Source organism: Heterocephalus glaber, unplaced genomic scaffold, assembly GCF_053883595.1.
Source record: "Heterocephalus glaber isolate CG9 unplaced genomic scaffold, H.glaber_assembly_v1.0 deba00001572, whole genome shotgun sequence".
NCBI classification, from domain to species: Eukaryota; Metazoa; Chordata; class Mammalia; order Rodentia; family Bathyergidae; genus Heterocephalus; species Heterocephalus glaber.
In genome coordinates this window covers 675,116-1,779,505 of record NW_028258357.1, presented here as the reverse complement: position 1 = coordinate 1,779,505, position 1,104,390 = coordinate 675,116, and the positions used below count along the sequence as shown (strand labels likewise).

The 1,104,390-nt window shown below is 34.3% G+C and overlaps 2 protein-coding genes and 4 pseudogenes across 38 annotated transcripts; 2 read left to right on the top strand and 4 right to left on the bottom strand.

Moving 5' to 3' along the window:
- Positions 1-119,950: 119,950 nt before the first annotated feature.
- Positions 119,951-121,303, bottom strand: LOC101720063 (tubulin alpha-1B chain-like; annotated as a pseudogene).
- A 265,610-nt stretch (positions 121,304-386,913) lies between these two features.
- Positions 386,914-869,597, top strand: Ppfia2 (PPFI scaffold protein A2). Of its 35 annotated transcripts, none has more exons than XM_087192543.1 (33): positions 386,914-387,194; positions 392,006-392,256; positions 472,406-472,459; positions 672,204-672,305; positions 689,505-689,669; positions 700,632-700,706; positions 743,260-743,376; positions 766,609-766,830; positions 775,207-775,353; positions 776,405-776,539; positions 779,951-780,037; positions 780,463-780,546; positions 780,806-780,937; positions 782,533-782,595; positions 786,949-787,040; positions 791,525-791,660; positions 793,824-794,044; positions 795,960-796,197; positions 799,647-799,676; positions 802,385-802,515; positions 803,790-803,944; positions 811,375-811,468; positions 836,079-836,160; positions 838,542-838,742; positions 846,651-846,713; positions 847,850-847,879; positions 849,497-849,690; positions 852,339-852,436; positions 859,394-859,569; positions 861,452-861,520; positions 864,786-864,945; positions 866,132-866,223; positions 868,220-869,597. In XM_087192543.1, exons 2-32 carry the CDS (start codon positions 392,008-392,010, stop codon positions 866,188-866,190), a joined length of 3,861 nt encoding a protein of 1,286 aa, XP_087048669.1. In that variant the 5' UTR covers positions 386,914-387,194; positions 392,006-392,007; the 3' UTR covers positions 866,191-866,223; positions 868,220-869,597. The 35 variants fall into 35 exon arrangements, 34 of the variants coding, with proteins under 34 accessions (XP_087048669.1, XP_087048653.1, XP_021102206.1 ...); XM_087192527.1 differs by having other exon boundaries at positions 387,075-387,198; XR_015443500.1 differs by lacking the exon at positions 386,914-387,194 and adding an exon at positions 387,779-388,029 and having other exon boundaries at positions 866,132-866,334; positions 868,220-868,390.
- LOC106007932 (ORM1-like protein 1 pseudogene) lies at positions 644,197-644,670 on the bottom strand (annotated as a pseudogene).
- A 1,861-nt stretch (positions 869,598-871,458) lies between the features above and the next one.
- On the bottom strand, positions 871,459-1,069,352 carry Acss3 (acyl-CoA synthetase short chain family member 3). 3 transcript variants are annotated; one of them, XM_087192557.1, is made up of 16 exons: positions 1,069,109-1,069,352; positions 1,034,294-1,034,438; positions 1,007,614-1,007,802; positions 1,004,332-1,004,466; positions 1,001,097-1,001,237; positions 992,068-992,148; positions 991,786-991,881; positions 946,358-946,509; positions 923,976-924,079; positions 907,543-907,638; positions 904,875-904,938; positions 893,473-893,554; positions 891,133-891,255; positions 874,221-874,320; positions 873,961-874,136; positions 871,459-873,019 (listed from the first exon to the last, which is right to left on the bottom strand). In XM_087192557.1, exons 2-16 carry the CDS (start codon positions 1,034,423-1,034,425, stop codon positions 872,951-872,953), a joined length of 1,740 nt encoding a protein of 579 aa, XP_087048683.1. In that variant the 5' UTR covers positions 1,034,426-1,034,438; positions 1,069,109-1,069,352; the 3' UTR covers positions 871,459-872,950. The 3 variants fall into 3 exon arrangements, with proteins under 3 accessions (XP_087048683.1, XP_004867579.1, XP_087048682.1); XM_004867522.4 differs by lacking the exon at positions 1,069,109-1,069,352 and adding an exon at positions 1,068,403-1,068,913; XM_087192556.1 differs by lacking the exon at positions 1,069,109-1,069,352 and adding an exon at positions 1,060,331-1,060,428.
- LOC106007930 (heterogeneous nuclear ribonucleoprotein A3 pseudogene) lies at positions 900,508-901,767 on the top strand (annotated as a pseudogene).
- A 10,013-nt stretch (positions 1,069,353-1,079,365) lies between the features above and the next one.
- LOC101697725 (NADH dehydrogenase [ubiquinone] iron-sulfur protein 4, mitochondrial pseudogene) lies at positions 1,079,366-1,080,016 on the bottom strand (annotated as a pseudogene).
- Positions 1,080,017-1,104,390: the final 24,374 nt, after the last annotated feature.

Here is a 1,104,390-nt window from a genome sequence, read left to right as displayed (position 1 = left end):
GGAGTAGATGTATTTCTATCATGCAAAGTTTAACCTGAAATGTATGCTACTATGAAAAAAAAGAATGGAATCTTTGTGAAATTTAACCACTGATACTAGTATTTGTGTTAGCCACATTGTAGTGACTTTGTGAGGTAGAGGCAAACTTAAAGCATTACTTCTCTAGGAAAATAAATCTCCAAATAAGCATGCTATAAGCAAACTTTTAGAAAATACTGATGCCATAATTAGTGGGCTGCATATATTTATCAGGAAAATACTATGCTTTGGTAGCCTGGCATGTGGACTTCTGGTAAGAACCTTAGCAGATTTTTGATAGGATAACCTGTAAATGTGGGGAATATGAAAGGAGAAAAGGACACAGACACCATGAAGAGTTTGCTAAAGTGCCACCTCATGTTTCCCTGCCCCAAACTCCAGAGTGTATTTTTATTTTTATTTTTCCTCTCTTTTACTTGGCCCAAACTCACTCTGTAGAGCCAGTTCATCCCTTGCTTTTCATTTCTAATTATCCCTACCTCTAATAAATGTGAAACTGCCACCATTAAAAAAAGAAAATATTATGCTTTGGTAAATTCACTTTTATTGTATTTTTCTCAGAATAATAATAGAATGTGAACATTAGGAAAATGTCTAAATTTAAGCCATGGACATCTTTCAGCTCTGCAAAAGACTTGTATTCAGTAGGTAAGGAAGGCAATAACATTTATTTATTTTGATAGTTGTAACAGCCTCGGGATTGATGTAGCACTGTTTGTTTCCTCTCCTCTTTGTATGACTCAATATATTTCTCTTTCTTAAGGCTCACACAGAACTGTAAATGATGAATAATACATGTAGGAATGTTTATGAATTCTTCCTTTAGGACAATTACTTTCATCAATTATTAAAAGCTGATAATAAATGTTGATTATCTGAAAACAGAGGAGGAAAATTAGGACCTTGGGAGATACATACGAAATTTATGTATTGAGGGAGATTAGTATAAATTAAAGAGGAAGTTAAAGGATTTAAAAAGACCCTTGAGGCTTATCTGTAATTTCAGTAAGCCTTTGATGTTTGAGATGGGGATGATATCAGGACAGACTGTGGAATGTATGAAGAGTAGTGTGATTTGACCATTGATGAAAGGCAAGTTGATTTTTGAGCTAGTACAAAGTTTTTAGCAAGACCAAGAAGGATGTAATGACCAAAAACATCATGAACCAAATGGGGATGTGACCAAGCATGGGTTTCTAGATGATCAAGAGGATAAAATTAGTGTTTTGGGACAAGCAGCCCCAAGAGAAAGGATTTAGCCTTGAGGATATTCACAGAAACAAATCTAGAATAGGGACCCTATATTCAACATATGGTAGTGTAACACACGAGTGTAGTGTAGAGTTAGGAAAACAAAACAGTAACAATGCAATAACAATACAGTGGCAGCAACAGTGGAAACAATGAAAAGAGCTAGAATGGTAGAAGACGTAGAATTATTAGTAGAGAATAATAATGAAAGAATTAACTAATAATGAAAGATATAAGAGCAAGTTAAGGTAGGAAGCACATTGTAAAATATATACTAAGCACTCCATAAGTAATATTTGAAGGCGAATCTAAAATTCTGAATGATTCTAGTCATCTTTGGCAAGCAACTTGCAGGGATTACTGTCATATTAATTAAAGGACAAAGGGAAAATATGTGATACAATTAAATGATGAGGAAAGAGACTTTATTTCCAATTACAGCTTCCTATAAAAGTAGAATATTCTGAGAATGACTTGACATTAAACTGCATTTGGGGTATCTTTTTAATAAATTGATTTATTTGTCATAAATTTGTATGCACTGTTGGACCTATGTAGTATTCTCTGTCTGTTGCTTTTATTGTTCCCAAATTTCTTTTACAGTTTCCAAAGTACGTCGACTTTAAATAACTCCATATGTGTTAAAAAATCAAACCTTCTTAAAACAAATATACTGAACCAGTGATTCAGTGACTGATTCATTGATTTATTCAGCAATTATTGAGTGTCTGACATTATGAGACCTGTTTCTCCCCTGGACTTGTTGACAGTGGGGAAAACTGAAACTTAGAAGCAGCAAACTACAGTACATGCTGACAGCTATGCAAAACACGGAAGACGCATCTCACTACCCTTGGAAGAGGCAATTCATATATGAGGAGACATTTGCAAGGTAAAGATTGTTGGAAGGAACCTTTCACAGCACAGGAAGATTAGTTTAACAAGAGATATGGGGACAACAAACAATCTGTCATGTCTGAGAAAGAGATGAGAAAAAATGGTGTGGTAAGAGCACAGCATTCATGACAAATGAGATTATTTGGCATTAGATAGTGAAGTCCCTGAGCTATTGTGCTAAGAATTTTAGTTCTAATTCTAACAGCCCATCTGTCAAACCAACAGCTATTTTGAAAGACAGAACTGACTTGATCTGTATTATGTTCTCAATGTTAATTATAGCAGGACTTGAAAGATGGATTGGTGGGAGGAAAGACTAAGTCTAGGCAGGAGAAAGTGGAGACAGTTATTGCAATTTTCCAAGAAGGAATGAGTGCTTGAATGTAGGCAAGAAAACAATTCAGATTCATATTTCTTGAGTAAAATAGATGAGTGTTTTTTGGGGGTGTGTGAATATAGGGTGTAAAAGAGAAGAAGTAATTGACAATGACTTGGAAATATCTTCTTTGAATAACTATTTTGATGGTGATATAAATGAAGAATTAAGAATAGAAGAGACTGATAAATATAGAAGGCAGGGAACATTAAAGTTTGCCAGTGTTAAGGTCACTAACTAGATAGAAAAACATTTTTACTCAATTCACATTCAAACAGGAACAAAGAGTAACTGGATATTGCTTAGTAGCTGAGACCTAATTAGAAAACAGATCGCACATAAAAATGTGTAGAACCTTATGCTTTGGCACCAGTGGCAAGCAATTTTCTTTTGCAGTGGTATGAGCAATGGCAACATTTCTTGTTTCTATATTTTTTCTTTAATGTTTTCCCATGCATGGCAATTTTTCCATATGCTAGGCTGGGTAGATTCTTATTGCCATATGGCAGCACATAATATGAGAAAAAAGTCATGAAGAAGAGGCTTGTAGTTGTCTAAAGGCATTGCTCCTGGAAAATCACAATTCCATGTTTGGTTTCAGAAATATTTATGTTAGGCAGAATGTCTGGGTTAAGAAGTTGGAGAATGCAGGATCTATTAAGATATGGATGCCAAAATCCTGGTAAGTTTTAATTTTTCTTAAACCGTAACCCAACAAATATAATACATATTCCCCCCAAAATTGGTAAACTTGCTGCTCTTTGAGGGAAGATTTTTACTCTTACCAAAGAGGAAAGACAGTAAAAGAGATAAAATGGCTGCTTTTGCTAGCTTATCTCTTAGGAAGTTTAATCTCTGTCCAGTTTCAATTCAAAAAAAGCGAGCATTTTTATGAATATATAGGTATCTGAAAGATTTACAATAATGGTTTTAGGACAGTATGAGTGGCAGTGTTGCCATATCAGACAGTTCTGTTTGACTAAAGCCCTACCTTAGTGGCTGTGTGCTGCCTACTTTGCAGACCTATCAAAAACATTTGAAATGATATATACAAATGCCTTGTGATGTTGTCTATAAACGGAAGACTCCATTATTTTGGATTTCACTTCTATACCAACAACAAGCCTGACTATGAACTTCAATGATAAACAATTTCCACATTTTAATTGTATCCTTTTGCTTTGTATGTATTGAACAGATACACTTTATGCAAATTGTGAAAGTTCCAAGGCACTACTTTCATTTGAGATCTATATGACATTTGTTTACTCTTTGGTGTAGCTTATCAAATCAATCAGTTTAAAAATGGACTCTGTGATCATTCAAAATATATTTTTTGTCTTTCAAACTGATATGGTTTAGAATGATTATATAGTCAGGAGTGAACCTAATTTTATTAAAGACAGAACAAATGAAGGGATACAACAAATTATTGATCAGCTTTTAAAAATAAGTGTGCATTTCCCCCCCAAATATTAACTTACCAAAATTAAAAGCAAGTGCTCATTTTATTTTAGTCCTCAGCATGTAGAAAGCTAGTTTTTCCAGCACCACTTATTAAAGAGGCTATCTTTCCCCCAGTGAACCTGTTTAGCCCTTTGTCAAAAAGCAGGTGGCTGAGTGTGCTTAGGGTTGTTTCTGCCTTTTTTAGTCTGTTCCATTGACCCTCAGGTCTGTTTTTTTTTTCCCCCAGTACCAAGCTATTTTTATCACTGTAGCTCTGTGCTATAATTTCAAGTCAGGGACTGTGATGCCCCCTGCTTTGCCTTTGTTGCCAAGAATTGTTTTTGCTATTCTAGGTTTCTTCTGGTTTCAAATGAATTTTAGGCATCTTTTCTGTAGTTCTTTGAGGTATGCTAGTGTTATTTTGATTGGAATTCCATTAAATCTGTATAACAATTTTGGGAGAATGGCCATTTTCATTATGTTGGTTGTTCCTACCCATGAGCAAGGGATATCTTTCCATTTCCTTATAGCCACTTCAATCTCCTTTTGCAGAGTACTATAATTTTCAATGTATTTGTCCTTTACTTCCTTTGTTAGATTGATTCTTTGGTATTTCAATTTTTTCAATGCTACTTGAAAGCTGTTGCTTCCATAATTTCTTTCTCAGTGAGTTTGTTGTTTTTATATAGGAATGCTATTGATTTTTGAGTGCTGAGTTTGTATCCAGCTATGCTACTGAATTTCATTATTAAATCTAGACATTTTTGGGTGGAATTTTAGGGGCTATGTAGAGAATCACATCATCTGCAAATGACAATTTATTTTTCTTTTCCTATCTTTCTTCCTTTAATTTCTTTTTCTTGTCTAATTGCTCTGACTAATGTTTCCAGAACTATGTTGAATAGGAGTGGTGATAGTGGACATCCTTGTCTTGTTCCTGATTTTCAGAGTGAAAGCTTTCAATTTTTGACCATTTAGTATTATGTTGGCTGGTGTTTTGTCATAGATGGCTTTTATCAGATTGAGGTAAAGCCCATCTATTCCAATTTTCTGTAGATTTAATTTTATTTTATCATGAATGGGTGTTGGACTTTGTCAAATGCTTTTTTGGCAACATGAGATTATCATGTGATTTTTGTTTTTGGGTTGATAGAGAAAATTTAAACTATAGGTTAGTTATTAAGGTAGCTGAAATAGAATAAGTAATCCGTTCCTTCAAGATTTACCTTTCCTGTAACTCTTATTGTTTAAGGTGATGGCTAACTGAACCTTTGACCTGTAACATAACTGTAGATAACATTTAACCTGGAGAAAAGTAAAGTAGAAATGTTTGGGTAGTTTACAATGTATGTGTTTTAGGTGCCATCTGTTATATGTCTGTGACTATAACCATTAACGGGAACTAGTTGTAAAAGAGAAAGAGAAATTTTACTGACTAAGACCACCAGAAATGAGGTAATGGCTAAAAGAAGGTATAAAAGGAAATGTTAAAGCAAAGGAGGGGGCGGACGTTGATCAGACGAGTTTCTGGCGGTCTCCTCACTAGCGAGTAAAGGCTTTGTTCTGTGTCTCCGTACATTTCTTTCCGTGATTCCAGAACAGGTTCTGTTGATATGGTGTATTACATTTATTCATCTGCATGTATTGAACCATCCCTGCATCCCTGGGATGAATCCTACATGCCAAGAACTATGACTAGACCCACATCTCCCACACCATGCAGTAAACTAAAATAAAAATGGATCAAATATCTAAATATTAAAACAGAAACACTAAATCTGCTGGAAGAGAGAAAAGGTAGAACACTTGAGGACATAGAGATAGGCAAAGATTTCATCAACAAAACCCAGATCACATGGGAAATAATATAATGAATCAACAACTAGAATCTCATCTTTTAAAAAAGTTTTTGCACCACAAAACAAATCACCAACAAAGTGAAGAGACAGCTGACAGAGTGGGAAAATTTTTAACCAGTAGTCCCTCAGATAAAGGACTAAAATCTAGAACATACAAAGAATTGAAAAAAATCAGCCTCTTCAAATTTAAAGACCCAATCCAAAATTGGGCATCTGAAATGAATAGACACTTCTCAGATGAAGAAGTACAAATGGAAATAAATATATAAAAAGTGTTCAACGTCACTGGACATCTGAGACATGCAAATTGAAACAACGCTAAGATTTCATCTCATTCCGAAAAGAATGGCTATTATCAAGAAACCAAGAACAATGCAACTAGGGATGTGGGGAAAAAGGAACCCTTCTCCACTGTTGGTGGGATGTAGAATGGTACAACCACTGTGGAAATCAGTGTGGAGATTCTTCAAAAAATTAGGATTAGAGGTTCCATTTGATCCAGCTATTCTGCTGAGTATCTTCCTGAAGGGGTTAAAAGTATCATACCGTAATGATACATGCACACCCATGTTTATAGTGACACCGTTTGAAATAGCTAAATCTTGGAAACAGCCCAAATACCCACCAACCAATGAATAGATAAAAAGATGTATTTTTAAAATATAACAGAGTACTACTCAGCCATAAAGAAAGATAAACTTGAGACATTCATAGAAAAATGGATGCACCTTGAGAGTATACTTTTTTTTTTTTTTTTTTGGTTTGGGGATCGAACTCGGGACCTTGCGCTTTTGAGGAAGGCTGTGGAACCACTGAGCTAAATCCCTGGCCATGAGAGTATATTTTTAAGTGAAATAAATTGGACATGTGTGTGTAAATATCACATTGTCTCTCTGGTATGAGAATCTGAAAGGGTAAATAGGGACCAAAATGTATAGTAAAGAATGTGAAACAGGAAGAAATTGTTCAAAAGGAAAGGGAAACTGGGAAGGGGGAGGGGAAAAGAAGGAAGGGAAAAGAAAAAAAATGAGAAAAGAAGAATAAAATGGAAACAAAGCTTCTGTAAATAAGGAGGGAGGGAGGGTTGACATTGAGGAGGGGATTGGGAGAAAAAGAGGAATCAAGATATACCATAGGTACAAATTCCCTTTGATGAATGTGATAGTTATGTATATTTAAATTATACCAATAAAATTAATTGTTTGAAAACACTAGACATTAAAAAAAACCAAGTGCCTAACTATTTAACTTTGCTGGTAGCATTGATATCTTTTCTTCTTCTGAGATAATGCTGGTAACAAACAAGCATAAGAGTGGAAGAAGGGACCTTGGGGAACAATAGTTCCCAGGCTTCTGGAATGCATAAAGATTAAAACAGATCTGTAGGACAAGAGTCAGCAGGATCAACAACAGGTTATTCTCAATAGATGTTTGCTCTAGTCATTGTATTCCTCCTGTCCTCTGATAAGCTTCCTGCCCAGTAAGTTTGCTTAAACTAGGTTAACATACATCATGTAGTTGGCCATCCTTTTTTTGGCCCAGTTCCCCTGACCAAAACTCTTATACAGTATGTTGCAATTGCTTCTTTTTCCACGTCTTTGTTCTCATGTCCTTGAGTTACAAATAAATAACCATGGAGGTATCAGATGGTTGTTCTTTCCTTAAGGCTCTCTTATGCTCAAGAAGCAGCCCCTTGGTGTTCTTGGTGTTGGAATTAATCTTGTCACCAAGTAATCATCTTCATCCTCTGCACAGCCATGGTTGCACACTGTGACAGTCTTATGGTTGTTTCGTAAATCCCTCTGTGCTAGAGCAGGTCTACACTGCACTCTTGGATTTGGTTTGGATTCAGGTCTGTACCATATGCTACATTTATGCCTTCAGGCCGAAGAGGAAATAACTATAGGTCACATATTTTTCTGTGGCAGGGGATTAAAATTCCAGCTAAGTCAAATTACACAACTCCCTTTACAGACTTTTGGAGCATGTGAAAATGTATATGTACCTATATTTTCACTTACATCCCATCTGCCAAGGCTAGTCAAATGGCTAAGGCAAACTTTAATTGAGAGTATGGATTATGGAAACCTTACTAAAATGAGGTACTGCAAAAATCACATGCCAAGGATATGGATGAATTCTATAACAGGGTGGTAATGAGGAATTGGAAACTGATCCAATATAACACAATGTTATACTTACTGAATAGAAATAATGTCAGCTAAATCAAGTAAGCTTTACATTATTCTGTTTAGAAAAAGACTATAAAAATAAACTTTATTTCTGCCCTTTTGTGCAATTATTAAGTTGTCTGTATTTCATTGAGTTTATATTTACTGAATCCTACTTCTAAGACTGCTTCATAAGTTAGTGCAACTTTGTTCTCCACTGCTGTGTGCAGGGGATCCCTGGTTTTATGATACAGTTACTCAGCCAAATGGCATTAGATGGTGTCTGTGATTGTTGATTGTGATATGTCAACTTGACTTAAGTAAGAAATCCTTAGCAGATTAGTAAATTGCAGGTGTGTCTGTGGATACTTGGCATGTAGACCGGCAAACTGAGGGGGGAAGACCCCACCTTGGATACGGGTGGCACCAACCAACATCCTTGTAACTCAGGGAGAATAAAAAGAGAAGGAAAAAGGAAATGTTTCCTTTCATTGGAAGAGTTCCAGTCTTTACCATTGCATTTGGACACTGATCTCAAGTTTCTTTAGCCTTCCAATGCAGACCCATCAGCCTTCCAATGCAAATTTTCCCTAGTTTCTGTACAGTGAGCTTCCCAGTCTTCTGTCTTTCACTGCTACTGGATCCTCTGACTCACCACACAGGCAGCCATTTTGGATTCTTCTACCTCTGATCTCTCAAATGGCCACTGTGGGTCTTTTGCCTTTGATCCTATATGCTTACCTAATAAATTCCTTTGTATAATTTAACATACATTTTATATCAGTTTTGTTCCTCTAGAGACCACTAACTGATACAGTATGTAAAGCACTGAAAAAAATTACAACCTACTGTTTTACAAATGCTACACCTAGTCAGTTTGAGTTAACATTAAAATCTAGGGGACACAGATCAAATGTCTGGATGGGACTATCTAAAAGCAACATAAAAGGGAAAGCATATTGATTAATGTGCAGTAGGTATAGTAAGCTGTTTGTGTCATAACAAAGGATAATATTTACATCTCTCCAGTATATGACTTTTAAAATGTTGAATTTAACCTAGTTGTTTTACCAAGGATCAGTTTGCCAGATTATCTCGGAAGATTGACAGATATTAAATAAAATTATTGTGCAAATTAATATATAATTATGAGATGCATTACCAAGAAAACCATTGTGAAAAGTGAAAAACTGATTCACATTTAGCATTGAAAAACTTCTTCAGGTGGAAGCAAGCATAAGCTAATCCTGTGGGATAGAAAGTAATGAAGAGCTGACAGGAGTAAAGAACAATGGCAAGGAGCATTTCTGTTTTCATGTGTTCAGTCCTGATTCCAATTTTAAAAGCAGTGAGTATAGTTACTGGCTAATTGACCTTATATATTTTAATATATCATGGATTATAATGTATTCAATAATGGATTGCCTATAGGGAAATTAACTAGGTGGCAAGGGCAGAAGGAAAGTTATTATTTTTAATGAATACATGTCATCCTTGTAGAATTTTTAGGTTTACAGAAAAATTGACTGGAAAACATATAGAGTTCCCATATAGTTTCCATCCTCCCTCCCTCCACCACCATCAGCAGTTTTCCCTATTATCAATATCTTGCATTAATGTGGTATTTTTTTTTTTTTTGGTACAGGGGATCAAACTTGGGTCCTTGCACTTGCGAGGCAGGCGGTGGAACCACTGAGCTAAATCCCTGGCCCTAGTGTGGTATTTTTTTTTACAGTGATAAGCCAAGATTAACAATCATTAGCTAAGGTCCATACTTTACATTAGGGTCCACTCTGTGTTGTACGATTAATAGGTTTGGACAAATATATAATGACACATATGCACCATTACAGTATCCTACAGAGTATTTTCCCTAAATATCTCCCTTGTGCTCTACATATTCACCTCTTTCTCCCTGGTCCCCATTTAAAAGTTACTTTTTATCATATTATACTCTGTTCTATTTTAAACTTTGGTCCACATTAACCTAATTAAAATAATAATAAAAATTTTTATGCCTAAAGCTTTTAAAAATAGTCACCTGGCATCTTCACAAATGGCTACCAGAGAATTATACCAAAGTGAGGAGTAAGACACATAACTTCAAGACAGAGAATGTGTAGGCACTTCTCAGAATTAGAGGTGGTGGTTGAGAAGGCGGAATATAAAGGCACAGTCAGCATCTTAGTTTTAAATGGTGGATGCTGGAGAGTTAAAATGTGGGTGGGCTAGGAGGGCAACAGATTTGAGTCATTTAGGACAATGATAAAGGCTGTTGAATCCATGTGTATCAGAACAGCTACATTTCATCTGATAAAAATCCATGATTAAGGCACTGAAGGAAAACTAAGTATGAAAGTCTATGTTAAGGTTGTGCTTGTGGCATGGGAGGACCACAGAGGATGTATTGTCAGCTGGATTACACCTCAGTGACAGAGCATGAGGAGACATTATGCTCCAACGAAAGTTACAAATACCAGTGAACAGGGAAACATTTAACTCTGCAGCATTATAAATAAAGACAGTAGAAAAGCTTTCAACTATTAGAACATTTTACTTTCACTTGATACTCAGAGTAAACAGTTATTATTCTTATGTTAATAAGAATTGATTTTATTATTTGTGGACATTTCACAGCTCAACCAAATTGATATTTCAATATTATTTTTATATAGCTCCTTTTTTCTTTTATAAGTTTCTAGCAAAATCAATTCTTTGGTTTTTACTAAGGCATGAAAAGGATTAGGTTGGTGTTGAAGAGATGACTTAGTACCACACATTACTAAGGAACAATGAAATGAAATCTCAAGAAACTTCATTCATTCATTTTGAGTTAAGAGAATAGTGGTGATACTAGCCTGCTTGTCAACTTTGTGTACGTTTTATTACTCGGTTTACTCATTATATTTGGCTTAGTAGAACATATGTAAGTCAAAGCAGCCATAGAATTCATGCATATTGGAATTATTCCATCTGTAATCTACTTTCGTTGAACAGGAACAAGTTATGGTATGAGTACAATACTCCACACTTACACAGCTAACCTCTTGCCAAAATCTATTTATTTTACTTTTTAAAAAGGAGTTCTAAAACCCAGTTTTTTCTCTGCATTTCTGCATGTCATATACTCTGTCTAGCCATAGTAATTTCTTTCATAAAGTCTCCCATTGTTGAGTGACCTTTAAAATGCAAATGTTATCATGTCTCTTGTGTGCTTAAAATCGTTTAATGGCTTCTCTTTGCTCTTAGAATAAGGTAAAGAATCCTTTTCAGAACTTCAGACCTGCCTCTGCTCTGCCCCTGTTCACCTCACTGGCCCCATCTGTCACCCTGTCCCTCAGCTACGCAGGCTGCTGCACACACACCCTTCCTTCCACTTCTTCACTCTTCCAGCTCTTTGCCTGGTTATAAATGACAAAATTCACCTTTGACTAATTTGAAGAGGAAAGAATATATTAAAAGATCTTTGAAGGTTCATAAAATGTCTAGAAGTTATCTAGAAAACAAAGATGGTGGCCATGCAGCCAGGAAACACAACCCAAACAATGCGAGTTGGTGTAGCACAAACAATATTGTTTACTCTGCTAAGTCTTTTACCCAAGGAACTTGTTATTGCTGCATCAGCTGATGCCTACAGCATCCCTTCCCTGCCCATTCATTTAGTATCACTTGCTCCTAATATAGTTTCTTTTATGGTTAAGTCTCCATGGCAGAGCCTGTATATGTTTGCACATACTCCAGCTATGAAAGGTGTTGAGAAAGTGAGTACCTGGCATTTTTAGCTTCTGTTGACTTTCATGAACTCAGACTCTATCAAAGCTCATTTCATGATAAATTTGCTAAATAATAAAAAAGAGCTTGATGCTGACTGGTCAAAGCACAATATTATTTGATTCCTTCTCATTCTTCAGCGTTCAGCTGGACTATAACACTCTCAAGGATGTCTCTGTGGGTCATTCCTTTCTGCCAGTGTAGGTTGGGTCTTTTTGTAATATAATTTCTCAACACTTTCTATCTTCCATAGAATTAACACTATTGTTATTAAATGACTAAATTGTTTAATTCTTTGCTTCCTATTGGCTTTTTCCTGTTAGAATATATGACTTATACAAACAATTATGGCATCTATGTCAAATATTTGTATCTATACATTGGCCAGTTAACCTTGATTGTTAGTTTAACTGGCTTCAGAGATGCCTAGGGCATTAGTAAATCCCACTCTGGGTGTGTCTGGTGGGTCATGTGCCGTGATGTTTCTGCCTTGGCTCCAGCTGACCGTGGACTGAAACCTCTGAAACTGTAGGTGCCAAAACAAACTCCTCTTTTTTAAGTTGTAAGTATCAGGATCTCACCCCGCAGCAATGAGAAAGCTGACCAATGCATTGCACTAAGAACAGAGTAGATGTATGATAAACATGTTTTCAATGAATAAATGATGCATTGAATATCTATACCTCTCTATGCTTTCCAAACAACATTTTCTGAAATTTAAGGGATCTTCTATTTGATGACAACTTACACAGTACCCATTTCTTTTGGTGAAAGGAGTAGAGATAAGAAGAAAAGCCTATGTGTTTTAAATTTCCACTGACAATTTAGGTCAAGAAGATTTTAATTGAGCATGTATATAAAGGATTGAGCTACTACTTGTATCTTTATTGTTGCATTGGTTTCAAGCCAGAACTCATTTATGCTGCTGTCTCAACCCCTCTTTTCAAGGTATGCTACCCACGTCTCCCATTTCCCTTAATTTCCAGAATGATTTTCTCTTTCCATCTTTTCTTGATCATCCCTTTGTTTAGTCTTCTGAAAGTAACAATTGGTAATCTGCATCCTTACCTTCAGGTAAGTCCTTGCTGTTTTTCACATGGAACACTTTGAGAATTCTATTTTAATAAAGATTATGGGTATGTAGATCACATCATAATTGTGAATTTCATTACTAACAATGTTAAACAACATAAATAATGACTCACTGATATATGGCAACCATAAACTTTTGTAATCATGTGAGTAGGAAGTTTCTTTTTCTTTTTCTTTTGGTACCAGAGATCGAACTCAGGACTTTGTGCTTGTGAGGCAGGCGGCAGCAGCACTGAACTAAATCCCTGGTCTGTGATTAGGAAGTTTGTGCTCCAAATCCTATCAATGAGATTAATTAAATAAGGGTTCTAGATTATAGTAAAAGAAGGGTAAAGGGGCTTACAGTTGAAATTTGCTAGGTTTTAAACCAATATGCAACTGACTTCCTCGGCACAGTAGGGAGAACATCAGTCTCATCAAACCAATATGTCAGCCACTGAATTGAGAGGCTTATGAGTAAGAATGAGTAAATGAACTATTTTCCTTGTTTGTCATGTTTTTTCTTTTTTTTGGTACCAGGGATAGAACTTGGGTCTTTGTGCTTGCACAGCAGGCGACAAAACCACTGAGCTAAATCCCAGGCCCTGTTTGTCATGTTTTAATTGTTCTCACCTCTCTTCTGTACTTCTGTTCCTTTCTCAGCTTGGTAATTATCCTTGGAAAGGGCTCAAATTTTCAAGTGTTTATTGATACAGTCTGTGCGAGGTGCTAGAATACAATGGAATAAAATATTATTTACTATATTATGGGGGTCAGAGTCTAAGAACAGTCAGAAGTTGTATTCCACTACAGGAAAATATTTATTAAAAATCACACTGCTATATACTATCTCTAATTGCAGATACATAATGACTGCCAGCTGTGAAAGACAAATAAGGGAATGATGAAATTATTAGAGGCAACTATCATTTAGTCTGGGAGGCTCAACAAAGGCTCTTTTGAACAATTTTGAAGAAGGCAGAAGTAACACAGGTAGAGAGGTGAAGGGCACTAAATGTGAAGGGAGGGAAGCTTTGTCACTAGATGATATTGATAGGTGTCTATGAAAGCAACTTGTGTGTATATTAATATTCTTCTTTTCATACTGTTTCCTTATTTGTCTACCTTATTCATAGTTCATCATCAGTAATTTAGAACTACGAGGTAAAAATTGCCAAATATGTGAGTTAAGTTAGCACAATGTAGAGAGTAATCATGGTATGAATAAGATGAATGAGAAGAAAAAAATGAACATAAAGTAGCTACTCCAGAGCTGTATGACAAAGATTTATGTTACCTCCCATTTGCTTAGTCATTTAGGTTTTGTTGAACAAGTTAGGTGCAACTTCTGTATAAACTGAACTTTTGATCCATGAATCTCCCATCTGCCTCAGGTGTGTCTCTCACCATGCTTTCTGCCTTGAATGCCCTTTTGGCCTGATTATCAAGCTTTGAATTTCATATCAAATACCACTTAAAATCTTTCAATTCAGATCTTTTTATTTCTTTTTTTAAAAAATTAAATTCTTTTATTGGAGCATTTTAGGTACACAATACAATTACGTTTCTCATTGGGAAATTGTACCTTTACATAATGTATCTTGGTTCTTATTTTTTCCCCATTCCTAGCCCTCCCTTCACCCCCTCCACCCTTCCCTAATTACAAAGACTTTATTTCCATTTGTTCCATTTCTCAGCATTTTTCCTTTCCCTTCTTTCCTTTCCCCTGCCCCTCCCACTACCCCTACCCCTTTGGACCTTTTCTTCCAATTTTGCATTATCGATTATTCATTCTAATCATTGGTACATTTTAGGTATACAATATAATGACATTCATCATTGGAAATTTGCACCTGTACATAATCTCTCTTGGTTCTTATTTTTCACCCTTGCCCAGCCCTCCCTTCAACCCCTCCATCCCTCCCTATTTACAAAGATTTTGTTCCTATTTTTCCATTTTCTCATACTAATCCCATTCCCTTCTATCCTTTTCCCTAGCCCTCCCACTTCCTTCCCCTTTGCCCCTTTTCTTCCTATTTCACATTACCTATTATACATTTTAGTCCTTATTTACACTTTCAGTTTCTCACACCAGAGAAACTATTCAGTATTTATACATGTGTGTACTATTTATTTCACTTAAGAGTATTGCCTCAATGTGCATCCACTTAGATATAAATGTCTCTAATTTCTCATTTTTTCTAGCTGAGTAGTACTCCATTTTATAAAAAAACCCCACATTTTCTTTATCCAGTCTCCAGTTGATGGACATTTGGGCTGTTTCCAGATTTTAGCTATCACAAACTGTGCTGCTATGAACATGGGTACACATATATTACTGGGGTATGATTCTTTTAATTCTTTGGGGAAGATCCCCAGCACGGGAATAGTGGGGTCAAATGGGACTTCCAGTCCTAGTTCTTTGAGATATCTCCATACTGATTTCCACAGTGCTTGCACTAGTCTACACTCCCACCAGCAGTGGAGTAGGGTTCTTCTTTCCCCACAGCCCTGCCAGCATTTGTTATTGGTTGATTTCATGATAGCAGCCATTCTTTCTGGAGTGAAGTGGAATCTCAGCATTGTTTTCATTTGCATCTCTCAAATGGCTAGGGATGTTGAGCATTTTTTCATGTATTTATTTGCTATTTCTACTTCTTTGTATGAGAAATGTCTGTTCATTTCAGATGCCCATTTTTTGGATTGGGTCTTTAAATTTGGGAGGTCTGATCTTTTTAAGTTCTTTATGATTCAAGATAGTAGACCTTTGTCTGAGGAAGAGCAGGTGAAGATGTTTTCTCACATTATGGGTTGTCTCTTCACACTGCTGGTGGTTTCTCTTGCTGTGCAGAAGCCTTTTAATAAGAAGAGATCCCACTTGTTGATTGTTTGTGCTAGTTCATGGGCAACTGAGATTTTGTTCATAAAATCTTTTCCTACACCGATGTCTTCAAGGATTCTACCTAACCTCTGTTCCAACTGGTTCAGAGTTTCTATTTTAATATTTAGATCTTTAATCCATTTTGATTTTAGTTTAGTGCATGGTGAGAGATATAGGTCTAGTTTTAATCTTTGGCAAGTTGAAACCCAATTTTTCCAGCACCATTTATTAAACAGGCTATCTTTCCTCCAGTGAGGGTGTTTGGCTCCTTTATCGAAGATGAGATGGCTGAGTGTGTCTGGTGTTTTTTTCTGCATCATCTAATCTGTTCCACTGGTCCTCAGGTGTGTTTCTTTGCCAGTGCCATACTGTTTTAATCACAGTAGCTTTGTAGTATAGTTGCAGGTTGGGGATTGTGATACCCCCTGCCATGTCTCTGTTACCTAGAATTGCTTTTGCTAATCTGGGTTTCTTCTTGTTCCAAATGAATTTGTGGATTGCTTTCTCAAGGTCCATGAAGTATGCTGCTGGGATCTCAATTGGAATTGCAGTAAATCTATATAGCAGTTTTGGAAGTATGGCCATTTTCACTATATTAATCCTTCCTACCCGGCAGCAGGGGATGTCTGTCCATTTTCTGATATCATCTTTCATCTCTCTTTTCAGAGTGCCTTAGTTTTCAGAGAAGAGGTCTTTGATTTCTTTCGTTAAGTTGATTCCTAGATATTTCAGTTTTTTGGATGCTGTTCCGAAAGGAATTATTTACCCTATTTCTCTCTCAGTGAGTCTGTCATTTGTGTAGAGGAAAGCTATTGATTTTTGTGTGCTGACCTTGTAACCAGCTACTTGACTGAATTTGGTTATTAAGTCTAGAAGACTTTTGGTGGAGTTCTTGGGGTCTTCTATATAGAGTATCACATCATCTGCAAATAATGACAGTTTGACTTCTTCATTTCCTATCTTTATTCCTTTTATTTCACTCACTTGTCTAATTGCCATGGCTAATGTTTCCAGAACTATATTGAACAAGAGTGGTGATAGTGGCCATCCTTGTCTTGTTCCTGTTTTTAGTGTGAAGGATTTCTGTTTTTGGCCATTTAGTATGATATTGGCTGTTGGTTTTTCATAGATGGCTTTTATCAATTTGAGGTAGAGACTATCTTTTCCAATGTTTTGTAGGGTTTTTATCATAAATGCATGTTGGATTTTGTCAAATGCTTTTTCTGCATCTATGGAGATAATCATATGGTTTTTGTCTTTGGCTCCATTGATATAGTTTATTACATTGATTGATTTGCATATGTTGTACCATCCCTGCATCCCTGGGATGAATCCCACTTGATCAGGGTGTATGATCTTCTTGATGATCTTCTGCATTCTGTTTGCCAGTATCTTATTAAGGATTTTTGCATCTATGTTCATTAGTGAGATTGGCCTATAGTTCTCCTTTTCGGTTGGGTCTTTCTCTGCTTTGGGGATCAAGGTGATGCTTGCTTCCAGGAATGAATTTGGGAGTATTGCTTCCCTTTCAATTTCACTGAAGAGTTGAAACAGTAGTGGCAGCAGTTCCTCTCTAAATGTCTTGTAGAATTCAGCAGTGAAGCCATCAGGGTCCAGGCTCTACTTAGTTGATAAGTTTTTAATTACATTTTCAATTTCATTCGTTGATATTGGGTTGTTCAAAATTTTTAGGTCTTCTGCATTCAACTTTGGTAATTCCTATGTATCTAGGAATCTGTCCATTTCTTCTGTGTTTTCCATCTTATTGGTGTATAGGTTCTGGAAGTAGGTATTGATGATCCTCTGAATTTCTGCTGGGTCTGTTGTAATTTCATCCTTTTCATTCCTAATTGCGTGGATTTGGGACTTTTCTTTCCTTTTTCTGATAAGGTTGGCTAAGGGTTTGTCAATTTTGTTGATTCTTTCAAAGAAACAACTCTTGGCTTCATTGATTTTTTGTATTGTTCTCTTAGTCTCCATTGCATTGTTTTCTGCTCTGATCTTTATAATTTCCTCCCTTGTATGAGCTTTGGGTTTGTCCTGCTCTTCTTTTTCTAGAAGCTTGAGGTTCAGCATCAGGTTGTTTAATTGGGCTTGTTCTGTTTTCCTAATATGCATATTCACTGCTATGAATTTCCCTCGGAAGACTGCTTTCATTGTGTCCCACAGATTCCGATATGTTGTATTGTCATTGTCATTTAATTGAAGGAACTGTCTGATTTCTTCTTTAATTTCCTCTGTGTCCCATTGGTTATTCAGAAGTGTGTTGTTCAATTTCCACGTGTTTATGAAAGTTTTCGTTTCTTTTGCTATGGATCTCCAATTTCATCGCACTATGGTCTGATAATATACAGGGGATAACTTCAATTCCTTTGCACTTACTTAAACATGTTGTATGTGTGAGTATGTGGTCTATTTTGGAGAATGACCCATGTGCAGCTGAGAAGAATATGTATTCTGATTTTGTGGGGTGGAAGACTTTGTAAACATCTGTTAAGTTCATTTGTTCAAGAGTTCGATTGAGTTCTAGTATTTCATTGTCTCAGAAGCCCCTACCTCTGGGCTGGGAGCAGGGGGACTCAGTACAGTGGTCTGGTGGTCCGATGTCCTCTGTGTCTTTGTAGTGTGGAACCAGGTGGCTGTACAGAGGAGTGTGTGTGTGGGTGTCTAGTGGATTGCTGCCAGGGCGCGGGCTGATTCAGTGTGTTCCATGTGACTCGTGACCTCCGTAGGGATTGCGCAGACCTGCCTGTCTGCAATGGGCTGATTTGGCATGTTCTGTGTGACTTGTGACCTCTGTAAAGTGTGCACAGACCTGCCTGTCTGCAGCGGGCTCATTCAGCATGTTCTCAGATCTTTTTATTTCAAAGCTTATAATCTTTTAATTACAACAGGAAGTTGAGTATGCTGATTATGGTCCTTTGTAGGTTATATTCTAAACTGCTTGTATTATTTTATATAAATTATAACCACTTATAAGTTCCTATTTAAATTATTTTGGATCTTCAATCCCTTTGTCATTCATGTTGTTAACTCTTAGAGATAAAATACTGTAATAATCTAATTTGCTTGTTGTGGGTTTTCTTGCTGCCAAATGTATCCAGGAGCGTTAGCAATTTGCAGCAGTTCCAGACTGCCATCATTTACAAGACAAAAACCAAAATGCACTACCAATACATAAAAATCAGAGCCCTCAATAGAGATGTAGTGCATTCCTTCATAATACATATGTGTGACTTAATATGTTATAAAATAGCATGTTTGTGCATAATTTTGTCTTTCTATTAGTCTTAATTTTTTGTCATATACATGAGCTACGGCAAGCACTACTGAAAAAAGAACTGAGTATTGAATCTAATCCTGGTTCTATATAAGCCACACTTTCTGACTTTGAGCAAGACACTCAGCTCCTATGAATATCAAATATTGGCTCTTCCAGTTGTAAAATTGGGAAAATCATACCAACTTTTGTGGGTTATAAAGTATTTGTGAAAATTCTTGGAAATGTAAAATGTAAGATATGTTAATGGTTATTGAACCCAATAAAAAACCACAGTCTGGCATAGCAGAATATGTTTAAAATGGTATTGATGTTTTATACATTTCCTACGATCGGATGGAATCATCTTTATATGAGGAAAAATACTGAAGCTGGCTGTGTAGTTTTCTCCTTGGCAGATGTTGCTATGATATGCATTGTTCCACTGGGAAAGTCTCAGAAAATTACATATTCATTATTGCTTTTACTGTGTGAAATACTAAGAGAAAGATTAGCCTTCTGCAAGAAATACGTTGAACAATACATCAAACTTGTGAGTGTTCTGAATCTATCAGCTCTCATTTCTGGAATTTTGCAGTTGGTAAAATGTACATGATAGTGTAGTAAAAATTAAAATCAAGTATTTAAGTAAATATGGTGTTTGTGAAATCTATATTGATTTAATTTAGTTGTATTCAAGATTTTTCTTCAGAATTTGTGTTTACCATTAAAAAAGGAAAAGAAAAAAATTCACAACCATTTGAAGAACAACTGTTTATCAATGATAGAAGCCTGATTATTGGCAGAATTTCAAAAGGAATTTCATAAAATGTATTTAACTTATATGAATAAATTAATCATCTCACTATTTTAGTGATGAACTTGAGCAGTAAAATATATAATCCAAATTTTTTGCAGAAGGTTACTAAAGTACAAATGTTAGTACATGCTTAGGCCATTCTGAAAATCAATACTGCACAGGAGGGAAAAAAAAATCTTTGGCATTCTAGATCCTGAGAATGAAATAAGATCACTACTAATGTTAAACTTATTTTTTTCTACTTATGACTCCTGGTGGTCTACCATAGATTTATCATAGGAAGTATTATCTACATTCTCCTATAGTTGAACTGCTTATTTTCTTCCCAGATCATATTTAATATGACAAAGCAAATCCTATGTACCTATGTCATCATGCACAGGGGCTGCTTAGTACATATTCAATTGCGTTAGTAATGGTAAAACAGAAGTGACAGCTACTTCAATAAAATCAAAATGAGGAAATTATTGATATTTCTATTTTTCTTTACTTATTAGGTCATCTGAATGCTGAAGTTCTAAGAGCTCACGATGAGTGTTTTATTTTATTTTGCTTAACGCCCTTCTCATACAGGCTGCTATTTCATGTGCTGGGTGATGACTCTGGGTGTTGCTGTCTGTTTCAGTGCAGCAAGTGAAACTTGTGTGGCATCTGGTAAACCTTTGCCTAGTGTGCCTGGTCTCAGAGTTGTCTGTATTCCAAAAGGAAGTTAGGGAATTGATCACACAGCTGCTCTACATGGGTAACAAGAATGTCCACTACATCCTATGTCATCTTTCTCAGTTTTTTCAGGATCATTACATATTTTATATGTGGTATGCTTCTACCAGAAATGTGCTTCAGTGAATTGTGAAAATGCTTTTGTTAAGTACTTTTGTTAAATGGTTTATAATTGAAATAGTTTATAATACTGGTTTCCTCCCATACCCTGGATATATATATATACACACATATATGTATATATAATATATAATTTTAAAAGATATAATTTTAAATATATGTATAATTTTTATCATTCAAATATTTAATTTTTAAAATTGAACAATAAAACATGGCATTAGGTAAATGTTCCCTACTGTTTTAATTATTTGAAAACATATTAAATTGAATGGTTTATTTTCTTAACGGGATTCAATAGCAGCCAGTCTAACTAGATTCGTATTATTACAAGCAAGAAAAAAAGCAATAAAAATAAGTGAAAGCTGAAAGTGAAAGCTTACTTGCAGGTCAAATGAGGTGAAGAGAAAAATTTTTATTATGTCTCAGTCCATTAAGTAAACAATCTCTCTATTAGTGCATGGTGAACTGAATCTGGGCCATCAAAACTAGCTTTAGAAACAGATTGACTCATAAAGGAAGGCTATAAGGGAATTATCGTAACCACGTGACCCACTCACTTACATCTCAAGAGAGGTAATTTCATGTATGAAAAGGGCTGTGGAAACAGTAAGGAGGACCAAGGAAAAAGAAAGAAAAATATTAAAATGACTAAATAGGAAAGAAACAAAAGATTAGAGTGAGTGGATTTAGATATTAAAGAGAAAAAGGCATATTGATAGGAAATGCTTTTCAGATCTGTTATGAGGGGATATTGTCAATGGCTCTTTGTGACTCTTGAATCCAAACAATACATAATAGAACATGCTGAGTATTCCTGATCCTAAAATTTGAAATCTAAAATGCTCCAAAATTGAAATTTTTTGAGTCTTCATACTGGTTTATAAAATGATGCAGATTTAGAGGCATTTTCACATTTTGGAAATTCAGATAAGGGTTACTCAATCTGTACTAAACTCTTGTATATGATTTTGATCCATGAAACAGCTAATTTCAACATTAATCCCCTTAGCATGGCTTAAGTATATTTATTAAGAAGAAGCTAATCCTTTGGTTAAGTATTGGCTATTTTAGATACTTACTTAATGGTGCTATGATAATAGGCCAAAGTGTTACATTTTGTCTTCAAAAGGACTGGGCACCTATGTAACATGTAATTGTTTAAACATTTTGCAAAATTTTGCTTATTATACAAGTTACATTTTCTGTAGAGAAATCAGAATAAACAGAGAAATACAGAAAAATTTGTCTGCCTTTCATTGATATAATCAATGTTTGTATTTTATATTATAAACTCTCATCTTTCATGTATTTACACATTCACACTCTGGCCTGTATTATACATTATGATTCAATAAGTTTTTCAGTTACTTTAAATGTTTTTAAGTCTTTGAACATATTTCTGTTTTAAATACTCATCTTGAGTAATTTAACCTTTTCTTAACTTGATTTTGTCAATTTCTTCAAGTGTACAACATTTACTAATATCTACTATAGTCCAGTAATAAATGACATAAACTAAGTGTGTGTTATAAAGCTTATTCTATAGACATACAATAAACAAGAAAAACATTATCTCCAAAAAAAGATAATGTTAATTAAGAGTGTTATAATTTCTAAGGAAATAAAAGGAAGTAATGTGATAGAAAGTTCTACAGTTGGAATTTGTAAAAGTATTTCTGTGTAAAATAATTAGTATGATACTTGCGATATGGTAAGGATTCAAGAAATATAAAAAAATTGATAACAATAATGATAGTAAGTGAGACACTTTACATTAGTTCTTGCATTGGATGTAATGCAGTTGCTGTGGTTTTTCTCCAGTCTTCTACTGTTCCGGGCCCCATTAGCCTTCTTTCAACTGATGTTCTCCCTTTTACGATAAATTCAGATTTCTAAGTATTACCAGTTTTTGTATCTTTTACTTACTAGTTTAAATTTTTTGGATGATCAAAAATAATCTCAGAGGAAAAACAATTAGAACAATAACTATACCGCTCATGTTCTAAGTGCCTTTAAAAATTTTTGTGCTTAGGTGAATAGAGGCAATTAAATTTATCCATAATAAACTGTAAAATTTGTCTTCATAGCAGTTTAGAAGTTTTTTTTTTCAAGTAAAGTAGGCATACACTTGAATTAAACAATTCCCTGGGGTTTCTAGGCACCAACTGCTATTTTTCTCTAGCTTGTTGCCAGAGAGAGCTGTTTAAAACTCTTTCCTATATTTTAACTTACCTTGTTATTTACTTATTTAGTTCCTCCAAATATTATTATACTACTTTTAATTGATTTTAAATATTTATTACTTTATTTGGCTATATATTTGAGGACCAGCTCTCTCCTGTGTCACCCTTCTTGAAACCCTTATTTCCTTTCCCCCTTCTTAACATGGTTATATGACAGTTTTGATTGCATCATTCACTATTATGCATATTTAAGGACCAAGGAGCTATTTTTACTGAAGGTCAATTTATCAGTGTATTGGCCAGAGTTCTCTTGAGGAATAGAATCCATAGTACAGGTATAATTATGCAAGGAAGGTTTATAAGGTAGACTCACAGGATTAGAGGCGGGAAGGTCTACAACGGCTGTATTCATGGTGAAGAGCCAGAGGAACAAACAGCTGCTCAGACCAAGAAGATGGAAGCTGAAGAACAAGAGGGATCATGGATGCAGCCCCAGCCCAAGGTCGCATGCCTCGAACCTCACTGGAGAGTTGCTGGCTATGAGTCTGTGTTGCAAGGCTGAAGAAACTGGAGACCATTGCCCAAAGGTGACAAGGTGACAGCAGCAAAAGACACAGCTGCTAAGCAGACTGGAGCTCCTGGAAAACACAGAACTCCCTCTTCTCCCCGCCCCACCCCCCTTTGTATTTTTATCCCTTCCAGGCTATAAGCCTTTGATTGATGCCACCCACAACTGGGTGGATCTTTCTCCATCAGTTACCTGGCCAGTTACATTCCACTCATCTCCACAGGCACACCCAGAACTGTGCTTTACTCATCTGCAAGGCATTTCTTAATGGTAACTACTATTCCTCCTCTTCCTTTGTCTTCTTGAGTTCTCTATTTTTAAAATTATTTTTCACATATTTTCATTTAGTTTTTTTGCTTTCAGACTACTGCTTTTGAGGTTCATGTAAGAGCTCAGTTTGTATAAGAGAAGTACACATTTTGAGTAATCTGGCATCAAGTTTTGTTGTATGTTTAGACATTTAACTCCTTGGGAGGTTATTGTCTCTAGAAGCAAGAAGTTGGTCATATGCCTGCTCACCAACACTTCACTTTCTACCCTGTACCTAGAGAACAGATCTCATTACTATAAATGCAGCATTCTGTCAGAGGATTGCTGGACTTAAAGAAGCCCTAAGATCAGACATAGTATCTGTCTGCCAGGAAATAAAAGAGTTGAAGAAAAGATTACAGAAATTTGCCTCCTTTCTCAGGAACATGACAGGATACCGTCTTCATGAGCCAAAGATAAATTGAGGACACACCTGATGTTTTACCATTCAGCAGAGAGGAGCCTACATTTTGGTTATACTTTTGGAAAGTAAGACACAGCTAGAAAAGCCATTCCAAAGATTAATCGAATGACCAGTAAGAACATAATTTTATACATGTGCCCCCATAGAGTCAAGTAGGACCTGTTCTAGGGTCCCCTCCCCTATATAGCCATCATCTTGCAGAAGAAAAGGACAGATGAGTTTATCCTAAAGAATGAGAGACCATTCAGTATAGTCCAGCCTGAGGCTAACTGAAAATAAAGACATTGGTCAATAACTACATTAACTTGAGCAAGGGATGTCCACTCCAAAGACCTCAGGTTCAGATAGGACTAATAATATCTAGCTTATAAGATTGTTATGAGGGTTAAGGAAGAGAATTTAAATTATTTAAAGTCTCTTACAGCCTGGTCCTTAGTAAAAGGGAAAATGTTACTGAGTATTAATTTATGTATTGAAGCGAGGAATGGAAGGGAGGAGTGATTTTAAGTACAGAATTTGTCACTTAGCTTGTATTTCAGCTCAGTCCGTGAGGACTCAGGCTATTGTAAAGCTGGTTCTAGGCCAAAGCATTGATGCTTGGGGATTATGAAGCTACAGAAGATTGCTATAGTGTTTTCCTCAGTGACAAGCAATGGTTTGTGTGTGGCAGGATTTCGAGTTATGAGATTTTTAGATACAAGGCATTGTTAGCCACTGTAGCAGCATCAGCAGGCAGCTGCATTAGAAATTTCTGTGGTTTGGGCAGTGACAAGAAACATCAGCACAGTGTGTTTGTGCAGAAAAGGAGAAAAACATAAAATGCCTCAGGCTTGCTGAGAAGTCTTGTCCGTGGAATATAAAGGAGCTATCCTGTGAGAATCTCAAGATCTATTTGGGAGGCATGTTTCTGCTGGTGGCAGTGGTAGTGAGGGTGGTGATGGTGAGGAGGTTTTCTCCCTCAAGAAGAGTAGGTTTAGGTATAGGCAGAGAAACACGGTGCTTCTTTGTGACAGTTATTGCAGTTCTTGTTTTTTTCCCCACTATCAGGATGAGGTGAATTGCTTTATAAAGAATATAACTAAAATTGATTATTGCACCTATCCAAAGGAGGTTTCAAGGAAGTGAGTTGTATTTCTTTTTTACTGTCCAGAACTTCACAATCTCTAAAGTCCTTTACCCCTTGGGTATGAACTGCCTTATTTTCAAGAACTGCAGCTTTCCACAATTTTATGTATTATTTTTATAAATATTTGTAGTTTGTCAGGAGGTTACTGAGATATGAATGTTGAATATTACATATATTTAAGGTGGAATTTTTAAAATTTTGACCATTCAGCAATGTAATGCATTATATTGGCCTTTGTAGGCCGAAACACTAAGAGAAATCTTGTAATTGGTATTTCATTTGCACAATTTAGTGCATTTTTTAGTGTCTCTCGAGGTCGGAATCCTTCACCTCATATGTTTGATCATGATTTGGCAGTCTCTCCACATGATGCCCTGCAGGAAAGTATAATTTGTGTTTTTCAGTGGTCGAAGAATTCTAAGACCTTGAGTTGTGGCTCGGTGTTTTGTTGTTATGAGCATGAATTGGTGACATCGTACCTTCCTATAACATTGCTTGACTTACACATTCTTGTGGTCTGAGAAATGGATGCCTGGTCCACAACCATTTTGTCTTTGTTTATTGAAAGTAAATATAACTATTTAATGAGAAGATTTTGATAAAGTAATGCTGTCAGAAAAAATTGAGGGAGACATCTAATGAAGAATAGATTACAATGATAGCATTGAGAGAGATAAAAAGGAGGTCAGAGATGTTGAAAACCTGGATCAAGTAGACAGAACCTGGAAACATGATGGAATGGAATAGCTTTTCAGCTATAGAAACATCATTACTGAGAACTGAAGGTATGTTATCTTCTGCTATAAATCAATGATTGAAAAATTGAATGAATAAATGTCTTCTTAGGACTACTGTTCTTTACTTCAAATCATATAAGTATTTCTTTTCTCAATAGTGAAACCATATAAACAATGCCTGGAATCTTTATGCGTGCTTTAGTATCAGTTGCAACTTTCATTTGGGAAAAAAAAATAGAATGTAAAGGAAGTTGTTTATTTCACCTATGAAATCTAGTGGTTTCAATTTATAGATATATTGTGAAATGATCACCACAATCAGTCTAATTAATATATCACCCCTACAAAATTACCATCTTGTGTCTGTGTGTTGAGTTTAGAATTAAGATATAACTTCTTAGCAAATTTCATATATATGATATTAGCTATTGTAACTATGCTGTATATTTGATAATGAAGAATTTATTCATCTTTAATGACTGAGGTTTCTATTTTACCAATATCACCTCATTTCTCCTTTCTTCCACCATATTACCTTTTGCAATATGTTGAATATATATATCACATAATATATATAACAATAATATATTATATATAGTATGTCAAAGGTATCTCAATAAAGCTTTATAAAAAGTCTAATGGCTTCCAGTTCCTTATTGCAGAAATTTGCTGGAAGTATCACTATAGTGGAAAATCTAAAATTCATCATAAAATTGATTCTTGTGGTTTCTTGTTTTTTTGTTGTTTGGTACCAGGGATCAAACTCAGGACTTTGCATTTGCAAGGTGTTAATTAGCACAGTTTGAAGAAGTCTTTAAAAGTGCAAGCTTTGTGCCTTAGTCACTTTGTCATCACTGAGACACAATACCTGTCACCCACAACTTGAAGGAGGAGGCATTTCTTTTGATTCCAGGTTACAGTCCCTGGGCAGCTAGGTCCCAGGCCAAACCACATGGTCAAGAGGCCTGGGTGGAGGAAATCAGGTCCTGTCATGCCAGTCAGGAAGCAGAGAGAGAGGGGAAGAGCCAGGGATAAAGACATAACCTTCCAGGCCACACCTACAATAACCCATCTCTAAGCAGGCCCTACCCACTAACAGTACACTCGGCTGTGAAATCTTATTGGATGAACCCTCTGATGAGTAGAGCACACCCAGGATCCTTTACCTCCCCAAAGCCCAGCCTCTGAGCATGTGGCTTTTGAGGAACATTCTAAAGCTGAACCATAATATCTTGTAAAAGTAATGCATACTTATCTTCAAAATTTTAGAAAAAAGTAAAACAGAATTTAAAATTCAGAAACAGTCATAACTAACATTGTGAGTTTTTCCTTCTAATATCTTTTCCATGTATATGTGTTAACATATGTGGAACCCAGAGTATGTAAATCTCAATTCTTTTCATCTATTATTTTACTGAGAGAATTTTCAGTGTCTTCAAATATTTAAAACATTTACTTAGTATATCCAATGGTACTGATTAAGTAACTGTTACATACCAGATTACAAATGCTTGATGTTTAAGACCCATTGGTATACACTACATAAGATTACTCCTCTGAAAGATATCTTCATTTAGGGGAGAAAATGGGAATTTAACTGGCAATGCACAGTGAAATCTTTATTCACACAGCCCACTAAATACCTATTTTTGAGGGCTGGCTGTAGATGTTTATAAAAATAGAGCTCCCCACATTAATTACCTAGTCTTTTGGCTTCTTTTCTTTTTATTCACATTAAGCCTTTCATGTATCATAGCCTGTATCATAGCCTGCTTGAATTTTACAGACTAACATCTGGGAATCATTTAATGATTTTCTCCTGTAGTTCATTCTGGGGAGGTTTCCTTTGAGCTGCTGAGAGGGACATATCTCAGAAATTACCCTGTTCTTCAAATAGCATCTTTTACTAAGGTGATCTGTAGGGTGGTGGGGGAAGATCTTGTTGTTTTATTATCTGCTTAGTTTAAAAAGCACATTATTATGCCAGGCTTGCAGTTGATCTCCAATTGATGTGACTGCTTCAAGTAAAAGAAAGAGGAGGCAGAAAGTTGGTCAATGCATGCAAAGTTACAGTTAGGAGCAAATTGTGAGCTATTCTACAGTAGGTTGATTATAGACATTAACCATATACCATACATTTCAAAAAGCTAGAATAACATATACTGAAAGTTTTCCCCATAAGAAAATGATAGATATTTGAAGAGATGTATCTAACCTAATTTAAAATTGCATACTATATTCATTTATGAAAACATCAATTATCCCATTAATCTGCATAATTATTTTGTACCAGTTAAAATAAATGTAATAAAAATGATCAGTTTGTTAAAAGTGCTACTTCACCACTGTAGTGTGCACTAGTGGTAAACATGATTGTGTTACCCAGTGAAGGTAATGGGAGGTTTCTTTCTAGGTCCTTGGTGTTCTGATCAGAGTTGGTAGTGAGGGTGTAGATTTATTGAAGGTAGGAAAGTTACACTTTGCAGAGCAGGAGTGGGGCAGTGAAGAAGACTCAGCAGCACAAGGATAAAGGGAAAGGAGGTTTTAGTATCCAAATACAGTACCCAAATTGGTCCCCACCTCATGTAAATCTGGCATTGGGATAATTGTCCTATTAAAAACTCACCTGATATCATGCCTGTTGTAAATTGACCTGTCAAAAACAACTTGCTTTGCCTCATGACGGATGTACATGAAAGACCAGGAACAGCGTCTGTTGATTAGTTGTGTTCAGATGTAAATGAAGAGTCATTAAGAATAGCCTCTTTTGATTGGTCCTGTGAACAGCACTGAATTCAGAATAAAGATTAGCAATATTCCTTTCTGATTGGAACTGTGCCCAGTTTCCCTAAGCCTGGAATTATTTTGAGTCCCTTGTTCTGCCCATTTATTTTCTTTTCAGAAATTGTCTCCCTCAACTGTTTAGCCATGGGTATTTATGACTAACATATTCCCTGTTGGTTGTTTCTTTTGCTCCAGTCCCACTCTCTTATATCAGTTGTAATTCACTTTCTCTGAAGCATACATGTATCATTTTTAACTCCCTGTTGGTGTGTATGCCCATAGATCAGGATGATGCTCACTGCTGATTCTTTTGTTTTTTAATTTTTTGAGGACTTCTCTGATTTAGAGTTGTGCCATATTTACCTGTACTTGTCTACCCAGAGTTAGTGACTTTCTGAAATTTAGTGTTTGCCTAAGACCCAAAGACTGCAGGCTAAAAAGGTACACAAAGCCAAACTTCAAGTAGAAAATTAAAGATTTTACATATTTAATGGAAAGAAAAACACAGCTCCTATTATTTCACCTTGGAAATCACTTTCTGCCATTTGTGCTCTAACTTCCTGACATGTTTTGCCTTTATGTATCAAAAACAGGATCTACAAGAGAGGTTATATGATTTTTTAAGTCTTCTGGATCTGGCTCTCTTGCTTGTTTTTGAATATGTAGCAGTCCAGCAAAGATTTTCATGACACTTTGAAGGCTATGGGAAGTAGAATTTTAAAACTGATCTTTATTGTATTACTTTCTTGGGACACTATATCAGTTAGGGTTTGCTAAAGGAACAGATTTAAAATTAAACTTTTATATGCTAGATAAACATTTATGAGATAAGCTTACAATGGCCACTTGCAGTGTCAGGTGTGGAGGACGCAAAACGGCCTCTGTGCCCTGGAGAACTGAAGGATCCAGAGAAAAGTTGAAGGCCTGCAGCTCACTGCACAATCCTGAGTGAGTCTGTATCAGGAAGTCAAAAGGTCTGAGCTGGAAGGTTAAAGACTGTGGTGGAAGCCTGCAGACAGACCTCTAAAGGTGAGGGCAAAGACTGGAGCTCTTCCTCCCAGTTAGAAGCAAGACTTCCTTCTTTTTTCCTGTTTTATTCCATCCAGGGTACAAGCCTATTGATTGGTGCATTTTACACTCAGAGTGGGTCTCTGTCTCCATTAAGTCCATCATCTGGAAACACTCAAAACTCTGCTAAACCAATCTGCTAGGTATTTCTTATTCAATCAGAGCAATTAACTACTACAAGCACTTTCTTTTTCGTCCCAGGCTAAAAGCTTCACTCTGGGCACCTTCAGAATTATCTGAGGCTTCTCTGTTTTAGCATTTTTCATTTGATGCACTAGTTTCTTATTGCAGTTAAAATAAATTGTCACAAATTTAGTGACTTGATCAACACATATTAGTTTATGCTTCTGTAGGATAGAGGTCTAACATTCATCTCAATGGGCTGAAGTCAATGTTTCAACAAGGCCGTGTTCCATTCTGCAGCCTAGAGAAAATCTATTCCTTCAGAATCTATTTCTGGCTTCTAGAGTAAACCCATACTTCTTAGATTGAGGCGCCTTTTCCTCCATTTTTGTATCTCTCTATGCCTTAGTCTTCCTTAATCATATCTTCCTCTGACTGACTCTCATCTAGGCTGTCTTCCCACACTTATTTTTTTTTTCCTTCTTTCACCTTCATTGGCTTTTTTTTTCTTTTTTCTTAAATTCTTTTATTAGTATATTTTAGGTATACAACACATTTACATTTCTCATTAGGAACTTGTACCTTTACATGATGCATCTTGGTTCTTATTTTTTCCCATTCCTAGCCCTCCCATCCCCTCCACCCTTCCCTGTTTACAAAGACTTTATTTCCGTTTCTCATCATTTTTCCTTTCCCTTCCTTCCTTTCCACTGCCCCTCCACTACCCCTACCACTTTGGACCTTTTCTTCCTATTTTGCATTATCGATTATTCATTCTAATCATTGGTACATTTTAGGTATAAAATATAATGACATTCATCATTGGAAATTTGCATCTTTACATAGTCTCTCTTGGTTCTTCTTTTTCACCCTTGCCCAGCCCTCCCTTCAACCCCTCCATCCTTCCCTATTTACAAAGATTTTGTTCCTATTTTCCATTTTCTCATATTAATTCCATTCCCTTCTATCCTTTCCCCTAGCCCTCCCACTTCCTTCCCCTTTGCCCCTTTTCTTCCTATTTCACATAACCTATTATACATTTTAGTCCTTATTTACACTTTCAGTTTCTCACACCAGAGAAACTATTCAGTATTTATACATGTGTGTCCTATTTATTTCACTTAAGAGTATCACTTCAATGTGCATCCACTTAGCTATAAATGTCTCTAATTTCTCTTTTTTATGACTGAGTAGTGCTCCATTTTATAAAAAAAACCACATTTTCTTTATCCAGTCTCCAGTTGATGGGCATTTGGGCTGTTTCCAAGTTTTAGCTATTACAAACTGTGCTGCTATGAACATGGGTGCACATATATCACTGTGGTCCGATTCTTTTAATTCTTTGGGGAAGATCCCCAGCAGGGGAATAGTGGGGTCAAATGGGACTTCCAGTCCTAGTTCTTTGAGGTATCTCCATACTGATTTCCACATTGCTTGCATCAGTCTACACTCCCACCAGCAGTGGAGCAGGGTTCCTCTTTCCCCACAGCCCTGCCAGCATTTGTTATTGGTTGATTTCATGATAGCAACCATTCTTTCTGCAGTGAAGTGGAATCTCAGCATTGTTTTCATTTGCATCTCTCCAATGACCAGTGATGTTGAACATTTTTCATATGTTTGTTTGCTATTTCTACTTCTTTGTCTGAGAGATATCTGTTCATTTCAGATGCTCATTTTCGGATTGGGTCTTTAAATTTGGGAGGTCTGATCTTTTTAAGTTCTTTATGATTCAAGATAGTAGACCTTTGTCTGAGGAAGAGCAGGTGAAGATTTTTTCCCACATTGTAGGTTGTCTCTTCACACTGCTGGTGGTTTCTCTTGCTGTGCAGAAGCTTTTTAATAAGAAGAGATCCCACTTGTTGATTGTTTGTGCTAGTTCATGGGCAACTGAGGTTTTGTTCATAAAATCTTTTCCTACACCGATGTCTTCAAGGGTTCTACCTAACCTCTGTTCCAGCCGGTTCAGAGTTTCTATTTTAATATTCAGATCTTTTATCCATTTCAATTTTAGTTTAGTGCATGGTGAGAGATATAGGTCTAGTTTTAATCTTTGACAAGTTGAAACCCAATTTTTCTAGCACCATTTATTAAAGAGGCTATCATTCCTCCAGTGAGGGTGTTTGGCTCTTTTATCAAAGATGAGATGGCTGAGTGTGTCTGGTGTTGTTTCTACATATTCTAATCTGTTTCACTGGTCCCCAGGTCTGTTTCTTTTCCAATATCATGCTGTTTTAATCACAGTAGCTTTGTAGTATAGTTGCAGGTTGGGGATTGTGATACCTCCTGCCATGTTTATGTTACCTAGAATTGCTTTTGCTATTCTGGGTCTCTTCTTGTTCCAAATGAATTTTTGGATTGTTTTCTCAAGGTCTATGAAATATGCTGCTGGGATCTCAATTGGAATTGCAGTAAATCTATATAGCAATTTTGGAAGTATGGCCATTTTCACTATATTAATCCTTCCTACCCAGGAGCAGTGGATGTCTGTTCATTTTCTGATATCACCTTGAATGTCTCTTTTCAGAGTGCTATAGTTTTCAGAGAACAGGTCTTTGATTTCTTTCGTTCAGTTGATTCCTAGGTATTTCAGTTTTTTGGATGCTATTGTGAAAGGAATTATTTGCCCTATTTCTCTCTCAGTGAGTCTGTCATTGGTGTAGAGGAAAGCTATTGATTTTTGTGTGTTGACCTTGTAACCAGCTACTTGACTGAATTTGGTTATTAAGTCTAGAAGACTTTTGGGGGAGTTCTTGGGGTCTTCTATATAGAGTATCATGTCATCTGCAAATAATGACAATTTGACTTCTTCATTTCCTATCTTTATTCCTTTTATTTCTTTCTCTTGTATAATTGTTGTGGCTAATGTTTTCAAGACTATATTGAACCGGAGTCATGATAGCGAACATCCTTGTCTGGTTTCTGATTTTAGTGTGAAGGATTTCTGTTTTTGACCATTCAGTATGATTCTGGCTATTGGTTTTTCATAGATGGCTTTTATCAGTTTGAGGTAGAGATCATCTATTCCAATTTTTTGTAAGGTTTTTATCATAAATGCATGTTGGATTTTGTCAAATGCTTTTTCTGCGTCTATGGAGATGATCATATGGTTTTTGACCTTAGCTCTATTGATGTAGTGTATTACATTGATTGATTTGCGTATGTTGAATCATCCCTGCATCCCTGGGATGAATCCCACTTGATCAGGGTGTATGATCTTCTTGATGATCTTCTACATTCTGTTTGCCAGTATCTTATTAAGGATTTTTGCATCTGTGTTCATTAGTGAGATTGGCCTATAGTTCTCCTTTTCGGTTGGGTCTTTCTCTGCTTTGGGGATCAAGGTGATGCTTGCTTCCAGGAATGAATTTGGGAGTATTGCTTCTCTTTCAATTTCATTGAAGAGTTTAAACAGTAGTGGCAGCAGTTCCTCTCTAAATGTCTTGTAGAATTCAGCAGTGAAGCCATCAGGGTCCAGGCTCTACTTAGTTGATAAGTTTTTAATTACGTTTTCAATTTCATTGGTTGATATTGGGTTGTTCAAAATTTTTAGGTCTTCTTCGTTCAACTTTGGTAATTCATATGTATCTAGGAATCTGTCCATTTCTTCTGTGTTTTTCATCTTTCTGGTGTATAGGTTCTGGAAGTAGGTATTGATGATCCTCTGGATTTCTGGTGAGTCTGTTGTAATTTCACCCTTTTCATTCCTAATTGCATGGATTTGGGCCTTTTCTTTCCTTTTTCTGATAAATTTGGCTAAAGGTTTGTCAATTTTGTTGATTCTTTTGAAGAACCAACTCTTGCCTTCATTGATTTTTTGTATCATTCTGTTCGTCTCCATTGCATTGTTTTCTGCTCTGATCTTTATAATTTCCTCCATTGTATGAGCTTTGGGTTTGTCCTGCTCTTCTTTTTCTAGAAACTTGTAGTTCAGCATCAGGTTGTTTAATTGGGCTCGATCTGTTTTCCTAATATGCATATTCACTGCTATGATTTTCCCTGGTAAGACTGCTTTCATTGTGTTCCATAGATTATGATATGTTGTATTGTCATTGTCATTTAATTGAAGGAACTGTCTGATTTCTTCTTTTAATTTCCTCTGTGACCCATTGGTTATTCAGAATTGTGTTGTGCAGTTCCACATGTTTATGAAATTTTTCCTGTTCCTTTTACTATGGATCTCCAATTTCATCACACTATGGTCTGAGAATATATATGGGATAACTTCAATTCCTTTGCACTTACTTAAACATGTCCTATGAGCTAGTATGTGGTCTATTTTGGAGAGTGACCCATGTGCAGCTGAGAAGAATATGTATTCTGATTTTGTGGGGTGGAAGACTCTGTAAACATCTGTTAAGTTCATATGTTCAAGAGTTTGATTGAGTTCTAATATTTCTTTGCTTGTTTTTTGTCTAGTTGACCTATCTATTTGCCACAATAGGGTATTGAGGTCCCCCACTACTATTGTATTAGTGCTTATATGGTTTTTCATGTCCGTTAGTATTTGTTTTATATAGTTGGGTGCACTAGTGTTTGGTGCATAGATATTTATGATTGTCATCTCTTTCTGTTGGATTGTTCCCTTTACAAGCATGGGGTGTCATTCTTTTTCTCTGTTAATTGGTGTTGGTTTGATATCTACTTGATCTGCAAAGAGGATAGCTACTCCTGCTTTTTTTGGGTTCCCGTCACATGGAGTATTGTTTTCCACCCTTTAACTTTGAGTCTATGAGTTTCATATTGAATTAAGTGTGTTTCTTGTATGCAGCATATTGTTGGATTTTGCTTCTTGACCCATTCTGCCAGTCTATTTCTTTTGATTGGTGAATTGAGACCATTAACATTGATCGTTATAGCTGCAATGTATTGACTTAGCATTGCCGTGACTTTTTCTTTTTGTTGGGTTCTCCCCGTTCACATTTAATTTCTTGGCATGCCAGATGGGTTCGTTCTGCTTTGCTTCCTGGGGTTGTGATCCTCAATGTCAGTTCCTAGGATATTGTGTAAAATTTTTTGGAGTGCTGCTTTGGTATTCATGAAGATCCTAAGGTGCTTTTTGTCGTGAAAGTGTGTTATTTCTCCATTCATTTTGAAAGATAGTTTTGCAGGGTATATCAATTTGAGTTGGAGGCTGTTTTCTTTTAAGGCTTGGAATATGTCACTCCAAGCTCTTCTTGCCTTGATTGTTTGTGTTGAGAAGTCTGCTGTGATTCTGATGGGCTTTCCTTTGTATGTGATTTGTTTCTTTTCTGTAACTGCTTGTAGAACTTTCTTCTTCTGTTGTGTTTCTGGAATCTTAACAATTATATGCCTATGTGTAGATTTTTTTGATCAAGGCTATTTGGAGTCCTATATGCCTCACTTATCTGTATGTCAAGTTCTTTCCCCCTGCTTGGGATGTTTTCTGCCATTACTTCTGTGAAGTTTTTTTATGTCATCTGCACGCTCTCCTGTTTCTTCTTTGACTCATCAGTCTTATGTTATTCTTCTGTGCATCATCTAGCAGCTGCTGGATTGATTTCTTGTGTTCTCTTACAATTTTGAAGCAATTTTTCTTTTTCTGGTCATTAATTGCAATCTTATCTTCTATATCTGAAATTCTGTCCTCACATTGGCTCCTTCTGCTGTGTAGACTTTCAAAGGAGTTTTTCATCTCTTGGAAATCTATTTGTATCTGTTTTATGGATTCCATTTGTTTCCTATATTCGGATTCCGTCATGTTCCTGAGCTCCTCTCTACATTTATTAATCATGTCTTGCACTAGGGGCACAATTTCTCCTGTTATCTGAGAAATTATTTCTGATTTCATTTTTTCCAGATCCCCTTTTGTTGCCAGTTCAGTGGGTCCAAGTGGTTGAATATCAGAGTATTCCTTCTCATTTCCCTTTGGGGTTGCTGTAGGTGATCTGGAAGTCTGGTTTTGAGACTTATTTATGTGTCTTCTCATTTCAACCGGGGGTGGGCAGGGCAGTGCTGTTGGCACCCCTGTGGCTGACCTCCTCTGAACTGGGAGAGGTGGGACAGGGGCCAGGAGTGGCAGGATGGTGGCTGGGAAACCCCTTCCTCTGGGCCAGAAGCAGTGGGACAGTGGCTCAGAAGCCCCTTCCTCTGGGCTGGGAGCAGCAGGAATTATGGCAGCCCAAAAGCCCCTTCTTCTGGGCCAGGAATGGTGGGGTAGATGTTGGCCCAGAAGCGCCTTCCTCTGGGCCTGGAGCAGTGGGAAGGTGGCTCAGAAGCCCCTACCTCTGGGCCAGGAGTGGTGGGACAGTGGCTCAGAAGCCCCTTCCTCTGGGCCAGAGGCCTGGGAGTGGTGGGACAGAGGGCGGCCCAAAAGCCCTTTCCTCTGGGCCAGGAGCAGCAGGCTGGATAGTGGCCCAGAAGCCCTTTCCTCTGGGCCAGGAGCAGCAGGCTGGATGGTGGCTCAGAAGCCCCTTCCTCTCAGCTGGGAGTGGCAGGACTGATGGTGGCCCAAAAGCCCCTTCTGGGCTGGGAGCGGAGGGCTGGATGGTGGCCCAGAAGCCCCTTCCTCTGGGCCGGGAGCAGTGGGACGGTGGCTCAGAAGCCCCTTCCTCTGGGCTGGGAGCACCAGGACAGATGGCGGCCCAAAAGCCCTTCCCACACTTTTAAGAGTCTTTGTGATTACAAGAGGCCCACCTGTGTTAATGTAAACTAGTCTCACTATCTTAAGGTCAGTTTATTAGTCAGTATAATCTCACACTGAGACCTTAAATCCATTTTGCCTTGAAGCCATTATTTTTCTCACCAAGCTGGGTGTTGTAATCATATCATCACTCTTCTGTATTGTCTGTGAGAAGATGAAGTTTTTAGAAGCAGGACTCAGATTCTCCTCAACCTCTCATCTCAGCTTCAAGTATATCACTTGGTACCTAGTTTTTATCAGTGAATGGCTGTTGAGTAAAATGAAGTGTTATCTTACAGGGAAAAATAAAAGATGGAAATATATAAAGGTCAGTACAAGACTTGCCAATGGAGGTGTTAGATATATGTAATCTTGTAAGGAGTGTGTGACATTATTCTAGATATTTTTAAAAATGTGGATTTATAAAATATATGAGTGTAAATTAAATGTTACAAACTCTGGGAAGTATGCCATAATGTATCATTTTAGAAGGAAAATCAATGTATTCTTAGCTTATTATAACTACTAAATAGGTAATCCAACAAAAGCAGTTTCCTAACCTTTAAAGAGGAAGAAAAAGTGATTAAGGGAAGAGATTTTATATTTTAAAATTACTTGCCATGGCCTGAAAGTTTCTTCATCACTCTTCGAGGTTCCAAAGTCTTAACCCCTGTGGACTTTCAGGACTTAGGAAATATTTCTGCATGTTTATATGAAGATTTCAAAATGCATAAGCCAAGGGAAATTAAAATGGTGACTCCAGCTCTCAGAATAATTAAATCTTGAGTTTGTCAAATGTATGGCTATTCCCTCAATTATTTAAAGAAGAAAAAATGAAAAAGTAACAAACTCTGCAAATATTTCAATAATGAAAACCTGGCTAACCTCAAAATTGAAAAAGCAGGAGAGATTGACAATTCAATATTTGTTTCCTCCACAACAGTGAAAAGCCACAAATTGTAACATTTTTCCTCATTATAAATGGAGGAATTATCCATATTTGGATATTCAAGACAAGTGTCTGGGTTACATTCTGAATGCTGGGACAAAATGCCTGATACCTGCAAGTTAAAGGAGGAAAGGTTGGTTTGAGGTCAGTCTGTAGGGTTTCATTCCATTGTTGGTGTGCTTCAGCAGGACGGCATGAAGAAACAGTGGGAGGAGGAGTCCATGTCCACAGTGACCCACCTCCTCACCTCTTCCCACCAGGCTTCACCTCCCAGCATCACACTTAGGTATAAGCCATCAGTGAACTAATCTAGTGATGAGTATCACACACCTGTGATCCAGTCACCTCCCCAAATCCCCACCTATGAGCACACAAGGCTTTGGGGGGACACCCAAGTACAAATCATAACAGAAGTTTTCATTAAATAGTACCTACTGGGTTAGAGTCTGCTCAGGTGGAGGAGCAGAAAGATTGAGAAGGTAGCTCTGGAAAGAGATACCTGTGATCTACTTTTAATTCCACCATTTTCTATTTGTGTGATCTTAAGCAACCTATTTTCATTTTTTATCTCAATTTTTGTATCGCTAAAAGATGGATAATAGTGTCTTCCTGATAGAGTTATTTGGAGCATTAAATGTGCTAACTCATGTAGAGAATAGTAGAGTGCCTCACTTAAAACATGCTCTCTGTTATTTGAAAGACTAGCTAGGAGCGTCAAAGTATAGCTATGAATGTATCAGCTCTTTATGTTGAGTGCAGAGAAAATATTTCTATATTTATATGCTGTAGTTTAGGCTATAGCCTAAAAGTTCATAATGTAGTAATTTGCATAGTAGGATTACTCAGTCAATTATCTTCTTTATCGCTAAGACATTAATTTTTTGATATGATAAATCAATGTCAAATAAATTTGAGCACAGAGAGACTAAGTTGCTAATGCTAAATTGAACCTGAATTAAATCTACTATGTTTGGATTTAAGAGTTGCCAAAGGACTTGCTATTTATATGATAGTCAAAATGGCTCTAGCTAGACGCAACTTCTTATCATTTAATAAACATCTATAAAGCTAGAAAAAACAATGAAAATCTACAATAATACCAAAACATAACCATAGCCAAATGACAATCTTTTTTTTTTTGGTACTGGGGATTGAACTTGGGTCCTTGCGCTTGTGCAGCAGGCGGCAAAACCACTGAGCTAAATCCCTGGCCATGACAATCTTTATATATCCAGAGATAGATGAAATTAGTTTGTTAAAAACTTTTATTTTTATTTCTTGTCACACCTAAGAAAAAGGAATCAAAATGATAATATGTACTTTAAATAGCTGTGCACAAATATAATGTACATATTGTATTTATATCACAATACAAATGTACACATATCGTAACAGATACATACAGGAAGTGCTTTTTGGAAAAACTACTACAACAGTTTTTGTTCATTTCCAGATGTTTGAAAAATTCAGTAATGCATTTGCCATTCATGGTTTTGCATGTGGAAATTTTTGTCACAAATTCTAAATAATTGCTACCAATGATTAGGTGGTGTGCTTAAATGTTTAACAAGCACTCAAATAAATAAATAAATAAATGAATGAATGAATGAATGAATGAATAAATAAATAAATAAACCTGATTTGTATTATTCAATAATTCCCACACTTCCACTATGGCAAATTTCAAGCTATCAAGGTGACAGCACTAAACATTAGCCACCTCTTCATTTGAGTGGTAGAGGCTGAAGCTATTTTAGCTTTCAATCTTTGAGCTGCTCCAGCTGATGTTACATGGAAACAGACTTTAACAAAGTCTGTTGAAATTTCAGATTCACAAATCAAGCAATTATCACTGTCTTGATTTTTTGAGGTGAGGTTTTTTTTACATAGTATAGTTCTCCGCAATGAGAACACGCCCCTAGTTTAAGAGGTCATTAACTATGCATGCTGTAACCCTAGAACTCAGTATAGAGCTTGCCATAGGGTAGGCATTTAATTAATATTTTCTGATACAATGGCTAGGATAGAATATTCTAATTTTTTAAAGAGGTAAATAAAATAATTTTGTAATTGTATTTAAGTATTCATCAAGATGCTTCAACTGACAATATAACACATGTTATTGAATGAATAGTAGAAAATATATAGACTAAAGGGACAAAGGAAGAAATAAATATTGAAAAATATTTAACAGCTAGCTTTCTTAATCATGACATTCTTGTGACTTATGAGTCATATACTTACCTTTAATAATGTCCATGTGATGTGAGATATAAAATATATCAGTATTTCCTTTTTGTCTTGATAATGGAGAAAGAAATTGATAGAGTATTCCTTTGAACCTCAGGATTTTTCTTTTTAGGTGGTTGATGTTTGAAAGTAATTTGCATCCTCAATGAATGCATTTAAAGAAAAATGAGTAAATTAGGTGAAACATATGGGTCCACTTTTAATTTTCATTGATAGTGCCAGGTTTTTCTCACCAGAATTTTATACATATATACTCCTATCAGCAATGCATCAATAAATTTTAATAGTTGCCAATCTGTTGAATGGAAAATTTTATCTCTGAGAAGACTGAATTATACCCATCTTATCTAGAATAAGATTGAATACATTTTTATATGTTTAAGAGTGAATTGTATGCCTTTTTTCTGACCTGCATGTTCGCATCCCTCACTGTTTTTTCTATAACTTTAAAATGTAGTTTTTCATTGGCACTTTAGTCCTCAACCAGGCTGTCATTGTCTTTTTGCTCTGGTTATGGTTATTTTACCATACAGAAGTATTTCACTTTTAATATAGTCAAGTGGAACAATTTTTAAATAACATCTAGATTTAGAATCATAGAAATACTTTAAATAAACCACAGCTAAAAAGGAATTGCCCTATATTTTCATTTATTGATCCATTTGAAATTTATTCTGCTGCAGATTGTGAGATGTTAATAAATGCAACTTTCCAGTTGTCCTTCCATATCTACCCTTGTTCATTCTGCACCTCGTTCAAGACTGGTGGGGTGACTTGTGTGATGTCATCACTTGATTCATAGGTGACAGTTAGGTATGGCCAATTGTGATCTGTGGCAGGAAATTAGGAGGTAGGAGAATTCTCTTGCAGTAGGGTCACTATGCCCTGGCTGTGTTTCTTAACCTAAGATCACGGTTCTGTCTGATGTCTCTTTCCACTGAACAGTCTCTATCAGTTAATACTGATTACTCTCTCAAGTAATGCCTCATTATAACAAGAGGGTCTTGCTGTTGCTAGTTCAGTGAGATTTCCCAACATCACACTCAAACTTTTGTAAATAATCACATTATTAATATTGAATTTGAGAGTGCTAGCAGTTCCTCTAGGATGATGTCTGATAGAGGACTATCTTAGTTAATTTTCTTGTTGCTGAGACAAAATACTAAACACTCAAAGTTAAAGGATGAAAGGTTTATTGTAGCTCACAGTTTGTAGAGGTTTCAGTTCATAGTTGGCTGGCTTCAAGGCAGTGTGGAATGGCAGAGGGGCATCACAGAGGAGAAACAGTTCATGGTGGGCAAAAGGCAGGAAGGCAGCAAAGCAGTGAAGTAGCAAGCAGCAAGCAGTGGCCACAGTAGCCCTTTCTGTCCCTTATATTTACATGCCCTTAGGGTAGGTAACACTCACACAGGAGGAGGGCACTCCCTTAATCCTATCCAGAAGTGTGCCAAACCAGTCAGTGGACTAATTTAGTAATAACATACCCTTGATCCAAGGACCACATACTCTAGATCCAGCCACCTCTGAAAAGCCCCACCTATGACTACATGAGGCTTTGGGGGAACATCTTGACACAAGCCATAACAAAGACTTAATATTATTTTATTTTCAGATGGCTGATTAGTTTTTCCATTAGACTTAATTGACTAGTCCATATTTTCCCACTGATTTGAAATAATAAACTTTGTCATGTACTAAATTCTTATATAAATTTGCTGCCGCTTCTAGAATTTCTATTTTGTCCAAATGACATTTCTATCTCTCTGTGTGCCAATACAAGACTACTTTTACTAGTTTCATATTGTAGTATGCTTTGTCCTCTTCCACTCACTGGTACAAAAATGTAGGAAGGAAAGAATGATGAGTGATGAATGAAACCTGTTATTTGTTTTTAATGGCATCATGTTGCATTCTTATTGTTTAAATTTCTATTTAAAAGTATACATTTTTATTCATTAATCTGACCTCTAAGAATTTATTGTACAGCTTAATTAAATATATGTGAAATTAATATTATGGAAGACTTGAAATTATACAAAATGAGAATGATAAAATATATGGAATATTATTCATTATAAATTTGAGGTAATTTTCCATGTACTAATATGTAAATGTTTCTAATATCCACCCTTAAGTAAAAAGCAAAGTGTGCACTAGTTTGAATATGATGCTACCAAGAATGCATATTTGCATTTACTTGTAGATGAATAAAGAATACTGAATGGGGGTTGGCGATGTAGCTCAATGGTGTAGCTATAGGTACAAGGCCCTGGGTTCAATTCCTAGCATCCCTGATCCACAAATATCTGTGGAAATATATACAATATTAATAATGATGGTATATGCAGTGGTGGAAAACTGAATTAAATGAGGACTGGGTTGTGAAAGGCATTTTTTTTTCCTTAAAATATCTACTTTTGTTTTTGCATTTTAATTATATTAATTAGTTAACACGTATAATTTGTATTTACTTGGTTCTTATTTTAAAAAGATGAAACTCTCTCCTCTCAATTTTTTCATAAGTTTTAAAAGAAGTATTTTTGAAAGAATGGAGAGGTAAACAATATCTATTATATAGTCAAATATCATTAGGAAATTTTTGATGAATAAATTGTGTTCCCTCTATGTTTATGGAAAGATATTATAGATATTATATTTCATTAAACTATATAAAGTTTATTTTCTTATTTAAACCTCAAATTTCAAATGATTTATATGTGAAAAATAGTTTTATATTATGTTAAATTTGATAACAGAAAAAAAGGAGCTGAGACAACCTTAGAGAAATAAGAGTTTATGTCTTTAGATTTCTTCTATTGACCTCATTACTATTGTTAAACATACAACTTGGCTTAGTTTCCTGGCAACTAAGCAAAAAAAACCCCACACTGAGCAAAGTAATATTCATATTTAATATAAAGGACATTAGCATTCCTCTGTATGAGAAGTTTATTTCTTGGAGATAAATTTAGTGAGACATATGCCATGGGGCTCTATTTAAAAAGGACATCCTATAGATAGAGTTATAATGTCTTTAGTTTTGTTTGTACCAGGGGTGGGACACTTCAAATGAAGAGTTTTTGTTTTACTTCTCATAAATTTTGAGAGCAGAACAGTAAATCACAGGGCATGCATAAAGTTAATCAAGGCATTTTGGGGGAACCTTTATGATATGGTTTTTCATGTGAAGAATTTTGTGTGACCCAAGTTTCCTTCACCACAGATAGAATTTACCAAATCTAGATTAATTGGTACTTAGCATCTCACGAAATTTTTCTTCTCATATATTCACATCTTAAGGTAGCCTTTAAAAAGTGCTCTGGACAAATCTAGCCATCAGATGTGTCAGGCAAAACTATCATTCTTTTGTAATTCTAAAACCTGAAATCATGTTCTGACTTGAAGGTAGAGCTGACTCACTTTGTCCTAGATATGGATAGCAGATGAGTCTACAGAGCCAATTTTCCTCTGCAAAAGAACTGTACATTGTCTTACTGACACTCAAGAGCTCTGAGAAAAGAAAGAAAGCAGAAAGAGGTAGAATTGGGAAAATATTGAGAGTCTATATTGTTGACTGACTTCATAGTCTCAGAACTCAAGTGGGGCCCCCTGTAGCACAACCTGATTTCAATTTGTCTGATTATCTTTAAGGCCAGAAATTACCTATACTCTTTCATTGCTTCTGAAATATACATTGTTTCCATAACTTAATATTTTAAAAAATTGAATGATTTATTACAATTATAATTGATAACCTTTTTTATTTCTTGGTAGAATATGAAGTTGATGGTTTTGTAGAAATCAGTGGTATCTTAAATTCAAAAAATGCTGTAGCAATTTGCCTTATGCAATTATTCTCTCACTGATAGTGAATAATCTGCCACTCTCCATGCCTGGCTTGCTGTTCTTTACTTTCTAATCACTATTTTCTTCACTTCATTTAATTCACTTTCATGATATTTTCAGAAACATTTCAATACTAGTTTAATGTCCCTGTTGTAGACATTGGTATTGCTATGAAGAATTAATTATGATTAATTTACAGATATTATTCATATTGATTCCATTATATAAATAATTGTAACTTTTTGTGAGCATAGTAAAATCTGCTCACTTTCTAGATGAGACTGAAAGTTAGAGAAATTAAATTTACCTAAATCATGTAGCCAGTAAGTAACAAAACTAGATCTTACTGTTCACTTGATTAAATATGCTCAAATACTTTTTGAATGTACAATGCTACTTTCTGCATCAAGATGTTGAAACTTATATGTATTGGATAGCAGTAGGCAAAAAATTTAACCTCCACTTAGACTCACACTTTGCATAAAACAACTAAAATGGCTCATAAATCTCTAAATGTAAACCTATAAAACTTTTAGAAAAGTACATATCTAATAAATTATCATACTCTTCTCTGTTAAATAGGTAATTCTGTTACTATATATTTTAAAGTTTTTTAATGGTTGCCACGGGGATTATAATTAGTATTTTTGTTTTAAAAAGTTTTACTGTGACATACTTGGTGTGAATACTTTTGAATTTATCCTGAGAGGTTTTTTTAGCTATTTTTGATGTTGTCATCAAATTTGGGGAGTTTTTGTTCAGGTCATTGTTTTCCAAATATTCTTTCTGCTACCCCCACCCCTTCTCCTTTGGAGACTCTTCCTGTGTGTTTTACCACAGTTGGTTGTGTCCTAAAAATCTCGGAAGTTATTTTTCATTTTTAAAAGAATTTTACTCCTAAAATGAGATTATCTCAATTGACCTATATTCGAATTTACTAATTTTTTTCTGCTTGTTCCAACTTATTATTTATTATTCTTTCAAACTTTCATTTTAGTTATTTAATTCCTCAATGCCAGGTTAACTATATTTTTGTGATTTCAGTGTCTTTGTTTTCATTCTCTAGGATTATCACTTGGCTTAAATTGTTTAGACATAATCAAGTCTCTTGTTTAGAACAGCTGATTTTAAGTTTTTCTCAAGTTCAACATTTGTATTGCCTCAAAGACAGTCCATATTGATTTTTTCCAGTGTATGTTTGATATATTTCTGCCTCTTTGCCTGTCTAATAATTTTTTGTTGAAATTAGACATTTTGCGCAATGTAATGTGGCAATGATGAAATCAGACCCTTCTCACAGGGCCTGTTGGTGTTTGTTCAGTGACTTTACTGCCTAAATTCTCTGAAGTGTATACTTTGCTGTGTGCAATCCTAAATACTGTACTTGATTAGTTTAGTGGTTAGCTAATGGTAGAACAGAGATTTCTGTAATTGCCTTGAATCAATACATCTCCCATACTTTGGAGAGTGGCTCCTTGTACATATCGGTGCTTTCAATACTCTGGCAGTTCCTAACTTTTCATTAACTTACATTTCCTGCTTGTGTAGGACCTCAAGGTCAGAAAGAACTGAGAGATGAATGCCTTCTCAGATCTTTTTCTGGGCGTGAGCACAGCCTGGTACATGCATGTTGTCTTTTAGCTTCTCAGAAATATGTTGGGATTTTTCAAAGCACACAGTAGACAACTCTTTCCCCAGATTTTTTTTTGTCAGTCTTTTGCCCCAACTGGCATTGCTGCTTCCTGTAGCTGTCATTAACTAATTAATTATTGTTTATTATATTTTTTCACTGAACAATTTTACTGAGGTCAAATAAAGAAAAACCTTGTGGATGACACCGTCTTTTTTTTTTTTTTTTTTTTGGCGGTACCGGGGATCAAACTTTGGACCTTGCACTTGTGAGGCAGGCACAATGCCACTGAGCTAAATCCCCGAACCAGTCTTATTTTTTTAATAAGACTTCACTGGGACAAAATACCTAGTACTCGCAATTTAAAGGAGGAGAGGTTTGTTTTGGCCCATGTTTCAGTCTATGGTTTGCAGCTTCCAAGGCAGAAATGGGATGGCAAAACAGTACAGCAGATGAAAAGGTGCTCAACCTATAGCAGCCAGGGAGCAGAGAGTATGCCCATTCAAGTCATGCCTCTAGAAACCCACCTCCAACCAAGTCCCACCTTCAGACAGCATATTTAGCTCCTGCACTCAGTTCATGAATCCATCAATGAGGATAGTGGTCCCATGATCTAACCATTTTCCAAGAACATGAGACTTTTAGGTGACATGTTAGATCTAAACTATAACACTTTTCCCAGAAGCTGTCAGACATTTCAAATAATAATTTTCTGGGAATTAAACTTTTGGAGGAACTCCAAACTCCTCCCATAATATTTGCCTAGTCTTTTGATTTTCTAAATTATTATGCTGTTAAGACCCCTGGTTTTCAAGTCTATTATGGAAGTGAGGAAGGGGTCATGGTAATTAAATACACTGTTTTGTAAAGGAACACATTTTAATGAAATTAGCACCACTGTGACCTCCTGAGATTATACAATATTTATAGCCAAATATGGAAGATGTTTCCATTATAAAAAACTGATTAAGGGATCTAATTAGTAGTTTATCACCAAACCTGCTTAATATGCCTGCTCTAAATTGAACTTCAACAAAAAAAATGAAAGCAGATAAAAAAATCTACTGTTTTTGAACTTTCAAAAGGGATAAGCATTCAATTGGACATCTGATATAATGCTTTATGTTTTAAAAACTAAGAACACAATAAATACAATGTACTTTAAAATATATAAATATAAAGATGAAAAATGAATGTAAATACAATAATTTTTTTCTCATGTGATTCTTCTATGCACATTATTCTGCATCTTTTCTCATGTTACAGTCCTTTTTTTTCTCTGTAAATATCCGAGCCAGCTGAAAATGATCAGATAAGCTAATATGTTATTTTGAGACTGGATAATATCCTATGACATGAATTGATGAAAATGGTGCACATTTGGCCATGTGTAGAAATATTTCTAATATTCATTAGTAGAGAGAGAAGGGAAGTGTCTCTACTGGTAGTAAGTAGGGGCCAAGGATGCTGCTGGAAATTCTCTAACACACAAGATAGGCCCTTATAACAAATATCTCTCCCATTCACAATGCCAATAGTGCTGATCTTTTTTTTTTTTTTTTTTTTGGTACCGGGATCGAACTTGGGACCTTGTGCTTGAGAGGCAGGCAGCAGAACCACTGAGCTAAATCCCTGGCCAATAGTGCTGATCTTTATCAAATCTTTTCTCACCTCTTACCTTTTAGTTGTTTAGTGTCAAGTTGCAAAAATTCCATTTCCTCTCTTGGTTATAAAAGTTTTGTTATACAACTTTAAATTTCCTTTTTAATATTTTATATTAAAATAATTTATCTGGGCTTTAAAATTTTTCAACATTGAAGGAGAAAATAGCCACTGTGCCAGCACATTGATTAAATAATCTATTTTCTTTCTTAGTAATTTAAGACACTAAATGTGTGGGGTAGTGCTTTGGAAACTTTATTTTGTTGCATTGATTTATTTATATCTTGTTTTTGTCAGCATTCTTGATCCTGGACACAATACCAGACATTCATAACTTAAAGAAGGGAAGTTTTAACTTGGCTCATGGTATCAAGGAATTAAAAAGATGATTGGCCTGTAGGCCAACACTCTGAGGCAGGAAGATACATTCAAGCTGTGGATGACATTGTCCAATAGTTTTGTAGCCTGGATAGAATAAAAGGGAAAGAAGGGGGAAGTTGGCATATGTTTGAAGAGCTCTATTCTGCTTCAACAGGTGTGTCTTTTGCTGCTGTTATTTATGGGCATCATATATATATATATATATATATATATATATACATACACACACATATATGTATATATATCAAAAATATATATATATGCATATATATATATATTTTTTTTTTCCTCTAGAGAATCCTAAACAACACAAGACCCTTCTTGAGTATGGTTCATAGAGATCCTCTTCTTAAAAGAAAAATAGACACTTCACACCCTTGAAATTCAAGGGGTGTTGCTGTTTTCTGAGATACCCCCAAGACGTCTTTCTTCTTGTCCCCGTGCAAAGTACTTGGTTTCATTTTAATGGTGTTCCTTTCCAGCAACCATAACTCCTTTGGCCCCAAGTTTAAACATGCTTCTGTTTGGGCAAAATTTATGTTTTTAAATTTTTTCTGCTCTTCTTTTTTTCCAAATTCTTACTATAATTCAAGGTAAAAGCAGCCAGTAGCACCTATGCCACAGCCTGAATATTGGGCTGCTTTGAAATCTGCTCATGCAGATCAATTACTCCCTTAATTGGAGGATATGGACAAGGGGTAGACAACTTTTTAACAGTGTAATACATCTAGTCTCTAGTCCAGTTGCAAGTGAAATTCTTGTTGCAACTGAACCCTCCTGAGTCAGGCCTTTACTGTTCACATTCCTACCAGCATTTTCTGGTCTTCTGAGCTCTGACCAGAATCATTCATCAGGCTCTGATTATAGCATTCTAGGCCAGAATCTATAAACTTTTCCAAATTCCTTCTAAAATCCAGCTCCAAAAGCTTGTAAAATACATGATCACATAGAGTCACAACAATAGCTGTAGTTCAGGAGCAATTTTCTCTATTAGTCAATTTTCTAGTCCCTGGACATAATACCTGACATCCACAAGTTAAAGGAACAGAGGTTTAATTTGATTCACAGCTTCATGAGATTCAGTCAATGGCTATTTGACTCCAAGGAAGAAACATCAGAATGGAAGATATGGCAGAGCAAAGATGCTTAGCTCATGGTGGCTGGAAAGCAGAGCAGGTGAACAGTGCCAGAGATTAAGAGGTAAAGGACCAAATATAGACCTCAAAGGTCAGCCTTCCATGACCCACCTGAACATACATGTGATGTCTATTCTAATACCCTGGGCAACACCCAATCCAACCAAATTGGCAATCTACCCTGTCACAGATACTTTCATAAATAGCATATATCTTTGATTGTATTTAACATCCGGTAAGGCACTGTAGTCATTTTAACAATTTGTCAGGATACTAACTTTTTGTTCTTACTATTTAATAATTACTTGCAGAGTTTTGAAATTCATTATTCTAGGTGATTTTAAAGGTGATTTTATCCAGTTTTGAAGAATAAACCAACTATTATAGTTTACTAATTTGAGCCCTCATTCCCATTAATTAGCTCTGCTTACTTTCCCTATTTTGGCTTCAGTTTCTCAAAAATATATCGAGCAGCTTAAATTTAGACTTTCTTCTTAATAACAAGTGTAGTTAAGTGTATAAATTTTTTCTTAAATAAAGTTTTGGCTATGCCCATAAATTTATAACAAGTGCTCAATATTTCTTATTCTTTCCCTCTTTTACTATGTATACATTTGTATGTATGTATATATACAAACATAAAACATCCACATATGTGTAAATTTCTTTTAAGAGTATATTTAGTAGTGGTATATTAGCACAGTAGGGTATACCTATGTTCAACTTTAGTACATGCTGTCAAATAGTATCTGTACCTGGTTGTACCAAAAGCTACTTCTCTCAGGAGTGTGTGAGAGTTTCTATTTTTTGTAACTTTATTAATATGTGGTTGTTTGTAGTCTACCAATTGTAAAGCATACCAGCATTTGTGCAGCAGTATCACATATAGTGTTTCATTTATGTTGCTCTGATGGCTTATTTAATGCATTTATTTTATTTTATATTTCAAGTATCTTTCTAATTTTCTTATCTGGATTATCTTTATTAATTTTTAAACTTCTTTATATATGTAAGACAGAAGCCCTTTGTTGTTTATGTGACACACTTCTTTTCCTTCATTAATAATGATTTCCCAGCTATTTTAAAAGCTTTGTTTTACACATGTTTTAAAAGACATGTTCTTACATTTTCTTCTATACAAGGAACTTCATGATCTTTCACAAGTGCACAGGAATTAATCTTTACATGTTGGATAGATAGGGAAGAATGAAGTATTATCTTTTATAGGCTATTCAATGGATTATATCTGAATAGAATTGTATGAATTAGATTATTTTAAATAGAAATTATTTTAGGCCTTTTAGGCAATAGCAAAGTTGAGTAGATTGTATGGAGTATTCTCAAAAGTTCTTTGACCCCACATACATACATGATTACCCCACTATCAACATCCCTTATCAGAATTGCACATATGTTACAATCAATACACAATATTTTCATTCAAAGTAGTTCATATTAGGGCTAAATGATGGTACTGAATATTTGATTTTTATGATGATGTGTTATTATTTCAAGAAGTTTACTGTGCAAAATTTGATGATGTTGTATAGAACCATAATTACTTTTAAAATTATCTCATATCTGGTATCTTGATAAATTTACTTAAGGATTTAAAACATTTTCAATAGATTTATATAGAATTTCCAAAAATATAATTGTATTATCCTGCAAATAAAATTACATTCTTTTTTTTAGTTCTGTTATCATTTTCATTTTTTTCCTATTTTATAAAGCTTGCATTTAATATTTTTTATAGCCAGAACATTGTTGAATACAAACTGTCATATTTTGTTTTCCCAAAAATGTTTTGTGAGCTAAACTTGAATTTCCAAAAAATTTTTTTTTGGAGAGAGAGAAGAGGTCACTTAATATTTTGTTTTTATGTTTGTTTGTTTTGCAACAGTTTGATTTACCTAATAATCAGTTTGTTTTGTCTTAATTCAGGATCATTTTCCAGCTTCTAGGGCTTTTAGATAGAGTGCCTTAAGCTTTACATGTTATAGTAGGGCAGAAAAAAAATCTATTCTCAATTGATGTCTTTTTCAGAAAGTAAAGTGGTGTAGTTCTTTGAAAGAGGATATTACAAACAACTTATTAGAATGCTGAACAATGGACATTAATGGTTATTTATAATAAAGCCAGGTCTAGAAACTTCCTTGAATTCTTTTGGAAGACACTGTTGGTAGAATTATTAGATATATAGTTCTATGAGACTTTAAAGGTAGCTATTTTTAGCTGGAAAGAAATGAACCTTATAATACCAATTTTCTCATTTAATGAGATTTCTTCCCTAATATAAGACCAGTTATCTAATTTGGAATGGGCAGAAAGTTTGTTTTAGCCTATATTCTGAAAAGTGCACTTACATTATACAGGTATATGAGAAGAAAAAGTACATTAAAATATAATTTAAATCTTTCTTTAGAAGTTAATCTATTGCTAATTTTCTCCAATTTCTCATTTTTGATGTTGCTTCAGAAAGATCAAGGCTTTTAAAATTATTCATAATGCATTTTCTAAGATATGATGCTTGGTGGGAAAGAATACATATTTTTAAGAATGAATAAAAATACAAAAGAATGTTTTCCATTGCTTTAATAAGCAGTTTGTCATCTGCCTACTCTTAGCTAGGCACTAGTCTAGTCACTAGAAACATTGGTGAGTAAGACAAATGAAGTACCTGACCAGTCAGTTTAAATATTTGTATTAGGAAGAAAATGAACAGAAAAACGAATACATGCATGTCATATCAGGTAAATAATCAAAAGATAAGGCTAGGAAAGAGTTCAGTGCCATATATTATATATAGATTATATCTATATATTATATTATATAATTATATATAATATAGATTATATATATATATAGCATCTCACAAGAAATTATCCCATTTGAATTTAAAATTTGTTGCCATACATTTGCATTTAGTATTGAGCTATAATCTTATGTCTTCTTTATTTGTGATTATGTGATTTTTTTTTTTATTCCTCTACTTGTCTATTTTTTGCTCTTTCTTATTTTTCAACAGTTAAATGATTTGTCTATTTTGGTGGTCATCTTAAAATAAAAGCCAACAGAAAGAATTCTTGATTTTAACTTAAGCTTTCTATATTTATGCTTTCTATTTCTTTAATTTCAGCCTTTATCCTTATTATCTCTGTATATTTTTAAATTTCCTATTATTTTTCAAAATGAATGCTGTTCTAGGTTTGTCTTTTCTAGACTTATTCTTCATAATTAATATTGGCTACACATCTTTGAATAGTATGATGTCTTGTCCAAATGGGAGCTTGTATTATGGTTATCTTGTTCTAATTCCACCATAGTGTATTATCTGGTGACAAAGATAAGACTATATTGCATTTTGAAACCACCTCCAGTTGTGGTGGGAAGAAATAGGGTGAAGCAGAAAGCCTGGACTTCATGATAGACTCATTAAATATATTGGATTTGAAGAATTCCCTTTTGTTCAGAAAGAGACAAGTATATTTTATGTGTGGAAAGTGGGGGTGCACATGTATGTTTAGATTACCCAAGTAGTGGACTATAAAAAGATAATACTTAATTGGCTCCCTATATTCTCTCCTCACCTATACAGTAGTAGAATTTTCATTTGGGAAATAATTCATAAATTCAGATGAAGATTTTTTTGTTGGTGTCTTTGTTGTTAAGCATACCATGTGACAAAGGGCTTGTCAATGGATATGAAAGAAATAATTTAACTATTGTCGTGTGTTAAAATGGAAGTGTCCTTTGCCTGGCCTCTTCTTCTCGGTCTGCTTGTGAAAGGAGATGCCATGGTGTGAATTGGGGCATCACTTTGGATACTTGAACTATTTGAGCATGGCAGAGCAGCACAATAGAAGGAAATGGATCCCTTTTGATAGAGGAGATATATACATCCCCGACATATTTCCCGAACATTTACATGAGAAAGGACATAAATTCCTATTTTGTCTAAAGCTCTGATAATTTTGGGACTATAAAAAAATAATGAAGCATTTAACAATGATGCAGCTTAATTCATAGCTATGCTGACCTTTACCCTTAGAAGCTATTTAAGTTTAAGGATGATGAAATGTTGTTCAAAGTTAGCAGTTGAATAGGACATACTTCAAATATTCAAGAATCACATGTGGCTAATGGCTACTTTAGTTGGGCAACACAGGTATAGAGCACTTTTATTGTTGAGAAAACTATAATGGGCAAGGATTATGGCAGAGGAGATGTTTGGAGAACTATGAATGACTTTCTTAAGGAAGTAGCATGGATGCTAAGACCTAAGAACAGTTGCAAATGGAAAGTGTCGAGATTTGGTATGAGATTCCCCGATCCAAAAATATAGCCTGTTACTGTGATTGTTTTTAATTGTCAGAACACAGTTTTAATGAAAAGTAGACCCATTTTAAGATAGTTTTAAAAACCATTTTAAAATTGTATGGACAGTAGAAACCTAAATACTGCACCTGGGGTCAATTTTTTCCCATCGTATCTGTCCTCTAAATTTTTGCACTTCCAGTACAAAACTAGTAAGAAGTAGTAAAATTAAAAATGTGACAGTGATGATGGGGTGGAGAGACTTTGTTCAAAGAAGAGGGAACATGATGCGGAAAGTCCTGCGGGAGGAAATAGGCTTTCGAAGACATGAAACAGATCTAATATGGTCATAATTTAAAGAATAAAGTTGGAGAGTGGGACATGGATTATATTTGAATTGACCCTTGGCAGTTTAAAAAAGTTTAGATAATGTAAAGTTTGTCACTCACTTTAGGAATTATCATTTTTAAATTAAGCACAATGGGAAACCATTGAAAGCTTTTTAAAAGGAAGCACTCTGCTTCTGCCCTTTTGGATAATTGATTGGCAAGCAGGGGAGATTAGGAGAAAGAGGCTAATAAGGTGGATCAGCTGTCAGGTTATTAAAATAACCTGGGTGAATAATGATGGTAGCTTGGAATGGGGAGGGAAGATGCAGACAGGTAGATATATTTGAGGTGTATTTTGTAGTAAATGGGACGTTATAGAGGGAAGTGAGGCATAAACATAGAATTGAAGACGATGCCTTCATTTCTTGCTTATACAGTTCTGAGAGCCATTTACTGAGATGGAGGTTGGAGAGGTAATAAATTTGTTTTTGCCCAACTAATTCTGAGAAGCCTCTACAACACCTCCATTTGGGGTAACTGCCATTGTGTGTACAGTTTCTTCTCTGTAAAAGACATTTCTCTCACCAGGATGCATTCTGGTGAGCTCCAAGGAAATTCATTGCTCACCCATTTGTGATTTTATAACAGTTTATACATAACCTTAAGATACAAGTAATCATCACAAAGGACAGTTGTGTGTCTGTGTCTTCAGTAGATCATAACCTTGCTGGGAAGAGTGATATTGGACTTATTATTATAAGTCCAGCAAAACATGGTGACAACATGGTGTAGAAGAAAGTTACCCAGAACATCAGTAAGCAGGCTTTATTCAGAATTTGGGAACAGAGAAATACTTCAAAGAAGGCCTTAATTTGGGGAAGGAAGGCATGATTTTAATATAATATTAGCAGATGATACCAGCCAAATCCCCCACTAATATACAGGATAGATGATCAAGAATATTCTTTGGGGTTATAGGGTGTCTAGTTCAATGGTAGAGCACTTGATGGGCACATATGAGGCCTGGAGTTTGACTCCAAACTTTGCAAAAAAATAAAATAATTTTTACAAAGTTTCTTGGAAAAGGGAGAAAAAAATTTCATGGTTTAACAGGCATTGATGGCCCAACTTAAATTTCTCAATTGCAGTGGAGAACAGGGAGTGTCAGAGTTATGAAAAGACCATACAATTATTTCAGTTTTTTATGATCTCTCAAATTATATATGTTCTTTATCTCAATCTGATAAAAGCCATATATGACAAACTAACAGCCAACATCATACTAAATTTTCAAAACTTTAAAGCTTTCGCTCTAAAATCAAGAACAAGACAAGGATGTGCACTATCACCACTCCTATTCAACATAGTTCTGGAAATATTAGCTGGAGAAATGAGACAAGAGAAAGAAAGAAAAGGATTAATGATAAGAATGAAAGAAATGAAACTATCATTATTTGGAGATGACATGATACACTACATAGAAGACCTCCCCAAAATACTTCTAGATTTAATAACCAAATTCATTAGCATAGCTGGATACAAAGTCAACACTCAAAAATCCATTGCAGTCCTATAACAAATAACAAACCTACTGTGAGAGAAATTAGGGAATCAACACCTTTCAAGTAGCATTAAAAAATGAAACCCTTAGGAATCAATCTAACAAAGGAAGTAAAAGATCTTTACATTGAAAACTGCAGTATTCTGGAAAAGGAGATCAAAGCAGATATCAGAAAATGGAAAGCTATCCCTTTCTCTTGGTTAGGAAGAACCAATATAGTAAAAATTACCATATTCCCAAAATTGTTATACAAATTTAATGCAATCCTAATCAAAATACCAATAGCATACCTCACAGAACTAGAAAAAACATTCCTAAAGTTCATTTGGAACCAGAAGAGACCTAGAATAGCAAAAATAATTCTGGGCAACAAGGGCAAGACAAAGGGCATCACAATACCTGACTTGAAATTATAATACAGTGCTACAGTGATGGCATGGCACTGGCAAAAAGAAAACAAAACAGAAAACAGACCTAAGGATCAGTGGAACAGATTAGAAGATGTAGAAACAACTCCAAACACACTCAGCCATCTTATCTTCTTCTTCTTTTTTTTTTGTTTAAATTCTTTTATGGGTACATTTTAGGTATACAATATGTTTACATTTATCATTGCATGCTTGTACCTGTACATGATGTATCTTGGTTCTTATTTTTTCCCCATTACCTGTGGGAGGGGAAGGGGAAAGGAAAGAAGGGAAAGGAAAAATTATGAGAAAAGAAAAATATGGAAGAGCCATGTTATCTTTAACAAAGGAGTCAAACCCCTTCCCTGGAAGAAGGGTAGCCTCTTTAATAAATAGTGCTGGAAAAACTGGCTGTCCACATGCTGAAAATAAAACTACACCCATGTCTCTCACAAAGCACTAACCTAACATAAAAATGGATCAAATATATATTTATTAAAACAGAGACACCAAATCTGCTGGAAGAGAGAATAGGTACAAATCTTGATGACACAGGTGTAGGCAAAGACTTTATGAATGAAACCCCGATTGCACAGGAAATATTACAAAGAATCAATAACTAAGATCTCATTTTATTAAAAAGCTTTTGCACTGCAAAAGATGTCACCAACAGAGTGAAAAGACCACCAACAGGATGGGAAAAGAATTTAGAATATATAAAGAATTGAAAAAATTAACCCCCCAAGTTTATAGATCCAGTCCAAAAATGGGCATCTAAAATGAATACACACTTCTCAGATGAAGAAGTACAAATGGTAAATAAATATATTTAAAAAGTTCAACATCATTGGTCATTTGAGAGATGCAAATTAAAAGAACACTGAGATTCCATCTCACTGCAGAAAGAATGGCTACTATCAAGAAATCAACCAGTAAGAAATGCTGGAGGGGCTGTGAGGAGAAAGGAACCCTGCTCCACTGTTTTTGGGTGTGTAGACTGGTGCAATCACTGTGGAAATCAGTATGGAGATTTCTGAAAAAACTAGGACTAGAGGTTCCATTTGACCCAGATATCCCCCATCTTGGTATCTTCCTGAAAGAATTAAAAGCATCCTACCACAGTAATATATGAACACCCATTTCTATAGCAGCACAGTTTGTAATAGCTAAATATTGGAAACAGCCCAAATGCCCATCAACTGATGAATGGATAAAAAAGATGTGGTTTCTTTATGCAATGGAGTACTACTCAGTCATAAAGAAGGATAAACTCGAGACATTTATAGGTAAATGGATGCACCTTGAGATCATACTCTGAATTGAAATAAACTGGAGACTCAGGTGTATATATTACATTGTTTCTCTGTGTGATAAATTGAAAATATAAAGACCAGAATGTATAATAGACATTGTGAAATAGAAAGAAAATATTCAAATGGGAAGGGGCACTAGGGAGAAGAGAGGGGAAATGTAGGAAAGGGAAAAGAAAAAAATGAGAAAAGAAAGATAAAATGGAAACAGTTTTTGTAAATGAGAAGAAGAGGGGTTGAAGAGAGGGGAGAGAAATGGGAAAAAAATAAGAATCAAGATATATCATATATAGGTATAAATTCCATATGATAAAATGATCATTATGTATATCTAAATTTTACCAATAAACTTCATTAATACAAAGTTTAATGTATGTCCATATTGTCCCAGTTCAGACTAAAATTACGGTGATTTTGTGTATTTCTAAAAATTGAAGATTATATCGAAGTTCTTTATTATCTTATACATCAGTACAATATTAAACTGTGCTTAATTTTTCCAAAGGATCTTGCAAGTTTGTTTTATTTTTAAATTTACAATTGATTCATTGGAATTATGAATAAAATTGCATTGAGGATATAAGTTGCTGGGAATCATCAGGTCACAATATTCAAGATTGTATATTCTTCATGTAGTTGAATCATCCTCTAGAATTTTATTAAAATATAAAAATTTTCTCCTTTAAAAATTATATTTGTTAAGCTATTTTTGAATGAATAACTAAGATTCTTATATTTCTCTTTCTCTAGAATTCAAAGTATCACCCAGCTTGGTTGTTGTTAAGAAATGTAACACTTACCTGCCATACCAAATATTTTCTCTGAAACTTGATGTTTCTGTTTCTCTATGTCTGCAGTTGTATCTTTAGGCTGTCCTTGGATTGGGAAAGACTGGGGATCAAACTCAGGACCTTGAGCATGCAAGGCAGGCGGCAGAACCACTGAGCTAACCCCCCGGCCCAGACAGGTGTTCTTATACGTAGAAAATGTTAGCTTTCTAAGCCAGGGAGAGGAACACCTCTCTGCCTGCATCCCAGTCACCAGAACTTAGTCATCGGGTCACACCCAAAGTCAGAGTCTGGTGTATGTAGCATAAGAAAAGAAGAAAACAGGCAAATGTAGCAATTTTTGCTAGTTTTCAGTGAGTTTTTGTTTTTACATAAATGACTAAATGAAGAAATGTTATACTTTTACATTTAGTAGGAAAAGAGAATTTAAGGCTATCACCACTTATTTTTGTGAGGGTTTGTATTTTCATGGTGTTGTATTTGATGGAATTTTTTGAGTTTTTACTTAATTATGATATTTAAATCAGACAGTGGAGAATGGTAAAGCACAACTATTTATTGACAGTAGATAGGAGGATGTACTTATATTTTATCTCTTTCCTCCTGCCTGTAATACAATCAATGCAAAAATTAAAAGTGATAGAGCTTTTTTCTCTCTATACACAAATTTGGGTTTGAATTCAATTTCTTTCCATTGTATAGAATTCTTTGTAATCAAAAGAAAAGCATTAAATTGCATCAGAGAGAAGGTACAGTTTGAGTATTTAATGGAAAAAAGTGGGTACATGTAAGCTGAAGCAGTGGTATATAGCTATCTATATGAATACAATTCTATTACTTAAATGCTGAAAATCATTAAAGTTAATCTCCATTAGAGTTACATGATGTTTTATTCATCTGGGAGTTAGGGGAGAGGAGAGGGCTATGAAGGCAAGGGGACGTAAAAATGATTGAGATGTAGTATGTACATATGCCAGTTCCTCAAGATGAATGTTTTTATTTATCCCAGGAAAATACCAACAAAAACAAAGAAAAGAGAAAGAAAAAATAGGAAGACAATGAATACACTTCAGTTAAAATCCACCATTCCTCTTTCCTTAAAAAACAAAAGCCAATGGAAATTAATCTGTGGAAAGAATTACCACAAAATTGTGGTAAAATTCATTTTATTTTATACAGTTCCAATAAATGTCATCGCTCACATAAAAATTACATTTAAAGTCACTTCAAAACAGAAAGTTTCTACCTGAAGTAACCAAATAACCAGAAAAACATTCCATTCTTTTCAGGAAAGATTGTATATTACTTCCTTCATGACACCATACAATTTCCAAAAATAAAATCTTTCTGATTTCCTAATATATGCAAGTGTCATTTTGTCCTTGAGTTGCAAAATAAGTTTCTACACCAGGTAATGAAACACCCACATGTAATCTTAAAAGTTTGTTCCCTAGTTGTTATTCATACTTGGTTGAATTTCAAGTGTTACAATACAAATTCTCCAGGGTCAAAACATACAATTTGAAAATAGAAACTATCATACTATCTTAATATAAATTGAAGAATTTGAAAAATAGAAGGAGTATAAGAAATCCTCTAGCAAACATTCTTATGTTACAGATTATAAAACTTAAACCTATAAGGTAAAATGCCTGAAATGAGTGTCTCAAACTCTCCAGTGGTGAAGTGAAGATTGTCCATATGCAGGCTCGAGTCCATTGTGATTCCCATTAGCTCATCAGATTTAAACTCCCTATGTGTAATAGCCTCCTATCAAGTATGATTTAGAAGTTTATTATTTTCCTGCTCAAAATCTCATTAAATGCTCATTTCATATTGATTTAGTGGACTTTTATTTCTGGAAAGAAGTCATTTAAAGTTTAACTCATCACTGTAAGCTAGAAAATAGTTTAGCATTCACATCTCTGATACTGAGCAAATAAAGTAGTGTCTTAGAGACTGTTATTAAATGTAAGGAACCGATAAATAAGAAATTCTTCATAAAGGACCGTGGTGTAAGTTGTTCCAGTTGCTCATGGCACCCAATTAGAGATGGTGGTGGTGCTACTCAGGCTGCGATTTCCTGAAGCGAGAAGAGCCATTTCCTATTTGATGCAGAGATAGCTAATAACTTCGGAGTAACGCAACACTGAATGTGCTCATGTTGAATGAAAGTGGTATAGAATTGTGCATATATCTAGAATTATAACTCTTTGAATTCTTCCAGAAATCTTTGCTTTGCTTATAAAGAGTGTTCAACAGGGCCGGCGATTTAGCTCAGTGGTTCTGTCGCCTGCCTCACAAGCGCAAGGACCGAGTTTGATCCCCGGTACCAAAAAAAAAAAAGTGTTCAACAGTTACTTAACAAATGAGTTAAAATGTCAGATGGGCTAGGATTTGTAGTGAAGTTGAAATGCTCAAGATTTAGAAGTATTTGAATTTTCCACTTGTACAGTAAAACAGACAAGAAAGTTACTAGAAATCCACTGTTTCTTAAAATTAATTTTAAGTTGATACATAAAAACATGATACTTGTACATGTTAACTGGGTACCACATGATGTTTCAATACATGTGTACTTTGGGTAATGTTTAAATCAGATCAAACATTTGTGTCACTATATTTATTAAAGGTGCTTTAGGTAAACTAAACTTCCTGAAATTTAACAATTTCTGAAAACCCTTAGGAAACTTTAAATTTCCTGTCTTTATTGCATTTGTATATTTCCTTCTTATTATTTTAGTAGTCAAAAGATTAAATTATTTTGAATATGTACTTTATAAATACCAAGTTCTAGTGAAATATAATGTGAATTTCATCTACAAGTTTTTTTGTAAAACTGAAGCAATATTCTAGATTTTTCTTTCAGATACTGTATTTGGAGCAAGCCTGCTAAGCCTCTATGTTGAAATCACTAAGATACCACAAATGCCTATGAACAGTTCAATTCTTTATGTCAGTATCATTATAAAAACATTGGATACTTTGCTACAAATAAAAAAAAAACTAGCCATGCAAATAAAGTGCTTAGAATTATTTTATTTATTATATTTTCTTGACATTCTGGTTTGCTTTAAAAATTGCTAAGTAACATTTCAGCTGTTTACTACAAAAGAATCTACTAGCATGAATATTTTTTTCTTTTTTTCATTAAATTCTTTTATTGATACATTTTAGGTATACAGTACATTTACATTTATCTTTGGGTGCTTGTACCTGTACATGATGTATCTTGGTTCTTATTTCTTCCCCACTACCTATGTGCCCTTCACCCCCCACCCTTCCCTATTTACATACTTCGTTTCCATTTCTTTTTCTTTTCTCATAATTTTTCCTTTCCATTCTTTCCTTTCCCCATCCCCTCCCACCACCCCTACCCCTTTGGACCTTGTCCTATTTCAAAGTATCAATTATTAGTTATTAATCCTTTTAGTCCTTATTTACACTCTGTTTCTCATACTAGAGAAACTATTTGGTATTTACACATGTGTGTCTTATTTATTTCACTTAAGAGTATGGCCTCAATATGCATCCATTTAGCTATAAATCACTCTAGTTTCTCATTCTTTATGGCTGAGTAGTACTCCATTTTATAAAAAAACCACATCTTCTTTATCCAGTCTCCAGTTGATGGGCATTTGGGCTGTTTCCAAGCTTTAGCTATTACAAACTGTGCCACAATAAACATGGGTACACATATATCTCTGTGGCATGATTCTTTTAATTCTTTTGGGAAAATACCCAGCAGGGAAATACCTGGGTCAAATGGGACCTCAAGCCTTAGTTCTTTCAGGTAACTCCACACTGATTTCCATAGTGGTTGCAGCAGCCTGCACTCCCACCAACAGTGAAGAAGGGCTCCTTTCTCTCCATAGCCCCGCCAGCATTTGTTATTGGTGATTTCTTGATAGCAGCAACTCTTTCTGGGGTGAGGTGGAATCTCAGTGTTGTTTTCATCTCCATATCTCTAATGACCAGTGATGTTGAACATTTTTGCATATGTTTATTTGCTGCTTTTACTTCTTTGTCGGAGAAATGTCTGTTCATTTCAGATGCCCATTTTTGAATTGGGTCTTTGAATTTGGGGGGGGGTCTGATTTTTTTCGGTTCTTTACATATTCTAGATAGTAGCCCTTTGTCTGAGGTACAGCTGCTAAAATTTTTTTCCCACATTGTAGGTTGTCTGTTAGCTCTGTTGATGGTTTCTCTTGCAGTGGAGAAGCTTTTTAATAAGATGAGATCCCAGTTGTTGATTCTTTCTGCTAGTTCCTGTGCTACTGAGGTTTTGTTCATAAAGTCTTTTCCTATGCCAATGTCTTCAAGAGTTCTACCTAACTTATCTTCCAGCAAGTTTAGTGTTTCTGTTTTAATATTTAGATATTTAATCCACTTAGATCTTAGCTTAGTGCGTGGTGATAGATATGGGTCTAGTTTTAATCTCTGACAGGTTGAAATCCTACTTTTCCAACACCATTTATTAAATAGGCTATCTTTCCTCCATTGAGGGTGGTTGGCTCCTTTGTCAAGGATGAGGTGGCTGAGTATGTCTGAAGTTGTTTCTAGCATGAATGTTTCAAAGACATAACCTTACTTACATTTCCTTTTTTTCTTTTTATTAGTACATGTTTGAAGTACATAATGTTTACATTCTTTGAGTAGAATTGGTACATGTACACAATACATTTTAATTCTTTGTTCATCACTTTACCCTCTTCTTCCTCCCACTCCCTTTATCTTTTGATCATTTTTCCACTTGAAAAATATTTTTCTTCCTTTGTCCTATCTATTTTTTATTTTGCTCATTACATGCATTTTGTGTTTCTCATGTGAGATATTTTCTACTGGAAAGATCATTTTTTAACAATGAGAATAAATATTCCTTAATATACTTACATTTCTTTGAGAATAAAAAAGAAAAGCAGTTGTTACCAATGACCTCAAAGTGCTTGAAAAAGCAACATGGTCTTATCTAATTCTATCACTATTGCAATCACATTTAATCATTCTGAATTGATTATACATACCATATTTTTGTGTATTCATTTTCTTCTAGCTAGAATTACACCTGTATTTACCATTTGGAAATGTATTTGATTAAATTAGCATTCAGAAAATATTCATTTAACTCATGAGGGGACAGTCTCTTTCCCTACTCCATTAAAACTTGGCATGGTCATGTGACTTGCTTTGGTCATTTGAATGTTACAAAGTAACATCACAATGAAAAACTATTTTTAACTACACAATAATGAAGATAGAACACAAAAAGCTTGTGGGATACTGTTAAGCATTTCTTAGAATTTCATGGCTATATATCTACCTATAGATATATCTTTATCTATCTATCATCTATCTACTCTCCGTCTGTTTCTCTATCATCTATCTATCTGAGAAAAGAGGCTGATAATCAAAGAATTCCAAAAAGACAGAAGAAATCACTGAAATTTTCTCTCATTATGCTCTTATTATTATTAATTTTTTTGGTACCGGAGATCGGACTCAGGACCTTGCACTTGCGAGGCAGGCGCTGGAACCACTGAGTTAAATCCCCGGCCCTATACCCTTACTATTAATAAGAACATCAACTTCATCAATATCCACTCAGAATTATTCTGAGTATCCTGTTGGGAGAGCTCTCAAGTGTTTCACAAATAAGTCTTCCTTACTCTGCTATTTAGAATGACCTTTCTCTCTAAATTTCATGTAAGCAACCAAAGGTGGCTTACCATTGCAGCTGTTGTATTCTTTAATGGGTGTTTGACAAAATGAGCTCCTTGGATTTTTTCTCTTTGTTTATTAACATTTTTATTAAGATATAATTTAAATATCATAACATTTATCTATTGCAAGTACACAATTGGTATATTTCGGTATATTTACGGAGTTGTACAACCATCACTACAATCTAATTTTAGAACACAGCAATCAATTTTATAGCCACTCTCAGTTCTAAACTTCAGTCCAAAGAGATTATTGATTTTTTTTTCTGGTAATCTTATATATGTGGAATCACACAACATGTTGCATTTTGTACCTGATTTCCTTTCCTGAGCATAACATTTTTTTTATTTCTCTACTTTTATTTTTTCCTTAAGTTTATTGGTACATTTTAGCTATAAAATACAGTCACATTTATTGTTGGGATCCTGTACCTTTACATGATGCATCTTAGTTCTTATTTTTTCCCCATTTCCCTGCCCTCCCTTCACTCCCTCCACCCTTCCCTATTTACAGAGACTTTGTTTCCATTTTTTCCTTTTCTCATATTTTTTCTTTTCCCTTCTTTCCTTTCTCCTACCCTTCCTGCTTCCCCAACTCCTTTAGACCGTTTCTTCCTATTTCCCATTATGAATTATATCATTTAAACCTTATTTACAGTTTTAGTTTTTCACACCAGAGAAATTATGAGGTATTTACACGTGTGTCCTATTTATTTAACTTAAGAGTATGGTCTCAATGTGCATCTATTTAGCTATAAATATCTCTAGTTTCTCATTCTTTATGGCTTAGTACTCCATTTTTAGAAAAACCACATCGTTTTATTCAGTCTCCAGTTGATGGGCATTTGGGCTGTTTCCAAGCTTTAGCTATTACAAACTGTGCTGCTATAAAAACAGGTGCACATATATAGCTGTGGTATGATTCTTTTAATTCTTTTGGGAAGATACCCAGCAGGGGAATAGCTGGGTCAAATGGGACCTCTAGCCCTAGTTCTTTGAAGTATCTCCATACTGATTTCTACAGTGGTTGCACCAATCTGGACTCTCACCAACAATGAAGAAGGGTTCCTTTCTCCCATGCCCCTGCCAACAGTTGTTATTGGTTGATTTCTTGATAGCAGCCATTCTTTCTGGAGTGAGGTGTGTCTCAGTGTCCTGTTGCTGAATATTTTTTCATATGATTATTTGCTGCTTTTACTTGATTGTTTGAGAAATGTCTGTTCATTTCAGATGCCCATTTTTGAATCAGGTTTTTATATTGGGAGATCTGATTTTTTTGAGTTCTTTATATATTCTGGATAGTAGACCTTCGTCTGAGGAACAGCTGGTAAAATTTTTTCCCACATTGTAGGTTTTCTCTTAGCTCTGTTGGTGGTTTCTCTTGCAGTGCAGAAGCTTTTTTTTTTTCTTAAGTTCTTTTATTGGTACATTTTAGGTATAAAAATGATTAAAATGAATAATAGATAATTTGAAGTAGGAAAAAATGTCCAAAGACGAAGGGGTGCAGAAGCTTTTTAATAAGATGAGATCCCAGTTGTTGATTCTTTGTGCAAGTTCCCATGCTACTGAGGTTTTGTTCATAAAATCTTTTCCTATGCCAATGTCTTTAAGAGTTCTACCTAACTTATCTTCCAGTAAGTTTAGTGTTTGTGTTTTAATACTTAGATCTTTAATCCACTTTGATTTTAGTTTAATGCATGGTGAAAGATAGGGGTCTAGTTTTAATCTTTGGCAGGTTGAAATCCAGTTTTTCCGGCACCATTTGGTAAAGAGGCTGTCTTTCCTCCAGTGAGGGTGGTTGGCTCCTTTGTCGAAGATGAGGTGGCTGAGTATGTCTGGAGTTGTTTCTGCATCTTCTAATTATTCCACTGATCCTCAGGTCTGTTTGTTTGCCAGTACCATTCCTGAGCATGTCATTTTTAAGATTTGTCCATGGACTTGTAATAAAATGTATTAGTACTTTATCCCTTACTATTGTCAGTATATAAGTTCTGAGATTCTAGGGAAGGGAAAGTTAGGTAAAGAGGCTAATGAAGCTGGTTTGCTGAGGTAATTCAGGGAACTCTGGGCACTAATAGTGCTACATTGTAGCTCATATGAAAAGTACATCAATGAGTTAAGGAGAGTGTCAATTCTCCCCATCTTACCCTAGAGAAAACCACCAACTAATCCTTCAAGAATTGACAAAATTCAAACCACTAGTGTTATCATTAGCGTGGATATTGATACTTCAAGGTTGAATCTTGGGCCACATAGGTAGCATGATGTTTAAGAGTAATTGTCAGTTTGCTTGGCTTGGGAGCCCCTTAGAGGATTAATAAATTTCAGTTCTGGGTGTGTCTGTCTGAGTCTTGGAGGTGCAATGTGAGGTATTATACAAGGTCTCTGACCCCTTTCTCTCTAGCACTGTTCCCTGTTCTGCTCTCTAACCACTATGAACAAAGAATCTTCAGTCTTCTGTGAGAGCCTTCTGTGATGATATATCTGCCTTGAAGCCAGATGACCATGGATTGAATCTCCCAAACCATTAAACCAACTTAAATCTCTTCTTAAGTTTTGAGTTGGGCATTGTGTCTCAGTGACTGGAAAACCGAATAATGCAGAAAGTTGGTACCAGAGAAGTTGGGCCATTACCAGACCACTTCACCGTGGGTTAGAATCTTTTGAAACTGAAATTAGAAGGAGTTTGTAATGGTTTGTAGATGCTAGCTAGGGAAACCTTACAATGTTGTAAGAAAAACCTGATGTGTGGTTCTTCTAGGAACTGCAGACTTAAATATTTAAATGAATGCAGACAGTAAAGGCCAGAATCAAGAGGTTTTGGTTGGGAACATGGGCTTGATGGGAAGATTGACTAGATGCTAGATTTATTACACTCCAGCAAAGACTTTATTTACAAGTTTGCCCATGTACTGAGATTTTGCAGGAGAATATTGAAGTCTGTGGAATTGACAGTATGGAGAAGATTTAAAGGCAGCCAAATATTCAGACTGTGGCATGGGTACTGCTATATTCTTTTAGCCAAATGTATAGTGAAAATTGGGGGGAAAAAGAAAATCAGGAAAAAATTGAAAAACATAAATCTTGCCCTAAAATGAATCATGTGTAAAGTTGGAACCAAAGGAGATATGGTTGCTGAAGAGATTAGTGCCATTAAAAAGAAACAAAGTACTTTATACAGGGACCCTTGAGGGTATCTCAAAAACCAATAAGATTCCATCCATTTCAGACTCAAAGGTGCAAAAACATTTCATATTTCAAGAGAGTCTTTGGGACTCCTGTTTGAGAAGGATCTCCAAGGTAATTGGTTTCCTAGGATTTGTTTCCCCATGCTCAGCTATCTACACACTCAGAAGCTGCTTTGAGCCAAAGGGTCCTGAGTACTGTTCTTGGTGGTAGCAGACCTTAGCATCATCCATGTGATGCTAGTTTTACTGGCAGAATGCAAGAATTGTGGTGTCTGGTATGCTTCCATTCAGATTTCAAAGGAAGGCCTGAAATCCCAGGCAAGAAGGCCCTGAGAAGACAGAACATGAAGATGTGGAAATGAAGTCAGAGGTGCAGTGGAGACCCCGTGAGGAATATGAAATATCCGACAGGAAACCTGAAGGATGTGAGCAGAGCTAGCCTAGGAAAGAGGCTTTGTGAGTTACAGTGTATAAGGTCATAGGAGTAGGGTGGCTAAATGTCTTTGGAATGCACATCTCACTAGCGTGTCCTCTGGATGCGGGACATGGAGCTACAGAATTTAGTGATTGCCATGCTAGATTTCAGCTGTGTTTTGGCCTGATTCTTTTCTATGCCTCTATTCCTCCCTTTTGGAAAAGAAATGCTTGCTTTGTGTGATTATACCTTGGGACTGTGTAACTTTTAAAAATTTTTACGGAAAGTCACAACTAAGAGTTTGCCTTATGTCTCAGGAAAGATTTTGACTTGGATTTTTAAAAATGCTGAAACTGTTGAGACTTGAGAAAGATCATATTTGTGTGCAAGACAGCAGTATCATGTTAGGTAGAATTGTGAATTTATTGTTGTATTTGAAGAACATGGTTTAAAGAGATGTGTTAATGTACAGGTGGTGGGATGTGATGGTTAAGATTAAATGTTAACTTGATTGGCTTGCAAATTACCTATGGGATTAGTAAAATATACTTTTGATGTATCTAGTTGGGGCATTGACATGTGACTAAGTACTATTTATGGTCCCTATTATATTCAGAGTTTACAAGGGAATACATTTAATCCAGGACACATAATTTATAGGATTATATTATAATATTCACCAAAAAGTCAAATGAAGAGGAGTGCTGGAGATCTGTCCACATACCAGAGACCCAAAGAATCCAGCTGAGGGCCTAGATGCCACAGAATGTCCTGCACAAGCCTAGCTAAAGGCCTACAGCCCAAAGCAATGTTCTCTATGAGTCCAGGTAGAGGTCTAAAGCCCATAGCAATGTCTTAAGTAAGTCTGGATTGAGGATCTGCATGAGGAAGACCCAAAGGCCAATGGTGGAAGCTAGAAAGCTTGTGCTGGTGGGGGAAGGATTTGTGCCACCAGACTGAGGTATTTACACTGGAGCCAGGAACCAATGCTCAAGGCAGAAATCAGAGCTCCCCTGGGGAGAACAGTAGACATTCCCAGTGAAATAGAAGACCTAAGCTCCTCGGATGATGAGAAAAGCCAAGCTTGCACCAGGAAAACCAGCCCCAGAAAGCTTCTCCAAGAAAATCAACAGCCAACAATCTCCCCCTCCAATTCTCTTTTTATGCCATGGGCAACAATTCTCTTCCATGGCCAGAACCATGCTCACTCAGTTCAGCTGGGCATTCCAACTTGACCATTAGTTAATCCATCACAGTATCTGATCCATTCCTCTCTGGCACTGTTTCCCTGTTCTGCTTCCTGGCCACAATGAAAAAAAAATATTTGCCCTGCTAAACCCCTTTGTCATGATGTTTCTGTCTTGAAGCCAGATGACCATGGAGTGAATATCCTTAAGCAATGAGCCAAATTAAATTTTTTCTTTAAAATTTGGGCATCAAATATTTTCTCCAAAGAGAGGCTGACTAATAGAGGTAATATATTCAAGTTAGTGAACCTTGGACATGACAGAAGTTGAGGCACCACTAATAAAATCTGGCTCCAGAGCCTTAACACTATGACAAAACTGACACATGGGACCAGGTACAGTCACTCTCTTGGTGAAAGGAACATCTTTGATTGCCACCACTGGTCCTTTTGATCACAGGCAATTATGCTGCCTTTCTTCTATTTTAGGATTCTCCAAAATAACAAGAATGGTTTTGTGTGTTGCAGTTTAAAATGACTAACACCCACACAACGTCTTGCACTTTAATAGAACAAATTGACATGATAGATTGAAATTATAAGCATTATCTTTCATATTTTTACAGTGGAAAATCTAAAGAAAAATAGTTTTCAAGCAAAGGAAAAATAGTACACTGTAGCTTAAAATTTTTTAATGTACAACTTTAATTGATCCTCATTAAAATTAATGATTAAAGTACAAAACTTGCTGGGGATTTAGCTCAGTGGTACTGTCACCTGCCTCACAAACACAAGGTCCTGAGTTCAATCCCCAGTACCAAGAACAAAAGCAAAAAATCTACAAAGCTAGTATTGTATACTTTCATGTGTTAGGCATTATTCTGAACTTTTAAATTTCTTTTTGGTGTACTATGGATTGAACCCAGGACTTCTTACATGCTGGCATGCTACTTAAACATTCTAATATTATGGTATATCCCCAGCCCCTATTTTAAGCATTTTAAATGCATTTTTTCATTTAATGAGCATGGAAATTCAGTGAGGAAGTAGTATTCTTTTAATCTTTTTTAGCAATGAGGGAATAAGACTCAGAGAAGGAAATGGCTCCCTTGACCTCATTACTAAATGGAGACATGCCTGAGATTGGAACCCCATATCTTTTCTTCTAGTCTTTCAATTTTATTTTACTTCTGTCAAGATCAGTGATCCAAATATAATAAAATGTATAAAGATACCCACAAAAATCATAAAATATTAGAAAGGTTGGTTCTATCACCAACTTCAATTATTAGATCGATTTTCCATAAGTTATAAGATATTTGTGTTAGGCATAGACAATTCAGTATTTGCAGTCTTGATGGAATTTACTTGGAGGTCAATTATGTCTAGTTGGCAAATATTTACTGAGTAGCTTTGATGAAGCTACTAGATTACTGTGCTATTGCTATTAAGGTATTTTGGAAGGGGAGAGAGAGAGAGAGAGAGAGTAACAGACACAGAGAGAAGACAGAGAAATAGAGAAATGTAGCTTGGCTTTAAATTCTAAATTCTAAATTGTGTTTATTCAATCCTTTCAAACAAAAGTGAACCTGTTCACACCATATTATATATGTGGAGATAAACCAAATTTCTTATCTTGCAGAAAACATGAAAATTGGTTTGGACCTAGTATTCTCTACTAACATAGAAATACAGTATTACTGAATGTTAGCACTTTGAGAAAAGCCTAAAGTTCATTCAATCCAGTGACTTTTTGGGTTGATTTTATAGCAGAATCAACCAAAACTTCCTAAACCACAGCTTTTGTGATTTTTATTCAGGGTGTCTGAAGTAGGTCTTTGAGTCCGATTTTTTAATCAAAATTTTCAGTTCATTGTTTTTGAAGCAACTCAGTAAGAGGCTTGTAAATAGACCTTTGGGAACCATTAATCTAAATATCTGCATTTAGGAGTCAAGATTGAGACTCTGAGGGACTAATTGACTCAATTAATTAGGTTCAGGTATATTTTAGGTAGTCAGTGTACAAGTAGCTTTACATTTTGTCAAATATTCTGTCACGAGACTTTCTCAAGTAACTCCAGGTAACTGTCAACCACACAGAATTTAAATGAAAGAGCTGACAATTTACTTGATGTTCTAATCATTCTAATGAGAAGAACCTGAAAACATTTCAAAGCATTATCCTGAAAGTCTGATACAGCTGAGCTATGAAAAAGGTTAGTTAATATTTACATTTTATCAGACAGCACTGATCCATTTCAGAAATGTGCAAAGTTCATAGACAAAAGAATGTTATTTTATAAGAACCTGCATTTATCTTGAAATAATGACTTTCAAAAAGTTTATGACTTTATTATTCTGAATAATTTCTTTTAAAATCATTTAATGTAGTAAAGTATTCACATTATAATTTTCATATTTTATCACTATAAATACAATAATATATAACGTTAATATTATTCTCTTTGAAGTACATTAAATCTTCCCTCAAATGTTTTATATTCTGAGATAAAAAATATGATGTTACATTAAATTTTTGACATATTTTATTGGTAAGGAATATAGAAAGTAGTTAAAATCAATATTGTAATATTTATTATATTAGTCACTTTTCTGTTGCTGGGATAAAGTATCTGACACCCACAATTTAAAGGAGGAGAGGTTTAGTTTGACTTATAGTTTAAAAGGGCTCAGTCAATGTATGATTGGCTGGCTCAAAGGAAGAAATGGCATGGTGGAAAGGAATGAGAGAAGAAAGGTGCTCAACCTAAGGCAGCCAGGTGGCAGAGAAAGGAAGAAAGGAGAAGCTGAAACAAGTATATCCCTGTTAAGTTATGCCCAATGACCTGCCTCCAAACAGTTTCCACCTCCTGATAAGACATTCATCTATGAATTAATATATTATTAATCTACTGATGAGTATAGGGCCCTTATGATTCAGTCACCTTCCAAAATGCCTCCCAAAGATCAAAGGCTTGGTTCCCAGCCTGTGACACCGGAAGGAGATTAAACTTTTAGGAGGTAGGGCATAGTGGAAAGAATTTAGCCAATAAGGCCAAGTGATCTGGACTGAAACCTTCCTCCTCAGAAGTTGGCTATCTCAGATATTTTGTCTCAGTGCTGGAAGGCAGACTAACACTGTAACAGTATATTAGAGTAGGAAGAAAGTGTAAAAATTCTTTGTATCACATGTTATCCCTATAAGAGACCATATACCATGAACGAGACACAAAGTAAACTGTAGGTAGAATAAAGGAGACAAAATGACTTGGACAGTTGGTATGAGCTAACCTCCATTATTAGTTAACTGCAGTATATTCCATAAGTACATGAATAAAAAATTCACTTTGATAATATTGGAAGCCTTTTTAATGCTCAGCAACATGAGATACCAACTACCCAGGCTAATTTAGAGAATGCAGCTGCTGAATGTCTAGATTTCCAGCATTAGAGACCAACCTTGAGTCTTCAGCATGGTACTATTCTATATTTCTTCTCTTCCTTCTGGATGAGCCAATGATTTGTTTGCTGGGAAGAACTGATATCTCTTCTGAGCATGGCTAGGCTTTTTATCTTCTGATAGTTTGCAGAGCCTTAACTGATACCACTATTTGAGTGTTTATGGAGTATTTGCTTTCTGATACAGAATCCCATATAGCATTGTAACAGTCCAAGCGCACCACTTTATTGCAAAAGAAGATCATAGCTTCCAGAAGTTTCAGTCTTTGTATGGTCAGTGGCATGCTGGAAGGTTTTGAGTAGAGGAAAGCTACTCAAGTTATGATGGCTAGAAAATAGAGAGAGAGAGGGGAGGGGGGGGGAGAGAAAGAGCACACCAGGGAGGGAGACACACACTTTCCAGGTCATTCCTCCAGTGACCCACCTTTTCTGACCAGGTCACATGTTCTAACATCACATTTAGCTATTATGTCCCCATAGTTTTCACTCACCTTCCAAAAGGCCTACCTATAAATCCATGTGGCTGTTGGAGTGACATCTAGATATAAACTATGACATTCCACTACTGGCTACTAAAACTCATGCACATATCTTTATGCAAAATGCATTTAGTCCATGTCTAAGAATCACCAAAGTCTTAACAGTTTCAGCACTACTGAATAAAGTTCAAAGTCTCCTCTGAGACTTAAGACAAACTCTTATTGGAGAGCAGTTGTAAAAGAAAGTTAAATACTGATGACATAAAATGGCAGAGGGTAAACCCTCCTGTTCCAAAAGGAACAGTGGAAGTGAAAGAAACTGGACCAAAATAACACCAAAACCTAGCATGGCAAACATTAAATATCATAGTTCCATGTGTAGCACCTGGAGAAAGTTGGACAATGAGATGTGAATTCCCAAAGGTTTGGGTTGGCCTGCCCTGCTAACATTGCCTGTTGCAACCCTTATGGCCTCTCTTTGGGTGGCTGTGCTCACTTTCTGTGAATTTCCTTAGCTCTTCCATGTTTCTGGCTTCTTCAACTTCCTGAGGTCTCCACTGGCTTCACTGTTATAGCTTTACAAACTTCCCTTTTTTGGGAACACTGCCTGGCCTCCCAGGCCTTCTGAAAATTTTAGTGGAACACTCCTTGATGCTTACATTCTATATGTCCATAAAACCAGAATCATGTAGATGATGCCAAGGTCTGCTGTTAGCTCGAGCAGTAGCCAGGACCCCTTTTATAATGACTACAGTAGTCTCTGTGTGCCTGAATGGCTGAGTATTTTGAACTGAGTTCCCAGGAACCAATTTCTTATGTGGCCTTTGTACAGCATATTGTTCTAAGGCTCTCATAAAAAAGCAAACTTTCACTTTTTCACCTCTTAGCCTGGGAAGAGTGGGTTTTTGCTGATTCCCAGGATCCCTCAAGGAATCCCAACCATTGTCCTGATGCAAAATACTTGGCTTTTTAATCTTTTCAACAACCTTACTTTCTAAGAGTCTACCTTTGGGAGTCCATCCTTTCTGGACAAGCTGAAAATGTTTCAAATGGGCATTTTCCTTTTGACTTTCACTGTAAACCTGGCTAAAAGCCCCAGCCGTACCTATGAATGTTAAGCTGTCTTGAAATTTCCTCTACCAGATTAATTAGTCTACTAACCTTCATCTCAGTCTTCCACAAAGTTTCAGGACATGAGCAGAATGTAGGCAAATTTTCTAATGCAGAATAACACATGTGGTCTTGAGTCCAACTGCTTGTTCAAAACTGAAAAGTCCTGTGCCATCTGACTTTTTGTTAGCATTCTGGTTTTCAGAGATCTGACCAGAATATCCTATGAAGCTTGGCTTACAGCATTCTAGGGCTGCTTCTTGAGCTGGCAACTTGAGAACTTTCAAAATTCTTCTGGCAAACCTCTTCCAAAAGCTATTGAATCACATGGTCAGGTAGTCACATCAGTGAACTCACTTTTCCAGTACTCAAATCTGTCTTAGTTTCCTCATTGCTGGGACAAAATGTTCCTCACACATAACTTGAAGGAAGAGAGAGTTATTTTGGTTCATCTTTCAGAAGTTTCAGTTCTTGCATGGTCAGTAACATGGTGGAGGAGGCTTAGGTGGAGGAAAGCTTCTCAATTAATGGCAGCCAGGAAGCAGAGAGAGGAGGGATCTGGGGAGAGACATAACCTTTTTAACTCATGCCCTCAGTGACTCTTCTCCTCCAGCCAGGTCCCACCTCCTATCATCACCTTGAGCTACACTGTCCCCATAAATCACCTTCCAAAAGCACTACCTATGAGCATATAAAGCCTGTTGGGTACATTCTCAATCCCAACCATAAAGATATATAAAATTCTGATCACTTGAACCCAGCAGAGGACAAATCTGGTAGGACATTCAGCTTGTTATCAGATGATGTATTTCATAATATCAAAACTCCCGGCTTTTTAAGACTCATACAATTTGCCCAGCAACTTAATTCAACAACACATTCCATTATTACTATAAATATTTGAGAGGTATTCATATAGTCAATACTTTGCAAATGTTCATGCATGACATATTCTATTATAATATTGATTTTTGACATGATTTAAATGTCAGATTATCAACATTATAAATCATCTCAAATAGTAACATTATAAATTATCTCAGAATTATCTCATAAATACACACATGTTGTACATGTGTACCTGTATCTGAATTGGAGAAATCCACTGAAAAGTAATATTTTACATAATGAATATAATTTTTATACATTGAGGAAAAAGAATTCAGTCTAAAACTATGTTTTAGAAAGAAGAAAATGATAAGTCATGTTCAGTTCAACATTATGCAGAAGATATCTGTTTACATGCTAAAAATAGAAGCCATGATATTTACAAAGATAATATTTTATTTTGATTTAATATTTAACATTTGCATTTGCGGTGAGATGGGAGTTCTTACTTATAGCAGCCCCAAGATACTTCTAAGTAGGGCACTGAAGTAGGTTGGTATAATATACTAATAGATTTTAAAAGAAAATATTAAAAATTATATCCTAACCATCAATATTAAAAATTATATTTAACATCAATATTAAAGTTTTCAATTAATTTGCAAGGTGACATCTATGACTGATTTTTTTTTTTTTTTTTTTTTTGGTACTGGGGATCAAACTTGGGTCCTTGTACTTGTGCAGCAGGCGGCGAAACCACTGAGCTAAATCCCCGGCCCTATGACTGATTTTTTAAAAATACTTTTTTCTATGCTTTAACTAATGCAATACATTTCTTTTAGAGTTTTAAAAATATATTTTAGCAAAAAATATATATTTTTGTAGTGGGTAATTTATACCAATCTCTCCTCTTTTTTCTTTCCATTGTTAGTTAATATTGAGCTTATCTTGTGTTATTTCAACTTGTGGTTCCACTACATATTAGTTAAGTGAATATGGACACTTACTTAATAAATGATATTGATATAATACTAATATATATCATAAACTTTTTATGAAAATTAAATTTAATCATGTGTATAACTAATGTAAAATAGAACATAGACTATTCAGTAAGCCTTAAATAACATGGTTACCAATGTTACTATTAGTAGCTATATATACATATATATAAAAATTTACCAGTTATATTTATTTTATGGTAAGGATTCATATTATTTACTAAATATAAACATATATGCATGTAACAAATATTCTTTGTAGAAATAAATATATACATATATTTATGTATAATGCTTTGTTATATATTGAATACTATAATATATAAAATATTTCTTATAGAAATACATATTTCAGCACTAAAAGTTAGATTTGTGTGTTTGTTCATTTACAATGACTATGTGATTTTAGTTAAAAGCATCAAAGATTTTTTCATCAACATGCCACATTAGTATAAGTGAAACATATTGGTGAAAAGATTGCTATTCTATCTACTGTTAATTTTCTCATAAAGAAACACATTCCTATATGTTGCCAACTTCAAATGTACTCTCAAGGATAGATGCTCATTCTCTGCTTGTAAGAGTTAGGAAGAAGGACCTGAAGAGGGAATTGTGAAGGATCATGGACAGCAAGTAATTACCAGAGGTGTGAATTTGGGGTCAAATAGGCAATTTCTTTCAAAATGATTCTCAGAACACCTGCTTCACTTCTGATGGGAACCCAAGGAAGTGAGTATTGTCTAGCTGAACTTCTCCATATAGTTAAAACATCTTGGAATATATATGCTGCTAATCTAATCATAAATTTATTATAAAATCACTTTCCCATTTTGTATTTTTTCTCTATATTATTTTTATGTGTTTTTTTCTCTATATAGTTTTTATGGTTAAATCAAGAGAATTATAGAAAGCATTTCTTTCCATGGACTCTTTGGAGAAGTATGGAATTAATATATAAAATACCATAGAAAGAAATATAGATGACAAGAGTAGGAGGTCTAAAATCTGGACTTTTGTATTTTGCAGGGGTTTTACTATTTTTAAAGTAATTGTAGGAGGCAAGATAAAATATATTTTACATCTATTCACTATGTTTGTTATATGATCATATTATAAGGTCAGATTACTTGAATCGTATCTTGCCTGTGAACATTACTTTTCTGACCACTGATATATATATATATATTTTTTACCTATAATAGCAAAATATAATAGTACTGTGTCAGGATTACTGCATTATTTAATTCTTAAGATTTTATAACAGGAAATGTTCCTGAAACTATACTAAGTAAATAATAACGTCACACATTAATTGTTACTTATTACCCATATTTTCTACAATTTTACCTTTGTTAAATCTAGTAATAGAGATGGATAGGGCTGATGCTGGCCTGCCAGAATATCTTACTCCTCATGTTGCAAAAGCAAGTTTGTTTGGACATCTGATGGACCAATCAGAGTCTCCTGTTGACTTACTTTATTTCTAAAGTTAAATTGCAAAGCAAGCTTTAAAGATCAAGTAGGCATTGCACCACCGAGGTTAATCTTACAGAAAGATCCAGGATGGAGATCTGTGGATCCATAGATAAGCTGGTAGTTAAATAGAGAGATAGAAATATTGGCAGTTTGAGCCCCAGACTGAGTGAAAATGATTGCCCTCAATGTGAGTAGGCATCATCTGCTCTGCTGAGGAGCCAACACAACAACAACAACAACAACAACAAAAACAAAGCAGAAAAAGGATAACTTTGTTCTCTGTTATAAGCTGGGACATCCATCTTCTGCTCTCAGACACTGGTGGTCTTGGTTCTTGTGCCTTCAGATTTAGACTTGGGACTTGCTACAGTATCATTTTCCCCTTCCCAGTACTCAGTCTTATGCTTTCCCACATAGACCCAATAACACCGCTACACGCTTTCTTATTTCTCCAGCCTGTAAATGACAGATACGGTGGGATTTCTGGGCATCCACAATTGCATGCTCCAATTCCTATTTTCTGTGTGCATGTGTGTGCATCTGTATGTGAAAGGGAGCAAGTTGATTGGTTATATCTTTGTAGAACTCTAATACATCATTTACTCCAGAAGGGTGCTAGATCTGCTCTTTTTGTTTGTTTGTTTGTTTTGTTTTCCCCTTCTCTTATTTCCTTTTCCCTTTCTTTTTGCTCTCTTTCATTTATCAAATTTGAATTGGTTTTCTGTCATTTGTCATTTGATTAATATATAGGCATTCTCTAGTTAAGAAGTTAGAACAATCATATATATATATATATATATATATATATATATATATTTAAAGCATTTGAATGTGGACTAATGAAAGCCCAATACTAGGATCTGAAGTAATTATTTTTTAAAATGTAATATTGAATCAGTTATGTAAAGCAATATCACATATTGTATATATTTAGCCTTAATACAAATTATTATAGGACAAACATCACCCTAAATATCATCCTTATATAAAATAAAACTTATTTTGCTTCTTGAATTTTCTTTATTATAAAGGAAATCATTAAGTAATAAAAATAGTCAAGGAATTCACTCTTTTGTATAATATGCATATTGAAGTTTGATGTTATTAATAGAATTTCAGTAATTTATAGCTTCTAGTTTAGAAAGAAGATGGATCACTGCAGAAAAAAATTTTTTTCTCCATAAATATCAGATTAATGTTTATAAGAATAAATGAATACCAAGTTTGGAATATTATAGGTTGGACTGTAACTAAAAATACTAGGCCATTTATATATAGCAGCCAAATGAAAAAAGGAGATTACAGTTTTCAGAGTAGAACCTTGGCATTTACCAAGTTTTATGGAAAATCTACTAGGATGATTATTACCATAGCAGTGAATGTAGAGTATGACAAAGTAGCTACTGTTGCTTAAAAACTTCCAAGCAAAGGTATTTGGAGGCAGAAGCCTCACAAAAGATGAGACTGAGTATTTTAGATGGATACATTGAATTTCTTTCAAGGCCTCTTTACTTTCTCAGTTTTCAGTGAAATATATCTGTATTTGCAGGTATCTGACACTTGTTCAACACAATCTTACTAGGAAAATGTTTTTTAAATCATAGATAATTTATATAAAGTATAAAATAATGATTTAAAAAAATTGTAAAAGGTAAGCCAGGAAACTTACCTTTGAGGACCTACATTTCAAAATTCTAATAACCTCTATATTAATTCATTGATATTTACACATCTCTCTTGTCATTCAATTTTTTAAGAAAATATAGGTTCAGAAAAATTATTTGCTGATCATACTTAAGGGAACAGAGATATTAACATATTTATAATTTTATTTTAAAACTCTAAGTATCATTCACCTTTTAAACCCTAGGTTAAGTACAGGTGTTATCAAATACTTATCTTGTAGGAAACAGCCTATAAACTGAGCTAGAACCCGACCAATGGGTGATGAAGATGAAAAATAAAGAGACACAGAAACAAGTTAAAATCTCGGGGGGAGGGCAGGGGTCTCATATCTCCCTTTGATATAGAGCCTCAAATGACTGTTGCTCCTTGGCTTTATTCACTCAGATGGGCATGAGCAATTAAAGTTCCACAGGATTCCTCTGTCTCCCACCCTCCATGGTACTTCTCCAGGTAAACAACTTAACCTTAGGTGTTTTTACTTCTCCCTGCAGTGTGTTGGCACACTTGTATGCCCTCTTCTCAGTGCTCAAGAGGAGGCCTATTTGGCCTCATTCTTCCCATCTGATCTCCACATTACCCGACTCAGGTTAATCTTCTTTGTGCTGTGATTCCCCGTATTATAGCTATCAAGTATTTGGCTCTCTATTCTTCTTTCTGTACTAATTGTTGCCATCAGTGGGGATGGTAATAAAAATCTGAATTCTGAAGTAGTAAAAAACACAACAAACAAGACAAGAAACAAAATAACATTATCCTTACTGATAAACTTATATAGATAAATGTAGATTATATCTTATGGGCAAATGGATTTATTAATAGTGTTTACTAAAATATCATAAATGTGTGGGGCAGAGGTATCAACTGCTCACCAAACCTCCATGTATTATTCAATATTCTCTATCTCCCCATTGTAGGTAACTATGTTCTCTCCAATGGACTATGAAATACATTATATGTCACCTCTAGGCCAAAGCATTTAAAAGCAGCTGTGTGATCTTAAGTTTCTCCTTTACATTAGCAATGTCACCAGAAGCCACATGTTTAAATAAATGCATGAATCAAATGTGACTAGAGAGTTCTTGATTCCAAGTACACTGATATGTGAAACTACTGAGATTAATTTTCCCAGCCTTGCCTAGTTCAACATATCTAAAATACATTCCAGTATAGCCCTTCATTAGAAGCAGAGTTTCCTTCAACATATAATTTGTAAAACAGGATGGCAGAAGTGAAATTCATTCTCTAACATGCAAGGAGAAGTTGGATGGTACACAGGCTTGTACAGTTATGTAAACAATTCCAGGCATAATAATTTTATTCATTACATGAAATATTGCATTATAAAAGGTATTTTGTACCATAAGTAATTTCTCTGATTTAAAAAAATAAGAGTATTTGGCTGTTTAAGTAGTTCATTACCTGAGGTGCTGCAAGTAGCTACTTTGAATTTGATTTGCATATTTGGCTGTGGGACTTTTAAATACTCTTGAGTTAAGATTTTAAAAATTCTAGACCTAAGAATGAATACTTTTCTTCATTGTTGTCAAAAACAGTCCATAAATAAACCTGGGCATATCATGAGATTTAGTATTAACCATCAACTTTTCATTTTGGAGGGGTCTATCATAATTCTAAAAAATTTCTTCAACCAATTTAAAGAACTGTTTTCCCAAATCTTTTCAGAACTTTGAGAAACAAAATCTGCAGCATCCACTAATGGTTCAAAAAAGGCACTAAGACAAGCATAGGTCAGTAAGGAATAAGGAGGTCTCATGAGAGAAGACACCAAACTGTCATGATCATCTCGTAATCCCATCCCCTAAGAGAACAAGTAAACACCTATTTCCTCATAGGCTTAATCTTTAAACTTAGAGAATCAACAGCTAAAGAAGAATACTAGGGGGATGATTTTTTCCTGTTCTTGATAATTCCTTTGTCTAGATGGAGTTTTAATAGTACAACCCTCTTAATCTCTGTTACTGTCTTACCTACCCTCACTCACTTCTCCCCACAAATGTGTAGTGGTTTATTTTATTGGGAAGCTTGACAGAGGACATGTACATGAATTGTTTAACTTTGTGCTCATACTCTCTCTTTCAGAGGTGATTTTTAAATTTCAGTTTGAGTCCAAGTCTCCTAAAGATGCTTTCTTTTAAAAATTTTAATTCACATAATATATCTGTATGTATTTAAGGGGTTCAATATGATAATTTGGTAAGTGTATATAATGATTAGTGATCACTTCATACCAAGGGCCGAGCCTGAAGATGGTTCTTCCCCTCTTCCCTACTCCCTTTCTCCTCCATAGACTGTAGACCCTGGATTGCACAGCCCCAGGAGACAGTTACATTATGTATCTTTCTTCCTTGTTCCCTTTCTGTGCATGCCCCAATCACGAGACAATCACATTGTGCTCAGACTTGACCACGTAGCACGAGTTACCCCATCTTCTCTTCCTGTTTGTCTTACATTATAAATAAAGAGTGTGCTGTACTCCAGGCAGCCATTAGCTCCTGACATGCTATAGCTCCACCTGGTTCCAGCTTTCAAGCATAATCTTGGTGTTTTTTATTTTTCTTCATCTCCCACCACTCTCCCTGGCTTTGGACCCTAGGCTGTGTGGGTCACAGCAACTTCAGGTTAATTAGCATTCAATTTCTTTAAACATGTATCATTTATATGTGTTGGGAATTCCTTGTAGTTGCTTTGATGTACACAATGAATTGTTGTAGATTATAGTTATTGTATTGCACCACTGAGCACTAAAACTGTTCTCTCCAAGCTAACTAGTGTAGTCTTAAAACACAAATTGCTGGGTTACTTTCCTAGAGATTTCATTCAGTAAGTTTGGGGTAAGCCCATGAATTGGATTTTTAACAGATTCTCAGGTTATTTTTTGACTGCTTGTCCAGGAATCACACTTTGTGAACCATTACTGTAGTAACACTGTGCTCAAAGACAGTAAAATGATGCTCTTCTTCTCTATGCTAATAGTTTTGTAGTGGTTTCTACCCTTGTGTTGGGTAGTATGAGACCTGCCTCTAACAAGATTAGTAAATGTAGTACTATAAAAGGAAGGATCTGTAAAAGGAAGCCTTCTTGCCTCCAATAAAAGAGTTTACTTGATTTTGATTTTGTCTGCCTTATATTTTGTGTTTGTTTTAACTTGATCAGAATTTGAGTGGGGAAATGAGTTGCTATTTTTAACATCTTCATAAGACCTTAGAATTAATATGTATGCTCACATCTTTTCAATCAACATATATATTGGTTACCTGCCTGAATTGAAGAGCATTTAGAAAAGATAATATGTTTTCTATCACGTAAATCCAGTATGTATGCAGCCTAGTGTTGTCTTTTCTGTACTTTAACCTGATGGTGACTAAAGAAAAATATTTTATGTATTAGTCAGCTTTCCCATCACTGGGACACAATACATGACATCCACAACTTGAAGGAGGAGAGGTTTAATTTTGCTCTTGGTTTCTAGGGAATTCAGTCCTTGGTTGGCTGGCTCCAAGGCAGAATAGCATGGCAGAACAAAGATGCTTAGGTCATGGCAGCTGGCAAGCAGATCAAGGAGACAGCACTGGAAAGGAAAGAGTAAAGGATCGTTTAGTGATACTTAACCAAGGCCACACCTCCGTGACCTACCTGGACACACTCAGAAGTGTGCCTCACCAATCCCTAGGCAGCTTCCAAGCCAGTCAAGTTGACACAATGAAATTTAATCCCCACAATTTATTAGAAGTTATTTCAAGAAAAAGAAATTTCTGCTCTGTTAGTTGGACTGTCAGCAGTCTGTCATAAAAGGATGCTCTTGGTGAAATCATTAGTATGGGATTTTCAGGAATGATGTCCATTGTACAGTGAGTAAGCCAGCTTGATGCTTGCTATCTCAGGATGTTAATTCCTCAAGTTTGATTAATCAGAAATGTTATTACTTCAAGGTTTTCTATCTCATGCTGGGTGGATTACAATCCAGTGACTACTCCTAGCAGCTAGCCAGCTGGTGATAATTGCTGTTAATTTCCTGGTATTTGGCAACAAATTGTTCATTGACAACCAGAGGGAGCTAATATGAGAAAATATCCAAAGGGTACATGTATCGTTTTTTGCTTGACTATAAAAAGTGACATGTTTATAATGAAAGTTTTAAGCGTAAAGAAAATATAAATTAAAAAGTAAGAATTTGAATATAATACTTCCATAAAGAGAAATTATTTGCATACTTTTAGCAAATTTCAGACCTGTCATCAGTCTATACTTGTCCTAGTCCATTTGTGCTTTTATAGCAAAATACTTGATATTGAATAATTTATAAAGAACACAAATTTATAATTGCACAGTTCTGGGGGCTAGAAGTCCAAAATAAATGTGTCCGCATTCAGTATATCTAGTGAGGGCTGGCCACTCTACTTCCAAGATGTATCCCTGTTGCTTCATGCTCACAAGTAGAAAGGACAAAAGCGATCTCCCTCGTTCTTCCCATTCTTTTTATACAATCACTAGCCCCTAAAAAAGAACTTATCCATGAGCTAGTTCTCAGTCAATTATAAGACTTCATCTCTTAGATGCACTCTGTCTCCATAGTCCAACGTACCTTCAAGATTTTGTCTACCTGTAAATGCTGATAAAGGGACAATGATCATTGACCAGCCTATAAGGGCTCCTCAGGTGCTTAAAAAATTACTCTTATAAGAGAACTCCTTGATGATATTGGAGTTCATAAGGTGTCAATATTTAGGTGCATACAGTAATCATTTCTTCAGTAATTCACTAGCCTCCCTAGTCTAGGGCCCTAAGTACACAGGAATGGAGGTCACTGTCTAGCTCTTGATTTTATTTTAGCTTGTGGAAATAATATTAATTTAATAGTCATGCTCCTTGAGAACATAATGGTTCTAATTTCTATTAATTAAAATAGAAAAAATACTGTCTTCCAATATTTTGTACTTTGATGAGCAAAAATGTTCTAAAATGAGGCAGTACCATGGTCTTGGATACCTACTAAGACTGCACAGAGAAGAAAATTATATAGATTTAAATATATTTGAATATATAAGTGATGGATTGATTAATGAATGGTTACTTAGTTACAAATATCCAGTATTTTAATAGTTTAATAATTTAAAAATTATCTTCTTTCACCTCAGTCTCTGAGGTATACAAATCATTATTTCCTTTCCAAAGAGAAATAACTCTTGTCATAGTTACATTTCTCATTTCTAAGACAAAATACCCAATACCCTAAGTTAAAGGAGGAGAGGTTTATGTAGGCTTGCGGTTTGTAGAGGTTTCAGTCCATAGTCACCCAGTTCCAAGGAAGGGTGGCATGGCAGAGGGGTGTCACAGATGAGAAGGAGTGCATGGTAAAGGAGGGCAGGCAGAAGGCAGCAAAGAAATGAAGTAACCTCAGCAGCAACAGTATCCTGCTTTTCCCTTTTATCCCTTCTAGGGTACCTGCCCTTTGGGTGGGTGGTGCCACCCAGATCGCAGGGTGGGCCTTCCCATTACCCATACCCAGAGCTACACCAAACCAATTAGTGGACTAATTTACTAATCACACACCCTTAAGGCTAGCATCACACACCCTGTTCTGCCACCTCTATAAAGCCCCACCTATGAGCACATGAGGTTTCAGGGGGGACATCTAGACACAAGCCACAACACTTGATTAAGGCCAAACTTTTAGAAAATACTGTGTCCATGTAGTTTTGTTTGAGGGTAAGTGTTCTTTCTGCCAAATATGACTTCTCTAATATAATGGAGTAACTACTAGTGACAAAAGAGAAAGCACAAGAGCCTAAAGGAATTTAATATATAAAAATCAGTATCAAACATTGACAGCGTGGAGATGGATGACTGTGGAATAAAGACGAGAGAAACTAGCTGTCCTATGTGTCCGAGCCCTTGATGCATTAGAGCTGATATGAAAAGAGGACATGTTCAGTGAAATCAGGATAAGAGCTCTTTGGAAATCAAAACAATGTCACATAGATGAAAAGCTGAGAAAATTTATGAGTAGGGTACTCTCCTGGAGCTTTAGAATCAATAAGTGTGTCCTACTATAGGAAATCTAGATTTCTGAGGGAAAAAAATGACACACCACTGTGCAATAAATATCCTGAGTTCAATGCTTCCAAGAACTGAAAGTGTAAATAAGGATTAAATGATTAAAACAAAAGAAGGGAAAGGAAAAATTCTGAGAAAAGAAAAAAATGGAAACAAAGTCTATGTAAATAGGGAAGGGTGCATAGGTAATGGGAAAACAATAAGAACCAAGGTACATCATGTACAGGCACAAGCACCCAATGATAAATGTAAATATATTGTATACCTAAAATGTACCAATAAAAGAATTTAAGAAAAAAAAGAATGTAGTGTTGATCCTGAAAAGAACTAATACTTTGTTGACTTCTTATAAAAATTGTAGACCTAATATGCAGTGGGAAATATATTTCTTTAATATGGTCTGTAACAGATGACATCCCCCTGTTTAATCTCGTTTTCTATATGTTACTTGTTACTAATTTACAAAGAACCAAATGATATTTCTAGAAGAGGATTGTAAAAATGTTAAACAACTATGCCATATGGTTTTGAACAAAAATCTGAAGTGCTGCTGGGGACTAGTGATGCTTTCAAGTTAGTTCAGGTATCTGTGTGGTACTGAAAAAAGAATATTTTAAAATTTGTCATTCTATTAGCAGTCAAGTTTTTTACTAATAAATTAGCCCATCTCATAGGAACCAAGAAGAATGTGTTTTCTGTTAGACTCAAGATTCTGTGACTTTTCCGAGTATACTAAACTAAATGTAAAAGGAAGACTCAAATTCTAAAATAAAAGAACAAGATTCCATGAATAGAAATATTGACTATTAACAAACATAAACCATTTATTTAGGATAAGCTAAGAAATACAACTTATGATTTCAAATGTTTAACAGACACCAGTTTTAAGCATATGGGTAACAAATAAACTGAGTGTACGATTACTGTATAAAGTGCTAAAGTTTATCTCATTGGTGTCCTGGAGACTTGTTGGAATGAATTCTTAGATTCACAATGGAAATAAACAACAGGAAGTAGAGAGAAAACAGTAAGCAGTACCTAATATCAGGAAGACAAATGCTTATCCATGCTGGATTCCTGAATGGACTGGGGCTATAGCTGATACATTATGTGGGAACACCCTCCTTCTAATTTATATATTTCCCTTAGTCTTCACAGAGTTGGGAGCTCCTTAAGGAAACCAGCATCAACAAAACAAATCAAAACAAAATGAGTCTTAACAATTTCACTACTTAAATCTCTAGATTTGACTGTATGGGTTTTATGGATGAAATTATAGAGTGGGAAGCAACGGAAGCTAAATTGCAATGCAGTGAAGGTAGATGTGATGTTTAGTAGCAGAAGAATATTATCCTTATAAAATAGAAAACATTTTAGCATGAAAGGAAATCAGTTGCTTTGAAAGCAATTGATTTGACTATAATCAGGACCTGGAAGGAAAGCAAGTTTGTAACTCAATTTCCCCTGTCTCCCTCAGGGCAGGCGATTTTGGATGAACCACACTTTCTGGCAAATATATTAGTGGAATTTAACAGATGGCAACTAAATGATGGTATTTTCAGAGCCCCTATATGACACATATTCTTGTATTAGAGAATTTCTAGTTTAAAAGGACTTGTAAATAAACCTACAATTTTATAGATCTATGATACAGCAGTCCTAGAGAATAAAAGTTAGTCACGTTTTCTTTTTAGCTACATGAATGGTAAGGTAAGAAACTCTGAGAGACTCCAAACTAGTTAGCTTCCCTGTAAAATTTGTAATAGATATAATAGTACTGGTCTTTCTCACTGAAAACATACTTGGCTGGGAGTGATTTTAGGAGAGTGAATCTGATCGGGTCATATCATGTCAGATTTTAAGTTAGCATCGATGGTGATTTTATCATTATGTCCTTCATGAGTTAATAGTAAGTTCAATGTTTCACATACTGAAATCATGTTGTTAACCAGGATAAGTTCTTATCTTTATGTTCTGGGAAAAACAGGCTTTCAAGTTTATTCTTGTTTAACTTTTTTGTTTTAAACTGTTTGAAACTGAACGACCGAGGACCCCATTTCCTTGGTAGTTTTGGGCCAGGAATCACTCTCAGCTCCTAGAGGCTACCCATCTGCTTTGACACATAGTTCTCTCCAGCAGCAGAAATGCCCAAATTTTAATTACTTCTTTCTTGGAATTTCTTTGACTTTCCTTCCTCCAGTGAGCAGAAAGACATTTTCTGCCTTTAAAAGTTTCATACAATTAGGTCAGGCCCACCCAGACCTAATCTGCTTCTTTTAAGTTTTGAGTTCTGAATTGTTTCCACAAAATACTTTCACAGAAGTAACCTAAATTAGTCCCTGTAGTGGAATGTCTTCTGTGGGTTAATGTCAATATCTTAAAGTCGATTTTACTAGCTTACTCATTTTACTCAACCAAATGAAGCATTTAAAAATAGAACTAAAATACTCATTTTGCAAAAGTGTGGATACACAGAAAAACTAGAGACAGCAACATTAACTCAGCTTCCCATTTCCCACACTTGCTTTCTAATGGAAGCCTATCACAAATGCAAACATAGTTCTTTTCTTGGAATACATGTAGATCCAAGAACACAATGTAAGTGGTTCCTCCTAAGTTATAGTTTAACTGATGGATTCTTCATTGGTACTCATTTTTTCCATTGCAGGGAGAGTCAGAGCAATTTAATTTTGTTTGAAAAATCATTTGGATAGGAGAGATATGATAATTTTTTGTGGTATTGGAGATTGAGTTGTATCCCCAATCATTTTAATTTTTTTTCTAAGTTCTTTTATTGGTACATTTTAGGTATACAATTCATTTACGTTTATCATTGGGTGCTTGTACCTGTACATGATGTATCTTTGTTCTTATTTTTTCCCCATTACCTGTGCACCCTTCACCCCCTCCACCTTTCCCTATTTACAGAGACATCATTTCCATTTTTTTTCTTTTCTTACAGTTTTTCCTTTCTTTCCTTTCCCCTTCCCCTCCCTTCACCCCTTCATCTTCGGACTGTTTTTCCTATTTCAAATTATCAATTATTCATTCTAATCATTTTAACCCTTGTTTACACTATCAGTTTCTCACACTAGTGAAACTATTCGGTATTTACAAATGTGTGTGCTATTTATTTCACTGAAGAGTATGGCCTCTATATGCATCCATTTAGCTATAAATGACTCTAGTTTTTTGTTCTTTATGGCTGAGTAGTACTCCATTTTATATAAAAAAACCCCCCACATCTTCTTTATCCAATTTCCAATTGATGGGGACTTGGGCTGCTTCCAAGTTTTAGCTATTACAAACTGTGCCGCTATGAACATGGGTGCACATATATCGCTGTGGTATGATTCTTTTAATTCTTTTGGGAAGATATCCAGCAGGGAAATAGCTGGGTCAAATGGGACCTCTAGTCCTAGTTCTTTGAGGTTTCTCCATACTGATTTCCACAGTGGTTGCATCAGTCTACACTCCCACCAGCAATGGAGAAGGGTTCCTTTCTCCCCACACCCCCACCAGCATTTGTTATTGGTTGATTTCTTGATAGCAGCCATTCTTTCTGGGGTGAGGTGGAATCTCAGTGTTGTTTGCATCTGCATCTCTCAAATGACCAGTGATGCTGAACATTTTTTCATATATTTGTTTGCTGCTTTTACTTCTTTGTCTGAATAGCAAAAGCAATTCTACGCAACAGAGCCGTGGCTGGGGGTATCACAATCCCCAACTTGAAACTATACTACAAAACTACTGTGATGAAAACAGCATGGTACTGGCATAAGAACAGACCTGAGGATCAGTGGAATAGATTAGAAGATGCAGAAGCAACTCCAGACATACTCAGCCACCTCATCTTTGACAAAGGAGCCAGCCACCATCATTGGAGGAAAGATAGCCTATTTAATAAATGGTGTTGGAAAAACTGGATTTCAACCTCCCAAAGATTAAAACTAGACCTATACCTATCACCATGCACTAAACTAAGATCAAAGTGGATTAAAGATCTAAATATTAAAACAGAAACACTAAACTTGCTGGAAGATAAGTTAGGTAGAACTCTTGAAGGCATTGATATAGGAAAAGACTTCATGAACAAAACCTCAGTAGCACGGGAACTAGCACAAAGAATCAACAACTGGGATCTCATCTTATTAAAAAGTTTCTGCACTGCAAAAGAAACCACCAACAGAGCTAACAGACAACCTACAATATGGGAAAAAAATTTTAGCGGCTGTACCTCAGACAAAGGACTACTATCTAGAATATATAAAGAATTGAAAAAATCAGACGCCCCCCCCCCAAAAAAATTCAAAGACCCAACCCAATCATTTTAATATTGAGATAGGGTATTGGTAAGTTGCAAAGTTTCCTAAGCTGATTTCTAACTTGAGATTCTCCTGCCTCAGCCTCCCAGAATGTGGGGTTAGTCCTTTTTTGCATGTCCTTCTACTCTTCATTGGCAAATGAATCCCATTTTTGACAACTTTTACCTGTCAAATTCCCTACAGCAGGAGATAAATGAGAAAGGAGAGCATTGTGATGGGCAGTGAAATTTTTTTCCCCTCATACTCAGAGAAAGGAAAGGTTTAACTATTGCTCTTCAGTAGTTATATTTTACTTGGTAAAAAGAGTTTAATGGAACAGGATGTTCTTGGCCAGGTCCTAGTAGGGTTGCCATGTGGTTGATCATATATTTTGAGCTGATATTTACTCGTAATGTGAGCACTGGTCATTAGCATGTCTTACTTTTTATGTTTTCAGCAAGGATAAGGTACTCTCTATAGGAAAACTCTCCCACCAAGAAAGTAGAATATAAAGAAAGAAGATATTTTCCTATAGACCACCACTGTCCAATGCCACTTTCTGCAATGAAATGGAAGTGATCCTCTGTGTCATTCAATATGGTAGCCATATATGGGTGGATAACTGAACTATATAATTACAACTGAGGGAAAGTACTTTTGATTTTAATTTACTTAAATTTTAGCTTAATAACTACATGTATCCAGTTGCTGGTATATTCGATTATAGACAACTGTATAGTACACCCTAACGTACAAGTTATCATCTTTGCAGAAGAGGTAGCCAACCTGGAGCAACCTTGCTCTAGGGAAAGTAACCAGCAAATGAGCACAGTGACAGAAGGAGAATCTGGCAGTCTGAACAGAATGACAATAATGGTACTTGTAGGTAAAGTCATAGCATTGTGATCAGCAGTAATTAGGGTAGATTGTTGCATGTGTTGAAGATACCCTTGAGGTCTTCCAGAAATATCATTGCAAGCAAAATTAATCCTGAAAGAAGGACTGGAGCCCTACAGAAAGGAATTTGGGGTTAATGACCTAGCAAATTTTAAGTCTCTATGACAAAATCAAAATGACTTCAAATCCTCAGTAAAATACTACCAAATTGAATTCAACAGTACATTAAAAGAATCATTCACCACAATCAAGTGGGATTTGTCTTGAGGTTGGTTCAGCATACACAAATTAATAAATGTGATGCACCACAAAAAAAGACTGGACAAAAACCATATGACCATCTCCATACATTCAGAGAGAACATTTGCTAAACTTCAACATCCTTTCATAATAACAACAAATAGGCATGCAAAAATGTATTTCAGTACAATAAAGACCCTGTATGACAAACCCACAGGTAACATTATACTCAATAGGGAAAAATTGAAGGTTTGTCCTCTAAGATCAAGGATGAGAGAGTGAAACCTACTCTTGCTATCTCTGTTCAGCACAGTACTGAAAATCCAAGCCAGAACAATTAGACAAATAAGAAATAAAATATATACAAATTGGAAAGTAAAAAGTTAAATTACCCCTGTTTACTTATGACATGTTCTTATATATGGAACACTCTAACGAATTAATAAAATATTAAAACAAATAAAAAATTTCATTTACAATAGCTTCTCCTTCCTCCACATATTTAGGAATAAATCTAACCAAAGAGGTAAAAGATATGTATGCTGAAAACCATAGCACTTTGATAAAATAAAATAAGATGAATCAAATAAATGGAGAGTTATTCCATGTTCATAGATTAGAAGAATTAATATTGTTAAAATATTCAAAAAAACCCAAACATTCTGTATATTCAATGCAATCACTAGCAAGATTCCAATGACCTTTTTAAAAAACAGAAATAGAAAAAATTCCTAAAATTCATCTGCAACCACAAATCACCTCAAGTAGGTAAAGAAATTAAATTATGAGTAAAAGAACAAAGTTGGAGTCATCATGCTACTTGATTTCAAAATCTACTGTAAGCTTAATTTGTATGTTTTCTTTTATATGTGAAACCTAAAATATAAATAAAGAGCAAAATAAAAGATATAAAATAGGAAACAAGGAGATAGATCTTTTGCAAATGTGAAGAAGACCAAGAGATGTTCGGGTGGTGGTGGTGAGAAAGGAAAGGGGACATGAAAAGCATTACAATGTATTATGTTTAGGTACCAAACCCCCACAATGAATGAATTTATTATGTACTATAAGTACATACTAATAAAAGTTAAAAATTAAAAAATCTGCAAAAGTAAGTAATTAAAGCAGTATGGTATTAGTATAAGAACAGACACATTGGCCAATGGGACAGGATAAAGAACTCTGAAATATATCTACACATGTGCTGTCAACTTTATTGTAGAGGTCAAGAACACACAGAGGAAAAGGGTGGATTTTTGCAATAAATCGTGTTGAGAAAACTGTGTATCTATTTGCAGAGCAATAAAATCAAATCTTCATCTCATATAACATAGAAAAAAATCAACTCAAAATGAATTAAAGACATATCTTAATACATGAAAATGTAAAATTACTGTAAGAAAACATAGAGTGAAAGTTCTGTGATATAGGCCTGAGCAATAACTTTTTTTTGGTGGGGGGTATAGACCCCAAAACACAGCTACAAAAAGTAAAAGTAGACGTATGAGATTATATCAAACTAAAAATCTGCACAGCAAACACTTAAGAAAGTAAAGAGAGAGCCTACAGAGTGGGAGAAAATATTTGCAAATCTATCATCTGATAAAAGCCTTGCTATATTTTGAATGTTCCCAACATTTCATGTCTTGAATAGTTAATCCTCAAATTCATATGTTGGTGGTATTTGGAAGTGGAGTTGTGAGGAGGTAATTATTGTTCCATGAGCTTTTGAGGATGGTACTCGCAAGATGGGATCGGTGGCTTTAGGGAAAAAGGGGAGAGACCTGAGCACCCAATGCTTCTTCATTCTCATGTGTGATGCCCCGCACCACGTTCTGCTGCAGAAGGAAGGGCTTTGCCAGCCCCTGCGATTAAACTTCCCACCCACCAAACCTGTCAGAGTAAAGCTATATTCTTTATAAGTTACCCCAATTTAAGTATTCTGTCACAGCAGCAGAAAATGGACCGGCAGAGTTAGTATTCAAAATCTATAAGGAACTCCAACAACTCATTAGCAAGAAAATGAAATCTGATTGAAAATGAGAAAAAGATCCGGATAGACATTTCTTAAGACAGTGATGTAGAAATGGATATATGAAAATAACCTCACTATCACCAGTCAACAAGAGGAGGCAAAAATAAAGTACAATGAGATATCAACCACTTATGTTAGAATGACTATTACTATTTTAAAAGTCGCACAATAATAGTGCTGGTATGAATATGGAAAAAAGGGAATTCTTGTACACTGTTGGTGAGATTGTAAATTAGTATAGCCACTATGGGAAATACTAGCCCTTAAAAATTAAAAGTGGGAATACTATATAATCTGGCAATCCTACTTTTGTATATATAGTGAAAGAAAATGAATCAAATTTTGAAGAGATATCTGCAGTTCCATGTACAATGCATCATTACAATAGTCAGTTATGGAATCAACTTAAGGGTTTATCAATAAACGAATGAAGAAAATGAGGTGCTTTCCACAATTTGTGACAGCATGAGAAAGACTAGAGGACATTATGCTAGTGAAAAAAGCTAGACAAACCAAAAAATATACCGTATGATAATATTTTTTGTGGAATCTGAAAAAGGTGAACTCATAGAAGCAGAGTAGGATAGTAATTAATGGAGCTCAGAGTAGTTGCAGGGAAAGCAGTTGGAGAAATGTCACAGGACACCACATTTCAGGAGGAATAAAATCTCATATATCACAGTGATCATAGTTCATAATGTCTTCAGTACTTGAAAATTTGTAGGAGAGTAGGTTTTAAATATTCTTACCACAAAATATGATAAGCATGTGAGAGAATACATATGTTAATCACATGATGTAGCCATATATATATGTATGTATATATATACACACACACATCATGTTGCACACCATAAATACACATATTTTAAAGATGACTTCAAATTAGGGAGCATTTGTGAGTGTTAAAAAAGAAGCATCAGAGTAACATTATAATCTCAGAACCAAATATATAAATGTTGCTTCTTTATGGTCCTCACATTTGAAGGTGACAGACTAACAGATGGAGGCAGTGGATGATGTGTTCCTGACACTGATTACAGAACTGGCACAGAGGCAAAGTGAGGGACTCTCTGGACATCTGCTGGAAGTCTCGGTTGGCTAAAATCAGAGTATCTGACAAGTTCTGGATTTGCCTTGCTGATGACTTCATCTCCCAAAAGGCAGAGCACAAGAACAGAAACCACCTTTCTGATTTTGATCCTCTTCTCGAAGACTGGTGCAGTAGAAAAGATGGAAAACTTTGAGGAAGGAAATAGTCATTTTGGATGTCACAGTAGGCATGAAGGGAAAGCTGTGCTGTGCTGACACTTAATATAGATCTTGTCAAATCCAGATTCATAACATAAGGGGAAAGACAGGCTCATGGACACTAGTGGGGTTCTAGGAAAGAAGAGACATGTAGGTATATTAATTTTTGATTGCTGCTATAACAAATTATTACTTAACAAGTGACTTTAAAAATATCCATTTATTATCTCACAGTTTTGTGGATCAAAAGACTGGACATAGTGTGGTTGAGCTGGATTCTATGTTCGAGGTCCCAGAAAGGCAAAATTCATGGTTTTTCTGGATTGACATTGTTCACCAAATTCAAGTCTTGGTGAATGTGAGACTTAAATTCTCCATTTTCTCACTGACTCTCAGTAGACCCTCCCAAAGGGCACTGTACTCATCTTCATACTTTCCATGGGGCTCCCTCCAGCAGCAGCAGCAGCACATTGAGTCCCACTCATAAGTTGGAATCTCTTTCTGTTCTGTTTCTATCTGGGGAATATTTTCTGCTTCTAAGCATTCCTGTGATTAGGTTAAGTACACATGCATTATTTAGGGTCATTGCCCTCCCTTAAGGCCTGTAACTTTAATAATATATGCACATTCTTTTTTGCATGTAAAAGGGTAGAGACAATTGTGTGAACATCTTTGAGGGTCATTATACATACCACAGTTAGAACTTTCTTGATAAGATATAAACTATAGAGACATCCAAGTAATTCATGAAAGGACAGGTAAAATTAACCTTGAGCACAAAATTTTAAAGAAGGTGTTTAAGTTTTAAAACACTTAAATTTTTTTTTAGTTCTTTTATTGGTACATTTTGGGTATACAATTCATTTACATTTATCATTGGGTGTTTGTACCTGTACATGATATATCTTGGTTCTTATTTTTTTCCCCATTACCTGTGCACCCTTCACCCCCTCCAACCTTCCCTATTTACATAGATTTCATTTCCATTTTTTTTCTTTTCTCATAGTTTATTTTAAGAACAATGTCAGGAAGAGTAACACTTCACATGAGCTGCTACTTCCAGAAATGTTAAGAAAAACCAAAAGCACCATTGCATTTGTAATGGTAGTAAGAAGTTAAAGAGAGGTTTAGGTCTGGGGCTTGCTGACAGAAGAGTATTAATGAATATCTCAGAGATAAGGGAATTTTCCCTTAAGATAACTGATCTTCAAACTGCAAAAATATCCACCCAGGAAATGTAAGAACTGATTGTTTTAGTTGTTCAAATTAGTTGCATTTTGTCCTTCTCCAGCTGAATTAGATGTCAGGGTAGTAAGAGGGCACAAAATTTGAAGAAGGCACCAAATAGGATGTTTGAGTAAATATGGGGAATGGGGTAGATTCATAAATTACAAAGCATCAAATCTGTAGCAATTTAGTTAGTGACTGACAAAGACATAGAAAGGATTTCTTAGAAACACCCTGATCTTCAATCAGTAAAAAAGTCCATACATATTGAAACCTCTCATATTTCTGATTTGAATGATTACTAATACCTACCATGAATACTTATTCAGGTGCTATTATTTAATGTTGACACAAATAGTGGGCAGACATACTTAAAAAGAGAGGGAAGAATCACAGTGCCTTAAGATTATTCTTTGTGTGAGAGAAAAAGTATTAAAAGAAGATGGATAACAAAATCTGATATCAATCTCTAATTTCTCCATGTTCAAAAACTGTAAACTCTTGGTGAGTATGGAATAAATAAATATTTCTGGTCTTATTTATAGTCTTTGTACTTTGGATCCAATAATTGTTTTTAAATTTTGATATACTGCTCTTGTCCTGAACAATTTGCATAATGATAATTATTTCTAATTTAAAATTTTAAATATAGAAAAAAAAATATATATTCACTTTTCTAACAATTTTTGAGTTTCCACTATGGGATAAAGCTGAGTTCAGAAAGAGATTTTGTCTTGCACTTTTTTTTGCCTGTTGTAGGATCATATTTTTTCCTATAATGCATTCCTGAAAATAATTGTGTTTTTGGAGGGAAACATTCTTATTCCTTGTGTTTCTGAAAATATCTCTATTTCATTCTTACCATAAGATAACAACTTCAAACCTAGCTGTATACTCAATTCTATGGTCAGGATGAGCATCAAACTCCAAATATGCCCTACTAGGAGCACTACGAGCAGTCGCCCAAACAATCTCCTACGAAGTCTCCCTAGCCATTATCCTCCTATCAGTTATACTCCTAAACGGTTCATTTACATTAAGCACCCTTATAGAAACCCAAATAAACACATGATTAATCTTATCGACATGACCCCTAGCCATAATATAGTTTAGTTAGGTATAAAATCCTACGTTAATTGTTTTTGTTTCAGTCATGAAAGGCATAATTTCTTTATGATCTAAGTACTTTTTTTCTTTCTGATGAGTTTTGTCATAAAACTTATCTTTCTTTATTTCCTTGCTTTTTTTTGGGATAATCTCTCTTATCTTTTGGTTGCTTCTCCTTGTGTTTATCATCTTTAGTTTTCATTATAATGTAACACAGAATAGATTTGGTTTTGTTTCATGGTGTTTTATTCCTTGATCTCTAATATATAATGTTCCTTGTCAAGCTGATACATTTTCAGCTGTTGTTTCTTTAAAGTTTGCCCTTCTCTCGCATGTTCTACTCTTTATACTTTATATCTTTAACACGTGTTTTAGAGTTTTAACATCTTTTTACAAAACATCTCTTTCATTTTCCTGTCAGATTTCAGATAATTTATTAATTTCTAATTTCCATTTTCCTAATTATCTTTTCAGCAATGTCTAGTGTAAAATTTAACCAACTTTCCAAAGGTACATATGAGTCTACTGTAAAAAGTAAGATTTCCACCTTCCTCCAGCCTGGGGACCAAGTGTGTAACACACGGGCCTTGGGGGTACATTTAAGACCCAAAGCATAGCACCAGAGAGTGGATTCCATAGCTAAGATTCCTTTTCTTGGGTCTTGTTTATGATGTTAATACAGGTTGGGGGTCCTTTACACTGTAGTATAAAGTAGTGATCTACATGCTTGGCAAAGACACAGAAACAAAAAGGACTTGAGGGAGGGCCAGGGGTTTAGCTCAGTGGTTTCGCCACCTGCTGTGCAAGTGCAAGGACTTGAGTTTGATCCATGGTACAAAAAAAAAAAAAATTAACCAACTCATTGAGATTTGTTTTTATTTGAGTGACTGCATTTTAAATTTCTATATATTCCTTGCATTCTTTTCTCAGTTTTCTGGACTTGTCATCTATAGATTCTTTTTTATAGTTTTAATATTATCTGTATAGTTACTTTTAAAAACCAGTGAATAACTCTTAACAAATAATTCCAGTATTTGAAATACTTGAGAATACAATTTTCATGTCTGCTGCTTCCATTGCCTCTTACTCAAAGTATTTTTTTTTCCTCCTGTATGGTTTAAATTTGTGTATTTGGCTCACTTTCATCACAGATTTATCTGTGGGAATCTGATATGGCTTCAGTTACATCTATGCGTAATCAGGTTTGTATTAGTTTTTCTAGATTATCCAAAACATAGAAATTTACATTCTAAACTTGTGTGATGGGACTTCTTTGGGAATTTTGAGGGGCATACTTTTTTGTTGTTTCTGTCAAAATTCTAGCCTGGACACCTTTTACATTGCTATGAATCTAGGAATCTTTTGATTGAGATGGTAAGAAGCCAAGCTGCACAGGAGAAAAGAGTGTAAAGACAGCACAGAGCACTGCTTCATTAAAAGCAATAAAGATGGTTGACAGAGAAGCCCCGGAATCATATAGTGGTGGACAGACACCACCCATCCACCTCTCTGGAGTCCCCCTTTAAAATTATTGAAAAGAGTCATATTGGATCAATTTATATGATCTGAGGTCTATTTCACATCCTACAAAATGTTTTCTCAAAGTCTCACCTTTTAGATAGCAAAAACACAGATATTTATTAGAAATAATTTTAGGTGCCTTCTCTGTTCCCAGTCACTGGTGTTATTTAGCAAGTCCTAATTGGTGGTTGATGTTAACAACAACCAAACAGACCTACCAACTGAAATGGAAGTTATAAAGCAGAAACGTATTTTAAACTATGAAGTATAAAATCTAAGAAGAAATGGAGAAACTATAATCATAAAGTCTATTGTAAAGGCCATGAATGGCAAATACATGATGCCATTTAAACCACTGTGAGGAAGTGATATTAAATTTTTTGGATTTAAAAAATTATCTTAAGGTTCAGATTAGCCAAGTGTCATACTGCTAATAAAACATAAGGATGGTATTTAAAACCAGGTCTGACTAGAATGTTGCTTTAAGAGAAAAATTTTTATTATATGAGGTTATGTGATGAGAGGAGCACACAGTTATAGGACTCAAATAGGCTTGATATGTTCTTTTGGTTTTCAATCAATTAAAAAAAGATTCCTAACTGGCTTCATAATGAAATAAAAATTGAAGCATTTTTATTGAATAAAATCAGTGTAATTAACTAGTTTTTTAAATTAAATAAAAGCTTTTGAACTTGGTTTCAAATATCCACCTAGTGGGGTACATTTTTCTATCTCATGTGCCCTCTTCTGAATCTACCATGTTCGAGACAACTTTCATTTCTTATGCCCTTCATTACCCTGCCCCAACTAAACTCACCCACATTCCTGGGTTGGTAACACCATTAAGAACCCAGGCTCTGGAGTCAAACTATTTATCATCAGTCCTAGCTCCATCACTTAATAACTGTGTGACTCAGGTGAGTTTTAAACCTCTCTGTATCTTAATTTCCTCTGTTAAAAAGAATCATTATAGTAAATACTTCTACATCACTGTGTCAATAATTCCCCAACATCATGCCTCAATAATAACAGTGAGAACTTTAAGACTGTTAACAGCAGTATTCTTGATCTGGAGAGGCACAATATATACCTGAAGGGTGGTAAACAACATATTTATGGATTTGACTTGTATGAGGGCCAGTGAAGACAGATATTGGCCCTGAAATTACAAATGTTGGAAACATTTTTTTTCTTGAGATATAGTGTAGAGATCAAAGATGTCTTAGGATGGAGAGTAATTAGCTGGGGGCAATCAGAGAAGTCATTGCTGGTGATTTTACTAGTTAATGTGGGAGTATTCAAATACATTAGCAAATGGTATAACTGTATTAGTGTATAAGAGTTTAATATCACTAACCACAGCATTTACAAAGAAAATAAAAAGGTGGTGATAAGAAAACTCATAGAGTCTAATTACAAAACTACCCAGGCTCAAATTCCACATTGGAACATTAGCCTTCTCATGTAGAAGAGGCCTTTATATACAATTTCAGTGGAGCAGTTGCTAAGGAAAATAGTAGTCAACATTGATTAAGGACTCTTTAAGTGTCAGACAGTGTGGTTGGTGTTTTATATGCAAAAATTGATTTAATCTTGACAGCAGTGTTTTGTGATAGGCTTTATAAAATCTGAAATTTAAAGATAAGAAAGTGAGAAGTGTCAACATCCATTCAGAAAAAAAAGAGGAAACAAGTAGGTATTTCAAATAGAATATATTTAATGTGAAAGATGGAAGAGTCAAAGGAGAAATAATAGCAGGTAGTAGCTCTCATCCCAAAGACAGAAGAAATGTGAGAAGAGATAATATTATTGGCTCATAAGAGATTGGATTAGTCACCCTATCAAGGGATGCGGTTTGGAGTTAGATTTTTTTCTATCAGAGCAAGGGTAGATCACACATTTTGAAATTGAGAGGAAGGCAGGCCTGCCCTCCTAGGACCAAGCACTCTGGGCCCTTGATGGGAATGGCAGCTGTGATGATCTCTGAATTGGCTTGGGTCTTTCTTTTTTTTGTCTTGAGGAACAGATGTGTTCACAGGTAAATATTTATATGCTCCAGTCCTTTCAAAAAACTACAGTAATCATTCCTAAAATTGAAATTCCTAAATTTGAAATCAGAAGAGACCTAGAATAGCAAAAACAATTCTGAGAAATAAAGGCAAGGCAGGAGGCATCACAATCCCTGACTTGAAATTATATTACAGAGCTATTGTGATAAAAATAGCATGGTACTGGCAAAAACAAACAAACAAACACCAAAACCTGAGGATCAGTCAAATAGATTAAAAGATACAGAAAGAGTCCAGAACACACTCAGCCACTTTATCTTTGACAAAGGTGCCAAACACGTTCACTGGAAGAAAGATAGCTTCTTTAATAAATGATGCTGGAAAAATTGACTTTCTACATGCTGAAGACCAAAACTAGAATCATGTCTCTCCCCATACAGTAAACTAAAATTGAAATGGATCAAAGATCTAAATATTAAAACAGAAATACTAAATCTTCTGGAAGAGCGAATAGGTAAAATGCTTGAGGACATAGGAGTATGAAAAGAATTCATGAACAAAACCCAGGTTGCATGAGAAATACTATCTTCTTAAAAAGCTTCTTAAAAAGCTTTTTTATCTTATCTTATTAAAATGCTTTTACACAGAAAAAGAGATCACCAACAGAATGAAAAGATGACCCACAGAATGGAAAAAAATTATAGCCAGTGGCTCCTCAGGAAAAAGAGCTAATATCTAGAACATATAAAGAATTGAAAAAAACCAGCCCACCCAAATTTAAATATTGAGATGAATACGTACTGCTCAGATAAAGAAGTATAAACGACAAGTAAATACAGGAAAATATGTTCAGCATCACTGGTCATTTGAGAGATATAAATTAAAAAAACACTGAGATTCCATTTCACTCCAGAAAGAATGGCTAATATTGTAAAATCAACCAATAACAAATGCTGGTGGGGCTGTAGGGAAAAAGGAACCCGTCTCCAATGTTGCTGAAAGTGTAGACTGGCACAACCGTTGTGGAAATCAATGTGGAGATTTCTCTTCTGCGTTTCTTCTCAAAAGAATTAAAAGCATTGACCCAGCTATTCCCCTGCTGGGTGTCTTCCCAAAAGAATGAAAAGAATCATAGCACAGAAATATATGTGCGCGCATGTTTATAGCGGTACAGTTTGTAATAGCTAAAGCTTTGAAAACAGCCCAAGTGCCCATCAACTGGAAACTGGATAAAGATGATGTGAGTTTTTTTTAAATAAAATGGAGTACTACTCAGCCATAAAGAACAAGAAACTAGAGACATTTATAGCTAAATGGATGCATATTGAAGCCATACTCATAAGTGAAATAAATAGGACACAGGTGTAAATACCGAATAGTTTCTCTAGACTGAGAAACTGAAAGTGTAAATAAGGATTAAAATGATTAAAATGAATACTTGATAATTTGAAATAGGAAAAGATTCAAAGGTGTAGGGGTGGTGGGAGGGGAAGGGGAAAAGGAAGAAGGGAAAGGAAAAATTATGAGAAAAAAAAATGGAAACGAAGTCTATGTAAATAGGGAAGGGTGGAGGGGGTGAGGGGCGCACAGATAATGAGGGAAAAAATAAAAACCATGATACATCATATACAGGTACAAGCACCCAAAGATAAATGTAAATGTATTGTTTACCTAAAATGTACCAATAAAAGAATTTAAGGAAAAAAAAAAGAATTAAAAACATCATACCACAGAAATATATGCACACCTATGTTTACAGCGCCACAGTTTTTAATACCTAAATCTTGGAAATAATTCAAATGCCCATCAACTGATGAATGGATAAAAAGTATTTTTTTTAATATAATGGAGTACTATTCAGTCATAAATAAGGATAAACTTGAGACATTTCTAGGTAAATGGATGCACCTTGAAAACATACTCTTAAGTGAAATAATTTGAACACACGTGTAAATATTGCATTGTCTCTCCGGTGTGAGAAACTGGAAGTCTGGACCAAAAAGTATAATAGATACTGTGAAATAGGAAGAAATTTTTCAAAATTATACCGAGTGTGAGACACTGTTAATAATTAAAATGTTTTATACAAAAAAGGTATAGTGTTAGGAAATGAGACAGATTATCAAATGAAAATATATTCTTTTAAGATCATGATACACAGTGTATTTACCATTTTTTGTTTGTTTGTTTGTTTGGTACTGGGGATTGAACTCAGAACCTTGAGCTTGCAAGGCAGGTGCAGTATTTACCATTGTTATTTCTACTTATTTTGTTATGAAATTTTATTTTTTCATAGAAATGTTTTTGTATTTTATTTATTAATGTCTACTGGTACTGCATAAAATTAAATATAAAGTGTCTAAGAATTCTTTCCCCTGCCCTGCCCTTTCTTTTCCTTCCTTTCCCTTCCCTTCTCTGCCTTCCCTTACTTTTACCCTATTTTCTCTAGCACCAGCTGCCAATATTCTATTGTAGTATTTCATCTTTATCCTTGATATTTGTTGAGATGTTGATTAAATCCATGCTTCACACACATACTCATCTCTTTATCAAATAGTTCGTCCATATCCTTAGTTGTTTTTCAAACATCTCTCTTTTTCTCTGTGTATCTCCCTCCCTCCTTCTTTCTCTCTCTTTTATCATTTCTTTCTCTCTTTGTAATAGGGAGATCCTAAGAATTTTTAAGTCTTTAAATTCCGGTTCGTTTTAGCTTCACAATATTTTATCAAATTATTTTTCTTTTCTTGCATTTAAATTTTTGCTTAGAAAAGTTAAGAATCCAGTTTCATTGCTCCAAGAACTACCTCTCACAAAACACTAGAATGCCAACACAATTCAGACAAAGGCTGCTTTTTATCTATTCTCCACTGACCTATTTCTCATATTTGTCTGAAATTATGTCAGAATGGCCTTTACCATCCATATTCCTACCAATATTCTGTTCATGGCTATTTAAGTATTCTGTAAGAAATTGGGAGATTTCTTTACAGCCTTCTTTTCTCTCTCAGTCTTCACCAGAATCACCATTAAAATTTTATTTATTGCAATGTAAGCATTTTCTAGCATGTACATCTATGCATTACACAGTTCCCACATCTTTAGGTATTGTTATAGCATTCCACCTACTTCTCAATACTACCTTGGTCAGTTTCAGCTGCTATCATAAATTACCAGACTGGGTGACTTATAAACAAAGGAAAATTATTTCTTACAGTTCTGGGTTCCTGAAAGTCTGAGATGAGGGTGTCAGCATGGTTAGGGTCTTGTGAGGGGCCTCTTTAATAGAGAGGATTAGCAACTCCTTGCATCTTCACATGGTGGAAAGGGGGCTCTAACTTCGTGATGTAACTGACTTCCAAAGGCTGTACCTCTTAAGAGCATCACATGGGGGTTTAAAATATCTGCATAATAATGACTAAAGGGTATGTTATATAGTGGATGGGACATTAGGTAATAAACAAATCTGAAAATAAAATAGAATTGGGTTAATAATACTATATGAATATTGGTTCATTAATTGTAACAGTTATATTTTCCTAGATATCAGGTATATGGGAACTCTGTATTATTTTTTCAATTATTTTTTAAAGCTAAAACTTTTCTAAGAAAAAGCATCATCTCTCTTGAAAATATAGATTGTGAGATTCATTTTGTACATGTATATGCATATACTATATATTATATCAGTCACATTATATATTATTATTCAAAGCTGGATAATGGAAAGTTTGTTGATAGTGGGAACCGCCCTATCACTACCCTATTACTCAGGATTCAACTTCTTAGGAAAACCATCTGTAATCTGTCTTACTATGATACTACAGTGGATCTCAGAAACTTGGAAAAAATGATGGTGCATATAAAATGGGATGTTACATTTTTCTTATTAGTAGATTAAGGAAAACTAAGAGAACTGGGTACTATAAGATTTCAGTACCAATGAGATGATGTTTCTCAAATGTTTTTCAGGATGGTTCCTTAACAAATAATTAAGGAATGTACTAGAGAGGGGGACACCAGAAACAATAAGAAGCTCAGTGGTGGAAGTTCTGTGTTGGGGAGGGTTGGCAGTAGGAAATAATATTGAAAAGCAGGCCTCTCAAATCAGTGAAATAGTAGCATTCCAGAAGAACAGGAACCAGTGTCAGCATTTAAACATTAGAGACAGGTGGAAGACACTAAAAATAATGGGTGGTAGATGAAGTTATACTCAGACACTGACAAGGAGGAATCTATGGTAATTGGTAGGTAACCTGGGTATTTTTAGGGCCTAGATAGATTAAAAGTGAATGACTAAGAGCCTAATGTCACCTAATGCAATGGAGAATTATAACCATATTGAAGAGGAACTCTATACCACAAAGGTGTTTGATAGTAATTCCCTACACTCCAAATTCTACTGTAACTTGCCAAAGTAACTGCACACCAGAACAAGGAACAAAAATCATTTTATGCCCTGGGAATTTGTATTCTTCAAGTCATTTTGAAGTATATCACAAAATTTTTAAACCAACTGTTACCCTACTGTGTTACAGAAAACTACATATTTCCTCTTTCTGTGAGCCTTATTTAACTTCTCTTCCCAATGCTCCTGCCCTTCCTGGGCTCTACTGAACATCATTCCAGTCTATTCAATGAATTTGACTTTTTATTTTCCATAAATAAGTGAAAACTTATGGTTTTTCTGTGTTTATCTTATTTTACGTTAGATACAGGTCTTACTAAAATTCAAGAACATGTCACATTGATGAAATTTGTAGTGTCTCAGTGATGTTGAGCATGGAGGGACATAGCCTTTAAAGATAGGTCACTTCACATCATCTATAATAAAACAGAAGCTTTGAAAGATTCTTTGCATTGCGGGCAAAATGCCAACTCGGTGTTCTAACCCAGTTATTAAGTGACTCAAAACATTTATTGCTTTTAGGGTGGCCCAGAATTAGAAAGCTATCTGAAGCCAATGTGGCCCTGCCACTTAGTTTACAAAACTCTGGAAAGAGAGAAACGATGCAATCTTTAAATAAAGTCATTGTGAGTGTCTAGCAAGCCATACGGAAGAGTCAAAGCACATGTTCAAAAGAAAAAGACCCAGAGTAGAGAATTACATACCTTTCAGATAACAGTTTGTTGTCTGAATTTAGGAACTGGTATTTACTTCTGCCTCTAGTACAGTACAATTACCAGCAATTTGGAGATATCCACTGCTCACTTTCTTAGACTTTAATTTCAACATTTCTAGACTGATTCCTGCAACTTTATTTGTTCCCTCCATTTTTGTTTCTATAACACTTTAAATATACTTTCAAAAAATCATTTAAAATAGTTTATGATAATGATTGACTAATATTTCTATATTCTCATTGATTTTAAATTGTTAAGGGTGAAAACTTTCTTCCACACCTAGACATGTACTTTAGTGAAAGATGATTTATTTTCAAGTTAGACACGGCGTGGCTTAGGGTCATAGACAGCCATATATAAATGGCTTTTTGATATCTTCACTTAGATAGCTTAAAGTTCCTCAAATTTAAGCTGTCATCCCAATCCAAAATGGGCATCTGAAATGAACAGACATTTCTCAGACAAAGAAGTAGAAATAGCAAATAAACATATGAAAAATTGTTCAACATCACTGGTTATTCGAGAGATGCAAATGAAACATCACTGAGATTCCACCTCACCCCAGAAAGAATGGCTGCTATCATGAAATCAACCAATAACAAATGCTGGCAGGGCTGTGGGGAAAGAGGGACACTGCTCCACTGCTGATGGGAGTGTTGACTGGTGCAACCACTGTGGAAATCAGTATGGAGATACATCAAAGAACTAGGACTGGAAGTCTCATTTGACCCAGATATTTCCCTGCTGGGTATCTTCCCAAAAGAATTAAAAGAATCATACCACAGAGATATTTATGCGCCCATGTTCATAGGAGCACAATTCATGATAGCGAAAACTTGGAAGCAGCCCAAATGCCCATCAACTGGAGACTGGATAAAGAACATGTGGTTTTTTAAATAAATGGAGTATTACTCAGCCATAAACAATGAGAAACTAGAGACATTTATAGCTAAATGGATGCACATTGAGGCAATACTCTTAAGTGAAATAAATAGGACACATGTGTAAATACTGAATATTGTCTCTAGTGTGAGAAACTGAAAGTGTAAATAAGGACTAAAATGTATAATAGGTAATGTGAAATAGGAAGAAAAGGGGCAGAGGGGAAGGGGAAGTTGGAGGGGTAGGGGAAAGGAAAGAAGGGAATGGAATTCATATGAGAAAAAGAAAGAATGGAAAGAAAGTCTTTGTAGATAAGGACGGTTGGAGGGGTTGAAGAGAGGGCAGAGGAAGGGGGAAAAATAAGAACCAAGATGGATTATGTAAAGGTGCAAATTCCCAATGATGAGTGTCTTTATATTGTGTACCTTAAATGTACCAATAAAATTAATTAAAAACAATTTAAACGCATATCAAATTCATGTTCTTCACTTGAAAATATCCTCATCCTCTGGTGTTTATATTTCTATGAAAAATATCACAAACTAGCCAAATATGTAATCTATACATCTAGGGTTTGCCTGGGATGGTCCTGTCATCAACAGTGTAGTCCATTAGCAAATTTTGCCCAAATGTATCTCAGTTTTATCCTATTCTCTGTGTATTATGACTACTGTACTGTGAGCATCAGTCATCTATTATATTAGTTACTGCCCATAACCTTTTAATCAACCTCCCTGAATAGACTCCCATATTCAGTGTTTTTCAATTTTAAAAGAGCACTGTTCTAAAAAGACAAATCTGATCATACATAATATCATCTTCTTGTTAAAGCATTTTCCATAGACTCCTCTTGCTCTCAGGACAAGATCTCAAGCGTTTAGTATGGTTCAGTAATCCTCTACCCTGCACACTGCTTAGGTGCCAGATTCCTCGCCTTCTCATTCTTTCTTTTTTAAATTAATTATATTGGTACATTTAAGGTATATAATATAATGACATTCATCATTGGGAATTTGCACCTTTATATAATCCATCTTGGTTCTTATTTTTTCCCCATTCTCCTGCCCTCCCTTCAACCCCTCCAACCCTCCTTATCTACAAAGACTTTCTTTCCATTCTTTCTTTTTCTCATATGAATTCCATTCCCTTCTTTCTTTTCCACTACCCTTGCCATTTTACCTTCCCCTTTGCCCCTTTTCTTCCTATTCCACATTATCTATTATATCTTTTAGTCCTTATTTACACTTTCAGTTTCTTACACTTGAGAAACTATTTGGTATTTACACATGTGTCCTATTTATTTCACTTAAGAGTATTGCCTCAATGTGCATCCATTTAGCTATAAATGTCTCTAATTTCTCATTGTTTATGGCTGAGTAATACTCCATTTTATAAAAAAAAACCCCACATTTTCTTTATCCAGTCTCCAGTTGATGGACAATTGAATTGTTTCCCAGTTTTCGCTGTCAGGAATTGTGCTCCTATGAACATGGGTGCACATATATCTCTGTGGTATGATTCTTTTAATTCTTTGGGGAAGATACCCAGCAGGGAAGTAGCTGAGTCAAATGGGACTTCCAGTCCTAGTTCTTTGAGGTATCTCCATACTGATTTCCACAGTGGTTGCACCAGTCTACACCCCCACTAATAGTGGAGAAGGGTTCTTTTTGATCTACAACCCCACCAGCATTTGTTATTGGTTGATTTCATGATAGCAGCCATTCTTTCTGGGGTGAGGTGGAATCTCAGTGTTGTTTTCATTTGCATCTCTTGAATAACCAGTGATGTTGAACAATTTTTCATGTGTTTATTTGCTATTTCTAATTCTTTGTCTGAGAAATATCTGTTCACTTCAGATGCCCATTTTTGGATTGGGTCTTTCTATTTGGGAGGTCTGATTTTTTAAGTTCTTTATAGATTCTAGATAATAAACCTTTGTCTGAGAGCCAGCTGGTGAAAATTTTTTCCCACATTGTGGGTTGTCTGTTCACACTGTTCGTGGTTTCTCTTGCTGTGCAGAAGCTTTTTAGTAAGAAGAGTTCCGACTTCTTGATTTTTTTGTGCTAGTTCATGGGCAACTGAGATTTTGTTCGTAAAATCTTTTCCTACACCAACGTTTTCAAGAGTTCTTCCTAACCTCTCTTCCAGGTGCTTCAGTGTTTCTGTTTTAATATTTAGATCTTTAATCCATTTTGATTTGAGTTTAGTGCATGGTGAGAGATATAGTTCTAGTTTTAATCTTTGGCAAGTTGAAACCAAATTTTTCCAGCACCATTTATTAAAGAAGCTATCATTCATCCAGTGAGGGTGTTTGCCTCCTTTGTTGAAGATGAGGTGCCTGAGTGTGTCTGGAGTTGTTTCTTCATCTTCTAATCTTCTCCAACGGTCCTCAGGTCTGTATCTTTGCCAGTACAATGCTGTTTTTAATCACGGTATCTTTGTAGTATAGTTTCAAGTTGAGGGTTGTGATACCCCCAACCTTGCCTTTATTGCCTAGTTTTGCTTTTGGTATTCAAGGTCTCTTCTTGTTCCAAATGAATGTTTGGATTGTTTTCTCCATGTCTGTGCAGTATGCTGCTGGTATTTCAATTGGGATTGCATTGAATCTATATAGCAGTTTTACAAGTATGGCCATTTTCCCTATGCATGAGCAAGGAATGTCTTTCCATTTTCTGATATCCTCTTCAATCACTTTTTTCAGAGTGCATTAGTTTTCAAAGAAGAGGTCTTTGATTTCTTTCATTAGGTAGTTCCCAGGTATTTCAATTTTTTGGATGCTATTGTGAAAGGAATTGATTGCCCTATTTCTCTCTGTGAGTTTGTTTTTTGTGTACAGAAAAGCTATTGATTTTTGTGTGGTGACCTTGTATCCAGCTACTTTACTGAATTTGGTTATTAAGTCTAGAAGACATTTGGTGGAGTTCTTAGTGTCTTCTATATAGAGTATCATGTCATCTGAAAATAATGGCAATTTGACATCTTTGTTTCCTATCTTTATTCTTTTATTTATTTCTCTTGTCTAATTGCTTTAGCTGATGTATCCAAAACTATATTTAACAGGAGTGGTGATAGTGGACATCCTTGTCTTGTTCCTGATTTTAGTGTGAAGGATTTCAGTTTTTGACCATTTAATATGATATTGGCTGTTTGTTTTTCATAGATGGCTTTTATCAGATTGAAGTACAATCCATCTATTCCAATTTTTGTAGGGTTTTTTAAAATCAAAAATGCATGTTGGATTTTGTTAAATGCTTTTCCTATATCTATTGAGATGGTCATATGTTTTTTGTCCCTGGCTCTATTGATATAGTGTATTACATTGATTGATTTGCATGTGATGAATGATCCCTGCATCCCTGGGATAAATCCCACTTGGTCAGGGTGTATGATCTTCTTGATGATCTTCTGCATTTTATTTGCCAATATCTTATTAAGGATTTTTGGATCTATGTTCATTAGTGAGATTGGCCTATTGTTCTTGTTTTTTTGTCAGATCTTTCTCTGCTTTGGGGATGAAGGTGATACTTGCTTCTAGGAATGAATTTGGGAGTATTGCTTCCCTTTCAATTTCATTGAAGAGTTTAAACAGTAGTGGCAGTAGTTCCTCTCTAAATGTCTTGTAGAATTCAGCAGTGAAGCCATCAGGGCCCGAGCTTTTCTTAGTTTGTAAGTTTTTAATTACATTTTCAATTTCATTGATTGATATTGGGTAGTTTAGAATTTTTAGTTCTCCTTTTTTCAACTTTGATAATTCACAGGTATCTAGGAATCTGCCCATTTCTTCTGTGTTTTCCATCTTATTGGCATATAGATTCTGGAAGTAGGTATTTATGATCCTCTGGATTTCTGCTGGATCTGTTGTAATTTCATCCTTTTCATTCCTAATTGCATGGATTTGGGCCTTTTCCTTCCTTTTTCTGATAAGCTTGGCTAAGGGTTTGTCAATTTTGTTGATTCTTTCGAAGAACCAACTCTTGGCTTCATTGATTTTTTTGTATCATTCTCTTAGTCTCCATTGCATTGATTTCTCCTCTGATCTTTATAATTTCTTCCCTTTTATGAGCTTTGGGTTTGTCCTGCTCTTCTTTTTCTAGAAGCTTGAGGTTCAGCATCAGGTTGTTTAATTAAGCTTACTCTGTTTTCCTAATGTGAATATTCACTGGTATGAATTTCCCTCATAAGACTGCTTTTATTGTGTCTCATAGATTCTGATATGTTGTATTGGCATTGCCATTTATTTGCAGGAACTGTCTGATTTCTTCTTTAATTTCCTCTGTGACCCATTGGTTATTCAGAATTGTTTTGGGCAGTTTCCACATGTTTATGAAATTTTTCCAATTTCTTTTGCTATTGATCTCCAATTTCATCACACTATAGTCTGACAATATACAGGGGATTCCACCTCCATCCCAGGCTCCTAGGGCAGTGAAGCTCAGCCGGTCCCAGCACCCAGAAGGAAGCTCCCCCGCCGCCATCCCAAGCTCCTAGGACAGAGAAGCTGAGCCAGTCCCAGAACATGGAAGGAAGCTCCCCCGCTGCCATCCCAAGCTCTTAAGGCAGAGAAGGTGAGCTGTGTGGGCACCAGAAGCACCCCCCCCCGTAGAAATGAGAGGACATATAAACAAGCCTCAAAAACAGACTTCCAGATCACCTACAGTAACCCCAAAGGGAAACGAGATGGAACACTCTGATACTCAACTACCTGGACTCTCTGAACTGGCAACAAAAGAGGATCTGGGAAAAATGAAATCAGAAATAATTACTCAGATAACAGCAAAGATTGTGCTCCTAGTGCAAGACATGATTAATAAATCTAAAGAAGACACAGATAAAAAAGTAGAGGATCTGAGGAACATGATGGAATCCTAAAATAGGAAACAAATGGAATCCATAAAACAGATACAAACAGATTTCCAAGAGATTAAAATCTCCATCAAAAGTCTGTGCTGCAGAGTGAACCAATGTGAGGATGGAATTTCACATATAGAACATAAGATTGCAATTAGTGACCAGGAAAAGAAAAATTGCTTTAAAATTGTAAGGGACCATGAGAAATCAATCCAGCAGCTGCTAGATGATGCAAAGAAGAATAACATAAGACTGATTGGAGTCAATGAAGAAAGAGGAGAGAGTGCAGATGACATAAAAAACTCTTCACAGAAGTGATGGCAGAAAATTTCCCAAGGAGGGGAAAAGAGCTTGACATACAGATAAGTGAGGCATATAGGACTCCAGCTAGCCTTGATCAAGAAAAATCTGCACATAGGCATATAATAGTTAGGATTCCAGAAATCCAACAGAAGAATAAAATTCTACAAGCAGTGAGAGAAAAGAAACCAATCACATACAAAGGAAAGCCCATCAGAATCACAGCAGACTTCTCAATGCAAACCCTCATGGCAAGAAGAGCTTGGAGTGATATATTTCAAGCCCTAAAGGAAAACAGCCTCCAACCCAGATTGGTGTACCCTGAAAAACTCTCTTTCAAAATTGATAGAGAAATAAGATACTTTCATGACAAAGAGCACATTAGGAACTTCATGAATACCAAACCAGCACTCCAAAAAATTTTAGACAATACCCTAGGAAAAGACAATGAGGATCACAACCCCAGAAAACCGAGCAGAATGAATCAATTGGGCGTGACAAATTAAATGCAAAGGGGGAGAATCCAACAAAAAGAAAAAGTCATGACAAGGCTTTTAAAACTTTTAACTTCATCTCCCTAATGAATGTATAATTCAATCTTATTATTGTACTGATTAGTATTTTTCTGATTCTAGAATTGCACATCGTTCCTTGTGCTATACTGGCTATTTATCATCTTCTTATGTCTACATTTTAATTGGGTTGTCTATTATTGAGCTGTAAGAGTTCTTTATATATTCTGGTCATAGGTTATATGGATTGTAAATATGGTCTGTTTAAGGACTACTTTTCATTTTAATGATGTCATTTAAAGTTCTAAATTTTGATGGAATCTCATTTATTAATTTTTTTTCTTTTTTACATCATGTTTTTTGTATCCCAGGTAGTTCTTGCCCACCCTGAATTCACAAATATTTTCCCTTATAATTTCTTCTTAAAGTTTTATACTTTTAGGCTTTCATATTTAGGTTCATAGATCCCTTCAAGTTATTTTTATGTATGGAAATAAAGGGTTGAGGTTAATTTTTTATATACAAATACCAGGTGTTCTAGTGCCATTTGCTGAAGACACTATCTCTTCCTTGACTCTTGAATCGAGTTTATATTCTATAAAATGCTAATGTTAAATAATCTTTCAAAACTCATTGGATCATATATGTGTGGTTCTATTTCTAGATTCTCTGTTTTATTCAAATGATCTATATGTCTTTCCTTACACTAACACTGTCTTGATTACTGTAGCTTTACAGGAAGTCTTAAAGTTGGGTGCTAAATGTCTTCCAACACTGTTTTTGGCTTTTCTAGGTCCTTTGTACTCTTACATAACTTTTAAATTACAATATCCAGTTCTTCATTTATAGCAAGTATACACAGATCTGAATTTTTATATATACCTTGTGTTTTCTAATCCTGCTAAATTCAAGTACAAGTTCTCGGGGCTCCTTGAGATTTCTTAGTATTTTCTCTGTAGATGATCATTTCATCTACATATAAAGATTTTGCTTCTGCTGTGCCAATCCTATCCTAATTGTGTCATTTTATTGCCAGACTATTTTGGTTTAGACCTATGTTTCAAAGTCTAATGGACAGATGAAGAGTAGGCATATATGCCCTTGTTCCCCACTTCAGGGAGAAAGCATTGTATGATCTCCATTCATAGAAGGAGTTTTTGTTGGAAGTATGGTGTATATGTCTTTGATCTGTTGAGAAGGTTCTGTTCTACTTCTACTCTCCTGATAGCTTTTACCGTGAACAGCTGTTGAATTTAGTCCTATACTCTTTCTCCAACTAGTGACAGGATCATATGGCTTTCTCCTTTCCTCTATTAAAATTATTACTTTTGGGGGTGGATCTTCCAATGCTGAGCCAACACTGCCATGCCTATAACAAAACCACTTTCTACATACTGCCTGCCAGATCTGACTTCTAAGAATTGTTTTGTTAAACAAATTTCTATCTATGTTCATACATTTTTCTTCTATTATCTCTATCCAGTTTTAGGATTAGCACAATGTTGAGTTACTAAAATGAGGGGAGAAGTGGTCCTTCTTTTTCTGCTTTAAATGTTTGATATAATTTATCAGTTAAAATGTTTATGAGCCTGCTGTTGTCATATAGGTAGGTTTTCAAGCTAGGAATATACTTTCTTTAATATGTGCTATTCAAATTTTATATTTCTTCCAGAGTTAGTTTCATTAATTTGTCTTCCAAGGTACTTCTTAAAGTTGTCAAATTTATTTCAAAAAAGATTTTTGTAATATGCTTTCTATATCCTTTTAAATTCTATAAAATCTGTGGTAATGTCTCCTAGATCTTAATATTGTAATTTAAAAAATGTATAACTGATATTGTGTAACAGGAAGGAAAGGTCTAAAAGAGCAGGGAAATTGGGAGGGGTAGGGGAAGGGAAAAAAAGGGAAAGGAAAAAATATGAGAAGAGGAAAAAAAAGGGAAAGAAGGTCTTTGCAAATAGGGAAGGGTGGAGGGGGTGAAGGGAGGGCAAGGGAAGGGGAAAAAATAAGAACCAAGAGACTCATGCAATGGTACAAGATCCCAATGATGAATGTAACTGTATTTTATACCTAAAATGTACCAATAAAGTTAATGGGGAAAAAATATACAGGGGATAACTTCAATTCCTTCACACTTACTTAAACATGTTCTATGACCGAGTATATGGTCTATTTTAGAGAATTACCCAGGTGCAGCTGAAAATAATGTGTATTCTGATTTTGTGGTGTGGAACACTCTGTAAACACCCGTTAAGTTCTTTTATTGAAGAGTATGATTGAGTTCTAGTATTTTGTTGCTTATTTTTTGTGTAGGTGATCTATCTATTTGTGACAGTGGGGTATTGAGGTCCCCCATTACTATTTTATTAGTGCTCATCTGATTTTTCATGTCTGATAGTATTTGTTTTATATAGTTGGGCACACTATTGTTTGATGCATATATGTTCATGATTGTCATCTCTTCCTCTTGGATTGTTCCCTTTACAAGGGTATAGTGTCCTTCTTTGTTTCTCTTAATCAGTGTTGGTTTGAAATCCACTTGATCTGCAAAGAGGATAGCTACTCCTGCTTTGTTTCAGGTTCCTGTCACATGGAGCATTGTTTTCTACCCTTTAACTTTCAGTCTATGAGTTTCTTTTTTAATTAAATGTGTTTCTTGTATGCAGTATATTGTTGGGTCTTGCTTCTTGACCCATTCTGCCAGTCTATTTCTTTTGATTGGTGAATTGAGACCATTGACATTGATGATTATAACTGATACCTATTGATTTATCCTTGTCATGACTTTTTTTGTTGTTGTTGGATTCTCCTCCTTTGTGTTTATTTCTTGTCATGCCTGATGGATTCATTCTGCAGGCCTTCCTGGGTTGTGATCCTCATTGTCTTTTCCTAGGATATTGTTTAAAATCTTTTGGAGGGCTGGTTTGGTATTAATGAAGTTCCTAAGGTGCTCTTTGTCATGAAAGTATGTCATTTCTCCATCAATTCTGAAAGCTAGTTTTGCAGGGTACATCAATCTGGGTTGGAGGCTATTTTCCTTTAGGGCTTGAAATACATCCCTTCACTCTCTTCTTGCCTTGAGGATTTTTTTGAGAAGTTTGATGTAATTCTGATGGGCATTCTGTTGAATGTGATTTGTTTTTTTTCTCTAACTGCTTGTAGAATTTTGTTCTTCTGTTGGGTTTCTACTCATATATGCCTATGTGTAGATTTGTTTTGATCAAGGCTAGTTGGTGTCCTATATGCCTCACTTATATCTATGTCAAATTCTTTCCCCTATTTGGCAAGTTTTCTGCCATTAGCTACGTGAACAGTTTTTTTTTTTTTTATGTAATCTGTATCCTCTCCTGTTCCTTCCTTGACTCTAATCACTCTGATGTTTTTCTTCTTTGCATTGTCTAGCAGCTGCTGGATTGTTTTCTTGTGATCCCTTTCTATTTTAAAGAAATTTTTCTTTTCATGGTCACTAATTACAAGCCTATCTTCTGTATCTGAAATTCTATCCTCGAATTGGCTCATTCTGGTTGTAAAGTTTCCATGGAATTTTTAATCTCCTGGAAATCTGTTTGTATCTGTTTTATGGATTCTGTTTGTTTCCTATGTTGGGATTCCATCATATTCCTCAGCTCCTCTATTTTTTATCTGTGTCCACTCTAGACTTATTAATCATGTCTTGTACTATGAGCACAATATCTGCTATTATGTGATAAATATTTCTGATTTCATTTTTTCCAGGTCCCCTTTGTTGCCAGTTCAGGGCGTCCAGGTGGTTGAGTATCAGATTTTTCCATCTTGTTGCCCTTTAGGGTTCTGTTAGATGATCTGGAAGTCTGGTTTTGGGACTTATTTATGTGTCTTCTCATTTCAACAGGTGCAGCCTGCTGTGTCTTTGTCGAGGGGACTTTTTTGATCATCCAGGGGTCTCGAATTTTCAGCAAGCCACTGAGCAGCCTTTACTTTGCTGCTCACCAGTATACCAATTCCTGGGTTCAGAGTTGTGGCCTTCTAGACCCCTGAGCTGACCTATTTTCTGGGCGGGCTTCTGGCTAGGGCCTGTGCACACTTGGGATGGTATCTAGGTGTGTCTCTCACTGGGGCCCCTATGTAGCTATTGTCTGGGAGGGCCTTTAGTTGGGGGCTGTGCACCCCAGTTTTTTGTCTGCACAGGCTATGGGTAGGGTTTCCTCGCACTTATCAGTGGTATCAGGGTGAGCCTCTGGATATTGCTTGTGTGCCTGTACAGCTCTTCTCCAGTTGGGTCCCTGGCTGTGGCTGATGGTATGGTGAGCCTCTGGCTGAAGTCCATGTGCCTGTGCAGCTTCTTTCTAGGTGGGCCTTTGGCTCGGGACTGGGTGTGCCCAAGCCTCTGGTGTTGTGGCAGACCTCTGGCTGTGATCCACCTGCAGCCACTCTTGTCTGGGCCACACAGCTTCTCCCCAGGAACTGCAAGCACTCACAGATTGGCTTCTCATTTTTTGCCCTCCCAGCACACTCGTTCTCCATACTCCTGTGTCTGGGACATTGTATGTATGGTTATTCTTTTGTCCTCTTTCCTTAGTCAATTCCTACTCACCTGTAACCTCTTTGCTCAAATAACATTTAGGGACCCACAACTCAGAAGATATAAGAAAATGTTAATGTTTCTGTTATTTTACATCTCATCACATATCATAGTTCATAATTTTATTTTTAGGGAAATATTAGCTTCCACCCAGATCATATCTGGGTGCACAGAACTCTGAAAAATGATTTTGCCTATAATTATTGTACCTACATAAACAATTAGGTTAGAATGCATTTCAGAACTTTTGAACCAATTTGAGGCACAGGCATGTATCTGGGAAGACTTGGAATCCTGAGTAGAAAAGAAATATGGTCAAAGCTCATGCATATGGGGATTCTTTGTTCTCTGTAGGCTCCATATCTTTTTCTACTCTTAATTTTTGCCGTAAGAATAAAGTTGCACCACTGTTATTACAGTGAAGTGGCTCCTCGGAATCTGAGATGATCTACATCTGTTTGTCTCTGAATTTCCTGACTTTTAATGCTGGTTGCATCATTCCTCAAGACACTGTATGTATCATACATTGTAGTTATATTGTGCTGCCATAAATACGGGCTTCCAGCAATCCTTTCAGGTGTCCTTGCTGTGGTTTGTTAATAATATTCACAAGTTCAAGTCTTACCCACAGAGGAAAATGTAGATGATCTGTTTTCTGATGGAGGTAAATTAGGAATTTTAGAGCATCAGAGTAAAGCAACACACCTAAGTATGTCTATGTCATCTGTTAAATTCTTTGGGTTGTAATTACCACTTTCCTGGGATTGTGTTGAGCACATGCTTGCCTTCCAAATACTGCATATAATAGGAAGACTATGAGAGGGGCCATGTGTGACATGAGGAGAGTGATTCCATTCAAGCAAAGATTAGCTGTCCCCTGTCCAGTGTGGCTGTTTAAACTAGGATAACATGACATCATCCAACACTATATCTATGGGAAGAAAAAGAGAGGATTGATCATATTAGCCTTGTGGTTTTGAGAAGCTATCATTTCAAAAGCCTTTGGATGAAGTAGGTGCAATTATCATAGAGCATCCTTCATATATGGCATCAAGTCTGTGGAAGTAGTGATTCCCAGGGCGTCAGCATTAACGAGCTTACAAAGGGAAGTTGGTCTACTATTTACTCTCAGGTGTTGCAGACCAGCAGCAGCATCACCATCAGAATGTGGTTGTGTGATATCTGTGATGTGCATTTGACATGACATCTAGCATGTGAACACCAGCCACAGATCCAGAGCTCTGAACTCACCCATTCCCAGTATGTGTGTGGATGGCATCCAGTAAGCTTAACAAGGGTATTCTTGGAACCAATGTATTATTCCATGAAAGTAATGGTATGTTGGCTTGAAGGGAACAATTCTTTCTCCAGGTCAACCTTCAGGAAACAAGCCCTGAGATGAAATCACAGGCCTGAGTGTTGAAGCTCCACAGAGCATCTGGTTGGTCCTATGAACAGAACTGAAATTTGGAAAGTTCCTGAAAGGGAGACACAGGGAGCAGGCACTCCATGGGTGGTCCAGTTTGAGCCTGAGTCTCTCTGTTTGGCTATCACTGCTGGACTCAGCTGGCCCATGCAAATGAGAATTATGAATAGTATTTCTAGGGTTCCAGGCACCAGTGTCTACACACAGTAGGTACTTCATACACATATGTAAAATTTAGTTGATTTTACCAAAAGTGAAAATAATAGATTTTATTAGTGATGTTCTGGCCTTGGAATTTGTCAAGGTCTAAGTAGAGTTACTGGAGTTTTAGATCTGATGTGACTGTGTAGAGTTCTTGAATTTAACAAAATATTCTAAATTCTCAATAGAAGACCTAAGCAATTAATTTATAGGGGCCTATTTTTTTTGTAGTGATTTTCACTTTATCTGCTTAAAGAAAGCACTGTCTAAGACTCAAAGATTAGAGAAAACATAACTTACATATGTTGAAACATGTAGAAAAAGATATTTTCCTTATAATTTGAAAATGTGTACACTGTATAGCAAGCAGAAAAATGTTCGATATTTAATTTATCTGTAAGACTCTCTAAATCATATTAATAAAATATTTTGAGATTCTTATTCATATTTTAGCTTCCCATGGAAAATCTCTGAGTGCTGCGACTCTTCTTTTATACATACATAAAATCCTCATTCTCTGGCATTTAAAAAAACCCACTTTTTGAGGAAAATGTGTAATTCCATGGTAGCTAAAAGCTAGCAATATCTTTGCAGAAGTCTGACACATCTTGGAGAAGAATAAAAGAAAATCTGTATAATCCTATTTAAATGTTAGCTTAAAATGATCAAAATTTAGACTCTTAAGTTCTTCTCTTGTTTTGCATTATAATATCATTTTTATGTAAAGATACATAACTGAATTCTTGAAACTATTGCCATGTTTTTCACTATGGATGTTGCCTCATTGGGGTAGCAAATGTCCATATGAATTTCTGACTTAAATCCACAATTTCAGTCATCTCTTCTATTATCCCAAGTGCTCATGAATATGGCATTGCTATGGCTTGACTAATGCCCCACAATATTCAGGTGTTAGAAGTTAATTCTTAGTGCAACAGTGCTGAGAGGTTTAAGAGGTGATTAGGTCATGTGGCTTCTGCCCTCGTGAATGGATTAATGCTGTTATTATAGAATGGGGTTAGTTATCTCAAGAGTGGGTTCCAGATAAAAATGAGTTTGTCTCTGTTTGTCCATGTGCTCTTTTGCTTTCACACCTTCCTCCACAGGATGTGGCCTGAAGGCCTTGTTAGATATTGGAGGGATGCTCTTGAACTTTATAGCTTCCAATGGCATGAGACAAAAAAAGTACACAATCTACAAATTACTCAGATATTGTGTCATAGTAGCAGAAAACAGACTATTATAGGTGTTAACTTTAATAGTAAGGGGAAAATTTTCTCCCTCCAGCTGAATATCCTCTTCAGAGAATGTCACAATTGTCTTTAATGTATCAGCATAATTCATTCTGAAAATTATTGGCATGCTTGTTGGCATAGTATGGTAAATATTAGAGCCTCTACTTTTTTTTTCTCTCTAAGGGAAAAGGAAAATACATGTATTTCACCATGAAGAGTGTCCTATTGGACAATTACAGTTTCCTTGATTGCTGATGGTAAATAGACAATTTCTGATGTACTAATTTAAAATCATAACTTAAATAGTAAAGGTAAAGAAAGAAATTCCCTAAAGCTTTCCTTTCTTGGGTATCTATACTTTTGATTGTTATAATATTCATCAGATTTGGTTTCATTACTCCTGAATGGAGACTACTTCTTGGCAAATGAGGATTGTTTCCACTGAGTCTCACCATTGCAACTGTGAAACATGTCAGTGTATCATGAAGCGAATCACCTATAAAGGAAGAATATGCCTAAAGGGTGAGGAAAGGTATACATTAACTCTTTTGCCTACTTTTGTTGCAATTAAATTCTGATCATTAAAAGCCTCCCTGTCCGAAACACTTTCTTTTTCTATTAGTACATGTTTCAGATACATAATGAATACATTCATTGAGGGGAGTTGGTACATATACATTTCACGTTAATCCTTTTTACTTTACATTATCCTCCCCTTTTTCCCTCTGTCTCCATCCCTAGATCCCCTCCCCATTGGCACAAGGACCATTTCCCTGTTTCCTGTCATCTTTCATTTTGCTCTTTAAATTATTTAATTTGGATCTCTCATATTAGAGAAACCGTACGACATTTTCAATTGTTAATTGCTTCGCATTTTATACCATCTGTTATATCTTGAAATTGCAAACGGTTATACTATCATTAATTGATTTTTAACTTACATGTGCTCATTTGAACTATATTGATGATGTGTGCAAGCAATAGATGCATTCGTCAGAAATAATGTGGGCTCATTTCCAGACTACTGGAATAAAAACATATCAAAATAAGGGGCTGGGGATTTAGCTCAGTGGTTTTGATGACTGCTGCACAACCACAAGGACTCGAGTTTGATCTCCAGTACCCCCCAAAAATATATATATCAAAATAGAATGAGGACCTTTGTTGGTTTCATAGCTTATATAACAGTTATGCTCCACTCTATGAAGTGTACAATAGCATTACATCTATAAAACTGTGCATCTCTTAAAATACTTCATAGCTGAAAAATGCTAACAATTATCAGAATCATAATCTTGCTGTTGGGGAGTCTTTGCTTAGTATTGATTGCTGCCAATGAAGAAAACGGGGTTTGCTGAAGGTTGTGATAGTGTCTTAGTTACTTTTCTCATTGCTGTGACAAAATACTGGACACCCAAAGTTAAAGGGGGAAAGGTTTATTCAGCTCACAGTTTGTAGAGGTTTTAGTCCATAATCGGCTGTCTCTAAGGTGGGGTGGCACATGGCAGAGGGGCAATAATTTGTGGCGGCAGAAGACAGCAAAAGCGAGCAAGGGAGAAGACAACCCCTTTTCTGTCCTTTATATTGTATCCAGATGACCTGGATTAGAGTGGTGCCAAAGCAATCAGTGCAGTGAATTAGTAATAACACACCCTTAATCCCAGCATCACACATTATGGATTCAGCCACCTCTGCCCACATGAGGCACTGGGGGGACATCTAGCCCTAAACCATAATAGGTAGTGTGGTGCTTTCTTATAGTATAACAGAAATGGAGTTGTATCAATTGGCTCTTCCTTTTGCCAAAGATGTCTTGTATCATGCAATGTTGTTTGATAGGATTTTAACCACAGTAGAATTTCTTTCAAAATTGGAGTCAGTCTTCCCAGACTCTGATACTACTGTATCAATTACATATACCTATCCTAATAGTATCTTGTAAATTCTTTGTTGTCATTTCAACAGTCTTCACAGCAGTTTCAATGAACTAGATCCTGTCTCAAGAAACTATTTTCTTTGCTCATTCACAAGTAACCTTCATCCGTTAAAGTTTTATCATGAGATCACAACACTTCAGTCAGATCTTTAGATTTCACCTCTAAGTCCAGTTGATTGCAATTGCCACCACATCTACAGTTACTTCCTTCATGGAAGTCTTGAATCCCTGAAAGTCATCTATGAGGTTTGGAATCAACTTCTTTTAAATTTCTAATAAAGTTCATATTTTGATCTCTTTTCACGAATCACAAATGTTCTTTTTTTTTTTCCTTAAAGCATTTTACTTTCAGACACGATGGAAAAATCAGAAGTACACATGGAAAAGAGACATGATCACAGAAGATCTGGGACATGATCAAGTGAAGATGATCTAACCACAAAACTTTAGTGCTTCTCAGCTATGCTGAAGCTGAGGTTCTGGGAGCATGACATGCTGCAGGGCTCAAAGGAATGGGTAACTAGTATTTCTCTCCTTCTTCCTCACCTTCTCCCTCAACCGAATCCACACCAACCTCCTCATAATCCTTCTCTAGGGCAGCTGTGTCCTCCTGGGCCTCAGAAAACTCCCCTTCCTCCATCCCCTCACACACGTACCAGTGAACAAAGGCATGCTTGGCATATATCAGATCAAACTTGTGGTCCAGGCGAGCCTAGGCCTCAGCAATGGGTGTGGTGTTGCTCAGCATTCACATGGCCCACTGCACCTTGGCCAGGTCTCCACCAGGAACCACAGTGGGAGGCTGTTAATTAATGCCAACCTTGAAGCCAGTGGGACACCAGTCCACAAACTGGATGGTACGCTTGTTCTTGATGGTGGCAATGGCAGCATTGACATCTTTGGGAACCACATCACTTCGGTACAACAGGCAGCAAGCCATGTATTTACCATGGTGAGGGTCACATTTCACCATCAAGTTGGCTGGCTCAAAGCAGGCTACAGCCTTTTCATGGTAGGCTTTCTCAGCAGAGATGACAGGGGCATATGTGGCCAGAGGGAAGTGGATGTGGGGATAGGGCACCACGTTAGTCTGGAATTCTGTCAGATCTACATTTAGGGCTCCATCAAATCTGAGGGAAGCAGTGATGGAAAACACAATCTGGCTAATAAGGTGGTTCAGGTTAGTGTAGGTTGGGCACTCAATATAGAGGTTTCTACTACAGATGTCATAGATAGCCTCCTTGTCTACCATAAAGGCACAATCAGAGTGCTCCAGGGTGGTGTGGGTGGTGAGGATGGAGTTGTAAGGCTCAACTACAGCTGTGGAAACCCAGGGGTCTGCGTAAATGGAGAACTCTAGCTTGGACTTCTTACTGTAGTCAACAGAGAGACGTCCCATCAGCAGGGAGGTGAACCCAGGGCTAGTTCCCCCACCAAAGCTGTGGAAAACCAAGAAGCCCTGTAGAGCTGTGCACTGGTCAGCCAGTTTCCGAATTCGGTCCAAGACGAGGTCAATGATCTCCTTGCCAATGGTGTAGTGTCCACGGGCATAGTTATTGGCAGCATCTGCCTTGCCTGTGATGAGCTGCTCAGGGTGGAAGAGCTGGCGGTAGGTACCAGTGCGCAATTCATCGATGACTGTGGGTTCCAGGTCTACAAACACTGCCCTGGGCACATGTTTGCCAGCACCAGTCTCGCTGAAGAAGGTGTTGAAGGAGTCATCTCCTCCCTCAATGGTCTTGTCTCTTGGCATCTGGCCATCAGGATGGATGCAATGCTCCAGGCAGTAAAGCTCCCAGCAGGCATTGCCAATCTGGACACCAGCCTGGCCAATGTGGATGGAGATGCACTCATGCATGATAGCTATGGGTCAAGGGGGGTGAAGGCAACAGGAGCAGACACCGGGTCCCTGTTACCGTCCTCAACAAGCTAAGAGTCGAGGTAAGTTACACACTCTGCAAATGTTCTTAATGACATCTAGAATGGTGACTATCTTCCAGAAGGTTTTCAATACATTTTGCCCAGATCCATCAAAAAAATTGCTATTGATGGCATTAGCCATACAAAATGTATATCTTAAATGGTGAAATTTGAAAGAATGGGGTTCCAGAATGTCTGTTGTCCCAGCAGGCATTAACCTCATTTTACATCTCCGTCAAAGCTTTTGCGAGACCAGGTGCATTGGCAATGAACAGTAACATTTTTAAGGGAATTTTTTTGAGCCATGGTCTCAACAGTGTGTTTAAAATATTCATTTAACCACGTTGTAAACAGATGTGCTGTCATCCAGGCTTTGTTATTCCGTTTGTAGAGTACAGGCAGAGTAGACTTAGTTTAATTCTTAGGATTTTCACAATGGTAAATAAACATTGATTTCAACTTAGAGTCACCATTAACCCCTAAAAAGAGAGTCATCTTGTCCTTTAAGGCTTTGAAGGCAGGCATCGACTCCCCTAGTCCTTGATGACATCTTACAGAAGAAAATTGTAACATCTACCTTGATAATCTGTTTAATATTCAGTTATCTTAGCTAGATCTTCTAGGTAATTTGCAGCAGCTTCTCCATCAGCCTTTGCCACATTGCCTTGTCCTTTTATGATATGGAAATTGCTTTTTTCATTAAATCTCAGAAATCAACCCCTGTTAACTTAAACTTTTCTTCTGCCACTTCCTCACTTATCTTAATCTTCATTTAACCTTCATATATTTGAAGCCTTGCTCTGGATTGAGTTTTGGCCTGAAGAAATTTTGTGGTTTATTTTATTTTATTTTATTTTATTTTATTTTCTTATTTTTATTTTTTTCTAAGTTCTTTTATTGGTACATTTTAGGTATACAATTCATTGACATTTATCATTGGGTGTTTGTACCTGTACATGATGTATCTTGGTTCTTATTTTTTCCCCATTACCTGTGTGCCCCTCAGCCCCTCCACTCTTCCCTACTTACACAGACATCATTTCCATTTTTAAAAATTTCCCCATAGTTTTTCCTTTCCCTCCTTTCCTTTCCCCTTCCCTTTCCTTCTCCCCTTCGTCTTTGGACCTTTTTTCCATTTCAAATTATCAATTATTCATTTTAATCATTTTAACTCTTGTTTACACTGTCAGTTTCTCACACTAATGAAACTATTTGGTATTTACAAATGTGTGTCCTAAATTTTATTTTACTTAAGAGTATGGCCTCTATATACATCCATTTAGCTATAAATGACTCTAGTTTTTCATTCTTTATGGCTGAGTAGTACTCCATTTTATAAAAAAACCCACATCTTCTTTATCCAGTTTCCAACTGATGGGGACTTGGGCTGCTTCCAAGTTTTAGCTATTACAAACTGTGCTGCTATGAACATGGGTGCACATATATCACTGTGGTATGATTCTTTTAATTTTTTTGAGAAGATACCCAGCAGGGAAATAGCTGGGTCCAATAGGACCTCTAGTCCTAGTTCTTTGAGGTATCTCCACACTGATTTCCGCAGTGGTTGCACCAGTCTACACTCCCACCAGCAATGGAGAAGGGTTCCTTTCTCCCCACACCCCCGCTAGCATTTGTTATTGGTTGATTTCTTGACAGCAGCCATTCTTTCTGGGGTGAGGTGGAATCTCAGTGTTGTTTTCATCTGCATCTCTCAAATGACCAGTGATGTTGAACATTTTTTCATATATTTGTTTGCTGCTTTTACTTCTTTGTCTGAGAAATGTCTGTTCATTTCTGATGCCTATTTTTGAATTGGGTCTTTGAATTTGGGGGGTCTGATGTTTTTGAGTTCTTTATATATTCTAGATATTAGTTCTTTGTCTGAAGTACAGCTGCTAAAAGCTTTTTCCCATATTGTAGGTTGTCTGTTAGCTCTGTTGGTGGTTTCTTTTTCAGTGCAAAAGCTTTTTAATAAGATGAGATCCCAGTTGTTGATTCTTTGTGCTAGTTTCCATGCTACTGAGGTTTTGTTCATAAAGTCTTTTCCTATGCCAATGTCTTCAAGAGTTCTACCTATCTTCCAGCAAGTTTAGTGTTTCTGTCGATGGTGGTTGGCTCCTTTGTCAAAGAAGAGGTGGCTGAGGATGTCTGGAGTTGCCTCTGTATCTTCTAATCTGTTCCCCCGATCCTCAGGTCTGTTCTTTTGCTAGTACCATGCTGTTTTTATCACAGTAGCTTTGTAGTATAGTTTCAAGTTGGGGATTGTGATACCCCCAGCCATGTCTCTGTTGCCCAGAATTGCTTTTGCTATTCTAGGTCTCTTCTGGTTCCAAATGAATTTTTGGATTGTTTTTTCTAGTTCTGTGAAGTGTATTGTTGGAATTTCAATTGGCATTGCATTTAATCTATATAGTAGTTTTGGAAATATGGTCATTTTCACTATATTGGTTCTTCCTACTCAGGCACAAGGGATGTCTTTCCATTGTCTTATAGCCTCCTCAATCTCCTTTTTCAGGGTGCTGTAGTTTTCAGTGTAAAGGTCTTTTGCTTCCTTTGTTAGATTGATTCCTAGATATTTCATTTTTTTGGGTGGTATTGTAAAAGGAATTATTTCCCTAATTTCTCTCTCAGTGAGTCTGTTATTAGTGTACAAGAAGGCTATTGTATTTTGAGTGTTGCTCTTGTATCCAGCTACTCTACTGAATCTGTCAATTAAGTCTAGAAGTCTTTTGGCAGAGTTTTTTGGGTCTTCTATGTAAAGTATCATATCATCAGCAAATAATGACAGTTTCACTTCTTCCTTTCCTATCTTTATTCCTTTTATTTCTTTCTCTTTTCTAATTGCTGTGGCTATTGTTTCCAGAACTATATTGAGCATGAGTGGTGATAGTGGGCATCCTTGTCTTGTTCCTGATTTTTAACATGAAAGTTTTCAGTTTTCGACCATTTAATATGATGTTGGCTGTTGGTTTTTTACAGATAGCCTTAATCAGGTTGAGATAAAGATCTTCTATTCCAATTTTCTGTAGGGTTTTTATCACGAATGGGTGTTGGATTTTGTTGAATGCCTTTTCTGCATCTATTGAGATGATCGTGTGGTTTTTGTCCTTGACTCTGTTAATATAATGTATTACATTTATTGATTTATGAATGTTGAACCATCTTTGCATCCCTGGGATAAATCCGACTTGTTTAGGGTGTGTGATCCTCTTGATGACACTCTGTATTCTGTTTGCCAGTATCTTGTTGAGGATTTTTGCATCTATGTTCATCAGGGATATTGGCCTGTAGTTCTCTTTTTGAGTTGGGTCTTTCCCTGGTTTTGAAATCAAGGTAACACTTGCTTCCAGGAATGAATCTGGAAGTATTGCTTCCCTTTCAATTTCCTTGATGAGTTTAAAGAGTAGTGGCAATAGTCTTATTTAAATGTCTTGTGTAATTCAGCAATGAAGCCATCAGGACCTGGGCTTTTCTTTGTTGGTAAATTTTTTATTACATTTTCAATTTCACTCATTGTAATTGGGGTGTTTAGAATTTCTATATCTTCATTTAACTTTGGCAATTCGTATGTATCTAGGAATCTGTCCATTTCTGCTGTTTTCCATTTTATTGGAGTACAGGTTCTTGAAGTAGATATTGATGATCCTCTGGTTTTGCATTGGATCTGTTTTGATTTCACCTTCTACATTCTTAATTGCATGTATTTGAACCTTTTCTTTCCTTTTTTGATAAGGTTGGCTAAAGGTTTATCGATTTTATTGATTCTTTCAAAAAAACCAACTCTTTGATTCATTGATTTTTTTTTGTATTGTTCTCTTAGTCTCCATTGCATTGATTTCTGCTCTGATCTTTATAATTTCCTCTCTTGTATGAGCTTTGCATTTGTTATACTATTCTTTTTCTAGCAGCCTGAGGTTCTGCATTGGGTTATTTATCTGAGTTTTCTCTGTTTTGTGGCTGATTTTATCCTCTATCTGGACCACTATCACTTTTTCCAAGTCAGCTACAATGCTTTATTGGTTTCTTATTTGCATATTCAATGAGTAGCACATTTGATTACCCTCACTTTTATTTAAATTTACAACTTGGTTAACTATTATTTACCAGAGGGCTACCTTTTGACCTACTCAGCTTCTCACATGCTTCCCTCACTGAGCCTAATCATTTCTTGCTTTTGTTTTAATGCGAGAGATGTACTACTCATTATTTCCCTTTAATTCACCAATGCCTTTGCAGTGCAGTTAATTGGCATAGTTTCAATATTATTGTGCCTGTGGAATAAAGAGGCCTGAGGAGAAGAAAAAGTTTGAGAAATATTTGGTCAGTGGAGCTGTAAAAACACAGACATTTGTGTATTAAATTTGACATCTTACACAGATTCAGTTTGTGGTACTTCAAAAAATTGCAGAAATAATATAGGAGATCACGGATTACAGATCACTATAATAGATCTAATAATGAGAAGGTATTCAACATTGTAAGAACTGCCAAAATGTTACACCGGTCTGAGAGATCAATGTTGTTGGGAAAATGATGCAGATAAATTTACTTGGTGCAGGATTCCCACAATCCTTCAATTTTCTATAACACAATATCTACAAAGCATAGTAAAATGAACTGTAATAAAATGAAGTGTACATATTACTAATAAAGAATGGAAAGCAATAATTTCACTAACAGATTTTGCTATTTGCATTTCTTTGTTAGTTATATGTATGGTGATCAAAACATCGAAGAAAGCTATTGGTGATGTCATTTGTCTGGAATAACTCCATGAATTCAAACCAAGGCATGTTATCCATCTCAAGACAGAGTTATTGCTAAAAGTACATAAATGATTACAAAAATACCTTGGTGAATAAGAGAAAAATTATTGTTCACTAAAAAATTGGTAGATGACAGTGAAATTCTAAGTAAATACCCTATGTGACTTACTGATTTCTGGATCATATTATTTTTAGGGAATTTTCACCATTATTTTTGATACATGTAGCTCTGAAAAAAGCAAGATCATAGACAAATTGCAGCTACAATGGACTTGTTTAGGCCTAACATATATTGAAGTTTAACTTAGAAGGATCTAAGTTTAACTTAGAAGGATCTAGAAGGATGCTTTTATGCATCTGGTAGTGGCATGTGCCATAGAATTAGGTGGCTCCCTACATTCTTACCCACACAGTTGTAAATATACACATTTAACATGTCCAGGATGGCATCTGTGTGTCTTCTCAAAGCTTTCCTCCTCTCCTCACAGAATATTTAAGATGTTTGAGCAAGTTTAGCATGTAACTAATTTTGGTATTGCTCATGATTTTCTCTTTGCATCTGATCCATCAATTGAGCTGTTCCCTGGAGCTTATCTCCATCCTTTGTAGTTCCTTCCTCTATTCACTTCTTTAAAGACTCTGTCTCCAGATGTAGTCACATCCTGAGGTGCTGCAGTTAAGACTTCATATGAATTTTAAGAAGACAAAATTTAATCTGTATCACTTATTTCCTCTTCTACCTACTCCAATAGCAACAATTATTACTTTCATAAGTAACATTTATTGGACAGGTTTTTTTTCCTTTTTTGGTACCAGGGATTGAACTTATCATACACTAATCACTGTATGAGCTGCTTTATATCTCCTGTACCATGGACCAGAGTTCTGATCCTACACATCAAATCCTGAACCTAGTGACAGGAGCCCTGCTACCTATTGCCTGATTCTCTACTAACTGTTGATTGTGTAGATAGAGGATCTATGTTAGTCCATTCTTCAACTAACAAACTTGAGACTAGAACAAAAATCTGGAGACTCAGTAATTTATAAAGAGTAGAAATTTATTTCTTACAGTTTTAGAGGCTGGACAATCAAGGTCAAGGCACTGGCAGATTCAGAATCTCTGCTTCGAATGGACCATCTGTGTTTTCAAGATGGCACTTTGTTGCTTCATTCTTATGTGACAAGTGTGAAAGGCGGAAGATAGAAAAGCAGAAGAAGGACCCAACTGGTTCCCTCCAGCACTTTTAGAAGGTCTCTAATATCACTCACAGGCTAGAAATCCAATGATCTCATTGCTTCCCATAGGCCCCACCTCTTAATACTGCTATACCCGGAATTAAGTTTCCACATGAGTTTCGCAGGGAATACAAGCATTCCAACCATAGTCCCTTTGCCTAGTGGTGATGAGGCTGGGCTTCCAACAGGGAGAGCATGGATTTTTATTCTAGTTCTGTCCTTTACTGGTTGTTTGATCTTAGATAAATAAAACCTCATTATACTTCATTTTTCTCCTTTTTGTACATGGGATAATAATACTATCTATAGAGTAGTTGATGGAGATTGAATTAGTTACTACAAGGAAATAGTTTTATTGGACTTGTAGTCAGCACAGTGAAACACTGAGATAGTAAATCCTGAAATAATGCAAATTTGGGTAGAATATGATTGACAATTGATTTATGTCCCTTGCAACAGACTAACCTCAGTCGTTTCATTCACTTCACACTCTTGAGGTCCTGTTTTTGATCTCACATATAGCCTTAGGTGAAGTTTCACTGTACTCTGAATTTTAACTCTTGTTCCTGTTTCATTTTACTTGCCACAAAGCTTCTTGCTTTTTTGTACTTGCCTTTGAGGACCTCTGTTCTTACCTCTTGTGTAGGCATCACCTACCTGAATTATCACCTAATGGTTACTATTTCAATACTCTGCCAACCTGACTGTGCTTCTGACTGCTACCTGTAATAGGTTTACCTGCTCCCCTGAATATGCCTAATTCATTTCCTGGTTTTCTTATCCAAGTGCTACATCCCAAACCTGGAATAAGGCATGGGTCCTTAAGATTCACCATTTGGTACAAAGAGTTTAGGTTACATTTGTTGATTGGAATGAAAATTGATTACTCCAGTTACTCAGTAATCTAAGTCTTCAAAGTTTGTGCTGTCTTTCAGTGTCTGATCCAATAGTTAGTTGTCAATAAAACTTTTTGTTGCTAGATGAAATAACTTATGATTGTGGTAAGAATAAATGGGGAAGGTGTTATAGCGCATGAGTTAAATTTACTGCCTCTGAAGTCACATCGATGGGTCAGAATACTGAGAGTCATAAACTGACTGGCTTTATGATTTTGGCCTTAATTTTCTTATCTGTAAAATATGGATATTTAGACCAATGGGGAGGATTAAGTGAAAGAATTCACTGAATAATTATGGGTAAAACATGCTCTATAAACATTATTTTATTTGATGCTTGCAACAGTTCTTTGTGTTAGATATTATTATTCCTATTTTACAGAAATTTTATAATTCAACTAGAGTAGTCTCTGCCATTCTTTCTATATTTTCTTGCCATTTTCCTGTAAGGTATAATTTTTTTTGGATGTTCAGAATTAATTTATGAGCTTTCTAGACAAGAACAGTATATTGTGCTTTGGATCATACCTAAAATCTGCTAAAGTCAGTAAATATATATGTGTTTAATAATATATAGGTATATATGTATATATTTTAGCATATAAATACATATGTTTATATGTGTAAACTTACATATGTAAATCAATAAATTTCCTGAAAATAATTTATCATGAAGCTATATTACATGGAAACCTGTCATAGCAATTCATAATTATATTTTCATACTTTTCTAACAGAACACTCAAATTTTGGAAGGTGTAAAAATCTAACATGAGGAGAATGATAGCAAAAGATGTTGATTGCCAAACATTATTGTTTTTAATAGGCCATTTTGTGCTTTATCTTGTTTTGAAATAGTCTAGATATTTTTTTAAAAAGTAGACAGTTGGCACATCATATAGCCAACTTATCTTATTTTAATAAAACGCTTAGTAGAAGTCCTTCAAAAAACCCTCACAACCATAGAATGCTTGCCTGATAGGCACAGAGCCCTAGATTCAATCCCAGCCCTGCATCAGCAACAACCACAATAACTACAACTTCAACAACAACACAAGTGTAGTAGAAATTGCACACATTAGGAAAAGGCAGTAATACATTGGCACTGGAGACAGACTACTTAGGTTGTGAGTTTGAGCAATCATCCAATCAGAACCCTTTGATTTATAGAACCGAGAACTGAGTTCTGATTGTGTCACATGTCTTGCTCAAAATCACACATACAGCATCGAAGCTAGGACTAGAACTTTAGTTGTATGTCCATAAAAATAGTATATGTTATTGGTGGATGTTAAAAACAATGGCTCTTAAAGCTGTATTTTCTATAGAAGTATTCTATTCCAATCATGATGAAAGTCTTACATCATTTAGGTTCACCCACCATTAGTGTATTGAACTTTACTACTGTCTGTGTATTTGTGTCAGTTATTTGTAGATCAGTTTTACACTGCAGCTTCTTCATTGAAATACTCCTTTATGCCATGGGCACCTTTTTGGTTTGCCATTGATGGTATTTATTGGACACATGAATGAACACTACCTTAAGAAAATTTCACTCTGAATTTATTTAGTGTAAAACCTAATCCCGAAGTAATCTACAATGACACACACAACTTGGAACTTTTGTGTCTCCTCTTGAGAAGATAATGCTACTCTATCCAAGAACTGTTACAAAAGTAATTTGTAGGGAGTATCATACTTCTTGTTATTGCTCCATTTTTTTTTTTTGAGGCAGTGTCTAGCTATGTAGTCTGGGCTGGGTTTGAACTCAGGATCCTCCTGCTTCAGCCTCTGGAGTGCTGGGATTATAAGGATGTGCACCATACCCAACAGTGTTTTAATTTTTAAAATAAATGTCCAGTAATGGAAAGGGCTTTGATTAATCATCATCTATCAATATTGCTTTTAAACATTCTCACATTTTACTATTTTTAATGTAATAAGATAAAAAGTAATAATTCTAAAAATCTGTTAATCATTCTCTCAAAATTTTATTCATTGCATTTGAATAGTTCAGATTATTATTAAATTATAGGTTATTATAACTAAAAATAATAAAGTGTAGAAAAATCTATGAATATTTAAATTTCTCAATCATAGTCTTGGACAAATTGTCAGCTTAAAATTGCCTTTAAAATGATTTCTGAAAGTCACTTTTTTATTTTCTTGCAGAATCATGAATTACAAATTAGAGTATAAAAGTACCTATGAAACAAGACTAAAAAGAGGTCATTCTTGACATGTTTGAAATGGCTATAAATTACCCTAATTTCAGGTTTTGAGTTGTGGTATAATTTTCATTGTGAGTGATGCATCTATCATAATAAAAGAGAAAGGTTTTGTTGTTGTTATGAACCCTGACCTTTAAATATGACACAAAAATTTTTATTTCTTTTTCAAATTATAGTTATTTGGAAATCCAAGTTTCTAGCCTGACAGAAACAGTTTGCTTCTTTGTGTATTACAATTATGTACATATTTATGGATTTTGAATTTTCTCTAAGCTTCTCTGACATTTGCAATATTAACACAAATATTTAACATATAATAGTATTTTCTTTTGCCTTTTTTGTAATAAAAGGTAAAAACTTGTATTTAGTCAATATTTATAATTCTTATTGAATGCCAATTACTGTGTGCATTACTCTCAAGTATTTCAGTCAGAATAAATAAATAAATATATATATTCCTGTTTTAAAATATAAAGTAGTATTCTATCAAATTACCACACCAAAATGAAAATTCCACGTTATTTTGAAAATCACCTGTTACCTCTGAGATGAATTCTGTAGCTCAAAGACCTTAAAGAAAGGAAGCACAGGATGCTTCTTTTAGTTTCTCAAGTTAGCCATATTTAAACTATAAAAATATGACTAACTTGAAAAACTCTTAAAGTATTTAGATTTAAACAGACTTGAGATGTGTGAGAAATGTGATTAAATATTTCTGATCATTAGGTGTCATCTTGGAGACTGGATACCAAAGATGTACCACTATTATATAAACATGACAAGATGGCTAAACAAGAAGAAATTTCAGAGGTATCCATTTTGTACTCTCCAAAGTTTATAATGCAAAAAAAATAAGATATTCATTCTTGCTTCAGTGTTGGAAATTTTAAAGAGAATACCACAAAATGTCAGTTCAGCACCATACTTCTCGCATGTTGCCAATTGAGTAAATATTAAAGCAAATTTCTTAAACTGTGTATGTTCATTTAAGTGTAGATACTCTTGAGTGTTCTCCAGATTAGTCATATTCAAACCTTTGTATGTTACCTCTCACACTGTAGGAATGTCTGTTTGGCTGATAACTAATGGTAGAATTGATGGTATGACACTTCTACGAGTCAGTTGTAGTATAGCTTTCATCATGGTCTTTCTATCTTGAAGCTCTTCCTCTAGAAAAGTTATCATGTTGTTTGAGTGGCTCTTGGAGGGGCCCATGTGGGGAAAAATTGAAACCTCTATCACATGTTCCTTCAATAAATTTGGAAGTAGGATTTTCAGAACTTTCAGATTATTGTAACCATCATTAACTTGGTGGTGGCCTCTAGAAAGGAAGTGAGCCAGAATCTCTTAACTATGTCCTGCCTAAATTCCTGACGCCCAGAAATTGTGTGATAATACATGTTTGTTAACTTAAGTTTCTAAGTTTTAGAGTATTTTTTTAGTTTTATTAATACAGTATATTTTTACAGGATATAATGATTACATTTACAGTAGGGGATGTTACTTGTACTTAACACTTTGTAATTTCCTTCTTTCCTCCCTTCTCCATGGAGCCCTTTTTAATTTTTCCAGCATTAGATTCATTTATTTATCTAATAAGGCCTTATAAAGTTAATTTTCATATATACAAATTGAAAAACTGGATTAATATACCAAAGAACATATAAAATATGTAAGACAACTGTACTAAGTCAAGGTACACTTTTAGATACGTTGTCTACACTGGATTACAATACAATTTTTTTCTTTATCTTTTTCCTGTTATTTGTCTATTATTTCATAATATATATATTTTTCATATAAGAGAAACCATGCAATATTTAAGCTTGTGTGTATGAATTACTTCACTAATATTATGGTTTCAAGGTTCATCCATTTTGCTGCAGATGACTCAAGTTTATCCTTTTGATAGCAAAGTAGTACTTCATTATCTATAAATACCACATTTTAAAAATTCATTCTTCTGTTGACTGACATATAGGCTGTTTCCAAGGTTTAGCTATTATGAATTGCACTATTATAAACATAGGAATTCACATACCACTGTGATATGATGTCTTCAGTGCTTTTGGGAAGATACCTAAAAAGGGAATAGCTGGGTCAAATGGAATTTCTACTTTTAGTTTTTTGAGGAAACTCCATACTGATTTTCATAGTGGTTGTATCAGTTTACAGTCTCACCAACAATGGTGAAATATTCCTTTCTTCCCACATGATGATCAGCACTTGTTATTGGTTGATTTCTTGATAATGGTCATTCTTTCTGGAGTGAGATGGAATCTTGGTGTTATTTTAATTTGCATTTCTTGTGGCAAGCAAAGTTGAACATTTTTCCATGTATTTTTTTGGACACTTGTATGCCTTTATTTGAGAAGAAGTGTCTATTCATTTCAGATGCTTAGTTTTAATTGGGTCTTTAAATTTGGAGGATTTAAGATTTTGAATTTTTTATATTCTAGATACTGGTCTTTCGTCTGAGGAGTATCAGGCAAAAAAATGTTTCCCATTCTGTGGGTTGTCGCTTCACTCTGTTAGTGGTTTCCTTTGCTGTGCAGAAAGTTTACAATTTGATGTGATCCCATTTGTTGATTCTTAGTATTATTTATTGTACAACTGGGGTTTTGCTCAGAAAATCTTTGCCTACATTTATGTCTTGAAGAGTTTTTTCTATTTTAACAGCAGATTAAATGTTTCTATTCTTATTCTTATATCTTTGATTCATTGTGATTTCATTTTAGCACATGATGAGAGATATGGGTCTAGGTTGAACCTTCCGCATGTGGACAGTCAGTTTTCCCAGCACCATTTGTAAAGAGGCTATCTTTTCTCCAGCAAAGATATTTGAGCCCTTTGCCTAAGATAACATAGCTGAGCGTGCATACAGTTGTTTCTGTATGTTCTATTCTGTTCCATTGATCCATATATATATTTTTCCAATACAATGTTGTTTTGATTACTGTGGCTTTGTAGTAAAATCGAAGACTGGTAATGTAATGCTTTCTGCCTTGCCCTTGTTGCCCAGAATTGGTTTTGCTATTCCAGATCTCTTCTGACTCCATATGAATTTTAAGGTTACTTTTTCCAGTTCTGCAAGGAATGTTATTAGTATTTTGATTGGAACTGCATTAAATCTATGTAACAGTTTTGGAAATATTGCCATTTTGACTATATTGGCTCTGCCCATTCAGGAATAGTGGATATCTTTCCATTTTCTAATATCCTTTTCAATCTTTTTATTTTTTCAGAACACCACAGTTTTCATTATAGAGGTCCTTCATTTCCTTGGCTAGGTTAATTCCTAAGCATTTCATTTTTCTTGGTGCTGTTGTAAAGAGTATTGTTTCCCCAATTTCCTACTCAGTGAGTTTGTTATTGATGTATAGTAATGCTAAGGACTTTTGAATGTTGGCTTTTTATATTGCTATGCTGCCAAATTTGGATATTAGTTCTAGGAGTCTTTTGTGGAGTTTTCGGGGTCTTCTACGCAGAGGATCATGTCATCAACAAATAATGACAATTTATCTTCCCTATCCATATCCCCTTTAATTCTTTCTCTTGTCCTATTTCTCTAGCTAACGTTTCAAGAACTATATTGAAAAAGAGTTGTGAGAGTGAACATCCTTATTTTGTTCCTAATTTTAGAGTGAAAGATTTCAGTTTTTGACCATTTAGTATAATGTTGGTTGTTGGTTTGTCATTGATGGCTTTTATCAGGTTGAGATAAAGGTCTCTTGTTTCTATTTTCTTTAGTGTTTTCACTATAAATGAATAGATTTTGTCATATGATTTTTCTGTGTCTATTGAGATGATCCTGTGATTTTTGACCTTGCTTTTGCTTATGTGATATTTTGCATTTATTGATTTGCATACCTGCATCCCTAGAATAAATCCTACTTGGTCATAGTGTACATATGATCTTTTTGATGATTTGCTGCATTCTGTTTGCCAGTATCTTACTGAGTGAGGATTTTTGCGTCTGGGTTCTTTAAAGAGATTAGCCTATAGTTTTCTTTTATTGGTTGAGTCTTTCTTTGGTTTTGCAATCAGGGTAATGCTTTCTTCCAGGAATGTCTTGGGAGAACTGTGACTCTTGATTTCATGAAAGAGTTTTAGTACTGGCATTAGCTCTTCCCTGAAGTTCTTGTAGAATTTGGCAGTGAACCTGTTGGGACCTGAGCTTTTCTTAGTTGGAGTTCTTTTATTACTACCTGAATTTCAGTGACTGCTACTGACTTATTTAGTTTTTTATATCTTCTTGATTCAGTTTTGGTATTCATATGTATCTAGGAATTTATGTATTCCCTGTGAATTTTCCATTTTATTAGAGTACAGGTTCTCAAAATAGTTACTAATAATCTGGATTTCACCAGAATCCATTACGAGTTCCTTTATTATTTCTAGTTGCATGGATTTGTGTCTTTCATTCTTCATTTTGGTAAGATTAGCTAAGAGTTTATATATGTTGTTTAATCTTTCAAAGAACCAACTCTTTGATTCATTGATTCTTTATATCATTTTCTTATTCTCAATTTAACTAATTTATGCCCTTATCTTTATAATTTCCTTCCTTTTATTAGCTTTAGGTTTGAATTATTATTTTTCTAGGACCCTGAGGTTTATCATTAGTTTATTTATTTGAGCTCATTCTGTTTTTCTGATGTGAGAATTCACTGCTATGAACTTCCCTCTTAGGGCTGTTTTCATTGCATTTTCTGGTATGTCATACTAGCATTATTATTTGATGGTAGAAATTGTCCAATTTCTTCTTTAATTTCATCTGTGACACACTGGTTACTCAAGAGAGTATTGTTTAACTTACATGTGTTTGCATGGTTTATGCACTTTCTTTCACCATTGATTAGTTCCATTGCATTATGATCTGATATGCATAAGATAATTGTGATTCTTTTGCATTTAATTAAGCATGCTTTATTGACTAGTATGTGGTCTATTTGGGGGGAAGTCCAGTGTGCTGCTGAGAGGAATGAGTATTCTGTTGTTGTTGGATGGAATATTCTGTACATATATATTAGGTTTATTTGTTTGAAGTTTGGCTCAATTCTGATATTTCTTTATTGATTATTTTTTGTCTCATTGATCTGTTCGTTTCTGACAGTGGGGTATTATAGTCCCCCATTACTACTGTATTGGTGTCTATATGATTTTTCATGTTCATTAGTTTTTGTTTTATGAAATTTGGTGCATATATGCTTATAATTGTTAACACCTCTTGTTGAATTGCTCCTTTAACTAATATGCAGTGACATTCTTTGTATCTTTTGATCAGTCTTAGCTTGAATTTCAGTTTGTATGAAATTAGGATAGCAAATCATGCTTTTTTCTGGGTTCCTGTTGCATGGTATTCCATCCTTTGATTTTTAACCTGTGAGAATCTTTTTGAATTAAATATGTTTTCTATAGGCTGCATATTGTTGAGTTTTCTTTCTTGATCCATTCTGCAAATCTATGTCTTTGATTGAGGATTGAGATTAATAGTTATTACTGAGAGGTACTGACTTGTTCCTGTTATTGAATTATTTTCTTGTTTCTGATTGCCTCATTTTTCCCCCTTTTGTTTAAGTGCTCATCCTACCAGGTGTATTCATTCTTTTTAGTCATTGACACTCTTGGATTCCTTGTCTTGTTCTAGGTTTCCTCAAGAATTTTTTGTAATGCTGATTTTGTAGTCATGAATTTTTCTTAGATACTTCTTGTCATAGAAATACTTTATTTTCCATCAATTTTAAAGGAAATCTTGGCAGGATACATATGTCAGGATTAGAAGTTGTTATCTTTTAGGGCTTGAAACCTTTCACTCCAAGGCCTCGTGGCCTTTAAGTTTTGTGTAGAGAGGTGTGCTGTGCTTCTAATGGGCTTACCTTTGTATATGATTCCTCTCTAAAAGCCTTTAAGATTTCGACCCTGTGATGGACTTCTGGAATTCTGAGAGTTATGTGACATGGAGGGTTCATAGTTTTGGTGCATTTTGTTATATAGCAGTAGAAAGCTAAAACACCTGTGAATTATTCAATTTTTTTTCTTTGGTTTTATAAACTAGACCAGGGCTTCAACATATGAATTTTCAGTAGCTGAAGTCTATTCTTTGGATGAACTCAGGAAAAATTACACAGACTTGTCACTTTTCCAGTAAGTAGAAAACACATGTCATATTTTCAGGCTTCCTTTCTTTTAGACTCATAGATATGTCTTTAAGAGAGGAAGAGAAAAGCAGATGAAAGAGAGTTTGTGGGGACCATACTGGGTTTTTGCTATATTCAAGGCCTTGTGCTAAAGTGTTGGTGCTTTAAATATGACAATCCACTTAATCTTCTAAACAATGTCAACAAATCTTGGAAATACTCTTTTCCATTTAGAGAATTTAGGTGACACTATACAAGCAAAACACTTCACAGTTGGAATTCAAATATAGATCTGATTGATTCCAATGACTGACTGTCATTTTATATCAAAAAGCTACTAAATAAAAACTTCAAAAACTAAAGTACATAACATAGGAATACTAATTTTTCTAGTATAATTAAAGAGTTAAAATATTTAGAGAATTCATTCTAAATGGATAAAAATATCTGTATTGGCAGATTTGACATGAAGTTAAAATGAGGAAGCAAATGCAAACAAAGATTTTACAAATATAAAACATCTTGTAAACGTAAGATTTATTGTGGCTTTTATAGATCTCATGCAGGATATTCAACACATATTTGTTTAAGGGTAAAGCTGTTGAATAGGAGTGGGGCTTATTGTTTTCTGTGCAAAATGAGTTTTAATGCACATTTGGTTACTAACCTGTATGTTTTCATAACACAGCTTTGATTTTAATTTTTTCTACATATACATATGATTGCTTTGGACTATATGTGTACCCTGCAAATTCATATGTTGAAACTCTAACCAGTGTTAGAAGGTAGGACCTTTGGTAGATAATGAGGTCATGACTATGGGACTCTGTGATGAGATTAATTTCCACATGAGAAGAAGAAGGAAGCTAGCTTTGTATCTTCTATCCTCCATGAAGTATACAAGGAAAAGACAGCCATCTGCAAACCAAGAATTGGACCTTCATCATATTCTTTATCTGCCTGTACCTTGATCTTGGACTTCTTGGATTCAAAAACCATGATAAATAAATGTTGTTTAGAACACCCATTCTATGGCAGATTTGTGATGGAAGCCCAAACTGACCACAACATTAGTATACACATATTTCTTGCATTGAGAATCTACTTTTGAAATATTTCTATATAAACTTTGAGACAGAAAAGTAATCTTCAAGTCATAGTGTGTTGCCCAATCTGCACCTTCTGAAGAGCAAGAAGGTGGTGAAACTATTATTTTAAATTCCTGTAAACATAAGTTCATGTTAATTTTGGTTACTCTATTTTATCTTATGTGCCAAATTGTCTTAGATGTGTATATCATTTTGTGGCTGCTTAATGTTAGCTGAGACATAACCAATGTGCATTTCTGTGAATGATTTGCTTCAATTAATATCACAATTGTTTTGCTTCAAATAATATTAAAACACATTTGTTTCTTCTAATTGTTCCTTCTAATTAAATGAGTTGTTGGAGGCATATTTACATTTTTGCCTTACTGCTTTACTAACATCCACTCTAAAACCAGCCATATTTACTAACAAAGTTTGGTAGCATATCTTAATAATAAATTGAGAAAATAACCAAATCCTTCTATATGCAACCTATTAGTTTTTCATAGGGGAATGATCACTTGCATATATAGCCTAAGAATAGAGATTTGGAAAATGGCCCTTGATACTCCTGTTCTTTTAATGAGTCATAGGCTGAATCTATTTTGCATAGTAGAAATATTGACAAAACAAAAATGATTCCTTTTGAATTTGAGTTACATGATCTGGAAGACCAGAAATTATTTTGTATTATTTTTACCATAACAAATTAGTCTAGTGCCTGATTAACTAGTTAAGACTTTCAAGAAGGGATCAAGGGAAAGTTAATAATTTTTGGGGGGTGAAAAATAGGTGACTACATAGAAGTAGAATTGTGCTGGCTCCATATTTACGAGATCATTCTAAAATGTATAGTTAATATATAATCTTTAAATTAAATGAATAAATTAATTAGACTAGAGTCACAATAAAATGTGACCGTTATCCAGGTTATAAGATTTTTGAAGTTTATCCTAATGGAATTGGTGAGACACTGAAAGTTCTAAAAGAGGACATGAATTCAATTTTGTATTATAGAGAGAACATCTGAAGGAAAATGGATTAAATTGGAGACAATAAAAGTGATCAATGGCCAATTTAGCCAGGATATGCTGTTCTGTTAACAATAATGATTAAAGTGTGATATAATTCTAAAGAATTGGCCTAATAATTAGGAAGGCATTTGGCTGCATGTTGTAGAAAATTCAGCTTGCAACAGTAAATGACTGGAGTTTATTTTATTTCATTCTTTTACATAATAAGAGTCTTGGAAGTTGATGTTGGCTGTAATTGTTTGAGGGGATCTGCTAAATAGTAAGGATCAATATCTTTGTAGTTCTTTAAGAAATCTTATCCTAATTCTGTCTCAACATAAGAAAAATGATGGAGAATAATGACTAAGGGGAAAAGCATTATGCAAGGTATGTTATTGTGAAAGAAAGAGCTTCCTCAGAAACCTTTTCTGCATACTTTTCCTTAAGTCTTTTTGACAAGAGCATGCTCCTTAGCTACCTAATCTTCAGGGGAAATTGTAAAAACAAAAAAAGGTACCCTCATGACTATTAGTATCCATTATAAAGATGGTATATTGCTCCTTTAAATCATTAATCTTTTAACAAAGAACTAGGGGAGAATGGATACTGGGAGGAAACTAGTGATATCTTTCACAGTTGGCCATTTTAGCCCAAGTGGTACAGTGTAATAGGTTGCTCTCACACCCTGTAAACCTGTATTTCACTGGCTGCCTCTTCTTCATGATTGCTTATGATAATCTTAATTACTGAATATGTTGCCTAAAAAGATGTAAAACTTAAATTAAAAATCAAAGTGGATCAAATAATTTAATCTTCCTAATCTTCCATTTTAATTTAATAATATTAGTGAAGACAATCTGCACCAACCAGAGCATCTCTCCCTTTAGCTCAGTTCCTATACAACTTTGTGTTGTATGACAATAAAATACACAAGGATGAATTAAAATATGGCTTCCCAACTGGGATGTCAAGTGACACTACACCAATGACCTGCTTTTAGAATTTGTCATTATTCACATATTTTCATATTTTATTATTGCAAACATTTTTTGAAAAAATATCAAGTCAGTTGATTTTTCTTGTAGCAGTAATTCCTCAGTATGAGAAAAATCGTATGATTATTCGGCTTTGCACAATCTGCTTCAGTTCTTAGGCAACAACTGCTGAAAGGACAGTAACTTCAGGGAGCCCTTGTCAGGCTCAAAGAGCTGTAGCATCTGGCATGTTAATCAGGGAGTTTTGTAAAATCGGTGAAATCAAAATATATTCTGCGTATTTTTAATTTGTTTAAGAAAACTGAATACCAAGGATCTTTAAATGTTATCAATTTAGCAATTTAATAGCAGTAATTAAGCCTTGTGTACAGAAGTGAATGTATTATTTAATTCTCTAAGATATACAGAAAGAACCTTGATTCTTGCTGCTACACAATACTGGCTACCTAATTCACTTTTAAGGTAAAATTGAGTATCTTGAGTGGTTTTATTATAGAGTAATTTTTTGGATCAAAACTACACAGTCTGCACTTAAAATGTATAATTAATAAAAAGGAAAGTTATCTTAGTTGATGAGATTCAATTTATGGCATATTTTCTAGTAGTAATAGTTTCTATTTTCATGGCTTATATTTACATATTATATACTTTAGTGTTGTATGTCATAAATAAAAAGAAAAGATACAAGTTAATATGCTTCATTTTATATTAAAGTATAGACTAAAAAAAGCCCCACCTTCTGAAGAAAGAAAAAATAAAATCAATGTTCATTCAGAGGTAGTTTAGATTAAAGAACTGGTCTGAGAGATCAACTTTCAAAATCTACTCATTTTTCAGATGAAGAAATGTTCCAGTCCACTGGGTTATTTGATCAAACTTCATAGCTTACTAGGGCTAGTCAGTACTAGAGTCATAGTCTTCTAGTATTCCATGTTGTCTGTTCATCCCATATTCATTTTGTCAAATATCTAGGTATAGTCATTACTCAAAACAGGAAGTTCTACAACAAAGTAACAGATAGAAAAACTTGGTCTATGAACTCTAAAAAAACACCTTACTTAAGTAGTTACTCTCTGAAACTCAATTTATAGCTAGATGAGATCTATGAAAGGGTGGGGAAAAGTTGAGTAGCTACCTTATAGGTGTTATTCATTCATATAATAGAAGTTTATGGAGCATTTGCCATGTATCATGCACTGAGGAACCATGGCTCTGAGAATGTGGACGATAGATAATATTCTTATTCTTGAGGCATTTGCACTTAGAGAAGACATGGCAAATAAGCAACCTACAGAATAAAAATAAATATATTCACTTAAACTGTTCATTTTCAACATCTTTCTGCAGTGCCGTTTCTACAGTTGAGAGACATTACACATTCTTTAAAGTAGATTCAAGTTCTGTTTTACTTTGATGGGTTTTAAATGTTTGTAGAAACTTTCTTCAGTAGTTATTAACCTTCTTAAAACACCACCCACTAGAAAATTATGGTCTTGGGAATAAAATGCACACAAGTTCCAATCTGCATTGTAATGTACATCATCTCTGTTCTTTCTTTCCATGAGCCTGTTTCATCTGTGAAATAGACTAACACTCTACCTAGCACATATTATGGACTCAGTAATTGCTAATTTCCCTTTAGTTTCACCATTATTAGGGTTAGATTACATTGAGGAATATAGGTTTGGTCTCTGAGATGGGCTTGAATAAATCTTTTATCAAAAGAGTATCTATCCTAAGTATAATTGTATTAAGATAAAAGTGAGAAGCCACTAAGACTTAGAGTAGTAATCTCTTGGACATGATTGAGTCTTTACTAGATCTTTCCACCATTTTATAGGTGAAAAAATTCCAATAAATCTCAAGGATATTAGTTCTTTGTTGATTTCTTTTGCCATTTGCTTGATATAAGTAAGCACTGTTACATAGATACAAGCTTGGTACATATGACATTTAGTAAGTTCACAGATGGTGGTTCTGACAGAAGTAGAATCAATAACGAAAGATAATTCAAGGGCATAATGACTGTCTATTTCCATGATGATAGTTTGTTCCCTTCTTTAAATGGAAGGTGTCTGATGCAGTCAACTTGCTGTGATGTAGCATGACAGCATGCAGCATTTTAAAGCATGCTGAAGGGCCACAGTTGTTCACCACCTCTTAAATGCTAAATGACAGAGGTGACAGAGAGATCAGTCTTAATGAAAGAAATTTCATAACATTATGGTGCACATATTCCATGTCCAGGACACTGTGACTACCCAGCTTGCTTTGGAGCCCACTGAATAGGTATTAGGTTACTGATAAAAAAGCTAATCTATATCCAGAGTGGGTAAACGTATCCATCAGTTTATTGATGATTTATTCTGTGTGGAAGTGTTTTGTTAAATATTTCTTCCTTAATGTTCTTAGTCACAAGCCTTTAATCTTATTTCTTCCATGTTCCTGATCATTAGCTATAGCCCAATAATTAGTATAGCTTCTTAACTGAGGTAATCTATCTTTTTGGTCAAAGTGCTAAATGAAACATATAGCTAATATTCTGCCTGATGAAATGACTTTCCGTGGTTGCTGACCTTCAAAGTTTTTGAGAATGGGGCCAAAATTGTCCATGTTCAGAATTGTGTCTGACTTTTAGACTATTCCATTTATTTATTTATCTATAGCACATTGTTTCCTTTATATTTACCTTATATAAATTTTACTATCTAATTATATATACTTTCTCTCAGTATTTTTCTTTTGTAAATACACCCAATAAAATTTTTGTATGAAAAAGAATGATTTGAAAGATCACATTAAGGAAGAAATATGCAAGGATTGACAGTAATTTTTAAACCCATATTTACTCCTCAAATTTTCCAGTGGAAGTTGTGTGTCTTAGTTACTTTGTGGTTGCTGGAACAAAAATATTGACACCACAATTTAAAGGAGTAAAGATATATTTTACCTCATAGTTTGTAGAGGTTTCATTACACAGTCTGCTGGCTCCAAGGCAGGGCAGCATGGCAGAGGGGGAGGGCAAAGGAAAAACAGTCAATGGAATGGCAAGCAGAAGGCAGGAAGCAACAGCATTAAGCCTCCCTTATCCTTTTATTCCTTCCGGGTGATAAGCCTATTGGTTGGAGCCACCCACATCCAGTGTGGGGCTTCCCATTAGTCACACCTAGACCTATGCTAAACCAATTAGTGGACTAATGTAACTTTCACACAGCCTTAATTTATATTCACACACTCCAGATCCAGCCATCTCTCGTGTCCACCTATTAGTACATGAGCCTTTGGAAGGATAGCTAGATTTAAGCCATAACAATGTATTACAATCATTTCCATTTTCCTGGTGAGGGAAGAGGCTCAAAGGACTTCCTTCTTCCAAGGTTATATAGACAATATATTTTTCTGTTTCAAGTTTAAGATTTTCCCTACATATTTCTCCTTCATTCAAAATAACTCTAATTTATATACCATATATTTTAGTTTTCCACTGAATCATGTATATTGTTTTATTTTCTCATTGTCCAATTGCCATTAAAATTATGTCAACTTGTTAGCTGCTGTAACTAACATCATAGACATTGCTTTAGATATTTAACAAATTTTATGACTTATTTCTCCCATAAAAGAAAACATTTTTAGCTTGAGAATTTATTTTCTTTTTTAAAAATTAATTTTATTGGTACACTCTAGGTATACAATATAATGACATTTATTATTGGAAATTTGCACCTTTACATAATCTCTCTTGGTTCTTATTTTTTCCCCATTCCCCTGCCCTCCCTTCAAACCCTCCATCTCTCCCTTGAGAATTTCTTTGTATAATTTAACATTAGGTGGTCCTACAGAATAGTGAGTTTAGAAAGTTATCTGCCAATTTTCTAGTTTAAAGAAAATCACATTATGGCCGGAAATAAACATTATTTAATCTTACCTAAAATTATTTATTCATGGTGCATTTTTTCCATGTCTGTTTAACTGCTTATTTTACTGTGTCTCTTTTCTAGACTTGTATTCTGTCTTGCAGTCAATGGACAACTGCTAGGAAAATTTAACATGCTCATTCATTTGTTTTTGTTATTCCCCTTGTTATCAGTTCAGGGAGACCAGGTCTTTGACCTTTGAGTTATTCCACTTCATTGCCCCCTAGATTTGCCTTTGGTGAGTGGTAAGTCTGGGTTTGGGTCTTGGTTAGGTGTCATCTCATTTTTATTTTTTTGCTGTTGATGATTTTTATTTAATTCTTGGGTTGACCTTTGGGTTTTGATTCTGTAGTGATCCTTAGGTAATCTTAGGTATACACAGAAGGATCACTAACTAGAAGAATCATATCACTTTAGCCAAAGTAATATAATCAGCATCAACAATAGCATCAAACACAGCTTAGAAAATGACAAATTGTGGTAATTATTTAACTTTAGCCCCATGAACTAGACATGTGGTTATATATCAAAATCTAGAACCAACCAGAAACATGTTTGTAGTAAATAAGCTCTTCAAAATAGTGAATTTGCCTTTTGGGGAGAAGACTTAGAAGGAGTTAGAGGGTGGATAGAGAAATAAAAGGAGAGGGAGCATTTGAAGTGAACAGACATTTCTCAGGCAAAAGAGTAGAAACAGCAAATAAACATATGAAAAAATGTTCAACATCACTGGTCATTTGAGAGATGAAAATGAAAACAATGCTGAGATTCCACCTCACTCCAGAAAGAATGGCTGCTATCAAGAAATCAATCAATGACAAATGCTGACGGGGTTGTAGGGAAAAAGGAACCCTTCTCCACTGTTGGTGGGAGTGTACACTGGTGCAGCTACTATGGAAATCAGTATGGAGCTTCCTCAAAAAATTAGGATTAGAGATTCCATTTGACCTAGCTATTCCCCTACTCAGTATCTTTGCAAAAGAATTAAAAGCATAATACTAGAGTGATACATGTGCACCCATGTTTAGAGCAGCACAGTTTGCAATAGCTAAAACTTGGAAACAGGCCAGTTGCTCATCAACTGGTGACTGGATAAAGAAGATGTGGTTTTCTTATAAAATGAAGTACTACTCAGCCATAAAGAATGATAAGCTAGAGACATTTATAGCTAAATGGATGCACATGAGGCCATACTCCTAAGTGAAATACATAGGACACATATGTGTAAATACTGAATAGTTTCTCTGGTCTGAGAAACTGAAAATGTAAATGAGGATCAAAATGTATAATAGATAATGTAAAATAAGAAGAAAAGGTCCAAAGGGGAAGTAGAAGTACGGACAGGGATAGGGGAAAAAATATGAGAAAAGAAGGAAAAAATATGAGAAAAGAAGGAAAAAGTGGAAACAAAGTTTTTGTAAATAGGGAGTGGTGGACAGGAGGAAGCTAAATGTGGAATAAAGAAGGGCCAAGATTTGGTACAAATTCCCAGTGATGAATGTGATCACAATGTAAACCTAAAATGTACCAATAAACTTAATTTAAAATATTTAAGATGGAGTGAGATGCTCAGATACAGGTAGTTGAAAGTTAATTTGTTATAGCTGTACTTAAGATGCATGAGATTGAGAGTAGTGATAAAATTAAAAGCAGAGAACCCAGTTTTGTGCACAGGTAGAAAAATATTGGAGATGGAACTGAGATGACCTTGTGCTTAAATGAATGCAAAAGTTCAGCAGTGTAGAAGATAAAAACAGGGGACCAGCCACATGTAATCTGAAGCTATAATTTTTTGAAGAAAATATTGAAGCATAATAAGTGCAAAGATGATTATAATTACAGGTGTTATTTTCTCATAATTTATAGAGTTGAAATGAAATCATTCATAAACAGCATTTAAAGATAATTTCTAGATAATACATCAAACACTAAGGTAGGTTTCAGATATGATCTACATGTAAAGGCTGTCTGAGATTTTTGAAATGTTACAATTTGCTTCATGCCTGATTTTATTTATAAACAATGCTTACTTTGATAGAATCTCAGGAAAACATCTGGCCTTCATTTCAGACAGCAGGCTTATTGTGTTCAAACGTATGCAAGTGCTTATATTAACATTTACCTGAAAGAAAGAATGAGATACCATATTTTAAAAAATGTGTATTTCATTGCTATTGTGTATTCTTTCTGCTATTTGACAATATTATTACCCATAATTCTATTACCTTATTTATTATTGATTTCCTCATTGCTATCAAACCTCAAATCTTTTTCAAATTATTGCATTAACAATTTCCTTTTTGTCTCAGATTCTTCTGTCATTCTGATAGGTGAAATGCACAAATTCAACATTAAATTAAAACTAAACAGTGTAATCAAAGCATGATATCATCATAGTTTGGTACATAGCTCACTAATGAATGGAAAACTTTTATCTTGTTATGCACTAATGTCCTAGAAATGAAAGTAAATTACACAGAAGAATTGCCAATAAGACAATGGGGAAATGAATGAACAAATTGCAATGAGAAGATGAATGATTAATCTAGGAATATTTCTGTTATTTCATTGTACTGCACTTTTGTGGTGCCAATATCATTCCATTATTTTATCCAAGTTACTGTTATTTGAAGGAATGGTTATTCTAAGGAAAAATAGAAAGTAAATATCAGTCATACAGTAACAGTAGCTAGAATATTTCATTCATTTTTAGGGTTAGTGTTTTATTTATATTTTATGTATCAAGAGTATTTGGATGTTATATTTTAGAAAGCCCTGTTGTACACTTTATATTTTTTATTCTCCTAATAATTTTTAAAGGTATTTTAATTCGTAAGAGAAAATGAGACAGGCTAAGTAGTTTTTCTGAAAATATCACACTGATAAATATCAGAGCTTTCCTTCAGTTTTGGATACGCTGAGCCTAATCTGATCCTTTTTGTTATATCTTAGTTAATCTTGTTTTAAAAAATGTGATGAGGTAAGTTTTAGTGGATAATTTTCAATTTTGCTAATATCTACCAAGTGCTAGTTATGTGCATCACAATGTTAGGGGCTGAGGTTGACAGAAGGAGCTCATTGTCTCAGTTACAGGTAACTTGAATACAGTATGAAGACAATTGTCATTAATTCCTCTTCAATGTGTCATAGGATTCATCATGAAACTGACTGGTATTGGACTTTTCTTTGTTGTAATGTTTTTGATTATTGATTCAATCCTTTGATTCATTATTAGTGTGTACATATTTCGTATTTCTTCATGATTCAGTCTTGGGGACTAGTATATTTTTAGGAATTTATCCAATTTTCTTAGATCGTCCAATTTGTTGATGTAGAAATGTTCATAGAATTTTCTTATGATTCCCCTATTTATGTGGTGTCAGTTGTGATGTCTCTGTTTTCCTTTTTAATTTTATTTGAGTCTTCTTTTTGCCTAAAAAATTGTCAACTTTATATATCTTTCCTAAAAAGACAACTCAGTTTTATTGATATTTTATATTATTTTTCTAGTTTCTCTTTCATGTATTTCCTTCCTAATACTTAACTATTTCTATCCTTCTACTAACTTTGAGCTTAGTTCTTTTTCTCCTTGAGGGATAAAGTTGAATTGTTAATTCAGATCTTTTTTTCTTATTTCACTTTGGCACACTTACTGCTATAAAGTTCCCTCTTCATACTACTTTTCCTGTACCCTATAAGGTCTTGGTATTTAAGTTACCATTTTAACTAGGCTCAAGATATTTTTAATTCTCTTTTGATTTTTCTTGATTAATTGCATGTTCAGAAGTATGTTGCTTAATTTATACATATTCAGGAATTTTTTAATTTTTAAATTTTCTTTGTGTTTCATTCCCTACATTTGTGTCCAGATCCAAAAGAACTGATATCAGTATTTTGAAGAGTTATTTGCATCTGCATATTTATTGAAACATTATACACAACAGGTGAGACAGGTAATAACACAAAAGTCCATCTACAAGTGAATGTATAAAGAAAATTTAATATATTCACACAATAGAATACCGTTCAACTTTTAAAAAGAAAGATATTCTGTCATTGATAACAATATGGTTGAACCTGAAGGTCATGTTGCTAAGTGATATAAATCAGTCAAAGAAAGTCAGTCTCTGCATGATTCCACTTATAGGAGAGAACTAAAATAGTCAAACTCATAGAACCAGAGAATAGAATGGTGATTGCCAGGGGCTGGGAAGAGGTATACAGAATTGTTTTCTCAATGGGTATAAAGTTTTTGTTATGCAAAAGAAGAAGCTTTTGGGGGTCTCCTGTACATCATAGTACCTATAGTTAACCATACCTTATTGTATATTTTAAAATATTTTAAAAGGGCACATTTTGTGTGTCATATTTTTACAAACAACAAAACAAAACCTCAAAACAAAGATCACAGAAGAACACAAGGAAATAGTTGATTGCAGTGTAACCATTTAGTATCTTTATTACTATCATGGTAGCACCAGAATGCAAATGTCAACTCATCAAGATGTATACATTAATCTGTGCAATATCGGCATATCAGCTATGTCTCAATAGCTAACAGTAATAAAATATTTTCCCTTCATACACGTGTTCAGTAAGTTTGGATAATGTTTCCAATTACAGTAAATGATTTATTAGGGGTTTAATCAAGTGAGCAATACCCTCAACTTGCTGCAAGTTGATTATTAATAAAATATAAGTGGAAATCCTCAGAAGTACATAGTCAAACTCACGTTATAGTGTTCTGGATAAAATTATCTTGGGGAAACATGAATATTTTAATATGTTTGTAATTCTTATTCATAGCACTTCTTATCAGGGTATATCTGTTCATAGTCAAGGGGAAGAAACAAATGAGTTTGTTGATCTTTGGATCTCAGCTACTGCTATCCACTGGTGAGATTCTGCTAGGACAATCTAAGTAACAATTGGGGGACAGTAGAGATTACTGAAGACCTCTTTCCATAAGAGGAGAAGTTTCTGATGGATAAGTAAGCTTCGACATTACCATATACATTCCAAATTTTGAACTAAGGCAGGGAGCTCCAATATTTTTTTCTATCCTGCGTAAATTCTCTGTAATTTACAGGAAAATTTTAAAGACTCTCATTCAGGTAAGTGCCTGTGTGTTTACTTTTATATACCTGCAAATGTCTGATCATATGCAAATGAAAGACTCAGAGGCCTTAACAAGTGGAGAAAAAGAGAATCTTTTCCTGTGGTAGTTGGACGACACTGCCTGAGTGTGGGTACTAAGGGGACTATGTTTGAGAAAACAGGTATAGATGAATCTTAGTCATATTTTTCTTTGTAATGCAAGTTCACAAAATAAAGTGACCATTGATCCAAGGTTATCAGAGCAACTTATTATGACTATTGTACATTTGTGTAGTCTGTAAAAGTTATAGAATTTATAGATCTCAGAAAGCCCTTACTATAATAAAATAATTCATACAAATGGTTAAATGATTTTTTCTTTTTTGTTAGTAATCCACTTCCTGAGTGTAAGGAAAACTAACCATGGAATTAGTTTTGAAACAATATTTTCAGTGGAAATATGCTTTAAGCTTATGTGAAAAATATGTTTAAGAAAAATTTTATGTTCTCTTCCTTGACTCTGATAAACCAAATCCTTCTATCTTTGCATTTTCATATGAATAATGAGAAGTTATGCTTATCATTGGATTTGAAAATAAATTACCAATATGTATTATTTTTATTTCTCTGATGAATAAAAGTATATCATTTTTATTGGTTGTTCTTTTACTCTATCATAATGTACCAAAACCATTCCAATGTATGTTTTGTCATAGATTAGTTGAAGCTTTCAAAATATAGCTATGACAATAAAAATATGCTTTCTAAATAGCAAAATTTATGATTATCAAAATCTCTAGCATATATAAAGTCGGTTAATGGTGAGAATTCAAATGATTTAGGATTAAAATGTCCTGTTTTTGAACTACACATCTTCTGCTTGTGAACTCTGTTACTTTTTATAGGTGAACAATCTCTTTCACCTTATCTCCTTACAAGTAACATTGGATGATAACATTAATTCACAAGCAAGGCATGCTGGAGGACAAGAGAGGCCTGACTAACGCACGTTTTCTGAAGATTTTAAGATCTTATACAATAAAACAAAAACTCAAAAATTACAAAATTATAGAGTTTAAAATATTACTTTTTAAACAAAGGATATTGGACACTTTTTTGTATAAACATGGGTTTCCTAAAGCAGAAACAAGGTGCAAAAACTGACATATGAAGGTGAAAAAACTGAAATGATTCTATTTATAATTTCATAGAGATATTATTAAAATTTAAATTTTGAAACCCTTCATCAGTATACATTCCCAGTTAAGGAGATCTTCTTTTTGCTGATTATTAAACTGCTTTAAATGCCTAAGAGATAGTACAGTATATGTTAGGACTAAATATGATATTTTGAAGTATCCAAGAAATGTTTATTACATTCTTCTTTTCCTTTTCCTTGCTTCTGAGGAAAAGCATATAATAAAATATATTATTAAATCATGTAATACAATTTGGATTAGGTCTTCTCAATTTTTAAAAACTTTATTTTTCACAAGTTAGTACTGTTCTGAGATGCTTGAATATAGAAAACAGTAGCAACTTCCAAACTTTTATGATTATTGCCAATAAAGCAAAGTATATAAACACAGACACTCACACACCTCAGACTACTGGACTCTAGTCCTTACTTGAAAATATGTTTAATATAGAACTTTTAATATAGCAGGATTCTTAATGTTAATCACATTAAAATTATGATTTATCAGCCCCTACAAAAATCTCCTAAATGTTTTCCAATCATTATTAAAACAAGTAACAGAAATAAATATATGAGATTTAAAAATTTCTAAGCAATATAAAGTATATAAAATACTAAATTATTATATAACATTTAATGATATCATTTATAGACACACATTGAGGAAAACCTTAATGAAACTCTATAGTAATAAATACAAATTACATTATCCTCTTTCACTTCAAGAATACATAAGTTAATGTGATATAAATGGAGAATTACTAAAGTAATATTTTAAAGGACCATCAAGCAAATAGATTTAAGAAAATAAACGTTAAAGAATGAGTTAAAATTACAGTTACTTATAAATTGAGATAGTTTTGATTGGTAAGAGAGTGGAGACAGATATCACAGTAACTGTTGCTGTTGAGCACTGAGCAAAAATGGGATTGTGAAGGATTCAGAGATCCTATGTTTACCTCCTGGATCAAAAGATTCTTTTTAGATAATTTCTCTGAATCATCCATTTTCTTAGGCCTTTCCATATGATGGAAAAAATTGAAAATAAATTTCTTTTTTGAGACTCTTTTGCTCATATGACACAGATACTGATAAACAGGACATATTTGTACTGTAATTGCATTTTTGAAAATAAGTTTTCAACTCTATATCATGGTCATTCTCATAATTTGAAAGATTTTGTCTTTAGAACATTTTTTTTCTTTAAGATTTGATGTCAATTGTTCCTTATCCTCCTTTATATCAACTGTGAAATTTAGGTTGATTAAGTGCCTTAGTAGCACACATTAAAATTTGCTTTACACTGTGAGCACTTCATCTAAAGTTTTCTGTAATGCACCAGAAAAACTGTTCTGCCTCATTATTCATAAAATACTTTTCAATGATGATATCCAAATTATACAAGTTTGCATATTTCTATGTCAGTTGATCCACCCACTATTTCCTTGGGAACCGAAGCCCTTCACCAGCTCAATTACCTCCTTTATTCCCTTCTTCCTCAGATTTTTGAATATGCTCAACATATTTTGCTCCATGAAAATAGTGTTGGATGGCATTCTCGGCTGACTAGAGCCATTAATTCATTGCACAAGGTTTGTTCTAGTTATTTAAAAAAATATTATATTGTTCTTTGGTAACGTGGTTAAGCTCTCAGAAGCAAATGCACTTTTATCATTTTATAAATCTTATGGACATGTATATCTGAATTTGCAACTATTATTTACCTTCCTTTATATGTATATAACCTAATATTTCTCTGGAATATGAGCTTTTCTAGGCCTTTTACCCTTATTTGAAGAGACAATCATAGTACACAGAACACAAATAGTTGAGGCACAAATATTATTCTAGTGAAAGAAAAGCTGATATATGACAAGGGAATTTTATACTTTCTTGCCAGACTCACAGACAATTAAATGTTTTTGTTTGCACATATATAGATTCATTATTCATGTTTTTGATTTGGATACAGACTTTTGAGTACACATGATTGCCCTCAATTGAAGCATCTCTTTGGATAAAAGACTTCAGCTGGGAGATTTTGGCAGACTACATTGTTCCAACTCTGCACTCCTTCAGCAGTAATAGGATTGATTATACAACCTTATTCTGCTATATGTCTTTGCAGTACATTCCCACCACTGGGTGGCCTATACTTCTCCAACCCTCAGGTTCTGGATTTGAAGACAATTTTTTTGGCTAGATATTAACAAGTATAATATAAACAATGCCTAGAAAAGCATTTGTGTGATTGCACTTCCTTTCCTCTGCCTCTACATCACTATGAAATGAATAGTCTCGCCTAGCACTCTGGTCTGTCCCCAGGGGGAAAAGGATAACAGAGATGTGGAACAGAGCCAGTCCGAACAGGTTGACTCCATATCAGCCATCCTTCTTCCCAGTGAATAAGCACAGCTGAGATAATCAGAGACAGAGTCCTGTTGTGATTCAGCGAAGTGTAGACTAGAATAGACAAACCCTAGCCTGCCCGCTTATACATGGGCTAATTAAAATCTTACTGTTATGCGCTACTGATAACTTGTATTTTCAGTTTTTATTTCCTTTTTAAAAATTTACCCTTCTTCTTGTGGCCCTACATAGTTAATTGATACAGAGGGTTATTTGTACAAACCGCTGAAATATAACTTTCATAAAGTAATATTTCTTCCATTATTAGAGCCTCATTAAATGCTATGCACTCTGATTCTCCCTATAATTATACTATGTTTTCTAGTTTTTCCTCTTTTTTGGTTTCTATTTCATTTTTAAAGGAGATGGTTATAATCATATTACATGATCCCTAATAGATTTCCATCCAAACTATCTTAATGTCTTGTTTCAATTCTCCTGCACAGATATAGAAATACAGGTATAGATATCTCTATGATATCTCATGTTCTCTTGAGTGTAGTTTACTCAATTTGGAGACCTTATTACTGTAAAACAAACATACAAGGTAAGCAAGTCCAAAATCAAGCCCTGGCTTATTTGGTAAAGGTAGAGGGAGCCATTTTAGATTTAGACAGCTCATTACTTATATAGTCAGTGAAAAGATTAAACCAAATGTGCCAATTTCTTATCTTATAAATTGAAAAGGATGATATTAAAATATAGGAGTTAGATGACTTCAACGAGATCTGTGGGATTCATCATTGCTGCGAAGCAAAATATAGATTATAATTAAATAATTCTATATTCTGATGCTCTATTCTGAGAACAGTGAGGCAGAAAAGCTTGACTTTCAGGAAGATGGTGGAATGGTGAACACCAGAGAAACAGCTTCTGAGATTTGATGTCCAGACACTGGAATATAGCAAGATGAGGAAGAGAAGGAGGGAAATGGGTCCATGGACCCAGCAAGAATCAGAAGCCAGGAACTGAAGCACACAGAAAGAGGAAGGAGAAAGACTTCAATGAAGAAGAAGAAGGTGCCAAGTGGCACTTTCTCTCTGAACCCTGATTCACTGCATGGGAAAGGCAGCTCAAACCTGCAGACTCAGGGCTGGGGATTTAGCTCAGTGGTTCCACCACCTGCCTCGCAAGCTGAGGACCTGGGTTCGATCCCTGGTACCAAAAAAAAAAGAAAGAAAGAAAGAAAGAAAGAAAGAAAGAAAGAAAGAAAAAACCCCTGCAGACCCATGGTAACTACTGGTGACCCCAGAGGCCTCAATGGAGAAACACACCAGTGGAATGGAGCTGCAGATGCAGAAGGCTGCAGTGATTGGGGAGTTATTTGGGTTTAAATGTCCCCCCAGGAGACAATGATTGGCCAGTAGCCATCTTGGAGAAGGGCCACTGAGCTCACAACTGAGAACAGCTGCAGGCCAGCTCCATCAGAGTGAGGTGGAACTGAGTTCAAGTCAGCAGGAAGTCAAGGAGCCAAGTTCAAGCCAGCAGGTGTCACATGGAGTGTTGCAGGCTGAACAAATCAGGTTCTAGCTTCACAGCTAGAAACCAGCTTTAGCTTCAGAACTAAAGGTACAGGGTTACTAGGATTATCCACTACCCTGCCATAAATCCACAACCGACATGTTGGGATTAGTCAACACAGATCTGGGCTCTGTGTGTCCAATTTGTCTACCAGTGGCAGCAGAGATATCATTTGTTTCCTTAATTGTTTTCCTCCTCCTCCTCCTCCTCCTCCTCCTCCTCCTCCTCCTCCTCCTCCTCCTCCTCCTCCTCTTCTTCTTCTTCTTCTTCTTCTTCTTCTTCTTCTTCTTCTTCTTCTTCTTTTTTCTTCTTTTTCACTTTTGTTTGCAGCTTTGGTTTTGGTGTTTTTTCTTGATGGTTTGTTCTCGTTTTTATGTAACGGTGAACACTGTTTGTAGTTTTTTATTGTTGTTTTGTTCTGTTGTTTTTATTGATTCCTTCTCTCTTATCCACCTGTCTTATTCACCAGTTTCTCAAAGTTTGCATAATCTTCCTTTGTCTTCAAGCCTTGCTTCTAATCTTTTCCCCTTCTATTTCTCTATTTTGCCCCTAATCTCTTTTAAATTTTCTCCCCTGAGGGTAAAATTGCCATACTGAGGGCATATTTACAGTATACAATTTTCTGGTTTGTATTAGATTTTGTTATATAGCCACAAGTCTAGTTTATACAGTTAAAGGTGGAAAATTAACATCTACCAGTTTGTCATTTTCTGGGCTGTGTTTAATGCTACTGTTATTGCTGATTGTACTACTTTAGCCCAGTTGCCATAATTCTTCTGATCAGTTTATTCTTCTTTTTATGCCAAGATTGTGACTGCCTAAGGCTCATAAACAATACTACAGGCCAGTGACAAAGAACCAGGGGCTAGGCCAAATAGGCAACAACTTCTCATCCCCAATAAATTGAATAAATTGAAAAAGTAAGATCTTGTAACAGATTTAAACCCAGAAGCTGGCTACACCTGGAAGACATCTCTGAGAAGTAGTCATTTCCTAAGTGTTCTAAATACTAGCAATAAAGCTACTTGCCACAGGTAATTTATAACCATCAACCCAGGAATTAAACCAAAAACTAAAAAATTAAAAATGAGAAGATATTTAAGCAAGAAAACCTCAAACTTCCAGCTCACCAAAGGAAAGCCCAGGCGGCAAGGTGGTGGAAAAATTTGAAACCAAAATACCTGAACTCTTTGAAGTGGTAACAGTAGATGTAACAAAGCAGATGAATGAAGCTCTAGGGAAAAATAAAATTAGAAATAGTTTCTCAGATAATTACAGAGATGGTGAATGAAAATCATGGTTAGTAACTAGATCAGACACAGATAAAAAAACAAGAGAAGCTTATGAAAATGATGGAAACCATGAATGCCCAGCATAAGAAAGAAATAGAATCTACGAAACAGATTCAAATAGATATCCAGGAGATTAAAAATTCCACTGAAAGTATACTAAGCTGAATGAGCCAATGTCAGTACAGAATATCAGATACCAAAGACAGGATTTCAGATAGCAATCATAAAAAGAAATATTTCTTAAAAATAGCAAGCAACCATGAAAAATCAATCTAACAGTGCTAGATGTTGCACAGAAGAATAACATAAGATTAATTGAGCTCAATGAAAAAGCAGGAGATAGTGCAAATGACATTAAAAAAAAACCTGTTGACAGAGTAATGGCAGAAAACTTCCCAAGCAGGGAAAAAGATTTTGACATAAAAAGAAGTAAGGCATATAGAGCTTCAGTTAGCCATGTTTAAAAAAAATCTACATCAAGGCATATGATACAATCAGAAATTCAACACAAAAACAGAATATTAAAACCTATTAGAGAAAAGAAACAAATAACCTATAAAGGAAAGTCCAAAACCAAGTCAAGCAAAACTTGGAATGAAGTATTTGAAGCCCTAAAAGGGAACAAATTCCAATCAACATTGATGAACCTCGCAAAACCATCTTTCAAAATGATGGAGAAATAAGATGGTTCCATGACAAAGAGCACACGAAGAAATCACCAAGCCAGCAGTCCAAAATGTTCTGAAGGACATTCTAGAAAGTTATAACAAGGACTACAACTCCTTGAACTCCAACAGATAGAATCCACGAGGCAGGGGAAGCAATTAAACAGAGGAGAAAGAAAGGAAATCAAAAACAGGAAAATAATAGGACAAGGAGAAGTCAATAGATTTCAGTTTTAAGCATCAATGTATATGGTCTCAATTCACCAATCAAAAGGAACAGACTGGCAGAATGGACCAAGAAGCAAGATCCAACAATATGCTGGATATGAGAAAAATATTTAATTCACAAGGAAACTCATAGACTGAAATTCAAAGGATGGAAAACAATATTCCATGCAAAAGGAATGTGGAAAAAAGCAGGGGTAGGTATTCTATTTGCAGATGAAGTGAATTTTTTTTGCTTAAATTCTTTTATTGGTACATTTTAGGTATACAATACATTTACATTCATCATTGGGTGCTTGTACCTACCTGTACATGATGTATTTTGGTTCTTATTTTTCCCCATTCTCTGTGGTCCCTTCCCCCTCTCCATCCTTCCCTACTTACAAAGACTTTGTTTCCATTTTTTCCTTTTCTCATAATTTTTCCTTTCCCTTCAAAGTGAGAGAGACAGAGATCACTACATCCTTGTAAAGGGAAAAGTCCAAGATGAAGATATAACAGTCACAAATATATATGCACCAAATACTAGTACACCTAACTATATAAAAGAAATATTGATGGACATGAAAAATCAAATAAGCACTAATACAATTGTAATAGGGGACCTCAATACCATTGTCACAAATAGACAGATCAACTAGACAAAAAAAATCAACAATGAAATGTCAGAACTGAACCAAACTTTTGAACAAATGGACTCAGTACATGTCTACAGATTATTCCACCCCACAGAATACACATTCTTCTCAGTGGCAAATGGAACATCCTCCAAATTAGATCACATACTAAGTCATAGAACATGGTCAAGTAAATACAAAGGAATTGAAATTATCCTGTTCATATTATCAGACCATAGTGCAGTGAAATTTGAAATTAATTGTAAACAAAATCACAAGAACTTTATAAATACATGGAAATCAAATAACACCCTCCTGAACAGCCAATGAGTCATATGAAATTAAAGGAGAAATTAGACAGTTTCTACAATTAAATGATAATGCCAATACAACATACCAGAACTTATGGGACACAATGAAAGCAGTCTTATAAGGGAAATTTGTAGCAGTGAATTCTCATGTCAGAAAGACAGAGTGAGCTCAAATAAACAAAATAATATTGAAGCTCAGCCTTCTAGAAAGAGAACAAGTCAAGCATAAAACTTGTATGGGGAAGGAAATTATGAAATCACAGCAGAAATTAATGCAATGGAAACTAAGAAAACAAGACAAAAAAATCAATGATTCAAAGAGTTGGTTTTCTGAAAGATTAAAAAAATTTGAGTAACCCTTAGCCAACCTTATCAAAAAAAAAAGAATGAAAAAACTCAAATTCAAGCAATTAGGAAGGAAAAGGGTGAAATCACAACAAATCGTACAGAAATCCAGAAGATCATCAATACCTACTTTGAGAACCTATATTCTAATAAGATGGAAAATATAAAAGAAATGAAGAAATTCTTGGATACATATGAATTACCAAATCTGATTCAAGAAGGTATACAAATTCTAAATAAACCAATATCAGTCAATGAAATTGAAGATATAATTAAAAATCTACCAAACAAAGAAAAGCCCAGGGCCTGACAGATTCACTGCTGACTTACACAAGAAATTTAGAGAGGATCTAATGGTGCTACTTCTCAAACTTTTTAATGAAGTTGAAAAGGAAGCAATACTCCCAAATTCTTTTCTGGAAGTAAGCAGAATCCAACCAAAAAAGGGAACTAAAGGCCAATCTCTCTATTTAACATAGATGAAAACAATCTTCAATAAGATACTGGCAAATAGAATGTAGTAAATTGTCAAGATGATTATACACCATTACCAAGTAAGATTCATTTCACAGATGTAGGGATTGTTCAACATATGCAAATCAATAAATGTAATACACTATATTAACAGAGCCAAGGAGAAAAACCATATGATCATCTCAATAGATGCAGAAAGAGCATTTGACAAAGTTTAACACCCATTCTTGATTTTAAAACCCTACAAAAATTGAATAGATGATATCTACGTTAATCTGATAAAAGACATCTATGTCAAACTGATAGTGAACATCATACTAAATAGACAAAAGCTGAAAACTTTCACTCTAAAGTAAGGGACAAGACAAGGATCTCCACTGTCACCATTCTTATTCAATGTAGTTCTGGAAACATTAGCCAGAGAAATTAGACAAGAGAAAGAAATAAAAGAAATAAGGACAGGAAAGAAAGAAGTTAAATTATCATTTTTTACAGATGACATGATACTCTACATAGAAGACTCTGAAAACTTCACCAAAAGACTTTTAGATTTTAATAACCAAATTCAGTCCATTAGCTAGATACAATGTCAACACTCAAATTCAGTCCATTAGCTAGATACAATGTCAACACTCATTCCTGTACACAAACAACAAACTCATTGAGGGAGAAATTGGGGAAATTGCACCTTTCACAATAGCATCCAAAAAACTGAGAGGACTATGAATCCATGTAATGAAGGGAATAAAAGACTTTTACATGGAAAACTACAGTACCCTGTAAAAAGAGATCTAAGAGGATATCAGAAAATGGAAAGATATCCCTTGCTCATGGGTAGGAAGAACCAATATAGTGAAAATGACCATACTTCCAAAATTGTTATACAGATTTAATGCAGTACTGATCAAATTCTCAATAGGATATTTCACAGAATTAAAGAAAACAATCCTGAAATTCATTTGGAACTAGAAGAGACCTAGTACAGCAAAAGCAATTCTGGGCAACAAAAGCAAGGCAGAAACATAATAGCTGACTTGAAATTATACTACAAAGCTACTGTAAAAAAAACAGCATGGTACTGGAAAAAAACAGACTTGAAGATCAATGGAACTGATTAGAAGTTGCAGAAACAACTCCAAACACACTCAGCCACCTTATTTTTGACAATGGGGCCAAACACTTTCACTGGAAGAAATATAGCCTCTTGTATAAATGGTGCTGGAAAAACTGGCTTTCCACCTGCCAAAGATCAAAACTAGACCCATATCTTTCACCATGCACTACACTAAAATCACAATGCATCAAAGATTTAAACATTAAAACAGAAACACTAAATCTTCTGGAAGATGGACTAGGTATAACTCTTGAAGACACTGGTGTAGCCAAACACTTTAAGAAAAAAACCCCAATTGGACAAGAAATGTCAAAAATCAACAACTGGGTTCTCATCTTATTAAACATCTTTTGGAAAGGAAAAGAATCCATGAACAGAGTAAAGGGACAACCCACAGTGTGAGAAAATATTTTTGCCAGTTGTTCCTCAAAGGACTAATATCTAGACTATACAAAAACTCAAATATCAGACCCCCCCCCAAATTTAAAGACCCAACCAAAATTGGGTATCTGGAGATTTCTCAGGTAATAAATGAGAAATGGAAAGTAAATCTATGAAAAAATGTTCAACATCACTGGTCATTGGAGAGATGCAAATTAAAACAATGCTGAGATTCTATCTCACTTCAGACAGAATGGCTGTTATCAAGAAATCAACGAATAACAAATGTTGATGGGGGTGTAGGGAAAAAGTAATCCTGTTCCACTGTTGGTGGGAGTACAGACTGGTGCAAAGACTGTGGAAATCAGTGTGGAGATTCCTCAAAAAACTAGGACTAGAGGTTCCATTTGACCCAGCTATTCCCCTGCTGGGTATGTTCCTGAAGGAATTAAAAGCATCATTCCACAGTGATATATGCTCACCCATGTTTATAGTGGCACAGTTTTAACAGCTAAATCTTGGAAACATCCCATATGTCCATCAGTTGATGAATGGATAAAGATATAGTTTTGTTTTTTGCACAATGGATTACTATTCTGCTATGAAGAAGGATAAACTTGAGGCAGTTCTAGGTAAATGGACACATCTTAAGAGTATACTCAAGTAATCAGAGGCATGTGTTTAAATATCTCATTGTTTCTCTGGTGTGAGGAACTGAAAGTGGAAACAAGGACCAAAATATATAATACATATTGAGAAATGGGAAGAAAATGTTCAAATGAGAAGGGGAAAAGGAAAGAAGGGACAAGCAAGAAAAGAGAATAGAAGGGAAAAATGGAAACACAACTTTTGTAAATAAGGAGAGGAAGATAGGTTGAGGGGAGGGGAGGAGAATGGGAATAAAAGGAAGGAGCAAGATGTATCATTTATAGGTACAAATTCCCTATGATGAATGTTATCATTATGTATATCGAAAATGTACCAATATATGTTTTGGTTAAAGTCCCCCCCCCACCAACCCAGAGATGAAAAACTATTTCATGACAGCCTCTTGAGGGGGAAAAAGGAGGTGAGTGGGAGATGGTCTTTGGATAGCCCCCTACAGGCTTCCCATTCTCTTCCATAGCAAGATTATCCTAAAATATTCTGTCAAGACTAAATAAACTGTGATTCAAGCCTTTACCTGTATGGATATGTTAAAGGTACTGAGGACACCATGGTGGAGCTGTTATCCACAGTTAGCACCTCCTCTGCTTTCACTGCAGCAAATGTTTAAAGATCACAGATTTCACAAAAGTGTGACATGACTTCAATACTCTATGCAAAAATAGTAATTGCTTTACCTGTTATCTCCAATGGCTGTGTAATATATCAGCATCTTTCTTATATGACCTCTTAACATTTTTCCCTTTGAAAAAATTATTTTCTTCCCAGTGATCAACATTATGTAGACACTGGTTATTAGAGTCATTTAAACCTATTTTAGAGAAAATAGAAAAAAAATTAGAACCTAGAAAATTTAAACCTGTTTTACAGAAAATTTCTGCTTGCATCCAGAGCTAAATGAGAACTTATATTGCACAGTGCCATGAGATAATCTTCATAACTTTCATCTAAAAGTAATTGCTGAGAAACTTTAATATTTAGTCACTTCATGCCTTAAATCTTGTAGTGTACAAAGCAGTGTACAATCTCAAAATGATACTAAATCTCAACATATGATGATTCTGAAGATATTTAATTCCAATACTTAGAAATCATATATGGTTGTAAGTAATGGAAATCCTGTAATTTGTATAAAGAAAATTTTTCTTTTTCTTTTTTGCCCTTAAATTCTTTTATTGGTACATGTTAGGTATACAATACATTTACATTTGTCATTGGGTGCCTGTACCTGTACATGATGTATCTTGGTTCTTATTTTTCCCCATTACCTGTGCACCCTTCACCACCTCCACATTTCCCTATTTACATAGATTTTGTTTCCATTTTTTTCTTTTCTCATAATTTTTCCTTGCCCTTCTTTCCTTTCCCCTTCCCCTCCCACCTCCCCAAAGACCATAGTGCTTTTTCTTTTAATATTTAAAAATTTGTAGTGATTTAGTTATTGCCTTATGGTTATGCATTAGGGTTTTTAAGCAATAATCAATATTTCACTGCTTTTAAACACTATAGAAATGTTAATCAATGCTCAAGAAGTTATACTGAGCAACATAATAATTATATTAGATTTTGGTGATTTTTAATGGAATTAAATTCACAGCAACTTTTTTTTTTTAGAGAGATCAGAAAGGCTGGAAAATAACAAACAAGTAAATCTACTTTACTGTTGAGGAAACAGAAACATAAATACATCAATCTGAAGGCACTGGAGAGGTAGTGAGACATTTGCCAATTCGAAAGCTGAGGCTGAAAGGTTGAATTCTAATCAGTAGCTAAGAGAATAACAAAGAATCCAGACTTTTTTTAGTTTCCTAGAGGGTTTCAGTCTAAAAGAAAGCATGAAGTGGAAATTGACCAGCCTTCCCAAATTAAAGTCTAATTGCAAAGCAACTCAATTCATGACTGGTTTAAAGTGATCTACCTTGTCTTAGTTTGTTTCACAATGCAGAGAGTGACACAAAATAGATGCAAAGTAATATATTTGAGACATGATTCTGGAAGCAGAAAAAGAGTGGAGAGGAGGGAATTCAGGGAAGAGGGGAAAATATCAATAAAAAACATTTTGTTGATCTGATTACCACTGAGAGCGCCTAAGTATCAGACCAACAGGGAAGCCCCTGAGAAACCTTGCAGATGTTACTATAGAATTACTGTGAAGTAAGTAAAAGCTGGAATTCATTGGCACTGATCAGTGTTGGCTGAGTGTTGCCCTGAAAACATTACTTTCCTCTGTCTCTGCATAGTTTTGACATAGACATCCATGGCATGGAGAAAACTTTCAGGCAGAGAGGCACCAAATGCTGATAGACACTTGATGTATGCTGCTGGCATCAGACAGGTGCTTATGCACAGCAGCTGTGCTGAAGTCTGGGGTGCAAGGGAGCATGCCAAATACCTGTTATGCTAAATGCCTTCTAACACCAAAGATAAAACCTTGTTGAAAGAAGGTAAAGTTATCAGGTGTTTCAAACTACTTCTACAATTTCTCGGCTACAGGGTCAGCATTTATTCAACTATAACTTATGCAAAAGAGCATGAGTTGAATAAAAATCAAGGCATAAATATATAAAAAAGGATCTAGACAGAAGATCTAGATATTGAAGTCATCATCAAACATGTGGTTTAAAATTAGTTTGTAAATGAAAATATGAAAGTTTCATTAAATGAAGAAAAATAAATATATGAAAAATGTAGAAATAAAGTGTAGTTGAAATTTAAAAATCACTAAGTTTTACAGTTTAGACACAGTTGAAAGATGAATTAACAAATTGAAATGTACAAGAACATATTCAGAGTAAAGCACAGAGACAAAAAGATCTTAGGCATAGAAGAGATATTAGGATACATATAGGTTATATCTAAAATGTGAATTTAGGTCATCAGATGAGAGAAGAGACAGAATGGGAGCAGATCTATCATTTGAGGAGATAATCACTAAAAGTGTTTCCAAACTGATGAAAGATACCAGGTCAGAGATTCAAAGAACAGTATTACTACCCAACCATAAGCCAAGTAAATAAAAGTAAACCACAGCTAGGCATGTTATGATAAATTTCCTGAAATATATAAAGAGTGAATTTTAAAAGCAGTCATTAAATGAGAAACAGTTACAAATTCAGCTCATTTCTTAACATAATATTAGAGGCCAAATGCCAATAGGATCACAACCCTAAAATGCTTGAAGCAAATAGCTTTCAATATAGACTATTACAACAAGCAAGAATAGCCTTAAAAATAAATGCGGTAGCTAGGCTTGGTGGCACAGGCTGTAATCTTAGGACTGAGGGAGGCTGAAGCAAGAGTATTCTATATTTGAGCCCAGCCTGGGCAACTTAGTGGCTTAGTGAGACCCTATGTCAAAAATAACAAAATAAAAAAGAAAGATAGGGCGGGGAAATAGCTCATGATGAAGGCCCTGGGTTTAATACCCAGCACTGCAAAAATGATGATGATGGTGATGATGATGATGATGATGATGATGATACTGCTTCGAATAAATAGAAGTTAGTAAATTTCAAATAATACCTTGTGAGAGTGAAACTCATTAAGAAATAAAATATATGACACAAAATGAAGGATAGGTAAATAGAGTGAAAGTACTCTAAGGTTTTGATATTTCTTACATTTGTATCCAATTGATTACAATTTAGACTACATGGTATTCTGAATGATTGCAGGCTCAGTTACTGATGAAAAATGAAAGGTCAGATTGCTATTGCAATTGTATGTATTTGAATTTTGATACCACACACTTACTTGGATTTTAAATCCTCTATTAACAAAAAAGAATACAATAGCAAGTCTTACTTTGGATTCATGAAAAGAGACCTTATTGAAAAGCTAGCTGAATATAAATGGATGAGAACTTGTCTTGCTTTATATTATTATTAAATGCTTTATTATTACTATACTAAAGAAAGGTACTTTTTAAAAATTTTGTTTCAAGTAGCATTGTTATATTGCAAGTTATTCATGACCAAACTTTTTAGAGGATGTAATATATTACAGCTGAACCAATATGTTCTTTTAGAAATAGTTTTTTTCCAAGTAAATTTAACTCTCTTACCAATATAGAAAAATATGGATGAGAGTAACTATTGTTTGGTAAAATCAGAAAAAATATCTTTTTACAGCATTAGTGTAATTACAAATTACTGAATAATTTTCGGTTATGGCTTAATTATGGCTTGAATGTTCTAAGAAGCCAATGTTCTTGAATGTTCTAAGAGTTTCAATAAAATATCTAGGTTAATACATTTATCAAAAGTTTTATTTATGTTTTTAGGGTACCTTTTAAAGGACACAAGTAAAACAAAAGCCCTCAATGGTAGTGCTAACTCTAAAGATTTAAATAGCCCTTCTCAAAAATCTTGGCATGACGAGGTTAAAATTAGATAATAGTTGATGCAAAGATGTTAGAAATAAAAAAGATGGAGGAGTGTGTTCCTTGTAATATACATAGTCAATGGTGCCAACACTTTATAAAAAGAAGACTATTTCACAATGTTCCTAGAAATTGCACTAGGGAAAAATCTCTGCTTTTTTCTTTCTTCTCTGAATAAAACTATCCTTTCTATTTTGGGATCCCTGGCTACCTTAAACCACAAACTTCCACTATATGCTTGTGATGTCACCTGTTTGTATCAAATATACTTTGACTTAGTGATAGTAGAGATAATAATGGTACTGAGATCCCAATATACTTGTAGCTGTCTTTTGGGAGAATGCTATTCAGATAAAAATAACCTGAACGAGAGAATGCTCATTTTGGCAAGGAGAAGTGTTAATCTTGTTCTGGTAGGTCATCAATGAATAGGGTGTTTCCTTGCTCTAAGCCAGTACAAAGTGCCACAAGCACCACAATTTTTTGAAAAAAGCTCTCTTAATGTTCATACATAATTTAACACATATATTCTGAATTCTGAATATTGTGCCTGCTGAGACAAAAAAAAATATTGAACCACAAATATGCAGTATGAATCAAAAGAAAAAGCTCTGTATGGGTGAAGAAGATATTTTATTGAAATCTTATCTGAAGCTCTAGTAAAAAATCCTAACACAAAGCTTAATATACATTAGAAATTAAGTTTCTTTCAATTACGTATACACAAAACCTTCTTCCTCAGAAAAAACCATCATGAACAGATTTTTGTGCTTTCCTGAAATGTTCTATATATTTGAAAGCGTGTGTTTGTATGCTTCCAAAGGAATATATATTTAAAACAAAATTACATTTATATCTTGAAAAATATTTTAACGTAATATAATGTTTATAGTTATTCAAGTACTGGTCCACATGCTTATGATGGATAGATATATTAAAATTTTTATCATTATTAAGTAGTTTCTCTCTATAGTCAATTTGCTGAGTATAACTTAAAATTATCTGAGTTTCATTTAACACTTTACCAGATTCCTACAGGGGATATTTTATTCAGATCAGATACATTTAATGTGAATAAAAACATAATAAAGTTAATTAAATGCTTTCTATGTACCCTATTCTGTTCTAAGTTTATATATATACCCTGATTTATATATATTTACTAATTAGCTTATAAGCTTAATAATGGATAAAATATATAATAATGAATAATTATATAATAATTATAATAATGGATAAATTATAAAATGGGATAAATTTTATAGGTAAAGAAACTGAGCCATAGATGTTACATGTGAAGGATGAGGGTTTTTTTTTTCTATAGAACTCAGGACCTTGTGATTGTGGGGCAGGCATGGGACCACTGAGCTACATCTCTGGCCATGATTTTGATTCCTTGTGGTCTGATTCTAGAGCTCATGTTCTTATGTATTCTGCTGTACTGATTATCAGTATTTAATAACTGCATTTGTGCTATTATTCTGAACATACTATCTTCAAATATATGGCTTTTAAAGAAAGTTCATTTTATGACATATTCCCTTTATTTTTCTTTCTGTCTCAAGCTCAAATGGTAGAGAAATCTTTTTCTCTATTTTATTGTATGAATCATTTTCCACAATCTATATTGATGTTATTTCTAACTATTTCCAGTAGAACCCTCAGAAAAGGTTTTTATAAGGCTGTCTGACAGCTACACAGAGCTGAGCTTGACTTATATATCTGAGGTTATGGCAATAAGCTTCCTGCTCTGTGTAGATTCATCTGGAAATTGACTTCCTGTCTCTCCTGGCATTGTATGCCTCAGCAGTGTGACACTTGTTTGGTATTGGGCTATTCTTCCTGGCCTCTCTCCTACTCTCCTTGTCATTCTCATCAAAACAAAAATCTGTAAGTGATATGATAACTCATCTGGTACCACACCTGCTTTTAAGAGACTAATGAGAATGTTACAACAAAAGTCTTCAAAATGTCATGGAAGAGTTGATCCCCATTATCTTCCTCAATAATAACCTTGTCTGACTGCAGTGGTGCTTGACCAACATGCTTCCATATACAGTTTCCATTCGTCCTTACATAGCAGAAACTAAACAGTGTCACTAAAAGATTTATCCTCAGCTTCTTTCTAAAATCCTGCCCAGCTGTGATCATTATTACTACATTTTTAAAGTTCTGTATTTCAAATTATGAAAGTGTTTGATTATGTCTAATAAGAAATTGTAAGAGTTGTCTGACAGTACAAGAAGAACGAGGGGTACAGGACAAGGGAGAGTGTTTCTACAATTTTTCTAAGAAAATATAAGCCTAGATGTCTAGATTAGTCCATACCTGATTAAAAGATTCTACCTTCAGTTTTACACAAGGACAATATTCAATCCTTGTGAACGATGAACTAAGAAGAAGGGATACTTGATGCCAATTTATGGACTTTTCAGAGAGTGCAAATCAATAATACATTGTTGCTAAATTTAATTCTTTATATGAATTGTGCCTTTCTTGTTTTAAAGTTACATATGATTATTTATTTATTTATTGTTATTTAGTTTATTTTATCATTTTGTTTTGGTCATTAGAGCTATTTGCAAATATTTTGTTACTTCTCCTTTATTATCATGGCTGACAAATTGTGAACAGCTGTGAGGTAGATAAATTCCAGCTGTGATTGTGCCTGTGGAGGATGGAGCCTCTGTCAGGCCGGATTTTTGCAGGACTGGTGAGCACCCACTTTGCTGAAATAGATTAGACATCTAGGATGAGAGAGATAACCCTGAATTGTGTTTCCCCAGAGGATTTGGAAATTATTAGTTACACAGTATGACCAAGCCAGTCTTGTCTACCCTAACACACATTGTACTTGGGCCTTCGTTTGTGGGTTTCACATTCACAAATTGAAAAACTGGCATATCTAAAATATTTTTAAAATTACATCTGCATTAAACATGGATAGGCTATTTTCTTGTCATTATTTTCTAAACAATACAGTATCACAGCTATTTACATAACACATTGTTTTAAGTACTATAAGTAATCTAAAAAAAGTTTAAAGTATACAGAAAGATCAATGCAGGTGATATGTAAATACCTCACAATTTTACATAAAGGATTTGAGCATCTGCAGTTTGGTTATTCACAGGGATACTGGAACCAATCCCCGATGGAAAATGAGGAATAACTGTATCTCTGTTATGGCTTGAATCTGGATTGTCCCCCAAAACTCTCATGTACTCAGAGGGGAGCCTTTTGGGGTAGTTGGAGCAGGAGGGCTCTGTACCCACTGGTGCCTTCATCCACTAGAGAGGTGAGCAGCTGCCTGTGCTGTTATGGGTTGGGGCCTGATCAGGAGAGGTGATTCACTTGGGGCATGACCTGGAAGGATAGCTCTCTCCCTGGCTACTCCCTTTTCTCACTGCTTCCTGGTCACCATGATGTGAGCAGCTTTCCTCCACTCAGGCCCTTCTACTCTGAGGTTTCTGCTTTGCAGCCAGCTGACCATGGACTGAAAATATGAGCTAAAATAAACCTCTCTTTCTTTATGTTGTTGGCGTTGGATACTCTAGCATCAGGCAGGTGGTCTTTGAGGGACTAGAGAACCTCAAAGCACCTCTTGGGTGTCTCCAGGCCTCTCGCCTCCACTCCTGTGAAGAATGGAGGAGTGTGGCAAGTCTGACTGAGAACCAAAGTCTCCCAACACAGAATGAGGAAGTCAGAAAGGAAAGTAGTAGGAACCAGAGGTTTACTTGGAATATTGCAAAGTTGGGGGACAAAACTGCAGGAGTGAGGGGCAAGTGATTATACAGGGAGAGCTTCAGTATGCTTCCCAACCTGGAGGCTGCTCTGGCCATACTTATAGGGGTAAGCTGATCCCTAAAATTAACTGTTTCCCTGATTGGTGAAGCCTAGGCTGATCAGGATCTTAGCTTTGGTTGCTGGGGTGAGCTAAGGGTCATGGGGTCTAGGGGAATATAGTAAATGCATACAAACTGGCCCCTAAAAATAACTGTTCCACACCTGTGAAGGTTTTACAAACTTCACACACCTCTCCCACACCTGTGAAGGTTTCACTGACAATTTCCAGTAAGCAGGTGGTCATTTCTATAACTCTCTGGTACATCAGCCACTTTATGCCCTACATTTCTGCCTATCTCCCCTTCTTACTATTCTTACAACACTATGTCCCAGTGATGAGAAAGTGACTAAGATAATCTCTTCAGAATGTGTCCCTAGATCCTTGTCTTAGTCTTTCAGGCTGCTATAAAAACCAAAAACCAAAAACACAGTCTTAGTGGTTTATACAAAATAGTAATATATTTGTCACACTACTGTAGGCTGGGAACCCCAGATCAGGCCACAACGAGATTCACTGTCTGGTTAGGACCCAAGTCCTAAAGAGTCATCCTTTCATTGAAGTTTCACATAGTGGAAACTGCAAAGGATCTGTCTCAGGCCTCCTCTGTAATTGCATTAATCTCATTCATTAAGGCAGAGCTAAATCACCTAGCAAAGACTCCAGTCCCAATATCATCACCTTTGAGGTTAAAATATCAAGTTTCTTAAAATTAATAAGCTTCTGGCCTGTGTTGTAGAATCTGATACCTAATTATATAACTGCTTTGGTATGGGGATATGGCATTGTTCTGAGAAGCTGTTCTGATCTTACCTACTGAGTGTCAGAGTATTTCCCAACCTCTATGATACAGAGGAAGACTTTCTGTTTCATTTCAGTTGTCAATATTAACTATAAACTTAATATATTTTTCGGAGCATTAATCTACAGAAGCATAAAGAATTTTATTGAACACCACTTAAACATAAGATCCTAAACTAAGGTAACTATTAATTCAACCTTTCCTTCAACAACAAAGCTTTAAATTAAATGAAATTAGAGAACACAAATTTTACATCAATCAGTTTTTTCATTATAACGTGTAATGTTCCAGATTACATGTATTTCTCTTAATTCCTCTTTTAAAGTCATTTTCTTATGAGTTAATGTTTGACATTTTTTACCAAATGTGTAGGAAATACTTCAGATACCTTAGAGTACCTGGTTATGCCCACTCTCTTCCTTTGATTCTGTACTTTATCTTAACTCAGCCATTCATCTCCATAGGAATACAATACAGATTCTGTCTTTACCATAATTATAACCACTTGAAACTACAATGAATCTGTATAACCACTCTCTAACTATATTTTCCTTTTCCTTTTGCATTTCATCTCTACCACCCAGGGCTTGAGTCTCCTTCAGTCTAACCAGTACCTTTACCATGGCTACTGTTTCACTGTCTTTTCCCATAGTATCTGATTTTAATTCCTTGTATAACTCTTTACTTCTTTTTAAATTAATTTAGCTTTATTTCACTCCCTTAGTGTGACAGGTAAACTTGACTGTATTAACTTGATTGGCTTGGGAGATAACTGGGGAATTAGTGGCGCATACTTCTGGGTATGCCTGGGTGGGTCACGAGGGTATAACCTTGGGTACTACATCCAGTCTCTTGCCCCTTTCTTTCTGGTACTGCCCTCTCACTCTGCTTTTGGCCACAAAAAATTAAACAGCTTTGATTTCCTATGTCCTGCCTTGGAGACAGTTGACCACAGAATGAATCAACTGAAACCATGAGCTAAAGTAAACCTCTTCTTTGGGTGGTATTGGGTATTGTGTCTAAGAACGAGAAAAGATGCCTAATACAGCAAATTGGTACTGCAGAAGTGGGTCATTGTTGTGACTATATCTGACCAAGTGGTTTAGAAGAACATTGGAACTGGTTTGGAGGAAGAATTTGGAAAGTTTAATGACGTGGAGTGAAAAGTCCTAGAAGAAACTGATGGGTGATTCTGGTCAGAACTATGAGAAGGATGTTGATGGAAACGAAGAGAATAATAGATGGGCTCTGAAGGGTTCAGTTGGAAATAAGGACTCCATTGGCACTTGGACTAGAGGCCATGTCTATCATACTTTGACAGAAAATTTGTCTACATTTTATCCATGTCCTGACATTTTTCAGGGGACAGAGTTAAGGGTGATAGATTAATTAACCTAGTGGAGGAAATTTCAAGGTGGGCATGAGTAATACTGGCTGCTTTTAGCCATATTCATTGTGAGAATCCAGGGGCAAAAAACACAGCAACATTTTTTGAAAAATTTAAATGTTGGGCCAGAAGAAACTATATGTAAAGTTGGGGGCAAAAGAGGTATGGTTGCTGAAAAGATTAGCTCCATTAAAAAGAAACGAGGTTCTTTGGACAAGGATTTTAAAAAGATGCCTAAGGACATCTCAGTAGTCTACAAGATCCCATTCACTAAAGACTCAAGGGTGCAAAAATGTAAACTTTTCATTTGAGAAGAGTCCTCAAGACTCCTACTTAAGAGTTATCTCCAAGTGAGTTAGTTTCTCCAGATTCTTTTTCACTGTGCTCAGCCATCCAGACACTCAGAAACTACTATAGCCATGATCCAAGGGGGGCCGGTACTGTCCATTATTAAAGGAGACCTTCATGTCATTCATGTGATGCTGAATTTACTGAATGATTTTACAGAATGAAAGAGTTGTGGTGTAAAGGAGATGTTCATCCAGATTTTCAAAAGAAATACTCATAATCCAGGAAAGGAACCCCTGAGAGGGCAGTGAATGAAACTGTGGGAAGGGAGTCAAAGGTGTAATGGGGGCAAAGGAAGTGAACCTTCTGGCCCACCGTACCACCGTCCCCAGTGCTGAGGAGGTGAACCTCATGGGCACCAGCAGCACACATCCTCCTGCCACACTGCCCCCACAATTGAAATGAGAAGACTCATAAACAAGTCTCAAAACCAGACTTCCAGATCACCTACAGCAACCCCAAAGAGAAACAAGATGGAACAATCTGATACTCAACCACCTGGACTCCCAGAACTGGCAAAAAAAGAGGATCTGGAAAAAATGAAATCAGAAATAATTTCTCAGATACCAGCAGAGATTGTGCCCATAGTGCAAGACATGACTAATAAATCTAGAGAGGACACAGATAAAAAAAATAGAGGAGCAGAGGAACATAATGGAATCCCAACATAGGAAACAAATGGAATCCATAAAACAGATGCAAACAGATTTCCAGGAGATTAAAAACTACATTGAAAGTTACACAGCAAAATGAGGAAATGTGAGCAAAGAATTTCAGATATAGAAGACAGGATTGCAATTAGTGACCAGGAAAATAAAAATTTCTTTAAAATAGTAAGGGACCATGAAAATCAATCCAGCAGCTGCTAGATGATGCAAAGAAGAATAACATAAGACTGATTGGAGTCAATGAAGAAACAGGAGAGAGTGCAGATGACATAAAAAACTCTTCACAGAAGTGATGGCACAAAACTTTCCAAGGAGGGGAAAAGAACTTGACATAGAGATAAGTGAGGCAAATAGGACTCCAACTAGCCTTGAGAAAAAAAAAATCTACACATAGGCATATAATTGTTAAGATTCCAGAAAGCCAACAGAAGAACAAAATTCTACAAGCGGTTGGAGAAAAGAAACAAATCACATACAATGGAAAGCCCATTAGAATCACAGCAGATTTTTCAATGCAAAACCTCAGGGCAGAAAAGCTTGAAGTGACATATTTCAAGCCCTAAAGGAAAACAGCCTCCTACCCAGATTGATGTATCCTGCAAAAGTATTTTTCAAAATTGATGGAGAAATTTGATACTTTTATGCCAAAGAGCACTTTAGGAACTTCATGAATACCAAGCTAGCGGTCCAAAAAATTTTAGACAATATCTGAGGAAAAGACAATGAGGATCACAACCCCAGGAAGCAAAGCAGAATGAATCCATCAGGCACAACAAGAAATTAAACATAAAGGAGGAGAATGCAATGAAAAGAAAAGTCATGACAATGATAAGTCAATACATATCAGTTATAACCATCAATGTTAATGGTCTGAATTCACCAATCAAAAGAAATAAACTGGCAAAATGGGTCAAGAAGCAAGATCCAACAATGTGTTGCATACAAGAAACACACTTAAATCAAAGAGAAACTCATAGACTGAAAGGTAAAGGGTGGAAAACAATACTCCATGTGACAGGAACCTGAAAAAAAAGCAGGAGTAGCTATCCTCTTTGCAGATCAAGTGGCTTTCAAACCAATACTGATTAAGAGAGATGAAGAAGGACACTACATCACTGTAAAGGGAACGATCCAAAAGGAAGAGATGACAATCCTAAATACATATGCAACAAACACTAGTGCACCCAACTATATAAAACAAATACTAATGGAAATGAAAAAATAAGCACTAATACAATAGTAGTGGAAGACTTCGATACCACACTGTCACAGATAGATAGATCAACTAGACAAAAAATAAGCAATGAAATACTAGAACTCAATCAAACTCTTGAAAAAATGAACTTAACAGATGTTTAGAGTATTCCACTCCACAAAATCATAATACACATTCTTTTAAGCTGCACACAAGTTCTCCAAAATAAACCACATACTCACTCAAAGAACATGTTTAAGCAAGTGCAAAGGAATTAAAGTTATCTCCTGTATATTATCAGACCATAGTGCAATGAAATTGGAGATCAATAGCAAAAGAAACCGCGAGAATTTCAGAAACACATGGAAATTGAAAAACACACTTCTGAATAACTAATGGGTCACAGAGGAAATTAAGAAATCAGACAGTTCCTACAATTAAATGACAGTGCCAATAGAACATATAAGAATCTATGGGACACAAGGAAAGCAGTCTCATGAGGGAAATTCACAGCAGTGAATACTCATATTAGGAAAAGAGTGAGCCCAATTAAACAACCTGATGCTGAACCTCAAGCTTCTAGAAAAAGAAGAGCAGGACAAACCCAAAACTCATACAAGGGAGGAAATTATAAAGATCAGAGCAGAAATCAATGCAATGGAGACAAAGAGAACTATATAAAAAATCAATGAAGCCAAGAGTTTGTTCTTCAAAAGAATAAACAAAATTGACAAACGCTTAGCCAAACTTATCAGAAAAAGGAAAGAAGAGGCCCAAATCCATGCAATTAGGAGTGAAAAGGATGAAATTCCAATGGACCCAGCAGAAATCCAGATGATCATCAATACCTACTTTGAGAACCTATACACCAATAAGATGGACAACACAGAAGAAATTGACAGATTCCTAGATAAGTATGAACTACCAAAGTTGAAAAAAGAAGAAAAAACTTCTAAACTACCCAATATCAATCAATGAAATTGAAAATGTAATTAAAAACTTACCAACCAAGAAAAGCTTGGGTCCTAATGGCTTCACTGCTGAATTCTACAAGACACTTAGAGAGGAAGTATTGCCACTAACTGTTTAAACTCTTCAATGAAATTGCAAGGGAAGCAATACTCCCAAATTCATTCCTGGAAACAAGCATCAGCTTGATCCCCAAAGCAGAGAAAGACCCAACTGAAAAAGAGAACTATAGGCCAATCTCACTAATGCATATAGATGCCTACGCCCTTAATATGATACTGCTAAATAGAATGAAAAGATTATTAAGAAGATCATACACCTTGATCAAGTGGGATTCATCCCAGGGATGCAGGGATGGTTCAACATACACAAATCAATCAATGTAATACACTTTATCAATAGAGCCAAGTACAAATACAATATGATCATCTCAATAGATGCAGAAAAAGCACTTGACAAAATGCAACACACATTTATGATAAAAACCCTATGAAATTTGGAATAGACAGTCTCAACCTCAATTTGATAAAAGCTAGCTATGAAAAACCAACAACCAGTATCATACTAAATGGTCAAAAGCTGAAACCCTTTACACTAAAATCAGGAACAAGACAAGGATGTTCACTATCACCACTCCTGTTCAATATAGTCTTGGAAACATTAGCCACAGCAATTAGATAAGAGAAAGAAATAAAGGAATAAAGATAGGAAATGCAGAAGTCAAATTGTCATTATTTGCAGATGACATAATACTCTATATAGAAGACCCTAAGAACTCCATGTAAAGTCTTCCAGACTTAATAACCAAATTCAGTAAAGTAGCTGAACACAAGGTCAAAACACAAAAATCAATAATTTTCCTCTACAGGAACAGCAGACTCACTTAGAGAGAAATATGTCAAACAGTTCCTTTCACAATAACATCCAAGAAACTGAAAAAACTAGGAATCAACCTAACAAAATAAATCAAAGAACTCTTCTCTGAAAACTATAGCACTCTGAAAAGAGAGATTGAAGATGACATCAGAAAATGGAAAGACATCCCTTGCTACTAGGTAGGAAGGATCAAATAGTGAAAATGGCCATACTTCCAAAACTGCTGTATAGATTTAATGCAATCCCAATTGAAATTGCAGCAGCATCCTTCATGGACCTTGAGAAAACAATCCAAAAATTCATTTGGAACAAGAAGAGACCCAGAATATCAAAAGCAATTCTAGGCAACAGAGACATGGCAGGGGGTATCACAATCCCAAAGTTGAAACTATACTACAAAGCTACTGTGATAAAAACAGAATGGTACTGGCAAAGAAACAGACCTGAGGACCAGTGGAACAGATTAGAAGATGCAGAAACAATGCCAGACACACTCAGCCACCTCATCTTTGACAAAGGAGCCAAACACCCTCACTGGAGGAAAGATAGCCTCTTTAATAAATGGTGCTAGAAAAATTTGGTTTCAACTTGCCAAAGGTTAAAACTAGACCTGTATCTCTCACCACGCGCTAAACTAAAATCAAAATGGATCAAAGATCTAAATATTAAAACAGCAACAATAAACATGCTAGAAGAAATGTTAAGTAGAACTCTTGAAGATATTGGTGTAGGAAAAGATTTTATAAACAAAACCTCAGTTGCCCATGAGCTAGTACAAACAATCAAAAAGTCAGATCTCTTCTTATTAAAAGCTTCTGCATGGCAAAAGAAACCACCAACAGTGTGAAGAGACAACTGATAATATGGGAAAAAATTTTCACCTGTTGTTCCTCTGACAAAGGTCTACTATCTAGAATCTTTAAAGAACTTAAAAAAAATCATACTTCCCAGATGTAAAGACCCAATCCAAAAATGGGCATCTGAAATGACGAGACATTACTCAGACAAAGAAGTAGAAATAGCAAGTAAACATATGAAATAATGTTCAACATCACTGTTAATGCACAAGATGCAAATGAAAACAATGCTGAGATTTCATCTCACCCCAGAAAGAATGGCTGCTATCATGAAATCAACTAATAACAAATGCTGTTGGGGCTGTGGGGAAAGAGGAACACTGATCCACTGCTGATGGGAGTGTAGACTGGTGCAATCACTATGGAAGTCAGTATTGAGAAAAGAACTAGGACTGGAAGTCCCATTTGACCCAGCTATTCCCTTACTGGGCATCTTTTCCAAAGAATTGATCATACCACAGTGATATATGTGCACCCATGTTCATAGCAGCACAGTTTGTAATAGCTAACACTTGGAAGCAGCCCAGTTGCCCATCCACTGGAGACTGGATAAAGAAAATGTGTTTTTTTATAAAATGGTGTACTACTCAGCCATAAAAAATGAGAAATTAGAGACATTTATAGCTAAATGGATGCACATTGAGGTGATACTCTTAAGTGAAATAAATAGGACACACATGTATAAATACTGAATAGTTTCTCTAGTGTGAGAAATTGAAAATGTAAATAAGGACTAAAAATTATAATAGATAATGTGAAATAGAAAGAAAAGGCAAAAAGGGGAAGGGGAAGTGGGAGGGGTATGAGAAAGGAAAGAAGGGAATGGAATTAATATGAGAATATGAAAAAATGGAAACAAAGAAATTTGTAAATAGGGAGGGATGGAGGGGTTGCAAGGAGGGCAGGGGAATGGGGAAAAATTAGAATGAAGATATATTATGTAAGGTGCAAATTTCCAATAATAAATGTTATTATATTGTATACCTAAAATGTACCAATAAAATTAAGTTTTAAAAAACTTGCAATGGAGACACCAGGAAGTTGGAGATGCCGGGAATATGGAGTTTCTAGCAAGAAAAGTTGCAGGCAGTAAGTGGAGCCAGCCCTAGAGTGAGGCCATTTGTTCTGGAACTTGACAGGCCATAGGACTATGGATGCTCAAGCCCTTTGCAACTCACATCTTACCATTATGTATCTTGGACATTGGATTTGGAGGTACAGGTTAATGTTTATCCTACTAGATTTCAGTTTTAGTTTGGCCTAATTCTTTTCTATCCCAGTATTCCTCCCTTTTGGATTGGGAATATTTACCCTGTGACATTTTACCTTAAGATTCTATAACTTGTTTTCTGTTTGTACAGATGTTCACAGATAATAGTTTACATTGATTCTCAGAAGTGACTTGGACTTTAACTTTTAAAAATTCTGGAAATGTTGAGACTAAGGAAAGGATTATAATGCTTTTAGTTGCATGCAAGTTAGTCCTATTATGTCAGGGAAATAGGGATATTTCATTTATTTGGAGTTAAGTATGTTTTAAAGTGATGTGTTTGAGTAGCAAGTTGACAAGGGTTAGAATGAGACCATTAAACTTGATTGTACCCACTTGATTGCTTTGGACACTGTCCAGGGTATAGGTGAGCACACTTCTGGTTGAACTGGCAGGATCATGGAGTAGTGATCTTGAGTACTAGATTTGGTACTTACTTCTTCCTCTCTGGCATAATTTCCCTACTCTATTTCCAGCCATTATAAACTAAGCATCTTTGGTTTGCTATTCCCTTCCATCATGTTTTTTTTACGTTGGATCCAGCCAACCATGGCCTGAATCCCTTAAAATTATGAGCCAAATTAAGCCTGTCCTTTAAATTGTGGATGTCATGTATTGTATCCAACAATGGGTAAAATGACTAATACACTTAGGAAACAGTAAATTAAACTAATCTTCAACACCAAGCTTGTTTCCATGAAACATAAAGCTAGGGAAAAAGTGCAAGTATACTAACTTGTCTCACTTTCGGCTCATGCTCTTCAACAGTTCATTGAGAAAATTATACCAATCATTAGCAAACATTCACAGAAAATAAGTACTACATCTAATCATCCATTAATATTAGCACAGTCATACACCAACCATCTTACTTTTTACCATACATGAATTCTCAGTGCTTTTCTTTAAAGACAACCATTGTGATGGCTTGGATAAGATGTGGCCCATAGAAGGAACATTATGTAGAAGGCTTCATTACTGATGGGGTATTGGGAAATGATTAGATCATGAGGAATCTAAATTCAGTGGTGAATTAACCTACTGATGAGGTCATGATTTGATGCATTAGTGGAAGGTGATAGAATAGGAGGTGAATCCTAGTTGAAGAGTGGGCTCAGGGAACATAGAGTTGGCAAGTATATCTGGTCATCATCTCTTTCTTCTCTGGATCTTTCCTTCTCTTTCTGCTTCCTTCCATGAGGTGAGAAGTTTTGCTTCACCACACCCTTGAAGATACTCCCCCACAGCCTGTGATGTTATCCTTACCTTAAGTCCACAACAATGAAATCATATGGCCTTGAACTACCTCTGAAACTATAAGTAAAATAAACCTCTCTTCCTTCAAGTTGTGTAAAGCATTTTGTCACAACAACATATAGCTGATTAACACAAGCAACTGGTGCCGAGAATGAGGTAATTTATATGACTTATCTAATGATGTGGTTCAAAAGCCTTTGGAATTGGTTTGCAGAATCTTCAGATTTTAGATGACACAGAATGTTAGAAGCATAGTTTAATAGGTGATTCTGGTGTGAGCTCAAAAAGACCAGAATACAGACAGAAATGGAATCAGTAAAGACTGTTTATTAGGTTTCAAATGGAAATAAGGACTCTCTACTAGGAATTGGACCATTGATCATTCACGAAAAACCTGGTAAAGAATTTGGCTACATTATGTCCATGTCCTGAGATTTTTGTGAGAGGCTGAATTTAAAGGTGATGGACTCATCAGTAATTTGGTGGAGGAAATTTCAACACAGCACATCATTAAGACTATGGCATGGGTTTTTGGTGACTGGTTTTACCCATATTTAAAGTGAGAATCAGAAGGAAAAAGAAAAGCAGAAAAATGTTTAAAAATCTTGCAGTTTGGCCAGAAAATAAGTGTGTGGAAAGGCTAAGGTCAAAGAAGGTGTGGTTACTGAAGAGATTAGCTCCCTTAAAAAAGAAGTGAAGTACTCTGCATGGAGATGATAGGAAAGATTCCTTGAGAGAATCTTAAGAGTTAGACAGCCCCAGGGCACCCTATTTGCTTAGGGTCACCAGGAAAGTGTTTTCCTGCTTTAAGCCATCCAAAACTTTTCTGCATCCAAAGTCCAGTGTGGCCCAACTAATGCTCATGCTGACATTGTCCACTGGATGCTGGTTTTGCAGGTAAGCAGATTCCAAGAGTTATTAGGTCATTACCATTTCCATGACAGGTCAGAGGACCAGATAATGTGTAGCAAGATCATTGTTCCCGTGGGTGGCCCCTGAGAAGGTAATGCCTGAAGCTATGAGAATGATGCTGAAGCTGCAATGAAGATACCAGAAATTAGAGGTGCCAGGACTGTGGAATATCTGCTAAAGAAAACTGCAGCCAGTGAGCAGAGCCAGCCCAAGAGAGAGGCCATATGGGTTGCACCAGAAAGGCCACAAAAGTTGGGCTGTACAAATCCTTTAAATCTCACATTGTGCCACTATGTGCACCAGATGCTGGACTCAGAAGTACAGGATTTAATGTTTTCCTAGTGGGCTTTGGTCTTGTTTTGACCCAGTGCTTCCATTTCCCCCAATCTCCCATTGTTTCATTTTGAAAGGGGAATGTTTACTCTGTGCAATTGTATTCTGGGAGTAAGTGAAATTTTTAGGATCTCACAACAAAAAGGTGCCTTAAGTGTCAGAGAAGACTTTAGATGTGGACTTTTCTTTTGGGAGTGTTTGCTTTCTTAAAAACTAATATATTAGCAAATTCTCACAAAATTAGTGGTTTCAAACAACAGTCTTTTATGATCTCATAGTTATTGTAGGTCTGAAGTCCTGATGTGGTACAGTTGCCCTTCTGCTCAGGACTTCACAGGGATATAATCAGTGTTTCTCCTGGGTCAAATTCTCTACCGCTCAAGGTCCTCTCCCAAGCTCGTTCAAATTGTTGGCAGAATTTGACTTGGGCTTTTGAGCAGCAGTGGAATTGTTGAGATTTTGGCACTTTGTGGAATTGGAATAAATGCATTTTGCATAGTGAGATGGCCATGAGACTTTGGGTTCCAGGAACAGAATGTTACGGTTGGATCCAAAATATGCCCCCAAGGGCGCATGTTGAAGTCTTGGTTGCTGATGAGATTTTGGAAGGTGATTGGATCCTGAAGGCTGCAGCTTCATCAGTGCCTTAATGGTAAATCTATTTGGGAAGTAACAGAAACAGGATGGGCCAGTGAGGAGTAGATAATAGGGTCATGACCTTGGGGACTATATCTGGTTCCTGGCCCCTTGCTTTCTGACTCTTTCACTTGCTTTTACTGCTTCCCGAGTGCCACAAAATGAGCATCTTTCCTTTTCTATGCTATTTAGCTCTGATGTTTCTGCCTAACCATAGCCCTAGAGCAATTGAACTAGGCACCTATGCACTCAGCCTTCTGAAACCATGAACCAAAATAAATATTTTCTTCTTCAAATTGATTTATACCAGGCATTTTGTAATAGTAATGCAAAGCTAACACAGCTCTTTTACTGGTGAATGTAGCCCTATCTTCCATCATCTATTCCATGCCACTGTTCCATAAATCCTCCTTTCTCCAACATAATTCCTTTTTTGCTTTTTACTTGCTACTAATTAGTATATAAATATTTTGTTATTTCTTCAATCCCATATCGTTTATTTCATCATTAACTTCCATGACAATTATATTCTTTTCGATTGCAGAAAACTAATCAAAACATTTGTCTTTACTATTTCCAGATACCTTTATGTTTCCTGTTAAAACCACTCTAGTCATCAGACTACTCCATGAAACTACTCTTCTATAGTTTCCTAATGATTGCCTCAATAAATCCAATGGTCTGTTCTTATTCCTCATTTTGTTTCACTTAGCAGCAGCATTTAATACAATTTGTCTCTTTATTCTCCATATTATAGTTTCTTCTATTAGCTTTTGAACAACAAACCTCATTGGTTTTTCCCTTAACCAACTAGTCTCCATCTCATCACTGTTGCCATTTTCCACTTTAACTCTTAACACTGCAGAGTTCAGACCTACACTTCTATCTCTTTCGTGTTTACACACATCCTACTGGTGGTCACAGCCAGTCCTGTGGCTTAAAATGTCATTTATCACTGAGCATTTCTTCTTCATTTTCCTTCTATCTTATGAGAAGTATTCATTCCATTTTATATATTACAAATTAACTAGAATTTTTAGCATGTAAACTTAACCTCAAGAAGTAATGTAATTCTCACCATTATCACCATCATTATGTCAAGATTTCATTCTGAACATGTTAATACAGACTTCTCTCAATTTTATATGTTTATCTGGAAATATATTTTATATATTCTTTTTTCATGTATGACCTAAGCATTAGGAGTGATATTTGTATTTATTTAAGTCCCACAAGTTGTCATATACCCTATAGGATACAAGTGAGGAAACGTCTGATCCTTGCTCTCATTGGGTTCAAAATGATATTATATTCATTATTTCAAAGAAGTGTTTGATAATAAAATATGATTTGTCCTAGGTTTAGTTATTCACATATTTTTACTAATTTTCTTAAATTGTATGCAGTCTTCTCATGAAAAAAATTTTATATTATGATTTCACATTCAAAAAATTAATTACTATCTGATTAAAATTAGTAAACCTGATGCTGTATATTTACCTAGCAGAAAGTTAACTCTAAAAGAATATATTTGCCAAAACATCATCAACGTATTTTGTTCCAATCACTTTTCTGTCCTCACACGTTCTTTTTCATTATGCTATAATGTTTTCTAGACACATCTGCAAATTTGTTCAAAAATTTTGCTTAAGGATGAAAAGGAAGTTGATCTTGACAAGTACTATATATGGTAAATATTATTCTATAGAGAGGAAGTATCACATTTAAGTCATGTGCCTGCCTGTTCCATATATAATTTGAAGATATCTTTGGTCAACTCGAAATAGATTCTTGCTAACTCACAAACTAAAAGTGGATTTGGTAAGAAAATACAGAATGGGCAATTCCTGCACAATGTTAATGATGAGTTGTTGCAAAGTTTATGTATATATATATGTATGATTCATTTTGATGAATTCTATTCTGCATATATTACATGTGCTTTTTACAGCATTTAGTTTATAAAAATGATACCATGTTTATAAATATCCTTGCTTCTACTTAATAGAAGCATATTTATTTATCTGTAAAACAAAGCATCTTAAATAATTTTACAGGGAAATCAACTGAATCTTAGATTTGATTAGTCAATAATTTTTGAAGCACAAACTATTTCGTATATATTGGTATAGATTATATAATATTTAAATATTTTAAATATCATTTTAAAATTGTTTTTAGACTCATGTTAAGAGATATAAAAGAAGTAGCCTGACAAAGCTGAACTATAATTCATTCACTTTCATTTTAAAAACATATATAATATACATAAATAGCTTTGAGTAAATATACATATATATATATTACTTTTCTCATTGCTGAGAAAATTCTAATTTGTGCTGTACATTATTCTAAGGGAATAATTGGACAATACTTCTTAGGGATCACTCTCCTGCATGTAAAAATTACTTGACATAATCTAAATGTAGCACAAATCACAACTCACCTATCACTTATATCATTAATTCTTCTCAAACAGTCTGAAAGACATAAATTAGGTACAAGTATTATGTATTGATTTGCATTGTCTAGAAAGAAACTAAAATATTCAAGTAAATCCAGTTCACTAGTATTAAAGATATTTTTCTGAGAACTGGACAATATTCATGTCAGTTTACCTAAGGTATCACATCAATTGCTGATCTCTTTCTATTGTATTACAATCAGTACCGTAACATCCCTCATTTTATTTTTCTCATATTTTAATTTTGTCCCTTTCAAAGTGGTGCTACAAGATGTATTTTTTCCTCTATATTTTACTTCCATCATAAATTTAATGCATCTGGTAAGCAGTAAAAGGAAAATATCTAAATGATCAGTAAAATAAATGTGTGCTACACAATAAGTGAAAAACTCCCATAAAATTTAGAAGGTTATTTTGTTCCTTGGAGCCCAGAATTCTGGGGTGTATCAGAGTAGTCTCCTAGAAATAAAAGTCAAATTTCTGTACCTTATATACCTCATTCATGAATGAAGAGGTACAATACCCATAAAGCATCCGGATTTGGGCAGTAATATAGTCCCCTTTTCACAGTGCTGCTCCAACCCATTTCCTGAGTAACGGGTAAGCGTTGAATGGAGTCCTGCTGGAGAGTACTCTGTGGAATGTGTGTACTACTGATTGTCCTCTCCCTTGGGACTTATGACCCAGAAGATTCAGTCATGTCTGTGACAGATATTGCCTCATTGATAAATTTTTTGTATCTTGAATTGGTACGACCATTTGAGTTAAACATATGAAGGGAAAATAGGCAACAAAATATTAGTATAATGCAAAATAGAAAGAGCAAGACAATGAAGTTGAAATATTTGTATGCTGTTGGTGGGAATGTGTAAAATGGTATAGCCATTATGGAAAACACTGAAGATACATATCTGAAAGAAATGATATCAGGATCTCAAACAGATAATGACATTTTTGTGTTCATTACGGTATTACCTGCAACAGTCAAGATATGAGAAAATCTAAATTTCTATCTATAGAGGAAGAGATAAAGTGAATACGCAATTTATCCATATATAGATATATACATATACAGATGTATAACTATATACAGATAAATAAGTCTCAAGCATGCACAATGGAGTATCATTTACTAATAACTTTGTAAAAAAGAAGGAAGTTTTACCATTTGCCACACAATGAATAAACCTAGAGGACATTATACTAAGGTACATATGTCAGAGAAGAACAAATTTTGCATGATTCCATTTACAGGATGTAGGTATATAGTCAAATATAGTCAAATCCATAGAAACAGAGAATATGATGTCAGTTTCCAGGGAGTGGCAGTTGAGTAAAATGAGGAGCTTTTTCTCAGTGGGTCTAAAATTTCCATTTGCAATATGAATAAGTTCTGGAGTTCTGCTGCATAATACAGTGTCTATAGTTAGCAATATGATATTGTGCCCATAAAAGTTTTAAACTTGTAGATATCATGCTAGTTGTTTTTAACACACACATACTCAAAAGTTCCACAAAAATAAGAAAATTACAAATTCAAAAAGGAATATAAGAATATTCTTGGAGGTGAAGAATGTATTTAATACATTGTACCTATAATATTGTGGCTATATGACTATATTTAAATTCATCAGATTATATACTTTAGAAGTACAGCTTTAAAATATTAACTATGCCACAAAGTTAAAATGTTTTGAAATAAAATGAAAAAATGAACTTCCTTTATAAAAAATGGACCTGTTATAAAATATGAGAGATAGATCCATAAAGAATAAATCTCTTAACATTCAATTAGTTAATTAGCTTATTGGACCATTAAACAAAGGGTTGAATATTAATCAATTTTAGGTAAAAACTTTGTTACTCATTCACAAGTCATTTCAGCAGTACGTTGACAAAGCCATGAAAATTTTTTGTGGCAGAGATTTCAGATATCAACATTTTTAATACTTATTCATGCTACGGAGTTCTTTTTATAATTTGTTTGACATTTCTAGAGATTAAACTGAATTCTTGTTTTGAATTATGAGGTAATATGGTATAATTAAGATTTTAGGCTTTTTAAACTATGAATATTCGAGTGTTAGCTTAATGTTAGATATTGGCTAATGCATATTTTATGGCCTTTCTTAGTTTTCTTAAGTTCTCTAAGCCTCAGTTTCCCCGTTGGCTAGTAATGGTACTGGGTCAGAGGCTTAAATGAGACAGAACATGTTAAGTCCCAGCAGTATATAATGCTTTCATTGAACATTAAGTATTAATATTCAAGAGATAAGATATTAGTTTTTTCATTGAAAAATCACAACTTTTTCCAGTATGAAAATAGTAATTGTTATTTTAGGTCATATCTATAAAATGATAACTGGAGATTTAGTTATTTGTTTAAAAAGAAAAAAATTAAAGTTTCTTGAATAAATTGTTAAGAATTGATTGTATATTACTGACTCAATAAATAAATACTAGTTTTTGAACTATAAAAAGTCTACCTGGGGCCGGGGATTTAGCTAGGTGGTGCTGCCACCTGCCTTGCAAGTTCGAGTTCCTCCCAAGTTCGATCCCCAGTACCAAAAACAAAAAACAACAAAAGTCTACTTGGCTATACCCTCTTTAAAAATCACTAAATTATGTGCCAGTTCTACTTATATCTGTGCTAAGATGTGTTATTAGATCCCAACTATTGCATCATTTTTTTCGACGTTATATTTTTCATGTTTCTCTAGCATTAAGGATTTTTCAAATTAAACAAATAATATATATGTATATATATGCCAATTTAATTTAGATTGCAATGATATCTTCATTTGTGTTTGATGGAAAGACACAATTTCTTTTCTAAAAATCTTAATACTCATCAATACTAAGGAAATATTTGTTAAAAGTAATAACATTCATAGAACGATGGATCCACTTTCTTCAAACAGAAGAGCAAAAAATAAAAGCCCCAAACTTTTTTTTTCACCATTGACAGAGGGTTCTTACAGCAGAAAATAACTGAATAATTGTTTTGTCAGCTTCAAGATCACACACAGAATTACAGCATTTGTTTCATTTTTCTCTATGTCTTGGATTGATAGAATCAGCTATTTCGCGAAGATGTTGGTTTCAAAATACACTGCAAAATTTTTCCATCAAAATCAATATCTCTAAAAAATGGCATGCATGATGAATGAAATTTTGTGCATTTAATGATAGCCTTCACAGTTCTCAGCTCTTTCTCACTGTGAAGGACAAAGTAGTTATCTTAAAAAACGCTTGTATCAGGCTCTCCACTGCTTTCTTCAAATTGTGGACTAATTTCTGCCTTTTGGATTTCACTGCCTGAAGTGAAATTGGCTCATTGATTGTGATACATCTTTCTGTGATGCTTCTAATAATTGTTTGTCAGAGGATGTGATTACAAGTTAAATGTTAAAGAGTTTGTGTAGAATCAAGAGACATCAATAAACTGAAGAATCAAATGCACAGTATGTAATGAAATATTGATAATCTTCAAGGAATAACACTGAGAGTAACAACATCTATTAAAATCCTCATAATTAAAAACAGTCACACTCAATGTGCTGGCATATGCTGTAATCCCAGCCCTTTGGAAGGCTGAGGCTAGAAGATTAAACATTTCAGCCCAGGCTGGGCAACTTAGTGACTTAATGAGACTTGGGGAGGTATGGGCATGTAGCTCAGTGCAAAGGCCCTGGGTTCAATCCCCAATATGGAGAAAAAAAACGTCAAAGTCATTCATAATTTGAATATCACATATAAACTGTTATCCAAACTATGGAAAACACTAATGTGTTAATTAATGATGAACGAAAGAATTACAAATATGATGTCATTGAAAAATAAGCCTTACATGAGACAAAAAGGAAAGACTTATGATATTGACATGCTGTCTTTTGTGTCATTCTAAGTTTGGGCCAGAGATAGAAAACTTGTATCCCCATGAGAATAGTACTGTTAGCATAACATGAGTCAAATGGGAAAGATGGCAGGAAATAAATATAAATATCATGCATGGCATCTGCTAATGTCAGTGCTGCTTATAACAGCCTAGCACAGGGTACATCTTGGTTTAAAGTAGTTTGCACTTGGTTTCGTTTGGCATAATCTGTAGCATGTAGTGACTTTTCTTTCTACCCCCAATAACTTTAGGTATATCTTGCATAGCACTTTTGTGGTCATTTACATAACCAATCTGATATTATTTTTTCTGTTCAAATTGTCCTCTGTCTTCTTTTTGTTACTTGATGCAATTGATTCACTTCCTAATGCATCTTTGACCTCTTTCTTCACTTCAGGATCTGATGTTCTGGCTGTGCTGCTGACAGTCTCAATGTAATCTTTCCATACTCTAAGATATTTCAAGAGTAAGATCTATCCTCTAATATACCATCACTCCTAAAATTTATAGTCTGTAAAATTTATAGTCTTTAAAATAAGCTATTTTTCATTCAAAATCCTGGTTCTGCTTATACTCATGCTACTTCTCATAATGTACTGTAATTTGCCGTCTACATTTCTGCTTCTACCGTCTGACTTTTAGGGCATTTACCTTTGAGTCAAAAATCTAACAACATCTAGTTGTTGAGAGGTTTTCTTTCCTTCTGGGAGGAGTGGTCTGAAAAATCCAACTCAGGGTTCATACTTTCAGGCAAATGTTCTAGCTTTGAGCTATATTTCCAACCCAGGAGTCTTCAGTTTGTGTGTGCGTGTGTGTGTGTAGAAGTGTAGGAGTGTATGATTAAAATTGTGTGTGTTTGTGTGTGTGAGTGTTTGTAGAAATTCATGAGTTAATCAGCTAGTAGTTTGGTACAATTAAAATTCTGTTACATGCTTCTCAAACAATGATAAATGTCTCCTACAATTTTTCAAATAGTGAAAATTTCTTTCAACATATGTGAATGTATCATTGAAAACAGCAAATGCTTTGGAAAGTTTCAAAGGAAATGCTTTTTCTATTTTCACATTGACTCAGATTATTCTGTGTACAATCCATATATTTACTATTATTTCTTATCCTTGACATAAGTGCCTTCCATGTCTGTAGTTCTTTTATGATTTGCTGCTTTTCTGGAGACTTTTCATCTGCTTTTCCTTCAAGCAACAGAGTGACTATCCATGAAATTCAAATATTTTTAAAGTAACTGGAAGTGACGCTGTTTGTTTCTGTAAGAGCAAACTTTTCCATGGCATCTTGTATCTGTGTTTCAATTAGTCTTGATAAGACAAAATGAAAAAAAAACATAGTATGTTTCCATTTGATATATTCATATGTGTATGTGTATATTTAAATAGTTTGGCCTAGAGTCAATAATTTTCAATCCAAGATGTGGTATTGTAGGACATATATTATTACTTACTTAAGTTTCTATAATGTCTCTACTTTTCTTTGCTGGCCTTAGAATATTGCTAATGCCTGTTTTATGGTGATTTTGCTCTATTGTAATCTTTTCTTAACTAGGCTCCCACTAAAATTGATTTCCATAATTGATGGAAAAGCATATACTCATTGTCTACTTAAATAAAGACAGTAAGTATACATAGGGGCATAGATAAAAACTATTTTTATAGGTTTTAATATTTTACTTTGATCTCTTTTAAAATATGTACATTTTTGTTAAGCTATACTATTTTAAATAAGAAATATTTGCAGATCTTGTTGAATTACTTTAATATTTCTCTTCTCTATTCCATTTTCTGGTATACTACAAAGTTCTATAATTGTTCTCTAATTTCTATGTTCAACAGAGAGCACAGGTTATGAATTCAGGTTTTGATGTCAAATCTAGTTTGCATAACACTTTTGCCAATTATCATTGCTCTTTTTCTTAAGATATTTAATCTAAGTCACAAAAATGAGATTAATATCAATATGCATATCATTAAGTTGGCAAGATTAAATAAAATACTTCATATAAAATACTTCATACAGTAAGCATTTAGTACTTACTGAATGTTAGCTATTGTGATTTTTCCTCAGTGTCCATTTACATGATGATCCTTGCAGTCTAGATTTTTCCTATGTTGATTCACATTAATTGTTGCTGCTGAAGAGACCCATCATTAACTCAGTCAATAAGATCTTCTGAAGTGTATCAGACATGATTCTGGTGGCTGGAGATACAGAAAGATAAATATCTCAGTTCTTGTGAAGCTTACATTTGATTTGGGGGTAGAGATGGTACACAAATAAATTAGTTATGTTACATTTTGGGCAATTAATGCCAGGGAGAAACACAAAGCAAGATTAAAGTACAGGGACGCAAGGTATTTTTAATAGGGAGGACCAGGAAGCTCTTAGTAAGGAAGTGATATTTAGATAAAAACAAAAAGAAGTGAGAAAACTTGTGCCAATATCTTAGGAAATAACATTGCAGATACAGATTTGAGACTTTTGAAAAGCATATCCTTTTCGATTTAGGATTGCTACTGTTGTCTGTTCCCAGTAACAGTGGACCAAAGGTGTATTAGGAGGCACCCAAGTAGAACACCTGATTTCCACACTCATTATTCTCTGTATTCATAGTGTAAAAGCACCTGTATCTACTTCTGAGTAGTGTCATCACCTCCATCTTCCCAGCTGATTCCTTGACACAATGTTTAAAGCCCTTGGCAGCAGCCATGATTTAAAGTTCATTGAGCCAATTGTGGTATCTCCTGACAAGACTGCTCCCTGTTGGGTACTGAGATGTCAAGCAATGAAAAGCCCAGAGCATCAGGGTCAGGAAGCACAAAATCTTCAAAATCTTCAAAATCTACAAAATCTTCAGTCTCTGGAAGGGACAATAAGCAGGATCATTCCTGCTCCCTTAATGAAGGATCTATGAATCTTCCTGTTGTGGATACAGCATGATACTATGGTTTCTGACTTCATAAATATACTGTCTGGAAGATAATGTGCCATCTTTTCAGAAAGGTCCTTTCAGTCCCACCTTTAAGAGACTGTTCTAGCTTTGTATGGAGCTATCTGCTTTTAGTTGGTGTGGTCAAAGATCTTACCAATGGGTCCTCTGGACATGGGCTTACTTTCTCACCTTGTTCATAGAACCCCAACCGGGTGCTATGCTGTGTGGGATTACATTTCTATGCATTAAACAGTCCATAAGCCTCTTACTGGTAAGGTTGGCTGAGGTTCTACAAGGAAAAAAGAAAATTCACCCCCAAGATAAGCTTTTTTTTGGCCTATGAAGGGTGGAGGGAGGCTGATGTAGGCAATTTTCCACTGTCTTAGTGCTTATCTTTCTTAGGAAGCAGTGCTGTATCTGGAGCTCAGTGCTGATTCTGATTGCTGTAAAGTTGAGTAAACAGATATACAGGTGGGCAGATTTGCCTTGGAAGGTAGAGTTCATAATTTTATGTCCACATTTACTCTGCATACACCACTGTGGCCATCTAATCCAGCCTGAGCTTGATTGCAGATTTATTGTTGCACTGAAAAGTTTTGTCATTTCCATTTTACTAGGATACCGAAGTAAATGATCATCTATAAATCCCTTTAGAATTACCATTTTCTATACTTGCCTTGGTGTTGCCAAGTCATTCTTCCCAAGAAACTTACACAGTGTACACCCAGATCTAAAAATGGGCTCAGGTCTGGGAATTAAGCGCAAAACGGAAATTTTACTGTAACAACTGCTCTCAACTTCTGGCTTCCCTATTGCTCTTTTAAAATATTTTTACCTCTATTGACTTACATTTATTATATTTTGGAGACATCATGGTTTGCTCAGCATCTTTATAACCTTTTACAGGTCAAATTTTCTTACCTGCTCCTCTGACCTTACAACTGAAGGAAAATTAAAAGGAAACATCCTAGTTTTCACTGTAATTGTAGAAGTTTCAACAAACTTTCCAGAGTGTCCTGGAGCCAAAGCTACCTGTCAAGAGTCAAATGTGTTTCAAGAATGAACCTGTATCTAGATGTTGAAGTTCAGTTATTTGTTAGAGTCAGCTAGGACAAAGTGTGGTCTTGGTGGAAGTACTGTGGTGGATTTAGAGTGAAACCGTGATGTCATCAGCCAGTTAAGGTTTTCAGAGCTGTAAATCTGTACGTTGCATTCTCTTGGCTGCCATATTTGACAAATAAAAATAATTCAGTCCAGAAGATGGGGAGGGATGGGCTGGAAATGCAAATAACTATAGGAGAGAAGGAGAAATGATATAAGTGAACAAAATGGGTAGCTAGGCTATTAGAGAGCAACCCTGCTCAAACTTAAAGATAATTAGCTATCTTGGCCTCTGTGTTAGGAAAAATACATGCTTTGGTACTGTGACAAAATGCTTATTTCATGGAAAAAATCAGATTTTTTTTAAAAGGCAGAAATACGTAACTTTAATTTTACATTATGAAAATTAATTTTTAAAAAATCCTTTGAGGTAATGTAATAGAATACATCCAAAAGTTGATTTTGGCCTAAAAATTGTACTTTTCTATTTGTCTATCTCAATAGAAGATCCATTAGTTTTTCTTTCCTCTATGCTTACACATTACACAGAAAATATTAGAGCCCTGATAATTCCCAAGTTCAAGACCTGATAACTCCATTTCCTATCCTTTCTTCTCTGTGCCTCCTCTCTGCTGCTGGAATTCTTGACATTGCTGCACAAAGCAAAGGCTTATAATATCATTTTTTTCCTTGGTGTAGAGAAAATAATATGAATTGAGTTCATATCATTTGCTCAGCGCTTCTCATTAAATCCTGAAACAAGGTTCTGTGGCAGGATTGACATTAGTTTCATTTGCAAATGAGAGGAATGAGGCATAGAGCTCAGATACAGTGAGGAATGAGGATTTGAATCTAGGTTGTCTGATAATCAAGCTTTGTGGCTTTCTTAAAGGAGAAGGAAGTATTTCTGTTAAATCTCAGCAGAAGAGCTACGGGATGCTGTTCTACGAGCTGTTTGCCTGGATCACAGTCAGAGCAGCTGTGGCCTTTGTTCTGGGGACATCCTCTAGAATCTTCCTTCTTTCAACCTAATATCCTGCCCATTTGTCTTTGGACTTCCATTCAATAATTCTGTAGTCATTTCTAATTTTTTGATATTTTAATTACAAAAGCATTTTCACACTAGGCTATTTTCTGGAGTAAAATATATTTATAAAATTAAACAAGTGTCCAATTATGTCTACACGATAAATTATTGCTCTCCCCCTCCAGTCTTCCTTTTATAATTATAGACTTTGTATCAATCTCTCCTTACGTGTTTTCTAGGGTCTTCCTAGAAGCAGATACCAGGATAGGACTAGATGTGCAATAGATTTATTGAGAAATACCTGTGGTGAGACAAAAAGGCAAGACCTGGAAAAGATGTGGAGAGCATGATACCCATTTGATCCCACTGAAGTACAGCAAGATGAAAACAGGGTTGGTGGAGGAGAGACTCAGCACCTGGGACTATCACTTATGCCATGTGGCTTACTACCAAGGTCACCACGGTCTGCCCATCATGTAATACACATCTGTTTCTCCATACATGTTCCAGGAGCTGCTCCTGCATAGGCTTATGGACCTCTTATTCTGAGGAGAAGCACAGAAGGGAAAAGTTAGTAGTATGAAATACAGCCCTGTTCTCTGCTGTTGAGGTAGAGGCAGCAACTGTCTTCTCTCATCTCCATCATTCATTCTAAATCTCCCTCACTCTCAGATATCAAGTCATCAAGTCTTCAAACTTATTATCCCAGTCCAACTATTCATATACAGAGTTGCCAAGATTGCATATTTTTCATTAATTTTTATAATATAACAGGAAATATAAAAATGACAATTTTATCAAATTTATTCAATATAAGAATCAATGGGTTGAAATGACACCTGCCCGAGTAATGTTCAGGATAGTATACAAACAAATACTCTGTCCAAGTGACAAGAAATAACTGTTAAGTAGTTAATTGTGTGGTTCAAAATTTCATTTCTTCCTTTTCCTCTTTTCCTTCCTTAATGAACTAATTCCTTTTTGTGTGTGTGTGTGGTGCTGGGGATTGAACCTAGGGCATGGCCTAGGTTTCTATTTCTATGAAGACAAACTACTTCCCTTTCTGCCAAGCAGACTATTGATCTCTTAAGAAATAGTGCCACATTGGGATGACTGGTGCTTTTATTAAATGGAACATGTACCCTTGAAATTTATGCATCAATATAGCCATTCATGCAATTGTATTTGGAGTTAGGTACTTTACAGAGGTAATTATGATTGCATGTGGTCATAAAAGTAGGGCCCTAGTATGATAAGGACCGGTTTCCTTACGAGAAGGGAGGGAGACACCAAAATTCATACTCTCAGTACATGCACCCAGAGAAATGAACATGTCAGGATACTTGGCTTGCTTCTTGGCAGCCAATAAGAGAAGCCTCAAAAAAAGTGATCTTGAACTTGTAGTCTCCAGAACTGTGCAATAATGATTGTCTGTGATTTAAGATGAATATGGTTGCTAACAGGATGGAAATTCAGAGATGTAGTACCTGGAAGTGTGCATCAATTATGAGCTCCACAATAGAGGGAGGAATAGCTTTCCAAGGGGACTGAACCTTATTACCTTATTAGTTGTCAGGCAGAGTATTGTAAAAGAGTTAGAATTTATTTAAATATAAGAATAAACTCTAAAATTGTAATAAAATCCGTTTTTTCAGTCAAATTTTTATGAAGTACTTACATAGTAAAGACGGCTAGAGATGATCAATATATCCTATACCTGAGAGTTTCCAGTACACTGTAAAAATCTCAGTAGTGTATTTCTGCAGAAGATATCTTTCACCTTCAGTTTCAAAACTATTTTGTTGAGCTTTCAAAAAAATAATAAATAGAATTGTTTTGAATAAGCTTTTATGGTCTATTCATTAAATCATCAGTACAAATAAGTATGAGTCTGATGTTTTATAAATGGCAAAGTAAATGTGTAAGAAAATTATTTTCTACTTTTTCAGAGTTGACATTTCTCAATTACATTTTTACTGTGCAACTACTGTGTGATTGCTTTAGGAGCTGATGGCGATAAAACAATGAAAAGCAGAGATGCTCTTGACAATCAAAGAAATGACATAGCGATGAGTTCCTTGTTGGAGTTTCACACCTAAGGGGTCAAGAGGAAATATTTGCTGAATATTTTGATGTAGCTACTGAGGCCTATGTATCTGCTTTAACTCAGTTAACTCCTGATAGAAAGTATAGGATAATGAGAGGACTCAGTGGGCAGTGCCTGTCCCTTTAGTCAGCTGACCATACTGTAATAGGCTAAGTAGGAAAGAGCACTGGCTCACAGAGTATAGCAAGCTAGAAATAAAACATTAGGGCAAACAGGAAACCCAGCCAACATGATGAACCAAGTCTATATCTAAGTTATGGCCTACAGAAATGGATATATCTCTCTAATTGTTTTATACTGTTGTTCCTATTCTCTTAAGACATATGTTATGGACTTTCTCCATAATGGGTTGTAATGTGGAAAAGAATTTAAACAATAACAGATAATTCTGAGATGAAATTATTATCTTCAATATTTACCCCAAATATTTTACCCTTTTAAGGTATTACTTTTTTTTTTTTTAGTGACAGGGCTCAAACTCAGTACCTTGCACTTGCGAGGCAGGTGGTGGAACCACTGAGCTAAATCCCTGGTCCCGCTATTATTATTATTTTTTATTAAGTTCATTAGTGCATTTTAGGTATACAATACAGTTACATTCATCATTGGGATCTTGTACCTTTACATGATATATCTTGGTTCTTATTTTTACCCCATTTCCCTGCCCTCCCTTCAACCCCTCTACCCTTCCCTATTTACAAAGACTTTGTTTCCATTTTTTTCTTTTCTCATATTTTTTCTTTTCTCTTCTTTCCTTTCCCCTACCCCTCCCACTTCCCCTACTCCTTTAGACCTTTTCTTCCTATTTCACAATATAAATTATACATTTTGATCTTTATTTACACTTTTAGTAAGTGGGTGCACATTAAGGCCATACTCTTCAGTGAAATACGTAGGACACACATGAAAATACCGAATAGTTTTTCTGCCGCTATTATTTTTGTACTGACCAAAATCTTTTGGTTTGAAAGTACTGTTGTAGTGTATACCTGTCTAATTGTGTGTTCATGTGTGTATGTGGCTGTGTATTCACAGATGAGCTACCTCTGACTTTTCCTTCTATAGGATCTAGTTGTTTTAAATGCTATACACATTCTATGCTTCATACTGACCTACTGTTCTATATTATACTGTTAATCCTCATGAGGAAATACCTTCTCTTATCCCCAAATAGATTTAATACATTCACATTAAAGTTTATTCTTGGGACCTTTAGCTATATCCAATAAATATATCCAAGTAAGAAAATGTATTAATTTTCACACTATCAACCTCAAGGACAGTATCACTGGGGCAATTGTATAGCACTCTGCAATATCAAATACATGTAACTCTTTTCTTGGGGTTGCCCAGGAACACATTGTATTTGAAAATGTTTTTAAGAGTAGAATTGAGCCAAGGAGAAGATTTCACTTTGTGAATACAGGATATATGTAAACTCCTTTCAAAAAATATACCCTGAGGTATGGTGGTAGAGTTGATTCAGAGATAAATAGAAAAATGTCTATCTCAGAATTGGTCATATTTGCTAAAATACTAAAAGTTGTCACATTTTCCTCACATAATTTTATTGCTAGAGTAGATAGTTATGAAGGTTTAACAACTCCTTTAATAACTTGATGAGTGATTTGAATCTCATTATTATTCCTTCTTGTAACTTCTACTTTGAATGTGATTCCAGTTGCAAAGGCTTATGAATAAAAATAATCTCTGCTATGTCATGTTGCTTTCTAAGTGAGGAAATATTTGTGTCTGAAAACCAGCTAGAGAATGGAATTCCCAGTGTTCAGTAAGGCACAAATAGGTCAAGTTCTGCTATTGAAAATTTTGTTAGTTTTGTCTTTTTAAAATAATATCAACAAATGTTCTTTGGTGCTTAATGATTATTTGCTATAGGTCTAATATTATTATTTCATTATTAGTCACTGAATGACAGTTCAGTTGGCTTATAATTTGTAGAAAGTACTCTATTAACTAGTACTCACATTATTGGTGTAAGAAGTAATATATATGTGACCTTAATATAGAGAATTAAAGTCTTGTTTTATTTGAACTAACAGTGATAAACAGCAGAAACATGCAGAAGTACAAACTATTCATGCAGCATACATTATTGCTGAATTTTTTATTTATGACAGCATTGTTCTACATATTATCTAAAATGTCAGGCAGTCCACAAACTTCTACAGACAAAATATCCCAAAACATCAAACTCCGGGTATTATGTCAATAAACCATGTGTTTTCTGAATGTGGTGCCCTGCAATTCTGGAATTACTTGCAATACACCCAGACTTCCTCTTTCATGACTTGTGAGAACTCTCACCTTTTCTCCAAATATGTGAACTTACTGGGGCTTTTGTGATTGTAACTCCTCTATTTTTTGACGTATGCTTTTGTATGTGCTCTACTCTATACAACTTGGAAGTGAAACTTCTATTTTTAAGATGTAGGGGAAACATTCCTGAAGAAAATGCTTGCAACTGAGGTAGTTCCACAGAAGGCTGTTATGGAAGGAAGTTATAATCAAGTGCTGGAGCTGGAAAGGTGTGGATGTTCATGAAAGCAATAGAAATCACTAGAAAGAAGCCCCTTTTGACTAGCTGCCTCTGACATTCCATCTCTGGTCTTTCTGACTCTGGCCATGTTTTATTGGTCATTTGGCTACACATTCCTTCCTCCCAGGAGCTGAACAAATTCCTGTCCCTATCTGTTTGAGAAAAGTTCATCCAAATTCCTTGTATCTCAGTTTTTCCTTGTCTTGGCAAACACAGGAGTCAACCTCTATAGAAAGTAGCTTGGCAGGTTGATTACTCAATTAAACTTTCTTTTTTAAGCTAAGATCTTATTTTGTCTTATTTGTATAACTTCTGTGAGGGAGGTGTTCTTATATGAATGAAGGAAAAATGGTTCCCAGCAATAGTTTGAGTTTGATATTCGCAAGTTAGGATCACATAGAGTGCATTGACCTAGCTCCTCACAGAAGGATGGGGATATTATTTGATAGTATTGGCAATGCAGAAATAGAGCAGCATTTTCACAGGCACATAATTCAAAAGGCCTTTCCTCTGGTTGCAAAAGACTAAACTTACAATTAATGACTTTTATATGAAAAGTGGGTCTTTTCCCTTAGTTTAAGATAATGGGTACATTTCTGGCCCTTGCAGTACTGTATTTATTGCATAAAAATACTAGACTTTTCATACTGGATCTTTATTATTAAATGTATATTAATTATATAATTTTTAAACACATGTTAGCAAGCCAGTTGATATTTTCTTCTAATACTTTTTCCAGAAATATTTTTAAAATTATTTATTTATTTTTTATTTATTTTTTTTTTTCTTAAATTATTTATTGGTACATTTTAAGTATACAATACATTTACATTTGTCATTGGGTACTTGTTCCTGTACATGATGTATCTTGGTTCTTATTTTTCCCCATTCTCTGTCCTCTCTTCACCCCCTCTACCCTTCCCTATTTACAAAGACTTTGTTTCCATTTATTCCTTTTCTCATAATTTTTCCTTTCCCTTTCTTTTCCCCTTCCCTTCCCATTTCCCTTACCCCTTTGGGCCATTTCTTCCTATTTTAAATTGTCAATTATTCATTTTAATCATTTTAATCCTTATTTACACTTTTGTTTTTGACACCAGAGAAACTATTCGGTTTTTACATATGTGTGTCCTATTTCACTTAAGAGTATGGCCTCAATATGAATCAATTTAGCTATAAATGTTTCTAGTTTCTCATTCTTTATGGCTGAGTAGTACTCCATTTTATAAAAAAAAATCTTTATTCAGTTTCCAATTGATGGGCACTTGGGGTGTTTCCAAGTTTTAGCTATTACAAACTGTGCTGCTATGAACATGGTTGCACATATATCGCTGTGGTATGATTCTTTTAATTCTTTTGGGAAGATGCCCAGCAGGGGAATAGCTGGGTCAAATGGGACCTCTAGTCCTAGTTCTTTGAAGTATCTCCATACTGATTTCCACTGTGGTTGCACCAGTCTGCAATCCCACCAAAAATGGAGAAGGGTTCCTTTCTCCCCACAGCCCCGCCAACATTTGTTATTTGTTGATTTCTTGATAGGAGCCATTCTTTCTGGGAAGAGGAGGAATCTCAGTGTTGTTTTCATCTGCATCTCTCGAATGACCAGTAATGTTAAACATGTTTTCATGTTTATTTGTTGTTTTTACTTCTTTGTCTGAGAAATGTCTGTTCTCATTTCAGTTGCCCATTTTTGAATTAAGTCTTTGAATTTGGGGGGTCTGATTTTTTTCAGTTCTTTATATATTCTAGATAGTAGTCCTTTGTCTGAGGTACAGCTAGTAAAATTTTTTTCCCACATTGTAAGTTGTCTCTTAGCTCTGTTGGTGGCTTCTCTTGCAGTGCAGAAGCTTTTTAATAAGATGAGATCCCAATTGTTGATTCTTCGTGCTAGTTCCCATGCTACTGAGGTTTTGTTCATAAAGTCTTTTCCTATGCCAGTGTTTTCAAGAGTTCTACCTAACTTATCTTCCAGCAAGTTTAGTGTTTCTGTTTTAACATTTAGATCTTTAATCCACTTTGATCACATTTTAGTGCATGGTGACACATATGGTTCTAGTTTTAATCTTTGACAGGTGGAAATCCAGTTTTTCCAACACCATTTATTAAATAGGCTATCTTGCCTCCAGTGTGTGTAGTTGGCTTCTTTGTCAAAGATGAGGTGGCTGAGTATGGCTGGAGCTGTTTCTGCATCCTCCAATCTATTCCACTGATCCTCAGTTCTGTTTCTTTGGCAATATCATGCTGTTTTTATCACGGTGGCTTTGTAGTATAGTTTCAAGTTGGGGATTGTGATACCCCTTGCCATGTTTCTGTTGCCTAGAATTGCTTTTGCTCTTCTAGGTCTTTTCTGGTCTCAAATGAATTTTTGGATTGTTTTCTCTAGTTCTGTGAAATATATTGTTGAAATTTCAATTGGCATTACATGAAATCTATATAGTAGTTTTGGAAGTATGGCCATTTTCACTATATTGGTTCTTCCTACCCAGGAGCAAGGGATGTCTTTCCATTTTCTTATAGCCTATTCAATCTCTTTTTTCAGAGTTCGGTAGTTTTCAGTGTAGAGGTGTTTTGCTTCCTTTGTTAGATTGATTCCTAGATATTTCATTTTTTTGGATGCTATTGTAAAAGGCATTGTTTCCCTAATTTCTCTCTCAGTGAGTCTATTATTTGTGTACAAGATGGCTATTGTGTTTTGAGTGTTGACCTTGTATCCAGCTACTCTACTGAATCTGTCAATTAAGTCTAGAAATCTTTTGGTGGAGTTTTTTGAGTCTTCTATGTAAAGTATCATATCGTCAGCAAATAATGACAGTTTAAATTCTTCCTTTCCTATCTTTATTTCTTTTATTTCTTTCTCTTGTCTAATTGCTATGGCTAATGTTTCCAGAACTATTTTGAATGGGAGTGGTGATAGTGGGCATCCTTGTCTTGTTCTTGATTTTAGCATGAAAGTTTTCATTTTTTGACCATTTAGTCTGATGTTGGCTATTGGTTTTTCATAGATTCATAGATAACCTTAATCAGGTTGAGACAAAGACCTTCTATTCCAATTTTCTGTAGGGTTTTCATCATGAATGAGTGTTGGACTTTGTCAAATGCTTTTTCTGCATCTATTGAGATGATAATATTGTTTTTGTCCTTGACTCTGTTAATATAGTGTATTACATTTATTGATTTATGGATGTTGAACCCTTCTTCCATCCCTGGGATAAATCTGACTTGGTCAGGGTTTATGATCTTCTTGATGAGCCTCTGTATTTTGTTTGCCAGTATCTTGTTGAGGATTTTTGCATCATGTTCATTAGGGAGATTGTCCTGTATTTCTCTTTTTTGGTTGGGACTTTCCCTGGTTTTGGAATCAAAGTAACACTGGCTCCCAGGAATGAATTTGGAAGTATTGCTTCCCTATCAATTTTATTGATGAGTTTAAAGAGTAATGGCAATAGTTCTTCTTTAAATGTCTTGTAGAATTCAGCAGTGAAGCCATAAGGACATGGGCTTTTCTTTGTTGGTAAATTTTAAATTAAGTTTTCAATTTCACTCATTGTAAATGGGGTGTTTAGAATTTTTACATTTTCTTCATTTAACTTTGGCAATTCATATATATCTAGGAATCTGTCCTTTTCTTCTGTGTTTTCCATTTTATTACTCTACAGGTTCTCAAAGTAGGTATTGATTATCCTCTGGATTTCTGCTGGATCTGTTGTTGTGACTTCACCTTTTTCATTCTTAATTGCATGGCTTTGGGCTTTTTCTTTCCTTTTTTTGATAAGGTTGGCTAAGGGTTTGGCAATTTTGTTTATTCTTTCAATGAACCAACTCTTGGCTTCACTGATTTTTTTGTATCCTTCTCTAGTCTCCATTGCATTGATTTCTGTTCTGATCTTTATTTTTTCCTCTCTCGTATGAGCTTTTGGTTTGTCATATCCTTCTTTTTCTAGGAGCTTGAGATTCTGCATTAGGTTGTTTATTTGAGTTCTCTATGTTTTCCTACTATGGACATTCACTGCTATGAATTATTCTCCTAGAACTGCTTTCATTGTGTCCCATAGTTTCCTGTATGTTGTACTGGCATTATCATTTACTTGTGAAAACTGTCTAGTTTCTTCTTTACTTTCCTCTGTGACCCATTGGTTGTTCAGGAGAGTGTTATTCAATTTCCATGTGTGTGTTCAGGTTTTGTGGTTTCTTATGCTAATGATATCCAATTTTACTGCACTATGGTGTGATAATATACAGGGGGTAACTTCGTTTCTTTTACATTTACTTAAACATGTTCTATGAGCTAGCATGTGGTCTGTTTTGGAGAATGACCCATGTGCAGCCAAAGAGAATGTATATTCTGATTTTGTGGGGTGGAACACTCTGTATACATCCATTAATTCCATTTGTTTAATAGCTTGGTTCAGTTCTAGAATCTTGTTGTTGGTTTTTTGTCTAGATGATCTGTCTATTTGTGATAGTGGGGTATTGAGGTTCCCCTCTACAATTGTATTATTCCTTATTTGGTTTTTCATGTCCATTAAAATCTGTTTTGTATAGTTGGTGGCATTCATTTTTGGTGTATATATATTTATGATTGTCATCTCTTCCTCTTGGATTGTTCCCTTTACAAGGATGTAGTGACCATCTTTGCCTCACTTAATTAGTTTTGGTTTGAAATCTACTTTGTTTGAAAATAAGATTGCTACTCCTGCTTTTTTCTGGGTTCCTGTTGCATGGAGAACTATTTTCCATCCTTTTACTTTCAGTCTATGAATTTCTTTTTGAGTTAGGTGGTGTTTCTTGTATACAGCATATTGTTGCATTTAGCTTCTTAATCCATTCTGCCAGTCAATTTCATTTGATTGGTGAATTGAGACCATTAACATTGATGGTTATAATTGATAGATATTGACTCATCCTTGTCATGATGTTTTACTGTTGTTGGCTCTTTTATTTCTTTTTTTCCCCCTTTCCCTTTAGTTTCTTGACTTGCCTGGTGGTTTCATTCTGTTAGGCCTCCTGGACTTGTGACCTTCATTGTCTTTTTCTAGGGTGTTGTTTAGAATTGTTTGGAGTGCTGGTTTGGTGTTCATGAAATTTCTCAGGTGTTCTTTGTCATGTAAGTATCTAATTTCCCCATCAATTTTGAAAGATAATTTTGCAGGTTACAACAGTCTAGGTTGGAAGTTATTTTCTTTCAGCACTGAAATACTTCACTCCAGGCTCCCCTTGACTTGAGGGTTTTTGTTGAGAAGTCTGCTGTGATTCTGATGGGGTTTCCTTTGTAGGTGATTTGTTTCTTTTCTCTAACTGCTTGTAGGATTTTGTTCTTCTGTTGGGCTTCTGGGATCTTGACTGTTACATGACTAGGTATAGATATATATATTTTTTGATCATGGCTAGTTGGAGTTCTGTATGGCTCACTTATCTGTATGTCCAATTCTCTATCTCTGTCTGGGAAGTTTTTTACTATTACTTCTGTGAACAGTTTTTTTATGTCAATTGTACTTTCTCCTGTTTTTTCCTGGACTCCTATCAGTCTTATGTTATTCTTCTTTGCATCATCTAGCAGCTGCTGGATTGATTTCTCGCAGTCCCTTACTATTTTTAAGAAATCTCTTTTTTCATGGTCACTACCCACAATCTTGTCTTCTATATCTGATATTCTATCTTCACATTGCCTTAATCTGCTCTGCATGCTTTCAATGGAGCATTTAATCACCTGGATATCTGTTGAAATCTGTTTCATGGATTCTATTTCTTTCTTATGTTGGATGATCATGTTTCCATTTCTTTCTTATTCTGGGCAATCATGACTTCCAGCATGTTTCTGAGCTCATCTATTTTAAAAAATCTGTTTCTGTTCTTGAGCCTCTAAACATGTCTTTCACTCTGCTCACCATACGTGTAGTTATCTGGGAAATTATTTCTATTTTTGAATTTTTCTAAAGCCTCATTCATCTGTTTTGTTACTTCCTGTGCTATCAGTTCAGGGTGTCCAGGTGGTTGATTATCAGACCTTTCCACCTCATTTCCCCCAGAATTTGTCTTTTGGGGGTGGAAGTCTGTGTTTGTGCCTTGCTTAAATGTCTTTTCATTTTTGTGTTTGGCACTGTCCTTGTTTTAGTTTCTGGGTTGATACTTTGAAGTTGTTTATTGTAAGTATTTTTGTTGATGTATTTAGAACACTCATGGAATGGTCGCTTCTCAGAGGTGTCTTCCAAATATAGCTGGTCTTTAGGTTTTAAGTCTCTAGTGACTCTCAGGCTATCTCATTTTCATTGTACCAGGAAGGACAACTGATTAGATCAATCACAACACCTTAGCCCAAGTGATACAATCAGCAACCCCATAGCATCAAGCACAGCTTTGAAAATGACAATTTGTGGTAGTTATTAATCTATCACCTTTAACTGTGTGAATTAAATCAAAATCGAGGACCAGCCCAACATATGTTTATAGTGAATAAATGCTTCAATATAGCAACTTTACCCTTTGGGATGGAGAGTTAGAAGGAGTTCACGAGGGAGGGATAGATAGGTAGAAGGATAGGGCAAGATTAGCAGTGAGGCCAGAGGATACAGGAAGATCATGCAAGCTCTAAGAAACTGTTGACAACAAGAGGAAAAGAACAGAATGAAAGAACAAAGATGAGAACAGAACCCTAACAACAATAGGGAGGCTAGAAACTATATTTACTTTCCTTTAAAACTAATGACAATCGAGAGAAGGAAAAAGAGAAGAAAAGAAAAATAAAGAAGAAATCCAAATTAGGGCCAGAACAGGAACAAAAAAGGAGAGGAAGAACAATGTGGGACAGTGAGAGAATGAGAGAGAGAGAGAGAGAGAGAGAGAGAGAGAGAGAGAGAGAGAGAGAGAGAGAGAGAGAGAGAGAGAGAGAGAGAGAGAGAGAGAGAGAGAGAGAGAGAGAGAGAGAGAGAGAGAGAGAGAGAGAGAGAGAGAGAGAGAGAGAGAGAGAGAGAAAAGAAAAGAAGAGAAAGAAAAAAGAAAAAAAGAAAAATTTGAAAAGAGTAGAAAAAAATTAAAAATTAAAAATAAGTGCAAAAAATAATTTTGAAAATAACAAATTAAAAAATCAAAATGATGGGCCTCTTTCAGGGTATGTCTCTGCTGTCACAATAGACAATGTGGGCAGCAGTGTGCATATATCTCAATGAGTGTCAGCAAGCCAGTAGCAGACCCATGAGATTCAGGCAGATTTCTGGCTGCAAGTCCCAAGTTGAGCTCCCTGTCCTCCTGCAGGGTTGGACTCTGCAAGGTTCTACTGCAGGTACCAGCTGCCCTTCCCCTGAAGATAGACCAGGTTCTGATGGGAGGTGATGATCCCTCCAACTTACCGAGTAAGATGTTGTGGTGTGCCTTTATTGCAGAGATTCACTTCACTTTTTCAGTGGGCTACAGTTTTCATCAAGTAGCCTGAGAGAGGCCCTCTTTCTGTTCACTTTTGCTCTATCTTCTGAAGCTCAGGACAATGGCCTTTATGACCCCTTGTGGCTCTGCAGTGCAGAACCAGGTAGTAGCACAGGCAGGAGGCCAGAGATGGGAGGTGGGTGCAGGGCTCCTCATGGCCAAGGTCCTCACCATCAGCCAGCTGGTCCTTTTCAAGAAATATTATCTGTAAAATGCCCTACTCCCAGAGCAGGGTCATTGACCCAGAATATTGGAATGGGTCTGTTTAAAAGTGGTTCAGGACTTACAATGAAGAAATCAAAAGTAGTGAGAAGAATTCTATGTCTTGGCAGGCCAATACTGCTAAATAGAACTAAGAAAATAATATTTAATATTAATTAAATTGTGATTGAGATTTTTCTTACTATTTCATATTCAGTCTACCTACATCTCTGTATACATACACTCACACACATATATAATCTATTTTTTAATTTAAAAATTTTTATTAAATAACTTTATTATCAAACATACACACATATAAAAAATTAAAAGCACTAAAAGAAGAACAATGTAAGGGGAAAGAAACTACAATAATATTCAAATACAGTAGAACTCAACTAAAACAAAACTGAAAAGCACTTAAACATTTTTCCATATAACATTAAAAAGTATCTCAAGCACCAACAAGACAGCAGAGGATGTGATTTGTTTCAGAAAGTTCCCTCAAACCAACATTGAACAAATAATGATCTGGAAAAAAACTCCAGTTAGTTAGCACACTCCACATAAGCCAAACTTCTCCCTAATTTAAATTTTGATCCAGTCATATGACACACGATGGAAGCACAATCCGAGAAATACGTTATTAGGCCATTTTATCTGTGTGTATCCTTAATTACACTTTCAGTTTCTCACACTAGAGAAACTATTCAGTATTTACACATGCGTACCCTATTTATTTCACTTAAGAGGATGGCCTCAATATGCATCCATTTAGCTATAAATGTCTGTAGTTTCTCGTTCTTTATGGCTGAGTAGTACTCTATTTTATAAAAAAAACACATCTTCTTTATCCAGTCTCCAGTTGATGGGCACTTGGGCTGTTTCCAAGCTTTTGCTATTATGAACTGTGCAGCTATGAACATGGGTGCACATATATCAGTGAGTTAAGATTCTTTTAATTCTTTTGTGAAGATACCCAGCAGAGGGATAGCTGGGTCGAATGGGACCTCTAAGCCTAGTTCTTTGAGGTATCTCCATACGGATTTCCACAGTGGTTGCACCAATCTGCACTCCCACCAACAATGGAGATGGGTTCCTTTCTCCCCATATAATCTATTTTTTAGAGAGAATACAGATAATATTTCTTTCTCAAAAATAAACTGAGTATGAAGTGTCAGACATAGACCTTGCGTGCTTATACTCTATGTATGTCTCCATATTTAAAAATTATTTTACACTGTTGCTTAGCAACAATCTGGTCATTTAAGTCAGAAGCTATTTCTAAACTACAAAGCCCTTTGTGAAAAAGAAATCAAATAATCTAATTTTTTTATTATTGTGTGTAGGAAAAAATACCAAAAAAATGCTTGTTTTGAATAAATGGACTGTAGTATTAAAATCTAGGACATTAACAGTCAAACTAAAGTATTTGTTGTGATCTTTATTTTATTATTTAAAACGTTAATAACAATAAAGTCAATTGTTCTTCACTCTGTTTATCCAGTTGCCAGATAATTTAATATCCAGCTTATATTGAAAAGGTTAAGTGCATATGTGAGATAATGTTTTAAGAAAAGCCAGATGAAAATATAATCTTTTGTTTTTATATTGCCTGAGGTAGAGAAGATTAAATAGGGATTCAACATTTGAATCATATAAATGTATTATAAGCATAATGCTTATGAATTTATTATAAACACCTGCTACATTATGCTTGGTATTAGAGTTTTGTACATATTTGATCAACAACATTATTGTCTGTGTTTCTTTAAAACCGATATCCTTTTTATTCATCTTTGAGTTCTCTATAATTAAGCAGTGTCTAGAATATGACAGGTACTTCATAAATATGTGTCAATTGTATATATATAGTAATAATATAGTATAGTAATAATATAGTAATAATAATAACACTTTTGAGTAGTTATCTATGTGTCATTTATTTTACCAGTATTCTATTTTAATAAGAACAATTGTGATTATTTTTTACTATTTCTACCAAGGACAGAGTAGATAAAATTCTTAAATTACAGCAACTAGAAGGGGAAATATTGAAATAAGTGATGAAGAATTTGTATTCTTTCACATTGTGATGAATAAGGTGAACTGAAACACTTTCTTAGAGGTATTGATGTGTTTAAGTTTAACAATTGTTCTTCATCAAATTGAATCTAAAGGTACATCAGGAATAATTGGTTATATATTACCAAAGTAAATGTCCATAAATTTGCCTTGTAGAGTGTCTGTTTTTTGTTCTAGTAGCAGTGCTCTATTAATTTCCTCTTGGGGACTCTCCTCTCTCCTCTTTGCCATTCTCAGTTCATGTGGTTACAGTGGAGTAACGCTGTACCCCCTTTTCAGGAATTGGAGCATAGTCCATGCCTTGTTTATGACAGTGGCTGTTCCTTTTGCTCTGATAATCAATTCAGTGATAAATGACTGCTGCAGAGGAAACAATTGGTAGCACTAGGTTAGTGTTGCAATCAGAGAAAGAGATATGCTGTTTTATGAGGATTACTGAGCTTGTTAGATATAAGTCTAGAGGTATGTGTGGTCATTGTTTCTTCAGTAGTGTATTTTTGTGAACACAACTCATTTAGCAAAATCAGTGCCAAGATAAACATCATAAAATAATTCTTATAGGCAACATCCACCGCCAGATTCTGAGATAACTGGATGATACTTTGAGGAGAAAAATGGCATTGCCATAGCATCACAGTGTCTCCCACAAGCAATTTGTTAATCAAAAAGGAAAACATGTTAGTATTACAATGGGTTGCCTGGTAGATAAATCTTAACCAAAGATCAAGATTAAAATCACGAGATAGAAGATATATCAGTATTGTTTTTCCTCATTATTATGTATGTATAGGAACAATCATTGCTTTAGTGATATCCTTGCCAAAAGTGCATAACCTCAATTTAATTATGATAATACATTAGACAAATTCAACTCATCTACAAAAAGATCATTACTCAGCAAAAATGCCCAGGTAATGATAGACATGAGGGTGGAATTATCACAAATATAAATCTAAGACACATAAAAATTAAGTACAAAGTGGTTTCAGTTGGACCATTTGAAAGAAAACAAGTCTTTAGACAAAAATATAATGAATTCAAGTAAAATCTGTAATTTAGTGGTGCTGTCTTGCTGTTAATTTCCTAGTTTTGAACATTGTACTATGACTATCTAAATTGTTAACATTAGGGAAAACTGAATAAAGAATATACTTGAATCTTCTGTAATGCATATATTTTTTAAAGTTTAAAATTATTTCAAAAATAAAAAAATAAAAACAAAACACAAACAGACAAAAATAAATTCAAGGTATTTCTGTGTACCTCTAGCTATATTTGAAAAACTACCCCGGGGCTTTACAGATACATGAATTGAAAAATTCTTTAATCATTTTAGGTTGGCTTCTCTTACTTCCAAGCACAAGATACGCAAATATATATATATATATATCTTTTTTTCCCCATTAAGTTCATATTGGCCTGTTTAGAACATGCTTCAAGAGCAATGAAGTGTTTCACATAAGAAAATTTCCCAGATAACTTTTATATTCAAAGCAATGATTTTCTTCATTTTAATAATTTTGCATGGATGACTTTCTGTAATGTACTTTCACTTTTCTGTCCTTGTTGTGGAATATAGAGAAGATTATTTTTTCCTTCAATGACATTAAGTCACTACTCTGAACATAAATCATTTTGTATAATAGCATATGATGGCATCATGATTGATGTAGGTTTAGAAATATATGATTTTACATTAATTGACTTCTGATTGTTAATATTTTGTCTACTTTTACAGTTTTTATTACTATCTTTTAGTGTTTATAATTCCACACACACTTCCCTGCTCTTAAACTATTCTAACTCCACCTCTTTAGAATTTGCTGCTATACATTTGCTATTGGCAAGCAAAATTTTATTGAAATCACATCAAAACAAGATTTATCTTCTGAATGAAGATTTCTCACATGATCAAAGCTCACAAGCTTTATGCTATATATTTTGCCCAAGGATTTTTTTTTTGTTTTCTTAATATTCATAAGTATGGACTATGATCCATAGGGATGAATTCATGAAATGTATGCTCTTTGGAAATGGTAGCGTGATTGTATAATAAATTAAAGTTCATTGCTTATATTTTAATTAGTATTTTCCAGCATTTCTTTCTTTTTATTGTTTTTCATTTTCCATTTTTATTAGTATGTGTATGTTTGTGATACATAATAAATACTTTGATCATGGGGAATTGGTACACGCACATATAGGATCTTAATCCTTTTTACCTCCCCTTCCCCTCCCCTTTGTCCTATAGTTTTCTTAATAAATCACCAGGACTTCTGTTCACTACAATACATTTCAAAAAATAGTCTATGAAAAAGGAACATTGCATGATGAGAAGAAGAACTTAGAGTTACTCCCTTGGGCTGACTAAATGCTTCTCCACATGCCAGGGCCTGTGATTATTTCTTCCTGCTTACAGAACTTTTCATGACATTTCTTATGACAGACCCTTTGTTCTTGCTGATGTGAATATACAGAATTTCTTTTTTGCTTAAATATATCCATTCCCTGCAGCCACCTTAAGTGTCTATCCCCTTTATCATGGTTTCGTTCAAAAATTGTCCCTTGAACATGTATTGGATTTGTAATTAATCTGAGCTGATTGCAGTTTTCTTCACTGCCCTATGCATCTATTATTTCCATTCTTTTTGTCCCTCCTTCAAGTCAGTGGCAGCTATACTGTGCTGTCATTTCCTTGGCTTGGAGTCAATTCTCTTTCCTGCTAAGTGCCATAGAGCCAACAAAGTGCTTCTGTTGCAGTAGTAATTGTGTTACCTAATATAAATGAACAGCATAGTTTCAGAGCCTTTACTAAAAATAGCAAGGAATTTTGCAGAGGTCTCCCACTGATTTTTTCACTCGACTGATTTAATCTCTACTAATAGTCTTAATTCATAAATTAACATCTTGGTCCTCTCTATATTTTTCTAATGCTTCTATTAATTAATTTTTCTCATTGTGTATAGATCAGTGGCTCTTCATTGCTGTTTATTTTCTCTCGGAACTCTTTATCTATAAATATGTCTAATCCCAAAGAAAAAGGAATTAACAAGAAGATTCAGGATTTTCTGTTATTTCTTATTCTTGTCATCTATTTTCTATCAGCCCTCTGACCAGGATACCATTAGAGGCTGTCTGGTATATTTTGTCAGTTGTGATCATCAATTGATAAGCAACTATTTTGATCATTGACAGTGCTCAAAGTGCATTGTTCAGTGAAGAAGGAATGATGTGATGGAGAAATCTTTGGGTAGAGAGCCAAGAGGGGTGGATTTTAGATCAATTATGTGAACTGATTTCTGTGTATCAGTGCATAAGTTTATTTAATGCTTCTGAAAACAGACATGACTACACACATTTAAATTTTTATCTCTAATACTTTATGAGTCTAGAATATGGTATTTCTTTAGGAATTCACAATTCAGTTGAGATAGAGATTGAGAAGAGAGCCATTGCCTGAGATGGTCATAAGAGTTTCGTAGCACAGCGATCATGTCTCCTTTTCTCTAACTTCCACCTCTAAGCACAGATTCCAATCCCCCCCATAAAAAAACACCAATGAAAGATAATATTCACATTTCTAACACAAATTCGTATGTTTATATGGTACAATAAGCTCTTCTGTTAACTTGTACCTCCTACTTGTCATAAAAAAACCCCAATAAGCCCAGAGCAGTTCCACACACCTGGAATCCCAGTGGTCAGGAAGCTGCGTTGGGAGAATCACAAGTTCAAGACCAGATTGGGCAATTTAGCAAGACCATTATATATCGATATATATAATGTTTAACATATAAAATGTTTTAATAAGACTGGGGATGTAGCTCAGTACAAAGGCCCTCAATTCAATGCTCAGTACCACCAAAAACAAATGAAAACTCCAATGAGTCTATTGAATCCAACTTTATTTGTTCAAATATCTTCTTTCAGGATGCACAATAAATTGAACATATTTAAAGTTCACAATTTAATTTGTTGACATATGTATATTCCTGTGAAATTATTCTCACAAACAAGATGCTAAGCATATCTATGAAATCTAATGGTTTCTTCTTTGATTTTCATTAGGATCCTTCCTATTTGCTCCTTCATGATCTTTCTCAATCCACAGGAAACTTAATGATCACATTAACTATCACATTAAGTTTCTAGCAATAGAGGTTATTTTGAATTTTCTAGAATTTCAGACAAATTTAATCAGGGAATAAGAATATATTATGGTAGGAATCTGACTTTTTGCACTGCACAATTATTTTGATATTTTTTTCCATCTTCTTGGGGGTGTACACAGTTCCTTGCTTTAAAAAAATCCAACATATTTTTCTAGTCATTTTAAGTTCATAGTAGAACTGAGTAGAATGTGCAGAGATTTTGGCTTCACATGTCCATAGCTTCACTCATTATTGGCACTGCCACCAGAGTGACAAACTCATTAAAATTGAGAAACCTTGTTGACACATCATTATCACCCAGAGTCCATAGTTTATTCTAGGATTACCTCTTAATGTTGTACGTTCTACACATTGGAGCAAACTTACAATGACATGTGCCCACCATTGTAGTGTCATACAAAATAATTTCATTTCCGTAAAAATCCTCTGTGCTTTTTTTATTCTGGGTATGTAATCTATGCAACAAATGAATTTTGTTTTTTACAATCTCTTTAGTTTTGCTTTTATAAAATGGCAACAAATTTAAATCCTAAAGTACTTATTGCTTTATCTTGGTTTTATTCACTTATTACTATGATCATTGAAATACTAACCACATCTTTTATGGCTTAGTAGCTCATTCTTTTCCAGAACTGACTAATATTCTATTGTCTGGATCCACTATGGTTTATATTTTCATTTACCCATTGAAGTTTCTTGATTCCAGGTTTCACAACTATGGACAAAGCTGTTATAAATATTCATATATGAGTATATTTTGTCTGTGAACATAAGATTTCAACTCTTTTGGGTATGTAATAAGGAGTACAATTGCTGAATCGTATATTAGAGATACAGTTAGTTTTCTAGAGAAACCAACAAATCATCTTCCAAAGTGGCTGTACCATTGTGCATTACTACCAGCAATGAATGAATGTTCTTCTTGTTCCAAATCTCATTAACATTGAGTCTTTTCAGTGTCCTGGATTTTCACCAAATAGGTATGTTGTGGTATTTCATTATTGTTTTAATTTACATAGCTCTGATAGCAATAACTTGAAGAATCTTTTCATACATGTATTTGCCTCCTTAATAGTGAGGTGACTATTAATGTTTTTGGCTCACCTTTAAATTTAGTCATTTTGGTTTCTTTTTTCATTCTCTTGAAGTGTCTCTTAGAGCAGAAGTTTTTAAGTTTTATAAAGTCCACTTTATCTATATTCTTTTTCATAGTTTCAGTCATTGGTGTTGTATCAAAAAAGTCATACCCAAACCCAAAGTCATGAAATTTTTCACCTGTGTTATCTTCTAGGAATTTTATAGCATTTTATTTTACATTATGGGCTGTGACCCATTTGAGTTAACTTTGTGAAGGGTGTAAGCTCTATGTATAGATTAACTTCTTTCATGTGGATGTCCAGTTTTCCAGAAGAATTTTTTGAAAATACTATCTTTTCTCAGTTATATTGCATTTGCACTTTTGTCAAAAATCTGTTGACTATACTTATGTGGATGCATTTCTGAATACTCTATTCTGGCCCATTGTTCTACTGGTCTGTTTGCTCACCAATATCACACTGTTTTGATGACTGTAGGTTTATAGTAAGTCTCAAAGTCATACAATGACAGTCTTCCACTTAGCTATTATCTGGGCTATTCTGAGTATTTGCCTCTTTATATAACCCTTAGAATCAGTTTGTTGACATATACAAAATGATTTCCTGGGTTTGGATTGAGATTGCATTGATTATAGGTTAATTTTGGAGGAACAAACATTTTAACAGTATCGAGTGTTCTTATCCACAAACCTCATCTATAACTTCATTTATTCAGTTCTTTGATTATTTCATCAGAGTTTTGTCATTTTCCTCATATAGATGGTAAATGTATCTTGTTAGATTTATACTGAAGTATTTTATTCTGAAGGGTCCTAATGTAAATAATATTATTTCTAATTTCAAATTCCACCCTTTCATTTTTAGTGTTTAGGACAGTGATGGATTTTGCATAGCAACCTTGTATCCTGCAACCTTGATATAATCAATTATTAATTAGGAGAGATTTGGTTGATTCTTTTGGATTTTCTACACAGATTATCTTAATTTATTCTCTATTGCTATATAAAATATTTGAGACTGTATAATTTATTTATTTATTTATTTATTTGCTTTTTTTATTTTGGTACTGGGGATTGAACTCAGGTCCTTGCACTTGCGAGGCAGGCGGTGGATGACTGGATAATTTATAAAGGAAAAACATTTGTTTTGTCCCATGGTTCTGGAGGCTGGGAATTCTAAGATTATAAGGCTACATCTGATGAGAGCCATTTGTTGCTTCAATTTATAATGAAAAGTGGAAGCATAAGAAGGCATGTGTGGAAGAGAGAAAACATGAAGGGAAACATTGTTTTATACAAACCTACCCATGTGTTAATTAATCCTGTCTCACAAAAGCAAGAACTCATCTGCTCCTGCCAGTCAGCATTAATCTGCATCTCTTGAATGAACAGTGATGTTGAACATTTTTTCATGTATTTATTTGCTGTCTCTACTTCTTCATCTGAGAAGTGTGTACTCATCTCAGATGTCCATTTTTGAATTGGGTCTTGAAATTTGGGTGGACTGATTTTTTTCAGTTCTTTATATATTCTAGATATTAATCCTTTGTCTAAGTAACTGCTGGTTAATTTTTTTCTTTATTATATCTACTTGTATTATATTAAAATAAAAAAATTTAAAACGACAGTATTAATCTGTTCAGGCGGGTTCTGTCCTTAGGACCCAGATACTTCCTATTAATTCTGACTCCTTGAAGAATTAAGGTTCTAACACATGGACTACTGGGGGACAGACTCTAACCAAAGCAATGATCATGGTATCTGTGAACAAAGAGGATTGTAATTCTTCATTCTTAGTCTGAGTACCTATCCTTTTCTTTTCTTTTCTTGTTATATTAGCTAGAATTTACACTGCGATGCTGATAGCACAGGTGAGAGAGAACAGCTTTGTCTTCTTCCTTATTTTAGAGGGAAAGCTTTACATTTCTCATTAGTAAACATGATGGTAACTGTAATTCATATGTAGATATTCATCAGGATGGGGAAATACCTCTTATTCCAATTTACAGAGCACTCTTCATGAATTGGTTTTGTATTTGGCTAAATGCTCTTTCTACATTTATTGGTATGATCATATGATTTCCTTAGACTGTTGATATGATGATTACATACATTGATTTTTGGATGCTGAAATATTCTTCCCTACTTGGGAACAGTTTCGTTTGTTCATGATGTATAATTCTTTGGATATATTGTTGGAAATTCATTATTTTTAATTGCTAATTAACATTTCATTTTATTATCCTACCACAATTTGTTAATCTATTGCCTTGTTGGTGGACATTGGCTTATTTCAAGTATTTGGCTCCTGCAAAATAAAGCCCCCATGATAACTTATGTATCATCCTTGTCTGGACATATGCTTTCATTTATTTTGTGTAATTGCCTTGCTGTAGAATGGTTGGATCATATGCTAGGAACATGTGTAATTTTTTAAGAAATTGCTGAACTGGGGTGGGGATTTAGCTCAGTGGTGCCACCGCCTGCCTTGCAAGCGCAAGGTCCCGAATTCCATTCCCAGTACCAAACAACAACAACAACAACAACAACAACAACAACAGAAATTGCTAAACTGTTCTCTTACAAATCAGTTGTAAGATCTTATATTCCCACTAACAGAGTACCATGTCTTTCGCATCATTAAGATTATGCTCATTAATTTTAGTTTTAGATATTTTGATAAATATGTTGGTATATCACTATGGTTAATTGTTGTTTCTTTAGTGACTAGTTACAATGAGCATTTTTTGTCTCTATGTATTAGATGACTGTGCAGTTCTATATAGTAATTGTATAAATATTTAGCCAGTTTTTCAATTCATTTTTGTTTACTTATTGTTAAATTTTGAATTTTCTTTGTATATTATAAAACTATCATATGTCATATTTATCTTTACCATAAAAATGATGTAATTTTAAACTTAATCTGGAATTTGCATTTTTATTTTTTATACTTTCCTTTTAAGAGCAGAAGTTTTAAGCTTTGTACTCTATTCTTAAAATAATAAATGTCTTCCCAATTCTGGCAGTGGAGTCATGGTTAGACTGTCTTAATAGTATTTAAATTTTTCCTTGTTTCATAAAAATTACTCTCATTCATTCTCCTCATTTATATGCAAGTTAAAAGTACCTTAGGATAAACGTTGGAGTAGATAGAGAGTATAAGTTGGATAAATCTAATTTCCATATAAGACAAGGGAAGAGGTATATAAATCATTTTCTATCTTTATAATTCTGTGGATTCATTACTGTTAATTTGGTATTAACATGCTAAATTTCCATTATTGGAGCAGAACTATGTTACTGAAAAAAACATCAATTACATTTATGATTTATAAAATTTATATATATGTATGTCCTACAATGTGATATTTTGACATATATATTCATTACAAAATTATTAAATTAAGCTAATTAACCTACCCACCACCTTACATACTGTTTTTGCAGTGAGAATATTTGATTGATTATCTCAGTTGGATTTACACTTAGCATTATTATCATCACTATTATTAATGATAGTTACCTTGATTTCCAATAGATGTTAGTAATTTACTCATCCTATGAAACTGAACCCTTTGACCAGCATCTCCCTGTTCCTCTTCAGCTCCTGGCACTTGACATCCATCAGTCTACTCCTTGGTTTTATGAATTCAAGGTTTTTAGATTCTACATATAAGTGACATCATGTAGTATTTTTCTTTCTGTGCTTGGCATATTCCACTTAACATAATGCCATCTAATTTCATTCATACATATATGCTACACTTTCTTTATCCATTTATTCATTAATGGACTCTTAGTTTGATTCCATTTCTTATCTATTATGAAAAATTCTGTAATGAGCAAGGGATTATAGATACCTCTTTGATACACTACTTTCATTTCCTTTGGATATATACCCAGAATTGGGATTGCTGAGATACATGGGAGTGGTTTAATTTTTTTTTTAATTTTGAGGATCCCATGTATTGTTTTCCATGATGGCTATACTAATTTATATTTCCACCAACAGTATACAAAAATTGTGTTTTCTCTACATACTCACCAAAAGTTGTTATCTTTTGTCTTTTTAATAATAGCTATTCTAAAAGAAGCGGGATTTGAATTTAATTGAAATTAGTAATGTTAAACTTTTTTTTTAATGTGCTTCTTGGCCATTTGTATGTCTTTGGAGAGATGTTTGTTTTCTTCCCATTTTAAAATCAGGTTTTATTTGCTTCCAGCCATTGAAGTGTTTGAACTCTTTATATATATTGGATATCAACTCCTGTCAGATATGTAATTTACCAATTTTTTCTCCCATTCTGTAGGCTGTCTTTTTACTCTGCAAATTGTTTTCTGCATGGACACTTTCTAATTTCAAGCAATCCCACTCATCTATTTTGAGCACCCTAAGGAGATAGTGTTGCACTTAGACTTTTATAAGTCTGACCATATGGGCTTATGAACTATCCAGGTTACCACATTTTATGAAGGCCTAGAACAATTTTTTATTTAAGTGAGTGATTTTTACACAAGCAAATGGCTATTTTTATATGTGTAGACTACAGCAGCAATTGAAAAATGCACACAGACAGTACTGCTCTTAGCAATTTGGCATAGTGGAAGCAAGAATTCAATTACACAGAAAAAGAGAATGTATTATTTTTCTACTGCCATGTCACACATTTCCAAAACCTTAGCAGGTAAAAACAATACAAATTTAATATCTCTCAGGTTCCATGGGTCAGTGGTCGGAGCACAGATTGGCACTATTTTCTGCTCAGGTCTTATATGACTGTAATCAAAAGTGCTAGCCGAGACTTCATGCTTAGGTTTGAAGGACTCTTTCAAATTCACTCAGTCAGTTGGCAAAATTCATAGCCTTGTAGGTTTAGAACTCAGAAGCTTCCATTTTCTTCTAGGTCAGCAGAAAGAATCTTTCTTATACCTCTTCTTACTTGATTTTTTTGTTTATCTGTGTATTTATATATTAAATTTATTGTGGTAAAAACATTTAACATGAGATCTATAAATATAACAAAGTTTTAATTACATGATGTAGTACTGTTATTTATATCCATGATGATCTCTAGAACTCCTGTTTTGCCTCTCTCTCTCTCTCTCTCTCTCTCTCTCTCTCTCTCTCTCTATATATATATATATATAATAGCAACTACCCATTGACTCCTCTCTCCAGCCCCTGAAAACATATTTCTGTTCTCTATTTCTGAGTTTGACTATTTTAGACACCTCTCCTAAGTGGAATCATGCAGTACTTGACATTCTATAGCTAGTTTAGAGATAGCTTCATCTGTGTTGTTTCATAGTGTTGGAAAACCTGGATATCTACATACCAAATAATGAAATTGAATCTTTATCTTACACAATGCTCAAATATCAACTAAAAGTAGTGTCTTAATTACTTTTCTTGTTTCTGGGACAAAATACTTAACACCCAAGAGTTAAAGAAGAAAGGTTTATTTTAGCTCACAGATTGTAGGTTTTTCAGTCCATAGTCCAAGTCAGGGTGGCATGGCAGAGGAGAAGCAGCCCATGGCAGGGCAGGCTGGAAGCAGCAAGCAGTGAGATACTTTCTCTTCTGTCCCCTTGTATTCCATTCAGGCTACAAGTCTATTGGTTCTTGCCACCCACATCCAGGGTAGGCCTTCCATTATTCATACCCAGAATCATGATAAATCATTTTAGTTATCACACACACCCTTAAACCCAGTTTTATACACACTAGATCCAGCTACCTTCAAACAGCCTCATCTATGAGTGTATGAGGCTTTGGGAAGACATTTAGATGCAAGCCATAAAAAGTAGATTAAAAACTTAAATGTAAGACTTGGAACTATATAGATCCTAGAAGAAAATATAGGGAAAAATTTATGACATTGTTATTGGCATTGATTTTTTGAATATGATACAAAATGCACAAACAATAAAAGTAAAAATAATCAAGTAAAGTAAATTAAACTAAAAAACATGAAGTAAATGTAAAAGAATTCAAGTTATCCCTTGTATATTATCAGACCATAGTGCAATAAAATTGGAGATCAATAACATAAGCAACTGCAAAACACCCACAAACACATGGAAATTGAATAACACTCTCCTGAGCAACCAATGGGTCACAGAGGAAATTAAAGAAGAAATTAGACAGTTTCTGCAAGTAAATGATAATGCCAGTACAACATACAGGAATCAATGGGACACAATGAAAGCAGTTCTACATGGGAAATTCATAGCAGTGAATGCCCATATTAGGACAACAGAGAGAACTCAGTTAAATAACCTAATGCAGAACCTCAAGCTCCTAGAAAAAGAAGAGCGTAACAAACACAAAGCTCATAAAAGAAAGGAAATTATAAAGATCTGAGCAGAAATCAATGCAATGGAGACCAAGAGAATGATACAAAAAAATCAATGAATCAAAGAGCTGGTTTTTTGAAAGAATAAGTAAAATCAATAAACCTTTAGCTAACCTTATCAAAAAAGGAAAGAAAAGGCTCAAATCCATGCAATTAAGAGTGAAAAAGGTGAAGCCACAACAGATCCAGCAGAAATTAGGAGGATCATCAATACCTACTATGAGAACCTGTACTCTAATAAAATGGAAAACACAGAAGAAATGGACAGATTCCTAGATACATACAGATTGCCAAAGTTAAATGAAGAAGATATAGAAATTCTAAACACCCCAATAACAATGAGTGAAATTGAAAATGTAATAAAAATTTTACCAACAAAGAAAAGCCCAGGTCCTGATGGCTTCACTGCTGAATTCCATAAGACATTTAAAGAAGAACTATCACCATTACTCTTTAAACTCATCAAGGAAATTGAAAGGGAAGCAAGGCTTCCAAATACTTTCCTGGAAGCAAGTGCTTCTTTGATTCCAAAACCAGGGAAAGACCCAACCCAAAAAGAGAACTACAGACCAATCTCCCTAATGAACATAGATGCAAAAATCCTCAACAAGATACTGGCAAACAGAATACAGAGTGTCATCAAGAAGATCAAACACCCTGACCAAGTCGGATTTATCCCAGGCATGCAAGGATGGTTCAACATCTGTAAATCAATAAATGTAATACACTATATTAACAGAGTCAAGGATGAAAACCATATGATCATCTCAATAGATACAGAAAAAGCATTTGACAAAATCCAGCACCCATTCATGATAAAAGCCCTACAGAAAATTGGAATAGAAGGTCTTTATCTCAACCTGATTAAGGTTATCTATGAAAAACCAACAGCCAACATCATACTAAATGGTCAAAAACTGAAAACTTTCATGCTAAAATCAGGAACAAGACAAGAATGCCCACTATCACCACTGCTGTTCAAAATAGTTCTGGAAACATTAGCCATAGCAATTAGACAAGAGAAAGAAATAAAAGAAATAAAGATAGGAAAGGAAGAAGTGAAACTGTCAGTATTTGCTGATGGTATGATACTTTACATAGAAGATCCAAAAAACTTGGTCAAAAGTCTTCTAGATCTAATTGACAGATTCAGTAGAGTAGCTGGATATAAAGTCAACACTCAAAAAAATAGCCTTCTTATATGCAAATAGCAGACCCATTGAGAGAGAAATTCGGGAAATAATTCCTTTTACAACAGCATCTAAAAAAATGAAGTATCTAGGAATTAATCTAAGAAAGGAAGCAAAAGACCTCTCTCTACATTGAAAACTACAACAGTCTGAAGAAGGATATTGAAGAGGATATAAGAAAATGGAAAGATTTCCCTTGTTCCTGGGTAGGAAGAATCAATATAGTGAAAATGGCCATACTTCCAAAACTACTATATAGATTTAACGCAATGCCAATTGAAATTCCAACAATATACTTCACAGAATTAGAGAAAACAATCCAAAAATTCATTTGGAAGCAGAAGAAACCTAGAATAGCAAAAACAATTCTAGGCAACAGAAACATGGCTGGGGTTATCACAATACCCAACTTGAAACTATACTACAAAGCTATTGTGATAAAAAAAAAAAAACAGCATTGTACTGGCAAAGAAATAGACCTGAAGATCAGTGGAATAGATTAGAAGATGCAGAAACAACTCGAGACATACTCAGCCACCTCATCTTTGACAAAGGAGCCAACCACCCTCATTGGAGAAAAGATAGCCTGTTCAATAAACGGTGTTGGAAAAACTGGATTTCAGCCTGACAAAGATTAAAACTAGACCCATACATATCACTGTGCACTAAGCTAAGATCGAAGTGGTTTAAAGAGCTAAATATCAAGACAGAAACACTAAACTTGCTGGGAGATAAGTTAGGTAGAACTATCAGTGACATTGGCATAGAAAAAGACTGTATGAACAAAACTTCAGTAGCACAGGAGCTAACACAAAAATCAACAACTGGGATCTCATCTTATTAAAAAGCTTCTGCACTGCAAGAGAAACTACCAACAGAGCTAAGATACAACCCACAATATGGGAAGAAATTTTTAGCAGCTGTACCTCAGACAAAGGTCTACTATGTAGAATATATAAAGAACTGAAAAAAATTAGACCCCCCAAATTCAAAGACCCAATTCAAAAATGGGCATCAAATGAACAGACATTTCTCAGAAGTAAAAAAAGAAGTAAAACCAGCTAATAAATATGTGAAAAAATGTTCAACATCACTGGTCATTCAAGAGGTGCAGATGAAAATAACACTGAGATTCCACCTCACCTCACAAAGAATGGCTGCTATCAAGAAATCAATCAATAACAAATGCTGGTGGGGGTGTTGAGAGAAAGGAACCTTTCTCCATTATTGGTGGGAGTGCAGATTGGTGCAACCACTGTGGAAATCCGTATGGAGATACCTCAAAGAACTAGGACTAGAGGTCCCATTTGACCCAGCTATTCCCCTACTGAGTATCTTCCCCAAAGAATTAAAAGAATCAAACCACAGCGATATATGTGCATCTATGTTTATAGTGGCACAGTTTGTAATAGCTAAGGTTTGGAAACAGCCCAAGGGCCCAACTGGAAACTGGATAAAGACGTGTTTTTTTTTTAATAAAATGGAGTACTACTTAGCCATAAAGAATGAGAAACTAGAGTCATTTATAGCTGAATGGATGCATATTGAGGCCATGCGCTTAAGTTAAATAAATAGGACACACATGTGTAAATAGTGAATAGTGTCTCTAGTGTGAGAAACTGAAAGTGTAAATAAGGATGAAAATGATTAAAATGAATAATTGATAATTTGAAATAGGACAAGGTCCAAAGGGCTAGGGGTGGTGGGAGGGGAAGGGGAAAGAGAAGAAAGGAAAGGAAAAATTATGAGAAAGAAAAAAGAAAAAGAGGAAGCAAAGTCTTTGTAAATAGGGAAGGGTGGTGGGGGTGAAGGATGCATAGGTAATGAGGGAAAAAATAAGAACTAAGATACATCATGTTCAGGTACAAACACCCAATGATAAATGTAAATGTATGGTATACCTAAAATGTACCAATTAATATATAAATAAAAAAATAAATAAAAAACATGGCAAAGGAAACAATCAACAGTGAAAAAAACTTATGGAAGTCTTGCAAAATATCTATTAATAAGGGGCTAATATGCAATATATAAAATGAACCCCTGTAATTAAATATCAAAAAGACCACAAAATATACAAAATAAACAAAACAACAAATAATCCAATGTAAAAGGGAACAAAGAATTTGAATAGATATTCCCTTAAAGAAGACATACAGATGGCCATTAATTGTATGAAAAGATGCTCACAAATTATCAGGGAAATGCAAATCAAAACCACAGTAAGGCATCCGCAGACCTGCCTGTCTGCAGCCCAAGTGCCTATCAACTGGAAACTGGATAAAGAAAATGTGTTTTTTAATAAAATGGAGTTCTACTCAGCCATAAAAAATGAAAAATCAGAGTCATTTATAGCTAAGTGGATGCATATCGAGGCCATACTATTAAGTGAAATAAATAGGGCACACGTGTAAATACCAAATAGTTTCACTAGTGTGAGAAACTGATAGTGTAAACAAGGGTTAATGAATTATAATGAATAATTGATAATTTGAAATAGGAAAAAATGTCCAAAGACGAAGGAGCGAAGGGAGGGGAAGGGGAAAGGAAAAGAGGGAAAGGAAAAACTATGAGAAAAGAAAAAAAAATGGAAACGAAATCTATTTAAATAGGGAAGGCAGAGGGGGTGAAGGGTGCACAGGTAATGGGGGAAAAAAATAAGAACCAAGATACATCATGTACAGGTACAAACAATGATAAATGTAAACAAATTGTATACCTAAAATGTACCAATAAAAGAACTAAAAAATAAATTTAAAAAAATAATAAATCAAAAAAAAACCCCACAGTAAAATATCATCACATTAGCAGGCTATTAATTAGTAAAAAACAAAAGATAACAAGGGCTGGTGCATATGTAGCAACATTGGAACACTTGTGCAATGTAGGGAATTAAAAAAAAATGTGTAGTCACTGTGGAAAAGAGTATAAATTTTCCTCAAAAAATTAAATGTAGAATCATCATATGATCCAGTAATCCCACTTCTGGGAACATGTCCAAAAGTTTTAAAGTCAGGACCCCAAGGAAATATTTGCACTCTTATATTCTGTGAAGCATTATTCACAATGGCCGAGATACGGAAACAAACTAAATCCACATTGGTGAATAAAGTCAATGTACAGATAACATGGGACTATTATTCAGTCTTAAAGAAAAAGGAAATTCTGCTGCTTCTTTTTTATTTTAAAGAAGCCACCTAAATAGGTCAAACCCACTTTGGAGTGTCTTCTTAATTTAGGCCAATTGATTAAGAATTTTAATTATGTCTGAAAAATTTCTTCACAGCAGTGTAATCATTAGTGTATAAATAACTTGGAGAAAGTGTATACACCAGAGGTTGGAAGTCTGGGGGAGGTAAGGCAACTTAACATTTACCTATCTCAATGAATCTAAGTAGGCTTTTACATACAAAGATCAGAAAATGTTTTTCAGTTGTTTAAATTGTTTTTCTCAGTCAAATTTACAGGGTGAGGCCTAGGCTTTGTCAGCAAAAACAGTTGAAGTCCAGATGGTGCCAAAAACCAAAGTGATTAATACCAGTTCATGCAAAGAAGAAAAAACAGTGCTAGGTAGGATGCCTTTAAGTTACCAATCACCTTCAGCTGACCCTCTCAAGTTATTTACAGAATTCTAATTACCACATTCTGGATGTAATTTTAGATATCTGTACTTCAACATGCCATTTTATTAAAAAAGATAGATTATTGGAAGCAAATGAAAGATTCTCTTACTATAAAAAGAATAATTCATCTTTGGTGGTTGTTATAGAAAAAGTCAAAATGATATTCTTGCAAGAAGTAGATGTTGGTAGTTCTGATACAAACCAAATCACAGCATAGCCCAAATTTTAATAGAATACTGGAAAGAGACAGCCAAATAAGGCCTTTAATGATCAGAAACAACTTTGAGATTGTAAAGGGTATGCCCATGAATTAGACTGAGCACTCTGAGAAGCAGTCAGTGAAAGAGGTGGGTAGATCTGAAAGCACATCCCAAGCCTCACACAGGTAAGCATATGTTTGAAGTTCACTAACAAATAGGCTTAAACACAACCTCTAACTAACTGAGCAGTGATGGAACAATAAGTTGCTGTGAAAGAAATCAAGTTTTTAAATAATATCACAGTCATCCCTGGTAGTCCCAAAGATCATGAGCCCGCCTAAGGTTGGGCTCTCTTTGGAGTATTTAGAGAGAGCCCGTAAGCTACTGCACCTCCCTGAACAGAGGGGAAAATACAAAACCTTTGAATAATGACAGCAGTCTCCAAACTACATATATATAAACATATTCAGTGATAAAGGAGACATATAGTCTGTCTGAGACCGAACTGACTAAGGAGATATCTCTATATATCTATAATTATATCTATCTGTATCATCTACATCCATCCATCTATCCTTTGGTTGACCACAAGCAGTTAAATTTGAAGAAAAACAACGTAAATGAGATTGAACAGTGACATCAGAGGCTTCCCGCTAAAAGAAAATATCCTTTGTAGTCAAGCAATTAAATAAATTAATAAATCAAAAGAAAGTGAAAACAACACCCTTCCCTCCAGGAATCAGCAGTATACAGAATTGGTGCACTATATCTAAAATGTCCACTTTTTAACTAAAATAATAGAGCATAGCAAGTAAAAGGAATATGTGACTCATGCAGAAGAAAATAAAGTTGGCAATAGAATCTGCCTTTGAAGAGGCCCAGATGGTGAACTTAGCAAACAAAGAATACAAAACAGCTATTCAAAATATTTTCAAATAGTTAAATGAAACTATACTTGAATAAGTAAAAGAAGAAAATTATGATAATATATAATCAAATATACAATACTGATAAAGATATATAAATTAGTAAAAGAACTAAATTAAAATTCTATAGTTGAGAAGTGAAACAGCTGAAATGAAAACTCATTATAATGACTCCATGGTAGATTTAACCTTGCAGAAGAAAAAATTCAGTGAAAGCAAAGATAGAACAAATGAGGTTATATTATCTGAAGCTGCATAAAAAACAAACAAAAATTAAAGAATATATTTAAGCACACCAACATACATTTAATGGAATTACCAAAGAAAAGTAACAAGGGCCAGAAATAATGATTGAAAAAATAGGAAATAATGATTGAAAATTTCCCAACTTTGATGAAAAAAATATATTTTTTTGTTGGCTTTCTGTCCTTGTGACAAAATCTCTATGTTTAACAATTTTTTAAGGAAGAAAGTTATATTTTGGCTTACAGTTCCAGAGGATTCAATCCATGGTTAGTTAGCTCTGTTGATTTTGGGCCTGTAACAATACAGAACATTGTAATAGAGCAAAACTGCTCACTTCATCACAGCCAAGAAGCAAAGAGAGAGACACAAGGAGGCCCAATATGCCCTTCAAGAGTAATCCCACAATAACTTCCTTCCATTAGGCTCTATGTTTTAGAGCAGTGGCACATGAGCCATAGCCAGTTGTTTGTATCACTGAAAGCTCTAAAAGGTTTACTATCAGTGTCTTAGAGAGTCTGTTACCTCCCAAACACCATAATCTGCCAAACAACCTTTAACAGACAAGGTTTTGGAGGCCAGTTAAGATCAATCCATAACTACATTCACAACCATAAATAAAAATCTCAAACACCAAAAGAAACTCACAAACAGCAATGTCAGAGAAAAATGCTGAAGATTAAGACAAAGAGAAAAGCTCAAAAAGAGCAAGAGGAAAAAAAAAAATCATTTCATCAAACTGACTGCTGATCAGCAATAATCAAGGCCAGAGGCAGTGGAATGACATATTCAAAATTCTAAGAGCAAAAACTGTCAAAAACTTTTATATCTACCAAAACTATGTTCCAAAAATAAGAGTGAAGTGAGATATTCCCACATAAACAAAAACTGAAAAAAGAAGTTTTGTTTAATACACCAGCCTTAAAATAAACATTAAAAGGTCTCCATACTGAAAATAATAAACACAAGGCAATAATTCAAATGCACAAGAAATAAAGAATATTTGTAATGATAATTATATAATCTAAAAATTATCATAATTGTAGTAGTTGTCTTTCTTTGGCTGATTTACAAAGTAATTGCATACTAAAACAATTTGATATATAATACAGAAATGTGATATATTTCAAAACAGCACAAAGGAAGTAGGTGGGGATATAGTTATGTTGAAGTAAGAAATGACATCAGATATCTCAAATTCAGTAGCAAAAATAAATAGAATCAGAATAATTAACAATTTTTATGTAAAAATTTATACATGTATTTTTTATTTCTTTAGTCTTTAACAATTTAAGATTATATCAAGTATTATAACAATGTATTGCTTACTTTGTAAATGATATTGATATAATATGTATAATAGAAAATAACATAAGAATATTGGGAGGACATGTAGCTATATTACAATAAAGTTTCCATATTTTATAGAATTTATCAGTGTGAATTTGAAATAATAGAATAACAGATTGTAATGTAGGTAGATGCACATTGTACACCCTAAAGAAACCACTAATAAATAACTCAAAATATAATTTAAAAATTATAAAAGCATTAAAGTATTTCATTAAATATAATTTGCTCACTACAAGTCAATAAAGGAACATTAAAGATAAGAGACACACAAAAATGAAAAGGCAAAGTTTAAGATGTAATTCTAACAATATTGATAACAATACTAAACATAAATGGCTCATATAGTACAAACATAAGTAAAATTTGTCAGATTGACATTAAGAAACATGATCCAACTGTGTTTTGTCTACAAGAGGAACACTTTGCATTCAAAGACAAAAGTAGTTTGCAAAGATCAGAATTGAAGAAGACATACCATAGAATAGCCACAAAGGGAAGCTGGAGTGACTGTTGTGTTTTTTGAAAATAACAGTAATACTAACAAACTTTTAGTTAGACTAATTGCAAAAATAGGTGAAAATTGGTTGCTGAAATTAGGAATAAAAAAGGGGATGTCAAAAACCAACAAATAAATATATGAAAAAATGTTCAACATCACTGGTCATTCTAGATATGCAAATTAAAATAACGCTGAGATTCCACTTCACTCCAGAAACAATGGCTATTATCAAGAAATCAACCAATAACAAATGCTGGCAGGGCTGTGGAGGAAAAGGAGCCCTTCTCCACTGTTGGTGGGAGTGCAGACTGCAGAAATCAGTGTAGAGATTCCTTAATAAAACTAGGACTAGAGGTTCCATCTGACCCAGCTATTTCCCTTCTTGGTATCTTCCTGAAAGAATTAAAAGCATCATACCACATATGCATACCTATGTTCATAGCAGCATAGTTTGTAACAGCTAAATCTTGGAAACAACCCAAATGTCCATCAACCATTGAATAAATAAAGAATATGTGTTTTTTAATGTAATGAAGTACTACACATCCATAAAGAAGGATAAACTTGAGATATTTCTAGCTAAATGGATGCACTTGAGACCATATTCTTAAGTGAAATATATTGGACACACGTGCAAATATTGCATTGTTTCCCTGGTGTGAGAAACTATAAATGTAAATAAAGACCAAAATGTATAATATACATTGTGAAATAGGAAGAAAATGTTCAAATGAGAAGAGGCCCTGAGGAGGGGGGAGGGAGAAAGAAAGGGTAAAGAAAAAAAATGAGAAAAGAAATATAAAATGGAAATGAAGCTTTTGTAAATAAGGAGGGGAAGAGGAGTTGAAGGAAGGCAAGGGAATGGTGAAAGATAAGAATCAAAATATATCATGTGCAGGTACAAATTCCATATGATTAAAGTGATCATTATGTGTATCTAAATTGCACCAAGAAAACTAATTAATAAAAATTGGATAAGAAAAAAGGGGACATCATTGTTGACTTTACAAAAATAAAAAGGTTGAAAAGAGAATATTATGGACAGCTGTACAGCAACATGTTAGATAAGTTAGATAAAATGAATTAATTCTTAGAAAGACACAAACTGCTGAATCCAGCTACTGTGATAAAAACAGCATGGTATTGGCAAAGAAACGGACCTGAGGACCAGTGGAACAGATTAGAAGATGCAGAAACAACACCAGACACACTCAGCCATCTCATCTTTGACAAAGGAGCCACACACCCTCACTGGAGGAAAGATAGCCTCTTTAATAAATGGTGTTGGAAAAACTGAGTTTCAACTTGGCAAAGACTAAAACCAGACCTATATATCTCACAAGGCACTAAACTAAATTCGAAATGGATTAAAGATCTAAATATAAAAACAGAAATGCTGAACCGGCTGGAACAGAGGTTAGGTAGAACTCTTGAAGACATTGGGGTAGGAAAAACTTTATGAGCAAAACCTCAGTTGCCCGTGAACTAGCAGGAACAATCAACAAGTGGGATCTCTTCTTATTAAAAAGCTTCTGCACAGCAAGAGAAACCACCAGCAGTGTGAAGAGACAACCTACAATGTGGGAAAAAATTTTCACTTGCTGTTCCTCAGACAAAGGTCTACTATCTCGAATCTATAAAGAACTTAAAAAAAATAAGACCTCCCAAATTTAAAGACCCAATCCAAAAATGGGCATCTGAAATGAACAGACGTTTCTCAGACAAAGTAGTAAAAGAAGCAAATAAACATACGAAAAAATGTTCAACATCACTGGTCATTGGAGAGATGCAAATTAAAACAATGCTGAAATTCCACCTCACCCCAGAAAGAATGGCTACTATCAAGAAATCAACCAATAACAAATGCTGGTGGAGGTGTGGGGAAAGAGGAGCCCTTTTCCATTGTTGGTGGGAGTGCAGACTGGTGCAACCACAGTGGAAATCAGTATGGAGATACCTCAAAGAACTAGGACTGGAAGTCCCATTTGACCCAGCTATTCCCTGCTGGGTATCTTCCCAAAAGTATTAAAAGTATCATACCACAGTGATGTATGTAGACCCATGTTCATAGTGGCATAGCTTGTAATAGCTAAAACTTGGAAACAGCCCAATTGCCCATCAACTGGAGACTGGATAAAGAAAATTTGTTTTTTTAAAAAATAAAGTGGGGTACTACTCAGCCTTAAAGAATGATAAACTGGAGACATTTATAATTAAATGGATGCACAATTAAATGAAATAAATAGGACACACATGTGTAAATACTGAATAGGTTCTCTGGTGTGAAAAACTGAAAGTGTAAATAAGAACTAAAATGTATAATAGATAATGTGAAATGGGAAGAAAAGGGGCTAAGTGGGAGGGGTAGGGGAAAGGAAAGAAGGGAATGGAATTTATATGAGAAATGGAAACAAAGTCTTTGTAAATAGGGAGGGGTGGAGTGGTTGAAGGCAGGGCAGGGGAATGGGAAAAAATAAGAACCAAGAGACATTATGTAAAGGTGCAAATTCCCAATGATGAATGTCATTATATTGTATACCTAAAATGTACCAGTAAAATTAATAATACAAAAAAGAATGACTAGGAATTCTGAGTGGGCATATAATGAGTGAATAATTGAATTAATTATATTAAAACTTCCCAAAAGAAAACTATAAATCCTGACTACTTGGTTTTAACATTGTACAGTAGGTTCCAGCCTGCCAAATTAGGCAAGATAAAGGAATAAAAGTTAGCTAAATTAGAAAGGAATAAATTAATATTAAAATAAATTTTAAAACTATGTTTTCAGATTACATAATGCTACATAGAAAATTCCATGTTCAAAATCTGTTAGAACTAATATGTTCTTCAAGTCTGAGTCATACGAGATCAATTACCAAGGTCAGTTATTTCCATGGACAAGCAATAAAAATTATGTAAATTAAGCTGACAAATTTTTACTTCTATAGTATAATAGCATTAAAATGACTAAAATATTTAAGTAAAAATTTAACAAAAAGAATGTAAGACTTGGCCTCTGAAAAAAATTTTTTTTTAAATTCCTAAAAGATATTTCAAGAGAGTTAAATTTTAAAGATATCTTATGCTTGTGGATTGTAAGACTTAATACTGTTGACATGACAATAATTTCTAGATTATTCTAAAGATTCTGTGTAGCCCCCATCAAAATCTCTGATGTCTTTTTGAAAGAAACTGAAAAGTTGAAGTTAAAATTCATGAGAAACTGTAAGCAACTCAGAATAGCCAAACAATCTTGATTTCAGCCCTTACTGCAGCTACAGTAATCAAGACAGTGTGGAACAGGCATAATTACAAACATATGTTCAATTTATTTTTGAAAGAGTGTACCAAGAAGATTAAATGGTGAAAAATAGTCATTTCAATAAATACTGCTGAGGATACTGAACAAGGATATACAAATGAACGAAGTTGGAACCTTACCTCAAATCATGCAAAACAAAAATCAAACAAATAAAAATAAGCAAACAAAGAGCAAAAAAAACCCCCAAAAACTCTAAGTCTCAAAATGTATCATAAGCCTAAATATAAAGACTGAATCTATAAAATTCTTGGAATAAAACATAACAGTAAAACTTAATGACTGAGAGATAGGCAATAGATTCTTAGGTAGTATACCTAAGCAACAAAAGAAAAAAACCTCAGACTTTACCATTTACAAACTTTATGGTGCAAATGGTACCATATGAAAAAAGAAAAAACAGAATGGGAAACATATTTGTAAATCACATATCTGGTAAAGGACTTGTTTTCAAGTATTTAAAGTATTCTTACCCTACCATAATAAAGAGATGATAACTCAATTAAAAAGGAGCAAAGAGAATATTTTTCTAAGGATTTACAAGGGATGATCAAAATATATGGTGTGTGTTTAAGTTAAAAATATATTACACCAAAAGATACAATGGCATTAATTCCTGTCAAAATACTTCCCCTCTTTTGAACACACTTAGCCCATTGTTCTTGCCCCTTTCTGAAGCAATTCTAGAATTCCCCTTTTATGAGTGCCTTTACAAGATGTGATAAAAAAGAAAGCACTGCTTCTGAGTGTCATCCAATGAAAAGGGAGGTTCATAAAAATATTAAAATGCATATTCACCTTAATCAATGGATCTGGCACAGTGTGCCTTATGGGACTTTCACTAAGTCAAAATAATCATGAAAAATAAGTATTGTAAATCAATGTATTACATTGAGGTAGTAATGGAAAACACAAGTCGAAACAAAAGAGGAATTATTTTAGAACTTGTTAAGTGGCAAGAAGAATGCAGTAAATGAGAGGGAATATTTTGGTGGGGATTACCAGGAATGTGTCTTTTACTGTAATAAATATTGTTTAATTTGAGCATTCACTATACTGTTTGATCATACACCTGAAAGGATACTCAACATCATTAGTTAAAAGCAAGTCAAAACCATATTGAAATTCCATTTTACACTTTACAAGGCTATACTGAAAAATACAAAAGATAAGTTGTCAAGAATGTGGAGAAATTGGAACATTCACACACTGGTGATGAGAATGTAAAGTGAAGTCACTTTGAGATGGATTTAGCAGTTACTCACAATTTAAATACAGTATTATCATAGAACCCACAGTTCCACTCCAATGTATATATTAAAATTAATACAAATGTGTTCACACAAAAACTTCTATAGCAATATTCATAACAGCCCATGAGTAGAAATCCAAATGTCCATTTAATCATGAGTGTATAGATAAAATTTGTTGGATTCATGCACTTGAGCATTATTTGACAATAAAAATACATGAAGTACTAATTCATACTTTCAAGGGTGACCCTTGAAAACATGCTATGTTAGAGATCAGGCACCCAAGAACACATATTAGATGATACCTTTGGTAGTAAATGGCCAGGATAAGAAATGAATAAAGACAGAAAGTATATTAGCAGTTTTCTTACGGTAAAGTAGAATGAGTGAGAATGGGGATTAACTGTTAATATGCATGGATTTTTTAGGGGGCATCAAAATTTGTTGTAGTGATAGTTATACAACCCAGTGATTATATGGAAAATTTTGAATTGTGTACTTTAAATAGAAAAATATATGAATTCTCACTGAAACTGTTTTAAAAAAGTAAAAATAGAAGAAATGACACAAAAAACATTGGACTTTCAAAAACTAAGTAAGATAGTATATGAGGAGCATATGTAAAAAGCTGGTCTATTATAGGCCTCTGGGATCACAAACAGAAAAATGACCAGAGTTTGACCTTAGAAATATGCTGAAGGTGTGTGTATTATTCAGTTTTCCAGTTATTGGAACCCACTGTTTAAAGGAAGAGAGGTTTAAGTTGGCTTATGTTATATGGGGAGGGGGGTTCAGTCCATGGTTAGTTGGTGCCAGGGCAGAAATATCATGGTGGAAGGGCCTGGTGGAGCCAATCTGCTTAGTTCATGATGGCTGGGACACAGAGCAGGAGAACTTTGCCGGAGAGTAAGGGGCCAGGGCCAGATGCCCCAAGGTGGCATCTCCGTGAGCAGACATACCCAGAAGTGTGTGCCATCAACTCTCTGGGCAGCTTCTGAGGCCAATCAAGTGGACCACCCACCCTAGCTGCCACAGGCCAATTCTCCAGTTAAATGGCAGGAGTAGAGAAATCTTTTCTATGACAGAGATTTCAAAATTTTCTGAGCTTACCCTTATTAAATGAGTTTCAACTAAAGCATAGGACTGAAATGCTTGCTCACAAAGAAAGTGTGAAAACACAGAGCTCCAAAGATATGTGGAATTAGGAGAGATTAAGTCAAATTTAGAGGCTAGATAAAGAGAGAGTGAGACCATGGTGGCTAGAGCTGTTAGCAGCTTAAATTCCTAGACTTTGCACAAATCCACCAATAGCTCAAATGTTGCCATGAGACGAGAATGAGTAGGTGGTTTTCTTTAAAAAATGCTTATTTTTAAACATTAACTCGTCAATTGGAATTTTCTCCCAATTGTGTTTCCCATTTTATATTTAAATACAGAGAGACTCTGGGTGCCTTCTACCCTGTGAAGGCTCCCATAGATGTTTTCCCCATTTCTTCTTTGTCCTTCAAATATCATTGTCTTTCTGTTAAAGTCTGGATGCATATGGCAGATTATTTTTAACTCTGGACATAAAAATATTCTAGTCCAAGAAACTGGGGAGATCTTTAAATTCATTTGAATGTTTTCACTTGAATTTTTTTCATTTATAGTGTGACATTATCTTTGGATTTATTTGTTTGTTTGTTTTTGAGACAGGGTCTTGCTATGTAGTTTAAATTGGGCTTAACTTCACTATGTGAAGTAGGCTGGCTTCAAATTCATGGGGTTACTCCTGCCTCCACCTTCTGAGTGCTGGGATGACAGTCCTATGCCACCACACTCAGTTTATGTGGACATTTTAAAATATCTTCCTATAAAATTCATAATGCAAGGGGATTTATATTCAAATATGGAGTATATCTAAGCTGCTAGTTTAACATTAGTATAAAAGTTTTTTAACTTATTGTAGAAATTTTGATGAGGTTTAATGAACATGGGTTGACATGATTTTGGCTAGGACATAAGAAAGGTGTCACTGGGATTCAGCAAACATTGGAATCAAGTTTTTTTCTGGGAGGGTGTGAATTGTGGATCTTTCTGTGGGATATACTTAACTGACTAAAGGATCACAGAGAGTCCCAGAAGACGTTATTGGTAGTTTGGCTGGGGTATTTTAAGTGAAGAAGCAGGGTTGTCCTGAAAAAATAATGCTTATATGCTTACATGAGAGGGATTATTAGAATATGTATGACCATAAATTAGATAATCCAGTCCAATAGGTAAGAGAGCCAAAGGTTTGGAAAGTTGACAGTGACCACTCCTTTTTTGTAGCAGAACTTTCTTATAAAGGAGTATCTCATGATGTTGGGTAGCTTTCAAAAGTCCCCATGCCTGAGTGATACCAAGACTAATTAAACTATGTCAGAAATGAGGCCTCCCATCACAGAAAAGGAGGTGTGACTTATTTGGTGATTTGGAGAAATACGTTGAATGTGTGTAGATCACTCATTCATTTCTGCTCACTTCAAAATTTGCCTGGCTACAAACAGGTGCATTCTGTTTTTATTTTTCAGAATGAATTTTTTTTACATTCAAATAATTCTTTTTTGTCTTTTTATTATTATAATTTTAATTTTTTGATATTATGTTTGCCTCTGTGCTGTGACTTTTTACTGGGACAGGCCCTCATGGATGAGACCTTCAGTATTCCTTCTGGGTTTGCTACTGTATAGGTAAATGTGACAAATTCAAAGTTAGTTCCTAGCAGCTTTCCCTACTCCAACTTAGATTTTATGATTGGCTAAAGCTCACTATATGGAGATTGTTGTGCTTCAAAAAAATGTCTCTCAGTCAGTTCAAAAATAAGGACCTTATTTATTAACCCTGTATAATTCTTTAAGAGACATTATTAGAGCAATCTAAAGAAACCCAGTTATTGGAAATACAGCTGATTTCATAAAAGAAATGCAGGTATTAGAAGGTTCACAAGTAGCCTTTGTCCTCTTTCTTGTTCTCACTCACCCTACTTCATTCTCTGGGGCTGTGGACTGTGTCATCAGCTTCATGCTCCTTTCCTTCAGACGAGGCTTGTCTTTGAGTTTCTGGATGACTCATGGTGAGTCCAGCTTTCAATTACACTGATTCTAACACAGATTGAATAATATCTTATCACTCCAAGAACCAACAATGCCAACAAGCTCAGTTTCTGAATCTGAAAACATAGATTTACAAGACCCAGGATAAGATTCTTGTTATATAAGATATGCCCACTTCTGTTCCCATCAGTGGAGGGGAAAGTTGTAACTTGTATAGAGTTGTTCTGACCTTCATTGGGCTGATTGTAAGGATGCTTCTGAGAAAGGAGGTAGGTAGAAATGTCTCTAACAATATTTCCACTGAATCACCAGCCTTTTTTGTTTTTGTGTTTATTCTAGGTCTCCTATGTAACCTTCAAAAAGCCCTTGAAATGTTTTTATTCCTTAATTGTAAAATTACCTAAGTGCTCATTGTGATGATAAGTGAGATAGATAATTGTATGCACATTCTGAAGATTATAGAAACAGTCAAATTCATGGTATTTTTAGGTAGTTCAAATGCACTAAAATTCCTGGTGAAATGAGAGTAGTTATATAAATTTCAGTCATTACTTTTTTTATAAAACAGAAATACTGTAATTACTGGAAGTCATACTACTTTGGGCAAAAGAATGATCACAGTCATTTTATTTCCCTCATGTTTCTTTTTAGAGCAAATTATGGTTCTACAGCATTTATTTTTTAAAAAATCCTTCAAAGTGTTTTCACTGCTCTCATGAATATTTAACATTGTTTAAATACAGTCTCAACTGGATTTTATTCCTAGTGAACTATCTAATAGTTGATTTTTGCTTTTCAAGAAGTGTTAAAAATGTAGCTTGTTAAGAAATATTCTGTTTCATTTTTATTTGTTATTTCTTGTGCTTTGCCATTTACATTTTTCATTTGGTTTTACTTTAATATTGTAGTCTTTGAACATTTCTTGAGAAATTTAAGTGCTCATTTTGGTTTCCCTTTCAATTAACCAATTATTCATTGGAAGAAGCATTATTTTTAAGTTTCAATAACTATGGTCAGAATTTTAGAAAATCTGTATTTGATTCCATATCTTTAATGAATTTTATGATCTAGAGCTGACAATAATATTTCTGGTCTTCAGTTTTTCATGTCAGAAAAGGTAAATATATTTTAAAAATTCTCTTTCTAGTTCTCATGTATTATTCTATGAGTGGCCTTGTATCATGATTTTGATTCATGGTTATTATTATACGGCTCTCGAATTATATTTAAAATTTCAAAACAACACCATTAGAAGTTCACTAGGAGTTACAGTATTGTACCACAAGAGCTTAGCGGAAATCCTACAATGTTTTAGTAAATCTTGATTTATTCTTGCACATGAGCATTTCCTTCTGATTCAAATGGTCATCCCATTTCAAGAATTAAGATGCCATTATTAAAGAAGGTAATGACACATGTTCCCAGAAAAAAAGAATATGAGATTTGAAACCAGTATGAAGATCAGAGCCATTTCTGAGGAATTAGAAAACAAGAGCCACAAAATCAAGGAAAGCTTCATGTTTGCAATCCATTCCTAGTTTTGATTTTCGGTCTTGGTACCTCATATTTGCTTAGAGTAATTGAGATAAGGCACACAAGACAGAGGCTAAAGCTCTGAACTTATCTCATGTCACTCCACTTGTGTTCAATTTGACAAAGCAAGGTGTAAGATGAAGGCTTTTGAGGAAATAACCTCTGTTTGTTGGAAGGAGCTAAAAAACATAGAAGTCAACTTTTTAATTTTATCACATTCTCAAGTACTGATAAAAGTGACAAAGCATATAAACTTTAGGAAGTTTTAATGAACATTGAGTAAAATACGGTCTTTGTTTCCATAACTGGTATATAGTAGCCAATAAATAAATAATATCTCTTTGTCAGCTAAATAGTTATTTTTAGGAAATCACATCTGGGTTTATTATTTTCTTCTCTACCGTAGCTGCCATTGACTTAATTTGATCCTCATCACTTTTAACCATTACTATTGAAATAGCTTCACAATTGTTTTCCTTGTAATAAGAAATGACTACTTCTTAAGGAACTATAAACCCCACCAGGACAAGGGCCCTGAGTTTATTATTTACAACTGTGTTTTCATTTCCTGTTCCTAGCAGATGCTCCATAAATACTTGTTAATATATAATATTAAACTATATGTACAAATAAAATTTTAGAAAATGAAAATCTTATTATTCTGCTTTCTTATATTATTCCAATGACTTCTCACAGTGTTCATGATGAAATTTAAGCTTATCTTAACCCTGCAAGATCTGACTTTTACTACTGTAACTTCATCTCTCATGCTTCCTGAACATGTAACCTATCTACTGGCAGTTTCCTGTCATGTCTTACTGAAGATATCCTCTTCTAAGAATGACTGGATCTCCCTGTTTACATAGCCTAATGCCTCCATTTCTTTAAGACTTTGCTCCTCTGAGACTTGGTCTTTCATATTGTGGAATTGGTCAAATGTTACTATTAGTGTCTCTTGGTACTTTGTAAGTTTTTCACAATAATTTTCAACCTACAGAGCAGGTTCTACATCGTTCATCTCTACATGACCAGCATGCAGCTAGCACGTAGTAAATGCTTTCTAATTATCATGTGAATGGATGGAGATAGGATAGTAGGCATAAAGGAAGGATAGGTTTAAAATTTATTGCCACAACTGTAATAGAAACCCCTACTTATGCCTGAGGACATTTGTTTCTTCCATTATTAAAGTCTCATTAGAGTGTTCTTCCACTAAATAGGCTAAATTACTTTCTTTTGTTCTCAAAATAATTCTCAGTGTTAAGCTTAGCATTACTCTATCCACAGATGACTATTGTCCTGACCTTTCTTTGCATTGAAGCTTAACTTCATTTCTCTTTGATTGCTTTTGTTGATTGAGCAGGCGGCTTATGTTTTATTCCTAAACAATCTCAAAAGACTCAGGCTAGAACAAGTAAATCTGTGTTTGTAGCTAAACTATTCGTTCAGGGGTTAAATTATTTTGGAAATCTTGAGCACAGAGCCAGTCCCAACTTCTATCATAATAATGACAGTACTGTGCTAGTATAATGGCTTTCACGAATGAAGAGAGATCCAGCATCCGTTTGACAAGACTCATATTGAAATGGCTACCACTGCATTTGATTTTACGAAGAAAGAGAAAAATGATAGATATACCAAAGAACATGTGCATCTTAGGTATGCCATTGGCGCATAAGTTAAAGTAGCCTCAAGTAACAGCATTTTTTCAGTTACTCTTCTTTGATTTACTATCTTTCTTAAAATGGAACACAAATGCATCTGAACAATTTTAGGTCACTAGTGTTTTTCGTTGTTTTCCAATTAATTCCCTGAATTCTTCACTTTTTGGAGGAATAGTGATAAACTCGATACAAAATTTTGTAAAGAAAATGACATGCCACTCTGTTAATAACCACACTTTCCCATTTTTAAAAGTAAACTGCAAGAATTCTTTCATAACCATATTTGATAATTCCAGGGGAAGGGGAAAATTCTTTTTAGAAATAATTGATCCTCTTTTTGTAATATTGCCTAAGGTTGAGCATATACTTTCATTATATATCAATTAATTTCTTTTCCTTTTGCCCTAAATAAAAACTGACACCCTTAAAAGGCAATTTAGGGTGAACAGAAGTCTGATTGATGAAAGCCAACAAACTTTTTATGCAGATGGAAGTGAGAGTCAGACAAAGCAGGTGACCAGGCTAATATTATACACCTCTTTAACATAGATCTAAGCCAAGGACAAAGACTTCAATCTCTTTCTTTTATATTTTATGCTCTGTTTCTATATTATTAATTGCATTCATTATTTTGGTTTTATCCTTCTGAGTACTTATTTGTAACAAGTATTTTAAAGTCATACATTTTAAAAAGAACAAGATTTTCACCTTAATGAAACTGGTGTTGAAAATGTTTGTTTACAGATGCATGACAACTATCATCCTACACCAAATACATAAATATATTTTTTCTTACAGCATTTTACATATTCCAAAAAGAAATTTAAATTAATGAAGGTTGAAAATCTTAGCTTTTTTGGAATATATGCTATAGGAAAAATATATGGTAGATATAATGCATATTATCTATATTATCTATATTTAATTTGTATTCAATATAATTTTTACTTGATGCTCTAGGTTCTAGGAAATGTTCCTAAGACCTAAAACATTGTTCTGGACCTGCCTACAACATCTCATTGTGTTGTACTTGGTCTGTAAGTCTACATACAGAAACAGGTATATTTATGAGGAATCCAACACTAGAGTTTCAGGTAAATCAAAATTTATATACTCAAAGTACAAATATGTCTGGGTTGTATTGAAAAATATCTAGGTTACTTTTTCCTTTAAATTAAATTCTTTGCAAACAAGTCAAGGTTACATATTGTATATGAATTCTGTGTAGTTTACAGTTACATACATTTTTATGAAAAGAATTTGCAAAGGTTTATTTATAAACCTCTGATGAGGAGAAAAAAAGAATAGAAGCATTCTTATATGTACCAAAGTTAAAATGGAATATATATATACTCATGTGTATTTATTAAAAATCTCATTTGTTTACTATCACCTGTTTCCGTCACTTTATAATATGTATCTATCTCTTTTAAGATGTAATTGTTCAAGAACAGTATCACATTTTTCAAAGCATTTCATGGCTCTTTTAAGATTTTTGTAATAACAGTATATGGGGCAGAAAGTACAATTTTTTGAGGAAGAAATACAAAAGTAAATTTTTAAAATGTCTTCCCCACATAATTTTATTGTCAAAATAGACAGGAGTTGATCTTAGGTTTCGTGAATAGTTTCATTACAGGTCATATCAAATTTTACCTTTCTCCCTTTACTGAAATCAGAGGATTGTATTAGAATTAGTTCTCATAGTTGCAGTCTAAAGTGAACTTTTCAGTCATTGTGAAATGTTAATTAATGGTTTAATCTGTTTGGGGTGTGTGTGTGTGTGTGTGTGTGTGTGCGCGTGTGTGTGTTGATTTGAGAATTAGAGGGCTGATAATGGGAATCGTGAGAATGTTTCTGTCAGAAGATGAGAATTTTCTGTGGGGTTTATATTAGGGTGGGAGAAAAAGAGATGACTAAGATAGGAATTATGAAATACTGTCAAGAGAGAACATGAAGAAAGAGTCCACTTTAAAACAAAAAAGAAATCTCACAATCCATCATTTTAGGGGCTGCAAGAATCACAAACCCAGCTTACTCTAGCTGAAGCATGAAGAATTCTTACAAACCATGCTACAGCAGATCTGTTTTAGGCCCACTTAACCAAAGGCTTTGCCACTCTGATATAATCAGTATTTTTCTCTCCACTTCTTGGCTCTCTGTGATATTTTATAAGCCTGCAACTTAAGAGTCAGGAATGCAGAAGGGGTATAAAATTAGGAACCCATCTCAGATATTTGCTGATTGTACCCTAGGGAAAAGATGAAATTACTCAGGGATGGGTCTAAGAGTAAGAAAAGGACCTTGAGGAAAATCTAGACCAATGCCATCAAATAAGGTGGAAGAAGAGGAACCCAGTAGGCACTGAAAAGTAACCACCTGAGAATAAAGAAAACCAGGTGCAGAGGCCATGAGAAAGTTTGATACTATAGATACACATTTGTCACTCTATCTGATTTATAACAATTTCCTCCTTTCCAGAAATTGTCTCTGTATTGAAGAATGGCCATCTGGCTCCTATGACTCTAGTTTCTGGCCCACAGCTGAATGCTTCAGGTGGTTCCAATTGAGCCAAGCTTGTCCCTCTGGATTCCTATTTTTAAGACACTGAAATATAGAATTCAGAGACATAGAAACCATATCTGGCAGGCTTAGTCAATGCAAACAAGTAAAACAATTAAAAATAAAGCCATAGGCAAGTCATAAAATGGAAGAAGCTGGGGAGAGGTAAGGACAGGGAATTGGAGATCATTCTGCTTTGTTTTGCTTTCAAGGTGTTAAAGATTTGAGTATGTCTGAATATATTTGCCTCTCCATTCTTACCAGATAAACTTGTTTCCTAATTCACAGAGAAGATAGAAATCCTTAGGCAGAAGTCCTCAATTCCTTGCCACCAAAGCTGCAAGTTATCACCATCTGTATTCATCCCTTTTCCCTCTTTGCATGTGTCACAGTGGAAAAGGGTGCTTTGCTGGTACATTATCCCACCATAACATTGTAAATAAAATCCTAAAATTAAATAACCTAGTATGTGAGGTTATTTATTGTAAGATTAGTGAAATGGGATCTGAACTTGTATGATGACCCATCCTGAATTCAGGGATTATCTGAAAAGTCCAAATCTAGCTCCTTCAGTTTGCACCATCTGATAGCTGCTCACCGTTGAGGTTTACATATGTGTACACATGAGACTAAGGCTTACTTTTTGTTTTATACCTTTGGTTCCCATTACCTATTTTAATGGTGGATAACTAAGATGCATAGTAATTACATTCATTTGGGGGGAATTGGTACCTATACATATGGTATCTAATTTTTATTTTGTTTAAGGTGAAATCAGAATCTAGAGTACAAGAAGGATATACTTTGGTGAAAAGAATCTTTCTATTGAAATCTCTCTATTTGGGAGGGAATGGTGCAAAATAGATTGCCATGGTATGTGGTAGTCATCACATCCTACAAAAGAAAAGAGAAAATCAGATAAGTATTTAATATAATTTTGTGACAATAGATTTTACATTTTGAGAGCCATTTTTGGTTCAAAGAACCATTCAACAGAGAGTACAGAGGTTCCCTATACACCTCTGCCCCCACATATGCTTCATCTTTTCCATTATTAGCATCCCCCACTAGAATGGTATATCTGCTGCTGTCAATGAACCTGCATCATTGACGCTCTTTTAAATCCTCAGGATGATGCCCATGACTAAAGTGTTATAGTAATTTGGAATATTTTTAAATTTTACTTCCAATTCTCATTTCCGTGTGAAGTAATTGAGGTAATTTGATACATTTGCTTATTTTGAAATAACCAGAATTATTAAGGTAAGTTATCATGGATTAAACAGCTGCAAGTATCAAACTAAGCATGACTATTACAGCAATGTATCTTGAGCTTGCAAATAAAGTGTTTAATTTTTATTTTTATCAAAATGTGACTTTTTGATTAAAACTTTTGGGGGTTTTGTTTTTTTAAGAAAAATTATATATACATGAGCTTTTAAAATTTTAGTTTTTGACATTTTGTACCTTTCCTTCTTAAAACAGTGAGAGTCAATCCTATTCTCTACTTCTTTTAAAACCAGAAGCAACTCTGCAGAATGTAATTTATTTTATATATGTCTAGTTTTTTTCTATTATCTGGTTTTATCCCCTGTTGTTTAAAAATGTATCCTAAAACTCATTTACTGTTTGATAGGTCCTTTATGATGAATGAAAAAAAATGCAAATCTCTTTGAAATTTCTCTCCAGTTTGCAAAGGTTGGAAATTCTTTAGTAGATAGGAAAATTAATAAAAGTATTAAATTTTTTGCTTTAATTGCACTTGATCTTCATTACAACCCAAGCCAAAATTATCCTTGGTAACATAGTTTTCATAGGACACATTCTGGGATAGTTACCTTTATCTTTATTAAAGGAGAAATACAGAGATAAGGAAAGAAACTTGCAATTAAAAATAATAGCTTTAATATTATTTTTGTGGGACTTTCCTTATTGTGCTAAAATTAAGCTTAGCTACTGTGATTACATTCATTACTATTTACCAATAAATTTTGTTTCTGTTTTTTTCTGAGCACAGAGTAGAATTGCACCTCTAAGCCATTTTGAAAATAGGCATGCCCATGTAACTTGTTTGGACAAATAAAGTATGAGCAACAGTGTAATGTGTTGCCTAGGACTGGAGGCCTTTGTGAACTGACATATTACTCATGTTCCTTCCTTCCTGTTGTAGGAAATCGCATTTGAGGAGGTGGAATCTTTAGCAGTCAACAAACACAAGAGAGGAAAAAGTAGAGCAAAATTCTCTGCTTAACCAAGAGGGACATGCAGCATAAGTGAAAAATAAGCCTTTGTTTTAAGTCACTCTAATTTGTGGCTTCATAAAAAAAAAACACCCTAGCATTCTTTTTTTTAAATTTTATTTAAGATCTGAAATACAATTCCTAAAATATCAACCTTGCCAGAAAACTGTGTCTACACAATAATGCATTGCCTCTATCATGTTAGAACGTGCATTAGACTCCAATACAAAAACCATGAAACAAATCACCATCCTTCACAATTTGAGCCATAGAATGCCTAAGGAACAACATAGGTGGATTTGCAGAGGATGGGCTGTTTTACTTCATTCAAGCACCATAAAAAAAAAAAGAGCACAAATGTATGGGTTTTCAGGTATATACATTAAGTTGAACCTTTGGCACTAGGAATCAGGGCGTTTTGTCACATAGCATTTAACACACATTAGAAAATTGTGTAGTGTCAAAGGGATAGAACCACCAGTATTTAAGCAATGTTGTCAACTAGGCAATAAAATGGTCTACTGAATGTTTTTTTTTTTTTTGTCTAATTACTGCATACACTGGTAGCAACTTCAAAATGAGGAAAGGAGTTTATACTCCTTTTATTTTCTGTTTAAAACAGAACAGAAAACAAACTGAAACATAAGCCCTGTTGTACATTGACAATTTTAAAGAGCATCAATTATACAAGTAAAATACCAAGAACAGAAAGTGTTTACAGATATCAGACATTAACAGTGAGTGGTCAGTAGACCCTCACAGGGCTTTGCGATGGTAGTCAGCAGAAGCCACTTTGTAATCACTGGCAGTAAACAGTGATGCAGAATTCTCAGATGCAGAGACTCAGTTTTCTCAGGGCACAATGCAGGTTCTGGGCCAACTTTAATGTAGCTTCTTAAATACAAATGAGTAATCTGTTCTCTATATTTAGTCTTTCTTAGTAAATTATTTTCCATCCCATACAAAAGTAAATGCATTAAAGTCATACTTCTTTAAGTACTTTCTGGTGTAAGTAAAAGAAAATACGAAATCAGAACACAGGAGAAGAATAGGTTATCGATATGAGTATTTGTTGAATATCTGTTATATTTCAAGCATTATTTACAAAAATTAAAATATATATATGGGTATCTTCTAAAGGTGAGTATATATAGATTGAAAAGAGAGTTGCGATCTTGTACATTGTAAGGTATTTTATCATTTTATATGCATTGGTTGCTTTCTGGATGGTTATTTAATGGTATTAACATTGCTATCAAGAAATAGTTTGTATCGCCTCTTCTTTCTCCTGAAAGATTTTTTTAAACAGGCATATTAATTTGCTAAGAGACACTATATAAATATTCATAGTCTTTCATATAAGGCTAACATAATTTGCTTAAATAATCACTGAAGTTTTCCTTAATCCTGTTAGCATATTCTATTTTCTGTAATGTTATTATTTGGTTTTGGTAAGTTTGTAGTAAAATTGTATCTTTTTGAAACAATAGAATAGGTAATTTGTGAAACCATCTGACTCTCTCCCCTACTTCCTATGTATCTATCTTCCATTTTGCTCTTCATTTGCATACATGCACTTTGGGTGCCTCATATAAGAGAAATCATCCTTGTATGTCTGGCTTATTTCACTTAATGTTATGTTCTCAAGTTTGCATTTGTTTACCTACAAAATCCACAAATGTCTTACTTTATGGTAGAGTAATATTCAATTATGTATAAATACCACATTTTCCTTATCCATTCATCTGTTGATGAACATATACACTCTTTCTAATTTCCATTATTTCATAATATATATGCTAACTTGTTTCATTTGTACTACTAGTTTCTCTTAGTTAAGTGAAAAGAAAGTTTTGTGTTAATAATCTGTTTCTTTTTTGCAAGAAGGAATCTTTTGTGTGGTTGTCTGGCACTCTGAACAACTACTTTGGAGAAGATACACAGCTTATAAACTATTGTCATTCTCTTATTATTTTGTTATGAAATTTTAGGGTTTTTTTCATAAAATACAAAAAGAAAAAAATGTATCTTTTTATTATTAGATTTTCCTGGTAGCTGAAGGACTGTCCTATATTTTATGCATTAAAATTTTGAAGTAGTCATAATATTTACTCTGTTGATGTTTTATGTAAAAATTATTAAACATATACATTTATAATAGATAGGCACATACAAAGCAGAAAATAAATTACCCACAATGATATGACTCAGGAATACCTACCATTAACCATTAAATACATTTTGAGAGAAGAAATATGTATGTAGCTGTTAAATTTACACCAAGAACTTTAATTTTCTTAGTGAGGTTGTATTGAGCTGCACTAACTGGATTAAGCATTACAAGCATATCTTCACAGCAGAATATACCAACTGAACAGGATTATCCGCAAAATGTGCAGTCAAGCAAATTGTGGTCACAAAGCCATAACAATTGATCAGAATTTAATCTAATCTTTTGTCACCTAATGAAGACAGATTTATGAATGTGTCAGTTGCAATAGTTACATAAATTCTTTGAACCCTGTAATATTTAAATTTTCAGGTAATTGAGCTAGTGTTCTGGGTTTTTAATGTTATTCATATTTTCCTAAATCAAGTAAAATATATGATGTTTGAATTTCCGAAGTAGGTAGGAATGAATGGCCTAGCCACTAAAATTGATGTGATTTTTCACTCATTTCTTTTAAACAAATGCTCCCACCAATGTGGAGTTGCATACCTGCTGCCATATGGCTGTGTGAGATGGGCAGAGAGCAAGGTTTCCAAGAAGGACAGCGATGGGTCCTGTATTGGTCAGTTTCTCAAGGGGACAAAATCCTCAACATGCATGAATTAAAGGAGAAGCGGTTTACTTTGTCTCATGGTTTCAGCCCATGGTCAGCTGACTCCCAGTTGGGAATAGGACAGCAGAGGGGTATGGCAGAGATAAAAGTACTCAACCTATGGGAGCCAGACAGGGATAGAACACATCCTTTCAGGTCACAGCCCAAGTTACCCACTCCAACCAGACCCAACCTCCTAACATCCCATTCAACTATGGACCTCATCAATGGATGGATCCTCTGGGGAGGATAGCACCCCATGATCCAGTCACCTTCTGCACACCTAAGAATTTTGGGGGGCATTTTAGAAGCTCCACCCCTCCCAAGAATAACAGATCTACTTTTTCTGCCTTCCTGTGAATTACTAGACTACATTGCTTTAAAGAAGGTTTTTTTATTGGCAGCAGGAAATATTTGAAACCTTTGCATATTTATTTTGGGCAGCTCTTACCAGTTCGTAGGTGGTCAGGATTTATTTTCATTGCTTCCTCTCTCTTTTTTAATAGAAAATTTATGATAAATGTCAATTTAATCTTTTCTCAGTAACTATACTCATGAACTCAAATTTATTTTAGTATAATATATATGTGAGATAATCATCCATAGAAAATGAAAATAATTATATGTTCTGAAAAGAATATTGTTCAAGAAAAACTCAGAAAACTGTAATTTAATGATAAAGTATTCATATGATAGTTTAATACAAATACTCATGTTTGTTAATTTTTTTCTTATTTGAGAGCATTTCAATCTATTTAAAATTGTTTTTTCAATGATAATTATGTTCTATTTATATAATTTAGTTGTAAACACTCCAGTTTTAATTACTCATGAACTTTAGGAAGCCATTATTCCCATTTTCACAATTAGAAAAATGTTAAAAAACTGAAACCATTATGCCTCTTAGAACCATAATAGCACTAAGGTCACAGGGCAAACTACTACCCCAAAAACTAGAGAGACATACAAGTACAGAAAATTATAGCTTGCTGGAGACAGAATCCACATCTGGAGGCAAAGCATATAGCCGGGTTTCCTTGCTGACATATTATAATCTGATTCTCCCAATATAAAGGAGGAAAGGTTTGATTTGGCTCGCAGTTTCAGGGGATTTAGTCCATAGTCAGCTGGCTGCAAGACCAGTAAATCATAGCGGAAGAATTTGATGGAGCAAAACTGCTTAGTTCAATGTGTCTGTAAAGCAGAATTGGGAAAATTACCAGAGTTGAACAGGCCAGGGGCCATACATAATAATTAAAGCCCCACTTTTGTATGGGATGACCTATTTGGCCACACTCAGAAGTATGCTTCACTAATCTCCTGGGCATTTTAATCCAGTCAAGTTGATGTATCAGGAGTAATAGTCACAGAGGGTAATCAAATATATGATGGTTGTGGAACATGCACTAACCTGAAAGACAGAATCTCCTGTGGAGAACAATACTGTCATAAATTGGATAACCAGATAATAATTATATTCTTATCATCAACCCTGCAAGCAAGAAAAAAGTGAGGAACCACTACCTAGATTTCTATATCTGCAAAATCATCCATCAGAAATGAAGAAGATGTACTATCTCAAATATTAAAAAGCTGAAGAATTTTGTCTTCTATAATTCAAGATGCATTAAAAGACATTCAGAGAGGGGGCCAAGGATTTAGCTTAGTGCTTCTGGTGCCTGCCTCACAAGCACAAGATCCCGAGTTCAATCCCTGGTACCAAAAATAAAAAAGAAGGAGACTTTCAGAGAGAAGAAAAATGGTATAGGGTATAAATATACATGTTTCTATCTATCCATCTATCTGTCTATATATTTATGTATAATTCCAGAAGGAATAAATAAAATATTTAATTATATTATTTTTAGTTGATCCAATATATGAAAATTTGTTCACAATAATAATCACTCCAACATCTCCAGTGATTATAATTATTGATGAATGAAATGAATAAGAGTAACATCATAGAAATGGGAGAGAAAATTGTGAATATTTTATGATCTGAGCCACCTGTAATGCAGTATGATGCTATTTGTGTCCCATGTAAATGCTCATCCAGGGTGACCAGGCTACAACCACCTCTAATTGTCCAGTCTTCCAGCAGCAAAGACCAGCACTGAATTAGAATGGTAGCATTTTGCAACTTGATCACATAGTCTTGGTAGTAAGTTGATTCCATAGGAACACTTCTATCTTGAAAAGGATGATGCCATCTTATTATTGGAATATGCTCTCACTTTGGATATAGAATGGCTATGTCTAAACAGACCGTTTTTGTCTTAATTACCCTCCATGGATTTGCAAAATGCTTTATCAGCTATCATCGGATTCTATCATGCATTTCTTCTGATCAAGAAATTCACAAAGGAAAGGAACCACTAAGGATGTGCCACAAATGGTAAAAACAAAACAAAACAAAACAAAACACTAATTTGCATTCATAAAACCTTTCTACTGGGTAAATCAGGTGAGCAGAAGAACAAAAACCTGTATTAAGAAAAGCAAAGCTCACATCCTGAAGTCTCTCCTATCAACAGATGGAGGGAAGGGATAGGGAAGAGGAGAAGGGAAAATAAAAATAATTAAAATATGCTATATACATGTACCATCTCCCCATGATGAATGTAATTCTTATGTAATACAAACAAACATGTATTAGTAAAAAAATCTTTAAAACTTTCTACAGAAAATTTATTGTGGTAACAGGTCCATACAATATAATTCACTGGTATTTTCATGTTCCCTATTATTGTGAAGGAAATGGCTCCATAGAACTTGTAGAATAGCATTTGGAAGACTCAGTTACAGAGTTCACTAGGTGTAAGAATAGGACAATGCTTTCCAGAAGGCTGTGTATGCTCTGAATCAGTATTCAATATACTGCCTCTTCCATAGCCATAATTTGAGTTCAAGAATCAAAGAAACGCAAATGGGAGTAACACAACTCACAATTATCCTAAGTTTAAAAATTTAAGGCTCTTTTTGCCTCTGAATCTATAAGCAGAGAAGGAAGTCACTCGGGTAAGTAGAGTAGTTGACTCTAATTACCAAGGGGAGTAAGAAGTGTATGTCTGGAATACAGGAGCTCTTTTAAACACTTCTCTTATCAAATTTTCCCTGTGATTAAAGTTAATGGAAAAGAGCAATCCCATTCTGGCATTACTAATGGCCCAGATCCTTTGCAAATGAAAGTTTGGGTAATTCACCAGGCAAATAATCATGAGTTAAAACTGAAGTTTCCTGGAGAAGAAGAAATTCTGCCTTAAGGATGCAATGTTAACTCCCACCTGCTCAAAAGATTTCAGACTCAAGACAGCAATATCAGTAAAAGGCATCCAAATTAGAAAAACAGTAAAACTGTGTTTGCTTTAAGAAAACATTAGGTATAGAAAAACCTAAAATTTATACTAAAAAATGGTTTGAACTAAAATATCCATTTACTGATTACAGAGTTCAAAATTCCATGCCAAGATTTAATAACACTATACAGTAATGATGGACTATGTGAAAAAACAAAACTTAAAAATCCCATTTACATTAGTGACAAAAATGATTCAGTACTTAGAAATAAATTTAATAATGAAGGACAAAGATCTTATAAAATACCAGTGAAATAAATGGAAGAAGACATAAATGGCAAATAACCTATGTTCATGGGCCAGAAGATTCAATATTGTTAAAATTCCCTTACTGCCAATAGTGATTTAAAATCAATGTAATTCCTATCAAAATTTTCATATGAACAGCAAAATAATCCTACAATATGTGTGGAACCACAAAACACCCTTAATAAATATTCTTGAGCAAAAGAACAAAGGTGCAGATATTGTACTTCCTTACTTCCAATTATATTTCAAAGCTATGGTAATTCAAACAGAATGATACTAGCGTAAAAGCATGCAGAGAGATCAATGTAACAGAAGAAAATCTGGAAATAGCCAGGCATCTACAGTCAACTCATGTTTGATACAGAAATCAAAAGCATACAATGTAGGAGAAGAGACTCTTAGAGAAATATATTGAGAAACCTGGATATCCACATGAAAAAATTAAGTTGGATCCCTAATTTACACTATATCTCAAAATCAGTAGGAAATGGATTAAAGTTCTCAATATAAGACTGGAAACCATAAAACTTCTAGAAGAATATGTGGGAGGAAAGCTCTATTATGTTGACTGTGGCAATTTTTTTTGATATTACACCAAAAGGATAGGCAACAAAAACAAAAGTAAGCAAGTAAACATCATCAAAATAAAAAGATTTTGCAAAAAAAAAGAAAATGATCTAGAAAAAAAGCCAACCTAAAGAAGATGAGAAAATATTTTCAAACCATGCATCCAGTAAGTAGTTGATCTCCAAAATGTGCAAGAAACTCAAAGAGCTCACTATCATATGAACAAAACCAAACAATCTGATATATAAATGGACCCGAATTGACATTTTTCCAAAGAAGAGAGACAAACATCTGACAGATATATAAAAATAGCTCAACATCATTAACTAAAGTAATGCAAATAAAAACCACAAGGAGATATCACCTGAAACAAGGCCATTATACAAAAGATGAAAGATAACAAGTATTGGTAAAGATGTGGAGGACAGGAAAAACTTGAGCATTGTTAAATCAGACTTTAAGATAAAATAGCCATTGAGAAAAACAGTACAGAGGTACCTCAAAAATTGAAAATAGAACTACCATATAATCTGGACATCTTGCTTCTGGACGTATATTCCAAAAAAGTGAAATCAGTATTCCACTTTTGTCTGAATTCTCATGTTCATTGTGGGATGGTTCAAAATAGCTAAGATATGGAATTAAATTTACTATTCACTGACAGAGAAGGTGAGACCTAATGTATAATATATTTATAAAAAGTATTAAGTATTGTTTAATGGAAGTTCATCAATAGAATAGATTTTAATATATTCACCATATACAAATCAAGAAGTAACTTATGACATGGTAGACATATTCATTAACATGTTATATACCACCTTAAATGTATACATTTTTTTCCCCCAGTACTGGGTATTGCACTCAGGACCTTGCACTTTCAAGGCAGGCACAGTCCCACTGAGATAAATTTGCAGCCCAAATGTATACAATTCTTACTTTTCAATTGCATCTCAATTCAGCTGAGAAAACAAAATAAAAATCCTGCAGTAATATCCACTCCTGTTTGAGTTTGCAGCTACCACATTTGCATGAGACAAGTCCTAAATTAAATCTTTCGGTTTATGTATATCTACTTGTTCTATTTGTTTTGTATCTCTAAAGAACTGACTTATGCAACAAGGTTTTAAAATCATTTATCTCTAGCATGAAAATAACAAAATATTTAATCAGAATGATTGAATATAAATGAGACAATGAAGTCAAATTACTTAGAAAAATAGCAGACAAGTCATAAGTACTTGGTAAGCATTACTCTCCACTTTTTGTACTACCCAGTGTTCCAAACTAACTTATTCCAGGTATATAAATTTGATCTTTATCTCTGTCTCCATTTACTTCAATGTGTAATAATTTCACTACTGTGTAATAATTTCACCTCCAGCATAGGCCATGAAATAGTTATTTGGATTTTCCAGATATTAGAAAACCCAGTTCTTCTTTCACAGATTAGTTCACACTTCCTAGGTAGACCAAACACACACTGTAAGTCTCTGAAACTGTTGTGTAAATATGATTATTTTTCAATAATTTCTGCAGAAAATCTGTAATCAAGTAGTAAAATGGCAAGGGGCACCACATCTTTTTCCAAGAAAATTTTGTTAATTTAACAAAAATTTTGGTGGCTAGTCAAACATATTTCATGAGTATGTTCTACCAGCCAGCAACTGTTCTAGGAGCTGATTAAATAGAAGCAAGCAAGCAAGCCTTCCTCATGGAAGTCACATTCTATATTGGCCATTGAAATTCCATTTGAGGGTTTTGCAACACAAGACAAATGTGTATGGAAGCAAAATGGACCCTGTGCCCTGAATTCATGAAGAATAATGTGTACACCATAGATTATAACAAATAAACTGTAGACTCCAGGATAAAAAAAGGAGCACAAATTAGGCCATCCTCTGCTTCTCATCTAAATAAATAGTGTGTTACAAACTCCATAAGTTACAAACTCCTTAGGAAAAACTTAAACTCCTGAGCAAAAAATCCTGATTTGCATTGATAATATCAGGACATATGAGATGAGTTTTTAAAAATAATTCTCACATGCTTAGATAGTTTTACTACCTTGAACAGACTAATATAAACTTGTTGAATTAATCATCCTGCATTTTCATTTAATTATTTTTTAAATTTTAATTAAAATTGGATAAGAAAGAGAAAAATTGATGGTATAGTGTCCTCGTGCATGTGAGGGATACTGGAGTTTGTGGTGATAACATATATACAACCAGGAAAGCTCTGATTTGCAGCATTTGTTGAGTTTTGTGATAAAAAACTCCCTCCTTCATTTTTTTATTCTTTTGTCCAATTTTACAGTGATCATGGCCAGAAAAGCCAAATGCATCCACCTAAAATTGTCATTTACTCAGAATTTAATCTTTTCCAAACTATTTTCAGGAACACATGAGTATATCTTCTCATCAACACTACTATAACAATACTTATATAGCACTGATTTTAGCATATGTACGCTTGCATCTTTTTTGTTGTTGTCAAGTTCCAGAAATTCTCTTCTTCTTCCATTCAAGTTGGAATAATAGAAATCCAATAAAAAAGCTATTATATTCACACAGAGGATGCTACAAAAATGGACTGAAATGGTGTCATTAAACTCAGAGTCATTTCCACTCCAGCAGACCAGAATTTAAATTGATTGAAAATAAACATCTTAGTTAATCTGAGGATTCTTGATATATAATATTGGTCTTTTCTGATGTAGTCATAAATTTATTCAATAATTTCTTCTCTGTTTGAAGTAAATATACTACATATTTTAGTACAACAATAAAATTGTAATAATTTCAGATATTGAGCAAAATAATCTCTAATTTCTTCTTTCATGAGTAGAAATTTTTAACTATGTGCTAACCAACTATGATACTTTACATTTTTATAATTTATATTCAATTATTGGATACATTGTATCCTACGTGCTGCACATATCCTTGGAGAAAATAGTAAACTGAATGCATTTCATCTCCACATTAGAATACACTGTGAGACTATAGTCTTACTGTTTCTTCAGTTTTAAAAGAAGACACATAAAATATTGTTCATGGTCTAGGGATTTAGCTCAGTGGTTCTGCTGCCTGTCTTGCAAGTGTAAGGTCCTGAGTTCGATTCCTGGTAACAACAACAATATATATATATATATATATATATTGTTCACACCTGTGGTTAGGAAGATGTGTAAATGTTGGGGCATTTAACAGGATCAGCTACCTAAGAGGGAGAGTCTGAGGAGGGATTTGTATATGATGTTTATTTGAAAGTATTCTGTACCTATGGAAGAAAGGCAAGAAAGCAAGGTTAAGATTAGCAGTCTTTTTCTTTTTCTTTTTGGCGGGGGGCGGGGGGGCATTGTGCTTAAGAGGCAGGCACAGTGCCACTGAGCTAAATCCCCAGTCCAACTAGCAGTCTTTTATGAAGAGTTTCAGCAAACTCCAGAAGAAATTATAAAATTCCTATGACCCTTCAGAATTTTCTACCAAGGAAAGTTGGAATAAGAGTATCAGGCTTTACAAGGCCTGTGTTGATGAGTCATTAAATTCATAGTGCTCTGGGAAAGAACTAGGACTCTAAGTGAGGAGGGTCATTCTGCAGTTGTAACTCTCAAAGAAGCTTATGTGATGGTCAGTTTTCTGTATCACTTTGGATAGGTTATAATCAGTTAATACAAATACCAATATAGATGTTTCTGTGTAGATAATTTAATTTGTAATCTTTAAGTAAGACAGATTATCCTGGATAATGGAGTTAAACTGATCCAATACACTGAAAGTTCTTAAGAACATAATAAAAGCTCCTTTGAGGAATAAGAAATTCCATCTGTGCATGGCAGCGTCAGCTTGTGCCTAAAAGGGTGGGCCTTCCTGCGCTAACAGCCTTCTCTGAAGATTTCAGACTTGCCTTACTGGATGCTTCAATTACATAAACAAATGCTGTTCAATAAATCTCTCTATATCTTCTACTGGTCTGTTTCTCTGGTTGAATTTTGACTAATTCAGGCTGACTTGTGGGCATGTCTAATGATAGGTCAGTAATAGGTGGTCAACAGGAGTATTTGAGTTGAACATCTCAGTGTTCACATTTTGGCTTATTACCTAGATGCCCCCTCCCCAGTCTCATGCATTCATAGATGGGGCTTTGGAGAGTGACTGAATCATGGGTGTGTGATACCAGATTATGAGTGTGTGATAGTGGCCTAATTAGATTAGCATAGTTCTACATGTGATTTACTGGAGACAGAAGGCCCAATTTGGGTCTGAGTGGTATCAACCAATAGGCTTGTAGACTAGGTGGAATAAAAAGGGATAGAAAGAAGGAAGGATGCTTGCTGCCTTCTGCCTGCCCTACCATTTACTCTTTCTCCTCTGTGATGCCCCTTTGCCATGCCACCCTGTCTTGGAACCAGCTGAATATGGACTGAAACCTCTATACATTATGAGCTAAAATAAACTTTTTCTCCTTTAACTTGGGGGTGTTGGGTATTTTGACTCAGCAAAGAGAAAGAAACTAAGACAATTCACTACAGTGAAGTTAAATTATTTCTTGTTCTCTAATTTTTGTATTTAAATTCATACATCGTACCACTTGTCAGGGTAAGGGTAAGACTAAGGCTGTCTATAATGCTATTATATTAGATATGCTTCTCATATTCAGGTGTAGAAACTCAAGAAGACTTCAATTCTTGTTTTTTGGTGGAGGCGGGGTACCGGGGATTTGACTCACAACCTTGTGCTTGCGAGGCAGGCATGGTGCCACTGAGCTAAATCCCCGGCCCAACTTCAACTCTTTTACATTGAAAATCTGGGAACAATCCTTGCACTGCTGAAACTAGGGTCTCAAATAACATGAGGACTTTTTTGGATGCCAGTCCTGTGTCTTTCACCTCTGCTTTCCTCTAGGTTAACCACATTCTTCCTATTTGTTGCTCCTGGACTGCAAGAAAATCTCACATTAGCAAGCTCAGTGCAAACAGGTCAAGGTAAAAATCTGTTTATTAAGTATTTTAAGTTTACAGATAGATTTAAATTTTATTTCTCAAGCCTCGATGATAAGACTGTCCTTGATCCAATCGCTCTGGGAAAGCGAGAGAAAATGTGCTGATTGGCTAAAAAATCTAGGTCATTTGCCTTTCACTAGAGATAGAGGTTTTAAATTTCTTGGAAGGAAAATTGCTAGTGATGGAGAGGTAATAGAAAGATACCTGTCTACAGTTGGGCATAATCATTATTAAAATAAAGCAGAACAATATCCAATCCAGGGTCAGAAAATAACAAGGAAGTTTGTCTCAGCCTGGACTCCGGTAAGAAAAATTATCTGTCCTGAGTATTTTATTCACAATAAATATGATTAAATTTAGCCTACCCAAAGAAACATGAGTGAAGAACAGAAAGTAGTGTTCAGAGCTGTCACAAGCATCCAACCAAAACACAAATAAAATTTGTCATGGAGCAATTTTAGAGTTCTTAGGATTTCAAATATGAAACTCAAGTGAAGCAGAACCCACTATTCAAAATTCTAAAACCCAGTAAATGAATGAGACTCAGATAACACAATAAAAAACAGAATTATACAAAGGAAATTTAGATAATGGCATTGTCAGATGTGCATTATTATATAAATATTTTAAAAATAAAGACATACAATGAAAAGTCAAAAATAAGATGTAGCAATATTGTATAACAGTGAGTAGTATTTAACAGGATAAAATAAAACTTGTATAATTAAATATTTTTCTATTGAAATTAAAAGTCATCTAGAAAGATTAAACAACTGTTTAGTCACAAGACAGAGTTACTGAAATAAGAAATAGATTGAAATAAATTATCTAAAATATAGCACCAAAAATTAAAGAGAAAATCTGAGATTTCAATCATATTTTGAGAGGAATTACATAAATAGGGACTAAAAAGAAGGAGAAGCAATAATATCATTCAGAATCTCAATATTTTTGAATACTTACAAAAGGCATAAATCATTATATTTGAAAAGCACAGTGGATTCCTGAAGAGAATAAAGAATAAATCCCCACTTAGGCACACTGTAGTGGAAACAGAGAGCACAGGCACACACAAAAGGATCTGAAAATCAAATAGAGGGAAAGCAGGTCAGTTAGAGATAATTTGGGGGTGGTAATTTTTTTTCTTAAAAAGTCATAAGCAAATAAAACAGCTTTAGTATGCAGAGAGATTAAATCTATTCAGTGATCTGCGGGAACCAATTCATACTGACTTGCAAGAGCAAAGTTTGTAAGTTGTCAAGTCAACTTCAAATCTGCACTTGCAAATAGCAAAACAAATTCCTAGCCAAAAATAAAAACAAAAGCAAATGCCCTGTGTCATGATAGTCATGAATTTTCCTGAATTGATAAAGAATTGTGAGATTCCAGAAACTCAGCATAACATCAGAAAAACAAAAAGAATACACATTTGCTGACACAGCTAGTGGAAATTCAGAACATTCTAGGCAAAGACAAAATCATAAATGCAATTGGATAACTGTCTGCAGAAGAATGAAATAGACCATTATCTCTCAGCAGTTAATAGAAATCAACTCCAATTGGATCAAAGACGTAAGTGTAGAATCTGACAATGAAACTACTAAAATAAAACAGAGGAAATACTTTAGGACGTTAGCATGGACAAAGCTTTCTTGGATTAGACTCCAGAATCACAATAAACAAAAGCAAAAAAGAACATACAGAAATTTTAAAACTGAAAAGTTTCTGCATGAAAAAGAAAAACAAAACCAGAATGGAGAGAAAATCTACATAAGGGGAGAAAATATTTGCTAAGTATACATCTGATAAGATATTAATATCCAGAATATATAAGGAACTCAAATAACTGAACAGAAACTAGTCTGATTAAAAATTGAGAAATGATCTGAATGGACATTTCTAAAGCCTGACAAGCATATGAAGAAATATTCAACCTAACTAACCATCAGGGAAATACAAATCTAAGCTATAATGAAATATTGTATAACTCCAATTAGAATGGTTATTATAAAAAAGACAAAAGGTAAAAAATACTCACAAGAATGGACAAAGAAGAAATTGTATACACTGTTGGTGAGAATATAAATATATTTTCTTCAAAATTAGGACTAAATTATACATGGTCATTTTTATACGTTACATACTAAGCCTAGGATTAGTCTTGCATTTAAGAAAATGATATATTTCCTTGCACAATGTTGGCTTATTTATTGGTTTATCTTTTAACTTTATTATATATGAAGATATAAATTTATATAATGCATATAGGCATACATTATATGTGTTTAAGCCTTTTAAAATAATCACTGAATAAGATACCCATAATTATGCTCTGAAAGTTAATACAATCTCATTTTCTGTAAGCATTTTACATTTTTCTATGCAAAAGAAATAGGATAATAAAAACTCAGCTCATTTTCTCAGTTAAATCCTTACATCACTTAGGAATAAAAAACTGATTTGAAGCTGATCAATAGAAAAGATATTTATTATGTCAAAGGAATTTGGCCTATTTCAATTCCTGACACCTTGAAGTCTTTCCATACCTATAAACTTTGGCTGATTGTTCAACCAGATAATTTTGCTAAATCATTTAAGACTAAATTCTAATGGGCTGTATAAACAATTTTGAACTGTCTTCTCATTTCTTTTATATTTCTAATTTCCTACTTCATGATAAACTATAACTATTAAAAATTAATCATGTGAATTTTATGATTTATTTTGACTAATACTTTACTGAAAATTTTACAGAAAAAGAATGATATGAATATATAATTATTATAGTGGATTCATATTTTACTCCCTTATCCTCAAAATCTAGAACATAAATTCTTCAGTCTTTCTCTGTCTTTAATTACTTAAAAATCTCAAAACCAATTTTGTTAGTAAAGTCAATTTTAACTATCATATATAATTAACATATATATGTTTTGTTCTAGTTTAGGGTAATATAGCATAGAAAAGGTAATAGCATATAAATATTTTATACATCTATTTAAAAACAAAATGTTTAATTTTAAACTATTTCTCAAATAGGTTCATTTAAAATAAAAATTTTCTTAGAAACATTAAAAAATATAACTGGATATAAAAAGTGATGGTTGAATTCAAAAGATTTGGAAGTTACATTTGAAGTGAGAAATGTTTGAAAAGAAGTAAAGGTATTTAGTCTAAATGATAAACATAATGGCTGTCCTGAAAGATTTAAGAATTTTCATAGAAATGAGCAATTAGCACGGATGAAATTACTTTATGTAAGAATATTTTAAATAACCAATCATCCAATATTGAAATAGGCTATCTCAAAGTGAAGAGCTTAAATGATGGCTGGATATAAGTAGGTATGACATAAAAAGAATTCTCAAATTAGATGACGTCTGAATTGAAAGTGTAGCAAGTATATATAACAAGTATTGTGAATTTTTTAGAGATTTTTGCTATATCAGAAAGAAGCGATGAAGAAAGATAATGTAGGGGTACAGAAGTTTGTTTTATTTTCTTGTCATGGTAAAAGAAAACAGCAAAATAATATTTTTAAGAAAGATATTCTTGGAAGATAGGGAAATAGAAGGATTGTAGTTGCCAAAATATGGACTATAAAACTACAGGTAGGACACAGGGCACAAGTAACAAATAAATATTTGATAGCAGTGCAGATAGTCCATTTCTTGTAACAGAATATAAGACAGAATATGGATTAGCACAGTAATAGGAGGTATGTCATGGTGACACATGAAAGGGTTCTAATGTCTTCTGAAAGTAACTATTCCCTGAAATTCTGAAAATATCTGATTTAAAAACTGTTCTTATTTGGTGATAGAGAAACAGAAGGATGACAATGTTTGTACAGTATTCCCACATTACTTACCATGTTTTATCCTCATAAAGCCTGGAAATAAAGGCACTATTGTATTTTTATATAAATAGTATAGGAATAAGAAACATTATGCTATTTACCTAAAATAACACACTGCTAGAAGAGACAGTCAGGTCTTAGAACGCAGGTCTGCCTGACTTAAATTTCATCTTCTCAGTAAGTCATCACTGCTTGAATAATTGAAAAACACAAAAATCCCACTCAAATACATTTCAATAAAAAATTAATATAAATATGTTTTTAAAAAATCTTTCCTAGGATGTGAGGTTTATGCTAATGGCTTGAAGCAATAATTATAAGTTCTCTTTATCTTTTTAGTTGATAAGAATGTAAGACCATGGTGGTACTGTGGTGGTACTTAACGGACAATTCCTAAGAGATGAAATTTAGAAGCTAATGCACAGTTTTACAGTTCAAAATTTTTCTTAATTTGCTAAATCCATCATTTTATTGTATAATTCTAATGCCTAATAGTTATTTATAACTTTTGAAATTGAAAACATGCCATATGTTTAATGTTAAATACACAGAATTAATTTAATAGTTTTTAATTTCAGGTAAAACATCTTTTAAAACCTGTGCTATGTGGAAAAGTAGTCACCTACCTAGTGTGGAATATCAGTATTTTTTAATCTGGTTACAGTAGAAAAATCATTATTAATTCTTTCATTTTATTAGATGCCTGATTATTTGTCCAGAACAAAAATCATGGACTGTGAGTGATAATTTTTTTTTCTTTTTCCCTCTTAAGTACCTTACATATTAGGCTTCTCTTCTCTTTCTTCTGTAACATTAGCATATACATATTTGATTTTCTTTATATATGGAAGATTAAGAAATACATGAGAAATCTATACATTGGTGAAAAGAAACTTCTCTGCTTTATTATTAACATCAATAAATCTTAGCAAAAATCAAATATATACATCATGAAAAAGACTGTTGATATATGTTAACAGAAAGGCAAAATAAGTTTCACTTGAAACTGATATAAAAAATAAAAGAGATACTAAAATTATACAAAACAGTGTTATTATAGAGTATGTGAGATGAAGGGAGGCTGTTTTTTTAAACACAAGTTATGGCAAAATTAGAATTACTTTCATTTTTTTATACTGAAAATTATAAGGATTCTAGATTATGTTTTTTTTTTTTTAAAGAGAGTACTGAGTTTTATTCTCACAAGCAGTTAGGTAGATTCTTTTTTAAAAAATGTGACCATGCTTTTATTCTAGTTTTATTTTTAGTTATAGAGTGTAGTCTTACTCTCTTCATCCCAACTCTTAATATTTGGGCCATCAGGTATCTCTTCTGAGAGATGGCAGTGCTATGCAGTTCCCTTCATGCCACTCAAGCTGGAATGCAATGGTGTGACCACTGGTATTGTCATTCAGCCTTGTGGCTCTAGCTACCCTTTGTATTTGCAGCCTAGCCAAACACTGACCAAAGCCCATGGAGAACCCTGGTATAGAATTCCAGATCTCAACTACATCAGCATTGTAATCTTTAGTCACTTTGTAGCTCTAATGCCAATGTGTCGGCTTTTATTTAGGGAGATTGTGATTTGTACATTTTGTCTAATTTTATAATTATTTGTGATGAAAATCTAGGCCTAGTACCAATTTGTTCATCACTATTGGAAGTAAAATTTCTGTAGATAAAATATTAAGCAAAGGAGAATCAGAGACTTTTTTCTAGGAATTGTTTCCTTAAGCATGCATATTGATATAATTCTTTATATTATAGACTTTGTATTTGTACTATAGAATGAAAATACTGTATAAATGTTGAGTTTTGTAACTTATTTGTTGATAACCAGAATTTCCACCAAAAGTACAAAGATACAGATATTAAAATAAGAAGTAAAAATCCCTAACATTGTACAATTGATTGGATAAAGCAGTATGATCACTTTGATATATTTCTTTAAGAAATTTACATATTCCCTAACTGTGTCAACTGAAAATTACTAGAAGCAATAGCAAAATTATACTGTTGGTTCTTCTTAGCTCTCAAGTTTTGATTTCTAAAAAAATTATTTCCCACTAAAAGGAAGGTGTTCTTGAAAATTTGACTGATTCAAGGTCCAGTTAAAGATATGTATGAGAAGAGTTTTGGGGATTATATTATGCTGGAAATGAAGCTATAAAAATCTAGATGGGAGCTAGGGATTTAACTCAGTGGTCCCCTCACCTGCCTCGCAAGTACAAGGTCCTGAGTTCGATCCCTGGTACAAAAAATTTAAAAAATCTAGTTGGGGTGATATAACTTCACAGGATCTGTCAAAGATGAATAATGGTGTATTGTGAGTCACAAAAATAATAAATCACTAAATTTGATTAAAAGACAAGTATTAAAAGCCATGAGTTCATAAAATCCTTTAACAAAGGAAAGAAACAAAATTGTACCACTGGAAATAGCACACACCATTCTAATAGGTGATCATTTAAAAAGGAAAACACCAACAATTATTCTGTCTTTCCAAGCATATATTGTAATTCATTATAACAAAAGACACTAATGGTTGGAGAAAGGTTCTTTTAGAGAGAATTCTAGGAAAAAGTCCTCTTTGATCAGGGTCTGGTGCTGTCATTGCTGCCTCAATGTGCTAAATTGATTCAAAATGTCTACCAGAATAGGAAGGTGCTTGGGGCCAGAGCTAGTGAATAAGATGTCCAAGGACACTGTAATGTTCTATGAGCCTATCTTTTGGTCAGATGACATTCATCATAGGCATTTATATTTTTAATATTTTTAATTAATGTATAACTTTATTACTGTTCACTAGACACACATATACAAAAATTAAAATTATTCAAAGAAAAGCAGTGCAAGGGAAAACAACTATAATAATATTCAAATATAATAGAACTCAACCAAAGCAAAACTGAAAAGTACTTAAACATTTTTCCATATTATTTTTTAAAAAACATCTCAAGCATTAACAAGACATAAGAAGATGTGATTTGTTTTACAAAGATTTTCAAAACTAATATTGAACAAATAGTGGTCTGGAGAAAAAAATTCTAATTAGCTAGTAGATGCCACATAAACCAAACTTTTAAATTTAAATTTCAATACAGTCATGTGACATGTGATGAAAATGTAATCTGAGAAATATGTTGTTAGGCAATTTCATCCATGTGTATCACAAAGTACCACACAGAGTGCCAACTTCTAAGGCATTTACATTTTTTATCATATCTCCTAAAGACATAAATGACTTCTAGAACTGCTTCAGAAAGTGACAATGATGAGATAAATGTGTTGGAAGTGAGAGGGAGTGTTTTGACAGTGACTAATAATAATGTATCTTTTACTGTAATAGTTTTTAAATGTTCACTATAATGTTTGATCACACCTCACCTCTTAGCTGCACCCCCACATTAATCAACTTTTGAAATCAATCTAACTTTTCATCCAATTTTCCTTCAAAATATAAATCTTCATGAAAAGATTTCCTGGATAATAAAATGTGGTATATACAGTGGAATAGTATTGAGCCATAAAAAGAGGGAAATTATGTCATTTGTGATAAGACAGATGAACCTGAAGGACATTAGGTTAAGTGAAATAAGCCAGGCTCAGAAAGACAAATATGACTTTTCTGCCTAACATATGAAATCTGAAGCAGTTAAACAAGGAATAGGAGGATGGTTACCAGAGGATTAGAGCTTGTGGAACTGGGAGATGTTAGTCAAAGGGTACAATGTTTCAGCTATCTCAGAGGAAAATACCTGTGTTAATTAGCTAGATTTAACCATTACATTTTGTATGCATATATTAAAACATTGTTTCATACTCCATAATATATAATTATAATTTGTCAGTATCCTATAAAAACAATATTTGCACCCCATTCACCCCATTACCACAATAAATAAATAAATTAAATAAATAAATAAATAAATGGAGAATACATGGGAACTAGGATAGCAAAATATTCATGCTTTTTGATGTTCTGTGATAGGGGTCATGGGGTTTATTTTCCCTTATACTGTATAAATTTGGAATTTTATTTTATTAAAACAAAAATTATAGGAAGACAATGAATATACCTATGAAACTATATTTCACATTCTTTAAGAAGCAAGGATTGCAATAGAGTTTATTTTTTTATTTTTAATTTTTATTTTAATGTAATACAAGTTGATATTCATAAAGTATAAAATAGTTCTATGAAAAAATAATTTTTCATAACAAAATTAGAGAATAATGGTAAATACAGTTTCATGATCTTAATATATTTTCAATTACTAATCTATCTCTAAACTTATTTCCTAATAATACTATACCTTTTTTGTATAAAACATTTTAATTATTAGCAGAGTATCTCACACAGTATAATTTTGAGCAATTTCTTTGTATTTCACAATGTTTAGTATATATTTTCGTCCTTATTTATACTTTCAGTTTCTTGGTTTACGTTAAAATGCAATTATCAGTTCCTCCAATTGCCCAAGATAGGAACTTGAACCCAGTGCATATGTAGCATTGAAATAACAAATAATGTGAAGAAGAGAAGTAAATGGCATCCTCAGAAAGGTTAATGGAAGCAACTTTAGTGGTTGAATGACAAATAGCGGGGAATTCAGAGTCAGAGTAACCCAGAGATGGTGAAGTCTAAGGGGCTTCTGGAGGCCATTATCCTAAGCCTGAAGGAACAAAGGCAAGAAAGGGAGCCATGCTGTAGAAACCATGAGATCCGGGACCTGGGAATGGCTGGGAGGGAAGATACGGAGCTGAGGAGACATTGGCAAGGCAGACCGATGTCATCTTCTAATTGCTGACTGGTGTCTTCCATAACATAGCCCAAGGGGAATTTAGAGTCAAGAGAGTCTGCAGCCCAGAGAGTTCAGGCTGCAGGAGTACAAAGCAAGGCAGAGGCAGGTAGGAAATGAATAGTGATCTGGGGTGAAGGAAAACGCAATGGGGAAATTATTAACCTAAATATATTTTGGCTAAAAATCTGATTCAGATTTGTAGTAAATTTAGGTAAACTAAAATTTAATAAGATTCCCAGAGGTTCCTTTAGTAGGGCTGTTTTTCAAGTTTCTGTTTTATGAAATAGAAATCACCCAATGCCTCACATAGAATTACTTATTTATGTTACACTTTAACAATTTTTGATCACTACCTTTGTATTTTAAAGCTTATCTTTATTCTCAACATGCTATACTTTCTCTCTTATTTGTAAAAAATTTAGTAGGATGTTTGCCTGTTTCTAATAGCTGTAGTCACTTGAAAAACAAACTATCTGAAGTTAAAATAATTATTTTAAAAACAAGTTTATAATTTATAAAGTTCTACAATCGAGATATCCATAAAATTGCAAATGATAATTTAAAAAAAAAATGTCATGGTGTTGGAATAATTTACAAACAAGATTTCAAAGACAAAAGAGGGTTGGTAACTATATTTGGCAAAAATTTCTTTTAATTTCAAAACTATAGTGAGATAATGAGAAAACAATGAATTTCAGCAAGAACTTGCTCATTCAATTTCCTATCTACCCTGCTTAAATAAATACAAGCTACTTTACAATCAGATTGAATCTCTATCTGATCCAAATATTCACACACTTTTCACAATATTAAAGAGGATTGGACCAGACCATTTAAACAGGCAAAACCCCCCTCCAAAACCCAGAACACAACAACAAAAAACCTTATTCAACACTATTACAATAGGAGAGAGAGACTTTTGTAATAGGATAGAAAGATTGGATAAAACTCCACTGAAAGAAAAAATGGAAGAGTGGAAAATTTCTGAAGAATTCAGAATAGGGATATTGGTCAGTGTGAGTTTCAAGCCTTTTGTGTTTGTTAATGCTGATAATATTTAGGCTCCAGGACCAGGAGTTTAGCTCAGTGATGCTGTCACCTGCCTCGCAAGTTCAAGGTCCTGAGTTCCATCCCTGGTACCGAAAAAAAAAAAAAAAAAATTTAGGCTCCTACCCTTCCATCCTCTCTCTACTGGGCTGTGGAAGATTTATAGAGAAATAGTGTATCAACATCTACTTTCTAAAACAAATGTTCTAAGAAGAAAGGTCCTATGGTCAGGAAGAAACCAGTGTAAAGTTTAGTCAGAGTAAGGGAAATGTTAAGGAATGCCATCTTGTTAAACTATATCAGTATTCTAAATAATTATAGGATCAGAAATAAAAATTTCATAAATGATGTACTTTGTACATTATACTCTTAAGATATTTAGGAACAAGTAACAGACAATTATTGCAAAGTTAATGTTTTGTTGTAACTCTAGGGACATTGGTACATTTTACATTTTTTTTTTTACTTCAGAGAAGTATGCCCTAGGTCACTGGGAAAATGTTTTAAGCACTCTGGCTGAGATTGACTAAGCATTCAATCTGTTTTCATGGATAATGAGGGCAATGAGTTGCACAACTGTTGAAAAAAGTAATAAAATGATCTGCTAAGTAGACAAGAGCCCTATATTCCAGTAGTCCCTTGTGGGAGGGTTGGCATGACTATAAATTTTTGTAAACTAAGGCATAAATAATCACTGAATGACAAAACATTCTTTCAGGCAGCTCAGAGAAAAGAAAACCTACCAGAAAATTCTTCTCTTCTTTCTTTTCTGATTGAAATGCACTTTACATTCAAAAGGGCTCTAGCCTTTCATGGCTTAAAACTTTATATACACACTGCTTCTGAACTCATTAGTTTTTCTAAGCTGAGTAAAAAAAATATGGGGAAATTTCTTGGTAGAATATTTAAGAGATTAGATCTCTGACATTCACTGGAAAAGATAAGCAAAGAAAAATGAATGATATTTTTTAACAAAGAAAGGACAAACTCTAAGACTGTCTTTTCTTAGATACAACCAAAATGCTAGAATTGAAGACATGCAGAATGCATTTGCTTTTACAAACAAAAGAAGGACTATTTAGGAAGAGAAATAATGTTTGCAAGCATCAGAGGAAATATAAGAGAAAACCAACTAAGGATTATGATTAAAAATTGTGGAAATGGAAAAAATAAAAAGATATTTTCTGCAAATAATAGGGTTCAGTCCACATCCTACTGAAGAGAAAAGACACAGTAGTATTATTAGAACCAGTCTGTAGGTATTGCCTTCTGTTTTGTTATCTATTCATGATGAAGTTAACAATTAAAACATTAATCTGGGAGGCTGAAACATGAGAATTGCAAGTTTGAGTGTAGCCTGGGCAATTTAGAGACTTAGTGAGACCCTGTCTCAAAATAAAAAGGGCTGGGGAGTTTGCTCCCTAGTACAAAACATAAATTATAGTTGTTATAGGAGGTCATAAATGTTAAAGTTGCTTATATTGTGCATGCGTGTGTGTGTGTGTGTGCATTCATGCACATGACTTTTCCATCTCATTCTCTATCTGCTATTAAATTTTAAACTATTCAAAATAAAGATCTTCAAAGTCTTATCCCATAACTCTCTTCCTGTCTTACTCTCTCCCAATATAAATGTGTTTTTGACTTTGGTTTATCACATGAAAGAAGGTGGGTGATGATCCACAGATGTGCACATCTAACCCAGGCCTGTTCTCTAAGCTCCTAAGCAAATACCAGTGGTTGATTGACATCTTCTCCTGGATGTCTAAAAAGCACCTCCACACACCTGAAGCTCTGCTAAAGTAAAACACAACCTGTTGTTTGTGCTGAACTGTGACAGGCAGCACGCTGCTCACTTCCCTTTTGCTCCCTGCTACCTATGTCCACTGATTTACTATGACATAGTACTTTTATATCATAAATATCTTTCAAACCCTTTCATTTCTATGCATTTGGACTGGGACTGCCCCTCTGCCATCAACCTTCAGTTGACTGGACTACATCTCCTTCCCGCTTTGCCTTTCCTGCCCTTCCCTTCACTGGGCTAGTCTTACAGATGGAGTGACCATCTACAGTGTGATCTAATGAGCAAATCCCTCTATTTCAACTTTTCAATGAATTCCTTTGCTGTTAGAATCAAATAATTCCTTTACATGACCTACAAAGTTCTGCATTAGCCACTGCCAGTTTTCTTGCCAATGGTTTCCCATTTGAAAGTCCCCTTACTCCTTCTCAGAAGCCACACTGTCTTCTTTTCCCCTTCACTTCTTCATCAACAGACTCTTGATCAGACTTCCACCTAGGGATTTATGCTCGCTGCTCCTTCTTTTAGAAATTTTTCTCCCTAGATGCATGTATAGGCTCTCCCTTCAGTTCTTTGTCCAAACGTCTCTTCCTTGGTGAGCTTTACTCTGGCTATTCTGTTTTAAAATATAGCCATCTACTCTTAATCTCTACACTTTCAATTCTCCCCTCTATTCTTGTGGTTTTAAAATTTTTCTCCATAGTCTTTATCTTGTTGCATACTGGATATGTATTTTTCTTCTTTTTTTCACTGCCCCATTAGAGTGTATTCCTCCCTGCAGGAATTTTGCTCTTTGCGCTAATTGTTTAGGACTTAATAGTGAACCAGGATGTAGTTCTAGATGGTCTCCACTTACTATAACAGGTCTGGTCCAAGCTCTTTTCCTGCTTGTTCTGTACTATGTCCCAGAAGCTGGCCTCTACAGATTGCTTATCTGGACTCTCTTCTCTGGACTCTCTCTATCTGGACAAAAATTTGCCAGTAAAAACCACTTTCAGAGGATCAGTGTTGAAGTGAATTTCTTGGATTTACTCCCCTTGCAGCACCCCAGGGATGGCTGTACTTGTCTACTTAAAGCCACAGCTATACTGTAATACCTCACTTACAAAGGTTATGGAGTCTCCAGGTTCTAGCACCTGTTTGTTTTGATTCCCAAACTGTCATCCTCTTCCTTTGATTCCTCCAACCCTTCTGACACCTTGTACAGTTGGTTTTCTGCATGCATGAAGTGTTTGGTTCCCTGCATGCATGAAGTGTTTGGTTCCATGGATTCAAACAATCACAGATGGAAGATATCTGAAGTAATTGCAGCCATACTGAGCATGTATGGATGTTTTCTTTTCTGGTTATTATACCCTAAACAACACAGTATAACAATTATTTGAATAGGATTTACATTGTATTAAATATCACAAGTTTGGCAAAGATGGTTAGAGTATATAGGGAGAGAGGATATGTATAGAGTATGTGCCAGTACTACTTATTTTGTAGAAGGGACTTGAGCATTCATAATTTTGGCATCCTTGTGTAGAGGGAGTGTATCCTGGAACCAATTCCCCATGGACAGCAGAGGGACAACTGTAGTTTTAATTTTTATCCCTTCCATGACTTTTGGCTTAGTAACAGTTTCACACCTCCAAGGATCCTCACTACAAAGTTGCAGGATCTGTTTAGTCTTCCCCTGGAGTTGTGGAGTGTAGGAAGTAAAGTTTCCCTGTAGATAAGCAAGAAAAATAACTTTAACACACTATAAAAAAGGTTTATTAAGAACACTTCTAAAGATATAAAATTAATATATGTTACTACAACTACAATGACCAAATGAATACCTATAATATCACACCACAAAAGAATACTTCTTGGAATGAAAGCATGTCATAGTTCCCCAGCCCCACGATAAAAATGACCAATAGTACATTTTGTTCACAGATCACTGAGATAAGGAAATGTGTCACTATGCTTGCTTCATAGTATCCAATTCTAAACAGCATTTCCAACTCTAGAGTAAAATAAAGGCTGTGATACTGTTACAGGGAATAATACTGGAGATGAAATATGAAATATATCTCCTAACCTGTTAACTGTATGATACGCCAAATTCTTGTTCTCTAGAAATTGAAGAATGAGTTCTGGAACAATGGAGGTGAAGAGTAGGAAGATCTTTATTGATAGGAAAGATCCTGAAGGGCAGGAGAGGACCTGAGTGGGTAGGCCAGGGACCCCACTTTACAGAGGAGTTTACGGTGAAACCCAAGTGGGTATAACGTGGGCCACAGCCATGAACATCCAATAAGGTTACAAGTATAGTCACTTAGGTAATGGTGGTTCAATTAGGAAACAAGTCACATAACAAGTGTGGATGGAAAGAACAAAGATTCTCCTAGGAAGTGGTGGGTTCAGAGGTCTCTCATTACCCACCAGGTTGGTTGATGTCTATCTAGACTTCATTAAGCCCAGGGTTTGTTTTTTGAGGAAGTATGGAGGTCTGGTGATCTTCTCTTTATCTTGAGGCCTGGTTTTCAGCCAATGTGTCTCCAGTGCAGCTGTGGTGTGTTTCACCTTCGTCCTGACCCTCTTGAGGACCTAGCCCTATCTGACTGCCTATAATATTTCTACCTAACTCATCTGTCTATAATAATACTGAGTGTTGTAGACTTTCCTCTTAATTTATCTTATCTAGCTACATTTTAAAAATCCTAAACATTATGTATTTAAAGTTTAACAAAAGTCTTTGGAAGATTTTAAATTGCAGTTGATGTAAACTTATTGATATTTAAAATAGTGAGCTGGAAAATGTAGTCAAGAAGTCTAACATTTTTTCTTAACTCAGGAACATTAATGAGATCATTTAATGTTTTTCATAATTTATGACTTTTTGTTTTTACTGTTCCCACCTGCCTATTATAGATGAATCAGTAAGGTCGTGAGTGGGCACCTCCCTCCTGTGTGGTCACATCTTTGTGTTGTAAAGGGCGTGGTAGGTTGGATGGAAAGAGCATGCAAAAATGAATATATGATCTGCATGTTACCTTCCAGTTTAAAGGGTTTGGGACCCGAGATTACTAACTGAATTGCTCATCTATTTCTAGCAATTATAATAGAAATAAAATTTGTGAAGATTGCAGCATGAAGCATATTAAAACATTTCATTACAGAGATTTTTACTGGATATAGACTGTTGCATTTTTCTGTCCAGTGACTAGCTAATGTCCTCCTATTTTTCATCTTGTATAAAAATATTTACCAAGATAATATGGATGCCCAGTTCAAAGATTACATTGTTTTGAAAATCCTATACTTTCCTGCTAATTTGCAATGGCAATTATTTGGCAAACTCCTTCAGTTTTCTGTTTTGATTTTACCTGCATATGCTTATATGACATGTTCATGCCATTATTTAATTTGCAACTTTGTGCAATACATATTGTTACAATATAGATCTAGATGTCCCCTAAGAACCTTATCTGTTCATAAGAGGGGCTTCTGAGAGGTGATTGGATTATGGGGGCTTTTAGCTGACTTGCTGTTAGGAGCTGGTGTGGTCAGAGGAGGTGGGTTACTGGGTGCATGGCCTGGAAGAATTTGCTATATTTCCTTCCATGTCTCCTCCTTTGATCACTCTCTCTCTGCCTCTCTACCATGATGATACCATTCACAGCTCTCTCCGCCATGCCCCTGTGCCATGTCATCCTGCCTTGAGCCAAAATAAACTTTTCCTCCTTTAAATTGTGGGTTTTGGATAGTGTGTCTCAGTGAAAGAGAAAGTGACTAAGACATATATTGACTGTCTTTTATGGAAAATAAGGCCATTCTGTTTTCCCCACTTGATAAGGAAATCATAATTTTTAGTTAAATCAGTCATCAGTGTTTAGCTTATCATGTCTATGTTAAAATAATTCCTTGCTGAATATAGTGCAATTTTTATTTTTTTGAAAATATTTTTTTAGGAATTTAAATATTTGCTTTCTTTTTGCATATAAAATCTTTTGTTCACTTCTCTGGTGAAAACCTATGGTCACAAAGATGACAGAATAAAGAGAGAAACACTGAAGAAGATAAAGCAATGAATCATTTAAAATGTTGAAAGTCCACAGTTTTATAAAGCACTGTATTACATTTAATCATGAATCCCCACTTAATCAGAGAGCCTCCCAATGTGAATATTTTAGAAACGTTTTGATGATGTCTTCTACTTACATTATTTATTTGAAGTTATAATTGCCTTGTGACAAAGGTTACTATAAGTTAAATATGACTATTTTTAAATTCAGGTATTACAAGAGGCCACATAAAAAGAGGACGTGACTGGAATAGTAGTAGAAAGAAAGGAATCAGCCGTAATTTTTTTATAGTTATGCTGTCATATTTCACTCACCATCTTTTCCCATAATTTTTCTGTCTCATACTTCCGTGTATCTATGCTGTACAATGTGTGAATCATTAGGCAATTATGGTTCTTTAAATTTAAATTAGTTAAAACACTAGAAATTCACTTCTGTGGTTACACTAGTTCTACTTCACATGCTTAAGAGCTACATGCGGTTCTACCACACCATGCAAATACAGAACATTTGTATCATCTCAGAATATCCAGCGCTGCCCTAAATAAATTATATAGAATTATTAGTAATGAACAAATATATCACTCCTGCCTTTGAGAGAATTAAATCATGAACTGGGTTTACAAAGCCTGCCTACTTCTTTTTTCTTTTTATCAAAGGTGTTTGAGTTCCAAAACTAAAACTTAGAAGAAATCTTACCTTCAAAAACTTCATTAAAACTTCCCTGTTCTTGTGTGAGACCCAACTTAGCAATTTAGCGATACCAACACCATGTTGAGAACATTCTCCTCCATTTTGCAAATGTGTGACTTCCAACTGTACTCTGTCTCCCAGCAGAAAACCCCACCCCTAACCAATGCATGTAACCACAAGGTAAAATAAAAGCTGTGTTTCAAGTGATCTGCAACAAACCGTTACCCAGGGAAATGGGAAGAACTAATTGTGCTTATCCTAGCTTCTGTAACCAGCTTCCGCAACAATCTGTAACCCAGGGGAATGGGAGGAGGGACTTTTTCTGTGGTTTTTTCCTTTAAATATGCAGTCCTCATTTCAGTTGGGGCTTTTGTCCTCCGACTTGGAGTGTACATGGGTCCCGGCCGGAAAATAAAGTTCTCCAGTAAGATCCCAGGACTGTGTCGTGCTTTGAGAATTTGTTGCTAATCTAATTCGGGGACAAGGTCCAACACTTGGGCCGGGGATTTAGCTCAGTGGTTTCGCCGCCTGCTGCGCAAGCCCAAGGACCTGAGTTCGATCTCTGGTATCAAAAAAAAAAAAAAAAAAAAAGCAAAAACAAAAAAACTTCCTGGTTCTTATAACTTAATTTCAGCATCATCTAATAAAGCCCAAGGGAGGAGAGAAACACGCCATATTAGAGGAAGACATAGATGCATTTGCTATTGGGATTATGGCACATGAAAGGAACATGTTAACTTATCACGGACAGGTGGAAAGCTAGGGTATAAAGGTATATGTAAACATGTTTAGAAGTTCAGTTTTAATGCCAAAGATTGTTGAAAGATATTTTTAAAAATTTAAATAGAGAGATAAAGCAGCTCTCACTTTTATAAGGAAGGAAAGCTAGAGAATCAGATTTACAGTGACTCTTGCCTGGATTCATATTACTTTTCCACTTGTCACAATCTGAATAGTCTTATACAAGTGGCTTACATTCTGTGTATCTAAGTTTTCCTTTGCAAAATGGATCTAGTAATATTTTATAGATTAATTAGTTAACACAAACTAGTGAAATAAGAGAAAATGCTCAGTTCGAAGTTTGGTATTTAGTGGGAATTTTGTAATTTGTTAGTCCATCCTCCTTTCTTTTTATATGTTTATATTGAAATTATCATGAGAAAAATAGTGTGTAAATTTATATTGTAATTGATCTCATAGTTCAAGATGACTTATATATGATTTAACCCCGGGAAGTACAGGAAGTGTCAGATCTGGAAAAAGCTTTTCAGTCACCCAGTGACAGCCCTCATTACAGTGTGGGAATAGGATTAAATACATAGTGATTAAGTGAACCAGATGTAGTGGAAGCATGCTGACCGCCTAATTTACTCACTGTGACCCATCGACATAACATTTGGTGTGGCCATAATGAATACAAAGAGGAAAGTTAATATTCATCATACCAAAAATGTTCTTCAGTTGGTATTACAGTTCACTGAAATACTACCAATAATCAGAGACATGCTGCTCCTCTTTAAGAGATGTATATAATTTATACTTTCTACAGCTAAGTATGGAAATTATAAAGACATTTTACTGAGCACTCACATGGTTAGAAAGATTTTCTCCCAGAGATTAATGCAACCTATTTTTTTCACTTTATTTGTATGTGTTTTCAAGTGTTACCTCTACCAAGAACACCTTGACGCGGCCATCTAAAATAAGTTTTCCAGAATTCTAGCTTTTTCTTTTAGGATCACATTTAATCTTTGGCAACAAATGCTGTCAGTTGTTTTCTTGAAGTGATAAACTCATTCCACTCATTTTAAATAAATGTCTGCCAAGTACCTAAGTCTGGATAGTTTCTGTGCCAGTTGTTCCTACAAATGAAAATGTTGTTTCATAAAAATGGCAGCTAATTCTGCTCTGAACTCAATTACACAAGTTTGTTTTTCCCTTAAGATAAATATACTTTACCAATGCAGCAAAAGTATTTTATACATACTTCTCATTTCATCATATAGAGTATTAGAGAGATGCATACACAATGATCAAATTTTAATAAATTTTATGATTTTTAGTACTTCATTAAAGATGTTCTTCTACAGTGTAGCATTGATATAGCATATATTTGGTAACCCAGCTTTGATTCATGCTAAGGGACCAAAAGTTTTTTCTACCATTGCTTTTTTAGTATTGAAATTGCCCACGATATTATTCATAAAATAAAATTTGGGCTTTTAGTATATTAAATATTGAATGAAAAATATTCAATGATGAAATATGTATATTAAAGAGAGAGAACAATAATCACAGCAATTAAAATCGGAATGAAATATAATCACATCATTTTTAAGTTGCAAGAGATTACCATATCCAATAGTATTTTCATGATTTATAAATATTTTATGTAACATGTTAATGTCGAAAAATATAAGTTATCAAAATGTGTCTATTAGAAAATATGGAAAACTCAAGAAAACTATTAACTATGTAATCTAACATGGTTCTCCTTAATTTCCTCTTGAGAAATAAAGGGATAAGGACAAGCAAAAAAGTGTGAGTTGAAAACAGTTATAGTGATTCACCTCGTTGGTCAAATACTAACAGGCAAATATGTTCCATTCTACTGATGGAATAGAACAGAAGGTGCAGAAATAGACACATTCTTTCATCATCATCACAATTAACATTTACTGAGCACTAATTGAATGCAGTGCTTTTAAAATCTTTTACAGTACCTTATCTCAAGATCCTGACATTAGTGCTATGTGAGATTCTTGGGCCATAGTCACATTAATCTGTCTATTGTTCATCACTGCATAAACATATTTTCTGTGATAATGTATCTTAAAGAATAGGAAATGGATAAATTTATTAATAATATTATTGTAAAAATGGGTCATGTGCTTTAAAGTCATTTAAATTTATTTGGTAACATAAATTTAACATTAAATATCCTTACTAGAAAAAAGTGAGTACAATTGTGATGACTAATAATTTCCAAAAATATAAAGATATGGCTTACTTTACAATTTTCAAGGAAGTGTGAGACAGTAAAGTTTTAACTATAAATATAATGAAATATAAATGTAATGAAAACTATTAAAGTGAACACATACCCATGTTTTTGTACTTGAGGGATGGAAAAATCCTTTCTAATTATCTTATAAAGATCGTATATAAATAAGAATATTTATAAATTTAACTACATGCAAATGTGTATGACATGTTTGGAAAAAATAAAAAAATAATAGACACATTATAACCACGGGAAAATATTTGCAACATTTATGATACACACTGGGTTAATAATAAGAGATATATGAAGGACTAGTAAGAAACAATATAAAAAGACTCAAGTCTAAGAAAAGATTTATTTACGAAAGGACAAAGACAATGGCTAACACACACTACAAAAGTGTTAGTGTTACAAAAACAACATTAAGATCATGTTTTTGCATATTAAATAAGTAATGATTGAAAGAGTAATGTCAATGTTACTACTTTATCAACTAAATCTCTCACAGGCAACATAGATGCTTAGAAAAGTATTGTTGGGAAATTTAAATAGCAATTTTCAGAAGAGAATTCATGTATCAAACAGTTTTCAAAACACCCATATAAATCCCCACAAATTCAGTTTACCATATTATGTACTAAAACAACGATAAAGCAGGTTGTGGACCCTTGACTTACAAACTCGATGAGTTCCCAAGGGGTGATTGTAACTCAAGTTGGTTGTAAGTCAATACAGCTGAGCTCTGGATGTTTACTTGGCTACACACTATAGATAACAAGAGGCAGAATTGGGTCCATTGACCAAATGAACCCAACTTCTTTGTAGATCAGGCTTGTTGTAACTTGAGGGCCCACTGTATAGGTTCATGCATGTTGAAGTACCATTAAATAGCAAAAAATCATACTTGTATTTGAGTTCAAAATTTGTCTAAAAACAATGATACATCTTGATATTTTGCTTTTTAGAAAAACAACATATCCATTTTTATCCTTCTAAAACAATGTCTATATATATATACATATATACATATATGTATGCATATCTTTATAGGTTAGCCTAGAAGTTTTATAGATGCAGTTTTCAACATCACCTTTAAATATTTTTATATTAGTCTTCATATTTTCTGTAATGAGATTTCACTTATTTTATATAGAAAAGTTAAGCAGCATTTGAAAATGGAGGAGAAATGTTAGTTTGGAAGATTGTATTTATCATTGGTAAGTGATGATTAAACTGATGTGAACCCATAAGAATTTACATAGCACATTAAGCATTTTTCATTTTTAATTATAGAAAATATTTGGGAAGGGCCAGGGATTTAGCTCAGTGGTTCTGGCGCCTGCCTTGCAAGCACAAGGTCCTGAGTTCAATCCCTGGTACCAAAAAAAAAAAAAAAGAAAATATTTGGGAAAAGTGAACACAACCTATATTAAAGTAGGGTCTGGGAAAATAGATAATTCAAATTATTGCCAAACGAACCTCACCTGTATTTAAATTTTGTTTTCACTTATTCTAACAACACTTCTATAGTGAAAACCTCTAGTTCTTGTATTTTTCATGTAAAAATTGATTGGGATATTTTCATTTTTCTTTTGATTCTCATAGCAAACTCAAATAGCTACAAAAAATCAGAAATGAAGCTGGATTAGATTCCTAATTAGACTACTTCACTTGGAAATTTTCTGAACCCTGAAACATTAGGTTTGGGGTGAAGTCTGTCCCCGCAGAAGCGATATATGTTTGACACAACTGATGCCATGGAAGTTGCAAGCTGAATTCTACTTATCACATCTTTCTAGGAAGCAGGTTTCCACAGAAGCACACAAGGTTTCAAAAATATTGAACTCTTTAATGATTTTATACAAAACTACATTTGGTATTCTAGATTTTCTTGCCATCATGCATAATGAAGGGGGCCACACAGGGGGCCTTTGCATTCAAGTTTGTATCACAGACCTACACTCCTAGATTGCTTATGAATATCACTAGTCCTGCTCCTTTGTAGAATTTGAATTTATAATAACTTCTTTTAGGTCATGTCCAATGTCTTAACTAACAGAAATAATTTCTGAACAGTCCCGTTAGACTATCAAATACCTGTAAAGAAAGATTTTTCTGGGCTGGGGGATTTAGCTCAGTGGTTTCACCAGCTGCCCCCCAAGTGCAAGGACCTGAGTTCGATCCCTGGTATTAAAAAAAAAAAAAAAGATTTTTCTGGTTCATAAAACTCTACAATATCTCTAGCCAGAGAACAGATGTATATGATAGGAGAAATTTATAATTTCATCATCATGTTAACAAAGTTTGGGCAAAGAATAAAATTAGAGTGGATGTGATATATAGGATATTTGTGTTTATGCAACATGTAATCAGAAGCAACATGTACCAAATACTTAACAAAAGTCTGAATAATCAAATTATGGAAGGGAAAGTAAAAATGAATATTCCATGGAAAGCAACAGAATTAATTTACTTTTGGATTTAATCTGTAAAAAATTCCTTCCCAAGACAAACACATAATAGCAGTTAATAAAAATTGGCTTTTGGACAATTTTAAGTCTGTTGCAGGCTTTTCAATATATAATTAAACATCCATCTTTTTAAAAGAGACAACATGCAGTATGTTAATATTATATGGTAATTAGATTTCAGATGTACAATTTAAATTCTCATGCTTTGTTGTTTTTTAAGAAAAATAATGTTGAAATCTGTTATCTCTCCAAGACACATATAATTAATCTATTTTTGACAGTGTTCCAAAATTAAGTATGACTAAAATTGTAATGAAAGCATTTGTACTGCCCTTAATAAAATGTGAATTAAATCTATATTTAAAAAATCCACACAGTTTTTTGGAAATCTATTCAGCTTTTTAAATTTGGTCTCAAAAATTTTGGAGTGAAGGTTTGCTAAGGTTGACAGTTGACTTCTGTCTTGAGGAATGATGAAACCTGGGTCAGAATTTAGGTCTAATTTGGGAAATAGAGTTGATACTTCCTTGAATCATTCAAAGCAATTTTTTTGGCAGGGGGGTACTGGGGATCAAACTTGCGTCCTCGAGCTTGAGCAGCAGGCGGCAAAACCACTGAGCTAAATCCCCATCCCATTCAAAGCAGTTTTTAAAGATTCAATGATAAGTAAATTATAATAGTCCTTGCTGCTCCTATAACATGTAGATGACATGGTTAGTGCTTCTTAGTACAGTTTTTTTTTTTTTTCTGCCTGCACAAGGGATCTGAGACAACTGCAAAGGGAATGAAGAGGAAGGGTACATTAATAATGCTATGAGGATCTGAAAGGTTAAAAAAGGGAAATAATGGTGGTTGCATTTCAGAAAAGGATTGCAATTTTATAATATCGCAAAGTGACATATGAAAGCACTTGGCAGGGTTAAAAGGCCACAAGTGAACTCACAACAGTGGAAAAGATCTTTGATGATCCATAAATGTACTAAAGGTATTGAGACAAAATGGTAAAGCATTTTTCAGTAAGGAACCACTCAAAGAAAATTGAGGGCAATAGGAAAATATATGGGTCTTGGAAGTTATATAGATTTTAAACAATTTCATGTATATGACCTTTTGCTAAGATTTCAATGTGGAATAGACAACAGCTGCAGTGGCAAGGATGCTCCTCTCGATGTTTTCTAGAGGATAAAACACTGAAAACATCTGAAGGGACTGAAATGGGGGTAGATGTCGACTTCTAAAGTACCTACATTTTGATCTATCAGGATAAGATTTCACAGTTACACTGATTTAGACACAGTCCAAGTATGATCATCTTTTATTTTCCCAAGACTCACACTGTTTCTCATACGCCCATCCACAATCTCCCCACTGAATTGAATGATTGGAGAAGAAACTGACACATTCCAAAAAGGCCAGAGGAAAATGCCTGGTTGGTAAAAAGAGTTTTCCAGTCAAGACAGTGAGGGTTCTGGATTTGAATCTCTTTCTTTACCCTCATCTCTAAGTACCTACTCTTCACATGCTTTGTTTACACTTTTTAAAGGTGAATATAGCATTTTCTTTCTAAAGTGGAAACAATCTCATATGTACAGTACATGTTAAGAAAAATCTGTCAAATGCAATTATTTTATTCACCCTAACCTCTACATGAATGATGACTTCCAAAAGAATAGAAGATTTTCTTAAAGTGTACTGGACACAATGAGATTATTTCCACTTTAGAAAAAAAAGTCTTAACTTCCAGCATAACTTCTGCCTTCATTTTGGTGCAATAAAACTTCAACTTACCATTAGTTTCTATGTTCTCTTCACCTAGACATGATTTTTTTACATGGCCACAAAATTTGGATTTGTGTGTGTGTTCACATTCTTATAAATATTAGTCTTTTAAAATTGTTTCTATATTGTTTTTCCTGTGTATTTTAGATACTGCTGCTAAACATATTATCCTGAAAGGGCATTTGGAACATGTTGTCTTCTTAGAAAATATACAATGTATTGAGAAACTGGTTTATACTCTTTAAATTGGCATTCAAAATATTTCATAACTAAACTACCATTTAATTTCCCAAACCTATATTACACTCTCATGAATTTGATTTCTTTTAGCAATTGTCTTTAGGGAGAGAGAACAAAGAGTGAAGGAATGTGGGAGTGAAGAAAAGGAGGGGCGGGGGGAGAGGGAGAGAGAGAGAGAGAGAGAGGAGCAGGAGGAAAAAAAGATTTGTTTCTGCATTTCAAAGCTCAAGCTTCCAGAAATGAACATTTTAGAAGTTATTTAGTAACATGAAGAGAAAAACTATGAAATACAACCAACCCCTGTATTTTGTCTAATGAAAACTTGTGGTCAAACAAATGCAATAGTTAAATTTTCATCTATATGGTCCTCTACATTTCCTATTACTTTTTTATTTTTAACAACTATATTATACATAAAATTTTGTAAAATAATATTATGAAAGCACATGTACCCATCAGTCTAAATAAAATATAAAGCATTAAAAAGAAGCCTCGGAAGTTCATTATATGACCTGACAAATGTAATCCCCTTTTATTTTACTATTTTCTAATCATGGTGTACATATCTTTTAAAACTCATTTTTATTCATTATTTGCCTTAGAAAGTCATCATATTGATTTATGTAAATCAATTCATTTATTTCCTCTTTCCTATGTATTTTTGCATCTGTTCTAGCAAAGTGTATCTTTTATCTTGTTGGTAGACATTTAGTTGGTATCCAGTTTCATTTTTCTTTTTTTTTATTATGTGCTGAGTCTAGTTTCATTTTTCATTAGTTTACCTAATAAATACTTACCAGTCATGAGGGAAACAAGAGTAAAATTCCTTGTCCTTGTGAGCTTACCTTCTAGTACAGACTCATCTTGTTGTATTAATGTACACGTTTCTCTAGAGTATACTAACAGTGGTGATATTGATGGAGGATTGGTTATTCACTTTGTTAACATCTGTAAGTATTGTCAAATATTTGTCCACAGAGATTGTACCAGAATATTGCAGTGTTGGTTCATCTATCCCCTTGAGAAGACTTAGCTATATCAAACTTATAAATTTGACCCGCTTGAGATATGGAATAATATCTCCTTGTGATTTTAACATGCGATCACCTAATTATTGGTGATATACAAATTTTATTTTATTGGCCATTTATGTGTCCTGTGCTTTTGCCCATTTCTTTACAAGAATATTTGATGTTTTAAAAATTGATCGATAATTTTCTTATGCTAATTATAGTACCTTTAAAAAGATTTATAGTTTTTCTCTACAAAATTCTTAACATTTTGATACATTTTTTATTTCTCTAAATATTAATTTTCATAAGCAGCATTTATAACTTCTATTTTCTCATTTTCATGGTATTCTGTGAGTTTCATTTGATGATCTAAGGAAGGAGTTAGCAAACTTTTCTATAAAGAGCCACATAGTAAGTATATCATGTTGTGTAACAAGAAACTTAATCATTTAAAGGCTTTTCACATTTAAAAATCATTGTCAGCTCAAGGGTCTTAGAAATATAGGTAGCAAAATGAATTTTCTCAGCAGGACATAGACTGCTGATCCCTGTTCTAAGTTATATCCACTTTACAAACTCTATTCTAAAGTGTAATAGTTTATAGATTTGTGTGAGTTTAATAAGAGGTTGTTATGTCATCTGTAATATGGGACAGATATAAAATTCTTTATCATGGTTATAAACATTAAATTATCATTAAAATGGTTACATTGTACCATTCTAATCTTTTGTTATGTAAAACTAGTCATTTTAACATTTCAACATTGGGTATGATGTTTGCTATCAGTTTATTTATATTAAAACCTTTATCAGATAAACAAGTTGTTTTTTATTCCTAGTTTTCTGGAGCATGTTTATTTGTTTTTTACTATGAATGCATAGTAATCAAATTTAATGTTTCCCTTCATTTTGTTATTGAGATTTTTATACTTTTTCCTCTTATGACTAAAGTAAATCATATGAAGAGATTATATGATATTAAGTTATTTTTCATTACTTATACATAAATAAATTGTGGAATAAATTTTGGTTCTACTTTATTCATAGTTTTATGTAGGATTAGATATGAGATAGATGTGTAAGGTTTCTTTCTCATGCTATTCTTTTCAGGTTTTGGTATCAGTGCTATACCAGCTTCATAAAATGAGTTGGTGTGTACACTCATTTACCACTCTTGGATACAATTTGCATGTAACTGAAATTGCCTGTGTGTTCAATATAGTATAGGACTCACCTGTGAAGATACCCACAGTGTAGCAGTAGAATTATATGTGTGTGTTTATATATTACTTGTGTTTGTGACATATTCAGGTTTTTAACTATTGATTCAATTTCTCTAATGATTATATATTAAAATTTTTCTCTTAGAAATTAGGTCTGATAAAATGCTTTCTAGGAAATCATGTTTTAAACCTAAGGTTTTTGTGATCATTTGAACAGATAGTATCACTTGGAATTGTGAAAAATTTCCAATCATACATGAAACAGATAATTAAATAATCTTTCATGTACCCATAGGACAACTTTAATTATATAAGCATTGTAGTATGTACATATCACACAATTTCAATTATATAAACATTTTGCCCTTTCATTTCATCTTTCTTTCTGGCATATATATTTGGGGGCAAAAAATTTTAAAGTAAATCCAAAGAATCATATAATGTTATTAGTAGATAATTCACTATGTATTAATTGATACTAATCCGTAAATATCTTCTAGTATACTGTTTTTAATTTTTCTGTATATTTTAGTAATACATACTTTTGTAAACAAAATTAAGTTTCTAAGTTTAGTCTAATTTTTTCTATAATTTTTAATGTAAAATTAATGAAATAGAATGTTCATAGCAACTTGGTAGGCCATGCTCGTGGCTAAAACAATCTGTAGTTATAATATAAAATTGAGAAAATACTCAACTTAGAATTAGAGATCTTGAATTTTAGTTCCTGTTTACTATTTATGAGATATGGGAAGTTACTTAGGCATTTTGCATCTTCATTTCCTTAACTGGATAAACATAGAAAAGAAAATTTCACTCTTATTCTGATGCAAGAATTTAAACATATATTATCATACTTTTAAATTTTTAAGTGCTGTTGAGGGTATCACATGCAAAACTGGTAAGAAATGCTGTGGCTGATCAATGCAAATTTCTCTCCATTTCTGAGTGAAGAACTCAATGTGTGTGATTTACTGATGGCTCGTAAGAGTCCTATTTCTACATGTTAAGGATCAAGCTTTAAGCTTGGCCTATGATATTCAAAATGAGCAGGATTTTGCAAAGAATATAAGGTAATAAAAACCTCATCGCTACTGTCTTACAGGGGGTAGATGAGGTGATGATATTTTCAAATATTCTTTTAAAGGTTTATATTCAATTCAATGCTGAAATGATTCTTTACTGCCCCTGTACTTTGAAAATTATAACAGAGGTGCTGGTGGTGTAGAGAGGTGTATATTTTCTCATTATAATATATTTTTCTTTTAAGTATTTTTATATATTCTAAAACATTTATGATAAAATTTTATGTTGGCTTTGAAACTTAAGCAACAGCCAATTTTTAGTTGGTAGAATATAAATGAATAAAAAGCAGAAGGAAGAAATTTATATGTTTTTTTTCTATATATTTGTTTTATCATAGAACTGGACACTTTTATGTGATGTTGGAGTTAATTTGTCTTACTTAGCAATGAAGAAAAATATGGAATGAAGGATGTCTGGACTTCCCAACTGAATGCATACTAAATACTACAATATGAGAAATTTTTCCTATTCCCTGTCTCCCTTCCAATCAATTTGTATAAAGTGGTATAAAAAGATATGCTATCCCAAGAAGTGTTTCTAATTCCTAGTGTATAAACAAACACATGTTTATGTACATATGGCACAGACAGATGCACACACATCTTGGTATTTGTATTTTACCTGTGTAGCAAGAGATAGTGTGGCTTTATTTTGTTCCTCTTAGACAGAGTCTCAGTAAGTAGTCTATTACTGTACTTGAATTCATGATCCTTTTGCATCAGCCTCCCAAGTGCTGAGGTTACAAGTGTGTGCTACCATGCCCTGTTGAGGTATGGTTTTTAATTAAAAGAGATATTAAGATCTTTTCCTAGCAACATATAAACATCATTCCTCTAATCTTACTCTCTTTTGGGTGATCTTTGAATTTTAAATATCTACTTTTTTACAACTGTTTGTAATATCGAGCAATGTGACAATGGCAATACTCAGATGTTTCAGTCTAGATAATTATTGAAAAAAAATATACGTAATGTATATATAACTTTAGCATCCTTGATGATTTCTAGGCATTGAAAAAGCTCTTTTATCACATATTGGACTGATAGTGAATAAGAATCTGGTGGCTATTTTGAATGTTAGACTTCTGTGTTTACAGACAATATAAAACTATAAATTTTGCCAAATTTATAAAGGGTTCCACTTCTACAGATAGTGTAATAGTGTAACATTTTTTATTAAGATGATAAATCATTTTATCATCAATGTATCACAAAAATTTTTGAGTGAGCCCCTGAGATTTAGTTCAGTTTTGCCACACCTGCCTTGCAAGGTCCTGAGTTCGATCGTTGGTACCAAAAAAAAAAAAAAATTCTGAGTTCTCCTTTTTGACATCACACAGGAGGCTAGATATTGAACTATCAGCACTGACAAGGAGAGAAAACTAAGAAGTATATGACTTTGACAACCCGCTAAAGTCAACTAAAGGGAAATTTTTAGAGTATCGCTTTGTGTGATTCCAAGGGTGTACACCAATATGGCATACCACCTGCAGGATCCTGATTATTCTGGGATTTATTCTGAGTTGTCAGTTCTCATAGACTACCAGTTACTAAAACATTACCATTGTTTATAATAAATATTCTTATTTCTAAGTGATATGCAGCTAGGAAACAGGTAACATTATTGTGGAAAAGAAGGAGGAGATTTTGCAAGATGTGTCTGACGGCAGTGATAGAATAGATGGGGAGAAGTTGCACAAGATATTTTTATGCTCCAACTTGTTTCTTCTTACGGTTTGGAAATTTCTAGAAATAATAGCATAATTAAAAGTGAAGGTAAATGTTTTCAAAAGGATTCGGGAATACAGACAGTAGATAACTTTGCTTTAGGGATTGGCAGCCACAGTGTGATCTTGAATAGTTAGTGGTCTTGTTTCTGAAAGGAATACGCAGCAGTGCTAGCATCTTGTGGACTGAAGTGTAATTAGTGTTTTTACATCTACAAGGAAGTGAGTAAAACTTTAAAGGTTACCTTTGAGATCACATGGAATATGCACTAGTAAATTTAAGAAATATCTGGAGATTTGGGGGAAGGTAGAGACTACACTCATATATTGGAGGTCATTTCCCTAAGGTACAAGTTAGCAAAATTTGGGTGACCATAGTAACAATCTCTTCTATAAATATTAGTTACATGAGTGTTAGGGGATGTTGTTTCATGATCTAAACTGCAGCTGGTTTAGAGGGGAAGAATATTTCATATGTTTAAATCAGGTTAAGGGATTATCTAATATTCATAATTTATTGAACATTAAAATCACCCTCCCAAAACTATACTTGTGAGAATTTCTCTGTTATAAGGGAATTTAACCAAGTTACATTCATTATAATAAGATTATTTTCTCCTAGTTCAAATTATTTATTTTATATTTAACATATCTCTTCAGATGTTTTTGATTTGTATTTGTTAGATGTTATTTGAATTTTTAAAAATGTTTAATAATTCCTTTTAAAAAAATTCCACTCTGTGACTCTAATCTGATATCACTAGAGCTTTCATTCTACCATTCAATACTTTCCAATGTTTTGAAATATATCTATCTATCTGGATGATGCAATTGAGTCACTTTTTGGGCCATATATTCTGATTTATTTTCCTTTTGGCTCTTTGTAATCTATTATTTATTTTGTCAAATATTATAATTAAAATTATATATGTTGTAGAAAAATTATAAAAATATTTTCTATCTAGCAGTCCTACTATCTGCATCTTCATAATCTAGTGTCTAAATCTTTTTGCCCCTGTTGTTTCTTTTGATTCTGACTTATCAGAGGGTTGATCTCTTTTGATGATTTTCAATCTATTTTACTTCTTCATCTTATGCATTGAAAATCTAGAATAACACAGTCAGCCTTCTGTCACTATAATGAAGTAGCTGAGCTAATTAACTTATAAAGATAAACAGGTTACTTTGAGTCATGGTATTGGCAGTTCAGTCCAATAATTAATTGATACCATTGGTTTGGGCTGTGGTGAGGCAGTTCATGTAGAAAAACTGCTCACCTCATTAGCCAAGAAGCAAAAGGGAGGCAGAGGAAGCACCAGGGTTCCACAATCCCCTCCAAAGTTACATCCTGAGTGCATTCAGGACCTACTACTAGTTTGCGCCTTCTGAAGCTTCCTAACACTTCTAACAACACTACCAGGGGAACAAGTCCTTCACATGTGGACTGTAGGGGCCATGCGTCCAAACTGCAGCAGACGCTAATTGTGACATCTTTCTTCAGGAGAACTGGCTCTTGCATTTACTGATATCCCAACTGAAATTATGGTGGTCAATGACATAACAGACTCTACTGACCCACTTCAGCCCACCCTAACTGAGTGTCTACAGCACAGGACTCTCACTGGCAAACCACCTCACAGCACTCTTTACTGTTCCGCACCAATTCATACTTTTGCTTTTCATTGTGAGAAGATAGACTTTACTACTTCTTCTGAAACATACCATACTCCATAAAACATTTCTATTTAGGGTATAATTGAATTGTAGTGGGAATGTTCTATCAACACAGTCATTATAAATAAATTATAAATATAATGTGAGAACACATTAACGACATATAGCTACTTATTATTTTTCATTGGCATCTATACTTTTAGAGTCTACAAAATCATCTAGAATATTTGTGTGCTATGCTTCCTTCTAACATTCCTCTTTGCCCTTTAACAAATCTTGAAGTTACCAGTCACGGGCTTACTAAAGATAGTTTAAAAATTGCAATCCCAGGGTTTTTTGTTGTGGCTGTTAATTTTAAAGTTTGTATTTTTGTCCTTGTGGAAATTTTCATGCCTGAATATTTGTCATATATATATATATATATATATTATATATATATATATATAATGATTTATAATTCTCTAAGTTACCAAGGAAAACACTGTCATTTTTAGCTATTCAATTTCAGTACTTATATGTGAATTTATTAACATATTTTCATTTAATATGTATTTTTGTTAATATATTTTCATTTAAGGAGAACATCTTTTAAAAATTTTATAACTGGTCTAGAACTTTTAAAAATGGAAATAAGAAAGAAAACATAAAAAGTTTAACATGCAGATGAGGACCATTATGAATACTTTGATGAGCCCTTTTAAAGATCTTGAATTATTTGCACACATACATAAAGTCGATTATGTTGTAGAATGTCATACATTTTGTGCTATAGCCACAATTGTGTAGTTTAACATTACTCAGAAGTATGTGTTCAACTACACAAAGGATAAGTTGTTTAATAGTATTTTAAGAAAAACTACAATAAAGATACAGCTCAAGAGAATAATGAGATGCATATACAGTGGAAACTTGGATGAAAATTAATGTTATCTTTTTATGAGATCTTTCAAATGTGTGCCTCTGTAAATTCTTATCATCCATTATTTGCTTTAGTCCCATTCATTCACACATGTGTATATTTTTCGTTAATTCTATTGTTGAAACTATATTATTTTGATGGCTCAAACTGTGTGCTTGGAAATAAATGCAGCCCAGCCCTTGAGACATATCAAACTAGTGAATAGGAAACAGAATTAAACATATCAGTGACCTATATAGAACCACCATGTGAACAAACAGGAGTGGACAATACTCACTGGGAGGAAAATGGTCAAAATATCTTAGAGCAGACTATCTGAGTTGGTTCTTGATGTTTGTTCATATAGTGAACTTGTAAGACTTGGGATAAGGAAAAAAATGTGAAATAGTTTTTTGGTATTTAAATAACAAGTTTAGTAGATTTAGTAATACAAGGGAATAAGAGTATTAAATTATGCATAATGGTGTGAGAACTAAGTTAACCTAATTAGGGAAATGGTTAAGCTTTTAAGACACTTTTCCAATTTTAATTGATTTTTATGTATGTACTCCTTATAATATTAGACACAGCTACATCATATGCCCTCCTACTATGATGGTGAGATTAGAAATTCATTTCAGTAAACAAGAGTATGTTTTAATCAAAATGCCTCTGAGAAAATGTAATGTCACATTTTTAAATAGAACTTCAGGTTGCTATAGTGACTAGCAAAACTGCCACTATTTGTTCTAAATAACATAAAAAGCATCTTTAAAGATGGTGAATCATCTTCTAAATAGCTTGACCATTAGTTACTTATATTAAATTGAAGTACACTGATAATGAGATGAGTTTTTCACATGGAAGAAACAGAAGAGAATGTAGAGTAAGATAGAAAATAGAAATTTCTTTTTAAAGCTTGATGGGTTAAGTGGAGACAAATGTTTGGTGCACCCTCTACAAAAGAGGACACAGTTTCTCTTCACTCATAAGATCATCTGTTAAATTTAAATCATCAAGTAAAAATATCTTTTTTCAGTCCCCATGAAAGTGTACAAGCTACTGAAGCATAAGGGCAGCTGAATCAAGGAAAAAGTGCATAACAGAAGGAGTAATGCATTCTGCAACCATGGTTCTCTTGGAGTCAGTGTTTGGCAGGAACACTTGTCTTAGTTGCAGACTTTGTGACACTGGAAACAAAACTGCACAGGGAATGGGGAAAAATAAGAACCATGATACATCATGTACAGGTTCAAGCACCCAATGATAAATGTAAATGTATTGTATACCTAAAATGTACCAATAAAAGAATTTAGAAAAAAAATAGTGTAAATAGTTTTAAATCTGGTGAAAATATTTTTCAAATATTCAAAATATTTTTCAAAAACATTAAAAATTAAAATAAATGTATAATACAATATCAAAGGCTCCCTGATATCTTTTGAAACCTCATATAATAAAATTGAACAATACATAATCATGTTCCTACTTGACAGTGGCAGAGACCCTTAGAGCTTTTAAAGAAACAAAGTCAGGAACTTATGGTCAACAATGCAAGTTTAAATGTTAAGAATACCCACTAAAGACTTTCATGCCATGTTTAAAACCTGAAAGCAAATTCTAAAATTTATAAGCAGTGTATACCTATTACTAATAGCCACTCTGATGTTCTCTGTTATTTTGTAGAAAGTAGTGTAATCGCTGTATATTCTGGGTTCTTTTCTGGCCTCAATCTTCTCATCTTCTGAATGGGGAAAATAATGTCTATTGAAAATAAGGAAATAATTTAAAAAATTCTAGCCCAGTGCCTAATAAAGTTTACTTCTCTCCCTTTGTCAATAATTTCCAAACTTAATAAAATTTAGTAAATTCTACCCTGCTATAGACATTTACAGTAGAGTGCTTTCATTTAAGGTTAAATTTTTTGAAATACTAGAAGAATTAAAAAAGTCCTTCATTTTGCCTCAGAAGAAGGCTATGCATGACAAACAAAGTAATTTTTATCAATAAGGCAGTGCAGAAAAGATCATGTGTCAACCTTGTCTTCTTAGCGCTGGTGTGATTAATTATACACATTAAAGGATTCTGCTAAGGTTTGGAACTGTCTCCCAAAGGCCCATGTGTTAAAAGCTCAGTTGCCAGCCTGAGGTGTTTTGGAAGCTGGTGCATCTTTAAGAGGTGGAAAGAAGTTAAGTGACTGGTAGCTGGTGATAAAACCATGAAGGGTATATTAGAACCCCAGCCCCTTCTTCTCACACTTATTTTCCAGCTAGCATGATGTGAACAGTTTCTTCCAACACAAGCTCCTGTCCTGCTGTACTGTGCTGCCACAGGGCCAAAGCAACATAGCCAAGCAACCATAGACTGAAGCCTCTGAAAAATCATCAATGTTTCCTCCTTTTAAGTTGATTTATATTAGATAATTTTTACAGCAATGGAAAGCTGACTAACACAAATTTCCATCTGTATTGTTTTGCAAATAGATAACAGCACAAAACTTTCTTTTCAATGAACTAAGTGGCCCTAGCAGTATAAATATATAAATTAGCATATACATTGAAATATTTTTTTAAAATGGAATATATGATTTGGGGAATTATTAGAACTTCTCCCTACTTCCTATTTCTCTATCTTCTTTTTTTTCATGTTTTCTTTAACATTTAATAGAAACTAAGTGCAATAAATTTGTACTGCTTTTTACATAAAACAGCCAACACATAAATGTACACAGATTAGCAGGAAGATCAATTGTTAAGGATGGCCCAGTCCTGTGGGATATTTTCTCAGAGCATGAAAGTCAGAGTTCAGTTGGGGAAAAGGGTCCAGACTGCCAGATTAAGTGGGTGTTAAAAAAAAAAAAGCTAAAATGCAGGCCTTTGGGTAGATAACTAGATGCTGGGACCACCAATATTTCAAAGGTACCGTTCTAAAGCACAGCCATCACTTATAAAGGAAAGCCCATCATAATCATAGCAGACTGAAAACAAAAACCAAGTCTAGGGAAACTTGAAGTATTTCAAGCCCTAAAGGAAAGCAAACTCCAACCCAGATTGATGTACCCTGCAAAACTATCTTTCAACATTGATGGAGAAATAAGGTACCTGCATGACAAAAAACACCTGAAGAAATTCATAACCACCAAATCAGCACTAAAAAGTGTTTTGAAGGATATTCTCAAAAGAGACAACAAGGATTACAATTCCATGAACCCCAACAGAATAAATTCACCAGGGAAAGCAATACATATCACTTAAAACCATCAATGTTAATGGTCTCAGTTTACCAATAAAAAGAAACAGACTGGTAGAATAGATCAAGAAGCAAGATCCAACAATATGCTGCATACAAGAAACATATTTAATTCAAAAAGCCAGAAAAAAGCAGGCATAGCAATTCTATTTGCAGATGAAATGGATGACAAACCAAGACTGATTAAGACAGACAAAGAAGATCACTACACCCTTGTAAAGGGAACAGTCCAAGAGGAAGAGATAACAATCATAAATATATATGCACCAAATAGCAGTGCACCCAACTATATAAAACAAATATTAATGGACATGAAAAATCATATGAGCACTAATACAATTATAATGGGGGACCTCAATGTCTCACTGTCACAAATAGATCAACTAGACCAAAAAATCAACAATGATATATTAGAAATGAAACAAAATTTTGCACAAATGGGCATAGTAGATGTTTACAGAGTGTTCCACCCCACAACATCAGAATACACATTCTTCTCAGCTGCACATGGGACATTCTCAAAAATAGGCCACATATTAGCTCATAGACATCCATAAGTAAATGCAAAGGAATTGAAATTATACTGTTCATATTATCAGACAATAGTGTAATGAAATTGGAAATCAATGGCAAAAGAAACCAGAAGAACTTCATAAACACATGGAAATTAATAACACCCTCCTGAACAACCAATGAGTCACAGATGAAATTAAAGAAGAAATCAGACAGTTTCTACAATTAAACAATAATGACAATACAATATACAAGAACTTATGGGACACAATGACAGCAATCCTGTGAGGGAAATTTATAGTGGTGAACACCAATATCAGAGCAGGCTCACATAAACAACCTAAAGCTTCTAGAAAAAGAAGAGTACATCAAATCCAAAGCTCATACGAGGGAGGAAATTTTAAAAATTAGAACAGAAATCAATGCAACAGAAACTAAAAAAAAATACAAAGAGTCAATGAATTAAAGAGTTGGTTCTTTGAAAGATTAAATAAAGTTGACAAACCCTTAGCCAATCTTATCAAAAAAGGGAAAGAAAAGACTCATATCTATGCAATTAGGTATGAAAATGGTGAAATCACAATAGACCCTGCAGAAGATCATCAGAATCATCAAATCCAGAAGATCATCAATACCTACTTCAAGAACCTGTATTCTAATAAGATGAAAAATACACTGAAGGAAATACCACTACCTATCAAGCTCTTTAATAAAATTGAAAGAGAAGCAATACTTCCAAATTCAATCTTGGAAGGAAGCATTACTGTAATTCCAAAACCAGAGAAGGATCCAACTGAAAAAGGGAACTACAGGCCTATCTTCCTGATGAACATAGATGCAAAAAACCTCAATAAGTACCTGCAAACAGAATGCAGCAAGTCATCAAGAAGGTTATGCACCATGACCAAGTAGGATTCATCCCAGGGATGCAGGAATGTTTCAAAATACTCAAATCAATAAATGTAATACACTATATTAAAAAAGCCAAAGACAAAAACCACAGTCCTCTCAATAGATAAAGAAAAAACATTTGACAAGTTTTGACACCAATTTATGATAAAAAACCTACAGAAAAGTGGTATAAATGGTCTTTATCACAATCTGATAAAAGTCGTCTATGACAAACCTTCAGCCAACCTCATAGTAAATGGACAAAATAAGCTTTCACTCTAAAACCAGGAGCAAGACAAGGATATCCATGGTCACCACTCAGGTTTAACACAGTTCTGGAAACACTAGCCAGAGCAATTAGACATGAGAAAGAAATAAAAGGAAAAAATATAGGAAAGGAAGAAGTTAAATTATCATTATTTGCAGATGACATGATAGACTACACAGAAGACCCCAAAAACTCCATCCAAAAACTTTTAGATTTGATAACCCAATTAAGTGGTGTAGCTGGTTACAAAGTCAGCATTCAAAAATCAATAGTCTTGTACACAAACAAAAAGCTCACTGAGAGAGAAATTAGAGAAACAACCCCTTTTACAGTAGCATCCAAAATAAATGAAATATCTAGGAATCAGTCTAATGAAGGAAGTAAAAGACCTCTACATTGAAAACTATGGTGTAAAAGGAGATCCAAGAAGATAACAGAAAATGGAAAGATATCTCTTGTTCTTGGAAAGGAAGAACCAATACAGTGAAAATGGCCATACTTCCAAATACAGATTTAATGCAATCCCTGTCAAAATTCCAACCTCATATCACAGAGAATTATAAAAACAATCCTAAAATTCAGTTGGAACCAGAAGAGACCTGGAATAGCAAAAGTAATTCTGGGCAACAAGGGCAAGACAGGGAGTATCATATTCTTGACCTGAAATTAAAACTACTTCAAAACTACTGTGACAAAAACAGCATGGTACTGGCAAAAGAACAGACAAAAGGATCAATAGAACAAACTAGAGGATGCAGAAGCAACTCCAGACACACTCAGCCACTTAATCTTTGACAATGGAACCAAACACCTTCACTGGAAGAAAGATAGCCTCTTTAATAAATGGTGCTGGAAAAACTGTCTTTCCATATGCTGAAAATTGAAACTAGAACCCATATCTTTCACCATGCACTAACTTAAAATCAAAATGGATCAAAGATCTAAATATTAAAATAGAAACACTAAATCTGCTGGAAGAGAGGATAGGTAGAATGCTTGAGGACATAGGAGTGGGCAAAGACTTCATGAATAAAACCCAGACCACAAGGAAATGTTACAGAAAACAGCTGGGACTTCATCTCATTAAAAAGCTTTTGCACAGCAAGATAAACCACCAACAGAGTGAAGAAACAACCTACAGTGTGGGAAACTTTTTTTAACCAATTATTCACCAGATAAAGGACTATTATCTAGAACATATAAAGAACTCAAAAAATCAGACCCCCCAAATTTAAAGACCCAATCCAAAAATAGGCATCTGAAATGAAGACGCTTCTCAGATGACGTAGAAACAGCGAATAAATATATGAAAAAATGTTCAACATCACTGGTTAGTCATGAAATGCAAATTAAAACAACACTGAGATTTCATCTCACTCTAGAAAGAATGGCTGCTATCAAGAAATCAACCAAAAAAAAAGAAAAAAGAAATCAACCAATTGATTTTTTCCTTATTTGTTTGGGGAAATATTTACTTGATAGTTTGTTTTTCTTATAGAAGTTAGAAAGTGTGTTCAGATAAATTCTGTCATAAATTAGAAATAATTGCTATAAGTAGGCAAAGAAATGATATAAAACTAGGATGAGATATTTTATTTATATAATGATAGTAAAATTAAATAAAATGATGCCTGTTTATTGGCCAAAAGTGATTAAAAAAACAAATGACAGAAATTTTGTGTATATCAACAATTAAGGTATGTTACTTCCAGCATAGCAAAGGAATGGAAATCTCCATTCTTAAATTTTTTTTCAAATTTAAAGGTAATTGATACTGTGAAGTAATAAAATAGAGAATAATAATCAGATGCTAATATTAGGAAAATTTGAATTTTAATCACCTGTCCACTGCAAATGTATATTTGGTATCAGGTACATTAGTTAATCCCTATAAATCCCAGTTTATTCAACTGTAAAAGAAGATAAACAGTTGTAGAGAATTAATGAGGTAATGTACATGACACCTTCAGTGAACACTGTGCAACACTAATGGTAAGCAATCAGTAAATGTTACATTATACTCATATTTCTTTTATTTGCATACAGTGTTATACTCGATATAATTAAGTATAGAATTTACTTAATAGTTCTATCTCCTCTGTTCAGTTTACTCATCACTGACCTTAGAGCCAGATGTGAGGTTTTAGGAAAAATGCATGAATTCACAAGATATGACTGGAAACTACTGAGACTATTCAAATTTTTGAGAATGTATTACAGTAAAAGATATTACCATTAATTTCCCTCAAAATTCACTCCCTCATTTTGAACATAGTCATGCTATTGTTCTTGCCACTTTCTGATGTAGTTCTGGAAAATAAAGGTTTTCAATCAATTCAGGTTATTGAGGCAGCCGTGACAGCTCAATTAAAGACACCAAAGAGGACTTCCAGAACTGCTGCACAAAGTGGAAGAACGATGGAAAAAGTGTGTTGGAAGTAAGCCAGAGGCTTTGAGGGGTATTAATGCCAGAGTGACTTTTACTGCAATGATTTTAACAATTTTTGTAAGAAAATGGATATACCTTGAGACTATAATGTTAAGTGAAGTAAATTATGCACACAAGCTTAAATATTGCATGGGTTCTTATGTATAAAAAACCAATATATAAAGTGTGAAATCAAAGATAGATATTAGGAAAAAAGAGAGAAAAAGTTATTGTTATCCAGCACAGACAATGCATCTAAAAGTGTACCTTGATTTAATATAATTTCCTTATGTGTTTTAGATGTTTTTGGTCTATTAGTCTGGTTTTATACAGATATGATATATATATATATATATGATAACTAACTATAAGTATTGATAAATAAATGAATCTTATGCTGTCAAAATAAAAAGCAGTTGGAGGGAAGAGGAAAAAAGAGTTAAGATTTGTTATATGCATGTACCGATTCCCTATGTAATGTAATCACTATGTACTGCAAACATGTACTAATAAAATCAAAAAATTAACAAATAAACATTCATGATATATTACAATCACTCCTTATATTTAAGGCAAAGTACTGCATATTTATGTCATAATGCCCCGATGAATATAGCACTGATACTCAAAACTTGAAAGTATCAGAGATAATCTTACCGTATCATAGAGATATTTCTAATTTGTAATTAAACACTGACACCAAGTAACTGAATAATTATGTGCTTCTCTAGATTTATATAATAACAATTTTCTTCTACATATTTATATATTTTAGCACATTGGAAGCAGTGTTAGCAAGTTTCTGAGTGTTTTAATCCCTGTTTTATAAATTATTTAGGGAAAAGCTTGGTAAAGTTTCAGAAAGGGTTTATCATATGTTGTTAACCACATGCAACCTCTGTCAGCACACATTTGTCACTGTAGTGTACCTCTGTTTCTATATCTAGTGCTGTGTATTTAAAACCCATTTATAGGCCTCAGAGTGATTTTATGACTTACATTATTTAATTTGTAAGATAAGTATGGAAAATATGAAATGTTGGCATTTTCATTATGGAACTTAAATGGCCTCCATGAGGATATAACAAAGTCATTGCTCCTTTAGTGAAATGAAAAATTTTCACAGTAAGCTTCTCTTCCCTTTTATCTGTTAGCTCTAATATGCCATGATGATCCAGACCCATCAGGACACTCTACACTCTCTGAGTAAGTGTAGAAGTCATTTGTAGCACCCAACACAGATGTCATAGTAAAAGTAACCCAGAAGAATAATTACCAGAAAAGCATTCTCCTTGTGGAGAATGAGCTCTGTTGTGGGAGGAAGACACTGAAATGTAGTTCAGCAAGGACCATAGTAATCAAGAATTTCCTTTGAATGAACACCTGTGGCGCTGTTCTGAAATGAATGACCAGGTTTAATCTTTCCATGCTGATCAGTCATTGGATGTTCAGGATCTTGGACTCTGTGTAATTTAGGCATCCTGAACAGGCTGATCACTGAAGGTTCTTTGCAAACCACACTCTTGGCAGTTGCGATAACTTACATCTTTCCGTCAGGTGACACTGGGATTTTACAGTGTCCGTCACAAAGGTGAGAAATGAAGCTACTGAAATTGGACATTGTCCTTTGAATAACATAAAAACTGAAGCCAGCTTTTGTCAATTGCTAAGATAAATGCAGAGAAAAAAAGTGAAGACAACCATTGAGAAGATTTATTTGAAATAGTAAAAGTCATGGACATCAAGAGCAGAAATAGAGAAATAAGACTTGGAGAAAAGGAAGAAAGATAAAATGATTTGAGGATTGTACATCCAGAATTATATTAATGCTAAGATACATAGATAAATGAAAATGATGATCAGTAGTTAAGTGAGGATCTATAAAGTTTTTAGAGAAGGGGCTGAGGCCTAAAATTGTGGTTGTCTGTCTCCTGCCCACTCACCAAAAGCATTATTTCTACCATAATTTTCCTGTTCGTTAGATCTTTCATCTCTCGTTTCTTACATGATGCTTTAAAATTTTAATGATATATATTACAATTCCAACAATCTTTTTGCTCATTTACAAATTTTCTAATCCTTCTCTCTCTACAAAATTTACATGATTCTGAACAATCATCTTGCTCATCTAGTTCCACATTACAATGTTAGGGAATAGGACAGCAGGAAATCTATGGACAATGCTGCTTCAATTACAAAAAATAAAAAGTCAGGTAAGTGAGGGTGGTAGATGATCACTTGCTCTCAGGGTTTTGTTTTGCTTTACTCATGCCTGCAACCCTCCTCTTTCCCACAATATGTGTCTACACTGCTCTATTTCCATCTCCTAGGAAATAAGAAAGAAAGCAAACATTTATCTAGCATCTGTTTTGTGCTTGGTGGAGTAGTTGATGTTCTGCATCAGCTCTGTCTTGATTCTTCTTTTTTCATAACTTGTAGCAGCCATAAGAATTATGCATTGCAGGTATTTCTCGTTTAACAACCAACCTGTTTACAACTGTTCAGACTGACGACTTGCTCTTCAGACTTATGATCTGCTACTCAGGCTTACAATCAGTCTCTTGTTTTGGTACAGCTTTATACATCTCGTTTATACAGCCTCAGTATCTTTTTTGTACAGTACACTATAGCTATACAGTACTGTAATTTTTGCTAACTGTACAGTACTGTAGTTTTATGTTTTGTTATACATTACAGTACTGCATGCAATAGTTATGCAAATAAAAGCAAAGTCTTTAAGTTGGAGTTTCCTTTGACCATTTTTTTGTTTGGAATATTGTAATTTATATACTATATACAATTCCTTATTTAGCAACCACTTCATTTAAAGATCTCATCATAAGAAACTTGGTTATTAACAAGGAATGTCTGCACTCCCTATTATATATGAAAACATAAAGTACAAAATACTAAGTAACTTCACTCATACTATAAAGTTCCTCTAGCTCTCATAATTCAGATTAAAATGATATATGACATAACTATTTCAATTATATGCACTGGATCTCATATACTATTTGTGAAATTATAAGCTATAATTTCTTTCCTCTTATACCTTCTTATATCATTATAATTAGGCCTTCTCTTTTACTATTCCAACGATAGTGCTCTTGTCAATGTCATCAATGACACACTGTTTTTAAACCCTAATCATAAATTTTCAGTTTTCATTTGATGTGAATTGTCAGAAGGATTTGACAAAAATTAATTATTATGAACTCTTTAATATAGTTTTTTAAGTAGGTTTCTTGGAACAGCACTTGCAATTTTTTCCTATATCCCTAAGCACTCATTCCTTTTTCTTCTTACTAGTATCGCCTCTACACTTTGAGATTTTAATATTTGAATGACCCAGTTCGTTGATTCTATTATTGTTTTAATCTACATTTAGATTTTATGGTATTAATGAGGGTACAACAAACTTCTCCCATATATATTATTTCAGCCAAAATTTGTATCTCAAACTCCAGATATAAATATGAAACTGTATACTTGACATGTATACTTGAATGTCAAAGAGCTACTTTAAACCTGATAAACAAGCCAGGGATTTAGCTCAGTAGTTCTGGCGCCTGCCTCAAAAGCGCAAGGTCCGGAGTTTGATCCCTGGTACCAAAAAAAGAAAAAAAAAACAAAAACCCTACATAAACACATACAAAACTATGCTTTTGATCTTCCTTCAACAAACTGCTTGTGCTCCAGCCTTGACATTTCAGTTGATGGCAACTGAAACTTTCAGTTTCTCAGATCAAAAATGTTGAAGTTTTCTTTTTATCTCTTTTTTATGCAAAATTTTTGTATATCCTTTTATTGGTACATTTTAGGTGTACAATATAATGACATTCATCATTGGAGATATGCACCTTTACATATTCTCTTGGTCCTTATTTTTTCCCCCTTCCCCTGCCCTCCCTTCAACCCCTCCATCCCTCCCTATTTACAAAGACTTTATTTCCATTTTTTCATTTTCTCATATTAATTCCACTCCCTTCTTTCCTTTCCCCTACCACTTCCACTTCCCCCTTCCCTTTGCCCCTTTTCTTCCTATTTCACATTATCTATTATACCTTTTAGTCCTTATTTACACTTTCAGTTTCTCACATCAGAGAAACTATTCAGTATTTACACATGTGTGTCCTATTTATTTCACTTAAAGAGTACCGCCTCAATGTGCATCCATTTAGCAATAAATGTCTCTAATTTCTCATTTTTCATGGCTGAGTAGTACTCCATTTTATAAAAAAACAAATTTTCTTGATCCAGTGTCCAGTTGATGGACATTGGGTTGTTTCCAAGTTTTAGCTATTACAAACTGTGCTATTATGAACATGGGTGCAAATATATCCCTGTGGTATGATTCTTTTAATTCTTTGGGAAAATACCCAGCAGGGGAATAGCTGGGTCAAATGGGACTTCCAGTCCTAGTTCTTTGAGGTATCTCCATACTGATTTCCACAGTAGTTGCACCAGTCTACACTCCCACCAGCAGTGGAGCAGTGTTCCTCTTTCCCCATAGCCCCGCCAGCATTTGTTATTGGTTGATTTCATGATAGCAGCCATTCTTTCAGGAGTGAGATGGAATCTAAGTGTTGTTTTCATTTGTATCTCTCAAATGACCCGTGATGTTGAACATTTTTTCATGTATTTATTTGCTATTTCTACTTCTTTGTCTGAGAAATGTCTGTTCATTTCAGATGGCCATTTTTGGATTGGGTCTTTCAATTTGGGAGGTCTGATCTTTTTAAGTTCTTTATAGATTTGAGATAGTAGACCTTTGTCTGAGGGACCAATGGTGAAAGTTTTTTCCCACATTGTAGGTTATCTATTCACACTGTTGGTGGTTTCTCTTGCTGTGCAGAAGATTTTTAGTAAAAAGAGATCCCACTTGTTGATTGTTTGTGATAGTTCATGGACAAATGAGGTTTTGTTCATAAAGTCTTTCCCTACCCCAATATCTTCAAGAGTTCTACTTAACCTCTGTTCCAGCCAGTTCAGCATTTCTGTTTTTATATTTAGATCTTTAATCCATTTTGATTTTAGTTTAGTGCATGGTGAGAGATATAGGTCTAGTTTTAGTCTTTGGCAAGTTGAAACCAAATTATTCCAGCACCATTTATTAAAGAGACTATCTTTCCTCCAACAAGGGTGTTTGGCTCCCTTGTCAAAGATGAGGTGGCTGAGTGTGTATGGAGTTGTTTCTGTGTCTTCTAATCTATTCCACTGGTCTTCAGATCTGTTTCTTTGCCAGTACCATGCTGTTTTTTATCACAGCAGCTTTGTAGTATAGTTGCAAGTTGGGGGGTGTAATACCCCCTGCCATATCTCTGTTACCTAGAATAGCTTTTGCTATTCTGGGTCTCTTCTTGTTCCAAATGAATTTTTGGATTATTTTCTCAAGGTCTGTGAAGTATGCTGCTGGGATTTCAATTGGGATTGCATTGAATCCATATAGCAATTTTGGAAGTATAGCCATTTTCACTACGTTGATCCTGCCTACCCAGGAGCAAAGGATGTCTTTCCATTTTCTGATATCCCCTTTGATATCTTTTTTCAAAGTGCTATAGTTTTCAGAGAAGAGTTCTTTCATTTCTTTTGTTAGTTAGATTCCTAGGTATTTCAGTTTTTTGGATGCTATTGTGAAAGGAATTGTTTACCCTATTTCTCTCTCAGTGAGTCTGTTGTTCGTGTAAAGGAAAGCTATTGATTTTTGTGTGTTGACCTTGTATCCAGCTACTTTACTGATTTTGGTTATTAGGTTTAGAAGACTTTTGGTGGAGTTCTTGGGGTCTTCTATGTAGAGTATCATGTCATCTGCAAATAATGACAATTTGACTTCTTCATTTCCTATCTTTATTCCTTTTGTTTTTTTCTCTTGGCTAATTGCTGTAGCTAATGTTTCCAAAACTATATTAAACAGGAGTGGTGATAGTGGACATCCTTGTCTTGTTCCTGATTTTAGTGTGAAGGATTTCTGTTTTTGACCATGTAGTATAATATTGGCTGTTGGTTTTTCATAGATGGCTTTTATGTGATTGAGGTAGAGACTGTCTATTCTGATTTTTTGTAGGGTTTTTATTATAAATGCATGTTGGATTTTGTCAAATGCTTTTTCTGCATCGGTTGAGATGATAATATGGTTTGTGTCCTGGCTCTATTGATATAGTGTGTTAATTGATTGATTAGCATATGCTGAAACATCCCTGCATCCCTGGGATAAATCCCACTTGGTCAGGGTGTATGATCTTCTTGATGATCTTCTGCATTCTGTTTGCCAGTATCTTATTAAGGATTTTTGCATCTATGTTCATTAGTGAGACTGGTCTATAGTTCTCTTTTTCGGTTGAGTCTTTCTCTGCTTTGGGGATCAAGGTGATGTTTGCTTTCAGGAATGATTTCAGGAGTTATGCTTCCCTTTCAATTTCATTGAAGAATTTGAACAGTAGTGGCAGTACTTCCACTCTAAATGTCTTGTAGAATTCAGCGGTCAAGCCATCAGGACCCAGACTTTTCTTGGTTGGTAAGTTTTTAATTACATTTCAATTTCATTGATTGATATTGGGTTGTTTAGAACAATATTGAGTTGTTTTCTTCATTCAACTTTGGTAATTCTTACATGTCTAGGAATCTGTCCATTTCCTCTGTGTTTCCATCTTATTGGTGTATAGGTTCTGGACGTAGGTATTGATGATTCTCTGGGTTTGTGCTGGGTCTGTTGTAATTTCACCCTTTTCATTCCTAATTACATGCATTTGGGCCTTTTCTTTCCTTTGTCTGATAAGGTTGGCTAAGGGTTTGTCAATTTTGTTTATTCTTTTGAAGAACCAACTCTTGGCTTCATTGATTTTTTGTATCATTTCCTTAGTCTCCATTGCATTGATTTCTGTCCTGATCTTTATAATTTCCTCCCTTGTGTGAGCTTTGGGTGTGTCCTGCTCTTTTTCTAGAAGCTTGAGGTTCAGCATCAGGTTGTTTAATTGGGCTCGCTCTATTTTCCTAATATGATTATTCACTGCTATGAATTTCCCTCGTAAGACTGCTTTCATTGTGTCCCACAGATTCTGATATGTTGTATTGTCATTGTCATTTATTTGAAGGAACTGTCTGATTTCTTTAATTTCCTCTGTGACCTACTGGTTATTCAGAAGTGTGTTGTTCAATTTTCATGTGTTTATGATGTTTTTGCAGTTTCTTTTGCTATGGATCTCCAATTTCATTGCACTATGGTCTGATAATATACAGGGTATAACTTCAGTTCCTTTGCACTTACCTAAATATGTTCTATGAGTGAGTAGGTGGACTATTTTGGAGAATTCCCCATGTGCAGCTGAAAAGAATGTTTATTCTGATTTTGTGGGGTGAAACACTCTGTAAACATCTGTTAAGTTCATATGTTCAAGAGTTTGATTGAGTTCTATTATTTCATTGCTTGTTTTTTGTCTAGTTGATCTATGTATTTGTCACAATAGGGTATTGAGGTCCCCCACTACTATTGTATTAGTGTTTATATGGTTTTTCATGTCCGTTAGTATTTGTTTTATACAGTTGGGTGCACTAGTGTTTGGTGCATAGATATTTATGATTGTCATCTCTTCCTCTTGGATTGTTCCCTTTACAAGGATGTAGTATGCTTCTTCATCTCTCTTAATCAGTGTTGGTTTGAAATCTACTTGATCTGCAAAGAGGATAGCTACTCCTGCTGTTTTTTGGGTTCCTGTTGTATGGAGTATTGTTTTCCACCCTTTAACTTTCAGTCTATGAGTTTCCTTTTGAATTAAGTGTGTTTCTTGTATGAAGCATATTGTTGGATTTTGCTTCTTGACCCATTCTGCCAGTGTATTTCTTTTGATTGGTGAATTGAGACCATTAACATTGATGGTTATAACTGATACGTATTAAGTTATCATTGTCATGACATTTTCTTTTCGTTGGATCCTCCCCCTTTGCTTTTAATTTCTTGTCATGCCTGGTGGATTCATTCTGCTGGGTTTCCTCAGGTTGTGATCCTCATTGTCTTTTCCTAGGACTTTGTCTATAATTTTTTGGAGTGCTGGTTTGGTATTCATGAAGTTCTTAAGGTGCTCTTTGTCATGAAAGTATCTTATTTCACCATCAAGTTTGAAAGACAGTTTTGCAGGGTACATCAATCTAGGTTGTAGGTTGTTTTCCTTTAGGGCTTGAAACACATCACTCCAAGCTCTTCTTGCCTTGAGGGTTTGCACTGAGAATTCTGCTTTGATTCTGATGGGCTTTCCTTTGTATGTGATTTTTTTTTTCTCTTACTACTTGTAGAACTTTGTTTTTTTGTTGGATTTCTGGAATCTTAACACTTATATGCCTATGTGTAGATTTTTCTTTTGATCAAGGCTATTTGGAGTCCTATATGCCTAGCTTATCTCTATGTCAAATTCTTTTCCCTTGCTTGGGAAGTTTTCTTCCATCACTTCTGTAAACAGTTTTTTATATCATCTGCATTCTCTCTTGTTTCTTCATTGACTCCAATCAGTGTTGTGTTATTTTTCTTTGCATCATCTAGCAGCTGCTGGATTGATTTCTCATGGTCCCTTAAAATTTTAAAGAATTTTTTCTTTTCCTGGTCATTAATTGCAATCTTATCTTCTATATCTGAAATTCTATCTTTGTATTGGCTCATTCTGATGCATAGACTTTCAATGGAGTTTTTAATCTTCTGAAAATCTGTTTGCATCTGTTTTGTGGATTCAATTTGTTTCCTATGTTGGTATTCCATCATGTTCCTCCGCTCCTCTATTTTTTTATCTGTATCCTCTCTAGATTTATTAATCATGTCTTGCACTATGGGCACAATCTTTGCTATTATGTGAGAAACTATTTCTGATTTCATTTTTTCCAGATCCTCTTTCATTGCTAGTTCAGGGAGTCCAGGTGGTTGAGTATCAGAGTGTTCCATCTCGTTTCCCTTTGAGGTTGCTGTAGGTGATCTGGAAGTCTGGTTCTGAGGCTTGTTTACCCGTCTTCTCATTTTGACACGGGGTGGGGGTGTGTTCCTGACATCCAGGCGGCTCACCTCCTCTGGGCTCTGAGCCGTGGCATGCCTACCCAGAAGCCCCCTCTACACTGGGAGTCGTGGCACACCTACCCAGAAGATTCCTCCTGCCTGGGAGCCATGGTATGCTGACCTGGATGTCTCCTCTGGGCTGGGAACCATAGCACGCTGACCTGGAAGTCTCCTCTGGGCTGGGAGCCGTGGCACACTGACCTGGAGGCCTCCTCTGTGCCTGCTTTCTTTTTATCTCAACACATCACATACATACTCTTAGAAAATATTTTTTGCATGTGTCTTTCAGATGTTCAAAAACCCAGCCACTTCCTACGAAATCAATTGTTACAATCTTGACTCAAACCACTGTTAACTCTCACCTGAATTGATCCAAGTGCCATTTTATGATCTCCCTACCTCTGTGCTTGATGTCCTATGGTGTTTTCTTTAATACATTACTTAGAAAAGTTTCTCTCATCTGCTCAAAATTCTATTTCATTCACAGTAAGACTCAAAGTCTTTATAATGATACAAACATACCTATATGATCTGTGCCCTTATAGTGTGCATCATTTGCTTGATTTAATCTCCTACTTCTCAGTCCTTCAGTTACAAGTGCATTCTTTGTGCAACATACTTTCCACTGTTTACTTTACTGTTATTCCATAAATATCTGCCTGGCCAACTCCTTTACCTCCTTCCAGTCTTACTGAAATGAATTTTCAGTGAAATTTTAAATTGCAGCCTGCCTCTGTTCAGCAGTCCTTCTAAACTAATTATATTTTTTTCCTTTCTTCTTACAGTACTTATCTCTTGCCCCTATGTAATTTACTTATTATATGTGTTAGCTAGCTTCTCCACTTAAAGTGCTAATTCCATAAAGTTACTACTCTTGGTTTTCCTCATTGATATATTTCAAGAATCTAAATGAATGGTGCAATATTTTTTTTCAGTAAATATGTGGTTAATGGATGAATCATTTCACAAAAAATCAGTGCAGCATTGTATTGTGACATTGAACACTTACCAGCAATTCTACTTCAAAGCACATATACCCAAAATAAACTTTAGCACACTTGTACCAGGAAATGTACAAAATTTCAAACATCTAAGGTACTCATAGAACTCCAAATAACCCATTAAAATGGGTGAAGGCTTGGACATTTTTTGAAGTAAACATACATATGGCCAAATGCTGAATATTATTAAATGTTACCTGACATCAGTAGTCATAGGGGAAATGCAAATCAAAACCACAATAAGATACCACCTCATGCCTCTTGGATGACTATTATCTAAATACAAAAGCTAGGAATATTAAGAAATTTGAATCTTTGTGTACATTTTGTAGGGTTATAAAATGGTGCAGCTGCTGTGGCAAACAGTCTGGAAGTTCCTCAAACACATAACAATAGACTCTGGGAGGTTGAGGCAGGAGCACTGTAAATTCAAGCCCAGCCTAAGTAACTTATTAACTTAGCAAGATTGTCTCAAAATAAAAAATAGAAAGAGCTAGGAATGTAGCACCATGAAAACCTTCTGGTTTTAATCACCAGTGTCACAGAATTGAAAAAGAGAGGAAAGGAAATGGAAAGGAAAAGGAAAGAACAGGGGAAGGGAGGGGAGGGAGGGGAGGAGAGGAGGAAAGAAAGAACTCACAATACATTTTTATCACTTTCACATGAACTCATTTTATTCTCAAATTATATTGTGAAAATAGCACAAGATTGTCTGGTTTGAAATAGTTGAGAAAAATACAAACATGAGTAGCCAAGTACATACATGAACTAAAACGGAAACTGAGTAATTCTTATAACCAATGTCTTTGAAATGTAGTCAGATCTCATTTCAGATATTTTGGCCTATAAAACTCTCATTTGGGCTGGGGATTTAGCTCAGTGGGTCCACCGCCTGCCCTGCAAGCAAAAGGACCCGAGTTCAATCCCCAGTACCAAAAAAAAAAAAAAAACCCTCTCATTTGACTGTCCAAATGGAAAGCTCAGCTTCCCACGTTTAAAATATTTATGTGCATTTTTTTACCATTTTACTTTTTTCTCCATTTTTATTAGGATATGTTTGAGATATATAATATATTCATATTAAATTGCATGGGCAATTTAACAGTATTTTGGTTTGTAAATTTTACCTTAAAGACATAATAAAATAAATGTGATAATGATAATCTGTTCTTTGAAGTATAACACATAAAAGAAAGATTAAGATAAGATAAAAAGACAGATTTTTAGAAAGGATATCATTATATATATGAGGACTTACCTATGAAAGATGAAATCTGCATCAAATAATTGGAATAGACTATGAAAGAGCTTTAGTCTTTACCACTAGTCATATTTTTTTCATATGAAAAGAAACATGGATTTCAGATTTAATTAACATTCATTCAGGAAAATATTATGAATTTTGCATTAAGAATATGCTTAGAAACAGATGAATATTATAATGCTACAAACTATATAAGTATTATATTATTCTATAATCAAAAGATAAATGGAAGAACTCATTTTTTTTCCAGAGCAATTTTTCTTTCTATAATAGGATAGAAAGTCTACCTATTACTTTCAGGATTCTTTACTCCAGAAAATTAAAAACATGAAATAATCGCTCGTCCTGATAACACTATAAATTCTGCTATTACTGACTTAGTAAAATTTGTAATAAGGATGTGGTACGATTTTTGTTAAGTATGTTAATTTCGTGTGAGAATGTTTATATTGATTTAAGACCACTAATTAAAAGAAAATGGTTTCATATTAAAACTTAAAAAAATTATCAGTCTTCTATTTCACACAGTAGTCAATGCCAAAAATAAAATACACATTTCTTTGGGATTCTTTCCTAGACATGTTGGCTACACTTGGCCTTTGTTTTTATTATGATGCAATTAATTCAGATTCAGAGATAAGCAAATTGCCATTCAAATAATGTAGGATTTTAAAAAATATTGGATTTAAGTTAAATATATATGACTGATGTTTCTTATAATACATACTATAAGTTCTTATTCCAGCAAAATCCTGTATTTCTTTCTATAGTGCACAATCCACTTGTTATTGAAAGAAAGTCTGCTGCTGATTACTCCTTATCCTGAACAAAATTCCATTTTGGATTAGTAAGAAGGCTGTAGCCCACTTGAAAAAAGAGAAGCAAACCTAATAGTAGTGGGTTAACTGATTTGCATGTTCTGAGATGTTACCGGCTGCTGTTCTTAATACTAAATGAAGTCATCACATTCAACAATCTGGAAAATAAACTGAAATAATTATGTTTTCAGTTTTGATTCAACTGAAAAACAGTTAATGGGAAGGGAACAAATATTCTCCCAACTGAAACAACTTGTAGTTCACTGGCAACCAGGTCAAGTGTGTGCTTTTCACAGTGACCTAATTTTTTGGTATGTAGATCCACTCAAGTGAAGAAGACCTGAGGGAATTAATGGAGAGGTCCTAAGAAAATTCAAAATGCTCCGTATTCATATTAATCAGTTGTCAATTGAAGGCACAAGATAACTACTGATATCTGACCTTATTTCATATTGATGACACACATTTATTGAACACTTGATCTTTAGCTTGCTTTCTAATTACATTAAATATCACATTTAGTCCTTACAATACAACTGAGAGAAGGTTGATGCTACAATTATTGCACTATTAAACATAAGGAAACATGTTTTTACTTGCCTGAGGTCACACAGTAAATGATGGATCTTGGATTTGTACAGTTTTTCTGAGCCAGAACCCTAGTTTTTAATCACTGTGATACTGAGCTCATCTGGGCATATTATTAAATTTCCTATTTGCATAGAGGTTTTAAGACTTACATTGCTTATGTGATTTAAGAAATACTGTTAAGAGAAATAAAGCAATACTTTATACCTGCATATAGAATAGCAAGCACAATCCAGGGCTACACATACTATCCTACAATACATCATTAAAAGTACCTCATAGATAAACGTAATACTTATCTTTGTGATATTGTAAATTAGTATTGAGTGTCAAATTATAGTGATTCAGAGACATAATGCACAATGGTGGCATTTTCATGTCCAACTCTGAAGATATTGTTATTGCAGATTATGTAACTGACTTTATACACAATTAAGTGATAACTGCTTACCTTCTCTACACATACTTCCAGGGATTTGTACTTTTGGTTGTAAAGAGATGCAAATGTAACATACTCATTCTGATAAAAAAGTAAATGTTTAAATTAAAATTTTATTACAATTAAAGTTATTACATTGCTCTTAATCCTCCCTCAAAATACCCCCCCCTCTTCAAATGCACATCTCCCATCATTCTTACCACTTTCTGAACCAATTCTGGCTTTACATTACTCCATCAATGTCCTGAAACCATTGAAAAGGCCTTTTTTTTTTTTTTTTAGAGTAGGAAGATATTTATTGACAGGATAGCTCCTGAGAGGCAGGAAGGGACCTGAGTGGATAGCCTCCATTCAAAATGTTTATAGCAATTTCTTAAATAAAAACACAGTAATGTGTTTCCATCCAACTTATTTATCAGATTTGGTACCCTATGACCTCTGGGTTTTACCCAAAGTAAAAATGACCATGAAAGGTAAATCATTTCAAGGGATAATTCAAGATGGTCCAACTAAAGATATGAAAACAAACTTCTAGAGCTGCTTCAGAATGGGGCAAGAATTATGGCATAAGTCTATCGGAAGAGGGGAGAATTTTGAGAGAGCTTAATGACAATGTGTTTTTACTGTAAAATTAAAAATATTTAAACGTTCATCATATGTTTTGATCACAATGTGTATATTTCTAAATAGCTCATACTGCCAAATGACAAAGAATTAACATTTTTTTATTTTAATTAAGGATCAGAAATAGGAATTAGGCACAGTTTAATTCTACATAGTCAAACCTTTAAATCTTTATGTACAAAGATAGACCCAAAACAAAATATATCTATTGTGTAAGATTTTTGTAAGACTAATGTAAGATTTTTCTGGGGAAGTGGTAAGAATTTTAGTCAGTCTGTTTGATTTTGAAGACTAGCTTTTCCTACTAAAAATTAGCTGTTTCATACTTCTGTTTCTTATCTACAAATGACGGTAATGATAGCACCTCTCTTGTAATATATTTTGAGAATTTATTAAGTGTATAAACCTCTTGGCCAAGTGTTTGTGACATAGAATAGTCATAATTAATGTTTGGTAAATGATAACTAGTTTTAAAACATAACTGGATGACAGAAATAACTGATTTTTTCTAAATATTTTATAGAACTTAGTAAGGCAAACACACAATAAGATATGATTAAAGTGAAAATAGTCAAAGAAAAGAAGATATATGATGAATATCTAAAAATTTATTCTAAAACATTCAACCTTAGTCATAATCAAGTTTATATAAAGCAAGGCTTTTTCTCTGCATCCATTAAGCAAGATATAATGAATAATACTGATATTGATGAGTATGCTGCAATGAGACTTTATCCTTCACAGATGACTTTGTAATTTTATAATTGTATTGCAAATATATTAGACAGTCAGTTCCCATTTTTTGTTGGTTACTTGTGATCTAGTAATACCAGTAGCAATGGATCTTATTTAATGAAATTATTCCAGTGTAGAAACAAATTCAAAGAATCACTAATAAAAGAGTTCTTACATAAATAATAGTTTGTTTACATAAAATATTGCATTTATTAAAACCAAAAATTATGAAGAATTTACAGCAAAAGGAAACTAAAGTTTTAAGTAAATAAAAAAGAATATAAATTGTAAGTTTGTAAAAAAGCTAAAGATATCCTAGGAAGAGGTGCAATGTCACCTCACAGTAATTGTATTAAATTCCTAGCACTTTAAGCGACTTTATTTCCTGTTCCTTTCTCTATCCAATAAAGTGATTGCAATACTTTTAAAAGTTTTAAAAATAGATGCTATATAAGAGTGGGGCACGGTGGCACGTGCCTGTAATCCCAGCATGTGCGAGGTTGAGGCAGGAGAGTCATTGAGAGTTAGAGGACAGTTTGGGCTAGAGAGTTCAAAGCCAGCCTGAACTACACAGCAAAATCTTGTCTCAGTAAGCCCAAAATAAATAAATAAACAAATAAATTAAAAATAAAATTTATGCTATGCAATAAACATTATATTAGATAGGTATATATTTACATTTTTTATATTAGAAAATCATATTCAGAAATCACAGTGACAGACTAAAGGGGAGATGTAATCAGAATTATATGAAAACTCATTTTTAAAGCCACAACTAATCACAAATTAAAAGCAGTTTTTTGGTCCTACATTTAGAGTGTAAAAGAGTTATGAATTGTACTTATTAAGGAGAAAAACAAGGCTTTCATATAAAGTGAAAGTTAAAAGACTAGGCGAGAATTAGAAGCCATGTATGTAAGCATTTCATATATGAACAGCAAATAATATAAAATAAGATTTCATTGTTTGGGAAAAATAATATACACCTTCACTTAGAGTGTATCACAAATTGAGCATTACGCTCCACTAAAAGGGCACAAATTTGAAAAGTTTAAAACACAATGTTCTTTCAATAAATGTTTGGGATATAAAAGAATAAATTTATCTTAGTTTAGGAATTCAGAAGATATTTTGTGGAATAGTTGATGTCTTAGCCACATCTTAAAATATGAGGAAAGTCTTCAAACCAAAAAATGCAAGAAAGGACAGAATATGGTGGAAGCAAAGATATTGAAGAAAGAAATATCATAGTATATTTAGATTTTTTAAAAGTTCAATTTTACTAAAATGTAAATTACTACATAGAGATAATGGGAGACCAAGGCAGAGAGATAGATCATGGAAAAGCATACATAGAATACCTAGGAAAACAATCTAAACCATTTCTGATTGGTTTTGGGTCCAAGACCTCTTTTTAGTAGATAAAAGTAATTAGAATTTGCCTTTCTTCAAAAATTACATATGTTTTTGCACTCACCTATTTGTATACAATCTTAGAGATTTTGCTGAGAATTGGACATCTCTAAATTGACTCTATAAATCCTATGACAATTTAAAAAACAAAATGAAACAGAAATTGATGTTGTTAATAAAGTAAAATTATGTAAGATAAAAGGGAGCTATGAATTTTTAAAACCAGAAATTCTATCAGTTAATCTTCCTTTTCAAATTTTGAAATATATTAGATTGCCCCTTCCTCCCATTTCCATCACCCAATCTAAATAAAAGTAACTGTTTTGCTCCATAGAACACTCCTTGATATGGTCTCACTTTTTCCATTCAGCTCTTCTGCTATGGTTTGGATATGGTTTGGGCCTCATGTGTTAAAATTTATTCCCTATTGTGAAGTACCAAGAGGTTTGAAACTTTTTGCCCTTAGATTAAACCCACACTAAGCACTGAGGAGAAGAAGAATCTGGTGTTCTGGTCAGGGACAGCTCACATAAGACCACACTTTCTTGCAGTGCCTATGAAGTGGCTCAGGGCTTCTCCTCCCATCTACTTACTTGAGTTTGTGCCAACCTCAGGTCTTTGCCTTGCTTCCTTTGCATCTAATACTTCTCTTAACCTTCTCATGATTGATTCCTTCTATCATTAGATCGATCCCCAACTCAAACATTGATTCATGGCACAAGGGTTCTTTGACAATCCAATCAAAACCCTACAGTCACTGATTCAATAATTATTTTATAGCAATTATACTTCTTTAATATGCTTGATTATTTATGATTATTTACATTGCTGCCCTTTTTTTCTGCTTTGCTACACATCCCCTAAGTAGAATTTGACTGTTACTAGCATTCCTATGTTTGACACATTGCAGGTAATCAATAAATGTCACTTAAGTCAGTTTCTGTGAATAATCAATACACAGTATTTATACACAAGTTTAAAATATTAGATTACATGTATGTTCTAAATCAGTGTGTAAAGTGAATTTATTTTACATATCTCTTTATAATTTTTGTATTTTGACATTTCTGAGAAATACTTAAATTTATTTTAAAGTTTATCATCTCTATAGACATATGGAAGACCTAAAATTCTTTGTATTTTTCCTATCTAGCTTCTCTAACAAGTGTTTTGTTTTGTTTTTACTACTTCTTTGGAAGGAAAAACAAGTATTGGTGAAAATTGTATTGACATGCTAACCTTATGCACCTAAACTTAGGTACCATAAAATCAGCCCTAAGGATAGTAGTAACTCAGTTCATGAATGCTTCTGTTTGGAAGGAATTCAGTTCACAAACAAAAGCATTAGGAAAAATTTTGCTTCCATTCCTAAACTTCACATCAAGTGACAAACATGACCATGACCATCCTCTCCACACAAACACAAAGACAGCCATCTTCTCCAAAATTATGAAACAAATCAAGCTTGTAAACTGAGGTACCAGTACACATTAGAAACTAGCAAAATAAAAAATTCAAAATTTAACTAATTTTAAGTGTAAGGAGAACAATTATAAATATATAACATAATTTCTATTTCTTTAAAACTACTATGCAACAGGAGTAGGATGGTCATATGTTTTGTTTCCCCTGGGACAGTCTTATTTTATGTTTATTGTTCCATCATAGTCATGTATCGTAGCCATGCTTAATTTCAAAATGTTTTAAAGAGACAAGTCATATATTCACTATAAATATGGACAATATTAACTTTAATAATATTATTTGTTCGATGATATAAAGAAGGATAATAATAGTATCAAGTCCTATAAGTTGCTGCAAGGATCAAATAATTCAAAATGTATAATGTGCTTGGGAAGGTAGCTGCCATATGTTGAATATAGAGTAAATGTTACCTGTCACTGTCTAATCAAGATGGAAAGGATACACAAAAATCTTCCTAATTACTGTATGTAGAAGAGCAAGAATTTAATAGATTTGAATGTTACCCCATGATTGGTATCTTTTCCTATTTCACTGTATTTTATTTTAACTTAATATTTTCACATTCTCTGGCCTTCTTTAAATGGAATCCAAACAATCAGGTAGGGCAACTTTACTCCTTTAAAATTACTATTTTCTTTGTACATGTATTTTTCTTGCATTTGATTACACTTGAAAAGGTTACATGAAATAAAAATACACAGCAAAATACACTGACATTGTTACATTAGGAATATAATTTTCTTTTTATATTGAAAACCAGTATTTGCACTGGGTATGAGGACTAAGGGAACTGTTTGATTATGGGTATTCACAACCACTTTCGTGGCTTAGATTTATATCATTTCCTATAGAACAAAATAGGAAGTAATCAGCATTTCTCATTTAGTTGATTGTGAAATATTTTAGGCCCAGTGAAATGATATGTGGTTTGTGTATAACAAAATTCCTATACTATTGTAAGGGGCTGAAGTATGGTAGATTGTGCTGTGAGAGTGTTGCTGTATAAAACATGGCTGAATTAGCAATAAATAAATTAATAAATAAATGAGAAAATGATAGCCATGGCAAATAAAATCCTAAGATGTCATATCTAATATAGTCTGAGAAATAGTAAGTTCTCCATGAGATTGGATTTATACACTCAATTAAGTGAATAGTTTATTAAGTACTGAACAGATTAATGAAAATTTGATTGAACCCCACCAAAAAAGGCAACTAGAAAAAAATGTGGTCTTTTCACTTTATCAATTCTGTCATTGGTTATCTTCAATACTGACTCTCTTCAACATTATCAGAGCTGGAAAACAATTATTGAACTTCTATTAAGTCATTTTTAGGGCACTTTCTTAGCCCATATTTAGAGTGGGTATAGTTTTTAAGTGTTATTACTATCTGGCAACATTTAATTATTCATATAGTAAATAAATACTGTAATAAACATCTTATGAAATAAGTAGTCACTTATTATTGAATTTTCTTTAGAAAATTTGAAATTTTTCATGAATCGTATAGCATGCAAATAATATTGGCTTACAATTGGGTTTATTATTTACATTCTCTCAAGGTGGAGTTAGACTGACATTTCAGCTGTCTCATAGAAAGAACTATTGAAACAATTAGCAAAAAGACAGAAATAGTTCACAGTACTATCAAGGAATAGTTTATAGTAAAAGGATCACCAGTAAATTGTTCACACTTCTAAGCTTTTAATATAATGCTAAATCATTCCTTACTACAGCCCTAGATTGTTTATATTAGTTAATGTAAGGTACAGTAATGTAGAAAATATCTAAAATACAATAGCTAAGATTAATAGTGAAAGAGAGAAATTCCTGATATATAGCAGCTTTCTTCCAAACAGTGATTTACCTGCCTCCAGCTGGTAGATAGTCTATTATTTGTTTATTTGTATTGAAAATGTAAATAAAATACTCTGAATGAAGATAATAATATATCTACATTTGAATACATGTAGATTTAAATATTTATCCCCTTCTGTATAAAAATCAAAGTGAGAGTATCTTTCATTTATGAGAATATTTTCTAAACTTCTTTTTCTTTAGCACCTGGGAAAAGATTATTTTTTCAGATAGGTTTATTATGATATCTAGAAGAAGTTCAAGTAAGTATGAGAAGCTTTTCAAATTTATTAGGGGTCATAATTTTTAAGATAATTATAGACAATTTATGAAATATTAAAATGAGACCAGTTATCCTCTAGAAAAATAGTAGACACTTGACATTGCAATTATGTCTACAGAATACATTAAAGTTTATGAATATTTACTAAGAACAATTATTTTATGAAATTTATCAACAATTTAAAAAACTAGTAGTTGAAGAATATAAGCAAAAGTGCACAAAAATATGGACAAGATTGATAGACTTTTGCTTGTTGAACCCCTGGATGTACTAGAAACCAAATCAAGAAATAGAAAATTAAAAGAACAATATAAGTTTCACTTATGGCTTTTTTACTCACTATTCCCCTATTGATTCATTTTGTCAGTTTTGTTTGTATTTCTTATCTCATCATTAAGTTTTAGAATCACTTATACGTATCATTCCCGTTAATTCAGTCTCAAATCTCTGTAGAATTCTGCTGTATGTGTATGCCAAAATTTATCTATCCATTCCAATTTGGATATCTATGTAATTTCCAGTTTGGGCTGTTAGCAATAGTGCTGTCATCAATATTTTAGTGTTTTACTTTGAGAATATGTGGACACATTATGTTAGGGATACAAATAGAATTGAAATTGCTAAGTCATGAGTATTTTTGTTATAATTCTTTTATAAACCCAACATGTGTTTTGTAAGATAAAGTTCAAATATTTTTGATTACATACGTTAATTTATTTTAGGGCCTTCTTTCTCTCACCAAATTGTTTCAATTTGAATGAAAAATAAATGGTCATACTAACATTAACAAATTTTGTTTTCTTTTAACAATTTGGAAACAAAGGCACTATTCCATTGAGTATGTATTTTGTTTCCCTAACAAAAAAAAGGACATGATTATTTAGTGTTAAAAAAGTTCTATGCAATTTGATTTTCATGTAATTCAAATGGAATACACGTCAAGATGGGGCATGGAACAGAAAATACAGTGGTCCTTGATTTTACTAAATTTTTTTCAGATGGTGATAAAATTTAATTTCAAATGAGTGGCTAACATGACAGAAGTAATTTTTAAAATATTAAAAACTAAATGATTATTCCTTAAAATTCATCTAGTTTAATGAGAAAATGACAATATTGAAAAATAATAATTCAACATTTTGAAAATTGAAGATTCTCCTACTTGAAAACTACAAGGTAAACTACTATTGTGGCAGGATCATTTCATAGATGATTAGTGTTTTTGCTTAGCACTCAAGTTGCTTTTCATAAAAGCACCATTGAATCAAAAATTGCTACTTGATTTCTGCTAACTATGCTTACAATCTTGTATTATTATTTTATTTTTTAAAAGCTTTTTTCTCTTTTTTAGACAACTGTTAGTTAATTATTATTACTAGCTTGAAAATATCCAATCTTTTTCCTTAAGAAAAAGGATCTTGAAATTGTACATGTTAAAATTTTGCTGTCAAGGTAGTTCCTAAAGTGGCAAATACAACAAGCTCCAGCAACTTCAAATTTTCAGTAATGGTTGACTTTGTGGATGGACCCTTGAAATATTGCATTTAAAAAAAAACTGCATGTCTATCCCACTTGATGATCATTGCGTTCTCACAGAATAATATGCATGGAATGATATTCATTAGGGACTTTTCCACAAAGGCACATATATTTTGATGTAGTCAGCACTCATCTGCTTGATTTTCTTTTTTTACTAACGTATTGATAAGACTCTAAATGAATAGTGCCCTTTGCTATTTAGACTGCTTTTATGTATCTAACTTTAAAATGTCTCTTTTCTTTTATTTAAAAAAAGAAAATGTCTCTTTTCTTTTATTTAAAATTTCACAAGCCATGATGTCTTACTGAATATATTCATTTAACAACTATTAAATGAACAGCTACTGGATTAGGCTGTAGGCATTGGCAATACATTGAATATATAGTAATGAAATAGACAATTCTGATGGGAAAAATAGATGGAAAGACACATATAAGATGATGTCAATAAAATGTTGTGAGAGAGGAGAGATTATTACATACGTTGTATGATAAGAATTAGGCTTAGCAATTAAGTAGTGTTTAAGATTAGATTTTCAAAACTCCAGCTATTGAATCTATACTTCAAATTTCTTTAGTTATTTCAAAGAAAAGAAACAATCTCACATGATCATTCTGTACAACTAATAAATCACTAGGAGGAGAACTGCATTTATATTGGCTATAAAAATTAGAATATGATAGGGAAATTATCTATCAATGTCCCTTTGCTAGCCCTTTAAAATTTTATGATATAGTTTTCTTATTCTTTAGTAGTTATTTGATTAAAAAATTGGGGGAATCATATCATAGTATGTCTTAATTTTAGAGAGTCTTAATGAACATTAGTCTACTAAAACTTCTGAAGTATTATTAAATTTTCATTTTTCTTGGTATGTTTGCAATACATAATGATGATGTTCCTCATGGGGAATTGCTACATGTCCATAAGTATCTTTTTCTTTTTATGTTTGCAGTGCACAGTGCTGATGTTCCTCATGGGGAATTGCTACGTGTCCATAACTGTCTTTTTCTTGGTATGTTTGCAGTGCACGGCGGTGATGTTCCTCAAGGGGAATTGCTATGTGTCCATAACTCTCTTTTTCTTGGTATGTTTGCAGTGCACGGTGGTGATGTTCCTCATGGGGAATTGCTACGTGTCCATAACTATCTTTTTCTTGGTATATTTGCAGTGCACAGGGGTGATGTTCCTCATGGGGAATTGCTACGTGTCCATAACTATCTTTTTCTTGGTATATTTGCAGTGCACGGGGTGATGTTCCTCATGGGGAATTGCTACATGTCCAGAACTATCTTTTCCACCACTTCTCCTCCGCAGACCTATCCCTCCATCTCCTTGTGCCCTTTCCTTTTGCGAAAGATCTCTATTTCTATTTCTTATTCTTTATATTTTATTTTAATCTTCATTTAAAATTTCTGTTCCTCATACAAGAAAAATCATGCAATATTTAAGCTTGAAAGTTTTAAATTGTATATCACTCCCAATTTTGCAAATGTATTTGATATCTGAAATTTTGTTTTGTCTTTTATGAAACAGCTGTAGAAAACTCATGTTTAGAAATACATCAAAATTACCACATACTGGAAGGAATTCAAAAAATTTTAGTCCCAGTTGTGTAGATAAAGGTAATTTTAAGAATATACCTTGAAGAAAAAAACCTAGCATAACCTTGAGTAAATTTTAAAGGAAACAGGCTCAAATCACTGATATTTACTAATCACTGACATAAATATCACTGAGATGTCAATTAGTTCTATGTTTAACTTGTAAAATATATATTAAATATTTTTATATCCAATAGCAAAGTGGTCCAAAAAATTCCTTAACTTTTATATTTACTCAAATAATTAGTAGAAAAGATATTATCTTATGACAGGATATTATGGATTTATTACATTTTTTATATTTTGCTTTTATTAATTTAGCATGGATTAATTTTGTATGTTTGCTTAAGCATAAAATCCTTACTGTGCTAAGAATACTCAAATGCTGGAAGGCCGGTGTTCCTGTGTAGGCCTAAACTTGTATGATACGATGGAGTGAGTAGACTAGGCCAACATCTCATCGTAAAGCACTTTATTTGATATAATTCAGAATACTAATCTCTCTGGTATTGTATTGCACTTGATTTGCTTCACTCAAGTAACTAGCTGTTCAATCTGTGTTTCTGAAACTCTATATAGATTATGGAGCATGGGCTTTTCTAGATATGAGCCAAATGATTGAAGCAAATATTTAAGATTTTGAACTTAATACTAGGAACAAAATGGCCTCTGAAAACTTTTAAATAAAGTTGCACAATTATACTCACATTTAAAAATGACTTCTGGGTAAATAGATGTGTTTGAGTGGAAAACAGACAGTTGGAGGACAGTTTAAAGGTTTAGTCTACTTTCCCCTCGATTTAGTTAAAGACCTCTATTCCTACTTTTTTTCTCATCTTAGAGAATTTGAAATCACTTTACTTCTTACCAAAGCTAAGAAGCTTATGGTTGTCAGTACTAAGATAGAGTGGACAATTGAGTTAAGACCAGCCTGACATATGGACAACTTCAGTTACAACCATAATTTTAGTTTTAAATTAAGACCAAAGTCTTGAGTTACAACCCACATGTGCTTGCGCTTCCAGGTGGTCTCAGATATAGATTTGACCCTTAAAGAGTTCTGGAAGGAACATTACAACATCTTTTCCTTGTGGGGTTAATTGAGAAATCCTGGACCAGTATCTCTTTAAGAACACTGAGATCTGCCTGTGTAAGGAGAGAGACTTTGAAGGCTGTGTAGAGGAGCCTGAGACTTCAATTGACCAACTTCAGTTACAACCAGTCCTCTTGAATGGAGTTCATAAGTCAAGGGTCCACTGTACAGTAGAGCAAAGGAGAAACACAAACCTGACTCTGGATAGGGGAACAGGAATTTCTTACAGGCAGAGGCATAGCCAGAGAGGTCCATCAACCGAAATGCCAGTGACATGGTGTGTGTTTCAGTCTAGATTCTAAAAAACATCACTACTCACAGGAATTTCACTTATTTTTTATATCTTGGCAAGATGTCTAACTTAGTAATAGACACGTGTGATAAATGTCAGGAACTAGTGCTGTATTAACATTATATTTTAAATTTTGACTGGAAGAGGAAACTTGATTTGAAAATGAAAACAGACAAATAGGACAAATATTGAGAAATATTATTTTTAAATGATAATACTTTTGAAAGTTGTTTGGCTGCACAGATTATTGTGTTGGTCACAGAAATGAAGATAAATTATATGCCAATTGATTAATTATTTTCAGTAAACTCAGATTATTTTTCGTATTCAAATAGAATGTATCACTTTTGAAGTAACTTTCATATTATAAATTTATCACATACTTTTCTTTTCACTTTATGAACATTAAGACCAAGTAGAACAAAGTTTTTTACAAGAAAAAATAATTAACATTCTTTAAACTAAATTTATAGTTTTAATTATTTTTTCAGAGTATTTTTATATTCAAAATCATTTTCTTTGATTATCTCAAAGAAAAAAATGTACTCTTACAAAAATGGATATGGGGAATTAGCCAAGTTTTGAGGATGATGGATATATATGTTTCTAGATTAAGGGTATACTTGTATCCAAACTCACACAATTGTGTACATTAAATATTTCCAATATTTTGTCACTTATACTTCAGGAAAAATGTTCAAAAAAAGATTATTCATTGAGCCTTATAGCTATATTGGAAGAGATATATCCTACATATATTTTAAAAATTCAACCACTTTCTCTTGATAATTGACAGTTATGATGCTAAATGTTTCTTTTATACAAAAGCACTTAGAAAAATAAAAGTTTAATCAGATTAATAAATTACCTTTTAATTTCCCTTTTTGTAGAATCATAGATTTCTTCCTCTCTATCATTAAACATTGTATCTATTGTTTAAACTCATTCATTTATAATTTAATTATGAACTTTTAGAAATACAATATTAAATACAAAACAAAATAAACTAGTAAAAGCATTTTCAATTGATGTCAATTATGTGGGAGTATTTATGAGAATGGCAAGCATCCTAAATAGCGCAGGTAATTAAAGAGACAATTTTTGCACTCATTTTTTACTTGAAAATCTCATCAAGGTTAACAACTCTGTACCCCATTTGATGACAGGAAAAGGAAGTAACAATTTAAAATTATTAGTGTTAAGACATTAAATTATTTATTATTATAAGGAAAGAAACATTTTAAAACTCCTTCAGGCTTCAAAAGTAATTAATTATGTCTGGCTACTAATTTAAAAAGATTCACGATCTTGTCATCTAGCCTCACAAAGCATGAAGAAACTAGAGGAAAGTCATTACACATTGGCAGAAAAAATATTCCCAGATTTAATGTTTATCAGACTTGCTTATGCTGTCTTATACAAATGTCTAAAACAAATGATAAAAAGGCGATAGTTATGGACATCCCTTTGATTGGACTCACCTAAATTCCACAAGGAAAGTAATGGCTTTCTCCTTCATATTGTCAAAACATTTTGATCATACCTATTGTGTGTGTGTGAATGTGTATTTATTGTTAAATTGAGTGATATATATATATAATTACATGAGTTTAATGCATGTTAATATTCTACTTGTATTTTGTTTTAATAATCATAATAACATTTTAATATGGTTGGAAGAATTTTAGCATATGAATATTTATATATTAACACACCTGTGCGACCACTGCCCAAATCAAAATATCAAACTCTCAAAGTTTCCCTCATGTTAAGCTCTGTCACCATCGGTACCTTTGTCCAGAGATAACCAATATTCTCATATCTATCACTGTTAATTTCATCTGTCCTTGAGACTATATAAATTGAATAATATAGCATGTGTAACTTCTCTACATTCTTCCTGTAAGATCCATCTATGCTAATTCACTCTTTTTTTATTATTGTGCAGCATTTTTCTATGTATGCATCAGATACGTAAGAAAAGTTTAACAAATCAATTCAATTTCTTACACCAAGTTAGAGTTAGACTTATCTATCTATCTATCTATCTATCTATCTATCTATCTATCTGCCTACTTTAAAACTCTTAGGGAAAATTTTCTCTTTTCCTATGGTTTATATTCCCTATACTGTCAAATTTAGAACTATTAATATTTTATGATTTCAAAAGTTTCAGTGTAATCTTTTTTCCTTTCTTGCCCAAGTTCAAGAAACTATTATGCTGCATATCTAGAGTTGTTACTTCAGTTCTCTTGATTCTATTCTTTCTTTTGTTTGTTTGTTCTTTTATTGGTACATTTTAGGTATACAATTCATTTACATTTATCATTGGGTGTTTGTACCTGTACATGATATATCTTGGTTCTTATTTTTTTCCCCATTACCTGTGCACCCTTCACCCCCTCTTCCCTTCCCTATTTACATAGATTTCATTTCCTTTTTTTTTTCTTTTCTCATAGTTTTTCCTTTCCTTCTTTTCCTTTCCCCTTCCCCTCCCTTTGCTCCTTCATCTTTGGACCTTTTTTCCTATTTCAAATTATCAATTATTCATTTTAATCATTTTAACCCATGTTTACATTATCAGTTTCTCACACTAGTGAAACTATTTGGTATTTACACATGTGTGTCCTATTTATTTCACTTAAGAGTATGGCCTCTATATGCATCCATTTAGCTATAAATGACTTTAGTTTTTCATTCTTTATGGCTGAGTAGTACTCCATTTAAAAAAAAACCCACATCTTCTTGATCCAGTTTCCAGTTGATGGGCCCTTGGGCTGCTTCCAAGATTTAGCTATTACAAACTGTGATGCTATGAACATGGGTGCACATATATCACTGTGGTATGATTCATTTAATTCTATTGGGAAGATACCCAGCAGGGGAATAGCTGGGTTATATGGGACCTCTAGTCCTAGTTCTTTGAGGTATCTCCATACTGACTTCCACAGTGGTTGCACCAGTGTGCACTCCCACCAGCAATGGAGAAGGGTTCCTTTCTCCCCACAACCCCGCTAGCATTTGTTATTGGTTGATTTCTTGATAGCCGCCATTCTTTGTGGGGTGAGGTGGAATCTCAGTGTTGTTTTCATCTGTATCTCTTGAATAACCAGTGATGTTGAACATTTTTTCATATATTTGTTTCCTGTTTTTACTTCCTTGTCTGAGAAATGTCTGTTCATTTCAGATGCCCATTTTTGAACTGGTTCTTTGAATTTGGGGGGTCTGATTTTTTTTCAGTTCTTTATAGATTCTAGATAGTAGTCCTTTGTCTGAGTTATAGCTGCTAAAATTTTTTCCCCACATCGTAGGTTATCTGTTAGTTCTGTTGGTGGTTTCTTTTGCAGTGCAAAAGCTTTTTAATAAGATGAGATTGAATTTGTTGATTCTTTGTGCTAGTTCCCATGCTACTGAGGTTTTGTTCATAAAGTCTTTTCCTATGCCAATGTCTTCAAGAGTTCTACCTAACTTATCTTCCAGCAAGTTTAGTGTTTCTGTTTTAATATTTAGATCTTTAATTCACTTCAATCTTAGTTTAGTGCATGGTGATAGGTATGGGTGTAGTTTTAATCTTTGGCAGGTTGAAATCCAGTATTTTCAACACCATTTGTTAAATAGGCTATCTTTCCTCCAATAATGGTGGTTGGGTCCTTTGTCAAAGATGAGGTGGCTGAGCATGTCTGGAGTTGTTTCTGCATCTTGTAATCTATTCTGCCAATCCTCAGGTCTATTCCTTTGCCAGTGCCATGCTGATTTTATCACAGTAGCTTTGTAGTATAGTTTCAAGTTGGGGATTGTGATACCCCCTGCCATGTCTCTGTTGCTTAGAATTACTTTAGCTCTTCTAGGTCTCTTATGATTCCAAATGTATTTTGGATTGTTTTCTCTAGTTCTGTGAAGTATATTTTTGGAATTTCAATTGGCATTGCATTGAATCTATATAGTAGTTTTGGAAGTATGGCCATTTTCACTATATTGGTTCTTCCTTCCCAGGAGCAAGGGATGTCTTTCCATTTTCTTGTATCCTCTTTGATCTCTTTTTTCAGAGTGCTGTAGTTTTCAGCATAGAGGTCTTTTGCTTCCTTTATTAGACTGATTCCTAGATATTTCATTTTTTTGGTGCTATTGTAAAAGGAATTGTTTCCCTAATTTCTCTCTCAGTGAGTCTATTATTTGTGTACAAGAAGACTATTGTTTTTTGAGTGTTGACCTTGTATCCGGCTGCTCTACTGAATCTGTCAATTAACTCAAGAAGTCTTTTGGCAGAGTTTTTTGGGTCTTCTATGTAAAATATCATATCATCAGCAAATAATGACAGTTTAATTTCTTCTTTTCCTATCTTTATTCCTTTTATTTCTTTCTCTTTTCTAATTGCTGTGGCTAATGTTTCCAGAACTATATTGAAAAGGAGTGGTGATAGTGGGCATGCTTGTCTTGTTCCTGATTTTAGCATGAAAGTTTTCAGTTTTTTGACCATTTAATATGATGTTGACTGTTGGTTTTTCATAGATAGCCTTAATCAGGTTAAGATAAAGACTTCTATTCCAATTTTCTGTAGGGTTTTTATCATGAATGGGTGCTGGATTTTGTCAAATGCCTTTCCTGGATCTATTGAGATGATCATATGGTTTTTGTCCTTGACTCTGTTAATATGGTGTATTACATTTATTGATTTATGAATGTTGAACCATCCTTGCATCCCTGGGATAAATCAGACTTGGTCAGGGTGTTTGATCTTCTTGATGACCCTCTATATTCTGTTTGCCAGTATCTTTTTGAGGATTTTTGCATCTATGTTCATTAGGGAGATTGGCCTGTAGTTCTCTTTTTGAGTTGGGTCTTTCCCTGGTTTTGGAATCAAAGTAACACTTACTTCCAGGAATGAATTTGGAAGTATTGCTTCCCTTTCAGTTTCCTTGATGAGTTTAAAAAGTAATGGCATTAGTTCTTCTTTAAATGTCTTGTAAAATTCAGCAGTGAAGCCATCTGGACCTGGGCTTTTCTTTGTTGGTAAATATTTTATTACATTTTCAATTTCACTCATTATAATTGGGGTGTTTAGCATTTCTATATCTTCTTCATTTAACTTTGGCAATCTGTATGTATCTAGGAATTTGTCCATTTCTTCTGTGTTTTCCATTTTATTGGAGTAGAGGTTCTCAAAGTAGGTATTGATGATCTTCTGGATTTCTATTGGATCTGTTGTGACTTCACCTTTTTCATTCTTAATTGCATGTATTTGTGCCTTTTCTTTCCTTTTTTTGATAAGGTTGGCTAAAAGTTTATCAATTTTATTTATTCTTTCAAGAAACCAACTCTTTGATTCATTGATTTTTTGGTAATGTTCTCTTAGTCTCCATTGCATTGATTTCTGCCCTAATCTTTATAAATTCCTCTCTTGTACAAGCTTTGGATTCATTATGCTCTTCTTTTTCTAGGAGCTTGAGGTCCTGCATTAGGTTATTTATCTGAGTTTTCTCTGTTTTCCTAATATGGGCATTCACTGCTATGAATTTCCCATGTAGAACTGCTTTCATTGTGTCCCATAGATTCCTGTATGTTGTACTGGCATTTTAATTTACTTGTAGAAACTGTCTAATTTCTTCTTTCATTACTTCTGTGACCCATTGGTCATTCAGGAGGGTGTTATTCAGTTTCCATGTGTTTGTTGGGGTTTTGCGGTTTCTTATGTTATTGATCTCCAATTGTATTGCACTATGGTCTGATAATATGCAGAGGATAACTTCTATTCTTTTACATTTACTTAGATAGGTCCTATGAGCTAGCATGTGGTCTATTCTGGAGAATGACCCATGTGCAGCTGAAAAGAATGTGTATTCTGATTTTGTGGGGTGGAACACTCTATAAACATCTATTAAGTCCATTTGTTCAATAGCTTGGTTCAGTTCTAGAATTTCCTTGTTAACTTTTTGTCTGGATGATCTGTCTATTTGTGATAGTGGGGTATTGAGGTCCCCCACTACAATTGTGTTATTGTTTATTTGGTTTTTCATGTCCATTAATATTTGTTTTGTATAGTTTGGGGCATTTGTATTTGGTGCATATATATTTAGGATTGTCATCTCTTCCTCTTGGATTGTTCCCTTCACAAGGATGTAGTGACCATCTTTGTCTGTCTTAATTAGTTTTTGTTTGAAATATACTTTGTCTGCAAATAAGATTGCTACCCCTGCTTTCTTCTGGGTTCCTGTGGTGTGGAGAACTTTTTTCCATCCTTTTACTTTCAGTCTATGAATTTCTTTTTGAGTTAGGTGTGTTTCTTGTATACAGCATATTGTTGCATTTTCCTTTCTAATCTATTCTGCCAGTCTTTTTCTTTTGATTGGTGAATTGAGGCCATTAACATTGATGGTTATAATTGATAGATATTGATTTATCCTTGTCAGGTTGTTTTACTTTTGTTGGCTCTTTTATTTCTTATTTTTCCTCCTTTCCCTTTACTGTCTTACCTTGCCTGGTTGCTTCCCTCTGTTGGGCCTCATGGAGTTGTGACCTTCATTGCTTTTTTCTAGGATATTGTTTAGAATTGCTTGTAGTGCTGGTTTGGTGTTCATGGAATATTTCAAGTGTTCTTTGTTGTGGAAGTATCTAATTTCCCCATCGATTGTGAAAGGATACAACAGTCTAGGTTGGAAGTTATTTTCTTTTAGGGTTTGAAATACTTCACTCCAGGCTCTCCTTGATTTGAGGGTATGAGTTGAGAAGTCTGCTGTGATTCTGATGGGCTTTCCTTTGTAGGTAATTTGTTTCTTTCCTCTAACTACTTGTAGGATTTTTTTTCTCTTGGGTTTCTGGGATCTTGACTATTATATGTCTAGATGTAGATTTTTTTGATTATGGCTAGTTGGAGTTCTATATGCCTCACTTATCTGTATGTCCAATTCTCTACCTCTGTCTGGGAAGTTTTCCACTATTACTTCTGTGAACAGTTTTTTTTTTATGTCAATTGTGCTTTCTCCTGTTTTTTCATGGACTCTTATCAGTCTTATGTTATTCTTCTTTGCATCGTCTAGCAGTTGTTGGTTTCATTTCTTGAGGCCCCTTACTATTTTTAGGAAATCTCTATTTTCATCCTAACTATGATCCTATCTTCTATATCTGATATTCTATCTTCAGATTCCCTTAATCTGCTATGGATACTTTCAATGGAGTTCTGTTTTTTTTTTTTTTTTTTTTTGGACCAGGGATTGAACTTGGGACCTTGTGCTTTCGAGGCAGGCAGTGGCACCACTGAGCTAAATCCCCAGCTCAATGGAATTTTTGATCTCTTGAATATCTGTTTGAATCTGTTTCATGGATTCCATTTCTTTCTTGTATTGGGAGACCATGGTTTCCATTTCTTTCTTATGCTGGGTATTCGTGGTTTCCAGCATGTTTCTGAGCTCATTGATTTTTTTTAACTGTTTCTGTTCTAGATCCTCTAATCATGTCTTTCACTCTGCTCACCATCTCTGCGGATATCTGGGAGATTATTTCTGCTTTGAATTTTTCTAGAGCCTCATTCATCTGTTTTGTTACTTCCTGTGCTTTCAGTTCAGGGTGTACAGGTGGCTGATTATCAGACTTTTGCACCTCATTTCCCCCAGAAATTGCCTTTTGTGGGGTGGAAGTCTGGGTTTGTGACTTGCTTAAATGTCTTCTCATTTTTGTTTTTGGTACTGTCCCTGGTTTAGTTCTTGGGTTGATATTATGAAGTTGTTTATTGTAAGTATCTTTGTTGATCTATTTAAAACCCTTATGGAATGATTGCTTCTCAGAGGTGTCTACCAGATACAGCTGTTCTTTAGGTTTTGAGTCTATAATGACTCTGAGGCTATCTCAGTTTCATTATACCAGGAAGGAAAACTGTTTAGATCAATCACGACACCTTAGCCCAAGTCATACAGTCAGCAACACCATAGCATCAAATACCTCTCAAAGAATGACAATTTGTGGTAGTTATTAATCTATTACTTTTAGCTCTGTGACTTAAATCAAGATTGAGGACCAACCCAATGTATAGTGAATAAACTCTTCAATATAACAACTTTACCCTTTGAGATGGAGAGTTAGAAGGGGTTGGGGAGGGAGGGATAGATGGGAAGAAGGATAGGGGAAGGGTAGCATTGTGGTCAGAGGACACAGGTGAGAAGGAAAAAGAGAATAATAGGAAAATAAAGAAGAACTCCAAATGAGGACCAAAACAGGGACAAAAAGGGATGATGAACAATGTGGAAGAGTAAGAGACTGAGTGTAAGAGAGAGAGAAAGGAAAGAGAAAAGAAAGAAGAAAAGAAAAGAAAAAGAGGAGAAAAAAACAAATATTTGCAAAGAGTAGGGAAAAAAATTAAAGATAAGAGGAGCAAAAGAAACGAAAAGAGAAAAAACTCAAAATAATAAAACTAATTTTGGGAATAAAAAATAACCATGAAGATGAAGGGCCTCTTTCAGCGTATGTCTCTGCTATCACAATAGACAACGTGGGTTGCAGTGTGCAGGTATAATAAGTCAATGAGTCTCAGCAAGCTAGTCGCAGACCCATGAGATTCAGGCAGATTTCTGGCTGCAAGTCCCAAGTTGAGCTCCCTGTCCTCCAGTAGGGTTGAACTCTGCAGAGTTGTATTGCAGGTTCCAGCTACCCTTCCCCTGAAGATAGTCCCGGTCCTGATGGGAGGTGAAGATGACTCCAACTTACCCACTACAGTGGTCTGGTGGTCCGGTGTCCTCTGCACCTTTGTAGTGTGGAACCAGGTGGCTGTACAGAGGAGCAGGGGTGGGTAGGGTGGGGTGGTGTCCGGTGGATTGCTGCCGGGGTGCAGGCTGATTCGGCACGTTCTGCGCGACTGGCGACGTTGCTATGCATCCGATTCTATTCTTTGTGTTATTTTTATTACAATACAGGGGAAATAGGAAGGTATTTTGTAAGACTGATTCAATTTTACTAGAAAAGTTTCACTTGTATTTATTATGTCATTTGAACATTCTATATTCAAATCCTGGATTTTTTTTACATTTCATAACTACTGTGTAAAATCTTAACATTAGTAAAACATTTAAATCAAATGGAAAAATGTTTTAAAAGAACCTTAGAATGCTTTCTTTATGGGGGGGGAGAATATTTATAATATACATAAAATTTTTTCTAAATGTATTAGAATAATTTTACAAATGTAGATTAATGTATTTTATTTTTATACTAAGAAATAAATAAGAATGAAGATTAAACATGTAATACTATGTAAACAAGAAATTGAATATCTGCTTTTAACTCTGTATATTTTTATGAATCATTTCAAGTTGCAAAATGTGGTTAATGGTTTAATATTTTGTATAAACACTGAGATCCAAAAATAAGTATCATGATCAAGTAAAAAAGATAAAAGATTTTCCTATAATCTAAATAATTTGTTTTTGTTTTTGCATATAATAGTACAGACAGATGGAACAACTGAAATAACCTTTGGAAAATTACTCAAAACCCTCAAATTTTAAGACAAAAATCCTTTTAAATTTATATCCTTGTAAAATAGTTGAATAAATATTTTACAAAGAAATTAAAAACATAAAAAGTTACTTAATGTTAGGAGTCATTAAGAAATGCAGATATCAGTTAAAAACCTATGTGAATGTTAGTGATGAAAAATACAGATAATAACAAGTGTTGGAAGGAATGTGGAAAAATCCAAGCTCTCATACATTGTTAGTGGAAATATAAAATGGAACAGTTACTCTGGGAAATAGTTTGGCAGTTCCTCAAAATTTTGAATATTGTATTACCTTATGATCCAGCAATTGGACTTATAGTTATGTATTCCAGGCCAATAAAAATATATCCACACAAAACTTGTACATGAATGCTTAGAACATCATTTTTCAGAAGAGTCAAAAAATAAGAACAACAGAAATTTCTGTCATTTGCTGAATGCACAAACACATCATATCTATGAAATAAAATATTTGTTAATAAAAAGAAATGAAATATTAATGCATTCTACAATGTACAAAAAACTGGAAAGCATGGTACCAAAACATAGAAGTCAGGCATGAATATCACATATTATAAATTCCATCTATAAGAAATGTCCTGAAAGGTAAATATAGATAAGAAATGAATTAAGTACTTACCTATGTCAAAGAAAAAATTACTGGAAAATTTAATCAAGAGAAGAAGACTTTATTCAAGATTATTGTACCAGATTAGAGAGATTGAAACTCATTCTGTTTAAATAAAACATAGAAGAAATGAACTAGAAAAAAGTACTAGAGGACAATACGGGAGATATTAATCTATGCAATTAGCCTGTCTGTGTTTGCTAATTGCCACTTATCAATGTTAGGCTCTGTCTTGGTTACTTTTCTTGTTGCTGGACAAAATACCAGACACCCAAAGTTAAAGGAGGAAAGGTTTATTTTGGCTCACAGTGTGTAGAGGTTTCAGTCCATAATCAGCTGGCTTCAAGGCAAAGTGGCATGGCACAGGAGCATCAGAGAGAAGGAAAAAAATCATGATGTGGAAGGCAGGAACCAACAAAAATGGCAAGCAGCAAGTGACAAGTGACTCCGGCAACCCTCTTTCTGTCCATTATATTCTGTCCAGTCTACCCACCATTAAGGCAGGTAGCACTCACATCCAGGGAGGGCCTTCCCATTGTCTACTCAGAGACCTATGCTAGACCAATCAGTGGACTAATTTACTAATCATATACCTTTGATTCCAGCATCACACATTCTAGATCCAGCCACCTTTGAAAAGCCCCATCTATGAGTGCATAAGACTTTGGTGGGACATCTGTGTACAAGCTATAACAGGCTCCTACCTTGAAAAGAGCCATGGACTTATTTTCTCAAAGAGATTAGAGGATAACAGATGTGTCTCCTTAATGTTTGCATTTCAAAAGTCTAGCACCCAGGACCTTGAGGAAGACATTCCTGAGTTGTACAATTGGCAAGAGGCTGGGAGAAGACTTACCTACCTTTGAAAGAGGTAAAGATAGATAGATAGATAGATAGATAGATAGATAGATAGATAGATAGATAGATATTTTATTTATTATTTTATAAGGTGCTAAGTGCTATGAAACAAAATAAAACAAGGCAGAGAAAAAATGCTTGAGGTGAAGTTGCAGTTTTTCAAATGACAGTATGGAATAACACTTCAAGCATGCAGTTTGAGGAGGAAACAAATTTACTTTCAAGAAAATAAATTATGCAGATAAATACCAGAATGAAGTGCATTCTAGTCAGAGGAAATAACTAGTTCAAAATTTCTGATGTAAGCAATGCCTAAGAAATTGAGAAACAAAAGGGGCCAATGTATCCAAATTACGTGAGAAGAATAATAAGAGGTAAAAGAAGAAAAGAAATAAGCTTGTGTTGGGCTTTGTAGGCAATTTTAAAATCCTGGCTTTTAATCTTCATGATAATAGGTAGATATTTTTGGAGTATTTTGAGCAGAGATGTGACATGATCTCATGTTTTTAAATGCTTGCTAATGCTATCATATTGATAGTCAGTTTTAAGAAGATAAGCACGAAAGCAGGAAGACATAAGAGAAAGTCATTGTAATAACTGGGCAAGAGATGGTGGTGGTTGGTAAGAAGTATTGAGAAATGGTACAAATCTCGACATACCAGAGTAGATGAGTATGGATCAAATGTGATGCGCAAGAAAGGAAAGAGGCATCAAGAATAATCCCAATTATTTTACTGCATTAGTAACTAGAAGGACTAATTGTCTTAGGTCACATAGGAATATTTCAAGATGAGGGTTCCTGTAGATAAAATGAAAATATAGTTAGAAACATGCTAATTTTGAAATGGCTATGAGATGTCCAAATGGAGAGGCTGAAAATGCAGTTGGTCTATGAGATGGGAGTTCAAATAAGAAGGGTATTCCTTTACCACTCTTTTCTAAATCCCTCTATTTCCACTTATACAAATATTTTAAAAAATAATGCACATAGGATTTGAGTTAATATTGATACTCAGAGACCCAAAGCATTATCATGTCCTCCTCCTTTCATTCAAATGGGAGCCTAAGGGGAAGGTAATGAGTGGAGATTTTGGTAAAAGAATCACTGACTAAAAGTCCACTGTGTGTGCACATCCATCCAGTGGTCATTTCCTCAATTCTTGAGTATGTAACTGGAATTGGTATACTTTACAATTGGAGAGGCCTTGCACTGAGACCCTGGTCTATAAGGTAGAAATATAGGGGGGAAAGACAAATGAAATCTTCTGAAACTACTCCTCCCTTCAACTCTATCCAAGAAAACTATGTATTTTGTCTTGGGTAAATGGCAAAAGTTCAGGCTACCACTAAAGGCCTAAGAAATTCAGAGCTGGTGGGAATCTACCACATGTCCATTTAATTTGCTTTTGTGGCCCCTGCAGACAATAGAGAAGTATTATAGTTTATTATGGATTCTGCCAAGTAGCAGTCCCAGTGGCAGCTTCTGACTTGGGCACAGTGTCGCTGCAGGTGCAAATCATTACCTCAAGAACATGTGTATGGTCCTTTATTCCACAAATGCATTTTTAAAATAACTTTTCCCAGTTATAATTGAAGTGAAAAAGAGTTTGTACTCACAAGGGATGGACAATATTCATTTAGAGCTTTGCCTCAGAGCTATGTTGGCTCTCACATTCTGTATTGTGCTAAAGTCCAAAGAGATTCAAACCATGGAGAAATTCTACAGAACAGCACACTGAATGATTGCATTGATGGACTTTACACCAATGTGGCACATTGAAGAAGAAATGGTCTGAGTTAATGTCTCAGTCCATTTGTACCACTATAATGAAACACCACAGGTTGAATAACTTATAAAGAAGAGAAATTCATTTTTTATCAGTTCCAGAGTCTGGGAAGTTGAGCACTAAGGAACTGGCTGTTTGGTTTTTAGTGAGAGCCTGTTTGCTGCTTCCAAAATGACACCTTCATGTGACAAAAAGCAAAAGCAAAAAGGGACTAACCTTGCCCTCAGAGGCAGAAGCCCTTTTATAGAGGTCCTGATTCCATTCATGAGGGCTCCATACAAATCACTTAATCACCTGTTAAAGGCCCCACCTTAATACATTCACATTTGTGGTAAGTTTTAAAATACAGGAGCTGGGGATATATTTCACTGGCGGAGTGCTTGCCTAGCATGTTCAAGACTCTGGGTGCAATCCCTTGTACCACAAAACACAAAAAAACCCAAAATGAACTAACAACAACAAATATATATATATATATATATATATATATATATATATATATCTTACATATAACTCATATATAGTACTTATATACAGTTCATAAATATATATTTCTTATATAAAACTCATATATATATATATATATTTGAACTTCACATTCAGACCATAGCAATTGAGAATATATTTAGATTCCTCATTAGTGAGAACTGTTTTCAATATCTACTCAGAAACATGGATAGAAAAGGAGTAAAAACTCTAAGAATAAAGTCTGGCATGGAGGACCATGAATAGACATAAGAGAGGGTACAAATAGGAAATTTTTATACTTTATACTAGAAAACATCCAATATAGAAGAAGTATTGAATAAGAAAGACAAGTGACTCAGCCTGTTTTCTTTAGCAGCCATTCTAGAAGTACGCTAATGAGCACTGTGGAAAAAGCCTAAAATAATAGAAATAGAAACAATTTATGAGCCTAATTGTATAGACTCTTACCATGATTGATTTATCTCCTGTTTCCTCTGACTGTCTAACTTGCAGGAATATAAATCAACACTGAAACCCCAATGCTAGGTTATTTCCTTGAGCCATTTGGGCACTGGATGGCAAATGAATTGCATCCAATGTCTCCTATCCTTGTGGTTATAGGTTTGACTTTTCTTCCAGCAAAGCTTCTCCCAGTCTCATTATTTGAATGTTCATGATCATCTGCTTGACAGATATGGATCCCCCAAAGTAGTGCATGAAACCATAATACACACTTTACAAACAAGGAATGGGGATGAGTGGGAAACACATGGCCTTGGTATCCATTGGTAATATATGGCACCATCCAAAGGCAGCCAGGTTAATAGGACATTAAAAGTAACACAGTGGAGATGGAATTGAAGAACTAAAGTGGAACCTAAATTATAAACAACCAACTTTCAAGACACTATATACTTAGCAGACAACTTGGGGTGGGTATTTCTTTGCTTTTTCCAGCTTTTTCAGGGCATCTGATTTCCTGGCTCATAGATTTGTTCTTCCAACTTCAAACCCAGCAATTTCTGGTTCAGTCTTTCACACTGCCATCCCTTGGGTTATCCCTCTTCAGAATCCTTTCTCACTTTTAAGAAAACATGTGATGACTTTGGACCCTACATGATAAACCAGAATAATATCCTTATTTCAATTTTAGCTGATTAGAAATCCTAATCTTATTTCACATTTCATCTACTTTTGTCCCATGTAAGTAGCATAATCATCAATTCCAAAGATTAAGATATACATTCTTTGGGGGACATTTTTATGCCTACCATACCTTGAAAATACCGCCAGAGCACTTTGTATGTCTCTGCTTGGGGATCAACTGCCCAAAATGTAGTCACCCCACTAGCAGAGCAGAGGGATTCATGACAGTTTTATATAATGAGGGTGGAAACACACATGTTAAAATCTAACCATCCATTTCTGGGTAACTCCTGTTACCCCTTGACCCTAGTAAAACTGTGGGTGAGCATAAGGAATAAATAGAGAAGGATTATGACAATAAGTGTTCATACCACACAAAGGGGTATTTTGAAATAAATTTTTTATTTAATATTTATTAATCAATTCAATGTTTTTATGTTATTTCTAGGCTAAAAATGAACTAACTTTGCTTATTTTTAGAAAAAATACCCTTCTCTCTAAAGAAAATAAAATTGGAATGAACATTACCTAATAATAAATTTATAACACTTTTGTTAGAAATGATGACAACTTTATGCACTATTTTCTCTTGTATTTTCATCAATTCCCTCTTAGTTTAGATTGAGGTAATAAAAAAGATTGTACTTAGAAACACATCTCAAAGATAATAGTTGATTCAAAATTTTCACTTATAATTGAACAACAGCCACATTTTAGAAATGCCTGTCTTTTGCTAGTTGTAATGACATGTTATTGAATTGAATAACATCTGTTTACCCCTCTGCCTGTTTCCAGTCTGATGTCTACCCTAGGAGGCTGGTCAGTATGAGTGATCTCAATGTTTTCCCTTACCCTAAACCCAATTTACCCCACTTGGGGTCAGTATCCCCTCTGTTGAGAAGCATGGAGTAAAAATTGCAGTGGAAGCAGTCTTATGGGATTTAAAGATTGCCTGCATAATAATTGAGTACCTAACTTTTTAAAAATTAATTTTTTATCGGTACATTTTAGGTATACAATATAATGACATTCATCATTGGAGATTTGTACCTTTACATAATCTCTCTTGATTCTTATTTTTTCCCCATTCCCTGGCCCTCCCTCTAACCCCTCCACCCCTCCCTATTTACAAAGACTTTGTTTCCATGTTTTCATTTTCTCATATTAATTCCATTCCCTTCTTTCCTTTCCTCTACCTCTCCCACTTCCCCTTCCCCTTTGCACCTTTTCTTCCTAATTCACCCTACCTAACTTTTTGGGAAGTTATGAGCCAGGATGTGCTATATGCCTTAAAATATGTGGATCTGGGAATCAGAAGTTGACTGTGAAAGTGGTCCCTCTCACTGATTCAATAGGAGCCCTTTTTAGCAATTTCCTTCTTGTCACTGCAGCCTTGAACATGGTAGGAGTCAGAGATCCTAATTCCCAAAAGGAAGAATGTTTCCTCCAAAAATACATGAAAATGTATATAGATAATGTGAAATAGGAAGAAAATATAAGGTAGTTATCCTTTTCTTTAACCAAAAATTGGAGGTAGGTGTCCATGGCTAACAAAGCAGCTGAAGGTTGTTATGTGGGAACAAGATCTACAACCTAGTTTTATTTTCTTTCTCTGTCATCCTTTACATACACTTTTCTCCTGTCTGGTCTTAAAAAGGCCATTGTATTTCTTGTCATCATTTAATGTTATATAGAAGATGAAAACAAAAAGTGAATGTAAAACCCTAAAGCCCTTTATTTTTTCTCGAGACTTAAGCTATTCATTCAAGGAGTAAGCTTTTGGTATCCTTCAATATTTTACTGACCCAAACTGTATTTTGGTTCAATGGCTTAAATGTAGGTAGTCTTCGCTAAAATTCCGTACATAATGGCTTGATCCCGGGAGTATGGTATTGGAAGGTGCCATGGACTTTTAAGAGGTGGGGCCTAGTGGGAAATCTTTAGATCATTTGAGGAATGCCTTTTAAAGGGATGGTGGAGCCTCAGTTTCTCAGTCTCTGCTTTCTTAAGACTTGACTTTTATTGCTACATGTATTCTGCCATGACATGCTACCCTTACAGCAGGCCAAAGCAATCTGAGCACATGCTCTTGGAATTTGAACCCCTGAAAGTATGAACGAAATAAATCTCTTCTCTTTATAAATTGGTTTCCTCTGGTGTTTCATTGTAGTGATATGGAACTCACTCATACACCTGCCCCTATACCATACGGAATATGTGAAGGAAAATAGAATAATGACTGTTTTGCTCCCCGCTCTCCAAAGTGGAGGAAGGCAATAGAAATTTTCAGGAAGTTGTGACTGAGTCAACCGCCAGCATCTGCTACATAGACATGGGGTTCTTTAGCATGAATTTAATGTTAGAGTTTGAAAGTATGCTCACCTCTCTAGAGTCATAATTATAATGTATATTGTATTTTTAAAGTTGGGTCTAATACTTATAGGTTCTAACAGCTCTTCTCCTTATCCCTACCTATGGACAGAATCTCTGGAATAGCTGCAGTGGCAGGAGAAGGTACATGGGCTTCTCATCTAGCTCACATCCCCTGTGGATGGCTGCAGTGGGCACACACTATGAGTTCATATCAGGGATAGTCAGAGTACGGTAGTGTGATCCTTGGTCCTACCTCAGAGTTGTGCTGGTCTTGGTGGCTGTGGGCTCAGAATGTGACACAATTTGGTGGCACTGGAAGTCACAGTTGTGAAATGGGAGACTGAAAGCTGTCCTTTCATGATATCTTAGTTACTTTCTTGTCTCTGAGACACAATATCTGACACCCAAAACATAAAGAAGGAATGGTTTATTTAGGCCCACAGTTTGTAAAGTTTCCAGTCCATAGTCAGCTGACTCCAAGGCAGGATAGCATGGCAGAGGGGCATCACTAAGGAGAATTCACTCATGGCTTGGCAAGAAGCAGAGAGGGACAGAGGGACAGAAGCAGAGAGGGACCAAGGAAGAAGGACTATAGGCTGATAACTGTAGTGAGGCATCTGGGCCTAACTTATTCCAAGGAGAGGATCATGGGACAGAACACATTTTCCATGTGGTCTCTTGGCCCTTTCCTAACACCACACCAACAGTGTATTTGGGAAAATCTTGGGCTTCAGTGAGCCTTTAATGTTGAAAAATTGACAATACACCAAGAATAGTCATTTGCAAGTATAGATCTGAGTGCTGTCCAGTGATAATGGAAATGACTGTTGATGTAGAGAAAATAAGTAGCATCCATAGAGTTTCTGAAAAGACAAGCACAAAATGCCAGATTAGGAAGAATAAAGTAAATATCTAATCCTTCAATGCTCAGGCAATGTCATGCCAACAAACATGAATAACTCTCAGAAAACCGTAGCTTCACCTAATAAAGTGCCAGAAACTGAACAGATCATAATTTATGTGACAGAACTCTCAGTACATTTAAAACACATCTCTTAAAGAAACTTAGTGAGCTTGAAGAAAACCAAAAATTTCAATACTCTGAGAATATTTAAGAAATGGAAACAAAAAATTAAATCAAGTATAAATATTGAATTGAAAAATACACCCTGTACAATTAAGAACATGAGGGCCAGGGATATAGCACAATGGTTCCGGTGCCTGCCTTGCAAACACAAGGTCCCGAGTTCGATCCCGGTACCAAAAAAAAAAAAAAAAAAAAACCAATTAAGAACATGATAGCTCAAACAGAGAAAAGAATTAGTGAACTCAAAAGGTAGGTTATTTCAAAGAACTGTTGGAAAAGAAAGAAAAAAAGTCTGAACAGGAATAAAGAAAGCTTATGGAAAAATTGGAACAGCATTAAAGTGAAATAGTCAAGATATTGGAATTCAAGAACTTAAGAGTACATAGGGATAGAAAGCTAATTCAAATTAATAATAGCAGAAAACTTATTAAACAGAGAGGATACACATATCCAGATAAAGGAAGGTCAAAGGTCAACAAATTTAACTGAACTCAGTCTGTCTCTAAGACATCTTATTTTTTTTTCCATGAACTTTATTGGTACATTTTAGGTATACAACACAATTACATTCATCATTGGGATCTTATACCTTTACATGATGTATCTTGATTCTTATTTTTCCCCCTTCCGCTGCCCTCCCTTCACTTCCTCCACCCTTCCCTGTTTACAAAGACTTTGTTTCCATTTTTTTCCTTTTCTCATAGTTTTTCTTTTCCATTCTTTTCTTTCCCCTACCCCTCCCACTTCCCCCACTCCTTTAGACCTTTTCTTCATATTTCACAATATAGATTATACATTTTGATTCTCATTTATACTTTTAGTTTTTCACACCAGTGAAACTATTTGGTATTTACACGTGAATGTCCTATTTATTTCACTTAAGAATATGGCCTCAATGTGTATCCACTTAGCTTCTAAGATATCGTATAATCAAATGATCAAAGGAGAAAGATAAAGAGAAGATTCTCAAGGTCCTAAGAGAAAAGTAACAACATGTAGGGGATTCCCATTCAATGGGCAGAAGCCCTGCCTGCAAAAATGTTACAGGTCAGGAGAGAATGGCATGAGATTTTCACAGTACTGAGGGGGAAAAAGACTGCTAGCCATGAATACTCTACCAGCAAAGCTATTTTTCAGAGATGAATGATAAATACAGGCATTATCAGAAGAATGAGAAATTTCTACCGAAACTGTTCTATAAGAAATGCTAAAGAAAGTTCTTCAAACTGAAAGAAAGGAATTAAGGAGTAAGCATGAAACTTGGGAAAGTATATGGGCTAATTCAGTATGCTATAATAATATCATAAGCATGATGAGTAAACTATTCATATCTTTAGTAGAAAGACTAAGAAACAAAGCAATTAAAAATAATAGCTTCACTAAAATGTTAACAGGTAAGTAACATAAAATTATGCAAAAATAGGATATGAAGTGGGAGTGTAGACTGGTGCAACCACTGTGGAAATCAATATGGAGATAGCTCAAAAAGCTAGGATTAGAGATCCCATTTGACCCAGCTATTCCCTGCTGGGTATCTTCCAAAAGAATTAAAAGAATCATATCACAGTGATATAGGCACACCCGTGTTTTTGGAGGCACAGTTTGTAATAGCTAAAACGTGGAAAAAACCCAAATACCCATCAACTGCAGACTGGATAAAGAAGTTGTTGTTTTTCTATAAAATGGAGTACTACTCAGCCATAAAGAATGAGAAACTAGAGACATTTAAAGCTAAATGGATGCATATTGAGGCCATACTCTTAAGTGAAATAAATAGGACACATGTGTGTATATACCGAATAGTTTCTCTGGTGCAAAATACTAAAAGTGTAAAAAAGGTTCAAATGGTATAATTGATAATGTGAAATAGGAAGAAAAGGTCTAAAGGACTTGGGGAAGTAGGAAGGGTAGGGATAAGGAAAGAAGGGAAAAGAAAAAAATATGGGAAAAGGAAAAAATGGAAACAAAGTCTCTGTAAATAGGGAAGGTTGGAGGGGGTGAAGGGAGGGCAGGGAAATGGGGAAAAAATAAGAATTCAAATACATCATGTAAAGGTACAAGATCCCAACAATGAATGTAACTGACTCAGCTATTCTCCTTCCAGGTATTGCCCCCCAAAATTAAAAGGCATCATATTACAGCAGTACATTCATGCCCATGTTTATAGCAGCACAATTCATAATAGCTAAATCTTGGAAATGGCCAATATACCCATCTATAGATGAATGGATAAAGAAAACATGCCTTTTATTTCCCATCAACACTCATTCAACATGCCACTTTACTCTTAAAACTCTGTATTTGGAAAGTTTCATAGATCTGTAACTGTTTTATGAATCATATTCAAGATTCTAAGAAACAAAGTTCATATTTCACCAAATTGGTGTGTAGGTGAAGATGATTATTTGTCCTCAATTTTTTCTTCACAGCTGTGATCACTAGGATAATGTTCTTGATCTTCTTGTACCTTTAGTGGAAGGAAGAACTATGGCTTAATAGTTTTCAAATTCAGGCTTTGAAATCAGGGAGTCATCAAAACATGTTAGAAAATACAATATATGCATATCAGAGTTTGTTCTGTGCTGATTAAAGGAGATAAGCTTTGTAAAGTTCTCTGTACACAGCCGCATGCATAAACTACTTGATGAGTTAAAATAAAGCTTGAAAAGTCATGGCTGGCACCTAGAAACTCATTAAATATAAATCTTTATATTATTTCCGAAGATGTGCTTTAAATCCCTTACCTTACCACATTTAGGTCTTGCCCTTTCAATTTGTGGTGTTGTGTTTGTTTATATGCAGATGGAGGGAAACTCTATGAACCGATAATGTGTTTATATGTCTTTCAGCCTGTCATATCTCTTGTGCTACAACACTGCTCATACAAACATGATGATACCTAGCTCCATAAACCCCAGGGAAAACTCCCTATTACTCAGCCCATTTACTCACCTCACTCAAGCAGTGGTTACTGATAATGACTTCTACAATTCCACATGCTTCCTTAGAGGACACATTCCCAGAGAAGCCACTTGTGTTCACCCGTGTTCCTACATTTGGAAAAGGATTCTTGTTTGTGATGACAATTCCCAGGAAAACATCTGATAGGTCTCAGATTATAGATTCCAGGCTCCAAATTCAGGTCTGATACTAGAAAAGAACAAATAAACCTGCACAAGCATGCGAAACTGGAAAGGAATGGACAGAAAAATAACTGAATCATATGTACAGATGTTTACATCAATTCATATAGTTTGATTATCAAAAATATTCTGGTAACTTTTCTCAAGTCAATATTTCCATTTCCCATAGGGTAGGACAATTTAATATTATCAAAATGCCCTGAGATAATCAACTTCATTGCTCATTTGAGGAAACAAAGACTAAGAAACAGCCACAAGAAGGAAGAGAATCAGGATTTAAATCTATTCTTAATCTAGCCTCTCAAATAATAAATGGATGTGTCAATATGCCTTTAATCACTTTCCAAATGTTAAACATGTTTTTTTCAATATTTTATTATTGAAAATGATGTCACAATAGATATATCTGTCCATTAATCTTTGTCAGAATTTTTATTGCCTTTAGATAGGATAGTAGGAGGAAACACACTAAGTCAAAGGGTATGTAATATTGTTAAAGATTTTGTTTAATATATGACATTAAATTGCTTTCAGAAAGGTGGCTTGGGTCTTACACCCAGAGAAAGTAAGAGTGTCAAATATCTACAGTTCCAACACAGTAATATTCTTTAATTCATGTAATTTTGATAAGTCATATAAAATTTAAATTTATAAAACATAATAATGAGGCTGAAAATTTTTGAATTTTTTAGGTATAGATAGATATGTATTCTATGAATTATCTCTTTAATGCCCTTGTTAAAAATAAGAGAATGGGGTTTTAGAAATTATCCTGACATAATATTTCTCTATGTTAATTTTTGCCTTTAGTTTTACTTATGTTTGTTTTGTTGTTGTTGTTTTTTTTTTGGTGCTGGGGATCGAACTCGGGTCTTTGAGTTTGCACAGGAGGCAGTGAAACCACTGAGCTAAATCCCCGGCCCTGTTCTGTTGTTTTTAATAGTTGCATTTCATAATAATATGCACACACAATCACCTATATCTCCATCTAGTATATCATTTTGGGCCTCACATATAATTTTTCAAACTACTTAGCATAATTACAGAATATGCAATATTATTAAAGAATATGCCTTAAAGTAACCATGTAACTTTATTTTTTTCTTGAAGAGTCTAAAATTCAGTTATATGAGCCATTGATTTTCTCTTAATATTTATTAGAACTTTTACATCTATATTATAGATTAAATTGTGTAGGTTTGCCAATTTTGTAATTTTAGCATCATATTTTAATTTTTGTTAATTATATACATGGAATTTAATAATTCTGTAAAATTAAATAACTGAAATAGAGTTGATAAGTGATGTGGAAAAATCTGGATTTGACCCAAGTTTTTAAAGTTCTAGTACCTATATTATTCATTTTCCATTGCTGGGACAATATATCTGACTTCCACAACTTAAATAAGAATAAACAGAGGTTTATTTTGGCTTATCATTTTAGAGGTTTCGTTCCACAGTTGACTGCTCTAAGACAGAAATGTCACAGTGAAGGGAATGGATATCTGCTCAGCTCATATTGGCCAGAAGTAGAGTGAGAGTGAGAGCTGGAGAGAGAGAGGAAGATTACACCCTTCCAGGTCTTCATTGAGTGACCCAATTCCCCAAACCAGGCCCCCTGTCCGAACAGCACAGTCAACCATAAACTTATCAATGGATTAAACCACTGATAAGTTTGGCAACTCCATGAGCTGGTTATGGTCCAAAAGCCTCACCTTGAAACACATGACCTTTTGGGGGATATTTTAAATCAAACCATAACACAGCCACACAGTTATAAACATGCTAGACTCTCTATTTATTTTTCTTGTTTTTTTCTTTTTGTTTCAGATAGCACAACTGCACTTTATTTTACTGATAGCACAACACAAATGATATCTAACATTTTCTTTCATTTTCATGGTGCTACATCTTAAGAGTAAATCTTCTGGTATATCTTTAAGAGGATGTCTCCTTATTTAAGTGTAGACTCTTCCTTGATCTAAGGTGAATCAGTCTGATTTTCATTACTAGAACACCATACTTTAGACACAATTTAAAGGAGAGGCTTAATTTGTCTCATGATTTCAGGAATTTCAGTTCATGGTCAGCTGTTGCCAAGACAGGAATACCACATCTGAAGTACATGAGGGAGCAAAGGGAAACAGACCAAGAAGAAGGGGCCAAGGCCAGATGTAAACTCTAATGTTATACTACCATGGCCTAGATTGGCACACACAGAATTGTGTTTTACTAATCCTTTAGGTGACTCCTAAGCAAATTAACAAGTAAGTTTAACAGTCACATTCACACTTATCAACTTGACATGCAAATATATCTTCTTAAACCTTATGTAATCTTTAAGGACAGTAACAATGTTATAATTCTACCTAATGTCATAAAACTAGTGTGAATACAACCAAAAATATCATAATCCCTTCTCCAAAGTCTCCACAGTTCAAGAATTGCTAAAAATTCTCACTCTGAGTCTCTTCTGAAACTCAAGCAAACTTTTATCTGTGAACCTCTGTATGTGTATAAATGAATAAAATAAAGTTCCATAATACCATGGTACAATGGCACAGGGTAAGCATTCCCATTCCAAAAGGTAAGGATAGAGGTATAGAAAAGAATCACACCAAAGCAAGACTGAAACTCAGCAGAATAGTTCTGTAGCTCTATATCTGGTATACATGACCAATTACATATGGTGGCCTAATTGTGAGTTCCAAAAAGCTTGGGCAGCCCCATATCTATGACCTGGCCAATTGAAGCTGAAATGACCTCTTTTGGGCTGGCTCCACTTGCTGCTTGTAGCTTTCTTCAGCAGACATTCTATGTTTCTGGTATTTTCCAATTCCTAAGTCTCCACAGCATCTCTGGCTTCATTCTCACAGATTCATGCATTCCCTCTCAGAGGCATATGGTTTGGCTTCATAGGCCTGGTAAAATCTGGACAAAGTCTGATTGAAAGCCTCCATGTCCCGATAACTCTAGCATCCTGGATGTGTGAAAATCCAGCATCATGGTGATGATGCCAAAGTGTGCACTCAGATTGAGCAGTAGCTAGGCCACCTTGGACCATGACTATGTGGCCTCTGAGTGCATTGATGACTGAGTATAGTAGTGAAATGAATCCTGGGGAAACAATTCCCCAGGAGTCCCTTCTTAAGCAGACATACCAAGGACTATCTTCTCAAATGGATGGTTTATATTTTTGAACCCTTGAACCTGCAATGTGTGGAGTCTTGGTGATTTCTGAGATGCCCATAAGGCATCTGTCTTCTTGTCTGCATTCAAAGTATATATGTATGTATATATGAATGTATGAGTGTATGTATGTATGTATGAACATATTTTGTGTGAGGATTGGGGGGTTTGTGCATATATGTGTTCCTGGGGTTTGAATCCAGGACCTTCACACTGAGCTGCATCATCAGCTTCCCATCTCCCCTTTTTACTGAAGAGTGTCTCACTATGTCACTAAGTTGCCCTGATTGGATTTGAACTTGTATTCCTTCTGCCTTAGCCTCCCATAGTGCTGGGATTACAGGTATGTATGATCACTTATGGGGTTTCTTTTTAATGGTGCTAGCTAATCTCTTTCTCAGCCTTCTTTGGCCCCAACTTTGCACATGCTTCTTTTTGGGCCAACATTTAAGTTTTTCAAACATATCTCTGTTTGCTCCCAATTCTCATTATAAATCTTGCTGAAAATCAGTCAACAGTATACCATACCAAAACTTGAAATTCTTCTGTCAGACAATTAGTGTACCACTGTTAAACTCAAAGTCCTGCAACTCTGAGCACATGAGTAAAATGTAGACAAACTTTTTGCCAGAGTAGACATGTAAGGCCTCTTGTCCCATCACCAGTAGTCTTCATTTCCAGTTGTAACCTCATGAGCCTGGTCTTTACTGTCTGCATTCTTATTAGCATTCTGGTCTGGGTTCTGAGAAGAATAACCCATCAGGCCCTGCTTACAGTATTCTAGGATTTCTCTAGCCCACATTTTCAAACCTTTTCAAATTTCTTTCACAAACCAGTTCTAAAGGCTTCTGAATCACATAGTCATGTATGGTCACAGTGATTTTCCCAATTCTCTGGTACCAATTTTCTCTGAGTCAACTTTTTGAAACTAGGACATAATATCGGACACTTCCATTTTAAAGGAGACGTTATTTAATTTGGCTCTGGTTTCAGAGGATTCCATTTACAATCAACTAGCCCCAAGGTAGGAACATTATGACAGAAGAGTGTGGTAGAACAAAGCTGCTCACCTCATGGCAGCTGGGAACCACAACAAGGAAACAGTGCCAGAGGGAAAGATGCCACAACCCCAGGGTCACATCTCTATGGTCCATGAATCACATCCAGAAATTGGATTTACCCAAGCCAATCAAGTTGTCAGTTAAGCTTAACTGACATACAAAGCCAATTCTTCTCCTCGTTACTTCTTGTTGTTGAAAAATACTCTATTCCATGATTTCACTGTTCAGCAGAGATAAGATGTATGCTTTCTTCTTGGAATCTCTCTCCATCTACCTGGTTGTTGCCAGGACCCTTCTCCCAGATTTTCAGCTTGAGGACAATTTGATGTACAAAGTCTTTGCCAAATTTCTACTCTCTGCTAGCCTTTAGCTAACATGGTTCTGCAAGATTAAGAAATGATCTTGTCGTTCTTATTTTCTTTCCATTATTCTAATTCTGATGGATTGAAAATTTCCCCACAGACATTAGAAAATTAGTGGCAAGGTTTTTTTTTTGTTTGTTTTGCTTTCCCCAGCCTAAGAATGAGAGAATAATTGCCCCAACTTATCGCTGAGTTTATTTCCCTGGGCTGGCTTCCCTGTTTGGAAATGTCCTCATCTGGTCAAGCTACATTACGAGGTGCTGCTTAGTCTCCAAGTCAAATGCCAAAAATACAGAGGACATGAGCAATAACTTTAAACTGAAAAATGTAAGTTCACAGTTGGTTGTAGTTCCTAGTTCCTTGAAGTCATTTTAACTGTACATGAACCTCATATACATGGTTTTCCAGTGTGGTTTCATTTATTCCATTCCACTTTTCAAGATATGGAAGGGCTCTGAGTATTGCAAAATCTGCCACATCTGTTATGTGGCCGAAGAAATTACTCCTAGAATGTGGCAAATCAATATGCTTGCTTCTATGGCTATGAGAACTGTAATGCTGATGATTTCATGGGTAATTTGAGGAGAAATCACTGTATCTAGAGGACTCTATCATTGAGAAGTGTTAGGTAGAAGCATAAGACACAAGCCATCTATTTGTTTAAGAATCTCACAAACTGAATACTAACCTATTTGTGACACACCATGAAAACCTATCTTCCTGAGAATGCATGTATTTGTAGTAAGTGATTTTAGACAAGTTAATTTTTTTTAAAAATTTCCTTTTCCTCAAGCTCTGTTTTTATTCTAGATCTGTTCCTTTATAACATATTAATGCTTTAAAGCAATTGTAAAGGAGACAGAATTAATGATTGTAAGCAGAGTTTTTTTCTTACCATTTTGTTTCATAATTTATATCAATCTTTACTTCAGTGTTATGCTTTTCTTTGTGAAAATCCAGATCAAAGCTACCCGACCTGTGGAAAATTCCCTAGTCGTTTTCTTCCACTTGTCTTATTTTTAAGAAGCATAGATGATAGTGTCCTGTTCCTCTTATTTTGGATCAGAAACTTTCAGTTCAAGAGAATCTTCTGCATTGTTTCTTTCTCCACACTTATTTTATTTTGTAATTACTTGAGACAATTTCTGAATACATGTAGGGCAAATTTCTAGAGGTAATTTCAAAGATGTCCCCACATTTATATGTCTGATGAATCAGCAGTAGAGTCCAATGTATCAAAAAATAAATTTTATGGATTTACAGTTTATACTTGTATCTATGATTTCACTGGGAAGTTACTATTCATCTTAAATAATATTTACAATCTATGATAAATACATTTTTGATGAATGTAGTTTCAATCCTTTATAAAGCAAAAGAAGGATTTAATCATATTCTCTTTTATAACACTTGATTAGGAGGATTAATGAGACAAAAATATGAGGTAGTTAGCACTGTGTTTGGTACATGGTAAATGCTTAATAACAATTTATTATCATTATTAAAGCAGCAAATAGGTGCCAACTGAGCTGCTTGCTATTCATTTTATAGCTAAAAAAAAATCCATTAAAGTAAATAATTAAATTTTCTAAATTTCTTGTTAGGCTTTGACCTGTTCCTTGGCTTTATTATATTGACCCATTATCATTTCACTTCTAGTATCATTTGAATTTTAGTATATCATTAGATTTAGAATTTATATATCAGAGAATAGTATACTTTTCTTCCTCTATTTAAATTCTTTAGTATTATGCTTCAGTGAATTGTCCAGGACCACAACAGTATTTCTTAGAAAGAAATATATTCTGATAAGTCTCCTTGTGACTGTATGCAATAGGTTCCACTTAAAAAATAAAAAACAAATAAAATACTTTTATAATGTTTTGCTCTAATACCTTTTATACAGTATGTAAAAATGAGCTCTGTGACTAAAAATGAACAATTTCAACTTAATGGGGTGGTTTCTGATATATTAGGGGTATAGTTGGGTAGCATGAACTTCTAAATCCATACATATATTTTTTTTCTGGGAAACCACATCTGTATGATGATAGGAAATGGGTCTGGCTACACACAATAAAACTATAAAAGATGGATGTCGTATTTATAGTTAAGATTGGTATTCTCAGAGGCAGACTCTTCTGTTTTCACCATCTTCAAAGAGGACATTTTAAAATACTCTATGTTTTGCTTGCAGGTTGGCAGCAGCAGGTAGTGAGTGCAGAATTAGCCTTCTGCTCCTTCTGGGTGATTGAAATATCCTTCCCTGTTCTGCTCCAGGTGAATTATCAGGAGACAAGGGACATGTAAAAACACCCATGCTACTTACTATCAGTGAGGTCTTTCTGCCTGCTTAGATCCTCTTCTGCCCAAATAGAGAACAAATCCCTATTAGAAGAGGCACTACCAGAGAAATCACAGAAGCATAATATGTAGGATATGAAATAGCCCTTGAGGAAAAGAATGGTCCCCTTTTGCTTTAGGAAGGAAGGGCTGAACCTGCCAGAAGCACATACCTTTCTGAATTGTTTGCTTGCCTGCTCTGTGAAATGTAGATGGAAATGCTTGATTACACTTAGAGGAAGGCAAATCTCTGCCAGATATTGGAGCTTGTTCATGGTAAACCAAGCTCTCTTCAGTACATCATGATTTCATTATTTTGTCCCACAGTAATGAGACTCTCAGATGTCTGTTGGTCAGTTTCACTAAGGAGTGATCTGAAAATGTTTTAAGAAAAATGTCTTTAGATGAGGTTCTTTGAACAGAATTTGAAGCTCCAATATAAACATTACTAGTGCAACTAATTGCCTGTTTAAAAAATAAAACAAATAAACCTGCCTATGTCATTTAACCAATGAATAGTATAATTTGCAGAACCCAAGATAATGACCACTCTATGTGGGTGTTTAAATTATAAAGTACATTAAGTTAAACATTTGTGTCTCAGACTCACTAATTTCATTTTAAGTGCTCTATAAATATACATGCCTAGTTGTACTGTGGTGCACAGCACTAGACAATGCAGAAAATTATATTGAACAGCACCACAGAGCCAGGTACTGTAGTCACAATGCTAATGACTCTCAGGCTCCTTCTAGTCTTGTTAGGTTATTCATTGTGAGTACTTGTCCATGAGTGCTCAGCTCAAAGTGACTTTTTCCTTCAAGCCTCATGTCAGTCCTCCAGGCAGGAAAGAGGGAAAGAGTTAGAGTGACAAGCTGTTTACAGTTCTCTTGCAGTGCTTTGTTTCATAGGAAAGCAGCAGCTCAGCCATAGTATCCAACACATAGATTCCTTCTTACAGCACATGAAACTAACAGGATGCATGCCTTCTGCTGACTTTGAGAAGGCCTGAGTTATTGAATGTTTCTAATTGGCATATTATTGCTACAAAAATTAGTTTATAAATCAAAAGAGAAAAATCAATACTTAGTAGTGAACAACAGAATCAAACTCTTATCTTTTTATAGCAGTAATTTTACTCAATTTTAAGTAATTTAAAATATGTGTTTTGAGTTTTTGCTAAGTACATTTTAACTAATTAAAACATTAAAGCACATATTAAAAGAAACATGAAGTATCTGTGCATGAATAATATCATGAATTCTTAGGTAAAGCATAGTAATTCTAAGAAAATTTGTCCTTTGGAAGGGGTAGATTGATATATACATCCACATACTTTTGGGGTACTTAATCTTTCTCTCCTACCATTAGGGGAACTTGAGATTAATAGTTTAAAAGAAAAGTCATATGTTAAGTGCTCTGTCTATGAGTAAAATTTTCATTTTCACAGGAGGCTCTAGAAAATTGGGAAATTTTCATAGTATCAAGAAATTATGAGATATCCTCCATAGTCATAGCTACAAAGCTCTTGATATTTGGGGGTTGTGTGGGGAATAAAATATTTAGCAGTCTGAGAGAACATTGTGTATACCAGGGATATTAATGCCTTCTCTGCCTTTAGAAACTCTTTAAACTCATTTTTAGGATCTTTTACAAAATTGGAAATAAGGTTTTAGATTTCCAAATGATGGTGTGGTGGAGGGAAAACATCAATTTAAATCTTTCACCATCAACTTACAGCTTTCAGGATGTATATATTCATTCACAAGTGAGCCTGCTGGAAATTGCTGTGGCATACCTTTCCTAAGGTAGGAAATTTTGGAGGAAAGGGGAAAGGAATGATACCTGCTTCCCTTTCTGTAAGATATACTGTTTTAAGAATGACCAGTCTTTATGTATTCCAATAAATTTAAAATTTGATACAATAATCACCCTAAAGTTTATCTTTGTGATTTTTTTCTCTGAACATTAAATGACTCCATACTAAACAGTTACATTTCCAGGATTTGAGCCCAGTCTTTCCCCTTGATCTTAGCACCTTCTACATCTTCTCTTAAGTCTTCTACCATAGACAAAACTGACAGCTCTTTGCAGACAATGACGATGTGTACCCTTCAGTGTTTTGATGCTTTTCTTCTTCTTAGCCATAGCATGAATGAATTACATTGGTGTCCCTTCAAGAAAATTCTTACATAAAAGAAATCTACGATTTTGTAGAATAAAGGACTGATAATATTGTCTCACGTTATATGTATTTTCCATAATATTTCTGACTCCCCAAATTCCAATATTACCGACAAAACAAAATAGAATTTTGATGTATCTTCACTTCTTTATGACTCCAACTTGAAAACTCCGTGTCAGTCAGAAAATTTGCATTGAGAAATGGCTCTTCATTTTGTCTCTGCAGGAACAGGGTGTTTCATTTTTAATTTAATGATTTAAGAAAATAATATTTAATATTTTTCAAAATGTAACATCATCCTTTATATCCTGGATATAGCCCCACATGTTACTATGCTTGAAACTCTCCTAATGAAAGAAAAGAAAGAAGGAGGACAAAGTAGAAGGGGAGGAGGAGGAGGAGGAGGAGCCTCTGGTCCTTCCTTATAATTACTAACAATGTTTTTTTTGTGTGTGTGCCAAGGATCGAACTCGGGACCTTGTGCTTGCTAGGCAGGCTGTGGAGCCACTTAGCTAAATCCCCGGCCCACTAACAATGTTAAGTGATTACAAGAACAAAATAAACACAGCCAATAATAAAGTGTCATGTAGTACCCTTGGCAACAAGAGAACAAATGCATGTATCTATATCATGGACACAGGAAACTAAGGCAGCAGACTTTGCTTTTGTTGAAATGACAAAACTGGAAAGTAATTATAATGGTCATTGAATTCATTTTTTAAAACTTTTAAGCCAAATTGTATCTGCATACCAAAATGTATGCAATGAGTAATGGTATTGTCTGATTAAGTGTCAAAAAGTGAAAATAACTTTGGTACGAAAAAAAGTGAAAACACCTATATTACCTCAAGTGATATCAAAATGCAGTAGAGACTGAGCACCTGGAGAAGCCTCGCTCGTTCCTCCTCCCTATGTTGCTCTCCACAATTAGTCACTATTCTTACTTGGGAAATAATCAGCCATATTTGCTGGCTTTTTTGTATTTTATAAGAATGGACTTATATAGTATAGGTTCTTTATGCCTGGATTGTTTTGTCAACACAGTGCACCCGAGATTTATCCATGTTGTGTGTAGCTCTGATTTGTTCTTTTTAAATAGTGTACAATTTGAGTAGTTCAAGTTTAGAATTGTTATGAAGAATGCTGCTTTGCATATGAAACATTTAGCTCATGTAACACATTTCTATTCACTTGTTGATTGATTGTGTATCTACTTAGGAGCAAGATGGAGGAGATGCAGGGTATAATAATTGTCAGCTTTGTTACACACTGCCAAGCTGTTTTCCAAGGAGATGGTCCCAATGTATGCCCCACCAGCAGTGTTTGAGAGTTCAAGTTGATCCTGTCCTCATTAATACTTTGCATTGTCAGCTACTTTAAGGCATTTTTTGAGTATAGAATTGAGCTCATTGTGGCTCTTTCCTGATGATTCATGGTGTGAATAACTCTTTGTATCATTAAAGGCTATTTAGGATCTTTTGTTTTAAAATCTTGTTCATGTCATTTGTCATTCATTCATCTATTTGGAGACAACATCTTGCTATGTTGTCCTAGCTAATCTTGAATACCTGAGCTCAAGAGATCCTTCTGTCTCAGCCTCCAGAGTAGCTGAAACTACAGACATTTGCTAGTGTGCCTGGCTGAAAGTTTTTATTTAGATGTATGTATTAAAAATATTATCTTTCCGAAGCTTATCTTTACCATCATTAAAAAGTTTCCTTTTATAGATAAATTTAACTAAAGTTCTATTGAACATGGGGAATATGGTAACCATGTCACAGAACTGAATAAAAATTACTATAAGAAATTTTGTGTTTAATTCATCAGTGTTTCTGTTTTTGCATTTATTTATATTTGGTAGGTTGTTTAACCAAACTGTGCCCATGAATTCCTATAAATCTATCCTACAAATGTTTTTGAACTTTCCTGGTCCAATCCTTAAACATATTTTATTTTTAGATTATTATTTCATGTCTGAATAAAAATGCCTTACTTGTAAAAAACAAAAATTATTTCATATTTCAAGCTTCAGAGCTTTATTGGGAACATGCTTTGCTTGCTGAGCTGAGTGATATATATGAAGAAATTTGCAAGACTCAATTATACTGAAGAAAAAACACAAAATAAAGAGAGGTTGAAGGTATATTTCAGAGGTTGAAAAACTAACTTTGAATACTGGAATTGTCTTTGTGACAAGCAAAAGCTAAGGGAGAAAGATGAAACATAAGATGCTTAGTAATTTCTGCTGTATGGTTACAATGAATCCCCATTTTCACTGGTCTCTATTGGAAACTTTTGCTTCCTAGTATTGTATCTACCGTAGAGAAGGGTGTGTGAAAATTATAATTGGCACAGTGTGATGCTGATCAGGAGAACCTCATAACACCTGTGTTGCATGCAGTTCTAACTTATGTTTGCAAGTCTGATTTCTGCTCTGTTTTTCAGTTACATTTTCAATTAACGATAAAACCACTTATTATTCTTTTGACATTTTACTTCAGAATAAAAATTAGCCCAATTTCCTTTAACTTTAATGACATTTTATCTAAATATCCTATGTACCTTTTAAATCATAAGTGCATATAATCCAATAGCATTGTATTTATTAGCAAAAGTAAATAATATAATATTTTCAGTGTGCTATAATTTTTTAAATTGTAGAAGTATAAGAATTATTCTAAAATATATTCAAAATGGGCCACTAATTTTTCCCTTTTTCTACAACATCTTCAGATTTACACTGGTAACACAGATCATCACTTATCATCTTGTATTTACAAATAAATTTTGTTGAAGTTGACGTATTTTATGTATGCCCTTTTGGCTTATCCTCTCAAAATATAATTTGAGGAGTGGAGAAAAAGTAGTTTTTATTATTTATAGCAAGATACCGGCATTAATTAATGATACTGACAATTGCTTGTCTTAAATATTAACGTTTCTTTTTGAAAAAAAGTGAATGTTGCACTCAGAGATACAATCAGTGCTATTTCTCATATTCAGAAACTATTTTATTACAATTGTCCCTAGATTTTCTTCTGCTACTTAATATATTAATATTTTCTCTTTTATAGAATTATAAATTAGTAAAATTACCTGAATTGCTCTTCTTGATATTCAATTCCTGGCTTCCTTTCTACAGAAGAAAGACTTTAACATAAAATTGCTACTCAAGGAATTATAATAATTCTAAAACTTCTTATGCATGTGAAATTAATGTAACATGTAGATGCACAAAAATCTCCGATGTTGTTAAAATTATCACAGGCAAGATCTATCTAATGCAGAGGAATGCCATAGCTCTGTCAGGGTAACAAAGTGGTGAGATGATTTCCACAGAGAGCTTGTGCGTTACACCTACAGCCCTGATGGAATAATTTGTTTAGATTTGTCAACGGAGATATTCAAAGTCATGAACTTTAGATGTTGTTAATTCAGACATTTAAAAAATGGCAGCTTAGTCATCTTGTGTGGGAACTTCTACCCCCAAAATTAATATTTGTCTTTGGTTGACTGTCAAGGCCTGATTAAGTAAAAGAGGAGCTGAATACTAATAGTCCTTTTTTAAAAATAAAGGAATTCATGTTCACCGCTCTCCAGAATGCAAAAGAAAAAAATTCTACCTTGCTGCCAGTGGACTGCAGGTTTTTTTTTTTTTCCCTAATAAATGACACCTGAAGTCAGGCAAATTGTTCAACAGACATTTAGGAAATTCTTATTGAGTTCCTCATTTGTGTTATGAACCTAGGACTTCAGGGAAATTTTTTATCCACACTGCCTTCCATGGGTCTGTGAAAAAATTCTCAGCAGGCTGTGGCACCTCTTGATGCAAAGTTACTCAGCATGAATTTCAACACTCAGGGAAGTTAGCCTAAAGAATTTCTTCCTTCTTCCATTAGCCTGGATGAATGTTAATGATAAGGTGACAGTTCTCTTTGTGCCTTTTCTCCTCAATTACCTTATAAATTGGTCTCTAAAGACAGCAGGGTTATTACTATAATTATTTCTGGATATTTTACTGAATCAGGCAAAATGTGTCAGATAAGAGCTATGTGCAATGTGCCCAGTCCTGATGAATGTTTTTCCTGCCATCTGCTTCATAACTCTCATCTTTGTTTCTCTGCTTGACAATAATAATCATACAAATCAAGCAAACAGAGAAACCAGCAACCATCTCTGTAGTTTTTCTTTCATCATCTTATTAATAAATTTCCATTTTGGGGCTCCATCTCATCAAAAACTAACACAACTTACTAGCTGGCAATATGTTGTGGTGTGGGAAGAAACTGACTCTGAAGCTAAAGATACTCAATGTGAATCTTGACTTTGTCACTCATCAGGAGCATGGACCTGGACAAATCAAAGATCCTCATGTAACTTAGCTTTCCTTATGTATCGTGATAATAATGGTTCCTAGCATGAGTTACTGTACAAGTAAGGATAGGAGATATATTATGCTCTTAGAAGAAGGCAGATATGAATGAAATGATGTACAATTCAAAAGAAAAATCCAAGATCTCTGCCTTAAGCAGTTTGGAATATAATTGTAGATACATGATACAGTGGGGAAAAAACCCAGCACAACAACACAGTATATAGTTCTGCCAAATGATTGATCAGGATAATCAGTGCTAGAGAATTTTAGAAGCTCATGTGGAAGATTCAGTGACATTCATAAGCTAGTGACCTTTTCTCAGCAAAAGAGTTTCAGTGAAATTATTGTCTTAGGCAGATCCTCTCAACAACAGTTGCTGCAATATACTGGGAATGGCTTTGGAGGTTAGTAAGCTATGGTAAAAATTTAACAGTGTGTTTAAGGCTAGAATTGTGCAGACAGATAATGCTGTTTACATTGGAATTAAACACACTTAAGGACCAAAGGGAGCAAGCAGCACAAATAGGTAATTCGCTCACCAAATGTTAAACAGAGATACGCATAATTTTCTTCTGTAGATAGATTGGTAGCATCATTGATTTGAAATGAATTAAATTGTGTTGAGCTACTTATTAATCCAGAGAAAGCTAATTGAGGCTATGAATAAGTATCTTTTCAAATTATTTCCCTAGCAACTTCACAGCCTGGTGCTGGTGTTGAATTTAATAAAATGAGGCCAAAGAAACTGTGGAATTGAAGCATGTAGCATAGTTGCAGAGCAGAAGGAGGGCACATAGGGCTTTATCCAAGCTGTTTCACAGGGACATGTATTACCCACAGAAAGCACGTCAGGATGTCCTCCTTCCAAATCCCTAATGCTATCTACACTCTCAGCCTTCTACCTTCACAGGTATAGAAATTACATACATTTTGGTGTCCAAAATAGTAAAAAAAAACCCAAAAAACTATCTTACTGTAGATTTGCCTAGTACTTTATAGTTTTCAAAGTGCAATGACATATATTTTCAATAATTTTATTGGCTATCCTTCCTGCATTCTAAATGTATATTTTGAATACATATTTTCCAAAAGTTCCATAATTGTCACATTTCTTAAGGATTGATATTGTTTAAAATTTTTTAAAACTTAGAAAATTTTCACATGTCAAATCACTTTAGAAATATTAGATGAATAGAAATGGAAGATTTTGGTAAGAGTAATTATATCTCTTTGTAAGACAGGAAGTGGAAGTGTGAAGAATCTGTATTTTGTTTGAAGAACTGATATGGAGTGTTTGAGATACAGCCTTGAAGATGTGGGTTGATAGTAAATAAAACAGTAACTTTTTTTGTCCACATCTCAGCCTAGCCTCTTGAGTGCAACAGTTTAGAACTAATATGGTTATGTAAATCTTTATAGAACAAGACAGCAGTTTTCAGAACTCTAAACTAAGGCACTGGGAGTAGTAAGTATGTTATGAGTATTTAAAGTAGCTTCTACACAATATGTTCAAGGACAGATGACCAAGTCAGCTTGTATTGTACAAGTCAAATGTATTGCTCATCACCAACTTTAAAAATTATGGGCAAAGCAAAAAAAGATCTATCTACCAGTGATCCTGACAAAAAAAGAAAAATTTTTAAGAGTGTGCATCTAGAGTGGATGATTCAATACTTTTGCTGTAGGAAATCAGTAGCAATAAGGCAAAAACAAGTTAAATAGTGGTTTACTCTGTGTATATATTTGTGTGTGTGTAACAAATAGAAAATCCTGCAGTACAGATAGAAATTTCAGATAAAATATATTTAGAAATAATTTTTTAGAATGTACCCTAAAAGCATTTATATTACAAGACACTGACTCTGTAATACATATTTTCTGGGTTTTTTTTTTTTTTTTGGTATCGAGGATTGAACTTGGGACCTTGTGCTTGTGAAGCAGGCACTGGAACCACTGAGCTAAATCCCAGGCCCTGTAATACATATTTTCTGAGAATTTAAATATTGTATTTGGAGAGGGTACAGCTATAATAATTAGAAGCTAGTGCTGCTATCTCCACCATTTGCTCTATTCAACTGTTATGAGTATAAACTTAATCTATAATCTGTATTCGACTGTATCTTAGGTTTTAAATATAATAATGTAATAATAATGCTTTAAGCATTATTAAAATGAGAATTCTTTGTACTACTCATGTTTTTCACATCCCAAGCAAGATCATAACAGAATTTGAAAATTCTAAGATAGATACTATCCACCAAACACATCTTACCCTTCCTCATATGAGAATCAATATATAATTTTATTTAACAAAAGAAAAAAACACAGAAAATAGAAATCTGACCATGAGACCATACACTCAGCATAATCATATGAGTAAACCAAGCAATATTGTTATTCTGGTTAGGGGTAAAGTCATACAGTATGGTTTAAGTAAAGGCAAAAGAACAGAGAATTCTAAGAGACAGGATTTATCAACAGAGCCAAGTGTTTCAGGAGCTCAGGTTAGAAGAATCCTGTCAAGAGCCCATTTGTATTGGCAACATGAAGTTCAAAGGTGATCTTTATAAGAGAATTTTGGTAGCTTATAGAGTGAATGAGAGCTAATAAAAGGGAGAGATTGCAGATACTATATCAAGAAGTTTGGCAATAAGTAGGAAAAATCTAAAGAAGTAATTGTACAGTGTCTGGAAAATTGAAGGGATTTTAAAAGATGGGATGAGAGGAGTATATTTAACTGTTTGTAATAAAGAGTCAGAAGAAAGGGAGAGGTTTTTAGTTTAAAAAAGAAAACAAGAGAAGATCAATACATAAAGAGAACTGTAGAGTACCAGCATATGTTTGAAACCAAACTAAAACTTTGTAAAAAGTTCATCTGTACTTGTGTGAAGTAAATGAAAGTGAATTAAAACTAACAGAAATAATAGGAACAAAACCTTACACTTAATAAGAAAGGATGAAGTAAGTTATTAAGACTAGCTTTCAGGAAGTAGAAATGAATTTCATTATAAAATGCATTAAATAAATGAGAAAATATTAAGAAGGTTGACCATGGCGGTAATGGGTTTTAAGTTTTATGAAATGCTGTGCTAATTAAGTCAGAATTCTGAAGTGGAAATTGAGTAATCATCCTTGGAGATGCAAAATATTCATGGAAAGTATAATCAGGATGTTATTAAAGTGTTCAGATAAGTATAATTCTAGTATAAAATAATAAGATTTCATCTATCATCTTGGATCTCTATGAAATTAGTACTCAAATATTTTTATGGTTGCAAATATTAATAATAATAATTTTATGACTTATGGATGAGACCTTGTCAATGTTGGCTAGGTCTGAAAAACATTTTTTGTTTGTTTTAGGCTTAAAAACAAGTGAAACTATATAGAATGCATTTTTTAAAAAACTTTGGTTAAATTCCATTATAACTTCACATTTTACAAAACAATGTAACTCAGTAGAGACTTAGTTTACTGCCAACATTTGGCTGTGCCATTACCTCTGTTCCTTATTTATGTCACTACTGGAAAGAAATCAATATCTGTTTGTATGCTACAGCTGGTAAAAATAAAGTTTCTTTATTATCAAGGCTAATGATGTAGTGACTATTGTAAAAACTAAAAATGTGAGACCCTACATTCTATTATAGGAATGTGACTTTTTCATTGTGTAACAATAAAATGTTAGCTCCTTTAAAAAAAAATAATCCTTGCTGCAAGTGAAATTGAATGAAATACAGCATTCAATGTATTCACTACCAATACATTTCACAGAGCTAAGCCATTGTATTCCTCATAAGATGTTAACAATGCTATCATTATTGATATATTCTATTTAATGTTATTATTTATCCAGTGTGTCCAGATATTTTTAATGGAATAGTTCATTCACGTTAGACTGAGTCAAAATAATTTAATTTATTTTTAGTTTTGGTAACAAAAAATATACAATATGGTACAGAAATATTTATTATGTAATGAAAGGATGTACATTAAAAATGCCATGTCTGTATGCATATAAGCAATAAAAGCCAATATTTGGATGATACATGTCTTTTCAGGAAGCTCAGTTTTTTAAAAATATGTGATTTCTGTCTAAATATTAAAATCTCCAAGAAAGGTAGACTGGTGTAAAGTAAAGGAGTGTTATTTTTCCTTGTTTAGGCCTTCTTATAGTAGTTCTGCATTATTTGAAGGGGGTATGTTCTAAGATCCCCAGTGATATCTGAAACCATGGATAGTACCAAATCCTATATATACTATTATTTTTTCTGTAAAGCCTTATAAAAATGTAATGCCTTTTCCATCTTCATTAAGTACTTATGCACTGTATAGTGCATAAACTGTATAGTTTAAGGAGTGGCTACAAGACTAGCACAAATTAATTTTTTCCTTCTTCCCAGTTTCATACACAGAAGATTAATTCTTTTTCCCCCTTTGTCCTCAGTCTCCGGGATGCTTTTATTTTTTAATTAATTTTATTTATACATAATGATCACTTTCATCAAAGGGAATTTGTACCTGTACATAGTATATCTTGATTCCTCTTTTTCTCCCAATCTTCTTCCCTCACTAAAACCCCCTCCCCTCCTTATTTACAAAAGTTTTGTTTCCATTTTTCCTTATTTTCTCAATTTTTCCCTTCATTTCCTGTCCTCCCCCCCTTCACAGTTTTCCTTTCCTTTCCTTTTTTTGGGGGGTGGGGTATCAGGCATTGAACTCTGGTCTTTGCGCTTACAAGGCAGGCAGTGGAACCACTATGCTAAATCCCCAGCCTTTTCCTTTCCTTTTAAACAATTTCTTCCTATTTCACAATACTTATTATACATTTTGGTTTTTATTTACCCTTTCAGTTTCTCACACCAGAGAGGCAATGTGATATTTATACATGTGTGTCCGATTTATTTCACTTAAGAGTATAGTCTCAAACTACATCCATTTAGCTATAAATGTCTCAAATTTATCTTTCTTTATGACTGATAAAAAAAAATCTTTTTTATCAACAGAATGAAGAGACAACCCACAGTGGGAAAATATTTATTTTATTTTATTTCATTTTCCTGTACTGGGGATCGAACTCAGGACCTTGCTCTTGCCAGGTAGATGCACTTAGCTACATCCCAGCCCGGGGGAAAAAATTTAGCCAGTAGTCCCTCAGATAAATGACTACTATCTAGAACATACAAATAATTGAAAAAAATCAGACCACCCATATTTAAAGACCCAATCCAAAAATGGGCATCTGAAATGAATAGACATTTCTCAGATGAAGTAGCAGAAACAGCAAATAAATATATGAAAAACCATTCAACATCACTGATCATCTGAGAGATGTAAATGATAACAATGCCGAGATTCCATCTCACTCCAGAAAGAATGGCTGTTATCACAAAATCAACCAACAACAAATGTTGGCAGGGCTGTGGTGGAAAAGAAACCTTGCTCCACTGTTGGTAGGAGTATAGACTGGTGTAACCACTGTGGAAATAAGTGTGGAGATTCCTCAAAAAATTGGGATTAGAGGTCCCATTTGACCCAGCTATTCCCCTGCTGGGTATCTTCCTGAAAGAATTAAAAGCATTATAGAACAGTGATATGTGCACTTTATAGCAACACAGTTTGTAATAGCTAAATCTTGGTAACAACCTAAATGCCCATCAACCAATGATTGGATAGAGAAGATTAATTCTTATTATAAATCTTAAATAGCTCTGCATATGATGCTTTTTTCTTATTAGGTTGAAAACTTTTACCTTTTAACTAAAAGGAACCACTTGGTTGTTTTTGTTTGAAATCCTCAAATTTCCAGCATTATTACTCTTGTGATTTGGGGCATTATTAAGTAAAATTCAGATCACTTAAACACAAGCACTGCACTATTACAACAGTAGACCTGATAATCCTGATATCTACAAAGTGACAAATGAGAAGACAGCATATATGGTGTAGATACATGGGGCAAAGGAATATTTCATATCCTAGGTGAGACAAATAGGATATTTTGAGATTTATTCATATTACTCATAAAGGCATGCAATAGAAAACTTACCAATTGTATATTTCTGAAATTATCCATTTAATATTTTTGGATCATTGTTAATTCTGGATAACTAAAACTATAGAAAGTGAAACAGTGGATTAGAGAAAGCAATCAGTATACTATAATACATAACTAGAGTGTAATTAGTACACTATCCATACATCCAGGGTTTTTGTAAACTAAAATCATATGCAAATATATTGCTACTGATTTTTTAATTTTAGTAATAAAGTGATTCTTTTTATCAAAACATAGCTATTAGGAAACAAACATGCAAGATCAGTTTTCTTAAACTGTGACATATTATTTTTATTTACCATAAAGTTTTATAATGACACATCCACATATCCTAGCTGAATAGTCCTATGGAACTGAAGTAGTATATTCTAGCAAAGTTGTTAATTAACTAACTTAATATATTTATTATCCTTGTTATAGACAAAGTACTTTATAAAATGTGAATTATGGCTTATCCTTTTTTAATTCAAATCATATAAGTTGAAACTTAATTATAAAATAACAGTTTTATTATAATATGATAAAAATATTTACTTAGAGCATATTTTTCCTTATTTTTGTTGATTTGTCATATTATATATTGGTGAAAGCAAAAGAAACCCTTGAAAGACAGTCTAGCTTGAAGCATGACAAGGAATAATTAATTTCACCACTCTATACCATGTTAAGGGAGATGGACTATATCAGGTGATTTGGGGTGTGAAGAATGCAGGAAAATTAATTGGCATAGAAGAGGGCATCTATCAGAAAGTGGGAGTGAGAAGTGAAAGTTTTGGGGAACAGCAAGTGACTTGGAATGGTTGTGACATCTAAAGGGCAGAGCCTGCTAACAAGAGCTTCTTGTGATGCTTCATGCCAGACAGAGGGCATTTTCTGGCTACCAGGATTTTGTGGTTCCCAGCAGCCCAAGAGGAGCAGCTGATGTCAAGAATCAGGGTGCACTTCTCCAGAGTAGAAACTAAATACTTGTCAGAGTGTCTGGGCACCAGCCATACGGATGGTCTCAGGGTACAATTCCAACTCTATGAAGAGAACTGGAGAGTGAATGAGGGAAATAGAGTAGAAACTTCTAGAATATGCCCATCCGACAGGATCGAGGGCTGGAAGGTACTCAGGAACCTCTGTAAAGCAGCCACTCGCAAACACATCTTGCTAAGGCTGATTCTAGAATCCACAATGCTGATTTCCACATATTTCACTAGAAAATGTGAATAGCACAGTGCTTGCAGCAAAATACTGCTTGGATTTTATCCCAGTTTTATTTAGGAGCCCTTTAATATTATTTAATAAAAGTAGTTGCTTTTCTGAAACACTCTCTTATAGCTCCCTCAAGAGTCATAGAGGCTTCTTTAAAGTCCAGGAGTATGCCTCACGAGAAGGACATAACACAAATTAATAGAACCTCTGACAAATGCATAAAGAACTTCTTCAAATGTAACCATGGTTTCATCAGTGAACATTTCTATTGTTATCCCCCTATGCTATTGGAGAAAGGAAAAACAGCAGGACTTTTTGATACCTGGATAATTTGAAGGTAAAAATGGCAGAATATAACACAAAAGGAAGATAGCTGAACTTTATGTGAGTATTTGAATATATATACTTTAATTTCTAAAAGGCTATGTCAAGCAATGCTTCTAATTTAGATTATGATTTATGGTGAAGAATGAAGTGGTTGGTGAAACATTAAGGCAAACTGTCAGTACTGATGCTTAAATGTTGTGATTACAGTTGTTATTAAAGTGCAGAGATCATTCTGCTTAAATTCCTTGCTGGTAGATTTATTGTTCAAATAATAGGGACCCAAAAATATGATTATAAAATAGATAGTTGTAATCAATGGTCTTATGATTCATTTATCTGTTATAGATATTTTCATTGTCAGGTAGCAGTGTGGAGAGAAAATAAAGAGGACAAACAAGTGGTTAAAAAGTCAAAGATGGAAATTACAGAATATGCTTTTAATTCAATAAATGTCAGAGAAATTTTAAGGCATATACCAGACTCATAGCCACTTATATTTTGTATAATTAGGGAAAAGTACCTTTTCTAAAAAAATTTAAAATAAGAAAAATTGAATCTTTTGGTAATAGCATTAAACAATGTTATATGATAGTGAGACTAAATTACATATCATTCATTTTGGTGAATAGAACTTGAACATAATTGAGAATAGTTATAATGTGAAATACAAGTTTAAAACCTCCCAGAACAAAACCTTTAAAGACAATACATTAATCTTATTTGACCTGTCAGCCAAATAATAATGTGTACAGAGGATACACTTTTTCCATATTTTTCCTTAGTCTCATATTTATGTTCAAATAATTTACATCATAATTCCCAGTTATGCTTTTTTAGATTTTGAAAAACTTGCATATCATTTGTAAACTAAAGGATCACAATGATGATTTCATAACTTATTCAGGCAAATAACTACTTAAAATTGATCCCAGAAAGACATTTTAACATTTTCATAATACACTTTAACATATTTTGAAATTTCTACATCAGTATTTTCTATTTTTTAGTCTTTCAAAATGTTTCCAAATTAGGCATAGATGTAGATTATAGGAGTAAATATTTTACTGTAGTTCTTTCTTCGACACTAAGCCACTATGTGAAATGAAGAAAGTAATTTAGTACTCATGGTTTTATTAGGACAAGGATTGATTATTTAGATCACAATGAGAGTATAGAGTAGTGGCATATATTGTGGTAGAGAAAAGCTGGTCTCACTATAGAAATCATATGTTATTCCCAATTTCCTTATAGGTTAATGTCTATGAAGACATAAGAAATTTCCAGATATATATTAACCCACCATAACTTCTGTTATCATTTATCTGATAATACCTGAACATTTTTAAAGAAAAATAGAATAGTTTTATTTTATTCCACAAAAAAACATATGTGTATATATTGCTGTCTAAACAAATATTGTAGAACAAATATTTTTCATTCTTGTATAGAATGATAAGCAAATCTTTTATTCTATGTGTTTTTACCTATTTATGTTAATCCTTTAAAAAGTTATTACTCTCTTTGAAAGATCTAAATGTGAAAATGTGATACACTCAGTTTAAAGATGTCATTTAATATAATGACATTTTGTGAAGTTTTCTTTCACAATAATTACCTTGTGAAGTGCATATTCAGAATTGCTTCTCGTGAAAAAATTGTACTACAGTGATATAATGTAAGAATTGATTTATCTTAGAAAACTGACAACATAATGAATATAATATCATTAACCTTAAAAAAAAGACCTATAAAAAGTCAAAGCTGTCATGGACCAAAGGTCACCATCTAAAGTTTAAACTCAACATCTTAATCTAATTTATAAAGGACAAAGTACTTCATCTAATCCCTACTCTCTAATTACTACAAAATAATAATTGTAAATTGGTCTAGACTAAATCACCTTGTCCATTTATAGGGTTCTTATGTTCTTTGGTAGCTAAGTGACAAGAAAGATACATTGGATTACTCCTGCTAATGTCTACATAGGTGCCTGACCCAAACACCTGTGGAATCTCTTGAGGTAGTGGTATTTTTGTAATCTTAGAAAGATTGGTCGATGTGTTTAATCCTTCCTAAAATGCCCTTTCTTTGCTAAGTATAGAATTTCACTGAAGTTTCTCAAGTAGATAATATCATTGAAACGTTAGAATCTGGATATTTTTCCAACTTAAATAACTTAAATGTGTTTTCTGGAGACAGAAAAGTGATTAATTGAGTGACTTGAAGGGTCTTTAGGAAGAGATACAGCCTGCGTTTACATTATTCAAGGAAAAGAAAATAAATAATATGAACATTACTTGGAAAACTTTTTAAATAATGTGAGTTTCTAAGCAAATATATATCAGATTTACATTTACTTATCCAAATGTACATTTAGAAAATAATAGCTGTTAGTCAAATATATATAAACAATAGAGATATAATATAGATGATAGACATAGAGAAAGATGTTTTAAAGTGTAAGTGGTTTGAATAAGAAGTAAATGGGTATAAAACATTTTATAGAGATGGTAAATGACAAATGAGAGCTATCTTCTTTAGCTGTATGCTGACTTTTTATTGTAATGATGTCATTCATTTTAAGTCATATCTTCAATTATTCAGCCAATTTAAAATGTGCATATTGTATGTATACATTTTAAATTTATATTTAAAATATAGTCATAAGGAATATTATAATTTATTCATTAAAATCAAAGCATTTGATGTGAGTTAAACATTATGCCTTTTAAGAACCAATCAAAGCCTAAATTATACCTTTAATTCCCAAAATGGCCAGAAACATTAGAGGATATAATGATATTACTACACCCTGTCTCGCAAGAGTATTTAATTTACTATTGTGATAAGAACGGCCAATTAAATTTAATTATATTTTATGTATTAGAAAAAGAAACTATTTTATTCCTTCTATAACTTTAATATTCAGTTTTTGATTATAGAAATCCAAATATTCAAATATCTTTAGAGTATTTAGCCTAACCGCCTCAATATGATGTCTGTGTGGAAATTTTACCATAAAACAGTAACTTGTGAGGAAATGGTTTTTGTTTTTGTTTTATTTTATTTTATTTTTTTCTTAAATTCTTTTATTGGTACATTTTCTGTATACAACACAATTACATTTCTCATTGGGAGTGTATCTTTACATGATGTATCTTGGTTCTTATTTTTTCCCCATTCCTAGCCCTCCCTTCACCCCCTCCACCCTTCTCTATTTACAAAGACTTTATTTCCATTTTTTCTATTTCTCATAATTTTTCCTTTCCCTTCTTTCCTTTCCCCTGCCCCTCCCACTACCCCTACCCCTTTGGACCTTTTCTTCCTATTTTGCCTTACCGATTATTCATTCTAATCATTGGTACATTTTAGGTATACAATATAATGACATTCATCATCGGAAATTTGCACCTTTACATAATCTCTCTGGGTTCTTAATTTTCACCCTTGCCCAGCCCTCCCTTCAACCCCTCCATCCCTCCCTATTTACAAAGATTTTGTTCCTATTTTTCCATTTTCTCATATTAAATCCATTCCCTTCTTTCCTTTCCCCTACCCCTCCCACCTCTTTCCCCATTGCCCTTTTCTTCCTATTTCACATTACCTATTATACATTTTAGTCCTTATTTACACTTTCAGTTTCTCACACCAGAGAAACTATTTGGTATTTATGCATGTGTGTACTATTTATTTCACCTAAGAGTATCACCTCAATGTGCATACATTTAGGTATAAATATCTCTAATTTCTCATTGTTTATGGCTGAGTAGTACTGCATTTTATAAAAAAAAAAACAACCCATTTTCTTTATCCAGTCTCCAGTTGATGGGCATTTGGGCTGTTTCTAAGTTTTAGCTATCACAATCTGTGCTGCTAAGAACATGGGTGCACATATATCACTGTGGTATGATTCTTCTAATTTTGGGGGGGAGATCCCCAGCAGTGGAATAGCGGGGTCAAATGGGACTGCCAGACGTAGTTCTTTGAGGTATCTCCATACTGATTTCCACAGTGCTTGCACCAGTTTACACTCCCACCAGCAGTGGAGCAGGGTTCCACTTTCCACACAGCCCCGGCAGCATTTGTTATTGGTTGATTTCATGATAGCAGCCATTCTTTCTGGAGTGAAGTGGAATCTCAGCATTGTCTTCATTTGCATCTCTTGAATGAAAAGTGATGTTGAACATTTTTCATGTATTTATTTGCTATTTCTACTTCTTTGTCTACGAAATATCTGTTCATTTCAGATGCCCATTTTTGGATTGGGTCTTTAAATTTGGGAGGTCTGATCTTTTTAAGTTCTTTATAGATTCGAGATAGTAGACCTTTGTCTGAAGAAGAGCAGGTGAAGATTTTCTCCCACATTGTGGTTTGTCTCTTCACACTGCTGGTGGTTTCTCTTGCTGTGCAGAAGCTTTTTAATAAGAAGAGTTCCCATTTGTTGATTGTTTGTGCCAGTTCATGAGCAACTGAGGTTTTGTTCATAAAATCTTTTCCTACACCAATGACTTCAAGAGTTCTACCTAACCTCTGTTCCAACTGGTTCAGAGTTTCTATTTTAATATTTAGATCTCTAATCATTTCAATTTTAGACTAGTGCATGGTGAGAGATATTGGTCTACTTTTAATCTTTGGCAAGTTGAAAGCCAATTTTTCTAGCACCATTTATTAAAGAGGCTATCTTTCATCCAGGGAGGGTGTTTGGCTCCTTTATCGAAGATGAGATGGCTGAATGTGTCTGGTGTTGTTTCTGCATCTTCTAATCTGTTCTACTGGTCCTCAGGTGTGTTTCTTTGCCAGTACCATGCTGTTTTTATCACAGTAGCTTTGTAGTATAGTTGCACGTTGGGGATTGTGATACCCCGTGCCATGTCCCTGTTACCTAGAATTGCTTTTGATATTCTGAGTCTCTTCTTCTCCCTAATGAAATTTTGAATTGTTTTCTCAAGGTCCATGAAGTATGCTGCTGGGATCTCAATTGGAATTGCATTAAATCTATATAGTAGTTTTGGAAATATGGCCATTTTCACTATATTAATCCTTCCTACCCAGGAGCAGGGGATGTCTGTCCATTTTCTGATATCATGTTCAATCTCTCTTTTCAGAGTGCTATAGTTTTCAGAGAAGAGGTAAAGACCTCTTTTCTTTTGTTAGGTTGATTCCTAGGTATTTCAGTTTTTTGGATGCTATTGTGAAAGGAATTATTTACCCTATTTCTCTCTCAGTGAGTCTGTCATTCATATAGAGGAAAGCTATTGGTTTTTGTGTGTTGACCTTGTATCCAGCTACTTGACTGAATTAGTTATTAAGTCTAGAAGACTTTTGGTGGAGTCCTTGGGGTCTTCTATATAGACTATTATGTCATCTGCAAATAATGACAATTTGACTTCTTCATTTATTATCTTTATACCATTTATTTCTTTCTCTTGTCTAATTGCCATGGCTAATGTTTCCAAAATTATATTGAACAAGAGTTGTGATAGTGGACATCCTTGTCTTGTTCCTGATTTTAGTGTGAAGGATTTCAGTTTTTGACCATGTAGTATGATACTGGCTGTTGGATTTTCATAGATGGCTTCTTTCAGTTTGAGGTAGAGACCATCTATTCCAATTTTTTGTAGGGTTTTTATCATAAATGCATGTTGGATTTTGTCAAATGCTTTTTCTGCATCTATAGAGATAATCATATGGTTTTTATCCTTGGCTCCATTGATATAGTGTATTACATTGATTGATTTGCATATGTTGAACCATCCCTGCATCCCTGGGATGAATCCCACTTGATCAGGGTGTATGATCTTCTTGATGATCTTCTGCATTCTATTTGCCAGTATCTTATTAAGGATTTTTGCATCTATATTCATTAGTGAGATTGGCCTATAGTTCTCCTTTTTGGTTGGGTCTCCTCTACTTTGGGGATCAAGGTGAAGCTTGCTTCCAGGAATGAATTTGGCAGTATTGCTTCCCTTTCAATTTCACTGAAGAATTTAAACAGTAGTGGCAGAAGTTCCTCTCAAAATGTCTTGTAGAATTCAGCAGTGAAGCCATCAGGGCCCAGGCTTTTCTTATTGGATAAGTTTTTAATTACATTTTCAATTGCATTGGTTGCTATTGGGTTGTTTTGAATTTTTAGGTCTTCTTCATTCAACTTTGGTAATTCCTATGTATCTAGGAATCTGTCCATTTGTTCTGTGTTTTCTGTCTTATTGGAGTATAGGTTCTGGAAGTAGGTATTGATGATCCTCTGGATTTCTGCTGGGTCTCTTGTAATTTCACTCTTTTCATTCCTAATTGCATGGATTTGGGCCTCTTCTTTCCTTTTTCTGATAAGGTTGGCTAATTTTGTTGTTAGGTTTGTCAATTTTGTTGATTCTTTAGAAGAACCAACTCTTGGCTTCGTTGATTTTCTGTATCGTTCTCTTAGTCTTCATTGGATTGATTTCTCCTCTGATCTTTATAATTTCCTCCTTTGTGTGAGCTTTGGGGTTGTCCTGCTCTTCTTTTTCTAGAAGCTTGAGGTTCAGCATCAGGTTGTTCAATTGGGCTCATTCTATTTTCCTAATATGTGTATTCACTGATATGAATTTCCCTCATAAGACTGCTTTCATTGTGTCCCATTGATTCTGATATGTTGTATTATCATTGTCATTTAATTGAAGGAACTGTCTGATTTCTTCTTTAATTTCCTCTGTGACCCATTGGTTATTCAGAAGTGTGTTGTTCAATTTCCACTTGTTTATGAAATTTTTTGAGTTTCTTTTGCTATGGATCTCCAATTTCATTGCACTCTGGTCTGATAATATACAGGGGATAACTGCAATTCATTCGCACTTACTTAAACATGTTCTATGTGTGAGTATGTGGTCTATTTTGGAGAATGAGCCATGTGCAGCTGAGAAGAATGTGTATTCTGATTTTGTGGGGTAGAAGACTCTGTAAACATCTGTTAAGTTCATTTGTTCAAGAGTTTGATTAAGTTCTAGTATTTCATTACTTATTTTTTGTCTAGTTGATCTATCTATTTGTGACAGTGGGGTGTTGAGGTCCCCCATTAAAATTATATTAGTGCATATATGACTTTTCATGTCCATTAGTATTTGTTTTATATAGTGGGTGCACTTGTCTTTGGTGCATAGATATTTATGATTGTCATCTCTTCCTCTTGAATTGTTCTCTTTACAAGGATGTAGTATGCTTCTTCATCTCTCTTAATCAGTGTTGGTTTGAAATCTACTTGATCTGCAAAGGGGATAGCTACTCCTGCTGTTTTTCATGTTCCCATCACATGGAGTATTGTTTTCCACCCTTTAACTTTCAGTCTATGAGTTTCCTTTTGAATTAAGTGTGTTTCTTGTACGAAGCATATTGTTGGATTTTGCTTCTTGACCCATTATGCCAGTGTATTTCTTTTGATTGGTGAATTGAGACCATTAACATTGATGGTTATAACTGAAACGTATTGACTTGTCATTGCCATGACTTTTTCTTTTGCTTGGGTTCTCCCCCTTTACATTTAATTTCTTGTCAGGCCAGATGGGTTCATTCTGCTTTGCTTCCTGGGGTTGTGATCCTCCCTGTCTGTTCCTAGGATATTGTGTAAAATTCTTTGGAGTGCTGGTTTGCTATTCACGAAGTTCCTAAGGTGATCTTTGTCATGAAAGTATCTTATTTCCCCATCCATTTTGAAAGATAGTTTTGCAGGGTACATCAATCTGGGTTGGAGGCTGTTTTCTTTTAGGGCTTGGAATATGTCACTCCAAGCTCTTCTTGCCTTGATGGTTTGTGTTGAGAAGTCTGCTGTGATTCTGATGGGCTTTCCTTTGTATGTGATTTGTTTCTTTTCTCTAACTGCCTGTAGATCTTTGTTCTGTTGGGTTTCTGGAATCTTAACAATTATATGCCTATGTGTAGATTTTTTTGATCAAGGCTATTTGGAGTCCTATATGCCTCACTTATCTGTATGTCATCTTCTTTTCCCCTCCTTGGGAAGTTTTCTGCCATTATTTCTGTGAAGAGATTTTTTTATGTCATCTGCACTCTCTCCTGTTTCTTCATTGAGTCCAATCAGTCTTATGTTATTCTTCTTTGCTTTGTCTAGCAGCTGCTGGGTTGATTTCTCATGTTCCCTTATAATTTTGAAACAATTTTTCTTTTCCTGATCATTAACTGCAATCTTATCTTCTATATCTGAAATTCTGTCCTCACATTGGCTCATTCTGCTGTGTATACTTTCAGTGGAATTTTTCATCTCCTGCAAATTTATTTGCATCTGTTTTATGGATTCCATTTGTTTCCTATGTTGAGATTCCATCATGTTCCTGAGCTCCTCTCTAGATTTATTAATTATGTCTTGCACTAGGAGCACAATTTCCCCTGGTATCTGAGAAATTATTTCTGATTTTATTTTTTCCAGATCCCCTTTTGTTGCCAGTTCAGTGGGTCCAGGTGGTTGAGTATCAGATTTTTCCATCTCATTTCCCTTTGAGGTTGCTGTAGGTGGTCTGGAAGTCTGGTTTTGAGACTTATTTATGTGTTTCCTCATTTTGACTTGGGGGATGGGGGGGTGCTGCTGGCGTCTGGGTGACTCACCTCCTCTGAGCTGGGAGAGGTGAGACACAGGCTGGGAGTGACAGTAGGGATGGTGGCCCGGAAGCCCCTTCCTCTAGATGAGGAGCAGTGGCACTGTGGCTCAGAAACCCCTGCCTCTGGGCTGGGAGTGGCTGGACCAGGAAATTGTTTTTAGCAGCCTATGTTTTAAGCTTTTTAAATGGTTCTTTCTGGGGAAAATCAAAATCCTAATATTGCAGATCAAAATATTTTCTTGTAACTGCTATCCTTAATGATATCAAAATTTGGCCTGAGATTATTATAATATTTCATCAGATAAATGGCAATGTGTAAGGCAGGATTAACAAATAAAACTTAATTTGATGTAGAAAGAAATATTCGTGAGAGTTATTCAGGTGAAAAATTTATTTTTTTCATGTTTGTTATCAAAATTATTTTATTGATGTTTCCTAAGTCCTGTTTGTCAATCATGCTACTGAATTATTACAGTCCCATTTCAGCAATACATCTTCTTGCCTTTTAAAATAAAATTGATAGAGTAGTATTATCAGATATTGCTTGTTTTAATAAATTGCAGATCTGAATTAAATAATTCACATGGTAATTGATTCAGGAGTATATGTCATAGATATTGAGTCTACTTTCTGCCACTATAAATATTTGTAGAATTAATGGTTTATTGATTTAAATAGAAGAAACATGCAGCACTCAAATAATTATATTAATGTTATCATGTATTTTCTGTTTTTTGAGAGAGATTTAATATAGCTTTGTGAAAGAATAAATATTCTCTAAAGAAATGATTTCAGGTAGTACTACCTTCTCAAAAGTTGTTTAGTTCCAAGTCTGAATTCAGTCTGAAGTCCAAAAGAAGTAATTCTCTTTTTCTTTCCTCCACAATGAACCCAGAAAGCATCCTCATATTTTAAAAATTTACTTGAAACATGTACCTATATCCTGATACAAAGGCAATGTAGATAACTTTATTAGAAATAATTTTATAAATTCATTAATCAGCTAAAGAATATTTTGATATCTTAAATGTTAACATTAAATCTATATAATTCTGCAATTTACATTCTAGATGAAACTTCAGAATTGAGGGGACAGCAAAAGGTGTGTTTTTCTATCAAAAGCATCCACGACTTTCATCTGCTATACAAATTAGCATTACCTGGACCTCTTATTCTTACCTCAGTTGCAAATACTAGGTCTTGCCTGGAATTACTGATGCTAATAATAGTTGGCATTTATTAAGCCTTGTACATGAATGATCTCCTTTAATCCTATAATGTACATATTATTTCATCTTTGTTTTACACATAATGAAATGAGACATATGGGAAGGTTTAGTAATTTTCCTATGATCGACTGGCATGGGGCAGAAACAGGATTTGACTAGAGAGTTTGCTCAGATGATTCTTTCAGAATAACATTTTTTAATAGTTTTGTGGGTTTTTTATAAAATGGAATACTACTCAGCCACAAAGAATGAGAAACTAGAGACATTTATACCTAAATGGATGCATATTGAGGCCATACTCTTAAGTGAAATAAATAGGACACACATGTGTAAATGCCCAATAGTTTCTCTAGTATGAGAAACTGAAAGTATAAATAAGGATTAAAATGATTAAAATGAATAATTGATAATTTGAAATAGGAAAAGGTCCAAAAGTGTAGGGGTGATGGGAGGGGAAGGGGAAAGGATGAAGGGAAAGGAAAAATTATGAGAAAAGAAAAATTTGGAAACAAAATCAATGTAAATAGGGAAGGATGGAGGGAGTAAAGGGCACACAGGTAATGAGGAAAGAAATAAGAAACAAGATACATCATGTTCAGGTACAAGCACCCAATGATAAATGTAAACATATTGTATGCCTAAAATGTAACAGTAAAAGAATTAAAAATAATAGTTTACTCAAAACTTATTCAGGCAGAAATCCTGCTCTGCTCTTGCACCTTTTTACTGGCTGAAATCTTCCTTCTACCTCCCTGCGCCTGGCTGGCTATTGTAGTCTCTCCCATTGTGTGTGCACAAGATGATTCATACGCTTTGCTGCTGAAATATGTATTTCTAACTTAACATTACAGCACACCAGTGCATCTTCCTTCCTGCTTCTTGTCCCATAACTTCATCGTACCTTGAGTTTCTGCTACACTTGCTGAACTCCTTCATGATTGGTAAAGAAGGCTAAAAGACTTACAAAATATAACATGACATTCTGGGTCACAGTGGGATTTTTTTTAAAAGAAGAAAACACCACTATTTTGTAGCAAAACTTAACAAATCCTACTATGATACTAGTTACAGGGAAGAATTTTGAATTAAATCAGGACTCAGAAATTATAATGGAATATAGGTGCATCACACAGAAGGGACACATGAGAGGAATTAGGAATGAATAGATATAAATTAATTTTAGATATGTTGATGTTGAAACAAAGGAGAATTATACAGAGATATCACAGTATCACTGTATAAAATCTTTGTACATTCATCATAAATGTTATTTTGATTTTAACTTTTTAAAATTTCTCTTACTGAGAGAGTAGAAGTTCAGGAAGTTGCATTAAGAGGTAGAAAATAGATGTTCAGGAAGTTTATTGTAAATTAAGTTGTAATTAACAGACTAAAGAATAGACTGATATCTAATTATGCCAATTTCAAAGTTAATTCATATTAAATCGAATGAAATATGTTCAATTATTAAGAAATCAAAAATACATCAACTCTTGTCACTGAGGCAGTCTGCTTTGTAGATATGTTCAATTAATCTCAAAAAATTTCAGGCTAAATTTTAAAAAATACTCTTAATAACTTTTAACTGTGTCATTAAAAACTTTGAAATAAAATTAGAAATCAAACCAAAAGTTTCTGATTAGTGATACTTAAGTCTAAAATGCAGGTCATTTTATGGTGTTTTTATAAGATACATAATAGAATTATTTTTTTAAAAGGAAAGAGATTTAAAAGAAGAACTTGTGAACTTAACTTCTGATTATTGCTTAGGGAAACAGTTAATATTTGTAACATTTAAAACATTTGATGAGTTATTGCATTTGTATTTTTAAAGAACAAATTATATTTTTTTATTTCCTTTCATTTGTTATCCATTTTTATTTAATTAGAATACTGAAATCCAACTGTTTAGAAATTACTTTTTGATACTGATAGCCTGTAGGTTTTAAAAAAAAATTCTCTAATAAAATTTTATGATTTATAATTTCAAAATAATTAGTCCAAAGTAATTTCTCATCAACTATTATAAAAATGTACATTATAAGGAAGTATAGAGATTTGCTTTTCTTTCCCAAAGAAAATTTGCCCCAATAACACATTATTATCTTGTGTAAATTTAGATCTATACAGTTTTTAACATTATAAATCTATAGTATAATACTAATAGATATTTAATATATTATGACTGGTTATTAATTTTTTATGTCTGTCTCCCTTAAAAATCTCATATAATAAAAATAACTATGCATCACAAAGAAATTTACTTATGAATATACATGCAAGAATTTGCATGAAAATTCAGGGGATTCTGGAATCATCTAAAGTCCACCTATGATTCACTTAGAGATGTACTGACTGCTAATTCAAAAACACTTATTATGTCTTTTCATCTTTTCTCTATCACTTCACTCTACTAGCAGCCATATTTATTGAACAGTCATTATTTCCACTTAGGTATCTCCTATAAGCTCCTCAAATCATTAGGATTTTTCATCTGCAATTATCATTTCACTGAAACTTTCATTGCTAGATATTATATTTATATATAGTTGTTATAATATTGTTATATATTATTATTAAATATATATTATTGTTGTATATATTATTGTTAAATCCAAGGTATTATCTTACTCATTTCTCAAGAAAATCTGGAACTGTTCACTACTCCCTGTTTTTCGCAATATTTTCTTTCCTTGCTTCTATGCCTTGTCTCTGCATATTTCTTGTTACAGTTACTTTCTAATTACAAGTGTTCATTGAGGTCTGTCATCCTTCTCTCATCTTCTCCAATTTTAAGCTCTCCTCATTATCAATATTGTTCACTTTCATCTTTTTCAAATGCCACTAATAATTTCCAAACATTTATCATAGACCCAGATTTTTCTTTGATAGATTGACATATTTAATTCCTTTTGAATATGTCTAATTGGGTGGCTCACAGATGACAAAACCCAACATAATCAAATCAGAATTTATTTCATTTCAACCCAAATATACTCCCTCCTGTTTCAGATCCTATTTAAGGATAGTTCAATATGCATATCACATATAGTTTTCTTATCTTCCAACACATTCTACATGTTTTTTTTTTTTTTTTAGAAGCAATCTCTCTATGTTGTCCATACCAGTCTCAAACTCCTGGGCTCAAGTGATCCTCCCACCTCAGCATACTATCTGAGATTACTTATGTGCATTATCATCCCCATCTCTATCAATTCTTAATTTAAAACTTTACTAAGATGTCCCATTTTAGAACACATCTTAAAACACTTTAAAATATTTGCATAATCTTCTATGTTTGATCACTGTTTGGATTTTCATTCCCTTCTTTCAAACTAGGCACCCTCACATATATGCTGTAATCACATTAATAATGTCCCCTATTCTGTATGTAATCTATAGATTTTCAGCCTCTAGTTGTTTGTCCTTGTTATTCTTTCATGCTATTTAGCCACAGATTTACTTATAAATCCTCATTGTCATTTCTGATTTCCTACAAATAGATTAGATGATTCTTTTCTATGCTTGTGTGTTTGTTGTTGGGGGTATTTATATATTATGTATTTCTCAGAAAGTTAATAAACAGTATTGCTAAACATTTCATCTCTACACATGTTTAGTGTGCGCACACACACATTCTTATTATTCATCTTATACTTTATAATTCCAATGAATTCTACCTGTGTCTAACATTTTGCTTATTATCCACTCATCCATTTTTTAAGTATTTTGAAAGACAGCCTACAAACTTATTTATATAGGAGAATTGAATGCATTCCATACCAAATGCACATGTTATAAAAGTAACTGGTTGTGGTTACTTGAATTTTATAAAAAGTGATACATTACTTTAAAAATGTGATTTAGAGTTACTCTCATTGAGAAATGAGGATCTGTTTCTTTTTGAAATAAGATCATTTTGTGCATGTGTTGGCAAGGAGGGAGTCTTAACTTGATAGGCATTGGAACCTATCCCAGCGACTGGTAGGAAGTGAGGCCTTGGAAATCTATGTCTACTTCCTTATCCTTTCCTCTCAAGCCTTGTTGCCTTGCTCTGCTTTCTGGATAACAAGAACTAATCATTTTTCTCCATCATGCCCTTCTGTCATAATGTTTCTATCTTGAAAATAGTGGACTATGGACTAAATCTTTTGAAACTGTGAGCAAACTTAAATCTTTCCTCCTTTAAATTGTGGGTATTGGGTATCATGTCCAGCAATGGGAAAGCTGACACACAGAATATTTGATATCAACAGTGGGATTGTTGCTGTGACTGTACCTATGTGGTTTAGAAGGCTTTGAAATTGATTTGTGAGAGGAGCTTGGACTTTGGAGATGTGAGTTGGAGAATCTTTAGAATGCTATAAACAGAGCTTTATAGGTGATTTCAGTCAAAGCTCAGAAGACCAGAATGGTGTTAGGGATGCATACAGGAAAGGACAGGCTTGGAATGCCTCGATTGGGATCAAGGACTCCAGTAGCAGTTAGACTAAAGACCATGTGTATTACACAATAGCAGATAATTTGTCTACAATTTTCCCATATCTTGAGACTTTGCAGGAGAAGAAAGGTAGTGGATTAATTGACTAGTTGAAGAAATTAAAAGACAGTCCAACATTTAGTCTCTGGCATGAGTACTGCTGGCTGTTGTAAGCCAAGTTTATAGTGATAATTGGGGGGCAAAAAGGCCAAGCAAAAATTTTTGAAAAATTTAAATTTTTGCTGAGAAGGAATCACATGTAAATTTGTGTCCAAAGTTCATGTGGCTGCTAAAGTCATTAGTGCCACTATAAGGAAGACTTGGTAAAGGCAAAAGAAAGACACAAAAAACCAGCAAGGCCTTACCCATCACAGGCTTAATGGCACAAAAATGTAAACTTTTCATTTGAGAAGGGAGTGCTTGGAGCCCTGCTGAAGGTGGGACTCCTAAGGAATTGACTCTCCAGGTTCCATTTTGTAATGCTTAGGCATCCAGGCACTCAGAAGCCATTACAACAATGGTCCAAGAGGTCCTGGATACTGTTCTTATTGACATAAAACCTTATGTGATGCCAATTTCACTGCCACAAAGAATATAAGAGTTGTGGGGTCACGGATATGTCTACCTGGATTGCAAAGGAATCCCTGGAAAGCCAGACAAGGTGCACTTGAGAGGACAGTTCATGAAATTCAGGAAGTCAGATATACCAAGAGTATGGAATTTCTGCAAGGTATGAGGTAAGCTAGCTCAAGAGAGAAGGTGTGTGGGCTGCAACTGGTGAGGCCCTAGGAATAGTGCTTCCCAAACCCTTTGGAACTCACATTTTATCACTATGTGCCTTAGATTCTAGGTTTAGATCTTGCTTTGTTCTGATTATATTCTATTCTCTTATTTCTCTCTTTGGAAATGGAATTACTTTGTGCCATGTACTTTGGTATTATGTAATTAGTTGTTTTTTTTTTTTTTTTTTTTTTTTTTTTTTTTTTTTTTTACAGAAGTTCATATGTAAGAGTTTGCCTTGAGTCTCAGGAGAGACTTGAACTTTTGAAAAATGTTGGAACTTGAGATTTTGGGGAGGAGCTAGTTATATTATTGTAGGCAAATTCTGAACTGTTACTGTTTTTATTTGGAGATTAAGTAAGGTATTAAGACATGTGTTTGGATATGAAGTTGACATGGAGTAGGATGTTTGGTTAATGGGGAATGGTATGGCTTATATCTAGATATCTCCCCAAAGAATTCTGCGTTCATACGTGAGGCTTTAGGGAGTGACTAGATCATGAATGTGTGATACTAGATTTTGGGGGAGTGATAGTGGATTAGTCCACTCATTGGTTTAGCAAAGTTCTGGGTGTGGGTGATGGATTTACTGAAGAGGAAAGACCCACCCTGAGTGCAGGTGACACCAACCAATAGGATTGTAGCCTGGATGGAATAAAAAGGGAAAGAAGAAGAATTTTTCACTGCTTCCTTCCTGCCTTGCCACAAGCAGGCTTCCCTGCCATAGTGCTCTGCCATGCTGCTCTGCTTTGGAGTCAGCCACCTATGAACTCAAACCTCTATGAAGTGTGATCTAAAATAAACCTTTCTTCCTTTAATTTGTAGGTGTTAGGTATTTTATTCCAGAAACAAGAAAGTAACTAAGACAGGGAGTATCAATTTAATTCACTTTGAGATCTACCCAGAGGGATTGATGGACCACATCTCTAAATGAGCCTGGGTAGGTCATGTCTTTAGGAATCTATGTCTGTTCTCTGTCCAGTTCCTCTTTGATGCCCTTCTGCTGCTCTGTTTCCCTAATGCCATGAACTAAGAAACTTTGCTCTACCATGCTCTTCTGCCATGACATTTCTGCCTTGGATCCAGGTGACCATGGAGTACATTCCCTGAAACTGTGAGCTAAATTAAACCTCTCCTCCTTTAAATTGTGGGTATTGGGTATTTCGTTAAGCAATGGAAAAACTAATAAGTGACTGCTATTCAAATTAGTGTGTGGCAAAAATGGCTTTACATAACTTCTGAGCTAGGTTTCAAAAAGTTCTTCAGCTTCTGCCTTCTTCACTATTTGCTCTTTTAGAATGCTACTGTTATGTCTATCTGTTTTTAAACTGCCAGATCAATGAACTCCAAACTATCCCATTTAACAATATCATATGGAGAAGCAATAAGACCACATGTACACAGGTAAACAGAGATCCCAGGAGAGCTCCATCTGCTTTAGCAGCTCTTACCCCAGTCTTCCAAATCCAACCTCTGTCTAACTACAAGTACATGAAAGATTTCAAGACATAACTACCTAGGTAAACCCTCCCCACATTCCTCACTTGCATATATAATGATGAATAGTTAAATAATTATTGTTTTAAGTTACAAAGTTTTAGCATAATTTTTATTTCATTAATAGATAGATAGTTAGGAAACTTTCTGGTCTTGACCTCTCTCTCACTTTTCACTCCTGTATATTCATGTATATGAACTGTATACACCCCAATTATGACTCATTAGAAAACAGCATGGAAGGTAGGTCTGCACATGCCCTACCAAGGTCCTGAGTCACACGGGACATGCCAAATCACCCCGCTGCAGACAGGGAGGTCTGCCCACACCCTACCGAGGTCCTGAGTTGTGTGGAACACATGGAATCACCCCGCTGCAGAAAGGCAGGTCTGTGCATGCATTACTGAGGACCTGAGTCACACAGATGACACCGAATCACCCCACTGCAGACAGCCACCTGGCTCCATACTACAAACACAAAGAGGACACCAGAACATGGTACTGAGTCCCGCTGCTCCCGGCCCAGAGGTAGGGGCTTCTGAGCCACCCTCCCACTGCACCTGGTCCAGAGGAAGGGGCTTCCCAGTCACCATCCCTCCCACTGCTCCCAGCACAGATGAAAGGGCTTTTGGGCCACCTTCTGTCCAGCTGATTCTGGCCCAGAGGAAGGGGCTTCCAGGCCACCATCCCTCTCATCACTCCTGGCCCAGAGGTAGGGGCTTCTGAGCTGCTAGCCCACTGCTCCTTGTCCAGAGGAAGGGGATTCCTGGCCACCATCCCTCCCACTGCTCCCAGCCCACAGGAAAGGGCTTTTGGGCCACCATCCCTACTGCAGCTTCCAGCCCCTGTCCCACTTCTCCCAGCTCAGAGGAGGTAATCTGTGCAGGCACAAACAGCCCCCCACCCAAGTAGAAATGAGAAAACATGTGAATAAGTCTCAAAACCAGACTTCCAGATCACTTACAGCAACCTCAAAGGGAAATGAGATGGAAAAATCTGATACTCAACCACCTGGACCCACTGAACTGGCAATTAAAGGGGATCTGGAAAAAATGAAATCAGAAATAATTTCTCAGATAACAAGAGAAATTGTGCCCCTAGTGCAAGACATGATTAATAAATCTAGAGAGGAGCTGAGGAACATGATGGAATCCCAACATAAGAAACAAATGGAATCCATAAAACAGATGCAAATAGATTTTCAGGAGATGAAAAACTCCACTGAAAGTCTACACAGCAGAATGAGCCAATGTGAGGACAGAATTTCAGATATAGAAGATAAGATTGCAATTAATGACCAGGAAAAGAAAAACTGCTTCAAAATTATACGGGAGCATGAGAAATCAATCAAGCAGCTGCTACATGATGCAAAGGAGAATAACATCAGACTGATTGGACTCAATGAAGAAACAGGAGAGATTGGAGATGACATAAAAAATCTCTTCACAGAAATAATGGCAGAAAACATCCCAAGCAAGGGAAAAGAGCTTGACATACAGATAAGTGAGGCATATAGGACTCCAAATAGCCTTGATCAAAAAAATCTACACATAGGCATGTAATTGTTAAGATTCCAGAAACTAAACAGAAGAACAAAGTTCTACAAGCAATTAGAGAAAAGAAACAAATCACATACAAAGGAAAGCCCATCAGAATCACAGCATACTACTCAACACAAACCATCAAGGCAAGAAGAGCTTGGAGTGACATATTCCAAACCCTAAAAGAAAACAGCCTCCAACCCAGATTGATATACCCTGCAAAACTATCTTTCAAAATTGATGGAGAAATAAGATACTTTTATGACAAAGAGCACCTTAGGAACTTTGTGAATAGCAAACCAGCACTCCAAAGAATTTTACACAATATCCTAGGAACAGACATTGAGGATCACAACCCCAGGAAGCAAAGCAGAATGAACCCATCTGGCATGACAAGAAATTAAATGTAGAGGGGGAGAACCCAACAAAAAGAAAAAGTCAGGACAATGACAAGTCAATACGTTTCAGTTTTAACCATCAATGTTAATGGTCTCAATTCACCAATCAAAAGAAACAGACTGGCAGAATGGGTCAAGAAGCAAAATCCAACAATATGCTGCATACAAGAAACACACTTCGTTCAAAAGGGAACTCATAGACTGAAAGTTAAACAGTCGAAAACAATACTCCATGCAACAGGAACCCGAGAAAAAGCAGGAGTAGCTATCCTCTTTGCAGATCAAGTAGATTTCAAACCAACACTGATTAAGAGAGACAAAGAAGGATACTACATCCTTGTAAAGGGAACAATCCAAGAGGAAGAGATGACAATCATAAATATCTATGCACCAAACACTAGTGTGTCCAACTATATAAAACAAATACTAACAGACATGAAAAGTCATATATGCACTAATACAATTGTAGTGGGAAAACTAAACACCCCACTGTCACAAATAGATAGATCAACTAGACAAAAAATAAGTAATGAAATACTAGAACTCAATTGAACTCTTGAACAAATGAACTTAACAGATGTTTACAGAGTCTTCCACCCCACAAAATCAGAATACACATTCTTCTCAGCTGCACATGGGTTATTCTCTAAAATAGGCCACATACTCATACATAGAACATGTTTAAGTAAGTGCGAATGAATTGCAGTTATCCCCTGTATATTATCAGATCAGAGTGCAATGAAATTGGAGATCCATAGCAAAAGAAACTCAAAAAATTTCATAAACACATGGAAATTGAACAACACACTTCTGAATAACCAATGGGTCACAGAGGAAATTAAAGAAGAAATCAGACAGCTCCTACAATTAAATGACAATCACAACACAACATATCAGAATCAATGGGACACAATGAAAGCACTCTTACGAGGGAAATTCACAGCAGTGAATACTCACATTAGGAAAACAGAGTGAGCCCATTTAAACAACCTGATGCTGAACCTCAAGCTTCTAGAAAAAGAAGAACAGGACAACCCCAAAGCTCATACAAGGGAGGAAATTATAAAGATCAGAGGAGAACTCAATGCAATGGAGACTAAGAGAACAGTACAAAAAATCAACAAAGCCAAGAGTTGGTTCTTCCAATGAATCAACAAAATTGACAAACCCTTAGCCAACCTTGTTAGAAAAAGGAAAGAAAAGGCCCAAATCCATGCAATTAGGAATGAAAAGGGTGAAACTACAACAGACCCAGCAGAAATCCAGAGGATCATCAATACCTACTTCCTGAACTTATATGCCAATAAGATGGACAACACAGAAGAAATGGACAGATTCCTAGATACATATGAATTATCAAAGTTGAACGAAGAAGACCTAAAAATTCTGAACCACCCAATATCAACCAATGAAATTGAAAATGTAATTAAAAACTTATCCAATAAGAAAAGCCCAGGCCCTGATGGCTTCACTGCTGAATTCTACAAGACATTTAGAGAGGAACTGCTGCCACTGCTGTTTAAACTCTTCAATGAAATTGAAAGGGAAGCAATACTCCCAAATTCATTCCTGGAAGCAAGCATCACCTTGATCCCCAAAGCAGAGAAAGACCCAACTGAAAAAGAGAGCTATAGGAAAATCTCACGAATGAACATAGATGCAAAAATCCTTAATAAGATACTGGCAAACAGAATGTAGAAGATCATCAAGAAGATCATACACCCTGACCAAGTGGGATTCATCCCAGGGATGCAGGGATGGTTCAATATATGCAAATCAATCAGTGTAATACACTATATCAATGGAGACAAGGACAAAAACCATATGATTATCTCCAGAGATGCAGAAAAAGCATGTGACAAAATCCAACATGTATTTATGATAAAAACCTTACAAAAAATTGGAATAGATGGTCTCTACCTCAAACTGATAGAAGCCATCTATGAAAAATCAACAGCCAATACCATATTAAATGGTCAAAAACTGAAACCTTTCACACCAAAATCAGGAACAAGACAAGGATGTCCACTATCACCACTCTTGTTCAATATAGTTCTGGAAACATTAGCCATGGCAATTAGACAAGAGAAAGAATTAAAAGGAATAAAGATAGGAAATGAAGATGTCAAATAGTTATTATTTGCAGATGACATGATACTCTATATAGAAGACCCCAAGAACTCCACCAAAAGTCTTCTAGACTTAATAACCAAATTCAGTCAAGTAGCTCGTTACAAGGTCAACACACAAAAACCAATAGCTTTCCTCTATATGAATGACAGACTCACTGAGAGAGAAATAGGGCTAATAATTCCTTTCACAATAGCATCTAAAAAGCAGAAATACCTAGGAATCAACCTCACGAAAGAAATCAAAGACCTCTTCTCTGAAAACTATGGCACTCTGAAAAGAGGGATTGAACATGGTATCAGAAAATGGACAGACATCCCCTGCTCCTGGGTAGGAAGGATTAATATAGTGAAAATGGTCATACTTCCAAAACTGCAATATAGATTCAATGCAATTCCAATTGAGATCCCAGCAGCATACTTCATGGACTTTGAGAAAGCAATCCAAAAATTCATTTGGAGCAAGAAGACACCCAGAATAGCAAAAGCAATTCTAGGTAACAGAGACATGGCATGGGGTATCACAATCCCCAACCTGCAACTATACTACAAAGCTACTGTGATAAAAACAGCATGGTACTGGCAAAGAAACACACCTGAGGATCAATGGAACAGATTAGAAAATACAGAAACAATGCCAGACACACTCAGCCATCTCATCTTTGATAAAGGAGCCAAACACCCCCCCCCGGATGACAGATAGCCTCTTTAATAAATGGTGCTAGAAAAATTGGGCTTCAACTTGCCAAAGATTAAAACTAGACCTATATCTCTCACCATGCACTAAAGTAAAATCGAAATGGATTAAAGATCTAAATATTAAAATAGAAATTCTGAACCAGTTGGAACAGAGGTTAGGTAGAACCCTTGAAGACATCGGTGTAGGAAAAGATTTTATGAACAAAACCTCAGTTGCTCATGAACTAGCACAAACAATCAACAAGTGGGATCTCTTCTTATTAAAAAGCTTCTGCACAGCAAGAGAAACCACCAGCAGTGTGAAGGGACAACCTACAATGTGGGAAAATATCTTCACCTGCTTTTCCTCAGACAAAGGTTGACTATCTCAAATCTATAAAGAACTTAAAAAGATCAGGCCTCCCAAATTTAAAGACTCAATCCAAAAATGGGCATCTGAAATGAACAGATATTTCTCACACAATGAAGTAGAAATAGCAAATAAATACATGAAAAAATGTTCAACATCACTGGTCATTCGAGAGTTGCAAATGAAAACAACGCTGAGATTCCACTTCACTCCAGAAGAATGTCTGCTATCATGAAATCAACCAATAACAAATGCTGGCAGGGCTGTGGGGAAAGAGGAACTCTGCTCCACTGCTGGTGGGAGTGTAGACTGGTGCAAGCACTGTGGAAATCAGTATGGGGACACCTCAAAGAACTAGGACTGGAAGTCCCATTTGACCCTGCTATTCTACTGCTGGGGATCTTCCCCAAAGAATTAAAAGAATCATACCACAGTGATATATGTGCCCCCATGTTCATAGCAGCACAGTTTGTGATAGCTAAAACTTGGAAGCAGCCCAAATGCCCATCAACTGGAGACTCTATAAAGAAAATGTGTTTTTTTCTATAAAATGCAATACTACTCAGCCATAAAAAATGAGAAATTGGAGATATTTATAGCTAAGTGGATGCACATTGAGGCGATACTCTTAAGTGAAATAAATAGGACACACATGTATAAATACCAAATAGTTTCTCTGGTGTGAGAAACTGAAAGTGCAAATAAGGACTAAATGTATAATAGGTAATGTGAAATAGGAAGAAAAGGGGCAAAGGGGAAGGAAGTGGGAGGGCTAGGGAAAAGGATAGAAGGGAATGAGATTAATATGAGAAAATGGAAAAATAGGAATAAAATCTTTGTAAATAGGGAGGACTGGAGGGGTTGAAGGGAGGGCTGGGCAAGGGTGAAAAATAAGAACCAAGAGAGACTATGTAAAGGTGCAAATTTCCAATGATGAATGTCATTATATTGTATACCTAAAATGTACCAATGATTAGAATGAATAATCGATAATGTAAAATAGGAAGAAAAGGCCCAAAGGTGTAGGGGTAGTGGGAGGGGCAGGGGAAAGGAAAGAAGGGAAAGGAAAAATGCTGAGAAATGGAAAAAATGGAAATAAAGTCTTTGTAAATAGGGAAGAGTGGAGGGGGTGAAGGGAGGGCTAGGAATGGGGAAGAAATATGAACCAAGATGCATTAGGTAAAAGTACAATTCCCAGCGAGATATGTAATTGTGTTGTATACTCACAATGTACCAATAAAAGAATTTAATAAAAAAGTAAAAATAAAATAAAATAAAATAAAATAAAATTTAAAAATCCTGGACTAGAAAAAACAAAGAAAAAAAAGAAAACAGCATGCAACTGCAAAATGAAACATATATAATTTTGGTGAGATTCTTTTTGTATATAATTTCAACTGTTTAGGACTTCTCAAAATTTGTCTTTTAAATTTGGGGTTGAAAATGCTATTTCTTCACAGTCTTTCTTTTTTTGTAGTATAAGTGAACTATACTTTATTTTTTTAAAATTAATTTTATTGGTACAATTAAGGTATACAATATAATGACATTAATCATTGGAAATTTGCATCTTTTCATAATCCATTTTGGTTCTTATTTTTCCCCATTCTCCTGCCCTCCCTTCAACCCCTTCATCCCTCCCTATATACAAAGACTTTGTCTCCATTTTTTCTTTTTCTCATATTAATTCCATTCCCTTCTATCTTTCCCCCTACCCCTTCTACTTCCCCTTCCCCTTTGCACCTTTTCTTCCTTTTTCACACTATCTAGTATATCTTTTAGTCCTTATTTATAATGCCAGTTTCTCACGCTAGAGAAACTAGTCTTTCTAAAGCATGAATTTATTTTCTTCATTGCTCTATGAATCTTTATATCTGGTGTGAGGATTATGCATATCAGTTATTTTAGTTGTCTAGTTTACTATTCATGGAGGCTTGTGTATGACTGTGAAGAATGAACACCAAGATAAAGGTTATTTTAAAAAAATTTTTAATTTTTATTTTATTTATTTATTTATTTATTTATTTATTTATTTATTTATTTATTTTTTGGTACCAGGATCAAACTTGGGACCTTGCACTTGCCAAGCAGGTGGTGGCACCACTGAGCTAAATCCCCGGCCCAAGAAAAGGTTACTTTAATGTTAGTGAAATTTTTCCACTTCTCACCCAAAGAACAGTAGTAATGCATAGATCTTAACTACATAGAGTTTATTGTGTTATTAAAATTATTTAAAATGCTCAATTAGAATCAGTGATGTCAATCATCAAAATAATTAGACAATAATTAATTACTTAATCATTATTACTTAACTATAATTAATAGTTAAAACAAATATATTTGAGTCATATTCTTGATGATTTATATTTGACAGAAATTTAAATGTATCAGAAGTCAGTACCTTGGACAGAGGCTTCTGGAGGCACTTGATCTAGAAAATGCAGCAATTAATACTACTGAGGTTTATTTTACTTGCCTGTAAGATAGGAGTGATACTAGAACTCTCATCATAAACTTCCATGACTCTTTAACTACAAAGTAAAAGGCTCTAAATTGGAGCAGAGTGAAAAAAAGGAAAGATCTTATCAAACTTTATTAATAGAAGTCTTTCTACTGTCAAACAACTATTGAACATATTTAGAATGTTTCTCTTCTTATTATCAGACTTCACAGTAGACTAAGGAAGAAAATGAAGTATTCTTTTCATAAAACATTATTTTTCTTTAAAACAGAGAAAATTATTTTATATAACACTATTATTTTTATTAGTTTTCACTACCCTTGTATTGTTCTTAGATTTGATGTCAGTATTGAATGATACCAAACAAAACTCTAAACTTATCTTTTATTATTATACATTGAGTTAAAAAATAAGTTTGTATTCTTAAAGAACAATGAGAAAATCTTAGTTTTAAATTGTCAGAAAATATTTGTCATTTTGTGAGATTTTAAAGTAATCCCATGTAAATGCATAAAGTTGATTAATGTAGCCTTTTCACATCAATTCATCTTGAGAGAATTCATGCATATAAATTTATGTAGAGACACAATAATCAGCAACCATGTGCTTATTATAGTCTCAATATGCCACAGTTTGCATTTTGGACAAATAAAACAGTAACGTACAACATAAACATAATAAGAAACATACAAATCTACATAATAAGCAATGGTTGCTATTTGTGAAAAACAATTTATTAATGTTGTTATCATTGGTCTCAATTGTAATTAATCTATTTTTAATTTATTCATTGCAGAAAATTTATACATATTTTCTAGCACATACCTTTTATATGTATCTTTTATTTTCATCATCATTTTCATAAATAACATATGGGAGAAACTAGCTAAATTTTTAATCAAAATCCTTAAATTGTTGGTGGGAGTGCAGACTGGTGCAACCACTGTGGAAATCAGTATGGAGATACCTCAGAGAACTAGGCCTAGAGGTCCCATTTGACCCAGCTATTCCCCTGCTAGATATCTTCCCCCAAAGAATTAAAAGAATCATACCACAGCGATATATGTGCACCCATGTTTATAGTGGCGCAGTTCGTAATAGCTAAAGGTTGGAAACAGCCCAAGTGCCCATCAACTGGAAACTGGATAAAGAAGATGTGTTTTTTTTTTAATAAAATGGAGTACTACTCAGCCATAAAGAATGACAAACTAGAGATATTTATAGCTAAATGGATGCATATTGAGGCTACACTCTTAAGTGAAATAAACAGGACACACATGTGTAAATACCCGAATAGTTTCTCTATTGTGAGAAACTGAAAGTGTAAATAAGGATTAAAATGATTAAAATGAATAATTGATAATTTGAAACAGGAAGAAAAGGTCCAAAGGGGTAGGGGAAGTAGGAGGGGAAGGGGAAAAGAAAGAAGGGAAAGGAAAAATTATGAGAAAAGAAAAAAATTGAAAAAAGTCTATGTAAATAGGGAAGGGTGGAATGGGTAGAGGGCGCACAGGTAATGGGGAAAAAATAAGAACCAAGATACATCATGTACAGGTACACGGACCCAATGATAAATGTAAATGTATTGTATACCTAAAATGTATCAATGAAAGAATTTAAGCAAAAAAAACCCCTTCATATTCTCTTTTGATTTTAATGCTATTATTTGCTTTCCCAGCCTTTCTTATAATTAGATGTTGCCATAAGAGTTGTTCTCACTAGTAGAATGTGAGAAAAAGTGTGTCATGCAGGACAAAGTTTTCTTAGGAAGTCATGTACTTGTACCACTCCTCCTCACCCACTGTCTATCTGTGAAACCTCAGGAAATGGCAGGGTACAGACCAGAAAGGACCCTGGATTACTATGTGGAAGAAAATTGACCAACTCTTCAGTAAACTGACTGATTCTTACCTTGGAATATGGAGAAAGTGAACAATTAACTTCATTTGGATTTGACCTGTTATATATTTTGGATTTTTAGAAAATTGCTTACCATAAGTAATGCAGTTTTATAATATTTCATGACTCTTAAATCAGAACTGTAATACAATTCATCTTCCTACAAAACTATAGGTAGAATGTATGATATGAATTACTTTTATTTCTAAATATAAGTCCACCTTAAAATCTATATTCAACAGTCAATATAGATACGCAAAATGTGAGTTGTTTTTTATAATGTCAATGTAAGGTATTTTCAATGTAGGCAAAATATTTTTGCAAACGTGTAGCTATGTAGTTACAATGAGGTGATATTGTGATGAACGTGTCTGCTCTTAATAGTTACCACTTACATTGTATTTGCATGAAAATTATCTTTGTATTTAAAAAACTAATTGCTGTCATTTACTAAATCTTTGTTATTTTCATGGCCCATGCTTAATTACCAATATTCTTTGGTATGTAATCTTACTAAATTATATCTTTATAAACAGATCCACTCTTTATTTAAATAAAAATAAATTCTTGGGGCCAGGGATTTAGCTCAAAGTTTCCACCGGCTGCTTCACAACCACAAGGACCTGCATTTGATCCCTGGTACCATATAAATAAATAAATAAATAAATAAATTAATTCTTATATATTATTCCAATATTGCTAACATTCCATGTGCTATTCAGAATATGCAGTTAGAAAAAACTGATCACTAAAAGTAAAAGAGTATCGCATGATACAATTCATTTAAAGTAACATGTAAACAAATAGTTCATAAGTGAAATAAAATGTACAGAACACAAATCACTAGGTATGCCACTGTAATATGCTTTTGAAGACTAAATCCTTTTATTGATGTTAGGCCCTCAGAATAATAACGGAAGAGGTAGCTTCTACCACCCTTGACTAAATCATGTTGATTATATGGTCAATAAGCATATTTCATCTTAAACATTGATGGGTTGGTCATTAAAATCACTAGGAGTAGATGAAACCATAGCATAAAGAATGTGTTTATGTTTGTATAAAATATCTTTTGTTTGAACACAAAACACTAGCAGCTCTTTTCTTGCTTTGTACTTCTTTTATTCCCCAAATTCTCAAGGTTTATCTAAGTAATAGTTGTCAAAGTGGGATGTTAACTAACAATATTAGCATTCCTGAGAACTTATTAAAAATCTAATTCATTGAACCATGCCATACAACTAGTGAATCATTTATTCTGGGAATGGGATTGAACAATTTGTAGCATAAGCTATTGTGGATATTCTCTTGTATACTAAATTTGAGGGCTTAAAACTAGAGAAGCCAGTATAGGTGGTGACTATTTTCTCATATAAATTCATTCATCTAATGCCTTCTGTAACATTTCTTCTTTAAAGTACCTTTTGCAGTTCTGACAGGAAAGGTTACTTACATGATTTGGGATGAGAATGTAGTTTCTAAGCTAAGAGTGAGCAGGAAGACTATAATCTTCTTATTCTTTTTCTTTGGTTATTTCTTGCCTTCTGTTATCCAACTTTTCTTTCTGTGGTATCAACTGTAGGTAATCTTTTAACTTTGTTATGTGAAATAATATTGAGATTATACTTACAATTTAACTTTTATGTTGTGCATAAATGTGAGCCAGGCAAATCAGTACTTGGAAATGCTAAGAACATGTGAGCCTGGGTTTGACAATGTTGATTGGTAAGGAAATAAAGATTGAAAGTTAATAAGGAACAAATTATTATACAGATAGATATAATGGCTATATTTAAAAATATGAAAGTTTCAAAAGATATTTCAAGTCTTCTGTGGGATTACAGAGTGAAAGTTATAAGACTACTGATTCCTGATTAATACAATGAGGCAATTACAATATTCTATCTGTCTGAAAACAGATTGGGCTGAGTTTCCTATGATTATAGTTATTTATGCTACCTAAAGTTGTAAATTGATTGGGTGTTCTAGACCCTTGCTAAAATGGGATACTATCTAGGAGTTGTGAGAAGCAGAGTCTCAGGGTCAACTTTCATCTTAGTGAATCGGAATCTACAAGATGACAAGATTCATAGGTGGTCAATATGTACGCTATGTTTGAGAAATCGTGTTCTACTTGACTGCTAGTAAATCCTCATAAATTTATACTTAATATGTTTTAAATTAATTTTTTGTGGTTTAAAATTTGAATAACAGTCTGGAAGGGAGTAAAATCAGAAATGTGCCATCATAGACCAGTATAGAATCATTAGCTGAATTAAATACTACAGAAGGAGACTATTTCTTGAATATCGTAGTTAATTTCAGTCAGTCAGTATTTGAGTAGTCTTTGAGTACTATTTGCTTTGTTAACTTTGGACTCTATGCTTTACACAAGAGAAAAACATGCCTTTAGGATTTCTTGTACACTGTGAACATATTTATGCTCACCCCCAATTATGTTCAATGCTTAATCCTTGCTCCTAATCCCCTTGTGTGTGTGGTCTTCTTTTTCATCAAACCCTGAGAAAATGAATCTCCTTATGTGAATCATTTCCTTTAGTAGGTACAGGTTTTGTCTCCTTCTTCTTCTTCTTCTTCTTCTTCTTCTTCTTCTTCTTCTTCTTCTTCTTCTTCTTCTTCTTCTTCTTCTTCTTTTTTATCTCTGATAGTCTACAAGAGTGGACTGCAGAAGCAGGAGAGGAGAGAGGGAGGGAGGGAGAGAGAGAGACACACGGAGAGAGGGAGGGAGGGAGAGGGAGAGGGGGGAGAGAATATTAGAGAACATTATGTTAAGGGGAACCAGAACAAGGTCAAGACCAGGGTCTGTTTAAAGCTGAAACGGACTGGGCAGGAAGTATTTTCAATGCATAGTCCTCATCACCAAACCAATGAATGGAAAAGAAGTGTGACCAGAAGTGACAGATGACGCCACACCCTAGATTGACTCAGGTCCCATTATCAATACTATCACGCCTGTTCCAGCCAGAGAGAAAGCAGCTTAAAGCCATGGCAAGCCGAGGCCAGGGAGCCAGAAGGTGCCCAAGTGAATTCCCACCCCAACAGCGCGTGCCCACGCAAGCTTTCCTATAGACACCATTGTGTGAGGGAAGCACAGGTGGGCCACACGTAGCTCTTCTTATCTCTGCCATCCCGGCCCTCGCCAGCTCGGAGGAGCCTGGACCATCGCGAGCCCGGCAGCCTGCAGCCGGGAGCGGCTCCTGGGGAGACGAGTGTCTCGGCGAGTGCGTGTGCGTGGGGAGGAGAGCAAAGACGTGATTACTTCAGAATTTATTTAAGAGCCGGTGGAAACCACTGCAACAGCTTCCAGGGGAAGCCCTTGTTCCAGAGGAAGAGGAGGTGGCGGCTGCCAAGGAGGAGGAGGGGAGGAGGCAGAGAAGGAGGAGCAGCAGCGCGCACGAGGCAAGTGAGAGAAGATGCTGTAGCCTCCTCGCCGGCTCCCAGTAGGTTGGTTCTGCAGGCGCCACCGCTGCGAGCAGGCGGGAGGCTCCCAGGGGCTGCCAGGAGAGAACGGGTGTGGGTTGGGGCGGGGTGCCCTGCTGCCCTTCCCGGAGCAAGAGCACCTGCTCTAAGTGAAACAAGCGCCCCAGGGCGGGAATCAGCTGGGAGCCAGGAGGGGATCCGCCCCTCTTCTCCCTTCCCCGGGCCACTCGCTTCCCTTTAACTGCCAAACTCCCAGCTTCAGCCCCAAACTCCAGCGGGCTGGGCTGAGAACTGGGTGGAGAACTTCCAGAGACTCCTACTGGCTTTCCCCGAAGTTCCCGCTCCGAGGGACACTGCCTAGACCCCGCGTGGCCAGGGCGCGGAGGGGGAGCAGCAGCGCGCGGGGCTGAGTTTCCCGAAGTGGTCCCCGGCGCCCAGTCCCGCTCGCCGCTCCCCGCGCCCGCCGGGCTCCAGCTGCAAGGGGGGAGCTGCGGCTGCTCCGGCAAAGGGGCTGCTGCTGCTTTAAGAGCCGCCTCCCCCTCTCCTCGCCGTGACAATGGTCTGAACCGAGCTGTGCTTCCCAAAGCAAAATTTGTAATATGCCATTTTTCCGATGGACGCTTCTCCTTTTGGCTGCTGACGGAGCCGCGGGAAGATGCGGAGTTGCGGCCACAGCCTGGCGCCGGGCACGTTCAGGGGAGCGCGGGGACTCAGGGCGTCGGAGCGGCCTTTCTCCTCCCGTTGCTAGGGAAATGGTCCCGTAGCTCGGAGTGTGAGCCGCCCCTCTCATCCAGCCGGAGACTGCGGGTGTCACTGATCCACTGAAGAGGCAGGACCCGAAATTACAGACATTAGGTACTGAAACTGTGTCTGAGTTACACGGTTTCCCTTCTGCTTTATTTTTTAAAGCCTCCCCCGGCCCCACCCCGCCCCCAGGGAAGATGAGAGGCAAATGCCTCCTTGTGGATTGCAGTTAGGTACCCTTGGCGTTCCACTCGCCTTCCCCATCTCCTATTTCTGTGCCTTCTGCGACTTGTCTCTCTGCTGCTGGGCAAGATGAACAACGTTAGTGTGGAAATTATGAAGTCAACTTCGCAGGGTGGTGGTGGGGGGGGTGTGGCTGAGAGAGCGAGCTGTCCGCGAGGGTGGATGAACTGGCTCCTTGGCCGTCTGTCAGTGCACTAAGGTAAAGAGAGAGAAAATGCTTCCATTAAAGGTGATAGTAATATTTCCGGCGGACAGGGAGTTTCAAAGAGTTAAATAGGAGAAGGAATATTCATGTAATGTAATCAGACAATGGCTGGGATTTCTCCAGTCATATTACTACGTGTAGGTTAACTGAGGTGGAGTTCGGGTGGTTCTAAAGACTCAATCTTTGCAGAAGAAACTGTGCAGAATAACTGTACCTTTGCCTACAGTAGGGTCTAAATTAGGCTAATATGATTAAATAGTTATTCACTGACTAAAAAGCGTCTCAGAGTGCTCTCATATGTGAATAGCTTATAGGACATATTGCTAAGGATCTTGAAATCCTTTGCGCAGTGATTTCAAGGATCATTCGAAACTTTTATTAGAACCCTGAGAGATTTAGAAGATAGTCAAGGTTAAGTGCTAACAACATGGGAGTTGGTTTTCCTGGTAAAAAAAAATTGACAAGTTAAATTTAAGCACTGGGATAATTAAACTAACTAGGCTTATTATTTCTTTCCCTTTCGCAACAAAATTAACAATGTCTCTAACTAGGTCTTAAAAGCTTCAATGATTTAATGGACAACCAATGTCTAGATGAATTTAACATTATTTATATGTCAACTTGACTTTAGGGAAGGAGGTGGTGATGAACAGACATATTTCCAAGCAAACTGTTTGCATGTTTTTTCTAGTTTGGTGTGAAATTATATGATATTTCCATTTTTAATACTGAAAGATTGTAAAAACTAAAAGTAATATATCTAGGTGAAATACACGAAACAATGAATGACCAGACCCTTCTGGACCATAAAAGTTGTTTCAGATGTCATCCATTCTATGAAAGAGTTTATATGGATTTTTAATTGCTTCTAATAATTGAAATATTTAATAAATATTACATTATATTTTAAGGATTTTCATATATTCTGCAGTTTATATTAGACAGAATCTAAGCTGTAATGCAAGCAAACTTATGAAAATGGCCTTACTTTTGTAGTCTTTTCTTTCATTTTTCAATAAAAAGATTCTACTTACTTATTTGAGTTGACTGGAAATAAAAAGTGACAAGTGTTCATCTTATTTTCTAAGTAACTTTTGACTAGTTTAGTATTTATAAATCGATTTGGAGAGTTCAATAGTCACCCGAATTAAATCTTTAGGCCTATAAGCAAAAGCAGTCATGAAGGTAAAATATTATTTCTGCAAAGATGAATCTTGGACCCTTAATAATTGAAATAAATAATTGAATTTGTGATAATGTTTTAGATCTTTTAATGGGTGTTCCCAGTCAGGTACATGATCAAGTCCTTAAAAATGGGATTTTTAGAAAAGCACAGATTATTATCCCTACTTTAGGGATGAGAAAACTGAAATTTTGGGTGATGAAGTACTTACCCTACTGGCTTCAAGAGTGGAATGTAATTAAGTTCTTTGAATGTAGATTTCAGAGACTTTCTAAATCCCCAACTAAGTTCTCATCATAGAATTTTTTGACTAACTAAATGGAGGACCATCTTTTATAATGTCCCGAGAGTCTAAACTTTGTGAATGTCTAATGCCCTATGGTGTATACAAGAGGTTATAAAGGATCAGGATATCATCCTCTGGTGAAAATTGTTCTTGGGGTAATCACTATAGTTATGCTTCTCCTTGAGATGTAAAGTTATTGTAAGTAATTAGAAGTGCTTTCAAGAAGGATACAGTTTGAAATACAGATTTAAGAATGTTTAATCTTAAAATTTAAACTTTAAGATTATTTTCACACAATTTGTCACAGTCTGATCGCTGCCTCCCCCCCTTCCCTCATACTTTGTTTTAACCTTAAATGTCAAAAATACACAAATTGGCTCCTGGTAATGTTTTCTCAGAATGACACAGCTGTTCAATATGTGTATTTCATGCATGACATGTGAGCTAATTATTTAAATAAGCAAATGTGTTGGAACTATTTTTGTTTTTGTTATCCAATTCTTTTGCATTTGATCCAAAGAAATACTGAAGCAGTTAAGGAATGTTTTTTCATCTAAGTGAGTCCTTGAATGAAAATCAAATTGATAAAAAGACAAAATGGTACTTGGGTAACATTGTAGTAGTAGTAGTAGTAGTGTAGTACTGTGTGTGTGTGTGTGTGTGTGTGTGTGTCCGTGTGTGTATGTAAGTTTATTCTATTCACCTACCCTGGCATTTATTTTAGGGTAAATAGGAATTGAACAAGTCAAGTTCCTGCCTTTAGGTAGCTCAATATTTTGAGTTATGAGTAAAATCTCAAATCATTTTGCATTACCCTAGAATTACATAGATCAATGGTCACAAAATAATTTCCTTTTAGTATATGAAAAGTTTCTCTTAGTTTTCTGTGAGGCCTGAATAAATCATTCACAAATAATCAAATTCTCTCCTCAGTAACACAATTTATAAGAAGAATCTTGACATTTTATTTTAAAATATTACCAGAAATATTTTTCCCAAGGACATAAATATGTAGGCAGAAAAATGAATTGACCTTACATTATAAAACCAAAGAATATTCCAGCATCAGCAGCCAAGCCAGCTGTTTTCCACATCGTCTTCTGCAAACCCAAGCCCTCTAATTAATAGCTCTTGGGATTGTACAACTAAAACTGAGTTGAGCTGGACTTTTTTAAAACATAAAATACAGGATGAAAGAAAACAAGAATGATTTTTAAAAAGACACTCTGTAATAATACCTTGTTGCCTGTCAATATCTATGCTGTAGATTTAAAATCTAATTAATAAATTATTTAAAAAATATTTTCAACAGTTCATTTATTTCATGATTTAAAGCTTGTGATTAGCAGCTGAGAGGTGAAGTTACTAAATTAGCTAATGTAATTTAACACATCTGTTTTTTGGAATATTTGAAAGAGTGTTAGTTTGTAATGTTTAGATGGAAAACAGACAGTGCATCTAACAGGAAACAAAGGAATATCAAGAGTTATTAGAAACAGAATAATGAAAACACATTTATTTATTACAGCCTATTTCATAAAGTTTGTCTAATTCAGTCAGTAATACTTAACAACTTGAAAGTTATAATGTTAAAAACCCTTTAATTGGCATGACAAAGTTTGTTGAGAAAAATAAGAAAATCAAAGTAGTTTACTATATATGATATTCAAGTATTTGTGGATTTTCTAAATGAAAGAATGAACATTATTTCACTTTAATTGTCAAAGTCATTCAAAAGTTTTCTACTTCCTACTCCTTTAACAGACCACATACTTCCTGTTGACAGTACAATAACAATTAACATAGAGATAGTATTTCAAGAGATTCAAACTTGCAGCCAAAAAAAGGTAGTGAAATAATAATTGAAATAACATATCTCTGTGAATTAAGTGGGATAAATCATAAAAAAGAAAACTGAGAAACAGGTGAAGACATATTGTGTTTGACAGGTGGATTGCCATGAGGAGAAAGAGAAGCAAGTCAGTTGGAGAAAGGGAAGGGGTCATATTTTATTGAGATCAAAACTGTTCAGCTTGGTTAAAGATGGGGGAATGGGAAGGAGAAAGAGGGCCAACTAGACTAATGAGCTGCTAAGAGTTAAGTGAGATGATAATCAGGTGGGATTTTTGGAAGCCATTCCTTTACTGACTCTGCCTTTATCTTTTTTAAGCAATGATGTGTGAAGTGATGCCCACGATTAACGAGGATACCCCAATGAGCCAAAGGGGGTCCCAAAGCAGTGGCTCGGACTCAGACTCCCATTTTGAGCAACTGATGGTAAATATGCTGGACGAAAGGGATCGTCTTCTAGACACCCTTCGAGAGACCCAGGAAAGCCTGTCACTTGCCCAGCAGAGACTGCAGGATGTCATCTATGACAGAGACTCACTCCAGAGACAGCTCAATTCAGCCCTGCCACAGGTATGCTTCCAGTAGGGTTTGTCTTTCCTAGTATAATTGAAAATGTGGTAAGGTTTTAATAAGACATGCTTTATTCCCACCATTTTTTCACATATTATGCATGTTTTTGTAAGAAAAATTTAAGAATAGAGAAGTGATTTATATTATATATTACATAATTAATGATAATATAATTATATATTATATAGTTAATAATATATATAATTTTATATATCTACCTCAGATAAAATCATGGTATACTTGTGTGCGTGTGTGTGCGTGTGTGCTTGTCTGTGAAGCATGAATCCCTGTCTGTTTTCTTTTTTGAAAATTTTATCTTTATGCTTTTGTGGGAGTGAGAAACCATTTGTTGATCAGCTTTTAGTTTCTAGATTGTGGGGAATTGTTTTACATTTCTTCTTACTTTTTAAACACAGTTATGACATTTGAAAAACACCTATTTTCAATTTTCAATTGTGTGTTCTGTCTATGGAAATGATAGTAGTTTGAAAGTCTACTGTCTAATTATTTTTTTCTCTTTCTGTAAAAATGTCTAATACCTGCTTTAAAATTCTTAAATTACTGACACATTATGCTTTCTTATTAAAAGATACTTCAACTAGGGAGATATCTGAAGATAAAGAGCAATGTGATGCACTTACCAATCATGCATAAGGTCCTGATTTTATCCCTAGTGTCACTAAATCAAAAAACAACACAAAATTTAAATGTTTCTTTTTAATTTAAAGACACTTTAGAAATCGAGAAAGAGCAAAAGTTCAGTGTTATTCTCACAAATTTACTTTTGTTAGGTTAGTTATTTTTAAATACATTTCTGTTAATCTTTTATAAAAATTTGATATTTGCCATCTTATTTACAAATTGTTATTATTAAAGATCTATTACCTACAGAACAATTCCATAGTTATGCTTCTTTTAGATATTAGAAAAGTCATAAAATATTAATGAGATTTTAAATAGTCATTTCCAATAAACTATAGTTTTCTTTTAAATACAACCTTGTCTTTTGGTTTAAAAGACAACAGAGCAAAAAATTCACTTCTTTCTATGAAATTGTCTTGCAGCACACATCTTTTCAGTAATTTTGAAAACTACATAGTAAAAGTTGATAAAATTCTAAATCCTGTGGTACTATTAACTTGCAATGTAATATCTCTGATGAAATACCATTAGATGATCCCAGAACCCTATATGACTAACTCTGATTCCAGTCCTTTACATTTTCAATTAGTTTGTTTTTTGTTAAGATGAAATACTTTTTCAAATAACTTTGACCTGTTGATAACACTGGTTCATTTAATCACACAGCATGTGTTGATTTATTTCAAAGGACAACTATCCAATCTTCACCAAAAATGACTTTTGTCAAGGTAGATACCTCAGTCTTTGCAATTGTTTTTCCTGAGTTGGTTTCTAGAAATATCACCATGCTCTTGCTTCTTCAAAACTGTTCGAGGTGGTTAATGTTGTTGGTAGAGAAGGATAACAAAGCCCTCACACTGCTCCTCAGCTTCTGTAGTAAGCACAAAATGACAATCATTTCTATTTTGGGCTACAGGCCTAGGATTTTAGTAGACTGGGGACAAGATGGAAATACATTCAGTATGTACTGGAAGAGCAGTCAACTGATGTTTTTAATTAAATAAGTGCCACAATATGTTCCCATTTCCCTGAAAGTTGACAATTTGATTCTACCTGTAAGACTCAGCAAGAATCCTTTCTGAATTTTTAAAATTAAAACCTAATGTTTTTATTCTCAATCCTAACTCTATCAAAATGTTTCTAAAGTAATGGGAGCTTTTAAAAATATTTACTCTTCCATAAAAAGGTTTACTATTTTATAAGGCTGCTGTAAAAATGAAGTGTTAGGAAAAGATAATTTGGAGAAAAAAGAAGGAGAATGGTGGAAATATATATATATATTTTTTTGTACTGGGGATTGAACTCAGGACCTTGTGCCTGCGAGGCAGATGGCGGCACCACTGAGCTAAATCCCCAGCCCTGGAAATATTTTTATTCAGAACTATATTGTGTACAACAATCTCTTACACACAAAAATGAAAAAAAGTCTTAATTCTAGAAACCCAGTTAGATTGAATATCTAGGTTATGATGCCATTGAAAATTTAATTTTTTAATTATACTAATATACAATTTGTTAACCAAACACTTGAGTTGTGCTTTGAAGTTCAGAATTTTACTAATTTTCTGCATGTGTCAGGGGTGATAAATATACAGTAAATGTTCAAATTTTAAAATTACAGAATCACATTGTCATGTACTAACTACTTGCAATGAATGTAGTCATCATCTATCGCAAACATGAACTGATAATAATAATAACAATAAGAATAGCAATAATAGTAATGAAAATGGGGGAAGAGGATATAGAGAAGGAGGGAGAAAGAAGAGTAGGAAGAGGAAATGGAATTAAAATAATCAAAATATATTAAGTACATGTACCTAATCCCTAAAATGAATACAAACACCATATAATAATAAAATATTTTTAAAAGACACATTGCCATTAATCCTCCTCAGAATATTCCTTCTCACTTCAAGCACACTTATCTCATCATGCTTGGCACTTTCAGAAGCAGTTCTGAATGTCCTCCTTAATGCGTATCTTTAGTTCCAATATTGTGGCTTTCTTGATGTTGTGAATTGATGCGCAATGTCTACCTTTCATGAGCATTCTGATTTTGGGGAAGAGCCACAAGTTGCACAGTGGCAAACTTAGTAAATAAGGTGGATGAGAACATACAATAATGGTTTTATTTGCCACAAATTGCCTTAAACATTTTTTGAGCTCAGGACCTTGCACTTAAAGGCAGGTGAGGCACCACTGAACTAAATCCCCAGCCCTGCCTTAAACATTTTAAATGGATTCAGAACATTGAGGCAGCAACTAGAAAGACATTCATGAGAGAGATCTTCCAGAACCGCTGTAGAATGTAGCGAGAAAGATGGGATAAGTAAGTTTGAAGTGAGAGGGAGTATTTTGAGGGGGAATGATGGCAATGTGTCTTTTGCTGTACTATTTTTATGTTTATTTAAATATCCACCATATTTTTATTATATATCATATAATGCATGTTGAAACTTTCCTCCAGAAGGATTTTTAAAAGCACTCCATAATTACATGCATGTATTTCTGAAGAGAATCCTATAGATATTTCTATTTCATTGAAAAAAATAGAGACTACAAATAAGCTCATGTTAGCACAGATCTGCTTTTGCCACAAATTAAATTAGCTAGCCGCCAGTGTTTATGAATTTTGAAACTGTAAATTTAAAATTATAAGCCTGTACATTTAGCTCTCTGTAGTTCTGATCTGTTCCCCATGTAGTTTGACATGTATTTTTAATTATGACTTGTACGTTATTATTAGAAATGTCCCTACAAATTCACAGGCTTGGAGAGATAGTGATGACATCATTTTTAAAAAAGCATTTAATAACATAGTATGTACACTTTCAGATATATGAGTTTTGCAAGTAATAGAGGAATATTTTTCATTAGTTGGTATTTCTTGATATTTTTAAGTAATTTGTAAAGCAATGCATCTGTGCTGTTTGGTGGCATTGTATTTTACGCTGAACTGGAAAGAAAAAATGGCTACCATAAATAGAAAGTTTGAGGCAGAAATAAAGCATATGAAATTGAAAAGTACTACAGTAACATAAAAATGAAAATTATTTTAGCCAAATAGTATTGAAAGTGACAAACTTTATGATAAAGATTCTTTAAATCGCCTCCACACTGTTTTTAATTGGTAGCGGTTTGGAACTTTGCTTTACTTGACTTCTCTCCTGTTACTCCTTTATGAAGAAATACAGCAGTAATTTTAACAATTCTAACCATGCAAATTAGTTTGTAGCCATGGTGTTCAGCTTTTTATTATCTGCTTGAGTTTGTTTGTGTTCAAAGAGTGCTGGTAATTCCACATTATTCCCCATCCGCAGGTCTGATGTTTCAAAGCCATCAATTATCCACCTTCTGAATGTGCAGATACATTTTAATATTCCACAGAACTTCACGTTCAGTATGCCATGAAACCAGGCCTTCCCTGCCTTCCACTTTCCACCGGAGTCTGTACTAGTTCCTTATACTGACACTCGAGAATCCTTGCCTTCTCCCTGATCTCTGACTTCCATCTTCAGTGAGCCATGCTGTTTTCATATTCAAATTCTCAAATGTCTTTGTTCTTTTCAGTTCCTTCATTACCCAGTCCTGAACTTCTTTGCTCCATCTTCACACTTCCTTTTTGCAAATATGTCATAATGTATGCTTAAAAAGTACCGCACTGTTTGTAGTGCCTCTACAAGCTCCATGCTGTTCTAGTCTTTTTGCTCCGTGTGTAATGTTCTTCATCAGAGGATTTACCTGTCTAATTTCTCATGCTAGCTAACACTTTATCTCCTTCAGGAATTCTTTCTGAATCCAAGGTAATTTCCTCTGTTTTACTTACCTTTATCATTCATCATATTATAATTAAATTATTTACTTCTGTGTCTATTTCCCTGCATAAACTATAAGCTTTGACAACAGAAGCAGATCTTAATCCTTATCCACCATTGCCTGGTTCACAAAAGCACTCAGCACATAGTAAAGGCTTCTAAAGCTAAAAAAAATATATATATATATAATTTATATTTATACTATATCATTTATATATATTATTTGTATTAGATATAAATAATATATTTATATATTTCATTTTGTTGCAGAAAAATCAATAAACTCAAAATAGAAATATTTGGTATAAGTTGGTATAAACTGTGACCCTACCACTGTCACCTGCATGAATCAAGACTTCTGATTTTCACGCTATAAAAAGTGGTTAATACTGATCCGCACAGGGTAGTTAACAATGATTAAAGAAAATGATAAAAGTAAAAACTAATTAATTTATAAAGCATTAAATATCAAAATGCTTCCAGAATACCAAAATATTAACTTTACATGTGTATTTGAGTAATCACTAGAAAATTAGAATATTTTACAACAAATATTGAAAACAAATATTCTTGAACATTTTTCAAAACAAAGCAAACAAGTAAGTACTTACTGATTTTTATATACTTAAGAATATTTAGGGGACAGATAAGAGGGCTATATTTTCTATTGCAAACTTAAAAGTTTAACATTTTTTTCATCTCTCTGTCTAGCATATATTGAGGGTCTCTTGTGAATTAGTGTATAGTTACATATGATTATACAAGAGATGGGAGGAAAAGTAATGTAGTTTGGCTTTCAGATGACTCAGCAAATAGAGCTGCTTGGAAAAAATACAGAAATGGACCGAAGTAAATAAAGGATTGGAAGATTGTAGAATTTCTGACAGTATCTGAGCTTTGAAATTAATACATGATTAGCTACAGAAAGTTTCATATGGGAAGTTATATTACAGAGGTAGTGTTAATAAAATGTTGGAAATATTCTAGGCTGTTTTATGTGGCACAGTAGAGTTTTTCCAATGGAGACTTGTTGAAGGATGTAAAAGTAACTGAAATTTAGACCATGTTCTACTTTTCAGGTTAGGATTAGGGTTTCTAAATTGATCAAAGAAATGAGAAGAGGTAGCAATAGTCCTGTGTTGTTTTTTTTTAATATTAAATAGGGAATAAATAAGGAAAATAATCAATAGATATGTCTGATGAAAGGTTGTAGGTTAAGAATTAAATTTTGGAATATAACTTAGTGGTAGAGCACTTGCCTACATGCATGAGGCCTTGGGTTTGATCACTAGCATTAAAAAAAAGCTTATTTTTAGTGATAGTTGGACTGGGCTAATCATAGGCAAGGGAAGGCAGGAGTTTGTATATAAAATAATCTACAGAAATTTGAATGAATTTTTCTGCCATTTTAAATTTTGGATGGATTATAATTCTCATGCATTAATTACCTATTATTTAAATAACATGGTATAATGAATACACAAAACCTCAGAGGCAAAAATGTATAGGTTTGTAGAATTCAGGTGATTTGCACTTGGACTGGCTGATCTAGGCTGGGCTAACAACTCACTGGGTAGCAGAAGGTAGGCTTAAATCAGCTATTACTAGTCATCATTCCCATTGTTACACACAGTACCTAACACCCACAATTTACAGAACAAGTTTAATTTGGCTCATGGTATCCAAGGAATTAATCCCATGATTAGGTGGCTCCAAGGCAGAAACATCATGGCAGAAGGCCATGATGAAGCAAAGCTACATAGTTCATGGCAACTGGGACAAGAGCAGTGGAACAGTGCAAGAGAGGAAAGGCCAAGGTACCATGTATAGACCCCAAGGCCACACCTCCATTACCCACCTAAACACACTCAAAAATCTACTCCATCAATCCCCCAAGCAAATCCAAAAGTCACTTGAGTTGACATTCCACTTAACCACCGAACCAGACATATACCATCTGGTTATTGTCTGTTCCAGTATGGCCTTGGCTAAACATACCAGGGTTACTTGGCTCTGTGCCATGTATCTGATCCTGCAGTAGGCTAGCACTGGCATGATATCATGGGCATGGCAGAGGATTAAGAACAAAGCAGAAATAAGTGAGTCCTTTTTTGTTTGTTTGTTTTTTGTTTTCTTTAGTACTGGAGATTGAATTCAGGGCCTTCATGCTGAGCTACATCCCCAGTGCTCTCTCTCTCTCTCTCTCTCTCTCTCTCTCTCTCTCTCTCTCTCTCTCTATCTCTCATACTGGGACTCGAATTCAGGACCTTGTGCTTGCCAGGCAGGTGTGGCACCACTGATCTACATCCCTAGCCCTTTTTCTTTCTTTGTTTTTCTTTCTCATTTTCTCCTCTCCCCTTTGGTATTTTAAAGTAGGGTCTTGCCAGGTCACCAAACTACCTAGACACAGCTCTAACTTGCAATACTCATGCCTTAGCCTCCCAGGATTACAGGCATATACCAGCATACCTGGCTGAGCAAGTGTTTTGTAAGGTTCTGCTTGAGGGATTTTTGTTGTTCTTTGGATTTATTTTGGGTGAAGGGGGTTGTGTTAATTGGTCAGACTGGAGAACTAGTGGAAAACATTACAAAATTACTTGGGACAGAGCATAGATATAGGTTGGTGTGAAGGATCACGAGTACAATTGATCTATTAAAAATGTAACTGAAAGTCATTTGGATAGTTACGTTATGGAAAGTCTTGTCATGATAATAATGCTCTAGTGAAGTATGGACATTTGTAATGAGAATATCAACCATATAGCTAGGAAAAACCATAAAAATGTAAAGAATATTGAAGAGAAAAAATAGTCAGAGGGTAGTGATGTATAGAATGGCCAAGACTTGGGATTTAATTCAGATCTTAATTTGAATTGGTGTTGATTTACTTGTAAGTTGGGCGTTATGTCTTGCATCTAGATGTCCTCCCAAAGCCTCATGGAGTCACAGATGGGGATTTTTGGAGGTGGCTAGATCTGGAGTGTGTGATGCTGGGATTAAGGATGTGACACTGGGATCAAGAGTATGTGATTAGTAAATTAGTCCATTGATTGGTTTAGCATAGTTCTGGGTGTGGATAATGGGAAAGCCCACCCTGGGTGTGGGTGGCATCACCCTAAAAGGCAGGTAGCCTAAAAGATGAGAGAAAGAGGCAAGCTGCTGCTATTGCTGCTCTTGCTGCTTGTTACTTGTTACTTCCTCTCTGCCATGCCATGAACTGTTTCCCCTCTGTGATGCCCCCTTGCCATACTGTCCTACCTTGGAGCTGACTGAATATGGATTGAAACCTCTACAACCTGTGAACTGAAATAAATCTTTCCTCCTTTAATTTTGGGTGTTGGGTATTTTATCTCTGCAATGAGAAAAGTAACTTAGACACTGGAGATCACTGGTAAGTAACTTGAATCTGCTGAAACTCCATTTCCTAAATTGGAAAGAGAGGATGATATATTCACTTAGGAGATGCTTCAAGGAAGATTTTGCATGTACTTCAGAAACCATTGTTAAATGCCAAACATTTTGTATTGTTTGAGATGTGCTGTTATACACTTCAATGAAAAGTTGAAGTCAGCTTGTGGAGGAGAGTAATGCATTTACCTTTTGAAATACAGTCTTATTAGGTGAAATTTACAGAGAATGAGAGATTCTTCCCAAAGGTGCTTTTATTCTGGAAGCAAACTGCTTAGACTTTAAACTGCTTAGCCTTTTTTTTTTTTTTTTTTTTTTGGCTTGCTACTTACCAGCTCAATAACCTTGGTCAAAGTACTTAATTCAAATAATGATAGAAACTGCCACGTAGGACCATTATGAAAAATAAATGGCTTGGAACATCTCAAATGATCAATTCAATGCCTCACAGATAGTTCATGCTCAATAAATGTTAAATGTGGCTATTGTTGCTGTTACTATTACTGTAGATATCATCATCTATAGCCAACCTTAACAGCACATTTTACTGGATAATAAAGAGCACTTGTATAAATTGAAAACATGAAAAATCCATATTCTCTTCAATTTTATCAAATTTTGGAATTTCTCTGATTTACTTTTTCTGCCCTAAATGGTTTTCCCACATTCTCCACTTCCACAATAGTTGGGTTCATATCTTTGATTACACCAAACAGCAACCCTTCCTACTGTGTTGAGATTATAACATCTGGATTGAACAACTACATTTTCAGTTAAACCTAAAGCCAGCATACTGTTTCATTCAGTGATTTGTCAAAAACAAAAATACTGTGTCTTTTATCCTCTCCTAATTTCTTAATATGTTTTTTTCTTCCTTTTACTTTTTTTCCCCTGGCCGAAAGAAATGTTGTTCATCTGCAGCTTTTATTTCTCATTGTCTCTTTTCATGTTTAATCCTTATAATAATGCTTAATTATTACTTATTTTTCAAGTACACTTATGTATTCCACCAATGGGTATATGTTTTGAAAATCTAGTGATCCTCTTTCATTCTTGATTCCCTTTTGTGTTAGTCAGCTTTATGTAGTAGCGACAACATATCTGAGAATAACAACTTACAGAGAGCAAGATTTATTTTGGCTCATAGTTTCACAGGTTTCAGTCCATGATTACTTGGCTGCCTTGCTTCTGGGCTCACAGTGGGGCAGAACACTTTGGTAGAATGGTGTAGAAGAGGAAAGGTGCTCATCTTCTTGAGCCCAGGGAACAGAGAGAGAGAGAAGGTTCAGATAAGATGGGGCCAGGGACAAGATATAACCTTCAAAGTCCTGCCTGAAATGAACTACTTTCTTGAACTGTACTCCACTTCCTAATAACCCATGCAACTATGAACTCATAAATGGATCGATTAATTGATGAAGCTAGTGCTCTCAGGACCAAATCACCTCTCTAGGCCCAATCTCTGAACATTGCTATATTGGGGATCAAGCCTTCAGTACTTAAGTCTTTGGGGGACACTTCATACTTAAACCATAATATCCTTAAATGCTTTGGGTCATGCAGTGCTGTCAGTCCTGTCATCTCAAAATTCTTACATCCTTAAATTTTCACAAACATTCCTTTTATATCCTGGTTTACCTATATAACCCCCTCCACTTATCTATACTCACTCTTTGTCTTAGTTTACTTACATTTTTCAAGCTTAGGTTTTGTTGTTCTGTCATGGAAAAACTTCCTTCTACATCTCCCATCCCTCCTTTTTATTTCTTTCAATTCCTTCACACTCTGCCTGTAGTATCTTCAAGTATTCTTTCTCTCAACTTGCAATTTGCTAATGTATTCAAATCTATTTCTTAATATGATAAGCATAACACGAGCAGTTTCCTTTACATTGTGCTTCCTCTTACATTCTAATGTGCCCTTTCTATTCCTATCAATTTATTTCCCAACTTGGCTCATTGTCTCAATTTCTTCATCTTCTTTACTGCTGTTTGATTTTCCCTCTAACTCCTGTTCATAATGCTTCCTGTCACTAAAAACCAATTGTTGTGGTAGGTTATTTATTTTTTGACACTTCCTCTACAAAAAGAAAAAATCCTAACTATCTATCTTTCACGACACCACATTGTCTTAGTTCTTAAATGATTTTGACTTACTCCTCTGAATTTCTTTTACTGTGGGCAACTCCTCTTCACCAAGCTAATTCTTATATGACATGCTAAATAATAAAGACAAGATTAAGTGTACTAGCTGATATCTCTGAACACTCCCACTATGCCATACAATGTGTTATTTAAGCATCCAGATATTGAAATGTGAGTATTTCTCTCTCAGTGTTTCAAGGAAAGCTAAAAGAGTGAAGTTCAAGACCTCCTTTGCAGGTGAGGCAAAAGTGTAGCCCAAGCAATAAGTCCAGTATTAGGTCAAACAGCATCTTAAAACTCTATAAATGAATAGATATTTCTTCAAAGAAGTAAAAATGACCAATAAATACACACAAACAGTTCATCATGCATATCTGGCCATTAGAGAAATGCAAATATGAGCAGCACTGAAATTTTATTTTACCCCAGAAAGAATGACTATTTTCTAAATATTGAACAATGACAAATGCTAGAGAAGCTGTGAGGAAAAGGAATCCTTCTATATTATTGTTAATAGGAATGTACACTAGTCCAGACATTATACACATCAGTATGGAGATTGCTCAAAAACCAAAAACTAGAAATTCCATTTGGCCCATGTGTTCCCTTTGTATGTATCTTCCTGAAGGATTTAAAGATATCATATTATAGTGGCTCATGCCTACCCATATTTATAGCAGCACAACTAATACTAGTTAAATACTAGAGGCAGCCTATATGTCTGTCAACAGATGAATGGATGAACAAAAAATGTGGCACTTTTACACGGCCGGGTATAGCTCTGCCATAACAAAGGACAAACATGATTCATTTGTAGGGAAATTGGTATATCTTGAGGCCATAATGTTAAATGAAGTAAATCAAAGACACAAGCTTAAATATCACATTTTCTTTTATATGTGAAACCCAGATATAAATAAAGAGCAAAATAAAATATAATAGAAGAAAGATAGATCTTTTATAAAAGGGAGGGCAGCCAAGAGATAGAGGAGGTAGAAAGAGAAGAAGAAGGGGATGAAAAAGAATTGAGATGTGTTATGTACATGCACTAACGTGCCATGAGGAGTTATGTAATCATCATGTACTGGAAATGTAACAATAAAAATACAGTAAAATCTCTAAAGGCTGAGGTGGAGAAGCTAGAAAAGGGACAGCATTGTTCTGGAGAGCTGTTGGTTTGTTGCTTCTTTGTGTATTAGGCATGGGATGATTCCCATTCTTCTAAGCCAAGTGAGAAGGGCCTCAGGAAAACCATTCAGTTAGAAGTGTTTCCTCCAGAGGCTGAGGATATAGTCTGAAGTATAAAAGCTGTAATGGTGGCTGAAGTTGTTCCTGCCTCTGTTGCAGACTAGAGTCTCATGCTAGGCAAGCTTCAAGTCCTCAAAGGTCAAAAAGATAAAGATTGGAGATTTTTGAAGACCAAACGGGACCTAAAAAGGAAAGCTTCCTTAGGGTTATCTTAAACCCATAGAGTGAGTAGGCTATCAGATGGCCAGTTTCCCAGGTGGTGAATCATAAGTTACAAATTGGAAGACTGATTCGAGATAGACAGCAAGTCAAGTAAAGTAAACTGGCAAGAACATACAGAGGAGTCCTTTGAGAAAGTCTTAATACACACCAGGAGGAAAAAGTCATTGATTGTACATTCACCTCCCAGAACCAGAAAACCCAAACCACAGGGCTCAAGTGAACCAGCCACATACAAGTGTCTTTTCCCTCAGTTTCCAGAGTCAGTCCCAACTCTAGAGGGCTCAGAAATAGTTGCTATGACTGGGAGATGTCAGAGTAAAGGCAATTTTTCCCTCAGTCTTCTAATGCAGACTTTGAACAAGTCTGAACTGAGTGCTAAACAGGGAAGCCTGCAACAGGAGCCCAACCAAAAAAAGCAGGGGTAGCTATTGAACATACCTTATAGACCATTAAGTAATTTTTATACACAAAACAGTATGAGTTGAATGAAAAAGTATTTATCTAGAAGACTCAATACATGGATTTCTGTATTTGTTAAACCACATGACACAGGAAAGCCAGTGAACCCTTGAGATATTTAATAATTATAAATGACTATAAGTGGTATATATTTTAGCTTTATTACTTCACTCATAAGGAAAATGATGGACAAGCACTTTTTATTTGTTCAACAAATATTTCTTGTCTTGCTTTGTGTCAAGTTCTATTCTTATGACATAGTATTGCAAATATCTTTGATTCATTTGTTCCCTAATAATAGTTACTTATGATACTAGGAATAGACAGTGGCAATAAGAAGGTACTACCTAAATTCTGCTGAATATAAAATTCATTTGTACATTTGTTGAAAATGACAATAATTTTTAGTGGTTTCATTGCTTCTTATTCTCTCCTATGCCAAACTGGAAAACATTTGCTCCTTTCCCTGAGTTCTAGATCCCATCCCCTCCTGCTTTTCCAGGGCAAACTTTTGCCTACTTTTTGGCATCAGAAATGTTGCCATCTCTATGAGATTATAAACAACAGCTTTAAGTACATTTTTCTTCTATTAAAACAATTTCTACATACTCATGCCCTACTAATTTACCATTCCATTTATCTTTCCCTTTTTGAGCAAAAGAGTTTTTAAAAGTTTCCTACACTTGGTTATTCTAATTCTCTTTCCCCATTTTCTCTTGAATCTACTTGAGCCAAGCATTCATCCCATGCACCTCATCTACACTGCTCTGTTCTGAGACTCCATTCCTGCCTACTTTATCAGCACCCATAGACAAACTAGACCTCTGCTTATCTCTCAGAACACTGTTTTAATTGTTTATAGGACAGAGGCTCCTGATTTTTCTTCTACCTCACTGCTCACTCCTTAATCTTTATTATTGATGATTTCTCATCATCCTGACCTAGGACCCAGTTTCTGGTTTTTTTCCCTCTGTCTTTCTCTACTGATACTCTTGTTCCTTTTCTGGCTTTAAATATCATCTAAATGTTGATGACTCCAGACTTTTCATTTCTAATCCAAACATTTCCTCTGGTCTTCTGATTCTTACTGTCAAATGCAGAAATTTAACATGTTCAAAACTGAGCTCATGATTTTCAGTTTGCTGTCTGTATCTCAACTGCTAGCAATGTCAATCTTTGTTGGCTTAGGTCAAAAACCTGAGTTTTATTTTTTTCAGATACTGTGTTTGGTACAAGATCAAAGTTTCTCAGTTTGATATTTTAACTAGATGTACAATTGTACAACTACAAATACCTCTACATCTCAAGTTAGTCATCAGCTCTTACCTGAAGGTACCCTATCAGTCTAATTCAGAGTAATGAGAGATCTTGACTCTGATAAAAATTAAGTCAAATTTTGTTTCACATCTGTTTAACTCCATCAAATGCCTCCTGTCATCCCCTATTCTGTGCAAAAGCCCAGGTCTTTAAACGACTACAGTGTTAAATTTTGATCCCTCTCCTTTTCCTATCTGTTGTCATCTCCTGTTCCTTTGCAGCTTACTCATTCTACTTTACCAATCAACATGTCAGACTGTGAGCACAGCCGTCTGGAAGACTTTGCCCTGGCTATATACTAGGCATGGAAAAGTCCTCTAGATTACCACATGCTTGCTCTCTTAACTCTTTCAGGTCTTTACTGGAACACTGTCTTCCCAGTGGTCTTAAATACCACCCATAAAGCTCATCCCTTTTTATTAACTTTTCTGTGAGACACAACCATCTAGCAAAGGTATATTTTATTTATTTGTATTACTTGTAATCCCTCAACTGACCTCTATGTTCTGTGAAGTCAGAGGATTCTCTTCTGATTATAACATGGCTGATTTTTCTCTCTACAACAGTATCTGCATTTTGTCAGTATTCTGACCAAATAAAACAACATTAATAATAAACTATTAATAAAAACAATGGAAATATTTTTGTTTTTGAAAACATTGTCTATAATATTTATTCCATGTTTAATAGTCAATTTTTATAATAAAAATTAGATGACATATATTAAAGATCTTGATAAAAGAAGAAAATAAATATAATTTATGAAGACTCATGCCTAAAGTATCTTCCACACAGAAGTCATTACATGTAGGAAATTACCATTGACATTACAACTCAAATCCCCTCTAGAATAAAGTCAGTTTATATATCAAGTGATAACGGTGGCATTTTGAATATTTTATGTTTAGAGCACTAGGGATCAAAATGTAAATAAATTGCTTTTACTCTTACATTTATTCCTCTAACTAAACCAGTTTTTAAGAAAGACATTCTACAGATAATTAAGTAAAATTATAATGCTACCACTATTTTATATTTATATCTGACATTTTATACAAGGGCAAAAAGATAAAACATAGAATGTTTGATTAGGTTTTATCTGAAGCAATTTATGCTTTAATCACTAATTCTTTCTTATTCTTGTTCTTCTGCTTATTGTTGTTCTTGTTCTCCACCCTCCATCATCATATCATCGTCATCATCATCATCATCATCATCATCATCATCATCATCATCATTGCCTTCTTGTAAGCCCATGTTAAACTTGATCTTAACTAAAGGAAAATTTTCAGGAATGAACCTTTATTAAAATTTGACTTTTCATTTTTTATAATAAAATAATTTTATTGAATTATGAATTATTATTTTATTGTAGTTTGTTTTATATTTGGTAGTTTATATTAATTTCTAAGGTAATATTCTTTAACTGAGAATTGTAGTATTGTAACTCAATATTTTATAAGATACATTTGCATTTTAGTGATTTATTATTTATTGATCAATAATTGACCAAATCTTTAAATAAAAAATTAGTTTGAAAGTTTCTGATCATGAAGATTTTGCCTAATGATCTACTTCTAACATGAAGGGGATAAACTCAGTTCAAAAGAGCAAAAATACTTCATATTTGTTAATTTTACATAGTGAAACAGTATTTAGCAATATTTATGAAAGCACCCTTCAAAAGAATTTATTAGCCAAATGTCTGATCTATTTTGCCATCAGCTTGCAGACCTATGAATCATGTTCAACCTGGCCAAATAATCAGTGACAGTCACTGTTTTTTGAATTAAAAGAAGCTAATCACTTAGCATCTTTTTATAGAAAAAGTATGACTTCTGAAATTACAATTTTTAGTAACCTTGTTATATAAATTTCATTTGTATTCCTAAAAGTGTAACTTTACTTGGAATTTCACATTTGAAGATTTTGTTGGAATAATAACAAGTTTCAATGACTCCAAGTAGGATAACAAATTCTCTACTTCTACTTACAATTGTTTGATATTTTTTGTATACTTTGAGGCTGATATTAGTCTCATTCAACTACATTATTATTATGACTTCATGACCAATGAAACTTATCATCAGAGATTCCACATTCATTCATTGACAAATATTTTCTCTTAAGTCTTATTTATTTATTTTCTTTATTTATGTCTATTGTGTTAGTATTTCTATTAGTATTGTAGCAAGTTTCTTTTTATATTGTTGTTTATACCATATACTAGTTCTATACCTCCAATTATAATGTATTTGCGTTCTTATACATATTTTCCACAAATAACAAATAGGTTTTGGATTTTATTTTTATGCAGTCTGGTAATCTTAGTGTTTTAATTATGTGGCATCTTTATATTTAAAGTAATTATTTGGATATTTGTGTGTCGCCTATTTTTCTATATATTGTATTTCTTTTACTAATTTTTCATATTTCTTTTGAATTGATTGAATGTATTTTTATTATTCTAGTTTTTCTCTCTGCTACTCTGGAAGTTTTACACATTTGCTACTCTTTTAATAGCTAACCTCAAAGTTACATTGTGCTTCCTCAATAAAGTGTGATTTTTAATGTGTAATTTTCCTACCTTATATATTCATATAAAATAAATTATTATTGTAGTTTTATAAAGACAAAATTCCTTTACATTTATTCACACATTTACAATTTACATTCCTAATCATTCTTTCTGGAAGTCAAATTTTCCATCTGGGATAATTTTTCTCCTAGCTGAAGGAGAACCTTTAATATTTTCTTTAGCATAAGTCTACAGATGGTATAACTTTTTCAATTTAAGATATTCAGAAAATGTCTTCATTTTTCCTTTATTCCTCAAGAATGTTTTCCTGGATGTAGAGTTTTAGGTTGAGTTATTTTCTTTTGACATTCAACATATCTTTTAATTCAGACTTTTATTGTTGCAATTGAGAAGGCATTTTTTCAATTTAATTATTGACTCTTTGAGGGGAAAATGTCATTTTCTGCTTTACTTTTAGGCTGCTTTTAAGACCTTAAAGAAGTTTTAATATGATTCATTTGAAATGTTTATTTATTTTCCCTGCTGATGTTCATGGAGATTATTAACATTGTGACATAATTGGGAAGTTTTTTACTTGTTTCTTTAAATATTACTTCTGACACATTTTGTCTCTCATCTGGAAATTCCATTTTCCATATACTTGATCTTTCTATATCTTCTATTCTTCCTATCCTTTCTTCCATATTTTCTATTTATTTTTCTCTCAATGATTCCTTTGGAATTTTATTTTCATTCCTACCTTTTGGTTCAACAATTAATCTTCTGTATCTAATTTGTTTTTCAATATACTTATTTGGTAATTTTTGTTATTATCATTGTCCTTTTAAATTATACAATTTCAATTTGTTTTATAATTTCATCTTGAACATTTTCAGCATGGCTACTTTACATCTTCCAGGTAACTTCAGTATCTGGTGTCCATAATCTCTTTCATCATTTGTTGTTTTATTGTTCATTCTTACTGTTTTGCCATCTCTTCCACATGCCTATTTTTTACTTTGTAGCAATTGTTTTATTAACAAAATTGTTAGTGCAAGTCATTTTAATCATAGATAATATTATTTTGTTTTGATCAGATGCTTGAGAATGTAGTTATCCTCAATCAACTCAATCTACATAATCCACAGGAAGATGTATAGTCTAGGGATTATTAGTTCTGTTATGTGGTCTGTATGATTTTCTACTTGAGGAGGATTCACCAGGGCCACTCTACCCTGTCCAGACTTGATCCCAGTTCTTTTCTTTTTAGCTCTAGAAAGCTACCACTGTACTGAGCTCTCTAAATGTTGGGACAAACCTGTGCTAGGTGCCTGAGTCTTCACTTTTCAGCCGATTCTACACTCTCAAATATTTACTGTCTTTTCTGCTGTCTTATTTCACAAATGAATTAACAAGAAAATTGCCCAACTTTTGTAGTTGTTCTTATCAACAGAGCTGGTCCACAATACATACTTACTGGGAGGAAAAGCCCATGAGCTTAAACAAGTGCAATAAATGTAATTAATCAAAAAGACAATTTAAAACAATTTTCTAAAAAAATCATGCCTTTTTTGTGGGAAAAATAAGCAATTATCTTTCTTAGTTCATCTTCTTGTGTATTCCTAGGTTTGTTATAGTTTCTGGATGTTAATAACTGTTTCAATAGTGGTGAAAAGCAATCACCTTTCCTGAAGAACTTAAATGTACTAATCTTACCACTTACTATGAAACTGTACTAATCAGAGTTGCTTAATGTTAGACATATAGGTCAACAGAAAAGAAGAAAAAGTACAGCAATAAGCCCTTAGATTTATGGCCAATTGATTTGCAACAAATAGATCAAAACAGTTCAAATCAAAGAAGCCATGGACCTAAATCTAAAAACAAAACTACACATTTTTAAAGAAAATATAAGAGAAAATCTTTGAGACCTTGGATTACATAAAGTTTTCTTAGACATGGTGCTACCAGAACACTTCATAAAAATGAATAAGTAGACTTCATTAATTAAAATGTTTATGCTTTAAAAGATATTATTAACCGAATAAGAATAAGGACAACTAAGAGAAAATATTTTAAAATAACATATCTGATTAAGGCTTTCTATTTAGAATAAATAAATCCGGTAATTCAAAAGGGAGGAGTCAATCCAGTTAAAAATGGGTAAATGATTTGAATAGACATTTCACCAGTGATGGAAATATCAAGCACATGGAAATACGCTTGATGCCTACTTTTTTTCCTTTAATTCTTTTATTTGTACATTTTGGATATACAATACATTTACATTTTTCATTGGAAACTTATACCTTTACATGATGCATCTTAATTCTTAGTTTTTACTCACTCCCCTGCTCTCCCTTCAGCTTGACACCTATTTTAATTAGGTCATTAAATTAGTCATTAAAATTACAATGCAATTACCCAACACATCTGCTAGAATATTTATAATCAAAAGACAATACTACTTTTTAGTCATTTTTTAGAGGATCCAGAACTTCAATACATCTCTGTCATATAATTGACACAACCTCTGTCAAAAACAATTTGACAGTTTGTTTAAAAAAACATAAAATTCTAGTTCTAGAAATCTAACCAAGAGAAATAAAAAACACATGTCTGCATATAACCTGCTCACAGTTGTTCATAGCAGTCTTATTTACTAATAGCCACTAAGTGCAAACAGCAAAAAAAAAAAATCCCTCAAGTGGTAAAAGAATGAACAAACATGCTGCATATCTGTCAATTCAATGAAATGCTATTAACAAGTAACAAACTACTGTATTAGAGCCAAATAAAACTGAAAAGCATTAGGTTAAGTGAAACAAATTGGTCACAAAACAGTTCATATTGTATGGCTCCATGTTCATCAAGTATCTAGAAAAGACAAAGCTATAAAATGGAAAGTAGATGCATGTGTGTGTGAGGCTCAAGGTGAGCACATGAAGAAACCAAAAATGGACACGAAGGGAGCCTTTGGGGATTGATGGGAGTTCAGAGTCTTACTATGTTGATGGATGCTTACACAACTCTATAAATATGATAAAATCATGACATTGTACACTTACAGCAGATTAATTTATGTTATGAAATTTATTTCTCAATTAAGCTGTTAAAAATAATACTTTTCCATGGCTCCTGATCCTGTAGAGTAGTTTTCACAAACTGGACTGAAAATGAGAATCACTCACAATGTCTGGTGATGATGACCCTGTCTTCTATGCAACTTTTGATTTAATATTTCTATCTATACACCTTGCACAATTAATATATTAGATTTGTAAACATTTATCTAGAAAATAATTTATTATACCTGCTAATGCTTTAAACCTTGACTTCTATTCTGACTCTCTACATCCTCATTTTCATTTAGTTTCTTCCTCATAACAAAATACAAGTCTAAACTTTTTAATGCTGTCTTGTTCAATGTCAATTTCTCTATTATTTGCTCTATATGCAAATGCAATTTCTCCCAGTATCGAAATCTATTTTATATACCCATGTCTACAAAAATTACCAACAGTGCTGAACCTGATTTTATCTTCATTTAATAATTGTTAGATGTTTGAAGAGACTTACCAAGGGTAAAGAGAAAATCGGACTGTGAGCTATGCAAGTACAAGCAGAGCAGTCACCATTTTCACCACAGTGTTTTCATGTTTGGGTACAGTCTGCACTCTGAAATAGAAAACAGTGGTACTTTGAGGATATACTTTTATCTGGAACTTGTAACGATCATCTATCTGGAAGATACTACCTTCTTGCCCTCGATAATCTCATATAATTTCAGAAGACATACATAAGAAATCCAAAATATAAATGAAGGCTAAAATAAGTGATAGATAATAGGGAAGGGAGATAGGTGTTTCTCAAATAGGAAGAGACTCAAAGAGATGGAGGGAAGGGAGGGAAAGGAGATGAAAAAAGGAATTGAAATGTGCTATGTGCGTGCACCAACTCCACACGAGGAATGTAAACATTACGTACTGCAAATATATACTAGTAAAAATTTAAATATATACATATATAGGTATACATAGACAATAAGCATGTATCTAATTTGTGGCATCAAAAAGATGGCATTTAGGCTATACTGGTGGCATTTACTAGGCTTACAAAAATGAAAAACACAAATGGAAATACCTGTCCCTTCGAATAATTTTAGATTAATTGAAATGACTCCTGATTAAGCCAGTAATTACACTGCTATATGATGGAAGTATTACAATGATAGAAGTATAACAGACAATGAATAAAATCAAAATGTTGGTGTAGTTGAATGAAAAGAAATGTGTGTTGATCAATACTTTGCTTTCATGGGAGTTATGAGATTAATCTCTTTAATTCCAGTTTATATATAGTAAAACGCTCAAAAAACTGTGTTTCCAATTCTCATATTGCTGCTAAATATCAGATTTAATTGAGATTTAATTATTTTCTTTGATTTTTGAATTTTATTTTGTTTGTGGTACTGCAGATGAAACCCAAGGCCTGGTGCATATAAGGAAAGTGTTCTACCATTGAGCTATAACCCCTCCTCTTATTTTATTGTTGTTATTACATAAACTATTAATATGCCACCAACTCCCTTAAATTTAAGTGCATAGTATTATACAGCAGATCTCTAGAACTTATCTTGCATACCTGAAAATTTATATTCATTGCTCTTTTAAAATGTAACTTCTTTTAAAGCACTTAGGGTTTTAGTGCAAAGATAGTCAAGAACAAGCATTACACACTTGATAATACTTATTTTACATTTCTAGAAGAATTATTTAATCTCACCCTTTATTAAAGACATATATATATATATATATTATGAAGGATGATGATTCATGCCTCACAACTGAAACCATATGTATGTCACCGTCATAAACTTAAATGCAGCATATACAGTATAATCCTGTTATATAGAGATCACAAGAGATTGCTATTTTTCTTCATATAATCTCATTAAAATTTATCAAAAACACAACATCAGGCACAACTAAAGATGTTTTATTTCTTGATCTACTCTGTTATTCTTGATATGGCTTATGACACATATTTTGCTGATTTTCTCAGTGTCAGATACTGATTTTTTTCACTTTTGCTACTGTTCTTAGAAGTTCTTTGGACTACATTTGTAATTTGCAGAATAAATCTTCAAATTATCTACATATACCATTCCTTATTTATTTAAGTAGAAGTTTTCATCATCTCAACACAGGGGCATGATGATTTTCTTAGAATTCAGATCATACTTCATATCATTTTGTAGGTTATTTTTCTTATTTCAAATATAATGAGCATTATTTATGTCATTAATTCTTTTTCTTTTCTCTGTTTTGTTTCTTGATGTTTCCTTGCTTTTTTGCTTTGGTTATTTAAATGATTTGTTGACATTTTTTCTTCTGTAGTGTATGTAAGAAATATATATTATTTGTAACCAAATTAATGAATGTTTTAGTTTTTAAACAATCAATCCTTTTAATTTAGTAAAATCAACATAAGTGTGTCAGTTTTCCAAATTGCAGAGAACAATTGAACACCTTGTTACGCATACTCTTATGCTCAAACAGCTTCCCCATTTGTGTTAACATAAGTATTTATTGTTAGAAATTTTACATAAAATTTTTACCCTAAGATATATTGTCTATAGCAGCATTCAGGTTTGAATTTACATTTTCAATAAGTATATAAGTATAATTTAGTTTAAATTATTTAAATGGTGGTATTATTCTTGTATACCATTATTTGTGCATTTTTTCAGTTCTATATTTTTCAATTTCATCCTTTGACTAGATGAAATGTATCTTTGTGTGGGATTTTTGTTTCTTTGTTTGTTTTTTACAGTAGATACTTGTGTGGTGGTATGTTTTTGAGCCCTTACATATGTGACAGGTTTTATTGACTTTACACATGGCAATTTTCATTTTGTATTTATTTATTTATATTCATTATATATCATGCTGTGATCTAACTGACTTCAATGTTTTCATCATATTTACTACAATATTTTAGAACTGCTCCCTATGTGTGCCTACACCACTAACTTTTCAGAACAATTAGTATAATTAAAAATAGAAGCTAGAACTATATTGGGCAGTCCAGCTATAGTTCTACAAATACAACACACTTAATCTGAACCATCCCCATTTCATAACAAAGATTCTATTATTTAGCCCCTTTAGCAGGTGAGGAAAGTAATATACAGAGCATTAACTCATCTTCCCTAGTTTGCAAAAGTAGTATATAGCAGAGCTTCAATTCCAACCTAGGTAATCTGATTTCTGAACTCTCACACTGGCCACCACTCTAAATCGTTATACTCGTATACTCATCTATAACTTTTAATATTATTGCAAGTTAAGTATTTTGAATAATTGAAATTTTATTATTGTTGTTGTTGTTGTTATTTAATTTATTTGCCGTACTAGAAATTGAACCCCAGATTTCCACACTGAAGTATATCCCCAGCCTTTTCGGGGGGTGGCTAAATTGGCCAGGCTGTGATCAAACTTGTGATCGTCCTGCCTCAGCCTCCCAAAGTGTTCAGACTGCAGGGATGCTTTACCTGGTCCAATTAAATTAATAGAAATATTTTTTTAAGCAAAGGTTAAGATTTTTTTCCTGATAAACATAACTGAAGTGAAGTCCTAATGTGAAATTTAAGACACTGAAATCCAGACTCTACCCCTTGAGGCACAAAGAAAAAGCAATGCTTGTGATATCTGAAGTTTGGATTTCAAGCCATGTCAACTGAGTGAACCCCTTTGTGTCGCAAGTCTTTACTTTTGAAGGATAAATAAGGTCTACAGTGAGATCCAAGAAAAATCATTAATAGGACAGAAGCTTCAGGTTTAATTATTTCACATTGTCATGCGGAGAAATGGAAAGGCAGTGGCAAGTTACAGTTCCTATCTTCATCTTTCCAAGAGAGACCATAGATAACTTTCCTTTAATTTCTGGATCTTGACAAGAAAAAGAGAAAGTACAATGCAAGAAAAGAATGTATTTTCAGCAGCCAGCAGAACAACCATTGCAAGCCAAACTTTTGGGCTGGGGATTTAACTAAGTGATGCTGCTGCCTGCCTGGCAAGCTCGAGGTCCTAAGTTTGATCCCTGGTACAAAAACAACAACAACAACAAAACAAACAAATAAAAAGCAAACAAACAAAAAACAAGCCAAACTTTTGAAGGCAAAGGCTGAATTTCACCTGAGACTTGAGTAGTTAGTGGTGGTAGCAATGTGAGTACATGGAAGCCATGGCAATTGCAATCAGAACAGTAGGACCAGCCTGACAGTGATGGAGATGTCATGGTTCAAGCAAATATCGTTGACTCTTCTTGTTCAAGAGTACCATTTGAATGCCTAATTTCACTTGTGAAGACTCAGAAATGTCGTGTATGTCATAAAGGAGAGTACATTTTTATGCTTTTCAGAATAATTCCCTTAAAAAGAACTGTTTTCTGGTGATTAGATTGTGACATTTATAGGAAATACTGTTTATAATCTCTTAATATATTATCTAGTACATGTTAGACATATAAATATTAGTTGCATTTCAATTTAAGGATATAGAATGAATTCTGGTCCAGTGATTTGTTTCATTGGACTAAAAATAATAGCCTTACTTGGATTTGGACTGTCCTTAATATTCATATAATTTTTTGAATATCAGTGTATTGTGGATATTGTTAAAATAGCACCATAATATACAAAACAAATTTCTAAGCAAAGAAGATAAGCACCATGTTTTAGTTTTCTTTTGCTGGTATAACAAATGATCACAAATTCCGTGGTTTAAAACAAAACTCATTTAATTATTTCACAATTCTGTAGGCCAGAAGTTGAGGCACAAATTGGGTCAAATAGATCCTTGCTCAGTGTGCCACAGAGCCAAAATCAAGGTGCAGCAGGGCTACATCCTTTGCCGAAAGCCCAGGGGATGAATGTGTTCTCCAACTCCTTCAGGCTGCCAGTGGAGTAGGTCAGAAGTCATTGTCCCTTCCTGTCTATGGGAGGGAGAACTCTCTCAGCTTCTTAAGTTGCCTGCATTTTTCCTCCGTCTTCAAACCAGCATTTCCCTGTTGTGTCCCATTATTGCTTCTGATCTCTGTGACTTTTCCTTCTGATGAAGGTTTCTGACTCCAGCTGAAGAAATGCTGCAGTTTTTAAGGGCTCATGTGATTAGACCCATAATTCAGGATTCTTTCCCCATTATAAGATGTATAACATTACCTGTACTTGCAAAGTTCCATTTCTCACATATGTAACATATTCACAAGTATCAAGGATTAGAGTGTAAATGTCTTTGGGGCCATTCTACCTAACATACTTTGAACTACGTTTTACTGTGTCAATACTAATGTGTCCAATAGTAATGTATGGGTTGCATATCTGAAACCATTTGCAATATTAGAATTTCACTGCAAAGTACAATGTAGGATAATAAAAGACATTTGCCATGGTATATCAGCCTTTCATTGGGACTTACTGGCTTTGTGTTAAGTATGTCTTGAAGCATTTAAAAAATGCTTGGTTGGCCTTAAGACCAACTACAGATCTTAAATGTTTTATTATTTAGAAAACTTTTCTTTGTGACCATGGACAGTGTGCTTTCCATATACGCCAATTATGTGACTCCAAGTTTAGTGATAGAAATATTATATGGTTATTCCTTTATATATAATTTTTAAAATATAAATTTTTACATTCATATAGAGACATACATAGACTATCTGAAAAATAATTGATTCTAAAATATATCATATTTTCTGTTTCTATTTCTAATTATTTTACTATGATGAATATTTAAGTAATTAAAATTATTAAGAGTTTGGAGTTGAAAACCCTTTCATTTATAAGATAATTTTGACATTTTATAATGAAGATGTCTTTTGATGTTTGTATATGTCATCTGTATTTATATGTTCTTTTGTCAAATGCTGTCTGGTGTTACTGTCTTTTCAAAGTTGAATAGAGGTAGATACATTTGAGAATCTCCTAAAAATGTTTTTTCTTCTGTCTTCCCTCCCATCTACATCCACCCCTCTACATATCTCTCTGTCATCTATCAGATTGCTGTTTTTTGTAAAATAAGTAAAAATTGTATGAAATAAATTTGCTTTCAATTTCGGTAGTAATTTTAGGATTCTTTTTTTAGGCTATTATCAAGCTAAAATGCTGTTTTAAGAAGCAAGGAACTTTTTTTCATATTTGTTCAGTCATTTTTCTTGAGTCTATAAAAATCAGTATTATATAACATTTTAACTGGCCTCTTTTTTACTTATACAAATCTGTAGGAAATACAAGGAATATCTAAATAAATATTTGTAGGACAAAATACAGTTGTTATAAAATTTAGGCAATAGAAATTAAGATATGACTAGATGGTGGCCAGCTAGAAAGAAGGAAATAGTGGCAAACTTCTCATCTTGCTTTGATTTGAATCACAGTGGAAAATAATAGTAAAACTGGAAACATAAAAGATTAATGATGGAGAATAGAACTTTGGTACGGATGCTTGGGGAAGGAAAATATTTACCATTTATTTGTATTCTATTCTTTTGTGGCATTGGAATTTCTTTTAATATGTTTATAATGAGTGAAAGCCACAATTACTTGATTAGCCTTATAGGAAAAGATACTGCCTCTTAGTGAGAGGCAGACAAGAAAGGAATAAAGAATCCCAAAATATCAAATATAAACACCATACCATCAAAAGTGAAGGTGACAGTCCAAACCAGTAAGGACCAATGGAAATTTTTAGCAGCTTTTTCTATAACCTGAGTTGACCCCATGTATGCTACTTCTGCCTATTGTATTAGGCAGAACACTATTTGAATAATGCTATTTATACATTCATTGTATTAATCAATAAATGTTTATTGATCTAATTTGTTTCAGACTTTATATTTTTTCAGTCTACCTTCCAACTAACAGTAAGATTTGTACACTGCCTTACAACTTGGAAACCCTACCAAATGAGTTTGACAAATTGAGATTTTAAGAAGAATTTAGATGGAGAACTTGAAGTTTAAAGTACTTTTCATGGGGCCACAGCTAGTACTACGTGGCAAAACTCTCTTACAGCAGAAATCATTTGAAGGCTTATTTGAAAAAGGGAGGTAAAGAGGGATTTGGAGCCCACCTACCCCAGATCTGTGAAACAGCATGGCTACTAAATAAATCATTTTGTTTTATAAGCCACATACTGTACTCACAATCTTTTTCTTTTGTTGTTATTAAATTCTTTTATTGGTACATTTTAAGTATACAACACAATTACATTTCTCATTGGGAATTGTACCTTTACATAATGCATCTTGGTTCTTATTTTTTTCCCCATTCCTAGCCCTCCCTTCACCCCCTCCACCCTTCCCTATTTGCAAAGACTTTATTTCCATTTTTTCCATTTCTCAGCATTTTTCCTTTCCCTTCTTTCCTTTCCCCTGCCCCTCCCACTACCCCTACCCCTTTGGGCCTTTTCTTCCTATTTTGCATTATTGATTGTTCAGTCTAATCATTGGTACATTTTAGGTATACAATATAATGACATTCATCATTGGAAATTTGCACCTTTACATAGTCTCTCTTGGTTCTTCTTTTTCACCCTTGCCCAGCTCTCCCTTGAACCTCTCCATTCCTCCCTATTTACAAAGATTTTTTTTCCTATTTTTCCATTTTCTCATATTAATCTCATTCCCTTCTATCCTTTCCCCTAGCCCTCCCACTTCCTTCCCCTTTGCCCCTTTTCTTCCTATTTCACATTTCCTATTATACATTTTAGTCCTTATTTACACTTTCAGTTTCTCACACCAGAGAAACTATTCAGTATTTACATGTGTCCTGTTTATTTCACTTAAGAGTATCACCTCAATGTGCATCCACTTAGCTATAAATGTCTCTAATTTCTCATTTTTATGGCTGAGTAGTACTCCATTTTATTAAAAAAGCTCAACATTATTGAGTCTCCAGTTGATGGGCATTTGGGCTGTTTCCAAGTTTTAGCTATCACAAACTGTGCTGCTATGAACATGGATACACATATATCACTGTGGTATGATTCTTTTAATTCTTTGGGAAAGATCCTCAGCAGTGGAATAGCGGGGTCAAACGGGACTTCCAGTCCTAGTTTTTGAGGTATCTCCATACTGATTTCCACAGTGCTTGCACCAGTCTACACTCCCACCAGCAGTGGAGCAGGGTTCCTCTTTCCCCACAGCCCTGACAGCATTTGTTATTGGTTGATTTCATGATAGCAACCATTCTTTCTGGAGTGAGGTGGAATCTCAGCATTGTCTTCATTTGCATCTCTCAAATGACCAGTGATGTTGAACATTTTTTCATGTATTTCTTTGCTATTTCTACTTCTTTTTGTGAGAAATATCTGTTCATTTCAGATGCCCATTTTGGGATTGGGTCTTTAAATTTGGGAGGCCTGATCTTTTTAAGTTCTTTATAGATTTGAGATAGTCAACCTTTGTCTGAGGAAAAGCAGGTGAAGATATTTTCCCACATTGTAGGATGTCTCTTCACACTGCTGGTGGTTTCTCTTGCTGTGCAGAAGATTTTTAATAAGAAGAGATCCCACTTGTTGATTGTTTGTGCTAGTTCATGGGCAACTGAGGTTTTGTTCATAAAATCTTTTCCTATACTGATGTCTTCACGGGTTCTACCTAACCTCTGTTCCAACTGGTTCAGAGTTTCTATTTTAATATTTAGATCTTTAATCCATTTCGATTTTAGTTTAGTGCATGGTAAGAGATATAGGTCTAGTTTTAATCTTTAGCAAGTTGAAAGCCAATGTTTTCTAGCACCATTTATTAAAGAGGCTATCTTTCCTCTAGTGAAGGTGTTTGGCTCCTTTATCAAAGATGAGATGGCTGAGTGTGTCTGGCATTGTTTCTACATCTTGTAATCTGTTCCACTGGTCCTCAGGTCTATTTCTTTGCCAGTACCATGCTGTTTTTATCACAGTAGCTTTGTAGTACTGTTGCAGGTTGGGGATTGTGATACCCACTGCCATGTCTCTGTTACCTAGAATTGCTTTTGCTAATCTGGGTCTCTTCTTGTTCCAAATGAATTTTTGGATTGTTTTCTCAAGGTCCATGAAATATGCTGCTGGGATCTCAATTAGAATTGCATTAAATCTATATAGAAGTTTTGAAAGTATGACCACTTTTACTATATTAATCCTTCCTACCCAGGAGCAGGGGGTGTCTGCCCATTTTCTGATATCATCTTCAGTCTTTCTTTTCAGAGTGCCATAGTTTTCAGAGAAGAGGTCTTTGATTTCGTGGATTCCTAGGTATTTCAGTTTTTTTGGATGCTATTGTGAAAGGAATTCTTTGCCCTATTTCTCTCTCAGTGAGCCTGTTATTCGTGTAGAGGAAAGCTATTGATTTCTGTGTGTTGACCTTGTAAACAGCTCCTTGACTGAATTTGGTTATTAAGTCTAGAAGACTTTTGGTGGAGTTCTTGGGGTCTTCTATATAGAGTATCATGCCATCTGCAAATAATGACAATTTGGCTTTTTCATTTCCTATCTTTATTCTTTTTATTTCTTTCTCTTGTCTAATTGCCATGGCTAATGTTTGCAAAACTGTATTGAACAGGAGTGGTGATAGTGGACATCCTTGTCTTGTTCCTGATTTTAGTGTGAAGGATTTCAGTTTTTGACCATTTAGTATGATATTGGCTGCTGATTTTTCATAGATGGCTTCTATCAGTTTGAGGTAGAGACCATCTATTCCAATTTTTTGTAGGGTTTTTATCATAAATCATGTTGGATTTTGTCAAATGCTTTTTCCGCATCTCTGGTGATATTCATATGGTTTTTTTCCTTGGCTCTATTGATATAGTGTATTACATTGATTGATTTGCCTGTGTTGAACCATCCCTGAATCCCTGGGATGAATCCCACTTGATCAGGGTGTATGATTTTCTTGATGGTCTTCTGCATTCTATTTGCCAATATCTTATTAAGGATTTTTGCATCTATGTTCATTAGTGAGATTGGCCTATAGTTCTCCTTTCTGATTGGGTCTTTCTCTGCTTTGGGGATCAAGGTGATGCTTGCTTCCAGGAATGAATTTGGGAGTATTGCTTCCCTTTCAATTTCACTGAAGAGTTGAAACAGTAGTGGCAGTACTTCCTCTCTAAATGTATTGTAGAATTCAGAAGTGAAGCCATCAGTGCCCAGGCTTTTCTTAGTTGATACGTTTTTAATTATGTTTTCAATTTCATTGGTTGATATTGTGTTGTTCAGAATTTTTAGGTCTTCTTCATTCAACTTTGGGAATTCATATGTATCTAGGAATCTGTCCATTTCTTCTGTGTTGTCCATCTTATTGGCATATAGGTTCTGGAAGTAAATATTGATGATCCTCTGGATTTCTTCTGGGTCTGTTGTAATTTCACCCTTTTCATTCCTAATTGCATGGATTTGGACCTTTTCTTTCCTTTTTCTGATAAGGTTGGCTAAGGGTTTTTCAATTTTTTTGATTCTTTCAAAGAACCAACTCTTGGCTTCATTGATTTTGTGTATCACTCTCTTAGTCTCCATTGCATTGATTTCTCCTCTGATCTTTATAATTTCCTCCCTTGTATGAGCTCTGGGTTTGTCCTGCTCTTCTTTTTCTAGAAGCTTGAGGTGCAGCATCAGGTCATTTAATTGAGCTCATTCTGTTTTCCTAATATGCATATTCACTGCTATGAATTTCCCTCATAAGACTGCTTTCATTGTGTCCCATACATTCGGATATGTTGTATTGTCATTGTATTTTAATTGAAGGAACTCTCTGATTTCTTCTTTAATTTCCTCTGTGACCCATTTTTTATTCAGAAATGTGTTGTTCAATTTCCACGTGTTTATGAAATTTTTCCAGTTTCTTTTGCTATGGTTCTCCAATTTCATCACACTATGTTCTGATAATATACGGGGTCTAACTGCAATTCATTTGCACTTACTTAAACATGTTCTATGTGTGAGTATGTGGTCTATTTTTGAGAATGACCCATGTGCAACTGAGAAGAATGGGTATTCTGATTTTGTTGGGTGGAAGACTCTGTAAACATCCGTTAAGTTTATTTATTCAAGAGTTCGATTAAATTCTGGTATTTCAGGGCTTATTTTTTGTCTAGTCAATCTATCTATTTGTGACAATGTGGTGTTGAGGTCCCCCACTACGATTGTATTAGTGCATATATGACTTTTCATGTCCGTTAGTATTTGTTTTAGATAGTTGGGCACACTAGTGTATGGTGCATAGATATTTATGATTGTCATCTCTTCCTTTTGGATTGTTCCCTTTACAAGGATGTAGTGTCCTTCTTCATCTCTCTTAATCAATGTTGGTTTGAAATCTACTTGATCTGCCAAGAGGAGAGCTAATCTTGCTTTTTTTCAGGTTCCTGTAGCATGGAGTATTGTTTTCCACCCTTTAACTTTGATTCCATGAGTTTCCTTTTGAATTAAGTGTGTTTCTTGTGTGCAGCATATTGTTGGATTTTGCTTCTTGACCATTCTGCCAGTCTGTTTCTTTTGATTGGTGAGTTGAGACCATTAACGTTGATGGTTATACCTGAAACGTATTGACTTGTCATTTCCATGACTTTTTCTTTTTGTTGGGTTCTCCCCCTTTACATTTAATTTCTTGTCATGCCAGATGGGTTCATTCTGCTTTGCATCCTGGGGTTGTGATCCTCCATGTCTGTTCCTAGGATATTGTGTAAAATTCTTTGGAATGCTGCTTTGGTATTCACAAAGTTCCTAAGGTGCTCTTTATCATGAAAGTATCTTATTTCTCCATCAATTTTGAAAGATAGTTTTGCAGGGTACATCAAACTGGGTTGGAGGCTGTTTTCTTTTAGGGCTTGGAATATGTCACTCCAATGTCTTCTTGCTGTGATGGTTTGTGTTGAGAAGTCTGCTGTGATTCTGATGGACTTTCCTTTGTATGTGATTTGTTTCTTTTCTCTCACTGCTTGTAGAACTTTGTTCTTCTGTTTATTTTCTGGAATCTTAACAATTATATGCCTATGTGTAGATTTTTTTTGTTCAAGGCTCTTTGGAGTCTTATATGCCTCACTTAGCTGTAGGTCAAGTTCTTTTTCCCTGCTTGGGAAGTTTTTTGCCATTACTTCTGTGAAGAGATTTTTTTATGTCATCTGTACTCTCTCCTGTTTCTTCATTGACTCTAATCAGTCTTATGTTATTCTTCTTTGCATCATCTAGCAGCCACTGGATTGATTTCTTGTGTTCCCTTATAATTTTGAAGCAATTTTTCCTTTCCTGGTCATTAATTGCAATCTTATCTTCTATATTTGAAATTCTGTCCTCTCATTGGCTCATTCTGCTGTGTAGACTTTCAGTGGAGTTTTTCATCTCCTGGAAAACTACTTGCATCTGTTTTATGGATTCCATTTGTTTCTTATGTTGAGATTCCATCATGTTCCTCAGCTCCTCTCTAGATTTATTAATCATGTCTTGCACTAGGGGCACAATTTCTCCTGTGATCTGAGAAATTATTTCTGATTTCATTTTTTCCAGATCCCCCTTTGTTGCCAGTTCAGTGGGTCCAGGTGGTTGAGTATCAGATTTTTCCATCTCATTTCCCTTTGGGCTTGCTGTAGGTGATCGGGAAGTCTGGTTTTGAGACTTATTTATTTGTTTTCTCATTTCGACTGGGGAGGTGGGTGGTGCTGTTATTGACCACGAGGATCACCTCCTCTGAGTTGGGAGAGGTGGGACAGGGGCTGAGAGCAGCAGTAGGGGTGGTGGCCCAGAAGCCCCTTCCTCTGGGCTGGGAGTGACAGGACAGAAGGTGGCCCCAAAACCCTTTCCTCTGGCCTGGGGGCAGTGGGAGGGATGGTAGCCAGGAAGCCCCTTCCTCTGCACCAGGAGCAGTAGGATGGCAGCTCAGAAGCCCCTACCTCTGGGCTGGGAGCAGCAGAAGGGATGGTGGCCTGGAAGCCCCTTCTTCTGGGCTGGGAGCAGTGGGATGGATGGTGGCCAGGAAGCCCCTTTCTCTGGACCAGGAGCAGTGGGATGGTGGCTCAGAAGCCCCTACGTCTTGGACAGGAGTGGCAGGACCCAGTACTGTGATCTAGTGGTCCGGTGTCCTCTGAGTCTTTGTAGTGTGGAACCAGGTGTCTGTACAGAGGAGCGGGGTGTTTGTGTGTGTGTGTGGGGTCGTCCAGTGGGTTGCTGCCAGGGCGCAGGCTGATTTGGCATGTTCTGCGTGACTCACAACCTTGGTAGGGTGTCTGCAGACCTGCCTCTGTACTCACAATCTTTAATGTGCATGTGAGTCATGAGGACACATTGCTAAAATTCTCTTTCAGTTGGTCTGGAGAGAGGTTTAAAAGTCTTTTTATTAGCTTTCCCAAGCCAGGCATGGTGACACACACCTGTAACCCCAAAACTCTGTAGGCTGAAGCAGAAAGATCACCTCAAGTTTGAGGCCAGCCTGGGCTTCAGAGTGATAGCCTGCCTTTCTTCCCCCCAAAATAAATAAATAAATAAAAAATAATGGAGCTCCCAGATGCTTTCCGTGGAGTGTTTTTTGGTTAGCAAGTGTAGAGATCACCAAAGAAACAGCATAGAAATTAATCCCTGTTGTGTGTATATATGTATGTGTATATATATAAGCCAATTATCTGACATATATATGTCATATATATGTCATATATATCTACATATTTTTCATATACATATTAGTCATATATTTGTTATATATATCTGTCATATGTATCTCATATATAAGACTAAATTGCAATGAAGTTACATAAGTATTTTTTTGTGCTAAGGTTTCTCCTTTTGATGGTCAGTGAAAATGGCCTTTATAAATTAAATCTCGAAATAGTCAAAAGGTAAGAGAATAGAAGAGTTAAACCTGCTGAAAGTTACGTGAAACTGAAATTTTTATATCTGATGCCAAGTAGCATCAATTCAGAAGGTGGCCACAGATATTTAATCATACAAACCAAGTTGTGACAAGGAAAAAAACCCTTTGTATCAATTTGTTGTGATATAAACTAAAATTGATGGAAGAAACTCAGAATCTTTGACCTAATGCTATTCAAGCACTATTAAATTATACTATATTCATTGCCTTTTGTTAGATTAAAGTACAATTACAAACAACAAACCAAAATCTCAGTGGTTAATGACAACAAGAATTTGTCTATAGTTTTTGTGATATATTGGCTGTCTTGGCTAAGGCTTGGTTCCACGTGAATCTTTCTCCTAAGATGAAGCGAGGACAATAGCTCCTTTCTGAGACATGCCACTCTAGAAGCAGCAGAGAGGAAAAACATCAAAACATGCAGTAGTTCTCAATGATTCTGTCAGATCACAGAAGTTATTTTACTTATAAGTCATTGGCCCAAACCAGGTTTAAAGATAGTGGCTCAGAAAGTTCATTCTGAGCATGAGCAGATGCTCCAGCTCACGAAATAAGAGGCAGTCTACATAAGATTTTTTTGAGGAAATAACAATATGTGTGCCATTTTGGATTGTTTGTTGTTTTGCTGTTGTTATTGTTTTGTTCTGATAGTTGGTAGTGGTATTTCTATTTTTAAAGTCTGAATTGTGTTCCTAGTTTAAGTTCTGACTGATTCACAGTAGAAACTTCTCAGAATCAAACCTTGTATTGAATTTAACTTTAAGCATTCCCAATACTTGTACACTATCTAGTGTATTATAACTTTTTCGCAAATTTTCAGTGAAGTAGAGTAAACTAAAGATAAGTTCTGTGAGGTTAAGAAAAAATGCAAAGCAGAGGTTTCAAATTTTAAAAATCACTGAATCTGGCTAAAAATTAGAAGAGATACACAGCTAATTACTGATGAACAGAATGAAATTCAAGAGAAAAAAAATTTTTTCCTTAGAAAGAATAACAGGGTTTCTTTATGCTGACAGAGGCTGATGGGTATAATACAGTAGAGAACCACAGCTCTTGATGTATGAGAGACAAGTAAGACTTTCTAGAATGTCTTCGGTGGGTTGAAAGAGAAAATAATGGGAATAGTATTAGTAGCTGGCTACATATTTTTTTCTGTGATATTTTACAGGGTATCAGACAAAGTAAAGCAGAAGGCAGGCCCTTGTGTCTGGGGAGTCCATAGAGGGTTTATTTTGTTTGCTTTAGTTTTCTCAGCGAAGTAGGAAACACTTGCAAATGAGTATGGGGGAGATTTAATGGCTTGAGGTTAGAAGAGGAGAAATCATTTTCTAGGAGAGTGCAAAAAAAGGGTACAAAAGATGATTCTTAGAAATCACAATGTGTCTTCTTAAATTTGGTACAGTATCTTTCATTTTTCCATTAGCCCTTTTTAATTTTCACCTTGTGCTTTCTTTCCTCTTCTTACTCTCATCTTTTCTGTATTGCAATAGTCAAAGAATTATGTCTTTTTTTACACAACTTGCTGACTTTTATTTGTCATATCAGTTCTATAATATTTGTGTTTTCTTATCAGTTAATGACTATTTTTATCATTTTAAAATACTTTATTCTACTTTCTGTAGGGTTATGTTGTTGTTTAGTGTATGATTTAGATGTTTGACTCATTTATTTAGAAACTATTTTTATTGATATAACTATTAGGGCCCCAAGTTTTTTTTCTGAGAATGCATTTATTTCTTTCCAATAGGTTCTCATTATATAGTGTTTTAAGAGTAGATTCTAAATATTTAAATATTTGACTGAATATTTTAATTTCATAGTGATAGGGCTTTCTGGTTTCTTTTCTACCTTTATTAGTATTTTCATTTTTAATGTACCACGGTCAGAAATTGTTGTCTCTTCTTTGCCCCAGTTCTTGAATTACTATGTTTTTTCTCTTCTAATATGATAAGATGTGTGAACTTTTTATAGGAATTTGAAGAAAAAACTTAGGGACTAGAATTTTCAAGGTGTATTATTCAATGTATAGATGATATAGGCCTATCTTATTGAATTATGTTGCAAGTTTTTTCTAAATTGTTATTTCATCTTTGTTAACTTGGTCTAGCATAAACCAAGAAAAGCTGAATTAATTATATGGGCAATTTAATAACATTTTTTCATTGCTAATAATTATAGAGCTTTCATGTTATCTGCCAGGCCTAACACAATGTCTTTTGAGTCTTACAGTAAGTAGAACAATTAACAATCACCATTAACGATGTTAAATACAACTTTTTAAAAGAACATATCCCATATGTCTCTTGATTACTTTACGATTATTTAAATTTTAAAATAAATACTTGTATCCAAGCCAAACGATGATTGATAATAATGTTATATGAAACAGTAATATGTTCCCTGTTTTATTTTTCTTATATTTGCAGGTAACCTTATTGTTTAAAGTAGCAAATTAATAATAGTTTGAAATATTCCAAAGTATGTTTAATCCCACATGTTGTAGTTGATAATGAAGATGGAATTAACTGAAAATATCATTTATTATTTATTTCATTTACAACCTTGAAGGAGAAATGTCTCTGAATTATGCCCTCTAATTTATGCTTTTTGATAAAAACCCTTACCTGTGGGAAATTATTCCATTGTAATGAGCAGAATTTTCTCAATGAGCTTACTTAAAAGACAGCAATTGTAGAGTATCTTCATAATTTACATTAAAATAGATGTGCTTGCAAGAACTAAATGAGCTGAACTGGAAGCATTTTAATATGTATGGAGAATTTTAGTTTATAAAGTGATGACATGATTTTTAGGAAAAAAGAGTAATCATTTTCTTGAACACCGAGGGTGTTAGAATTAAAATACTGTGCCAATGACAGAACAGTTGAGTATAATGACAGTTAAGATTGTATTCCATTGATTCTCCCAAAAATCTCAATGTGGATAAATTCCACACAGTGATAGAGCTGTCACTGTTTTCATATAACTTAAGAAAGTTAATTAGCTACCAATTTACTTACATTCTTCTTTTTGTTAGATTTCTATTTCTTTATTTAATTTTATTATGTATTTATTTTTTATGTATTTTCTGTTCTCTAATGTCCTTTTTTATATTATTAATTTTATTGGTGCATTATAGGTATACAATTTAATGACATTCATCATTGGGAATTTGCACCTTTACATAATCTATCTTGGTTCTTATTTTTTTCCCCATTCCCTGCCCTCCTGTCAACCTCTCCGCCCCTCCCTATTTTCAAAGACTTTGTCTCCATGTTTTTCATTTTCTAATGTCCTTTTAAATTTCTGTTGTACATGCGTGTCATATTATTTACTCTAATCCTCACCTTAAACTATGAGACAGCTGGTGCTCTCTTGCCAGTGCATTTCTGTACACAAAGACATGCCCCCTTTATGTTTTATATTCAAATACAGGCAAAAGAGTGCAGCAAATTAGTCAGTATTTTGAAACACTAATTGTAGGTTTTAAAGAGATTGCATGGCATTAGTAGAACAGTGAAATCTGAAGCAACAAAGTAAAGGCAAAGCCTGTTCCTAACACTAGGCTCCTGAACATGTTTTTCTATATACTTGAACATGTATGCATGCACATCTAAGCTTTTAATTGACTTAAGGCACAGATGGTAGAAGTTTCTCTTCTTAGACTAGGTACTGCTGCTTTGCATTATGTATTTCCCATTGATATTAATTCATGTATTTTCGAAATTTGACAAGTTGAAGTGGTAAGTAGTATCCTTTATGCACCACTATGAACCTTCAGAAGAAAAAATTTTGAATATAAGCTATATTGGAGCAAGACAGTACAACCAGTTTAGATGAACATCAGTTCAGTTTTTCTTCAGGGCATGAATTTTCTTTGCTGGGGTTGAAATGAGTTGATATGAAAAGTAATTATTAAGATACTTATCTAAAATATCTAAAATATTAGTGTATCTATCTAAAAATAAATATTAAGATCTGAAAAATAAATGTTAAGACTGGAATATATATATGTATATATATCTTCCTTTGTAGGAACTGGAGCTTGCTCTGATGTGGTGCCTCTGATTTGCATTTGGAAAGTAAAAGGAAGAAAATAGAAGAACAATTCCTTTAGGGATTTTTCTGGGAAATCTGAGCTTAATATAGAAGTGAGATAGTTTTCTTGACTATCATGGGTTCTACAATGTTAGACAAATTCTTCTTCATTTATAGGATTTTAAAAAATTTAAAAGGAAACTACAAAGTCATAACTATCTTTCATTTTAATAATATCTTTGAAAGGTAAATGCCAGCTTTAGTCAGTGTAGATTTGAAGATAAGATACAGTGATAGGTGCATTAAAAGAATTCTCATACATATCAGGCTTTATGCATAGTGAATTTTGTTTAAAGAAAAATCTATATCAGAGTCAAGTTGATATATATATGAAAGCAAATTCTTAATGTAAAATGTTACAGCAAAATACAAAACTGTTTTTTGTTGTTATTATTGTTCCTGTTAAGATTAATCTTGTCTTGGTGAAAAGTGGGCCTTGGAGGACAGAATGAGGAATGAGTCACACTGTAGACTATCTGGGTTGTACCTACTTTATCTACTACCTCATCTATATGAAGTTTTATAAGAAAATATTATTTTAGAGGTAGATGTTAGAGAAAAAGTTTTCCTTTAAAAAACTGGTGTTTCATTCTGAACACTAGAAAAATTTAGAAATCCAACATCTAAAGTAGAGTCATACACTTGTTATTGAAACTATATTTTGGTTTTACAGGACACTGTTTTAAATATATACTACTTATTACTAGTGTTTGATATATCACATACCATGTTATATCACATTGACATACTCACAAAACCCAAAACACTTACGAGGTTGATCTTACTATCTTTTTACCAGATGAGGAGTAGAGAAAATTCTGGTCATGTCCATGGTCAAATAAAACCAAGAATAAACTCAGGCAGTTTGATCTCAGATCTAATTATTTTGAAGATACTAACTACGAATTAATTTCCAAGTTTGAAACTTGGGTTATTTCACTTAGAAAATGTATATTTCTAGTTTTTCATAAAGTTTGGATAATCTGATGACTAGGTTTTGTGTTTCAATGAATCAATGAATTTCAGCTGAGAACCAATTGGTCCTTTAGAAACATTCAATAAGGCGGTCCCAGTAGTTTGTGATTGTGGAAGCTGAGATCCTGAAAGATAAATGTAATCCTGTTCTTTTTATTTTGATCACCAGGCTATTCTGAAAAACATTTGTCACTGGGTAGAAAATAATGTGTGAACAACAGAGACTGAGTAGTTCCTGTGAACTAATTATTTTATTTTCTTCTGGTACTGATATTTAATCTTCATAGCCAACTGTGTTATTCTGCATTTCTTTATAGGCACGTCAACATCTTTATTTGATAATGCTAAAATTTCCTCTTTAATTGTATAAAGCAGACATCAGATTTTAAACAGACATAAGCTTTGTAAGAAGATAGTTAAACAATCTGCCAGAAGAGTATTATCACTTGTGGATTTCAGGTATTTTGTCCTGAAATATATGAGGTTTAGGAACTGAAAAATGTATGGATGATATAGTGTCAGTGCATGTTATAAGATTATGAGCAAATGACTGGAGTTGTTTCAAGATAAGATTTGTAGTAAAATACTAATTTTTTTCTAAAATTGTAGACACTATCCATTGATAATTTCATAACTCCATGTGCCGTTAGGCAGTGGGCCCTTTTTGGATGAAGTAGGTCATGGAGTCATGACCTTGAGGACTATATCTGGCCCTTGTCCTCTTCTCACTTGGGCTTTGTTTAGCCTGCTCTGCTTCCTGGCCACCATGAATTGATCAGCTTTCCTCTAGCATGCCCTTCTGCCATGATTTTTCTGCTTTGGAGCCAGCAAACAATTGGACTGAATCTTCTGAAACAATGAGCCAAATAAAAAGCTTCTTCTCTTTCTACAAGTTATCACCTACTTTGTCCCAGTAACAAGAAAACCATCTCATGTATGTATGATAGTTTAGCCACTTCAAAATCACCTGCCTGTCTGTTGAGCTTCCCAGCTTAAGATTTATGGCATATATGTACCAATTCTGATTTACTTGTATCAGAAACATATCAATGTCCTTTAAATATGTAATATTTTATTATTTTATGAGGTTTTATTGGTTAGGTATATTTGTAATAAAAGAACTTGATTATGGGTGAATAAAACAAAAAAAAATTAGATATATACAAGAACAGTCAGAGTTTCAAAAAAGAAACCCAGGAGTTAGGTGTCAGAAAAATACAAGGGCCAAGAGAAAATCAAAGATATAACCAGGAACCATGTGACAAGTAGTAGGCTACTTGCATAGAAATGAAGCACCGGCAGTTCTTTTCTACTTTCATAGCACTCTGTTCAAACTTCTCATTTGTAGGTCTGCAAATTGGAGCAGCCTAGTTTCAGCCCCAGGACCACACCTTGGCAAGGAAGGGACTACTTTAACTGATGGTCCTAAAATATAAGATGGAAATGGAGAGTGGAGTTTTCTCTGACAGAAAGGAAATGAATACTGGCAGAGTAAACAGACAAGTGACACTGCTGCTAGAGTGGTCTATGTGTGCTATTTTGGTTCACTTATATTTGTGTAGCTTTTTCCTAGGCAAACATGAAGTCAGTATAGGTTGAACATCCCTAATCTGAAAATCTGAAGTTTGAAGTGCTCTAAAATCTGTAAGTTCTAAGCACCAATGTGATGTCACAAGTCATACAATGAAACTTGGTTTCATGCAAAATATTGTTTCAGATATCATATAAATCACCTTCAAGATCTACATTTATATGCATTTAATAGGCGGACCCAAATATATTTAGTGCCAATAATTTTGAAAAAAATTCACAAAATAACCTTATCTTCCGATAAGAGCCTTTTCCAGAACCATTTTATTCCCTAATTAAAGGAATCTGTTGAGAGGCAAGTATTTCTACACAGAAGATAATAATTAGAAATTTGATTCCTTTTGAAATTTGTAGCTTTGGCATATATAGTTAATACTTTCAAACCAATTTCATCACAGGATTTTTCCCCACCATAATCATGCTTAACCTCTTAAAGTAGCAGATTATATTTGAATAGTAAACTATGTTTGAACTGCATTAATTTTTTAAAAATTTATTAATTCTGAATAAATTCAGAAGATATACAATTTACTACTAAAACAACCATCTCTCTAAGCAAATCAAGTAAGTGCTTCTTCATATCCAGACATTCTATAGGTTTAAAATAAGAAGATTTAAATAATTTGTGACATAGTGTCATTTATCAAGAATATCCTATTTTAATAAGTGATCATAAGTATAACTATTTTGAAATAATTTGACATAGATATAATTTAATGTAAGAACCAATTCAATTTAATTTAATGTAATGTATTAAAGATTTATTAAAGAGATATTTAAAGATATATGTCTTAATTCTGTTTTAAATACAAATTTAAGTATTTAATTAAACTAAGGTAAATAAGGATGGTCCGTTAAAATTGTTTTAACTCCTCCAATTACACTACTTTGGCTTAAATTTATCTTTGATGATATTGATAGCTCAATAAATTTTCAAACAATAAATAAGAAATGTGAGCCAGAAAATGAAATTTAGGCTTCTGTTTCAGGGACAACTCCAAGAGGGGTAATCAGCACACTGAGAAGTTTTAAATAACAAAGAATAAGGCAGAAGAAGCAGGATCAGAAGATTGTAGAAGGAAGAATTGACTTCCATGTCAGACATGCTCTATTATTAAAGTAAAAATAGGAATTTAGAAAATCCTTTTTCAAGAAAACAAGGGATGATTTTGCATTGGGGAGAAGAAAATAATTTGTCTCAATAAAAGCATTGGATACAGTGCATCTACTTTCAACAACAAGAGATGAAAAGATAGATATTTCTATATACTAAAATACAGTGGAATGTTTCTTTCAAACTAATAGAATCACAAGATGTCAATATTTTTATTCATATGCAGTGTTATGTTCCAATTACTTCATAACAACTCACTGATTATCCTTCAAGGTGGTCTGCTAGTCTCCATTCAACCTAAAACCCAAAATACTTTGCTTTGGACTTGGTCAGACTGACAATAGATGCAGCTACAGCCATCTTGGCAGTAGCTGACCATTGCATGTAAGGAAAATATGCTTACTTGCTTGAAATTATTATCACTGTTTTTCTTCCTAAAGTTCTGAAATGACAGCTGGAATAAATGCCGAGCGAATGTCAGGCTGTGAGCATGCCTGCTCTGCACATCAGCCAGCTGGTTCTCAGCCTCTCACAGCTTTGCTACTTATTGGGTGGCATTAAGATTCAGGACTTAAACAAGTAAAATATAATATGTAGAAACTGTTCAAACATTTACAGCAGAATTTTCTTCAAATGAATTCAAGAGGAAGTCACTTTCCACACATCTTTCAACTCTACCCTTGCCTTTTATCTTCAATGAGATTTCCAAGGTAAAAATGCTCTAAAATTTTGAAGTTAGACCAGATGGCATTTGAGAGCCCTTATGGTTCTAAAAATATGATGCAGAGATCATGTGGAGCTTGGAGATTTTGTTTTCTTAGTATAAGAGCTGAGCACTCTGCAATGACATCCAACACCCTATATTAGTGGTGGCAAACCTATGGCACACATGTTGTTTTCCTTATAAGACAAAAGATGTTAATATATGAGTTGTTTTTTTCAAAATCAAAACCTCAGTGTACAAGTTTAATTGCAGTGTTGCACTCTGTGATAAATAAGTGGATTTTGGGTTGCAATTTTGTCTCTAAAAGGTTAACCACCCCTGCTTTATATAATCTGTCACCATCCCTTTTATGTCTAATCTTATTTCCTACAGCTTTTCCCATGTTTAAATCTTCTGTCACATCCACCACTCTTCCTGTATACTTCAAGACTAGTTCTGTCTTAATTCAAAAACTTTCTTCCCTCAGATAACTGCATACTGAGATTCAATTTCCTCTTCTGAAATTTCACGTTATTGCACAGGCCTTCCTCGACCATCCTACCTAAAAGAGAAATTAATCCATCAATCTATTTCGTTCTCTGTCTCCCTTAGAGCCATGTTTCTACCAGGCTTATTCAATTTTTAAAAAGATTTGAGCTTGTCTTCTCCTTGTGTTTGATACTAGTTTTACACCCAGGTTTTTCTACCGATCACTTACAGCTGTGTCTATCTTTATGTTATGGGAGACTTAGTCTTGGGTCAAACAAGAGCTACCTTTTCAAGGAGGCTAAGGACCCCCAAGACAGAAGTACAGAAACCTAGACCCCTTGCCTCAAGCTCATTATGGGAGTTTTTCCCTCTTCACTCACAAGCATCTTAAAATTTAATTAAAAAGAGGTTCATTAACATACACAGAGTATTACTGTCTACCAATATTAGATCTCCTTCAGTTCTGTGATGATTTAGGCCAGAAGTTAGCAAGCTATTGTCTGTCTGCAAACTCTGGCTTAGTTTGTGTCATTCACAATATAATAATACTTTTTAGATATTAAATTGTTGAAATAGATTAAGAAATACTATTTCAAGATGCATCAAAATTATGTGAAGTGCAAATTTCAGGGTTCATAAAATGGTATTGTAATTCAGTCATAACAACTCATTTATGCATTTTTTTGTGGGTACTTTCATGTTACAAAAACACGAGTGAGTAGTTAGAAAAGAGATTGTATGAGCCACACAGCCTAAAATACTTATTATGTGACCCACTGTATAATTTACTTATGCCAGACTACAACCTGAGGTTTTCCTACTATCTTTGAGTTTTTACAATACCATCATTTCGGGTGACAGTCTTTATTCCAGCAATGCTTATGACACTGTACTTTGTTGTGGCATCATTTGCCAGCCTCTTAACAAAATTTATTCTTTTCTGATGAGAACTCATCAGAGAGAGATGAAATTTCTGATGAGAAATTTACTCTCTTCTTCATTAATAGTTGATAAGTGTCTTGCTGGCACAATTTCTTACTTATCCAAAGCATCCACAACACTTTTCTAAGTACACTTGCTGTTTGACCCAAGAAAACATTTCTAGCACATGCCTTTCAAAACGAAGAAATTTTTATAACTGGAATATATGAAAACAGAGCAAAAGCTTTGTGGTATTTTTCTTCTAATATGTCTTTATTTCTTAGCAGGTCTAAGTCCTATAATCATTCATTACAAATAAACTATATTTTCTGTACACTTATCACTTATATTGCTTATATATAGCTTTTGTTTTTATTTCTTCCACAGGGATTATACCTGTGTGTGTGTGTGTGTGTGTGTGTGTGTGTGTAGTATAGTGTTGTTGTTTCCAACTACAAGCAATTTCATTGTCTACTTGAAGAACTTTTAGGTTAGAAATAGAATTTCAAACAATCACCAGTTATTATGCATGATATTAAAAATAAATAGCATTGCAATTTTAAGCATTGCAAGAAACTATCTCTGGTAGCAGTAAGGCTATAGTTCTAATGAGTTGAAAAGTATGAGCTTGTTTTCTATATAGGCTAATTAGCTTTATGCCTTTCTGGCTACACAGGCTTCAATTAAAGTCAAATGTTTTCCTGCTTCAGCTCTGTGTTCATAGAGAAGATTGGGCAATTCGGGGGATGAAATCAGCAAAATTAATTATTTCATAGCTTTTATTTACATTCTTGATGAAATTTTTAGTGAAAATATTTTTATTTTATTTTAATATTTATAAATGTTGTAGATTGTAGTATATAAACTCAATGGTAAAAATGAATACTTAGTCTTTATTACTAGCTAAGGCCATGATCATCAACTAAACCAAATAATTTTGGAACTATGTCGATGTTACATGTTATTGCTTTTTAAAATCTGTAAATCTATGTTAAAGGAAATTTAATAAAGAGATTTGCTCCAATTCAACCAAAAGTTTTTAATTAAATTGTGAATTAAACTTTAAATTTGTAAACATATTGAAGTCATTCATATGTAATCAACTATAATTGTTGATAATATATTCTAAATTTAGTTTATTTTTAAATGGTGAAAAATAAATTTAGCAAAATTAAATGAGAGGTGTATATGCCACTGATTTCTCTAGAATTCATATGAATAATATATTTTTGTTAATAATTGTAAGTTTCATATAATTTAGATTTCCTTGTCTAAGTTTTGTACATCCAGCTTGCAAACCGTCATACCTAAAATATAAATGTGCCTTTCATTATTCATCCTAGCATTTAATTTTTTTTATGGAACCTGAGAATAAACATTACCTTTTCATTAATCTTATGGAAAAAATTGAAAGAGTGGAAAAAAGGAGGTGAAATGACTGTATCCTATGATGTCAACAAAATATTTTTTTTTTCTTTTGTGAGACAGAGTGTGTAGTCTGGGCTGGTCTTGAACACATTATGCAGCCCAGGATGGCCTTGAACTCATGGTGATCCTCCTCCCTCTCAGTCAATCAAGTCCTGGGATTGTAGGTGTGTCTCATCACTCCCAGCCCTCAACAAAATAGTTTTATTTTCACCTGAGGCTTGAACATGATATCATCTGAGAAAATGCAATCTTATTATCCCCCATTCAACAAATAAGTAACAAGTATTCTTTATACCAAACTTGTGGCACAAGCAAAACTTCAAGAACACATACCAGACTCACCTAAAACTAATGTAGCTATTAACATGTGGCAGTCAGATATAAATATAATTAAATTACCTTAAGATGAATAAAGGAGGAAGAAGGGGACAAATGAAGGTAATTTATAGTCCTATCAAATGGACAGAGTATTCTCAGGAATAGATTCTTAGGTAAAAATTGCATTTTCATTGCCTATTGTGTATATTGAGAAATTACCTGAGTACATGTACCAGAATTCTTGTGTCACTTGGGAGATTAAGGCCATTGAACACATTTATTTCCTTCATAATGTGACCTCTCTTCATCTGCCAGATTAAGTAAAGAAGAATGTCTCAGGGAGTTAAGAAACAGAGTTTTTTAATTTCATTATCATCCGTTGACAATTTACAAATAAGTATATAACAAATCCTCTACCATCACCTATAGGAATTTAAGTACTAACACGTTCTGAATTCCATACCAAGAATTAACATATATGCTCTCATTCATATCCTTTATATTCATTTTTAAAAATCACCTTAGATTCTTCTTGATTCATTGATAAAGCCAAAGAGTCTACCTTTAGCTGGAATTGATGACCACTATCTCCATAAATTCTATGGTGTACAAAGTTTGTTTGCAAAACATAATATTGTCATAGAATATTATCTGAAAAACATTCAAACTCTCCATTCCTTCAGATTCTGTATCCCAATATTATTCCTGATCCAAACAAGGTGATCTCTTTCTTCTCTTCCCAGCCTCAGAGTATCAACGTGCATCAAGGTTCATCCTTTCCTCTTTCTATATCTGCTCTGAGGGTGAGCTCTTTGACTCAGGACATTCAATATAATTCATAATGTGACAAATTCCAAACTTTTTATTCTTCCTCAAAGAAGAATTGCATCAGTAACTCCATTTTGACATAGAGGAGAAATCTCTAAATTACCAGCTCTATAACTTGAACATCTGATTCCTACCAACTTCCCAAAAATTGCTCACCCAAATCTTTTACATATCTTTGTAGTAGTATCCAATCTTTCAGTTGCTTAGGCCAAAATTTTCAAATCATTTCAGTTTTGATTTTCTTTCACAAAATATCTAAACCAGGACTTCATATCTTTAGTTCAGTTTTTAATATATAGAATGTATGCACGCAAGTATAAGATAGATAAGAAGATGATGGATAGATAATTACTTTTCTCTTTATTTTCTTACTTTATTTTTTATTTTTTTATTTTTTATTTTTGGTACCAGGAATCAAACTCAAGACCTTGTGCTTGCAGCGCAGGTGCTGGAACCACTGAGCTAAATTCCCAGCCCCTATTTTCTTACTTTCAATCATACTTGGTCACCTGGCATGTCTTCAGAAGTCTTCCTAGAATAATTTTTCCCAGAGATCTGCATGGATCAGTCCCTTGCTTTATTTTGATCTTTGTTCAAAATATCACCTTATAGATTCTTATCCTCACCATCCTCTGTAAAATGGAATCTTCCATCCTTGAGTTTTTCATCAATAGTACTTATTGTAGTCAAATTATTTAACATTGTTCACCCTTCTCTAAAATAAAAGCTTCATGAGATTCAGGGACTTTGTTTTATTATCTGTTTTCTTAGTGGCTGGAACAGTCACAAATGCATAGTAATCATGTAGTTATTAAATTTTGATAAATTAATGTGTCAAGCTAGACTGACATTCAACAGCAAGGAACATTATGACAATGATATGAGAAATATGATATAGACAAGCCTATGAGACACTGCTAACACATTGGGATTTCCAGAACTTGTTACAAGTGACTAAAATCAGTTACTGTAGGGCTGGGGATTTAGCTCAGTGATTCCGCTGCCTGCCTCGCAAGCTCAAGGTCTCGAGTTCGATCCCCTGTACCAAAAAATAAAAAAATAAAATAAAATAAAATCAGTTACTGTCTCATAATAGAAATTAGTGTTTCTGAGTCAAGAAAATGTTATCTCTATTTGAAATTTCATTGTGATAACTTCAGATTCTAGAAGGTATTAAAGAGTTATATCAATGGTGTTACAGCATTTTTTCTACACAGAAACAATATTGTTGGCAATGTTTTCTTTGAAGTATATCAATAAAAACATTAAGCATTTTGCATCAAACTGGGGAGCACTCTCAGCCAGCAGAGCAGTAAAAGTTGCCTGCCTGTTTCCCAGCTCTGCTACTTTTAGTGATGTAGTCTTGGGAGAGTCTCTTAACTTCCTCGGATGTTAATTTTCTCATTTGTCAAATAGCAATTTATGTAGAACCAGCCTCATAAGTTTACTGTGAACATTAGTAAATCAATGGACTTTAAGGTCCTTGCCAGCCCTTGAAGAAGCTGTGCTATTACTATTTATGCTATCTTCTAATACATTTATACTAAAATGTTCATTATAAAAATAATTTTTAAAATGTTAATTATGCTCACCTATACACCGGTAAAAAATTAGGGTTAATATTAATTCTGTTACGGGCAAAAACAACAAGAAAATGAGAGAGTTGATCATGACATTTCAGACAATGAAAAGGAGGTTCCAGCCCTTGCCTTTAGAACAATGAACTTAAGATAAAAGCACACTTTACTTATTCAGCAGATCTCCAACTTCACCATTACTTCCTTTGGAGGTTTGTCTGAAACTATCAGAACATTGAAGCAAGACTTATGAACTGACAGATTGGCAACTCCACGATCCATACCAGAGGAAGCAGAGTTAGAAGAGTAATAGCCCTGTGTGTGTGAGTGTGTGTGTGTGTGTGTGTGTGTATGTGTGGTGGTGTCAAAAAGAACAATGATGTCCCAAAACAAAACAAAACCTTTGTGTTATGGTTAAACCAGAGTGAAGGGGGTGAGTCACCCAGTAAGCCACCTGTTAAATCGCCATGTTTCTAATGGTACCTGCCTTTGGAAAGTATTTGAGAGTGGGTTGTTCATTAGTCATAACTGAAAACAAGGGGTATTGAAGTACAAGACATGAAGTTTCTCTAACTGGTACTTATTACTAACTCCCACTCTAAGTTTCTGAGTCTATTTAGGAGTTTAGGCTGCCTTGCTTTTTTGTGTACACTCCTCTAAACCAAAATTAAACTCAGTTAAAAAGATACTTAGAATTAAAGGATTTTGCATTTTTATCCTGTACAGAAACAAAATTAATAGCAAAGTTTTCTGAGATCACTCAGTAGAAACTATTAGCATTTATGTCAAACTACTTTTATAACCTTATCACATTATAATTTATATTAATTTCTCCAAGATTATTTGCAGTTTTTGTTAAATATTAAAAATTAAAATAAGGCTCCTATTAGATGATACTAAGATTTTGCTTTTTTCATCCATGTGCTGTTCATTAAATTGATGTGTTCTTTGTAATTGGTGATTTATCATACTAAGCATATTCATATAACTTAATAGGTAACAATTTTGAAATTAATATTTGAAATATAATATATTCAAAAGTATACAATTTACAAGAATGACTTCCTAAAATGTCCTGATAGAGCTCCACACTTTTGGAAGATATCATTTATTTCATGCAATTACTAATTTTAAAGCATTTATTCTTTTATTTATAAGAAATACAGGAAATGGCTACTTCAATAATTATTGTACATTTTTCTTTTGTTTGAGTTGGAGGTTTCCAACATGATGTTAATAAGGGAGTATATAAGCTTGAGAAGATTTGAAATTACTCATTCTAATTTAAAAATAAGAGTCACTTCCAAAAGAGAAGCTTCAGTATGGAGATGAACATATTAAATACTGTGGCTTTTAACAGAGTCAAACTATCTTTAAAGAGAAAATGCCTCATTTTTTCAGAAGAAAAAATATGTAGAGCCAAAAATATCTGAGTTATAAAGAGTAGAACTTCCTACAAGATATAAAAATGTTATTACAAAAACATTAAAAGAATATTGAAGTAAAATGAAAAAAATCATAAAAGATAATAGAAAATCTAGAAATCATTATATTATAAAAATATAATATATATTAATATATACAGGGCTTTATAATACATGAAAAATTGGCACTTAATTTCTGTGGGAAAAGACAGGATTATTGTTTATGTGCATATGTATTTATGATAATCAACTTTGAAAGGAAAAATTTTATCTAAGGTTTTCATAACAATTAGCTGTATTTTTGCCCAAGATTTCAATTCTAAATAGCAAAACTTTAATAGTGCTTGAAGAAATTTCAAATTGATATATGTATCTATACCTGCATCTATTATATATACGCCATTTATATTTCATTGTAATTATTACATATTGATTAAACAAAATTAGAAGCAGATTGATTGAACTGTTTTAAACTTTAAAATTCATAATTGCAATATATGAATAAGTCTTATAAATCAATGACGGTTACAAAAACAAACCTTCTAATAGGTAAATTGGAAAAGGCCATAAGGTCTTATTAATACAATGATGTTTCTTCATTTTTTAATTTAAAATATTGATAATTTCAATGTTACCAAAACCACAGTCACCGTTATATAGTATTGGTATATCGCTTCTCGGCCTTTTGGCTAAGATCAAGTGTATATAGTATTGGTATAAATAGAAACTGGTAAAATATTATTTGAAGGACAATGTGGTAATTTGATCTACAATTTAAAGTGTGTGTTTTTTCCCTTTCAATTTCACTTATAGAAATTTATCTTCAGGAAATAATCAGGCAAGTAATAAAATATGTACAAGGATAAATCAACTATTGTGTATCATAGGAATAAAAAAGTGTCACTAATCTTAGTTTCCAAAAGTAGCAAATTTGATTTTTAAGAATCTAGTACATTTGAATGGTGGAACCACCTATAGCCTTTAAAAACAATTGCTTCAGAGATATAATTACAAGCTCTGAAAACTCTCTTAATAGATTTTTACTAGAAAATAAAACTGGCTACCAAACAGCCAAAGAAGATATTAATTCATCAAATATATTTTGCATAGTTAAACCTGTGTGTATATGTGTGATACGTATGCAGGTATGTGTGTAAATACATAGTAGCAATAGCTAATGATAACTTGTTAATGGCAGTGAATGAGCCAACTAAAATTTCCATTTTCAAGAAACATGTTTCCCACCAAGGAAATTTCAATAACAAAGAAGGAACTGCAAGAATTGATAAGTTCAAATTTTATAGTGGATCTAATATACAAAGAAAGAAATAATTCCTGTATTATAGAAAAAAGGTGAACAGTAAAATGGAAATTCTAGATGATGTCTTTGAACTGAGTTATAGATGAAAAGAAAAATTATGATATGTCTGAAAAACAGCTTTGCAGAAAGAGGGCACAAAAGGGACAAGAATCCTGAGACCAGAATAGCTTTGCAGATTCAGAGCAAAAGAAGCCCTGTGTATAAGAGAAACCTGACTCATGAGAAAGGTGAGAGAGTCCGAGACACTGGTAGTCTGATAGCCCTGGTGGGTCATGAGTTTACAAAATAAAATACCAGAGGAATTTTACTCTTACTACAACATGTGATGGAAATGGGACTTCATTTTATATTTCCAAAGAAAGAAAGAAAGAAGGAAAGAAGAAAAGGAGGAAAGGAGGGAGGGAGGAAGGGAGGGAGAGAGACAGCAAAAGGAAAGAAAGACATTTTATCTTTAAAATCTCCCTGCCTTGAAAAAATAAAATTTCAGATAGACTTCCTAGTAGCCTTCCTGAAACAACACTCTTTTTTGCCTTCCTCCGCCGTTTAATTTAACAGGGATTTGAGTTCACTGAATCACAACTAATTGTAAAGCTTTCAAAATTAGCAGAAATCTTCCATTAAGGGCCCAGTGATTATGTTTATTAGTATTTGTGGCCTGATTTGTTATTCAGTAAAGAATACTATTACAGTGTAATCTCATGCATTTTAACAGCTGTGTTATTCCCAAGCATCTGAAGAAGGCTGTAAACTCCTCTCTCACATTAACAGAGATTCCCTGCACAGTAGATTGTAACAATCAATTTTATTTTAAAGGATTTCACAGAAATTTGTGTAACTATATAATTAGTTTAATGTTCTTGCATGCCACTGTTGCTTCTTATTAACTCAGCTAAATAAATTTTAGTTTTAATATATTACAAGTAATGATTTGGTCAAAATAACAAAACTTTTCATGTGGTTCATTGTGGTACAAGTAAATTATAACTGCATTTTTTAATGTTACAGCAACTGATGAATAGGTCTCAAAATTTTTACTTCAGTTTGTACAAATGGATGTTTTGCACTTTAAGCCACATTCAGTTTAATTTTAAATAACATTACCATCGTATGTATTTTAATATTTCTAGAAAATAAAAAGATAAATGCAATGAATATAATTATTATACCTTCTACCTGGTTTTTATTTTGATTTTGTCTTTAGCTTTACCATTTACACAAGAACTATTAGAAACAATAAATTCAATGAAGAGTATTAGACAATGAAGCTTTGTGTACTAATATATGGTAGTGCAAAATGTATATAATTTAAATATATCTAGAAATCATTTTTAAAATTGAACAAATAGGTGAAATTTGCCTTACTAACATATTTTATGTAAATCAATATCAAAATGTAATTTCCACCTCAGGCAATAGCCTCTTAGAAGTACTCAGTAGCCATCTGAGGCTAGGACCTCTCAAATTGGGCAGTGTAACTTTAGACTGATCTATGACTGAAAGAGTCGCTCTTGGCTATAGTTTCTACAAAGGAGGAACTATTTTTTCAATTAGCAAAAGTGGTTAACAAATTAGAAAGAAGTCAGCGGGATGATTAACCAGTTTTGTACCATGATGAAATAAGCAACCACGCCATCTTGTTTGCTCTGGGGTTTTGGCAGTATACTTTTCTGTAGGGAGCTTTGGCTGTGTGTGGAAAAATTGTTCTGTGCATTAAGAATCTATAATAATAATTCATTCATGTTCCCAGCCCCTTAGATGAACTGCTTCTCATTCCATATTCCATATGATATCCAATTTTTCTTTCAAGCCTATTATTGTACAAATCTGAGAAAAAATCCTTCTGTGTAAAATGTGCTTTTGTGTTTGTATTTGCTACTCAAACTCTGCCTGTCTTCAAACCCTGGCCCAAGTAGCATGTCTTCTATAAACTCACCCCTCAGAATCTACAAGACAATATTAGTTGGCCTCACAATAGTAAAGCTTTCGCAATGTTGTGTTATGTCTTTTCCATAGCCTTTGTTGTGGCATTATATTGCTTTGGACTTCACGTGGTTATCTCCCTTTCCACCCCTCCAAATGGACTATGGATACTCTGTGACAAGACTGTGTATTTTACTCATTTTTTCCATCATGACAACAGGTAGATGGCAAACATTACACAAGGTCATAATAAATATATGTAAATTAATTTTTATATCCTAAAATGTAGTGTGCTTTGGTTTCTTTTTAGACAACTTAAAGGAAAAATTGAGGATTGTGATAATTAAAAATTTACAAAATGCAAGAAGTTTGTATGTGTAAAAGTGAATGCAATTTTATTTTGCCTCTTGGTATAATTTTCTGTTGTCCATTATTTCAGCTGATCTCATTGCTGCTCACTTTTGAGAGGCCATGGATATTCAAGTTACTCTCATCAGAGATCCAATTGCTATCATTAACTTTTATTGAATATTTGACAGTGATATTTCTCAGTAAGAAATCAGTTTATATATTCTTTTAATGTCATTTTGTGTATTCATAACTTAGCTATGAAAAATAATATAACTTTTTATGAGTAATGATTTTTATTTTTACTCAACCCTTCCCATAAGAACAAGCAGCGATATGGTCATAGAATAGGTACTACAAGGCCAGGGATTTAGCTCAGTGGCACCATGCCTGCCTTGCAAGCACAAGGTCCTGAGCTTGATCCCCGGTACCAAAAGAAAAAAAAAAGAATAGGTAGTACATTCAGTAAATGTCTGTTGGCAAACCCATAGTATTTCTACATAACATGCATAACAATTATGTGTAATATTGAAAATTTAGTGAACAGTAATAAAAACATTTTATAATGTATAATTAATATATTCCACTTAATTATTTACAAAAGGTCATTAAAATTTATTGAATGTTTAAATTAAAAAATTATTGCAGGAGCTGAATGTAGTGGCCCATGCCTGTAATCTCAACACTCAGGAGGCTGAGCCAGAAGGATTGCTGTGAGTTCAAGACAGCCTTGGGTACATAGTGAGTTCAAGGCCAGCCTGCACTATGAAGTAAGACCTTGTCTCAAAAAATGAACAAAAATATAGTTATTGTAGTACACAGTCTCATTGCCAAGAATAATAGGATAAGTGTGTTCAAAGTGGAGTATTTTATTTTAAGTGGATTAATGGCAATGTGTCATTTACTGTAATAATTTTTATTTAAATATTCACAATATTACCATATTTGTTAACATTCCTCATGGGTCAAACACCTATTGCATTTCTGTCAAATAAAAATATTGTTATGTCCTCATCTACTCTATTCAGTGGATCTGGTACTGTGCAACTTCTCACTCTTCCCCAATGTCAAGATGACCATGAAAAGTAAATTTTCTGAATTGATTCAGAGTATCAACACAGCGACCAGACCACAACCAAAGACCCTCACAAAAGAGGAATTTTAGGAGCTTCCAGAAAGTGGAAGAACAATGGAATAAGTGCGTTTAAATAAACAGGGAGTATTTGATAGATGACAATGTATCTTTACCTATTGTTTTTAAATTTACACATTCAATGTAATTTTAATCTTTTGCTTATTTTTAATGTTTATTAGCACATTTGCTGACATAAAGATTGTGGCCTACATGTCCTTCAATGCATTTTTCAATCAAATTTTGTAATTGTGTGTTTTGTGTGTCTTTCATTATTGTGTGTGTGCACACATATAGGTAATTTGATTTTGCTTCTATAGTAGGATCTGCATATGATGGTATTCTTTCACCACACTGAGTGCTACAAAGTCTAGGGAAGGTATCAGATACTAAATGTACATTAGTGAACATGAAAGATAAGACCCTACCTTGCCCCTGTATATTTTGTGGTATAATAAGAAATATAGGCAACAAACAAACAAAAAAGAATAACAAATAGCTATAAATTAATGTTCTTAATTCTATGAAGAAACAAATAGGTGAGGGCCAACCGTAACCCTACACATAACCATAACCCTAACCCTAACTCCTAAACTTACCCCTAAACCTAACCCTACCTCTAACAAGGCAAACCAACACAGATGAAGTGAACAGAGCCTCTATGAGCAGATGACCCTTAGGCTGAACTCTGAAAGACTAGGAACTGCTTTGTGAAGGAGGAAGAGGATTCTGAGAAGAAGGAATGTCATGTGTAAGACAGAATTTGATGCATGGAACTAAAAATACCCAGTGCATCACTGACGCAGTGAAGCAGTAGTAATGGCTGAAATGAAGGTGTTGGTACTAAAAGGTATAATAGATAATGTGAAATAGAAAGAAAAGGGGCAAAGAGGAAGGGAAAGGGGGAGGGGGAGGGGAAAGGAAAGAAGGGAATGGAATTAATATGAGAAAATGAAAAAATGGAAACAAAGCCTTTGTAAATAGGGAGGGAGGGAGGGGTTGAAGGGAGGGCAGGGGAATGAGGAAAAAATAAGAACCAAGATAGATTATGTAAAGGTGCAAATTTCCAATGATGACTGTCATTATACTGTATACCTAAAATGTACCAATAAAATTTATTTTAAAATGCACAAGAGCATGCTGGGATTGGTAGGACATAATAAGGAATTAGAGTTTTATTTAAAAGATATTGGTTAATGAGGGAAATGGTTTATGTTTGACAGGTTTGCAGAAGCAATTGATGAGGGGAAAAAGAAAGCAAATGGCTTAATAGCAAGGAGCATATTTTAGGAGTTTATTTGCTATAGATAGTGAGTTGGACCAGGGTGTAGCAGTGACATTGTAGAGAAGTGGCCATATTTTGAGTGGATTTGAGGAAGATTTATTGAGGGATAGGATGTAGGGATTGAGGAAGGGCAAAAAGTCAAGGATGACTAGCAGGTTTTCTGCTTTTGCGTCTTGGCAAATGTTAGAATTTTTTTAAATACAGGTAAGATTAAGAGATAACATTGTGGGTAGTAAAAGGAAAATTAATTTTAAATTTACAAAGTCTAAGGTGTCTGAGAGATGCCCAATGAAATGTTAGATGATCATATTGTTATAGAAATCTGGTGATCAGAGGAGACATTTAAAAAAGTACTAATAAAAAATAAAAACTGATAAAAGGGGAAATCTGAAACTCAGTTACTTCCAACAGACCTTAAAGTTATGGACCTAGATGAAAAGCCCAGAGAAAAAGGATAAGGAAAGATGAGACGGGGTCTGTGGCTTGAACAATGGGGAACAAATTGTCCTAATCCGCTGGGGCTGCCATAACAACTGTCTGAGTGGCTTATAACAGATGCTTATTTCTAGTAGTTCTGGAGAATTGGAAGTTTGCTATCAAGGGGGTGGAAGATTCGTCTTTTGGCAACAACTTGCTTTCTAGCTTATAGACAACATATTTTTGCTGGATACTGACATGGCAGATAAAAGCAATTCTGGTCTTACATGGGCACTAAACATCTCCTAGTTGTTCCACCCTCATGACCTCATCTGACCTCAATTACCTGCCAAAGGCCCTACATTCTAATACTATGATATTTGCATTTTGGACCTCAACCTATGATTGCTCTGGAGAAACAAGCACCTTGTTTGTAACAACTGCATTTACAGAGTTCCCTGAGGAGGAGAAATCAAACACACAAAACTCAGAGAGTTTTTATTATTGAAGCTTCCCCTCACTAAAATTTTTGGTGGCTTTTGATGGCCCTTAGAATAAACCCAAAATTCTTAGTATGATCATAAATCCGAAGATATTGAAAAAGAATGTATGGAACAACTCCAGGAAATGTTAGTGACATCTAATAAAATGGACTTAAGTAATTTGATGATATTCACAGTTTGGTTTCCCTGAAATGTTGGGATTTGGAACCAGATTGTAGTACACTGGGTAATACAGTGGGCGGCCTCCTGGGACAGCATTGAAACTTTTGGCTGCCAATTGTAACAGTGAAACTGTAATAGCTGGGGAAAGAAAAGGAGCCAAGGAAAGCTCTATTTAGGCCAAGAAATGCTTCAGCACATGTGTAGATTGAAGGTGTGTGTGTCTGCAGATCTATACGAAGCTTGCCAAGACTGAGCTAGAATTTGGCTGTAGATAAGAGCAGCCCCAGTGCCATGGGTGGCAGAAATGTTCTCAGAAAGAGAAGTTATGCCCTGGATGTTTGTAAACTGCCCTATTTTTCTTACCCTTATCCAACACCCAGCCAGATAGGAAATGCCTGTGTACATCCCATATTTTTCCTTACTTTTCCACTTACACAGTCTGCACTTATTTCTCTCTTTATTGCCTTCCCATAAAATATAGTTCCCACTTACGAGGTTTTTTTAGTTCAGGGTTTAGCCAAAGAATGGTGCTAGGACTGATGAAATGAACCATAATAGGCCCTCTCTTGTTTTAATGGAGAACTGTGTTACTATTTTTACAATACACTGAAAGAGAAAATGGTAGACTATTAGGCAGGGACTGATTTTACTTCTCTATTGAGCCCTGACTATGTTTCATAAACTATTCTGAGTATGTTTTTGAAATATGTCATGAAAATTTCACAACAACTCATTTAGTCAGTTTTATTTTAATCTTCATTTTTCTACAGATAGAGAAATAAAGTTAAGAAACTTAATTAAGATCACGCATTTACAATGGTTCAGAGCAAGATTTTAATTCCAAGTAGTATGATACAAACTCCAAGCTCTAACCCCCAAATTCTGCTGCTTCAAGAATCAGAAAATAGTGTGGATGGATGTGCTGAAAGTTCCAGCAACATGTGGCACTTTCTAGATTTTGAAGGCTTGGATCCATTTGACCCCAGCCTTAACATAAAGTCAGTGGGGATTTACCTAATACCTACAACCAACGGTAACAGCAGCAACTACAGAAGTCTTTCTCAAATTGATGACGTTTATTGGATGGTGACTAAATGCCAGTCACTCTGCATTGCAAGTTTCCTTATAATTCATTTAATTTTCTCAACACCCCTGTGCACCTCCCAGATGAGGGAAATACTGTAAACAAGGCTGAGTAACCCACCACTCAGCCTGTATGTGCTACAGGATGCAATTGTATTAGAGATCCCAAGATGTCACTCACAGTATCATGTACACTTTTATTTCCTCCAAATTGTCATGAAGCTCAATTACTTCTCCATATTGTCTCTACTTTATCTTCCAAACCTTTTTGTCCTACTTTTTGAACAAGTTGTCAGCAACATTTTATTCATTTTTACATTATACAAAAGAAGTCCAAATGCTGAATGTTTGCACTGAAGTTTATTTCTGCACAATTTTAATTCATTCGATTTTTATATCCAGTTAATTCATTTACATTCCAGGATTTTTTTTCCATCTCTATTACTTTTATTGTCAATTGTATTCTTGAATATTTCTGTGGTAATTTTTGTTTATCATTTTGCTTTTTGTATCATTCTGTATACTCAGACATAGTGAACAATTTCAGAAGAACAACTACAATCTTTTATAAAATGCCATAAAATTGTTTTGAAATCCATGTCCTAGAGCCCAATGCTTTGGAGTTTGCTCAAAACAACCACAATAACCATCACCTTATCTGGAGAGAGGGTTTTTAGATTCTATGGTTTTCTTCTTACAATTCATCATTTCATTTTCTGCATGCTTTGACAAATTTGATATTTGGCCAAAGAAAATATCTTTAAAAAGCATGAGAATAAGAATTTTATGTTTTATGAATTTTCAGTTTGAAAGATTAAAAACCTACACTTAATGAAACTTTGTTTTTCAGTAATAATTATAATTTGAAAAGACTGTCATTTATATATCTGGTGTCATTTTTGTTTTTATAATCAGATAAGGTTAGCTTTGTTTTGTGAATGGTTTAATTTGTTTTGTGAATGCTTTAGTTCTTTCTAAGATTAACCTCAGAAACCCAAGTCATTGTGTGTGGCAAGGCCGGGATTATGATAAGCAGAAAAAACTAAACAAAACAAACAAAAAGCCCTGTTTTTCATCAAGCCCTTACTAAGGGATGAGTGAATCCACACTGCCAATGACAGCGATACCAGACTATGTCATTGCTTCCCTACAGGTCAGTTTCCTCATAACTAATAATAGCACTGTCTATTTTATGGGCTATAATGAAGAATAAATAATTAATAAGTGTACAAATAGTGTAGAGTTATAAGGACTAAATTTGTTAATACAGGCTTAAAACAGTAGCTGGCATTTACTATACCCAAATGCAAATATGTTTTATTTTCATTTGCAAATATTAGCAAATCATCTGGTGTTTATCCTTACTGCCTAAGCTCTTGTGTGAAACAAGTTTCTTAAGTAGAAGTTCAGTCACCATTTTATTGTCTTTATCAGAATTCATAAAATTGGATGGACAAAGCATTATTCTTTTGTAAGATAGTATAAAAATAAAACTTATAAAAAGAAAGAAAAAACTTTTTTTGACTCATACAAGAAAGAACTCATGAAGTCTAGCTAGGGTGAAAATGATGAGATCTGTAACATATTCATCCTCCTACCCTTTCTAAGCACACCAAATTGCCATAATTTATAGGACTATTTTCACAACGAATGGGATGGCTAAATGTTAACAACATTATTTCCCCATTTTATTCTTTAGTAACTGTCCCCTCCCTAAATACAGGCTGCTAGGATACTCATATCTTGTTCATCATACAAAAGCAAACCTCTTTTGCTATAAATGCAGATTTTCATCCACAGTACTACTGATTCAGACTTTTTTTTTTATTGTTGTCCACATGTTTATCAGCTTCCTAGGTTACTCTTAGGGCAAATACATTAAAAATCACTTAAAAAGTAAAATTAGAAAGCTTGAGTAATTGATTGTCTTAGTCATTTTCCTACTCACTGGGACAAAATAACTGAAACCCACAACTTAAAGAAGAACAGGTTTATTTTGGTTCACATTTTTAGTCCATAATTGACTGGCTCCAAGACAAGAAGGCATTGGGGAAGGACCTGGGTAGAAGAAGGCTGCCCTTGTTGTGGCAGTCATGAAGTAGAATGTGAAGGGGGGAACTGGGAAGGGAGATATAGAGCCCTCCAGGTCACACCCTTCCTCAGTGACCCACCTCTTTTGACCAGATCAAAGTCCTAACAGCAAGTCAGTTTAGCATCCTCATAACCCATCCACTCACCTTTCAAAGGCCCTGCCTATAGCACATGAGCCTTATACATATGACCTATACCACTGACTAAATTTGATGCGAAATAAATCATTCAGGAGTTTTCCAAAGTCTTGTCTATATGAAAAATAGTCATATTATTAATTGAGGAATGAGAGAGAGGGTTAAGAAGAAAAGATGAAGACATTCAGCTTGCATACATTATATTTTAAATGTCTCAGTGATAATAAACACTTGAACAGGTAAAGATTTAGAAATCATCAGTGTATATTATTCCTAGAGTTAATGACTTTCAAGGATGAGATAAACTTAACACAATAATTCCCAGCTTTTTGGCACCACGGGCTGGTTTCATAGAAGACAATATTTCCATAGATGAAGGTGGGAAGAGGGATGGTTTTGAGATGATTCAAGGTCATTGTACTTATTGGGCAATATATTTCTATCATTATTGCATCTAATAATAAATGCAGCCACTTGTCTGCTGACTTGACACAATTGTCATTTTCCCTTGGAGTGCAGGACTGAGTTTATTGAGCAGGTTGATAGTCACACAAGAAATCAAGTTTCGAGTCCCATTCTGTGTCACTGAAATATGGAGAAGCACAGTGTTAACTGTTCTTGTAAAAGAAATATGTGGAGCAGCTCTCACAACTAAAAAGCTCTAGCTAATGTTTTACACCTTTAGAAAATTATGTCATTTCTGTGTACAAGTCAGTGTGCTATACATCCACCACCTCACAGAGTTGTGTGACTAGACATACATTAAAGGCATGGTGGCTAATTTTAATCACATCCTGAAAAACATTGTCAAATTCAGGTGATATATTTTGGTGAGCCAGCATTGCTCTACAGATGACTCAGTGTATAGACTCATATTCAAAAGCTACCTCTTTGACCCAAGTAGTGAAACCAAAAAGCCACTCTGTCAGTCCATATATCAAGATATAATATCGCTGTAGCTTTTCTGGTCTGTAATTGTTCAAAGATGTGGATAGTTCTGTAGCTGTTGTGGTGGTTGGCGACAAAAGTGGACTTAACATATCTGCAGGCACATCTTCTTGAAATACATATCATACAGGATGGGGAAAATAATCAAGATATGTACAGACACAAATTCCCTATGATGAATATAATCAATATGTATGACACATACTAGTAAAAATATGAAGTTAAAAAAAGAAAAATATGTCTCGCAAAAGCAAACATTGTTGCCTGTTCCTAACACTGGTACACTCATTCACCTGGGCTGCATTCCACTATGACTCATTCTCTGCTATTTCATCAATTCATCTAGTTATGGTGCTAGCCAAAGAAGAGCACATGTCAACTTTTGGACTCTCCTCAGATCTCATGACATATTTCATTAGCAGCAGCAGGATCAACTCTTTACCAATAGTAAAGCGCTTCTTAGCTTTAGTGGTGTAGTTAGCCACTGAGAATGATGTGCTCAGTGCAGACACATTTGATGAAATGGTGGCCTTCAATAATTGCTTCTTTTTTTTATGTTCACATTAAAAAAAAAAACTACAAAGGCTTGTCTTTTAATGCAAGATGCTTGGTGTCCATGTGGAAAAGCAGCTTTGAAAGTTTCATGGCTTCATTGGATAGCTGATCACCACATATTATACAAAGCAGGCTTGGAGGATATAAATCACCTATTGCAATGAACCTGAAATTTAAGTAGGATTCTTGATATTGTTGGCTCTCTTTTGTTGGCAGTATTAAAGTCTTCTGCTGTCACATTATTGAGTCTTTGCCCCTTTCAAAGAAGTTGTTTTTCACTCATTAGATTTTTACTCAATTTAACTAGGTTTAGCTTCTGGTCTTACCGGAATTGTGACTGAGAGAAGGGTGCAGTGCATGAAAGAGATGCAGATGAAAATGTTAAACCAAATAATGGTCAGGCCATGCACCAATTAAAATAAATGTTGAATTCTGACTTAAAGCCTGTCATGAGATGCAGCTTAATTTTTCACTTGCCATTCACTGACAGCATTTTGATATGAGTCTGCAAGCAATTGATTTATTATGGTCTCTCTTCAATCAAAAGTCTCTGCTAATGTTGATCTACATTTGTAGCCAGTCCCCAATGCTAACATCACTTCCTCAGCTCCACCTCACATCATGTGGTGTTAAATTCTTGTAACCTAGATCCCTCACATTTACAGCTCAGAGTAGGATTTGTGTTCCTACGAGAATCTGATGGTTCACTGATCTAACAGGAAGTGTAGCACAGTAGGTAATGACAGCAATAGGGAGTGTCTATAAATACAACTGAAGTTTAGCTTGCTCACCCAATGCTGAAGTACTGCAGCCTCATTCCTAACAGGCCATGGATCTATATTGGTCTATAGGCCAGTGTTTGGGGACATTGTCCAGAGGATCACTTAGAAAAAAGGCAGATTTTTTCAAGGATGTAACTCCAAGGAGCAGCAACATTTCAGGGGAGCTCAGGTGAAGAAGCAACCATGACAAAGTCTGAAACCAAATGTTCATAGATAGAAGAAAACCCATGATGTTCTTGGAAGATAAGCTTCAAGAGTAATATTTTAAGGCAAACAATTTTGACCATGTTGTAGTATTAAAATCCAATAAGAATTTTAACCAGCAATATATTGAGGTTATTGTGTCATTGGCAAGAAAAGATTTGATAGAATGGTGGAAGAAGAAATAGATTAAGCATTGAAGGAAAAGTAAGAATATGCAGAAAGCAAAATGTACAAGGTATAATCAAAATATATGGGGAATATTTAAATTTAAAAAAGAGTTATTACAGTAAAAGATAATTAATTATTAATTCCCCTCAAAATATTCCAACTTGGTTCAAACACTCTTATCCTGACTTTCTTGCCGCTTTCTGAAGCAATTCTGGAGGTCTTCTTTAGTGACTGTCTTTATGAGGTTTGATTAAAAAAATGTATGGTGAATGCTTCTACTGAGTGCCATCCCACAGCAAGGCAGGCTTGTAAAATCCTTACAGTGTGTCCTTATCTATCTTATTCACCAGATATGTTACTGTGGGACTTCTGACTCTTCCCCAAAGTCAAAATGAGCATGAAAGGTACATATTTTAGTTGATTCAGGACATCAAGGCATTCATGACAGCACAGGTAAAGAACACATACAAAAATACTCAAGTCACAACTATCCTTCATATCTCTTTTCTTAGAAACAAAACTTTTCAATCTCAGGCCTACTTAAATCAGCAGCTCTTAGTCTTGGAATCTGTATTTTTACCCATCTTCGTGTTTTCTTTTGGAATAGTGATATACGTGATAACTTTCATAGAACTATATTCATGTGGCCTTAAAAATATCACTCCACAAATGTATCTGAATGGAATGATTCTTATCAATTTGGTTAAAGTATTCTTGTATTTAGATCCCAAACACCATACCTAACTTGTTTTTTTTTTAAACTAATGTTAGATATCCTTTAATTGATTATTCTAGTCTGATCTGAACTAAAGAGTAGACACACTGAAGCATTCATGAATTGGCTGAGCTGCCTGTCTTACACAGATTTTGGTCAATCCAGGTCCTGGAAATAGAGCACTGAAGGGAGCTAATCATGGCCTGGAGGGAGAGAAGGTGATCACAAACACAGGAGACATGTGACAGTATTTATACCATTCAGAAGTTTTTCTACTGACTGATTTTCAGTTTTTCTAGGAATAACCATGCTGTTTTGTCAATATCTGAGCTAATGATATTACTAAAAATGTGAATTGGCCTCTGAACAATTCAAATTTAAAATCTAACAGCTTGGGTTTTTTTAGCTGAAATGTGCTATCATACTCTTCCTTAGTTAAAATTACAACTTATTTAGTTTCCCTGGCTTTTTATTTACTTTCCTTCTCCAAACTAATTGCACATATCTCTCCAGTCTGACCTGAGAGTTGTTACAAGGAAAAACAATTTAAAGTAAAATAAAGAACTTTACAGTGTTTTGTAAATCAATTTATTTAAAGGACGGGGGAACAATGTTTTACTTTTACCATAATTCTTTCCCCAAGTAAAACCTATTCATTAAACAAAATTTAGAAATTCTGCAGGACCTACATTTTCTAGTAAACCTGCTACTTCTTTCATTAAGCATTGTCTAGTTATGATTCTTTTCAGTAATAAAGATTCTGAATTCATAGCAAACCCAAAATTAAGATTAAAATCATTTTCTTTCACATGAAAAAAAAATCTTGTTTCTCAAGAGAAAAACTGTCAAGCTCAAAAGATAATATACTATTTCCTGCCAAGTACAGGATGTATAAGAATAAAAGCTCACATAATGGAGGTTTAAGTGGATCTCATTTTATTTAGTTAACCTCTTTTGTGCCTATCTTCAACAATGTATCCAAAGTAATCTATAATTCCTTTACTGAGGGAAGAATTCATAATATGGCTTTTGAAAATGCTTGATGATAAGCAAACTGAACAATGGAGACACAGTAACGTTTTATAAACAAAGTTCTGTTGAAGCTACTATGTGTAAGAAGACTTCAGTAAACTCTTTAGCTCAGTCCCAAGTGTATAAAAATACTAAGATATGTTAACCTTGGATCATGTCTGCTTCATAATTAAGGCTGGGTTGCTTCATGGATTTCTAAATCAAAGAGGCAAATTTTAAATATGCAGAAAAGGGCAATGTGTCAGTCTTTTTCTTTAGCATTCAGTTGATCACAGTATCTTCTGAAGAAATTATGCTACCACATCCTCTGTAATTGGATGATCCCAGGGTAGAGCCAGCAGCTACAAATCTGGTAGAGAAACTGATAAGGCCAGATGTCTTTTCTTAACAGTATGTATATCAACACTTAAAACACAGCAAAGCAATACTGGCTACTGTTGCTTAAAGAATTGGTAGAGTACTTCCAATTAACTTTCATTTGCATTTGCTAGTGCACTCATTTACCCCTTCTGCACAACCATGTGAGCCTCATACTACTACTATATAATTTTTGTATGTGGGAAGTTAAAGTACAGAACCAGCTCAAAGTTAAACATCTGGACCATAGCAGTCAAGTTTCAAACCTGCACATTCTTGCTCCAAAGCTCATTTTCTTTACTAAGTTCCTGTATGTTGATATTAAACTAGCTTCTTTACTGATTTTCTCATTGCAAGGTTCTGGAAAACTTTGGTTCTCATTTTTGGGGACTCTGCTTGTTCAGACAAGCAATAAGAATTATAGAATGAGGTCACAGAGTTGCCTAAGGTAACTAGACTTGGAAAATATGAATTGCAAAACCATTTAGGAGAAGTAGAAACCAATTGGTGTATTGTGGGAATCATTTGAGCAGTAAGATAAATTTGCTAACTAAATTTGACTCAGTTTTGTATGTAAAGTGAGGGTAGATCATTTGCTAATAAAGAAGGGATTTCATCATATATATATATATATTTCTTCATATATATATATTTCTTCATATGTATATATCCCTGAAAGGGAGACTCAAACTGTCTCATTTATTCTAAAGCACTATATATACGTGAATTGGAGAGATATTTTTATTATGTGGTCTGAAACACTGACTAAAGAGTGTTTTTAACCTATGATATAAAGTATCTCAGGTTTAATAAAGGTATGAGTCATGTACTGTGACTGCATATTTAGTAGGTAAAAATTGTAATACTTTTCAAACATTTTTTTCAGTTTGACCAACCTAGTCATATATAAATGAAAAGAAATTGCATTTTTTTAGGATTCCGTATCCTAGCTCATAGCTATATGGCTTTGGGGTATCAGAACTCAACTTAGCAGTTGTCACAAAATATGTTATTCTTAGAAAGTTAATGATTGTATGTTCAGAAGTGACTAACAAAATGGCTGTTGTGTGAAAGAAGATATATTGAATTTGTGCATACTCTTCTATGACTCATACTAATGATTTTGAACAACACAGAGAACCAATTAATTGATCATTAAATATTTTCCCCAGCATTTCTTTGCTTTTAGAAATATAATTGAAGTTGAACAAATGTAAAACTAGAACATGAAAAATGTTTATTTCTTTTATTGGTTCACTAATAAAAATTTCATCTCCTGTTTTTATTTTATAATGAGCATTTATAGGGTGAATATACAAAATTAAATGATGAATTAGAACTGTATGAATAATAACTTTAATATTAGTAATCTATTCCCATAAAAACAATTGTCTCAAAAACTTAATAGCTTAAAATAGCACTTATCATTTCATAATCTTTATGGGTAGGAATTTGTAACAGTTTAGCTGGGTTTTTAGACTCAAGGGAACTGAACACACTGCAAAGCTGAAGTGATTCATTTTCAACAAGGGGAGGTGGTAGGTGTGGCTTCTAAATTCGTGCAACCTTAGCTTGGGGAGTTTCCATTTCTGGATAATTATTAACTTGGGATATGAGTTTCTTGCCACCTGGAGATCCCTAAAGGGATAGTCAGTGTAGGAGCTCCCCCACAAAGGCATATTCATTGTGTGTGTGTGTGTGTGTGTGTGTGTGTGTGTCTTTCTGTATCCTAATTTCAGAAGATATATTCCCATATTTTCACTAGGTCCAGAGTACAATCAATGGGAGGCAATTATGCAAGAGAATGAATACCAAGAGCCAAGGATCAGTTTCTAAACACATTGTAAATAAAAATCCTTTCTCTCTCTCTCTCTCTCTCTCCCTCCCTCCCTGCCTCCCTCCCTCCCTCCCTTCCTTATGGAATATCATCTGGATATAAACCTGTTGGGAAGTTACTCATCATCCTCTTTCTTTAGCTGATTGAAATTTTCTTTTAGCCATTCTCCAACAAATTCTTGTTGAATTAATCATATTTTCTGTCCAAAACATTGACAAATGTATTCCAGATAAGAAAAGAATGAGTAACTAAACATATTTCCTTTCAATGAGCGAAGTGCTTAACATTGGGTAAAACGCTGAAATGATTCACTTAGTGACTAATTCCAGCATTATCTGTTATATTATAATTTCCCCTGAGGTTTCAAGACCTTAAAAGAACAAAAAATGTGTAACAAAAGAATTACAGTACAGAGAGGTAATATTTTTGACATTTTCTTAAGCTCTTGCATCACCTCACACAGGAAAATGCCTACTTTAAGTATCTTTCCGAGGCTTAGGGATTTTGTGAATCAAAATATTTATTGAGAGCCTGTATAACAAAAGAGAGATGTTTATAAATCTCTGCTAAGGGAGTTAGAATTTATATAGAAAGAAAACACACATAGAATGATAAAACAAGGTATATACAGAGAATAAATATTCATGAGAAGTTGCTCCTGACAACTGGGAAGGGAAGTTTCATTCAGTTTGGAATGTGAGGTTTTCTTGTAGTTGCTGTGATTCATGACTTATTCTGGGTCACATTTTAAATTTTCCTTTGTAGTAGTTGAATGGTGATTCCCCAAATATGTCTCCATTTAATTTCCATGTGACATTATATTATAAAAAGATATTAAATGCATGATCACGTTAAATCTCTTGATGTATAGAGATTATCTTGAATTACCTGGTGGATCTAGTGAAAGCATAGAGTTATTATAAGAGGGAGGCAAAAGATTTAAAGTTGGTAAAAGAAAATGTGAAGTTAGAACTAGAGGTTGGAGGGATGCTCTTTGGTGCTGGAAGCTGTGACTGTGAGCCAAGGAAACTTGGTTTCTAGGAGATAGAAAAGGCATGGAATGAATTCTGCCTCTGAAGTCATAAGAAGGAACACAGACCTGCCAACACTTTGTGTTTCAGATTGCTGACCTGCAGAAATGTAAAAGACTAAATTTGTGTTGTTTTAAGTCACTAATTTGTGGTGATTTGTTACAACCACAATAAGAAATTAATATACTAATTTCCTGGGATTCTAGTAGCCCACCCCTAGACTAGAGTTTAACTCTTCCTGAATGTTATCTTGTGTCACCTACTTTTCAGGATGTGGTCCCTCTTGTGCAGCCCTAATCTGGTCCTCAGAAATATGTGATGCATGTGTGTGGGTGCATGGGTGGGTGTAGGTGTCTTTTTATTTTGATGTTGGAATAGGAGATACAGGAACAGACTTGTGTCCATGTCTACTAGAGATGCCAAAAATTCTGAGAAAATGATTACTGTACCATATATGAAGTACCTTCCTATCTGACATTCCACTACAACTGCCATTGAGAGGAGCTTTATTGCTAAATGCTGAGGAGGCACTGTACCTCTGTAGTGCACTTGCCTAGCATGTGTGAGGCGCTAGCCTCAGTGCCTAATACTAACAGAAAGCTCCTTATCAACTCTGGCAATTCTATTTTAGAATATCTTTTTGCATGGCTACGTGTTGTTCTTTGCTTGAGGATGTAGGGATACTATCTATCACACCATCATTCTTGGCCTTTGGTCTGAAGCTAGAACTAAAAAGATTTCAATTTTAATATTAGTTTGTAGTGACTGGAACATGTATTCAGGATTCACAGTCTTGTTTAGGGGATGATGGAGGCAAAGGAAAGAGGATTTATGTACCATTAAACTGTGACTATAGAGAGTTTTTGCTTTGACTTTGTCGAAACCAGTTATGTCAGACCTGGAGAAACCATGTCTTTGCTTTACATGATAAGTGAGTCACTGTGGATCATGTAAGTGAGGACATAGTTCTTATAATGCTCCAAGTCTGGATAACATTGTGTTTCTGAAGTAAAGACTCTGCATTTTCCATCTGGTTTGTTTCAAGCGAGAGGAATCGAGATTTTTTTTTTGCCAGTGCAAACTCCAACAGACAGCATTCTATGCACTTTGGAATTCTTACCTGCCTATGTGACTTAGTTAAATATTGTCAGTTAAATTTAGAAAGGAGAATAACTAACCAAAGTTATGTTCCAGAAATATTAAGAAAAGGACAAATCTGAATATAAAGCATTCTAACATTGAGCTGGAGATGTAGCTCAGTGGTGCCATGCCTGCCTGGCAAGCACAAGATCCTGAGTTCAATTCCCTGTACCTGAGAACAAACAAACAAAACACAACTTACTATAAAATATTATCAATTTCAGTAAATTAAAGAATATTGTGATCTTTAAAGTTTAATTCTGGTGTTTTTGTGGAGAAGGGAGTTTCTGGATAAATAGAAAGTAGCAAGATTGTGGAACATTTACTAATGAAAGAACATTTTGTCATTGGTGGTAAATTTCCAGTACCATATTACACTATTAAGAGTCCTTCAGTATACTGTAGCCTCACTTTAATAACATAATGTTTCTATATTTTATTCCCTGTATTTGGCCCATTTCATTTTTTTTAATTTAATAATATTCCAAGTATGAAATATTAATATTGCAAACATTCATGCATATCAGAATCCTGGTAGCATTAATTGAAATGGAACTGTCCACAAGGAGAAATCATATGTCCTAAGGCTATTTTTTATTAGTATTGCTATCATCATTTATCATTTCAAAAGCTGAACTTAGAAATAGGAAACTAGACATTTACTTCTTATGATTTAGAACTTGATTTACCCCAAAGAAAATAGAAACAGAATGAATTTCTCAGATTATCTCTCAGATTCAAATTTGACCTCTTTCTGAAAATTTTACATTTGATTTTGGATAATGTTCAAAGCCTCCATCTCTTCCTCTAACTTTATTTAATTACCCTATGAGCTATTATTGGAAAAAAAACCCCATAAAATACTTAATATTTAGCTGAAACTCTGAAATTTATCTAAAATTATAAAGTTAATGAATTTGAACTATATCATCTGGTTTCTTGGAGGTTCTCACAGTTACCATACAACTATTTATGTTAATTGTCCTTATACGTAAAATCTCATAAGAGAGAGATACAGTTAGATAAGCATTCACAAAAATCCATCATTAGAAATACCTATTTCATAGATGGATAGATGCACAGATACTCTATATAGATAAATAGGGCCATTTTGTAAACTATTTGCCCTGGTTTTGCTTTTAGTTCACAAAAATTCTGGCTTATTGTTATTTATAAATCAAAATAACCAATTGCAACCAGTGAAATTGCAATTATTAACAGTTGGGAAAAGCAGAAGTATTTTTTTCTTTCCTCTTCCAAAAATCAAGTTAGATATGTTTATCTCCAGCTTTTTTACCCCCCCCCCATAATATTTAGGTTATTATTTACTGAGTTTAAAATAGAACCTGATTTTTAAAAATTAAAGTGTAAAGTATTGTGTTTATCGTAGTATTTATTTGTGATTTGTGTCAGAGAAATATCCAAGCATCATGTAATTAAGATCACGGTAATTGAGCCTCTGATTCTCGACCGCAAAAGCTTGATAGATGAAACACTCATACAGTATGTTTGTTCCTCTCAGTCGCTATAGTACACTTCTAACATGCTTAAAGTTACTCAGAATTATATATATACACTCATGAAGTCAATGAGTACATAGTAAAAGAGGAATAAATTCTGTATGTGTCCATGGGATGCAATTTTCCTAAAAAGAAGGTCTCATTTTATTTTTAAAAATGGCTAAACTTTTAGGAGAAAGAAGAAAAGTATATACTTCAAAATGATATAAGTGAAAAATTTATATTAACCAAATCCAGAAAAAATATATAAAGATTATAAGGTTATCTGATGAAGTAAATGAATTATAGGATTTCTTCTCCTTTAGGAATTATATATTCTATAAATCTAATGGTTTTTATACCAAATTTATAGCCAGTTTTATTTACATATATTCTGATGCCTATCTGTTTCAACATATAGCTTTATAAAACCTATGCCCATAGCTTATTATTATTTGGCACAAGTACTGGGACATTGATTAATTTTATAAAAGGATCATGAATGCATTTGCCCAAGGAGGAATACTAGTAATTAATGAAGTTAGGCTTGAACATGTTCGTTTGATAACTAAGCTATCTATTCTTATATGTGACATTTTGCGGGCTTGTAGTAGAATTGGGGGTGTCTTGCCAGAATCCATTGAGACACTACCTCCGTTTTGATGCTACCTTAATATCAGTTCTGCTCTCCAGAAGAGCTATTTCTTTAGAATATGCTCAAAGAAAATCAGTTTCACCAAATCAGCCTGTATCTGGAATGCAAACTTGTTCATATGGATAATGAACATTCCAAAGTATCTCAAGAACTGATGTCAGTAGGGGAGCTAGCTCATCTTCTCCCTAGAGAGGAAGTTCAAGGGAGACTAGGTTAAACATTAATTCATCAAGTCTTCTAATATTTATTGGTTGTGCTTTTGATAAGATATGGAGATGATAAGTACAGTGGTGAGATGATTCAGTTCTCAAATGAATGGCAAAGACAGAGCTTTAAAATAACCATTGTTTAATAAGAGGTATGATAGAGTTAAGTGCCAGATGCCATGGAGTGGAAGCAACAGTAGCACCATCCCCATAGCCTGAGGTTCTCAGAAAACTCCAGAGAGGAGATGATGCCTGGGGTGAGTCTTAAAGCATGAATAACATTTACTCAGAGGGCAGTGGTGCTTTCTAGACAGAAGAATCTTGGAGCAGAAGTGCAGAAACAAGATGTTACTTCTCCTAAGAAAGGAAGTGCAAGGTTCATTGTAAGAATGAAGTGGTGAAAAGTAGTCCTGAACTGTAGTCCATAAAAGCCCAAAGATGTTAGATGGCTTTCCTTCCTAAGACTGGGGCCTGTGCCTAAGAATTTTGAGTACAGATAGTTGTAAGCTGAACACATCTGCATTTAAAATGCATTGCTCTGGAGCATTAGTTCTTAAATTTTAGCTTTCATCAGACTCACTTCCAGAGCTTGTTAAACTTAGAATTTCTGATTCAGTAGGCTTTGGGGAGGCTCCAGGGTTTGTAGTTTTAACAAATTTGTAAATGATGCTGATTCTACTGTCCCCAAGCCACACTTTTAGAATGACTCGTCTGGGAAAAGCAACCCAATAAAGACACTGTTTCAGAGGAAACAGGAATGAGGGGAAAACTAAAACAAGGCTTTAAACTGAAGAAGTAAATATAATTAGAGAAGGAATGAGATTAAGCAAACAATGAGAGGGAGAAATCATCCGGATTGGTACATGGATATGGCATTGAGGGAAGATTATTTACACATAAATCCGGATTGGAAGACTTTTTATTGGAAATATCAACCAAGAAAAGAAATTGGATGAGAGGCAGTATGCCATACAAATGGCAGAGTGAGGGAGAACATGTTATCTTATTTATACACACTGAATTTGTGATAGCAACGATGCCTTAATGTGACGAATTTAAGAAAGAGAGGCTGGTTAAACTTGATCGGGAAGTTCACAAAAGATTTTATCACCTCAGCCGTATGAAATATGGAAAGGCATAAAAGAAAGAAGCTGCAAACACACACACACGCGCGTGCACGCGCACATACCCGCGCGTGCACGCGCACATACCCGCGCGCGCGCACACACACACACAAATTCATAAAGAAAAACACTTCAGAGGAAGCACTCCATGGAAAAGGTAGAAAGTAAATCTCTTCTTCAGAAAAACCTATTCTATGCACCATCGACATTATTGTGTCTTTGATACAAGTGATATTTTCCTATTTAGATCTGAGTTTGGAAAGAATACTCTAAAAGTAGGACTAAGAGTCAAATTTTTTAAAAAAGATATTCACTTAATCAGGGAATTCTTTTATTTTAATTTTGTATTTTAATGTAATGCAGGCAGATATTAATAAAGTATACAAACACTTAGAAAAAATAAAATTCCATCGCAAAATAATTAGAGAATAACAATGGCAAATATACTGTGTATCATGGTCATAAAAGAATATATTTTCACTTGCTAATCTATCTTATGTTACCAACTAATCACTGGAAAAATGTACTCAGTGTACATTCAAAAACAAAATGCAATTTTGGCAGGATGAAATACACATGTAACCTTATAACATTTACTTTATACCCTCCTAGTAATTTTAAGACTTCTTTTCTTAAAATTTTTCTACATATTGTTATGCACATTGGCATGTTCTTACACTTAAACTTTGTGAATGTGGTCTCCTACTGACTATGTGTATGATATATATGTTTGTCAACTAAACTGTTTTTGTCATTCTGATTCCCTACTAGATTCTAAACACCATGAAAGTTTTGACCTTGATTTATTGGTTATTGTGTCCACTCATTAAGCACAGTGCCTTAATTACAAATACACTCAACCACTCTTTTTAGAAGGAATTTCTTGTATGGCTCAAGGAAGATGTAGATTTTGGCAGGATTATTTTCAAAGTAAAGGAAGAGAAATAAATTTTCAAAATTTTTAAAATTACACATGACTCAATAGAGTTCCTTTTGGCTTCCGTAAGAGAGATTTTTAAAACTGGTTTGTGTGTTTCCTGCTTCTTCTCTGTCTCCCAGGAAATTTACCCTGTAAAATTGCCAAGGAAACTCTAACAGCTTAAGTCTGGTAGAGGAAGATGTCTCATTAACAAACTCAGCTTTATTATTTGGATGCTTGCCTGGAGGAGCTGGTGTTCTGTGATGAAAGATTGTTCCCATTAAGTATTATGTGAAAAACAGAATGATTTTTTTAAAGAAATTTTGTCTTCTCTTACTCATCCCCAGTACTGTGAGCTTATATACTGTCAGATGTTACATAAAAATAAACATTAGTGGTTTTTAGTGTAATATAGTTCAACTGCTTATTCATGTTAGGCATATATGCTAGGTAAATTTTTCAAACATTGATTTATCCTTTATGTAATGATTAAAGAATCAGGGACTTAATCTAAATTATTGGCATTATTTTACCAGAAGCTAAATTTAATATATTATTTATTGTCAACCAAATCATTTTGGATGGTTTTCCTTCCTGTGAATTAGAAACCCTGGCCTACATAGAAATGTATTGCCTCAAGTTAAGATTGTACAGAGTTGAGGGCTTTTTCCTTTAAGATGATGCCTGGTTAGTGATGTATAGTAGAATAGAAAATACACTAGGCTTGGGGTTATAACACTGGGGTTTTAAAACTCCTTCCCAGTATTCAACAGCTGTGTGATCTTGGAAAAGTAATTCATTATTTTATTCATTAGGGCATTTTACAAAGATTAATTGTGCAAACATGATTGCCTTGAGCTATGCTTTCAAAGTGATACATTTATTCAAGAATAAGAAATAATTCATCAAATGTACTCTGAGTCTCAGCTTTTTTGTATATCAAAGTGGAATTACATATATTCCTCATTCAATATTCCCTGAATTCAAATATTTATTGCATTCTCACTGTTGTAGCAAGCTGTGCTAGAGGCTAGAGGTAAGTGTTCACTTATTGCTGGAATTTGACAGCATTATTCTTGTACATTACTGTTTCAAGCTTAGAGGTGATTATAACTTTCAGCCACTGCCAAAGCCTGAATTTCATCATTTCTCTGGATCTGTTAAACTCTCACACCTCTATGATTTTTCCCTTAATTGAACATTGTTCTGTAAAGTCTTGAAGTTTGTTAAGTTTTCTCAGGTGAACCCTGACTCATTTAGACAAGACAGACTACTATGATGTTCTGATAGTTAAGCCAAGGTCTAAATAAAGTAAATCAACTAAGAAGCTACCTAGGAACATATATAATAAGCAGTAAAAATAGAACATGCAAAGGGTCTGAGCTAAGAGTCATATTTGTGTTTTAATGGCACCAATGTGAATGACATGGCAAAAGAGAGAAGGAGCAAAAGGTGGGATCAAAAAATGACCTAAAGCAAGGAAACACAAGACATAGCAAGACATAACAAGAAGTTTGCATTTTATTCTGAAATTGATGGAAAACCAGTGGAACTTTGTGGACAAGAAATTAAACTGATCTAAATTATCTTTTGAAAATTAAATCCTGGCTAATTTGAGGAGAGTATGTGATGGAAGGAGAGACAGGAATAGACACAGTGGGAGGGTTATTCATAGACAACAAGAAACTATTTGTTTAGCTTAGGGAGTTATATTATCAATATAGTTCAAAGGGTTAGAATGGCAGGAATGGAGATAATGAGAAACAATACATTAAAGCTCTACTTTAAAGATAACTTTGGTTGTGTTAACTGATGGATTTGGACCTGAACAACTGGGTGATTGGTAATGCCTTTTATTAAAATATAGATCATTGGTACAGGAACTTAATTTGGGAGAGTAGTGCAGTTGAAAATAAGGTTTGATTTTGCATTAATTTAATAGTTTTAGATGGATAAAATATCTCTAAGCAGAGTTTGGAGTTGGCCTCGCGAATCTCAGAGGGTAAGTTGAAGATATAGATTCAGGGTTCATCAGAATACATAGTATTTAGGGTCTCGGTACTAAATATAATCAAATGGGGGTTGAAAAATGTAATAGAGCAAAAAGATTTCAAGGGAAGTGGAGTTGTCAGTTATATTATGCATAGCTTAATTATCAAGGAAAATGATGAAACAACACTGAGACTTGGATTTAAATAGTAAAATGTCATTGCAGCCTTGAGTGGGGCATTGCAGTGATATAGTGGGAATGGGATATGTCAAGAGACAACGGGAGAGGGGGAAATTTTTGAAAAATTTTTCAACAGAGAAATGCTTAATTTTCATTATGAATATAATGAATTTTGTAAACTTCTCCACAATCATAAATTACATCACCAAATATCTTAGACTTCAAATTATGTTGTAATGTTACCATTAAGTAAGTTGGTTTTTTACAAAGGATTCCACTGATACTCGGTTTTTAATGTATTGCTTTATGAACCCTAATGTACTCTGTATTGAAATATGATAGCTTTTCCTAAAGAAACTCTAAAATAGTCCCAAATTATAAATATGCATGTGTTGCTTTTCTAGAACTCCAAGAACAAATTACCACAGAAACTCGGTGGCTTAAACAACAAAAATGTATTTTCACAGTTTTGGAGGCTAGACATTCAAGAGCAAGATGTTGCCAGATTTGGTTTTTTCTGAGAAATCCTTCCCTGAATTACAGAGAGTCATCTTTTTGCCTGTGTCCTCAAGTGGAATTTTCTCACTATGGCCACATCTCTAGCGTCTCTTCTCAGAACGCCAATCACATTTTCTTATCCCTGCTAATCACTTCAATTCAAACTTTATCTCCAAATACGGTTACATATTGAAGTACTGGGGCTTGGGATGTACAAATTGTGCACAATTATAATGTATCTGATCACAATGCATAAATTTGAACTTTCAAATTACCCATAATTGGTAAGAATCACTGTTTTCTAAGGATTTATTGTTATATAAAGTGATTTTTGAACAAATAAAACTTAAAAACTCAATAGAAACTTCAAATTCACTGTTGGTTTTAAATATGACTTCAGTTTTGTGAAATTGGTGGTATCAGATGCAACTGATTGTTTATAATTACATTTTCATTTATATTATTTTAAATACCAAACTTTTTATCTCATTTTTCTTTACTACAAATGCTCAATTCTACTCTTCAGAGATAGAAGCAAGAATCCAGCAATTGTCCTTGAGAAAGACCTCAAATTCCAATATTCTGCTTTCTCCTTACCTCCACCCAGAGGGAGCAGGAATTACATTTGTATCCAGTGCCTTCCACTGAATACATGAGTGTTTCCTGTATCTCCATCATTCACTGTGGCTGCCAAGGGAAAAATATATTCTCTATTGTAGCAGAGGATCATGAACATGAGGTACATGTGGACAAGTAGCAGCACACATTCAGTACAATTTGAGGTTATGCTAAATATCTGTGGGTGATCATACCATGCTTTGGGCTGCCTTCAAGTCTTACTTTACTTAGAGCTCTGACACTGATTGTCCCTCTCTTCCTGGAACTCAGCCTTTCCAACTCTTAAGACTTCTAATGATGGCCCAGCCATGGTTAACCAGGTTCCCATCCTAGGAGCTGAGCTTTCTAATGTTAAAACAGTGATCCTATATAGCTTGTGTCAAGGATTAGCTAATAACCTGAGGTATTTCAGCATCTTGGAGAGGAAAATAAAATTTTCACTATTAAGATTTTTAAGAAATAAAGTTGATTACATAAGTAATAGATCCTGGTTTATTTGTCCTGCATAGATGATAGCAAACTACAATGGGGGTTATATAATGCTGCTGTAAAACAGTAAGCAGTCGATGAGCAACAGCATGGGGAAAGTTCCAATTTGGGTTGACTTGTCACACCTCTTTTTATTTATTCATTTTTTTAGTAGTAAGGAGACAATAAACCCAAGTGGAGGTTTAGTTTATTATTTATACAGACAGCATAAGGAAGGCCACCACTGTTTTAGCTCCCCAGGTTTTCTAGAATGGCCAAGATGAGGGTGAGACAACTGAAGAGCTTAGACACAAAATTTAAGAGATATTCATTCCAGAATCATGTGAAATGACTCCAAATGTTGTCTCCTTAAATTTTGTACCATAGACACCTGCTTTCCTCCTTCAAATCCTGTCCCTGGTCCGCCATCCCACAAGACAACCATGAACTAGATGAGCTAATGACAACAAGAGAGGTGGATGGCTGTCGGACAAGGGCCAGTTCCACACACTGCACCTAAGTGTTCTAATGTTCTGCAGATCCACCCGGATGGGAAGAAGTACAGAGGAGAGTTTCCTACCTTTCTGATGGCAAGGAGGTGAAGGAGAATCGGCTGTGTGGAGGCTCCTCATAAGACTGCCTGCCTTTCCAAGGTCTGGGCCTCTCACACAATATTCAGACTTAAACCAGTCTATGGTGTGATCTTGCCTAGTGGGCCAATACCAGCACCAGTAAAGGTCACTAGGGTGCCAAACTGAGCCAGTTCCTAGAGTACTTGCATTTTTTAAAACACCAGATTGGAGAATACAAACATGTTTTGCAATCCCACTTCTTAATATTTATACACTATTCTGTTGGGTGCACTACACAACCTTTTATATTAGAAAAGAAATAACTAACTTCTAAGGCAGATATAGTATTAATATACATAAAGCATTTAAACAATACGGGAACATAGGAAATGTTTGGTAAGTAGTAGCTATCCTATTACCTACTAGATGCAAATAACAATATACATAAAATACAGAATATAGTTAAAGAAATACTGTGACCTAGTAAAGAATGAAATTTTTGTTTTGAATATTTTAATCAAACTAATTATATATACTAAATTTAAACCCTTTCTAGGAAATTATTATTTTCACTAATTGTTATCACTTTTTGGTTACATATATAAATATATTTGAATAACCATATGGATACATTTGTTAATGTTTTAACTTTTGTAGATAAAATATTCAGCAACCATGCAAAAGACTAAGTTTTAGTTACCATTTAAGAACTATATAGTAATGCATGTGTTCAGAGTTCCTCAAAGGATTTATTTGTTGTATGTATTAATTTTACTTCATAAATTCATTTATACACACTTATGTTCATTAACACACCTAAAAAAACTCTTTTGCATCAAGCATTAAACTGTGTTTAACTTGGACTTCTGTCCAGGTAGGACTCTTTTTCAACATACTTAAAATAGAGCATAAACTCAGAAACTGGTTTAAAATTGAATGAATGAAAAGCATAAAAGTGTATGTCTGTATATACTTCATAATTTACAGTTAAAACCAGCAAATATCAATACCTTTTCTCAATCATCTTTTAGATCCTTCTTTGGTTTACTTTTTTCAAGAGCGTGACTATTAAAAAACATAAAATTTTAAAAATTTGAAAATTGTTACATTTTATTCATGACAGCAATAAATTTTCAGGATAGAATTTTTTAAAATATGAAAATGTTCATCAACTAAATTCTTAAAAGTTTTGTTATTTAATCAGTTTCTCCATTAAAAAAATATTATTACCCAGGTGTGGTGGTACATATCTTTAATCCCAGCACTCAGGAGGCTGAGGCAGGAGAATTGCTATATGTTTGATGCTTACCTGTGTTACATAGTGAGTTCAAGGCCAGCCTGAATGACATAATGGAACTCTGTCTCAAAAAAGCAAACAAGGACCAGGAGGGCATTTAGCTCAGTGGTGCCACCACCTACCTTGCAAGTGGAAGGTCCCGAGTTCAATCCCTAGTACCAAAAAGAAAAAAAAAAAAGCAAACAAAACAAAAGAATAAAAGAAGTTTTATTGTTAATATAAGATAGATGACTTTGACTGTGGGGGAAGAAATGTTTAATTGCAGTATGCACTTAACATTATTTTCTCTTTTTTTCAAATATACTTGGTAGTAATCTTTCATATGATTAGAACTTTGTTTTTGTTGTAGCCATAACAGGTGAATTGTCACATAGTGTACTGGACTGTGTATTTTATTTTCTGTTAATTTTGGATTGTAGCCATTTTACTAATGCTGTCAGTTCATTTCCTGAAATTCCAAAATATTTTAAAATTATATGTTATCTTTAAATTCAGTGCAGATATTTATATTATTTGCTGATGTATAAATATACATTTAATGCTTTGTTTAATTTTGCAGGGATATAATTTACTTAAGTCATTCAATAAGAATGTTAAAGACCATTTAAGACATTTAAGACCAAATGATTTAGATGATTTGATTCTTTATGGTGTATATGATGTCTGGATAAAGGATTTCAACAGGATGGTGAGGAAAGATGCTTAACAAATGGATAACTCAATGACAGTGTATTAATTGAGATATTTTGGCTTTTGAGAGCTGGGAAGCTACCTTAAACTGAATTGTAGACAGAAAGATCTTGGAATTTTAAACATTATTTCAGTGACAGAATCAAGATTCTGTATTGCTTTTATTCTCTGGCAGCCTCCTGTAGTATCTGATGCACTTTTTACACCCTCTTTTAAATCTAGAATGGGAGAGGGAAGAAAGGGTAGCTCCTCAAAAGGATGCTGAACAAGACAAAAAAATATATCTATATTTATACATTTATACACACAACATACCCATTCTAGAGAAGACAACCTTATAATTATCTTGGAAATATTCCTTGTGGTGTCTTATTGTAAGTGATCCTTAATAGAGCATGTGCAACAGAATTGATTATCCATTGAGTTCTTGCTCAAAATCAGCTTCTTCAAATGGAAATATTTCTAAACACCAACCTTTCTTTCTCTCCTACCTTTATGTTTCTAGATGTTTGAGATGCTAATCTCAACCCTGGATTGTATTGTTAAGAATTCCCCAATCTTGAAATCCTACGATAAAGGATCTGATTAATTCCTAAGTGAATTAGTGACCTATGTTCCCTTAATGATATTAAAATATCAGCTGCTTAACAAATCATAGGCAAATTTCTTTTAGTACAATCTTGATTCAGTTATCTTTCTTTTTTATTCATTAAGTTTACTGGTATGTTTCACACATACCTAATGATCACATTCATCATAGGGAATTTGTACCTGTACATGATGTATATTGTTCTTTTTTTCCCATTCCCCTCCCCTCCCTTAAACCCCTCTTCCCCTCTTTACTTATAAAAGCTTTGTTTCTATTTTATTATCCTTCTTTTTTGTTTTTATTTTTTCCTTTCCCCCTATGCCATCCCTATTTCCTGTTCACATTTGAGGATTTTCTTCCTATTACAAAATGTTTATGGTACATTTTGGTCCTTCTTTACACTTTCAGTTTCTCACATCAGACACACTCAGTTATCTTTCTTCTCTACTTTTTTATTCCAACTATATTTTCCTAGGTTCTTCAGTACTACCTCTTCAGGTAGATGCAAACAAATAAATGATCAGGGACATAATAAAGAACTTATTTAGCCAAGGCATAACTTTTCATTGTAGCCCCCAACCTCTAACCAGCAGCCTTTGAACACACATGTGTGGTTTTCTGTGTGTGTGCGTGTGTGTGTGTGTGTGTGTGTGTCTGTGTTTCTTTGCTTGCTTGTTTTGTTTTGTTTATTCATTTGTGAGGAAAGGGAGATGGTTTAAAACTTAAATAAGTTGTTAATATTTAAAATTTGGGAGATTTTATTTTAAAGTCTGAAATTTTAGTTTCTTCTGGAGAAGTCATATGAAAGATAACTCTGATATCAAAATCCTGTGACTGATAGGGCCAAGTTTAATTGTCCCTACCCTCATGTCACAGCCCTCACAGTTTATCATAGTATCACACATTTTGCCATTCATTATAACTTCAACATCTGTAATCCTCACTCAGGCACAGAATTATAAATCTTTCTTTGTAAAAGAACCTCTAATCTATCCACATTTCTTTATATCTTCTATATGTACAAATAAAGTTAAACAGAAATAGTTTTAAATTTTTGTAGCTTAATCATTTCACATGTGATTAATATTCTTTTTTGTTTGTTTGTTTTTGTGGTACTGGGGATTGAACTCTGGACCTTGCACTTGCGAGGCAGACAGTGGCACCACTGAGCTAAATGCCCAGCCCGTGATTAATGTTCTTAAAAACATGTTAATCGCAATTTTATTTATTTTTTCTTATTCTACCCTCACTTAAACTCTTTAAAGATGAAACATCTGTTTTCCTGTCTAGAACCATTTTCTTTGCATATCTCAAGAATAATTGCCAGATTTATTTTTCTTTTTTACAGACTGTAAACCATTTAAGAAAATATGTAGATCTTTAGATACAGCCTCTTTGTATAGTATTGCAGTGTGCTAATTTTTTTAAAGTAGCTAAAGTGCCTTAACTTTACAGCTAAAGACAATATTACACTGTGGGACTTGGGGTGATCCATGCTTTTGAGTAGCATTTTACAATCAACACCTCTCCCCTTTTCAGGATAGCGAATCACTAACAGGAGGGCTGACTGGTTCTAAGGGGGCGGATCCACCGGTAAGTTAGATTCTTCATTAAATTTAAGTGTTGACAAATTGAATTTTGCACATACTAGATCATCTGACAGCTGCTTGAATACTATTTATCATATATAAGTATGTTTCAAAATATAGCTATTGGAGTAAACTAATGCAAACTCCTAGACTGTGAGGTGTGGTATGGTTTTTCAAAATATTGTAATTCCACATAAAATATAATCTCCATATATTAGCGCTAAAAACAGGAATAAAAGTTTCATTATATGTCAGTGATTTATGACCTACTAATGTGCTACACTGACTTGAGAGTTTACCATTTCAAACAGTGGAAGATTTGGGTTGCACTGTATTTTCTAGTTACTGAGAAAGTTTTATTTGTGCCGTAAGTAGTATTGATTCTTTAGATTGTTTTTTCTTTCTAACTTTACTCAGAAATCTTTTAGGAAATTAGAGAAAGTATTCTTAAATATTAAGGTTATTTTTAATAAGAGGAGCTTGTTGTTCTAGTATTGGAACATATTATTCCTTTCTGTGATGTCTGATTCCAGAAAACATTAAGATGACGGACCTGTGACTTCAAGCTTGTAATACAAATACGAATTCAAGGAGTATAACTCAAGTAATAAGACAGATTCAATTTATTTTAACAAATGGTCAACACAAATTCTTATCACTGTTTGCTTGTCACTTAGTATGACAAGATTTAATGAGGAACACACTGAACTCAGTGTTATCAGTTTTTAGCTGTACTTCATGTGGGCATCTAGGTGAAGAACATACTTCCATTAAAACACTAGTGAGGTATTAAGAAATAAATTTTGACCATAGGTCTTTTGTCTCTATCTCACTCTCAGGTGTGTTATGATGACCAATCTTGATCAAGCTTCTCCTAAAGAAGAGCTAAGCAATGTATTTAGTGTTAGCCTTCTTTACATTTTCATCATCTGTATTTCTATAGAAAAATGCATTGGCTTCAAATAACTACTTATATTTACCACTGAACTCGGCACACTGTGGCATAAGGAAAGGTGAAACACAACTCAGTCCAGAAAATATACTAACAAGATTTATGCCCAGCCCTCTATTTAGGTATTGTAGGTGACTGCTAATGTGGTATAATTTCACTGTGCTTAGTCACACAGTGCTTGTGCATAGCATTGAACTTATATCAAAGAATAACTCTATCTACTTCAAAACACTTCTCTCACCTGCTCACTGATGGCTAAAAGAATTCTACAATAAGAGAATAGTCAGTTTTAAAATGACTTGTTGCTCATTCAAAATTTTAAAAATGCACACTTCTGGAAGTGGTGACAAAATTGTATCCATTATTTTCATGTTAAAATAAATTAATTTACCATATCATTTAAGAAAGTGTGTTTTCACACACAGAAGAGTGACTGGACATGCAGTCTAGTTGTTGAAAGAAACCATTTGCATGAGGAGAAAAGATCACAGAAAGGAAAGATGGTGTACTGAAAGCAAACTTCATCAACTTCACTCCTCACAGATTAAAGTGAATAAGCATTAAGTATACAAATTTTTAGCCTTAGGTTTCCATTATATATGGCATAATTTATAGTATTATGAAGAAAAGAGTCTTTCTAGTACATGATTTACCATGACAACAGGTATTTTATACTGATGCTTACATTTTCTAAAATTCAATGATTGTGCTTATCTTGCAACTTACTTTCAAGTGAAAACATCATGAACATTTTAGGATATGTAAGAGCTTACGTATTCTGGAGGTTCATTGGTATGCAGTGATTCGGTGTCTCCAATTATGGAAGTTATTGAAACATACTGCCTGAAGATATATAATAAAGTGATTTATTAGTTCCCTGTAAAGTTTTATAAACTAGTCTGAATATGAAGGAGAAGTGTTCATAGTAGCCATGTTACTTCAGTCATTTAAGAATAAAGCTTTTAATTAAGTTGTTATATTTCCTTCCAAGTTAGAAACTGAAAGTCAGAGTTAGAAAAAAGTAGAAATAATTGAAATCCATTTGAATATTTATATTATTATCTCCCCTTTAAAAATGTAAAACATCATGAAATGTTGTCACTTCTAAAGTTATGTTTCTCATAGAAATGTTTGCAGTGTACTACAAAAATCATTCTATGTTGAAATTTCCATTGATTAAGAAATTGAACATCCTTTTTCTTATTTATTAACAGAATATATATAAAGTGCTGAATAAGAGTCTCGTCACAAAGATGCACAACTGTGGAGTAACTTATTTACCAGTATAATAGAAAATTCAAGAGATTCTTAACTATAAATGCTATATTTAAGAATTTAAAATTTTGGGCCAGGGATTTAGCTCAGTGGTTCTGCTGCCTGCTTTGCAAGCACGAGGACCTGAGTTCAATCCCCGATACCAAAAAAAAGAAGAGTTTAAAATTTTTTCTTATTATTTACAAAGCATTAGGAAATAAGTAAAGTTTGTGTTATTTTAAGTAGTAAAGTATGCATAAAGTTCTATCCATTTTGCAATATCATTATATATAAATTTGTTTATATAGTAAGAATAAATTTGAGGAACTCCAGAAATATTTTGCATTAATAGTTTTTACAATAAATATAATATAGGTTTATTGAAAGCTCAAGTACCCAGGCATGCTAGAACATACCTGCAGTCTGCCACTTGGGAGACTGAGGCAGGAGGATTGCTGTGAGTTGGAGGCCAGGTCACTGCTACACAGTGAGCTCAAATTGAGCCTGAACTAATAGTGAAATACTGTCTCAAAAAAGTAAAACAAAAAATCAAAAAGAAAAAAAGAAAACTCAAGTAGTCTCAGTTTCAGTGCTAATAATGAAAGATAGCTGCTCATTCATGATTTTCAAGGGCAACACAACAAATTTTACAGTGGCTTTGTTCTAAAAATGATTTTTAAAAACATGCTTTCAAATTCAGAAAATAGAACTACAGCAAATAGAACAGGTAGATTTTTCTAAATCACATAGTTATCCTAGCAAATCAACTCTTCTGCCACAGAGAAAAATATTATGTGCTGAATATTAACTAAAATGTATTTTGAAAAATTTCATCAAAAGATATTTTGCATTGTCATAAATTTCCATTCATAAAAATTGGATCACAGGTTAATTTCCAGTGTAAAAACATGGTATATATTATTTAAGAAACTAGATAATTAAAAATTAGGTAAAATATGACAATTGAGTTAAATAAGGTTTATTAAATAATATTTATTAAAACTCTATTTCCATGAGTTTTGCATCTATGAATTCGACAAAATGTAAATCAAATTACTTGTCAAAGTAATTGCATCACAGAATTTTTTCCTTGCTCTTTGTCTCTGAAAAGTGTAAGTTTATACAAAGCATTTACTTTGTACTAAGTATTGCAAGTAATATAGATATGACTTAAAGCAGGATAGGGTGTATGGTCTCAGCTTCAAATGGCCAAGAGGACTGTTGTAACTGAAGATCTAGGATACAAGCTGTGAGTCTCCTACACACCTATAAACAGGGCTCTGGTATTTGGAGAGATGAGGTTGGGCAGTTCATTGAAGAACTAGTAATGTGAGGTATCGCTGCCCATGTCAAGCCCATGAGCTGGTGGTGTGGCGATGTTGACCAGCCCCTGGCCTGGCCCACATTTCTCCTAGACTGTCAGCTTGGGCTAACTATACAGGTAAGATTGACTAATCTGATTAACAAGAAATGTTACATTTAGTGATACAGATGCAAGTATCTTAATTCATACAATGCAGGGTATTTGTCTTTGTAATTTGGTTTAAGAAAATATTCTGATTCTTTTTTATTATTAATTTCATTGGTATATTTTAGGTATACAATAGGATGACATTCATCATTTGGAATTTGTACCTTTACATGATATATCTTGGTTCTTATTTTGTCCCTATTGCCCTGCCTTCCCTTCAACCCCTCTACCCCTCCTTATTTACAAAGACTTTGTTTTCATTTTCTCATATTTATTCCTTTCCCTTATTTCCTTTCCTTTCCCCTACCCCTCCCATTTCCCTTTCCGGTTTAGACATTTTCTTCCTACTTCACATTATCTATTATACCTTTTAATCCTTATTTATACATTCAGTTTCTTATATCAGAGAAACTATTTGGTATTTATATATGTGGGTCCTATTTATTTCACTTAAAGAGTATCACCTCAATGTACATCCATTTAGCTATAAATGTCTCTAGTTTATCATGCTTTATGGCTGAGTAGTACTCCATTTATACAAAAACCACATTTTCTTTATCCAGTCTCCAATTGATGGGCAATTGTGCTGTTTCCAAACTTTAGTTATTAGAAACTGTGCTGCTATGAACATGGGTGCACATATATCACTGTGGTAGGATTCTTTTAATCCTTTTGGAAAGATACAGAGCAGGGGAATAGATGGGTCAAATGGGATCTCTAATCCTAGTTTTTTGAGGTATCTCCATACTGATTTCCACAGTGGTTGCACCAGTCTACACTCCTACCAACAGTGGGGAAGGTTTCTTTTTCCCCATAGCCCCGCCAGCATTTGTTATTGGTTTATTTCTTGATAGCAGCCATTCTTTCTGGAGTGAAGTGGAATCTTAGTGTTGTTTTCTCTTGCATCTCATGAATGACCAGTGATATTGAACATTTTTTCATATGTGTATTTACTATTTCTACTTCTTTTTCTAAGAAATGTCCATTCATTTCAGATGGCCATTTTTGTATTGGGTCTTTAAATTTGGGAGGTCTGCTTTATTTAAGTCCTTAATATATTCTAGATAGTAAATCTTTGTCTGAGGAGCAGCTGGTAAAAATTTTTTCCCACATTGTGGGTTGTCTCTTTACACTGTTGGTGGTTTCTCTTGCTTTGCAGAAGCTTTTTAATAAGATGAGATCCCACTTTTTGATTCTTTGTGCTATTTTACGTGCAACTGAGGTTTTGTTCATGAGATCTTTTCCTACATCGGTGTCTTTAAGAGTTTTGCCTAAGCTCTCTTCCAGCCGCTCTAGTGTTTCTGTTTTAATATTTAGATATTTAATCTATTTCAGTTTTAGTTTAGTGCATGTTGAGAGATATAGGTCTAGTTTTTTAAAAAATCATGTCTCATGTCTTTTTTAAAGAGCAAATTGAAAAAAATTCTAATAAGGACTAACATAGAAGAATGTGTAATAAGGACTAATGTGATCCAAACCTTAGAAAATGTAAAACGTTTCAGAACATATTTCACTGTATTAGTTATTGGGCAAATGTGTAAAGATTTTGTGCTGTTTCAGAGGAGTGTCATCAGCATTTAAGTCCGTTTCATCGCCTCATACACAAATTACAGCAAGAACAATACCAGAGAGATCCAGGTCCTTCCTTGTTTTTTTATTTCTTTTTTCCCCAAGTTTTTACTTTGGAATTATAAGATCTGTAAAACATGCCTAGAGAGCTTAGTTTTCTTATTTGTTCAAAGTTTCTTCTATCCAAATGGTAATGGTTCTCTTTATTACAAGAGTGATAAATAAGTGAATCCCCATATAATTCATCCTTTGCTTGATAAACACACTGTACTGAACATTCTTTACCTCTATTAATTCTTTCTTCACTGATTAAACCAGAATTCTCTGTTTTGTACTTTCTGTATTTTTGTACTTTCTGTTCTCATTTTACAGCTTTTTAATTGTTCTTAGCAATTAGAATAAACAACACAAAGATTTTTTTTTAAAAATTCCATTTCCCAAGTCTGCTATTTAGACCAGGTTTTATATCCTTCAAATTGTAAATTGGCTTAAAAACTATAACACCTCCCAAACTGATATTAATTTTACTATTAAAAAAGTTAATTTTCTGCATAAAATATAAAATAATGTTAATCTTAATTGTGAACTAATTTAATTTCTTTCAAACTGAATTATATTTTTTATCATTTTATTTTATTCTCTTTTTGTTTATTCCAAAATCAGTGCATATTTTAGTGTACATCATATACTAGATGTTTGATTGGGTTTTGGAGATGCACAGTTCTTAATTTCAAAGTCCTTTAATATGGTGAGCTGTATAATTTGATAAAAACAAATTAGGGTATCACATGGGCACAGGACAAGATAAAAGTCAAATAAGACCAAATAATCCCATTGGTGGAGATGCAAGAGATCAACGTAAATCAGTAAGGACAAATAGAAGGAATAATGTCTAATATGATAACTGTAGAATGAGTTGAAATTTGTGAAGTGAAGGAGTTAGGCATGATGTTTTAAGCAGAAGAAACTGTATATGTGTAGATTAGAAATAAAAACATAAGATCATATGGGGAGGATATAAAACAAGTTGGTGATGGGAGATATTGGTGAGATAGAAGACTACAAGGTTAACTTGGGGTATGAACATGAGAAATTTCATGGAAGAAATTTGTATCTCTACCAAGAATCATAAGAAACTATTAATTTTTTTTTAAACAGAAGGGCCTCTTAATTAAATCTTTTCTTTAGAAACGTTTTCTTGGACATGGTTGAAGAGTGAATTAGAGAAAAATAACAAAAGGGAGCATGGTCATTTAAAGGATTCTTTCCATCAACCAAAAGATGGCTATAAAATTATGTGATATTTTTGTCTATTATGCCAGATACCTGAGATTCCTCAGGTGTTCACTTATATATGGAAGTTGCAAAAGATTTGGTAGAGAATGTATTAGAGACTAGGAAGGTTAGGGAAGAGTAGATAATGCATACCCAAGCATAGAAATAATAAGTTCTAATGTCCTACAGCATAGTGGGGGATATAGTTTCTCATAACATATATATATATATATATATATATATATATTATGAATAACTAGAAGAGAGGAGCTTGAAGTCTTCAAACACAAAGTAACAATAAAGAGATAGAACATTAACTTTTCTGGCTTGATCAGTACATATTGTATATATATATTCAGATAATTCATTTTTTTCCATTAATATGTGCAATTTTATATGTTAATCAAAAAAAGTTTTTAAAAGTTTAAGAAGACTATTTGAGGGCAATACTATATGAAAATTCAATATTTAAAAGCAATGTGAATAATATGAGCCTATAAAGTGACAATAAAAGTGGAAAGGAGTGAATTGATTTGTGAGATATTTAGAATATAATGAATACACAAGAATAAATAGTTATTTTGAAAGAGAATAAAACTTACTAAGAAGTGAAATTTTCCATTTCACCTTTCTGTTTTGGCAAGTGAATGAAAGGAGCATTTGTAGAGACAAGAAATCCATGACGTAGAGTGTTTTCAGAGGGATAAATAAAATAGTATACAACTAGAAGTTTGTATTATTGCCCAGATACTTTAATTTTGTAAATAATAACAAAATATTTTGAAATACATACTAATATATAACCAGTCTCTTGGTTGTATAATTTCAAGTAAAATATTATTTTAATTCAACTATTTGTCTTTCTAAAATATCACAGTTTTGTCCAAACTAGCAATATCATTTCAATCATAAAAATTGTAAATATTTGTATTTTGCTCTCTTGTTCTTTTCTTCTTTTCTTTTATGTTTCTATTAATTTTACTATGAACATATATATACTTGTATTTATATATAACATGTATAAATACATATTTATAAATATAAATATATAAAGCAAGATAGATATATAGATATATAGATAGATGGATAGATATCCTACACAGGAAATAAAGAGATATTTTTAGTCTCTTTAGTTCTTGACTAAACAAAGGCTGTTCTCTAAATAGACCATTCTTATCTAATACAATAAAGTAGAGCTATTTTTATTTTTCATTAAAATACTTGTAATTTAGGATGAATTTAGCTAAAAAGGGAGGAGTACAAATACAGCTTTATACAAATAATTACTCATTAAAATGTGAAAATATGAAGTAAACGTTTATAAATAAAATATTTTCATAACTCCTACTGTGTACTTGTGTGAAGGTCTCTATCCCAATGCAGCGGTTTTCAGAGGTGGGACCTAGACCAGGGAATGGAGCAAAAAGGTGCTGACCTCATTAATGGATTCATCTATGAATGAGCTCCTAGCTGAATGGGCTAAGAGGAATGGAGATACTTGGAGGAAGTAGGTCACAGAGTGCATAACCTGGCAGAGTATATTCTCCTCCACAGCTCCTTCCTGTCCGTTTTCTTCCTACTCTCTGTTTTCTGGTTGTCATGAGAGGAGGAACTTTCCTCTGCCATATCTTTTCTCTGTGATATTTCTGCTTTGGAGCCAACTGAAGATGTACTGAAATCTCTGAAATTGTTAGCTAAAATTAACTTCCTCCTTCAAGTTATGTATTTCAAGATTGTGGGTACAGCAATGAAAAACTGACTTAACATACCAGAACATCCTGAGGTGACAGGGCAAGTGCAGACCTTTGTGCATGCTGTTGCTTCTGTAAAGACCCCAGTAATGTGGTGCTGTCTGTCGTATGACAAGGGAAAGGAGCTGGTATGCTGAAGATTTGCTCCTTTCCTACCATTTGTATTTATTACAATTTGGCTGAGGAGGGAATGGCAGGCTGTTTTATGTTGAGATTCTCCCCTTTTCCTTCCCTGGGTCTTGAGAGGCTGGGAGGCAGCATTTACTCTACTTTTGGAACCTTTGTACTAAGGAACATTTATATAGAAGGAAAAGAACTTGTGCTACTCACTCGTCTGTAAGGGTTAGTCTTTTAGACATGCGTATAGTCAGGGAAACATGAATTAGCAAAATATAAATGTTTAAAAATTGTTTTAAATTAACAATTATAGCCACTACAGGCACTTTAAAAAAGGAATCTCCCTGTATATTCATAATAAAGTTGAGATTCTATAGACTTCTTAGTTAGAATTAAAATCTGTGTTGATTCAGAAATATTCCAAATAGTTATATGTTTAGAGATTTTATGGTAGGCTATGAAGTTATTTTTCAAAGAGTTATTTGAAAGTATTGAAGTGTAGAAAATTGGAAGTCTTACAGGGAAAGTAAAGAATTTAAAATATTAAAAATTCAATATTTTGGTCCTAGAGTTCACCAAGGTCCTGTGATAGTCATTAAATCATCTACATAAACTATCAAAATATTACTGTCTTTTATTTATAGGAAAATGTATACTTTAGTTAGAGCATGATAATAAGTTTTGTGTAAAAATCTATTTTTTCTATTTTTCCTTTTCTTTATCTCATATTACAATGGGTAATACATGTGAGTATTTTTCTTCGACTGACATAAAATTCTACTGCTATAAAAATTCTTTTAAAATTATCCAGGCATCTCTATCCAGAAATTCTGGATTTTGTTTGATTTAAATCATTATTCTCCAAAGGCTAATAATTTAAATAAAAATTGATATTCTATCCAACTTCATTTTTCTAACTTTTAAATAAAATCATGTAACTAGTTAAATTAAAAATAAGCAGAAAATAGCTAATGCAAGATAAAGCTTATTAGACTGATTTTTTAAAAAGCTATAGGCTTACAAGAGATATATAAAATATAAAATAAAGAAAGGTTGAAAATAGAATGATAGAAAAGATATAATATGAAATGTTAACTGAGAAAAGCCTATGTATACTGTGTTAATTTCAGAAATTATAATCTTTCCAGAAAATATATGAAATATTAGAAAAGAAATACTTCAATATAAAAACTAGTACATTTAAATGTTCATAGATTCAACAACAATCATTTGAAATACAAAAAATCCAAACAACAAAAAAGCCCCAATCATAGTGGACCATTTTAACATACTTCTCTCAGTAACTGATTGTGCAAGACAATGAGATCTATATTGATACTGGTTTGAGCTGAATAATAAGCACCTTGATTTCAGTGATAAACACACAGCAAATCACAGGCCCTGCTTACCTTCAAAACGAGGGTATTGTAGAAAATGAACAAAGAGCCCGTCCAAATGACTATCTGCCATATGAGGCCAGAATTGAAACAAAAGCTGATAAGAACATTATGAGGGAAAATAAAAAGCCAATATCTCATGAGGTCTCAAAAATCCTTAGCAAAATTTTCATTAATTAAATGAAACAGTAAAGATATGACATCAGGAAAGTTCATTTTGTTCCAGAAAAGCAAGGTCTACATAGCTATTATATAGACAGAAATAAAACTCTAGCAGGTAGATTTGAAAAGTAGTATTTTATTCTTTTTGTTTTGTTCCTCTGTTCAAAACTTCACTTCTACAGACAAGCCAAAATACATACATTATTGATAGAATTTTATATCATTGTGATTTAAAAATATTGATGTCTTAAACTTGCTACTTTTAATGATGTTGCATTTATAACAATGTTTTACTTTGTTAATATTGGTACTTAATATATTTCACCTTAAAATTAATTTCCAGTGTAAAAAAGTCTTTGTCTAGTATCGATTGTGTAGAACACAGCTAGTGTTAAGGTAAAGAGTACAGGTGATATTCTTATGATCCTTCTCTCCTTGCCTCTATGCTTAACTTTTTTCCTTTCTACAATTAAAAAAGTTTTATTTTGGAACAATTTGTTTAGAGGCACTACTATACTCTTTAAATTAAATTATATGAGAGTCTTAATTTGTTTATCTATTCCAGCTGATGCTGGATGCCATAAGGAGTATTTGAAGAATCCCATGTTTTAGTCCTCTAAGAAATACAATTTTATATTCCTCAAGATACCGTTAACCCCACATATTTTAGTGCTCTTTAATCAATTTTAAATATTTATTTGAATGTGAAGGAATTCCATTACCAAGATATTATAGTAAGAAACATAGCTGAAGAAACTTAAAAAGAAATTTTACTTATATTAATATTGAAAAGGGAGTAAGAATTCAAATGTATTTCTAAAATGTAACTATGAAAATAGAAGTGTTCCCTAAGTATATTAAGATTTTAATCACATATCAATCTAAATCCAATCAATCAAGTATTCACAGACCCAAATCTAACTTTCTTATATCCCATTAACATTGAATTTTATATAAATGTCTCAGAAATTGACTTTTCTTTCTTATCCCTTCCTTGGATGCTGTTGCCTTTGGATACTAATTTTTTGAAAGCCTTAAAGGAATAGTTCTGTTTTGTGATCCTATCAGAGGACTCTATTATTCTTACACCGAGATTTTTAGACTGGAAATTTAAAGAAAAAATTTTTTAATTTAATTTTTTTCTTTAAACAGATCATGTAATGCAGTTATTCTCACTCTATATCTTTCCTTTATCTTTTCATTATTTTATATATATTATCATTGACTTTTTAAAGATTCACAGATGTTTCTGTTCATTTTTTGTCTTTCTCCTTAGGACTATTTATTCTTTATTATATTTTGTTTTTCTTCATATCTTAAATACTCCAACTGCCTCTTATCTTTTTTTGAGTACAAGACATCACAGATATCAATTAAGAACTGTTCCAATGTTCTTAACTTATGGCAGAGTGTGTTCAGTTCTACATACACTTATTACTTACATGTTTTCTCTTATATTTATACTTAGTATGCATTTCTAGATGCATATATGTTATACACAAAATATTCCATTAAGAATATACATGTTTGTCTGATGTGAAGGAAACAATAGGAAGCCATAATTAAGAGTAAAAGGCAAAAATAAAGGAAGATCTCTTTGCGGAAGTGTGGACAGAGTGGTCACTCCAAAAGAATGAGCTGTATACAGTAAGGACTGTTGTCCCTGAAGAGCTCCAGAGACAACATCGATGGAAATCAGCAACGGAGACCAGCACTCTGCAGAGTCCTAGCATGAGGGGGCTTTGAAAGATGGCAGCTGGAAGTGGCAAAGACCAGCAGCCAGCAGAGTTGACAGAGGGCATCCAGCATTGACTGTGTCAGCTGGTGGCATCAGGACTGCTGACAAGAGCTGTACTTTGCTCATTTTGTATTTAAATCTGAATCAGGCAAACAACTCAACATTTGTACCTGCACTTAGTTAAGGATTTTAAGATGTAATCATTCTAGACCCGAGGTTGGCTAAATTCAGTGAGTGGTATTCCTATAAGAAAAGGAGAGGAAATTAACAGAGACACATAGAAGAGAGTGAAAGTTACGTGGAAAATGGAAGCACAAATTGTAGTGTTGGATTTATAAGACAAGGAACACTAAGTGCAAACAGTCACCTCTAGAAGAAAGCTATGGAACCAATTCCTCTTTGGAACTTCCAGAAAGAATCGAATCTGCTGACAGTTTGTTTTTGGATTCTCATATCCAGAATTGTAAAAAAATGAATATCTATTGTTTTAAAGTCAGGAATCTTTTGGTAGTTTGTTACGGACCCTTGGGATATGGAAATAATGAATAATGGACTTGAATGTGATTGAAGCTTAGTGAACAAATGACAAAGTAACATTAAATGTAATTGGAATGAAAGGCACCAGCTACTAGATCATGAGGAATTTGGATTTTATTTCAAATACTATGGAAAGTCATGGGAGAGTTTTATATAAGGAAATTACATGATAATATTCATGTTTTAAAATGTTTACACTGGCTTCTCTTAAAAATTGAGTGGACTAGGGTGTGAATTAAAGTAAGAAAGACCTGGCAAGGAAGTGGGCTAGTGCAGAAATCCAGAAGGAGAAGGTGAAAGCTTACTTTATGATGTTAAACTCAGGGAAGTGATACACTTTAAAGTTAGAATCAATGACTTGAGGAAGGACTGGAGTTGCATATTGAGAGAAAACTAAAGATGTTACTAAGTTTTGGACTGAGTTGCTGGATAAAGAGATGTTCATGAAATTTTTCAAAACAAGAACCACAAGTGAAATAAAGATATAGGGGTGGGAGTGAAAAGAAAATGCTGTTTACCTGGACATGTGTGAATTATTGAAGTTAAACTTAAATTTAAGTGGCATGAGTATTTATAAGCACAAGAATAGTGAGACCATTAAGAAAGAGGGTGTAGAAAAATAGGAGAGGTCTAAAACCAAGCCAATATTGAAATAACTTAGAGAAAACATATGCAACAATGAAAGCTTAATGAGGAACTTTCAGGAGAAAAGAGTTATTAAGGTTTTAGTAGAAGAAAAGAGAGGAAAATGGGGAACCAAGGCATATTTCCCCACTGATTCATTTTTATATAAAACAAGAATTTTTTCAATACAATGACTGAGTTCAGGGCTTACCCTCTGTCTTGGTTACTTTTTTCACTTCAAAGAAAAAATACCTTGATACTGAAAGTTAAAATAGGAAAGGTTTATTTCAGCTCACAGCCAGTAGAGGTTTCAGTGTATATTCAGTTGGCTCTGAGCCGGGCAACAAAACAGAGGGGCATCACAGTGGAGAAGCAGTCCATGCTGTGGCAGGCAGAAGGCAGCAGCAGCAGCAGCAGCAGAAGAAGATGCCTGCCTTTTTCTTGTTTCCTGTTCCTTTATATTCAATGTAGGCTGCCAGAGTATTGATTAGTGCCACCATCACCCAGGGTGGGGCTTCCATTATCCACACCCATAATCTCAACATCACACCGTTAATCCACATTCCCATACCCTGAATCCAGCCACCTCCAAAAAGCCCCGCCTATGACTGAATGAGGCTTTGGGAAGATGTCTAGATATAAGCCATAACACCCTCTAATATCTTGAGAAAAATGTTCCCCAGAGTAACTCTTTGAAATTTCTGTGTCTTTAGTTTTTATGCTTATTTATTATTTAAATTGGGAGAAAAGTGGAATTCCAAAGCCAAATACCAATAACATTTTTAAGGCCACACATATACTTCATATTGTTTTTGTTAGCTTCATGAAGCTTATTAACCTTAATAAAATTTTGTTCTTAATTTTATAACCAGTTCATATAGTATAACTTTAAAAATTAGTGCCTACATGTAAAATCCAAAAGAAGAGTAAAGGAGAATATGAAAGTATTGCCAACTCCAAATTTGGTTCATTCACAAAGTAAGACCAGTCTTTCACAGTTATCCTATTGTTAGTACCTTAATTTACAAATAGGAAATCAAGAAGGCACGCATTACTTTATCATCATAACTTGTTGGGTGGAGAAATGAAACTAAGATCACTGGTTTTCTTTTGGCTGACAAAAATTGAAGCTTCTTTTCACAATTAACAAAAAAGGAGTTGGGCCCTGGATTTGGCTCAGTGGTGCCGCCACCTGCCTCGCAAGCGCAAGGTCCTGAGTTCAATCCCTGGCACCAATAAATAAATAAATAAATAGTTCCTGTACTCAAAAAGAAATGATAGACTTTAGTTTCATTAGCATAAAGAAAACACAGAGAATAATTATTAAATGCTGTGCTCATGTCAAATAAGTATAAAGTCTTAGAAATAGCCATTAAGTTTAATCCCAATTTTACTACTTCTTATCTCTGTGATTTTAAGCAAGCTACTAATACTCACAAAACATTGAGTTTCTCATTTGTAAAATTAAGCCTGGATTTTTCTGTTATGTGTAGATTTGTGGTAAAATTTGGTGACTATAATTAAGACTTTGAGCATCTCATGGGCTCTGTTCATAACTCCACCAACATTAACACAGTTTTGAATCATCCCCTCAGAAGCTGGCCGTTGAAACAAAGAATCATGTAGAGGGTAGAGGAGAATAGTGATGAAAGGGAGAAAAGCAAATAGCATTTCCAAGTTCTAGTCATGTAGTATGAGACTGATACATTGACCTTCAACTATTGACTCAAAAGGATTTTTGAAACAAATGTTTTTTTCAATGTTTCTCGCTACAGCAAGACTAGATCTCTGATTTCATCTTAATGAATTACTTTTTCCCTATCTTAGTTTTTACCTGTATAGTTGCTCTCCTTTCTCTCCTGGCTCCTCAGGGACCTTTAACTTTTGTGTATCCATTTTCCCTCCAGCAGTCTCTTCCTTTCTATTAACTTCTTTTTCTCTGCTTTCAAGCATGCCCACATTGCAAACCCTTTTGTGGGAGTATATTACCCTTCTAGTTTAGATCTACAGCTTTTCTACATAGCCAGATTTCTCAAATTTGTATGTTAAGTTCCCTGTGACAATTCCTCAGCTCTGACTCTCTCTTTTGTTTTATGTGAAATGATTCCTACCCACCCTCATTGAAAGCAGCATGCTTCAAAGTTTTATTTATGTCCATAATAATTGAACCCAATGACCTAATTTCATTCTTAATTTCCCTTCCCCTCTGTGTAGCATTTGATACTGTTGGGTCTCTGCCTCAGATGTCCACTTCTTTCTACCACTGTATCCGTAGGAACATCCCTAAAATCCGGTCTTTGTCTACATGTTTCTCTGTTCATGCTTACACATTTTGACTACGGTCCAAGACTATCGTACCTTGCCCAGCTTGTCACTAAGTTTAAAATCTCTGACCATAAACCTATGGTCTCTTTTGGTTTTTAATATTCCACTTACTGTAAAACAGAAAAAGTGCTTATCATTTACTATTAAAAGGAAAAAAAATGCTTACTTGAGGAATATTGCAGTTTTCCATACATATATCCCTTCTACCCTTCCCCGGCATCCTCAGCAATCATTTCTGAACATGAAGTTTCTATTTTTACCTTCTTAAATAGTACCTTTGACTTCAATCTCATGCTCAAGGATGTTCATTAGCTCCTATGTCTGTAAGATGCAACTTTTTTCTTAGGTGGAGTTGCTTCTTTTGAATTTGAAAGCCATAAGTAAGTGAAAAAAAAGTCTTAATTGTCGTTTGAAAAATCCCTCAGAAAGAACCCATGTTAAAAACTTGCATTTGTCCAAGTCTTAATGTCCAACTCATCTAATATATTTCTTTAATCTTTTGTAGGTGCAATGTATAAAGAGTAAAATCCACATTTAAAAATGTGTATTATTTGACTATGTTTTAAATGTACATAATCATTTATTCACCACCACAGTCAATATAGAGAACTTTTGGGCCAGGGATTTAGCTCAGTGTGGCACCGTGCCTGCCTCATAAGCACAAGGTCCTGAATGCAATCCCCGGAACCAAATATAAAACTTTCCATGGTTCTAAAATGTCCCCAGGACTGTTGGTAGTCAAACCACATCCAGACACTCATACAATGGCAACTACTGACCTTTCTGTCATAATAGTTTTGATATTTCTGAATTTCACATCAATAGAATAACAAAGTATGATTTCTCTTACTTAATATATTTTTGATATTGTAAGATTTTACAAGTATCAGTAGTGTAGTATAGTTCTCTTTTGTTGCTTAATAGTATATTCTCTTATACAAATATTTCACATTTTGTGATTCTATTTGTCAATTGATTGACATACTATTTCTAAAAGTGCTGCATCATTTTGCTCAATGTGTGAGAATTTCAAATTTTTCCACATTCTGATTGACATTTAGTATTGTTACTCCTTTAAATTTTACCTATTCTAGTGGATATGTCATGGTATATTATTAAGACTGTAATTTTCATTTCTTGATCAGTAATATTTTATAGTCATGTGCTTATTGGTCATCAGGGTGCATATCACAGCTCTTTTTTGTCTTCTTAATGAGTTTCAGAGCTCTATATAATGAGAAAATAAGCTCATTAGCAGAAATTGATTTATAAACTTTTTAAATGAATCTGTTGATTGCTCTTCATTTACTCTGTCTTGGTGTATTGCAATACATGAAAGCCTGCATCATGTTCTTGAGCTCTGTGTAAATATGGATAAAACTACTTGCTGTTGGAATTTTTAAATAAAGAGCACCACCTTGTGGGAGCAAATAGGTAACCATATTACATGAAATGGAAGAAAAATATAAAGGATATAATAAGTTTTATAATTATTTTTACTTTAGAGTATATTAAATTATCAGTGTAGAAAGCATCATAGTTTTCCTAAGAGAAGATGAAAAGACTTTGAAGAATTTCTTTCAATTTTATAAAATAAAAATTCTTTGTAAAATTGTAATTGCTAATTGTTACTTTTGTGTAAATATTAATTTCCTTAGAATAAACAGCATGTTATGATAAGGAGAATTATAAGAAATTATTTATAGGATCTAATCAAATAATACCTTCTATTAAAAATAAGGAATCCTAAATAGAGAGGGTGTATTTAGTGTGTTCACAAATTTACATAAAACCAGTGGTGGCTTAGGTATATTTATGTAAACATCATTCATGCTTATTTGATTGATATCTGATCAATTTTTAGATGTTATAACAAAATCCTTACTGAGCTGTACTGAGGAACATATTGCTTAGCAAAAATGAATCGTTTTGGCTTAATAAGAATGGTATAACTCAACACGTTTTTTGTCTATGCAAAAATAATAATTATATTTCTAAAATCTATGACATTATCCTTTTATTTTTTAACAGTGAATATTTAATGCACCTATGGTTTACTGGAATTTAATTCAAAAAAATCTTAACATCAGTGGGTTAAAATGTTACTGGTTCTTTTAGACACTTTGCATTTGACACTTTGCTTTTCATCTCAGTTTGCTTTCAAAGATTGGGATGATGTTTGCTGATAGTCCTCTTCAGTAGGGAGCTCAGAGCTGAAAACTAGTCCTTTCCCTAAAAATAAAGAGAATACAGATTTAATTATTTTTCAAAATCAAATGCTGTAGGTCTATTTTGAAATACCAAACCATTTTACTGCTTTCAAATATGAAATGCAAAATAAAATCTTCTATGTTGAAGTTCCAGAATAAAATCTTTTCTTGTTTTCCTTTAAGTATTATTATTATTTAAAATAGAGGTTTTGTTGAGTCAGGTGTTTTTCTCACCTTATTCTAACATAGTTTGAGTTATTAAATCTTATGCAATTATTTCTATTGTGGAGGATATTAGATTCTTCCAGTTTATGGTGTTTTAATTTAGACTATTTAAGATGGTGAATATTGCTCCAGTGATTCAGAGAGACACAAGATGGATATACAGATTTTGTTAAAGGCCTGGCCATTCCATATGGGGGAGAGAGAGAGAGAGAGAGGGAGGAGAGACCTGTGAGCCAATACCTTTATTGAGTCCAATGTGTTGTCCAAACAGGCTTCCTGTGGGAAGTTTCAATTTTTGGGTTCAAAGCAAGTAGACATAAGTTTCAGACATAAGCTCCAGAAGGTGGTCCTGTTACTAAGACTGGTCACTCTGCCATATCTGCACAGTCTTATTTTACTATTCTATAGGGGAGATCCTGAGTGATGAACAATCAGTACTAATTAAGTAAATGATCCACATTTTGATGCATAGGAAGACACTTGATGGTGGTTCAAAACAATAACCATTTATTGTACCTATGATTGTATGTAGTGAAAATTTAGGGTGAAACCTACAAGGCAGTTCTGCTATGTGCACTAGACATAGGCGAGGTTGGCTGGGATTGCTCACATGACTGCAGTTCATCATCAGTCAAGGCATCTGACTATAATAAGATGGTCTACCTGAGAAAACTCATCTAGAGTGGGCTCCCATCCACACACAGAATGGGCCAGGAGTGATCAATATGCAGCAGTGCCACATAGCTCAAGACTTAAACAGAAGCATGATAATCTGTTAAGGGTCAGATTCAGAAATTATAGAGTTTTGCTTCTGGAGTGTTTATTTTCGGCCACTTTAAATTGCAAGCCAGCCCAAAGTCAAATGTGGAATTGTCCTGCACTTAGTGATGTGAAAATCTGCCAAGAATTATGGCTAAATTTGTAATCTGCCACAACTGGAGTGTGACCATGGAAATGGAAATGGAATATAATAATCAATGGGAGTTGGAGTGTATAAAAAAGTTTAGAAGGGAAAAATCTGAAGGTAAATTATTTGAATTAGGTGACTTAGCTATTGAGAAACAGCATAACTTATACTGGTAAATATTTTCTTTCTCTTTTTTTTCCATTGTTTATTGGTACATTTAAGGTATACAATACAGTTACATTCATCATTGGGATCTTGTACCTGTACATGATGTATCTTGGTTCTTATTTTTTCCCCTTCCCCTGCCCTCCCTTCACCCCCTCCACCTTTCCCTATTTACAAAGACTTTGTTTCCATTTTTTTCCTTTTCTCAAATTTTTTCTTTTCCCTTCTTTTCTTCCCCTACCCCTCCCACTTCCCTTACTCCTTTATGGTAAATATTTTCAATGAAATTGATCTGAATCAAAATCTATTCCATTTCTTTTTACCACAATTTTCTTCCCTAAATCTATCCTTATATAAGTCATTTAATTTCTTTAAGTTCTAGTGTTTTTCTTCATTTACAAAACAATCTACATATGATAATTGCTACCACTGAGTGATACTTAGTCTGTAACTGTGTAATTGATATAGTAATGGCTCAAAAATGGACTGATCAGGGATTGTAAACTTTATATACTGCAAATATTTTCTAATAAAAAACTATCCAAACTGTTATAGTTACTTTCTCGTTTCTGGGACAAAAGAACACCTACAAGTTAAAAGAGTGGAGGTTTATTTTTTTAAAAGGCATGAGTTCATTCTTTGTAGGAGGTTTTATTTGTAGGAAGATCACTTGAGCTCAGGAGTTTGAAGCCAGCAACATAGCAAGATCTTATTTTTTAAAAAATAGCAATTCTGTTCTATTTTGCCCAAAGTTGGACTGCATTGTTAATGGGAATGGTGTCATGACATTACAATTTTGAAACTGGAGTTTTAGGTGGAAATCGTATCATTTCCTTATAGAGATGATAGTTGAAACCATGGGAGTAAAGGGAATTGAGCAAAAATCTGTTTAAGATACAGAACAGAGACCCAGTCCTAAATATTTAGGAATGTAGAAGATTAATCTCTGACTAATTTGGCAAAATCAATCAGGTTTGTAAGATATGATGAGGTTTTTGTTGTTTGCTTTCCTGGCACTGTTTCTGGTCATTCTTTCCTGTCATTACCATCATCACCAATTGTTAGCATCCTATTCTTTTGCAAACAATTATTTCATGTATGCGCTATTGTCTATGCTTGAGCATCACAGTCCAAAGTATACTACAGATAAATAGTAACAGCATAAAATATTTTATTTGAATAAAAAATCCAAGATTCATAATATAAAAGTTACAGCATTGGTAGAAGCTGTTGTGACTGGATCACATATTTTATTGCTGACTTTAGGGGAAAAAAATCATTGATGGGTGGATTTATTTGTAAGGTGCTTAAAGAGAATGTATGTGAGTCATCCGGAGGTGGGAAGGAATGTGGGTGGTTGTATTTTATTTTTCTAGGCTGTGGGAGGTATTTTGATTTTGGGAGATATTTTAAGGCTTGGGAGTGAATGTTCTATTGTAGTTTCTATTTTATTTTGTCAGAGATGTGCTAGATGTTGTTTATCCAGCAGATGGGGTTTGGAGACTTGATCCAGAGGAACATGTTTTAAGAGAAAAAAAAAATACGTGGGGGGATTGATACTGGTCAAACATACTCCTACATTACTCATCTGGTAGTTGTTATTGCATTTGTAGTTTTATTCTGTTACTCTATGGGAGAGGTGAACAAGATTGTTGGCTTTAATGTTTAATGATTATGAGATCTGACAAAGGAAGTGAGAAGTGGCAGGGAAATAGATAATAAATGTAGGAAGGGAATTCCAAAATATATTAGCATGCAAAAGAATGTATTATACGAAGTTGGAAAAAAATGATACTGTTCACCATATTAAATAGATATAATTTAAAATCTTTATAAAATGACCACAAATACAAAAATTGATTGCAATCCAACAAAGATCTTATGCAAATAAAAGTAATTAAGCAAACATTGATCCAAGACTTATCCTCAACCCTTTCATTATCTTCTTTACCCTCAATTCTTTACTCTTCTTTCTTCATTAAAAAAAAATCCACAACATATGGCTACAAGTACAGCTATGAAAACTATCTGTTACTGTAAAGAGATGTTTATCTCTTAACATAGAGATATTTGTATTATTTATCACTTAGAGATTTTCTGAGATCTAGTTCCTCTTTACTTGGAATATCATGTAAGACCTCAAAGTACAAATTCAGTGCAACACTCATGTCTTCTCCTGTGTTCTATATTTTGGTCAATGATTCTATTAACTATACAGATACTCCAGTTAAAACCTATAATACTATTCTTGAATCTTCCTCTCTTCGCTTTCCTGAACTACCGTCTCATCACCTTCCATCAGCTTCCATCAGTTCAGTCTTCAAAATACATCTGAAACCCAACTACTTTCTGTCTTTCCACTGCCACAGCCCTGGCCCCTATCACTTCTGTCTCTTAACTAGACTTCTGAACCAGCTTCCTCCTTAAATTCCTTCCATACAATGTCAGTCTCCCAAGTTAGACCCTCAGTTCTGTTCCAAGTATCCTTTGGATATGTATATCTGATCCTATCAAAGCTGCAATGGCACACCAAAGGGATTAAACTAGAAGCAAAGGAAGCGGTGGCCAGGAGTTAGGGTTCTGAAGCTGAGCTTTAGGAGACAAGGCTGTCACTGGTGGTAACATGGACAGGGTATGAATGTATGGACATGGTCATGGGTGTCACTGATGAACTAGTGGGTTTGAGGAGACTAAAACACTGAAAAGGCAGGCTGTTGAATGAGTAGATGATCAATTTAAAAATAGTAGTAATGGGAATAGTGGTTGAAATGAGAAAGTTATCCAGGAATTGATGTCAACAATAAATGAAAATAAGTGACTATGGATGAAAGGGGGAAGTTTGGGTCGATTAGAAAGCAATGAGAAGGAAGAATAGTGACTGAAAATACTAGTGGTGTGAGTGGCAGAGGAGAAGACATTTGAAGCAAGAACTAGGAAGAAAACTTCAGCAGTGGAGAGAAAGGACAAAACAATTTTTCTTCTTTTGGAAGTGAGCAAAACTGCTCATAGAAAGAACACAAACTTCATATGCTCATATTTCCTTTTGGATTTATGACTTTTAAAGAGAAGCATGTCCTTTTTCTTACGTGTCATATATCCTAGATAGTCTGATGCTGTCAATGTCTCTTTGTGGAGAGTAAGCCATGGTACATGGCTCATGGCATGTGCACACACCATAGAAGGGCTAGATCTACTGCTGTCTTTCCCCCCTATTAGCCTTTAAGGTGTGAGGCAACTGGAACCAATTTGGTCTCATTACCACTGCTACACATCTTTCTTGGTACATAAGTACTTGGTAAAAATTTATAAGTACACTAAATGCTTCTACTTTTTACTTGATTCCCAGTCTTAACACCCTTGCAGTTCAGCAGAGTAATCAGCAATGGAAGCAAATGCAGAAGTTACAATGTGGTAAGTATTAGAAAGTATAGTTGTAAAAAATGACTCCACATCACGGGAGCTGGGTGTAGAAATGGCCATACCTTGAAGTAATATAGAAGAATCCAAATACTTGCCAGGTAAATGGAAGTAAAATATAAGAAAGGAAAGAGAAGTTCAGAAAAAGGAAATAGCAGAGGTACAGGCATTGAGGAATTAAATTATGGGATGTTTTTAGGAAGTAAATCACCTGATAGCAAAAGTGTAGAGTGAGTGGTTGAGAAAGGTAGGTTGATAATTCTAAAGGGTCTCATTAAATTTCACCTTAAATATTCAGAACACTGTCTCATAAACTGTGTCTTCTTTACTGATTTTTTGAAATATCAGAGAGTTGTGATCAACACAATTAGATTTGTGTTTGAGAATTATTAACTGGTGACAGTGTAGAGAGGAGATAAAAGAGATATGAGTAGGGTTTAAAGATATAATGGAAAACATGATAAAGTATTATTTTATTATATGTGTACAGATTCTTTTTCATATTTAATAATAAGCATCACCATGGTAGAAATAGGGATGAAGAATAAAGGACAAAAATTGAGAAGCTGTGTAGGCCTATATTGTACAAATAAATGCTGATACATCTTTTGTTTTCTAAACTCTATATCTTTCAGGTGTGCATGCGTGTGCATGTGTGTGTGTGTGTGAGTGAGATTGCATTTGCTAAAAAAAGGAAAAGGTATTGTATTATTTCCTACTCTATATATTCTTAAAGTGTGACTTTGGTACTATTACCAATAAGAGAAGTCTGTTTTTCCTCTTCTGAATCTAAAAGGGCTTGTGACTTTGGCAGAAATGATGCCATGTGACTTTCATGGCTAGGTCATAAAAAATAATATAGCTTCCACTTGGCACTTTTCAGTGAATCAGCTCAAACTAGCACATTCAAAGAGGCTGAACAAGTCAGGCATGGCTATTCCAGATGACAGTACAGCTGGAGTCTCAGCTGACAGCTGGCACCATCAGGCAGACATATGAACAAAGACATTTCCAGATGATCTCAACCATCAGCTCTGAGGTCACTTCATATCTTCCTGGTTGAGGTTGGAGATATTATTGAACAAAGACAAGCCATCCTCATTATAATCTTTCAAAATTCTTGACCCAAAGAATCTGTAATCAAAACAAAATCATCATTTCCTGCCTTTAAATTTTTACACTATATTAAACAGAATAGTGAATGTCTTTATGTATGCCTTTATAGGATAATTTATATATTGGTGTGTGACATATCTTTCATATTTATTTTTAAAATCAAAGCAAGGAATCAGTAAGTGTCCTAATTTCTTTCTTGTTGCTGGGACAAAATACCTGACCCCCCCAAGTTAAAGGAAAAAGGTTTATTTTGGCCCACAGATTTTAGAGGTTTCAGTCCATAGTCAGCTGGCTCCAAGGCAGGGTGACATGGGAGAGGGGCATCGTGGAGGAGAAACAGTTCGTGACAAGGCAACAGAAGGTAGTGGCTACCTTCTTTCTATCCCATTATATTCCATCTGGGCCACAGACCTACTGGTTGGTGCCAACCACACCCAGGATGGGGCTTCCCATTACCCACAACCAGAACAATGCTAAACCATTCAGTGGGCTAGTCCCATTACCAGACCCTTAATCCATTTTCACACACCCTTAATCCAAATTCACACATTCTAGATCTAGCCACCTCTGAAAAGCCCTACTTATACATGGAAAAGGCATTGGGGAGACATCTAGCTATAAGCCATAACAGTAAGAATACTGCTTTTAGTGAAAAGAGTTTCAAGACATTTTAAAATAAAATTCATTAGAATAAAATGCAAACATTTTCATGGTTGTCCCCATTTCCTGGCATCAGATAATCTAAAGTAGTTATGCAGTGACAAAAAATCGTGTCCAAAAGTTAATTCTAAGGATGTAAGCAAGATGTTCCAAAAAAGTATGTCATATACCTATTGATGACAATGGTGATGTATTGAAGATTAAAATGACTATATATTGTTATTTGGTAAAGACAACATAAGGGACAAATTTTAAAAAGTACATTAGCCATCATCATGGGAATAATTCTGGGAAATGATAAAAAGAAGGAAATTTATAACATCAGAAAGGAAGAAAAAAGAAGGAATATTAAAAATATGGGTGGGGCCGGGGATTTAGCTCAGTAGTTTAGCTGCCTGGTGCTCAAGAGCAAGGACCTGAGTTCGAGCCCCAGTACCCACCCCCCCAAAAATGGGTAAATATCATAGACTTTTCTTCTCTAGAATTTTCAAAACTATTTAGTAGCTAAAATTTAAAAATTATCATACTGTCTAATGTGCCTCTCAAAAGTAATTATAACTCAAGTAATGCCTCTGAAAATTGTTTTATAATGTGCAGCATTATTCCTCCCAGAAAAAAAAAAATCACTTTATACCACAAGAGGTCCATGCAAAACTTTGCTCTGGGGAAATAAGCTGATTTTGACCATGCAAAATTAATGTGTGGGATGTGAATACATCACAATTGCAGAACTGTATTGACAGATTTTCCGTCTCTGTGGAATAGCAAAGCTACAGCTGGATGGGGCTCCTTCTGCAGTTCACAGAAAGCCTGTGCACCCATAAAAAATAAAAAATGAAAATGCTTAGACATTTTTGCTTCCACAAAATAACTTCCAGAAATCATTCTGGTTTTGTGAAAAGTGGAATTATTCTCTTGAACCAGAAACATTTAAAGAAATAATGGAGAAGACTCCTTGCTTACTGCACAGTTTTATGCCTTGGCCCTAAAATTCATATTGCCAACTACCAAAAGATGCCAATCTTCAAACCAACGGATTATACAGAGCAGGCTGTGAGACTAAAACTCATTATTGCAAAGGTGACAGATATTTCTAAAAACGAGGAGAAGCTCCAACTTTTATTTGGACCCATATTTTGTGTAGCAGGGCAAAAACCCCCTCATTACTAGAGAAAAGTAACATTTTTTACATATATTCCAATCATTACAAGTGAATACCAGCTCAACACGAGAGTGCTTTAACACAGATTTTTACCTCCAAATATTATCAAAGTGTCCTGCAGAGTTTTAATTACCTGGTTCTTTCATTTTGGCATATATTTCCTGAGCTCGCAATAAAAACATAAGCAACTTATCTATTATTCAACTCCCTCTCCTGCTCTCACAAAACAACAATAAAATTACCTCAAATGTCATGATAATGAGCACTTTGGGTTAATTTTATACTGTCCTATTTTGTCTATCTTCCATTTATTCTCATTATTCTCTAATTATACAATTTTAATCTATATATTATGGTCCCTAGTTTTTTGTGTTTTGGTTTTTTTTTTTGTACCAGGGATCAAACTCAACAACTTACACTTTCAAGGGAGGTGGCGACACCACTGAGCTAAATCTCTGGCCCTTGATCCTTAGTTTAAGATTTCTTTCCTTTGCTTATTAACCTAGTATTTGGACACGACTCCATTGCTGGTTTATTAAATATTTCCCAAGGGAAATAAACCTTTTTAGTCTGATCATCCCCAAATCACACAAAGGCTATTGTTTTTATCTTTTGGATAAAAAAGAGAAATCCTAGATGTTTTTCAAGTATTTGAGATTTGAAAATGTCCTCTATCCCCAGAAGTCCGTCAAAGTGGAGTGACATAATAAAAATAGCAACAGTTCTAGTTTTGGAGGTCAGATAGAAACCTGAGGTTCTACAATTCATGGAGTTTTACCTCCTTCATTTATCAGCAGAAAATCATTACAGAAGAAGGAAAATCTTGTGTTCTGTGTTTTGCTTTTTTTCTAAGTATTTTTATAAAATCATGTATAATTTTACACAATCTTATCAATATTTTTCCTTTCATTTTAACATTGTATCAGACCTCTGAGTTAGGTAAGTAGAGAATCAACTACAAAAGAGATGGACTCAGAATGAATCATCTCCACAGAGCCATTCATTTATTCAATAAGAATTTTATTATAAATGTAGGATCCAGAATTTAGGTAGTAGCACTTAAACTAACATATTTTTTCACCAGACAACATTGTTATATTCAATCCCATAATCCAAATTTTATATTCCATATAATAACTGGAAAGGTAGTTTAGAAAAATGTTCCTAGTAATTTTGAAATGATTATCTAATCATAAGAATTGAGTGGATATATAAATCCATACAAGCATTTATATAAAAATGTGACAGAACCTGACAGTATGATTTTTTTTAAAGAGAAAGCATTGTACAATTACATAGAAAAGCTTTAATTTTCTATTTAATAGTACATTTGAAATAGTTATAAATTGAGGAATTTGCTTTGATCTCTGTATCTGAATCAGAATCTTATCTTTTGAAGTTTTATGATTTTGGTTTGAACATTTGAAGTGATCTGGGAGAGAGTAGAGGTAATGCTTGGAAAGTTATCAGGACCAGAGTATCAGGTCTCCAAAGACTGCTGAGGATGGATGGCAAAGTCTGAAGAGTCATTATAATATTGAAGTGTGATAATAGCAGATACTGCCCTTTCTTTGTCTCCCAGAATCTGAAACCCTTCCTTTTCCGTGGGGAATTATTCACCACACACTTGTCAGCAGTAATGAGAGTGTAGATATTTTATCAAAGTCATGAAAAGCAAGGCTCTTGTGTGCTCAGAGAACGGTCAGGTTCCCCAGACCTGGCGCATCAGGACTGGACTTGACAGCTAGTGACCCCACAATCATCCGAGTGGGCAGTTGCATTAGCTTCCTCCTGCAACTGTAACAATCCACCACAACTTATACAGCAGCACGCCACAACTATCATCTTATTCTTTCAGAGGTCAGAAGTCTGGAATTGGTCTTGCTGCACTGAAGTCAAAGGATCAGCCAGACTCCTCCTTCTGAAAGAAAAAATCTGTTTTCTTGCCTTTTCCAGCAGCTACACCCTACTCACATGCCTTGGTTTGCTTCTCCTTGCCCTATCACCAAGCGAGAATGTAGCATTTTCAAATCATTCTCTGACCCTTGTATTTCTGTGCCCCCAAAAGATCTTTTTTGTATGTTTATTGTTATTAGTACATGTGTGCAGTATATAATGTTTACATTTATTTTAGGGAGTAGGTACATTGTTCTTAACATATCTTAATTCTTTTTATTCCTCTTTCCCTCTCCTTTCTCACCCTCCTTCCATCTCTAGATCTCCTTTCTAATATGAGAAACCCAAAGTATAAAAATTTTAAAAGCAAAATAAAAGATAGGCAATGGGAAACAGAAAGATGTGTCTTCAGAAAGCTATTTGTATTGCATTGAGGCCACCAACTAATCCAGGATAATCTTCCCATCCCCAAGATCCTTAATTACATTTGTAAACATCTCTTGCCAAATAAAGTAACATATTTACAGGTCTCAGGCATTACATTATGAACCTTGGGAAATCATAATTCTTCTTACCACAGGAGTTGTTTCTGTTGGCTCCCCAGAAGCAACAACATTCATCTCTCCTGGGCAGCAAGGACTTAGTTTCTAGTGGGCACACCTGCTGGTGCTGTAAGCTGGAAATCCAGTGGCATTCAGTTTTCTGTGACTGTCCTCACCTGTAAGTGTCCTCAACTGGTGGGTGTTGGAATGAAAGCCGAATGTGTAGTGGGTTCTCAGTTACTCCTAAGCATCCCATCTTTGTATTTGTTATGTATTTTCCAAGCCAGGTTCCTCAGTTTTGTTGATGGTTCTATAAACTATTGATTACACTTTCTTTAAGTGTATATTTTTGATTAATCAGAATCCTGACAGTCCTGACATGACACATAGAAGGTAGTAGTTAATATATGATGTTTTTCTTGGTACCGGGGATCAACCTCGGGACCTTGCGCTTATGAAGGCAGGCGGTGGAACAACTGAGCTAAATCCCCCGGCCTTAATATGTGATGTTTAAAGAAGGAAGGCCCTGCATGTCCCTCAAATTAAGAGGTTCAGAGGTTAATAATATCTACTATTAATTAATTTGCTAAATAAGCGTAATGGGGATTAATCAATTATGTTTACTTTTTTATTTTTAAACATTTTTATTAAGTTTATTGGTACATTTTAGGCAAATGGATGCACATTGAGGCCATACTCTTAAGTGAAATAAATAGGACACACATGTGTAAATACCAAATAGTTTCTCTGGGGTGAGAAACTAAAAGTGTAAATAAGGATCAAAATGTATAATTGAAAATGTGGAATAGGAAGAAAAGGTCTAAAGGAGTAGGGGAAGTGGGAGGGGTAGGGGAAAGGAAAAAAGGGAAAGGAAAAATATGAGAAAAGGAAAACATGGAAAACAAAGTCTTTGTAAATTGTTTATTTTAAGGGTTTTTCATCTAAAATAATACTTTAAATGACTCGGATTTAAACTGCTCTCTAGTTAAATTATTGAAGCATGTTCAATGAAAACTAAATTTATGAAAGTGAATTATATTATAAATCAATAAATTAATATAATTTACATATAAAACTCAGACAAATCTGTGATTTATAAAGTTTGTATGCTATAAATTGTGTCTGCTTATAATTGTGATTGTAGCCACAGAGCTTGTTGTACATTTTCTTTTTGGCATATATCCCTTCTGGAAGAGGTAGAAAGGTCAACTAATTTAGTTCGTTCAGGGGAACCTGCTCAGCATCTCTCTGCTTGTGGTCTTTTTCTTTCATTCCCTTGGCTCTAGGCCACTGCTTGGTATACCAGGATTGAAATAACAGGGCATAGTGTGTGTGTCACATACCTTTGAATCTTGTTGCCCTAAAAAGAGCTGCTATAGAAGCCTGCAGGAGGCAGAAGCTTTAAAAAAAAGGTTCAAATAGATATATTTTTCCTTGTATTTTAGAAATCAGATGGAGAAAGTAAAAAACATTTTCTAAAGGAGCTATGGATTACTATTAGCTATTACTAATTAGAAAGAACAATCTTAAATTGGATATTTATGAGGATCATCTGCCTCAAAATTCTCATTTTGCAAATGAAAAAACTGGGGCCAAAACAGCTTAAATAGGTAGCTCATCATCAATTAATTTTTAATCACTTGACCCCATGATTGCATTGGTATTATTTCTTAAACTATCTTTAAGAAATGCTCAGCTAATTAAGTATGCTAGGTATCCAAAAACATTTTTGAATAGTTATATTATATTCTAAAATTAATCTTTCTCCTGAATTGTGTATATACCAGCAGATCTTCATTTTCTGAAATTAAATGCTTCAATTAATTTTTATACATAATTTTATATATAATAATTAAATAATTTTATGACTCAATGAATGCCCATGATTCAAAACTAATGTATAGCCATTGCAAACTCTCCTTTATTCATTTATTGAATCATTTCATCACAGTGTGTGTGGAATTTTTCAGAAATCACAATTCACTTATTGTTCACATTGAGGAATCTTCATGAAATTTTTACCCTGACATATTATGAAGTAAATTTTAAGATAGTATTTGTTAATAAATACTCAAAATATTTACTAGATGGAAAAAAGACTGTGAAAACTTTGTTGTTAGTGGCATCATATGTGGCCACAAGAGGGCAACCTATGAAAACAATTCAAATTTCATGGAAAATCAGCATTTAGTATGAGCGGTTAGATAACTTTGATCCAGAATTTAGCTTTATTCTTTATAACTTATTTTATCCAAATATTTTCAGTGCTTTGGTTCAATTAGTTAATTTTTCTTCAAACTGGAAAAACAATTAGGAAAAATTAAGATTTCTATTGTTCTTTGGTGTGTGTTGTCAACAGCTATGTAATAGATTCATCCTGTGTATGACAACTTCTGGAAGTGTTGTCTTGGAAGAACAATTGTAACGGTCTGTCAATTGTAACTGTCCTAAGAGTGACAATCTTTTAGCGATCAACGTGACTCACAGTTATTAAAAGTTGTTGTGAATTTTGATGACTTTTGCTAATCCCTAAGATTGCCAGTACTTCCTTTCAAACACATCAGAAAAGACCTAAGGCTAAAAAGAATCCCTCATGGATTAAAATATTTTTGATAAGTGAAAGCAGAGTGATTACTGATGTGTGTACTTTCCTGTGACTCAATGTAATGAAGTATAAAAATGATTACATTTTACATAAAAGAAAAGGTGTTTAGATCATATTATACTGCATACTTCAAAAACGCTGCTCTCCCCAAACTCCTCTTCCTACAACCCCTAAAACAGAGCACATTATCTCAACTGCATTTTAACATCTATTGCTAGAGAAATAATGTGGCAGAGTCCTCTAACTGCATTTCTGGAAGAAGGTGTCCTTTATGATAGCGTCACCTTTATTCCGGCTAAGAACATTATGTTCAGCACGCAATTTCAGGCGTATTAATTTCATTATTGTTTTCAGTACTTTGCCCATCCTACCAGACATGCTGCAGGGTAACTGAAACTGCTCACAAGAGAAATTCTGTTTATATCCCAAAATTGTGCTTATTTGGTCACGTGCTTCAATTTTCAAGGGTTGAACATTTTTAAATTTAATATAACACAATCAATGATAATATTGAATAAAATGTTATATATAATTATATGGGGGATTGTACCACAGATTATATAATATGGCCTTAAAACCTGAAATTTTATAATTTGAAAGTATCCCTTTGATAGTACACTAATAAAAAGCTTGAAAATGGTGGTAGTAGTAGTAGTAGTAGTAGTGGTAGTAGTAGTAGTAGTAGTTTTTGTTGTTGTTTTTAATTCATGGAAAAGAATAATTTATGGTAACTTTAAAGCCTAACCCCTTCTGCCTCCTTAAATCTAGGATGAGTCTTCTACATCATTTAATATTCCTATTTTAAGAAGAATGTGTAAAGTAAATTTACAAACTTGTAAATGATAATAGCATGAGTTGCTAACCTGAAGACCTGTGAATCAAACTTAGAAAAAGAGTAACAAACACAAGCTTTATAAGTCCTGCTCTGGAAACTTTTTTTTTTTTTTTAAGAAATCTAACAATGATATTGATAATTGTTCCTGTCTCTTTGTCAGAGTTATATGTCTTTTTCTTTTTATCACAGACACCTGAGGCATAGCACATATAAAATAATTATTGGGATGAAAAATATAACAGCAAAAACTCAGAATATAACACTATGCAGAAAATGATGGAAATAAAATATAAATTAAATCAATAAATATTTTCTTTACTATGCTATTATCATGCTATTATCCTCAAGTAAAATGTGCAAATATAATCATCTCAAGAAACCTCTCAGATATGGCTATAATAACCAGTTAACAGTCTTAAGAACTGTGAGTTTAAAAATTAAGTAAGTTGCCCAGAGACACACAGATATTCTAGCAAGGTTAAGATTTGACTCATGACAATTGCTTCCAAGTCAGGTGATGACATATGTCATATTTCTTCATGGAGAAAATTTCCTAGCCAAATCACCAGACTACAAAGATATTAGAGTTCAGTCATTCTCCTGAATATTCATATCTCTAATGCTACTACTGTTTGAATTGGATGACCCCACTGTTTTAGTCTGACATAGAGACTTCAGTTCTTCCTGTCACACTCAGTTTTCTTATCACCTGAGTTGCCATGAAAAAGAGAGTTCTAATTTTTGTAATGATTTTAAGAACTATTATTTGAGGTCAAGCATGATTTCTTTATTTTCTTGTTTTAGGATGTAAACATGGGCTTTGAATTCCTCATTCACAATTCTTTTCAAATGTTTAGGACAGGTTTATGCAAAATTGGACTTTTGATAGACACCCTTGACATATCAGAATTACTGAGAGTGGTAGGTTTAGATCCTGACCATAAACCTGTTTATTAGGTGCCTAATTTGAGAAACTAGTCACTGACTTTTTGAATCCAGTCTCTCTATAACTTATCACAATTCTCATGACCTGGAGAGATACATTTCTGATATTCCAGATGTCTTCTGTTCTTTACATTCAGCAAATTTTGTGTAGTCATGTATTACATATATGCACATGAAATTAATTTTTATTCATATAGACACACTGTGTATATTCAATTTATAGGCTTTTCAAAATATTTAGTCAGAGTTTATTTTTAGAGATTGTAGTGAGGTTTCTCACATAGACAAATTTTTTTTAAACAAATATATTTTCAACCTTAGTCACCCTATGCCTTAGAGTAGATCTTTGCAAAGCATTGGAAAGACTGGGGTAAAATCTAGTGCCACTCAAGAAAGTAAACCCTGTTAATTTACATGAGCCACATTATAGCATCATTAATACCATGCTGTAAGTAGCTGAGGTAATGTCATTCTACATACAATTTGCCTAATTACTCCCATTGAGCAGACTAATTTGTAATTTTGTAAAAATATTATGATTAAACACTTTTACTTTGTCAACTGATACCATATTTAACATATGCAAATATTTAGTTATGCAACATGTACCTTACAAATAGTTACTTCCACTATAAACATTTTGGGAAAAAACAAAACAAAACAAAACTTGTAGGGGAGTAGGTCATTGTCTAAAATGTAGTTGCTGTTAGTGGTAAAATTTGGAGGGACTAATCTTCAAGATATTTTATCATCAGCAGAACCATGATTTAATACATACAAAATTATGGCCTAGTGGAAATACTGAAGTAATGTACAAAATATAGGATCGGCCTGCCACTGAATCTAAGAAGATAAAATTCAGGATTGGGGCATTCAGAAATTAGCAACCATGCATTTGCTGCATGTGCTTCTATGTAACATGAAAACTCCTGGATTATATACACCAGGCCATGTATGGTCGTCAATTTCTGCAATATCGTGCTTTGATAGTAAGGATTTGCATATATGAAGATTTGCTTTCCAAAACGCTTGTCCCTTTCTTTGCACCTACACCATTCTATTCACTCTTTCACAAAGGAAATTAGTTTCCTTTGTCAAGGGAAAGAGATTGTTGGCAACAACCAATCAATGCAAAATACTGTAACAAGACTCGCCATGAAGTATTGTTGGTATAAAGTTCTGATCAAGAAAATAATGAAAAATACTTTGAGTAGTGCCCAAATGCAGCTGCCTTGTTTATAGGAGATGAAAGTCTACTAAGTTAAATTTGCCTTTTTTAACCTGATATCGCAGTCTAACTTTCATCACATCTGAGGTGGAAAATGATGTGGTTAACACTTCTTTATTCAAAATAGACTTCAAACTGAAAAACCACAAGATCTTTAGCTAACACATAATAATTTTCATTTAAATGTTTTTCTGTCCTGATTTATCTGTTAAAATATAATTGTTTAAATATCCTTGTTTAAGTTAAATAACATATGTTACTACATCACAGTTGCTAAATTCTGGTGCCTGTGGTCCTCTACAACAATATAAAAATTGTGACTCTTTACAACTAACTATTCTGTAAATATTGTTTAATTCTTTCTGCCCATAAAAGATACCATCATTAACACAGGTTTTTAAATTTTTATAAAAAATGACAGTGAATTCAGGGATGTAAATATAAAAATAATTCTGATGTAAGCAACACAGATACAAGCTTTCCAAGCAAATTATAAATAAAATGACAGGCTAAAATGAGAGGGACATATACCAGTATAGCTCAAATATAAAGGTTTTTTTAATATTTTCAATATAAAATAATTATTTTATGAGCATTTATATTGTATATTAAATGAATATTACAATATTATGACAAAAGAATTGATTACTCCGATAAGCTGACATTAAGGATGATTTTTTTTTCTTTCTCATGTTGTATGCACAAAAACACAGTTTCTTTTAAGTATTCAAAGATGTTATTAAAAAGAAAAAACTCAAAGTTGAATATTTATGTCTCTTTTGGGCAACTTGAAAATTGAATTTTAACTACCTGTGGTTTTTGTTGCTCGCACTCTTGTTTTCTTTTAACATCTTTTGACCAAATTTTAAAGAGGGAAAATCTAATAACGTCTAAGCATGTTCTAGGATTTTCTTCTCTTTCTGTAATCACGGCTGTTGATTGTCAGGTGAAGTTACAAAAATTAATTCTTCATCTCCTGTATTTTGTTTTGATCCTGATATACTCATTATTCCTATTTTAACCAAAAGCTACAGTGTGTCACCTATAATTGAGGGTAATTAACAGCATTTTTCCTAAGAAAGTAAATATAAATTTTCAAACCTCTTTCCTATGCAAGCCTGTAATTCAACCATGCAAAATAACTTGTTTAAAATGAACATTTTCACTGACCGGTCAGGAATGTTGTTGCTTTGGTTTGTTTATGCGAACTATTTCATTCCACAACTATCCATCGAGTTGTTACTTTACATGAGGGACTGAATTAAGCACTGAGATTACAACAATGAGAAAACTGAATCTTTTCTATGTAGTTTTATTATTCTAGTCAGAGGAAAATATTCACGAACTCAATTCCATGTCAGTTGTTAAAATTGTATTGAATTTGTACAAGAAAATATACAGGGGCTTATATAGATCCTTATAACATTTATTCAGGCCTCCCACACCCACATAATAAGGAGGCTTTGCTTTTAGATAGAGCCAGAAGTCCTGAGCCAGGTCTGGTTGAGTCAGGTTTAACATGGTGTGGATGGCTCCCAGCATGGAGAAAAGGGAGGAAGGCAGTATGAATGAGGGGTCTGCTTTATTCATAGCTAAGAGCAGATAGTGTGAGGTAGGGATAACGGGACGAGGCTCAAGTAAAGGGTCCTTTGCCTTCATTAAGGGTCCTATTGGCTGTCTCAGTGCCCACCTTAGCAACCGGGTCTGAAAGGTAATGATTTTCCCTGGGTCAGGAATTAGCCTTCCGGGGAGCCAGACACAGAATCCCCAATTCCATCCCATGGCTCATTTAGAGTCTCGGGGCCTTTGTACTAGAATTGTGATTCAGCACCCATGTTTCCGAACTATGATATCATTAGTGACATTTGGTCCCCTCGCTATAGGAGGCAATCTGCACACAGCCCCAGCTAGGGCAATAGAAATCAGTTGGGGACCCACAACCCTGTTGTTCAAATGGATTGAATCCTGGGCACCCATAAAAATCATGGCTTCCCAGGTTTATAAACTGATAGTAGTAGCTCCTCCAATCTGTCCTAACTAATTTACAGAGGTCAATGTCCAGCAACCTGAGAGGTTGTCAGGGGGCGGATGGTACCAAAAGTAACATTACCTAGAATTTCTCCTGAGCTAAAGGAGGTGAGGAGAAAGGAGTACACCTCTTCTCATTGCATTCCCCAGACCTCAGCTTTGTCAGTCCAAAGACAATAAGGACAAGCATCACAACCATGGTCATACTAGTCTTACCTTTAGAGGGTCAGGTCCCAATTGAGCAGTCCACTGTTTCACCTGCTTGAGACAAGAATGGTGAACCCATGTCAAAATTCCGTCAACCTTGAGAATTTAGGGGATTGTGAGGACAACTGTGTAAGGTCCTTTCCAGGCGGGAGTCAGTCCTTCACTCTGAAAAGCCTTGATGAAGATAGTATTCCTGGGCTGGAACAGGTGGCATGGTGTAGAGCTGGGCAGGGGCTGAGTAGCTTGTACATAGGAGTGATTAGTTTTCTGTACCTGTTGGAGAGACTTGAGATACTTTAACAGGGACTGGTTAGAAAATTCTTCTAGTACTTCACTTTTGACTTTGGGGAACAGGGAGAGGGTCTTCCAAACATAATTTCATAATGAGTAAAACCTGCTTTATAAGGGTTGCACCTAACTTTAAGGACAGCCAAAGGCAGCAGGCTAACCCACCCTTCACCAGTTTCCAACAACAATTTGGTCAGAGTAGATTTTAGGGTCCAGTTCATCTGTTTCACTTGCTTCAAGCTTTGGGGTCAATAGGCACAGTGGAGTTTCCAATTTATACCCAGTGCCCTACTGACTGAGTTATAGAGACTACAAAGGTGGGGCCATTGTCAGAGCCAATAGACACTGGTAGTCTGAATCTGGGAATTAATTGCTGAAAAAGTTTCTTTGCCACCACAGTGGCAGTCTCTTACTGAGTAGCATAGACCTCTGCCCAACCTGAGAAGGTATCTATGAAAACCACGCGGTAGTGATAGCCACCTGCTGGTGGTTTGATCTCTGCGAAATCCACTTCCCAGTGTTCTTCAGGATTCTAACCCCAGAATCTGACTCTGAGGGGTGCAAATGGGCCCTGGCGGGTATATACTTGCACATAGGTTGGGCACCGAAGAGAGGCCTGGTGGGCCAGCTCCTGCAGCTTTGAAAAACAGTATCTTGGAGCTAGAAGCTTAGCCATCTTGGAGCCCCCAGGTGTGTGACTGAATACAGCTGCTGGATGAGCTGTCATCCTAATGCCTGGGGGAGGTAGATGTGACCATCTGGATATTTCCACCAGACTTGGTGATCTTTCTTTCCTTGAAGCCAGCTTGCTTCTTTATCTTCCTCTTCATTGTAAGTGGGGCTAGTCAGGAGCAAAAGTGGAGGAGGACTTACAGTAGATAGGATGGTTAAGGGTTCAGCTGGCCTCAGGGCTACCTCCCTGGCTGTAGGACATGCAAGTTGATTTCCCTTAGCCTCGGGTGTATTGTCCTTTTGGTGACCCTGAATATAAATAACAGCCACCTTCTTGGGAAGCCACACCACCTCTAGGAGAGACAATATCTCTTCTTTGTTTTTGACAGTCTTTCCTGTGGCTGTCAGAAGCCCTCTCTCCTTGTAGATGCTCATGTGGACATGTAGAGTAGGAAAGGCATATCTATTGTCAGTGTATACATTTGTCTTCTTTTCCTTTCCCCATCTCCAGGGCTGTGCCAAGGTGATCAGTTCTGGCTTTTGGGCTGAGGTCCCCTTGGGCAGAGACTGGGCCCAAATGACTTGATCAACTGTAGTCACTGCAGCTCCCACCCTCTGCACCCCACTTACCACATTGCTACTTCCATCTGTGAAGAGGATGACATCCACCTCAGCAAAGGGGTTATCTGTTAAGTCCAGTTGGCCTCCCTGGGTCTGGTCCAGCACCTCCTCATAGTTGTGAATTGGGCTGTTGGGGTCATCATCTGTCATCAGTGTAGCTGGATTGAGAACCTGTCCTGCTGAGAAGACTGTGCGAGGCTGATCAAGCAAGAGGCTGTGATACTAAGTGAGGCGGGCATTGGAACCCATTTGTTAGTAGGCCCCCTGAGCAGAGTCTCTATTGACTGAGGGGCAGTTAGGACTAGGTCCTGTCCAAGAGTCAATTTATCAGCCTCCTTGACCAATAAAGCTGTAGCAGCTACTGCCCGAAGACATAAAGACCATTTTGAGGCCACAGGATCTAATCTTTTAGAGAGATAGGCCACAGGGTACTTCCAGGGTCCCAAGGACTGCATTAAGTTACCTTTAGCAATCCCTCTTACCTCATGGATGAATAGATGAAAAGGCTTAGAAACATGGGGTAGTGCCAGAGCCGGGGCTGATACCAGAGCTCTTTTCAGATTCTGGAAGGCCTTTTCTTCATCTATTCCCCATTCTAGGGGTTGATTTTCTCCCATGGCAGAATGGAGGGGCCATGCTGTCTCAGCAAACCCAGGTATCCATAGGTGACAGTGTCCAGCTGCACCTAGGAATTCTCATACCTGTTTCTTGGTAGTTGGTGTAGGTATCTGGAGGATGGCCCTTCCTCCTTCTGAGATTTCACACCCCAGGTATGATTCTTTAGGGGCACAGAGTTTTGGCTTCTTGGCCAAGACATGGTAGCCCAACTCCTGTAGTAACTGAAGAAGCTCTCATGTCCCCTGAAGAACTTCTGAATAACTAATAGCAGGTAATAATAAATCATACACATATTGAACCAGGGCAAGGTTAGGGTGGTGGGATAAAAAACTCACCAAGTTCTTCTGGAGGGCCTCACTGAACATGGTGGGTGCATTTTTGAATCCTTGAGGCAGCCAGGTCTAGGTGAGCTGGAAGGAGTTGCTGGAAACTGGGTCAGTCCACTTGAAGGTGAAGATAGGGTGGCTAGTTTGGGTAAGGGGCACACTGAAAAAAGCATCCTTTAAATCCAGCACAGTATACACTTGGTGCTCAGGAGACAGCAAACTCAAGAGGGTATAAGGGTTGGGGGCAGTAGGATGCAGAGTTACCACTCACTGGTTAACTTCTCTCAAGTCCTGAAATGGACTATAATCTGATGTCCCTAATTTCTGTACCAGCAAGAATGGGGTGCTCCATGGAGACTGACAGGGAGTTAATATCCTAAAGTCCATCAACCTCTTAATGTGAGGGGCTTTCCCCTGTCTGGACTTCTGAGAGATGAGGTAATGTTGAGGTCTTATCCCAGCAAGGGGAATGGGGAGTCAAGTATCACCAGAAAAGAGTGAGTAACTTGTTTTGATCCCAGGTTCACCAACTGCTCACTCATGAGCAGGCAGTTTTGTACTGCTTCCATGGCCCCCTAGATGGAAATGGTTTGTGACAAAAGCTCTCCCAGGGAAGTCTTTAACACTGACCTCTTAGTGCCAGTGTCCGCCAGGAAATGGACCTGTTGGCCCCCTACTTCAACATTTACCATAGGCTCCCAGGGACAAGAGAGGAGGAGCTCTGGCCCCCTCAGTCTGATTCTTCCTTTCCCTGGACATGGGGAGGGATAGTACCTTGGCAAAGGGCCTGTGGGGGCATTCATTTTTCCAGTGCCCTTCCTCCTTGCAATAGGCACATTGATTTCTGCCCAGTGATGGGTGTCCTCCTGGCTTTCTAGGCACCTGCCCTTTGGGCTTCCCAAAGTTGACAAGATCTCTGCTTGTTTCTTTGCTGATCTTTCTGCCATAGCTGTGGCCAATTTTTGTTTTTCTGAGTCCCTATTCTCAAACACCTTTTGGGCTACTTCTAACAGCTGAGATGTGTTCATTCCTGGGATTCCCTCCACTTTTTGTAATTTTCTCCTAATATTGGGTGCAGACTGAGTAACATCAGCCAAATTTATATCTCTATTGTTCTCTGGGGAAGAAGGATCACATGGGGGTATAAACCCAGAAGGACTTTCTGAATCTCTCCAGGAATGCAGCAGGGAACTCTTCTGGTCCCTGCATTACTTTAGAGGTTTTATAACAGATTTATAGGTTTCTGAGCTGCTGCTCAAATCTCATTCAACAAGTTCTGGTGAAAAGGGATCAAAGCCTATTTCTCCCCTGAAGAATTTGGATCCCATTCAGGCCACTCCGAGGGGAAACCTGTTTCAGCAATTTGTGGGCCTCCTCCACCAAATGCCCTCCCAGTAAAACCTTTCTAGCCTCAAACCTGATCCTGTCCTGCTCCTCAGCAGTGAACAGAGTCAATAACAAATGTTAACAGTTATCCCAGGTCGGTAGATGAATCCTAAAAATTGACTCAGTCAGGGAAATCAGACCCTGGGGCTTCTCAGAGAATAGTGGATTATGGATTTTCCAGTTGTAGAGGTCAGAAGTGGAAAAGGGAACATATAACAGGAATGGGAGGGAGGATGGGCTTCTTAGGGAGGAGGGGCCTCCCTCAAAAGCAAGAGAATCTCTGGACTGCATCTTCCTGAGGTGGTGACCTCCTTCTGGGATCAGAGAGGCTCTCATATGGGGGGGTGTAGCAGGATAAGTAGAGGAAGAAACAAGGGATTTGGGATTCAGAGGCAGGTGGGTTGGGACAGACAGGAGAGGGGATCCAGCTAGAATTATATGGAGGTGGATGGGGGAAAACTTCCCTGGCATCTGACTGATGCAGAACCAGTTTCTGTCTCTGGAGTTTGCCCATGAGGGGGACAACAGCTTTTGGAAAAAAGCAACTTTTAGTAGGCCTTTGTGGCACAGGCCTTTAGCCATGGAGGAGGGTGCTGCACTAGAGTAAACCAGGAGTTGATGTAAGGGAACTGATTGGGGTGTCCTGGTGACCCAGTAATAACCTTCCAAACCGCTTGAATGAAGCCAGGATTGAAGGAGCCCTCAGAGGGCCAGCCCACACCAAAAAAGGGCCACTTGAGCTCACAAAAAGTGAAAAGTTTGTTCTTTGACATTTTCACTCCATAATCATCTGAAAATCCTGAGGAAATATTTCTAACCATGCAGACTAAGGGCATAACAGGTTGTGAGGATGATGACCCATGATAGAGACTTAGAGCAGGCAGGAGATACCTAAGAACAGGAGCTGCAAGAACAGATAAAAAGAGAAGAAAACATCCAGACATAGAGAAAAAGCCTTAGTGTTTATGTGGTGCACCTTTGAATGATGTCACAACAGATAAAGGAAAGGGGTATTCCCCTGTGGGGAGGAACCATTCAGTTGGTCAATTGGCCACAGGCCTCTCAGCCACTTTAAGGACCATCCAGGCTTTAGGGTGTATTTATCTCATTACAAGAGCACCCACGTGGCCTTTCTTAGATCTGTCCATGGAATCACAGTATGACCTCATTGAGACACCATAAGTCCAAGGGGGGGGGGTTCCCCTCTTTGTCATGGGGAACGGATGGAACAGTCAATTGCTTACACTGCCTGTTACCAATCACTCACCCATTCATACAGCAGCCACTAAGAGGTTAAAAACATTCTAAACCCTTCCCTGGAGATTTCTCAGATTGGCCTACTTGCAGCCAGACCAGACCAGAGAGCCACCTCAGTCAGCATCTTGACCTTAGGAGGGAAATTCCAGGAAATACCTTCATCAAGGACTACTGTTCCCCACCAGAACCAGAAGGATCCTTACCTGCACACCAGAGCAGATGGACTCCAGAAAATTTGGAGGGTGTCTCAGGTGTCTCTGAAGTCCCCTCAGGGTCAACAGTGAGACAACAGGGCCCTAGAATGTCTCAGGGGGTGCCTCCCCTATAGTTTGCTGCCACAGATGTTAGGGACCACAGTGAGGCTGGTCCATGCACCATGGCTTTCTTGCTGGGGCCTCCAGGTTTTCTACCCGAGTGAGTTAGAACAATAGAGATGGACCACACTCTGTCAGATTGGATTCCATTTGTTAAATATGGCAGCCAAGAAGGGGCCAGTGCCTGGAAAGTTCTTTTGGCCCCAAGAAATGGTTTGATTTCTCCTTTTAAATCATGCTTTCAGTTGGGGAGAGCTCAAGGGGAGAGTGAGCGGGAGTTTATAGAAGCAGAACCATGCCAGGTTAGTGGAGGGGCACAAGGAAGTTTCTCACACTACTTGAGCTACAAAACATCCTGCAACTGCAGCAAATTTACTGCCAAACAGGATGTGGGGGTTTGGGGTGCTTTGTCCAATCATGAGTACTTTGTCCAAGCACAGGTACAAACTGGTGTTGAGGCTCAAGATGGAGTTGGGTTGGCTATCACAATCCTACTTTGTATATCCTATGACACTTATTCCTTTTTTTTCCATTTCTTAAATTCATTGCATACATTTTAGCATCCCTACTTTCACTATTTGAAGACTTTCTGAAACTCTCACATTTTTAAATAAACTTCAGTATCCCTCTTGAGGGATCCTGCAAAATTGCTTTTCTATTTACACTTTCATTTAGAGCTGAATAGAAGGCTAATCTCCTATTTGATTAAAATAAATAGATATTGAGTGCAATTTTAGGTTCATTATCATGCTTACTTTTGGTTATAACTGTTTTTCCTCATAATAATTATGGTAGAAAATAGCCATTATCTTGTTTTAATTTTGTAAAAAACATTTAAATGAATTGTCATCCATATAACCTTATAGTTAATGTTTTCCTGAAATCAATGAACTTTACTGTATACTTACATTCTTAGTCATAACTGTGTAATTCTTCCTAGGTTATAGCTTTTCTTCCTTTCTTTAAATAAAATTTAATTTTTTTTTTGCTCTCTTTATCACACATATGTTGATATCTGTAATACTGGAGGGATTGCAACAGAAATGTGACAATCTGAGGGAAAAGAACAAAGCATTGAAATGACATTCTATTCTACTAGGTCCATTTTCCCTTGACTAGTACACAGACCTTCCGTAACTACTTCAAATACCAGTTGTTTCATCTCTAAAACACTGTTTTTCTTTTAATTTTTAATTTCTACTAGTGTTTCAAAAGCCTTTTTTATAGATTCCATGGGCTCTCAATTTATGTCAAGATTCCTCATGGATAGCTTCAGAAGGGACTCTGAGTCCTAGCAGTTTTCTTGTTTCTTTTACCTCTGCCTCAAAGTAATTCCTCTTCTACAAGCCTTATGTCATGGGATTCCAAATACAATATCATTGAAAGTGCATTTTGAGTTGGGCATGTTAGAGCATGCCTACAATCCGACTCTGAGAGGCTAAGGCAAGAAGGAAGATCACAAGTTCAAGAGTCTGAGCAACTTAGTAACTTAACAAGAACCTGTCTCAAAATAAAAAGCAAAAATTACTGTGATTTAGCTCAGTGTGGAGGCCTTGAGTTCAATTCCTAGTATCAGGATGGAAGGAAGGAAGGTGGAAAATAAGGGTGGGGATGAGAGGGAAATAGGGGAGGAGAAAGGAAGGAAGATAGTATTTGTGAGGGAAAATAAAACTACTAAGAATTGGATTATATCAGCATTAAATTACAAGAAGCTATACTATACCCCTTGGCGATGACTTCCAGCACTTCCATATTACCTGAGGTATTGATATTGAGCCTTATATCAAATTGGATGCAAATATTGTTTACTATTATGTCCTTATTCCAGTCTTACTTTAAAGTTACAATAGAAAAATCACCATGTGGCTATTTGTTACTTCACTGGTCAACAAAGTTGATTTGGCTGATCTGGTTGGCCTGGAAAATACCACCTCCTTTTCTAGTCTACCTGCTTGCTGTCCAAATTATCCAAATAGGGGAATTTCAGACTGGAGTCTAAAGTGGGTTTCTTTATGGATGTAATATGCAATCATGGTAAAATAACCATAGTCTCTTCTTTTAGCTTCTTCTGTTGGTATTTCCTTATTTGTATTATTTAATGTTAGGGTACTATTTGGTGCAGGCACTGGTCTTTTAGTTTCTCCATTTAACCTACTCCCATAAGCCTAAAATTCAGTGACTCCAAAATTACATCTCCGGTCTGGGCTTTCCATTCAAATGCAAGTTAATACATCCAGCTACCCACTTGACATCTGCAATTGAATGTCTATATATCTCAAACTTAGCACATTGAAATTGAGCTTTAGATTTTTTCCCTAAATCTGATACACCCATATTCCTCTCCATTTCAGCTTATTGCACCTTAATCCTCTCATTTGTCAAAAATTATTGGAATTATCCTTGCTTCCAATTTCCCTTGTGTCTTAGTTACTTTTCTTCATTGCTGAAACAAAATACTTGACACCCATAGAAAAGGAACAAAGATTTATTTTGGCTTACAGTTTGTAGAGGTTTCAGTCCTTAGTTGGTTGGCTCCAAGGTAGGCTGTCAAGGAAAGGAGCATTGTGGAGGAGAAACAGTTCCTGGCTGAAAGAAGACAGCAAAGCATCAAGTGACAAGTAACAAGCAACAGCAGACCTCTTTTTGTCTCTTATATCTTAGCATGAATCAATCTCTACATCACATCTTTAATCCAGGCATCACATAATCTACATCCAGCCACTTCCAAAGAACTCTACCTATGACTGCATGAGGCTTTGGGAAAACATCTAGACACAAGCCATTACATTCCACCCTTGTTCCCCCAAAGATTCAAGCACATCCTTCTATGGAAAAAGCATTTAGTCCATCTCCAAATTTGCCAAATTCCTAACATTGCTGAAAACTCCAAATCTAAAGTCTCCTCTGGGATTTAAGGCAAATTCATAGCTGCAAGCCCCTGTACAAATGAAAGAAAGTTAAACACTTTCCACATGCAATGGCAAGAGATAAACACCCCCATTTCAAAGACAAGGATAGAAAGGAAAATGGGACCAAAGTAAGTCCAAAATCCAGCAGGGCAAATATTAAGTCCCGTGGTTCCATGTCTAGCATCTGAGGAAAGCTGTGGCAAGATGTGAATTCCAAAGGCCTTGGGGGCTCTGCTCCTATGGCACTGTGTGGTTGCAGCTCTCATGGCTTTTCTCTTAGACTGGCTTCTCTCACTCCTTGGAGCTTTCCTCAGAAGACCAACATTCCTGGCTTCTCTAATATTCTGAGGCCTTCACTGCACCATTGGTTTGACACACAACTTCACACACTGCCCTCTTAGGAGCCCACTCTCTGACCTCCCAGACTTTCCTCTGAAATCTGAGTGGGTGGAAATCTTCCTGATCCCAAAACTCTTGCATTCTGCATGCACCTAAAACCAGCACCATATGTATGATGCCAAGGTGTGCTGCCAGCTGGAGCGGTACCCAGGCCTCCTTCTCTTTAGGTTGTAGGAGTCAAGTGTCTGGCTAGCTGAGCACTCTGAACCCAATCTTAAGAAACAAATTCCCTAGGCTACTGTCATTCTGGAACATATTGCTATGGGGCTCTCTTCTGAAAGCAAAGTCTTTCACTTTTGGAAGTTTGAGGCTGAAAGGCTGTAGTCCTGTTGTTTCTTGTTATATCTATCTTGTCCATTCTCCAGTTCCTTCCCAGCAGTCAAGTTCTCCTGTGCTCCATCTTTGTAGTCTGCAACTTTACTGGTGCTTCCATTCTTGCTAAAATAAAAATGTAAATCATTTTTGCTGGGCTCATTGCTCTTGATTGTCAACATGAATCTGGCTAAATGTCCCCCAGTAGTAGCCATACTACTTACTGAACATTTGGCTGCCTTGAAATTTCATCTGCCAGATTAATCAGTCCACTGCCCTTAATCTTAGTCACAGGCAAAGTCTCTGGACACAAGCAAAATACAGACATATTTTCTTCCAGAGCATGACACACAAGAGCCAATGAAGTCCTTCTTCCCAGCAGAAACCTCTTGAGGCTGGTCTTTACCGGCAGCATTTCTAACAGCATTTTGGCCTTCTGAGCTTTGACCAGAATCTCCCATGAAATACAGTTTAAGGCATTCCAGGACTGCTTCTTCTGCCAGCATCTCCAGACCTTTCCAAACTCTACTCACAAGGCAGTTCCAAAGGCTCTTGAGCCACATGGCCAGGAATTGTGACAGCAATCATCCTACTTCTCTTGTCTTAGTTACTTTTCCTCACTGCTGAAAAAAACTACTCAGCACCCAAAGTTAAAGGAGGAAAAGTTTATCTAAGCTCAAGGTTTGTAAAAGTTTCGGTCCATAGTTGGTTGGCTCCAAAGCAGGGTAGCATGGCAGAGAGGCATTGAAGAGGAGAAAGAGGTCATGGCTGGCAGAAGATAGCAGAGCAGCAAGTGACAAGAAAGCAACAACAACAATAGCCCTCTTTCTGTCTCTTATATTTTACCATGAATAAATCCAAGCATCACATCCTTAATTCCAGCATCACATAATCTAGAGCCAGCTACCTCCCAAAAGCCCATCTAAGACTACATGAGGCTGTGGGGGACATGTAGACACAAGGTGTAACACCTCATATCTGACTGAAACTTCAGAATATTTGGAGGGTCCTGCTATACTCATCTCCATCTCCACAACTGCCATATCTGAGCCACTATTTGATTTTATATGTATAGCCTACTTCTCTAGCTTGTTCCCCTTATTCCACTCCAACAACCCCTCCCATCCTCTATTCTCAACCACAAAGCCAGAATGAAGCTTTTAAAATGTGGATCAGCACTCAGTGATGGCATTCCTCTATTCTGAACCTCCTACTTTGAATGGGAAATGTTGACCCAATGGGTCCTAAGTTATGATTAGTTAGGAATAAAAAAAAAATTCTTGAGTGCCATTGCACAGTAGAATGAATGTAGATGAGGACAGTGGATATTGTGAAGTAGGAAGAAAAGATCCAAAGGGGAAAGTGAAGTGGGAGGGATTGGGGAAAGGAAAGAAGGAAATGGAATTAATATGAGAAAATGAAAAAATGGAAACAAAGTCTTTGTAAATAGGGAGGTGTGGAGGGGTTGAAGGGAGGGCAGGGGAAGGGGGAAAAATAAGAACCAAGATAGATTATATAAAGGTACAAATTTCCAGTGATGAATGTCATTATGTTGTATACCTAAAATGTACCAATAAAATTAATTTTAAAAAGGTACAACAAATATTTTGAATATTTCCACCATAAAAATAGGTATTTGAACACTACAAAACTGATTTGAACTTTACAAAATCTATACATATATCAACACATCAAATGGTACTCATTAGTTCACCTTATATTAAGATTAATTATATTAATTCATATAATTAATAATTATATGAATTAATATACATCTTATATTAATTCATCTTCTTTTAAGACACGTTTAAATTGAAAAGCAAAATAAAGCAAAAGGAAATAAAACAAATTAGAAAGCCTCCTAAAACTTTCCCCATCCTGATCTCTGTTCTAACTCAGAAGAAAAACAATGTCTAGTTAATCTGCCACAAGAGCCAATACAATCTGGCTTCATGCTGTCTCCCTCTCTGCTTCCATCACCTTGCTATGCCTTTGCTCATGTACTCCGTGTGAATAGATCGCCTTCCCTGTTCTTCAGTCAGTGCTCAGTATAATACCGTCTTAGCTCTTTTGCACTCATTTCTCCACTCTGTCTATTACGTTCTTCCTTTGATTCCTCAGTGGCACCATTCTTCACCTCAAGTTTGTCCAAGTGTTAGTTTGCCAGGGGGCCTTCTCTAGCTACCTCTACTTTTACTTTTTTCAACTCTACTATTTCTCCCCTCAGATTTTTCTCCCTCAACCTCTTTCTTTTTTATTTTATATGTACACTTTTGCAGTACACAGTGATTACATTCCTCCTGGAGGCTTGGTACGTATGAAAACACACTCCAATGCTTTGTTCATCTATTTCCCTCCCTTCTTCTTCCTTCTCTTGGTCTCTTTCCCTTTGCAAAAGATCTGTCTCCCTATTTTCTATTATTTCTCTTTTATTTTTCTGTTTATTTATATTTTGGGTTTCTCATAGAAGAGAACCCACGCAATATTTATGGTTGTGTATCTGATTTATTTCACTGTGATCTCAAAGTGTATCCATTTTCCTGCAAATGACTCAAGTTTTTCTTTATGGTAGAATAGTACTTCACTGTGTATGGCTATCACATTTTCTTTATTTATTCATCAGTTGACGGACATGTAGGCCACTTACAGTCAATATTTAGCTATTGCAAATTATGCTTTTATAAACATGAGTATGCATGTATCATTGTAGTATGATGTCTTTAATTCTTTGGGGAAGATATTTAGAAAGGAAATATCTGGGTCAAATTGAATTTCTAGTTTTAGCTTTTTGCGCACTCTCCGTACTGATTTCCACAGTGGGTATACTAGTTTATATTTCCGCCAACAGTGTAGAAGGGTTCTTTTCTCCACACAGCCTCAACAGCACTTGTTATCATTTGATTTTTCATGATAGCTATTTTTTCTGAAATAAAATGGAATCTTAGGGTTATTTTAATTTACATTTCTCTAGTTGCTAGAGGGATGGAAGATTGTATAATGTATTTATTGGTCATTTGTACTTGTTTTTCTAACAAGTATCAATTCATTTCAGATGCCCATTTTTTATTGGATATTTTTGGTTGGGGGGGTTCAATTTTTTTGAGTTCTTTATATATTCTAGATATTAGAACTCTGTCTGAGGAAATACTGGAAAGACTTTTTCCCCATTCTACAGGTTGTCTCTTCACTCTATCAGTTGTTTTCAATTTCTTTCCTTCCTTCTTTCTTTCTTTCTTTCTTTCTTTCTTTCTTTCTTTCTTTCTTTCCTTCCTTCCTTCTTTCTTTTTTTCTGTGCAGAATCTTTTTAATTTGATATGATCCTATTTGTTGATTGTTTATGTTATTTCTTGTCCACTGTGGTTCCATCCTTGCTTATGTGTATTTCTTCAAGAGTTTTACATATTTTAATAGATAAGATGTTTCTGTTTTAACATTTAGATCTTTGATACATTTTCATTTTACCCTAATACATGGACAAATTTATGGATCTAGATTCAATCTTCTAACGTGGATAGCCAGTTTTCTCCCACCATTTATTAAAGAAGCTGTCTTTCCTTCAGTGTATGTTTGTGGTGTCTGTCAGAAATCAGCTAGCTGGAGGTGTATGCTGGGTGTTTTTGTCCATCCTCTATTCTGTTTTATTGATTGTGTCTGTTTTTGTAACAGTACCATGCTGGGTTGTTTTATTTTATTTTGTTTTTTATCACTGTAGCTTTGTAATATACCTGGAAATGCAGGATTGTAATGTCTCCTGCTTTGCTCTTGTTACCCAGGATTATTTTTGCTATTCTGAGTCTTTTTCTGGTTCTGCATAAATTTGAGGATTGTTTTGTCTAGTTCTGTGAGGAATGGTGTTGTTACTTTGAGACTGCGTTAAGTGTGTATAACAATTTTATAAGTAAGGCCATTTTGACTATTGTTCCTCCATCTCCTTCTAACCTGCAGTAAATTTACTTAGTCTACTGGAAGATAAGCTCCATTAAATTAGAGTGGGTTTTTTCCCCCTTTTAGTTACAGTTTAGTCCTCTCTAAATGAAATAAAATACTTGTTAAATGAATTAATGACTTTCTGAACATTCTTTTATTATTTCCTTTGATATTTATTTATTTATTTATTTATTTATTTATTTATTTTGGCATTGGGGATTGAACTCGGGTCCTTGGGGTTGCACAGCAGGCAGTGAAACCACTGAGATAAATCCCCAACCCTCCTTTGATTTTTAAACAGTGCATTGATTTTAGCATAGGCATCTCAGTGCTCTTATAGTTTACATGTCAGAGGGATTTTTACATTTTCCTACCATTCTTTCTCTTTTATTATTAGTACATGTTTGCAGTACTCAGTGTTTGCATTCCTTGTGGGGAGTTGGTACATGCACATAGCACATCCCAATTCCTTTTTCACCCCCTTTCCTTCTCCTCCCTCCCCATTCCGTTTTCTTGGAACTTTTTACTTGAGATTTATTCTGCAGATATCTTTTTTGCCAAGCTTTGACTATCTTAGCTCCATTGCTACTAGATTCTGTCCTCTGTTCCTCCCTTTTACACATGTATCAATGTAAGTTCATTGCATTTGTTTCACAAGTATCATTAGTGCAATTTTTCACTGCTAATTTTGAGATAATCCAATAGACAGAAACCAGCAGAAAACAGGTTAAATCAATAGTAAATGTTGCAGTTGCTGAAATTTATTTACCATTCTCTGCCTAACAGCATGTGTCACTGTCACCTTAAACTTTAGATACTTATTAATATTTTTGTCTCTGGATTTTACTTATAGTCTAATTATCCAAGTATAAAACACAGTGCATTAAAACTTATGGATAATGAAAACTATGCAGTTTTTAAAAATGTATTTTATCATCCCTTCTCTGTCCAGAGGAAAAATTTGAACCATAGGATTCTTTACTGTTTGGAGCTGTCATAAGAAACTTTATTTCCTAAAATGTAAATTATAAATTCTATATGAGCTATTTTAATTTAGATACATTTTTCTTTTATCTGTGTTCAATAAAAAAGCATTTTTTCTATTTACCTAATTAATTTAACTCTTGTAGAGGCAATTTTCTTTCAAAATGGAAAGATTTATTATGCTTGCAGTCATAAGGCGAATCATATTTAGTGCTATGAATATTAAGTCTTAACACCTGCATACTAAATTGTGGATTTTCCTTTTTTTCTTTTTTGAATTTTGTCTACCTAAGAGAAATTCTAGTTTCCAGAACAATATATTTAATATTTTAATCAGAAATATATAGATTTTACTCAAATTTCTATTCTAGAAAAATTGTGTTTTGACATTGTTAAGTGGGAAGTAACACATTTTAAAAATATTTTCCAATACATTGAAATCAAGTGAAGAGATTAATGAGTTCCACTCATTGTCCAATAGGCACATTTTAAATATCAGGTCATATCCAGGATTTGGAGTGAGAAAAATGCTGATGATCACATGTAGCATTTGAAGAAACTACTCTTGCTGACTCCTCTGACACAGTATGAGAATGTTAAATACCTACTTATATCAAGGATGGTTATCCGTACTTTACATATCGCTTTCACTCACCTCTTAAGTGTATTATATTCAGGAGCAGAAAGTCTAAGAATGGAAGTTGTTTTTACTAATTCAAATCCTCCTGGCATATTTTCAGAGAGAAGGGCCTTTTTACCTTACTTTGAGTCCAGAGGAGAAAATAGTAATCAGTATACATGATGAAAAAAATCAAGTTTCTAAGACCGGAAAAATCAAGTTTCTAAGACCATTGTTGAGTGGTTATTTAACCCAAAAGAAGTAGTATGGTAACATCAGGATTTTAAATTACTAAAGATGCTTTCTAAATAATAATAATGTCTACTCCTACCCTTTATTTATTTATTTATTTATTTATTTATTTTTTAGTTTGAGGGGTGAAGGGTAGGGGATGGGGAAATAGGTAAAGGGAAGATATGCCATGTATAAGGCCCTAATAATCTCAATAAATGTGGCCATTATATGCCACACATATGAACTAAGTTTAATAATATCAACAAGAATTAAAAAGGGAAAAAGAAAACTAGAGGAGGGAAGGGAAATGGATTTAAAAAACCAAACAAGCTGTATTATATACACATACCAACTTGCCAGGATGATTGTAAAATGCATGTACTGTAAACTTGTAAAAAGAAATTTTTAAAGTATCATATCTATTTTTTGAATTGCTGTATCTTCAGTAGTTAGTATAAAGCCTAGGACATTATAGGTGCTTAATTAATAATTTTTAAATTGATGATTAATTAATCTAATGTTACAAAAGTTCACTTTTTGGCAGGCTGTTATTATATCCCTAAAAAATGCTTTTCTTTTTTTCTTTTTTCTTTTTGGTAGCGGGGATCAAACTTAGGACCTTGAACTTTTGAGGGAGGCGGTGAAATCATGAGCTAAATCCCCTGCCCCCAAAATGCCTTTCTTTTTAGAAGCAGAAAATGTAAATATTAAAAAGCTTCCCAATTATGAGTAAATGCCATGTTGAATATAACTTTTCAGTTTTCTTTACTTTTCCCTATAAATTTGACAATCATTAATGTAAACTATTATTGACATTCATTTATAAAATGATTACTTATTGATAACTTGATACTAATTTATTGATAACTTTATTGTCCTAAGCAAAGAGACTATAACAATTAATGAAACAGACAACATCTGTTCCCTCATACACATATGACATGCATATGCATAAATATACATACAATGAAAATGCAATAAAGGAAAATACAATAAAGGAAAATAAAGCTAACTAAGGCACTAGGGAGTCACAGTGTGGGAGTTGGGTAATGCTTTTTTTATTATCCTCAGATTGGTTTTCAGAAATGTTGGCATTTGGTTAGATGCTTTACTGTTGGAGAAAGCCACAGAATGGGGGTCAGAGAACTGGCAACAGGGACAGTAATCTCCAATCCCTGAGAGAACAGACTTAATAAAGTTATAAAATTACAGCTCACTAGGCCCTTCCTTCCTTGCCCTAATTCCTGTCCCCTTCACCTGCTCCTTTTTCCATTGCACAATTCCTTTTTTAGTTTACTTTTAATATTGTTTTTGTACTTCTTCCTAAACAGAGGAGCCCCTACAAGGAAGACTAATTGCCTGCCTTGTGTCTGGAATGCCCAGAATAGTATTTATCTGGCAGCTGGTGCTCAAGAAGTCTTCACTGTATTAATTGTCTGAACTTCTAGGAATAGAATATGAATATTTCATATCCACATTGTATGTCATGGTGGCAAAAAGTGAAGACAGAGTGAGGACCAGGATCACATATTGTATGGCTTTATAGGCCATGGAAAGAAATTTGAAGTTTCTTCAAACTGTTGTAAGAAATTGTTTGGTGGTTGAGAGAAGGAAGATGAAATAGTCTGAGTCATATGTTTACAGATCTCATAGGCTTTGTGGAAGTCAAGCAAAGAAAATATATACACAGTCCAGTTTCTCCAGCAGCTTTCAGCTGAGGGGAGAGTTACAACAGTGTGCCAATAACTTGCCTTATCCAACTTTAAAAATTGCAACTGATACACACATCAAGGTAGAAGAATAAAAAAGATTTGAAGCTGTGGACTGGAAAGAGGGTACTAGAGCTGGATCCTGAATAAATGTACAAAGAGAATTCTGGGCAACACTGAAATAATGAGAAAGGGACAAATCCAACACAATCTACTCAAGAAAAAGAAATAAGGTTGAACATTTTGATGTTGTGAAGTGAGGAGATGACAGTGCCAGTGAGTGCTTTACGTACATTAGCTCAATTTTCACAATACACTAGTGAGTTAGAGCTGATATTTTCACCACATTTAAGAGACACAGACTGAGGCTCAGGAAAAATCATTCAAAATTTTATTCATCTAGATAGTAAAAGAAAAGTAATGTAGTCTTGAGTCTATTTGAAACTAATGCTTATGCTTTTGCCTATTATAATTGATTGATGATTTAATAATAGTATAATCACAATACAAAGATTTATCCAAATTTTTGCACCTAATCAGTTAAATTAAATTAATATTCATTGTGCATAACAGTGACTACCAGTGTAAGTAATGCTGTATAAAGCACTGTAATCATGCAACTGAATATGTGTCCTTCAAAATTAAAAGAAAGCATTTGTAATAAGAATGCCAACATTTGTTATGAGATATTAATATTTATGTTTCTTTCATTTATTTGTGTGTGAATGTTAGCCATAAAGAAGATAAATTAAAGAAATTAATATATGCCTATAATTTATAAGAACATAATGAACTCTTGATTCTGTGTCACAATGGCCTTCAAATCAGCATGCTACACAATTCTGACTTGAAACTAGTCTTTTAGGTATCCATGTTTCCATGTAAAAGTTTGTGATCTGAGATGTCACAATCATTAAGCATTAATATGAACAAAATAAAGTTTTGCTTAATGTCATTCCTTTTCAAAGTTTTAACCTTTTCTTGTTTAAATTATTGGACTTAAGAATACACTCATTAAATTTCCCAAGTAACACAGAAATGATCACATGACCTGGACTTAGAAGACAGCAACAACATTAAAAAAATAAAAAGGAAACTTAATAAAGTAAAAAAGTGTAAAGGCAGACTTCTTAAAGCAGAAATATTAGCTAGCAGGTGTGAGAATAAGGGCACTCTCTCTAAATCTTTTTGTATCACGGAACAAGCAGAAAATAATTATTTCTGCATCATACTAATGTAGACAAAGGAGGCTACTCAAGCTAAGAATTGAGATTTTTATTTTTTATTGAGTTTTTATCCAAGACTCCTTCTTCAAACCTTACTCAGCTGATGTGCTTACTGTCTAGTTCCTAACAATGTGCACAAATGCCAACCACCACATGCACTGCCTTCCCACCTGTTATAGTGGGAAGCCTCCTCCTCTCTAAAACTAGTCTATTCTTTGGTAGATTCTATCACACCTACTCAAGGAAATTTTTCTAGAAATTTTCTTCTTCCCATCCTACACAGTGAAATATACATTTTTTTTTCTGGACCCTTTCCCTCAGCAGTCAACATGTTCCCTCTTGGCTTCACTTCCTTATAGCCTCTTTTCTGTTTCTTTGTTTTGCTTTGAAACAATATGCCAAAAACTGTGCTCAAAATACACTTTTATGATTTAGATGTAAAATGTCCTCTAAAAGTTTCATGTATTCAGAAGTGGGGCTCTTGAAAGATTATTGGATCATGGTTAGTTCTATATCATCAGTGGATTAATCTACTGATGAGTTCATAGCTGACCAGAAGGGGCCTGGTTGGAAGAGGGAGGTCACTGGGAGAATGACCTGAAGATTGTATTCTTGTCCTCAGTTCCTTCCTTCTCTCTGTCCCTCCTGGCTGCCTCAAAGTGAGCAGCTTCATGCTCTTCTACTATACCATCTCTATCTTGGACTCAACCAACCATGGACTGAACCCACTGGAAACATAAGCCACATAAACCTCTTCTTTAAATTGCAGATGTCTGGCACTGAATTCCAGCAATGGGAAAAGTGACTAATACACACACTGTATCAAATTTCTCTGTTAATATTTCTTTTAACATGCACTTAAATTTGGCTATATTTCTTAACTCTCCATTTTCTTACTATCTATTTTTCTTAACTCTCTCTATCAAAGCCAATCTGCACTTTTAAACACAATGACCTCTTCTCAACATTGTAAAACTTAACACTTGGATTTTTCCCAAATGCATGCTTCATCTCAGTTGGTGGCAATTTATTTTATCCTTTTACTATTTAACCCCAAAATTTAAGTATCTGCTCAGACCATAGACCTTGCAGTTGTCCTGGATTCTTTACTGTGTTTTTAATCTATATTTGATCCATTAGGAGAATCTGAATGATTCCATGAAATTAAAATAAGTAGCTCATCAGGTTTCAAGTCATCTAAAAATTATTTTATGTTTGAAATAAATAAGGATATAATTTTGATTTATATTGTAGCTTACGTGGTCTTATACATGTTGCATAACCTCAAAATAAATGAGTTTATTGGAGGATTTTATAAAAGGCAACACAATACATGGCATATAATATCACTCAAAAAATGGTAACTGCTCTGGCATTTTTATTGTTCAATAGAAAGTAAAACAGAGATTGGTTTTGTCCTCTACTGAAAATTCCTGGAAAAAGTAAAATCAGGATTGAAAGAATATATGTGCCACCATGGCAACATCTGGGGCCATAGAAATCTTAAATAGTAATAAGTAAGATGGCCTTAAAGTTGCCTTGCTCTATGCCACAGTTTTGCCAATTATCACCCTTGTTCCTATCTTCTAGTCTTTTAAATCTTAAGCAGGAGAGTCCACATGCAATGTCCATCAAGCTAAAGTACTATTTTTTCTATTTGTTCTGTTATTGCACACTAGTCATCATAATGTGATCCAAAAAGCTCATGCACAAAACTAGTTACTATATCAATTCATCACTTTCTCTCATCTTCATCAGTTACATCTATTTCTTATGAGATTATGTAAATAGTGTTAGACAGAGGTGTTCAGAGGTTTGGCTATTGAAATATTACTGGATCATGGTAGTTGCCATACTCATCAGTGGATTAATCTACTGATGAGTTCATAGCTGACCAGAACGGGTCTGGCTGGAATAGGCAGGTCACTGGAGGGATGACCTTTGTTTTGTTTGGAGCATAGTTTTTTTGTTGTTGTTTTGTTTTAGTTTAATTTGATATATCTCCCAATGCTTTGTGGATATATGCAGGAAGTTGAGTATATCTGTGTGGACATTTGGGTGGATGGATATGTGTAAATGTACAAAGCAATGTGTTTCTATATCTAAAAACAATTTATTAAAATATATTTTAAAACAATTTAACTACTGAACAACATTATTTAATAAAATGAATATGGATTAATAGTTAAAATATCAGTATTTTTGTCATTCTTTTGTTCATTTGTTTACCAAAATTTTCTCCATCATGTACCAAGTAGTGAGCGCATTTAGCCCAAAGTTTAAATGTTAGACATACCGCCCCCCACTAAGATAAAGTTGTTTTTAGTTCTCAGGACTATTCAGTGAATCAAATAAAATATTAAAATCCAACTCACAAAAAGAAAGAACTTAAATCACCAGAAGATGTAATTAATTTTCAAATTGATGCTTATTTTATGTGATACATTGCACTGGTCCTCATGGTGATATACTAGAAATTACATAGAAACTATAACTTTTACATACTAAGGTAGCTTATTGCATTTCAAAATTTAGCTAGGAATTATATTTTATGATATTAAAAATACAAATTCTATAGTTGAGACTGAGAAGATTTTTTGCCCTGATACATAATTCTTATCCAGAACATCATAGAACATATAGGAAAACCAGAGAGTTAATGAAATGGAAATAACGTTTATCCAAAAACGATTTTGTTTAGTCACAAAAGACTGATTTTGTTAGGAAATAAAAAGTGGTTGATATTTAACATTTAATAAAGCATATAGGTTATATTCAAGTTAAATTTAACATATAATAATCTGTGTTTGATTCCTATCCCATAAAATAAGACCAACATTGCTGAAACATCTCTTTTATTTTTATAAAAGTCATAATTTAGAAACTCTTCCAGGTGTTATTTTGAAAACTTGAACTTTGTAGACCTCTGACCATTTAGAGTGGTCAGTGAGGAAATAACATCCTGCCCTAGAGCTTTAAGGTAATATGTATAAAACCTGGCTGTTAACATATTTCAAAGCATGAGATAAACATAGACTACAATAAAGTTATCAAGTTGTTCTTCTAATCAACTAGTATTTGTCTGTTAAATGACAAAAAAAAGAAACTACACTAAAATGAAATTCGTTTTTCTTTTGGTATTGGGAATCGAACTCAGGACTTTAATCTTGCAAGGTGGGCACGGTGCCACTGAACTAAATCCCCAGCAAAATTCTTAATTCTAAATTTTATATCAGTTAGTATTTATAATTAAAGCATATAGATATTTGTGGGCTATGAATATAATGTGGGTAAATATTGATGAAAAAAATGATTCATACAATGAAGAAGCAAAGTTCAAAGTAAGAAAGGATAAAATATGGCAAAAATATTCTACTTAAGAATTTGTAATTTGAGTTTTGAAGACAGAATATATGCATGTAGATGAATGGTATGTGTATATATACAAATATTTGTGCATAGCCATACATTTTAACATGCATTCACACATATATATATAATTTCAGAAATCATTAAAAAATTTTGTCATCAAGAAATAAATGCCACTTCCTGCCTTGGAAGCACAAGGTCCCAAGTTCAATACTGGGTACCAAAAAAAATAAAAAGAAAGAAAAAGAAATAAATTAGTGTCAGAGTTAATATTTTTCCTTATATAAATGGGAATTTTAAAGTTTTGGTATTAATATACTGTATTTTTTCCACCTACAGATCTTGAAAGTCTTAATTTGTTTACAATACATTCAGTGAATGACTAGTTAGCTTAAAACTTCTCATTCTTAGGAGGAAATCTCTGAGGTATTAGAAGTTTTTTTTTCTTGGAATTTCCATAATCTCACTGTTAAAATTGATGACTTCAATCGAATAGTTTTTCATTTTCAGGCTATGAAATGCACAATTTATCCTCCTTTCTGCTTATTAACTTTTATTTTAACTATAACTATTGTCTTGCAATACTGTAGTTCCTCAATGATTAAATATACGAATGGGTTAAATACACGAATGGGTGAACTAGTGAACCCTACAACCCTGTACACAGCCAATGTTACTGTCAAGAAGTTGCAGACTTAGAACAAGTTGTAAATGAAATTCTGGGCTTTAGCTACCTGCACGTGGCCATCTTCATTGCATCTTTTAGAACTTGTGATGTAAATCTGAAGATACAGATAGAGCTAGAAGTAGATAAATATGGAGAGAGAGTGATATATGCTTAGCTAGTTTTCATATGACATCCATATGGATTTAGTAGAATGTATTGTCCATCTGGGCTGCAAATTTCACTCCATCTGGCATGACTTATAACTGAATGCTTACTGACAAAATTATTTGTTATCCTACAGTGTTATGGTGCAAGTTATAGTGAGATCTCTCTCCCCTCCTTTTTTGCCCTCTCCTCTTCTTGCTCTCATCTACGTTCCTCTTCCTTCTCCTTGTTTTTCTTCCATTGTCTCTTTTTCCTCTGAGCATCCATCAGAAACTAACAGAAAATGAGCAACCTTTTCAGTGAATTGCTTTAACTCTTTCAAATTTTTATCACTCAGGAACTTTTTGTAGCCTTTTACTCAATATTTATAAGTGAATAAAAGACTATATCTAATTACTCATCTTGAAGCAGAATAAATCTCACAATTACTTTTTAAGTTATCCTCCAGGATACAAAAATTGAGCTGAATTTTTATATTGACAGAATTGATATTTTTTATTTTTGTTTAAATCTAAGCTCATAACATACATTTTAGAAGGCTTAAGAGTAATTATTCCCAGAGGCAGAAATATGTACTAGAAGACTTCCGGTGGTCTTCTCTGGGAGTCTATTAAAAACAAATGTCTGATTTCAGGATTTTTATTTTATCCATTTTTAAGAAAGTGTAATTTAGCCATCCTTTCAGTTTTCATTTTTACTTGCCTTCTGTAAAAATTCATGTGTTTGAGATGGCTAGAATTAAGACTTTCTAGAGTTTATATTTTAATTTACTTGTCTTGGCACATCTTGAGGGCTTTTTTCTGATGATCTATCTGTAGAAATGAATAAGCACATCATTTTCCCCTCATAGAGTGTACATCGCTTAGAAAACAATGACTGCTACCATGATCCCATTAAATATTATTTCACATGTAGTATTGTATCATGCGTCTTCTTTCAAGTTAATACTTAAAATAGTCTCATGATAAATTGAATCAATGAGACTAAGAATGAAGTTCTTTGACAACTTAAAATAATCTTAAAATGATATTTGGCAACCTAAAGAAAGGTGTCAAAATATACTATCAAAAGTATGAAAGCAACTATATTTTCTGTCTTTTGTCAGACAAGAATGTTCTAATTTTACTTGGTTTTGTAGGAACAGAGTGTCAATCAGATTAAGCATCTTTACTAATTTCACATGAGAAAGTATTTATAATACACAAAAATCTATCTGTTGCAATTACCTCCTGTGCTCTGAAATGCATTCTTCTATATTTTCCAGCCATTTCACACCATTGCTTGCCTTTACAAACACTAATCCTTCTTTTTTGAAAACTTTTAACATTTTTCTTTTACTGGTGGCACATTGACATTGCTATAAGATGCTTTTCAGATTAACTCACATGGAATCCCTTATGTTAAGTCATTCATTAGCACTTATTCAACTACATTGCTGTTGTCTTGCTGGTGAACTATGTATTGTTAGTTGATGCTTCTCTCGTCAAATTTAAAATTTCTTAAGGATTGATACTGCATATTTTATAATAATGGCTCAAGGGTCTGGGCACCTTACTAGGTAAATTAAAGCATTTGATAGTCCTTGATTAATGTGCTGTTGAATAAATGAACTAATGAGCATTGGGACAGAAACGTAAGAGGAAGGGGCAGGTGTAATGGGATGGATTCCTTATTTTAGTTAGAATAATCATTCTGTTCTTGGGAAAGTTATTTTTCTTCCTGAAGTTTTGGTTTTCTTACTTTTAAAATTGATGTGTTTCTCAATCCAAATGATAGTATATGGGATAAATGAAATAGCATATATGCATGTCTGATATATAACAAATGAGAGTTAGTCCCTCCTCCCTCCTTAGTTTTCAGGTTGTTTACCTCCAGAAAGTCACCTCTAACCCATAAGCCCAGGTGAATTTCCTCACATTATGAATTCCTTTAGAGCCAATTTGATTTATGTAAACCTCATTAAGTAAAATATTTTAAAAGTTTGTGTGTTATCATTTCAAATGGATTAAAACTCCTTAAGGGTAGACATACCTTTTGTTTCCCATAGTTAGGAACAACACAAGTCCTGGTTTACCAAAGAAAGTTTTTCTTTATTTCTGTTTTTCTATTGTAATGACTTATTGGGGTTTTTTCCCTGTCAAAAATGGTCTACTTCAATTAGAAATTATCTATATGATCACTAATTATAGCATGATAGGGCCAGTGTACTTCTTCCATTAATAAGTTCCCTTTTTAATTTAACACAAATGTCATGAATCAATTTCTAAAATTAAAAATAAAAACCAATTTTTCTTTATGAATTAATGAAAGTACATATGTATAAATTGCATTTTTAGTTGGTGTATTTTCATTTTTTAAAAATTTGTTCCTGTGTATATATATATATTTTTTTCCTTTTGTGGATTTTTTGGTTTTGTTTTGTTATCTGAGACAAGGAAGGTCTCTCTCTCTGTAGTTCAGACTGGCCTTGAACTCTGTGTAGCTCAGGCTGGCCTGCTCCTTACAGTGGTCCTCCTGACTCCTCCTCCAGAGGGTTAGGATAACAGGCTTATGCCACCTTGCCCAGCTACACTGTGTTTTGACTAAATTGCTGTACCCAGAAATTCTTAAGAGAAACTATTCTCAGTAAATACTAATTTATCTTTAAATTTAATATAATCATCCGCTTGTAGTTAAGGGGATATATTTTTTTTAAGGAACTGAGCACAGACCTCTCTTAAAGGCTTTCCCACTGAGCAACACTCCCCAGCCCATTTTTATTTTAATTTTATTTTTATTTGGAGAGGAGGTCTCAACAGGTGGCTAAGTTTAACAGGCTAAACTTAAACTTTTGATCCTCCTGTCTCAGCCTCACATAGTGTGAATATTACAGACATACCCCACCATGCCTTGCTTTACTTCTACTTTTATTCCCATAAAATTTTGAATTTCCTGAAAACTATTCTATTAAGTAGCACTAGCAATTTGGAGCATAGAGTGTTTCTTAGACTTTATTCTTTGCATTGTCCATTATAAAAAGAGAAAGCAGATGAGTGGAAAAGATTTTTTCTCATTTTGCCTCATAGTGTGCTGATGTTTTCATCTCCTTAATCTCATTAATTATTACAAAACACTTGGAGTGAAGCATCAGTATTCCATTTCACAGATGAGGAGACTGAAGCTCAGCAACAGACTTGAGCTCAGTGTGACGTGAATATTCTTCTTTATATTCTAAGACCATGCCTGAAGCTTTGAGTTTTTAATAAGATCAGAGTCCAACTGATTTTAAATTATTGATCACAATTAGAAATAATGCTTACCTCAATTACTTCAACCATATTGTGTAAGCACTACATTCATTCAAGCCATGAACATTTAGGAGCATGATATATTTTTAGTTTTGGATTACAAAAGTAGATGTTTGATAATTACTTGAGGTGTGAAGGGAGAAGGGAGGGAAAGGAAAAGGGAAGTAAAAAGAATTAAGATTTGTTATCTACATGTTCCAACTCCAAACAATAAATATAATGTTTAGGTGTTGTAAACACGTACTAAAAAAATAAAACAAATATTTAAAAAATAAACTAAAAGAAATACTTTCCAGGGAATAGAAGAATATGGGTATTTTTAAAGAAATTGGTTTCTTCTTTCTGCACTCTTTTGTAAAATGTATCAATCCTTGTTGCTAATAAGGAGACTTGGCTGCATTTAAACCATTCTTTCAGAATAACACATTTCTGATGACTCTTACTATATTGCACTATGCTAGTATCCCAGAACTTTAAGGGCCAAGCTACTGGGTCATGCAAAATCTGAGTTTCAGTCTTAAGAAAGTAATTCTTTACTTTGCTCTAATTGCAAGGTAACAAATCCTTTTTGGAAGCCAGGTATTTTCTGGTTGTTAGTTTTCAAGAAAAATGACTTAATTTAAGTATCTAATGATCAATTAAAATTTCTTTTTTAATTTTAGCAAGCATACAGAAGAAATTCAAATTAGTAACACCATTATTTTAAATTACTTTTTAAACTATTGTATAACAACAGCACAGATTTTGTCCTTTCACATCTATTTACTTTTGTGGACAATGTTTCTCAGCAAATAAATCTCTAAAACTGGAAATTGGGATCCAGTCTCATTCTACTATTATGTTTGAATTGATACATAAGCCAATGGTTAAAAGGCAAATTCCTGTCAAAATATGTACTTCTAACTATACTTTGCTTGTTTAATATTTATCAGCATCATAAATATTTATTCCAATACAATAAATTGTGTGCTGATATTTGTGAATGCAACTCATTCTGGAAGATACATTTTTAATACTTATAATCTCATTGAAAATTTAACAATGAAACATTTGAAACATATTCACATATATATGTTTTAGAATAACAAGTGATGTTATTGATAAAAGACTTCAGACAAATAATAAGATAATAAAATATAGTAGGATAAAATTGTGTGTAAGGAAAGTGAATGCAATTGAAGGAGTAAAAGGAGTGGTATGAATTTTCCCATTTTTTTCAGACCTTTTCATTGGCTTTTATTTACTTTTCTAAAGATCAGATGGGTATTAAAATATGATGGTATTTATATTTTATTTGATGTACTTAAATGAATATCAACAGGGCTTTATTTTATGAAATCAATAATTATAATATACCATAATTAACGCTCTTAAAATCTTTTTATGTATGATGGACTACCTGGTGTATTAAACTGTCTACATTTAAAAGCACAAACTAACAAAGTTTGGAAAGCACAGTGCTGATAAACTGTCAAGCATGGGACTCAGAGCAACCCTGAGCCTCTTCGAAGAGCATTCTGTCCAGGGCCACTGGGCTCTCCGGCATGAAGGAATGGCACTTCCCTATGCAAAAGTAGTGTGGATGTAGCTGAATAAATTTGATATTGTTTTGGTTAGGATATTTATTATATAAGTCAAATGGATCTGTTTCTTGATGAGACACACATTCCCTTCTCCAATTCACCAGTGCCTCTTATTTTCATGATTTCCATAACGATGATGATGGGTACCTTAGCTTTGGCTTCTCCAACATCAATGAACAAGACAGTTTATATCAGTGGCAATTTTCAGACAAGCTCAGTGCCTTCTCTTTTGCTACTAGGCAGAGAAAGTTGAGTTCTTTCCAAATAGATTGTCAAATCAGTGGGACAATGTCATCCTAAGTAGCAATATAGAAAAGAATAGGAATGATTGCATACAATAGCAATTATAGAAACATTTAGAATAAGGCAACAAAATGTAAAATAATTATAGAATAATACTGTTTCTCCCTCCTGCTTTTTACAAGAGTAATTCATACTGATTTCCTCCCCTCACTACAAAAGAAATACGAAAAAGCAAGGAGTGCATTGTTATTGGCCAAAAAGCTTCAGAATCCCTAGCTGAAATAAAATTATTTTCTGCTAATGGAAATTCAGCAAATACATGAGACTATACCAAAAATAGGCAAGTCTGTGCCAAAATATTTGATTTATTGGCTCTATAATATGAAATCTAGTGAATTTTCAGCATAAAGTAAAATGATCTACTTGATAACTTTATTTCCCCTATGTAACCTAAGATTCCAAAAAGTTTCAGATTGGTGTTTGAGACCTTATTTCTATGCAGTGTCTTTGCAGACCCTGAGTTACATGCTTCTGCCATCACAGAAGTATGATCTTGAAGTGTCTGGTGGTGAGAAGAACCCAAATTTTCACATTCATCACTGATATCCAAACTAGCACACCTGTATAGATAGCCATTTCAAAATTTTGACAGTGTATTTGAACAAATATCATGTAGTTTTAGAAATGAGTAGAAATCATTAATTTGAATAATAGAATAGAATTACTGCTTAAATAACTGTGGAAACAGAAAACATGATTCTTCAAATTTACTTGCAGTGATTTAGTAATAGTTAAGGGGATTAACAGTTTTAACAAATCAGATGGTTTATGTCAGAAAATAATTTTAAAAATCATCTCAATACTCCAAAAACAAAGGATGGAGGCTTGTCAAAAGGACACAGGAGCCAAACATAAAATAAAGGAGCTTGGCAGTGGCCAAAGCTGGGACAATATGATAAGCAGAACAAATTATGTAATATTAAATTTTAACCAAAAGGATAAAATAAATATACTGTATCTGACTATGTACTGATATAAGTGACTGAAAAATAATCAATGAAGGAACTAAACAACCTTGTAGAATTCCAATGAATACGTGTAAATACTCTCTTCTTCAAGAGGTAGAGCTTAATTTCTTCCCTTGTTACTAACATGTTGAGAGTTTAATAGATTTACTGACTAATTCCAGAGAAGAGAGTACCGAAAGGGAAAAATAGTAATTGTTAAGAACATAAAAGGAGTAAACACTACCTGAGCCAAAAGATAATAGTTAAAATCACCACTGACACATTGGACATTTTGTATCACCAGTAGGTTGAAGTGAGGACAGTTCACCTCTGTGGTAGTCTTCTACAACATCTATAGTCCTCATTCAATCACAAGGAAGACATCCGACAAACAGGGTAGTAATATTCCTTCCAGAACTCTTTAAGGGTTAAATCTGTATCTGAGTTCATATGGAACAGTTCCTTGGTGTATAGCTTCTTAAAGTTACCTATAACCCGCTGGTCCATAGACTTCAATAGAAGAGTTATATCAGGTGGAAGGAACTCAACTGATAGCTATGGGAATTCTTCAGCCAATTCTTGCTCCAGATCTCTTGGGTGAGCAGGAGCATTATCCATAATGAGGAGAGCCTTGAGTGGTAAACTTTTCTCTTCTAGATATTTCTGAACATTAGGACAGAATTCCTCCCTAATCCACTCAAGAAAAAAAGTATTGTTGTTACCCAGGTTTTTGGATTAGTTCTCCACATTGTCCTTAGCCTGTTCTTCATGACTTTATGTTTTCTGAGCACTCTAGGGCTCTCAGAGTGAAAAACCAAGAGAGGCTTTATCTTGAGGTCACCATTCACATTGGCTCATAGCAGTAAGTTTAGCCTATCCTTCATAGGCCTGTGGCCTGGCATTTTTCTGTCTTCCTGGATAATTTATGTTCTCCCAGGGATTCTCTTTCAGGAAAGGCCAGTTTCATTGCATTTGAAAACTTGATGAGCGCACAAGCCATTTTGCTGTGTCATCATTTTGAAGTGGTGTTTGTAATTTTCAGCAGCCCTTTTATCAGCATCAGCTGCTTCACCATGCCTAGTTATGTTATGAACCCCAGTTCTCAGTTTAAAATTGTGAAACCACTGCTAAGTGGGACGAAATGTTTCACCATTATCACTCACTGATGGATTATCCTTTACGAGATCTGCATTTATAGCCCTAGCTTTTTCACAAATTATAGACTCAGACTATAACCTGCTATCTGCCTTTCATTTGTCCACACTAATAATAGCCCTTCTACTTTGTCTAACACTGTTGATTGTGACTTACTGGAGAAACAATTTTAGCAACACTAGCTTCCTTGTACAATTCTTTTCTCTGTAAGAGTATTGAGACGGTAGATTTTGATGTGCTGTACATACCAGCGAGACCAGTCTCATGAATGCCACTCTCATATTTCTCCACAATTTCCTTCTTCTTTTTTATTGTGATAACTTTATTTACCTTCCCTTCCTTATCCGCTTTTCTAGCTTTGGTGGGGCCATTTTGATAGAAGTAATCATAGTGATTATATAAAGTACTGACAGAAATCATGTCCACAAATATATGCATCTGGGCTCAGACTGACACTTATATACACTTACATATGCTTTTCTGGCATTAAGAGTCTTTGTTTATAACCATTCGGTTCATTACTTAAGACTTTGTTCATAAGTTAAAACTAAAAGTCTGGTTGTAAACCAAGTTGTTTGTATGTGAGGCCAGTCATAACTTGAGGGTTCATTCTATCAAGAAATGAACCAACAAATGCTGGTGAGGATATGAGGAAAAAGTAACCCTTCTCCACTGATGGTGAGAGTGTAGACTGATGCAACCACTGAAAATCAGTGTGGAAATTCCTCAAAAAGCTAGGACTAGAGGCCCTATTTGACCCAGCTGGGTCTGGGGAGTTAGCTCAGTGGTTTCTCCACCTGCTGCGCAAGCACAAGGACCCGAGTTTGATCCCCAGTACCAAAAAAAACCACCCAAGAGTATTGCTATTTGACCCAGCTATTCCCATTCTGAGTATTTTCTCAAAAGAATTAAAAGTATCACACCACAGTGATATATGCACACTCATGTTTTTTAGCAGCACAATTTGTATTAAGTAAATCTTGGAAACAGCCCAAATGCCCATTTACTGATGAATGGATAGAAAAGATGTGGTTTTTTCATACAATGGAGTACTACTCAGCCATAAAGAAGGATAAATTTGAGACATTTCTAGGTAAATGGATGCACTTTGAGACCATACTCTTAAGTGAAATAAATTGAACACACACATGTAAATATCGCATTGTCTCTCTTGTGTGAGAAACTGAAAGAGTAAATAAGGACCAAAATGTATAACTGTTGCAAAATAGGAAGAAATTGTTCAAAAGGAAAGGAGAACTAATGGAGGAAGAAAGGGCAAGGAAGGAAGGGACTAGAAAAAAATGAGAAAAAAAGATTAAATGGAACCAAAGCTTTTGTAAATAAGGAGGGGAAGAGGGGTTGAAGAGAGGAAAGGGAAATGGGAAAAAAAGAGGAACCAAAATATATCATGTACAGGTACTGATTTTCTATGATGAATGTCATCATTATTTATATCTAAATTATACCAATAAATTTAATTTAAAAAAGACTTAGGTGATAAAAATCAAGGAAAAGCTAAGTGTTATGACCAATAGAAACTAGAGACATAACAACTAAAGAAATATGTTACACTGGATTCGAACTAGGAACAGCGAGTACATGAATCGCCAAACTAACAAAATCCAAATAAATCTAGAGGCTAGATAATAATTTTAATTTTTTCACTTTGATGAATATAATATAGTAATATAAAATGTAGCAATTGGGGGAACTGATATACATTAAAAAAAAAAATATATATATATATATATATATTTTTTTTTTTGGTACCAGGGATCAAACTCAGGACCTTGGGCCTGCAAGAGAGGGATGGTACCACTGAGCTAAATCCCCAGCCCATATCTTTATATTTTGTTAATACCAAATTATCCTCAAATTAAATTCAGTTTTTAAAATTCTGGTTTATTTATAAATTTTCTTGTTAAATAATTACCTCCAAATATAATTACTCAAATACAGATATTCTACCCTAGTAATTGAGTCACTTTTTAGCTTTTACCCCATTGATATTGTAATTTTGAAACACAATTAGAGAATCTAAAGCACAAATAAATAATTAAGTTTTACAAACCTTCACCATTATTTTACAGCCTCCAGGTGAAAAGCAGGAGGTTTTTGGCTTTTGATTTTGTATAACTATGACAAAGACCCATTTCTGGCTCATTCTGTTTTCTGTCTTCCTGCAGTGTCCACCTTTAAGCCATGTGTAAATGGAACATTTATTTTTACCTCTAAAAGTTGCCAAGTCATCTGATAAGATGTTTTATACTATTTTGTTAAAGACATAAAAATGAGCATGCTTTGCAAATGGCTTACATGTTTGCAATCAATGTTTTTATCTCAAGTACAAAATCCTGTCAATAAAAGATATTTTATTAATTGACATAATTATGTATGAAATAGGATTCTTTAAAACAAATTTATGACAGTTTTTAAGGCATTCATTGAATAAATTAATTTTTTAGCTTACAGGAAAAATGAGAAAATAATGATTACATTCACATTCATGATGTCCCTTAGGACTTCAGAAAAGTGGAAAATATTTGCATTCCATTTGTTAATAGTTCTAGTACAATACAGTCTTCATGCACTTTATACATTGCTCATTAATGTGTAGTTACCCCCAATATGTTTTGATCTATACCTTGTAAGAGCTCTTGACTTTTAAAAAAGGCTTTGTAGAAATTTAAGATGTTATTGAAAAGATTGGGAGTGACAAAGAGATTGAGATACACAAAGAAAGCAGACTGATGAAGCAGTTACTTCATTACTAAATGCAGCCTTAAGCAATACGGGAAACATGCTTCAGGTTAGTCAGAAGAGGTCCTCTGAATTACACTGTGCGTGCTTCCCTGAAATGAAACTGTGTGTTATTGGTTAAGCAGGATATTTAGCATAATCACTCTGCTAGACTGTGGTGGAGGGAGGTGATTACCACTGAGAACAGACGGGCAGGTCCACAGCACTGCCAGATTCTGCACAAGCTCCATTTATCGTTGGTTCTTGCTTTTATCCTTCTGTGTTTTCAATTTTTTTAAAAAAACATTGTATGTTCTAAAGAACTAGCTGCACAAAAGGTCGGTGGCTGATTCCTTTTAAGCTTAGATTTCAAATGTAGATGAAAGATTCAAAATGCTATCACTGTGTATCTAAGAAGGATGGGGCAGATTTCATTTTACCCTCTAGTCTCCCTCAATGCATGCACGGATTTATCTGTACGCTAAGCTCTCTGCTCTGCATCTGTAGCTCCTTGTGGATTATATTGTCTCTGTGATCAGAAATGATTTTCTCGGATATGAACACCGTTTCTGGCTCCCCTAAAGTGCATCCTCCTAATGGGACCCGGTTTTACACTTTTCAAGTAAGTGTGCTTTGAATGGCTTCACTACTTAGGAAGTTTATATATAGTCAAACTTTTAATAAAGGGAAATACAGAGAAAGGAAATCTGAAAAGTGTGAAAATATTGAAGAGGATGTATGGAATGGATAATGTGCATGTCAGTTTAATCTGTTGTAAAATATGGAAATAGGATGGCTTAAGGAATTCAAGCAAAATAATACTGAACACTTAATTTTCCACAGGGATTTTAAAATCTGCTCTACTATCAGCTGGGAAAGTGTTGTGTTGTGTCTCCTGAGGTACTTTATGGTGGTAATATGGTGACTATTGTAGAATTTCTTCTCTTAAGCATTAAGGGAGGGTGAAATTAAAAGATATTTTATGGAACTTTGCGAACTAAGTCCTCTGGGATAAAAATATGTGTTATATCTTTATACATAGCTTCAGATAATTTGTTATTTAATTTTGGTGTATGTGTAATATACAGAAATAAATAATACAGATGACTTCAGTTCCATGTTTTGTATGCTTTTCAATGTGGGTTAAAGTAGAAACTCATTAAGAGGGAAGATTTTTTGTGCTATCAAAAAGTCAAAATGATTTATAATATAAATATAAATGTGAATTACAAAGCTGTTACCTACTAAATGCAGTTCAGTTTCCTGTGAATAAATTAGTCATGAATCTACGAAATGGTTAAGTTTCAGCTAAATCAGATTCTACTTCATTTTATCCTTAAATTGCATCTCTCAGTTCTAAGGTTTACTTTGTAATTCAGTCATGTCATCATTACATGAAGAGGTGAAATGAATCTCTTCTCTCTGTATATTTCACTTTATGGAAATACAAACAGCCTGTCATTTATATTTAATTTGGTTTTATAATTATAGAGTTCTGGAATAAAATACAAAGACCAAGATCACTCATATAGTAAAGTTAGTCAGAAATTTGTAAAAGAGGCTTTGAATAAATACACATCAGATTTATAAGACTCTTGCCTTTGTAAACTGTAAGCAGTAGATATAATTATTCTCTCTACCCGCCTTTCTGTATTTCTATTTTTAATCCTGTAGCCTCTCCTGTTTTACACTGATGTCTACTGATAGTGCAAGTCTGTGCTGTTCCAGAATATATTCTCTTCCCAGTGGTGATTTGCTTAATGTGGCTGTGATTCAAAATGCCAGTGCCCTGAGGCTATTCACAGAATTATTACTTTTTCCTCTCCATACACAGAGACACAAACAGTCTTTACACTATCCTGTAGCAGATTCTTTGGGGCACTTTTGACATTAAGTATTCTACTTGAGTCTCTTAAAGTTTAAGGGTCAGTTTATTCCATATGCTCAGTCATGACACAGGCTTTTTACAAGTCCTTCAGTAAAGATCTTGCTGACATCTTTCTTGGCAGATGATTTTCTTTGAGAACACACTGTAATAATTTTTAACCACTCCTTTTTTGTTGGCACACTAACATATTCGTGTAAAAACCCTAGAATTTAAGGAATAATAAAAATATTGGCAAGTAAAAACTCTATTCTCCTCTATTTTTAATCATATAAAATGATATTTGATACCATGGTTTATAGAAACAGGGAATATGTCTTTTAAGTTTGAGTGACTATCTTTTTGTTGCTATTGCTGTTTTTTGGGGGTGGAAAATGAAAGGGAAAAGTAGAATATGCATAAGGTAAAGGTTTATGATGATGAACTCATGGCTATTATTTTCAAAAGAAAGAATTAGTTGATTATTTTTCATACCTGTATACATGAATCTATTTAAAGGCAATGTATGTTCTTTAATTGAAACACTGGGAAAAAATGATATGCTGTAAAAGTAGTGGCCCATTTGCCAAAAGATGTATCTTGTAAAAATGATTAGTTAAATTTTCAAAAATGGTTCTCATTATACAATGGCATAAATGTGCTTCTAAAATGATCTTTCTTCAAGGAGTTGGAATTTTAATGCCTGATTTCTTAAAGTTATTCCAGCAAAACAGTTGACATATGCAAAAATATTTAAGATAGTTTAGCATGAATACTACTGAATTAAGGTTCTATTTTATCATTAACCATCAAAAATTTCTCTGTCATTTTGTCCGGAATTGTATATATAAATTTTTGAGTAAAATTATAGTATTTTTTACCTAAAGAGTTCAAAGGTAAAAAGACAACAAATGAAAAACTAAGAATATTCAGATTATATTTTCTTTTTCATTATATTTTAATTTAGTCAAATACATTCATACTTCTACACATATACATGCAAATACTTTTTATAGAATATATAACACTTAATTTTCTTATGTGTAATTTCTTACTTTTATATTACTATTATTATACATAAAAGTGTGCGCATTTTTCTATTCGGAGCTGCTAACACCCTGGATGATGCCAGCACCCAGTTTATACTTTATGCATAATGAATTACTTATCACCTATCAATCAAGTGCTGCTGTAGCATTGCCTAAAGGTGTCCTTTGATTGACAAAAATTAGAAATAAATTCTAGCAGAGGAAAATTATTACTATATTTGTTTAATAGTAGTAATCAATTTGTATCACTCTAAATGTACAAATGAAAACATATCATGAAACAAATACGTACATATTTATATAACATATAATTTAATATACACACGAATGTGTGTATTATGTATAGTATTAAAATGCAGTGAATTTTTCCCAATTTTGTGTCCATAAACATTACATCCAAAGATGATTTTGGATTTGTTTTCATATATCTATATTTGCAAGTGAAATTTCACATCTGGGCTACTAAATCTGTAGATTGGTCAATCAAGTTTTAATGTGGTAGCACTCCCAAAGGTTTTGGTGACTAACCAATGGATCCTTCATTTCATAGACACCAAATGCTTTCACCAAGTGTTTCTTTCTTGTCCATTTACTTGTTGTATTTTTCGGAGCTCTATGCAAACTTTTGAGAAAATAGCAATGGCCTGTTAGGTGTGGTCCCACCTATCTTAATCCCAGCACTCTGGGAGACTGAGAGGAAAAATGCAAGTCTGAACCCAAACTTCACGATCAGCTAGGCTCTTTCTCAAAATTAAAAAACAAAACAACAGCAATAAAAAGCTGAAAATGTGGCTCAGCGCAAAGGCACTCAGTTCACACCCCAGTAACACATACACTCACAGACATACAAGTTTACAAACCACTTTCCTAATTCAAAAGAATTAATTTTGGACAAGGGGGGCAGTTTAATCTAGTTAGCTTGCAGGATACCATTTTTGTCATTAATTCTAGCATTAGTGTTATATATACTGTTACCCTATAAGACACACAGAAAACTAAAGAAAGATACTTTACCTCAAAGTATGAGGACATAGTAACATTCCATTTTCATGGCAAAAAAAAAAAAATTCAAGAATCATTTCTTCTTAAAGTATGAAATTCCCTTATGTAAAGTGAATACAATGCCCTTTGTGATTTGGAGCCCGTCCAACATAATTTTCTAATATTTTTATACCGGAAAATATTTAGTATGCTTCTGTGTGATTGCCTTTGTTTTGTATGATACTTACCATGAAATTTTTTTCTTAAAAATTCATCTCAACAGCTATGAAAGGTTCATTCTTTCCTGCAAGCTATATTGTGTTTCCTTTGATCCCCACTGAGGATTCATAATACTACTGGTACAGATTTTATGCTTTGTCATAATCTCTGAGACCAGTTTTCTAATGTGTCTGTAACACAGAGATACGATTGATATTCCAATATTTCTCTTTTATAAGCTAGTTATATATATTGAAAGATGAATCTTTAATATATGAAACATTATCCAATAAACAACAAATTATTTTCTTTTAATAATATAGGTAGTTGGGCCGTGGTTTAGCTCAGTGGTACTGCCCCTGCCTAGCAAGTGCAAGGTCCTGAGTTTGATCCTTGGTACCAAAAAAATGTATATATATATATATATATATATATATATGCATAATTACATATTAATTGGGCAATATATAAAGACATATAAAGAAAATTTGTTTAATACTAAGCATTTTTATGCCACATGAAGTTTGATTCTTTAAAGTATGAAAGTTGCATGTGTGATAAAAGAAAGTGTTTGATTTTACTGTTTGTAATGAAATAGTAGTCAAAAGGTTTTTGAAAATGTTTTTTATATATTCATTTGCTATTCTTTCTTTTTTTCTTTTTTCTTTTGTTTTTTCAAGACATGATCTCGCTAGATATTTTATGCTGGCCTGGAACTCACGCTTCACTCTCAAGTGCTGGGATTATGGTGTGCACCATCACACTTGGCCTTTGCCATTCTTTATTCATTGTTTTTTCTTATTTTATTAAGAAAAATTTAAAATTTCATTAGTACAGATTTTCACAATTGGCTAAGTTTAGCACTTGAAAAATATAAAACATCAATGGGTGAGCTGGAAATTTAAATTCCATTAAGAGTTCTTACTCAAAAGATATTACTGGTATTTACTGTGGAGGAACATGGCTTTGTAATCAAATAAATTTGAGGTAATTCTGGCTTTTCAGTAACAAACCAATTTGTTTGTTTGTTTTGGTACCAGGGATAGAACTCAGAATCTTGTGCTTGAGAGGCAGGCGGAGGAACCACTGAGCTAAATCCCTGGCCCAACAAAGAAATTCTTATACATTCTATCAGTGTGGTCCAGCATTATTTTTTCTCTTATTTTGGAGCATATTACAACTTTTTCTTGTTGATAATTTTAAAATGCATCTGAAAAAAACTATCGAAATCATTTGACACATGTTCAAGAATATAAGGAATGAAGGCAAAATAGCCCTAGTCTTATAGAAGTGATCAGAAAGAAACTGGGGGTCTATAGTTACACGGAAATATAGGCTACATGTCATCACCTACTTGTAAGTATTCCTGATTACAAGTGAGAAGAATAACACAAGAAATGTTTTCGTTACAGTATGCTCAAAGCCATTTAGTAAGTAGTGTTCTGGACAAGCAAATTTAGTATAACTGGCACATAAGCTGAGGACAGGGGATGGCTAAATGTAAATGCCCAAAATTCAAATATAAACATAGACTTGACTCTGATTCTCAGCATCTTGGACTTGATTTTTCAGATTTGCAGTGAGAAGCAGCAAGGTTGGACTTGCTCTTTAGTTAGAATATTAGATGTTGGATGTTGGATGTTGTCTTAGCTAAAAATTGGCCTATATTACAAAGAACAATTCAGTGACTTTCAAAATAATTCAGATGAGGTACCATTATTTCCACACTATACAGATTTAAAAACTAATGTTCACAAAAGATACCCAAATAATCATTAAAAATACAGAGAGTAAGTTGTATAATTTCTGTCTGAATTGAGAGTTATAGAACACGAAAGTCTACATATTTTCCATATAATCCACTAAATAAAGTGCTGATGATTAAATATAGCAGCAAACATATTCTCAGGTAAATAATTTCTAATCTCATTCATCTATTAGGAAAGAAATTTGTAACAATTTAGTTCCATGACTTTCAAACGTTTTAATACAGCCACATTAGATTTTTAAAAAGCTTTCATTTAGTTACAACTCCTCATTTAATGTTAATGGATACAGTTTTCTTCTAGTTGGAAATGGTCTTTATGATAATCAAATTTCCAATCCATCTATACCCCCTTATACTTGCACTAAAATGTGTAAAGGGAAACTGAAAAAGAAAATGAGTTACATCTTTGCTAATTTAAGCATTCTCTGTATATCAGTGTGAACTGACCACAGAAATCAAAGTATAGTCCCTAGGGCTCCAGAGAGGAAAGCAATTATAACTCTTCATTTGCAGAGGTTTCTATTTAATAGAAGTCAGACTGTATTTTCCATGAGGACAGGAACTGTGTGCCTCTTTTTAGTTGAATTATGAGCAATAAAATTTGGTGAATAGTTAGGTGCTGAATTGAATACATGATTGAAAAGAACATCCTGGTGTGTATCATACAGGTGTGATGATATCCTGATTTAGGATGACTTCCCCATAGAACCAAACAAATGGTTGTAAGAGTCTCAGTATATATCATTTATTCTTAGCTAAAATTTTGAGGTAATCCCTGGAAAGGAGGAAAATTGAAATAAGAAAATTTGAAAGGCTTGTGAAATAATTTTTTCTTTGTTTATTTTGAGACTGGATCTTCACTGTGTAGAAGATAAAGTATCTAAGGTGCTAATCAAAGGGCCCGGGGTTTAGAAAGAGTCCAAAAACATTAGCTAAAGCAGCACCCAGAGGTTTGGTCCACTGGCCATAACAGAGATGGGAAAGATATAAAGCAAGAAAAGTTAAGGAAATGGGAAAAGTCCTAAAGACATATTCAAAGCAATATGTGAGATTTCTGAATATAGAAGACAAGAGAGGAAAAGGCAAAATTAAAATTCTAAGTTCTTAGTAAAGGAAAGTGGAATGTGGAGAAAGAGCAAGTTTGGAAAACAATATGAGTTCAGTATTTGACAGATTGAGCAGACTTTAGGAAACACACCTTTGCCGCTCAGGAGAGGGATAAACCTGAGTAGTTGATGTAAATGTAGGAGATTTCTGTAGGGAAAGCTATCGAAATAAATGCAATGAGTTTGGCAAGGGATAAGGAGGTTTGGGAGAGAATGAGAATGGAAATCTCAGACACACTGACTTACCCAGAATTATCATTTTGAGTGTTTGTACTTGATTTTTTTGCAAACACACATAAGAAGTTATTTTTCTCATCACTTCTCCTTGAATATCAGCCCTTAACCTAAATGAAGTATAAGAGGTTCCTGAATGTGTGTTTTTACTTCATGGTGTAAACACATTTTGGAGGCATTTGTTGGCTTTCAACCTCTTTTTGGGCTATCACCCTTGAATCTTATTCAGGTTAAATCCTCTTGGTCTTCTACTTCCATGACATAATTATTGTGTGGCTATTGCATGGTTTGTTCTGGTACATTTAATTTTTCATTTATTTTTCTTCACCACTGGAATCTGAATTTCTAGAGAGCAAATAACTTATTTTACTTATCCATTCATATTTGCTTGTTGACATGTAGTCTAATTCCTGTCAAATTGAAGATGTCTATGCTTTTTGAATGAGTTAATTGATGTATGAATTGAAGACTTCTTAAAATATTCTCTTTTATGAATTATTTAAATCATTTGCCTCACTTTCTTGAGTGTCTTTTTTATGCTACACTTTAACAATGTTGAATAAAACACTTAGTTTCTTCACTGAAGAAATTTTAAGAGTCAACTCATGGAAAATTAGCCACAAGCTAAAATAGTACATTATTCTGTTCTCTAGAGTAGTCAGAGATAGCATAAAAACTTTGATTTTAAAAGTTCATATACAGAACATTATGAACTGAATGATTTCAATTACATAATTCTAATTTTAAATCTAGTTTTAATTCCAGCTCACAGTTAACTTTCTCATTATTATTGTTATTTTTCTTATATCTTTTCAAAGTATTTTATAATTATTAAAGACTATTCTCAAGAAAAGTTTCATAATGTGTGATTAAGACACCAGGAAGCAATGTACAGTATCTAATTCTTCTCTGTACTTTAGATTTAAACAAATGCTTGAAAATTAGGTTTTAGCAATTAGACTGCAGCTATTAACAAGTGAATTATTTCTCTATTTTTATTTTTACCAATTATAGTGGCACCTAGGTCATGAACTCATTATTAATAGCTGATAAAGTACTTATGAAATTTTGTATAAAATATTTACTTCAAGTAGAGATGACCCTCAGTCAAGATTAGCCTTTTTTTATGATTAGTGCATTTTCTACAATAATAGCATTATTTATTTCACAAATTATATTTTAATGATCTTCTTCCCATCTTAAATACAAAAAAATTAAAACTAAAGTGCCACTTTAAGTATTTCATATATATAAGCTTATTAAAATGTACTGAATTTACTTCTGAAGGTCTTGATTTTATATAAAATATTTTTGTGTTTATAAAATATATGTTTTCAGCACATTGGTATTGTCTTTTAAAAATATTCTTTGATTCATTTTAGAACTGTATTCTTAGAATTTTTAAATTGTATTTTATTTATGAATTTTATTATAATTTTAAAGGTTTATGAACATACAAATGCAAATCAAAATTTCTGGTTTATGGAATTAACTTTACAGTGTAATTGAAAACACCTAGGAAGTAAATATACAATACATAAAGTTTTAAATAAATTTGTATCCTGAAAATTCACAAGAATTAATATTATTATTGGGATTTTTAAAGAATGTCATTAATTGATGATTAAATTATAATGCAAAATGGAAATTGATAAATTTAAATGAAACACTGGATAATGACACTAGGAAGTGATTAGATTGTTCAATACAATCTAATTCTTGTATATTAATTATTCTCATTTTTAATTATCTGGGTAAAGAAAACAAAGATGATTCATAGAAAAATCATAGTTTTGGCTTTTTTCTACAAAATAAAATTAATGCAAATATGAGAATTCTGATCTACAGTGACATGTTCCAGGTGATATATAACATACCACTTCACTTCCTTTCATGCTGTATTTATATCTTACTTAGCACTTCATTCATCTGTTCTCTAAAATGATCCATCTTTGAAGTTACAATAGCTTTATAGGAAGTAACAGATGTATTTTGATTCATGTTTTAAAGAAGCTTAAAAAAGCCTGTATTTGAAAACTTAAAAGGTATTAAATTTCATAAATAAAATATTGCAATATAAATTGAACATATTTGAAGAATTATAGACTATATTTGAAGAATTATACTTCATCTTTGTTTAAATAGGTTGTTTTAATACCATTTTATTTAATATTGATATTTTATGTATAAAGAATCACGTGCTTTCACAATAATATAATGGTGAAATATTTGCATACACATTTCTTTCATTCGGGAAACACTTATAAACAACTTGGTTTAGATGTGGGCTATATTTTGGGGAAGCAATTGTAATTCACAAGTTAAAATATATTCAGGTATAATAGAGAATTATGCAAAGTGCAGGGGCATTATGTTAAAAGAATGAGTAAATTACCAACTCGTCAGTTTCAAATGACTTTGAGGAAGAATATTGGATATTGTTTTTTAAAAAGCAAAGAATTTCAGAATAGCTTACGACATAAACATAGGGGAAAATCCTAAGCTGAAATTCCCCATGTCAGAATTTTGCTAAATTTTTAAGTTTCCCTAATCTTGCAGTTCCAAAGCATGTGATGCTCCTAGACATTCATATCTTCAATTCTGCTTTTCCCTGTGCCCATGATTTGTCTTGCACACATAGACACTCATTCAATGCAATCTTTAGTTGACGGTGATCACAAATAGAAAATAATTTTCTTTTAGCAAAGAGGTTTGTGTGAGCAGGATGGTTCTTGTTCTAGCATGGTACTCTGGAAAGAGCAATGACTGATTTGTTCTTTGTTTTTTGTTTTTATTTTTTGGTATCGGGGATCGAACTCTGGGCTGATTTGTTTTAACAAATGTTACACCTTCCCTTTCACTTAAGGAGATTCAAGTAAATTATTTATTTAACAAAATGAAAAATATGGATTTTCTTTAGTCCTAAACATGGTTATGGATACAGGGCAGAGAAAGCTGGAAAAGTAAAAAAAAAAAAAAAAAAAAAGTGAGATTAAAGGAAAAGCTGAAACATTAGCCTAAGAAGCAAAATACTTCATGTGAACCATTGAAATAAATCAAAAGCCAGGCTATTATTGATTTATGGAGCCTACTATGTGCTAAGTTCTGTCCTATCTGCTGGATCAATTGTTCCAATAGTGTGAAATAAATAAATAAATAGGATAATGTGTAGTATATTGGGTGGTAGTAAGTGCTAAGGAGAAAAACAAAGCATTGAAAGGGAAGCAATTTCTGGTGGGCAGAGAAACGTCACAGCTGTCATTCAAGACTTCTAGGAATCAGAGCAGCTACTGGGATCTCTGCAGTAGTGTGAACTGAAGGGCAACTGCTTCCCCAGCCATCACCATATATGCCCCTCTTTTAAAGATTTCAGTTTAAGAGAGAGGAAGTCTGCTTGGCCATCCTGGACTTCAGTTAATCAAATGTGCACTGTCTTTTCTTGTCTCTGCCTCTGCCTGGCTTGTTGCACCCTGATTCAGTAATGTCCTTCTTGCTATAAGGAGACACACCACAGAATGTGTTCAACCAAATTCTACACTTCCTTTATGACAAAAAGTCCATTAAATTGCTGTTTCTCACTGCTTCCAGAACTTCCTTATTTTGTCATTTTTTTCTCGATTTCCTACTTCTTTCCCCCAAAATCTCATTCATTCTTTTGAGTCTAGTATAAAATGTTTTTCATGAATCCATCATAATCCCCTAGTGTATGTTCATCCTTACCCTTGTTGAGATGTCATAAAAAGTTTTGCTAACCTCTATTAAAATAAAATCTCACTATGCATACCTGATTCCTCAAGGAAACAAAACACATTTTACTAGGAAAACAAATTGTGAGTACTCAGTAATTATCTAAATATTAAAAGAATACATATAGTTTCTCAAAGGTCACAGAATGTATTTTATATTAAGAGTTATGTTGGGAATGTATTTATAAGTGTGTGAGTATTGTAACTTTAAAATATGAATATTCCTACAGAAGATAGATGACTGTGCTTATTATCTTGTTTATGTATATCTATGGTTGCTGTTTTTTTTCTTGTTCATTTGGTTGTGAGAATTTAGCAGTGAAAGAATAGTGTTTTTTGGAAAAAATGGAAATAAAGTCTTTGTAAATAGGGAAGGGTGGAGGGCGTGAAGGGAGGGCTAGGAATGGGGAAAAAATAAGAACCAAGATGCATTATGTAAAGGTACATTTCCCAATGAGAAATGTAATTGTGTTGTATACATACAATGTACCAATAAAAGAATTTAATACAAAAAAGAATAGTGTTTTTTAAAGCATTTTTCCATAAAATTTAGAAAATATTCAAATTTGAAATAAATACATTTATTTATACTTAATGTTCACGAAATGATACTAGGATTTATACACCTCATATAAAATTTGTATAAAATTTAGAAATTCTATTTTACTCTATTTCACATGCACATTTTCATTCTGTTCACATTAGCTTCTTTTTTTTGTTATTATCTCACTTTTTTCCTTAGGTTATCAATACTGAATACTAACTCCTCATTATTCTATAATGATAGAGTACAGCAGGTGAACTCAGACTTAAGCAGGTGACTTCATCTCTATCTTCATTTCTTTCCTCTATAAAATGGGAATGTAGACAGTAATTCCACCTCAAGGAATTGTCATTAGGATCAAGTAGATAATGCATGTAAGGTGTTCATCATGGCATTCAACGTGTAAAAATGCAAATCAGATTAACTTAGAGCACTATTTCTACTAATTTTATAATTGAAGTATGAAATATTTTAATGCAATATTTTTGTCAAGAATATAATTATTTTATATTAGCTGTCGAGTAAAATTGTCTCAGAAAATTGCAATTGAACTTTCAGACTTTATGTTCTTGACTGTAGCCTTTCTCTCTTTCTCTCTCCCTTCCTGTTTCCCTCTCCCTCCCTCCCTATTTCCCTCTCCCTCCTACCCTCTCTCTTATGATCTCAAATTTTCTCCCTCCTCTCTTACTTTCTCCCAAATAAGAGTAAAAGATCCTTAAAATTATTATAAGAAATCTCCAACTTTAGAATTCATAATTATCCAAAAATGCAGGCTACCAACTACCACCTCCAGAAGTGATTCAGACAATATGTGAGGAACAGGAATTTGTATTTTTAAACTGAATGTCAAATGATGCCTATGCAGAATTATTATGGATTAGAAAAACAATGGACAGGATAGAGAGTATTTTTAGCATGATTAAAAGTATTTCAGAAAAGTATGTTTTGACTTGTGATGAAAGCATTTAGTAATTTCGTTCATTGGCTAAATTTTTAACTTTAATTATGTACAAAGTGTAAGGATTCCAAACTTTTTTCTGCAATAAAATAAGCTAGTTAAATTGAAGATTAGCCTTCAGCAATGATGACCTTTAGCATGTATCTCCTTTAGGGCATATGGTTGTCAAGGAATTTCCAAATTCACACTTAATTTATTGCCATGTCAAGAATGATACCCATCTGTTGTTAATTAAAGCTTAATCTGTCACTGAGAAAGTGCAGAAAATGAAGGAAAAGCATTAGATTACCCACTACTAAAAATAAAACTAGCTATCTTTAAAAAATCTAATTTCAAATTGGAACTTGATTAAATATGAGTGTTCTGTTTTGGAGAAAGGTCCATATGCTGCTGAGCAGAATTTATATTACATTGTTGCTGGGTGGAATGCTCTACAGATATTGATAAAGTACATTTGTTCAAAAGTTTTGTTCAACTCAAATATTTCTTTGTTGTTTTTTTATCTTTGATATGTCTATTTGTGACAGTTTGGTATTGAGTTCCTCCATTATTATTGAGTTTATGTTTATCTGATCTTTTATGTGCAGTAGTATTTGTTTCATGAAGTTGAATGTGCCACTCTTCAGTGCATATGTTTCAATAATTATCTCTTCCTGTTGGATTGTTCCTTTTACCAATATGTAGTGACTTCCTTTGCCCCTTTTGATTAGTTTGGGCTTGACACCCACTTTGTCTGAATATAAGATAACTACAGCTTCTTTATTTCTTGTTTCTGTTGCATAGAATATTGTTTTCCATAAAATTTAGAAAATATTCAAATTTGAAATAAATACATTTATTTAGTTTTTGGTCAATGAGTTTTTGGGGGGATTAAATGTGTTTCTTGTATAGGACATATCACTGGATTTTTTTCTTGATCCATTTTGCTGGTCTGTATTTTTTTATTAGGGAACTGAGACCATTGACATTGAGAGTGTTACTGACTGGTATTGATTTATTTCTGTCATTTTGTTATTTTCCCATTGCTGATTCCCCGTCTATCCTTTATGCTTAACTGCTCACCCTGCATATTTATTTTATTGGACTTTAAGTCATTTTGTTAGCTTCATTGTCTCTTTCTTGGATGTCCTTGAGAACTTTTTGGAGAACTGAGACCATAAAGTTAAGTGAAATGAATCAGGCACACAAGCTTAAGTATCTCATAGCTTCTCTTATATAAGAAACACAAATTATAAGTAAAGACCAAAATAAAAGATAATAGGAAGTAGGGAGATAGATCTTTCTCAAATGGGAAAGGGATAAAGGCATGTAGGGAGAATAGGGAGAGGAGACAAAGGGGATAGAAAAAGAAACTAAGATATACTACATACATGTACAAACTCCACAGAATGTAAATATAATGGCCAGCACACATGTACGAATACAAATTAAATAAAAAGAAATACATAAAATATGAGTGTTTTATTAGGCAGCTTTTCATTTCTGTGACAAAATACCTGAGATAATCAACTTCAGAAATGAAAATATTTACTTGGTCTCACAGATATAGGGCTTTGATTGGTTGGCTCCAACACTTTGAGGCCTGTAGAAAGGCAGAATGTAATGGCGGGATGCTATGTTGGAAGAAGCTTCTCACCTTATAGAGGCCAAGAAGCAAAGAGGGAGGCAGGAAAGGGCCATGGTCTCAATAGCCTCTAAACAGCACTTCTTCACTCTAGGAATCACTGCTTCAAAATTGGCAGTCTCCGAGTAGAACCATTAGTTGGGTCCCCAGCTTTTAACATATTGTCTTTTGGGAACATTTATCCAAGCCTAAGCAAGTGTGCATTATAAGAAGGGTATTACTTGGCTGCTTCCCTGGACTCTATGCTCCTCAAATATCAACAATAACCCCTCTTAGTGTGTTCGGCCATTATCTTTATGGCTTCAGGTAAATCTCAATGGTAAAGTCTACAGATGGTCACTTTTGCTCTTGTAAAAGTTCAGAAACACAATAACTCAATAAGAAAATGGTGCCTGGGCTTGGGATTTAGCTCAGTGGTTCCAGCACCTGCCTCGCAAGTGCAAGGTCCCAAGTTCCATCCCTGATACCAAAAAAAAAAAAAAAAAAAAAAGAAAGGAAAGAAAAGAAAAGAAAATGGTGGCACTAAAGCAGTCACAAAAAAAGCATGAGTCTGTGATTGGTAAAATATTTACTAATAACTTCTTTGGATACCTTTTTGAATATAACATGAATGAGAAAAAACTTGGCTATTGTATTCTATTACAAAATAAACATTGCTTTAAATGTATATTAGCTGCTATAGAAAAATACTTCAAAGTGCCTAATTTTTTGGTGCTGATTTTTGTCTCCAACTCCTATACTTCATACAGTGCTTACAATGTGCAACAGTTACTATATAGGTACTTTACATGCTTAGCAGAATCAGCACAGAGAAGACAGTATCTTCTGAAAAGCATCCTGATGTGATTAAAAGAGTATGAAATTTGGAATCAGATTAATATATATCCTGCACTTACTGTGGACTTTAGGCAAGTTCTTTACTCTGAACATTAGTTCTCTCACTATAAAATGAAAATAGTAAAACCTGTCTCTCAGGGACATTGTAAAGACTTGAAATGGTGCAAAATACTAGCTGCTTTTTTTTTTTTTTTGCCATGCTGAGGATCAAATCTAGGGCCCATGCATGATAGATAAACTCTACCACTGAGTTATATCCCCAGCCCTATAGTCACCTTTTAAAAAAAAATGCTGATCATCATTACAGCAATAATAAAAAAATAGTAGTGTTAGTAATAATTGATTTGGTTGCTAACCTGCAGGATAACTCCCAGTGATCTGCACCCCATGAAATTTCTGTCTTTGTGTAGACACTTTCATAAAATTAGTAAGGATCCTGTCTGAATAATATTGTATGGTGCAAGTGACAGTGTGTACCTTCTGAGATGATATGAAGGCATTGTAGCTTCTACTCCACTTTCCTAGCATTTCTCACAAGCCACTTCCAAAGCCCTGAGGTCATTGTGGAGATACACACATGGAGGGCATGATACCCCTTGTCCATTTAGCTAGCACTAACATGCCAGTCATATGAATGAAACACTTTGGAAATTTGTCCTCTTTGCAGTAGCTGATCCTTCAGTAGACCCTCCCCAAGCTAGCCTCCTCTCTCTACAAGGGAGAATCAACAAACTGAGCCATTCCTAAACCCTGACCGACAGTCCTGTCCAGTAAATGGTAATAAATAAATCATTGCTTTAAGCTACTAAACATTAGGATAATTTGTCTTGCAATTATATAACTAATAAAAATGCCAGGGTTGAAGAGCAACCTTGTCATTTCTAAACAGGTTCTTGTTAACCTATCCTGTTCATATATACTTCCTTACCCCTAATAAGTTCATATAACCTATCCTGTTCCTATATACTTCCTTACCACCTAATAAGGCAAACTAACATATTCTTGCTCCACTTAATTTATCTTTGTCTCCCATTTTATCTCAATGGTTCCCCTTCACAAATGCTCCAATTTTAAGTCATTAATGTCTTTCACATTAAACCAATTTAGGAAGTCTTTTTCCTGAACATCTCTTCTAAGTACTTTACCCAATATACTTATACCTTCTTTGTCAGAAATAACAGAACAACTTACTTTCTTTGGATTATTCTGACAGATCATTCATTTGATCTGATCTCATTTTATGCTATGTATACTACATATAAATATAGTACATGTATACATATTACATATATATACTGTGATATATAGTATACATTTATATATCTATATATATACTCTATTAGTATAAATACTCTATTACTATATAATAGTATATATATGTATTTATATATATATTCTCTATTATTGTATTTACTATTTTAGTAGGTTTATACTCTATTTGTGTATATACTCTCTCCTGGACAGAGAGAGATCTGGCATTGCGCAGTTGTTTTTATCTTGGTGAATGAAAACATAGTGGAAGGTCATGTCCGTTGGCTAGTACTATGCATAAGATAGGAGCTTTTATGCAGGGGATAAGTAGTTCACAGAGAAAATTCAGAAAGAAAAGTAAAAGAAGTAAGTTCTTACAGTGTTTTCAAAAGTGAAATATTTTAATATAACCTAAAGTTTCCTTCTAAGTAGAAGAATATTAATTTTAGTAAGCTAGTTAGTTGAAATAATTTATGGAAGACAAGATAAACTAATGCTTATCTTTCTTGGATCAAATGTCATTTGGGTTTGAAAGAATTTCCTATTAAGTAAATCTACACATCAGTATAGCCTGCTTAATAATGTATTTTACTATTCTTAGTAACAAAATTCAATAATTATTAATTCTATTTTCTTTATTGATTCATTTATTTTTGAATTATATGTATATGATATTGTCATATTTTCAACTGTATTTTAAAACTCTTCCTACCAAATGTGTGCATGTCAATAATGCATGACTGATCTCAAGGCATTTGAAATTATTTTGGACACAGTGCCAATGTTCCTGTGTCCCCTAAAACTGTCAAAGAGTATTTTCAGAGAATATTTCTCAAATGGTGCCATAATGATTAAACTACTTATTTTAAAATATATCTTCAAATTTATCAAAATATGATAATCTAATAATCTAAAATCTTTCAAAATCCTTGGTTTAGTTCAACAGCAATAAGAATGGTAAACATTTACAAATATGTATTCTGATATTTATATAGTACTGACTGAAGAGATTCATTTGACTCCATATGATATTATTAAAGCTATCATGACCTCATGGTAAGAGTAAATTTTAATAAAAACAAACACAAACATTAATCATGCATCAGACTGAAGAAAACTTGTTAAGAGAAACTAGGTCCTACCTTAGGGGTCAGCAAAAAGTATTCTACTGGGTAGGATTAGGTTCAATTTATATTTAAAAATCAAAAAATAACTTTAGCTAAGAGATTAATTTCTTTCCAACATAAAAGACTCTTGGAAAAAACCCTTCCAGGCTGAGCTGCATGGGTGCTGCTGCAGCACCGTGGCACGTGCCCCTGCCTGGGCAGTCTTCACTCTTCCCTCCGGTCTCCATCTTGCCTCCAAATATTCAGTCTTTTATTCTTTTTTTATTGTTGTTGCAATATTTTTATTTTTATTTTTTTCACTTAGTTTATTGGTACATTTTAGGTATACAGTACAGTTACATTCACCATTGGGATCTTGTACCTGTACATGATGCATCTTGGTTCTTATTTTATCCCCATTCCCCTGCCCTCCCTTTATTCCCTCCACCCTTCCCTATTTACAAAGACTTTGTTTCTGTGTTTTTCCTTTTCTCTTATTTTTTTTCTTTTCCCTTCCTTCCTTTCCCCTTCCCCTCCAACTTCCCCTATTCCTTCAAACATTTTCTTCCTATTTCACAATATCAATTATACATTTTGATTCTTATTTACACTTTCAATTTTTCAGCCTTCTATTCTTTACTGGAGGCCTCCAAATTTTTAACTAGACACACTTAATTGGGCACATTTCACAGAGCTAAACTCCCCTTCCTTCCAGTTAGCTATATCTATATGACTAGGTGTTTACTCACTAATATAAGAGGATAGATTACAAAACTAACAGGAAAAATCTTTAAATTGGTGGAAAACACCACCCTGAATCTTACTGTTCCTGCCTGCTTGAATGCAAACCTGAAGAAGCACATGAAACAAAAGGGGAGTATGGACCTCTGTCCATATGGAGCTTTTGTTTGTAGCCATAGGCCACCTACATCTAGTAGCATTAACTTCTTTCTTAGTTCTGTCATTCCTATATATTTTATTGTTTTAAATAAAACTAAATTTCATCCTAATTACTATATATTTGTTTTTCAAAGAAAACCTCCAGAGAGCAGAATCCATGCATGTTTTTCCTTACCTGGGGATAAGGAAAGGGAGATGGAGATTTAAAAAATTGATAGTGTCACCATGGTAGCTCTAGGTAGAAATTCATTTGAATGTATTTTGTTCATTTATTCACCTTTGTATCACTGCTGCCTGTCATGATACTGATCACAAAATAAATGTTCCACTATAAATTTGGTCAATTACATATGATGACATGGCTAATATGGAGGTGCTGAGACAGACATAGAGCCTAAGTGGGACCTTGTATTTCTTCTGAAAGACTTTGAAGTTATTATCCAGGTCTGTTCTTTACTATATGGCTGTGCAGTAGTGGTAGATTTGTTTGTTTGTTTGTTTCAGTACCAGGAATCGAACTCAAGATGTTGCGCTTTCCAGGAAGCAGTGGAATAAAATAAATAAATAAAATAACTATTTTATTTTAAGACCTAATTGGTGAGAGGAATGGTTTCTATTTTGCTTGGATGATGAAATTTACACTTTATGGAGTTCCAGATACCTTAATTGCATTTATTTTTATACCCTGTAACTATTTTATGCCCACTGAGGAAAAGGGAATATTAAAGAGCAATTTTTAAGTTTTATTCATAAATCTGTGGCAAGATAGGAATTTAATGTAATGTAGGTTTTTAAAAATCAATGGTCTTACAAATATTGCATTCTTTTTAGAATGCATCCTTTTGAAATGATTACTCTTCAAACTTTTACATAATTTGAATATATGTACATATATATATATATGTGTGTGTGTGTTGCTTTGCTTTGAGTATTCTGGTAGGTTTCAAAACCAAATGAAACATCAATTTATTTATCATTCAAATTAAGTGTATGTAATACACGTCCTCAAGGGGAGGGGGAAACATTAAAATACCTCAGTTACATTTCATCTAACATTTGCTTACACAAGGGCATACCACAGTACACATTTAAAAGCAATTTGAACCACAAAAGGATCAATTAAAGTAGGAGTTTGTTTTTATTAAATGGATATGTGACTTGCAGAATACAAAACCTGTCAGGGGTTGGAGGTTTAAAAAACTATAAGGCTACCATAGTGACTATAAGTAGAAACTCATTTAATGTATTTCATCATGATAACTGAAAGTTAGAGGGTATTGGGGGACTATATTACCAAAAAGGCAGTTGTAGATTGTGCAATTTACCACATTCAATCAACCTTAGAAGGATGTAATCTTTTATGCTTGGGAAGGTAAATACAGTGGAATAGAAATAAGAATTTCCTTTTCCAATTCTGGCCATTTTCTATTTAATGATAGTTTACTAACTCTTTTGAATATCGATATCTGAAAACTGATTGGCCTTTCAAAACATCAAGGAGAGAATAAGTCCTGGCTCATGTAATCTGAATCTTAAGTATTACGTACTGCAGATCATCTCCTACTATTAAATACAATCTTATATTATGTAGAATTCCTCAATAGTTCCTTGATTATAACAAATATATATTAACAAGCAATAGATCAACAGATGGTGAGGCATAGCGTACAACCCTCTGGTTGCACAGAAGTAGATGATAAAAAAGGAAATGTGAAAGTTATTTTTCCTGGGTGTCTACAGAAACGAATATGCAGCTGATGGTAACTATTTTTGTATTATGATATTAGAAATTGTAACAGTAAATATGCAATTGAATACCATCTGTCTAGTTGTAAGCCAAATCATGACCATGATCTGCATAATAAGTAAAACTCTAATGTGAGAGTGAAAGTCAATGACACGATTCCAACAGAGTATTTCCAACTTGGAAGAGTTCAGCAACATTTTTTTCTTCCTTTAGTAAAGATATTAAACTGTCTTTAAAGGTAGAAAGAAATATTGGTTGGTGTCAGACGTTGGGTCATTGGAAGCTTAACAACAATAAATATTTCAAAAATAATTAAAATTATAGTTATTTATTGTTTTATAAGAACATGTTAATTAACACTTTTGGAGCTCCTGAAAGTGATGACTTAAATGATTCATTCTCATCTGAATTGAGTATATATCAAGAACACATGAATTGTTTTTTCCACTAATTCACAGAAAGACTGAAAATCTACATATAGCTACATATAGCATTTGGGGCAAGTCATTGTATTAAATGCAGTATTGGTTTAATTATTTAACAAAGTAAATAAACTTGTTATCTTCTTTGATATCAATCAGGTTATATTAGTTCCCTACATGTATTGCATAAATAGTTTTAAATTCAAGTTATGAATTGATTTGGTAGAAAAACTTTCAAAAATGTGGTAAAGTTTAAAGAATAGTACAATGAAGACAGGAATCTCCACACCTAGATTCAAAAATTGTAAATATTTTGTAATATTTTTGTTGTCCCAACTTTTTCACTTGCTGAACAATCTCAAAGTAAGTTATATATTGTTTCATTTCAAAGTGAACATCTAATGGTAAAACATACTCTTCTATGACTACAATTATATCACATGGAAGAAAATTGACAATAATTCCCCAGTATCATAAATTAAAGTCAATTTTCAAACTTTTCCAATTATTCCAGAACTATATTTTACTACTTTATTGTTTGTATTGAATAAGGATCCAATTAAAGTATACAAGTTGCATTTTTGTTTTTTATAGTTTCTTATTCTAGAATAGTGTCCCAACTTTTTATCATCCACTGATGACCCTTGCCTACATAATGTTTTCCTTAAGAGGTTACAAAACAATAACTGCAGTTCTAACCATGGTTTCTAGTCATAATCAGTGCCATTAGTGAAAAGAAGAGCTTTCCTTTGCTGTATATGAGCTACAGTTCCATCTAAAATAAGAGTGACATTAAACTGCTAATGGTCAAAATGAAAAACTGGTGGGATAGAAGCTTCTAATGTTGGTAATAAATTTCAATCTTCCTTTCCTTCTCCCCCTCTCTCTATTATTGTGCACTTATGTGTTTTTCTCCACATTGCAACAAAATCAATTATAGTCATTTTAATATCAATTAATACCAAATTTTATCAGCGTGAGCCCACTCAAGTGGCTCCCACATGCCTTCTCACATGCCTCTTGTCAGTCTTTGACTTTTCATTTACTTTGGGGGACCAAACTAAATCAGGCAAAACCTACCTTAGGACCACCTTCCTTTCTCTTCTCCAGACCTGAAATCAGCCAGTTCTTCAGATGATCTTGGTTCCTATTAATGGAAAAGCATTTGGACCCCAAGATGTGAGCACTAAGAGGACTCCTTACTACTGAAGGACCACACTTCATGTTTTAGTCCTTATTGGACATACCTCCAGACTGTGACATGATTTATTTAGTTTTCACTTAGGAAAGCAAATAGCCCAAGATACATCCAAATAGAGAAAATATCTATATTTATTTTTCTTTTTATTAAACACTTGGGCATCTGCTATGTGGTAGGCACTGAGGTTGCCAAGAAAGACTATTTTACTAGAACTTACATTCTGAGGGAAAGAGATAGAAAATAACAGAAAAGCAAATACTTTGGATGTCATCTGATGACAAGTAATATGGAAGCAAACAAAAAGGACCAAGGAGCCAGAGTAAAGAGGGGAGGTTGCTATTCAAAATAAGAAAAGGGTTGGGCAGACTTTGTCCAGGCAGTGATGGACAGAAGGAGAGTGCTTTAGACAGGAGCAGCAGATGTAAATCTCTGGAGTGGAAGATGGTTTGCTATATCCTGATGGAGCAAGATCAGTGTGACTGCAGCAGAGGGACCAGAGGCGGGCAGACTGAGCAACATATCTCTCATGTTCTGAGCAATACCTGAATAGAACCTCTGTAGCTTCCTCAGACATGAAGATTGCATAATCCAGAAATGGATTTACTGCTTTTTCTCAGGTAACAGAATTATATAATATTTTATCTAGAGTGCCACTTTTTATATGAAAGAAGATTTTTCTTCTACAAAATTTTTAATATCTATAATTTACCAACAAATATTGTTTCTTTCCACCTTTGATGAAATTTTTCTAGGCCCAGAAATTTAAAAGTTATAATATTCTGTAGCCAAATTTTTGAATTAGGCAATAAATAAATTAAGTGAAATATTTTTTAAATGTATAAAACATGAAGAATGGAATTATTTTATTTCACAAACACACACACATACATATGCACCCTGTGTTCTCCGTTCTAAACAGTTTACTGACACATTAACTGAATGATCTTTATAATAAACCTGTGTTGTAAGTAGTGTGATTAACCTATTTTTAGTTGAGTAATTTGCTAAGGTCATGTAACTAGTAAGTAAAGAGCTGGCATTTCTCCCCACACCTTCTGCTTCCAGGTCTATGAACCAACAGAACAGAGTTCAATTAAGCTGTACTATGTTGTAGGCAGCACAGTAATGAAGAGGGGTGGAGGGAGACAACAGGAGTGAAAAATATGTTCTTTTTATTATTCTACTTCTATGTGTTTTTTAAAGTACAAGAAACTTCTTTCCTTAGTTGTTTTCTCCTCCAATTTCTAGTTCAGTGTTCAGCACATGGCATACAAATGTTAAAAACAATAACTCACCAGTACATGGATCTCAAATCCAGGGTAATCTGGGAAAATATTCTCCAGCTGTTTACTCAAGAGATTTTTCAAGTGTGGACACTTTCACATAGGCATTCTCTAATTAGGTTTTGCAAATGCTGATATCTAGCTAAAAAGCCGAAAAAAATTTCAATGTGAAAAAAATCAAATATTAATTCTGTATCGCAAAAGAATGTTCTAAAAAGAACTAGAATTACTACAAGATGTAATTTAAACTTATCCATGTAAAAGAAAACACTTTGTGAATCTAGATTTGTTGAGCAAAGTTTTAGAAGAATACAAACAAGCAAATGAACTTGTATCAGTGAGTTTCAAATTGCCTTTCTTTGATGAGATATTACCTGCTGGTAGGCATGAGGCTATTCTTATAATTATAATAATTTCCATATTGCAATTAATACGTAAATTAGATTGAAAGGTATACATGTTTAAAATGAATTAATGAGACAAAATTTTCCCTCATGTAATAACAAGAGTTTTTAATTGATTAATGTTAAAGAATGCATCAACTCTTGAAAACAAACCAAGCAGCATGAAAGACATACAATAGATTATTTTTAGTGAGTCGTGTATTGTGTTTGTCTAATCAAAAACAGCAGCAGCAAAAAAAAAAAAAAAAAAAACAGCAGCAATTCTTTTTGCTCATCAGCCACCTCCCATCACTCTGCCCAGGCATGGTTCACAACTTGGCAGCACAGCAGTTGTTCTTTAAATTTAATTTGAAAAAAAGTTAAGGTGGAAAAAACTTTAGCATAAATTTAAAAAATGAATAAATGAATCTATGAATTAAAAAATAGTGTAAAGCACACAAATCAATATTAAATGCAATTTTGAAGTTAATAAGTAACTTTTCTCACCCTAGTTTTACTGAGTTTAATCAAAATAATATTGCCTTTGAGAGGCTACATTTGGCTCCTGAGTTTAGAGGCCAGTTCCAAACATGTGGAGAGTCAATATTTATTTGATAATAGGAATTAGTGATGAGTATTCATAGTTGAGATGAAAAAATAGGAAATGATTGAACATTTCCTGGGTTTTGAAATAATTTGAGATAACCAAGGAACTTGTGTCTAGATTTGGAAACTTCAAGAGCTGACAGATATGACTCGTGCTCTTGGGTTTAAATTGAAGATAGTCCTGAGTCCAAATACTTTTACTACCTGCTACCAGCAGTGTAACCTTGGGTAGTCTTCCTTACCACTTTAATCCAGCTATAAAAATGAATAAAAATAACTACAGCTTCCACTTCATATATTTTGTATATTAAACAAAAAGCTTATGTAAAGTTCTTTGTACAATTCTTGCATTTTCAATTCCCAGTAAATAGGAGCTACTGCTATTATTATTTGATTTCTTTCCATTTCCACAATAAAAATGTACCAAACTTGTTTAATATCCTGATTTGTATATTTTATGGTTAATTAAAAATGTAAGACATAGCATAATAATATTGCTATTGATGTTAGTGAATGAATGCAGTTTTTAAAAATCTGTAAATATGCTTGGAAAACATTACAATCAATTTTTCCCTTCTAACAGTAAGATCAAGTGATTTTACATACTGCAAATTACTAAAGTCTTTTTTTCAGGACAGTTAGATTTAGAGTGACTGTATTTTGTTTTTGCTTATTTGCACATTTAACTTGTTCTACATTAAATGTACATATCTTTTTTTGGTAGAGAAGATAAAATTTATTCATGAAGTTCTCATCTTAAAATATCCTCTGTATTTCTTACTTGCATAACAGAACAAATATGGTACAAAGTTCTTTTAAGTCGTGAGAAATATAATGCTAGATATTTATCGTACCTTGTATTTGTTAAAGATAAAATACCTAACAACTCCATTACCCACAATGTATGCATACCTTTTGTCTAAATATAATTGTTGGTCTAAACATAATTGATAAGAAATTGTTATCATTTTACTCTAACCCAGATAAATCTGAAATATTGAAGCATAGAAATATGACATTATTTACACAAATCATTTTAGCATGTTGCCAAATTTTCACCAATATCATCTGGGTGTGCATGTGTGTGTATGTGTGTGTATGCATGTGTGTGTGCAGAACCAAGGGCCCTTTGAACTGAGCTACATCTCAACTCTGTCTAAATTTTTATTTTGAGACAGAGCCTCAAGACTGAGCTTAAAATTGGGGTCTTCCTAGGGGACACCACCCCATCTTGCTAGCATAATTATATTAAAACATGGTTCAGAATGAATCTAGATATTTTGTTTAGATTTTACTATGCAGATGTGCTTATCAGACTTGTTATCTCCATGATTGAACTCAATTTCCAGCCTCTTCTTTTCTGGAGGTCAGGAGATTAGATGGTTATCATATGGCTCAATTTCCTATCCCCCTGGTCACATGGTTGTCCTTTTTGGCATGGCAACTTCTATCCTAACACTCCCTAATCGTCCTTCAGTGGCTTTGTTATCATAAACTCACATGTTGCCCCAGAGGCCCACCAAGACTAATAAAGATAACTCATCCATAGGAAAATGCCAAGGATTTAGGAATTCTCTCATAGGCACCTAGAACAAAAATAAATTATTATATGATAGTTAAATATTTTAGAAATTATATTACTAAATTATAATACTGAGAAAAATTACACCATCAAAATATTTCATGCACTCCACAAATGTGTGCAGTTGATTCCCAGTATATGAGAGTTTGTACTATGTGGAATGACATCATTTACATAAGTGGTATGTTAAGTCTATTATATATTTTTTGTAACAACAAAAGAATAGGATAAAAAAGTACAGAAGTTTCCAAGCAATAAATATGCTCTCCCCAGTGAAGGTGAGAAGGGAAAACAATTTCTAAAATTGTTTATATCTGTCTCATGATATGAGCACTTCCTATTGTTCAATATAGTCCCAATTTTTAAAGCCTAATTTTTAAAATACACATTGAAATTTTTATACAAAAAAAGTCTTTACAATAGTGCGCAACATACAACTGGTGCTCTTGCTTGGTGGATTGATACATTCTAATTCAGGAACAATACTGCCTGAAGTGGCATCAGTGGGGCCTAATGTCTGAGCTCTACAGCGATGACTTAGCAATTGTCCAAGATGGTTTTACATCAATTGATTTTTGCCTTATGAGCTAATTTTAAAACTTAACATTCAACACGGAGACATAATCTCCATGTAAATATGTGCATATGATGGCTTTGAGGACATCAAGTTCTTATCTGCCTTTGGCAAGCAGTTTTTTTCAAACAGAAGAGTGTAGTGCAGATTTCCCCTTAAATGAAGTGATCAGTAATAAATAAAGGAATTTGATGTGTTATACATGACATTTTGGAGAGAATAACTTTGAATTTTTATAAGATATGAAAATGTTTCCAGTAATTTGATATTTTTATTTTCTTATCTTAGAAAAACAGTCTTGATTATGTTAAGTAATACCCACTTTGAATTCCTAGGAGTGTAATGCTGTATTTAGGAATTGGTGAGCAATCATTTTATAACTGGGGTAAATGAAAGGGAAGATAAGCAAATGTAGTGCTCATTAACATAGTCTTCTTTAGACTATTGTAAATACTTCCAGGAAAAGATATATATAGTTTATTGTATAAAAATACTATCTGGCTCAATTTGCATGTTTGTGGAAAGATCTCTTACAGTGGAACATCTAATTCAGGTGCATCCATAGCAATCTATGTGATTTGGAGCAAGTGTTTTGAAGAGCATTAGTTCTTTGTAAAAATAATGAGTTTGGACTGATTGGTCTCAAAAGATCTTTTTAGCTTTAATATTCTATAGTTTTGGGGCTCCATTTGTAGCTCAGTGGTAGAGCACTTGCCTAGTATATGTAAGGTCCTGGATTTTATCCTCAGCACCATCACACACAAAAATAGTTTATTATCTGTATGGTTCCTCTTCCAAATACACTGACTTGGAAGTACTATTTGAATGATAAACTCCTCAAGTGTACAATGAAAATTAATAATGTTTATTTATAATTTTAGTCAGATTATACCATTCAAAATCATTGTTTTGTCTATTTTACAAAAATGAATGAGTAATGTTTCATCATTTAGATGTCATATTTTCCCATTTTAAGAGATTTATGCAGAATATTCTTGTTGATTTTATATATTTGAATTTGAAACAATGATTTGTAATTAAAGTTTTAAAAATGAGCCCTTTTTGGTATTATGTGTTAATGCAAATATCTCTATTATAGCATTTATCATATTTTATAACAATTATTTATGTAAATTTTCTCCCTCTAATTCCAGGGACCATGTCTTTACTTGTTTTATGCCTTCACATCTATAATGATACTGCCACATGATAATGGTTTAACACCAGTTATGTGAACAAATTAAAGATTACAAATAGAATACAGCATCATAATCTCATTTAAAATGAGAGATAATCTACAAGAAAGGAGTCATAAATTTTGTCAAATATTAGACATATTAAATGTGAACTAAGAAAAGTGCATTAGATTTAGTTCATTAGAAATGAAGCCAGATTGCAATGGATGAGGAATGAACAAGAGAGAACCAAGTGGAAATGATGAAGTCAGACCACTTGTTTCAGAAATGTAGTTAAAACAGAAAAAGTCTAAAGTAGTAGAATAGAAATAGATATATTGGAGACGTTTGATTTAAAATCTTTAAATATATCAGTAGAGTATCATGTTGAAAGTTCATGTTGAAGAATCCAGTGGAGATGCTGGGAGAAAGAGGAACTGACGGTAAAAGGTGGAGTAACACATTAAAGGAGATAGAAAATAAACATAAGGACACAGATAAACTGAGATCCTTGGAAAGGAATAGATAGCTGCATTTCTGGCAAAGAAAAGTGAATGCACTAATGCACGTATGGGGAAGAGGGAAAAATGAAAGGGTTCACTCCCAAATAACAAAATTAAAAAGGAGATCCATGACATGTCTGTGTAAACAGTGTTCCTATTGGTAATGACTTGCAGAAAGATCTTTCTTTGCTTAATACCAGGAAGAAATATTCATATTATCATGATGGAGATATCCTGAGTGGTTATTGTATAATCAGTAAGAACCCCTTACAAAATGACTACAAGCTCTTGAAATATTCTGCTGTGAGCCTTAGTCAATTATTATCCTTAGTCCTACCTATACAAGAATTTTCAGTGTTTTCCTCCAATAGTTTTTTCATGTAACTATATGCATTATAAAAACATTATTGCCTGGCAATAAAAGCAATGGACTAACATTCTCTGAATTATTTTTATTTGTTGACAATTATTTTTACTTAAATTATAATTACATATTCAAAAGAAAATCCATTTAATTAGAATATATGATTTCTTTTATGACTAAACCACTTTTAGATTCATTCAACTTTCATATTTCTATCACTGGGATTTTATAATTTTTCTCTATGTCCTCTAAACTGCCTTATTTTTTCACAGTGATTGGTAACAATCTGTTATAAAAATTTATCTGAAAAACATGCAGCCCTATGCTTTTCTTAAGAGAACAAAATCTTAAGAATAAAAGAAGTCCTGTAACATTAACTTATTAAATGATTTTTATCTTTGATCATATCTCTATTTTCTTTCTCTAGCAAAAACATGTAAACACATAGTATTTAAGTTAAAAGAAATTCTAGTCAAAATTCTTGTTGCTCTATTTTTATACAAGAAACACATTACAGATAAGTAGATAAAGAAAACAAACTATTCAGCACAACAAACACAAATCAACTGTTAACCACATATCAACTTTATTTGAAAACTGATGGTTTGAACTATACTCAGAAAGCAAAAAGTAAGGGGTTGGTGAGGTAAACTCAGCCAAAATTTTGCCACAGAAGTCTTTGCAGTCCATGCTGTCGTCCATTCATGTTGTCATGATTCTTGGTGAGACAGTGCTCTGGAAATGAGAGCCTGTCACTGGATGATGGATATTACTGGCTGGACTTTGATGGAATTAATTGGCCCTGTCCATGTTTTTTTTTTTTTTTTTTTATCACATCTCACATTATAAGCCTCAAACAAGCAGCAGAGTGACAGAATGTACCAATACTCTAGTTGCTAAAGATCAAAATAAGCATCTGGGTTTTGTAGTGAAAGGCACATGTTTCTTTCCAGCAAAACTTGCTTGCTCATCCTTCTACTACTCCTTGTCCCAACTCAGTTACATAAACCAGGCAGTGACCACCTTATGTAAGCTTGCCAGTGAGAACTTTCTAGAGAATTTTAGGAAAATCAAGAAAATCAGAAACTTTGTACTTGTACACAGGAAGTGTAGGAACTGTATGAAACCCCACTGTTTTCTAACCAAAGAGTATAAAGGAGAGAAAATGCAACTTCACGGGGATTAAAAAAAATGAAAAGAACTGATTAACAAAAGGGTGCACAGGTTAGAGGATTAAATCCAATAACATTCAGAGACTATCTCTTTTCTTTCTGCCTGAGACCCACATTTATTGCTATATCCAATGTTTGTGAGACACTTATAATTATTTCCTCAATGTATGCTCTCCTTTTCTGAATTCATGTGTAATCTTCTAATATTTATTTCAAAAAGTTAATGTAAACATGAAGTTATATAGCATATGTAAAAGTGACTAATATTTTTGGATGCTCATTATATATAAAATCTCCCTTTGATGAAGTACCTAAATATATAAAAGCAGGAATTTTGACTTGACATTAGCAAACTGGGTGATATTTTATAATGTGTTTCATAATAATTGTTTTTTGGAAAGTAGAGAAGCTTTGAAAATTGATGGGTTTTAAATAAGAAATAAAAGTTAGTGGCTTGCATCTGTCACTGATTTTATCAGAACCCTATGTTGTTATTAGGAAAAAATGATTTGTGAAACTACCTGAGTCTGTACTCCAGAGACATATATTTTATTCATTAAGTGAAAACCAATCTTTAGTCTAACTACATTTAGGACCTGCCGGGGTACCTCCAGACATTCTTCCACATGCCTTAAACTGTGCATATCTTCACAATGTAAGTGAACCTTTTATAAAAGCTTTATATCAAATATCAATAGAAAAATTACTATGGACTATAAAGGAAAGAAACAAGATTCAGGGAAATGTTCTTTGAAGAAGTAGCTATCTGATTATGAACTGACTCCGAATTAGCTAGTTTGCAGGGAGAGTAGAGAAAGGGGCTGAATAAGTGCTTGGGACAGGAAATTTGCTAACATACCAAGAAATTCAGTTAAATGTTTCTCTTGGTACTTCTCTATCATCCTGTACACACTCAGTCTCTACACCATTCCTTTGGTTTATTTCAATTTGCTACACCTAAAAGACTGAGTTTTCCGAAGTACAAAGTATGTCTAATTCATATTTATGCTGTCATAGTTCCTTCTCATGTAGTAGGACCCTAAGCTCTTGTTTTGATTATTAGCCATATTATAATAGACATGTTATGCCTCTGATTAGTAATATTAAATTAGTCGCTTTATTACAAGAGAGAAGGATGAGACACAGCATATTCTGTTTATATAGTTTGCTCTTTGCCATCTTATGTAAGAGGCCCAGTCTGTGTCTCCTCCTGTGTAAACCACAATAGTAATATATGCTAGTACCTTAAAAGAGCTATAAGAATAATTTGGTGATGTTATATTTTAAAACTTAGTGAATTAAGAAAATTGTTGCACTAAAATACTGTGTGTGTATCCATTTAGTTTTTCATTTAAGAACAAAGTTCATTTATTTAAAAGTTATGCAAAAAGTCTTTTGTGTAGAAGGCAATTTACTGATGTCTATTCTTTCCTGATGAGAAGTCACAGTAAACATATAAGTTGTTTTCAAATAGACTTATTATTCAAAAGTTTCTATGTTTCAGCTTGTAAGCTTACTAAGAACTCACTCTCATCCTAATAGAATCTAAGGCACTAGCACTAGAGCTGAGGCTTAAACTTAGGTCTCCATGATTCCAAATATGACTGCTTTATTATGTCCCTTGTTTCTACTTCCTTATTAGTCTGAAGTTACATAATGCTGAAAACAGTGAAAGCAAATTGTTGAAAATATTTAAGCTCAAGTGAAATATTTATAGCTTTAAGCTTAAGATCTGAGCATGTCTTCTATGAAAGTGAACTCAGTTCACTGTCTGACAATTAGTTGGCTTCTACTGGCTTAAGTGTCAAGCCAGTTTTTATTTAACAGGCAAGTAAATTTCCTAGTAAGTCTCCTAGTTCAAATCACATAAGACTCTGATAATATTTTGTAATGACAATCAAATGGTGAGATCATGTAAACATTTGTAACAATATATGATTGCATTATTTCTTTCCCGTATACTTCCACATCCAGTGTTATGGTTTTGTCTCTCTCTCTCTCTCTCTCTCTCTCTATGTGTCTGTGTTTTGCATTTTTTTAAAAAAAAGATGTGCATACTTTTGATATTTTAAACATCTAAACCACACTACTTCTAATATTTGTACCTTTTCAAACATATTTTGCATTTCTTACATTTCAGTCTGTGGTAATTGTGTTATTCAAAATCACAGGAATAAGTAAGTCAGTAAGTGTCACTGAAAAAGACAAAAACAAAAAAAAAGTCTTTAACTCTTCAGGGTCTATTAGTGCAAAGTATAATAGTATGTATTATATTTTTTGATCGAGGTGACCACATGGGTCAAGCTATGAATTAACATTTGAACTCTTTATTCAGGACAAATGAGTCTACTTTGATATTATGCTAATTTATCAGAGCAGGCATGTGTCAACAACATTCTAGGGTTGAGGGACAGGAAATGAGCCAGAAGACTGCAAAAGATCCAAGTGTTCATGTAAAATGCATTGGGTAAAAAAAATTAATGAGATGAAAAATTATTTAATAAATATATTGACTTTTCAATTTTAAAGGGATTCATAACATCCCACCAAAAAACTTTATGAACATGTTTTTTCTTTGATGTTTTATGAAGTTCTTGATAACTGTAGCAATCGACCTTTTTCTAAAGCTGTGATATTAAATCGCTAGAAAAAGGAGTCTTCTCATGATAACTTGCATATAATTTTTCACGTTTATAGGAATTTCCATAGGTTGAAGTCACAATTTTGATAATGTAACATGAAATCGTGAAGTTAGTTTGTAACTCAAAGAATTTTTAGTCAGATGGAAGAAAATAAAATGAAATATAATTCATTTGAAGGACCCATAAAAGACAACTCTTTGAAATTAGTATGTTGAATCATTTTTTCCTGTCCTCTGATATTCTTAACACCTATAACATGCAGGCGCATGCACACACACACACACACACACACACCCCTACCACCACACTCACATTCCTTTTTAACAAAGAGCAGCAGGGGTCTTTAATTTCTTAATCTCTGAAATGTCATAAGATGTTTTTACCCACATTGTTTTTTCAGTTATGATAGCTCAAAGAAATTAACTCCTTCAGAAAACTAAAGGTTGGCATTCTCTGTGTGTTTCAAAGTTGCTTCATCTATCTCAGTGAATATGTCATTTTCAAAAAGTTCAATGATTTCTTAATTTTAAGGGCTATTAAATCTGAGAACATATTTAAAAAATGAGATTAAGCTAGCCAAATAGGCTTACATTGTAATTCAAGAACTTGAAAAAAAATGGTTTCATGGTTTGTCTTGTGCCAAAGGGATATTTTGGCTTTCTTAATATACAACATAGTTCTCTGAAAATGTCAGTAAGACCACTGTGTGACACAGAATGCAAAGACACACATATTCATAACATGTGCTACAGTAGGTGTTTTCCCAGACCACTCCCACCAGAGAGTAAACAGTAATCCATGTATAACCAGCTCTGCCCACACCTGCCATTGTAAGACCACAAATACTTAGCATTGGGCTACAACTTCACATATCGTACAGGTACGTAGAGATGTCTTAGAAGTCATCCTAAACAGATCTTTTGAGCTACTCTTACTGTCTTCTGCTCTCTTGGTTTCTTTGATGTGCACTACTCTGCAGCTCTATGACCACATTGAGATTTGCTGTTTTTCCTCGACTGCCAGATTTCAGTATGCCTGGGCCAACCTGTATTCCATAGAGATGCGTGCTCGACTCTAAGTCGAGGAATTATCAATAAATTTATTTACATTTTTATTATATGACTTTTCTAACTATTCTCAAGATTATATATTAAATTATAATTTATGTGAAAATGTATTTTCCATTGGGTAAATAAGTACAGATCATAGTAGCTACTCATTAGCCCTCATTTCTTTCTAAGTGCTAGCTTAAGGTCCAAGTACTGTATACAGAAAATTTGGAAAATTCTGAATATAACTTTCTGTGTATTTCAATTTAGTCTAAACAAAAATTAGGGATTATATAAATACAAGGTAGAGTGAGTTATATACATCTTTTTAAAGAAATAAACTACAATCTGAGACCCAGCATGCTTTATTTGAAAAACCTGATAGAATTTCATCTTTAAGGTCAGTTTAAGTATAAATGGGATATTTCTAGAATAATATAATGATAACTCAAAAAATTTTTAAACATTACTACTCTCTACCAGAATGGGCAATTTCAGACTAAGCCAACCTGTTCCAGAGTGAAGCCTTGTACTTGTGCCACCCTATGTCTCTGATTTCAGAAGTTCTTTAGTTTACCAAAATACTTACTGTTTTTCTCAGTGAAAGTTAGTTAACATCTATAACTTTTTTCTTCATTCTACAGTGTATATCTATGATATGTATACTTTATACATATCATTCTATTCTGATGCCTTCAAAACTGCAGTATGAATTTTGAAGTAAATGTTAGTTATTTCTGTTATCTCAAAAAAACCAATAAAATATGTAACATATTTTACTATATTGATATTTTCCAAACTACATAAATGTTATGTATGACAGATACCTAAATATATTTTTCTCTACAGTAAAAACTAGTTTAATTTTTTCCTCAAAATAAGTATTGTGATATTATATTTCTCTATATTAATACTTTAAATAAACTCAATTATGAACATTAATAGAACAAATTACTTGCTAAAGAAAAGTTATGTTAATGGTTACAATGAAATTTATTAAAACAGTTTCATATTTTGTTCAAATTTTTAATAACAAAACTAAAAATATGTCATCTGTTGAATAACAGGAAAATTAAATTGCACATATTTTGATTATATTGGTAAAAATACACATAGAAATATTTCAAAACATTCTTAAAGTATCACTAAGAGGTTTCATTTATAATGAAGTAGAAGAAAACATGGTTAATATCAAACCATATTATTTAGAGAAAAATAGATGAAATCTAAAAGAAGCTATGATACAGTTTTAAAATTAGGACCCAGGACAACCATTTCAAAATACATGACTTGTAACTCGACTCTCAATATCTCTCCAAGGAGTTGATACTTTTTTTTACAAAAGCAATTCATTCAACTCTTGAGAAGTCTAATACCATAGGTCAATCTTAATGAAGCTTAATGTGCATTTATAAATTTTTCATAAAAATGTTCACCCAGATTAGGCCATGATATTTCATTAAAACATCCTTCATGGGCCAGGGATTTGGCTCAGTGGTTTCGCCGCCTGCTGCGCAAGCGGAAGGATCTGAGTTCGATCCCCGGCACCAAAAAAAAAAAAAGTCCTTCATGAGTCTTGATGATATTAGAGAAATAATTTATGGTCAGAGAGTTTATAAGTACATTTTAGAGTAAGTTTTGATACATTCAAGACAATCAGTACTTTTCACAAAATTGCACACTTAGTGAGCTAAATCTCAGTGGATTTAAGAAGGCTCAGTTATCCTCTGATAGTATTTAACTCTGAGTAATGGCCTAGACTGAGTATACGGTATTTTCACAAATTAGCTTAAATCATAGAGAGAGGAAATTACCTATTCACCTGAGCAAAGACTAACTTTAATGACAAGTGGTGAAAATTACTAAAATAATGGTCCTTTCCAGACCAAATGATAGCCTTTTTGATGAGATGTACAAATAAGAAAATATTAGCTCCAAGAATGAAAACACTTTTTAAGGTTGACCAATTTAAAAGATTCTTCTCGACTCTCGTCAAGAGAAAAGAGTCTATTCAGGAGTCCTAACCAAGATGAGTAGAAATTTGTAAGTCTCTAGTAAATCGGAAATATTCTTTTAAGGTTAAGGATTTGGAGACTTGGAAAGTCTTGACTTCCAATTTCAGATACGTGGTGTATAATATACTATATTACATGATATAATGCTTCCTAATTTGAAAACATGAAAAGAATTGTCTAAATTAACATTATCAATATTAACCTTACCATTACAAATTAACATTTTCTAACATTTCCCATGTTGTGTAGTATGGGAAATTAGAAAAAGTATTCAAATAAGTGCCAAATACATAAGCAAGTAGTAGTTGAAGAAGTGGGTGTGCCTGTCTGTGTACATGGGTGTGTAAATATTTCTCAGAACCTTAATCTTCTAATATGTATAGTGCATAACTACAGGCACACTCAATATATATCACTGCCAGAATTCATATGACTACCAAACACTGTGTTTGTATTTAGGGGAATACTCTTTGAAAAATGCTAATGTAGAGCCAATAAATTTCTTTAATATTTGTTCATAAATCATATTTTGAGGTTCTACTACCCCCAAATTGCTACCTCTAAGAAAGAGAAGATTAATAATTATTAGAATACTCACTCAGTTGAAGTGAGCTGAATGTTTTAAGTAAACTCATATGGTACTGTACCTGGCTTACATTTCTAACCAGGCTTCAGATCTTGTGCTAAAATTACTGTTATGGTCTTTAGTTGAAAAAATATTTCTATTTTAAATCCCAAGAGGAAGAACTTCCATTTGATCTGGAAGATTACGTTTCTTTCATTTGGGTGTAATCATTCTTACTCTATGAGACTTTGCACCATTCCTCAGGTCCCCTCATCATCTATGAAAACATGAGCACTAAGGAGTTCATAGTTTCCTAAATATCCAGTCAGACAGTTTCTTCGACACATTTTATGCCTGAATCCCAGACAAAGAAACCAAGCTCTAAAATCCTTACTGGATCTTAGACTATTGATACAAATCTTGACTGATTTGTGGGCCATATTTTTCTCCTATAGATGGGAAAGTTGAAATAAACCATTGCACAGAGAAAACATAGAGATTTAAGGAAGAACAAAGATGAAAAGTGGAAAGACTTTCAACGACATTTGGGTTCCTAGTTCCAGTTTTCCCTGAGACCCAGACACGTCCTTGTCTTTGGGTTGTAAGAGCAGTCCCATAATTTTGAAGATATGTCCCAGTTTGTTAAGAAAAATTGAATTGCTACCATTTTTGACAATTTTAACACTTTAAATTTCCCACCGAAATGTTCAATTCCAATAATTTAGCTCTTTTATAGATCTTGAGACTACTTATAGTTCTCTTTTCTCATTGCTCCATGTTTGTTCAGACCCACTATTTTACTTCAATTATTGAAGCACCCTTCTACATGGTATCCTAATTCTTGCACTGGCCTCTTTCAATTTATGCTGTGATATCTAACATGGAAATTTGATCAAGCCAATTTATAATAAATTTAACAAATCAATTCAGTTTGTCTTAAGATGCCATGAAAACTATTCTGAATCTGGTTCCCATTTATCCAACTAACTCTTTCCACCTACTCCAAGATCACCACCAAAGGGCATACTCTACATACCAGTTACCCACTGTTGTTCAACAAAACTCCAAAACATAGAATTAAACCAACAGTTTGTCACTTTTCTCCTTAATCTGAGAGATGGCTGCACAGTTCTCACTTGGAGCTGCCTAATACAATTGCAGATAGAAAGCAGTTGAGTTGGAGTCACCCAAAGGCTCAACTGGGACAACTGGGATGATATCGAACAGGGCTTCTTCTCACTCACATGTATAGCTGCTCTATATTCATTTCCAGCCTCTCCCCCCAGCTAAGTCTAGCAGTGTCTGAGCTTCTTACATGAAGTCAGTGTTTCATGAGGAGCAGGAGATTGCAGTTGTTATATCATTTATGGGCTGTGTTCATAGGTGGCTCCCTATTATTTCTGGCTATTATTTTGTGATGGGCAAAATACTCACAGCATCTACTAATACTCAAGCAGCAAGAGTTAGACAAGTGGAATCTTGCCTACCTCATGGCGGGCACAGGACAATATAACAGTTCAGAAGTGGAAGCAGGGATGGGATATTTTGTTATGTCTATCTTTGGAAAACATTGCAGTCACATTTGTAACTATTAATATATCCCTGATTTAATTACCTTTTAATGCTTACTGTTTTTTCACCCCGGCTTGATTTCTTTGTCCAGAGTACTTCAATTTCTTCTCCTTCTTTGCCTCTGTAGATAACTCTGTTCATTCTTCAAAGCTTCCCTCAGATAATAATTTTCCCTAGATACCCACAGTGGCTTCTCCTTTCTGGGAAAAATATTCCTTCTGTGTAGTTCTATAGTATCCCCTTATTCCTATATCACAGTACTTAACACACTGTACATGAACTATGACTCTTTCATTAAGAACAAGTCAATACCTGATTTCTGTGTTCTCAATATAAGAAAAGTACATGACAGAGAACTCAGCCATTATTTATGATATGAAAACATGTGAGTTGCCAGTTTGATCTTTTCTGGGAAACCTATGATTACTTGGTTGATGGACTGAATGATAGATAAAGCTTGTAATATAGTTTCTCCAAGCTACCTACATCATCAAAAAATTGCTTAAGCTATCTTTACTGTTAAGAGTTGATAGGATATTTTTTAAATAGAAAACTACTTTTTAACTCACATAAAATTTAATTAAAATTTCAATTTATAGCCTTATCAAGTTGATTGAATTTATTCTAATGCATATCAGTTATGGACGTTATGCATATGAAAATCTGGATATCCCAACTACTAAATATAAAATCACAAAAGATCCATAGTTTTCATTTTAGAATAGTGCAAAACATAAAAATGGACACTGAGATTTCTGATTAATACAGGCATTGAGATTAATAACTTAGATATTGAAAGTTTCTATGTTTCTTGGAATTTCAAATGAACTATGCTTTGCAAGTCCTCTTATTATTATACATCGCTTTATAGTATAATATTCCCAAAGTACATATATCTTAGAGGTTGTAACATTAATCAGTATTTCAATTTTCAAATGAGTAAGAACATTTCCTTTATGAACTTTTAATCAAATATCTCATTCTTTACTCTTGCAATAATACTTATATTACATACATGTTCACTAAGTGCTTGTCCTTGTAATTAGCTGTATGACGAGTCTCATGAGATAAACAACAAATAAAAATAAAATTATAGCAAAATGTCATTTACATTCAGAAAGGACAAGATGTAATATGTGAAGCATTTATTTAACCATGGCTTCTCCCTCTCCCCGCTGAACGAGCCTTATGCTTGTTCAAAGTACTATTAGTTCTTCCATTTAACTTTTAAGGTGCCAGTGAAACTTATGAAGTAATTTTACCATTAGTTAATAGCAATAATTATTACCAATGATTACCATTTATTATATTACAAATTAGTTATTTGTAAATTCAAAATTGTTTCTGTGTAACATTTTCATATTACTTTATTAATTATAGAATGTGTATTTCAATACTTACAATTCAAGCAATTATATAGAATTAATTTCTTAGAATTTCTGTGTTCAGAATATTCATGTAGTCCTCAGTATACTCACAGAGTAAGCAGCACATTGAATAAGAGATGAATTAAATTAAAATTAAGATTGTACAGTATTGTTCTTTTTGAGAAGAAAATTTGGGGAGAAATAAAACAGAGACTACATTTGGGGGCGATGGTTCATGCCTGCAATCTCACCACTTAGGAAGGCTGAAGCAGTCTGGTCAACTTAATGACTTAGTGAGACTTTGACTCCAAATTTAAAAGAAAAATAAAGGCTGGGGATGTAGCTTAGCATTTAGGCCCTGGGTTCAATATCCAGTACTGCCAAAAGAAAAAAAAAGACAGAGAGATTATAACTAAGGACATGACAAAAGATGCGTGAAAACACTTATTTGAAGATATATATATACATGCAATTTAAAAACCTAATTGTAAAATCAGTGTCTCACAACGTTATTCAGAGAGGTAAATGTAATTGAACAGAAAAAAGTTATGAAACTATAAAAGCCTAACCATCTAAAAAAAATTATTTTCTTACTACAAATTATCTTCTTAATATAACAGAACTGTAATATAATGACTTAACTAAATTTAATAATGCCATGCCCAATATAAAGTACATCACTACTTATATTTTCATTTTGGATATGCATGCAGAATTTGGGTTCTCATTTATCTCTTCAGTTATATCACAAACTTTCATTGAACATCTACTGCATGCTAAGTATTGTTTCTGGCCTTGATGTGTTGACATCAACATCAAGTTCTGAGCATGTATTTCCAGCTTCATCATGGCCAATTCCTGTAACTTGTGTTCACCTAGTAAAGATGGTAAAATTTTTCATAATATTTTCTATCCTTCTATGTGACAATTACAGTAAATATTTTTCAATCTATATTTTATTTGATCTCTTCTCATCATTTATCACTCTTGATAACTCCCTCCTTGAAATTTTTCGTTAGGATTCTAAGACAGTTTGATCACCCATTTTTACAATTTCTTCTGAGATGTCTTCCTCTTCTTTTGCCATTTACCAGTTTTGTTTTTTTTTTTATGGTCCAGTCCTTAGGCAACTATTTTTCTCTTATATATGTTTTCTTTGTATTTTTATTGGCATATTTACTTTCATTCTTCCTAATGTACTAAGAACATAACAAAGGCACTTTCATTGTGTTTCTATTAGTTCTACTAAAGAAATAATCTCAATATCCCATGTGTGCAGCAGTATCTGCACAACTCAAATGCCAAGTTAAAAACCACAACTTGATACTCAAATGTTGCTCTTCTTAGATACCTCAGCCAGAAATTCCAGTCCATTGAAACTATATTCCCAACAGGAAACCTGTTGCAAATTCTGTGTTGTTCTTTCCACCACTTGCCTTACATAGACCTTTAAAATACATCACTTTAATCCCTTACCTTTTGTCTTATTGGATCACATCATTCTGAGTATATGTTGCCAGATATAACTCATTATTATTTTCCCAAATAAATTACCTCCACACTTTTACAAATGCTCTCCCATGGGTCTGGGATGCCTTAACTCCTAAGTGCCTGGTAATTTCTCATCTATTCCCAGACTCAGAACAGATGTTTTCTTCGGTGTGAGTCCTCCCCCTAGCCCCAAGCTCACTAATCCCTGGATTTTCTCTTCTCCTTGAATCCCCCATAGACCTCTATTATTGCACTTGGTGCATCCTCTGTAACCTTTTTCACTTGTCTGTCTTCCTATCTAGACTGAATTTTGAAAGGGCAGTGATTTGTAATTCACTCCATATCTCCAGTGCTTCATTCCTAGTAATTGGTCTTTTTACTCTAGATTTAAGATACATTTTTAAGACTAAATTATTTTTGTGCCAAGAAGTTTAAAGAGTCTTATTAGGAACCATATTTGCTTTAGAATATTAGACATGTTGGGAAAGATATAGATAGATAAATAACTTTATATGATCAGTTAATTAGGTAGCCATGTGTAGAACAAGAATAGAGACTCCTATAGAAAAGTGATTAAGTAGACAGCAATAAATTCTCTGAAATGAGGAGACAGATGACTAAAAAGATTTTAAAATAAGAATGTCTTAAACTCTGATTGCTGTTATTTATATTGCTGTAGTTTATGGATACTATTTCTTATTCTGATATTATAATTATTTATAGTCTATTATAAACATGTGAATCATGGTTTGGGAATATACAAGGGAAGGGGGTATATTAAAAAATCTAATGAGATAAGAATATATAACTAACCAGGTTATTATGTTAATGAAAACATGTATTTAAATATAAAGGAGGAATACATTAGACTTCCCACAGGACATGGTATAAGGACAGCACTTAGTATTATTTAACTCTCAAAAGGAAGAAGACCCCCATTGAGAGCTAAGTCATATTTTTTAAGGAAACTAAAAGTTCTGTCAGTTCTTATAGTGACTATAATGTTCATTGAATATTTTAAAATATCTTTCTTTAGAATATACATTAATTCTTTATTAGTCGATATAAAAGCTTTATTTCTAATTCTGAATTACAGTGGCTGATTTCTTTCCAATGCAGCATATTACATTTTCTCAACATCATAAAAGGACAGGAGGATCTAGGAAGATACAAGCAAAGCTAGGACTATACATAAATGAAAGTAGTAATAAATCTATGTATCAAAGCTTTTCCCAGAGAGACAGATAGCTGTGAAGGATACATTTGGATTGGGACAGATGGGAGAATGTGATTCCCTACTTGTGTGGAGGCAAGATACAGCTTGAAGACACTAATTTTTACTATTTATTTCTCTTGCAGAAAAAAAACTTTCCTTGTATTTTTGCTAATATAAAGCACATAAACTGAACCTTAATGACACAAATATTATCCTTTCAAATTTAATATAGCTCCATAATAAACACCTGGCTTTAAACTGTATAAAAGCATACGATATATGCCAGTTGGACAAAAATATTTCTATATTTTGTAGAAGGTAAAATAAATTCCATTCATCATTTACTCAATGCACTTCCTTTGTTTCATTTCTGGGGGAATTGTATTATCTTCTGGCATGACACTGAATTTGATATTTTTTTCTGTTATTTTGAGACAGGGTCTTGCTATGTATTTGTATTTCTCTGAATTTGAGAAATACAGTATGCCAAATTTTAAATGTTTCATACACTTACATACAAATTTTCATTTTTGCAAATAAGGATTTAGGAAACCTACATACAGATGGATAATAGCCTAACATTAATATATCACAATTTATTCTGCTTTAAACAAATTTAAAAATCAAAATTTTTTATGTGAAGTTCCAGAAATTCATGAAGGTAATCTTGTTAATATCCAGTTTTGAAATAGCAATTAAAGTAGAAACAAAGCTCACTTTTTTTTCTATTAACAAGAAAAAAAGCTTTGGGAAAGGGCTGAAGATGATCTAACTTCTAACATATTCCAGAGTTGCTGATAATCATCACCTCTTCCTCTTAGCCCAGATAGAGCTTAGAGTTTAAAAGCCTTGGAATTACTTAGTTTTAGGTTTCCCTACTGTTTTGCTTTTCCAGATTTTGGTTTTAAAATGAGAATATATAAAGAACTTCATATGATTGGGAAATTGAGTGAGACAGAATATACAAAACACATTTATACTACAGGCACATGACCTGTGTTCAAGGAATGTTAACTTAATGGATGCCCTCCTTCTTAATGGCTGACTTAAGTCTTAACTGCCACTATAACAGTCATGAATGAATGTTATCTTTGTCTAAATTAACACAACTACTTCAACAGTCCTCTTGCACTTTTAAATTAAGAACAATTCTTTGTCAGAAAAATACAGTGGCGTTCTGTTGCATGTCCTGGTTTATTTCACTTTTCCTAGGTACTAATTATGGTTGATATAATTAGAAATCAGTTATTACTCCTCTTTTTATTGAATTATTAATCACATTAAATTTTCATAGTTTGTTAAAAAAAACTTACAAGACATCATGGTGGAGTTGAGCTAAAATTTCTAATTTTCTTTGTTCTTTGACTAATTCCCTGCTGCTTCTTCAATTAACTATAGCACTTATCCATTTAAAGTTATTAAGTTCACAATTATCTTAAAATACCAATGTAGAATTTTGTTTCAGACCAAGTCTCAGAGATGGACTTTTGATGCTTGAATTTGATGTTATTTAAAATGTGTGATTGATCAATATGGCATTTGTTACTGAGATAGAAATGCAAATGAAATATATAACAGATTTCTAGTTAATGAGCATAATTTCATAAAGTAGCACAATTTTTATAAAAGATAAATGTGGTTTATCAAGGACAAATAATTTCTATGCCAACACCAAAATCTAGGTGCTGGAAAATATTATTTCCTTTTCTCTTCCCCCACCCCCACCCCCAGCATCTGCCACACTTCTCATTGCCAGACTTAGGGCACAATTAGGAGGTGAGACATCTCAACCTGCTAGCTTTTTCCATGCTAGAGAAAAAAACCAGAGAATCAGAAGCTACCTGGACTAGCAGTCATCACACTGTCCAGTTCTAGCAACCCAGCCAAAATAAATCCAGTGCTTTCTAATGCAATGCTCTTTTATTTCCTAAAGCTAAATTCATACAAAACATGATCCATCTACAAAAATATTTTTTAAAAAATCAACCTACTGTTGTAAAATATAAAAAAATCATAAACAAAAGTCATGTATACTAAACACCATATATTTTAATATACAGAAATGCCCCAGTTCATAAACACTTTTGCTTGGTTCACAAACAGAAGCCTTTGGAAAAATTTTCTTTCCGTGTATGAACTCCACATCAGGTGATGAACACGACCATGGCCATCTTCCTCAGAATCCTGTAATGAATTAAGTTCATGAACCGAGATACCACTGAATTCAGCCGTGACCAGCCATAATGAATTCATTAGTTGCTTTACTCATACATAGAATTTCTGTGAATGTGATAGATAAAGTGTGTCATACTGGCAACTTGAGTCATTGGTAGTGAGGCTTTCTCAAGTACTTTCAATAAAATCAAATATCCTATTTGTATGTGATAATTCTGTTTCTTTTGTTGTAAAGAGCTCTGAGAATGGAGAATATACCATCACTCCATTAATACTCACAGCCTTAGCATATTTTAATTTTTGGATTATTAGCATCTGTGCTGGGGAAGAAAGTGGCCTGTCTTATAGGAAAATTATACCTTATTTCTTTATCCCTTCAAAATATTAACTCAATGAATCTTTCTTTTTAGAACACTTTTATATTTACAGAAAAAAATGTAAAAATAGTATGGAAAATAACCCACACCCAATTTTCCTAATATTAAATCTTATCCTAGTACATCTGTCACAATTAATAAACCAGAACTGATACATAATTAATAATTAAGTCCTATATCTTATTCATGTTTCATTGGTTGTTCTAAGACTAATGTCATTTTCTGTTCCAGAATCTTCCTAAATATCATTTGCATTCAGTTGTCCTATCTCTTTAGTGTCCCCTCAGCTCTGATCCTTTCTCAAACATTCCTTGTTTTTGATGACCCTGAAAATTCTAAAGTATACTAGTCCCATGTTTGGAAGAATATCTCTCCATTTGTATTTGCCAGATATTATTCTTATGATTATTATAAGGTTATGAGGATGGAGGAGGACCAAGGAGATAAAAGCACCACTATCATCACATCATATGAAAGCATGTACTAGCACTATTACATATCACTGTTGATGCCAACTTAGTCACGTGGTGGGGAAAGTCCTTATCAGACTTCTTCACCATAGTTACCCTTTGCCCCCTTTTCCATACTGCACTCTTTGGAAGAAAATGACTATATACAGTTCCTGCTTAAGGAGTAAGGAGTTACTGTGTGTTCCACTTCTTGGAGTTCCAATATCCGCATAAATGATTTTGAATTCTCAAATCTTTGGAAGATTTGTATATATTCCATGTTTATTTATAGAAACATTTATTTATATAGGCAACCTTCTCATTTCTAGAATAAACTATCTCTCCATGGAGTCATGGAGCTCCCTTTTATTGGGGAATAGTATTAAATCCAGTAATTGGGTTCTCGGTATCATCAAAGCCCAAACTATACCTAGAAAAATTAAACAATCTAGGAAGATGTGTTTATGGCAAGTGTAATAGAGGGGCTGAGCTGTGTCTGACATTGTTCACAGTTGTAATGCTAACACTCTCAGAAGCTGAGGCAGAAGGATTCCAAGTCCACCTTGGGCAATTTAAAAAGTTAGCAAGACCCTGTCTCAAACTAATAAATTTTTAAAAGGCTGTGGATTTAGCTCAGCACCCTCCTGGGTTCAGTCCCCACTACTGCTAAATAAATGAATAAATAAATAAATAAACACACTTACACACATACACACACACACACACACACACACAGGCTGGAAAGGTTTTAAGAGCTAAGGTGATATTAGGATAGGAGGACACCTGTGTTTGCTAATGAGCCATACCCAAAGGAAAAGTAACCTTTCACGGCTTGGTACAAGTTGCCCTAGAAAGTTAGGGTCTTACCTCCCACAGAGCCTAAGAGATGGGGTTCTATCTTCCTTGATGATTCCATTTCAAAGGGATGGTTCATAGATCCTTAAGAAAAATATTCTTGGGTTGTGAAACTAGCTTGAGGCTATAAGAAAGATTTACATCAAAAAAGGAACAGAGAAAAAATTCACATTCCCAAGTTTTCTAAAGTAAAAGCTCTAAAAGAAAGGAGGTCAAGTGGCCTAGATGTAGAAAGTCTATCAAAAGTTAAATCAAACTAAAGGGAAATTAAAGGTGTCTTAGTCACATTCCACTTACTGCTGGAGTCCCATTACTTCTGTGCTCCTCAGCTGACAGAGCTGACAGAGTAAGTAAACTTATGTGTATTCTAATCCCTCTCCCTCCCTCTCTCTCTCTCTCTCACTTTTACCACAAATTACCACAAAATCCATGGCTGAAACCAACCAAATTGTTTTAACCAACTACATCCCCTCAAAGCCTGGAAACCAGAAGTTGGCTGAGCCATCTTTCTTCCAAGACTGGAGGTAAAATTCAGTCCTTGCCTCACCCAGCCTCTGGGAGGCTCCAGGCATGCCTGAGCTTCAGGCCACATCACTCTAATCTCTAATCCTGTGGTCATCTTTGCCTGCTCTTCTGTCTCAATACTCCCTGGGCCTGTCATATAATGAACCATGTGATGGCTGTAGGGCCTATTCTAGAAAACCAGCAGGTCCCCTCAAGAGTCTGTATTGCATCTCTTGTTACAATAAGGTAATATTTATCAGTTTTCAGGAATTAGAACTGACACAGTTTTTGGAAGTTGCTAATAGCCCACTGTGGCATTCATCTATATCTATATTAAACTAAACATAATTTTATACTGATGTATTTTAATTGTTTTCTAGTAAACATTAAATGTTCTAGTCCACTCTTGCTGTTCCATGACCACCCTCTCCAATAGCGAGAAACCTTGCTCCTGCAATCAGCCATTCTTTCATGTAACTGTTCAAGTCTAAAGTAAATAGTGTTTTCAGAATTGTTAACTTGTAGCCTAGGGCAAGTAAATTCCATGAGAAACTCAGCTGAACAATAAAAGTCTTTTTATTATTTAGTCTAATCATGAACGTGCTAAATTTTCAAGAAAATATTGCCAGTTTTATTAATTGCTTTAAAACATACTGTATTGGATTAATATAAAGAGTGCAATTTATTGAATAGCAACAATTTTCTTCACAATTCTGTTTTATTTTCCAAATAATTATAGACACCACATGGAAGCCACCAAAACTATGTACTTTGTACCATTTTTTTCTTGGAGGATATGATTTTCCTTTGGCACTTAATTTTTCATCACAGAAGACAACTCCTCTCATGGGAAGTCTCACGGAAATATTAATTTTATATAAAATCATCGTCCATTAGTATGGACAGCTGTTGAGGAGGAGCTTATGGACAGAATTGTCAGATTTGAATGTGCTGGTGGACAGTTTCCTACAGCTGAATTAATTTGAATGGTACTCATTAAAAAAAGAAAATGCCTGCCAATGAACTCTTTTTAATAGAGAAAAAGTAAGTGGAAACAACCTAACATTCTATGTAAGAGTAAAAATAAGTTGTTGTATTCTTATTATAGAAAACTATTTAGCAATATGTATCTGATGTAAGATACAGAAAAATAAAGATGGATAGAAAGGAAACAAAGGAAATTGTAATTTTTAAAAAATACAGGTTTCAATATTTTTCTTTCCCAGGAATTCTTAAGTTCTTGAGTCTTAAAATATAGAATAGATCAGTCTTATGCTTTTCTCCTGTAAAATGAGCCTTTTGCTAGTAGAAGAGGACTCTTACCTTCCACCTGAAAATGAAGCCAGCATTTTTCTCCCTCTCTTATAGACAGCTATGTTATGTAAAAATATTATAGACAGTCAAATAGGCCTAGACCCTTGACAAAGTCAGTGCAAAAGATAAAAACACAGTACAAGTGTGGCCAGAGGTACATCTGTCAAAGGCCAGATCTCAAGATAAAGACAAAATTATCAGGCCTATATGTCTCATTGAGGGATAAACAATAAATTAAAGATTTAATAATTGAAATTACCTGGTCCAATAAAGTCTAAATAGACATCAGTCACCCAAGTGGGTGACCAAGGCCTCCTGATCCATCCTTTCCTAAAAAGGTCTTTGTTCTTTCCATATACACTTACTATGTAAACACTTCTTCATTAGATGAATATTACCTAAGCAGATATACTTATAACCTTATTGATTGATCATAGCTTTTACCCTCGTTGTATATATCTCATGATTTTGTACCCACCTTGTCATTTTACTCTATAAAACTTCCTTTGAGAAGTAGGCTCATTGACAACCCACTTTTGGATCTCTTCCTGTCTCTCAGAGCTATCTTTTTAAATAAAATTTTCCTACTGTTAACCTCCATTGATCCTTAAAATTCATTCGTTGATTTTGGGAAACACAAACTTAGCATATCCAACATCTAGCATTCTGAGAGTTATATTATCTCCTCTATGTCATTTGGAGGTCCCACCAAGATAATTAGAAGGAGGTAAGAATTTGCTTTTGTTTCACAGATTCTGGATTGTGATTCATTTAGGTAATCAGAAATTGTCATCCTTGTTTGTCAATTACTTACACCTTAAATTTAAGGCTATAAAATGGGTCTTTTATGAAATCTTATTTATATTTAGGATATATACATGCCCATTAATAGATCGCAGCACACTCAACTGTCAGTTGGAAGACAATAGGCTGACAGCCATTCTTAAGACTTAGAAGACAGGTTTCACCTCTTCAGTCTGGCCTGATCCACTCTCTATGCTCTAGAGGAGAATGTCAAGCCTGTTCTCCCTCAGTTTACTTTCAAGTATGACCTTCCACTGGTGAGAAGGCAATCTTAGCTCTTGAGATTCCCCACTCTTACCTTTCCAGGCTGAAGGTGATAACTCATAAGCAAATTGTCTCAGTAACTCACCATAAGAAAAAAAGACTTCCTTTTTAAAAAATCTTGTTTGTAATCTTTTCCTGTCACTTTATACTTTCCTTTTTTGGAGGCCTATTTCTGCTAAATATTAGAGAGGAAGGAACCCTAAACTATCTCAACCTTTAACTTTTATCCAACAACTAAGAACTTTTAAGTTGAGCCCACAGTAAATGAGCATGTGCTAATGCCAAAGACAGGGAAGTCATTTTAGATAAGGAAGATATATGCCATCTCTGAGTCAGATGAGACATGGAAAAACATGAAAGTGATGTCCTTGGTTAGTGTTCTTGGAACAGTCTCTGGGGTAAAGAAAAATGCAACTGAGATCTTATGGAAAGAACACACATCTGAGTGAGATCAGAAAGAGTCATTTCCTAAAGTACAATGTTTAAGTGACAAAAACATATTCAGTTAAAGGGAAAAATCTCCAAACTCCTCACTCCCTCTCCCCTAATAGGTCTGGTTCCCTCATCATTTATGTGTGTAAGGGGGAGAAGTACTTTTGCTAATTTGTAAAGTACAGTTGCTGAACACTGAACGTGAGTACAGGTTTTAAGTGGATTTTGAGTAAAATGTAGCCTTGTCTTAATGCTAAAGAAGATTGCCTGGGTGATTAGGTAGACAGCACAAATGTCTTGGAGACTTCTTTGCTGTAGGGCATGGGGTAGGGTTTTTCCAAGCCATTACTTTCCTCTATCCATCTCTGGAGGTGATCTCTTTTGTAGGCTGGGAAGTGCTCCAACCATGTCCAGTTTTTCCTTTGATTCTTTTTTGCCTCACTTTTTTTCAAAGAATTGAAAAGCAGTCTTTTAGGCCTCTTGATTATTAGTTTAATTTTGCTAGGAATGCTTCCTACTTTAAACATGATTATTATAGCTAGAATTAACTGTAGCTTGTGCTTTTGGAAACTCATGTTAGAGTGAGGAATGTGAGTTTCCAGAGAAGGTAGGGGTGCATGTTGGTAAGGATGGCTACTTCAACCTGTCCTATCTTCTGGACACTCTCCAGATAGCAGCCATCTGCTCTGGATCAGGTCACTCCAGGGGATGGCATGAGAGGATATAGAAACCAAGTAGAGATTAAAAGAGATGCCTATTTTCTTCTTGTTGCTTTACAGATGGGAAATTCACTGTCAAATTCTCTTACTCCTTTGAAATGTATTAATAAGCAGTAAATATTGTTGGACCCTAACGTACTGCAAAAGAGCTGTTTAATATTTTTTCTTTCCCTGTGCATGGGCTGCCTACCCCATAGAGGCAAAGTAGAATATAAAGAAAAATATTGATTATGATACTATTTTACAACAAGAATTGTACTATAAGAGATAGGAAATGGTCAAAATTACCTATGTTCAGATTTTTTTACATTAAGAGACAATCTTTACTTGTGTTTAAGTATAAATATAAGCCACAGAAAAACCAGACACCCCTGGCCCTTAAGGCATAATCAGGTGCATCTACTGTTACTGAGCCTGAGGTTCCCCTCCCTTGCCCTTCAGATCCTAAGGACAGTGTTTCAAAAGCAACCTCAATTAAAGCCTCATCCACTATTACTGAGCCTGAGGTTCCTTTTTCTTGCCCTCTGGACTCTAAGGGTGAGGCTTCCAACCCAATCTTAATTGAAGCCTCTATTAGACTAAATCCACCTCTATCTGATTTTGTTCAAGCTCCTCAAAGAAAGTATCTTTTACAGAAACTGGGTGGAGAATTTGTCTTTACCCATGCCCCTTTCTCTCAGTAACCTCAAACAGATCAAATAAGATCTGGGAAAGTTTTCAGATGACCTTGCCAAGTTCATTGAGGTGTTTAGGTGACTTACTCAGACCTATCAACTAGACTAGAAAGATATAATGTCACTCTTAAACATTGACTTCTAATGAGAGACAACAGCATTACAAGCTGCTGTTACATTTAGAGATAAATATCATATTGTTAATTTTAAAAGGCCAAGAGACAGGCAGCCAAGGGAACAGCTGGTTCCTACTGAAGCCCAACCACTCCCTACACGAGATCCTACTGGCCTACCAACCAGATGGGAGATTGGAATAAGAAACATCTTCAAACATGTATTCTTAAAGGTCTAAGAAGGACAAAAACTAAGCCCTTGAGTTATTTTAAATTATCAGCTGTTTATCAGGAAAATGATGAGAACCCCTCTTCCTTCTTAGATCATTTACAAGAGGCATTGATTAAAACATATATCCTTAGTTCCTAATTGGTAGAAGGACAGATTATTCTTAAAGACATGATTACTACCCAGTCAGCCTCAGATATTAGAAAAAAGCTGCAGAAGATGCCTTTTGTTCCAGGTAGCTCACTTGATACTTCACTGAGAATTGTTTCCTCAATATTTTATAATTAAGACCAAGAAGAGTCCAAGGGGAAAAAATAAAGAGACCAAGAGAAAGTGGCTGCCTTTGTTGGAGCCTTAAAAGGATTAGACTCTAAGTCTCATTCTCAGGGCTCCAAAGACAGCTTGATGACTAAATTCACCTGGTACTGCTGTGGAAAGCCAGCCACCCTAGGACAGACAGTGATAAAAACAAAAACAAACAAACAAAACCACATCAGGGCAAGAGGAAACCTGAGCCACGGCCCGATTGCAAAGTTGACCACTGGACGGAGGTCTCAGGGATCAGATCCATCTTACCAGCTTGTCCAAACAAGACTGGAGGACCCTGGGACACTCTCTGCCTTCTCCCTCTGGCCAGGCTGTCATCTCGATGGAGGAGCCCTGGGTAATAACAACTATAGAGAAAACAGAAGTCAGCCTGTGTCTGAACACTGGCACATTTCTCAGTCTTTCTTTTCAGTGCTGGCCTGCCTTCTAGACATATACTTCAGTAAAAAGAGTCACTAGAGAAGAGATAGCACTGTTTCTCACAACTCTTAGGTAGTAGGAAGGCTTTCTCTTTTCCCATTCCTTTTTGTTTACAGTCCAGTTCCTCTCCTGGGGAGAGAGAACGTATCTTATTTAAATACTGTAATAGACATGCAACCAGTTCAGATATGCTGCCTCCCCTTCATAGAGACAAAAATAAATCCTTAAGTATGGGCAACTAAAGGTAAAATTAAAAAAAAAAAGAAAACAATGAAAGTTGCCCTAATACAAATACATCTTAAAGATCCCACTATTTTTCCCCACCAGAGACAATACCCTCTAAGGTCTAAATTTAAGTAAATAAATAAATAAATAAATAAAGTATTGGCTATAATCAACAAGACACAAGATTTGCTTATACTCTATAACAGCCCCTACCACACTCCAATCTTGAGAGTTCAAAAACCCAATGGAGAATAAAGGTTAGTACAAGAACTTGAATAGATGAGATAATAGCGCCAACCCACCCAGTGGTACCTAACCTGTACATTATCCTTTCTCAGATCCCAAAAGATGCTAGTTGGTTTTCAGCATTAGATTTTAAAAATGCCTTCTTTTACAGCCCATTACGTACAGATACCCAGTTTCTTTTTTGCCTTTAAAAATCTTCACAACCAGGCCTCTCAACTAACTTAGACTGTACTTCCTCAAGGGTTGAGAGACAGCCCTCATCTTTTTGGTCAAGTGCTTTCCCACTACTTGGGATGTTTTAAATTTTCCCAAGTCATAGTCCTATAACACATAGATAATATAGTGTTATGAGCCCCTTCAGAAAAGTTCTCTAGCCAGAGCACCCGTGCTCTCCTAAATTTTCTAATATACAGAAGTTATAAGATCTCCAGGTCCAAGGAACAATTTTACAGCCTCAAGGTAAAACACTTGGACTTATCATACCTAGGAGAATCCAAAGACTTGGGAAAGAGAAAATTAAACCAATACTTTTAAGGTGAAGATTGATAAATTATTTCTGTTCTAAAAATTTCTTCCTTTATTAAGAGATACATTTCCCCTTCTATTAGCATATAAACTCAATCTTTCTTTAGTTTTTGCCTTCACAAAGCATTTCCACATATGAGAGACCAATCAATTCTAGCTTTCATGAGGCTTAGTAGTTGTAGACATTTTTATTATTTGGCATGCAGAAGCCTGAAAAGTTATAACACTTTTCCCAAAATAGTTGTCCGGCTTGTGTAAATCACAGTTCTTTCTCCTCTTAAATTCTGGATCTTGTCATAAATCTTTTTATCTTTTTTGAATACTAAAGAAAATTTCAAAAAGTTTATTTGTCATGTATTCCTTCCCAAGACTGTGTTTTCAATTCTCCTATTACCTGTCATTTTATTTTCTCTAAGAAGGCAGGAGTAGAGGCTGGTGAGAGGTACAGAGTGTAAATGAAATAAGCAATTCTCTTGCTCACTCTCTTTCTCCTTCCCTTCTTTCATTCTTCCCACACATTGTAGGAATCCATTTTGGTAAATAGGCTCCTTGTTTAAAATGCTAATTATCTATGGATGTTTAAAACTTTAGTTAAATTTGTTTTTTTAATCAGATATAATAGAAAAAATTGAGATGAGTGAAATCAACTTGAGGAAATGACACTTATTCTTAGCAGTCAGGCCTAAAGGCAAGGAAAATGAGAAAATAAGGAATACAGAAATATGTAAAAGCACAAATTGAAGTGTGGGAGCATCTCTGATTGCTCCAGCATGTGCTCCTCAGTCACTTTTTACTATTTATCTCAGGGTAGTTCTTCATAGAGGTGCAATGAGTGTTTATTAACATTTAAAAGAATTAATGCAGGTTCTTCCAAATCCAACTGTCCCTCTGAAAAAGTGGTTCTCAATCATTAGCTTTTTTCAGAATCATCTGAAAGACTTGCTAAAACAAAAATTACTGGGCCCCACCTTATAGTAACATTCACTGGAGCATGAGTCGGGGACAACAGCCAATTTTGTGTGCTGTTTTATCTCACTGAAACTCGTCACAGGCCAGGCATTTGGAACTAGGTCTTGGAAAGGTGGTAAATCAAAAAACACAGAGCCTAACATGAAAATATTCTTAAAACACATTATGAACAACACTCTAGCACAGGTATATTAAGAGTAGGATAAATGATTTAAGTTTATCAGAAGGTGTAAGAGGTAGTGAAGGGATCTCAAGCATCCGGGTCAGATGAGTAGACTGTCCACAACACTCTGGTATAGAGGGTGAGAAGAAATCCAAGTTCATGGCAGTTTAGGGGCAAAGAAGTGATTTTTAGATGTCATTAATTGTACTTACACTGTTCCTTCTTTTCGTACCTCTTTTGATCTCTATCTCTCTGTCTGTCCCTGTCTCTCTGTCTCTCTGTCTCTCTCATAAATGAGCAATTTTTCTAGTCATCTTTTTTCATATAAGTTAAGGAGTAAGGGGCTAGGGAGTAGTACAAAATAATAGGAAAAGTCAGTCCAATGTTAAATACTAAAATTCATATCCAGTAAAAATTTTCCCAGCACAGATTATTTAGAAACATAAATCACATGAGGAAATTGACTTTTGTGGCTTGGTTTCACTACAACTGTTTCAATTTACATTTTTCATTTACCATATATATAAATACATGTACATTTAAATTTTCCATTCAAAGATGCTTTTTATTTTATTTTTTGAAATTCTTTCCCCTTGGCTTCCCACTCAAGTTTTAGGGATCTATTTTATTCTATAAACAGTATGTACACAATAAACTAATATTTACTGACATAAAAGCATAAACTTGTTAGGAACTGGCAGGGAATTTATCACAGATTTAAAAATGTTTAACTTTCACATGAGTCATAGTATATTGGAAATATAGCCTCCATTTGTAATTGAGTTAACCTAAAAAAATATATTCATCAATCCCCTGTCTACTATCCCTCAGAGTCAATTTTCTGAAAGTGGAAGATATTTTACTTTTTTCCAAACCTCGTCAGTACACATAAATGCACACACACACACACACACACACACACGCACACACACAGAGTCATGTGTTATGTGAATATACATTCTGAAGAGTGTTATTTTTTCATCCTGTGAGCATCACAGGTTGTAATCATACAAGGTAAGACGTTACAGTGTCAGTATGTGATATACAATACAGTATGACACCAACACCATCTAAGCAACCTGTGGTTTTCTGAAGCATTGTTATGCAGTACTTGACTGTAAATAAATATGTATATATAGAGTAACTCACAGTAAACTAAATATATATATTTATTATTAATTATATAATCTGAAGTAGCTGATTTGTAATTTTTATCTTTTGATTATTCCTTAAACTGAATCATTTGATTATTTTTAATATAACAAAACTTTTGAATTTTAGATTAAGGGTTAGTTTTCACTGTTCATCTTTCTCTAAAAAAAGAATTGTGAGGGGAACAAGATTTGTCTTGAGCTAGAATCTAAAATAAGGTCATTGTGATTTTTTAGTCTGGCACTTGAGTTGCCTGGAAATTAAAATATTGTAAAATACAACAAGCAACTAAGATTGTGAGAACAGTACAGGTCATATATAAAATTAAATGTCAGTGGGAATGTTACAGTAACATTTGTATATTGTGCTGAGCCAGTGAGGATCACTGTTTACTATGCAAAGCAGGTGATCTAATTACCTTGTTTCATGGTAATCTGCAGTTAATCTGATAGGGAAGTAAACAATATTTGTCAGCTTTGTTGTGATCACTGATGAATTTTAAGAACATTTATAATTAATTTTATAGTGTATCCTTTTGCATACTAAATGTCGACTATGTAACACTCATATTTTCACTGAAGACTTATATTGAATGATGCATGAAAATGAATTTGAGGAACAATGTTGAAAATCTGGCTTGGTATTTTTTGATGGGCTGCTTGACTTAGTGAAGTGGCTGACAGTACAGCTTGCAAATGCGTTTTTCCTAGCTATAACCTTATATTATTTTCTGGTTTCATTTTGGAAAAGTAGATTTGTACTTATTTACAACAAAGGTGGCATGAACAAGAGATTTTCAAGTTATAATTCTAATAATTATAATTTTCATGTAATTCCTAAATATAAAGGTCTTATACATTTCTATATTTTCTACAGTGAATCTCACTTCACTGCTTAAAGCATCATTTCCTCACACGAAACAGTGTCTTTAAAAAGACTTCACTTCCAAGTTTTTGTTTTGTTTTGCTTTTTAGCAGAGTAGATATCTATCTATAGATTCATGAACTTTGCCCCTTGTCAACATAATATCTGAAAAGGAGAGGGCCACTTAGATGTTTTTTGTGATAATGAGTAAGATGTTCTTCCTTTCAGGTGCCTCACCTGATCTCATGGCATCTGCTGCAGTGAATTTTTACCTTTCAGAGCACTGAGCACCAAGAGTTGGTGTTCACTGAGGTGTGGTTGGTCCTACCTGGTCTGTTGAACAGTGTTCTGCCATGCGGTACTAATGACTGTAGACCTCACCTTTGCCAATAGTCAAAAGCTCCCTGCTCCGGGGCCCTCTTATTCTGAACTTGGTCCTCCTAATTTCTCCCAGCATTTTCAGAGTTCTGTACTTCTGAACTTCTCAGGCTTTGTTGCCGATTAACCTGAAGGTTTCAAACACATACTCCAGGCTGTAGTGCACCAGACCTATGGAGGCTGCTCTCAGGTCCACTCACCTGAAACACCTCTAACAGCACCTTTGGGGCCATGGTAGCCACAGCACCTGCTGAAATTGAGAAATCTCTAAGAGCATTGGAGTTTACTGAGATTTCACAGAAAAACAAAGCAGGAAACTTCTCCCTAATTATTTTCCCCAGTCAACCTGAATCTTTCAAAGCATTCCATCTACTTCTCCAGCATTTCAATATTGAGCAGGGAGCAAGTCATGTATATATCATCTCTTACCATCCTTTCTCTCATTTTCTTGCTTCCTTCCTCTGCTTCTGAAATTATCCTTGTGAAGCAGTCACTCTCCCTGCTTTTTCTTCTGATAGCATGGGCTGTCTACTCAGCTTTGGTTCTTAATGAATATAAACTCTGCTTTGTTTTTTTCTAGAAAAGCTTTTATCATCTCTCTTGAAAGTGTCTTGTGAATTTTCAAATTAAGATTGAAACACAATGAACTGAGTTCTCAGGGTCCCCTCATGGCTTTCACAAAATAGGAAAAAACGTTCCAATAAAAGAATTTAAGGGAAAAAAACCCAAATTATTTCATTTCCAAAGAAGGGAAATGCATTGGTAATAATTCAGAATTTCAGGTTCTTTCCTTGTGCTCTTTCTTTTGAAAGTCCAGCAAAGAAGTAATGATTGAAAGATAAATATAATATTACTATGCAAAGATTAATAGCATAGGAAAATGATCTCCAAAAAGGAAATAAAACTTAGGAACCATTATAATTAAAGAAGAACTAGATATATTCTATTTCTAATTCAGAGGTTTTACATTGAATTTCAGCTCCTCCCCCAAAAGCTTCAGAAATTTAGATAGGTTCTGAGTAGAGGGAAATCATTACGGAAAATTTTCAACTCATTATAGTCCACCAACTCTTATTTGCCTTACACTGAGGTCTTAAGTATTGTGCTTTGTTTTATCTACTTGGCCCCAAAGAAGACATAAGGATATTGAACACATATAGAATTTTTTAAGTGTCTTCCAGTAATTTTATAGATCTTAGATTAATAATTGATTTTGGAGAAAATTATTATCTTTTATAAACTGTCTTTTTAATATTAAAATAATGTGATCCTATTCATAAGAGTTACATGTTTGATTGAGTATATGTACTTTGAATGTTTTACTCAATGTCTTTTAATCAAAAATTATAATTTTATTTTATTAAATCCCTTTATTATGCCAGGGTATTGATGATGCTGGATATGAAATTGAACTCCATTGCTCAGAAAGTTAAGTGCCATTTGATGCCATTTTATACCAACATTATGACTCAAAGTTAGAATATTAGGTAATTTTTGACTAAAAACTAGGTATGTGACAAACTATTCATAGAAAACTGTTAAATGATATTTGATAAATGGGGCTGAGATAAACCAACTTTTGTTTCAGTCAATAAGAAACTAACTCAGTTATGTGGTGAGAGAGAGAGATAGAGAAATTCAAGTAACAATGTTAAAAACACTTCTAGGCACCACTGAAGAGGAGATTAAAGGATGAGAATAAACAAGAAAAGAAGGTACAGCTCTTGTTTTAAAAATAAAATAAGGATCAAGATAGATTTCATCATAATATAAAGTACTAGCTAATAATTTTAATGCCTAAAATTCTTAAAATAAATAGAATAAACTATCAAAAAAGTTCTGCTTGTGGTAATTGAAAGTATTCAAAGAAAAACTGTATAACTTTCTATTATAAAGAGAGTAAAAGACTCCTATCTGCGTGGTATTTTACCTGTTTGATAAGCAGTATTTTTGGAAGTAACAGAATCCATATGAGCTAGATCAAGAAGGGGAGGTAATAAGTACACAGATTTGAAAGGCATCACAAAATACAAAGTGTCATGACTGTGTCTAAATGCCCCCAACAGCAAAGCCTCAAGTGGTCAGAGGTGGGCTTTTCAGAGGTCTCTGGATCTAGAGTGTGTGATAATGGGATTCAGTGTGTGATGATGGGATCAGGGTGTGTGAGTACTAAATTAGTACTCTGATTTGTTTGGCATACTTCTGGATGTGGATAATGGGAAGGCCCACTGTGAGAGTGAGTGCTACCTGCCCTAAGGGCATGTAGCCTGGATAGAATATAAGGAACAGAAAGTAGGCTACTGTCCTTCGTTGCTGCTTCTTCACTACTTCACTGGTTTGTGGTTATCTGCCATAGACGATTTCTTCTTTGTGATTCCCATTTGCCTTGCCACTCTGCCTTGGAGCTAGCCAACTATGAACTGAAACCTCTACAAATTGTGAGGTACAATAAACCTTTTCTCCTTTAACTTTGGGCGTCAGGTATTTTGACTCAGCAACAAGAAAAGTAACTAAGACACAAGGACCTTTTTGACCTCATGGCAACTTACAAGACTCTGAGAGTTGAGCTGTTCTGAACATCTTTTGGGACTACACCATTCTTAACTCACTTCCCTTTCTTCCATCTCCTCTATCCTCTTTTCTTTACAATTGGCTTAGTTATCAACTTGCATAAGTCTGAAAATATCCACTCCAGAACTCAAGGCTTTATAATTTCCCAGCTGTGAAGTCTACAGCTCACTAATAACAATTTATAGATCTCTAATTTGATTTCATTAGCTCATCTGTTAAAGCCAGGCCACTCAAGTCATAAGTTTTGGTCCACCAAATATCTAACCTGGTTTTATTTTAGGAGATCATTTTGATTCTACCAACTCTAACCAAATATTATGAATTGGGAAATATACTTGCCTAGAAGATAAGCTGACACTTGAGGAACTGAGCAACTTCTTTATGAGAAAATGTGTCTGTTATGTTCATTTCTTAATTAATATTCACTTAATTATCAATTTCTAGAAGTCATTTAATAGTGTTGATTTTTGCTTTCTAGTTTCAGATTCTACCTTCTCATTGTTTCTTACTAATGCTGTTGTTACTACTCTAGCCTTTGAATTCATGACTTTAAGTTTTATTCAATTTCAGCATTTCCACCTTAGTATTTTGGTTGTTCAAAGAAAATAAAAACAAAACCAAAAGCAACACAACTTTTTAAAACCTCCCTCTTATCCAATTATGAGAAAATGTTTTCATTCACATATCTTGTTTTTCATTAAGTTTATTGGTATAGTTTAGGTATACAATACAGTTACATTCATCATTGGGATCTTGTACCTTTACATCTTACAAAGTTCCTGGGAATATTAATACGGTCTTCCTTCGCACATCATGTTTTCCCCACAGGGCAATATCTGCCTCTTCCTCATCACTTATTGGCTACTAATTGTTGTCATCTTCTTCCTCATCATTAGTATTTTTTTGTTTGGTTGGTTGGTGTTTTGGTCCTGGGAATTGAACTCAGGACCTTGTGCTTGCAAAGCAGGCACGGTGCCACTGAGTAAATCCCCGGCTCTAGTTTGTGTTATTTCATTCTTACAGAATTGGAATAAAAGTGATCCATTAATAGCCTGGGGAATTCTTTATTTTTGTTCAAAATCCTACCCATGCTTTAATTTACTCTAAGCCCTCTTCATCTTCCAATGCTAGATTTTTCTATGATTTCATAGAGCATTCTGTAGGTATTATCATATTTCCACCTTATTTTGTTATTTAACTATCTCTCTCCTTCACTATTTTATGATTTTTTTGAAAGGCAAGAACATGAAATTTTGTCAGGAATATGGGGTGCAAAACTGAATCCCAGACACATTGGAACTATTCAAAACATATTTCCTGTGTAGAAGTGTGGTAAGATTTTCATTTACAACCACAAAGCTAAACTAATTACTCGGCTGTACACTCTAAATTAGTATAAGGCTGACTTTTATCTATTAATGGCACAATGTCTGAGATCATTTCGTGTATGTAATTTTTCAAATATGCAGTAATTTATTCATAGACAAATACATTAACAGGATGTGGTTATTTTTAATTCTTTCTTTTCTTAATTATTATATTTCCTGGGATTATTCAATGCTAATGCTTTAGTGTTTGCTAGAGAGGAGACCATGCCCTTTTCAGCTGACTAAACTCTCTAAATTGTGGCTGAGCAGTTGCAGAGCTGCTGATGTTTTCAATGATATTTTTCTGCCCTTTATAGTTGCCATGCTGAACCCTCTTTTAAAAATTACAAACTCTATTTTTTTAAATTGCTTTTCTAGCTTTTGTAGCTCACAGGTTTCATAATCCTGGTCTATTCATGAAGGCCTACCTCCTTCACCTAGCTGTTGCATCAAGTGCTTTGATTTTATTTTTTTTAATGTGTGGCACTGGAGATGAAACACAGGGGTGCTCTACCACTGAGCTACATCTCCCTCCAGATCTTTTTTTAATTTTTAAATTTTGTGACAGGGTCTTGCTAAGTTGCCCAGGCTGGCCTCAAACTTGCCATACTTCTGTCTCAAGTTCCCCAGGGGCTGGGATTACATTTCTGGGGCTCATAAATATTTAAATTCTTTTCACCTTCTGGTGAGACAGAATTCTGTCTCCTTAATTTTCTTCCTATTTGAAGCACTAAATCTTCTAGATTATAAAGTTGGATTCATTTGCGTTCTGAATATTTTTCTCTCAAAGCTTTGCTGAACTCTCTGGTAGTTGGCAAAATTTTCTATAACCACGTAGACGGTTAATGTTTGGGACTTTGGAAAGTCAGAGAATCTATGCTGCAATTACCCAGCTCTGCTACTGTGGCTCAAAAGTAGTCACAGATAACACAAGGCGTGGGTGGCCATGGCTACATTCCAATAAAGCTATATTTCTGGATACTGAAATTTGAATTCCTCACAATATCCACATAAATTTCACATAATTTTTACAGGTCAAAAATATTAATTTTTATTTGTTTTCAAACATTTAAAAGTTTGATAACCACTTCTAGTATGTGGGCCATGAAAAAAGAAATGGTCAGTTGGATTTGACCATTACCCATGTTATCATTACTCATGGTGCAAGAATTGTGCAATATAAAATTAAACATTAGTTTTATTATTTGAAAATATCAGGAAAATAAAATTTCAAGAAAAAAATCACTTCATTTAATACTGGAAAGGGAAACGAAATCTTACGAAACAGTCTTAATTGCAAGTTTTGTCTCTTTTGATTGGCTAAAACATCTATAATGGCTTCATTTTTACATTTTGTGGCTTTATTATTGAACATAAAGAAATTTTCATAGTATTTTCTTTGTTTAATGTAGTTCATTAAAATAATGATTGCATTTGGCTAATCAGTTTGATCTTTTCTTCTGACACCTTAGCTCTGATAGTCTGTGTCTTTCTTGGTTCCAGATGAATCATGCAATTTTGAAAAGGAAATAGTTTCATTAATGAGATACAAATTGAGATGTTTGATTTGGGCTTGAACTTCTTCTATGACTGGGACTGTAGCTACAATGTTTTAATTTTAGAAAAATAATTCCAAATTAGGATATGTTAGATTTTACTGACACTGAAAAATACCACAATTATCTCTTCATAGCTGTGTATAAAATATATTTTTATGCTCATTGGTTTTCAAATAATTGTATAGAGCTCAGTGACTGTCTTATAAAACAGATTTTTCTGTTGTTGTTCATGTTGTTAATTCTGTTGTGTGGGTGAGCACTGCAGTCCCATGATTCTGAAAAAAAAATAAAGCTTGGCTTTAGCACATTTCCTCTACTGCTGATTATAGTGATAATTATTCTGATGTTGCTATGGAAATGTTTCTAATGACACTTTTCATAGATTGTCTCCATTACTACTGTTCTTTTTCTGTTTGCTTACTTACTTATGTACCAATCGATGAGGCTAAATTATGTTTTGTGATCACAGACAATTACAAAGCACCACTACTTATGGCTGAACAAGGGCACACTCAGAAATTTGAATGGAATTCAGATTTCCTCACATTGATAGGAAATCCTTTTATGTTACCTTATACCTAGAAGTTATATTTTCCTGTTTTCACTTGCAAATCAGCTCAGTTCAAAATAAATGTTATCTCTAGAATTTATAAAGTATATATGAATATGTCCTTCACTAGAAAGATATTGGTTTAGCTTATTCTATTCTGGAAGCTATTTTCCTATGCTTCATATGTAAATTTTGTTGAACCTCTGAATTCCTCTTGCTCACACAACTATCTGGATTGTTGATACCTCTCCATTGATCTGTCTGCTTCAAGATGCACCCTATATATTCTGTCTACACACGGTTCTGATTTTTGCCCATCTGATCCTTGGTGCTGTCTCATATATTCAATAAAAACTAATGAGTATCTTCTGTCTAGTAACTACCAAGCTCTGTTCTAGGAATTGAGATACTGAAGAGAATAATAAGTAAAAGGTAATATTTCAGGCAGCTTGTGTTCTAGTAGGAGTGATTAATGGTGGCAATAAATATTATGTTAGTTCTTTGGGGCTGCTACAATGACATAGGATAAACTGGGTGGCCTATAAACAATAAAAATTTATTTTTATAGTTCTAAATTCTAGGAAGTACAAGATGAAGGTGGTGTCTAATGAGAGCCCACAGCATCATATTTAAACATAAAGTACTTTCTTCTTGTATTCTCACATGGTAGAATCAAGAAGCAAGCTCTCTCAATATTCTTATTAGGTCACTAACACTTTTATGGGGCCTCATCCTCAAGTTTTTTGGGTTTTTTTGGTACCAGGGATCGAACTCAGAACCTCGTGCTTGCGAGGCAGGCGGTGGAACCACTGAGCTAAATCCCTGGCCCCCTCTCAAGCCTTCGTCTAGTTCTAATTATGTTCCACATACACCACTTCCTAACACCATCATGTTAGGAGCTAGGATTCCAGATGAGTTTTTGAGGGACACAAAAAATCCATCCATTCTGTTCATTAGAAATACGTGATATGTTTATATTTTTTCTTTAGTGCTGGCACTAAAGGAAAAATAAAGCATAGAATACTGGAGATACGAAGGAAGACTTATCCAAGAAGATTCATTTGGACAAAGACTCAAAAAAAAAAGAATATAAAGAAAGAACTATGCAAAATGAATATTTGTGTATGGGGTATATGGACTATGGACATTGCCAATATGATTTTAGTTAGATGCTTTTAAAAGAAACTAGTAAGAATGAGTGTAAATACAATGGACTAAAGAGCAATTTTTAAGTAATTCTATTTTAAGGAAAAGAAGAAAAATGGGGTAATAACAAATAAGACGTTAGATAATTAACAATGTACTTTATAGAACAGTTGAAACTGAAGCATCATGGGAAGTACCCAGTGAGGAAAGAAATGATATATCAGATGCTTAGTCCCATTTTTGGTCTTTTGTGGTGGCTGTTGACACAGTGTTCAAATATGATATTCACTAGCCCAATTCTCATGAAGAAAATTGTGTATTTCAAAAAATAAATTAGACCAAAATATTTATAATCACATAGATGGCATAGTTTTTCCAACCTTAATTCTCCTTACCACCAAGAGTATACAGAACGAACTGAATTTCTACCAGTTATGGTATTGTGCCTTAGCCTTGGTTCTGATCAAAAGCTAATTTAGGTTATTTTGTTGAGCAATAATTTATTTCAACCTTTAGATAATACTTCTGTCCAGAAGCATAGGTATAATTTTGTATTTGGATTTCCAAAATATGAGTAATTACATCTGTCAGTTAAAATGGCCATCAATGATATGTACACTAAGCTCCCAGAACCATTTGAGTTAAAGAGCTAGAGATAAATATCATAAAGAAATTTTTAGTATTAAGAAATTTTAAAATAAAAATGTGTTGCTTTTAGCTTTGTAAATCAATATCAAGCTTTAAAAGGTCATAGTTTTCTGTTGCTATTACCTCCTGAAAATGTATTAACAAAATGTCAAAATTGTCAATCCTAGTGCCAGGGATTTAGCTCAGTGGTTCTGGCGCCTGTCTCGCAAGCACAAGTTCCTGAGTTCAATCCCCACTACCAAAAACAAACAAACAAACAAAATTGTCAATCCCCTTTTTGACATACTGCAAACACATAAAAAGTTAAATAAACAAATATTTGCTTTACATTGAGTTCTATGATGCCTTGAGAATGAAGTTTTAAGAAATAAGATCAATTAGGAGTTAATGTTATGGGAAGATAATTCCAACTAATACTGGCTTCTTCTTTCAGGAAACTTAAAGTCTCACCCAGAACACATAAATGAGGAGCAGTTATTATTGTGTCAAGTGGTGTAACTAAGTTTGTATACCATAGTAGGATAGTATAGGTAAAAGATGTGTATTATTTTTCTAGTGCTGAGAAATAAATTACCACAAATCTAGACACTTTAGCATAACACATATTATCTCACAGTGTCTTTGCTTTATGGATCTGGACCTAACTGCATCAAGTTTTCTAGTCAAAGTTTCAAAACCTATAGTGGCTATGTATACAGTTCGACTTTCTTGTTGCTGGGATAAAATACCTGACATACACAACTTAAAGAAAGAAAGGCTTGTTTTGTCTTACAATTTCAGAGGTTTAAGTCCATGGTCAACAGGCTCTAAGGCAGAAAAGTCATGGTGGAGGAACATGACAGAGGAAAACTTTAACTTTAGGAAGGAAGAAGGAGTGAGAAGAGCCAGACGGAGATATGTCCTGCAAGGGTACACCACCAACCACCAGTGATCCACATCGTTCAAATGGGATGCACCTCTGAAAAGCACATTCAACTATGAAACTTTATTTAAGTTTATTAAGAGAATCTCTTTTATATTAAAGAACACATAATGTCTTTGAAGCTTTTCACCTGATTGAGGAGCAGTCATCCAGGATAAAATTCCTTTTGATTAACTTAAAATCAACTTATTTAGACCTTAATTTCACATGCAAAAGTCTTGTCACCTTGACCATATTCTTTGGGTAGAAGAACATCACAGATCCTGGATGGAGAAATGGACATATAGAAAATGAACACCAGAGGAAAAATATCAGTCATGACCCCCACCCTGTCTATAGGATTGGTCACCCACAGAAGCCAGAATGAGTATGTCTAATGGGGTAGAAGATTATGAAAGAAGGTATATTGGTCCATCTAGGTTTCTAAACAACATATCATAAATTTGGAAGTTTATAAACAACAGATATTTTCCTTTCACTGTTTTGGAAGCTGTTAAGTCCAACATCAGTGATCCAGAAAATTCAATATCTGGTGAACCCCAGCTTTCTACTCCATAAATGACCATCTCCTTGATGAAACATCATGTGATTGAAGGAGTGAAGAGTCTCTCTGAGGTCTATTTCATAAGGAAAGTAATCTCATTTATAAGGGATAAACTCTCATGTCCTAGTTACTTCTCAAAGGCTTCACTTTCCTACATCATCACCTTGGTGTTAAAATTTCCAATATGAATTTTAGGAGGATATATTCAAATCATTGTATTCTACCCCTATCCTTCTTGAATGTAAAATATAATCATTTCATCCAAAGAGCCCTAATAATTTTAACTCATTCCATCATCAGCTCAAAAATCTAAAATCTTCTCCAAATATCATCTAAATGGGATGTGAGTAAAATTTGGTGGATGATTCATTCTGAGGCAAATCATTCTCCTATTGTGAATCCTAAAAGTCATACAATTTAGGTGCTTCCAAAATGCAATGATGGTACAGGCAAAGACATACATTTCTAATCCTTTGCGGAGACATAGAAAACAAAAAATTAATGATGGGTTCCTATTAAGTTGAAAACTTTAAGGTTCAAGAGTAATTTTTGGCCTCCAGGACCCCTAGGGCAAGAAGTCCTATATGGAAACAATGGGGTGGAAGGCTCATCTCCTTAGCTTTTCTTTTTAAATATATTTTGTTTCTCCATAGCTTTTCTGGGTGGAGCCTTGCCACAAGTTTCCTAAGGCTGGAATTATATTCTGCAGGCTCTACCAGTCTGATGTCAGGTGCCAATGCCACCTCTGTGGCTCCACTGGGCATTGACCCAGTGAGAGCTGTCTGAAGTAACGCTGCACCCTTGGAAGTTCTCCACCTGAGCACTATGGGTCACCTGGGCTTGCTCTGAAACTTAGAAGAAGGCGTTCATGCCCCCACAGCCTTGGTGGGAACAGCAGAAGCCTTCATACGTGGATAAAATACAAGTTTAGTAATGGAAAACGAATGAGCTTTTTTTTCTTCTTGGCAGATAATGAGGGTAGAGGCATTCAGGTAACTACATGGTTCAAAGTTCCCAGTCACTGTCAAAGTTCAGTATTATCCTGAAAATTTTCATTTTCCCTAGTTTTGGAAGATGTGTGGAACTAGTTTGTGATAGTCATTATGGGATTAAATGTACAGAGAGGAGAACTAGTTGGCCATGGTTCATTTGAGTATAGCAAGGGTTAGGGTATTGCAGAATTCAGACTATGGTCTTGCTCAAGTAAGTGGGACATTTTCATTTTATCAGTGTCCTTCACATTATAGATGAGGATTATAAATTCTTTGGCAGCACATAGTTCATGTACCACCCTCAGTCTTGGGAAAAGAAGGCTTCCAAACAGATTTCTGCCAAAACAAGTAGCATTTTCAAAAGGCATGAAGATGAGGGAAAGAAGAGTTTTCAAGAATGAAAAAGAATTTACATGTTCAAATGATAATTATGTGAGAAGTAAGTTACCTATCTCCATTGATATAGGCAACAGAAGATATAAACAGTAAACCACATTTATGCTAACATGAATGAGTAAGCAAGGTGGAAAATATGTTTGAGGAATGGTGAAGCACGTGCAGAATAAAACTTCTTACACAGGCAAGGATATAATTGTCAGAACATGTGGTTTCTAGAAGTTTCCCAAGGAATATGGAACTATTTATAAATCAAAAAACATGCTAACAAATTTCTATTTCTATTGTTCATGAATCAGGGAGGACTTTTTAAGATTTATAAGATCCTAGAGCAGAACATTTTTTTTCCTGCAGGCCCATAGTTTATGCCCCATCCTTTCTTTTCATTAGCAGCAGCCATATGACAGCTGTATGACTGCTGACAGACATGTGACAGATACATTGTCAATGGAATAGTGACAAAAATAGCATACATTAGCTTCTGGCCTGGACTAAAAATATGATGTAGCTCTCTGACAGATGAGTGTTCATCCTCCAAGCAAATGAGAAGCAACATGGTAAAGATGACAGGACCATGACCAGCCTGGGTCTCCGAGTGAATGTGCAGAGCACAGTGCTCCATACACTGATTAGAAAGCCTCCACTGAATCTCAAGGTTTCTCTGTGACAGAAGCTGCTGCTACCTTAACTAATGCAGAATATTGTCTCTAGGAGTGAAGGTCATAGGAGAGTGAAGCATTCTAAATAAAACTGAGTTTCAGTCAAAGCAAGCAGGTGGAAAAACATTCCATGAAGAATCAAAGTAGTTAACATAGGTACTAAAAAGAAGGGAATTCTGACAAAAACAAATGTGGATGAGAGGGAAGCAATTACTTTAAAGTGGGGTAAAATAAGGCAGCTCTAACTTTTAGAAAGATGAGTCTTGGGGCAATCCATGGAAGGATTGTAGGACTGAAGTAGCAGAAGCCTGGAAGCAGAAGATGCATGTGATTTTTCATTCAGAAATATACTACAGATACAGTACACTTAAAGAGATATGGTATGGATTGTTTCGAGATTTTAGACTTAATTCTCTATGAAATTTTTAAGGTTGTTTTTCTGAGCCAGTCTTCAAAAATAATATATATATATACATATATATATATTCCACACTTTATATGTACCAATATTTCTGAATAAGTAGAAATTTGTGTATATATGAGAATATTCATTCCTTGGCAAGGTGTAGGGTTGGGAATCAAGAAAAAATATAGCCTGCAACAAATTATTTTGAAGCAATTAACTAACTAGCTTTAAAACATTTCCAAACCAATATCACATTTCCTATATTTTTTTTAATTTATAGATTTGTTATTTTCAAAAAAGCTATTAGGAAACATTTAAATGTTTCTTTTTATTTATATTTTTCCTTCAGATAAATGTATCCTTGGGTTACATTAGGCTGAAACAAGAATAACTGCAAAAATAAATTCTTACTGCTATATTTACATAACAGTATATAATGTAAACTTCATAATGTAAACTTTAGCAATGTTAGATGCAATTCAATTTCTTTATAACATAAGAAAACTTATTTTTATGTAAAATGTACAGTAATTTTTACAAAAGTCTACTAATATGTCAAAATCAATTTCAAAGCTTTATTACTCTTCAACACTAGACTTCAATCAATAAGATAGTAACAATAGCACTTATTGCATATAAATACTGTGCTTACCACTGTGGACAATATATTATAGGTGCCTCCATTATATTGGATCTTTTCCAAAAATTAGTCTTTACTAAATATCAGCATAAACCTGAACTTATTCAATTGGATGAAAAATATATGTCAAATTACCATTCACCATTTTTGCTACAGTAAGACAAAATTATGAGACACTGTTATGCAGGGTATGCAGAAAGTTCAAAATTCATTTTGATCTTTTGTTAGTTATCAGTAGACCACATTTTCTTTTTTGAAACTCCTTTAATTTCTCAAAAGTGTTAGGAATGCATTATTTTCTACTAACTATAATCATTGATTATAATCCAGTAATTCTGTGGATATTTAACAACTTTCATTTTAAAAACAAGTACCCTGATTTTAGATATGTGTGACTGTCTAGTGTTATATTCACAGTAGGACAACATATAAGTAGAAAGGTATTTCTATTCTTTTTCATAATCCTCAGATCATATGATATCCCACCATCTGCCCTTTGCTTGACAAAATGGGGCACCTTGTACTTTCAATAGAATCCATACTGCCTCCTTGGGCTACCAGGACCTGCATGGCGTGACTCTTTTATGTTTATTGTCCTTCCTCTCTTGACATGCTTACTATCATTCATTCTGACCTCAGCACACTGACTCTTAGAATGTGCTACATTTTCACACTAGAGTAAATACGTGTTGGTGCTCTCAGGAAAGCTCATCAACACCTGTGTACCTTCCCCCTTATATCTACTCTCCTGACTGACTATTCCCTGTCTTTTGGAAGCCAGTCACCTTGTCTGGCTTATTTTTATTCCACAAAACTTGTCCAAGTGACTGACACATAGTTAAGGATCAATAATTATTTATTTTAAGGAAGGAAAAAAGAAGAAGGCAAGGAAATAGCATTCTCTGGGGAGTGAAAATCCATGAACTCAAAAATTTCTATTTTAAAACTGATCTTTCATCAATCTCATTATGTACAGTCTAGATACCATTTTGTGCAATATACTTCACAGCTAAAGATTGTTCAGGTCATATCAGCATGTTAGTTACACAGGGCTTGAGACATAGCTGTAAGTATACAATTTCATGCCATCTGATGTATCAGAGATCCCTAGATGGTTCATTATAGCAATAAAAGCTATGTCACTGTAAATAATTAAAGTTGCATGTTTATAAAGGATCTCTACAGACTCTTCTAGTGCACGCTTATGTAATGTGAATCTCTCTATAATTACCTAATCAGTTTAGTTTTTACTAATTTAATTTTCTCCATTTTCTATTAATAGATCGTCATGGTTGATTTAACTGATGTAATTAATAATTTGGGAACTGCATTATGGCTGCTCAATGGCACCATTAAAATGAATCTTTATATATTTTAAAGCCATTTAATTTTATTCCTTAAAGACACATTGAAAAGTGTGGAATCAATTTGAAGATAATCAGAGTTTCAGTGTAACATTAATAAAACCTAATTTAAGTTTCCAATATAATATTTATTCAATTAGATATCAAATATTTTTAATTTTTAAAAATTATACTTACTTTAATTAAGGTAATTTCAATGAGTGGGGAATTTCATTAGGAAAAGTTTAAAATGAACATTTTCAAAGTATAATATGTAACACAAGGTAGAAAACTTTTGTATTTATTGTGTATTACTGACTTTATGAAGTTGACTTTTCTATTTACCTTTAATATGTAGACCAAATATTTTTAAAACTTCTTACTGTATGATTCATTTATTCAGTACAAAATTAGAGCAAGTCTTATATGACAAACAGTATTGAATCTAAATTAAGAAATTATTATGAGATACTTATATCAGTTACTCAAATGCTTATTGAGCTTTTACTACACACGAGTCACTGTCACATTGTGAGGAACAGTAGTGAATAAGAGCCTTTACCTCATGGGAATCACAGTCAAGTAGGAAAGTAGGTAATTAAAGAGGTGGATAGATAAATAGAGATATATAGACGAGAGAAAATTATGGAAAATTGCAAGGCAGGGAAAGTGACTTAGTGAGTTCTAAAGAGACAAAGATGCCAAGATGAAGATATCTGCATGAGAATAATAATAATGCTAATAATGGATCACAACATCTAAACTGAATATCTGGGGATTTGAGGGCATGGGAAAGAATGAAAGAATAGTTTGCTGGTAGGTGTGAATATTTCTAGATTTGGATATTTGCTGAAATTTTATTACCTGAGGGAGTAGGTAAAAATATTGAAGGTAGTAGAGCATGAGGTCTTTAAAAGTAAGGCCATAGGAATTAAAATATTGTTACTGTTAGTAACAGAATAGGGATATAACCTTGAAAGTAGATGGCTAATAGATGATTGAGGACCAAATCAATGAAAAAGAGAAGTCAAGATTCTTCTGCATTGATGTAGAATCAACCAGGATTTTGACTATAAATATGAAAATGATGATGATCCACATGCTCAAATCTGTCAGGTGTGTGCAAATTGCAGTGGTAAGGAAAGGCAAGAGGCAGTGTGTAGCCTGAAAGTAGAGAATCTAAAATTGAAGGTTTTCAGGAAGGAAGGAGGCTAATACTCTGGAAGTGGCAACAAAGAGTAATAACTCTTAACTAGAATCTGCAGTGGGCACCTAAGTTACTTTCATAACAAACCAACATGACTGGGTTACCTGGCAGGTATAGTGGATTAGTGCTCAATACTATGCTACTCCACTTTTAATGGGCTTTGATGAATGGCACTATATAGAAAGCCACAACCTACATTTTCAAGATTCCACTACAGCCAAGAGTCTCAATGCGATTCGGATTCAGTCAATCTCACACCTTCTGAGAAAAGTCTCTTTCTGGGCATGCTGCATGCCAACAAACACAATCAGGGGGTGTGTGGAGCTTCTGTGGGGGCCTTTGCAGAGAACACAGCATCTTGTCAGCCACTGGTGGATGTTGAGAGGTACAGCATGTGGCACAGATTTTACTGTGCAGCATGTGGCAGGGATGCTGTTTCTGAAGCTGCCACTGCTGCCATGGTTTTTCCCTCATCATAGCAGCACTGACGGAGAACCGGAGCTGCTATCTTCCTAATTGGAAAAGAGACAGCAACTCTCTGGGATCCTTGTTCTGTCATACATCTTTACGATTAGTTACCAGATGTTTAGCTTAAAGTTAATTTTCTAGTCCTCCTTGTGATTCAGTAAGCCATATGTTATTTTGCGACAGATCATTCACTAGCTTGAATCCATTATGGTCTCAGATTTCTCAATGCAGAAGTTAGAAAAAACTGCATACAGTTCCATATGCTACACGTGGTTCAGGAAAAATGATGAATAAACTTTCATTTAGTGTCTCTTTTGATCACAAAGGTTTTCCTTTACCTCTGTAGAATATAAGGGAAATCCATTAGCATATTTTTTTCTCTTTTTGATGCACTATTATATTTCATGACATTATCAATATCTTTGTTAAATTAATTTTATTGATACATTTTAGGTATACAAACAATATAATGACATTCATCATTAGAAATTTGCACCTTTACATAATCTCTCTTGGTTCTTATTTTTTCCCCATTCCCCTGCCCTACCTTCAACCCCTTCATCCCTCCCTATTTACAAAGACTTTGTTTCCATTTTTTCATTTTCTCATATTAATTCCATTCCCTTCTTTCCTTTCCCCTACCTCTCCCACTTCCCCTTCCCCTTTGCCCCTTTTCTTCCTATTTTACGTTATCTATTATACCTTTTAGTTCTTATTTACACTTTCAGTTTCTAACACTAGAGAAACTATTTGGTATTTAATTAATGATCTAGTTACTTGTGGTAACTAAGTGATATGACAATTATATATTTTCAGATCATGTCTTTCCTTAATTAATCCAACAAATAATATAAGTGGATATAAAGTATATAAAACATAATAAGACACCAATATTAGTTTTCTGAGACTGCTATAGCAAAGGACCACAAGTGGGTGGGTTGAAAAACAGGAACATAATGTCACACAGTTCTGAATGCTCAAAGTCTGAAATAAAGATGTTGATAAGGTTGGTTCTTTCTGAGGCCTACAAAGGAGAATCTGTCCTGTTCTCTTCTATTTTCTGGTTGCCTCAATGGATTCCTTGGTTTGTAGATGTAATTCTCTGTTGACTTCGGATTGTCTTTCCTCTATATGCCTCTATCTGTCCAAATTTCCTGTCTATAGAGACATAGATTGAATAAGTACCCAAGCACAAGATAGCAAAATGATCATATCCAAATATTTTATTTTCAAATAAATTCATACTCACAGATACTGAAAGTTAGGAGTCAACCAATAAATTTAAAAAATCAAAGTATTTTTACATAATAAAATTATGTTATAAATATTTGGCAACTGAAAGGAACATGAATTTTAAGACTCTTTCTTCCATGTGAAACAATATATCTTATATCTGGAGAGTTTCCAGGTACTGCAATATGCTAATATTCTGGAAACTTGAGTAAAAATTTTAGTAAGAGATTATAAAAGCTGTAGGAAAGGAATCAGATCCAAGAAATACATTTGGTGTAGAGTTTGCAAGTCTTGTTGCTTTATGGGGACATAGTAGTGTGAAAAGGGAGTTTAGGATGATTTTCAGAGTGCTGATTTGAAAAAAGTCAACTTTTTTGGAGAACCATACAGGCATGTATAGAGTAACACGTAGAAGGTCAATGTCGATGACATAGGATTGCTTTAAGACATGGAGATGACAAACACTAAGGAGTTTAAGGATTTGCAATATGAGTAACTGAGCTGATGGGAGAAGTAAATGATAATCCCTGTGCCCTGGACTATCAGAGTAGATGCTGAAGAGCAGATAAGTCCAAGTTTAAGTCAAGAACAAGAGAATTGGATGATGAAGAATTTAAAAATAATTATTGCAAGTGTTAGAAAATTTTTCTATTAATTTGTGTGAACACAGCATAAAAGTAATTCATATTTGGATTAGTATATTATTTTAATCCTTTAGATCGTGTTGGTTAATCGTCAAGATTTTTGTGGCACAACATGATTTCGATCCTACATTTAAGGTCCTTTTTGATCTAGTCTTTGCCAACAATTCAGTACATTTAGCTGGTAGGAAAGAAGGTAGGTTTATTTTAGCTTCCATTTCTCTTTATTAGTATTTTATATTACTTTTCAAGGGCCAAATACTATTTATTACAAATAAAGTAAATTTTAACTGGCAAGTTTTAAATTATGATTTTATATCTTTTGTTTTCAGTATAAAATATGAAAAGCAAAAAATGATATAAAATTCATGACAATTCCAGTAACAGAAACATGTTAGACTTTTTCATTAAAATCCTTTTAGTTTTTCTGTATATGATTTTGCAGATTAAAATAATAGCAAACTAAGTGTGATGGCACACTTGGCAGCACTTGGGAGGCTGAGACAGGAGGATCAATGGGAGTTTGAGACCAGCATGGGTGTGGGCTACATAGTGAATTCAAGGCCAGCCTGAACTGTACTCAAAGTCTCTCTCTCAAAAAACCAAAACTAAAAGTAATAACAGAAAAAAAATGTAACTTTTTAAAAGTATTTACATATTTTAAGTAATGTTTGGAAGTATTTGGAAGTAAGTATTTAGTAGCAGAATTATAAGTCAGAGAAACTGTATTTAAAAATTTGAGTAAATATTACCAACTTGCTTTCCAAAAATGGAAATTTATATTCTCCAGTAAATGTTTACCTTCTCTGTGTACGATCTTATGTGTGACACTTATGGTACTATGTGGACACACTGGCCTCCTTTTCTAAACAAGAAAGTTGTATCCCTCCTCAGTGTATTTGTTATTATGTTTGTTGCTCTCTTCTTTTATTTAGAAAACCCTCTAGTTTTGCCCTTTGACAAACCTTTAAAAATGAAATTTGCTTAGTTTCTTTAAAATCCTGTATATTCTTGCTTTAAAATTTTGCTTTGTGTTTATTTTTATTGGCACCTGTTTGCAATATATGATGATTATATTTCTCTTGGGGAGGTGGTACATGTACATCACACATCTTATTTCTGTTTTCATCTCCTTTCCCTCTTCTCCCTTCCCTCTTCTTCCATCTCTTAGTCCTTTTCCTTTTTGCAAAAGAAGTATCTTCCTATTTCTTGTTACATATATTTTATTTTCTCTTTATTTATATTTTGGATTTCTCATGTAAGAGAAACTATGCAGTGTTTAAACTGAAGTGTCTGATAATCTTAACCACAACATCATTTTTCATTGGTAAACACTGTCAGTAACTGTACATTGGAGTTTAGGCATCTATCTAAGAATTTAAAACACTATTCACATATTCAAACAAAAATGAATAAGGTCACTGCCTTTTTCTTTCTGGATTCCATTTTTAGTTCTAATTTCCCCTTCGAAATTATTAAACTTTAAGGTACATTTGCTATCAAATATATCTTGTAATTTGTTAAATAAAAGGCATTAGAGGCCTTCCCATTAGGTGCTTAATTATCACAGAAAGTTGGAGAAGAGTCTAAGTGGCCTCTGGACCATGATAAATGCCTTCTCAAATACAAGATCGCATCATTCTACTACTGATAAAAAGAAAAGCAGGTGATCCAATCTCAGAACAATAAATCGCTGTATTAGAAAGGGAAGCATGTCTGTGAGATGCCAATGGACATACAATATTTCTTTCCCATATCAAAGGTAACTTGAGAACTATGTTCACATTAAATGTGCTTTTTGCTTAGTTGGCCTGTTTTGCAAACCTGTCCAAAATAATTATAATGTTCTTTGAATCTTTAAGTCTTTTTGGCTTCTATGTGAGTAGTACAATATCTAATTCAACATAGCACATCAATAAAATAATTTCACATTTCTACTTCTTTTTCTACATTAATTTGTTTGAAAACACCATGGAATTTATTCATTCTTGAGTTACATATTGAGCCACTACTTTGAGCCATATGCTTTGCTGGATCAAAAAAGATAAATATGACACAAAACCTTACCTTGAACAGATACCAATCTAGAGAGGAGGTGGTCAAATGAAGCATGCTTGGAAAAGGGAACTCAGATCCAAAACGATGCCAGAATACATAGAAAGTTTCATAGAGAAAATGATAGTTGTGGTAAAATTTGAAACAACATTTGAAGTTCCATCAAGGAAAAATAGTATTCCAAGCAGGGGCACAGCACCTTAATGTCTAAAGGAAGAGAGTTCAAGAATTATAAGAAATTTATTTTGGCTGACGGTTCCCAGGAGAGGGCAGAGAGAGTTAGGATGAGAAAGACAGACAGACTGATTCATCCACTTTTTCGTCTTAGCCTGAGGTATTTAGATTTTGTCATAAAGACATCAGGGAGCTATTAAATGATGTTAAGTGAGGGATGAAAAAATAGCATCTACTAGATATTAGAAACATTGTGAGCTAACATGTTGACACTGATGGACACCACAGGAAAAAAATTAAAAGCAAGGAGAAAAAAATCATAAAAGTGCATCTTAATAAACCTGGAAAGATGCTGTGTACTCTACTAATTGTATCTCTTATTTATTTAGTATTATCTATTTATAATAATTTCCTCTATTTTTCTCTGGATACCTGACTGAGGTCAGAAGTGGTTGGAAAAGATTACATGGAAAATTCTAAAAAAAAAAATTCATAAGGTTAAATTGTACACCATTCTAGGCAACATAATGATATCTCATGCTTTCCTGCTTCACCCCTGTGTGAATTACCCCTCTGTCCAGCAAATTCACACTTCGTGTACTACCACCTCCTTAGCCACTTAATAGCTGTCTTATCAGATCAACCAGTTATCTGATCACAGTACTTGTGTTCAACTAATCCCAGTATTAGTTAATAATAGTCTCAAAGCACAAGAGTATCGATGCTTGCTTTTTCTATGTCACAGAAATTTGCATGATTAACAAATTACATTTTAATAACTTCAATTATAGATATTTTGTCTAAATGTTGAGCTTCGTATCTGATTACTTTCTTTTCACATTTTCCTGGAAGATAAATTTCTTTCTTACTAAATAACCTTGCACTACATTACCAGTTAAAACTCCCAGCAGCAAAATAAAACAACCACATACCAGAAAAATGCTTGCTAATAATGCTGAATTCTTTGTACTGTTTTTTAAAATGGGTATCTCTTGACATATTGTTGATAAGCATTCAGATATGGGTCAAACTGGTCATGAAATTTAGCCACTATTTCTTTCAGTATTTTCTTTGTAGTACATTTTCTACTTTTATTGATTTGCTCAAAAATTATAACAATTTTATCATGAACATCAACTTCTTTCAGGAAAGCTGTCATATATTTTGTAATAAAAATCTTACTGGATATAATTTTCCCTTTCCCTAGTAAGTTATTTTCATGGGTATAACAATAGCACATCTACACTACTTCTGTGTGAAAACTAAAGGAAGCATGAACAATAAGGGGAAATATAAGATAGTTAATTAGAATATTTTAATAGGCAAAACAGATTCCCTGCCCTAGTGTGAGTTTAATGTTTTGTGTGGGTGAACATGTATTCAGATTAGCCTTCTTTTTATTCTTGCTAGTCGTGAATATTTTGTTTACAATGCCAATTTCTTTAATGGCTTTTTCTTTCCTGCTGACTATATAATATTAATATATCTCGACATAAATTTTAAAAAGAAATAGTTAAGAGTGAGAATTCTAGTTACCTTGGTTTTAAATTCCTGCTGTACTACATACATTTATGAAATATGTCTATTTTTATTTCTAAAATTCATGTAAACATAAAAGTTATCTAATGATGTTTTCTTTGGAATTAAAGACAAAATATGTAAAGAACTTGGAACAGTGTGGACATCTAATAAGTGATTAATAAGTGATGGATTTTTTTTTCTCTTAAAATTCATTTCAGTAGTCAATGATTTCACTATTGTGATGATAGATTAACACAGGTACTAAATTCAAATGTGAAAAATGTTTGAATTTATATGTGATAGAAAAACTACATATAGGTCAGTTTGTTAAGGATCAGATTACCTGGAACTCATGAGAAATGTGTAATTTTTGTGGGAAATGTGGTTGAAACCTTTACACAGAAAAACACATTATTAACCCCCTTCCCCAAAGCACATATTTCTGAACAGTCTAATGTGTTTATTTGTATATATATCTAGTAAATACATAGTCTAATAGCTTGAAAATAATTAATTTTTAGATTTAAAAATACAATTGTCCTTCAAAGATAATTTTTAGGATCTGACAAGTGAGGTAACAAATGTATTAGGAATATGCCAGGAAGCAATAAGGGGTCAGATTGCTATTATCCATGGTATGTGTACTTTGTTTTCCTTTTCTTGTAACATCCAGTTTTCTTTAACATCCAATAGTATATACTTGTAACTGAAGTTTTAGAAGGGCTTATCTTTTACTTCTGATAAAGATGAGACTGAGTTTTCACAGAAATGATGTTGAGTTTTTCGTAATCAGGAAAAAAGAAGAATATTTTTCTAAAGAGGGTACCTCATTTTCTTTTCCATTCAGGCTAGGTTTCCAGAACTCTGACCTTTTCAGTGTCCACAGAGCCTGTATCTTGACTGTACAAGTCTAGAGAAGGGATTTGTAGCATTGAGATTGAGGCATAGAGAAATGAAAAGATTGGCCTCACGAAAGAGATCTTGACACAACTTCAAGTCCATAGAATATGTTGGCTGACTGATCTAAAACTGAAGTGAAGTTAGGTGCAGTGAGCAGATTTAAAATACAAGGCTTAGAGGAATTCCCTGAAGCAAGAAGATATGGGTGAAGAGAAGGGAGCTGTTAAGATCACCAAGGGCCCCAAGCTTATTGGGCAGAAAGTCCAAGCTCCTCCTACTAAAAGTTTGTTTGTGTGGGCTGCGTGCCTAGTAAATGATCTTGGCATGTATGCTCAACCTCTTTGATCTAAAAATGGAGAAGAGGAGGATAGAGGAGGCAACATTCAATAATGTAATTTAAAGATCTCCCCTTATCCAGAGGAATACTAGTATGCCAAACCTTCTTTTCTTTACCATTTTTGAATTCCTGTGTAAAATATGAAGTCTGTAAGGAGGTGAAGAGGTCATCTTTGCATCGCCCATGCATCAAAATATTTTACTGAGAATTAATGAATGAAATTTTTCTCTTTGGTTTTAGTCCCAATGGTCTCACTGCTATTGTTTTCAACCCCTATAAAATGTGCTCCTATTATTTGTCATTCTTTAAGTTTTAAAATGCTCATGCTAGAAAAATTTTCTCATGTGATCCTTGCAGATGATACATAAAAGACATAGGATTTGCATTAAGAACTTTATTTCAGAGATGAAGAAGCACACACACACATATATATATATATATGTAATTTCATATATATATGAAATAGTTAATGCCGTAAAGTTTAGTACAATAATTTCATATATATATGAGGTGAAGAAGCATATATATATATATTATTCCATATATATATATATGATACTGTTAATGCTATACTGTAAAATTTAGTACAATGGAACAACCTAGAATCCAGATCTCAGAGACTTAGGACTTGTTCATATCATTAATGTGAGTAAAGGCTCTTTAATATTATTTTTTTAAAAGATCCTCAACATTAAAATAACAGCATATGCATATAAATTTAGAAACTCTGGTCATGAGATAGGATCTTAGTCACAGCCAAGTTCTTTTTTCGAGGACTGAGACTTGCCTCATATTCTGTGAGAATGAACACAGGCCCTCAAGTCCCCTAGACTGTTCTCTATCTAAAGTTGACTATACTTTGGGTTTTTAACAAAGGAAATACATATGGTTTTCTGTTTTAGAAATACCTGTACAGGCTGGGGATTTAGCTCAGTGGTACCATACCTGCCTTGCTAGAGCAAGGTCTTGAGTTCAATTCCCAGTACCAAAACAAACAAACAAAACAAAACAAAAACAGAAATACCTTTACAGTTACTCTCCTGAGAGTATATTGAAAGAGACAAAAATGAAAGCAGATATCAGTTATGAGGTTACTGCAATAATCCAGAGTGGTTTAGACCAGCATTATTGCTGGAAGGAGGTGAGAAGTTGTGTTATTGATATGTTTTTAAAAGTAGAACCAACATCATTTCCTAATAAACTGAATAAAGTGAAAGAGAGGAGTCAAAAGTGGTTTCATTTTTTCTGGTGCCTTGATAATATCTGTAGAACTTGGATGGAGTATTGGATACCAAAAACTACTTTGGAGGTACAGATAAATAAGGAAAAACATTTCCCCAGACATTTGGATAAAAATTTTAGTCTGGATTAGTGTGCATTCAGTTTCAAATTCTTAAAATATAGATGGAAGAAAATACTACTTTGCAAACTATGCTATAAAGAAAGTTTCTTGGGATAAAACCTACAAAAAATAATTAATAATGACAAATGTGCAGTTTGCATTTTAGACTTAGTAAAAGAACTGACCTGAGATGACCAGACCTGAGGGGATGTATTTGAAAAGAAAATCAATATAAATCAATAGCAATATATAGTAGAAATATAATGTAGTCTTAGATTTATCTATGAACAAAAATCTGAAGAACTATTTCTGCTAATCTGGTTTGCTCATCTAAACCACCAAAAAAAAAAGAAACCAGTTGAGAGATTATTTTCTCACTTCTCCTAAGAAGGAATGTAACTATTACCATTCAAGAGGCATGAGATAAATTAATTCAGTATACAAGTGGATGCCTTATGGCACTAGTACTTTTTCTCTGTGATCATGTCTGAGGAAGGCTGGTACAGACCAAGGTCACAACTGACCTACCATCTGTTTTTGTAAATAAGGTTTTATCAGAACACAACCATGTCCATTTGTTTACATATTATCTAGGGTGCTTTTATGGTACAACTGCAGAATTGAGTGGTGGGAAAGAGACAAGCTAGAAAAATCTATATTAATTACTATCTGGCACCTCACAAAAAATTAAGTTACCTAACAATGGTCTGGAACAATGAATATAATCTGTCTACTATTGGCCACACAGAAAATATAATACCTAGAATATTATGTCACATTTTCTACAAAGATTAGATAATAGTTTCCAGAAAAAGATGAATGAAAAACCTAACCTTTTAATTCAATTCATGAGGGATTAACTGTATCCTTAGTTCATGTTGAACACTGTATTTGGTTTGGACTAAAAAAAGAATAAGCTCCAGGTAATGTTTTCAGTGAAGTTATACCCTAATACAGAAAATGCACATAAGTATGTGTAATGCTCTGTGCTAATACTAAGTTGGAGTCATGTGCAAAGAGCCATCTAAACATAAGTCAATTCTGCTGATGATGGCTTGGAGACTGTTGCAGAGTAGGAATTTGACCTGGGGTTTTCAAACAAGTTAGAAATATATTCAGGCAGACAAGAAAAACAAAAATGTTTCTAAAAGAGGGTTATGAATGAGCAAAAGCAGAAGCTCTATGGAGTCTTTGTTGAAAACTGAGTGCCAAGACTATTTTATAAACCCAGTGTAATTCGGCAGATGTCCTTTGACTTCCTCAACTTTGCTTCTTCTCCAGTTCTGGCAAAATTTTCATGATATTAGAAGCTGCTGAATGACTTATTGGTACTCTGCTCTTACCAAGGACCTGAGAATATCAAGGCAGATCTGTGCTAGGCTTTTGCTTTAGTGACTTCAACTCTGGTCCTCCTTTGATCTTATTGGCTTCCACATATCTACATGTATTAGGAAACCGAGAATCTCTAACCAATGGTCTGGTCTTGCTTACAAGGCCTGAACTGGCGTCTTCCTTTGTCTGCAGCCCTTGTCTTTAGAACCGCAAAGCTGAGGGAAGTCTCTTTGTAGCCGAGCAGCTTGCATATGTGGGCCATGATATGCATAGTGCACAAATATCTGAGGCCCCTCTTTGTGTGAAGCAAAGTTGGTGTTGGTGGGAAGAAAAGAAGGCAGTCTTGGTCTGTCATCCAGAGATGACGGGCAAGATTGTAATGAGATGCCAAAAAATGAGTACCAGCTGCTGGACAGCATTTTAGAAGTGAACTCTGGTCAGATTCATCTGCACCAGGAGCAAAAAGCTTGATAAAGTTAGCAACTAAAGATGATTGCGGGAAAAGCACTTGGACAAAAGAATAGAAGGCCAGATTCCACATTTTGCCAAGATTTTTCACCTTGTTATGAAGCAAAACATAGCCATTTCTCTACCATTACCCTCAACGTATTCAGATGATCCTCTTCTTTTGAGTAATTTGGCTCCTTCTTTCCTTTTTCTTTCCATAGCCCACTGTGGCTGGAGCTTTAAGAATTTGTAAAACAGAAGGTTCTGTATTGATTAAGGCTTTTATATACTTGGAAAATATCTAAGTTATTAATAATTAGTTTATAATTAAATTATTTTTAATGAACTTCACAGAAAAATGTTACAACAAATGATAATCTCCCTTCAAGTTACTGCTGTATAACCTTGGTCGTTTTACTTTACATATTATTACTTTGCTCAACTTACTTTCTTTGTATGTTTTTCATAAACTCCAACAACCTAAAAGATGGTTTAATGAGTTTGGGGACTAAGCATTGCTTAGTAGTCTGCCCTTGTTTATTATATATTCCAGGTTCTGCATAAAATAATTCTATTTAGTTTTATACATGACTATTTAGGCTTTGAGGTCAATTAAAAATGTAAGATGTATAAGTAGGGAAAATCAGCAATATAGCCATTGTATTGGAGACCTAGAAAAAAATAAATGCTGTACAAAGGCTGTAGATTTGAACTTATTTTTTATCTATAAGATTATCAAAATTACATAAATGCCTAAAGTGCTTTCTTTTTTGTGCTACTTCTTCATTTAACAAAACTCATCAACAAAATAACAACAGAGTAAGTAGTCCTAATATATCTAGAATAAACCAACTAGGGCACTGAAGAATTTGTCCATAGTCATGTTGTAGAGAACAGTGTGAAATGTTCAGCCACATTGCCTTTATCATATAGAAAATTAAAATTAGTCTGACTTTTCCTTTCAAAGATATTTCTTGGAACTATGAAGGACTAACTAAAGGGTAAAGATTCTAAAAATATAAAAAATGTTAAAAGACTATTTTACCACAGTTCTCCTCAGAAATGGTCTGGACCAGTGCAGCAGCAGTGGAGGGGTGATGAAAGAGAAAAGGACTAATCAGAGAGAATTGTGAGTTACTGGAAGTGAGAATGTTTAGTCCAGAGATCGGACACCACACATAGGGTCAAGAAGTGAAATCTCCTTCTGTCTTAGAAATTCCATAGGCAGGTACCTTTTAATGGAGGCTCCACTCTCTCCTACAGGAGATATTCCCAGGGGAGGAAGCAGTGGAGCAGGTGGAGCTATGTTAGGTTATATAGATGGTGGCCTACTTTGCCTAGATCTTAGGTGTTATTTAGATGAATGCTGAAAAATAATTTAGAGTAATGATTTCAGATTCTCTAAGAACGAGGCTACAAAGGAAAGAAATGATCACTAGTGCTTTATTGGGGAGAATATAGCAATAGTGTATATTAACATTTGATTAATACTTTCTGCTTTTCTGATTAACATTTTTTATTGGTTAATGTGTAAACCTCATGAACTTATTCCCTCATCACAGATCCTGACACATGTATAGTGAGTATTTGATATAATTTAGAATGGATCAATTGGTGAAGAGTATTAGATAGAATGTCCTGTATGCATTTTCACTACATGTTTCTCAGATAATTGGTTACATATTAAATAATTAGAAGGACTTATCAAAAATAAAAACTACTGAGGTCTCCTAGTACCAAATATACCAGAATAGTTTTAGAAATGGCATAGTTGGGCATGGTAAAATATACCTATAATCCCAGAACTCCAGACAGTGAGGCAGGAAGATTGCAATTTGAGGCCAGCCTGAGTTTCATGGAGAGTACAAGGCCAGTCTGGAGCACACAGGGAAACTGTCTCAAACCAAAGGAGGCTGGGGAGGGGAGAAGCGTGAACATCCATTTCTATAAGCTCAGTGTTTTCAGAAGTTCTCAGGAGATTTGAAGATGTAGCAAGAATTGAGAGAACCACTTACCCAATGAATTAGTATTTTCTTTCCTAATCTACTGCCAGTTACTATTTGTCCTTGGATTTGAGAAAAGCCTTACTCACTCTGAACCAGTAAGTTAGCAGTTCCAAATCTTTTCATGTAAGCAGCAACTGCTGACAAATTTTCTTGCAGAATAATCATGGGGAAAACAGCTACAGTCACTTACTTGGTTCTCTCGGGGTCAGTATTAAAATTGTCAGCAGGGGAATGTTTGGAGTGGCCGCAATGTGATCTTTTCATAATGAGAAATGGTCATTTAATGTTTTCTTAACATTGTAAAATCAGACCTTTTCATGGATTCCATGAGAAGATGCCATTCCCCTGGGAAACAGAGAAGTGCTCCAAAAACACTCACCTTATTTTCTGAGAGAAAATGTTCCTTATTACGTACCTTCCTCTCAGTCCCAGGATCAGAGACCCTTCCTTTTCAAAGCCACATTAGTGTGTCCAGCTCAAAGCATCTTTGGCTTTCAGTGTCTCATTCTTTGATCCGCCTTTGTAGCAAACTGATAACAGCAACATTAAAAGCACTACAAATAATACCTAAGAGCTAAGCTTCACTTTCAAAAAACAATTCCAAATGCTGAATACTTTCTCTGGTGTGAGAACTGAAAGTGTAAATGAGGATCAAAATGTATAATAGGAAGATAATGTGACATAAGAAGGAAAGGTCCAAAGGGGAAAGGGAAGTGAGAGGAGTAGGGAAAGAAAAGAAGGGAAAGGAAAAATATGAGAAAGGAAAAAACAGAAACAAAGTCTTTATAAATAGGGAAGGGTGGAGGGGTTGAAGGGAGGGCAGGAGGATGGGGAAAAAATAAGAACCAAGATACATCATGTACAGCTTCCCAATGATGAATGTCATCATATTGTACACATAAAATGTACCAATGAACTTAATGAATTAAAAAAACAAAAACATCACAATTAGCATATTTTAAAGTTTTCTTTTAAAAATTAAAACATGATAAATTTCTCATCAAAATGTTAAAATGCAGCAAAAGTTTGTAAATGTTAACTATTAGGATTTTAAGTTTGCTAATATTATTAGTGATATTTAAGCTTAAAAATCAAGTTTAAGTAAGTGTAAAAATGCTAATATTACTTAGTAGTAATGATCCATGCCTCAAATATTTGCAAAAGTTCCTAATGGTGCATATGCTAATTTGCTTTTTCAATCATTTGATAAGTGTGCTTGGAGAACTCTTCAAGTGCCAAAAATTTTCAGACCCTGTAATATAACAGTGTTCAAAGAAGAGAAAAGTGCTTGTGTCATACAGCTCACATGGTGTTCAAAGGAAATAGGCAATACCCAAAAAACCCACTTTAAGCAAATATATAAAATATTTTAGTAATACATTAAATGTTCTAGTGGTTAAAACATGAGGCCAAGAAAAAGTGTCTCAGATTTAAATAGGGCCACAGAATGTCTTGATTTAAAGGGGGCTTCTCAATGTAGATCAGACAGGTGAGAGAGCAACTATTTGGCAAAAGGAAAGGCATGTGCAAAGGCCCAGTGGCAAAAATATTCTTGGCGTGTTTAAGCAGTGAACAATTTAGCTAGGAGACTGGATTAGGATAAAAATAAGGGCTAAAATGAGAGGATGGAAGTACAAATAGTGTAGGGTATTACAGGCAATAACAATCTCTGACATTTTGTCAGTGAGGCCAGAAGACATTGGAGCCATTCGAGTGTTATGAGCAGAGAGGCAGCAACGAGGCTGATCTGATTTGAGTGTGAACAAGATCCCCTGGCAAGTGTTTTGAGAATAAAGTAGGGCAAAGACTATTATTGGCAATGATTCTGACCTCTTCCCTGAAGCAGCTTTATCTGAATTAATCTGATTATGAGGAGCATAGGTCAGAAGCAGAAGCTGCAGTTGAGAAATCAAGGTCAAATTAACTGATAGATTTCAGAAAATACCTGGCTCAAAGATAAAGTTCACAAAGCAGCTGGATAAAGGAACATCATTAACACAAATGAATGAACGGCTTTTTGACACCACAACTCTGTGTCTCTTAGATAAATACTTTTTAATGCACTAGAATACAACAGTGAAGCAAAATCTGGTTGCATTGGTTTAGAATGTTTTCAGAAACTAATTTTTTGTGGCTTTTAGAAATAGAAACTTGCATTTCTGTTGTATTTCAATAGAGCACAATGCTAGGCTAATAAAATGTTGGGGGGTATGGGTCCAAGTATACTGTGTGTGAAAATTATGCTTTTTGTCCTAGAATCTCTCCAAACTGGAGAGACTAAAACTTTAGGTGAAATGTGCAAATTAACTCAAAATTTATACAAAGATCAAGCAAGTTATTTAATTTAACATAATTCCGGAATGTTTGAGGCTGCAGAAAAGTTTGTCATGGGGAAAATGGGACAAGAGAGGTGTGTACTGCAATTGTTATGCAATTTTTGCTCCCCTCTTCCATTATGGTAGGGAAAAAAACTTGTAAGAATCATTTGCTGCACAATGTGAATATGTGTTCACTCAGATTCTTATAAGTATTATGGCATAATTATTAGAATAAAAGGTAGAAGTAGATTAACACTGCAATTTTGAACAACAGAAAAATTTAAATCCTGAAAGTATCTGTTCCAGGTGCTTTATGCATTTCCTTAACCCTTTCAGCAACTTTCTCTAGTATGATTTCCTCATTTGTCAGAGGTGGAAACATGGATTCAGGGACATTAACTCTTTTGTGTAGGTTCTATAACTATCAACAGGACGGCTTAGGTTTGAATATAGCCACACCTCACTTCAAAGGAAGAAGGAAAAGACATATTGGTTATATGCCTAAAAGGAAAGGTGGACTGGAATCTGTGTGAGTGGCACTAATGACAACAATAGATAGGGACTAGGAAAAGGAGAGTTGCCTAAGTTATCCGTGCAGGAGGATCATGTCCTTTGGTTTAAGGTTTCCAGAGCGGACAGGAAGTAGCAATACAGTGAGCGAGAAGAGTAGTATTTTAGAGAGATCATCAAATCAAATAGACACACATAGGGAATCATCAGAGACCCAGATTCAGAATCTCACATGGAAAAATTTCTTTTAAAGTCCCAAGGAGGTTCTAAATTTGTGTACATTTATCAGTCCAGATTGCTGGATTTTTCATTTTTAATAAAATCTTGTGCATGAAAGAATTTGTTCTGTATGCTGAAGATCTTTGCAGTCAAATAATAGTAAAGCTAAGAGTAGAGGTGAAGAACCTCATAGTCAGTTTCTTATTTTGCCATATCCCTGCAAGAAATTCTGTTACTGCTGAGTGTGCCTTGAGGAGTCATAAAAAAACAGGAAAACGTGCTTTTTATTTGTACTTGGGCATCCATGATCTGTAGTTTTCATTCATACTAGAATTGGACCAGCCATGTAAAAGAAGCAGCACTAGGCCCCTTGTGGTACACAGACAAAACCTCAGCTTCTAATACTATCTAATCTATATTCAATATTGTTCAATGGAATAGAATGGAATAAGAACATTATGGAACTGTTGTGTTCTGTGGTTGCTATTGTTCACATTTTCTGCCTTTGAAGAGGTCCAAGACACAGATAGATATTGAAATTATCTCAGGGCAGTTACTGGAACATCTGTTCTCCAGAGGAATAGGATGAGGATCTCAGACTGCGTTTAAATGATGATAATAGGAGGATGTCTGCCATTTTTTCCCATTAAGTTTATTGGTACATTTTCAGTATAAAATACAGTTACATTCATCATTGGGATCTTGTACCTTTACATGAGTATCTCGGTTCTTATTTTTTTCCCCTTCCCTTGCCCTCCCTTCACCCCCTCCACCCCTGTCTATTTGCAAAGACCTTGTTTCCATTGTTTTCCTCTTCTCATATTTTTTCCTTTCCCTTTTTTCCCTTCCCCTACCCCTCACAATTCCCTTGCTCTTTTAGACCTTTTCTTCCTGTTACACAATATCAGTTATACATTTTTTAAATTACAATAATAAGATCTAGGAGACATTACCACAGATTTTACAGAATTTAAAAGGATATAGAAAGCATATTACAAAAATCTTTTTTGAAATAATTTTGACAACTTCTAAGAAGTACCTTGGAAGACAAATTAATGAAACTAACTCTGGAGGAAATATAAAATTTGAATAGGACCTATTAAAGAAAGTATATTCCTAGCTTGAAAACTGACCTATATGACAACAGCAGGCTCATAAACATTTTAACTGATAAATTATATCAAACAAAGCAGAAAAAAGAAGAAACACTTCTCCCCTCATTTTAGGAACTCAACATTGTGCTAATCCTAAAACTGGATAAAGATAATAGAAGAAAAAAGTATGAACATAGATAGAAATATATTTAACAAAACAAACTATTAGAAGTCAGATCTAGCAGGATATAGAAAGCGGTTTTGTTATAGGGATGGCAATGTTGGTTCAGCATTGGAAGATCCACCCCCAAAAGTCATCATTTTAACAGAGGAAAGGAAAAAGCTATATGATCCTGTCACTAGTTGGAGAAAAAGTATTGGACTAAATTCTACAGCTGTTCATGGTAAAAGCTATCGGGAGACTAGAAGTAGAACAGAAACTTCTCAACAGATTAAAGACATGTACTCCATAATTCCAGCAGGACTGCCTTATATAAATGGAGAAGATACAATGCTTTCTCCTTAGGTCGGGAACAAGGGCAGATATGCTTACTCTTTATCTGTCCATTAAACATTAAAACTTAGGCCCAACCAAAATAGTCTGGCAATAAAATGACACAATTAGGATAGGATTGGCAAGGGAGAAGCAAAATCTTTACATGTAGATGAAATGATCATCTAGAGAGAAAATACTAAACAATCTCTAGGAGACCCGATAACTTGTATTTGAATATAGCAGGATTAGAAAACACAAGGTAGATATAAAAATTCAGGTCTGTGTATACTTGTGATAAATGAAGAATTGGATATTGAAATTTAAAAGTTATGTAGGAGTACAAAGGACCTAGAAAAGTTAAAAAAAAAAAAAAAACAAACACAGTGTTGGAAGACGTTTAGTAGTTAATTTTAAGACTTCTTCTAAAGCTACAGTAATCAAGGCAGTGTTGGTGTAAGGAAAGACATATAGATCATTGGAATAAAACAGAATCTAGAAATAGAACCACACATATATGGTCCACTGAGTTTTGAAAGATTATGTAACATTAGCATTTTATAGAATATAAACTCAATTCAAGAGCCGAGGAAGAGAGAGTGTTTTCAGCAAATGGCACTAGAACACCTGGTATCTGTATATAAAAAATTAACCTCAACCCTTTATTTCCATACATGAAAATAACTTGAAAGGATCTATGAACCTAAATAAGAAAGCCTAAAAGTATAAAACTTTAAGAAGAAATTATAAGGGAAAATATTTATGAATTCAGGGTAGGCAAGAACTACCTAGGATACAAAAACCATGATGTATAAAAGAAAAAAATTGATAAATGAGATTCCATCAAAATTTAGAACTTTAAATGATATCATTAAAATGAAAATTAGTCCTTAAACAGACCATATTTACAATACATATAACCTATGACCAGAATATATAAAGAATTCTTAGAGCTCATTAATATACAACCCAATTAAAATGTAGACATAAGAAGATGATAAATAGCCAGTATAGCACAAGGAATGGTGTGCAACTCTAGAATCAGAAAAAATACTAATCAGTACAATAATAAGACTGAATTATACACTCATTAGGGAGATGAAGTTAAAAGTTTTAAAAGCCTTGTCATGACTTTTTCTTTTTGTTGGATTCTCCCCCTTTGCTTTTAATTTGTCATGCTCAGTGGATTCATTCTACTGGGTTTCCTGGGGTTGTGATCCTCATTGTCTTTTCCTGGGGTATTGTCTAAAATTTTTTGGAGTGCCAGTTTGGTGTTGATGAAGTTCCTGAGGTGCTCTTTGTCATGAAAGTATCTTATTTCTCCATCAATTTTGAAAGAGAGTTTTGCAGGGTACATCATCTGGGTTGGAGGCTGTTTTCCTTTAGGGGTTGAAATACATCACTCCAAGGTCTTCTTGCCTTGAGGGTTTACATTGAGAAGTCTGCTGTAATTCTGATGGGCTTTCCTTTGTATGTGATTTGTTTCTTTTCTCTCACTGCTTGTAGAATTTTGTTCTTCTGTTGGATTTCTGGACTCCTAACTATTATATGCCTATGTGCAGATTTTTTTTGATTAAGGCTAGCTTGAGTCCTATATGCCTCACTTATCTGTATGTCAAGTTCTTTTCCCCTCCTTGGGAAGTTTTCTGCCATCACTTCTGTGAACAGTTTTTTTTATGTCATCTGCACTCTCTCCTCCTTCTTCATTGACTCCAATCAGTCTTATGTTATTCTTCTTTGCATCGTCTAGCAGCTGCTGGATTGATTTCTCATGTTCCCTTACAATTTTAAAGCAATTTTTCTTTTCCTCCTCACTAATTGCAATCTTATCTTCTATATGTGAAATTCTATCCTCACATTGGTTCATTCTGCTGTGCAGACTTTTGATGGAGTTTTTAATCTCTTGGAAATGTGTTTGTATCTGTTTTATGGATTCCTTTTGTTTCCTATGTTGGGATTCCATCATGTTCCTCAGATCCTCTATTTTTTTATCTGTGTCCTCTCTAGATTTATTAATCATGTCTTTGCTGTTATCTGAGTAATTATTTCTGATTTCATTTTTCCCAGATCCTCTTTTGTTGCCAGTTCAGAGAGTCCAGGTGGTTGAGTATCAGATTGTTCCATTTCATTTCCCTTTGGGGTTGCTGTAGGTGATCCAGATGTCTGTTTTTGAGTCTTGTTTATGTGTCTTCTCATTTCCACGGGAGGGGGTGCTTCTGGCGCCCACGCAGCTCACCTTCTCTGCCCTAGGAGCTTGGGATGGCAGCAGGGGAGCTTCCTTCCGTGTTCTGGGACCAGCTGAGCTTCTCTGCCCTAGGAGCCTGGGATGGGAGTGGGGAGCTTCCTTCTGGGTGCTGGGACCAGCTCACCTTCTCTGCCCTAGGAGCCTGGGATAGAGCCGGGGAGCTTCCTTCCGGGTGCTAGGACTGGCTGAGCTTCTCAATGTCTGCCATTTAACAAACTCAAGGAGTGCATATGATTTATACCTCCACCTGACTTTTGGTCTTTTCCCCTTATAACCTGGCTGACCTTGGAAACTTTTTAAATCACACTGAACTCTATTTTCCTCATCTGTCAAAAAGGGAAAATAACACAGGCTTCTCAGATTTAAATTGTGTCTGATGAAAAGTGCAAAGCACAGCTCCAAGCTATTGTAGGAGTCCACCATAAAAGATGAATCCCCTCCTCCTTTTCCTGCTCCTCAGTAATATGATTATTATTAGCTAAACCTGTACCTCCAAAACAAGTGTTACCCATAGGAAAGAATATTGACTCACTTCAGGTATTGCTTTTGACTCTCTGTCCTGATATAAGGAGGGAGGGAGGGAGGGAGAGAGAGAGAGCTTGACAGTTAATAGGCCTTTTCTGAGATTATTGGCAGTTTTCTTAGCTGTAACAAAAGGAAAAAAATAATTAGGAACTCCCTTTAGTGTATATAATAGTTGGTAATGGAAGATGGAGAACAGATGTGGAAGCACTCTTAGAAGAAGCATTCCAGGGGCAGTGCGGAGAGGCAGGATGCATTCCCAGAAGTGAGTGCACCATGAGCAAAGTGCAGGTGAGGCAGAGGTACCTACATTCCTGCAATGCCCTACCACTAGTTTGTAGCAATGGCTCAGAGCCAGCCATTCAAAGTGCCAACAGAGATAGAGGAATATAATAAGTGGTTTTCTTCTATTATTTTATATATAGTGGGTTCATTCCTTTACCTCATTTGCTAAAAAAATGCATTTTAAAATGACTGTACTCCCTGAGAGGAAGGAAGAAGAAAGGCACACCATCTCTGTGGTATTCTTCCAAAAATGTATATTATTATGTGTAACCCTAAGAAAAGAATCACATAAATCCAAATTAAGAGGCATTCTGGAAATTATATGACCAGGATATTTCAAAGATGCTGAATCCTTGAAAAATTAGGAAAGAATGAGAACTTTTTTTCACACTACATGAGAATAAGAAGACATGATGAAATGGAGTGTGGCATCTTAGATTGGGTCCTAGTGGAAAATGAAGATATCCATATGAAAATTTGAGAAATGTGAATATAGTATTAGTTTAGTTAGGAGTTTGTTACCAGTACAACTTTTGTTGATTGATATACCCTGATTTTTAAAGATGTTAACTGTAGTGAAGTTGGATTATCTTTATAATTCTTCTATAAATCTAAAATTATTTCAAAATAATAAAAAAAAAGAAACTCCTTGACACACACCATAGCTTGGTCCCTTGAGCCTTGTCATCTTCATAAATTTGTGAAAATGGCAGAATTTTGGTATTTATTAGTAGTTGTGATATTGTGCCCTTTTCCTTATCTGTATGTTTTTCAAACCATTATAGTTGAAGAAACCAAGGAAACTGAGTACTATCCTCTAGAACTAGAAATTTTTGTTGTTTCTCAGAGTAGGTAAAAAAAAACAATGAACCATGGAGAGCTTATTTAGATGGAAAAGTTACATGAAGTATGAAAACCATGAACTCTTTTTATAGTTCATTCTTAATGTGTTTTCTTATGTTACTCATATGCCAACAACATATAAAAATACTTATTCCTTCACAAAGAGAAAATAGGGAGATGATGAATTTATAAATCACCTTGGGAGGAAAAGAAAAGTTCACTGGGCTCTTTCAAAATTCATAGGCATCTCATTTTCTTAATTAGTAATTTTCAATATTGTTGAACAGAAAATAATCATGAAAGGACCTGAAAATGTGGTTTTGGTACAATTGCTTCTGTTCTCATTTTTATTTATCACAAAAACCAATCTGTAAGAGGATTATTTTTGTAGTCACAACTGTCATTGGTGAATAAAGCATTTGGTTGTCTCTAGGGAAGAGGACTTGCTGCCAAACAGCTCATATACATGAGAAACTAAGCATAGATCAGGACATATGTTTTGACCTTTATGACTTGAGAATTTCAATTATGACAAAGGTTTATTACTCATAGTTGACTTTGTAAGAAAAATAATCCCCTTCTCCAGGTGGAACTCCAGTAGGATTAAAGCCATTTTGCAGCCTAGATGTATTTTCTCTGGGATATGTCATAGTCAAGAAAATCAAGCTGTACTGTGTGGCGTAAGATGCCAAACTTCTCAGATTTATTTTCATTTTCAAATCTGGTCCCCTTTCTATCACATTAAAGCACCCTCCTGATCTTACTCATATGAACATAGCATCATCAACTTTCCATAATATGCATTTACTCATCATATCCCATCTATTTTATTCCTAAATGTTGAATTATGCAATTTTTGTACCAGGGTGTTGGGAGCTAAAAACACTGCAGTTAGGGCATGACCAATCATTAAAGCTGATAAAATACAGTTTATTGTTAACACTTTCTTCATTCACAAAACAATCCTGTCATTATTTCAACAAATTTGCTTCCTGTTTTTCTTATTTTTATGTACTTTTTTTTTAACTTAAATTCTTTTATTGGTACATTTTAGGTGTACAACACATTTACATTTCTCATTGGGAACTTGGACCTTTACACGATGCATCTTGGTTCTTATTTTTTCCCCACGCCTAGCCCTCCCTTCACCCCTTCCACCCTTCCCTATTTACAAAGACTTTATTTCCATTTTTTCCATTTCTCAGCATTTTTCCTTTCCCTATTTTTTTCCCTCTGCCCCTCGCACTACCCCTACCCCTTTGGACCTTTTCTTCCTATTTTGGATTATCGATTATTCATTCTAATCATTTTTGTATACAATACAATGACATTCATCATTGGAAATTTGCACCTTTACTTAATCTCTCTTGCTTCTTATTTTTCATCCTTGCCCAGCCCTCCCTTCATGCCCTCCATCCCTCCATATTTACAAAGATTTTGTTCCTATTTTTCCATTTTCTCATATTAATTCCATTCTCTTCTTTCCTTTCCCCTACCCCTCCCACTTCCTTCCCCTTTTCCTCTTTTCTTCCTATTTCACATTACCTATTATACATTTTAGTCCTTATTTACACTTTCAGTTTCTCACACCAGAGAAACTATTCCGTATTTATACATGTATGTCCTATTTATTTCACTTAAGAGTATCACCTCAATGTGCATCCACTTAGGTATAAATGTCTCTAATTTCACATTTTTTATGGCTGAGTAGTACTCCATTTTATTCTTTTAAAAACCCACATTTTCTTCATCCAGTCTCCAGTTTAAGAGCATTGGGGCTGTTTCCAAGTTTTAGCTATCACAAACTGTGCTGCTCTGAACATGGGTGCACATATATCACTGTGGTATGATTCTTTCAAGTCTTTGGGGAAGATCCCCAGCAGGGGAATACCGGGGTCAAATGGGACTTCCAGTCCTAGTTCTTTGAGGTATCTCCATACTGATTTCCACAGTGCTTGCACCAGTCTACGCTCCCTCCAACCATGGAGCAGGGTTCCTCTTTCCCCACAGCCCCACCAGCATTTGTTATTGGTTGATTTCATGATAGCAGCCATTCTTTCTGGAGTGAGGTGGAATCTCAGCTTTGCTTTCATTTGCATCTCTCAAATGACCAGTAATGTTGAACATTTTTTCATGTATTTACTTGCTATTTCTACTTCTTTGTCTGAGAAATGTCTGTTCATTTCAGATGCCCATGTTCAGATTGAGTCTTTAAATTTGGGAGGTCTGATCTTTTTAAGTTCTTTATAAATTTGAGATAGTAGATCTTTGTCTGAGGAAAAGCAGGTGAAGATATTTTCCCACATTGTGGGTTGTCTCTTCACACTGCTGGTGGTTTCTTTTGCTGTGCAGAAGCTTTTTAATAAGAGGAGATTCCACTTGTTGATTTTTGTGCTAGTTCATAGGCAACTGAGGTTTTGTTCACAAAATCTTTTCCTACACCAATGTCACCAAGAGTTTTACCTAACCTGTGTTCCAGCCCATTCAGCGTTTCTATTTTAATATTTAGAACTTTAATCCATTTTGATTTTAGGTTAGTGCATGGAGAGAGATATAGGTCTAGTTTTAATCTTTAGCAAGTTGAAATCCAATTTTTTCAGTACCATTTTTTAAAGAGGCTATCTTTCTTCCAGTAGGGGGGTTGGCTCCTTTATTGAAGATGAGATGACTGTGTTTGGCATTGTTTCTGCATCTTCTAATCTGTTCCACTGGTCCTCAAGTCTGTTTCTTTGCCAGTACCATGCTGTTTCAATCATAGTAGCTTTGTAGTATAGTTGCAGGTTGGAGATTGTGATACCCCCTGCCATGTCTCTGTTACCTAGAATTGCTTTTGCTATTCTGGGTCTCTTCTTGTTCCAAATGGATTTTTGGACGGTTTTGTCAAAGTCTGTGAAGTATGCTGCTGGGATCTCAATTGGAATTGCATTGAATCTATATAACAGTTTTGGAAGTATGGCCATTTTGACTATATTAATCCTTCCTACCCAGGAGCAGGGGACATCTGTCCATTTTCTGATATCATCTTCAATCTCTGTTTTCAGAGTGCTATAGTTTTCAGAGAATAGGTCTTTGATTTCTTTTGTTAGGTTGTTTCCTAGTTATTTCAGTTTTTTGGATGTTTTTGTGAAAGGAATTATTTGCCCTATTTCTCTCTCAGTGAGTCTATCATTTGTGTAGAGGAAAGCTATTGATTTTTTTTTGTGTTGATCTTGTAACCAGCTACTTGACTGAATTTGGTTATTAAGTCTAGAAGACTTTTTGTGGAGTTTTTGGGTTCTTCTATATAGAATATCATGCCATCTGCAAATAATGACAATTTGATTACTTCATTTCCTATCTTTATTCCTTTTATTTCTTTCTCTTGTCTAATTGCTGTGGCTAATGTTTCCAGAACTATATTGAACAAGAGTGGTGATAGTGGACATCCTTGTCTTGTTCCTGATTTGAGTGTGAAGGATTTCAGTTTTCGACCATGTAGTATGATACTGGCTGTTGGTTTTTCATAGATGGCTTTTATCAGTTTGAGGTAGAGACCATCTATTCCAATTTTTTTTAGGGTTTTTATCATAAATGCATGTTGGATTTTGTCAAAATCTTTTTCTGTGTCTATGGAGGTAATCATATGGTTTTTGTCCTTGGCTCTATTGATATAGTGTATTACACTGATTGATTTGCATACGTTGAAACATCCCTGCATCACTGGGATGAATCTCACTTGATCAGGGTGTATGATCTTCTTGATGATCTTCTGTATTCTGTTTGCCAGTATCTTATTAAGGATTTTTGCATCTATGTTCATTAGTGAGATTGGCCTATAGTTCTCCTTTTCGGTTGGGTCTTTCTCTGCTTTGGGGATCAAGGTGATGCTTGCTTCCAGGAATGAATTTGGGAGTATTGCTTCCCTTTCAATTTCATTGAAGAGTTTAAACAGTAGTGGCAGCAGTTCCTCTCTAAATGTCTTGTAGAATTCAGCAGTGAAGCCATCAGGGCCCAGGCTTTTCTTAGTTGATAAGTTTTTAATTACATTTTCAATTGCATTGGTTGATATTGGGTTGTTTACAATTTTTAGGTCTTCTTCGTTCAACTTTGGTAATTCATATGTATCTAGGAATCTGTCCATTTCTTCTGTGTTGTCCATCTTATTGGCTATAGGTTCTGGAAGTAAGTATTGATGATCCTCTGGATTTCTTCTGGGTCTGTTGTAGTTTCACCCTTTTCATTCCTAATTGCATGGATTTGGGCCATTTCTTTCCTTTTTCTGATAAGGTTGGCTAAGGGTTTTTCAATTTTGTTGTTTCTTTCAAAGAACCAACTCCTGGGTTCATTGATTTTTTGTATCATTCTCTTTGTCTCCATTGCATTGATTTCTCCTCTGATTTTTGTGATTTCCTCCCTTGTATGAGCTTCAGGTTTGTCCTCGTCTTCTTTTTCTAGAAGCTTGATGTGCAGCATCAGATTGTTTAATTGGGCTCGTTCTGTTCCACTAGTATGCATATTCACTACTATGAATTTCCCTCATAAGACTGCTTTCATTGTGTCCCATATATTCTGATATGTTGTATTGTCATTATTTAATTGAAGGAACTGTCTGATTTCTTCTTTAATTTCCTCTGTGACCAATTGGTTATTCAGAAGTGTCTTGTTCAATTTCCATGTGTTTATGAATTTTTCCAGTTTCTTTTGCTATGGGTCTTCAATTTCATTGCACTATGGTCTGATAATATAAAGGGGATAACTTCAATTCCTTTGCACTTACTTAAACATGTTCTATGTGTGAGTATGTGGTCTGTTTTGGAGGATGACCCATGTGCAGCTGAGAAGAATTTGTATTCTGATTTTGTGGGGTGGAAGACTCTGTAAACATCTGTTAAGTTCATTTGTTCAAGAGTTTGATTGATTTCTAGTATTTCAGTACTCATTTTTTGTCTAGTTCATCTATCTGTTTGTGACAGTGGGGTGTTGAGGTCCCCCACTACAATTGTATTAATGCATATATGACTTTTCATGTCTGTTAGCATTTGTTTTATATAGTTGGGTGCACTAGTGTTTGGTGCATAGATATTTATGATTGTTATCTCTTCCTGTTGGATTGTTCCCTTTACAAGCATGGGGTGTCCTTCTTTGTCTCTTAATCAGTGTTGGTTTGAAATCTAATTGATCTACAAAGAGGATTTCTACTCCTGCTTTTTTTCGGGTTCCCGTCACATGGAGTATTTTTTTCCACTCTTTAACTTTCAGTCTATGAGTTTCCTTTTGAATTAAGTGTGTTTCTTGTATGCAACATATTGTTGGATTTTGCTTCTTGACCCTTTCTGCCAGTCTATTTCTTTTGATTGGTAAATTGAGACCATTAACATTGATGGTTATAACTGAAACATATTGACTTGTCATTGCCATGACTTTTTCTTTTTGTTGGGTTCTCCCCCTTTACATTTAATTTCTTGTCATGCCAGATGGGTTCATTCTGCTTTACTTCCTGGGGTTGTGCTCCTCAATGTCTGTTCCTAGGATGTTGTGTAAAATTTTTTGGAGTGCTGGTTTGGTATTCATGAAGTTCCTAAGGTGCTCTTTGTCATGAAAGTATCTTATTTCTCCAACCATTTTGAAAGATAGTTTTGCAGAGTACATCAATCTGGGTTGGAGGCTGTTTTCTTTTAGGGCTTGGAATATGTCACTCCAAGCTCTTCTTGCCTTGATGGTTTGTGTTGAGAAGTCTGCTGTGATTCTGATGTGCTTTCCTTTGTATGTGATTTGTTTCTTTTCTCTAACTGCTTGTACAACTTTGTTCTTCTGTTGTGTTTCTGGAATCTTAACAATTATATGCCTATGTGTAGATTTTTTTTGATCAAGGCTATTTGGAGTCCTATATGCCTCACTTATCTGTATGTCAAGTTATTTTCCCCTCCTTGGGAAGTTTTCTGCCATTATTTCTGTGAAGAGATTTTTTTATGTCACCTGCACTCTCTCCTGTTTCTTCTTTGACTCCAATCAGTCTTATGTTATTCTTCTTTGCATTGTCTAGCAGCTGCTGGATTTATTTCTCATGTTCTCTTACAAATTTGAAGCAATTTTTCTTTTCTTTTTCGTTAATTGCCATCTTATCTTCTATATCTGAAATTCTGTCCTCACATTGGCTCATTTTGCTGTGTAGACTTTCAATGGAGTTTTTCATCTCCTGGAAGTGTATTTGCATCTATTTTATGGATTCCATTTGTTTCCTATGTTGGGATTCCATCATGTTCCTGAGCTCCTCTCTAGATTTATTAATCATGTCTTGCACTAGGAGCACAATTTCTCCTGTTATCTGAGAAATTACTTCTGATTTCATATTTTTCAGATCCCCTTTTGTTGCCCATTCAGTGGGTCCAGGTGGTTGAGTATCAGAGTGTTCCATCTCATTTCTCTTTGCGGTTGCTCTAGGTGATCTGGAAGTCTGGTTTTGAGACTTACTTACGTGTCTTCTCATTTCGACTGGGGTGGGGGTGGAGGAATGGTGCTGTTGGCACCTGTGCAACTGACCTCCTCTGAGCTGGGAAAGGTGGGACAGGGACCGGGAGCAGAGGGATGGATGGTGGCCCAGAAGCCCCTTCTTCTGGGCCACGAAGAGTGGGACAGTGGCTCAGAAGCCCCTTCCTCTGGGCCAGGAGCAGCAGGACAGATGGCTTTTTGTACTTTTATATAATATTTGAAAGTAGATTGTAGACAGCTATTTATGCATAATAACTAAAAACTTCAGTTTTTCTCTTTAACAGTGAAGACTTTCTGGTATAAAAACTATAATATTATCATACCCAAGAAGTTTATCATGATAAAGTAAATTTATTTAACATATAGTCCATATTAAAATTTTGTAAACTATTTCACAGAATATTTTTATTCTTTATAGTTTTTAAAACACAAATTCAGTCTACAATCAGAGATTACATATTTCATGTGGATAATTTAAAGCTTCTATGAGCTCCTGAACCATCTGTCCTTTCTCATATCCCACTTTTAAATACTTATTTGTCTGATTATATTAAAAGAAAAAGAAAGAAAGAAAAGAGGAAAGAAGGAATGAGGGGTTTAGAAGTAAAAGAAGCAAGGAATGAGAGGGGAGAGAGGATGGATGAGATGTTATTTTCATAGATCTCAAATTCTTCTATGGTGCATCATTCTGCTATAAAAATGCCTGGATCTCCAAAGACGGCAAAACAGCTTTTTCAATTGTGAAGTATTTCTTGATTAAGTTGCAATATTTTGTTTTATATTTTTTATACTATATATTGGCAATAAAGTTTACTTTCTGTGTTCTATAATTAAACATCAATCTTTGTAATAAATATATACAATTTTTCAATTTCAACTGCAACAATTTATAAGAACTAAAACATAAAGACAAATTGAAAATTTGAAAATTGGAACCTACATTTTAATATCAAAATTGTGCTATTTAAGTGTGTGTGTGTGTATAAATATATATATATATATATATCTCAGAATTGTTAGATAATGAATGCATGATTTTAGATTAAAAATTCCATACTGTCAGAAGTGAAATGGAAATATAGTTTAGTTAGAACAGTACAAATTTTCTATCTTGAGTTTATCTTATTGTTTTTAGTGGATAATTGTGAGTATCAAATTGTAATGGTAGTATGACTGATGTACTTGAGTCACATAAGAGTTTTATGCTAGAATTTTGAAATTTACAACCTATCAGAAACTGCATATTTTATATTTAGTAAATAAATACATGTTAAATATTAATTTAAACCTGCATGAAGAGGTATATTCTCTGATTTTCTTTTAGAGGATAATTGAACACATACCTTTCTCTGAAGACCATTGCCTTAAACAACACTTTTATACCTTCATTTTTCCAACACCATCCTTTCCATTTTCATTCTTAGTCACTGACTCTGCTTCTTAAACCTAGAAAATAGAAACTCAGAAGATCACATCTCTCCATCTATCAGCATCGTATGTGTCTGTGTTCCATCTTCTTTTTTGTGAATCCAGAAGAACTGTCCCTATTAACAGCAAATGCAACTCCTTCCCCTGCTCCTCTCTTGATCATAGGTGGAGTTACAGTAATTCTTCCCTTTCATTTCTTGATCAATTTTTCTAATTTTAGTAGGTCTTTCCCATCAATGATCACAATGATGTCCTTTTCCATAATGTTAATAATAATATATTCTTAAAACCAACATCCTTTTGACACAATTTATTCCTCTAGTTACATGCTACCCATTTCTCTTATCTTCTTTAGAGCTATGACTCAACAAAGTAAAAACTACTCTAAAATAGTGAAAGTGATTTCCTACTATATCTCTCATGCTCTTTTCTCCTAGCTCTCCAGTCAATCCACTAAGTTCACAGAGAGACAAGTGAAAGTGAAAGGAACTGATAGAACCAATGTCTGCTGACAGACTATTTCCTGTTATATCTTCATGGGACAGAGATTGGAGGAGATTCTCCCTCCCTTTTTGATAAGGATATTAATCCCATCATGGAGGCCTTAACCTCATGGTCTAATCCAGTGATGATGACCCTTTTAGAGTTCTCTGATAACAAACAGCCTGCTGCAGCACACATGCCATAGGTTCACCACCACTGGTTAATTACTTCCTAAATGCCTTACCTCCAAATTTCATCAAATTGGAGGTTGGAGTTTTAAAACAAGAATTCAGTCTGTAGCAAGGATTGAGGACTATTCATCTTGTTCTCTATATTTTCACAATTCATGAAATGTTGGGGCAACTTATTTTTTTGTGACAGAATAAGGAAGTAAAATGTCTAAACAAGATCTTGAATTAGAAATATTCTAGGTATAAATTAAATGGAAGAAAACTTGAAGGTAGAATCCCATATCAACAATTATTTCAATAATGTGAACATGAGAAGTTAGAGACATTTATAGCTAAATGGATGCACCTTGAGGCAGTACTCTTAAGTGAAATAAATAGGACACACATAAGTAAATACTGAATAGTTTCTCTGGTGTGAGAAACTGAAAGTGTAAATAAGGACTAAAGTGTATAATAGGTAATGTGAAATAGGAAAAAAAGGGGCAAAGGGGAAGGGGAAGAGGGAGGGGTAGGGGAAAGGAAAGAAGGGAATTGAATTAATATGAGAAAATGAAAAGATGGAAGCAAAGTCTGTAAATAAGGAGGGGTGGAGGTGTTGAAGGGAGGACAGGAGAGTGGGGGAAAAATAAGAACCAAGATAGATTATGAAAAGGTAAAAATTTTCAATGATGAATGTCATTATATTCTATATCTAAAACATACGAATAAAATTAATAAAAAATGTGATCATGAAGCAAAAAAGAAAAAAATGATGAATTCAGGAAAAATATCAGAAGATGATTTTCTTAAAGCATAAGAGGCTATAGAGAGATAGCCAGATAACCAGATAGCAGAAACCTTTCCTGAAAGAATGAAGATTTGTCTCCCTGGAGAGAGCCTGGTGTCAAAAAGGAGCAATTAAAAACAGTATTATTCTCAAGTAGGAAATGGCAGATAAGCCCAGAAGTAAAATCAGGGTCTTTGAAGAAATTAAGTCTGATAATGCCTTCCAGTTAACAAATTATGATATCATTTCCTCAGTTTAAAGATACATAGCACTGGAGTTATTCTTCAGAGAAATATCAATTGAGAATATTAATGATGAGGAAAGGTGTGGGAAATGTTTAAGCTGATGATTAAGTGACAGAAACAGCTGTATAAAATGAAAACAAACTAGAAAGAGATTGACAAGATCAGGAGAAAACTGGAATGTTGGAAAGGTGCAAGCACACACTGTAAGAGAACAATCTGACCGTTTAGAAATCTTCAGAGTCTGAAGAAATTTCAGTTGTTGCTTTTCCCACCACAGTGAAAACTACTTAAGATTTACTTATGTTTGATGAATATGAATCTGACACCCAAAATGCCTAGATGATCTAACTATGCAAACTTCAGCAAACCTCTAATTGCATTAGTACTCATACATTTGCGTTTTCTTAAGCATAAACATTCAATTTAGAAAAAATAATATGTTGCTTGCTCATTCAGAAACTTGAGTGATGCCAAAATGGTTCTATAGACAGCCATGGAAAGGACAATGCTCACAGTATGAATCTGTTGTTTTCTGTTTGATAATTGTCAACTTACAATGAGGCAGGTTTTTATGTTTATGTTGAGGTTTTTATATTCATATTTGAATTTTTCAGTGGGTTGTATTTCCAGAAATATCCTAGGAAGCAATGCTTCCAAAAAAATTGAACAAAGACTAGTTTGGAATTTTCCAAAAGTTGCCTGTATAGTCTCAAAATTCCATGAGTAAAACTATTTGTGTATTAAGCAGACATAGCAAGTTTGAGTTATGTAAAAACAAACTACTTAAGTGCCGGAGATTTAGCTCAGTAGGTCTGGTGCCTGCCTTGCAAGCTCAAGGACCCAAGTTCGATCTCTGGTACAAAAAAAAGAAAAGAGAAGGAAAAAAGAAATAAAACCCTACTTAATTAGTTTAACAAAACATGAATTTATTGAACATCTACTAGGTGTTCAACACTACTAAAATGTTTATTCTTGATAATGTAAATATTAAGTCTTAATTTGGGTAAGATGTTATATTGGGGAAACTGGATACACATACCAAAAAGAGATTACACAGTAAGTGAGAATGGGTGATAAAAAAGATAGACAAAATGATAGAAAGTTTATTTCTAAGTGGTGGAATACAAAACGGGTCTTGAAAGATGGGTAACATATAGTAGAAAGTTATAAGGCAAGAGTTAGGAGGATAATCTTGTCAGCATTCACTTACAAATGTTTGGAATTGTTAAGATACATGCACAAATATCAAATTAAAAATAGTACATTTTGTTCATATAAACCATATAAGCTCCTTTTAATAATAGTGTACATGATAGAATTTTCATTTCATTCAAAAAATCTATTAAGGGAGTTACAACCTAATAGTTTAATTATTTTAATTAAAATTTTCATCGAAGATATATTTAGAGCTTGTTTTTTCAGCATTTTATGGTAGTGGAATAGAGTATTTAACATAAAAATAAGAAAATGCTGTATTTTAATCTTTATTTTTTATTTTTTAATCTAACACCAAGAAAAAAATCTTATTATAGATTACCACTTATTTAAAAGTACATGAGAAGGGCCAGGGATTTAGCTCAGTGTTTCCGCCACCTGCCCCGCAAGTGGAAGGACCAGAGTTTGATCCCCGGTACCAAAAAGAAAAAGAAGTACATGGGAAAAGATAAGCACATTTTTTCCCCATTCCCCAGCCCTCCCTTTACCCCTTCCAACCTTCCCTATTTACAAATAATTTGTTTCCATCTTTTTCCTTTTCTCATATTTTTTCTTTGTCCTTTCATTTCCCCTATCTCTCCCATTTCCCCTATTCCTTAAGACCCAACTCGAGAATGGGCATCTGATATGAACAGACATTTCTCAGACAAAGAAGTAGAAATAGCAAATAAACATATGAAAAATGTTCAACATCTCTGGCCATTCAAGAGATGCAGATGAAAACAACACTGAGATTCCACCTCACCCCAGAAAGAATGGCTGCTATCATGAGCTCAACCAATAACAAATGCTGGCAGGGCTGTAGGGAAAGAGGAACACTGCTCCACTGCTGGTGGGAGTATAGACTGGTGGAAACACTGTGGAAATCAGTATGGAGATACCTCAAAGAACTAGGACTGGAAGTCGCATTTGACTCAGCTATTCCCCTGCTGAGTATCTTCCCCAAAGAATTAAAAGAATCATACCACAGAGATATATGCTCACCCATGTTCATAGCAGCACAGTTTGTAATAGTTAAAAGTTGGAAACAGCCCAAATGTCCATCAACTGGAGACTGGATAAAGAAGATGTGGGGGTTTTTTTATAAAGTGAATCTTTTGAAATAACGAAACAATGATCATTTTTCCTAACAGTTTATTGACACAAATTGAGTTTTAAATTGGTCTAGAATTCTTTTCACTCAATTTTGTTTATAAATGTTGTAGAGATTTTCTAATTCTTTAACAAAACATTTTTTAGGATTATTTCCTTCTCTGAGTAGTATATAGTTTTTTTCTTGCAATTAATATGAGCAACTATAGGAAGTTTCTCTAATTCATAAGAAATTAACATGATTGTTTCTCTGGAAATAGATACCATTTGAGATTATCCACACTAACATCTATCTGTTTAAAGGCAAGTTATTAATGAGAAAAGTATGGAACTTGACAGTGGAAGAATAAGAAAATATAGTGTCGTCTTTTCCTGCAGACCTGCTAAAAAATTACTCCATTATTACATTGGTACTACTGCTACAGAAGTATTTTTTCCCATACCACAGGGAGCTATATACTTATCTATTTTATATTTTCTTTCATAAAGAATGATATGTTTTACCAATTAGGTTGCTTAACCTAATAAGCAGACACTTTTAAACTACCATGTACTTTAATTGCTTGAAATTATTTTCTTAACTGGCTTAGCTTGTATCTGGAAAGTTAGTAAAACCCACTTTATTTGAAAATTAGAATGCTGACTCAGAGGCTGCCTGTAAGATACCTGGTATCTTCTGGCCCCAGTCATGAAACCGGACCTTCACGAACTTTGTGATGTAATTTATGCAGAACTGCCCTTATTTAATCAACAGAAAACACTGAGCGAGCAAAACTAAAAAGACACACTCATAAGGCAGCACCTGGCTTGTAGTAACAAGAGGGCATAAATCTTATCTAAGAGGATCACATAATCTCAACAACCTTGTTTGGAGATGGTTCTGGTTTACATGTGAGCCTGCTTAAACTCACTGCGAATGAATGATTAAAATTTTTCTTTTCCTAACATAATGCCTGTTCATTATAAGTTACTCCTAATTTCTTGCAAATCTCATATATCCTTGGATTACTTATTACACTTTTACTGTAGTGTACTGCCATTAATTCATAAACCAGGCCTGCCCACACTGCAAATAAAGCCTTCCTTCAGAAATATACCAAATGCATTTAACAGGTCCATCTTTCAGTAGAATCCTGCACTTCAAAACAGGCTGTGAAGAACCAGCCATTGGTCCTCCAATATAAATACCTCTCATTTCACATTATCATAGAAACACTGCAGTTTGCTAACAACTCCTTCCTTATAGGAAACTGTAACTATAAAATTTTTTGTTCAATTTTAAAATATTTTAATAGTTATTAATTCCAAAGTTCTGAACATCATGCAGTTGGGACATTTTGGGAATAAGCACACTCAGGAGAGAAAGGTGTGTTTAGAATGAAGTAAGTTGGATCATACTTTACAATAGAAATGTGCCAGAAAATATAGAATTATTGCAAAAATTATGAAAAATGTCTGTGAAGATGTAAGCTGTACTCCACAGTCTGGTTGTACCCAATGAGTTAGGAGCCCTGATTTAACCTTGACCAGGAGTTTCAACAGTTGTCCCTTTCGTTGGACACAAAACTACCTATATCTCCATAGTATGTTTATTTGTTCAGGTACAAGCAACAGGAACATTGAAAAAGGGAATTCTAAGTAAGACAACATGGAACAAGCCAACTAGTAAAGCATATGCCAGCCACATACCCCCCACCCCGCCCCGACTGTTCCTTACAGGTGTAGTATTTGGATTCATCTCACTATTGGCAACTCCCAACATACATGTTTGCTCTTCCTTCAGCTCCAGGTGGCCAGCCCAGTGTAGGACAGCCTGGTGTCTGCAGCAGTGTGTCCTCAGGGTTTGCTCAGCCAGGTACTACAGGGGAAAGCCCTCTTTTAACCTTTATTCCTCCCAGTCCATGAAGTAATTTAATAATTTTATCTATTATTTTGGTTGCATTAAACTGGTACACTGAAACACACACACATTCAAACATCCACATGAGCAGAAAGCTAAAAATAATATCCTTCATCATGGGAAAAGTATTTTTGAACTTTCCTATAACCCCCAAAATATTTTGTAAAATATTTCAAAAAAGAAATATATTATGAATATTTTTATCTATTGATAGTTTTTCTCCCTATATGTATTAATAAATATCACAATACTGAACATCTATTGAAATAATTTTTTACTTTCTAATGCATTAATTACACTGATTGAAAATACTTGAACTAAGCAATTCATACTGGTCACTGCTATAGTTTATAATTTTTAAAAATTTCAATATTACTAAATTAAAAATATGTTGAGAATATGGTGATTATTATATTAGATCCCAGAGAAGATAGGTATTAGTGATCATTACTGACTAATTTGTCAGTATTAAGGACTTGTTTATGTGGCTAATTTTTACAATCATAAAATCACTGTGCTGTGTTCAATTGGATAAATCTATTTAATTCACTGATTGTAGCTGCATTATGGTCATACTGTGCAGGTGAAACATGTTTCACATTTGTCTGATCCTATTTTCTAAATGTAAATACAAAAAGAAAATGGACTAATGAAATAATTGAAAAGACAATGAAAAATAGAGAATCAGACCTCCCAGATATATTTAGTACAATGATGCATAATTTTGCTTCCTTCAGTTTAAATGGAGGAATTCTCAGGAATGACCAATACGTTCAATAAGTATTTAACTATAATACATGTTTTATAAACCAATAATTTAAATGTGATGCTAGATACAAAATTAAAAGCTAATGCAAATATTAATAATAAAATCAGATTATGATTTATTACCCTCACACATATCAAATTATTCAATATTACATATTACATATGCTTTTGATTTCTATAATATCTTTTAATTACTCTTTCAATCCAGTCTGCCCAGCTTCAAAATCTGCCTGCCCATTAAACATCTGCCACTTTCATGACATTGGGTTTGTGTCACTGTTTTTCCTTATGTTAAAGAAATAACTGGAATTTACTATGTTAGAATTAAGAGCCTGAGAGCATGGGTGTGACAAACCAGCCACGGGAGCTGATGATCAATGCTAATGTGACAAGATCAGTTCCTATGGATTAGAGAGGCTAGGAACACATAACTTATTCTTAGAATCATCTGTGACAAGAGCCACCTGTCCTTAAAAATGTGACCTTTGCGATTGTTCCAATAGTAACTAGTTAATATTAGCAAGTACTTGCACTTACCTAAATATTTGACATAAATAACTTTTATCTTACCCAGTGAGACTGTGATTTATCCTTTTCCAAATGAATAAGTTATGACACAAAAATGTATAGTAAATTTCCACAGGACACACAGCTACTAAAGGAAGTAGCTGAGATAGAGAAGCAGTGGCCTCCAGAGACAGAGATTTTAAACACTTTGTTCTTCTGCCTTCTCAAAGGTCACTCTGATCTGTCAGGTAAATAGACCCAAGCAGAATCACCCCCAGACATTCTAGGTCAGCCCAGTCCTGGGCAGCTGAGGTTCCATATGCTCTAAGCTGAACACAATGGCCTATGCTTATTCACAGATCTTTTACTCCATAAGTAAAGCTCACTAGGGAGCTAGGCTTTGTAACACTATATAAAGTAAAAACATCAGTTAGATAAACAAAGGAATTAATTAATGTATGGTATTTTTAATTTATTTTTTTGGTACTGGGGATCAAACTCGGGTCCTTCCACTTGCAAGGCAGGCAGCAGAACCACTGTGCTAAATCCCCAACCCTTGTATGGTATTTTTTAAAGGAATCTGGTTCTAGGGTTTTACACAGTTCATTATTTGACTATAAAAAGAATATAGAATTGGCATATGGTACGTATTTCCATATTTACTTATAAATGAATTTAATGATTGTCAGCTAAAAGATAATGCATTTCTCTTTTAGTTTCAATTGTACTTTCCCCTCAACAAATTGAATTGACAAATATATAAATTAATTTATTGAAGTGTACTAAATGTTATATCACTATAATGATGATTACTACCATCCAAGAGTGAACTAAGTAGTAATCCAAGCTAAATATTTTAAAATTCTTTTATTAGTACATTTTAGGTATACAATACATTTAGATTTATCTTTGGGTGCTTGTACCTGTACATGATGCATCTTGGTTGTTATTTTTTCCCCATTACCTGTGTGCCCTTCACCCCTAAACCCTTCCCTATCTACATACTTCGTTTCCATTTTTTTTTCTTTTCTCATAATTTTTCCTTTCCATTCCTTCCTTTCACCTTCCCCTCCCACCACCTCTACACCTTTGGACATTTTCCTATTTCAAAGTATCAATTATTAGTTATTAATCCTTTTAGTCCTTATTTACACTCTCAGTTTCTCACACTAGAGAAACTATTTGGTATTTACACGTGTGTCTTATTTATTTCACTTAAGAGTATGCCTCAATATGCATCCATTTAGCTATACATGACTCTAGTTTCTCATTCTTTATGGCTGAGCAGTACTCCATTTTATAAAAAAACCACATCTTCTTTATCCAGTTTCCAGTTAATGGGCACTTGGGCTGTTTCCAAACCTTAGCTATTACAAACTGTGCCACTATAAACAGGTGCACATATATCGCTGTGAATATTATTCTTTTAATTCTTTGGGGAAGATACCCAGTAGGGGAATAGCTGGGTCAAATGGGACCTGTAGTTCTAGTACTTTGAAGTATCTCCATACTGACTTCCACAGTGGTTGCACCAGTCTGCACTCCCACCAACAATGGAGAAGGGTTCCTTTCTCTCCACACCCCCAACAGCATTTGTTATTGGTTGATTTCTTGATAGCAGCCATTCTTTGTGGGGTAAGGTGGAATCTCAGTGTTGTTTTCATCTGCATCTCTTGAATGACCAGTGATGTTAAACATTTTTTCATATATTTATTTGCTGCTTTTACTTCTTTGTCTGAGAAATGTCTGTTCATTTCAGATGCCCATTTTTTTATTGGGTCTTTGAATTTGGGGGGTCTGACTTTTTTCAATTTTTCACATATTCTCCATAGTAGACATTAGTCTGAGGTAGAGCTGACAAATATTTCTTCCCACATTGTAGGTTGTTTCGTAGCTCTTTTGGTGGTTTCTCTTGCAGTGCAGAAGCTTTTTAATATGATGAGATCCCAGTTGTTGATTCTTTGTGCTATGAGGAGTTGTTCATAAAGTCTTTTCCTATGCCAATGTTATCAAGAGTTCTACCTAACTTATCTTCCAGCAAATTTAGTGTTTCTGTCTTACTATTTAGATCTTTAATTCACTTTGATCTTAGTTTAGTGCGCAGTGATAAGTACGGGTCTAGTTTTAATCTTTGGCAGGTTGAAATCCAGTTTTCCCAACACCATTTATTAGCACATAGTTATTTAGGCATATCTCTGAAGTTCACAGAACCCAGAGTTTTAAAATTAATATTTTTAAGGATGATAAATTTAAAGTGAGTACTGTATATTTGAATTTTTTGGAGGAGATCTCTGTTTGTGGTTTAGAACTGGAGGAAAAATACTGGAAGAAATGCAGGTAGGATCAGCTTAAATTCATGCATTAATCAGTTTTCCTTCACTGTGACAAAATCTTTGAGATAATCAACTTATAAGGAGCAAAGATTTATTTTAGTTCATGATTCCAGACATTTCAGACCATCAAGCAGCAAAATAAAAATAAGACTAAATGTTTACTTAGCAAAATAGTTGATAGAAAAAGTAGATTAAAATATAATGAAATAGCTATTTAAAAATAAAAGTACTTACATGAATTAGATAACATTGGATTTAAATTTTTGGAAGTCCTACTTCAGATTAGAAACTTGAAGACAAACATCTTATTTTTTTAAAATCATTTATTTGCTGCTTTTAAAAAGATCGCTCCAGCTGGATATTTTTCTCTATCCTGAAAACCACTTGAGATCACAAGATAATCAGCATCACTGTTGCTCAAACTGTTCAATTCCAAAATGTCAGTACAGTGTTGAGCTTAAAACAAACTGAAAGAATTTTTAGAATTTTTCTATTATATTTACCTCAGGGACTTTTACTTTTTACTTTGTGGCAATTTAGGCTTTGTATTTAGTCTTATGAAAGTCAATAAAATGAAAGCTTAAAATTACTAGAATATTGCAGAGTTATTATAAGAAAATGACCTTCACCTAAACAATGCCACATTTTTAGTGTCCTTCAAGCAAATGAGAGCATGAATGATACAGTAGGGGCATTTAAAAAGCGATTTCCACTCCCAGGGATACTTCATGTTTCTGCATACGGGCAATAACTCATTTACTTTTGTATGTTCATCACACCAAAAAAGAGAGGTGGTGGAAAAGGTTATTCTATACAATGATTTTAAATGATTACATTTATAATGGTATCAGTTCCCAAGAGTACAACAGGAATTTAATTAAAGTTAAATATACATTCTATAGAAATGAAAATAATAGACTTCAGAAATGGAAAAGAACTTTCTTCTGTAAAAGTTCTTTTTCTTTCCATTTTCATTTTTAAATATCCTATGTAATCTTTTTTATACTTTTATATAAATACTGTCAAGACACAATTTATGCATTATCAAACTTACTTTTAAAACTGTACATTTCAGTTTTTTAGCACTTTTAGAGTTGTCCAAGTTTTACTAATTTTAAAATATTTTCATTAACCCCCCTCCAAAATTAACCTGTATCATTAAAGATCGTGCCTGATTCTTCCCTCTCCAAGGCTATGGCAAATAATAATCAAATTTCTTGAATGTATTTGTCTATTCTGCACAGTTCATGTAGTTGGAACCTACAAGATGTGGTCTTTTGTGACTACTTTCATTTAGTAGTATTCAATATATATATATATATAATATATATATAAAACATTATTTCTTTTATTACCAAATAAGTCTATTGTACTACTTTCATTTGTTAATGCATTATTAGTTGATCGATATTTGGGTTGTTTCCATTTGTTGACTATTATGAATAACGCTGCTGCATCCATATAGAAAGGTGTATATACTCTGCCAAAAAAAGTATACATCAGGAAAAAATTGTATAAATATTTTAATACTAAATTTATTAAGAGATCACAAATTACCTCTGACCTCTACAAATACAAGAGGTGCTCAAAGGAGTGGTCATTAGCTTCCAGACATTTATTAGTATGGTGAAGTGCTAAATGCGTATACATTTTTTAGGCAGACTCTGTGTGTGTGTGTGTGTGTGTGTGTGTGTGTGTGTGTGTGTGTTCATTTCTCTTGGATTTATAAGTCGCAGAGGAATTCTTGGCTTATAGTGTTATTTTATATTTAACATTTTTGAGGAAATGATGAACTGTTTTCCAAAATTCCTGCACTATTTTGGAATTCTACCAGCAGTAATACATGAGGGTTCTATGTAATTTTTTAAGAATCATAGTCAATTTGCAGAAGTACTTACTCTCCATTTTTATAGCAGCTTTGCTTTTTATTACAATATAATACATATCACAGTATTGTGAAACATATCTGTCTTCTTAATCTGTAAGCAGAATTTCAGAGATGAAACTCACTTTATTCTGCTTTATGATTTCACCACAAGTTTTAACAAGTTTTGCAAAATGTTGACTAAATAAATGATTGTATGACTTTAGTAAATATGTATTATATTACTAAACATATATAATATATTACTAAATATATATACATATATACATATATATATATATGTCAATTTTCTCTTAACATTCTCTGAATGTGAAGGAACTCTTTTTCAGTTTCCAAAGAAAAGCCATTCAACCAATTGAAGTCAGCTTTATCCTGTTTTTGTTCAGAGAATGTCCCTGAAAACTCTCATGTAAGAGGTAGGGCCTTTGGAAGGTGATTGGATCAGAGGGGTGATATAAGCATCAGTGGATTAATCCAGTGATGAGTTCAAGGCTGAATGTGCCCTTAGGAGGTAGGACCTGGTTGGAAGAGGGGAATCACTGGGATGTGAGTTAGAAGGGCATATTTTTGTTGCTGGCATCTCCTTTCTCTCTACTTCCTGGCTGCCATGAAGTGAGCAGCTTACTTCCATGATGCCATTTCTGCCTTGAAGCCAGCTGACTGTGATCTGAAACCCCCAACTATGAGCCAAATTAAGGCTCTCCTCCTTTAAGTTGCGGGTATTGGGTATTTGTCCTAATGTCAGGAAAGCGACTAATACACTGAGATAACAGACTCTCTCCTTCAGATCAAACTTCTTAATGGAAAGCACTTTCACTGTTGAAATGTAACATTTCTCTAGTCAAGTGAATTATTTTGCAATTCATACTTATGTAATAGAAACCTAGATTTCTTGTGTTTTTCCTTATGAATTCATTAATATTTTACGTCACATTTAATCATGTGTCTCACAAACTAGGTAATTGTCAGAGGAAAAAGTTTCCAGGGATGATTCTCTAATGACTTGAATCATGTTTAATGTTAATTCAACATAGAAACTCAACATTTATAATATTTCATCATGTTCAATTTCTGGTTTTGCCAATGTGGCAAATCTGAAAGTCTAAACGACTTTCTCCTTACAAAATCCTGTATAAATAGCAACACAGATCTTTTAAAAACATAACATTGTCCTCCCAAAAAGCAAGACATTAGGAAAAAAAAAAGGAAAGGAAGAAAGAAACAAAGACACACTATATTGTGCGAACTGAAGAACCTAGAAGATATTTACTAATCTCAGAAACTAGAAACTGGGGGGTGGGGGGTGTTATATCTGTAGAATATATTGGAAGCAGGGGAGGAGACAAAGCCTTCAATTTAGAAAGGAGGGGGAGAGGAACTAAAACCCCTGCACACATTTAGAATCATTAACATACTCCACGTTCAGAGTCAGAACACCATCAAAGAAATCCACCACCAGCAAAAAGGTATCAGAAAGACCTCAGCTAATGTATAGGGAGAAAGTAGTTACCACAATGCTGCCCTTAAGAAAGGTTGGGATTCAAATTTTCATTAGGCATTTAAAGTACTCCTTGATTTATATTATGTAATAGAATATATATATATATATATATATATGTTCTTTCTGAGGAAATTACCGATAGCTACTACTTGTAGAATTGTAGAATTCCCACAGATTAAGAAAATCAAATATGAGCTTGCACACCAATTTTATTTATTTATTTTATTTTTTATTGGTACATTTTAGATATACAACACAATTACATTTCTCATTTGAAATTGTATCTTTACATAATGCATCTTGGTTCTTACTTTTTCCCCATTCCTAGCCCTCCCTTCACCCCCTCCACCCTTCCCTATTTACAAAGACTTTATTTCCATTTTTTCCATTTCTCAGCATTTTTTCTTTCCCTTCTTTCCTTTCCCCTGCCCCTCCCACTACCCCTACCCCTTTGGACCTTTTCTTCCTATTTTGCATTATCGATTATTCATTCTAATCATTGGTACATTTTAGGTATACAGTATAATGACATTCATCATTGGAAATTTGCGCCTTTACATAGTCTCTCTTGGTTCTTATTTTTCACTCTTGCCCAGCTCTCCCTTCAACCCCTCCATTCCTCCCTATTTACAAAGATTTTGTTCCTATTTTTCCATTTTCTCATCTTAATCCCATTCCCTTCTATCCTTTACCCTATCTTTCCCACTTCCTTCCTCTTTGCCCCTTTTCTTCCTATTTCACATTACCTATTATACATTTTAGTCCTTATTTACACTTTCAGTTTCTCACACCAGAGAAACTATTCAGTATTTATTCATGTGTGTCCTATTTATTTCACTTAGGAGTATCGCCTCAATGTGCATCCACTTAGCTATAAATGTCTCTAATTTCTCATTTTTATGGCTGAGTAGTACTTCATTTTGTGAAAAACCCCCACATTTTCTTTCTCCAGTCTCCAGTTGATGGGCATTTGGGCTCTTTCCAAGTTTTAGCTATCATAAACTGCACTGCTATGAACATGGGCACACATATTACGATGGCATGATTCTTTTAATTCTTTGGGGAAAATCCCCAGCAGTGGAATAGCGAGGTCAAATGGGACTTCCAGTCCTAGTTCTTTGAGGTATCTCCATACTGATTTCCACAGTGCTTGCACCAGTCTACACTCCTACCAGCAGTGGAGCAGGGTTCCTCTTTCCACACAGCCCCGACAGCATTTGTTATTGGTTGATTTCATGATAGCAACCATTCTTTCTGGAGTGAGGTGGAATCTCAGCATTGTTTTCATTTGCATCTCTCAAATGACCAGTGATGTTGAACATTTTTTCATGTATTTATTTGCTATTTCTACTTCTTTGTCTGAGAAATGTCTGTCCATTTCAGATGCCCATGTTCGGATTGGGTCTTTAAATTTGGGAGGTCTGATCTTTTTAAGTTCTTTATAGATTTGAGATAGTAGACCTTTGTCTGAGGAAAAGCAGATGAAGATTTTTTCTCACATTGTGGGTTGTTTCTTCACACTGCTGGTGGTTTCTCTTGCTGTGCAGAAGCTTTTTAATAAGAAGATATTCCACTTGTTGATTGTTTGTGCTAGTTCACAGGCAACTGAGCTTTTGTTCATAAAATCTTTTCCTGCACCGATGTCTTCAAGAGTTCTACCTAACCTCTGTTCCAACTAGTTCAGAGTTTCTATTTTAATATTTAGATCTTTAATCCATTTTGATTTTAGTTTAGTGCATGATAAGAGATATACATCTGGTTTTAATCTTTGGCAAGTTGAAATCCAATTTCTCCAGCACCATTTATTAAAGAGGCTATCTTTCCTCAAGTGAGGGTGTTTGGCTCCTTTATCAAAGATGACATGGCTGAGTGTGTCTGGTGTTTTTTTCTGCATCATCTAATCTGTTCCACTGGTCCTCAGGTCTGTTTCTTTGCCAGTACCATGCTGTTTTTATCATAGTAGCTTTGTAATATTGTTGCAAGTTGGGGATTGTGATACCCCCTGCCATGTCTCTGTTACCTAGAATTGCTTTTGCTAATCTGGGTCTCTTCTTGTTCCAAATGAATTTTGGGATTGTTTTCTTAAGGTCCATGAAGTATGCTGCTGGGATTTCAATTGGAATTGCATTAAATCTATATAGCAGTTTTGGGAGTATGGCCATTTTCACTATATTAATCCTTCCTACTCAGGAGCAGGGGATGTCTGTCCATTTTCTGATATCATCTTCAATCTCTTCAGACTTCTGTAGTTTTCAGAGAAGAGGTCTTTGATTTCTTTTGTTAGGATGATTCCTAGGAAATATAGTTTTTTGGATGCTATTGTCAAAGGAATTATTTGCCCTATTTCTCTCTCAGTGAGTCTATCATTCATGTAGAGGAAAGCTATTGATTTTTGTGTGTTGACCTTGTAACCAGATACTTGACTGAATTTGGTTATTAAGTCTAGAAGACTTTTGGTGAAGTTCTTGGGGTCTTCTATATAGAGTATCATGTCATCTGCAAATAATGATAATTTGACTTCTTCATTTCCTATCTTTATTTCTTTTATTTCTTTCTCTTGTCTAATTGCTGTGGCTAATGTTTCCAGAACTATACTGAACAAGAGTGGTGATAGTGGACATCCTTGTCTTGTTTCTGATTTTATTGTGAAGGGTTTCAGTTTTTGACCATTTAGTATGATATTGGCTGTTGGTTTTTCATAGATGGCTTCTATCAGTTTGAGGTAGAGACCATCTATTCCAATTTTTTGTAGGGTTATTATCATAAATCCACATTGGATTTTGTCAAATGCTTTTTCTGCATCTATGGAGATAATCATATGTTTTTTTTCCTTGGCTCTATTGATATAGTGTATTACATTGACTGATTTACATATGTTAAACCATCCCTGCATCCCTGGGATGAATCCCACTTGCTCAGGGTGTATGATCTTCTTGATGATCTTCTGCATTCTGTTTGCCAGTATCTTATTAAGGATTTTTGCATCTATGTTCATTAGTGAGATTGGCCTATAGTTTTCTTTTTCAGTTGGGTCTTTCTCTGCTTTGGGGATCAAGGTGATGCTTGCTTCCAGGAATAAATTCTGGAGTATAGCTTCCCTTTCAATTTCATTGAAGAGTTTAAAAGGAGTGGCAGCAGTTCCTCCCTAAATGTCTTGTAGAATTCAACAGTGAAGCCATCAGGGCTCAGGCTTTTCTTAGTTGATAAGTTTTTAATTATATTTTCAATTTCATTGGTTGACATTGGGTTGTTTAGAATTTTTAAGTCTTCTTTATTCAACTTTGGCAATTCATATGTATCTAGAAATCTGTCCATTTCTTCTGTTTTCCATCTTATTGGTGTATAAATTCTGGAAGTAGGTATTAATGATTCTCTGGATTTCTGCTGGGTCTGCTGTAATTTCATCCTTTTCATTCTTAATTGCATGGATTTGGGCCTTTTCTCTCCTTTTTCTGATAAGGTTGGCTAAGGGTTTGTCAATTTTGTTGATTCTTTCAAAGAACCAGCTCCTGGCTTCATTGATTTTTTGTATCATTCTTTGTCTCCATTGCATTGATTTCTCCTCTGATCTTTATAATTTCCTCCCTAGTATGAGCTCTGGGGTTGTCCTGCTCTTCTTTTTCTAGAATCTTGAGGTTCAGCATCAGGTTGTTTAATTGGGCTCGCTCTGTTTTCCTAATATGCATGTTCACTGCTATGGATTTCCCTTGTAAGACTGCTTTAATGTGTCCCATGGAATCCGATATGTTGTATTGTCATTGTCATTTAATTGAAGGAGCTGTCTGATTTCTTCTTTAATTTCCTCTGTGACCCACTGGTTATTCAGAAGTGTGTTGTTCAATTTCCACGTGTTTATGAAATTTTTCCAGTTTCTTTTGCTATGGATCGCCAATTTTATCCCACTATGGTCTGATAATATACAGGGAATAACTTCAATTCATTTGCACTTCCTTAAACATGTTCTATGTGTGAGTATGTGGTCTATTTTGGAGAATGACCCATGTGCAGCTTAGAAGAATTTGTATTCTGATTTTTTGGGGTGGAAGACTCAATAAACATCTGTTAAGTTCATTTGTTCAAGAGTTTGATTGAATTCTAGTATTTCATTACTTATTTTTAGTCTAGTTGATCTATCTATTTGTGACAGTGGGGTGTTGAGGTCCCCCACTACAATTGTATTAGTGCATATATGACTTTTCATGTCCATTAGTATTTCTTTTATATAGTTGGGCACACTAGTGTTTGGTGCATAGATATTTATGATTGTCAACTCTTCCTCTTGGATTGTTCCCTTTACAAGGATGTAGTGTCCTTCTTCATCTCTCTTAATCAGTGTTGGTTTGAAACCTAATTGATCTGCAAAGAGGATAGCTACTCTTCCTTTTTTCTGGGTTCCCGTTGCATGGAGTATTGTTTTCCACCCTTTAACTTTCAGTCTATGAGTTTCCTTTTGAATGAAGTGTGTTTCTTGTATGCAGCATATTGTTGGATTTTGCTTCTTGACCCATTCTGACAGTCTGTTTCTTTTGATTGGTAAATTGAGACCATTAACGTTGGTGGTTATAACTGAAACGTATTGACTTGTCATTGCCATGACTTTTTCTTTTTGTTGGGTTCTCCCCCTTTACATTTAATATCTTGTCATGACAGATGGGTAGATTCTGCTTTGCTTCCTGGGGTTGTGCTCCTCAATGTCTGTTCCTAGGATATTGTGTAAAATTTTTTGGAGTGCTGGTTTGGTATTCATGAAGTTCCTAAGGTGCTCTTTGTCATGAAATTATCTTATTTCTCCATCCATTTTGAAAGATAGTTTTGCAGAGTACATCAATCTGGGTTGGAGGCTATTTTCTTTTAGGGCTTGGAATATGACACTCCAAGCTCTTCTTGCTTGATGGTTTGTGTTGAGAAGTCTGCTGTGATTCTGACGGGCTTTCCTTTGTATGTGATTTGTTTCTTTTCTCTAACTGCTTGTAGAGCCTTGCTCTTCTGTTGAGTTTCTGGAATCTTAACAATTATATGCCTATGTGTAGATTTTTTTGATCAAGGCTATTTGGAGTCCTATATGCCTCACTTATCTGTACGTCAAGTTCTTTTCCCCTCCTTGGGAAGTTTTCTGCCATTACTTCTGTGAAGAGTTTTTCATGTCATCTGTACTCTCTCCTATTTCTTCATTGACTCCAGTCAGTCTTATGTTATTCTTCTTTGCATCATCTAGCAGCTGTTGGATTGATTTCTCATGTTCCCTTATAATTTTGAAGCAATTCTTCTTTTCCTGGTCGTTAATTGCAATCTTATCTTCTATATCTGAAATTCTGTCCTCACATTGGCTCATTCTGCTGTGTAGATTTTCAGTGGAGTTTTTCATGTCCTGGAAATCTATTTGCATCTGTTTTATGGATTCTATTTGCTTCCTATGTTGGGATTCCATCATGTTCCTCAGCTCCTCTCTACATTTATTAATCATGTCTTGCACTAGAAGCACAATCTCTCTTGTTATCTGAGAAATTATTTTTTATTTCATTTTTTCCAGATCCCCTTTTTTCCCCCATTCAGTGGGCCCAGGTGGTTGAGTATCAGAGTGTTCCATCTCATTTCCCTTTGGGGTTGCTGTAGGTGATCTGGAAGTCTGGTTTTGATACACATTTGTGTGTTTTCTTATTTCAACTGAGGGGGCGGGGGGGTGCTGTTGGCCCCCGCGAGGATCACCTCCTCTGAGCTTTAAAGGTGGGATAGGGGCCGGGAGCAGTGGTAGGGATTGTGGCCCAGAAACCCCTTCCTCTGGGCCGGGAGCTGTGGGACAGAAGGCAGCCCAAAAGCCCTTTCCTCTTGGCTGGGGGCAGCGGAAGGAATGGTGGCCAGGAAGCCCCTTCCTCTGGACCAAGAGCAGTAGGACAGCAGCTCAGAAGCCCCTACCTCTGGGCCGGGAGCAGCAGGAGGGATGGTGGCTCTGAAGCCCCTTTCTCTGGGCTGGGAGCAGCCGGAGGGGTGGTGGCCAGGAAGCCCCTTCCTCTGGACCAGAAGCAGTAGGATGGCAGCTCAGAAACCCCTACCTCTGGGCTGAGACAGGCAGGAGGGATTGTGTCCTGGAAGCCCCTTCTTCTGGGCTGGGAGCGGCAGGAGGGATGGTGGCCAGGAAGCCCCTTCCTCTGGACCCAGAGCAGTGGAATGGCAGCTCAGAAGTCCCTACATCTGGGCTGGGAGTGGCGTGACCCAGTACCACGGACTGGTGGTCTGGTGGTCTGGTGTCCTCTGCGTCTTTGTAGTGTGGAACCAGGATTGCACACCAATGTTAAATAACAAGAAGAACTAAGTTGTTTTGTGCTGGAATCTGAAGAAAAGATAAATGTGAATTTTATTATCAAGAATGTTATACTTTAAAATTTCAATACACATTACATAAATAAGTTTATAATGTGTACTGAAAAGCACTTTAAAGAATGAGACAGATATGACATGAAAATTCATTCCCCAGCGACATCAAGAACAAAATTTAGTTCTGTTTTTTAAAATAATATGCTTACTAACCTACATTACATTTTGATTACTAATGGGAACAGCATAAATTTACTGCTGTTTGAAAATTGGGCATCTTTACTCCAAGCTTTGTGGGAGAAGTTAGTAATGTAACAGAGACAAGAAAGTTTTAGCTCTGGGCCTCATACTTTGCCATGTAAATAGATACTTTTTATTAGAACAGAATTAAACCTTCAAGTCTTTGATCTTAATGATAGCTGAAGACTGACTATTCAAGATTGTTAACAAAAACCAAAGAAAGTGTTCAGAGAATAATTAAAATTAGATATTAGGCACCTAAAATCATTAATTTTAAAAGGTCAATATATTTTAGGCATTATATATCAATTCATTCTATATAATTTTCAATATATACTTCAACTAGTCAGTGTGATCTTACTGTATCTACCATTGACTTCACCCCCCTGCTGACAATGAGTGATCTATGCAAAGCAATAGGAAAAAATTAACAAACTTGAGATTCATTAGAAAAAGCTAAAGCTTCTTTAATACATTGCAAACAATGATCTTGAAATACTAATTTGATTTTTGCTTGTTTAAAAGTGTAGATAGATACAGGGTTTTAAAATAATACAATTAATTGAAAGGGACTAATTATATTTCAAAGTTAGTAAATTATAAAATATGGTAATGGGTACTGGCATATATTTAAAAATTGGGAATTTATGGAAAATTTACAAACTGAGCATGAAGGAAATGTCAGAGGAATTTTCTTTTCTTCAAATTATAACCTTTTTACTTATTTCTTATTAAAGTTCTTACTCATGGAAAATTATCTTTCTCTTGAAAAATTAAATATTGGGCCAGGCATTTAGCTCAGTGGTTTCACCGCCACCTGCGCAAGTGCAAGGACCTGAGTTCAATCCCTGGTACCAAAAAAAAGAAAAATTAAATATTATTTTAATATCAAAAGAATGGAAAAAAGAACTGAAAAGATACTTTGACTCATAGATATTTTACATTCTCCCAAATTACATTAGCTTAAGTAAATGAAAAATGAGTGAGGAGTACAACAGACCTTCAGTCAATTAAAATGTATTTCCTATTTTGATTATTCTGCAAAAGGTGGACAGCAGTCAACTCTACTAATATAGTTTATTCATAGAATAAATTATCATATATACTAAATGGTGATTTTACAGCTAGAGAATTTTCAGCAGAAGTTTATTACGTGGACTATCAGCTACACTTTATTTTTTGAAGAAATGTTAAAAAATTACAATTATAAAACAGAGTGGCCAATAAATAGGGTTCTTCTTGGGCACTAGTTTGGATTGTTAAATGATGCCACTTAATATACAGTATCAAAGAATATTATGAGACTGCCTTAAGAAAAATATGTTATGATTATTTGATGTTATTTCAGACAAAGCAGGAGAGTGTCAGCAAATGTGGTTTATTTGATAAAGCTGAACATAGTATAAACAAAAAATCAACTATTACACCATTAATTACATATTTTGTACATGTGTATTTTTATGTAGGAATTTAGTATTTATATAAATTGTTTCATCCACGAGTAAATAGCTATAGCATATACCAAAATCAAGAGTTAACTTTATTGGTACATTTTAGGTATACAGTACAGTTACATTCATCATTGAGGTCTTGTACCTTTACATGATGTATCTTGGTTCTTATTTTTTCCCTATTCCCCTGCCCTCCCTTCACTGCCTCCACTCTTACCTATTTACAAAGACTTTGTTTCCATATTTTCCTTTTCTCGTATTTTTTTCTTTCCCCTTCTTTTCTTTCCCCTACCCCTCCCACTTCCTCTACTCCTTTAGACCTTTTCTTCCTATTTCACAATATCAGTTATACATTCTTAGCCTTATTTACAGTTTTAGTTTTTCACACCAGAGAAACTATTCAGTATTTACACATGTGTGTCCTATTTATTTCACTGAAGAGTATGGCCTCAATGTGCATCCACTTAGCTATAAATGTCTCTAGTTTCTCATTCTTTATGGCTGAATAATGCTACATTTTACCTGAGTCTTTGCACACTTCTTGTGAGCAGTTGAAAAGATGAAAATATGTGAGTAATTTTCCATATGTTTTCTTCTTGTAAATTTTTTCCAAGAAAGCAATCTTTTGAGATTCTTTCTACTTTATTGAACAGTAAGACACTCAGATATCATTAGAAGTTCCCAGGGAGAACAGTGTGAGGAGGAAGACAGAATAAAAGGCATATGTTTTATGTAGAGTGTTGCTTGGTTTTAACATCTATTGTTGCTAAGATACAAGTGCTTTTAAAATTGAAAGAATTATGCAACCACAATCATGCTGACTGGGTTTTAAGGAGATTCTGCCACGGGGATATAACCTTGATAAATCTACCAAATAGTCTAGAAATTTCATGATTTTAATATATTTAGAGGCTATCTAGAATCACAAAAAAAGAGGGAAAATTTAATAATGTCATTGGCCTGCTTAACTCCCTTCCATGGATCCCCTTTTCTCTTACCAAAGTCCAAAATTAATTAACATGGTTTATACTTGACTGCATCCATACTGAACTTTTTAGAAAACAGTTTTATGGAGACATCATTTACATATAATTTAATTTACCCATTTAAATTGCAAATCTTAGTCTTTTATTAGATTCATGTAGATGTGTATCCATCACCACAAAGTTTAGAACATTTTTACTCCATAAAGAAATCCAACATGCCTTAAACATTTTTTTAGTAACACATGGAATATTTTCCAAAATAGATCATGTTTATGTAAATACAACAGAATTTTAAAAATCCCCTGGATATGATTGAATCACAGTAGAATGAAACTAGAAACCAACAACAAAAGAATCCATGGAAACTGAATAAGCAAATGGAAATTAAACTGTATATTACTGAGTAATCAATGTATTGCAGAAGAAAATTTTAAAGTTCCTAGAATCTAATAAAAAGGAAGCACAGCATGCCAAAACCTATGAGACAAATGAACGTAGTTGTAAGGGGGAAGTTTATAGCTGTGAATGAACAAATTAAAAGAATGAAAAATTTCAAACAAATAACCTAATGATGCAGCTCAAGATCCTAATAAAACAAGAGCAATACAAATCCAAAATTAATAAAATAAAGAAAATGTAACAAAGAAAAATAAGGATTTTGAGACTAAATTAGAAATACAAGACATCAATGAACCCAAGAGTTGGTTCTTTGAAAGAATAAAGATTATTAATAGCTTAGACAAACTTACCAAAAAAACAGGAAACAAAAACTCATATCAAAGCAATTAGAAATGAAAAAAGTGAGATCACAAACTGACCAGAAATCCAGAAACTACTTTGAAAGCTATACTCCAATAAATTGGAGAACTTAGAAAAAATGTAGAAATTGCTAGATTCATATGAGTTACCAAAATTGAACCAGGAAGATAAACTCTGAATAGACCAATAATAGGAAATAAAGGAGAGGTATTAATAAAAACTCTGCCAATAAAGAAAAGTTCAGCATCCAGTGGATTTTTTTTGCAGGGTTTTACCAGAACTTCAGAGAAGCTGTAAATCCAATATTCTTCAAACTCTTCAATGAAATTGAAAGGGAAGGAGTACTACCAAACTCACTGCAAAGCTAGCAGTATCGTGATCCTAAAACTGGACAAGGACTTAACAAAAACAAACAAACAAAAAAACAAAAACTATGATCAAGCTCCTTACTGAACAGATGCAAAATCCTCAACAAGATAGTGACAAACAGAATGCAACAAATCATCACAAAGATCGTACATTACGACCAAGCTAGTTTCATCTTCCTGAGGGAAGTGTGGTTCAACATATGCAAATCAATAAATATAACAATAACATAAATAAAAACAAGGCCAAAATTCCTTGATGTTTACATGACCATGTAAATAGGTGTGAAAAAAGCCTTTGACAAAATCCAATACTCATTCATGATAAAAGCCCCAACAGATATGAATAGAAAAAAAACGTATTTGAAACTGATACAAGCCATGCATGAAAAACACTGCCAATATCCTAAGTGGGGAAAACTGAAAGCTTTTCCTCTAAACTCTGGAGCAAAAGGGTCCTCTCCACTCTCACCACTTTTGTTCAAAAAGGTTCATTGAAATAAATAGACATTTCTATTTATTTGGCCATTAAGTGGCCAGTAAGTACATAAAAATATATTTCAAATCTTTAGTCACTGGAGAAATTCAAATCAAAACTAAACTGAGATTCTATATTACACTCCACTAAGTATGACTCTGTCATCAGGAACAAAAAAAAGAACAAAGAAAGAAAGAAAGACAGACAGACAGAAAGAAAGAAAGGAAGGGAAAAAAGAAAGAAGGAAGGAAGGAAGGAGAAAGAAGAAAGAAAGAAAGAAAGAAAGAAAGAAAGAAAGAAAGAAAGAAAGAAAGAAAGAAAGAAAGAAAAAAAGAGAGAGAAAGGGAAATAACCCAAGTGTCTCCTTTTATAAAACTAATCTTATCACAAGAGCCCCACCCTCATAACCTCGTCTAACCCTAATGATCTGTCTAATAAAGCCCCATCTCCAAATACACCATGATTTTGAGAGTTAGGGCTTCAACATAGGAATTTGGGGGACACAGTTCAGTTCTTAGTAGAAGATGACTAGCTTATCTATTTTCTCCCATGTTTCATAAACTTTGTTATCAAATTCAAGCAATCATTCCTCATTCCAAGACATGTTATATTTTTATCTTTTTCAAGGAGTTTTCTACTTTTAGTATATATGGGCCTTTTGGATTTTAGGAAGTTGTTTCTGCTGTTTCCTTGTGTGGAGAATTTTCATTCAACATAGATTTTTGCCCAGCATATTCTTACTCATTTTTCATATTTCACCTCAGATGCCCCCTATACTCTCTCTCTCTCTCTCTCTCTCTCTCTCTCTCTCTCTCTCTGTAAGGCATACTAGAATTGTCCTGTGAATGCTCAATGCCTTGGATGTAGCCCCATCTTGGTACTCATCACATTGTATTGCTCTGTAATTGCTATTCTGTTACCCTCATTAACTAAGTATTTTTTTTTACCATTTTACACAGTATCATGTCTGAAAAATTTAGACAATCTTCTACATATTAAGCACACAATAATATTTTATAGTAAATAAACAATTATAAAAAGTAAATTTATTAATTTACAGTGAGAAATATAATTATTAAACAGAAAAAATATGTAAAAAGAGCTGAGAAGTCCTTTTTAAAAGACACAAAGAATCTAATTATTCTAAGATTGTTTTTTGGTATCCATGGGATCAGAATATGTTATATTATTTGAATATTTAGTGGTACCATGTCATGTTGTATGTCATAACAATTCTGTCTCTGCTCCTGTTCCCAGGCAACTATAATCCTTCTGCCATTCTTGCATTTTTCATGGAAATAATGCATAGAAAATACTATCCTGGTTTCTTTTGTATGGTTTGATTTCCATCACCTCCGCTTCTTTCTGAAAAATTCTTCTTTAACTATACATTAGTACAACATATTTCAACACAAAGCATCATCCTCTGAGCCATGTTCTTCTTCTAAATACTTTACAAAGCAAAAGTCTACAAGGCAGGAAAATATGTTTCAAGGTGCTTGACAATTTCTCTAGCACACACTACAGCATTTTAGCTTAATGAAGAGCCAACAATAGTCCAGCCCAAATATTTTTGCTTATATAATTATAACTCTGTTGATGATTAGAGACACATGATTTTGTTTTGTTTTGTTTTGTTTAGAATTAGAGCTTTGTTGGGAGACTTATGTGTTCAGCTTGAATGTTATTTTATGTGCCTGGGAGTGTTTGGCACAGCAGGTATTACCTAACCAGATGTTAAAGCCTTTTCAATTAATACGCAGCATCTTGTCAAACATGCCTCCTGCTTTACACTGTCAGAGCTGTTGAAAATTGGCTTTTCCTGCCAGCAGAGCTATTGGTTGGCAGTGATTCACCCATTACATACTTTAGCTACAAGGCTTACTGGGCTAGGTGATTTTACTAATGTACCCAAATGTTGGGTAGTAATGTAGTAATAAATAACAAATGATTAAAATATCACATAAGCAAAAATGTCTCTTGAAGATTTTTAGAAATGAAAGATTTCTTTCCTCTCCATTCATTAAGATGAATCAGGATCGAGGACAAGTTCATTAGTTGGATTGGAGACCTAGAAGTCTTGGTTCCTCTGTTAGAATTTCTGTCTGCTGATATTCCTCTCTCTTCTTCCATTTGCTTGATACAGTGAGACCAGGTCTAGAGATATTTCTATTTGGGGAAAGTGAGAGGGGAGGTGGAGCAGATCAAAGACAAGCAAAGTTAGAATGAGTATCTCCAGGCTTGTTTAAACAAGAGTGTGTTATCTCTTTTTTGCTCTAGTACCGTAATAATATAAAAAGGGACAGGATTTGGGAGTAAGGCAGCTACGCGACTTTAGAGCCAGAGTCCAAGGAGGGTCTGTTCAACAAGATCCATCCCATTTACCTGAATCAGGCAGTCTACACAAGGCTGCAACCCTGGGTACTGCCTCCTCTTGAACAGCATCTCATAGCCCATACAGTGATTCATTGAGAAATCCTCAGATATCTTTTATGCTGTCATTTTGTTTCAGACACCAGGCAGTATTGGAGGGCTCTGTGAGCCCTGGGATAGTGGCAATTGATCCAATTAGAGAGGAGCAAAGAGAATAATAGAAGATAAAGTCAGAAACATGTGTTCAAGGTGGTTTGCTTTTAAGAACAGTTTTATGATACTCACAGAATTTCTTGATAGCTTTTTATCTTTGTAGACATTTATATTATAGAGTATTATTTGATGTGTTTGGGGTAATAATAGTTTAATTATTTGATCAGTGAGAACTTACTAATTACAAAGGAACAAAAGGGTACAATAAACTTTTCCTCTAATGATGTATCAAATATTTTCTATGTATCACAGTAATGTCCATCATTTCTATTATGCTAGTCCATGAATACTATACTGGAACTCTCTCTCCTTTATGATTACTCCTGAGGATAATCTGCTGTCTTTGTTTTATAATTAGGGTTGTTATTTAGGGCTCTAAAAGAAAAAAGAAAAACAAGTTACAATGAGATTTATGTAAGTAGGGGTCAAGCATGTTATTCTCAGGTATATTTCAGTTACCATGAATTTTTAAAAATGCATGACTTTTTTACACCCTTAAGCACCCAATGAAATATTACATTTCCCTAAATTTGAAAACTTGGTCCTGGAAAAAGGTCAAAATGTGGAACAGCCATATATGGCTTAAAAATAACTGAGTACATATCATGTATTGAATACCTTTTAAAATGTAAAAAATATGATATTTTAGACAAACCAATACATGAAGACAAAAGTCCCTAAGACCCCTAGAAGACTCCCCTAGAGTGGAGGCATAGTAGCTGATTTGGAGCTGCCAAAAATCTTCCTTTCCTCTCAACGTTTCCAAGCAATCATGATGATGCTGCCTGTCCCCCTAAGATTTATCACCAAGCTGAATTGTCCCTAACGGGCTGTTATCATGGATCATTACATACCTGGGGCAGATCTACACACATATTTACAAATTAGAGCTTAAAATGCAGAGTGAAATAAGATGCAAAACAGACACATCTGCAGACCACCCAGTAAATGATTCATAGACGGAACACGGCTTGATAGTTAGATTGTATAAGGCTTCCTGACAACCCAAGGTTTTATTTCAACAGACATCTATTTTTGCCAGATTCTCATTTCCTTGATTAGGTTTTGAAAACAGAAGTTACCAAGTACCCATGTACACACATACCATAAAATGGTTTCTGTGGCATTTTAGATTTTAAATAGGCTTGCATACCCCAGCTCATCATGATGCAGGGACCTAATTTATTTTTCAGTTTTAGAGAAAAGATAAAAAGTTCTGTAATTATAATATGTATAAATAAAAAAGGAAGCACAAGGGATAATTTGCATGGAGCTTAAATCTCACTTTCATTTTAACCGGAAAAGCCTTACTCAACCAGTTCTGTGGAAATTCTGAGTCCAGTAGCGCCTGTCAAATTGTATTAGTCATACAAGCAGCTTTACCTTCAAGCTGTCTTGCCCAGGGCTGACCATGAGACACGGTCATTTCACATAGTAATTTTGGATGACAGATTTCCCTGGACTTATGTGAGTCTAGAAGGCAATTATAAAAACAGAGGTCATTAACACTGCATTTGATTATGTAACATAATAATGCAAAAAAGTCCACCACCTTATATGTACAGAAATTGATGTGATGAGGGGTGCTAATTTATATGAAACAAACACAGTTTTCATTCCAAACTAAATAAATTCTGAAATAAATTTCTAAATGCTTATGTAAATTTTAATGGCTAATTTACAGATGTGTATATATATATAAAATTTTATTAATATATTAAATCTTTGTGTTGCTTTCTTTTTATCTAATATAATTTTTCTATCACTAATGTTTCTGGAAATTGGGTCCTGTGCTTTAGAAAGGGAATGTGCCTTTATATGTATAAATTTATGTGCAATTATATCCAAAAAAATATTTTAAATTCAATGCTTTCCACTGAGTATAACAAATAGAATTGCTAGAAGAGCTTTCAATATCCAAAAGAGGAAATGCCAAAATATAGTAAATGGGAGGCATAGACTAGGGAAGTCATTATTTTAAAAAGTGTTTGTGCGGGAGTTAATTTGTCTACTTTAAATACTAGGTGGTCAAATCAACATGCTTGGATACAATATGCTTTACTAGGAGCTATTTTTGATTTGCACAAATGGTTGAAGAATAAATTTAAAAGATGCTTTTTTATGGTTGGTGAGGATGTTGATGGTGGTTAATGAAGCTGAATTCTAACTCACCCTTTATTTCTTCTCCTACCTCTAAAACTGCTTTGCACTAGCCAGTGATTATTTGGCTCATTCAGATATATGATTGCAGATATAAAGTTATTGTTGGTTCATTAAATAATTAGAGATTTCAGGTTTAATTGAAAGGTAAAGAGTGATAAAACTGCCATCAAAAATGAATGGATTGCCAGATGTTTCTCTGGGGACTGCCAGGTGTCATTCAATTGAAATTGAAAGGGTAAACTTCCTTCTTGTCATGCAGCTTCTGGTGACCTGCCTTCCTGGGGTATGGATCCATGTATTAAATCAAAGCCTTTGAAATATTTAGGAAATATTTTTATCCCAATTATGCCTCCTCAAATAAGCACACATATAAAATGAACCAGGGAATGCTAAAGTCTCTTTTAGTCCTTCTATGTGTAGTATTAAATATCAGAATGTACTTAAAGAAGACTGTGGATAAGAGTGGAATGTGCTGCACCTAGCACTGAAGCCTGATAGGATGCAATTACCTGCCAAGTCAAAAGAGGTTTGAATTGAGGAGAAGAGGAAGGAAGGCAGAGAAAATTTGGAATCTGTATGCTCTGTCTTCGCCTGTCCATATTTCTGTTACATAGTGTAAGTGGGAATAAAAACTGACTCTCTACTTTGCCAATGTACTTTTATTTATTTATTTATTTATTTATTTATTTATTTATTTATTTAGCCAATGTACTTTTCACTTTGGGAACAACATGCAGGGACCAAAACAAGAGAAGCCTGTTTGCATTCAATAGATTAAGAGCAACCCATTGACCTAAAGGCTATCAGTTGAGTTTTTAACAGCTCAGATACTTGAATTATGGATGAGTCAGGTTTCTCTTTGGGTCAGAAGTCAACACACAAGGTTGATACCACGGTTAAGACACAACCCAGGGTAACATTTTTTCTGGGATCTGACAGACAGATGTGGGGATGTGGGTATCATCACTGATACTGTACCAAGATGGGCCTTGCTGGAATAACTTTATCCAATCTCTTTCTTTAATATCCTCTCCGGTGGTCTGGGAATAATAAGGCTGTCTTTATGAATAAATGATACAACATATGTCAAGTTCTGAAAATGTCCCTAGCATAAAACAAATGCCCAAAAATGATAGTTTATGAGAAAAATGGGGCACATCATTGGGAGAAAAGGTAACACTGAGAACTTTGCTGAAATAGGGGAACTTGGATTTTATATAAATTAAGATATCTGTAATTTAAAAGTGGAAGCACACAAAAAATAGATTTGTGTTGGTATTTAAGAAATGATACCATCAAAAATTTTAAAAGATATTAACAGGAAAAAGGTATTTTATTTTTCTCTCTTTTTTAAAGGACCCAGTGCTCCACATCATGACTTAATTCAGAGAAGGATTTAATGTGGCTAGAAAATGTTTATTCCAGAGGAAAGTAGTTTGAGCATTGGATGGCTAAATGAATATAAGCACACCAACAGCAGTGTCTTTAATTTCTTTTCTAAATGTCTTTCTCCCAATGCTTAGAAGAGTGTGCCACGTGCAGTGAGTGTTTTTAGGGTTGTGCATGCTTATTATGCATGACTACATACTAAGGAGGAGCAAGGCACCACCCCTTTGGTCCGAGGTTGTTTTATGGTACTGTGTTTTCTAGATCCTAACCACTCTTTCAAATTCCAAGAAAAAATATAGAGTAGAGAAAATAATTTTGTTCCTTGGGGAAAGTAAGAATTTGGCTAGCTATGGTTAAAGAAAAAATTACTGGTCTGAAAAGTTGATGAACGTATGTTTGACTAGTAATTGTTGTACTTCTTTTGTTTCAGTGATTCAAAGCAATCTTAGGTTTTCCTATGGGCTCTTTCATTTTAGACAAGTGAAGTACAAATTATCTTTTTTCTAACATCATTCACCATTATTTCAACTTCTGATGATACTGTGTTACATGTTACATTTTTTCTTACCTATTTGCTCAGAATAATATCTTTCAAATAGTATCTTTCTGTTTTTCTATATAAATATCTAACCTATTTATCTGGTTCCTTATACAATATTCCATCATGTGTAGTTACTATATTAATTCCTTCATTTCCTTATACACCAATCTAGGTTGTTCCCAATTCTTGGCAACAAAAGCAACTTTCCACAGAATTTTACATATTCTCATACCCATTTATAAATTTCCAAGATCAAAATAAAAAGCATACATTTTTTCTGAGATCTATTTGGCTATGAATTTTTTTGGAGGGAAAGGGAGAATTTTGTTGAAATATTGTCTTAAGAACATGGTTTTGAGAAATGCTAGCTAGACTAGAGAAATAGCATGTGGATTAAACATGTATTTTTACTTTGAGAAAGAATAAGGCCAATGTGGTCTATACATTTAGAAAATGTTAAACTAAATTACTAAGCTAAGCACTAAGTAATAGAAAATATTTTTATTATTGCTTTCTCCTCATTCGCCTTCTTTCAGGTACAGTAGTTTTCTTTCACTACTGTCTCTGCAGTCAGCACAAACATTGGGCTTTCAGAGTCATGAGCTTCAGCACTAGTGTTAGCTTGTTCCCAGCTGAGAGGCATACCACATACTGGTTTGATGAAACTACCAGGATCAGAGACAATTTTCTGAACACTGTGTTTAATTTGGCAGTTTCAAGGCAGTTCTCCATCACTTCACATAAATGTAATAAAACCTGAGAGAGAAGTACTGTGTAGAATATGATAGTGTGCGTTTTGGATTCAAACAAAAACAAAAATTATAAAGAGTCCATCATATATGTTTTATAATATATAAATTATAATGCTGTCACTTAGAGAAACAAGGAAAATTAAGTAATATCTTTTTAAATTATTTTGATATTAAGGTCAAAGGTATAATTCATCTATAATAGGAATTTATTCTAAGACCTGAGGATGTAAAAATGAATGAAATAGCATTGCCTTAAAGAATCATAGTGTTTGAGAAATTAAACACATAGTTTAATTGTTATAAAACACCATGAGTTATTATGGGACATTAACAAAAGCAGGCTGGTACTTTAAGAAATGAATTTGTTTAAAAAGCTAGTATCAGGGCCAGGGATTTAGCTCAGTGGCACTGCCACCTGCCTTGCAAGCAAGTGCAAGATCCTGAGTTGGATCCCTGGTACCAAAAAAAAAAAACACCAAAAAAAAACCCAACTAGTATCTAAAAGAAGCAGGACAAGTAAGGTTCAAAGTGAAATAAATGAAATACAAGAAAAACACTAAATTGGCAGTTTAAAGATCTCTGCTCAGAACTGACTCATTTCTGATAACATGTGAGCTTTTTAAATTTAGACTTACATGTTAATAATTTATTTTCCTCAGCCATCAAATAAGAATGAGACTTCTTTACCAAGAATTTAAAGAGCAAGATAAAACATGGAATATGAGAATGTTTCCTGAAATTTGCTAGGAAGTTAATAAACTTAAGATTAACCTTAAAACTTAGAATCACTGCTAAGCATAAAAATTTGATCATGTTATATCTTAGTCACTCTTATAATAGATGAATATAGGATTATTTTTATGTTTGTAGGTTAATAATATAAAATTTAGACTATATATCACTTCTGTGTGAAAGTTATGCAATATATGAAGTTTCATTTTTTACAGAGAGATTTACTGCTTTGTACTTCTTTCTTATTTCCATTCTCCTCTTAAATAATATGCTCAGAAAGTATTAACAATTAAACTGGAGCAATCAGGGGAGAAAATATATGTGATCCCCGCCAGCATGTAACAGTGAACTCCTTCAGTTAGATTCTAAGCCTTAGAATGTACTCTAAGGTCTTTGAAGTACCCAGAGGGTTGATGTCATTCAGAGAAACTCAGCAAAATAATAATTTGAAGCAAATGAAAATATAAATCTTAAACCTTTCCCAGTTCTGCAGGATCATCACATTCACTTACTTTAACTTTAGAGTTTGCGTCCATGCAGTTGAAGGAACAAAACCTGTTTCCTTTCCTGCCTTGCCTTTTCCTTTTTCTTTCCTGGGAGTGCCTTCTCAACCTAGAACGAAGTTTCCTATGTACTTATATATTTGATAAGCATTACTTTCACCACTCAAGACATTCTAAAGGATTTAAGATGATCTGTATATATGTACAATTCTTTTTTAAAAATAAACAATATTTGTGTATAATTTAGAGGGCCAGAATAGTTAAATTAGAATTCTTGATCTTATTAAATATAATCTTTTTGTACCTAAATTCATCACTTAATGGTAAAATTATTCATAATCACATGATTTCTCATATCGTTTTTAGAAAGGAAGCCACTGAAGATTTCTTCACAGTGTTATTAACCACGTGAAGATAGGATTAATCCAGAAATCCCAACCCCCCCTTTTGTTGGTTACAATATGACCAACTTTCACTTATTAAAAATAAATGTTATTTGGACACTCACTATGCCATAGATACTGGAGGTGAAGCAATAACCAAATCAAAGTCCCTGTGCACATGGAGCTTACCTTCAGAAAGACTGAGCAATGCACACAGTAATAAGAAAATCTTACATAATGTTATCAAATCTTTGATATATTCATTATTATGTAAGGCAGCTCAATTGTCTTTCTTCATCTTGTTAACAAATACACTTCTTAATCTCTAAGCTCATTTGTCAGACTTGTATTCTTGTTTTAATGTTCTATTATACTCTGTCTGAACATTTCTGTAGAGGAATCAAAGTATGAGTTGTTTTTTTTAAATCTATTCACAAAATTAGCCAAATTGTAATTATTCTAGTAATAAGTTGTTATATAAATTTTAAATACAACATGAAGTATATGGTGTCTTTGAAAAATATTTTATACACCCATCTAAGCAGCTTATTGTAATAAAATATATATGATCATGAATTAGCATTTTTTTGAACAATGTAATCAATTTACTTCAATAATAGTAATATATATTGGCCAGCTAACTAGGTCATTTTCTTCTCATTATTTTCATTCAAAATTCATATTTTGCCTTTTGTTCTCCACACTGGAATTATATTGTTATATCTTGAACATGTCTTCAAGTATTTTCATCCTTCTTCCAGGAATTTGCTGCACTGACAAAAGAATTAAATGCCTGCAGGGAACAACTTCTGGAAAAAGAAGAAGAAATTTCTGAACTCAAGGCTGAAAGAAACAACACAAGAGTAAGTATAAAGTAGTCTACTCTTGGAATTAATTCTATGCATACTTCAGTGCCTTATATCCAATATTCATGTAAAAATATAAGCACTTAGAAACTTCAGGAATACTTTAAGCAGATATCGACTCAAAGTTACTTTGAAAAAGAAGGACATACTATAGAACTCTAAATGACAGGAAATCTAAATTTTAGTCTTGGCTACTAAATCACTGTGTTGCCTTAGAAAATATCCTAGTTCCTTCTGGCCTTTATTGGACTTTAAAAAGAAGGAATGCATTTCAATAATGGGTTTCAAACTTTCAAATGGCTGTTGGAGGAAGAGCAATACCTCAGAGGCTACAAATGGACAAAGAAGGAGACTTGGGAGAGGACTGAGAGTTTAGATGATGGAGTTCTATGAGGATTTGGTCATCTCATTCCAGTAGAGTTTATTTAAAAAGGAAAGAGAAAGTGCTAAAAATGGAAAACCACTGGAACAGATCTCTGCCAATTGAAAGCGACCTACCATTTAAATTTTAGAAGGCCACTAAAGAAGACTTTGAGTTTTGATATGCATTCTGTTTATATGAAACCTAATTTCATAGAAGTTGGTACATTCTACTTTTGAAAACTCATATATCTTATCAATCTCATGATATGTTCTGCAACATTAGTGTTCAGAACTTAATCAAAGTTGTTATATTTTCTAGCTTAGAAATTTCATAAAATACATAAATTACATTACTCATAACTGAGTAATTTAGTAAAGAAAAGTAGAAACCACTTTTGTGTAGATAGAAATCTCATTTAAATATTAAGCAGTTGAAAGTATTTTAAGTATCATAGTTTAAGAAATTAATGCTGAGAAAATAAAGCATAGTTAGTGGCCTATTCATCTCATGTTTGGTTTTAGAGAGTAATATAGACTATAGCTCCATGAAATGTGAGCTTATGCCTCTAATGAGAGTAGGAATTGCATGCATAATGGTTATATGATCGAATTTAATTTATGCCTTCATTTATTAGGGTCTTATGGTGTGGTAGAGAGAATTCAATCATATGTGTGTGAACTGGTGTTCATTGGGACTTCGATGAACCAGTCACATAGATTCCCTCAAATTACAGATTACAAGGTAGTTTAGACCATGTTATAAGGTGTCAGATGAAATTACTTTTGTTTCTCTCTCCCTTTCTGTATATTTCCCACTTTTGATTTTTAACTTAACATTGTATTTTCATACAAATTTGAAGTTTATTTCTGCCATGAAATTTATTCTGCCCTTATTTTATATTTTAATACTTTAGATTTGATGCAATTCACTACAGCCAAATGTAAAAATAGGAGCAGGAAACTGAGAATGGAGGAAAACACATCTGTCTGTCTGTCTATCTATCTATCTATCTATCTATCTATCTGTCTATCTATCTATCTTCAATGAATTCACATATGTAAAATGCATCAGACACTTTTATTAGCTCTGTATATATCTCTCCTTTGTTTATTATTTTTTTTCTATAGCTCTTTACTTATCCTGCTGATGACTTCATTGTCTAAGCACAGGCTCTAGATTTAGATGTCTTTATCTTTCAAATTCTTTCTCTGCTCTTTATTGTGTGAATTCTACTGGGTTAACTGACATTTTTTCAGTTTATTTCATTTATAAAATGGTGGAGATAATCATGATACTTAAGTGGGAGTTGAATGAAATTCATTTAATACGTAGAGTAATAATAATGAAAATACTGTAGCTAGCATTATTAAGTGCCAAATATTTTTCTAAATGTTTTTCTCACTATATCCTCACTCCAGTTGTCATTCTAATGTCACTATTGGGGCAATTAAGGTACTAAGTGACCTGCCAAAGCCACATGGCTTATGGCACACCTAGTGATTGTGATTCTGAGTTTAACCATAGGCTATGCATTTAGAAATCATATACCTATTTCACCCACAAATCAGATTTGATACAAAGTGATTGATGATGTTCAGAGAAGAGTGGCATTTGTTTAAATTTCTGTAGTTCAGTAGTTACCAGTCATGTGAAAGTAATGTATTTATTTTGATGTCAGAGCTGAAAGTTGTGGCTATGTATCATTTTTCTCACTACAGAAATACTTGATCCCCAGCTCAAAAATACAAATGAATGAACTAAATCAATGTAATTTCTAGAGGTGCTCTTAAGCCATCCTAATATTATTCATGTTTATACAAAAACAGACATTTCAAAAATTACAGTAGATATTTATAGAAACAGGACTGGGGATTTAGCTCAGTGGTTCTGCCGCCTGTGTTGCAAGTGTAAGGACCTGAGTTTGATCCCCAGTACCAAAAAAAAAAAAAAAAAGTAAGCTTTATTGTTTACTATTCCCATAGTGATAGAAATGTAGAAAAAATAGAACAGTTGATAGATAAATTAAAATGTTATAATATTCAAAATATTGAGAATAGAAAACAAACTTCATTAATATATAAAACATGAAATAAATATAAGTTGTGAAATAACATTATTTCTAAAACTTCTGTGTCAATAATTAGGCAATTTATATTTATAGAAAATAATATATTCCTGATTTATTTCAACATACTCAAGTTGATCAGTAAAACTTACCATATTTTGGTAAAATTGTATAGATTAATTAAAAGATGAAGAAAAATTGAGAATATTAATGTAGTTAATACTGTCAGTATCAGAATAGAGAATATTTTTTTATTTTTGGAGCTATTTAAATGTTTTTGTGGCTGAGGATTTTAAAATATGGCATAAGTTATTGATAATATTTAAAACTATAACTATTAGGGCCAAGGATTTAGCTCAGTGGTTCCGCCATTTGCCTTGCAAACGCAAGGTCCCAAGTTTGATCCCCGGTACCAAAAAAAAACCCCCCAAAACTATAAGCATTATATGACTTTGAAAAAGAAGCTATGCATTTGAGAGCCAATCTTAAGACCATTTATAAACAATAAACTATGATTCAATCTCATAGGTCATAAACTAAGAGAAAGCCTTAATTGCACTGGAAACGTTCTTACCATGCCCTTACTTCTGAGCCAGAAGAGTCATCTTAAAAGTGTTCAGATGGAATCAGGCACTTGCTATTAGAGAGGAAAACTTCTATTCTTGACAAATCTATATACACACAAATTAGTAATTGCCTCTAAGCATTGTTCCTCAATGAGTAAAAAATACAACCTAATTCAAACAAGTAGACGCTAATAGGTGTATGCAGATAAGCATACTAAATGTGTATGCATATGTATGCCTGTGTATTTATTTATGAAAGGCCTAAGCTAAGTACAATGCGAGAAGGAAAAAGATAGGACATATACCCTCTCAACAGCTATTTCAATGTTATAATCAAGCATCTATACACAAAACATCAATTTTAAACAATATTTGAAAGTGATGATGGTGCATGGGATAGGCATGAAAGCAAGCAATTTAAAGTTTTTCACTTTCAGGTGTTAATATTGTGCTATGTTATCATACTAAAATAGGCAAACTAATTTCCAAGACACAGTGTATTTCTAGTTGAATGATATTTGTTACTGAAAATACTTGCACACAAAGTTATGCTGAATTCACATCTAATAGGAAGGTGTGTAGTTTGGGAAATTCTTGCAGGACCATAGTAAAAGACAGATCTAGATTATCCAAGGTATTTGATTTGGCCAGACACAATCCAAAACTTTAAATTCCTGATGATTATATAGGATGGGCCATGCTTCTGTGTGTGGGCACATGAACACATAATAAGTGTGTGTACATATATAGTCCATGGTGCTTTGAAAGGAATTCTAACATAGGACTGATGGCCATTTCCATGGTGACTGCCATCTTCTGATGCTATCAAAGAGAGTGTCATCAACACCTTCTGGATCAGTTTTAAATATTAGACTAATGTTGTGACTCACATTAAAGGTGTACAATTATTAGATTAATTGCTCCTCTTAGTATTTACATCCATTTACCTGAATTTTTTAATAATAGACTTTTCATTTCTTATGATTAAAATCTGAATTTTAGACAAATTCTTAGTTTGGCAGTTCCTATCCATTGACTTGTTGAACTTTAACAACTGGCTCATTTCCAGAAGCTTTCACAGAAATATTTCCATCACCACAAAACTGTATGAGGTTTTCCAATTCCAAGTTGGACTTCTTCAGTACTTCTACTTTTCAAAAAAGATATCATGAAGAAAATAGATTGTCAAGACCTTTCTATCAAAGATGTATGGAAATAATTTGTTTAATAATTTGTTTCTTTCCAAGTCATTTGTCTGCATCTCTTAGGTCCAGATTTACATCATCTTCTTGCCAATTTGGTGGATCTGTAGTGGTGAGAAGAAAAGGCCTTCTGCATCTGACTGTTGTGCTTTGTAGTAAAACCAACATAGAACAAGTGGCAGCAAATGGTGCCTATAATCTTTACATCAATAGGGCTTCCATCATGGTCTGCATTTTGGGATCGTGGAACTCATTTTGTTACAAGTAAGACACATACCACATAAGTAGGCAGTTTTGCCTTTTGAATATCCTTAGTTAGCCTGAATTTTCCATATTCAACCTCATCATTCTATATAGCAGCAAGGCCCCCTGCAAGCACACAAATCTTGAGGCCATCAGATCCAATTTTGGATCCTTTTTTTCTTGTAATAAGAATTTCCCAGAATTTCTTGTGTTGAAAGAGGTAAACACTTTCATGTCATACCAATCTTTCATAAAAATGGACCAACTACTTTCTTCTTGACTCTTTTTGTGGCCTTGTAAAGTACATATGCCCGTGGTGCTATTCAGAGAACCGAAATTCTCCCTACCGTCTTAGAACTTTAAAACCCGTAGATCATGCTGGATGAGAACACTAGGGCCACACTATGTAGTCTAAAAATTTGTGTTTATCATTAATTCGTACAAGTATTAAGCATGTAGTACATAGATTATCATTGGAAGCATTGAGGAATATTAAGGATAAGTTAAATTTCTCACTTCTTATGGAGTCTGTTTATATTAATAATAACATATTTAGTTTTCATTATTATCTACATAAGAGCTCATAATTGCACAAAACAGAGTATAGCTCAGCTGTTTTAATAAAAAAAGACATTAAGGCATATAACAAATCTCTACAGTAACTTTCCATGTATAATTTCTATATTTCTTAACCTTGTAATTTCTTCTCACAGTCTTACTCCTAGAAACATGGAGCATCTCTTGCTACCCATGATGACAAAATAGTAGTACCCCAGCCCTGCATGTTGCCTTCTCTATTCCAGCTCAGCCCCATAAGGGTGGTTCTTGTTGATTGACTCATTTCTGCCACCTAGTGGTTGTCATAGCATAAATGATTTCTTTTTTCTTTTCTTTTTTTTTTTTTAATTAAATTCTTTTATTGGTACATTGTAGGTATACAACACAATTACATTTCTCATTGGGAATTGAACCTTTACATAATGCATCTTGGTTCTTATTTTTTCCCCATTCCTAGCCCTCCCTTCACGCCCTCCACCCTTCCCTATTTACAAAGTCTTTATTTCCATCTTTTCCATTTCTCAGCATTTTTCCTTTCCCTTCTTTCCTTTCCCCTGCCCCTCCCACTACCCCTACCCCTTTGGACCTTTTCTTCCTATTTTACATTATCGATTATTCATTCTAATCATTGGTACATTTTAGGTATACAGTATAATGACATTCATCATTTGGAATTTGCACCTTTACATAGTCTCTCTTGTTTCTTATTTTTCACCCTTGCACAGCCCTCCCTTCACCCCCTCCATTCCTACCTATTTACAAAGATTTTGTTCCTATTTTTCCATTTTCTCATATTAATCCCATTCCCTTCTATCCTTTCCCCTAGCCCTCCCACTTCCTTCCCCTTTGCCCCCTTTCTTCCTATTTCACATTACCTATTATACATTTAGTCCTTATTTACACTTTCAGTTTCTCACCCCAGAGAAACTATTCGGTATTTATTCATGTGTGTCCTATTTATTTCACTTAAGAGTATCTCCTCAATGTGCATCCACTTAGCTATAAATGTCTCCAATTTCTCATTTTTTATGGCTGAGTAGTACTCCATTTTATATTAAAAAAACCCACATTTTCTTTCTTCAGTCTCCAGTTGATGGGCATTTGGTCTGTTTCCAAGTTTTAGCTATCACAAACTGTGCTGCTATGAACATGGGCACACATATATCACTGTGGTATGATTCTTTTAATTCTTTGGGGAAGATAGCCAGCAGGGGAATAGCTGGATCAAATGGGACTTCCAGTCCTAGTTCTTTGAGGTATCTCCATACTGATTTCCACAGTGGTTGTACCAGTCTACATTCCCACCAGCAGTGGAGCAGGGTTCCTCTTTCCCCACAGCCCCGCCAGCATTTGTTATTGGTTGTCATAGCATAAATGATTTCTTGTATTCTATATTGGAATGGTTGGATTCAGTTTGAGCAACTATCAAATCTGAAGGGTATATCCAAAATATTTTTAAGAAGCCAAAAGTGGCAAATGTCCACTACAGTCGAACTTTCCTAATGACCTTTTTGCATTATAATTTTAAACAGTTTTACTGACATGTACCTATCCAACAGTAAAACTATAATTCTTAGAACAAAAAAGAAAAAAAAGTGAATCACTTTTTCTTTACACTCTCCACAGATATCATCACAAGGGCTCAAGTTTTATGGCTATAGCTAGGAAGTTGGCCATTTAATGGCTTTAATAACTCTATCAAACTTACTCTTAAAAAGCCTATTTTGTCAAGTTAATGAACAACTGCTGTCCTTGAAACCAGGGTCTCTTTTATGCCCGTTTAGCAAATGATGTGGGGGTCAAGGAAGTAGGTTGAAATCTATAACAGGAATTCTGTGCTTTTGTCCATGAGATTATTGAAACTCTCTTCTATAATGGGTGCCAAAGAATCAGTCCTAGCCCAGAGCCAATATCAAAGAAATGCTGACGTTCTCTTGTCTTTGGTACTGTTACCCAGATAAGTGGTTGCAGATAGGGCTTTTAGGGAGATTTTTCTGATATCCATTACATCATAGCAAATTGTCCTAAAACTTAATGAAACAAACAATATTTTACTATGTTCATATATTTTGTGAACCAGAAAGGGAATAGTGGGAATGGTCTTTCTTTGCTACATAATATTCAGAAGAATCGGCTGGGATGTTCTGATGGCTGCCAAAAATAATATGCAGATGTGTTGTTTCTTCTATCAGAAAAATAAAATGAAAAACACTAATCTATAATGTTTGCCAATTTTTATGATGTGAATATTCTTGTCATGATTAATATGAAGGTACTAGTATCGTGCCATTGAACTACCAGCTCACAAAATTCCTGAAAATTAACATTCTCAAAGTGTGAATAGGCCAAATGCAGCACACCAGTTTCAAGGGTAGCTCAAATATTTGAGGCTAAAAAGATTATCCTGGGAGATATCTTCTTCATTGTCATGTCTGGTACCAGGGCTAGAATGGTGGATGACAAAGCAAGCTTAGATCTGTATGTTACCTCTGCATCACTGTGGCTTCAAAGAGATCAGACTTCTTAGATGATGGCTCAGGAATCTAAAAGAAAATACACCAGTGTCTAGCTGAAAGCTTTCTTACTTTTTAAGATCTAGAATCAGAATTCAATAAATGTGGCTTCTACCATGATATATTGGTCAAGATAGTCACAGGTTCACCCAATACAAGAGGTAGGGAATATAGTCTCCTACCTCTCAATGAAAGGACAAAGAATTTGGGCTAATTTTTATAGATCACCAGGAGGCATATAGTAGCTACTTGTGACACTGACATAAGAATGTGATATTTTTTCTTAAGAATACTCAACCTGAGGCGAAGAGTATATTGTAGTGGTAGAACGCTTACCTAATATGTGCAATGTCCTGGGTTTGATCTCCAGGAGTACAATAAAATAAAATGTAGTATAAAATACCCAACCTCACCTTGATTTAAAGAAATCTCTATATTTACAATGACCCAAGAATAGGATTTATGGAAGCCAAAAACTATCATGTAACCCAAGTCAAGATTTAGTCCTCTAGCTAGAGAGACTTTGAAAAATATTAACAATGTTACATTATATAAGAACCTAATCCTTACTGTATTGTTAGGAACTCGACAATCAATTAACCAATATATCAGGTTTCTTTTTGCTGAGACACTGTACCAGACATCCACAACTTTGAGGAAGAGAGATTTAATTTGACACATGATAACAGAGAATTTAGTCCATAGACAGCTGGCTGCAAGGCAGAAACATTACAAAAAAGGAGTGTGGCAGAGCTAACCTGCTGCAGAACAGGGGAAGTATTCCTGAGCAGAATGGCCAAGGAGCCACATACGGTTTCAAAGACCATGCCTCCTTGACCCACCCAGGCACATATTTGAGAATGATTTACTAACCTGCTAGGCATTTCTCAGTCCAAATAAATTGATATATCAGGATTAACAGTGATAATCCATTCCTTGTTACCTGCACACCCAAACACACCCTCAAGCCATATTTAATCTCCAAATAAAGAAAACAGCAATTCTACCTAATGTGATACACCTACCCTGCATACCAGAAAAAATGCAATAATCACTTCCCCCAAAGCTCAATAGTTCCAGTCAAAATCTAAGGCTCTTCTGAGACTCACGGAAAATTCTTAACTGTGAATATTTGTAAAAATAGAAAAAACAAGTTACATAATCCCAAGGTACAAAGACACAGGATAGACATTCATATTCCAAAACATAGAAGTAGTTGAACAGAAAGGAATCAGAGCAAAGCAAGACTGAAACATAACAGGGCAAAAATTAAGTCTTATAACTGAATACCTGGTGTCAGGGATACACAGAGGTAAAATGTCAGTTGCAAAGGGAAAGGCAAGTCCACCCCTATGATTTTGTGAGTTGCAAGCAACAGGGCCTCTTTTTTTGGGCCCTTTGCACTCATGGCCTTCAACTTTAATTGGCAGATGTTCCACATTCCTGGAATCTCTGACTTCCTGGGGGTCTCCATTGTATCTTTGGCTTTATTTCCACATCTTAAAAATGTGCCCTCCCAGGGATTACTTCTTGGTTTGCCAGGCCTTCCTATGAAATCTGGTTTTGCTGGGGATTTAGCTCAGTGGTTCCATCACCTGCCTCACAAGCTCAAGGTCCCAAGTTCAATCCCCAGAACCAAAAAAAAAAAAAAAAAAAAAAAAAATTAGAAACTCTGAAATCTGGTTTGAAGCCTCCCTTCCTCCAATACGTTTGCATTCTGAATGCCAGTAAAACCAGTATGATGTTTTCAATGCCAAGTTATGCCACGAGCCTAGGAAGCAGCCAGACCCCCTTGGACCATAAGAGCAGCAGTCTCTGCATGCCTGAATGGCTGAACACAGTGAAATGAATCACAGAGAACCAATTCTCCTGGAGATCATTCTTAGAGTGTTGAACCTATGACGAGATCAAGTTTCCAAATCAATGGAATCCTTGCCTGAGTAGAAATGTCAAATGATTCCTTTAATGTCTCTTTGGTGGTATCTTTAGATAGACCTTAGACAAATAGAATTTTCATGGCTGGGTTCTTGCATTACATGATTCCTGGAGTCTTTGGAGTTCTGGTCTGATTGCTCTTCCCTCAATTTATCTTTTATTATAGTAAATCAAAGCTTCTTTAGCATCTTCAAATGAAGAAAAGTCTATGAATATATACTTTTGGGTTTGTCATATTGGTTCTAAAACATTTTCATAAAAGTTGACCTCTCAAATCCTTTTGCTGAAGAATTTTCTCTGCTTCACTGTTGGAAAAATTGCTTGAAACCAGAATTTGATTTACCATTGCAAATACTGTTCTTTACACCTCTAGAGTCTTCACTATGGCCATTCTCTCCAGTGTAGTAAAAGGAAAATTGACTACCCACTAACCTCTGTTCCTTGCTTTCCTTCAAAGGATTTCTCTGTATCAGCTTGTCTCTTAAATTTAAAATAAGCAATTCCTTTACACTTACTATACTTTCTAACTAATCTTGTCTCTGTAGCATCTTCAAGCACTTCTTTTAATTCATCCTGAATAACTGTGTAAGGGAAATTTTTGACCAAAAGTATTCTCACATCTTGTTATTTTTTACTCTCTTCCTTTCAGTCCTTTTAGTTTAACTTCATTGCCAATTATTTTTAAATGAGTTATATCCAAGGCTTTTCCCTGTTCTTTAGCAGATTCAAAATCCACATAATCAAACTTATATTTGGACCAATTGCAGTATCCATATCAGCACCATAATTTTTTAGCAAAGAGATCCCTGATACCATTTCTTAATTTAGGGACAGATTTGTTAGAATTGTGGTTTCCAACATAGAGTTTGAAAGTGTAGTTGGTTCTGTGGCTTTTACTTGTTTCTCAGCTCCAAGAGCCATGTTCTGTCTGATCATTTCTTCCTTTCATTCTTTAAATGCTTCTTTCACAGATTCTGTACCTCCTCATCCTTGCCCATTATTATCTCCTTCTCTGTCCTACTCCACCTCCTCATTATATTTGTCTTCATCCACCTCATCCTTGGCCATACTGTTTACTTTCACAGGAATCACTTTGGCTGGAGCTTGATTTCCTTCCATTTATGTAGTCTTGACAGCTTCTTCAGACTCATCCCTCTCTGCCTCATTCTCCTTATCATCTTCATCACAGTCCTACTCAATTTTTGCCTTCTGAAGCAAGCACAGCAATTGCTGCTTTCATGCTGTTTTCATCTTTAGTCAACATTCTCCTCCCAGTCATCATTGTCCTCTTCATCACTAGCTTCCTTTGCTTTCTTGCTGTTCTTTGCCCTGATGCCAGGATAGCAGCTCCCTTCTCACCAGGAGTTGCTACTGGTGCTTTGTCTAGTATGTTTCCCTTCTTGCTATGTGTTTCAACCACTTTGGCTGGGGTAACTGTCTTCTTGGGATGGGTGGCTGCTACCTTCTTGCCTAGAGTGACAGCTGTTTTCTTGGTAGATATCCCAGTCACATCCTCATTTAGATAGGGAAACTACCACCTTCTTTGTTGGAGTTGTAGTGGCCCTCTTGACTTTTATTTTTTCTGAGGGATGACAACATTTTCACTGTTTCCATCATATTCATCTTTTAACCTTTCCTCATCTTCATTATCTTTTAGTACTTCTATTAGGGGAAGAAGCCATCGTTTGGATCCCTTTGATTTTTACTGGTTTTTGTCACCTTTCCAGGGTAGTGGTTTATGAAGACAGAGTGTGTGGCCAGTGAGTGGCACAGAGGAGTCTAGAGGAGCAAAAACTTCAAAGTGGCAGCTGTGGGTAGTAACGATTCTGCTGTACATACACCTGCTGCCAGGTATAGCTGGAGTTGAAGGTAAAAAGCCAGATCGCACTTTGCACCACTCTCCCTGTTTGACACTATTACCATTTATTTTTATCTATATCCCCAGATTTCTGAAGCTACAAATTAGCAAAAGCATGCAACTCTTTCACTTTGGAAAGTGTTTTCTCTGGGTTAGACTTTATTATATATCCCTTCATATTATACTTACAAGTTTGGGAGCAAAGAGAGGTTTGGGAATGGGAAATAATGAGCAGAGGTTTCCTTTTTTAAGATACTGCTTTGAGTAAAAACATGCCAAGGTCATTAAGGCAAATGAGACTGACCTCATTAGAGAAGCAGGAAGACTCACTTCCTTTTGTTTGGTGTATCAGGGTAACTCAGAATTTTTGAATCTATTCACATGTCTTTTTCCTAATTCTTGAGTTGGATTTTATTTTTATTTTATTCTTTTAGAGTTGTGGGAAGATTTTCATATAAGACACCGGGTAAGGCTATGAATTCATCGTATGCCGTAATTCAGTAACCTCTTTTAGATCAATTATTTGTCTTCTTTCTGTTATGTTTTGGGACTTCAATAAGTTGCATTATGAGCAACCATAAAAATGCTTAGATTCTCTTATTGACCTTTGACCTAAAATTTAACAACTTAGTCTTGTCACTTCCTTTCTTTTAACTCTTCAGTACAGTTTAAAACATCCAACTCACCTCATTAACCTTATATTCTTCATGATCTTCAAAATGGTCTATTATAGCTGTGACTCAGTCCATCAAAGTCTTCCTTTCGCAGGAACCCAATTTCAAGAGAGCACAAGTGATCATTTAAATAACTATCTCTCCTCCATATGTTTTAGGTGACATTGTTCTGTCAAATCCATGCAGGACATGCATCCCAGATTTACATTTTTCTGAAGAGTTCTGGCCTATAAATATATAAACTATTACTTCAGTGAAGGTTTGTTCATTTCAATCAGGTTTGTTCACTGGATAAATACATATCTGCTTCTATTTCTTAGGCACAAAAAAAGCCAAAAATGAACAAAATAGAGGAAAACTGCCCTTCCTTCTTGGCCTTATATTAATTTTAGGAGTTCTATAGTAAACAGGAATATCACATGATAGACTGTACTTTAGATAGAGTCTAACACAAAGAAAGAAAAAGAAAATTGAAAAAGAGGTAATCAAGAGAAACGAGTATTGAAAATTGATATTTGAGCAAAATATTTAAGGGATGGTGGAGTAAAATAGTTATGCAAATAACTGAAATAAAATGTTTTAGGTAGAGAAGACAAAAATTACAAAGTCTTGATGTGGGGCACAGATGTCCTTCATTGTCTACTACTTTACAAGTAAAATTAAGCAAAGTTCAACAAGTAAATGAAAAAGTGCAAGGGAGCCAATGCAGCTGTACTAGAATGAGCAAAGAAAAGACCAAGTGGGGAGTTTGAAGAGTTTAGATTCCCTGAGACTTGGAGGATTTGGGCTTTTATTTGAGCTAAATAAAAAGACATTGAGAATAGGGGCAGAGGTATAAATGACCTACCTTATATGTTAACTTTGTTTTTGCAAGTAAGTTGATAGAAACTAGGAAGACCATTTGAGAAGCTTTTATTACAATAACTCAGAAGGAGATAATGGGTCTCGGGCCCAGGGTGGAATACTGGTTGTAGTGGCAAGTGGCCAGACTCTGGAAGTTTAGGAAACAAGAAAAAGAATAATTACAAAAAGTGAACTGTAAATTTTAAGATAAGTAAAGAGAAGTAAGTAAGTAATTTTAAGCTAAGCATGATGAAAAGCAATAAGAAATTCCTATAATTAAGGTTGAAGGTGGAAGGTATTTTTAGAATTGAGCACTTAAATAAGCAAGATAAAATATAGTAACCTTACATGATAGAAATTGAAATTATAGAAAAGTTACACATGCTGAAAATATAAAAATTTATAATAAACTTGGGGTCTAAGTTAATGAAAAAGGGTGAAAATTGAGATCATTAGAAGACAAAATGTCTAGAAATTTTGAGGAAAACATGTTGGAAGTATCATCTAAAATCACCAAGAATTATAACTGGAGTAATATTGAAAAAAGTTACATTGACCAGGGAGCCATCGTATTTTAAAAATAAGGAGAATTTACCCAGGTTGTGGATTAACATTACAAAATAGAACCTGATACTTGAGTGTTAATGTGTTCTTAGGTGCTGACATCAGAATTCATTTTAGTTAGTTTTAAAAAGAAGGTATTTTTAGGGGACAGTAAACATTATTGCCTAAAATTCCACAAACTCTGAAACCTGGAGCTTTCTGGACCAAATTCCAATATGTCACCACAAAGCTATTAAGGGGACTGTTTCCCTTATCTGTATAAAAATCAGAAGTTCTTTGCCACTTCCATTGAGCAGTCCATTCTTCACCTAATGTATATCCTAATAATGTTCACATCTTGCAAGTGTATAGTAGAAACTACGTGGCATAAAATGCTGAAAATTGTAAATTTTTGTTCTTTATGTTGGGCAGGCAGGTGGAACTTTCAGTGTGAGGAGTAAATGTAAAGAGTGTGATCAAAAGATTTAAGAAGCATCTAATAACAGTTATCCTTTATAGCTTCATATCTCATTGTGCTTATTCCCTGGAGGTAAAGAAGCACTGTATCATGCAATGTTAGATGCTCAAATATTTATTGAATTGCTATACAAACCCACACAGCTCTATCTACAGTGTGGGAAAACAATTTTCTTATTATATAAATATAAATGTATATTATATGTAAAATAAAGATTGTGTCCATGTTACTGTGTCATGTAGCTGAAACATATATGTACATAACAATATTGATTAGTCTAAGGTCTTATGAAATAATTAACCATAGCTGCAGGTTTAATTTTAAAATAGACCAGGAGGTACACAAGGTATTTGATTTAAATTATTCATTAAGAAAAATTTAGCACATGTGCATTAAATCTGTATAGGTGTCAAGAATGAAGTTGATACCCAATTACAGAGAGGGTCAAAAGGATAGAGGCAGACACTGGTTACTCTCACAGGACTTATATTCCTATGAACAAGTAGAATTAAATTTAATAAAACTATTTAAAAGTATGTATCATGATATATTATGAAGAAAAAAATTTAAAAGACTGAAAGAGAATTGTGGCGTAAGGAAAGAGAAGTTAGGAAAGTCTACTTTATGCAGAATCATGACCAGACACCTTATTAAGAGAGTGATATTTAAACTAAGGATCAATGAGAAAAAACTAGCTAGATGAGAAGCCAAAAAAAATAGTAGTCCAGGCAGAGAATAGAACATATGCAAATTCTGTGTACTGAGGAACTGAAGTTAGACTGATACGACTGGAGCACAATTTGCCAGGGAAAGACTGACACCAGATGATGACAGAAAAAGAAGCAAGGTGAAATTCAGGCAAATCCCATCACCTACATGAAATTGCTTGTATTTAACCAATGTACAAATGTGCCTTTATATTTCAAGAGTACAATACCATAAATATAATCACAGATAAATAAATAAAAGAACACTCTCTGCACATATTTTGTCATCTTCACACTGAAAAATGATGATAGACTGAGATTATATGTTCTCTGATATGCTTGAGACAAGAAGTGTTTTAGATTTCAGGAGTTTTTTGGATTTTGGAATATTTGCATGGATTTTCTACATCCCTAACCCAAACATCCAAAATCCAAAGTGAGCACTGCCAAACCTTCAGATTTCAGTGTATTTTCGATTATAAGATTTTTGATTAGAGATGCTCAACCTATAACATTATTTTGACTCTTAGATACAAATTTTATTTATTAATGTGTGTTTACAATCCAAGATACTTGTGTTTTTTGGGCCAGTAACAAGATAAAGATGTTTTAACACACTGAATCATAATTACTTGACAATGAATGTAGAAAAATTAACTTATAAAGCACTAAGAAATATGATACTGGTATGTGATACTGGTTTGTAACACTGAATTCAACAGTGGTATTTTCAAAGACAACATTTTCCATAGCAGTTTATGAAGAAAAAGAAAACTGTTTCATTTTCTCCCATCTTATGTCTACATTTTCCTCTTTTACCTATTCAATTTTACTTCATTTTCACATTCACTTTGCAGAGCATTTTCCTCTTACCCCACATTTTTTCGCTATTCTTCTGCAAGTATACCCTATGAGAAATTGTCAGTTTTATAAAGTTCTTCATTACTAAACTTATATTAACTGATAATAACACAGAAGATTGTTTTTCTTCTCATATGTCAATACTCTTTAGCATCAATATTCTCTTTTAAAATGAAAACAACTGTGAAACTCCAATTAGTAAAGCATTGGAAAGCAGACTTTGTCTGACAGTATTGGAGCACACAGACTGGAACAACTTGGAAACTCTTCTAGGGGCTCTTCACTCCCTCTGCTCCTGGCCCCAGAGACTAACTTGGGTGTGTGTTCCAACATGGACAGCTTCTGTCCTTCACTTCCTTTTCCCAAAATGACCATGAGGAATGTCAGTTACTATATTGCACTTGGTTTCATATATTTTTCTCTGTAAGATGAGGGTTAATTGTGAATAAAATCTTACTATTATCACTGCAATTTAAGTCACCATTTTGATGATAATGCTCATTTCTCTAACTCAAAATTTTAAATGATCAAATGTAAGTGAAATAAATTTTGACTTTTAATATTATTCTGTAAAAAGCCACTGTGAACTATGTATTTAAGAGGAAATAGTCTTCAATAATTATATCAGAACATACATATTTTATCAAGCATTCTGAACTTGCTGAAAGAATTCATGTTTACATTATATTTTTAATTTCAATAATTTGTTATATGATTGAAATGCAATGTATCTTTAATGTATTTTATGAGCCTGGTTTACACAGATTTCTGCTTCTATGTTATTTTTGTTGTATAACCTGAGGCTATAATTGGGTTTGTAAGCCTGAAATATTTTAAGGTAGAGATCATGCACAAGATGTAATCAAAATATAGGGTGAATACTTAAACTTTAAAAAATTATTACAGTGAGAGAGACATGGCTATTAATCCCTTCAAAGTATTCCACCTTACTTCAAACACACTAATCCCACAGCTATTGCTACTTTCTGAAGTAGTTCTGGAGCTTCTCTTTCATGAATGTCTTTACATAGTAAGGTTAAAAAAAAAAAAGATGAATGCTGCTACTGATAGCATCCAACAGAAAGGCAGGCTCATAAAAACATCACACCTTATTAAAACATCATCCACTTTATTTAGCGAATCTGGTCCCATGAGATTTTTGGCTCTTCTCCAAAGTGAAAATGACCATGAAGCATTTTGAATGAATTCAGTACACTGAGGCAAGGACAACAGCAGAACTCAAGACACTCACTGAGAGGGCTACCAGAACTTCTTCAGAAAGTGACCAGAAACATGGGATGAGGGTGCTTAAAGCAGGAGGAATATTTTGAGGGGGGTTAATGGTAAGACCTTTTATTGTAATAAATCATTTTCTAAGCAATAGATTTATTGGTACAAATTTGAGATGTACACAAGGATAGCATGCATCATAGAGAATTTGTACCTGTGCATAATCTATCTTGCTTCTTCTTTTTTTCCCATTCCCCACCCTGCTTTTGACCCCTCTTCCCCTCCTTATATCCAAAAGCTTTGTTCCCATTTTTTCTTTCTATTTTCTTTTTTTTTCTTCTTGTCCTGTCCTTACCCTCTCCCTCCTCCCTTGTTCCACTTCTCATTTTAACATTTTCTTCCCATTTCCCAATATCCATTATACATTTTGGTCCTTACAGTAAAAAGTGGAAATATTGCAATAAAGCTTTTAAATTTAAATATTCACCATATTTTTCTGTCACACTTCCTACTGGTGGCCTGTATCCATGATTGCATTTTCTGTTAAATCCCATAGCTGTTACTGGAACATTTGGAGTGCCTTGTGTCACGTCATGAAAGGTCATTAAGAATGACAGTGGTAAAACGGCAAGCCCAGTCCCCCTCGGGAGTATCTAGTGAAGTTGAAGTTCTCAAGGCACTGAAATCTTTGTTTGAGCACCACAAAGCCTTGGATGAAAAGGTATAGTATGGAAAAAATTTTCAAGATAACTTAGACTTTTTTCATTAGCATGAAGGTCTTTGTCTTCAACCACTGATTCACCTGACTCCTCGAGTATGTTAGTTCAGAGAAATATATTTAAGTTTTATGAAAAAAATCACTTTTAAAAATGAAAATGGAATATTGTACATATATTGTTAATGCTCATGACCACATTCTATTTTTATATCACTAAATCTATCACTTATCCAAATTTGATCTCTATTATGTTATGTTATGGCTCTAGTACAGATGGCCATTTGAAATTTATTATCATTTAAAATCATTCACTCTCTCTCTCTCTCTCTCTTTCTCTCCATCTCCCCTAAGCCTTCACTCTGTCTCTGAAATGCATGTCATAGATGCCAAAATAGGAGACCACTAACTGAAAATTATACCTGTTTTAAAGTGAAAATTGGGTGTACTTTGACTTTTAGACATTTGTATTAGAAGCATTCTGATTTTTAGGTCTCTAATATCTTGGTTTCAAATATACATTTAAAGAGTCTCTGCATGAAACAGAATAAATTATTGGAAGAAAAATTTGCTTTTAGGTCTTTATAAATTTAGCTGTAAGCTTCTGTTAGTTGCTAGTCAAATAAATTCTACTGGCATGTATAAGCCAACAGATGATAGCATCCTTTGGAGATTAGTAAGGTTTATGACATGATTTCAATTTTGTGAATTTTCAAGGAATGAACTTTACAAATTAATAAATCTTTAGGATTTAGTACAGCAGGAATTGGGGCACTTCATTATAAAATTTATGACAAATTCTGAGCATTAAAATTCAAACTAGGGATTATTGTCTATTTATATCTAATTTTTGAGCATGTAGAGATTTTTGTTTTGTTTAATATTTATATACTTATGTATTTTATCATCAGCCTTTCAGAGGTTCATAGAGCAGATGATAGGAAGTGTGTGTATAAGGATAACTATAATTCTGTCATCTAGATTATTAAGAAAGAATTGCATGTAATTTTTTCACTTTTTCCTTGAGATGCAAGTACTTTATAAATACTTTTGAGTGAAAATTGTTATTGTATAAACTAAAAATCCATGCTAAATATAATGGCAAATGATCACTTAAGTTTTAGTTTCTATTATATTCCTTCCTTTATCACAAAAGCTCATTGGTAAAATTTTCCAAGACCTCATAGAAAATTTCTTTCATATTCAACTCATGGTCTGAGGACTTCCTAGTTAGTACTGGATATTCATTTATCTATAACAGGCAATGCTGAAATAATAAGTGGACAGTGTAACCTAGACTCACAAAAGAAGTAGTGAGCAATTCCACTTGAGTGACAAGAAAGTGAAGAATGTTTTAAAGATGGAGTAACAGTTGATCTGAGTATTAAAAACTGAGTAAGCAGAGAAAGATATTTTAAGTAGAAAGTCAAACATAAAATAACTCAGGCCTATAAGCCACAGTCTGAACAGTTCTGAATAAATAAATAAAGGCACTGGAATATGTGAATCTGGATGTTCCCAGTAAACCCTCTGACATAACTTATGTGAGGGATGCTTTTATAAAGGAGTGATTATTTACCAAAATGTGAGGGTAATGATCAGTGTCTAAGTCGTGAGTACCATTTGAGAAGAAATAATTGTTGCACAACTTAGATTCTAAAAAAATTCCCTATATAGAAATTCTGTGGGCTAACCATGACTAAATGAAATGTTCTCTCAAATGGTTCTCAGAGATATGACAGTAGTTTTTTATTAACTCACCAAAACTGTCCTATCCATAGGTGAGTTTGGGGGCAACTGAATTGATTACGAAGTGAGTAATGCTCAACAACTTAAAGGGAAATATCATGAGCTTGAACTCTGGAGTAGACACATTTGAATAGGTGAATTAACTTCTCTATGTGTCTATTTCCTCTTCGTTTGGATGAGGATTGTAATAGGACTTACATCAGAGTTGTCAAGAGGATTAGATGTGATCAAACACACTAGCCAGGGTTTTTCATATGAAAAGTCCTCAACTAATGTTAACAAACAGAATTATCAGCATTTGGTATGAGTAAATTTTTTCATTTGCTAAACTTTCAAACTATGTAAAGATGTTGGCATCACTGTTGACCCAGACTTGGTTTAAACAGCATTTCATTTAGTAGTTGAGAGAAGATGTACCTAGGTGCCTTATAGACAATTTCCCTAATAAAGAGTAGACCACAACTTCCTGTGGGGATAGGGAAAAATGAAGATATTAATATATAAACAAGTAAATATGCATTCTAAACTAAGTTCCATAGATATTATGTCAAAATATAACAATTTAAAATATAAAAAGACAGAAGGTAAGAAGATGTACTAGGGCATAAAAAAGAACTATCAACTTTAGTACAGACTGTTTAGTACATGAATAACTGAATAAGCTATAAAGATTGAGCACAGTTGTGGACATTTATAGTGACTCACAAATATCTGTATTGTCCACTTGTTCATACAGCCAATGAATTGCAGGAAGTAATTTTCACCATTAGTTAAGACCAAGAGTAATTTTGATATCACCTTCAACATAATTGTGGCTTTCATGGGCTGGAGGCAATGAAAAATACCCATGTGTTTTGCAATTACTCAGAAAGCACTGGCTGTTTTTAAAAAGCAGATATATTGGGCATGCATGGTAAGTGTAACTCAAAAAAGATTAAATATATATTCCTTCCAATTACTGTACATTTTCAGGATCAAATATCACAGTGTCAAAATTGGATTTGAACTTCTAATTTAAGCATATTTCTTCACAAAAGTTTTGTGTTATAGGATTGCAAATTCTCAGAATGATACCCTGCCATATCCTAAATTCAGTTTGGAGTGTGTGCTTCCACCATAAGAATCTTTCTTCAATAAGTGAGGCATGTAGAACTCCACCCAGCCACAAACAAAAAAATATACACCTAGACATATAATAGTCAAGATCCCAGAAACCCAACAGAAGAACAAAATTCTACAGGCAGTTAGAGAAAAGAAACAAATCACCTACAAAGGAAAGCCCATCAGAATCATGGCAGATTTCTCAACACAAACCCTCAAATCAAGGAGAACCTGGAATGAAGTATTTCAAGCCCTAAAAGAAAATAACTTCCAACTTAGGCTGTTGTATCCAGCAAAATTATCTTTCAAAATCGATGGGGAAATTAGATACTTTCAAGACAAAGAACATCTGAGAAATTTTGTGAACACCAATCCAGCACTCCAAACAATTCTATGCAATATCCTAGAAAAAGACAATGAAGGTCACAATGCCATGAGAGCCAACAGAGAGAAGACACCACGCAAGGTAAGGCACTAAAGGGAAAGGGGGAAAAATAAGAAAAGACCCAACAATAATAAAACATCATGGCAAGAATGAGTCAATATCTCTCAATTATAACTATCAATGTTAATGGCCTCAATTCACCAATCAAAAGAAACAGACTGACAGAATGGATTAAGAAGCAAAACCCAGCAATATGCTGTATACAAGAAACACACCTAACTCAAAAGGAAATTCATAGACTGAAAGTAAAAGGATGGAAAACAATTCTCCACTCAACAGGAACCCAGAAAAAAACAGGGGAAGCAATCTTATTTGCAGACAAGGTAGATTTCAAACCAAAACTAATTAAGAGAGACAAAGATGGTCAGTACATCCTTGTGAAAGGAACAATCCAAGAGGAATAGATGACAATCCTAAATATTTATGCACCAAATATGAATGCCCCCAACTATACAAAACAAATATTAATGGACATGAAAAATCAAATAAACAATAACATAATTGTAGTGGGGGACCTCAACACCCCTCTATCACAAATAGACAGATCATCTAGGAAAAAAATTAATGAAATTCTAGAACTGAATGAAGCTATTGAACAAATGGACTTAATAGATGTTTATAGAGTGTTCCACCCCACAAAATCAGAATACACATTCTTTCCAGCTGCACACGGGTCATTCTCCAAAATAGATCACATACTAACTAGCTCATGGGGCAGATCTAAGTAAATGTAAAAGAATTTAAGTTATCCCCTGTATATTATCAGACCATAGTGCAATAAAATTGGAGATCAATAACATAAGAAACCACAAAACACCCACAGACACATGGAAATTGAATAACACTCTCCTGAACAACTAAGGGGTCACAGAGGAAATTAAAGAAGAAATTAGACAGTTTCTACAAGTAAATGGTAATGCCAGTACAACATACAGGAATCTGTGGGACACAAGGAAAGCAGTTCTACGTGGGAAATTCATAGCAGTGAATACCCATATTAGGACAACAGGGAGAGCTCAGTTAAATAACCTAATGCAGAACCTCAAGCTCATAGAAAAGGAAGAGCATAACGAACCCAAAGCTCGTACAAGAAAAGAAATTATAAGGATCCAAGCAGAAATCAATGCAATGGAGACTAAGAGAATGATACAAAAAATCAATGAATCGAAGAGCTGGTTTTTAGAAAGAATAAATAAAATCGATAAAGCTTTAGTGAACCTTATCAAAAAAAGGAAAGAAAAGGCTCAAATCCATGCAACTAAGAATGGAAGAGGTGAAGCCACAAGAGATCCAGCAGAAATTCAGAGGATCATCAATACCTACTTTGAGAACCTGTACTCTAATAAAATGGAAAACACAGGAGAAATGGACAGATTCCTAGATACATACGAATTGCCAAAGTTAAATGAAGAAGATATAGAAATTCTAAACACCCCAATAACGACGAGTGAAATTGAAAATGTAATAAAAAATTTACCAACAAAGAAAAGCCCAGGTCCTGATGTGTTCACTGCTGAATTCTACAAGACATTTAAAGAAGAACTATCAGCATTACTCTTTAAACTCATCAAGGAAATTGAAGGGAAGCAAGGCTTCCAAATTCTTTCCTGGAAGCAAGTGTTACTTTGATTCCAAAACCAGAGAGAGACCCAACTCAAAAAGAGAACTACAGACCAATCTCCCTAATGAACATAGATGCAAAAATCCTCAACAAGATACTGGCAAACAGAATACAGAGTGTCATCAAAAAGATCATACACCCTGACCAAGTCATATTTATCCCAGGGATGCAAGGATGGTTCAACATCTGTAAATCAATAAATGTAATACAGTATATTAACAGAGTTAAGGACAAACATATGATTATCTTAATAGATGAAGAAAAGGCATTTGACAAAATCCAACATCCATTCATGATAAAAACCCTACAGAAAATTGGAATAGAAGGTCTTTATCTCAAATTGATTAAGGTTATCTATGAAAAACCAATAGCCAACGTCATACTAAATGGTCAAAAACTGAAAACTTTCATGCTAAAATCAGGAACAAGACAAGGATGCCCACGATCACCAATCCTGTTCAAGATTGTTCTGGAAACATTAGCCATAGCAATTAGACAAGAGAACGAAATAAAAGAAATAAAGATAGGAAAGGAAGAAGTGAAACTGTCATTATTTGCTGATGATATGATACTTTACATAGAAGACCCAAAAAACTCGGTCAAAAGTCTTCTAGACCTACTTGACAGATTCAGTAGAGTAGCTGGATATAAGGTCAACACTCAAAAAACAATAGCCTTCTTATACACACATAGCAGACCCATTGAGAGAGAAATTTGGGAAATAATTCCTTTTACAATAGCATCTAAAAAAATGAAATATCTAGGAATCAACCTAACAAAGGAAGCAAAAGACCTCTACACTGAAAACTACAGCACTCTGAAGAAGGAGATTGAAGAGGATATAAAAAAATGGAAAGATATCCTTTGTTCCTGGGTAGGAAGAATCAATATAGTGAAAATGGCCATACTTCCAAAACTATTATATAGATTTAATGCAATACCAATTAAAATTCTAACAATATACTTCACAGAACTAGAGAAAAAAATCCAAAAATTCATTTGGAAGCAGAAGAAACCTAGAATAGCAAAAACAATTCTAGGCAACAGAGACATGGCTGGGGTTATCACAATCCCCAACTTGAAACTATACTACAAAGCTACTGTGATAAAAACATCATGGTACTGGCAAAGAAACAAACCCAAAGATCAGTGAAATAGATTAGAAGATGCAGAAACAACTCCAGACATACTCAACCACCTCATCTTTGACAAAAGAGCCAATCACCCTCATTGGAGAAAAGATAGCCTGTTCAATAAATGGTGTTGGAAAAACTGGATTTCGACCTGCCAAAGATTAAAACTAGACCCATACCTATCATCATGCACTAAACTAAGATCAAAGTGGATTAAAGAGCTAAATATTAAAACAGAAACACTAAACTTGCTGAAAAATAAGTTAGGTAGAACTCTTGAAAACATTGGCGTAGGAAAAGACTTTATGAACAAATCCTCAGTCGCATGGGAGCTAGCAAAAAAAATAAACAACTGGTACCTCATAGTATTAAAAAAGCTTCTGCACTACAAGAGAAACCACCAACAGAGCTAAGAGACAACCTACAATTTGGGAAGAAATATTTAGCAGCTGTACCTCAGACAACCATCTACTATCCAGAATATATAAAGAATTGAAAAAAATCAGACCCCTCCAATTCAAAGACCCAATTAAAAAATGGGCATCTGAAATGAATAGACATTTCTCAAAGAAGTAAAAACAGCAAATACATACATGAAAAAATGTTCAACATCACTGGTCATTTGAGAGATGCAGATGAAAACAACACTGAGATTCCACTTCACCCCACAAAGAATGGCTGCTATCAAGAAATCAACCAATAACAAATACTGACAGTGATGTGTAGGGAAAGGAACCCTTCTCCATTGTTGGTGGGAGTGCAGACTGGTGCAACCACTGTGGAAATCAGTATGGAGATACCTCAAAGAACTGGGACTAGAGGTTCCATTTGACCCAGCTATTCTCCTACTGGGTGTCTTCCCCAAAGAATTAAAAGAATCATACCACAGCGATATATGTACACCTATGTTTAGAGTGGTACAGTTTGTAATAGCTAAGATTTGGAAACAGCCCAAGTGCCCATAAACTGGAAACTGGATAAAGAAGATGTGGGTTTTTTAAAAATAAAATGGAGTACTACTCAGCCATAAAGAACAAGAAACTAGAGTCATTTATAGCTAAATGAATGCATATGGAGGCCATACTCTAAAGTGAGATAAATAGGACACACATGTGTAATACCGAATAGTATCTCTAGTGTGAGAAACTGAAAGTGTAAATAAGGATGAAAATAATTAAAACGAATAACTGATAATTTGAAATAGGAAAAGGTGCAAAGGTGTAGGCGTGGCGGGAGCGGAAGGGTAAAGAGAAGAAGTTAAAGGAAAAATTATGCGAAAGAAAAAATAAACAGAAACAAAGTCTATGCAAATAGGGAAGGGTGGTGGGGGTGAAGGGCGCATAGGTAATGGGTGAAAAAATAAGAAGTAAGATACATCATGTTCAGGTACAAACACCCAATGATAAATGTAAATGTATTGTATACCTAAAATGTACCAATTAATATATAAATAAAAAAAGAAACAAATATTTTTAGCATTTGGAAGACACAAAACTAGTGATTACTTAAATCTATCATTAAAGATTTATTAAAAAGCCCAAAGTAAAAAATAAAAGCACTAAAAGAGAACAAATGAAATAATCAGCATGAGAATATGAGAAGAGAAATTAACTTAAATATAATAATATAAAGACAACGTGACAAAATAATTTTATTTGAAGTAAACTGTTGAAATTGGTAAAAAAAAAAAATCTTTCTTCATCCTGCAACACATTTGTCATGTTCAGGGATGTAGATTCTTTTAATTTCAGGGATAAAATTTTTGTGGCCATGAAATATATTTTAGAAAAAAAACTTCTTTAAGTATTTTTATACTGTTGTGAAGAAAATGGATGTAACAGATTAAATAAGGTATAAAAAACTCTACATGTAAGCTGGGCAGTGTGGTGCATTTTAGTAATTCCAGTACCATAGGAGGCTGAGGCAGGAGGACCATGAATGTGAGTCTTGCCTGGACAATTGAGACCCTGTGTAAATTTTTTTTAATGAAAAAATGGCTAGGAATGTAAGTAGTTCAATGTGAATATCCTGTGTATTTTTCTGAGTACTGAAAAAAAATCTAAATGGATATAAATAATATATAGTTGAAAGTTACACTATAGCTCTATAAATAAGCAATCAAATTATCATAGGGAAAAGACTACATAGACAATAGATTAATTTAAATGACTTAATTTTTTTTAAAAATTAAAATACACAAAGGCTGTATCAAGTGTCCTCTTGTATTAATGAAAAATTTAAATGGTATTTTTTTTCATGGCATATCAAGCATACCTACCTAGATTTACAAGAACACAAAATTCTTCAAGAAAAATAGGTATGGCTTTCTGTTGGTGCATTGTTGAGAAAAGAGATAAAACTAAATATTTAGAGATATTGTACAGTATTTGCCTATCAGTCTAGTTCAAATCAAGTAGACCAAGTAAATCGTTAGCATCAATTGCACCATGGAAAGTTTATTCCTTTGGATCATCAGCCCTCAATTCTACTCTGAATTCTGCTTTTTGTTTTTGCTAAGTTTAGCAGAAATAAGTGAAAGTTGGAGCCAACATGTTCCATTTATCTGTGTCTCTTCTAAAAATTGAAAGTAGAGAAAATAATTCATACTCATATAAAAGAAGTAAAGCATTGATAGTTACAATATCAACTTTATAATTTGAAATATATTCAGCAATATGTATTCATGAAGACAGTTTTAGATTTGCATTATTCTGTGGGTAATACAATCTAATTTATAAAAACAATTCTAAATTTATTTAATGGTGATTATTCCATTTTCATATGGTTGGAGAAGATTAATAAATTTTTTGCTTGAAAGCTTATATCATAGGACTATCAAAATGCATAACCTTTGCTAAACAAAACTAGATTTCCAGCTTAGCAAGACAGTCAGAAAGACACTATAACCTACAATACAAGTTGGATTCAACCACTCCTTATATGACTTTAAGGACTCTTAGATATCTTTTCAAATATGGTACCTTAACCTCTCCACAGCATTCTAAGTATGATCTGGTCAGTTTTGCTTATAATGAGGTCATTACATTATATTTAGATGGTTTCATATTTCTGGTCTTATCAACCATGATTTCTATATTTTATAGAGCATTAGTATTTTACAGTTGGTATTTTAGGGAGTGGGTATAAAGCCTCATAATCCCCTGTGTTAGATAGGAAGCATGTCTATTGCAGCCTTCTTGATGTTTATATCTCATGTCTGAGCTACCCCACTCATTTTCATAGTTTCAGGACAGCTGCCTCTTTTCTATCTAAACTGTTCATAAAAACATATTCTCCAAGACAAACAATCAAAATTTCTTTCTAAATAGCTGGTGTTTGGCTTTTGATCAATACCAGTTTGGGATTTTTTTGAAAAATAACAAATTTATCTAAAGTACTGGCACTTAGCAGTCAATGTGGTACAGCTAAATATGATTCTGTGCAGTTGTTTTTAATATTTAATATATGTGTGTGTTAATACTTTTCAAAGTCTTGGAATATAACAAAATATAATTAATATTAAAACTTCACAAAGGTATTTGTCTTGTTATTTAAAATAAGTTTCAGGAGTCAAGTGCACTTAGTCAACTGAATACACATGATTGCAATTCTTTAGAAAAATTCTTAATTAGATTTTAGGCAAATAGTACATTATTAACTTTGTTTATTTGCTAAAAGATAAAAAATAGGGCTGGGGATTTATTAGTTCAGTGGTTTCGCTGCCTGCTGTGCAAGCACGAGGACCTGAGTTCGATCCCCGGTACCCCCCCCCCAAAATAAATAAATAAAAGACAAATAATGGCATTATTTACATAGTTATAAAATTAATTCCAATTTCAAAACATTTATGCATGTAGGTTTTAATGTATCTCATATATTTAACCTATATTCCTAGTTGAATCTTACTAGAACAGAAAGAAAAATACCATATATTGGAATATATTGTCATTAAATTAATAAAATTAAGCTTCATAGGAATATAACTATAATATTAAGATACATTTTTATGGCACAAATATTGAAACATGGTAAACAAAACTTATGTCAATTAAATAAATAATTAAAAGTTCATGATAAATTGCATATTCAGTCTGTAAAATTTATCTGCTATAGTCATTTTATTCAACAATTCTTTTCTCTGAATTTTTTTACTTTTGAATAAATAAAGCATATCTATAAATCTAAACACATAACAACTAAAACAATTTTTAGAAATTCCAATAAAATTAAAAGAAATACTTCTTTGAATTTCAGTTATGTAGGAAATATTTGTAAATCATTATTACTATTAAGCTCAAATATGTAGCTTTTGGTTCTACAAAATATAATTATTTAGTTTTTGGTATCTGGAAGCTACTTAGAAATTTCAAAATGATTAAGTACTTTGAAATCCCTCAAAAAGCAATTTAAACTGCCAATTAATATAAAAAATAGGAACATTGGACAATTTTTAGAATCTGAAAGTCTTTTAGTTTTAAGCAAATCATTTTTGAAGCTAGCTAATAAGTGTCAAATAGTGTCAAATTTATTTATTAGAAAGAAATAGATTTTTCTGCCTATATTTCATGCTTAATCAGTGACTATTTTTCAGATACATTTATAATGCACCTTTGAACTTTGTTTCCACTTATTATGAATCAGAATTCAGCACAAGATTGGTCAATCTTCAACCCCAATGGAATTTCTCAGTGAACCAGCAAAAGGATTTGCTTACAAGAAAAATCCCTTGATACAGTGACACTCAGAGGTGACACAGTATTCATAGTACTCCTGCCAGGTTTATTATTCTGGGCACATAGGGCTATAAATACTTTAATATTTTGCTAAATTGACTGTCTCTGTGATGTTAATGGTAAATTTACCACACTTTAATATGTATGGGATGTACATTACTGCACATATTTTGATTTTTCTTCTAGGTAAGGGAGCGACTGAGGGTTTCTTTAGAAAGAGTCTCTGCACTGGAAGAAGAACTAGCTGCTGCTAATCAGGAGGTAACATACCGCACTTTCTCCTCTTTTGAGGCACAATAATGATAACATTATATCCCTTGCATTTCACTTCACTTTAAAAAAAAACTGTCACAAAAAATAAATCTCATTCTATATATGCCTCTGAATAAGGTTGGTTGAAACTAGTTGCCAGAGTCTTGTTTTCTGATTTCTGGTATTCAGATCTGTCACTAGGAGACCAAAGGAAAACTATCAAGAACTTGTGAAATGGAGACTTACAAAGGCCCTTGTTAGAATGCCAATCCTGTCAAGAAGTAAAACACAGCTATAGCATTGGAATAAATATCAAATATCTGTTAAACTTAGGGAGTGTTATAAATGAAGCTAACTCCTTGGAGACATATATGTACGTACTTCACTGCAGGTCCTGCTTATTCTCATCTTCTATAAACATCATCCCCATATTTAATGGTATCATTCAATCCTCATCCCTTGCTGTCACTCAAAGCTAAGAATTTAAGTCATCTTTTTAGATTTAAAAAAATTAAGATTTAAAAAATTGGTTTTCCCTTTATAAGATTTCACTTATTTTGTTTTTATTGCCTAAATGAACATTATATATATATATATATATATATATATATATATATATATATATACAGGTATATAGATTGACAGATAGATATCGATATATATATATATATATATATATATCTCAAACAAATGAAATCTGTGTCAGCAAATAAAGCAGCCCCATTTGTATTTACAAGACCACTTATTTTTTCCCCCAGAAACTTATTCCAGTAATGTAATATTAGCATTGCTAGTGTTGGACATACTAAATTCTAAAATCTCCTTGCTTTTAAATAATGTAAGATGTGGAATGCTAATATTAATAACATATTATAAAGGAATTTCTAATAAAATCATATTTACATAGACATTGCTCACACATACATTTTCAAACCACACAAAAATTGTGCCCAGTACAAACTCCATTTTTGTTGTTGATGTTTAAAATAACCTATGTCAATTAAATAAGTTTATATGTGCTTTGTTCATTCTGGGGTTAATAGTTTAAACTTTAGAGGTAATGAACTTTCAATCACAGGGAGAATAATTTCCATATGATTAAGAGCCCAGCAGTGTATAAAATGTATAAATACAGCAGTGACATAACAGTTTTTTAAAAAGGGAGAAAGTTTTTTGGGGTCCAGATTTAGCATAGCAAACTGAATTGTTTGAAAAAAAACAAAATGAGAAAAAGATTGATACTTCTGTGTCATAGAAGAAAGGGAATTCTGAGATAATGACTAATAATAAGAACTCAGTCCTTCATGAGATAGAATAAATTTTCTACAAAGTAAGGGATATTCTCTCCTGGAATAAAAAGAAAGAAAATGCTAAATGCATATTCATTTTGTACTTTATCACTGTAAATTCTGACTTTCAGGTATGTTAAAATATACATTTGGGTGCATCCTTCAAAATATTCTATTGATAAAGTTAAAAGATAAATAGTTTTGGTGACTACAAGTATATAAGTATTTCTTAATATCATAATGGTAAAATTTCTGTGTCATAAACAAAGGTGTGGTGAGACCATATGCTCAAATATTTACAGTGAAGTAAAAATATCTCATATGTTCAAAGTGAGCCTCTGAAAATTTTTTCCGGAAATGGCAACTGAATAATTAATTTAAGTATATGTAAAATGTGAGAACAACAGTGAAGGAGTTCTTAGTGAAGGAATAGTGAGGTCACTGTTTCTTAAACACAGTTTTAGCCCTCAAATGCATTGCAGTCTCCTATTAGCAGTATAGAGTGTTAAATTGCTTGCACATAAATGAAATAAATTTTATTCTTATATATCCATTATATATGATATCCATTATATCATTAATAGGTTTCCACTTAAAGTCATTTGTATAAATATGAGAAAAAGTACCTGCTGTGCTCATAATTAACTTCAATACATTTTCTCTTTGTTGTTAATTCCAATATCTATGTGGCTTAGCCAGAGTGTATGTTGGAAGTCACAGAGCCAGCAAAAACTATTACCTTAGTTTTCTAATAATAAATTGTTTATAAATCATTTGTAATTTTTAAGAAGGTGAGGAAAAGTCAACTTTTACTTTATAGTGAAAGTAACATTTCAAAATGAAATAGTGAAGAAAATCAGAAGACACTTGAGTTGAAGTTATTGATTCTCTGTGGTAACAGCAATTAGTTTAAGAAATCTTTGTAGTTCAAGCATAATGTCTTGATTATGATAAGATCAATTTAGAAACGTAAACAAATGTGTTGAGGAAAATCCATACCATTGGCATCTGTAGAAAGGAGAATTTGATGAAATATGAATATTATAAGAAACAACTGAAGGAAATAGTTTATAAAACGACCAGATTTTATGAAATATTAAGAGCAAATTCTTGAGCCCAACAAAATATATAACATAGATAAAAATAGTAATCAGGCAGCAGGATTAACATTTTATTTATAGCTAAATGAGCGAGGATCTGGGAAAATTTTTTTTTTTTTTTTTTTTGTACCGGGGATCAAACTCGGGTCCTTGCATTTGTGCAGCAGGCGGCAAAATCACTGAGCTAAATCCCCGGCCCTATGGGAAAAATTTTATTGATGCTTGCTTCAGATTTTAAATTAAAATTGAAGTACACTTACAAGTGGCCCTTATAATTCAAATCTATTTGTATCCTGAGATTTTAGAGCAAGCCTGGAGAGTGAGTACATAGGTTATCAGAATTGAATTAATTACCCAGTTTCTTTAAGTTATGATAACAGTATAGAAAGCAAAGAATTTTTTCAAGCATTATTTTGAAATAATTCATTTCCCAAATTGAGAAAAGAGAAATCAAAGAACAGATGCTTAGATTATGAATGATACCTTAAATTCAGACATATCTGTGCCTAATGCAGTCTGGAAAGTTGACAGAGTCTCTCATTAATACAGTGCATTGTATCTCTTGCTGTTTCCCTGCCTCTCAGCCCCACATGTGGGTTGATGGGTTTGGAGTTACACTTTATTCATTCTCTCTCTCTCTCTCTCTCTCTCTCTCTCTCTCCCTCTTTCCCCCCCTCCTCCCTCCCCATACTGGAGATTGAATACCGAGTCTTTACTCTGAGTGGCACTTTACTCTGAGTTGCATCCTTAGCCCTTTTTAAATTTTATTTTGGGACAGAGTCACTCTATGTAGTTAAATTGTCCAGGATAGTCTCAAACTTGTGATCCTCCTGCCTCAGTCTCCCAGACTGCTGGGATTATAAGCAAGCACCACCATACTCCAACTCCTAATATATTTGCTTTACTTGAGCTCTACCATGGAGTCCTCATCTATTTCTCTGATCCAGGTCTCTGTCTATCCATGACTTAATCCATGATATGCTGAAAGGAAATCAGTCTGTAGCATGAAGGCCTTGCTGTTATCTGAACTCCATAGAAGATTCTAAATATCATTTGGCATCACCACAAGTTTTATATAGGATTGTCTGCTGTTAGTGTCCAGCAGGGAGTAAAGGCACCAATTGAGATTCAGCTCAGGGTTCGCGAATGTGGACAGACACCAGAGGGGCTGTAACCATCCTTGGCAGAATACTTTCTAATTTACACAAAAGTACCATCTACCTTTGTAGGCCTGAAACTTTGCCTAATTTCCCTTATGCCCTCTTTGACTTTATATGGTGCCATAATATAATAAAGTAAGTAGCCTTAGTAAAAAGTACATGAAACCACCGTAGCTCTATTCTGGAAATAACTGCAAACATGCTCTTATGTCAATAACACAAATTTGTGTTGAATGACCTCCATTTTTTAACAAATGCAAGCAATAATAATACATTAGCATATAGAAAAACAAAAATGTTTTATATGTGAGTATCAAATTGATATTTTTGTCCTTGCTGTTTGCAAGTATATGCACAGTAAGACCCAACTTATGAGCAAGTTCCATTCAGGGAGAATGTTCATAAATCAGATTCATTCATTGGTCCAGCAAAGTGAGTTTTTTTATTATTATTAATTTCATTGGTGCACTTTAGATATACAATACAATGACATTCATCATTAGAGACTTGCCCCTTTACATAATCTCTTGGTTCTTATTTTTCCCCCATTCCCCTGCCCTCCCTTCAACCCCTCCATCCCTCCCTATTTACAAAGACTTTCTTTCTATTTTTTCCTTTTCTCATATTTATTCCATTACCCTCTTTCCTTTCCCCTACCCCTCCCACTCCTTTGAGACAAATATGCAATATACATTGCTTTGTGCTTCCTATCATTCCCCTCCACATCACCACTGCTCTTCCTCTTGTTTCTGGATATCCTGGGCTCTGATTGAGAACTGTGCTACAGCCAGGGATGTAGCTCAGCAGTGCAGAGCCTGCCTGGCAAGCACAAAGCCCTGAATTCAATTTCAAAAAAGAGAGAACTATACCAGAGTACATTATCAACACTATGCAGTAAGCACACCGTAGCACAACTGTAACTGTGCCCAGTACACACACGAGCTGCTTCTGCAATTTGTTTGCATGTATGAATGTTCCAAATGCTAGGTCCATTCGTATCTGCGAACAACTCGAATGTTCATAAGTCAGGGACTTTGTACTAAGTATTTCTGTAGTGTTTGAATTTTGTTTGATAACTTTCCTTTATTCTTATAAACAAAACAATAAAGTCAGATGTCATTTGACATATTAAAGTCAATACTAGATCATTTAATTATAGACTTAATAATAACAGTTAATGATTACTCAGAGCTTTAGATCTCTATGCTCTGTTCTCCTAAATACATATATGTCAGGTCAATAATCCTGGAAGTTAGGAACTATCAATGAGTCTAAAGAGATTATTCCATGCATTACTCTACTCTCCTATTTGACAACGAGGTTATCTTTGAACTTGTCTTAACTCTGCATTCAGACTTTCATTTCATACATACAACTGTGCCTACACTCTTCCTCACGTTTATTTACTCTTATCTTTTCCACATACAATAAAATTTTCATTAATTCTCACTTGGCATATTCTAGTAGATTTTTCATTTGTTCTTGTCTCTGATCTCTTTCTATTATATAAAACTTTGAGGTTAAAATTTAGGCTCCATTATTTTTGTAATATACTCTGATATATAATATATATCTATATGTGGTATGCACCATATTAGTATGCTAATGCCATAGGGATATACTACCTGTGTTAATAATGATATATATTATACCCCTGTGACACAGCATCAAAAACTTTCAATGGCCCTAACCTGCAAGTCCAGACTTAACTTCTGTATAAGTACCACTTGCTAACCTGTTGTGCCACGGAAGCACCAGATTTAACTCTTCTTATCCCAACTTCCCTTTGTTGTTCTAAGATCTTCTAAATTATAGAATACATTAGTTTGGAAAGCAGGTGACATTTTTCCTGAATAAATCCTACTTATACTACTGTTTCACCTGGAATGTTTCCACAATTTAAAATCATACCTCTCCATTTAAACTCACTTTCAGGCATTACCTTTAATGAATTTTTTTATAATTTCTTGCCAACAGCCTTTGCTTCTAAGTTTAAATTGCTAAAGCTCATTACTTCAGCATATATTATGACCATAACTATGAAGAGTTAATTTTATACTTGTCGAAGCTAAACCAGTGGTTTCCTGAGAAAATAGATTACATATTTTTCATTTGTTTATATTTCTGTACTTTGTTTTTAATTACAGAGTTGTGAGCCTTATGATTAATATTTATTTGAAAAAATTGCATTGTGCATATCTCATTTTGTCCAATATTTTCATGTTGTTCCCTAGTATTCCCTAAATAGTTTAAACATACTCATCCATGTTTAAAAAGCAGTATATTGATTGTGTACACTAAATGAACAAAGTATATATTCTATCATGATGTAATTATTCAGCACCTGCAGAAAAGTTTGAGAATCTGAAGGAATACATGGAAAAAAACCCCAATACATTTTGATTAATTGTAATTGTGCAAATTTTCATGTAATTTGCTCCCTAGTAAAGAAAACAGACATAAAAACATATAATTGAGGTATATATTATTGCTAAACTGAATAAATAAAAGTAAAATAACAAAAGACCAAAGAAGAGAAGGCTATTTCTTGTGAACAAAGGAAAAAAGGCAGCATTTCAGCACACCTTTGAAGGAAGACTATTACTTAACTTCAAAACTGTGAGGAAACTTATAGGGTGAGGAAACATGGTGATTAAGGAAATCTAAAACTCCATGTATCAGAAATAGTAGACAGCATTGTGTTGAAAAACAGAGTCAGAGTATGAAAAAACATAGAAGAAGAGGATGAAAATTTCAACAGGACTCAGGTTCTGGATACTTCTGAATGCTATGTTAAAAATTTGGATTTCATACTTTGTGAAATGAGAAAACACTAAAATGTATTTTGTTTCTGTTTCATTTTCTTTTAATTATGTTTTGTAAAATGAAAACCCCTCAAAGTATTTTTTTGATTTTGGTTTTGTTCTGTTTTGGCTTTTTTAAGGTGGTAGTTGAGGTGAAGTAGAGCCGAGAAGTTGGCTGATGTGATCTGGTTGGCTAACATAATGATCTAATATATTATTTTGATCGTGACACTTCAATTCATATTTATAGGGCATCTTTTTTTCTAAACATTTTATTAAGTATTAATTAAGTGAAATAAAGAATTAGTTTTGTTATCTTGCCTAATGTGTAAGATACATATGTTCAAAAGTAATTACAATGGAGAATTAGTGTTTAATCTATATGATGATTAATAATCTTCTCAAGTGGTGATATTTTCATGGCACTGTAAATGTACTTAATGCCACTAAATGGTACACTTAAAATGGGCAAAATGTTTAATTTTGTGTTATGTGTATTTTACCACCAAATGAGATCATGATGAAATATGACATGCAAAAATGAAAGTAGCTAAAGGATATAGCAGGGTTACAAAAGGAAATATTTAATTTTATGTATGTGAATGAGGAAGGACAGATAGTATTACAGAAGTCTTCCTAAAGAAATAAAACACTTTACCTAGAATTAGAATCATGATTGGAAAGAGCTTATCACATGGAATTGGTGGAAGACAAGGAAACAGGCAGAGGTAGAAGTGAGAATGAGGCTCCAGAAGCAGGCAGATCTGCACTGGAGATGGCTAGTGCCAGGCTTTACCCTGTAGATACTGAGAAGCCAAAGAAATTTCTCTATGGAGGAAAGAGATGCGCCATCATACCAGTGGTATTTCCAAAAGTTAAAGGCAAAAAGATGTATAATTGTCAAGGTACTTTGTTTAAGGCATAGATTTAAAAGAATCACTTTTGGGTTGGGGATTTAGCTTAGTGGTTCCGCCGCCTGCCTTGCAAGTGCAAGGACCCGAGTTTGATCCCTGGTACCAAAAAAAAAACAACAAAAAAAGAATCACTATTATTTCTTGAAATAAGCAAGGTTCATAATAAAAAACTACACACTGAATAGAATATAGGTACTATCTGTGCAGCCTGGCATTTTTTAATGTCCTTTTAGTAATGGCAGATATAAATGGAAGCATCAAAGTATTATAAATAAATTGTATATAATGAAAACTTGCTGTAATTTTATGCTTGTTTGAATGGCCCCTCCTCAGTAGATTGTATTGTTAACACTGAATTCATTTTCTAGGTTATTTTACTGAAAAAGTGAATCTAGATTGTTTAGGAACAATAAATACAAGAGTGTCTCTATTTCTTGCAGAGTATTTTTGTTATTACTTAAAATTGAAAAGCCACAAAAATGCACTACAAAGGGGAAGTGCAAGGGGGAACAAATAAATTACATCCCAACAATGTGTTCTCCTGAAGCATAAGCCCATATCTTTTTTAATTATTTAATTGAGCCAGACAAAATGGATTATTCCGACACTTCTGTAAACATTCAATTAGAATAACTTACAGTGAATATGCAGGCATATTTATTTTAAAAAGCTTTTCCACATGATTGCATTATACATAAAAGAAACTAGTACATTTAGTTGTAGGCTGAACTATTTTCTATGAAAGAATAAAATATAAATTCATAACAAAATAATAAGAGAATGACAACAGTTAAAGAGAAAAATTGATGATAGATAAGTAGGAAATAGGGAGAAATTAAAATGATTCCCCAAATTACCTATTCAGTTGGTTTAAAATATTTTAATACATATCCCAATTTGTTTCATTCATACAAGCCCTCATTTGTACTGGTTTCTCTTAGTTCATTGAAAATAAAACTTTGTGCCATGTTTCTTCATTGTAAGAGGGAATTTATTTTTCTCTCTTATATTCTGAGTAACTGCTTTAAAGATAATGAACTATATTTTTATATTCCTTTTACTCTATTCATGACTATCCTAACCACTCAGTTTAGCTATTTTCTTTTTGTCTTCAATTTCTTTATTAGTACGTTTGCAGTACACAATGTTTACATTCATCGTGATGATTTGATACATGTACTTAATATATTTTAATTCTTTTTCATTCCTTTCCTTCCCCTTCCCTCCTTTTCTTAGTCCCTCTCCCTTTACCAATTTTAAAGTTGAGTTTCTTTAAGGAAATGAGCACTTAATTATACCTCATTTATAATCAGCTTTATCAGTCCGGTTTATTTTCCTAAGTAAAAATTTAAGAACTTGAATGGGAAACTGAGGTACCATTTAACATTCAGAAGCAAATTGGATCAGGATGGAAATTCACACTTGAGGGCTTTGTATACCCATAGATCATGACCATTATTTGGCACACTTTATTCCATCTAATCATCATAACCATGCTTTCAGTTGGACTAGGAATTGGTACTATGTTGAATGCATGGGAATGAGTGGCAAAGTAGAGAGGGTAAACAGATACAAGCAAAAGTGGAAGCTTCCCTTAAAAAAGAAAATAGGAGAATAGGAGGCTGGGAAGAAGCAGAGTGAGAGGTGAGAATCAAGAAGCCAAGAATCACTGGAGGGAGAGAGAGAGAGAGAGAGAGAGAGAGAGAGAGAGAGAGAGAGAGAGAGAGAGAGAGAGAGAGAGAGAGAAAGTGGGGGAGTTTTAAGTGCTGAGGTCAGAGATGGTCAACAGTGTTAAATGTGTCCCAAAAGCATGGAGGGTTATGTCTAGTAGGAAGTGATTAGGTTTACAATTAGAACATCACTGGAAATGTGTGGAAAAATGGGTTCAAGGAACTTTAATGAAAAGATAATAGCTGCAATGAAAATAATTTAGAAGTCAATTCAAAGTTTTAAAAGGAAGATGATGAATAATACTCTTTGAGAAGTCTGGCAAGGGGGAGACAGGAGGCCAAAAGTTCAGCAAGATGGGGCAGTACTGAGTGAAGCCTTTGGAAGGGAAGAGAATTGAAACTGTTTCTAGCCAATGAAAAGGAAGCAAGAAACAAGGTTTTCTGTCAGTTTGTTTGTTTTGGTTTGGCTTTTGGAGGAAAAGTTTATTTTTGCTCACAGTTTTGGAAATTTCACTTCTTGATGAGCTGGCCCCTTTGCTTTTAGGCCTCTGGCAAGGCAGGAACATCACCGAGGGAGGCTGAAGAAAGCTGCTGGCTATATGAGAGACAGGAAGCAGAGAGGATTTCTGCCTTCAGGGGGTGTGTGTGTGTGTGTGTGTGTGTGTGTGTGTGTTACTGGAGACTGAACATAGCTCCTTCACATTGAGTTACACACCCATATCCGCCCCCCCGCCCCTCTCTCTCTCAATTTTGAGATAGGGTTTAGCTAAGTTGCCCAGGTCAGACCTTAACTTGCAATGCTCCTGCCTCAACCTTCCTTAGTGGTTGGATTACAGGCCTGAATTGTTGAATGACACAATAGTGCAGGATAAGTCTGATCTCAAAACCAGTCACAAGCAGTGGAACTCTTCCTTCCTGCAAAATGTATGACGGGAATCAATGATGAAAGGTTTTGATTTAGTGAGGAAGGCAGACAAAGGGATTTTATCAAAGCGATTCTCTACAAGAAAGCAGGACTCATCTACAAAGGGAGGTGAGAACAGAGTTACTTTCTATAATATTAGGGGACCTATGAACAAGACAGTGTAGAATATATCAATTAGTGCATAAAACTAAGGAAAGAAATTTTAGTACGGGCTGGTAGACTCATGGAGTTCTCATAGAGTTACCACAGCAAATTAAATAAAAGTCAATTTTCTACAGTACTAACCAAGTGAAAGAACATTGATTCTCTCATCATATTTCCTTACTTAATCATATTAAATCATTTTACTAAGAATTCAAAAGGAAAAGATACAAATATGAAATGAAAGGAAAAAAAATTTGAAGGTAAAAAGTTTCCTTAAAACTTCATAGGAGTGTAGGGCACAGTGGCATACCCTGGTAACCCCATCTACTCAGGAGATCAAGGCCAAACTAATGAGACCCTGTCTCAAAATAAAATAATAGTAATAGTAATAATAACAATAATAGTAGTAGTACGATAATAAATGGCCGGGCATGTAGCTCCATGGCAAAGCACCCTGAATTTATTTATTTATTTGTTTGTTTGTCTATTTATTTAAAATTAAATTCTTTTATTGGTACATTGTAGGTATACAACACAATTACATTTCTCATTAGGAACTTGTACCTTTACATGATGCATCTTGGTTCTTATTTTTTCCCCATTCCTAGCCCTCCCTTTACCCCCTCCACCCTTCCCTATTTACAAAGACTTTATTTCCATTTTTTCCATTTCTCAGCATTTTTCCTTTCCTTTCTTTCCTTTCCCCTGCCCCTCCCACTACCCCTGCCCCTTTGGACCTTTTCTTCCTATTTTACATTATCGATTATTCATTCAAATCATTGGTACATTTTAGGTATACCATATACTGACATTCATCATTGGAAGTTTCCACCTTTACATAATCTCTCTTGGTTCTTATTTTTCACCCTTGCCCAGCCCTCCCTTCAACCCCTCCAGTCCTCCCTATTTACAAAGATTTTGTTCCTATTTTTCCATTTTCTCATGTTAATCCCATTCCCTTCTATCCTTTCCCCTAGCCCTCCCACTTCCTTCCCCTTTGCCCCTTTTCTTCCTATTTCACATTACCTATTATACATTTAGTCCTTATTTACATTTTCAGTTTGTCACACCAGAGAAATTATTTGGTATTTACACATGTGTGTCCTATTTATTTCACTTAAGAGTATCGCCTCAATGTGGATCCACTTAGCTATAAATATCTCTAATTTCTCATTTTTTATGGTTGAGTAGTACTCCATTTTATAAAAAACCCCACATTTTCTTTATCCAGTCTCCAGTTGATGGGCACTTGGGCTGTTTCCAAGTTTTAGCGATTACAAACTGTGCTGCTATGAACATGGACGCACATATATCACTGTAATATGATTCTTTTAATTCTTTGGGGAAGATCCCCAGCAGTGGAATAGCGGGGTCAAATGGGACTTCCAGTCCTAGTACTTTGAGGTATCTCCATACTGATTTCCACAGTGATTGCACCAGTCTACACTCCCTCCAGCAGTGGAGCAGGGTTCCTCTTTCCCCACAGGCCCTCCAGCATTTGTTATTGGTTGATTTCATGATAGCAGCCATTCTTTCTGGAGTGAAGTGGAATCTCAGTGTTGTTTTCATTTGCATCTCTTCAATGACCAGTGATGTTGAACATTTTTTCATGTATTTATTTGCTATTTCTACTTCCTTGTCTGAGAAATGTCTGTTCATTTCAGCTGCCCATTTTCGGATTGGGTCTTTAAATTTGGGAGGTCTGATCTTTTTAAGTTCTTTATAGATTTAAGATAGTAGACCTTTGTCTGAGGAAAAGCAGGTGAAGATTTTTTCCCACATTGTGGGTTATCTCTTCACACTGCTGGTGGTTTCACTTGCTGTGCAGGCTTTTAATAAGAAGAGATCCCACTTGTTGATTGTTTGTGCTAGTTCATGGGCAACTGAGGTTTTCTTCATAAAATCTTTTCCTACACCAATGTCTTCAAGGGTTCTACCTAACCTCTGTTCCAACTGGTTCAGAGTTTCTATTTTAAAATTTAGATCTTTAATCCATTTTGATTTTAGTTTAGTGCATGGTGAGACACGTAGGTCTAGTTTTAATCTTTGGCAAGTTGAGGTCCAATTTTTCCAGCACTGTTTATTAAAGAGGCTATCTTTCCTCCAGTGAGGGTATTTGGCTCCTTTATCAAAGACGAGATGGCTGAGTGTGTCTGGCATTGTTTCTGCATCATCTAATCTGTTCCACTGGTCCTCAGGTCTGTTTTTTTGCCAGGACCATGCTGGTTTTATCATAGTAGCTTTGTAGTATAGTTGCAGGTTAGTGACTGTGATACCCTCTGCCATGTCTCTGTTACCTAGAATTGCTTTTGCTATTCTGGGTCTCTTCTTGTTCTAAATGAATTTTTACATTGTTTTCTAAAGGTCCATGAAGTATGCTGCTGGAATCTCAATTGGAATTGCATTAAATCTATATAGAAATTTTGGAAGTATGGCCATTTTCACTATATTAATCCTTCCTACCCAGGAGCAGGGAATATCTGTCCATTTTCTGATATCATCTTCAATCTCTCTTTTCAGAGTGCCATAGTTTTCAGAGAAGAGGTCTTTGATTTCTTTTGTTAGGTTGGTTCCTAGGTAATTCAGTTTTTTGGATGCTATTGTGAAAGGAATTATTTATCCTATTTCTCTCTCAATGAGTCTGTCATTTCTGTAGAGGAAAGGTACTGATTTTTATGTGTTGACCTTGTAACCAGCTGCTTGACTGAGTTTGGTTATTAAGTCTAGAAGACTTTTGGTGGAGTTCTTGGGTCTTCTATATAGAGTATCATGTCGTCTGCAAATAATGACAATTTGACTTCTTCATTACCTATCTTTATTCCTTTTATTTCTTTCTCTTGTCTAATTGCCATGGTTAATGTTTCCAGAACTATATTGAACAAGAGTGGTGATAGTGGACATCCTTGTCTTGTTCCTGCTTTTAGTGTGAAGGATTTCAGTTTTTGACCATTTAGTATGATATTGGCTGTTGGTTTTTCATAGATGGCTTCTATCAGTTTGGGGTAGAGACCATCTATTCCAATTTTTTTTTTAGGATTTTTATCATAAATGCATGTTGGATTTTGTCAAATGCTTTTTCTGCGTCTATGGAGATAATCCTATGGTTTTTTTCCTTGGCTCTATTGATATAGTGTATTACATTGATTGATTTTTGTATATTGAACCATCCCTGCACCCCTGGAATGAATCCCATTTGATCAGGGTGTATGATCTTCTTGATGATCTTCTGCATTCTGTTTGCCATTATCTTATTAAGGATTTTTACACCTATGTTCATTAGTGAGATTGGCCTATAGTTCTCCTTTTCGGTTAGGTCTTTCCCTGCTTTGGGAATCAAGGTGATGGTTGCTTCCACGAATGAATTTGGGAGTAGTGCTTCCCTTTCAATTTCACTGAAGAGTTGAAACACTAGTGGCAGCAGTTCCCCTCTAAATGTCTTGTAGAATTCAGCAGTGAAGCCATCAGGGCCCAGGCTTTTCTTAGTTGATAAGTTTTTAATTACATTTTCAATTTCATTGGTTGAAATTGGGCTGTTCAGAATTTTTAGGTTTTCTTCGTTCAACTTTGGGAATTCATATGTATCTAGGAATCTGTCCATTTCTTCTGTGTTGTCCATTTTATTGGCTATAGGTTCTGGAAGTAGGTATTGATGATCCTCTGTATTTCTGCTGGGTCTGTTGTCATTTCACCCTTTTCATTCCTAATTGCATGGATTTGGGCCTTTTCTTTCCTTTTTCTGACAAGGTTGGCTAAGAGTTTGTCTATTTTGTTGATTCTTTCGAAGAACCAACTCTTGGCTTCATTGATTTTTTTGTATCTTTCTCTTAGTCTGCATTGCATTGATTTCTGCTCTGATCTTTATAATTTCCTCCCTTGTACGAACTCTGGGATTGTCCTGCTCTTCTTTTTCTAGAAGCTTGAGGTTTGGCATCAGGTTGTTTAATTGGGATCATTCTGTTTTCCTAATATGTGTATTCACTGCTATAAATTTCCCTTGTAAGACAGCTTTCATCGTGTCCCATAGATTCCGATATGTTGTATTGTCATTGTCATTTAATTGAAGGAACTGTCTGATTTCTTCTTTAATTCCCTCTGTGACCCATTGGTTATTCAGAAGTGTGTTGTTCAACTTCCACGTGTTTATGAAATTTTTTGAGTTTCTTTTGCTATGGATTTCCAATTTCATCGCACTCTGGTCTGATAATGTACAGGGGATAACTTCAATTCCTTTGCACTTACTTAAACATGTTCGATGTGTGAATATGTGGTCTATTTTAGAGAATGACCCATGTGCAGCTAAGAAGAATGTGTATTCTGATTTTTGGGGGTGGAAGACTCTGTAATCATCTGTTAAGTTCATTTGTTCAAGAGTTTGATTGAGTTCTAATATTTCATTACTTATTTTTAGTTTAGTTGATCTATCTATTTGTGACAGTGGGGTGTTGAGGTCCCCCACTACAATTGTATTAGTGCATATATGACTTTTTCTGTCCATTAGTATTTGTTTTATATAGTTGGGTGCACTAGTGTTTGGTGAATAGATATTTATGATTGTCAACTCTTCCTCTTGGATTGTTCCCTTTACAAGGATGTAGTGTCCTTCTTCGTCTCTCTTAATCAGTGTTGGTTTGAAATCTACTTGATCTTCAAAGAGGATAGCTACTCCTGCTTTTTTGGGGGTTCCTGTCACATGGAGTATTGTTTTCCACCCTTTAACTTTCAGTCTATGAGTTTCCTTTTGAATTAAGTGTGTTTCTTGTATGCAGCATATTGTTGGATTTTGCTTCTTGACCCATTCTGCTAGTTTGTTTCTTTTGATTTGTAAATTGAGACCATTAACGTTGGTGGTTATAACTGAAACATATTGACTTGTCATTGCCATGACTTTTTGTTTTTGTTGGGTTCTCCCCCTTTACATTTAATTTCTTGTCATGCCAAATGGGTTCATTCCGCTTTGCTTCCTGGGGTTGTGATCCTCAATGTCTGTTCCTAGGATATTGTGTAAATTTCTTTTGAGTGCTGCTTAGCTATTCACAAAGTTCCTAATGTGCTCTTTGTCATGAAAGTATCTTATTTCTCCATCCATTTTGAAAAATAGTTTTGCAGGGTATATCAATCTGGGTTGGAGGCTATTTTCTTTTAGGGCTTGGAATATGTCACTCCAAGCTCTTCTTGCCTTGATGGTTTGTGTTGAGAAGTCTGCTGTGATTCAGATGGGCTTTCCTTTGTGTGTGATTTGTTTCTTTTCTCTAACTGCTTTTAGAACTTTGTTCTTCTGTTGAGTTTCTGGAATCCTAACTATTATATTCCTATGTGTAGATTTTTTTTGATCAAGGCTATTTGAGTCCTATATGCCTCACTTATCTGTATGTCAAGCTCTTTCCCCCTGCTTGGGAAGTTTTCTGCCATTATTTCTGTGAAGAGATTTTTTATGTCATCCGGACTCTCTCCTCTTTCTTCATTGACTCCAATCAGTCTTATGTTATTCTTCTTTGCATCATCTAGCATCTGTTGGATTGATTTCTCATGTTCCCTTATAATTTTGAAGCAATTTTTCTTTTCCTGATCACTAATTGCAATCTTATCTTCTATATTTGAAATTCTGTCCTCACATTGGCTCATTCTGCTGTGTAGACTTTCAATGGAGTTTTTCATCTCCTGGAAATCTATTTGCATCTATTTTATGGATTCCATTTGTTTCTTATGTTGGGATTCCATCATGTTCCTGAGCTCCTCTCTGGATCTATTAATCATGTCTTGCCCTAGGAGCACAATTTCTCCTGTTATCTGAGAAATTATTCTTGATCTCATTTTTTCCAGATCCCCTTTTGTTGGCAGTTCAGTGGGTCCAGGTGTTTGAGTTTCAGAGTGTTCCATCTCATTTCCCTTTGGGGTTGCTGTAGGTGATCTGGAAGTCTGGTTTTGAGACTTATTTACATGTTTTCTCATTTCGACTGGGGTGGGGGGCTGTTAGTGCCTGCACGGATTACCTCCTCTGAGCTGGGAGAGGTGAGACAGGGGCCAGGAGCAGTGGTAGGGATGGTGGCCCAAAAGCCCTTTCCTGTGGGCTGGGAGTAGCCAGAGGGATGGTGCCCGAGAAACTCCTTCCTCTGGTCCAGGAGCAGTGGGATGGCAGCTCTGAAGCCCCTACCTCTGGCCTGGGAGCAGTGGGAGGGATGGTGGCCTGGAAGCCCATTCCTCTGGACCAGAAGCAGGGGGACAGAGGCTCAGAAGCCCCTACCTCTGGGCTGGGAGCAGCGGGACTCAGTACCGTGGTCTGGTGGTCTGGTGTCCTCTGCATCTTTGTAGTGCGGAACCAGGTGAGCACCCTGAATTTAGAAAGCAATCTTCATAGTGGCAAAAATTTCAGAAACATAAAATCTATGAACAGCCCTGGTGTACTTAAATAGCTTAAAAGAAACTTAAATAGATGAAAATGGTCCAGAAAAAAAATAGAGAAAGGCTTACATTTGTTGAGCAGTACTTATTAAGGAATTTATCTTGAAGGAACTAAGGAATACTCATCTGAAATTATAAGATCCTTCATTTGTAGAATTAATAAAATGACTGAATCTATTTTTCTTCAAATTACAACTGTCATGACTGTAAGACAAAAGCTCTAGACACAGAAAGAGATCACTGGAAAATTTGACTTTAATTTTTTTCACAATTCTAAAAATGAAAAATCAGTTATTTTGCTTGACCCTTTTGAAAATTATTCACTTTTGGAACTTTAAATTTTATATCTTTCTTCTTTGTGTGATTTAAAAGCAGACATAAGTCTGTGTGTCTATCACTCCTTTTTAAAAATAATCAATCTTTTAATGGCTTTCTATCTTCCCTTATGTAACCACATAACATAATTCAAATGATTAGCTTATTTATATCATTATTAATCATATTGGTAAATTCCATGTCAGCTTTGAATTAATATTCCATTAGAAAGTCAAATAGAAGGCTTTTGTTTCATTATTGAGAGAAGACACCATGCCTACACTTACAAGGAAATAGTATTTATTTAATGAAAACAGTATTTGCAGACAGCTATGATGTTTTTGCAGCTCTGAACTTATATACCTTGAAGACAATGTACTGAGGCTAGGTTTTCAGCTTACTTGGTAACTTATTGGAAACCTTTCTTCCTGCTAGAATTGTCTCACTTTTGTTTAGAAAATTGTATAGTTCTTAACTGATTTTATTTCATGTCGGATTTGAATAATAATTGAACAATGCCCTTTATTCTTTTATTAGTAAACTCAGAAGTTTCAGCATTGTAGAAGCAGTAGTTATTCATAAAGACCTGTGAATTTGTATTATACCACTAAGATATCCTTTATAATATTGTTCTGTAAAGATAAGTGTAGAAACTGGAAATTGCTCATTATTACTCTCAATAGAAAAATGTCTCCTTTGCTGTTGATAATTACACACTTCAGTACAAAGAACCTTTTCCAAATAAAAAGAAATGAAATTGTCTTATGACAACATATGTTACAATTGAGCAAAGAAAAGAGAGCTAACAAAATTGTTGTTTGCTACTTCCACTGTTTTGACGGTTTTCAAGACTTGTGTGAAGCAACTCTAAAATAGATGTTGAAATTCTTACCTGTTATGTATGAGGCATTTGAAGTCTGTTTGCAAATCTTTTCACTCTTTCTTTTGCTTGTTAGAATATTTTTTTTTGACAAAAGTATGAGTTTTGGTTTCTGTGCAGAAGCCATTTTATTTTATCTTTGCACATGAGCTATTTGAACTCTGTTTTCCTCTCTCAAGATCATGTTTCATATTAATACTTTGATCATAAGCATTCTAAGTTGACCTGTTTTATCTGTCAGTTTATAAGAGTATTCTTATTAATTTTAAAGATAATATTTCGAGCAAGTTCATTGATCTTTGAAAATTTTTAAATGAAATACTGAAACTTAGTAAAAGGCACCAAGTTTTTCTTTTACATATTATGCTAAAGTTAGAAGATTCAACTTTAAATTCTAGATCAATCATTTCTAATTCTGTAACACCTGGCAATTTATTTAACTCCTGTGTACCCCTTTTATCATCTCAGAAATTAAGTATTAATACACTTTGGGTCTGCCTATTGCTTAGAGGCATTCCTGGATGAAATAATATACAAAGAAATACTTTGCAAAAATTACTACACTGAAGTTGTCTTGTTACTATTGGTCTCAAAAAACCAATATGAGTTTATAGTTATTATTAGAGCAGATGAAAATGCTTTTCTCCTACTACTTTGACCTTGGTAATAAACTAAATAACAGTGCTTTTTATGAGACTCAGAACTAAATCTCCTTCTATTAGATTAAAAAATACCTTTTTGTTCATATAATTATCCTGTAGTGCCACATATATTTGTTTGCTTTTACTTTTTTTATGGTACTGGGGATTGACTCTAAGGCCTTCACACTGAGCTACATCCCTAGTCCTTTTTTTTCTTTCATTTTGAATTTTAATAAAAAGTCTTACTACATTGGCCAGGCTGCGCTCAAACTTGCAGCCTTTCTATCTCAGCCTCCCAGAGTGCTGGGATTGCAGACATGCGCCACCATGCCTGCCACTACATATCTTTTATAGATGACTTTCCAGGTCACTTCTTCATGCATTTGGTAAGTATGATACCATCTACAATTTGGGGGGAGATTACTGTGTGCTAAGCACTATGCGCTTTCCCTAAGACACATACATTTTAATCATCACAACCTATGAAGAAAGTAAAATTATTACTTGCATTTTGACAATTAGCAAACTGAGACTTACAGGAGCTAAGTGACTGTTCTGATTGCTATCACTAGTCTGAAGGAATCCCAGCTGTATGACTGAATTTGAGTGTTTAACAGCAACCACTACACTGCCTGGACTTCCTCTCATGACAAAATTTCTTCATATATGAAAACTGATATGTTTCTAAATCACCAGTTCATCTTCTCCCAGTTATTTGAATTCATCATGATATCTTACTATTTGATAAATTTCCATGTAATCATTTCAAGTTTTATGAGTATATTATATTTAAAAGGATAAAATTGGTGTTAACTGAATGTATAAGGTACATATTAAATCATTTAGCTAAATGAGCTTGTTTTATAGTGTCAAATATGGATTAAAAGTAAAAGTTAGCTGTATACAAATGTCCCCTTACCACATTGATATCTTTGTAGTTATTGGAAATAATTTGAGTACTAGATTGCATACTTTCAATCCAAATATTTTTCTCTTCATATAGACTTTAAGATTAGTGATGCTGACATAACGTAATGAAGTAAATAATATAAGAGTGTTAAAATGATCTCTATGTATTAAATGTCAAAAATTTAATATCCCAAGTTACATTAAATAAGATTAAAGGATTTCTGCACACTCTGTTCCTTTTTCATTTTTGTCAGGAAAGTTCAGGGGCCTTGAGTGGTAAAAAAATTTGGAAGTTCCAAGTAATTGAGATCTGAGAGCAGGAAAGGAAATATATGCTTTAAATTTTAATTAATAGCTTAAGAATGAGTTACTGTTTTTTATAAAACTTGGTAGCAAAAGATATCACAATCGAGTTGTTGCCTTGTGGTGGATGTGACAAAATACCAAGTTTTTCTGTACGGCAAGCAAAGAATTATAAAGTGTACATTTGAGGGTAAAAAATCACTACACTCATTGAAGATGATGAGCAGAGAAATGGTGCGTGAATAACAGAAAAGATAACCTGAATCCCGTGCAGACAAATCAGGTTTTCAGTCTCAAGAGCCAGAGAGAGCATGTCTGGGGTTACGTAGAACAGCCCTAAGGTACCAACCAGGTACCTCAGGTACCAAGTGGGTGGAGAAGAGTGATTTCCTCAGCCCCCGATGTGCCACCTGTACTACAGTCAGCTAGTGCAGATACTCCTTGACTTAGGATGGGTTACACCTAAATAAACCTATCCTAAGCTGAAAATATAATGTCAAAAATAATCTACATGACAGAATTGTGCTTATTTACCCTGGCTGACTGGGAGCTGATGTTGCTCCACCCTGGCCACCATTGTAAGAGAGTGTCGTATGACATGTTGCTATCCTGGTAAAAGATCAAACTTAAAAATTTGAAGCACAATTTCTACTGGATATGTAATGTTTGTACACCACCATAAAGCCCAAAACTCATTAAATCAAATCATAATAAATCAGGGATGGTTTGTATTCATTATATGCTCTTACCAGAGCTTAAACAAACTATGAAGTCCAAGGGCATAGTACCCCACTAGACAGCCTGTCACTTCTGATACCAACAGCAAGTGTAATGTGTTCCCAGATTCACTCTCAGGCTCAATAAGTCTCTAGAAAGATCCACAAAACTCTTGCTGCATTCACAAGTATGATTTACAATAGGATGCATTACTCTCCTAAAATGCATGTTGAACAGAGATTGCTAATAGAAAACCTCACTCAGGCTTTGATGTCCAGAGATTTTACTGAGGTTTCATTACATAATATGATTGATTTATGATTACCCATGTGCTTAATCTCAGTCTGCAAGTTGAGACCCAAAGGCCCTTAAATCATGTGATTGGTCATTCTTGTATAACCTGCATCCAACCTAAGACTATCAGGTGTGGCTAGCCACATCCTTAAACAAAAACATTTCTATAAAATTATCAGATGTAATATAGATTACCACCTAAGCAAGGGTTGAGTGCCTGACCTCACTTTGAACAAGGTCAAATTCTTTGCTAATTTTTTTTCAACACTGTGCATTTAATCCAGGACCTTCTCACACAGTTTTGAAACCAATTAACCAATTTAGGGTCTCTCTCTCTCCTTCTCTCTCTCTCTCTCTCTCTCGTTTCTTTTTCTTCTTTCCTTTTCTCTCTCTTTTCTCCCCCGCCCCTTTCTAGACAGGATCTGACTAATATTCCCAGCCTGGACTCAAAAAATTGTTTTCTCCTGTCTCAACCACTCATAGTGCTGGGCCACCACACTGCATTTTTTATTTTTTAATCTCAATTGATATTTTATGAGTATTAAGTGTTAGTAATCTCTCTTTTTATTACTAAATAACATATTGACAAGGCTAATCATTATTTAGCACTGAGAAAACACTGTCATAGGAGATGAAGAGGAAAATAACCCATAATAAAATCAGAATATGTGTTGTGGAAGTTTTATAAAATCAGGAGACAGAGAGATGAAACCAGACTCTTTTGAGACAGTTAAATTATAGTGACATTAAAAATTATAGAAGTACTCTTTTTGTGGCATTAGGCCAGTAGGTATATATTTATGGGTATAGAATGACAAAAATAGTAGTGGAACTAATGAGAGAGAGAGAGAGAGAGAGAGAGAGAGAGAGAGAGAGAGAGAGAGAGAGAGAAAACCCTCCCTCATGTTCTTATCCTCTTCAGACCTCCCAACTTATTAGGCAGCATTGGCATTTGCTGTCATCAACTTTTTACCAGTTAATGGATAGTATTTCATTGTGTGTACATACCATATTTTATGCATTCATCACTTCAACCCTAGAAAAAGAAGGTTGAAAATTCAAAAAGATAGATTCATATCCTGAGATTGTACATAGTGATGCAACAAACCTGAGTACGCAGGCGTCTTGTTGATTTAATTTCTTTTGCAATCAGAATCAGTAGTGTATGACAGTTCTACTTTGACTTTTTTGAGAAAACTCCACGCTATTTTCCATAATGGCTATACTCATTTGTATTACCATTCAGTGTCTGAGAGTTCCTCTTTCTCCGCATCCTCACTAGCATTTGTTACTTTTTTTCCTTTTGGTAACAGCCATTCTAACTTGGGTGAGATACAGTTGCATTGTGGTTTTGAATTACATTTCAGCAATGATTAATGGGATTGAGAATTTTTCATATATGTATGTATGTATTAGCCATTTGTGTGTATTCTTTTGAGGAATGTTTGTTCAGTTTTTAAGTCCACTTTAATTGTAATATTTGATTTTTTGCTATTGAGTTATTTCAGTACTTTATATATTATAAATATAGTTTGCATATATTTTCTCCCATTGTGTAGATTGTCTCTTCATTCTAACTGTTTCCTTAATGGTATGTAAACTTCTTAATCTCATTTGTCTAGTTTTGCATGTGTGTGTGTGTGTGTGTGTGTGTGTGTGTGTGTGTTACTTACTGGGCATTGAACCCAGGGCCTTTGCACTGAGTAACCTTCTAAGCCTTTTTTTTTTTTAATTTGATACAGGGTTTTTCTAACTTTCCTTGGCTAGACTTTCATTTCTGATCTTCCTGTCTCAGTTTCCCAGAGTTCTGGGATAACAGGTGTGTGCCAACACATTCGATTTAGCTTTGCTCTTGTGGCCTGTGTTTTAAGGTCTTACAAAAAAAATTTATCTATATCAATGTCTTGAAGTGTCCCCTCTAGATTTTTTTCTAGGAGTTTCATAGTTTTGGGTCTTGCATTTATGTTTTGATCTATGTTGTGTTGATTTTTTATATATAGTATGAGATAGGAATATGGTTCATTGTTCTGTAACGAATATCCACTTTTCTTAAGACCACTTATTGAAGAGACAAACCTTTTTGCAATGTTTGATTTTGGCACCTTTGTCCAAGATCAGTTGGCTGCAGATGCAAAGATTTTATGTTTGGGTTCTTTATTCTGTTCTATTAATTTATATGCTGTTTTTTATTCTAGTATTGTCTGTTTTGGTTACTATGCTTTTATAGTCCTATTGTTTTGAGGACAGATATTTTGTTATCTCCAAATTGTGCATTTTACTCAGGATTACTTTGGCAACTCAGGGACTGTTATAGCTCCATACGATGGACAAGTTTATTATTTTTTTAAGGAGGTGAACAAGAGCCACTAAATCAGGCATTAGCAAACTCTTTTCTATAAAGCACTATTGATAAATATTTTCTGCTCCAGTTGTGTTTCAATAAAAAATATTTTTGGATACCTATAACTGAATTTTTATAGTTTATGTATCACAAAATATTATCCTTTTTTTGACCACTTAAAAGTATAAGTACCGTTGGGCCAGGGATGTAGCTCAGTAGCACTGCACCTGTCTGGCAAGCATGTTTCATTCACAGTACAGGAAAAATAAAAGTATAAGTAGCAATTTTAGCTTATAGACTTGACATAAAGATAAATAAGAAGAAGCATACCAAATAGTTTCTCTGGTGTGAGAAACTGAAAGTGTAAATAAGGATCAAAATGTATAATAGACAATGTGAAATAGGAAGAAAAGATATAAAAGGGAAGGGGAAGTGGAAGGGGTAGGGAAAGGAAGAAGGGAAAGGAAAAATATGTGAAAAGGAAAAAATGGAAACAAAGTTTTTGTAAATAGGGAGGGATGGAGGGGTTGAAGGGAGGGCAGGGGAAGGAGGAAAAATAAGAACCAAGATACATCATGTAAAGGTACAAGTTCCCAATGATGAATGTAACTGTATTATATACCTAATATGTACCAATAAACTTAATGAAAAAAAGCAAAAAATATGAAATATTCTATGACAATTGGATGGTTAAGAGTACTTAGAAATTAATGTGGGCGGTTGGTATGCATAAGGAGTTATTCTATATAGGATGTCTATTTGGAGGCAGTACATATATTCTGCCCTAGGAAAAGAAGGCTGAAAATAAGAAAATACAGAGACAAACACACTCCAAACAGGAGCTGTAATCCCCACTCAGCGTAATTCACTTTCTCCCTAAGTGATTCTGCCACTTACTAGCTATTGACTATTGACAGTTTTTTTATCCTCTCTTCTCACTTAGTTCCACATTAATTTAGAAGTTATCTCATAAGTTTGTTGTGAGATTTTAATGAGTTAAAAGGTAAAGAACTTAAATATTATGCTTGGCACAAAGAATCCTTTGGGATATTGTTATTAATGACTTTGATAATGTCATTATTGTCTTTTTAGACATTATGTTAACCAATCCTTTTCAAAGTCAATTGAGCTGAGATCAAGAGAGGTGGAGTGTTGGGTCCACAGTGGAACTGACTAGTTGGCAATTTATTGGGTACAAGAAGAAGTTTATTACTCATTGTGTGTACACTTTATTTACTTTTTTCATAAAAGTAAGGGTATAAAGGGCATATAAGATCTGCTTCTTTCCACTATTGACATTTTGTAATATAAAAACATTTAAAAATCACATGAAAATAAAACTGAAATGTGGAGATACTTCAAAGAACTAGGACTGGAAGTCCCATTTGACCCTGCTATTCCACTGCTGGGGATCTTCCCCAAAGAATTAAAAGAATCATACCACAGTGATATATGTGTGCCTATGTTCATAGCAGCACAGTTTGTGATAGCTAAAACTTGGAAACAGCCCAAATGCCCATCAACTGGAGACTGGATAAAGAAAATGTGGTCTTTTTATAAAATGGAGTACTACTCAGCCATAAAAAGTGAGAAATTAGAGACATTTATAGCTAAGTGGATCCACATTGAGGCGATACTCTTAAGTGAAATAAATAGGATACACATGTATAAATACGGAATAGTTTCTCTGGTGTGAGAAACTGAAAGTGTAAATAAGGACTAAATGTATAATAGGTAATGTGAAATAGGAAGAAAAGGGGCAAAGGGGAAGGAAGTGGGAGGGCTAGGGGAAAGGATAGAAGGGAATGGGATTAATATGAGAAAATGGAAAAATAGGAACAAAATCTTTGTAAATAGGGAAGAATGGAGGGGTTGAAGGGAGGGCTGGGCAAGGGTGAAAAATAAGAACCAAGAGAGATTATGTAAAGGTGCAAATTTCCAATGGTGAATGTCTTTATATTGTATACCTAAACCGTACCAATGATTAGAATGAATAATCGATAATGCAAAATAGGAAGAAAAGGTCCAAAGGGGTAGGGGTAGTGGGAGGGGCAGGGGAAAGGAAAGAAGGGAAAGGAAAAATGCTGAGAAATGGAAAAAATGGAAATAAAGTCTTTGTAAATAGGGAAGGGTGGAGAGGGTGAAGGGAAGGCTAGGAATGGGGAAAAAATAAGAACCAAGTTGCATTATATAAAGGCATAATTCCCAATAAGAAACGTAATTGTGTTGTATACCTACAATGTACCAATAAAAGAATTTAATAAAGTGCAAAAAAAAAAAAAAAAATAAAACTGAAATGCCTGACAAATGAATGTAACACATATTAATTACCATTAGAGCCCAAGAAAATGGATTACTTTAAAACAGTTCAGAATGGACTGATGGATGGAATGATGGATTTAGTATGCCCTTTTCTGTTATTTCTAACAGAGGAACTAAATGGATAAATCCTTTTAATTCCCTTGGCTTGCTTTTTTTTAAATCCAAGGATGACTAATGGATATTTTTCTGCCTTTTACATTTTCTTAAGTACTTTTCATGTACTTTGAAAGGCTTTTCTTTCCCTGTAAGACTTCTTCGCCTTCCACAATAGAGCTAAAAGACTAGTTCTAGTACACAGTCTATAATTGTGTCACTTCTGCCCAGATTGGAGCAAAAAAAAGTAAGTGTGTACTTACACTTTTAAAAATGCCTGGGTGAGGAAGTCAAATCTCATGATGCTGAGAGGAAGAATAGAAATCAGTAAGTCCATCACCAGAAAGATAGATTTAATGTGACGTTTTTAAAGATATAAATACTTATTGATGAGTATCATGTTTGGATTTTAAACAGAACGTTAACTCTAAAACATCCAAAATTCCTGGCTGCAAATGGACCACACTTGAATAAACATAAGACAAAGCTGTGATTGGGATGGTGTATTTATTTAGCTTGTACAATTTAAGAGCCAGTATTGCCTCATAATATTTTAATACTGCCTAGCATACATACAACACATAAAACAGGAGTTTTTATTATATCTTAATCCTTTTTTTTTTGGTACTGGGAAATGAACTCGGGACCTTGTGCTTATGAGGCAGGTGGTGGAACCACTGAGCTAAATTCCCAGCCCAATCCATTTAATTTTTAAAAGGACATTTATTGAGACTTTTGAAGATAAGGACTCTTATTCACAAATTCATACTTCCTGCTTTCTCGTTAATTTGATTTTTTCTTCTCAATATAATTTGGTCTTCTCGGTTTTGTGTTTTCTTTCTTTTTTTATTGAGTGGGAAGAAAGTTGATCACTTTAGTCACTAGTCCCTTATAGCCTTAGTTGAAGGCCAAGGCAAATTAGCATCTTTTGTTACCTCTCACTATAGAGTGTAAAAGGACAGGCAGGAATGATACTAGGGAGAGGATATGATTGAAAGAAGATTCCGTCCTGGACCAAAAAGTATATTAGAACCACTGATACTTTTAATGAGTTCTACTTTTGTTTCCTTTGTGAGAACCCAAGTTTGTATCAGAAGTAGCTCCCGCTGTCTTCTTTAGTAGGGTAAGAATACTAAGCATTGTCATCTCGGATGATGCAGATTGTAGCATATTTCTTCATGAAATTCAAAGCTTTCAACTGTTACTGCCAACTTTCTCAGGATACAATACTCAATGATTGAAGTTTTTATACCTGGTGTTGCACTTCCCAGTGTCATTTGTTTCCCTTAATGAATCGTCTCCATCCCCTTGCTGTATTTCTTTGCTTATTTATGTTTTAAATTGAGACTCAATTTCTTGAAGTGATAAATAGTACATGTTAAAAATGTGTTTTCCGACCACTACCATTTTTGGAAAGTGTTTAAGACTTCAGTTTTCCCCTATAATAGCAACAGTCCTGTGCCTTAACAATCCCCACCAATCCTTCTAACCAATTTAAATTGCTTTGCATTTTCTGTATCTTCTCATGAAAATGCCAGTACTTGATTTTATTCCCCTTTTTAATATTAGAGAATTATTTGAATGGTGTAAATAGGTGAACAAAAAGAGTTGTGAGTACATAAAATGTAATGACTGAGATTACATGAAAACAATAGAAATAGTTTTTAGAGTTGAAATTTTTATTTGAAATATATATAACTATCATCTGTAACTATATTAAATGTAGCTATTATTGAAATTAAGCGAATTTCATTGTTGTTGTCACTGAGGATTGAAGCCAAGGCTTTCTCAATGAGCTACAGCTCTAGCCCTTTTAAAAGATTTTTCATGGCAGGGGATATAGTTCAGTGGCGCCGCACATGCCTCACAAGAGCAAGGTCCTGAGTTCGATCCCCAGTACTGAAAAGAAAATGAATAAATAAATAAATAATATAAAATAAAAAGATTTTTCATGTTAAGGTAAGGTCTTGCTAAGTCACTAAGTTACCTCAGCTGGGCTTGATCCTCCTGCATCAGCATGCCAGAATGCTGGGATTATGGCCATGCACCATCAAGACCGGCTATAAATGACTCATGTTAAAGTAGCTATCAGAAGCATCTACTGAAAAAATATTTTTTAAAGTTTCATCTAAGCCTATATTTGGTATGTTATTGTTCTTGCAACTATTCTATATTTAAAAAGAATTTTACAGTTTGTCACTTCAGTTCTTGTTTTAGGGATGGCTTTTAAAAATCTTTTAACACTTTACAAAGATATTTTTCACTATTAAAAAAACTATCCCTGTGTTTTTGAATTTAAGTACAACCAGTTCAGATGGACAATTCAGATAGCCAAATTCATGTGATTTGATTATGTGTTTTCCATTAGAGAGTCACCAGAAATTTACTAATAATTAATTGTAATTTCTACACTTAGGCAGTTCATCTCTATAGGAATTGGGAAGGCTGATCAGCCAAAACAGGACTGACAAGAGGTTGATAACAAAGAAGGTGAAAATATAGAGTGTTCTCATTCATTGAAAAAAAATTTGATGACTGAGTAGAGGTAGTGTAAGTGGTAAAAATACTAAACAACCACAAAGTAAAGCTGCTGTTATTACCGTAAAGCTACTTGGTCATTCGTTGGGAAAAATGGATTCATTCACTAAATCATTGATTATTTGTTTGACCAGACAGGAGACAAATCTTCACAATGCATACCTCTGTTTTTCATCTTAAAACAATTTAATCATTCAAAGGGATGTTTCTTTTTTAAAGTTTTCAGAATTTATCCATGAAAAAAATAGTTAAAATTGATGTTACATGAAAATTGAGCAAACTGAACATAGTACATGAAATTGTCTTATAATGGTTTTAGTTTTTCTTTTTTTCATTTTCAGTTTTTTATTTTTTTGAGACAGTCTCACCATGTAGTCCAGGCTGGCCTTGAACTCACTATGTAGTGCAGCCTGGGCTTGAACTGCTGGCAATCCTCCTGTCTCAGCCTCTCCAGTGCTAGGATTATAGGCATGCACCACCACACCCAACTACTCTGGTTTTAATATACTTCAGTGACACTTATAAATCTTATTTCCAAGGTCAGAGTTAGATAGTGAAATTGTTACTAGCTTGAGGTCCTTAATTCTGCTTGAATAAATATCTCAACGTTTATTGTTTCCCAAATATTATAAAACAACCCAAATCCAAATTGTGGTGGTTGGAAGGTTGCTTAAATGTAGCTTGTAAACTCTACTATTTAGTAGTTTCTTTTTTTACTTTTGTTTTTATGTGTTGCAGCCTCAGTGTAATCTATGCATGGAATTGTGCTACAATTAGAATAAGCATCTATGTGGAAGCAAATTACGTGTTGGTATGGTGAGACTTGTGTAAGTCTCACTCTTGGAATTGTTAATTGAATTTGGGATAAAAATAGATGAAAAGACTGCTAATTAGATGTGTGTACTGCTCTGAACTTGTGAAGTGGTTGAAAGCAAATAGAAATTTTTAAAGCAGAGTAAGGATTGCAACAGAATGAACACTGGGTTTTATTTTTAAAAGTAGTTGGTAAATTTTCAAGGTAAGTTTAAATGCATATATCACATAAGAATAACAAATGAAATGATAATGTAAAGATCATGTTCTATTTGTAGGAGTAGCTAAAGGCATCCTCTGCTTATGAGGACATCTTCTAAGTTGTTTGCCAAAACAGGGGAGGTAAATGCCCCTATTATCAGACCACAAAAATATAATCATGACCTAGATAAATATTTGTATTTTTATGCAGTGAATCATTCCTTTAATTAGCAAAAGACATAATAGTATGTTGGAAAAGAATCAGTTTTGAAAGAATTAGGTCTGTATTGGAAACCTGTTTCTGTCATCTCTTTTTCTGTATGAACTCAGGAAAATCATTTATTTACTCTAACTGGTTTCTCCATTAGTAAAATAAAAATACAATACTGAGCACACAATGTTACTGGGAAGACTAAAAAGGATAATCCATATAAGTTTCTTTATGTAATGAAAGACATAAATATGCTCAACATATGGCAGCAACCACTATTGTTAGTAGTTTTTAATGAAGAATTTAATTTCTGACCTCTTAATTCCTATTTGTCCTTCTTCTTTCCTTACTGAACTTTATGAAAATTCTCTGTACATTACAGTGAATGATAAGGGAGAAAACAAGTGAAAATTAAATTAATTATTTTTTATTGTTCTACTTTAAAAATTATTTTTTTGGAAGAATTTAATTCTTAAATACTCTTGGAATTTCAGTCTTCCATCTTGGATGATCCATTCTGAATCTAAAACACATAAACATATTGTGCTTCAGTGTATGTGACCTGCACTACTTAAACTGCAATACAGTTGTAGGTAATTTTAGTAATATTTTGAGGCACAATAAAGTTGCCTATTATTTTACATTTACATAACATCTTGATGATTTCCATTAAATTGCCTTCCATGATCTTACTACTACCTTTCTTTACAGTTGTCTATGGCTTCTACTCTATTTCCTCCTTTTACTATAGCTGTAAATATTTGAAAATAATACATCAATTCTTCTTATTCTTTTATTTTTTAGTTCCCCAATAAGCTCTTCCATGGTTTATTTTAAACTTTGAAACATTTAATATGAGCATATGGAAAGCCTTCAAGTTCATACTGTTTTCTATGTGTACAACTCATTTTCTTCTCTGTGTATAATTCTGCATAATTTTTCATCCACATTTTCTCGCTCCTCACAGGACTTTTCCACTCACATACTCTCCTGCCATTTGAGAGTCCATAAATATTTTTAGAATGTCTCATATTTGTCAGTTAGTGTCTTGGGATTGTGGAATGAATAATGAATCTAACATAACACTTATTCTCAAGGTATTCAGTATCAAAATGTGTTAGTAAAGGCTAACATCTAATTGCTATAGAGTTATAATTTTATGAAATGAGTTATTGGCTGAGAAATTATATCACAGAACTCCCTGGGAGAGCATGGCCCTAAAATCCACCCCAAAGATCCTTGACTAAGTTGTCATGGAGAAGGAAAGACAACCTGTGTAATATAACAATTCACAGCCATGAGGGTAAATCTGTGACTGTAAGCCCTCAGTATTTTACAACACAAAACCTGAGTAGGAAGATAAAATTAAAGAGTCAGTAATTCACTATTATCACTGTCATTGCGTAATGGCTTTTTAATCTCCATATTTGATTAAGTCAAGTATAAACACACTATAAGATAAGTTATTATTATTCTGTGATTTTTATGGAAGAATATGAACTTGAGGTTAAGTACATTGACATGACTATATAAACAGCAACAAAGTTTATCCCTGGCTTTGAACATATTAGGGAATTACATCCTTCTTTGAATAACCTCCTAAATAAACCACTTGTCTTAGTTTTCAAAAGATTTCAAATATGAAAAGATAATATAGATGAAAATTTGATATGAACAAGCAACTTTATACAAAGTGCTTAGCATACGTTCTTGCATATTATAGGAGATCAATAAATTATTATTTTGTGGTTATGGTCTTAATTCTTCCTTCTTTTTCTTGCCTCATTTACTAGAATGTAATTTCCATTGGAATACTGTGTCTATGTTTTCCAAACAGCAAAACACCAATCAATAAATAATCATTGAATAGATGAACTAATACATCTTAAAACTTTGACAAAATCCTAAAATTTGAGAATATAAATATATTTTTTAAATCTTATTTTTTTCAAATCACATATCCTTTTTTTTTGTATTAAATTCTTTTATTGGTACATTGTAGGTATACAACACAATTACATTTCTCATTGGGAATTGTACCTTTACATAATGCATCTTGGTTCTTATTTTTTCCCCATTCCTAGCCCTCCCTTCACGCCCTCCACCCTTCCCTATTTACAAAGACTTTATTTCCATTTTTTCCATTTCTCAGCATTTTTTCTTTCCCTTCTTTCCATTCTCCTGCCCCTCCCACTACCCCTACCCCTTTGGACCTTTTCTTCCTATTTTACGTTATCGATTATTCATTCTAATCATTGGTACATTTTAGGTATACAATATAATGACATTCATCATTGGAAATTTGCACCTTTACATATTCTCTCTTGGTTCTTATTTTTTCACCCTTGCCCAGCTCTCCCTTCAACCCCTCCATTCCTCCCTATTTACAAAGATTTTGTTCCTATTTTTCCATTTTCTCATATTAATCCCATTCCCTTCTTTCCTTTCCCCTAGCCCTCCCACTTCCTTCCCCTTTGCCCCTTTTCTTCCTGTTTCACATTACCTGTTATACATTTAGTCCTTATTTACACTTTCAGTTTCTCACACCAGAGAAACTATTCGGTATTTACACATGTGTCCTATTTATTTCACTTAAGAGTATCACCTCAATGTGCACCCACTTAGCTAATTTCACATTTTTTATGGCTGAGTAGTACTCTATTTTATAAAAAGACCACATTTTCTTTATCCAGTCTCCAGTTGATGGGCATTTGGGCTGTTTCCAAGTTTTAGCTATTACAAACTGTGCTGCTATGAACATGGGTGCACATATATCACTGTGGTATGATTCTTTTAATTCTTTGGGGAAGATCCCCAGCAGTGGAATAGCAGGGTCAAATGGGACTTCCAGTCCTAGTTCTTTGAGGTATCTCCATACTGATTTCCACAGTGGTTGCACCAGTCTACACTCCCACCAGCAGTGGAGCAGGATTCGTCATTCCCCACAGCCCCATCAGCATTGGTTATTGGTTGATTTCATGATAGCAGCCATTCTTTCTGGAGTGAAGTGGAATCTCAGCATTGTTTTCATTTGTATCTCTCGAATGACCAGTGATGTTGAGCATTTTTTCATGTATTTATTTGCTATTTCTACTTCATTGTGTGAGAAACGTCTGTTCATTTCAGATGCCCATTTTTGGATTGAGTCTTTAAATTTGAGAGGTCTGATCTTTTTAAGTTCTTAATAGATTCGAGATAGTAGACCTTTGTCTGAGGAAAAGCAGGTGAAGATATTTTCCCACATTGTGGGTTGTCTCTTCACACTGCTGGTGGTTTCTCTTGCTGTGCAGAAGCTTTTTAATAAGAAGAGATCCCATTTGTTGATTGTTTGTGCTAGTTCATGGGCAACTGAGGTTTTGTTCATAAAATCTTTTCCTACACCGATGTCTTCAAGGGTTCTACCTAACCTCTGTTCCAACTGGTTCAGAGTTTCTATTTTAAAATTTAGATCTTTAATCCATTTTGATTTTAGTTTAGTGCATGGTGAGACATATAGGTCTAAATTTAATCTTTGGCAAGTTGAAGCCCAGTTTTTCCAGCACCATTTCTTAAAGAGGTATCTTTCCTCCAGTGAGGGTGTTTGGCTCCTTTGTCCAAGATGATACGGCTGAGTGCGTCTGACATTGTTTCTGCATCTTCTAATCTGTTCCACTGGTCCTCAAGTCTGTTTCTTTGACAGTACCATGCTGTTTTTATCACAGTAGCTTTGTAGTACAGTTGCAGGTTGGGGATTGTGATACCCCCTGCCATGTCTCTGTTACCTAGAATTGCTTTTGCTAATCTGGGTCTCTTTTGCTCCAAATGAATTTTTGGATTGCTTTCTCAAGGTCTATGAAATATGCTGCTGGGATTTCAATTGGAATTGCATTAAATCTATATAGCAGTTTTGGCAGTATGTCCATTTTCACTATGTTAATCCTTCCTACCCAGGAGCAGGGGATGTCTGTCCATTTTCTGATATCATCTTCAATCTCGCTTTTCAGAATGCCATAGTTTCCAGAGAAGAGGTCTTTGATTTCTTTTGTTAGGATGATTCCTAGGTTTTTCAGTTTTTTGGATGCTATTGTGAAAGGAATTATTTGCCCTATTTCTCTCTCAGTGAGTCTGTCATTGGTGTAGAGGAAAGCTATTGATTTTTGTGTGTTAACCTTGTAACCAGCTACTTGACTGAATTTAGTTATTAAGTCTAGAAGACTTTTGGTGGAGTTCTTGGGTCTTCTATATAGAGTATCATGTCGTCTGCAAATAATGACAATTTGACTTCTTCATTTCCTATCTTTATTCCTTTTATTTCTTTCTCTTGTCTAATTGCTGTGGCTAATGTTTCCAGAACTATATTGAACAAGAGTGGTGATAGTGGACATCCTTGTCTTGTTCCTGCTTTTAGTGTGAAGAATTTCAGTTTTTGACCATTTAGTATGATATTGGCTGTTGGTTTTTCATAGATGGCTTCTATCAGTTTGAGGTAGAGACCATCTATTCCAATTTTTTTTTAGGATTTTTATCATAAATGCATGTTGGATTTTGTCAAATGCTTTTTCTGCATCTATGGAGATAATCCTATGGTTTTTTTCCTTGGCTCTATTGATATAGTGTATTACATTGATTGATTTTCGTATATTGAACCATCCCTGCACCCCTGGAATGAATCCCATTTGATCAGGGTGTATGATCTTCTTGATGATCTTCTGCATTCTGTTTGCCATTATCTTATTAAGGATTTTTACACCTATGTTCATTAGTGAGATTGGCCTATAGTTCTCCTTTTCGGTTGGGTCTTTCTCTGCTTTGGGGATCAAGGTGATGGTTGCTTCCACGAATGAATTTGGAAGTAGTGCTTCCCTTTCAATTTCACTGAAGAGTTGAAACACTAGTGGCAGCAGTTCCTCTCTAAATGTCTTGTAGAATTCAGCAGTGAAGCCATCAGGGCCCAGGCTTTTCTTAGTTGATAAGTTTTTAATTACATTTTCAATTTCATTGGTTGAAATTGGGCTGTTCAGAATTTTTAGGTTTTCTTCGTTCAACTTTGGGAATTCATATGTATCTAGGAATCTGTCCATTTCTTCTGTGTTGTCCATTTTATTGGCTATAGGTTCTGGAAGTAGGTATTGATGATCCTCTGTATTTCTGCTGGGTCTGTTGTCATTTCACCCTTTTCATTCCTAATTGCATGGATTTGGGCCTTTTCTTTCCTTTTTCTGACAAGGTTGGCTAAGAGTTTGTCTATTTTGTTGATTCTTTCGAAGAACCAACTCTTGGCTTCATTGATTTTTTTGTATCTTTCTCTTAGTCTGCATTGCATTGATTTCTGCTCTGATCTTTATAATTTCCTCCCTTGTACGAACTCTGGGATTGTCCTGCTCTTCTTTTTCTAGAAGCTTGAGGTTTGGCATCAGGTTGTTTAATTGGGATCATTCTGTTTTCCTAATATGTGTATTCACTGCTATAAATTTCCCTTGTAAGACAACTTTCATCGTGTCCCATAGATTCCAATATGTTGTACTGTCATTGTCATTTAATTGAAGGAACTGTCTGATTTCTTCTTTAATTCCCTCTGTGACCCATTGGTTATTCAGAAGTGTATTGTTCAATTTCCATGTGTTTATGAAATTTTTTGAGTTTCTTTTGCTATGGATCTCCAATTTCATTGCACTATGGTTTGATAATGTACAGGGGATAACTTCAATTCCTTTGCACTTACTTAAACATGTTCGATGTGTGAATATGTGGTCTATTTTGGAGAATGACCCATGTGCAGCTAAGAAGAATGTGTATTCTGATTTTTGGGGGTGGAAGACTCTGTAATCATCTGTTAAGTTCATTTGTTCAAGAGTTTGATTGAGTTCTAATATTTCATTACTTATTTTTAGTTTAGTTGATCTATCTATTTGTGACAGTGGGGTGTTGAGGTCCCCCACTACAATTGTATTAGTGCATATATGACTTTTTCTGTCCATTAGTATTTGTTTTATATAGTTGGGTGCACTAGTGTTTGGTGAATAGATATTTATGATTGTCAACTCTTCCTCTTGGATTGTTCCCTTTACAAGGATGTAGTGTCCTTCTTCGTCTCTCTTAATCAGTGTTGGTTTGAAATCTACTTGATCTTCAAAGAGGATAGCTACTCCTGCTTTTTTGGGGGTTCCTGTCACATGGAGTATTGTTTTCCACCCTTTAACTTTCAGTCTATGAGTTTCCTTTTGAATTAAGTGTGTTTCTTGTATGCAGCATATTGTTGGATTTTGCTTCTTGACCCATTCTGCTAGTTTGTTTCTTTTGATTTGTAAATTGAGACCATTAACGTTGGTGGTTATAACTGAAACATATTGACTTGTCATTGCCATGACTTTTTGTTTTTGTTGGGTTCTCCCCCTTTACATTTAATTTCTTGTCATGCCAAATGGGTTCATTCCGCTTTGCTTCCTGGGGTTGTGATCCTCAATGTCTGTTCCTAGGATATTGTGTAAAATTCTTTGGAGTGCTGGTTTGGTATTCACAAAGTTCCTAAGGTGCTCTTTGTCATGAAAGTATCTTATTTCTCCATCCATTTTGAAAGATAGTTTTGCAGGGTACATCAATCTGGGTTGGAAGCTGTTTTCTTTTAGGGCTTGGAATATGTCACTCCAAGCTCTTCTTGCCTTGATAGTTTGTGTTGAGAAGTCTGCTGTGATTCTGATGGGCTTTCCTTTGTATGTGATTTGTTTCTTTTCTCTGACTGCTTGGGAACTTTGTTCTTCTGTTGTGTTTCTGGAATCTTAACAATTATATGCCTATGTGTAGATTTTTTTTGATCAAGGCTATTTGAGTCCTATATGCCTCACTTATCTGTATGTCAAGTTCTTTCCCCCTGCTTGGGAAGTTTTCCACCATTATTTCTGTGAAGAGTTTTTTTATGTCATCTCCACTCTCTCCTGTTTCTTCATTGAGCCCAATCAGTCTTATGTTATTCTTCTTTGCATCATCTAGCAGCTGCTGGATTGATTTCTCATGTTCCCTTATAATTTTGAACAATTTTTCTTTTCCTGATCACTAATTGCAATCTTATCTTCTATATCTGAAATTCTGTCCTCACATTGGCTCATTCTGTTGTGTAGATTTTAAATGGAATTTTTCATCTCCTGGAAATCTATTTGTATCTGTTTTATGGATTCCATTTGTTTCCTATGTTGGGATTCCATCATGTTCCTGAGCTCCTCTCTAGATCTATTAATCATGTCTTGCACTAGGGGCACAATTTCTCCTGTTATCTGAGAAATTATTTCTGAATTCAGTTTTGACAGATCTCCTTTTGTTGCCAGTTCAGTGGGTTCAGGTGGTTGAGTATCAGAGTGTTCCATCTCGTTTCCCTTTGGGGTTGCTGTAGGTGATCTGGAAGTCTGGTTTTGAGACTTATTTACATGTTTTCTCATTTCACCTGGGGCGGGGGGCTGTTAGCACCTGCACAGATTACCTCCTCTGAGCTGGGTGAGGTGGGACAGGGGCCTTGAGCAGCAGTAGTGATGGTGACCCAAAAGCCCTTTCCTGTGGGCTGGGAGCAGCCAGAGGGATGGTGGCTGGGAAACCCCTTCCTCTGGACCAAGAGGAGTGGGATGGTGGCTCAGAAGCCCCTACCTCTGGGCCGGGAACAGTGGGACTCAGTACCTTGGTCTGGTGGTCTGGTGTCCTCTGCATCTTTGTATTGTGGAATCAGGTGGCTGCCTGTCTTCAGCGGCTCAAATCACATATCTTTAAGTTTCAAAGCATCAATGTTCACTAGTGCTTTAAAGAAGACATTTTGCTTTATTTGAAGATCTCACAGAATAGTTTTCATGGTCTTTTCATTTTCAATAATGATTTCTAGTTCTTCCATCCTTTGCATGGAGAGTTCCTCTCAGAGATATCAACATTGGTTATTCCCTCTTGGCTTCTTGTCTGTATTCACAAATTATGCCTCACTTTGCCATTCCTTGGGTTTAATTTCTCTTTGGCAATTATCATCATTTAAAAATGTGCTCTATTTGTTTCAAATTATTCACCCTCAATGAGAACGAAATTTAAATTAGAGCAAAAATGTCTTCTTTTTTTCCCTTCAATATATTTCCCTACTGCTGATACAATATCAGTGCTGAAAAACTCTTTGTAAGATGAGTTAATCTCTCCAGATGTCAAAGGAAAGCAGTGGTTCAATGGAAGGAGAGAGGAGAGGGTTTGTTACAAAACACAGTAAGTACAGTCCAGTCGAAAAAGAAGTGACGGCTAGGAAATATTTCAGATAGAAAGACTGGCTACCAAGACCTCCAGGATTCTACCCTATAGAATCAAATTTTTTCAGAGACTTATAAAAGCCAGAAATGACATGATGGAAGCAACAACAAGAATGAAATGAAGAACACTGGCTTGGAAATAGAATGAGTATTGAATGCCCTAGAAATAATGGGGCAAGCTATAAGAACTTGACAGAAAAACCCAAGAAATTCAAATAACGATGAAGGCAAAGCAATAATCCAGAAATAAGCAGCAGACCTTTTTGAAAAAATCACTTTAGCTTTGCTAGTTCTGTGATTCCTTCATCTTCTTCTATTTTCCCCAAAAGAAGCTGTAGTAGTAGGAGCACAAGAACTAGAAACACAAATAGTGCATAATCTGCTTAACTCAAGACCATGTTCAGTGAAATAAATCAGAACCACAGCTTAAATATCCTGGTTTCTCTTTGTGAATAATGAGTGAAACAAAAGATAGATAATAAGAAAGAGGGAGATAGAACTTTTGCAAAAAGAGAGGGGACCAAGAAATGGAGGGAAGGGGGAAAAGGAGGGGAAGAGCATGAAAACTATTTAAGATGTAATATATAGATATAGGTATAGATACAGAAACACAGATACATAGATACATCAATACATAGATATAAATTCCCCATGATGAATGTAATCATTATGTCCTGCAAACACATACTAATAAAACGTGTTGAGTCAAAAAATAAATAAATGTTTAAAAAAAGGTTTTTGGTCTTCTCTTCCTGGTAAATCTAGTAAATCTTAGTCATTTTCCAAAATCTGCTCTTAAATATTTCATATTTTGCATTGAATTCTGTTATCTGCTGCATTTGTAAGGACACATTTTATTCCATGTGGCAGAAAGCCAGTCCAAACTAGTGTGAGTACAGAAGAGAAATTCTGCCTTTATATTACTTAAATATTAGAAATAATTTTTTTCAGAAGGTCTAGAGTAAGGAGCAGAATTAATTAATCAGGAATCCATCTCTCTCATATATATTTTCTCCATAAAAGGAAAATGATGGCAAAGAGCATCTCAATCATATTCTACCAACATATCATACATAGCTCATCCAATAATATCCAAGTGAATATTCTAATTTCCTGACTTGGATAATATTCCCCCCTATTTCAAAGAGCACCTGCTTCCCTGAGTGATAATCCCTCTATCATTAGAATAATAAAAGAAAATTCCCCAAGTAATATGTAAGATGTTATTACCAAAGATGTGTGAATGAATTTTGGGCAGCTAAAGACAAATGTCAACAAACTCCTGAGAAGAGATGCTTGATTATTTTAAATAGAAAGTTTCTCTTGACCATAGAGATTTTAGCATATTGTCATACCACAGAAGGCCCTAAAAATTTATGCACAAATGTGCTTGTTTGTGAATCTGTTCATGGAGAAGTCCAATCAGAGTGAAGTACAAAGGATTTCAGAGTGGGAGGATTTCAGTGCTTGTGAAGGAAATGGTTCTTCTAAATGTAGCTTAAATGCAAATGCAAAGCCTTGTGAGTAACTGCAACAGAGTACAAAGTTTGTCTATGGAGTTAACTTTTATTTCATTCCTATCTGGCTCTTGTCTTTGTCTATTTGTGTTTCTGCAACAAAATATCGGAGACTGGGTGATTTATAAACAGCAGCTTTCATTTCCCTGAGTTCCAGAAGTGGGGAAGCCCAAGGGTAAAGTGCTTTCTGGTTCACTGTCTGTTTAGAGCTCAGGATGCTTCAGGATGGCACCTTGAATATCATGTCCTCACATAGTCAAAGGAGACAGAAAAGAAAATAGCCTAGGTAGTTTAACTCTTTTGTAAAAATGCTAATCCTATTCATGAGGACTGAATTCGTATGAATTAATCACATCCTAAATGCCTTATCTCTTAAGAGTATCACATTGGCACTTAGGTTCCAACATAAGAGTTTTGGAGGGACACACCCATTTAAACCATAGCATTCCACCATAACCTTCTACAATTTATGCATTACGTCTTAATTCATTCTTGCATTAACTTTATAGCTTAAGTTGGAAGTCTCATATAAATATCATGTAAATCATATGTGAATGACATTCAAATGTGGGATTCATTCTGAGACAAATTCTCCCTCTATCTGTGTGTCTATGAAATCAAACAAGTTATGTGTTTCCAAAATACAATAGTGCTACAGCCATAGGATATACATTCGCATTCCAAAGGACAAAATAGGAAAGAACAGAGGAGTAGCAGATCCCAATTAAGTCCAAAAGCTAACAGGGCAAAAGACATTAAATCTTCAGGATGGAGAATAATCTCTGATTCTATATCCTCCCTTCTGAAAACCTACTGGTAGAGGTTGTGTCAACAAAGTTCCAAGAAGATCCACCCCCTTGTCTTTGCTGGATACAACCCATGCCACAGCTCACATGAGTTGCAACTCCAAGGCAAGCAACTAAGTCCTGTTGGTTGTCAAATTCTGGGGACTCACGGACATCCCTAACCCAGTGGCTCTACTCAGCATTGCCCTAATGAGAAATCTCCATGGTACACCCATTCCTGCAGGGTTTCTGCATGAGTCCAGGTTTGCTTGGGCACATCCTTTGAAATCTAGCTGGAGGAATCCCTTTCTCCACAGCTATGCACCTGTACAGTTAGCACCAAGTGGACAAAGTTTATGGACTCTGTTCACAAGGTCCTGGACTTCTGGGAATTTGGTGGGTGGGAAAATTTTCCAAAATGGCTTCAAGAACAGGTTTCTAGTGTTGTTATGTGTAACATATGTATGGAGTAACATATATATTGTACATTATACTGCTATTCCAAAAGCCTATTTTTCCCCCTTTGATTTATTAAAAAAGTTTGCGTGCTACTGGTTAAAATTATCTTTTCTGGAATTAATTGTTATCTACATACTGTATTAGAAACACGAAATTTATAATTTTTTAAAATAAGGGCACAATCATATTTGTGCAAGGTGTTTCTTTTAATAAGTTTGGTGTTTTAATGTTTTCATTAAAGGGCATTAATTCATCCTTTCAGTGTTTCATTCAGTAAAACTTTACAGATAGTCCGTTTTATTTTGGAACATATTTAAAGTTCATCTGACTTGCCACACAAATGAAAATTAATCCATAAGCTGAGAGTAAAATTTGACATTTGAATAATTTTTTGAAATTGTCTTGTTTCACTTCTAAGTATATTAAATAAGAAAATGCATAGAAAAAATTTAATGTCCTAGTAATTTTGTCTTACCCTATCATTAATGTCATTGATGCTGTATTAGTGGAATGTGATCATATAGTACCTTAGTTTTTAAAAATTAATAAAAGAAATTCCATTATCTATCAATGGTAACATTACATTATACAGATGTAATATGTTGAGAATGTCATATTAAAGTGATTTTTCTATTAGCTATTCCATTCTTCCTGTCATTCCCTTAATATAACACATTTCTGTGTTAACTAATATGAAAGGAATGTCTCTGAAGTTGCTCATGCACTCCAAATTTTTAACTTTTGCTATTCCTGAATTAATTGAGTTTACATTCTTTAGTTTTTATGTCCATTCATTATTTAGTTCAACACATTTATACTGCATACCCTGCATATAATTTGATGTGCTGCTTCATATGAAAGTGTTACTTTCAATAAAGTGTTCTTTCAAAAATATTTTCTCATGAGATATTATAAGGACTTCTGTTATCTAAATAAACAAGCAAAGTAAGAAAATAAAAAAATATAATATTCAATTTTAATAAATCAAACACACAAAAAAACAAGGTTATATTATTAAAAGTGTTTGAAGCAAATGTACATGGCTCTCTGAGTAGAAGTATTTCAGCTGAGTTTTGAAAGCTAGGATATAGTCAGTTGTCAGCTGCAATAACTGGGAATAAAAGGTAAACAGACAATTAAAATTCCTCATTTCAGGGTAAGATGGACCTAGATATTTCAGGAATGAACAGGAAGACTTCATGAATCAAAAGGGTCATGTAGAATATTTAAACCTTGTAAGAAATTTAAATTTATGCTAAGTTGGAAAATGTATCTTTTTTAAGAAAGATAAGCAGTAACAGGATGTAACACATTAGGAAGTCCAATCTGGCTACTTCGTGCATAATGTGTTGTACATAGGTAAGATTAAGAGTGTAGTAGCCAGTTATTTGGTGATTGTAGTTCTATAAGAGAAAGAAGAATATTTACATAGTTGTTCTTGGTTATGAGTTGATCTGCCTTTATAAAACCTGCCATATGTTCAAACACCAGAGGTCAAATGCAAGATCACCGGATCACATAGACACAGCTTGGTAGATGAGGCACTAAAACACTGAAAGACAGCACAACAAATATCTACCCTCTTGGTGTCTATTTTAATTTTTTAATGATTATTGATATTTTTCATACATTGGCCTCATAATTTTAAAGTTTGTACTTTTATTTGATTCAATGTTTATTGCATATTAAATAAACCAGAAATTAATTTCTTCTATACGTAACACTGTTATCCAGATGGATAATATAATCTACTTGCCATGAAATAAATTACAGCATTAATACAATGCAAAATATTTTCAAAATTATGTATATAAAAGTAAATGTATTTCACAACACCATTTTGAAAAGGGGAGAATACTATTTACTGAGTATTACTGTATATTACTAATATCATGTGTATTACAATTACTTAAGAAACTTTTTCTTAATTGAAATAATCATGCCTAAAATTGAGCTGAAATTTTGTAAGAATTAATTGCTTTTTAAATTTCTTTGGAAAATTAAGTAAGTTTGGATGAGAAATGCTAGATTAATTGACACTGGAATACTGACCATGAGATAAATTTAATTCTACATGCTCATGATAGTGTTATAAAATTATTCAATGGTTCAATTTATGTATTTACTTGTTTTAAAACTGCAGATGCATTATCACTATAAGGTACATAATTGTCATTATAATTAGTCCTCAAACTTTAATGTTTTCATTTACTTCCCTTGTATACTTTAAAATACATACAGTAAGAATTTTATAACATTTTATAAATTAAAAACTAATTTTTGAATTAACAGCAAATAAATCAGATCATTGCTTTGGATACATTTCCAAATAGATACATTTTCCAAATAGAAAATATTGCTTAGGTAAATTTACCAGTGCTTTCATCTTTTTTTTAGGTGAAGTGTTATGAATTCTTAATAGTATTATTCAAAATATTGACTTAATTTTTTAAAATAATTTTTTGAAGTGAGTACAATTTAATGTTTTCTTTCTTCAATTGTTAGCATTCATGAGTTATCAACAAGATTCAATTTTTTACTTAAGTCTTAAAAGAATAATGCTTTTATTTTGCAGATTATTGCCTTGCGTGAGCAAAATGTTCATATACAAAGAAAAATGGTATCAAGTGAGGGATCCACAGAGTCTGAACATCTTGAAGGGATGGAACCTGGCCAGAAAGTCCATGAAAAGGTATTACATATGTGGCATGCACTTACACAGAACTGTTTACTCTGTATATCATTTGACAGGAGTATGAAATATAAAACCCATGAAATTGACATTACTAATATTTGTTGATATTTTGGTGAAAGGTACATGATGATTTGTCTTCTCATTTATTACTCTTAATTTTGTGCTCTTAAAATATGTATGTGTACATACATGTACTACATATATTTGTACATATACATATTTAAATATTTCATTTATTACTCTTAATTTTCTTTTAAAATAATTCAATTACAAAAAATAATTCAATTACTTATAATGTAATTTATTTGTATATGTAATTAATACATTAAAAGTATATGTTTACATATATATATTTAGGACTAGTATAAGAGCAAGGACAACACTTGAATGATTAAGTATATTAAGTAATTTTATGTACAATTGGTGAGTAATCTATTTTTCATCACTGCAAAAGCTTTGATAATCTTTCATTTGTCTAAGAACTTGCTTTGTGCAGGAAATTCCAACAACACTGCTGTTAATGACAGAGTGCATACTTGTAAATCTAGTGTCATGGAACTTTTACTACTTTTTAGACTGGAATAATTCTCCTTTCAGGTGAGGCTTAGACACAGGGAAAGGAAATTGAAGTCCATCTGGCCAGTATCAAAGTACTTTTTCTCTTTTAAACCACTTATTTCCAGCATAAGAGGAGTAATATAAATTATTGGTAGCTCCAGAATTAGATGAAAACTACTTATATATTTACATAACCTAGAGATTAAGAAGCAAGTGGCTGGATGACAAAGTAAATAGCATTAAACTTCTTTCCAGAAAAGAAATTAAGCACATCCTTACATATGTGGTTAAAACAAATGGAAGGGCTCCTAATTTTTCTCCCTTCAAGAATAAATGCAAAGAAAATAAAAAAAGAAAAAAAAAACTACAGTAATTTCCAGAGATAGTCTTTTTAATTTTGGTGGTAGAGAAATGAACAGGTTTTCTCTTAAGAATTCAGCATTTTATCCTTTATGGATTTTACAAAAATCCTAAACTGTGATAAAAATAAAATACAGTTTTATAGACAGACATAATAAGCTACATGTGAGATAGAATGAATAAAAGTTATTTCTCTCTCCTTCAGCTGAATAAACTGCTATTATTTCAGTTAACATACTACCAAGTTCTGTAGTATCATGCATTGACAATCCTAATTCAATTCAGGAAATCAACATGAGATTTTCTTTTTTGTGTGTGATTTAAATTATATCATTAGTAGTACCTGACTACAGTATTCCTACAGTATTTGATGAAGTTATTTCAACCAATGTAGAAGATAAATTCTGTGCCTCTGCTAACTCACTCAGTCTTAGTATAACTAAAGAATTTTAAATCGTTGTGATTATTGATATTCATTTTTTTCAGTTTTCCAGAATTTCAGAGGGATTTGCAAGTGCTTTAGAATATTCATCATTTTTGTTTAGAATATCACGCACATGCCTTCTGTTTAAGTAAGCTTTCTGTCTTTGTGTGAAAATACATGAATGACAAATCAGTTCAAAGGATGAGTGATTTGTGTTGAGTCAGTTTCAGAAGTTTGAAGGAGTAGGGTGAGTGGGAAGGGTAGGGCAAAGGAAAGAAGGGAAAACAATATGAGAAAAGGAAAAAAATGGAAATAAAGTCTTTGTAAATAGGGGATGGTGGAGGGGGTGAAGGGAGGGCAGGGAAATAGGAAAAAAACAAAAACTAAGATAGATCAAGGAAAGGTACAAGAGCCCAATGATGAATGTAACTGTACTGTATACCTAAAATGTACCAATAAAATTAATGGAAAAAAAAAAAGAAGTTTGAGCTCATGGTCCCTCGGGCCCTAATGCTTAATGCCTGGTGAAGCTGAAGGTCATGGCAGGAAGCATGTAATGGAACAAAGCTGCCGATCACATGGTGGCTGGAAACAAGAAGATGGAGGAAAGAAATATGCTTTCAAGGCCACACCTCTAATGACCTAACTTCCTCCAAATTGGTTCCACCATCTAATGTTTCCACCAGCTTACAACAGCCCACTGAGATATGAATCCATGGATGGACTTATCCATTGATGAGATTAGAGCCTTCCTCATCCTATCAGTTGCCAAGGCCCCACCTGTGAACACTACTGTACTGGGGATGAAACTTTGTATATGAGTTTTGGATGGACACGGAAAATCTAATAACAGCTTCCATGTGAAACTAAAATATAATATGTTGTGTATATTTATTTTGAATATAAAGATAAATAAATATAATTTCAATTCATATCCTCAGGATGATTCAATAAATTACTGATATTATAGTATAGCATTTTTTCCCTGACCATTCTTAATAAAATATAAAATCATATCTTATTATGTTCATCATATTTAAATAAATACTACTAAACATAATATTATAAAATTTCTTTTCAAAGTTATCCTCTATGACATAATCATTTGAGGTATAACAATACCATTGAATAATAAATTTTCACAAGATTATAAAGTCTAACAGTTTTATTAAGAATTTTTTAAAGTATATTTAAACAGAAGGAAAAATTATTTGATGATGTGCCTATGTATTGAAGCTTCTCAATATAAGATAACTATAGCATCAGCGTGTAAATTATAAAGAGGTTGATTGGAGATAAATGCAAAACTATTGTTAGATACTAACAGAACTATCTGAAAGTGATTTGTAATTCTAGTAAATAAGATCACCCTTTGTTTAGGGCAGTAAAATCACTTAAATTGCACACTCAGAGTAGGTTATTAGCCAACAGAGGAGTTTTTATGTCAGTGACTTGAGAACTCTGTTGATAAAATAGTTCACAAAAATAGTCTCAGAAAAACATACTCTTAAATAAACCTTGTTTCTCGTGAAAAAGTTCCATAATTATTCTCAACATTTGGAAAAAAAATGAAAAGAAGAGCTAAGCTTAAGTGAAACAAGGTTAAATGTGTGACTTTAAATTTACTCAATTATTCTAGAAGAACATGGACTTCCACATGATAAAAACATTTTCAGAACACCAAGTTGTTGTTTTTTTTTTTCTTGGTACCCGGCTGCTATCATGAAATTAACCAATAACAAATGCTGGTGGGGCTGTGCGGAAAGAGAAACACTGCTCCACTGCTAGTGGGAGTGTAGACTGGTTCAACCACTGTGGAAATCAGTATGGAGATACATCAAAGAACTAGGACTGGAAGTCCCATTTGACCCAGCTATTCCCCTGCTGGGTATCTTCCCCAAAGAATTAAAAGAATCATACCACAGTGATATATGCGCACCCATGTTCAAAGCAGCACAATTTGTAATAGCTAAAACTTGGAAGCAGCCCAAATGCCCATCAACTGGAGACTGGATAAAGAAAAGGTGGTTTTTTATAAAAGGGAGTACTACTCAGCCATCAAAAATGAGAAATTAGAGACATTTATATAGCTCAATGGATGCACGTTGAGGCGACACTCAAGTGAAATAAACAGGACACACGTGTAAATACTGAATAGTTTCTCTAGTGTGAGAAACTGAAAGTGTAAATGAGGACTAAAAGGTATAATAGATAATGTGAAATAGGAAGAAAAGGGGTAAAGGGGGAAGGGAAGTGAGAGGGGTAGGGGAAAGATAGAAGGGAATGGAATTAATGAGAAAATGAAAAAATGGAAACAAAGTCTTTGTAAATAGGGAGAGATGGAGGGGTTGAGGGAAGGTCAGGGGAAGGGGGAAAAATAAGAACCAAGAGAGATTATGTAAAGGTGCAAATTTTCAATGATGAATGTCATTATATTGTATACCTAAAATGTACCAATAAAAATAGAATTTAAAATTTAGAAAATAATAAAAAATACAATTTAGGGAGCCTCGCTGTATTCCTCTGTGCCTCTCAATTTATGATGAGGAGTCCATGGCTCTAAGGGACAGTGTACCCCCATGAGCTATAATTTCACTCCTTCTTCATCACAAAGCAAGTACTCAAAGTACAGACTTTCTGACTGCACAGATCTGAGCCAATACCAAAGACTTCATGTGCTTCTCCCCAAGAACAACTGTGGTCTCCTGACACTTAAGTGCATCCATTCTGAGTTCTATGGAGTGGCCAGAACATCTTTGGTTACTGGGATTGTGGGGAGTCTGAAAGCCCTGGCTGGAGTGCCCTCACATGGAGGCCAAGCAGAAGATTCCCCTAGGAGGAGCTGAAGGTGGGAAGGGATGGGAGCTGGCTGTGCTGCAGGTCACAGCTGGATGATGAGTTTCTTCTGTGGAACTGCTAGATGTTTGAGAATTATTAAGTAGAATCATTCATAAGAATGTGGTCTAAACATCAATGTAAAACTGTATTTTCCTGAAAGACAATAGAATACGTTATATTTGACAGTGTGTTTCACTTGATTTATAATTGTTAGACGTTTACTTATGGTGAGTCTCTCTTTGTTCTTTCACCCTTGGCCTCAAACGTACATGAACCCTGTCTGCTATTTACAATAAGCAATTCAATTTAAGCCAGATATGGTGGCACTTGCCTGTATTCCCAGCACTGGGAGACTGAGGCAGATGGGTTCCAAGTTCAAGTCTATCCTAGTTAACTTTATGACTTGGTGTGATCCTGTCTCAAAAAATAAATACAAAAAAATAAATAAATAAAAAGGACCAAGAACGTAATTCATTGTGAAAGCCCTGTTTTGAATATTCAAGCAATGAAATACAAGGGGAGGATGGGCTTATGAATTTGTCTTCTTGGATAGAGGACATTCAAGTATAGCCCTGGATACATGTGCTGAACTGGATTCAGAGGCCTTTGGTAAGCTAAGAAAAGACTCAGAAGAAGCAAAGTTAGGCTGTTCTATGGTTCATCGCTATGTAATAATTTTTAATATTGTCAAGCTTCAAGTGGAGAATACACAGTACGCAAGGCTTCAGGCATGCTCTTTATCTCCACGTCAATAGCCCACACCAAGGCAAATATTCTACAGGGTTTTCCTTCCTGGCTCTGACTCTTTGAAGATTGGCAAATCATTTTTCAAACCTCTCTGGAAATTTCATTAACAAAAGGCTACAAGCCAATAAGGTCAGAACAAGTAACCAGGATAAATACCCTTACAATTTTTGAAAAGTACTTTTATGTAAGTCATTTTACTTGATCCCTGACATATTTGTAGAGCAAAGATTACTGGCTCAAAGACATATAGCTTGTGAGCAGAAGGAGCTGAGGTAAATAGGTAATAAGTGTGCAAAGATTAAAAATGTCTATTGGTGAAAAAAAGTCAGGATATAATCTACTTGATTTCATGGATTTTCAAGTATGAGTACCCCTTTTAAACGAAGTATTAAACTTGTCCATGTATCTTCAAAGATGAAAGAGCTTATTTGACTAAGATTGGGACTTTAAAATTTATTCTACAAATAAACCTTAGACAAAGAGAACTTTTTTATACCCTTTGGATGTCTTTACCTATTGTGTGGCTAAGTATGTTTCTCCAGCAGTTCTTACTATTCTTTCTTTTCTCATCAATGTTTCTTTTTTGTGCCCTATTCATATACAAAATACTTCCAACTTGGAAAAAGAAAAAAAAAGAATGTCTTAGCTCCATATCAACCATCAGCTATTTTCTATTTTTGCTCCTCTTTGCAACAAAACTGTTTCCAAGGATTGTCTGCAATTGGTTTCTTTCCATAATTTGGTAAGCTCCTTCCAATATGGTCTTTGCTGTAGCACTCCACATAAACCACTCCTGTATCAGTCATCACTAAATTTATACTGATAAATACAATAGCTTATTCTAAGCCCTTGGGGTTGATTACTTGACCACTCTTTCCTCCCTGATGCACTTTCTTCACTGGCCTTGTGGGAAACCACGCTAGTCTTCTCTTATTTACCATTCCCTGCCTTAATGTTGCAAAGTCCCAGGGCTGTGCCCTCTTCTCTCTGTTAAGTCTCTCGAGTCATTTCAATCAGCCTCATAGCTTTCAATACCATTCATATCCCAGTGACTAACAAATGTGTACTTCTACTTTAGATCCTAAAACTGACTTAGTTACAATCACAATCTCCAATTGTCTGTCTAAAAGATATTGCACACTTAAAATGTCAAAAACTCACCTATATATCCCCAAAACCCTGCTCTGTCTTCTATCTCCAAAGATAGAAATGAAACCTTTTCAATTGCTCACGCTAAACAATGTGGAATCCACATTGCATTCTCCTTATCTCTCACACCGCAAATCAAAATGTATAGAAATTCTATTTATCTTCAAAATGTATTTAGAATCTGACTATTTCTTACTACTTTGACTAACTACTCTAGTCTCAACCACAACAGCTTGTCACATGAATTGTAATCACCCATTACAGGGTCTTGTTGCTTCTGTAATGGGTTGTCTGTAGTCCATTTAAAACAGCATGAATCAGAGTAATGTTTTAAAACATATATCTGAAAATGTTGATTTTCTAAAAGGGTGGATTTAACCCAGTGCACCAGCCCTGAATTCAGCCCTGACCCCAACAAACAGCCCAAGAGCATGAGACACTCTTAGAACTAATCAGTGTTCTGGATGCCAAATCAATATTTGAAAATTAATAGGATCTTTATATCTCAGTATTAATTTAGTAGTAAAAATATGAAAAAGACATGGTAATCACTATGGCATCAAACAATATATGACAATAAATACTTCCCATTACAGGAGGCTTGATATACTCTGGCTTCCCTTGTCACCTGAGTTTATCTCCCACTCCGCCCCAAACTCACTGACCTCCAGTGGATTTACAATTTACAGACGTCTTTCAGATGTCTGTAGGACTAACTTCCCACTTTCATGAAGTCTTTATTCAAATGTCAAAAAGTTCTAACAGTAACATATTCTACCAGCATATGATTTATTTATGATGTCTGCAATTATTTCCTTTCATCCCAGCTACACAATAATATCTGTGAGGGTTAAGATCTTCCTTTTATTTCTGATCAGATTCAGGTGCCCAGAATAGTTTCTGAAACATGAAAAGCATTTAAATAAACATATGTTCAATGAATAAATAGGTGAATATCATATTGCTTTAGCACTTGTAGCTTTATAAATAATGATTCTTACTTTAAGACAACGTTGAATGGCATGGATTAGAATAGTGTATTTGATTTTATAAAGGCAAGCTTCATATAAATCTAGGCTTCAATGATAACGTTACTAACTGGTAGACAGCTTTATCATATTGGGACTTCCCTTCTTTCAAAAATGTGTTGTTATCAGAAAAAGATCACTCATCTCTTAAAAGTAATTTATTTCATTGACAAGTATTCTGATAGTAAAATACATTACTTTTTAAAGTATAAACAGTTTTATTTTTATATTTTAAATATATATATTTCTCTGGGTAGAACTAAAAATTTAAAACATAGAAAATAAAACTTTCTTGTGCTTAATTCATCTTAATTATTCCTATTAATCTTAATTGTTATGACCAGATTGAGATACAGATAAGTTGAGCTCTCTTTTCACCATTTAACTAAAATACAAGGGAGCCTAGTAACCTAAGTAACAGTAAATCTAATAGCATTCTCTTGAGACCACTCAAGCCCTGTTTGAATTATTCAAGAATTCTGAGTACTTTAGCAGATCAATGAGACTAGTACTTCTTTAAACAATTCATGAAGAGAACCCAAAAATTAATTAAGAGCAAGTAAGCAACCATTTCTTTAAAAGTTCTTGTTTCATCTTCTGAGTCCTTAAAGTATCACTTTGGAAAATACAGGTAGGTGTTCCCTCAGACACCATCCACACAATGTTGCAGTGACCCACTGACATCCAGCCCAGGTGAAACTATCTCATCCCAATCACTGGCCTGGATTTAAAGCATGAGAAGTGACAATGCCTACCCGAGTGGATTTGCAGGAATGTATTTTCATTCCCTAAGTAGACTCTGCACACACCAACATGGAATCATCCCTGACCAGGGCTGCTGCACTCAGGTCCACCCTGTACCTTCAGTTCCTCAAGGGAAGTTCTCCTTGTGAACTCTTGAGGAGCCTTGTGATTTAATACATCATCTTAGTCTATCAGAAAATAACCTTGAACCTCACAATTGAAAGGGGAGAATCCTTAATTTTCCTCTCTCCTTTGAGGTTTTCTGGTAATTATGCCTAATAAATCCCCCCTCATTAATGTCAAAACAATGTGGAAGAGACACTTTTTTGTGAAGCTTTTATTAAATATTCTCCCTCCAGGGTATGAGTGAGTAATTGATTTATATTTACATATCTAAATGAACTGCTTCGTGATTTATCCAGGAAGAAAGGTCCATGTCATTGTTAATTCTTTATCTTATAGCTAAACAAAGAAACATTGTAAGACTTTCTATTGATGACTTTCTCCCACCAAATAAAGAAAAGATAAATAAATTAATACCTCATTATACATACTTCACTTCATCTCTTCAAATTATACAGACTGTTTAAGAATTATGTAGATAAATGTTTTTCCATATGGAACACCCAACAACATATTTATTTCATGCTGTGATGTAAGACATAGATATCTTTTACATTCTGCAAATTGTTAGCATGGATCATGGGAACATGGAATCAAATTTTTTCATGTTTCATTAAGATATAAAAATACACAAAATGAAGTTAATAGAGTCAGAGTTGGAGTTCAGTGGTTGAATGCCTTCTTAGTAAGCATGAAGCCCTGTGTTTGACCCCTAGCACCGCAAAAATGAACTACTGGATAGAGTGAATCTAATGATATTCCACTTTATGCATTATGAGAATATTAGAAGTTCAACATAATACATTTACATTAGATGAAAAATCTTGCTTTAAAATTTGGTAGAAATTGAAAATGTCATAACTTCTATAGAAATAAATATATTTTATACTTACTAAAAAAGAAGTATTAGTCATATTAATTTAGATAGCTGAAAAAGTCTATCAGATCAATATTTTAAGTAAATATCTGAAATTTACTGCATCATGTCAACTGTCAAACTCAAAGTGAAAAAATAAAATTATTAATGGAGAAGTAATTATTAGACATTCTCTAGTCTAGAAGTATTCCAAGAAGGTCAATATATTCTATGTCCATTATATGACAGTTTTATTTTTCTCATATTTCATTAATAAGGGAAGAAATCACACCTTTTCACTTGAAACATTTAAAAAAATTAATGTTAGACTACAGAGTACCAATTCCTTAGATGTATTATTGCATCTTTTATTACATTTATTTCATGAATCATTTTATTTCAATAGTTTAACTTCTTTTTTATTTTAGGCCATATAGTTCTTCAAATTTGTTAACTAAATTAGATGTAGCAATCAATAAAGTACCTAGATAATTATAGACCTGTGGTTCTGAACGCGCCCTGAAAAATAAAATTACTTAGGAAGTTTATAACAATCACATCCCCAGACCCTATGTGCTTATTTTTTTAAATTTATTTTTTGCTTTAATTCTTTTATTGGTACATTTTAGGTATACAATACATTTACATTTATCATTGGGTGATTGTACTTGTACATGAGGTGTCTTTGTTCTTATTTATTCCCCATTACCTGTGTGTTCTTCACCCCCTCCACCCTTCCCTATTTACATAGACTTCATGTCCATTTTTTCTTTTCTCATAATTTTTCCTTTCCCTTCTTTCCTTTCCTCTTCCCCCTCCCCCCACTTCCCCTACCCCTTTGTACCTTTTCTTCCTATTTCAAATTATCAATTATTTGTTTTAATCCTTATTTACACTGTCAGTTTCTCACACTAGAGAAACAATTTGGTATTTACACATGTGTGTCCTATTTATTTCACGTAAGAGTATCACCTCAATATGCAACCACCCCACACTTTTATATGGTCTAGAATGAGATACATCCAATATTTTCTCATTCAGCACTATCAACTATTCCAATAACAGTCATGGTTGAGAATGATTGATATGTAGTATGTGAATATTATTCTTGCTTTCCTTATGTTCTAGGTTTTCAGAAATTCTACAGAGATGGTTTGTGTAATACAAAGGAAACTTAAAGACAATGCAGAATTAAAAAAATAATTGTGAATTCTGGGCTGCAAAATATTAATTCAAAGAGAAAACATGGTTATTTGTAAGGCAAGATTTGAAATTGGTGGTCAGTTCTGATTTTGTGGATAAAAATAGCAATAAAATAGTAAAGTCAGGTCTAATGTACCCTGAAGTCCTGACCTTGAAACTCCTGCATCCACAGTGCTTAAATGCTGTATGATTCTTAGAAATTGTGTGGTCGCCTGGTTTCTTTGCTGTTGTTCTTGTTTTTCTGTAACCTCTTTTTGTTACTTTCAGGCAGGATCCTTCATATTTTGAACACTCAACCTAGAATTGGCATGTAGTAGAGGCTAAAGAAATTGTAGAGTTTTGGTGGAGGATTAAATCAATGGATAAATGAAAAATTGAAAGAACAAAAGAGAAAGATAAAATGAAAAGAATAGAAGAAGGGACAGGAGAAAGAAAAAAAATGCTGGAACATAACACTAGAATTAAAATTTCCTGAGTTCAAATTTTAATCTTATATTTTATTAGTATGGCCTCGGGTAAAATATACTCTGTGCTTTCAATCTCATTTTCTCTATCCAGGAGTTTGTTATATAGGTTAAACAACCAAGTATAGCCAATACATTTTTAATAGTGCCTAGCACAAATTCAGAACTTAAAATATATTAGTAAATTAGAGTAATTGTTATGAACTCAACAACAGAGACAGAGTAGTTACCATCTATATGTTCTTGGGTAAGTACTGAAAAACATGTTACCCAATAATACTATCTCTCATTGTTCTACTGGAGGATGAAGTATATTTATGGATTTACAGTATTTGAGAATGTGAAGTATTAGAAGAAGCATATTGACCTATAGGTATAGTTGGAAATATGTGCAAGGGCATCACACTAGTTAAATTCTTCCAATGTCCCTCTTTGGATCAATGCATGGTTCCAGAATTTATTAATATAATTCATTGATAGACTTTATCATCAACCTACAGAATAACTAAAGATTCACTCTTTCATTCTATTACCTCCTGCATCCCTTTTACCTGAATACAGTAATACGGTGTTGATTTACATTAACTTTACAATGAATTACCTACTCTAGTTTTTATTATTTTTGAGCCTATAAATTATTTCTTTGTCAGATTTGTGTTGTTTTGTAGTTCTACATGTCATTTATTTTCCCAGAGAATGAAATATTTTCATACAACTTTCCCTTTTTATATAGATTTTCTCAACCCAACAAAGACTTATCAGTGCCATATTATTTATATTAATGATTGCGATATTACAGTAGCTTCTTTAACCAGATTATCAATAACTCTCTAATTATAAAAGGTCATAATATAACTATTTTGGAAAATGGAATGTGACTGTTCAATTTTTTCTTAAATAGTGATACATTTCAGGCACATTTCTGGTTCTAATATTTGAATTCAACTAATAGCAAAATGAATTCTGAGTTTTATTTTTTCATTCACATATTTCTATTTTCTCTTGAAACATCAATAAATCAGGAAAAATAAAACAAATAATAGATTAATGGTCTATTTGAAATTCAGGAGGAGAGAATCAAGGGCTTTTGGTCTATGCATGAAAAAACAGAGAAAAGAAAGAGGCAAAAATGTACAACTCAAGCTATAAATATGTTCATAAAATGAATAAATTTTCAGCTATCAAAATAATAGCTCCAAAAAATGTCAACCGAATATTATTATACATAGGCTGAGTCCATACAACTATGAAAACTTATAGCCAGTACACCTCCCATGTCCCCTGGGGTAGCTTTTCAAATATATCTATTTAAGGGAAAATTTGTTATTAAATTTTATACCACAGAAATTGAATTTGTCCTCCATTGTGTAGATTCAATAGACAGTATTATACCAATTTCATATGAAAGATTATTCATTATATAGATCAACAAGTAGCCACTAACATGCTCTAAACAAGCATTAACAATTAAAATACAGAATAATGCAGAATGAAAATAGTTACATTAATAATTTAAATGTCTAAGACTGTTGATCCTTATATAGTATCTACTTCTTTGGATTAAGAAGTGCTCAGCAAATTTTAGTAATGCAAGCTCCTGGGTGTGTCTGGGTGGCTCATGGAGTCGTGATCTTACATACTGTATAAGATCCCTTGTCCATTTCTCTTTGCCAATGCCTCTGTTCTGCTTCCTGGCCAACAAACTAAGAAGCTTTGTTCTGCCATATACTTCCACCATTATGTTTCTGCCTTGGAGCAGCAAACCATGGACTGAAACCCTTAGTCAATCTATACTTCTCCTCTTCCAATTTATGGGTATTTATTTGTCTTTTAGAGACAGGAAAGCTAATCCACTGTGCCACTGTCTTTTAGAGTTATTTTGTAGTATTTTCTAATATATACTAACACTAGAAGTATGATTAAAAAATAAAAATAAAACCATTTTGTTAGTGATTACCAAACACAAAATGGGACATATTTTAATCATTTACCCAGTAGAAAATGATGAATATATATAAATTCCTGGGCTTATCTCATGAGAAATTACCATGATTGTTGCATGCTTTGAATTCTGGAACTTCACTCATTCTATTTGATATTTTGTCTATTATATTATGTTGGAATAATAGCTTCCTAAATTTACCTGATATTTTTCTACTATGAAAATAATTCACCTACATGGTGCTTTTAAAAGATAAGGGGTGACCAGTTCCCTTCTGTATTTCTTTTATGAAAATAATTTTTACAAACTTTGTGATAAATATATGTCTAAATTTTCATTTTGAATACTTAAATTCTTTTAATTTGTTTCACATATTAATGGCAACATTCATATTTTCACTTGTTTAGTGATATACATCAGCGCCTAAAATATGGAACATTCTGCTCTAGTCACAAATTACACAGAAGCAATCAAAATATTCAAAATATTTTCTAACAAAACAAAACTCTATTGTATAATCACAAAATGTCAGTCATCATTCTAAGCACTTATGATTACATCTGGGAGAAAATATACAAAGGTCTTTTCTCTCCTGAATCTTATGAACTAGCAAATTAGAAGAGGTTAGAAGATAAGCAATAAATATAGTAAGAAATAATTTGGTATATTAGAAGGAGATAATTTTTTTTTTAAGAACTAACAAGAACACAAAAAAATCAAGAGTCCTGGAGAGAATCAGAGGTAGAGAGAGGTTATACTATTATGTAGGGCAGTGAAGTTTGGTCTCATTGAAACAGTTAAGGTTATTCACTGTGTAAATTTTAAAGAAAGGAGCATTCAGGAAGAAATAGGATCTAGGGCCAGGGATTTAGCTCAGTGGGACTGCATCTGCCTGGCAAGCACAAGGTCCTGAGTTGATCCCTGGTACCAAAAAAAAAAAAAAAAAAGAAATAGGATCTAAAATAGCCAGGCATGGTAGTGTATGCCTATAATCCCAACACTCTGGAAGACTGAGTGGACAACTTGGAAACATGGTGCGAGCTTGTTCCAAAATAAAAAAATAAATGAGAAAGGGATGAGGCTCATTACAAAGGCCCAAGTTGGAATATATAGGGAACTAAAGTTAAAACCTTACATAAGAGAGAAATTGACTCATTAGAGAACAGTGATGTCACCAGCATAGCCAAATTTGGAGATCAAATGAGAGAATAGCAGAAAAGGGATCATAGAGATAAGGAGAGAGTAAAAAGGAAAAGAAGAAGAATCCAAGGAGAATGGGGCAGTGGTGATTGCTTATTGTAAAAATTCTGTTTTGTGCTTAGTAGTGGAAAACAATTTCAGGGTTTTTAAGTAGAGGAGAGACTCAAATTAATTTTGGTGTAATAAGATCAGCACTGATGAATCTGAAAATGCTTTATAAAGGTCTTTTGACAAGAAGGGCTGGCTATGTGAGTCAGTAGGAGACCAATGCTGAGCATGCACAAGGTTCTAGGTTTAATTCCAAGCAGCACAGCAAAAAGAAGAAGAAGAAGAAGAAGAAGAAGAAGAAGAAGAAGAAGAAGAAGAAGAAGAAGAAGAAGAAGAAGAAGAAGAAGAAGAAGAAGAAGAAGAAGAAAGAGAAGGAGAGGGAGAGGAAGAGGGAGAGGGAGAAGGAGAAGAAGAAATAGAAGAGGAAGAAGAAAAAGATAGAAACAAAGGTCTAGTTTGAGGCTGTTACAGTAATTCAAGAAGAGTAGGTGGCCCAGGAAGAATGGTAAGAATAGAGATCATAAGAATGAATCAGATTTAGATATATCATAAGAAAAAGTCAACAAGACTTTCTAATAGAAGATGAGAGAAAGAAAAAGTTCCAGTATGATGTCAAGGTTTTTGTCCTGAGTAATTGGATGGATGGAATTTTCACAAAGTGAGTTGGGGAAGGATGAAGGTGAAATAAATATACGGGAAGGGCGCTGGATTATGTTTGTTCATATTGAGTTTGGAATATCTATATGACATCCAAGAAGTAAAACTGAATAGCATTTGAATATCCAAGATTAAAGTCTAAGATACAGGTACAATTTTAGCAACATATATGTGGTGAGTGAGACAAACATACAAATGCATAAGGTGGTAGGGTGAAAGAACTTTATAGTAAGTTAACTTTTAAAGAGAGCTCTAAAAAGACATTCTTAGTCACTTTGGATAACCCCCCAGTTTTCCACTTTAGCCCACAGGTAATCTGAGTTAGTGTTAAAAATTTTTTATAAAACAATCCATACACTGACTGGCCTGGAACAGCCTACCTGACACCTTTACTTTGGCACCTAGTAAGTCATTTCAGACTAACCCCACATCTGTTTCTACAGACTTTCTCTTGATAGTTAATCTTGAAGTCATTCTAGGTCTGTGGATTTTTTATCACGTGTCATACTCAAACAATTTAAAGACAATGAACACATAATCTTTATTGCTAACATCTTGGTCCAATCAAGGATTATCTTTCAGTTAGTTTATGATTAATCTTCTTAATTTATCATTTTAAAATTCATTCTTGGCCTTCTATTGTACAAGATTAAGGGAGCCATTGAAAATGTGCAATCATCCCATTCCTCTGTATGGTGATTATTAGTAATAAAAGGCTTAAAACACTTAGCAATGTAAGTCTTCCATCGAATCCTGCTCAGTGCATACTGAATGGTCTTAGACAATACAGAAACACTGAAAATAAAACTACAAAAATCTTTGATGTAGTTCCCATTCTTTCCTCCCAATGAGCCCTGACCCATCTTCTCTAAATATTAATGCATATAGATCTCCTTACCTAAACTAAAAGACTTTCTGTGAGGTGAGAGGAAATGACCTTGTCAAAACACAACTTTAAATATTAACTATATACAATGCAGTGCTCACAGAAGACCTACAAGGTGCAGATCATCTGGAAAAAGACATTCTCGAAATAATTTTACCAGTTTCCCACACCCCTTCCCTTCCCCAAACACCAGTAAAACTCCCAGTCTCTCAGCTTGACAGTTCAATTTCTCTCTTGGAAACTCACACACTTTCTCTTTGATAGCATACTGCCCTTTGAATAAAAATATATCTTTTTATTATGATCTTGATAAATTCTTTTACCCCCCCCATGTCACTATCCCTCCATACACTCTCTCATGACACTCTGCTTTACACTTTCCTATGGTTCTCATCTTACCAGAGTAAAAGCCACAATCCGACATAATACCTCAAGAACACACACCATCATACCATCAATATAGACTCCCAATCTCTTTTTGTAGCTCAATCCATACTAATTACACTGGTCTCTTCAAAAATACTAAACACACTGTGTCTACCTATCTTGTGTTTTTCTGATGCCTCTGCCAGTTAATCACATGACTAAGGCTCATATTGTCTTGTCTCGATGTATACTTCACACAATCAATTCCCCCAGTATACACTTCACTGACATATTGCATGTGACATACTAACAATTTTTCACTGTTTATCTGAAATTTAAATTTATCTGAGCACACTCTGTTTATCTAGCAATCCTACCTTTGAGAAAAAGAAAAGGGGAAAATGGAGTTGAAACAGATAAGCAAAAATTATCCATTATAGTTGCATAGTAAGGTTTTTACATAGATTTCCTGAATTATAATTAAAGAGTAATACCTTGCCAGCAGGTTTTTTCATATTACTTCTCCATACCAAGAACATTTGATGACTTCCTGTCATTCTACCTAGTACACAAATTCACTGTATTTATTATGAAAACCTAAGGCCATATTAACCAACGCTAGCCCTCCATTTCAGGTTCCATATCTGGCATTTTCTCATGGCATCTTTCTTCTGCTCTGAATACAGGACAACTCATAATAACCCTGCACAGAAGGCCTGCCTGCCTTACCTCATATTATTTGCCCTTCCTGGAAGAATTCCTCTCTTATCTTTGTTACTTTTCTTATTGCTGAGACAAAATACCAGACACTCAAAGTTAAAGGAGGAAAGGTTTATTGTGCCTCACAGTTCATAGAGGTTTCAGTTTATAGTTGGCCTGCACCAAGGAAGGGTGGCATGGGAGAGAAACTTCACACAGGAAAAACAGTTAATGGTGGACAAAAGGCTGCAAAGCAGTGAAGTAGCAAAGCAGCAACAGCAGCACCCTGCCTCTCCCTTTTATCCCTTACAGGCTAACCACCCTTTGGGTGGTGCCACCCACAATTTAGGTAGGCCTTTCCTTTATCCACACCCAAAACTATGCCATGAATTAAACCCTGCAGTGGTCTAATTTAGTAATCACACAATCTTAATCTTAGCATCACACACCCTAGATCCAGACACTTCTGAAAATCCCCACCTATGCCTGCACGAGTACTTAGGGGAGACATCTAGACATAAGCCATAACACTTCTCTTACTTGATTTGAAATATAATTAGCTGTCCTTCAAGAATTAACTTAAGAGTATCACAAAGTGTCTACTCTCTCTTCTAACTATATATATGAAGCAAAACAAAACTTTATATCACCTTATTTCAGTATATAATACTTGCTTATTTGTATGTTACTTTTGTGCTCTATAGAATGTTCTTGATCTCAATAACATATTACCACATTTTCAAAAACCATAAAAGTAAATAAATTCTATCTGATACAAAATAGGTGCTCAAAAATATTGTTGAATTAATGAAAATATATATATTAAATTTTAACACCTGAGCCTTTATTGCATTTGATAATGATTTTAATTATCATAAATGTATATTTTTATAGCTAAAATGATGGAATATTTTCATGGTTATGTGTTGGTAAATATTTTTTTACAAATCATACAAAAAACACAAGCCAAAACGGGAAAAATTGATACATTGTACTTCACTAAAATTAAAAACATTTATATTTCAAATAGCACCATCAAAAGAGTGAGGAGGTAATCCACAGGCTGAGAAAAATTATTTTTAAACTGTGGATTTATGATAAAGATTATATCCAAAATGTATATATAAAGTTAATATATCTCAACTGTAAAAAGACAGTGCAGTTAACAAATACACAAAGAATGTGAGTATCTATACAAAAATAAAAAATGGACAGTAACTACATGAATTCCCAACATCATTAGTCCATTAGGAAATGCAAATCAATACTATAGGAAAATACCACATCACAACTTCTCAGTTTGCTGTTATAAAACAACATAGACAATATGTTTTGTTATAAAACAATGTAAGACAATATATTTTGGCAAAGCTACAGGAAAGTGGAATTGTCATGCATCACTGGTGAGGACATAAATGGAACAACCACTTAGGAAACAGTTTCTCAATGTGTGAAACGTGGAATTACCACATGATCCAGCAATTCTACTCATGACAGTCTAGCAAAGAGAACTGAACACTTTTTCTCCACAAAAAGATATTTATAGTTGTTCATGGCAGCATGATTCATGGGAGCCAAAAAGGGTAAAAACATTAATACTTTGGAGCTGATGAACTTATGAAGAACATCTATATGATGAAATGCTGTTAAGCAGGAACAGAAAAAGTAATGATAACGTGCTACAACATGAATAAAAGTCAAAGACATTATGCTCAGTAAATGAATAGTCACATATTCTGTGATTGAATTTGTGTGAAAGATCCAGAATAAATAACTTGTAGGGACAAAAAGTGGTTTAGTGTTTTCCTAAGGCACAGGTGGAGCCCACTGAAAGACTAGAAACAGGTATGTGGTTTCTATTTAAGATGATGAAAGTATTTTCACATTGTGTTGATAAGTGGACAACTCTATGCCAAAAAAACTACCAAAGTTTTATGATGTGTTATGTACATATACCAACTCCCTGTGATGAATATAATCATTATGTACTCCAAACATGTACTAAGAAAAATTAAAAGGGTGAATTTTACGATATGTAAATTCTATCTCAATAAAACTGTTTAAAACAAACATTTACTTTACCCATAGTTTAGATATTTATCAGCTGTTAAAGTGCCACAATTTATTTTAAAGATATGTCAAGATAGCAATGATTTGGAAAAATAGCAAGATAATCTTCTTCTAAATTATAAATCAGTTTTAATGTGAACATTCTGCTCTGAAGTTCTAAAAGTATATAATAAGCTCTCCTTAAAATATATATAACATTATTTGAATAGATAAAGCAGTATATAGTTTTATGGCTCTGGTTGTAGTTCCGTTGTAGAATGATTGCCTAGTAATTGTGAGACCCAGAGTTTGATCATCAGCACTGAAATAAAAAACATTAAACATAAATGTTTCATGATTCCATCAGAGAAAAAATAATTGGGAGATAAAAATATTTTATGTATAGTCTGAAGTTTCCAAGTAGCTCAGAACTATGCAGTGCATATCTGCTACTTAAAGAATTAAATATATTAACACTTTCAAAGTATTTTATTCTGGTTGCCTGATTACTGTTTATATTTAATTAAATTTCTCTCACCTTGAGCCTATTAAAATATATACAATATTGAATAAGACTTTAATGGACCTCAGGTGCACAAAATTGCAATAATCTTTTTTTCTAATTAGAAATTATCAAAATTCAGTTTTACTAAAGAAATATTTGCCACATAAGTATGTAACATGTATATATCATTCATACTCATATATATCTATAATACACTCATATATACATATATAAATTTATGTGTATTTATGAATTATTTAAATTCACCTCTCATACAGCATTTATAATTTTAATTTGTTAATATATTTCAAGTCAATAAGGTAAGGTGTACATGAATTGAATTTGGATTTCAAAATTCTACATTTTATTTCAGATCACCTCTATGTGAACACATACATCTCAATTTCTCCAAAGTTCTTCAGCTTTCCACAATTCAAAATGAATATTTTCAATTTAAAAAATGTTTTTCAAAACAAAACCTTGCATTTTAGAGATTTTTATAGTTCTAAAGCAATTTTATTAATATATAATTTACATAGTTTTGAGCACACATGCCCATGAATTTTGATAAATATACATACCTGAAAATGTCATCCCAATGAAGACGCAGCACCTTCCAATAGTCATTAGAAATGTCTGTGTCCTTTTCAGTCAACCCCACCGCCCACCAGACCCAGACAATAACCTATTGGCTTTCCTGACACTGTATGTTAGGATGGTCTTTTCTTGAATTTTATACAATGGAATCACAGAGTCTGCATTTTTTTCTGAATCTGGCATTTTCTACTCTCAACATAATGTTTTTGGAGTTCATGGCATTTTATTGTAGGCATCAGTAATGCATTCTTTTTCATTGTTTAAATATAGCAACACATTTTATTTGCTTACCTGAAAAATAACAGATTTTCTCTTATGTTTTCAGTAGAGTTTTTTTCCCACTTTATTTAGTGTCATGTGTGAATGCTATTCACAATGAGATCCTGTTTATCACTAATTTATCTCTGAAGATACAAATTGAATTGAAAGTCCTAATCCTTTGGAAGATATTACTGACCATATGATCACATATTTATTACAATAGGGTACTGAATTTTATCTAATAAAAGGAGCTAAGGATGTTACAAATATGTAGGAGCATTGGAGTGGATGTTACATCTGTCAGCTACACTTCACTCCAAGTCTTTTCTCTTCCTGTTGGTACTGCTGCTTGGTGAGGAATCAGAGCAACACATGTGTCTAGGACATGCTCTTCGAGGGAACTGTGAACTCTGATGGTACACAATATTCTGTACCATTGACTGAGAAGAGCCAGTGTATAATCATCAGACAGCAACTGGAAACAGTTGCCAAATTTGTAAAACAGAGGTATTATTTTGCAGGGATTTTGTCATAAATTTAAATATCTCAGTCCAAAACTTACAAGTAATTAATATTTAGTAGAAATTCTACCTTCTGTGAAAGAATAGATTCCTCTAGGCAGCTGAAAACAGGTATTTGAGTTGTTTTGTTTTTTGTGCCCTTTAAATTTCTTTATTTGCTCTTTCATTTGTCCATGTTCTTGTTGTGTTAGGTTACTTGACTTTTTGACACTTCTTGCTGTTTGTCTGCTTTTCTTTTCCCTACATTTTATTTTTCTTGCTGCCTGTCAGTTCTTTCTCCTTACTACTGTGGTCAGTTGTACATTACGTTCTCCAAACCTTACTCCAAAGCTAAATAAATAAACACAAATAAATAAATACACACATAAATAAATACACACATAATATACACAAGAGAAATGGCAATCATTATTCTCTTCTAATGTTTGAGATCACCTCTTTTTTTTTTTTTTTGGTACCAGGGATCGAACTTGTGCTTATGAGGCAGGCGCTGGAACCACTGAGCTAAATCGCCAGCCCTGAGATCAACTCTTTTAGATTCCATATAAATTCAAGACATCATATTGTACACAATAAATACATACTAATTTTCTTATCGATTTAAAAAGAAAGAAAAAAAGAAAACCATAGGACTAATGGGAAAAATGGGGTGTACAGCCTAATATTTAAATCTTTATTATCACATGACAAAGCTAAAATTAATAAAACTGCTTATATAATTTCACAAGACATGTTATATGGGTAAGATAAGAACTAAGAGAGAGAGGTGGCTTTTCTACTGTGAAAAGGATATGAAATTTGTTGGAAAATGTGGGTGTCAGAAGGGTTAAAGGCTTTCGTTTATTGTGAAGTGGTGAATGAAGAGGTACCTAAGATCAGTAAGAAAGCTTAACACAGAAGTGGAAGGGTAAATTTACAACACCTTCAGGGAAGTGTAGTCAACTGTTGTTAAATATGTGAAGAATAAGCATTTGTGCATTTTATGTATTATTCCTACTGGGCTTGGATTCATTAGGTGCCATTTCCTGTATTTAGCCAATGCCTCTCAGGTACGAAAATGCACATGACCACATGACGGAACACAAAATTTACATAATGTTCAAATTTTTTCCTAATATATCTATAGTGTTGGAACAAATTTGTCACATTCAAGTGTGGCGGGACTAACTGTACTTTCTTTTCCTTTTTTCTGTACCTTTTTGTTTCTACATGGTTGTATTGTTTTCTTTTCAGAAGTTATTTCTCCCCAATTGCTGGGCTGTTCTCCCTACAAAAGTTCCCCAATGCAGCTAGGTTAAGTTTACGTACTTGATTAACAAATAATAATTGTATTTACTAGTAAGCTAACAAGTTCATCACCTCATATACTTATCTTTTTTGTAGTAACAGTATTTAACATCTACTCTGTTAGCAAATTTGAAATATGCAATGCATTAATAACTGATAGTCACCATGCTGTATAATATGTCACTAGCACTTACCTGAAACTTCCAACTAGGATAAACATCTCCACTTGTCTCATAAACCCATCTCATCTCCTATTTACATCATTCTCTCTGCTTCATAAGTTTGACTTTTTGAGATTCTGCAAGTAAGTGAGATTATACTTTATTTGTCTTTCCGTAGCTAGCTTAGTTCACTTGGCATATTATCCTTCAGGATCATTTTTCATTGTCAAAAACGATAGTATTTTTTAAGGCTCAATACTATTCTGTTTGTATATATACTATATTTTCTTTATTCATCAGTTAATGATCACTTAGGTTGATTCCATATGTCAGCTATTGTGAATGGTGATGCTATGAATGTGGAAGTGCAGATGTCTTATTGACATATTGATTTTAATTCTTTGGTTGTAAGGTTAGAAGTAAGATTGCTAAATCATAGGTGAGTTCACTTTGTAGGTTTTTTTAGGAACCTTCATAGTTATTTCAATAATGGATAAATTAATTTACATTCCTTTTGAAAGTGTGCAAGGGTTCCCTTTTTTCCACTACTTGTCATTCTTGCCAACACTTGTTACCTTTTTACCTTTCACTAAGGGTCATTCTAATAGGTATGAGAGGATATGTCATTGTGGCTTTAATTTGCATTTCCTTGATGATATGTGATATTAAGCATTTTTTTATGTATCTGCTAGCCATTTGTATATCTTTTTTGAGAAATGGGTCATTTGTCTACTTCTAAATCTGGTTATTTATCTATTTGTTTACTTTTGAGTCATTTGATTGCCTTATATATTTTAAAAAGTAGTCCAGGGGTCACATTTTTTAAAACAGTTCCCCTAATTTCTAGGCAATACTTTCAAATGTGGAAATTTTAGTCTCAAAAATATTTAACCACTGTAAGCTTCCTTCCTGTAGATTGTACGGACACATAATTTTTATATTGCTAACAATAAAGAAATCAAGAGTTTTCTATGCTGTTTCTTGTAGCTAAGTCAAAATCACCACAGGAATAAGTTCTTTTAAAAATAATTGCATATATTCTTCTTCTGAGTGTTGTTTATAGTAAAGCTTAAAAATTACCAAAGGAGTCAGAATAAAAATGAGAAACTACACAGTTCCTGTATCCCTACCTATTAATTGAAAATAATATGCATAATATTAGTATGTGTATTACTAAAGTATATATAATTAAAAAATAATAACTCACTATTGATAAAGATAAAAACAATTTGTACTGTTTTAAATATTATGTTTTCTATACATACGCACTTTCATTTCCATGTATATATACATAAGTAGACATATAAATTGTGTGCATACTTATATACATATATAAGCTTGCAATTCATATAAATTTGTTAACTTGTTTGAAAAGAACCAATATCTTCCTATTTGAATGTCAACAGTTTTCTCAGAAACTTAATTTTTCTCCAAAACTAGTTCTTTTCAGAAGTTATTTCTCATTATGAAAGCTATATCAGACTAATTTAAATTTATAAATTTTAAAGCAAGGATAATGAAAACTCTAAGTGCCATTTCTTTGTCTATTCCTGCAGCGTTTGTCCAATGGTTCCATAGACTCAACTGATGACACTAGTCAGATAGTGGAACTACAAGAACTACTCGAAAAGCAAAACTATGAAATGGTTCAAATGAAAGAACGCTTAGCTGCTCTTTCATCACGAGTGGGAGAAGTGGAACAGGAAGCAGAGACAGCAAGAAAAGATCTCATTAAAACAGAAGAAATGAATACTAAATATCAAAGGGATATTCGGGAGGTGAGTGATTCACAACACTTTTAGTTTTGCTTCCTAATTACTACTTCTGAGAAACTCTCCATAATTTCCCCTAATGGCATGTAGTCCTTACTTCTCAAAAGACTGTAATTTTGGATGCATTATATTAGTTATGTACTAGTAGTTCACTAAGGCAAAAATAATCTTCTTCCCCAAACCTTTAAATATGCATAGAAGGAAATTTTTGGTACAAAGTTTCATATAATAAAGACTTTCTGAAGCTCTTAACACATTTTGTAAAATTCAAACTTTTAGTTTTAAATAACCATGCATGTGGGTATGAATCATGCCTTTCTATAATCTTAGCATGTAGGAATACTCAAAGACATTACTTTAAGTTGTCATTGTTATTTTGGTATTGTCTGTGAAAATAAATGTATATGTGTGACTATGCTATAAATATGTATAGCATAACCTTTCCTTTTTTAGATATTCAGTACTCGCTAGACTTAACATCACTTTACCTACTGAAAAAAAAGTAATTTAAAGTTACTATAAAAGATATAAGGAGATGTTGTATTTGTACCACTGTCAAATCATCTTATCTACTTAGGTAAAAGAATATTTTTACTTTCTCATTCACAATAAGATTTACAATTATTTCCATGTATGAAATTTTAGTTTGTTATTTTCACCATTTCCATTTTAAATATTCTTTTAAATCATGTATTTTTTGTTTTTACATTGCTTGTATAAAATTAGTTGTTAATATATTTGACTCTATCCTGTGTATCCAATTGTTTTCTCATTCTCTCTTGGGCCATTATGTCATTCTTCTGCCTCCACTGTCCCATTAAAACCACTCTTATTAAAGTTTTATTGACCTCTATGTTACTGAGTAGAGGGGTCAACTTTTGTTCCTTCAGAGCACTTGATCTACTAGCTGCTCTTCTCTCCAGGGAGCACTTTTTAACCTGACTAACGGTATGCAACCCTCTCTTGAATTTCCTCCAAAGTTACTTTCCACTCTCATCTCATGGTCCTTTACTGGACCATTTCCCCTCCCCTTTCTCCAAGTGCCTTCCTTTCTCATCCACTTTTCCTTCCTAATAATTTGACGCAGTCTCATGGGTCTCAAACCACCCACAGCCTCATGAATGGTCATTTATACCTTCAGATCATCCTCTCCTGATTTCCAGAAGCTTATATCTAAATCTCTAAGAGATATCTCAAAATTGTTGTATTCAAGATTACTGCCTTACTATTTTCCCACAGAGTTAACTCTCTTGGGCTGTAACACATCCATTATTATTGTCGCAGGGGCCATAAATCTTGGAGCTGTCTTCGGTACCTCTGTTCACTCACATTATTTGATTCAGCAGTAAGTCCTATTATTTCCAAATTCAAAGTAAAGCTATAGTATAGTATTGTATACTATAATACAGTATACAATATTCACTGCTCTTCTTATTTCTCACAGTTGTCATCTCCAACTGGATTCTTACAAAAGTCCACTGACTGGCATTGCTGTTTTTGTCTTTGGCTCACCTCAGTCTATACTCAACACAACAGCCTAAGAATCAGCTCTCATTATTTTTGTACTTACACTGTTTAATGGTTTCCTATTGTGTGTACAATGATATCAAAGCCATTGAAGTGGTCTGAAAGAAATATACAATGTCATCCTAGCCCATTTGGCTTGTTTAAGGTGGCCTCTTATGCTATTTTGCTGCATTTTCTCATCCTTCTGCCTTTTGCTCCAAAGTTGTATTCTCAAGGAAGTGTTCCCTCACTTTGGTATTTACACTATATATGCTCCCCTCCCTTTTATTTCCCATTGATTTATTTCACAGTACTCTTGTTACCTGACAAAATACACAAGATGTAATTGAAAAATAGAAGGAATGTTTAAAATTTTTTAAATTACAAAAAAAAACCCACATCGCTACTAATCCCTCTTAATAATCCCCTTGCTTTGAACAGAGTTATCCCTTTTTTCTTGCCATTTTCTGAAGCAGTTCTGGGAAACTTCTTTCAAGAATTTCTTTATGAGGTATGATAAAAATGCAATTAATGCTACTGCCAAGTGCCATCCAACAGAAAGACAGGCCCCCTAAAACATTATAATGTGTTCCCATCCACCTTATTCACCAGATATGTCACTCTGTGACTTCTGTCTCTTTCCCAAATTCAAAATGACCATGAAAGGTAAATATTTTGAATAGATTCAGAAAATTAGGGCAGCCATGACTAAAGGCCTATAACAACTAAAGACATATAACAGGACTTTCAGAACTGCTTCAGAGGTGACGATGATAATGGTATAAGTCTTACCAAAGTGAGAGGGATAATTTCAGGTGGGGTTCATGGCATACTTTTTATTATAATAATGTTTCAAATGTAAATGTTCACTGTAGTTTTGATCATACACACTAAGTATATTTTACTGATTTATTTGTGTATCATCTGGCTTTTTCCCCAATTATATATAAAAATACACAAGGGCTGGGATTTTTTTTACTTTGTTTTTTTTTTGTTTCTGGTCCCTTCTAATTACCTACACAGCTATTGGGCATGTAATAAACACTCAAAAAATCTTTGTGAAGAAATAGCTATTTTAAGTGTTTACAATAAATAAATGTCAAAATGCAAGGACAGTACTCAAATACATAATAAAATGGTGCTTACTATCTTAGAAAAAAATATATACAGTGGTAGATTCACTGCCACTTAGATAATGGCACAATTTTAGGTGAATTAGTAGTTCATGGATACATCTCATTTTTCTACTCCTTCCCACAGCCCAACCTTAGAGAATTTATAATGTAGATGGTGTTTAACTCTTCTCCTGTTAAAGAATCAATAGACTTTCTTACTTTTAAATCATCAGTTCATTTCTTAAACTTGCAGGTTCTGTATTTCTTCATTCTCCTTGTTCCAGAGAGTTATCTGGTTTCCTTTTATTGTAAACACTCATATAGTCTATTTCTGCTTATCTAATCTACTATGACTTACAGGTAATGTCTAACACTATTTATAGCCCCTCTTTTCCTATTTCTTATTTAAAAATAACTGGTTGATATTAATAGGCTCTGGGTGTAGGCAACAAAAAGTCTAGTCAGAGGGAAAATTTCAATCCTCTGATGCCAGGTGTTCTCTTATTACAAAACCATGCTACTGAGTAAGATGTTCTTCTTTTACAGGGAATTCTTGAAAATTAACATTGTTTTTAACTCGAAAATTTCTTGATAGTCATGCTTTAGAAGAGTCTGTAAAAAGGGAATAACTCTCATCATACTCCTTTGAGGAGAGGTTGCAACTACAAATGTTTTCAGAGCCAGGCCCTCAATCTGAATGCATGAAGTGCCAGGTGCAAGGTAGTAGGGAGTGGCAGAATTCATAAGACCTGTGAAGAGAGCCTACACCCTGCACTCAGCCTGTTGTTCTGGGTCCATCATGACTTTGCATGTTCTCTCTCTCTCTCTCTCTCTCTGCCACAAATACTTTGCAGTATATATAAATATACTGCAAATACATGCATATACATTATATATACTGCAAATATCTATAATATATACTGCAAATATCTATAATATACACTGCATATATAATATATTGGATATACAATATACACTCCATAGATATGTGTAGCATATATATAATACACACTGGATATATATATATACACATATATACACACATATATACATATATATACATATATGTGTGTATATACATATATACATATATGTGTGTATATACATATATACATATATACATATGTACACATATATGTGTACATATATACATATGTACACATATATGTGTGTATATATACATATATACACACATATATGTGTATATATACATATATACACATATATGTGTATATATATACATATATACACATATATGTGTATATATATATATGTGTGTGTGTGTATATATATGGCAGTGTTACACTAAGTTGCCCGGGCTGGGTTACTAACTATGATTCTCTTGCTTCAGCTCCTCAGAGTGCTGGTATTACAGTGCTGAGCTGTGCCACTACACCCAGATGATAATCTTTTGGTCATTCTTTCCAAAAAGCAAGAAGATGTGAATTCAAGTATTTTTTTAAATCCCATTTGTACTCAGGACTCCAGACATTGCTTTTATTTTCTTGAATAATGTGTTCCTGTGCTGTGGTCATATAAATCCACTGTTCTGTAACTTAGAAAAAAAAAGATGCTAGTTTTTCTTTATACCATTGGTAGGACAGTATAAAATTTGTAATGTACAAGTAGTAAATATTTTTTGAATTCTCTAAGAAAAAAAGGAATAGGAAAAAAACAACCATGCAACAATGAAAAACTGAAATGTATTTTGCCTCACACATGAGAATGACTTTGTACCTCTAAAATAAATTATATCATTATATTCCATTCATGGTTTTAAAATACATTTTTTGTAATTTTTCTTTATCAAGAAGGAAATCTATCCACATTTTATTTTTGTTTAACGTTTTGTTTTTGTTGTACTTTACATTGATTTTGATTTGTAATGTTGGGTGAGCTGAATTACAGCTAGACATAGTATACATATTAGAAACATAGATAATCCCAAAAAGGGGTTTAGCTCTTCACTTTCTAAGCAAGAAGGTCATTAACTGTGTGTGGATTATAGTATTTTACTGAACATATTGCTATATAAAGAATTTAAATTTTTAGTGAAATGTTTTATTGAAATTTTATTTTGTGCATAACCAGCTTACCTTTCCAATTTCCTGTTAAAAGCTCTTCACAAGTTTACTAAATGATCAAATAAATAATACATATCATTTTTCTGTACTACCTGAAACATGGCATTATATTTTTTACTTTACTGGAGTTACATTCATTTAATGTAATAGACTCCAATTAATTTAGATCAAGAGGTCATTGAATGTGTTATTTGTCTTGTTTTTTGAGGTAGCAGCTTTTAGGAATAAGAAAATCTTCCTTTTTTGGAATTTTTAATTGACACAGCAAATGTTTTCTCTGACTTATATGTTTAAGATTTATTTTTAGCAACACAGGCTGCAGTAAAAAAAGTGAATCATCCATGTGAATCACTGTATCAAAATGCAATGTCAGAGTCACATACAAGGACATGTAATGTATGCAATGGTGTTAGATCAGTTAATTGTGGATATAATAGCAAATAGTAATATAAAAGCAACTATCATTTATTGAGTGTATATTTTGGATGAGGCACTATACAAAGTACTTAAAATAGCATATTACCTAATTCAGAACAATAATATTAGTAGTATCAATATCCCAAGCAAGAAAAATAAAGGTGAGCAAATTGTATCTATGAAAATGGAATTAATAAGTGTTGAAAAGTAATATTTGTACTACTTCAAAGCTTGTCTTTGAGGAACATGTGTATGCCTAAGACTGAAGTTATTGCTTTTATACCTTAGTAAGAAATTTATGCACAACAGTTAGAATTGGAATTTTTTCTTCAGGTGACAAAATTGACACAATATTCCTGGAGTTCTGTATGAAAATGAAACTGACAATACAATACCAAACATATAAGCATTCGAAAATATCCTGTGTGATAGAAATTGTACCCCCACTGAGATATTTAAAAATGTTAAAATAGAAGATAAAATTTTTAAATAAAATATTTTTAAATAATAAGTGTTTTTTGAGTATCTAAAAATCTAGAAAAATATATATGGCTGATCTTTTTTTACAAATTGTTACATTACATTAATTTTGTACATTTAATTATATAAGATTAGTGGAATTAACTGAATAGTATTTAACTAGATCTTAAAGAAAGTTGAGCTAAACAACCAAAGTGATGAAAATACATTCCAAGTATAGTAACAAATGGACACAAACAGGATAGCTAAGCAACCATAACTTATTCTTTTACAGTTATGGAGGCTTTCAGCTGAATTTAAGGTTTCAGCAGGGCCGTATTTTCTCTGAATGTTCTAGCTTTGGGTTAACGGCCCTATAACTCCAATAACTCTGCCCCTATAAGTTTCTTTGTCCCCATATCTCTTTTTTATAAGATTATTTGTCATTGGTTAGATTTAGAGTCTACCCTAATCTTATTGACTTCATCTTAATTCATTTATATCTATGAGATATTTTTGTATATAAATTCACATTAATGTGTCCAGGCTGGACACAATTTTTTGGGGGGGGCACTATTCACCCCAATAGCCAGAAGTAGGGAAGTGTCAAGTCATGAAACTACTATTTTTCTAGGCTTTGTAGCACAGATTATACCCTGAATATAGAAGGGACAAAATAAAATTATGTAAGCCAAGAAGCAATATGATTAGACTTACATCTAGAATTATCAGATTGGAAAATAAGGAAAAAAACAGCAAGAGAGCACATTAGGAGTTTTAGAGGTAGTAAGGTAAAAGAGTTTTCAGGAATGATTATAAATATCCATTGAGAATTGTGCCAATCCTCAACCAAGAAACAAAGGGGAGAGCTGATTTGTGAGTAGGCAAGGGGCTAGAGATAAAAATGAGCTTTAAGAAAAAACACTATTTTTAAATTAAAGTTAATTTATATCTACACTTCGGTAATTTTTCAAAATAAAATATGTCAAAAGAGTAAGCATACACACACAGAGAGTTGCTGCCTACCTCTCAACTCAAATGTCCAGCCCATTTTTCCTGGGGATTCTTCATGTCAACCACTTAGGCCATTCTTTCTGGCATTTTAACTTAAATCTATGTCTGCTGTTATTAGAAATGAAGCTTTAAAGTGTCTGTTCCCTTTGTATTCCGCTCATCTTTCTATTGTAATTATCTCAAGCACATATTAAATGTTATATTATTATTATTAGATAAATAATTTTCACAATTTATCTAAATAGTACTTTCTTAAAATAATATTTTCTCTGGTGAAACTTTCTGCTTTTCCACAATTTCATTACTTGATATATTAATTTAGTTATTTACTTTTTGAGCTATGCTTAAAAACTTCCCACACACTACAAAACTGGTAAAATCCCTTTCAATTGTCATGAACAAGGGTCAATTAGGTAGATAACTTATTATTCTTAATTTTTTAAATTTTCTTGAAATCACCCTTTTATCTTTTGTCTTCTTGCTCAGATCTGTATGAATTTCTTTGCTAGGGTGTTTCACCATTTCAGCTGTTATGGGATTTACCATTAACATCACACTAAAAATCCAGGAGGGAAAAAAAGTGATCAAAGTCCTATAGAATAAAAAGCATAGAGTTCAGAGCACACATGATAGTTAACCCTTAAGAGCAGGTGGTTAAATATGTACACTGTGGCAAAGGAAGGACTACGTTTTTGGGGGGGGGTTGTTTTGTTTTTTGATACCGGGGATTGAACTCGGGACCTTGTACTTGCAAGGCAGGTGGTGGAACCACTGAGCTAAATCCCCGGCCCATGGACTATTTTTTTAAGGACTACTGTTTCTTTTAGAAATTTGGAAGATTATCTGGCCTGTGGTTGTGGCAGGACAGGCTTTTTCCCTAAAACAGAGTGATAAATGCACTGATTAGAAATGGAGTGATCAAATGAATCCAGATAGTAATACACAGAAATACCACATTCCCCTCAATCCTTTGTTCAAAGGAGCTTCCCAATTTCAAAAGAAACCATGCCAGCAACATAAAATTCACTTGCACAGCTGATTAAATCCAACTTTTTCTCAATGAAGTAGATTACTTATCCACCAACACATTTCTACACAAGCTGTTAGGAAATAAAATCATCTCCATAGTATTATTTGTAAATGAAGTTATTTAAAAACTAATGTTTAAAATATTGCCAATGCTATGACTTTTTTCATTTGCACTAATAGTTGATTTTTTGGCTCTTCATTTTTAATTAATTAATTAAGTTTTTGTACTGGAATTGAACCCAGGGGTTTATGCATGTTAAGCAAGCACTCTATTACTGAGTCGTATCCCAAACCCTGCCTCCTCTTTTAATGAATGACTCGCTCTTCTTTATTGGAAAGGTGATAATATTGATAACATTTGTTATTTCTTATTTGAAGGTTGCTTTGCAATTTGACATAAACACCATTGAAACAATTATATGCTTTGCAATTCTACCTATAATTGTACTTACTTATAATGCATAATGAACTAATGTGTCTGTTATTCTTTTCTAAAACTGAATATTCTACAGTAGGCTATTTCAAAATGCTCTCCTTTGTATTCTCAATGAGCAGAATGCTTCTGTCTCATCTAAGATGTAAGAGGACTTCTGGTAGTCAAGTGGGGAAAACCCATATGAAATCTTGTCTTTCTTTTGTGAAAAGAATAAAACTTTCCTTCAAGGAAACTATAGTTTTCACATCTTATTATTATATTCAAATAACAAAACAATGCACTAATCTATCTCAGAGTCCTATCTGTTTCATGTTAATTGTAGGCCATGGCACAGAAGGAAGATATGGAAGAAAGAATCACAACCCTTGAGAAGCGTTACCTCAGTGCTCAGAGAGAATCTACCTCCATACATGACATGAATGATAAACTAGAAAATGAGTTGGCAAACAAAGAAGCCATCCTACGGCAGGTTCAGTATCTGTCTTAGCTCTGTTGTGATCCATGTGTATTTCTTATCATTCTCAAAAAACATGAACAAAATAAAATAGTTTGTTGTGATTAATAAAATTGTTTGTTTAATTAATCACGCTGTAAATTTAGAGTAGCCCTTAGGAAACAAATGTAATTTTCAGTTGGCAAGTTACTTTATAGAAAATAAATTGTCTTGAAAAGAATAAAATAATTACTATTATTGCTTTGGATTTAAACGTGAATCAGAAATTACACTATTGCATATGTTTACTTCACATATTAAAATGACTACAGATGTTACCTCACATAATTCTAACTACTACCTACGTCATACGTACCATTATTATACTAAGTATACTAAGGATCAAAGACATTAACATTTTCCCAAGGTCACACATCTGGTAAATGTGAGAGCCCATTATGGAAGCCTAACTCTACTAGGCTGTAGAGCAACAGTGGGCAAATGATGTCTCATTGGCCAAATTTGGTTGGCTGCCTGCTTTATAAAGTATTAGTAGAGTACAGTCGTGTCTAATCATTTAATCGTTATTCATGACTGATTTTGTTACGCCGGCAGAGTAAGCTAGATAGAACATAGACCACACAATCCACAAAGTCTAAAATATTTACTATTTGGTCCTTTCTCCAAAGTATGCCAACTCCATCTCAGAAGGCTGGAGTCTTATCATACAGCATTCTCTCTCCCAACTCAGTCTAATGCTGTGATTTTCAACATTTTATTATAATGGTACATCTGCAGTCTTAATACTGAGCTGAGCTGTATTGTATTTGTACAAGTTCATACTCATTAGTCATTTCTTTTTACTGCCAGTGGTAAGAACATTTTTACTTTTAATGTGCTGTATTTTATTAAGGAAAATTGTTAAATAATATATAAAAAAATGATGATAATCATCATAGCACATTTAGGTGTGGTAGTAGCTGATTTGAAAGCTAGAATAATGGCTGATGTATAAACCTTATATTGACTAGTATTTGCTGTCCTAAGCTTGACCCTCTAAGTGTCTCTTTTACCATACCTATTTCAGATGGAAGAGAAAAACAGACAGTTACAAGAGCGTCTTGAACTGGCTGAGCAAAAGTTGCAGCAGACTATGAGGAAGGCTGAAACATTACCTGAAGTAGAGGCTGAACTGGCTCAGAGAATTGCAGCCCTAACAAAGGTACTGCACGAAAACAACTGGTCAACCTAGCTACCAATGTAGGAACAACTGGCAATCAAACTGGAATCTATGAAGATTTTCTTTAGGTGCTATAAAAGTAAAATATACTCACTATAATCTTTATTATATTGATCTGTTCTTTAATGATATTTTTCTTATTGCATATATCTTATTTATGGCAACTTGAATGATTAATATATAAATGTGATAAGCCCCTGGCCTATTTAAACATTAAGAAAATAAACAAAATTTTATCTTATTGTTATAGTTAATTTTCCATAATAATCTTTGCACATAAGAATAATCATGGAAATAACCACACAATGATATTTCATGTTTGAAATGTATTTACATAAGACATAACTTTCTCTGAACTCTTGATTTTCTTATTTACAAAACAAATTTTCATTTCTAGACATGCTTTTAATGTTATAATTCACTCAAACATTTTATCACCTTGTCCTCTGGTTTTATATAAACAACATATTTCAGACATATAAATTTTATATTACCAACAGTTATTTTATAATGCAAATTCTGTAAATCTTGAGACGTTATCCCTGTGCTTATAATATTTTTATTACATCTGAAGATCATTCTTTCATTTTTTTTCTCCCAACTTTATGGTTTCAACAACCTTGTACTTTTTTTTTAAATCTTCTTTCTCAATGACTTTAGGGATAATCTCTATAATCTTTTATTTTTTCTTTCAATTTTCACCTAGATTTAATATTTCAATATTATTGAGCATTATAACATTTTTCTACTTCTTTCCCTTTTGATTACTCACCGAAGTAGAAAATATTTCTGCTTATGTTAAAACCTAAGCATCCCACTTCTGTATTTTGAATGATATTTTTAACTCCTCGCCATTTCATTTGGCATATATGGGTGTATAAAGCACATTTTATTATCAGCCACCTAATTCACTCTTCTTCTTAAGTCATCTTTTTAAGTTAAATTTCTTCTCCACTTCTGACTGTAATCAAACTTTTATCAAAGTCATTTCTGCCTGCAATTTTTTAAAATTTCAGCTTGTAATTTTCCTATATCACATTAAAGTGAAGCCAAGATAAATGCAGTTTCCCTTCAGGAAATATAAATGAAAAATAGCAGACTGTTCCTTTGTGCTCTTTGTATCTACTCCAGTTGTTACAATTATAGTTTTTATAAGGCTATGCTGAATATAATCAATAGAGTTGATTAAAAAGTCTTCACAGAATTATTTAGAAATGATGTTTATATTTACTCTTCAGTTGAATATTTTCTTATCTTCTAGTGTGTATGTGTGTGTATGCATATGTCTGTGTCTGTGTGTGTGTGTATTTTGCATGCAGACAAAATTCATTTAAGACTTTTATAAATTTATAATTATGGATATCTTTGGATAAAGCTAAACTTTCTGTTTGGCAAGTTTATACAAATTAACCATTAAAGATCATTTTGAGCTCCCAATCATGATTTGTTATATCGACTTCTTTAATTAAAATGCATATTTTCCTCAGCAAGAACATAATTCATCTTGAATTTTATGAGGTATTTCATTCATTTTTAGTACCAATAAAAAAAATCAGCAATAACATAATAATTTAGAAATGACAAGATTCTTGTTCTATATCTGATGTGAATTTTTACAATGTGTGGTGTATTTTCAGTAGTTAAGACAGAATCAAATAGCAGTTTTAAGGACCTTCAAAACTTATGTTTTTGAAGAGATAGTTTGAAAAGTTGAAATTTTCATGTCTTGACTATCTTTAATCAGTCACTTGATTAATTTTAATACTTATATTTAAATTAATTTTATTGGTACATTTTAAGTATACAGTATAATGACATTCATCACTGGAGATTTGTACCTTTACATAATATATCTTGAAATATACTTTTATTAAGATACTTTTATAAATTTAGATTATATAATTTCAAATTTTTCAAGTATTAGTTGTATTCTTCCGAGAATATAGCTGAATTAAAAGTTATGAATCATATTATATAATCATTTCATTGCTTTTAGGGACCATGGTAGTTTTCTGTTTTGTTTCTGCTTGAAAATTTATTGAGGATATAGGAAAAGAATTTGGTTATTTGATTTATATATTCATGAAATAAGATTATCAAAAGGACAATGCTATAAATTGTAAATGTTGAGTTATACATTACATAAAGTACCAAATTTGAAGTATTAAACATTTATCTTATAGATTAAATTTGTGTTTATTTCATAAATTATATTAATGTGTATGAAATGATGCATGAATAAGTTATGATTTCTTTTTGGTTACTGAATTATATAGTAATAGTCCTATATTAGTATAAAGTAAGATTTACTGTTTTAGAATTAAGTTTTAAAATGTGACAAATGTGATCTGCAGTTAAAATCTGTAGACCTGACATAGGATTGTTCTAGTGTTATAATAGCTTACAATTGTGATTAAAATGTTTGTGTAACTTTATATGTAATTTGTGCAGAGCATACTAATACAATTCAGCAATCAGCAATGTCACATGTGTTAACACTTCCACTTCCAAGACATGTAACTAACCCTAGCAATGGACAAACATTAGCTCACAGCAACTCTGTGGTACTTACTCACTTTAGGGCACTACAGCATTCTGTTTCCATAGCAACAAATCAATAAAGAAATAATTATAGAATGGTCCTTGGTTCCATTTAGGAAAGTTCACCAATAAATTTTCTTGTCTTCACGGTATTATTGTCACCTTGATAATTTGAAGACTTTTAATTTAAAGTCTCAAATTAAATTTATATCTGAGACTAGGCAATTAAATTGATGACCATAATATACATTTGGTGACCCTAAATTAAACTGGCTACTGTTGCTGAGGAAACTCAATCCTGCTTGAATTGAGGATGACTCATAACAATTAACCTTACAGCTTAGCTTTTTCTCTGGTTTATGTGGTAGGGTTCATGATAAGCTCCAAATCTATTGCACTCAAGGCATTGCCTAACACACTGTTCAACATTGAAATACACTTCCACTGTTTAAGTAATATGATAAGCAAACAAACCAAAAATACAAAATTTTTCACAATCTATCAGAGACATATTCTAGTGTTTGGTTTCCCATAATTCCAGTTATTACATGACTTATTCAGAATTGCTTTCATTCATTCTGGAATAGTCTTTCATTGCCAGCCATCACTAACTTTCCATATTTTAGGTTGACAGCTTTTTATTTTAGCATATCATGTTTCATTTAAAACCATCCACTGCATTATGTTCACCAGATATCAGTGTAGTTTTTCTACATAAAATTCTGTCTATTAAAGTATTAAATTTGCTGTCACACTTTTATTTTAAGCATTCTGTGCTATGTTTTGTTCAGTGTCAGTGTCTTTAGTTCTGATTTTTCAATTTTGTCCCTCTCCTTTTCCTTGACTTGTTAGTCTGATCCAACCTCTTCTACCTCATCTGATGATTATCAATATGTTATGGAAGCTAAACTACAAGAAATGATCTCCATACGTAGGAAGGTAGTCCTACTGGACTTTACTTTCTATTGCTAAATAGAATCCATCTAAGTTTTTCTTTTCATTTATAAAAATTATGTTACTTTTATTTATTGATAATCAACCATCTGTGCAGTTCAGTGCTTCAGGAGCTTAAGATTGGACAATGGCAGGTTTGTGTTCAAACCATGCACAGTCTGCATGTTACATTTGGCTGATTTCATTGCTCATAAATAACTCCAATGTTTTGCTGATGCTTGGATGTAACAGGCCTTTGTAGCTGACACATTTCAAGCAATGCTGTTCAGCTGCCTGTTTAAAAATAGTTTATTTTTTGAAAACTGTTTGCAGTTGGTAGTAGCTTGCTTTACATTTTATTTCAATTTATTTAGAAAAACAGATTTAAACACATGTTATATTTCAGGTGCACTCTTCATATTTCTTAACAGGCTGAAGAAAGACATGGAAATATTGAAGAGCGTATGAGACATCTAGAAGGTCAACTTGAGGAAAAGAATCAAGAACTTCAAAGAGTATGTACACTAAAAGCCATCCCATCATCAGTTTATGATTTTACAACTACATAGAAGAAGAAAAATGTTCTTGATTATGTGTTTTATTTAAAATCTTATGGATATGGTTTATGTATTTTAAAGAAAAATAGTTTCTATCAATTTAATCAAAACAGAAAATTAAACCCAATTTGAAACTAGAAAAATTATAAAGACAAACTTGAACAGTTCTTAAGTAGTTTTTCATGTCATATTTATATTACTTTTTCTTAATTGTAAGGCTAGGCAAAGAGAGAAGATGAATGAAGAGCATAATAAAAGATTGTCCGATACTGTGGACAGACTTCTGACTGAATCCAATGAACGCTTACAGCTGCATTTGAAGGAAAGAATGGCTGCTCTAGAAGAGAAGGTAAAATGACAAGGGGTAGAATTGCATCAATATTAAGCAGTTCTCTTATGATTGTGTTTATTTTTCACACTGCTGCAATCATTGTTTTGGATAGATGATTAATTAAGCAGTTTTTAAAAATGCCTGATACATTTTTTTTATTGTGTGTGTTTATGGGAGGTGCTGAGGATCAAACCCAAGATTTCCTACATGCTAGGCAAGTGCTCTTCCACAGAGCTACACTTTCCAGCCCTAAACATGCCTGATACAATCTTGGAAGTTAAAAGATTATGTAAAAAATATAACGGTAATTTTTAAATGAATAAAAAAGGCTGCATGACGCACAAATCTTTCATACAAGCATGTTCATATGAAGCCAATGTATTAAAATGTGCTATACTTTTGTGATAAGTATTTCAATTATCTTTTCCACAAATGTAAAAAGGAGTTAAAAGACAAAAATTAATATTTAGGAGTGGAGGGACTTGCTTTCAACAATCCATATGTTTTAAATGACTGATACACGCTGCAGTCTAAAACAAAAGTATGAGTGAGTTTATATCACCAATGAACTATTGTCAATACCACTGAAAGATTTAGGAAGCCAATAGTTTCAGCTGCATTGTTTCAGAAAAAGTGCCCCTGTGCAGTCTGCAAATTTGATTCACAATTACATATGTCTCATTGATATTTGGCAGCTATCACACAAGCAAGAGTTATGGGGCTGGCTGCCAATTCCAGAGCATAAACAAAGGCAGGAGCTAAAACTCAGGTGGAAAAATCATTGTGGAAATTTAGGTTGAACGGCAACAAGTACTTTAGCTAGACATTTCCCTCTAACACATAAAATAAACCAAAATAGGGAAAATGTTTTAATGAAATGTTAAGATACTTTGATTAATTTACCTGTTAAAAAAAATAAGGCATCTTTCTATCCACACAACTCCACTTTTATGGCTGCTATTCAATTATGACATTATTGATTTAATTTTACTGTATGAATTTGAACAGAATGGATTATTTTAATCATACTTTGTAGTACTATAAGAGAAATAAAAGTATTTTAACAGTAACAATACTTTTGTGGTATTTTCACATGTCTTCCTGATATAATGCTACTTTTTAAATAGTTAGAATTTCATTTTTATTTCTCTAATAATTAAAGTGTTATTAGAATTATTTATTCTGCATTGGAAATGGATTTCTAGAAAATGAACTCTTAGAAATATGTGATGATTTCATCTTTCTTTCGATAATAAAAAAAAAATGTGTTAATCTGAATTCTTTACATTCCTGGCCAATATTTATCTTGTTCTATTTCTCATTGAAGTAAAACCTAATTAATTCTCATTTAAAAAGTTATCTGAGAAGAAGGATGCAAAATAGCTTGAAAGGTAATATTTATACCATTTATCCATTCAAGTGTTGCACTGTATCATTCCCCTCTTAAATAATGTATTTCTGAAAAAGCTGAAGTATCATGTTTAAAGATCCCATTAAAATTTGATTATCATAAAACCAAGGAAGAACTCAAGGGAAACCCATTGAGTGATAAAATATTAATCTACATATTTAAAATTTTTTCATTAATTTATAATTTGTTTTTTTTTCTATAGAATGTTTTAATCCAAGAATCAGAAACTTTCAGAAAGAATCTTGAAGAATCTTTACATGATAAGGTATTATGGAAACATTTTTGACCATTTTTCTATTTCACACTGATGAATGTGTATTAGATATGTATTATTTATGAGAATAGCGTTATGTTATATATTTGCAAACATGATCTTAATTCCAAAATACTTGAAAAAACTAATTGAGGAGAAATAACACAATTTCATGATCTCATGAAGGTGCAGGCTAATGGATACCAAGTGCTAGAGGAATGAGGTAGATAATAAGAAACAGGGAAACAATCAGTATGCACTGCTGGGGTGTGCAGGATTCAGGGAGGTAAGACTTGCCTGAAGAATTAAGGTTGCATTGTGCTGTGAGCCTTTCAACATAATGCAAACAGCATGATCACAAGTGTTTGGTAGGGCGAGGGGCGAATAGTGAGTGATATCTTAAATAGTAATTGGCAACAAGTGGGCAGGAATCTGTTATTCCTTCTGTAGAAAATGTGTCAGAAGAAGAAGATCAAGACCAGATAGTGAAATTATAATAGCTGTAATTGTTAATATGTCTTTTTAATAGCTGTAATTGTTAATGTCTTTTCTTACTTCATGAGTCTTATTTCATTATTTCAATAAAATAAAATAGCAAATTTAGTAAGTGTTCTGTAATTGTGTGTCTAACAAGCGATAAAAAGAATGGAGAGAGAGGAGAGTGGGTATGAGGAAGAAAAGAGGGAGGGCAGAAGGGGGAAATGAGAGCAGAGAGAAAGAAAGAAACAGAGGTATGGAAGGAGGAGGATCTGGCAACAGTATAACATAAAGAAGGTACTAGGAAACATGAAAGTATAAGGAGAATTCAAAACAGTTACACATTTATCTCTGTTGGGTGCAACAAATTATGATGCTAGCTTTTAAAAATAATCATTTGAGTCCTCAGATAAAATGTTCACAATCTCCTAATAAATAGGTCTACTAGAGCAAGATATTGTGGTACCTAGAAGATAGTGTCTAATTCTTTCTGGATTAGTTAAGAAAGCTTACACAGAGGAGACATTACTAAAATGTCCTTAAGGACAAATGCAATCTTAATAAATAAGCAAGAGCAGGACGTTACTCATAAAGATGGAGTCAATCCATAGAAAAATATAAACATGATCTAGTAGAGAAATTATGAGAAATTTGTTGACTGGTATATGTTTGGAAATATAAGTTTGACCAGATTATGAATTTTGGACTTGATCTTGTTATGCAGTGTTTTATTATTTAAAGCTCTGTGTGCTCCTGGAAAGTTCCCCAGAACCAACTCCCCCACCACCTACCCAAACTTTATAGTTTCAACAGTCTACCTAAGCCACTAGCAATATGAATCATTCTGTGCTGTGCATTCTTGTTTGTGTCGATCTCCAGACAAGGTAATCCCAGATCATACCTCACTTCTCCCCTTCATTATCATTCTGTGGCACACCTTAGCGTATCTAAAATTGCCCAAATACCCACTCAACTAACTATAATCATAGTCCAATCTTTGTATGCATAACATCTTCCTTTTCATCTGTAGCTTTAAAATGTGAAGTTCTAGAATTTTCTTTGGATTTCTTCTCTCTGATCAGCTCCTGATGAGCTTATCTGATCTCATGGATTTGAATGCCATCTATGTATTGAGATTCAGCTGCTGGGTTTTCTCCCACAAGGGAGTTCATATACAGGAGTGCCAGCTGAATATCTCTTATTGAACACCTATAACTGTCAAATTATCACATCACTTCCTCCCCCCAAAAAAGTACCAACACCATTTAACCTGTGGTCTTGTCAAGAAAATTGCAACTATTACTTCTTTCTTTCCATTACTAAGGTTAAAACACTTAGAGTTCCTGACTTATTTTACATAACTTCATGTTCTCAAGTTCCATTTTCCAGAAAGTTAAATATTTCAGAGTTCTTCTTATGTGATAAACTTAAAATACAAATAAGTAAATAGACAAAGGAAAAATGATAAGAAACAACAAGGCAAACTTGTTGGAAATGGAGAACAGGTTGGGGTGGGAGGTGGAAGGGTAGGAAGAGAGGTAAAAAGGATCAAAATTCATGAAGGTATTATATATCTTTATCTATCTATCTAGATCTATCTATCTATCTATCTATCTATCTATCTATCTATCTATCTATTTCAGTGCCCCGAAACAGATACATATGCAATGAAGATGTGCTGCAAACACAGGCTAATAAAAGAGATGAACATTTAAAAAAACTTGAGGTTATATTTGACCTCTGTGTTTATCTCATACTCCTTATCCAATGTAATTGGCAAATCCTGTCAGTTCTAACACCAAAGTCCAGTCAAAATCCATCCATTTTTTCCCCAAAGACCATCCTTATACAAGGCTACTCTGCATATATTTCTAGAAAGTTCCTAATGATTTTTTTCTTTCTTGCCTTCCAATCTCATTCAACAGTGTATTTTAAAAACCAAAATCATTGTGTCACTTCTCAAAAATCCTACTGTTGTTTCATGTCTCACTCAGAGTAAAAGCCAAAGTTTAAAATCATTTAGAATGTCTTTCAGAACTACTGTTTCCAAATCCTGCAATCTTAGTTATCTAAATCTACCTCAAATCCTTCTTTCTCTGTAATCTGTCCAACTAACTCACATGGGATTTTTGTCCTCTGCATCATCAAATATATGTTTACTAAGTGACATTTTCACTTACTCTGGTTTCTTTTTGCAATGACTTTTCCAAAGATATTTCCACATTTTGTAATCTTTTTTTCCTCTAGATCTTTCCTCAGATACCTTGTTATCATTGAAAAACCCTTCCATGACTCATCTATTTTTTTCCTAACAGTATGCTGTGCACACTTATGAGTCCTACTTTGTTTTTGTTTTTCTTTTACAATAGATTGTAAATTGAGTTTGCAATTGTACTGTACATCTTAGGTGCCTGACATCCAAGAGGTAGTCAATTCATTTTTTCTGAAATAATGAATAAATCAGTTAATCATTTTATTTTTAAATTAATATTATTTATTGTATCCAATAATACTTATAAACCAAGTCTTACATACAACTATTTATTCACCATATGCTAGCTGTTGGGGTAAAATATTAAATAAGTCAAAACTGTCTCAGACCTCCAGTTCACTAAGGAGATAGATGGCTATCAGGAAAACACATGTGGTAAAATTTGTTAACTGCAGAGGAAAAAGAGTGATAGAGGAAAAGCACAGTGGACACTGAGAGGTTTTAGCAGAAGCATACATAACCCAGCAGAGTATTGGGATTGGGGCACAAGAGGTGAAAGATGGTAAAGGGAATCTTCCATCTTACATCTGTGTTTGAACAGGGATCTGAAGGATTAGTGCTTGTCAGGTTTTCTGAAGAGCAGAAACCATTCTTCACAGTTAGCAGAGCACGTGGAAATACTGGAGGTTAGCTCTGAGAAGGTCAGGAAGACTTCAAAGCATAAACAAGGAATCCTTGACTGTTCTAAGCAAAGCATTTATTTGATCATCCATATGGTTTTAAATGATATAAGTAGCAGAAGAGTAAGTGGGAAGAGGTTGAGTCTGTTAAAATAGCTCGTGAAAAAAATGTAAAAGAACATAGAGTAGCATGGTTGGGAAAAGGGGGGACAGGTAGGGGAAACATGGCAAAGGCTACATTGACATAAGTGGTGGGAAAAATATATGAATCAAATAAAATTAAAAATACTGGGCACTAGGAAGGAGAAAACAACTATGGAAAATCTGAAGGACGCATTTGAACATTTATGTCGATATAAAAGTTATAATAACTAAAACAACATTAAGAGTTTTCATGAGCTTTAAACTAAGAGCTGTAAGTCAGCCCCTATCTTCATAAATTTATAGACTATAATGTATCATACCAATCTGAGAATATTATCAGAAGCACAAATAAGTGTAATAATTCTACCAATATTTATCTAAAAATTGGATTATTAACTTTTCTTCTTAAGGTGATGTGATGATATTTTGCTGATTCTTTTCATTCAATCTTATTTTACCTATATGTCCTTCAACACTCATAAAATAATGACATTTTTAACTTACTCCATATATTAGACTTTTGTTTATTTTTAACATTGAATATGTTTGCTACTCTGAATTTTGAAGTAATAACTCCATAATTAGTGATGATTTAAATATTCCCATAAATTTGCAAAGTTAGAATTAGTGAAAGCTAGGGAATGTAGATACTTTTTATTGATTTCTGTTGTTTCTATTTTATTACAATGGTAAAATTCAGGCATATTTTACTATCATGTCTAATAAACTTTAAAAATATATTTTTATCATTTTTCCCTTTGAAAAAAGACATTAAAACTTGGTTTATCATAACTAAATGTTGTTATTTTTGGCATATGACTATGATCTGAGTAACACCTTTTCAATATTTAGGAAAGATTAGCAGAAGAAATTGAAAAACTGAGATCTGAACTTGACCAACTGAAAATGAGAACTGGCTCTTTAATTGAACCCACAATATCAAGGTAACATTAAATGAAAAATCTTATCTATAGTTCACTGAAAATAAATATGAATTTCCTTATGATTTCACATCTCCTCAGCAAATAAGTATCTCCTAACGCTCAGCAGTCATCATTATAATTTGGCTCTTTGGTAATTTAAATTCTGTATTCAAAAATAATTTCCTAATTTAAAAATCATTGCTGTAGATGTTTAAGGAAATTTTAATATCTTTTGTATCTTTCAGTTAGATGTATTAAAATATATTTAAATATCCTCAAACAAAGAAGTTGGACAGTGTATAAGAAGATGACATTTTTTTCTAAGAAGCCTCAACTTTTCTCTCTGCGTGTATTCAAGTAAACATGTCAAATGGTTAACATATCTGAACAAATGTCATTGGCTGTGATTACATAGCATCTTTCTGTTTTTTTAAAGCAATACAAATTAAGATGGAAGGTGAAATTACATGTATAAAAAAGGATTCAATTAAATTTAATCATGCTCATCATTTTAACGCACTACTTTATTCAATAAGAAAGAAGAAATGGGATAACCCCTTACTTGACAAAGAATTATAAAATTGGATAGATTGATGTGTATATTAATAACTCAGATGTAGTTTTCTTTTGTGCCTAAAGCCTTTTACTTAAATTTGATTAAAAATAACCTTAGGAACTTATTCATTTAATCATGTATTTACTAGGCAATATGGAATAATATCAACTGTTTGAAACTTTGAACATCCAGGCTTCTTTGAGGAGTCTCTTTTTCTCAGTATTATATTTATTTTGTGAATGTTCACTCAACAAGAGCAGAAATGTGCATTAATTTTGATAACTCCTATAATTTCAGCACCTAAAACACTATCTGGCCTGTAGTAGGACTTTAGTAAATATTCCTGAATTTATGATTAGATATGTAGTAAAAACATGTTTCAGGTGATATGTAAGAACCCAAATTTAAGAAATTCTAGCAGATTCTATGCTCTTTTTCAATGGAAGTATAAATAAAAACAATATTCATTACCGGAATATTTCTTTCTTCACTTGAGTATAAGAAATACAGTTCTGCAGGCAGAGAGACATCCAAAGAATTTTTAACTATGTAAGTCATTAATATAGAAAATGATGCTTATTTTAAAAATTCTGATCTAATATGAACTAAAATTATTAATTCAGCCATATGTATTCATATTTGATGCTGTTGATGATGATAATGATGATGATGAAGGAAGAAAAGAGCTGCTAAAATATCAAAAGACTAAGTATGAAAAGCAAGCATTATCTAATCACCAATCAATTATATTCTAATAGGAGCAGTTGACTATTTTCTTGGCTCTTTGGTGTTAGGTTTCAGTAATAAAAAGTTATAGAAGCTTCTAAAAGTCCATCACCACATTGTGGAGTCATTTTGTCACCCTAGCAATGTGACATTATCTACAATGAAGGGTCACTGGATGTATGGAGAACATTTATTCTTTGATAGAGAAGATGGCAATGGAAAGAACAGTAGGCCACGAATAAGATGACTCACATTCTTAGATTTCAGATGGTCCCTAGCTGTTCGAGTTTGGGAACCCATTTTTGGTTCTTAAGATTATAACAATATATATTTTTAAAACAAACATAATTTTTTTTTCCTGACTACTTCACAAGGGTTGCCAATAAAATGAGACAAGTGAGAAGAGGGGATTTTGTGAAGAGTAAATCATATCATAAGTATAAAATTATTATAGAAATTTATTAAGACAGCTAAGTGAAAGAATTATAAGTAGTCATAAGATGAGTGAATATTAAACAGAAGTTTGAATGCCCAAGCTTTTGAGGACATATAACCAAAGATATGTAAAATTAGGTAGGTAGATAGATATCCATATACATATGAAACATGTATACATATAAAGCAGAAAATGCATGAGAACTGAAACTATTAGTTTCGGGTCTTATAGGAAGAGAGATGAGAAGATATGAGCTAAGGCTAGTGATTAACTGTAATTAATATTGATATTAATTTTCTACTAGTATCTAGTTTGATAAGAAAGTAAATTGAGGTTCAGAGTGGCTAGACAAGGCTTAAGGTGGCTCAATTCTGAAGAAAGGGTGCGATCTGAGGACTTGGAAAGAACAATAGAGAAGAAAGAAATCAGAGAAAGACAAGAAGTGTTTTGTTAGAAAATTTAGAATTTATTTATCTAAAGATGTTTTTAAATGAGATTTTATGCAAGAATCACAGGAGATTGGAGGGCACTAGTTGGTCCATTGCTTAAAGGAACTGTTGACCGTTTTGTACCTCTAAATGCCACTGAAATATACATCTAACATCATTTAAAATTTGAATTAGTGTAGAAATTTTCCATCTGGTTTCTCCTGTTAGAAATGTAGCTCTGAAGAGAAAGAGAGAGAGAGAGAGAGAGAGAGAGAGAGAGAGAGAGAGAGAGAGAGAGCCTTTATCGTTTAAGCCATAGTTCTTATAGAATTGGTTTTGGCTTGGATCTTTGGCTCTCTCAAGATCTACTAAACACTTTTTACTTGCCAGACATAGATGCAATGGAGATATAGTGGTGCTAAAGAATATATGTTCCAGGGGGAACATATGGAAATACTAGTTTGTGGACTGTTAAAACACAGAATACTGAGAGCAAGAATAGTATGTATATGGCAATAGGACTTGTAATCTGACTTTAAGAATGCTAACCATGTAGATGTTTTAAGAGACGGTTTCCAGCAGAAGGAATAGCATGTACGAAGGCTCAGAAGTGAAATAAAGTGTTATTAAAAATCAAATGAAAGACAGTTTGGCTTGATGGAAAGTAACTCAAAGTGAATCTGGAACATAGAAAAGGCCCAGATTATAGAGGGCCTTAAGAGGACATTGAAGAGATTTTAGCAGGGCATTGAAGTGCCAGTTCTGTGTTTTGTCCCTTGTTTTTAATAAATAACCAAGAATCGAGTGATAAAACAACATAAACATACTCCTAAGAAAATGAGTTAAAATGTTAGCAACTCCACTATGATGGCCAAGGGGATTTTAGCATAAGTATCCTGCCACAGGTGAAAGAGCTCTAGACCATTCTGAGCAAGGGAATTTGGGACTACATTATAATATCCATTCATTATATTACTAGAAACTTATAAAGTACTTGTGTTGTACCAGTGCTTATTTTGTGATCTTTGTCTTCGTGAAAATCTGATCTTTGTTTTCATGAAACTTAGAGCCTCTGTCCAATAGATAAAGACTGTGAGTTATGACATTTCTGAGTTGCCCAGCTAATTTTTTATATATGAATTATCCTGTAGAATACAAGTTTCCTAATGTGTCAGGTTTATTGTTATAAAAATAATAGCCTCCATCTATTTGGCTGACAATTTCTCAGTTTGTTTGCTCTAATTGTCCAGTGCACAAAACAAGCTCTAGAGTCAGCTAAGTGTCTCCCGCCATTGCAAACATCAAGACTTTACTTAATATTTTTAAAATCTTGACAAATATTCAGCTATGCTTGTTTTTGTTCATAAAGGGAACAAAGGGAGAGAGTATAGTCAATCAGCAGGAGCCTCAAGTTCAACAGAAAATACAGCTTCAAGTATATTTTCAATTGATAATGGTTCTGTTATTTCATTTTAGAGGACAGCATGAAGTTACTGTTATTACTATCATCATTATTGTAGCAATAGACTGAATTTTCTGTGAATCTATAGAAAAATAACGTGTCTGAAGAAGCCCATTCTACACTTTGATTACAGTGTAGTTTATTACCATGTTTATTGAAAATGAATGTGATGATATTTTCGAATAGAAATTTTCCAAGTATTTCATCTCAAAGCAAATTATGGAATCAAACGTGCTTACCAAAAGATTTTTCTTTCATCATTTTGTAACAAATAGCTTATCAAAACCTTAAAAAATGGTTTCTGTGGTACATCTTATTTTATTTTAAATATAAGATTATTAACCTTCTAGCAATCTAATTTTAAGCATTTTGTTGTTTCTTTAAATTGAAAAAGAATATTATAAAATAAAAAGTGTGTTAAAGGATTTCTTCAAAATTGCTCATTGGAAGAGTTTGGGGTCCCCAAAATTTATGCATATTCCAGCTAAAAGGAAACATTTAAAATAAATGTAGTAATAAATGGGAAATATTGAGACCACCAGTGATGAATACAAACTAAATAGAATTGACAAAATTTAATGAAATGATTCTTTGTTATCAATCCCAACATATATCATTGTCCAACTATGTTTAAAAGGATAATAAACTGAAATCTTACAAGTATATTCTAATAGGAGAAAATGCACTAGACCTTCAGGAGTGAACCTGAGAGTGGAACTGCTAATATACTATTAAGTTTTAGAAGAGAATTTAATTAGCATGACGATTCACCTATTTTCTTTCTTGAGGCTTATTTCCTTGAGGATTTCTACTTTATTGTCAAGGAGCAGATGGTAATTTGTTTAAAAGTTTAATTTTTGAAATTGGATATATTTCCTGTTTTTTCTTTTCCTCCAGAACTCATCTAGACACTTCAGCTGAGTTGCGGTACTCAGTTGGATCTCTAGTGGACAGCCAGTCTGATTACAGGACAACTAAAGTGATAAGAAGACCAAGGAGAGGCCGTATGGGTGTGAGAAGAGATGAGCCAAAGGTAAATCATTTTATTTCAACTGTGATCATTTTAATTAAATACTTGATTCTATTTTGTTAAAGTATTATGTTAATACTTTAACGTAGCAAATTTACAATGCTAACATTTTTATTATTTTCAAGCATGGGACATGACTTATTTTTAAGTGATAACTGCACAAAGCTTGTATCTCTTAGTTACTTTCTTGGTGTTGGGACAAAATACCCAACACCCAGAAGTTTAAGGAGGAAAGGTTTATTTCAGCTCATGATTTGTAGAAGTTTCAGTCCATAGTCAGCTGGCTCCAAGGAAGGGCAGCATGGCAGAAAAGAAATAGTCCATTGCATGGCAGGCAGTAAGCAGCAAACAGCGAGCCTTCCTTTCCCTTTTTATTCCTTTGGTTGGTACCACCCACACCCAAGGTGAATCTTCCACATACACCTAGATCTATTTTAAATCAACTAGTGGACTAATCCAGTTACTACACAACCATGATCCAGCCACATCTCAAAAGCTCCAGCTATGAGTGCATTAGGCTTTGAAGGGACATCTAGATATAAGCTATAGCACTCTACTATGTGCCAGTAGTTAAGAATAGGATTTCCTATATATTTATTTGTTTGATATTATGATGTGAGTAATATGTTTTTAATTTCAGACATAAAAAGATTAAGGCTCAGAAAGATAAAGCATTTGACATTACACAGCCAGCAAACTGACAGAGTAAAAGTTTGAGCTTATGCCTGTGTGGTTTCCAATCTCAAGGCTTAAGCATTATGGTATACTGCCAAACAAATAGACTTTTGGGTTGTTTTGGCACTTAAGCAATGACATTCATATCACTAATCCAAATTAATTAAATATTTTATTGAAAATTACTATTTTAAGAACACTTTGAGGAAAATGTACATAAACTCAATGTACTTACAAAGAACAATGTTTTTAGAATGATAAGCTATAATACTAGCCTTTAATTCAGTCATTAACCTCAATTTCAGAAGTTATACTTTTAGAGTGGTAATATAATTGCATTTTATAGAGAGGTTATGCTGTTCCTTTATGCCCCAAGTATAGTTTGCTCCTCTCAACTATTTTTATGTATCCAAAAATACTATACTTATTTTTGCTTTAAGTATATACATGCCATCAACATGTTTTTTGTTTTTTGTTATTTTTGGTAGTGGGGATCAAACTCAGGACCTTGCATTTGCAAGGAAGGTGCGGTAACACTGAGCTAAATCCTCGGCCTAACATGTTGGTTTTTAAGTGGCACCAATATGTCGTGTATAAATTAATCCATCACACTAGGCATTCAATATCTGTTCAGTGTATGAATAAACAAATAAGCAAGTAAATATTAAATTAAGCTCATCTCAGTCTTTTCTCATTATTATGTAACAAATAAATTAGTGTTCCTTGGTACAAAAATAGTTTGTAACAGATGCTAATGTATTTCTTTAATTCTTAAGTCAATGCTTGGAAATATGATTCATTTTCCATAGTCAAAACAATGACAACTAACTTTTTAAAAAGCAGAAAACATGAGGGCCTATTCCTTATGCCCAATCGCTTTAACCTTCAGATCACAGTTTGAAAAACACTGGCTTATTGCTTTTCAAGACTATCTTTAAGATAGAATAATTATTATATTAATTATAAAACTATAATCCATACAAACTAATATATTTTGAATTTAAAAATATCAATAGAGAAAGTCAAGTGACCAAACAATGGAGATGAAATGAAATCATTGCGTAATATTTTTAGTAATTTTTTATAACCTATATGAATTTTGAGGAGATGATTAAGTCATTCGTTATAATACCTATGATCTCAGATTTTAATAAGAAAAATGTAGGTAATACTAGTATAAGAAATGCAGATTTTTTAGTATAAGTACATAGAGATTACTATATCTACAAACAGAAAACTGTTGCAAATATAGATGCTTTAATCAGTGCAATGACTGAACTATAAATCACATGGAAATATTTTATCTCTATTACTATTTGTGTTGATATTTATGCTAACAATTATACCTTCCATTACTTAATCTCTCAAGTAACAATTTTATTGAATAAGTAAATTAAAATGTAATAACTGGTTCTCCTTTTGCTAGGTCAGCTATAAAGGCATGCATGCTTTTTACAGATAAATACTCTACATTGTTCACTTATCATTCAGGTGAAATCTCTTGGGGATCATGAATGGAATAGAACTCAACAAATTGGAGTCCTAAGTAGTCACCATTTTGAAAGTGACACTGAAATGTCTGATATTGATGATGATGACAGAGAAACAATTTTTAGCTCAATGGATCTTCTCTCTCCAAGTGGTCATTCTGATGCCCAGACCCTAGCTATGATGCTTCAGGAACAATTGGATGCCATCAACAAAGAAATAAGGTGAGTTTAACTAGTAATGATGGATTCAAGAGATTAAGAGACCTTGATGTTAAAAATGTGATTGATTCTCAGATCAGAAGCACTGCAGGAAGTTAGACCTCACCAATAGCCAGTGAATCAGAAGGTGAAAGCTCACAGGCATCCCAGGATATCTGTTGTCTCCTGGGGAAATTTCAGACAGGCCTTTAAGGAAACACAGACAAATGACATTGGGGCAATATAAAATATGTTAAAGATACATTTTTCTCCAGTGAATTTTAAAATACTTTTTAAACTAAAATTTACTATTTAAGTGGAAAGGATTTGTGGGATTGAGTTAGATTTTTTCAGCTATCATTCATATTGCGTTACAGGCACTTAATATATACAAATTGCATACTTAATTGTACACAAATTGTATACAGTACACTTAACTCCCTTAGAGGTATTTAGACATCAGTGTGAAATTAATTCAATTCTATTTTTATTTTATTTTGTTACTTATTTATTTTTGTGACTGGGAATTAAATCCAGGGCATTCACAGTGAGCCACAACTTTTATATTAAAAAAATTTTTTTGAGACAGCATCTCATTAAGTCACTTATTTGCTTGGACTTGCTATCCTTCTGCCTCCTATTTTTATAAATTTTAAGCCATTATATTAGGGATAAAGTATTTCTTGGAGATTTGTTTATGCTAGGGACCTTTTAAAAAACACCATCCTTTTTTTGTTTTTTCATTCAACACCAATGGAGCATGTCTTTGTCTTCTTGGACTACCATAGGTAGTAAGAAAATATGGTACTAACAAAATACCATAGTCTGGGTGGGTTAAAATAAAAAGTTCTCTTTTCACAGTTTTTGGTAAACTGGATAGTCTAAGGTCAAGGTTTTGGAAGGGTTTGATTTCTAGTGAAGGCTCTCTTCCTGGTCCTCAGGGGAGGCAGGCAGAGGGAGAAGGAGAGCATGAAAGAGAGAAGGCGAGAGAAAAACATTAATGCTTTCAAATTTGTTTTACCTTTATGACCTCATTGAATTTAACCTCCTCGATATTTCATCTCCAAATACTGTGTAGCCACATACAGGTACCTGATGAAATGAACAGGGTGGGTGGCACCACTTCCATCCACGGAAGGGCACATGCTAAAAGCAGGACAGGGTGCTCTTCTCCACCAGAACTAGTGATAACAAAGAAAGAACAAAGTTTGTGCTTGTAAATGGGATAAATTAAAACTGCTTCTCTTCTTAGTAATAAAAATTAAATTCCTTTAGAAATATTTTACATATAAACTACAAATTACTCATTTGAATGCTGTGGGTGGTTAATTGTATTCACTAATGTTTAAAACTTGCTTTTCAATTTGTCTGCCCTGATATTTCAAAATGAAACCTAATTCCTATGTAGATTTTTCTGGCAATTAATTAATATTCCCTATATCAGTAAAGGTAAAAATTTACACTTTAGTATTGAAGTTCATGGTAAATTAGATTGATCAATAAAAATTTCCTCTAATATTTAGGAAATATGTGTACAACATTCCCAAATAAGCAAATAAGGAGCAAATTGATTGGAATTCTTTAAATATATGAGGCTTATTATATGTACCAAACATAATTTAATGGTATAGTGTAACAACTCTCTTTATTATATTATTTTATTTTAATTCTAGAACCAATGAACCTGTAGGTAAAGTGTTTTAATTCAAATTATGTCATAGTAGATATGAAAGTGGGCAGGAAATAGATATACTTTGAAAAAAAAAAAAACAGCCAGGAAGTCTCTGGAATTTACTGATACAGTAGTTGTACTGCCCAGAGAAGAAAAAAAATGAAAACAGTATATTTAATATAAAATATTCACAGAGCACTTTTCAGGTGATTTATGAGAATTCTATTACAATGTCATATAACGGATCAAAATTAAACTATTTTTTAGGCTAATTCAAGAAGAAAAAGAATCTACCGAGTTGCGCGCTGAAGAAATTGAGAATAGAGTGGCGAGTGTGAGCTTGGAAGGCCTGAATTTGGCAAGGGTCCACCCAGGCACGTCCATCACTGCCTCTGTTACGGCGTCGTCGCTGGCCAGTTCGTCGCCCCCCAGTGGACACTCGACGCCAAAGCTCACCCCGCGAAGTCCTGCCAGGGAAATGGATCGAATGGGAGTCATGACGCTGGTATGTTGATGTGTCCAGAGAAAATGGCCCCCCTTTAGGATTGATCATGCTTCCCAGCAACAAAAAGGAAGAAGGGAAGGAAAAGAAAGAAGGAAAGGAGGGAGAGAGGGAGGGAGGGAGGGAGGGAGAGGGAGGTAAGGTAGGAGGGAGGGAAAGATCAGCTAAAATTTATTTGGTGACAATTCCAGTATAAAGACTTTCTGGGCACTTTGATTATTTACTTCCTCCTCCTCCACAACAACCCTGTGTGGTAGGTACAATTATTAATCCATTATGGATGAAGAAATGGTAGCTCACACAGGAAACTTTCTCATGATCAAATACTAAGGAAATGGACTGACAGGGACCAACGTATCACACTTTTGGTTTGAACGATTTAAAAAATTAAGTATACTTTTACTGATGGATTAATGAAATCAGTTTTGACTGGGTGGCTTTTTCATATACTAATTACCACAAATTATATATTATAATTGCTTCAATACACTAAGATATAATATTTCAATATCTAATTTTGCTAAGAGCTGTAAAAGAACAATAACACTAATTTCCCAGTGTTTTTACATTTAATGTCAACATTTTCACATGTATTCTTTCTTTTTCTCATTTACATTTATATTTGAAGTTAAAACTTGGAAACCTGTATTAGGAAGTATCCTGAAATCAACTGAGAGAAAACCAAAGTACCACATGGTAAAAATAATACAAGAAATCTTCTAGAAAATATGGTTCAAAGGACTACTGAATGCTGTGACATATAGTTACTTAATTCTCGTGACAACCTTGAAGTCAGAGGGCAAGGTATTCACAGAAGGTGGAGACAGCTGAGGCTTTGAGTACATGAGTAAATTGCAGGCGTTCCCCATGACTGATGAATTTAACTAGAGTCTTCTTCAAATTTCCTTAACTCAAAGCATATACTATTTTACTATTTTTCTGTCATTATCTGAAAATATATTAAAATGATAGCAATAGTAAATATAGAAAAATTTTGAACTGCTTATGGCAGTAAACTATGTTTTTAAAACAGCTAAAACAGGGGCCGGGGATTTAGCTCAGTGGTTTCGCCACCTGCTGCGCAAGCGCAAGGACCTGAGTTCGATCCCCAGTAGCAAAAAAATAAAAATAAAATAAAATAAAATAGCTAAAACAGCATTCTTTAAACAAAATCACATTTAAAAATAAAACAGCTTGGGAGTAGAGACTAATTAAAATACAAAGAGTAAAATAATAGTTTACTGCAAAATCTAACAAAGGATTAATAAATGGAGAAAAAATAGTGCTACTAAATAAGGATATGAAGCATATACATACATAAATATACATATATGTGTAATTTGTGTTCAGAAGACTGTGCAGCTACTCAGTATATATGCACACATATATCTACATAAAGCTTAATTCATGTCATTGTTAACTATTTTAAAATAATGTGTGCTCTGATTTTCTGTAGAATTGTATATGTATATGGGTGTGTATATTATACATACACACATGCATTTTTTTCATCATGAGAAAAACTTTTATAAACAATTAAAATTTTTGGTTGTACTTAAATATTTTAGTTCATCTTCACAAAATTTCTTTTATATAGCTTCAGTCTCATTTTCTTTAATTTTACAATTGAGAATTGAAACTATTTACTATATGATAGAGTAACATTTTTCACATTCAAATTCCTGTTATAGGACGTCCAAGCAATAAAGTCCATGAGATGAAACAATGCTGAAAAGAATTTATTCTATTACACCATTGAACCTTCTGTTCTATGCCCATTACCAGACTTGACAGAAGTCAAGTCACTTGACAGTGACTAATCAGAATAGTGGTCAACTAGTTGGAAGTAACCTTATCTTAATATATAGTACAAACTTTAAGTCAATTTACTAATTAATAGTGAGCAAATATATAAAGCCACATTGTGTTCTGCTTTTGAGGGAATCTAGGAAAATATCTTTATTTTTTAGTAAATAAAAATATTATCATCTCTGCTTTAGTTTCTGCATGTGCTTTGTAATTTTTTTGATCAATTTATTTCCAAAACTACAGTAAGAATTTGAATCACAGAGCACAATTTAGTTAGTATTTAAGGCAGATATACTTTGGTGATTTTGGTAGCCTTATTATTTCATTATATTTTTTCAATATAATATTTTCCCTTTTAAATATTTTAATAAATATTAGCATCATAACTCTTTGTAGTGTAATTTTTACAATTATAAAACAATACATTTATAATTTACATACCATTTTATTTTTTGTGCATATGAAAAAGGTTCAAGGGCTTCCACAAAATTTCTTGAGCAGGTACTTACAAATAAATCAATGATAAATCAACTTTATTTCACTAAGTGAGAGTACTGAAAAAGTATTTAGTGCATTTCCTTAAGGGTAAAGAAGTATTTATTGAGTTCAAAATTTAAATTAGAAAATTTTTAAAAATGCAGTAAATTGTTACTACTTAATGAAATTGTCATCAAATTCATTATTTTTATAGTAAAGGACAGGTAGATTTTTTTTTTTTTGCCAGTAGAAAATGTTGGAGAAGATTAGAAATTTGGGGGACAGAAGATTAGAGATTAAAAAGACATTACATTAATTGCTACATTGTGGAACATCTCATGAACCTTGTTCTTAGTCCTAATAAGAAAACGTACTTGTGTTTATCTTCACCATTTACTTCACAACAAATCCACAGACATAAATAACAAGTTAAAAATATCTAATTGGAACACTGCATGTGGTAAAAATAACATATCTCTCACTAAGAAGACATAATATAAATCATAATGTAAGAGCTTAATAAAATTATTTTACTTATGCAAGAAAAATTAACAAAGATATTACATGAATTCACTTTATTAAGTTCATCTGAAATCATTAAAATGACTTCTTAAAAATTCTATGAAAGGGTACTGATAAGAAAGCAGCATTCTATGTTATGCTGAGGACAGAACTTTGAACTTTGGCAAGGAGGGCAATATCAGGATGTTCGGAAGCTTGAGATTTCACAGAGCAGCATGCTTTCCCAAAGGCATTCCAAAGCTCCCCAAGAATGGAGATAAAGGGAGAGGTTATAAATTCTGGATGTGTGCACTGAATCTTCATTCTTTTGTGTTTTCTTGGGAGGATGTTTGTTTTTAGTGGCTTACTCTAGCTACACTCACTGTGTGCTTTATATTCTCCGGGGCCCATGTCTAATATCAAATGCACGTAGACACAGACTCATTGTGGCAACTTGTTCCCCTAGGTTTTCTTCTGAGAGGCTCTTCTCTGAAGTAACTAGCAGGAGGAGTGCTTTTATAATGATTAAAAAACATTTATTTAGGAAAGAATGAAATGAAAAAATTGACAACTGAATTATAGATACTATTTGGACTGGAAAAATGGTCAAATGGAAATCATGAACTAGTTCTGTTTTATGTTGCTTTTATTGCTGCCATTCACAGCCAAGTGATCTAAGGAAACATCGAAGAAAGGTACTGTAAATAATTCTGACATGATTACTAATTGAATATTGTCTTCTTTCTATGAAAATTATAAAATAATATTCCCACTCAAGTATTTTATTAACATAAAAAAGAAGTATTGAGCGGTCGCTTCAGCAGAACATATACCAAAAAGAAGTATTGAGGGTATTAAAGTGTTATTGCATTTTTAAAATATTATTATAAGAGCAGAAGTCTCAAGCATAAAATTATTTGTGAGGCAATGATTAGATTATGAGGACTAAATATCTTGATTTATCACTAATACAAAATATTGGTGATAAAATTAGATATTTTAATATCAATACTAGAGTGTAGTTGATTGTTTTAAAATGTTGGTTTTGTTATTATTCATATATGATGAGCCCAACATATTAAGAGACAACTGCCAAAGAAAAGATACTAGTTGGTTTCTCACAGTTTTCAAGCACCAGGGTCAGAACAATGCTCTGGCAGAAGCAGTATCTTCAGAGCGTAGAGCCTCACAAATACAGAAAACAAGGAAATAGAGCAAAACCAACACTTTCCTGTTTGGAATGAAATCAAGATAATATATATGGCATAAGGAAATAGAGTGGACACAATTATGATTCACAAAATGAGATATTCCTAGATAGTTGAGAACAGCCACAGGGTATCGGATGGGGGAAGATTCCAAAGATCCTAGCTACTGTCTAATGCAAAAATCTGTTCTTTAGCATTTTCAGCATGTGGTAGCCGGTCTATGCTGAAGCACTTCTGAAACTAGAGAACTTTTATTGTTAGATGATTGAGGGAATCTATATTATGTCTCTATGGCTTAGATCGATGGAATTATTCATCATCTTATAGCATCTTCTTGACACTACCACTTAATTCTTAACCACAAATTTATCTGTATAATATCCTTATTAATCTTTGACCATGGTAAGGTTGAAAAGGGCTAGAAAGAATCTACAAAGTTAGAAAAAAAGTCTGGGTAGATGGTGTAAAAGAAATTTAGCTGGTATGAAAAAAAAGGATAGGATGAAAGATCCTGTGGAGAAACACAGATTCACAGCATTTAGAGTAAAGAGACTGGAAAGAAAGGTGTTGGAAAACTGAACACCAACTGAAAATCCTTGTGTATCAGGGGAAGTAGTTACATATATGATTTCATTTACACTTCAAAAGAACATATTAAGTTAACTATTATTATTTCCATTTTATTGACTGATTCCAAGGCCTTTCTTCCATACTTTATTTATATACTGTGAGCTTTCATGTTATGCAGAGGAAGAGTTTGTATCTTATGTGTTTAAGAGTCCATATTGGAAATGATATAGTTTGGTTGGCAGGAGGGGAAACAAAAGGTATTTTATAAGTTGGTATCTCAGGAGCAAAGGTTTGAAAGAAGAAATGGTCACGCTTAGAGGAAAGAAGCATAGAAAAGAATCATGGTTAAACATGGAACTGTGAAAATGCTACTAGATGATGGATGAGTCCTGAAACATGTTCACATTTAGATGGGTTTGGGATTTAAAAGGATTTATCACATTGGAACTATAGTGAAACAGTTCTTGAAAAAAATTATGCTGATGGCACTGTGGTAGCTGATGGGAGAAAGGACTGGTACTAAAATGGCTCTCTAAGCTGCAAGAATAATCTAGGCCTGGGTGATGTGAAACCTGACAAACAAGTTCATTAAATTCCTCCAGTGCATGATATTTCTATCATAAAAAACACATTTATGCATAATAGCTTTATGTAGAAACAAATAAGACATTTCCCCAGAATGCAAATTTACAATTATGGCATTAGGCACATTGAGAAAATTTTTTCATCAGACCTTCCAGAAACATGTATCTTTTAGCTCTGTTTTCCATATCTTGATTCCTCTTTGTTTGTGTAATATAAAATTATGCCATTAAAATACAGCATGTAAAGTATTTCTCTACAATTAACATAATTCCTAGAAATTTCTTTTTTTTATTAGAGCTCTATATTATCTCACAACATTTGTAGTGTATTGAGTTGTGCTGGATTCTGAATTTGATTCAATTTGTTCTTTAACATTTGATCTTATTTTCTTTTGGCTTTTTGTATTTTTTTCAATTTTCCCATCACTAGAAATGAAATATAACAATTTTCAAGAATTATGTTTTAAACTTTTATTGTTCTCAAATGGAAAAGGTTTTTTTTTATAAACTATTACTTTTTAAATACTCTTAAAATACACTTCATTAGGTTGACTAATTTAAAGTAATTTAGTGGATAATATTGTATCTTGCCAACTTGACTTCCCATTTTAAGACCCCCATTTAAAAGGTATCTTTGTTATGATAAACTGACTGTACACCATGCTTTTTTTCTTTAGTAGATTTACAGCTTTGCTCAAATATGTGTTCAGTACCTTTGTGTAAAAAGTATACTTTCTGATAAGGTGATATGATTGCAGAATATTTTTTCATAGTTACTACAGATTGATTTATGATATAACTTTTGCAAAATATTTTTTTGTGTAGTGGGTCCATGTATTCTTAATTGTAATGTCTTAACTTTTAAATAGCTCTGAAAATCATACTCTTAAATAATATGAATTTATATATATAATGCATGCATGCTCTGTGTCTTTGTGTTAGAATTACTCATATATCCTTGCTTTAAGGATTCCTTGTTTGTATCAATTTTAATTGAAATTTAGAGAGAGTTCATTTGAATATATTCTCTTTTGCTTCTAGATTGCAGTGGTAGAAGAAGATGGTCGGGAGGATAAAGCAACCATTAAATGTGAAACTTCTCCTCCCCCCACACCCAGAGCCATCAGAATGACTCACACCCTCCCCTCTTCCTACCACAATGAAGCCAGAAGGTGAGACCCTCTGAGCTCACAGTGCAGCAAATGCTGCCCTTCTAAAACTTTTCTTTCCCTTCAGTGTTGTCAAATAGACAGCTATACAATTTCTATGAAATTAAATTTGAGTCATAATTTTCCATCAAGACATTGTCCTAAGAAACTAAAGAAAAAATCCTATAAAATCATGTATGAATAGCACCTTCAACTTTACAATTAGTTGATTACCATAGGTTATTAATACTTAAGTTTAGAAAGATAAACTCTGAGATATACATAATGGGAAAAGAGCCCTTTTTGCCTTGTTGATGAAAATGTAAACTAGTACAAACACTGTGGAAATCAGTATAGAGATTCTTTAAAACACTAAAACTAGAAATTCTGTATGGCCCAACTATTCTTCTTTAAGGTATCTTCCTACAACAGTTAATGACATGTTATCACAGTGACACATACATACCCATGTTTTATAGCAGCATAATCCATAATAGCTGAGTCTTGGAAGCAGCCTATATATGTCTAACAGCAGATAAACTGGTAAATAAAAGGTGATACTTACACATATTTAAGTGTTACTCTGCCATAAGAAGGATAAACTCAAGTCATTTTTAGGAGAATGGATGCACCTTGAGACCATAATGTTAAGTGAAATAAATTAGGCATACAATCTTAAATATTGCATGATTTCTCTTATGTTAGAAATCTTGAATATAAATGAAGAGCAAAATAAAAGATAGATAATAGGAAGTAGGGAAATAGATCTTTCTCAATGGGAAGAGGACTAAGAGATGGAGGAAGGAGGAGGGGAAGGAAGGAGAGGGAAAACGGGTGGACAAAGAATTAAGATGTGTTATGTGCATGTGGCAAGGCCCACAAAGAATGTAATCATGATGTACTGCAAACATGAATGCACTAATAATTTTTTTTAATTTTAAAAAAGAAAGAATAAGCTAAGGGTTGAGTAATAGAATGACATTTAATGTGGCATTATTAATCTAGCATAAATTCATTGATTATTTTGTCATTATCCAAAGAATAAAAGGGGAAAATCAATTTGCAACAAAAAGAAATAAAACTGGAAAGAACTGGAAATTTGGAGATGGAGATTCAGGGCCCTGAGGCTAAAGAAACTACATTTTAATATCTTAAGTGAAAGCATAAAAAGAAAGGGAGAAAATAACATTCAAACTCTACTTGTTTCTCCTATTGTACATTTATAAAGGAATCAAGTCTTGTGTGCCTTGTGGATATTGCATCAAAACAAGCAGTTTGTTCCCCTTTGTGTTTTACAGTAGTTTATCTGCCTCTCTCGAGCCAGAAAGCCTTGGGCTTGGAAGTGCCAATAGCAGCCAAGACTCTCTTCACAAAGCCCCCAAGAAGAAAGGAATCAAGTCTTCAATAGGACGCTTATTTGGTAAAAAAGAGAAAGCTCGTCTTGGACAACTCCGTAAGTATGCATGTGTCATTTTTGTCACTTTTGTGTGTCTCTGACTCACTTCATTTCTTTTCTTTTCATTTCTTCTTTCTTATCAGACAAACTTCTTATTTAAACAATTTGATTAATCTTATTTAGCTGAATAATGCTTAATAAAAATTGCAGTGAAAGAATGTTATAAAATCTTCATTTTATTTCTCTGGTAATAAGAGCAGCTAGAATTTATTTAATGCTAATTATTGTGGCAGGCACGATAACCATATGACACAAGTGTAGTCACAGTCATCTTTATTTTATTGGTGAGTGAACAGTGTCTTAGTATTTTTGCAATACTGAGATATTCACCTTGATTCTAGTGTTTCAAAATCAGCTTAAACCCACTGAGTGCACTGCCACTTGGGACATAGCTGTGTAAAAAAGCTGTTGTATGAATTCAGAACCAAAATGTTGAAAAAGATGAGAAGCTTAATAAAATCCAACAGAACTTTTTAATGTCAAAATAAGCATCATGATAAATAGTATTTAAAACATAAAGAGTAGGATTTCTTTGCCTAAAGCCATCAGAATTTTCCCTTAATAATCTCCATGACATGAGAAGGTCTATTCTTATAGTAGGGATTGTACTAGAATCAGCTATTGTCAGTGACTGAATTAAAATATAGATTTCAACATTTGAAATAACCCTAAGAATAACTTTATAAAAAAAGATGCAAGCATATTCCCGTATATGCATAATATCTGAAATGAAAACAATAGGTGATATTTATGAAATGATAAATACAGTTGGCTCTTTTAAGGGGAAGTCTTCCTATATATTTACATTTAGAGTTACATGATTGGGAAAAGATTGAGCTTCTACCTCCAATGGTAAGTGGAATGATGTAAATTTCCACGTACTTCCTTGAGTTTGTCAAATAGAGGAATGATTGTTTACAAGTAATCCCTCAACATTCAGACTTAGTTTTCTACTTTACTACCAAAATAATTTCTGAATATGATATTTATGCTTGAAGATTTATGACAGTAATATTATTCAAAAATGCCTTTCCTGACTTCCACATTTGGAACCCCCAAAATAATCAAATGCTATGAGAAAGTGATGTGCAGTCATCTGTATGACAGCAGTGGCATTAGAACCTCTTATGATTTCTATTTCTCAGGAGAGGATCCTCTTAGCCTATTAAAATTTTTGCATAAGGAGAGAAGAGAGGAGCTGGTTATTTTATATAAAATATATGTGCCAGACATTAAGATTTATTTTACCTACTTTGACAGTGTTTATAGTCTTTATCGAATTATTTTCATTTCCAATATATCATAGTGTAATTCACAGTAGTGTTGTTGGTTATTCTATAATTTATTCTTTTAAAAATATATTTAATTTTTTTCACTCTTAGATTTTTCTACTTCTATTTTATATTTATATTTGATAAGGAATTCTCAAATCATTAAGTCTTTTCACATATCCAAGGTATAATTTAAAGTCCAGAAAATCTAAAGGCTCCTAGAAACCTAGTGCTTATTTCCTGTTTTCAGTGTCTGTGTGTCTTTAGATCAGAACAAATGAAACTGAAATCAATTTTAATTATATCTTTCTCAATCCCACCAAAGTTGGAAACAAGTTGGTATCACATCATAAGCTTTGGAAGATTTCTGAACTCTGATCCATTTTTGTTTTACTCCATAGAGCAGCAGAGAACAGGAGGAGTATAATCAAATCCAGACTCAGTAGCTAAGTAGGAGCCGAAATACTGATAAGGAAGGCAAGGACAAAAACTATACCTATGAAGTTTTATAGGGTTCACATATAGAATGAATCAAAACTTCTGGAGAAATTAATAATAAAACATCTCTATTGGAAATACACTTGGTGAAATAAGAAAAGGATGTAGATAGGAGTGGGTTCCAGGAAACCATATCTGTACCAAAAATACCTGGTACAAAGAACCTAACAGTAATTCGGATAAGGGATAGGGACTGTAGGGCTACTTTGTTCTGGAAGGCGTATGCAGGTACTAACACAAACACCATTAAAACTTCTCAAACCCCAGAACTATAAGCTGGTGCTGCTGATTCATGAATCAGAGTAATCTAAGGGAGCATCACAAGTATTTTCAATTTTAATGTCTAGAGCTCAAAATTTCAAAGACACAGGAACACTACAAATGTTATTTCTTCTACAATACAAATAAAAACAAATACATAAATAAATCAAAATAAAATAAAGACAATAAGAAAGGATGATATAGAATAATAAAAAGTAAATTTGAAATTTTGAGCCATACTCTAAGATTTATTACTCTTAAAATATTTAGCTAATAAGGGAAGGAAATGTAAGTTAACTTGAGAGCAACTGTGCTACTTACATTTAAATAAAATACAATTTGGAGGGAGAAAATTACATACCTACAACTATGAAAGGATATCTTGGTTCCATCAGAAATATGAACAACAAAGGAAGAATTCATAGTAAACTACATTGGAAAATATTTGAAGAGATGTTACATATATACTCATTGAAAGCCTAGGTTAAAATTATAAATTCTAAATATGAATGATCAGTTAATATGACTACATAGATAACTTCTAAGTAGAATCAAAGTCATTATGCACATTGTCTATTTGTACAAATGTTAGAAACAAAGGCAAAACAAATATGGAAACATTATAACTCAAAGGAAGCAACACAATGAAAAGCAATTGTGTAAAACTAAGATAAACCAAATTATTTTCCTCCAAAAATTTCTTACAGAATCCTTTCAAGTGTTGTTTTATCCAAATCACAAGAGTAGCGTAGAAAAAAAAAAACTGGTAGTAATGGTAAATTTTGGATTTTCATATGTCTTTTGGAAAATGCATTCTATTTTTAACAGATGATTTGACAGTTCTTATTTATAGTATTATTGCCTATAATTTAGGAGCAGGGTTTGAAAACTGAAATGTCTATTAGAGGTATCAGGTTATGGGCTAAGTATAAAATAACAGGGAGTGGTGTAGACTAAAATGAATCAGTGAGCATTTGTTCTTCTAATAAAAGCATTCAAAATCAATTTTAAAGTACTATATAGGAAAAAGGAACCATATATTCGAGCCAAGTCTGTCAGAATTCCACAGCTGAAGTTGGGAAAAGTCTCCTTTTTGGGAATACGATTTTAGTTCCTTCTTCTCTTGCCTTTATTTTTATTTGCTCTCTGTATCTCAAATTTCATGATGAGAAGGTGCACAAATAGGTTTGGTATTTTCACCGAAGGACATGAAGACTGTTACTGTAATAAATACTTCTGCTATTTTTCTGTAAAAAGAGATTCAGAATGTAGTCGGATCTTGTTAACAGTGAGCATGATCAATGACCATGAACTACCTCACCACTGATTTATGCATTCAAGAGCAATGTATAACTGATATTTCCATTATTGGTCAAACATACTCATTTCTAATTTATATTTTAAAAGTCAGCATTTGATCCTGTCATCTTCTCTAGATACTGACTTATATTTCTTCTTTCCTTAACATCTAAGATTCAGTGAGTTATCCACAAGTACGTTTTTGCTTCCTCGTCCGTCAAACACTTGACATCAATATCCTCACATTTTACGACAAAACAAGTTCAGTCTTAACAGAGTAGTTTGTTTGAACAAAGAAGGCTGGGCACAAACAAAGCAATTTAAGACTGTGGTAATACACTCACAAATCGTATCTTATCATATGAATTTAAAAAAGAAACAGTATATCTGAAATGGGATTTCTCCACCAAAAACATATTTTATATTTTGTTAGAAAGAGAAACATAACAAATGATAGATATATGTAAGTGGTATAGATGTATAAAAGCAATGTTAGGAATTCCACTAGCCAAAATAAACTTATCATTGGAAATACTACCCACATTGAAAGAGAAATTATAAAATTAGATTTTATTTTTGAATAAAAGAAAAGTTTATGTGAGTAGAATTAAAAATAAGTATAATTATTTGAATAGTCTCATTTATTCCTCCAAATCCTTATTTGGAGAGAAAGAATTCACCCAGAAAATAGCTGTTAATAAGAGAACATTAAAGCCAAAGAACCATGAGGAGATTTCAAGGGTTAAAAGAAAAGAAGAGGTAATACAAGATCATTTATTTATTCCCACTTTGAGTGAAGAAGCATACATTTAGCTTCTGTTAAGTTCAGCACACCAACCATAAACTTTACGAAGATCACTGAAGCATGGCTGTTGGCAAAAAGAAGGTTTAGCAAGATGCATAATATGTAAAGTTACAAAACCTCTATATTTAAAATAAAACAAAAGATTGGTGTGTCTCTGGCCCAGAAAAGTTTTCCTCATGCATTATCTGTCCTGTCAGGACAATGAGGACGAGTGGTTCTGAGCCCTAAGATCAGTGATTATGCATAAGTAATTGAAATCCTGACTAGCTTGACTTTTAATTTTATCTGAAGGCGTTAACCTATTTTTAAACAGAAAATAAGCTGTGCTAAAAATAGCCATGTCAGACTAAGCTCTTTTGTTTCCTTGACAAAGTTACTCAGTAAATGATCAGCATAGGCAGCCAGCAAACTGTGACTCGTGACATTCCCTTAGACAAAATGTCAAAAGTGGGCTGACTCATGGAAAAATTAGGTAGATTTATAACTCATTAAATAATCCTTACCCTATAGCACTGATAAGTGGAGTGACATCAACTTCAAGGCTTATAGCAATACGACTAGAACTCCCACTTTCCTTAGTCAACACATTTGCCAATCACTTGAACTAAAACATTTCAACAGTGCAAGTATCTGATGATAGTTACTGATATAATTAGGAATCATAACTGAGAAAATTAGGAAGGCTATATCAAAAAACTGAGTTAAGGAGGGTCCAAATTATCCCCTCCTAAAGGTACAGTTCTTGGGAGCATTTTTCAATAAGAGAAATTTATAAGTTTCATCTGACTCTACAGTAGATATGATCAATAAATTTAGGCCTCTTTAATAGATATAAGTATTAAGAGAGAAGAAAAAGACTTTTCTATTCTATCCTGCTACAGCAAGAAAATAGTCCAAAGATATCCATTCTAATTATTACACTTGTAGAGATATATGTCACCTTGAAGACAGGCTGGAGAACAATATTAAGGTGATGTGGAGGACTGAAATCCATGAAGAGTAGATAGGTAAAGGATATGTTAATTTGCCTTGCTGACCTACCAGGTTTCAAAAATTTGAAGAAGTGCTCTGTAGAAGAGTCGTTAGCCTTGTCATTGTTGAATGAAGATAAAAAGCTAGAACCAAACTTAATGTTATAGAAAGGTAAACTTTATCTCAATCTGAGAAAGATGAATGAGGTGTCCAATTATATATAGAACATTCCAGTTTAAGAGATCATGAGTTGTTACCTGAGACCTCTGGTTCTTCTCTCTGGGCTTCTTCCTGACACTCTATCCCATATATTATATGAAACAAATACCCAGTGGGTAGGGATGTACCAACTTACATCTAGGAACTATTCTGGGTGAGTGATCTGATCCTGGATTCAGGAGGAGGTGGTGTAGAAGAGGGATCACTTGGTACTCCTTAATAGAAGGGAATCATATGAGTTTGGATCACTAAATTGTTGATTTGGGGTGACTCAAACTTTTTATGTAGAAAGGGAGCTTGTAAAAATTACCTGGCTGGGCTCTTCATACCCTAAGTGGGATCCTACCTCCAACAGTTAGTAGTTTTCAAAGACTTTACAAAGTAAAAGTACCTGAGGGATAGTTGCAGAGCTCCATCAAAGCCAAAAACCCTGTATGCACAGCCATGAGGTAGGCAGCAAAGTGATAAACTATCTATTATTTAATTACCAAATTATGAGACTCATGTCTTTCAAGTCTGAGCCCCTCAGGCCATGCAAGGAGTCAGATTAATTATTCTTTTTCCCCCATTAAGTTTATTGGTCCATTTTAGGTATAAAATACAGTTACATTCATCAATGCTTTTTGGACCATTTCCTAATGAACTACCTAGAAGAATGAGTAATTTCTAGCTTTCATAGGCCAGTGTTTCTCACCCTAGGCACTCTTGCCATTTTAAGAAGGACAAGCTACAAGATTCTCTGCTTACTGAAAATATTTAGAATTCTCATCTTCTGCCCAATATATACCCATTTCACTTCATCATCACTGCAATATCCAAGAACTGTGCAATGTATACAAATATTTATGTCTTGGGAATTGATACTTTCTCCAGTTGAGAATTAGTGGTCTCTAGTGCTGTCCACTATTAATATAAGACATAAAACTGAGCCTCATATGTAATTTTTAACTTTGTAGTAGCTATATTAGAAGAATGAAAAGGACAATTGAAATTAATTTTAATAATATGGTTTATTTAAACAAATATATACAAAATACTGTCATTTCAACATATAATCAACACAAAATTATTAAATAGGTTATTGTTGGTGCTGCATTTTCAAAATCTGTCAGCACATATTTGGACCAACCACATTACAAGTGCTCAGGAGTGGCTAGTGAGCCCATTAATTGCTGACAAGAAAGTGACAAACTCACCATATTTAGTAATCACACTTAGAGTAAAAGAATCCCTAAGTTAGTTTGGCTGAGGTCATCTTCTGCAGTTTGTTGGATGGGTATGTGGAAAAATGAACCAAAGATCCACTGGCCAGCTGAGTCAGTTCTAGAGAGAAATGCCTTTCTCATCCATAAATGTTTACCTGCGCTGAAAAAGTGCACTTGCCACGACTTTTGCCGCTGTTTATGGGCCCTGTCTTGTGTGTGATTGGCCTCAAGCAAAATTTTCGATTTGGCATTTTCAAGCAAGACACAACCCCAATTATGTATTAACTCCTTTCACAACAAATCAATTGGATTTCAGAGTAGTCAGTATGAAATTCTTGGATTGAGTTTTATGGAGAAGGATGTGAGAGTTAACCAGATGAACAGAACAAAGTACCAGTAGCAGGATATGGAGAACATTTAGAAGTCAGCAAATGTCTCTCCAGTCTCTCATCTTTGAACTGAAAACATACACTAAATTTCTATTCAATGGGTTACCATTTATCTCATTGTATATAAGATATGGCAAATATTTTACATGATAAATAAGTAAACAAATCTCATACACCATAGAATTATTCACTTCTGTTTTTCCTAAGTAGGAAAATTGACCTTGAACTTTGAGTACTGTATGTTCAAGTGTTTTATTATACAGAAGAGACATTTGTTATTTTCCACATTCATTATTGAACAACTGGATGGAACATCAATAGCTTCTTGTTTATTTTTTATTCTCTTGTATTTGTTTACTTGTGCAAACATGTTATATATGTTGTGTATACAACTATAGACAATCCAAAAATTGTAATACTAAACACTTGCTCAAATAAGATTTTAAGAATTTAATTTCAGCATTTTTATAATGTATATATCTAAATCTGAATAGTTATTTCTTCACAGGAGGCTTTATGGAGACGGAAGCTGCAGCTCAGGAATCTCTGGGATTAGGCAAACTTGGAACACAAGCTGAAAAGGACAGAAGACTTAAAAAAAAGTAGGTTTGGAGACTTTTTTCCTCCTCTTTCTAACTTTTATTTCTTCCTAATTATTGTTTGCAGAAAATTAAGAAGAGAATAATTAGAAACAAGACAACTAAATTGAAGCCAGTACTTTCTTGGTTTTACAGAAAATAATTCAGTGCTCATGTTTCCTGACGATAATGAGCTACACATTAAAATGTGTATAAAATTTTTCAGCTTGCAATAGAATAAAAAGTTTCTTCCAAATCACCAAAGTATTTGTTTCAAAACTCAAGTATATTTTAAATACTTTCATCCTAAAAATATGCAATAGTCTACTTGATGTTAAATTCAATGCTTATACAATGAGAACACAACATCTATCCAACTTTGTGCTTCATCTCATGACAATTATGGTATCTAACCTTTATGATGGAGTATTGAAAAGGAGAAACATTTCTCTGGCTAAAAATAAATTTATTTTAGACTCACAGCAGATTGTTTTGCATCTGTCAGGAAACTGATAGTGTATCTTTTCATTCATGTATAAAATGGAACATTTAAATGACTTGGAAAATTGGCAAATTTTGAGTCTCAGCAGCTGTTGGAAAGCAACAGCGTTCATAAATAATGTATTTTAAGATACATAGTAACATTTTTTTACTGAAAAAATAGCACCCTTAGAACAGGTTCTTTGAAAGCAAAAGCAAAATAATTTCTATATTCCATAATCTATTGGTTAATTACTTCTTTTCTTCTCTCCCAAATATTTATTATACTGTGTTACATTTCAGATATTTCCTTCTTTGCTCAGAACTAAAATTTTGCTAGTCACAATTTTGTAACAGATATCTTCCTATGATTATAATATGTAGACTAATTAATTTATTTCATATTTTATCCTCTCACTTGCTGTGCAGATATTTACTAATAAGAGGAATTATATACTTATAAGTTGCAGAACAACTTATTGTTTTCTTATTTTACTACTTACTAAGATTAGATCTCTTCACTGATTCAATAGAAATACTTGGAAAAAATGACATTGCAAACCTTATTTCCTGAATATAATTAAATATTCAGTAATATTCAATAATAAATATATCGTCTTTAGTTACTAATCATTCAAAAACATATTTAAATGTTATCATAATCTGTTTTGAATATTTTTGTTTAGTTATATCAAGGAATGTTATATTTAATTTTGTGGCTATTTATGGAAAAAACATTTATAAAATGTTTATTTGTAAAATTTAAAAAATTCTTTGGTTCTTTTACTTGAAATCTAAAGGAATATGGAAATTTAAAACTCAAACTGGTCAGTGGACATGATATATTTCCCTTCAAAGTTAATTCTCATTTCTTCCACAAAGAAATATTACCAAATGGCAATCTGAACAGCTTTCACAACTGTATATAAAGCTGATATTGAGGCAGTATACTGAATAACTTCTTGAGTATTTATGGACCAAGGTAAATCACCCTTTTAACAGGTAAAAAATCTGTTTGCACAATAATTTAAAATTAAATACTTAACATTTAGCTATTACTCAGTTTTCACATTTCTGATCGATATTAGTCTTAAAGAATTATTTCTCACCTCCTAAATACCCTTACAGTCAGAATTTACTTTTAGTTCTGTACTCCATTTGTACCACGCTTGACTTTTTGTTTTATTTTGCAATAAATTTTGATAAAATACAATTGGAAAATATGTTAAACAGAGTATTTGTTTTTAATAAGAAGACTATTAAGAACATTCTGAAAAAGAACATTCTGTAAGTCAATAATAGCCATTCTTAGTACAATTATTTACTATAGAATAATAGTATTTTGATTAATGTATCCCTCAAGGTTAGGTAGAGTTATTTAAAGAAAATAGAAAAGTATTTTTTCTTTTTATTTGGATGTTCCATAGTGAGAACCTATGAACATAAATATGCTATTTGTGTTTCGGAAACATAAACGAATAAGTACTAACACTTATTCAAGATGTGCCTGATTCTGTCCTTTGCTTCTGTGTTATTACAAAGTGATATGCTTTCAAATAATGAATTTTATTAGATTCAAAAGATAAATTATTTTTAAATTACATGGTTTCAAAATTTATTTCTATAAATTTCATTCTTAGTTTTTACTAAATATTGGTAGCTTGTTCTCAGATTTTCCCATGTCTAAAATTTCACTGAAATCCAATTTTTTTTTTTTTTTTGGTACCGGGGATCTGAACTCAGGACCTTGCACTTGCAAGGCAGGCTGTGGAACCACTGAGCTAAATTCCCAGCCCTGAAATCCAATTTTTTTAAAGAGACAACATATACTTTTTCATTATGCTTCAAATGAAATTTTTCATTCTTTTCTGCTGGCATTCTACAATGAAAACAATTTTAAGACTATTTTATTAAAAAAATAAACAGTAAATAAACAACCACTTTCAAAATGTTTAACACTATAAATTGTACAACAACAGTTGTAATTACTGTGGTTTCCTAACAGTCACTTCTATATTTTATCCACTAGGGCTCTAAATGATGTTTCAGGCCATAGTATTTAACTTAAACCTGTGTTCACTATCCCAGACCCATATCACAGATTCACTAGTCTCTGTGAGTGTAAGCAGAGCTGGAGAGAATCTTATTTTCAGTTTTGCTAAAATATCAGATATCCACAATTGTCAGTCTGTGCCGTTCAATTTAATTCGGACAAATCTTCTCTAGAGAAGTTAACTATGGTGTATTACAAAAATACCACATGGGGAAGATACTTTCAGAGAGCATTTGAGAGATTTCAAATTCTTTCAAAGTTTAGAAATTTTTAATGGTGGCAGTCTCAAAGATAGGTCTCCTTTGGGGTAATTTTACCATTTAGCAAATTCAACACACATAGGTTTGAAGGGTTCACAAAATCTATGTTCCTACTTTAACTCTACTTGTGCTTTGTTTCTTGCTCCAGGCAATAGTTTTGCTTATATTTCTTACTATTGTCCTATGACAGCAAACAGCAAGTCAGCAATCCTGAATCTGCTACAGTACTTGTGTGCCAAGATAATCTTTTCTACCTTTACCTTCCTCAGAGTTATCATACAGGAGCTGTTCTTTCATCATAAAAACAGAGAACCTAAGCTTAAGCCCAGTTATGATTGCTCAGACTGGTTTGCCATTATTATCACACATCATTGCTTTGTTTACTTTTAAATTTTCAATCTTATGCATTGTTTCAGCAGGACTCTATAAGCACAGGTTATATTGAATTGAAACTCACTTTGTCATTCTTTGAATATTTCACATTAATATTCTTGGTCTTCCCCTTTCAAATTTGACAGGTTTTATTTTTCAGTCTCCTAGTGTAGCTCTCTTCTCAGTATTTAGTCTGGACTGAGAACTTGTCCATCATCCTGTGCTTCACTGGACTCCAGGCTCTTTTTATTCAACAAAAACAAACATCTTCTTCCTTTCTAAGATTGACATTGAGTGTAACTAGGCCTGAGAATCTCCCCTCTTCACCTTTGTATCTGTCATTCCTTTCTATGCAGCTTATTTTTAAGATCTTAAGCTTCTTGCACAGGATGGTTTATTAAAACCAACCACAGAACTGAAACAACTGCATAGAATAATAGAAGTTACTGCAAGATCCAAACCCTACATGAGCTAGCCCAACAAAAACATTGGTTATACTGGGTGTGGTGGTGCATGCCTGTAATCCCAGCATTCCAGAGCCTGAGGCAAAAGGACCAGGAGATCCAGGCCAGCCTGGACTACATAGTAAGTTCAAGGCCAGCCTTAACTAAGAGTGAGACCTTGTCTCAAAGCAAAACAAGTCAGGTTTTTTGTTTCATTTTGGTTTTTGGGTTTTTTTGCGGGGGGAGGTACTTACAATTAAACCCAGGGCCTTCATACTGAGCAATATCCCCACTCGTTTTTATTTTGTATTTTTAAACAGGGTCTAGATAAATTGCCTAAGGTGAGTTTGACCTTGCAATCCTTCTGCTTCAGCCTCCAAATTAGCTGGGATGACAGATGTGTACAAAACATCAGTTTCTGAATGAAATTAAACTCCCCCAAATTTTACTTGGAGTCTCAATTTGGGAATCTTAGGGCCCAATAAATAGAAACCCTCTTCCTTTGTAAGTACAGAACTTATTTGATGATAAAGAAAGCCAGATAATTAGAGATCAAAATATCGGCCTGGTTGGCAGTAATGTTGCTAGAACATAGCTTCAGTAATGTAGTGTGCATGTGGGGCGATGCTTCTTAATACAAATGGCAGGACGGGCTGAGCTTCCCAACACAGAATACCAAAATTAAATACACTTACCTGACACAGGAAGAGCTGCTTTTATAGCCTTCTAAGATTCACTTCATCTTAAAAATAAAATTGTAATATTATGATTTTGAAAATCTATTACTGTAGAAGCAACAACTATTTATAAATTTGCATCCTTAACATCCTTGCCTGAAGAAAAGTTTTTGAAGTTATCGGTGTTATTTGCATTGTTATTAAGATCTTATTAGATTTCTTACTACCTTCTCTTTTGGGATATATTTTGCTGCCAGGTTTTCATATCACTATCTTTAGAAATGTGATGATAGCAAAGTAGGAGAAGTGAAAAATTTCCTAGATTGTTAGAGATCTGAAAATACATTTGGCACATAAAATTAATTGATAATAGTCAAAGGTGTAGAACTACTCTACTGGTGTAAAATAATCCCCCTCAGAACTTTGAGGTTACTACTTTTCTTACTCCCAATTAAGTCTAATGTAAATTTATGGTCAGTTTTTTGTATATAACATGTTGAATTTCTTTTTCCTTTGTCTCTCTTTGGAATTTTTCAGAATTCTTAGGCTTATCATTGAGATTTTGAAATGTCATAAATATTTGCCTATTTAAATTATTTTATGATCCATTTTTTATATTATAGTTTCAATATGAAGAGTTGTTAGATTGGAATGTTAAACACGTATTGCCCTGAGGATTTACATTTCAAGCTGCATCTTTGATTCCAAAATGCTTATGTGTATGATCAAAATATACACTTAAAGTCTAAATTTAAAATTATTACAGTAAAAAATACATTTACATTAAGCATGCTCCAATACTTCACCTCACTTCAGATATACTTTTGCAATCCTTCTTGCCATTCTCTGAGATTATTACGGGTGAGAGATGTAATTAAAAAAATAGTGAATGTTGCTGCTGAGTACCATACAACAGAAAGGTAGGCCAAAAAAAATGTTACAGTGTGTCTTAATATACCCTATTCACTGGATCTAGCATCTTGCAACTTCTGGTTCTTCTCTAAAGTGAAAGTGACCATGAAAGATAAACATTTTGAATTAATTCAGGATTTGAAGTAGCCACCACAGTGCCATTGAAGACACTCTCAAAAGAGGACATTCAGAACTGCTTCAGAAAGTAGCAAGAATGATGGGGTAAGTGTGTTTGAAGTGAGGGAGAGTATTTTGAGGGAGTTGAAAGGCAGTGTATCTTTTATTGTAATATGTTTTTAAAAATTTAAATATTCACCACATTTTTTACCACATCTCATATATTCATGGAAACTGATGAGGTTAAAGAAGAAGCTGTGTTTCCATAGTCATACACCTGTCTAACTCTCTAGAAAATCTTAACTAGAAAGCGAACATACTAAAACTGACAGAATATGCAGTATTACTTATATCCAGAAACATGAATTCTAAAATCCTTAGCTTAATTTTTAACATGTTAATGTCCTTCTCCTTCTTTTGAAACAATGACTACGTTGTTTTAGTAAAACATATATGCATGCTGAAATCTTTTCTTAATAATTAAACTGAAAAATACACCAAATTTAAAATGCTAAGGAATTTATCATTTTCAATTTTTAGATACAATATTGGTAATATATTATTATATGCTGGAATTTTCTACATTGTCCTTCATGGGTAACACTGCTAAATGAACATGAGTTTCATATTTGAATCTATTTTTCAACATCATTAAAATGAAATTAACATCCCAGCTCAGCCATCATCAGCTCCCTCTCCAGAGAAGCAAATTTGTGCTCTGAACGTGGCAGTCATAGCTAATTGCTACCAATGAATCTTTATGTTAGAACTTCAAAGAAATAAAAGTGAAGCTCTATAGATTTAATTTATTCTAATCACAATCCTAAGGGTCTCCTTCAGCGCATAATCTTTAATGTGTTATAAGAGTCTGCAATTTTAATCTTTGGCATTTGGGAGGCTCAGAGTGTGCATATCTCTAAGTAAAATAAATGTCACCATAAATATTCATACTTAAAGGTATCACAAACCCTCCACAACATTCTTTCATTTAATAAATATTATTAAATGGCTATATGTTAAATTAAATGTATAAAATAAATTGCAGCCCAGAAGATTTTTTTGTAAAACATGTGTTAAAATGTTCTGAACACATTTTATCATCTAAGTAATGTTGTGTACATGGAAGGTAAACATCTTTGGTTACCTCCCAAAATTTGTAGCCATGCTACAGAAATGGGCTCCATTTAGATAAAGTCAAAACACAGACTTCTTGGAATAGTATTGGAGCATCTCTCAAATTCCTGAAACAGTAGAACCAGGATATGTCCAAAATCTTAACAGTAAGAAATTGTGAACTACCTCTGCAGAGTCTTCTTACTTCATTCTCCATTACCTCATTCCAAAATTGAAGCCCTTGGGTGAAATCATGTGATATGCCTAGCATGTAGCATATATTTGCACTTGAATCAACTTTTTACAGTCAACGATTCTTTTAGACACAGCTACTGGGAGAATAGTCCTGGGCAACTAACATAAAGGATCTAATAAGTGAAATAGTTTAGAACCTAAACCCAATGTTCTCAATATTTCCCCGAGAAAATGTGTCCCCGTTTTCTACTTAGAACTCCAGCAGTGTTTCTTTTGTGCAGCAGTGAGATAGAGCTGTAATTGTTTTGCCATCTGATCCCATGTAGCCCTGCTGAGCTTCAACCAAGAACATCATCAGAATTCCCTGAACCGAAATAATAATAAGATACAAAGTGTAGAAGCCAAAATAGATCTAAAATTTGTTAGGAAAAACAAAGCCAGGGAAAATCAAAGTGCTTTCTTTGGTCTATACTTAGACATACTTGATCTTTTTGGAGGAAAGAAAAGAACATCAAAGGGATAGGGCTATTCTGAGTCAAACATGGAATATTAACACATCATGGAGTAAGTAGAATACAAACTCTATATTTTCTCTATGCCTTCTCCACAAAAGAAATATGTTTCACCTAGGAAGAGTAAAATTATTATTATTATTGTTATTATTATTATTATTATTTGGTACCGGGGATTGAACTCAGGACCTCACGCTTGCGAGGCAGGAAGCACCACCACTGAGCTAAATCCCCAGCCTCAAAACTGATAACTTTTTAACCATTCACCCAGTCTGTTTTACCCCAAGAACTGTGTTACAAACTACTGATTTTTCATTTATAGAGGTACCGTTAAAAAAAACTTACAGAGACATACAAAGAAAAAATGATTGCATGGAAGTATTTCAGGCTTCCTAATCATTTCTTTAGGTAATTGGGTTTTGAAGAGGAAAAAAAGTTACAGCCTAAAAGCCATCTATTGTTCTTATTTAAAGGATTTTCCCTAAATTAAAGACAAATGATCTTTTTAACCAAAGGGGCTGAATAAATTAAGATGACTGAGTGAAACAGTCAATGAATAATTGGTAATTTCTCAAATGATATAAATAACAACATCCAATTTTGTCAAAGTATGAAACTAGCAGGATATCCAAATTTTCAGAAAATTAATTTTTAAAGAAAATCTTTGCAAATACATCCAAATTTAATGAGATTATGTTTATTGGGGACATATATATATATTCCTGTTACCAACTTTAGGACTATATGTATTGATTACTTTTGGATAGGAAATACATATGTACATATAAATTCTACATATATAATTTAACTGAAGCTCCTTAGAAAAAAATTTCTGCCAAAAAGTCAAATGAACACTGTTTGGAAAAACTTTTAATTATTTCAGTGTCCACAAAAGCAATAACAGAGTCAAAATTCTATGCACTGATCAGATCATAGATGGGATTGTGTTAATTTCTGGCAAATAAATAGATATATTAAAACCAGCATCTCTTCAGAAGACTATGACAAGAAGGACCTTTGAATTTGTTTTTTAATAACATCGTGGCATATTGTAAGTATTCAAAACTCATTTTATTAATATATGAATGTATAGATAGAGGCTGGGTGTGGGGAGAGCTGTGGTCTGACAAGGGAAGCAAAATGAAAGAAAGAAATAGGCTGGGAGGGGCTGTGATTTTCATCCCTGTTGCCAAACCTGAAACTCCGGTGCTTCTTTGCCAATGTTTTTCCTTGTTCCTATGCTTCTGTTCGCTCCTTATGCCAGCCAATTACAATTCTTTAAAAATCTCTATGACTTGTTTTCCTCTTTCCAGCTCTGGCTATCCTACTATAACCATCTCCCTACTTTCAGCTTGCCTTTTTGTAATCCATTCTTCATGCTTTGGCTAAAGAGATTAATATAACTCATATTTCTGAACCTGCTTAAAATCCCTCAGTCATTCCTGAGCTACCCTAGGATAAATCTCAAATCCCTTTATAGACCCTGTGAATCCCTACATTACCTGATTCCTGTTTATCTCAATAACTTCATCTCTCTGCTTCCCATCTTGCACTTCATGGTCTTACTATACTTAATATCTATTTCTTGGTCATGATTATTGCTCTCTTCATATGTGCATTTATTCTACTCAATTTTCATCCTTGTCTTTTGCATAGTAATTATAATAATACCTGCTGTGTTTGTAATAATTGTATCACATGGAGCAATTACATAATTGAAAGACACTATTCTATGCAATTGACATGCATTTTCTCCTAAGGCCTTTGAGGTACCAGCTGCTATTTTTTTCTTTCAAACATGAAAAAGCATAGGCACTGTGGCACTGTGGTATACAAAAGTGTAGCTCTCAGCCCAGTGGTCCTCTGGATTATTTAGTAACTGAAGAAGGGCCGTGATTTAAAGAACGTGTAGACCAACCTCAACCTGGATTTTGAACAAACTGTATTATTTTTAATGGCATATAGAGGGAGTGAATAAATAATCCTTCTTTTTCTTTGTGTTCTGAAAAGAATAGTGTTTTTTTTCTCAGAGAAAATAGGTTTTTTACCTGTGACCCCCCTCATATTTCAAAATGAGGAATGACTATATTCAAAATACACATCTTTCTTAAGAGTGGATTGGGATAGGAGAATAACTTCAAAACATGGGATGTAGCTGTGCTGCAAAATTACCTTTTTCTAACATAATTAGCCAATGTAGTACCTTGATGTTTTATGTAATAATAGTAATATTCACTAGAAAACAGGCATATAGAAAATTTAAGGGTATGCTAGAATCAATCTAAAATACTCATTTCAGTAAAATTTTTGAGACAGTGTCTAATAACAAGGATAAGTAGGTACCTTCACTAAAAGAAGAAAAAACTAATTAAGGTATATTTAAATATAATGTGATTTAATCTAGATGAATTCTCATATTTTCCCACAATATAGGATCTTACACTTTCCCTGTATAATATTTTTCATAAGGTCTTTGAAGATGTATGCTCTTCTCATTGTCATTAAAATTAACTATTCATAAAGCAAACTTTTTGTTCTTGTCCCCACACTTTTAAGAACGGAAATTATGTTTACCCTCCTGCATTGAAGTTGTAAAAAAAATAGTTCTATAAAAAGATTTTACATTTAATAATGTACTTTTGGATATATATATAGATATATCACAAACATACACAGACATACAATTAAATATTTAATTTTACAATAAGTTTTAATTTGGGGATTGATGTTAATTTTAAGTAATAAAAAACTTCTCATAAAGAACTTTCAAATACTTTAGTTACTTGAGGCCATTATTAATTTAAGAAAGTTATTTAGTGGAGCATAATGATGCATAATACCCAAGAGAGCTGAACCATTTTCTTTGATTTATAAGGATTACTAGATCCCTATAATGTATGTAGCTATTTGTTTTTATGTATCTTATCATTGCTCTTATATCCAAAGAAAAGTATTCCTGCTTTTCTCATGCTCAGATGATCATCTATACAAATAGCTCACCTAGTCACAACCTAACCTTTCAATTTGATGACTTTATCACTTCCAATGTCATTTTCAGCAGCAAATCACACATTCCCCTGGTCATAGTCTGAATCTTATCATCAACGCTAAGTGTGCTTCTGAACTTACTAATTCAAGCATGCTATTTCTTCCTCACTACAATCTTCTCTCTTTTCAATTTGCCATATTGCAATCTTCTTTTTTAAACTCCATATTTTCCAAGTGCATTATATCCTTCATATCCTTCTCTTGTAAGCTTAAATTTCATTCTATAGTTTCAATATTACTAAAAACTTCTTAGATTTCTCTATTCCGCTTTCATTTGGTCACATCTACATTTATGTCCACAGCCAACAGTGAATTTCCTTTCTCCTCATACACATTTAGTAAGACTGTGCTTTTGCAAAAATTTACAGCAGGAAAATTTGGACTAGTTTTATTTGATTTTCCATACTTCCCAGTGACACTAGTAGTTTTTTTCCACAGGTGTTCATTTTACTGTCTGCAAATCTTGTTACTGTCCACTGTCTCAAATGTACATCTTCTATTGATGAGCTTAGGAGAGAGACAGAAAAGGAGAGAAAGGAAAGAGGGAGAGGGAGAAAGGCCATCAAAAACTAAGAAATTCTCTTCTTTCTCAAAATTATCTCTTTGTATTTTCCAGATCATTTTATGCTGACTTCTTCTGTGTTCTTTATAAATTCAAAACCTCCTCTCATCCATGTGTTTTCCCAGATAAAACATTGCAGCATTCTTAATTTTAATCTATTAAAAGAAAACCTTTCTTCATTCCCAATTTCTATTCCAGTTATCACTCATTCATGTCTCAATGTTAACATTTTTTAAAAAAATATTTCTGAGTCACCAACTTGAACCCTAAGAAGTAAAAGACAGTTATATTCCACAACCTCATTTAGTAAAATTTTTTTCTTATCTGAAGTCGGAAGTCTAAAGTATACTGCTTTATAAGCAAGAGAAGATTCATTCATTTGGTAGATATAGCAGATTAAAATGAGACAATTTAAAAGTTTAAGACCACCATTATGGGAAATAAGACATATATCAATGTGTAATTTCTTCTTGTTCTGTTAAGATGTATACTAATGTTCCCAAAGAAAACATGTCAATAATTTGTCTGATTCATTAGATGATAACATGACCTGTTTTTGTCTGCGTCAATTAAATCATATTTGCCTGTTATTTACACTTGTCTTGAACTGAAGAACATTTATTCTTGAGAAAAATCCCTCTTACTGTTAAAATCTTGACATTTGAATGGAGAAAGAAAAAGAATGAGGGTATATCTTAAGGTAAATAAATGTTTGTGGGAAATAATACATTAATTTTTAAGAAGAAAAATTCACCCTTTAGGAGAAAATTATCTGCAAATACATGTATTACCTCCTATATGATCTTTATATTAAAGATCTATCTCTAAAATCTATGAGTCATTTATGACTATGGAAGTTTGTCTTTGCAGAACACAATTTTTTGGAAGTTAAGTGTTGGAATGTTTAATTTTTTTTTTTTTTTTGGTACTGGAAATTGAACTCGGGACCTTGCACTTGCCAGGCAGGTGCGGTGCCACTGAGCTAAATCCCTGGCTCTAAAATGCTTAATATTTTAAAGTGAGGCTGCCAGGTATGTTGGCACAGGCTTGTAGTCCCAGCACGCAGGAAACTGAGGACTGAGGATTCCCAGGAATTTGAGGCCAGCCTGGGCTACATAGTGAGTTCAAGGCCAGCCTGAACTACATAGCAAGCACCTGTCTCAAGTAAACACACAAATCAAAAAAGGGAGGTAATTGCTCAGAATTGCTCTAAAACTAATTGGTTACAGAAGAGAAGAAAGTTCATATGAACTATGAGAAATCTCACAACTTATACAAATTGATAAAATCAAAATATTAGGCCTTGGAGCAATACATTTAAATTTAGGTTTCCTGTTTATTTTCATAATTTCTCTTACACTTTATATTTCAAGGTACTTCCATGATGTAAGTTTCCTATTTTAAAATACTACATGAAAATTTGAAGAATAATGATATTTTTACCTTGTGAAAATTTCATCAACAAATGGGAAAATAATTTCCTATAAACTAGCTGACCAGTTCAGGGAGATTATTCTGCTCATGGTAACAACTGTTCCTAAACACATTTAGCATTTTGACTGGGAAGTTCTTAAGTTGCCTTTTGTTTTGTTTTGTTTTGTTTTCAAAATTCATCATAGATTTCACAAGTATGTTGACAAATATGAAAACATTTTAAGCACCTAAGAAATATCTCTTTCTGGTCTTAATTTTATTTCTCTTCCATGTATCATGTGAAAAATATGACAAACTTCTTAGGGCATTGTAATGACAATTTTTATGAGTGTTTATGATTTTGTTTTTATGAAAATTTAAAGAGCTTGCCACAGGTGTTGTGGAACTAAGGCCAAAAATTATGCATTTTTCCAAGTGCACATTTAATAAAACATACATGGTTTCTCTGAATGAATGCCTTTAGAGGAGGCAGGTGCAGGGTGTTCCATTACACATCTAACTTTTCTTTATAACAGTTGTACAATACAAAAAGAAATGCTCTAACTTACCACATTTTTGAGATAGAAATTTATGATTCAAATTTTATTATATTGAATATATTTTATGTGTAGTTGCAGTAACAGTTTTACTTTTCTATGAATTAGTCAATTCTGTTTCTATAGAAAATTTAAAGCAATATTTCCATGGCTTTTTGTTCAATTATTTGACTTCCATATTTTCTGAATGCCTCTACTTCATCCAGGGAGTAAGATGGTACTTCAAAAGCTGTATTTGTCAATGTTGCTTTTGTCATAATTTCTTGTAAGACTGTGAATCCATCCAGTTCATTTCTTCTCTTAAAGCAATATTTATAAACACCCATTGAAACAAATGAGTGTTTCTACTGACAGCAGCACAGTTAGGAGGAACTTACAATATTTATTTTTTCAGTTCAAGAGGAAGAAGTAATGAGATAAAGAAAAAAATAAAGTGATCAAATGATTTTTCATTTTCTCAAATTCTTATCACTGGTACATGTATATTTAAAGAAATTGCAATGCTTATTACATATTAAACATTTAAAGTCTGGATCTGAATGGACTTTACAAATTTATTCTTGCTCCAGACCATGATGAAATTGAAGCTGCTAGCACATTCGACCAAACCTTGTAGGAAAATTAAAATCAAACTAGTGCTTTCTCTACTTCAATTTACTATCTTTCTAGCAGTCTGCTGAACTTTTCGGTTGAATTTTAGAGTAAGCTTATAAGGCTATCTGAATATCCAAGTGTCATTCAGTAAATTATTGTTTCTCTTTACAAGCTAACACAGATGTGGCCTGAAGTAAAGAATGCTGTTTACTGAGGTGCCTAGATTTCCTCTCAAGATGTACTAGAGGCTGGGAAAATGTGGTCATGCATGTTTCAGAGTGACTCATACTCAAGGCAGACTTACTGATCAATTATTAAAATTGCCTCGGCCTAAGCTTTCAGACACTGTGAGAATGTGTCATGATCCAGCAAAAAATCAAACCAAAAATAAGAGGCACTATGTTGTTCTCATATTTGAGCTTTCTCACATCTGAAATGATGCTCTTGTTTTATTCCACGGCTTTTGTTGGATTGAAATGTATCCATTAACATTTGTGTGCTTTTCTTTCCCATCCATCCTCCTCCATCCCATGAAAAGCACATCTGGGTAAGTTGGCTCACAATGGCTGCTGAACATGTTTATTTTCAGCACCATCCTCTTTTTTGTTTATCTTTGGTATTTCTTGTTTCAGTTGTAACACGAGCTGCACTGCCTCTGACCTAAATGAAAATAGTGAAGTCTATTCATTTCCACATGGTAAAAGGAATCATTGGTTCAGAGAAAAGTTCATATTCAAATGAATTATATTGGCTTTTCAGGCACTTCTCTTTCTTTGGTTCTGTGAGACACCTATCAAAAGACGTTGTGGACTTCCATTTCCTCTAATTCTTCAGTCATTATTTAGAATGAATATTGTAGTAGCTAAGACTCAGGTAGGAATTTCAGGCCTGAGTACTACTGATTGTGCTATATGTCTCAGCCTGTTTGTGCTTTCTCTAGGACTTGTAATTCTCACCTATATAATATTCAAGACACAAGCCTATTTGCTAACTAGGATGGTACTTAATGGGAAAAGGTCAAATGTTGAGTCTTTCCATGAAAAGGTTGACATCTAGTGAGTACAAAGGAAGGCTTGATTTTGGCTGAATGTATATTCTTTCCACTATTTCTCATTTTCCTGCTAAATTTTATAGAATAAAAAATTTATGTTACTCAGATAACAGTTTCTAATTTAAAATTGTGTTCTTGGAGACAAAATTGTATTATCTAGTACTAAAACAAACTGGATTAGTAAAACATGATGTATGTACTATTTATAAAATGCTTACAATGGTATATCAACTTTTGCATCGATAACATAGGAAGCTCACTAATACAATTTACTTTGGGGGTATTGTTTTTAAACTTAAAGCAACTCTTTTTCATAAATACAGTGGCTCCAAACATGCAATTATCTTGGAATCTGTAGAACGTATTACTAGTTGGCTATGTGGATATTTTCTATATTAATACAAGGTCATGTACTGTAGTGTTACTTTTTAAAGAGTATTTTTGAATTATCACTCTTCCTGTTAATTCCAAGTTGCTATCACTGAGATATTTAGCCACAGTATTTATTTCAGTTAAGATAATTTTTGATATTAAGGAAAGCATTAGCAAGTTATTTTTAAAACCACAAGTCTAGCTGTAGTTGGAATTCTAGCCAACCATGTTTGCCAAATGAATGCTATAAGGTCTTACTTTTAAAAAATAATGTATATTCATGATATTGGAATTTAAAACATTGTTTTCTAATCATCTCATAAAACATTTGGTCTGCTATTTTTGATGTGCTATAAGGAAGATAAATCCAAGAAATAGAACTTTATTCCCCCACTCATAATTGAAAGAAATATTGAAAAGCAAAAAAGAATTCTTCATCGTGATTAGTGAACTGTAAGAAGCTAACGTAATTGCTTTCATTATGAATTGAATTTCTTCTTGTCTTGCACAGACTCTTAGAACTTAATACTTTAAACCCCAAATTGTTTCCTGGAACAACCACTACAAGAGTGGTTAGTAGGATGTAGTGTCACAGGGACCGGTTACAAACATAGTGAAGATAACATGAAAAGATTTGAGGAGCAAAGATCATTGAATTAGTAAGAGAACACAGAGTTGAAGTCTACCTTTCCCACTTCTTTGCTAGATACTACCATACGACTGACTGTTTTCTGTACTAATATTATCAACTTTCTGCTTACCACAAGAAGAGTGAATACAGCAAACTTCTAAGCAAAGTAAAAGAGCTCAAAATTAAAAGAGACACTAAAGCAATCTATTTCAAGTGGTAGCCACATAACTTGAAAATTACCCATGTTTCCCAGTAAGTCCTCACTTACTGTCCAGCAGGGAGTGGGGAGTACAGACCAAAATAAAATTGTTTAGTAGAAAGTAATTCAAATCCCTCTAGTTTGCAATAGCAGCATTTTCTGTTACATTGCATAATCATATTTGTGTGTATGTGTTTACACCTTTTTAATGTTTGGAAAATGATTAAATTCAAAATAAATTGAGGAAAGAAATTATGTAAATCCCAATGCAAATTAAAAAATAAATTAAATTTTCTTTCCTTAGATTATGCTCTATATTTTAGAGCAGCTTGGAGGAAAAAAAAATTATAAATATGAATGAATCTAAGGTTTAATGTAATCAATTTATTTCAAATCTAAATAGCCCACTATATGTTAGTGAGATCTATATAAAACAATACTTATCTGTGTCGTGGATTTCTATACAGTATATTTTTACTGAATGTGAAAATAGGCAGTAATAGGACACATGCCCACTTGCACACATATAAAATTATAGCATAATTTGCTTTCAGAATCAAGTCATCCTTGTTAATGTTGAATTTGAAACTCTTAATTTTATGGAGTTAAGTATGTATGCTTAGGTAATCAGTGTTCTCAAGAAGCTGATTGGCATTTATGACATGTTTCTATTTCGTATATTTATGTTAATTAAGTTGTGCATTTTTAGCTTATGGATGTTAAAAAAATTAGATGGTAACATACTTTGTTTAGATTTGCTGGCCACAATTTCAACTATTTTCTCAAATTTGTATTGATTTTCACAGAATTGATCAACAACTACAGATTCTTGAATTATAGTTATAATAAGCTTATTCTTTCATTGAAGTTTGAGGTAATCATATTTTATTTAAACTCTTGAATGGTGAATTTTAATGAAATAAGAAATATTTTCAATTAATTTTATATACACATCCTTCTGGTATTGTACAAGGAAGATTTATTCTCTGATAAAATGTCAAGATATAGATTAAAATTGTCAAATCATTTAACACATATTTTATTCTTATTTCTCCTGGTTTTATCAAAAACTAAATATTTTCATGTGCCACAGCAAATCAGTAAGTTCTAAGGATAAATTTTTCAATAAAAAATGACGGTATATTTTGGTTATAGAAAATTCATTTGACTAAAACAAACAACAATTTCAACTTTTTAAATTTCAGTTACATAACCTGGGCCAGTCTTCCTATTACAGGAGAATTAAAAGAAAAGTTACAGTTCCTTTGCTCTCTTATAGGGAGTTGAGGATTGAAATATTTGACAGTGAGGTGGAAAAGACTTTATGGTTTAAATAGTCCCATAAATTTGTTTCTAACCAATGATCTCTATGAGTGATGCTGGTGATATATGTCCAAGTTTAAGGGAGAAAAAATACAGACTAAAATAATCACAAAATATTTCATATAAAAAGGAATCTGGAACTTAAGTGAACAGTGATATTTTAAAAGGTGAAAAAGAAAGGAAACAACTAACAATCCATGGAAAGAATCCTCACAAAGTGGAATTAGTAATACACAAACTATTTTTGAAAGTAGTTTTCAATTTTGGTTAGAAGTAAGAGATGATTAGAAAGATTAACCAAGACTAAACCAAGAAAGTCTTTCTAATAGAGGTTGGGAATTATACTTAAGTATTTGAGGAATTATTGAAGTATCACTAAAAGGACAACACTGTGACTATAAATAACACAAGCTCATATTTATTGACTGTTTCCTTTGTGATATTCACTGTAGTCATCACAGTGCACGTAATTTTTCATGAAACCTTCCACATTCTGAAGAAGGTTTTGTTGTTTTTTTCATTTTATACAAGAAGAAACTGAGGCACAGTGACATAAAGTGACTCATCTACAGATGAAAAAGTAAAGAGGAGCACAGGAATGAAGACTGAACCATTACTTTAGGTGCCACTCTCTTACCCAACTGGGTATAAAATCTATGTCCTAGGCAAACAGTTTTCCTGGTATAAGAAGTATAAGAAGTATAAGTATAAGAAGCTTGGTGAGAGAGACCAATTAATGACTAAGAAAAAATGTGGTGGCAGTGAAAATAGAAGATGCAGTAGAAATTATGAAGCAGAAATTGACAGGCATTGAATGGAAGGAGACTGAAATGGCCTTCTTGAGTGACAGAGGAATGGCACTGTGTGGTATTTAGAGAGTCATAACACAAATTGGAAATCCAAAAATAGCATCCTACACTAAGTGGTCTGAGAATAAAGTCTCTTTTCACTGAAAGTACAGAACTACCCACATTGGAAGGAATATTGGCAAGGTACCATTACTCTCACCATGGTCTGTGGGTAATTAATGACTTTCTCAGAGTGGTAAAAACACTAACAAACTCAAGTTTTACATTGGCAAACTGGTAGCTACATCTAAAAAGGATTGTCCAGTAAATAATTTAGCACACTCTTAAAATTATGGTAATGTTGATTCTTTCATTCATGGGGTAACCAATGCAAAAAATTAAGAAATCAGACAAATTATTTTCTACAAAAAAGGATGCTTATACCAAAAGAAAATCAGGTAAATACAGAAAAAACAATGTTTAACCAACTCTCTTCACTGCAAATTCCCCAAATGTCTAGAGAGAAAGAACACTTTAAATGAAAATGAATTTTACCATTTAAATATTTTGTTTGCTTGATTCATTGGTACCTTGTAGTTGATTTTACCTTTTATTTATTAAAAACTTTTAGATGAAGTAAGTAAATCACTATGTACTTAGCACAATGGAAAGCATAAAGGGCCCAACGCACGGCTCATCACTTCAGAAGAATATGGTATAGAGAAGACAAGCCTTGTATGCATATAATAATCTACCTAATGATGTCTATACATAATAAGAGTCAGTAGGGAAAGTGTGGATAGGAAAGGTCATTCCAAATAGATGAAGGCATTAGAACAAAAGTGCAAGTATCCAATTTGGCTAGCAAGAAGTGTTCCAATAGGTAAAGCTAGAAATGTAATTTAGGGGAAGATTGAGAATGTTCAAAAAGTCATTTTGTTGGATCCAATAAAGAGCTAGTGTATAAATTTAAGCTAGTGGTTACTTGATAGTTTTATTTAAGAAGATTAATTTCATAGTGGCATATAAGTTTCTTTTGGAAAATAAACGAAGAAGGGCAATTACTATCTAAAGAATAACTATTGGCTTCTAGATGCTTTTATAAGAATTATTCCATTCTTATAACATTGATATCAATTTATATTTATCTTCAAATATGAGGAAATTTAGCCTTATGGAGATTAAATAACTATAGGACATATATCTGATAAGAAGAAAATTTGGGATTCATTCAGTTAAAATTTATTAAACACAGGCTATGTTCCCCGAGTCCTATCTCAACCATTCCTCAAGTCTGTTTTACCTTAAGCAGCCAGAATGACCTTCCTAATATACAGACCATACTGTGTTCCTATGTTTAAATCTTCAGATGGTTTTCATTTCACTTAGAATAAACGTTTCACCAGAGCCTCTAGACCCAAAATAATCATTCTCTGTAGTTGTCTGTTTCTCCAATTCATCTTAGTCACCCCTGATACTCCCATCCTTCCGGTTACCCCAGCCATTCTGACCTTCTGTCTGTTGCTCAAACACCCAATTTTGCTTGTATCACTAGAAATATATACTTCTGTCTTCTCCTTGAAGTATTTTTCTTACTCTTCTTACTGCCACAAACAACAAAATGTCACCAACACACAAATGTCACCTCAAATATTGTCTCTTCAAGGAGAATTTTGCAGGACGCTATTAGTCAAGGTGCCTGCACTACCCCTAGTCACCTACTACCTTATTGCTTTCCTATGCTTTGCTTTCTGCAGATCACATGCCCATGTCTCACATTCTTTTGTTTAATAGTTTGTATGTGTTTGTACAAATCTTTCTTCCTTAGTGCCATGATCTTTGAGATCAGAAGATTCAGTTGGCTTTATTCTGTGTGCTGAAAACAAAATGTGGCATAGAGTACCTCTATAAAAATAAAACAACTGATTAACTTGGCTGGTCACAGGCAACAAAGCTTCTTCTGCCTTCTAGACCATTGAGGTAGGGAGAATAACTTATAAACCACCAAATTCAATACAGTGTTAAAGATACAGTAGGAAGGGTTGCATAGTAGTGTAAGAACTGTAAAAGAAAATAATATATATTCCCTCAGGGGCTGAGACATGAAAGTTTAGAAAGAAAAAAGATTGGGGTTGGAAGTTGAGCTCAATGGCAGAGCACTTTTCTAGCATGTGCATAGCTTTGGCTTAGATTTCCAGTGCCAAGAGAAAAAGAAGGGGGAGAGAGAGAGAGAGAGAGAGAGAGAGAGAGAGAGAGAAACAGAAAGAGAGAGACAGAGAGAGGAGAATGGGAAGGAAGGAAGGAAGGAGGGAGGGAGGGAGGGAGGGAGGGAGGGAGGGAAGGAAGGGAAGATTAAGGGAGGCTGACTTTAACAGACTTTGCTCAGTGTTTAGGAATGGTTGAAACAGCTTGTAATGTAAGAAAGGAGGCTAGAACTTCTTACTCTCCTCCAATTATGGTACTTAGGTCACAACCACAAAAGCTGGAGACAAAAAACAAAACAAAACAAAAATAAAATAGGCATCTCCATTTGGACTTAGTCATTTAAGCGAATTCTTACCTGCTCAATATGAATTGGGGGTTAGACCTCACAAGAATGACAAGTGCTCTAGGTTTATTAAATTGACATTTACTAGATAATCTTGATCCTTTAACTAGAAATCTTTGAGTCTAGTCATTTCTATGGTGCCCACTCTTTATTCCCAACCTCAGGGAAAGCATAACAAGCACAGGCTTCTCTCTGCATCTTCATGTATAGGCAATGCAAATCATTCACAGACCAGAGCGCTCACTCATGTTGGGTCTTCCTAACATGGCATTTTCCACTCACAGTAAGGCCTTTGGAGGCCTTTGGAGGATGTTAACATTCTTTATTGCAGATAAAAATGTGTTTCTTGAAAACATGTAATTATTCAGGAGATTTTTGTATTTGAAATGACATCCCTTGACAATTAGTCTATTTCTTTTTTGAGTTTTCACACCAGTAATGACAACTCTGTGCCTGCCACTTCCTCTCAAAGGAAGTGCTACTGATGTCTTTGAAAATATAGTCTAAACCTTAAAAATTAAGATTCATACCCATGACAACAGTGAGACATAAATGATCTTTTTTGGAAAAGAAGGTTGAATATTAGATTATCTTTTTAAAAAAGAAAAATCACTCTCTTCAGTCCTGAATAGAAATATCATTGTTTTCAAAATCAACTTTCTTCTGGAGAAAGTGATCATGCCTCATTTTGAAAGAACTATCTCTTCAACTTTAAAAAGTTGAATGCCAGCTAAAAGCGAATGTATCCCAGACCAAATACACCTTTCCACACATGGACTAGTCAAACAGATAGCACCAGTGTATCCAAAATTGTGTGTGGCAAATCAGTATTCTATTTAGTAATTCCTAAAGAGTTTAGGCACATTTTTATGCCAGTAAAAATCAAAATTTCTGATGAAAACAAGCATGAGCCATAAAATTAATGCTACCTACCATTAATAATCTGATCATCACATAATACGCCCAGTGATTTCTGACTGGTGATTTACAACATTGTCAAAAACTGCTTTACTTTTCTAAAATTCCTTCTCTCAAGGGTAACACACCCCAATCTCTTCTTTACAAAGTTGGTATTTTCCTTATGTTAAGACAATACAGATATGGACTTAGTCTCATGTAGCACTCAGTCCTGGTGTAAAACCCAGCCACCCTCTTCCAGTCTGGCTAGCTTTCCACTGTCTCATTTGTGTCACATAAAAGCCTTACTTGATATTCAGCCCTAGATGTGGGGACCCAAACAGCAGAATCCATTGGACTTGGGTCCTTTCTCTGATTTCTTTGAATTCTATTACTAGGGATATTATTTTATGGGAGTTATGATTTAAACAAAGTTTTTTTGAGGTCAGATTATTCAATCATTTCCAAAGCAATCACTTGATTAAAACTCCTTTTTATAAAGAGAATGGAACTAAACACATTGGGTTACCTCTTAAACAGATCTCATCAGTGATCCTGAACCAGACCAGGGTTTTGAAATACCCTATAATCAGTGCTATTCTAAGTTAAAAATAACAAAGGGAGATCATATACAAGAAAAAGTTTTGTTACAGGAAATACAACTATAAAAATTTGACCATGATTGTAATAAAATAACAAAAAGTATTTGAACTCTGAAAAATTCATACTAATAAAAATAAAACATTATGGAAAACAATTTACTAAAACAAGAAGCATCAAAATATAAAGACTGGTTGGCACATCGGCCGACATTCACAACTATTTTCTGAGTACCTCTTCTGTGCCTGACTTTGTTCTCAAGTTCACGTTCATCTCTGAAGAGAAAATTTGAGAACATTGTTCATTCCTAAGCTTATATCCTGTTGGCAGAATACAGACTAAAAAATTAATAACATTTTATGTTTATATAAAGAAAAGCAAAGTAGAGGAATAAGAAGGGCCTGGTAGAGTTGCAGGAGATAGGGAAGGACACAGAGAGAAAGTAACATCTGAGTAAAGATTTCAAGTAGGTGAGGAGGTGAGCCATGTGGAGACTTTTCAAAGAGAATAAACAGCAAATGGGCCAAACCAAAAGAGACCTGCACTGCTTCCAGAGAATTACAAGGAAGTTAGTGTTTCTGCGTAAGGTGGAAATTGAGTCAGAGAAATGAGGGTAGAGTGGATCCTAATAGCTGCTTTGCCTTTTATTCTTAGTGAGACAGGGAGTGAGAGTTCTAGGCAGAGAATTTACATTATCAGACATACGTTTTAACAGGATCACTCTGATTTTTCTCGTACAATTTTTATTGGGACTCAAGTCAAAAGTTTCAAATTAAAATGTTCTAACATTTAAAATGGCTTTTGTATGACTCATAGAGTTCACTTGTGAATATTTTATGTGCTCCTTTGTTATCAGTGCATATGTATTTGGGTTTTTAGTACAAAAAATTGTAAATGTGTTTGTTTCTTTTCCTGCATAACTAAACATGTACCCTTCCCTTTTGATATAGCATTACAACCTAACAACATGCTCAGGTTCTATGAAGGACCATTCTGTATTTCCTGCACATACTTCATGTTTAATTATTTATCTGTACCTCCCCATTAATACTTCTCCCACTTCAGAGCCATCCCCAAGTATTTTCTATTTGCCCTTCAAAACCAAGTCAGTTGCTACAATACATCATTGTTTCCATTCTTATTAACCAATATAATAATAACTTAAATCCTCATAGAAAAAATGTGCATTCCTAATTTTAGGCAGTTATTTGTGTATTGTATAATTTGTGGCACTTTTGTGTATTTGTTTTGTTTGTTTCACAAGGAATCTCCTGGATATTTGGTTCTGTCTCTATTTTCCACACCAAACACAAGTCTCCTCTCACAACAGGTGCTCATTAAGCAACTAATGGCTGTTTATTTTGATCCTTCAATCCTTTTCTATAAATATATGTGTCATAGTGAGACTACATTATTCAGAACTGATGCAATGATGGGGTTTCCCTGGGAAGGCCAAGGGAATGGATGATGGTAGGGCAAGTTAGATGAAGAAACACCTTTACTTTTCACTTCAGATTCTGGCAACACTGTCTCTGTGCCATCTCTCAGGTCCTGAGGAGCTTATGCACAGAATTCACCAACGCTTTCTATTAAACTAAAATAGCAATTTATGTTTCTCCTCAGCAACTATAACTTCATTATTTTACAGCTTCTTGCTGTAATTCATGAATTTTTATTGGTAATATCTATTGCAAACATAGGAAATCCTTGTTTTGAAAAGCATTTTTAATTATAAATTTGGGGGTACAAATATAGTCTACTGTATTAACTAACTGATTGATAGTGGGAAATAATCAAATGCTTTATTTGAAGTTTCTATGTGATATTAATGATATATTCCTAACTATAAAAGATACAGATTCAAAAGTGAAATATTATCTTTTTATCATTTTGTGTGCAAGTATTGTACCCAGTGCTGGTTAAAAATATGTGTACCTAGAATTCCACGCTTTACATTGCTTTCTGGTGGTGTAAATAAGTTTGTGGTGGAGTTCTCTTCAAGTGAGATGAGGCTTTTGGCTGTCTATGAGGAGTCAAGTGATCAGGCTGGGTAGCAAAACAGTAGTGTCTGCTTGGGATTAGATGATTTCAGCACAGAGCATTTGCTTAAGGGGGTTCAAACTAGAGGCCACAGCTGCAGAATGCTTGTGTTTTATTGTATTTAGTTTTTGATTTAAGAAAGTGCATTCTCTCCTATGTCACAAGTCTTAATACACCTGGTTATCTTTTTCTTTGCCTTTTTAATGATTTATTGATAATTATTTTGTGGCCTATTATATATTCAGTTTTTTTTATAAATGATACATGATGATCATTGCTTAAATGTTGGGGCAGATGTCTTTATATAACCAAAAGATCCAGTTTATTAATTGGATTGTTCAAATCTTCAAAAACTATGAGATGTAGTTCTATAATCCAGAGAAAGAACTAACTCCTAAGACAGACTCCTGGGCCCAGAGACCATTACTAAAATCAAGCATGCCATGAATATTGCTAACATGACCAAATTTATCCCGTCTCTCTGAACAGTTTTTCTATCATTGAGATTGTAATAGAGAGAGAGAAGGGCATATAGAATATGTGAGATTTAGACCACAAAATGTATGCTTGAATATGAATATGTGAACCAAAGAGCTATTGGCTGATACTATAACTCAGCTTCTTAGCCCATAAGCACTTGATGTTTCAGTTTAGTGAGTAAATGTTGGGGAATTGTTTTATATATCAGTGTTTCATTTTTAATAAAATCAATAGGTGATTTGTATGTATTACTGAAAATAGAAGAGAATTTTGTTTTTCTGCATTATCTCATAACATTTTGAAAGGATTATTGGTTGTTTTAAAATATTGCCATTAATAATAACCACAGTCATCTATTCCATGCGACCTGAAGAATAATCTTTGCTCTATACCTCAGGCATGAACTTCTTGAAGAAGCTCGGAGGAAAGGATTGCCTTTTGCCCAGTGGGATGGACCCACTGTGGTGGCTTGGCTAGAGGTAAAAAAAATCAAACCAGATGTATCTCACATCAATCACTAATTTACTCATTTTTTAGTTTTTAGAGACAGGTAAAAACAATTTTTTGAAATCACAATTTCCCAGTATCCTAGAATTGCTCAAAAGAAAATATTTACTTTATCTAGGGATATGTAAGCATTCTGATTTTACATTGGCTGTGTGTGTGTGTGAGTGTGTATGTGTGTGTGTGATTGTGGCAAAAGCATGCAGTGGAAGAAAAAAATGTATCTAAATTCTTCCTCTGTGTGTCTAGAGTAGAAGAAGAAATAATTATTGAGCCACCTTTTTTAATTTCCTTTTTTTAAAATTTATATATTAATTGGTACAGTTTACGTATACAATACATTTACAGTTATCATTGGGTGTTTGTACCTGAACATGATGCTGTTTGAAGAAAACATCTGTTCTTTTCCACTAGTTTTCATTGGAAGGTTTCAGAGAAAAGCTACCTCAATACTTACTGTTTATGTTATCAAACAAGGCAACCTAATCATATACAGAGCTGTTTCTTTCCTTATCATTTAATTCCTGAACATAATTCTCAAAAGTCCAGGACCAACAAGGTTTAGACAACTAAGATGAAATAGACAATATATGCCTTTTTTATGTACAAACAATAAGCATATAGTTTAATTCATCCTAATTCATTTAAATGATTAATAAATTTAGTTTAGTACAAGTTATTGAAACAAGAGATCAGCTTTTCCTGCACTGTGCAGTGTTCTGAAAAAGTAAAGCAATATTTTAACAGGGTGAAGGGTGGTGGAAATGGACATTGACAGGGAAATAAATATTTGATCACAGGGGGCCGGTTCATGTTTCTTTTCAGTAGTGTCCACTATCTTTGCCTTTAGTTCTTTAATGTGGGCTGCTGGCAGCTGCTATAATATGCCAGTGTCAGGGGAAAAAGAATCTAAGCTTTTCTTCCAAGATAGAGTCAATAGCACACACTATTTTTGAAAGGTTTGGGGTTGAAAGTCACCTACTTTCATTATCTTATTGTATCTAGAGCTAACTAAGTAAACAATGAAGAAAAATTATAGGTCAGTTTGGTTTTAAAAATAGACTTACAAAGGAAGATCTAAAAACATGCTTTGGATTTTTTTCTTGGACTGACAGAGATCACTCTGTCTTTTATTTTATTTTTGCATATCTGTTAGGAAAAATGTTAGCATATTAACAATCAGAACTGCTTCTTCCAAACATGGCTTTAAAATTACTAAATTTAAAAAAATCAATTGCAAGGCAAAATGCTCAAGAAATCACACCTCAAGAATAGTGGGAGTTTTGTTCAGATTTCAGTTCTATAAACTGAGCTGCGGTTTGACAGAGAGTTAGCTATTTTAGCAAGTGATGAACAAATCCTTCAGTTAAAAAAATACAGATTTACCAACATTGAGGTGCTAGGAAATGATGGGTAGTCAAGTTGCTGCTAATTAAACCTATCCGGGGCACAAAGAAATTGCTCTTAATGTGATTCCTAATGTGACTCAAATTATAAAATGGAATAAACAAGATGAATGAGCCCAGTGATCCAATGAATGAGAGCTCTTAACTTTCAGCTCTGTTAGGACTCCTCAAGTGCACAATCTGTAAAGAATGCTGTGTAGGAGGAAAGCTGATGCTTCACACACCATTTATCCACACAAAAACTGTTAAGATCTCATCATGGATGACAGTGCTAACAATGCATAGGCAAGCATTTGGGTAATGCTAACCATTGTGGAAATCCAAATACTTTAGAAGATGGGTAGAAAAGCATTACAGTCCAGTAGAGGTATGTTTAGATGTTTAGTTATTTTGAACAGTTTGGGCTTATAAACTAAGAAATAAGTCCATCTTCTTTCCTCTCTAATGTACCTCTCAATGAAAGATCAACCTTCATATGCAGAAAAAGTCCATAAAGTATGCAGTCATTAAACTTGAATCTCCTCTCTCTTTTCTATGTTAGTTACAGGGCAAACTCAAGTCACTTATTAAAGATACCCTTATCAAAGCAATGTACAGCTGTTCCTTTTTTAAATACAGAGGGGAATTTGGAGATCTGTAACTATTATGTTTATTCCTAGTAAAATATGTGTTGGTTGTTAAAATTCAATATTAAAACCAGACTAACTCAGTTTTAAATATTGATTCTACTACTACTTGATGTTTTTGAGTACATTACTTAATGTTTCTATGCATCTACCTCCTCTAGGGAAAATAATGACAGTATTTATTTTATGGGATTACCAGCATAAAATGACTTCATATATGTAAGGTACATAGAATAATCCCTAGGACATAAAAGGGATTAAAATATCAGTTATTATTACTACCATTATTATCATCTCTGTCTGTATTTTTTTCTTATGCAACAGCTCTGGTTGGGAATGCCTGCCTGGTATGTGGCAGCTTGCAGAGCCAATGTGAAAAGTGGTGCCATCATGTCTGCTCTATCAGACACTGAGATCCAGAGAGAAATAGGCATCAGCAATCCTCTGCATCGCTTAAAACTCCGATTAGCCATCCAGGAGATGGTTTCCCTCACAAGCCCTTCAGCTCCTCCAACATCTCGAACTGTGAGTCCGTTTGTGCTCCTCATTTCCTCCATGCTGGGCAAATGCAGTGTATCTAAGTCCACAGAGCAAGATCTGACAGCACACATCTCAGTGTCAATATGAATTATTCTAAAGAGATTTAGCTCACTCTTCATCAACTTTGCCGCTACTTTGAATAGGTTTTCAATTGAGGGGTTGTTATTCATATCAGACTCCAAGTCTAAAATCAAGATAGACCTTTGAGCTAGCATTTAGTTTATATAATTTTTCCTCAAGCTAAAAGATCCAAAGCTGACTTTATTTCAAGATTTTCTTTCCTTCCCTTCTTTTTGATGTAATTAAGTTCTTCCGGGAGATAAGATATAAACATTAGTATGCTCTGACAATACCAGTACTTAACTCATTATTTTTTAAGCTACTTTCATAATTATTAAATGATACAAGGCTTGATCTTTTTAAAATGCCAAGTGAAATGCCTTCCTTCAAAAACTGTTCACTTCTAATTTATAACTCCTAGTCCTTTTATAATTTTGTCCCTAACCTAATATTAGAAACAAGAATATTGTGAAAAAGGCTTACATGGTGACAAATTCAAACACTAAGTAAACCTCCCTAATGAAATTTTATTCTTTTTTTAATCCCATTGCCAAACTAACCGTTGTCTTATACAACATAATAAAATATAGGATAATGTGATACATTTGGCAATATAAAAAGTGGTATTACTTTATTGCAGATTTTAGATACAAAACTAACTTGAGTATAACTTTTTTATATATGGTCTTAAACAATTTTAAAGAATTTGTTTGATTTCTATAGTATAAGCACTTGATTTCCTTCCCCAAATAGTAGATTCTAATGTCAGAAATACATGGTCAAATATTAAAAAATATTTTTCTTCTATAAGTCCATTGTAGGCTTTTCCTAAATAAAACATAGGAAAGTATATGTAATTTAATATCTCTTACCTATAAGATTTTTTAAATGAAAATATTCTTTATTACTGTATTATTCAAGTTAAAAGAGAATACAATTATCATGACAATTGAATGGGTTTTTAAAATAGATATTATAAACCAAACTCAGATCTGACAAGTTTCCTGACAAATTTCTAGTTAAGGCAACACCACAACTGGTTTATGTCAGCATCCTCCTCCCAAGATCAAACACAAGAAAAAAATTTAAAACTTTTGAATCTTGCCAAAACAAGAGTATGCAAATTCCCAATTTCCAGATAAAAAATTATGTTTTTGATTTGGTAGCATAGACCATTTTCTGATGGAACTGGATAAATTAAGCATTATTTCTCTAAAGATGTTTAAACTGAAGTGATTTAAATTACAGAATCTTAAAGGAAAGGGTTTAAGGAACAGGCAGAAATGGAAAAAGCATGTGAAAGTTTGTGATCTAGTTGTGGCCCATCTTGAAGGCTTTTCACCCTCAGATACTGATACCAACAATACAGAACTAAATGCCAATTATGAGCTTTTGCAATTCATCTTTCTACAGTTGTTCTACCTGGAATGTTCTTCCTACTTCATGGTCACATGACCTGTCCAATGTATCCATTGTTTATTGATCCCTTTACATAAAGCCTTTGAAAAGTTTTGGCTAATCCTCCAAAGTCTGAATTTCATTCCTTTCCTGAGGTAGCACTCTGTGTACTTATACAAACACTTTAAAAATACTCTTTTTTGTTATATTCCTTTTGGACCAGGGAAGAATAGGGTCAAGTTTCCATAAACCCTAGGTCTTAATTGATTGCCAAGCACAGTGGAGTTACTTTGTAAACTCCTTTTGGAATGATGACACAAGGCCCTCTTCCCACTGTTACAAAGAATATGAAATGCATGTGTCTCTGAGTTCAGAAAGAGAAATTATGGCAAGGAACATATATTGACCAGTGGGTTGAGTAAGATATACTTTAAGCTCTTCTATGAAAAGTAGAAGCAAAGTACTCTGGAGTTCCAAAGAAGGGGAAATCACTTCTAGTTGGGTAAAGCTTCAAAAAAGAATTATTGAAGGGACAAATATATTTTATATCTAGAATTAAGCTTTGTATTTGTTTTCAGAATTAATATTATATAATATTTTTAAAATAAAGAAAAATATAAACAGCCTAACAAATATTTTTAAGTGATAAAAATAATAATTATAAATATTATATAACTTTTTAAATTCATAGCAATTTTATAGAGACTTTTCCAGTCTTTATCATTGTATAAACATATATTATTTCAGTAATATAGTATTTTGTGTATATTCCTAATTACATTAAATATTGAAATACTATATATTTTTTATTTCTTTATATTTTTTGAAATGCCACAATTTATACAACTAAATCTCTACTATTAGACATCTTGCTTATTTTATATTTTCATTTTGGATAAAATAATGCTCAAGTACTTATATTATTGTATAAGCTGTAGTTATTTCCATACCAAAATTTATATACAAGACATTTATATTCTTAATATTTTTAAATTTTAATTATCAAATTGTATTCTAATACAATATTACCTCTTCGTATCAGCCAGTATTGGTTATGTCATTCTTAAGTTTATGTTTTCAAAATTATTAGTAAAGTTGAAATTTTAAACTATTTTTGCTGATCCATTACTTATATAAATTATCACTTTATAAAAATTTCAATTTCTCAATAGAATTGCAGGAATATTTGTTTTTTATTAATATATACTCTTCATTCAGAAGGATATATACCTTTCTCCATTTACTGATTCAAAATACATAAAATAAGTTGTATCTCTTGCTTTAAAATTGGTCTACTAAATGTTGCTGTTTCTTTTTATTCCATCTACCTAGAAACATTTACTCATTTCTAATATGTTTGAAATATGATTTGTTTTGCAAAACAAAAATTCCACTTAAAATTCTAGTCAAAAAGCTAATACATAAAGTGAAGACTGACACATCTTAGTGATAGCCTGTAAAATTATATATTAGAGCTGAGTGTGGTAGCATATGCCTGTAATTCCAGCACTCTGGCAAGCTGAGGTAAGAGGATTTTAAGTTTGAGTCCACCCTGGGGAATTTAGTGACTTAGTCAGACCCTATCTCAAAAACAAAACAAAATAAAACAAATAAACAAACAAAGAAGAATAGCTGGGGATGAAGCTCAATGTGAATGTTCTGAGTTCAGTCCTCAATATCATACACATACACACACACACACACACACACACACACACACATACATCCACTACGTTAGGATTTGCACTTAAAATAAATGTAATTTTTAAAAAAGAAATGTTATTCTATCTCTCAGAATACTGCTGTTGAGATAAGACAAGTATTTTTGTTATTGTTGTCTGTCCCTATGTTTAAATCTGAGTTTGAGCTTCTTAGCCAGATGCCCCTTGTTTATGCACAAGTCCTCAAAAGTGAAAGACAGGGTAATAAGGTGTGCTTTTTTGCTAACTTCTCAGTCTTAACTCACTAGAACTTCAGTCTGATTCTGCCTCCTTTCTTGTCTAGTGGAATGCACTGCAACTCAAGAGGAAAATCTAAGAGTCACATTTAATATTTCCTCAGGCCAGCCCTAAGCTTCTAGCTTTCTTATTTCTTGTTTCCATGCTACTGCTACAGTGGAAGATTTCTTACCTAATTGATAGGGATGACAGTATTAGTTCATTAAAGTTTGCTTCAAGAGGGATGTTGAAAGAATAAGTACAGTCTTTAAATACTTTAAGTAAAAATATGTGAACATCAAGGTATTTTTAAATTTACATGAGGCATCTAGGACTTTTTAAAGTACATTTTCACTAAGCATATTCACTTTCTCTATTTTTCTTTTAGATGACTTCAGTATAACTCAAATGGCTACTAGAATGCAGAATTTTTGGGAGGTTTTGCAATTTTTTCCCCATACTTTGAGAATGCCGTTGGGCATTGATATTATGTTTTAAGATTTGCTTTGTCTGGTCTTTTCAAATAATTCATCTTAGTCTTCATAAATGATCAACATTTCTTTCTTTTTTATTTTTTATAATTAATTTAAAGTAACCTAATCACAAGAAAAAGCAAATATAGTGCAAATATTTAGGTTTGAGAACAAATACAAGTGATCTCTGGCAACTATGCAATCCAACAAGTTTGTGCAGAAAAGGAAGGTGTAAGACAGGCCTGAGTCACCACAGTGTATAAGGGAAATAAAGAGTGTTTGTTGAACTGAAGATTTGTTTTAGTAGAGGTTGCTTAACAAAATTTCTACCTGAATTATAACAATAGCCAACATCAAAAGTGTTGTCATCAACCATTCTACATGTGTTAAATATCACAACTCATGTCAACTTCATGTCCTCACTATGAGATTAAAAACTTCTACTCTCTGTTGTTCAGATGGGTAAGCCAGATGTAGAGAAATTACATGATTCATCTAAGGTCACATTTGCATGTTCTGTGCCCAGACTTTATGCTCCTTACAAGTAACTCCTGCTGATTCCCGTGCTGCATCAGTTTTTGCAGCATTTCTTCAGTTGGGTCTGTTTTTTTTTTTCATCCTTTCCTCAACCTTTAATAAAAATAAAGTGAAATATAATTAGATAAAAATCAATCTTACTGTAATGAGAATAATACCTGTTATAATGAGAAATAAAAGTCCAGTTGCAGAGAAATGTGAATCTAGGTCTTTTGAATGTGAAAAGTAAATTTAAGTTACTTTACTTTGTAATTCAACTATAAAGTAAATAATACTTCAAAATGACCTAGGTAATAACAAAGGCTACTTTAAGATTTATGAATAGATTGAGGCTTGGTTCATTTACTTGTCCTGTATGTCTGGCAATAAAAGAACTAATTATTTTCTCCTGATTAATTTTCATGGGTTATTTTTTTAAGTTTATTTTAATAATTATTTTTCTGTCATAACTCCTTCAGTATGATTTACAGTGGTGACTCGGTTGACAAACTTAATTCTTTCCATGATTCTGGTCACAAACTGAATTGGAAAAGAACCAAATCAGATTCAATGGTTAGGCTCAATGTTGACCTAATGGGGAAATTTGATTTGGTTCTCATCCAATTCGGTTTGTGACCAGAGTCCTATAAAGAATTGCATTCTTGAACTGAGGTACCAGGGTAATTAGGTGAGTACATGAATTCTTAACATCATTTATCATTTCCTGTAAGTTCTCATTTGACAATACTTCCTAATATTTCACTCCATCCTGACCAGGAGGTGGCAAGAAACACACCTCAGGCAAAAAACTTAAGGGGGTTCTCATTGTTGGGGCCAAGCTTGCATCTGCACGACTGAGAGAGTGAGTGTTTCCTTAAATTGATCTTCATGGGATTTCACTTGCTTCTCATTCTAGTCCCAGTTCTGTGTTCAAACATACTAAGACTTTAAAATTCTCAGTATTTTTTTCTAGTATTACATAGGAACTTTTAGTTCTAAGATATAGACTCTGAAATTTAGAAAAGTTAAGAAATGTCATACTAGCCAGTGAAAAGTGGTACTGCTAAAGTTCAAGCATCTTGGTGATAATTTGGTAATTATACTTGCATATTATAAATCATCTGTTAGACTCAGATATTAGCCACACTTGTGCTGTCCACATAAGGGGCTGCAGCAGAGTGCCAAGGCCAGTGAGTAGATGTTATGGGGCTCTCCAAAGACTAAGCTAAATTTGATGATGTTTGTCCTTTATGCTTTTTCAACCTACATTTTTATGTTTCATTCATCTTTGGTCCCAAAGCACCACTGTCCTTATGTTCTCTATTTTATTATTTAATTTTATTAGTACATGTTAGCTATAGTACACTATTAGGGATAGTCTTTTTTCATGCTCTAAATCACTCCTTCATGACATAACCAGATAAAAGTTCTAAATTGTTAATGGAAAGAAAGGAATGAGATTTAATGATTCAATTACTACATGTGGGCTTGCTCATAAAGTATGCTTGTTAAACCTCAACTAATATCTACTTTTTCGGGTTGCACAGAAGCTATTTGATGGGTTAATTTGCATGATCATAGCACAGGCAAGGCTTCTCACAAGTAAAAGTATACAGGAAAGTCAACAACTTCTGCAAGTGTGCCAAGCATACTTTAGCAAATTACTCTGGATATACACTCATTTTGCAAGAAAATCATAAAGTTATAGCATCCAGCCTCTTACCCATCTCAGAATCCTGAGATAGATGTGGCAAACACAGACATATAAATTATAGATTATAAGTCTGTGTAAGAGATTATAGATGTTTCTATTTTGCTATGAGATAACTGGTCAAGTTTCTTATGAAGGAAATAAGATCTTCATAATTCAGATTCAGAATCATAGTAGAAATTACAGAAATTAGTCTAAAAGAAGATCAGTTTTAATTAATATTTTCTCAAATAGGTATCACTGAAACTCACTTTGAACAAAAAGATGGCCACTCTGACAAAGCATTGTGATAACAGAATGTGATGGATGACTGTAAAGTACTTTTTAATATGGTGCTAAATAAAAGCAATTCCATATGTTCATATGGAACTTTCTGTCTGTAATGAACCTCATTCCCAAAATCTGAAAGTGGAATGGAAGAGTTTTTTAATGGAATGGATGGCTCTTATACTCTAAGTATATCTTATAGGTGAATGCAGATTTATTTTAAAAGGAAAATTTTGGATGATTTACTTATAATTTAAATCTTTACTAACCATTTCTCTTTGCCCCCTACACACACATATTTGTGTGTGTCATAAATATATTTATATGTGTATATTATATATGTGTATATATGATGTATATGTGTCATTTATATGAAAGCTCACTTCCATAAGACTATATTCATCAACTTAGTTTATATACATTTTAAAAATTATATTGGATTATTATATTTATAGTACAAAGACAGTGAAACATGATACTATGTAGATGGTAGAGAAGTCCTGTGTGAATTACAGTGCTGACTTATGATATTTAGGCATCAATTCTGCTGCTTCCAACTCTAAAACAAGTAACAAGTGACATATAATGTAAATTTCATTAATATATTTGGACAACCTTTCAGTGTTCATGAAGACTTCCCAGTGAAAACCTAGAATTTAATGGAAAGTGGTTTCCAGTGGTCAGTGTAATATACCTGATTTATATTTGCTAAAAAGTCTTTGAATTAGAAATTGTGTATTATTCAGTATAGAGAAACAACCGTAAGGATAGGTCTATCTAGAAAGCAGGTGGGACTTCATGGTATAATAGATAGAGAAAATTCCCTTTTACACTATCCTCTTCTCTGTAATGGTTAGGGTACTGCTGAGGAATAAGAAAATGTATGAGTTTTACAATCTGACAGTATTTAGTAAGGATGAAATATACCTTTGATTAAGTTAAAAAATCACATTTCACTCTTTTATCTATATGAATACAGAAAAACACTACATTTACTTAATTGCAAAAGGAAGAAATTGATTGGAAAAAGCTGATCCTGGTTTTCCAACAAGTTATGATGATGCTTATGGCTTTGTATTGGCAATTATTTTTCTCTTTCCTATGACATTGATGAATCCAAATTGTATGAACAAAAACTAGCTAATAATGGAACAAAGTACCATCATTTGCCAAAGAAAAATAATAAAATTATTGTTCTGTAATCACCACTTCAGATTACAAAAGTAATAGCCACATAACTTTGAGTTGCAAATTTTGATCATACCCTTTTCCTAAAGATTATGGTTACAGAAGCACACTTTTAAGGCTAGCGTTTTTCCCATGAGCTTCACAGCATGTCTCTGCCTATTTGATCCTTTTGAGTAGAAGAGGAAGGGGGCGCTGAGCAAACCCGCCATGCTGTCTTATGTGTGCTGTCGAGCAAGGGCCCTGTGGTGAGCTCTGATGCTGTTGGACTCACAGAGGCACTGCCTTTCTCTTTACCCTGCTTACCAACTTGGACTCCACTGCTTCTCTCTGGGCTCCTCACTAGCCTTCAGGCAACGTTTGGGTGACCCATGAAGAAATGGAAAATCTTGCAGCTCCAGCCAAAACGGTTAGTCTTCACAGATTTATTGAACCTGAAGGAAAGTTATTTTGCTGCTATTTGGATGAAAAAGCTAATTAATTTTCTATTGACTGGAGAAATGAGAAATTGGGTGTGTTTGTACAGTTCATGCAAAAACAACTAACATTTTTGTTGTAGTTTTATTTTACTTGCTTAAGATTTTTAAATAAATGCGCTAGATTGCCATAATGTGATAAACATCATTATAATATACAAACAATAATCAGTAATTTAATACAACTCTTCTATTCATTTTGCTACATTGGAAATTTTTAACAATAACTATCACAGAATTGGGAAAATTCATAGGTAGTATGTTACTAAGTCAAATTAAACTTGTTATACAAAAATTTAGACTAAATATTTATTTTTAGAATCATTGTGTAATTTCTGTGCTTTACCATCTTAGATACAGAGCTTGACCAAGAAAAAAAATGTTATTTTCATTTGGTATTCTAGAATACAGTTTAAATAACTTCGTGGAAACCCCGAAATTGTCAGTTTTTTAAAATAAAATGTTATATGTACTTGTTTTTCACGGTTGGGCATATCATATATTTTATATTTAGCAGTTTCTTAATTTAATGACTTTTTCATTTCATCAATAATTGAAAATTGATTATCTAGAAAGTTATGATAAATAAAAATGTAAATGTCCCATATTAATTTTATTTTTAATTTAGTTTTATTTTACTTGTTTTTGTTTTGTTTTGTTGGCTATTATTGAACTTTATTTGGTTATGAGAAATGTACAGTCACTATTTTACCTAATTAACTTTATATAAAATTTCCCTATCATATGCATGTATATATATAATCAGAAATTCATATTATTACACATAGGTTTGGAATGGCTGGAGCAAGTGTTCACAAAATCAGGAAAATTTCACATGTCACATGTGCATATATTTAAATTTGAATCACTTAAAATCTATATTGTTGCCCTATTTTTGTGCTCTAGGAAAATTATTATCCTGAATATAAGAACCTGTAAATCTATCTACTTATGTCATGACAATTAATATTTTATGTAAAATTTTGCTTCTGCTAAAACATTTTGTTTTACTTTTTGAAATTAATTTATATTTACCTGCTTTATTAATCATTTCATGCTGCTAACACAGAAAGAATCTGAGGAAGGAAGCTGGGCCCAGGTAGGAAATTCATATGCTTTAAGACAACTGTCATTTAGATTATGAGGATATAAATTAGGAAACTATTATAAGTCATAGTATTTGAATTCTTCACCTATATTTACCTAATGCGTAGATTTGTCTGTATTATTTTCAAGATCATATGTCTTTTTAGACAGCGTATTTTGCAAGTAAGATGATTATCACTGCATAGCTGGCCTCAAATCATAAGAGAATTTTTTTCTCCTCCAAAGAATGACCTGTAACTCAAATTTCTCTGAAGTCATTCTCGAGTATATTTAATCAAGAATCATTGAAATTGGATATAGGGTAAATGTCTTTAAATAACCAGTGATTTGGAGTTTCCTGTGCATTAAGGTGTCATGTAAAGTATATGAGGATGAGGATTGGAGGGACAAATGTCAGTGCCACAGACCACAGGTCAGAAGCCACTTGCACTTGCTAAGAAGGCCACAGGAGACAGGCATCTAACTTTGAATAAATGCGTATGTTTCCAAGAAGCTGAACAGTGTCTTCAGAATCTGTAATTGGATGTGTTTTGTTATCACTGTGATTCAAACATTTGAATGTAAGAAAAATCTTGATAACTTAATAACTTGATAACTAAGTCTTGATAACATTAAATTCAATATTGGCATGAATTTCATCATTCTTGAAGTAAGAGGAACACCTCAATTTTCAATAAATACACTTGTTATAGTGAGAATTATACTTTATAGTAAGATAAGGAACTACACAGGAAATCTTGTAAAAGTAATAAAATAATAAGGGAGGAGAGGAAAGGCTATGAAAATAGGAATTGAGATGTCTTGGGTACATGTACCAATTTGCTACAAGGAATGTGAACATTATATACTTTGTAGTAAGGTACTAATAAAGAAAATGATCTGAGAAAAATAAATTAACAAAAATAAGTTTAGTGATAATGGTTGATTTGTTTTTCAATTTAGCTATTTTGAACGGCTTTTGACAAAATCAGTTCCCATTGTAGAATTAAATTACCTGTCTTAGTTTTCTATCATGCCCTACTTTTAAAATACACTAAATTGGTTGATATCTAGAAGACTTTGATTTTTTCCAATGATCTTTATAGAATGGTTCCTATATGCTCTCCTAGAAAACAGTGTTGATAGAAAGCTTCAGCATTCTGTCAGTTTAACCTTATTGGTCCTTTCAGTGTTTGTTTACTGGTGTTTCTATTTTACATCAAGATTTACTATTACACTTTAACAATGCAATAGGGATGTTGAAGAGAAGGAAATGGTGGAGTATTGGCTGACAAATTATGAATAAAATACACCCATCAAGATGAATCTTAAGTTCAAAATCCATAGTATGCTTCTAATTCTAATTTCTTTCCTAACAAAATAATATTTGGACAAAATGTAATTCCTTTTTTAAAAACAGCAATAAAATATGTTCTAAAGATAAATACTTGGATAGATATATTTAAGGTTCTATTTTGTACCAATGAAAATAAAATATTTACAGATTAAATATTATTTTTGCTTGGCTTCTATGTATCAGTTAAATATCAGTTATTCTAAGGCATAATATCCTCCAATTACCATCTCATTTCATTGGTTAAGAAACTTGACTGCTATAAAACAATTCTAGTGTCCGGTTTTTCTACAGACCCTGGCTTATGGAGATATGAACCATGAATGGATTGGAAATGAGTGGCTTCCCAGCCTGGGGTTACCTCAATACAGAAGTTACTTTATGGAATGCTTGGTTGATGCAAGAATGTTAGATCACCTAACAAAGAAAGATCTTCGTGTTCATTTAAAAATGGTGGATAGTTTCCATCGGTAGGTTTTTGCTAAATAATAATTAAATTGAAACAATAACTAACATATTTTACTAAAATAATTATAGATATTTAGGGGATAGAAAATATGTGCTAACGAAAACAACTGTATACATCTACTTCAAAATTATTTTCAAGTAGGATTTCAAACATCCCTCCTTAATGTGAGACTGTATTAATATCCTCAAAGTTTATGAGAATATATATGCACAATATTATTCTCATAGAGCATAGGTCTAGTTTTTCAGCTGGATCTTTAAAAATATTATGTTTGTAATTTTATAAATCTCTGTATTTGAATTAGAAAATTATTTATGAACAATAAAGTATTTGTAGTATCAACCTCATAAATACATGTAGTTATAAATTATATAATTTAAGGATATGCTAGAAAAAACATTTAAAAGGAATTCTTCTGTGAAGTATATGTTTTTGCCTTTTTATTTTTAAATAAGTCTTGTAGTGCTTTTGTTTACTTGTATATTAATTTTCAGGAAAAAAATTTTCGTGTATTGCTAAACACATGTTGTGAGGACACAGGTGAATAAAACACAACCTTTTTTTTCAAATCTGCACTGTATATCAGGTATAAAAAGGGACTTGCAATACTTTATTAAAGTGCTGTGTTGTAGCCCAATATCTTTATACTCTATGTACCACAGCTATAAGTTCAAGATGAAGATACTGCCAAATCTGGTTTCTTCTGATACCAGTCTTCTTGGCTTGCTGACAGCTACTTTCTGTCTGTGTTCACATATGTTCTTTCTTCTGTGAGTGTGCATTCCTGGTGTCTTCATCCAAATTCCTTCTTCTTATATGGACATCAATCATGTTAGATCAGGGCTGACTCATTTATTTACTTCATTAAATACAGTTACATTCTTTTTTTTATTAAATTATTTTATTGGTACATTTAGGTATACAACACAATCACATTTCTCATTGGGAATTGTACCTTTACCTAATGCATCTTGGTTCTTATTTTTTCCCCATTCCTAGCCCTCCCTTCACCCCCTCCACCCTTCCCTGTTTACAAAGACTTTATTTCCATTTTTTTCCATTTCTCATCATTTTTCCTTTCCCTTCTTTCCTTTCCCCTACCCCTCCCACTACCCGTACCCCTTTGGACCTTTTCTTCCTATTTTGCATTATCGATCATTCAATCAAAAGGGGCAAAGGGGAAGGAAGTGGGAGGGCTAGGGGAAAGGATAGAAGGGAATGGGATTAATATGAGAAAATGGAAAAATAGGAACAAAATCTTTGTAAATAGGGAGGAATGGAGGGGTTGAAGGGAGGGCTGGGCAAGGGTGAAAAAGAAAAACCAAGAGAGACTATGTAAAGGTGCAAATTTCCAATGATGAATGTCATTATATGGTATACTTAAAATGTACAGTTACATTCTTAGTTGCCTGGGTTTGGAGCTTCAGTGTATGAATTTTAAGAAGACATAGTTTGACCTACAACATCTACCCAATGCAAATCTCTCCCCCTTGCCCCGATTTTGAAATATTTGTCTCACCATTGTTCTCACTAAAGTCCAGAGTGTAGAAATGCATCCAATATTTAAGTGTAGTCTGTCAGTGTGTGTCTAAATTTGTGTACATTACTACACACGTAAGTAATCAATGAAAGTAATTGATCTTTATTCTTCAAAAAAAATATTCTTTTTTTCCTATCACACTCATAACAGGCTTTATATTTAATAACACCAAATCTTCTTGTTTCTTCTCCCTGGGTGTCTTTGGTCTCTAGAATTTTCTTTTTGTACTCATGGCTGTGACATTTTCATTGACTTTTCTGTTTCTGAGAATTATGTAGTACTCTATATCCTGTTTTTGTATAAGATTATTCCCCTCTAAGCAAAACCTTTTATTGTTATTTCTTCCTACTCTGAAAACTATCCACTAATTCTCATACTCCTGGTTGCATTTCACACATGAAACGCAAGACTTTCATTAATAATCCCCTATTCTCCATACATAATTTTGTTCCTCCTTACTTCCTGGTATGATTTCAACTTGGGAAAGTGACCCTCACTATTATCATACATTTGAAATTCCTTCTGCAATCCTATGTTCATGATACTCCGTTTTCCTCATTAACCCTGTCCTGCTACTTGATCTTTTAAGAACCAATTTTCTGCTCTTTCAGGATTTCCTTTCTACACATTTTCATTATCTGCAGACTTCTGCTTTTTATGTACTTATGTTTCACAGTTGTTGGCTTTTCATTGTAGTATTTGGTTCTGTATCATATTATTTACTCTTTTTGTTATTATTCTCATCCGCTTAAGAGTATCTATTTCCTATAAATTCTTTTCTGCCTCTATAAAAGGGCTTTGAATTTTTTTAAAATGGATAAAATACTGGTCAGAATATTATGCAAAAATAGTTGAATAGAATACAAGTTGGTGAATGACAATTACTTTCAAAACTCTTTTTCTTATTGCAAATAGGTTTCCTACTTTTTAGAAACATTTTGTCCTTGATAAAATTATAAATGTATTTCCTTCTGATACTGAAGAATTATATTACAACTATAATTTATTCAACTAAAGCCTTAAAGAGTAGTAGATAGTGTTGACTACCTTCATTTAAAAAAATTTTCTTTATATGGTATATAACTTTTTTTTTTCTTTAAAAAAAACAGAACAAGTTTACAGTATGGAATCATGTGCTTAAAAAGGTTGAATTATGACAGAAAAGAACTAGAGAGAAGACGAGAAGCAAGCCAACATGAAATAAAAGGTAACATGGATTTTTTTCTATTAAATGCATTTTCTTTGAAGTTTTAAGTCTTACTTTTTGAAGCTAAAATGCTATGAATGTTATAACAGCCAGTAAGGTGCATGCATATTTGTAAGTGTCCTATATTTTCCTAATTAGAACACAAAAAAGGATAATCTCATGTTATAGGGTGACTATCCCATTTGGGACATATTCTTCATTTTTTGAATGGAGATTTATTCCTTTGAACCTATTAATTATACATTTTTTTGAGACAGGATCTAGCTATGTAGTTCAGGCTGGCTGTGACCTCACTATGTAGCCCAAGCTGTCCTCCAACTGGTGACAATCTTCCTGTTTCAGCCTCCTCAGTGCTAGGATTACAGGCATGTACCACATTCTTTGCATAGGAATTTCCCCCTCTCAGTTGGAGTAGTCCACTAATAATTTTTAGCTCAGAATGATTTTGGATTGCTGAAACTACTCTGTGTACAAACGCATTTGATTTGAATAACAAGATACTCCATATAGTAGATTTATTGAAAAGTTCTATATTTAATAATTAACCATTGTATTAACTTTGTGTTATTATAATGAAATATTTGAAGCAGGCTAACTTTATAAAGAAAAAGTTTATAGACCTCTGAGTTTTGGAGGTTGAAAGCATACCACAGGTTCCTGTGCAGACTCCTCCTTGGCTCTTTCACCTCCTGCTGGGTGACAGTGATGGGAACATTTATTGTTGCATACAATTACTTTGCTTCAGGAGTGTAAGAGAGCTGGGTGGGGCCAGGCACAGCCATTTACAGCAGTTCTTTCCTGAGAACTGCCAAGGGATCCAGGAAAACTACCCTCATCCCAGTTCCTTGGAATTGAGGGTTCTCCTCTTATATGTTCCATAACTCTCCCCTTAGCAGTACACTGCAGGCCAAGCTGTCAGTAGATAAACTTTGGGAGACACTGAAACAATATCAAGCCACACCAGCCATCTAAATATTAAGAAGTACCTTAGTATTCGGAGGGAAGAATGACTTTAATTTGCAGTATGTTAGGTTCTATGCTTGTTAGAGACCATTGGATCCTTATTAATTTTGGTGAAGAAAACAATAAATTTTTTAATATAAGATATTAGCACTTTTAAAAAAAAATTGTTGATCCACTTATGTTGTTTAAAGAAAAAAAAGTTAGTAGGAGACATATAACCAAAAAAATTAGGAACTTTTTGGATATTAAATTATTTATCTCATATTTTCCTTTCCTAATACCTAAAAATTGATACTTGTAAGCATTTCCTCAAATTCAGTGGAAGTTTCTACATTACTTTAACTCTTCAAATCAGGCATGAATTTCAACTTCCTTTTGGGGTTTACTATAGAAAAGAAAACAGTATATATTATGTGCTACTCCCTCTTTCTCATTATTAAAGTTTAGTATTGTTATATTCCTATTTACAATCACCATTTTTGACATCTATAATCTGCATTTGTGATTAATGGTGTCAGAAATTATTGCTATCTATGGCAGCTTTTGGAAACTACATCAGATTTAGTAGACTGGGCTTGAATTCATGGAAAAATGATTGTTTAAAAATATTTTTCATATATTATTCATCAGAAAGTAGATTGATATACAATGGATTTTTTTTCTAGCACTTCATTTGACTCATTACTGAAGAGCAGTAAAATGTTTTGCCATTATCAAAGTTGAGTTGTTTGACTTCACTGTATTTTGGGGCCCCAGAAAATTGTAGGTTGTTTCAGTGCTTTGTTCCTCAGTAGAATTGAAATTTGGGAGCTTAATGGACCAAAGATAGACCCTAGAAAAAAAGTATGTATTTGACCTAACAAAAGATGTTTTCACTTACAAATCCCATGGGATTCCACTTTATAGTTCCCTTTGTTATTTTTTTTTAGTGAGAATTTATTATGCTTGGTCTCACCACATGAAATGCCTCATATTTAGAAAAAGTTAAAAGAATTACCCATTTGGCCCTACCTCAAATGTTATATTAGTATCTGTCAATTGCTGGTTAGAGGGTAATCCTAAGAAAAAGCTGCCATGATGCATGATGATTATATGCAACAACTCCATATGATAAGTAGCTGTGAGTGAGATCATGAATCGCCCCTATATCTTATACTTGATTTGATGACATTTACAGGAATAGCTCTCAACTGTGACTAGGAGTCTCTGTTATTATCAGAAGTGTTAATTAACCTTGACCTTAATAAACAGGTTTCTGAAGTGAAAAAAGTATTGAGAATGTACTAACGTTTAATTTGTTGCTAGGAAACAGTCAACACTGAGCCCTAGCCCTTTACTGTTTAGATCAAAAGGATACAAACAAAGCATTAAAGTCAGGGCATACATTTTGCTTGGAATCAGATTTCCAAAAGGGATTTTATTTACAAAATGAACAACAAAAGTCTGGATTAGCACTTTGTCTTCATCTCATATTTGATCTCTCTTAACTACAGATATAACAATGGAAATTTTCACTGACCTATATTTGTAGAAATGTGATGGCTAATATGTCTCATACTTCTAAAACATAAATCCAGTTCTAGAAAGGAACAAATGTTTCCTATTCAGAAAGAAAGATTATTTCTATTGTGTTTTTGTGAAAGTATTAACCCGTTGGTTTAAAAAGATGTCCCATTTAGTAAAATCAAGTAAACTGTCACCCATATATAGGTGTTCAACTTTTAAATTCATGTGAAGCATAACCAATGTTTAGAAAGAATGCGTTTTTGTCAATAACAGCTAATAATGCAGGAGAAACATAATAAAAGCCAATTCATGTCTCATTTCCTGGGGGCTAGGATCTCAAATGAACAAACTAATGCAATTTTAGAGGAAAACCTACAGTTCATAATTCACCTAATAAGATATGGTGAGCTTATGTAACATAAAATTTACATATGTAGTAAAGGTCAGTAAGGAAGTCTTTTGCTTTGCTAAAGACCTGGGGGAAGAAAGAGGCAAAACTTTGAGGGGCAATAAATATTCTACTTCCTATAGAAATCCATTTTGCTTTGGATGGATCAAGTAATCATCACCAGACAGAGAAGAGGTTGTTACTCACCTGCTGTTCATACTGTACTAATTCCAAACAAAAATGTAGGATTTGTCTTCTGAAATGAGATTATTCAAACCACAATAGGAGAGTTCAGTAGAGAAATATGAAATACAGCTTCCAGATTCATAAACAAATGCTTCATCAGCATTGTAGAGTGGCAGAGACAAAAAGCACAACTAATTTGATAAAGTTCTACTTCTGAATATAAGCGTACTGAATAAGACTAGACTTCGAACTAGAACAAAGAATAAGACTAGATAAATCAGTAAATTGCTATTTGAGATTAGTAAAAAAGAGATGAGATAATAGGACGTGGGAAGCTATGATCTTGGATGAACGATAATTGCATTGAGGCAAAGGGCAAATCTGCTTTTTTTACTGCTTTTCGCCTGTCCACAGAGCAATAGGGAGCAATAACTGAAATCTACAGTTGCTTACACTTCCATGCCTTGAGAAACCAGGATCTTGGAGAGAAGCCTGACATACATTATACAGCTTTCTTCCTGAGACATAGAGAAAAACAAAGAGGATAAAATCAGAAAATAACAACATATATCCACAGTTAACCTTGAAGGACTTGTATTTTTTTAAAAATATTATAGTTAAGTATTAAGAAAATAAATGAAAAGATAAACATTTTTTAAATACAGTAGAAGTAATTAAGAATACAACTAAATGGACATTTCAAGAAGCACAAAGTATAAAAATTTAAGAACTCAATAAAGTGGCTTAACAGTAGGTTAGTGAAATAAAAGATCACTTGAAAGTATCTGTCCTGAAATCTGAAAACCAAAGGATAAAATGATATAAAACAAATCATTAGATATATTGGATATTGTGCACAGTTTAGTGTATGTGTAGTTGGAGTCTCAGAAAGACAGGTACAAGAGAATGAAGCACTATTTAAACAGATACTGGGGGAGACTCCTTGAAAAGAAAAACAATAAATGAAAATAGTAAGCCATAAGTTCAAGATATTTTGTGCATTTTAAGCAAAATTTAAAAGAAAAGAGGAAGCAAAACACATCTATACATTTTAGTAAAGTTGCTGAAAACCAAATCCCCCCCTAAAAAAATCTACAAGAGTAAACTCCTTATTACTTTCAAAAGACAAACATAAGATACCCAATGTTGCTCAATTAAGATAACAGTGCAGGAAAATGGAATGATATCCTTTAAATGTTGGATCAAACAAATTATTTTTATCTAAAAGTAGCCATACCCTATCAATATTCAAGGGATAGTGAATATATTTCCAAAGTGACAAAATTTGAGAGAATGTTTCACCAGAAAACACAAATAGAAAAAGAAATATTAGAATAAGTAAGTCAGGCAGAGGAAAATTAATAAAAAACAAATGTTTACAGGATGGAAGGGGACTGAAAGCATATATGACTAAATTTAATAATAGTAATGAAACAATAAAAACTCCTACAGGGTTTAAATTTTGCATAGAATTAATAATCATAACAACTATCTTTGAAAAAGCGGTAATGAGTAAATGAAAATAAATTGTTTGAAAGCCTTTGCATTATCCAGGAAGTGATAAAATTTGTAACTTTTACTAGGCTCTAATAAGTCAAACAAAAAAGTTAATTTTACTATCCAAATACATATATTCCTCATTTAACGACCTACTGTTTAATGCCTGTTCAGTTATGACCCATCACTTAGACTTACAACCCATTTTTTGTACAGTTCTGTACAACTTATTTATAGACTCTCAATGTACAGTACACCTTGTTTATACAGTACTGTAATTTTTGATTGTATAGTACAGTACTATAGTTTTATATTCTATTATACTTTATATTATTACATGTAAGAATTATGCAAATAAAAGAAAATTCATCAAGTTGGGTGTTCCTGTGGACCATTTCTTTTTTCTGAATACTATAAAGTACATACTATATACAATTCCTCATTTAGCGGCCTATTGAACTAATGATCTAGTCACAGGAACTTAACTTGGTCATTAAACCAGGAATGTCAACAATAATACAAAGTGTAAATATCAAATGCTAATATAATAAGTGGTAAAATTAAATTTTTAAATATAATAAAAAGCAAGAAAGGCAAAACGAAAGACAAATAGAAAGATGATAGATTGAATTTCAAATATATGAATCATACTATTAAATGGGGTAGACCAACAAATTCAATTAAAGGAGAAAGGAACAAATGAAAATATTGATATGTTTTATACACTGGACACACCTTAAATATAAGAACATAAAAAGTTAGAGGTAATGTAGATACATATACAAATGCTATACAAAGTTACTGTGATTCTTTCAATATCAGAATATATACCTTAAGGGAGAAAATACACTAGAAAAAAATTGATGTTTTATTATAAAGGTAAAGTTCAAGCACGTTTACATCCTTCTAATATGTAGATTTAAAATATAAAAACCAAAAATGGAATGAGCTAAAAATAGATATTTCCATAAACATAATGTGAGTTATTAATTAAAACTACAATTTGATGTCACATATATTAGGTTTGTTGGACTGGTGTAAGGAAATCCAACAAACTTGATGACTTACCCATCAGAATTGAGTACCTCACCATGTAGAAGCTTGAAGTTCATGTTTGTTTCTTCTGAGGACTGTGAGGAATGACTTGTATGCTTTCTATCCTGTGGCTTCTGCTGGCTTGTGGGTAACTGTGTTCTTTGGATTACAGGAGCATCATCTGCCTTCATATTCACATGACATTTTCCGTGTGTGTGTCTATTTGCAAATCCCAAACCTTTTTTTTTTTTTTTTTTTTTAAGTGAGGGCTCACTGTTTTCCTCGGGAAACTCTCAAATCCCTGGGCTCCAGTGATCCTCCTGCCTCAGCTTCCCAAGGAGTCAAGGGACCTCATACATGTGACTCTGTGCCTGGCTTCCAAATTGTCCCTTTTAAGAAAGACACCTGTTGTACTGAATTAGGGAAGACACTGGTGACTTCAGTGTAACTAATCATTTCTATAAAGTAAATAGTTTTCTTTCTACAAATGGAAAAAAATGTTTTGATTTCTTTTTCCCTATTATTCCTTAAAATCTTTTTCCTATGGAGCATTTTGTTCCTTCTAATCTTTATGCCACATTCTGCCAACTCATAATGGGAATACCTGGAGGAAAATAAATCATAAAATATATTTTGCTAACTTTTTGTCTATAAAATGCACACAAGAGGAATCTGGAGGTTTTATTTTTAGAAAGTAAAATGAGTTTTGTACATCAGTATAGTAAAATCAACTTGTGACTTGATCGAGTGCTTGAATTTTGCACTATGTATGGAACCAGAAAATAATGATATAACAATACTAAACTAGGTATCCATCTATTGTGTCTCTGTATTATTTTACTGTTCTGTTTTCTTTTATATGTTACTTCAAGTGAAACTAGATCTCTTAGTCACTACGCAGTATTTTTGGGGGGTGGGGTACCGGGGATCGAACTCGGGTCCTTGAGCCTGTGGGACCACTACGCAATATTTAAGTAGTGGTTAATGAATACTTCTGGTGAAGAACAGCATTAGAATCTGTTTGCCTTGTTTACTGTGTGTTGACACAAGTAAGAAATGCCCCCCCCCACCGCGGTGGTAGACATATTGAATTTCAGATGAATCCCTCAGGCTGTAGTATGAAAATTGGAAAAATTGTATCTCAGGTCCTGATAGTGCTGCCATAAACATAATAAGCATTCTAAAAATGGCAACTTTTTCTAGGCTTAGAGTAGAAAAAGTTATTAGAATAGTACATGCATACAACAGAGGAGAGCAAGGGCAACTAGAAAATAGATAAATCAGCATAAATGTGATTTAGTTAGTTATCTGTGGTTCATTTCAGCCAGGGATTTTGTTTACGCAAAGTACTCCAGTCTAAAATGATGTATCTCTTTTCCTAGATGTGTTGGTGTGGAGCAATGATCGAGTTATTCGCTGGATACAAGCAATTGGACTTAGAGAATATGCAAATAATATTCTTGAAAGTGGTGTGCATGGCTCACTTATAGCCCTGGATGAGAACTTTGACTACAGCAGCTTAGCTTTGTTACTACAAATTCCAACACAGAACACCCAGGCAAGCCCCTTTGTGTTGTAGTCTTACTGGATCTTGGTTAATACAATGACAAACTAAGCTTTTAGAAAAAAATGTGGCTGTGTGTTCATGACTTTTAAACATTAAATTTATTTTAAATGATATATAAAACATGTAAATTGCATAACATGATGTTTTCATACATGTATACATTATGCATATGTTTAAATCAGGTTAAACATATTTTCCTCAAAGATATCATTTTCTAGGTGAAACTTTCTAAATAATTTTCTAGAACTTTCAAATGCACAGTGAATTAGTCTTCAGTGACTCTACTGTACAATAGCACAACAAAAACTCTTGCTCTTATTAACTGTAACTTAGTAGTGATTGATCAACCTTCATCTGTGTTTCCCTCCTCGTATTCTCTGCAGCTTCTGTAACCATTTGACACTCAACTTCTATAAAATGAAATTTTTTTAGAGCTCACATATGTGTGAAATCATGTGATATTTGTCTACTATTTGTGCCTTGTGTATTGCACATATATTTATGAAACCTAAATGAAATTAGTACAACCACTATGGAAATCATTATTGAGATTCCCCAAAAGATGAAAACTAGAAATTTTATTTTACCTAGGTATTTCCCTTCTAGAAATCTCCCCAAAAGAGTTAAAAACAAAATGTTATAGTAATACATGCACACCCATCTTTATACCACAACAATTCATAATAGCTAAAGTGTGGAAGCAACCTATATGTCCAACAGATGGATGGATAAAGAAAATATAGTATTTATACACACAATGGAGTGTTACTCTGCATACAGAAAGATAAGCTCGAGTCATTTGTAGGAAAATGAATGCACCTTAAGATCAAAATATGAAGTGAAATAAATCAGACACAAGCTTAATATCTCATGGTTTCTCTTATATGAGAAATCCAAAATATAAATAAAGAGAAAGTAAGAGATAATAGGAAGTAGGAAGATAGATATTTCTAAAATGGTAAGGGAATCAAAAGATGGAGGAAAGGAGAGAGAGAGGAGAGAAAGATGATGAAAAAGGGAATTAAAATATGTTACATAAATGTACCAACTCCACACAGGGAATGTAGACATTACGTACTAAACATGTACTAATAAAAATAAAGAAGTTAGCTCAACCTTTGAAATGTTTCACTAGGGCTTTAATTTTGAGCTACTGGACTGCATTTCCAGCTAAAACAAAATCATAAAATTAAAAAGGAAAGGATTTAGAGGTGATTTTTTGTGGCCCAGTCTCCCAGTCGAATGCCTGATTCCCACAAACAACATCCCTGACAGATGGCTTCCATCTCTGCCTCCCTGAAAGGCAGTCCTTTGTGGTTACAGGTCTGAACTATACACGGTCTTAACATTGGGTATGTCAGCAATCCCGAAATCTGGAGCTATGTAAATTAATGGAATGCCAAACACATTAAAAATAAAACCTCCAACAACGTCATAGCTGTAAAAACTCAGATATTAAGAGATAGAGCCCAGGAATTCTTAATATCTAAAGTTTCTCTGAATGATGATCATTGACCAGGTGTGAGAAACACCTACAAAACTTTGATGAAAATTCACAGTCCACCCTCACACTTCATTTTATTTTTTGAGTATTTCAAAACTTATATAAAAAATCAATTGGGAAAAAGTAAGAAAACGGAGTTAAAGCTTCTTGGACTTAAATGTTTATGGGAAGTTATCTGCTGTACCAAAGAAATTGCCTTACATAATACTTAAAGCTAAAATTTAAATTACTTTAAACATGTTGTCTAAAAACTTTAAAATTCTATAACTAAAAATTAGTTTGCAATATATTTTCAGATAAATATAATCTGTATGAATTTTTAAATAAAAGGTGATTTTAGTGATGGTAACTGTAATATGGTATCAACAGGCCCGGCAGATACTTGAAAGGGAATACAATAACCTGTTGGCCCTGGGAACAGAACGGCGGCTGGATGAAGTAAGTCATAACTTAACATTCAAAAGGCCTCTTTGAGAATATAGGGAACATCCTTACTTTTTTTTTGGTACCGGGGATCGAACTTGGGTCCTTGTGCTTGCGCAGCAGGCAGCGAAGCCACTGAGCTAAATCCCCGGCCCGAACATCCTTACTTTTAAGGAATACTGCTTAAAATTAACAATATGTTTGTTCTATGGGTAAACCTGGAACCCTCCAGGTTCAGGTTCATATATTCCTTAATTTTGGAAAAAACTTTATGAATACATAAATGCTGCCATTTCCATATTGAATAACTGAAAAGTTATTCAAAACAGACTTTTTTCATGAGCAATAACTAAAATTTTAAGCAACAACATTTAAAAAATATAAACAAAACACTAATGTTGATCAACAGCTTTTAAACTTATTTCTTAAACTTGTTACCTTATTTCTTAAATATCACTATGACTTTTCAGAAAATTTTAGAATGTTAAAGTGAACAAAATATTCACTTATATAAATGGGAAGTTTTCATTATTTTAAATATCATTATGATTTTTCTCTAAAAATAAATGGGTAACATTTTAACAGTCATAGAATGTGAAAGCTATTTTAAGCATAAGTATTTCTATATATAATATAGGCATATTTAAATGGTTTGAAAAATAATTAAGTGAAAAATCTATTAAGTGAATACGAGATATGAGCAAACAGTCCTTCTGAGAGTTTTTGCAGGAACATTTAGGATGAAGTGGAAAATACAGAGAGGCAGGACTATGAGTTTCAAGGTACATGTGTTCCTTGACTATAAAGACATGCTGTTTAAAATAATTGTTTTAATGAATTCAAATCCTAAAATGGAAAATATTTCCATGTTCAAATGGGCAGAGCAGATGATACTGGTATAAAACCCACACTGTCTTTTGTGAACTACATTATAGAAAGATAAGTTTTCCATTGCTATCCCCTGTTAACGTCTGGTAAATTCACACAATTTTCCAATCAGTATAGTGATTGATATTTTTTAAACCAAATCAATACTTAACCAATTTTACCTTTGTAAGTTGTTTGACAATCTCTTTATTTATTCTAAATTGTCGATTTTAATGTTAGTATCAAAAACAAATACAATTTAGGATACAATTCTTATAATTTATTCTTATAAATTGCAAAGGAATCTTAATAAATTTGAATAAAAAATTCTTAAAGATCCATCATATGAGTATATCTTAAAGTGTGGGGTGAGCTTAGGCAACTATCCAGGCAGAGTTGGTCACCTACAGCCCACGTTGCATCCCTGATAGTAAGAAATGAGCAGACAGGTTTACTAAATAGAATGTGACTATCTGCCTTTAAATACTCTATCTCCTTTTTTTTTTTTTTGGTACGGGGGATCATTGAACTCAGGACCTTGCGCTTCCGAGGCAGGTGGCCGCACCACTGAGCCTAAATCCCTGGCCCTCCTTTTTTGTTTTTAAAAGTGCAATACATGATTTTATTGTTAAAACCTTGTAGTATTCTCTAGGGGCCAGGGATTTAGCTCAGTGGTATCGCTGCCTGCCTTGCAAGCGCAAGGACCCAGGTTCGATCTCTGGTACCCCCCCCCCAAAAAAACGCCTGTAGTCCTTTTTGTCCAATTTTTTTGAATATGAGCAAAAATAGCCTAATAAATTGCCTAAAACCAGAATAAATTTTTTCCCCTCTAGCTTTGCAGATCACATTCAATTTTACTGATACAGTCTGAGAAGTTTTGTTGTGCTTCTATGAACTTCGATTAACAGAATATCTCTTAACCTTCTGTCATGAGAACTTCCCCCCATGATGTTCTTCCCCATGGTCTCCTTTCTGTAGTAACAATACTGTCTGCTGATACAGCAAATGAATGGAGTCATCATTCAAACTCTCAACATGTTTATTTTTAAGCCCTAACACTATAGAAGTTATTTATCTCTACAATGTAATGAAGGGTTTTGTAAAATTGAGAAATATTTATGCTTAATGCAATAAATTCTCCAATAATCAAGAAGTCACAGCTATGAAAATCTGTTTCTTTTCTTATTTACAAATATTTTGCAACTCCAGGGTAATGTAGAACACAGCAAGTGAGAGGAGGACTAAAGAACATCTTTTATCTATAAAATGGCTACCAAGTCTAAACAAAATTTAGATCCTGATTTAAAATTTTTAATAGTGTATATATGTAATAATACATAAATGATTTTCTTAGGTAAACTATAAATGTCATTTAATTAAATTGGTAATATATAAATAACATACTGTTATTAATTTATGAAAATAATAATTTGAGTCAAATATTAGCTGATTATTCTATATTCCAAAATGAAATCAAATGAGTTAGCAGAGTATATAATACGTTTGGATGTAAATCTTGGGGAATATAGTCTTTCCCTAAATAAGAAAGATGGTGATCTTAGAAGACAAGATCTATGTGGAAAGTTTAATAGTTTTCTTAGAATTAGACAAAAAGAATAATATTAGGTAAATGCCAAATTATACATTAATGCTTATCAATTCAAGGGAAAATAATTGTATGTGTATAGGTACTTTATGTATACAGAAAGGGAAGAGATTATTTCATTAAGATATAACAGAACCAGTAACTAGGATTACACAATTAGCCAGAGTTACATTATAGTTTTAGGAGCACTGTATGAACACATGTATTGATTCAAAGAATAGTGTCCAGCTTGCAAAGGCTTTTCAAGAAATTACAAGTTAATTCTATATCACTTCAAATCTAACAAATCACAAGTTTAGCGTATTTTACACAGATTATAGTATCTTGAATTAGTCAGGCTGTCTCAAATACAGATTTCCTACAACATATATCTCTTGCATATACAAAAGTGGTATTTCTCAAGGGTGTGAGTCAAATGCAGTCCACCAAACAACCAATTCAATAAAGTTAACATCTCATACCATATAACCAACCAGTTGGCATTAAATTAAAAAAAAAAAAAAGAATAACCAATATTCTTTCTGGAAAAAACTTTAGGATTTTATTTTAGGTTTTCAAAGACATTTAAAGATGCCAAATTTTAGATAGGAAATCATGTAAAAAGTTGTATGAAACATTTCTGTTTCAATTCTCCCACCTTTTTATTTTGGAATCAATATAACTCTTGAGATAAAGCACAATGTTCCATATGTATGCCTGGTACAGTGAATGTACATAATCTGTTACATGTTTCAAAGCACACAACTTTATGCACCTGGACTAGTTTATTTGTTTTTATTACATTGAATTATAACTCTGTATTGCCAGAGTGATGACAAGAATTTCCGACGTGGATCAACCTGGAGAAGGCAATTTCCTCCACGTGAAGTCCACGGGATCAGCATGATGCCTGGGTCCTCAGAAACATTACCAGCTGGATTTAGGTTAACCACAACATCGGGGCAGTCGAGGAAAATGACAACAGATGGTACAGTAGTTTTACATTTTTGATTATACAACAAAAAGCTTGCTTAGCAAAAGCTAGTATAATTCTCTGAGTTTGCATAGCTCTGGAAGTGATCCTTTCTTGAGTTGGTTTGCTCTGCTTGAATTTTTACTTTGCTTTCATCAAAAACCAAAACTCTTTGTAAATTGCTAATGCATGAACTCATGGCATTTTATTCTCATTTTCAAAATAATGTATAATATCCTAAAAAGAACAACTCTGGCTAATGTCCACATCTAGGAAGAATAATAGACTCTGCTTGATTGGTGTTTTATTTTCCTTTCATTCACAAAGTAAATAATTTAAGGTAGAGTTTGGATTTGTATTAAAGATTCATAATACATGGAAATTAACCACACCAGCCCTTTACATATCTAAATATTGGAAATTTTATATATAGTCTTCGAAATTCAGACTCATCAGACATCTTTATTGCTGATCAAAACAAAAGGCCTTCAAATAAATAAGCACAATCATAAGAAGAAAGCTAAACAAACACCAAAGCAACTGCAATTTCTTAATTAATATTTCCTTCTGTGGACATTAGACTTGTGTAAAATACTTCATAAAGGAAAACAGTTATTCTGGAGAGACAATTTTGAAATAGTAGGCACAAAATTATTTGTTTGAAAAACATTAAGGGAAAAGACTCACTTTCATTAAGATAATCACTTAGAATCATTATTTCTTTCCAAGGTTATAGCTATTATGATTCTTAAAATTAATTTCAATATAAACTATCATCTTTGATCTACATTTCTTGTATCTGATAATGCTGTATAACTTCTTAGCAAAATTCATGAGGAATATAACATGATTAAAATTACCATAGAGGTTCATCAATACTTGGATGAAAAACAATTCACCATATTGAGTTCTGTAGAACAATCTTTTCAAGGAAAGTGGAAGCACCCTGGGGGAGCTCTCTTGTTACAGATGTCATCTAAGAGGAAATACGGAACTCTAAAGCTCAGCTGAATTACATTGGGAAAAACATTTCCTTTGTAACTGTGTCTAGAGAAGAGGAGTCTATGATTGGCTCATATCTGAGAGAAAGAAGGTCTACTAATATATTCAGCATCCTTTATGCAGAGGAAATAAATCTTTCTCATCTGAAATCTTCTACTCAACCATCCAAGAACTTCAAAGCCCTTTTCTCCATTTGCAGTTGCTTCATCAAGACTGCAGAGGTTAGACAACTCCACTGTTCGCACATACTCATGTTGACAAGCCACTCAAAGGAGGCAGCACTGACCTGCTGTGAGTAGTTTCCCTTTGGCTGACAAACAACAAGCCAACAACAACAAAAAACGGGACTACATAGACTAGTAAATATACATATGCCTTTTGGTATGGCCTAGCAGTACGGAGGTGAGATAACCCCTTTGAACTGATAGAGGGGGGAAAAGTAACCTGTATATTTTAACTCCATCTGTCCTTTCCTATCATCACCTGTCTCCTATGGTTTAAGGTCTGTCTGTTTGAGACCTGTTACTCAATTATTACACATAAATGCGTTGTTACCATGTCGTTTTCTACTTTTGAATAGCATTTCTTATTGACCCCCAGCATTTTTATTAACAAGAGTTTGGCACTCAGAGAATCATATAATTTTAAGTGACTATCTTATGTAAGGAAATCAAAGTAGGCCTATAAGATTTAAGCAAATTCAGAATCAAATGACAGAGACAGTAAAATGATTTAGAAGTGGATTCCTATTAACAGCAAAAGTAGAAACTGAAAAGTTTGAACTTTCAGTATGTTGTTGTTGCTTATCAATGGGACTTAATATTTGCTTTAAAAGGATGAATTTTAAGTATCTGAGGAATGAAAAACATAAAATTAATTTATAATAATGGAGAATAGGAACAGCAGAACATATTACTACTAGACATGAGGCATTTGTATTTAAAGAAATATTAGCGGATGGAAGCTACTTCTAAATCCATATATATGACATTTTATTGAAATGTCTTATAAGGAAATCTATGGTTTCCTAGATTCATAAATGTCAAAGGTTCAAAAATTATTCGAACCTAAAATTATGCTTTACCACAATATTGTAGAATTTTCAATGAATTGATGCTATGAAAAATATTTTAAGCTATTATTGAGCACCAAACATGTACACAGGGACTGGAGGAAGCAGCAGTAATAGATGAAGATACAGCTCACTTTGTGGTCTTTACCCTTTGCCTGGAACTACAAGCGTTACATAATATTTTGTTGGTCCTATAGACTTCACATGAATGATATATTTTGCCTTATTTGGGTCACTATTTGAAGGTGATAAAACAAAAAGCATCAAGATTCAAGATTTAATTTCAAAAGTACAACCCTAACATTAAAAATTTAATTACAATATACAATTTGGTATCTAATTAGGCATGATCTAAAGCAGATAATAATTTGTCTAAATAAGAGGCTTTCCAAAATACTGTTTATAATAGATTCTACACATAACGTAATTTTCTCAGGAACTGAATACTTCACTAATTTACAAATGACTATTTAATATGTTTGGTAGTGCTTGCTTCTTAGCTCTTGACTGATGGATAGAAATATTCTTTAACTACTTGCAGTCTGTTTCTTATGCATGACATTCTAGTTCATATTTCCCAGCTTTTACTATTACACAGTGGTATTTATTTACAAAAAAATAAATCTAACAAAATTAGTTCTTATTTGGCCAAAGATTAGCACTTACTGTTATTAAGAATAATTCAGAACATGATATTTACTCTTTCTTTTGTGTCAATAACTTTGAGCTTTTCCTAAGTATATTATGACTGGAAAGATTTTGTGATCTCATACCACTAACCCAGAATCTTTAAAATGTTATCTATTATCAATATGTGTTTGTCACAGTTAAAAAACTGTCTTTTTAAAAGCCGTAAAATATATGAACTAGAATATAAATCTATTTCATCACATAGGACAACTCAACCCAATTTATTAATTAGTAAGCTGTAAAATTTTCCGGAGGCATGCTGACATTTCATGTGACTACTTTTGTTTATATTATTGCCTTACTTTACCCAAAGTCAAGCAAATCCTATTATGTATTTAGCACAGAAATGGAGGAGGGCAAATGTCACTTATTTCTGCTATTGGTTAGATCCTAGCTGATTTTCTTTCCCTTATATTTTAGAACAGCAGTAGGCAGGCTTCATGGAAATGCAGAACAAAGTAAAGGAATAGGATTTACTAGGCAGGGACCTTTTGGTGAACTAATGCTGTCCGTTACATATTTTAGATGTCATCTTTTCAGTCTACTCTACCTAAAGTGCACTACCATCTAAGAAGACAAGCAATGAAAACCTTTGTGAAGACCGAATTCAAAGGAAATAATAACAAGTAATGGTTTAAAAGCTGAAAATGTGATTTTTTTTGGGGGGGGGATCAGATATTAAGCTTGATTAGTTTACTAAATTGTAATAAAATGCTTAAGTCATTTGAATAATAAGCATCATCCACATCATAAATTCTGTACAACAGATGCTTTTATGAAATGGAGCCACTTGTTTTTTCATGTTGTAATATACTAGACATTTATGTATTACTGTGTATTTCTTTTTAAATGTGTAAGTCTTATGTAAATGGATATAAATATGATTTTTTAAAAAATAAAATATATGGTTCATGGAGTCTTGAGTGCAAACATTTGACAATTCCAAGTACTGTTTGTATTTTGCCATTCCATCATTTTTACAGTTTTTGAATTGTAACAGTCAAATCAATGTTTCCTTGAAGCATGTTTCATGCTTCAACATCTTCCTCCTTCAAGTCTGTCTATATTTAAAGCTGAACACCTGCCTCTGATCATTAAAAAAAAATGATTTAACCTGGAACTGGAGCCAAAAAATGACCTTTAAAGGCAATCAGGGATGTCCTATAACTTTAGAAATAGCACTGTGATGGCTCAATCTCCTTTTCGATACTAAACAAAGCCAAACTGTTTACAAGAGTCATAAGCAATTATTTAAAAAATTTATATTAAAAATCCATTATCTTCTCTTGTTATCTGTGGACCAAGATAAAAAGAAAACTTCTTTACTAAGAACCACATGTTCATTCAAATACCTTGAACCACCAGCCAGCACTGGACAGTGAAGGTCAACCACTGCGGAGTCTGAGGCTCATTTTCACTGAAAAAAATCACAACCCCAGAAATCTCTTCCTTTTTTTCGATGTAACAGGGCATTAGCCAGATTCATGTTTAATGTTATAAGCTTTCAGCCGAGATGGCCTTGTGGATCTTCCCTGAAGTCAGTTTTATCAGAGGAAATAAATGAAAGACAGAGTGATTACATATATAGTGTATAAAAAGTATAGAAGAGTAACATCTTCCCTGTGGCTTTATTTCTTGGTGTTACTGTTGTTTATTCTTTGTTTATATGGGAGATTTCAAAGTAAAACCTATTTAATAATACCATTTATCTAACTGCTTATTTTCTGCTGCTTGGTCTTATGAAGCGCAAAACCTGTCATTAGTTAATTTCTTTTTTGTATTTTAATTTGCTATGTTTGCACGTACACTACATTTGTTTTGATGTCTATTTTTATTAAACAGATTCAGTCAAAAGGTAATGGTAACAGAAACCCTCTCCATTGTCAATAAAAAAATACTTCCAGTTCTCTGTTTAAGCTTGCTTTCTAGTGATACAACATTTGTCTAGTGAACTATGATGAAAACCATTCTTTCAATGACTCAGAATCTAATATTTCACCTCAAAATGTAGTTTGCCACAAGAGGGAGTACTAAACTAGATTATGGAAGTGGTTTTAAATTTTTCTTCAATGTTGCTTGAGCAGAAACAATGGGAAAGGGCTTTTAACCTCACCTGAAAATGGAAATTTTGATTCATAGAAATAAAATGATACAGAAACTATGATATTAAAATGCCACAAGTAGATCTGTCTTTATTCTTATACCACTGAGTTAGCTTTCTATCACAGAAATATCTGTGACAATTAGCTTATAAAGACAAAAGGATTGTTTTGACTGACACAGTTTTGGAGTTTCCAGTCAAAGGTCAAGCAGACCAATTGTTTTGAGCCTCTGGTGAGCATGCGGGATGGCAATGATGAAGAGCGTTCAGGAGGCAAACTATGTGCCTCATGGCTGGGAACCCAGTGAAAGAAAAGGGCTTCTGCCCCACCATTCTCTTTGAGGGCTTCTTCCCCAGGGATCTTATGACCTCCCTTAGAGCTCCTCCTCCTATAGTCCCACAGCACCTTCCAGGATCAGTACCTGGAAACCAAGCCTTTAACCTATGGGCCTAGGAAACAGGAAATATACAAACTGTAGAAAGCAGTCAGTTACTAAAGTCAGTCTCTGCTTCTCAGTGATCAAGTAAGCAAGATTAATCATTTGTAATAGATTGTAACATACAGTGATACAAAAGATCCAGCTACCTCCCTCAGAAAAGCAAAAATATGCTTTATAAGAAAACTTCTGCCAGGCTCCAAAATCTATTTCATGTGCTGAGCTTAGAATCTCAGTATTTTTCCTCTTGACCATCACAGTTATGAATTGTGACATTTTTAGTGATCAGATCTAGACTCTTCAAATAATTTTAGATAACTAAAACTACTTCTTAAAATGTAAGGTACATTTAATTTGCATATATTTAATATATTCAAAACAAAGATGAATATTTGGAAAACACTATTCTAGAGATCTTTGAAAGTACTTTTTATTTTCATTTTCCTAACGTCTTACAATAAAAAATTCCATGAAAAAAACAAAAGCAGTCACACAGAATGTATTTTGGCAAACAGCATGACTACATGCTTCAGTAACATTATATTGTTGTAATAAAAGATACATGTAATTTAAAATATTTTAGATACTATTTAATGAAAGTGATTTATGGTGAGTATTACAATAGAAAATTTTCTTTCTTTTTCCCAAATCATAAGCAGTCTGACGATTTAAGTGTACCTTTATTGACCCTGTTTTAGTCATGTGAGAGTAACAGTACTTTCTCTGACCTTCTAAAGGAGATAAATTTCCTCAATGAGACATAAGAAATAGTTACTTCCCCATTCTCATGCAGTGTTTTCCAGTCCCACTCAACTGAAAAATAACCCAAGCCTGCTTGTTGAAGTGTCCCTTTGGATGAGATTACCAGGAAAAATGTGAAAGTGGACAAGAGATGCAACTTTTACACAATTGTTGAATCTGCCTGAGCTCATAACTTACAAATAAATAAGAAGACACATTCAGTTAAAGAATGTGCCATTTCAGATTAAATGATTTTTTCATGTAGAAAAAAATAAGAAAATACTTTTTAATGCTAAGACATTAAAATAGTTTATTTTTAAGTACTACAGTTCTGATAATAGATAAAATTGTACCCAATAAAAAAGATATTTCAAGAAACCCAGCAGTTTCAAATTATATAGCCTCTATCTAGTTGGATTAATTCAGAGTACTAAAATAATTAAAGATGCATATATTTATTCAGGCATAACAATCAAGAAGGCAAGTTAAGCAAATAAGAATTTATTTGGATAAACCATTTATTTTGTAGCCTACAGTTCAAAAAGAGCTAATATTTTCAGAATGTTTTATACAGTCTTTAAACTATTTTTATGACACAAACAAGTAAATTCACATCTATTATCACTCACAGATATTTCCTTTACCCAAACTATTATGTTAGGACAATGTGTTCTTGAAAATAATGTTCCCAAATAACTAAACGATTGAGAAATACTTGGAGAATTTTCCAAGATTCAACGGGCATGGTACAGGTTTTGTGCTTAAATGCATTCTTTGATAACTGTTCATTATCTACTTATATCTACTCTAGTTATTCAGTACATTACCATAAGCTCATTAAAGACTAGTTTTAAATTTCTATTAAAAAGTCTTCCTAATTTTATAGAAGTTTAATTGTAAAGATATGTTTGGACGTAATTTTTACATGTGTCATCAGTTATATAAAATTATAGCTTCCACAAAAATAACTATGGGTTTTTGGCTTCTCTTGGAAACCTGAGGCTCTTGCAGCAGGACATCTGTCTCCCTCCCTCCTGTTACACATTCTTCCAGAAGCAGGCAGGGCTCTCCTTTGATGGAGCAGGCGCTCTCCAGGCTTTACCATTCCCTATTGACCTGAAATACAGGCTAAGTGGCTCAGGCTCACTGAAAACCTCACTGACATTACACTAACCTATCTGGAAAGTCCCTTCATCTGCATCCTAATGTTAAAGCCTTTACCTTTCATTCTTCAGAGCTTTCCTTGCCACCCTACTTCATTTGTGTTATTTCTTTGACTCCTTAACAAAGACAGGATCATTAAGAAGTAAATTAAGAACCTGAGACATGAGTAGGGGCTCTTGGGAGCCTTCATCTCCCAAGATGCAAAGATTGGGTTGAGTCATCTTTAGATTCTCTGCCAGGCATGTGATTTCCCTTGTCTAAGTAACAGAGGGACCACCAGGAAGAGCTTTAACCCTGGCTTCCTGCTTTCCCTCAGGAAATATGGCCACACAGATCTCCCTACCTAGACAATACCTTCATCTGTCTAGATAATTGCCTAAAATTCCCCATTTTATCTATTTCACTTAGAAAGAGTAGGCATCTAAAGAATCTTAAGAATATTCAAAATTTTAATTATTTTTTGACATTGAATTGTGTTTTAAATTTTGTCAGGAAATGTTTATAAGAGCCACATTTAATTACAGTGGATTTTTAGGGGGAATAATGTTTTAAGCATAAAATTGATACATTTTTCTTATAGCACTGAACAACATATGGTGAGCCATGTTACAGGCAACTGAAAAACCATACAATTGAGGCAAATCAGACAGGTTCTTTCACTAGTTTTCATGAGACTGGTTTCCTAGAAGTTTTACATTTCACATTTCAATTGGCAAGTCATTTTTCTGTGAATTTTTATTTCTGGGAAGTAACTCAAATAACTTAATTCGAACTACAGAATTAACACAAACCAATTCATTATAGAAGCAAAAATCATGATGCCTTTTTCAGCACTTCTTCTATGTGTCCAAAAATGCTGGGGTCTTCAATTGTGGGAGTTATCTGGAAAGAAATTTAGTCATATGAATGCCCCTCTACACTCATTATAATAAAAATGACTATATGCAATGTAGTATTTCACATTATCTTACATTATCCTATAAAATATACAAAATGGGGAATTTTGAACCTACTATTTATAGTTCTATTTATAATCTTCCAAAGCAATAAACAAATGGCTTAATGAACAAAATCATTGGTCGCAGATGATACTTCAGAGTTCCTTTTAAGAATGTTTCTAGCCCGGGATTTAGGTCAGTGGTTTTGCCGACTGCTGCGCAGGAGCAAGGACCCGAATTCGATCCCCGGTACCAAAAAAAAAAAAAAAAGTCTTTCTAAATATTCCTATAAAATTGATTTCATTGGGAGGTACATTTTTCTCATATTCTTTACTGTTACATTACCTTTTATTAGATGTTATTGAAAAAATATGTACCTCTATGCACAGAGGATATGTGTAAATCGATGCTTGAATCAATCTAAAGTTTCCTAAAATAAATTTCACTCAGAACAGGAGAAATAACACATACAACAATTACAACACTTTAAATATCTATTGTAAGCCTCAAATATTTTGCTTTCTTATTTACTAATAGCCATTAATGACAACAATTAATGAAAGTGTACCTTTAAATCCATAAGACTGAGTTTCCACAAGTATGTTTGAATTTAATTAACACAATTACTAATAGTAAAGATATTTTCACACACTGGTTCTCATAATCAAAGGATGTGGTTCTAACTTGCCTGCCTTTCTTTCCCAAACCCTCATCCTACAGAGAGGGGCTATGTAATTTTTCTCTTAATATTAAAAAAAATCAAACATGTATGTATTTGGTAGGAATTCAATTCATGCTTAGGAACCATTTTAAGAGTTTTGTTGATGCTAAAGAAATGGTGAAAAGCATTTCAGAACTCAGCATTAAATGTCCTTGATAACATACCTTATATGCCTTGCCATTTACTAAAGCAGATAGAATAGATCGAGGAATTTTGCCAGATCTGGTTTTGGGCAACTGTTTAACAAACACTGCATTTCGAAAAGCAGCCACAGGGCCAATGCTCTGTCTAACATGTTTCACAATTTCTTCTAAAACTTGTTTCTCTGTTGCATTTATACCTAGGGAAGAAGTTGAAAGGGTTTGCAATGAATTAACCTGACTTAATCATTCAGGCCCAATGAGGAAGGACAAAGATGTCTCACCCTTCTTCAACACACAGATTGCTAAGGGAACATGACCTTTCAAAGGATCTTCCTTGCCAACCACAGCGCAGTCTTCAACAGTACCATGGGAAAGGACAGACTGGAATAAGAAAAGGCATTCATTTAGAATATGTATGCATACATATGTGTATATAATTGTAATGCAGAACAAAGTAAATGTGAGAGAACCCAACAATACATTGCTACCTGCCTAAAAATTTATTACTAATTCACATAATTACTACTGAGGAGAAAGATTAGGATACCCATGGAAGTCTCAAAGGCTGACAGTAATTAAGATAAATTACTTGGATTACCTGGAAAGTATGGAAATTATTTCTTCATCTTAAGAGCTTATTAATTAGTCAGAGAACATGTGTAATAATTATCACATGCAGTTGCTACCAGGCAGCCTATCGTGTTTTGACAGTAGTGCTGGCTGCTTTCAGAGGAATTCCAGACTGTCCCCAGGGCCACACAATGAATTTAATGAACAGGCCACCCATACAGAGAGAATTTGACAGGACTTGAAAGAAGAGGCTACAGATGGACAGAAGTCCCAATACCACATAATTACTTCTTTCATACTGCTCACGTTCAACTCTCAAGGCCCTACAGAGCAAAGCATCTATCTAGAATCATAAGAACTCACAGATTTGAAAATTCATATAAAATATAAGAGGCATAGGGTTTAAAAAATTCTTCTGTGATGGAACTTTTAAAAATGCATGTTCAAAAAGGCCTCTTCTGGGATATTAATATATATTTCAGTGATTCCAAATGCCTAATTCTAGCAAGCACAGCAATTGATTCCAACAGTTCATTTAGCAGCCATTATTCTTTCTTCTATTCATTCATGCAACAAATATTTACTAAATGCCTCCATTGGAGCAATCCTATATCTAGCTCAGTTGCTAGCAAAAATAGCCAGGGTGTCACTGTATAATGTTTATAGTCTAGTAATGAAGAAAGATATAGTACTAATAAATAACCTTGATATTTTAATTTTTATAAAGGTCCAACTGTGACAGTAGTAAGAGCTCTGAGGAAATAACTAAAGCTCATTATATGCAAGCTATAGTAAAGCATATAATTTCCCAAAAAGATATAGACATCAAGGAAGTCTTCCCTTAGCAAATGGAGCAATCTAGAGAATAAAGAGATATTGATTAGGCATGAGGAGGAGGGTGGGGCAAAAGCTCAGTGAGAAACTGTATGTCAACTGTTCAGATCTGATCTGAAAGAGACCAGGGTGTCTGGAAGTTGGGGAGGAGGATGATAAAGTTTCAGAGGTATAGAAGGCTTGCCAATTTTTGTTTTTCCAACATTATAAGACTAACACAACATTTCAGGAGTAGATGAAGAGATGAAAACTCAGAATAAATTCATAAATAGACTTCATTTTTAGTGTAGTTCTAAGTTACAGCACATTGGGCAAGAAGCATCCCTCATACCACACAAGCTGCTTCACTAATCTGCACTAGAGTGCTACATTTCTTATCATCAATGAGCCAACACCGGCATGTCATTTTCAACCCAGTCCTTAGATCATATTGTGGTTCACTTTTGTTGTAAATTCTATGGTGTCTCACAAATATGTAAGACATGTATTATACATAATCATTTTATTATTGTAAAAGTTCCCTATGTTCTGCCATTCGTCCCTCCCTTTCCCCCAGCCTCTGGCAAAACTAACCCTTTTACTGTCTCCAAGGTCCCTTTGCATAATGTCATATATTTAGAGTCATATAGTATTCAGACTTTTCAGATAAGTTTCTTTTTTCACATTAGGGTGGATTTTGAAAAACCCAATCTTAGATTTCACTGTTGAGAACATATAGAGGATTTCTGTGGGTGGGCATCACAGTTTATACCAGCAAACCACCTAAAAGGCTACTATAATGGACTAAGGTTATGGGAGTGATTATAATGACTTCAGTTTCTTTAGGAGTAAAATGGGCACAGTATGGCGGTAAATTGAATATGGAGCATGGATAAGACAGAGGGATTCTACTGGTTGGATGGTGGCAACTTTCTAACCAGAAAAGATTAGTAAGGACTAAGTATAGAAGACCATGTATTATTGTCTTGGAGATATTTCATTTAAGAGGTGTATATAAGACGTCCAGGGGGAAGCTGTTAGGTACAGGGATCTGAGAAGAGGCTTAATCTGTAAATCACATGCACATGACTTTCTTATATAAAGGGTAATGGTAGCTATAGGCCTAGATAAGATTTTTTAAAGAGAAAGAAGAAAATACCAAGAGTCTTAAGGAATTGGAATATGTAATGGTCATATGAAAAAGAAGCAGTGAACAAAGTAAAATAAAAGACAGCCAAACAAACAAAGCCTAGAAAAAGCAGAATCTGAGACAATACTAAATTCCCAATCTTTTCAAGATATTTTTCATTAAAGCCAAATTAAAAATGAGGCTTCTCTCCTTGAACTTCTGGAAGACTTAATGAATTCCTGTACTAGGACATTTGTTAACAACAACAAAACAGTTACTAGCTTACAATATCGCTATGTAAACATACTATATACTTCTATATTACTTCTATACCCTATAGGAAGCATTGGATTATAAAGGTTTCCTTGCACATAGTTTTTGACTTCTATAATGATAAGACAGTATACGTTATATAAATTATTTCTGTAGTATATTTTAGCTTATATTTTAACTTGCTGTTATAAAGCTGTTAGTTCTTTCTTTCCAACTCTCTAAAAAGTTTCTACTGAATACATTATACAGACTATCCCACACCACCTTCTCTATTATGGCAGAGCTCCCAATGACTTATTTGTTACAATTTTATTTAAACTTAATATCTATATTCTAAGAATAGAGAGACAAATATCACTGCCAGATATTTTTTTGGTCATTAACTACAGTCAGTTATCAGTCATGAAAAAGAATACTTGGTCCATAGCAAAGCAGATACACTTGATAAGCAGGACCCTGTAATTCTGACCTACCATACCCTTAATGCCTTAATGAGAAGGTATGACTATTTTAACTGGTGAACTAGAGTTTTAATTACCAAAAAAAATTATTAAAATGTCTTTTGGTGCCAGAAACCTCTGTATTTGAGTTTTTAAAGTGTCAAAGTATCTGTTCAAATCACTGAAAAACAAATCAATCAGTATGACTATAATTTTAACTACGATGAATGTTAAATCTTCTGGTTTATCACTCTCTCATCTTGTTATTTTCATTTCTCAATGTTACAATCTTTAGTGTTAGTGCTTTTGGAAGTGGATGGAAATATATATATATATATATATATATATATATATATATATATCAGAATACATTGCACAGTTACCTATAGTATCAAAGCTTCATATTTTGCTTATGAAAAAATATAATTTTTCATAAATCTGTATCATCTCTAAGGTTCATTAGTATTGTGGATAGAATATCATATTAATCTATCAGTTAATAAGATGCCATAAAGGAAGAGAAACAGCTTCCTATGTTGGCCCCACCAATAACATTTGCATGGCGAATGAATTTTAACAACTGAACCACTGAAAAGGAAAGCATCAAAAGGTGCCTTGGCAATATGTGAGGGACAGAAGCCCAGCAAATGTCCTGTGGGAAGAACAGTCAAAAACCACACTCATACATTTCCGCCACATAAAATCTATGAAGCGTCCACAATGAGCTGGCATTTGAGTACCTGAGAAAGGGATAGACCTTAAAAGGTAATTGTCACACCAGAAATGAGTGTATCCATGTATTGTAAGAGGCCTGGTTAATGCATGTCATTTGTTATTTCTGAGCTATGGCCATTTTTGTGTACGTTTTAATGGATTTAAAGGGTTTCAAAGTTTCAATGGGTTAGACAACACAGGTTTTTCAATTGTATTTTTAAGAATTTTAATTTTAGAAACATTCTTTTAAATTAAGCACCTTCACAAAATACAAGGAATCACTCTGACATTGACATAGTCTAAGAAACTGTCAGAGTGATTCCTTGCCTTCATCAATATTCATATCGGTACTCAAGAAATATTCAGCAAGTTGCCAACTATTTAAATCCAGTAGTCATTTATGACTGAGTAGAACTGAAATTGCAAAGTGTCTTTGATGGATACACAGTCACTTTATAGATATATATTTGTTCTTGAAGAAACCATTCCTAAAATAAGGAGCAAAACAGCTAATGTGAAAAACAAACAGTGTAGTCTTGTTCAGACCACATTTCTGAAGGGCAAATTATATGTGAACATTGCCCCAGGCTCTACATGCAGTATTTTAACACCAGATTCCCCAGTTCCCAAGGATATTAGTGGGATTATTTAACAAACTGAAAGTTAAACTGTAAGTGAGAGAATGAAATCCCGAAGCCCAACTCCTTCCATAGATACCTTGGCAATGAAATATCCTGTCTGCAGCAGAGACAGAGAACTGAGCAAGAGGGATCACACTGGTTCCTGCTAATGTTGGCTGATAAGGCTCCAGCAAGCAGATTTCAGACCCAGTTTTCTTAAGAACTCCTTGAACTTCCACCCAAGTTTCCCAAGTGTCTAGCTGGTTGCTAGGCTTTCAAAGATTAATCAACTGTTAAAATAGACCTTATTACTCCAGAGTTACAGAAGGCTCTCATTTGTACTGGGATCCACAAGAATAATGTCCTTGTAATTTATAAAAGCTGTTATAGGGCTTCCTTTTTTTAAAGGATAAGAACAGAAAAGAACATGTATCTTTGATGTAATAATTTTAACCATATATGTCCTTGATTTAGTATTTTTTATTTAGTGCTATATAAGATAATGCACTCATAAATTCTTTACTTGGGGAAATTACAAAAGCATAGTGATTTTTCACCAAATACAAAAATCAGTTAAGTTAATTTTTCTGTACAACTGAAATTTCAAGGGATTAAAATCCTTGACTGATATTTCAAAAAGTTAAAGAGGAATACACAGTGTACCAAGATCATTGGAAATTAAATGTGAAAGTTTGAACACATAAATAAAAGCTGGTTCTATCATCAGTGTAAACATTTCAGGAGGATATTGAATATCAGTTTGCCCAGCAATTTTGTGAGGAGCTCGGAACAAGAATGTCAACCCTAGGGCCAAGGATTTAGCTCAGTGGTTCCCCCTCCTGCCTCGCAAGCACAAGGTCCAGAGTTCATCCGATCACGGGTACGAAAAAAAAAAAAAAAAAAGAATGTCAACTCTAAAAGAGACTCCAAATATTGAGATATGAATTGACACCGACATGAACTGAGATTAAATTTCTTGTACTCAGTACAGAGTTAATCATTTAATTTATATAAAAAGAGATGTTAAAGAGTTAGAGCCTGAGCAATGTCCTGTTATGGAAAAAATGTCTGTTAGATGACAATAATCCTGGTACATTTTCTTTATTTTTCCAATTTAATTGCCTATCTTCAGCTTGTCTTAACTCTGATGTTTCATACAATGAGAAGGATGTCAGTAGAATCATATAAAGGTACAGAATAAATTTGAATACATTGATACTTCTTTTTATTCTAAGCTAAAATAAAGAAACTAAGGTTTTTGACTGATAGTAAAAGCTGTGCAAATATAATCTTCATATTTTGATTAGCTAAGTCTGCCAGAAATGCAGATGAGTATTGAGGTAATCTTTTAGAAGCAAGAAATTAAAAAGTTCACACAACCAGAACTACATTTTGCCAACACACAAAAACAGATGAAGTATAAATTTTAATTTAATGTAATCACAAAATAGTCATTTGAAAACAATACTGTACTATAATAGTACGCCAAAATCACATGTTCTAAAACATTTTATGAAATTCTTTTTTTACTCAAAAAAGTTCATGTTGCCATGCATACACACACACGCATGCACATACACACACACATGCACATGCAAAGTTAACATAACAAGAAGAGCTAAGCTGTTAAGTGTGGCCTTCAGAGAAGGTGACTATCAGGAGCAATGCTACATAATTTTAGGGAAAAAAATCATTTGATTAGGCCTAGTTCTCCTGCCTACAGGCCATCTATGGCATTTATGGCCTGCCTACAGGCCATCTATGGCATTTTATGCCATTATTGGCCCCCAGTCACAACTGAGACCTCAATGATCTGGTGATGCTGTGATGCTCCAGGACAAGATTACACCAGCTGAAGACATCCTGGGAGGAACAAAATCTTCACCTACTCAGTTCCTCTTGTTCTTGGATTGTTACACCTTGTTTATCCCAATGTACTGAACTTTCTGTCCTGAGTTATTTGCCACATTTGTTTCTCCCGATGTGCTGAATAAAAGGTGCGGTAAGCTGGGGGCTTTTGTCTTTGCAGCACTGATCAGACCCAAAGCTCAGCTTCTTCTCAAAGTCTCATTTTTTCTACCTTTCCTGTATAAGAAGTTAATTCACCTTGTGCTGCCATGGTTCGCAGGAGACTAGGACTCACTGCAGAGGTTCTAGTAATGTCCCCTTTCCCTGTTCCCTACAGGTGACTATTAACAAGAGGAAGAAGAATAGAACTTTGGCATCTACATACTGTGGTTTCACTAAGTTTTTAATCATGATACTTTAAATTTTTTCTTCCATCATTTTTTCTTCCATCATTTTTTCTTCCATCATTTTGTAGTTTGTTTGCTCCATTCAGTTTAAAAATTATTCCAGGATTTTGTTCTGGAGAAGATGAAGTACCTAGTTTCACCTTATCTCTTCCATTGATTCCAGTGAAAAACATCCTGGGCTAAAAGAAACTTTGAGAACTTGGGAGACAACCTACTCATAAGTTCTTTGTTTTTATTTTTTTTGTTTGGAAGTTCTGTGATTTTGTTAGTTCATTTATTTTGCCTTTTTATATCATGTTTGGGAGGCTAGAGCAGCCCAAAATGTGGAACTGTCAATGCCTGCAGAGAGAAAAATCTCCAAGAAAAGCCTGCTGTGCCTCTACAGAGGCCCAGGAAAGGAGCAAAAGATCTGTGAGACAGACTCTAGCCTCCTGTTTTTCAGATGAAGGCCACCAAAGAGGCAGTGCTGTTCCCTCTCCCCAGAGCTGCTGCATCTCCACAACTCACAGCCAGTGAATAACAGCAAAGAAGCTGGGCCCTTGCCTTCTCCTCCACCACTGGGCAGCAGATCCAGTGGGATAAAGCTCAAGGTATGCTCCCACTCTTCAGCAAAAGCACCGGAAGATTCAGTGCCACTTACCCTGCCCATCAGCAGCCATGTGGTCCCTAAGAACAGATCTCTGCTGCCAGAAGTCCCAACTTCCTAACCAGAGGGCCAGGAAGGGGTAGTTGTGGGAGTCAGAGTGACAGAGTATTTGCAGGTTGAGTCCTGCATGTCAGTTTGGAAGTCATCACTCCTTTCTGATAGTAAATTAGAAGCTGAACAAACTAAAAGATCAAGCTTTTCTTTGACATGTTAGAGAGTAAGGTCTCAGGGTGAATCACATTACACACATTTCACCCTACCCCATCTGCCCCCCTGCAAAAAAAAACTGGAGAAATAGACAGGAGAAAACCGACAATCACAAATTCCTGGAACAAAATCTCCTCAGGAACAAGTAACAGAACAGGAAATCTTGAACTGTAATAGATAAATTGTAGGAAGTTCAGTGTGGATAAACGTGAGAGTTAAAAACTTTAGGGGACTCCTCCCAGGGCAGAAGAGGTGAGCCAATCCCAGGGCCCAGGAGGAGGCTCCCTGGCTACCATTCCTCTGCTCCCAGGGCAGAGAAGGCGAGCCAATCCCAGCACCCAGAAGGAGGATCCCCAGCTGCCATTCCACCGCTCCCAGGGCAGAGGAGGTAAGCCAATCCCAGTGCCCAGGAGGAGGTTCCCTGGCTACCATTCCACTGCACCCAGGGGAGAGAAGGTGAGCCAATCCCAGTGCCCAGGAGGAAGATTCCCCAGCTACCATTCTACTGCTCCCAGGGCAAAAGAGGTGAGCCAATCCCAGTGCCCAGGAGGAGGCTCCCTAGCTGCCATTCCACTGCTCCCAGGGCAGGGGAGGTGAGCCACGTGGGCTCAAACAGCGCACACTCCCCCCACCGTGGAAATGAGAAGACAAGTAAACAAGCCTCAAAAACAGACTTCCAGATCACCTACAGCAACCCCAAAGGGAAATGAGATGGAACACTCTGATACTCAACTACCTGGAATCCCTGAACTGGCAATGAAAGAGGATTTGGAAAAAATGATATCAGAAATAATTTCTCAGATAACAGGAGAGATTGTGCCCATAGTGCAAGACATGACTAATAAATCTAGAGAGGACACAGATATATAAAAATGGAGGGGCTGAGGAACATGATGGAATCCCATCATAGGAAACAAATGGAATCCATAAAATAGATACAAACAGATTTCCAGGAGATTAAAAACTCCATTGAGAGTCTATGCAGCAGAATGAACCAATGTGAGGACAGAATTTCAGATACAGAAGATAAGATTACTATTAATGACCAGGAAAAGAAAACTTGCTTTAAAATTGTAAGGGACCATGAGAAATCAATCCAGCAGTTGCAAGACGATGCAAAGAAGAATAACATAAGACTGATTGGACTCAATGAAGAAAGAGGAGAGAGTGCAGATGACAAAAACCCATTCACAGAAGTGATGGCAGAAAACTTCCCAAGGAGGGGAAAAGAACTTTACATACAGATAAGTGAAGCATATAGGACTCAAATTAGCCTTGATCAAAAAAAATCTACATCTAGGCATATAATAGTTAGGATTCCAGAAACCCGACAGAAGAACAAAATTCCACAAGCAGTGGAGGAAAGAAACAAATCACATAAAAAGGTAAGCCCATCAGAAATCACAGAAGACTTCTCAATGCAAACCCTCAAGACAAGAAGAGCTTTGAGTGACATATTTCAAGCCCCAAAGGAAAACAGACTCCACCCGAGATTGATGTACCCTGCAAAACTATCTTTCAAAACTGATGGAGAAATAAGATACTTTCATGACAAAGAGCACCTTAGGAACTTCATGAATACCAAACCAGCACTCCAAAAAATTTTAGGCAATATCCTAGGAAAAGAAAATGGGGATCACAACCCCAGGAAGCCCAGCAGAGAGAATGTGTTGGGTATGACAAAAAGTTAGATGCAAAGGGGGAGAATCCAACAAAAAGAAAAAGTCATGACAAGGCTTTTAAAACTTTTAACTTCATCTCCCTAATGAGTGTATAATTCAATCTTGTTATTGTACTGATTAGTATTTTTCTGATTCTAGTGTTGCACACCTTTCCTTGTGTTGTACTGGCTATCATCTTCTTGTGTACACTTTTTAATTGGATTGTCTATTAATGAGCTATAAGATTTCTTTATACATTCTGGTCATAGGTTATATGCATTGTAAATATAGTCCGTTTAAGGACTACTTTTCATTTTAACAATGTCATTTAAAGTTCAAAATTTTGATGGAATCTCATTTATCAATTTTTTCTCTTTTATACATTATGCTTTTTGTATCCTAGGAAGATCTTGCCTACCCTAAATTCATAAACATTTTCCCTTATAATTTCTTCTTAAAGTTTTATAATTTTAGTCTTTCATATTTAGGTTCATAGATCCTTTCAAGTTATTTTGATGTATGGAAATAAAAGGTTGAGGTTATTTTTTTATATACAGATACCAGGTGTTCTAGTGCCATTTACTGGAAACACTCTCTTTTCCTCGGCTCTTGAATTGAGTTTATATTCTATAAAATGTTAATGTTAAATAATCTTTCAAAACTCAGTGGACCATATATGTGTGGTTCTATTTCTAGATTCTCTGTTTTATTCCAATGATCTATATGTCTTTCCTTACACCAACACTGCCTTGATTACTGTAGCTTTAGAAAAAGTCTTAAAATTAGGTACTAAAAGTCTTCTAACACTGTTCTTTTAAATGTCAATATCCAATTCTTAATTTATAGCAAGTATACACAGACCTGAATTTTTATATCTACCTTGTGTTTTCTAATCCCACTAAATTCAAATACAATTTCTAGGGGCTCCTAGAGATTTCTTAGTATTTTCTCTGTAGATGTTCATTTCATCTACATATAAAGATTTTGATTCTACCTTGCCAATCCTATCCTAATTGTGTCATTTTATTGCCAGACTATTTTGATGGGTCCTAGGTTTCAAAGTTTAATGGACAGATAAAGAGTAAGTATATCTGCCCTTGTTCCCCACCTTAAGGAGAAAGCATTGTGTCTTCTCCATTCATATAAGGCATTCTCATTGGAAATATGGAGCACATGTCTTTAATCTGTTGAGAAGGTTCTGTTCTACTTCTAGTCTCCTGATAGCTTTTACCATGAACAGCTGTAGAATTTAGTCCAATACTTTTTCTCCAACTAGTGACAGGATCATATGGCTTTTTCCTTTCCTCTGTTTAAATGATGACTTTTTGGGGTGGATCTTCCAATTCTGAACCAAGACTGCCATCCCTATAATAAAACTACTTTCTATATACTGGCAGATCTGACTTCTAATAGTTTGTTTTGTTAAACAAATTTCTATCTATGTTCATACTTTTTTCTTCTATTATCTTTATCTAGTTTTAGGTTTAGCACAATATTGATTTCCTAAAATGAGGGGAGAAGTGTTCCTTCTTTTTTCTGCTTTAAATGTTTGATATAATTTATCAGTTAAAATGTTGTTGTCAAATAGGTAGGTTTTCAAGCTAGGAATACACTTGCTTTAATAGGTGCTATTCAAATTGTATATTTCCTCCAGAGTTAGTTTTATTAATTTGTCTTCCAAGGTACTTCTTAGAAGTTGTCAAATTTATTTTTTAAAAAATTTTGTAATATTCTTTCTGTATCCTTTTAAATTCTGTAAAATCTGTGGTAATGTCTCCTAGATCTTGATATTATAGTTTTAAAAATGTATAATTGATAGATATTGCATAATAGGAAGAGAAGGTCTAAAGGAGCAGGGGGAAGTGGGAGGGGCAGGGGAACAGAATGAAGGGAAAAGAAAAAATATGAGAAAAGGAAAAAAATGGAAACAAAATCTTTGCAAATAGGGAAGGGTGGAGGGGTTGAATGGAGGGCAGTGGAAGGGCAAAAAAATAAGAACCAAGATACTCACATAATGGTACAAGATCCCAATGATGAATGTAACTGTATTTTATAATAAAAAGTACCAATAAACTTAATGGGAAAAAAAACTTCAGGGGTCCTTCCCCTTTATGAATTTATTATTCAGGAGCCCAAGTGAATAGCAGAGAAAAATTTCTTCATTATCTATAAATGAGGTGGGGAGAAGGAACTATTCGGAAATATTCCAGAACATTCTATTTTTTCTTAACAAAGTCTACCCTCAAAAAACAAAGAAACGAAAAGCTATTCTGTCAGAGCCTAAGTGACTGGTGTTTTATCAGAGCCTAACTGACCTTGGAAAGAAAGGACTATCTAACTCCAAGGTCACCTGGTCATCTTGTCCTATCTGAATTGGGAAGAAACTGAGAGCATTGGTGAAGTTTACAGTCCAGCAGCAAGAGATTGAATCCAGGACTAGAGAATATGTTTCCTCAACTCACACTTTACCATCACATCAATAAAGGCTTACTTCATGCTTAAGGCTTGCTCAGAACATTATGTTCATATTTCAATAAAAAATTACAAGGCAAAATGAAACAAAACAAAACCCCACAATTTTAAGCAGCCACAAAAGGACTAGAACCACTCTAACTTGGCAAGAATGTTGGAATTATGAGGCCAGGAACTTTAAAAGCTATCATTATTATGCTGAGGCCTCAAAGTCTTAGAAGTGAAACTGTCTAAATACTTTGGACCTCACATCACATTACCATGTGTTCTGGATGCCAGAAATGGAACTATATTATTTGATGTTTACATTGCTGGGTGTTAATCTTGCTTTGGCTTAATCTCTACTTAATCATTTTCCAATTCTGCCTTTTTGCAACAGCAATTTATACCCTGTCACAATATATCTTGGTGTTTTGCACCTTGATTTTTTAAAATTTTTATATGGGGCTAAAACTTAATTTCCTTGAGTTTTAGATGAACCTTCAGACTTGGACTTTGAGCAATGTTGGTGCTGTTAATACTTGCAGACACATGGAAACAGATTAAACATGTTTTGCATTGTGAACATGAACTTTTGGCCTCTGGGGGAGCATAATGCCATAGTTTAGATCTGAAATGTCCCAAAGGTCCGTGTTATAAAGGTTGATTCTCAGTTTGTGGTGCTAAATGTGCTCTTGGAGATGGGGACTAATGAAAGCTCTTAAGTCATTGAATTGTGCCTTGAAGAGAACTGAGGGATGAGTGACAGTGTTTCTCTCTCCCACTATTTCCTGGCTGTTATGAAATAAACAGCTTCCTCTGCCACGTGCTACCCTCCATGATAGGCTACCTTACCACAGGCCCAAAACAACAGGGACAAATAATCATGGGCTGGAACCTACACAACTATGCACTAAAATAAAATTTTCCTCTCTTTAATTTGATTATCTCAGGTATTTTGTTACACAACAGGATGCTGAACAACACAGGGACTTAATGGAAAAATTAGAAAACACTCAGAAATGCAATGTAGGCTAAACAGAAAGATAGAAATTCTGAAAAGAAAAAGAATCAAAAGAAAGTGTAGACATAAAAAAATGCCGTAACAAAAACAAAGAATGCCATTGATGGGTGAGTTAGTAGACTTCTAGTGGCTGACGAAAAAAATGTATAAGCTTAAAGATCTCCGAAAAGATGTTACACACACATAGTAAGAACACCAGAAGAAAAGAGCAAATACAAGAAATATTTGAAGCAATAATAACAGAATATCTCCAAAATATTATCAGACACAAAAAAATACAAATTCAGAAATCTCAAAAAACAAACATCAAGCAGGGTAAATCCATATATATTTTTTAAAACTTATACATAGGCATATCATATTAAAACTTCAGGAAATCAAATACAAAATGTTTTTAAAATCTTAAAAAAAATACCATACTTACAGAGTATCAAAGGAAAGAATCATATGTAACTTTTCCTCAGCAATCATGTAAGCAAGAAGAGGGAGAATCATCAATTTATATTTCTATATCCTGTAAAATTTTCTTTATAAATGCAGGATTTTCTCAAACAAAAAATTGAGATAAATTTTGTTGCCAGGAGAAAAAAATACATATATATGAGCTTATGCATATGTAAGATGAATGACAGTATCGATACAAGGGTGAGGAAAGGAAAATAAATATTATTTCATTATTTTTAAATGAATTGAGGTTAGTTGTACATTGCAAACTGTAGGGCAAAAGCTAAAAATGCAAAACAAATCAGAATTGACATCTAAGAAGGAAGATGAAATGGAATCCTGTGAAATGCTCAATAAGAATAAAAACACAGACAAAAGAAGACAAAAACAGAATAAAGAACAAAAACAACAAATAGAGGGGCCGGGGATTTAGCTCAGTGGTTCCACCGCCTGCCTCGCAAGCGAAAGGACCAGAGTTCAATCCTCGGTACCACAAACAAACAAACAAAAAAGAAAATAGTAACAAATATGGTAGATAATAAACCAATCAATAATAGTCACTTAATGTCGGTGCTCTAAGAGTGCCAAGTAAAATATAGATGATGCAGAAACACTCTTTGTTTGAAGAGAAAGATGAAAGTTTTCAGGAAATAAATGGAACCAAAATATCTTAAACAAGAAGAGCAAAAATATCTTCAAACGAAAGGGGGAAATATGAAGGAAAAAAGAAGCAAACAGAAAATTAATAATAAATTAGTATTTATAAATATATCAATAATTGATTTAACTGGTAGTCAAACACGAATAAAAAACTAAACATTATCGAATTGGATAAAAATAAAAGCAAGACTCCATCAAATGTTATCAGAAGCCTGCACAAACCATAATGATCTAGATAGGTTAAAAAGATGAAAGGATAAAAAGATAAATGGTGCAATCATTATTCAAAAAAGATACAGTGGTAATATGCTTTTCATACAAAGCAGTCTTCAGAACAGAAGAAATTATCATAGATTTAAAAACCAATACATAAAACAACAATGCATTGTAAACAAGTAATTTTCATCCTAGAAATGCAACATTAAATTTAACAGTTAAAATTAAGTAATAGAACTCATATAACAGACTTTAAACATACACACATGCACATACATTCTATCAATAGATATAGAAAAAATGCTTGAAAATGTAATGCTAATTCATGATATTTTAAAAAATGTACTCAACAAATTAGGAATAGAAGAAAATGTTCTCAATTTGAAAAAGGGTACCAACAGAAACACCTATAGGTAACACCATTGTTAAATAAAAGGTAATGGGTGTTTCCACCCTAAGATCAGGAACAACACAAAATTTTTGCTTTCACTCTTCTTAATTAGTGTCATATCAGAAGTTTTAGCTAGTTCAAAAAGGCAAGCAAAATGCATAAAGAACAGACATTCACATCAAAAAGGAAGAAATAAATCTATTTACAGACAACACAATTGTTTACAGAGAAAATTTGAAGAAACCTTAAAAATATCCTCCTAGAATTAGGAAGATTGGTAAGCTCACAGAACATATATTAGTGTGCCAATATTATTATACAAAAATCAATATTTTTTCTATTCACTAGCAATAAAAATTTGGAACACATCTTTTTAAAAATTACTATTTTAAAAATGGAAATAAAGTCTTTGTAAATAGGGAAGGGTGGAGAGGGTGGAGAGGGTGAAGGGAGTGCTAGGAATGGGGAAAAAATAAGAACCAAGATGCATTATGTAAAGGTACAATTCCCAATGAGAAATGTAATTGTGTTGTATACCTACAATGTACCAATAAAAGAATTTAATAAAGTGCAAAAAAAAAATTATTATTTTCAGAAGCTGGGGATTTATTTCAGTGACACCATGTCTGCCTCACAAGGGCAAGGTCCTGAGTTTGATCACTGGTACCCAAAAAAAAAAACAAAAAAACTTTTTACAATAGCTAAAATTAAATAATTGACTAAATCTCTCAAAAATTCAGAATCTCCTAGAAGAAGTGTGAAATATCAGTGAAATGTATCAAGAAGACCTAAATAAGTGAAGACAGCCATAAAATTCAGGGCTGGAGAGATTCAATATGGATTAGATAGCCATTTCCCCCAACTATCTATAGATTTAACACAATCCTAATCACAATATATTCACGGATTCATTGTAGCTATAGAAAATGTCCTAGACAAAATCCACATGGAACAGCCAAAGGAATAGAAAAAAAGAAGAGTAAATCCAGAAGACTTATACTACCCAAATTTAAGATACAGCAGAGGTACACTGTTGAGATAGTCTGTTCATGAAAAGATAAATGATTAACAAAACAAATGAGATGCTCTAGAAAAAGACCTACTCAAATATTATCAGCTGATTTTGGAAAAAATATGCAAAGGAAACAATAAGAAAAGACAATCTTTTTAACAAGTGAAGCTGGAAAAATTGGCATCCATTAAAAAATAATTATCAATGTGCACTTGCACTAGGTATAAAAATTTAAGAAAATGTAAATTTAAAGTAATATAAAGTGAACAATAACAAAATTAAATATATACTTAAAACTATGAAACTCTTAAGTGAAAACAAAAAGAAAAAAAATCTTTGCAACATTGGTTTAGAAGAAATTTCTTAAATATGAACTGAAAATAATTGTTGGTAAAAGAAAAAAATACTGGGAAAAAATCCTTTTTATCAAGAGGATACAGAAAAGAAAGAAAACACAAGCCACAAACTAAAAAAATATTTGCAAAAGACTTATCAGACAAAGGAAAATACAATATATGTAAAGAGCCTTCAAAGTTGAAGAGCAAAAAAAAATATGTAAAATTTATTAGATATTTCACTAAAGAAGATATATGGATGGAAAATAAACGTGAAAAAATGGTCAATGCAAATTAAATGCATTTAAATGCTTAAATGCAAATTGAAAGTGTAATGAAATATTATACACATTTTAGAATGGTTTAAATGGGACAAGATGAATTTCTGGAAAGAACAGGAAGAAATAAGAACTCTCAGATACTTCTAGTGGGTATGTAAAATAGCACAGCCATCCTGGAAAACAGTATGGCAGTTTCTTATAAACCCAAACGTATTTCTATCATACAACCTAACAGATACACTAGAGCCTAGAGAAGGGAAACAAGTTATATACAAAATGTTGTACTTGAATGTATACAATGCTAGTATTTATAATTGCTCAGAGTTAGAAACAACTCACACTCCTCATATGAGTGAATGGATATATAAGCTCTTTTAGAAAGCCACGAGATGGATTACAACACAACAATATAAAAGGGCAAACTATTGATATAAAACAATTTGGATGTATCTCGGATTTTTTAAAGTGAAATAACATTGTCAAAAGATTTCAGTAGTGTATTATTTCATTTATATGCCATTCTAGGTAAGGCAAAAACATAGGAACAGATTAAAAAACAGAGTGGCCAGCAGTTACCAGGGGCAGAATACAGAGATGATGTGAGAAAATTCTTTGGCAATGTTGAAATTGTTACTCATCCTATCTGTTGTAATGGTTAAATATATATACATATATATGTGTGTGTGTGTGTGTGTGTGTAAATCAATAACCTACAGTCAACTAGTAAGTAGCAGGAATTAAATATATATAGGGTCTCGTATTAAAAAAACAAAAGAATGGATTGGGAATATAGTTCAGTTTGAAGGCCATGAGTTCAAACACAGTAGCACAAAATAATAAGAACAAATACATGAACTGTTTAGGATAGAGAAGAATATTAAAAATCTACCTAGAAGAAAGTGAGAATACAGAGATATAGGATGAATGACACCTCTGTTGTATATGAAGGGCTCAGTAACTTTCCAGGTGGGATAATTTAATTTCAAAATTTCTTCACTTCAGCATTGTTTCTGGACACTACTTGAACTAGTGTATCAATATTCATCAATACCTCTTCAATGGCACCAGCAGAAATCCTGTGACCTGCAACATTTATGACATCATCAACTCGAGACATAACATACACATAGCCTTCTTCATCCATGTAACCAGCATCCATAGTGTCATAGTATCCCTGAAAATAAGAATAAATAATGTTTTATTAACATGCATTGTTGGATAATGTAATTTTAAAGTTGGTATAATATAAAATGTGATAGGAATAGATTTATTGTATTTATTTGCCTTTTTTATAACTACACTCTGAAGTTAAATTATTTTGGTTTTGAAATCTTCCTAGAATCTCTTTGCTCCTCTAAGAGCCAGGAATTAGATAAAGCATTCTTATACATGTGCAAGTTAAGTGTTTGAACATAAGACTTGTAAAGTTTATGAACTCAATTACATTTTTTAATGGAGAAGTAATAGCTCAGTATTTCCAATATAATTTTGCATTACAAAGTAATTCTTTGATAAAGTTTTTCTCTAATTGTATTAAATTTTAAAACTATAAGCCTTCCTATGAATAATTGCACAATAAATCACTAGTTTATTAACATAGGTTAAGACTGGACTCAAATTTCAATGAAATTTAATAGTAAGAAAGAAATTTAATTTTTAATTAAATTAAAGTAGCATATCTTTGCTGGCCCAGCAATCACAACAGAATGAAGAATCAAGAAGAATAAGAAATAGAAAAACATATTACTTTCTCTAATGCTTCTGACGTTTTGATACCTACAATCATGAGAACAGTTTTAGCACAAACACTGGCTAGTCAATGTGTTTCTTAACCTTTTTGAGACTCAGTATGTTTGTATGTTAAATGAACTAATGAACTACTCTACCTTATAAGAATACTTTAAAGCCTGTCTAAAATGGTGTACAGGACAGACTCTGGCTGGAGCTCTTATAGCAATTGCTATGGTCATTATTAAGGTAATGAATTCTAGAGCTGGGCTGTTTTGGTTCAAATTTCAACTTCATCATGTATCACCTATCTGACCTACCCCTTCTATGCCATTATTAATGCCTCAGATGAGAGGCTTGAGGTTGGGTAACAAAGTAAAGAATTGCTTCATGTAGTTTAATCACATATTGAGACTTGGAGGGGATTTGTTGGAGCTTTGAATGTTAAAGGTGACCATGTCAATATCACATGCACAAATTATTTGCCATTGTCAGTTTGTAATTAATCTTATTAGTACCATGATGTCTTAACTGTGGCCCACCAGGTGGATAGATTGGAGTGACTGGAGCCTTGCAGACTGGCAAATCTTTCCTGCCACAGTCCATCAGGGGAACATTTAGTCTTGGTTATTGAGGTTATTTCTACTCTGAGACATCTTTCTAAAGGAAGCTGTTTTAATTCTTGTCATTTGTCTAGTTGATTAGGTTGTCTTTCACTCACAAATAATAAAGACAGAATACTAAATACTTGGAATAGCTTTTTTATTAAATTTTAATCATCCATTCCTCTTTACCTACTGCATAATGAGGTCAAAATATCACTCTCAGACAAAAAAATGTAAAAGAAAAAAAGTGAAAGGACAGCAGAGAGAAGATGGGGGACCTTGGCATGTATCATCACTGAAGTGCTAATATGAGCACAGGCCACCTCACCTTGACATAGAGTAGTAATGGGTAAATGGCAAAATGTGAACCAGCAAGACAATCTTTGTTAACCAAGACACTGACAGCAGGGTGGGCTTTGAGAAAACTGCCTTTTTCTTGTACCTTGATTCTTAAGTGGAACTTTATTTTATTTCATTTTATTTTTGGTACCAGGGATCGAACTCAGGTCATTGCGCTTGCAAGGCAGGCAGTGGCACCACTGAGCTAAATCCCCAGCCCAAGTGGAACTTTAAAATAAAGAGCTCAGGGAACATTTAGAAAAAGATGTCAAAAGAGATAAAAGTGTGGAAAAATACAACTCTGTACAAATCAAATGAATTTTATTCAAATAACCAGGTGTAGAGGAGATTAAGTGATCTCAATGACAGTGTGTAATTCTAAGTAGTTTCTGTCACTCTGTACAGAGAAATCCAGTGGGTGAAATAATAATTTTTTTTTTAATGGAGTTAGCAAAATCCCTCTCAAAAAATTCTACTTTTGAGAGCTTAGGAAAAGCTGTTAAGAGAAACTGAGAAATCTATATATATTTATATATAATATAAATATATATCTCCTTTAGCTTATGATTTGGGTGTTCTTATCTATGAAAGCTGGAGACTGGCACGGGAAACTGTTAGGTTTTTTTAATCCGTAATTCTAGAAACAAATTGCTCAATTAAATAGATTAAAGTTATAGAGAAGTATAGAAAAATTTTTTAAAATATTTTAAAGTTCTTACAGGAAATTTTTCAAAATATAAATGCTTGAACGCTTCCTGATTCTTCCAGAGTCCTGAAAAAGCCCCCGGTGGTAATGGCAACCTTATGTAAAAACACAGCAATTAAAATGATGACAAAGTGATAATAAAGACAAATTGATTAGAACTATTATTTTTCCAGTGTTGTGGGTAATTACAATTCAAATATGATACTAAAATGTAGGCCTAATCTGCTGGACATATTATGTGTAATTGAGGCCTAAATACTTCACCGTGTCACAGCACAATTATTGAAGAACAGCTGGAGTTTGTGAAAAGTAACAAAAGGCACACACATTTGGCATTCAAACACTCATTAGCAATGATCACTATTTCAATAAGGAGCTTAACATCTGCAAAAATGAACTAAAAATGCATAACTAAATCACTTTCTAAGAGAAATGGTTCCAGCATAAGAAAATAAATTTAAGGAGTCAAGATAATTAACTGTCACCTGTTCCTGTATGTGTAATGGAATGTTCTAATTATGCATCCAGTGTACAATTTTATCTCAATGTGCTTCCCTCCCTGTAAAATCCCTCTTCCTGTTGATTTTTCTATTCCCTCTTACTACCCAGCAATATGTATTTTCTTACTCCTTACTACATGGAAATCTTGAACATATAGAAAATAAGGAAAACACATTTCTTTTCTTTCTCAATAATTTTCCATATACTTCCTTCTTTTATAGTATCAAATAGGTGTTACACATATCACAAGGCTATATCCCTCCATACAACTTATCTATGACTTATCTGTCTGTGTTTATATAATGAATGAACAAATTCTTATCTTGATTCCCTGTAGGAAGTGACTACTGAAAAAGGCAATCACTCTCCTTGTTTTCTTGTCACAAAATGTTCGTATTTTATACTTTTAAATTTTAGATACCATAGAACTTGAGAACTTTCAAAAACTTTCCTTATAAAATAAAAAAGTATCACTAAGTGGAGTGATGACTCACAATTCAGGTGCTAAACAAAACAACACAAGAAAAAACTGACAAGGAAGTAGAGACAACTACTGTCCACCTAAGGTGACATCACACATCCTCTCCATAAGTAGTGTTTTCAATTCTGATAGGACCAGAGGTAAAAGCTATGGTCAGATGCCCATGTCAGTGTTAGACCACCATGGATCAGAATTCTACTCTCACATCTGTAGGGCAAAAGCAAACAAAACAAAGCAAAACAAAACAAAAACACTGCTAGAAATGTGAGTAACCAGGTGTGGTTCCACATCCCTGTAAAGCCAGCTCTCTTGGGAGGCTGAGGCAAGAGGATTGGAGCAAGTTCAAGGCTAGCCTTGGCTACACTGTGAGTTCCAGGCCAGCCTAAACTATACAGCAAGACCCAGTCACAAAAAAAAAAAAAGATGTCTCCTAGGCGAGCAGCTGATGTTCCCCATTTCCACCATGTTCAGCCTCCCAGGAGCTATGGTGAAGACTTCCTCCTCAAGTCATATTATTGTAGGGTTGTAGTGTAATTTTTCCATGTATACCTTTTTTTTTGGTACTGGGGATCAAACTCAGGTCCTTGCACTTGTGAGGCAGGCAGCAGAACCACTGAGCTAAATCCCTGGCCCCCAAGTCATAGTACAGTAACTGCTATTGTAATAATGATAGGAAATACACTACATCAGAGGAAATATGCTACATCAACATTTCTTGATTTCATATATTTATATAAATGCATGAAAGCATTTTTTAAACTTAAAAATATAAAAGGTAAAGAAAGGCAAGTGTTTTGTTGCTATTGCTCCTATTACTATTTTTGTTCATCATTAAATCTGTTTGAAGGCTGCAGGCTGAAGCTGGTAATGGTTCCTGTTTCTTTTAAGTGACTTTGTATGGTAATCCTTTTAAATCAGCATGCAAATAATTTTGCTTCACCATTCTGTTTTAAATCATCTCCTTAATATTTTTCAATAAAGGATAAAACTCATTATTAAGCATTGAAGTAAAACATAAATAAAGGCACATAAAAATAAATATTTCTTGGGTAGTACAATAGGCAAGTGATACTGATGAATTATCAAATTTTTTTAAAGAAGGAATCTGCATAATCAGATCTTTGTTCCAAGAATATTGTGTGGATGAGCTGGGTAACTGGAAGCCATAGTAAAGGATGAAAAGTAAGTATAAGGGATGAAGAATAGAGAATTAAAGGTGACTGAAGTTTTCAGTCCACTTCACTGGTGATAAAAATGCATGAATCATAAATGCAGTAAAAGCACTATTTTCAGAATAAGTGGCATACTGAAATTTGGAGAAGTGGAGATAAAGAATTTGGTTTAAATGTTAAAAGTGAGGAGCCTGGGGCATTATAGGCATATGGAGAGCCATTAATAAGATGCCAAGAAATCTACATCTGGAATAATGCAAATCACAAGAGAGATGAGACTGAGGATGGGGTGGGATTATATATATATATTTATTAATAATATATATATTATATATCCCCAGATGGGGTTTATGGAAGACAAAGGTTAAATATAGTGAGTGTTAAAGAAGGATTAAAGAACAAATGTCATTGAACAAAAAGAAAAAGAAAATCACAGATGTATGGGAACAAAGAGAACATAGTATCCAAGGAATCACAAAAAAAAAGTATTAGTAATGGTCAAGTGTTCAATAAGGTCAAATGAAGGTTAAATTGTGTTTGGGAATGGGTTTTACGTAGTAATGAAACAGTAGTTATGACAATTTGAATAGTCTTAGAATTGTAATTTCAAGCAGGTGGGATCAGGTGACAGGTGGGCTTACGATGGAGCAAGATGAAGAAAGTAAGTAGCAGCAATAATGTTGGATGGACTCTACTTTGTTTAAAAGTTTGTGAGTAGTTTAATGCAGAGAGGCAGGTTGATACAGGATGGAGAATACTTGAGTGTAAGTAGCCAGTGAAGAGAAGACTAAGGTATGAAAGTGAGAAAACACCAGGGGAATTATTCAATTTATTCATTCATTCATTCACATGTGCAGTAACTCTTGTACTCATTTTCTGAATTCATTCAATGTTTGTTTTGTGCTTGGTATTTTTTTCAGACATTGTGCCAGGCATTAATAATGCATAGATATAAATCATGATCTTAGATATATGGAGATTCTAGTATATAGTGAACATCAAGAAATTTAGCATTTTAAAAATACAAATAGAAAGGGAGAATAATACGAATGATATCTACATGATTAAGCTAGTAAAATAGAAATATTCAAGATGTTTTCCAGGCATGTTTTCCAGCAGGTAGCAAAACTGCTCTAACAGACGCTCTTGTAAGAAAAGTTTTCATTCTTACTCAAGATGTGGAATTGCTGGAAATGATACTTGTGTGTGTCTCAAGTAATTTTTAAAATTCTCCCAGAAAACTACTTCATTATTCACAAATCTAATGGAAGATCAGGCTAGAAAATAAAAAAGGAGACTGTAATGGGTAAATAATAAGATAAAACAGAGGAAATGCTTTCTGTTCCTCTCAGTACTGAAAATTGTATCTACAGAGAACTGTGGAAAGATCCACATAATACATTTTTTAAGCATAAACAAAGAAAATTTCCAGATTTGGAAGTATTTATTATATATATATATATATATATATATGATATATATGGCATACATTATATATTATATATGAAACATACACAGTGTACAGGAAAACATGTGAGAAGGGAAGCAACATGTATATGACACAGAGGAGATATTTTGTAGTTTTCCATTTGTCTTACTGCTATCTCAAGGATTATCCAAAATCCAACATCAAGTACAATTCTCCTTTCTGCAATAATGGTACACTAGGGATCGTCTGAAGTTATAGAAAAAGAAAACTTTTTATGAAGTTACAATAACAGAAAAATCATTGAACTGGCAGAAAGAAAGAGAAGATATGAAAATACTAAGACATGTGCGGGTGAATGGATATACTCATCCTTCAAATTCAAAATCAAATGCAACCACCTTGCGATATCTTCCCCAATTCTTCCAAGCAGAGTGAAAGGGAGACTTTTGTTATAACTCCTCCACTTGTGCATCAGGAGTTCCTTTTAGAAAAAAATCCTTTCCAAAGAAACCATCCTCAGGGAGAAGAAAAGCAACTAGACAGCAGGGCTACCTATACAGGTGGAAGGGGTCAGGGTGCTGACAAATCTTTAGAGACAGAGGGATGAAAATGTCCATCATCCTGGTTGAAAATGTCCATCACATTTTTGACTGATGTAAACTATAAAACTCCTAGATGGCTTCTACACCAAGCAAAGGATTGTCTGTATGTTCTGTCTTTCAAGAATCCCTAAGCTTCAGAAACACATTAAAGACATACTCCTGTTCCCTAGAGAATTCTAGAGTTAAACCCCAACATTGCACTTTCAGTTCTTCAGATGAGATTTTTAGATTTTAATACAAAGTTACTTTTTATCTGTCTCGCAAAAACTGCCTAAGCCATAATTTCTTTTTCTCTGAGCAGACAAGACTTGTTAGTAATATAAACTCTAGCTGTGTAATTACTAATGGTGCTTATTTTCTCACGTCTAGAATGAGGATGACATTCATCTCCTTGCCTACCTTATAGTGCTGCCTACAATAAAATCTGCATATGAGATTTACAAAGGAGCAGGACTATATGTGACATGCTTCATTGTACTCTAAGGATTCCTGGATAAAAAGAAAGATATCCTAGCTTGCTTCTAAGATGTTGGCACAGTGATTGAATTCCTGCTCTGAAGCTGTGAAGTGAACAAACAACATTAAAAACCAAAAGCTTAATATCTGGGGGATGAGAAATAGCCAGATAGTAAAGTAAAAGCCACTTGGATAATTCCACAGAGGTCCTTACATCCCACCACTGCTGCAGGGCACAGGTCAACAGACTGCAGAAGGGGCTGGGTAAGCCACACTTTCAACAGCAACAGTGGATCTGTTCAGAAAAATGTGACTAGCAGAGAGCAGGCTCCAGAGACCTATGGATTTAATAACAGTGAGCCCTGTGGTACTGAGAAAGGCAATTGCACTTAAAATTTTCTTTCATGCTCTGTTCGCTGTTGCCTGGAAATTACTGACTCATAGTTTTATTTCTGCACTTTGGAGCTCTCCATGCAATTATAGGAGCGCCTTCTAAAATTCACAAGTGTTTTGTATTCATAGCAACTCAGATAACTTCCCCCTAAATTAACTGCCTGAAGTAGGCTTCAAAATCAAAAGAATTATCTAACGTCCAAATGGACATGAAGTTTTCTCTTCCACTAGAAAGGTAAGTTCTACGAATGCAAGCCATTTTCTAAGACACTAAAACTGTACAATTCCTATTTATTATGACCTAGGGCCTATAATAGTTTAAGAATCACAAAAAAACTACTTTCATGTAGAGATTTCCGCAGAAGAGGAAAGAAATCATTTTCAGAATACTATGACAAAGCAGGTGGGAAAAACTGAATTTATCAAGAAGTTTAGTTGTTCATTTGTTTTTTCCCTATATCACTATTTCTAAACATGGATCTACATCAAGAAGTCTTACTAGTAAATGTTAATATGAACACATCCCACAGATAGTACAAGGAGCCACTGAAATTCTTGAAATGCCATTAGACTGACAGATTAGAATGAAATGGCTACTGGCCATGAGGGGTTCAAAAGGAAGTCCTTTCTTTTATAGATAAAAATGAGTCCTAAAAAGAAAGCCTTGCAAGAGCTTTTCTCTCTGGAGAGAATCTTTTTTTTCTGAACACACACACACACACACACACACACACACACATATGATATTCTCATGATGTTTTCAAATATCTAACTTCACTATTAGCCAAAAGGAGGAATCAAATTCTGCCACAGGTCTTGACATGTTGCATCCCCATAATTTATAATGGAATCTCAGAGCCCTTGATCCATACAATAAACCATAGGACTTAGGAATATGGAGAGAAGAAAATAATTCTGAATCAGTGAAAATATAGACCATGGAGCACTTTAAAGGCAAGAGTTGTGTTACTTTCAAGGACTTGAAATAACACGAATGACCACAAGGAAAATTATTATAGTTTATTTGGAATATTGCTATTTTTTACTATCTCTGAATAGATATAGGGCAAACCCACCCATAATTAGAATGACAGAACCCCATGAGGGGTTTAAAATTGTGCTGGCATCAAATGCCACCTCTGGGATCTTAAAAGAATTGCCTTATGTATAGATGACTCACTTAGAGTTAGGTTATATAAAAGTGTATGCTGCTAGAGTGCTTTTAAAAGCTCTCAAAAACCATGTGTTTTGCTAAGCAAGTTAAAACATCCACCCACAGTCATATTTTTATTATTTTCATTACCAAGCTCTCCCTTACCCTGTTTTGTTTCCCCTAAAAGGTTATGTTTCAACCTGTTCTATGTAAATATGGATAACAATTCAGAGAAACATGAAAACAAATGGTATCTTCAATATTTAATTTTTCTTATTTTCTGAATATGTTGTATTAAAATTGAGATTTTAAAAATGTAATATAGAGTTTACATGCTTACTGAAAACATGAGTAGGGGAAAATATACCACACTGTCTTTTGTTAAATTTTTCTAAAATTAAAATATCTTTACTTCAAATAATATCTCTTTATTACTGCTTTACTTGTAAATTTCATAGCATTTAAAATATTAAAGGAAGGCAATCTTATACCAATCTGAGAATGTGAAGTACTAAGAGTTCTTTTGACATTTAATAGCAATAAATGAAACAGCAAATCCTTTTTAAGACCTGACATATAATGATCTTTATTTATAGCAGCTTATTCTGGTAAATTCTGCCACTTAAACCATATTAGTAAAGAAGTGAAAAAAATAACAAGAATCCGAGGTGATAAACCAATCTGTATCAATTGCTTAAATATCACATATTGTTTGGTCCCCAACTTAAGTTTCATTTCAGATAGCATAGCAATTTTAAATTGTGGCTTAAATCAAAGTAAATTTAAATATTTTCACTTCAAACTTTATCACTTTTGGGTCCATATTGAACTTGAGTTAGAAGAGGTGAGTCCAGGATCAGAATGGAGATAAAACTGTCACCTGGTCACCCTGCAGCCCAACTCGGGCCTTCCCTGACTCCTGGAGGAGGAGAGTCATGATTTTAAAGAACTAGAGCACTGGGGGAAGCTGTTTATTGGTGGTCTGAGCTTTGAAACTACAGATAAGAGTTTAAGAGAACATTTGGAGAAATGGGCACACTTGCAGGTTGTGTGGTGATGAGAGGTGCCCAAACAGAATGCTCCAGGGCTTTCATTTTTTGACTTACTCTTGCATTGCAGAGGTGATGGATCAATGTGTGCTTGACCATACAAAGCTGATGGGTGTATAGTGGAGCCAAAGAGAACTGTTTCTAGAAAGGATTCAACAAAGCCTGGCGCCCATCTAACAGTAAAGGAAAATTTTGTTGGAAATATTAAAGAAGATACAGTAGACTATAGTTTGAGAGATGACTTTGAAAAGTATAACAAGATTGAAACCATCGAAGTTATAAAAGACAGGCAGAGTGAGAAAAAGAGATTTGCTTTTGTATCTTTTGATGATCATGATACAGTTGATAAAATTGTTGCTCAAAAATACCATGCTATAATGGGCATAATTGTGAAGTGAAAAAGCCCTTTCTAAACAAGAGATGCAGTCCAGTGGATCACAAAGAGGTCATGGAAGTGGATCTGACAACTATGGGTCGTGGAGGAAACTTGGAGGTAGTGGAGGGAATTTTGGCTGTGGTGGAAACTTTGGTGGAAAAGGAGGCTATGGTGATGGAGGAGGTGGCAGCAGAGGTAGCTATGGAGGAGGTGATGGTGGATATAATAGATGTGGAGGTGATATTGGCAGCCACGGCAGTGGTTCTGGTTACATTAGTAGAGGAGGATATGCTGGTGGTGGATCAGCATATGGAAACCAAGGTGTGGATAGGGTGGTCATGGAGGAGCATATGATGGTTACTGAAGGAGGAAATTTTGGTGGTGGCAGCTATGGTGGTATTGGAAACTATAATGATTTTGGAAATTATAATGGACAACAGCAGTCAAATTATAGACCCATGAAGGGGGGCAGTTTTGGTGGAAGAAGCCCTGGCGGTCCCTGTGGTGGTGGTTATGGATCTGGTGGTGGAAGTGGTGGACATAGTAGCAGAAGGTTTTTGAAAAAGACTAGAGTTCTTAGCAGGAAAGAGAGCAAGGAGTTTTCAGGAAAGCTGCAGATTACTTTGAAACAGTTGGCCCAAATGCATTAGAAGAAATGAAAAAATCTGCCATGAAAAGAATGATGGTCCATAGTCAGAAAAGTTACTGCAGCTTAAACAGGAAACTCTTCCGGTTCAGGACTGTCATAGCCACATTTGCAAAAAGTGCAGCTATGGATTAATGTAACGTAGTGTCAATTAGATGAACATTTCTGATGTCTTTTATTTGTTGTAGCTTTTTCTTTTTATTACATTGGGTATATTGTCCTGTAAATTGTGGAAGTGGGACCAGGAATAAAAAAATAAGGAATTTTAAAAGCAAACAAACAAACAAACAAATTTTAAGACTTTGGTCAATTAAATAATGACAAAAAATATTAACAAAATATGATATTTGGTGAGTCAAGAAATTATAATATACTAAATTTTGACTCACTAACTACCCATTTGGAAATCTATTTAATACAATAGCAGTTGTTAGAAAAGAAGAAAAGACAAAATCAAAAAGATATTCAATATGATATAATTTATATTCATACATGTTCAAAAAGGACTAAAAGACCAACAATGGAAAGGACTATTTCTAAAGGACAGAGAAAACATTATAAATGCTTAGCTCAGTAGTAGCCTATTTGCCTAGGATGTGTAAGGCCTTGGGTTTAACCCCTAGCCTCTCAGAAACAAAACTTCTCTGAGACAGGATCAAGAAAAAACAGTATGTAATGTGCCCCCAAAAATATTTAATTGATTCAACAATGTAAAATGTTTGTTAAAACATTGACAATCAAATACAGTTACATGTCACTTAATGATGGGATATGTGCTGATGTGTGGACATCAATAAAGTGTTTTTACACAAACCTAGAGTGTATAAGTCAATCACTTGGTGTGGCCTTTTGACTCAATTAATAGACATGATAAACATGAGAGTATGAGCAATTGTCAGCATAAAACACCACATAACTTACAGTAAAATTTTTCTTTGTAAGTAGCATTACACTCTAAAATAATGATAAAAACTACAATATAATAAATACGCTAGTAACAGTTGTTTATTGTCAGTATTATGTATGGTGCATGATTGTATGTGCTATATACTTGCATAAGACTAGCAACACAGTGGGTTTGACACTATGCGACTATGACACTAGTGAGTATGACAGTGTCACTAGGATGGAGAAATTTTTCAGTCTCAACACAAACTGATAGTAGTGTCATCATATACCCAGCCCAGGGGGTATAGCTCAATGGTAGAGCATTTGACTGCATATACACAGTCTGTCCTTGATGAAAACATTATTTTGCAGCTCAAGATGGTATATTACAATATTAACATTGTATTGCTGAGATGTAGGAGTATAGAAAGTTTATTTATTTATATTTTGATATATAAATTATTTTTATCATCTATATATTACTTATATAATCAGAAAAAAGTTATTCAAATTTTGCAAGATACATGTTTTTTAAGAATCGCATCTCTAACAAATAGAATGCAGAAGATCATCAGGAAGATCATACACCCTGATGAAGTGGGATTCATCTCAGGGATGCAGGGATGGTTCAACACGCACAAATCAATAAATGTAATACACTATATCAATAGAGCCAAAGGCAAAAACCATATGATCATCTCAATAGATGCAGAAAAAGCAATTGACAAAATCAAACATGCATTTATGATAAAAACCCTACAAAAAATTGGAATAGACAGTCTCTACCTCAATTTGATAAAATCCATCTATGAAAAACCAATAGCCAATATCATACTAAATGGTCAAAAGCTGAAATCCTTCACACTAAAATCAGGAACAAGACAAGGATGTCCACTATCACCGCTCCTGTTCAATATAGTTTTGGAAACATTAGCCACAGCAATTAGACAAGAGAAAGAAATAAAAGAAATAAAGATAGGAAGTGAAGAAGTCAAATTGTCATTATTTGCAGATGAAATGACAATCTATAAGAAGACCCCAAGAACTCCACCAAAAGTCTCCTAGACTTAATAACCAAATTTAGTAAAGTAGCTGGTTACAAGGTCAACACACAAAAATCAATAGCTTTCCTCGACACGAAAAACAGACTCATTGAAAGAGAAATAGGGCAAAAATTCCATTCACAATAGCATCCAAAAACCTGAAATACTAGGAATCAACCTAACAAAAGAAATCAAAGACCTCTTCTCTGAAAACTATAGCACTCTGGAGAGAGAAATTGAAGATGATATCAGAAAATGGAAAGACATCCTTTGCTTCTGGGTAGGAAGAATCAACATAGTGAAAATGGCCATACTTCCAAAACTGCTACACAGATTCAATGCAATCTCAATTAAAGTTCTAGCAGGATACTTCACAGACCTTGAGATGCCTAGAGGTCTCATTTGACCCAGCTATTCCCCTGCTGGGTATCTTCCCCAAAGAATTAAAAGAATCATAGCACAGTGATATATTTGCACCCATGTTTACAGTGGCACAGTTTGTAATAGCTAAAATTTGGAGGCAGCCCAATTGCCCATCAACTGAAGACTGGATAAAGAAAATGTTTTTTTTAAAATATATAATGGAGTACTACTCAGCCATAAAAAATGAGAGATTAGAGACATTCACAGCTAAGTGGATCCACATTGAGGCCATACTCTTAAGTGAAATAAATAGGACACACATGTGTAAATACCGAATAGTTTCTCTAGTGTGAGAAACTGAAAGTGTAAATAAGGACTAAAAGGTATAATAGATAATGTGAAATAGGAAGAAAAGGGGCAAAGGGGAAGGCAAAGTGGGAGGGGTAGGGGAAAGGAAAGATGGGTATAGAATTATATGAGAAAATGAAAAAATGGAAACAAAGTCATCATAAATAAGGAGGGATGGAGGGGTTGAAGGGAGGGCAGGGGAATGGGGAAAAAATAAGAACCAAGAGAGATTATGTAAAGGTTCAAATTTCCAATGATGAATGTCATTATATTGCATACCTAAAATGTACCAATAAAATTAATTTTAAAAATTTTAAAAAGAAAGAATCGTATCTAAGTTTTCTATATTATATAGTGCTCCCAAGTGTCAATCACAACAGAATTGGTACAATTCTCAAACAACACATAAGTTCATTCTGCAACCTCCTTTCTTGTAACTATCAATGCAATTACCCCATGGCCCTGTAACATAACACTTCTTCCTTTTAAATGATAGCATTGAAAATTTTGCTTACTTTACCACAATATTTCCTAAGCATCGAGCCTTCAATTTTTGCATGTTGTCATCCAAAATCATAACTACAAAATAGAACGTGAATAAATAGAAATTTGACTAAAAGCATATATTAAAATTTCCCATATTTTTAATATTCAATGACAAAAACTCTAGCTTAAAAAAGTAATCTTTTAATTCTTATGAGGCCATAGATACATATAAAAAGCTAAAAACATCTTACAAACATACAAAGTGTGCATATGTTTGATTCCTAATAAGATCATAAATTTTCTTTCTGAATCTTCCTTAAATACATTGTATTTCATACATGCCGATAATTTTATGATCTACTCTTGTCCATTTACAGCCTTCCATTCAGGAAAGAATGTTTAAAAACTCTGTTCATTTATTAAAAATTAATGAAAATTGTTTTAAAATGCATCAAAAAGGTTATACACAATAAAAACAAAGCATTTAAAAGTATGAAAAGCTAAATATCTACTTAGATTTCAATTAGGTACATTTAATCTTCCAAACATTATCCCAATGCTTTTGGTTCTATTTTAGTAAAATCTTGAATGTGTTTACATCAAAGCTTGTATCCACATTCAGTAACTGCTACTGCAAACTAGACATGAAGATAAATCATCATCATCTAGGCTTTAATAGATTCTTTATGTGGCTCCATTCATCCAGGTAATTCCATTGTAAACAGCTAGAAGAGGATATTGTCCCCAGTGGGGTGAAATGAATTGCTCCTTCCTGGTGTTCCTGGAGCATTTCATTATAAAACACTATTTTGACACTTATTAGGAAAGTTATAAATATCTGTATCTCACTAGGTAAGTTTATTAAAGTTGGAGGCCATGCTTATTTCATCTTTTGTTTTCCCCAAACCCAGGACATTGCCCAAATTACTATGTGCTTCTGGGAATTTTCTACTACCTCTCAGTTTTTCTGTCTACATTGAGAGATGGATTCCCTTGTTATTGTGTTGGCATTAATAATTGTTTGGGGGAGAAATGTATATAAAGTGACAAGTTTGCCACAGTACTCAATGAATTTGAAATTATTATATTACATTTAGTGCTTCTTTACACAGAGTTATTCCCTTCCACAAAAGTATCTTGCTTTTTTTTATAATAACATTGAATAGTATATTATGGTTTTGAATCTTAATAACCACAAAACATAAGTATTATCAACCATAAATTGACTAGTTTTTCAGTTATAGAAGCTTAACTTGTCCTGTCTAAAACCAATAGCTATTGCACAAAGAAACCTCTGAATTGAAGCTCCATGAGGCATCAAAGTTTAACTCTTTCTTACAGCTAGATATAAAAGTGGAACTGAAATACTAAAGGGTAAATGCATTTAAGATCTCTCACAATCCGCACCCCTAAAAATGTCTCAACACAAAAGCAATTTTTCCAATTAAAAAAACAGGATGAATGAACTGTTCAAATGCAGGATTTCACTAAAGCTAGGTTCACCTATCCATGGCTAGAGAAGTCACTTCACAGAAAAATAAAAAGAATCTGCCCTACACAAAAAAATCTAAAGTGCCTTTCTATAAATATATCTGCTAGGTTAAACTAAATAATCTATACTTTAACTAGACATTGTCCAAGAAGGAAAATAAAATGTTTTTATATTAGAGGATAAAAGATAAATCTCTAAATTTTTGTAATTTATATGCAAATAGGTAACACATTAAGAATCACACTCAGTTCCCTGAAACTGGCTTTTTCTCATTAATCTATTAAACTAAACCTTGTGACTTATATAAATCGCATAACCTCTGTGACTCATTTTTCTTGACTGTAAAATGAATGTGTGGGTTTGAATCAAATCAGTTCTTCTGGCCCCTGTTAAGCATAAGGAGCACTACTAGCTAAGGTTTAATTCCAACCTTCTCTTTGTTGGTAGTGTTTTAATGCTTTGCTGTGCAGTGTTACAATTCAGCAGTCCTAGAATATGTACAAAATCATTGCCTCTATTTAGAAATATGACAACTTTTATGATCACTTCTATAAATTTAAGAACAAATATTGAAATGATGTCTGTCACATAAAGCTAACATCAAAGAAATGTTTTCTTTTAGAATGTTTACTCCCTTTTTATTTATTTTTAGCCAACAAGGTTCAAAGCCTTGTCATCATTCTTAAATTAAAAGGTAGTATGTGTTATGGAAGAAACTGCAGCTTTTGTAATACAAGCAAGGAAGCAAACAAAATTAAACACAATGGTTTTCATTGTCTAGAAGATCTAACCAGTTGTGCTAGCCTAGGAAAGCTTTTTAGTTTCTGTCAGAATTGAGTTACCCATTTCTAAATGACAATAGTATCTCTCAATAAAATATACTTCAGGACTAAATGAAATGATGTAATAAGTATTGGGCACTTAGCATGTGTTCCATACATAGTAATTTCATACACATTTTCTTTAAATGTCTTATAAAATGATATTTTCTTGGCTATCACAGCCATTTAGAAAATGCCCCTGTAAGGCCACACTATTACTTTTGATAGCAAAAATTAATGCATCCTTTTTTACCACAAGGCATTCATTTATTCATGTATTTATTGAGCACCTCATTTGTTTTATGCAGTATAGTATACAGTATAGAGAGAAAATACCAAATTTATTAACATTTCATATTTCAAATTACCAGAGTCATTTCTTACCATTATATCCTGGAACAGATTTTCCTGCTTGCCCTGGTGGAGGTGTTTTAGAGTTACCTAGTCCAACACATGATGCTGTAATTGGGGATCCGGTCTCTGGAGAAAGATACATGATTTATCACTTAATGTTTCCATGTGGAATTATAATGTTTCTCAGTGCATGCATATATAACCCAAATAGTTTGTCTCAGAATTCACTCATAATTGCATTCAGAATAGTGCAGATGTATTATTTAGAAGTTTAAAATGTATTATTTAAAAGTTAAAAAAATCTAGTAATTCACAATATATCCACAGTTGTAAATCTCAAGAATACACACTTAGAATAATTTATTTACTAAAGGAAATAACTTCTCTTCTAAAGAAAGGCTATTCTAATGTTCCCAGTGGTAAGTCAGAAGACATAAAGAATGGAGAATTTTGTGACCATGTATGTTCTTCAATGCATGTTAAAAACTGAAAGATCACTAGAAGATTTGTTTTCCTCGAGGCACTTAAAGTCATAGGTCAAAAGGCATTCTCTATATATAATTTGGGGGGGGAATCATTTCACAATTAAATTATCATTAGGGCTGTCTGAGGCTTCAAAAGTCCCTTGATGCTGTAACGCTCAAGGGCAAGATTACATCAGCTGAAGATATCCTGGTTCTTTAAGAACTCAGTAGTAATACAAAAAGAGAAAGATTTCACCTGGGAAAAGGCAAATTCCTTATCAGGTAACTCATCCCACCTACTGTTGTAAGAACAGTTTGCTCATCTCACCATCCTAATCAACATAAGCTCCTCAAGGACCTAAGATTCTCATAGTCATAGGATTGCCACCACCCTCTGAGACATTTGATACTCCCTATGAACCCAATAAATGGTGGCAATCTTGGAGTGTCTTTGTCTTTGCCCAATCTGAGTCACTGACCTCCCCCCCTCCCCCCAACCCTCCATATACTTGAAATTACTCAAGTCTCTACTGTCTTTTTTTTTTTAGCCCTCACTATACCTTCTAGGCAGTTGAAGGATTGATGGACCACCAATAGTCATAATGTTTATCTTTGTAAATTACAGCTGTGTGCTAAATATTTCTTATTCTCTGGAAAAATAGCCTAAAGACTTAAAAATATATAAATGAAAAATATTATGCTCTGATTTTCTAAGAACTACACTTGCCTAGAAATCCTGTATCTCAAGCTGAATTTATCAAGTGGTTCCATTTTCCTATGCCTGAAGGTTTTGAAGCTCTAAAACACAGAAAGGCAAAGTGTTACCTGATAACCATAAGTTCTGAAAGTGATTACTTTTAGGGAAGAATATGTTTGGTATTCATAAATACATATTTGAGGTAAACAATCTTTTAGAGATGCATTATGTGTGGATGGCCAGAATAAGAGGATAATGATAGTGAAAAGTTTGGGGATTATATGCTTAAATTATATGCACAAAATACAGAAAACATACACCCAAGGGACTTACTTCCAAACCAACCATATCCAATACAATCCAAAAAATTAATAACATCCATCTTTCTAAGTATGCAAAAGGTATTCCTTCTACCATGATCTCTACCATTATCATACATTTATATCACTTTAGAAGGATGGGAAGAATTTATTACTGTTCTTCACCTTCCAGAGTAATTTAGTCTATTATTCACATATTTATGGATGGTGGCTCATCTGACATCAATAACAGAAGATGAACTCCTGAATTTTAAAATATAGTTCCTAAATCACACTATACTGGTGAAGATGATAAACCACATGGTCACTGCTGAGGTTCATCACCAAGTAACCAGAAGCAGAGGATCTCATTTTTTTAACAGAGTTTAAAACATAGTTTTATATCCTGACAAAAATAGGGGAGGAGCTATTTTATGAAATGGTATTCTATAGTCATGGAATGCTCCCCTCCATTTTTCTCACAGAACAATCAAAATATAGAGAGATACCCAGGTGGTTGGAAGGATTAACAGAACTTTTCTCTTCTGACTTTTTGAAAATGTTTACTATTCACCTCAGCTCTCCTTTAAAACTGATGTGAACGACAGAAGTAGAAGTGATAACAAGAAATAAGCTTGTGCAAAGAGCTATTTGAAGGAAGGTACATGAGATGCACAGGTACAGAAGCTTCCAGAACATATTAGGAGAGGAAACGGCTCATTTGAGATGCTTCCCTTTCAACACTGCTGGGAGGTAGCTACTAGGGTTAATCTATTTTGAAATTATTTCTTGTCAAATAATTTCTGCTCCAATCATTGGGAGTTCGAATTCTCTACAGTTCCTAACATCATGAGGTCTCCACTTCTTGTTAATTTATGGTTCCAGAATCTACAAGTGAATCACCAATAAATCTAGTGCCCACTACTGGCTCTGGAACCTGCCACCTAAAAGAAAAACAAACAAAAGATGCCTCAAAACAACAAACCTCAAACCTCACCATAGTTCATCCCATCTCAGTGTAGGTTCCTGTAAATGATATCAACCCTCTGTTCTTCTTATCCCACTGGGAGAAGAGGAGTGTGGGCAGAGGAGATGAAAATAATCTCTGCAGGTGTGGATGTCAACTTACTTAGACAGTGACTATTGGTAAACCAAAGCACTGTCAATAGTCACTGTCTAAGTAAGTTGACATCCACACCTCCAGAGATTCTTAAGCTTCTTTATATAGTGATTGCTTACTCATAATCTTTTAACTTTCAGTTGTTTTGTTATTTTATGATTGTAAGACAGTTATGAGCCAGACATGGTGGTGGACACCTGTAATCCCACCATTCTGGGAAACTGAAGTAGGAGGATCACAAGATGGAGCCCAGCCCAGGCAACTTAACAAGACACCGAGTCAAAATAGAAATAAGAAAAGGCTGTGGATGTAGCTTGGGGCAAGGACTCCCTGTTAAATCCCCAGTACTCAACAAAAAAAGACAACTTTGAAACTTAGTTTTCTATATAATTAATTGGACTCTAGATATTAAGGGAACTAAGTAGGATTATCCATTCATGTTACTTAAAATTTTTAAAGTTTATCCTTTGAAGATTAGTAATGAAAGTTTCTTGTTGACATTATTTTGATAGTCATTTAGGGTAATACAAAAGGGATTATAGCAAGCAATGTGTGGATGATAAAATCAGACAAAACTGCAGTGCCTAGGAACCCAACCAAAATAAAGTAATAATGAGGACAAATGTAGAATGAGAAAGCACCATGATGAATACTTTGGTTTCCTCTCTTTGTTCCTCTGAATATCTTGGGAGCCAAAGTCTGATCCATCTGCATACCAACATATACAAATGTGCTACAACCCCTTTCTCAAGATGGTCTAAATGCAGAATAGGATCTTAGCTAGAGAATGCCCCCAGACATACTGTAGTCCTTAAATGGAATCCTAAGGACTCCCAAAGCCCCTTTGCAAAAATGTTCTAAAAACATCTGCTTCACACTACCAAGGCTATAATTAACTGCCTAGGAGTTATCTAGGAGACAGGAAATCCAGATGTCATGTGGTGATTGGGAAATAGCTACATTAAACAAATAAAAACATTCTCTTTGAAGAAGAGAATTGGAAGCTTTATTGAAACAAATCTTTACAAACATGTCTAACCTTAGAAACATAAAATGCTCAGCAAATCACCAGTACAATTTCTTTAGATCATTGACAACCAGGAAAATGATGGCAAGATACTGGAGGGTATAAGGAATGCCAGATTGGCATAGTTATCTAATATCACATTAGAAGTTAATAGAGAAACTTCCATTTTTTCAAGGCCAAACCTTACAGTACTTTTATTGCCTATTACAGTGAAATATTACCTGTCTTAGTTACTTTTCTCCTCACTGGAACAAAATATCCCACACCTCCAATTTAAAAGAGGAAAAGTTTATTTTGGCACACAATTTGTAGAGGTCTCAGGCCATAGTTGACTGGCTCCAAGACACAGCAGCAGCATAGCAAAGAGGCATGGTAGAGAAGTGGCTCACAACATGGCAAGGACAGATCAAGGGAGGAGGAAGGGAGATAAACCATTCTAGGCCACGCCCCAGTGACCCACTTCATCCAACCAGACTTCACCTCCCAACACCACATTTGCTATATAATCATCAGTGGACTAATCCACAGATGTGTATCACACTCCCACAATCCAATTACAGCCCAACAGCCCCACCTATGAGTGTATGAGGCTTTGGGGGGGAACATCTAGATATAAACTGTAACATTATCCAAATGAGTTTTTCTTCAAACTTCTATTGTGAAGGGGAAAAAAGGAATAGAATTAATAGACATTTTTTTTTCAAATACAAATTATGCTATGTAAAATGCTAAGCACTTTTTATTGTATTTAATCTGACTCCTAAGCAATAGGGCAAAAAGGAATATTCTTTTATACATGAAAAATACTGACACATACTGAAGAAAATTTAAACAATTTTTCCTAGTCCACAAATTTTTTTTTTGAAAGAAGGACATGAATGAAATGGACAAGTATATCGCTTCTGAGGTTCTCACATAGAAATCAGAGAGTTAGTAGGGAATAGAAATCACCCAGACTATGTCACAGTAGATGAAGAAAAACCCATGTGGTACAAATCAATTATTAGGAATTATTCTTGATGAGCTATTATGTGTTATGTGCTATTGTTATAACTGGGGATACTGTAATAAACCGAAAGGTCCCAAATCCCTACCCTCAGGAAACTTCCACTATTCTAGTTGGGACACAATTTACAATATATAAAATGAAATACAAGTTATATTAAAGAATGATACATGGTAAGGGAAAAAGAAACCTCTCACAGGAGCTGAAATCCTTGGGGGTGTGTGCAATTTTATATTGGTTGGAGAGATGGTAACAGTTGAATAAGAGAAGAGACTGTATGTGACACTTATATATCTAAGGGAAAAGAATCTCAGGGGAGTAAACCTTAAGTACAGTTTCTGAGGTATGTTTATTCATAGACTGTTTGTGAATAATTGGACAAATCAATATGACTGAAGGAGAACACATGAAGTATTAACAGAGACAAGGTCAGAGAGGGAGTGAAGAAACAGATCATTTACAACTAACTCAAAGTTGTCAAAAGACCTTAAGGTTTTAGTGTGAATCATGTTGTAAGCTACTAATAAGCATTTCTGAACAAAAAAGTTAATAAGACATAACAATATGCATATATTTTATTTAAACATTTGCACAACATTCAGTTTTTATGGTCAGATTTATTTCATTTGGGCAGCCAGATAGAATGAGAGGAAGTGCAGAGATAGACAGAAGCTGTATTAGAGTAATTAGTTAATAGATTTTTCTGACTTCTTGAACATCAGGAATCAATTCATATAAGAATTCACAAGACTGGCAGGACAAGGGTCCAGTTAGGTGGTAAATGAGAGACAGAGGTTATGGATAGATGATCCACACAAACTAAAAGTGGATCATTTTGTAATATGTGTGTTTGTGTGTATATAAGTCAGTTCATCTATTAATGGTAGTTTAGCAATTCTTACCAAAAAAATCTTTAAAATCTACCTACGTTTTAAATCAATTATTCCACTTCAAAGAACATACACAAGGAAATATTTGTAAGACTGTATAGTGATAAGAATGTTCTTAATAGTGTTATTTATGTTAGAATTTAGATGATTTTCCCAAAATAGGAATTATTTCCTATTAATATATAATGCAAGGCCATTCAAACACCACAGAAAAATGTCTGGTAGGATATAATTCTCACAAAACATTGTTTAGTAAATAATTGCAAACCAAAATGTACAATATGATTGTTTGCTAAGTAATATAAACTGAACTAAAAAAAGATACACATTAGATTATCAATGAAATTTATTTTTGAATGGTGAATAAGCAGTAAATTATGAAGAATCTAAGAAACTACATTTACAACTTTGAAATCTACTGATAGTATAAGGCACCACTGAGTTCTGATCAGCAACCCAGAGACTCCTTGTGTTATGCTACTAGGTTAGGGTGTCATTTTTTTTTCTTTTTATACAGTAATAGATACTTGGAATATTTCCCATTAAAAAATATAAAATCTTTTAAAATATTTAACACAATTCTCAAATAGAATTGAGTATTCAGTTACATGAAGACATTGTTATACTGTACAGCTGAAATCAGGATTTTTTTCCTGAATGTTTAAGCTTTATTTGTATCATCAGTAACAAACAGGTCAGCCCCTGGCATGTGTTTGTTGACTAGTAAAAACAAACTTCTGACATGATTTTAGGCATAAGTTCCCATTATTAAGATTAGGGCTCTTAAAAAATAAGTAGAAAATCACAGAATCCTATCCAAAATAAACTGTAGAGAAGGAGAAATAGAGAATTTCAAGATGGGAAAGGCTGTATCCTACTGTTATAATTCTATTACAAATTTTTCATACATCTGAAACAATATTCAAAGGTCAGTCCTTCAATACATGTTTGTTGAATACATTCTACTCACTGAGAGACATTTCTTTGTGGTAGAAAGGAGTTTTGAGGTGGAAGAAAATGCCAAATAGGAGGAGCAGCATGTATAAATGTTCAGAAATGACACCACCAAGGGACTGCAAATTATTCAGCAGAGCAAAGCCAGGACATGGCAGGTGGACTAAAGAAGATGAAAAACGGCAAAAGTAAGAGATGAGCAGAGGCGGTGCCTTCAATGCCATGTTAAGAAATTAGATGTCAGTCCAAGAACAATAGGACATGCAAAAAGGTTTGCAGGGGCCATTTGTTCAGAATTATTCTCTCTATAAAAATTTCTCAGTTGCAAATTGAAGCACTAAATTAATAGCTAACAACTCAGATCAATACTTCAATTAGATGCTGGTAGTCTGGTACAGGAGAAAGAGAGTAGAACGTAAGATAGTTTTCAGTTATATTAAAGATAAGGTTTTTATGGTTGTTGGAATATTGGAGAAAAGCAAGTAGGGTACGTCCAGGTTAAAGTTCTTGGTTCACATTAACAGCAACACATAAAGAAGAGATGCAAGCAAGGCCTGAAAGAAAGAATGTGGTGGCAAGTGGTCTAACTCTGTAAATAAGAGCTCCTGCTGGATCTGGCAATCTGCTATTCTGCCCCTATGGTGGTTCTAAGAATACTACATTTGGGCAATGTGGTTTTAAAAGTTGGTTGCCCAAGTTAAAAGATAAAATACTGAACCTAAGTCAATTCAGCAACCTGGTACTGCTGAGTCATATTAATCATAGCATCATGACCAGCAGTGAGGCAATTTGTAAAAAAACTCTCTCCACCTCTGAATGTATGTACTGCAGAATAAATAACTTGAATGGTGGTAGCAAAGGAAAGCTGGATCAGTGAGCTGTACACTAGTGAAATAAAATCAATTGAATCTTTGTGTTCAGGAAATGATACAACTGTAGTTTAAAATACTGAACGCAAAGCAACTTAACTTTTTGTATTAGAAGCAGATCATTCATTCTAGATATGAGACACTGGTCTGATCTCACTCCTTTACCACCATGTTGAGGATGACTGAATGAAAAAGCCCCAAAATAGCTGGCAGCTCAATAACATTAACAGTGCTGAATCAATGAAGGTATGGCCTAAAACATGAAGAGAGAGCGTTTGGTCTCACAGAACAATGAGAGTTCTGGTTCTTGATGTTAATGAGCTATCTGACTTTAAGAAATTAAACTCTATGATTTTCAGTACCTACTAGCCAGGATGTTAAAGATGGTCTTTGCGTTCATGAAAGCATATTCATAGAAAGGATAGAAGAAGGAAAATAATACTGAGTGTTGACTGCAGACTGAGAACACCATTAGGATGCTTGTACATATTTCTGTAGAGTACATGGTTGAACTAGGATTTAAGCACTTTCCTATTAGGATTCAACATCACTTTTGATTACTTACATTGTTTTTCCAAGGAGCCTATATAGACACTTGTTTTTTTCCAAACTAAATATGACAACAAAAAAGGGAGAGGATTTGGGAAACCATTTTGCAGGGCAAGGGTGCCCCAGGGCATGGGTTTGCATTACATAGGTGAATCAATTTTCCAGACAGTAAGATTCCTCTAGAAAAGCTTTAGAAACTCTTCTTCTTGTAGAGATCTATAAAAATGTGACTTATTTTCAGCTTTCTGGGGTCAATTAAATGAGATCCTTGTCAAGGTCAGAACAATTAGGGTAGATGATATTTTAAAGACCAAACCAACTGCATTAATTGATTCCCCAGTTGTTGGTCCCTTGTAGAAAGTTTCCTAATGTCATAATGGGCACAAATAGTGATTCTATTAAGCAATTATATATCTCCAAGCTGATTCATATAATCATATTTAATAAAAAACAATTTGATATTCTTTTAACATTTCAATACTAAAAAGAAGGAAATGCCCAATTCAGTGACTGGAACTTGGTTTGGGAATTCATTTTCAGATGGACTAACAATTTATAAACAGTTTGTCACTTTCAAAAAGAAAGTCTTAATAAACATGCCTTACCTTTGATGAAAGATTATTTCACAAACCAAATTCACGCAGCTTACCTCTAGACTTCTGCTTCTCAAATTATCAGTAAAATCACCCACTTTTAAACTAATGTGGACTGCTCTAAATTAGAAAAAATATTGTTACCTGGCAACAGTGATGACATCAAGGTTCTATTTTTTCCTCTCACCAGATGGATACTGTCATAGCATTTCTAGCCACATGTTACTGAATGACACTATTTCTATGCAATTTTTTTCTCCAATCACAATCTCTTACACTGAGTTATCAAAAATGTCTTTTCTAAGAATAAAAAAGATGAATTTATTTCTGGCCATTACATTGTGAAAAACAAAAATGCATCAGACAGTAGCAATTCATTCATACTACTGGAAAACTTTTTTCACTGTAGTATTTGAAAATGGCATGGTCGGTCTATTCCATCCACCCTCTGAGATCTGCAGTGCAGATCTGCACTAGTTCAATACACTGCCTGTGAATATACAGAGAATGTACTTTAAAGAAATTCTACCACAATAGCCCAAATTTGATTGATTCAGAAATCACAGAGCAAAACTCAGAGACAGATAATTATATAATGTTAAAATTCAAAACTTTGAAGGCAATATTTGATTGTACCTCCCAATATTTTGCTCCCATATCTACAGCCAGATTAACATTTACTAGTGGCTTTTGGCACCCAATTCACAGAGAATAGGTTTGCAAACAATTACAGATGTAGCCTTCAAGGAAAAGGCATCAAAAAGATACTTTGCTACTGCTGCCTTGCCCCTGGAAGGGCAATTGCAATAAATTTTGAAAGATTTTACATGGGGCACAAGCTAACCATGTTGAAATTGGAAGAAACTCACACACAGCACATAGTGGTAAAATGAAAATGAAGATAATAATAAGGATAATAATAAAATAATAAGGGAGATGAGGAAAATTCCCTATAGCAGACAAACCTGTAACTGTAAACTAACAAATTCAAATTCTTCTACAGTTAGTATATCAACATAGACACATGGAAACAGAATGTCTGAGAACTCAAGAGTGACAAAGAAAAAGAATGAGCCAGGAAAAAAAAACCTGAGTTGGTCTCATAGACTACCTATCAAATCTTCACATCCCAGTTAAGTGTTTTGCAATCAGTTTACCTATGAGAAATGAGACACTACAATATTTGTGCCTATACTATTTCCAATAGACAACTCTGGTTAGGATAATTATTATCAAGGTGTAATTAATTATTTTATTTTATAGTTTGAGCCTCATAAATAATATGGATTGCTTTAAAAAAATATATTTTGGGTGAAGGGATCTTCTCCAGATATACTGATCTTAGTCAAAAGGCCGAGAAGCAATTCTCTCCAGATATACTGAAGGAGAAGGAATGAATTCAGTCAGCCTAACCAATTTTTGTGGTGAAAACCACTTGTCCTAGTTGTCTCTTCCTAGGGAGTATATACCCTATCACAGTGTGCAAATAAGAATTGTCATAGCTTTTCACACCAGAGAAACTATTTGGTATTTACACATATGTGTCCTATTTATTTCACTTAAGAGTATGGCCTCAATGTGCATCCACTTAGATATAAATGTCTCCAGTTTCTCATTTTTTATGGCTGAGTAGTACTCCATTTTATAGAAAAACCACATCTTCTTTATCCAATCTCCAGTTGATGGGCATTTGGGCTGTTTCCAAATTTTGGCTATTACAAACTAATATTGTGAAATAGGAAGAAAAGGTCTAAAGGAGTAGGAGAAGTGGGAGGGGTAGGGGAAAGAAAAGAAGGGAAAAGAAAAAATTTGAGAAAAGGAAAAGATGGAAACAAAGTCTTTGTAAATAGGGAAGGGAGGAGGGGGTGAAGGGAGGGCAGGGGAATGGGGAAAAAATAAGAACCAAGATACATCGTGTAACAGTACAAGATCCCAATGATGAATGTAACTGTATTGTATACCTAAAGTGTACTGATAAACTTAATGAAAAAAAAAAAAGAATTGTCATAGCAAGTAGCCTTGACACATTTTACTAATATGATATGAGTTAGTAGGCGCCCTTTGGCACAATGGTTTGGGTTGAAGAACTGACAGAATTGAATTTTGCAGGAGCCTTTGGGTCCATTTTAATAAAATCCAGAATTTTCAAATTCCTCCTCAAAAAAGAGGATTTAGGCACTATATAGACTATAGTTACTTCGGAACTACAGCTGCAATTTAAAACACAGCAGTTCAATCAATAGGAAGAGAAATACAGTGACTACTTCAAGAAATAATAACTTAAGATGGATCAAGGCAGTTAAAGCAAAAATCAATACCTTAAATCACTACCAATTTCTTAATCCGTTAGATGAATTATAATTTTTCTCCTTTACATTCCTCAAGATACATAAAATTCTGTGATGATTCATTCCTCCACTAAAGCCATGCCAATTATGACGTCATTAACTGGATATAAGAACACTTAAAACACTTCCCTTTTAAACTCTAGATGGAAACTACACAGATGTTCAGGCAACAAGCAGAAAGGGTCACAAACTCTGCATATGTAAACCCTTCTAAATTGTCTCTTAGAAAAGCCATTGTGAAACTTGAGTAGTCCAGGTTTTCAGTCATAATCTTTTAATTTCTTTTCCTTGTAGCATTAGGGATTGAACCCATATCCTCTGCCCTATTATTTTTTAAGACATGGTTTTGTTAAGACATTAAATTGTGGTGTTCCTACATCATCTTTCCAGAACACTGGGATTACGGAAATTCACCACCATGCCTGGCCTGTATAGTCATGATCTGTAATTAACCTACTGATAGCAAGTGAAAAAATAACTAGGATAACTACACAGGGTTAAATAACATTTAAAAAATAGAGCACAAAATATTTTGATACAATTATTTCTAAATAAATACTATGTCTTACTTCAAATAGAAAAGAAGGTGAGAAGAAAATAGGAAAATTCAAAAAGGGATAAGTTCTACTGCATTTGGGTATTAATAGTCTCTGAAATTTAAGGAATTGGGCCAGATAGGTGTGTGTGTGTGTGTGTGTGTACATGCACATATATGGGCACATCTGTGCATATGAAGCCATTTATTCACAAGTAAAAGAACTTCTTTGTAATCATCTTGAATCAGAAAAAATAATTCTTGCAAAGAACACCATACATTGTACTGACAGTACAACTTCTAAAACTGTGCTGTCTGATTTCTGGGAAAGGTCCTCTTAATCCTAGAAATGATCTATAACAGTACAGATTATTGAAGTGTGGGACTATATGAGATTGAACAAAGGTTACTCCATGTTGCCTCACTCGATACTCCCCCTCCCCTTCTGAGTAAACCATGTGATGTCATTTCTGGGAAGAAAAACAAAGGTTCACGTAATGCACAGTGTTCTTCGAAATTACCCAACTCCCCATAAACAGGAAATGTACTGGAACATGCTATCTAAATCCCCTAACCATCAGCATCTCGCTTTCATAATCTCTGCTTGCTAACTTCCCCTTGCAACCCCTATAAAAGAGCCCTGGACTCTGAGCCAGTTGCCTCTCTAAGCTTGTTTACTTGGAGGTTGCTGTCTGGCCAGACTAATAAAGGTCTGTTTTACTTTCCAACTTGTCCAGTGTATTCCCTCCTGGGGGTTCTTCGCTCCAGTCAGCTCCTCGGAGCATTTGGTAAGGCCCTCGGTCTTAAAGAAGATCTGTGAAAATTGTACATTGAAGATAGCGAAGTTCTGGCTGCTCTGTTTTATAAACACACGTTAACAAATTTTAATGGAATTATTATCTATTCTCTTGGTTCTCCTTTCTAAATTATGATTCCCTCACCTCCACTTTTCAATTTCTATGCAAAAAAGAAAATGAAAAATTTAGCCCATAATCTATATGTCTTGAATTATTTCATGGTTAAATTACTGTGATGATAAAACATCTGGGTGATTGCCAATTCAGTTTTAATCCAAATTTATGAGTCAGCTAAATACAACCTTACTCTCCAAATTTACCAATACCTATTTCTTTCATGAAAGCAGTAAATGATGACATTATTACAATCCAAATCAAGAGCTTCATACTTCAGTGGTCTTGAACAACAAGTGATTATTAAAGCAGTCCTCGAGTAGTGGAGAGTGTTGATATGATTTCAGATTCTCCACAGTAGTTCTCCATTTAGAATCTTAAATATTATTTAAATTAAACACCAAACAGTATTAAAATTAATGGATCAAAAAGAATGTTAGTCATAAAAATCCGTTGTTGCTAATATAAATTACACTGGGTAACAAAAACAACACAATAACATCAATGGATTACCTTCTTACAACCCAAGTCACAGAAACCAATCAATTTTTATTCATAAATTTTGGGTATTTAACATACTTGATAATTTCAAAGTATACCTCACAATTACCAAACAGTTCTTTTGTGCTCATATATTTTTGTTAGTACATGTTTGCAGTACATAATGAACACATTCATTGTGGATAATTCATACATGTACATAACATATCTTAATTCTTTTTTTTTGTCCTTTCCCCCTCTCCTCCCACAATCCTTCTCCTATCCCCACCTACAAAAGCTTTACTGTATTTCTATTTTTTAAATTCTGTTTTCCTTTAAATCGCTTTTCCCTTTCTTCCCTCTCCCATTCTCCATCTCTCATTCCCTTTTGCATTTGAAAAGCTCTTCCTACTTTTTAGTATCTATTCCCTATTTTGCATTTTTTTATTCTTTGGGTTTCTCACACAAGAGAAACAATGTGATATTTAAATTTGTGTGTTTGATTTGTTTCATTTAGGATTAGGTTCTCCAGGTGGATCCATTTACTTAAAACTGTCTCAAATTTATCTTTTTTATGGCCTAGTAGCATACCATTGTATATAAGTACCACATTTTATTTATCCATTCATCTGTTGATGAGCATATAGGCTATATCCAACATTTAGCCATTGAAAATTGTGATGCTATAAACATGACTATGCATATATCACTGTGGTATGATTATTTTAACTCTTTCAGGAAGATACCTAGAAGGGAAATAGCTTGTTCAAATGGAAGCTCTATTTTTAGTTTTTTTAGAAATCTCCATATTGGTTTCCATAGTAATTATACCAATTTGTACTCTCACCAACAATGGAGAAGTGTTCCTTTTCCCCTGCAGCCTAACCAGCATTTGTTATTGGTTGATTTCTTGACAATAGCCATTCTTTCTGGAGTGAGATGGCATCTCAGTGTTGTTTTAATTTGCATCTTTCAAATAACCAATGATGTTGAACATTTTTTCATATATTTATTTGTCATTTGTACTTCTTCATCTGGGAAGTGTGTATTCATTTCAGATGCCCATTTTTGGAATGGGTCTTTAAATTTTGGGGTTCTGATCTTTTTGAGTTCTTTATATATTTTAGATATTAGTTCTCTGTTTGAAAAGTAGCTGGCAACTTTTTTGCCATTTTGCAGGTTGCCGTTCCACTCTGTTGATGGTTTACTTTGCTGTATAGAAGCTTTTTAACTTGATGTGACTTTATTTGTTGATTCTTTTAATATTTCCAGTGCAAGCAAGATTTTATTCATAAAAACTTTGTCTACACTTATGTCTTCAAACGTTTTACCTATTCTATCTTCCAGTAGGTTGTTTAATATTTAGATGTTTGAATCACTTTTATTTTATATTAGTGTGACCAAAGGTCAATTCATGAATTTTTCATATATAAATATACACATATTTATATATATATATATATTTAAATATATATAAAAGGCCCATAAAAGTCTGTACATGCATAGAAATATTAATTTCTAAGTCAGCAACAAGAAAGAGGATTCCCACAGACTTGAAAGCTGAAATAAAGAAAAGTCTTCTTTGGTCAAGCCTTAAACTCCACTTAATCATTATGCTGTGTTTATCAGCATAGCTCTCGAAGACATGTGCCACCCTCTATCCCATATGTTAAACAGTAGATGTTCCAGAAATAGAGTAGCAATCTTTTTCTTTTTCTAAGAATGAATAATCACCAATACAATACTTGGCTTTTCCCTCTAGTGATTTAAGAGTAATTTAATATAACATTAATAGAATGTTTATAAAAACTGAACTTCTGTGTCACTTTATAGGTACTGAATATACAAATTTAAAATGATAAATTTATTTTGCTTGCAAATTAATAAAGATGCTAACTAGATCTTCTCTTAGTAGCTGACATCTGTACCACCTGGGATGAAATTCTCTTACAAAGTAGAAAATTATGCATTCATTCATCAATGTACCTCCCTAACCTATTCAATATGAAAGTCTTTATGTAGTTCAATTGAACAGAATACTAAAAAAGTAAATTAAATAGAATATACCACTTTAAAAAAATAAGCTGTAAAATCAAATGGGAGAAATTGGAAGTAGTTATTTTATTTGCAGAAATCCTGTTTTTCACAGTAATGAGAGGCCATTTCATGCTGGTAACAGTAACAAACTGTTGCTGAGACCAAATGGCTATTAATTCCCTCTGAACCATACATTAAAGAAAAATTGCAAAGTTCCATGCAACTCATTAACTACTAGAGACCTCATGTGATGGTTTCACAGGCTTCAGTGAGCTTTCTTGTAAACGCGAATGCACTAACTTCATGTATCTACTCAGACCATTATGTGAAAAATTACCCATAAGAAAAAAGTAAATCATAATTTTACTTTTGAATGCATTGACTTCTGTCAAGAAGCTTTGTCATAGTCATAAACAGAACTCTTATGCAAGCACTGACATGAGGTCACTTATGGATGGAAAGAAACTCCTCCATTTTGATCAAGAAAACCATTTCAAAGGTGACATGGTCTTTTCCAGTTTATACCCAGGAAAATAACTTTTAAAATTCTCTTGGATATAGGGAATGCATCAGTACTACAAACACTCTTTGCAGCAGAAATAATAATTCTTCACTTCTTCTTATGTATTTCTCTATATATCATTGATTTTTTTTCTTCCAATATTATCTTATCTTTTGAAATTCCTAGTTACAAATCTGAACCATAGATGAATAATTTTTCCTTTAGTAAATAAAACATGAGAGAACAGAAACCTTATGTCTGATTTTCATTTATATAATGAGCATGTCTTCTGCTCTGATACATTTTATATTTCATATCACAATGTATATAGAGTACACATTTGTCCAAAGACCGATATCCAAGGAGATAATATAAAAGAGTAATTTCTCAAATTCAAAAAATGTAAACTATAAAACACTGATCTTGTTCTAGTTGTCTCCTTGACCTTCAAGACTACAACCATTTTACAATCAGAGCTACTTTTTGCAAAGATGCTTAATTAATTTTTAATACAAATTTGGTGTTACTCCCAGTAATCAGAAAATGAGAGCATTGAAAACATGAATATAAAGGGGCTGGTGTAATTCATAGAACTAAGTGAAAGTGAATTGAAATATGAACATATGAAGGCTGTAGCACTCCCATAATTATTTTCACCGAGTCAAAGGGAAAAACACCTCTATAATCAGTAAAGAGGAAAACAGATTTCAACCCATCTATCCACTCACATATATTCAAAGCCATCCCTCAAAAGAAACAGAAAGAAGATTGGTGGGTTTTTTTCTTTATTTCCTTGTTCCAAAATTTATATACTATCTACTTAATATGAAAATTTGCTTCCCAAGGATCACTAGTCTGAGAAAAACTGAGAATAAAAACAAAACAGTAAATAAGTAAATTACATATATTATTATAATTCCTTTGTACAAAAATAAATTCCTCTGCCTTAGAAGTTATGTAGAAGAAATTAGATTGTTTAAAACAGAAAAGGATGACAGAGATTCTGATACCAGGGCCATTGCTTTTCAAAAACAATGTGACAAAGAACTATTAATTTCTACTGAAACCAAAATCACTTGAATCCTGAGGCAGTACCTCATAATCATAGCTTGGATTCCTTCCAGTCCTTGCAAATTTCTGAACATTTGGCAATATTTATGTCCATGTGTGGAAAATGCTTACCAGTTTGCCACCAATGATCTAGGACAGGTACTCTGAAGACCTTCTTGGACCATTCCAGCGTCTCCACATCACATCGTTCTCCAGCCACAAATAATGTTTTGAACCTGAACATAAGAGAAAGAGTGAACTCAAAGTATTCCTTCAAAGTGTATCTGAACAACTTCATCTACATCTTTAAAATGTTATTGAATATAACTATGTCTCTTATATAAATGACATATTGCCATTATATCATCCCAGAATGGTGAGATATATTACTTCTTTGGGCCCAAATGTAAGCAAATGCATATCACAATGCAGTGATGGGCTTCAAAAGCAGAATTCACAGCAACATCTTCTCAGTTTTGAGAAGAGCAACTGAGTTCATCCTAGCAATTCATCTGTCATATTGCTCTAATGATCAAACATGAAAAATCTTTCCTCCTTGACATTACTCTTGTAATTTTAGCTCCAACTTTGATCTCTGTATTCTTCTGAAGGATATGAACAAAAAACACACCTACAAGTGTCATTAAGGCAACAAATATGCTTATAATCTGATGCTGTTAATCCACTCATGAGTTATTCAGTAACATTAATCTCAAGAGCATAGTTCTCTTATTCTGAAGACATACATAGGAAAACTACCTCACAAAAAAGTAAATGTTAATGTGGCCTTCCAGGTCAAAAACTCTATGAATATAAGGTTGCTAAGGAATGAAGAAAAATGAGCATGCTTGGCAGAACCATGCGACAAAATAGGACAAATGAAATGGAAAAATCAAATTAGGTTGATCCTGTTAGTAGTCAACAAAAGAATGGCTATCTTTCTTCCATTTTCAATGTTCTTATGGCCTATCTTTCCAAAGAAACAGTGTGTATATAAAGAGGTCATTCGTTATCATCAAAATAAAGAACATTCTACAAACAAAAATCTGTCTGCTCATCTTGAACATTGTGTGATCTGACACTGAAGAGGTTTTACTATTCTCTTAATATATCATGTTATTTTGGAAAGTTTCATGGAGATTAAAATATTTCTACCTCTATGCTCCAAATATATTCAGTTCTTGTCTGCTATAGACATTTATCATATTCACTAATTATTTGTTTCTTATCTATTCCCACACTAAATTATGAACTCTTTAGTTTTTATAAACTCAACCAATTAAGATATGGGGATATTCAGGTATTTAAAATTTTCTAGACACTCACAATGATAAAGTACAGAAGTGAGAAGTTGGCAAGACTTACTCTAGTTTGACTCATTCTTCTAAAAGAGAGAGTGTTAGGTTTGAAGAGCTTGGAAATTGACAAGGGAACAGTGATGTGAGGAGAAAAACATTCTGTGATTGTTATTTTAGAAAACATTCAATGTAACATAAAAGTGAGAGAGCTTTAGAGTAGCCAGTTGGTTTTCTTGAATTCAGTTGGTACCCTGGAATGCTACACAGGAATAGGGCCAGTTGGGTGTGGTAGAGAAAAGAAGGCATGCCAACTCAAGGCTGAAAAGGCTGGCTGGGGAGCCTAGGCAGGGGTAATGGGGAGATGCCATGAGAACAACTGATATGGAAAGGAAAATACCAGAGTAAATAGTGGAGCAAACAGTAGAAGTCATAGAAGAAATAAAAAGTTTGGTGAAAACGAAGGCAGAGTCATAAAAACAGGACATATTTGTGAGAGAGGGTTATCTTAGAGAACTTGAAGGTGTGCCTGTTCTGAGGGATGATAATGTCTATAGTGGCTGAAAGATTAACATGGACAGATACTGGGGGAAAAGGATTGTCTTGATAGAAGGATTATCTTCAAGGTCATAGCCATGGGAAGCAGAGAGGAAGCCAATAACTTTTGATTAATGTCCCTGAAGGGATGTCTGGAGAAGGGGAGAAGGTGTTGCTAAAAAATGGTTTGAACTTCAACAACAAAGATAGGCTATTAAGCCAACAGAATTAACAAATTATGTTACCAAATGTACTTTAACGTCATTCCTAACTTTTATAGGTCATCTTGGCCCCAAAGCTGCAATTTACATTCAATAGGAGGTGAAAAGTGAAAGCTTCACTAGAAAAATCTTCATATAAAACTATTGAAAATACAAATTAATTAACTCTTAAGTATAAATAAATCATTGATAAATAATGTTTATGATTGAAATGTTACCACTTGAAATTACTTACAGCAATTTTTATCTATAGAAAAGCCTATCTGTACAAAAGAATGTCATAAGACATTATGTAAATTGTATAAAACATTGAACATGCTATTAGTGTTCCAGGTGTTTTTAAAAAGGAAAGTATCACCATCTGCTAATATAAAGATATATAAGGGATATATTACTACAGTATCTGATTTTGGAGAATGATACAGTTGAAGTACCTAGACTGCTAAGGTCCAGTTGAGATAAAATGTGAATCATAAATCCAAAAATTATATATTGCTTGAAATTTTCAAGTAGCCACATAAAGAGAATTAAGAAAGATGCCACAAATTAGCTTTATTGGTAGGTTTTATAAACCAAACATACCTTAAATATTACTATTTATATACATAATAAACATACTAATTACTAGTAAGATGTTTTCCTCTTTTTTTATAGAAAGTCTCAATTTGCACTTAGTACATTTCAAGAGCTCAGTAGCCACTTGTGGTTAGTGACTATCGTATGAGATAGTAAAAAGGAAGACTATGACTTTTTGAAAGAACAACAGAATATTACACTGATCTGTATGAAGAAAAAAATTAATTTAATACTCCATACAGAATTCTTCCTCAAGTCATTACATCAATAATTTCATTTGAATTGACTGTGAGTGCACATACATGTGTGGGTGTGCAACTGTCACCAAATGCAGCTAAGACAGTTTATTATGCAGTATTTCTCTAAGCACACTTTATCATCACAATAGCTTTGTAAAATTTAGGGTTCAGTTTGATCTAATAATTAGGCATATTATAGAACTTCAGATAATGACACAATGCACTGTCACAAAAGGTGTTTGAGTAGGTACCTAATGATGTATTTGCCAAACACAACTCCCAAATTATTTAAGTGCCATTCTTTAACATGAAAAAATATCAAAGGTAAAATTTATTCTAAAGATAGAGTAACATAACTTCAAATTTCAGAGAAGAAAAGAGCCTTTGTTAAGAAATCCTTTGAATAATTTTGATGAGTACCCTCTCAGTATGCAAGGCTTCCAGGTTAATATTTAAATCTTTGAGAAAATGACAGGAGACAGAGTGCTGTAGCTTGTATATAGATGCTCCTCCCAAAGCCTCATGGGGTCATAGATAGGGCTTTCCATGGGTGGCTACATCTAGAGTATGTGATGTTGGGGTCAACGGTGTCTGATTACTAAATTGGCCTACTAATTTGTTTGGCGTAGTCCTGGGAGTGGATAATGGGAAGGCCCATCCTTGGTGTGAGTACTACTTGCCCTGAAGGCAGGTAGCCTGGATAGAAATATAAGGAACAGAAAAAGCTGCTGAGATACGTGCTGCTTCTTCATTACTTTACTGCTTTGCTGCCTTCTGCCTGCCAGGAACTATTTCTCCTCTGCGATGCCCCTCTGCCAAACCATCCTGCCTTGGAGCCAGCCAGCTATGAACTGAAACCTCTACAGGCTACGAGCTAAATAAACTTTTCCTCTTTTAACTTTGGGTCTCAGATATTTTGTCTCAGCAACAAGAAAAGTAACCAAGACAATGAGAATGGAAAAGGAAGAAGATTAATAAAGGAAAGAAACCAAAAAACAGTAAGCCAGATAATTTTCAGACAAATTACTTATGTTTGCAATCTGAGATAAAAGTAATCAAATACAAATATTTGTTACAAGATTAAAATTTAGATTATCTGTAAGACCTTGTCTGATAGAACTGATACAGCAGGGTGAAACAAGTATTTCTACATTAAATTATTAAAAGTAGGTTGAAATACAACAAAGATTTAAAGTTTAAAAAAAGATTTATACACCTATGATGTTTAATCCCATGTGAAAACAAGACAAAATAAAAAATATAAAGACTATTTGTTGATTCTCCTAGGACAAATGGAGTGTATATATTTTAAATCATTTCTTCTTCATATAGGTTCCTGAGATTAGAGAAAATTGTGAGGGCAATTTGCATTTAGATAATTTTCATTAAAATTACTAAAACTTTTTTTGACTAATTCTAACAGTGCAGACAAAGAAATACTAAAAAAAAGCTTTCCTTTATCTGTCAAGTCACCAACTACTACAAAGAGTTCAAGAGGGTCCAATGGCCATATGTTTGATTTATGTGTGAAATTTAAAAATCCAGAATTTGAAAATATTTACTACTAAAGACATGATGTAAAAATCACGTCAACTAAAAAATGCTAACACAGCACAAAATTACCTGTCTAGCCAAGGGATAGCTGATTCTTTGACATTACTAGTATTTTTGGAGAGTTTTAATAATTAAATTTTTAGCTTTTTTTCTCCAACAAGTGAAGTAAATTTTATTAAACATAATAGTAAACCATCCATTTGCAGTGAATTTTTATTTGATGGCAAATATTAGCATTATGTTTTTATAAGAACCATTTATTACTGTGGGTTTACAGTACAATTCTATTGCTTTTTCCCTAGATTGCAATTATTTTATTTCCACTATGATAGTAATCTTCATGTTGGCATTAGTAAGCATAATAGAGAGGTCTGATATACTGTAATTTATAGTAAAAGTGATATCAGGCATCTCTCCAAATGAGAATCCCTTCTATTTTTATTAAAATCATTTTATTGTTTATTGAAATCAAAAGAAAATTTGGGGGATCATTAGGGATTTAGAAATGCCAAAGTTATACAACTTTGCCTATATAAGACAGAAATAGTGTATCTATGGATTAAAATTCTTCAAATTGCAGAAAGCTGTTATAATTTTTATCGGTTATAGAGTGTCAAGTACATAGCACTAAGAAATACAAACATATTACACACGTAAGTATGATTTAGGAATAAGACACAACTGATGAAAATAATTTAAAATTTTCTAAGAAATATTGAGTCATATTATTTGACTTCCAAATGCTCATAGCAAATACGCTGTGCTATGTGATTTGCTATTTTTGTAACCATGATGTTCATAAAATAAAACAATTCTTAGTATAAGTCTATGTATAATTTAAAGTTATCTTAGGCATGAGTTGTCATTTTATTTCTTAAAGGAATTTAATAATTGTAAAAAAGTAACAATGGTATTTTCAACAGCTAAATTCTGATTAATTACCTTCAATTTATTACAGTAAGAGTACAAAGAGTAAAACAAAATTCCCCATTTTGAACAATTCCAAATGTATTTCGTTTTAAAAATACATTTGAAAAAATTAAAATTAGTCATTTTGTACACTAATTTGGGCTCCCTAGGGGATATATTCATCAAAATTAATTACATAGATTCTAAATCTCTACTGTACAGTGTGGTAGCCACTAGCCACATGTGACTCTTTAAACTTTATTTAGAATTGAGATAATTTAGAATATTACTTTCTCAGTAATATAAACTGTGTTTCAGGATTCAATCATGACATATAACTAATGCATACTGTACTGCAAAACTCAGCTGTATGGGAGAGTGCTCTCCTGGATTACTATTGATTCAATGTGTGAGTAATATGTAGATTATGGTGGCACAGGGAAAAGCAAATCTACTTCCAGATCTGCAGTATTTAAAAAAATAGACAAAACAGCAATACCCACTATCTAGAGTAGAAAAAAAGGGCAGGGAAAGAAAATTAATAAGCATATAACTTATGCACTTTTCCCAAATGTTACATAAAATTGAATGTAATTGAAGACTTGAATACAACTAAAAATTAAGCAAAAGGAAAACAGAAAAATGGATGTTGTCAGACTCATTTTAGTCCAAACTAGAAAGTAAGCCATATCTAAATGGATAAGACGTAAAAAATCTGGAGAAGAATTTTCAGGTATTAATGAAGCAATGGAATAAAATTAAATAAATATTTTTCAATGTCCATCAACTACCAAACAAGCAAAGGTTATTCCTTGCTTGTACCAATCAATATTAAATAAAAACAGACTATTTCAGTGATGCCTCATCAACCTCTAATGCACATTAGATCATTATTTTTTGCCAACTATATTCTTATGGTTGTCTCTGTCTTTCCTTTGCTCTATTTTCTTCTATTTTGTTCAACTGAAGAGACAGTCCCTAATAATAAACTAGAAGAGAAATTAGCCATCTGCAATAATAAAATCTAGGCTCGAAACAACTAAATGTCTCTAATTGTATAGCAAAGATGTTCCTTTGTGATACTTAACTGCAAAGAGTATCATTCTTTGAAAAAATAGCAGCATTCAGAATTTTAATGTAGCTACATTTTTTATATCAATGGCATATTGACATACAAGACCATATGACCAAGCATACAAGAGAAAAAAATGATCAAAATGGCAAGTATTTGGTGTATTGAATATAGACCTCAAAATAAGTTGGATGAATGTCTTTATTAATGTATATATAATTAGGAGAGAAATACAAATATAGAAAAACTACAAATGAAAATTCTTGAAGAGAAACATAGAGATGCAAAACTTATAAACTTTTTTTAAGAGTAGGAAAAATATATTGGGAGAAAGAAAGCTTCTGCCTAAGAGGGACAGAAGGGAGACCAGAAAGTGGATTGCCCACCCATCCTACATTTCAAAGATGTTTTATACAGCAAAGCTATGTGGTGATGATTAGATACAAGTGAAAAGATAATTTGAAAACCAAAATGTAAGTTAGAAGAAAATCATCAAACTGACACTAGGGAAAACACTATACAAGATAGAATATATGGAATATATAACAAAAAGTTCCACAGGTGTCATTAAAGTGTCAAAGCTTAAGAAGGAAAACTAGGAGCATTATCTGAAGAGATAATGGATGAAAAAGTTTCCAAGACTAATGAAAGAAATAGATTCAAGAAACCACAGATTTAAGTAGCTTAAACCACAAGAAACTAGGTTTATTATTTAAAATCATCTCACAATATAAACTCCAGACCCAGATAGTTTTACTTGTAAATATTTCAAAATATTTATTTCAATAAAATCTTTCCAGTATTAATTTTTTCTGATAAGGGGAAAAATGATATCCAACCTCATTTTATTAGACGAATGTAGTCATGAAACAAAAACTAACAATGATGTAAGAATGAAAAACTACAGGTCAGTCTTGATTATGCATGCAAACTTAAAAATTCCCAACATTAGGTACAAAGGAGGAAATGAAAGGTGAAACAAAGAATATATTAAGGCAGGGAAATTATACTATAATAGTGGACACATGTGAGTATACATTTGTTAAAATCCTTATGATGTACAATCCCAAGAATCATCATAAACATAAACTATGGACTTAGTGTGGCAAGGATATATCAGTGCAGGTTCATTAGTATAGCAGGCATCATTTTTGTGTGATATGTTCATAGTGACAAAGTGTGCACATACAAGGGGTGACTAAAAACCATGGAGATGTTTAAATTTTAAAAAATTATTCTAGTGAAGATACATTACCAGTAACTATCTCAAAATACTCCCCATCAGTTTAAACACACATCATTCTTTCTACTTTCTGAAGCAGTTCTGGATGTCCTCTCTTGTAAATGTCTTTATGACATGTGATTAAAAATACAGTGAATGCTATTGCCTAGCACCATTCAATGGAAAGGCAGGCTCATAAGGATGTTATGCCACGTCTTCATATACCTTACTCACCTGGACACTGTGCAGCTTTGTGCTCTTCCTCAAAGTCAAAATGATCATGAAAGGTAAATGCTTTAAATCAGTTCATGACACCACACCAAGAAAGCCACAACACTGTAACTAAAGATGTGTAAAAGGACTTCCAAACTTGTGTTGGAAAGTGGACAGAATGATGGGATAAGAATGCTCAAAATTAGGAAAATGAAGGGGTATTTTGAGGGGCATTAATGGACATACTTATTTTCCTGTTACAATTTTTTTAACTTAAACATTCACCATACTTTGCATTCATTCCTTGTATGCAGAGAAATAACAATACATAAGAATGTTGTACTTTCCACTAAATTCTGCCATAACTTAAAACTGCTCTAAAGATCTACTAAAAATCTTTCAAGAAAACAGTAGCAGATTGAATGAAGCTGTATTTGAAAAGTAACTGACAAAACTGTGCTTATTCTAAGATTGTAAAGATGATTTGACACTTGAGAAATCGATCATTATAATTCACATTAACATGCCACAAAATTGTAGAAAAAATCACATGACCAATAGCTGAAGAAAAAGCATTTGATAAAGTCACAAAGATTAGTAATAAAAAGAAATTTTGTTAATCTTAGAGAATATCTATAAAATAAGTAGTACATTAAAGATTAAGACACTAAAAATGTTTTACATTTTTGGCATTGGATCTTTTCTCCCATATGAACTGGATGAGATACAAATATTCTTTATTATCACTTCTATTCAAGTTAGTACTGAAAGTACACAGCAATATAGTAAGAAAAAGAAATGAAAGTCACAAAGATTTTTTTGAAAGACATAAAAATGATACTATTCACAGACATGATTCTGTCTAAAATAAAATCCACAAAAGTATATGCAAAAACTCACTAAAATTAATGAGACTTGAGGAAGACCCGTCAAAAGTGGGTCATTATACAAAAGCATAATTTTATGCTTTATGTACCAAGTCAAAGCAATTAAATGCAAAGGTAACAATAATGCCATTGATTTAGCATGATAATGAAATTTGTTAGAATAAATCTAAGGTAAGCAATAAATAAATATAAGTTCCCACTGTTATCCAAAAAGCAAGAAGTCAAGAGATATAATATAACCATGTATTTGAAAATGTTAATATATAAATTTAATGTGATTTTAAGAAAAAAATGCCAACAAATCTCAACATACCTCTCTCCTGTCTCCCTTTACCTCGCTCTCTCTCACTCTCTCTCACTCTCTCTCCTTCAGCTTGCAGACTGAGAGTAAAATCTTTATAAAAATGAAATGGGCCAAGCATTCCCAATACAAAATTGATGCATTACCAGTACAGATCAAGACCTGCTAACACCCCAATTACAATGAGTGAAATTAAAATGTAATAAAAAATTTACCAACAAAGAAAAGCCCAGGTTCTGATGGCTTCACTGCTGAATTCTACAAGACATTTAAAGAATTATCGCCACTACTCTTTAAAGTCATCAAGGAAATTGAAAGAGAACAAGGCTTCCAAGTTCTTTCCTGGAAGCAAGTATTACTTTGATTCCAAAACCAAGGAAAGACCCAACCCAAAAGGAGAACTACAGGACAATCTCCCTAATGAACATAGATGCAAAAATCCTCAAGAAAATACTGACAAACAGAATACAGAGGGTCATCAAGAAGATCATACACCTTGACCAAGTTGGATTTATCCCAGGGATGCAAGGATGGTTCAACATTAGTAAATCAATAAATGTAATACACTGTATTAACAGAGTCAAGGACAAAAACCATATGATCATCTCAATAGATGCAGGAAAGGCGTTCGACAAAATCCAACTCCCATTCATGATAAAAACCCTACAGAAAATTGGAATAGAAGGTCTTTATCTCAAATTGATTAAGGCTATCTAAGCAAAATCAACAGCCAACATCATACTAACTGGTCAAAAACTGAAATCATTCACACTAAAATCAGGAACAAGACAGGATGACCACTATCACCAGTCCTATTTAATATTGTTCTGGAAACATTAATCTCAGCAATTAGAAAAGAGAAAGAAACAAAAGGAATAAAAATAGGAAAGGAAGAAGTTAAACAGTCATTATTTGCTGATGATATGATAATTCACATAAAAGACACAAAATACTCTGCCAAAAGGCTTCTAGACTTAACTGACAGATTCAGGAGAGTAGCTGGATATAAGGTCAACACTAAAAAAACAATAGCCTTTTTATACACAAATAATAGACTCACTGAGAGAGAAATTGGAGAAACAATTTCTTTTACAATAGTATCCAAAAAATGAAATATCTAGGAATCAATCTAACAAAGGAAGCAAAAGACCACTACACTGAAAACTACAGCACTCTAAAAAAGGAGATTGAGGAGGATATAAGAAAATGGAAAGGCATCCCTTGTTCCTGGGTAGGAAGAATGACTATAGTGAAACTGGCCACACTTCCAAAACTGCTATATAGATTTAATGCAATCCCGATTGAAATCCCAACAGTATATTTCACAGAACTAAAGAAAAAGATCCAAAAATTCATTTGGAACCAGAAGAGAGTTAGAACTGCAAAAGAGACATGACAAGAGACATGACAGGGGGTATCACAATCCTCAACTTGAAACTATACTACAGAGCTATTGTGATAAAAACAGCATGGTACTGGCAAAGAAACAGACCTGAGGGTCAGTGTAATAGATTAGAAGATGCAGAAACAATTGCAGCCATACTCAGCTACCTCATCTTTGACAAAGGAGCCAACCATTCTCATTGGAGGAAAGATAGCCTCTTTAATAATGGTGTTGGAAAACTGGATTTCAACCTGCCAAAGATTAAAACTAGACCCATACCTATCACCATGCACTGAACTAAGATCGAAGTGGATTAAAGATCTAAATATTAAGACAGAAACACTAAATTTTCTGGAAGAAAAGTTAGGTAGAACTCTTGAATACATCAACATAGAAAAGACTTTATGAACAAAACCTCAGTAGCATGGGAACTAGCACAAAAAATCAACAACTGGGATCCCATCTTATGGAAAAGCTTCTGTACTGCAAGAGAACCCATCAACAGAGCTAAGAGACAACCTACAAGGTGGGAAAAATTTTTTACCAGCTGTACCTTAGACAAAAGACTACTATTTGGAATATATAAAGAACTGAAAAAAAATCAGACCCCCAAATTCAAAGACCCAATTCAAAAATAGACATCTGAAATGAACAGACATTTCTCAGACAAAGAAGTAAAAGCAGCAAATAAATATATGAAAAAATGTTCAACATTACTGGTTATTCGAGAAATGCATATGAAAACAACACTGAGATTTCACCTCACCCCACAAAGAATGGCTGCTGTCAAGAAATCAACCAATAACAAATGCTGGTGGGGGTGTGGGGAGAAAGGAACCCTTCTCCATTGTTTTGGTAGTGCAGACTGGTGCAACCACTGTGGAAATCCGTATGGAAATACCTCAAAGAACTAGGGTTAGAGGTCCCATTTGACCCAGCTATTCCCTGCTGGGTATCTTCCCCAAAGAATTAAAAGAATCATACCACAGTGATATATGTGCACCCATGTTTATGGCGATGTGGTTTGTAATAGCTGAAGCTTGGAAGTGTCCATCAACTGGAAACTGGATAAAGAAGATGTGAGTTTTTTTAGAAAATGGAGTACTGCTCAGCCATAAAGAATGAGAAACTAGAGACATTTATAGCTAAATGGATGTATATTGAGGTCATCTTCTTAAGTAAAATAAATAGGACACACATGTATAAATACCGAATAGTTTCTCTAGTGTGAGAAACTGAAAGTACAATTAAGGATGAAAATGATTAAAAGGAATATAACTGATAATTTGAAATATGAAGAAAACGTTCAAAGGGGTAGGGATGGCAGGAGGGGAAGGGGAGAGATCAGAGTTACAGGTTGGAATCTGGAAAGACTCCATATATAGATTGTGTTTAAAACTATAGGAAGAGATATAGATAGAGACTAGGCTGGAGCTCATCAGTGGGTTAGGAAGGAAGAGTCACTGGGATCAAAGGAGAGAAGGGTGTGTTTCCAGAAGAAGCACATACAACTATCTACAGTACACAGTACTTGATAGTGTGATAAATGACTGTTCCTGTTTTATGTACTTAATCATAACATGCTGTGCTTTTCATCCTTTAGAGCATAATCCTACTTATGTAAGAGTTTACTTTAAAACAGGGTGTTGTGGGCTGGTGATTTAGCTCAGTGGTTTCACTGCCTGCCTGGCAAGCAGAAGGACCCAAGTTCGATGCCTGGTACCAAAAGAAAAAGAAAAATAACCAGGGTGTTGCTATGCCAGTGGTAGCCTCATGTATCTCGTGTTTAACTGCATATTTGGATAATATCAAGGGGCCATCAGAGATGATTGACATATACCTTTTCAGTTTGCACTTAGAAATTGGCACTCTGCATGGCACTTTGTGATACACATGGATGAAATTGCCTAATAACATATTTCTCAGATTGTATTTCCATCACATGTCACATGACTGTATAGAAATTTAAATTTAAAAAATTTGGCCTATGTGGAGTCTACTAGCTATTAGAATTTTTTTCCAGACCACTATTTGTTCAATATTAGTTTTGAAAGTCTTTCTAAAATAAATCACATCCTTTGATGTCTTGATAATGCTTGAGATGTCTTTTTAAATTATATGGAAAAATGTTTAAGTATTTTTCAGTTTTGCTTTGGTTGAGTTCTATTATATTTGAATATTATTATAGTTTTTCCCTTGCATTGCTTTTCTTTGAATAATTTTAATTTTTGTATATGTGTTTTTAGTGAATGATAATAAAGTTACACATTAAAAAATGACCTGCTATAAATCTACAATTATATACACAATATTCTAGTAACACAGTATGGATAAATAGGTCAGTGGTGCACAATAGAGTTCAGAAACAAACCAAGAAACTTGTAGGCACTATCATGATAAAATTTGTGCCTATTTAAATGCAAAGAATGGCCATTTAAAATAACAGAAATTGATTAATTGGATATACATAATGAAAAAATAAAATTGTATGCTTACTTCATATGAGACACGAAAACCAATTTCAGATAAATTATAGAAACGTAATAAAAATAAAATTTTTTTAAAATGACATAGAAAAATAACTCCTGACCTTACAGTAGGTGAAAAATATTAAATAAGAAATAGAGTAGTACTAAATATTAATCAAATGTACATCTTTTTATCCAAAGTCATCATTAATATGTGAAAGGGAAATTCAAATCGCAAGTTAGAGAAGATTGTAATACATGTAATCAATAAAGAACTTGGATGTATAACATAAGACAAACTACAGATCAACTTTTTCTGAAGTTTTCAAAACACTTGGATAAATGTTTCACAAAAGAGAATCTTTAAGTGGCTAATAAAATATTACAAATTGATCAATGACATTAAAAACCTGACACAAAAATTGAATGGTAATGAGATACTACTACATCACAATCAGAATGGCTAAAATTTAAGAGTCATAACATTCTGTTCCAGTGAATACATAGAAATTAGAACAATCATAGCCCATAAATGGAGGGATTAACTAATGTGACAGCTTTGGAAAACTGTTTGATATACTTTTAACCTAGCCATTACACTCATATGCCCATTAGCAATACATATGCCCAGATACCAAAATGGCTTGTACTGCATATTGGAAACAAAGACATAGAATTCAACTTTTTTAGGTAGAATTGTGATTGACAGGGGTGGTATGATTTGAGAAGGACAAGTTGAGAGATGTTGGTCAAAGGATACAAAATTCAATTAGATAGGGGGAAAAATTCAAGATTTCTATTGAGCAATATGGTTACAACATTTAACAACATTTTTCTATAAAAGGCTAAGAGAAAATGTAAAATGTTCTCAAAACAAGTTATTATAAGTATGTGAGGTCATTTATATGGTGATTAGTTAGATTTAGTCATTTTCACTACATATATATATGAAAATCAGTTTGAGTTAGATTATAGAAAGGAAAATGTTGTATATGGTAATTACATACAATTTTAACTATTAAAACAATGAAAATTTAGAATTCATGCAACTGTAAAATTGATAAACTAATATATTGGAGAATTATGCATTCCATGGATTAGAACATTCTTATCTATCTCAAGACTCAGGATTTTTCAGCAATTATTTCATGGAATAACCTTACTATTTCTTTGTCTCTTACACTTTTTGAATACCACAATGTTAATATATGCTTGCTTAGTGGTGTCCTCAAAGCCTGTATACTGTCTTCATGATTTTTTTCATTATTCCTTTAACTGTCACTTTGAAAGATCTATATTCACATTCATATATCCTTTATTTTTGCTTTATCTAGTTGCCTTTAAGCTCTTAATTGTATTTTGAGTGTAAACAAGTTCTTCAGCTTCAAGGATTCTGTTTGTTTCTTTTTAATGAAGTCTATCTCTGGTGATTTTCTCAATCATGAATTGTCTTCCTGATTTTACTAAATTGTCTGTATTCTCCTGGGTTTTGTTGAGTTTCCTTAATATCATTATTTTGAAATATTTTCAGGAACTCCTGAAAATTTTGGAATATTTTGTAATGTTTTCAGGAACTCCTCAATTTCTGTTTTTTAGGTGTCAGTAACCGAGAAATAATTATGTTCCTTTGGCAATGTCATATTTCTTTGGTTTTCCATGTGTCTTGCATTGCTGTTTTGATATCTGTGCATGTGGTAGTGCAATCACATCCTTCAGACTTTACAGAGTAGCTTTTGTAAAGGAAGATTTCTACCTGCAGATGTACCTGTAGATGCCACTTTGAGAGAATATTATGGCTCTGGTTCCATGTGGGTGCAGTGGTGTAGTCTCCATCCAGCTGCTTGAGTTGTGAACAATGTTAAGAGAAGACGAAAGATGCTTCAGTGGTTTAGTATGGTGGAGTTTCCACAGAGATTATTAAGACACCGGCTTTTCTTTGACACAGTAGGGAGGTTCAGTTGAAGGAATCTTTCTTGTTATTGAGTCTGACATAACTCAATAACATAAGGATCCAGGGCACAGGTACTCAGAGGGATTGTGGGAGTCAGATTCCTGACATTAAGGTCATGAAAAACTATTGTAGCACTGGGACTCTAGGCACAAGTTCACTCTTCTTGCACAAGAGAATTCAGTTCTCCCACTGAGCTAAGATGTTATTCTTTTTTTTTATTCATTAAGTTTATTGGTACATTTTAGGTATACATTATGATCACATTCATTATTGGAAATTTGTACCTGTACATGATATATCTTGGTTCTCATTTTTTCTGATTCCCCTTCCCTCCTTTCAATCCCTCCACCCCTCCCTATTTACATAAGCTTTGTTTCCATTTTTTCCTTCTTTTTTTTCATTTTTTTCTTTCTCCTCTTTCCTTTCCCCAGGTCCCCTTCCCTACTTCCTCTTCCCCTTGGAACATTTTCTTCCTATTTCACAGTATCTATTATACATTTTGGTCCTCATTTACACTTTTAGTTTCTCAATTTGGTATAGCATGTGTTATTCTTAAGGATACCCTTTCAGTTCAGGCCTGGGGGTCTGGGATGTAGTTGTGATTCCTGAGATGTAGGATACAGCTCTGACATGGCTCCAGGAAAGACTAGGTGTTTCATAGGCCGGAAGTCTAGCAGGATACAGCTCTTATTTAGGACTTAGGACTCTCTAGGCCCAACAGGCAACTCAGACTTCAGGAGATGAGGTATTATGCACTGCTGACTCTGGAACCCGGACATGGCACCTAGCAGTAGCCTAAGCTCTTTGCTGTTAGGCACAACAGTGGCAAGTATAAGGAACAGCGGGATGCCACTCTAACGTTGGTTGCTACGAGGATTAGAAAACAGTGCAGTAGTGACCCCACTCTTCAAAAAGGCAGCTGCCTCACCAGCCCAGACTTGAGGAGGATAATCTAGTTGCAGGCAGGTGGGACTCTGGCTATTCAGGCTGGAGAGTGGGATGTTATAGCTAAGTCAACACTTGGATTCCTTGTGATGGGAGACACTACACTGACTTGGCTCTATAAAACATAGAGACATAGGTCAGCAGAGCCTCTGATTCCCTCAGAGTAAGGTATTAGGTCAGCTGTGGTGTTGGGAGGTAGGAATGGTCCAGCATGTTGGAGGTTTAGAACCCCGGAAAGTGTGGGCTGCCTGAGATGCTGTACTAAAGGTGCAACTACTTTGATCACAGAAGACCTTCCATCTTCAGGAAAGATGGCACTGCCTTGGTGGTGTGCCAAGGGCTGTCCTGCTCCAGTAATCCAAGGCTCTGGGTTGCTGGAGAGCAACGTACCAGCTTGGCCCTAAGGGGAAGTGCCTCAGAGACTGGGATGGAAGGAACAGAGTAGGACTCTGTGGCATGGCCCAAAGTAGGGCATAGCAGCAGCTCTTTGGAGGTGGTGTGCTACCAGATGGGTCATGGCAGCTGAGCCTCAGGAATGGAGGTATGTAAAAAGTACTTATCCAGATGAGGGGTGCATTGCAACAGTAGCTCTATTTCCAAGATTGTACAGAGGTAGCAGCACAGGCGACAAGAACAGGCTTTAATGGGATGCATTGTTGGTTCCTTCATTGTGGGTGGCTCAGTGAGTGGACTTTACAAATCCTCTTCAGCTGGGTTAAGAGTTTATGGGAACTATACGGGCATCTCCAGTAGTGATACTACAGGTGTCCACAGTAGTGATGGAGGCTGCTAGATCCTCTTGCTTACCTTTTCTCTACAGGAAGAAGTCTCTCCTGGTCCTGATCTAATCCCAATTGACAGAATAGAGTGACTGGAGATAAAATCTTTACTTCCCTTCTCTGTGCAGTCATCTTGGGTTCCTGGGCTCTAGAAAAGTTCATCTGATCATTTGGTGTTTTTCATTGCTCTACTTCATTTATTTTAATTAAAATGGAATGTGTTTATTCATTGTTTTGGGCTCTTTTGTAGAGGAAAACAGCACTAGGTAGGAGCTGTTAGTCAGCCAGACTGCTGAAATTCTTATGCCCTGATATGCTCTAGATTGATTTCATTGGCAGGTAGGCAACTGCCTATTTTAGTTTTGCCTATTAAAGTTTTAGTTTTCAAACAATAGTTTAAAGAACTTTCTGGCACAAAATTCATTGCTTACATTTGTGAGAGTTTCTGTCATCCTTAGCCCTCCATACTACTACAGGTTTGGCTATGGGGCATAAACGTACTCAATATTACTAAACATTTCCAATTGACACTCTCAATAGCAGAATAAGAATGTTTTGACATTTTATATCCCTGGAAGTAAGTGTCATTGTTAGATATTTTAATTTTTAACTCTATGATAGGACAAAAATGCTATTTCACTTAAATTCACATTTCCTAAATATTGGTGAGAATAAAGCTTTTTTAGTGTTTTATGTTATTCTGGTTGTCTCTCTCTGAACTATTTCCCTATCTGTCTACTGGATTATTTGTTTCTTTTCTTAGTGATTTGTAGGAGTTCTTTATATATTCTCTTAATTCTTTAGTGGTCATACACATTACAAATATCCTCTCTTGGTGTTTATGTAACATTCACCTATTGGTGGACAATTATTCATTCTAATGTAGTTAAATTACACAAATATTTTCCTTAATGGTTTCATTTATAACTTAAAAATTATTCCCCAAGGAAAAATATATTAAATTAACCTTAAATGTTTTCTTCTTAAAGAATTTGTTCCTTGTTTTATTATTTTAGTGTCTTTAATCCAGCTGCAAATAATTTTTATATGGTATATGGTAGTAAACTAACTTTTCTCTATACATAACATTTGTTTGAAAAGTCTATCTTTAGGTTCTCCCTTAAGCCACTTCTTCAATAAATTCATTTCCACAGCATTGGTTCTTTATTCAGCTCCATTAGTCTATTTACTGACCAAAGTTCTAATATTAGTGTCTTATGTAGAAGGATTTTAGAATAAATCATTGTTTCTAATAGAACACAATTCCAACTGCACATCTAGCCAAAACTCCTAATTCTTTATACTTTCCCTGTTTATAGTGAAGAACTACCATGTTACCTTTTGAACAACTTCTCACCATTTAGTTACTGTTAATATATCAATTTTGACTTCTATTTAAATACAAAATGTCATCATAATTATATAAGAAATAACTACATAAGTTCATCTATGTATTTTATTGATTTTTCCCTCTACTTTTTTTTTTATATCCCATGCCATTCTCCTACATGTAATTTCTGTTGTGGAAGTCTTTGAATTTTAAGTTTGCTTATGAATTTTTTTCTATTTTGACCTAACTCTTGAATGAAATATTTTTTGACAATTCTCTCTTAGCACTTTGAAGATGTTACTCCACTGCAGTCTGTATCTATTAGTATTGGTTTGGCATGTCAAATCCCTGGTGATTTTTCAAGTCTCTCTGGTAGTTTACTGGATTTTCTCCATAGCCTTAATTGATATCCTGAAATTCAAAACAACACTCCAAAGTGAATTTACTTATAATTATTTTGTTTGGTAGTTGGGCAGCACTTTCCATCCATGTTTTCTTTCGATTCTCTTAACAGTCTCAATTACTGGCTCAATTATTTTTTTTTTAATCCTGCCATTCTTTTCTTCTGAATTTCTACTGGAAGCATTTCTAACTTCTTATCTTTTTTCTAATTTTATTAAGCGTTCTTTGAGTCTTGTCATTTCCTCTTTCTCTGTTCTGCATCCTGGATAATTACCTTAATTCCATCTTATAGTTTTTAATAGAGTCATCAATTATGCCCATATATTTAATTTAGTTTACATTATCCATTGCATTTTAATTTTATTTTCATAAACCATTATATTTCTATGTAAAAGTTATTATTTTATGACTTTGAAGGTACTTATATTTAGTTTAAAATTTGATGTGACTACAATATAAAACTAATTTCATCTGAACTACAGCTATGTTCTAAATGCTGGTTATAAAGTTTTAGATTTCTTCATGAGTTATAGAATTTCATTTTTCAGAATCTTTTTGAAAGAGTGGTGCTTTGTTTTATCTTTCTCACCCAGACTCCCTCCTATGCTCACCCTTTCTGTCCAGTGGATGTGTGATGGCATACTTATCCCCCAGGGGTCCAGTGTTAAAGTGCTAGTCCAAATTTATTAATCCACAGAGGTATCTGGAATATCACAGATTACATTCCAAGATGACAAATGGGCAGCTTAGTTCCTTCTCCAATTGTAGCACTGTTCCCTGTCTCACTCAGGCCCCTGGACCAAAGCTTGATTAAGTCACAGTCCCAGGAATATCACTCCTTTTCTGTGTGAATAATAACATCCAGACTGTCTCCCAGCTATAAGATGTTTCTGCTTCTGCAGTCAAAGCAGGAGAAACCTGAGTCCCTCTTGTGCTGCCAATGCCTCTTTATACACCTAACAAGCCTCTGGCTTCATGTAACATCACCACTTTGCAAATCTATTCCCTTTCTAGTCCACAGATATATTTACCTTCTTATTAGCTCATCTCTACTGTTCTGTATTTTCTCTTCTGTATTTTCTCCCAGAAGTATATAATTGGAAAAGATGGGAGGCATCAAAGTTAAGGTGTCATGAAACCTTCAAGTCTCAGCGTTGAATGTTTTCCCAACTTAATTAAATTAAACTGGAAGAATACAGGAAAATGAATCATTCTGATGCAATGAAAAACAGTGATGAATGAGAAAGAAAAATATAATAATAATAATTAAGAATTGATCTATATTAAATATTTGAAGTGGCTTGGTTGGACAATGTCCTTTTAATTTTCATTTTACCCTTGTAAAAATAGCAAAGCAAACCCTGAAGAACAGTGAGAAATGATGTAACTTTCTTGAAGTCACCTGAATACAAAATGGTTGATTTGAAACAAGTGAACCTAACTCAAGTGAAAATCTATAGTGTATGCTACTGCTTACTACCTCCCAACTTTGCCTAGAGTAGTTCTATAATCCTAGAAATATCATTTTATTTGTCTGTTTTTTTACTTCTCACCTGTGAAAAAAGGTCATTATATTAAATCACTTTTAGTATAGTTTTCTAAACTCTTGTTATCTATCATATCTTAAAAACAAATTCATAGTTCTGTTTAACTTTCTATTTCAGAGTATCCTTGTAAAACTGTTTTTGGTGGCTGAAATGTCTGACCAATATATCTAAATTTATTTTACTACAATCTCTAATAGCATTTACATATACATGTATACATACATGTGTATATGTACATATATATATAACACATGTATATGTATGTCATTAGATTGTAAAATAAATATACATATGAAAACACCCTTTGAAATATTCTACAAGAACAAAGTAAACTCTTCAAATCATAAAACTGCAATTATAATATCTAATGAGTGTCAATTCAAGAAGTGTGAAATATCCTGAGTATGAATCTAATACTAAAGGTGTTGTATGAAAAGACTTGAGGTCTGTCTGGTCTTTATTCAGCCTCTAACTGAATCTTAACATTTTTGGATTTCAACTTCTTTGTTTTTAAAATAAGACAGTTGTTTTCTTTCAATTTTTATTAGTACATATTTGCAGTACATAATGAGTAAATTCATCATGGGGAGTTGGTAATACTTCTTAGTTCTTTTTAGGTTTCTGAGTTCCTTTCTCACATACCCTTAGTTGATAAATGAGGATTTATTAAGATAATTCAATGGACCTGTTAGTGAATAGACCAACAAATTTGGGCATGGTGGCTTATGCCTGTAATCCTAGCACTCTGGCAAACTTAGATAGGAGAATCACAAGTTTCAGCCCAGCCTGGGAAACTTAGTGACCTTCAGACACTGTCTGAAAACAAAACAAAACAAAATTTTAAAAGCCTGGGTATGTAGCTCCAGATGAAGCCCTTGGGTTCAATCCTCAATAACACACACACACACACACACACACACACACACACACACACACACATTTATTCCCTTAATGATGAAATGTTTGAGTCAAGTTACTTTCTTAATTTGTCCCTTAATAATAAAACTATATAGTATTTAGTTTAGAAGAAGTTTTCTAGTCAGATTGTCTGAGTTTCTTTCTGAGAGTTATTGATTCTAAATTTACTCTTTTATCAAATAAGGTTAATCACAATTCCTACCTACAATAATGCTATGATGATTAAATAAGATAAAAAGAGTACTGCATCTGACACATAGTATGTGATCAGTATTTTTATTTATTAAGAATGGTACTCAACTATGTAAAGAGTGTTTTAAAATTAAACTTTTCTAAATACCTTAAATATCTCTAAGTATTAATTAAAAAGCAGGTGTAGGCATCTTCATGAATAACTTAGGTATTCAGAGAGAATGAGCTGTGATCAGGGAAAATTTCTTACTGTTTTGTATATACTAAAATCTCATACTCATGTCTACACGTATTCATTTGATCAGAGTGATAATTCAGTGTACATTCAGTGTTGTTGTATGGAGCATAACATCTAAAACCCGCAGGCAAATGGGAAAAACAGTGAAAATGAATGTGAAGCTTTAGCTTACTGGTAACACAACTTCATGCTCTGTTTGTGATCAGGGTGCTTTTGTCAGTAAAGAGACTCAACTAGGAACTAAAAAATCACTGTTTTCTCTAAACCCCTGGAATTGCTTTAAGATTGTGTGTGTTCTACGACATTTTTGTCAAAATATATTTTTCTGTATTTTGGGCTGAAGTGGAGAAAAATAATTGAAATATGGCAATTGGAGGAACAAAACAAAGAGATGACTAAAATATTATAATGAAAGATTCATCTTATAAAAATCCTTTTAACAAGTGTGCAATTTTTACAATATAAATAAATTTTAGGTAAATTCTTATTTTTTTGAAACATAAAAAATGGAAAAAAGAAACATAAAACTAACAACTCTGTCCAAACTAAAATTTATGCCTGCAGTTTAGTGTATTATATGTAGCTAGTTTAATACCTTTGGGCCATGTCAACATAAATTTTAAAATTGTTAGCATTTACCTAAAAACTTCAAACTACCTAAATTCGGGATCCCTTTAAAACTTGAAGAAACTACAAAATCTCTTCTTTCAATTTATGTTAGGAGTGACCTACATCAAAGAGCTCAGTGAGAATTGATGTTGGAAACTGCCATTAAGATACAAATTGTATAATTATCTTTGTATATACATATCATTAAACTAGAATGGATGTCAATAAACTAGCAAAAATATCTCTATTAGTCATAGCACATTATTACAAAACAAAAGTGAAATAGTTTTCTTTACTCTTTCAATAAATGTAATCTGGACTATAATTTTCACATTTTACCTGTATACTTGAATTCAAATAATAATTCCTTCCATTGAAACCATTCTTCTATTTTCAAATGACAGTTAGATGCTGAGATAACAAGTATTTTAAGCCAAAATCAGCATTTTACTTTGTAAGGAAAATGTAAGCATGGAAGTGAAAGAAGAAAACTGATTTGGTAAGATTTAAACTGAAATAAACATGATAGGGTATTTAAAAATCTCTACAATATAGTTGAAATTCTAGCTACTTCAAAACTATATGTAGAAAAGCAATTCCTAAAAACACTCAGAATCTTTTGACTCTTTTCATAGATGTTGTATAGTAGGAGAAAAAATATAATGTTCAGTTGTTCATTTTGATTGCAGTTTTTAATGTAATCTGCCCTGTGCATCCTACTTCACCTTGTCAGAGAGTACTGCTTCCCCAGGGCTGCCCCAGGGTCCTGTTGACGGATTGATCTAATTGCAGTAGGTGCTGTAAACAAGGCAGCAACTCCATACTCTGCAAGCACACGGAAATAAGCGCCAGCATCTGGTGTTCCCACAGGCTTCCCCTGAAATGAGATTCATTTAAAATGTCACTGGGTAACATGTTTTATATTTCATTGACAGTTCAATACTAACACATTTAACACAGCAGTATTAAAAAGGCTGGGCTCTCAAGAAATCTTAGTTTTGAAATATTCCCATGTTACGTTATAAAAAAAAAAAAAAACAAATACCTGGGCCTCAGAAAGGATGTTTGCTTCTTCAATGCACCCTAAAAGCTTGTTTCCTTTGAAAGATAAAAAAACAGAAATAGGAGGATTCAACATGGCCAAATAGAGGAAAAGCCACATTGGAGTTACACAGGTAACTGGAAGAAAGGGAGGGACATACATCCTGATGCCAAAATCAATCTGAAATAAAAGACTTATAGATTAAACAAAACATAAGTACAGGAGTTTATAAGAAGGCGAAGCAGCCCACAGGGCTGCCTGGGGGACCTCCACTTGTTTGTAGAGCAGGGTAGAGGAGGAACTGCCCTTCTGGGAAGTTCTCAAAAAACTGATAGCCTGCAATAGCATGGCAAACTCAAGCCACACAGAATAGATTTGGGATATAAGGCCCCTCATCTCTTTTGCCTTTTTCCAAATGGAGGATTTTGCAGCCTGGCAGCAAATTTCACCAGCACGCACAAGGGTAAGTGACAAGGAATCTGCTCCCTCCCTGACGGACTGCCATTTATTTTATTTATTTATTTATTTTTGGTCTTACACCATAGTGGCTAACTGGAACCTCTAGGTTAGGACTGAAGTGGTGAAGGTAGTGAGTGGAACAGCACCACTCCTCCTGCCCTGCTGTCAGCCACAGGAGAGGAGAGGGATGTGGGACTTAAGCAGTCTTTGGCTCCAGCAAGAATGCCAGCCCTCCCTGCACTTTGCTTCCAATGGCACAAGAGAGGAGAGAGAAGTGGGACCAGAGCAGCCTTTGGCTATCTCCACAGTGGCAGCAGGTGCAGTGGGTCAGTCAACAGTATTCCCCCCACCCTGCACCCAGTAGTGTGAAAGAAGAGAGAGATGTGCCAGAAGAGTAGAACAGAGGGAACAGAGGAGACTGGGCAAGGACCTGGAGGGTCCAACTATACTCAGGCCTGGAACAGCCGTGGTCTGTCTCTGTCTGAGAGCCACAGCAACTGGGAGAGGGACACAGAGACAAACAGGGTAAGGAGACCTGGGAGGGCCATGTAGGAACATCCAGAAAGTTGCTAGCTGATGACTCTGGCCCCAGCCGAGACATCCAGAGACAAAGATCAGCCCCTCACCCAGCAATAATCCTACAGCACAGATTTGGGCTCTGACTTGGACACTACCACAGAAGAGTGGACACCAGAGGAATTTTATTTTCCTTTGTCTGTCTTTTTTTTTTTTTTGGTTGTTTAGGTTTTTACTATTATTGTTTTATTTTGTTCATCTTTTTTCTGTCTCTTTCCACAACTGTCTTTCTAGATTTTTTGATATTTTCATGTGAGTGAATATTGTCACTAGTCTTTCTGGTTCACTTGGATAGTCTTTTCTTTTCTCCTTCATTCTTTCTCTTTTGTCCTCTTTTCCAGTTTCCCAAAGCTCGAATAATTGTCCTTTGTCCTTCATCCTTGCATCTACTAAATTTCTCCTCATTTATCTCTTTATTTTTTTCTCCTATCTCTCTTAAACCACCCCCCCCCACACACACACACAGGGAGAAAATCACTCGGCTAAGAGGAAACTCACTACATACAAGTTCCTGGTTTATTATATATATAGTCATCACCATAGTCCTGTGACAAAGGCCTGGGTACTGGGCAAAATAGATAGCAATTTCTCATCCCTAATAAATTGGGAAGGTAAAAATAAAATGGGGAAGGTAGAATCTTGGGACAGACACAAAGTCCAAGAGTCAGATACATCTAGAAGACATCTTTGAGGGATAGATATTTCCTAGGGGAGCCTCTATACTAGTGATAAAGCTACCTACCATAAGCAATTTACAAGCATCAACACAGAAAGCAAATTAAAATTTAAAAAATAGAAAACGATAAGACACAGAAGCAAAATGCAACTGCAGACCTCCAGCCTACCTAGGACTAGTCCAGAGGACAATGAGACAGAAGAAATCAGAAGCCCATCTACTTGAATTTTTGAAATGGTAGCACTAGAGCTAAAAAACCAACAGATCAATGAGGGTATAGAAAAAAATCAAATCAGAAATAATCTCTTAGAAAAAAAAGAGATGACAATCATAATGAAGGAATTGCTCAGCAAATGTAGAGTAGACACAAATAAAAAAATACAGGAGCTAAGGAAAATGATAAAAATGATGAATGCCCAACATAGAAAAGAAATGGAATCTATGAAACACATTCAAACAGATATACAGGGGATTAAAATTTCTAAGCATACACAGCCTAATGAACCAAGGTGAAGGCATAATATCAGATCTGCAAGACAGGATTGGAGTTAGTGATTAGAAAAAGAAAAAAATTCTTAAAAATAGCAAGGGACCATGAAAAAATCAATTAAACAGCTTCAAGATGTTCCAGAGAAGAAGAACATAAGATTGGAGTCAATGAAAAAGCAGGAGACAGTGCAAATGACATAAAAAACCTGTTCACAGAAGTAATGCCAGAAAACTTCCTAAGCATAGAAAAGAATTTGACACACAAATAAGTGAGGCATATAGAATTCCAAATGGCTATGACTAAAATAAATATACACCAAGGCATATAATAATCAAGATTCCAGAAATTCAGCACAAGAAGAGAATATTAAAAGCTGTAAGAGAAAAGAAACAAATCTTACATAAAAGAAAGGACATGAGAATCACCACAGACTTCTCAGTATAAACCCTTAAGTAAAGGAAAGCTTAGAATGAAGTATTTCAAGTTCTGAGAAAAAACAATCTCTAACCACAATTGATGTACCCTTAAAAACTCTTTCAAAATCAGTGGAAAAATAAAATGATTCCAAGACAAAGAACAATTGAGTAAATTAATGATCACCAAACCAGCTCTACAAAATGTTCTGAAGGAAATTTTAGAAAAAGATAATGAAGATTGCAATTCCAAGAATGCCAACAGAAAGGATCTACCAGGCAAGGCAAGCAATTCAACACAGAGGAAAGAAAAGGAACCAACAACAGGAAAATAATATGGCAAGGATAAACTAGTACATATCAGTTATAACCATCAATGTAAATGGTGTTAATTCACTAATCAAAAGAAAGAGATTGGGCCAGGGATTTAGCTCGGTGGTTTTGCCACCTGCTCCACAAGCAGAAGGACCTGAGTTCAATCCACAGTACCAGAAAGAAAGAAAGAAAGAAAGAAAGAGATTAACAGAATAGATCAAGAAACAAGATCCAACAATATGCTGCATAAAAGAAACACATGTAACATAAAAAGAAATTCACAGACTGAAAGACAAAGGTTATAAAACAATATTTCATACTACAGGAACACAGAAGAAAGCAGGAGTTGCTATTCTATTGTCAGACAAAGTGAACTTCAAGCCAAGACTGATCTAGAGAGACAAAGAAGGCCACTACATACTTGTTAAAGGAAAACTCCAATAACAATCATAAATACATATATATACCAAAGACCAGCACACTCAACTATTTAAAATTAACACTCATGGACATGAAAAATCAAATAAGTACTAACAAAATTTCAATGGGTAACTTCAATAACCCACTGTCACAAATAGACAAAAAAACCAACAAAGAACTATCAAAATTGAACTAAATCTATGAACAAATGGGCTCAGTAGATGTCTATAGAATGTTCCACCTCACAACATCAGAATACATATTCTTCTCAGCTGCACATGGGATGTTCTCCAAAGCAGACCACATACTAGCTCATAGAACATACTTATGTAAATGCAAAGGACTTGAGATTATCCCAAGTATATTATCAGACCATAGTGGAATGAAATTGGAAAAATGAAATTGGAAATGACAAACAACACTACATAAAAACATGGAAATTAAGTAATACCTTCTCAAACAACCAGTGGGTCACAAATGAAATCAAAGAAGAAATTAGACAGTTTCCACAATTAAATCATATTGCCAATGCAACATTCTGGAACTTATGGAACACAATGAAAGTAGTCCTAACAGAAATTTATAGCAGTGAATACTCACTTCAGGAAAACAGAATGAGCTCAAATAAATAACCTAATGTTGAACCTTGAACTTCTAGAAAAAGAAGAGCAAATAAATTCCGAAGCTCGTACAAAGGAGTAAAGATCAGAGCAGAAATAAATGAATTTGAGACTAAGAAAACAATACCAAGAATCAATGAATTGAAGAGTTGGTTCTTTGAAAGATGAAATAAAATTGACAAATCCCCTAGTTAACTTTACAAAAAAGAGAGAAAATATTCAAATCCATGCAGTTAAGAATGAAAAGGGAGAAACCACAATAGATTCTGCAGAAATCCAAAAGATCATAAATACCTACTTCAACCTGTACTCAAATTAGAAGGAAAACACAGAAGAAATGGACACATTTCTAGATATGTGTGAATTACCAAAGTTGAATCAATAAGATATAAAAATTTTAAAAAACACAATACCAGTCATTGAAATTAAAGATATAATTAAAAACTTACCAACAGTGAAAACCCCAGGTCCTGATGGGTTCACTGATGAATTCTCTAAGAACTTTAAAAAAGATCTAATGTTACTACTCCCCAAACTCTTTTTAAAAATTGAAAGGGGGGCAGGGATCTAGCTCAGTGGTTCAGCTGTATGCCTTGCAAGCTCAAGGTCCTAAGTTTGATCCCAAGTACCAAAAAAATAAAAATAAAAATTGAAAGGGAAGCAATACTCCCATACTCATTCTTGGAAGCAAGCATTACCCTGACACCAAAACTAGAGAAATTTCCAAAAAAGAGAACTATAGGCCAATCTCCCTAAAGAACATAGATGCAAAAATCATCAATAAGATACTGGCAAACAGAATGCAGTAAATCATCAAGATTATACACCACAACCAAGTAGGATTCATCCCTGTGGTACAGGGATGGTTTGACAAACACAAAACAATAAATGTAATATGCCATATCAAGAGAGTCAAGGATGAAAATCACATGATCTCAATAGACACAGAAAAAGCACTTGACAAAATCCAACACCCATTCATGATAAAATCCCAAAAGATAATTGGACTAGTCTTTGTTCTCAACCTGATGAAAGCCATCTATGACAAACCAACAGCCAACATCACACTACATAGTCAAAACCTGAAAGCTTGCACTCTAAAATCAAGAACAAGACAAGGATGTCCACTTTCACCACTCCTATTTAATATAGTTCTGGAAACATTAGCCAGAGCAATTAGACAAGAGAAATAAAAGGAATAAAGATAATAAAGGAAGAATTTAAATTATCTTTATTTGCAGATGACATGATAAGCTACATAGAAGACCTCATGAACTCCACCAAAATACTTCTAAATTTAATAATCAAATTTACTTTCATAGTTGGATACAAAGTCAACACTCAAAAATGAATACAATTCTTCTACTTCAAAAAGCATTGAGAGAGAAATTAGGGAAACTACACCTTTCTCAATAGCATAAAAAATGAAATACTTAGAAATCAATCTAACAAAGGAAGTAAAATATCTTTACATTAAAAACTACAGTACTCTGAAAAAGGAGATTAAAGAGGCTATCAGAAAATGGAAAGATATCCCTTGCTCATGGGTATGAAGAATCAACATAGTGAAATGGAAATAGGCCCAAAATTGTCATACAGATTTAATGGCATCAAAATGCCAATAGCATACCTCACAAAATACCAATAGCATACCTCACAGAATTAGAGAAAGCAATGATAAAATTCATTTGGAACCAGAAGAGACCTTGAATAGCAAAAACAATTCTGGACAACAGTGGCAAGGCAGGGACATCACAATCTCTGACTTGAAATTATATTACAGAGTTACTATGACAAAAATAGCATGGTACTGACAGAAAAACAGACCCAAGGATAAATGGAACAGATTAGAAAATGTATAAGCAACATCAAACACACTCAGCCAGCTTATCTTCAACAAATGGGCCAAACACCTTCACTGGAAGAAAGATAGTCTCTTTAATAAATTGTGGTGGAAAAACGGGCTTTCCACATGATACTGAAGACTAAAACTAGATCCATGTATCTCACCATGCACTAAACTAAAAGGAAAATGGATCAAGGTCTAAATAATAAAACAACAAATAATATATCTGCTAGAAGAGACAATGGGTCTCTTGAATTCATAGGTGCAGGCAGACTTTATTAACAAAACCCTGATGGCACAATAAATATTACTAAGAATTAACAACTGTGATCTTGTCTTATTAAAAAGCTTTTTCACTGCAAAAGAAATCACCAACACAGTGAAGAGACAACCACACAGAGTGGGAAAAAATTTTGCCAGCTGTTCCTCATACAAAGGACTAATATCTAGAATACATATAAAGAACTCAAAAAAATCATACCCTTCCAAATTTAAAGACCCAATCCAAAAATGGGCATCTGAAGTTAATACATACTTCTCAGATGAATAAGTACAAATGGAAAATAAATATATGAAAAAGTGTTCAACATCATTGGTCATTCGAAAGATGCAAATTAAGACAATACTGAGATTCCATCTCCCTCCAGAAAGAATGACTGCTATTAAGAAATTAACCAATAACAAATGCTGGAGGGGTTGTAGGGAAAAAAGGGTATCCTTCTCCACTCTTGGTGGAAGGGTGTACTGGTGCAACCTTTGTGTGGAGATTCTTCAAAAAAAACCCCCAAAACTGGAGGTTCCATTTGACCAAGTTATTCCCTTTCTTGGTATCTTCCCTAAAGAATTAAAAGCATCATACCACAGTGATATATGTACACCCATGTTTATAGCAACACAGTTTGTAATAGCAAAATCTTGAAAACAGCCCAAATGTCCGTCAGCCAATGAATGGATAAGATGTATTCTTTTTTTACTGTAATGGAGTACTACTCAACCATAAAGAAAGATAAACAAGGCACCTGGAAGGAAGCTCCCCTGCTGCCATCCCAAGCTCCTAGGATAGAGAAGCTGAGGTGGTCCCAGCACCTGGAAGGAATCTCCCCCACCGCCATCCCAAGCTCCTAGGGCAGAGAAGCTGAGCCAGTCCCAGAACCTGGAAGGAAGCTCCCCCACCTCCATCCCAAGTTCCTAGGGCAGAGAAGCTGAGCCAGTCTCAGAACACGGAAGGAAGCTCCCCTGCCAACCACCCAAGATCCTAGGGCAGAGAAGGTGAGCCGCGTGGGCACCAGAAGCACCCCCCACCCCTGTGAAAATAAGAAAACACATTAACAAGACTCAAAAACAGACTTCCGGATCACCTAACCCCAAAGGGAAATGAGATGGGACAATCTCATACTCAACCTCCTGGACTCTCTGAACTGGCAACAAAAGAGGATCTGGGAAAAATGAAATCAGAAATAATTTCTCAGATAACAGCAAAGATTTTGCACATGGTGGAAGACATGATTAATAAATCTAGAGAGGACACAGATAAAAAAATAGAGGATCTGAGAAACATGCTGGAATCCTAACATAGGAAACAAATGGAATCCATAAAACAGATGCAAACAGATTTCCAGGAGATTAAAAACTCCATTGAAAGTCAGTGCAGCAGAGTGAACCAATGTGAGGATAGAATTTCAGATATAGAAGAAAAGATTGCAATTAGTGGCCAGGAAAAGAAAAATTGCTTTAAAATTGTAAAGGAACACAAGAAATCAATCCAGCAGCTGCTAGACGAGGCAATGAAGAATAACATAAGACTGATTGGAGTCAATGAAGAAAGAAGAGAGTGAAGATGACATAAAGAAATTATTCACAGAAGTGATGGCAGAAAACTTCCCAAGCAGGGGAAAAGAACTTGAGCTACAGATAAGTGAGGCATATAGGACTCCAGCTAGACTGGATCAAAAAAAAATATACACATAGGCATATAATAGTTAGGATTCCAGAAATCCAACAGAAGAACAAAATTCTACAAGCAGTGAGAGAAAAGAAACAAATCACATACAAAGGAAAGCCCATCAGAATCACAGCAGACTTCTCAATGCAAACCCTCAAGGCAAGAAGAGCTTGGAGTGATGTATTTCAAGCCCTAAAGGAAAGCAGCCTCCAACCCAGATTGATGTGCCCTGCAAAACTATCTTTCAAAATTGATGGAGAAATAAAATACTTTCATGATAAAGAGCACCTCAGGAACTTCATGAATATCAAACCGGCACTCCAAAAAATTTTAAACAATACCCTAGTGTGGGGGGCCTTGCCCCCCCCGCTAGAATTCTTGAGTGCCTTTTACGGGCATGTCTAAGCCTGCTGAAAGTCTACCCGGCAACAAGGAAGTAGCCCCAGTACCCTCCCCTTGCTCCCTCCCTCTAGCCCTACGGTATATATGCTGTAGCAGCTTCCGCAATAAACGAGACTTGATCAGAAACCTGTCTTGTCTCCATCTCTCATGTCCCCTGTCCTTTGGCATTCTCACCCCCCCTCTAGGGTCTCCGTTGACTTACCCGCGGGCCGGGACAAGTGGCGCCCAACGTGGGGCCAGAGAATGGGGGATCCAGTGAAGAACGCTGCTCGGGGGCCCAATAAAATAAAATAGAAAAAAGAGGATTGCGTTTGATGTGAACCTGCCGTCTTTCCTGCACCTCGGTGAGTTGAGCAGCGATTATGGGACAGGGCATTAGCCAACATGAGTTATTTGTACAAGGTCTTAAAGAAACTTTACAGGCACGAGGGGTAAAGGTTACAGTTAAACAGTTGTTAAAATTTTTTATTATATTAGAGATCTCTGCCCTTGGTTTCCCGCAGAGGGTACCATTGATGAGAGGAGATGGAAAAGAGTAGGGGAGGCCCTTAAAGGTTATTATGCTACTTGTGGACCAGAAAAGGTCCCAATTACTGCATTTTCTTATTAAAGTCTTATTAATGAAATTATCTCCCAAAAAACCAAAGATCCGCTGGTGGCTCAAGCCATCCAGGTCGGGGAGACAGCTCTCCGATCGGAGGACGGGTCGATCACTCTCCCTCGGAGTGAGGAGTTTGTAAACACCCCACGAGATGCCAAGATGGTGCCGAGGCCTGAGCCCCTGCGGGACGGGACTTCCTCAAAAAATGAGGAAAAAGACTTGATGTCTTTTGATAGTGACGATGAGCCAGGCAAAAAAAAAGAAAAAATGCAACCGATGAGGGTTTACAGGCTGGCTCTGCCTCTTCCAAGCCTTTTAAAGAAAAGCTTCAGCGCTCCTCAGCTTCCACCTCCACTCTTTCAGCCCCTGCCTCTGACCCTGTCCCACCTGTTAAGGAGGAACCGGCCTTGTACCCTTCCCTCCGCCACCTCAGACACCCCCCCTTGCCACGGAAAGATCTGGGGGAGGCTGACTGGGCCAATCTTGAGGAAGAGGCAGCCAGATATCATAATCCTGCCTGGCCGCCCATAGTCCAAGGTCCTCCTCCTTATGTTCCGGTACCCAACACTCCCAATGCGCCCGCTTTGGCATGCCCTGCTGTTGATCCCCAAAAGGAACTCCGGGACAAGATAAAATTTCTAAAAGAACAAATAAGATTAGAAAAGGAACACCAGGAACTTATTACCCAGCTCGAGGGCTTAAGAACAGGCAAAACCCATGAAAATGTCCGTAGAGAGGACAAACTTAAGCCACGACCCCCCGTTAGAGGGGCAGCCCCTAGGGTGCCATCCAGGTCGGGAGTATCCCTACAACTTAAAAATGTGGAAGACTTTCCCATAACTAATTCTACTGATGCACAGGGACAGGCGTGGAGACACCATAGTGGTTTTGATTTTAAGGTTATTAAAGAACTTAAAACGGCCGCAGCTCAATATGGGGCCACTGCACCTTACACAATGGCCATTTTAGAATCGGTGGCAGAAAATTGGCTCACCCCAATCAATTGGCTTATGCAGACTACCGACTCCTGGCCAATTGCTCTCGCTTCTTATTCGGGCTTAATAGACAATCACTATCCTCCAAACAAGCTTATTGACTTTGCCAATAGACATGAGTTCATTTTCCCAAAAGTCACTTCCTGTTCTCCTCTAACAGAAGCCCTATCAGTCTTTGCAGATGGTTCTTCTACCGGGATAGCTGCCTATGTGTGGGACAATAACATTGTCCACTTCCAAACCAGCTGTTCTTCAGCCCAAATAACCAAGCTACATACAGTCATAGCAGTCTTTTCTACATTCCCTGAACAAGCCTTTAATCTCTTTACTGACAGTGCTTATATTGCTCAATCTGTTCCCTTATTAGAGACATGTGGATTGATAAAACACGCTTCTCAAACTGGTGGTCTTTTTATTCAGTTACAAGATCTAATCAGAAAAAGATCCCAGCCTTTTTTTATTGGGCACCTTCGTGCCCACTCTAACCTACCCGGCCCACTTACGAAAGGTGACCGGTTAACAGATCTGGCCACAAGACCTCAGGCTTCTGCCTACTCACTAAGTATTGATGCCTCCATTCAGATTGACCAGGCACAGAAGGCACACCAATTACATCACCTTAATGCTCGCACGCTTCGCCTTATGTATAAACTTACTAGAGAACAAGCTAGACAAATTGTTAAAACCTGCACTACGTGCACCCTTCATCTTCCCACACCTCATCTGGGAGTTAATCCTCGTGGCTTAATTCCAAATGCCCTATGGCAAATGGACGTCACACATTACCCTGAGTTTGGAAATCTTAAATATATACATGTCAACATTGATACATATAGTGGATTTGTATTTGCCACCCTACAATCCAGGGAGGCTACTAAACATGTAATTGCCCACCTTCTAGTTGCCTTCTCAGTACTTGGATGTCCACAGCAAATTAAAACAGACAGTGGTCCAGGCTATACCAGTTCTGGCTTCTCAAAGTTTTGCAAGCAATTAGATATAACACACATAACGGGAATCCCATATAATCCACAAGGACAAGGCATTATAGAAAGAGCCAACCTCACACTCAAAATTACATTGGATAAAATAAAAAGGGGGGAATGGTACCCTATCAAGGGGTCACCCAGAAACCTAATATCACATGCACTATTTATTCTTAACTTTTTAAATTTGGATGCTAAGGGATTATCCACAGCTAACTGTTTCTGGCAACCAGAGACGCAAAAACAATTTGCCTCTGTGATGTGGAGAGACCCCCTGGACCACTCATGGCATGGGCCTGACCCCATACTCATCTGGGGCCAAGGGTCAGTGTGTGTTTACTCCAAGGAAATGAAGTCAGCCAGGTGGCTTCCAGAATGCTTAGTAAAACAAGTTGATAAGCGTGTTGATGATGCCGATGACCTAACATTGTTCAATTTCAACCAGTTAACAATGACATCTACAATTATGATCTAATAATCATAAAGAGAACAGTATAATTCAATTTGGCCAAATATATTTGAGTACACCCAAATTTTATAAACTGTCTCATATGTTTGTCTGTTGTTTGTTGTTTATGTTCATACAGTTGAGCTCAATAATTCTTTCCCTTCCTTCCCAGGTTGCTAATTGATCAAAGTGCCACTGAGATCTATTTTATAAAAGTGATGTGTATTGTCACCTACATACAATAGTCAAATTATATATATTCTTAATTGCTTGTCAGGATGATTAGAGACTATGGGAACTCTCTTTGATGAATATAGAAGTGGCCACCCAGAAAATGATTATTCTGGTTTTAATTCATTAAAGGGACCCCCTAGTAAATTTTATATTATAATCTTATGGGAGACACATCACAACGAATATTATCTAAATATGTTATAAATTGATTACATTGGTTATTCTTGATATTTAAGCACTGATTATGTTGTTACAAAATATTTACATTGGTTAAGTTTTAAATATGTTATTGTAATATGTCCACATTGGTTATCTTCAAAAACTTAATCAGGTTAGCCTAACTCTCTTATCTACAGCCCAGCCTTGCTTACATTGCAGGACGAAATTTTGCTTACAGGTTAAAAAGATGACATCCCTGAATTTGTTGCATGGTCTGTTGCTGTTCCTGGCACCGCTAACAAAAAGCAGATTTCAACCAGTTAATAAAGAACAACTGCTCATTGCCCTGTATGGTAACCCCTGTGACTGTGCTGGGGGTTCTGGCGGGGCTGCACCCACAAGTTACACTCGTAGTACTGATTGCGGCGACAAGATTGCCTACTTGGCTTATGAGGCCGTGCTAGCGGAAGGATATAACCAAAAATGGGATTGCGTCCCTAAGCCTAAAGTCATACCAACAGTCAATGGCGAACCAGGGCCATGCCCTGCCAATTGTGCCAAGGCCACAGAGATGCATTCTACCTGTTACACTGAAGCCCAACAATGTACACATTCCGATGGAAAAATATATCTAACTGCTGTTCTACAAAAAACTTACAGGGGCTCCGTCAGAGGTGACTGGGACTTTTCCAGCCCCATTGGATATCCTAAATTTGGCCAACCCTCCTGCAACGGCAGTCCTGGCAAAGAGGTCTGCTGGCTGCCACAGGCCTCAATTCATGTATCTGAGGGTGGTGGTCCTTCAGATCAGCTCAGGGAAGAGCGAGTACAAAAACAGCTCAAGACTATCATCCAAGAGATGTACCCCTCCCTAAATTATCATCCACTGGCCCTTCCCAAACCTTGAGGCCCAGACCCTGATGCCCAAACCCTGAGTGTCTTAGAGGCCACTTATCATTTGATCAATACATCTAACCCAGCCTTTGCGGCGGATTGTTGGCTATGCTTGACCTTTGGCACACCCCTGCCCCTCGCCTTGCCAGTTGTCAACCAAATTGACTATGCCAACAGTTCTAGTTACAATTGCAGTTTTTCTCTGCCTTTCGGGGTCCAACCAGTACAGTTCAATGCCTCAGTTTGTTATCTAAATTCGGGCCACAACAATAGCTTCGATATACGTGTTGGAGTCCAAAATTTCTCTCTCTGCTTGGTAGTGCTTAATGGCCCTGCCGCCATTTGCCCTGCCCCAGGTCACGTGCTCGTCTGTGGAGGGAGTTTGGCATTCACCTCCCTCCCCACTAATTGGACTGGGCTATGCGTGGTGGCGACTGTCCTCCCGGACATCTCCCTCATTCCTGGAGATGAACCAGTGCCCTTGCCCAGCTTTGACTATATCGCCAGGTGACATAAAAGGGCCATCTCACTGGTCCCCTTGCTCGTAGGGCTAGGGGTGTCTGGTGCCCTTGCCACTGGCTCTGCTGACATCTGAGTGGCATTACACTCCTATGCCAAATTATCCAACCAGTTGATTAATGATGTTCAAGCTCTCTCCAACACTCTTACAGATGTACAAGATCAGATCGATTCTTTGGCTGAGGTGGTCCTTTAAAATAGAAGGGGCCTGGACCTCCTCACAGTGAAACAAGGAGGGATTTACATAGCCTTAAATGAACATTGTTGTTTCTATGCCAATAAATCTGGGATCGTCAGGGGAAAAATCCGCGAACTTCAAGAAGATCTAAACAGACGACGACAAGAATTCACTCAAAATCCCCTCTGGACTGGCCTCAATGGTTTCCTCCCTTATCTTCTCCCTTTGCTGGGACCCTTATTGGGCCTACTTCTGCTCATTTCTTTGGGGCCCATAATATACAACAAAATCATGGCCTTCCTTAGAGCCCGGATAGAGGCAATAAAAACAGCACCCATACAGGTCTACTATCATAGATTGGCAATGGCTGACCAGGACAAATGCCGGACCGTGGATTAGGTCCTTGCTGTGGCGAAGTGTTCTCGCCCCACCTGGTGAGTGGGCTGGCAAGCCAATGATGGGCAACTGAGCAAGCATGCCATGCAATGAGAGAGCCCTCATGCACCGCCTAAGACAGGTGCCAGAGCCTTGATTCTCTGGTTAACCGATGATGGGTAAGGTTCACGGTGCAGACATGTATGTCACTCTGACCCAAGACAGGCTCAGCCCCCGCAGGCTTGGCTCTCCTGATGCCTTTCTAAAATTATAATTTTAAAGGGAGGACCTGTGGGGGGCCTTGCCCCCCCCGCCTGCTAGAACTCTTGAGTGCCTTTTACGGGCATGTCTAAGCCTGCTGCAAGTCTACCCGGCAACAAGGAAGTAGCCCCAGTACCCTCCCCTTGCTCCCTCCCTCTAGTCCTACGGTATATATGCTGTAGCAGCTTCTGCAATAAACGAGACTTGATCAGAAACCTGTCTTGTCTCCATCTCTCGTGTCCCCTGTCCTTTGTCATTCTCGCTCCCCCTCTAGGGTCTCTGTTGACTTACCCGTGGGCCGGGACACCCTAGGAAAGGACAATGAGGATCACAACCTCAGGAAACCCAGCAGAATGAATCCATTGGGTGTGACAAATTAAATGCAAAGGGGGAGAATCCAACAAAAAGAAAAAGTCATGACAAGGATTTTAAAACTTTTAACTTCATCACCCTAATGAATGTATCATTCAACCTTGTTATTGTACTGATTAGTATTTTTCTGATTCTAGAATTGCACACATTGCCTTGTGCTGTACTGGCTATTTATCATCTTCTTATGTCTACTTTTTAATTGGGTTGTCTATGAATGAGCTCTAAGAATTCTTTATATATTCTGGTCATAGATTATATACATTGTAAATATGGTCTGTTTAAGGACTACTTTTCATTTTAATGATGTCATTTAAAGTTCTAAAGTTTGATGGAATCTCACTTATCAATTTTTTTCTTTTATACATCATGTCTTTTGTATACTAGGTATTTCTTGCCTACCCTGAATTCACAAAACATTTTCCCTTATAATTTCTTCTTAAAGTTTTATACTTTTAGGCTTTCATATTTAGGTTCATAGATCCCTTCAAGTTATTTTCATGTATGGAAATAAAGTGTTGAGGTTAATATTTTATGTACGGATACCAGGTGTTCTAGGGCCATTTGCTGAAAACATTATCTCTTCCTCGGCTCTTGAATTGAGTTTATATTCTATAAAATGCAAATGTTAAATAATCTTTCAAAACTTAGTGGACCATATATGTATGGTTCTATTTCTAGATTCTCTGTTTTATTCAAGTGATCTATATGTCTTTCCTTACACCAACACTGCCTTGATTACTGTAGCTTTAGAAGAAGTCTTAAAATTAAGTACTAAATGTCTTCCAACACTGTTCCATTTTATTTTAACTTTTCTAGGTCCTTTGTACTCTTACATAACTTTTAAATTTCAATATCCAATTCTTAATTTATAGCAAGTATACACAGACCTGAATTTTTATACATACCTTGTGTTTTCTAATCCTTCTAAATTCAAATACAATTTCTAGGGGCTTCTAGAGATTTCTTAGTATTTTCTCTGTAGATGATCATTTCATCTACATATAAAGATTTTACTTCTACCTTGACAATCCTATCCTAAATGTGTCATTTTATTACCACACTATTTTGATGGGTCCTACGTTTCAAAGTTTAATGGACAGATAAAGAGTAAGTATATCTGCCCTTGTTCCCCACCTTAAGAAGAAAGCATTGTACCTTCTCCATTCATATAAGGCAGTCTCACTGGAAGTATGGAGTACATGTCTTTAATCTGTTGAGAAGTTTCTGTTCTACTTCTAGTCTCCTGATAGCTTTTACCATGAACAGCTGTAGAATTTAGTCCAATACTTTTTCTCCAACTAGTGACAGGATCATATGGCTTTTTCCTTTCCTCTGTTTAAATGATGACTTTTGGGGGTGGATCTTCCAATGCTGAACCAACACTGCCATCCCTATAACAAAACCACTTTCTACATACTGCCAGATCTGACTTCTAATAGTTTGTTTTGTTGAACAAATTTCTATCTATGTTCATATTTTTTTCTTCTATTATCTTTATCCAGTTTTAGGATTAGCACAATGTTGAGTTGCTAAAATGAGGGGAGAAGTGTTCCTTCTTTTTTCTGCTTTAATTGTTTGATTTAATTTATCAGTTAAAATGTATATGAGCCTGCTGTTGTCGTATAGGTAGGTTTTCAAGCTAGGAATATACTTTCTTTAATAGGTGCTATTCAAATTTTATATTTCCTCCAGAGTTAGTTTCATTAATTTGTCTTCCCAGGTACTTAGAGGTTGTCAAATTTATTTCAAAACAGATTTTTGTAATATGCTTTCTATATCCTTTTAAATTCTGTAAAATCTGTGGTAATGTCTCCTAGATCTTGATACTATAATTTTTAAAATGTAAAACTGATATTGTGTAACAGGAAGAAAAAGTCTAAAAGTGCAGGGGAAGTGGGAGGGGTAGGGGAAAGGAAAAAAGGGAAAATAAAAAATATGAGAAAAGGAAAAAAATGGAAACAAATCTTCACAATTAGGGAAGGGTGGAGAGGGTGAAGGGAGGGCAGGGGAAGGGGAAAAAATAAGAACCAAGATACTCATGTAATTGTACAAGATCCCAATGATGAATGTAACTGTATTTTATAATGAAAATGTATCAATAAACTTAATGGGAAAAAAAGAAAGATAAACAATACATTTCTAAGTAAATGGATGCACTTTGACACCATACTCTGAAATGAAATAAATCAGACACACATGTATAAATATTGTATTGTTTGTCTGGTTAAGAAACTGAAAGGGTAATATGAACCAAAGTGTAGTAGATATTGTAAAATAGGAAGAAAATGTTCAAAGGGAAGGGGAACTATGGAGGAGGGAGGGGGAAAGGAAAGAAGGGAAAAGGAAAAAAATGAGAAAAGGAAAAAATGGAAACAAAGTTTTTGTAAAAGAGTAGGGTAAGAGAGGTTGAAGGTAGGGGAGAGTAATGGGGGGAAAAGGATATGTCATGTACAGCTACAAATTCCCTATGCTGATTGTGCTCATTATGTATATCTAAAATGTACCAATAAACTTAATTAATTTAAAAAGGAAATGAGATAAACTCTAAGACCTGTACATGGAACAAGGAGATAGCCAACAAGTAGGACCACAGGTAGAAAGGCTTTTTATTTACCCTCAGCTGATGAAATAAGCAGGGTGGAAAAGAAAATCTGAGAGTAAGAGAACATTCCAGTAAGAGGAAAAACAGCTAGGGAGATAGTCAAGTGTCGGGACTTCAGGCAGAACACAAAAGAAGTATGAGAGAAAGATAGTCTCAAAACAGTCAAGGTTATGGGCAGAGAGTTCATGGCACCAATCAAGCAGGACCCCAAACTCATCAGATCATAGTGCTGGGGAGTTCATGATGACCACATAGCACAAGGTGACAAATGCCACAAAATTACAGGGGTCACTACTGGTGGGAGTAAACTGTCCAGGCACTAAAACACAACAGTAACATAATATAAGACTGAAGCAACGTTCAAAAAATAAAACAAAATAAAAACCAGAAACACATATCACATTCAAACTAAGCACAGAAAGCAGTCTTCTCTTTGGCAAGAAATTAAACATATTGCTCTGTGTGGTACAATAAATGAAAAATGTGATTATTCTAACACAAGCTCATGCTCAGTATTAAAAGTGACATTAGCAATTCTCAAATATTTGAGAAAAGACAAAAATCTGAAATCATAATGATTCCTGAGCAAAGACCTTTTCAGTCAAATGTCTGATTTAAGGGAAAATGACTTCTATGCATTAAAGAAAATCCCATAACATTCAAGAAAATGAATGTTTTCCATAACCTCAAATACCATTGCACATGTTCGACTGAAAAATCATGTTTTTTGTCAAATAGTACAATTCAAAAAAAACAAAGAATTTTCATCTGATGTTTCTACAAAGAAGAAAATGAGCAAGTTATAGAAATAAATCAAATTATATAAACATTCTAAGAGACTCATAAAATCTCTCTTGACCTTCCATATCCCTTCATTCTGCAGTTCACTCTCATTATTCCTACTTCTTGTGTTTCTAAAACAAAATGCCTGAAATGTTAGTATATACCTACTTCACAGTAAATCCCTTTTGTACATGTTGATATAAAGAAAGGGAGACCAATTTCTTAGGTTATTTCTTGAAGATTTACAAGTGTTAAAGTACATAATGAATAAACCAGAGACGGGTAACCTTATGTAATAGTTACTGAGTTTCTCTGACCAAATTCCCCATCTGAGCTTTCCGTGGATCTGGAAAACATATGCAAAACTCTGAACTAAGGCAAAAAGAGAAAAGTGTTTGCTGTTAGCAAATGCAGAGATCTCTTCACACAGAGAGCAAGCAAGGAACCAAGAAAAATATGAGGTAGGCCATAGTTGACCTGCGATTTAGATTCAATATCCATTTCTAATTGGATATTTGATAGGCACTATTTAGTTTTTATTCTATTTTTAAATGGTTGTCCTTAATAATCTGCAGTGTAATTATGTTTCCTCTCTTTAAAAAATAGTACCTTTAAATTTTTTAATACTCAAAGTAAAAAAGTTTTTGTTGCAACTGAAAAGTCATTCATAATATCACAATGTCCAAAAGTACTTGGTCTCAACTGATTTCAGTTTTATTTCATACAGTCAGCACATTCAAATAGCATAAAATATTACCAGTTACAATCCAGCAATAGATGTATATAATTTGATTCACAAATTTTGAAGCCTTCAGCATGTCAGAAATGATTCAGCAACTTTATTCTTTCTAACAACATGAGTTCCACATTTGACTTTTATTTCTTTGCTATGTCTTAGACAGTACTAAGTCCTTTAAACAGTAGACTGTAACTTGGGAAACTTGATCTCACTTATATAAAAATGATTTGTTGAAAAGCCTTATGCAACTGACTTGCTCCGTCTATACTTCCATTTTTTTTTTTTTTTTTTTAGCCTGCTAAATAAGAATAGATCACTTTGCCAATGTTTCCTGGATAAACTAACAGCCTTCAGGTAATATTTCAAACTATTTTGGACTCCACTAAAGAAAGATATTTTATAGCCAACTGAAGTTGAATTCTAGTACAGTGCTAATTCCATCATGGGACAATAATATTAAAGGCTGATCAAAGTTTCATAATGAAGTGCTACACCATGAACAACTACTTATGTAAAAGACAAAATTTGATGTCCTTTAGATGCTTTCAATTAATTATATTTAATGGTAACAGAAATGATAGATTAAGTATGAGAAATATTATTTTAAAACTATGGCATACTTTCTATAAATAATATGGAATTTTAACTGACCAATTTCCAAACAAATTTCCATCTAAATTATATTTATTGAACACAAGAATCATAACCCAGAGATTGCAATTAGAACACAGAGGAAGTGATGCACATAGTCTCAGAACAGTCCTTTGTAAGATGGTTGAACTCAAAAAAGTTCAGGTTTTTCTGCATTTTATCATTAATTTCCCAACATATAATTCAACATTAGAAATAAAGGATTTTCCTATTTTAAATTACTTAAATGTTTATATATTTTACTTTTTTATTTTCTTAAGAACTTTTCTTTAGTGTCAAATTTAATTAAGTAAAAATTACAATACCTAAGAAATGACTTTTTCCATAAAGATAGGTAATGAAGAAGCCAAATTGTCATTATTTGCAGATGACATGATACTCTATATAGAAGACCCCAAAAACTCCACCAAAAGTCTTCTAGACTTAATAACCAAGTTCAGTCAAGTAGCTGGTTACAAGGTCAACACACAAAAACCAATAGCTTTCCTCCACACCAATGACAGACTCACTGAGAGAGAAATAGGGCAAATAATTCCTTTCACAACAGCATCCAAAAATCCGAAATACCTAGGAATCATCCTAACAAAAGAAATCAAAGACCTCTTCTCTGAAAACTATAGCACTCTGAAAAGAGAGATTGAAGATGATATCAGAAAATGGACAGACATCCCCTGATCCTGGGTAGGAAGGATTAATATAGAGAAAATGGCCATACTTCCAAAACTGCTATATAGATTTAATGCAATTCCAATTGAGATCCCAGCAGCAGACTTCACAGACCTCAAGAAAACAATCCAAAAATTCATTTGGAGCAAGAAGAGACCCAGAATAGCAAAAGCAATTCTAGGTAACAGAGACATGGCAGGGGGTATCACAATCCCCAACCTGCAACTCTACTACAAAGCTACTGTGATAAAAACAGCATGGTACTGGCAAAGAAACAGACTTGAGGACCAGTGGAACAGATTAGAAGATGCAGAAACAATACCAGACACACTCAGCTATCTCATCTTCGACAAAGAAGCCAAACACCCTCACTGGAGGAAAGATAGCCTCTTTAATAAATGGTGCTGGAAAAAATTGGGCTTCAACTTGCCAACGATTAAAACTAGACCTGTATCTCTCGCCATGCACTAAACTAAAATCAAAATGGATGAAAGATCTAAATATTAAAATAGAAACTCTGAACCAGTTGGAACAGAGGTTAGGTAGAACTCTTGAAGACATCGGTGTAGGAAAAGATTTTATGAACAAAGCCTCAGTTGCCTGTGAACTAGCACAAACAATCAACAAGTGGGATCTCTTCTTATTAAAAGGCTTCTGCACAGCAAGAGAAACCACCAGCAGTGTGAAGAGACAACCCATAATGTGAGAAAACATCTTCACCTGCTCTTCCTCAGACAAAGGTCTACTATCTCGAATCTATAAAGAACTTAAAAAGATCAGACCTCCCAAATTTAAAGACCCAATCCAAAAATGGGCATCTGAAATGAACAGACATTTCTCAGACAAAGAAGTAGAAATAGCAAATAAATACATGAAAAAATGTTCATCATCACTGGTCATTCTAGAGATGCAAATGAAAACAATGCTGAGATTCCACTTCACTCCAGAAAGAATGGCTGCTATCATGAAATCAACCAGTAACAAATGCTGGCGGGGCTGTGGGAAAGGGGAACACTGCTCCACTGCTGGTGGGAGTGTAGACTGGTGCAAGCACTGTGGAAATCAGTATGGAGATACCTCAAAGAACTAGGACTGGAAGTCCCATTTTACCCAGCTATTCCACTGCTGGGGATCTTCCCCAAAGAATCAAAAGAATCATACCACAGTGATATATGTGCACCCATGTTCATAGCAGCACAGTTTGTAATAGCTAAAACTTGGAAACAGCCCAAATGCCCATCAACGGGAGACTGGATAAAGAAAATGTGAGTTTTTTAATAAAATGGAGTACTACTCAGCCATAAAAAAATGAGAAATTAGAGACATTTATACCTAAGTGCATGCACATTGAGGCGATACTCTTAAGTGAAATAAATAGGATACACATGAATAAATACCGAATAGTTTCTCTGGTGTGAGAAACTGAAAGTATAAATAAGGACTAAATGTATAATAGGTAATGTGAAATAGGAAGAAAAGGGGCAAAGGGGAAGGAAGTGGGAGGGCTAGGGGAAAGGATAGAAGAGAATGGGATTAATATGAGAAAATGGAAAAATAGGAACAAAATCTTTGTAAATAGGGAGGAATGGAGGGTTTGAAGGGAGGGCTGGGCAAGGGTGCAAAATAAGAACCAAGAGAGACTATGGAAAGGTGCAAATTTCCAATGATGAATGTCATTATATTGTATACCTAAAATGTACCAATGATTAGAATGAATAATCGATAATGCAAAATAGGAAGAAAAGGCCCAAAGGGGTAGGGGTAGTGGGAGGGGCAGGGGAAAGGAAAGAAGAGAAGGGAAAAATGATGAGAAATGGGAAAAATGGGAATAAAGTCTTTGTAATTAGGGAAGGGTGGAGGGTGTGAAGGGAGAGCTAGGAATGGGGAAAAGATAAGAACCAAGATGCATTATGTAAAGGTACAATTCCCAATGAGAAATGTAATTGTGTTGTATGCCTACAATGTACCAATAAAAGAATTTAATACAAAAAAAAAAGAAATGACTTTTTCCAAAAGACTGCCTGTTGATTAACGTAAGTATTAAGTCTTGAATGATGTAAACACTTCAGGTAACATAAGGCAAACTAGGACAGTATCTTTCATCAGAAACCGTTGTTTACATACAAAAAGTTATAATAAAGTAGGTAGTGCTAGTATATTCATTCATTTAGCAAATATTGATTACCTATGTACTATGTGCTAGATACTATTTTAAATTCTTGAAATAATTTTGTGAATAAACAAGCTCAATTCCTGCTCCAGCAGAACTTACTTTTTGGTAACTAAGGGTGTGTGTGTGTGTGTGTTTGTGTGTGTGTGTGTGTGTGTGTATGTGTGTGTGTATTATGAAAACTTACATAGCAGATGCCACAAGCTATTTGTAACTAGTGAAGGGACAGAGCACAGTAATAAACACTGGACTGGTATGTTCTCAATACCTATCAGCACTTGTAGTTTCAGAAAATGTAAACGAAACCTATTGGCATCTTTCATTATGGACACTAAATAAAAGTGGCTCAATAGTTTATTGACATTATTGAGGACTTTTCTAATCCCCTTTGCAGGCATGCATGCACAATTAGCAATATAATCACTTTACAATGCCTTTGAGAAGAACTAATAACACACTAATCATCTGTATCTACCTGAAAAAACTTGCATTTTTAATAAGGAGCACTAGTCCGAACAATTTTAAGATTGTGGGGATTTTACACAAAAAGCACACCAAGAGCAGTAATGCAGAAAACAGTACCAAAGTAAAATCTCTTTAAATTCAAATCAGTGCCATTTGAGGTGAAACTGTCATTATTTGCTTTTTGAATTCAAAGTCTATTTTACTGGTTGCTATGTAAATAATATAGGCCAAACGTGATATTTACAATGATGAAGCAAAGATTCTAAGCCTTCAGCTGTTACAAGTCATGAAATTTTTAAAATCAGAGTTTAAAAAATATATCAACTGCTAATATCAGCTGGATTTTTAATGTGGCTAGTGATGGTACAAAGCACAGGAACCAAGACAGTTATAAAATACTTGAAAATTAACTTCCATGTATAATTTTCTACTACTTAAGACAGAACGTGTAAACATTAATGGATGACACAAGTCCTTGGTTAGAAAACCAGGTAATGTCTCAATTTCTCACATATTTCATACTGATGTTAGGTTTTCAACATATGAAAGTGGTGAAATATAATCCCTTAGCAAAAGAAATGAATAGTTAAACATTCAATTTAAATATTTGCACAAAAATTAATTGCTTTATTATTAATCCTATAATTTAGCTTACACAAGCTGGAGGTCAATGCTATTTGCAGTCCTTGAGACTCTGATGTAAAATATTTTGGCATCAAGCACAATTTTTGTCTTTGTGTGCACACATGTCAGAATTAGAAATACATCTGGTCTCTTTCCGAACACTATTTTTGTGAATGTCATCCAAGCCACGTTTCTCCCACAGTTCTGAGGAGAAGACAATAGCATCCCCCTATCAAGTAGTACTGAATTTCATTTCACCAGGCAGGTGCTGCAGAGCATTGGCTTGTTTATTTCAGAATAGTGATGACACTGGAAAAAGCATTTTCTGGGTTCCTCCTAGGTGTTGTGTGTTTTTATCAAGGCATGGGTGTTTGGGCCTGTAATATTTAAACTGAAGACTTACTAAAATATTAACAACTCCCTAAGGCATACTATGTAGTTAAAAAAAATCAAAATGCAGAGTAGCATGTATACTATTTGTGCAATGTAATTTGTATAAAACAGAGGTGAAAAACATGAAATAACTATTGAACATAAGAATTTGATCATCTTCAAGGCAGAGAAACTTGAAAGCTGAAAACACAGGATGGTGAGATTGTCACTGTTTATCTTTAAGCAAGTTTTGAAATATGAGCCAAATGAGTGCATGAACTCTAAAAATGGGCATTTCCCTCAGAACCTCTATCTCTATAATTCATATCCTTTTGCACTGACTTTTAAAACATTGCTGCTGCTATAAAGACACACAGTTAGTTGCTGTATGCCTTAAGATCCAGAAACCATGTGTCATTGCCTCTTAAGAATCCAAAACTTACTTATTAATACAACATGATTGCTCTGAGACTGGCTTCCTTGATTACTTGCTGGAGATTTCCCATCATTCCAGTGCTCTTACCTGTAAGGACAACATGCAGCAGTCTTGTCTCTTTCATGTCATTTATACCTCCATCTAGTATTACTCTAACTCAGTGATTGTCAACCCGACACGCACAGTATAATGATGCTTTCAGGATGGTTTGGAAAAATATTAATGACTAGTGCCCTTCCCAAAGATTCTGTCTGATTCAATTGGCCTCAAGTTGGGCCTGGGTATTGACATTCCCTCAGAGATTCTACTCTGCTGGACAGGCACTACTTGAGGCAAAGATATTTTTCAGTACTCAGCCGGCTACCTGTAGTGGATGAGTATAGAATTTTGTACTAGGCATTATTGATTTTCTCTGTCATAAATAAATGACAAACAAATATGTACTAACAAAAAAATGCAGATAATTAACATCTGATTATACCACATCATATTCAAAGGAAATAACTGGGGAGAAGTTCCTCACTGTCTCAAACTCATTATGTCTCATTCTGAAAACTAGACTCCGAACAGATAGATGGATAGATAGATAAGACAGATAGATAGGACAGATAGACCTTTGTAGGCCATAGTACAACTGCTCTTTCTCTATGGATAGAAGGGTTAGCCTGTTGTAGCAGTTCTTTAGGTGTTGACAGAGACCTTTAAAGGCCTATGGTTTATCTTAATCTCAGATAAGGAGTCTTAACTTGTATTTCTGGGATGTTCATGAATATTTTTAAATACATAGTTTCATTTATCTGGGGAAAAGAATCAATAGCTTTTATCAGATTCTGAAAAAAACACTACAAAACAGTTTCATGGCATATGAAAGTCTCTCAAAGCAGAGATTTTTCTATTTAGCTCTGAAAAACAACTTGTGAAGTGAGAATGTACACGGCAATATGGAGACGGTAAGGTCTGTTCATTTTATTCCCTGCAGGAGGGAGAAGTCTCCTTAGGACCATACTTTAAACCAGTTTTATCAAAAGACCACAAAAATTCTCCAAAAATTAGTAACTAATCTCAGGTCCCTAAGCAACTTGCTTTCTTCCCTCCCCTATTTTTTTTAATCATATGAAATTCCTAACATTTTAAGTCAAAATTGGACGAACATAGCAGTTTCACATTGCTCAAATAAATAATTTCTCTCCTCTTACAATAATTATTCTTCACTCTCATCCCTTATAGTAGATCCCACAGAGCTATAACTCCTCAGGTTTTGCTCCTTTCCTTCCTTTAGTTAAGGACATACTCTGGCTTCCTGGCCTGACAAGGTATGATTTCTCAATGGCCAAAAACCCAAGATAGATAGATAGATACTTAGATACATAGATACATAGATCAGTCTCATCTTATTCAGTTTTACTGTTCTGTGAATTCAGTTAACCATGGTCAAACATATAAAATAAATATTAAATAGAAATTTTTAGAAATAAACAATTCAAAGTTTTAAGTTGAATAGAATGATGAAATCTCATGCGATTCTGCTGTGCATACCTGGTACATAAACCATTCCTTTATCCAGTCTATTCCTAGTGTATACACTACCCATTTGTCAGTCACTTAGAAGCCATCTGTTATCATAGATTTAAGGTTCAGTATCACAGTTCATCTTCAAGTAAAGTAAGGTCAACAATAGCCTAATGTGATGCCACAATGCCTGCATTTATCACCTCAGCTCATGTCATCACATGGGCACTGTATCATCCCACATCCTCACAAGAATAAAGATGAGAAGTACAGTAAGTTATTTTGAGAAAGACTACATTCATGTAACATTGATTACAGTATGCTGTTAGCATTGTTTTTTCTGATTTGGGGCACTTATAAGTTCTTACTGTATTTAAGTTATAAATTAAAATTTATCATAGTTTTGTACATATAGGAGAAACCATAGTATGTTTGAAGATATGTGAATGCTGTAATCTGAACGTGTTCCTCAAAATTCAACTATTGGAAATTTAATTTCTAATGCACAAGTGAATAGATTAATGCTTCTATGAAAAGATCTTGCAGAACCGGAGATAGTGGTGCATACCTGTAATGTCAGCTTTCTGGGAAGATGAGGCAGGAGGAACAAGAGTTCAAGCCCCTCTTGAGAAACTTAGCAAATTAGACAGACACAGTCTCAAAAATATAGTAAATAATAAAGAGATGGGGATGTAGCTCATTGTGACAGTCCTGGGTACAATGCAGTCCCCAAGACCATGGCCACCAAAAAAGAAGAAGGCTTGTGGGGATGGATTTAGTCTCTTTCCCTTCTGCTCCTTAACTGTAGGGAGACAATTTTGCACCTTCTTGGAGGATACAGAAAAAAGATACCATTTGGAACCAGAGAACAAACTCACCAGGTTCTTGACCTTATACATTAGACTTCAGAACTGTGAGAAATAAACTTCTGTTTTTACTAAATTACCCAGTCTGTGATATTCTCTTGCAGCAGCACAAAAAGGACTAAGATGGTATGTATTCATGTCCTTACCTAGATCAATCTCTTTTGATTTGGTCCTCTATCTTTTCCAAGGTCTAAGAGTTTACTATACTGGGCCTTGTGGTTAGACTACTCCACCTCACAGTGAATAAGCCATCGCTTCTCTCTAGTGATAGGACTGTCTGCCCCATGAAAAAAGCAGGTTACCTCTGGAAGTGTTAGTATCAAGTAAACGAAGCAGAGCACTGCAACTGGTAATTCTGCAGCCCCAGTGCTGAGCTAATTAAGGACTCTGACATATGTAACATTCTCAGAAGACATAGAGAGTATTTGTCTCTGCTATAGCTGGTAGCTCATAGCTTCTAAAAGAACTGTTTTCACCTCTGAATTATTTCATGCTGATGCACAATCATTCTGCTGTCCTGAGCTCAAGGAAGAGAAACTTGAGATTTGTCCTTATTTATAGTGATATATAGCAAGTCTTTAAGAGAAGAAATTAAATGACTTCTTACTTAATCATATTAACTGACTTCTGCTCAGGAAAAAGAGAGTGGCTATTCCATAGTTGAGTTTATACAAAGACTGATTCCTCTATGCTATCAACACTTTGCTCAAGACAACCTTCAAATATGGTCACATTTCCTCATGTAAAAAAAAACCTCCTATGAAATTTCTTACATACAAGTGACTGATGGCACCCTATTCACCAAAGGCCTCTTCAGTTGCTGTTAGATTGCTCTCTAGTGCTTGTCACTATTGATCTTGCATCTTCTAAAAAAGCTCCTCTCTATGGTTATTCAATATGCTTTGCTTTTCTGATTCCTTATTGTCTCCCCAATTTCTCATCCTCAATTTTCATAATTTCTCTCTCTCAAAGCTCCCCGTGTTAATGCTTTTAATTTTCAATTATTTGAGAATCTTGATCACCTTAGGGATTTAAATTATTAAATTGTCTAATTCTGAAAGCTTTTCTCAGATTTAAACCCAACTTTCCAATATCATACATATGTTCTGGCAGCACCTTGAGACTCAGCATTACCAAAACCAAAACCCCTGAGTCCTTCTCTACTTTGTCCCTCGTACTGCATGTCTGCAGTTGATCACTGCCATTATACTGGTTGTCCTACCTGAAGACATCAGAGCTACTTTCAAATCTCTTGTCACCTCTTTTACAATACCCACCTGACAACCTTGAATCTCTCAAATGTTCAGAACACTGACATCCATGCTACACTGCACAACAGCTTCCTAATTGTTCTTCTCCAGGTTATGTCAGGGGAGCTCTGCCTTTGAAGCCAAAGAACCTCCTTTCAAATCCCAACTTCATCAGCCTCTTGCAATTGATAGTTATTTAACATCTCCTTGGTCTTTACTTTCTAGAGCTATAAATAGGGAATTCAAAATATCTAACATAGAGGTTTGTAATTAGCATTAAAAGCATGTAAATAAAATGCTTAAAAGAGTCCTGATTACTCAAAACTCAATGAATAATAGCTCTTACTATAGTTTTACTTTACTTGCTCATCCATAATTTTTTCCCTGTCTACTACACTTCCCTAAAAGTTAGTGGACAGATTTTGAGCCAGAGTACAAGAATTAAATGTAAAGTGTTTTTTATAGGCAATGGCCCACTGAAGTTTACAAGGACTATTTTACACTTTCTGGACATCTTAAGAAATTTCTAAGGTAAGTAGGGTTTACTTTGTTCATTTTCCGTTCTTCAGAGGAATTTTAATTCCTTGACTATGTTTTAGGACAGCTCCTTCAGCGCAAGGCTCACTTTTGATACTTATTATCATTCCTCTCTGCCTCTAGAATAACGTTGAGCTCACAATAAGCTCCAATAAATACTGTTGATGGAGATATGACAACAGCCACACTTGCTTGCTCCAACATAAAACACAGGACCACAGGAAAAATAAACTCAAAAATAGATATTTTTGAACCACTAGCCAAGTGAGAAATCTAAAGGATGCTGGTATGAGCTTCATAATCTTCTCCATTTGAAAAGATCTAATTATTTAGCCTTCATCACAGTAATAACTGAGTCACCATTTTCTCATTCCACACATGTAGCAGTGTAGATTGCTGTTATATGAGATTTTTAAATGAAAAGGGAAAAAAAGTAATTTCCATTGCATGAGGGGAAAAGGTCTATGATGTTACCTATTGATTGTCATAGTTAGCAATGTCATAGCTACTAGGCTTAAAAGAAAGCAACATATCCTGTCCTTGAAAAGGAAGTAAAACTAACAAACTGGGGAAAATTAACATAGGTGAAAATCCAAAATTCTTACAAACAGAAGATAACTACATACGTGCAAGAACCAATTGCATTGTTGAAATAAAGACCTGAGTGGAGGGGTTAAGAATTCAAAAGGTCCACTAGTAGAAAATACAAGCACAAGATAACTTTTTGAAGGTTAAAAGAACTAGTACAGCAATACATATAGAACATGTGAATTAAGGGTACTTTAATAATTATTTGACAAGAGTATCAAATGCAACAATAATTTGGATGCAGTTATCATCTTCAATATTTTCAAACATGAGACAGTCAAACTTGGAAATGGCTTAAATTTTATACATAACATATATTTTATATATAACATATATTAAGCTTTATATATAATATGTACATTAAATACATATATAATGCCTATGAACTCAGCATGTATAGGAAGTAACAATTCCTCATATCTTAGACTTCAATAAAATAATAGCATATACTATTAGAGGAATAGATAAAAAATATTTCTTTGAAGTTTATAACTCATGTCACCTGCATTATTCCATTTGGTTTCTATATAATTATAGGAGAGTACAGAGCTCTTTATCATGCTGATCATTCCTTAAAGAAAGAAAAGATGGTTTTATCTATATTCTCCATTCCTTCTATGATTTCAGGAAAGGAGCACTCAATAAAAATGACAAAGCTGAGTATTCTTTAGTATTCCAAGATACACATGCAGGTTAAAATTAATAATACTACCCATCAAAAACAGAAGTGAAAGATTATAAATGTTTGGATAATGGTGAACTATGAAATGTACTGTATTATTCACAGATGAAAAGCTTCAAGGCCATACTTATTTCACTCACAACTATACTCTAAAAGGACAGATCCTTGAGGGGAGATGTGACTGGGGTATTTTCCACATCTGCTCTTTATTCTTAAAGACTGTACCAGTAGCCCCAATGTATCCCTGTGTGCTGATTCCTTTGTCTGTACTTGGAAGACAATTAATAGATTCCAGAGGGAGCAGCTTCCAGTGCTCTCATGCAGAGTTGTGAGGACAAATCAACTCTGAAAGAAGAAATGTGGAGTATCTAAAAACCAAAGTATTTTAGTGGCTGGAATATAGAATGAATGTTGATTTTTAAATTTTAGAATTCTATTATTCTGAGAAAAAAATAAGCTTATATTTTTAAATAATGACAGTACCTTATACTATCAAGAATTGACTATATTATTAAATCATGGAAACTATTGTAAGGGCTTTTCATAATTGAATACCATTAAAAAGTATTATTACTAATTCTCCTAAGTGAGAAAATGGAGGCAAAGCAGCTAAGTAGCTTGTCTCCAGCCAAATAATTTATATGTAAATGTATCAGAAATCTCACCATGGCAGTCTTAACTACTATGAAATTTTTTCTCAGCAGAAAATTCGAGGGATCAGCAACATTGACTATGAAAAGAAACAAACTAGAATTCTCTTCAGAGGTAAAAATTAGAACAAGTTACTAAATAATATATTTATTCTGAGGGGGAAAAAAACTACTAACGAGAGTCACAGAACTGAAAGTATAAAGAGCATGTGTCACCATTCTCATGATAGGATTCCTAAAGAATTTGAAGTTATTTGCCAATGATCATATTAGGTAGGAAAAGGTAGAGCAAGATAAATAATTCAAATATTAATATTTCAAGTTCAGTGGCCATGTTCATATACCACAATTTGGAATCTTAAATCCTCTTTTTTTCTCTAACCAAATTGTTGTCAAGAAGACAAAATACAGTATATACTTTCAAAGTTAATTGTTGAATTATTAACAACTGGCCTTCCCTGGTTAATCCAGTGAGAATATCAAAGAATTTATTGAAATGGCTTATTGCTATCAAACATATAGTTTGGAAATGCAAAGAAGTGTAAAATATGAGCATGCTTGTATTTTTTGAGAACTCTGAATAAGACTTATTACATAACAATGACAATTACTATAGCAATACCAAGTATACTAACTAGTTTATGGCTTAATTCTAAGTTAGATTTAGAGGAAATAGTAACTGTGAGTATTTCCTTCTGAATTTAGGTAATAACTTCCCCAATGATAAGTAATCTGATTTCTTACTTAACCACACCACTGTTATTGCAGAAGTCTGAGTTGCAATGTATTATGAAATTGAAATGTATGTACAAGACACATTTACACGCTGGTACACAACAAAGAGAAAGAGAAAGGCAGGGTCCAGAGGATCTGCTTCCCCGTGAGAAGTAATTTCAGGTTTGATTTCTGCAGAGAACAGGCTGGAAAGGAAGGTAAATACTAAATAGAAGACAGAGGCCAGGAAGGAAGTCTGTGTTTCATCACCATTTGCCAGATCCATACTCACGCTTACCATACAAGGTTACTACATTTGTTTACACATTAAAAGTCCGATGTTAAAAGGCTCCTGTTTTAAAGACTTTGTTGCTAGTTGATGGCACTACTGGGAGCTGGAAGAACATTTATAAGGTGAGACCAGGGGAAGAAGTTAGGTCATTGAGATGCCCTTGAAGGGGTTATCAGGGACCTGATCCCTAGGTCTCTTTGCTTCCAGCCACCTCCTCAGCTATACCCTCCCACTATCACACACAGCCTTGTCCCAGGCCCAAAGCATCAGGGCCAACCAACTATAGCTGGAAAATTCTGAAACTGTGAAACATTTCCTCATCTCAGGAATTCATCTCAGGAATTTTGTCACTGTAACAGAAAGCTGACAGATCCAAATTGCTTGTGTTTCTTCCCTCCCCTTTGGCAAAATGGTACCAAACTTCTCTTCTTGTCCATATGATATTGGAGTTAGGTCTGTTTGAATCACTGCTCCTTTAATGAAGTAAATATATAAAGATATGTGGTTTTCTTCCTCCTAAAAATAATGGTGAGTTATTCAGAATTTGTTTTCAAATTTTAAATAGTTAAGCTTGGCTACCACAAGTAAGTATTTTAAGTATGCCCAGATCAATTAATAAAAGTAAATCTTTGTAAAAAATAGAGCCTGTCCTATTTAAGTGGTTGATGAAGTCCTCTGATAATAAAGAAAATTAAAATTATACTTTTTCCTCCGGGGTGGGTAAAATGTTCACATACAAATCAAATTCTTTTTGCTGCTGTGTTATTTCAGGCATTTATTTAACAAATATTATTGGGAATGGAATGTGATTCCTTCTCTAGTAGAATTTAGAGCACATAAAAGCAAGCAAAGACATCAAAGGAGTTATCTTTTGTAAAAAAAAAAAAAAAGGGAAAAAAATAATGGAAGGGATGAGAATAATTAAGATGTGTTATGTCCATGTACCAACTCCCCACTATGTGTGTAATCATTATGTGCAGCAAACATGCAATAATAAAAAATGTGAATAATAAAAAATATGCAACTGCAATACAGCCACCAAAATGCAAGGTGCTAAGAGACTATGAAAAAAGATTTGACCTAATCAGAGAAGTTCAAGGAGGGCTTCCCTGTGGAAATGACACGTGAGCTAAGATCTAAAGAAAAAGAGGCATATATTTCTGGGAAAGAGAAGAAATAAACAAAATCTCTGGCAGAAATGAGCAGAAGAATATGTTATGCCTTGGAAAGGAACAAAATGATTAAGAGGGGCAGAATGTCAACACTCTCAAATGTTGAAGAGACCTTGATTAGGATGAGGACTAAAAATGCCCATTGGATTTGGAAAACAGCAGATTAATGGAGATATTAGAAGGCATTGTTATTAAAAAATTATCCCATAAATGTTAAATGGAAATGATTGTAAATTCCAGTTCAGAAAATAACTGTTGAGCCCAGACAAACCCACAAAGATGAACAAAGAACACTGTTGCTGCAAAGGGATAAGGGCATCAAGGATTCTTGTTTGTTTTAATGAGCTAAATATGGCTGTGCCTAAGAACATGGATAATAAAGCAAAGCAGAAACCTAGGATTTCTAACATGTTTTCACTCTACTGATACAGAGCTACACATTTTCTATACCAAAAAAATATCTTATTTAACTATCCACTCTATTCTTTCATGTTGAAATGCAGCTTATTTCAAGCAGCTAGCATCTAAAAGTTAAATAAATATCCAACCTAGCTTTAATACATTTTGAGTATTTTTCTGCTGATATAACTATAGCTTTCTATTAAATTCCAGAATGTAAAAAATTATCTTTGTTGAAGAAAAAGGATTCATCATGCATTCATAAAATAAGATGAGCTGTTTGTACTCAATGAAAAATATTTTTAATGAACTGGTTATTGTACTCTATATGATTGGGCTCATAATGAACGGTAAATCTCATAATACTTCAGAACATCAACTGTTGTTAAGTCAGGTTTCATCATTAAGGAAAAAGATTGTCCCAGACACCAATTCATTATCTAATTTATATTACAGCTTTGAAATTCTGTAATTCATTAAGCCTGAACATAAAATTCTGATTACTCTGATCTGTACATACATTTTTCTTTACAAAAGGTAACACTATGAATGATCTATTAAAATATGTTGTTTACTAGTAAATGAATGGATTTTTATTACTTTAACATAAGAGTTTCAGTTCCTAAGTAAAATAGTAATAAATTAATAATAACATTAAACTAAAATAACACTAACTACATTTGGCTTTTTGCTTCCATCCTTGGGTTCCACCATTGATTCATTTGTAGATCAAAAATATTGAAAAAAATTTTACTGAGTATATACAGACTTTTTTTCTTGTCATTATTCCCAAAATTACTTTCTTGTCATTATTCCCTAAACAATACAGAGTAAGAACTAGTAACATAGCATTTACATTTTATTAGTTATATTAAGTAATAAGTTATTTTAAGATATTAAAAATAACTATAAAGTATATGGGAAGATACATGTATGTGATATGCAAATACTATGCCACTGTGTATGAAGGGACCAGAGTACTATCGATTTTAATATGAGCAAGGGAGCCTGGAGCAAATCCCCCGAGGATATCAAAGGGTGACTAAATTAATTGGTAAATTAGTTTAAAATAGAGCTATAAGAAGGAAATTTATTTTGTAAGGGCTATTTTTTTTTTCATTTGCTGGCCTAGTGATAAGTCAGGGCTTATTTTTAGTTTCATTTACCTTCGTTTTAATTAATCCATCAGACAATTTGTTTCCCTGTTGTTTGCCTGTTCATACTGTCAACTAATCTTCTGAAAATGGTTCATTCACTCAACAAATATTACCTACCTCCTGGAAGGCATTAGGCCAGGCAGAAATGACAAACATTCCTTGACCATAAAGAGTACAAAAGGACAGTACTATATTTGTAAAACTGGAGAAATTTGGATGTCTAAAGGAATTATAAAGCATACTTCAATTAGCCTGAGGAGAGCAAAGATAAAAATATCAGAAAGGAGGTGATGGGTTAGCTTTAATATGTAATATATAATATTTAAGATTTAATTCCTTAAGAAGAGGATCACCATGCCATATGATCAGAATACTGGTGGAATTTTAACCAAATCAGTGAATCACTGGCAGAATCATGTTCATGGAAGTGCCAATATGATAGGAATGCTGGGTGAGGAAAGGTGGAGGCCAGCAACCAGGCAGGTGGTTACACATTCAGTAGGTACAGTTGACTTTGGATCCTTTGTGGCATGCAAATAAATTTGAATAATGCCCTTTAAGAGACAGAAGTTCTTTGAAGGCTTTGAATTTTTATTTTTAATTAAAGCTTTATGTAATTGTAGTTTCACGTACAGTTGTAAGAAATAATATAGAAATACAGCATGCATCCTAAATCCAGTTTTCTCCAGTTGTTGTTTTGCTTTTTGTGGCTCAGTATTTTATCTATCTTGTTGTATGTTCTACAGGCAATTAAAATGTATTTTTCTGTTGCTGGAAAGGGAAATCTTCTATAAACATCTACTAAATGTTTTGGTTGATAATTTTTTTGTGTATTTGTTGGCTTTATTTCCACTGTTCTAACAGTTATTGAAAAGGATATTGAATTGAAGAGAACCCAGAAATCAGAATGGTAGTGATAGCCTAGAAGAGAGTGACATTTAAGACAGAAATATCTGTCCTAAAGACTGGTAGACTATCTAATGATAATCTGAAATATGCAACTGTACTCCACAGGCAAAAATCAGATTAGAAACCCAAGCACAGAATGGGATTCCATGAAGATGACTTACCAGCTGACTATCATCCTTGAATATATAACAGGGGGACATAAAAAAGAGCAAACACTTGTGCTAGGTACTAAAATAATGAATGCAAAGGGATGCAAAGATAAAGTAGAGTGTGAGATGTAAGGGCAATGAAGTTAGAATCACTTTCAGATTCTTAATTTGGATGACCTTGTGGACGGAAGTAACATTAACAGAACTACTGACCATGTGAAAGGAAGCACATTTTGCCACAAAGAATGGACCAGAAACAGTTCAATCCATGTCATCTTAAGTATACACATGTATGGACCATCCAGACATATCTAACAATAGGATAACATCCCAAAGGTCTGATACAGAAAAAAGATTGGAGACCTTGGTTGAATTAATAAAACTGAACTCTACCTGAAAAGAAAGTACCCAGAAAATACAAATAGAATGAGAAAAGAGGTGAACCTCCTCCTCCCACCACCACCAGTGCCATGCCCCCAGAACATCCTCCGTCTAGCCAATGCCAGTGCCAAGGCCCTGGTGCTCGCTGCTTGGGCCATGCAGTATCTGAATCCACACTGCAGAGGCACCAAGGGGCCATAAAGGCCCTGGTTATGACCTCCATAAGATAGAACAGAAGTGAACAAAAGAGAGAGGGCCTCTCTAAGGCTCCTCAATGAAAATTGAAGCCTACAGGGAAAGTGAAGAAAATCTCTGCAATAAAGGCACACTGGACCACTGTGGATGGTAAACTGAGGGGATCAGCAACTCCCATAGAAACCCAGGCTCACTTCAGGGAAAGAACTGCTGGATCCTGCAGTAGAAGATTGCAGAATTCAATTCTGCAAGTGGTCAGGGACTTAAACTTGGGCCTTGCAGCCAGAAATCAGCCTGAATCTAAATGAACTACAGGTGATTTGCTAAGGCTAATAGACTTAGATCTGCCCACTGCTGTCCACATTGTCTACCAGGACAACAGACACATGCCCTGAGGGAGGCCTTTATTTAAAATTTATGTATATATATTTTTCTCTTTTTCTTTTCTTTTTTTCTCTCTCTCTCCCTTCTTGTTCTGCATTTCTGTCCCTCTTTGTTCCTGTTCCTGTCCTATTTCAGATTGTTTTTCTCTCTCTTACCTTCTCTTGACTGTCACTATTCTTATAGGAAGGTGAATACAGTTTTTAGCTTCCCTATGGCTGTTAGCTTGCTCTGTTCTTGTCAGTGTTCCTTCACTCTGCCTCTTCCTCTAGTCTTCAACAATCTTCCCAAATTTGCATGATCTTCCTGTGTCCTCTAGCTTCACTTCTAACCTTTTCCTCTCCTTGTATCTCTCTATCCCTCCCTCCCAACCTCTTCTAAATCTTTATCCTGAAGTGTAAATTGGCTATATTGAGGGATTTATTTACTACAAACATATTTTGGGCTGGTCCTCGACTTTGATCTAGCTCACACGTTAAAGGTGACAAATTAATTGCTACCACAAATTGTCATTTTCTAAGCTGGGTTTGATGCTATTGTTGTTGCTGATTGTAGCAATTGGGCTAAGGTGTCTAGATAAATCTAATCAGTTGTCCTCTCTGGCATACTGAAAACAAGATTGCCTAAGAGTCATTAGAGACTCAAAGCCTAAAAAGGCCAGCTATAGCTGGAAGATATCTCTGAGAAGCAATCTCTCTATAAGGAATCTAAACACAAGTAATAAAGACAACCACAATAAGCAACATTGAAGTTTCAGCCCAGAAATTAAACCAAAAAAACAGCACCAACAACAAAATTAGAAATGAGAAGACACTTAAGGCTCAAACCCAGACGTCCAGCTCACCAAGGCAAATTCTGGGAGAAACAAGGTGGAAAATTTTGATAATGAACCACTTGGACACCCTGAACTGATAGCACAGGAAGTAACAAGACAGATGAACAAGTATCTAGAAAAATTCAAAACAGAAATAATTTCCCTGATAGCTACAGAGATGGTGAGCATAATGAAAGACATGAGTAGAGACTCTAGAACAGAAACAGATTTTTTAAAAATTGATGAGCTCAGAACCACAATGGAACCCATGAATGCCCAGCATAGGAAAGAAATGGAAACCATGAATACCCAACATAGGAAAGAAACAGAATCCATGAAATAGATCTAAACAGATATCCAAGAGATTAAAAACTCCATTGAAAGTATTCATAGCAGACTGAGAAAATGTGAAAATTGAATATCAGATATAAAAGACAGGATTGCAGTTAGTGACCATGAAAAAGAGAGATTTCTTAAAAAATAGTAAGGGATCATGAGGAATTGATCCAGAAGCTGCTAGATGATGCAAAGAAGAATAACATAAGACTGATAGAAGTCCATGAAAAATCAGGAGGAAGTACAAATGACAAAAAATCTGTTCACAGAATTAATGACAGAAAACTTCCCAAACAGAGCAGAAGAATTTCACATACAGACAAGTGAGGCATATAGAACTCTAAATAGCCATGATCAAAAAAAAAAATCTACACCTAGACATATAATAGTCAAGATCACAGAAGCCCAACAGAAGAACAAAATCCTACACGCAGTTAGAGAAAAGAAACTAATCACATACAAAGGAAAGCCCATCAGAATCACAGCGGACTTTTCAACACAAACAGTCAAACCAAGGAGAGCCTGGAGTGAAGTGTTTCAAGCCCTAAAAGAAAATAACCTCCAACCTAGTCTGTTGTTTCCTGAAAAATTATCTTTCAAAATTGATGGGGAAATAAGATACTTCCACAAGAAAGAACATCTCAGAAACTTCATGAATACCAAACCAGAACTCCACACAATTTAAACAATATCCTAGAAAAAGACAATGAGGGTAACAACTCTACAAGGATCAACAGAGTGAAACCATCAGACAAGGCAAGAAATTACAGGGAAAGGAGAAAAATAAAAGAGCCAACAACAGTAAAATATCATGACAAGGATGAGTCAATATGTATCAATTATAACTATAAATTTTATGGCCTCAACTCACCAATCAAAATAAATAGACTGGCAGAATGGATTAAGAAGCAAATTCCAACAATTTGCTATATATAAGAAACACACTTAATTAAAAAAGAAATTCATAGACTGAAAGTAAAAGGATGGAAAAGAACTCTCCATGAGACAGGAACTGGAAAAAAGCAGGGGTAGCTATTTTATTTGCAGACAAGGCAGATTTCAAACCAAAACTAATTAAGAGGGACAAAGAAGGTCAGTACATCCTTGAAAAGGGAACAATCCAAGAAGAAGAGGTGACAACTGTAAATATATATTCACCAAATACTAGTGCTCCCAACTATACAAAACAGATATTAATGGACATGAAAAACCAAATAAACAATAATACAATTGTAGTGGGAGACCTCAATACCCCACTGTCACAAATAGACGGGTCATCTAGAGAGAAAATTAACAACGAAATAATAGAACTGAACCAAACTTTTGAACAAATGGACTTAATAGATGTCTACAGAGTGTTCCACCCCACAAAATCAGAATATACATTCTTTTCAGCTGCACACAGGTCATTCTCCAAAATAGACCACATACTAGGTCATAGGAGATGCTTAAATAAATGTAAAAGAATTGAAGTTATCCCCTGCATGTTATCAGACAATAGTGCAATAAAATTGGAGAATAATAGCATAAGAACCCCACAAACACATGGAAACTGAATAAAACTCTCCTGAACAAGCAATGGGTCACAGAGGAAATTAAAGAAGACATTAATAAAATGATAATGCCAATACAAAAATGCAGGAATCTATGGCACACAATGTAAGCAATTCTAAACGGGAAATTCATAGCAATGAATGCCCACACTAAGAAAATAGAGCGAACTCAAATAAACAACCTGGTGCTGAACCTCAAATTTCTATGGTTTCGCCGCCTGCAGCACAAGCACAAGGACCTGAGCTCCATCTGCGGCACCAAAAAAAAAAAAAAAAAAAAAAAAAAAAAAAATTCTAGAAAAAGAAGAGCAGGACAAACTCAAAGCTTGTACAAGGGATTAAATTATAAAGATCAGACTAGAAATCAATGAAATGGAGACTAAGAGAATGATATAAAAAAAAAAAAAATCAATGAAGCCGAGCCAGGTATTTAGCTCAGCGGTTCTGTCCCCTGCCCTGCAAGGGCAAGAACCCTAGTTTGATCCCTGGTACAAAAAAAAAAAAAAAAAAAAAAATCAATGAAGCCAAGAGTTGGTTTTTCAAAAGAATGAATAAAATCAATAAACCTTTAGCCAAAAAAAAAAAAAAAAAAAAGCAAAGAAAAGGTTTAAATCCAGGCAATTAGGAATGAAAAAGGAGAAGTCACAACAGATCCAGCAAAAATCCAGAGGATCATCAATACCTACTTCAAGAACCTGTACTCTAATAAAGTGGAAAACACAGAAGAAATGGACAGATTTCTAGATACATATGAATTACCAAAGTTGAATGAAGAAGATATAAAATTTCTAAACACCCCAATTACAATCACTGAAATTGAAAACATAATTAAAATTTTACCAACAAAGAAAAGGCCAGGTCCTGATGGTTTCACTGCTGAATTCTAGAAGACATTTAAAGAAGAAGTATTGCCACTACTCTTTAAACTCTCCAATGAAATTGAAAGGGAAGCAACACTCCCAAATTCATTCCTGGAAGCGTTACTTTGATTCCAAAATCAGGGAAAGACTGAACCCAAAAAGAGAACTACAGGCCAATCTCCCTAATGAATATAAATGCAAAAATCCTCCACAAGATACTGACAAACAGAATACAGAGTATCATCAAGAAGATCATACACCCTGACCAAGTTGGATTTATCCCAGGGAAACAATGATGGTTCAACATATGTAAAACAATAAATGTGATGCACTGTGTTAACAGAGTCAAGGACAAAAACCATACGATCATCTCATAGATGCAGAAAAAGCATTCAAGAAAATCCAACACCCATTCATGATAAAAACCCTACAGAAAATTGTAATAGGTCTTTATCTCAACCTGATTAAGGCTGTCTATGAAGAACCAACAGCCAACATCATACTAAATGGTCAAAAATTGAAAACTTTCACTCTAAAATCAGGAACAAGACAAGGATGACCACTATCACCATTCCTGATCAATATAGTTCTTAAAACATTAGCCACAGTAATTAGACAAGAGAAAGAATAAAAGTAATAAAGATAGGAAAGGGAAAAGGTAAACTGTCTTTATTTGCTGACTATATGATACTCTACATAGAAGACCAAAGAACTCCCCCAAAAGACTTCTACACTTAATTGACAGATTCAGGAGAGTAGTTGGATACAAGATCAGCACTCAAAAATCAATAGCCTTCTTGTACACAAATAACAGACTCACTGAGAGAGAAATTAGAGAAACAATTCCTTTCATAATAGCACCCCAAAAAATGAAATATCTAGGAATCAATCTAACAAAGGAAGCAAAAGACAGCTACATTGAAAACTACAGCATTCTGAAAAAGGAGACCAAGGAGGATATAAGAAAATGGGAAGATTTCCCTTGTTCCTAGGTAGGAAGAATGAATATAGTGAAAATGGCCATACTTCAAAAACTGCTATATAGATTTAAAGCAATTTCAATTGAAATCTCAACAGTATATTTCACTGAACTAACGAAAAAAATCCAAAAATTCACTTGGAACCAGAGGAGACCTAGAATAGAAAAAGCCATTCTTGGCAGCTGAGGTTCAGTATAATAGATTAGAAGATGCAGAAACAACTCCAGACACACTCAGCCACCTCATCTTTGACAAAGGAGCCAAGAATCTTTGTTGGAGGAAAGATAGCCTATTTAATAGTGTGGAAAAACTGGACTTCAACCTGCCAAAGATTAAAACTAGACCCATATCTATCACCATGCACTAAACTAAAATCGAAGTGGATTAAAGATCTAAATATTAAAACAGAAACACTAAACTTGCTGGAAGATAAATTAGGTAGAACTCTTGAAGACATCAGCATAGGAAAAGGCTTTATGAACAAAAACTCAGTAGCATGGGAACTAGCACAAAGAATCAACCACTGGGATCTCATCTTATTAAAAAGCTTCTGCACTGCAAGAGAAACCACCAACAGAGCTAAAAGACAACCTACAAGGTGGGAAAAAAATTTTACCAGCTGTTCCTCAGACAAAGATCTACTATCTAGAATATATAAAGAACTTAAAAAGTCAGACCCCCCAAATTTAAAGACCCAATTCAAAAATGGGCATCTGAAATGAACAGGCATTTCTCAGACAAAGAAGGAAAAGCAACAAATGAACATATGAGAAAATGTTCAACATCACTGGTCATTCGAGAGATGCAGAAGAAAATAACACTGTGATTCCATTTTACCCCAGAAAAGATGGCTGCTATCATGAAATCAACCAATAACAAATGTTGGCGGGGTTGTAGCGAGAAACAAACCCTTCTCCATTGTTGGTGGGAGTGCAGACTGGTGCAACCACTGTGGAAATCAGTATGGAGATACCTCAAAAAACTAGGATTAGAGATTCCATTTGACCCAGCTATTCCCCTGCTGGGTATCTTCCCCCCAAAATTAAAAGAATCATACCACAGTGATATATGTGCACCCATGTTTATAGTGGCACAGTTTGTAATAGCTGAAGCTTGGAAACAGCCCAAGTGCCCATCAACTGGAGACTGGATAAAGAAGATGTGGGGTTTTTTTATAAAATGGTGTACTACTCAGCCATAAAGAATAAGAAATTAGAGACATTTATAGCTAAATGGATGCACATTGAGGACATACAATCAAGTGAGATAAATAGGACATGCATATGTAAATACAAAATAGTTTCTCTGGTATGAGAAACATAAAATGTAAATAAGAATTAAAGTGAATAATTGATCATGTGAAGTGGGAGAGGTCCAAAGTGGTAGAGGAAGTGGTAGAGGTAGGGGAAAGGAAAGAAGGGAAAAGAAAAATGTGATATAAGAAATAAATGGAAACAAACCCTCTGCAAATAGGGAGGGATGTAAATAGGGGTTGAAGGGAGAGCAGGGGAATGGGGAAAAAATAAGAACCAAGATACATCATGTAAAGGTACAAGTTCCCAATGATGAATGTAAATGTATTGTATACCTAAAATGTACCAATAAAAGACTTTAAGAGAAAAAAAAGAATGAGAAAAGATGTCTAAGAAAATGACCCTATTAAATGCCATTGTGTCGGAGCAATGGAAGTGAAATCAAGAGAGGAAAATGATATCCACCTGCCATAGAGGAGAGGATGGAGAGGAGAGTATAATTTAGTTCTCCAACCATTCACTCAGTGCTTAATATGTGAAGTGCACTGTGCTGGAAGACAGGCTTTTCATGTTCTTATCCTCTTCTAGATGTAAACAGGTTATTTCATTATAGTGTGGTCAGCTCAGTGATATGCATGCTCAGTGTGTAATAGAAAGATAGCAAAAGTCACTGAACACAGCCTAAGACAGAAAAAAAACTTTTAAGAGATGATAAAAGATAAGCAGCATCTTCAGGCATAGTAAAAACCATGTAAGGAAGGTCAGAGGGAAAGTGACATCAGGAAAAGGCACTGCATGAAAAATAGCAAAGGCGAATAGAGCTTAAAAGAGAATACAGAATTCCCTAAAGGGAACAGTCAGCAGAGCTGAATGCTACTAAAAAGGAAAATAAAATTAAATGAAGAAGGCCCTTTGAATTTGCCACTTTATGAAGTAACTGGTGACCTTGGCTATAGCAGCTACTCTGAAGTGAAGGGAACAGAAAACAGCCTACAGTAAGATGAAGAGTGAATGCTTCCAAAACTATGATATAGATTTAATGCAATGCGACTGAAATTCCAACAATATACTTTACAGAAGGAGAGAAAAAAATCCAAAAATTCATTTGGAATCCATCAGAAGAAACCTAGAATAAGAATAAGTCTAGGCAACAGAGACATGGCTGTGGGTATCACAATCCCCAACTTGAAACTATACTACAAAGCTACTGTGATAAAAACATCATGGTACTGGGAAAGAAACAAACCCGAGTATCAGTGGAATAGATTAGAAGATGCAGAAACAACTACAGATATACTCAGCCACCTCATCTTTGACAAAGGAGCCAAACATCCTCATTGGAGGAAAGATAGCCTATTTAATAAATGGCGTTAGAAAAACTGGATTTCAACCTGCCAAAGATTAAAACTGGACCCATACCTATCACCATGCACTAAACTAAGATTGAAGTGGATTAAAGATCTAAATATTAAGAAAGAAACACTAAACTTGCTGGAAGATAAGTTAGGTAAAACTCTTGAAGATATTGGCATAGGAAAAGACAATACTGAATAGTTTCTCCAGTGTGAGAAACTGAAAGTGTAAGTAAGAATTAAAATGATTAAAATTAATAATTGATACTTTGAAATAAGAAAAACACCAAAGGTGTAGGGGTGGTGGGAGGGGAAGGGGAAAGGGAAGAAAGGAAAGGAAAACTTATGAGAAAAGGAAAAAAAAAATGGAAATGAAATCTATGTAAATAGGGAAGGGTGGAGGGGGTGATGGGTGCACAGGTAATGGGGAAAAAAATAAGAACTAAGATACACCATGTACAGGTATAAACACCCAATGATAAATGTAAAACGTATTGTATACCTAAAATGCACAAATAAAAGAATTTAAAAGAAAAAAAATAGTGAATGGAAGAACATGAAGTTTCATGATAAAGAAGAATCACTTCGCAAGGAGTTTAATGGGGAAGAAAATACAGACAGGCTAGTTAGAATTGCTCAAAGGTCTGAAAAGGCTTTGCTTTACTGTCAGAGAGAATCCAGGACATTTACAAGTTGCAGGAAAGAAAGTAGAGTACAGAAAAGGTTTAAAATGTAGTTTACTTTATTCACTCATTCACACAACAAATATTTATAGAAACTCTGCAGTGTTCTTCAGCACATCATGCCAATATAAACAACCAACTCTCTTGATGGTGTTAGCATCACATTTTAAATAAACTTGGGAAACATAAATAGTCAATGGTAAATAGCAAAAAATTACATCTCAATTCCACAGTCAGCATAGTAGTTACAAACACTTATAATAATGAATTCTGCTTTGTCACAATTATACAAAAAAAAAAAAAAAACCTGCCACAGTTCAAAATAAGCATATAGTATTAAGATTTTGTTTGCTTCAGGGGGAATAATTACCTCAGCAAGAATATCAATTCTGTTGCAAGGACTTTAGTAGTGAATAGATATGTTAAGATTATTTTATGTTGTTTTATATTATTATATTTTTATTATTATTTTTGTGAAAGAGGGCCTTCTGGAGCCAGGGAGGTAGCTCAGTGGCACAGTGCCTGCAAGGCAAGCATGAGGTTCTGAGTTTGATCCCTCCCCAAAAAAGGGGAGTGTTCCACTTCTGCCCATTCTGCTACCGTGATGAATATTTAAATTTTTCTATTATTCCTAACTATAACTCTCTATAACTTTGCAGTATAGAAATATTTACTTTATATGTAGCAGTTCTTTAGATTGCAGAAGATACTTAAAATATACACATATTGGGCACATTGTTTTTAGAGTAACCCCTCCCAATTCAATTATCTCTTGTATGTTATTTCCTTTTCATTCTGGCTCCCTTCTTTCAGATGTTTTTTAGCTAGGTAATTTTTAACTTTCTCCATTACATCAAACAAACTTTTAATTGTGAAAAAGTAGTTACAACACTGAATATGATGAGTATTTTAAAAGTAATCCAACAGCATATGTTTAAAACATGGACAGTCATAATATCCATGGATTTAATGATATAAGCCACCAGCAACTACATTTTTCCTATTTAATTTCTGAATTATGTTTCAATTTAAATATTGAATATAAATATTTCTGTATTTTTGTATTTATTATTAGTCTTGCTCAAAATGTCCAGGATCATTCTGAATGATAATGTAGCAAACTACCACATTGCTTATCTCTCCAAGATTTTGATCTTCTACAAATCAAATGAGTATGTCATCTAGGCCTTCATATAAGCATTGATAAAATGATAAAGGATAGACATATAAGGGGATTTTCCATTACAAACTCAAAAACTTTATTCCAGGGTGACATTAATATATTTTAAGGAAATCTACAGTCTTCTTTCCCTTATATGCAAAGTTCTTATCAAAAGCCTTGGGAGATATTTAGCTATAGTTAAGACAAAATATGTTTGGAAATCCACTAATTCTCTACAAATACAAAAAATGTGAGTCAGTGTTGCTTGTTTCATGATAACTGTTTTCTTTTCAGTGCCTCTGAAATTAGTATCAGTTTGGTGATCCTTTCTAGAAATCTAGAAGAGGTAGAAATTAAACCTATTAATGTACACTGTCCAGAATTTATTTTTTTATTGACTTTTTTCTTCGATGTAATTGAAATAGCTTTTATTTCCTACATTTCTCTTTCTCCTATGAAATCTACTTTTAACTCAAAGAAGATATAAAACTGTCTCCTATCTCCATCAAAATTTTACTGCTCCTACTCTAGAGTTCTTCTGAAAACTTTTCAGTAAAGTAAGTATTACTTATATGTGATATTATTTTTATTTTCTTACTTCATATAAAACTGTAGTGTTCCCATGCAGGAGAGGTCCATAGCAGATGTAGGAATGTCCAACAACCCAGCCTAAGTCAGAAGCTGCCCACCACACCTAAAAAAATAAGATAATAAAATGCATATATGTGTTAATCAGAAAAACTTCATGCAGTGTAATTATTTTTGAGGGGGGTGGTGGTACCAGGGATCGAACTCAGGACCTTGCTCTTGCAAGGCAGGCACAGTGCCACTGAGCTAAATCCCCAACCCCTATGTAGTATAATCTTAAAACCATGGTTACCTCTCCAGGTTTAAGTCCGTATATGGAAGACATCGTCCAGTTTAGCATTACAGCATATCCTCCAGTGGGTCTGACCACACCCTATTGGAGAGAAAATGTGAAGTTAAAAATTAATTAAAAATGTGTAAAAGATTCTCCATCTTCATGCTATTTGGAAAGTTCCAGGTTGAAAGTAACACCAAACTACTTTGACTTTTATATAAATATTTGAATCATTATTTCTTTCACTTCTCCAACAGTAAACCCACAATAATTTGTCTTGATCAATGCCATTTGTCCATTTTCACATGACATTCTTGACTTTCCAAAGAAAACTTAGGGTTTCACAAAATTACATACAACAAATATTTTTTCAATGGTGAGACATATTACTCAACATAAAATTTCCAGATATGATGTCAGAACAAAAATGGAAACAAATTAAGTGAATAAAAATTTAAAATTTGACCATATACCTAAAATGTAGACTAAGATATAGTTATCTATTTCCTAAGGTGCTTAAATAATACTAGACTACCTAGAGGAAACAACGCTATTTTCTAACTGGAGCCCAATTACAGTGATAAGTAGAAGACATGCAAACACAATATTAAAGTTGAACAACTCTTTAATGATGAATTCTAGAAATCTGGGAAATGAATCCTAATGAGTTGGACCTTGCACTAGCACATTTGCCTAACAGTGAATTTGGGGCAAAAACTAGAAATTGTTACGTGATTATTACGCAGTTTCCACAAGTCAGTTTTAATAGCTTTCCTCAGTACTGTGAACACATTCAACTTCAATACCAAGTTATGAATACTAGTTACAAGAGTCATTATAAATAAGAACTGATGGTAAATGTAATAATTTCATGTATTGCTTTATTACGAAAAATTTATCATTAGCTTAATAGGACAGAACCAGAATAAGCAGAATATCCAGAATAAGCAGGAATAAGAAAGAAGAGAGACACATTACACTCATGCATTTGAAGTAGCTTTTAGTACAGTGATTATAACTGCCCTATGTAAAAATCATATTAATTGTTTTAAATAAAAGGATAAAGAATGAATTTACTATTAATTGTAGTTTAGCTCTGTCACTTTAATGTATACAAATCAGGAGGAAGAAAAAAAAGAAATTGACTTTCCATTAGTTACAAAAATTGTTGCTTCCTCAAGTACCACTAATAAAACATTGGTGTCAAGCTGTGAAACATATTTTATCTACTAGCAACAATACCTGGTCTCTTGGCAAATTTCAGATGCAGCTTTGTTGGCATTTGAGAGCTGTTTCTCAGGTTCTATGACACTGTTAGCATACATCTGGCTCTCCTAATCACCTTGGGGATATTACAAACCCTAAGCCCTCTGCCAGCAAGCTTCACACATGCACTTCGCCAAGTACAATGAGCAGCTAGCTATTCTCCACTATAGTGTATTCTATTTTAAGTGCACTTTGCTGATTAATTGGAAAGTCTTTTCCTATGGCTCAATAACTTGAGGAATTAAATATTAATCACTTTAGAAAGAACTTTTTTCTAGAAAATTTTATTTATTGGACAGAGGAGAAAAACACTTTCTTTTGTAGACAAAGTACTGTTCATATGTTATGGTAAGTAGCAAAACTTAATATCAGTAATGATTTAACTTAAGCTTTTTAAAAATTTTCTAGCCACTTTACCTGTCCATGCATTCGCAGCACATTTGTATTAACAATTCTAAAATTATTATAATAGAAAACATTTGTAGATTGTACAGTACATATGGTAAAATGCATTGTCTAGAAATGAAAAGAAATCAAAAACTAAGTATACACAACTAAGCAGTAATTCAGTTGGAAAACTGAATTCACAGGGTAAATTAACAAACTTATATTTCTCTCTCAAATCAGTGTTTCCTCAAATGATGTTTACCAACATTGCTTTGAAAGTCAATGAATTACTTAAATCTGACTGAAAAAAAGAAGTGAGATTTAAAAACTTAACCAAATCATGAATGAAAAAGTATTTAAAATTTTAAACCCTAAAACTTAGTTTTTTTGTGTGTTAAGTACTGAACCCAGGGCCTTGCAAAGCAAGTACTCTACCACTGAGCTACACCCCAGCTTAATATTTAATATCTTTTAAACAGTATTGCTTCCTTCATCTTAGAATTTATCACTTTTTATTTTTCTATGTGATGATATCAATCAAAAAGGTGAAATGTCAAAATACTTAGAGGTTGTCATCAAAATTTTTCATTAAAAATGATAAAAATCGACCTGAAGAAGTCATAATTTTTGTTTTCACTGGTCTTCAAATTTCATTTTAATTTTTGTAAAGGATGAATATAAAAAAGTCTCAGTCAAGCATCATTTTACCATTAATTAACCTAAACTTTAGATTTGTAATTTGGTCTGGCCTCTCAAAATATCCAGATGATACAATTTTTAAATTTTTGCGTAGCTCATATGGCATAGAAAAAAAAGAATAGTACAGATATGGTAGGTAGCAATATTTACTGTCAGTAATAATTTAACTTAAAATATTTAAAAATTTTCTACATATATATTTTATAAGAAGTTTGAATAAACAAAAAAGAAAGATTAGAATTAAAATATTCTTTATTATAAATGTAAATTTGTAAATAACATAAAAAATAAACATTTTTTCTTGTTTGTAATCTTATTTTCCAGGTAATGATAATTACAATGCAAAGGGGAAATCTATTTAGCCCATGAAAACATAAATCTTAAAAAAAATCATATTTAAGTAAGGAAAATTAATCACAAACAAAAGGACGCTGTTTTTTCCTGAGAAAAGTTCTTGCTATGTTGCCTACGCTGTCCTCAAACTCCTGGCCTCAACTAATCCTCCTACTTTAGCCTCCAGATTAGCTGGAACTACAGGCATACAACCCCATACCTGGCTCTAAAATAACACTTTTAAAGTATATCCGAAATATGATGCATAGGGTAAAAATATTTATTCAGCACAAACACACTAAAACACAGGCTTCTTGCATTTTAATTTTAAACCTCTGCTATTACTTTATGTATGTACTTATATTCTTCTTACCTCATATTCTTACATACCTTAAAAGTAAAAACATTAAGTGATCAAATATGTTCTCAGAAAATCCTTATACTTTGCGAATATACTGTTCCTGAGGTGTTTTGTTATGTTTTGGGGTTGATTTTTTTTTTCTGTAGGATTAGCCACAATCCTTAAAATCTTCTGGAGAAGGTGACAAGATACAGGTGGGAATAACATGCTGAGTCCCAAATGAAAACATGAAAATGAATTCTTTCTCAGCAATGGGAAATAAGATGATGTAAGTGTCCTCTTTCTTTTTGACAACTTAGAATGTACACAGGATTTTTAAAAGTGATTCTCTAAAGGAAAAAATAGTGATTACTTGTCACCCAGGAATGGAACCACAGAGTCACCACAGAGAGTTCTTTAAGAAACCCAACTGCCTTTGAAGACAAAGAAAAGCTGCAAAATATTATACATGAAGCCATTAAAGTAAAACCGAAGATTTCAGTTGCTTCAACTTCAAGAAAACAATTGGAACTATAGGTATTGACAAGTAAGAGAAGAGATGACTGAGGTGTATGGTAAAATAAGATCTGGAGATAATTCATTCTAAGAGGGACGTGTGTGTGTGTGTGTGTGTGTGTGTGTGTGTGTGTTTGTGTAAGTCTGGATGACAAATCTCAGAATTCCAAGGCAAGAAAGATTGAAGTATATTAAAAGACTTTATACATTCTAGGTTGAGTCCTCTCCATCACTTACTCTGTATTAAAAGCTTATATAAATGTAATTATTTACATATATAAAATATGTATTTATTCACATTCACATGTATATGCTTAGACATATATATATATATATGATTTATGCATATATACATATGTGTGTTTGTGTATTTATACATGTACTTCAACCCAGCCTGACTAGCTGAGGAAAAAAACAAAAGAGATAGGGAAAGGGCTGGGGATTTAGCTCAGTGGTTCCGGTGCCCACCTCGTAAGCATAAGGACCTGAGTTTGATCCCCGGTACCAAAACAAACAAACAAACAAACAAAAGAAATAGGGAATACGTATTACACTTGATGCAAGAAGTCCATGCCAGCTTTGGTGGCACACACCTGTAATCCCCGTACTCAAGAAGCTGAGACAGGAGGATTGCTGCAAATATGAGGCTAGCCTGGGATATATAGTGAGATCTAGGCCAGCCTGAAATACATAATGAGACCCTGTCTCAAAAATCAATCAACCAAACAAACAAATAAATTAGAAATCTATTACCAAATGATGGTTGGATTTGGAGGTTCATGAGAAAAATCGTTCTGATTTACACAAAAATTCTGCACACCAATGATAGTCTTGTCATGATAATGACTACTCTTATCATCACCTCTGTCTAGAATGAATCCTCAGTTCTTTGCTGAATCTGATTAGTTCCTACTTAGACCCACAAATATTTGAAGACACTGCAGAAGTACTACCTCCCCTGGGCACAAAGCCTCCACTCTCACAGCCAGCAAGCTGCACACAGGCAATTTGCCATGGACAATGAGCAGCCACTCCCAGCTATTCTGTCCTATCTTACATATGCTTTGCTAGTTAATCAGAAGGTTTTTTTTATGGCTTAGTAACTTGAGGAATTAGACAGTAATCACTTTGCAAACACTTTTTTCTCTAGAAAATTTCATTTATTGTGCAGAGAATAAAAAATATAGTTTCTTTTGGGGACTACAGGTTGTCCCTCTCCCTGTGTAGGTAGCAATACTTGTAGTGTTGTGTGCCTCTCCCTTCTATCCCGCAGTCCCCAGGGCCAGCCAACCTCATCAGAGCACTGGTGTCGCCAGCCCATCTTGGATCTGCTTCACCTCTTGGTGCTGGGAGGCTAATGCATTTGTATCTTCAGTGCCACGTCTGGCACAGAATGGGCATTTCATACATTTATTGACTGAATGAATGAACAGTGGGAGTGAAGAAACTCTAGTGTGAACAATGTAACTCTTAAAAAGATACCCTTCTTTGTTCAGGAGAAACCCTTGAAACTTGTAGAACTTAGTGCATCATTTTAGAAGAAATGGAATGATTCCATTTGGGCTACTTTATCTAATATAAAATCTCTTGCTGTAAGCTTTTGGGTGACTCTAAAACTATTTCTGTGGAAGATACTTTAACAACTGTATAATTTTTTTTAACAACTGTATAATTTTTTATTGATCTGAACAGCTGTGAGATAAGGAGCAAAGATGCAGCAAGTTCTGCATTTTAACTGCAAGAAATGTACCACACATTAAAAATAAGATAAAAAACTCATATCTCTCTCTCTCTTTCTGTGTGTGTGTGTGTGTGTGTGTGTCTCCCTTACACACACACATTTTTTATTCTTTCCTAGAGCAGGGAATAAGAATAAAATCTAATAACAAGTAGAAATAAAAGTTAAATAAGTTGTAAAAATACACAAAAGAACAAAAAATCTTATCTGTCACCTTCCTTCCTTTCAAGACTTTCCTTCTGGTTTTGCCTATTCTCCTTTGCTGCTATATTTATTTATTTTTTGTGTTATCAGTGTCCCTCCATAATATCAAGCTGGAAGGTGATAAATATGATCATTACTAAATCTCCCATTCCCAAAAGAACTCTCCATGTAGATGAGGAATTTTTATTGTGTGGGGCTTTGAAATACAATGCATACAGGTACCAAATTAAAACAAGATAGAAGTGCACAACACAACAAAAATGTATGCAAAGTAGCTTAGTTGTGATTGTTAGAGTATTTGCAGCAGTTCAGAGATTAACCTGTCATATAGCAAACCGACAACTCCACAGTTCGTAGATGTCAAAATGCAAATATGCCATAAATATATCTGCAAATTACCCTCCAAAAAGGACTCCTTTATATCTGTCTTATATGTTTCTATAAACAATAAGCATTGTAAACAGACTGTTTTTATGAACTCACAATATTGTTTTCCTCATGCAGATCAAAAATCGAGAAAACAAACTATGATGCTATAAAGTGTACTTCAATACTGCACATGTGCTCATCTTTCCTGTCCTTGCATTCTGAAGATAGCAACATTAAAATTCATATATTATTAGTTCTGATTAGAGCTAAAAAATGAGGTTAGAATTGCATGAATAAAGAGGAGTCTGAAGAGCTAACTGGAGAAGTCAGAGATGTTTCAACAAATATTCTGAGAATCTGCTATAGTCAAATTTTATGACTAGTTAGCAGAACCGAAGTATGATATACTCTAAGACCTGTCAAGATATGTGTAAGGTAGATTAAAATAAGTAAAGTTCAGCTAGCAAAATACAATTTCAAAACAATTATAATTCTTAAGTTCAACAGAGTTGAGAAAATTATGTCTGAGGGCCATTGAGAAGCACCTATCTTACCTTGTTGTTCTGCATGAAGGTCATACTTTGCAAAACCCATTCAAATCACTCCAGTGACTTAAATTCCAGCCCTCCACAATAACGACACACAAAGGTCTAAGCTCCAGCCCTAGATGCACTTCTTGGGTTCAGATTCTCACTTCAACTGCTGACTGGCAGTCTCCATGTTAGTGTCCCCAAAATTCATCATCCTTAATATGGCTTTCCTAGCTCCAAACCATCCTCTCCTATTTCTATTGCAGTAAATATTCAAAATCACCCATTTGCTCAGGTGCAAATTCTTAGACTCTTCCTTTGACTCACTCCTAACCTCGAGTCAAATCTGATTCCTCCCCATTAAATGTAAAAGTAAAATCTTAAACTAAACAGCCTCCCAAACAACCTTCTTGTCTCTTTGCTTCTAGTTATCCATCTCCCTAATAAATGACTCACAGTCTGTCTTGCCATCACCTCTGGGCATGCACCTTTCCTCCAGAGTAGATTAGCAGGACTGTGGTTTACATATAGTTTTATCTGTTCTCACATAGAATGAGGACTCAGTACCTGAATATTGAACTAAGCCAAATTCAATGTCAATGGGGAAATTTCCAAGCAATTAAAGAAACCTCCAATTTACTGGAATTTACCCTTCAGGATGATATATATATATATATATATATATATATATATATATATATATGAAAATGGTAGAGGATGACAGAAACATCAAAGGATCTTCCACTTGGGTACTGAAAGTAATCCAGAAACAAACTTATTGACTAAGAGAAAACTGGGACAGCTAAAAAAAAAAAACCTTCCTTATTTGGAATCAACATTTTCAAACTTAATGGTCTGTTTTTTTACTTTTATTTTATTTCTTCTACACTGGCTAAATCAGCTCTAAATTGCTAATGAGCCCTTCTTCTCCTTTTATCCAGGTCCCAGTGAATTTCAAAGTGATTTAAAGTCCTGAGATGGAACAAACATTTTATAAGATGTCCTGAGACATTTAAGAAGCTAAACTGGTTGCTTTATTGTTTTTGTTTTTGTTTTTTTCATATTTTAAATTTGATTAAGTTATACTATGTTTTCAGACCCAGCGATTTCTTCTCATTTTAATACTTTTAGCATGGATTTAATTTTATGCAGTTTTCTTTCTTATTTATTTATTTACTCATAGTATTGGGGCTTGAATCCCATGGCACTCTTTACAACTGAGCTACATTCCCAGAACACTTTTTTTTTTTAGGAGACAGGGTCTCACTAAGTTGCCTTAGCAGGATTCAAACTTGCAAGCCTCCTGCCTCAGCTTCCCTTAATGTTGGGTAAAATTAAAATACCACAGTGCCTGGCTCCTTTTTCATTTTATAGTCAAATGTTAACTTGAACACCATGCGGTGGATGAATTGCAAAATCCGACGGGTGAAAATTGTATCAAATAAATCACATGGACTGTTTGAGGAAACAAATCTGTCTTCAACATAAAAAAATTTAGTTATTAAATGACTAGAATTCTATCACAACACCTCAATTAAAACAAGTATGTTTATCTATTTGTGTATATTTATTTACACACTGCACATAATTTACTGACCACCAACTACATACAAAACATGATGGTAGAACAAGATGTAATAAAACATGATCTTTATCCATAGTGAGAATATATTCCCCTATCAAAAGGTTTCTTTGTAATTAGCAAATTGTAACGGAATGTCTTCAACTTCCTTTTAAAAACTATATTAACTTTTATAATAACTGAAATTAAGAGAATACATTTTCAGAATTCTGATGTTGCAGAAATCTAGTAATATACATCTCTGTTCCCAAGGATGAAAATGATTGTGAAATTCTCTTACTCCAGTAAAATGCTATGATTCAATGAGTACTGAATCTTCTAATAAAGATGAGTAAGAAAAAGGATACTGTACACTTCTATGAAGTTGTATAAAAAAGCAGTATTATTTGGAGATACCAGGAAAATGCAGTATTTGTTGCTACCTGGAACATTTATGAATACTGATGCATTTAACTTTGCTTTGAGGAAGCACCTTCCATAGTAAGCAGATTTAAAACTGTTGAGTACTGGCTGGGCATGGTGGCACATGCCCATAGTCCCAGTATTTGGGAGACTGACGCAGGAGGATTCCCAACAATTCAAGGCCAGACTGGGCTACATAGTAAGTCCAAGGCCAGACTGAACTCCATAGTGAGAACCTGTCTCAAAACAATCAAACAAACAAAAAAAACCCTATTGACTATCTTTCACATTATAAATTTAATGGTTCAATACTCGATAAATTGCTATTATTCAAATTCTCTAGGCCAATTATCAAACACATTTATGGAAAAGAATTGAATTCTCCTAGGTCAAAAATCAATTCCATAATATGGAAGCTATATCCCAATTTTTAAAAATTATTTTATTTCATTTAAAATACATGGGTTTTTTTTTGTCCTGAGTGTGATCCCCATTGCTGCAAAAGTAAACACATGAATTAAACACAAAGTTAAACACAGGCTTAGAATTAAACACAAAATTTCTTTATGCTATAACCTATGTCTAAGCATCAAGGTACAATCTGTAAGCATTACAAATCAGATATTCTCAGTGCAAAGGAAATGTATTACTATAGATAGTTATCTATAAGACAGTGAATACCTTAGGTAACCCAGTTGTTCCAGACGTGTAAAGAATATACAGAGGATGCTCTGAGAGCACAGGAACACAGTCATGTGACTGGGCTTTTGCCATTTCTTCTTCCCAATCAAGATCACGGCCTGGCACCAAAGGAACTGCCTCCTACACAGCAAAAATACAGAAAATATACACTGTAGAAAGAAGGTTAAATCAAGGAAACAACAGAGAGTAGCTAAATTTAGATAAGTCTAAACATCTGGCTGAAAATCTACACCTGTATGGCACTAAACATTGGATTTATGACTAAAAATCTCAAGGTTGGGAGTTAAGATAAATCTTTACAAAAAGCCCCAGTAGTGTGATGAGTTGACAATATGAACATGTTTTATGCAAATCTAGGGATCTCTGTAAGAAATTTAATCTGATACAGTTATGTTTCCTTCAACATTCAAGGCTTAATTAGCAATGAGGTTCATGTTTCCATAGATGCACGTGCAGTGAGAATTTTATACATTATTCTATTTTTGTATCCTATTTGTTTTATTTTAGAAGTTCTGTCTTCACAATGAAATGTCAACTAACCTATTAAATTTCCCTTCATATAAGGGTAGTTGGGAATAATACTGCAGCCAAATAAGAGAATGTCAAATTATCTTCAGAAGTAGACGAGAATTTTACTCTTGCTTTTTCAAGAACAATAACCAATTTTTAAAATTATTGTGATACATCCAATATTTTCCTCCTTCCAGGTCATTAATTAATGTAATAGAAATGTTTTTCCTTTTTTCTTTTTTTTTCTGAGAACCAAGCTCTGTGTTATAAATTTTGGGTTAACAGAGTCATTAGTTAAGCAGATACACCTTTAAATAAATTAAACAGGTCTCTAAAAAGAGTGGCTCTGAAATTGCCACAAAGATGAAGAGTGAAGAAATGACTTAAGGAAAAATCACTCTAATGAAGAGTTACAACTGTCCAAGTAGAGTTAATACCCATTAAATATCTGATTGTTATCAGAAATATTAAGATCAAGATCACACATCAAGAGGTTAATGATTGATTAACATGTTAACAAAGGCATAACTGAGCTCTACATTCCTTAGTAAAGTTAGTGAGAGCCACCAATCATAATGTATGTAACCATTCACTTCATCAAGGTGATACTTGAGCTAAGCACAAAGATGTTGAGATACTGGCTCCCTAGTATGTTAATCAGTTTGTAAAACCTGGTCATCTATTTACATAGGTATATTTATGAATGAATGAATGAATGAATGAATGCTTTAATATAACATCACAAATGCAATGTCTGCGTGAATGAACACATTAGTACATAATAATCTGAAATGAAGACCCGTAAGGTGAAATGTGAGGCCCAGAGCCCTCTCTAGACCCATGCTGATAGCCACTAGCTGATGCCATTTGGATAAGTAGCAATAGTTAGCTATGAGCAAATCAAACTTTCATTTATTTTTATTCATCAGATAAAAACAACTAATTATAAATGATCAAACTTTTTGACATGACAATTACAGACCAATAAATATTATCTCAGTGTGAAATGAAAAAACTGAATGATCACAAAAATTTACAGATCTATGATTTTTATAAGTCTGTAAGGAAAGACTTGAATGAATGTTGATTTTCTACTATAAGAATTATAGGTATAAAGATCTGACCCAATGAAGAGAGAGAAAAGTCAACATTTAGCTTTTACACATATGCATTTACTTTTATAGCATGTCTTTCCTAGTTGTTACAATTTTTTAAAGGATCTATTGGGAGAGTACCAGAGTGACTGATGTGATGCTCTTTTGATTCTGTCATTGCTTGCCTGAGGCCTCACAGTAGCAGCCAAATTTTTACTTCCTCTGGCAAAAATGCAATCCTTGTTAATGAATGCATCAGCCTCCTAATTTCTGTCTCTCTAAACTCAAAGCAAACCAATCAACTGGGTTTAATTACTGCCTAAATGGTAGGTCTCACATAAAGGGCAAAGGCATTCAAAAGCCCTCATCTATGTCACAATAAAAGAAAGAATCTGAAGAAGAAGAAAGGAGGAGGGAGATAGACTTAGCAAGCTAGTTGTGGGCTGGGGGTTGAACAGGGGAAAGCACATCTCTAATAAGAAGAGAAGAGACTTGCATTGAAAAAATCTGAATAGAAAACATGAATATCCATACACTATGTCTTTATAGAGCAAAAGAAATAATATATATCTTGTTGTTCAAAAGTCAGTAAACCAGAATTCAATCCTGGCAACACCATGTATTAGCAGGGCTTTGTGCTTTGGCTGCTTCATGGCTCAGTTTCTTCATAAGTAAAATATGATGAGTTTCTGAGAACTGAATTTAAGAAAGCATCTGATAGTTCATAGCACTGAGCTCAGCCTATCAGAAGTTCTTTATAAATCCTACTTGAATCCATATGGATGTGAACAGCATTCAGACACACAAACACAGCTTTTTTCACATGTGTTTCTCCCATTCCACTATCCTCTCTTACCTAAGAACTTTTTTGTTGCTGACTTTGCATTCCTTGATTTAAATAGCAACAAAGTATTTTTTTTTAAAAAATATGCTTGTGGTCATCTGAAAAAAACTTAAAATCCTTCTTCAAGACAGTAAGAATATTAAAATCATTGAGTGCAGCAGTTTATGAACCACAGACTACTAAATCTCTAACCAGGAATTCAATGTGGTAATGGAAATTGCTGGGTGCTAATCAAAATGTCATAGCTTCAACACTGTTCTCATATCCTGTCATTTAAGTATTTCCTGCAGATAACTTCTCAAGAATTTCACAAAATTGTACATGATTCTTTGAAGTCTTATAATTTCTCTTTCACAAAAATATTTTATTCTGCAGAGAACCCAAATGGAGCCCATCAGAAATAGCTGAGGACTTGCTTGTGTGTAGATATAAGGTGGTCACCAGGTCTAAGTTATTAGAGTGCCATAAAGGCAAATGGTATGCAGTCAATTAGTATTTGTTGATATTATTATAAAACTCAAAATAACAATACCACAACAAAACTGAATTTATTAATATTAATTAATGTATTTCTATATTTCAATTTAAATTAGTTTTCCATAAAGACAGTAAGCATTATTTATACCTTTCTTTCCTAGAAATAACAAAAACATTCAGGATATATATTTACCAGTTTATCAATCAAGTGTCCCTTTCAATTAGTCAAAACTAGAATCATCCTTACTATAGTACCATAAACAAGAACCAAATTAAATATTTAAATTACCATATTTGGACGATTATAAATGAGAACTTTGTCTGGCTTGTGTTGTCCTATTCTTAGGGCTTCTTCTAAAAGTGGTACGTATTCTACCTTCCGTCCAGGTTCAATGCCAAATGAGGCTGTAACAACCACCTTGGGCTAAAATGAAAAAAAAAAAAGAGAAAGATTTAACAATCCTAATTAAACTAATCAAACTATTTCAGGCACAGATGGGCAGTTTAAATGTTAGAATAATTTTGTTCTCTATTGAATAAATCATCTAAAAACCAATAAACCCTTTTAAAATATTACAGACTTAATCACTTCCATATAAATCTCAAAATTACACACTCAGTGATGTTTTGTCCTCATAGATATGCATTGTGCAAAATACCTTCTAAAGGATTTGTTAAGCTAGGTGAATCTGCCATGGTCCAATTGCATGTAAACATTTTAGCCCCTCAGCAGCAAAGAAATATGCACATGATGTGCATACACACACACACACACACACACACACACACTCCTAAGAGCTGGTTGCTGCTAAAGTTGTAGCTTTTTTTAGAGGCAGAGCACCAGCCTGGTAGCAATTAAGAAGCACTTCTAAGACTTTCTATGAGTGTCTCTTTTCAATGCCTTAAGAGTTTACAGAAGGATCTAAATCTCCAATACTCCTTTCTGACTTGTTTTCTTGTTCTAAATACACATTCATGTTCATAGAATATTATATTTGCAATTTTATATTTTTTAAAAGGATACTTGAATGACTTAAGTTTCAAGCTAACAAACCCTGAGCATGTCTGTGTCACTAAGATGTCAGCATACTACCTTGCCTGACAACTTGCTAATCATTCTTCAAGACATACAGGTGTGGCCAAAAAAATATCCTGGCAAGGATATCAGTTGGTTAACCCCTCCTTGATACATGTAGAGCATGCCTCAGATATCCAACTGTAATCAACATGCTTATTCCTCTCCACTACTGCACTGCAAGAAAGTCAAAGTTAGATATCATTTATTTTAGTGTCTCCTCTGTCTAATGTAGTGGTTGTCATATCATAAACTCTCAATAAAAAGTATGAAACTGAAGCAAAGGACATACTAATTTGCAGAAGCAAAATGTCTATTATATAAAATATGGTGTTTCTTCACAAAGAAATCCAAACCAAAGGAGACATATAATAAATGATTCAAGAGACAGATAATCAATCCATGATATTTCATCTGTTCTTGAATTCTGATTTCTGATTACCAGACATTTCATCTATGGAAAGTGTGTATATATACAGTATTTTTGCTTTTGAATAGCACTTAATATTCATAGAATGGAACTCAGCGCATTTATATAACTTGGCCCAGGTTACCAGAGGTGGAGATAGAAAGAGGACCAGGTCTATCTCACTGCAGAACCTTTCTCTATCAAGCTAAAAGGAAAACAAAAGTAAATCTTATTTCTTTTTATTATATTTTAAACGTAGTATTTGAATGTAACGCACATTTTAAAGTCTATAGTACTTGAAAAATAGCTCTAGATAATATTCTGCAAGATAAAGTCTAGAAAAATGAAGGTAAGATTAATTATCAAATTATAAAAACATGGAACATTTCAGAACTTTAATAATACAATAAAGTCTTCTGGAAAAAGAATCTGTTTTAGATTTCTATTAATAGCATTTCATTAGAGTTTTGTGGGGCCTACATTGATTTATGAGAACATATCCTTTCCATCTATATCTGCTAAAATAAAAATATTTTCTATATCCTATTTAAGAATTAACACAGAACACAGATTTCATTTATTAGTTTTCTCTAAATATTTTACATGTGTTTTTCTAGCTCCATCTTCTCTTCTTAAATTTGACCTGCCCAATGGCCTAGCTCATAAAGTATGCATTATTGACTAAGTTCCTAAACAAAGTTACATGGTTTTGAGTGCATGTATTACAAATGAAAACTCCTATTTTTTTTTAAATTTCCTCATATCTTATAAAATGTTTGGAAAGGGAGTAATATATACAATATCTTTGTTGGAATTTCTGGAGTCTACAGCTTCGGAGAAGTCACCAGCTTGCTACCCTTTTGCAGGTAAGTAACAGATTGATAATTCCCCCTAGATTTTTTCATAAGCACTAATTCAAGATGATTTTTTAAGAAAATCTCAGGTAGTCAGTTCACAAAACAGCTTCCTAGTTTTAATATCTGGTCCATTACCAGATGAAATAAGATACAAACCAATCAGGGAACCTTCCACATACACTAGTACCCTTGCCTATTAAGAATGTTTTATCTTAGGCATGTAAACCTCTAAAGGTCAGCCATCTCTTCCTCCTACAATGGACTTCTTTCCTCATCTTCCTTTAGCCCATATACTCAAAAATCATGATATAAAAACACATAATTCAAAAATTAGTTTTCTCTAGATATCTCCGATAGGTGTCTCTATCTCCATCTTTTCTTAAATTTGATGTGCCCCATGGCCTAGCCCATGAGATTATGCATCTGTTGAGTAAATTCCTTAACAAGGCTATATGTTTGTGTGTGGATGTAATATGTATGAGAACTTCTTCAATTATATAACATTTTCTCATTCATATTTCCTATTGTTTTACAAACATACCACTTGCCAAAGGTTCTTACTTCAACCTCTAGTTTCTCCTTCATGCACGTCATCTAGAAAGCTTTCCAATTCTTGGCAGTCTTTAAATTATGACAGTCCTGCTTAAAAATTTTCACTGATATGTCTACAATTCAGACAAAACCTGCCTTTGCAAGCTCACCTGCTTTCCCTTTTCTGGCTGCTCCTCCAAATGAGTATTACTCTTTCCCTCCTCTAATGTTTGATTTGTATTCTTTCTCCGTTTGGGGGGCACCATGATGTCATTCTCTTAAAGTACATGAATCTTAGCCAAGATTTTTAATTTAATTATCTCCTTTTTCTGGAATTCTTCCTTAGCCACCAAACCAAAAAGGAAATTCTCCTTCTAATTAGGAATCTACTTCCTCTAATTGGGATCTTTTGGTATTGTCTTAATGAGACACAGACATACCCATTTGCTTATGCGTTTTCTAAAGCTGTGTGCTACTATAGCAGAGCTGAGTGGTTGCCTAGAAAGATTCCCTTCACATAAAACTAACTCAAAAATAAATGCTTGATTAATGCTTACACATCCAAGAAAAAGTAAATTTTAAGCATCCTATTTGTAAGGAAGATCAAAATGTAAAATCATTCTTGACTGACTTCTCCATAGCTTAGTATGGCTATTCTCTGGGTATACACAACTTGACTTCCCCAGAGAAATCACTTACCTTTGAATGATCGATGCGACCACTTAGTTCTTTAGATGCAAATCCCCCGAATATGAGGCTGTGGATAGCTCCTATCCTTGCACATGCCAGCATGGTATACATTGCTTGTGGGATCATGGGCATGTAGATGACCACAGTGTCTCCTTTTTTGATACCATACTTGACCAAAACACCAGCTAGTTTAGAGACCTGTTAAAAAATCATTAGATGACTAAAGGGTATTCTTTATAATTTTACTAAACCACAAGTTAAGGCAATATTTTTGTTGTTGTTGTTGTTATTATTGGGGCTTTTTTGGTACCAGGGATCGAACTCGGGTCCTTGCGCTTGTGAGGCAGGAGGCGGAACCACTGAGCTAAATCCTCGGCCCCATGTTAAGGCAAGAGTTATAGGAAGTGATAGCCACCTCCCTCCATCTGTTGGTCCCTTCCCCATTTGAGAAAGATCTATCACTCTACTTCCTAGTATTTATCTCTTATTTTGCTCTTCATTTATATTTTGGGTTTCTCATACAAGAGAAACAATGCAATATTTAAGCTCATGTGTTTGATTTATTTCTTTTAACATCATGGTATCAAGGTGCATCAGTTTTCCTATTAATGACTCAAGTTTATCTTTCTTTGTTGCAGAGTATTATTCCACTGTGTATAAACAGCACATTTTCTTTAACCATACATCTGTTGATGGCCATAGGAAGTTTTCAAGATTTGCCTATTGTGAGTTGTGCTGCTATAAACATGAGTATGTGTGTATCCCTGTAATATGATGCCTTTAACTCTTTCAGGAAGATACTGGAAGGGGAATAGCTGGGTTAAGTGGAATTTCTAGTTTTAGTTTTTTGTGCATTCTCAATACTCATTTTCATGATGGTTATGCTGGTTTACATCCCCACCAACAAAGTTAAAGTGTTCCTTTTTCTTTGCAGCCTTACCAGGGTTTGTTATTATTTGTGTTCTTGATGATGGTCATTCTTTCTAAGAGGGAATCTCAGTGTAGTTTTAATTTGCACTTCTCTAATGCTCAGCAACATTGAGTATTTCTTTATGTATTTATTGTCCTTTTGTACTTCTTCCGATGAGTGTCAGTTCACTTAACTTGCCCATTTTTGATTGGGTCTTTTATTCTGGTGTCAAATTTCTTGAGTTCTTTATATATTCTACATATCACTCCTTTGTCCAAGGAATGGTGAGTAATTTTTTCCTATTCTGTAGATTGTCTCTTCCACTCTATCATCTTATAGCATTTGTTCTTTCTACCTCAAGAAAATTATTTTTCATTGTATTTTGTATACTAACTTTTTATACAAAGTAATTTCCTTTGAGACCAACACACAAATACTTCTTTTTACTTTTAATATGTGTTTTTAAGACCAAACATACAAATGTATCTTTCCCCTTAACATAAGCTTTTTCAACTTCTAGTGATGAAATCAAAATAGATCATAAGCCTACACATTATATAATTTGTTGTAAAAAAAACATCCTTCAGGACAATTGTAGCAGGCTGTAGCACTGCCTTAGGATAAAAAATTAAGAGGGATGAAGGTGTAAAGGTCTTCAGTTTAGTCCTCAGTAACACAAAAAAATTCACTTAAAAATATTCTAAATATTCTCTCACTTAAAAATGTGCTTGGTGTTTAGCAAGCCGTCCCAGAAATAAACAGAATAATTTCTGTATATATTATATTTAAAAATCACCAACCTTATAGAAGAGTATAGGGGAACAGAGCAAAGGGTAATGGAGAACAGGGGAGGGATGGATTTCATTGTCAGTGGGAGAATCGGGGAGACTTCATTAAGAAAGTGACCTTTTAGCAAAGACCTGTGCAAGGTAGAGAGTAAGTGGACACCTGTGAGTACATTATTCTAGGCAGTGAGAACAACAGTATAAATGTGTAAATGGAATGAAGATCATAAGTGATACTCTCCCTTGGAAAAGTAAGGAGACCCTGAAGCTGGAACAAGAACAAGTGACATGGCAGCTATCCATCAGGTCCATGCTAAAGTGCCTGCAGGGGCCCGGTGGGCAACTGGAAGAATTCTACTTTGCTTTTGAACATAATTGTTCAAAGTAATGAATAGAGAAGGCTTGGAAAAGGAATTAGGCCACATAGCTATTTGTGGATTCTTTTATTTCACTCTAACTGTCCTTGAAAACATTCAAAGACTTCTAAAACCTGACTTATTTTTTTTCGCTGTTTCTTTATTTACATTCTCTGTGTAGATAGAGGAAATGTGATTAAAGTTAAGGGCACCAGTGAAAGAAAGTTTTTAAAAACTTAGTGTTTTCTTCTTCCTTGTACTCCAAACTCTATAATTGAGTGCTATCTTTTAAGAACTCCAAAACTAGCCAGAAGAAATTTGTAAGAAAAATATGCCAAAGTAACATAAATCATGAACTTAAACTCTATATAGTATAAGAACCAAAATAAACATCGGGAATCTATATCTGAACAATTCAGTGTATAATCCCTGAAAAAATGACTATGTTCTGTGATGATACTGCTGAATATACTCTTGTGTGTGTGTGTGTGCGCGTGTGCGTGTGTGTGTGTGTGTGTGTGTGTGTGTGTACTGAGGCTTGAACTCAGGATCTTGCGCTTGCAAGGCAAGTGCGGCACCGCTGAGCTAAATTCCTGGCCGCTGCTGCATATACTCTTTAAGTACAGCTCCGAGACAGACGAAGGAAAGGGAGTTTAAACTCAGAGCTGGAACTTCAATATCTTGAATACTGATTTTATAGTTTAGATCTAAAATTTCCCCCAAAATTCTCATGTGTGTGGAAAATGAATTGTGGAGATGCTATACTCATCAGTGGATTCTTCCAGTGATGAGTTCAGTAGCAGAAGGTGGTAGAAGGTGAGGCCTGGTTGAAGGTGGGTCACTGAAGATGTGTCCTGGAATGATGTATTCACATACTTGCTTCCACCTTTCTCATTCTGCTTCCTGGTTTCCGTTGACTGAGCACCTTTTCCTCTGCCATGATTTGCAGCCTGCCAACAGTGGACTAAGACATGAGCCAAAGTAAAACTCTCCTTCCTTGAGTTGCAAGTATTAGGTATTTTGTCACAGTGACAGGAAAGTGACTAAGAAAAATTTTGATATGAGAGAAGTATGTTGTTACTGTGAGTGTACCTAACTGTGTGGTTTAAAAGCCTTTAACATTTTGTGAGAAGTGTTTGGAAAGGTTTGCAGACACTATCTAGAGAAACCCTAGAAAGCTATTAGCCAAGCTTCATGGAAGATTCTGGTCTGATCTCAGAAGACAAGAATGCTGATAGAAATGCATACAGTAAAGGCAGTTTCTGTTGAGAACAAGGAATCTTTCGGCAGTTGGACTAGAAGCCATCTATGTTATGCTCTGGCAGACAATTTGTCTATGTTTGCTCGTGTTCTGAGACTTTGCAGGATACTGAGATTACGAACAGCAAACTAATCTGCTGGAAAATATTTCAAGACAGCTCAATGTTCAGATTGTGGTGTGAGCACTGTTGGCAGATTTTAGGAAATTCTATAATGAAAATCAGCAACAAATGACATAGCTGAAAAATTTAGAAATTTTGCAATTTCATCAAAAAAGAAGTGTCTCCAAACTTAGGGCCATGGAGAACATGGCTGCTGGGAAGATTGCATTAAAAATAAAAGCCAAGTATTTTACATCAAGACAATTAAAAAGATTACTTGAAGGCATCTCAGGAATCAGCAAGATCTCACCCTTGATAGGTGCAAATATGCAAAACTTGAAAGGTTTTATTTGAGAAGAGAGTCCCAGGGTGTTCTGTTCATTCAGAGTGACAGAGGGAAATGTTTCTCCAAGTTCAGCCATTTAAGTACTTAGAGCCCTCTGCAGATAGGACCTAAAGGAGACAGGCTACTCTTTGAGCAGGCAGTCGATGTTGGTATCAGCCATGTACTGCTGGTTTTACAGGCATACAAAACACAAGAGTTGTAGGATGAGAAAGGCTTCCACTCAGACTTCAGAAGTTATTTGAGGCCAGGCAGTGTGGGCCTGAGATCAGTGCATGATGCTGTAAGAGACCAGCTGAAAGTGTATGGGAGAGTCCAGAAAGGTGAAGGTGTCGGGAGCATGGAACAGCTGCTGAGGAATGCTGCAAACAATGAGCACAGCCACCACAAAAGAGAGGCCATGAGGGCTACAACTGGCAATCCAGTAGACACAGGGCTACCCATTCCCTCTGGACCTCACATCTCATCAAAACCTGCTCTGGGTACTGGACATGGAGCTATAGGATTTAATATTTTCTCTGCTGGGTTGTGGTTTCACTTTGATCCCCTTCTTTTCTATACACCTATTTCTCTCTTTTGGAATGGGAATGTTTACCCCATGCCACAATGTGTTGGAGGTATGCAATTTTCTTTCTTATTTTAACAAGGACTCACAGCTAAGAATTTTCCTTGAATCTCAGAGAAAACTGGACTCAGACTTTTCAACATTGCTGGAACTGTTAAAAGTTTGATGACTCTTAGAGATGGACTAAATACATTTTGCATAAAGAGAAGGACATGAGTCTTTTAGGGGCCAGCAACAGAATGTTATAGTTTAGATCTAACCCTCACCCCCAGATTATCATGTGTGGAAGGTAACTGGATCATGGGTACTCTGTATTCATCAGTGGATTCATTCTTCCAAGACTTCAGTAACTGAATATGCTTTAGGAAGGGATGCCTGGTTGTACAAGAGTCACTGAGAATGTGAACTAGAAGGGTAGATTTTTATCTCTGCCTCTTCTCTTATTTTGCTTCCTGGTTGCTACAGAATGGGCAGCTGTGCTCCACCCTGGCCCTTCCACGGTACTGTTTCTGCCTTGGATCCATCCAAACATGGACTGAAAATGTGGGCCAAATTAAAGCTTTACACCTTTGATTTTGGGTGTTTGATATTTTATTCAAGCAACAAGAAAGTAACTAAGGCAGTGCCTACTACTGAATAAAAATAATATTCAACTAAACCCAATCAAGCAATGATCCAGTAACTTTATATTTCTATATCATTTCACAATATTGCTGGAAGATACCCACAAGTTTCCTCTCTTCTGAAAGACATGAAATCAAGAAATTCAAAGGCTGGGGAATTTAGCTCAGTGGTTCCGCCACCTGCCTTGCAAGTGCAAGGACCTGTGTTTGATTCCTGGTACCAAAAAAAAAAAAAAAAGAAAAAGAAAAAGAAATTCAAGACCTTGTTTTGAACGTGAGATTTCAGAATATTAGGTCATAGGCAAAATGTGGCCCCAAGATGTATTTAACTTGAGGTCATATCATATATTTTTTAAAAAGAGCCAGCATAATTTAGTAGGTTCCATATGTTCTATGATTTAGATATGTTCTGAGCATTACTCTCAAAGATTCATGTCCTGGAAACTTTTTACCTATGGTGGTGCTCTGGAGAGATAGTAGTATTTTCAAGAGGTGGGTTTGGCAGAAAATGAAGTCAATATGAGCATCACCTTTGTAAGAGACTAATGTGGTTCTCCTAGGACTGCAGGTAGTTCTTACAAGAGCAGGTTGTTATAAAAATAATGTGCCTTGTCCCTGACTCATTTTTACTTATTCTCTTGCCATGTGATCTCTCCCTCTCTTGCACACTACTGCCATGATGCCATCCACCACTTTATGATGGTACCAGAAGGCCCTTGTCAGAGCCAAGTGTGCTGATGTCATGCTCTTTGACCTCCAAACACTGAGCTAACTAAAAATTTTTTCTATATAAAGTATCCACCCTTGGGTATTGGGATCGTAAGATAAAATGGACTATGATGATATAAAAATCTAGAATAGCAGGTTCTCTTGACAAAGCAGGTCTTGCACCATCAGGCCTGTGTCCTTGAATGACCACAATCAATTGAATCTGATGACCAGCTTGGCAGATGGCCACAGAACTCATCATTTGTGAGAGTATTTATCATAGAGAGCTTGCATTTTCTACTAAATTTAAAATATATTCTTCTACATCCTAGATATGTTTATTTTATATTGTATATTTAAACCATAATTCCATAACTATAAAGTGTTATATGCACCAATTAATTTTTCTCTCACTCACCCACTTCTTCCATTTATATTATGTTTGGCTCCTGTGGACATTCGAGTTGTCAACCCTTGCCCCAGAAAACACCTGTCAAATGAGGCTGCACCAGTTCTGTGTAACCACTAGATGGAGCCCATTTGGCCTAACTTTTTGTAGCTGCTCCTTGATATTTTGATACTCCACATCCACTCCAGAACTGATGGAAAACAAAAGTATCATTGCCGGGGATTTAGCTCAGTGGTTTCGCCACCTACTGCGCAAGCGCAAAGGACCCGAGTTTGATCCCTGGTACCCCCCCTGAAAAAGTATCATATAATCAAAATGTAGACTTCTTTTTTACTAATTTGCAAAACTAAATGTAACTCTGACAAAATATCCAATGCTAACATGTAAATAGATAAGTGGGAAGATAGATAATATATGTGAGAAAATTCATAAGAGAATATATTTCTGGTGAGACTTCTAAATAAATAGATTTATGAGAAAAATATTAGAAGTATGAAAAAGTATATAGAGATTAATTTAATATAAAAATACTTGAGAATATTTTATTTTAAATTATTCCTTGTTAAATCCAGAGTTGGTTTACATGGGAGCTGCAGAACAGAATACAGTCTGTTCTCAGATGCAAAAAGAGCAAAAATCATTTCAAAGATAAGTGTAGGTAAGAGTGAACAATAAGACGAAAAAATGTGGAAATCTCAGTCACCTCAATTTACATAGTCATTCAAAAAATTGCTATTGAAACTTCAACACAAAAGATCATTTAAGCTGCACTTCAGAGGGTTCAGGATTCTGAAGCTTTCATCAACTTCAGATAGAAAATTATCAAAGAGAAAGAAAATACATATTATTTTTATCCAATGACACAGTCTTATCCTACTGTAGATATCTGAATGTAGATTTGTAAATTTTATTATGCAAAGAGAAAAATATTTTAATCTATAGGTTTTTCAAATGAAGAAAAAAGTTCACTCATGGCCCCTCACCAATTCATATTCATTTTGCATCTTCTTAAAATTCATAATTTATTAACATCTTGATAGTTGTGTATCAAATGCAAACCACTAAAATTGATTTTCAATTCGAGATCAACGGCAATATAAACACCCTGCGATCATGGTTACCTAGCATGGAGACACTACTATTCTAGCAGGACAACTATGTGACAAAGGCCCAAGGAAAGAAAATGAGTGCATATGTTTACCCAGATAAACATTGATTCTTTCTACCAGAAATTGTATGAATTAGTCAGTATTTTAGTAGCAATTTAAAACCATTTTAGCAGACAAGTATTCAATCACTCATTCTATTTATGTAGTATCTACTATGTATCCTATAGTAAACTCAAGTCTGCAAATAATAAAAATAAAGATGCGGTTCATCCTTAAACAAAAGAAATTTAGAGTGTGGGGGAATATTACATAGATAATAATAACAAAATAAAATGCAAACATAGATATTTATATAACATAAGGTATACACATACATTTGCTCATATATATATATATGATTAAATAGAAGTAAAACTTTAAAATGTAGAATTACAAGATGAAACTACATCAGTATAAATGATAGAAATTTTAATAAAAATCCTAGGTATTCATTTTGAAAAGTCTTCATTCAACAACAATCTGTGACTTACAAAGATTTTACGATGAAATCAAGAAATTTGTACTTCTTTAAAAAAAAAATATTGGTGTCCAAATTATAGTAAAAAGACAGCAATTATGGGCAACTTTAGGTGCAAATCAAAAAATATTACATGGAAGAAAAGATAAAGGAAGACATTTTTTCAATGATACTCTATTACAAACCCTGGTCTAATCAATAATAAATTTAAAAACAACCATATTAAAATTAAACAAATTAAAAAGCAACTAATTAAAAAGCAACCAAAATGCCTTTAAAAAGTTTATTAAACTGAGCACAAATGATCTGTTTTAGAAATATGTAGAACTTGTTAAGAAAGAGATTACCAAAAATACCTGCATTTTTCTTTTAAACATAGGTTAATCATGCATTCATGTGCAAACACACTCACACAGTTTTGTTTTACTCACTCAAAGAGCCACCAAAAAAGATAAAACTTAACTCCAATGAATATTTTTTCTTTTGACTAGGTACTTATTATGCATTCACATAAATATCTATGTAAAGAATCAACTTGCTTAAAGTGCTTAACATGTGAAATGATATTAATACCACCTTAAAAGAGAATCTTTCAGGTAGGTAAATATTTTCATATCACATAAGAAGCTTCTGGGAAAGTAGCTTTTTAAAGAAAATGACAATTTTTTAAATATAAAATTTTCAATTCAATAGAGAAGAGACAGTACTAAGTCAGTTTAATTGTGTGATAGGCTTGTAACACCAGAAACTAGAGGCCATGTTATTAAATGAAAAAAAAATCATTGCAACGTTGATATTCATGAACAAATATATAATTATTTATTAAAAACAGAAAAATGTGTATTTATATTTTAAAATTTCATTCTATTCAATTTTGGAAGAAATATAAAACATTATCCTATGTTTAAAAGTCATTTGACAGTGGTCTAGAAAACATTTAGTAGTACATTTCCTTTCAAATAATTTGCTCCAATTGAAGGAATAAAACTGTTACTTAGAATAATCATTTTTTTCTCATTTCTATTTTCTTCAGATGTAAGTTTCAATCAATATTTGGCCATTTAAAAACTATTCACATACAAAGTGAAATGGAGAATTGTTAAATTTATTTAGTTCAAGCTTGAAATAACTGCAATTTTAATAATCTGTGTGCTTTTAAAACTAATGTGATTTTCAGACTGTATTTCACAGAAAATTAGTTCAATCCTCATTTCTCTATGTATATGTGCTCAAGATTTTTTTTTTTTTTTTTTTTTTGTACCTGGGATCGAACTCTGGTCCTTGTGCTTGCAAGGCAGGCAGCAGAACCACTGAGCTAAATCCCTGGCCCTGTGCTCAAGATTTGAAAAGGAATATGTGCTTCCATTCTTTAATATTCATTGTTGAAATTTGCAAGTGTATCATCAGAATTTGTCACACCATGTAAAGAACACCTTGTTAATTTTAAAATAGTGTTTGTCTATTATATGGCACTGTTGACAGAGAAAATAATCATAAAAAAGAAATATAAGGCTAAAGAATGGAAAATGTAATTGATGGCTATCATTAATACACATCATTACAGTACATGTAATAAAGAGGAAAGAAAGTATGTAGACAAAAATAATTTATGGGTTACCTCCATTTTTACCACTTACCATCTGTCTATTCTAGAAGTTAATAATTGGGCAATTATGACTTTCTCCTGCTTTAACTCACTAGACAGTTTCTGCCAAAAGCCTTAAATCCTCTCATAGCATGTGCCATGTGGCTGAGAAAGTAAAGGAAGTTCAGGATGGATAAGCAAAAATTCAGCATGAATAAAATTGTGAGATGGGCTAGAAAGTTAAGAAGACAATATCACATATCATGCAGTTACTTCTTAAGGCCCATTGAATGTAGACTTATCCTAAAAACAATGTTGTATTAGTTAACTTCATATTACTATAATGAAATACCTGAGGCAATTAATTTATAAAGAGTAAAGGTTTTTCGATTCAGGGTTCTGGATATTTCAGTCCAAGAGCAGCCCAGTGGAGCACATGGTGGGGCAAACTGCTTACACCTCCAGCCAGAAATCAAAATGAGAGACAGAAAGACACAAGGGCCCCACAATCTCTTTCAAAGGCATATCCTCAGTGACCTAAGGAGCTTCCACTTGTTCCCACCTCCTAAAGATTCACGGCACTTCCCAATAGGATGAACTTGCAGATCGAGGCTTTCACATATGGTCCTTTGCAAGATACATTGCATATTCAAACTATATTGAAAAACGTTAAATCCTCCTTAGAAATAGGAACCCTCCAGAGTCTTAAAATGTAACTGTGCAATGATAATTGCATGGATTGAAGCTACAACAGTAAGGCTTTAATTTGAGAAATATTCAGTGTAGAACAAATGGCAAATAGTGATTGATAAAAAACAGGGAAGTAAGAGGAAGAGAACCTTAAGAATTGATCCAGGTTTTTAGTTTCTGTAATTGGTTAGAAAATGATGCCATTCAAAAGGCTGGAAAGCATAGGAGAAAAGGTGGGTTTAGACACATTGAAATGTGAGTACCAAAGAAACAACCAAGGGTAGATATCTACTCAGTCATCCTACATGTGACCTGAATGTCAAGAGAAAGGTGTGTGCTGATGATAAAGAATCAAGATGCCATATGTTCATGCACCAACTTTCTGTGATGAATGTATTTATTATATGTCACAAACATTTCCCCAAAAGAGGAAGAACTGGGATTAACTGTAACACATTTGGCAACAAAGGCCACTGAAGTTGGTATAATCGCCCAGGGAGAGTGTCTAATGTGAAAAGAGAAGAGGGCTTAGAAGAGGTAGGGAGTGAAGAGAGGTGCAGGGAAAAAATACCACTTAAGAAGAAATATCAGACAAAAGAGCCAGGAAGGAAGAAAAAATAATAAAGGCAGGATGGTATGGCAGAAGTGAGAAAAAACAAAGTTTTCAAGAGTGTTAGACATGAAAAAGATATGAAGCAAAATATAGACTGTCCACTGGAATCAATAATAAGGGTATATTAATTAGCTAGAGTAACATCTTGAAGGGTTTGAGGAAGTGTGTGATAAAATAGGAGAAAGCAAATACAGACAATATTTTTAAGGTTAATCAATCAAGGAAAATAAGTAGGAATTAAATAGTAGGAGAAAGATTTAAGCTTACTTTTTGTTTCTTTGCAAATTTATTTTTAGCTGATTCATAAAAACAAAAGCTGTACATATTTATGGCACACAATGTGATGTTTCTATCCATACATTCACTGTGTAATGTCTAAATCTCCTCAAACATTTTTAATTTTTTATGGTGAAAATATTCTGGCTTTTGGAAACATACAATGAAGTATAATTATCTGTCGTCATCTATTGTGCAAGAAGCATGGTTGTAAGAGAAAGAAGCATAGTGATACAAGAGGGGCCAAGAGAATAAAAGCTCTACAAGGACTAAGAGGAATGATTTCATAATATAGATGATTAGCTTCTATTGTGAAAGGAGGCAAAAACAATGATATGGATCCAGGCAAGTCTGTAGGTTTGGTGGGGAAAGTTTTAATCATAGTTCGTTGGTTTGAATGAATAGTCCCTGTTAAGCTTGAGGCATATAAGTGGGAAGATCAAAGTTTAAAATAGGCTTAGTCTACCTAAGCTTGTGTGTCTGATTTACTTCACTTAATATTATGTCTCAAGATGCACCTATTTTCCTCACAAATGACTCAAGTTTACCCTTCTTTATGGCAGAATAGTACTGCATTGCTTATAAATACTACACTTCCTTTATCTACACATCTGTTGATGGACATATAGTCTGCTCCCAAGAATTAGCTATTATAAATTGTACTGCCAATAAGAAATAGGGAAATAGATCTTTTGGTAAAGAAAAGGAAAACAAGAGATTGGGGGACTGGGCATGAAAAATGAATTAAGATGAGTTATATACATGTACTACTCTCCATGAGGAATGTAATCATTATGTACTGCAAACGTTACTAATAAAAAATAAAAACTTAAAAAATAGGCTTTGGTGGGCAGAAAAGAACTTATTAGAGCATGCTAAAAAATATAAAATAAAACACCAAGGTCCTAGTAGACATTAGTCCATTAGTCTAATGAAAACCCATATTAGTAGATATGTGATTTATTTTCCCTACAACAAAATTCAACATACTGCATGCAGGAATGATGTTACTAAAGAATTAGATTGATCTGGGTCTAGAGTTTTGCCATGGAAGTGAAATTTAATTAAACTGAAGAATCTAACCAGGTAAGAGAAAGGTGAAGATAGAAGGAACCCTTAGGTAACAACAACACACCATCAGGCTACTTAAAACTGTAGTATTTTAAAAAGGATTGTGTTTAAAATGCAAACTGTCTGAAAGTATGGCTTTCTTTCAATTATAAGAATGCCAGAGGGGGTATCACAACCTCCAGCTTGAAACAATACTACAAAGCTACTGTGATAAAAACAGCATGAAAATGGCAAAGAAAACAGACCTGAGGATCAGTGGAACAGATTAGAAGATGCAGAAATAACTCCAGACACACTCAGCCACCTCATCTTAGACAAAGGAGCCAAACACCCTCACTGGAGGAAAGATAGCCTCTTTAATAAATGGTGCTGGAAAAATTGGGTTTTGACTTGCCAAAGACTAAAACTAGACCTATATCTCTCACCATGCACCGAACTAAAATTGAAATGGATTAAAGATCTAAATATTAAAACAGAAACATTGAGCCACCTGGAAGAGAGGTTAGGAAGAACTCTTGAAGATATTAGTGTAGGAAAAAATTTTATGAACAAAACCTCAGTTACCCATGAACTAGCACAAACAATCAACAAGTGGGATCTCTTCTTATTAAAAAGCTTCTTCACAGCAGGAGAAACCACCAGCAGTGTGAAGAGACAACCCACAATGTGAGTTTCACCTGCTGTTCCTCAGACAAAGGTCCATTATCTAGAATCTATAAAGAACTTAAAAAATCAAACCTCCCAAATTGAAAGACCCAATCCAAAAATGGAATGGGCATCTGAAATGAACAGGCATTTCTCAGTCAAAGAAGTAGAAATAGCGAATAAACATATGAAAAAATGTTCTATATCACTGGTCACTCAAGAGATGCAAATGAAAACAACACTGAGATTCCACCTCACTCCAGAAAGAATGGCTGCTATCATGAAATCAACTAATAACAAATGCTGGAGGGGAAAGAGGAACCCTCCTCCACTGCTGGTAGGAGTGTAGACTAGTGCAACCACTGTGGAAATCAGTATGGAGATACCTCAGAGAACTAGGATTTGAAGTCCCATTTGACCCTGCTATTCCACTGCTGGGGATCTTCCCCAAAGAATTGAAAAAATCATAACACAGTGATATATGTGCACCTATGTTCATAGCAGCACAATTTGTGATAGCTAAAACTTGGGAGCAGCCCAATTGCCCATCAACTGGAGGCTCGATAAAGAAAATGTGGTTTTATTGTATTAAATGGAGTACTACTCAGCAATAAAAAAATGAGAAATTAGAGACATTTATAGCTACATGGATGCATATTGAGGCCATACTCTTAAGTGAAATAAATAGGACATACATGTGTAAATACCAAATAATTTCTCTAGTGTGAGAAACTGAAAGTGTAAATAAGGACTAAAAGGTATAATAGATAATGTGAAATAGGAAGAAAAGGGGCAAAGGGGAAGGGGGCCTGGGAGGGGTAAGGGAAAGGATAGAAGGGAATGGGATTAATATGAGAAAATGAAAAAATGGAAACAAAGTCTTTGTAAATAGGGAGGGGAGGAGGGGTTGAAGGGAGGGCAGGGGAAGGGGGAAAAATAAGAACCAAGAGAGATTATGTAAAGGTGCAAATTTCCAACAATGAATGTCATTATACTGTATACCTAAAATGTACCAAAAGAATTAATTTTAAAAAATAAGAATGCCAGGGGTTTAAAATACACAATCTAAAAGTTATAAACCCTAGTAACACATGTTCTATACTCTTTCTCCATCTTCTACCTGGCAAAACAAAATAAACTCTATGATTCCACCATCCATCTTTTTCCAGATTATCCCCACAATATCTTCTTTTCATCCTTGGAAAATTACATCCATGATTCCCCCTTTTCCCTCCATCATTTTTCCCAGCACTCAATCCCACTAAACCAATCACTGACATATACCTCTTTAGGATCAATATTCCCAATAACTTTGAAATTTCACTAGTTTTATTTCACTTCATAATTATAAGCACTGCAAGAATATTCATTTGATTATCTTTCACTATAAATACTGAGAATTTCAACTATATTTAGAGTTAAGCAGGTTAGTAGATTTGAACTTGAAAACACTCAGAAAAGTCTCACTTATAGGATATGGAAAAGAAAGCACAAATTCCAATTTAAAAATTCTCAAGGAAATTTTTAAACCTAGCCTAATTTGAAGTAGATTACTTTCTACATCTCTCTTTAAAAATGTACTGCTCATCATATTCAAGCAAATTTTATTACATTTGAAAGCATATAACCCACCTGGACTAAAGTGAAACAGAAAATTCAACTATTATAGAAGTCATTTTCATGATCATGCATTTATGTGGACATTCTGAAAAATCTAGTATAATATGATTTTTTCATATGTAATATAAAAACTTTTCCAACTTATCTATAAAGGGGTACAGAATCTACTATAGCCTACTAAAGAGTACTCAGTTGAAAACAAATTTATATATGTCATCCAGATAAGGCTATACCCTCTGATGAACACATAAAGACTGTGACAATAATCACAGCCATACATATTTGTTTAAGCCATAATAAACATGGGAAATGTGAAACACAGTTATTATTTTTAAATGATTAGTCTATGGATGTTATATATACATTGCATTAAATAGCTAATGGACAGTATAAAAAGCCTTTTCTCTTGGCCTAACAAATATTTTTAATGTGATGTTTCTTAAACTAGGATCTTCACAGGGGTTCTCAGAGCTCAAGGGTTTTCTGTAAGAATTCTTAAATTTGCATTTTCATTACAATTACTAATAAGCTGATACAGTATGATCTTTATGATCTTGGAACTCATGGAAAGTCACTTCATTAATTTCTGTTTGTTTGAAACAAAGAGCAGATGATATCATAGTCTATTATATATTCAAAAGCCTCCCATAGCACCATGGTTAAACTGCAATCAGTAATTCAGTTCCAGCAAAACAACACCATTTGTTATATTAAATTAATATCATAAGTTGAGATTAACTGGTTTTGGAAGATTGTTTTTGTTCCTAAGATTTGTCTTTCTATATGTACGAAGCTGCAAAAAGATGATATTAAGGCCTAGGTTTGATTGCACATTAAAATAAAAATTTTCAGTCAACAAAAGTACATAAGAATAATTTTTCTTTATAAAACATTTGTGCCACAATATTAAAGAGAAAAGACTAGTACTTTTTAAGGCTTTATTTACTCATTGTTTTTAAAGAAAAGTGACTATAAAGGAAGTAGACATAAACAGGAACTACATGTTGTGTAGATCAATTTTGCACTGTGTTTTTAAATTAAAATTCTAATTAAAAAAAATATCCCTGACACTTCTGCAGACAGTACATAACACATAATACCTACTCTGGGTAGACCAATCACACTTCTAGCATTGAGGTATGTTTCTTTCAATCTTTACGGTTTTCTTGGTCAATACATCCTGAAAGTCAATCAATATATGTGAAGGACTCATAGAGAACTTACAAAATACCCCCAGAATGGTACAGGGACATGAGATCATGAAAGCATTAGGGTCTTCTCCAACAACATTTATATCACTCAACCAAAGAAACTACATATTAAAGAGAAGAAACATTTATAAATGTAATGCATATACTCATAACTAATAAACAGTGAATACAGATCATCACATTTGCTAAGAATTTCTCATAAATACTCATAAATGTGTCAGATTTCCTATAAACATGTACATATGATAAAGTTAACATTATTCAGCTTTGCAATGAAAATGCAACGCTTTTAAATCAAGTGCTGCATGAGAAAATAAACAATCAATTTCCCCCAGATTTCTAATCTTGACAATATTTCTATTGAATGCAACCTTCCACCAAAATTTATTCAAATTTATTTCACTTAACTATTATATATCTCTAAAAAGTGCATAAGTGTAAGCATAAAACTGCCAAACTAATCAAAATAATTTTAATAACATCATTTTTCATAGCTGCATAACTTACTGAACTCAAAAAGACTTATATGAAAAATTTATTTCACTTACTCAAAATACAATTCTAGCCTTATATCTTTTTTTGCATCACTTTTTTAACCACTAAGGGTCTTTCAGTTTAAATTCATCAGTTTTATCCTCAACTTGCTATGACATTCATGCTAGACCAAATGACTTGATAATCTCACGTTAATTATTATTATTTTTTTTTTTTTTAGGTACCGGGGAATGAACTCAGGACCTTGCACTTACAAGGCAGGCACCAGAACCACCGAGCTAAATCCCCGGCCCCTCATGTTAATTATTAAAGAACAAAAACAGAGAGTTGTTGATATGTTCAGCTATATTGTATAGAGGGTGCAGGTGACAATCAATAGATAAAAGAACAATTATTTCCAGCACTCCTCATTTCTACTTGTAGAAAAAGTTCTTCCCTTTTATATTCTGCTTCTCCTTAACCTAAACTACTGCTTCTCTCCCTCCTTTACTCTCTGACAATTTTCTACTTTTATTTCCCACTTAGTATATCTTACTGTTTGAAAACCTAGGCTGGCAGTTTTGTCTTCCATGTGTCCACCTTCATTATGACCTATGTCAAATCCAGCTCTTGGATATATTTCCTGCAGGCCTTTGAGGGACTCCTGTAGAGGGCTGGGCTGCATAGTATGAGACATGTATTTCTATTGCCTTACATGACCCAGCTTATATATCACTTCAACAGCAAAGCCTTCTCTGAACTGCTGGGAAGAGGATGGTTCTTTCTCTGGCTACAAATGCACAAAGTTTTATTGTTACATTATCATACTATACTCATATGCTATTATATTTCTCTAGCCAGGAAACTATGACATTCTTGAATACCCAAACTATATCTTATTCTTTTTTATGACTTCATTGTCTAATACAGGAAATGACACACATTTAGCAATCAATATGTGTCACAGTAATACCTCACTGAAGGGGGTCTTCCTTCTTTATCTCTAACAAGACACATATCTCACTTCATTTGCAGCTCATATTTATTTCTCTGGACTCATTATTTATGGACACTAATAGGTTAAAAGTATTTACCTCTAAGAGCTGATACATGGAATGAAAGAGTATTAGTCGATGAAACTCCTAACTGTCCATCACAACCATCTGGCTACGCTGTATTTCCCAGCTTTCCTTGCAGCTGACAGCCAAACGGTATGTGCAGGAAGGCCATGTGTAATGGAGCCTGGGCCTTAACATGTAGGAGGTCTGTTTCCCTACATTCCTCTCCATCTTCCTGAGAGTTAGGACATCTGTGTCTTTGCTTTTGCTTTAGTGATGCAGACGAGGCAATGAAAGAGAGGGTGAAGGATCAATAAAGGTTTCATAAAATTGGGTTATACCAAGCTGAACCTCATCATGTGGATTACTATATAAAAAAATGCATTTAAAAATTTTTAAGTCACCATATAGTTGACTATCTTTGTTTCAGCAGCTTATCCTTCAACTAACATTTAAGAGACTTTTTTTTTTTTTGGTACTGGGGATCGAACTCGAGTCCTTGTGCTTTCACAGCAGGCGGCGAAACCACTGAGCTAAATCCCTGGCCCCATTAAGAGACTTTTTAAAAAGTTGTATAAATGATCAGACAAACTTTTAATGATGAAAATAATTAAAATTATTTATATAAAATTACATAAGAACATTCTTTTAGATTGCTAAAAAAAGAAAAGACCTCAAAAGACGGAAAGCAAGCAGAGTGCTTACAGGTAGCTGATGTATAATAGACAAAATGAGACATGTTTCTAGCCTACTTGGTGTAATCAGGGATCCAAGACATGATACACATGTGCAATGGCTTTAGAAACCCATGACAGAGACTGCCTATATTTTACTCTTTGATTTACTGTGTGGAAGCAAATGCTGGAATTCTAAGTAATTGAAGCTAAGTATTATCTGTTCTTTTCTCTTTGGGAACATTTGTCACCTCTTTGTTTATTTTCTTTCTCACTACGGTCTCTTCTTCATAGAAGCTAAAAAGTGATTCATTTGACAATGTGTAATTCCACATTGTACTGACAGTACAAAGCAGACTTGACTATGGCCTGCAATGTTCTATGTGGTCCAGCTGCTCACCCACAGCTTCTGCCACGCTCTCATCAGCAGCCTGCTGGTTCTCCTCATGGTCCAAATCTATTCTTGCTCCATAGCCTCAACCTGATTGATATTCCTTTCCCTGAAATATTTACATGGTTCTATCCCACTCTTTTGCTTTCTTTTATTTTGTTTATTTGTTTTGCTCTGTTTTGTTTTGGCACTGGAGAACAAAACCAGGACCCAGGGGCGCTCTAACACTGAGTACAATCCTCAGTCCTTTTTAACTTTTTTAGGACTTGAACTTGCTCTCCTCATGCCTCAGCCTCCTGAACTGCTAGGATCACAGGCATGTCCCATGGCTTCCCACTCTTTATGACTGGGCTCAGTGACAAGTAGCCTTTCTTTGCAAACCTATCTTCTAAAGATAGGAAAGGGCATTAGAGATAAAGGGAAGGGGAAGGAATGAGAAAGCAATGGGGAGTAAAGAAAACTAAGATGTGCTATGTACCAAATCTCCATGAGGAATGTAATTATTATGTACAGCAAGTATGTACCAATAAAAAAGACTGAAAAATAAAAATATAATAAAACAGCAACCCCATATCCCTCTCTGGCCCTTTATTTTCCCTTATTTACACTGAGTTATATTGTATTATATTTTTTATTCACACTATATGTCTCTTCAACTAGAATGGAATTTCAAAGACTGTGTACATTTACGATTGGAACTCGTGGTGTCCTCAGAAGTGTCAGTATAGATGAGGTACCCTACAAATATGCTTTCAATAAATGAATTAAAAATTTGACTTTATCATTCCAATTCAAGAAATAATTCAAAGCAGATCGTTGATAGATCTTCTTAATTTTCTAAAACGTCAGAATTTAACAGCCTTAAAGAGAAGATAAATTATCTAGTAAGTCTACCAATGAGTGAAAAAAATAAATTCATTAAGCAAATGCAAGAATAAAAATCATGAGCTAGATTTCTCTGTTTCTAGGAAGGCAAACCAAGGGAAATATTATAAGCTGGGCTTTTAATGAGGCAGAAGATAGACCTTCAAAGTCAGATATACATTAAAGCAAGGAAAATTCTCATGCTATCAAAAAATAAAAATTCCTAATATAAAACAGAAAGATTCCAAAGTGGGGAGGACAAGTGATATTTTTAGAAATAATTATTTCTGTTAGGGATTTGATTTTTCTCTATATTTTTGTTAATGTCATTGAAAGTTCTGTTCATGAACTCATTCCGTGGATATTAGAATTCTACTCTGCATGAAGTCTGTGTTAGATATTCGATAAGTTAAAAAGATGAGCAAAATATTTCCCCTACCTATAAGAGTCTTTTCTCTGGTCAGGAGATCACATAAGTGCACTGATAAGCAAAGGAAAAAAGAAAAACGAACCAGTACATTAAAACATTTATTAAGTAAAATGCAATGGACTTCAAAATATGGCAAAATAGCTTTTGGTATGGCAGAAATTGAAGAGAGTTCACACTTCTAATGGTGATCTTTATTTTATGGACAATATAGCATCTAACATTCTGGCTGAGAAAATTTAAGGGGATTGGTTGTACTTTTACTATTTTGAATTGAGATAAATATAATCTTCAGACAGTTATACTATGAAATAAATGGTTCTAAATATGGAAAAGGCAAAGTTAAAAATATTAAATCACTGTTTCTTCATTTAATTACTATTTTCTTTTATTATTGATTAAAATTGGTCTAATAACCATTGTTTTTATATTGACTCCTATGTGAAGCTAAATTAAATTTTACTGTTATAAAATTCTTTTAAAATATCAGTTTATAATTCTGATTAAAAAATTTAAGTCAATATTTGAAGTCAATACTTAGTGACTATTTAAAACAAAATATAAGTGTTTTTGCTGAAGTATATTATATAACCTTGCATTATACAAAAGAGCTCACAAACATAACAAGATATTTGGAAAAAAATCTTGGTTGCATTAGAGCCTTTAAAATTAATAAAAGCATGAACAACATCATCTCCTAGATTGTTTACAGCCTTAAATACCAGGGCACAGCTTTTCTATCTAAAAGTGTTATCCTGGAGAGAATTCACTCCCCGTTTTGCTTCCAAAAAATGGTCAGGAGAGACTATTAAAGTGTAGACTTTATTTTTCATTATTATTATCATCATTATTTTGGAACTTTAGGAGACAGGCTCTCACTACGTAGTCCAGACTGGCCTTGAACTCACTATGTAGTCCAGACTGGTCTCAAACTTGCAGTGATTCTCCTGCTTTACCTCCTGAGTGTTAGGATTATAGGCATGTACTACAATCCAAGGCTTGTTATTATTTTCAAAATAAGGAAGAATATCTTCCTAGATTTAGTTTCTCAAAACGATTTATACACTTTTGCACTATAGGATCTTTATGATTTTTCCTAAAGTGTACAAATATTGGTAAATCTTTCTATTGTGAAAAAGTCTCTACAAAACTTGACAAAATATGACATCCTAACACAAATGGGCAAAAATCTGTGAATGAGCATTTTAGAAAAGAGGACTGACAAATGGACAATAAGCACAGGGTAAGATCAGCTTCATCAGTCGTTAGGGAAGCACAAATTAAAACCACAACACATTTCACCACACATTCATTGGAAAGACCAAAATAAAATGCACTAATACTGTCAATTCCAGTTGTTGGTATTCTAACCCAGGATAGGAATGTAAATTGGTAAATATAACCAATTCTGGAAAATTGTTTGGTAGCATCTACTCATTCCAACCTGCATACCCTATGATACCAGTTGTCTCCTTCTTAGATATAACCCCCAGCACAAATGCATACATATCATCATCAAAATTCATTCATATACATTCATAGAGCCATTATTGACAGTAGCTCCAGATACTATCTAAATGATCAAACTATGGAACAAATGAATCTCATAAAAAAAAATGAGAGCATATTGTGAGCAGGCATAGCTCATCAATGAGGTACAGATGTTTGTACTGCAATCATCTGTGGGCTCCAGGAGAAATGACCAAAAAGAAGTGTAGCAAGTGCCATTAGGGGGGTTAGGAATATTCCACTTTCTGATATGGTTACATGGATATCCTCTGTTTGTGAAAAATGTAACAAAATGAACACTAATGATCTGTGTTCTTATCTGAATATATATTTAAATAAAATTTCAAAAATTGCATCTTAGGGAAAAATGGATTAACTACTATAACTTCTGTCTCATACCAGTATCATTCATCTATTTACAAAGATTGGAAAAGTTGTATACTTGTAGTGGGATTGACCATAATATAAATGAAGTTTTTATTGTTAAGGTAATTTAAAGAAAAATCGCTTATTACAGGAACTGTTGTATCCTTATTCCCCCAAGAAGGCAACCACAAACTGGGCTGAATTTCTGCATGTTCTTCTGGTTTGGGATTTTTAGGTTTTTGCTTAAATAAATACTGATATTAATGACAAAGGAATATTATATTATTTTACCCTGATGTATTTCTGAGATGATGAATTTCATACTTTGAAGAGAGCATCCCAAAAGGCAGATGTTAAAAGTGGACTTTTCATGGAAGATGAACCCTAGTTTCAGAGAAATTATCTCTTCGATGTTATTAGACCTTCATAATTACAATCTCTACCGCAATTATACTTTTAAAAATTACCTTAATTAGAGATAATAGACACTTTCAATTTGAACTAAATCAGGAAATTTTAGTGCAAACTGTATTTTTGCCAATTCTCTTCATTACATATATTCATGAAGATATCTCAAATGCCCTATAGGGGTCACATTCTTATTTAGCCAATAAATATATAGATAAATTATAATTGTTTTAATGAAAAAAAGAGCAAACTCCACATAGAGAAGTAAATTCAAAGTCAAATTATGGTAGAGAAAGTAAATCCAATGCAGGAATAATTAAAAATGACTAATACTACATATAACATATGCATGCCCATGAAAATACACACCTTTTATTTCCTTGGCATTCAATAGGATATGATATTGACTTCAAAAGTTTAAGAGGCGAGAAGACATAAAGATATACAGTATGTGTCTCCTGAGATGCAAATCTTTGGACTTCTAAGTACAAGAAATTAAAGGCCAAAATATTAACCTCAGACTATGAAGCATAATGAAAATAAGTTAAAATTATTTATTGATAGAAGTTAACATTTACTTGGAAAGATAATCAAGCCCTATTAATTATACAATTTAAAGGTAAGATTTTCCTGTAATAAGGAAAACTGGTTGGAAATGTCAAATGATCATTCACTCATTCAGTCATTCACTCATTAATTATTTGATACATTTTAATGAATGGCAGGCACTATTAGGGAAGTAAAACAAAAATCTCTGCCCTTGTAGAACTTACATACAAAGAAAAGGAAACAACGCTAAAGACAGATAAGTGAAATAAAGATTTGTTAAGTAATAACTAAGTTAATAACTGCTAAGAAAGAGCAGGGCATGGTGGCATGTGTCTATAATCTCAGCACTCAGGAGGCTGAGGCAGGAGGAGCGCCATAAGTTTAAGGCCAACCTAGGCTACACACTGAGTTCAAGACCAGTCTGAACTACATACCCAGAACCTATCTCAAAAAACAATGCAACAACAACAATAACAAAAACAAACTTAAATTAAAAAGAAAACACAAAATAGTATGAAATGATGTGGGCAAGAACATCTGTAGTTAATGTGGTGAGGGAGGATCTCACTGAGAAAATAATATTACGTGACATGACCCATAAGATATCTCAAAAAATAATTTCAAGCAGAGGGTAGGAAATTACACTAAGTGTAGAGGTCAACCCTTCCAGAAAGCCTTTCTAGACTTTACTTATGCTTGGCTGAGTGGGGAGCTCTTACGGTTTGTATAATAAGTGTACCTCAAAGTGCTGCATGTTAAAGGCTTATTCCCCAGGACGGCACTACTGGGAGGTGGTAGAACCCTTAGGAGGAGCAGCTAATGAAAGGACCTTAGGTCACTGGGTGAATGTCCTGGAAGACTATTGTGGGAATGTGGCACATTCCTCTCCCTCTTTTGTTTCCTGGGCATGAAGAGAGCAGTTTATTCCACCACAAGCTCCCTTCCATAGCCTTCTGGCACATCTATCATAGGTTCAAAGCACTAGGTCTGCCTGACGTTGGACCGAAATCTTCAAAAGTCTGAGCCAAAATAACCTTTTCTTTTTATAAGTGAATTATCCCAGGTTTTTTGTTACAGTAAAAGAAAGTAATATAAGTACTTTCCCACATGCTTCGACACCAATCAGAACTAAGCCCTATATCATAACCCTTGCTTTACGTGGAAATTGTCTGATTGTATGTTTCCTTTATTCACTCACAATAAGAAATGTGTCCATTTTCCTATTATCCTTTGTTCCTAACAGGGTTGGAACATAAAATAAACATTTGTTGAGCAAATGATGGATTTTAACAGGGGCTAAAATTCCCTGTACAAAATCCTTAGTAAAAGTTGTCCCAAATATGCAGAATTACAGAAAATGGCAGTTTTAGAAAAGATCTGCCCAGAATCATTCTGTACATTTTTCAGATCTTTCAGGTCACCAAGGTAATTTAGCTCAAAATTAGTTAGCTTAAATAAAAGACTAACTTAATCAAGATTTACCTAGCCAGAAACTCACAGTAAAAATAAAATGAGGAGATTAAATAAGAAATGTACAAAGGCAGTGCTTTTTGTTTGATCTCAATGGCATTAGCCATTAAATCTCTCTCTCTCTGTCTTCTCTACTTAATAAAATAAAGGCCATATGGAACCAAGTGCAGGTAATCAAAGTAGCACACAATGCTCCCTCTCTTTCCTAACAGTTCTTCCTTTAGTACTTCAGAGAAGAAAAGCCAGGAGAATCAGAGGCTGTCAGCAGGTGAGAGAAACTGTTCTTTTAAGTACTTGGATGTCAGGCTAAACTAAAAACCAGTGAACTAGTACAAATGTCAAAAGAGTCTGAGAGTCTAGACTCAATGTTTGAAAATAAGGTGTGTTAGCAGAAAAGGGTCTAAGTAAAATGAATGTGCAATTATCATATACATTTACATAAAGAATTCCTTGAAAGAGAAAATGATAGAAAATGAGAATGGCATAACTCTTCATTTCAGATTTCTCTAAAGCTTTTTATTTGATTCTGATGTCTAGGTACGTATCAAATTCAATATGTTGATAGAGTTAATCTTTTTACAACATATAAATACACTTCTTAATCTGTATATCAATTAAAATTCACAAATGTCTTAGGCATTCATATTCATAAAATGAAATTGTGGCAATATGCCCAAACCACACGAACATGTTTTTAAGCATGAACAAAATTCTTCTGAAAGCTGAAAATGCAAAACTGCAATAAAATATAGAATATAATGTATTTTCAGGAAATTTTTTTATCTCTTATAGTTCAGTCTCACATGAATAAGAAGCCCATTTGATAATGAAGTACCTTCCTTACTCAGCCCTGTGTGAGCTCCATCTCTGTGTACTTTATTCTACAAACACAACTACTACTCACAAACCAATAATAAGTACAAATAATTCCCTGTACTATTTATTTTGTTTTGGATTTTCTGCTATGTACTGTTTAGCATTTGAACTCCTGTTTTGTTTTGTTTTGGGTACTGGGAATTAAAGCCAGGACTGACTTTCTTTCTTTCTTTCTTTCTTTCTTTCTTTCTTTCTTTCTTTCTTTCCTCCTTTATTCCTTTCTTCCTTTCTTCCTTTATTCCTTTCTTCCTTTCTTTCTTCCTTCTTTCTATTTTGGATAAGATTTTTGCTAAGTCACCAAGTCGCCTAGGCTGAGATCTATGATCATTCTCCCTCAATCTCCCAGAGTGCTGGCACTCCAAGTGTGCAATACCACACCCAACTTTGAACCTCATTCTTATTAGATTGGAATATCCTTTGTTTATTTCCTAGAGGGAGGTGGGGGCCAAATTCCCACTACAAAATCAAAAGAAGACAAGATATTTCTTCCCCAAATCTACTACTCTGGGATATGACCTAAATTGGGGCCACTAGATGCTGCTACTCTGTCTTTCAATCCAAAAGGATGGACTCAAGGTAACAAGTCTAGCTCACAGACCAGTTATGGGTTCACCTGATCTATTCACTGTGGCTCCTCTTCCCTGGCCTCTACCATTTTTCTGAACCTGCTTCTTCAGCCTTCTCTTTTCATGAGTTCTTTTTGTTTCAATTAGCTAACATGGGAGTTTTTTGCTGCAACCATTCTGACACCCAGCTCAAGTAAACTAGCTTAATTTTTCTGTGTTGTTTACAACTCAGGATCAGAGGTAACTGTTTTGTTTGAGCTCCCTGTCATAATTTCCTGCAAGGCTGAACAAGAACATGCTGATTCAAAAGCAGATCATTTCAGTGTCTGGGAGAGTTGACTAACCTTTCTAAAAATAGAATGGACCCATGAACTTGTTTCAACACATGAAAGTAGAGAATGGAATTCAAGAAACCTTCATTTAAAAACAAATGTTTCCAAATCCCAGCATGACAGAATCTACTCAAGATGAGCTTTCTAATCAGTGGAAATTTACTCACCAAGTGGGTGTTAGCAATATTTGGCGACCTACTTGGTCTTCCTAAGTAAGAGAGAATGCCATAGGCCTTAGTGAATAGAGGTTAAGGATACTGATAAACACCCTACAGTGTACACATAGCCAACAACAAGAAAGTTTCTCATCCAAAAGATTAATAGAGCTAAGATTGAGAAACTCTTCTGTATATCATTTTCCCTTTGTAAATCATATATGATACATGAACAAATGCTCCACAAGTCATATATGAATAATTGCTCTATGGAGTTTGAACAACTTTCCAGTAGTCCACAATAGTCAACTATTTTCTTAATACTTCTGAAACCTTATTTCTACTCTCAGGTTGAAAAGAGCAAAATCTTATAATACTTCTGTCAACATGTTGATCCACCTAAGAACTAAACAGATGAGAAAGCATTAAGAAGAGCAAATATGATAAAGCAAGGAACAGTTGTAAAGTGTTGCAAAGGGCTGCACCGTATCTAAGGAAATGACAGGACATCCAGAACAATGAAGAGGTGTTTGAATGCCCAACAATGTTGGGAAATGAAGCCTGGAAAGAATGCTGTGATCGGATCTCAAGTATCTTTCACATCCTAAGAGTACAGATTTTCCTCTCTGAATAATAATAATTTTTAGAAAAAGAGTGAGATAAAGAAATGATATTACCTCTGCAGAAGAACTCTGGAATCACTTTAGGCAGTGATCTAATATGAGCAGTCTGGTGACAGAAAGACACTTCGGAGACTTCCTCAATCATAGAAGAATGAGTAGTCATTCATATCTTTAACAATGGTAATAGCAACAAGGGTGGAGAGCAAAAGCCAGAGAAAGATTCTTTAGATTTACCAAGCTCACTCTGTAAAATGAGCATCTTTCAGTACTATGAATAAAGGTGTAAATGAATTCACACACATGTATTAATTTCCAGGGTGCATAGAGAGAGGAAAGAAAGGGTTGGTAAAAAGAACTAAGATGTGTTAGAACATGTACCAGCTCTCATGATGAATGTAATCATTATGTATGCAAATATTCACTAAACTTTTTTAAATTTTAAAAAACATGGTTACATAGTGAATTTTTTTAAAGCTATATAATGAGGAAGTGTGCTATTTTAAAAATTTATATGTAACTTTTAATACAGAGAAAAGATGTATTACATTACCTGCTCCAGGACTTCTTTATAGGTGATAGTTTCTTTAGTATTTGTAACGGGACTGTCATAGATGATAGCAATCTTATCCCCTCTACCATTTTCAATATGACGATCAATGGCATTATAACAAATGTTAAGCATTCCCTCCACAAACCTGAAAAATAATTGAAAAATAAAAATGAATAATTACTCTCTAAATATAGTGTTGCTTAATGAGGTTATTTCTAGTTCAGTAGACCTGGTCTTAAAGCAGTGTTTCATAGTACATGCTATGCCAGATAATGATGGCTATAAAGTACATACATTTAAGATGACATGAAGTAGACATTTTTATTTTAATAAAAATGTTTTTAGGTCTCGCGGAAGATGCCGAATCACCCCGCTGCAGACAGGCAGGTCTGCCCATGCCCTACCTAGATACTGAGTCGCACAGAACATGCCGAATCAGCCCGATGCAGACAGGCAGGTCTGTGCACGCCCTACCAAGGTCCTGAGTCACCTAATCATCCCGCTGCAGACAGGCAAGTCTGCCCATGCCCTACCGAGGTCCTGAGTCACACAGAACACACCGAATCACCCCGCTGCAGACAGGCAGGTCTGCCCAAACCCTGCCGAGGTCCCCAGTCTCCCGGAACACACGCCGATCAGCCCGCTGCAGACAGGCAGGTCTGTGCACGCCCTACCCAGGACCCGAGTCACGCAGAAGACACCTAATCATCCCGCTGCAGACAGGCAGCCACCTGATTCCACACTACAAAGACTCGGAGGACACCAGACCACCAGACCAAGGTAATGAGTCCCACTGTTCCCGGCCCAGAGGTAGGGGCTTCTGAGCCATCATCCCACTGCTCCTGGTCCAGAGGAAGGGGCTTCCAGGCCACCAGCCCTTCCACCACTCCCGGCCCAGAAGGAGGGGCTTCTGAACCACCATCCCACTGCTCCTGGTCCAGAGGAAGGGGTTTCCTGGCCACCATCCCTCTGTCTGCTCCCAGCCCACAGGAAAGGGCTTTTGGGTCACCATCCTTACTGCTGCTCCTGGCCCCTGTCCCACCTCACCCAGCTCAGAGGAGGTAATCCGTGCAGGCACTAACAGCCCCCCGCCCCAGACGAAATGAGAAAACATGTAAATAAGTCTCAAAACCAGACTTCCAGATCACCTACAGCAACCCCAAAGGGAAATGAGATGGAACACTCTGATACTCAACCACCTGGACCCACTGAACTGGCAACAAAACCCGGGGATCTGGAAAAAATGAAATCAGAAATAATTTCTCAGATAACAGGAGAAATTGTGCTCCTAGTGCAAGACATGATTAATAAATCTAGAGAGGAGCTGAGGAACATGATGGAATCCCAACATAGGAAACAAATGGAATCCATAAAACAGATGCAAATAAATTTCCAGGACATGAAAAACTCCATTGAAAGTCCACACAGCAGAATGAGCCAATGTGAGGACAGAATTTCAGATATAGAAGATAAGATTGCAATTAGTGACCAGGAAAAGAAAACTTGCTTCAACATTATAAGGGAACATGAGAAAGCAATCCAGCAGCTGCTAGATGATGCAAAGAACAATAACATAAGGCTGACTGAAGTAAATGAAGAAACAGGAGAGAGTGCAGAGGATATAAAAAAAACCATTCACAGATGTAATGACAGAAAACTTCCCAAGCAGGGGGAAAGAACTTGACATACAGATAAGTGAGGAATATAGGATTCCAACTAGCCTTGATTAAAAAAAAATCTACACATACACATATAATAGTTAAGATTCCAGAAACCCAACAGAAGAGCAAAATTCTACAAGCACTTAGAGAAAGGAAACAAATTACATACAAAGGAAAGCCCATCAGAATCACAGCAGACGTCTCAACACAAACCCTCATGGCAAGAAGAGCTTGGAGTGATGTATTTCAAGCCCTAAAGGAAAACAGCCTACAACCCAGATTAATGTACCCTGCAAAACTATCTTTCAAAATTGATGGAGAAATAAGATACTTTCATGAAAAAGAGCACCTTAGGAACTTTATGAATACCAAACCAGCACTCCAAAAAATTTTAGACAATATCCTAGGAAAAGTCAATGAGGATTACAACCTCAGGAAGCCCAGCAGAATGAATCCACCAGGCATGACAAGAAATTAAAAGCAAAGGGGGAGAATAAAACAAAAAGAAAAAGTCATGACAATAATAAGTCAGTACATATCAGTTATAACCATGAATGTCAATGGTTTTAATTCACCAATCAAAAGAAATAGAATGGCACAATAGGTCAATAAGCAAGATCCAACAATATGCTGTGTACAAGAAACACACTTAATTCAATAAGAAACTCATAGACTGAAAGTTAAAGGTTGGAAAACAATACTCCATGCGACAGGAACCAGAAAAAAGCAGGAGTAGCTATCCTCTTGGCAGATCAAGTGGATTTCAAACCAACGCTGATTAAGAGAGACAAAGAAGGACATTACATTCTTATAAAGGGAACAATCCAACAGGAAGAGATGACAATCATAAGCATATATCCACCAAACAAGAGTGTGCCCAACTATATAAAATAAATACGGACATGAAAAATCAAATAAGCACTAATACAATAGTAGTGGGGGACCTCAATACCCCACTGTCACAAATACATCAACTAGACAAACAATAAGCAATGAAATAATAGAACTCAATCAAACTCTTGAATAAATGAACTTAACAGATGCTTACAGAGTGTTCCACCACACAAAATCAGAACACACATTCTTTTCAGCTGCACACAGGTCATTCTCCAAAATAGACCACATACTCGCTCATAGAACATGTTTAAGTAAGTGCAAAGGAATTGAAGTTATCACCTGTATATTATCAGACCATAGTGTGATGAAACTGGAGCTCAACAGCAAAAGAAACCACAAGAATTTCATAAAGACGTGGAAACTGCACAACACACTTTTGAATAACCAATGGGTCACAGAGAAAATTAAAGAAGAAATCAAACAGTTCCTTCAGTTAAATGACAATGACAATACAACATATATGGGACACAATGAAAGTAGTCTTATGAGGGAAATTCATAGCAGTGAATACTCATATTAGGAAAACAGAATGAGCTCGATTAAGCAACCTGATGCTGAACCTCAAACTTCTAGAAAAAGAAGAGCAGCACCAACCCAAAGTTCATACAAGGGAGGAAATTATAATGATTAAAGCAGAAATCAATGCAATGGAGACTAAGAGAATGATACAAAAAAATCAATGAAGCCAAGAGTTGGTTCTTTGAAAGAACAAACAAAATTGACAAACCATTAGCCAACCTTATTAGAAAAAGGAAAGAAAAGGCCCAAATCCATGCAATTAGGAATGAAAAGGGTGAAATTACAACAAACCAGCAGATATCCAGATGATCATCAGTATGTACTTTTGAGAACCTATATGCCAATAAGATAGAAAACACAGAAGAAAAGGACAGATTCCTAGACATGTATGAATAACCAAAGTTGAATGAAAAAGACCAAAAAATTCTAAACGCCCCAATATCAACCAATAAAATTGAAAATGTAATTAAAAACTTACCAACTAAGAAAAACTCAGGTCCTGATGGCTTCAGTGCAGAATTTTACAAGACATTTTGAGAGGAACTACTGCCATTACTGTTTAAACTCTTCAATGAAATTGAAGGAGAAGCAATACTCCCAAATTCATTCCTGGAAGCAAGCATCACCTTGATCTCCAAAGCAGAGAAAGACCCAACTGAAAAAGAGAACTATAGGCCAATTTCACTTATGAACATAGATGCAAAAATCCTCAATAAGATACTGGCAAACAGAATGCAGAAGATCATCAAGAAGATCATACACCCTGATCAAGTGGGATTCATCCCAGTGATGCAGGGATGGTTCAACATATAAAAATCAAAAAATGTAATACACAATATCAATAGAGCCGAGGACAAAAACAATATGATCATCTCCATAGAAACACAAAAAAATTTGACAAAATCCAACATGCATTCATGATAAAAACCCTACAAAAAATTGGAATAGACGGTCTCTACCTCAATCTGATAAAAGCCTTCTATGAAAAACCAACAGGCAATATTATACTAAATGGTCAAAAACTGAAATCCTCACACTAAAATCAGGAACAAGACAAGGATGTTCACGGTCAGCACTCCTGTTCATAATAGTCTTGGAAATATTAGCCACAGCAATTAGACAAGAGAAAGAAATAAAAGGAATAAAGATAGGAAATGAAGAAGTCAAACTGTCGTCATTTGCAGATAACATGATACTCTGTATAGAAGAACCCAAGAACTCCACCAAAAGTCTTCTAGACATAATAACCAAATTAAGTAAAGTAGCTGGATACAAGATCAACACAGAAAAATCAATAGCTTTTCTATACACAAAAAACAGACTCACTGAGATAGAAATAGGTCAAACAATTCCTTTCACAACAGCATCCAAGAAACTGCAATACCTAGGAATCAACCTAAAAAAAGAAATCAAAGACCTCTTCTCTGAAAACTATAGCAGTCTGAAAAGAGAAATTGAAGACAATATGAGAAATTGGAAAGACATCCCTTGCTCCTGGGTAGGAAGAAATCAACATAATGAAAATGACCATACTTCCAAAACTGCTATATAGATTCAATGCAATCCCAGTTGAAATTCCAGAAGCATACTTCATGCACCTTGAGAGAACAATCCAAAAATTCATTTGGAGCAAGAAGAGACCCAGGGACCAGGGATTTAGCTCAGTGGTCTCCCCACCTGCTGCGTAAGCACAAGGACCTGAGTTTGATCCCCGGTACCAGAAAAAAAAAAAAAAAAGAAGAGACCCAGAACAGCAAAAGTAATTCTAGGCAACAGAGACACAGCAGATGGTATTACAACCCCTAATTTGAAACTATACTACAAAGCCACTGTGATAAAACATCATGGTACTGGCAAAGCAACAGACCTGAGGAGCAGTAGAACAGATTAGAAAATGCAGAAACAATTCCAGACACACTCAGCCATCTCATCTTCGACAAAGGAGCCAAACACCCTCACTAGCGGAAAGATAGCCTCTTTAATAAATGGTGCTGGAAAAATTGGGTTTCAACCTACCGAAGATTAAAACTAGACCTATATCTCTCCCCATTCACTAAACTAAAATCAAAATGGATTAAAGATCTAAATATTAAAACAGAAATGCTAAACCAGCTGGAACAAAGGTTAGGTAGAACTCTTGAAGACATTGGTGTAGGAAAGATTTTATGAACAAAACCTCAATTGCTCATGAACTAGCACAAACAATCAACAAGTGGGATCTCTTCTTATTAAAAAGCTTCTGCACAGCAAGAGAAACCACCAGCAGTGTGAAGAGACAACCCACAATGTGGGTTTCACCTGCTGTTCCTCAGACAAAGGTCTATTATCTAGAATCTATAAAGAACTTAAAAAATCAGACCTCCCAAATTGAAAGACCTAATCCAAAAATGGAATGGGCATCTGAAATGAAAAGACATTTCTCAGACAAAGAAGTAGAAATAGAAAATAAACGTATGAAAAAATGCTCAACATCACTGGTCATTCAAGAGATGCAAATGAGAACAACACTGAGATTCTACCTCACCCCAGAAAGAATGGCTGCTATCATGAAATCAACCAATAACAAATGCTGGCAGGGCTGTACAGAAAGAGGAACACTGCTCCACTGCTGGTGGGAGTGTAGACTGGTGCAAACACTGTGGAAATCAGTATGGAGATACCTCAAAGAACTAGGACTGGAAGTCGCAATTGACCCAGCTATTCCCCTGCTGGGTATCTTCCCCAAAGAATTAAAAGAATCATACCACAGTGATATATGTGCACCCATGTTCATAGCAGCATAATTTGTAATAGCTAAAACTTGGAAGCAGCCCAATTGCCCATCAACTGGAGACTGAATAAAAAAAATGTGTTTTTTAATTAAAAGGAGTACTACTCAGCCATAAAAATGAGAAATTAGAGACATTCATAGCTAAATGGATGCACACTGAGGTGATACACTTAAATAAAATGAATAGGACACATACGTTTAAATTCTGAATAGTTTCTCTAGTGTGAAAAACTGAAAGTGTAAATAAGGACTAAAAGATACAATAGATAATGTGAAATACAAAGAAAAGGGGTAAAGGGGAAGGTGAAGTGGAAGAAGGAAAGGGAAGAAGGGAATGGAATTAATATGAGAATATGAAAAAATGGAAGCAAAATGTTTATAAATAGGGAGGGATGGAGGGGTTGAAGGTAGGACAGGGAAATTGGGAAAAAATAAGAACGAAGAGAGATTACATAAAGGTGCAAATTTCCAATGATGAATGTCATTATATTGCATAACTAAAATGTTCCAATAAAATAAACAACAAAAAAAGACAAATACAATAGTACAAAGTAACAATAAATAATCCAGCAAGAAAAGTCCTGTTAACCAGTGATCCATTTTTGGCAAGCCCATAACAATGGAACATAATGAAATGTGTTCTTCTAAAATTCTTGTTCCTTGAATTTTTCTAGGTAACATGAATTTCATGAAAAACTTCAAAAAATTTCAATCTTGAGCATAAATGGGTTAAATTGTTGAGTATCACCTTCAAGTCTTCATGAGGAGCACTGTGAGAAGGGAAACAGTGAATTGTAAGAATCCTCAGTTACCGTAGCAACATTAACAAACAATAAATGAGAAGGCTGCAGAAGTAGAGGTTGTTGAATTAGATCAACAAACCTTTTATACTTCAATACTACCTAGTGTGGCTATCTGCAGCATAGCACAATATGTAATTAATAAGATGATTCTGGGTTTCAAAGTGTGATTTTTTAATACAAGGTCTCGCTATGTAGTTCAGGCTGACCTTGAACTCACTATGTAATCCAGGCTGGCCTCAAACTCAGCAATCTTCCTGCCTCAACCTCCCAAGTGCTGGGATTATAGGCATGTGCCACCTGCCTGACTTCCAAGTGTGATGTTTGTTCACAATACTGTCTCTTTACCTTACCCTACTTCCACAGAAATCATTTTGTATCTCCCTCTCCCCCAGCTCCACGAGTGGAAAATATGTGCTTGACTTTGGGTGCACCCTGGCATTTGCTTTAGCTAATTTAATGTCAGTACACATGATTCAGGCTGCTGCCTTCTCCGCTTGGCATGCAGAATGAACAAGGTGCAAATAGACCCCAAACGAGGCAGGGAGCCCAGGACAGCCTCATGGTTTGGAACAGCGCTTATAGCTATGCCCGTCTTAAATCATCAGGCCTTGTGGCAACCTTCAGGTACATAAAAATAATGCTGCAGCAATGGTGTCCTTGCTCACTAGACAGCACAACTGTAGCCATAATAACTAATACACCAAGAAGAAAGGTAAAATTCCCTCCTCATTGTATACCAGATGTAAAGTCGGGTGTTTTATAGGATTTCCTACAAAATGCATATTCACATCTGTGTTTTTGTTTCTGAAAAGAATATGTTGCAGACACATGGAAAATTTCCTTGCTGGAAAACTCTCTCTCTCTCTCTCTCTCTCTCTCTCTCTCTCTCTCTCTCTCTCTCTCTCTCTCTCTTTCCCTCCCTCCTTCCCTCTTTCTTTTCATCTTTGTCTTCTTCTCAGTGGGTCCTGACCCTTCCATTTGCACACATGTGAGGCTCAAAAGTTGCCTAGAGCACTTTGTAATGATACATTATTTTCTTTCCCTTCATTTATGACTACTCCACCACTCTTTGTGTTCAATATTTAAAGATGTTTGTGACACTTTACCAAACAGTGAGCTCCCTCAGTTCCACAGATTCATGGAAGAATCATTCTATCATTTACCTCATTGCTCTTTTATCGCTTTGCTTGCACCTTCTCAATATCATCTGAAGAATCTTCTTTCCCCTCATCTTTACTTGTCTACGATTCCACACATTTCATATACATCCCTTTCCTTTTGCTACGTTCTCTCACTGGATGATCTCCTCTCTCTTATGGCTCCAGCTTCCATTTTTATCTCCAATGCTTCGATCCATTCTAAGTTCCACACGCTTATAGCCAACAGTCTACTGGACATTTGTACATGGAAAAAATCCAAAGCTATAATTATTTCTCACCACTTCTAACCTCCAGCCCTACACCAACTTCAAACCTCCTATTTTCTATATTTCACTGAGTATAACCAGTGGCCTGAAATAGAAACCCAAAAATCAGATTTGGACCCTTACCCACTGTATCCAATGAGGTACAGGTAACATCCTATAATTATTCAGTTCTTTCACAGAGCAACTCACTTAAATTACAGCCTCCTAATTAACCACCCTGCCTCAAACTTGATTCAATACTTTCAAATCATCTCTTTATGCTACTAAGATACCTTTTCTCGATGTGTCATCATGTCAGGTGATGTTTAAAATCATTCCATATCCTCCCACAAGGTTCATTTAAAAAAAAAAAAAACATATCTTTAAATGACATACAAAGCCCATTCATCTACTTAGGTTTATTTCTCCCATTCAACTTTACACAATCCAGCCATATTGATTTGCAAAATTAGCAGTTTCCCGAATTCAGTCAGCTGCAGCTTCCCTGGCTATCTTTCACCTTAGTGACACCCTCCCCAAGAACTTTCAAAGCCCAATGTATATATCTTAATCACATAATATTAACAGCTAATGGACTTATTTCTAAGTTGTATTCATTTTATTGTAATCTATCTGAAAACAAAAACTATGTCATCCACTTCTGGTACTTCAAAGCTCTGCTCTAGTACATGTCATATATCAGTCACTCAATAAATATTTGATAACTGAATGAATAAAAATACTAGTAAACTTTCAAGAAGCATCACATTTAGGATTCATGTAGAATAAGAAGGAAAGCTTTTGTTGTTCCATTTTAAAGTCAAGAAAATAGAGTGTTAAAAAGGATAACACCCAAGGCAATTGGTTAGGAACTGAAGAAAGTTATACCTGAAACCTGAGTCTTTAGATATCTAAAATATCGTTCTAGTTCACAACATCATATTCATTCATTCATTTTAAAATGCCATTTCCTGCCCTCAAGTTCACTGACTGATTTCTATACCATATCCATTCTGCTGTTGAGCCAATTCAGCAAACTTTTCCTTTCATCACAGTTAAAATCTTCAAGGCCTCTCTTCCCCAGATTATCATGCACTCAGAAGTAGGTCTTCTGGAAGATGGTTGTGTCAGGGCAGCACCACACTCATCAGTGGATCCATCCACTAATAAGTTCAGTACCTGAGTGCTGGCAGGAGGGAGGTCTGGTAGGGAGAGGCAGGTCACTGGAGGAGAGAGATGTACCCTTGCCCACTCCTCCCTTTGCCCTCTGCTTCCTGGCTGGCCTTGTGACAAGCAGCTTTCCTCCCCAGACCCTACCAAGTGGCCTCCTGTCTTGGAACCTGCCAACATGAGCTAAAACATGAGCGAAAATAAACCTCTCCTCCTTTAGGGTGTCAGGTGTTTCACCCAGCAAAAAGAAAGCAACTAAGGCATACTGTAAAATTGAAAAAATCCTGCTTTGTCATTCTTTGTATCTTTTGCTTGCTGATTTGTGTTTCTTTTTTGAGACTTTCTGACGTGTTCCCAGCATATTCATAATTACTTGCTGAAGCATTTTTTTTTTGTGATGGCCACTTTAAAATTCTTGACACATAATTCCAAGCCTTTGTTATCTCAGTTTTGGTATCTGTTGATTGCTTTTCTCACTCCTCTTGAGATTTCCTGGTTCTTGGTTGTAACAAGTGAGGTTTTGGTTGTACATCACAAATGTACACTCTGGAGTTTAAAGATCTGATTTAAATCTTCCATTTTGACAGGCTTCCTCACCTCCTCTGACTCTGTGCGGGAGGGCAGGGTGACACCTCATTACTACCACATCCAGATGGAGACTCCAGTTCATCACTAGTCCTCCCTGACAACACTCGGGCTGAGGGCTGCCTCATTATGAGGGGAGAGATGAAATTTCAGGTTCCCACCAGGTTTCCAACACTACCCTGCATGAGAAGAGAAAGGGTACCTCATTACCACTCCCCGTTGCCTGCATTCGCACTGCTGGATGGGAGACACCATTTACCTTCTTACCTTAGCTACAAGGGAAGTTCCAAAGCCCCACAAAACTTACTTGACATCACCAGGGAAGGTGGTGACATTTGTGCCCCTTCTCTACATCCTGGCAAGATGAAAGTCTAGACTGTCAGGGAGGTTTATACTGCAAAGGATGGGATTAGGGCCACAGCTTCGTCACAGGGTTTGGCTGGATTGTGGTAATTATTATCTAAAAGTTCTCTTTCCTGTTAGGATTATCATTTCTTGGCTCTTTTGCCAGAGAGAGAAGCTTTTGTTGAGGGTTTTATTAAGTCTGTGTTCCAGCTTCTTCAGCCACCAGTCTGGGATGCATAATAAGAGAAGTCCCAAGGAACTCACTGCTATGTTATTCCTTAAGTCCCATAGTTTGCAACTGGATGACCTTTATTTCCTTCCAAAGTCTTCATATTTGTGCTTGATATGTAATAGCCTGGATTTTTAACTGTATTTAGCAGGGTGGATAAGGAGTAGTGTATATTCTCCATCTTACTCTGAAAACAAAAGTTCCCAATTGTGTTGAGCCCTTACTCTAAGCCAAGACTTTGTGTATACTAACCCAATTAACCAAAAACCAAAACTTTCCCATGAGGTGGGCACTACTAAAGGACTGAGGATACAGTAACTTGCCCAAGGCAATTTGCACAGAACCGAGTCCTTCCACATTATATGTTGCTACTTAGATGAGAAATGTCAAAGAACTTGGATTTTTTTTCAAATTCTTATAAATTGGGGTAGTTAAATATTGATCTTGCTCATATTTTAAGGTTTTCTCTTACAGAAACTTTTAAAACTTAAGGATATTCTCTGAGGCAGGGAGGATCTCCAAGTAGGCGAAGAGAGCAGCAGTATTGCAAGAGATGTCACACTGATAGGGCTCTGAGGTGATTACAATCAGTGAATACACGAAAACAAATTGGCTGTACTCAGAGATTAGTATACTGTGGTACTGGACCAAGTAAACTGCAAGGGGCCTCTCAGTTCAAAGATTTGATTATTCTTCTATGACATGATTCTCACTTAACTGTAAATCAAATCATTTCAATAAAGGTCAATTGAATGACTCCATGTACTCTCTACCATTCCTTCTAAATTCATGGACAGATTTTAAATAGTTTGTCTCCCCAGTAAAAATAACTAATGCTTATTGTAACAAAATAAGGAAAAGAATATATACTTTAAGATATTTAACTTTATTCTTTCTATATGCAAATGTTACTTCTTGTACACATAATACGATGCTTTGCCTCTATATTTAGGATTTTACATTTTTCCAAGAGCCTGATAAATATTCAAAAAATCAAATTATGGCATAATATTCCTTTCAAGGGCTACACAATAATGAAGATAATCCTATGTTTTTGTCAATTGCTTTTCACAACATTATCATTATTTTAAAAGAACCTAGGATGATGTTTCTTCCAGAGAAATATTGGTCATATTATTTTTCAAATTGCATTTTGAGGCTATAGTTCTACAATACAACACGTATATGCACACACATTAAAATCAAGTAATTAAATTGCCTCCTGGAAATGTTGAATCAATATACATTACCATCAGCATTACCTGAATATACATTTCATTAACCTCTAAATACAAATTATTCTCAGCATTCTTCAATTTAAAAAGTGAAAAACAATTTTAATTATTTTCTTGGTTACTAATGTTGATTAACTGTTATGCCTTACTAATTTTTTAAATCTTTCTACATAAGATATTGAACTTTTTCTTTTTACTCTTCTTAGTACAAGTTTGCAGAACATGATTACACTTCCTGTAGGGAATCCATATGTGTACATAATGCATTTCACTTCCCTTTTTCTGCCCCTCCCTCCAATCCTTTTATTTTTCTAGCATCAGATTGGTTTATCTTATAAAGCCTTATAAAGTTAATCATATATACTGATTGGAAACCAGACTAATAGGCCAAAAAACATATAAAACATGTAAGACAATTGTACTAATTCAAGGTACACTTTTAGATATATTGTCAGTGCCAGATTACAATACATTTTTTTCTTTCTCAATTTTCCTAATATATATGTTTCTCATTTTCTATATATATATTACGTAAGAGAAACCATGTTGTATTTAACCTTGTGTAACTGAATTACTTCATTTAACATTATGGTTTCAAGGTGCATCCATTGTCCTACAAATGACTCAAATTTAGCCTTCTTTATGGAAGACTAGTATTCTATTGTGTACAAATACCACATTTTCTTTATCCATTCAGCAGTCGATGGACAAATAGGCTGTTTCCAAGATTTAGCTATTATCAATTGTGCTGCTATGAACATGGGTGTGCATACATCACTGTGGTATGCTATCTTTAACACTTCTGGCAAGATGTTATGTCTGACATTGTTAGGGATGATTTTCTGAGTTTATTCACAAATTTTAATTCATGAGGCTTCCTGATATAAACACATTTTAATTTTTATGTAGCAAATTAAATTCACAATTTCCTCTGTGATTCTATGACAACTCAAACTCCTTCCCTCTGGTTTTATCTATTAATCTCATGTCTCAATAATTTATTATATGGATATATATGCAATCTATGAGTATAATGATGTTTTATATATAAGTATATATAATACAATTATCTGTAGTTTTTCAGTCAATTTTCCAACTCTCATTTTTTTTTACTAATCCTACTCTCTTCATTCACTTGTAATACTCCCTCCTACCCATACATATTAGCATGAATTATATACCACAGTCTTTTTCAGGACTATAGTTTCTAGATACGACTACTGCAATGTTCTGACAGTAGGTTTATGAATTACTATCTCTTTACAAGGCAGTCAGTTTTTGCTTCTGCTGAAGAAAGAAAGGAAATCTTTATGGCCTTTGCCCCACAACATCTCTCCCTAAAAATTTTCCATTGAAAACTGCAAGCAGTTTTAATTTGTCTTATACACAATTCAAATAACAGAAATATGTATATGATTAAAACTATAGTGATAATAATAGTGGGACAACTGGTAATGGTAACATTACCCGTTCAGAACAGTGGAAAATTTTTACACATACAAAGCAAAGAGAAGGTTAATGATTGCTCAATCTAAATGTCAAAAGAGGTTTGGGAGATCCAAGTATACTGATTATAAAAAAAGATTTCCATGATATTTTATACGTTATTTTGAAAAGAAAGAAAAGGGTCCAAATTTATTCAACCATTATACAGAACACTCTGTATTCATGAGAAACCTATAAACCCAAAGCAAGTAATAAAAAGGCTCAAGAAAAATCTTCCAATAAAACTCTGAAATAACTTCAAGATCAGAGGCAGGAAGGAATAAAGGATGGGTCCTAGGTGTTTGGATGGATAATTAAGGCACACACTGACCCCTCCTCCACCACACACACAAACACAGCACATCAACTTTTACTGACCTAGAAAGTAACTTTTCGAGATGACAGAGTTTCTGTACAGAGGATTCTGTAGAAGCTTTAAGGCGTATAGAATAGGAAGAAAAATCTACATAACTTCTAGAAGGCCTAGAAAATCTACATATCACCACCTCCTGGGAATCTTTTCTCTTGCAAAAGTCCTTCTTAAGAAAAAGAACTCTGCTAATCACAACCTGGTTCATGGGCAAATAAAGAAGGATCCTTATTTGAAACCTGAAATGTACTCCATTCAGCTACTTGCGTCTTGACTTTCAGTTGAGAATATGAATGTCTGTTGAGTGTGCAGGCATATTCATATATACATGAATATGATAAATAATAGATGATTATAGATAGATAGATAGATAGATAGATAGATAGATAGATAGATAAAGCTACCATAATACTATGGTATATTTCAACAAGGAGAAGGGTATATTAGAAACTTCAATATTTGAACTATTTATACACATCAATAAAACAATTAAAAATCCAATTGGCAAGGAACCTCTCTGCACAGTATCTATTTAGAAAAACCAAAAATGGTCAACAAATATAAAAATTATTCTCAGTCTTACTAGCAATCAGGAAAATGAACACTAATATAACAGTGAGATGCAATTTCCCCTTCTAAAATAATGTAAAACATAATATGCTGTGTGGATAGGAATAAAGAAGAAATAGCACTCCTGATATAATGTTGGGAGGCAAATAAATTAGATGAGCAGATTAGGTGAGCTTCTAATCAGTATGTACCAAGATTTTAAATCCACATCATGTAGTATCATGCAATCATTAAAACAATGAAAATCATTATATGGTGTAATGTCCAAAATGAATATTTAACTAGGCCAAAGCAAGTTATGTGTTATGTAAAAAACATAAGGAGTATGGGAAAGACAAAAGAAAATATTAATATTGGTAAACCCTCAATAAGAGAAAATGGGGAGGCAGTAACAGAGAAGTGAGATAGTCGACATTTTTATGTAACAATACCTGAGTTATTTGATTTTTGTTAAGCAGGCATTTATAGTTTAAATGGATGTTTAAAGTACTTTTATATAAGAATATAAATTTTATTGGTCTAGCGTGGTTGGCTTTGGTCTAACTAAAGCATAAACTCTATAACCACCATAACTTCCATTACAGAAAAATTTTTAATTAAGTAAAAACATCATTTTTAAATTCTCCTTGGTGCAAGTAGTACTTCTTCTACTCATTACAATCTCAATTCAGTTTTAAGGAAATAAAACTGTGGCTATAAAAATCTTGTTTCTTATTATTTGCTTTTCTCACCAGAATTAATCTTAGGCAGCTGAAAAGTAAATAATAAATGGCTACAATGAACTTCAAACCAAAAACAGATATGCTATACATCTATGGTTACCACTGCTTCTGTCCTCCACAATTTCAGTTTTCCCTCTTTCTTGGCACCTTTAAGATTTCACTTTCAAACCTGTGTGAAATGAGGCATGGTCACATGTCCTGCAACCCATGATCTGACTACAGATGTAACACAAGCAAAGCTATCTTCAAGAACCAGTGAGTGTTCACCTACTTCCTTCTCCCTGTTATAAGGACTATTGACATTCCATGTAATGACTGCACTGGCACCCTATATATTTAATAAGAGTGGAGCAAAACTAAGATAAACTTATAGGTAAGAGAGTAAAAATCTGTGCTATTCTAAACAAGGAAGATTTGGAGGTGGTTTATTTCTGCAATATACCCTTCTCTACTCTGACTGATATCAAGATACATCAAATTAGGCAAACTTTAAAATAACCGTATTTTATAATTCAAGAGAAATACATTCTAGGGCAAATGAAATAGGAATCTCAGCCAGTGCAAACTGCAGTAATGTTAGGTGCTCTTGAAAATGAATCGGACACACCACCATCGATGTCTAAACTACCAGAAGCTAGGCTGAGAGTCTTCCAAACAGGTTCTGTACCAAAGAAAGCTGTTCAAGTTCCTGCTGGACTTCTCATCCACAATTTTCCTAATTGCCTTCACCTTTTCCTCTTTAATACTTGCTAGCTTACATCCAGTGTAAAGGCTCAGCCCTTGAGAAACTTTCTTGAAGTTGATTTCTTCCACCTTAGTCTATCCTGAATCTTCTCTTTCCTAATGTTGACTGTAGCTCATCTCGTATTTGACTTAGGCCTTCTTAATCACAGAAGTTAGAACGGGGTGTATAGTTTGGTCCACATATGGATCTAAGTCAGTACCTAGGGCTACATGTCTGAAGGGTTTGTAGGAGGTTGGGAGTTTGACAAGCTCCGGGCTCTTGTCATAATCTCTGGGTCTTGGGAGCATCAGTGGTAGCAGAGTTAGTCACATGATTCTCTATTTCCACAACTTTTCCACCAACACCTATTTCCAATCTTGCTTTTGCTGAGAGATAAAATTTTGCTACTTAAGCTTGTATGTATTATTCAAGCATTTAAAAAGATACTGAATTCTGATATTTAAGAAGTATCTTTCTTCCAAAGAGGGAAATCAATAGCAATTAATTTGTGAATTTGATTGTGAAACTAGAGAAAATTGAATTAGTAAAATCTAAAATGTGCCTCTCAATTCCACTAAGCTCTTTTCCTATAAGAATAAAACAATATAATTTTAAGTGTCACATATTATAAAACTCAAAAACCAACCTTATTTCACTTTGCCTAAAATAATTGTTGAAATCTTCTAATGCAATCATATTTAGTAATCATATTGTAAACTTCTGTGATCTTAGGTATTGACTTCTGTGCTTTTTATGCATTTAATATTAAATAACTGGAAAGTCTAAGCTTTTATTTTACTTTCTTATATGAACTTCTTTCTTAGCATAGCATTATAATTTCTTGTTGTGATGAATTTCTATTTGTTTTGTTTGTTTGTTTGTTTTTTTGGTACCGGAGATCGAACTCGGGTCCTTGCGCTTGCGAGGCAGGTGACGGAAACACTGAGCTAAATCCCCGGCTCCTCTATTTGTATTTTTATTTCATCACAGATTCAAGACAAACAACAATAACAAAAGCACTTCAGTTTCCTTTTCAAAAATTAGAAAAACACAAGGTCAACTTATAAGAAAGAATTCAAAGATAAAAATTAAATTTTATTATCCACCTATCAAAACAGTGTTACCTATATAAAATTTATAACACAAAAGGCATCATCTGCTAAGCAAACGTCAAAAGATCACAACCCCTAATATTAACTATCAATTATGATTTTTCTCTGCAAAAGTATAAAACTAATGACCTGTTCTCCACTCTCAAAAGGAAGACTTTTCTTTAATAACTATAATAAAAATCAAAATGTGGTAAATTTCCTGACAGTGGTATAAACTAAACATGATAAAGCGCAATACTAAAAAGAGATCAGTTCTACTTTCAAAAATGTAAGGAGCTTGTAGACATTGAAAAGAAGGTATTACAGTGTAAAGGCCTGGGATTTGAGGTCAATAGGATAGAATTCAAATCTCAGACATGTCATCTGCTAGTTATATGAGTACAGGTAAGCAATGGACACATGTAGGCCTTCTCTCATCTACAAAAGAAAACTAGAAAAAATAAAAACTATCATCATGTCATGTGCTCTGTGTCAAGAAAATGCTTGAGCATTTAACACAAATTAATTCATTTAATATTCACAAGGACTTTATGAGATAAGTATACTCATATCATTCTCATTTTACAGATGAGGAAATGGAAGTAGACAGCATTAGTGCTCTACTCAAGGTCCACACTGGTGATTGACAAACTGGGATTGATGTCAACAAGTCAGGCCCTGGGTCTTCATCATTACTGTTTGTTGATGGATTACTGTGTGATTACTCTATCCTTTACACGAGCATAATTTTAACACATTGAGTTAAAGCCTTTCATTGACCCTGTAAGACCACACTTTTATTACTCATATGTACAGATGAGGAAACTAGATTAGAGAAGTTATGAAAGTGTAGTTATATGAAAGGAGTAAGAAAAACAGCCTAGAGTAGATCACAAGTGAAGTGAGGCTATAAACGGGTTTTTGTTGTTCTTGTTTGTTGTTGTTGTTGTTTTGCAAAAATTACTATGCTGATACCAAAGATGAAAAAAGAGGTGTGATTTGAGAAATATTGAAGAGAAAGAAAGGAAATTGTAGAATAAAATACAGAGAAAAAGCGGAAAGAGCACACATCAAAAAAACCAAGAGGTAGAATGGGGTCAGCAAACTGCGATCCACATGCCAAATGTGGTCAAATATCTGTTTGTACAAACAAAGTTTCATGGGAACATAGCAATGCTCAATCATGTGGTTGCTTTTGCTCCACAATAGCAAAAATGAGTGTTGCAATGGAACTTTTCCAGTCCACAAAGCCAAAAATATTCACTCTGGCCCTTCCCTAACAACATTTTTAGAGCAGCTTTGTGCAATAGAAATTTCTGTGATAATGGAACTATTCTGTATCTCTGCTGCTCAATAGGTTAACCACTAGCTAATTGCAGCTGACTAAATTTAAATTAATTAAAATTAAATAAAAGTTAAAATTTAGTTCCTTGGTTACACTAGCCACCTTTCAAGTCCTCAATAATCACATTTGGCTAATATGACTAAGGAACTGAAGTTTACATTTTACTTAATTTCAATTAAATCATTGAAATTGCCACATGTAGTTATTGTCCACTTTAGAGGATATCACAGTGGTAGAATTTCAAGGAAGTAGAGGTGGTTCTGAGAGTCAAATACTGAAGAGAAATCAAGTAAGAAAAAAACTTAAAAACAGTTAAATAACACATAGGGACTGGCGATCTTTGGGAAAGCTTAGAGACAGGTACCACGGTCACCTTTAGGGAGATGGAGGAGTATAAGTGAAGAGGCACTGGAATAAGGAATCCCAGCTGAGAAGTTAGAGTACTCAAGAAAGCAGATCTTCAGGCTCCTCTTTAACTTGGGCAAAGCTTTCAAGTGGTTTAATTATTAAAAGCGAGGGTGAAAAGTGAAGGTAGCTTTTAGGGGAGGGATTGAAAGTTAGTGAGAAAAGATTTTTTTCATGGAATAAGCAAGTGAAACAATATTAGAGAGCAAAGTTCAGGTTCTGTTTTGGAACTGCAAGTGCATTAATGCTGTTGAAACAAGAGAATAAGAGATGTGTTTTTGGGAAGGGAGCAAAGCATGAACTAAGGCAAAACCAGCAAGGGCAAGCCTGTCTTAAAAGCCTGGAGAGTATGTTAGGGATCAGAAGACCCGAAAAAGGTTTGGAGCAGGGAAATTACTTGTTCAAAAATGAATATTAGCAAGAACCTCTGTAGAGCAGTATGAATGTAAGACTTCGGAGATTAGCTAAATGGACTCATTTAGCATCTATCGACTGGCATAGAAGTTCATGCTAAGGAAGAAAAACTTGGAAAAACAAAAGGAATTAAAAGTAGGAAGAAGGGCAGTGACAAAGAACACAGTTAGTGACCTATAGACATCAAATTTATGTCACCTTTAAGTAATACCTGGAACAAGAATTTTTTTTTAAAGTTTTGAAATAGAAATAGAGAGAAAATTAACATTTTGTTAATCTTCAGTAACAGGCTAAGTTCTGAGTTTAGCTTACAAATAGTAAGACATTTAATCTACACAATATCCCTTGATGAAGACAATGTTTTCCTCATTTTATAGATGAGAAATGAAGTTCAGAGAGATCAAAAGATCTTTCCAGAATTACAAAGCAATGCTTTTTGATTCCAAGGAAAATGCTATGAGTGCATTTCCGGTTTCAAGTATTTGTATGCTTACTTGAATAATCTTTCTGTTCTTGTACAATCTCTGCTTCTTGTGGGCAGAAACCATATGGTAATTCATTAATGTCTCAGTGGTTATTTCCTGAAGTGGGAATGGATAGAAATTGAGGTGAAAGGCTTCTCACACATTAACACAAAAAATAAAAAAGGGTTTCATGAGGTAAAGGATCAGTGTTCAGCCAAAACAACGACTGGCTCAAAAGAGTACTGTGGCACACACAGCGAAGGCATTAAGCATTTTAAGAGGGAATCATGTTGCTTTATTCACACATTGACATCTCATGTTAATTGTAGCTACTTGGCTTTGGGCAATATCAACTGACTGTTTCTGAAAACCCTCCAAACTTGGTAATTACTTACTTGGAGCAGCAAAATAACCTTATGTTCATTTAACCACTAGGGACATTGTTTTCGTAGATGTATTTGGAAGGCACATATCTCTGAGGATAGACAATTACTTTAATAGAGAAACCCAATGCGGGGTGGCGGGGTAGCCTTTAATCCCACGCATCCTTTCTTTCTACATGCATACATACACATAGAGCCCATCACAACAGCTCTGGCCACAGTCCGCCCTGTCTCTACCTGAAGGGAAACCTCAGACACCTGAAGTCTGCCAGGGCATCTCAGATTAAAAGTGAGTGAATTGCCAATGAAGAGAAATGCAGCCAACAGAAAAAAAGAAGAGAAAGAAAGGCTTACAGGAAATCAATACCTGTTATCTGAACTGAACCAACTGTCAATGAAGAGAAAAGGCATGAATGGATGATCTTAAAGATTCTCAGTCCGTGAGTCACGCCTGACAATAAATTCAAAGAAGAAGGTGAGAGCACCATTTCATCTTGTTTTATTTGTATTCTAGAGGAAAAAATAGGAAAAACAGAACTGAAGTGAAAGGAAATAACATTTAACTTGAAATAGAAAGAAAAAACAAAATTACAATTTATTGACTTAATATTAATAAAATTAAAAGATGAGATCTTAACAAATTTCTATTTCAAAGCATAAGTTTATTGAAATAGACTATAATGCTAACCAAGTATGTATGTAACATTGTTTTAAAGAGAAAGCAAACTTTATCAGTCAGCTTCTTCATGGTAACATGTAGAACACTCCTAGGAACAAGGGTCCTTAATCAGCCAACTCAAAATAACTCATGAGAAGCTCAAAAGGAACCAAACTCCACACAGACTAAGTTCCTAAAAAACACAACATATGATCTTGGATATCTCCAGGTCTGCAAGAAAGGACCCCCAAGAAATCTCAGGATTATCCAGACAACCAGGAGTTGGCAGACGGGAAGGCGGAAGGAAGGAAAGGTGGAGGAAGCAAAAGATGCTTCTCACCATTTAATCCTAATGGTAACATGGTAACAACAATTAAATGATGAGCCAGGCATGATTGCACACGCTGTAGTCCCAGCACTCAGGAGGCTGAGGCACAAGGATCACTGTGAGTTCAATGCCAGCCTGGGCTCCATAGTGAGTTTGAGGTCAGCCTGAACTACATAGTGAGACCTTGCCTCAAAAAAGCAAACAAACAAAGACCAATTAAATGATGAAGAGAGAGGAGGAGGGGGAGAGAGAGAAAGGATATAAAAGGAAAAAACAGCAGCACCAGAATCACACAGAGGAGGAGGAACACAATTGTTTACATGGTGTCGTCATATTGTAGCTAAAGAGAAATTGGAGGAAGAAAGGGGAGAAGTAGATAAAGATTAAAGCAAACATTCTACAAACCTGAGAACTTTAGGACTGTACTTTTTTTTCTGTTTTTATATTATACCTTCATCTTAGCTACCCATTTGTTCTTTAACAAGGTTATACCTCATGCAGAATGACATGCTGCAATGTTCTGATGCAACTCTCCCTACACACAAGGCTCCCAGGAAGCAAACACCATACTCATTAACTCATTTCATTCAGCACTTAGAGATATCCACAGGGAGATACTGAATACAAGCTCTTATTAAAGAGGAGGAATGTAGTCACTTCTGAGTGACTAAGAACTTCTGTCCATTGAGTCTTATAAAGCATGCTGTCATTGCTTAGATAGACTATGGATTTGGGAGACATACACAGGAAGCATCAGTTGTGTCTGCAATTTTTTATTACTTACATTCTAGACAAATGTGACAGAGTGTGATTTCACAACACTGGTTGAGAGTACTTCAAGTTTGTTGTTATGTGTTGTTTTTTCAGTACCAGGGATCGAACTCAGGACCTTGCACTTGTGAGTCAGGTGCTGAGCCACTGAGCTAAATCCCCAGCCCCACTTCAAGTTATTTTCAATGAATCTTTAAATATTTCATAAAGAAAAAGACTATGATAATTTATGAACAGTATTTATTAATTTTGGAGAACAATTTGATAATATACATCAAAAAGTACATAATTACATTTTGACTAAGAATTTATCAGAAACACACCAGAGAGAGAGAGTTTTAGAAGGCTATGTTCAAAGATGAAATATATCTGCCTATTATAGCAAATGAAGAGAAACAATCTCAATGCCAATATAAAGGGGCCGTGTGACAATTTTATGTTCACCTAATTTGGTAAAATATTCTATATATATATATAAAAAATCATGAAGCAGAATGAAAAAAATCACAACTCATTACACTTGGGAAAATAAGCTATCAAATAATATGACCAGCATCATTCCATGTTTCCATAACTAAAACAGGAAGAGAGATCTAGAGAGTCAAATAGAATGGCAAACAGACGTATATTCTAAATTTTTAAAAGGCATAGAATATACATATAAAAAATGAGTGTCAATAAAAATAGATAAATCTTAATAAGGTCTATAAAACTGAGCTAACTGCATCTTCCCAATATCAAATTTGGTTTTGATAATATATAATATATACAATAGTTCTATCTAATGTTACCATGTAGGGAAGCTAAGGAATGGATATAATGAGACACTTATACATTAATTTTGCAACTTCTTAATTATTTCAAAATAAAAAGGTAAAAATAAAAATAAAGACTGAATGAAACTGTATTAAATATACCCAGAGAGTTACACTAATATTATAGGTTAAATATTGCAGCCTGGTAAATTTTCTACTTTAATTTTTACATTCCTAAGTTAGACTGATTAAAATTTAAATTGTACTACTAGTATAGTTGAAAAGTGGAATGAACTTAAATTTTAATCAAAATTATTTATGAATATAGAACTGCCAATACAAACTAATTCAAACTCAAGTTTAAACCCCAAGTTAGGCCATGTATTTATAAAACTTTTTAATTAAAACACATGACATCTCAATCCAACCTCTCACTTCTACCTCCTACCAAAATAACCTTACACAAGACACAAAAATAATAGTCACTTTGCCAAAGATAGATCTAACAAGACTAAACACTGGATGCAGTTTAAAACATTAAGCAAAATAATTAGATAAAATCCATATTATTCCTTTGTTCTCCTAGCTATATCTGGCAAACTCTCAGAGGACAATGTTGTTACTTCCCTCAGTGTCTACACGCTCTATTCACAGATGAAACATTTCCCATTACCATGTCCATAATTTGAAAGTAGAGTATACTGCAGCCCACTTAATTATCCAGAGCTCATTATCTAGCTGGTGCTAACCAAGCCCATTATTTCCCTTTATCCTCTCTTTTGCTATTTGTCTTTTTCTCACCTTCCTGCTTATTAGCACTTCACCTGAAAGTGAAAGGCTCTACAGAGGAATAGCATTAGAATTAGTTGATTATTTATTAAAGGATTCATCACTTAGAAAATGGCCACTATCCACCAAAATGGAAGCTGTGTGCTGTAATTATTCACACTTCAACAATCAAAGGTAATTCAGAGTAGAGTCAACCATAAAACAAAACATTTTATCACCCATATTTTCGCAAAGTAATAACTAGACAGTGTATATCATTTGTGATTACTCTTATTATGCAAGGAAATGAAGACAACAAAACCTTCAAACTCGTTGATGTCTTGGGTAATTTGGGGTTTTGATTGGATGGATAATTCAGGTATTATCAAATTTAATTTCATAGAAACTTAAATTTATGGGATAGATTAAGAAGGTTAATATACCTATGATAAAGTTTTAAACTCAGTTCAACTGATATACTCAAGGTCCCGTGCATGGTGTAGAGATAACAAATATGATTTAGATCTGATGCCTGCTCTCCTACTGCCTGGTGGAGATTCCTTCATTCACTGGTAAAAAAAAGTATTGATGGAGCATCATCATATAATGTGGGTGTGTACTAACAAAATGGGAATGAAAGAATTTTTGCCAAAATAGCTTGAAAGAAAACAAGATTAATGTTCTTCTCAGGAAAGAACCACTAATGACTTTATGGTAAAAGCCTTAGAGACACCATAAGGAAGTAAAGTCAAGAAAATATAGACTAGTTAGAAAACAGTGAATACTTAATCCCTCTCAGATGAGGCGAAGGTACAAGACACATAAAAAGAGAATAAATGAGGAGAAAGGATGTTAAAATCAAAGATTTTTTTTTAATTCTACAGTCTTTATAGATCCTGTCATCTAAAGAATCATACAGCAACCAAAAAGAAGTTAGAATATAACTATAACTCATTACAAAAATAGGGCTCTATAGTGTAACCCAAATAGGTTGAAAATTAAGTTCACCACTGTATAATTTCAGACAAATCACTTATCTCTCTGTGCTTTAATTTACAATTATAAAAGTGCATTATAATTGCCCCTATTCAAAGGTCATTGTGAAGTTTCAAAAAGATAAGGAAGTACTCAGTAATCAGTACTGCTTTTGTTGTTACACCTTTGGCAGTTGTTTTGTTATTATTACCATAATTGAGAGACAATATATCAGCATGAGAGAAAAGAAGGTCTCTATCACAAGCTAGAGAATAAATGCACATGCATTTCCCACTCAATCTATTGCAGAATCTCCAAATAGCCCATTTCTTATTTTGGCTCACTCGTTAAACACTCAAAGAAAGTAATGCTTTGAGTTCATTGATTCTCCCAAGTGTGACAACATCTATGAAACAACACAGAGAAGTAAAAAGACTACCATTCATTCTTGTCTTAAATTCAAAAAATATCAGAGGGCTGGAGATATAGCTCACCAGTAGAGTGATTGCCAAGCATGAGCTAGAGAGAGAGAGAGAGAGAGAGAGAGAGAGAGAGAGAGAAAGATTCTTATTAGCACTAAAAGCAGCAATAGACACAATGAGATTCTTGAGCAATTTCTTTCTTCACTTAGCTGATGCCATTTATCATGGTCTGTCCATCTGCATATCTCTTTTGAGAAAGTGCAACAGGAAACTTAGATCAAGATGAAGGACAATGAAAGGAAAACAAGAAGAAATATTACACAAAAAATCATTAGAAGGAAAATTAAATCAACAATTTTAATAATTACAAAAGTACCACCCATCATAGTATTTTCTTTTACTAAGAGGTTGGAGAAAGAAAATAATTTCTGCTACTCATAATTAGATGAATTAATTAAGCTACTTATCACTATATTGTCATAAAAATAGCACTAAAAGCAAACCACACATAATGAGTAATGTGGTCATTACATATTTCACTTTAACCAGAAAACCAACACAACACTTTTAAGGAAGAAATAAATACTGTTGTCTACTGTCCTAGACACAATAGTTGTCAACTAATTTAAAGCTTCCCTCCCTCCACCTTTGGAAATGTTGTAAACAATAAAACATAGAGTTTATTTTTCCAAAGTGTAGCTATTATTCTGTACTTCCTATGAATATTTACTATTTCTTAGTTGTTGATCCATGTTTTACACTTTTCTTACACTACTATTGTTTTAAAAAGATAAAGTACTTTTAACTTTTTTTTAGCAGAGTTGGGATAAGAAAAGATAGAAAATCTAAAATTAATTGTAGGAGTAACATAATGATTTAGGACTGCAGACACTAAATTTATACCGCTTAGATTCAGATACAAGACCTACCACATATTTATTAGTTTTTTAAATTTAGGCAAGTTTCTTAAGATCTCTGTACTCTCATTTTCATAATCATTCAAGAGAATAAACACTGACCGTAATTCACAAGATTATTATAAGCACTAAATTAAAGCATTTGGTATTGTTCCTGGCTTATAACATGAATAAGATAAAGTAAGTTTAGCTGTTTTTGGAATATGTCTGACTCTTTTTGTATATTAGTATACTTAATCATTCAATTAGACCTATAAAGTTATTATCATTTCCTCCTCAAGCAATAATGATAGACAATATTATGCGACAATTGCAAAATCCTAGGAGCTTGCAGAAAGTCTGGTATTTATCTACTCCTCTAATTTAGCATTCGAAAGAGCATCTATTTTTAGCTACTTTACTTTACACTGGACTCGTTCAAACTTAAAATTCTTAAACTTTAATTTTCCTACACATTATAAAAATAGTAATCTCTCCTTTTTATGCACTGTCCTTTTCTTCATTCAACCACAGGACAAAGTATATGTAATTAATCCCTTCGATATAACAAGTTCTCTATCCATAAGGTTTACACAAAAGATTTGAGTTCTACATTCATGTACACTTCTTAAAAGTATAATTTAGAGAGGTTGTTACAGTCATATATATTTTATTGCAAAGATTTATTAGCCTCCTACACTTTCTCTTGTAAATAGCACACATAATGGAAAGCAATAATCTTCTCCATGGAGTTGCTGCTCACTGTTTACAAGAGTAGAATGAAAAAAAGCAAATAGCTAAATAACTTCAACCATTGCCCACCCCCCATTCAACTAACAATACACTGCATGAAGAAAGGAAAAGTAAGTTACCTTCCAGGAGATGCTAAAATTTGGATTTTCCCCCAACACCTGGTAGTTGATCCATCACAGCTGATTGAATTTCCATTGTTCATTGATTGTGCCATTTGCCAGGCAATCCATCCTTGCTTATATAATTGCAGCATTCCTGTAGTTCACTCTGTTCTGTCCTGAAGGTTCAGCAGCCTGACAGGCTGAGAAAATTAGATACGGGACAGCACCAAGCTGCTGACCTTCAGAATTTAAAATAAGGCCCATCTTTTAAAATCAGTCTTTTCTGATGAGATTATTCTAAGGGACATTATTTTTAACAGGTGATTTTTTATGCTGACCATGGACTTTCTTAAAATATTTTTATATTATGAAGAGTGATCATTTCAAATTTTAAATTTACCTGTAATGTCTAAAATGTTCTGAATAAGTTCATTTTATTTAAGTTTTCCAAAAGCAAATGTTTCACCTTTAGATAAAATTCTCACCCAAACTAGAATTAAAGATAATTTTAAAAATACAGTATCTGAATAGATTGCTTTCCTGAAAAATTCTAAGAGTGGATGTAAAGTGTTCTCACTACAAAAGGGTAACTATGAGGTAATATTTATGCAAGTTAGAGTTAACCATTCCAAGTAAACTTCAGAGCATCCATACAAAACACAATGAATGCATGTTATCTATCAAAAAATTGAATAAATATGAGAATTTTCATAAATTATTAATACATAAAAAAAGAACAAGACCAATTTCTCAGTTTAATGTGGCTCAGCATCTTTTTGCCAAAGCACTAAAGCTCACTAAGGAGACTAAATTGCTTTCTGCTTACATAAAATTGACACTATATTTTTTTTATTTTTCTTACTTCCCTTCCTCTGGAAGCAATTTCAAAGTCACATAAAAACTGCAAGTATAAGATAACTTTTTACCCTCTGAACTATTTACTGACACGATGCACAATCATGCCAGAATAATTTAGTTCATAATTACTACAAAAAAAGATATTATTCTAGAGAACCACAATATAACCATCTAATTCAGGAAATTATCATTAACACATGACTACTATCTAATCCTAAAACTCTATTCAAGTTCTTTCTTTAATTATCCCCCAAATGTAAATTATAGAAAAATAGCCAATTCAGAATCATTCACTGCATCTAGTTTAGGTCTTTTTAGCCTCCTTTAATTTAAGATAATGCCTCAATCCACAGTCTAAGTGATTCAAGATTTGGCATTGAGCCTCTGGAACAGTTGCCTAGGTATTTGCAGGTAAGATTCTGGGCTGAAAGCCAGGACCACTGGAGTTATTACGACTAACCCAGCTTTGCCCTCTACCAACTCGCTGTGTGGCCTTGTATATAAATTGGCTTCAGTCTCCTCATGTAGGATGGACAGGGTGCATCTAACCTTGCAAGATTAAGGGGAAGCAATAATAAAAACATAGGAGAAAGTCTCTTGGACAGTTTATGGCTCCACAAAATTAATGCTTTCTTCTCTTTTTAACCATTTCTTTATCTTCTTTGTCAGACTCCCAATCAACTGTTCAGATACCTAGCTCATTAGAATCACTGCAAGATACAAGAACATAGATCTACTGAGTAGCTCTTTTTTATATCTTTTTGGTGTTTTCATTCTGTTTGTTCTATGAACTTCTAGTATCTAAAATAAAAAGGAAGAGAAGAAAGGAGGGGACAAAGAAAGATGGAAGGAGGGCAGGCAGAAAGGAGGGAAAGAAAAGAAGGAAGAAAGGGAGAGAGGGAGGGAAGGAGGACAAGGAGGATCAACGTGCAAGAACAGGATATCCTATGGAGCAATTGGTTTAAAAATAACCAAAATTCCCTTTATTTCTTCTTGACACTTCTTTTTCACTTCTGGTTTTAAACATAGGTTTTTCTTAAGGATGAGAAGAAGAAAGGATGGAGAGGGAAAAAACTATTTTTTATTTACCCAAATATTTCAACAGTTCTCCTGCCTACCCTTCCTATCACTCCCAAGCAAATGCTTAGAAATTTTTTCGCTCTGTAGTGCAATATTCTGGATTTACACTTCATTTCTTCATTGACATCACCTTACTAGAAGTCACCAAAGATATCCAAGTCACAACTAACTTCTATCAATGGTCCATAGCCTCCAAACATTTCTAGAGCATTTGCCAACTATTGACTTTCTCTGTTTTTAACTATTTGCTCCTTTATACTCCATGATACTAAAAATACTAAAATACTTAGTATTTTAGTAAATTTCATCCATTCCCACAGACTCTTTTTTTTAAGACTTCTCCCTCAAGTTCCATCTTTAGAATGTGGCTTATGTTGCCTAACTTCATCCCTCTTCCCCTCCTCTGAATACTCACAAGGTTTTAACCATTATCTCTTTGCAATTTATACTCAGATCAAAAATTCTACACCAAACTGGCCCTAGGTTTCAACCTCGTTTTTTTAATGCCCTAATTAATTCCTCCACTAGAACATTTTATTCAAATTCTTGCTCTTACAATGACTTCTTCCTTTCTCTACACCTCATTTCCAGGCAGTCGGTAGGTCTAATTTGATTCTTCTTCCTTAAGCTCCTCCTGCTGTTACTCTGGTTCATTAGACAAAGTATTTCATGTTACCTTACTCTGATACTTCCAGGCTCTTTTATTCTCCACCACCCGCAAATCTTGAAATCTGAGGCCAAACTTAGTCTCTGATACTATGTTCATCCCATTATCCTCTTTTAAAAAGCTTCTATGGATCACCACTGCCTTAGTAAGCACTGCAAATAAAAATGCTCACGGCAGCCATAGTTAATGACCAAAGCCAACAGAGCATGATGCAGTAGTGGTCTTATGACAGTGGATGCAAACAAGCATACGTACCATAGAAAGGAGATGGCAGCTTCTCATTTCTAACCAAAAGTTGACATTCAGGAATGCCTACCTATTGCTGACAATGTGTGATGTGTGTGTGTTTTGGTGTGTGTTTATGTGTGTGTGTGTGTATTTCAAAAGAAGGTCAAAAGCTGAATTGCTAAAGAAAAAAATTGATTTCAAATGAAATAATCCAATATTTGAATACTGACAACTTGCTTAAAAGCAAAAAAAAGAATGAAAACAGCACACGGATCAAAAAAAGTCCATCTGCACGATTGCCGCCAGTTTGTGAGCTGCAGCATATAAGCAAATTCCTTAGCTACTTCTACACCATACTGCAACTATCTTCTGAAATCAAGCACCAATAACTCAGAAAAGTCACTAATGCCAACAGGTCTACCATAACTGTCTTCCAAGGGCACTTGACCCTTTCTTAATTCTTTGCTTTTGTTGTGTTTGTCTTGACACACAAATGCTCTTTCTCCTTCCCAATTCCTACTTTAATGTCCAGTTCAGTCAGGCATGGTGATGTGTGGCTATAATCCCAGCACTCTGGGAGGCTGAGCAGAAAGTTTGCAAGTTTGAGCCCAGCCTGGGGAAATTAGAGATTTAACAAGACTATTTCTCAAAATAGAAAAATAACTAAAGGCTGGGGACATAGCTCAGTGCAAAGACACTGAATTCAATCCTCAGTACCAAAAAGAAAAAAAAAAATCCATTTTAATTACTACCAATTCCGTCTACAAAACCACTTGGACCAGATTAGAGCATGAAAGACCTCTTTCATGTTCCAGTGTGCTCATACCTAGTACTTAGATATTTTGCAACGTTTTTGCACTCCATTTAACACTTAAAACTTGATACTGTCATTATTTTTATCTTATAAGTGAGATTATTGGAGCATTCTCAAAGTACGTGGCAGAGTTAGGGTTGAACTCAACCCTGTATTGTTCCAGTGCAGAAGAGAGAATAGAAAATTTATATTTTGATCATTTGTTATGTGACAGGTGTTCCATCCAGGAAAAAAATAAAACCCTTATCGAGACTCACAAATTCATTCACAATGTGGGTCACTTCTTCAGCACTTGATAATTTTCCTGTCAATCCTTAAGCCATAACCTCCTCGGCCTTCTTTCCACTTCTAAGACTTAGTGAACACTTCATACTCCAGTGCTGTTTCCTTTAGCTTAAATACTCCTCTTACCATTCTAATCTCTACTCATTTTGATCCTAATTCATATATAATTTCCTCAAGATCCCTGCTTCCATAATCATTCTGAAAAAAAAAAGGATTGTATTGTATGTACTGTAACTCCCATTATCTGTTGTATTTCCCAGCATTTACTGCAACCCTAAAGCCTTTGTAATCATGTATTTAATGCATGTCTCTCCCTTGCTGCTCTATCATGAGTCCTTTCACTGCCTCTTTCATCATTTTCTCTGCAGTGTACACACAAGGCGTGAATGATTGATATCTTTTAATTCTTATGAGACATTTGAAGACTTTGCAGAAATTAAACAAGCTTAAACTCGTAGCTAGTAAGAAATAGAGATTGTGCATGTTGAAAAACTATACTATTTCTACCACAGAAATGTTAAACCAAGCTTAACTCAATCCCCTCTAATCTATATTTAGTCTTTTTTTTTCTTCTCAGTTTATAATCATTGCAAATACATAAAAAATACATAATAAACTCTAAAAGCAAGTACTAGAATTTTAACATCAAATGTCGTTTAAATAAAAATACACTAAAACTGGACTGTAATGCTCCCATAGAAAAGGGTGAATTGATGGCTCAGAGAGTCAACCATAACACACAATGGAAAATGAATGGCCTTATCCTTCAGAATGTGGCAGCTGGATTTCAATTTCAAGATAGCAGCAGAATGTCTAATTCACCAGGAAAAAGGAATCAAAAAACACCCAATCTGTTGTTTCAGGATTAATGAAATTAATAGGATTTCTCACTGTTCTACCTTTGATTGCATATCTCCAGTGAAATCTAATACAGACTTTATTATCCAGAAAAGCCAGGTGCTAGCAGTAAGAAGTAACTTCCAGACTAGAAGGAGAGGGGGCTCCTTGCAGGGAGTTTAATGCAGCAACATGTAACTATAATTTGTTTTTCCAAGATCTCAGAGAGTACAGTACTGGTAATGCATTTTATAGAGTCATTCACTATAATGGAGTCCCCTAAATATTTCTATTCTAACTTTATACTACCATGGGTATAACATTATTGCATAGCTCCTGCCATTGTGAAAGCAAATATGCAATACTATTTTCTGTTAGGATAAGTTTGTGAATTCTGAGAGGAGTTTACTTTCATTTAAAACAGAGACAAACTTACAATGAAGAAGAAGAATCCTTCTTGCTGCTGAGAAGCGAAAGGCCATCACAGACTGTGACTACATGTATTTCAGCTCAAGTTGGGAAACAACAATTAGCCTTACTTTGCTGAAGGACTTAGATGTCTGTATCTTTCTTCACTGTACCCCAGTTCCAAAGAAAATACGCAAAGCTCCCTTGTTTCAAATTGTTCCTACACCCACTAACCACCTTCCACAGGCATAGAGCAACAAAACTCATCAAGCCTCTCTCTATATACTGTTATTTGACTAGCATCTTTAAAAGCATATGCCACTTCTGCCTTAGACTTTAATGGTATAGAGGTAAGGGAAAAAGGTGGGGTGAGCATTCACTTTGACCTTGTCGAAAACTTGGTATCAATCAAGAGAATCTGAAATTATGTATCCAACACAGTAACAGATTCAAAGGGAAACTATGTACTAAAGGTGTTTTAAAATTGGTATCCTACCTCTACTTCCCTCCAGAACTCTGCTCTGCCAAAAGAAATTCTCGGCAAGACTGAATCATTCTGCTGAAATAAATTCAAACCCAAAGTTTTATCACGTATTCACTTTGATCTTCTGGGTTGCTATGAAGCATGTCAGGCTGCATGATCCCAAGAATGCAAAGATGAATAATTCATCTACGGTATTATCAAAAGTTGGTGACATACAGTGTACTGAATTTTTTAAAATCCAAAGACCCTTTTGAAAAAATTCTTATTTAAGGCAATATTTTAGGTACACAGTGCTTAGAATATTGAAGCAAGCAACAGAAGAAGGAGAAGAAGAAGAAGAAGAAGAAGAAGAAGAAGAAGAAGAAGAAGAAGAAGAAGAAGAAGAAGAAGAAGAAGAAGAAGAAGAAGAAGAAGAAGAGGAGGAGGAGGAAGAGGAGGAGGAGGAGGAGGAAGAGGAGGAGGAGGAGGAGGAGGGAGAAGGAGGAGGAAAAGAAGAGAAGGAGGAGGAGGAAGAGGAGCAAGAAAAGGAAGAAGAGGAAGGAGAAGGAGAAGAGGAGCAAGAAAAGGAAGAAGGAGAAGGAGAAGAGGAGGAAGAAAAGGAAGAAGAAGAAGGAGAAGGAGAAGAGGAGGAGGAGGAAAGAACCAAAGTATTAGAAAGGAAAACTACAGGTCCTTAGGGTGTATTTTCTGGACACTTTGACTTCCACTTTCTTTGGATTCCTCTGGGCCTTTACTGACCCTTATCATTCCCCCTGAAATGGCTCCAGTCTCTCTTTCCCCTCCATTGTTATTGCCATTGCCTTTGGTATGGCCCCCCGTGGTTTTGCCTTACAGTGTTCTAGTGGCTACTTTCTGTTTGTTCATTTGTGTGTGTCTTGAGACAGGATCTTCTTATGTAGCCCAGGTTGACCTTGAACTCTAAGTATTTCATGTAGGCCTCAAATTTGAGATCCTCCCACCTCAACCTCCAGAGTGACATTACAGGTGTGAGCCACCACACCCAGCTCCAGTGGCTTCCTAACTGAAATTTCAGCACATTGGTTTTATGGTAAAGATGGCCACATAAAATAATTACAGTGTCATGTTTTATGATAGACATATACATGTACACCTACCTTGGTGAACAAAGTAAGGAAGCCACATACATATTGTCTCTTTGAAGAGACAATAATCTCTGGGTTTTGATCTGAGGAGTACAGAGTATTTCTCACCCCTAAAATGTTGTGATATGAGAATGCAAAGGTATCTATTTTTCCTCTAACATTCATAGGGTCTACTGTTTACAAGACATGATCTTAATCCTTTGATCAGTTAATGCTTAAACTAGTAACTTGAATTTACGAAAAATGAAGACACAGAGGTTGAGTAACTTGCCTGTGAACACTGTCAGTAATTGTGAAAGGCAACTCAAGCCCGGAGGCCCTGAGTACATGTTATTAATCTTCACAGGTCCCAGAAAACAGAAGCTATGTTTTCCTCACTGTTGTACACATTGTGCCGACCTTGCTGTCTTGGTGCTTAAAAGAGGATCAATCAAATACTACTAAAAAAAAATGGAAATGGAGGGGCTAGGTGCTCACATTGAAAAGTGAACATCATGTAAACACTTCCATACAAACAGAAAGGGCAAGAGAAATGCAGTCACAGAACACGCTCCCGCCAATTCCTGGCCAGATTGCCTGCTCTGGGCTGGGGCGTTCCTCAAACGCAGACGTGAGGCTGTCATTCCCCTGGCCTAACTGCTGATCAGTGCTTTTTCAAACTTTTATAGACAATTTTTCTTTCTCATGGCTAGAAGATGAGAGCCACCTTTCTTTACAAGCAGGGCACATGGAAGCCATTCAGAGTCCCTCACAGACCATGTGCCTCCTCCTCCATATCTTAGCAAGTTTGGCATCAGTGTGCCATGTATTCTGCTTGTTGTAATAACAAAACAATGCCTATAACTCCTTAACACTGCAACTCAAGGAAGAAAACAACTCCTACCATGACCCCAGTAGCTCCTGTCCTACATCTGCATTCTTTCTCAGCACTTCGAGCTGTAGTTTCATAAAGACAAGCTGCTTCCCCGCCTGATGCCAGTTACTTGGCACTGAATGCCTTCCCCCAACTAGGGGAAGCTCCTGATGCTGTGTGCAGTGGTGTTGCTTGGCCCCACTGCGCTGCCTCAGAGGCAGCCCTTTGTTCCAGTCCCTCCACACTCAGAGCGCCTGCCAAGTAAAGCTCTGGGTTATGGGATATGCAGGACTTCAGGTAAGGGAAATGACAGCTGGCTCTGAGATTGAAAGCAGACACAAACTGAAAGGTTGATCATTTCAAATGTCTCTTTTCTCTCCTGATGGAAATCCAGATTCTAGATCCCAGGGATGTCGGAGTTCTTGGGGCCTAAAGAGTTAGGAAGCATCGGGGTTGGCCTAGAAGTCACTCACCAGCTGGTGGAGGACGGGTGTCTGTTCTCCAGCGTTTTGGTCCAGGGCTTGTACCAGCTGATCTGCTCAGCAGCTTTGCCCCAGAACCTCTCGGGGTCCGCCACCGAGGCCGCAAAGTGGGTCTTGTACTCGCAGCTCCCAGAGGACAGCGCTCGGTAGCCCCGGCCCCCGAGAGCGCCCCGCGGGCCCGGGGCTACCAAAGCCCTGAGGGCTACACCGGCTCCTCGGGCCGAAGAGGACCCGGGCAGGGGCCCCCCGAGTGCCCCGGCGCCGGTGACTTTGCGGCACTGCAGCCAAGACGGCTTCATCCCCACCGACTGACTGCCTACAAGCCCTCAGGCTGTGGCCCGCGGAGCTCAGTGGGCTTCCCGGGCAACGGACGCGGGCGACCTCTGGGCAGCCCGGAGCTAGCGGGAGGCGGGGGCAAATGCCGAGGTGTGCCCAGAGCCCAGAAGTTTGGAAGTCACACTAGAGTCGCCGAGAAAAACCGACCTGGAGCCACCAGGAAAGCAACAGGCTGGAGTGGGGACCCAGGGGTGGCGGGGGAGGGGGGCGGGGGCGTCACAGCCTGGGAGCGGGAATTGGGTTACGACTCCCTCACGTGTTTCCCTGCCCGCGGCTTTACCAGGAAAATCGCCCCCAGTCAGCAGAAGATCCCCCGACTTAGACTCACAAGTATGCCCAGCCCAAGGCCAAAGCCACCAACCTGCTGGCACTTTTCAAACAAGCGAGTAGCGCAGCCTCCCCTCCTTAACCACCGCGGGAGGCCGTGTCGCCTTTTGTTCTACATCGGAATCCACAACCCTGAGCTTCGCAACGAGACCCCCGACTCACTCTTTGTATTTATTTATGCATTCATTTATTTAAAATTCAGCTCGGTTCCTGGAGACTAAAAACACTAAGAGCTCTAAGGCAATGATTGCTCCAGGATTTCCCGACAGCTGAGAGGTAGGAGGAGTGGAGGCTGCAGCGGGACCGACTGGGACGCGCTTGGACGGGTGATTGGCAGGCCGCTGAGAGGGCGCCCGCGCGAAAGGGGCTTCCCGGTGTGTGAACTCCCTCGGGAGCAGGAGGCCGGCAGGGAGGACTAGCTTATGCCCTTCTAATTTGCCCCTTTGGGGCTTCTGCCCCTCCCCCCTTTTTTCTTTAACGAGGAAACAAATCATGACTATGGAATTTCTTCTTGGATATTGAAAATGTCCTAAAATCGATCGTGGTGATGGTTGCCCAACTCTGTGAACAGACGAAACACCACTGGGTTGTACACTTTAAAGGCCCGAGTTGTGTGCTCTGTGAATTTTATCTCCAATAAGCGGCTTTAAAACAAAAGAAAGAGCCAAGTGAAGATGAAATAAATCCGGGGGAGGATTAAAAGAGAAAGGTGGTATAAATTACTATCTGGATTTAATTTTTTTCAAGCTCTACTGTTTTTCACGCTTTAATGACGTTCAGATGAAAACTTTTGCCTCAATACTATGCCAAACGCATTCTGCCTTCGTGTGACAATATTTGCAGTCCTCAGCGGAAAGATACATACTCTCCAATCCCAGGTGAGGAAGAGTGGCCTGCCCTGACCCTGGGAAGGATCAGAATGTGAGCAGCTGTAAACAAATGATTCTGCAGGACCAGAATAATATGGAGAGAATGGCTAACCAGAACTGACATAAATCCAATGCAAAATAGAAAAAAAAAAAATTTAAATAACCACCTCATCTATTCCCTTTCAACCAAGAAGCAAGGCAGGACACCTTTCCCTGACCCTACAATATGCTCTATTCCTCCCCAAGTTCTCGAATCAAAGGACGTCTGAGGTCAAAAGACTCTGGTCACTGGCTGCCTTTAACACTCCTTCATCCCACTCAGTGGCTGAATGTTCTGCTCTGCTTCACAAGTTTCCCTGACTTCAAATCAGCCCCCACTGTATTCCAAGAGTGTCCAATTTAATCACTCCTTTAATGAATACATGAGCACCCACCTCATGGAAGGAGTGGTTTGTTGGCAGAGGTATGAAAGAAGGGCCAGGCAACAAGTCAGTGGTCCCTTGTATGTGAACACATGGCACTCAGCACTTCCAAAATATGACAGCTCCTGTGATTCTCAAAAAAGTACTAAGATGTGGAAATTGTAATCCCCATGTCTGTATGTGGAGCTTAGAGATAGGCTGATTTGCTCCAGGCCACAAAGCTACTGCAAGGCTTTTGGACACTTAGCCCTCAGAGCCAGGATGTCTGAATTACCTGGGAGCCCTGAAACTGAGTGCTGCCCGCCCAAAGTGGGACAGCCCGCTCTGGTCCTGGCACTCCAGCAGGTGTACAAAGCTCATTTTCTTGAATAAGTAGGGGAATCTGACTCCAAATGCCATGATTTTCACACAATGCTGATTATCTTCATATTTGTAAAAAAAGATTTTAGATTTTCAGTACCATATGATAAGTTGAACCCTCACACCCGTTATCCTTTGAGTAACACAACTGAAAGAGAACCACAGAGGGCAATGGTGGTGTTAGAAGCCTGCCAGGGTAAAAAGAACTGGAAAGATGAAGAGAGCAAGTGAGAGAACAGAATGAAGTTGGATCTGGGGCACATGACATCAAGGAGAGAGAAGAAGCTGAATGTACCTGTCTCTGGAGACAAAACAGATTACCTCCTTAGAACCTGGACAGTTTTAGTATTTGAAGGCCCTGTGTTCCTTTGAAAGTTCAGAATGAAGAGTTGGGCCTAACAAGAGAGTTGATTAAAAGACTGTGTAAGGCAAAGTTAGATCCCCATATTGTCAAGTAAAACCACTTAATGCAGACCTGTCAATATGACATCTTGTTTTATTAAGTAAACCAACCCTTAGCCAACCTTATCAAAAAAAGGAAAGAAAAGGCCCAAATCCATGCAATTAGGAATGAAAAGGGTGAAATAACAACAGACCCAGAAGAAATCCAGGGGATCATCAATACCTACTTCGAGAACCTACACGCCAATAAGATGGACAACACAAAAGAAATGGACAGATTCCTAGATACATATAAATTACCAAAGTTGAATGAAGGTGACCTAAAAATTCTAAACGATCCAATATCAATCAAAGAAACTGAAAATGTAATTTAAAACTTACCAACTAAGAAAAGCCGGGTTCTGATGGCTTCACTGTTGAATTCTACAAGACATTTAGAGAAGAACTACTACCATTACTGTTTAAATTCTTCATTGAAATTGAAAGGGAAGCAATATTCCCAAATTCATTCCTGGAAGCAAGCATCACGTTGATCCCCAAAGCAGAGAAAGACCCAACTGAAAAGGTGAACTATAGGCCAATGTCACTAATGAACATAGATGCAAAAATTCTTAATAAGATACTGGCAAATAGAATGCAGAAGATGATCAAGAAGATCATATATCCTGACCAAGTGGGATTTATCCTAGGGATGTGGGGATGGTTCAACATACACACATCAATAAATGTAATACACTATATTAATAGAACCAAGGACAAAAACCATATGATCATTTCAATAGATGGAGAAAAAGCATTTGAAAAAATCCAACATGCATTCATGATAAAAACCCTACAAAAAATTGGAATAGATGGACTCTACCTCAATCTGGTAAAAGCCATCTATGAAAAATCAACAGCCAATATGATACTAAATGGTCAAAACCTGAAATCCTTCACACTAAAATCAGGAACAAAACATGGATGTCCACTATCACTACTCCAATTCAATATAGTTTTGGAAACAATTAGCCACAGCAATTAGACAAGAGAAAGAAATAAAAGGAATAAAGATAGGATACAAAGAAGTCAAATTGTCATTTTTTGCAGATGACATGATACTCTATATAGAGGACCCCAAGAACTCCACCAAAAGTCTTCTAGACTTAATAACCAAATTCAGTAAAGTAGCTGGATACAAGGTCAACACACAAAATTCAATAGTTTTTCTGTACACAGAATACAGGCTCACTGAGAGAGAAATGAGGCAATCAATTCCTTTCACAATAGCATCCAAGAAACTGCAATACCTAGGAATCAATCTAAAAAAAGAAATCAAAGACCTCTACTTTGAAAACTATAGCACTGTGAAAAAAGAGATTGAAGGGGATATCAGAAAATGGAAAGACATCCCTTGCTCCTGGGTAGGAAGAGTCAACATAGTGAAAATGGCCATACTTCCAAAACTGCTATATAGATTCAATGCAATCCTAATTGAAATTCCAGCAGAATACTTCGCAGACCTTGAGAAAACAATCCAAAAATTCATTTGAAACAAGAAGGGACCAGAATAGCAAAAGCAATTCTAGGCAACAGAGACATGGCAGGGGTTATCACAATCCCCAACTTGAAACTATGCTACAAAACTACTATGATAAAAACATCATGGTACTGGCAAAGAAACATACCTGAGGACCAGTGGAACAGATTAGAAGATGCAGAAACAACTCCAGACACACTCAGCCATCTCATCTTCAATGAAGGAGCCAAATACCCTCACTGGAGGAAAGATAGCCTCTTTAATAAATGGTGCTGGAGAAATCAGGTTTCAACTTCCAAAGATTAAAACTAGACGTATATCTCTCACCATGCACCTAACTAAAATTGAAATGGATGAAAGATCTAAATATTAAAACAGAAACACTGAACCCACTGGAACAGAGGTTAGGTAGAACTCTTGAAGACATTGGTGTAGGACAACATTTTATGAACAAAACCTCAGCTGCCTGTGAACTAGGACAAACAATCAATAAATGGGGTCTGTTCTTATTAAAAAGCTTCTGCACAGCAAGAAACAACCAACAGTGTGAAGAGACAACCTATAATGTGGGAAAAAAATTTCACCTGCTGTTCCTCAATCAAAGGTCTATTATCTAGAATCTATAAAGAACTTAAAAAAAATCAGACCTCCCAATTTGAAAGACCCAATCCAAAAATGGGCATCTTAAATGAACAGACATTTCTCAGACAAGTAGAAATATTATATAAACACATGAAAAAACGTTCAATGTCAGTGGTTATTCAAGAGATGCAAATGAAAACAATGCTGAAATTCTACTTCACTCCAGAAAGAATGGCTGCTATCATGAAATCAACCAATAACAAATACTGGCAGGGCTGTGGGGAAAGAGGAACCCTGCTCCACTGCTGGTGGGAGTGTAGACTGGTGCAAGCACTGTGGAAATCAGTATGGAGATACCTCAAAGAACTAGGACTGGAAGTCCCAATTGACCCAGCTATTCCCCTGCTGGGTATCTTCCCCAAAGAATTAAAAGAATCATAGCACAGTGATATATGTGCACCCATGTTCATAGCAGCACAATTTGTGATAGCTAAAATTTGGAAACAACCCAAATGCCCATCAACTGGAGACTGGATAAAGAAAATGTGTTTTTTTTTATAAAATGGAGTACTACTCAGCCATAAAGAATGAGAAATTAGAGACATTTATAGCTAAATGCATGTACATTGAGGCTATTCTCTTCAGTGAAATGAATAGGGCACACATGTGTAAATACCAAATAGTTTCTCTAGTGTGAGAAACTGAAAGTGTAAATAAGGACTAAAAGTTATAATAGTGTGAAATAGGAAGAAAAGGGGTAAAGGGGAAGTGGGAAAGATAGGGGGAAATAAAGAAGGGAATGGAATTAATATGAGAAAAATGAAAAATGGAAACAAAGTCTTTGTAGATAGGGAGGGGTGCAGGAATTAAAGGGAGGGCAGGGGAATGCAGGGAAAATAAGAACCAAGATGGATTATGTAAAGGTGCAAATTTCCAATGATGAATGTCACTATATTGTGTACCTTAAATGTCTCAATATAATTAATTTAAAAATTGCATCTGTGATGGGCTTACTACAATGTACACAAAAGGAAAAGAATCTGATAGGACCAGAAAACTGCCTGGCAGCAGGCCAGATAGGTAAGTGTCAATGTCATGGTCAGGGCCTCAGGGTAACTGTTCACCTTTAAGGCATTGAAAATCTGTTGATTGGTCACTAAGCATATTAAAGAGTTTCAGATCATTTGCCATTGAGTCTCCTTCTGCATCTTAATATCTGAGTACCTGCTCACATATTGCACTTACTGGGGGGAAAACTTGAGACCTTTACTAACTTGTTACAATTTTTACATCTGTGATCCAAGGCTGATAATCATACTTTACAGGACTATGGTGAGGTGTAGAGATGTGTAAATTGCTTAGCATAAGGACAGTAGCAAGCGAATCTATTTCAGGATAGTAGTGAAGCCCATGAACAATAAATCCTCCAATAAATCAACGCCCAACAATTGTAGCTTCCTTAATATGCCTAAAATTTACAATCAAAACATTTCAAAGGACATTATCTTAATTTAAGCATGCACATAATGTTTGTACAATTTCAAAGAATAAAATTACACTATCTGAGGCATACAGTAATTGCAATTAATGTTTATCCTTCATAATCTCTACCTTTTAAAAGCACATTCATATGATGTGAATAATGGCCTAATTAATATGCTCTTCAAGATGATATTTAAAATGCCCTAAGCAAAAATTTATTGATTGTATCTAGAGAAACCTTCTAGTAAATGGAAAAAGCAAGGAGACGGAGAGATACAGAGGAAAGAGAGTAGAAGTTGTGAAAAACTGTATAAGAAAATATAAATGAAAAGGAAGCAACTTGAGCCAGAATACTTAATGTCTAAGGAAAAGATGCTGACAAATAGAAGGAAAACAGAATGGCACTAGAATGATGAGAGAAAACAAGGGGAAGGGAAGGGAGAGGAGAGAAAATAATTTTAAAATAATTATGAATTTTTCTATTCATATATCTGCTGGCCACGCAATTCACATTTTTACGAAAATTTCTTAACTACAGATGTTTAACTACAACCTCTAGAACTACTAAGTGATTTTGTTTGTTTGTTTGCTTAGGGTTCTTATCATTTTTATTCCTCAGATATAAAAACTTGGCAAGTGGATGTGTTTGCATAACACACTTTATCTCAGTAGCAGGTACTTACTGGGATAAAATGTGAGACTAAAGGAACAGTACAGACTTATTCTGATTTAGTGAAACATTCTTGGAAAATATGCTGATTTTATGGCTTAAAATTGTTTAAAAACTTCTAAAATGAAATTTCATCTCTAATGAAATCTTAAACTCCAATTTTGAAATGTGTTTCTCTTTACCCACACAGTTATTGCAACAAAGACAGGAGAAAAAAGGTAGATGAAAGAATTATTTTAAAACAAGTAACATTGCAATGGATGGGAAAACACTTAGCTCCGGTTCATCTTTTCAGCCAAATAAAATAAGAGCTAGGAGTCATTCACCAGCCTTCAAAAAAAAATTCTGAAATAAACTAAAATGTATTTCTACTTTAAAAAATATTTAATAGCTTCTATGTGAAAAAAAATGAGTAGAGTAACTTAAGCAAATATTTCTAACCTAAGCAAATACTTTTAATTGGTTTTAAGTGCTTGTTTAGTTTGTTCCCTCTGTATAGCAGTTTGTCATTGAGAAACAAAATGTCTCATCAGTGCAGTGGTGAAAAGTCAATAAAAGTAATACATTTTTTAACCAAATCTTTGAAAGGTTATATTATTTCTATTTCATATCCCTTAACTAAGAGCACGTGTGGTACTCAAATACTTATACTACTTTAATTTTATAAGGAGTAATCTCATATTATGGTAAGAAATGGTGAAAAGGCAAAGAAATATCCTGTCATAATATTTTTAATAAAATATGATAGATGTCCTAACAGCAATTTATTTGCTAATTATGTTTCTGTGTGTGTGTGTGTGTGTGTGTGTGTGTGTGTGTGTGTGGTGACATGGGTGGGTATGAAATTAAAGTAGGAAATAAAATTTAAAGCCAGTTTACCAAAAGAAGATCTGCTCTTATGAAACAAGGAATTGGACAACAATTTTTGGGCTTCAAGAGAACACAAAAATTTCAGCTAAAACACTGAAAGAAATACAAGGAGAAAGAATTGGCTTTATTTTGGAAAAATGTGAAATCAAATGTCTCATTTATTCATAGGAAGCATTGTAGAAAACCCACTATGTGTGTGGGTTTTGAGGTTATTTTAACACAACATTGCAACATTTACCTATCCAGTTTCTCTCTGGCCCTATTTCTACACTTCCAAACCTACCTCTACCCTACTCAATGCACTCCAGTCTGAGTGACTGGAAAATGATATGAAGAAAAGAATAAAAAGGACCAGTGAGCCACTTGGACTCCTTTCTCCATCTCTCTGAAGGATGGCATGCTGAGATGACTCCTGTGGTATCTTCATGTTTGGAGTTTTGATGTACCTTTCTGCCTATTCTTATAGTTGAATAATTATTTAGACCTTAAGATATTTGAATCAATAAGAGACATTTGTAAATTTCACCAAGAAGTCCAGGGTATATTCAGAATTTCCAATAAAGATGTTTTTTGTAAAAGAGAATTTCAAGTGGCATCTCTCTGTAATTTTCTTGCACTTGCATTTTTTTTAAAAGATACTTTTATACCTTCATGTAATCAATCTTTTTTAGTTCTATATACTTATAACTCTACACAGATAGCATGCATTATGCTGCTTATTCCTGCTGAAACTGTTTATAAACTAGTTATAAACCAACTATTAAAAACCAAATCATTACCTTCGAAAAAGCAAGAAAACCCTTAACTTTTTTCAGTTTCTTTTGTGGTCTTTGCTTATTGTTGTTTTGTAACTATGAACCTCACATAACATTACTGGGATCTGCCAGAATATTCCAGCAGGGTCCCTGACTTGTATCTTTGTTGGTACAACAGTAGGTAGTATTAAGGCTTTTTAATAATGTTCCTCATAGTTCTACTTCCAAAGCTAACCATAAATGTGAGTGAAATGTTGACATCCTTACAATACATTTTCTTTGTCACTTTCTTATGTAATATCCTGCTAACCCAGCACCTTGACTAAAGGTTTTTTTTTAACTCCTATCACTTGATTAATCAGCAAGTGTTTACTGGGTGCCTTTCACTATGCTTAGCAGGATTCCAGGAACAAAGAGAATTATTTTTTAAAATAGTAAGAATCCATCTCTGTTCTTAGAAGGATCACACTATAGTCAGGAGAGCAATAAATCAACAACTATCATGTGGTCTGTTAGGCCTTTTAGAGGCAAATGAACAAACACTAGTGAGGAATCAAAGAGGGACTAGAATAATATATATTCAAAGAAAATGCAATTATTTTAAATCAGAGTTATCCCCCAAATTCACCAGTAACTGCCCACTGACAAAAGTTCAAAGCATTTAGCATAGACCTGCAGGTTTCACTTCATATATGTGCTCCTCCCCTAGAGGGCATCTGCAAAACAGTAGTATATTCCTATTCTATCAAAATATTACATAACTCAAAAGCAAAAAACAAAAATGCTTATTATCTCATATTAGCTTCTGAGGATCTGGAAGCCAGGATGGCTTAAGTAGGAGGCTCTGTCTCTTCTGAGATGGCAGTCAGGTTGTTGGTCACAGCTACAACTATCTGAATGGGCAGGAGGATATGGTTCTATCCTCATTCATGTGACTGTGGACAGGAGGCTTATTTCCATAATGCTGCTCAGCAGACATGGCACCTGGCTTTCCCTAGAGTCATATGAGTGATATGAGTATGTGAGAGTGTGTGTGTGTGTGTGTGTGTGTGTGTGTATACAAGCGAGAAAGAGACAGACAGACAGACAGACACACCAAGACAGACTCCAAAATCATGTATAACTCAACCTCCAAAGGGATTTGTCACTTCTGTGCTACTGGTCACATGGACCAACCCAGGTACAACGTGGATGTTGATAACACAATTCTGTATGATGGTGACCATCTTCAAGAATGGCTACCAAAAGTGAGAACACTTCCAGTTTTGCATAAAACTACAGATTACTACAGGCATGAGCAGGGACCAAGGTTATTAAATCCTTGCATAAGAAAGATTTGTACCACATACACATACACCAAAATGTCAATAGTGTCCCCAAATAACTCTTCGTGATGTACTCTTCTATACTTTGCACGTGCTAATTTTTCTCACACTTATACGCTTGTGCTCAAACTGTGCCTAGTTTCTTGAAATTCCCTCAAAAGTCCTATTGCTTGGATCTCCACAACACCTCCATCTACCTGCAATACCTTCTTCAACTTGACAACTTTTCAAACTCCCCCTTCAGGATTTAGTTTATCTATCTTCTGGATGTATTCCTTGCATTCAGTGAGCAGGATTAGTCTTGCTTTTTTCCTGCCCCATTCACTTCTTCATTACAGAATTTATTACACTGAAATTATTCCTTTAGCAATTCCTTTTATTCACAAGACTGAGAGTCTCTGCAGGATGATAGCCTGATTTCAGTGTCACCATACTTTACACAGTCCTAGCATATAATAATACTTCTTAATACAAATTAGTTGAATGAACAATCAAATTGTAGTATACTGTCTATATATGTGTACATGTATATTTTTAAGAATAACATTTAAAGGGGAATTTCAGAATATAAAAAACGTGAGAACACTGACCTGATGTGTTTTTACCCAGACTGTTGATCACACGGGTGATATTTCATTCAATATTTTTCCTATTGGAGTTCAAATTCATCTTGTGCTATAGTTTGTACCCTCTGAAATCCATTGGGATTTAATCTCCATTATGAGATATTAAAAAGGTGGGACCTTTTAGGGATGGATCTTTAAGAGGTGATCAAGACTCTGCTCTGTGCCATGAAAGCATTAACCCATTCATATGATTAATAGATTTATGGACTGATGAGTTAATGGTTATTTCGAGAAATGGTCTGCTATAAAAATCATTCTGGATAAGTTTCTTGTGAGCTCTCTGTATCTTGTCATGTGGAACCCTTTGTCAGCTTAGGACTCTTCCAGCAAGAAAAACATCACCATATTCAGCCCTTAGATGTTGAAAAAAACTGTGAGTCAAAACAAGTATCTTTTCTTTATAATTTACCCACTTTGTGGCATTATGGGGGTTTTTGTAGGTTTAAAGGCCAAATTTATTAGATAGAGATGGATATATAGATTATAAATACTGCACAGATGACTTTATTTAACATCAAACACAGAGACATAGCCAATAAATAGCTATTTTGAGGATACACTTGTTCTTTCGTTCCAAGAAAAGTTTGCACCATAAATCTTGGACTTAGGTTTTGGAACTTTCCTCTCTTCAATGTCATATAGCTCCACCCATTTTTTTCTGCAAAGGCAACTGCATCTTCGTTGGTACTGAAGCTTAGAACCATGTTGGACAGAGATCAACAGTTGTGCTCAATCCATCAAAGGATTGTCCCATCATTCCTGGTATCAAACTCCATTTGCCATTTCTTTGCCTTATTTACACCAGACTGCATGTTATTGCGAGCAGGAACAAAGATCGTGGTTTTCCAGTTTTGATATGCTCTCCTGGAACACCAGTTCATGTAGTGATACCCAACTTTTCATCAACTGTTATAAGTTGTGTGTCTCGAATTTGGTCCTGTGCCAACCTCCATGTAGATGTGTGCAACAACCCGGTCAACCCTGGAAATGGAATGGCAGCTGTAACCACTGCCCTCCTCCCCAACAACAATTACCTCAGCACCACTGACATTGAGACCGCAGCCACGTTGCTGCAGACAAAAAACCAGATTATGTTTTTAACAATAGAAAACAAACCAAGACACCTTTATTTCACATAGTACATTGTACCAATAAATATTCGATGACTTTGCCTAGAGGGAAATCAAAATTTATAGTATTTTTGTATATCATATTATAGATATGATTTTAGGGGTGCCACCTAATTAATATACTTATCTTTCCAAAAAAATACATGTTAAAATTCAAGTTTCAATATGAACCAAAGAATAATAATTGTGCCTCAGTGCATTTAATAATATCTGGCCATTGAACTCAAAGAGTTAATACAAATTCTCAATATGCTATGTTATAGCTAATACATTGCAGCGAACTGAATTTGTAATAAAAGGATAAAAACTTATTGTTCTAAAAGTTAATATCAGCACTAAATGGACTAAGTTATGGACAACAACAGTCTAAAAGCAATGAAAACTGAAGCTTACTATTCTAAAATGATTAATGCAATATCCAAATGCATCAGCCCAGGGAGTGGCTTACTAAGTAAATCATCTATGCTATTTAGAAATAATTTTGTAGCTTGGAGTTATGTTTCTGGTATTAGATTTCAGAAGTCATAGTTATGTTGTGTCTGACTTCTACTAAACCTTGCTGATGCTACTTGACTTCCCAAACCCTCACTTGTCCCAAACTCTTCTGATACTCTGTAAAATGATCATTCATTCAGATGGTCTATTTATCAAGGAGCCATAGTCTTTTAGATAATGATTTGAGCTGCAATAAACTAAAATAAATGGCAACAAGGAAGGAGGTAATATTTAAACAAAGACCTAAATTATAAGCAAGAGTCATTCATGTGATTATTTGGGGAAAAAGAACCCTCAAACTTGTTCATTTGAGGGATGAACAAGTGCAAGGTCTCTGGTTGGAACAAGTTTGATACATATACATAATAGAAAGTGTACAAGTGATGTTGGAATACATCGAAAGTTGAGAAATACAAGTTGAGAAGTAAGAGTAGATAGATTACAAAGGATCATATGAACTGTGGAATACAAATTAGATTTTACACTAAATCTAATTACTCTGTATTGTAATTTTACCTGCTATCTAGACAACCATTTACTTTTTCAAACATTTTTAGTCTTTGCCAGTTTCTTTTCCAATTCTACATTAGAGATCAACAAAGGACTGACCAACAACAACAAAATTTTAACACCTCAAACAACAATTTGGACTTTTTAAGGTTTGAGAATAGTTTAGTGGCCCAATAAAACTAAAACAATTTTAACATGGTCAGATACCCTGTACTAATTCACTGTCATGTTGATAACCATTTTTCAGCTGGAATACACATACTCTAGGTTACTCTAGGCCAAGCCATACAAGCTACTTACAAAAGATAAACAGATGAAAGATCAATGACTTTAAAGATATCCTTCTCTCTCTCTCACTTCCATACCAAAGTAGAGCCTCCTTTAGTTTCATCAAATTCAAGATTGTATTTTTTTCATGTAATTTCTCTATAATAGGAAACTATTAAATAAAAACAAAGAAACTACTTGTGTTGAGAACTATAGAAGTGGTAGAACCTCAACTAAATGGGTTATAATTCCTTTATAATTTCTCTTCCTGAGATTAGATGATTAGAAAGGTTTAGATGAAACTACATCCTTCCTTTGGTCTGCGACCATAAACAATGATAGAATTAAAATTTTACCTTAAAGGAAACAAGAAATCTCATTGAAAATAATTGGACGGGGGGGGGGGGGGCGGCTGTACTGGAATTTGTACCAAAGGCCTTCTCACTAAACTACATCCCAGTCCTTTTTTCCTCTTTCTTTCTTCATTTATTTTGATTTTGAGACATAGTCTCATTAGGCAACTAGGTTGTCCAGACTGGGCTCAAACTTGTGATTCTCCTGGCTCAACTTCCCTGAGTTACAGGCACACATCACCACTCCTAGTAAAAATGTATTCTTCAGGACTATATACTATAAGCTTTTGTAGAAAATTCGCTACATAGCTTTTTTTTCAATTGGATGCTTCACAGAAAATGCCCTTCCATTTTAGCAGTGCTACACATAATAATATTCTATATGACTCTGTAGAAAGAACAGAAATTTGAGCTCCAACTTTATAAATGCATTTCTGGTAATTAAAAAATAATGTTTCTAGTTAAGTTCTAATTATGATACATAAATTCTTCCACATCTACAGAAGCCAAAGTAATTATGTAGAACAAAATTAGGACTTTTACTATAATGACAAAATTAAGCCTAGCCTAAGATTTTGTGGTGTCATATATAGCTGATTGTTAATCACATTTTATTTGTTATTTTGTTTGAAACTCCTAAATCTATTACTACACAAATATTATTAAAAGTGACATTTAAATGATTTATTACAAATACACATCTTGATAATTTTAAAATAATCATTTAACTGCAAGTGAATTGCTACCACTTTACTTCTGATAATTTGATTAAGAATTTGTGGAAGATGTGGATATAGATGAATGGCCCTTTTGTAGCCAGTACCTTTCCTTCACCTCTCAAAAATATACATACACAATGCTGCTTGGACATAACCATCTAAAAGCTCAAACTGCAGGAGTAGACAGGGATCAGTCATGAAACAATGAGGCAGAAAAGTGCTCTGGGTAGCACTTGAGAATGCCTTTAATCTTTTGCAGAGATTCAGGTGGTTATGCACTTTTCTTTTTTCATCTCTAGCTATTTTTATGTGCTGGGACATCTGCCTGAAATACTCTTCAGCCTCTTTGTTCTGCCGGCCCCGTTCCCACCTCACACATTTGCAGTGACAAATGGCCAAATGAAAAAGTGGTCAGTATGTAATAGCGTCATATTAGTGTTTCATAAGCCACACAGAGTAATGTGGAATTTATCTCTAGAGTAACAGGAAGTCAACTAAGGTTTTTAAACAGGTAAAATTGTGTGTGAATGTTATTACCTAGAGGTTAATATTCTCCCATTGAACTTTCCTTAGCATCAGCTTACCTTGGGAAAGAAAAGTAGAAATGGAGTTTCATAGACTGCTGGGAAAATAAAAATAGAATGTTCTAGAAGCTGCAAAGTAGTAAACATCAATTTAAGTTTCAGATGTCTCCATGGATAGTGTTTAAACAGGGTCTGCTATGATTCTAGGTTGTTCAATATGTAGAGCAAAAAGGGAAACTGAACTCAGCAAGTATAATTATTGGTGTAAATATGTAGAATGGCAGTCCAAATGGTATAGTAATGACAGTGATGACAATAAAATCATGACTACATATTGAGAAAACTCACAGAGGCCTTTATGCCAAATTATGACCTAAGAAATAGATTGTGTGTATCAGAGATGGAAGAAGAATTGGGAAGATAATTCTATTTGCCTATTGTACCCCAAATAAACTCCAAATATCTCCATATATCTTGAATCTGCTAAAAAACATGTACCAGTGTTTTTGACTAGCAGCATTTGCTAAATATCTCTTTCAGCAAAAATATTATTAGCAAGAGAAATAAAAATATTAAATCCCCAAGATCTTTAATGAAGAATAAATTAAAATAGAAATGACAAGCCCTGAATTTCAATAACTAAAATTTTGAAAGAATAAGAAACTTAAAGTTCTTGACATAAGTGTTTAAAAAATATGAGGAAACCAACCAGAACTTAGTATCTTGTTAAATAACAGAACAGATGGCTAAAGAATATTTACATGTCAGATACCAGTGAAGATGTTAAGACATACTATTAGAAAGATTCAAGTGACTATCCTTTCTCATTAAGTTTTGTCAGCATAAGATTTATATCTTTTCACTCATAAAGGTAGTAATTTGTAAGATCTTCTAGGAGATTTTAGTTTTATTACAAAGTATATTGTTGTTTACTATTAGCCTCAAGATATTGATTTTTGTTTATGTGGAAACTATGGAAAACTGTACTTTATGTTTGTGAATTTTTTTCTAGGAAATTGGATTTAAATGAAATCATGTGGAACCTTGTTGTTATGAAAATTAACTAAATTTATTTAAATAGGATTAAATCAACAAGTATGTAGGATTACTCAGATTCTCCTGGAGTAAAGAATAAATGAATTATTACCATTTATAATTAAGTAAAAACAAAGGGTGAATGTAACAGAAACATTTGTAAAACATAATATCATTACCATATCAGGAAAAATATGTGAATTTAAACCAAGTTTCTGAATTTCTATGGAAGAGAGGCAGAACGCAACCAGTTTTTCAGGCCAGGGGATTTAGCTCAGTGGTTTCAGTGTGCCTGCCTCAAAAGCGCAAGGTCCAGAGTTTAACCCTGGTACAAAAAAAAAAAAAAAGCAACAACCAGTTTTTCACGAATAGCTACATACTCTTCTTTCATTGTCTTCTTTCTAGCTCCTTGAAAACAGAGCCATGAGTCCAAATTCTAGTGAATTTAATGTGTATCTGAATGATGTGTCCTTTCTGAGACTGGCCCCTAAAGCCTTAAATGAGACCCTGTAGATTCTTTTCCTTCCTGTCTTCCCTCTGGCTATGGAGAATTCAGTGTCAGACCCCAAGGCCTTAGAGGATGGTGGAGCTACAGGAAGAGAGCTGAGTCGCCTAACAGCTATGAAGAGTAGAGTCCTTGTGTCAAATGTGAGGTGAATGAGAAATCAGTGGCTTTTGCATTAAGACATTGAGCTTTGGGGATAGTTTGTTGTAAGGGATTGTTAAATCTGAATAATAAATGTGAATAATACTGAGAATGTTAGGAAAACTCAAAACTTATCTATGCTCTCCTGTCTTAACTATTACTTATCACGTTCGACATTGCTGAATATTATCACCAAGTGTGTACCAATTGGTCTAAATAATGAATTTGATCTGGATTGTGTTAGCGGGCTATAACAATTATAAAGAAAATAATTATAAAGAAAAAGGTTTATTTTGTCCTTCCTCACCTTTTTTGGTACTGGGGGTTGAATCTAAGGACTGTCTACCACTGAGATACATCTCTAGGTTTTTCTAGTTTTATTTTAGTCCAAGGTCTCGCTAATTACTCAGACTGTCTTTGAACTTGCAATTCAGCCTCAACCTCATGAGTAAAGGAGATTAACAGACGGGCACTACCATGCCCAGCTGGGCTACATTTTTAGAGGTTTCAGTGCAAGACAGGGGCTTCACAATGCTTTTAGGCCTCTGGTGGTGGGGGTACCAGATGGCAATGGCAATGGCGAGAGCCACGGTGGCTTGAACTGGTCACGTCATAACCAAGAAACAAAAGAAGAAGAGGAAGAACCTGAAGTCCCACAATCCCCTTTGAAGACACTCTCCCTAGCCCCCTAAGGACCTCTTACTAGGCACCGCCTCCTAGGGTTCTCACCACCTCCCAGTACAGCTACCTGGGGTGTCAAGCCTTTAACACAAAGGTCTTTGGGGGCCACCCAACAAACTATAGTGTGGATATTGCTGGAAATCTATTTATCAGTTGTTTTCAGCATTTTTATAAGAGATGTATCAGAATAAGAAATATACTGTGTTTAACCTAGAGCCAAAATATTATCTCTTTGTCCCACAAAACATCAAAACACTTTTTAAAACTCCTAATGATAATTTCTCCTCCTCCCACATACTCCATGTTCTCTGCTAAGATATTTCTAGAAGGTAATTTCCTATCAGTAGAAACAGAATAATTTGGGCTTCTAGGGAGTCTGATTTAATGAAAATCTATGTCGGTAGTTAAAATCCATTACATCAAATCATATCATGAAATTCTCATTCCAGTTAGAATTGATCCTCATCTAATTTTATCATATAAAATGAATACATTTTCTAAAATTATATGCTAGCTGCTGGACTGATTAGTTTTTAACAATGTAAGTTTTCTCATTTTCTAAGTGTACCGGAAAAATTTGATCATGATGGTTAACAAGATTAGTAAAAGTAGTCCTGAAGTATTCAGCTTTATTTTCTCTCTATTATATCCAGAATGCAAACATCAGAATGACAATGAGTCTTTGTTATTCTGAAGGAGCATTTTTTGCTTACTGGATGATGAAATGTTTTTCATAATTTATCCAAACTAAGAAAATATTTTGGTCAGGAATTTAGCTCAGTGGTGCCACCACCTGCCTCGCAAGCACAAGGTCCCGCGTGCTATCCCCGATACAAAAAAAAAAAAAGGAAAGATAAGAGAGAATATTTTACATCACATTATAGTTTATATTTTACAGATGAAAAAACTGGGATTCAGAGAGGGAATTAACCTTCTCAAGCAATACAACTAGTAAAACGGGTGAGGTATGATTTGACCTACATGAAATAAGCTCCAGTGGCCTGAATTTTTAATGACTAAATCTGTTAGCCAGGATTTCCCGACCTCAATAATTGCAGACTATATCTGAGATTATGGGCTCTAGATTGAAAAAGACTACAATAAACTATTAAATACAGTCTTCTTATGTTTTATTTGAGCCTATGTAAATCATAAACATGAATTTTCATTGAACCTATAGGGCAGTTGCATGACTATAAAGGTAACTATAGGAGGCTTTAAAACATATTTATATGTACCTGTATATCTAAGTTAACCTTACATCAATTTATGCATCTTTTTATTGAGGAGCACAAAACTGGCAAGATATAGTTTTAATTTTCTTCAATCCATGCCTTTACAATATTCTTTTTTTTTTTCAGAAAACAAACCCAAGTGTACAAATCTCTATCACACAGAAACATTAAAAAGGAATAAAGAGGGAAGATAGTTTTAAGAGTATCAGTTCCTGTAGAACCAGTTTCATATGTGTTCTTTTCTTAAAGCTGATCTGAGAGTGAACTGTGGAAGAAACTTAAGGCAAATTCCCCTTTTCTACATTCTCTCCCTGTCTCTTCCATCCTGCTTCATAGAAGAAAGGCACACACCAAACCTTCTCTGAAATAAAATTACTACAAAATGTCAATCTAAGAAGATAAATCAAGGAAACAAACCATATTAGGATTTATATCTTTCCCTATCATAGATAAACAGTAAGGTGAAAAACCTCTACTAGGCAAATAGATAATTACTGTTTATAATTTTATCTCTTGTAGCTTCCTATTATTATAAGAGAAAGCATTAATTTGTGGGCATCCCAGAAGGGCAAAGCAAACAATATAAGGTTAAGAAATACTGAATACAGAAGCCAGATTTTTCATACATTTAACTGTAACCAGTTCTTTTCAACTATTTCCAACACTCATCCTTAGGACAAGTCATTAGCTGAAAAGAAAAACTTTAAGTGTTGAAGCAGTGAAATTAGTGGAGTATATTTGAGACCACCAAAATATTCAAGATACAGAGAGTTAAGCCTTTAGATAAAATTAGTTTTGTTTCTTTCAGATTTTACATGTATTATTTAGCAAGGTAATTAAAATCCATTTTATCTAGTCATATCATGAAATACTTATGTTAACCTGTTAATTCTTTATTTCATCTTATGAAATGATTGTATTTTCTATTTTTTAGTAACAAAAGAAAATATATGCCAGATTCCAGACTAATTAGTTTTTGACAATAAAGAAATTTCTTTAAACTTATAGGAATAATTTGGTTATGATAGCTAATAAACTTATTAGAGATTTTTCTGACTTTATACCTTATTTTAATTATTCCCATATGTCCAAGCATATGTTTATAACATATATGTACACATATTTAACAAAAATACATTTAGTTTCATAATGATTTATGACATGAGTTACATATCACATTATATTTTTAAAAATAAGTAAGGAGAAATAGATTGTGGTTTATCATTTTGTCTTATAAATTACCACAAAATTGAGTAAGTTAATCTTATCAGGATAATTAAGAGGACTACATTTTATAAAGCATGCTGCATGCTGTTTCTCAGTAATTTCTTTGAAACTTTTCAACATGAGTATTGTCTATTTGAATAAAAAATAAAATCAAAATTTCCCTTGTAAGAAAATATTTTGACAATGCTTTTTAAAAATTTTCTATACTATCAGTTTAATTTTTTATTGTGATAAAATGCATATTGCACAAAATTTACCTCTTCAACATTTCTCCCCTGCAGTTCTAGGAACTGAACCAGGGCCTCACACATGGTAGACAAGCACTCTACCACTGAGCTACACCCCTCAACATTTTCTCTCATTTTTAAAAAATTAGTAGATGATTGCATTACATAATGATTACTGTGTTAGTTACTTTTCTCTTACTAAGACAAAATACCCAACACCCAAAGTTAAAGGGGAAAAGGTTTATTTAGCTCAGAGTTTATAGATGTTTCAGTCCATAATCGGCTGGCTCCGAGGTCAAGTGGCATATGGCAGGGAGGCATTGCAGAGGAGAAACAATCCATGGCACTCACAGAATAACAAAAGCAACAATGGAATTTAACAATGTCTTTCTGCCCCTTTTTTTATTTTACAGACTACTTACGGCAGGTAGCACTCACACCCTTAATCCCAGTGCCCTCAGGTCTAGCCCTACCATGAATCAATCACACACTCTAGATTCAGCCACCTTCAAAATAGCCTATGACCACATGAGGCTTTGGGGGAACATCTAGACAAAGACCATAACAATTATCTGTCTTGTGAGGAGTTGGAACATGTACATAATACATATTACATCTCAATTTTTTTTTACGCTTTTTGTTTGACAAAAACAAGACTGGCCTAACCAATTAATTTGCAATCGCTAAATTTGTAGTTCTAAACTTTTTATAAAGTCTACTAAAGCATTTTATCAAGAAAAATAAATTATTAAAATATTATATTGGCAAATATGTTTTGAAATTCAGAATATTTTTATTTTCTAAAACTTCCTGAGAATAGTGAGGGGAAGATTTAATTTAATAGATAAGATTATAAATCACAGCTTCAGTACTTGGGTTCAAATGCTGGGCTTCTCTTCTTTCTAGGCAAAGAGATATTAAGCAAATAATGTAACCTCTCTATGTTTCAGCTTTCTTTTTAAAAGATTATATACAAATATTACCTACGCATAAATTCACAGTTAGATTAAATGGTTAATATGTAGGTGTTATGATTTATATGTAAATGCCTTCCCAAAGCCTTGTGTGGTCATAGGTGGGGAGTATTGAAAGGTGGCTGAATTAGGGTCTGTGATAGTGGGATTCAGGATGTGATGCTGGGATTAAGGTTGCCCCAATCTGCCTGTGGGTGGCACTACCCAAAAAGCATGTGGCCTAAGAGAGATAAAAGGGAGAGGCAGGCCTGTTGCTGCTTATGCTACTGCAGCTGGTTGCTGTTTCTTGCTTTGCCGTAAACTATTTCTCTTCTGTGACCCTCCTCTGTTTTGCCACTCTGACTTGAAGCCGTCTGACTATGGACTGAAACCTCAACAAACTAAATAAAACCTGAAAGCTAAATGAACCTTCCCTCCCTTAGCTTGTGGGTATTGGGTATTTTGTCTCAGCAATGAGAAAAGTGACCTAGACAATAGGTTAAACTATATGAATTTTTGTGTTCACCTATTTTTGAACATTAAAGACTGATTTCTTGTGGTCCAATAAAACACAAGAACTTCTTATAATAGAACCAGGCATGTGGTAAACACTATATTATACAAATTTTAATCAAGTTTTAGTTAAAACAGATGCCACTTGTGAAAGAGTAAGAGTTATAAATAAATGCCACTTGATAAGTCTTGACGAAGCCATTTCAGAGTACTTCCCAGATAAAGACAAAATAAATGATTTTGAACATTAATGCATCTTTTCAGAAATCAATGGTTTTCAAATTCCTTGCTTTTGACAAAATTGAAAGAGGACCTAATTGAGCTATCAGGTATTAGGTTACAAAAAATTTTATAGATTACTATGTTAATTTTGATTTAGAAAACAAGAGGAATTTAAAAAGTTGGGTGATATTAATATTGAAAATATTGTCCTATCAACATATTTGTGAAAGTATATTTATATCTCTATAAAAATGAAAAAGAGAAATAAAATTGATGCTGATCTTGTTACAGTCTAACAGTGAACAATATTTATCTCTGAATATCTGAAGTATGTTTCAAGTGTTTTCATTTTATTACAAGATTAATTTCTAATAATTAATTATATATATTTAAAAAATTTTACTATTGATAGTTATTTTATAATCTATAAGATACTTACTTTTTTAATGAATTGTGTATCATTTTGAAATGATGAGTAGGTCCAGAGGAAATAAACATTAAGCACAGACAGATACAAATCAATTTTGCTGCATGTAAAATGTTAAACTGAAAAATAACATTCCACTATTTATTGGCTTCCTAAAATTTAAATACTTTCATTGTGAATGCAGACCTGAATAATTATGAGGAGTGATTAAGCCGCTTGTCTATTTTATAACCAAAGATCAATCAGATCACTGTCTCTTACATATTTATGGCATTCTTTAAAATGGAATGAATAGATGTCCTTTCTTTCTCAATCTTGAATTTTTAGCTGTTGAATTTAAAGCTATCAATTAAAAAATGCTATGCAGCACACAGATACAAGAATAAACACAAACCTTAAAAATAGTGTAGCAAAGTTATTTCAAACCACAGGCTACAGCATCAGATCTATGGAACTACAGACCTCACCTTGAGTTTATATAAACAGGCAAATTTCAATCTGTTAGACAGGTGCAGCCGAAATCCAAGACATCCTGTGAACAGGTGATTACATTTATTTCATAGAATAAGTACCACTGATGCTCAGAAGACACATTTCACGGACATTGTTTTAAAAGTAGAAAAATACCCATTTCTAAGCTGTCATTTTATTTTAAAATTTCTGTAAAATTCATGAAACAAAGAGTTTTAAAAAATCACCATTGTAGAATAAAGAACAACTTTTAGTACAGTACTTTTTATTCTTATAACTTTATTAGAGAAAATAATATACTAAAACCAGAAACAGAGAGCACAGGAAGAGAAGTGAAATAATCATCCCAGTATAATTATATATTTTAAGTAGTCAATAACTGGGTAAAAAGATTATAGATCCAGATAGGTTCTCAAAATTAATGTCTAACATTACTTATTTTTTGATCATTATATAATTTTTGCTAATCACATCAACATCAGTGGGGACTGAGAATAATGACTTAAGTATATATAAACAAATAAGGTTTAGAGATGCATCTAAGTCCTCTATAAAGAACATATATATTATTGAACACATTGTCACTCAGACAACATGCCAATACCCACAACTAAAGGAATAGAAAGGAATAGGAGTCATTTTGACTAATGGTTTCAGAGATTTCATTCATGGTCATCTGGCTCCGGGGCAGAGAGGTGTGGTAGAGCAAAGCTGCTTAGTTCTTGGCACCTGGAGGAAAGCAGAGTAGAGGAACAGTGCTGGTGAGAGATACACCATCAAAAGCCACAACCCTAGTGACCCACCTCCAATTGGGCCCCATCTCCCAACAGAACATTAAGCTACAAACATCAGTGGATTAGTCCTTTGGTGAGTATAGCGCCTCCATCATCCAATCACCTCCCCAGCAGAGTCTTAATCCAGTCAGGTTGACAGTTAAGTTTATCAGTGACAGTAGCTATAACAATATACTTGATATATGCTTTATGTGTGTGTATTTTCAAATAATCAGCATATGTAGCTAAGGACACATCAATAAGAACAAAATCATACAGAATAGTTCGGGAATATATAATAGAAGCATGGAGAGTTTCCAATGTAATGTTCGTTAATCTTGCAGTTTTGAACTACAGCATTATCCATTTAGAATACTATTATTTAGAATTGGTCTTAGACACATGTGGAAAGACAGTGGATTTTAATGTTTATGAGTGACTTGTCTATATCTAACAATGACTAAATACAGTAACCATTTGAGGCCACTCATATATTTGCTAACATACTTTTATTGCTCAAGAACACATTATTTTCTCCTTGTAATTTTCTCATTGAGACGTCTAATTTATTAAGTGGTCAATCTTTGACTACTTTAAATTCAATATTTGTCAGAAATCTGAGAACCCACTGGCAAGTGGGAAGGAAAATTATTGATTCCAAGACTTGAACATCTGGTCTATTGGCTTGGTTTAAAATTCTAATTCAATATAATTTATTTTTGCTTAAATGAATTTTTTATATTTATTCCCAGGAGGCATTGTTATCTTCATCTCAATCACATCTAATTTAAAGGAGAAGAAAGAAAATGTCATGTGAGAATGCATGGATTCATCCCACAAAATCTATTTTAAAATTTCAGCATACATTAACAAACTAATTTGTTATATATTAACTAAACAGAAAGGGAAGAGACAGGAAAACAATGTTATTAAATACAAGAGTAAAACTGATGCTCATGAAAATGACTCTAAACTGTTGAGAGCTTAATTACACTTGATATTTTCTGTTTATGAAAGCAAATAGATAACTTTTAGTAAGATTTATATCTTATTTCTATATTTTATTGATTCTGATTTTATTAGGGTTTTAATTTAATATTTATATAAATATTTGTTATCTATAAAATTTACTTATTAAAAGCAATGTATTTCACAACAGCAGGTGTGTGATTATAGTAACATACAAGACCTCACTGTTTCTTTAGAAAATTTTAGAATTTATTCTTACATAAGTAGTCATCTGCAGAGGCTATTATAGCAATTTAACAAATCCAGGATTAATTATGATTATATTACATCTGAGAAAATAGACATTATATAACAAGACACAGCTAGACTCTCTAGAGAAACCACAATGGATATTTTCAACTGTTTATTTCTACTAAAGATTATAAAAGCACTGAGAAGTATTGAAAATTTAATAGTTTCTGTCCTCCCTAGAGAACTAAGTCACTAGATTGAAATGAAATGTTACACTGATTTCAAAATAGAATATCCTGAACTATACACACAAATGAATATTAGTGGTTATTCAGGAAAGCAAACAAATCTTGTGCATGTTAAACCATCCATGTAAAATGGCAGGGATTCATAAATTCAAGGGCTTCATGAAATACCGCTGTGGGTGAGTAACCATTTAAATTCAAATTGAAAATATAGCCTTCAGATGTATAGCTGAGTGCAGGTTCCAGTCTGGGTTACATATACAACGTCACATCTTGTGACCATGTAAATACACAGGTTCCAAAAATAAACACAAATGCCCCCTTCCTGTCAAGTCATTAACAACCAAGTAGAATTGAATTTGACTAAAAACAAAAATTGGCAGTCTCCTGTCAGCTCTCCTATGGATATTCTTTCCCCCTTGATAATACATCTAACGTTTTAACCTATCAACATACATCAGTGCTAATCATTGCCAAATACACCTGTGCATTCATATACTTTGAAATGTGAAGTAGACAAATTATTTCTGAGCAAATGTTTTACTTAGCACTTACTGATTTCTGCACCTTCCCTAGGAATAATAGCTTTGCATCAATAAACCTAGGTTGTTATTGTTATGTTTCTATAAAGGCATTCTGTTAAGTGTTCTTAGTACTCCATTACATGTAATTAGAGTTTTAAGTGCAAATTAAATTAAAATAAAAATTATGCCGGATGTTTGATTTACCTATTTGTAAAACAAATGAAAACATGCCATCTGTTCCATGTGTTACAAATCCAGGATCATTTTCAACATTTGACGGTCATTATGATTTGCAGGGAAAAATATTCAAGTTAATTTTTGAGGGCACATCTCAAAATACGTTTGACTATAAGCAACCTCATGGACTTATGATTCTTAATATGGGTCAGATTTTCTTTCCATTCCTTACTTTTGTAGTGCAAATCTGTTTGAGTAACTGAAATAATGAAATAATTTTAGAAATTAAAGAAAAATTCTGTTTCCCTGGGCACAGTAATTCAAATCTCAAAAGAATAGGTCCTTAGATACAGTACAGTTAAGAAAAAAATAGGGTTTTTTTTTTTTACAGTAATACAGCATTAAATTACCAGATGGTATCTCCTACTCCCTGTAGAAAATTTCTGTTCTCTTGGTAGACAAAACAGCTAGAAGTACAACAAAAACATTATTCTATACCAAGAAAGAGATGTTTTCAATATGCTATTTTTGTAGTATATTATTCTTTTTTCACTGTGGTTAGTCTCTTGTTTCTATTTTTACTTATATTAATATATATTATACTATATATATTTTGTATGACATACATATAAATTTATATGTAACATATATATAATATGGATAGGTATCTAGATATACAGATATACTATATGAGACTGTATGCTTCATGGCCAAGGAAAGGCCTAGAAAATTAAAATTCTGGTCTTAACAATCTCTCTCCACAGACATAAAGCACAGGATGTGTGTCAAGTGTCTAACAGAAGCTCATACTATGCTAATTACACTGCTGAATCACAACTGAGCTTTGCCACCAAGAAGCACAACCCAAAGGCAAATTGCAGTGTGTGATGTCTAAACAAAGCTCAGGGGTCATGCTCATTTTCCTCTGAGAATCTCAGGCTGTGGTTTACAAACAGTTTTCTTGTGGAATGTGCTGTGAAGTAACAAACCGATTTTAACTTATTTGTTACCTTGGGGCTTTATTTACTTTCCTAAATGGAGAAGCAGCAAGATATAAAGAAGAGATTTTAGAAGAGCATACCATCTAAAACTTTTTCCCAACTGCTTTTCTGAAGAAAAATATCACTATCAAATACATTGCAGAAGTGATCAAACAAAGATAAATGTTTTTGTTTATTTTCTTGTTTGAGATGGCTCCGGGCTTTTCCTACTTGAATGTGTTTGGTGAATCGCTCAAAAAGAAATAGGGGTTAGCTTTATTTAATTCATTCTATAATGTACATAGATATCAAAGCACTATATTATACCCATAAATATGTGAGATTATTATTTGTCAATTTTTAGAAAGTAGTATAAACAATTGTTTTATCTGAACATGTATATTTTGTCCATTTCTTATTAAGATTTATTCACGGAAACACACTTTGGGAAATGGTAACCTAGTAGGCTTAGGTTAATCACTTGTTTTAAATAATGAACTATAAAAATTTCAACACCATCTTTAGCATATGTGAAAGCATATATGTATATGTATGAAAGGATTCAAGAGATAAAGGGAGGAAGAGGGAGGGGACAGAAAGGGGAATAAAAAAGTACTAAGAAATGTTATTACTGTACAAATGCAAGATGATTGTAAACATTATGTACCACAAACATGTACCAGTAAAACGTAAATCAGAAAAAATTTCAACATCATTATTAATAATTTAATTTTTTAATTTCAAGTGTGACATTAATGAGTGATCAGATTTAAAATATGTTTCAAACTCAATTTTAATAGACTACATTTCATTTTAAGTGCGATGCATAATATCACATATTTCTAAAAGAAATATCTACTTGAAAAAAAATCTACCTATATGCCTGAATTTTCACATTTTATTTAAGGTGTTTTGGTGCAAACTATTACATGGCACAATTACTCTACTATACATTTTTAAAACGTGCTACTAAATCATGCAGAACGCTAAAATGCAAAGATATCATTTGGATTGCAAATAAACCTCATATTAAGAACATTCTCGGGGCCGGGGATTTAGCTTAGTGGTTTCACCTCCTGCTGCACAAGCGCAAGGACCTGAGTTCGATCCCTGGTACCAAAAAAAAAAAGAACATTCTCTAGCTCAGGGAAGTAAAGCAATGAGCTCAAGTTTGAGTAGTACCAAAAAATGAGAAAAAAATAACAACAAACAACCAGTGTAGCTGTGGCATAAGCAAGAGCAAGTTTGTTTCTCTCTCTCATTCATGGAGACCAAAGATTTCCAATCTGGGCTCCTCACTCTTCTCGGTGTGCAGGTTCTCCTAATAAAGTCAAACTGTACCGTGACTTCTGGTGATATTGTACTGTAGGCTTTTCTGTTTGCAGCTTTGCAAGCGTAGGAGGGCAGGGAGCATAGCTTTACTAGAAATTAGTGGCTGACCAGAGCTTTTGATGGGTAGAATCCAATGGCCTTTGAGTTTTCATGTTAGCTTACCAGATCTGAACTTATTGACCCCTGCTGTATACAAAATTTACCCCACTGCTTGACTTCCTGCCATTTTCTTTTCCTGGTACCAGGGATCCAACTCAGGACCTTGTACTTGCCAGGCAGATGGGCACCACTGAGCAAATCCTCACCTCACTGCTTAGCTTCTGTGACACCACCCACCAACTCTTATGAATGCCAGCTAGCACATTAGTTTTAGAACACTGTGTACCTGCAATTCACTGGACATGAGATCTTAAACTTTGACCTTCCTGAATGCTCACTCTTAGGAAATTATAAAACAGTCCAGGGTTGCTGACTGTTGGTCATGTAGTTTACAAACACACTGGGTTTAAGTAATGTAAGGTTATTAAAAGAACGATCGGGTTGGCAATATTTAAAATCAGGTGATGTCACCTTAAAAGAGAAAACTAAACTTCAACACCTTTTGAAAGTTAAAAGATGGGGCAATGTTAAGCCAACACTCTCACATACCACTAATAATTTTGAGCTGAGTAGCTGTCATTCTCTGTAGAACAGACAATGCTGTTTGTTCACAAAATCTTATTCTGTTTTATTTCTGAGGACAAAACTGCATTTCTCAATAAATTAGGTCTGGCTGTTTGAGTTCAACCAATCAAATATAGTTAAAAGTATGTATGTCGTTTTGAGGAATGACCACTAGGGGAAAGTGCTTATATGATGAACAATCCTCACTTTCTTGTCTTGTCAACCAAACTGAAGAAAAGATACACTTATAAAAGGATACAGGGTCAGGCTTCCAGGTTATAATAAATAATGGGAGCATTATATGAAAGGATTCTGGTTACCTAAATTACTAAATGAAACAGAATTCCCATGCTGATCCTCAATGTACAGTAAGCAATAGCTTTCTCATACAGCAAGTTTACAATGTTTGGTTTTTAAAAAGTAAGTTTTAACTATATTTCAGATTGATTTGCTTATTGTAAAGATAAAATACAATTGCCTTAGTAGTTTAATTAGTGTTAAATAGGTTCTAATTAAGTTAAGATTTTTACTTTCATAGTCCCTAATGGTGAAGTTAGATACATAAATTTTTTCTTTGTATGAAATTTCTTATGTATGTTCAATGACTCTTAATTTATACTGATTTAAAAAGTTATGAATGTTATTGGGCTGGAGATTTAGCTCAGTGGTGCCGCCGCCTACCTCGCAAGTGCAAGGTCCCGAGTTTGATCTTCGGTACCAAAAAAAAAGTTATTAATGTTATTAAAACATAAAATAGTTTAAAAGTCTCCTAAAATAAGTCCTATAACTGAAATCACCAAGACATTTCATATATCTATTCTTCTTCATGCTTTGTACTTCGTACTTCGTACTCAATCTATATGCCCTAACTGAAATAAAAATGTAAAAAGTACAGTTGAAGTCACTTTGGCTTCTCATCCCCAATTTTATTCACTTTTTTCTCTTACCAGTAATAACCATGAGTTTAAATTTGACATTTATCATTTCAATGAATGGTTTTGAATTATTATTCATAAACAAGTATTAATAAACTATATATTATTTATTTTTCTTTTAAGTTTATTGGTACATTTTAAGTATACAATACAGTTGCATTCATCATTGGGATCTTGTATCCTTATGTGATGTATCTTGGTAAATTATATATTATTGATTTGCCTACTATATGTAAACATATATGTAACTATACGGAATGCAATTTGCTTTTTCTTGTTCACCATTATGTTTTATTTTTTAAATTACATACATTTGTATTATACTTTACTTATTTAAACATACAAATAATTAAATATTATATGGAGTAGCAAGTCCACTTACATGATTCTGAAGTCAAAAAGCATAAAATTATATAGAATTAAAAATGTTCCTCCTACTACTATACTTTAATCACCCAGTTTCCACCCCCATCAGTCCCCCAAAATAAGTACCTATGGTTACTAGTTTCTGATGTATTCTTCCAAAAATATTTTAAGTGAATAAACAAATGGTAGCATACTATGCACACTGTTCTGTACATGACTTTGAAATTTTAATACATTGATTATCTTTTCTTATTATTTCATAAAGAATATCATCCTTCTTGGTGTAGCATAATGTTTTAGTTTATGAATGATACTTAAGATAGTTACCTACTGTTCTAGTATTTTTTTAATTACAAACAAGGCAACAATATATAACACATGCATATATAATTTTGCACATATGAGTCATATTGGTAATCTTTTCAATACAAGAAATTCTGTGAACAAAAATCCAAATACAGTATAGCCAGGTCCTTTTGCTTCAGTAACTGTACCAGGCTATAACCAGGGGTTGGACAGGTATACAGTCTCATCTGCATGGTTGACTGGGGGAGAATCGGCTTTCAAGGTCACTTATGTAGTTGTCCGCAGAGTCTGATGAATGGAGAGCCTCAGGTCTTCACTGCCTATTGGCCAGAGTTCTTCCTTATTTTTGTGCCAAATAAGTTACTCTATAGGACAATGTACAGCATTCCAGTTTGGTTCTTCCAGAGCAAGGGCTTTGGTAGAGGGGAAGCAAGATGACAGGGAGTAGAGCAGGAAGGAAAGGGAGTGGGAGAAGGGGAGAGAGATGAAGAGAGAGGATAGATGGTAGATAGATAGACAGATAGATAGATAGATAGATAGATAGATAGATAGATAGATAGATAGGAAGACAGACAGAGTGCCCAAGAAGAAGGTCATAGTCTTCTGGTAACAATCTTTGAAGTAACATCTCATGACTTTTATCAAATTTTATTCATTAGAAAAAAGTCAGAACATCCAACACATACTCAAGGATATAGAATTGCATATAGGCATAAAAACTCCAGTTTAGGAAAGATCACTGAACCTCTTTTAAAGGCTAGCTACCACGTGAGAGTATCTACAGGATAAAATGTTAGAAATAGGATTGCTAGTTTAAAAGGTATACACATATGAAATTGTAACTGATACTGTTAGACTGTTCTACAGTAGAATGTACCAAACTATACCTGCAACACAAATGTGTGAGTGTACCCATTCTAAATGTACTTCCAGTACATTATTGAAGTTCAGTACTTTTACCTATTTCAAAGGTGAAAAAGTCACTCATTGCATTTTTATTTGAATTTATTTTATTATAATCAAGGTTGATCATTTTTACATGTTTTAGAGCCATTGTAGTTTCTTTTCCATCAACTTTACCCAGGTTCCTTTTGGGATACTGGATCTGAGATATGAACATGTAGGAAAAATGTATATATTAAAGCAAAAAGCCTTTTCTCAATACAATAAGCTACAAATAACTTTCTCCCTTTATCATTATTTTACCATACTTTATTAATTTTTTATGTTATGGCTCATAAGACAAATTTTTTCCTAATTTTTTGCTTTTATTTATTTTTACACTTCATCCTTTTTTTATGTGGCGTCTGTCATGATATAGAGTGTGAGAATGGATCCAACATTTTTTTTTGTTATCTCAACACCATTTGTTACATGATACCTGTATTTTCTTTACCAATTTGAGAGGCCACCTATAAAAATAGCTAAATTCCTTAATGTGATTGGATCTAGACTATTATGTTCCATTGGCTTATGTTTTCTTGTACCATTACCATTCAGTTTTGATGACTGAGACTATAATGTTTTTGTCTCTAACCAGGCTAGCTCATTGCTTTTTTTGGAGATTATTTATTTTTGCAACATAAAAATAAAGATACAACCACATGTATCTTAGCAAACTTAACATGATAAAAACATCTTTCTTATATGTATATACATATGTGTATCAAATTCTACATTATGAAGATAGAGAATATATATTTTTTCTAGTAACAATGGAATAGTCAAAGATTGACTGCATATTATGACATAAATAAACCCTCAATAAATATCTCAAAAAATAAATACTCTGCTCAGTATTCTCTGACTACTCTGTAATAAAATGAGTAATTAATAATCTTAGAAAAATGAAAGATTCTACAATCCAGATATTAAAATTAAAAAGTCTTAAAAATTCTAGGTACAGAGAGAATTTACAAACCAAAACCCCAAGGATCGGAAAATCATAATAATTAAACACTACCTATTTGAACTGATGTCATATATTTAAAGCAGTTTTCAGAAGAAAATATATAATCAGAAACACCTGTCAATAAATAAGACTGGCTTAGAATATTAAAATATCTCTTTCTTTTAATGTATTTGAATTAATATCTGCTTGTTAATGTATTTTTTTATTTTGTTTTGATTTGTACCTTTGCAAATGTTGATGCTATAGCACTTGCGTTTAGATATTTAAAATAATAACATTTTAAATTATAACATCATTGTGCCCAGATTGACATACATTATGTGACCTTTTGCCTGTTTGCCCAAAGATGATTTTCTTATCACTAAAGTATACTAAGCTTGCTGAAAGATTAGTCTATTCCAACATTGATGGCTCCTAGCTATTTTTCTAGACACAATATTTTCATTACCATATATAGATCCAGGCCTTCTTTTACTTCAGAGATATTTTCTTCAATTATAACTTTAAATATTTTAGCTTTGCTTTTCAGGGATCACAACCATTCATTGTATGATTTATCAATTATATATTTTCCCTACGTTTGGTCTTTTGTTTCTTATTTTTTGAAGCTCTTTATTGCTATTTCATAATTTTTATTTTTCTCATTTCTATTTTACATTGAGTTTTCCACAATTTTCATTTTCCTTTCTGCCCCTTCCAATTCTGTCTTCATTTCTATGGTGGTTTTTGCTTTTTTACACTTTGATTTTGAATCTCATTTATGTTTTTATGTTTTTTATCATTTTTATATTTTTAATTTACATTTTTTGCATATTCTTTGCAGAGGTTGTTGCTTTCTTACTTTTTTCACTATATGCTGAAATTTTAGGCTACAATTTTCATCCGCATTGTAATTTTGCCAGTACACATCCCTCATTTGCTGAAACTCTGTGCCCTCTTTAGAGTTGCAGTTGTCTCATTTCCATACACACCCATTTCTTCATGGCTGCTACGCTTCAGGCAAACTGCTTCCTGTAGGCAGGAGGTCGTTCTGTGATCCACTTTGAAGCTATACATTAACTTCTCTTTAAACAAAGTGTTGGAAAAAAAACAAAACAAAAAAACCCACAAGGTGTTGGAGGCAACTATTCCCACTTATGGTGGCAAAGGATGGATCTGACTATTGTCAATTAGCTACAAATCTTATCTATAATAAATGTATATTTTTTAAAAATCTGACATCCAGTGCTACTGGTCAACTGAGATTCTTCTACATTGTTTCTTATACAGTGTGTTCCATGTAACTCCTGCCTGAGCTCAACTGCTCTGGGAAGATGTATGTTAAATATTTAATACATGAGTTACTTTTATACCACAGATTTCCAAAATAAATAGTGTTTTGCAGGGTTTGGTAGATTACACTTTTGGCCTCATTTATTCACTTCTTTCCACATAATCCTCTTGCTACTGTCATTATTGACCTGGGGGTTGGCAATGTCACTTGATTTGATCAACTATATATTGTCAAAAATGACAGCAATTTCCAGGTTCAGTTTTTACGTCTTTGTTTCCATGTTCATTCTATAGACTTTGTCATTGCCAAACTCCCAGTAGATTTCCAGCCCAAGATAAAAAACAGGTGACAAAGACCCACAGTGAACAGCACCCCTGTTACAGTTCCCACAGCCTGAAGCAAGTTTGCACAGAAGCGCTCCGCCACCTTGCAGATGTGGCCGCAGTAATAACTGATTTCTGTTTTAAACCACTGAGTGTTGTGTTAGTTTTGCAGCTAATGAATGCACATATTATTTCACTTTTCTCCTTTTGCTTTTAAATTATCCTCACAAGAAACAGGAAGGAGGATTTATTCGGTCATATTGAGATTAAAAGGCTAGCATTTTAAGATGACTTATCCATATTGATTTAGGTGTACTTTAGTTAATTCATTTTAAAGATTGCAGGAGCTCATTGCATATTACAATTTATTTATTCAATTTCCTCTTTGCTGAACATTTATATTGTTAGTGATTTTTTAAAATTATTATATAAAACACTCTGAGAAGATGGAAGCTGCAGTGACGGCAGTTTTTTCAGTCTTCCCAAATCCTTGCATAAAATCAGAAAAAGCATCTAATTAGCAACCATGGGCAATATTATATAAACATTAAGTGACAAACTATATTGGAAAATTCCAAAACCCAAATTAGTGGAAGACACAATAGCAGTAGCCATAAGATCAGTGCATGTATCTGTGTGTTTTGCTTTAGGGTAGGAGGGATACTAGAGTAGGAGGAAATAAAACAAAGCAATGTTGCACAGACAAGAACATCTGAAGAGGCAACAGGTGTTCACTGAAACGTTCAGAAACAAAGACCATCAGAACTGAAGCTGGGTGGGGTTGTAGCATTCTGCCAATGCCAGTAAATACAAGGGCTTGCAGGAAGGAAGTCTGAAGAGGTGGGACACTGAAGTCCTTATCAAGAGTTGATACTGACCCACTGAGGCACAATTCCAGGACAGAGATCCAGGCACCAACTGCTCAGAGTGGAATCTAAATTCAGATGACTTAGCTAACAAGGAGAAAGGAAGAAGGTTGTCTGGGAAAGGTTGTGAAAAGAGCATAATCTGGAATCTCAGGAAGCAATGGAAGAATGAGTCCTGTGAAATTAAAAAAACCATCAGAAGTAAATCTTTCTGTAGGAAAAATAATTTCACACAAAAATGAGTAAGATAAAAACCTTAAGGGTGAATGTCATAATGAAAAGCAGAGTAAGGAATAGAATCTATACACTGAAAGGACCCCAGAAAAGATACTGTGGGACTGCATAACTCTGTAATATAAAACTCTCCTAGCTCCAACCGTGATTGAATGTGGGTAAATAGATAAAGATGCTTGTTAGTTCTGGTACACTAGATAAGATCTGTATCAGCCATAATTATTCAACTCTTTGTTCAAAAACTGCTGTTCGGACACCTCTATCTATAGAACAATCTACAAAACATCTGCTGACCATCAGTACATGTCAGGCTAATTAACATGCAAATGTAAGACCACTAACCTTTATTCCCTCTTCTGTAAATTTCGCCTGTTAACTTCCCTGCAACCCCCTATAAAAAGAGCCTGGGACTCTGGGCTGATCACCCCTCTAAGCTGCTTTGCTTTGGGAGTGCCGTCTGGCCAGACTAAGGTCTGTTTCACTTTCCAACTTGTCCGGTGTGTTCCTTCCCAGGTGTTCTTCGCTGCAGTCAGCTCCTTGGAGCATTTGGTAAGGCCCTTGGTCTTGCATTCTGGAGGCACCACTGGGATCCCTGGGTGTGCTCCACTACAGTCAGCTCCTTGGAGCATTTGATTAGGCCCTTGGTCTTACATTCTGGAGGCACTGCTGGGATCCCTGGGTGTACTTCACTATAGTCAGCTCCTCGGAGCATTTGGTAAGGACAGCGGTCTTACAATACTCTCTAGACAGATATATATATATATATGCATGTATATAAACACAGAAAAATAAACAAATATTAAAACTGTACTTACTATTTCAAAGTGATCAAGAAAGTCAAATAAATAGATACACAAAAATGCAACATAAGTTTGGATTTAAAAAAACTCAGAAAGGAGGTGAAAGAACTCAAAAACTTAATAGTTTTTTTTAAATGCTCCCGTATATTTTTTACCTAAAGTTTAGAATACATTGCTAAAGTTTCATTGAAATAAAAGCCTAGAAGTGCAATTACTACAATAAAGTGTGCAAACATCTTTAAATTTTTAAAATATCTTCAATATGCTATCTAAATCAATTGTGCTATATTATTCTAATTATATTAGGAAAAGAAACAATCCTACATATATTTTAACACTTTTCATTGTCACACTATTTCAATTTTACCATATCCTTGGGTGTGAAATTGTATCATAATATTATGTAAGCTTTTCTCAATGATTATATATAAGGTTTAGTATTTTTAACATGATTCTTATCAATGTTTTGTAAATTACTCAGTCATATCCTTTATTTTCTTTTGAGTTGGTTTTGTTTTTCTTATCAATATATAGTAATTCTTTTTTTCTCAAATTTAAGATATCTTTTTAGTTTATTGAGTCTCTTCTTTAAATGAAATGTGTACTTCTAATATGGCATTAAGTTCATCAAGTTTTCGTATGATTTTGGTATTTCTCTCCTCAATAAGAAAAATGAATGTCTTATACATTTTTAAACAAATTATAAAGCTTTGACCTTTAAATTCTAGTCTTCACTTTGTGAAATATAGATTTAAAGCATAAGGTAAATTATGGTTCGTGCTCAATTTATTATATCAATAATCACACAGAGACCAATTTTTCACTAATACAAAGAATGTTACAACAAGCATCCTTGTACACCCAGTCATGTTTGTCTGTGGCAACACTTG

Excerpts from the sequence above, each read along its gene's own strand:
- Ppfia2 (XM_087192543.1), top strand. The coding sequence starts at position 392,008 with ATGATGTGTGAAGTGATGCCCACGATTAACGAGGATACCCCAATGAGC. Across the intron at positions 672,306-689,504 it reads CTGAAAGAAACAACACAAGA|CTGTTACTGGAACATTTGGA; the intron begins GTAAGTATAAAG and ends TAAATCCCATAG. Across the intron at positions 743,377-766,608 it reads GCCAGAAAGTCCATGAAAAG|CGTTTGTCCAATGGTTCCAT; the intron begins GTATTACATATG and ends CTATTCCTGCAG.
- Acss3 (XM_004867522.4), bottom strand. The coding sequence starts at position 1,068,710 with ATGAAGCCGTCTTGGCTGCAGTGCCGCAAAGTCACCGGCGCCGGGGCA. Across the intron at positions 924,080-946,357 it reads AAGCAGTACTCTCTGACAAG|GTTCAAAACATTATTTGTGG; the intron begins GTGAAGTAGGAT and ends TCTTATGTTCAG. Across the intron at positions 904,939-907,542 it reads ATCTGTTCCAGGATATAATG|TTATGATTTTGGATGACAAC; the intron begins GTAAGAAATGAC and ends TCTATTTTGTAG.